General features: G+C 39.2%; 4 protein-coding genes and 2 long non-coding RNA genes across 13 annotated transcripts; 4 read left to right on the plus strand and 2 right to left on the minus strand.

Moving 5' to 3' along the window:
- The first annotated feature begins 82,642 nt into the window (after positions 1-82,642).
- LOC126942772 (uncharacterized) lies at positions 82,643-88,182 on the plus strand. Its single transcript, XR_007721611.1, has 3 exons — positions 82,643-83,134; positions 86,238-86,942; positions 87,391-88,182. It is a non-coding gene; the product is annotated as an uncharacterized LOC126942772 (long non-coding RNA).
- Positions 88,183-121,330: 33,148 nt separating this feature from the next.
- Positions 121,331-916,401, plus strand: RYR2 (ryanodine receptor 2). 8 transcript variants are annotated; one of them, XM_050770606.1, is made up of 109 exons: positions 121,331-121,531; positions 343,885-344,004; positions 409,020-409,128; positions 434,653-434,669; positions 443,307-443,321; positions 448,896-448,970; positions 453,786-453,864; positions 456,722-456,834; positions 466,245-466,344; positions 467,046-467,142; positions 489,447-489,521; positions 496,123-496,279; positions 513,865-514,029; positions 519,930-520,051; positions 529,528-529,711; positions 531,709-531,844; positions 544,315-544,410; positions 566,669-566,787; positions 567,774-567,907; positions 571,339-571,580; positions 575,545-575,737; positions 578,047-578,263; positions 580,786-580,890; positions 585,450-585,553; positions 611,679-611,762; positions 628,916-629,075; positions 631,032-631,179; positions 646,456-646,664; positions 649,021-649,195; positions 670,919-671,127; positions 671,749-672,101; positions 672,726-672,840; positions 674,485-674,645; positions 675,108-675,137; positions 676,505-676,664; positions 683,130-683,216; positions 687,260-687,486; positions 690,541-691,345; positions 693,745-693,945; positions 700,440-700,545; positions 702,507-702,650; positions 705,314-705,587; positions 708,906-709,020; positions 710,304-710,436; positions 711,624-711,727; positions 715,139-715,274; positions 715,802-715,988; positions 717,740-717,845; positions 720,170-720,290; positions 724,948-725,117; positions 726,379-726,599; positions 727,898-727,988; positions 730,507-730,647; positions 732,078-732,241; positions 734,280-734,358; positions 736,327-736,416; positions 737,171-737,308; positions 746,735-746,812; positions 748,130-748,205; positions 752,895-753,018; positions 753,542-753,657; positions 756,376-756,471; positions 756,877-756,941; positions 759,304-759,425; positions 766,436-766,485; positions 778,092-778,152; positions 779,363-779,601; positions 781,204-781,285; positions 784,330-784,460; positions 788,451-788,771; positions 790,032-790,272; positions 790,656-790,743; positions 793,309-793,401; positions 800,671-800,841; positions 801,940-801,999; positions 805,983-806,117; positions 809,374-809,416; positions 810,195-810,300; positions 813,375-813,471; positions 815,183-815,286; positions 816,836-816,887; positions 825,795-825,848; positions 827,084-827,107; positions 839,709-839,808; positions 841,121-841,200; positions 843,178-843,254; positions 844,355-844,428; positions 852,985-853,017; positions 854,249-854,329; positions 855,772-855,860; positions 857,270-857,398; positions 862,418-862,522; positions 865,651-865,732; positions 867,802-869,099; positions 870,092-870,159; positions 872,308-872,455; positions 875,562-875,648; positions 876,236-876,454; positions 877,935-878,065; positions 879,369-879,411; positions 880,577-880,710; positions 884,461-884,521; positions 888,300-888,446; positions 891,084-891,218; positions 901,647-901,803; positions 910,733-910,797; positions 912,940-913,040; positions 913,920-913,971; positions 914,970-916,401. In XM_050770606.1, exons 1-109 carry the CDS (start codon positions 121,484-121,486, stop codon positions 915,063-915,065), a joined length of 15,087 nt encoding a protein of 5,028 aa, XP_050626563.1. In that variant the 5' UTR covers positions 121,331-121,483; the 3' UTR covers positions 915,066-916,401. The 8 variants fall into 8 exon arrangements, with proteins under 8 accessions (XP_050626563.1, XP_050626571.1, XP_050626581.1 ...); XM_050770614.1 differs by lacking the exon at positions 852,985-853,017; XM_050770624.1 differs by lacking the exons at positions 827,084-827,107; positions 852,985-853,017.
- LOC126942766 (uncharacterized) lies at positions 344,011-409,008 on the plus strand. Its single transcript, XR_007721609.1, has 3 exons — positions 344,011-345,569; positions 399,975-400,161; positions 401,971-409,008. It is a non-coding gene; the product is annotated as an uncharacterized LOC126942766 (long non-coding RNA).
- Positions 916,402-967,529: 51,128 nt separating the features above from the next.
- Positions 967,530-975,580, minus strand: ZP4 (zona pellucida glycoprotein 4). The gene is made up of 12 exons (XM_050800157.1): positions 975,371-975,580; positions 974,989-975,110; positions 974,801-974,903; positions 973,290-973,442; positions 972,307-972,494; positions 971,704-971,801; positions 970,677-970,807; positions 970,311-970,500; positions 970,089-970,239; positions 969,697-969,775; positions 967,888-967,989; positions 967,530-967,699 (listed from the first exon to the last, which is right to left on the minus strand). Exons 1-12 carry the CDS (start codon positions 975,543-975,545, stop codon positions 967,575-967,577), a joined length of 1,617 nt encoding a protein of 538 aa, XP_050656114.1. The 5' UTR covers positions 975,546-975,580; the 3' UTR covers positions 967,530-967,574.
- Positions 975,581-1,008,540: 32,960 nt separating this feature from the next.
- LOC126958358 (actin-like) lies at positions 1,008,541-1,009,316 on the plus strand. Its single transcript, XM_050796663.1, is given in 2 exon segments — positions 1,008,541-1,008,586; positions 1,008,589-1,009,316. Coding segments are annotated over 2 exon segments (774 nt in total).
- A 134,214-nt stretch (positions 1,009,317-1,143,530) lies between these two features.
- On the minus strand, positions 1,143,531-1,144,039 carry LOC126951050 (60S ribosomal protein L27-like). Its single transcript, XM_050784935.1, has one exon. The coding sequence runs from the start codon at positions 1,143,985-1,143,987 to the stop codon at positions 1,143,592-1,143,594; it is 396 nt and encodes a 131-aa protein (XP_050640892.1). The 5' UTR covers positions 1,143,988-1,144,039; the 3' UTR covers positions 1,143,531-1,143,591.
- Positions 1,144,040-1,153,433: the final 9,394 nt, after the last annotated feature.

Raw genomic sequence — 1,153,433 nt, forward strand, 5'->3', positions numbered from 1 at the left:
CTTGTTACAGAATTGACACCTTACAAATGGATTACTCTGCTCATTAGGATAATTATACCAGACATGTTGGATGGTCTAGTGGAACCCATCCCACACCTGGAAAAGCACCCCAAATACACTAAATTATACTTGCATTAATGTCTTAGTCCATTTGTGTTGCTATAAAGGAATACCTGAGGCTGGATAGTTTATAGAGAAAAGAGGTTTATTTGGCTCATGGTTCTGCAGGCTGTACAAGAAACATGATGCTGGCATCTGCTTCTGGTGAGGCCTCAGGAAGCTTCCAGTCATGGAGAAAGGCAAGGGGAGCTGGCTTGTCACATATTAAGAGAGAGAGCCACAGAGAGTGGGAGGGAGGTGCCAGGCTCTTTAATAGCCAGATTTCCATGAAGTCATTCATTGCAGCAGGGAGGTACCAAGCCATTCATGAGGGATCCACCCCCATGACACAAACACCTCCCACCAGGCCCCACCTCCAACACTGGGAGTCACATTTCAACATGAGATTTGGAAGAGACAAATACCCAAATTATATCAATTAAGAAAGCCCATTTAAAAATGTTGCATTTTTTATTATAAAACTTTTTCATCACAAAAAACTTATAAACTATTTACAGAGGATATTTTCTTCCACTGTTTTTCATTTTCCTTCCCTCTTTTCTCCTGTCCATTCATGAGTGAGTAGGCTGAATAATGGCTTCCAAAGATATCGATGTCCTGGAGGACATCATGTTAAGTGAAATAAGCCAGGAATGAAAAGACAAATACCAATGATCTTGCTTAGATGTGGAATTGAAAAAAGTTGATCTCACAGAAGTAGAGAGTAGAATAGAAGTTACCAGAGAATGGGACAGTTAGGGAGATGTTGGTCAAAGGATAAAAAATTTCAGTTAGGAGGAAGATGGCTTTGAAGATGGAGGAAGAGGCCATGAGCCAAGGAATGCAGGCAGCTTCTAAAGGCAGAAAGCCAGGAAACAGAATTTTCCCCTTGATCCTCCAAAGAGAGAGAGTGTGGTCCTGCTGACACCTTAATTTCTGACTTGTTTCTCCAGAACTGTAAGAGAATAAATATGTGGTGTTATAAGCCACCAAGTTTGTGGAAATTTGTTACACAACAGCAATAGGAAATGAATACACCATAAAGCTATCAATTTTTATATCTATCAACCTACCTAGCCATGTATTTCTTTATATGACTGTTATGTTATAGTGTGTATATATATATCCATGTATTTTCATGTATATATTTTATTGTGGCAAAACACACACGCATCCATCACCACCATCCATCTGTAGAACTCTTCATCTTGCAAAACTAAATTCTGTACCCACTAAACAATAACCCTCCAATCCTCTCTCACGCCTGGCCTGGGGCAACCACCATTCTGCCTTCCATCTCTGTGAATCTCTGTGAATTTGACTACGTACCTCATATAAGTGGAGTCGTATGGTATTTGTCCTTTTGTGACTGGCTTGTTTCACTTAGCATAATGTCCTCAAGGTCCATCCATATTGTAGCATGTGTCAGAATTCTCTTCCTTTTTTAAGGCTGAATAATATGGATTGGCTTGTCCCTGTAGCCATTTTTTTCTGCCAGTCATTCCAGAGGGGTTATCAGCCTGAGATGGCTTTTTATGTGAATCTTTCAGTGTAGGGATTTCCAGACCTCAAAGTTGGTACCAATTTGAATAGCACATACAGGAGAAAAGGCCCGTGGTTAGCATTCTCAGAGTAGTATTGATTTTATTATTATTTATTTATTTATTATTAGTAGTAGTAGTATTGATTTTAAAGACAGGTAGACAGTTACCACATTTTCTTATCCATTGATGGACCCTTGGGTAGCTTCTACCTTTTGGCTATTTTGAACAACACTGCTATGAACATGGGTGTACAAATGTCAGCTTGAGTCTCTGCTTTCATTTCTTGTGGGTTGGGTTTTTGAGAAATCATCATACTGTTTTCCACAGCAGCTGCATCATTTCACATTCCTGCCAGCAGTGTCAAGTATTCCTTCCAATTTTGCCAGTGTTTATTATTATTATTATTTATTTGTTTGTTTGTTTTGAGACAGAGCCTCACTCTATAGCCCAGGTTGGAGTCCAGTGGCATGATCTCTGCTCACTGCAACCTCCGCCTCCCAGGTTCAAGTGATTCTCCTGCCTCAGCCTCCCAAGTAGCTGGGATTACAGGCACCCACCACCACGCCTGGCTCATTTTTGTATTTTTAGTAGAGACAGGGTTTCGCCATGTTGGTCAGGCTAGTCTTGAACTCCTGACCTCAGGTGATCTGCTCACCTCGGCCTCCCTAAGTGTTGGGATTACAAGCGTGAGCCACTGCACATGGCCCATTATTATTATTTTTATATTAGCCATCCTAACAGGTGCGAAATGCTATACCATTGTGGTTTCTGCATATATATATTTTGTGAATATATGTTTTAATAAACCAATTACAAATTGGAATCTTTCAGAGGAGACCATAGGAATACAAAATTTAGTGAATTTTAGTTTATAAAAAGGGAATGCTACCTTCTTCAAATTTTGTAAGTTACTTTTTTATTCATACAAAGTATTTTATGCATTTATGGGGTACACGTATTTTAAATGCATAGAATGTGTCGAGTCAGGATATTTGGAGTATCCGTCACCTTGAGTTATTTATTTATTTATTTATTTATTTGAGATGGAGTCTTGCTTTGTCGCCCAGACGGGAGTACAGTGGTGTGGTCTTAGCTCACTGCAACCTCCACCTCCTGGGTTCAGGTGATTCTTCTGCCTCAGCACCCCCCAAGTAGCTAAGGTTACAGGCATGCGCCACTAGACCTGGCCAATTTTTGTATTTTTAGTAGAGACGGGGTTTCACCATGTTGGCCAGGCTGGTCTCAAACTTCTGACCTCAAGTGATCCACCCGCCTCAGCCTCCCAAAATGCTGGGATTACAGGTGTGAGCCACCCCGCCTGGCCCCCCTTGAGTATTTATTATGTCTGTCTTGGTAACATTTCAAGTCCTCTCTTACAGATACGTTGAAATATTCAATACATTGTTGCTAGCTATAGCCACCCTACTCTGCAGTTGAACATTGTGGCTTATTTGTTCTATCTAACTGTATATTTGTACCCACTAACCAACCTCTCTTTATTCAAACCCCTCCAACTCACACACCCTTCCCAGCCTCTGGTGTCTATCATTCTATTCTCTGTCTCCATGAGATCAGTTCTTTAGGCTCCCCATGAGTGAGAACAATATATATGTGTATTTTTAATTCATCTTTTTCCATTCAGTTTTATATCAGTCTTCAAATTTTTTAAAATGCCTATAGAACAATCTCTTTTAAACATGTGGTGTAATTTATGTAGCCTTTTTTTTTGTAGAACATTAGGGCATTTTCAGTTTTTCAGCATTGTAGGTTGCAATAGTGTGAGTATAATTGAACACTAACCCTTTATTCATATTCAAATTCTCATATGTCTGAGAATTTCCTAAGAATGAATTACTCAAAGCAGCATTACGTTTAAAACCCTTGGTATGCTTAAGCAGATTGCTTTCCCGAAGGGTGTTTCAGTCAGCAGACAGTGAGAGAGCTGAGTAGCACATCTTTTCAACGTACTTGCTTAGGTGCAGAGGATCTCCAGAGTACAGATGAGGACACTTGTGAACTTGAAGCACGACAGTAGCAGAATCCACGTGCTTATTTGAGTATTTGGGGGCAAATAGGCTCATTTTTTGGTGTTTTTTGTTTGTTTTTGTTTCTGTTTTTTTTTTGAGACAGCGTCTCACTGTGTCACCCAGGCTGGAGTGCAGTGGAACAATCTTGCTCTGCAACCTTCACCTCCCGGATTCAAGTCATTCTTCTGCCTCAGCCTCCCGAGTAGCTAGGACTACGGGTGTGCACGCCCATGCCTGGTTAATTAATCAATTTATTTTATTTTATTTTATTTTATTTTATTTTATTTTATTTTATTTTATTTTATTTTTTTGAGATGGAGTCTCGCTCTGTCACCCAGGCTGGAGTGCAGTGGCGTGATCTCGGCTCACTATAAGCTCCTCCTCCCAGGTTCACACCATTCTCCTGCCTCAGCCTCTGGAGTAGCTGGGACTACAGGCGCCCGCCACTATGCCCGGCTAATTTTTTGTATTTTTAGTAGAGACGGGGTTTCACCGTGTTAGCCAGGATGGTCTCAATCTCCTGACCTCGTGATCTGCCCGCCTTGGCCTCCCAAAGTGAATTTTTGTATTTTTAATGGAGATGAGGTTTCACCATGTTAGTCAGACTGGTCTTGAACTCCTGACCTCAGGTGATCTGCCCACATCTGCCTCCCAAAGTGCTGGCATTACAGGCATGACCCGCCATGCTTGGCCTCAATTGTCTTCAAAATCAACAATTGTATATTTAAAAACGTGGCCAGGCACAGTGACTCAAGCCTGTAAACCCAGAACTTTGGGAGGCCAAGGTGGGTGGATCACTTGAGGTCAGGAGTGCAAGACCAGCCTGGCCGACATGGTGAAACCCCATCTCTACAAAAAATACAAAATTAGCTGGGCGTGGTGGTGTGCACCTGTAATCTCTGTTACTCTGGAGGCTGAGGCAGAAGAATCACTTGAATCTGGGAGGAGGAGGACTGGGCCACTGCACTCCAGCCTGGGCAACAAGGTGAGACTCCGTCTCAAGACAAACAAACAAATAAATAAATAAAGACAGTCGAACCTGATTTTCCCTTAGATTCTCCAGAGAAAGAGCTTCTATATGGAAAGAGGCAGATTACTGAAAGGAGTAAATAATTCGCAGGCAACTCATAAGCCCTGAGCTCTAGTCTGTCTCTGCCAATTAAATGCTATGGAACTTTTGGGCAAATCATTTAAAATATCTGGGTTTCAGATGATTCAGTTCCAGATGAGTGGGTCCAACCCCGGAATCTTCTCATGTGTCTTAGTGACTGTGAGCTAATGATGTTTGGTGGAGCCTTATCTGTTGAGATTTTGGAGGCTTGGGTTAAAGGTGTGTCCTTCAAAGCATTTCTTTCTCTCAGGCATACCAGAGGTGAGAGTCCCAGACCACAAAGATAGTATAAATTTGAACTGCAAATACAGGAGAAAAATGATTCATTATTAAAATTCTCAGAGTCATATTGGTTTTAGAGACAATGTAACCTAGAGGACAAGATGAGACCAGAAAGCTCTCTTGTTACACCTCTTTGCCAGTCGGTGAATTTTGTTCCTAATCTACCCTTTTACTGAAGCATAAGCCTTTGAGGGTGCTGATACTAGATAACTTACACTCTGTCTTCCTACTATTCAAGATTCAAGGTTTTATCTCCTGTCCTCACGTGGCTGTTAAAACAGTAGCCCCTCAGTTATCAAATCCAGCAACATTTATTGGGGCAGTCTGAACTGCATTTCTGTTTCATTTCTGGCTTTGCCCCGACGGATTTTGCTTATTTTCTTGCATGTTCAGTCATATATTTAAAAGCATGTTTATTATATTTTTTCCATCATTTCCAGGCGTTTTTTTGGTAGGAGGGGTCTCAGTTAATTTACTATATTGCCATAAATGGAAGTCAGCCGTCTAAATTCTATGATTCTGTGACTATTAACTGCTTTTCTCCCATTTAGCTAATTTGGATAGTTATCTTATTTCATCTTGATAAATTGGGTGTTCTGACTCCATGGTGTGTTGGAAATATCCTCAGTTCTCTTGGAGGCATATTAATAAGAAATTGCATAAGTAAACCAAAAAATCCTAAAAGCTAATGGCTATAACTTTGATATTTACATGTTGTGGCTGACCCTAGCATGGAGCTATTCAATTGTCCTCCCTCTAATATTTCAGCCTATGCCATGATACAGACCACTAAGGTCACTTGTGTTGTTTTACTAGGCAAGTATAACTACCATATTGTGAAAGATTAAACTTAAATGGCGATATTAAGTGTCAGCAAAAGTTAAATCAGTGGCGTACTAATGAGACTCCAGTTCTATCTAATGCCTAACATAGGGAAGGTCTGACTGCCCTTTGGACTGGATATGGTCTTGGGTTTCTTCGACATTGGAGGCTGAGGTACCTTATTTACTGCCTCACAGTTCTGGAGGCTATACAGCTGCTATTAAGGTGTCAGTAGGGTTGGTTTCTTCAAGCCCAGGAGAGAGGTCTCCTGGCCATCTTCTCCCTATGGGTATCAGGTTTCATTTTGGAGTAATGAAAATGTTTGAAAATGGACTGTTGTAGTGGTTGCCCAACTCTATAAATATACTACAAAACATTGCACTGTACACATTAAATGTGTGCATTGTATTATGTGAATTAAATTCCAGTAAACCTCTTTTTAAAGACTCAAAAAAATGACAGAATGACTGAAAAATTTCCAAGTTTGATGAAAATTATAAAGCTGCAAATCTAAGAATCTCAAAAAACCTTAAGCACAAGAAAGATTAAGAACATGACCCCAGGCCAGGCACAGTGGCTCATGCCTGTAATCCCAGCACTTAGGGAGGCCGAGGCGGGCAGATCACCTGAGGTCAGGAGTTCGAGACCAGCCTGACCAACATGGAGAAACCCCGTCTCTACTAAAAGTAAAAAATTAGCCAGGCATGGTGGCACATGCCTGTAATTCCAGCTACTCGGTAGGCTGAGGCAGGAGAATCACTTGAACCCAGAAGCCGGAGGTTGTGGTGAGCCGAGATTGCACCATTGCGCTCCAGCAACAGGAGAGAAACTCTGTCAAAAACCAAAAAAAAAAAACATGACCCTAAAGTACAACATAATCAAATTGCTTAAAATTAGTGATTTGGGTCCTTTGGAATTAAAGAAAAGAGAGAGAAACTAGTGATAAGAAGATACAGAAGGAAGACAGCAGATTTCTTCTCAGAAAAAAATATAAACCAGAAGACAATGGAACCACATTTTTTTTTAGGTGCTCCTTGACTTATGATGGGGTTATGGTCCAAAAAAACTCATCATAAAATGAAAATATCATGTTTAAAATGCACTTTCAACTTATATTTTCGATTTATGATGTGTTTATCTGGACATAATCCCATCATTAGTTGAGGAATGTACTGAACATGTTTCACTTTTACACCATCATAAAATAAAAAAATTGTAAGTCAGGGAAAATCTGTACTGCAAGAAAAACACTGTCAACCTAGATATCGCTCTGTCTAGTGAAAATATCTTTCAGAAACGAAGATGAAATAAAGGCTTTTCATACCAACAAAAATGGAAAGAATTCATCATGAGGAGACTTGCATGAGAAGAAATGCTGAAGAAAGCCCTTCAAGTAGAAGAAAATGATACTAGATGGAAATCTGGATCTCCATGAAGGAACAAAAAGTATTGGGTTGCAACCAATTCTGCTTCATAGCAGAATTGGGTAAATTCTGGGTATCCTATCTGGGTAAATATGAAAGTTTTAAAAATTATTTAAATCTCTTTAAAGTATTTCTCAATCTGTTTTTAATTTTATTCCCTGATGAAGCATTTTTTAGACATTTTTCCCCTAACTAAATTCTCCCCACCTCCTGCATAAAATTTTAATACCACAGATATACTATGTACTTGTTCATGTTCTGTGACCTTTTGGGGAACTACAAGCCATTATAATATTGCACACTTTTTTCAGTCTCCAGGAACTTTTTTTTTTTGCTCCTTGGTGGGTAGGAGTGGGCAATATAACCTCATTGAGAACACAGGCTATGAAGCAGAATTGGTTGTTTAAAGAGAAAAGCACAAATTATTGTGGGCTTTATGACATATGTGGAAGTAAAGTCTATGCAACAATAGCACAAAGCTGAGAGAAGAAGAATTGAAGTATGTTCTTACACTATTTGTGAAGTGATGTAATATCACTTGAAGGTAGACTGTGATAACGTAAGACGTATAGTGTAAACCCTAAAACAAACACTAAAATAACACAAGAGGAGGTATTGCTAATATGACAACAAAGGGGGTAAAATTAAATAAAAAAACTCAATCCAAAAGAAGGAATAAAAAAAAGTAAAGGGAGCAAAGAACAGATGGGACATAGAGAAAATGAGTAGCTATACGGCAGATTTAAATCTAACCATATCAATAATTACATCAAATATAAATGATGTAAACACCCCAATTCAAATGCAGGATTGTCAGATTGGACAAAAGAGCAATGCCTAACCATATGCTGCCAACAAGAAACCCACTTTAAGTATAAGAAACAGCTTTAGACCGGGTGCGGTGGCTCAAGCCTGTAATCCCAGCACTTTGGGAGGCCAAGACAGGAGGATCGCGAGGTCAGGAGATCGAGACCATCCTGGCTAACACGGTAAAACCCCGTCTCTACTAAAAAATACAAAAAACTAGCCGGGCGAGGTGGCGGGCGCCTGTAGTCCCAGCTACTCGGGAGGCTGAGGCAGGAAAATGGCGTAAACCTGGGAGGTGGAGTTTGCAGTGAGCTGAAATCTGGCCACTGCACTCCAGCCTGGGCGAGACAGTGAGACTCCGTCTCAAAAAAAAAAAAAAAAAAAAAAAAAAAAAAAAAAAAAAAGCTTTAAACAAACCACTATTGTCATCTATCAGGAATCCCCTCTTATTTATTTATTTATTTATTTATTTATTTATTTATTGAGATGGGGTCTTGTTCTGTTGCCCAGGCTGGAGTGCAGTGGCGCAATCTTGGCTGACTGCAACCTCTGCCTCCTGGATTGAAGCAATTCTCCTGCCCCAGCCTCCCGAGTAGCTGGGATTACAGGAGCATGCCACCACGCCTGGCTAATTTTTTGTATTTTTAGTAGAGACAGGGTTTCACCATGTTGGCCAAGCTGGTTTCAAACTCCTGACCTCAGGTGATCCACCCACCTTGTCCTCCCAAAGTGCTGGGATTACAGGCATGAGCCCTTGTGCCCGAGTTACTCTTATTTTTAAATCTTGTACTATATACATCTTTCTGAGTTTCATCAAGTCCTTTCTGTAATGAGGCAAGATTTGTGAGTGATACTTGGGATGAAACAATAGCTTTAAACACTTATTTTAGAAAGGAATAAAGGCTAAGTGCCAATGTGAAAAAATGAAGGAAGATAAAACAATAGATTAAATCAAAAGAATGTAGAAGAGAAAACATAAAAATAAGAGCAAATACTAATTTTTTTAAAAACAACACATCCTAGAACAAAGCCCAAATTTGGTCTTTAAAAGAGACTGATAAAATAGTAAATATCTGGTGAGATTGGTGAAGAAAAAATGGTAATATTGAAGTGAGAAAAATGGATATAACTATAGATACAACCAAAATTGAAAGAAGATAAGAAAATACTATGAACAGCTTTATGGTGATAAATTTGGAAACTTAGACAAAATGGATAAATTCTTAGAAAAATATGACCTATAGGGAAACTGTCTCAAAAACAGAAATAGTAAGACTGACTGGCTCAATATGTATAAGGAAAATAAATGGGAGGAGTAGTTAAAATTTTGTACCCAAATAAAACACCATGCCCAGATAATTTTTACAGGTAAGTTCTAAAAAGCTTTTAAGGAACACATTATTCTAATCTCAGACTTAGTTTTCTAGAGCATAATAAAAGATCAAATATCCTCCAGCTCATTCTGTTAGTTTAGTTTAATCTTGATGGCAAAATCAGGCAAGCCCGGCAGAAGAAAAGAAAAAGTCTAATTGCAACTTTAGCAAAGATGAAATTCTAAACAAGTGATAGAAAATACAATCCAGTCATAAATGTAATAAAAGATACTGTATCATAATCAATCTAGATTTATTCCAGTAATGAAAGAATAGTTTAATATTAGTGTAATGGCTAATACTGAGTGTCAACTTGATTGGATTGAAGGATACAAAGTATTGATCCTGGATGTGTCTGTGAGGGTGTTGCCAAAGGAGATTGACATTTGAGTCAGTGGACTGGGAAAGGCAGACCCACCCTTGGGTGGGCATAATCTGATCAGCCATGGCTAGAATATAAGCAGGCAGAAAAATGTGAAAAGAGACACTGGTGTAGCCTCCCAGCCGACATCTTTCTCCCATGCTGGTGCTTCCTGCCCTCGAACACTAGACTCCAAGTTCTTCAGTTTTATAACTCAGACTGGCTGTCCTTGCTCCTCAGCCTGCAGGTGGCCTATTGCGGGACCTTGTGATTGTGTGAGTTAATAATCCTTGATAAACTCCCCTTTTATATATACCTATTTCATTAGTTCTGTCCCTCTAGAGAACCCTAATTAGGAAAACACACATCACACACGCGCACACACACACAGGACTTTATAAAATTGAGATGAAAGGAGAAAAATGATATATTAATAGATACAGAAAAATTAATGCTTTTTAATGATAAAAATATAGAAAACTAAGAATATTAATATCCTTGATCTGATAAAAGCTATCTATTAAAAAGCCACATAAAACATCAATCTTTTATTTTTTTAGATTCAGGAGGTACATATACAAGTTTGTTACATGAGTGTATTGTGTGATGCTGAAGTTGGGCTTCTATTGATCCTGCCACCCAAATAGTGAACGTAGTACCTGAAAGGTAGTTTTCAACCCTTGCTCATTCCCTCCCTCCCCGCTTTTGGAGTCTCTAGTGTCTGTTGTTCCCATCTTGCCCAAAACATCCATCTTAATGAACAACCTCATAAACATTCTCATTAAAAGAAAAGTCAAGTTACTTAAACATTGAATTGGTCCTATCCAGTGCAGTTAGACAAGAAAAATTTAAGTCATAACTTAGGCTTCTGACTAGGACAAATTAGGTTACAGTGAACTGAAGCTTTCATACAAAGCAACTAGAAAGATTATTTTTTGAAAAAACTGAAAGCATCACAAACTACCTGAGGCAAACAGACCCTGTCAGCTATGACCCCTAGAGAAGAAGAACACAGTGAGGAAAGCCAACCTTATGCCATCTTTTTTCCCTCCGAGTAGTTGCCAGTTGTTGGTCATGGGAGGCGGGAAGATGAGATTCTGGACAGAAGGCCTAGGCAGAAAGCTGCTGCTAAGAAGAGAGATGCCTTCTGAAATGTTGGCAATCTTACAGGACTAGAAAGACAGAAATTGGAGTTTAGGGCTAATAATTCTTTGGAATTTGGAGTGGAAGGGAACAAAAATCCTGGTCACGAGGGAGGCACAGCACATCTGTGCCCAACAAACCGCTGTTTGCCTTTCTAGAGGTTTGCTGACTTTCTGAATTCTTGAACTATTCTTGAAACAAAGCAGGAAACTCCCAATGGGTAAAGCAGAGTTTCCTTCCTTCTCACAGGGCTGGGGAGAATTCAAGACAGTTGGAATTCAAGACCCACTAAGGGAGAAGGGCTTTCAGACAGCACTCCAGAACCTCAGCTGGGAATCCCGGAGGCCATGCCCTATGTGTGGGGAAAATGAGAGGTAGATGGAAACTTAAAAAACAACAACAACAACAACAACAACAACAAGCAAACCAGTCCCTGATTAGTTATGACTTTATCTGCCTACCAGAAGATAGGACTAGCCCTCTCTGGAAGATGATAACATCACCAGAACCTCATAGACAAACAAAGATTACCCAGGACACTCATGAAGAGGAGGAAAAAAAAGACAACATAAACAGATGTACAGGTCACCTACTTATTGGAGTTAACGGATGTTCAAATCTGTATTGTTATTATATTCAAGAGAATGAATGACAAAGAGCAGAATTCCACTGGAGAACTAGTTAACCAAGGCTAGATGGCTTCATTGAAAGACTTTCCCAAGCATGAATAAAGCCACTATAAATATTCTTGCACAAGTCTCTTTGTGAATACATTTTTATTCCTTTAGGTGAATGCCTAGTGGAGGAATTGCTGGGTCATACGTAGGGTGGGAGTATTATACTCCTGTCAAATAGTTTCCAAAATGGTTGCACCCATTTATATTCCCACAGACTTTATTCATAATAACCAATCCTGAGGAAAAACTATAATGTTCATCAAAAGAAGGAAATCCTGGCTGTGCCTATAATCACAGCGTTCTGGGAGGCCAAGGCAGGAGGATCACTTGAGCCGAGGAGTTCAAGACCACCCTGTGCAACATAGTGAGATATTGTCTCTACATTTTTTTTTTTTTTTTAAATTAGCAGGGTGTGTTGACACACACCTGTGGTCCCAGCTGCATGGAAGGCTGAGGTGGAGGATTGCTTGAGCACAGGAGATCAAGGCTGCAGTGGTTTATGACCACACCACTCCACTCCAGCCTGGGTGACAGAGCAAGACCCAGTCTCAAAAGACAAAAGAAGGAAATCCTGTCGTTCATGACATCATGGATGAAACTTCAGGGCATTGTGCTGAGTGAAATAAGCCAGTCATAGAAAGAGAAATACTGCGTGATCTCACTTAGATGTGTGATATGGTCTGGCTCTGTGTTCCCACCCAAATCTCATCTTGAGTTGTAATTCCCATGTGTTGGGGGAGGGACCTCGTGGGAGGTGATTGAATCATGGGGTGGTTCCCCTGTGCTGTTCTCATGATAGTGAGTTCTCACGAAATCTGATGGTTTTGTGAGGGGCTTTCCCCCCTTCGATCTGCACTTCTCTCAGTCTTCTCCTTCTTGCTGCCATGTGAAGAAAGACATGTTTGCTTCCCCTTCTGCCATGATTGTAAGTTTTCTGAGGCCCAGCCCTGGGAACTGTGAGTCAATTAAACCTCTTTCCTATATAAATTACCCAGTCTCGGGTATTTCTTCATAGCTGCGTGAGAACAGACTAATACAAGGTGGAATCTAAAAGAGTCAAGTACATAAAAGCAGAGAGTAGCATGGTGGTTGTCAGAGGTTGCAGGGAGGAGGAAATGGGGAGCTGTTCAACAGGTGGAGCTCCAGTTAAGCAGGATGACTGTGCTCTAGAGATCTGCTGTATAATGTAATGACTATAGTTAACAATACTACATTGTACACTCAACAGTTTGTTAAGAGGGTAGATCAAAAATTTGTTAAGAGGGTGGATCTCATGGTAAGTATTCTTACCACAAAAACAAAAACAAAACCAATGTCCACTGACAGGAAAATGAGTAAACAATTCATGGAATATTCGTACACTGGAATACTATTCAGCAGTAAAAGGAATGAACTAGTAATGATCTAGACCCAACAGTATGAACAAATGTCAAACTCACTCTCTTGGGCAAAAGAGCCCAAATGTAGAAGAACACATAATTTCATAATTTCATTTATATGAAGTACAAGAATAGGCTGAAGTGAAAGTCAGATGCGGTGGCTTACACCTGTAATCTCAACACTTTGGGAGGCCAAGGTAGGGGAATTGCTTGAGGCCAGGAGTTCAAGACCAGCCAGAGCAACATAGTGAGACCCTGCCTCTACAAAAATTTAAAAAATAACCAGGCATGGTGGTGTGTGCCTATAATTCTATCTACTCTGAAGGCTGAGGCAGGAGGATTACTTGAGCCCAGGAGTTCAAGGTTGCAGTGAGCCATGATTGTGCCACTACACTCCAACCTGGTGACAGAGCTAGATCCTGTCTCTTAAGAAAAAAGAAAAGGATAGACTGAAGTATTCTACAGTGATAGACTTCAGAACGGTTATCTGTGGGAGTTGGGGACTGTCTGGAAGAGGACATAAGAGCAATTTTGGGGATAATAGAAATGTTCCATGTATCTTGGTTGCAGTAATAATTCTATGAGATATATATTTATCAAACCTCAGTGAACTGTACACCTAAGATATCTGCATTGCACTGTATGCAAATTTAATCTCAAGAAGAAAAATAATTTCAACAATATCGAACTCTAGTTAATAGGCTTGCTTTTCTCAATGGCTTGGCTTAGCAATTCGAAAACTATTATAGGTATTTCTCACTGTTGGAGAAAGTAGTTACAAACATGGAAAGGAGAAAAGACCATTGCCAAAGCCAGCATTCTCTGGTATTTTTTTTTAATCTGAATTTCTTAAAAAATTCTAGAATTTGGAAACATTTTGGATAAACGGGAATTCATTGTAAAATAGATTAGAACCTTAATACTTACATCTTTGATATGTCAGTTCTCACTTAACATTAATTTCAAGACCATATCCTAGATGTCTAATAGATTTTGCTTTACTTTGGAGTTTCCAAAGAATGCCTTTTAGAAATCCTTTCCTAGAAAAAGAAACAGTGTTTTTTCAAAATATGTACATAGAACAAAAAGGACTTCCCTGTCAAAATAGGCAGGGTCCTCGGTGAGACCTAAATATTCTGCCATTTCCACTTTAAGCCTCTTAGCTGCGTTTCTGTTTCTATAGAGCAAGAGCAGATCCCAGAAAAGTGATTTTTCTTCTTTTCTTGAAACTTCTTTATCTGGCAGAAAATGGTGACTCATCAAACCCGCAACAGAGGCAACTTTTCAGCTCTCAGTCAATCTGATCAACATTCAGCATCCGTCAAATGAAGGATTGGGAGTGATAACCTTAAAAAATCCTGCTACGCTACTGGTTATTGATTCTCTGTTCAGCCTGATGGGTGAAGACGTGAAGGCAACAAGTGAAAGGGCAAACCTGGCTGCCGGCCTCCTTCACGCCAGGTTAGGTTAGGCAGGACTTGTGTCTGAAAAGCACTATTGTTGGTTTTACCAAAAATGCACTGCCATCATCACGATCAATGAGAATGTCATCCTAGCTGGAGATCTGCTCCTCCTGGCCCTTCCTTGGGATTTTCAGAAAAGCTCAGAAAACATTTTACAGTAAAACGTGATTACTTTTGGCCTGGCTGTTTGCGATCCACCATGATTGGAACTATTTTGGGGATGACAGGTGTGATTTATGCTTAGAAAAAAACACTAGGTGTGATAGTAGTATAAAGGAGCTTGTAGGAAGGGCTTAATTTATTTTAGAGATTAAGTTCTTTGTGAGGGCTTTAGAAGCATTGATTCATGTTAAAATAATAAATGTGCTAATTATAGTTGAATTGTTTCAACTCATTAAGCCAGTACCACAAGACCTCTCATTAGCCATGTGACATGAGTGGTTAAGAATGATTATCGGTGGTGTCCAAGGACTCCAATAGTCAATCAGCTGGTGCATGGCTGGGCTAGCCTTGAATAACATTACAAAGCAATAGATCTTTCTGGCAGCATCCTCCCTAAATCCCGCCCCCAGGCCCACAAGTGTTCAATGCCCTTAGGTTTTCTGCCTCTTAACACCTCTGAGAGGTTTCCCTGGCCAGTTGCCTTAAGAAGGATCAAGTCAATGAGCTGTGCTTTATGACGGCACTTGCACTATCCTGTTACAATGTTTAGATTTCTCTCCCTACTAGACTGTAAATTCTAGTCAATAAATTTTTATTGAATTAAATAATGTATAATTAAAGGATGCTATAAATAACTTATACTGTTTTATCTAATTCAAAGTCATGAAAATTTCATAAACTAGATTGGAAGTTCCTGGTAGAGTATTATTTAAGTTGCAGCCCCGGGATATAAGACAATATGTGACACAAAATGGTCACTTAACAAATAGTAAAGAAACAACGGTGACGGTCTCTCACCTACAAAGGAGCAAGCTCTATGGGATAATTTTTTTTTTTAAGACATGGAGTCTTGCTGTGTTGCCTAGACTGGACTTGAACTCTTGGGCTCAAGCGATCTTCCCACCTCAGCCTCCTGAGTAGCTGGGACTCCAGGTGCACGCCACTGCACCTTTATGAGAGAATTCTGACCTTAGAGGGAGTAGACTATTGGATGGGCATCTTTCCAGTTGCCCCGGGGTTGTGGCCTCTCACTGGGAGCTCCAAAAGGGGAAACACTTGTGTGAGTGACCCCCTTTAACTCAGACCTAGCAGAGCCATGGCAAACAGCTGGATGACAGTAGTGAGTCTCCTGTCACTGGAAGTGTCCAAGGAAAGTCCGGTTGTGTCAAAGTTGCTGGATCAGGGTCCCTTTTTGAGAGGATTCCATGAGCTCCGTGGTTCTGTGGATGGGGCACTTATTTACTCCATCATTTGCAGAGTGACAAAAGTGAACTGTCATTGTCATCTATCCATGGCTCAGCATTACCAAAGAAGCCATGAGAACATTTTCCAACGCAGAGCGTGAAATGCTTGTCGCAGCTAGCTGGAATGCTCAAGCACACAAATCAATTTCCATGTTAATTAGTCAGTATCTGTTCTACACCCTGAAAATGGAAAAAGCCACAAAACCAAAGTTACATAACTAACTTCCAGCTGCAGCCTGTGTCACCTGAAAATCCTTTCAGTAACTTCGTTCTGAGGATATCTTTCCTGTCTGAGAAACTGAACAAACAGATTCAGGTAAACAATAAGAAAAGATTTTGAAACCTCTCTTCCTGTGAGAGGATGTAATTTGGCTGCATGTTGTATATTTACTTGAGTTGATTGAAAGAGGAAAAAGGAAACTCATCTGGTGCCATGCAAATCAGCTCGTGAAACATCCAGAGGGTGTGATACTTTTATAAAACAGTCCAGCCGGTTCACACTGTTGACTTAGGAAAAAACATTCTTTCACCTTCATTCCTAAGTTAAAGGTTTGTTTTGAAAATGGAATGAAACTCATGATTCACTCATGCTCCTGTCCAGCATTGACATGGAGGCAGTGGAAAAAAGAAAGAAAGGAAGAGGTGATGAAGGTACATTAAAAGATGTGATGCTGATCATGAGGGCGCAGAGGGGAAGAGAGTCAGCTTGCCTCTGTCTCAACCCTCTCTCAGCCTCTTACCAGTTCATTCTCTGCCAGTACGGACAACATCTTCCTCAAAGCCTTTTTAAGTAGGAGGTTTGAGCGAAGGATAACTTAGGCACACATCTGGAGGATTGTGGGGAGGGGTGTGTGTGTGCACTGAGAATAACCATGTCAACTCTAAGGATTTTCCAAGTTCTAAAATTTTTATTTCATCAGAGAGAGAAGATTTTCGTAAACGACTGTGAGGACATCATAGAGGGTGATATGGTTTGGCTGTGTCCCCACCCAAATCTCATCTTGATGTAATTCCCATGTGTTGTGGGAGGGACCCAGTGGGAGATAATTGAATCATGGGGGGGCTTCCCCCATACTGTTCTTGTGGTAGTGAATAAGTCTCATGGGATCTGATGGTTTCATAAGTGGTTTCTGCTTTGGCTTGGCTCTCATTCTTTATCGTCTTATCACCACGTAAGACGTGCCTTTCACCTTCCGCCATGATTGTGAGGCCTTCCCAGCCACGTGAAACTGTGAGTCCATTAAACTTCTTTTTTCTTTATAAATTACTAAGTCTTGAGAATGTCTTTATCAGCAGTATGAAAACGGACTAATACAGAAGCCAGGGGAGGTGACAGGTGTGCACTCCTCTGCTGGACAGGGGGAGAAATATGTGTATGTGGATGAGAGTGAGTAAGCATGAAGGAAAACAAAATAATGAAGATAAATGCATGACGACGGAGGGGGATCTTGTGGAGACTGAGAAGAGAAAGGAGAGGATGGGATGTACAGTTGACCCTTGGACAACTCTGGGGTTAGGGGCACTGATCCCCTTGCAGTGGAAAGTCCATGTATAACCTTTGACTCTCCCAAACTTAACTATTAATAGCCTACTGTTGACAAAAGCCTTACTGAGAATATAAACAGCTGATTAAAAACATACCTGGGGCTGAACATAGTGGCTTACGCCTGTAATCCCAACACTTTGGGATGCCAAGGCAGGTGGATCACCTGAGGTCAGGAATTTGAGACCAGTCTGACCAATATGACAATACCCCGTCTCTCCTAAAACTACAAAAATTAGCCAGATGTGGTGGCATGCACCTGTAATCCCACCTACTTGGGAGGCTGAGGCAGGGGAATCACTTGAACCTGGGAGGTGGAGGTTGCAGTGAGCCAGGATTGCGCCACGGCACTCCAGCCTGGGCAACAACAGCAATAAAACAAAAAAACAAAACCATATTTGGTACATGTATTATATACTGTATCCTTACAATAAGCTGGAGAAAAAAATTTTATTTAAAACTCATCAGGAAAATATATTTCCTATTAAGTGGAAGTGGATTACCATAAAGGTCTTCATTCTCATCATCTTCACGTTGAGTATGCTGAGGAGGAGGAAGAGGAGGGGCTGGTCATCCTGTCTCAGGGGTGCCAGACGCAGAAGAAAATCTGCATGTAAGTAACGTGTGTTGTTTAAGACTCAACTGTCTATAGAAAGAACTTTCATATTCGGAATTGTCTCACTTGATTATGGAGGCTGAGAAGTCCCATGATCTGCCACCTGCAAGCCGGAGACCCAGGGGAGTGGGTGGCATGATTCAACCCAAGTCCAGAGGCCAGGGCAGGGGCACCAAGGGCAAGAGAAGATCTATGCCCTGGTTCACGTACTTAGGCAGGTGAATTCCTCTTTCCTCCACCTTTTTGTTCTATTCAGGCTCTCAAGGGATTGGATGGTGTCCACCCATATTGGGGAGGGTCATCTCCTTTACTGAGCCCACTAAACCAAATGCTAATCTCATCTAGAAACACCCTCACAGACATCCAGAAACAGTGTTTAATCTGGGCAGCCTGTAGTGCAGTCACGTTGATACGTAAATTTAACCATCGCACCCTCCAACTTAATTCAGGTCTCTACTCAAATGTCATCTCAGACATTACCTACCAACCCCTAAAAGGGCAGCTCCTTTCTCTTCCTGCTCAGTCACAATCTAGCTCCCTAACATGCCTTCTTCATAACACATGTCGCTACCCGATACTATGTTATGTGTTGATTCATTGTCTATTTCCTTTACTACAGAGGAAGTAGTGTGACACAAGGACTATTTTGTTAATAGCTGTCTTCAACACCTAATGTCCAGTCCATAATCAGAGTTCAATAAATGTTTGTTGAATGAATATATAATTGAATGACTGTCGTGTGTACATATTTGCTCCTCTTCCTCTCAGTTTTTGTGTCTGAACCTCCTTCCCTGCTTCACACAGTGCCTAGCACTTGGGAAGCGCGAAAGTGCCTAGAAAGAAAAGCAACTGTCCTCTTACTTGCTCCTTGTATCTTCCAGCCACTGAGAGATTCACTTTTAACTCTCTAGTAGTTACTCCAGGACTACTCAAGTAATGATCATGTCATGACCCAAGTTGGCTGCCTTTATTCATACAAAATGGGTATGAATGATGGGTATACAGTTTGTAAACAAAAAATAAAATTTGAAACCCCTCAACCATCTGAATAGACCCCTCCTCTTGGCCAAGGAGATTCCATAGTGAACCTGAAAAACTAGTTCGGGCCATAATGGGAAGGGGAGCTCGGACATGCCTCATAACCATTAACATCAACACAGACCTTAAGACTAGTAGAATAAACTCTTTAAGTCTGAAAAGAAATATCTACGATCTGTTCTTTCTGAAGCCGGCTACCTGGAGGCTTCATCTGCATGATTAAACCTTGGTCTTCACAAGCCCTTGTCATAATCCAGACATTCCTTTCTATTGATTCCAACCTTTAGATAATAACCAACTGTCAATAAGAAAGGCTTTGAATCTGCCTATGACCTGGAAGTCCCTGCTTCCAGTTGTCCTTCCTTTCTGGATCAAACCCATATACACTTTACATGTATTGGTTGATGTCCTATGTCTCCCTAAACTATATAAAACCAAGTCATAGGCTGACCACCTTGGGCACATGTTGTCAGCAACTCGTGAGCCTATATCATGGGCATGTCTTTAACCCTGGCAAAATAGACTCCTAAATCAATTAAGATGTTTCAGATACTTTTTGGTTTACAAGTTCTTGGAGCTCCTTCCAGGAAAACGCCATTATTAATAGCTGTGATTCCTAGGCTGCTTAAGATGGGAAGTCATCTGTAAGTCCTACTGTTTACTTTTATTTCATGTCCAAAGAACTGTTATGTTTGTTTATTTACAATAAAAAACTCACCTCCTCAACCTGAAAAGGCTTAAGGCTAATGGCCTTTTTTTTTTTTTTTTTTTTTGAGATAGAGTTGCTGTCTCTCTCCCAGGGTGGAGTGCAGTGGTGCGATCTTGGCTCACTGCAACTTCTGCCTCCCGGGCTCAAGCGATTCTCTTGATTCAGCCTCTCAAGTAGCTGGGATTACAGGTGTGCGCCACCATGCTCAGCGAATTTTTTGTATTTTTAGTAGAGATGGGGTTTCGCCATGTTGGCCAGGCTGGTCTCGAACTCGACCTCAAGTTCAAGGCACCCACCTGTGCCTCCCAAAGTGCTGGGATTACAGGCGTGAGCCACCGTGGCTGGCCAGGCTAATGACCTTTCCTCCTGCTGTGGTAGAGATTTCCTTATCCCAAATGAAAGATGTACCACCCCTACAGAACAGAGCCAAGATGAAAAGGTCCACCTTCTCCCCACCGGTGCACCCTCAGCCGGCTCTCGGCTCACCCTCAGCTTACCCTCTGCTAGCCCTGCGTAGCTCTGCCCACTTCCCAGTTTCTATCTGACAGCCCTTCACTTTGCCTGAGCATCTAAAGCAGCTGACAGACTAAGCAATGGTTTTGTTTATTGAGGGTGTGGTGTCAGGATCATCAAGCTGCTATTGACTTTAATTAGCACTGCTCCAGGCTGTGAAACTTCATTACCTGAAGCTAGTGACAGCACAAAGTCGTGAGAATCTTTGGAACACATCCAGTCTAGTCTAGAAAACACCAGAGGAGACACCAGGACCATCCCTAAGGGTTTTCTGAAGTAGTTGATTGAGAGAGTGACCCTGGTGGTGAATGGTCCCACTTCTACTTCCTCCACCAACCCACAGTCCTGTGATAATACAGCGCTTTGCATATACATTGTAGAATTTAAACACATAATACAACTTGGTGGCCTGGAAACAATTAATTTGATATCTGAATTGGTTTAAAGTTTTGTCTGATCCGATCATTTGGTTGTGCCCAGTTCCTCTTGACTAAAAGTGCCTGGTCTGCCAGATGCATGTTCTCCCCTCAGCCCCTTTCCCTTCCTAAGATGGTATGTGGAGCAGGAGTGAGGCTTATGTACATCTTGTGTGGTAGGGAAGAGCTGTGATGCTTAAAGGGGCTCTGGTCTTTGGCGGGGAGATCTCCAGTCTACCTGGGACCTTCTCACCCTGCTAGCATTTGCAGTGTTATCCTACGGCTATGTAACTTATGAATCAGCCTCTGTACCTGGCTAGAGCCCCACCTGCTGGGACTATATCCCTTCTGAAGTCTAGCTGTGACTCCCACTAGTCTGAACTTGGGCATCCACTGTAGCCCTACAGATCCACCTCTTCCCTGCTACTATGACCTCTGGGCAGCCACTTCTTTGCAGACTCCATCAGTCACTGGGGTCTTGCAAATATCCCACTGGAACTGAAGAAGGCCCAGCTGAGCTCACCTGACCATCCTGTGTGGCCCCGGTGACTTTGAGGTAGTAGCATCCCAGGTTGGCACAGGAAAGCCTATGAAGATGGGAGGAACATCGCCCCTTTCCCACAGTCCCTCAGAGTAGAAAGGAGGGCTTTTCTTTCATCTTCCTTTGGTCATTTGGTTAGTTTTCTGTGACTGAACAAGTACCACTAACTGGGTATCCTGCACAACAGAAATTTATTGTCTCGCTGTTTGGGAGGCTAGAAGTCTAAGATGAAGGTGTTGGCAGGGTTGGTTCCTTCTAAGGGCTCTACGGAAAGATCTGTTCCAGGCCTTTTTCCTTGGCTTGTAGATCTTCATGTTCATGTGACATTCTCTTAGATGGCTTGCTGTGTCCAAATCTCCTCTTTTTGTAACAACACAAGTCGTATGGATTAGGGACCACTCTAATGACCTCATTTTAACTTGATTACCTCTTTAAGGCCCTGTCTCCAAAGAGGGCCACATTCTGAGGTATGGGGGGTTAGGACTTCAACCTATGAATCTTGGGTGGACAGAATTCAACTCATAACAGTTAAATTCCACTTCTCTCATACAACTCAGGTTGTAGAGTTATCCCTACCATGTAGCTGTCATGAGCAAATGGGTTACCTTCTCTTCATTATGGAGATAACTCTGTAACCCAAATCACCCAGTCTTGATGGATGATGTGCCCAGAAGAGGAGTCATATTTAGAAAATCCTTTATTAAAGCTGTAGCCTAGTTGCAAGACCATTGCCTTTGTACTTAATCCTATTATATAGGTCAAAACCTGAATATTAATTAAGTCTTTCTCTTCGCATTTTTTTCTGTGACATTCTTAATCATCCCACAGTCACCACCCTCTTCCCTCAACTTGTGCCTGCCCCCAGGCAAATGGTTGCTCACAACCAACTAGGAAAAAGTCACGCAATTAGAAAGGCAAAACACAAAGTATTGCCAGCCATTCAAATATCCCCATTACAACAAATTGTCGGGTAAAGGCAATAACCTTTGGAGGGAAGAAACAGTCTTGTTGCTCTTCTATTTGCCAAGCTGATTTTTGATCAATTGCTTATTGAAACCCAAGGATCATGTTTTACAGTAATGTTAGTCATCGAGAGAATGTGGTATCCAGATTGGAGATAGATAGATCTGAATTTAGGAAAAGAACTTACAATTTAGGAAGGAATAGATTCAGGACACTAAGGAAGTAAGACCAGCATAAGGCTGGACGTAAAAATAGAAGTCTAAGCCCCACATGGACTGCACAGACTCCCTCTTAGCCAAAGGTACCCCAGAGAAACCTTGGAAGTTGAATTCCAGCTCTGATGGAATGGGAGATTAGACAAGCCTTGCTATATGCCCCTCCTCACTAGGTGCCATTAGGCTTTCTTCCCTAAGGGCTAAACAGAAACCAGCCCTTTCAAAAGACTCCACGAATGACTTCAACCAGCTGCCTGACTGCTGCCCCTCTCTTCTGCAGTTTTGACACAAGAACCAACCAACTTTCCTTCCTGATAAGAGACCACCAACCACGGAGTGGTTCTGGCCAGCCTCTGGAGAATGCACAGCAAGGGTTTCCTTGTCCTCTGCTTTACATTTTGATATCAGAAGGCTGAAAACTCCACTGTTGGGTCGTGTTAATGTTGTCATTTTTTGAACATGGGTCCCATGGAGAGGTATGAAGCTCAGTTGTGCATGTGTGTGTTTCTTCTTTCATAAATATTCATGACTGCTCTTATAGCTTACGGAATGTATGTATTTGGCCACGCCATTCAGCATCAATCCCTGTCTTATTCTTCTGATCCTTGAAGTGCCTGTTTTTGGCTTCTGGCGGGAGGCTACAATTCCCAGCCCATCAGAATGGCCATCCTGTAGGCTGCAACACTTTATGAGAAATAAAGCCCTCCTTTCCAAATTTATGAACCTCATCATTCTTAGTTGACATGATAAAATGCTGAAAGCAAATACAGACTGAAGGTGAGGTGGTTGGAAGTCTTTCTGCACCATTTCCTCCACCACCTCCCCTTTGTTCCTCAATTCTTTCTTTTTTCTCTCCCTGTCCCATCTCTCTTTGTAATTTTTCTTCTGCAGAACTTAACTTCAGGCCCTGGAACTATTAGTACTTAGATGAATTACATATGAGTTAAAAGGACTTTTAGGCATTGATGCAGAGATCTAACAACATTCCTTTTGTTTTATGTTTCTGGTTTTATTTTAGAAACAACATTGCACCATTGAAAGAAAACTGTTACTCATATTTCTACTATTCTAATACAAGTAATTTCATTTTTCTATAATGCCTTCTTGGCAGACCCATAGGCATAAATATTTCTGTGAAATTGTAAGCATGGTGCACATACCAATGATACCTTTGGACTCCTTTACCCAACATTATATCACAGTTGTTGTCCATGCAACTACCTTATTGATGCAATCATTTTTAATACTTGCATAATGTCACAACATATTGGTTTCTCGTAATTTGTATTTATGTATTTATTTACTTTTTGAGACAGGGTCTCACTCTGTCACCCAGGCTAGAGTGCAGTGGCGTGATCACAGCCACCTCAGCCTTCTGAGTAGCTGGGACTACAGGCACTCACCACCATGCCAAGCTGATTTTTTTTGTTTTTTTTTTGTAGAGGCAAGGTTGCCCAGGCTGGTCTCAAACTCTTGGGATCAAGCAGTCCTCCTGCCTCAGCCTCCCAAAGTGCTAGGATTATAGGGATGAGCTACTGTGTGCTCAGCCTTCTTAATTTCTTAAACCTTTTTATTGAGTGTGTGTATGTGGCACAATTAGTATCTAGTTTTTAAGTTTTAACAACAATTGAACATCTTTGCTCTTTTTTCCTGTTGAATTAGTGTCGTAGGGCACATTCCTTGAAGTGGTATTACAGGGTCAATGATTATAAACACTTCCATGGTTTTTGACATGTATACATAACATTTCATGGAAAAGTATTTCAAATGAAAATTTCTGAGTTTTTCAAATAAACAGGTATATACATAAAATTGTATCACGTTGCTGGTTTTAAAATTTGAGATTGCTGGGTATGGTGGTTCATGCCTGTAATCTCAGCACTTTGGGAGGCCGAGGTGGGCAGATCAAGCGGCTCAAGACCAGCCCAACCAACATGGTGAAACCCCATCTCTGCTAAAAATGCAAAATTAGCCAGGCATGGTGGTACATGCCTGTAATCCTAGCTACCTGGGAGGCTGAGGCAGGAGAATTGCTTGAACCTGGGAGACAGAGCTTGCAGTGAGCTGAGATCGCACCACCGCAGTCCAGCCTGGGCAACGAGCAAAACTCTGTCTCAAAAAAAAAAAAAAAAAGAAAAAATTTGAGATTGACTATTCTGTATTATATTTGTACAATATAAATTTATACTTCTGAGTACAGACACACCAAATGAATCAGTCTTCTCCTGAGTCATGAATGTATTCTTGGCTTTGGAGAGCTACACTACTATGCCTGAGGGCAGGATTTCTGTTCCCTTTCTGTCCCCAGGACACTCTCAGCCTGCCGAGAACACGAACAAATGCATCTAGCTGGATTCTGCCGCATGAGGCGCAGCAGTGGAGAGGTAGTGTCTCTAGTGTACTGATGTCTTTTTCCAGAATATTTCTGTGGGCGGAAGGAGTAGGAAGTGTTGTCAAGGCCTGAGAAACAGGACCCAGATGCTTCTCAAAGCTCTCTAAGGAGACGGGAGTTTTCCTTGTGGGTTGCTGTCTATCCTCTTTCAGGTGAAGCCACAGTTTAGCTATCTCACTAATGGAGTTCTCAGGAGGAGCAGAGATTTGATTTTCTCACTGGAACCTGCTGCCAACTCTCAAATACTTTCAACATCTGGCAGGGCTGACAACGAATGTATCCAGAGACAAAGGGATTTGACAGGGAACAGGAACATGGCTTGCCCCTTCCCTCCCTTTCTTCCTCTCCCTCTTCTTTCCTTCCTTTCTTCCTTTTTCACCTTTCCTTTTCCTTTTTAAAGCATTTTAAACCCCCAGAACATTTTCCTTCAGGCGAAGAGCCAAATGTATGCAGCACATTTCAGAACAAAATGTGCTTCCCTACAAGGAGCCATGGAAAGTTTGAGATTCTAGACTCTTCCCCACAGCTGTATGCTGGAAGCTCCCCTCTCTCTCCTAAGCCTTTTACCAGCTAAGATTAAATTAACATGGCAGCCAGTACAGAGGCCAATGAGTGATGAAAGGCAGGAGCTCAGACGCAGTACGGCACCTGTTTTCTAATGAACTGTGGAAGGAGAATGATAACGTTCTTCCTGAAGTGATAGGTGATTAAGCTGGGCTTGGATCTGTTAAAGAAATGACTCTTTTACCTGAGAAGTAGCTCCAGGGATGGAGATAACTATGTCCCCTGTGTAGACTGGAAGCCATATTGAAATAGGATTAGCATAGTGAACACAACAATCTCTCAATACTGGCTGTCATGATGCGTGTCAGGCCTTGCATCATGCGCTCATTAATTCTCATCTTCACAGTTTGTCGAGGCATCTCACAATAATCCCTAGGCACAAGCTGCACTATCTTCCTGTCCACACTGAATCCATAGAAATGATAGAAAATATATTTTGAAAAATATGTATTTGCACCTCGAAACAAGAAGGAGAACTTACGGTGACTTGAAAACTTGAGAAATCTCCAGGAGAAAAGTAAAGGAAGCTCAGGTGCCAGGCCTGCACTTTAGAAAACTTGCATCTCTTACACACACATGTATACACACGCATTGATCAGAGGACACCGGGGGCCTGGGTCCTGTGATGCAGTGCTCAGCTCTGGCACAATGAGACCTGTAGTCTAAACATCTGCCCTTGAAACGAATACTGCTCAGGCCCCAGGGGATTACTCTACAGCTTTGCCCACTGTCTTCTCTTCCATTCTCTTCCCCAGGCCAAGCAGTGATAATCAGAGTCCTTGTCTCTAAATAGGAATGGTGAGTGTGGGAGCCTGGGATGGAGCGAACAGAGCCACCCACATGTGAATAGCAACACCACGGTGAACATGGAGGCACCTGGGTATCTTATCCAGTCCAGATTGTCCTTCCGCTACTACTGCTAACATTGGAGCAGGTTGGGGCAGTGGTCAACAAGCTCTACCTCTCCTGAAGAACTGAGGGGCCTTGACCACAGGGATGAGAATGCAACTGTGAATCACCAGATGCTTGAGAAAAATAAGCCCCACAAAAGAAGATAAACCGAATTTACACCTGAGGGCACAAAGTTAATGGAACGATCAGAACAGGATTGTTGCAAAGCAAACTTAAAATTCAGAAAAAAATAAAGGAGGGTGTTATATCCATAAAGTAAGAATAGGTGGTTATGAAACAAGAACATGTGGCTTTGAAAATAGACCATTTGGTTATCTTGGAAACAGAAAATACAACTTTGCAATAGCAACAGATCCTTCATTGGCAAAGCTGGAAGTCAGAAGAGGCAGGAGGAATACTTTTCAAGTTCTGAGAAAAAAAATGTGAATGCAATTCTATATCTAGCCGAATGAACATTTAAGAGTGGGGATGAAGTAAAGACATTTCCAGTCATGTAAGATCTTTAGAAGATATTCTCATATATAGACTCTACCTGAAAAATAACCAAAGAATGTGTTCCAGTTAAAGGATACAAGAATCAAAGAGCAAGAAGTGTTATACAAGGTATAATAGTGAGGAAAAGTAAGCACAATATATTCTTTGTTTAAAAAAGCCTTTTATTAAAAATGTGAACCTAAATTTGCAGAAAATGTCATGTAATATGTACATGTTACAGATATACATATATGTAAAGCTGGAGGAAGTGGGCATTGGAAAGTGTGTATCTGAGGGAGATTAAAAGTGTGTTTGAGTTCCTGGCTTACATTAGGAGAAACTATATCAAGCTGAACCATATGAAGTTACCATTTTTGTAAATTAAAAAATGGCCTAATATCAGCAATTTCACATGTGCATATAGATAAAAAATGATTCCACAAAGATGTCCATGAAGAGAAGAGAAATTGAATGCCAAACTTTCAAATCAACTGAGGGGAACAAAATGGGTGGTATGTCACAGATAAAGAAATGAAGATATTTAATCAGTTACTTTGGATTGGAACCATGTTCTAGTCCTGACTCCCAGGACTCCAAGGTTACTTCAGTACAAAAGGAAAGGACAAAAACACCAAGCAACCACAAAACAAAGAGCTAATGAATAGAGCAGAGATCCTGCCATAACCCCTCCCTTATTTGTTCTCAGTCCCTCGCTCTTGCTGGGGGTTACTTCTTTGGCACCAGGCACCTGACCCTAGGGACCCACGCTGGATGCTGGAAGTTCCTCCCTGGCAAACAGAAATGTGTGAAGAGTGCAAGTTGCGTTAAGTTATATCCCCCAGGGTGAGCTGATCATTCATTCTAAACTCTAGGGACCTCTGCATTCTCTCCCCTCTGCTTTCCAGTGGGCATGCACTACTCCATTTGGGCTGCTAAAACAAAACAAAAATTCCTAAGACTGGGTAAATTATAAACAACAGAAATTTGTTGCTCATGGTTCTGGAGTCTGGGAAGTCCAAGATCAGAGCACCAACAGATTATCTGCTTCATAGATGGCGACTTGTTCTTCACATGGTGGGAAGGGCCAGGGAGCTCCCTCCAACCTTTTTTATAAGGGCAACTAGTTCCACTCACATGAGCTCCACCCTTGTGATCAAGTTACCTTCCAAAGGTCCCATCTTTTAATACCTCTTAATCACCTTGGGGGGTTAGCATTGCAACGTATGAATTCAGCGGTGGGGGATGGCTGGGGGGCAGCACATACATTCAGATCATAGGAGGGCAGAAGCATGAATTTGTATTAGGGATAAAATGGAATCTTTGGGTAAGATCCCCATCCCCCAATCAAAAGGGGAGAGCTTCTGGTGGGGGGAGTCAAGGGGCTGTCAACCCTCAGTTCTTGTACTTTTGGATGGCTCCATATCACAGCCAGTGCTCTAAACAGGTAGGGACAGGTTCTGGCTTGTGGGGAAGAGGCCCTTGAGCCTCCATACCCCACCCCAACCAAGGAGGCCAAAAGGAGGTCAGCATGGGGTCTGTGGATACCACCAAGGGGGCTTCTACCTAAAGTTGCTCTTGAGGCTAACCCCATGTGAGTGAGTTGTGAGTTAGTTGGGGTTCAACAGAATCAATTTGTGTGTGCGTGTGTATGTGTGCGAGTGTGTGTGTGTTTTAATAAGTTGGGGAATCAGGTCAAGAATTGTGGAGGCCTGAAAGTCTGAAATTTGCAGGACAGGCTGGCAGGCTAGAGACCCAGCGGAGGTGATGTTGTGGCTCAAGTCTGAAGGCTGCCTGGAGGTGGAATTCCTTCTTCCTCAGGGAACCTTAGTCTTTTTCTCTTAAGATCTTCAACTGATTGGATGAGGCCCACCCACATTATGGAGAATAATCTGATTTACTCAAAGTCTACTGATTTGAATATCAATCTCATATAAAAAATACCTTCACAACAACATCTAGATTGGTGTTTGACCAAATACCTGGGTACTGTGGCCTAGCCAAGTTGACACATAAAATTAACCACCACTCCATGATTCTTTTCAGGGGATTTTTTTTTTCAGTTTTTCAGGGGAGAGGGTAGCCATGAACTTTCCACATGCCTCATGACTGCAGAGCTGCAGCAAACAGGAGAATGAGAGTCAAGTGTTCTGAGTCTTGCTATCTGTCTCTTATGAGAATACCAACTGTTTATGACTTTGTCTCCCTCCCGCCCTTCCCTCCTTGTCTGAAATAATATAGTAAATGTTCTTCAACGCCATGAGTTCAAGACCAGCCTGGGCAAAATGTGAGATCCTGCCTCTACAAAAAATACAAAAATTAGCCAGGCATGGTGGTGTGCATCTGTAGTTCCAGCTACTAGAGAGGCTGATGTGGGAGGATGTCTTGAGCCCTGGAGTCTGAGGCTGCAATGAGCTATGATCGTGCTACTGCACTCCTGCCTGTCTCAAAAAAACACAACAAAAAAACCAGCCAGGCATGGTGGCTCACGCCTATAATCCCAGCACTTTGGGAGGCTGAGGTGGGTGGATCGAGACTATCCTGGCCAACATGGTGAAGCCCTGTCTTTACTAAAAATAAAAAAAATTAGCTGGGCGTGGTTGTGCGCACCCGTAGTCCCAGCTACTCAGGAGGCTGAGGTGGGAGAATTGCTTGAACCTGGGAGGCGGAGGTTGCAGTGAGCCGAAATCGTGCCACAGCACTCCACCCTGGCAACAGAGTGAGACTCTGTCTCCAAAAAAAAAATCTCAGTCCATGGTGTTTTTGTTATGGCCACTTGAGCTGTCCAAGAAATTTGGAGACGGGTGGACCTGGCTTTGCATGCCAGCCCTACCATTTGTTAACCACTTGACCTTGAATCTCTTGAAGAAAGAGTTCTTGAAAATAATTTGTGAGCTTCTAGGAGACAGTGTGGGCAGTCCCTGGCACATAAAAGGCAACTCACAAGCATTGGTTTCCTCCACTCGTCTGTAGGAGTGTTTTCAGGGCCCAATAATGGGTACATGAAAATTACGTGGCTGTATCAAAGGAAAGGATGACAACAGATGGAAATATTAACTCGGGTGATGTAAATACTGATATTTTGGAATGAGTAAAATTGCTTTGGATACCTGAATTCTGATGTGCTATCCTATATTTCATAGCAAACATGTAATGCTAGGATGTCTACATCAGACAGTAGAAAGCTTCTGAAGGAAGACTCCGGGGATTATGGATGAACTCTGCCTGTAACTTGCAGTGTGGCCTTGGGTAAGTCGTTTTTCTCTTGTGGACACCTATTAAGGGGATTGGGCTGCTATCTTTAATTTCCTCCTAGGCGTAATAGTTCATGATTCTAGATACCAGTGTTTGTGTACTAAGGGTATTCAACTAAGCGTGCTATTTTATAATTGACATCAAGTGGTGTTAAGTGCTGTAACATGATATTAGTCAGTGACAGGCCTGTATAGTTTACAGCTAGAACGGTAATCATTCCCGAGAGCAGATGCCTGGTGTTTAATGAATTTTGCCTCTTACTACTCTTTTTGTGTGTGTGTGAATTGGTGCCTCCCTTCTCCCCCTACCTACTTACATAATCAGATTCTAAATTATGTTGACACAAGTTATGTAGTCTGGATTCTTCAGAAATTTCAGCTTATTTTGGAAGCTCTGAATTCTATAATTTTTTTGGATCTTGCAGAATAATCTTTTCCACTCCCCCAGAGAAACCCTTTCAGTGCTTTTGTTTTGAATTAAAATAACAAAATCAACATTATAAAGAAGAGGATGTTTTTCCCCATGGAGTCTACCCCGGATCTAATCTTATTTTGTAAAAGCATAACATTCATCAGAACTTGTTTGTGACATCCCCTCTTCTGAAACAGCCCAGGACTCAGTCCTGCCACCCCTGTGAGTTGGGCAAGCACCATCTGTCAAGTCCAGGTTGGGCCAGGCTGTCTGAGAGAAGGATGAGGTATGAGGGTCCACTGAGTTTGCAGGGGCAACTCCTCCACTAGGCTCCTGCCACTCATGTGCTGTGCTTCAAAGACACGTTCCCCAGCCTACAGAAGGATGAGAATGGGCAGTTACATCTACAGGCAAATGAGGCATAGACTCACACTTGGATCCCCTTTTTTCTCTCCCAAATTCCAATCTCTCTAAAAAATACTGAATTTGTATTCAGAACACCTAACTTCCCATTTGGACCCTGCTAACACTAACTGTGTGACCTTGAGTATGTCACTCAGCTTCTGTAGACTTAGTCTCCTCATACTCAAAAGAGAGCAATGGACTAAATTGAGAATGGCAAATACAAGACCTGCACATTATCAGCTGCCCTGCCCATGCAAGGGCCAGACATCACTAATCAATTGTAGCACTCCCAGAACTTGAGAAAGCCATTATTAATCAATTGAGGTCAACACATAAAATGGCAACTGACATCTCTGCATGAAATGACCTCTAAGGTCTCCTTTAGATTGAAATATCAGAAAGTGGAATAGGTTGCCAGGGACCAGAATCTCCTCTACCTAGAATTAGGAAAGTCCTACTTGAAGGCAGAGGAATAGGTAAAATGAACTTAAAATTTCTATGATCATTTAGCAACTGAACTCAACTAAGCCAACATTTATTAAACATCTTCTGTGATCAGAGCTCTCTGCTAGCGATGCTGGGATGGATAATGACCATCCTTTATCTCAAAGAACTAAAAATTGCATAGAGGAAGCAGGCAGAATGGCGTACATGTAAATAGCAATACATAAGCAACACATGGGAGCCAAGGTGCTAGAAACAATTTTTGGCCAGGTGCGGTGGCTCACGCCTATAATCCCAGCACTTTGGGAGGCCTAGACAGGCGGATCGCCTGAGGTCAGGAGTTCAAGACCAGCCTGACCAACATGATGAAACTCTGTCTCTACTAAAAATATAAAAAATTAGCCAGGCATGGTGGCAGGAACCTGTAATCCCAGCTACTTGGGAGGCTGAGTCAGGAGAATCACTTGAACCCAGGAGGCGGAGGTTACAGTGAGCCGAGATTGTGCCATTGCACTCCAGCCTGGGCAACAAGAGCAAAACTCCTTCTCAAAAAACAACAACAATAATAATAATAATAATAATAATTTTTTACCCTGTCCTAAATGCTTTAAGAAAAAAAAAATCATTTTCTCCTCTCAACAAGTACATGAGGAGGTATTTGTATTATGTATTATCCCCGTTTTTCAGGATGAGAAAACTGAGACCCCATGAGGTTAAGAAATTTCCCCAAACTCACACAACTAGTTTAATAGCAAAATCAGGACAAAAACTCAAGGACTTAGGCTCCAAGAAAGGATTCTAAGGGGATTAAGGTCAATGTCACAGTAGGTAAACATCTGACTTGGAAAATGAGAATGATTTTAATAGGCCAGAAAAGGAGCAGGATCTTCCAGGCCAAGGAGTCCTGGGAGGGTCTGTTGTGCTGCGGGTCTTGAAGAACGCTCTCAGAGCTGATTGCAAGCTCGTGTTCTGTTTATAAATATTCCCTAGCAGGTAGCAGCGTGCCTGGCTGTAGCAGAGGCTCAATTAATGTGGATTCTATATACGGTGTTTGGATGAACTTTAAGGTGCATGTAATGGGTGATGAAGTTGGAGAGTAAATTTGGAGAAAGATTTTGCAGGACTCGGAATGCGACGGTCATGAGCAGAAACTTGGGATTCCCATTCTTGTGGAATTCTGAGAAGATCTGTGATGCAAGTGGCCTTATGCAAGGATGATGATTCTGGCATTAATGTGATTGATGGATCAGAGAGGTGACAGCCTGGATAAGGGCAGATGGGACAGGAGGCTGGCAGAGTTGTCTGGGGCAGAGGAGACCAAGAGACCCTGAAAAAGGACAGTGTCTGTGAAACTGAGGGAGAGATGCAGGCAGATGAGTGAGTGAGTGTGGGTGAGCAGACTCAAGATGATACCACAGTTTGTAGTCTGGGTGACAGGGAAGATGTGACATGCACACACATGCAATCATGTATTCGTGATTACACACACACACTGCATGCATGCTTCTGTGTCCTGGTCTGACACTATTCTGAAGCTCGTTTAGTGGCCAATTGCAAATATGCTTAAAGGCAGTGAGTTCTGATTCCACAATCTAGTGGCTCATCAGATTTACAAAATAGAAAGCAGAGCTGGCCAAACGGAATCCTCCAGGGTTTGAATCATTGCAGCAGATGCCATGCGAGGCCAGGTTGATACACACAGGAGCAAAGATGGGGGTTAACCTGAACCAGGTACTTCTTTCTAGAGTGAGGGCCATTGCCTCTGACTTCAGAGGTGTTGATCTTAAGCAGCACGCTTCCAAAGGATCCAGGGAAATATTCTATCTGAGCACACAGTCAAAGCCAGGAAGCAACCACTCTATGCAGACATAAAAATAATGGGATGAACTGTCAGAACCATCAATGTCAGGGGCAGAGAAAAACCTGTTAACTCAGCTAGTTCAGGCCCAGTACCACAACTGAGTCTAAGAGCTTGTCACCGTGCAAAGCCACCTGGGAGCGAGGTCTTCCCTGGGTCTGACTTCCTTCTGAAATACATCCTGTTGAGACTGTCAGATGGGTATGGAGTGGGGATCAGTCCTGCTCCTTTGTTTACTGGCTGTGTCACTTGGCAAGTTGCTGACTGAAACTCTACAGATTTCTTCACCTGTAACACAGAAATATTTAGAAATATTCCTCCTGGGCTGTCATGAGGATTCAATGAGATTGTGCAATTAGTGCAGTGCCCGGCATGTAGTTAGTGCTCAAGAAACATCAGCTGTGGTCCTCTTACTAGACTCATTCACAATTTGCATATGTCTATATAGATTACATGCTGTCAATCTCAGACAGCTTTCCGGTAGAATTTTTAATCAGGTTTTGAGTTATTTATAACAGATTCTGGCAGGAATCTTAGAGGTCATTTAGTCTAACCTCCAGAAAGAATCCTGGACGTAATGCCTGTGTTTCCATTTGCATTTCCTCTTACCCAAAGCAAAGCCTCTATGTTGGGAGTGGATATACGACGCACATGGAAACCAAACAATTAAGAGCAAGTCCCCATGAGGTGGCAGGTGGGCAGTTTTCAAACCAGCTGCTCCTGGCGAGGTGGGTGGCTGTGGTAAGCACAGGAGGCTCTGTGGGGCGCAGGCCTCTGAATCATGGGGAGACTTTCCAATAGCACTCAGGCTGAGAGGTGCTCATTACCAACAAGAGCCAGGGGAGGGCAGGGAGAGGGAGAACAAGAGGAAGAGGGGGAGCCAGAGAAGGGGAGGTTCAGAGGCAGACAGGGAGAATGCAGGGAAGAGAAAGGGAGAAAGAAAGAAAGGGGAGGAGAGAGGAGACAGCGTGCAAAAGAGAGAGAGAGAGAGAGAGAGAGAGAGAGAGAGAGACTTTTCCCCAGTAGAGGAAGAAATTGCAGTACAAGCATTGAAGATGAGCCATACCTTCTTAAATTCTAGGCTTGTGACCAAATTACACAGCAGCAAATAAGAACAGATATAGCTAGAGCTACAGAGATGCTGTTGATGACAATTCCAGATTTAGCATAAAGCCTTTCACCTATTCTATTAAGCTCTATTTGCTGGGCTTCCCCTGCTCCCAGCTGTTACAAAGCATCCGTTGTTAAAAGTTCAAGTCCTTCCCTGCGGGTAGTCAGAGTGAGTTCAACCTGGAGATGTTAGACCTTTACTCAGCAGATCCCCAGGAGCCTGAAGGAGTAGAGAGCAACAGCTTCCCTCTCTTCTCCATCTGCTAGAATTGGCCAGGGGCCTGAGTTCCTGGCTGCAATCCGTTTCCCTTCCATCTCCCAGCTGGGATGGAGTTCCAGCCCCTAACCCCAGCCTCACTGGCTGGGTCCCTGAAATCCTTGGCTAATTTCTGCCAGCGCCTGCTCCACAGGGACTGAGCCCTGCTCCCTGTTGTCCTTGTAGCAGTTTTGGACAGAACTTTTTGGCTTCTGGCCTTAGCCTTCCGAGGACCCCTTGTTGTTGTTGCCACGCCTCTGGTCAGATGTTGGTGTCCATGTGACTCCAAGCACGACTTCAGATTATCTAGAGCCCTAGGATTCAGCAACTGCCAGCCCTGCTTGACGATGAGGCCCCTCTCAGGTTGGCATCCTCCATCCAACTGTGTCCGCTTCATCTTTTATTCACACCGAGAAATCTCGTCTAATCATACAGTGGGAGCCTGAGGATTCCCTGCAATGTATACAGTAGCCCTGATACAGAAAAGGAATGAGGCCACTCTCAGAACTAATGACCTAATTTGTGGAGTCCAGTGCAAAATGTAAATGTGGGCCCCTGGTTCCAAAAGTACTGAGAATTTCAAGACAGACAGAGCAGAGCATTCAACCCAGCATGGGGCCTGTTTAAGGCTGCACACCCACAAAGCCAGCCCTGGCCTCGTAGAATAAGAGCGGACACAGCATAGCCCAGAAAGCAGTTCAGAACTGGGTGCATGTACCTAAATGAGGACCTGGGCCAGTCCTGGACAGTGAGAAGAGATTGTGTTTATTCCAAAACCACACTGTGGTCATCTGTTATTGATACTTGTATGTTGTCTATTTGAATAAACTCAATAACTTTATTAAGCCGAATACTGCTGTTTTTATAGAATGGTACCTGTCCTTAGTAAATAGTTTCTGTGGTTGTCACTGTCAGGCCCCATATTGAAGAAGCGCCTTAGGTATTGGTACAGCGTGAAGAGCTTACATGGCATTGCAGTCAAGTTTCTGTTGTAAGCTGAGTGCAATGGTGCATACCTGTACTCCCAGCACTTTGAGAGGCTGAGGCAGGTGGATCACTTGAGGCCAGGAGTTTGAGACGAGCCTGGGCAACATAGTAAAAACCCATCTTTACAAAAATATACAAAAATTAGCTGGGGTGGTGGCACATGCCTGTAGTCCCAGCTACTTGGGAGGCTGAGGTGGGAGGATTGCTCCCAATCCTCCAGGAACTTGAGACTGCAGGGAGCTGTGTTTGCACCATTGTACTCCAGGCTGGGTGACAGAGCGAGACCCTGTCTCAAAAACAAAACAAACAAACAAATGAAAACATGGCTGGACATGGTGGCTCATGCCTGTAATCCCAGAACTTTGGGAGACCAAGGTAAGCATATCACTTGAGGCCAGGAGTTTGAGACCAGCTTGGCCAACATGGCAAAACCATATCTCAAAAAAAAAAAAAAAAAAAAAAAAAAAAATTACTCAGGTGTGGTGGTGCATGCCATTAGTTCCAGCTACTCAGGAGGCTGAGGCAGGAGAATCGCTTGAACCTGAGAGGCAGAGGTTGCAGTGAGCCGAGATGGCGCCACTGCACTCCAGCATGGGTGACTGAGCGAGACTCTGTCTCAAAAAAAAGAAAAAAAAATCAAACCAAACAAACAAAAGAGCCTGCCTTTTTAGTGGTAACTTGTGAAATGAAAAAAAAAAAAGAGAGAGAGAGAGAAGTTTCTGTTGTAGTCGGGCTTTGGCAGCAGCCACTTTTTTGTATTGTTGTTTTATTTTTTTATATTGGTTTTTGTTTTATGGTTTATTTTTGTTTATGTATACATATATTTTGTTTTATTCTTTTGTGGTTTTTTTTTTTTTTTTTTTTTTTTTTTTTTAAGACAAGGTTTTGCCATGTTGCCCAGGCTGGCCACCTTCATTCTTGAGTAACAGAAGGGGATTTTGGCCAGGTAGACAGCAGTGAACACCTCAGGAATTCGGCCAGGTCACCGGTAATCTTCAGGCCGCAGTTGGGAGGATATTTGGAATAAATCCTAGTATGTGCTTTGCATCAATCCACCTTGCTTTTGCAGGAAAGAAAAGAGGGGGTCGTATTGGTTCAATCAACAGCTATTCTGCTCATCGGGGCAAAGGCTCTATAGCAGGAGTTGTAAGGGCCCCGAAAGAGACTAAGACACAGTCCTGGCCCCAAAGCTGGTCCTCATTGAGGCAGTAGGTTGCTGTGTAAAACCAGTGGATTATGGGGTGGTTTGGCCTTTTGTTCCTAAGAATGTCCAGGTCCCACAGGCCGGGGAGGGCTACACTGGGTTTGTGGCCAGGTTCTGGGGGAACCCTGAGCAATTCACACCTTTTCTGAGACTCTGGTTCCTCATCTATAAATGGAGAGGGAGCTCCTTCAAACATTTTGTCAGGATAAAATGTTACGCTGAATCTGACGGCACATTGGAATGCATGTAAGCCTCTACCAGTATCAGGTCACAGTGATAATAAGCACCTTCCTCCTTCCCTTCCTCTGTATCTTCCTTCCAGCCCAACCCATCACCCTTCCATCAGATCACAGTGATAAGGACCTTCGTCCTTCCCTTTCTCTGTGTCTTCCTTCCAACCCAACCCATCACCCTTCCATCAGACCACAGTGATAAGCACCTTCCTCCTTCCCTTTCTCTGTGTCTTCTGTCCAACCCAACCCATCACCCTTCCATCAGACCACAGTGATGTAAGCACCTTCCTCCTTCCCTTTCTCTGTGTCTTCCTTCCAACCCAACCCATCACCCTTCCATCAGATCACAGTGATAAGGACCTTCGTCCTTCCCTTTCTCTGTGTCTTCCTTCCAACCCAACCCATCACCCTTCCATCAGACCACAGTGATGTAAGCACCTTCCTCCTTCCCTTTCTCTGTGTCTTCCTTCCAACCCAACCCATCACCCTTCCATCAGACCACAGTGATAAGGACCTTCCTCCTTCCCTTTCTCTGTGTCTTCCTTCCTTCCAACCCAACCCATCACCCTTCCATCAGATCACAGTGATAAGGATCTTCGTCCTTCCCTTTCTCTGTGTCTTCCTTCCAACCCAACCCATCACCCTTCCATCAGACCACAGTGATGTAAGCACCTTCCTCCTTCCCTTTCTCTGTGTCTTCCTTCCAACCCAACCCATCACCCTTCCATCAGACCACAGTGATAAGGATCTTCCTCCTTCCCTTTCTCTATGTCTTTCTTCCAATCCAATCCATCACCCTTCCATCAGACCACAGTGATGTAAGCACCTTCCTCCTTCCCTTTCTCTGTGTCTTCCTTCCAATTCAACCCATCACCCTTCCATCAGATCACAGTGATAAGGACCTTCGTCCTTCCTTTCTCTGTGTCTTCCTTCCAACCCAACCCATCACCCTTCCATCAGACCACAGTGATGTAAGCACCTTCCTCCTTCCCTTTCTCTGTGTCTTCCTTCCAATCAATCCATCACCCTTCCATCAGATCACAGTGATAAGGACCTTCGTCCTTCCCTTTCTCTGTGTCTTCCTTCCAATCCAACCCATCACCCTTCCATCAGATCACAGTGATGTAAGCACCTTCCTCCTTCCCTTTCTCTGTGTCTTCCTTCCAATTCAACCCATCACCCTTCCATCAGATCACAGTGATAAGGACCTTCGTCCTTCCCTTTCTCTATGTCTTTCTTCCAACCCAACCCATCACCCTTCCATCAGATCACAGTGATGTAAGCACCTTCCTCCTTCCTTTCCTCTGTGTCTTCCTTCCAATCCATCACCCCTCTCATGTCCTCGACTCCCTTATAATTCTTTGGGAACCTTCTCCTGACCTTTTCCTGTTTGAGACTCACCTATTCCCCATTTCTACTCCAAACCTCAATCAGCTGGCAAAGACCAGAGGATGCGTAAATTAATTTACATAATTTACATTTAGAAGTGTATCCAGGCCGGGTAAGGTGGCTCACGCCAGTAAATCCCAGCACTTAGGGAGGCCGAGGTGGGAGGATCGCTTGAGGTCAGGAGTTTGAGACCAGCCTGGCCAACACAGTGAAATCCCGTCTGTACTAAAAATAAGAAAATTAGCCGGGCATGGTTGCGGGTGCTTGTGATGCCAGCTACTTGGGAGGCTGAGGCAGGAGAACCACTTGAACCCGGGAGCGGAGGTTGCAGTGAGCCGAGATCACACGATTGCACTCCAGCCCAGGTGACAAGAGTGAAACTCCGTCTCAAAAAAAAAAAAAAAAAAAAGTGTATCCATTTGCACTGGCTACTGTAAGAACATAGCAGAGTTGGGGACTTAACAACAGAAATTTATATTCTGACAGATCTGGAGGCTTGAAGTCCAAGGTCAAGTTGTCAGCAGGTTTGGTTTTCCTGCGGCCTCTCTCCTGGGCTTGCAGAGGCTGTCTCCTCCCCGTGTCCTCACGTGGTCTTCCCTCTGTGCGAGGAAGTGTCCTAATCTCCCCTTTTCATAAAAGCGCCAGTCAGATCGAATTGCATCCTGCCCTAGAGCCTTGTTTTAACTTAATTACCTCTTCAAAGACCCTGTCTACAAATACAGTCACATTTGGAGGTCCTGGGGATTAGGATTCCAACATATGAATTTGGGGGCCCATAATTCAGGCCATAACAAGGAGATAATGGTAAGTAATCCCCCTCTTCTAAAATTCTTTGCATTTGTAAAGAGGATGCTGAAGGAAAGAAAACTGTAAAGCAAAGGATGTCTGAAGAAGGATTTAGCATTTCAAGACCAGTTGGACGTGGGGGGTATTTTTGGCTGGGGACCCTCTTGGCACCCCTCACATACCAACATACAGACAGCCACCTGCTCTGCCCACGAACACGGCTGGCACTGGGTAGACAGACCACATTTTCATCTTCTTTCTGTATTCCAAAGAAATAAGCCAGTCTCACCTTCCTGCCTCTAAGGAACACCAGGATTTTTTAACTAGTTCCTTATATGGCAGCTGTTTCAGCTCTGCCTGGAGAATTTAAGCCGTCAGCCTGGCCAACTGTTGAATACTACAGGGAGAGACATTATTTGGCTCCCAGGAAATAAGAACTCCAAAATACCTACCATAGCAGGGCATAGCCCTGAAACGGCTGCCACTTCCCCGAGCCACAGAGCCAGTCTCTGTTCCAGCTGTGGCGAGTTGTAGAGAGATAAATGACCGGCTGTGTTTTTGTGGGGAAGAAAAAGAGAAATGAGCTTTTTAGCTTTCTGCAAAAAGAACAGGGCTTCTGCCTCGGGTAATTCAGACTCGTTGCTAGAATATGGAATATGTTGTTGGCAGAAAACAGAGAGGTGAGCCCAGCAGGTATGAGCTGCTTTCAAGAGAGGGTGTCAGGAACTCCCCCTGTCCCCTGTAGAGACTGGACTTCCTCAAATGATATCCATGACTCATTCTTTGCCTGGAAAAGACAGAAACCTTTCATTACTCCCTTACTTGTAGAAAATAGGTTTGTGTGTGTGTGTGTGTGTGTACAGATATTTTGACAACATAGCATTTGAATTCAGAGACTGCTGGAGCTTTTAGAACAAAAAAAGTTACAAATGCACAATAATCTTACTTGCTAATTGGAGAGGAATGCCCTTTCATATAGATATACACATACATGCAGTTGATTTTGTGCATTATGAAATAGGTGAAATGTTTTGCTCCGTCCTCTTTCCTTGTTCACAGAAAACGAGGCTCACTGCACATCCAGGCCATTGTAATAAGGATTGCTTTCTTCGTCTTCATAAAGCTCTCAAGCTATAAGCCAAAGGCTGTTGTTTGTTTGTTTCCATTTACAGCTTGCCAGCAGCCTGCTAGGTGATGGTCCAGAATCCGTAACTAGCTGCAGTCTTGCCAGACAAGACCTGGGGAAGCTTCTCCATCTGCCTGCAGTGGCAATCAGACCTGTACTGATGAAATGGGCTAAGTTCAGGGAAGGCTGGGATTCAGACAGTCGAGAGATGAGGGAGGTAGATGTTTCCCTAGGACATGCTTTTTAGTCATTTGCTGAAAAGACTTTCATTGCTGTGTAAAGCTGCCAGCTGTCTGGGACAAAGGAAACAGATACAAGGGGCATTCTTGGGAATAAAGGGCATCGCCACCTTCAGCAAAGAGAAATAGGACACAAGAACAGATATAGAAAAGTTCTAAAGGGAAAGGAAGATTCTGCTGCCCAAAAGAAAGCAAGATAGCAAAGGTCTCCTGGAGTTTGGATTGAAATAGGAGGCGAATGGTGACAAGGAGACTGAAAAAGCAAGTCAAAGGGACATGTGTCTGGATAGGCTGTGTCATAGTGTGACAACAAGTATGATACAAGTTAAAACAGCCCAAGTTCATTTCCTATGCATGTTAACGGGCCCTCACAGATTAGCTGGAAGCTCCATCTCTCGGTCTCTTATGATCATCCAGTAACTAGGCTGATGGACGCTCTCTTGTGACACTGAGGCAGAAGGACAAGAACATACCTTAATTTACATTGAACACTGAATGTTAAAGCTTCCACCCAAAATGGGCACATATGGCTGTTGCATTTTGTTGCCGAAGCAAGGCACTTGACCATCCTAACTTCCAGGGGATAATGAAGTTAAATCCCTACCATGCTTGGAAAGAGGACCAGAATTTTTGGTGAATAGCACTAGTAGTCATTAGTGTTACAGCAAACATCACAGACTGAGAAAAGGATGGGAGGGAGGCCCTGCGTGGGTGTGGTAACCGTGGTCACACACACTGAATGAGCTGGGGCAGGCTTTGAATAGGAATATAAATCTGGTAGGGAAATTATGTCATCAAGGTCCTATTTCTAAAGTCTTGAGCTGTTGCATTCATACACATACACATGCAAGCCACTGATTGTCATCAGGTAAGTAATATATCTTTAAATATTACTTTTGCCCCATTCTCTTTCTCTTGTCATTTGGGACACCAGTTACAACTATGTTAGAACATTTCACAATGTCCTATTTATCTCTTGGTTTTTGATATTTATCATCTTTTTGCTTGTTTGTTTCATCTTAGATATATTTTTTCTGACCCAGCTTCTAAGTTTACTAATTCTCTTTTCAGCTGTGTCTAATCTGATGTTAAACCTATCCAATATGTTAATTTCATTCATAATATTTATCCATATTAGAATTTACATTTCTTTCATTTTTTTATACTTTATAAGCATAATTTCCAGTTATTCATCAACATTTTTAAGCTTGTCTTTTATATTCTTAAACATATTAATCATGGTTGTTTTAAAGTTTGTTTGTTATCTGAACTCCTTATGGGTCTGCTTTTTCTATTGTCTCTTTGGTCATATCTTATCTTCCTTTATGACTGATTATGTCTTGATAGGTGTCAGATATTATATATTTAAATAGATAATTTGAGGCTTTGAATGCTGTTATATTCTTCTAGAGAGGGTGCACTTTGGCATCTGGCCAGCATCTAGGCTAGAAACACTAGCAATTTCAGGTCACATTAATTCAGCCAAGGATAGATAGATTATTTGAAGCTGGGCTTAAGGCCCTGTGAGGGCTAATCTATTGGTTCACACTTGCTTTCAGGTACCTGATAGCTTAGGGTATTTACTGGGATCCCTCCTACTCAGCAGTCTCTGAAACCCGCAGTTCCTTGATTTGTGGAGAACTCTATTCAGCTTTTCAGTCTCTCAGCTTCCACTTTCAGCATTTGCATCTGCCTCTGGGGAAAAGTGGTCCCAAACTCCAGGATCATCTCTGGGCCTCCGTTCTGTCTCACACCTGTTTTCTTCACTGATTGGGTATCTCTCTGATGCCTCTAAATGGATGTAGTTATATTTCACTAGGCTTTCTAGTTGTTCTGAGTTTGAGAACCATTTCCAGAAGCAAAACTCGCTAAGAAGTGACATTTGGATGAGATCCGAATGATGAAGAAATAGAATTATCAAAATCTGGGGAAGAATGTCCAAAGCAGGGGAAACAACAAGAAAAATGTTTTGGAGTGAGTGAAAATTTGGTTATGTTCAAGGAATAGAAAAGCCATGGTGTGTGGAAATTAGGGAGCAGGGCGAATGATTGACATGCGGTCAGCAAGGGAGCAGGGGCCAGATCACATGGGCACTGGAGGCCATGAGAAGGGGTGAGGGTATTTTTTAAAGAATATTTTCTATTCATAAGAGCAAAAACATAGAATCAACCTAAATGTCCATCCATGGCAGACTGGATAAAGAAAATGTGGTACATATACACCATGGAATACTATGCAGCCGTAACAAAAAATGAGATCATGTCTTTTGCAGGAATATGGAAGGAGCTGGAGGCCAGTATCCTTAGCAAACTAACACAGGAATAGAAAATAAAATACTGCATGTTCTCACTTGTAAGTGGGAGCTAAATGATGAGAACACATGGACACATACAGGGGAACAACACACACTGGGACCTATCAGAGGGTGGAGGGTGGGAGGAGGGAGAAGATCAGGAAAAGCAACTAATGAGTACTAGGCTTAATAGAACTTTCATTGCAGAGAAAGAACAGACAATAAGAAAAAGTCAGGATTGTGATCAGTTCTAGGAAGGAGGTGCACAGGATGTGGAGAGACCAAGTTCCTGAGAGTGGCTGGGGAGGCGTCTCTGAGGAGGGGACATTCACGACGCCATGAGGGAAGGAAGCGCTGGAGCCAGCCATGCGCAGTCTGGACGAGACAGCATCAGGAATGACAGGTAGAGGAACAGTCTAGCACATTCTAGAAACAATCCTAGTCTCAGAGAACCTGGAGCAAGGGCAGGGGTAGCAAAGGATGAGTCAGAGCTGATGGAGAGGCCAGACTGGGCAGGCCTCGGAGAACAGGGTGGGAAATTTCATTTCACGCTGAGCACAAAGGGAAGCCAAGAAGGGTTTGAAAGCAGTGAGGCCATAATTTGATTTGAATTTTTATTTTTTATTTATTTTTTATTTTTTAGAGACAGAGTTTCTAAGTGTAGTGGCACAGTCATAGCTCACTGCAGCCTCCACCTCCTGGGCTCATGCAGTCCTCCCACTTCAGCCTCTGTAGTAGCTGGGGCTACAGGCGTAGTCACCATTGCATCCAGCTAATTTTATTTTTTCTTTCTTTTTATTTTTGAGACGGAGTCTTGCTCTGTTGCCCAGGCTGGAGTGCAGTGGTATGATATTGGCTCGCTGCAACCTCCATCTCCCCGTTCAAGCGATTCTCCTGCCTCCGCCTCCCAAGTAGCTAGGACTACAGGCGTGCACAACCATGCCTGGATAATTCTTTGTATTTTTAGTAGAGACAGGGTTTTACGGTAAATGTTGGCCGGGCTGGTCTTGAACTCCTGACCTCGGCCCCCTTCTGCCACCTCGGCCTCCCAAAGTGCTGGGATTACAGGCATGAGCCACCACACCTGGCCACATCTGGCTAACTTTTTATTTTTTTTAGAGACAGGATTTCATCACATTGCCCAGGCTGGTCACAAACTCCTGGCCTTAAGTGATCTCCCTTCCTTGACCTACCAAAGTGCTGGGATTACAGGTGTGGGCCACCATGCCCAGCCTTGATTTGTACTTTTAAAAGATCACTCTGGATAGTGTGTGAAAATCAGAGTCTGAGGGCAAGAATAGCAACAGGAAGCTGAGTACGGTGGCTCATGCCTATAGTCCCAGCTATTCAGGGCCTAAGGTGGAGGGATTGCTTGAGCCCAGGAGTTTGAGGCTGCAGGAAGCTATGAGAGTGCCACTGCACACCAGTCTGGGCGACAGAGCAAGACCCTGTCTCAAAAATAAGTAAAAGGGTAGTAACAGGAGCTTATTGCATCAGTGAGAGGTAATGGATAATGGAGGCATGGGCCTGGTGGTGGCCACGGGGTGGAAGGAGTGGGTGAGGTCTGAATACATTTTGGGCATGGAATTGGCAGGACATACAAATGGTGGGTGCTGGGGTGGGTAAGATGAGGGGAGGGAGGAATCAAAGATGTTACCTAGATTTTGACTTCAGTAACTCACTGGATGGAGAGAAGTACCATTTATTGAGGGGGGAAGACAAGGGAGGAATAGGTTTGCAAGATGGGAATGCAAAGAGTTCTTTTTTGCATATTCTATCCAAATGGAGAGGTAAAGAAAGCTGTTGGGTATATCCATCTGGCCCTTAGAGGAATGATCTGAACTGAGGAGAAGAATTTGGGAACCATCAAAATGGAAATGGTATTTAAGGGAATAGGAGTAAACGAGACCACCAGGGAGGAGCGTGTAGCTAGAAGTGTGGCAAGAAAGGAGATGCTGGCTCGGGACTGAGCCCTGCAGCATTTCAGAATTTCAAGGTCTTGGCTGGGTGCAGTGGTTCATGCCTGTAATCCCAGCCCTTTGGGAAGCTGAGGTGGGAGGATGGTTTGAGTTCAGGAGTTTGAGACCAGCCTGGGCAACAAAGGGAGACCCCATCTCTACTTTAAAAAAACAAACAAACAAACAAACAAAAAACACACACACACACAAAACCGTATTTAGTGACATGTGCCTGTTGTACTAGCTATGAGAGGCTGAGGTAGGAGGATTGCTTCAGCCCAGGTGTTTGAAGCTGCAGTGAGCCAAGCCATGATAATGCTACTGCATTCCAGCCTGGGGGACAGAGTGAGATCCTGTCTCAAAAAAAAAAGAAAACAAAACAAAACCAAAATACAGGTCTCACAGGGGAAGAGAAGCCCAAGGGGTGATTAAGCAAGTGTATTAATTTCCTATTGCACTATAGCCAATCACCACAAACATGGTGCTTAAAATAACACACAGTTATTCTCTTACAGTTCTGGAGGTCAGCAGTTCAAAATCAGCCTCACTGGTTGAAATCTAGGTGTGGGCAGAGCTGCAGGAGAGAAACGCTGCCTTGCTTGTCTAGCTTCTGGAGCTGTCTTCCCTGGCTCGTCGTCCTTTCCTCCATCTCCACAGCCAGCAACATAGCATCTTGTCTCAGTTGTTACATCACGTTTTTCTTTGGAAGTCAAATCCCCCTCAGCCTCCCTCTTATAAGGACTCGTGGTTACATTAAGGACTCACCCACATAAACCAGGATAATCTCCCCAACACCAATATCCTCAACATAATCACATCTGCAAAATCTCTTTTGCCATATGAGGTAACATATTCATAGGGTCATGGGATTAAGATATGGACACTGCTAAAGTTTAGGTATTTGCCTTCTCTAAATCTCATGTTGAAATTCAATCCCTAGTGTTGGATGTGGGGCCTGGTAGGAGGTGTCTGAGTCATGGGGTGGATCCCTCATGAACTGCGTGGTGCCCTCCTCTTGGTAATGGATGACTTCTTGCACTAGTGGATACTGCGAGATCAGATTGTGAAAAAGAACCTGGTACGTCCTCCTCTCTTCCTTCCTCTCTTACCATGTGATGCCTGCTCCCTTTTGTCTTCCACCATGATTGGAAGCTTCCTGAAGCCCTCACCAGAAACACATGCTGGAGCCATGCTTCTTGTACAGCCTGCAGAACTAAGAGCAAAATAAACCTCTTTTCTCTATAAAGTACCCAGCTTCAGGTATTCCTTCATAGCAACACAAAATGAACGAAGACAGGTATCTTTGGCAGGATCACCTACTGCAGCAAGGCCTGCCAACAAAGTAGGGGGAAAAAACCCAGAATAGAACTTCACAGAAGCTGAAAGAACAGTGTTTCAAGGAGAAAAGGGGCAGGGTGCAGTGGCTCATGCCTGCAATCCCAGCACTTTGGGAGGCTGAGGTGGGAGGATCACTTGAGGCCAGAAGTTTAAGAACAGTTTGGGCAACATAGTGAGACCTGGTAGCTACAAAAAAAATTTTTCTTTTTAATTAGTTGGGCATAGTGGTGCACTCCTGTAGTCCCAGCTACTCAGGAGACTGAGATGGAGGATCTCTTAAGCCCAGGAGTTTGAGGTTACAGTGAGCTATGATTGCACCACTGCTCTCTAGCCTGGGTGACAGAGCAGACCCTCTCTCTCTCTCTCTCTCTCTCTCTCTCTTCTCTCTCTCTCTCTCTGTTTCTCTCTTTCTTTTTTTTTATGCTTCAGACAAATATTTTTTTCATGTTTGTTTGTTAATAAAGTTAACTAGGACATAGAGCATAAAAGCAGTTGTCTTCATCTGTTTTGTGTTGCTATAACAGAATACCTGAGACTGGGTAATTTGTAAAGAGAAGAGGTTTATTTGGCTCATGTTTCTGCAGACTGGGAAATTCAAGGGCATGGCCTGGCTTCTGGTGAAACTTTCAGTTTGCATCATAACATGGTGGAGAAAGTCAAAGGGGAAGCAGACACATGCAAAGAAACACAACCTGAGGGGCATTCTGGCTTTATAACAACCCGCTCTTGCAGGAGCTAATCAATTTCTGCTGGAACCAATCCAGTCTCGCCAGAGCAAGAACTTGCTAGCATGAGAATGGCACCAAGTCATTCATGAGGGATCTGCTCTCATGACCCAGACACTCCTCACTAGGCTCCACCCACAACACCACCACATCAGGAGAGCAAATTTCAACATGAGTTTTGGTGGGGACAAATAAATCATATCCAAACCATAGCAGCAATATTACAGAGATATAAGTGATGACCCAAATATAATACATAAAAAATGCCTTTGTGATCTCAACACACAGAGGTAGGTGGGACTAAGCCTGTGGGCTCTAGGATCCAGGCTCTGAATCTGTCATTTGGCAGAAGTAGCCTAGAGTTTAATTCATCAAATAACTGGAAGCTGCGATGTCTCTGGAGTGGCCTGTCACCCATCAAGCTGTGTCTTGGAGGTAGCACAGGGACCTGAGACAATATAGAGTGAGCTGCTAGCTCAAGCCCCCTGTTACATTGGGTCTGCAATACTGCCAAAAACAAGAGTTAGAGCCATACATATAAGCCTTGTCTTGAACCAGAGAGCCCACTGCTTTGGGTGAATGCAATTGAGAATAAGCAGACGTGAGAACGGATGGAGAAACTCCTCTCTCTCTCTCTCTCTCTCTCTCTCCACCCCCTCACTGAAGATGTGTCTGTATATTAAAATTCTAAAGAACAACAAACAAATATAATGAAAAATAGCCAACAAACTGAACAAGTAGGAACATTAATTCCTGAAGCAGTTCAAATAATAGAGCAAAGTCTGAATTGAACTTAAATGAAGTATATTTGATTCCTCAGAGATAAAGGTGGTAATAACACCTGTAAAGCAAGCATAAGAAATCATGGGCCAAAAAACAAGAGTCAAAAAGGCTCTTGGGAAGTTGGGCGTGGTGGCGCCCAACACCTGTGATCCCAGCTACTCAGGAGGCTGAGGTGGGAGGGTCACTTGAGCATGGGAGTTGGAGTCCACCCTGGGCAACATAGTAAGACCCTATTTATAAAGAAAAAAAAAAGGCATGAGAGCTCTAATTCCTCTGCCTGAGAGCACAGTGACCCCTGGCCACTTGACCCTGATTTCTTGCTTCCATTGGTCTCTGCCTGTCCATCAGCAGAAGTGAAGAGGGAAGCCCAGAGTCCTGTACACACCTGGTCAGACACCTACTCCCCTCTCCTCCCGCCCTCTCCACAGTTCTCGTCTTCCCATTCCCTGCTCAGAGGCTCACTGTGCCTTTATCCCTAGTGATCTTGATCCCCATGAAAAAGCCAAAGTCACACAGACTTCCTTTCTCCTCATCAGCAAGACAAATCCTCACTCTCTATTCTCCTCCTCTGGGGTATTCTTTTCCATAGCACTTACCATTAACTGATGTACTCTATGTTTTATTTAAATATTGTACTGAATTACTCATTTTATGTCAGGAGAACATACGCTTGTGTATTTTATTATTGCTGAGACCCCAGAACACAGAATAGTGCTTGGCATTTTGTAGACATATAATAAATATTGTTGAATGGATGAATCACATAGATTTAAGAAAATAATAATGAAGAACTCCTGCCCTAACTCCCGAATCCCAAATCCCAAATCCCAGATCCCAAATCCCGAATCCTGAATCCCGAATCCCGGATCCCGGATCCCAGATCCCAGATCCCGAATCCCGAATCCTGAATCCCAAATCCCAAATCCTGGATCCCAAATCCCAAATCCCAATGATAAACTACAGACAGAACAAACAGGGTTATTGAAATAATAAAAGCATAGATTGGGTAAATCTATGGTGAAACTGCCTACAATGGAAGACAGAATTTATGAATTAGATTATACTACCAAGAAAATGACCCAGAACACAGCTCATAGACAACAACTTTGAGAAGACAGGTTGATAAGGCTCTGCTATGTGCTTAATAGGGGTTACAGAAGTAGAGAACAGCAGAGAATCAATATTTAGAAGAATTTCGCTGAACTGTGAAAGATGTGAATCTTTAAACCCTCAAGTGGAAAATGCACACCAGGCGTCTAGCAAGATAAGTACAAATGAACCCCATCTCTATACACGGAGAAACATTATAGTAGAACTGCAGAGTGTCAGGATAGAGAGAAAATCTAAGAAGCTACAAGGGAGAAAAGACAGGTTATTGTAAAAATAATGTCAGGCTGACCGTCGACTTCCATGAGCAGCAAAGGGTACCAGAAATCAGCGCTGGGATAAAATAATTCACCAAAGTGTTAGTTCAACTAACTGTGATTGGGAAATCTATACACAATTAAACCCTCTTTCAAGAATGGGGAATGTAATGAAGACATTTTCAGACATACACAGGCTAAGAGTTTATCACTCATAGCACTTTTCTGGAAGAATTGCTAATGAATCTATTTTCACAAGAAGAAAAGTAAGCCTGGAGTCAGGAGTGGAGCATAACAACGACTGGTAAACAACCACATCAGTGAAATGCATTGGTAAAACTAATGAACTACTGATCATTCCTATTAAGAATAATTATTATTTTGTCTTAAGAGTGGAGTGAGGAAGTGGTGATCACTTGCCAACATAACTTTTTGAACAATCATCATGGCTGTTCCTGATGCTTCAGTGTTTCATAATCTTCCGTCCTTTCATTCACCAGTCAGCAGGTATTCAGGGAGCATTAGTTCTGCAGGTTCCATCCTAGACTCTGGGTACAGCACAGAAGACAACGGACACATCCTCCCTCCCTCCCTGTCTCTCTTCCTCCTTCTTTTCCTCCTTTCCTCCCTCCCTGCTTTCTTTCCCTCCCTGCCTTCCTCCCTCCCTCCCTCCCTCCCTCCCTCCCTCCCTCCCTCCCTCCCTCCTTCCTTCCTTCCTTCCTTCCTTCCTTCCTTCCTTCCTTCCTTCCTTCCTTCCTTCCTTCCTTCCTTCCTTCCTTCCTGATATGGTTTGCCTGTGTCCCCACCCAAATCTCATCTTGAAATGCAGCTCCCATAATTCCCACGTATTGTGGGAAGGACCCAGTGGGAGATAATTGAATCATGGGGGTGGTTTCTCCCATACTGTTCTCATGGTAGTGAATAAATGTCATGAGATCTGATGGTTCTATAAGGAGAAAGCCCTTTCATTTGATTCTCATTCTCTCTCTTGTCTGCCACCATGAAAGATGTGTCTTTTGCCTTCTGCCATGATTGTGAGGCCTCCCCAGCCACATGGACCTGTGAGTCCATCAAATCTCTCTTTCTGGCAGGGCACGGTGGCTCGTGCCTGTAATCCCAGCAGTTTGGGAGGCTGAGGTGGGTGGATCACCTGAGGTCAGGAGTTCAAGACCAGCCTGGCCAACATGGTGAAACCCCATCTCTACTAAAAATACAAAAAATTAGCAAGGTGTGGTGGTGAGTGCCTGTAATCCCAGCTACTTGAGAGGCTGAGGCAGGAGAATAGCTTGAACCTGGGAGATGGAGGTTGCAGTGAGCCAAGATCACACCACTGCACTCCAGATTGGGTGACGGAGCAAAACTCCTTCTCAAAACAAACAAACAAACAAAAAAATCCTCTCTTTCTTTATAAATTACCCAGTTTAGGTATGTCTTTATCAGCAGTGTGAAAATGGACTAATTTCCTTCCTTCCTTCCTTCCTTCCTTCCTTCCTTCCTTCCTTCCTTCCTTCCTTCCTTCCTTTCCTTCCTTCCTTCCTTCCTTCCTTCCTTCCTTCCTTCCTTCCTTCCTTCCTTCCTTCTTCTTCCTTCCTTCCTTCCTTCCTTCCTTCCTCCCACTCCCCCTTCCTTTCTTCCTTCCCAGGATTCTCATGCTCAGTGGGATTCTCTCTGCCCTCCGCCCCTCTGCCAGGTGGGTGAGAGGGTGGGAGGGCCCCGCAGGTCAGGTGTCAGTCTAGCTGGCTCCCCTCCCTTACAAAACAGGGCTCATCTGGGAAATCTCAGTGAGGAGAGTTCACAGTGAAAACACGAGAAATTCCATTTTCTACTATCATTCTTGCATCTCACAGCTTAGATCAACTGAGTTCTTTGGTTCCTGCCTTTTTTCTATCACAAACATTTAGGGTTCTCATATCCCTCATTCTAGTGGAAAAAGAGGAGGCAATAAAATCTGAGAGAAGGAAATTCTGTATTCTACAAATACAAAAACATGAGAAAGGATGGGGCTGGGCGTGGTGGCCCCACACCTCTAATCCCAGCACTTTGGGAGGCCAAAGTGGGCAAATCGCTTGAGCCCAGGAGTTCAAGACCAGCCCTGACATCATAGTGAGTCCCCGTCTGTACAGAAAATTTAAAAATTAGCTAGGCATGGTGGCACACCTTGTAGTCCCAGCTACGTGGGAGGGTGAGATGGGAGAAGAGCTTGAGCTTGGTAGGTCGAGGCTGCAGTGAGCCATGGTTGTACCATTCAAGATCTGGGGGCAGAATTCTTTTTTTTTTTTTTTTTTTTTTTTTTCAGTCAGAGTCTCGCTCTGTCGCCCAGGCTGGAGTGCGGTGGCGCCATCTCCGCTCACTGCAAGCTCCGCCCCCCGGGTTCCCGCCATTCTCCTGCCTCAGCCTCCCGAGCAGCTGGGACTACAGGCGCCGCCACCTCGCCCGGCTAATTTTTTTGTATTTTTAGTAGAGACGGGGTTTCACCGTGTTAGCCAGGATGGTCTCGATCTCCTGACCTCGTGATCCGCCCGTCTCGGCCTCCCAAAGTGCCGGGATTACAGGCCTGAGCCACCGCGCCCGGCCGGCAGAATTCTTTTTAGGGGAGGAAATATGATTCAGCAAAGCATGTAAGAAACCATTTGGCCTTTCGGAATGTTCGCCCTCAGAATACGGCTTGATAAGCCAGAAGGGAGATGCAGAGACACGTCTCTGAGAGCTCATGGGGGTGTTTAGGAAGGAGAGAGAAGGACGTCTGGAGAGAAAGAAGGGGCTCAGGAAAACGGCGGAATGCTGGAGGCCACATCAGAAAGCTCATCAATGCGGGGAGGAGCCGAGAGCAGGTGAGTCTCATATTCTCCCGCAGGTGATCTGCCAAACTGCGGTACAGGGTGAACGTCTGTCCTGACTCTTGAATTCCTAACAACCTGTACTGTGCACAGTTATCTTATGTAAATGTGTTTGTTACACATCAAGAAAAAGGACTGTCTTTGTTCTCTGCCTTCTTTACAGAGCCCTCCGTATGTGACCTTCCTGGTTAGGAAAGAGGGAAGTGGAGGTACTTTGATCTGGATCAGGCACCCCCTCCTCTCACCCTATACTAATTTTTCCCACATCAGTTTTAAGAGCTTTGCACTTATAGGAGGAAAAGCGTGTCTGTTCAAATTGTCATTTTTTCAATATCACTTGCTCAGGAAGAGTTAACGCTCTGTCAGTGGGTAGATAATTACTAAGTTTTCCGATCTCCTAGTAGAATTGGCTAAAGAACTCCAGAGAGTGAGAAGGGCTTGGACTTTAGTCATGATTTTTTTTTCCATCAGGAAAAAGCCAGTTAGATACGAGGAGGGAAAGGGCAGCCGCTTGGTTCAAAGGAATTAAAACGAGAAATGGAGTTTCAGCTGAGTGGAATGAGGCTGCTGCAGAGGCTGGCCTCAGGGCGAGGCTGACTTGCGTTACATGGAGAATACCCGCGCAAGAGGGTCCGCAGCAGACTAGGGATGGGGGATGCTGAACTTAGTGGGGTCCCCAACACAAGGGACATCAAAGACAGACTACAAAAGATGAGGGGGCTTGGTGTTCATGGGACAATAAATAACAAGAGAGGAGGAAACTACAAAGACGAATCTAATTCTGTGTGGAATGCATCGATGCTGAAAAGATCCCTGCGGAGGGATCTTAGGAGGAAAGAGGCTGCGTGAAGACGTCCTCTTTCTCTTATGAGGACGCTTGCAATGGAATTTAGGACTCACCAAGAGAATCTGCATTTATCCCTCATCTCAAGGTCCTCAGCCACATCTGCAAAGACCTTTTTTTCCAATAAGGTAACATGCACAAGTTCCAGGGGGCTGGCGTGGTTGTCTCTCGGGAAACCATATTTTGGCCTCCCACAAGGACCTTCTGGTTTTAGTCTGTTTGTGCACTGCTGAGGTGCAGCCTTTTCGCATGCAGGCGGGATGGTGATCAATGAGTACATTAGGAAGGTTTTACTCAAGGGTTGCATCATGGTTCAAGCGCTGAAACTCCTAGTGCTCTCTCTAGACCGTATTGGATTAGAGGGGGAAGTGCTAGTGAGATTACATGCTTTGAGAATGTGAGAAAGTGGAACCAAGGTGGGATAGAGCTGCCTTTTTTTTTTTTTTTTTTTTTGAGATGGAGTCTCCCTCTTGCCTAGGCTGGAGTGCAAATCTCAGCTCACTGCAACCTCCACCTCCCAGGTTCAAGCGATTCTCCTGCCTCAGCCTCCCAAGTAGCTGGGATTACATGCATGCACCAAGACAATTGACTAATTTTTGTATTTTTAGTAGAGATGGGGTTTCACCAGTGGGCCAGGCTGGTCTGGAACTCTTGACCTCAAATGATCCACCTACTTCGGCCTCCCAAAGTGCTGGGATTACGGATGTGAGCCACTGTGCCTACGTTGAAAGCCTTACTGTGTGGGGGGTCCTCTGAGGATGGGCTACACTGCCTTAAGGTCCTGGGAAGGGCAAAGGAAGCATGCTGCAATGCTTCTAAAGTCCTTACCTCTGGGGTTGGTGACATCCATGGAGGCAGGGACAATGACAGGAGCGGAGGAGAAGCCTGGCCAGGACCACCGGTATGTAGTACAGGGCAGGATAGTTTCACAATCATCCTGTAAGAAATGTACTTAGCTTTAAGATGTAAGAAAATGTACTTAGCTTTATTATTAAAAATTAGATTTAGATTTAGCTCTAAATCTCACTTAGCATAATTTTGAGTAATTTAATCTCAATCATGTTCTGGGGGATGGGGGTGCTGGAGTCGAGATGAAGGGAGGAAGGGCTACCATCTCATAAAATCATTTAAGAGTTCATGGCGTTTAAGACATACACATCTCAGAAAATTTAAAGGCGTAATGTGTTAGTGCCCTGTGGCTGCTGTAACAAATACCAGCTTGGTGGCTTAAGACAGCAAACATGTATTCTCTCGCAGTTCTTGTGGCCAGAAGTCCTACACGAAGCTGTCAGCAGGACTCCACTCTCTCTGAAGCCTCTAGGGGAGAATCCTTCCTTGCATCTTCTAGCTTCCGATGGTTGTTGGCATTCCTTGACATTCCTTGGCTTGCAGTCTTCCAGTCTCTTTCTTCATATTCACCTTCTCTGTGTCTTCTTTTTTTCTGTCTGTCTTCTCTTCTTTTCTCTTATGAGGATACTTGCAGTGGAATTTAGGGCTCACCAAGAGAATCTGCATTTATCCCTCATCTCAAGGTCCTCAGCCACATCTGCAAAGACCTTTTTTTCCAATAAGGTAACATGCACAAGTTCCAGGGGGCTGACGTGCTTGTCTCTCGGGAAACCGTATTTTGACCTCCCTCAAGGACCTTCTGGTTTTAGTCTGCTTGTGCACTGCTGAGGTGCAGCCTTTTCCCAAAGCATATGGTCCTTTTCAAAGCTAGGCTACAGAGGTCTTTTAAGGAGGATTCCAATCTCGGCAGTTAGTTTCCTATTACCCTGGATCTCTGTTATTTAAGAAAACTCCATTCCCTCTCCCCTCTTCATTCCCAAAGAAGATCTTTCTGTGGGGCCTGGATGTTCATGCAAGCCGATGCTCCATTCTCCATCCACTTTAATCCTCCCAAAGGACTAGATTCCCAGAGAGACTCTTGTCTGACTATGGAGGCACAACCTAGAGGGCTTGTGTGGGTTACTGGGGTCAGTCAAGAAGGACGTAAGCTAAAAGGATAATAGAAAAAGACTGGGCTGCAGAAAGACTAACAGATACCGCAATAACATGTTGACTTATTGATCCTTGAAGGTGCTGGAACACAAGCCAGCATTGCCAGTAATTACTCAGTGCTATGGTTTAAATGATTGTCACCTTCAAAACTCATGTTTGAAATTTAATCCCCAATGTGGCAAAATTGAGAGGTGGGGCCGTTAGCACATGATTGGGTTCCGAGGAACCTGCCCTCATGAGTGGATTAATCCATTCATGGATTGATGGGTTAATGGATTAGTCGGTTATCATGGGAGGGGAACTGTGGTTTTATAAGAACAGGAAGAGAGGCCTGAGCTAGACCTGAGCTAGCACACTCAGCCCCCTAACTATATGACACCCTGCGCCACCTTGGGACCCTATGGAGAGTCCCCAACAGCAAGAAGGCCCTTACCATTTGTGACCCCATTGACCTTGGACTTCCCAGCCTCCAAGAAATTTATTCCTTACAGTTATGGAGGCTGAGAAGTCCAAAGTTGAGTGGCTACATCTGGTGAGAGCCTTCTTGCTGGTGGGGACTCTCTGCAGCATCCCCAGGTGGGGTAGGGTGTCACATGGTGGGGGGACTGAGTGTGCTAGCTCAGGTCTCTCTTCCTCTTCTTACTAAAGCCACTAGTCTCACTCCCATGATAACCATCAATCCATTAACCCATTAATTCATGCAGAGATCAATCCATCGAATGAGGGCAGAGCCCTCGTGACTCAATCACCTTTTAAAGACTTTCCCTCTCAATACTGCTGCACTGGGGAGGAAACCATAGCAATGTTATGTGAGTTTTATATTTTATTTTGTTTGGTTTTGGTTTTGGTCTTGCTCTGTTGCCCAGGCTGGAGTGCAGTAGTGTGATCATAGCCCACTGCAGCCTCAAACTCCTGGGCTCAGGTGATCTTCCTGCCTCTGTCACCATGCCTGGTTATTTTTTTTTTTTTTGAGACGGAGTCTCGCTCTGTCGCCTAGGCTGGAGTGCAGTGGCCGGATCTCAGCTCACTGCCAGCTTCACCTCCCGGGTTTACGCCATTCTCCTGCCTCAACCTCCCGAGTAGCTGGGACTACAGGTGCCCGCCACCTCGCCCGGCTAGTTTTTTGTATTTTTTAGTAGAGACGGGGTTTCATCGTGTTAGCCAGGATGGTCTCGATCTCCTGACCTCGTGATCCACCCATCTCGGCCTCCCAAAGTGCTGGGATTACAGGCTTGAGCCACCGCACCCGGCCAAGCCTGGCTAATTTTTAAAAAAATATTTTATAGAGGCTAGGCGCAGTAGCTCACGCCTGTAATCCCAGCACTTTGGGAGACCGAGGTGAGTGGATCACCTGAGGTCAGGAGATCAAGAGCAGCCTGGCCAGCATGGTGAAACCCTGTCTCTACTAAAAATATAAAAATTAGCCAGGTGTGGTGGCACACACCTGTAATCCCAGCTACTTGGGAGGCTAAGGCAAGAGAATTGCTTGAACCCAGGAGGCAGGGTTGCAGCGAGCCAAGATTATGCCACTGCACTCCAACCTGGGCCACGGAGTGAGACTCTGTCTCAAAAAAAAAAAAAACAAGAAAAAGAAAGGAAAGAACTTGCATTGACTATCAGTAGTGGTTTACCCTTGCTTAGAGGGGGAAAGCGGGTTATTTTTATTTTTCTTCTTTCTCTATTTTCCACATTTTCTAAAATAGACATATATATTTCTAAACATTTCTAAAATAATTTTTTTTTTTTTTTTGATACGGAGTCTCACTATTGCCCAGGCTGAAGTGCAGTGGCGTGATCTCGTCTCACTGCAACCTCCGCCTCCCGGGCTCAAGTGATTCTCCTGCCTTAGCCTCCTGAGTGGCTGGTAATACAGGCACCCATCAATATGCCTGGTTAATTTTTGTATTTTTAGTGGAGACAGGGTTTCACCATGTTGGCCAGGCTTGTCTCGAACTCATGACCTCAGGTGAATCACCTGCCTTGGCCTCCTAAAGTGCTGGGATTACAGGCATGAGCCACCATGCCCGGCCTAAAATAAATTTATAATATCAAAGAAGACAATTAAGCTGCTGTCTTCCCTGGGGTGGTTCCCATTCCCTCTCAGGTGCTGTAAAGGTGGAGTGATCTGGGTAAACCCACTTCCTGGGTTTAGGTGTTGGCCACTCAAGTTGCACAGAATCAAGCGTGTCTCCATGAGTTCCGACTGAATCGTCTCTCACACCTCACTTCAATCCATTTGCAAATCCTGTTGTCTCTACATTCAAAAATATTCTTAATCCAATCTCTTCTTACCTTTCTACTGCTAGTAATTTAGACATGACTTAAAATGTTTTCTTTTTACAGAGATAGGGCCTTGCTATGGTGCCCAGGCTGGTCTTGAACTCCTGGCCTCAAGCAATCTTCCTACCTCAGATATCTTTTTTTTTTTTTTAAATGAGGCCCTACGTATGAATGTATGTTTGCCAAAGCCAGAAAGAACTTACCCTGCACTACAGTCTCCTAACTGGTCTGTCTGCTTCTCCCCTCGCCTTCTGATTTCATTACCCTTGGAAATCAGATTATTTCACTGTCATGCCCAAAGCTCTCCAATGGTCTTCACCCAGACCAGCCAGGCCCTGCATCCTCTGGCCAGCTCCGGTGTCTACTTGAACTTGATCTCCTCCTCATTCTCTCCTGCCCCCAGCACTCTGGCCTCCTTGTTCTTCCTCAGAAGCCCCAAGGACGCTCCTGTCTTTGCACTGCCTTTTTCTGCCTGGAAACATTTTCCTCCAGATACCCACGTGGCTCCGCCTCTTTTATCCTTTAGGGTTATATGTGCTCCTGTGTCACCTTATAGGGGAAGTTGTCCCTTACCGCCCCACACCAAACAGGACCTCCAGTCTCTGGCCTTTTACTTTGTTCTTATTTTCTTCAGAACGCTTCTCTCTTCTGTGCCTAGAACAGTGCTTGGCACATAGCACCAATACAATCTCGCTGACTGACTGAATGAATAGTGTAAGTAACATATATCCGTTACTAACGCGGAAATTGATCTAGGTTATGTTTTGGTTTTCTTCAGAGAAACACCAGGATGTAACTGTCTCCTACCAGAGAAAACAGGAAAATGAGGTAGCTACTGAGTCATTCCGTCCCAGGCACAATTCTTACCTGAACGACCTAGAAAATCCAGATCAAACTATATTTGACCCAAATATAACAAGAACCACTTCCATTTCCTCATTTTGTCAGTGGCAGCCACGCCCTAGTTTGCTGAGATAAATTAGATTTTAGCTGAATGCAGTCATGGATCGCTAGCCTACCTAATGATAAGTAAATGAAATTTCTATTTTATCTCTTTTTAAAATGAGACCTTAGATTTACACTCATAGTTCTTTATGCACTTCACACACCTCTATGTGCACTGCATTTTTAAACTCTGTGTGCACTTTTATTTTAAGGCTTAAGTAATGTTGTTTATAGAGAATAAATGTTTTGTCTAAATATCAGAAGAGCTACTAGTTCTTTGTTTATTTCTTGAGTTTGTGCCCTGAGGTCTGCCTCTTTCCAATTTTGAGCACATTTTCCTCAATTGGATTTGAAAAGGAGGATTTTCCTTTCCTCCTGTCACTTTCTCAGTGAGTCACCTCCTGAGAAGCGGCTACTTCTTTCCACCTCATTCTTTGTTCCCTTAGTCCAAGACAAAAATACAAAATAACACATAAAAAACTAACTGGGCTGGGTGTGGTGGCTCATGTCTTTAATCCTAGCACTTTGGGAGGCCGAGGTGGGCAGATCATGAGGTCAGGAGTTTGAGACCAGCCTGGCCAACATGGTGAAACCCCGTCTCTACTAAAAATATAAAAATTAGCTGGGCATGGTGGCGTGTGCCTGGAATCCCAGCTACTCAGGAGGCTGAGGCAGGAAAATCACTTGAACCCGGGAGGCAGAGGTTGTAGTGAGCCAAGATCATGCCGCTGTACCACTCCAGCCTGAGCCATAGAGCGAGACTCCATCTCAAAAAACAAAAAACAAAAAACAAAAAAACCTAACTGGAGAGATATTCTGTGTTCATAGATTGGAAGACTCATTATTGTGAAGACGTCAGTTCTTCCCAGCTTCATCTATAGATTCCTTGCAATCCTAATGAAACTTCCACAAGTTGTTTTGTGGATAACACCAAACTGATCATAAAATTTATATGGAAGGCAGAACACCAATAATAACAAATACAATCCTAAAAAAGAAGACAAAGGTAGACGGCTGATACTATCTGACTTCAAGGCTCATTACAAAACTACAGTAACTGGGGCAGTGTGCTACGGTGAAAGAATAGACAAGTAGATCAATGGAACAGAAAAGAGAACTCAGAAACAGACCCACACAAATAGTCTACTGATCTTTAACAAAGGAGCAGAAGGGACAGTCTTTTCAACAAATGGTGCTGGAACAACCGCACATCCATAGGCAAAACAAAAGCAAAAACAAAACTAAACGCAGACCTTAACAACTTTTGCACAAATCAACTCAGAATATCATATGTAGACCTATATGCAAAATGTAAAACAAAAAAGTTTGAGAAGAAGAAAACATAAGAGAAAATCTAGTGACTCTGGATTTGGCAGTGACTTTTGAGATACACCAAAAATGTGATCCGTGAAAGAAAAAGATTGGTAAGTTGGACCTAGTTAAAATTAAAAACTTCTTCTCTGAAAAAGATGCTATTAAGAGGATGGAAAGACAAGCTACAGACAGAGAGATTATATTTGCCAAACACATATCTGACAAATGATTGTTATCCAAAATGTACTAAATAACACTTAAAACTGAATTTTAAGAAAACAACTTAACTAAAAAAATCAGCAAAATATCTGAACAGACACCTCATAAAAGAAGAGATAAAGATGGGTGGGTGCGGTGGCTCATGCCTGTAATCCCAGCACTTTGGGAGGCCAAGGTGGGGGAATCACGTGAGGTCAGGAGTTTGAGACCAGCCTGGCCAACATGGTGAAACCCTCTCTCTACTAAAACTACAAAAATTAGCCAGATGTGGTGGTATGTACCTGTAGTCCCAACTACTTGGGAGGCTGAGGCAGGAGAATCGCTTGAACCGAGGAGGCAAAGGTTGCAGTGAGCTGAGATCACACCACTGCACTCCAGCCTGGGCGACAGAACGAGACTCTGTCAAAAAAAAAAAAAAAAAAAAAAAAAAAGATAGATGGCAAATAAGCGTGTGAAAAGATGCTCAATGTTATTTTTCATGAGAGAATTACAAATTCAAACAATAGGATATTACTACACACCTATTAAAACAGCCAAAATTTAAAAAAAACAAACCTGACAATACTAGATGCTGATCAGAATGTTGAAGCAACAGAAACTCATTAACTGTTGATGGGAATGCAAAATGATCCAGCCACTTTTGAAAGCAGTTGGGCAGTTTCTTTTTCTTTTTTTTCTTTTTCAGATGTGGTCTTGCTCTGTTGCCCAGGCTGGAGTGCAGTGGTATAATCATGGCTCCCTGCAGCCTTGGCCTCCTGGGCTCAAGCAATCCTTCCACTTGAGCCTCCTGAATAATGAAGACCACAGGTGCGTGCCACCATGCCCGGCTAATTTTTTTTTTTTTTTTTTTTTTTTTTAGAGAAGGGGGTCTTGCTATGTTGCCCAAGTTGGTCTCAAACTCCTGGGCTCAAGTGATCCTCCTGCCTCAGCCTTCCAAACTGTTGGGTTTACAGGTGTGAGCCACCACATCCAGCCTATTTATTTTTTACTTTAAAAACCCAACATCCCATGTTAGATGTGGGTCTGTCAGAGGGACATGGGAGTCAATAAGGAAAACTCCCAATAATCAAAGTGGAAACAATTTGAATAACAACATAAGTAAAGTAGTATTGGAGTATAGAGTAAGTTACAAAATAGATATGTTAAAGTCCACACTGACACAAAGAGATGATTGAATACATTAGCAAATGGAGGAGAAAAAAAAAGAGACAAATCTCCCATGCAGAAGAATTCCAAATAATTGAATAGACAGCCTTAGGGAAGGGGAACATAACTCCCCACTCTTTAAGTATGGGCGGCACTAGGAACTTCCTTCCAAAGAGGACAGAATAGAAAAGAGTGAGTAACTTTACAGTGGAGAAGACAAAAAAACACAGCCACAGTCAGGTGATCAAGTTTAAGACCAACAGTAATCAATCACATTGATAGACTATATCCTGTGTCATGGGGTGAATTGTATCCCCCCAAAAGATGTGTTCTGAGGGATTAGGGATCAAGACAAATCCTAATCCCTAATCCCTCAGAATATGACCTTTTTTAGAAATAGGGTCTTTGCAGATGTAATGAGTTAAATTGAGATGCGGTTGTACTGCTGTAAGGCAGGCACTTAATCCAATATGCTTGGTGCCATTATAAGAAGAGGAAAGAGTAGGCCTGGCACGGTGGCTCACACCTGTAATCCCAGCACTTTGGGAGGCCAAGGCAGGCAGATCACTTGAAGTCAGCAGTTTGAGACCAGCCTCACCAACATGAAGTGAAACCCCATTTCTACTGAAAATACAAATATTAGCCAGGCGTGATGGCATACACCAGTAATCCCAGCTACTCAAGAGGCTGAGGCAGGAGAATTGCTTGAACCTGGGAGATGGAGGTTGCAGTGAGTTGAGATTGCGCCCCTGCACTCCAGCCTGGGCAACAGAGCAAGACTCTCAGGGAAAAAAAAAAAAAAAAAAAAAAAAAAAAAAAAAAGAGGAAAGTCATGCGCAGAGAGGGAAGAAGGCCACGTGAGGGGTGGTTGCAGAGTGTGGAGTTACGGGATTAGAAGCCAAGGAACGCCTGGGGCTACCAGAAGCTGTGAAGGGCAAGGAAGGATCCTCTGCTAGAGAGTTCAGAGAACATGGTCCTACTGACACCTTGATTTTGGACTTCTGGACTCCAGAACTGTGAGAGAATAAATTTCTTGTTTCAAGCCATTCCAGTTTGTGGTGCCTTGTTCCTGCAGGCCTAGGAAACAGATACACCTGGATACCATGTGGTGACAATGGGGCTTTGTCTCTGTGCTCTTCCCTTCAAAAACCCATCACTCCAGTCTCATCATGATAAAAACAGCAGGTACATTACAATACAAGGCAACCTACAAAATACCTGACCAGTATTGCTCAAAACTGTCAAGGTTGGCCGGCCACAGTGACTCTCACCTGTAATCCCAGCACTTTGGGAGGCCAAGGTAGGAGGAACACTTGAGCCCAGGAGTTTAAGACCAGCTTGGGCAACATAGTGAGACACCCTCTCTACAAATAATTAGAAAATTAGGGGAGTGTGGTGGTGCACGCCTGTGGTCCCAGCTGCTTAGGAGGTGGAGGTGGGAGGTTCGATTGAGCCTGGGAGGTTGAGGCTGCAGTGAGCTATGATTGCACATTGCACTCCAGCCTGGGCGACAGAGCAGGACCCCATCTCAAAAACAAACAAACAAACAAACAAACAAAAGGCCGAACACGGTGGCTCATGCCTGTATTCCCAGCACTTTGGGAGGCTGAGGAGGGTGGATCACGAGGTCAGGAGTTCGAGACCGGCCTGGCCAATATGGTGAAACTTCATCTCTACTAAAAATATATAGAAATTAGCCAGGCATAGTGGTGCATGCCTGTAGTCCAGCTACTCAGAAAGCTGAGGCAGGAGAATCGTTTGAACCTGGGAGGCGGAGGTTGCAGCGAGTGAGATCACACCACTGCACTCCAATCTGGGCGACAGAATGAGACTCTGTTTCAAAAAAAGAAAAAATAATAAAAAATAAAACACACACAGACACAAAATAAAATCTTTCAAGGTCATCAAAAACAAGGAAAGTCTGAGAAACTGTCACAACTAAGATGAGCCTAAGGAGACATGACAGCTAAATGTAATGTGGACTCCTGGATGGGATATTGGAACAGAAAAAGGTATACAGTTAAGGAGATCTGACTAAACTGTGGACTTTAGCTAATACTAATGCATCAATATTGATTCATTAATTCTAACAAATGTACCATACTAGTGTAAGATGTTAATAATGGGGAAACTGGGGGTGGGGTATACAAGAATGCTCTGTACCATCTTCTCAGTTTTGCTGTAAACCCGAAAGTGTTCAGATTAAAATTAAAAGTGTTTAAAAAAATGAACAAAAAACTAAAAAGAAAATAAACGCACACAACGTAGCCTGCCGCTTTAACTCAGTCAGGCGTCTTCTTTGCTTTCATGAGAGCAGTCTGCTTTTTTACCCTCCCACTGTCGGCACCCTCTCCTGTCCCTGCTTCCATGAAGATTGGCTTCTCTTTAGTAGCCCCTACTTCTCTTCCCATCAGCAATCTCGGTACAAAACCACCTGCTGTGGTCCATTTCCCAAAGTCCCAGGTTTTGTCAGGAATGTCAAGGGTGGGCTTTGGGGCTCTTCGTCCCCTCTCATCTTCGTCTGGAGTTTTCCTCAATGTGTATTTAGAATACATTGTTTCTGAGGATAATTGTGTGTCCTTGCGAGAGATGAGAGGATATTTGCAACACAAATAACCAACAAAGATCACTCAAGAATAATAAAGAGTTTCTACATATCACTAGAAAAAAAGACAACCCAATATAGAAAAATAAGCAAAAAGCAGAGAAATGCATTTCGCAGAAGAGGAGCCACATATGGCCAATAAATATACAGAAAGATGTTAAACCACATGAGACTGCACAGCATCTGCGCAATTTAAGACCATTTTATACCCATGTGATTATTAAATGAAGTCTGCCAATACCAAGTATTAGAGATCAAATGATCAGTGGGATCTCCTACATATTACCAATGAGAAACTAAAGTAGCATGATCACTTTGGAAAATAATTTGGTAGTATTCTGTTTAATTGAATATTTGCCTATTTGATATTCCACTTCTAGGTAAATATCCAAGAGAATCTTTAGCACATGCACCAAGATAATATACAAGAATGTTCACAGAATTCTTGTTCTACACAGGAAAGAATGAAAAAAAAAAGTCCTTTGACAAGAGAATAGACAAATAAATTATGATATATCTACACAATGGGATATCATACCACAGTGAACACAAAGTAACCCCAGCCACATTCAACAACTTGGATGAATTTTAGCCATGCAATGTTAAGTAACAAGCAAAATTAAGCAATATATTGGTTAGGCATACGTATGTACAGGATAAACCAAAACCAAAACCAAAAAAGGATCAGAATGATAAACACAAAATTCAAAGTATTAACTCCCTTTAAGAGGCAAGCAGGGATAGGCCAGGTGTGATGGCTCATACCTATAATCCCAGCACTTTGGGAGACCGAGGTGGGCAGATCATGAGGTCAGGAGTTCAAGACCAGCCTGGCCAACATGGTGAAACCCTGTCTCTACTAAAAATACAAAAATTAGCTGGCATGGTGGCATGTGCCTGTAATCCCAGCTACTTGGGAGGCTGAGGCAGGAGAATAGATTGAACCCAGGAGGCGGAGGTTGCGGTAAGCTGAGATTGCACCATTGCACTCCAGCCTGGGCGACAGAATGAGACTCCGTCTTAAAAAAAAAAAAAGAGGCAAGCAGGGACATGGGATAGTGGTAAGCACATGGGGAGATGTATATCCATGGTAAATTTTAAATTCTTGAGTGAGGTTGGCTTAACAGTGTTTGTCATGCAGTAAAAATAAATAATGCAAATAAAAGAGGGGCTATGTAAGGACTGATCATGATTATGTATCATGAACCAAAGACTATGCTTGGTACAATGCCTTGCATTTAAAGCCCAAAATTAGACAAAACAAAAAGCTCAGTTGATAACTGTCTTAGTCTATTCCTGCTGCTATGACAAAATACCACAGACTGGGTAATTTATACAAATTTCACAATAGAAATTTGTTTTTTCACAATTCTGGAGGCTGTGAAGTCCAAGATCAGGTGCCAGTGGGTTCAGTGTCTGGTGAGGGCTTCTTCTCCACTTCCAAGATGGTGCCTCTTGCTGCATCTTCAGATGGCAAAAGGGGTGACAGGGACTATGATGCTTCCTTCAACCTCTTTGACAAGGGCACTAATCGCACTAGTCACAAGGATGACTTAATCACCTCCTGAAGGCCCCACCTCTTAATACTACGATCACATTGGTGATTATGTTTCAACACAGGAATTTTGGGGGACACATTCAGGCCACAGCAATAACTTTTATGAGAAGAAAGACAAAACATTTGGCTGATCTCGGGAATAAGAGTTGCATTTGCCCAGAGAGCTGGGTGACACATTCCAGGTGGAGGCTTCTCCTTGGAGTTTTTCCCTTGGAAGTCCTGGACTCCCTTTTACCCACCTCCGCAGTCCTGCACCTGCTCCCTTCTCTGTCTCAGCTTCCTGATCCTGGTGAGGGTAGCTCTCCTGCCCATTGCGTGTCCTCAGTGCCCACTGTTCATGTAATCACACACTCCTCATATTTTAACTTTATTTCCTTGTAGTCACTTGCCTTTAAATTCATTTACCATTTTTGTTTTGCGTCAGAAGTTTACTAACTGCTGCACTTAATTAATTAATTAATTTTTGAGACGGAGTTGCCCAGGCTGGAGTGCAGTGACACAATCATGGCTCCCTGCAGCCTCAATCTCCCGGGATCAAGTGGTAATCCCACTTCAGCCTCCCAAGTAGCTGGGGCTACAGGTATGTGCCACCACACCCAGCTAATTTTTAAATTTCTTGTTGAGATACAGTCTCACTATGTGGCCGAGCTGGTCTCAAACTCCTGGGCTGAAGTGATCCTCCCGCCTCAGCTTCCCAAAGTGCTGGGATTATAGGCATGAGCCACCACACCCAGCCACTTGCTGCAATCTAAGAAGTGAACCACAATAAAGCAAAGTCAACGGAGACAAGAGGGCAAGGAATTGGGCTTGCTGGGAAAAACTTGTTCAGTTTCATCCATTGGTAAGACTTGATCGTTTCCATCACCCATTGTTTCTCCCCTTTGTGCCTTTAGGTAGGAGAATATCTGATGTAAGCCACAAAGTTTTACTCACAAATCGCACACCAGAAGTCTGGAGATCGGCAGTCCCAGAGGTGGTTCATGTACTGTTTCCACGGCCTCAGGGCCCAGGATCAGCTGCTCTTGGCTTTCCTTTTACTGGTGCCAGCTCTGTGCAGCTGCAGCACGTAGCACCAAGTCCTCACAAGGCAACCTCCAAGCTAGGAGGTGGGGAGAGCTCTCTCCTTCTATCACAGAGGAGTATCTTTCCCCAAGTGTTCCGGATCTCAGTTGAATCACATGCCTGCCTCAAAGGAGCAAAGAAGGAATGAGATTTCCATGATTCATTTAGCTCAACCACGATTCGTTCCTGGGCACTGGACATCAAGCCAGATGCACCCAGAACACAACTGGCTTTCAGCTAGCAAGAGAGGTGTGGAATGGAATGGCTGTGAGGAAAGCAAACCATGGCCTCTGTCACCCAAATGCTCTCTGGACACTTCAGAATGGGCATTCAAATGATAATACCAGCGCTCTGTATCTCACAGCACTTCACAGTTTGCAAAGCGCTCATGCACAGTGTTTCATTCGATTCTCGCCACCACCATGTGAGATGCAAGAACAGCTGTTCTTCTCCTTCTTTGGTAGAGAGGGAGACTGAGGACTGCAGGCAGTGAGTGATTCACCCATAATTTTGCAGCTTCTCAGAGCTAGAAATAGAACAAGGGCTTCCGACACGGACGTCCAATATCTTTTCTACAATTCCTTCCAACGAGCACGTGTGGGATAACACTGGCAGCTCATAGATGTAGTTGCCCTGTAAGTTCTGTGTGAATTTCCTCCATGGGATGATGCCCTGCATGCTCCCAATAGATGTAGAGTGATAGGTGCTGTGTGGCTATAATGCGCTCGGGTGGGCTTCGCTAGCAGCAGTCTACGTTGGAAAGTAGTTCCTTTCTGGAAAGTAGTTTGGAAATATATATCATGATGCATGAAAATGTAAGACCCCTTAAACCGTGGACCCCATTCTTGAGACTTCATGTAAAATAAAGGAAATAACTAAAATGAAGGTGGCCAGACATGGTGGCTCTCATCTGTAATCCCAGCGCTTTGGGAGGCCGAGGCTGGCGGATCACTTGAGGTCAGGAGTTTGAGACCAGCCTGGCAAACATGGAGAAACCAACGTCTTTACTAAAAATACAAAAGTTAGCCTGGCGTGGTGGTGTGCGCCTGTAATCCCAGCTACTTGGGAGGCTGAAGCATGAGAATCACTTGAACCCAGGAGGTGGAGGCTGCAGTGAGCCGAGACTGCACCACTGTGCTCCAGCCTGGGCAGCAGAGAGAGACTCCATCTCAAAAAATAAATTAAAATAATAAAATAAAGAGAAATGAAGGGAAAAATCTGTGTGTATGGTGATGGCTGTTATTTTGTTGTACATATGCAAGTGAAGAGGCAGAAGCAACCTAAACCTCCAACAGCAGCAACCCTGTGGTCTACTTAATGGAATCTAAGCCATTGTTAAGAAGTAGAATTATGAGGAAGATGATGCATTCAACAAATGTTTATTGAATACCTCTAATATGCCAAGCACTGTATTGAAGACCGAAACAGTGAACAAAGCAGCCCAAATTCCTGCTTTCTCCCAGTATGCTCTAGTGTGAATGGCAAAGGAGAGCTGATGCAACAAGAAAAGAGGTGAGGATCCGAATTAAGTGAAAAACACAGAGGAGAAAAATTACACCTAGGACATGACTCTTTCCATGCAATGTCAGTGAGATCCCATCTGTACAAAACATTAAACAATTAGCCAGGTATGGTGGTGCATGCCTGTGGTCCTAGCTACTTGGGAGGCTGAGGTGAGGACAGCTTGAGTCCAGTAGGTGGAGGCTGTAGTGAGCTGTGGTCAACTCACTGCACTCCAACCTGGATGACAGAAGGAGGCCTGACCACCACCCCCAGAAAAAAGGAAGAAGGGAGGAATGAAGGGAAAGAGAAGGGAAGGGAGGGAAATGGATAGATGTAGCTTTTGTGTTTATTTCGGGCTTTAATCTGAGCCCTTTTTTCCGCATACTTATCTCTGTAGGTTCCAAGCCCATGAGAATGAAATGAAAGGTTTAAATGTCGTCCTGATTTGTTTTTGTAAATGATTCCCTGGTTGTTGTCACCACCATAGTTCACTTGAGATCCAGTAAAGGCAAATTCTCTAAACAACTACAAAAACACCATGTATCTGGGGACCACCTGCAGCCAAATTCTATTATAACCTCTAAATTCTAACTCTAGCAATGTAAACTGCTTTTTCCTAAGTGCCTACTGTCTAAGTCCCCACCACCCATCCACCTAGACGCAGATGGCTCTATGTGGATTTTACTGTTGCTATAGGATGACTGTGGTGTGTATTTCTTTTAAAATATTTTCTTTTCTTGTTTTCTAGATCCAGTGGGCAGAGTCTGGGACACTTGTGGTAAAGAGGTGAGATTATGAAGCTCTTTTTTGCTGCTCCCTATATTTTCTGCCATCTGCTCCCATATTCCAGCTACTTAGAGTCCCCCTGCTGCTTCAGCCATGTCATTTGTCTTCAGGTCCTGCCCTGGGCTCCTCTCTGGCATTGCCCTGCACTGAACAGCTGTTGTTTTAGGACAGGCTGCATTTATGTGAGTACAAGATGGTCTTTGCAGGTGGCTGGTACATGGATTTTAAGCTTGTTGAGTGCTTTGAGATATGAAGCTAAAAATACATGTGAGGTGTATTTGTGTGTGTGTGTGTGTGTGTGTGTGTGTTAGAGAGAGAGAGAGAAATTATTCTTTGTACAAAGAAAAAGTGACAAGGGGTTATATGCTGCTGCATCATCATCATCAAATACTGTTTATGAAGCTTCCTCCATATCGCTGATGTTAAAGGCTTGCAGATTCTCATGGGTTTCTCTTTCCTTCCTCTCCCTGTAGTCAGCCTCCAACATCATTCTACCCTTCCAGCTCTTACCTTAGCAGTTTTGTACTAGTTTCTGTACTAAGACTTGACTACCCAATGTTATGAAGAAGAACAGGGGTGCTGTGGTCAAAGGGGGATGGCCCACTATGCGAAAGCACACACCCTCACACCTTCTCAAAGAACAGGACAGAGCATCCCTTGAGCCTCTCTAAGGAAGCCTGAAATGATGTATCATCCTTTCCCATGGGGAGGATATTAAATACAAGTAGAGGGTTTCTGCTTCCAAGAATATGTTGGCGACTCCTTCCAATAAAGCCTTGTGTTGGAGCTAGACATGCAGGACCAGATCCTCTATTGCAGGAGGATTTGTGGCCTCACCTGCTGGAAGTGTGTAGGCAGACAGGAAGGCCACATCCAGTGACTGATCATGGCAGGGATATAAAGGCTGGGCCAGTTTGGACCAACATGGGACAGACCACATGGACCACGTCCATTCCAGAATTCCTCATAGGTCATCTGAGTTTATCACTAGCCCTACCTCAATCTCAACTTCTCCCTCTGCCTAATCCTGCTTCTGTCTCCTTCCTGACACAGCTGTTGACCCAAGGGCCCTCCATAATAAATATTTATCCTGCCTGCTATCCACCACGCTGTCTGCTTCCTGGAGAACCCAGTCTGCAATGGTTGGTGCTGGAAGTGATTTGAGAAAGAGAAGACGACTGGGTATGGTGGCTTGCACCTCTAATCACAGCACTCTGGGAGGTGAAGGTGGGAAGATCACTTGAAGCCAGGAGTTTAAGAATTGCCTGGCCAACACAGTGAGACCCTGTACCTATTTTTTTTTTTTTAAATTAGTTGGGCATGGTGGTGCACTCCTTAAGTCCCAGCTGCTCAGGAGGCTGAGGCAGAAGGATCTCTTGAACCCAGGAGTTTGAGACTGCAGTGAGCCATGATTGCACGACTGCACTCCAGCCTGGCTGACAGAGTGAGACCCTGCTGAGAAAGAGAGAAGGAGGTGGGGGAAGAGGGAGGGAAGAAAGAAAGAATGAAAGAAAGAAAGAGAAAGAAAGAAAGGAGAGATAAGAGAGAGAGAAAGAAGGAAGGGAGGGAGGGAAGGAAGGAATAAAGAAAGAAAAAGAGAAATGAAGGAAGGAAAAAGGGAAAGGAAGGAAGAAAGGAAGGAAGGAGGGAGGGAGCGAGGGAGGGAGGGAGGGAAGGAAAGCAAGTGGCTAGAGAGGTTTGAGAGCTGAATCCCTCTCTGGCTGGCAATGAGGAACCCATGACTGGTGGTCAGTGGAGCAAAGACAGGCCTGACACAAAGTGGTAACCCGTAACCCAGTTATTATGGCTTACTGTTCTACTAATGGTAGGTCAGAGGGAGGGAATGTTCTAGCTGGTGGAGGTATCTGGTATTTTAGGAATATGTGGGGAATAGTAACTACAAGGACAACAGAACTGGGGAGGTATTGATGATCTAAGCATGCTTGATGATCTAGAAGAAAGTAATGAAAAGCTAAGTGCATTAAGAAGCTCTTATCTCTTCCGGGAGGAGGAGAGAGAAAGCTTAGGACAAGGCACAGGACTTAATCTTCAGTGTGGCAGGACTCCAAAGAGCTCCACACAAAATCTTGTGCATGAATGTTCATTGCAGCATTCTTCACAATAGCTAAAACGTGGAAACAACTCAAATGTTCATCAATGAACTGATGGACATCAAAACATATATCTACATCACATGTGAAATATTATTTGACCATAAAAGGAATGAAATACTGACACATGCTACAACATGAATGAACCTTGATAACACTAGAAGCCAGTCTCAAGAGTCCAGATATTATATAATTCAATTTATATGAAAGTCCAGAGGCCAGGCATGGTAGCTCACACCTGTAATCCCAGCACTTTGGGAGGCCAAGGTGGGTGGATCATGAGGTCAGGAGATCGAGACCATCCTGGCTAACACGGTGAAACCCTGTCTCTACTAAAAAAAAAAAAAATACAAAAAAATTAGCCGGGCGTAGTGGCGGACACCTGTAGTCCCAACTACTCGGGAGGCTGAGGCAGAAGAATGGTGTGAACCCGGGAGTCAGAGGTCGCAGTGAGCCGAGATGGCGCCACTGCACTGCAGCCTGGGAGACAAGGCGAGACTCCGTCTCAAAAAAAAAAAAAAAAAAAAAAAAAGAGAATCCAGAATAGGGGAATCTATAGAGACAGTAGATTTACAGTTGCTTACGGCTAGGGGTGGGCTGAGTCATAGGGATAGGTGAATGATAGCTACAAGCTATGGATTTTCTTTTTAAGGTAATGAAAATATTCTAATTTTGACCACAGTGACGATTGTATGACTCCGTGAATATACTGGAAACCAATGATTTGAACGCATTAAATGAGTGACTTGTATGGTGTATGTAAAGTATAAGGCTATTTAAAAAATAAAGGTGGGAAAACCTAGGTGCAGACACATTACAATACCAAACGGTAGGGGGTGGGGGAGAGGCCTTCTGCTGGTAATTGAGGCAAAACGCTCACCTCCCTGGAGCAGCAGGACTCACTCCCTCAGCCATGTGGAGCTCTCTTCAGGTGACCTGTCTGTGTTGTTGGATAAATGCTGTCATTCATTGACATCCCAGTTGACACATTGCAACAAAAATCACTGCGACAAGGGCAGACAAGGAACGTTCTACTAGATTCACCAAATCAATGACAAATGAGCAAGTCTTCTGCTTTCATAGCTGGAAGACCTTCATAAAGCAAACTAAGCACATTTCCATCAGGCCAGGCTAAGAGTCAGACTTTTCCAGGCATTGTATGTCTCTGCCGCTTCTTCTGTCACCTCTTAAAGGGCATCGGAGGTTATTTCACAGAGGCAAGTGATGTATTCCTGGGAGACCCAATGAGAATGAAGGAGCCAGAGATTTCTGGTTATAGAATTGCCTCTGCCGCCAAAAGGCTGAAGATCTTTTGGAAATTAATTTAACCAAATGCAGATAATTTCAATTTTTCCCATCTAAAAATGCAGAGGGTGGGCTATGTGGTATCCTAGCCCCTTTCAGTGATGATATTCTAGATGCTGTTTTATGGGGCACCTGAGAGTCTTTTGATCTGATTCTGGCTTTCAGGCTGAAATACTACAGAGTGCAACGACTATGTAGTTGAATGTCATATTCCAAGACTGAGTTGAGCATTATCTGCCAAAAAGGGTCCTTCTGGTTTTGTTCTGATGGGAAGTCAAGAGCGGCGAGTGGTCCTATTATGTGGTTCTGGCACTCAGCTTTCCTAAACTTTCATCTTGGAGAAGACTCTGGATCCCATCCCTGCCCTCCGTTAGAAACTCTTCCATCAGAATTGCCAAAGACTTCATCATTTCCAATAGCCTTTTAGTAGTTATTACATTCTCTATGGTAACATTTAATACCATTATACCCCCTTTTGTCTGTGAAGCTCTCCCGTTCTATGGCTTTATGTTGCTTTTTTCTTTCTATTACTCTGCTTCTTCTGGAACACACTTTGTTTGTCTCCATAGATTCTTCTGTGTTGTCCTCTCTTTGGAGTGGACATCTTTCAGTGTCTTCTCTTGGCCGCCTTCTCTCCCTTCTTCACTGGCTTCTTCAGGGAGATGACTCACTCTCACAATTTCAGCTGTTATTTTTGTATCTTTCTCTCCCGGAACACATCTCCACCTCTGACCACTTTGTGGAATTCTAAGTTTCTAACGGCTTGTTGAACATCATCACTTGAATGTCCTGCCAATGCATTGAATTCAGCATACTCAAAATAGACCTGTCTTTGTCCCCAAAGTGGTTCTGTTTCCTAACTGGTGTTTCCCAGGCACCTGGCGTCAAAACTCCCAAGGCATCCACCATGGATGCCTCCCTTCCCCTCCCTTCTGGCCTCCACAGTGTCTTGGCAACCTCTTAACTTTTGGATCTTCTATGCACCCACTCGGCTGTAGGCTTGCAGCTCGCATCCTCTCTTTCTCATGCCACTGGGAATGAGAAGGTTTCTCCAATGGTGCTCTAGCTTCCATCCCCTCAGCCTCTTTAGCAACCTTTTCCATTGTTTCTGGCATTGGGTGCTTCTCTCCTCTCTCTTCAAACTTTGCCTTGCCATCAGTATTGTAACATCCTTCATGTCTGTGGAGAACAAGTTGTCTGTACACTTACTTATTTATTTTTTAGAGAAAAGATATTATTCTGTCATCCAGGCTGGAGTGCAATGGCATAATCATGGCTTACTGTAATCTTGACCTCCTGGGCTCAAGCAGTCCTCTAGACTCAGCCTCTTGAGGAGCTAGGACTATGGGTGTGTACCACCATGCCTGGCCAAGTTTTAAATATTTTTGTAGAGATGGGGTCTTGCTATATTGCCCAGGGTAGTCTTGAACTCCTGGCCTCCAGCAATCCTCATACCTCAGCCTCCCAAAGTGCTGAGATTACAGGCATGAACCACTATGCCTGGCCTGTACTATTTATCAACCTCTTCCTCCCATTAGCTTATTTTTAATTAAAATATTATTCATGTACCCTAAACCCTACCTTTCAAAAATGTACGATTGAGTGGTTTTCAGTATATTCACAAGGTCATGTAACCATCACTGCCGTCTAGTCCCAGAATATTTTCATCACCCCAAAAAGAAATCCCATACCCATTAGCAGTCTTTTCCCATTCTCCCCTATCCCAGCTCCTGGCAAACACTAATTGATTCTCTGTCTCCATGCATTTGCCTGTTCTGGATGCTTCGTAAGAATGCAATCATACAATATGTGGTCCTTTGTGGTTGGCTTCTTCCACTTCACATAGTGTCAACAAGGTTCATCCATGTGGCAGCGTGTATCAGAACTTCATTCTTTCATGTTTGAATACTCTGGTTTCTATTCAGATCTCTTTTGCCTTTTATGGCTGAATAATGTTTCATTGTATAAATATACCACATTTTGTTTATCTTTTCAGCTACTGATATATGTTTGGGTTATTTACACATTTTGGCAATGATGAATAATGCTGCTATAAATACTGATGTCCAAGTCTTTGTTTACACAGCTATTTTCATTTCTCTTGGGTATATATCTAGGAGTACAATGGCTGCATTTACGGTTGACTTTTTGAGGAACTTCCAACTGTTTTTCAAAATGGCTGCACTATTTTACATTCTTATCACCAATGTATGGGCCCTTCAATTTGTCCATGTCCTTGTCAACACTTGCTGTTTTCTGTCTATTCTACTCTAGCCATCCTAGTGAATGTGAAGTGATATCTTATTGGAGTTTGGATTTGCATTTTTCTACTGACTAATAATTCTGAGCATGTTTTCATGTGCTTTTTGATTATTTGTATATCTTCTTTGGAGAGATTCAACATTATTTGTCTATTTTTTCATTAAATATTTTTAGACAGAAAATTTATGTTTTATTTTTTGCTAGTTTTATTTTCAAAATTTATTATGCTATATTGCAAATATCAAAGGGAAATTAAAAAAATAAAACCAACACCGAAATTCTTAAGAAATAAAATGTTACTGGCTGGGCACAGTGGCTCACACCTGTAATCTCAGCACTTTGGGAGGCTGAGGTGGGCAAATAACTTGAGGTCAGAAGCTCAAGACCAGCCTGGCCAATATGGTGAAACCCTGTCTCTACTGATAATACAAAAATTAGCCAGGCATGGTGGTATGCATCTGTATTCCTAGCTACACAAGAGCCGGAGGCAGGAGAATCACTTGAACCCAAGAGGCAGAGGTTGCAGTGAGCAGAGATTGTACTACTGCACTCCAGCCTGGGCGACAGAGCAAGACTCCGTCTCAAACAAACAAACAAACAAACCATAATAATAATAGAATAAAATAAAATATTACCAATGTCTTTAAAACCTTTGTGTACTTCCTGCTGATTGCATCCCTTGTCTATCCCTCCCCAGGGTATTTTACTTTTCTGTTTAACATTCCTATGATTTTTATCTGTAAATGTCTCATTCCTTAACAACATTGCTTTCAAGCTTATATAAATTGTGTTCTATTGTACATTTTCTTCTGCAAGTTGATTTTTTTATTTAACTTTATGCTTTTGAAATTCATCCATGGTAATATGTTTAGCTCTGGTTCGTTGGTTTTCTTTGTTTTGTTTCACTATAGGAATATATCACAATACACTTATCCATTTTTATGATTTGCCCCCTCCAAATCATTCTCCACACTGCTGCTAGAGAGATCTTTGTAAAATGCAGATTTGATCAGAACACTTCCCTGTTTAAAATGTGCTAGTGTCTTTTCTTTGCTATCAGGAAGGAAAAAAATCCGAAGTTGTTTGCATGGTATAAAAACTCCTTGTGATCTGCATATAAATTCCTTGTGATCTGGTCTTTGTTACCTCTTCAGACTCATTTTTTCATCTAGCTGCTCATAATATTTTCACTTTCTCTTTCAGCAGTTTAACTGATGTGTTTAGTGTGTGTTTTTGTATGTTTGCGTATGTGTGCATTTTATTTATCCTGCCTGGGTTCTCTCTGAGCTTCTTAAATCCATGGTTTGTTATTTTTCATTAATTTTGGAACATTTTCATCCATTTTTTCTTCTCCTTTTTTCTCCTCCTTTCTCTGTCCTCCTCCTCCTTCTCTTCTCTGATTCAAGTTCCATGAATGGGTTGGATGTGGTGGCTCATGCCTGTTGTCCCAGTGAGTACTTTGGAAGGTAGAGATGGGAGGATCCCTTGAGGCCCAGGGTTCAAGACCAGCCTGGGCAACACAGGGAGACCCTATCTTTACAAAAAATTAAAAAAATTAGCTGGCATGGTGGCATGCACCTGTAGTCCTAGCTACTTAGTTGGCTGAGGTGGGAGGATCACTTGAACCCAGGAATTAGGGTTACAGTGAGCAATGATTGCATCACTCCACTCCAGCTAGGACAATGAAGAGAGACTTTGTCTTGAAAAAAAAAATATCCAAAAATGTCAGACCATTTGATATTGTCCAACTGTCATGGATTCCCTGTTGGTTTTTTCTACTCCTTTTTCTCTTTGTTTCATTTTGAGTAATCTACTTTATCTATATTCAAGTTTACTATTTTTTTTCTTAGTTGTGTCCAACTTTCTAATAAGCTTATCAAAGAAATTCTTGCTATCTGATATTGTATTTTCTATTGCTAGTATTTCCATTTGACTTCTTAAGAGAGTTTCCATTTCTCTGCCTAAATTTCTTATCTGTTCATGCATTGGCCCATCTTTTCTACTAGGTACTAACATATTCATTACAGTTAAAGTCCCTGTTCAATAGTTACATCATCTGAGTCATCTCTGCGTCTGATTCTATTGATTCCTTTGTCTCCTGACAGTAAGTTGTGTTTTCCTTGATTTTTTTGTGTATCTTGTAACCTGTTATTGAATGATGGTTATCATTTACAGAACAGTAGTGAATTAGGTAAATAATATTTACACCTAGAAATAGAAACACCCCTTCTTTCATGGCATTAATATGTGTGTGGGGTGGTTAGTCAATCTAGTTAGTAGTTGAGAAGTATTTAGATGTTGTTTGTTATCCTCAGTGCACCACAGGCTTCATACTCCCCCGTGGTGGCCTGCCAGAGGGACTTCTCATGTTTGTGCTCCACTTTCAGCGTCAGTCATCTCTGCACACCAATCCGATAGGGGTTCCCTCTCCACACCTTCCCCTTCTGTAGTGGGAGACTACTATTATTACTCAGTGCTGGACACATTGTGGGTGGTAGGCACGTTCTCACTTCTCTTGTTCCAGCTCAGTTTTAGGCAGGACCTGGGTGCCTCAGGTGTGAGCACTCTTTGGGATTCCTCCCTTTTTCCCCATCACAGCTGAACTTTGTCTTGTGTCTTTGATAGGTCTTGGGCAGAAAAGTAGAGATGCCTCTACCTCCTGGGCTCACGTGGTTCTCCTACCTCAGCCTCACAAGTAGCTGGGATTACAGGTGCGTGCTACCACACCTGGCTAATTTTTAAAATATTTTTAGTAGAGACAGGGTTTCGTCTTGTTGGCCGGGCTGGTCTTGAACTCCTGGCCTCAAGTGGTCCACCTGCCTTGGCCTCCAAAAGTGCTGAAATTACAGGCGTGAGCCACCGCACCTGACCTAATAGGACTTTTAAGTGATTTTTTGATTAAAATGTTTATCAAAGCTTAGCTGTGGAATAAATTGTAATTACTCTAGCTTTCATAAAAAATATTTTGCTTTCTCTGGAGTAATCATTGTCTTGTTTACTTGTTGGCTTGGTTTCTATCACCAACCCAATCCTAATAATTAGTTGAACCCTAAACTCTGTGTTCATGTCTCAATTTTTTCTCGATACATTCAAATGCAACAGATAACCTATCAATTTCATCTTCTTTCTAACATGCTCTAGTCTGGACTGGCTACCTTTTATGCCAGGAATTTAGCTGTTATCCTGGGTCTTGCTTCTCTATCAACCTGTTGAATTCTTTGTGTATTAGTCTGTTTTTACACTGCTATAAAGAACTACATGAGACTGGCTAGTTTACAAAGAAAACAGGTTTAATTAACTCCCAGTTCCACAGGCTTAATAGGAAGCAAGACTGGGAAGCCTCAGGAAACTTACAATCATGGCAGAAGGTGAAGGGGAAGTAAGCACCTTGTTCACATGGTGGCAGGAGAGAGAGAGAGTGAAAGGGGAATTGCCACACCCTCTTAAAAAACCAGATCTCATGAGAATTCACTCACTATCATGGGAACAACATGGGGGAAATCCACCGCCATGATCCAGTCACCTCCCACCAGCTCCCTCCCGCAACACTGGGAATTATAATTCAACATGAGACTTGGGTGGGGACACAGAGACAAACCATATCACCCTGTTTCCTATGGCCATGTCTTTTTCTTTTCTTTTGTTTCTTTCAGTATTTTATGGCTTCCTCGGATAATTGACGTTCCCATGGTTTGTGAGAGGTAAATTTATAAGACTTTACACATTATAACATTGAAACATTTATTTTATCCTATGTGATTGATGGTTAATTTTAGGTGTCAATTTGACTGGATTAAGGGCAACTAGATAACTGATAAAGCATTATTTTGTAATGTGTCTGTAAGGATTTTCCCAGAGGATATTGGCATGTTAGTCAGTGGACTAAGGGGAGAAGATCCAACCTCAGTGTGGGTAGCTCCATCCAGTCAGCTGGGGGCCTGGGTAGAACAAGGAGGCAGAGGAAAGGCAAATTCACCCCCTGTCTTCTGGAGCTGGAATGCCCTTCTTCTCCTGACCTTGCACATTAGAGTGTTAGGCCTTTGGACTCCAGGACTTGCACCAGGGGCCTCCCTAGTTCTCAGGTCTCTCAGACTTGGACTGAGCCATGCTGCTGGCTTCCCTGCTTCTCCAGCTTACTGATGCCCTTTCATGGGACTTCTCAGCCTCCATAACTGCGTGAGCAAATTCCTCGAATAGATGCTCTTTTATCGCTGTCTGCCTACATATATATTCCATTGGTTCTGTCTCTCTGGAGAACTCGACTATGCCCTGAAATCTGATTCATAATGTGACTGGATAAAGTGTTCTATGTTGGAAATAATATACCTTTTACATTTTAAAGACATTTTCGCATTGCCATCTCTTTCTGGTGCCATTTTGATTTCTGCTCCATTGTTTGTCTCTGGTATTCTGAAATTTTATGACAATATCCTGGGTACTTCCTGTGCCCTTACAAAAATAAATCCTTTTCGTTCTAGGAAATTGTTTTTTTTTTTTTTTTTTTTTTTTTTAATAATTTCTTCCCATGTCTTCTCTCTTTCCTGGAACTACTTTTGGGTGTTAGAGCTCCTAAATTGGTACTCTAGTTTTCTTATCGTTTCTTCTATGATCTATCTCTTTTTCTTTCTGCTTCACTTTCTGAGTGAATGCTTCAACTTTATCTTTCCTTGCTTCTGCTAAATTTCTCATATTTTTAATTTTTAAGAGTACTTTTCTTTTCTCTGAATGTTCCTGTCTGAAAACATTCTGTTTTTGTTTTATGAAAGCAGTATCTTTTCTCTCTGATGATACTAAAGAGAAGTTTGTGCATTTTCTTCTTCTTGTGTAACCTCTGTTTCTTTTAAGTTTCCTTTTGCTGTTTGTTATTCTGGTTTCTAACACCTATTTTAGGGGCTTTTCTCAAATTCCTGGCTTTCTTGGTTGCTCGTTTTTAAGAGTGGCTTACTAAAAAGACTGTTGAAAGCTCTAAGTTTGTTGGTGGGGCTGGTGGAATTGTAGGAATCACTGTAAGGAAAGTAGCTGGACTGTTACATTGGAAAAACATCAGTAGCATTAAGTCTTTCTTATGGGGATAGTCAGATGCCCCTGTGAACGCTCTTCCAATATCCTACCTAGAGAGGGTAGGATGTGCCACCAGCATTCTGGGAGCTGAGTTTGGGAAAAGGGATGGGGATTTCATCATCTGTAAATAAGTGTTCACTTAACCATTTTGCTCTCTGTATGGTGCCCACACTCCCAGCTGGGCCTCCATCTCTAGTTCAGGGACCTTCTTCAGAGAACAAGCTTCCCGTCTCCTGCCGGGATGGACAGGGTGCATCCACCATCTCTATGGAGGGAGTTGGGGAGAGGATCTCAGCATCTAACTCATCAGCAGCTTAGCACCATTCATTTAGACCTGCCTTTACACACACATACACACGCATACATGCATACACACACACATGCACACACATGCATACATGCACACACATGCACACACACATATACATGCACACACACATGTGCAAACACACATATCTGTATTCTAGAGGTAACCACCACCACCAATTCTTGTGACTTTGGGGATTCTCTGGTGTTAATTGGATTGATTCTTGGCCTCCTTCAATACTGGTTTAACATTCAGCTTTCTCGGGTCTTTTAATTCATTATCACTCTCCCCAACTCACCCAAACCTTCCCACTGGGCCTTGAGAGATTAATATGTCATCAGTATGTCAAATAAAAAATTAGCTGGGGGGCCGGGCGCGGTGGCTCAAGCCTGTAATCCCAGCACTTTGGGAGGCCGAGGCGGGCGGACCACAAGGTCAGGAGATCGAGACCACAGTGAAACCCCGTCTCTACTAAAAAAAGCCGGGGCGCGGTGGCGGGCGCCTGTAGTCCCAGCTACTAAGGAGGCTGAGGCAGGAGAATGGCGGGAACCCGGGAGGCGGAGCTTGCAGTGAGCCGAGATCGCGCCACTGCACTCCAGCCTGGGCAACAGCATGAGACTCCGTCTCAAAAAAAAAAAAAAAAAAAAAAAAAAAAAAAAAAATTAGCTGGGTGTGGTGCCTCACGGCTCTATTCCCAGCTACTCAGGAGGCTGTGGTGAGAGGATTGCTTGAGCCCAGAAGGTTGAGACTGCAGTGAGCTGTGATGGCACCCCTGTGCTCCAGCCTGGCAACAGAGGGAGACCCTGGCTCAACAAAACAAAACAAAATGTAACAAAAATAACCCCAACCAAACAGAACAACAACAACAAAGAATCAGAGAAGGCTCAGGGGAGGGACTACTGGAAGTGGCCCAAGTAAAGACAGGTGACTGGAGGCTTCTGCGTAAGGATGGCAATTTAAGCCTACACGTTTACCATTGCTCCCACCTGAAATGATAGTGAAGGAATTGTTTTGAAGGCAAAAACAAAAACAAAAACAAAAAACTCCCAGGAAAAAAAGATGGGAGGAGAGAGGCAGCTCACATTAGGCAGTTATGAAGAATATAGTAATAAAGGTCAGGCCAGGCATGGTGGCCCATGCCTGTAATCCCAGCACTTTTGGGAGGCTGAGGCAGGAGGATCACATGAGCCCAGGAGCTCAAGACCAGCTGGGCCACAAAGTGAAACCCAGTCTCTACTAAAAATAATTTTTTAAAAGTTAGCTGGGTGTGGTGGCAGCTGTGGTCCCAGCTACTCAGGAGGCTGAGGTGGGAGGATTGCTTGAGCCCAGGAGTTTGAGGCTGCAGTGAGACCTGATTGTGCCACTGCACTCCAGCCTAACAGCAAGATCCTGAATAAAAAAAAAAAAAAGAGAAAAGAAAAAGAAAAGAAATCAGGGTGCCATTGCATGGGAAGTGTGAGCTTCTCATGGGTGGCTAAAGTGAACAGGGCTGAGAGACTTGAAGGGATTAGTTTTCATGGCTTACTTCAGTGGAAGATGAGTCAAATGTCCAGGCCTAGAGTGTTTGGCTAGAGCCCAGGATAGTTGACATTACAGAGTCTCTGGGCCATGGTTCTCTCTTGTAGCAGGGGCAAGCTGCAAGCTGACTCCAGCAGACACTTAGGTTTTGGCATCACCAACCTCTGCTGAAGCCCTCAGTTGATGGGGCCTTCTGGGGAGGGGAGATGTCCCTGGAACGAGCACATGGAGCTTCCTCAAGGTGCTCTGACAAGGGCAATGGTTGGGGCCCAGATGAAAATTGTATTGAGCAGATGGGCTCTCTACCCGATGCACACAGAAGCCAATACTATGGCATGGACTTTTGAGAAAAAAAAAAGGCTTTATTGCAAGACGGGCCAGCAAGGAGACAGGAGGGAGGCTGAAATGTGTCTCCTCCACTGGGGGCCTGGGGCAAGTTTTAAGGGCGCACAGGCCTTGGAAAAGGATTTAGGAATAGTTGGCTTGGTAGGGTCTGACCGGAGGGTTTCACATTTTACCATTTATGGTAGGGTATGTTGAGGCAGATTTTATCCCTGATCTTTGGGGCCAATGGACTCCTTGCATCTGAAATAGTTCCAGCATTCAGGCTCTGGTCATGTCCTAGTCTTCTGGTTCTGATGGAAGGAATTATTGGTTCTGGGTGTTATTAGGGTTCAACACCTTTCCTATTGCTCGGGCTACATGACTTGCAGTTTCTAACTATGTTATACCTACATGGTAACCCGACAGAGTAGGCCCAGTTTGGGCTGGTCCTATGGTTAGAAGAGAGGAAGTGCTTATGTGCACTTGAAGCGGCTGTTGGGTATGTGGTCACTGCACACCTACACAAAAGTACAGGTACCAGGCCGGGTGCAGTGGCTCATGCCTGTAATCCCAGCACTTTGGGAGGCTGAGGTGGGTGGATCACCTCACGTCAGGAGTTCAAGACCAGCCTGGCCAACATGGTGAAACCCCGTATCTACTAAAAATACAAATTTAGCCAGGTGTGGTGACACTCGCCTGTAATCCCAGCTACTCAGGAGGCTAAGGCAGGAGAATCACTTGAACCTGAGAGGCAGAGGTTACCGTGAGCTGAGATCATGCTGTTGCACTCCAGCCTGGGTGACAGAGAGAGACTACAACTTAGAAAAAAAAAAAAAAAAAGACAAAAAAAGAAAAAACAAGTACAGGTAACAGCTCACAGCATTACACAGATGTCATTCATGTTTAATGCAATTGTTGCTGTCTTTACACCTAGCCCTCATGTTTGGAAATTATATTAACATACAGCCTGGGCAATATAGTGAGACCTCGTTTCAACAAAAAATTAAAAAATCAGCTAGGCATGGTGGCATGTGCCTGTAGTCCCAGCTACGTGAGAGGCTGAGGTGGGAGGATCGCTTGAGTCCTCGAGTTCAAGGCTGCGATGAGCCATGATTGTGCCACTGCACTCCAGCCTGGGCAACGGAGCGAGACCTTGTCTCAAAAAAAATTATATTAACATAAAATTCAATTTAATGAACTCAAAGTTCGTTATGATTGATGATAAGACTTTTGCCAGTAAGAGGTTTGGGGAAAGTAGAATGTTGTGAAAATTCCAGATGGTGAGAAGCATCTGCGACCTCTTGCTGTTCTTCTCCCCAGCACTGTCTTTCTGGCATGGCCAAATCAGTCACACACGCTCCATGACCCTGTGCCCATGCCCTTGAATGGAGATGTGGGTTGCTGCTGGCGCCAGGCCCCTGCCCATCCCGTGGATGACACGCCTGACCCACGTCCCCTCGCGTCCGCCTGCTGACAGGACTGTGCTCACCAGCTTTGATAAAGCCAAAGAGGGGAGAATAGCTCCTCATCACCTGCTGCAGAGGCAGCATCTACGCAGGGTGGCCTCTGTCCTCTCCTTGGCTGTTGGCTTTCTACACATCAGTGTCCTCATTTCCCCCACAAGCCCAAGGGCGCCTGACACCCATGTCACTCAGTGACTTCTGCTGTGAAGAGAAAGGGGAGCAGGGCCAGGCGCTGTGTGTTCTCTAACATTGAGGTCGAGTTTTCAACACCAGAATACATGGTGGAAGGAAGCAGTTTTTCCCATCCTCGCAGCTCTGGAAAAGAGGAAGAAAACACTACCGGTTAAATAAAAAGCTTCAAAAGGCATCATAAATTCCCATAGCAGGATATTTAAAGAATGGTTTTCACGATCAGACTAAATAAGGCGACCTGACTCCATGCCTGGAAAACTCAGGAGAGCCTTGTCATTATTACCTCATCTGAGAGCCACTTAACCCAGGCAGGCCCTGGACGTGCCTTGCTGGCTGATTGCGCGCAGGAGAGATCGGTGCAGTGTGGCAGGTGGCAGACTGGCTGTGCCTCCTCGCAGGCCCTCCCTGGCCACCCCGTTCGGGATTCAGTTCTTGTTTCTGTTGTTACTCAGAGGGCGTCGAGGAGACCCGTATATCCAGCGGCCAAGGCAGCGCCAAGGCAGTGGGCGAGTGCAGGTGTGTTCTTTCTTTCTCTCCACTCCTACTTGGAGGCATTTCTCTAGGGAAAGGGAGTTAGAGTTTCTTTGCAGCTAGCAGCCCCCTCGCCCTTCCTCTCCATGATTTCGTGAGGGCAGGAGGATTCCTGATTCTGGCTCATGTGGTCCAAGTCCATTCAGAGATACAGGTGTGAACCAAGCCTCTGCCACCAACCTACTGTGTCAGTGAATAAATCACGAAGACTCTTTGGACAATTTGGGGACATTTAGGGGCCTTCCAATTTCAAATATTCTGTAATTCTGACAGCTCTCTGGCTGTCCATGGGTAATGCACAATTTTGCCTTTTATTGGCAGGAGCTGAGGATTTTATTGATTCGGTTGGGTCTAAGAGGAAAGGAGGCCCAGGCACTCATCTTCTCCTAATTAATTTTTCATGTTCCACAGCAGCGATTCCTCCTACAGCCAGGAGAGGCTGAGCAGCGGCTTCGCGGGTGCTTTTTGTTAGCATCGGATGTCAGCAGAACTGGCCCACCTCCTGGTCCTGCAGCCCCAGTGGGTGTCTAGGGAGGGAACACAGCTGTCCCTTCTCACTTCTCAAAGACAGGTGGTGGGGCAGAATTGGGGGAGGGGAACAGAGAGAGAGAGAGGGAGAGAGAAAAGAAGACAGAAAGAGGCAGAGAAGGAGAGAGAGAGAAAGGAAGACAGAGAAAGGGAGAGGGCGGGAGAGTAAGAGAGGAGAGAGAGAGAATGACTTGAATAATTGAATGAGAATTGTCTTCCCCAAGGCTGGCACGGTGGCTCACGCCTGTAATCCCAGCACTTTAGGAGGCTGAGGCAGGTGGATCACTGGAGGTCAAGAGTTCGAGAGCAGCCTGGCCAACATGGTGAAACCCCGTATACAAAAATTAGCCGGGCATAGTGGCGGTGCACGCCTGTAATCCCAGCTACTCAGGAGGCTGAGGAAGGAGAATCGCTTGAACCTGGGAGGCAAAGGTTGCAGTGAGCCGAGATCATGCCACTGCACTCCAGCCTGGGTGACAGGGTGAGACTCTGTCTCAAAATAATAATAATAATAATAATAATAATAATAATAATGTCTTCCCTGAGATGAAAAGGATCGTTTTCCAGCAGGGAAATCCTAGAGCCCAGGAGGCCTGATGGATTCCTCTGGGTCATAAACAGCGCAGTTGCAATGTGAACTTCTGTTGGTTTTCTTTACTGAAGCAGAGCTGCTTCTGCCGTGAGTTAAGGCATCAACTGATTTTGATCCCTCCAAATAGCCACTGAAGATAGCGGTGTGTATCCCCAGGTGCTATCAGAGGACTGTTTTTCTCTTATCAGGGAAGTCCTGTGCGTCTTGTCCCGCCGGGCTACGGAGATGTGGTTGGCATGGGACATACCCGCTTCATGCTTCAAGTACAGTCGCACCGCCGTGGACTTGCTTTGTCTGATCCCCGTCCCACTGTGAACACTCTGGAGAGAGGAAGTCTGTTTTGTGTGTCTGGCTCCCAGGACCCCATCCAGAGCCAGGAACCTAGGAGGTGCCCATTAAACAGCTGTTCAATGGATGGGAAATAAAGGAACATAGATATGACCCTTGCTTTTATCTTCCCTGAGCATCCCAGGCTCTGGCATTTAGATCAAATGGTTGCAGTCTATAGAAGCTGATTCTGTAGGACTGTGGTCTAGGAGCACAGGGCAGAGGCTCAGCCCAATGATCACCCTTCAATGTGCCAAATGCCCTGTGCTTCACTGCCAGGTTTTTTGATGTGGCTGAGAAAGTTTATGTTCAATCTCAAAATGCTCTCCTTAGGGAACATCTAATATGGTTTCCTTGAGAAAATTAACTTCTCAGGTTTGCCATTGGTAAGTGTCCCACTCACCGCCTGTTAGGAACCCTGCTTTCCAAACCTATACTCCTCTTACCATGTCATCCTGACGCCCTGTTTAGTTGCTTCTTATAAGAATAGAAATGGTAGCCGGCCCTGGTGGCTCACACCCATAATCCCATTGCTTTAGGAGGCCAAGGCAGGAGGATTTCTTGAGGCCAGGAGTTCAAAACCATCCTGGGCAACTTAGCAAGACTTCATCCCTTAACAACAACAATTTATTTTTTTTATTTATTTATTTATTTATTTATTTATTTATTTATTTATTTAGAGATATGGTCTTGCTACATTGACTAGACTGATCTTGAACTCTTGACCTCTAGCGATCTTCCCATCTTGGCTTCCCAAGTGCTAGGATTATAGGTGTGAGCCACTGCACCCAGCCTAACAAAATATTTTTAAATGAGCTGGGCATGGTGGCTCACACCTGTAGTCCCAGCTACTTGGAGGCTGAGATATGATGACTACTTGAGCCCAGGAGTTCCAGGATGTGGTAAGCTATGATCATGCCACTGTAATCCAGCATGGGTGACAAAGCCAGACCCTGTCTTTAAAAAAAAGAAAAGAATAGTAAGGGTGGTGGGGGAAGAGGGATGAAGAGAGGTTGGTTATGGGTACAAACATATAGTTAGATGGAAGAAATAAGTTCAGATGTTTGATAGCACACTAGGGTGATGATACTTAGCATCAATGTTATGCATATTTCAGAGTGACTAAAAGAGAGGACTTGAAGCCAACACAAAAATGATAAACACTCAAGGTGTGGGATTTCCCTATTACCCTGACTTGATCATTACACATTCTTTGCATGGAGCAAACACTCACATGTGCCTCATAAATATGTAAATCATTATATATCAATAAAACAGGGAAAACTTGAAAATAAAAAATAGAAATGGAATATATTAAAGGATAGAAATGGAAAAGCAAGTGTAGTAAGTGAGTGGGAGGATGATATGTTGAAGTGAGTTGCTTCAGAATGCAGGTGCGTACCTTTGTCATGTCCATTGGCTACCACAAACGACTTGAGGATGTCATTTTTTGTTTCTGGATAGGACAAAGGGAATGTAGGTGTATATTCTAGTATCTCCCCATTTCTTTCTCTTATGCCCGAGGTTTCTTGGTGACTTTTGTTAAGTTCATTTGCGACATCCATTTGGAAACAGACTGTAAACTTGTTCTGTCTCTCTCTCTTCTCTCCATCCTTGCCCGGGCTGGGACTCTATTCCCAGGGCTGATGGAAGACTGGCTCGTGAGCTGCATCCTTGGTGGCTTTTCCTTCTTCATCTCATTGCCAGTGAGGACACTGAGGAGGAGAAGGAGGTGAGGAGGAGGAAGAAGAGGAAAAGGAGAAAACCAACCGTGATCCACTGTCACCAAATGAGCATGCCAGATTGCCATGCTGCATAGCTCCAGGAAGCACCACGGTTCACGTGGTCAACATGGATGGATCCCTGAGGCAGTGTCCAGTGACAGCCTGCATGCCACAGGCAGCTCTGAAGTCAATAATCCTGCAAAAAGGGTCATTCCTTCCCAATAAAAGACAGTGGGCTATCTTCCACAGATGCCCACAAAATTTCCCTCCTTTTCCTTCCGTGGAGGACTGGTGAAAACACCATCGTGGACCTGAGCTGCATCTGGAGACAATCCCTCAGAGGCACTGCAGAGCTCCTTTCTGCCCAGGCACTTACGGTGCTTGAGAACTTGGAGAGGCCAGCTCACAGAGGAGCTGGGGTTTTGACTTGACCATGATTACTCAGGCTAGGATGAAAGCTGATACTTACTGCCTGCATTCTTTGATTAATCCTTCAATCCTCACAATCACCCCATGTCACCAGTAGGAAACTGAGGCAAAGTCCACACAACTGGCGAGTCTGGTATAACTGTCTTTCTATCACAGCAGTTTGCTGGGCACAGACCTGGAGCCAGATGTTCAGGTAAGTTAGTTCCAGTGGCTGCTTTCTTGTGGCACCTAGACCTCCATTCTCTCCCTCCGCCACTGACCTGTCACTGGTGCCTTCTCGGGACCCTCCCAAGGCCTTGCTGCTTTTCTCTCCTCCTGGGCTTTGACCAGGGTTTACCCACATGGCCACACAGTTTCAGAAACTTGGGGGAAAATGATAGGAGGTTGAATCCATTTCCCTTAGGAAGGGACTGAGGCTGCTTATGATCCATCTAGCAATCACATCTTTCTCAGAATATACAACGTTATGTTCCATGAGAGACTCAACACACAGGTGCACGGGTGACACACAGGTGCCTTTTTGCCTATGGAGAAAGCGGAAGCATCAGAGGAACCACAGAGAGGGAAGTGAGGGGTGGGCGGTGAGGGCCATGTGATGTTTCTTCCCCTCTTAGCCAAGCTCTGTCGCTCCTTCCTCCAAGGGACGGGCTGTGCTCCTGTGGGAAGCCTCTGACCTCACTCCAGTGAGAACAGCGAAGAGAGTGAAGGCGACCTAGCCGGCCTTCTGCCCACCACAGCTTCTTAGCTGGAGGATGAAATACACTTATTAGTCGAACCCGATGATGGGCCTTCGTTTCTGCTTTTTAATCCCTCGGTAGTTTATAAATGTTCCTTTCTCTTTTGCAGCTTTGAACTACACACTGTTCTTTAAGGAATGTCAAATTACACTTGTATACAAAAGAATATTTCTCACCATCATACCATATAAGTTTTTATGTGTAATTTTATGCCTATGCTTTCCGACTAGATATTGGTATTATAATATTCCAAAGTGAAAAGCATAAAAGAGTTATTACCATTGAGATGTAAATATGTATAAACACCCCTTTTAGAATCCAGTGATTTTTGTCAGGCTTTTGGGAGTGCTTGCTTGTCATTTTATAATTGCAATGAAACTGAAAAATAGACCTGAAATTATACAAAAAACGCATCAAGGAGTGCCTGCATCTATGTTCTCCTAGTTTTTGAAGGCAAATTCTCTATGAGTAGGACTTATAGAGATTCTAATTGATCTTACAATTGAGTTTCTGGTAATTGAACATACCTTTCAGTCTTCTTTAGTTCAAATCATCATTTCACATCTTCTTCATTACGATTACTGGTGCTAGAAAATAAAATGCAATACACTATGATTCGTGTGTAGAATGCTGGTTAGTTCAGCTCCAAAGAGCAAGAAAGATGTTCTATGCACAGCTCTCTCCTGGATCTGCTCATAATAGGTATTCAGTAAATATTTGTTGAATGATTAAATAAATGAATGAGCAAATGGATACAAGGATGCTGCTGTGTAGCATTATGTCAGTTGCCTAATTATTGTATGTATGCTTTACTGTCTGTCTTCCCTCAATAGGATGATGGCCTCTCGAGGGCAGAGGTTTTCGTATGATTTGTTCACAGGTCCATCCCAGGCACATAGTAGGATGACTGGCACATAACGTACTTGGCAAATATTTCTTGAACGATTAATGAGTCTGAGGCTGTAGCCACATACTGCACTTCCTCATCTCAGCCGGATGGTTCTTAAATGTATATCTTCAGTCATAAAGGGAATTGGGAGAAATATTTTAGATGTGTTAAAGAATGAAAGCAGATTGCTCGCTGTTCCTGGTCTCTTTACACAAATGAGTCTGCCCGCAAGAGCCCTCACTGGGAATGTGTGAAAGGCAACTGTCGATCTCAGCGTTTCTTTCTTAGGAATTCCTTCAGACCACCTTTAATTTGTCTGCTGTGCAGCTTCTCACCTTTTGTTCCTCACTTTTTGGTTCCTCACCATACTCACTTCTCATGAAAACAGGGACTCAAGCAGATGTGTACACCCATGTTCGTTGTGTGCTATTCACAGTAGCCAAAAGGTAGCAGCAACCCACAGTGGGTGAACGGATAAACAAAATGGGGTACATGCATGCAATGGAGTGTTATTCAAACTCTAAACAGGAAGGAAATTCTGACACCTGCTACAACATGGATGGACTTTGAAGACATTATGCTGAGTGAAATAGGCCAGTCACAAAAGGGCAAATACAGGCCAAGCATGGTGGCTCACACCTGTAATCCTAGCACATTGGGAGGCCAAGGCAGGTGGATCACTTGAGGTCAGGAGTTCGAGACCAGCCTGGCCAACATGGTGAAACTCTGTCTCTACTAAAAATACAAAAATTAGCTGGGCGTGGTGGCACACGCCTGTAGCCCCAGTTACTTGGGAGGCTGAGGCAGGAGAATCACTTGAACCAGGAAGGCGGAGGATGCAGTGAGCTGAGATTGCAACACTGCACTCCAGCCGGGGTGACAGAGCAAGATTCTATCTCAAAAAAAAAGGACAAATACGATTCCACTTATGTGAGGTTCCTTGAGGAGTCAGATTCATGGAGACAAAAAATTAGATGGTGGTTGTCGGGGGCTGGGGGAACAGGAGGTTGGGGTGTTATTGCTGAATGGTTATAGAGTTTCAGTTCAGGAAGATGAAAAAGTCCTGAAGACAGTGTTAATGATAAAACAACACTGTCAATGTACTTAATGCCATGAAACTGTACTCTGGTTAAAATGATAAAATTTAGGTCCTGTATAATTTTACCTGATAATAATCTTTAAAAAGACCTACCCATAACCACCCATTTGGGCTCTATGGTTCTACTCATGCCTTTGGCTTTGGCTTGAGGTCCTATTTCTGGAGAAATCTTCAGGTATGAATCTTGGCCTGCCTCGAGGACTCAGCTGTGTTCCCTGACTCAGGTTCGAGTGGCACCTTCTCGTGTTTCCTTTGTTCATCATCTTGAACCTAAAGCAAAGAATCCACTCTTAAATGTTGTCTGGGTTTAAGTCAGGGGCCAACACAAGAGGGTTCTTTATTATGGTTTTCAGTTAACATTCAGCCTTATGCAGGTCCCTTGGAGGAGAAGTTGAAAAGATTAATGGAAGCCGAAATGGCTGGGGAACTATAGATTGTGATTATTGTACTACTAAGATGGTGTTGCAGCTAGGAAAGAAGTAAATAATTCAATACAATACATATATATACACACACATAAACTTTGGAGTCCATGTATAAATGAATAGGTGATTTGAGCACTTGCTTATGTATTATCCTAGAGCATATATGTTATGAAGTCAGGGATTTTTCGTTTTGCTCATTATTCTATTCCCACTGTGCCTGTTATGAATTAGGTGGCCAATCAACATTAGTTAAGTGGATGAGTGAGTACATTTTACATACACACACACACATACACACATACACACACACACGCATACACACATGCATACACACATACACACATATGCATACACACACATGCATACACACACATACACACACGCACACACACGCATACACACGTACACACACACACATGCATACACATGCATACACGCATACACACACATACACACACATATACACACACACATACGCATACACACACATGCATACACACATGCATACACACCCACACACACACACACACACAGAGAGTCATTGCTGCTTCTGGCTTAGTGCCAAAAAGAGTTACATGTAGAGAAACTCAAATCTATTAGAACAGTTAGCTTGTGATAGACTTTCTTTCCTGCGAAACCATGATTGAGTACTGTTGTAAATGACATCTCCTCCCATGCTTTGGAAAGTTGTCTTCATTTTGGAACTGGTTTATTGTCCAAGTTAATTCTCCCCCTGCTTTTTTTTTTTTTTTTCACTCTTGTCCCTTTCTTGTATGGCAAATCAGTTAATATCTGAGATGTTATTACCTCTGAACTACAATATTTAGCTCCCAAGAATGTTATGAGAATTAATAATATGTGGTCACATATATTCCTTAGAGGAATCACCCAAAGTAAACTAACAAAATTAATTACATAATGATTAATAAATATTGGGTGCCATGTACTAACTGGTATTACTAACACCCATAATTATTATATTACATGTGTCTTTTTTTTTTTTTTTTTTGAGACGGAGTCTCGCTCTTTCACCCGGGCTGGAGTGCAGTGGCCGGATCTCAGCTCACTGCAATGGAGCTTGCGTGAGCAAGGGAAGATTATATGGTACATATATTTTCTATTTCAAATTCCTCTGAAAAATTTATGCCTAGTCCATTTTATCATGCAAATGTGCAGCATTTTTTTTCCTATAATTCTAGCTTTTCTTTCAACACAAGACTGAGCTGGAGTATGTTGTCTCTCAGGCAGTGAGTCTCAGGGCACCTTTTTGGTGGGAACACCCATACTCAGTTTTCCACTCCATGGAGACCTGAGACGTCTGAATACCAAGAGAAAGAGAGAGATCGAAAGGAAGGGTTCAGTCCTTGAATTCCCATTTAAACTCATGATGCCAAATGGGTTAGAGACATTGCCAAAAGCTTAGGCAACTGAGCAAAAAATAAAGCTGAATTGGAAATGATACAGGGAGAGAAAAAGACTTGGGCCAGCAGGTAGGAGTTAGCGGGTTCACCCCATCTCTTTAGCTTCCCTAAGGCCTCTTGGAGGATATCTTTTCCTCTCCTTACTCTGTGTCTCCATCACCTGCCTCTGTCCAGGCTCTGTGGCAGCATCAGCAAAGGCAAGACAGCCAGGGAGGGCCGCTGAGAACTGAGGTTCCAAAATAGGGAAAGCAGAAGGGGAGGGCTTGGATCTTAAACGACTTCAGTTCTTCCTCCTCCTCTCTCACTTTCTCTCCTCCCTTTACTGGCTCATTTCATTTTCCCATGCTGCTATTCTTTGTAAGTGCAACCACAAAGATGCTTTAACATAGCATTAAAAATCCAGTTACCGAAAATCAATTTGTCTATGCAAAATAAGGATGCAAGATAAACAGGATGCTCATTCTGTAACCGTCTGAGGACTCTCCACAGGAAAGGCAGAAATGCCATGGGCAGACATTGACGTCCTGCCTTCATCATGTGATTATCCTTGTCCCACTCGTCAGCGGCGGAATGAGACAGAACAACTTGACCTTGCCCATCAGGGCTGGAGAGGCCATTGTTGGGATTAGAAACCCCCCAGGTAGAGAGTTAATACTGCAAATAGAAAGTGCTTCACACACAGTAACTGTCCGTGGCCCAGAGAACAGTTGTAACACACAGAAGCAGAGCAGTGGCTAAAATGTTGGCATCTGGGGCTAATAGTTCTAAAAATGATAGAATGTAGAGGTAGAAAAACCACCATCTGTGTCTGAAATGAATGATGAAGAGCTAAAGTCACTATCGAAAGGACAGCAGCCTACTAACCAGCATACAAAGTAAAACATTTTCTAATCCTATGTTGGATATACATTTTAAATGATTTAAACACAAATTCTCACAGAATCTCACAACAATCCTCTAATGTAGGCAGGAAACTATTACCACCCTCGTGTGACAAGGAGATCAGCTAAGTGCCTTGCCCACCTGGCGATCACATCTATCTCGGGTGCCACAGTCCCTCACTCACCCTGCTTGGAAACCTGCCCATTTCTGAATCATTTGAATTTTGTGTCACCCATGCCTGGGCAGTACTTCCCACTTCTTTCAAGTCAACAGTTTTCTCCTCTCCATTCCCACCATGTCCTCAGCAGCCCAGGTCCCTGTGGCATCACTTTTGGTTACCTGTTCAGAGCCATCTAGCTAAAGTCTATCTCTTTTCATCAGGCTCCTCCAATCCCAACACTATGGAACACGATTTTCATTCTTCCTGATGGCATTGTCATCCCCAGATGTCCCTGCAGTGCCCAGCAAACAGTAGGTGTTGAATAAACCTGTGGTCATGGAAACCTTCCACATTAAGGCTCGGCTCCCCTGTCTGCCCCTCCAAGTTCTTCTTCTACCCCCGTTTTCTCTGGTCTCACTGAGCCAAGACAGGCTGCCTTCCGCCTTCACACCTAAACTTGCTCTTCATCTGGAAGGCAGTGTGCTCTTGAAACTACCTTTGCAAATTTATGACAATAAGAGAAATATGACACCGTTGACTCCATCTTTCTTCTAACCTTCAAGCTGCCCTTGGTCATCCCTGGGTGTAGGCCAAGTTAACTTTGGTAGAAATTCAGTTTATAGTTTAACCTTAAAGCAAGGATGATCATAGCCCTTCCCCCAAACTCAACTGACTTTGCAACATGAATGAAAGGCTGCAGGGTTAGGAAAATGAGAGAGCCTGAATTCTGAGATGTAGGCATAGACGATAAGCAGCCATCGTTTTGAAGCTCACAAAATTTACAACTTTCCCAATTATTCCTGGAGATAACATCACTATTGTAGAACCTAAAGTTAGTCTTTCGAGGTGATTTTTGACTCCTGTATACCTGATAACTGGCTGACTCCACCTAGACCCGCCTATTTTCCTGCATCCCTATGATTTCCTCCCCAGCCAATTGACATTCCCCATTCCATAGCCCCCTGCCCACCAAACTATGCCGGAAAAGTTATAACCTCCAAGCCTTTGGGGAGACTGATTTGAGTGATAACTCCAGCTGATCCAGTGTGAGCTGTCCCCGCGTCAGTTAAACTCTTTATCGCAGTGCCGTGGTCTCAGTGGATCGATTTTGTCCATGAAGTGGCAGGAAGAATCTGTTGGGTGGTTACACTCTCCTCCTTCCTGTAAACCAAAAGTAAAGTTCTAAGGCCCCCAACTGACTGAGTGGACCCTTCTCTAGGCCAAGGGGACCCAAAGAAACCTGAAAAACTAGGTCAGGCCATATGGGAAGTGGGAGTTGGACATGCCTCATTATACTTCCCTCCCTTTAGTGTTCAGGCACAACTGACCAAACTTAACATTAAAACAGAGATCTTAACACTGACAACACAGGCTCTTTGTGGCAATAAGATGCCAGATTCCAACCTGACCCTAGTATAACAACACATGACAGATAAAGAAGGAAATCAAAACATTTCACCCCAAAATATGTTTCTTTGTCATATTTTGAAATGACCCTGCAAAGCCATCTTTTGTGGGGGAAAATATTCAACTGTAAAGAATGTCTATTAACATAACCAAGTCTTTCCCTTTCCAGGCCCTCCCAATCCTGAGGAAATTAACTGAGCGTCTAGCACCTTTTGAAAGTCTGAATAGGGGCCGGGCGCGGTGGCTCAAGCCTGTAATCCCAGCACTTTGGGAGGCCGAGGCGGGCGGATCACAAGGTCAGGAGATCGAGACCACAGTGAAACCCCGTCTCTACTAAAAATACAAAAAATTAGCCGGGCGCGGTGGCGGGCGCCTGTAGTCCCAGCTACTCAGGAGGCTGAGGCAGGAGAATGGCGGGAACCCGGGAGGCGGAGCTTGCAGTGAGCCGAGATTGCGCCACTGCACTCCAGCCTGGGCAACAGCGTGAGACTGCGTCTCAAAAAAAAAAAAAAAAAAAAAAAAAAAAAAAAAGAAAGTCTGAATAGGAAACATTTGCCATCTGTTGTCTCTAAGGGTGGCCACCTACATGATTTCATCGACATAAGAAGAACCTTGGTCTCCACGAACCCTTTTCTTGACCCAGATGCTCCTTTCTATTCATCCCAGGTCTTTAGATAATAACTGTTTCAACAAGTTGCCAATTAGTAAATCTTGAAATCCACCTATGACCTAGAAGCCTCCACTTCAAGATGTCCTGCCTTTCTGGGATGAACCAATGTGTACCTTACATGTATTGATTTATGTCTCTTTGTATAACTTCTGTCCTCCTACACTGTGTAAAACCAAGCTTAACCCAATCATCTGGGGCATATGTTCTCAGGACCTCCTGAAACTGTGTCATGGATCATGGTCCTTACAGTTGGCTCAGGATAAACCTCTTCAAATATTTTACAGAGTTTGGCTGTTTTGGTCAACATTTCCTATTCATAGCTTACCTAACAGTGCAGGGCCAGCCTAATGTCTGCCCTCCCCAACAGCTCCAGGTCCATGGATTTTTTTTCCCCTTTATCTTATTTCTTGAAACTGTGTATCCATGCAGAACTTCATCATAAACAGTCTTACTGGGCTCCTCTGTACCACTAGTTTAATTTTGTAACACCATACGATGGCTAAACCACTTGAGGGTGAAGGAGTTTGGGGAACGTTACTCCAAAATATAACTCCCTAGTATGAGTATTTTGAAGTGAAGGCCCTTAAAGACCCACAGACACTGGAAATGACTTTTCCCCTATTTACCTAAGGAGAGACCTACCAACAGGAAAAATGATTTTTCCTTCTTCTCCCTGTTACTTCATTACCTGTTCAGAAAAGAAGAGCAAGAATATAAACACACCTGAACACAACCACTTACTTACAAGATAGTATCTGTCTCTTAGGTTCAATTTCCAAAGACAACCATTGACAAGTTAATCTCTGCTCCCCATCCACTCATATCCACTCATTCTCTTTAGTAACCATTGATTGCCCCTCAGCAGAATGATCTACATTCCCAGTCCCTCCCCTCCCCTCTGAAATAAGGGCATATAACATCTGGGCCTCCCTGGGATAGGGAGTCATCTCTCATTGAGATAGGGGTTCTCCCTCCTATGTATGTTAATCAATTTTCATGCCTTTTCTCCAATTAATCTACCTTTTGTCAGTTAAGTTTTCAGTGAAACTTCAGAGGGCAAAGGGGAAGTTTTCCCTTGGTCCCTGCAAGGGAAAAACATGAGCCTTCTCTTCTCCCATACTCCTTACGTACTCAGAACTCCTTACGTACTCAGTGCTGTATCAAATGCTCAGCACTATATTTGTTAAATGACTTGTCCAGAGCTGGGGCCCAGGACCTAAGTCTCCAATTCTCATTCTCCATCATTCTAGAAGTTAGAATACTTATGTCCTAATTCTATAATAGCTTCTATGTTTAGCCAGACAACACGACAGTTCTATTAGTCAAGGCAAGTCAGAATGACACCTCACTGGAAACTCAATAAAACTTGTGTGGGATTAGTTGTTCTTGTAACCAACTTGACCACATTTGTAAAAAATGATTATATTTAAAAAATCACATGTTGATGAAAATTTGAGTTTGTTTGCTTTTAAAAGACTGACAAATGGAAACGTTTTTCTCTGGTTCTGACTATGATTTAAAAGCATTTAAATGTTAGTATTGTCTACTTTCTAGATAGGATCATCTGAAAGTTGAGGTAATCTGGGGTGGATTTATTTTGTAGTCAGGTTTTCATTTTAGTGTATCTGGAATATTTCTGAATGCTGGTAGAGTCACAAAGTTCTATATTTAACTCTTTGGCATATAAATAGAATATGATCTTAAAAATAATTGTAACTGGGTGACTAATCTAACAGAGGGGTGAGACAACTTCTCATTCACCCAAGTTGATTTTGCTAAGTTATAGAGACAATGGCCAAGGAGAAAAGGATGAACTCTTCCTTCCCACACTGTTGTGGGTCACCCTACTTTTCTTTTGGCCAGTTTCCCACAACCAGGCCCTGGATCATTCTCCTGAAGGCCCAACCAAGCTCCTGTTTCCCACCTAACCCACGCCTGAGGTAGGAGGCCTATTAATACTTGTTCCTCCTCTACCAAGATTCAGAGCGAAGACTGAGAGGAGGGCTCCGGAGTCACCCCCAGGTCCCAGGGGAACCAGCAGGTTTCCACTCACCACTTTTTCTCCCCAAATCAGAAAATCTTAGGGAGTGGGCTTTGGCCATGGCCTCCTCTTCAAGTTCTGACCCTTACCCATAGTCTCTACCCTGTAATGAGGAGTCTGGTACCGTAGTAGGAACCGAGTAAGTGGTTGAGCCAGATACCTCCTCAAATAGGTCCCAGAGGATGGCTGAGCATTTAGGTAGTTCCTGTCCTTGGTGGCCATTGTACGTCCTCTGGTTCTGAGACTCTGGTGTCCCTCGGGTGCTGCACTTTGCCAGGGGGACTGGGCCTCAGAAGTGAGCTTCCACAGCCTCTCGGTGCTCTCAATCACTATGCCTCATGTCCCTGTCCCAAGTTATGCCCAGGGTGAGACTGAATCTGTGAATGACAGTGACAGTGACATTTACCATTTACTGAGTTTCTGTGATAGGCTGGATATTACTTTAGTGCTTGTCACTCATGTTCTCATTTAATTCTCACTGCAAACCCACAAGGTAGGAATCTCCCTTTCCATTTTACAAATGAGAGGGATAAAAGGGTCGATAAATATAAGTAACCTGCAAGGGAAGGATATCTAGCTGGCAAGTGAAAGCTGGAATTCGATCTAGGGCCAGGTGAAGCTAAGCTCATACTCTTCTCTAATATTAGGACATGTTGACTTTCAACAAGATTTTGCATACTTTTCCCTTCCCAAACTACCTCCCTCTTTTCTCTCTCTCTCTCTCTTTTTTAAAGACTCAGAAGGTGAAATACCTAGGTTGCATAAGCACAAGTTTATTTTATTTGTCTCATTTGCATTATGTCATTGGCTGGAGCAAAGTCTTTTAACGTTTTTTTTTAAAAGTATTTCCAAAGCCCCTGGATCGGCGCTGTGTAGATAGTTGGCCCATAATAGACAGGGACTGACTAATTAAGGGTAGGACCATGGTCCGTAAGCAGAGGGAGAGGAGAGAGCATATGACCTAGCTCAGACTTTGTCCCGGAATCTGGTGCACTGGCAAAACCAAGTCCTTGACAGCACATTAGTCGCTGTGGACTTGGCAACGCATGCACCTGTCATCTACAAATAGTAGTTCAATCAACAACTGCCCTTTCTATGCTGACGGGATGTCTAGCCCTATGTAAACATTTCTTTTTTAGCACTGGTTCTTAATTCTTGCAGCCCTTGGTTTATCACCAGTTTCTTGAGAAAATAATCTGTCCATATTCTCCAGTCATGGGATGATGACTCAGGCTGGGGACTCAGGCTGTTTTCTGTGCAGTAGCTGGTCTTGCGGGCCCCGTCCTGTTTGGACCCCCGCCAGCACACCGCAGAGAGGTGCTCCTTCCACCTCCCAGTGACCCGTGCCAACCATTCTGCTCCTTCCCCCCTGCTGCTCTTGCCTTTGTGGTTGCCAGAGTAACCATAAAAATATTACTCCACATGCTGTAGGAACAAAATGTCAGCGCACTTTACTATTGTTTTAATTTAAAAACCAACGTGTGAAAATAACTCCAGCCTGGGAGAAATGCTCTTTCTGCCAGATGATTCCTTTTGGAAGGAGATGTACAAAATCAGTGTGAAGAACTCAGGGGTAGGAATGATACCTAGGTTTAGGATAAGAGCCTAAACTCCTGTGTCCTATGTCAATGGTAAATGTCCCCTAAATGCTTGTCCAGTGAATGAATGAATGAATGTGACACAAACTTTGCTGAAATATTTAGGAATATATAAATGGTATGCATAAATTTTAAAGTAAAGCTCTTAATTCCTATTATAAATTATAATAGAAATGCTATTATAAACTTCAGGATGGTGAGTGAAGCAGGTTGACTAGTGTGCCCCCCAATTTCATGTTCTTCTGGAACCTCAGAATGTGACCTTATTTGGATATCAGAGTCTTTGCAGACCTAATGAGTTAAGGATCTCACAGTGAAATCAGTTTGGACTTAGGATGGGCCCTAATCCAATGACTGATGTCCTTATAAGAAGTGGAGACTGCCAGGCATGGAGGTTCATGGCTGTACCAGTGCTTTGAGAGGCCAAGCGGGGAGGATTGCTTGAGGCTAGGAGTTCAAGAACATCCTGGGCAACACCCCCAGAACACCCCCACCTCTGTATCTACAAAACATTTTTAAAAATTAGCTCGGCATGGCACACACCTGTAATCCCAGCTATCTGAGAGGCTAAGGCAGGAGGATTGTTTGAACTCAGGAGGTCAAGGCTGCAGTGAACTATGATTGCACCACTGCACTCCAGCCTGGGTGACAGAGTAAGACCCTGTCTCAATCATAACAAAAATATGTTTCCTAAAATATAGTGAATTTATCTGTTCAAGTTTTTTGCCTTAAAATATATGTTGTTTTATTATTATTACCCTAGAAGAATTCCTTATAGTCTGAATACAAATCTTTTATCAGGTATGGGTGTTGTAAATATTTTCTCCTAATCTTTGGCTTGCCTTTTTAATTTCTTAACATGAAAAGTTTTATATTTTGATGAAGTCTGATTTATCAACGTTTTTTCTTTTACAGTGTGTAATTTTTGTCCTCTCTGAGATATCTTAGATACAAACCAGGTCACACACATTTCTTCTGAAGTTTTCTTCTAGAAGTTTTATTGCTTTAGCTTTTACATTTAGGTTTGTGGTCCATTTTGAGTGAATTTTTGCATCTGAATATGCAATGAGGTATGACAAAGTTCTTTCTGCACATATGTATCCAATTGTTACAGCACTGATTGTTGAAGAGATGATTCTCTCCCTCATCGAATTAAACTGTCACTTTCATCAAAAGTCAGTTGAGCTGGGTGCAGTAGTGCACATCTGTAGTCCCAGTTCCTTGGAAGCTGCAGTGGGAGGATTGCTTGAGTCCAAGAGTTCGAGGCTAGCCTGGGCAACATTGTGAGACTTGGTCTCTTAAATTTTTTTTTTTTTTTTTTTTTTTTTTTGAGATGGAGTTTCGTTCTTCTTGCCCAGGCTAGAGTGCAATAGTGTGGTCTTGGCTCACTGCAACCTCTGCCTTCCGGGTTCAAGCAATTCTCCTGCTCAGCCTCCCAGGTAGCTGGGATTACAGGTGCCTGCCACCACGCCCAGCTATTTATTTATTTATTTTTTGTATTTTTAGTAGAAATGGCCAGGCTGGTATTGAACTCCTGATCTCAGGTGATCCAACTGCCTTGGTTTCCCAAAGTGCTGGGATTACAGGCATGAGGCACCATGCTTAGTCAATTACAAATCAATTAATCACATATATGTGGGTCTATGTCTGTACTTTCTATTCTGTTCTATTGGTTTATCTTTATTTACTACATTAATAGCACAACATCTTAATTACTGTAGTGGTAAAGTGAGTTTTGAAATAGGTAGTATAAGTCCTCTAAATATTTTTTTTTTCTTATTTTTTTTATTTATTTTTTTTTTTTTTTTTTGAGGCAGGGTCTCACTCTGTCGCCCAAGCTGGAGTGCAGTGGCATGACCACGGCTCACTAGAGCCTCAACCTCCTGGGCTCTAGCAGTCTTCCTACCTCCTGAGCAGCTGGGACTGCTGGCATACGTCCAACTAATTTTTTGATTTTTTTATAAGCATGATGTCTCACTATGTTGCCCAGGTTTATTTTATTTTTTAAAAAAGTTGTTTTGGGCTGGGTGTGGTTGCTCACGCCTGTTATCCCAGCACTTTGGGAGACCAAGGTGGGAGGATCACCTGAGGTCAGGAGTTTGAGATCAGCCTGGCCAACATGGCAAAACCCCATCTCTATTAAAAATACAAAAATTAGCCAGGCATGGTGGCACACACCTGTAATCCCAGCTACTTGGGAGGCTGAGACAGGAAAATTGCTTTTAACTCAGGAGGTGGAGGTTGTAGTGAGCCGAGATCATGCCACTGCACTCCAGCCTGAGTAACAGAGCAAGACTCAGTTTTAAAAAAAAAAAAATGTGTTTTGGCTATTTTAGGTGCTTTGTGTTTCTATAGTTTCTATATAAATTTTAGAATTGGTTTGTAAAATTCTAAAATGTTTGCTAAAATCAGGATTGCCTTGAATCTATACATCATACTGGGGAGAACTGACAACAATATGGACTCTTCTGATCTAGGAATATAGTATATCGTTCCATTTTGGAGGATCTTCTTTAACTTTTCTCCAGAATGGTATGTGACTTTCAATGTACAGGTCTTGCATTTTGAAATTGAATCTGTTTTTGAGTATTTTAATTTTTTGTAATATTAGATATTTCATTTTTAAAATTTCATTTTCCAATTCTTTCCTGTGCCTGTATAGAAGTACCCTTGATTTTTGTACATTAATCTGAAATATTGTGTCCTTGCTGAACTAACTTTTTACTTCTAGTAGCTTTTATGTGGATCTCTGGATTTTTTTACATAGACAATCAATGCTATCTGTGAATAAAAACACTATCACTTCTTTCTTTCCAACGCAATGCCTTTTATTTCTTTTTCTTGTCTTTCTGTACTAGCCAGGACTTACAGTGCAATATTGCAGGTGAAGGAAACCAAAATATTTCACCCCAAAATATACGCTGTAACATATTTCAAAATGGCTATTCAGCATGGCTGAAAAGCTGCCTTTTGTGGGGGAGATTTGCATCTGTAGAGAAAGTCCGCATTGATGCAGCTAGGCTTTCTCTGAAGCCCTCCTTTGTCTGATCCAGCAAAGACTAAGAGACTGACACCTTTGAAGGTCTAAAAGAAACCTTTACCATCTATTCTCTCTGAGGGCTGCTACCTGTGTGATTTCATCTACATAACAAGATGACCTGTGCTAGCCAGACCTCCTCTTCTCTCCCTCCCAAACCTGTCTTGCCACTGTAATCTGATTTACCACCATAAAGTGTTTTTGGCCATGCTCTGAGCCGAAACATGCTTTGGCCATTCTTTCTGTAACCTCAGGGTGGTATATAAGCTTTTGCACCCCACTGGGGGGTTGCAGTAATCACCCTGTGTTTCTACCCCATGCACCTTAATAAATTTGTATGTCATTTCTCCTAGTAATCTTACTTTTGTCGATTGATTTTTTAGCAAATCTTCCAAGGGGGAAAGGTAAGACCCAGCCATCCCATTTTATACCCCCTTCACGTATGTTTATTGCAGCACTATTCACATACTAGTGGTGAAAATGTGGACATCATAAAAAAGGATGAGTTTGCCCTGTTTCCTGATCTTAGCGGGAAGACAATCTTCATCATAGGTGGGAACTGTTGAAAACTCAGAAGTTTCTCACAGGTGGAGGAACTTAACCGGGGCCTATCATGGGGAGGGGGGAGGGGGGAGGGATTGCATTGGGAGTTATACCTGATGTAAAGGTTTTGCAGCACAGCAACATGGCACAGGTAACAAACCTGCACGGCACATGTACCCTACAACTTAAAGTATAATAATAATAATAAATAAATAAATTAAAAAAAAAAAAAAAAAAAAAAAAAAAAAAAAGGATGATGTTCAGGTTTCTTGAGGTTGAGGAAACTTTCTTCAATTTTTAGCTTGTATGAGTTTTTATTAGGAATGGACTTTGGATTTTGTCAGTTTTTTTTTTGAGACTATTGAGATGACTGCATGGTTTTTATTTCTCAGTGTGCTTATATGGCAAAATACATAGATGAATTTTAAAATATGAAGTCAACCTTGCATTCCTGGAATAAATCCTACTTGGTCATGATGTGTTTTTCTATTATTTGTTGCTGGTTGGATTTCTAATATTTTGTTAGAAATGTCATGACGAATGTGTGGCTATGAGGATTGCTAGCCTCTAGTTTTCTTGTCTTATAAAGTCTTTATCAGGTTTGGTATGAGAAAACAAGGAGGGAAGTGTTCCTTTTTTTTGCTATTTTCTGAAAGAGCTTTCCTACAGTTGGAATTAAATTTTCCTTAAGTGTTTGATAGAGTTTGCTAGTGAAACCACTTAATCCTGGAGATATTTTTTGGGGAAAAGACTGTTGACAATGAGTTGAATTACTTCAATAGATATAGAGCTATTTGCATTTTGCTATTTCATTTCTGTTGCTTTTGATAAATTGTGTTTTTTGAGAAGTTTAACAATTTAATCTAGTTTGCAAAATTTATTGACAAAAATATTCATAATATTACCTTTTTCTTTCTTTCTTTCTTTCTTCTTTCTTCTTTCTTTCTTTCTTTCTTTCCTCCTTTTGTTTCCTTCTTTCCTTTCTTTCCTTCCCTTCCTTCCCTTCCTTTCCTTCCTTCCCTCCCTCCCTCCCTCTCTCCCTCTCTCTTTCTCCCTTTCTCTCTTTCTCTCTCCCTCCCTCCCTCCCTCCCTCCCTCTCTCTCTCTCTCTCTCTCTTTCTTTCTTTTTCTCTTTCTTTCTTTCTTTCTTTCTTTCTTTCTTTCTTTCTTTCTTTCTTTTTCTTTCTTTCTTTCTTTCTTTCTTTTCCTTCCTCTCTCTTTCTTTCTAGACAGAATCTCTCTCTGTCACCCAGGCTAGAGTACAATGGCACAATCTTGGCTTACTGCAACCTCTGCCTCCTGGGTTCAGGTGATTCTCCTGCCTCAGCTTCCTGAGCAGCTGGGATTACAGGCACCTGCCACCATACCCGGCTAATTTTTGTATTTTTAATAAAGCCGGGGTTTCACCATGTTGCCCAGGCTGGTCTCAAACTCCTGACCTCAGGTGATCTGCCCCCCTCAGCCTCCCAAAGTGCTGGGATTACAGGCGTGAGCCACTGTGCCTGGCCTACCTTATCTTTTCAATGACTGTAGAATCAGTAGTGATTTCTCCTTTTTAAATCCTTATATTGGTAATTTGTGTTGTCTCTCTCATTTGTCAGTTTGGCTAGAGTTTTACCAATTTTACTAATTGTTTTGTTTTGTTTCATAGATTTTCTTTCTTTTTCTATTTCTGTTAATTTTTGTTCTTACCTTTATTACTTCCTTCTGTTTGTGGTGGGTTTAATTTCCACTTCTTTCTTTGATGTCTTGAAGTGGAAGCTTAGATCATTGATTTGAAATCCTTCTTTTCTAATATGTTTAGTGCTACCCACTTCCTTCTCAGCACTATTTGTCCTCTCCCTGCACATTTTGATATGTTACATTCTCATTTTCATTCAGTGCAAAATATATTCTAATTTTCCTGTTGTTTTCTTGTTTAATCTATGGGTTATCTAGAAATATGTTTTATAATTTTGAAGATTTTAGGAATTTTCTGGATATCTTTCTGTTATTTCATTATAGTCAGAGAACATATTTTGTTTGATTTTAGTACTCATAAATTTATTGATACATGTTTTATAGCCCAACATATGGCTCATATTGGTGAATGTTCTGTATAGATTTGGAAAAAAATTGTGTTCTGCTGTTGCTGGGTAGTGTTCTACAAATGCCAAGTATATCAAGTTGGTTGACAGTGGTGTTTTTATAGTCTAACTGATTTTCTATCTACTTGCCCTGACAACTCAATCGGAGAGAAGTATTGAAATCAAATAAAACTGTGAATTTGTCTATTTTTCTTGTCAGTTCCAGTTTTACTTTGAAGCTTTGTTACTAGGTACATGCAAATTCAAGATTATGTTCTTTTGATATTGATGCTTTTACCATTATGAAATAATCTTCTTTATTGAAACATACTTTATCTAATATTAGAATAGCCACTCTAACTTTCTTTTTATTAGAATTTCATGGCATATCTTTTTTTATCCTTTTACTTCTAAACTATTTGTATCTTTTTAGTTAAAATGAATTTTTTAATAGATAGCATATGTCTTGCTTTTTTTATATCCAGTCGACAATCTTGCCCTTTAATTGAAATGTTTAGTCCATTTACATTTAATGTAATTAGTGATACGTTTGGGTTTAAATCTTTGCTATTTGTTTTATGTTTGTCTCATCTGTTCTTTGTTTCCATCTTCTTTTCTACCTTCTTTTTGATATATTGAGTATTTCTATGATTGTATTTTTGGGGGCTTATTGGCTATGCCTCTGTTTTATTATTACTTTTTGTGGTTGTTCTAGGATTTACAATTTTCATTTATAACTTATAGTTCAAACTTTCAAATAATATTATGGCACTTCACATACAGTGTAAGAACCTTACAACAGTATACTTTAATTTCCTCTTTCCATCCATTGTCAAACATTTTATATAACTTTATATCATGTTATAAACTCCACAACACATTGTTATTGCTTTAGTCAACTGTCATTTACATTTAAACATGAATGAAACAAGAAAAAAATGTTCCTTATTACAGTAAAAACCAGATAATGTTACTTACTTCCTTGCTTAAAACCTTCCCACAATTTCCTGCTGCAGTTTGAATTAAATCTAAACTTAAAATGTTTCACAGGTTTAAACTAGTTAGGGGCAGGGAAGATGTCATTATGCTTTCAGTATCTACTTCTATGCTTCTTTCATGAAAAGTTCTCAAGAAATTGTTCTATTATTAACTAATTTTCACTTTTGTGTAATTTACATATCAGAGGAACTAATTAACCTAAATGAGTGCATAGTAGTAAAAACCATAAGATGACAATTTTATCATTGGTCACTCCAGTTCCTAGGTAGAAGGTATATTACATAAGAGAGGAACATGTTCATTATTGTCTAGCACAGCATCAGGTTTATAATAAACAGTAAGTATAGCTGAATGAAGGGATGAATGGATGATATGTGGTCTTTCCTAGGGTACTTACTTACTGTTTTAATTTCTGCTACTTCCCTATTTCCCAACAATTAGTGTAGCAGCTGGTGATATACCCAGGATCAATATCATAGAATTGTGCAAATTGAATCTTACACACCAGCTTATCTTCACCTTTGCTAAAGATTCTGTATTCTGTGGTGCTTGGCAGACAAAAAATGAGAGTGTTATAACATTTATTCATCTTAAAAGACCTCTTATTTCAAAGGAGTCCTTGAGAGGCATTCATAGCCTTTTTATACCTTTCAAGATTTTGTTTCAGTTTCAATGCCAACCTAACTTATCTTCCCAGATTAAAATGTTTTTAAAAGTACTTTTAGTCTGTTATCACAGATGATTATTTTAATTTCCTCATTCTGTGCTCTCTTCAGTTTCACTGTAGTTTTTGACAGTGATTGAGCTAAGTTGCATATAGCGTTCCAAGCATAGACACCCACAGTTTGTGTGTGGAGTTGGAGTCTATTTTTTATTTATGTTTGTTCATTACTAAGGATACCCAGCCTAATGTTATACCCTTTTGCCTTGGGGACGCACAAGGTGTTCTACTTCTTGCAGTGACCTGTGTCTCAGAGCCTAACATCTTCCTTGTGGATCTGAATACCTTCACTCACTTTGAAATTCATGGACCTTCTTTTCTAGCTCATTTTGCCTTGGGAAATCTTTACTGAGTTTTCAGGACCTAGAATTTCACTACTTAGAAAAATCTTAATGTCATGGGTCAAATTTGTGATACTGTTTATTCTGGATTCCAAATCATGGATATGTTTAAATAAAGTAGGTCTGGTACCAAGCCCTTGGGGACCCATGGTTTTTATTTTTTTCTCCTCTATTTTCTATATCTAAATAGATTTGCTGTCCTAGAACAAGATAAAAGGCCCCTTGATAAAGAAGTTTTAAATAAATCACATACACAGATTTAATCCTGCCCATGTGTCTTTTGTTCCCTCAAAAAAAGCTTAAAAAGATGAGTTAGTCATGATTTCCTAGGATAGAAATGATGGTGCCTCATGCTCCCCGTCTGGACCCCTGATCTGTGTATTTCTGGGCAGCTGTTGCTATGGTGTGAATGTGTCCGCTCAAAATTTATATGTTGAAATCCTAACCCCCCAGGCTGATGGGATGAGGAGGCGGGACCTTTGGGAAGTGATTAGGAAGCAAGATTAGAAAGGGATTTCGTCTGTGAATCAGAAGGCAAGCTCTTACCAGACAGAATCTGCCAGTGCCGTGATCTTGGACTTTCTAGCTCCTAGAATTGTAAGAAATAAATATGTGTTGTTTATAAGCTACCTAGTCTACGGCATTTTGTTATAGCAGCCCAAACACTCGAAGACATCTGTGATTCCACCTTTTATTGTTGTTACTGCCAGTTTATCTGGGCTGGAAGTAGTATTTACTGCCTGCTTGCTTGTGCGCACTTACTCTCTCTCTCTCTCCCCCCCCCCCCACACCCTTTTCCTCCTTCCCTCTTTTTTCTTTCTTTTCTTTTTACAAACAAACAAAATACCCAGCCAGCTTGCAGTTCAGGAGCAGAATTCCTGGGCCTGGGATGGAGTCTGACAATAAATAGAAGGCACTTCTCAGTCTAGAAAGAGATAAGGGGGTCAGAACAGTGCTCAGGTGACCTAGAACTTTAGCAACTGGGTGTTTCCTCCAGATTCTTTGACAAGAGCTACAGAATGCTTCTTGCTGTGGGCTCGGATTGGTTCAGGGGCCCAGGAAGGGACCTAGCATGTGTATAGGTTCTTAAATAATGGGCTTTTGTTATTATTACTATTAGTTGTCTTTCAATGAATGGAAACAAGGAGGAATTTTTTTAATTGAAAGATATACTGAACAGATTAAGGTTGATGAGCAAATAATTAAAATGTATTTTAAGGGTATCCAAATTGAATGCATAGAAATTTAAAAAGAAGTGAAAAATGAAGCCAGAGCAGGAGGACTGAACATTCCCAAACACACTTTATTAAGAACAAAACAGTGATGTCCATATATGGAAAAACAGGAAAATGTTAAATGGAAACTAAATTGATTAAGTGAAAACACTTTCTAAGACATGGAATATACAAGGGAATGTTACAGGAGTGAAAGTGGGGGTCCAGCATGGTGGCTCACATGTGTAATCTCAGCATTTTGAGAGGCAGAGGTAAGAGGATTGCTTGAGCCCAGAAGTTCGAGACCAGCCTGGGCAACATAGTGAGACTAATGTCTCTGCAAAAGAGTTAAAAAAAAATTAGCTGAGAATGTTGGCACGTACCTGTAGTTCCAGCTACTTGGGAGGCTGAGGAGGGAGGATCATTTGTGTCTGGGAGTTTGAGATTATAGTGAGCTGTGATTGTGCCATTGCACTCTAGCCCGGGTGAAAGAGTGAGACCCAATCTCTCAAAAAAATAAAATCGAATGTGGGTTAGTTTACTAGGAGAAACATGAATGATGAAAATTAGTAGATAAAATGAGAGAATTAAAGCAAACTCTATAGAGAAAAATTGGAAAAGACTAAATGGTTCAGTAATGAGATATATTAACAAAAGTAAGTATTTTTTCTTATTGGGTGGACATAGAAATCTGATTTGAAATGACACCACAGGATAGAGACTTGGAAAAAACCAACTATCTATTTATCCATCAATCTGTCTATCTGTACAGGAGTATCACTGTGGTTTTATTTTGGAGGTACACATTGAATCTAAAGAAACAATGGAAAGGAAAAATCTGAGTCATATGTATTGACAAATTTCAGTTATTTACCTTTTGAAGTACTGAGCAGGCGTTGGTTTCATCTTGAAGATTTCGTGCAGGAGAATTTTGGATATTAACCAAAATAATAAGTCATATATTTAGAAAAAGAATAATCTAGAAGTGTCTGGACTGATAAGCCTAACCTGTCTATCAGGAAAGAGACTGGAAGAAAGTAGCTGTGTAACTATTTTATTAATATTTTCATAAGAATGGTAGCAAACAGCATGGCCTTGTAAAGAACAAATCCTGTCAGACTGTAACTTCCTCTTCTGACAAAACGAGCAGTCAGCTGGACTGAAGGGGAGGTAATAGACGTTGGCTATCTTTAGTTTGTCAAAGATTTTGATTTCTGCTTGGCAAGCAATACATGAGATAGTTTTGGGTAGTGATGACCAATTTAGAAGGAAATAAGGCAAGGTAATGATGGGGAAAGTGATGAGCAAAGGCTGATACCTTAGAAATGGTGGTCAGGAGGCTGGTCGTGGTGGCTCACACTTGTAATTCCAGCACTTTGGGAGGCTGAGGCGGGTGGATCACCTGAGGACAGGAGTTTGAGAGCAGCCTGACCAACATAGTGAAACCCGGTCTCTACTAAAAATACAAAAAATTAGCCGGGCATGGTGGCATGCACCTGTAATCCCAGCTACTTGGGAGGTCGAGTCAGAAGAATCGCTTGAACCCTGGAGGCAAAGGTTGCAGTAGGCCAAGATTGTGCCATTGCACTCTAGCCTGGGTGACAAGAGTGAAACTCTGTCTCAGAAAAAAGGAAAAAAAAAAAAAAAAGAAATGGTTGTCAGGGAGGCCTCTTGGACAGGATGTTTCAGCCAGCATCCAAATAGTGACAAGGCACCAGTCATGTGACCCTCACAGGGAGAGTGCTCCACAGAGGAGGGCTTAGTGGGTGGCCTTGGCCAGTGCAGTTAAAGTGCATTGAATAAAGGGGCGGGTATGGGATAATATGAGAGGTGGGAAAGAACAGAGAAGCAGGTCCCTGTAGGTGTGTGATCAAGGGCACGAATTCTACTTAAGGACAAAGAGAAGAGGTATAGGGGGACTAGACTGAGCAGAGGCAGGAGAGAGAGGCTTTGGAAGCAGGGCAGAGGTTAAGGGGACCTCCGACTAGGGCACTGGCAATGGCGTAATTAGAAGCATCCAAATTTGAGATATATTTAGAAGTAGGACTTGCTGATGGATTAGACGTGGGGAGTGAGGGAAGACAGTTAATCCAAAGATGATTCCTGTGTCTTTGGCTTGATAACGAGGCACCATCCACTGAGATGGGGAAGACTTAAGAGCAAGAGGTTTGGGGAAGAGATGTGGGAGATGGGGGCTCTGTCTGGGAAACATCCTGTTTGAGCTGTCTGCTGTGCATTCACATGGAGAGGCTGAGTAGATAGTTGGATATAATTGTAGAGCTTGGGGGAGAGGTGGACGCTGGAGACAAACTATAAGTCACAGCCTAGAGGTGATATTTGGATGATCTTATTTGGATTCTCACAATTTCTCTGGAGGCAGTTATAAAAAACAGTAGATGGGTGGGGCGCGGTGGCTCACCCCTGGAATCCCAGCACTTTGGGAAGCCGAGGTGGGCGGATCACTTGAGGTCAGGAATTCAAGACCAGCCTGGTCAACATGGCGAAACCCAGTCTCTAGGGAAAATACAAAAATTAGCTGGGCATAGTGGTGGGCGCCTGTAATTCCACCTACTCAGGAGGCTGAGGCATGAGAATTGCTTGAACCCGGGTTTAAGTTGCAGTGAGCTGAGATGGCATCACTGAACTCCAGCATGGGGGCAACGGAGCACGGCTTCAGTCTCAAAAAAAAAAAAAAAATTAAATTAAAAATAAAACCCAGTAGATGATGGAAGGTACACCAGTCATCCATGGGTGGCCAGGCGTGTCGGTAGAACTCAAAGTCCAGGAAGAAAAAGAGCAACAAGGAGGAGAGGTCAGATCAACAAAGGGGTTTCCAGGACCCTCTGTGCCTTGAGCAAAGCCTTACCAGAGTTAACAAACAAAAGTATTGCAAGGGACGTACTTATACTAAGAAGTTATTGGAGGCTTATCTGAAATTTAAATTTATCTGGGTGTCCTGTCTTTTACCTGGCAACCCTACCTCAAAGTCAACAAAAGGTTGAAGCCTTCTTCTTTCCCCAGAGTTCCTGTGACTGCAGCCTTACATTTTAGCATGCTGTGCTATCATTGCTTTGAGCCTTTTTTCAGTTAGACTTTGTATGGTTCCTGAAGGCAAATCTTGTGTGCTTTACGCACATTTGTGCGATCGTTACATTGAAAGACCAGAGTTCAACAGCGATGCTGAAAGCAACTGTATTCTTTTCTCTCGCTGTCCCTTTACAACCATTTAGAGGCTTGTTTTTTTTGCCTGGAGGACATTCCTGTCACTTTTAGTCACGAGCACAGTCTTGGCTCCGTGCTGGAATGTTCAGTCCAGTTTCACAACCATGACTTTAAGCTTCAAATAGAAAGTGTGTCTCGTTCCAGAGATTAGGAGCATCTGGCTGAGGAGCCCAAAACTGAAGGATGGACTATGAGGTCAACTTCCCTTTAATTTCCCTCCTTTGAGCCGCTCCTCCTCGCACCCCCACCAGGCCCCTTTCACCTTCCAGGGCTGGAGGTGGCCACTGAGAGTGAGGCCAAGAGCATAGCAGGAATGGTTTTAAGTTACCAGCATTGGGAAGATCTTTAAACGTGATTCTTTCTCTGAGCGATATTTTCAGGGGTTGCTCAGAGGGCCCACCCCTCTCCTCTTCAGCTCCCTACAAGTGCCGATGCCTCCCACACCTCACCTCTCCCCAGCCCCGGCTGCTGCATCGTCAGTACACCTCCATTCAGTCTCTTTGTGCTGAGGTTATCCAGCCCCTGGCAGGAAGCTTTCTTGGGTAGGCTCCCTTAAGATGGTCCCAGGTTGCCTGCCACAACTGGTCTAAGGGAAATACTTCTATCTGCAGTCTGTGGCTGGCAGCTAGCTCCTGCTGTGGCTGTGTATGGTTCCGTCAAAAGAGACACTTACTATTTGTATTTCTCAGGCATGAGTCAGATAGAAATCTCCAGGGGACCCATATCAAGCTTTCTGTGTAGTCTCCTTTCAGCCTGTCTTCCTGGCTTGAGGTGAGTGGGGGATGCACCTCTTGTGCCCCCTGCGTCTCCTCCCTGAGATGGGGTGAGTGGGGTTAGGGATAGGACAGCACTCCAACTTTCTCCCAAGAAATCGTCTCTCTTATCCGCTTCCACCTCTACTGTAAGCCTCAAAACCCTCTCTGCAAATCCCACGTAGGTGTCCTAATATTCTCTTTAGAATGTGGGAGTCTCTGCTACCTGTTTTATTGTTTTTGACCTTCTGGTGCCTTAGCTGAGGCTGAGACGAGAGAGTGCCATGCTGTTACATTTGTATTTTTAGCACCTAGCTCAGTGCCTCGTACATAACAGGTGCTCAAAAACTTTTTGTTTTTAAACAAACAAATCATTAATAAACTATGGTAGGAAAAGAAGGTCGATAACTGCCAATCCAGATAACCCATTAGTGTAGCCCAGGCAAAATATTTCCATAGACCCTGAGATTTCACAATCGAGGCAAAAGATGAGACTTCAGGGAATTCAGAATGTTTGCTAAATTCCTGATTCCTCTAAGTACAATATAAAACTTAAAAATAAATCACTGATGAGCTTTTATGTAATACCTTGGCCCATCTCAGATCATGTGCAGATTCCTGGGATTTCTTTGCTTCTTGGGTTCATCTCTGAGATCTCTCCTTCGGCCTTGGTCCTTCTTACTCCCTTTAATCGTGAGGGCCATTGGTCTTCCTGGCTTATCCCGCCTCAGATCTGGATAATGCCTTCTTACCATTCAGCTTACAAGTCACTTGCTCCAAGGAGCATTTCCCTTACGGCCTTCACCAGTCTGTCCCCTCACTAGCCCATCTTATGTACCTGTCACAGCACTCACCTGTCTGCACTGTGCATGCTATAGGCTCCAGGAAGCAGGCACTGCCTTGTTCACTCTGCCTTGTTGACTCTGCACTCCAGGAAGCGAGCACGGAGCCAGGCAGAAGTAATGCTGAATGAATGAGTGGATTGGCTCAAGGGCATCAGTTGAAAACCCTCCGAGTGGGGCTTTAGGGTAGGTCTGCCTTGCACATCTGCCTTTAGCTCTCATTAGTGCACAGCATATATCAAGGAGAGAGGATGTTGGTTTGGGCAACCTCAACCTTCATGGCTGAACCAGGCACCCATTGGTGGCTCAGTACACCTGCCACCTGAAGTGTAAGCACAGAATTCTGCCAACTATCACAGCACAGAGGCTGAAAGATCATGTCAATCTTGAGGTTTAGAGCTCCGTTTCTCTAACTCACATTCCTTAGTCCTGCACCTTTAGAAATTTCACTGTGATCATGACACCCAACGACAAATTCAAAAAGATAATTGTTTATATCATAGCACTGTTACTTGGTTTAAATTCAACTAAGAACTGTAGAAGTCGGTGTCAACATTCTCCTGGATTTTATAACCTTCCCAAAGCATCATAGTCTTAGCTTTGTCTGTAACCTCCTCTTTTCTCCTGCGCCACCCCTACCCCAGACAAATATAGTTAAATCAAGTTGAAGCTAGAACATGGTAGGATCTTGTAGTAAAAAAACCCCCAAAACAAAAAATGCCCCAAACCCTACTCCAATATGTTATATACAAAAGACATCCAACGTGTGTGTTAGGAAGTTTTTTTAGAGATAGGTTCTTGCTCTGTTGCCCAGGCCAGAGTGCAGTGGCGTGATCATAGCTCACTGCAGCCTCACGCTCTGACAGGAACATTTGATTAAACTGGAACATGAAAACAAAGGAGGCTATTTTAGTAAATTATGTAATTAAATTTTTTAGATGTCTGAGGAATACCTAAAGTATTTCTACTTGGAGATTACGAACATGAAACCTCATTTGATGACACAAAATGTATCTCTTTTCTTAAGGGATTCCCCGCAGTTTGTGAGATTATCCTCAACCATAAAATCCTAACATACTATGTACATGTATCATATGAAAAGACAATTATAAGGAAGTTGAGGCCAAATCTACTAGTTGCCTATTCGATGTTCACCTTCCCTTTTTTTTTTTCTTGCCAAGAGAACCCTAATTTTGTTGAGGGTGGCAATGCAGCCAGCTAAAACCTATATTTCCATTGCCTCTCTTATAAAGATAGGTGACTAAATTCTGGCCAATGAGATAGAAGTGAAAATTACTGGTGGAATTTCCGGGAAAGCTTTTCAACTGGTGGATTCACCCATATGGCGTGCTCCCTTTGCCCCATCATACACGCCTTGCTCCCACCTGAAATTTCGATCCAACGGCTGCTGCAGCAGCCATTTGCAGCAGTGAGACTTGACTCCATGAAGTAAGGATGATGGACTGAAAGACAGGAGGTTGACACACTGATGACATCATGGAGCCATGGCACTAGTTTGGACTGCCTAGTTTTAGACTTAAAGTTACATGACAGAAATGATCTCTGTTGTTTAAGCCCCTGGTTTTTCTTTTTTCTTTTTTTTTTTTTTAGGTTTTTTTAAATTCTATTCTAGAATTTCTAAAAAAAATTCTAAAAGATAGTGAAATATTTATGAGAAGGTAAGTGTGTTTATGTACTAGATGAGAATTTATCAAAGAACCCTTTCAATATTGGTAATAATAATATTGGAAAAATTAGAAAAATCTATATTTTTAAAGTTGTTGCACTGAACATATCATCTGATTTTATTTCTGATAATATAAATAATTTCAGTTCTTAATTTAACAGGAGCCACAAACAACTACATAAATACATGTACATACATGCATGTACAATTTAGTGACTGTGTCCATATTCTAGGCATTGCACTCTGCAAGTTATATTCATCATCTCATTTAATATCAACAGCAACCTTATGAGGTACTCCTATTATCCTCATCGTATACACAGAAAAACAGAGGTTTAGACAGTTAAGTAACTTGCTAGTGAGTGGCAAACAAGGCATGAGGACTGAGTCTGGCTTGAAAGCCCATCCTTATGGCCACTACCTTGTCCTGATTCCTGGGAGCAGATGAATATGAGTCCATTTGTTTAAGCTATCTCTCAAGTCAATAACAAGGCTGGTAAAATGTAGGGTGTCTTAATATTGCAATAAATAAATAAATATAATCCACCAAGTTGGACCTCTTAGCAAACTTCAACAGGTAAAGAGAATTTCTACTTAGATGGTAGATTTCTAGTGTCCAGGAATTACAAATGTATAGAAAGCATGGAGATTCAGGTTAGATGTTAAAATGGGTGGCCTAGTTTAAACCAGACTGAGCACACTAAACTCTTTTCCTGAAAAAAAGCAATGAATGTTCCCATTCGGAATGGGCAGGATATGTATTGTGTTCGCTGCCTCCCTGACCTCATCATCCAGCACCCTCCCACTCTGTCCTTCGCTCTGCCCATAGTGCACCACTGCACCGCCCTCCTTGCAATCCTTCACACATGCCATGTACACTCTCAGCTCCAAGCCTTCGCACATACCAATTAATCCCTCTGTGTGGAGTGCTCTTCCCTTAGATACCTACAAGGTTCATTCCCTGGCTTGATTCAAGCTAGTGTTGCCATGTGACCTCATCAGGGATGTCTTCCCTGACCATTTTCTCTACAAAGCTGGCCCCTCTGTTACCTTTATCCTGCTTGCCCCTTCCCTTTGCCTACCTGCCTGCCTTCCCTCCCTCCCTCCCTCCCCTCCCTCCCTCCCTCCCTCCCTCCCTCCCCCTCCCTCCCTCCCTCCTTCCTTCCTTCCTTCCTTCCTTCCTTCCTTCCTTCCTTCCTTCCTTCCTTCCTTCTTTCCTTCCCTCTCTCTCTTTCTCTCTCTTTTCTTTTCTTTCTTGACAGGGTCTCACTATGTTGCCCAGGCTGGACTTGAACTCAAGCAATCCTACCGCCTCCACCTCTGCCTCCCAAGTAGCTGGCGCTACAGGCACAAGCTACTCCTCCTGGCTTCTGCTTTGTATTTTTTGGTAGCACTCAATGAACCTGACATACACATTTACTTGTTGGTTTCTAGCTCCTCCCCTAGAACAAAAGCCCCATGAAGATAGGGCCGGTGCTTTATTTGCTAGGACAAAGCCTAGGACACACACAATAAATGTTTGTCGAATGAATGAACGAATAAAGAGTTCAAAGAACCAGCTCATGTCCTGTTGTTCTGTGACTACCTGGAAGACATTAGAGATCGGTCTCATTCTGGGACAAACTCTATGGACACAAGAGTTTGGAAGTTACTTTCGTGTTACTGAACACAGCAAAGTGGTTAACACCTTGCAGTTAAAGAATGAACTCCACGTGGAGGAAGTGATAAGAAGAAAGGTGTTTCAAAATGGAATTTTCTTGAAAGGAAAGTGAAAGTAGAAAACTATGTACAAAATGGTAAACAAGCAGTTTGTGACCATTGACAGAAAGGATTCTTAATTATTACCCACACAGAAAAGAAGAAGTATAATTAAAAAGTAGACACATTTTCTCCGCCTCTAGGCAGTGGTTATTGCATTTGAGGGACATTACCCTTAAACGTACACCTGCAGTCTGGGCAATACAGGATCAAGGGCTGTGGTTCACAGGAGGGAGATACAATCTCTGGCCAGAGTAATCAAAGCCCAGAAGGGGGCTTTGAACTAGTCCTTGAAGCATGGAGTGGATTTCAGCAGGATTTTGTGGCCCTGGGTGGCTAAAGAAATAGCAAAAGAAGAGGCACAGCTGAGTAGCTTTTTACTCTGCAGAACAGTAGTCTGGTTGGGAGCCAAAACCGGAATACTAGGAAATAAATATTGAAAAGGTATGTTCAAGGCTATATCGTGGGAAGTCTCCAAAGCCAGGCTGAGGGGTTTGAACATAACCTGCAGGCATCTGGGGCCACCCTTCAACGGTTCTAGTTCTTACTGGGTGAGGAAGTGACAAGATGGAAACATTGTTACAGGGGGTGGTGCTGGTGGGAGTCAGCAAGATGATTTGCTCCGGAAAACCATAAGAAACAGGAAGATTAGGGATGACGTTAGTGAAATACTCTGGGATATAAAGACAAGAATCAGGAAAATGCCTTTTACTTATAAAAAGACACTCTGATGTTCAGTGGGGAAGGTGAGAGAGGAATCAAAGATGGTGATCAGAGTTTGGATTCGAGCTGTATGTAGTACAACAGAAACAGGCAAATCAGGAGGAAGATCTGCCTTCAGGGACACGTGCCAGTCAGAATAACCTACTTGGGAAGCCACTAGGCAATTTGAGTTGGGAATGTGGCTGGGGAACCCACATTTCCTTAGGAACCCCTACCTCCTAATCTGTAGGGGATACATTCCAAGACCTCAGGGGATGCTCAAAACCATGGATAGGACTGAACCCTATGTATACTGTGTTTTCACCCTACACATACAAACCTAGGTTTAAGTTTAGTTTATAAGAGGCACAGTAAGAGATGAACAATAACTAGTAATAAAATAGAACAATAATCACAATACGCCAGCATCACTAGTCATGCACTTTGGGGTCATTATGAAGTAAAATAAGGTATACTTGAACACAGGCAGCATGATACGAGGATAGTTGATTTGATCATTGAAACAGCTACTGTGGGGAGTCCAGAAGAGTGGATACGCTGGACAAAGGGATGATTCATGTTTCATCACGCTACTCAGACGGGCACACAATTAAAAATGTAGGAATTGTTTATTTCTGGAATTTTCCATTTTATATTTTGGAACTTTGAGTAACTGGAACTGCAGAAAGCAAAGCTGTGGATAAGAGGGGACTACAGTGACAAGCAGACTTTTCGTCAGGTGGGGTCACCCTTCGCTGTGATGTCTAGGGCTCCCCTGATACCAAGAGGTAGATCATGTGTACTCTTTCTACCTGCATGTCTTTCAGTCCTGACCCTGAAAATTGGAATACTAATTGTAGTTTGGGGCTTCATAATTTGTAAAGGAACTAATACGATAGTGGTGAATAACCTTCGAGTCTTGAAAAACTGATTTCCCCTAAGAATCCAAACTGTGGAGAAAGGCACAAATTGGATTTTATTTCTGAACACATAGTAATCCCTGTCTCTTTCCAGAACTTACTTGGTATTCCAAGAGCTAGCAGGACCTGCTTTGGCCTGAAACCAGGGACAGATCTCCCCGGGCTGCCAGAGCCTTTTATAGTTCATGCTAGTCTAGACTCTTTTTTGTGCTTTCCGCTTTGGGACGGAGGTAGGGGAGGAGCATAAGTCCTCAGACCCCTGTGTCATCACTCAGCAGCTGCATAATCTTGGCCAAGCTACTTAACTTCTTTAAGCCTTCATTTCTTTTTTTCAAAAATGACATTGCTGCGAAGATGAAAAGAAAAAATAAAATGAAAGTGCTTGGAGCATAGTAAATGTTCAATAAATGAAGTTTCATCACCATCGTCATCATTCGTTATGTAATTTTTGGCCATCTTGCATTAATGCAGACCCAGAGATTCAGGCCATGTGACCTGAGGACTGGCTTGTGGTGAATTCCCCAGGGATTTATTTCTAGGACAGGTGCTCATAAGAATTATAGTATTTTAGAACATACGCAATAAAGATGTAAATAAAATGGAAGTTTTGTAAAATGTTGGTTTATTGAGTTCTGAAGTGGGATAAGAATATAGGTATGAAATGTTCCTTAGAGATTTTGAAACAGGAAACCTGAGTTAACAAGAAATGGGCTAAATCTCAGGATGTTAGAGGCTCTCTAATCCTAATTTTATAATGATCTGATGACAATTCCAGAGGCTTTCAAGTCAGTAATAAAGCCTTTAATGTATGTGATCTTAACTGAAAGAAGCTGAATTAAAATGATAACATTGAGTATTTTAGCTGAGTTTCTGTAGCAGCCTTGAGGAAGAAGTTAATTTTTTAAGCTCACGTACATCATTGGGGAGTTTAGTCAATTGTAAGCCAAAATGAAAAATCTAACATTTGTCCTAATTTTTTTCTTCTTTAAGGCTGTCTAGCATCCTGCCAAGTGAATAAGTGGGCTACGATGGCCCATTCTTTTTTTTTTTTTTTTTTTTTTTTTTTGAGACGGAGTCTCGCTCTGTCGCCCAGGCTGGAGTGCAGTGGCGCGATCTCGGCTCACTGCAAGCTCCGCCTCCCGGGTTCACGCCATTCTCCTGCCTCAGCCTCCCGAGTAGCTGGGACTACAGGCGCCCGCCACCGCGCCCGGCTAATTTTTTGTATTTTTAGTAGAGACGGGGTTTCACCGTGGTCTCGATCTCCTGACCTTGTGATCCGCCCGCCTCGGCCTCCCAAAGTGCTGGGATTACAGGCGTGAGCCACCGCGCCCGGCCCGATGGCCCATTCTTAATTAGATGACTGCAGAAAAACTCTTAATTAAAAAGTAAAAATATAATTTTTCCCTCTCTTGCAGAATATGAAATTAATCATAAAGAAGAATACTTCCCAAATGTGGACTAAGAAACATAGAAATGTCATCCTCTAAACTTTTTATTATTAATTTTATGATTAATAAAGATTTAAAATGGAGTGTTATCCATTGAATATAAATATTATATTATAATTAAAAAATATGAAGACAATAAAAAGCAAAATAAACTATTATACATAACATGAATTGAGAAAATGAGAATTTATTTTTTTTGAGACAAATCTTGCTGTTACTCAGGCTGGAGGGTAGTGCCTTGATCATAGCTCACTGTAGCCTCTAACTCCTGGGCTCAAGTAATCCTCCTATCTCAGCCTCCCAAGTAGCTAGGACTATGGGTTTATGCCACCACGCCTCGCTAGTAATTTTTTTTTTTTTTTTTTTGTAGAGATGAGGTCTCCATTGCCCAGGCTTACTTTGAACTCCTGGCCTCAAGCAATCATCCCATTTTGGCCTCTCAAAGCACTGGGATAACAAGTGTGAGCCATGATGCGCAGCCAATAAATATTTTAATACAAATTATAAAATATATAGATATCAAATATTACATTCTAATGAAAATGGTAATTTTTTTTTTCTATTTAATGAACTATAGTTTTGTGCCTAGAAAAAGGTTTACTTGTTAATTTCTGTTAGTCTGAGTCTACCATAAGAATTAAATACAGTAAACCTAAACTTTAAGCTGTATCCAAAGTATATGTATTTTCTCTCAAGTACACTTAAAATTGAGGTTAGTTAGTATCCTATGATCTCTGCACTGGAAAACAAATTTTCTTACTACAACTGTCCACCAGAAGAAGAAACTAGGGAATTATAACTAAATCATCCAAAAGGATTAAATTTTTTTTTTTAAAAAAGCTATAAGTAAAAAGTTTCCATAGCTTTCACTGAGGTTGCTTTCTTGTAAAAATTACTTCGTTATATAATTATGAAATATAACAGAATATCAGAGTACCAAAAATAATATTCCACCACTATGCCCATCACCAATATTAAAACACTTGTTATATTTGCTTTGGTTTTCTTTTTGAAAATAAATGTTTTATATCATTCTCAAACATATTTCTATACTTTTAGAACAGGCTGGAGATCTATAAACCTCATAGTTTTGTATTTTTGTGTTTTAAAGTCCACGTAAACGGTATGTTTTATAAATAGCCTCTGCTCTATGTCTACTTGCTGCTGAAGACTGTGTAGGGTGAATAAGAATCATCGAGTGTCTAGGCCATTTAGCATTATTCCACTTACATTGAGAGAACTAAAGAAATAATAACCATAACTCTTGCTAGAAAAGTTTACAGCCTTGTTAAAATGCCAAAATGAAGACGTGGTAAGAGTTTTTATATTATGTTACCTACCATCTGGGTAGAATGGAGTAATTAAGAAACCCGTCTCTGCATAGTTCTGAATAAAGTACTTTAAAACGTCAATTTGATATATTCTAAATTTGGAAGATCAAATCGTGTAACATTAAATCATGAGCCAATTTCAGAATATAGTCATTGCTCATGGCGGACTTTTACCTGACTTTTTGGGAGCTCACTGGTTGTTCGTTTAGAGACTCGTAAGAGTAAACATTCACATAAATAATAATGGTTTAAGAGTTGGTTAGTCGTCATGGCTACAAGGATAGGTCAAGTTTTTAGGTAAGGTGACTAGTATACTTCCATAAGATAGGGCAGAACATTACTAGTTCCACCACGGAGAGAGTATTTATACATATATTGTCATTCTCCTGGAAATTTACAAAACCTAACCCAATGCTAAAAATAAAATACAAACTGCATAGAACTCACTGGTCGATTTTAATAATGAGATAGATGCCACAGAATGTGAGACGTAGGTAAACGGACGCAAAAATCCTTGTTTTACAATGTCTGCATCTCTGTAGTACTGACATTTGAAAACTTTACTTTGCACATACTTAAGTATGATAAATGAAGGCACTGTGGACTAGGAACGAGAGACAAATGCTTTCTTCTCCAAATCGTCTCAGACTCTGTATTTTCTTAGTCATAGCCGTTTAAGTAGTTAAGTAGGCATTTGGTAGACTATTGCATGGAGGATTGCGAGGGCAGGATATTGCTGCCTGCGGTGGAATGCCTGAATTTCGTCTCTCAGCAAGGATAATGGGTAGCATAGTCTGACTTTCGACCCATCCAGTGGTTCAGACTTACAGATATTATCCCATACTTTACCGCAATTCCTTGTTGAATTAAGGCTTGCACTTCGAATATAGACCATAAACTCCTGGGTCTGTCTTGTACGACATTGTCTGGCATAGGCGCTCACTATATATTTGTTGAATGTTAACGTTCTGTGCACCAAAACCGTGCACTTTGCATCGATTATCTGCGAAAAGCATGGTACACTAAAACTAGATATTGAAGAATTCCCATGTTGATCATGAATAGAGGTAATCCACGTTTAAAATACCAGGTGTTGGGTAATCGCTACTAGGAGATTAGCCACCCCGTGCGCCCAGGTGAAAGATATCATTCCGTGAGATCCGAAGTGCTGTGGTAGTCAGCGCTCTAGCGTAGTCCAGGAGGAAGAGGCGTAGTGCCAGAGCTTTTAACCTGGGAAGGGGCAGGGGAATGAGCCCAGGGACCCCAGCGGGGCGCAAGTAGCAGGCTGTGCGCTCGCCGGCTGCCCTGCGGCCCCAATACCCAGCGCAGCCAGTAAGTGGCGCTGGGCCTCGGGTTTGGCGGCCCGGAGGAGCGGGCTGCGGATTACCTGCAGCAGCGGGGAGCCGGCGAGCTCCTCCCCGCCCGCCCCCACACCCCACCCCCACCGCAGCACTAACCCCGGCTCAGCTGGCTCGGCGCACTCGCTCGGAGGAGCCGGGACCGAGCGGACCGCCGGCTGCAGGCAGCGAGCGCGGCTGGGCTGCGGGGCTGCTTCACCGCGTCCTCCGGGCCCGGGCCGCCCTCCTCCCGCACAGTGCGGCTCGGGGAGGCCCCGCGCCTCGACCACCCCCGCCCAAGCGTCTGCGCCTCCTCCTCCGCTCTGCAGGCGGGGACAGCCGGGCGCTCGGCACTCGGCAGCGCGGCCCCCTCCCGCCCCCGGCTCCCGACAGCAGAAGCAGCCGGCAGCGCCAGGGGCCGCCGCCGCCGCCGCCGCCGGGCTCCGCGGGGCTCGGGAGCCGGCCCCGGCCAGGAGGCGCGGAACCATGGCCGATGGGGGCGAGGGCGAAGACGAGATCCAGTTCCTGCGAACTGTAAGCGCCGTGCGTCGCTTGTGCTCCCAGGGGAAGGGGGCGCCAGGGCATCCACTAGCGGGGTCCGGGCAGAGTGACAGCGGGCAGCGGGGACTCGAGGGCGGGGCGAGGGGTGCCCCCTGGGGATGCGGGAGGAGCGGGCATCACCAAAGTGTGTGCAGGTGTGCGTGTTGGGGCGCGGGAAGGCAAGGGCGCGTGTCTGTGCGCGCGTGTGGAAAGCTAGAGGATGGAGCGCGGCGAGCCGGCGGGAGGCGCCCGGCTCGGACCCGGGGCAACGGGGACAGGAGCCTCGGAGCTGCGGGATCCGGGGAAGGAGGGGACGGCCAGTCCGGCCTGCCTGGTGGCAGGGCTGGGACCTCCCGGGCGGCCGGGGGCAGGGTGCAGAGCAGGGTGGCCCGTGGGGGCACGGGGAGCGGCGGGGACTCGGGTCGTTTCTGGGAGTACCGCCGCCGGGGGGTTTCTTGGGCTTTCGGGCTGGACCCGCGCGTTGTCACGGAGCGAAGACGTCGGTTCGCTTACTCCGTGTAGCGTGCAGCGCAGCTGGCCGGGGGCGGGGGTGATGGTGCAGGACGCTGCCCGGAGGTTTCCCCCAAGTGAAGGTGCTGCGAAAGCGGAGGAGGAGTCGCCTCCGTGGTCCCCGCGGTTCCCGGGGCTGGTGCCATCCATGGTGGTGCTGTGACCGCTTGCAAAGCGCGGAAGGCATGGGGAGCGAGTGTGTGTGTGCGCGCGCGCGGGTGGTGGTGGCGGGGAGAACATCGTGAACGTGTCGTTCTCTAAATGCTGGCTTATTGCATGCCAAGTGCAGCAAACTGTGTGTGTGTGTGTAAGTGTAAGGGCAGGGTGGCTGCCCCACACTGGGTGGCAGGCAGGGAAAGCTTGGCTCCACACTAACACCGTTGTTTCTTCTTAAGTACCTCTTGGCACTGCTCCTTCCTTTCTCTGATTTGTTCAAACACTGCAGATACTTCCCAGGCTGAGGCATTGCTCGCCTCCAAGCTGGGACTGGAGAGCCTCTCCAGAAGAGAAAATGCCCTAACTTCCTCCTAAGAATAACCTAGTTAGCATCCTTTCAGTCGTTCCTTTTCCACTTCTGTCCTCCTTCCTGAAGGATGTTCCCTTGCAGGATTCCCCAGACTTCCCCAACCTAGAACTGCAGCTTCTGATGGTACTTCTTTCCTCAGCAGTACAAGAAACAAAACAAAACAAAACAAACACACACACACACACACACACACACACAATTCCCCGTTACAGTTACCTATAATCACAGAAACTCGTAGAGATGGTGGAATTTTGGAAAATTAACTTTCAGGTGTGAAAATAGTCTTGATGTATTTGGGTACTAAACATATGAAAACAGCGAATTTGCACAGGAACGTTGTAAACGACTGTCTTTTCTCTTTTGCTCTTCTTCCTCCTCTTTTTTTTTTTTTTGGAGTCGGGGAAGGCAGTCATTTGTGCATTAAACGGACTGGGAGAAAGCTTTGGGAAGGATAAAAATCCAGGATCCGCATCAGATGGCAACCTAATAGTAATCCAACCGAATAGCTGCATGTTATGCACCATTGCATATGCTTTTTGAAGTACTGTTGGCCCAAGACCGGGCTTGGAAGAGCCTCTTCACTAATACCTTGGTCACGGTGTATATTAAGCCTGCTGGTAATACAGTTGTCTTTTTCATAGAAAATGGTTTATAAGTTTTTTTTTTTTTTAAAGTAATTTAAACCCTATTAGATTTTTCTGAAAACTAAGGACTCTTTATTCAGGTGGACAAATATAGTTGCTGCATAATTTTTCGATCAATTTGTATCAAACTGTATGGGGTTAAAATTAGCTGGGAAATTTTGGTAGGCTTCATGCACTCAAGGGCTTCCTGCGGGCTTAACTGTTAAGCCGAGCTCATGGAGGTGGTGTTATCAGAATGCTTAATGGGCACCGAGGGAACGTGCTGGCTGATGGGGTTCTGCACATATAAAGTGATGTTAACTCTGTGCCACTCAGCAGCTGCCTGTCAGCTAGAGCAACACCTTTGATAAGTGGGTCCTGGGTAGGGATCTGGCAGTCCCAGGCTGGGATTTTTCTTTTTAATAAAACATCCGTAGGTGGTTGTGCTGATGATAAATGACCTTGAAGGAGGTGGCACAGTGGAGCAGGGGGGATTTTTTGTTTTTTTGGTATTGCATTAACATCTAAAAGGAAAACATGCCTTTCCTCACGATTTTCCAATTTTCATATGGAAATTATCAAATGCTTTACCGGCTTCTCCATCTATACCCTACATCCTTCCCTTCCCCGTCCTCCCTTTTTTTCCCTCTTAACCTGAGAATGTTGGTGGTTCAGAGATGTTGATGGGGTTAATAATGGGGAGACTGTGGTATGGCTCCTACATTAAAGTCATTTCTTTTTTTTTTTTCTGAGGGCATTTATTTCTCTGTCATGTGCAAGCTTGTCAATGTGAGTTATTTCTTCTTCTTTTTTTTTTTAAAGCAAATAGTCCAAGGAGTATTGGGAATCTACATCTTGGTAAAACAGTTATAGATGGAAGACTTCTTGATAGTGATGGATGAAGCTGTTTTGCATAGCAAAAGAAAAACAGTCATTAAGACACTGTAATTGTGAATTTGACTGGACATTTCATGTGTTCTGATTAGAACATCTGAATTATCTTGAGCAGATCACTGTCTATTGGGTTTGTATTCAGCACCCCAGCACATTGAGGCATCTTTTTGACCACTGTCCACAGAAAGCTTTTTTGCTTTTCTTTTCTTTTCTTTCTTTCTTTTTTTTTTAGAAGAGTCTGAGATCACTGTTAAGGGAAGTAGAGGTGAAATCTTTAATGGGCTGTGTCTGTGAGTTATGTATGCTGCTGTAAATTAATTCCTCATTTGCAAAGAGGTTTTGTCACTGGTTCACTTGTACCCGTCTCTCTGGCATCTCTATTCCATTTGCTGCTGCTTGTTGGCTCACATTCCAAATAGTTATGTGGATGAATGATCATGTTTGATTCAGTGGCTCCCCCATCTGCTGGAAACCTGCCCACTTGGGTCCGTTTATCTTTGAGAGAGATTGAAAATATGTTTGTGTAAACTCTGGATATGCTGGTACACTTATGAGAGAAGAATCCTATCATAAAATAAGCTGTCAGCTCGTAATGGATTCGTTCACTGTCATATCCAAACATATCCATGATTTGGAATGTATGTTTTGTTTTATTCTAAAGATTTTATTAACTTACCAATGTAACAACAAACTGTCATTTGGTTATTTAAAAACATGCATCTTTTTAGTTATGGTCCTCTTTTTTTTTTTTCAAGCAATCATACAGAATGTTATAGAAGATATTCCTCTGACTTTAAGAAAACCATGGTATAAAATGACCTTGGTCAAGGTGTTTTTTTTTTTTTTTTTTTGAGTATTTTGTCTTTCTTTCATTTGTGTAAGCACAGTTGAGTTACCCTTGGGGTGTACTGTGTCATGTAGTTTTGTATTTACCCATAGATTGAGACTTAAAGTTTAGTCCTGGCTGTAAAAATGATCCTGATAGGAATACTTACGGTCTTCCTCTTGTCTTCCTTTGCAGAATGAAGTATTTCATTAGATTTCTTCTCAGTGTTCATACCTCTTGTTCCACAATGACAAGAATCATCTTTAAATATACTCATCGATGAATAGTGATAATTATGCAGTATAGATGCCGGTGTACAACACTGCATAGGAGGTTTGATGGGAATATTTAGCCCTAGTTTGTAGAGGTCCAGGAAGGTTAATGGTATGAAGTCAGTACTCAGCAGTGCAGAACGACAACTAAAATTCAAATCTTAGGCTAATAGTGTTCTTTCCAGGAGAGAAAGGCTTCTGTATCTACTGTTCAAGTATGTTTTAGGTTTATAGCAAAAGGATACCAAGTCAGTTTTCTCAGTTGTAGGAATGTCACAGAGTACAAATGAAAAGATGGAGTGAGCAGTGGAAATCTGCACTTTTTGCTCCCTTCATAATGAAGCTACAAGGAGCTTTAGATAGATATGCACTATGGTATTTTCCCAAGGAACTGATGCAAAGCCCACACAGGCTTACATCATCAGACTTATTTTATTTTAACTTAGAAATTAGCATGTACACATTGGCAGGAAGGGCAAGATCTAAAACACTTAGGGCACTGATTTATTTGACATTCAATTGTATTTGTGCTTTGGCTTCAGATAAGTGTTTTTATCACGGCTGAATTATCCAAGAAAGGACTCCAGCAGCACTGGGTGACTGTGCTTCTTTAGATAGCTTTTGGGAGAGAGGGAGAGGTGATGAAGCACACATTTGTCCTGAAACTCTGACATTGTGGGAATTAGATTAATTCAGAAAACATTTGTTGAACACCGTCTGTATGCATAATGTGTTAAGGAAGTATTCAAAATAAGTAGAGAAGTGGTTTGCAGCTGTAAATGCAAAGAAAAGATATAGAGGATGGCGTGGAACAATCAGAAGGGAAAAATGCATAAATAAACTCCAAAACATTAGGGTAGGAAGAGGCCTTTAGAAAACATTACCCTGTCACCCCATGCCTCTCTGATGTTGCAGATAAAGAAACAAAAGCTCAGAGAGCCAAGTGACTTGGCCCAGTGTCACACTCCAAGTTAGTGGCATTTAGTAATGCGGAGTATATGAAAATCTATGAGGAATTTCCAGAAAGGAGGTTTACCAGCACATCATTCTTTATAGAGTAGTTTTAAACCCACTTTTCCATTTTATCCTTAACTTGACCTTCATAGAGTTCCCTCTCCAAATCTGTCCTCTTGTCCTTCCAGCTAGTGAAAAGGAGGTTTCATTTCTCTTTTCTAATGTTACAGTCCCTCGCATGGCCTAAATCTTGGTCCTGGAAGCCAAGATGGGAATCCATCCTTTCCATCCTTTTTTTTTTTTTTTTTGCCTCCCTATCCACTTACTCCTTCAGGTTCATCTTGAAGCCTGTTAATTTCTCCCATCTTAAAATGTCTGTCTTTGACCCCGATACCTTATTTGGTTGCTCCCCTCCTCCAAAAGTGGTCTTCTCCCACTGCTTGTACCCCTCTCCATGTAATTATCTAGCTTCTCTTCCTTCTTAAATTCACTTTCCTGGATGTTGCCAGTAACTCCCTCCTTGCCAAGTCTAAATGTCCCTCTGTCCCTAGTCCCTTAGATTCCTTCTCAAACTCTACTACCTTGACTTTCCTTTTTGAAGCTACTCTTTTGACTTTGGGGACATGGTACCTTCTGGGTAATTTTTTACATTTCTGATCATGCTTTTTCCAGGTGCGTTTCATTCCTTTTACGCCAAGTGTGTGGTTATCCCAAAAGATTCTGTCCTATTTCCTGTTCTGTCTCTTCTGCCTTCATGAGCTTATCTATGTCACAAAATCTGGGATCTCTTGAATAACAGAGTTTGAAAAGACTGAACAATGACTTCATCCAGCTCTGAGAGCCAGAGAGATGAAAGGAATGTTCCCAAAGTGACTCTTTTGTTGTAGGAGAAACCCACTGCAGATTCGACAGCCCTGGGCCTTCATTTCAAACCTCTGTTTAGACTTCCCTCCTGCTTCTCGGCCCCCGGAAACACCAGCTTGAGATCATTGCCTGTCGGTTCCCTAAGCGACGTTCCTTCCTAGCGTCTCTGCTGATCGGTGGCACTGCCGTTTGTGGCTCTGGCTCCAGTGTGATCCTAACCTTCAGAAGATCTGAGTCTGAGGCCTGAATCTCCCAGTACCTAGCTTTATGGACTTAGAACAACAGTGCCTGGCTCATGGGAGGGCCTCAATGTATTTGTCTAGTTCTCTTTCTTCTCTTCGGCATCTAATTTGTCATCATAGCCCATCGTGTTTCTCTTTGCAATCCAAGTCAGATTTCGATGTCTTTCATACTCCATTAGCTTCTTGTTCTGATCCCAGTACTCATTGCAACCTTCATCATCCTTCCTCCCGCAACAAATCAGCAACCCGCCTAGAATCCTCCTGCCATTTTAGTCCTCCTGAAACCCTTGTGTCCATCTCCAAGCCTCAGCTGACATCCTTGCACATCCTGTCTAATTTCTCTACTTGGCTCATGACCTTTTATGATCCGCCCCTAGATACGTTGCTTACGCTTTTCATCCTACACGGAGATTTCTTGGATCACTCCAACCAATTCTGATTTTACCTCTCTCTGACCATTTATCACTAATAATTAATAAAATGTATGGAACTGATTGGGAAACTCAAGCAATGGTCAGAGAATGCTTTGACCCTAATGCTCTGTGGGAGAGTTGGGACCATGTTGGGCATCGGTTTCCCGTGATGCTTGGCGTGCTGTTAGCTACAAGGACAGACTTAAGAGAAATCTTGTGGCAAGTGAAGATCGGGACAAGAGAAAGGATCCTCCTCCCCACCAGTTTAATGTGAACATCACTTGAATGCGTCCAAATGCAGAAAGAAGGAATCTGCTATGAAGAAAGTAGGAAAAGATAGTGGGGGCGGGAGAATGGAGGTAAGATCTCTTCTAGAAGCAGAAGAGTAGGAGGGTTGGTGGGTGAAATTCTGAGATGAGGACAGAGGAGGTGTGTAGGGTGAGAAAGTCCAGGTGATGATTGCTGCTTTGGGAGGCCGCAGTGGTTCCCAGGTCCAGTGGGAGGGGACACCTGGAGAAGGCAATTAGAGAGAGGGAAGTTATAGTCACTGGAGCAAGTGAACAAAGGAGAGTAAGAGAATAAATTAAGGGTTAATTGAGTCTGAGTGATAGGAGCTGCCCAAAAGAAAGACTGGTTTAGAGTCAGAATCTACATTTCAAATGAGCAGCTGTCAGGGGTGAGGTGACTTCCAGGGGCACTGTTAGAGTATCCAGTGGATCAGTTTCATCTCCTTACTTTCCCCTTTATTAATCACGGGAAGAACACTGGGATGAGGACCCCGCCAACAAATGGTTGTGATTTGTTGAGAAAGGTAAAATGGGGAGGGTGATTCTCAGAGGGACTCTCTGGGGTCATTCCCATTGTCATGTTCATAGTCTTAGTGTCAAGCAGACTCAAACCATTCTGCAGCATGAGCATAAAACACCTCACCTGGGACTGGAAAGAAATGCTTTGAATCATCCTGAGGTCCCTGGAAATCCTCATCCTGATAGATCACAGGCCCTGAAAGCTGACAACAAGCGTCATGCCAGGATTCTTGATGATGGGTGGTTTTCTTTCAGGGAAGAGGAGACGTTAACAATAAGAGAAGGTTGCAGACAGGCGTTTAGAAGGAGCTAGGAGAAGAATTCTCTCATGCCAGTAGCACTCTTAGGGACTGGTAGAACTAAATGGGTTCGGATCCATTTAGTAACTAAACTTCTAGTGAGCTTGTGTGCAAGTCCTCTCTATTGTCCCAGCCGTGAAGAACTTCTCTGGCTTCTGTAATTACCTTCTGCCTGGCTGGTGAAGACGTGGCCCATGTTTCTGGGGTTTCCCGAAATGTTACAGTCAGCCCTCAAAGCCCAAGTGGAAGGTGGATTTCCTGGTTTCTGTTGCAAAAGTTCTATAGTGGTGTTGCTGCAATGAAATGGAAGTCCAAGGCTTTGCTGTTAGTGACGGAATGTTCAGAGGACCTACACATAATTGCTTTCATGCTCATTACCCAAGCAGAGCTCCTCCTGCAGAGTGGGAGACAGAGAGAGCACAGCCACTGACACGTGAACCCAGGGAGACCTCCCCTGGATGGCTGGGTGTAGGTACTGACCACCCACCAACCGATGATTAGTATCTGCCAATTTACTAGAAGAAAACTTGAAATCTAGCTGTGGAGCCAAGATAGATGCAGAAGAAAATGAGTGGAACGGGAGAAAGTGTTTAGGAGCTCAGAGGCTGGCAGGGCCCTCCTGAGTCTGGGAATGGTTGAGGCGGGAACGAGGACACATTTGCTTCCTGGGACATGTGGCTCTTAGTGTGCGGAGGAAACCCTCATGTGGTCACTGAGTGAGAGGCACAGGCCCATACGTCTCATCACCGTGGAGGAAGCAACAATTCAATGTAGCCAATTTATTTTTCTACTATGGCAAGCGCTTTTTTTCCTTTAACATTTTTGGTATTTTGAAAGAGTTTTTGCACATTTGTTCCGCTTCTAATGAAATTTTCGTTGTTTCTCTTTCCTCCTGAGTTTAGAATCTGATTCATAATGTACATGGGAACCCATGAATTTCACTCATATTTAATGCATAACCAAAGATATAAACTGAAATGATACATTTTGAGAAGATCAAGAAAAGAACAAGAAAAGTTACAGGAAAAATGATATCCTTAGTCTTGAGTCAGTTGGGGTATTGTTAAAATGAAGCTGAACAGCACAATGAGTTGATAGCTGTTAGAAGTTGTATTTTCTTCTTTTCCACAGCAGGTTTCTGCTTTTCAAAGTAAAAGGGATTATGATTTAAATTCTTTTAGATTTTGCTGGAGTTTATATTTATTTCATAATCAAAGAAACTTACATGAGGAAAGTTTGGTCTCACATACACACACACGTGCGCAAATGAATGAAAGATATTATACCATATTTCTTTTCACCAATTTTGACTGTGGCGTAGAATTCAGTTAAATTAGTTCATGGGTAGCAGTGAATTGTCTGTTGGTCTCTGTTCCTTCTTCCAGTGCTTTGGGGTTTTTATTTTTATGGTTCCTTTCCCTTTCCCTTTCCCTTTCCCACCCCTCCCCTCCCCTCCCCCTTCCCTCCTTTTCCCTTTCCTCCCTTTCCCTTTCTCTGCCCCCTCCCGTCCCCTTTCCCTCCCCTCCCCTCCCCTCCTTTCTCCTCTCCTCTTCTCTTCTTGGGGCTCATGAGTGAGTTACTTGTGAGAGATGCTATTTTGATAGTGGCAGGACCAGCAACAAACCTGTACCATCTCAGCATTCAGGAACAATGGTGTCCACATGTCTTTTGGAGGTTGAATGCGGCGTTCTTAAGGCACATTTGAATAGTCCCACAGGCTGAGAGAAGTTCCTCTGATCTTAAATACAGTGTTAGCCTGAGGAGTAACCATTTCTGGTCAGGAGCTCAGAGCTCTTTAATGCCATGGCCTACGTACTGCTGTTGGCACCTTTATTTCTTGTAGGCACATTGATATGTGATTGCCTGGCAGGTCTGTTCTAAGCATTGCCTGTGTATTTTCTCGTGAAATCCTTAGAAAATCCCTCAGAGGTAGCTGCAAGGAAGTGAATGAAGTGAGCCCAGCGTTCGCAGAGACAGGCAGTGGAGCTAGAGTTTCAGACCTGGGCCGGCTGGCTCTGGAACTCTCACTTAATCTTACCGCACAGGGGCCCTTTCTGCTGGAGAGAGACATATTTTAAAACAAGAGGGAAACTTGGTGCCCTGCTTCTACCTTCAGGAAAGTACTTTATAATATCAAATGTGAATTTCTTACACTACCAGAGCCTTGCGGGCTGTCTGCCACATCACAGGCCCTGTGTTTAATGTTTGTGGAATTGTGTTGAACTGATTGCATGAGATAGTATTTTACATAATAAATACAGAATAGGGTAATTGTGTGCAGTTTACTAGGGTACCTTAACGCAGTGTGTGTGAATGGGATCTCTCTTTGTCTGTAGCATTCTACCGGGTACCTGAGAGATACCATGAAGATGGAAGCCATAGCTCCTGTAGAGGTGAGATGCTCAAACAGTGGAACCTTATGTGCATCAACCTGGGAACAGTAAGCTTATGGTCCTGTGGGGATTGTGTCCTGTGTAAAATTCAGAGGGTCCAAAAGGTGAAGAGATGATGGATGTGATCGTGATATTGGGCTCCAAAACTCACGGAGTAAATGGTCAATGGTGAAGTAAATGGTGGTAAAAGCAGAGATTCTATTTTGTTGTAAAATATGAAAATAACATGAAAGGCAGAATCCAGAATATAGAACCACATGTCAGGCAGGAATGAAATTTTCAATGAAATGCCACCTTGATCTCTAAAAGTGCTCCAAAATCTCTTTTGTAGCGTTTTGGGAAATTTTGATTCATTTTATTTTTGAAACAGTTGACATTTGGGGGAGTGGGCTAAGGGATGAAAATATGTTTCAAAGTGCTTGTTTTTTTAAGGACAATATTTTCCAGAACTGTACTTCAGGGGCATGTCACACTTATGAGCCTGTAGGGAAGAACAGGGCTTTTTTTTTTTTTTTTTTTTTTTTTTCCCCTCCTTTTAGGGAAGAACAACATATTGAAGGATGACTAAGGCACTTGAAAAATGTTAAGAGAAACACACACACACACACACACACACACACACACTGCATACACAGGATCCAATCCCTGATGCCCTTTTCCTCTCTTCTTATTTTTTAATTTTTATTTATTTTTTTTAGATGGAGTCTCACTCTGTCACCAGGCTGGAGTGCAGTGGTGCAATCTCGGCTCACTGCAACCTCCGCCTCCTGGGTTCAAGTGATTCTCCTGTTTAATCCTCCTGAGTAGCTGGGACAACAGGCGCCCACCACCACACCCGGCTAATTTTTGTATTTTTAGTAGAGATGGGGTTTCACCATGTTAGCCAGGATGGTCTCGATCTCTTGACCTCGTGATCCACCTGCTTCGGCCTCCCAAAGTGCTGGGATTACAGGTGTGAACCACTGTGCCTGGCCCCTCTCTTCTTATTTTTTTGCCTATCCCTTTAGTCCCCTTTGGTCTTGGACGTGTCTGTCATGACATGTTTCCAAGGCCAGTGCCTACAGTTGGGAGTCATGATCAACTTACACGTCCTGGCTTGTAGGTTCAGCGAAATGTCAGGAGAACATTTTGTCTTGAGTCCCAGACAAATGAAAAGCTGAGATGAAATGTTTTTGATTGATGGCTGTCAGAGAAGCTTAAAGACTTCCGCTTCACTGCCATTCCCTTTGTGACAGGGAAGGGGCCATCATCTCCTGAAGATGGGGGTGTCGTTATTAAGTCTAAACGTCCTGCTCCCGTCATGAAGAATTGCATTACACAGTGAAGCCTGCAAAGTCAGCCCGACTTGAGTCAGTCCTACTCACACCAAAGAGGATGTGGAAACTCGGGGAGGACAAGAGAGAATTGTGATTTCACCTCTTCCTGCGCCAGCGCCTGGTCTCTTCTTCTTCTTCATTATGAAATGCTCTCGGACTGCCTGCTACATGCCATGCTTCTTGCTGGGTGCTGGGACTCATATCCAAGCTTGTCCTGCTTTTAAATAGCTTATTCTGTCTCTATGGGTGGGATGAGGATAAGGAAAAAGCAAATAGTCTACTATACAGTGGACATAAGAGTCAGAAAACCATGAGAGGAAAGGATGTTGAGGAGGGAGGGATCTGTGTCCCAGGAGTACCATTATCTAAGGCTTGGTGGAGGAGGCAGCATTTTCAGTTACAGAGTTCTCAGACCGAAAAGGAACTTCAGGGATCAGGGTCTAACCCCATGACTTTAAGTGAAGGAACATGAAAGGACACGTATATTGGCCCCCATTATTCCGCTCAGACAGGATAGCTGCAATTCATTTGATTCCTGGAACAATCCATTTAGTCTATAAAGTGGTTAATTGCACTAATACAGGTCAGGAAACTGAGTTGCAGAGAGGTGAAATGACTTGTTCAAGGGCAATTGATGAGTAAGTGATGTTGCTGGAGAGTCCAGGGTTTTCAGATGCCAAAGCCCTTCCTTCTCTCCCCTCCCTCCCTCCCTCCCTTCTTCCCTTCTTCCCTTCTTCCCTCCTTTCCTCCCTTCCTTCTCTTTCCCTCCCTCCCTCCCTTCCTCCCCTCCCCTCTCCCTCCCCCTTTCCCCCCTCCCCTCCCTCCATCTGTCAGGAAAAATAGTAAAAGACTGTAAATTGGATTATAAGGAATGATTTGTGGCTGTCCTGTCACATTTGTCCATTTAGGTTATCTGTGCTTTTCATTTGGGAGCTATCTTACTACTCTGTTAAATTGTGGAAAACGGATAGTAATGATTCCTGAACTGTTGATTCTTGATTATAGAAAATGCAAATCGTGTCTACTAGAATGCAGTTGTAGCTACTGAGCAGGTTTATTCTTATCAAGCAAATTCATCTCAGCCTTCCTGATGGGCTCATATCGTTGTATGTCCTTTGGAGCCTCCTTTGAACCTGCTGTGATACCACATTGGTTCTTTAATGAAGAAATTAAATAAAATATTGGATGTGTTCATTTTGTCTTTGTTTGAGTCGTAGTTTTACTTTAAAAAAAATTACCTTCAACATCACTACTATGCCTCCTAAAATAAGAATGTGTGGGATCTTGCTGAATTTGGGTGGGGAGGGCAGGAAGACAGGACAGATGAAAGGAAGGTGGGTGGGGGCCACATGTTGTTTCTTCTGTCTCCCCATCTCCAGGGCCACTTTCCAGTCTTCTCTGCCCTGTTCTATGTTCAGGAGGCTCCTACCCTAGATGGTGCTGGGAACACTGTTTCCTCTCCTTGTTGGCTCAGATTGAGGGCTGGGGATAGTTTCCCACTGTTGCTGGTCCCTAGAAGTCCCACCTCTGTCGGATCCTGTCACGCTCCCAGCCCACGCCTCGGTAAATGATCCCTCATTCACCTGCCTTCAATTAAACCCTTGAGAGTGCCATCTCCTTCCTTGATGGGACCCTGATGCAAAGGCGGGAAGCACAGTGACACGTTTGGGAGAGAGATGATGTGCGAGTACTGCTGTGTCATCCTGGGGGGGACTGGGGAGCCCTGAGACCAGGGTCAGGGATTTGTTCTTAATTCATAAGGTAAAAGGGACCCTGGAAGTTATTCTTTTTTCTCCTTCAAGGGAGAAAAATGGGTCAGAGCTGTCCATTAGAAAGATTAATGGGGCAGCAATTTATAAGATAAATTGGGATATAGAGAGATCAGAGCGGGACTGGAGCTGAGAAGCCTATTAGGAGACAGTCACCACAGAGCTGGTGCAAGGTAATTCGGGCCTAAATTTGGGTGGTAGCTGTGGGAATAGAAAGGAGCGGGGAGCTTTAGGACACAGTGGAGGAAGGGTTTATGGGGTTGGTAACTGATTAGATACAAGGAGAGGAAAAAGACAAAGCTGGGCCTCAGATGGTGTTGGTCATTTGGAAATCAGGAGGAAGGCGAGGTTTCAGGGGAAGGCAGTGGGATTTAGTTTGGATGTATTTATTTTGAGATATGTTATGGACTGAATTATAGCCCCCTAAAAAGGTATGTTGACATTCCTAATTCCCAGGACCTTAGAATGTGACCTTACTGGGAAACAGGATCTTTACAGAAGGAATCAAGTGAAAGCGAGGCCATTAAGGTGGGCCCTGGTCCTATATGACTAGTACCCTCCTAACAAGAAGGGATTAGGATGCAGGTCCACACAGAGGGAAGATGGTGTGAAGACACACAGGGAGCACACCTATGGGGACTGGAGCACTGCACCTGTGAGGACTGGAGCACTGCACCTGTGAGCCAAGGAGCACTAGGGCTGAGAGAGGCATGGAACAGATTCCCCCTCCTGCCCTTGGAAGGAGCCAGCCCTGCCGACCCCTTCATCTCGGACTCCAGGCCTTCAGAACTGGGAGATAATACATTTCTGTTACCTAAGCCACCCAGTCTGTGATACGTCATTATGGCAGCAGTAGGAGTCAGATTCAAGGCATAAAGCTAGAATTGTGGATTTAGTGTTTTGGAGAGAGGAGGGACCCGATGAGGCAGACTGGAGGCCACTGGTGTGATCGAGAAATCACAAAAAATGGACGAGATGATTTGGGAGGAGCATGTAGAGGAGTCCACAACAGAGGCTCAGAGGAAGGCGACAGAAGAAACTTTTTTTTTTTTTGAGATGGAATCTCGTTGTGTCGCCCAGGCTGGAGTGCAGTGGTGTGATCTCGGCTCACTGCAAACTTCGCCTCCCGGGTTCAAGCGATTCTCCTGCCTCAGCCTCCCGAGTAGCTGGGACTACAGGTGCGTGTCACCACGCCCGGCTAATTTTTTGTATTTTTAGTAGAGATGGAGTATCACCGTGTTAGCCAGGATAGTCTTGATCTCCTGACTTCGTGATCCACCCGCCTCAGCCTCCCCAAGTGCTGGGATTACAGGCGTGAGCCACCGCATCTGGCCCTGAGGAGACTTTTGATGTGATCATTATGGGACTCTCTGGGAGGAGGTTGAAAGTAGACTCCTGATTGCCGGAGACCCAGAAGCGACAGAGCAGCAGTAAATAGACGCAGACGATATAGACGATCTTTGAACCCCGTGTGCTGAAGAGGAAGAAAGAGGAGGCGGAAGCTTGAAAGGGAAGGAAGGGTAAAAGTTAGGGATCCTTTTCTTTTCTCATGAAAGAGACCATAATCTAAGGTTGTAGAGGAGGGCTGATTGATGTCGCAAGTTCATAAGCACAAGATGGGATAGAGATGCCCCCCAGCCCCACCAACACACCTCACCATTGTTGGGCACACGCCTAAGCTGATGCCTCTCTTTGCGGATACCTAATGACTTACTGCTGTCCTTAATTCGAGAACACATACTATTTTCATTTGACTTTGGTTTAGCTTTGCATCATTTCATTTTCTGCTAGGGACCTTTTGATAATTAAAATTAGAGCTCTATAAAGCTTTGTTGGTTTAAAGCTGGGCGTGTTTTGTTTGCATGCTGCAGGGCTTTGGTGATGAAATAATCCAGCTAGGCTTGAAGCAAGCATGTCTCATTAAGACAAGTGGGAGAAGCTGATATTGCTGGCGGTTTTTTTTTTTTTTTTTTTTTTTTTCTCACAGTCAAAAAGACTGTGGGGCTTATATAGGTAATTATACATACTATTAAGCAAATGGTCAGCCTTGGAATATATTGGAGGGATTTTCTGAAAGCTCAGGTCAGGGGAAAATGTTGAAATATCTTAGGAAACAGAATGATTCTGCTGGTAGTGACTGCCCTCAGCTCTCCTACTATGATAGGATCTGGCTAAAAAATCCAGTAATTTTTCAGAAAATTAGCAATTTATATTGTGAGAGATTTTTTCCTCCACATTTTTGTGTAATTGGCACTATGCTGTACATATAATTTGGCGCTTGCAAAGCACTGTCTTTCAAAAAAAATCTAAACAGTAAATCTATATAGTATTTACATGTGTAAATTCCACATTTGTTCCATACTTGACACTGTTGATTTAAAAGTAAAAGCTTTCAACAAATGTCTACACTTAACAACGGAGCATGTATCTGCATCTCTTTAGTGCTCGGAATGAGTGCCTATAACACTTTCTTAAAAGGACTCTTCCTTTGAGGCTGGGTGTGGTGGCTCACACCTGTAATCCCAGCACTTTGGGAGCTGAGGCGGGGCGGATTGCTTGAGCCGAGAAGTTCGAAACCAGCCTGGCCAACCTGGCAAAACCCTGCTTCTGAGAAAAATACAAAAATTACCCAGATGTGGTGGTGTGTGCCTGTAGTCCCAGCTACTGGGGGGGCTGAGGTCAAAGGATCACCTGAACCCAAGAGGCGCAGTGAGCTGTGATTGCGCCACTGCACTCCCGCCTAGGTGAGAGAGAGACCATGTCTCAAAAAAAAAAAAAAAAAAGGAATCTTCCTTTGAGATGATGGTATTTGTAGGATCTGCTCAAAAATAGCCATGCTTACTATGCATCAAATACATGATTAACATAAAAGTATGTCACCTTCTGGCCCTGTCAATGTGGATACAGTACATTTTACCTTGCCTAAATGCATATGTATATAGAGTGTATGTATTTATGTAAGTATATGTTGGATGTCAATCCAAGTGCTAAATTCTCTAACTTTTTAAGAACTTTCTTCAACCAGTGCTGGGCAAAGCATTCATCATCCTTCTCCTTGGTCTTGCCCAGCATGCCCAGTGCTGCCAGCACTTTGCTGAACATGCAGAGGCTCCCACAGTTTGAAGGTCAAAGGTTCTACCTTGCCACATGCCAGAATAAAGTTAAGAATGGGCCTAGACCCAAACTCACCAAGCCACACATACCTAGTTTTCTCCCTTCTTAGAAAATGAAACCACTCTTGTGTAAATATTGTAAAATAGGATTTGAGAATTGAAGGAAGGTAGAGGTTGAACCAAATGATCTACAGGCCTCTTCCTTCCTCGCTGGAGACTTCACCATCTTACCTGGTTAAGGTGCTTAGAGATGCTGGTCTGGAGAAGGGGAGACGAGGTGGTTGGTCGCAATCAGGCACCGATTAGAAGGTGGGAGATAGCGCCTCACAGTTTTTATTGTAGAGTGATAAAAACTGCAATATCTGCTGCTCATTGAACATTCTCTAGTTTTGGTCCTGCCTAGGACATCTTCTGCAGAAATTTTTTTTTTAGAATTTCACATGTCTAGCGGAACAGGAAACCTGGAATACGTTACAACCAACAAAAACATGGCTCTGGACAGGCCTAAAACAAGGACCTGAGCGTCAGTAGAGCATGGAACCAGCAGTTCCGTACATGGCGCCAGTCTCGTGCAGTCACACAGTAGGGAGCGAACAGAGATCATTTCTACATTTCCTTCTAAATGGGCAAACTGAAGCCCACAGCTTTGTTAAGAGGGGGCTGTGTATCCCTCAGACGACTTACTAGGGTACAGAAATGGACTTTAGAGTCTCAGTGTTAATAATGATGATGCCGTTGTCATCTAATATGAATAATGGAGCAGACTAAAATCTGACCCAAACAGAATCTAGTAAATAAATCAAGGAGAAGGACTTGCAAATCTTTGCATAAGAGAGGAAATGAGTAATGGCACCCTCTTTTGCTTGTTGCTCATACAACCAGGAGTCGAGAACTCTGCATAACTTAGCAGTACGGCTTCCAAAAAGGTCCCTGTTATTGTGGATAAATGGAGTCTATTTTTAAGGTTAGATAAATCCCCCCTATTTATGTGGGCAGGGAAAAATTATTGCTGAAGTGTTTTTGATAAGATTCTTCTGTGCGATAAACTGAAATACTGAGAGTAAAACAGTTTTTCATAAGAGGGAAGGAAGAAAAACTACTGTAAGTTATAGGAGACTAAGGCCATGTATTTATTTGGGGATTGCATTAATAAGTTTTCAAGCATTCACTTTTATTTAGCTACATGATTGGCTTTGTGGTTGTTCCAGTTCATGAAGAATGCCATAAATATTGGATTGACCATGGTTGATGATTTTTACTGCATGATAATACTATGAATGTATTGGGTGGACCCATAATTCCAATATATGTATATTCTTTCATTCAGCAAAGATATATATACTCACTACCTCCTGTGTGTCAGGTGTCTGCGGGGTGCCATAGACTTAAAGCCTTCTTCTTTTGTATTTTAAAATGGTTTCCACATAGTTATTAATAAGACTCCTAAATCAGAAGGTGCTGAGGCTAGAATCTGATGGCCAACCAGGTAAGATTTCCTTCAAAGTCTGTGTCAAATCAGCTCTACATTTCTCTATATCCAGCCTACATATTTCTATTTTATTCAAGGGATATTAACAAGGAAGATTAAATGCTGGCTGAAAGCTCTCATATATTTATTCTGGCATGTGGCAAGGTAGAACCTTTGACCTTCAAGCTGTGGGAGCCTCTGCATGTTCAGCAAAGTGCTGGCAGCACTGGGCATGCTGGGCACGACCAAGGAGAAGGATGATGGATGCTTCGCCCAGCACTGGTTGAAGAAAGTTCTTAAAAAGTTAGAGAATTTAGCACTTGGATTGACATCCGACGTATACTTATATAAATTTGTATTTCCATAGAAATACAAATTATATACAAAATTATATAATTACTGCCATTATCATGATTATGTTCTTAGCCTCTCCAAATTCCTGTTATATGCAAGGCATTCTACTTAACTCCACAGATATAATGGGATATATAGTTCTTGCCCACAAGAAACTATTACCAACATAATTTATTTGCCTTTCATAGACTGTTTTTTTCCCCTGTTAAATCTTTCTTAGGTAACTTTAAAGGAAACTTAAAAATTGAAGTGTAATATATAACATACAGATAGTAAAGTATGTAAATCTTAAGCGTACAGCTTGAATATTTGCAGTGTGAATGCAGTTGTGTAACTACCACTCACATCAACGCATAGAATGTTACCAGTGCCTGCAAACCTCTCTAGCACCCCCTCCCCGTAGTTACCTGCCTTTCCAAAGGTTCGACTTCTAGAAAAACGAATTAATTCTGCTTGTTTTTGCACTTTGTGCAAATGTAATGACAATGCAATTGTGTCTAGTTTCTTTTGCTTCATTTATATCTGAGATGCATCCATGGTGTTGTAGCTCTTGATGGCTTAGTGCTGTATGCTACAATTCATTTATCCATTCTGTTGGTAGACAAGGGGTTGTTTCTGGTTTCGCTAACAAAAACAAAGCTGGTACTAATATTCTCAAATACGAAAGATTTAAATATTTAAGTGAACACCTGAAATAAGGATGTGTATACATTTCTGCTGGATATATACCCAGGAGTAGAATTGCTGATTGGGTTACACATACGCCCAGCCTTCTAAACACTTTTCCAAAGTAGTTGACTCAGTTAACACTTCCACTAGCAGTACTTAGTAAATGTTAGTTTCAAAAAAAAAAAAAGGAATTATTATGGTGGATGTATAGAGGTGTTTCATTGTGATTTTAATTAGCATTTCCCTGACAACTCATGATGGTGAACACCTGTTTTGTATCTTTAATGTCCATTTGGATATACTGTATTCTTTTGTGAAGTACCTATTCAGGCTTTAGCCTGTTTTAAAAATACAGTTGTTTGTTCTATCATTCTATCTATCTATCTATCTATCTATCTATCTATCTATCTATCTATCTATCTATCTATCTTAGTCATCTCTCTCACTCTGTTGCCCAGGCTGGAGTGCACCAGTGCAGTCATAGCTTGCTGCAGCCTTGAACTACTGGGCTCTAGGGCTCTTTCTGCCTCAGTCTCCCAAGTAGATAAGACTACAAGTGTACAACCATGCCAGATAATTTAACTTTTTGTAGAGATGGGGTCTTACCATGTTGCCTAGGCTGGTCTCGATCTCCTGGCTTCAAGTGATCCTTCCAAAGTGTTGGAATTACAAGTGTGAGCCATGGTGCCTGACCAGAATTGTCTTTTTTAAACATTAACTTTTGGAGAGTATTTTATATGTTGTGAATAGGAATCTTTTGTTAGATATGTCTGTTGCAAATATCTTTTCTAACACTGTTGCTTTTCCCCCTCTATTACTTATGTTGTTAGTGTTGAAGAGCAGGTTTTCACTTTAATGAAGTCCAGATTATCAGGTTTTTTTTTGATTCATGGTTTGTGTTTTTTTGGTATCTTCTTTGCCTATCCAAAGGCTGTTCTCCCATATTATCTTCTAGAGCCTTTACTATTTTAAGGCTGATATTTAGGTCTGTGATCTTAGAATTGATATTTTGTTTATAGTTTGAGGTAGAGATCAGTCCCTAAACCTATGGATGTCCAGCTGATCCAGCACTAGTTATTTAAAGGCCACCTTTTCATCACTGCATTGCGGTGGTACCTGGGTAGTAAATCATGTGACTGTAAGCATGGATATCTATTACTTGACTCTCTATTCTATTTCATTGGTCTATTTGTCTTTTCTTCTTCCAAATTTGTAACTTTTAAATTAACTCCAGATCTTTTGTTGTCTTGTTATATGTTGGTGTTCATCTTCTAACTTTGTTCTGATTCTTCAAAATTATCTTTGCTATTCTTGGCTCCTTTCATTTCAGTTTAAATTTTAGAATTAACTTATAAATCTCCACAAGACAAGCTGTTGGAATTTTTAATGAAATAGCATCAAATCTGTAGATCAGTTTGAGACAAATTAACATCTTTTCAATATTAAGACTCCTAATCTATGAACATAGTATATCTTTCTTTTATATATTTGGATATTTTAAAATTTCTCTCAGTAGTTGCACTTAGTTTTCTATGAAAGACTTTGCACATTTTGGGGGTCAGATTTATTTCTAGGTATTTGATGTTTATTGATGTCAATACGAATGATATCTTTAAAAAATTGTTTCTTAGATTGTAAAAATATAACTGACTTTACATTTGACCTTGTATCTAGTAACCTTGCCAAGTTCACTTATTAATTCTAACAGTTTATAGATTCTTTTGGATTTTCTATGTACCCAGTCATGTCATCTGTACATACTGACCATTTTATTTTTTGCTTCTCAGTTTTCATTTCTTGTTATTGCCTCATTGTACTTCCCAGGATCTTAGTAAGTGCTGACTAGAAGACATGATAGCAGATCTTTGATCCTTTCCCTCAGTTTCAGGGAAAACTTAAGAGAATTTCATCAAGGATTTTATGATGTTTGCTGTGGTTTACTAAGCTGTTTTGTTTTGTTTTTATTGTTTGGCAGCTGAATTCTGCCTTGTATTGGGAGTCTTACCCTGTGTATATGCAGCTTAAAAATACGAGTTTAGAATTATGATTTTACTGTCTTTTATTTCTGTTAGTGCAATGGACTGTTTGTGCCTGCCCCCAACATTTTTATGTTGAAATCTTAACCCCCAATGTGATAGTATTAGGAGATGGTAGATGATTGGGTCATGAGGGTGAAGCCTTCATGAGTGCAATTAATGCCCTTATAAGAGAGATGAGAGAGCTCTCTTGCCTTACCATGTGAGGACACAATGAGAAGACAGCAGGCTGTCTGCAACCCAGAAGAGGGCCGTCACCAGAACCCGGCCATACTGGCTCTCTGATCTCACACTTCCCAGCCTCCAGAATGGTGAGAAGTAAATTCCTGTTGTTTATAAATCACCAGGTCTGTGGGACTTTGTTATAGCAGTCTGAACTATGATATTTCTTCTATTTCTTTATTTTTTCATTTTTGCCTTCCTTTAGATTAATCAAATATTTATTAACAAGCTTCTATTAGCTTGTGAGTTATTCATTCTTTTATTACTCCTTCAGTGTTTACACTAGAGTTTATAACATCTTTAATTTATTAGTATCTACCTTAAATGAATACTTTTATATTTTTCTGGAAATGCGAGTCTCTTTATATAATACTTTAAATGTATCCTCTCTTTTTGTGCTGTTCTGGCTATATATTTTAATTCTACACACACACACACACTCACATACTCTTCAACTCCTTAAGACATTATTATTGTTCTTTAACAGTCAGAATTCATGTAGATTTACTTGTATGTTACACTGTCCAGTGCCTTTCCGTCATCCTGCTTGCCGTGCTCTCATCTGGGATCATTTTGCTACTGTCTGAAGAACTACCTTAGGATTTCTTTTATGATGGGTTTACTGACAAAATATTCTCTTAGTTCTTGTTGAAAAACATCTGTGTTTCTCCTTGTTTGCATATGGAATTGGCAGTTGTTGGAGATCCACCCCCGACCCCACCCCCAGCAATTCTGGCTTCCATTATTTCTCGTTGGAAGGTCAGCTGTAAGTCTCACTGTTCTCCTTTAAAGTTGGTATTTTCATTCTGTTTATCCTGTGTGAGGTTTGTGGAGTGTCTTGAATCTGTGGCTTGGTATTTTTTATTCATTTTGGAAAATTCTTGGCCAGTATTTCTTCAAACATTGCTTCTGCCTCATTCGGTCTCTCCCTTCTTTTTGGGATTCCAGTGACAGATATTTTCCTCCTTTTTCTCATGTCTCTTTTACATTGTTTTCTATATTTTCATTCCTTTTTTCTCTTTGTACTTCAATCTGAGTATTTCCCACTGACCAGTTCACAAATCTCTTTTTGCTTTGTCCAGTCAGCTGGTAAGTCCATCTATTGAATTCTTAAATTTTGAGCTATTTTATTTTTTAGTAATTGGATTTATATTTGGTTCTTTTTCCAGATTCAAATTCTGTTGTAACATTCTTCCTTTTCATCTGTTTTCAAAGATATTTATTATTGTAATGAATAAGCATAATATGTGTATCACATGTACATTTGTTTCTCTTGCCTTTTCTTCTTTTTGGTTTTCAGACAGTTGGTTTTATTTTCTGGCAAAAATGGTATTTTTAAATTTATTGGACATAATGTAAGAAAAGCTGTAGAGGTGCTAGATGATGTTATCTTCTTCCATAAAACATTAATTTTATTCTGGTAGGTGGGTAGCATATGGGCACATCATTGTAATCGAATTGAGGCTTATTTGTCTCCATATTGCCCTTCCTAGTAGGTGCACCTCTGAGGTCTCATGTGAATACCTGTGGCGTTTGTTTTTTTGTTTTTGTTTTTTTCAAGATCCTGTCTTTTTTTTTTTTTTTTTTTTTTTTTTTAAACTAGATCCTGTCTTGATTGTGAAATTTCAATTCAGTATAACATTGCCCATCTTTCTTTCTTTCTTTTTTTTTTTTTTTTGAGACGGAGTCTCGCTCTGTCACCCAGGCTGGAGTGCAGTGGCCGGATCTCAGCTCACTGCAAGCTCCGCCTCCCGGGTTCACGCCATTCTCCTGCCTCAGCCTCCCGAGTAGCTGGGACTACAGGCGCCGCCACCTCGCTGGGCTAGTTTTTTGTATTTTTTAGTAGAGACGGGGTTTCACTGTGTTAGCCAGGATGGTCTGGATCTCCTGACCTCGTGATCCGCCCGTCTCGGCCTCCCAAAGTGCTGGGATTACAGGCTTGCGCCACCGCGCCCGGCCAAAATTTCTACATTCTACTTAGGAAAATTGCGTGCAAGCCCATCACATCCTAGGATTTGGTTGCTCTTCAGCGACTTCAAATTATCTTCTATTTAAACTAGTTTTTATAGTTATACTCAGTGACAGTTTAGTTCAGTCCCAGCTTCTCCAGCATAACCTGGAACTGAAGTCCGCCCTAAGAAGCTAACTTTTGGTGGCACATAACATCGTACTGTGTGTTTTATTTTAACTCGTTCTTAAGAAACTTTTCAGGTTGAAATAATGATAGAGTCACAGAAAGCTGATACTCTCCAGTCAGTTTTCTCACTGGTTATATTTTACACAATATATACAATATTTAAAGCAGAAAGTTAGCATTGGTATAAAGTGTGTATATAGTTTTATGCTATTTTATCACCCATAGATTGGTGTAATCACCACTGCAATCAAGATACAGACCTGTTCCATCCTCACGGAGCGCTCTCTTGTGCTATCCCCCCCCCTTTTTTTTTTAAGAGGGAGTCTCACACTGTCGCCTGGGCTGGAGTGCAATGGCGTGATCTTGGCTCACCGCAACTCCTGCCTCAGCCTCCTGAGTAGCTGGGATTAGAGGCACCCACCATCACGCCCGGCTAATTTTTTTTTTTTTTTTTTTTTTAGTAGAGATGAGGTTTCACTATGTTGGCCAGACCAGTCTCGAACTCCTGACATTGTGATCCACCCATGTCAGTCTCCCAAAGTGCTGGGATTACAGGCGTGAGCCACCGTGCCCGACCTGCTATCCTTTTATAGTCACACACTTCCTCCTCACTGCCACCGTCCCTAGCCCATGGCAGCCACTGTTGTTTTGTTCTCCATCTCTGTAATTTTGTCATTTTCACAATGTAATTGTATTAATCCGTTATTGCACTGCTATAAAGAAATGCCTGAGACTGGGTAATCTGTAAAGAAAAGAGATTTAATTGGCTCATGTTTCCACAAGCTATACAGGAAACATGACAGTTTCTGGGGAGGTCTCAGGAAACTTTCAACCATGGCGGAAGATGAAAACCAAGAGGAAGGAAAGCAGGCACGTCTTACATGGCTGGAGCAGGAGGAAGGCGGGGGGAAGGTGCTGCACACTTTTAAGCAACCAGATTTCAGGAGCACTCGCTCCCTATCACCAGAGTATCACCAAGGGGGAAATCCACATCCATGCTTCAGTCACCCTCAACCAGACCCCATCTCCAACGATCTTCCAATTGGGGATTACAATTTGACATGAGATTTGGGTGGGGGCACAGATCCAAACCATATCAGTAATATAAATTGAATGATACAATATGTGACCTTTGAGATTGGCATTTTTCATTCAGCAAAATGCCCTTTTCATGCTATGGACATACCACATTTTGGCCATTTACAACATGTCTTGCAAAATGCCTTTTCTCTCTCATATCTCTTTTACATTCTTTTGCAAGACATTTTGGTCGTTTTCAGTTTTTGACTGTTACAATGAAAATGGCTATGAATAATCTTATACAGGTATTTATGCAGAAATCAGTTTTGTTTCTTTGGGATAAATGCCCAGGAATATGTTTTGTTGGTTGTAAGGTATGTTTATTTTTTTAGAGAATTGCAGTATTTTCCAGGGTGGTTGCAGAATTTTAGATTTCCATCAGCAATGTTTGGGAGATCCAGTTTCTCCACACCCTTGTCAGCATTTGGTATCGTAACTGTTTTTAGATTTTAGCTGTTCTGCTAGGTGTGTAGTGATACCTAATCGTGGTATTAATTTGCTTTTCCCTAATGGCCCTGAAGACCTAAATGGTCTTTTTTTTTTTTTTTGAGACGGAATCTTCCTCTGTCATCCAGGCTGGAGTGCCATGGCGCAATCTTGGCTCACTGCATGCTCCGCCTCCCAGGTTCACGCCATTCTCGTGCTTCAGCCTCCCGAGTAGCTGGGACTACAGGCGCCCACCACCTCGCCCGGCTAATTTTTTGTATTTTTGGTAGAGATGGGGTTTTATCATTTTAGCCAGGATGGTCTCGATCTCCTGACCTCGTGATCTGCCTGCCTCGGCCTCTCAAAGTGCTGGGATTACAGGCGTGAGCCACCGCGCCCAGCACCTGTGTCTTTCTTTTAAGTCAAATGTCTCTTCGTGTTGTTTGCCTGTCTTCTAAATGGACTTTTAAAAAAATGTTGAATTTCGAAAATTCTTTATCAATGTTTTCTCCTGGTTTGTAGCTTATCATTTTTTCCCACTCGACAGTCTTTCAAAAACCAGAAGTTTTTAATTTTGATGAAGTAAAATTTATTGGTATTTTTCTTTTCTGGATTGTGCTTTTGGCTCCATGCCTAAGAACTCTTTGCCAAGTTCTTGGTCTTGAATATTTTCTCTTATGCTTTCTTCTAAATGTTTTATATTTTTATGGTTCTCATCAATGATCTGATTTTGAGTTAATTTTTGAATAAGATATGAGACTCAGGTAGAGATTCTGTTTTTTTCCTGTCTCCAATTATTCCAGCAGCCTTTGTTGAAAAGATTACCATTCTCCCATTGAATTGCTTTTGTACAAAATTATTTGATCATACTTGCACAGAGCTATTTCTGTATTCTGTGTTCCGCTTCATTCATCTATGTGTCTAGCCGTTCACCAATACCATACAGTGTTGATTACTGTAGCTATGTATGTCAGGTAGCGTGTTCTCTCTCATTTAATTCCTCTTTTTCAAAATTGTTTTACCATTTCCTTTGTCTTTCTATATAAATTTTAAAATATTCTTGTCTATATCTACAAAAAATTTCACTGGGATTTTGATAAGAATTGTAGCAAACTTGTGTATCAATTTGGGTTGAGTTGGCATCTTTATTATTTTGTCTTCCAATGCGTGAACACTGTAGCAGATGTTTTCCATTTGGCTTACTGTAACATTGTGGACGAGGTCTTCCTGACTGCACTCTTTTCTGTTAACAACCTGTGCTTTAATTATTGCATCCTATTTCTTTTAGCTGAGTTTTTAAACCTGCGGATATGTATGTTAATTTCACATCATTTCTCTTTGATCATGGCAGTGAATCTCCATTGCATTGTACTATACAGAGTTTGTGGTATAATTAATCACGCCCTACACTTAAGTCACTAGCAGATTCAACATTGCGTACCTTGATTTATCCAGAACTTTGAATTTTTTTTTTTTTTTTTTTGCTAAGAACTGTACCTATTTTTAGACTCTTTCACTTTCTCATCATGTCAATCTCAGACAATATATAGCTGTAGTACTTGGCTTTCTGGGGCCCATTTTCCTCAAAGAAACAGAACATTTCATTGTTTTTTAAAAAAAACACTTCTTGAAAACAAGTATATACAGTATGGTGATTACAATAAAGTCGCACTGACATGCAGAGGCTAGGCCATTGGCAGGGTTATCAAAATACAGCCAGATTATCAGTAAACAACATGTAAATGGGATACCTATAAATAGGCAAAATTTATGCCTCAGCAAAAATATGAGTTTAATAGGTGATGAACCTTTGGCATGGCTCCAGAACAGTTGACATTGGTATGTTGTCCATGTGCTGTCGAAGCCTTTATTCTGATAAGATTGGTAAATTGTCCCTTACCAACGTGGCCATTTGTGTAAATATATTCTTTACTTCAGTCTGTAGTTTCACATTTTCACTGGTGGATGAATATTCTCGATTCTTAGGGGTTTTTAAAAACACTTCCCGTGTGTTAATTTAGTCTCATCTACCCTGTATTCTTCTTCTTATTACATTTGCCCTGACTTTTCAAAAATGGGTTCGTTATGAGAATTTCCTTAAGAAAGTCTTTACTGTGTTATGATTGAAACATATATGTAAATTAATTCTTCTTCACCATCATTTATTTTTACTTAGAGCTTTAAGTGGTTCTGCTGACTCCATTTTCTGGCTTTTGGTATATAAAATGAACTTCCCTTTACTGTTTTTAGATCTCCCTGTACTGTGGCATTTAACTGACATTTTTCTTCCAACCTGCTCCTAGGTGAGCCAGTTGAGAAAAAAATACATATAATGGAAACATTGCACTGGGGCAAAAATCTCCTGTCTCTCTTAATATTTGGCATAATTGCAGCAACTCTAGTAGAATTCCCTTTTTCAGAAAAGAAGTTATCAGTGTAAGAAAAGTTTAATGATGGGTGGAGGAAAATAGCTCATTAGGACATTATGATCTCTTGAACTGTGAATTGTTTAAAAATGATGTTAAATTCTGCTTTTCATCGGTTGTTCTGGAAGAGTGCTGGTGAATGAATTTTCCAGTCCAGGCCCTAGAAAAATCCATGCAGCTTATCCCATTTATATGTTGTTTACTGATAATCTGGCTATGTTTTGTGATAAGAGAAATTGGGAAAGATTAATGGGAACCACTCAGAGGTTTAACAATAGAACTTAAAAAGAGCAATTTCAAAAGATAATTTTGAAATATGTACTTAATATAGGAACATAAATGGACTTCTTTGGAAATTTAATTTTAATGTTATTTATGTCTAGTATAAGTAAATACTTTTCAAAACAGGGCACAGCAAGTTAGACATTTATAACTTATACAGTGAGTACAGAGAGGACTTTTGTACTGGACTTAATTATTAGTGCCTGTTAGCCAGAGGACTAAAAGTAGTTCATGAAAATCAGGAATGTTTATATAACATTTAACTTAGGAGAGAACTATTTCCCAAGGAAAATGCTTGATGATTTTTTATCAGTTAATGCTATTGCCTTTCATAATTTTTTAAAACCTTAGTGAAGTACTGAATTATTAGGAGTGAGGAATTTCCTTCAATATTCTGGAAAAGTCCATTTTAAAAAAATGGTGTCAGGCAAGAGTTTAGGCTTCTTAAATTATGCTTTATTTTCTGTTTTTTTTTTTTTTTTTTTTTTTTTTTTTGAGATGGAGTCTCGCTCTGTCGCCCAGGCTGGAGTGCAGTGGCCGGATCTCAGCTCACTGCAAGCTCCGCCTCCCGGGTTTATGCCATTCTCCTGCCTCAGCTTCCCGAGTAGCTGGGACTACAGGTGCCCGCCACCTCGCCCGGCTAGTTTTTTGTATTTTTTGGTAGAGACGGGGTTTCACCATATTAGCCAGGATGGTCTCGATCTCCTGACCTTGTGATCCGCCTCTCTCAGCCTCCCGAAGTGCTGGGATTCCAGGCTTGAGCCACCGCACCTGGCCAAATTATGCTTTATTTTCAAAGATATTCACTTATTAGGCTATTTCTCAAGGAATAGATTTTACTTTATTGGTTTTCATGTGAATACTGTTTTTCCCTAACAATTGCATTTTATTAGAAAATTTTTCCTGAAAACTTAATGTTTGAAATGAAATGCACATAGAGTATGGCATAATGTTAATAAACATTTTCCTTTATTCTCTTAAAATTTTAAATTGCTTTCCATTGCTCATTATAAAAGTGGTCCAGTTAAGCTATTGGAGGATGGTTTGACGTACCTGTTGGTGTTTTAACTTTTTTTTTTATTTTGAGACACAATCTTACTGTGTTGCCCAGGTGGGAGTGCAGTGGCATGATCATGGCTCACTGCAGCCTTGACCTCCCAGGCTCAAGTGATCCTCTCACCTTGGCCTCTCAAAGTGTTGGGACTACAGGTGTAAGCCACCATGCCTGGACTGTGTTTAACTTTTTACCTTTCTATTTTTTATGATTTTTTTCTTGCAGGCTGACTTGAAGCAAATTGGCAGCAAGATCCCCCTGCCTCAGCCTCCTGAGCAGCTGGGACTACAGGTGCATGCCGCTGGGCCCAGCTAATTTTTAAATAACTATGTCAAACCATCCTCCAACAGCTTAACTGGACCAGTTTTATAACATGATGAACAACAAAAAACAATTAAAAATTTAGGAGTATAAAGGTCTTACACTCCTGGTTTCAAGTAGTTTTTCTGCCTCAACCTCCCAAAGTGCTGGTGTCACAGGATCCTTAGGGTTTTGCTTTACCAGCTGGAACCTCTGTGACCGGTGGTGCCTCTGCTTGGGTTTTGCTCGTGCCCACTGGGCTCATTTCACCCACTTGGCCCGGCAGGCTGTACTTGGTTTGCACTACCATCCCAGATCCCATGCCTGCCAAGGGCGAGTCAGGTGCAGAGAGGCAAGGGTTGTGTGAGCAAGTGAGTGTGGGGTCCAGCCACTGTGTGTAGCCAGGTACACTGGCTGGGGTGGGGTGGGCTGCTCCAGGTGCTGGCACAGGTGCCATCTCCATGTGAGGCTGTGGCCGGATCAGACATACTGCAAGTGGCTTCTGCTGTGGGCACCAATATCTGGACCAGGAGAATGCAATGGCACCCAAAAGCTTGGAGATGCCAGGAACTGCAGAGCCCCAAGGAGAGTGTTACAGCGTGTCACAGCCCTGGCTCAGGGAGCCCCAAGGGCCACTGCTCTTCTCTTCTTGTTGCCTGCAATGTGGTGAGTAGGGGGCGTGTTTCCGGCCTGTTTGTGTTACAACTCTTTCATTCCTGCCGGGTCCCAAGTTCTAGTCCAGCGTCCAGGAAGAATGAGGTACGCAGACAGCTGGAGGGTGAGTAAGTCGGAGGGGAGCTTCATTGAGCAACAGAACAGCACTCATGAGGCCTGAAGTGGGCAGCTCCCTCACACAGGCAGGTCTTCCTGACGAGTGTGCGAGTCCAGCTGAGTCCAGGGTTTGTTTTTTTTTTTTTTGGAGACAGAGTCTTACTCTTGACTCCCCAGGCTGGAGTGTAATGGCATGATCTTGGATCACTGCAACCTCAACCTCCTGGGTTCAAGTGATTCTCCTGCCTCAGCCTCCTGAGTAGCTGGGATTACAGGGACCCGTCACCATGCCCAGCTAATTTTTGTATTTTTAGTAGAGACGAGGTTTCACTATGTTGGCCAGGCTGGTCTCAAACTCCTGATCTCAGGTGATCTGTCTGCTTCGGCCTCCCAGAGTGCTGGGATTACAGGCGTGAGCCACCGTGCCCGCTGAGTCCAGGGTTTTTATGGGCTCAGAAGGGAGGAAGTGCAGGCTGATTGGTCCATGGTTGGCCATGGCAGGCCTGGAAAAAACACTATAAACTCTTACTCTGTGTTGGGGATTCCACTGGGAACTGGCCCCCTGGCCCCCAGGCTTCAGGTCGTGCCTGGCTTGAAGTTGGGGCTTCACCAGGGTCCTGCCTCTTCCGGCCTAGAAACCTGTCTGCCTCCTGTGGCCATCAACATTGTGTCAAAGATGCCCAGGCCGTTCATGCCGAGGGGTGCCTGTGGAGCTGCTGTCAGCCCCACCAGGCTCCAGCCTGTCTCCCTGAGCTTGTAGGTGCCCACAGTTTCAGAGGGAGATGAGGTGGTGGCGGGGGGTGCTGGTGTGTCATTACCACCTTGAGCATGGGTACAGCTGGCCAGGTCGCGACAGTGCCCGGGCTCGGGCTTCTACTTTACTCTGAAATTGGAGCAGGCACTAGTGGTGGGGAATGGCCAGGGAGCGGGCACTTCTGACCGTGCTGGGGGAAGAGGGCTTCCTGCGACATCAAGAGCACATGGATGCCACTGAACCCGGCCTGTGCAGCTTTTGAGATCAGTTGGAGTTTAGCAAATTCCACTTTCCACTGATCAGGGTCGGCTTCCAGGCATTGAGCGGATGGGCAGAGAAGATGAGAGACAGATGAAGAGAATACTCCCAGCAAAGGGGCAGAGACAAGGAGACATGAGCTGGTCTGCAGAGCAAGGGCTCATTAGAGAATTTTTCTTTAGTGCACCAACCAGCAAGGGGGAAGTGAACGCCAAAAGGAGCTGTGGGAGGTTTTCTAGAATGTCAGTTATAAAGCTACTTGTTGCACACATAAAATGGATTAGGAAACTCGTATTTAATCTTAAAAAATCTTTTAGTGTATGCCAGAGCATTTTAATCTGAAAATATTTAAAAATACTCTCCTGTAATCCCAGCACTTTGGGAGGCCGAGGTGGGTGGATCACATGAGGTCAGGAGTTCGAGACCAGCCTGGCCAACATTGCGAAACCTGGTCTCTACTAAAAATACAAAAAATTACCCAGGTGTGGTGGCAGGCACCTGTAATCCCAGCTACTTGGGAGGCTGAAGCAGAATTGCTTGAACCTGTGAGGCAAAAGTTGCAGCGAGCAGAGATCATGCCACTGCACTCCAACCTGGGCGATAGAGTGAGACTCCATCTCAAAAAAAAAAAAAAAAAAAAAAAAAAAAAAGCAAAAACTCACCAGTTAGTATAACTAATGCTCCAGGAAGCTGCCACATATTTACCTCAGGACCTATTTCTATCTTCACCCCACTGCACACTGAAATAGACCCTTGACCTAGTGTAGAGGACTGTGAAGAGGATTGTTATAAGGAGTTCAAGGCTAACCCTGGTGGTCATTTTAAGGAATTTGGATTTTATCCTGGAGTCGTTAGTTGATTGACTATTTGACAGACATCTACAGAATGCCTGGTTTGTGGTGGGTGTTGAGAATACAGATAGGGGCCCTGCTTTGGATGGGCCCCTCTTTCGAGCAGGCAAGGAAGATGGTGTCAGGTAGATGAATCCATATGCAGTGTGGACCACAGGTAGTGAGAGTGAGCAAGGCCAGAAGCGAACGTCATGAGACAAAGGGGGACCACATAGGAGGTCACTGTCCTGCTCTACATTTGAAATAAGCACTGTTTAGAGCCCCACTGTCCAGGATGGCAGCCACTGGCCGCGTGTGGCTGTTGAACACTGGAAATTTGGCCCCTCCGAGTTGAGATGTGCTGCAGGGGCAAGACGCATACCAGATTTCAAAGACCTAACATGGCAAAAAGAATATAAAATATCTCATTAATAATGTTTCAGACTGGGCACCGCGGCTCATGCCTGTAATCCCACACTTTGGGAGGCTGAGGTTGGCGGACACCTGAGGTCAGGAGTTTGAGACCAGGTTGGCCAATGTGGTGAAACCCTGTCTCTACTAAAAATAAAAAAATTAGCTGGGTTTCATGGCATGCACCTGTAGTCCCAGCTACTCAGGAGGCTGAGGCATGAGAATCACTTAAACTCGGGAGGGAAAAGTTGCAGTGAGCCAATCTCATACCACTGTACTCCAACCTGGGTGACAGAGTGAGACTCTGTCTCAAAAAAAAAAAAAAAAAGCTTCAGTAGTGATTGATTACATGTTGAGATAATATTTTCGACATATTAGATTATACAAAATATATGGTTAACATTAATTTCACCTTTTCCTTTTCATCGTATTTTTTTTAAACATGGCTATGAGAAGATTTAATTTTTTGTGTGTGGGAGCCCTAAGTGGTGGCTCATGTCAGTAATCCCAGCTCTTCAGGGGGCTGAGGCAGAAGGATTGCTTGAGCCTAGGAGTTTGAGACCAGCCTGAGCAACATAGTGAGACCCCATCTCTTAAAAAATGAAAATAAATTAGCTGGGTGTGGTGGAATGTGCCTGTAGTCCCAGCTGCTTGGGAGGCTGAGGGAGGAGGACCATTTGAGCCCTGGAGTTCAAGGCTGCAGTGAGCTATGATTATGTCAGTGCACTCTAGCTTGGGTGACAGAGCAAGATCAAGGCGAGGTTTCAAAAAATAGATTAAATAAAATTGTATATGTGGATAGGCTATTGGGCAGCACTGCCCTAACCTACGTACTAGCTGTGAGAAGGGGAAGAAAAGGATGACTCCTTGGGAGGGAGATGCGACAGTGGGAGGAGACTGATAGATAGAGGCTACTTTACACCTCTGAGGCCTCAAGCAGTGTTCGCCTTGTCATCTGCATCCCTCCAAAGTCACCTGCTTTTGTCTTTTTGCATAACTTGTTTCAAATGTTCTGCCACAACCTCCCCTAGCCCAGACATGTTCATGGCGTTATTTTATGATTAGTCAGTCACCATCGGTAGAACGCTTGTTCCAGTGCCACATCAGCAATGACTTGTGCAAACCCAACATGGCCCATTGGCTTGGTCCTTCTTTGCCCAGTGTAAGAGTCTGTCCTGTGCCTGGACACTGAGGGTTGGGGGAGGGCAGTCCATCAGAGATGATTCAGGCGGTGTTACATTGGTGTGACTGGAACTATTGTTATATTATTAACAGGTAGAGGGCTATCCCTGGCAAGAGTTGATTTGCAGGTTAGGATGATGAGTCGCTGATTTTGAAGCTGGTGTATGTCTAGGTAGAAATATTGAACATGCAGCTGGATTGTGTGGCCAGGTCTTAGAGAGGGGTCTGGGCTGATCCCACATTTTTGGGAACCATATTCATAGAGAGAAGGATGTGGGAGTCACCCCATGGTTAGGAGGGCAGAGACCCAAGCACTGAACCCATTCTCATTTAGGTTTTATGCTTGGATAGCGCTGCTGTGAACTGAAAATCTGAGGCTCTAAGCAACATTTTGGAAAGCCTGTTTCACAGTTCTGCTTATGCAGGATTTTCTACCTTTTTTTTGGCCCATGTATTTTTCTCTGTACTTAGAGGGGGAAAAATGTGAGAAGAAAGTGTGTTGGAAAGAAAGTCAACAAAGATCTGAGCCATGGACTCGATATAACTACATTTGCTTTGGTTCAGGATCCACGGGTTTGTGCCCCTCAGTTCCCTTGTGTGGGCGCCCATGGCCCAGACTTCAGGGAGGGCTAGGTCCAAAAGGGACAGCCAAGATCCACAGGAGGTCCCTCTCTTTCTTTATATACATATACATATATAAATACACCCCCACATATATATACATGCACATATACATATTCATCACAATTTAGAAATTTCTCATGCATTTATGTTCCAGATATATGTCACATATATGGCACACACACACACACACACACACACACACACACACACACACACACTCCCCCTCTCTCTGTCTCTCTCAGTATTCTATCCCAATGACCCATCCAGGTGGAAAGATGGTTTTGTTGGCTTTCATCAGGAACCTCGCCCTTCCCAGAAGACTTCCCTCATTTATATGAATAGGAGGCAGCCATTCCAGCCTAAAGACACAAAACCTTTACTCATGAAGAGTCTTCAGTTTCTCCTGTGGCATGGCCTTCCTGTCCTAGCTGCCATCCTGAAACTCTTCTTTCTTTTAATGGTGAACTCCACCAGGCACTACTTGGAGATGATTCCTGGAAGGCAGGAGACATCAGCTCCTGTGTAAAGGGAAAGGCTAATTACTCCAAGATCACTGTTATTTCTTAATGGGGAGAAGAACTCAGCGGGCAAAGACTGCTTTAGAGATGAAGGTTTTGGTCCTAATGACATGCTGTGTCAGTGAGGTCCCCAGGGAGAATCTTGATTTGCTATGATCTGGTGCTGATAAGCATTAATTGATTAAACTAGTAGTTGACATTATTGATCATGTACTGTGGGACAGGTCCTATTATAAGCAGCATTCGTGTGTTAACTTGTTGACTTTTCACAGGACCATGTGAGGTATATGCTGTTATTAGACCCATTTTAACGCAGGCACAGGGAGGTTAAACCACACAGCTCATCGTTTTGTGCCAGAACTTAAAGCCTGTGTCAGAGCCTCAGCACTAAGCACTACTCTATTCTGCCATTAAGACAAAGGCCTTTTGTAGGAAGCCAGTGATGATGAGCAAAGATGCCAGATATTTTTAATGGTCTGGAAATGAAGTATTAAAATTGTTATTGTCGATACACCTTTGTATTAATTTGTTGGTGCTGCTTTCATGCACTGCCTGTTATCTTGATGGAATTAAAACCCCTGTGTTATATTCTTTCAAATAGGAATATATATATATATATATATATATATATATATATATATATATATATATAGTCAGATATAAAATCAGAGAGTAAACTGCTTCTTATAGCTGCCCCTCCTGCGGTCTTGTGTTTCCAAGTTCTCAGTACCATAAGGTTAACCCACCAAGCCTTGGCTAAGCAGATGTGTGTGGGCTGAGTGCTTGTTAGTTTCTGTGAGTTTCTTCTGTATGTAACAAGTGTTAAATTGGACCCTGCTATTGTTAAGATTCTTTATTTGAGCAATCTAATAGGGAAAGTTACGTGTGAATACACGTTTTCAGTCTCACCTGCAGTGTCAGGTGATATTAATTCTTTCATCTCCTTGCTATTCTTATAAAATACTAGAGATACCACTAAAGTCTGATTAATGTTTAGTTTTTGTGGAACAAAGACTTGGAAATTTCTAACAATTTGCCCGACGATTTACTTTCTGTAAGCCCTTGCACACTTTAGTCTTTATAAATGTTTATAGTGACTTGTTGCCCGTTCAGAATTATAGCCTGGCCCTGCTTCTGGCATGCAGTGTGGGCCCGCTGTTGCCACGAGTTCCCATTCAGAAGTTACAGAGAGCCATCAGCAGTTACCCTTTTCAACACTCATTTATTTGAAGACTGGGGAGTAGAAGGAGAAAGCCCCCTCAGTGCTCTCTGGCAGTTTGGTCCATGCTTTGAAGTTAGTGAGAAAATTCCTCATGACCATGTAGAAGTTTCCCGATAAATTTATGTTCGAGTGGTGGCATTTGGGCAGGTAACAGCCAGATGAAAAGCCAATGGAATCCCAGGATCCGGTATGCGCTTAGTGGTTCTCATGCCATTAAGAGGCCACTCTCAGGCCGGCCAGGTAACGCTCTCAGCACTTCTAGCCTTTCACTCCGTGATCTCATGCAGAATTTAAAACAAAAATCAAAACATGGAAGGCCTAAGCTCCTTTCTTGATAAACTGCAGAATGCCTCCTTATTCCACAGTCGTCTCTCCTCTCTGCTTGTGTTGGTGTCTGAGCTCGTTTCCAGATGGTTCAGTGGGGATGAGAATGTGAACTGATGAGGCGAGGATGTCTGTGTCTTTCTGGGGAGGGGAGATAGATATTGGGCTATTTACAAACATCTGCAGGTCTTCCCTTTCATAGACAACAAAGCAAAGTGCCCTTTAACTGTGCTCCTCTATTTCCCTGCCCCAAAATACTAGACACAGCAGTGGTTTCTTTACTCACTGCTTCTTGTATTACTGGCCTTACGACTCACTGAAATAGCTCTGAAAGATGACCAGTGAGCTCTCAAACGCTTTCCCTCAGTATTCATCGCCTTGGACTTCCCTGGAGGACATGGGACTTTTGTCCACTTAGGCATGAAAATCCAGTGTGTATGTTATGCTCATGGCACATCTCAATGCAGACCAGCCACATTTCAGGTGTTCCGTGGACACACGTGGCATGTGGCTACCATATTAGACAGTGTGACTCTGAAGAGTGATTATTTTATGACCCACCCCCCGTTCTCCCTGGGCCTCTCTTGGTTCTCTCACTGTCCAAATGTGAAAGCCTCCAGAGTTTGGTCCTCGGTCCTCCATCATCTGCCCCCACATTCCATCCTCCTCTTTGAAGATCTCATTCACAACCACAACACCAGCTCACCGTGGAAAGGACATTATCCCAGTGCCTCATCCCCATTTTCACCTGGATGCGCATGGTATTTCAAATTCAGCTTATCCCAAAGCAAATCCATCTGTGTCAAGCTGGCTTCTCTGCTATCATCCATGCATCTTTCATTTTCCTGGCTTCTAATGCTCCCGCTAATGTTATAAAGCAGTTAACAAGGCAATCAGGCTACGTAAGCAGAAATCTGTGAATACTAAGACCCGTCAGCTGAGGGTATTATGGAAATTGAATGGCACTTATAAGAAAGCCCAACATGTATAATGATGTGCATAATTCTTACAGGCAGCAAGGTGACTAGGCATGTCTAGTTATTCATGAACATTAAGGTTGTTATTGCTTTAATTCACAAGCAGAGCAAGCGTTTTGGGTAACAGATGGAAAAGCGGGGGAGGGGTAGTTTGTGGCCCTCAGTCCCCTCCCTGATGCCAGGAGGGAATTGAAGCTTTGCTTTTGTCATCCCTCCTCCCAGCTGTATTTCCTTGGTGCCTTCACTGTTCCCAGTGTCACTGGTTAGGGAATAGTCCTTTGCTTTCGGCCAGGCATTTCTTGAATGTGCTAGTCCTTTTTTAATTCTCTGAAAGGAGAATCGAATTAAAAACTGACTTGGGTCCTGATATAATGTGGAGTTAACTGTTAATTTCACCCGCTGCGCCCATGCAGGAAGCATGAAAGTGCCTGATTGAAGGGCCGGGGCCGGCCCTCTTCTGTGCCCTGATCTCAGCCCGGAATCACCTTGCTGACAGCTGTATTCCCGCAAATGCTGAATGGTGATAGGAAAGCACCAAATTCACATCGGCTTTTTATTTTCATTATTTCTTATTTTAAAAGTAGGTATTTCATTGAGTTATCTTTCCGCAAAAACTACTCAAGGGTGTGATTGCCATTTATGTTCATTTTTTAGCCTGAGTCGTGAAATTTGAAGTGCGACAGATATTTTAGTTTCTCTATAGGCTTACATAGTAGAGTGCATCCAATTAATATCAATTTAAAAATGATCTCTAGGGATATCAGGGTAGTGTTTACAGTGACTTATTTCTTTTCCTAATAGAACTAGTTTATAAAACTTTAGTCATTTCAGCTAGTGGGATGGAACCATGACTTGGCAAAAAGAGACAAGTCTTTGGAGTCAAAAATATCTGAGTTTCAGTTATTGGTTCTACTGTTGGAAAAATTACTTTATCTTTCTGAGTCCCTTCCCTGTTGCATAAAGTAAAATCTGCCCCATCAGATAAAATCCTTAACTTGCTCCGCACGTGTTCATTTCCTCTCTGCTGTTCCTGGAAGCTGGAGGAGGAGAAGGGAAGCAACGAGAAAGATCAGGAGGCTGAAGCCACAAGGGTATACAACAGCTGTGATTTTAGAAGAGTGTAATTGGGCACGTGTGTGTGTTTAATCTATTTGATTAGATTGCTTTCCTAATATCAAGAACCAAGAGCATTTGAGGTGAAATGCCCCATTACTTGATCTCAGTTGGAGGGCCCTGGAATCCTGGGAACTTGATGGGGAGAAGAGAGCTATTCAGACAGGGATAGGAAGATCAGTGAGGCACCTGCTTCTGACTTTCTCTTTTTTTTCTTTTCTTTCTTTCTTTTTTTTTTTTTTTTTTGAGAGGAAGTCTTCCTCCGTCACCCAGGCTGGAGTACAGTGGTATGATCACAGCTCACTGCAACCTCTGCCTCCCAGGCTCAAGTGATCCTCCCACCTCAGCCTCCCAGGTAGCTGGGACCACAGGTGTGTGCCACTGCGCCTGGCTAAGTTTTTGTATTTTTGGTGGAGACGGGGTTTCAGCATGTTGCCCAGGCTGGTCTTGAACTCCTGAGCTCGAGTGACCTGCTTGCCTTGGCCTCTCAAAGTGCCGGGAGTATAGGCACGAGCTACTGCGCCCAGCCTGCTTCTGACATTTTATAAGGAATGCTCTGTTAATGCCTACATTAGTTTGCCTGGGCTGTCGTAACAAGGTACCACAGATTCATTGGCTTAAACAACAGACATTTATTTCCTCATAATTCTGGAAGCTGGAAATTCAAGATCAAGGTGTTGGCAGGGCTGTTTTCTTCTGAAGCCGCTCCCCTTGCCTCATAGATGGCTGTCTTTTCCCTGTGTCCTCACGTGGTCTTTCCTCCATGTGTCTGTGTCCTCATCTCTTCTTCTTCTAAGCACACTAGTCATATTGCATGAGGGCTCACCCTCATCTCCTCATCTTAAGTCAGCTCTTGGAAGGACCTGTCTCCAAATAACAGTCCCGTTAGGGCTTTCACATACAAATTTTGTAGGAGGAGGGACACAATTCAGTCCTTAACCCTTCTTGTCTTAGTGGACAAGATTTTTGAACTTTTCTGTGTTTTGGGTTTGTCCTTTCCTTCTTCCCAGTCTGTTACCTTTATCTTATTGTGGTGTTATGATGTGGAGGAAATGAAGGGTGCTGACCTCAACAGGGAACCAGCATGCTGCTTAACTAATCCAAGCCAGGGCTTGCACGGAGGATTTTTATTTCCCACAATATCATGGGTACCCCGTGCAGGGTGGTGAGGGGTGCCGTGTGGGACCACGTCACTTTACTTTGCGATGCTGGGAGTGTTTGGGCTTTGGGAGGAAAGGTCACAGGAAGCGTTATGGTTTGAGCATGTGGAGATATCCGGCCTTCACTGTCCAGCTGCAGTAGAACGAGGTTGGCAAACAGCAGTCAAACTTAAGCTTTTAAATAAGGTAGAGCTGATACTAATGGACAAGTTGGTGCTATCCCTGGAGGAACATGAACTGCCTGTATTTGCGTTTGTATATGTCTACAGCTCTCAAATTATAGTGTTATGGCTTGTTGTGCCAGATAGTTCTTCTCTTTTCAGGCTGCATAGAATATTTTCATGGCCACTGACCTTGAGAAAGCAATTCACAGCACGCGCAAGTGAAAGACAGGAGGACCCCTTTCACAGTAAAGCTGGGATTCCCTGAAGGAGGGACTGCATTCGGGAAGACTTGCAAATTGCTGAATTTCTCTTCTTCCCTCATTAGTTGCTGTTGCTTCCAGATGGCACCTGAACCGGCATCTGGGCCAAGAGAATAGCATCCTAGCCAGTCTTTGCTCACTGGGTTTGGTTTTCGTGTGTGTTTGTAGCAACTCTGTTACATTTTCTTCTGTTTCCAGGTTCAACTCCAGGTTTAAGACATACTGCTCATTCCACTTGCCCCTTCTCCTCCTCCTCCTCCTCCTCCTCCTCCTCCTCCTCCTCCTCCTCCTCCTCCTCCTCCTCCTCCTTTGTTGCTAACCTGGTTACCTACCATGATGAATCATCTGATTTTATAGTCTACCATAATCAAGATAAAAAGTGTAAATGTTTTTGTTTAAAGGGAGATGCAAAATGTGAGAAGTGTAATGAGTAATGATTCACTCTTCAAGTACCATTTGAGGAGGTAGATTTATTCCTAATGCCAGATGCACCAAGACATATTTCTTTGCTTTGCAGCCCACAGAGATGTCAATAAGCAGAAAATGACATTCGTGTATCTTGTTAGAAACCAAGTGCATGGAAATTGAACTTAATGGTGGATCTTACCACATTCTCGAATTCGAGATGTTGACAGAATTGGTGCCCCTCTTGGTGTCTGGGTGGCCAGCCTGGGTTTCTCTTCCCACATTCCCCCCTCCACAATGGGGCTTGGATGTGTTTGTAAAATGAGCCTTAATCAGTATTTGAGAAAGTCTCCATTTAATTTTGTGTGATTTTCATCTCAGAAGTTCTCTTGTTATTTGGAATAGAGCAAACATTTTAGATCACTTTAGATAGATGGTATTCAACACAATTATTTCTCTGTGCATGCTGGGTTAAGTCACTGGTATTTGTGCCACCCATTTGGCATCTGCTGGCACCAGCTGAGAACTGTGTCCTATACCTTTGACTTTAGAAATGAAATGCTGATTGCACTTGCCATTTCTGCCTTTGGAAATTAATGTAATATTGGATATATGTAATATTGGATACTATTGGAAATTAATGTAAGTGGAAGACATGATACTCACTGAATGTACTTTTTCTTTCCAATCTCAAGTGGCTTGGGACTAGCCATCTGTAAAGCTGTGTAGAGCATGCATGCCTGGCATATTTGCATTTGTGGGTTGGCAACTCTTGGTATGTGTGCCAAATGCAGATGGTTAGTGAGGTCCTGGCCACCTCCACACTCCTGTGACCACCACTCACGAATCTCAGGAGAGATAAAGAGAGATAGGAAGCAAGGGCTTGGCTACCTGTCCTTTTCTTTCCTTTTTCCACTTTCCTTGCAAGACTAAACCATATTTACAAGTTCCTTCAACAAACGTGTAAATGTGTATTAGATGCCTCCTGGAAGCTGTGTACTGGAATCAATGCTTTTCATAATTTATTACCTCGAACTCCTGTGCCCTATGAGACAAAATAAAATAAAAAACAAAAGCCAGGGGCATTGGTGTTGTACATTTCTTTTCTAAGTTTTCTAATCTATGATTTATCATTCTTCCGTGTTTTCGAGTTCATTACTTGGCTTAGGACTAAACCAGGGATTCAGAAATTGTCCTGAATTGCTTTTATGTTGTAGAAAATATTCGAGGGGTAAGGTTAAGTTTTCTACCTAAAAAAAATACATTCTTTCCAGCCTTGTTTTTGTGGTAGGTAATCATTTCTCACAGTACTTAGACAGTTTAGGTTAAGTTGTCATGTGAAGGATACAGGATATGGCTCATAATATCTTACCTTCAAAAGAGGCAAGCACGGTATTCGGAGAGACAGCGTTTTATTTAATTTCAGTTGAGTGTTTCCATTACTTACAAAGCCAAAATAACCCTTCTTGCCTGAGTTTCCGCTATAACAGGAGAAGCCTTTTCTATTCCCGAATAACAAACCAAACCCACATGGGTCCCATAGATCTGAACCTCTCATTCTTAGATTAAAAATAGCTCCAAATTCATGGAGAGGCACCCTCTAGTTTTTTGCCCTTTGCACCTGCTGAGTCTCACCTTTTAAAAACCTCAGACCTCTCAGGAAATTCCCTGCCAATTACATCCATTTCATCTGCCTCCAACTTAACCCATTCTCAATGCGGGGTAACTGTATTACATAATGGAGTTCAGATTAATTTTTCTTACATGTAAATGAAGAAAACTAATACCTAGGTAGGCCTGTTTGAGAATAAGCAGAGCCTTTTCTTCCCGTTCCTTTAATTGTTGGATTTTTAAAATGCATTTCCAACTAAGATAGTAGTGTAGAAAAGAATAGCCATTTCTTTCCATATACTGTTTTATTCCTTTTGACTATACTTATTATAGGAAATTATTTTTTGTTCGATCTAGTACTAGTTCAGATATGTCCCTAAGAAGTAGTGAGTCAGTAGGAAGTAACCATCTAGCCACATGATTTTAAAGAAATCAGCCACTGAGAGTGAAATTAAACTAAAATGTATCTTGTCAAGTTTATATATGACCTCACATTTATTGCCAGCCTCCCTCAAGGGATACAGTGAAATCCACACTACTTTTAGCCAATAGAATTGTATGTTATCTTGTTAAGAAATATGAAAAAGTAAATAGTCTAAAATGGTTTAGAAAAATAATTCATGTTCCTTTTAGCTAATCCCAGTGTATCCCACCTGGTGCTGAAATGTGACATGAAAGTGGAAAACTTCAGTTGGTGGGAGTATATAATGAATTTTTAAGTAATCTCTGGTATTTCAGAAGATTATTCTTAGACAGTCTGCAGAGATGAGTTTATAAGGCTGGTGTGGTCGGCTGAATAAGGGCCTGTATTAGTCCATTCTCATGCTGCTATGAAGAAATACCTGAGACTGAGTAATTTATAAGAAAAGAGATTTAATTGACTCACAGTTCCACATGGTTGGGGAAGCCTCAGGAAACTTGCAGTGATGGCAGAAGGCACCTCTTCACAGGGCGGCAGGAGAGAGAATGAGTGCTGAGTGAAGGCAGGAAGAATCTCTTTCAAAACTATCAGATCTCATGAGAACTCACTCACTGTTACCAGAACAGCATGGGGGAAACCGCCCCCATGATTCAGTTACCTCCCACTGGGTCCCTCCCATGATAGGTGGGGATTATGGGAGCTACAATTCAGGATGAGATTTGGGTGGTGACACAGCCAAACCATATCAGGGCCCTCCATGTCCATATTCTAATCCCCAGAACCTGGAAATATGTTACTTTAGATGGCAAAAGGGACTTTGCAGATATCATTAAGTTAAGGATCTTGGGATTATCTGGTGTAATCATGAGAGTCCTTATATGAGGGAGGCAGGAGGATCAGAGTCAGAGGAGATATGATGATGGAAGCAGAGATCAGAGAGAGAGAGAGAGTTGAAGATGCCACACTGCTGGACGGCCAGGAGCAAACAGATTTTCCCCTAGAATAACTAGGAGTGCAGCCCTGCAGACCCATTTTATTTTAGATGTCTGACCTCTAGAACTATAAAATAAATTTGCATAGTTTTAAGACATATTTGTGGTAATTTGTTACAGCAGCAACAGGAAACTAATAAAGGAAACGAATATAGGAATATAGGAAACTGGCCTAGACTTTGGGTATCCTTGGTTATAAATGACTGAATGACTGACTGTCCTCCCTGATCTTCAGGTGAAGTGTAGTTCAGCATTTGATTTTTGAATGCAAAAACAATTTCAGTTGCAGAAAACTCACAGGACTTTTTTACTTGGCCAAGGGTTTCAAGAGGAAGGCTCTGTTTTGAGAAAGAAAGTTGGCATGAAAGTTAAAGGTTCGATAGCTACTATGTCACATGTACAGTTGACTTGAGAACATTATCCCACGTGCATTACAAAATATAGTAATTTTGTAATAAGTTAAACCAGTTAAATGAAAATTATGTACTCGTGTTTAATGTCATACATTTATTTTTGGAACAACTTTCACATGACATTTGTGTAGAGTAAGAGCTTGGTTTGGTGAAGGAGTGTTACTATTCTGGAGGAAGATAGCAAGAGAGATGGAAGTAGATGGTTAACTTTGAAAATGTGGCTTGGGAAATGGACCGAATAGAGAAAAGCCTGGGACCAAACACCCGTGCTAACTACTGGGGGGCTCTGTAAACACCTAGAAACACAATTGGCAGCTCTTCTAGCATGAACTTCACCATCAAGCAGGTTGTTTCAGGATTCTGACTGAGGGATGGAAAGTTTTTCTTGTAACGTGTCCAGTGAGCTTAGCATCCCTTAGGAAATGACTTACCCTAAGGAGGGCACCATTCGCAAATCCCTGTTGATCTGGACTTCAAACTAGAGAAACACCAGGGACTTTACTTTTCTTTTTTCTTTTTTTTTTTTTTTTGAGATAGGGTCTTGCTCCATTGCCCAGGCTGGAGTACAGTGACACGATCTTGGCTCGCTACGACCTCCGCCTCCTGGGTTCAAGCAATTCTCCTGCCTCAGCCTCCTGAGTGGCTGGGATTACAGGTGTGTGGTGCCACACCTGGCTAATTTTTGTATTTTTAGTAGAGACGGGGTTTCGCCATGTTGCCCAGGCTGGTCTTGAACTCCGGGGCTCAAGTGTTTGCCTTGGCCTCCCTAAGTGCTGGGATTACAGGCATGAGCCACTGCGCCTGACCAAGGGACTGTTCTAAGACCTGTTCTTTAAATCCTAAACCTGAACTCTGATTTCTCCTTCCTCTGAGTCCTATCCTTGCCCTTTAAATTCCAGACCTGTGCTGCCCAATGTGGCAGCCGCCAGCCAGAGCATTCCTAGACTGAAGGTGCCCTGGAAGCAGAAAGCACAGCTTTTGATACCAGGGTTCTTGGCTAAGTAGATGGGAATATGGAGAGAAGAGCAGAGAGTCAACAGGGGATGGGTTAAAAATAGAGAGATGTTTTGATAGCCATATGTTCATTCTTTTCTTTTATTTTGTCCTGTTTCTTCCTAGCTCTCTCTGGTCTTGATTTGACATATGGATACAGCTGGAATGACAATCACCTGATCAAAATATATTAGGGAACCTTTATAATACTGATTTCAGAGGAAAAGCATGTTGAGAGGACAGATTTACCATAAGGATGCGTTGTATGATGGGCTGTAGTCTGCCCAGCCTTGGGTTAACAATGGGTTGATATTACCTGGTGTGCCATGTAGAGTGGTGTTAAGGTCAAATAAAGGAATGTAAAATGTAAAAGCAGGTTGAAATATCCTTAGGCACACTCCAAATGGCCTTTTTGGTGCCTTATGAGCCCCTCAAATTAAAGAGTGTTTGTTTCCTTGAAGGAGACCCTCTGCTGTCTTCTCAGGCTTGGTGTTTGCTCTTGTGTGACTGTGCTATTTTGCCATGTGAAATGTCCCACTTGAAACCATGTTATTTTAAAATATATGTAAACATTCTTTATATATGTGATATACAGACCACACAGGTAATCTTTTTACTTTCTTTTTTTTTTTTTTTTTTTTTGAGACAGAGTCTCACTGTCTCTTTGTTGCCCAGGCTGGAGTGCAGTGGTGTGATCTCAGCTCACTGCAACCTCTGCCTCCTGGGTTCAAGTGATTCTCCTGCCTCAGCCTCCCGAGTAACTGGAATTACAGGCATGCGCCACCATGCTTGGATAATTTTTGTATTTTCAGTTGAGATGGGAGTTTCACTATGTTGGCCAGGCTGGTCTTGAACTCTTGACCTCAAGTGATCCCCCCGCCTCAGCCTCCCAAAGTGCTAGGATTATAGGCGTCATCCACCGTGTCTGGCCAAAGATAGTCTTATTATTATTTCAAAACCTAATTCAACTTGCTTCCTTCACAGCATTTCTTGGATAAATCCCACAGTAGCAGAATTGCCTTCTCCCTCCACATGTAGAACCTCAATTTGGTGAGGCCAGCGCAGCAGTGTGGGGGCGTACGTGGGTGCTCTGTGACAGTGCTGTCCCGTAGAACTCCCAGTGAAGATGGGCGTGCCTTATGTCTGCGCCATCCAGTACCACTAGCCACATGTGGTTATTAAATCCTTAAAGTGTGACTTGTGTCACCAAGGAACTGGATTTTACATTTTATCTAATTTTAATTAACCCAAATTTAAATACCCATAGGAGGCTAGCGGGCACCTTATTGGACAGCAGTGATTCCGTAAGATCATCCGAGTAGAGGGAATAACAAGCGGAGAACCTGATGGGAGACTCCCTGAAGGACATGTTGTAGTGACTTTGGCTGGGACATGACCTCAGGAGCCCATAGTGATGGTGGGCTGGGGGAGGAGCTAAGAAGAAAGTGAGACTTTCAGGAAAATTTCAGAATAGAAATAGAGGGCAGATGATTTATTCATGACATGGAGTTGCCCGGGCAGTCAACTGGGAAAGAGATGTCAAATATGGGAGATCAAGGACAGCACAGAGGAACAGTGACGGGAGCAGGAGCCCCAGGGGGCTTCTGCAAGGGAGTCCAGTTTGACCCTGGTTGGGCTCAGGTGACTGGAAGAGAGCAGTTTCATCCCTGAGGACTTAGGCCTTTGTTTCCCCAGGACCACGGGCTCTGGTTGAAGTGATTAGTCCTGGATGGAGGTGGAGGGAGAAATAAGAATTGGGTGGAGGGAGTTAGGAAGAACCGACAGACTCTTAGAAACTGGATCTTAGTGATCAGCCAGAGTATTGGCAGGCATGAGATCTGAGTGGCCAGAGAGATCAATCGATTCTTGTGCCTAGTGAAGTCAACAGTGATGCTTTTCCTGTAATTGAGATAATCTGTGTGTGGTCTGTGTTTCCTGGGCTGCTTCTCACGCTGCTATGAATTAGGCCACCTTGAACAGCTGACTGAGCGTGGCAAATCAGAGTGGCGCAGCGTAGACTGTGGGCAGAGAAGCTGAGGGGAAGCAGAAGTCCTGGGTATTTGGAGGATGGATGCCTGAACCGTAGGCAGTGGTGACGGGAAGAGAGAAGGCAGGCCGGGAGCCTCTGTTTGGAAGGGCCAGTGGGGCAGGCGAGCTGGCCTGACTCCCTTCCTCAAGTCCTCCATTTCAACCTCTGTGCCTTTGCACAGATACATCTGGCTTTACAGATGGAAGGTGTTCCTGGAAAAGGAAGTCAAATGAAACAGGAAAATCTGTGTTCAGCTTACATGCACTGAAGGGGAAGCTCGCTGTATACGGGAACCCTGCGGCTCCACCAATTTATTGGTTCTATGGGGGCTCAGTCGTACCATAGTTACACTTTAACTTCCTCTCTCTGTAGGATCTGTAAATGCTCTTAGACGTTTTTAAAAGTGTGTATCACTCACCCACTAGGTAATGAAATCCTCATGAGCAAAAGCCATAGTATCGTTTCTGTTTTTTTCGGGACGTGCAGGGAGGATACTGTTTCTCCATGCAATCTTTGAATGCAAAGATGCTTAATAAATATTGATGGACAGAAGTGACTTAATTTTTATCAAACTCCTCGTAGTTTTATGAATGCATCCTTTGTTTTGTCTTCCTAAATATTATTAACAAATAACCCAAGCCTTCATGGATCAGTTGCTTCCTGGATGTCTCGCCCTCTGCTAAACATAGTGTGTGATTTATGTCATGTAAACCTCCAGCAACTTTATAGATGGAACTGAACTTTGTAGATGGGACTTCTGAGGCTCAGAGAGGTTAAGTAATGTCTCCAGGTTATAGGTGCAAATTGAAATGTTGAAAATAAGACCATACATATGGTGAGCCTTTTCTCCCTTCAGGATTTTTTCCTAAAAGTGTTAGAGACAACAAAGGTCAGAGGGCACGTCCAAGGTATGTAAGACGAACTTTCTTTATTGAATCAACTTTGTCTTGTCTTCAGCTGTGAAACTTGGATGATATAATGTAGAGTTGGGTACTGCACATTTCTGGACTCTGGGTCTTCCGCTGAACACTGCTGTACCACACGCTTCTGTGGTAGAGGCTTTCACGGCAAGGCCGTGCAGCACTGTTGTGACATAGACAATCTGGAAGTTACAGAACAACCACCCTCCCACGTATTTACGAAAAGTGTAACATTTCACTGGGATTGTGTCTGAAAGCACTCTGTAGCTGAAAAGTGCTATACAAAGCCAAAGGGTTATTTATCATCATTTTAGCTGACAGCAGGACTGCTGACATCTCTTTCTCACTCAAGGGAAATGCCCACGAGGCAAGCTACAGAGCATCCCCCTAGCCTGGTGACTGGAGGTCAAGGAGCTAACCTTCAGTGTTCCATCTGTGAGGAACACAGCATCTGTGAGGCTTTGGGAGATGCTGACAGCCATCCATTTCCACAGCGTGGTCCCAGCTGGGGAGATTATATGCAAAGGAGACCCCTCAGAAGGCAAGGTGGCGTGTAGTGGGCACGTGATAAGCTACTCACTGCATGGCTCAACATGGCTCAGGCAACGGCTCAGGCAAGAGGATTCTGCAAAAAGAGAGATGGATGTCATCGGGATAGGTGGGGAAGTGGACCTTGTGGTTGACCTTGAAGTCTGGGCATTCCAGGCAGGAGGGACAGTATATGGGCCCTGAAAAAACCAGGTTCCACTGGAGCCATTTGACTAGAACAGTTTTCATTTCTCATACAGAGGTCTGGGTCTTCAAATGAATGATTCTGAAAAGTTGGACTTAGAGACTATCACAGGAAAATGATGAAAGTCATAGCCTCTGGAATCCTGAAAATTGTTTGGTACTTTTATAGACTTTCACAGTCCTGAATTTCTGGGTAGGAGGAATAAAAACCGGATTTGACAGTGTCTTCCTTCAACAGAAGGGGCCTGACGCTAAGCAACGCCCTATTTCAAATACTTTCCACTGCAGAAAGAGTGCTGTCCAATTGCCAGTCTGGGAAATCTCTTCCTGGGCTTGTTTTGTTTTGGGATTAAATCACATGGAACTCTTTTCTTCAGCTCGTGTCATCATACTTCAGACACTGCTATTTCTTCCCTTTCATTTCTAAATTGTGAACCTTTTCTTCTGCTTTTGTTTCAACACAGAAATGTACACTTCTTGTTAATTGTTTTTATGAAAATGGTTTCTTTACAGCAATAGGTGGCGAATAACAAGACTGGAAACTTCGAGTATAGAGGACCACACTGCTTTCGATTCTAATTTTCCTAAGCGGCTTTGCTGAGGGAGGCAATATACATTGGTATATATTGGTGTATATTTGGCAAGGGACTATACCTTGGTATCTTATTTTCTGACTTCAGTAATGGTATCTGGAATTATCGTTGACTTTTAGGCTAAGCCAGTCACTATTTTTAGCCTTCAGAAAAAAAATATTGAAGATACTTAATTATAAAATAAAGGCTGCTCAGATTTTACCACTTGGACAAAAGACGAAAGTTCCGGAAGAGTACAAACTGAGCTGCCCTGGCATGTTTGGAACCTGTTTTCTATGACATAGTTGCTAGAGAACAACATCTCATGCCCCCTGTAAATCTGTGAGGGTGTGTCCAGGAGAGCCTGCCTCCTAAATTGTTTTGAATTAGAAATCCTGCACCTCAAAGGAACTGGAACTGATGGTCTGTCCTGCAGGTCTTCTTTTGGAGTAGAGTCTCAAGAGAAAGCTCTGCAGTCTTCCAAGTGATTTTAGTCTATTTTAGTCTTGCCTGTTTGTTCAAAACCCTACTGAAATTGGGGTTGACTAATGGCCTCCTTAAAATTGGATTGATTTAACTTGAATATGTGTTTTCTTTTCTTTTTCAACTTCTAGATGGTGTATATTCCAACAAATATGATTCAAGTATTCCAAATGCAGTACAGGACCCAAACTATGTTCCTTTGGTAGGGAAATAAATAGAGAGTGGAATTCTTTAGAGCTGCCAGACTGACCTTTTCCATCAGCCACTAAACTGTCTGAAAAATGACACAAATATTTAAGACCTTGAGTTAAAAGGGGGAAAAAACTGAGCTATTTGAGTTAAAAGATCCAGGAGACTCTCTCCTGTTTGGTTGTTCATTCTTGTGTATTAATTTTTAATAAGGAAGTGAACCCCAGATGACAGAACTGATTTTCTTTTATTGGGTGACTGTTGAGATCTCTTCCATTGCTTAAATCAGGTTAAATAAGAGAGAATGCTGCTCTTTAAGTCTGGCCTCTGGGTCTCTGGTATATTTACAGAGATTTAAACTTAATACCTATTCCTGTTTCTCAGGCATCCTCCTGACACCATCTTCTAGTATAGGAGACCAAAACGGATAAGATGAAAGCAAAACATCCTGTGTAATGCAATCAAAGCAACTTTAATTTTTTTTTTTCTGGCAAGGAGGATATGGGCTTAAGTAAAAGACTCCATTTCATATATAATAATATATGAAATATATGAGATATAATAATATTCCATGTACATCCACTACCAGTGATATTAGCTATTCCCAGTCAGTGTCACCTCCAGGGTTGGAGTGGGCTGGAGACCTGGGGAGGGAGAAATCAAGCCTCATATGCTGTGATGTCTTGACAAGTGAGTGCCCTCAATCCTGTTGGCATTTGTGCTGCAGGAGTTTTGTTGGTGCAGATTTGTATTTTAGATAAATGTATTAGGTCACAGTTTGAATTTCAAATTGCATTTCCTTTACCATCTTTCTTTGTTAAAATGTACACATGAAAATTTATGCATGGAGACAAATATCAAGAGTGACTGATGATGTTTTCCTCCCTATTCATTTCCCATAGGAATGGTAAAAATTCAATTATTCATCTATGGAAATGGTGTTTAAGACCTTGAAAGTGAAGAAAATTTGGAAAGTCACTTGTGCCATAAAATTTCTGAACACAGAAACAGGGGCCAGTGATTCAGTCTATATTGATTGATTGGTTGATTGATTCTAACTTCTTCTCCAGCTTTATTGAGGTATAATTGACAATTAAAATTTTACATACTCAAAATGTACATATGGTGTTTTAATTTCATTGTGAAATCTTTACTATAATCAAGCCAGTTAATATATCCATCACCTCACATAGTTGCCATTGTGTGTGTCTGTGTGTGTGTATGTGTGTGTGTCTGTGTGTGTGGTGAGACACTTAAGATGTACTGTCTTAGCAAATTTCAAGGGTACAATCCAGTATTATTAGCATACTGTCCATCATTCACAACAGGCAAGATAAAACCATCTAAGTGCCTAAGGCTGGATGAATGGATAAAGAAAATGTGGTGTATATATATATACACACACACAGTGGAATAATATTCAGCCTTAAAAAGAAGGAAATCCTGTCATTTGTGACAATGTGGGTAAACATGGTGGACATGATGCTAAATGAAATGAGTCAGACACAGAAAGACAAATACTGCATCTTCTCACTTATATGTAGAATCTAAAAAAGTCAAACTCATAGAAGCAGAGAATGGTATTTTCCAGGAACTTGGTGGAAGGGGAAATGAAGAGGTGTCAGTCACAAGGATACAAAGTTTCAGTTGTGCAGGATGAATACATTCTGGAGATGATTCAATCCTGACTGAAAGAGAAGTCCATGTGATTTAGAGCAGAACCTGCAAAATATTCAGCTAGGACTTGAGATGGTCTCTTCCCGTGGCACATCTCAGCTCTCCTTGCCTCTGAATCACGTATCATGTGTACAAGTACAATGAGAAGGGCTCAGACGACCACTGCACTTCTCACCTGCAGGGACAACAAGCCACCTTACTCCCAATAAATGAATGGGCTTTTAAAAATCATCTTTCAGCAGTGAGAAGGTAGTGTGAACAGAAAAAAAAACCCAGGAAATTCAATATCAGCATAAATATAACATTTAAGTTAATTCAGCTGAGCTCGTCAGCAGAGGTTGATGTTATTGATGTGTTCCAAGACCACAGTTGGCAAGCCAGTCTTGATGGGTTTTTAAAAAAATATTTGAGACAGGGTCTTGTTCTGTGACTCAGGCTGGAGTGCAGTGGCGTGATCATGGCTCACTGCAGCCTCAACCTCCCGGGCTCAAGCAGTCCTCTTACCTCAGCCTCCCAAGTAGCTGGGACCATAAGTGCATGCCCCCATACCTGGCTAATTTTTAAATTTTTCGTAGAGATGAGGTCTTGCTACGTTGTCTAGGCTGGTCCTGAACTCCTGGGCTCAAGCGATCCTCCCACCTTGGCCTCCCAAAGTGCTGGGATTACAGATGTGAGCCACTGTACCCAGCCTCTCAATGGCCTCTTCAACAGCTCTTTGCCATTGGTTGCAAGATGAATCCAAGGGGAGGGCATAATGTACAAGGAAAAATGATAAATTAAAAATCCTACACTGTACTAGAAGATTGTTCCGTACCACATGCCGCATGGTGAACCAATAGAACCTTTTGCTGTGAAAAACTACATTTTGAAGCAAAAGTTTTGGTGTTTTTTTGGGGCAGTGGAAAAGGAAGGAAGAGGTGAGTATTGAGTGCCAGGCACTATTCAAGTACTTACTCATTTAATCTTTCCCCAGATATTATGAGGTAGGCACTATTTCTTTTCCCGCCAATTTACAAATATGGAAACTGAGGCAGAGAGGAGTTTTGTAAATTTCCCCAGGTTAAGCTGCAGTTAGAAGCTGAACTGGGATATGAACCCAGCGGAGGGGCTCTGCAGCCACGCCCTCCAGCTGCACAGTGTTCTCGGTGCTGCCTCAGTTCCTGGGGTTAAGGTAAAGGCTCCCTTTCTACCTTCCTTCCAGGACCCTCCTGCCTGCCCTTGTTAACTTAGGTTAGAAATGGGTTAATTTGGCCGGGCGCGGTGGCTCAAGCCTGTAATCCCAGCACTTTGGGAGGCCGAGACGGGCGGATCACGAGGCCAGGAGATCGAGAGACGATCCCGGCTAACACGGTGAAACCCCGTCTCTACTAAAAAATACAAAAAAACTAGCCGGGCGAGGTGGCGGGCGCCTGTAGTCCCAGCTACTCAGGAGGCTGAGGCAGGAGAATGGCCTGAACCCGGGAGGCGGAGCTTGCAGTGAGCTGAGATCCGGCCACTGCACTCCAGCCTGGGTGACAGAGCAAGACTCCGTCTCAAAAAAAAAAAAAAAAAAAAAAAAAGAAATGGTTTAATTTCTATTTTTCTTAGGTCTCTACTGGGACAAGCTTGGAGCTTTTAAAGAAAGGCTTACTAAAGAATAAGTGGGGGGAAATGATAGGAAATGAGAAAGAAATAAAATGAAAAAGCAAAGAAATAGATGAGGTGAAAGAGCATGCATTTCCTTCCACCATCCACACATTATTTACTGAGTGAGTCCCTCCTGCCCGTGTCTGGGCCTCCAAGGAGTTCCTGATCTGGGATGGGTGGATTCAATCTCTCTCTCTCTCTCTCTTTCTCTCTTTCTCTCTCTCTCTCTCTGACGGTGTCTCATTCTTTCACCCAAGCTGGAGTGCAGTGGTGCGATCTCAGCTCACTGCAACCTCCGCTTCCTGGGTTCAAGTGATTCTCCTGTCTCAGCCTCCTGAATAGCTGGGATTACAGGTGCCAGCCACCACACCAGCTAATTTGTGTATTTTTAGTAGAGATGGGGTTTCACCATGTTGGCCGGGCTGGTCTCTAACTCCTGACCCCTCCCACCCGCCTCGGCCTCCCAAACCGCTGGGATCACAGGTGTGAGCCACCATGCCTGGCCCTGATCTGGGATTTAAAGGGACAGTTGCTGAGCAAATAGAAGCCAGGGCAAGAAGGGATTTATGTGCTTGGGATTCTTGGGGGATTTTCCAGAGTCAGCCCCCAATTCTGATGTTTTTGTATGGAACACTAGGGGTCCTTCTGAAGTTATCCCGGCCCCTGGAATACTCATGTGGCATGGGGCCCCCTTCTGCCCTGGTCTCTTTCATCCCATCTGTCCCGGCCCCAGAGCCTGTCTTTGTTCCAGTCTGGTCCTCTCTGTCCTGCTCGGTTTGTCACCGTGTGATGTTGAGATGGCTCATCTTTGCCGCCTCACTTCCTGAGCTGACAGACGCGTCTGCTAGGGGCCACCAGCTCCCAAGCCGCATGACAGTGCTTTCCTTCAAGGTCCAGAGGCTTCCTTTCAGTCTGGCCCATCTCCCACCTCCTAATGGCTCTGCTCTCTCAGGGGCAGCTCTCCTTTTTAACTTATTGGCAGAGCCGGGATGACTTTCAGGTCCCTGGCTCAGTGAGTAAGCAAGTTCAGAGACTTGGCTTTGGCCATTTTGTTCTCTTAGGCTCATCCTTGGATGCCAACAGGGAAATTACCTGCCAGATTTCAGTCACTACTTTTTAGAAGTTAAAACAAAACAAAACAAAAAAAACCTTGCAAGCAAAATGTTTCTTTTTTGTGCAGGCACAATATGTAGTCTCTCCTCTGTTAAGGGGAGGAATCTCCTTAGAGCAGTGATAGATTTTTTTTTTTTTTTTTTTAACATTCTTCATCTGTATTTATTTCTATTTTTCATTCTATAAGTTAGTCAATTAAATAATATTTATTGAACAGTTACTAGGTTCTATAGATGATCGAAAGCAAACACACACACACACTCTCGATCTGCAAAGAGCAAGAGCTCCTTTTCGTACATATCATTCCTCAATCTTGTTTAAAGTACACATGCACGTAAGAAACTAATTAATAGTACAAGGCGGAATCAGTTAAATGCCCCATGGGTGGCAGACAGTTTTATAAACACCACACAAACCTTTATTTGTACAGAAGCAAAAGTAAGCAACCTCATCGTTAGGAGAGGAGTTATTGCCCCATAGCCCAGGAAAGTCTTAAAAAGAAATTATACAAAGTGTACTTTTTCATCTCTATCTCTGTTTTTCACTTTTTCAGTCTATCAGCCACTTACTATTTATTAAGTATTTCTTCCATCTAAGCAAGGTGGGGGAGGAAGACAAAGAGATCATTCCTACAGTTATGATTCCAATCTTGTTTAAAGTGTGTTCATAAAACGTGAGTTAATAATGTGGCCTCAAATGAGTGCCTCACGGGCCTCTTGATGGTAAGCGTTATAGGAATGTAGAGGTCAAAGGAATTGCTGTGGACCGTGGTGGTGTGTGAAAGCTTCGGGGTAGACTTTTGACTTCAAGGTCAAAGACATTGCTGTGGACTTTGGTGGTGTGTGAAGGCTTCATGGTAGACTGGGGCTGAGATGAACCCCTAGGAATGACCAGGATTTAGATGGGAGCTTGAGGAACAGGACAGACAGGTGGGGAGACTGTTCCAAGGAAGCAAGGGATGGAGAGGGAGTAGATCAGTCTGCCCGGAGTTGAGGCTTTGTTTACAGGCGAGGTGCTGGTGAGGGTGCTGGAGAGGCATCCAGGAAGGTTGAAAATATATTTCTGTCACCACCTGCCACCCTGCATGCGCGCACACACACATACACAGCAGCCGTCCTCTTGTTGAATGCTTCTTCTTGCTCAATACAGATACATCCATGAGGCTTACACTTAACTACTCATTTAGTAAAATAGTAAAGTCACAGTGGGAGCCCGGGCGTCAGGCAATAAACACTCAGATATTTTCCTTCTAGTTTTGATCAGCTGCTCTGAGAGAATGAGATTTTAAAATAACTTGACAGGCTGGCATGGCAGCAAACGCCTGTAATCCCAGCACTTCAGGAGGCTGAAGCGAGTGGATCACTTGAGGTCAGGAGTTCGAGACCAGCCTGGCCAACATGGCGAAACCCCATCTCTACTAAAAATACAAAAATTAGCTGGGCATGGTGTTGCGCACTTGTAATCCCAGCTACTTGGGAGACTGAGGCAGGAGAATCGCTTGAACCTGGGAGGTGGAGGTTGCAGTGAGCCAAGATGGCACCACTGCACTCCAGCCTAGCCAACAGAACAAGACTCCATCTCAACTAATAATAATAATAATTTGATAGAGAATTTTTTTGTTTTATTATAAAATATACATATAAAACTTACCAAAACCATTTAAAATGATACAGTTGAGTCGTGTTTAGTATATGCACACTGTTGTGCAACCCATCTCCAGAACGGTTTCATCTTACAAAACGGAAACTCGGTATCCATGAAAAAACAACCAAGAACTGTTTTATTTGTGCACAAGGGTACTTTCTGGGATGGAAAAACTGGGAGCTCAACCTTGGATATTACAGGACTGTGGAGCTGGGATTATGGATGCCTGGGGCCAGTAGGAACTCTGAGGCCATCCGAGATAAATGTGTCCACTGGAAATTGTGCTTAGAGTTAGAAACTGCTTAGTGGACATTATTTTTTTAAAATTTATTTTGGATATCCAGCTTCTGAACACTGTCCTACCTTTGGGAACCTCACTGTTGTATGAGTCATGGCATCACCTACAACAGAAGCTGAAAAGGTCAGCACCCGCTTTCTCCACATACTGCTGCCCAGGGCATGCAACTTGACCTTAGCCCAGCCAATCCTCCTGTAGCCTGGGACTACAGAGCAGGGGACAGGTTAGCGCCAGCTCAGGTGTTGGTGCTGGATTATCGTAACTGCTTCTGTGTGTGTCTGGGCCGTGGGCTTCTGACTACCACCTTCCTTTGGTTCCTGCACATTTTCCAGGCTACATTGTCCAGTCTCCCCATTTTGTTGACAGGGAATTTCACTCCTGTTGCCCAGGCTGGAGTGCAAGGGCGTGATCTCGGTGCACCGCAACCTCCGCCTCCAAGGTTCAAGTGATTCTCCTGCCTCAGCCTCCTGAGTAGCTGGGATTACAGGTGTATGCCACCACATCCAGCTGATTTTTGTATTTTTAGTAGAGACGGGGTTTCACCATTTTGGCCAGGCTGATCTCGAACTCCTGACCCCAGGTGGTCCACCTGCCTCAGCCTCCCACAGTGTTGGGATTACAGGCGTGAGCCACCGCGCCCGGTTCCTGTCAATTCTTTGAACACCTGTTAGCATTCCAACTTAGTTGGTTTCTGTCATTTGCAACTGAGAACTCTGTCTCTTTTCTCTGGTTGTCCCTCTGTGGTCACCATGCCTTTATCAGTCTATATCATCCTGGGCTGAAGTTCTTCATGTGATTCTTAGTTTCTTGTGGCTAAAATGCGCCTTCACTGCGAATGCACCAGTTCCTCATCATTTCTCATCTGGACTAGCAAGGGGCTTTCCTCTCGCCCATCCATCTCCCACCTTTTCGTTTTGTAGGTAGAACCTGGAGAGAGCAGCAGTAATTCATCATCCATGGAACGTGCCTGTCTGTGACCTGGACCTGTGGGATTTGGCCGGCGTTCCCTTTGCATTACATTTGGTACTTGGAAGCAAGCATCCCTCAGCAGTGACAAGGCTCCAGCTGTTCCTTTCATTAGGGCCCTGCCAAAGAAGTTTCCTTTGTTCAGCACCTCCTCCTGCCTGCCCATAGGACCATCTTCCAAAAAACTCTGCCCTCACCCCCTGCCGTCCCCTCCCACCTGTAAGACCAGGCCAGTCAGCACCTTTCCCTGTCTCCTCATCTAGCACTGCTGCTTCTGTGTGATGCTCTAGCGTGATGAGTTGACCGACACCATTGCTTAAATGTGCTGTGCCTTTTATAATTATGTGGCTTTGCAGGTGCTGTTTCCCCATCTGTTTTTCTTTGCCTGGCAAATTCTACTGGTATGTCAGTCACTTCTCCTTTCTGATAGCCTTTGTGACTCTCCCAGATGTTACTGGGTCCTGGTCGCCCTCTAGGGCCTTGTGCAAACCTTTCTTGCAGGTTTTACCCAAGGCACTGTACTTGCTTGTATATGTACTTCTCTCCCTGCTTAGGCCTCCATCTCCCTACAGGTAGGAAAGGGGTCTCCTCTTAATCTTTGTACTGAGTTTGTAAGCACAGTGCCTGTGTGTGGCAGGCCCTCTGTACATGTTGACTATCGTGCAGTGGAGATTCAAGCTGGCTGATCTGTGCCTGGTGCATAATGGCTGTGATGAGTTCGCCACGTTCCCTTCTCCCTTGAGGTCTTCTCAATGGTCTGATGCTAATGCTGGGAATTTCAGGCTTTCTGGCAGACTGTCAGGGAGAAATTTCAGTGCAGAAGTGCCTTCTAGAAACTCACAAATAAGGGGTGCTGCTCACATCTTGTGAGTCCTCCCCCTTCCTGACATGAGTGTCTGTGCTGGCAAACACAGCTGGTTGAACCCTCAGCTAGCCCAGCTGCTTTCTTCACCTTGTGTCTGGGGAAGGCTGACATTTTATTGAGCACCGACTGTATTCCACACACTATTCTAGGTGCTTGAAATATACTGTTGAACAAATACTCAGCCCTCATGGGGCTGAGAGTCTGGTGGGGAACACCTGTTAAAAAACAAACATATTAAATGAATTGCATTGCATGTTAGAAGATCATAAGTACTCTGGGGGAAAATGAGAGTAGAACAGGATAAGGGGGTGATGGGGGGAATGAGTGGTGATTTTAAATGTAGTTATTGGGCAGGGCACAGTGGCTTACACCTGTAATCCCAGCACTTTGGAAGGCCAAGATGGGCCTGGCCAACATGGTGAAACCCTGTCTCTACTAAAATTACAAAAATTACCTGGGCACAGTGGCTCATGTCTGTAATCCCAGCACTTTGGGAGGCCAAGACGGACAGATCACTTGAGGTCAGGAGATCGAGACCAGCCTGGTCAACATGATGAAATACTGTCTCTACTAAAAATACAAAAATTAGCCAAGTGTGGTGGTGGGCACCTGTAGTTCCAATTACTTGGGAGACTGAGGCACAAGAATCGCTTGAACCCGGGAGGTGGGAGGTTGCAGTGAGCTGAGATTGCACCACTGCATGCCAGCCTGGGTGACAAAGTGAGACTCTGTCTCAAAAAAAAAAAAAAAAAAAAAAAAATTCCAAACAAAAAATGTAGTTATCAGAGTGGGTCTTTTTTGGCTAGTAGCAGCTGAGCGTCTTGAAGATAGCAGGGGAGTTAGTTCCTGGGCTTCCAGACCGAGGGAGCAGCTAGTGCCAGCACCGAGGTGGGAGTGTGCCTCGAGAGTTGAAGGAACAGAGTGTGCCGCAGAACGGGGGAGCAGTGGTGGGGAGGCCAGAGGGGCTGGGGGTGTGGGCTGGGCAGGTGGAGGAGGCCTTGAGGGCTGTTGAAAGGACTGGGCTCTTGCTATGAATGTTAGCCATCAAGGAGTCATTGCAGGGCTTTGAGCTGAGGGGTAGCTCGCTCTGATTTTCATACTGAAAGGACCTGTCTGGCCACTATGTTGAGAATAGATGGTGCGCGGTAAGCAGGGGTGAGCGGGGAGACCAGCTCCCCTGCACCAGCGCCGGCTGGGCTACAGACAGGCTCTGATGTGGCTTGCAGCACGGTGGCAGCAGGGGGAAGTGGCACCGAGCAGCAGGACCCTGGATATTTTTTTGGACATAGAGCCAGGAGAATTTCCTCATGGTTCTGATGAGGGCTGAGAGAGAGAAGAGGAGCCTGGATCATCCCAAGGTTTCTGGCAGACGGATGACGTTTCGCCAACTAAGATGGAGCAGGTCTGGCAGGAGTGAAGATCAAGAGTTCGGTTCTGGAAATGTGGGGGTTTTCGCCGTCTGTTCGAGAGCCGTGGAGCTGCCGGGAGGCGGTTAGTGTGGGCTTCTGGAGAGAGGGCTGAAACTGTCCTTGAAAAAATGGATTTCTCAGTGTGGCGCGTATACAGCGTCCCTTTTTCAGACGTGGCGCCTTCGTCCATTTGGGCTGCTACAACAAAATGCCATGGACTGGGAGGCTTATAAACCACAGAAACTATTCCTCACAGTTCTGGATGCTGGGAAGTCCAAGATCAGAGTGCCAGCAATGTGGTGTCTGGGGAAGGCTTGCTTCCTGGTTCCGAGGCGGCTGTCTTCTTGCTGTGGTGTCACTTGTAGAAGGGACAAGGGAACTCTCCGAAGTGCCTTTGTAAAGGGCGGTAATCACCTCCCAAAGGCCACACCTCCTAATGCCATTACATTTGGGGTTAAGATTTTAACATATGATTTTGGGAGGACTGAGGGAAATAAACATTTAGTCTCTAACACATAGGGAGGTTAATTTGGATTAAGAAATCTAAGGCCATATGGGGGAAATAAAAGGTCGGAGGGCTAAAGAAGGATGGACCAATAAAAGTCTTATAAGCATTATTATGTTTACTAAAATAAAATAGACCAGCACATTAAACAATGACATCAAAATATCAATGACAACATATACTTTATATATCTTAACTTAGAAGTTACAGATGCTGTACTATGAGCCCTGCTTGTCAGTCCTTGCTTAATAGAAAACATTGTAGGTTCTCGCTTCTCTGCAGCTTTAGTTTAACCGAGTTGCTTTTACATGTACCTTGCTTTATTATAGGTAACAGATGCGAAGCGCTTCCGATTCCTGGCTGAGAGTTAGTGACTTCCATCTCCTGTGGAAGATGGCTCTGAGTCCACTCAGGATCTGGTGTGGTCACAAAGGTGTGGGAAACATCTGGACAGTTGAGGTGGAAGATGCTCTGGGGCATTCCCTTCCAGATCCACAGTGTCCTGCAGCCTTCGTTCTTTCCAGAAGCACGTCACGCATGTGGCATCCGCGTCCCTTACCCAGGTTGGGCTCCTCCCTCCTTCCCCAGGGTTCCCCTGGGCTTCACATGCCCTCATCTTCCTGTATTTTTTTTTTTTTTTTTTTTTTTTGAGGCATTGTTGAAAAGCCTCTACTCCTTTGTGGCACTGTTTTACCTCCCGGTAAAAAGGTTCCAGTCCTGAACTCACGGTTTCTCTAACGTCCCCTGTGGGAGTAATTAGAGTGAACCTTCGTGATGGTGCTGGAAACCTCTGTGGAAGCTGGTTCGTGTATGCCTCAACTTTGCATAAGAGGGAACGTGATCCTAGAATATTCTTTAGGGCAGCGTTTCCCAAATTTTCCAGGGAATAAGAATCTCCTGGGCTCCCTGCCTAAGCCTCAAGCACTGATTTAGACTTAGCGACCCAGAGCCTCCAGGAGAGGGGCCTGGGGATCTGGGTTGTGAGGCTACACCTGTTGGAGGGATCCGAGGGGCCCAGTATATGATACTCCCCTTTCCCGCCCAGTTTCTGAATGAATTGAGACAAAAACAATGACTAGGACAAACGAGAGGTCAAAGTGTCCTCACAGAGGCTTGGCTGGAGGATGTTGTGTAAAGTCAGCTAGCCCAGTGGGCCTGCTAATTGAATTCCTAGAGTGAGGCTGATGTACTGCAGAGGCTACCCTGGGAGCAGGGCCGCTGGAGCAGCAACAGAACCTTGCAGTCTGCAGAAGCTCACGACCGAAACAGAGAAGAGGGCTGAGCTGGGCTGAGCAGAGCTCTGGGATTCTCTCAAACGTACTGGTCGAAGTTATTTCTCCTGAGGCACATAGGAAGTCGAAAGGGCTGAGAGAGGCCAGGAGTGTGTAGGGAGAGTGGAAGCTGCGGGGTGGAGGGGAGTCCCTCCTCCTGGCCATCAGGAATGGGAAAGAGCAGCTCCTTTACACACCACAGGTGATTTGCACAGTCAGAAAAGTTTGGGAAGTGAGTCTGAGGAAGACTGCAGTGTTGTCTCTTGTCTGTGCTTTCCACCAGTGTTCTAGTTTTGCACTTCCGGGATTTCTGAGCTTGCTCAGCGTCTGTGTTTTGGAATACTGGCTCCTAAGAGCAGCTGGGTGTGGGATTAGACAAGGATCTGCTTCACTAGTTTATTTCCATTGTGAGCGTACTTCAGTATCACTCTTTATGTGAACATGAGCAAATGGGTTTAATTCTGAAGTCAGGGCTTGGGGTTCTTGCCTTTGTGTCTATGTATGTGTGTGTTCAACAGAATAACCAGCGTAAAACCACCTAACCTAACATAACCAGAATAACCAGGGTAAAACCAAACCATCTGTGTACTGTGTATATATGCACAAATATACACAAATGTGCGTATATTTTATATATACATATATGGATATGTATATATGCAATATATGTATATAACTTTTATTTTGAAATAGTTACAGATTCATAGGTTGCAAAGAAAAATGTACAGGGAAGTCCCATGAACCCTTCCAGTTTATATTTTTTGAAATTGAGAAATACAATCTTAGAAGATGTTTGTAAAACTCTTTTTTTTTAAGTTGGCAAAGAATATGCAGTTAAATTCAGGCATGGAGAGAAATTGCTTGGAAAGGAAGATTTTTTGCATTGACTTGTGTGCGTATATTAGCTGTCTGTTTTGGAAAATCTAAGAGCAATACCTGATTATCTGTGCTTTCCATCCCTAAAACCACCAACACGCAGAGGCTACTGAATGTCCCGCAGGGCCTCGGTGATGGGCCTGGGCAGGAGGAGGCCCCTGCAGCCTGTGGGTGGTGCCTGGGCAGCATCTCTCTGCAGTGTCCTGCAGCAGGACTGCAATGTGATTGATTTCAGAAATTTAAAACACATTTGCTGGGCTAGGTAGGGGAAACGGAAATTTAGACGATTGCCAACCTGACTACTGATATTTTCCAAGGAAGATTACCTCTGTGAGGGCCTTTTTGCTTTAGATGTCACCTTCATGGTGTTCAGCGATGTTCACTGAGCGTGTGACCTGGCTTTGTGCACCGAGAAAACTGCCCAAAATAACAGGTGCCACAGCTTGGTCACAAGATAGGCACAGGGCCAGTAAGGTGCTGTCAGTTGTACCCCCTATGCTACCCTGTGAAATTAGAATCCCGCAGCCCCGCTTTCTAACCGTGGAAATGTTGGGTTGTGCCATATCCTCGTATGAATTTGCCTTGTGGAATGATAGGCCCATAGAGTTAAGTTTTCTGTACTGCTGACTTTTACTCACTTAATTTTTACTCCAGTTCTTAAACTTGAGTGTGCGTCAGAATCCCCTGGAAAGCTTGTTAAAATGCAGATTGCTGGGCCCTGGCCCAGAGTTTCTGATTAGGTGGGTCTGAGGTGGGGCCTGAAAATGGGCATTTCTAACAAGTTCCGAGGGGATGCTGCTGCCTCTGGTTTGGGGTCTGCACTTCGAGAACTCCCGCTCTAGGCAAAGCTGGCAAATTTGTCTCAGGTAGGGGCACACCTGCTATCTTCCAGGTAGGTACTGTTCCTCTACTCCTCTGCGTCATCACAGTTTCATTTCTCCCTCTGGGTACCCATGCTCCGAAACCTCCTGTTGTGGACTGGAACATTCTCTTTGATTAATTCAAACTGAAATACTCTATTTGGCATCAGCTAACATTTGCGTATTTCTGGGGGACCAGCCACTTTGCTGCAAGGTGCTTGCATTTGTTATTTAATCTGTGCCACAACCCTGCGAGGTCAATTTTGAAGTCCCCCTTTAATGAGACTCAAGAATTCGATGACATTTTCAAGGTCAAACACGATGCCAGGTCTCAAGCTTGGAGCCTCTGGTGCGGGGCTCTCTCTGGTGTCTTCCTTCTCTCTCGCTTCAACATCCTTGTCAAGAGCAATTGGTTCCTTTGTGAGGATGCAGGACTAAGTAAATGAATATCTGTTTGGTGAAATTGTTGACACTGCTCTATTGGGCTGCTCTAAGAAAGGGAAACATTTTTGGTTCAGAGGAGGTTCACAGCACTGTGCTTGTTGGGACATTTGTACGATTGCCTCTTCCAACGGTTCCCTCAAAAGTAGAAGAGGGTGGAGAAGAGGAAATGATTATAATTCATTCCTTTCTCCTCCCTGCCAATTTCTCACAATACCTTTTTTGGGAGGCCAAGGCAGGTGGATCACTTGAGGTCAGGAGTTCAAGACCAGCCTGACCAACATGGCAAAACCCTGTCTCTACTAAAAATACAAAAATTAGCTGGGCATGGTGGCGGGCACCTGTTGTCCCAGCTACTTGAGACACCGAGGCAGAAGAATCGCTTGAACCTGGGAGGCGGAGGTTGCAGTGAGCTGAGATCGTGCCACTGCACTCCAGCCTCCGCGACAGAACGAGACTCTGTCTTAAAAAAAAAAAAAAAAGGCCGGGCGCGGTGGCTCAAGCCTGTAATCCCAGCACTTTGGGAGGCCGAGACGGGCGGATCACGAGGTCAGGAGATCAAGACCATCCTGGCTAACACGGTGAAACCCCGTCTCTACTAAAAAATACAAAAAACTAGCCGGGCGAGGTGGCAGGCGCCTGTAGTCCCAGCTACTCGGGAGGCTGAGGCAGGAGAATGGTGTAAACTCGGGCGGCGGAGCTTGCAGTGAGCTGAGATCCGACCACTGCACTCCAGCTTGGGCGACAGAGCGAGACTCCGTCTCAAAAAAAAAAAAAAAAAAAAAAAAAAAAAAAAAAAAAAAAAAGGCGCATTTGAAGTTCTGAGTGTGAAGCATGCTTCAGGATAGGAAATGGAAATGACAAAAGAAAATATCCAGTGGAAGTCTTTGCCGTCCTTGGGATTCTCTTTAGTTTTTCCTCATTTTTGCCTATCCTGCGAGGGTCACAGAAAGCTCTGGGATTTGGAGTCAGACAGACCTGCCTGGCTCCTGTGCGGACTCTGCTCCTTGAGTGTTCCAGTGCAGGGAGGACCTCTGGCAAGCTGGAGAACTGCACCTCTCTGAGCTAGAGAACTGGCAGGACAAAATGTAATTTACCCCACGGGAAGCCCTTTGTAAAGCAGCCACCTTGTCTGTTTGGCATCCCAGGGGCAGCGCGTGCCCCACGCAGCAGCTGTCATTGGTTGGGGGTGGGGGGTGGGTGAGTGCACCCTAGTGGGTTGTCGGAGGATTAAATGAGATAGCATGCAAATAGAGGGGAGTAGGTAAGGGCCCCCTCTATCACTGGATGTTTCTGCTACCTCCCCCACTCTTTTTTGTTTGTTTGTTTGAGATGGAGTTTCGCTTTTGTTGCCCAGGCTGGAGTGCAATGATGCAATCTTGACACACTGTGACCTCCGCTTTCCGGGTTCAAGTGATTCTCCTGCCTCAGCCTCCTGAGTAACTGGGATTACAAGCGTCTGCCACCATGCCCGGGTAACTTTTTGTATTTTAGTAGAGATGGAGTTTCACCATGTTGGCCAGGCTGGTCTCGAACTCCTGACCTCAGGTGATCCGCCCGCCTCGGCCTCCCAAAGTGCTGGGATTACAGGTGTGAACCACTGTGCCTGGCCCCCTCCTCTCTTTTTATCTCTCTGCTCTTTAGTTAACTGGCTGCATGATTCCCATTTTTATTTTGTTACCTTTTCTGTTAAAGAAATTTTTGCCCAGGCTACACTTTAGTCAGGAAGGAGAACTTCCCCCTGCTTCTTCTTTCTAAGCTACAACATTAAAAAAAAAAAAAAAAAGAAAAAAAAAATTAGCTGATGGCTCTCCCCTTCCAGGCAAATTTCTAGGATTAAATGACTTAATGCTTTCTTGCTCTGATCCAGGCCCACCTTTCCAGCCCACATATAGTAATAATTATAGTTTTCTGGGTTTAGGGCTCCACTTTTGTTTGATTTGTCTCCCCATGAAGATGTAAGCCTCTTAGGAATGGGGATCATGATTCTTCCTGACTTTTAAAATAACAACTGTTTCTGGCTCCTATTTAGTTTATGCTCCATTGTGTAATTTGCTATCATTCTTGTATTTAGCTGGTTTATCCTTACTCCTGTATCTCGGTTGTTTGCTTTTTTATCCCTAAGTGCCCTGCCTTGCAGAACCTTGGTGTCATATAAATATTTATTAAATAAGCTTCACGGAAGCTCAACGGGGACTCTGTTCACATGTACCAGCAGTGTGCTCCTTCTCCTTTCTGCTTCTAAGACGTGATCTTCAGTAGGAATTGAGAACAAAACCCAGCTCTTTAGCCAAAAATGGTTTCTGAGGTTCGGTTTTCATAAATTCAGAAAGGGGGCTTTTTTTTCCCCTCCATCTGGCCATAGGATATTGTTGGCCTCTCTTTTATTTTATTTATTTATTTATTTGTTTGTTTGTTTGTTTTTATTTTTTGAGATGGAATCTCACTCTGCCACGCAGACTGGAGTACAGTGGCACAATCTCAGCTCACTGTAACCTCTGCCTCCTGGGTTCAAGCAATTCTCTTGCCGCAGCCCCCCAAGTAGCTGGGATTACAGGTGTGCGCCACCATGCTTGGCTCATTTTTTTGTATTTTAGTAGAGACGAGGTTTCAACATGTTGACCAGGCTCCTGACCTCAGGTGATCCACCTGCCTCGGCCTCCAAAGTATTGAGATTACAGGCCTGAGCCACCATGCCCGGCTGGCCTCTCTTTTAGAAGACTCTGTCCCATTGTCCTTTAAGGGCATGTCCCTTCCCTGGAGGTCAAAAGCATGTCATACTAGTTTTTGCAATTCAGAGCTCCTTGCACAATTCCTGGCCCAGGGAGTGGGCACATCATCAATGTGTGTGGAACAGACTGCCATGAAATAGTGTACAAAATTCACATAGTACACTTGTGAGAAAAGAGTTAAGAACCAGAATTTTACAAGCAAAGGGGTAGAGAGAGCTGCAAGGTGGAATTCAGCAGGCTCACACCTAATGAGTGTTAGAGAGATGAACTTCAATCACATTTGTTTAAACATCTCTGAGTGCAGTATTTTTAAAGATCACACAAGAATAAAACTGTAGCACTGAACTTTTCTTTAAGTGTTGAAGTGAAGGAAATGAAGAACTCAGCACGGACCCTACCTACTTAGACTCTGACAGAACAGGTGGTCTTGGCATGACATCAGTCCAACATGCACACAACTTGCCTTTTACTCTCTCAGCTCTTTGTGCCACTGGTACATGGTCACCTGGGCATTTCTTTAGAAAGGGGCAGAGACTTTTATTTCATGAAAATATAGATATCCCAGGGAAAAATAATAATCCAACTGGTATAAGTTTATATCAAACCATATGGAAGTGATTTTTTTCTGGTTAGTCATTTTCGTGGGGATTAGATAATAGAGAAAAGTCAAAGAACCAGGAACTTCCAAGGACACACTTGGCCTGGTCAGTATTACTAGGATTGGCCCAGATGCTACCAAATCTTTTTTTCTTTCTACTTATTGAAAACCCTGTTAAATTTGATATGTGAAATATCTTCTCTCTAAAATTTTAGCCTTACAAATAACATTTTGCATAACATTTTTATTGACAAGACATTCTATCCCATTAAAGCTTTTGAAAGTGATGAAATGGACAGGACATCTTCACCTTAGCAAGTGATACTGAATTAAAGAGGTTTGTATTACAGAATGGAAGAGTACAGTACAAAATATTTGAGTTCAGACACTTTAGAACTTGGACGCTGTCAGAAGCTTGGAAATACTTAGATTTGAAAGCTGCTACTCTTCCATTTACCTCACTCCAGGAAATCCTCTTAGAAATCATACTCTCGAGGGAAGAAGACCTAGGGGATAGAGCATTATTCCACTGAGAAATTTAATTTAGGAAAATGATGAAGGAAGGGGCTGTAGCCTAGAGGCTAAAAACCCATACTCTGGAACTCGGCTGCCTGGCTTCACGTCCCAGCCCTACCACCTAGTGTAGTGACCTTGGGCAACTTACTTAACCTCTCTGATCCTGCTTCTTAATCTGTAAAATGGGATGTGTGGTAGTATCGGCCTTGTAGGTTATTTGGAGCATTACCTGAGTCAATACCAGTGAAGGCACACCTTTAGCAGAGTGAGGTGACTGAACATGCTCTTAACTGGGACCTCCTTTGTTGTAAAGATTATCCCGGAAATTGGGAGGAGCAAGGTAGTCATCACCAAGTATAGGACTTGAGGGAGGTTTCCAGACCTTTGAGGTCCAAATTCCAAGGAGGAGGGGAAGAAAGGACCGCCAGGCAACAGTTAGGAGGGAAGTGAAGACCCCAGGCTATCTGTACCATTGCTGGCTGCTGGGAGGGGTAGTATCAGGACTCTGGAGACCACGCCTCCAGAGGCCACACCCTTCCAGAGGCCATGCCCTCCTGGAAACCACACCCCCCTTGCTCTGGGCCAGTTGGCAGCCCCTGCTCTTGGGGGTGGACCACTCCTTCCCTGAGACCATCCATTGTACAGGAAGCGGGGTCTTTGATAGGCTTGGGGAAAGTCCCTCTTCCCGCTCCCGATCGATCCGTAAGGACTGCAGAGAGCAGCCCTCACACAGCAAGGCTAATTCCTGGAAACCCTTAAGAACTCCAGATCAGCTTGATTCCAACACAAAGGAGTAATCAAGGTAGTTAAAAAGGAAACAATGGCAAGTGTTTTGTGAAGCCTTTTTTTTTTTTTTTTTTTTTAAAGAAACTGTGATGGAAAATTTTCCATGTGAGGAAGAACATATTCTCCTTCTTGGAGTTGATTTTAATGATAATTACTACCAAAGACAAAGGTTCATTTTCACAAAGACAATGTGATGAAGTCCCAAACACTGGAACTCAGCTTTGATTTCAAAATAGACGTGTGAAGGTATCTGTGCCTCTGGGTGAGAACAAACTTGTAGGCCTTAGTTCTTTCGTAGGTGTGAAATGTTCTCTTCAAAAACTGCAACATTCACTTAATAAAGTTTGAAACTTTGCTCCAAAGTTTTAAAAAATCTTTTAAATAATTTATCTAGGACGATTGTAAATGATAGTGATGTTAACAGATTGCCCTATTGGGTCTTAGTGGATTGTTTAGTTCCTTACTCCGAACAATACATTTCTTGTGTTTTCTTATCAAATGGCTGAAATATGAAAGAATGTGTGGACCCATAAGGAAAAAGGAGAAAACTGTGAGAAGAATGTAATAGGGTTGAAAGATGAGTTCCGGTGATTTTCAAGGCTGAAATTATGATATTAGAATCTGAATATCTTTTATTTAAGAATGGTAATTCTTTCTGAGTGGCTTTGCAAGCCTTCTTTGTGGATCCTTGTGAATCCCTGACGGGAGGGGACAGCAGGTGTCATCCTGTCCTTGTTTTGCAGAAGGAGAAGGGGAACCAGGCTGAGCGACTTGCCCAACCACTTACCTACCTTGCGTGGGCTGTTGCTATCCAAGGGGAGCTGAGACAGCTGGGAGATTTGTTCATGTTCTTTCTTCATTAGGGATTTATTCTGTGCCAGAAACTGTGGTCTGGCATTGGAGAGTCACAGCAGGCTAAGACACCTTGCCTGCCTTCCAGGATGTTCTCTTCTCATGCAGGAGGCAGACATAATAGGAGGTACTCTGATATTAGTCAGGGTTCTCCAAAGAAACAGAAGCAATTGAAACAGAAGCAATTATATATATATTTATTTACTCACACACACATATATACATATATTTATACACATGTACACACACATATATACATATACACACATATATAATTTATTTACTATGTACTGTATTTATTTATTATGAGTAATGGGCTCACATGATTATGGAGGATCTGCCATCTGCAAGCTGGAGACCCAGGAAGGCTGGTGATGGATATAGAATAATTCAGCTGGAGTCTGAAGAGAAGCTGAGAACCAGGGGAGCAGATGGTGTAAATCCCAGTTCAAGGGCTAGAGAAGATGAGGTGAGATGTCGTAGCTCAAGCAGCAGGGCAGAGAACAAGGGGACAGAGTCCTTCCTCTGCATTTTGTTCTATTCAGGCCCTGAATGGATTGGCCGATGCCTACCCACTTTAGGTAGGGCAGTCTCTTTTGCTGAGTTTATCAGTTCACATGCTAATCTAACCTGCAAACACCCACACAGACACACCCGGAAATCGTGTTTAATCTGGGCATCCTGTGGTCCAGTCAAGTTGACATGTAAACTCAACCATCACACTGACAGTAGAGGTGTGAGCAAATGGTCTGAGCTCATGGACCAGGAAGCCATAACCTTGGTGTGTGTGAGTTGAGAAAGGCCTGTGTTATGGAAGGCTCTGTCTTTGAGGGCAAGTAGAAGCTTCTTAAATAAAAAAGATGATGGAGAAGGAAGACAGGATAGCAAATGCAAAAGCAGAGAGAGAAACTTAGGAGAACATTTTAGACAACTGCGAGAAGTACAGTAGAAGATGAGGTATTGTTTGGGCAGGATGGGGGACATGGTGGGAGTGGTAGACAAGGCTCAGGTTACGAAAGACCTCCATTACGCTAAGAGATTCTGACCCATTTCTCTACGTGGAGCTATTCAGTGGAGGTTTATAAACAGAGGAAAATGTCATGTTGTATTAGTAGGAGGATAAATACGGTAGTAATTTGGAGGATGGACAAGTTAGGTAAAGGGACTAATTTCTTTTCTCTTTGATTGTCTAAATTGGGTATTTCTGGATTCCTGAAATGAGGTTGAGCAGTGCTTCATGCCCTGGACTGAGATACTGGCCATTGTTAGGAGGAGTTAGGGTCCATGATTGATTGACTGTTGTTTCTTTTCTTTTCTTTCTTTCTTTCTTTTTTTTTTTTTTTTTTTTTCTTGAGACAGTCTCCCTCTGTTGCCCAGGCTGGAGTGCAATGGCGTGATCTCGGCTTACTGAAAGCTCCGCCTCCTGGGTTCAAATGATTCTTCTGCCTCAGCCTCCCAAGTAGCTGGATTTCAGGCATGCACCACCACGCCTGGATAATTTTTTGAATTTTTGGTAGAGACAGGGTTTCGCCATGTTGGCCAGGCTGGTCTCGAATTCCTGATCTCAGGTGATCCATTCTCCTCAGCCTCCCAAATTGTTAGGATTACAGGTGTGAGCCACTGAGCCTGGCTAATTGTTTCAATCAGTTTTCAAACTTTGTGGTTTTGCAACATGTACACAAATACCCGCAAATATCTTTTCTCCCATTTCAAAAGAAATTGAAGAATATATACACACATAGGTACATTTTACATTGAAATTGATTGAAATTTATTACTTCTTTGAGAATTTTTTTTGGAGAATTGGAGTTTTTCAGGTGCATCTGAAACTTGAGCTACACTAAAAATGAAAGTAAAAATGATAGTTCTTCCCACCCACCTTACAGAAAGTCCTTTTCTATATCCCATGTTACAACTGTAGTCATTATGGCAGCCACAGGCATTTGCTAGATAAAGTAAAGCAACTGCTGTTTTCATCACGCAGTAACCTGCCACAACTCCATACTAGATTCTCTGCTTGGTCCTGGGAAAACACAAGTAGAATTTTTCATGGTTACTACCTTCAAGGGTAGGCTCATTAGCTATTCAGATATACTCTATAGTCAAATGCACAGAGACAGCGGGAGAATGGTGGTTGCCAGGAGCTGTTGGGAGGGAAAATAAAGAGTTGTTATTATTATTTTGAGATGGATTTTCGCTCTCGTCACCCAGGCTGGAGTACAGTATCATGATCTCGGCTCACTGCAACCTCCACCTCCCAGGTTCAAGTGATTCTTCTGCCTCAGCCTACTGGGTAGCTGGGATTATAGGTGTGTGCCAGCACGCCCAGCTAAGTTTTGTATTTTTAGTAGAGATAGGGTTTCGCCATGTTAGCCAGGCTGGTCTTGAACTCCTGACCGCAGGTGATCCACTTACCTCAGCCTCCCAAAGTGCTGGGATTATAGGCATGAGCCACCACGCCCGGCCAGGAGTTATTGTTTAATGGCTGAAGAGTTTCAGTTTTGCCAGATGAGAAGACTTCTGGAGATGGATGGTGGTGATGACTGCACCACACTGTGAATGTGCTTAATGCCACTGAACTGTACACTTGAAATGGCAAAGATGGCAAATTTTGTGCTATGTGGATTTTTACCACAATTAAAAAATAAAAAATACTTTGTGTGTGTGGAACTTAGTATTTTCAAAGTATGTTTGAATACAGTGATGGTTAGTATTGAGTGTCAACTTGATTGGATTAAAGGATGCAAAATATTGTTCCTGGGTGTGTCTGTGAGGATGTTGCCAAAGGAGATTAACATTTGAGTCAGTGGACAGGGAGAGACAGACCCCCCTCAATCTGGGTGGGCACCACCTCATCAGCTGCCAGCCTGGCTAGAATAAAGCAGGCAGAAGAACGTGGAAGGACTAGACTGGCTGAGTCTTCCGTCCTTCATTTTCTCCCGTGCTGGGTGCTTCCTGCCCTTGAACATCACATTCCAAGTTCTTCAGCTTTTAGAGTCTTGGAGTTACATCAGTGGTTTGCCAGGGACTCTCAGGCCTTCGGCCACAGACTGAAGGCTGCACTGTTGGCTTCCCTACTTTTGAGGTTTTGGGACTTGGACGGGCTTCCTTGCTCCTCAGTTTGCAGACGGCCTATTGTGGGACTTTACCTTGTGATCCTGTGAGTCAATACTCCTTAATAAACTCCCTTTCATACATACATCTATCCTGTTAGCTCTGTCCCTCTGGAGAACCCTGACTAATACAGGTATGCGATCTATAAGTACTTCAGAAGGTCTCACGGTCTTCACATCATAGATGAGGAAGCTGAGGGTCAGAGATTTGGAGTACCTAGTCAAAAAGCATGTGGCCAGTTAGGAGAAAACTTTTTAAGATTATTTTTCTTTATTAACTTTTTTTTAAAAATAATGACAAAACCTTCTTAAGTTTGGCATGTATCCTTATGCCTATATATGAGTGTATTTTATTTTAAAAATTTGTATCATTTTGAACATAGTTGTGTTTGATAACCTGCTTTTTTTTTTTTTACTTATATTAGCATTTTCTAAATCATAGACATTCCTCTGTACATGATTTTTAATGATTGTATAAGATACCATAATATAATTTGTTTAATCAATTCTTTAAATGTTGGACATTTTGGAGGTCCCTAACGTTTGCTAATATAAAAGCCTTCCTTTTATATAAATGTTCAGAGTAAATCTCTACAGGCCAAATTGTTGGGTCAATGGATTACATCTTTTTCTTTGAGATGGAGTCTTGCTCTGTCGCCAGGCTGGAGTGCAGTGGCGCGATCTCGGCTCACTGCAACCTCTGCCTCCCGGGTTCATGCCATTCTCCTGCCTCAGCCTCCCAAGTAGCTGGGACTACAGGCACGTGTCACCATGCCTGGCTAATTTTTGTATTTTTAGTAGAGACGGGGTTTCACCGTGTTGGCCAGGGTGGTCTCGATCTCTTGACCTTGTGATATGCCTGCCTCAGCCTCCCAAAGTGCTGGAATTACAGGCATGAGCCACCATTCCTGGCTGGACTACATCTTTTATAAATATTTTCCTATTATCCTTATTAACAGTATTATTCAAGTAGTTATGGTTAAATATTTAAAGATGCCTGAACTACTTAGTCTTTTTTCTTTTTCTTTTTTTTTTTTTTAAGACCTAATTCACATGAAAAAGGAAAAACTGGTGCAAAAAATGAATTTTAGAGTGAAACCGTTCTGACTGGGCAAAGAAGTCTATTTCTAATGTGGGGGGTATGGGCTGAATGGTGTCCTTCCAAAATTCATATGTTGAAGCCCTAACCCCCAGTACCTTAGTATGTGCCTATGATTGGAGACGGGGTCTTTAAAGAGGTAATGAAGTTAAAGTGAGGTCATTAGGTTGGGTCTTAATCCAATAGACTAGTGTCCTTAGAAGAGGAGGAAGAGACACTGGGAGGGTGTGTGCACAGAGACAAGGCTGTGTGAGGACACATGGAGTAGACAGCCATCTGCATGCCAAGGAAGGGCTTGAGAAGAAACCACCCTTGCCAACGCCTCATCTCAGATGTCCAGCCTCCAGGACTGTGAGACAAGAAGTTCCTATTAAGTCAGTTGGTCTGTGGTACTTGGTTAAGGCAGTCAGAGCAAACTGCTACAGTAGTTGGGAAAACTGCGTGTGTGCGCGCACATGTGTGTGTGCGCACGCTCTCATCTTGGTGCACCTGCACCAGCATCTGAATGCTTGAGTTGGTCATGGCACACTGGGCCCCAAGTGTCCAGAGACAGATGTCCAGGTGCAGCGTCAGATGGGCCGTTCAGGTTCCACGGGTCCGTCTCTCCTACGATGGCCAGTTTGTTTGGAGGATCACATCGGATGAATGGAAGGAAGTGGTCGCTGGCCTCATGGCCATGGCACTGTTCAACCTATAAAATATAAATGCAGAAGTCAAGAGCACAGAAACAGGCTCTGCTAAAGTGGAAGGCCTGCCTTTCATTGCCTTTCGGTTCCAGGGAGACCTGGGGGAAAGCCTTCCACCTGGACGGGAAGGTCTGGGTATGGATACCACATCTCTGCCTTGACCTTCAATCGCTGCATCTCATCTCTGATCGCTTTTCTTCATAGTTTTGGTCTTTGGTTACAGCATTCGTGCGATTAAGTGATAACTGAATCATTCCTAACTGCTGTAGATTGAAGGACGCAGCAATCACCTTCCTCTCCGAGAGCACAGGCAAATGTTTCTGGGTCACGTAGTCAGGAAGTTGTTTTAAAAAGCCAAGGTAGTACTGTGTGATGTTTATTTTATGATCTCTGGAGTCAGACCACTGGGTTTTAACTCCTGTCTCCTCAGTTTGCTTGATGTCACTTAGCAAATTTATCAGCTTTCCTGACCCTCAGTTTCATCATCTATAAAATGGTTTAATAGTCATTTTTTATCATGGGGTATTGAGAAGATTAATGAGGTGATTCATTGTTTGTGTCACATTGCCTGACACATAGTAAGTGCCTGATAAATGTGAGCACCTATTATTACGTTATTAACCATCCCATCAAACTGTACTTTAGGAATTATAGTGGCTAGGACATGGAATTCCAACAATTCCAGACCATTTAGCTCCACTTAAATTTGTGTCAGAAATATGGTAAATTTAATGAAGCTGGCTCATCGTTAAAATGCAAAGCTGTTCTGAGTCTGAAAAGAGGCAATGCGTGGGAAGTATTTAATAGGGGCCTAGAATTTTCTAAGTGATCAATAAATGGTGATGATAAAATGTGCAGAGGCAGGATGGGCATGATCTTGGTTTCGGTCCAGCTCTTCCACTAAGTAGCTTTGTGACCTAAGGGAAGTCTCAAATTCCTCAAGCCTCTCTCTCCTCATTGGTAAAGTATCAGCAATAGTAGAACCTACTCTTAGGTTTGTGGTGAGGCTCAAATGTGCTTTGTGGGGCTTTGTGCCACTTTGTGTTGTGGTGGTGGTGGCGGCTTTTCCCTGATATAGCTCTCTAGGATATGTAATGGTAAAGGAGGAATAAGGGCTTTTCAAAATGGAGCTCTGAGCGGCTGTGGGAACAATCTGTGTGGTACATCTGTGGCCCCGCTGGCTGCCAGGTGTCTGGAGACCTGTGTGCCATGTCTCCCCGTCATGCCATGTGCCTCCCTCCTGAGGCTGTGGGCTGCATCCAAGAGAATGACCTTCCTCGACAGAGGAGAGCAGCTTTCCAGGAAAAGGAATGGGAGGAACTTCCTTCTGCTCGAACCCGCAACTACAGGTTTAAAATGCTGTGTGTGTGCACATGTGTGCATGCGTGTGTGTGTGCACGTGTGTGTGCATGCGTGTGTGTGTACATCTTTAGTTAGTGAGACCACTGTAGGTGGTGTCAGGTGGTGTTTAGAAGGCACGGCGCTGACTGGAAAGGGTGGCAACAGACATGATAACTATCCAGGGTGCTGAGGCTTATGCAGTTTGCACAATGCAGACAAACCAGTATACGCCATGTTTTTAAAGTTACATTTAGGTCAAGGAGAAAAATAGAAAAGCCTCACTTAGGCTTCTGATGAAACGGGGAAAAGAAGAAAGCAAGTGTTTTTGACTACCCGCTTAGTGCCAAGCACTGTGGCTGGCACTTTCCAAGAAATTCTTCCATTCAGATAAAAAGAGAGAGCACTCAACTGCTTTTTCCTCCTGTTTTCTTGATCAAGGAGAAAGCTGTTTACAGTAAAAATGTATTTGCAAGAGAATTTTAAGATAATTTCCAAGAAAAGCTAGGAAACAGTAAACTCCAAATCAGTTGGTTTCCTGATCCAGATTAATCATTTCCTAGGATTTTTCCCAAATTATTAGTAGACATTGCTGGACCATTGTCATTAGCCATTGAGGAGCTGCAGAGAAAGAAGGAGAGGTAATAGAAGGCAGAGATCTGAATTCTACTAGCTGTACATTGGTGTTTCTGATCTCAGTCCCAGGTGACATCCTAGACTGATAGTCAAGTAAATGTTCTGTGAGAAAGGGAGGTGGTAACTACCAGAGGCCACCACAGGTTCCCTGGGGCAGGCATGGCGGGTGACCTCGTGGGTTTGTAAATAGCATCACTATGCTAGAAGCATTAGTGGAATGTCATAGATATGGGATATACAAATTTAGGTGTGGTGTATTTGATAAAGTCTCTCTTGGTATCCTTATAGAAATTAAGGTGTGAAATGCAGAAAAAAAAAAATGGATGATGGTTCATTGATGTGGAGACAAAATTAGCTCAGTGGCTGATTCCTGAAAATATTGGTTGGTGATTTGAGAGTAGAGATCACCCTTGAGGAACACCTGCCTTACCTGTTTTGGGCTTAATATTTTGTTTCAGTGTCTTGAATAAGGACCCTAGATAATAGGCTTACAAAATTTGTGGAAAATGTAGCGTTACTTAAACGTTAGTTGGCAGAACATTGGGGTTGCGGTTGGAGGCCGGGGATGCCGACGGGAATGATCCAGTTAAGAGGGAAGCAACCCAGAGATGTGGACACATCAGTGCTGAGGCCCCTCAACATCAACCCAGAGATGTAGACACATCAGTGCTGAGGCCCCTCAACATCAACCCAGAGATGTAGACACATCAGTGCTGAGGCCCCTCAGCATCAACCCGGAGGTGTGGACACATCAGTGCTGAGGCCCCTCAACATCAACCGCTTGCTGATTTGAAGTGAAAAATGGGTTCCTCAGTAAGGACAGAATTACAATGTTTCCTTTGCAAAAGATGAGTGTTAAAAGGGAACATGCACAAAGATGATGGCTTATATGGGATGAATAAAGACTTATCAAACTCTGGCTGGCCATGGTGGCTCACGCCTGTAATCCCAGCAGTTTGGGAGGCCGAGGTGAGGGGATCACTTGAGGCCAGGAGTTTGAGACCAGCCTGGCTAACATGGTGAAACCCTGTCTCTACTAAAAATACAACAATCAGCCGGGCATGGTGTCCCATGTCTGTAATCTCAGCTATTTGGGAGGCTGAGGCACAAGAATCGCTTGAACCCAGGTGGTAGAGATTGCAGTGAGCTGATATCATGCCACTGCACTCCAGCCTGGGCAGCAGAGCCAGACTGTCTCAAAACAAAAAACAGAAAACAAACAAACAAAAAATTGACAAACTCTATGATCCTAACTAAAAGATAGGAGAAACAGTTAACTAACTTTCTTTTAGTTAGGTACTCCAGGGTACTACTTTTTGTGATGGCAGACACACTTAAGCTATTTGTAAATGTGCCACCACCTTTTCAAATAATTTTTATTGAAGGTTAACATGTTTTCTCTGAAAAAAATTTATTTAATGAGAAACCTTATGTATATAAGGGCTACAATAAAATTTTCATGGACTCTGAGATGAAAAGACGTTTATGTCTTCTTGAAGTTATACGGTTAGCAAATGTAAATGCTGTCGGGCTGGACTGTGTATTATGCAACTCTGCTAAACACTGTCTTGCAGTTTGTGTGTGTGTGTTTTTGTACTGAACCATGTGCTCCTGTGCTTGCTAGGACAGTGGCTTTTACAATTTTTGAGATGATGCCCATAGTGAGAACCACATTTTTCACAGTGTTCCAAGGTGTGCACATGTCATATACTCCACACAGAACTGCAACAAAAAACTCAGGAAATAATACTTACCTGAAGATGCTTTCTCATTCATTCTGCTTTATTTGTTTCTATCCTATTTTTATTTAAAAATACTGATGAGGGCTGAGTGCTGTGGCTCATACCTGTAATCCCAGCACTTTGGTAGGCCGAGGCTGGAAGATTACTTGAGCCTAGGAGTTTGAGACCAGCTCAGGCAACATAGCAAGACCTAGTCTCTACAAAAAAAAGTAGGAAAATTAGCTAGATGTGGTGATACGTGTCTGTAGTCCCAGCTACTAGGAGGCTGGGGTGCGAGCATCACTTGAGCCTAGGAGTTCAAGGTTACAGTGAGCTATGACTGTGCCACTACACTCAGATCTGGGTGACAGAGTGGGACCCTCTCTTAACAACAACAACAATAACAACAAAAAAGCGATGAAGACTTTCTCCTTTGATCTCATCAGTCACTAGTTTTAAAGAAGTGCTCTGGCAGAGACTTAATACATGTTTAATGCCATAGCTGTCTCTTTCTTCCAAGGAGAAACTGTTTTATGTTATCATCTCATATTACATCATTTTAAATGATGTCAAGTGAAATACTTTTAGATAGAGATGAGTTTCTATTTTATAGCTGGAGAACAGAGTTACAGTGAGTGTCATAATCATGAAACAAGCTGGCATCTTGCACACTGGTTTATGGACCATTTTGCAATGATTTGCCCCAAACCTGTCAGCCATCACACGTCAAGGAATTAGGGAAAAGAATTGTTGCTTATAGACTCTTAGTGTAGGAAGGATATGTAGAGGTCATCTATTCTAACATCTCACTGAGGGCAGGGGTCACTTCTGTAGTAGTTTCACAGTTGACCATTCAGTATCTGCTTGGTTACCCTCAGAAACGGAGAGCTCACTGTGTTAGTTTTTTGTCATTGCTATACTACATTAGCACATATTTTGTGTCTTAAAGCAACACAAATTCATTATCTTACAGTTTTGTCGTTCAGAAGTCTGAAATGGGTCTCAGTGGGCTAAAATCAAGGTGCTGACAGGACTGCATTTCTTTCTGAAGGTTCTAGGAGAGAATCCGATGTAATGCCTTTTTCAGTTCCTAGAGGTTGTTACCATTCCGGGGCCAGCTATGGAGCTCATGCCATTCCATCTTCAAAACCAACAATGGCTAGTAGAGTCTTTCTCACATCCTGTCACACTGACCCACAAGTCTTCTGCTTCATCTCTCTGCAACCTTAATCCTCCCTTGACAGGTAAGGTAACATTCACAGGGTCTAGGAATTATGATGTAGGTCTTTTTTTTGGTTAGGGGGCATTGCTGTGCCTGACCGTCCCCATCCCATCTCCCCACCTTTTCCCCCTGACAAGCCAATTCTACTTTCTGATGGTTCTAATTTTGGGAATCACACATGTGTTGACTTATGACAATGACTGCTATTCATGGTCAGAGTTTTTAAAAGAGAAATAAAGAAACCTGGAGATTTTCACCTTTGAGACCACCAGCCGTTCTGAAGGCTGAGACTGAGAGAAAACCGGTAGAAACTAATTCATAGGCGGTAATGTCTCCCTCTACTGGCTGCAAAGTTAACACATGCATTTTGCAGAGAGAAATGCTTGCTGTTTGCTAGAAAAGGATAAACAGTGAGTTTTGCCGAGAATAAACTGTAAGACACGAGGCTGGTGGATATCTTAGCTGCACTGTGCTTACATGGTCGCCGTGGAGAAAGTATTTTTAAGGTCGCCACGCCCAGGCCTCGGAGGTTCGGTGGGTTGGGAGTGTTTATAGGGAGTCCTTTGGCAGTTCTGATTTTATCAGGGATTGAGATCTGCTGAGCCGTGTGAGTTTGGTGTGCTGCCTGGGACTCTCATCCACAGAGGGGAAGTAACTAAGCAAAGGGATGACTTAACAAAAGCTGTTTTGTTTAAAAAAAAAAAAAAAAGCAAACGTACAGATCCTTACTGCTTCATTCTTTTAACACTGAAATTGCAACAGTTGAGTAAACCCTTTAAGGTACTTTACCATTATGAGGATGCCTTCATTTTGGAGAGATGAAAATTTAATTGAAGACCAAAACCAGAAAGTTTAAGGAATTACATAAAAATATTAACATCACTGTTTTCGTGCTAAGTTCCTCAAATGAGTTTTAAATATTAAACTGAATGAAAAATCAGTGTAGACAGTTTTTCAAATTAAACAAAATAAACATGTATCATAAAGTAAGTATTACTTTTTCCTTTAGTGCCTATTTTAGTTTTATTTAAGCATGGGCAGGAAGAGACCTTGTTACTTATAAATGAAAATATCCATTTTCAAAATGTCACTTTCTGTATCTGTAATGTACAAAACTGAGTAAATGTGGCAAAAATGTGACAAAAAGAGATCTTTGTTACTTAATAAATGAAAATACCCGTTTTGAAAGTGCTGCTATCTCTAATGTACAAAATTGAGGCTGGGCACAGTGGCTCACGCCTATAATCCCAACACTTTGGGAGGCCGAGGTGGGCGGATCACCTTAGGTCAGGAGTTTGAGACCACCCTGGCCAACATGGCAAAACCCTGTCTCTACTGAAAATACAAAACTTAGCCGGGCGTGGTGGCAGGCATGTGTAATCCCAGCTACTCAGGAGGCTGAGGCAGGAGAATCGCTTGAACTAGGGAGGCAGAGGTTGCAGTGAGCTGAGATCATGCCTCTGCACTCCAGCCTGGATCACAGAGCAAGACTTTGTCTCAAAAAAAAAAAAAAAAAAAAAAAAATTGCATAGTTGGCAGAAAACCCTGTGGTGGTCATGGAGGTGTGCCACTCAGCTGTCCTTCCAGGAAACTTGCTATGAGAGTAACTGATGATAGTCTTCAGCTATGGAGGTCATGCCAAACCTACCGTCTCCTGGGGCTGCCCCCAGCTGATGACTGGGCATGGTGGGGGGAGCTGGAGCTGAGCCCTCCATACCCCTCTTGGGACTTTTCTAATGGGCAACCTTTTATGTGCCTCCCTCCTACCCCATCAGTCAGGCCAAGGCTTGCTCAGAGCTCCACTGCAGTCTGAGGCTCCTTCTCCATAATCCTCCTTCCTTCCCTCTCTCTTCCACAGGTGTCAGACCTACATCTGGATCTGAAGGTTATCTATACCTACTCCTCCTTTTTCCCTTCATCCTTCCTAGGTATTTCTCCCAGAAAACCACTGGCAGGTCTAATTTTGTCTTGGCATCAACTTCTTGAAGGATCTGAACAGGTACATGTGTAAAGATTCATGGAAAGAATTTTTAAATCACTTCAAAAAGTTGTTCAATTTCCCTCTGTCAGTGATTGCAAAGAGGGTAGTATAGCTAGAGTAGAGTGAATAAGGGAGTGACTGGTAAGAGTTAAATCAGAGAGAGGTGGCAGTGCAGATTATGTAGGATCCCTTTGAGCAGTTTATGAATTTGGACCATGACTCTGAGTAAGTCAAGCCGTCAGAAGTTTTGAGCAGAAGAGTGACATGATCTCAGTTATATTTTAGTAAGACCGCCGTAGCTGTCAGAATAGACTGAATGGCAGGGATTGGGAGATCGGGCTGGGAAGGACCAAAATACAATCACAGAGAACTGTTGCAGCTGCAGAGAGCTGTTGCAGCGATCCAGGGGAGAAATGGTAGTAGCTGGCATCAGGATGCTGGCAGGGGAGGTGGAGAAAAGAGGTTGGATTCTGGATATATTTTGAATATAGAGCTAACGGGAACAGATGTTGGATATGAGTGGAAATGATGTTAAAGAAGACTTCAGGGTTCTTAGCTTAAGCAATTTGAAGGATAGAGCTGCCATTTTCTGGCGTGGAGAAGATTGAAGGAAGAGTAGCTTTGAGTGAGAAGAGGAAAAGTTTAGATTTTGACTTGTTAAGTTTGAAATACATTTTAGACATTCAAGGGCAAATGGAGAACAGGTAGTTGAATATCTGACTACTTTCCCCCACTCCCATTGCAATCTTCCCAGCCCGAAGCACTGCTTTCTCTCATCTGGATTACTGCAGTGCAGTAGCATCCCAGCTGGCATTCCTGCTTCTGTCATTGTCCCTTTTCTATTTCCACACAACAGCTAGAGTTAGTTTGTTAAAAATATAAGTCAGAAAACTTCTGCTTCATGTACTGATGGACTAGGCATTTTGGACCCATATTCCTATTGAAGGCAACAAAGAAGTCCAGATAAAGTCTTTGAAAAAATCTACTTGAAGACAGATATTAGCTGCCTAGTGATGGCTACTAATATGATGAAGAATTACTGCCCAAGATTTGGAAGAACATGGAAATCAAGAGAGGAGAAACTGACATTTGGATGCATTTTTCTGGAGATGTGCACTTAGTCTGGAGAATGTTGCTGAGAGTTCTAGAAGCAATTTGGACAGATTTAAGAGTCTGCGGGAGTGGAGATCTCTCTTCAGCATGCCGATTTCACACTCGCCAAGATATGGAATTCACCTAAGTGTCTATAATGGGTAAAGAAGTGATATATATAATTATACTATATAGTGTATATATATATTATATAGTATATATATTATAATATATAGTATAATAATTTATTGAAATACTATTCAGCCATTAAAAAGAATGAAATTCTGTCATTCTTGACAACATGGATGAACCAGGACGACATTATACTAAGAGAAATAAGCCAAACATCTAAAGAAAAATGCCACATCATCTCATTTGTATGTGGAATCTAAAAAAGTTAAATTCATAGGAATGACTAGTACGATGGTGGTTTCCAGGAGCTTGGTTGGGGTTAGGGAGGACAGGGAATGGGGAGACAGTGGCCAAAGAGTGTGAAGTTTCGATTAGACAGTATGAATAAGTTATGAATAAGTTCTGGAGCTCTATTGTACAGCATGGTGACTATAGTTAATGTATGCTTGAGAATTACTAAGAGAGTAGATCTTAAATATTCTTACCACAAAAAATAAGGATGTGAGGTGATATGTTAATTAGTTTGAGTTAATCATTTCACATTATACACATGTCAAAACATCACATTGTACACAGCAAATATATAAAAATTTTATTTGTCAATTACACCTTTATAAAACTGGGGGAAGAATAAGAAAGAGAGTATGGGGGAAAATGTGAAAATCAAGGCTCACTAAGGGGTTATCCTCTGTGTTTGGAATTGGTTCCCTGGAGAACTACACAACTAGGAAAAAAGTGAACTGAAAATAGACCAATAGACTGGCTATTACAGGGCTCTAAGCCCCCTTAAAAATCATCTCACTAGGTTGGGCGTGGTGGTTCACGTCTGTAATCCCAGCACTTTGGGAGGCCAAGGCAGGCAGATCCCGAGGTCAGGCCTTCAAGACTAGCCTGACTAACATGGTGAAACCCTGTCTCTACTAAAAATACAAAAATTAGCTGGGCGTGGTGGCATACACCTGTAATCACAGCTACTTGGGAGGCTGAGGCAGGAGAATCGCTTGAACCTAGGAGGTGGAGTTTGCAGTGAGCTAAGATGGTGCCATTGCACTCCAGCCTGGGTGGCAGAGCAAGAATCCATCTAAAAAAAAAAAAAAATGGATCTCACTGACGGTAGACTAAGGTGATCCTGGATTATGATCAGGCATCTAGCAGAAGCAAATGTTAATCTTCTCTAGAGAAAGATAACATCGCCATATGCCTCAAATTATTTATATGATCAATTTTTTTTAGATACAGGGTCTTATAGAAATCTAAAATAGCCCAGCTGTTCAGTGGCAGATGGGAAAGGAATTCTGAGAAAGTCTCATCTCTGAGACAGTCACACAGGGCTAAGACTGAGGCTAGGGTAAGAGAAATGAGAAACTCTCCTGTCTCCACTCTGAGCTTTACACCAAGTAAAAAGCAACACTGTTGTACTGCTGAGGAGGGGCAAAACTGGAGAAAGATAGCCCCTGGCACAGATGAGCAGGGCCTGCTGAAAGGGAAGGTGAAGCAGGAATACTGAGATAAGATACCCCAGGCCTCACATTAAGCACAAGGTAATGACAATTCTCCACGGGAGGAAGTTGAAGTCTGTGGAACGCTGAAGGCAACTTCCTGTAGTTACAAAACTCAAACCCAGTTTAACTATATACTAGATCAACTCAACTTCTCACACTAATGGCCTGATAGAAGAAAAGGCATGTACCTTTCTGATTGCAAATATTATTAGCTTTGTTTCTCTTAAATGGAATGTTTAGTAATCAATAAAACATGAGATAAACAAAAGAGCAAGTGGTGGGGTGGGGAGGAAACAAGGCCCATTGTCAAGAAATAAAATAGTCAACAGAAACAGACCAAGAGATGGCTCAGATATTTGAACTATTGGACAGGGCCCTTAAATATAGCTGTGATTAATATGTTGAAGGAGTTCATGGAAAAGGTAAATACTAGGCTTGAAGTGATGGGGAATTTCAGGAGAGATATGAAAACTGTAAAAGTGAATCAACTAGAAATGCTAGAATTGGAAAACATAATATCAAAGGTGAAGAATTATTTTGACAGGATGTTAGCTAGCCTCCAAGATGGCCTGTAATGATCCTTACTTTCAAATCTTCGTAGTTTTTTTTTTTTTTTTTGAGATACAGTCTTGCTCTGTCACCCAGGCTGGAGTGCAGTGGCACAATCATGGCTCATTGCAGCTTCTACTTCCAGCGTTCAAGTGATCCTCCCACCTCAGCCTCCAGAGTAGCTGGGACTGCTGGCATGCACTACATGTCTGGCTAATTTTTTGAAAAAATGTTTATATAGGTAGGGTCTCCCTGTGTTGCCCAGGCTGGTCTCAAACTCCTGGGCTCAAGTAATCCTCCCACCTCAGCCTCCCAAAGTGCTAGGATTATAAGCGTGAGCCACCGTGTCTGGCTCAAGTATGCATAATCTTGCATACTTTCTTCACGCACCGAATAGGGTTGGTCTGTGTAACCAAAAGAATATTGCAAAAATGGCTGTAATTTCTGAAGCAACATTGTGAAAGATGTTGTGGCCTTTGCCTTGCTCTCTGCTTGGTCACACGTTCTGAAGGAAACTATTCACTGTGTGATGAGGACACTCACGTAATCTATAGCGGAGCCTGTGTGGAGAGGAATGGAGCCTTCTGCCAACAACTAGCACTGCATGAGTGAGTCATCTTGGAGGAAGATCCTCCAGCTCTAGCAAGTCCTTTAGATGGCTGCAGCCCTGAATGAGTCCATATTGGTAGTAATGTCATGGCAGATCACGAGCTAGAGCCAGCAGCTTAGGCGCTCTTGAATTCTTGATCCACAGAAACTGTGAGATAGTAAGTATTGATGGTTTTAAACCACAAACATTTTATTGTGGGCTAATGTGCTGTGATAGATGACTAATACCGATGGGCATTTCAGCAGACTGGACACTTCAGAGGCAGAATTGGTGAACTTGAAGAGAGGTCAATAAAAGGCATCCAAACCAAACATAAAGAATGAGAAAAAATGACAAAACTGAACAGCACCTGAGATCTTTGAGGAAAATATGAAACCTGTGCAGTTGTACTCACAGAAGGAAAAGATAAATATTTTTTTTACGGGGAAAAAGTTTTCTAAAATTAATGAAAGGCAACAAATCACATATCCAAAAAGCTTAGAGAACCCCAAGCAGGGTAAGTACATTGAGAGTAAGGATTGGGAAAATGTCGAAGTGTTAAGGAGAGAAGAAACCTGAAATTGCATGGGATGATGTGAGAGTGAACAGGGAAATGTCACATGATTCTCACTGGTCACACTTAATGCTGTGTTCAGGTAGAGTTGGGTTTTTACCAGGGGTGGTTTTTTGTGAGACAAGTAAAGGGAAGGAAGAGAGGGTAGGCACTGAGGAAGTATGCAAGGGAGATCTGTGATGATGGCTGATTGACACGCTCTGGGTAATGAAAGAAGTGAGGATTTCGGAGGAGAGAGGGTGGATTGGGAGACAATGGGCTGGTGGCAGGATTAGGAATTGTAGGGTTCAGGGGTCAGACAAGTCTACACACAGGACTTCAGAGAATGCAAGTGAGATGCTTGGAATTGGGGCTGTGGGGGCTGCACTTAGTAAGGTCCAGGGAAAGACTCTGGGTATGAGAGATGGAGATCAGGTGGAGAGCGAGGTCACCGGGAAAGAACAAATCAAGAAAGTGACAGACTACTTTCTTGAATGTGATAATCTGTGTGATTTAGACCATTGGTTTAGAATGCATTTCCCAGGCCCCCTTTCTTACTTGATATGGATAAGAGGGAGTAAATGATATGTTTAGTCTCTGAAGAAGACCTAGATATTTTGCTCACCTCTAGGTTTAATAGGAGGGAGGGTTGAGTTCTTTGTTGGAAGTGGAGAGGTCTAGTAGTCCCACTCATGTGGAATGTCTTTATTGTAATTTATGCACAAGAAGAAAATGTATAGATACTGTATGGTCAAGGTTGGATTGTCACTCCAATTAGACATTCATTCCCCTAGTTGTTGGTCAGGAGTAGGAGAAGAGAGCAACTTGTATAAGAAGTGGGAGTCAGCCAGGCGTGGTGGCTCATGCCTGTAATCCCAGCACTTTGGGAGGTCGAGGCGGGCGGATCATGAGGTCAGGAGTTTGAGACCAGCCTGACCAACATGGTGAAACCCTGTCTCTACTAAAAATACAAAATTAGCTGGGCGTGGTGGCGCATGCATGTAATCCCAGCTACTCAGAAGGCTGAGGCAGGAGAATCGCTTGAACCCGGGAGGTGGAGGTTGCAGTGAGCCGATCACGCCTTTGCACTCCAGCCTGGGCGACAGAGCAAGACTCTGTCTCAAAGTCTAAAAGAAAAGAAGTGGGAGTCATCCCTTAGTTAGGAAAGGTATGAAAACTTGCACCATTTTGGTTGTCCACGTTTCTCTTGGTGGGTTTTGGAGGTGTTTCCTTGGGTCTGAAGCACCCAGCTCACTAGGATGACTTCTGAATGACTCACTGCTGGTCTGGCTGAGCCAGCACTTGGGATACTTGAAGGACATTGGGCAGCTTCTGAGACACTGTGGTTCAGGAAACCTGTAAAGTTCCTGGCACAGAATCCATTCTAGTAAGCCTCGCTGGTCCCCTGGCTTGGCACACATTACTGAGGCAGTCCCTCCCTTAGAAAGAGCAATCACTGATTTCTGGGTGTTCAGTTATTTTTTTAACCGGTGTATTTGTCTGTTTTCATGCTGCTAATCAAGACATTCCTGAGACTGGGTAATTTATAAAGGAAGGAGGTTTGACTCAGTTCCACATGGCTGGGTAGACCCCACAATCATGGCGGAAGAGCAAGGGATGTCTTATATGGCAGGAGGCAAGAGAGAGTTTGTGCAGGGAAGATCCCTCTTATAAAATCATCAGGTCTTGTGAAACTTATTCACTATCACAAGAACAGCGTGGGAAAGACCTGCCCCCATGATTCACTTACCTCCCTCTGGGTCCCTCCCACATGTGGGAATTGTGGGAGCTACAGTTCGAGATGAGATTTGGGTGGGGACACAGCCACACCATATCAATCAGTTTGTCTGATGTTCTTTTTAATGATAATCTATGTAAAGATGATCAGGGTGAAATAGAATTTAATACTTCCCTTCAAAGCAAGTGGTCAAAGGAACTGTCAAAAGATTTGAGTCTATCGTAATCAAGTGCCAGGGATTGTTGTAAGCAGTCTATTAACTTCCTTAATTCCCAAAACACCCTGTGATGATTTTTATCATCCCTGTTTTACAGATGGGGAAATTGAGTCATAGAGCAAGTAAGTGGCAGGGCTGTGATTTAAACCCAGATAATGTGGCCACAAACTGTTAGCCTCAATCACTGTATGATCCTGTGACTCATGGTGGGAGGAAAGATGGACGTGGAACAGAACCATGCTGGTAACTTGAAAGTGCAGCCAGAATCTAGAAAACATAAAACTTGGGTCAGTTTCATTTAACAAGTAAGCTGTTTGCAACATATTTAGTATGCAAGTCCCTGGTGGTGGATGACTCATGCTTTCAATGCCTTATATAAGGTTACTCAGATACATTTCATTTATTTTCAGGTATCTTCAGGAAATCTTAGTAACAGCAACCAAGGAAGGTGTAGCATCACTTTCCAGTTATCTTGTAATAGAATATCATGAGGCAAGTAAAAAAAAGTCCCTATAATAGACTATCTTGGGGAACAGAAGTTTCTCATTGTTCTCCGGGTTACAAATTCTAAAATCACACTGTCCAGCCTCCCCTCGTTGTTTCTTTTTTTTTTTTTTCTTTTCTTTTCTAATTTTTTTTTTTTTTTTCTTTTTTTTGGGACAGAGTCTCGCTCTGTCATCCAGGCTAGAGTGCAGTGGCGTGATCTCGGCTCACTGCAAGCTCTGCCTCCCGGGTTCACGCCATTCTCCTGCCTCAGCCTCCGAGTAGCTGGGACTACAGGCACCCACCACCACGCCCAGCTAATTTTTTGTGTTTTTAGTAGAGACAGGGTTTCACCGTGTTAGCCAGGATGGTCTCGATCTCCTGACCTCGTGATCCACCCCCTCAGCCTCCCAAAGTGCTGGGACTACAGGCGTGAGCCACCGCACCCAGCCCTCCTCGTTGGTTTTAACTGTGTGTATTTTACAATGAGTTTTGACTTTTAGCTTATCGAGGGTCTGTCATTGTGATGGATTTGTCTTTTGTACGGCTTTTGCTTTCACACATTGCATCTATGTGGATACCTCTAGAGAATCTTTCCTATGCTGAATGCAGTCTTTTGCGTGGATGATGTGAAGCCAAGAGAAAGGTCAGAGAAGAGGTGGTGTGTCCTGGGGCATTAGTCTGTGGCTACTCCTCCGCTTGGCCATGGGACCCCTGGGGAGTGCTGGAGTGGCCCTGGCCTGAGCAAGGCCACGGAGGCCCCACTCATTTCCCACTGCTCTTGTGCGGGAAAACCACTTTGCTTCCTTTCTTCTTCTGATCCTGCATATTTGCACAGGGGTTGGGCTCCTCACTGGCTCTTGGGAAGGAGAGATGCATGTAATTACCAACATAACTTGAGTGTCCGTGATAAATGACCCTCCACCACACTCCTAAACCACCAGCTTAGCCCGTCGAGTTTTACAAATGCTGTTTGATGCAGTGATAAAGCAGAAGCAATGCTCTGCTACCTGTCCAGGATAGCATTGCCATGTGAACGGCAAGTGATGTGGAGTGAGACCACCGTAATGCAGGTCTCCTTGGAAAAGTATCTAATGCAAGGCAGAGTTGCATAAGAGGCTGAATAACCCTGGGTTATTCTTACTGTGAAATATTCCCTTACTTTTTTCCCATAGTTACCTGGGCTCTGTAAGAGGTATGCATGCTGGGCAGGGGCCTCTGAGAGCTCCAAATGACATAGGGTCAAATTGAACCATTTTCCCACCGACTGGGGTGTCAGAATCCCAACCAGCATATGAAGAACACATCCTGCCTCCTGCAGCAGGACCCAGACGGGCCTCCTGTCTTGCGCAGTGCTGGTTTAGAATGCATGTTGAATGCTTGGATCTTTTTAGACCGGGCTGTGTATGGAAGGGGGAATATTGGCAAGAGGGAGAAGATTTTCCTGTTCCAGCACACTACAATGGGAAAGCAAAGTTGTGTTTCTTAGTACATCAACAATAGGTTGGTGGCTAAAAAAGATGCTGAACAGGCTGGGTGTGGTGGCTCACGCCTGTAATCTCAGCATTTTGGGAGGCCAAAGCAGGCAGATCACCTGAGGCCAGGAGTTCAAGACCAGCCTGGCCAACATGGTGAAACCCCATCTCTACTAAAAATACAAAACATTAGCTGGGCATGGTAGTGAGTGCCTGTAATCCCAGCTACTCGGGAGGCTGAGGCAGGAGAGTTAATTGAACCTCGGAGGCAGAGGTTGCAGTGAGCCGAGATCATACCACTGCACTCGAGCCCGGGTGACGGAGCGAGACTCTGTCTCAAAAAAAAGATGCTGAACAAAATATTCTAGATCCCCGTAGCCAGTGACTGTACCATACTGTTCATGGGCTATACTATGGACTTTGCAAAAGTTTACTTTGCTTCGTGAATCATCCGGTAACATGATTTGTGTGTGTGTGTGTGTGTGTGTGTGTGTGTGTGTGTGTGTGTGTGTGGTCCTCATTGTGACCATGAATTTCAGTCCCCTTAAGGAACAATTCTTTCTTTGCTGGTGGAAGGAGCCTGGGTCAGTGACAGTGGGGTATGGTACTTACCCCCCGCCATGGTCTCTATCACCGTGTCATCATGCCTTTGTGCTGGTGGGGCTGACCTCTAGTTCTCTAGCTGGAAAATAATTTACAAGAGAGCAGGCGTGGGGGCATAACAGTACAGATGTTAAGGCTTCTATTATCTACTGTGAGACATCCTCTCCTCAGCTCATAATTTCTTGGTGAGGAGGAAGAACAGGTGTGACCCTGAGGGTTGTGCTTAGTTTAGACTTGACAAGAATGTCAAAGAGTTTATGATCTTGCAATAAACGTAATTTTCCGTCAATTGGTAGCAAATGATGTTTCTTGAAGGGGAGTCCCCTAGAAGAATGGATTATTTTTGAAAGCAGTGCTTCTGTTTATCTGTACAGATAAGATGTGTGATGTGGCATCCATTTGAATAAGTAGGAAGGGTCAGAGGAAGATAATTCTACTCTTTATTTGTCATCTTTAGATTGATTTTAAGTAATTTATTTTGTAAGGCAAAGATCTGTCATTTAATACTGATAAGTTGCCTGGGAAAATATTTGTTTTTACCTTTCTTATTGTGAAATGTAAAATCCATGCAACATCTAGAAACAGTTAAATAAGAAGTGAACACCCAGGATGGAGCGCAGTGGCACAATCTCAGCTCACTGCAGCTTCTGCCTCCTGGATCCAAGTGATTCTCCTGCCTCAGCCTCCCGAGTAGCTGGAATTGCAGGCGTGCACCACCATGCCTGGCTAATTTTTGTATTTTTTGGTAGAAACGGGGTTTTGCCATGTTGCCCAGGCTGGCCTTGAACTCCTGAGTTCAGGTCATCCGCCCACCTTGGCCTCTCAAAGTGCTGAGATTATAGGCGTGAGCTACCGTGCCCATCCTGGATATATTTTAAAATGTACCCTGTTGTTGTTCTTGTTCATTTAGTTCTGCTAGAAAGAACCATGGCCTGGGAGACAAGAGACTGTGATTATTTTTTATTCTCCAGCCCAATCTAGTTTTGTCATTTAAAGTCTCAGGGCTTATTTTCTTATATGTGGAAAAATAAGTGGGAAATTTTTTATTATATTGGTGGTTTCATAATTATTTTCTTTTAAAAGTCAGATGAAGTTTATGAAACCACAATATAAAAACAAATTATGTACTTTCTAAGTTCAGATGGATACAGTTTACTCATTATAAAATCAACAAATGAGAGCACATCGACGTGCTGGCAGTGTTCAGCGTGTAAAAATTCAGAATCTGGAGTCCCCTAGTTTAAAAGTAATTCTACTTTAGAAGTATGTAAAAGTTGAATATGCCAAAGCCAATAAGCACATGAGAAGGTGTTCAGCTTTGTTAGTTATTAGGGAAATGCAAACTCAAACCACAATGAGATACTACTTCACATTCACTAGAATGACTGTAATAAAGGCAGACAAGTGTTGTCAAGGCTACAGAGAAACTGAAACTCTCATACACTGGTGGGGACCTGGTATAGCTGCCATGGAAAACAGACTCGATTTCCTTCAGAGGTTAAATATAGAGTTATCATATGACCCAGCAATTCTGCTCCTAGGTATATACCCTAGAGAAATGAAAACATATGTCCACACAAAAACTTGCTCATGAATGTTCCTAGCAGCATTATTCAGCCAAAAAGTGAAAACAACTCAAATGTCCATCAGTTAATGAGTGGATGAGCACAATGTGCTGTACCCATACAATGGAATATTATTTGGTCATAAAAGGGAATGAAATACTGATATATACTACCACATAGATGAGTCTTGAAAACATTATACTGAATGAAAGAAACCAGTCACAAAGGACAACATCTGTGGGATTCCACTGATATGAAATGTCCAGAATAGGCAAATCTATAAAGGCAGAAAGTAGATGAGTGGCTGTCGTGGGCTAAAGGCAGTGGGAGGATTGGGTGGCTAAGGAATGCAGAGTTCCTTTTTTGGGGGGGATAAAAATGTCCTTAAATCGATTGTGGCAATCAACTGTGTACTTTAAATGGGTGAATTGTATGGTTTATGAATTATATCTCAAGCCATTATTTAAAAAGTTGAATGTGCAAAAGTGAGATCATAGTCTTGCATGATACTAAGTAGGGAGTGAGTGGTAGAGAGGAAAGATCCTGTTCCTGAGAAGAAGATACCAGGATAATATCTCTGCGAGAGGTACTTGGTATCTATCTTGTGGGTTCCTTTTCTTCCACACTGTTTATGACTAGAGTCACCTCTTCTGGCATGCCTGATGACTTTGTCTTCATTACCACTAACCTTCGTATTTCCAAAATATTTCTATTTACATTTGCTTTTATACAACACAAAACACTAACAGATTCAAATAATTTCACAGATTCTATGGTACTGGAACTAAGGTGGCTTTGACGAAATGGAGTCATTGTCTGGTAGGCAGTGCTGTGTGATGTGTTCGCTCACAACGTGTGTGCAGCGATGCAGGCGAGTTAAAACGCGGTGATGAGTAGGCGATGTGTGCCTGAAAGTGAGGTTTGTTCAAGAGCTAAACATAGAAAAGTGGATGACTGTCTGACTCTAACACATTTGAATGTGTATGTTTCTGTAAGAAGAGTTTTGATAAGTTCGAAATCTAAAAAAAGAAATCAGAATGAAGTGTTCATGGAGCCCTGAAGCACCGTTGCAGAACAGTTTGTAAACCACAAAGTTTAATTATACCTAACGTCTTTTTTGGCTTTCATATTCTATTATTTTATTTCATTTATAGTTACATTCGGATATCTATTTATCAGCTTTCATCCCAAAGACTTGATGGATTGATTTCTGATATATGCCATCGTGGTGGGGTAATTATTGTGCTTGATTATTTAGACAGTAGAGCTTAAAATTAACTTTAGTGGTATTGCATAATGGAAACTTTTTATAAGGATATGCAAATTTATTATCAACTGAATCATCACAAATTAAGTTTGTGACTAGTTCACCGCTCTGTGAACTTGAATTTTCTCTTGCAAAACACACAGCGCCGATGCCCCAATTGGAGGTGTCTGAAATACCCCAGCACAAAATCCCTTTACTCACAGAACTTATTTATGTTCTCCTTATAAAATTGGAGACAAGAAAGGCTTAATTAGGGATGACATGTTCAACTTTCTCATTTCCAAATGTGTAAGTAGAGTGAAATCAGGCACTCCTGCTTGGTGGAGTTTCTTGATAAAAATCTTTGAGATTATTTTAGGAATTTGGAATTAGACTATTTGTTCCTGGGGAAGTGGATTAATTATTATAAGGTTACTCTGAACGCTTACAGGTGTGTTTGACTCACCTTGGACCATAGGATTTCTCTGGAGTATCTGCATGAAGTCTATCTATAATGTGATGACCTGGCCTCACCTTCCCCAGCCTCTTGGTATCCTTCAGATATGCAGAGCTAGGCTGAGCTCAGTGACTTCTTTATTAGCAGCTGCAGATTAGAGAGTGCATCTGCTGTGTTATCGTCACTTTTGGAAGCATAATGCAATGGATTTATACATTCTCCTTTTTAAGGACATTTAGATTGTTTCATTTTTAAAATTTTCTCATAGAAAATAATTCTGCAATGCACAATCTTGTACATGTCTTCTTGTGCAAAGTATGAGAACAGCTTCTGGATGTATTTAGGAATGGAGTTGCTCAGAAATAGAGCATGCACATATTTTGTTTCTTTTTCTTGTCTGGCTGTAGCTGCTAGAATTTCTAGTGCCATGGTTTATAGAAACAATGTTGGTAGGTGTCCATGTCTCCTTCCTGACTTCAAGGGGGATTTCTAATGTTTCTTCATTAATTAATGTGTTTGCTGTAGGTTTTTGAGAGAATCTCTTTGTCATGGAAAGGAAGTCTTATTCCTTGTTTGGTAAGAATTTTTATCATAAATGGTGGTTGAAGTTTTTCAAATTCCTTTTCAGACAACTTGTTTTGATCCAGTTCTCTGAGATCTTCCTAATGAGGCGTCCCCCAAATTGCCTATCCTCTCATGTTTATGGGGTAGTCTGGGACCTTTAGCGACTTAAATTTAGCCTTCATATCTTGGGTGTAGTTGTTAAGAGAAGAACTGGGGACTATAATGCCTCCCCTGGTTCCCCAGCTGGGAAGATGTCCAGAGACCAAGGAATGACTCAGACAAGTCCAGCTTGGTGAGTGGATGAGTTTATGAAGACTTACATATGGGGACGTTCTGGGTGGCAGCAGGACAGCTCTGGAGATCAGCCCCGCCTCCCATTTCTAAGCTGCTTTTAAGCTAATTTTCTGGCTCTCTGCCTACTGTGTGTGTGCAATGGAACTCTTTTTGCTATGTTCCCGGATCCTCTCCAGGATGTTTGGGTTCTCAGAAACACCATCTTCTTGGCTGGGCACTATGGCCTTGGCTCACCACTTGGACCTCAGGGTTCAAGCAGTGGACATACGCCCTTAAGTAACCTGAAGGGGGACCTGCCACACTATAGAAGTCATGTAACTTTCAGTTAACCGCTATGCCAGGATTTTCACTTTCCCAGGGCACTTGTGGGATTTGCAAGCAACAGATCCCTTCTTACAGCCAGCCAGTCAGATATATTCTTACCTAAGAGGCTCCTCCCTGGAGACGCCTTATGACCAGGTGGGGCTCCCATTGCCCTGAGTACCTTCTTTTTGTTTTGCTGAAGCCCTGGGTGGCTGTCCTCAGCTTCTTGGGCATGTAGGGCGACTCCAGAAGCCTGAGGGAAGGCATACACACTTGAGCACAGCTGAGAGGGGCCCGAGCCCTGCTCTGTCCTATTTCTCATGTTCTTGTGCTGAAGAGTTTGCCAGGAGCTTATATGATACTGAAGCACTAGCGTCTGTTATTCATGGACAAAAAGGGAAACACTGTATTTTTGGTAATATCCCAATGCCCTGTCTAAAGGAAAGTCAAACAAGGCTGGAAGCTGGGGCTTTGAATGAAGAAAATGGCATCGTGCTCCATTTATCTTAGGTAAATTTGAAGAACACTTCTGGGCTTGGGTTCCTGGGAGGGAAGCAATAGGGCAGGATGAAGAAGAATACCCAGTAATCCGGGGTGTACCACAGGGGCATGGAGGAACGGGGAGCCCTACAACCTGACTGCTGCAGTGCTGCTGGGATTCCTGCCACCCTGTGATGAGGAGGTCGTCATTGGTGGGGCAGTTGGGAAGAGCGTGCTGCTCTCTTTGGGCAAGAGGCTTCCCGTGTCATAGACTTTGATCTCGTCTGTGCTGTGAGCTCCAGGTCAGACACACAGAGGGGCCTCCAAGCCCTGGAGTGCATCACTTCACTGCCCGTTGACAGTTTGTTTTATTTTCGCCTGCCCTTGTTTCACTGGAAGCTAGGTATGGAGAGAGAATGCCAGAGGTATCATTACCTCTCACTTTTCTCTAGTACAGATGGAAACCAGCATTGCAGGTAGTTTCAGGGGCCTCTCGGTAGCACCAGCTCCCCGCTGGGACGGACATGCATCGGCTGCCTGCCTGAAATACTGGCCGGTTCTCAATAGGCTTAGACTATCCTTCGTACTCCTTCTTCCTCGAAGAAAGAAGGTTCAGTAGTTCCTCGGTGTTCTTAAACTTAACATTCACAGTTTGTCTTCAGTGAATAACCCCTTAAGGTCCTTAACCAGAAATTCGTAAATTTGCCAGGGCCCAAAAGTACCCGCATTTCCCTATCGTTTTGCTCTTCTGATTTGATGATGCAGAAATGTAAATCAATGTAGATCACCATGTGAAACATAAACTGAGTCATTCCTTTAAAGTTCTCCAAGAATTCCCATTGCATTTAGGCTGAAACCCAAACTTTCTTATGTGAGCTGAAGGTAGCCACAGTGTCAGGGTCCCACCTGTATCTCTGATCTCATTCCATCCTGCTTTGGCTCACAGGGGCTTTCTGCAACTCTTACCCTTTCCTCAATTTTGGAGTGCTTTGTCTTTCCAACGTAGACCCTGTAACTCAACTTCGGAGGAGATTCCTCCAAACACTGTAGCTGCTTTGCCTCCAGCAGCCAGTGGCTGGAATTAATGTCCCTGGCTGTCCCCAGCCTCCCATAACTGTCCAGCATGGGAGCATGAAAGCCCAGTTCATGCTTTCCTGGAGCAGAAGCTACAGTGTGGAGTTCCACTTGAGTCTGCCATGCCCCCTTGCTTGGTTTCTACCCCATGCCTGTCTGGCTTCGTCCGCACCCTCACTAGCCTCCTGGGAGCACTTCCTTCCTAATCCTCTTGCTTTGGACTCTTCCTGTTAGGGCCTGTGCCTTGGGAATCCAACCTAAAATACATCACCCAACTTAAATACCCCCTCTCCAACCACTGTTGGGGAAAAGTAACAAAAACCAAAATCTCCTCCCGACCCAGTAAACCTCTCTATAGAGGTAGTAGAGAAAGAAAACAGTTTACTTATTGAATAAATATCCCAGCACTTTGGGAGGCTGAGGCGGGTAGATCACGAGGTCAGGAGTTCGAGACCAGCCGGGCCAATATAGTAAAACCCCATTTCTACAAAAAATACAAAAATTAGCTGTGTGTGGTGGTGGGCACCTGTAGTCCCAGCTACTCGGGAGGCTGAGGCAGGAGAATCGCTTGAACCCGGGAGGTGGAAGTTGCGATGAGCTGAGACTACGCCACTGCACTCCAGCCTGGGTGACAAAGTGAGACTCTGTCTTAAAAAAAAAAAAAAAATTAGACTGGAATGTGCTGCACATTATAGGCAATCTACCAAGAGAGCGCCAAGACAGAAATCTGACCCTTTTATAGAGCCAAGTAGACAGAATCCATTATATACATGTTCTCAAGACAGACTACTCCTTAAGAAAGAGGACTCAACAGCACTATTTGTTACATAGTTTATGCCAAATTCACCTGGTAATTAGGGTGACCCTTGGTGTTAACTCATTCCTATCTTTACGTCAGGAGGTAGTTTTGCAACTTGGAGCCTGGCGCCTGCCGAAGTTAGACTGCCGCCTTCCAATAGAGACTGTGAGATAGGGACACTATCTTCTTTGGATGTTTACATTCCAAAGAGGTGTTTCTCAGGTCCTGGGAAAGACGTTTCTGGGTCACAGCGCTGACAGAAGCTTCATTTAGCTTTTAAAATAATTTACATATATTTGAAAGAGATTAGAAAGAACTCACAACTTTTCTATAGTAAATATTCTAAGAAAAAGGATAGGCAACGTCTCTTATCTTTTATCAGTGAGAATTAAACCTCTTATTTTTAATTTTTATGTGTCCTCACACTATAGGTCTAGCTGCCTTGGAGAATCTATCGTATTCCTTGTGCTATTTTCTTCAGAGCTTTCTGAACGTTTGATACATACACAATAATAGATGTAACATATACTTAAGTTATAAAGTCTAGTAATAAAGTAAATATGAGTGAAACATGTATCCAACTTGAGAACTGGATCTTGAGTATCCCCTATTCCACCCTCAGACGTCCCTTAACTTGAATTCTGTGTTTATTATTTCCTTGCTTGTACCATTATACCTGATTCCCTAGCCAATAGTTCTAAACAAGACCTGTAGTTTAGCTCTGGAGTTGAACAATGAGAACACATGGACACAGGGAGGGGAACATCACACACTGGGGCCTGTCGGGGGATTGGGAGGCTAGGGGAGGGATAGCATTAGAAGAAATACCTAATGTAGATGACGGGTTGATGGGTGCAGCAAACACCGTGGCTCGTGTATACCTATGTAACAAACCTGCACGTTTTGCACATGTACCCCAGAACTTAAAATATTAAAAAAAAAAAAAAAAAGAATAAAAGGTGCACCGTGGGTAGACTCTTGGGACTAGCCTTTCGCAATTAGCATTGTTTCTAAGACTCCCATGTTGTTACATTTAGCTGTGCACACTCATTTTTGTTACTATCTAACTATTCCTTTATGTGAATATGTAAGCATTTATCCGTTCTCCTGTCCGTGGACAACTGGGTTGTTTCCTGGTTTGTGATATGAGGAACGTGCTTCTTTGAACATTCCTATTGTATCTCCTGGTGCCATATGCAAGAGTTTCTCTGACGGGTACTCCTAGAAATGGAATTACTGGGCCCTCTGTTTTATTTTCCGGTGTATGCCTCTGAAAACATCTTGTTCATTGGCTTGTGTCCTGCTCACTGTCCCCTTGCCTCTGTACCAGTGTCAGCAGGCCTTTGTCTCAGTCTTGGTACATGTTGGATCTAGACCTGCTATACCCGTAAACATGAATGACCCAATTCCAGATGACCAGTTTTTTGAAACAGACCCTCCAGAAATCAATAACTACCTATTCTTGTAATAGCAATGAAGAAAAAAAGCGAGGAATACTGGGAGACTGGGATGATTGTTAGCCTGAAAATAGAAGTTTTAAGGGAGGAATTAGATGCCTCAGCTATATTTTTAAACGTGGGGGTTTCTGACTGTCAAGGTCTATTATTAGTTAAAGTTAAAAGGGTTTTCTCTTCCAGCTACCACTGTATTTGGGTAAACAAAAATCCTGTGTAGACTCAGAATCTCAGGAAGCAGGGTAATGTCAGTATTAATAAAAATGTTAGTGTACAATTTGCCCAGAGTTAGCATGTTGATAATAGATACTGACTGCAGAGGGACTGTAGCATGTATTTGGGTAACAAATTTGATATGTGGTGTTGTGTTTGGTATCATGAAAACATAAGTAATTGTTGACTTTCTCTTAAAAAGCCAGCTCTTTAGAAGGGGTGGGAAGGGTTTCTCAGACGATAGGGTTTGGAAATTTAGGGAGATGTTTAAGTGTAACTTAAAACCTTACTTCATTGATTCCAGTCGTTTTAACCCCACATTTTAATTTAGTGTTTGGTATCTGTTGGCTCTAAGTCAGCTATCTAATGAACACGGCAGTGCTGGAAAGGGGCACTGCTGAATTTAGCGTATGGTTTGTGTCTTGGAGAAAGTTGTTCAGCTGCCTTGGAGAGGAACACATGGGAATGCAGTTCTGAGAATCACTGACATGGCTCTCCTGGGAACCCACTTCAAATATGTAGATAACATAACAGTCGGCATTCTTGGAGTAAACAATTCCCACTGCTTTGCACGATGCGTTCCTTCTTATAGCACTGTGCTGTGCTGCCAGCTGTTTTCCTTGACTACTTCAATTGTGACAATGTAAACCTTTTAAAAATTCATTTTTTTCACCAGCTTCTGTCCACTAGTAAAAATTTCCTCCTAGTTCCACTGAGAGTTGGGCTTTTTTGAATTGTCATGTTGCCAATTTTCTTTCACTTGGAGGATGTGTTAATCTATTTCCAGAATGCATTTTAAGTATTACCCTCATCTATTCTAGTAGTTTAGTTCCTGAATTTTAAACTACAGATTTATCATCCTGTTTAATCTTTTTAAAAAAGAGATTATAGTTTGGAGACACATCTTCTTTTGGAATTTCTTTCCAGTGAAAAGTTAGAATAATTGCCTGCTTGTAATTAGTTTAGTGTTGAACATAGTACTTCTTAAAATCTAAAATTGCCCTTAATTTTATATTAGCTTGAAAGTTTGGGAGCTGCAAATGCCCTTTATTCTGAAGGTGGGGATGATTAATGCCTGAACAAAACTATGAGCAAACTTCGGGGTCAATCAGACAACAGATATCTCAATATCTATTGAAAATACAGATTTGAAATCTCAGGAAACTCTTTTTCCTTAAAAATATTAAGTGCCAGAAAAGATTAAGGCTGCTGTGCTGAATTGCATATTTACATGAGAGATCGAGAAATCTTTCTTTTTTATTGAAAAAGTAAATGATTTTTAGAGCATTTTTAGTTTGAGTTAATAATTAAGCAAATAAGTGAGAACTTTGTTAGTCTTGCTAATTTTGATAAATTTCCCTATTTCTATTACCGTAAGAGGAAAAGAGTGTGCAGCTGTTCTGGTAATACCAACAGTATCCAGTGAAAAAATATTATGAGGGTATGGGGGTAGGGGTGGAAATACACACAAATTATCTGTTGCTTTGTGTACTCTTTTTTCAATTTTTTCATCTAAACTTGAGCCCCGACCATTTTGCACCTTCAATGTGAATTTGTCTGGGAGCAATCATGCAATGAAAATTTCATTGGTGATCACATTTTAAATTTCATTATGAGTAACTTTTCACTAAGGGGTGGCTGCCAACCTCATGGTGAATACATCATGTAAAATCAGCTCCTGGATTAGAAGAGCCATTTCTTAACACTTGTGCATTCTCCTCCTGGTGTACCTGGCACATTGTCCTTGGGCCTTGAACGTTTGTCGCACTGAATCCTTTGCAGTCCCGGAGCACTGTGGCTATCAGAGAGTCACACAGTTTAAACTGGATCTAGCAAAGTCCAAGTGAGTATAGTTCCTGCAAAAGCTTCTTTGGTTGGGGTAACAGTTAGTGATGGGATGTTGGCCAATTTCGATGGTGTTTTATTAAACAGACCTCCGCTAGTTACCTTGATTTGGCCTTGGCCTTTTCATGGCACCCTGTCTGGTTTTATTCAGGCCAGAGTTAATGATAGTTAGGAAGTCATATGGTTGAATATCTGGAAATTTTGCATAATATGACAGTTTTGTCCTGAAACAGGTTCCACCACATGTTGTATCCTACGTATATTATGGCAGAGATGGCATGGGCCTGCAAATGGACTTCGGCTGAAGTGTCCAGGGTCTCGTAAAAGTCAGATGGTAGGATAAATAAGATAGTTAATAAAACAGCTTCTAACCTCTCTGTTTTAAGGAGATTGGTTTCCACTGAAATATGTGCACGTGCAGGAACAGAAAACCAAACATCGCATGTTCTCACTCATAAGTGGGAGTTGAACAACGAGAACACATGGACACAGGGAGGGGAACATCACACACTGGGGCCTTTTGGGAGGGCTGGGGCAAGTGGGGGAGAGCATTAGGACAAATACCTAATGCATGTGGGGCTTAAAACCTAGATGACGGGTTGATGGGTGCAGCAAACCACCATGGCACGTGTGTACTTATGTAACAAACCTGCACGTTCTGCACATGTATCCCAGAACTTCAAGTAAAAAAAAAAATATATATATATGTGCATATGATGTGGTTATTGTAAACACAAGTTTATTGAAAAAGGAAGCATGGGAGAATAGAAAGATTTTGGGTTTTGAAGCCAGCTGGGCTTACATTTCAATCCTGTTTCTGGCTGTGTGGGTCTTGGATAAGTCAATCTGAGCTTCCATTTTTCTCTCATAAAAATGGTGATAATTATATCAACTTTGTAGGGTTGTTACCAAGTGTCTAGTACACAGTAGGCATTAAATACTAAGACCTTTGTGATTTTATTGTCATGGGAATTGCCCTACCCTTTCATATCTGGATAAGCTTGCCTTTGACCTCTATTTTTCAGATTTTGGGAAATCCAGTCCCCTACCCCAATTTTGTGAATTCTTCAGGTTCATACATTTTTGTGTTCACTTCTGTTCCCAAGCTCTAGCTTCCTCTGAATTAATTTTCCTCTTTGAGTGAGCAAATCAAGTAGGATAAATTGTTCAAAGCGTTTCTGGAGTGTTCAGAGAGTCAAATGTATTGGGAGATAATTATACTTTGAAAACTTAGGCAATAATTGATACCAACCATGATAGAGGCAATATTTTTAGATCTGAATAATTTGTTTGAAAGGTGTCACTTATTTTCTATGCCTATCTATATCCTTGAAATATTGGGAAGTTAAAAGACAATTTTAGTTTGAGGCTAGCTTGAGCAACATGGTGAGACCCCATCTCTACAAAAAACAAACAACCCCCCCAAAAAAACAACCAAAAACCCCTAAAACAAATCAAAAACCCCAAAAACAAACAAAACAAGACAAATTTAAAGGAGTTGGAATAGAGAGTTTGAGAAGTACGTGGTATGACTGGTTAGTTTACAAGGGTGTGTGGATGAGATTTAGCAGTTAGGCCTCAAAACATGCTTGAAGCCAAGTGCCATAAACACAATAAAATAATGGCTCATTTAATAGGATTAACCATAGGTAGCATTCCGACTCTGAGGGGAAGAATACAAGACAGTAGCAGAATAATTGTCATATTCCATTAAGAGTGGAATGAAGGCTTTCTTATGCTGTGAAGTGTGATGAAGTTGCCCTCCCACACACCTGTTATACATTACCACAATATATTTGATTAGTTTAACTTTTATTTTGACTTCTCCATTAATTTCATTGGAACATTAAGATATTTTATAGCTCATCATTGGCTATCCTATTTCCTTGTTTTCCTGGGAAATGAAGTCCAGGCTACTTCAGTGCTGTCTTGAAATGCTGCCCTTCTGGGAATTTTTAGATGAGGAAGATAGATGTGAATATTTTTGAATACATGTGCCGTTGCCGTGATTAGTTACACATGCTGGCCCATTTTCCACCCAAGATAACTCATTAGGGGGGTTTTGTGTTATATGATGAGTTTGAAGGCTCAACTTAATACAGTAACTGCTACTGCTGTTGCATTACTATTATAAAAGCAAGCAACATTTACTGAGAACTTACATATGCCAGGCACAGTGCCAAGTATTCTCTGTGCATTGTCGCTTACAACCACCTTATGAGGTTCTCTCATTATTTTCCTTTGTTCCTTTCCTTTCCTAGGGTTTGGAAACCTTAAATAACTTTCGCAAGGACATACAAGTGTATGTAGCAGAGTTGGGCCTCAAGCAAGACCTGTCTGACCTCAGAGGTCACACTCTTGATCACTGCTCTAGGGCTCTGATTCTCTAACAGCTGCTTCTTGAGAGGTAGGAATTAAGAAGCATGTAAGGAAAGCTAGCATCTGGTTTCATGTTGGATTTGGCGTGGCCCTCAATCTATCAATATTATTGATGGCATGAGTTCAGAGGATGGAAGGTTCTTGGAAAACAAGTTTCTAGGTAGGGCTGGGATGGAATCTTTTCTGTTTTTGTATCCCCAGTACTTAACATAATACCTGGCATGTGGAAAGCCCCTGAAGACAGATATGGCAGGCGCCTTTCTTGGATTAGCAGTGGAAAAGAACTAAAAACAAAACCAAAGAAAAACAAAGAACACATAGCATAGTCTGTACAAACGTCTCCTTTATTGTATGGAATAAAAGACTAGAGGTAGACAATAGGCTAATGGGAATATTGAAATTATGGTGCATTTTCCAGGTTTGTAATAATAGATTTGGAGAATTTGACAATGCCGAGATGAAGCTCTTGAATGTTTTAGCTGGAAGATTCTGGAAATCCTTCTGGAGTTCATGTCTGGAGGAATTAATAGAGAACTCCTCCTGATTTTGGTTTCAAAAACTTTAATTTTGCTTTTGATTTTCAGGAGTCTACTTTATTCCAAGTCTCTTCTCTGGAAGAAGACAATGCTGATTTGTTAACATGAGGGCCAAGTGTTTAACTTAGTGGTTTTAGTTTTACTTGGAGAACGTTTCTTCTTTTGGATCTCAGGGTTTGGATTTTGAAAGTGAGATGAAACAAATACATAGGAGTCACAGGAAAAAGTAGGTTGGGCTGATTAATTTTCATCTAGATTTTACATTTATGATTAATTTTAGATCTAGGAATAATGGTGCTGTTAGGAAAATAGTTTTAGAGGTTATTTAATTTTGCATTAGGAGTATACTGTGCCTGAGCTTTAATTTTAAGTTTGGTATTAAGAAATTAGTATTCAGATGCAGTTCTACATTTGCTAGAACTGTCCAGAGACAGAACTATGCTTCTCCCGAAGGGCATTATTACTTACTTGAAACAGAAACTGAGTATGTGCCGGCTCCAGTAATGGATATGTCAGGGTGGAATAATTACCCTAACAGAGGCAGCCACCCTAAGTTTTTGTGTTTTGGCTAGAGAAAATGACTCTTAGCGATGCGTAAGACACCCCTCAACATGTTCTTTGAATGGTTGCTAATGTTATTTAGCAATAACTCAAATTAAATGATGTTTCTTGCTGTAACTGAACTGTAAGCAGGATAGTGATATGATTATAGAGCTCAGAAAGACCTGAGTTTGGAGTTTGCTACTTGGAATCTGTCTGTATTTCCTTAAAACTTCAATTTTCACATCTGCTGGGCGAGGATATAAGTACTTGAAAAAGTATGCGGTATTTAGCCAATGCGTGACCATTGTTTTTGTTGTTGTGTGCAATGATGCAAATGTCATGATGACTGCTGAAGGAGCAGAGGAGGAACCTTACAATCAACGCCCTTTAGGAAATGGTGGTGGGCTAAGGACAGAGTCAAAGGTTTTTAAGCAATGGGGCGTGGCATAGACATTGATCTTGCAGCTATTTTCTTTTCTTTTTAAATTTTACTTTGCTTTAAGTTCTGGGATACATGTGCAGAATGTGCAGGTTCGTTATGTAGGTAAACATGTGCCATGGGTGATTTGCTGCACCCATCAGCTCGTCACCTAGGTGTTAAGCCCCTCATGCATTAGCTATTTGCCCTGATGCTCTCTCTCCTCTAGCCCCCACCTCTAGGCCCCAGTGTGTGTTGTTCCCCTCCCTGTGTCCATGCATTCTCATTGTTCAGCTCCCACTTATGAGTGAGAACATGTGGTGTTTGGTTTTCTATTCCTGTGTTAGTTTGCTGAGGATGATGGCTTCCAGCTTCGTCCATGTCCCTGCAAAAGACATGATTTCATTCCTTTTTATGGCTGCATAGTATTCCATGGTGTATATGTACCACATTTTCTTTATCCAGTCTATCATTGATGGGCAAAGGATTTATATTCCTTTGTGTATATACCCAGTAATGGGATTGCTGGGTCAAATGGTATTTCTGGTTCTAGATCCTTGAAGAATTGCCACACTGTCTTCCAAAATGGTTGAATTAATTTACGCTCCCACCAACAGTGTAAAAGTGCTCCTGTTTCTTCACAGCCTTGCCAGCATCTGTTGTTTCTTGATTTTTTAATAATCGCCATTCTGACTCACATGAGATAGTATCTCATTGTGGTTTTGATTTGCATTTCTCTATTGATCAGTGATACTGAGCTTTTTTTTCACAAAACTATGAAAAAATGTTTGTTGGCATGAAACAAAAATTAACACAAAAAATGATTTGAAACCCCGTCTCTACTAAAAAAATACAAAAAATTTGGCATGCTACTCAAAGGCAGGAGAATGGCGGGAACCCGGGAAAAGCCGAGAACACTGCACTCCAGCCTGGGCAACAGCGTGGATCCGTCTCAAAAAAAAAAAAAAAAAAAAAGAATTAAATGGATGAAAGACTTAAATGTAAAACCCCAAACCATGAAAACCCTAGAAGAAAATCTACACAATACCATTCAGGACATAGGCATGGGCAAAGATGTTATGATGAAATCGCCAAAAGCAATTGCAACAAAAGCTAAAATTGACAAATGGGATCTAATTAAGCTAAAGAGCCTCTGGACAGCAAAAGAAACTCTCATCAGAGCAAATAGGCAACCTGCAGAGTGGGAAAAAAGTTTTGCAATTACCCATCTGACAAAGGTGTAATCTCCAGAATTTACAAGGAACTTGAACAAATTTACAAGAAAAGAAAACCCCACCAAAAAGTGGGCAAAGGACATGAACAGACACCTGCAGCTATTTTCTAAGGGCTTAGATAACAGTCACTGTGCTGGTTGTTGAATCAGATTTGCGTTTTAAAAAGATAAGTGAGGGTGTGTGTATTTAGACATAGGGAAACCAATTAGGATGCTTTTGCATGGGTGAGAGATAGTGAAGGTCTGGACAAAGAGTAGATGTATGTGATGGACAGTTTGGAGCAAGAATGAACAAAAGGTAAAGCGGTGAAGATTTTGAGATTTTGGGGGAGGGGAAGGAATGAATTAGGAAGAATTAAAGGTTTCTAGTGTTGGCAATTGAGTAACTTAGGACTTTATTAATGGATGTAGGACAGAAAAGGAGCAAATTGGTAGGGGATCAAACAGAAGACGGTGTCTTTCCTAGGAAGTCTTTAACTGAAACCTAAAGTGTTCTGTGTGTGTGCGTGTGTGTGTGTGTGTGTGTGTGTGTGTGTTTAAATAACGATGGACCTTTATTACCCATCATTATTCTGACAGTTCAACTTCGCGATAATATTTCTATAAAGTAACTGTGGTGCACTGATGCAATACATTTGGAATAATGAATTTAATGTTGAGCTGACGTGGTTATAGATAGTATGGGGGATGTGTATATGTAGCATTTTTTTATTTTTTGCGGGGTAGTTCTTGAAGGTTATAAACTATAATTCAATAAGTCTTTTTTTTTTATTTTCCCAGTAATTTTGCAGACAACCTGCAAAATCATTATTTTAGGCCCTAGGTAGAAAATGAACATCATAAATTTAGATGATGCTTCTCTGAATTGTTACATATTTTTCGGTTAAGTCACCCCCAGGCTGTGTTTGTATTGGAAATAAAGAAGTGGCTTTCTGCTGTAAAAATACTGTTTTGCCACTAGGCAAAGAGGGTTTTTTGTTTGTTCGTTTGTTTTTGTTTGTTTGTTTTTTATTCTGAAAAGGTAGATTTTTATCTACTCTTAAAATTTTCTGGGTTGGTACTTATGACTTTCAAAAATTTTCATTCTAAAGGACAGTGGATTTAAAGGGTGGATGACCTTGGGAAGCAGCTTTGTTATACATTGATAAGTGCAATTTAAAAAGGAGATGAGTAGGAATAAAAACTGCAACTTGCAAGAGGGGCTCTGGGCTGCATTGCAGTCACAAGATAACATTGCCAACTTCCAGAGAAACCCCTGGTGGGAAGCAGCTCAGGAGTTATGGATGTGGATTGTGAGTTATGCAGTTTTTATGCAAATAAGATTCTGGGCTTCTCTTCAATTTAGATTTACGTTTCCAAACACTCCTAGTGGGGCTGGTTTGGTACTCCATTGTTATTTTATGATGACACAAATAAGAGGCTTTATCCAATGATAAGCATGTGATTCATTGCTGTTCTGAAGAGCTATGAGCTGAGTGCTTTGGTGCAGGCGGCCTGAGATCTGTTGAAACCTGCAGTGATTTAATGACGAAGATATCCCTTGCAAGGCTTGAAGGAAACCTTACAAGGAAGCCTTGTTGGCTGAGGAAAGTCGGTTGCAGCCTATTTTCAGTTTTTGATTGGTCAGTGAAACACTCTAAACCTGCTTACCTAGCTTTCTAAAAATAATGTAGATTTTCAGGCAGGTGCGGTGGTGTGCCTATAATCTCAGCTACTCGAGAGGCTGAGGAGGGAGGATTGCTTGAGCATACGGGTTCAAGACCAGCCTAGGCAACATAGCAAGACCCTAACTCAAAAAAAAATGTAATTTTTAAACTAAAGAACTCAATAATGGCCTGTACAGATTTGGACCTCCTTCCTATCTCTGGAGGGACATTTTACAGACTTCATTATATATAACATACATTGTTTAAAGTGTATTATATGTATGTTTTTCCTCATATTTTCTTCTTGTTAGCTTTAAGGATGAAATAGGATTTTTAAAACAGTTGTTTAAGTTTCTCTGTAGCAGGCTACCATTCTTGTCAGCAATAAAGGTGAAGAATGCCCTATTGTCGAAAAGAAAATAAACACTGTCTCATTGTTCATACTTTCTACTCATGTACTAAGCTTCAGATGCTACCGGGCACCAGTTGCATTCCAAGCCTCAAGGATCCTTAGGGATGTTGGGGTTTAACTTTGGTGACTGTTGTCTCTTTGTTTCCTCAAATTAAACTCCCCGGCAAAAGAGGGGAAGTGGAATAAATTAATACATGAAACCAATAACTCTTATTGGATAATGGTATATTTAAGAAAGGAAGGGGAAATTAGGTCCCATTTTGGAATTTTATTGAGGGGAAAGGGTAGATGATTTGATTGGAAACGAAGGGAGATGCTTCCAGTTTTGTATTGGAAGAAAGCTTATTAAACTTTCACAAAATAATGTTGGTGTTCATTTAAATGTTCTTACAGTTTGTTTCTAAATGATTTAGTAGCCTGTGTATGGCCAGCTATTTAATGATCTTTTGATCATTAAATATGCAGTTACATATCTCATTGGAATGAATGGGAACGGTTAGGATTGTTGCTGATTCCTGCCCCTGAAAAGAGAAGTTGAATTCTGGGTCTCTTAGAAGGCATAAAAGTTTACCATCACCATGACAGTGAGGAAGGTAACACAGGCATAAAGTTATCTCATTGTTCAACCTCATCACCATTTAACCAGCCGTTAGCTTGCAGATGGTGGCACCCTTTCTGAGAGCCTGTGTCTTTTATAGCCCTGATCATGTGCTGTCCCTCTTAATCCTGGGCGTTTACCCTGCTGTTCCCTCTGCTGAACCTCACACATGTGTTCCCTCTCTAGCTCTTGTTAGACATTTAGGTTGCTTTCTGTTGGAGAGACCTGCCCTGGTTCTTCAATAGTGGCTTGGGTTCTGTGTTCTCTGGCAACATCCTATGCTTCCTCTGCCGTATTCCTGGCCATCATGTCAAGTGTTTCTCAAAATGTGTTCCATGGGACCCCACCCAGGTGCTCTTCTCCACAAAATCTATTCTCAGAAAGTTCTAGAATGGGAGTAAGATGGTTGCACTACATTGTGAATGTACTAAATGCCACTGAATCATACATTTTAAAGGCTAAAGTTTTTGTTATGGACATTTTTACCATGACACAAAAAAGAAAGTCTGAGAAACATTCATGTTACACTCACCTCCTGGAGGTTTTACAATGCATATTAATAAAGAATCTGAGATATCTTAAAGGAACCCGTTTAATTTTGCTTGATTCAATGTTCCCAAAACTATTAATAGACTTTAAGAAAATGCACAATTACCTGTTAATGTCCAGCTAGTTAATATTCTTAAGGATACAAATTGTAATTGCCTGCTTAATCATGCTCTCTTATACCAAATGGTAGGAATGGGGCCATATTTGTAGTTCTAGACCAGAGATCAGGATAAGCCTTCGGTAAATATGTACTGAATGAAATGCTTCAGTGAATATAGTAATATGTAGAATGCAGTGGGGCATTGTGAAAGGAACACGGAGTCACAGAGATCACGGGTTCAGTCCTCCCATGATCACATTTAGCCGTGTAACCTTCATTGAGCCACTTGAACTCTGACCTTTGATTTCATCCTCTATTAAATGGAAATACACCCCAGTTAAAATGGCTCTTATCAAAAAGACAAGAAAATAGATGCTGGCAAGGATGCAGAGAAAGGAGAATGCTTGTGTGTTGTTGGCGGCAATGTAAAGTAGTACAGCCACTGTGGAGAACAGCATGGAGGTGCCTCAAAAAAACCAAAAATAGAACCACCATATGGGCCAGGCACGGTGGCTCACGCCTGTAATCCCAGCACTTTGGGAGGCTGAGGCGGGTGGATCACCTGAGGTCAGGAGTTTGAGACCAGCGTGGCCAACGTGGTGAAACCCCATTTCTACTAAAAACACAAAAATTATCCTGGTGTGGTGGTGTGTGCCTGTAGTCCCAGCTACTTGAGAGGCTGAGGCAGGAGAATCACTTGAACCCAGGAGGCAGAGGTTGCAGTGAGCCGAGATCGCACCACTGCACTTCAGCCTGGGTGACAGAGTGAGACTCCATCTCAAAAAAAAAAAAAAAAAAAAAAAGAAAAGAAAAAGAGAGAACTGCCATATGATCCAGCAATCCCACTGAGTAAATATCCAAAACAACAGCAATCAGTATGTCTAAGTTATCTGCACTCTCATATTTATTGCAACATTATCCACCATAGCCAAGATATGGAGTCAGTCTAAGTGTCCATCAATGGATAAATGGATAAAGAAAATGTGATATATATACACAGTGAAATATTCTTCAGCTGCAAAAAAAAATGAAATGTTTTCATTTGCAGAAACATGGGTGAAACTGGAGGTCATTATGTTAAGTGAAAGAAGCCAGGCAGAGAAAGACAAATATCACATATTCTCATGCGTATGTGGGAACTGAGAAATTGATCTCATGGAGATAGTGAATAGAATGGTGGTTGCTAGAGAATGGAAGGGTAATGTGAATGGGAAGGGACGGTGGGAGGAGTTGGTTAATGGGTGCAAAAATACAGTTTCATAGAAGGAATACATTCTGATATTCGATAGACAATAGGGTGACTATAACTAACAATAATTTATTATATATTTCAAAATAGCCAGAAGAGAAGATTTTGAATGTGCCCAGTGCAAAGAAATGATAAATGTTTGAGGTAGTGTACATCCCAGCTACCCTGATTTCATCATTATACATTGTATGCTCTTGTCAAGATAGCACATGTACCTCCACAAGTATGTACAACTATTATGTATCCATAAAATAATACAATTTTAAAAACCCTCAAGACCAAAGTTTACAAAAAACTTAAAAAATGCAAATAAAAGTACTTTCCTGAAGTTGTTGCAAGGATTAAAAGAGTTAATATGTTTTAAGTACATGGCATAGAAAGTACCAAATAAGTGCTAGTTTCTTTCTCTTCCCATAGAAAGTTAATTACCATAAAATAATTATAGTTGGGTGTTTAGGGTGAGATGACTTTCAGCTGTGGGGATCAGGGAAGGTTTGTGGTCTTATGAGCTAAAGGATTGGAAGAATTGAGACTTGTGGAAATAAAGGGAAAGGACACTGAAGAGAGAGAACAAGATAAGCGTCTGGAAGAAAGAGATTAGAGTTCAGATGCTCTTAAAAAATATCGTGTTCACTTTCATATTTTATCCTTTTCTTATATGCCTTCTCTCAGACTTTGAAGGAGGAAATTGGTGATGTTTTCCTCATTAGACATTTATCAAGATCAGACAATTTTCCCTTATTTTCCTTTTTCTCTCCTATTTTCTTCCCCTATTCCTAAAAATAACTGGATCCCACCCTTCCCATCTTCAGTTGTAGCATTTTGATACATTGCGTCTTTTTGTCTAAAATATTCTATTTCGATGAACAGTTAAACTCATAGGCCGTGAGCTCCTTTAGAGCAAGAATCACGTCCAGGGTTCGTCTCCTCAGTGCTGAGGGTTGTGCTCAACACAGAGTAGGTATGGAAGGAATGATTGCCAAATGAATGAATGAATGGAGAAAGAGTGGATCTAGTTCCACGGGCCTAAGACTGAGGCCCATGATCTCTAATGTGTTTATGCGAAATGCCGCATGGTAGCTGCTATTAGAAAGCAAGTCCTTTCCTCCGGTCCTGATGTGATGTGATCTGGCGGAGGGCAGCATGCCCATAAATCAAAACACGGTAAGTCATCCACTGGTGTTAGAAAGTTATGAGTAAGGCCAGGCGCAGTGGCTCACGCCTATTACGTAATCCCAGCACTTTGGGAGGCTGAGGTGGGCGGATCACCTGAGGTCAGGAGCTCGAGACTATCCTGACCAACATGGAGAAACCTGTCTCAAAACCTGTACTAAAAATACAAAATTTGCTGGGCGTGGTGGCGCATGCCTGTAATCCCAGCTACTCGGGAGGCTGAGACGGGAGAATCTCTTGAACTCAGGAGGCAGAGGTTTCTGTGAGCCAAGATCACGCCATTGCACTCCAGCCTGGGCAACAAGAGCAAAACTCCATCTCAAAAAAAAAAAAAAAAAAAAAAAAAAGTTATGAGTAAAAGCAAATATAGAAATGGGAACTAATTCATAGTTATTTTGGTCCAGGATTAAGTATAGTCTATGGGGCGTTTAAGGAAGAAGAGGTGATCACATAGATGGGAGAGTTGTGTTACATTGTATAGAAAAAGGCTCCATATCATTACATAGATGAGAAATACACATCTGTTTTATGGTGTTTTTCATTCAGTTCCTCACGTACTTACTTAAATGTGAACTCAGGCCGGGCACAGATTACGGGCTCATGCCTGTAAGCCCAGCATTTTGGGAGCCCGAAGCAGGAGGGAGCCCGAGGCAGGAGGGTTGCTTGAGCTCAGGAATTCAAAACCAACCTGGACAACAAAGTGTGACCCTGCCTGTACTACTACTACTACTACTAGAAAATAAATATGTACTTAGCAGTGTGTTGGGAATCAGAGGGCTACAAAGAGATTATGATGGAGCAATGCTTTGGGAAAGTTTCAACTTATAGGGAAATAAAACATACAAATCTGAACCATCTTTTAAGGCCTATATTATAATCACCGTCTCCACAAAATCAGCTCCATTTAGTGGAAACACTTCTTTGAAATTATTAATGTGCACTTGAAAACTTAATTTTGTGCCACCTTATAGTATGTATGAATTGCTTGCTTTTTGAGTATTAATCTTGTTTTTCCCTCCAATTTGAGTATCTGAGATTAGGGACCATGCTTTACTAATGAAATGATCAACAGGAAATAGGATATGCTCATAGAATAATCCTGTGTGATTCCTGAAGTCTCTAACAATCAATACTTGACAGACACATACTGTTATCAACAGCAGAATCTTTGGATTAACTGTCTTAATATTGAAGAAGAGTATCTTATACTGGTATAAAGCAGTTCAATTTACAAAACAAGTTTATATGTATTATTTGTATTTCATTAGGATCTGCAGGATACACGTTAATGATCTAGTTAGGAAACAATGGATTGTCAGTGTTTAGATGAAATGTTTTTCAATGGTGCCAGTATGGTTCAACAATTTCATTATGGTCTTCAATTACATTTTCTTCCTTATTTCTTTAGTATTGCTTCTAAATTCTTAAAGCCTGCTGATCAATAGTACCAAATGATGCTCTTTTCTATTATCTAGATTTTGCCATCCTGAAAGACAATGACATTTCATTTTTACGTTTTTGTCAGGTTTTTAAGTCCTTGTTTTAGATTTAGAACTAATGTCTGGGTTTTTTTTGGTGGTGGTGGTTGTTTTGTTTTTTAATGGAAGGGATGATGGGCAGTGTAGCCCTGGGTGTCTGAGTGTGTATTCATCCTGCTAATTGAGTTGTCCATTTTACTAATGTCTTCTGACAGCCTTTCATTGATCTTTATAGTTCTTTTCTGGGAAGGTGAGATTTTACAGACTCAAGGTGATTGGTTTAAACTTGGAATTTTTTTCCTTCTAATAGATGGTTTAAAAAAAACCCAAAAGAACTGAGAAACTAAGAGTTGATTCTAAAAATTGATAAAAGAAAGAATTGTTCTTTGTAACTTCATTCTAAATCATTATAGTTTATATTTTATTACTAATGATTTATACATGTAGAAACATAAACAGTTTCCCCAAAGGCTTATTCACCGTCCTGGATTTTAAACCCATGATGAGACTGTGTTTAATTTAAGGCATGGCTCACTGCAGTTGTTTACAGGAATTTAAGAAATTATATATTTTAAACTTGCTTAAGATAAATCTAAATAATTCTTTGGATGGCATGTTAATTAGGAGATGCTGATATTTATAGATTAGGAATTATTTGTGGACTTTGCATGCAAATATTGTGGGTAAAAAGAACCATTTAAGTATTTTGAAAATCACATTTGACCAGATGATGTTGTAATTACAATGTGTATTTGATTATGACCTTTTACTTCTTATAACAAACAGGATGGATTTGAAGCACTCTTTTCTAATGATAATTCCAAAGATTTAAATAACTTTCTAGATTTTCGTACCTTCCACACTGTGTAAGACACCCCTGTCTTCCTTGTTAAGAAAATTTTGGGGGAAAAAAAACATTGGGTGCAGAGAGTTGATAATGAATTTAAATATTACTAATGGAAATACTTTATAGTTATATCAACTAGGAGGTTTGTTTTTTTTTTAGTTAACTCAGGAGTTTTAATTAAAAAATTGACTCTAAGAATGCTGTTTCAACTGCATTCGAATAAAGAATATATAATTTATTAGACATCTTTTTCATGTAAATATTCACATGAGTATTTCAAATTGTGAAATTATAAGTGGGTCTCTTTCCACGCACACTAGAAGACAGCAGTTGTTTTGGAAGACAGTGTTTTTCATACGTTCACCCCTTTACTCATTTATGGATACATGCAAGTATTTTTATTAATTAGACTCTTTTTGTAATGTAAATAAAGATACTATGTGCTGATGATACAGTGATGAAAAAAGACCTGACAATTAACCTAAAGAAGCTCACATCTGGGTAGAAAAGAACAAAACAATAAAGCAAAATATCAAAGCTAGTAAAACAGCTAACCAGGTTTCAAATAAAAGTCTCTTGGTTCCAAAACCCACCTGTTTTCTATAGCAAATATGGCAAATCTTTGTTCATCTGTGTAGTGAACATTTGTTGAACACCTGTTATGTGCTAGAATTTTTTTTGTTTGTTTTGCATTGCCTAATATGGCAACCTCTAGCTATGTGTGTATATTTGCACTTAAATGAATTAAAACAAAATAATATTCTCCTGCTTCCTGTGGCAAATGTGACAACCAGGGCGTCACTGGAGCGAGTAGCGGAGCTTGGGATATTCTGTTAATCCTCTGCATCATAAAAGGTGCTATGCTGGAATCAGTGTTCTGAAGCTACAGGTAGCTTCCTCTGGGGAGGGGAGGTTTGCAACAGATGGGCCACCTTACTGTTTATGTGGATCATTTATGTTCAGGCATTTGTACCTTTATATAGTATGTGAATGTGGAATGATCATGCCATCACATAATTACATAATTCATCAACAAATCTTTATTGGCTGTCTGCTTGTCAGAAACCTCTTTCTCGTGAATAACCTTAATCTCTATCCTCAAGGAGCTGAAAAATGGTTAAATAGGGCTGGGCATGGCCCTATTTAACATTTTCCACAACTTTTTATTTCATTTCCTATCAATGTTACTCAATGATAAAAAAAAAATTGGTTTTGCAATCCAAATATTGTATTAGCAACATAAAGTTGGAAACTTTTAGCTAATGTTCATTCTGTTTAAACATGCTGTGGGTTGTTGGTGCCCAAGATACAGCACCCCAAAATATGACTATAGGAGATCAGAGTATACCTCAAAATACATGTTTTTGGCATATTGATTATTTTGAGCTAGTTATTTTGAGAAACTGCAGGCACAGGGAGGGAAAGCGGGATATTGTAGAGTGGAAGAGTACTTAGCCTGTTGAGTAGAGAAACAGTTTCTTTTTTTTTTTTTAAATTTATTTATTATTATTATACTTTAAGTTGTAGGGTACACGTGCATAACGTGCAGGTTTGTTACATATGTATACTTGTGCCATGTTGGTGTGCTGCACCCATCAACTCGTCATCTACATCAGGTATAACTCCCAATGCAATCCCTCCCCCCTCCCCCCTCCCTGAGTAGAGAAACAGTTTCTACAGGATAGTGTTTTGTGGGCTGGAAAGATAAACTGCAAGGCTCATCGTCTAAACGCCTGCTATACATAGAGTTAGAACGTTCTCCAGGAGTCTAATGGGGCTGTTACAAAAGGGTGGCTACTAAGCAGTCTGAGACCCTCCAAGGGAAAGAGCTTCGTCTCTACGACTGCTACTTCAGTAGAAGCTGGAGTCCATCAGGAACTCCATCTGCTTATCCAGGGCTATTTGATATTATAGTTATTATGTACTCTTTATGGACTAGAGACAGAGAGGTTGAACAATAGCACACACTGGCCATAGATACCTTCCTGTTTTAGCTTTTAATTTTGACTTGAAATATACAACCACTCCTGTCAAACCTCTCTACTGGTTGCTAATTTTGGGAATCCACGGCGATCTCTAAGATACCTGTAACCCCATCCCTACATGCAGTGTTAACCAGGAGTTCTCCCTTTTACTGTCCACCAGAGGAATATGCCATACCACATTCCCATCAGCAGCATTTCCTCACCAGTTACAGAAAAGAGGTTGTAGCTTGCAAAAAGTGCCGCCCACCCCTGCTACCCCTCCACAACCCCTGGTGTTGCCAGTATGCGGGAGGCATGCTTGAGTACCCTCCAGGCCTCTGGGTTTGCCCTTGGGATTGCTGATGCAAACACTGATTGGTTTACCTGCAGATCTCATGGTTTTATTTTTGTTGATTTGGATGCACACATCTGGGCCTACATCTCATTAGGTTAAGCTGAGTAATTCCTTGAGGACTCTTCCTTTGACCTCTTTTTATAAAGTGTTATTTACTCGAGCATACCCAGTTCTCTTAAGTTCATGTTAGTTAATTAGAGTGGTGTGGTGGGAAAATTGGTCTTCCAAAAAATAGAGACAAAAGAGGGAGTGGAAATACATCCCATGTTTGTGTTCGCTCTTCAGCGTCTGGAGTGTGTTAGTCTTACCAGAAAGGTCTGATCAACAATTGAGAGGTCTAGACTTCAGATGTCAAACCTGTTGAGCCTGCTCGTGTGCACACAGATACACATGAAGGAGGTGAGCTAAGGGACTGCCAAGGCATGTCTCCGGGTGCCTGACTGCCCACCTAGGCTGCTGATGGAGGCTCTGCCAGACTTCCAGATCAAAAACTTAATGTCATTAGTGGCTGGGAGTTAATGAGACTACTGCTTCGAATTCAGAAAGCTCATATGTAACTGAAGGCTGGGGTGCGGTGGCTCACGCCTGTAATCCCAGCACTTTGGGAGACCGAGGCAGGTGGATCACCTGAGGTCAGGAATTCAAGACCAGCCTGGCCAAATGGTGAAACCTCGTCTCTACTAAAAATATAAAAAATAGCTGGGCATGGTGGCCTGTGCCTGTAGTCCCAGTCACTCAGGTGGCTGAGGCAGGAGAATCGCGTGAACCCAGGAGGCAGAGGTTGCAGTGAGCCTAGATTGCGCCACTGTACTCCAGCATGGCCCACAGAGTGAGACTCTGTTTTAAAAAAACAAAAACAAATTCAGAAAGCTCATATGAAACTGAGGGATAACATCAGAACGCTGATTCGTTAACTGATGCTCAGAAATGCTACTGTCAGCTGGGCTGGGCTTTCATGGGTGCCCAGCTGTAGACGTGGTGAGCCATGTCATTGTTTGCTGCACAGTAGGTTTCGGCTCTTGGGGTACAGTGTAAACAAGACAGATACTCAAGGTTGGGCTGAGAGGGAGGTGGGGTTTAAGCAGAGACAGGCAACAAATAAATAGGAGAGATAAAGCTCCCAGTTAATGATGAGGGCTGGGCAGTAGGGGTTGGCAGTAGGTCACCGTGGCAGGGACTGGCTGATGGCTGGGTCAGGTGGGCTGGCCAGTGAGGCTTCTCGCACACTTTAGCCAGAGGGTTGGTGAGCTTCAAATGAACATAGGGTTTCTTTAGTTATGTTTATAAATGCAATCCAATTCAGGCCAAACATCGAAGTTGACTTTGCATAACCTTATTTTCTTTTTTTCTTTTTTTTTTTGAGACGGAGTCTTGCTCTGTCGCCCAGGCTGGAGTGCAGTGGCTGGATCTCGGCTCACTGCAAGCTCTGCCTCCCGGGTTCACGCCATTCTCCTGCCTCAGCCTCCCGAGTAGCTGGGACTACAGGCGCCCGCCACCTCACCCAGCTAGTTTTTTGTATTTTTTAGTAGAGACGGGGTTTCACCGTGTTAGCCAGGATGGTCTCGATCTCCTGACCTCGTGATCCACCCGTCTTGGCCTCCCAAAGTGCTGGGATTACAGGCTTGAGCCACCGCGCCCGGCCAACCTTATTTTCAATTTTGTTTTTCCCCACATTTATTGGGGCTTTGTCTAGCTCCTGTCCATATTCTATATACCTATTCTGATATATTTAAAATCATGAAATAATCCTACCCTGTGTAGGAATATATTTCAGAGGATTATTTGCTATGTAAATGATTTCAGATTTTGTGCATTTATTCTTTTTTTGATGTTGTTTTTAAGAGACACATTCTCACTCTCTTACCCAGGCAGGAGTGCAGTGGCATGTGCATAACTCAGGGCAGCCTTGAACTCCTCCTGCCTCAGCCTCCTAAGTAGCTGGGACTATAGGTGCATGCACCACACCTGGCTAATTAATTTTTGGTTTTTTTTGGTAGAGATGAGGTCTCACTATGTTGCCCAGGCTTGCATTTATTCATTTTATTTATATTCCTGGAATAACATTACAGATAGGGCAGGAACAAGAGTGAGGTAAAGGGGTGGATGTCCTGGAGATGATTGAAAATCAGTAATGCTATAGAAATGAAACTTATTTTCAGGGGAAAAGTCTTAAGTGTTAATTAACAAGTTCATGGGCAGACTCCTGCTGAACTAATAGAGGCAAACATTCTTAAAATGGATCAAAATCACTTATCTTTTTGCTTGCTTCCTTGAAAGCACTGTACAGACAGATTTGTGAATTACAAATTTTTAAGACTGTCAAAAATTGGGCCCTGGCTTTCCTTAGGGTGGGGAAAATTATGATCTGCTTATCCTCAAATTACAGAATATTGTTTAATATACTTTAAATAATGTCCTTTTATTTATAATTAAGTGAGGCTGGGCATGGTGGCTCACACCTGTTATCCCAGCACTTTGGGAGGCCAAAGTAGAAGGATTGGTTGAGACCAAGAGTTCGAGACCAGCCTGGGTGTCATAGTGATAACTTGATTTCTACAAAGAAACTAAAACATTAGCCAGGCATGGTGAGAAGTGCCTGTAGTCCCAGCTACTTGGGAGGCTGAGGCGGGAGGATCACTTGAGCCCAGGAGTTTGAGACCAGCCTGGTAATATAGTGAGACCTCGTCTCTCAGAAAGTAAAAAAAATTAGCCAGGTCTGGTGGCTCATGTCTGTAGCCTGTTGGCAGACAAGGGTGTGAGGATTGCTTGAGGCCAGGAGTTCAAAGCTGCAGTGAGCTATGGTGGTGCTACTGCACTCCAGCCTGAGTGACAGAGCAAAATCCTGTCTCCAAAAATTAAAAAAAAATCCAACAAACAAAAAACCCACAAAAACTTTAAAGTGAAAAACTGTTTGAAGACGATCTTAATGACCCACTCTCAGCATGGTGACAGTCCTCTGTCAGGCCACCACTGGGTGTTTATCTATATGTGTGTTTCTAGGGGCTGGTTCCATTAGGCTGAAATAAACCTGGGAATGTAGCTTCTTAAGGGCCAATGCCAGTCATCTGACTTAGAACACCTGGATACCTTGCCACCTTCCATCTGCTTATCTGATATTATTTGTCAGCAATCTTTCAAAAATAATATTAGACAGCACCAGCAATAAAACAGATACTTTCTGCATGAGTGTGTTTGGAGCAGAAAATAAGCCAATTAAGCATTCTGTTTTCTGATGCATATGAAACATTTGTACACATGGATGGATCTTTTGAAATTTGCGATTTGCTATTCTTTACAATGAAATTTAAGCTGAAGTGTCTCAGGGCTGGAGCCTAGATTTTTAAATTATTTGCATTTTTTTTAGAGTGAAACTCTATAGTAAGTGAAATTAGCCATATATTTTAACATGCACGAATGTAACAAAGTTAATCATTGAAAAGCAGGCACAATCTAGCATGTATGTTTTTCTTTGGACATGTTACATCATTGAGTCATGTAATGCGTATTTAAGAAAACAAAACAATTCTCTGGAATGCCTGAATTCCATGTTGGCAATTGGGTACAATAAAGCATTTGCAATTCTAGTGACAAATTGTACTGCAGTGCAGAAGGTCCCATCGAGCTTAGATCATTCGCTGCCTTACACGTTGGTTCAGAGATGAGAAAATAAAATCATCAGAGTGAATTCACTAGGTTCTAGGGTTTCAGGTTCAATCTCTGTACAGAAAGACGTAACAAGAAAATCAGTAGTCACCAGAGATTATACTTGGCATTAGATTACACGAGATGAAGTTAAATGCTTTTGTTTGGGTTTGAATGAAAATATGCTGACAAATAATGAAGCAACAAATAAACTAACAAACAAAAGCAACCTCTTCACTGCAGATGGGCTATTAACACTTAGCATTCTAAGCTCACCCATAAAAGCTGTAACCAAAGCTTTTTTATTTGATTTTGAAAGCTGTGCTTTGTTGAATATTTGATGAAACTGACTGCAGAGATCTGCAGTGATGTTCTTGGTGAATCCCTGTTGGCAGCTTTAGGAGTCTGTCCTTTTGGAGATTTCCAGGGGTTGATTCTCATTCTGGGGAAGAGGGGAGAAAAGCACAGTGATTACAATCAAATGAATAGGCACCAGAATGATATGAAACACTCAGAATTTTCTGCCTTTCGATAAAAATTTCACATACCAGTTAGATAGAATGATGGTTATCACATCAAATAGAGTAATGGTCCCGCTTGTCTTAGAGGGCCAAGAACTATTCAGCAGCTCGTCTCCAGTAAGGGCTGTTTTGCTGAGTAGTATCTCTGGGAATGATGCTGAGGCTATCCTTTTGTTTGCAATAACTTTTAGACTCGGTGAATATGATAGCATGATCATCCTTGCCTATAGGACAGAGAGGTAAGAAAAGCAGCTGTCAAATAGAAGTTTTCTCTAAATTAGGGAATGAATGTAGTTCTTTTAAGCAAAATTTTTTTGGAAGTTGATATTTCAAAATATGTAGTATGTGAAATTGATTAATGTGATATGTGAAACTGAACTGATGTCTGATTGATGATACACCTCCTCTTTTTTTATATATATTTATTTATTTAGAGATGAGGTCTTGCTGTGTCACCCAGGCTGGAGTGCAGTAGCTGTTTACAGATGTGCTCATAGCAGCCTTGAACTCCCAGGCTCAAGCGATCCTCTTGTCCTGGCTTTCAGAGTAGCTGGGACAACAGGCGCATGCCACCATGCCAGGCCATAAGTATAGTTCTGTGAAGTCAGTTTAGAGAGAAAGTTCTTTAAAAATTTGCATATTAGGAGCCTAGTCAGGAAATAAGCTGAATTTCTGTTTCTTAAAGCAAACCCCAAACAACAACAATTCCTTCTTTTCCTGGATACTCACCAAGCCAAAGGGAATGGATTCATTGAGATCCTGATCTCAGAAGAACAATAATCCTGGAGCTTGGGCTATCACAGTGTGTCTTGGAAAAGGCCTGTAATGGCACATAATTCATCTGTAATTGGTATAGGTAGCCCTGGCCAGCTGTAGAGTGGAGGACAAATGTTAGCTTTGTCAGTGTCCTTCTTAGATTCCTGGGCATTAATTGTTAAATGTTGTTAGGAAAGAAGCTTTAAGAAAAGCAAGTTTGAACTTCTTCATGCAGGGGGTGCTGGGATGGGGGAGAGATGGAAAGAGATGCTGGTTTAGAAACTTCATATTAGAATTTTTGATGCCATACATTTATTTGATGGCTATAAACTTTGATTGACGGTTTCTATCTTCTCATAACTCTGCTCATTAAAGGTGGAGTCTTTTATTTCTTAAGAGGACTGATTATCAGGTTGATAGATTTCCAAGCCTTCTGTTGTTCTCTACTCTCTCTTTTCCTGCCTTTCACTGAGAGGAATATCCGTGTTTCCTGAGGATGGAGGTGAAAAAATGTCTATCCAATAATGCTTGAATTATAATTTTGGTGACAAAAATTTTTTTAGGGGTAAAGGAATTTAGAATTTTTGGATTTCACTTTTCTCTCTTCTTGCTAAATGTGTATGCCAGCATGAAGAACAGAGCTGATGGCTGTCGGTTATATGCTGCTTTCAGATGTCAAATGCTCTATATTGGCTGTAGACTTAATTTGATGGTCAAATGTAGTTTTGCCATTTGATATTTTAGGCACTGACTTAAATATACTAGGAATATTTAAGTCTGTCCAAGTCTTTCCTCCCCATGGGGTCCATGCCATTTGAAACAATATGGTTATTGGTGCTCTGTGTTTGCTTTATTCTTTGTAGTCAACCAAAAAGAACAGAGTTGATTAAATGTTTCATTTGGGATATTTATTACATGACAATTGCTTTCATCTTTAGGTCTTCCATAATCAGAATAGGAAATTTAAATACCTTGGATATGTCATGGTGATTTCACTTTTTAAAAATAGGGATACAATGAGATGTTTGTAATTATATAAAATACTAAATTGTTATTAAATTTTAGTTTGAACATGTATTCATCATTTTCTAAATGTCATCTAATCAGACTCTAATTCACTTTCCCCCAAATATCAAGAGATCATTCTGAATTTGTCTTGGCTCATGATATGGATGGGTTACTCTGTGTGATTGCCTTTTTTCTTTTTCTTCTTCTTTTTTTTTGAGATGGAGTCTTGCTTTGTCACCAGGCTGGAGTGCAGTGGCATAATCTCGGCTCACTGCAACCTCCGCCTCCCAGGTTCAAGCAATTCTCCTGCCTCAGCCTCCTGAGTAGCTGAGTTTACAGGCATGCGCCACCACGCTCGGCTAATTTTTTGTATTTTTAGTAGAGACAGGGTTTCCCATATCGGCCAGGCTGGTCTTGAACTCCTGACCTCGTGATCCACCCACCTCGACCTCCCAAAGTGCTGGGATGTGAGCCACCATGCCCAGCTGTGATTGCCTTTTTACTGGGTAAAATACACTTTTAATTTCTTGCTGGGCTTTTAAAATAAATATGGCTGGAATTTTACTTTCACATTTCTAAATACATAACATACATGAAATACTTTAAACAAAAAATGATAAAGTAAGCAGACTTACTTGGCACTCTAGAAATAATTATAGTATTTGTAGCTAAATAGGTTTCTGTGTATGGATAATTCATGTATTGTAGGCATGATAACCTGTTTAGTGAAAATTCTAAGCATGTGGACCTCCTATCTTTTGTGAATTCCTCATGTAAAAATTTCCTTTAAAATCAGCTGTTTTGTGTTGATTTAGCTCAGTTTGGGCCTCTTTTTTCATCCTTCATTCATTGATAGCTTATTGTGGAAAGTCGTTATTATAGGTGCTGGGGATTCAATGGTGAACTAAGTAGGTAAATGTCTTTCTCCCTTGAAGTTTATTGTGGAAGATGGAGGGATTCTGGCAATAAAATAACCAAACAAGGTATTCGCAGGCAGCATTTTGTTGTAAAGAAAAAAACCCACATGGTAATAGGAAGAGAGCAACGTGGAATTTGGGAGTAAAAAGGAGGAAGAGGTAGGTTAATCCAGTTCTCCTTTTCTATGGATGTGCCATTTGGGTTGAGTCATAATGGTGAAAAGGAGCCAGCCCTGGAAACTTCTAGGGGGAGGGCATTCGAAGCAGAGAAGCAGCAAGTGCCAAGCTTTTAGGCAGCAGGAAGCTCCACATGTTTGAAGGCTTTGGGAGGGAGTCTGCATAGCCACTGTGGAAGGTGGAAGGGAGAGGAGGCGGGTTCCGAATGAGGATTTGAACGATGATAACACTGAGAGCTGTGACCCTCCTCTGTCTCTGCCAGGTGGTCTGGGTAACTGTAGTGCTAACAGAAGTCTGCCTGACCAATTATAAAATACGTCGAAGCAGAAACAGCTTTGTAGCTTAAAAGAAGTACGTATTTCATTTCACTCTCATCACAAGCCTTTGTTTTGTTTTAAATCTTTGCAATAACTATTTGTTAAAGTGCCTCATGAGGATACAAGAAGGAAATTTGGAAACAAAAGAGGTTATTATCCCTACAGATGTAGAAAATCTTTCATGAAGGCATTGAGGAGGAAGATATGACCTAGAGTCAGCTATTGTGTTATGGGGCTGGAGGAAGACATGGCTGGTGCAAAACACAGAACGTGTCTGAGCGTAGAGGTGGTTCTGGAAAACAGAATATGTGTAGGTGTAGGTTTCTGTTTAGGTGTCGGTGGAGAAGTGAGTGTAGCATCTGCGTGACACCCGTGATATTCAGTCTGGGTTCTGAGTAGTTCCAGTTCTTAGAAGTTCCAGGAGGGATATTGTTTATGGTAAAGGGGAGGATGAGGCCAGCTGGGTGACTTTTCTTGAAAATAGATTCTCCCCATGAGGTCAGGAGATCGAGACCATCCTAACACAGCGAAACCCCATCTGTACTAAAAATACAAAAAATTAGCCGAGTGTGGTGGCGGGCACCTGTGGTCCCAGCTACTCGGGAGGCTGAGGCTGCAGAATCACTTGAACCCGGGAGGCGGAGCTTGCAGTGAGCCGAGATCAGGCCACTGCACTCCAGCCTGGACGACAGAGTGAGACTCTGTCTCAAAAAAAAAAAAAAAAAAAGAAAAAAGAAAAGAAAATAGATTCTGCCGTAAAAAAAAGATATTTAAAGTACTCTGCTTTAAAATGTCAGTAACAATATACCTTTTGACATGTAGTAGTCGCTAAATGATTGATATAGATACTGATGTTTTTGGAGGTAGAGGATTTTCTCATTCGAAACCCTGTTTCCACACATCTAGAACTCACTAAACCTATCCTGTTGATGATCACCTCTAGAAGAAATACAGGCACCAATGTGAATAATGGAATCAGAATGCCTTTGATTTATTTCATCTCACTTCTGTATACTCATTTCCTTACTATGTGTTAGAAACCCTCACAGCCTGGTGTCTTAGGTAACCGTTCTGTTGAAATTTTGGCTGATCGCCACTTGTACTATCAAAATATTAATCACATCTTATCTAGAAACAAACAAAAATCTCTGAGACTCCTCTGGAAGCCATTATTCAAAACCTAATTTCCTCAGGCTTCTCTAATGATGCAGTGCAGTGGGTTAGAAAACGGCTTCCATAGCTTCGTCTGCGTCTGCCTCATTGCCTCGTATTTTTGCAGCACACGATGAGTAATGGTACGGCTTTGCTTCCCAAACAGGTTAAAGATGATGAAGCTCTATGCTAACCTAAGGAGTTTTTCAGTGGGAATATCTGCTTGTACCCACGGGTCTTTCTGTTTTGCCCCCAAGAGGTTAAAAGCGGTTTTCATTCTCATCCACTTTGTGTTTCCTGGATGTTGGCTCACTTTGCCTTAACATCAGTGTCTGCTAAGCAGCAAGTCAGCTTAGCTTGGCTGTGCCCTTAAAAATATGCATATGTTTGAGAAGAGAGGAGGAAATTAATCAGAGCCCCTGGCTTAAATGATCTCCATTCTCACTAGTACTATTGGGGTGTAATTAAGTCATGGTTTAATTCTTTCTATTAGGGAAATCTTATTCCTTTTTAACCAAGTTCTTAATGTATGGTCATAAAAGGTGAATTTAATCAGTAAGCAGCTTCATTAGACTTTGAATGTTGTTTGCTGTTGGGGAGGTGAAGCTCATTATGCTTCCCAGGCTTGGATCCAGACAGACAACTTTTTATCATTAACCTAGTTTTCATCAAAGGAAAAATGTGCACACTGGGGACCACCTGTGAGAAGCATCATTTAAGAGGCCAGAGGTGAGATCCTCGAAAATTATGTCACCTTGCTTGTTTACCGGCCATTGTTCAGAGAAAACAAAAAAGCTGATAATTTAAAAATCGCGATTTTTCATCTTAAATACCTGTTTGATATTTTTTTTAATGAGGAAAGGCAGAGCTCCAGAGAATATTCTCACAGGCAGGTAACAGAATAGCATACTTTTATTAGGAGGGGTAAAAGAGACACAGAAAGCAAGAAAATCTTTTTAGAAATGTAATTAAATACTAAGTTTTCTTTTGCTGTAGGATGTTTCTGGCAAAACCAGAGTTTTATTGGCGGTCTTTCTTTATGTACTCACTCTGCATTAGCATGTTGGAGGCACAGGACCTGCTGGCATCATCTGGTTATGAATGCAACTGTGGGGCCCCAGGGAGGTTCCCGAGGTTCTGGTTGGTGGTTCGAGTCAGGACAGGTTTTCCTGTCTCTGGAACAGTCATTTGTCTTACACCAGGCCATAGGCACAGAATGATGGGTGGATTTCTATCCTAGGAGAGGTCCTTTGCTGTGTTCAAGTGCTTGGGATAGTGAATGACAGAGTTGTTTATAGAGGGATGACAGCAAGAAGGCTGCTAGTATGAGCTGTTGGCAATCACATAGCCCATTTAGTCCTTATAATAACTCTGTTAAGGTTATTCTTATTATTACTGATACTACTAAAGCATGTTGACTTACATTGGCCGATGAGGAAAAAGAGGTTCAGAAAGATGAATTGGAAACCCAAGTGCCTTGATATAGATTAGATGCTGTAGATACAACAAACTACTCTTTTTTTTTTTTTTTTTTTTTTTTTTTTTTTAGCAGCTTATTGCATCCAGACAGGGTTTGAAATGGCTCTGAAAATAAAAAAGGAAGCAAGAACCCAGTAGTTGTGTGTGTTCCTGTTTCTATTATGGTTTGAAATTGAAGACAATTGGTTTGAGTCCTAGCACTGTTGCTTATTAGCTGCATGCCTTGGGCAAATGGCTTAATCTCTCCAAACCTTTATTTCCTTGTTTGTAAACTGAAGACAGTAATCAAATAGAATCCATCTCACTGGGTTGTGGAGAGAATTACAGGAGACACTTGAAAAGTGGTCCGAAGGGCACCTGCACAAAGTCAGCTGTTTGTAATTGCTAGCTAGTAATATTATCGAGATTACTTTGAGAATACACACTCTGACAATAAACCGAGGATGCTAGTTGGAAAGAGTGGCTGGGTCAGGTGGTCTTTCACCTTGGAGTAACTGATCTCTTTCTCTGCATGTTAAGTTCTCGACACACTGCAAATACCTGTCTACACATGCACACAGTTTATATGCATGATTCTTAATTGCTTGGTAGGCATTATAAAAGGGGACAAGAGCATTAAAAGAGGGTTTGACTTTTATGACAAAAGACTAAGAGTGCTGGCGTCGTTTTATTTCAAAGAGATTGTTTCAAGGATGCTTAGTTGTGTTGGAGTATTCAACATTATGAGAATTTTTGAAAAAGCTTCATTTTTCTTCAATCTAGTTTAATATTTAAACAGAAGGTATTTAGTGAGGTTAGAAGGCAGTGCATTTATAATAAATCAGTGTGGCAGAGTTTTCCTTAAATAGCTTGAGTTTGAATCTGTCTTGATTAGTGGCGACATTAAAGAAATAGTAAATAACCAGTCTGTTCTTACTACTATCGCCCCGGCTTATATCCCCTTATACGACCTGGTTTCCTGCTGTGTTAGAGCATCATCCTTAGTCCCTTCCTCCTAAAGTAGGCTTTGTTTGAGATGAACTTTGATTTCAAATGCACCTGCTCTCTATTGATGTTGGCTGTTTGCATTTATGAGTCTTTCTCCCTCACTGCTCACCTGCTACCCCAACCCCTGGCCTCACTTTCCATCTGGCCCTTCCCTACCTATGATAACACTCAATGGAGTGAGTGGCCATTGCCTATTTGGTTTTTGTTTCCCCTTAGACCTAATGTGAAATTTGCCCATCTCGTGTTCTGATATCCCAACTGCTTTTTCAAACAGGAGTTAGCAGAGTGTGATGACTCTATTTTAATTTGTGCTGAATATTCAGGGGTAAATTCATAATAGGACTCTTCCGGACTCTGCTGTTGGAAATATTCCAACAATGACACAGGATCAGGAATCCGTAGTATTTGCCAAGTATTTCCATTTCTAGCAAGGGAAAAATGATCTATTAAATATACTCCATGTTGACAAAAATGTCCCTGATTTATGTAAGTTGATCAATGAAGGTTAAAAAACCCCGTTAAGTAAGGTTTTCTATTTGCAGTGTTTCCTGACAAATATTTTTTCTCCAGATTTTAAGTGTGTTGTTATGAGTCAACCTTTATGTTTGTAAAGCCTTAGTCTTGTTAATAATGTATAACTTCCAAATGAATCATATAACTTATGCATAGCACTTGAATATGCAGATTTTATAATACAGTCTGAAGGCTCATATTTTTCGGTTTATTTTTAAAATGTTAAGTCTCATTTGCATTACATTTTATAGATATATTATGTACCATATAACCTCTACAAATCACAATCAATCTGGCTAGTGTCCCCTTAGGGTACCTTAATGATATGCTGTAGTTCTAGAATTCTTTTATGTGGATTTTTAGAAATAATTTCTCCTCTTTATTTTCCTTCTGAGGCATCTTAAAAATAGCAAAAAAATGGTTGCTTTGGAACCTACTGTTATAGATGCCAGTCTTTTGGAAGTGTTTCCAGATTTTTTTTTTCTTTTCTGGCCTTTAGAACATTAAGTATTACTGTAGAGTTATGCCCATTATCCATAAATGATTTTTTTTCAGTGTATGTCTGTCTCTATGTACCTACCTACTTATATACTCATGCTTGAATGTGTCTATGTGCACCAATAATATACCTGAAAAGTGGTTGAGTTGTAATTGTTTTAGTAGAGATAACTGAACCATTGATGTGAACTCTTTGGGATCTACAGCATCATCCTTAATGCCTGTGTCGTACCTTATATATAATTTTGAATGGCTTTTGGAGCTAGAAGTATCTCTGATTTCAAGCAGAGTGCCCTGCTAACCAAGACAGTCCCAGCCAGGACAATATCTACTGGGTCCCAGGTTCACTCTGTTCTTGTTCCTGTATTCCTCATTTCCAGGCAGAAGGACCTATCACAGTCCTCTTTCCTGTCTCAACAGTTGCAATTGGTAAAGCCTATAGCAGGTTTACTTTTGTGTCCCATAGCATCAGCTCTGAGAATGTTAGACACATTGTAGATGTGATGTGTTGGAAATTTAAAGTTATGTTTTCTTGGCCAGGTGTGGTGGCTCATGCCTGTTATCCCAGCACTTTGGGAGGCAGGGGTAGGAGGATTGCTTGAGCCCAGGAGTTCAAGGCTAGCCTGGGCAACATAGTGAGAACTTATCTCTACAAAAAAATCATTAGCCAGGCACAGTGGTGTGTACCTGTAGTCCCAGCTGTTTGGGAGACCACGGCAGGAGGATCACTTGGGAGCAGGAATTTGAGGCTACAGGGAGCTATGATCTGTTCACTGCACTTCAGCCTGGGTGCTAGAGCGAGACTCTGTCTCTTAATATGTATCTATATGATGAAATATATAAAAATAAAAAAATATATAAATATATTTTTGTTAACTCTGGCAGATAGCAAATGTTATTTCACTCACATTCATGTTGTAGAATTTTCCCAGATAATTTTGTCTAATTACAACTGATAACACTTCCTAGTTTACTTTAAAATATGCTGTCATTTATAAACATGTATGGCTCTTATGAAAATCACAACAGTGGCCAAAAGATGATTTTACTGGGTTCTGGTACTTCATTGCACTGAATATCCTTTGAAATAAATAAACCTTTGGCTTTGACTTGAAAGTCTTATTTTTTCTAAAAAAAAAAAAACCTTTAATATCAGATTTTCTTATAGTAATACATGAACTTTCTTATTTCTGTTGACTTTTCTGAATTTGTTATCAAACTGTCAGCACATTCTGTGCCTTGGCAACTACATGTTCTTTAAAAAACTAAAACGTTTAACACTTCAGGTGTTAACTTTTTGCTTGGGATCACAGTGAAAATATTGATACTTTATTTGATACAGTTGGTAGCAAACCTTCCATTTGTATTTTATTGCTGTGTGTCTGGTAAAGACGTTCTCTAAGTTTGTGTGAAAGTGTAGTAGAAGGTTCAGGAACATACAGTACTTCAAGAAAACTGGCCAGGCACGGTGGCTCACGCCTGTAATCCCAGCACTTTGGGAGGCCGAGACGGGCGGATCACGAGGTCAGGAGATCGAGACCATCCTGGCTAACACAGTGAAACCCCATCTCTACTAAAGAATACAAAAAATTAGCCGGGCGTAGTGGCGAGCGCCTATAGTCCCAGCTACTCAGGAGGCTGAGGCAGGAGAATGGCGTGAACCCAGGAGGTGGAGGTTGCAGTGAGCCGAGATTGTGCCACTGCACCCCAGCCTGGGTGACAGACCAAGACTCCGTCTCAAAAAAAAAAAAAAAAAAAAGAAAACTGTATCTACAACAAGTTAATATTGGGAAGAGATTAGTGTTTTGAGATGTTTATAGAGGAGGAAATAATATCTTGATATTTACTGAGATTACCAGTGCTTTTGCAAATAGAATAACTAGATCTTTTTGTAAACAAAAAGGTTGTCTTTAGTCTATATTGTGTGACTGTTGAAAATATTACCTCCTAACAACCTCATAAGACATGGAGCCTGGCTGTGGTCACTGTTATGAGTATTTTGCTGCTGTCTTGCTGTCAAAAATCTTTGCATGTGTCCTTCTTCTGGATTGGCTACTATGTGATCAAGTCAACTGTCTGCTTTGGAATGGCAATATAATTTTAGGACATGTCATGACATAGCAAATTTTATCTTAAACATTTTTAAAATGATTAAACTTTACATATTTAAAATAACATTACAGATATGTAAATTATGAAAGCTAGTAATAAATTGAAAATGTGAGCGCACACTTCCCAATTTAAGAAGCATTACTAACTTACAGTGGTTCTCTGTAAGCGTTTTCCTGGTCACAATTCCTACTTCCCAATTGATAATTCCTATCCTGAATTCTTGGCTTATTCTCTTGCTTTCCTATTTTTTAAAAACTGCATACGAGTGTTTTACTTGCTTGTTTCTGAACTTTAAAATGATTTCACATACCATGTATGTATTCTATTGCAACTTGCTATTTTCACTTAGCATTACATTTCTAAAATTGATCCACATTGACATTTATTGCTATAGATCATTTATATTCACAAGTATACAGCACTCTATTGTGTAAATATGCAGCAGTTTATGTGAACTACTGTTGATAGTCATTAGACTGTTTCTTTTAAAAACCATGCTGCTATGAACAATCTTGTATATGTCCTTCTAATGTACATGTGCAAGAATTTTTTTAGGGTTTATACCTAGAAGAGAAATTACTGAGCTGTAGAGTGTGGACATGCTCATTTTCATAAGCTAATACCAAATTATTTTCCAGAGTTTTCAAAGAAACATATATCAATTGCTTATATATGGAAAAAAGATATTTTCCAGGCTAACAAATACAGATTATAAGACAATGCAAAATATTTTCCAGAGTTTTCCAATACATGCTCTCAGTGATAACATGTAAGAATGCTGGTTGTTCCACATCTTTGCCATCCTTGATATTGTCAGGCATTAATATTTTTGCTTATATGATGAATATAAAATAAAATCTTGGGGTTTTGATGAGCATTTCTCTGATTCCTAATGAGCTCAAATATCTTTTCATGTGGTTACTGGGTGTTTATCTTTCTTCTGGAAATGCTTCTCATTTGTCTGTTTGGTTGTCATTTTTGTTATTTTCTTTATTTTAGATGCCGTCAGTGACGTGTGCCAAGGACATCTAACTTCCTCTAATTTTTGGCTTGGCTTTTCCATTCTCTTTCTGGAGTTCTTTGAAAAGGCATTCTTATAGTAGGAGAATTTGTCTGTCATTTTTCTTTGTAGTTAAGGCTTTTTTGTTTTTGTAGTTAAGGCTCTCTTGTAGTTATGACTCTGTGTGTGTGTGTGTGTGTGTGTGTGTGTGTTTTAAAGAGATCCCTCTGTCTTCTGAGGTCACAGAGTTACAGTTTTAAAAATTTTCTCTTAGAAATGTCAAAATTGGCTGGTTGCAGTGGCTCACACCTCTAATCCCAGTGCTTTGGGAGGCTGAGGCAGGAGGATCACTTAAGGCCAGGAGTTTAAGACCGGGCTGGGCAACATAGTGATACCCTGTCTCTACAAAAAGTAAAAAAAAATCTAGCCGTGGTGGCTTGCAGCTGTAGTTCCAGCTCCTTGGACAGAGGTGGGAGGATCGCTTGAGCCCAGAGTCAAAGTCGCAGTGAGCTGTGATTACACCACTGCCCTCCAGCCTGGGTGACACAGCGAGACCCTGTTCCGAAAAAAGAATAAAGTGTCAAAGTTTTGCTTTCAACCTTTAGGTTCCTAATTCACCAAGAATTTCTAAATTTCCATTTATGTACTATATGGTGTGAGATAGATACATAATATTATTTTTTCAAAATTATATATAAACTACTATCCTAGCAGTGTTGATTGATTAGGCTGTCTTTGACCTTTGCCACCTTTGTTGTATGTGTGTTTCTGAGATCCCTATTTTGTTAAATTTGCTTATTTCTGTGCCAGTGTCATCTTGCTGAATTATAATAGCTTTTATAATAAATATGATAGCTGTTAGGGCAATCCTAGCTCTCTTCTTCTTTGAGAACGCCTTGACTGGCAAATTTTCTCTCTGCTGGATGACTGGTGCCAGAGAAACAGAAATAGAATTAGAACTTCTATGTTGTTTCACTCATCTTCAGAGATATTTCAGATGTGAAGAGATATACTCTTAGAGCTTGTTGGACAAAGATTCATTAAAACCATGATCTGCTCATAAGGCTGATTATATTGTGTTGAACTCAGTCTTTCTCATTATATTTCTTATAGGCAAGCTTGAAGATTTACCAAGAAATTCAGAAGTTGGTATTAGATCTTTCTTGGGATCACCCCAGGAAATTGTTTATGTTTAGGAGACTAGGAATACCTTCAGAAATCCTTGAGATTGTTTTCTAGAAATGGGGAGGGAGAAAATTGTTTATGTTTAGGAGACTGGGAATACCTTCAGAAATCCTTGAGATTGTTTTCTAGAAATGGGGAGGGAGAAGGAAGCAGAGGAGAAGAACTAGTATTTATTGGCATCTATGAATACCAACTGTTCCACTGAACTCTTTATCTGCGTTATTTCATTTAATGTCCCAGCATCTCTGGTATGGGATTCTTCTTGTCTTATAGCTGATGTGTGATCTGGGCTACAGACCCTCTCTGTCTGTATCCAGAGTGCACATTCTTACCACCCATATACCAGCTGCCCCACCAACTGGGTTGCTGGTGGTGCTCTGGGGCTAGCCAGGAGGAATGCCTAGAAGAGCTGAGGGTAGCCTTTTAGAGAGGAGATAACTTTCAGCAGACGATTCATCTGGAGAAGCGTGGGGGCATCTGCTGAGCTGAGTCTGAAGAACCTTGGCCATAGCCGGCAACATCTATTGTCTTTGCAGAGCTCTGTGATGGGACTAAATTCTGCCTGATTGACCAAGAAAAAGCAAAAGAGGGTCAGCATGTCCTTTGTAAGCCAGAAGGGCAGAGCAAGGTTTCAGATTGGCACTGGCTTTCTGATCAAATTTCAGGTCTTGACACTGCAAGCGATAAAGCTTTGACCCCTGGGTATGTTGTTAATGGGAGTCCCGACTTACTGAGCCACGTCCATGTCATCCTGTTGGTAAGGGCTGTTCAGGATCCTCAGTGATGAGAATTGGTTGTGAGTTAGAGCCTGGGACAATGGCCTGACGGGGAATGCTCCATTGGGTCCCCAGGTCAGGAAGGCGAGGCTCCTGGGGCTGGCTGGAGGACAGACGGGGGTGAGCACAACTCAGGTGAGGAACGACCGGGGAAGATTCCACGCTGCCTACCCCTAGCCCACAGAGCTTGCCTGTTCTCCCTCTCCTTTCAGCTGTGGACACTGGGCTGCTGGGTGTGACTTGTATTTCACATTTTCCCAGTGATTTGGACCCTGATTTATCTCCTGATTGCTCTCTGGTAACCGATTCTCCAGCCTCTTCATTTCCAGTACACAAGTTGGCTTGATATCCCTTGGACGCTTTCCCAACTTTTGATCTTTCAGTGCAACTCTTCTTTTTCTGCTTAGTCTTTCTGGTTGGCTCAGATTGAAAAATAACCCAAATATATATATGTGTGTGTGTATATGTAAGTATATATATGTATATGTGTGTGTATATATACGTATATACATACATATACATAGATATATGCTATTATGATATAATAAATATCAATATGTTAATAGTAATATGCTAACATTAATTATATCAATAATTTCAATCATATAATTAAATATATATCAATATTAATAATATATACTAATTAAATATATTTGATTATATAATTATAATATTTAATATGTAACTAATAATATACTAATTGATAAAAATTGCTAACCCTCACTGAGCAGATTTATCCAATATGCTAAGCACTTTTATTATTTATTTATTTATTTATTAAGACAGAGCATCACTCTGTCACCCAGGCTGGAGTGCAATGGCACGACCTTGGCTCATTGCAACCTCCGCCTCCCGGGTTCAAGCAATTCTCCTGCCTCAGCCTCCCAAGTAGCTGGGATTACAGGCACCCGCCACCAGGCCCTGCTAATTTTTGTATTTTTAGTAGAGATGGAGTTTCACCAGGTTGCCCAGGCTGATCTTGAACTCCTGACCTCAAGCGATCTGCCCACCTTGGCTTCCCAAAGTGCTGGGATTACAGGCGTGAACCACTGCACCTGGTGATTAAGCACGTTTATACATTAACTTATCTCATCCTCACAGTAGCCCAGAAGACGGGTTCTAATGATTATTCCTATTTGAAGACACAGGAAAATTAAGTTCTTTACTCAAGGTCAACCTGTTGGTGAGTGGCAGAGTCAGGATTTGAACCCAGGCTGGGAGCTCCAGAGAGGCTCTTTCATCCATGCATGAGCTGTACTGTCACTCAAGGGACAGACCAGCAGATGTAGAAACTGCTAGGGTGTGTCAGATGAGAGGTGCTGTAGATGCTGTGACAAAGCTGGGGACAGCTGAGACTGTCACACATACAGTTGCCTCTGGTATGCCTCAACTAGAAATAAAGCAGTACATAGGACACGAAACCCATCGACCTCCACGTCCTGTGAAAAGCACCACTGCACAGTGGCTGCTGAATGCCTTGATAGGTCTAATGACTGTGTTGCATAAATGCAAAGTAGGTTCTGTGTGCAAACGGTTAAGAAACGGGATGATATAGTTAGTTGTGATATAAAAAGAAGGATTAATGATGACCGATTTTTTTTTTTATCGGCAATTCCTGTAACAGCTGATTAGTTACGTGGTGGTTAATCCAGACAGACTAGAGTCACAGTCTTGCCATCAAAAAGCAGTGACTCACCATTGCCAGAGTGAGTGCGTGTTAAATTGAATTGCAGTCTGGTTGGAGGCAGCTGTGGTGTGGCCCAGCAAATGTGGTCTTGCATTTCTTTTTACATTATAAGACATTTGCTACATACAAAAGAATGTATGTTATGCGTATGTGGATTACGTGAGATGAAACTCCCTGGGGCTTTTTAAATTTTTTTATTATTTTTATTTTTTGAGATGGAGTCTCACTCTGTTGCCCAGGCTGGAGTGCAGAGGTGCAACCTGGGCTCACTGCAACCTCTGCCTCCCGGGTTCAAGTGATTCTCCTGCCTCAGCCTCCTGAGTAACTGGGGTTACAGGTGCCCACCACCGTGCCCGGCTACTTTTTGTAATTTTTAGTAGAGATGGGGTTTCACCATTTTGGCCACGATGGTCTCGATCTCCTGACCTCGTGATCTGCCTGCCTTGGCCTCCCAAAGTGCTGGGATTACAGGTGTGAGCCACTGCACCTGGCTCCCTGGGGCTTCTTTCTAATCATATCCCCTGCCTCACCTCACCTTCCTGGAAATTGTCACCATCTTCTTCTTATTTCTCACCCTCCTGCTTTCCTTTATTTTTGCCACAGGAATCATGAATATATGGTTAAACCATACATTTTTAGATTTGCTTACTTTTGAACTTTATACAAATGGTATCACATACTATATATTGTCTTTGGTGACTTGATGCTTCTAAAATACATCCATGGAAATCCTTGAATGTACATGAAAATTCATTACAACGATGTACCAGTCCATTGTGTGGACATACACAATTTAAAAAATCTATTATAATAGTTTTTCCAGTTTTGGAGGTTGGATCCAGCTGGATATATTTGTGAGACCCCCAGAGAAGTCCAGGAAGATGTGAAAAGTAGCCAGAGGCCAGACATTTAGGCATTACAGGCCAGCATAAGGAGTGTGGATTTTGATTCTAAATCCATTGAGACTCCATCAAGGGATTCTAAATAGGGACCTGATATGATTGAACTTATGATTTGCTTCACTTTATCTTTCAGAGTATCCCATTTATCTGGCGAAACAGCCATGAAAACAGATAACTCTGGTTTAGTATGATAAGTGCAAGCAGTAGTTGGTTTGGTGATGAGTCTCTGCTCTTTGCCAACAAGATCCTGACTCAGGCCCTTCTGCATTTACCACCACAAAACAAGTCGGCTGTTAGGGACTTGCAGATTGGAGTAAAGTTATAAGTTACCACGAATCCTTCTCTTTTTCAAAATATATCATCCTAACTTCTTAACCCTTTACATGCAGAATGTACTTTGCATTGATTGGCTAGATTTATTAGTAGAATCCTAGGGCAAGCCATTCATGAAGCATTTGGTAGAGGAGGAAGAATCTGTAAGAAGTGATGAGGAAAGATTGCTTGGAGCAGAAGGACTAGAACCAGGAAAGCGGAATTGAGAAGGAGGCTGGCTTTCAGTATGTAAAGAAGGCAGTGACTGGCAGGATTAAATAAAGCCTATGGGTTTGCAAATTACAGATAGTCCTTTGGATTTACCAGTTAGAAGGCCATCAGTGAACTTTTGATAGTAACTTAGGAAAGACATGGGCATGGAACCACTGAGCACCTAATGAAGGGAAGAGTATTGAAATGTTCATATGGCATATTCAGGTTAGGGGAAAGAGATTCTCAGGTAGTAAAGATAAAGCATATACATAGAAATGATTTTGGGGGACTCTTTGGAGATAACCTCAGAACGAAAGTAAAATGTTGTAGTGGAGATTTAGCCTAATCAAGAGACAGAGAGATGACTAAGTGATCTGCCCACACATGAACACAATATTTTGTCTCATCCTTTGTTCAAGTTAGAGACTCACCTTTGCTAAAATGCTGGTGACAAGGGGACAGAGGCCAATGAGAAGGGAGGACATTTATCTGTCAATGAAGGCAGCTGATACTAGCTTTTTCATAATCTCTTAGAGTTGAGCTGACAAAGAAATTGCTTCATATTGCATATGAATTTCCAGACAAGTCAATGGTGAGAACTCTGATACTCCAGCTACATTAAGAGAAAGAGATTCCAAACACCGTAAGATCTTACAGTTAAACTGATCAGAATTTATGACATAGTCCTTTCCACGTATTTTGTTGCTGTAGGAAGCCTTCTGGGAGTACCTGTCCTAGCATTGATGTGTAACCCTTGGACGGGGTACGCCCAGAGTCAGGTTAGCTGCAGTGACCTGGCCTGCCACAGCAGTGGGGAGCTGGGGAAAAGCCTACATTCCAAGCAAGACTGAGTGTGGCTGCAAAGAAGGATGTTGGTTCCCAGGAGCAGAGGACCGGGGCAGGAATGAGGGGGTGGCTGAAGAGTGCTTCATCTCGCTGCTGTCTTAGGGGGACCGTGGCTCCTGCCCTTTCTCCCAATTATGAGATGAGAAGATGCTGACTCAGGTTTCTCTGCTCTACGTGGTGCAAGTTTTAAAGTTTCCTCAAATTATGGAATACAATTGACAAGAGAAGAACTACTTTTCAGGAGCCATAAATAACCCTTATTAAAGCTTAATGTTATCAAGAGTGTATTTTTCAGAGACTTACATAACTCATTTTCTGTTAAATAATAGGCACAGTTGCATGACTCTTATGGTTTTGGCAGAATAAATAGTCTTTGACAGAAATAATACGTAGTCTACTTTTATTTAAAATTAGATAACGATGGACTTTAGCTATGACCGAAGTACCATTTGAGGTACAATGGTGGACTTATGAATGGTCTAGAAGATCCACAACTTTGTGTTCATACATTAATATTGATCAGATGATAATGCTTATATTTTTCTAGTATAAATTTATTAGTAGATTTTAAATTTTTTAAATTTAAAGTGTACAGAACTTACTATGGTTTTGCTGAAAGTGATGTCAGTTTTGTCTTTAGTTGAGTTGAAGTATATCTTAGTCCTTCTGTGAAGAGGACTAAGGTCTCTTTTTGGCAGGGTCTTGCTCTGTTGCCCCGGCTGAGTGCAGTGGCACAATCACATCTCACAGCAGCCTCAAACTCTCAGGCTCAAGCAGTCTTCCTGCCTCAGCCTTCCGAACAGCTGGGACTGCAGGCATGTACCACTACACCTGGCTAATCTTTTATTTTTTGTAGAGGTAGTATCTACTGTGTTTCCCAGACTGGTCTCGAACTCCTGGACTCAAGCAGTCCTCCCACCTCGGCCCCCCAAATAGTTGGTACTACAGGCGTGCACCACCACAGCTGGCTAATTTTTTATTTTTTGTAGAGATACAGTCTCACTATGTTGCCCAGGCTGGTCTTGAACTCCTGGACTCAAGCAATCCTCCTGCCTTGGCCTCCCAGATTGCTGGGATTATGGGCATGAGCCACCACACCCTGTATACCAAAAATTCCTGAGCAGCACTATTACACAGGTGGTGTTAACATCATCATAACATATTTAGATCTTGGCATATTTTTCAATATTGGCTTTAGTTACATTTTTGCTCCATATATCTAAAACAGAACTCATTATCTTTCCTGCACATGCTACTTTGCCTCTCACATTCTCTATTTCTAGCACCTTCACTCCTGGTCATTAGATTGGCAGCCCTTGGATCCAAAAGAAGCATCTCTGACTCTCTCTCACTGCTCCTGTGTCAGTCAGATAACAGACTTTTGGGTACTTATGTGCAGTGGGGATACAAATACTCAGAAGGTAAGATTCCCTTCCTCACGACCTCCTGGTCTGGTTGGGACAGGAAGTGATGGTGTGTGGTTGCTTGTTCCAGTGCTATGGAAATTCCCAAGGCTATATCTCTCTGGGGCCATTAGACTTTTAGGTATAGACAACAAGTGAGTCCAAAGTGAGTGAAAGCCAATAAAGCATAAACATTTTGGCTCTTCCTTTGCTGTTTTTGTGCACCAAGGTTAGACTGCAACATAGCTCCTGGACAGTTCTGCCACACGGTCTTCACTTTGCCCCGAGTATAGCACCTTTTCCTTAGGTGCCTGGCGGGAGGATTTTATTGTCAGGATTGCCCTGACACAAATCTATCCCTGGGTCTTAGGCCCCTGCTTTCTTCAGTTTCAGGGGTCTGAGGGTTGCCCCTGCAGGCTCTCATGGGTCTACAAGCTGGGAGCTGATTTTTCCCTTGAAACCTAAAGCCCTCTTGTAGGTAAATGCTACATCCTGATCTGTGAAAGATGGGATATTGCCTTGCAGGGCTTTATAGCTGTGAAATAGAAAAGTGTTTTTCTCTCTCTCTTTCTCTTTTTCTGTGTTCCTTTCCCAGACATAATTACTCCCTGTGGCAAAGCTCCATGTTAGCACAGACAGTGCATTTAGCACTATTTTAACACAGGCATGAGGGTTATGTTTGCCTCCTTTTATCACATACCATTCTGTACGTAAAAACAAGTCTGTGGTCCTGCGAGAGCCTTAGTACAATAATGAGAAATTCGTATTCCACTGTCAGTCTGATGCAGGGGCATCTGAGCGTCTGTTTAACTTGACTGAATTGAACACCTGGAGCTGTGTATTGAAATGGCTTGAATTTTTAACTTTTATGGTATCAGGGATCCCTAATTTTAGGCCAGATGCTTTGGTTTACATTTGCGTTTTTTCAACTTCGATTCCCAAGATTGAAAGATTTATTCTGGCTGAGGATTCTGGGAGTTCCTTCTAATGGATCAGCAGAAGCAGAACAAGACCCACTTGCATTAACAGGCCCCATCACTGTGCCAAAAAGCACAGGCTGACCTTTCCCTCGTGTCCCCAGAAATCCCATCATCTTGATTGACTGTTGAAAACAGAGAGAAAAGGCTTCGAAACATAATTATTCGCATCTCCTTGTGGCCGTGGCATAGCTGGAGCCGGCAGTACGTTTTCAGCATCTGGATCTATTTGTGTCAAATGGCTGCAGAGCTGATAGGCTGCGGAGGCTGCCGCCCGCGCTGAGCGGCCTCCAGAGATCCTTGCCCTGCCGGCCTCGAGCTCCTTCCACTGCGGCATTTTGAGGAGGAGACACATGCCTGAGAGCGGCTCTGGGACTTGCCCTGACAAGTGAAGGGAACCTGTGGAAGGGAAGTCAGCTTTCTGCCAGCTCAAGTCAAAGATAGAGGTGGCTGTGTTGAATTTACAAAGTGAATCAGTGGGACAGTTGGCATCCCTACCTCCCAAATTCAGATTAGACTTGTAGTAGAATATAGTGGCAAGAATGTCACATAGACTTTTCTTTTCTTTTTGAGATGGGGTCTCACTCTGTTGTCCAGGCTGGAGTGCAGTGGCGTGATCTCGGCTCGCTGCAACCCTCCGCTTCCTGGGTTCAAGCGATTCTCCTGCCTCAGCCTCCCGAGTAGCTGGGATTACAGGTCTCTAGTAGAGACGGGGTTTTACCATGTTGGCCAGGATCTCCTGACCTTGTGACCTTAAATCTCTTTGCTGTTTGTGACACTGTGCATACTTCTCAGTGATCTTCCTTTTTCATACTTGTGATCCGCCCGCCTCGGCCTCCCAAAGTGCTGGAATTATAGGTGTGAGCCACTGTGCCTGGCCGACTTTTTTTTTTTTTTTTTGAGACAAGTCTCACTCTGTCTTTCAGTGCAGTGGCATGGTCACAGCTCACTCTAGCCTCAGCCTCCCAGGCTCAAGTGATCTTCCCACCTCAGCCTCCTGAGTAGCTGGGACTACAGGCATGCACCATCACACCGGCTAATTTTTTAATTCTTTGTAGATATGGTGTCTCACTATGTTACCCAGGCTGGTATCGACCTCCTGGGCTCAAGTCATCCTCCCACCTTGGCCTCCCCAAAGTCTTGCTATTACAGGCATGAGCCATTGTGCCTGGCCCACGTAGACCTGTAAATTATGAAACTGCTGTGGACAGAAAGCAGATGGCAGAATCACAATCTTCTGTGGCCAGAGAGACTTTGAGATTATTTTAAGAACCTAAAGTACATCTTTTAGAGCAGGGATTTCTTGGATTTGAATTTTTAGGTTACAGTTTGCTTTTTAGTTGTATTACCTGCAAAAAATCTTAAATCTCTTTGCTGTTTGTGACACTGTGCATACTTCTCAGTGATCTTCCCTTTTCATCCTTTAACTTACTTCTCTCCTTGCCCAGATCACTAAAGTGGCATGACTCAGCCAGCAGGATTTTCATCATCCCCAGGCTTTGAGCAGCTAGTTTGAAAAACTGAAGTAGTTCTGGCCTCATCAACTGCTGTTTCAGGTGAAGGAAGGTCATTTTGCTCTGGCAAGTCAGCGAATGAGTATGTTACAGCTGTAAATATATTTCTCCGAAGGTGGTTTTCTAGCATTGTGTGCCTCGATTCGGTTGCTCAGTTAAAGTTCAGCATTGCTTTTCTTTTTGCCTATTCATTTTTGGTTAATTAGGAAAAGACAGCATCTGTTATGGGTTTTGTTGTCTGGTGTAGATGACTGTTGAATCGGAGAAGACATTAGGTCTTGCAGTTAGCAGTTCGACCCTTCACAGCACAGGCTTGGGGCATGACCTCACGATGTGACCTCACTAAACATCACTATTTTATAGAAAATGGGGATAATAATTCTGATCTAACAATTTGGATTATTAAATGAGATAATACATGTAAACCTCTGAGCTCAGTGCCTGGCAGTTATTATTAGGTTATTTAACATGGAATCTTTTTTTTTTTTTTTTTTTTTTGAGATGGAGTTTCACTCTTCGTTGCCCAGGCTGGAGTGCAGTGGTGCGATCTCGGCTCATTGTAACCTCTGCCTCCTGGGTTCAAGTGATTCTCTTGTCTCAGCCTCCCGAGTAGCTGGGATTACAGGTGCCCACCACCACACCTGGCTAATTTTTGTATTTTTAGTAGAAACGGGGTTTCACCAACATGGACTCTTAGATGACTTGATGCTAGGGAGTCTAGGGTTGCAGCATTATTTTGTAGATTCAGTGTGGACTGCCTCAATATTTTAAAAAATTTTTATAGGAGTTTTGTTTTATGTCTTTCTTTTTGTTGTTTATTGTGATAAAAACATAAAACATTAAATTTATCATCTTAGCCATCCTCAGGCATATAATTTAAAAGTGTTAACCATATCCACATTGTTATACAGTCAATCTCCAGGACTTTTTCATCTTGCAAAACTGAAATTCCATACTCATTTAATACTAATTTTCCCTTCCTCCCCCGTCCTCCTCCCAGCCCTTGACAACCACCTTTCTACTTTGTTTCTGTGATTTTGATTACTTTAGATACTTGATATGAGTGGCATAATACAGCATTTGCCCTCTTGTGACTGGCTTGTTTCACTTAGCGTGATGTTCCGAGCTTCATCTATGGGTGTGGCATGTCATAGAATTTCCTTCTTTTCAGGCTTCATAATATCCCATCGTGTATATATTTATCTATATACATCCCATTTTCTTTGTCTCTTCGTCTGCTAATGGACATGTGGGCTGCTTCCACCTCTTGGCTATGTGAATCATGCTGCAGTGAACACAGGTGTGCAAATTATCTCTTTGAGATCCTGCATCTTGTATATGTCTTTGGATATAGATACTCATGTTGTGGATTAAATATGTCCCCACAAGATTCATAGGTTGAATTCCAAGCCCTGAGGTCATGGTGTTTGGAAGCAGCGCATTTGGGAGGAGATTAGGTCATGAGGGTGGGGGACTCATGAATGGGATATAGTGTTCTCATAAGAAAAGGCCAGAGAGCTAGCACGCTGTCTTTCTGCCATGTGAAGACACAACATAAAGGTGGCCGTCTGCCAGCTGGAAGAGGAAATTGACCATTCTGGCACCCTGATCTTGGTCCATTCTGGCACAGTGAGGTCTCTAACTGTGAAAAATAAATGTGTGTTGTGTGTAAGCCGCCCAGTCTATAACACCTTTTCATAGCAGCACAAACTAAGACAACCTAAAAGTGGGATTGCTAGATTGTATGGCAGTTCTGTTTTAATTTTTGAGAAAAGTCCGTACTATTTTATTTTTATTTATTTATTTATTTATTTTTTTTTTTTGAGACAGAGTCTTGCTCTGTCCCCCAGGCTGGAGTGCAGTGGCCGGATCTCAGCTCACTGCAAGCTCCGCCTCCCGGGTTCAGGCCATTCTCCTGCCTCAGCCTCCCGAGTAGCTGGGACTACAGGCGCCCGCCACCTCACCCGGCTAGTTTTTTGTATTTTTTAGTAGAGACGGGGTTTCACCGTTTTAGCCAGGATGGTCTCGATCTCCTGACCTCGTGATCCGCCCGTCTCGGCCTCCCAAAGTGCTAGGATTACAGGCTTGAGCCACCACGCCCGGCCCTATTTTTATTTATTTATTCTTTTTGAGACAGAGTCTCGCTCTGTCACCCAGGCTGGAGTGCAGTGGCGCGATCTTGGCTCACTGCAACCTCCGCCTCCTGGGTTCAAGTGATTTTCCTGCCTCAGCCTCCCAAGTAGCTGGGATTATAGGCACCCACCACCATGCCCAGCTAATTTTTTTTTTCTTTTTAATTTTTAGTATAGACGAGTTTCACCACGTTGGCCAGGCTGGTCTTGAACTCCTGACCTCTGATGATGTGCCTGCCTTGGCCTGCCAAAGTGCTGGGATAACAGGCCTGAGCCACCATGCCCAGCCATACTGTTTCCTATAAGGGCTGCACCATTTTACATTCCCACCAACAGTGCATAGTGTTCTGATTTCTCTGCAGCCTTGTCAACACTTGTTATTTTCTTTTCTGTTGATAGTGGCCATCCTAATGGGTGTCAGGTGATATTGTGATTTTGATTTGCATTTCTCTTATTGAGGTATTGAACATCTTTTTGTATGTTTCTTGGCCATTTGTATATATTCTTTGGAGCATTGTCTATCAAGTCCTTTGCCCATTTGAAAATTAGGTTTTTTTTGGTTGTTGTTGAGTTGTAGAAGTTTCTTATTCTGGGTATTAATTCCTTATTAGATACAGTTGTCTCTCTGTATCTGCATGTTCCTTATCTTTGGATTCAATTAACTGCAGATTGAAACTATTTGGAAAAAAAAGAAAATAAAAGCAATATAACAAAAAAAATACAAATAAAAAGTACTGTCTATCAACTATATAACATTCACATGGTATTAGATATTATAAGTAATCTAGAGATGATTTTAAGTATATAGGAGAATGTGCATAGGCTACATGTGAATACGACACCATCTGGTATCAGGGACTTGGGCATCCACTGATTCTGGTATCCATTGGTTCTGGAAGCAGTCCTCTGAAAATGCCGAGGGATGACTATATAAGATTTGCAGATATTTTCCCCCATTCTGTAAGCTGCCTTTTTACTCTGTTGACTGTTTCCTTTGATTTGCAGAGGGTTTTTAAGTTTGGTGTAGTCCCAGTTGTTTATTTTTGCTTTTGCGGCCTATGCTTTTGGTGTCATATCTAAGAAATCATTGCCAAACCCATTGTCTGGAAGCTTTCCCCCTGTTTTCTTCTAGGAGTTTTACAGTTTCATGTCTTAGTTTAGGTTTTTAATCCATTTTGAGTTAATTTTTGTATATGGTATAAGGTATGGGTCCAATTTCATTATTTTGTATGTGGATATCCAGATTTCCCAGCACCATTTTGTTGAAGAGACTGTCCTTTCCCCGTTTTGTAGTCTTGGTACCCTTGTCAAAAGTCATCGGCCATATATGCAAGGGTTTATTTCTAGGCTTTCTATTCTGTTCCATGGGCCTATATAAGTTTCTGTGCCATACCACACTGTCTGATTACTGTCACTTTGTAGTATGTTTTGAAATCAGGGAGTGTGAGGCCTCGGTTTTGTTCTTTTTCAATAGTTTTTGGCTATTTGGGGTCCCTTGAAATTCCATTTGAATTTTATGGTTTTTTTTTTTTCCTTTTTCTACAAAGAATATCATTGAAATTTTGATAGGAATTGCACTGAGTCTTGACTGTCTTAGATTTTATCGGGAAGAAGCTGTTTACCAGGCTTAACAAGAAATGGGAGCTGTTGGATAGAAAACATTTCTTTTGATGCAGAGGGGCTTGTGTTGCCAAGTGCGTGTTCTGATTGAGGCTCGATAAAAGAACAGCACAATTAAACCATGCAATGCAATCTGTGAACAAATTGTCTCCAGCTCGAAATGATGAAAATAATATTTTAACAACTTTTGACTTGATTTAATGATCTAAACAGTGATTATTTCTTATTCTTGCTAAGAAATACCGGTTTTATGTGAAAAACCCTCAATTAACAATTTAAGATAGCTAATGACTAATGGAAATTTTTTCCAGAGGAAGAAGTCAGATAGGAGCTCTCTGCTGTTGTTGCTGTTGTTACTTGCCAAATAATATTTGCTACATTTTTGGGTCAGGTCCCTTAAGTGAGAATAAGTGGGTTTTGTATATCTAAGTCCCTAATTAACTACAGCGATGCCTTTTTGAATTCCTTCCATGGTCTTATCACCTGCAGTGAAGTAGGTGAAGTAGGCAGAACAGGAGTTTTTGGAAAATATTCAGTGTGAAGAGACTGAGCTTAGAGAAGTCAGGTAATTTCTTTGAAGCCTGGTAGCTCACAGGGAGGGAGCCAAGACTTCAACCCATGCGTCACAATACTGCGGCCTCTGCTCTCTCCAGGAAAAGACCATTTTATTTATTTATTTTTTTTGAGACGGAGTCTTGCTGTCACCCAGGCTGGAGTGCAGTGGCGCGATCTCGGCTCACTGCAAGTTCCACCTCCCGGGTTCACGCCATTCTCCTGCCTCAGCCTCACGAGTAGCTGGGACTACAGGCGCCCGAGTAGCTGGGACTACAGGCGCCTGCCACGTCGCCCGGCTAGTTTTTTTTATTTTTTAGTAGAGACAGGGTTTCACCGTATTAACCAGGATGGTCTCGATCTCCTGACCTCGTGATCCGCCCGTCTCGGCCTCCCAAAGTGCTGGGATTACAGGCTTGAGCCACCGCGCCCGGCCCATTTTATTATTTTTTTAAATTTTTTATTTATTGTTTTGAGATGGAGTCTCGCTCTGTTACCCAGGCTGGAGTGCAACGGTACGATCTTGGTTCACTGCAACCTCTACTTCCTGGGTACAAGGGATTCTCCTGCCTCAGCCTCCTGAGTAGCTGGGATTACAGGCGCTCGCCACCATGCCTGGCTACATTTTTTTGTATTTTTAGTATAGATGGAGTTTTACCACGTTGGCCAGGCTGGTCCCAAATTCCTGACTTCAGGTGATACACCCGCCTAGGCCTCCCGAAGTGCTGGGATTATAGGCGTGAGCCACCGCGCCTGGCCAACAAAACCATTTTAGATAGCATTTAATAAATTTATTAGTAATTCCAAATTCTGTGATCTCACTTACTAGAAACCACATATTTTAGCAGTACACCAATTAATTAGCCTTAAGGCATTGCCTTTACACAGGAGTCAAAAGATTACGGGAGGCATTAATCATCTTAAAATTCAAGAAAGGAAGGCAGAGGACATTTATTTGCAGCTCAGGGGTTTAGAACAGAGGTATGTTTTGATTTTTATTTTACTTCATTTAAATGTGCTTCTTCAATTAATAGCAATAAATACTCATCAATGTGTATGATCTGTGATAGTATTCTAGATAATATATATAGTTAAATTATTTGATGTTGTTTAGAATCCAAACCTAATGACACAGATAAAGCAGATGTGTTTTTCAGTATCCTTCCAAATCCCAAATCCGTGGGCAAGATAACACCTGTTTGGAGTTTCTCTAAAAATTACCTTTCTCTGCCTTTAAAAAATATCTTGAATGCGACTGGGCACGGTGGCTCACGCCTGTAATCCCAGCACTTTGGGAGGCTGAGGTGGGAGGATCATGAGGTCAGGAAATTGAGACCATCCTGGCTAACACGGTGAAACCCCATCTCTACTAAAAAGAGAAAAAAATATCTGGGTGTGGTGGCGGGCACCTGCAGTCCCAGCTACTGGGGAGGCTGAGGCAGGAGAATGGCGGGAACCCGGGAGGCAGAGCTTGCAGTGAGCCGAGATCGCGCCGCTGCACTCCAGCCTGGGCGACAGAGCGAGACTCCGTCTAAAACAAACAAACAAACAAACAAACAAACAAACAAAAATATCTTGAATGCTTTTGAGTGACTCCTTCTAACTTGTCACAATGGTGATTTTCAGTGATTAAAATCACCCGAACTCCCGAGGGCGTTCATTGCATGCCACAAATCAGTACTCCTCCTCCCCTCAGCATGAAGCATTGAATACTGCTTTTTTTTTTTTTTTTTTCTTTTTGGTGGTGGTGGGCGGGGGGCAGGGGGGCGCGGGGAAGAAGCTGTTTTAAATTGCAGATGTATTTGGATTTCATTTTTATGTAACTCCCATTTCTTATTTTCCAAAAACTCTGAAAATGAGTTGCATATTTCCACTGATGTCAAAACTGACAAGTCCTTACAAAGAAGCACAAATATGATATAAAACACTATAAAACAAAAATATTGAGAGCAAGACTTTGACCAGATTCCAGCAGAATGTATTTGTTACATCTCTGTCACTTTTTTTTATCACTGCACTTCTAATAGTTTAATAAAAAGTCTCTTATGAAGAAAGGATTGCCTTCCTCTTGCGTCAAACGTTCTCATAACTTTCATTCTATCTTGAAGTTTTCCTTTTTTCTTCTAAACTTTGAAGAAACAGAATCCTTTTGATGTCTTTGAGTACTTGCCATTCATTGGAGCACTTGGAAAGGAATTTTGCTTGGAAATAAATGTCTTTTCCCTGCATTCTAAATATTTCCTTTGCATAAATGTATTTCATTTCTTCTTTATTTGACCTTGACATAGTTGCTGGCAGGGTACAGCAAGGAACTCTATGAATTTAGAGTTGCTTGGCTTCTACTGATTTGCTTTTCTTATCCTGGATATTCAGGACTGTCTTGGAGGGACCTGGATGAGAAATCTAGAGAAGAGGAGAGATTTTTTGGCTGTTGCAGTTCTGTCAGGCACAAAGTCAAGATTATTAAGGAATTTATTATTCCTAATCCCTTTGTTGGACCCACCGTGCTCTACATTGAGTGAGAAACAGTGGCAAGGAGCTCGTAGTCTAGCCTCTGAGATTCCCTTGCAAGAGAGGCAGGCCTGGGAATACTGAGCAGTGGTGGCAAGTCCAGGAGAACAAGGGGCAGAATCCAGGGCAGGTGGCCGAGACAGGAAGGGATCGGTAGGGCCCAGAGCACTAGAAAGGCAGGTGCTGGGGTGACAGAGTTAAGGAAATCAATACTGCCCACCAATATAGACACTGCCCACCAGTGTAGACTCTGACCCTGACCCAGAGGCAGACGCATGCTTCTGTACTGAAGTAGGGGAGAGCGAGTGAGCAGGACTGTCAGAAGTGTTCTTGTGGGAGAGAAAGATGACAAAGCATCTTTGCTTCTCCTCGAGCCTGCCAAGAAAAGCCAGGAGTTTGAAGAGGTTTTAGCTGTAAGTTTCCAAACATCACGCTGTCTTCAAGTGAATCTTTCCTTGGCATCTAGAAAGGTGGCTGAAGAATAGTGGGATGAACCCTGGGCTAGAATTCTGCTTTCTATAGGAATTATCTGAACCTCAGTTCTTCATAGATGAAATGGGAATCTTAAGAATAAGAGGATGTGTGCACAAGTGGCTCACACAGTGCCTGGCATCTATTAGGTTATTACTAAATGTTTATTCACTGACCTGTATATAGGTATGTTAAGATTTTTCCAAACTCTTTTAGCTCTTTTATTACTCAAGTTGTTAGGTTCACGCTCATAAACATATTTTCTTGTAATTTTCCTAATATGTTTACTTTTACTAGAAAAGTTGAACGTGCTCGTTGTATATATTATGTAAAATATAAAATACAGAAAATACAGAAAATGCAGAAAAATAAACTTCAATTCTTAAAATTAATTTAATTTAAAGTGAAAATTTAATGACCCAATATCTTGGCACTTAGCAATAACCAGTGCTAGAATTTGTTGCTTCTCCTTCAATCTATTTTTTTTTTTTTTTTTTTTTTTTGAGATGGAGTTTCACTCTTGTTGCCCAGGCTGGAGTGCAGTGGCGCAATCTCGGCTTACCGCAACCTCTGCCTCCGGTGTTCAAGTGATTCTCCTGCCTCAGCCTCCTGAGTAGCTGGGATTAAAGGCATGCATCACCACGCCTGGCTAATTTTGTATTTTTAGTAGAGATGGGGTTTCTCCATGTTGGTCAGGCTGGTCTCGAACTTCCGACCTCGGATGATCTGCCCACCTCAGCCTCCCAAAGTGCTGGGATTACAGGCGTGAGCCACCACCCCCGGCCTCCTTCAATCTTTTCTATACATTCATTAGGAAGTGTTCTCTATTTGCCTTTTGCACATATGTATGTATTTATTGAAGGAGTGTGAATTAGTGGTTAACAAGTATCGTATTTGGCACCAAATCGGCATAGGCTCTAGTCTAATTATTGTGTACTCTTGGATTAGCTATTTGTCCCCTTTTGTCCTGTTTCCTCGTCAGTAAAATGAGGTAATACTGCCTACTTCATTGTGCAGAAATGAGGAATAAATGAGATAATATATATGTAAAGCGCTTAAGAAAATACCTGGGAAGTAATGAGCACTCAACTGATGTTAACACTGCTTATTATTGTTGAATTGTGAATATTAATGACAAAAACAATTATTTGGGAAAGGTGCTTTATAATTTCAGTCTTAAAATATCCAGTGATCTTAGTATGTCTTGTCCAGCAGGTTGTAAAAGATTTGGGTACTGAAGAGTTCCTGAAAGAAATCCATGTGACCTTTTAAGGACACCATAACAGTGCTTTACTTTTTATAAGAAATCATTAATTACAAATGTCAAGTAAATGGCAGCTTAAGAAACAACTGAGTATATTGTGGTCTGGGTAGTGTCCTTTTGGTAGGCTTTTCATGTTCTGGTAACAAATTATCTTCAGAAGCTTTTTAACTACAATAAATATATTGAGACAAAGAAAATTAAAAAAAATTGTTGCGTTGGATAACTTGGGTAGAACATGGAAACATACTTATCTGGCTCTGTATTAATAAAATTGCCTTCTATGTTTTATGGTATACCTTGTGCTTTTCGAAGTGTTCTCTTTTGCGTTATCTTATTCACTTCTCCACAAAATTCTAATAGCTAGCTAGATATTAAAATGACAATCTCTAATTTAAAATTTTTCTTCTATGTCTTTAAAAATGTTCTAGGTTTTACTTTTCACAATTGCTTTTTGAATCCACCTAGAATTTATTTTGGGAGTTAACTTTATTTTTTCCATATTGATGGTGATTTATAGTTGTTCATTTTTACCCTGATTATTTTATATGTCAGCTCTGACATATGTCAAATTGTCATATACTTATGGATCTCATTTGATCTTTGCAAGTCTGGGCCAGTATCACATTATTTTAATAACTATGGCTTTACGATAAGTCTTGATGAGAAATACTCTACCTTGCTTTCATTTTTAAGATGTTCCTAACTATTCTGGGGTACTTTGCATTTTGATACAAACTTAAGAGTCAGCTTGTCAAAGTCTGTAAGATACACAGTTGGTATTTTAATTGGAATGGCACTGAATTTTTGTATCAATTTGGGAGCAGTTAATAACTTTTTAATATTGAGCCTTTCTATCCATAAACATGGTATAGCTCTACATTTATTTTGTTCCTCTTTAAAGTAACTGATAAAATTTTCTAATTATATTCATAAATTCTTATGCATCTTTTGCTATTTATATTCTTAAGTGTATCTTTTTTTCTTGCTGTCATGAATGGAATCTTTAAAACATATATGTTCTGCTTGTTCCTGGAGTATATTAAGTAAAGTGATTTTTAAAAATATACTGGTCTTATATTTAGCTACCTTGCTGAATTGTCATTCAAATAATTTGCCGAAAGATTCCATAACCAATCATATTGTCTGTGAATAATGTCTTTTGTAATCCTCATACCTTTTTTGTTGTCTTGTTTCATTGTACTAGCTCATACCTTCAGCACAGGGTTCAATAGAACTGGTAAAAAGTAGGCATTAACTATGATGTTTGCTATAGGATTTCAATATACTTTATCAAGTTAAATTCCCATTCATCTCAGATTACTGAGTTTTCATAAATTGGTGTAAATTTTATTAAGTACTTTTCTACTTTCACTGAACTTAATTTTCTTTGTCTTAATCTCTTCATTGTATATTTCTTAATTATGTAATCATGTAATATTCAGATATTGAGGCAAAGACTTTTCCAGATGAAAAAGACCTAACAGTTTTTATCACAATGAGGAAAAGAAACCAATATGATTAGTTAGACAAGTTCCTGAAAGATGCACTTATTTGGGTGTGGTGATAGGAACATATCATAGTTGATGAGGAGATCGGAAGTGATGTCATCCTGTAGGAATGAGGGTGGTAGGGATTGCATAGGGAGCTTGAAGAAGTGGTGAATGTCTGAACTGCAGTGGAGGGAACAGGAAGCAAAATGAATAAAGGTAGTGAACAGCTACAGTGTACTTTAAATTACATTTTTAATAGCAGCTGTTGGTAGAGTCTTAGCAGTCCTGCTCCATAGCTGGAGTTTGTGGGCAGAACATAGGAATTCAGGTAGTTGGGTTGATCTAAGGATGTGAGTTTGCAAGCTGGTTGTAGCATAGGGGAGGGAACTACTGAGGGAATTGGTTTGAAAAAGCGGCTGATTTGGTCAATCATAGGTTGGGGGGGATGTGCTACTTAAGGAAGGAAATGAAACAGGAACAGGTCTGATACACATGGACATATTTTTGCTAATGAGGCAGTGGGAAAGATGGAAGAAGATTAGGATCAGATGGGGGAAATCCGAGTAGAACATTTCAGAGAGAATGGCCCAGTCTGGGTTATGGCCATGCATTTTGGAGTTTTTGATAGGATGGTTTCCAGAAAGCACTGTAGATGCGTCAGTTCTGGTCAGACTGCCTGAAAATGAAATGAACCACTTGTTCTCAGCTGTATTAAATACAGTTTTATTACTGCAGGACTATTTAGTTTGTGTGTTGAGTCTACTAAAGTGTTGAGCAATTATACAAATGTATTGCTATCTGAACTATGCCTCATTTTCATGAAATGTGGTATGTGGTGTTATAAAATCCTTGCATTTTATAGCGATTAGATTTTTAGTAATCTTTTTAAGTGTGTTTGAATATAGTGTTTTCTTGATTTTTTTTTTTTTTTTTTTGGTATGGAAGTATTTTCCTTTGAATTCCTTATTGTATGCTAGTTTGTATCTCTTTAGCATTTAGGAGAAATGGTGAAGGAGAAAATCTTTGTTTCCTCAAATAACTTTTCACTCCGAGAAATGTTGAAAAATGTGAAGAAATAGATTTTCAGCCTGGGGAATTATTTATTCCTGGCAATTTGGCATGAACTTGACTGCTCTTAGGAGAGACTATAGTAAGTGGTAAATAAATAATCTTCCCATTGGATTCAGCAAAGGTCAGAATCTAATGAGGATCTAGACTTTATTTTGAAATCCACAGTTTTTAGGGCCTTGGAAAAATTTCAAAGGGTTCAGAAAATCACTATGGAAGAAAAATGTTTTAGGCATATATATTCCTATTTTTTTTTTATTTTCTGGAGAAGTTATAGTTCATGTTTGAATTAAGAAAGATTTTCAACAACTTGAAAAATTATAGGCTAACCACTTCGGCCGGGGTTTCTTCATTTGCACTAAGAATGTAACAAACATAATTAAATTCAGGTCAATGTCATGAAAAATTTTGTCTGGTTCACCCAGTGATGATCAATTTGATAAACGCAAACTTCCTAGGTGGTTCCTTCCCAGGGTTCTGCAGAGTGTGTGAAACAAAAGTGAGATACGGTTTTTGTCTTCAAGGAAATGTTGCTATCAGGATAGAGGTGAGACATTCTGTATTAGTCAGGGTTCTCTGTAGGGACAGAGCTAACAGGATAGATGTATATATGAAGGGGACTTTATTAACGAGTGCTGACTCACACAGTCACAAGGTGAGGCCCCACAAGAGGCCGTCTGCAAGCTGAGGAGCAAGGAAGCCAGTCCAAGTACCAAAGCCTCAAAAGTAGTGAGGCCGACATTGCAGCCTTCAGTCTGTGGCCGAAGGCCCAAGGCCCCTGGCAGAGCGCTGGTGTAAATCCAAGAGTCCAAAAGCTGAAGAACTTGGAGTCTGATGTTCGAGGGCAGGAAGCATCCAGCATGGGAGAAAGACGGGAGCTGGGAGACTCAGCAAGTCTTGTCTTTGGATCTTTTTCTGCCTGCTTTTATTCTGGCTGTGCTGGCAGCTGATTAGATGGTGCTCACGCAGATTGAGGGTGGGTCTGCCTCTCCCAGTCCACTGACTTAAATGTTAATCTCCTTTGGCGACACCCTCACAGACACACCCAGGAACAAGACTTTGAATCCTTCAATCCAATCAAGTTGACACTCAATATTAACCATCACACATTCATTGGTGAAAAATTAGCAATATGAAACAGCATATGGTGGCATAAATTCTCAGGATTCTTTCAACTGTGGATCTATGAAAACTAATTTTATATCTGAAAACATCTCATATACGTGGAAAAGGCTGAATATTAACGTTTCCTACTAAAAATTAAATGATATGTCATCTACACTGATATTAAATAAATTCCAAATTGTGCCAATTTGAATTTGCATCAGAAATGTTTGTTAATTAGCTGAGTTTTGTTTATTGTAATAAATACTTCTGTAGTACTTGCTGTATACCTGTACTAAGTTCTTTATAAGTGATAACTCATGAAACCTGTCATAGGGACTCTATGAGATAGGTCTATTACTATCATCACTCTTTTGAAGATAAGGAAACCAAAGAGGTTGAGTAATTTACCCAAAGTCACATACCTAATATGTGAAGGTGCTAGGATTTGAATTCTGCCAGGCTGCCTTAACCAGGCTATGCTGCCTCTTTATTGTTTACTGTCTCTTTGCAATTTTATCCTTTAACTGCACCCCCATTCCATTCTTTTTTTTTTTTTTTTTTTTTTTAAGGTAGAGTGTTTCTCTATTGCCTGGGCTGGAGTGCAGTGAGCATGATCTTCGTTCACTGCAGCCTCCACCTCCCAGGTTCAAGTGATTCTCCTGCCTCAGCCTCTTGAGTAGCTGGGATTACAGGCACTCACCACCATGCCTGGCTAATTTTTGTATTTTTAATAGAGATGGTGTTTCACCATATTTGTCAGACTGGTCTCGAACTCCTGGTCTCAAGTGATCTGCCCGCCTTGGCCTCCCAAAGTGTTGGGATTACAGGCATGAGCCACTGTGCCTGGCCCCATTCCATTCTTTAATGAATGAAGTAAAAGTCGATACTAATCAGAAAATAAGTAGGAAAACTGCAGATTCTGGGAGGATTACTTTTGCCATTCTCAGGCATATTTTTAAAAATGGTGAGCAAATTGATACTTTGGGTTGATACCCCTCTTTCTTCTCTGGCCGAATAAGATGGACAGAAACCATAGAAAACAGCATAGTACGTTTTCTATAATAGTCGTATAATTTTGAGTGCATATTTCTTTGAATTTGGTTTAAAGGAACCTCAAATTTTCCATCGATTGCTAAAGTTATGCTTTCTGTCACTGTCTACTTTGGTTTTGATTCTCTCAGTTGTTTGCTTAGGAGTCTTATCCAGTATTAGTGATGGAGCTGGGGTATCAATCATTCAGGAAACTGCCTCCATCAATGTGTCAGTCACATAAGAGTAATCAATGTAGGCTTCCCAAATCTCATGATTTCTATTCCTTCTGCTGCGCCTATGGCATGGGATGACAGTTTTGGAAAGACAGTAAGGGTAATGATAAGAAACATCAGAATATCCTTTTCTTGAGTTCTGATTTTAAAATAAGCTTCATTTAGCCAAGAATTGACAATGACTAGACCAAGACATGTTTGACCTGTGTCTGTCATTGGCTTCCTCAGTAAATGAATGAAGAAATCAACCTCACTTGTTGATGCCTGTTAACTTCTAAAGTCTATTAGTGTCACATTGAGGTCCTGACACTGCCCTCACTATTATTCAAGGTCTTGTTTTACTGGGAGAACTTGATCTCCACAGCTGTCTGATTTTTTTTTTTTTTTTTTTTTTTTAACCTAACAGTTCTGGTCAGGTATGTTGATTTGTAGTAACATCAGATGAGATGCACACATGTGAGTCCAGACTGAAATAGCTTTGTGAGCCTTGCTGTGAAATCTCATTTGTGTTTTTCTGGCCATTCCAGGGAAATTGCAGGCAGACGTGGGTAGGATGTTTTTCTTCTAAAAGCTTGATGTATTGGATATGAAATTAATTATTGGCGCATAGTTTCAGTGCTTAGAGTAATTTAGGGAAGCCCATTGCACAAACTGGCATTAGCATCCTCCCCACCTCCTTTTATCATCATCATTATCATCATCACTGAGGTTGAAAAAAAAGGTACTACCTTCTGGGTGGAATTCTCATTGAATGAGGGGCTCCCCGGGCTGCTGAGGCCTCACTCCTCCTGTGGCTCTCTGATGAACTCTGGCATTGGACTCTGGTCAGGAAGGCCGATGACAGTCCCATTGTGGGCTCCCATTATCTGTTGGAGATGGACTGGAAGATGATATATATTTAGGATTTGTTTGATAGGCACCATTTGATTCTATCTGAGTTATTTTATCATATCTACTGATATCCTGAATTACTTGCCATATGAATCAAGGACAGGCTATCTCAATTTGGATGGATTTTCTCACAGAAGCGAAAGGCAGCTTTAGATAAATATGAGTGCAAGATAAAATGTTCATAGAGAAATTGGAGAAATAGGGCGGGGGTAGACAGAAACCTTAATGTAGGATTCAAAAGATGCTATTTATTATTATGAATTTTATTATACACAAAAAGTAGTTTTATCCTAACATCATTAAAATATGATATTCACTTATACAATTTGCATTAACATTTTCCTCAAGGTAGACATGTGTGCCTGATATGCCTATGAATATATTTTTGTGTCTGATGATAGTCTCCCATTTCTTTGTCATTCATTTCTTACTGGAATCTCTTTTTCCACCTCTTTTTGAGTCTGAGCACTTGAACATGGGAATAGATTTGGTGGTCACTTAGCAAAATCTCAATTTCCCTCAGTGCATTTCTTTTACAAATTATATCTGTACTTTCCTTTAAACAACGTTTTTTTTTTTTCTTCAGTCGAGGTCTTGCTCTGTTGCCCAGGCTGGAGTACAGTGGCGCTCTCTCAGCTCACTGCAACCTCTGCCTCCCTGCTTCAATTGAGTCTCCTGCCTCAGCCTCTTGAGTAGCTGGAATGACGGGCGTGCATCACTGCACCCAGCTAAGTTTTGTAATTTTAGTAGAGACATGGTTTTGCTATGTTGGCTAGGCTGGTCTTGAACTCCTGGCCTTAAGTGATCAACCCACATCGGCCTTCCAAAGTGCTGGGATTACAGGTGTGAGCGACTGCATCCGGCCTTTAACAACACGTTTTTAATGGAAATCTTGTTCTGAACAGTTTTCATTCCGGCGTTCTGAAGATGGCATCTGCATCTTCTGAGCATGCTTCTTCCTCAGCCGTTTCCTCTGGGCTCTGATCTCTTTGCTCTATGGTAGAAAGGGTAGAAAGGAGGGAAAGGAACAACTGGAACCAGGAGGGCAACATGGTGAATGCTCAGCCCTTCCAAACAACATAGTCACCATAGGAACAACTTTCTAAAGTAACATCATACAATTTTCTTGGAAAGATAACCTGCTTGCCATTCTTGGAGGCAGGGGAGGCAGAGGCCCAGACATGCTGCGGCTCAGACAGCAGCTTCCAAGCAGATGGAGTCTGCACCCACCCAGTTTGGACAAAGAAGCCCCCATACACCCTGTGGAAAAGATTTCCAGAAGCTGTTGTGAAAAAACCACCACCACCACCACACACACAGACACCACCCACCCACCAACACTAAAGGTCATTCTTGAGTCTGATTTGAAAACTAGGGTCACATGTCATCAGGTTGTTTTGTGTATTAAATGGGTGTTAATACAGGTAGGTGACTTAGAACAGTTCCTAGGGTATAGTAATTGTGTGAGTTTTAGAAATTATTGTTATTATTGCTGTTTAGTGTGTATTATTCTTAAATGCTTATAAAATGACAATGTCTGATGTTGGCTAAGTGGAGGAAATCAGTATTTTCATACATTGTAGGTAAGAGTATATATTGGATCATTATTTTGGGAAGAAAGTTTTACAGTATGTCTCAAAAGTCTTAAACTAGATGAAATCTAATAAATAAAATTCTACTTTTGGGAATTTAACCAATAATCTAGACAATTACTTGCCCCAGTGGATATTCATAGCAGTGTCACTTGCAACAGTAAAAAAGTTAGCAAAAACTTCACCTCCAGGTAAAGAGGTGATTTGAATTTATTCATTTAATTTCATTTACTCTCTAAGCTTCATTAAAACTGTAGTAAAAAATTTTTTTTTATTGGGGGAAAACTTATACCAAGGAAAATATACATATATTCAATGGAAAATTTGATGAGTTTTGAGAAATGTATACACACGTTACCAAGCTCCCAATCGAGAAAATCTCCATCGTCCTAGAAAGTTTCCTCTTGCCCTGTTCCGTGCAGTCTCCACCTCCATGGACTACACTGGTCAGATTCCTCTGACCGTAGATTAGTTTTCGTTGTTCTTGGACTTCACATAAATGAAATCATACAGTGTGGGCTCCTTTGTGTCTGGCTTCTTTCATTAAAGGTGCTATTTCTGAGAACCCATTCATATCATCGTTTTGTTTTATTTTGTTTTGTTTTTGAGATGGAGTCTTGCTCTGTTGCCCAGGCTGGAGTACAGTGGCACAGTCTTAGCACACTGTAACCTTCACCTCCTGGGTTCAAGTGATTCTCCTGCCTCTGCCTCCTGAGTATCTGGGACTACAGGTGCCGCCACCACGCCCAGCTAGTTTTCTATTTTTAGTAGAGACGGGGTTTCACCATGTTGGCTGGGATGGTCTCAAACTCCTGACCTCAGGTGATCCACCCGCCTCGGCCTCCCAAAGTGCTGGGATTACAGGTGTGAGCCACCGCGCCCGGCCATATCATTGTTATATGAGTAGTTATTCCTCTACTTTTGATTCCCATATCCTCTGTCCCTTTATTGCTGAGCAGTGTTCTATTTTTGAATATACTAGAATTCATCTATTTTCCCATTACGGATACTGTTGTTTGTTGTTTTTTGACTGTCATGAATAAAGCCGTTTTGAACATTCTTGTTACCAAAAAAAAAAAAAAAAAAAAAAAGAAAGAAAACTAGGGTCGAATCCTACAAAGGCATTCAGGTGACAGGGTCCCATCCTAACAGCCATGTCAGTAGGTCTCATCCATCACACCTGGGAAAATGCTCCATTCCCCATTCCTTAGCTCTGGTTCTGCTTTCAGACTTCACTCTATATTGGCGGGGTTTTAAAGCCAGAGGGGCCTTTATCCACTTACTCTTATGTACAGATCTGAATATGGAGGTAAGGAGGGGCAAGTGACATGTCCTAAGTCAGAGGAGATTCAACAAGAAAACCAGACAATCAACGACTGAGCCCTGGCGTATGCTGGGCATTGGCGAGCCGTGGGGCTGTGGAGATGGAGAAAACAGAGTCCCTTCTTCAAGGAGCTCAATCCGGCAAGGGAGGCAGATTCTTTGCAGGCAGGACCAGGCTTCCCTGCAGCAGAAGGAAACTAAATCAGGGTAATGAGCCTCAGCAGGGACGGGCCTCCACACTGCCCTGAGAGGATCGTGTGTGGACACAGGGCTGTGGCATGGCCCCGCTTTGAGTGGCTAGCTGTGCGGTAGGGCCAGGTGGGGCCTGGAGTGGCCTGAGCTAGGGGCTGGCATGAGCTCCCCCAGGGAACTGCATAAGTAATGTTAGCCTCTATTTGCACAGCAAACTCAAGGACATGGTTTTCTGGAACACAGGCTGTACCCCTCCCCCAAGCCTAGCGAATGGGCTACCCTGGTTGGTGGGCCCTTGTTTGTGACAGAGTTGGAACACTCCGCAGGGTTCCGAGTGCTGAGTTGTGGCCCACAGGTAACTGGCAAGTGGAGGCAGAGCTGTGGAGCCCTTGGGAGCCACGGAGGGCCTGCTGCCTGCCATGAAATGCTCTCTCAGCAGCTGCTGGCCCAGCTGTGGGCAGCCACACAAGCTATTTACAGCATCCTGGGACAGGTGCCTGCAAACCTATGGATGCCGTGGGGGATCCGAGCGTTCAGTGTCACGGTGGCCTTTGTGGCCAAGAGACAACGTGCGATCAGGAGGGAAGAGCTGGCCCAGCAGAATTTGATCCAGGGTGAGAGCCACAGAAACGTCAGAGGCAGGATGGGGCTGGCACCCAGGCTGGTGGTGGCCTCACATCACCTATGCCCGAGGCCAGTCCTGGATTGCCCCCAAAACAATTTCTTTACTCCAAAGAAATGCAAAGGAGTTAAAAAGTGAGAGCCCAAATCCAATCTGTGCTCAGGGGCCAAGGGCACAGCTGGAGAGGGAGCTCCTGCAGCTGCAGCTGAGGCCCCCACTCTTCCTGCACTGGGCAGAGAGCCGTGATGGGGCCTCAGCAGGAGTGCACGGAGGAGGACGCCTACTGCCTGGACGTGGACCAGAGGCTTGGCAAGATGCAGGACAACTGGAAGCCGTGAGTCAGACCTGCAACTGGCTCAAGAAGACTGCACAAGACCTGGCCTAGGAAATGGAGAAGGACCTACCAATTTCCAGCGGGAGATCCTCTTCCACGAGGAAATGGCTCAGGAAGGGTTGAAGGCTACCGGGTCCACCAAGAGAGTGCTCCAGGAGCTCCGGGAAGAGTATGACTCCAAGAGGCAGAAGCTGGCTCACTGGGAGGCCAAGTTCCAGCCTTTCTGGACCAGCGCGTTGGCTCCCAGGGCTCCAGCCGCAGTCCGCAGGACCTGGAAGTGCCAGGGGTACCGTGAGCTGCCAGGACCCCCAGGAAGAAGGTGAGTCATCATGTGGGGGCTTGGGTCCAGAGCACCTGCCTGTTTGATTCAATTTTCCCCGCAGCCAGGTCCTGAACACCCAGAAACTCGGCCGAACGTGAGCCTGAGCTGCTCCCTCGAAAACACTTTTAACTCTTGTTAGTTTAGGTACCATTTATTAATTGAAACTGAAATTGTTCTTAGTGAAAGTTGGATAGATGGCATTAGGAGTGTAAGATACTGTTTTACCAATAAAGATTGTTGGATATAAAAAGAAAGTTTTTCACATTTATTTCACCGTAATAATTCAAGTACTTCTATTTGCATTTGTGTCAAATTACATCCCTATACATACAATACTAAGAGAGTTGTTTATATGTTCACAGATACACTTGGCATTGTATCATACTGTTATATTTATCTCATAACTTAAATGTTAAATAATATTGTGTCATGTAGATATGCTTTAATTTATGAACTTACTTCCCTATTGTGAACTATTTAGTTTGTGTCCATTCTATGGCTATTAAATACTGCAAATTAGTTTGTTTATTCAGAAAATCCTCATTCGGGCATTCACCAGTCTACTATTGGACACTATCCCAGACACTGCATTTTTATGGAAGAAGCCTAACATTGAAAAGACCACTGATAATGAGTTCCATGGGACTAGCTGTTACCGGAAAAGTTGTTTTTGTGAAATATTTTATGTTAGTTTACCTAACTTCCTATGAGAACTGTCCTTTCAAAATGTTCATAACGGGCTATAGAACAAAATCTATGTGTTCACTTGCTGTAGTTTGAATGTGTTTCCTCTAAAATTCAGGTGATGCTTGGCTGGGTGCAGTGTTTCATGCCTGTAATCCCAACACTTCGGGAGGCCAGATCTCTTGAGCCCTGGAGTTTGAGACCAGCCTGGACAACATAGTGAGAACATGTCTCTACCAAAAAAAAAAAAATTAAAATTCAGGGGTTGCCAATGCGATAGTACCAGAGGTAGGGCCTTTAAGAGGTAACTAGGTGATGAGAGCTCCTGCCTTGTGAATGGGAGGAAGTCCTTTAACAAAAGTCTTCATGGCCAGGCACGGTGGCTCACGCCTATAATCCCAAGCACTTTGAGAGGTGGAGGTGGGTGGATCACTTGAGGGCAGGAGTTTGAGACCTGCCCGGCCAACGTGGTGAAACCCTGTCTCTATTAAAAATATAAAAATTAGCTGGCCATGGTGGTGGGCACCTGTAATCCCAGCTACTTGGGAGGCTGAGGCAGGAGAATTGCTTGAACCCAGGAGGCGGAGGTTGCAGTGAGCTGAGATCATGCCATTCACACTACTGCCTGGGTGACAGAGCAAGAGGCTTCATGCAGCCTTCATCCTCTTTTGCCCTTCTGCCTTGTGACCATGCAGTAAGAAACCCTCACCAGATGCCGGCTCCTTGATTTTGGACTTCCCAGCCTCCAGAGCTGTGAAAAAATAAATTCTGTTGTATATAAATTACCCTGTCTCAGGTATTTTATTTTAGCAAAATGGACTGAGACACCACTACTAGAATACCTATCCTCTAAAACAATTTTCATCCTTTTCAGCCTGGCACATAACTGCAAAACAATAGTATTAGGTTGGTGCAAACGTAACTGTGGTTTTTGCAATTACTTTTAATTGTAAAAACTGCAATTAACGTTTGTACCAACCTAAGAGCATATTAATCTTTTCTTGGTTTTCACCTTAGATGGGGTCTTTGAAACTAGCTGGAGAGTATTGGGTGCTGAAAAGAGTGTAAGGATTCAGATTTGTTCCGGGTGAGGCCCACATAGCTTTCACCCACTGTACCTCCCAGGATGGACTGATGTTGGTTGACCAGGGGAAGTCATGGTAATAGCTCATACACGAGGGCACATTTGCTCTGTTGCGGCCAGCACCAGCACACCATATGCATGCATTTAGTAATTGTTTTCATCTGAATGAATTAAGATATATGTTGCATAGCTGATGATTTTGAAGTTATCGCTGGTAACCATTGAGCCAGACAAAAAACAGGTGCTATCCTCTTGGAGTTTGCTGATTCTAGGATTTCTTGACAATAGGGATGATTTTGAGTGTTCAAGACATCATGCTAATGTGGGTTGCTGAGTGATTGCCTTCTCTGTGAGTGTATGTGTGTGTTTTCCTCTGCTGAAGCCTTCTATAGTCTACATTACATAAAATAAGATGTGCCATGTGATTTCCTTTGGAGAATGCTTGAGTAATATCGTTGTTGAACTAGAAGTGCTGAGCAGTAGATGCTTCTTGGGCTGTTATGTAACATTTGGTTGGATGGACCTGATTTTCAAAATGTTATCATCTTAAAAGTTTTATTTCTGCTTTATGGTGGCATAATTGTCAAAAATTATATATATTCAAGGTATACAATGTGATGTTTTGATACACACATACATTGTGAAGTGACAGCCACAACCAAGCTAATGAACATATTTATGACCTCACAGAGTTGCCTATTTTCTGTGTGTAGTGGAAACACTTCAGAACTACTCTCTTAGCAAATTTCAAGTGTCCAGTACAGTGTTATTAATTACAGGCACCCACCCTACTGTACATTAGGTCTCCAGAACTTACTTGTTGTATAACTTCAAGTTCATACCCTTTGACCAATATCTTTGTATTTCCCCTCCCTATGACCCCTGGTAACTACCCTACTACTCTCTCTCATCTGTACAACCAAATGTATATATATGTGTGTGTACTGTAACTGAACTATGATCCAGCCATGTGAAAATTTTTTAAAAAATAGTTTGATATTAATATATATAACACATATATAAAAATATATGTATATTATATATGTGTTACAGCACACAAAATATATGATTATATATGTGTAACAGAATGCATATTTATATATAAATGTACTATAATTGAACTATGATTCAGCCATATGAAAATTTTTTTACAAAGAGTTTATGGATATAGAAGTGCTAATGAGATATAAAATTTAAAAAAGACATACATTATATGAACAAGATGATTCCAAATTCAGTTTTGAAAATAAAAGCAGAAAATATACATATATAGATATATCTGTATCTATCTATATCACATTTGCTCTATCCATTTATCTATTAACAGATAAATGATATAACAGGTCTTTACAAATTGCATATAATATATAGGTATATATGTCTTATTTACATCTATTAAAGCCTTATTCCGATACTATAGTTATGTACAGTATAAAATCTGCATATATATATGTGTGTGTGTGTGTGTGTGTATATATATATATTTTTTTTTCTTTGGGAAGTGTGAGTTCAAGTGATTTGAAAATGCCAGAGAGGACTGGGCACAGCGGCTCCTGCCTGTAATCCCAGCACATTGGGACGCTGAGGCAGGTGGATCACTTGAGTTCAGGAGTTTGAGACCAGGCTGAGCAACAGAGCCAGACCGTGTCTTTACAAAAAATTTTTAAAATATTAGCCAGGTGTGGTTATGCATGCCTGTAGTTTCAGCTACTTGGGAGGCTGAGTTGGGAGGATCGCTTGAGCCTGGGTATTTGAGGCTGTAGTGATCTATGTTTGTGTCACTGCACTCTAGCCTGGGTGACAGAGCAAGATCTTGTCTTAAAAAAAGAAAAAGCCAAGAGAACCAAGTGTGACAGCCCTAAAACATGTTCAGGATTTTAGAGAGGTCATGCGTCTCTTTCTGTGTTTTAAATCTTTGTGATATTTTGAATGAGAAATATAACATGTAGAGAATTTGGAAAACACAAAAATACAAACAGAAGAAAATAAAAGCTACTTGCAATTATGCCATCCAGAGATAAATTGCTGTTGATATTTCACATATTTTATTCCATTCATTTTTCTATGTATCTGTATATATTGTTCTTCTTTTATTTTTAAAAACAAATTTGGAATCATCCTGTTCATGTAATAAATGTATTTTTAAACTTTTTATATCATTAGCATTTTTATATCAATAAACTGTAAAAAAATTTTAACATGACTGAATTGTAATTCAGTTATAGTACATTTCTCTTCTGATAATTTTGGGACTATTTCATATTAGAGAGTCTTGTCTACTTGTCGTAGATACTATTTTACCCCATGCATCCATTTTTGAATAAAAAGAGCCTGTCTTTAACAAAGCTGTTTTTTCTTGAGTACTCCTGAAATCTCTCCTTAGATCTGGAGGTCAAATTAATATAGCAGTCCCTGGCCAGTTTCAGATGCTTCATTTCTTGTGTGTCTCATGCATGGCTCTGGGGTGGATGTTGGACTGAGTCAGGGTTTTCTCTTGCTTCTCTTGTGAGGGGATGCTCCTGTTTTTTCTGTCTCCGCCATTCCATTATATACTGGTCCTATAACCCAAGGCCCATAGACTCCCCGGTCTTTGTTTTTTCTCATAGTTTGCATCACTGGGTGCCATGTGTTGGTCTTGTGACAATCTCTGCAAAGAAGCTCTGATGCTGGCTGGATGCTGTGTGTGGTGGGTGCGGGAACTTCTCCCACTGTCTTGGAAAGCAGGCACTGGGGACCATAGGCAGGCTTAGATCCCTTGGGAAGACAGCACTAGGACCATCCAGGCCAAAGTTCAGGATGATTCCTCAGGGACTGATACCTACTTAATTGATATTTTAAATCTTCAGCAGGTTTACCTTTGAAGCTTTTATGTGTTGTCATGGATATTTCTGTTGGAAAATGTGGGATGGCACATGGAGCTTAGCGAGTTAGCTGTCACTGCCTCAGAGACGTCTCACACGGATTTGTCAGGGACGGTGTTTGGGCTGCTGGGATAGTGGCCTCATTCAGTACCATGTTCAATCTCAGCCTGTGCCCTGGATGCCGCTTAGGTTATTGGATGGCATTACTGTATGGAGACATGGATGCAGATGCATTTTATCTTTGGTGAGATAGGACACAGAAACTTTAAGCCTTATATGTTTGACAGCATCACAGAGTACAAAGCTCACCATGGCCCGTTTCAAATACAGCCCCATTCCATGGCACTGACTCAGAAATTTTGTCACAGACTGTGCCAGTACTTAGACTTGACTCTGTGTACAAGTTATCAAGGTACTCTGCAGTGATGGTAGAGAGGCTAAGATGTGTAGGCCTTTGTTATGCTCTTTACAAGATATCTTTGTTAGCATGATAATTTTGCATTTGTACCCTGAACAATCTGATTTTTTTTCAGAGTTAATATTCTTTCAGGTGAGGAAATGAAGGTTTAGATAGATAGGCTTGCTGGAGTTTTCCCAGCTAGGATGTGGTGCAGCTGGCATGAGAACAGAGATTTCTCTCTATTTAGTTTAGGGCTTTTCCTACCATTGCACCAATTTTTAAACCAAACCACTGAATTATCTACTTTCCAGAAGGCAATTTCATTGCAATGGATTTATTCTTTGCTTTATCATTTATCCATTTGACAGGTCTCTGAACCATGATTGCCCCACTTTAAAGAAATACCAACAATGCCGCACTTGATTTACCTGAATGCCAAAGTGCTTTCAATGTGTATTGAATAATTGTGTTGTGTGTTTAAGGATCATTCTTAGTGAGCCACTCCCCTTAATTTCACTGCAGATAGCATGATTTATTACTCCTGAGGATGGTTGATAAGCAGGATACCTACTCGAGGGAGGTGGCACCTTTATGGTGGGACATACAATAAAAATGATTATTGAAACAAATGAAGTTAATTAGATGAGAGAAATTAAAATATTTGGAGTCAGATGTGCACAGAACAGCAAAGATACTTGGAAATTTTATGGTAGTGTTATCTTGAGTTCCTTGGCAGATGGCTAAGCATTAAAAAAAATTGCAGACATCCCTCTTGTTTTTGACTTTTTTTTTTTTTGCTGTGTATTTTGTTTGTTTTGTTGTTTATAAAGAAAGTTCTTTGGAAAAAGTTCAGAACATGCTAGAAATGATATAAAAAATATTAGGTTCCCCCTTATTCCTATGATCTAGACATAATTACCCCCATGCTTATTTTTTCAATACTATATTTATTAATCTTTTCTCATTTAAAACTACGTTTTGGACATGTGTTCTGGATATTAGCAAATCCAGTTGCCCACCAACATTTTTAACGGCTTCATGGTGTTCTGTTATATTCATCCCTCTATTAATGAACATTTAAGTTGTTCCCAGGATTTCACTATTGTAAATAATAATGCATAGAATATCCTTATACATATGCCTTTGAGAACTTTTTGAATTCTTTTTTGAGAAAAATTCCTGCTGGGCGTGGTGGCTCCCGCTACTTGGGAAGCTGCTGCGGGAGGATCAATTGAGCCTGGGGGTTGGAGGCTGCAGAATGTTATGATTGTACCAGTGTCCTCCAGCCTGACCACAGAGGAAGGCCCCTTTTGTTACAAAACGAGAAGGAAACGTAGAAACAATATTGCTAATTAAAAGGCATGCACATTTTAAAATATTTAGAAACATTTTGCCAAAAAAGTAATAATACTAATGTACTTAATATGCATTCCCACACATGGAAAATAATGCTCATTTTCCTGCATGTTAACCACGATTGGTTGTTGTTATTATTATTATTATTATTATTATTGTTATTTGAGACGGAGTCTTGCTCTGTCATCCAGGCTGGAGTGCAGTAGCGCAATCTCGGCTCACTGCAAGCTCCCAGGTTCAAGCAATTCTGCCTTAGCCTCCTGAGTAGCTGGGATTACAGGTGCCCACCACCACGCCTGGCTAATTTTTGTATTTTTGGTAGAGGCAGGGTTTTACCATGTTGGCCAGGCTGGTCTCGAATTCCTGACCTCAGGTGATCCACCCACCTTGGCCTCTGAAAGTGCTGGGATTACAGGCCTCAGCCACCACACGCAGCCAATTGGTTGTTATTATTATTATTATTAACCATTTTTACTTGCCATTCCAATAGTAAACAAAAACAAAAACAAAAACAAAAAACCAAAACTTGTTTTTGCAGTTTGGCTTATTTTTTAGGTTTTTAAATATATTTTTTTGAGACAGACTGTCGCTCTGTCATCCAGGCTGGAGTGCAGTGGGGCAATCACAGTTCACTGTAGCATCAACCTCTTGGGCTCAAGTGATCCTCCTGCCTCAGCCTCCAAAGTAGCTGGGATTAATGGTGTGCACTATCACACTCGGCTAATTTTTAAATTTTTTGTATAAATGTGATCTCCCTCTGTTGCTTAGGTTGGTCTCAAACTCCTGAGCTCAAGTGATCCTCCTACTTTGGCCTCCCAAAGTGTTGGGATTACAGGTGTGAGCCACTGTGTTTGGCCTATTTTTATTTTGTATTTTAGTAGTGAGGTTGAACTTTCCCCGTGGTTGAGTGTATTGCTTCTTTTGTGAGTTTCCTACTTAATATATTCTTCACCTGCTTTTCTAATGGGAGTGCCTCTTCTTGTCAATATGTAACAGCTGTTTATATGATAAAATTCTTTACCCTTAGTGAATTAAGTACAATTGGTTTTCTCAGTTTGTAATTTACTTTCCACGAGGTTTATAGTGTGGTGCTTTTACATTTTTATGTAGTCATATATGTTTATCTCATCTGATCTATATTTTATTAAATTATCTCATATTTTTCCCATTGTTAGGACTTAAATCTTTAACCTATCTGAAATTTATTCCGGCAAAGGATAGGGAGAGCTTTAATTTTTTCCCCCAAATTGTTAGCTAATTGTCCCAATCCATTTATTATCTTTTTTTTTTTTTTATTTAGACAAGAGTCTTGCTCTGTTACCCAGGCTGGAGTGCAGTGGTATGATCTCAGCTCACTGCAAACTCTGCCAAACCCTGCAAACTCAGGTTCAAGCGATTCTCGTGTCTCAGTCTCCCAGGTAGCTGGGACCACTGCATGTGCCATCACTCCTAGATAATTTTTGTATTTTTAGTAGAGATTGGGTTTCACCATGTTGGCCAGGTTGGTCTCGAACTCCTGACCTCAAATGATCCACCCACCTTGGCCTTCCAAAGTGCTGCGATTACAGGCGTGAGCCACTGTGTCCGGCCCTAATCCATTTATTATCTTATTGAATGTAGCTGCATTTTTCATTAGTATATTCTCTTAGTCCATTTGTGTTACTATAAAGGACTACCTGAGGCTGGGTAATTTCTAAAGAAAAGAGATATGTTTGGCTTACGGTTCTGTAGGCTGTACAAGGGGCATGACACCAGCATTTGTCTCCGGTCAGGGACTCAGGAAGATTCCGCTCATTGCAGAAAGGCATAGAGGAGCAGAGCAGGCATCATATGGAGAGAGAGGAAGGAAATGAGGAGGAGGTCCCAGGCTCTTTAACAATCAGCTGTCACAGGAATGAACAGAGTGAGAACTCACTCATTACTGCAACGTATTCATGAGAGCTCCGCCCCTGTGTTCCAAACACTTCCTACGGGGTTCCGCTTCTGACATTGGGGATCACATTTCAACATGAGCTTTGGAGGTGACAAATATCCTAACTATATCATGTATGTTTCATATGTATTTAATTACCATAACCTTATATTTCATTTTAATATGTAGTAAGGGTAGTTTCACTCAATCCACTTCTTTTTATAATATTTTGTTTGCCTTTTCATGAATGTATTCTTCCTGATGAACTTTAAGAATAAAATACAACATTCATTGAATATATTTGCAAAATTGATGTGAGAAATATACTTGGAATTAGATTGTGTTTTCATAGCGAAGGCATCCTGGAGCACATATATATCTAGAAGTTTGAAATGGACTAGTAATTCTGCAAGGGATTATGGGTATTGAGCAGGAGAAAGAAGATGACCCAAGGAATGTGTTCCTCATGTCACATGAAGACGGTGAGGATCTTTATGGTTTAAATTCATTCTGTTCTGTGGATAAGAACTAGCAACTTAATTTTGTCATCTGCTGTATCTTCATTTGGCCCAAGAATTGAGCCAGGAATCCCAGGGTAAAGCAACCTTGAAATTTGGTTTTTTTCCAGAATCATTTGAAAAACTTTCCAGGAGGAAAATATGTAGCATTGGCAGGATCTGAGTGAGATATGGTAGTCCCCTCCTTTATTCTCAAGGAATACATAAAACACGAAAGGAGAGATTAACTCTGGGACTATGTGGCAATGCTCCAGGCATATAGGAAAAAACCAGTATCTACAGGGTTCGGTACTATCCACAGTTTCAGGAATCTAGTGGATTAAGATGCTGTAAATGAGGATTCTTATTTTTTATTTACCTGTACTTGAACTCCTGGAATCATATGAAGTATTTTAAAAAGCATATTTGACTTCATTTTCCTTTTATTATTTCATCTTTTTCTCTATATTTTTGCTTCTAAGCAGGTATTTTGGCACTATAGTAAGCATTGTAAACTTATTAGAATACATGTGTTGTTTTCATATACAAATAAAGACAGAAAGCAGACTGGGTTTTGAAGACCAGCAGAAAAAGATTTCCTAGTCTTATAACCTTGGGAATTATACAGGATGATATATGTAAAATTTTGCTCCATTTTTGGGATACGATAGGTGCTTTCCATGATAGCTAAAAAGCTTCTCTGTAAATTCATGATAAATAGTTTGGGGGATCAATACTGTTTACAAAATTCCCTGCCAACATTTCACATTTTAATGGATTCATATTTCAGTACACCTAGGGACTGAACTTTACAGATTGTGGAAAGTCCTCCAAATATTTTTTTACTACATTCTAGTAATTATGTTACTAAATTTTTGTTAGGTTACACATTTTAAGCAATTAATACGGAACTCTCACAATGTCATTTCACGCCAGTAGTATTTGCACTTCAGTTTGTTCTAGTTATTAAGTCAATATTTGGAACTTTAGTTAAACATAAATTAACAATATTTAACTAAGGAAATAATGGATTATTAGCATCCTCTATATAACTCCTGTAACAACATATGGAATGAAAAATAATCCAATAAAATCATATATTAGGACCTTCAACTTTAATTCTAATTTTTCAAGAATTTTCAGGTTCATAGGTGAAAGTTTAGGTTCCATATTACATCTGCATCTCTATGAATTCAGTTTTTTCAGCCTATGTGCGTGTTTCAATAGTTATATTGAATTCATTATTCACCCTTGAATATTTAGTTTGAAAACAAAATTATCTATGATTTTTAAAAAAATCACTAAGCTATCAGAATTTTATAAAGAAACTTAGAAAAGTGAAGATTCTAAGCCTTAAGTTGAATGTTCAATTGATTTTATCTTTTAAAAACTATAATATGGGCTGGAAGCCGTGGCTCACACCTGTAATCCCAGCATTTTGGGAGGCTGAGGCGAGTGGATCACCTGAGGTCAGGAATTTGAGACCAGCGTGACCATCACGGTGAAACCCTCTCTCTACTAAAAAAACAAAAACATTAGGCGTGGTGGTGGGCGCCTGCAATCCCAGCTACTCAGAAGGCTGAGGCAAACAAATGGCTTGAACCCAGGAGGCGGAGGTTGCAGTGAGCTAGATTGTGCTGTTGCACTCTGGCCTGAGTGACAGAGTGAGACTTCGTCTCAGAAAAAAAACAAGAAAACAAAACAAAACAGAAACAAGAAAAAAACCCCTGTAATGTGTTCAATATACTATATAGGTATTGCAAGTTGACGCATTTAATTTAGGGTCTGGGTAGCCCATGCTGAATGAATGGTGGCCCAGTGCTTTGTGCATAGTGGGTATTCAACAAATGTTTACCATAGTGAAGGACTCTTCCCCAGATCAGCTCCTTCAGGGCACCTGAAGTGTCTGTGACTGGACATTATAGTATTTGGCCTCTAATAAGAACAAGGGTTGTTACAAATTGGAAGGGCTCTTACAAATTTGGTAAATTGGGATTAGACTATTTGGATCCTTGCCCAAGGCAGGGTGGCTTTTCTGGGGGAGGCTTCTCCGACGGGGACCTCGACTGGCAGGACACTGAGTATCATGGGTAGGGAAGTAGCCTCTGACATGGAGTATTTGTTATATGATAACATCATTTCATTATTGTAATATAACCTTTCCCGGCTCGATGACTCAGGCTATCGGTAGTCTACATGCCTGACTTGTTGATCTACTCACCTTCTTGATGTTAGGAATTAAAACACTTTTTTTTTTTTTTGTAATTTTTAAAGACTTGTGGATGTACCTAAAGTGACCATAGACATATTTGGGAAATGTTAGTTTTGGATATCAGCTAGTTGTTACCGAGGTGCTTTAGGTAGTGGCTAAAAGCATCAGTTTGCCTGGCTTTGACTCTTAACTGTACATCACATACCAGCTGTGTGACCCCACACTTCTTCTTTTCTGTGCCTCCATGTTCTTCTCTGTCAAATGGGAATCATAATAGCACCAAGTTCCTAGGACTGCAGAGTACTCGAGCAGTGTCTGGTACATGATAAGAACTTGGTACATGTCAGCGGTGGTGGTGAGAATACGTGTGTGAATTCCAAGGTACTGAGTAGGCACCATGTGAAGTCGTTGTGTCCCGCGAGTAGATAGTAGTGATGGCTGCTTGACTCGCTTTACTCTGTGGCCACCAGAAGAGACCTCAAGTTCTGTCGGATGCACACTGAGTATGCCCCAAGAAAGAGCAGAGATTTGTACTTAGGATTTGTGATTTGCATACGCAAGCTTTACTGTATTTGTTTTGCTCAAAGGGCTTATTGCTGTGGTATTCAGAATGTGAAATAATAGTTAATGGAGACAAGGGGATTAATAGCAGCATTTAAAATCATTTAGTGACTAATAACTTTGTGGCTTATAAAATCTGTACCTTGATATGCAGGGGTGGCTGTTCTGTTCTATTAACATTTCTAAGCTGTTTAAAAGTCAGTTGGAAGCTTTTCGGTTGCACATTCATTTTTCATCTTTGCCCTTCCATTCAGGAAACATCAATAGAATTTAATAATTTTCTGTCATTTCTGGAAAAATAAACAAGATTATAGATTATTAAGGGTTATTTTTCATTTTGATGGTGGATAAACATTAGGAGGAATCCTTACTGAATGAAAATTGTGAATTATTGATGATGATCACAGGATTAATGTGAAACCACTGACGTATTTTGATGTGTATAGCTTCTTTTCTAGTGCTGTCATAGATGGATTGAGGAATACAATGAACTGTGATTATTGTGTATTAATCATTGAACACCTACTGTGCACCACACTGATTATGGGACTTGTATGCATTATGTCTGGCCTGACTTTAGCTTCTCAAAGTAGGTATTTTATGGTTGAGGAAATGCAGGCTAGGAGAGGTTGGACAGCTGACCCAAAGCTGATATAGGTTTTCAGCTTTCTTTCTTTCTGGCATACTTTGCCATCAAGGCTTTTCATATAATTTTTTGCTTCTCAAAAAAATCACTTTCAACTTTAGTGAAATCTAGCCTTCTATAGGAGAAGGTTCACCATGGGGAATTTGGCATTTGAGTCTTGAAGTCAAATGCTGGGGTATGGGGGACTACATTATTTGTACACAGGATCCAGAGTGGAGTTATCACAAAGCCAATGCTTTCTCGTCACCCTGACCTCTGGTTTAGGGTTGGGCTCCTCCCATATGATCAAGGTCCAGTTGAATCGGTAATCAAAAGAACAAGCTGGGGCGTCAGAGAGACCTTAGCCTGGATATTGGGCAGTACATCAGTTGGGATGCTTTTGGCTGTAAGTAGGAGATGTTTATTTCCATTTCCAAATGCCTCATCCCAAAAGCAATTTATCAACATAAGTCCAAGCATGGAGCCAGTCAAGAGGTAGTAGCTGCCCCATGTGATCCATCTTTCTGCTCTTCTTATACTTGATTTTTTTTTTTTTTTTTTTTTTTTTTTGAGCTGGAGTCTCACTCTGTCACCTAAGCTGGAGTGCAGTGGTGCAATCTCGGCTCACCACACCTCTGCTTCTGGGTTCAAGCGATTCTCCTGCCTCAGCCTCCCTAGTAGCTGGGATTATAGGCCTGTGCCACCATACCCGGCTATTTTTTTTCATATTTTTAGTTGAGATGGGGTTTCATCGTGTTGGCCAGGCTGGTTCGAACTCCTGACCTCAAGTGATCCACCTGCCTCAGCCTCCCAAAGTGCTGTGATTACAGGCATGAGCCACTGCGCCCGGCCTATACGTTATGTTATTCCATCCATTCACTCATAATAGAACGGCTGCAGGACTTTCAGGTATCCCATTCAGGTGTGTCAATGTCTGGAGGAAGAAGAAAGACCATTTCTTCTTGTGGCTCTTTTTTTTTTTTTTTTTTTTTGAGACGGAGTCTCGCTCTGTCGCCCAGGCTGGAGTGCAGTGGCCAGATCTTGGCTCACTGCAAGCTCCGCCTCCTGGGTTTACGCCATTCTCCTGCCTCAGCCTCCTGAGTAGCTGGGACTACAGGCGCCCGTCACGTCGCCCGGCTAGGTTTTTTGTATTTTTTAGTAGAGACGGGGTTTCACCATGTTAGCCAGGATGGTCCGCATCTCCTGACCTCGTGATCCGCCCGTCTCGGCCTCCCAAAGTGCTGGGATTACAGGCTTGAGCCACCGCGCCCGGCCTTGTGGCTCTTTCTTAGAGGAGAGGAACATTTTTCCAGAACACTCTTGCCCCAGGAGACTTCTACTTATGTCTTATTAACCAGAGTTTGGTCAAATGCCTGTTCCTGAAATAATTACTAATAAAGTAAAAATAACCTCTACAAATCAGAGTGTGATAGCTTTCCTTGGGGCATGTGGCTATGTTGGGGAGGAATGAGTACTGCACAAACCTGAGATCCTGTTAGAAAGAAAGAAAGGAGGGAAAGGATATTAATCTCGAAGACTTAATTTCCTCCTGGATAAGTGGAGATGATTCCTAAGATGGTTGTCTAATGAGATCGCTACTGAAAACCAGCATCAGAACAAGAGATTACCATAAATTTGAAGGAGTATGAAACCAGGTGCCACAGCCTGGCCTCTGCTTAGGCTTAGTTACTTAAAGCTGTGCAATTTAAAGCAATTTTGGAATCTCCTCTTTTCATTTACCTGACAACTGTCTTTTGAGAACCTATCATGTGGCAGGCACTGTGCCGGAAACGACATTCAGGACATACCTGTCGTGTGCATGCAAGTACTATTAGCTGTGATTACTTGGTGCATAGTATGTTTGGTTATGTGTTGATTACTGAACAGCTACTCTGATGGCCAATTTTAGGTGTCAACTTGACTGGATTGAAGGATGCCTAGACGGCTGGTGAAGCATTGCTTCTGGGTGTGTGTGTAAGGATGTTTCCAGAAGAGATTGACATGAGAGTCAGAGGACTCTCGATGTGCGTGGAGGGCACTGTCTGGCTGGCTGGAAGCCCAGCTGGTACAAATAGGCAGATGAAAGGGATTCACTCTCTCTGCTTTCTGTCTCCCTTCTGAGCAGGTCACTTTTCCTCCTCCTGCCTTTGGACATCCCAGTGCAGTTTATTTGGCTTTTGGACTCTGGGAGTTTTACCAGTGGCCTCCTGGGGGCTCTCAGGCCTGACCAGTGGTGCACTGTTGGCTGCCTTGCTTCTGAGGCTGCCAGATTTACACTGAGCTGTGCTACTGGCTTTGAGCCATGTTAGCGGCTTCTCTGGTTCTCTAGCTTGCAGTCAGCCTATTGCAGGACTTCTCTGCTTCTGCGGTCCTGTGAGCCGATTCCTCCCAATCATCCCCTTCCATATATACCATACGGGCTCTGCCTCTCTGGAGACACCTGACTGATACACTTTCTGTGTTTCACTCTGTATTATCCATCTTGTGTGCACCATCTCTGATCCTCACAAAACCTTTTCAGAGTAGATTATTTTACAGCTGAGGAAATGCATGTAACAATGTCAAATACATATTATCATCAGGAAGTAGTGGTTGGGGGAAAACCCCTCAGAATTAGAAAATATTCTTGCTGTTTCGAAGGAGTCCAGTATGTCAAAGTCTATCTGCCTCTATCATTAATAAATATTGGGAGACTGAGGTGGGCAGATCACTTGAGGTCGGGAATTTGAAACCAGCCTGGCCAACATGGTGAAACCACATCTCTACTAAAAATAATAATAAAAAAAAATTAGTTGGGCATGGTGGTGGGTGCCTGTAATCCCAGCTACTCAGGAGGCTGAGGCAGGAGAATGGCTTGAACCCCAGAGGTGGAGGTTGCAGTGAGTCGAGATCATGCCACTGCACTCCAGCCTGGGCTACAGAGCGAGATTTTTTCTTAAAAAAAAAACAAACAAACAAAAAACAAACAACAACAACACAACAACAAATTGGGGATAGAACAACAACAACAAATTGGGGATAGGTCTGCTTGTCTTATAAGTTTGTAGCTAAAGTATCTCATATGTTTATATTTTTGAAAATCCCTTTTGTTTCTGGAATATGTTAATTTATTGATATTTTAGTCAGTAAAAGACTTGTATGGAAAACATTGATTAGATGAAACACTGAAACAGCTAAACCTTGCTTTCACTTGTTTAAGACACCAAGCTGTATAAAGGTCAGCTGGATGCCTTAATGTATGAAATGTGTAAGCACAGGAGTGATTTTCTGAAGAAAGTCATCTATATTAGAAATAATGATTTATTTAACTGTGTTTTGGTCACAAGCATGACATTTCTAACACAGTAAACTTTATAGATATTAAGATCACTGGGAAAGATTTATTTGAAAAAGAGACGGATATGAAAACACAGGGAAATTTCGGGACATCTCAAACATTTTGCTAATAACACCTGTATTTGACTTAGTCACATGTACTGCAAATTTTTGAAGATGAAAAATTGTTTTACCATTTCCTTTGTTAGCTAAATTCAGAAGTCGAGTTAGTAGCTAGGTTCACACCTGCCTCTTTATTTAAAGCGCTTATATTCTATTTAGTAAGAAGGGACCTGGTTTTCTCTCTTTATCAAGGGCTCACTGAAGTAGTATTTTCTGGGTGGTGGTCAACACAGATTTCTTTTCCATGTCAGAGGGTCAAGCTGGCCCTTTCAGCCTGGCCCTGGGGAAGGTTGTGTTGGCATTTTTCATTTTTGTAAATGACATCATAGTCTTTCAACTGAATGGCTAGTGACTGTTCTATTATTTTTTTTTTCAAGACAGAAATATGTGAAATTTAAGGAACAGCTTTCTCTACAGCTGATGATGTGGGAGGTTTGTGAATAACTGTTGGCAGGTCCTATGAAGAGGAGGAGCTAGTGGTCCATGGGGACCTGCGTACATGTTTTTATCCTGGGAATATTGCATTTGTGTGATACCTTCTCTTTCAGAATATATCAAAATGGAAGCTTGGGGCCAGTGGACTTGGTGGTGCATATTAAATGGGGTAGAGAGACATGTTCTAAATGTTATGGCTCTTCAAACATACTCCAGACCTCCCCTATTTGACCAGACAGAATCTTATGTTATTAGTGTTGCTAACCCCTCTTTCCCTATATTTTTGATAGTACATTGGAAAGAAATGTCTGTTTTTCTTGAGGTTTTCAGTCTTTATTTAAGGTTTTGACGGTACCTGCAACATAGACAAAAGCTAGGGTTTTAGATTGGGGGAAATTTCCTACTGGTAGTCCAGTAGTGGCAGCATTTTCTAACCCCAAATTTATGTTTCTTCTTCATATTACTGTTTTAAATATTCTGTATTGGCTGGACGCAGTGGCTTATGCCTGTAATTCCAGCACTTTGGGAGGCTGAGGCAGGAGGATCACCTGAGGTCAGAAGTTCAAGACCAGCCTGACCAACCCTGTCTCTACTAAAAATACAAAATTATCCAGGCATGGTGGCACATGCCTGTAATCCCAGCTACTCAGGAGGCTGAGGCAGGAAAATCGCTTGAACCCGGTTGCGGTGAGCCAAAATCACGCCATTGCAATCCAGCCTGGGCAACAAGAGTGAAACCTCGTCTCAAAACAAAACAAAGCAACAATAAAACAACCTCTATATTGCTCTGTGATAGTTGAGCAGGCACTTGTTTTACTGTGTAATACTGTCTTAGCCCATTTTCTGATGTTATGACAGAATACCAAATGGAAAGAACAGACATTTATTTCTTATAGTTCTCAAGGCTGAGATGTCCAGGATCAAGGTACTGGCATCTGGTAAGGGTCTTCTTGCTGTGTCCTCACATGGCTAAAGGTGGACAAGAGACATGAAGCCTGTTTTACAAGAGTCTTAATTTCATTCATGAGGGAAGAACACTCATGGCCAGATTTCCTCTTAAAGGCCTCACCTTTTAATACCATCACATTGGTAAAATACATGCATTTTGGAGAAGATATATTTAAACCATAGGTATGAAATTAAGGTATGAAATCAATTTTGGTTGCTTATGACAAAGATCTCTGACAACCTGACTTTATTCCTGTATCTGGTATTTTAGCTGTAGGGAGATTTGGTCAATTAAAATGCAATCTTGCGGGTCACATGACAAAATTTTCTTCTTCTTCTTTTTTTTTTTTTTAAAGATATGTAATAGAGGGAGAGAACTCACTAGTCATGGGCCATAAAAACTCTGGGCAAAGGATGTGTGACTTTTCTTCTGTCAACCAGAAATTATATCGCCACACCGCAGATTTGTCTGACCAGTCTATCGGGCAGTTTACACATCAGAAATTTGAAGAGCAGGTCTGAATAATTATTCATGAATAATGAAAAACAAAATACATGAAAAACAAAAATAGAAACACAAAGCACTTCTAAAATATGTGTGCCAAAGGAGTGAGCTTATAGAATTTTCTCCTTTTGGTGTGTAAGGCAAAACTTTTTCAGGTGACAGTCAGTGCCCACAATGGACAAATGTGGGTCATTTTCCTACAATTTTTAAATTATTGTTAGTTCATTATTCTTAGGGTTCTACTGTAGATGTGAATTTAGAGAATGGAATCTAACTCATCATGGATGATTTCCTTTTTGCAAAGCATCTTGTGGGACAAAATAATAGTATTAATAGCAAGAGAAATGGTAATATGGTTGACCCCTTGAGCAACATGGGTTTGAACTCCTTGGGTCCACTTATACATGGAATTTTTTTCAATGAATATATTGGAAACTTTTTGGGGGATTTATGACAATTTGAAAAAAAAAGTCACAGATGAACTGCATAGTCTAGAAGTATCAAAAAATAAGGATCGTATATCATGAGTGCATAAAATATATGTAGATCCTAGTCTATTTATGTGTTAATCAACCGTTTATGTTATACCAACTGTTTAGTTGGCAAGGTTTCCAGGCAACAGTAGGTTATTTTTAGTTAAGGTTTCGAAAAGTCAAAAGTTATATGCAGATTTTTGACCATGCAGGAGGTCTGTCCCCAACCCCCGTGTTGTTCAAAGGTCAACTCTATTAGTAATGGTAATAGCTATTAGTAATAGCCAACAATTATTTAGCTTATAATGTCCAGGTACTGTTCTAGAGTCTTTACATATATTAATAATTATGACTTACAGGCTGGGCACAGTGGCTCATGCCTATAATCTCAGTACTGTGGGAGGCCGAGGCAGGAGGATCATTTGAGACCCATAGGTCAAGACCAGCCTGGGCAACATAGTGAGATTCCATCTTTATAAAAACATTAAAAAAAAAAGTTAGGTGTGGTGATGCACACCTATAGTCCTAGCTACTAGAGGGGCTGAGGTGGGAAGATCACTTGAGCCCAGGAGCTGGAGGCTACAATGAACCATGGTGGTGCCATTGAACTCCAGTCTGGGTGACAGAGCAAGACTTTGTCATTTACAAAAAAAAGGATAAGTTACTATTTTCATCCCCACTTTACAGATGAGGAAACCGAGGCCCAGGAAGGTTAAGAAATTTGCCCACAGTTTATAGTTGGCAGACAGGGATTTGAACATTACATTCTTATTTCAGATTTTTTTGCTTTTAACCAGTATGCTGTGTTTCCCAAAGTTCTGATCATTTCAGAAGGTTTGTTTTCTGTTGCATAACTATGAGAGTTCAATTTTGGTTGCATTGTTTCAAGTGGCATCAGTGTTTTGGAGTCTAAGTAGGCCAGGTAAATAACATCCATTTTCTTGCCTAGGTTCTGAAGAACTTGGGAAATAAAAGAGGAAGGTAGACGAAAGATTAAAATATCAAATGTATTACCGACAGAGTGCTTGTTCTTGGGAACTGCCCCCAAGAGGAAGAAACAGCAGAGCTGAGCTGAGAATGCCCACCTGTATTAGTCCGTTTTCATGCTGCTCATAAAGAGATGCCCAAGACTGGGTAATTTATAAAGAAAAGGAGGTTTAATGGACTCAAGTTCCAGATGGCAGAAGGCGAAAAGCATGTCTTACATGGCAGCAGACAAGAGAGAATGAGGGCCAAGTGAAAGAGATTTCCCCTTATAAAACCATCAGATTTCGTGAGACTTATTCATTACCGTGAGAACAGTGTGGGGGAAACCGCCCCCATGATTCAGTTGTCTCCAACTGGGTACCCCCCACAACACATGAGAATTATGGGAGCTACAATTCAAGATGAGATTTGGGTGGAGACACAGCCAAACCATATCACCACCTATTTCCAGATTTACCAATCAGCTAAGTTAAGCCGTTTTCTGGGGGTAGAGGGAGTGAATGGGACAGAAAGAGCCATGGAGTGGGTGGTTAGAGGGAATTCTTACTGGACACCAGAAGAGGGTTAAAAGGGATCCTGTGTAGGCCGGGCATGGTGGCTCACACCTATAATCCCAGCACTTTGGGAGGCTGAGGCAGGCAGATCACAAGATCAGGAGTTCGAGACCAGCCTGGCCAATATGGTGAAACCCCATCTCTACTAGAAATACAAAAATTATCTGGGCGTGGTGGCATACGCCTATAATTCCAGCTACTCAGGAGGCTGAGGCAGAAGAATCACTTGAACCCGGGAGGCAGAGGTTGCAGCGAGCGGAGATTGCACCACTGTACTCCAGCCTACAGAGTGAGACTCTGTCTCAAAAAAAGAAAAAAAGGATCCCTTGTAACATTAGCATTATGTGGTAAGTCTGGAATCTAGTGAAAAGTTCACATTTCTGTTAGAACAGGGAATGGAAGGGTTAATGATGTTCCAGAACAGTTTTGTGGCTCAGTGGGAAAATTGCATGTTATTAGAAATATAGTTGGAATCCTCTCTTGAGTTCATGTGAAATTGCTGTGTATTTCACCTCTCACTGATTGCTGGAATTTAAAAATGCATTCCTCTGGACCAAGGTACTTGTGTTTCCTTTCCATGTCTTTGAAGTGCTTTTCTCCCCCTTAAGTTGTCAATGTGCGTGACTTACATGTTTTTGTGACTGACAGTGTGGTCAGTTATTGTGTTCTAGAAGGCATTGTTGTCTCTGAGAATGTTACATGATATAAGTAGCAAGCAAGCCTATTTATTCAGAAAAACACCTCAGATCTCAAACTAATTTAGAGAGCTCAGAAAGCAGTACTTGGAGAGACATTTCCAAGAGATAGCTTAGTACATCATCAGAGTTCTTGTTCCTGATTCTAAGGGCCATTTAAGAGTGTGTCACACTGGACTGCTAGTTGGCCACATAGCGAGGAAGTGATTGGTGGTGAAATCCATGGTACTTAAAAGCGATGACAGCGTAGGAGGCCAGATTTCAATTTCTAGAAGTGTCATTTTAGAATAGAGTAGGGAAGGCATATATGTCACATAGTGGATTTTTTGTTTATTTGTTTGTTTTGAGACAGTCTCACTCTGTCACCCAGGCTGGAGTATAGTGGTGCAATCTTGGCTCACTGCAACCTTCACCTCCCGGGTTCAAGCGATTCTCCAGCCTCAGCCTCCCAAGCAGCTGGGGTTACAGGCGTGCGCCACTATGCCTGGCTAATTTTCTACTTTTAGTAGAGATGGGGTTTCACCGTGTTGGCCAGGCTGGGCTCAAACCCATGGGCTAAAGCCATCTGCCTGCTTTGGCCTCCCAAAGTGCTGGGATTATAGACGTGAGCCCCTGTGCCCAGCCTGGCACATAGTGTATAGTAACTGTCATGCGTAGAGATTGAAAAATGTTGGTCAAAGGGCACATAGCTTCAGTTAGACAGGAGAAATGAGTTCCGGAGACCTGTTATACAGCATGGAGACTCTCGTTAATAATTATCGTATACTTAAAAATTGCTAAGAGAGTAGGTTTCATATGTCCCCACCATTAAAAAAAAAAGGTTAATTATGAGAGGTTATGGCTATGCTAATTAGCTTGACAATTTCACAATGTATACATATATGGAAGTATCATGTTGCACAGTTTTTATTTGTGAATTATGTCTTTGTTGTGAAAACAACCATAGTCTCTGCTATAGGAATGGGTGTGGCTGTGTTTTGATAAAAATTTATTTACAAAAATAGGCGGGGGGACTGGACCCAGTTTGCTGATGTGTCAAATAAAGTAAATTTTGTTCAAAATTGTTTCATCCTAACATCTAGGAGAAAAACATGACATTGATTCTTGGCCAGGGCCAGTGTCTGGGTGGAGTTTGTATGTTCACCCCATGTCTGCATGGGTTTTCTCTGGGCACTCCAGTTTCCTCCCATTGCCCAATGCTGAGCACATGGCATTCACTGGCATGTCCACATGTTCCCAGTGTGAGTGTGGATGTGGGTGTGAGCGTGCCCTGTGATGGGACAGCGACCTGCCTAAGGCAGGTTCTTGCCTGACGCCCTGAGCTGCTGGGATGGAATCCAGCACTTGCCATCCTGCATTGGAGTAAGTGGATAATTGTCTTACTTCTTAAATTAATCTTTCTTAAATATATGTGTAGCTCACATTTACATCGATGTTGAGTAGTAGAAGTGTTTTGGTCTTTAGAAGCTTGGTGGTGTTTTTGGACCAGAAATGTGCTGTAAGAACTTAACTCTTGTTTTTGCCTTTTTTTTTTTTTTTTTGATTTTTGATTTCCATAGGTTTTGGGGAACAGGTGGTATTTGGTTATATGAGTAAGATCTTTAGTGGTGACTGGTGAGATTTTGGTGCACCCATCACCTGAGCAACATACACTGAACCCAATTTGTAGTCTTTTATCCCTCACCCTCTTCCCATCCTTTCCCCACAAGTCCCCAAAGTCCACTGTGTCATTCTTTTTTTTTTTTTTTTTTGAGACACAATCTCGGTCAGTCGCCCAGGCTGGAGTGCAGTGTTGCGATCTTGGCTCACTGCAAGCTCTGCCTCCTGGGTTCATGCCATTCTCCTGCCTCAGCCTCCCAAATAGCTGGGACTACAGGCACCTGCCACCACACCTGGCTAATTTTTTGTATTTTTAGTAGAGATGAGGTTTCACCATGTTAGCCAGGATGGTCTCGATCTCCTGACCTCGTGATCTGCCTGCCTCAGCCTCCCAAAGTGCTGGGATTACAGGGGTGAGCCACTGCGCCCGGCCCATTGTGTCATTCTTATCCCTTTGCATCCTCATAGCTTAGCTCCCACTTATGGGGGAGAACATCTGATGTTTGCTTTTTCATACCTGAGTTACTTCACTTAGAATAATAGTCTCCAGTTCCATCCAGGTTGCTGCAAATGCCATTAATTCATTCCTTTTAATGGCTGAGAAGTATTCCATCATATGTATATCTCATGGTTTCTTTATCCATTTTTTGATTGATGGGCATTTGGGCTGGTTCCACATTTTTGCTATTTTGAATTGTGCTGCTATTAACTTGCAGGTGCAAGTATCTTTTGCGTATAACGACTTCTTTTCCTCTGAGAACTTAACTCTTGTTTCTGTCAGTCAGCCTGTGGTAAAACTGGTTTCCTTATAGGTCCTTTCTCTTAAGGTCATGGTTTCCAAGAACCTATGGACAACATTGAAGATTTGCTGTACATGTGATAAACAACATAGCTTGCTGATTAAGAACATGAACTATGAGGTTAGCCCACCTGAGTTTGAATCTCTGCAGCTTCCTTCTGTATGACCTTGAGCAAGCGATTTAACCTTTCTGTGCCTTGCTTTCTCATCTGTAACATGAAATGATGATAATAATAATAATAAAAACCTTCCGCATAAGGGGAAACAAAAGAGTAAGAACCTGCACTGTTCAAAATTTAAATTGTTATCAGATGCCCATTGCCAAATTCTCTTCCTTTTCATAGTTTTTGAATGCTGGTTGGTGTAGAGCTTGACCTAGAAGCTTTGGGTAACGTGAAAAAATATAGGAAGAAAAATAGTGACAGCTGACATTTATTATGCACCTACTGTGTGCACCAAAAACTGCAGGAAGTATCCTCTATTATTGCTTCATTTCACTCCAGGAGGTAGTGACCATTCCACAGATGTGGAAGCTGAGGCCTGTGTTGGAGTTCCTTTCCTGTGGTCTCACACTAAATGGGATAGACTGCAGACCTAGCCCTGTGGACCAGCTGTAGCATCTTCTCCAGGAAAGGAGAGAGTGTGGGCAGTGCTTTGCTTACCTGATTTCAATCTGATTGAGGAGATAAACCTGTAAAAATACTTAAATGCCTATATTAACACATGAAAAAAAGAAAGTATTCTACAGGAGAAATGTAGTACTTTATGTCCTTTTATGCATGGTGGGGATGGTTGGTTTGCTTTTAGTATTATAGCTTTTCACCTTTTGGGTTTCATTATGTTTGCACCAGTGAGACTTGTCCTTTAATATTACTTGAATGAAGGACATTGGTTGAAGGTCTATGCCCAAGGGCTGGTTGCCTGCTGCCGCAGCACAGCTTCTGGTGACCCGGAAGTGATCCTATGATCGGGCAAGTTGGAAGGCTGTAAACATCCCAGAGTTCCTGTTGGTATATTGAATTCATTGCCTGGTGACCTATAATGGGGAAAGTTGTAAGGCTGTGAACGTCCCAGAGCTCCTGTTGGGACATCGAATTCATTGCCATCCTGGTGTTCCACACACTAGGCCCAAAGTGGCTGCTGGGGTGGGGAAGGTGGCATTGGTGCCGGTTAGCATACTTCTCAGGATTCCCGTGCTGACAGGTGTTTATTTTTCTTGATCAAAACACAACAGAATAAAAACCAGAGGGCTTTAAACTGAAATGTATCGTGCTTTTACTGTAAGCTCAAGGACGCTGTATCTCCATGGGTTCTAAACATAAGATCTCCCATCATCCCTGCATCCACTCAGACTCCAGCACCTGATGACCTTGTTGGGGGTGGAGAGATTTCCCTCTCAGCATCATCTCTGTGTGCTCATATATAGCATTAGGCTAAGAAGATAAACCTCCTTTTTTTAAATAGAGCTTTGCAATTTGCCTCCACACTGCAATATAATTTCTTTAGTGTCCTCATATGTGTTTTCCATTTTAAAGATGGATAAACTGTGGAAATAGTACATTATCCTAAGAAAAACAAAACTAATCATAATAGCAACTGTCTTGTATTTATACTGGAAGAAGGACAGAATTAAAAACAACCAGCTAACAAAAGAAAACCTAAATTGTTGCTCAGATAGGCAAAGAGAGGGGAAATGTAACTGTAGTGACAGATTCAATTTCTTTAAAAATAAGTGTTACCAATATTATCCCTAATGCTATTTTATTTGCTTAGAAGAGAATGCTGCATTAAACCTCACCTTTATATGTCACTATTATAGGTCTAGCTTTGTTATCAAATCACTTCCTGGAAAATAGACAAATCAAAGCAACACCCAGCAATCACTTGAAATGAATGATCAGGTCTCAAAATTATACTACATTTTTTTTTTTCAAATCAAGATAATTGTAAGAAATTGACATTGAAAGTAGAGACAGCTTTTGTTGTATTCTGTTTTTTAAGAAACTAAGCTATCTTTTTACCAAATGTAGACTTAGCTCTTCCCCTGATAGTTGTCTTAATAGAAGTCAGTTGTATACTGGGAATGCTTTTATTTTTAAAATGATAGTCCTGGCTGGGTACGGTGGCTCCCACCTGGAACTCCAGCATTTTGGGAGGCCTTGGCGGCCATATCACTTGAGGTCAGGAGTTCAAGACCAGCCTGGCCAATATGGCAAAAACCCATTTCTACTATAAAAACAAAAACTAGACAGGTGTGGTGGCACATGCCTGTAATCCCAGCTGCTAGGGAAGCTAAGACAGGAGAATTGTTTGAATCCAGGAGGTGGAGGTTGCAGTGAGCTGAGATCACACCACTGCACTCCAGCCTGGGTGATAGACGAGACTCTGTCTCAAAAAAAAAAAAAAAAAAAGATACTCTTCAAATTATGACTACTTGTAATTTGGGATATGCTCGCTTTTCCCTGTGCACAAGTTCAATCTTTGATAATCTTAAGAGCATGATTTTAGCATGGAGTGAGGATTAGGAGATTTGTTTTGTTTCTAAGTGGTTGTATATCAAGGAATATCAAATATCTATTTATATCTGTCATTTTCGTGTGTCTCTTTTCCCCCACTTATTTTTAAGCCAGTTAAATGCCTTGCTGAATGAGAGTGGGGGGAAGAGGGTGAAATGAATGCTTTTTAGAACTTCCTCAACAAATTTAGTTCTTTTTAGTCTTTCTTTTTTTAAATAGAGATAGTGTCTTTGTTTTCCTTTCTTTTCTTTTCTTTTCTTTTTTTTTTTCCCCTAAATATAGATAGAGTCTTGCTATGTTGCCCAGACTGGTCTTGAATTCCTGGCCTCAAGTGATCCTCCTGCCTCCACCTCCCAAATAGCTGGAACTATACAGGTGCACACTACTGCACCCATCTTTTAGCTCTTGTGTGCTAGATGTATAAGGGGCTATGATGGAGAACCCAGCATTAGCAGTAGGGAGTAGACATGGCTTATTAAAATAAATGTCAAGCCTTGCTTGGATTTTGTTTTACCCATATCAGCACCTCTTGAGGCTAAAACATTTTGTAAATCTCTCTGTAAAACAGAACAGGATTATGAACACAGAACATGCTTTATCATGTTCTCTGATAAGGAGAATTGTATGTGGATTTAGAGGCATCCCCAGCCAGGCAGTCTGGACTCAGTGGCCGGTAGGGGGCTTATGTTTATAACACTGTGGTCCTGGCCTAGGCAAGTAGCAAGCCTTTTCCACTTCCCTACTCCCACCCGATCTTGTTCCACATTGCTTCTTCAAAGGAGGCAGCATGGATATCTCTTCTTTGCCATGAGTGAGGGTGGTGATAGACAAACCACCACTTAGCATCTCTGGGACTTCTGTGGACAACTGCTTTGATGTGTAGGTGGCAAATAAGATGAGGTCTTCCCACTACTGACCCAGTATTGTTTAGCGTTTTTCTAGTGAATTAATTTTAGGTAGCAGCTTCCTTATTCTACGTGAGAAAATGTGAACAGAGGACTGATATTGTAAAATACATAGTTGGTCTTCAGTCTCTTTTTCTGGTATATAACTCTTAAAATCCTTAGAATCTCCAAAGTGATGTCTTTTCTGTGCTAATGAACTGATCGATGACTGGCAGAACCTAGGTCGCTTCAGAATTAGTTCTGGTCACCTGAAACACCCCAGCAGGAAAAGAGGGTTGAGATTTTTCAGTCCCACCCCCAACACCCCGGGAGAGGGAGAGGGTCTGAAGGTTAAGTTGATCACTCATTTCCAATGGTTTAATCAAGCATGCCAACATAAGGAAGCCTCCATAAAAACCCAAAAGGACATGGTTCAGACAGTTTCCGGATGGCTGAACGTGGGGGAGTGGAGGTTCCTAAAGGGTGGCATACCTGAGTAACAGATGGAACCTCGTTGTACCTTCCCTCGTATCTCACGCTATGCATCTCTTTATCTGTGTCCTTTGCAGTATCTTTTAAAATAAACCAGTAAATATAAGTAGGTGTTTTTCTGAGTTCCATGAGCCACTCTAGCAAGTTAACCAAACCCAAGGAGAGAGTTATGCTCTAGATCATCGCAACTCGAAGCTTGTCTGTCAGAAGTTCCCAAGGCCCTATGTCTGGACTGGTTATCGGTGAGAAGTGAGGGGCAGTCTTGTGAGACTGAGCCCTTAACCGGGGAATCTGAGGCCATCTCCAGGTAAATAGCATTGGAATCGAATTGGAGGACAACCAGCCGGTGTCTACTGCAGAACTGATTGCTTGCCTGGTGTGTGGGGAGAAATCCTGACATATTTGGTCACAGAAGTCTTCTGTGTTAATGATTTCTGTGGTTTCAGAGCAGAGGAAAAATCAAGTTTGAGTTTCTCCCCATTCAAGAGGACAGAACATTTTTGAATGCTGGAATGATAGGAAATTATGCTTGAATGTGTTTCAACATGGAAGGCATTTTTGTTGACTGCAGCACCCACGGGATGTTAGCAGTAAGCTATGCATAAATGATATTTTTATCAACTTTGCACAGAACGATAGGATATAGAAGGAGAAAACCAGGAAGCCTACAGAAACAGAGTGTGAAGATTGAAGAAACACCACCTTCACTTAGGCAGGGCACCTTTGTTAAGAGAAAATACCCTGAGATAATGCCTGTGTTCCAACCAATACTGTAAATTAGTGTTTGGTAAGTATCTGTGTTTCCATTCATTTTAATGCCTACAAAGGTGTTTATACTGTGAGAACACATTGCTAAATTGGAATTTAGGCTGTTTTTAGAAGATCATAGATTGCTTTTTCCTTCTTGCAGTTTCTCCTTGTGCAAGCCCAACTACATCAGTTGAACAAAACTTTGTGTTATTTTGGGGAGAGGAGACATTTATGATGTAGATGATCATTTTAGGTGGATAGCTTTTTTCTTTTCTTCTTGATCTTATCCAGTAATTTTATATTAGTTCTTGATGGACCCTTTTTAGGTGACTTTTTATAGTTTGTTTTTCTTGGGTGAATTCTGATGAATGTATACTCCATTTTTGTGCATGTTACATGACTAGAACTTAGCATATGCATGGGCCAGTCAAAAGTAATGGCTATTCGTTTTGCTATTCCCAGCTTGGTAGTCTTACTGTTATTGTTATTTTGAGATGGAGTCTTGCTCTGTCACCCAGGATGGGGTGCAGTGGTGTGATCTCAGCTCACTGCAGTCTCCTCCTCCTGGGTTCAAGCGATTCTCCTTCCTCAGCCTCCTGAGTAGCTGGGATTACAGCCACGTGCTACCACACCCAGCTGGGACGACAGGGGTACACCACAGGGGCACACCACCATGCCTGGCTAATTTTTGTATTTTTTTTTGGTAGAGACGGGATTTTGCCATGTTGCCCAGGCTGGTCTTGAACTTGTTGTCTCGAGCAACCTATCCAGCTTGGCCTCCCAAAGTGCTGGGATTATAGGTGTGAGCCACTGCACCCAGCCGACAATGTCTTGAAATTAGTCAAGGGTCAAATTTTTGAGGACCTGTAACATATTGGGTCTACTGGTCAGAGCAAGAGACATATACATGAAATACTGTTTAACCAGCCTCAGGGAACTCACAGAGAATGCATGGAGCATGTGTTTTCCTTGATTATTAGATTATTATGTCCTGAAGTAACTTGACCAAAGAATAAATCCTTTATTCTTCAGCAAGAATCAAGTCTCTCCCATACCATTGCACCTTTTCTTCTACAGACACAAATTCTTGGATAACAAGGTCATGGAATCATAAGAAGTGGATGGAACCTTGGAAAGGAACCCTCAAATCTTCCTCTATAATCCCCCACTACTCCTTTATCAACCGTTTGGCTGTGTCTAGATTGAATTCATAATATTTCCCAGAATGTGCTTTTGGCTACTAGCAAATCATGGCATTTCATACCTTTATGAAATCTTTTACAAAGCCTGTGAAATATGCAAGAGTTTACATCTAAACTATCTGTTCAGTGGGAGTTGTCGTGTCATTGAATCTTAGGTGTTAAAATACGTTTTTATATACTCCATGTTGGAATGATACAAAGTTTGTTAACTGAGGGAATGAGTTAAAATATGTGAATTGAAATGTTGCAAATATGCTCATAATTGTAAAATTTCTTTTTGTTATGATTATTAAGCAGGTGGCAGATTGAAGGATAATGTTCCGGACATTAGAAAATATTTGTAGATAGTTTATAAATTTTGCTTAGATACGTAGAAATTGAGGTATAATACTTTTTAAATTGTTCTTTCATTCAGCAACATTTTGGGGGTACTATTTTCCAAGGATTTCAGTAAATGTAGCGGATTCAAAGTTGTTGTATGTGACTTCTGTCATCAAGAAGCTCCCAGTTTTGTGATTTTTTTTTTTTAATGCCCAGGAATCTAGTTAATTTTTAAAGTAGCTAATGGATGGTGTGGAAAATGTGCCCTCTATTCTTAATGACAGAAGTCCTTAAAAGCACTGACGTAGTAACCTACCCTGGGGTTCAGACTCTACTTAGTGTCCCTTTGAAGGGTCATGATTCAGAAACCCAGTTCTCTTCTCCACACTTCTGACTAATTGTTGAAGGAGTAAGTTTTGCTGTTTGATGTCTTCTTTCCACTCCAGTTCTTCTGTATTGACCTTTCCTCTGTGGATAGTATTTGCAAAAGATGAGAAAACATTCTAAAGCACTGTGATTTAACAAGAGGAACTTGGCTGGTTTTAGCTGAAGGTCCTTGTCAGGCCCTTGAGGTCGGATCCAGCCTTTCCCAAGTTGCCTTCTCCTGTTCACTGCTGCACAGCTGTTACTGAGCTGGCATCTAGCCTCTTGAGAGCAGCCCTGAAAGTGAAATCTGGAGCTAGTGTTCAGCTGATGAAGTCACACGGGGATTTATAGAACTTCTGATCCTGGCATTACCAATCAGATTCTTTGTGTTGGTTAGTTTTATGGTTTCTCTAAACCATGAGAATGTTTCTTAAAGTGGTTCCCAGATATTAGCCTCAGTTAATCTGAATTTGTGGCACAGTTCCTTCTGTCATCAGTGGCAAGCACAATTGGGGTTGGTGGAGGGAACTGCTTTTCGTCTGGTTTTCCAAACAGTTGGAAAAGTTCGCTTTTGACGATTGCAATTGCAATAGTGATTGACACCCCCAGCAGATGTGAGGAAAACAAAATTAAACTGACTTATATAACCTAAGTAACAAGGGGTCAAAGGCAGTGATCGATGCCTTCTCTTCATCTTTTATGAAGATACTGTCCCTTCATCCTTTAAGGGTAGGAACTTGGTCATTAAAATAGTTTTTAGAGCAAAGCATAGGGTGCAGATGTGCCATCATTTAAATGGACAGATGTTAACTTTTACTGTGTTGTGCATATGTATGTTTGAGGTAAACATTCAAAACAAGCCTTCATGTTCAGTGCATATGCACATTGTATCACAGTCACAACATTGTTCTAAATTGTGTGATAAGGATTTCTCTCAACCCTCTGGTCATCCTATCATATCCTGAAGGAATATGGTGCCCCTATGAGCACATACTTCTTTTCCACAGTACGCGATCATCCATGTATTTTTCAAAACAAAAATAACAATAGTGAAACACCAAAAAACCTCACTTACAAATTGGGAAGTGTTATTACTAATGATAAATCGATGACTTTCATTACCCCAGATCTAAGTAGGAAAGGAAAGGTTATACCTGCCCTGTTTCAGACACTTGCTAGTTCCTACATTGGCTCACTTCTCCTTTGCTCATAGCACTCATTGTAAGAAAGTAGATCAGTCAATAGTACCGAGCTTTTCTTCGTTTGAACTCTTTTTATTTGCAGTTTTATCATTAATTTTTTTCTTAGGAAGTACCAGGAAAAGATAAGAAATTTATGAAAAAAGCAGATGGGGATAAGATCTATGTTCAAAGAGTTAGAATAGAGGCTAAGAAATGATACCAATCTAGAGTTTCAGGATGAATATTGACATAGTAAAAGTTGCAGACATTTACAAATTTGTCCTGATATTTTATTTTGTAGATGAGGAAACTTAGGTTTAGGAAAATTAAATGCTGTATACAAGGTTGCACAGATAGTTATTTGGTCGAGAAAGAAAGTCTAAAGCTCTTTTCAATATTAAAAATAACAAAAAACACAGAAGCGAGCAGGCAGCAAACTCTTTATCCTTTGAGCAGTCAGCAGGAGAAAAAGAACTTAGATTGAGTGTAAGCAATTTAAGATAGAATTTTCCATAGTGGCAACTCTTAACAATGGGATGGGGTGTATTGAGATATCATGTTGAGGAATTATCTACAATATAAGATGTTTTTGGTATGGTCCTTTCCTGAAAGGTGGGAGAGAAATTGTTGGAGGCTCTATCCAGCCATTGATAGAGTATCCTTTGATTAGTAGTGATACGGTTTGGCTCTGTGTCCCCACCCAAATTTTATTTCAAATTGTAATCCCCACATGTCAAGGGAGGGACTGGTAGGTGGATTCCCCCATGCTGTTATCATGATATGAGTGAGTTCCCACAAGATCGGATAGTTTTATAAGGGTCCCTTCCCTCTTTGTGCTCTCCCTCTCTCCTGCTGCTATGTAAGACATGCCTGCTTCCCCTTCTACCATGATTGTAAATTTCCTGAGGCCTCCCCAGCCATGTTGAACTGTGAGTCAATTAAACCTCTTACCTTTCTAAATTACCCAGTCTCAGATAGTTCTTTATAGTGGTGTGAGAAAAGACTAATACAAGTAGTATCCTTTGATTAACAGTATCTGTTATTTACTACAGTGTTCTTTGAGGATCCTATAGTTCAGAGAAGGAAATTATTGATGAATATAAATGAATAATAAAATTCTAAGCCTCCAACTGACTGAATGGACCTCCCTCTAGGCCAGAGGACCCAAAGAAACCTGAAAAACTAGTTCACACCATGAAAGGAAGTGGAATTGGACATGTCCCATTACACTCTCCTCCCTTTGGAATTCAGGCACAATTGGCCAGCATACACATTAAAACGGAAATCTGAAGACTGACAAAACACACTCTTTGTAGCAATAAGATACCAAATTTGGACCTGACTCTGGTATAGCATCACATAACAGAGCAGGCCCTGAAAGAAATTGAAGCATCGTACCCCAACATATATTTCTTTGACATATTTTGAAATGGTCCTACAAAGCTACCTCTTGTGGGGAAAGTCTACATTTTGTAGAGAATCCCTTACCCACTCCTAGTCTTTTCTGAATTAACGAAGGTTTGGCATCTTTTTAGGACTAATAAGAGACATTTACCATTTGTTCTCTCTGAAACTTGCTACCTGGAGGCTTCATCTGCATAATAAAGACCTTGGTCCTTCCCCCCCCCCCCCGCCTTTCCTTTTCCTTTCCCTTTTCCTTTCCCTTTCCCTTTTCATTTCCCCTTTCCTTTCCTTTCCTTTCCAACAGGGTTTTATTCTGTCACCCATGCTGGAGTGACACATCATGGCTCATTGCAGCCTTGACCTCCAGGCTCAGATGATCCTCTCACCTCAGCTTCCTGAGTAGCAGGACCACAGGTGTGGTCCACACCAGTAGCTACCACACTTGGCTAATTTTTTTATTTTTATAGTAGAGACGGGGATTTCACCATGTTGCCCAGGCTGGTGTCGAACTCCTGGGCTCAAGCAATTCTTCCTTTGTCAGCCTCCCAAAGTGCTGGGATTATAGGTGTGAGCCACTGCGCCCAGCCCTTAACTCTTTCAATCAGAAAAATCTTTGAGTCCACCTATGACCTGGAAGTCCCCCTCCCCCAACAGTCTCGAGTTGTCCAGCCTTTCCACATCAAACCAATGTATACCTTACATGTACTGATTGAGGTCCTTCTGTAACTTCTGGCCCTCTAAAATGTATAAAATCAAGCTGTAACCTGATTACCTTGGGCATATGTTCTCAGGACCTCCTGGGGCTGTTGTGTCATGGGCCTTGGTTACTCATATTTGGCTCAGAGTAAACCTCTTTAAATATTTTACAGAGCTTGACTCTGTCAACATAATAAAGCACTGATAATCTTAACATCTCACTTTGTCCTCTGGTCTTGGCCTCCTTCTCCACCATGAAGAGCCATGATGAGGACTGTAGCACCGTCAGGCAGACTGGTCATGTGGGGGTTCTCTTCTTTTGATCTGTGGCTAACCAGCACATCCAGGTCAATAATAGACTTGAGGGTCACCTTAGATCTGTAATAGATTTGCCATGGACCTTTGTAGTTAGTGGCTTGACTTTGTTTGGAATTGCATAGTGAAATATTCTCTAACATATTTGCTAGCATTTGTAAGTGGATCATTTGTGGAAAAATGACAATAAAAGGTGTGAACCCAGTTAGTATGAGTTAGGGACATCCAGTTAGGTGAATGATTGTTCTACGCCAGTCATCAGCACCATACACCAGTCATGCTGATGAAGTGAGACTCTGTTCTCACTTCTCTTTCATGAAGACATTTAGTGTGCTCAGGACTAGAAACAGGAGATTTTCTCATAACATTACATATATTTTAAACAAGGCAAAAAGTTATGATGCAAAAGCTAGGGTGAACTTTTCCCATCTCTATATATGCATATATATTTATATATATGTATATATTTGCTATTATTATTCCTTATGAAAATGCTTCTGAACTTATGCAGATAGAGTACCCAACCTTTTGAAGCATCGTTGTTTGTCTGAGGTAATACCTGAGGCTTGTTGCCTCATACCAAGGCAATCAAAGACAGGGATACACAGTGAGTGAGGTTAAGAGCAGAAGTTTAACAGGCAAAAGAAAGTGAAAAGCGCTCTCTCCCCAGAGAGAGAGGGGCTTCCAAGTGGGTCTTCTGGTTCCATGGTGAAATGCATGGGGTTTTATACACTAGCTTGAGGAGGCAGTGTCTGATTTTCACAGAGCCCGAAAGATTGGTTGGACCAGGTGTGCCATTTGCATAGCACATGAAGAAGTTGGCCACCTCACCCTAACCTTTTATTATGTAGATGGGTTTTCTACCTGGCCTGCACCATGCTCCCTGCTTCTTTACTGCACACGTGGCAACAAAGAAAAGGGAAGAGGGAGCCTCCATGTTGAATATACCTGGCTCTCTGTAGAGGTTATCTAAAGAGGAATTTATAGGCCATCCAGTAGAACATGCTCATTTTATCATTGTGAAAATAAAATTGGTTTATACTATGGTACTCAAGGCCACCAAGCCAGTGAGTAACAGGACCATGAACAGTATATGCATTTCAAGTGTGTCACCCTTATTTTTCTACTTAAGCATAAAATAGTTGCAGTAAATTTCTTTATTAATAAAAGGTGTTTGGGGGCTATATAAACCAAGGGTCACAATTAGAATTATATTTGGATTCACTTTTTTGAGAGATTATGGGACATTCAGTGCTCCAGAATTGTGTCCTTAGAGAATTATATAGTATTGAAAAGCTGGACAAGAGATGAACTCCAAATATCCCTAATAATTATAACTCTTTGGGCAAAAGGGGGCTACTAACTGTCTTAGACAATGGTAACCTCACATCTGCAGAATGCCAAAACTTCCGAAAATACCTGGGCAAAAGGGGGCTACTAACTGTCTTAGACAATGGTAACCTCACATCTGCAGAATGCCAAAACTTCTGAAAATACCTGGAATTCAAATACTTTTTTGCTCTAGGGAATTAAAATACCAGGAAAACAACAGACTATATATGGTAAACGCATGTGTCTCTTGTGCTTAAGCACTAATAGCAGTTTTAATGATAGAGCAAAGTGATCTTTTCTGATGATGAAATCCTGAGAGAAAGAGAGAGAGGGAAAGATATTCTTTTATCCAAACTTCTTCCCTCCCTGCTGGGAATATTTAAATCTTAATTATCCCTCAGAGTCCTTGCAATGTGGTAAACAGCTGATGGAAAGGGGGGTGTTCTCTTGCTTTATATACTACCTAGTCCAGAAACTGCTAAAAAGAATTAAGAACCTCGTTCAAGCATGATGCTGTATGATCATCAAAGTGATACAGGAGCTAAAAAGAAATTATTTAGGCAGTGAGGTAAGAGAATCCTCGGTAAGCTTTCCCTTTTAATAAAAAGCAGCCCCAGAATTATTTCTTTTCTAACACAAAGCAGCCTGAAAAATCAAGCTGCAAACATAGATGTGAAGTTTGCATAAACTGCAAATGTGAGGTTACCATCATCTAAGGCAGTTAGTAGCCCCATTTTGCCCGAAGAGTTATAATTATTAGGGATATTTGGAGTTCATCTCTTGTCCAGCTTTTTAACAGTATATAATTCTGTAAGGACACAGTTCTGGAGCACTGAATATCCCATAATCCCTCAAAACAGTGAATCCAAATATAATTCTAATTGTGACCCTTGGTTTATATAGCCCCCAAACACCTTTTATTAATAAAGAAATTTACTGAAACTATTTTATGCTTAAGTAGAAAAATAAATTAGAACTAAATGTTTTTATTTTATATTTAAATATAATAAGTCAAGTGTTATATTGCCCCACTCTAAAAAGGACAGAAAAAAAATACAGTGGGTCACAGATACCATCTAGAGGATGCTCACATTGTTTGCTAAATTGGGATAAGGATCTTTAAGTTTCCTTCCTACTCCAAGATTTCACTTAAATTATGTTATTTTTTTCAGTTGGTTGGTTGCTTAGGATAGAAAAACATTTCATCTTATACAGAAGTGAACATATGAAAACAGTAGTGCTACTTTTAACATTATCATCATCTTAAGATGATATGGCATTTTATATTTTTCAAAGAACATTCACAGGTAACATTTTAGATCAAATGGAAATAAGGTCAAATGAATGACATGGCACATGTATATGCCAAACTGTAATTGTTAGATTCAAGGATGGTAGCATTTTTGGCAGAAGACAAATCTCTTTAATTAGAAATGCATGCTGCTAAGCACAGCCAGTAATGAGGAGAGAAGAGAGAACTCACACAGGACAAAGTTTGAAGGCAGTGCTCTTCTGTCCAGATCAGTTAGTCATACTGTACCAGGCTATGGGGTTATACTGCTTGCACATCTGCATATCTATGGTATCATCCATGTATGAAGCATCCTTAGGTTAAACATGTTGAAACGTGATAAAATGTGTCTTAGAATTTATGAAATGTAATACATCTCTAGAGCTAATTTTGGAAGCCAATGGGCAACAGTTTGGCACCTGAATTACTCTTGGTCCGGTTAAATGCTTCATATTAAATATTGTTGGTCACTATATTTAAATATCTCTAAATGGAGAATGTGATATAGTGATATGTGGAAGTATATCTGTCACAGGGTAAATCTCAAAATTGGGGTTCAGCCCAGGAGGCCAACTGGGTTCTTGGCTTCGCGCAGGAAAGAATTCAAGAGAGAATAACAGAGTAAAGAGAAAGCAAGTTTATTAAGAAAGTAAAGGAATAAAATGGTGGCTACTCCATAGGCAGGGCAACTCCAAGGGCTACTGGTTGGCTAGTTTTATGGTTATTTCTCGATGATATGCTAACCAAGGGGTGGATTGTTCATGAGTTTTCCAGGAAAGGAGCGAGGAATTTCCAGAACTCAGGGTTCCTTCCCTTTTTAGACTATATAGGATAACTTCCAGACATTGTCATGGCATTTGCAAACTGTCATGGTGCTGGTGGGAGTGCCTTTAGCATGCTGATGCATTGTAACTGCTTATAATGAGCAGTGAGGATGAACAGAGGTTGCTTTTGTCACCATCTTGATTTTGGCTGGTTTCAGCTGGTTTTGGCTGTCTTCTCTACCACATCCTATTTTATTAGCAGGGTCTTGTGACCTGTGTCTTGGGAAACTAATCCTACCTCAATAAATAGTTGAAAAGGTGGATAGTAGATAGAACGGCATAATCTTCTTGACTATTTTAAGGATTTGAAGTCTTCAGAGAAACAGGAAAAGAGGAAAAGTCCTATTACTACTAGATATACTATGGTGAATGAAAAAGATTATTTTTTCCAGCACTTACTCATGAGGACAGAATCACAACACATGGTGATTTGGTTTTGTCTATCTTTTCTGTGTTGACTGCTGCATTTTTCTATCTTTTAAGTCTAGGTTTTAATTTCAATATGCCTAAACATTTTTTTAATCACTTTTTTTGGGGGGGGCCAGGTTTTGGACAATAAAATCACATGTGAAAAATCCTCAGAGAATTTTAAGAAGTAGGAGAGACTTTAGAAATCATCTAGTATACCTTCTTCACACTACTAAATAGTAAACAGATTCAGGGAAATAAACGCTGTATTTAGGGGGATATACTTAAGTTATTTGCAAAGCCCTAGAACCTCCCATCTCTGAGACCAGGACAATTTTAGGATAACGAAGTGCAAGGACAATAGAAAGCAGAAAGGTGATTTAAAAAAATTCTTCTGAATTTTAAGTCTTGTGGATGACGTAGATACTTTTGAGCCATAGGATATTATGTGACCTAGGATAAATTAGAGATTTTTACCAACTCAGAAAGGTTTAATACTCAAGACATGAATCCTTAGCATAGACATTTTCACATGTTACTATGCACTAAGGGCTTGAGAAAATATATAACATGAATATTCATGAAAGTCACTTCACAGGTCCCTCTGAAATTTCCTATAGGAAATTACCTTCTTTCATTGAGAAGGTTTTATGCTTAAGGCTCTCTGAATTGGAATTCTAAAGTTGTCAATGCTGTGTTGATTTACTTGAGTTACTGATGATAGGAGCCTTTTGGTGTATTGGAGCTCTTCTGGATGTATATGGAGAAACCCAACTGAAACTGATGTAAGCCGAAGTAAAGAACTGTGTTATTGACTCACGTAAGTGAAAAGTCCAGGGTAGGGCTCAATTCAAGTATGACTTTTTCCAGGGTTGCAAACTCTGCCATTATAACCGGCCCCGCTGTTTCTTGGCAGTATTTCCTTCAGTGTTGGCTTTGTATGCAGGCAGGTTTCCCCCAGGTATTTCCAAAATAACTCTCCAACTGCCATTTTCCCCTGCTGTCACACCACCACAGCCATCAACATGGGAGACTTCTGTGACCAAAGTGGAGGCGGGGGAGGGGTTCCCCACACACCAAGCATGAACCCTAGCTGAGTGTCCTCTTCCAATTCAGTTCCACACTATCTACCCGGAGATAGTGTCAGATCCCACAGGTTGGGGACTCAGTCCCCACAAGCCCTCAGTAACCCTAGACACCAGTCTCAAGTCCAGGTTTCTGGAATTTCTAACCAACTGGCTTTGAGTTGGGGTTCCTATGACCCCCTGTTTGGATTTAATTTGCTGGAGAGGCACACGGAACTCAGGAAAACACTTATTTACATTTACGGGTTTATTATAAAGACTCCTGCGAAGGGTACAGATGAAGAGCTGTGTAGGGTGAGGTATGGGGGAAGCAGTGCAGAGCTTCCATGCCTTCCCTGGGCACCACCACCCAGGAACTTCCACATGTTCAGCTATGCAGAAGCTCCCCAACCCAGGACTCTTGGGTTGTTATGGAAGTTTCTTGATGTTAGCATTCCTTTCCCCAGGGTATGGCGTGGGACCCTATCTGGGGAGAGTCTTAAAGACCACTATCAGAAACGCTAGGCAAGATTAGACTCCTGCCTTGGGGCAGATGAAAGGAAGGCAGGAGATCAGAGAGATTCTGTTTCCTGAGGCCTGCTCCTGGGGCTGAACACACCCAACATTGTAACAAAAGACTATGGGAGTTATAAGCCAGGAACCAATACATGTTATGGACAAAAAACTATACACACACACACACACATATATACACACACATATATATATGTATCATAACATTATACCACAATGTGGCAAGAAGGTCACCAGCCGCTCCAGTCACACATTATGCTAACTGTGAGATAGGCAGAGAGAGCTCCTCCTTCCTCAATTTCATTACTGGTATTTATTCTCCTCGCACCATCCTCAGTCATGTCCCTAGGAAGATGGGAGGTATTGGTCACCGGTACAGAGGTGTGAGAGGTGTGTAATCACCTTTATCCAAATCACTTGAACTGACAGTCTGGAGAGTGGATGGCTCCTTCTGAAGAGAAAATTCAAGGTGTCTCACCAACAGGGGCAGTGTCCATTGAGCCGTCCAAACAACAGATAGCTTCTTCCTTTTGCTTAGATGTTACCGTTTATGAATGTTCATGCACAAGGTAGTATTTAGAAATTGAGAAAAAAATCGTCTTTCCACATTCAATGCGTCTTTCTTCCAGTTTGATTTTGATGTGGGAGTTCAGAAGAAATTACCTAGGCAGATAGTGAGGGTAGGGGAGTCCTCGGTAAGATTTTCCTTTTAATGTAAAGCAGCCCCAAAATGGCGGCTCCGTCTGCCCTTCTCTCTATCAGTCACGTGTAGAGTAAGGAGCAGAGAAGATGGTGTCCCTAGAGTGGAAAGTCTATTTGCATAATAAGATTAGGGTGGGGTGGCCCGCCTTCTCTGCAAGCTGTGTAAACGTCACGCCTGATCCAACCAATGGGTGGGCCCTATGTAAATCAGACACCACCTCCTCAAGCCGAACTATAAAATCCAGCGCATACACCCCACGGGCCTTTTCCTCTTGGAGGCCCTCCTCTATCACTAGAATGGGAGCTGTTTTCCTTTCTCTTTATTTTGCCTGTTAAACCTCCACTCCTAAACTCTTCCTGTATGCCTGTGTCCTAAATTTTCTTGGCGCCAGACTATAGGCCCCGGGTCTTTACCCTAGACAAGGTACCCACTTCAATTTTACTAGTCCAGTGGAGGCTCCCATTGTCAAAGCCCTTTATAGCAATGCTCTTGAAGTATCTTTGTTTTGATAAAGTCCAAGGGATTCATTGTCTTATTTTAAAACTAATGTTTAATCACTCACTATTTTTATGTTTATGTTATCAGCACTTGTTAAAGATAATTTGGCTTGAGGCCAGGAGTTCCAGACCAGCCTGGGCAATATAAGGAGACCCCGTCTCTAAAAAAAAAAAAAAAAAAAAAAAAAAAACCAGTACTAAAACTAGCTGGGTGTGGTGGTACATGTCTGTAGTCTCAGCTGCTTGAGAGGCTGAGGCAGGAGGATCCCTTGGGCCCAGGAGTTAGAGACTGCAGTGAACTATAATTATGCCACTGGACTCCAGCCTGTGTGACAGAGGGAAACTCTGTCTTTGGGGTGGGGCAGGGCGGGGGAAAGCTTGTGTTCGTACTATGATCAGCCTCTTTGGAAGCCCTTATAGTTCTGTTTGAATACCTCTCTTTGGAGCTTGGGCATGGCATGGCCTACCACATTGAGCAACGGCATGAGACCATTTCTATGTAGGCTTCTAAAGGGAAACATGCACCTGTGGAAATAAATTCAGCTGTAAGTTTGTGTTTGTCAGGGCCCAGGAACAGTAAGAATGTAGGGTGAGAACGTCTAGGGAAATGCTGATTTCCATTAAAGCATATAAATAGAGGGAGTTTAGAGCTGTCAAAAACAATTCCTCCCCACATTTAGACTGTTAATATAAATTAAGAAGTTGTCAACCGCGTATCAAGGTGGAAGGAAAGACTCAACAAAGATAATGTTGGGAAAGGGCCATGTTGATTAGAGAGGATTTATAGGCTAATTTTGATTGAGGAAATGTCTTCTATCAACAACTGCTGAACATTTTCCTTAATTCTAGAAGCAACTTTATGCCTGCTTGTTTTGATCTGTTTTATTTTTATTTTTTTGAGACAGTCTCACTCTGTTGCCTAGGCTGGAGTCCGGTGGCACTATCTTGGCTCACTATAACTTCTGCCTCCCAGTTTCCAGCGATTCTGCTGCCTCAGCCTCCCAAGTAGCTGGGATTACAGGTGCCCGCCACCGTGCCCGGCTAATGTTTGTATTTTTAGTAGAGACAGGGGTTCCCCATGTTGACCAGGCTGGTCTCGAGCTCCTGATGTCAGGTGATCTGCCAGCCTTGGCTTCCCAAAGTGGTGAGATTACAGGCGTGAGCCACCATGTCTGCAGTGTTTTCTTTTTTTCTTGGTTGTTTTGTCCTGTCTGCCAACAGCATTATTGAATTACCTGGGGTTTGCCAGTGTTTCCTTTTCCTTTTCCTTTGCTTGTTGTGGGACCTTGCTGTGTTGCTTGGAACTCCTGGCCTCAAGCAATCCTCCTGCTTCAGTCTCCTGAGTAGCTAGGACTACAGGCATGCGCCACTGCGCCTGGCTTTGTGCTATTCTTTTTTAGAGAGCTATATTCACTTTGTTGGATGCCAGTTTTGTTTATGAAACATTTGAATTCTCAAGTAACATTGGTACCTTTACTCATTTTAAAAGTGATTGAATCTTCCTCTCCCTTCATACAGTTTTGGCCTGAATTTTTTTTTTTTTTTTTTGTGGCATTTACTTTCTTCTCATATTTGATTGGGATTTTGCTCAGAAATAAGATTCCACATCATGATTTTTACCTTTCAAATGTGATTTATTTTTGGATGATTTGATTCCATCTGTAGGAGTACATGACTTAATGACTACTAGCATATAAATTCACTCATGAATAGAGAGCCTAGAGCATTTGGTTGTCAATTTCAGTGGAAGACACATACAAATTTTTATCTCAGTTATAACCTTATTTCTTGTGGTCCTATATATTATTTTACAAGTGGCTCTTGGGATTAATTGAAAGATAACTTTTTGAATTTTTTGTTTGTGTAGTAGTGGCACTAGTAAAAATATTACTGTCATCTGCTTCTCATTTTAATTTGAAGGAAAACATCTTTTAATGATTCCTGCCTTATAAACCCTGTAATGATTTTCTTACCTAATTTTTGTACGAGATTGCTTGAGAAGGAGGGAGAAGGAAAAGCTCTCGACACTGTGAAATAGCTTACTGGAAGAGTCAGTGTTTAAGCCTGTGCAAAAATAATTGTTTCTTTAAAAACTGCTTTTTTTTTTTTTTTTTTTTTTGCTACAGCTACACTTTTCTTGTCATTTCCTTTTGCTCTCCAGTTTTAAATTACACAGACTTTCGTGGAGTGCCCACTCTCCCTTTCTCACCCATTCATTGTGGAAGGATTCCTGTCAGGGCCAATCTTTAATAAGAGAGGCAGTTACGGTGACTATAGGGTGAAGAAGGGAACAGGAAAAAATGAGCCCACTCAGATGTCATGGACCTGAAAGGTGCTGGTGGGTTGGAAGCTTCATTATGCTCGGCTGCTACAAGAGATTTCCTGTTTTTAGATTGATTAAGAAAAGGGGCTCAGATGACAGGTTAATAGGCTGCCACTCGCTGGTCATTGTGGTTCATCCAGGAGTGGGCATACCATGGGAAGAACACACAAAAGAAAAATGTTTTGCAGAACAAAGACCACTCCAGGAGTATTGAGTTACCAGGAGAAAGGTGGAACAGAACCTTGTGGCAATGAAGGGAAAAAAAAGTCGTTGTTTTGAGAGGGAGATCTGCTGCGGGCTCTGCTGGAAGAACGTAGAGTCTTTCTCTCTAAGGTCGAGTTGTGACACTACCTTAATACTGAGAGATTTTTTAAAAATCTAGTTTGGATTTTTGAAAGACATACAAAGGATATCTTAGGTGGGTGTTAAAACTGAAAAGTTACACTGTAATTGACAATAGGGAGAGGGTGAGCAAAGATCCAGAGTTTCTGTCTGTGTTGGTATCTCAGCTACAAAATAGGATGCTCAAGGGTTTTTGCAGAATCTGAGTAGAAGTGATATAAAAATGATACATCGGCCGGGCATGGTAGCTCATGCCTATAATCCCAGCACTTTGGGAGGCCGAGTTGGGCAGATCACGAGGTCAGGAGTTTGAGCCCAGCCTGGGCAACGTGGTAAAACCCCATTTCTACTAAAAATAGAAAAATGAACCGGGCATGGTGGTGCACGCCTGTAATCCCAGCTACTCAGGAGGCTGAGGTAGGAGAGGCGCTTGAACCGGGGAGGCAGAGGTTGCAGTGAGCCGAGGTCACGCCATTGCACTCCAACCTGGGCAACATAATGAGACTCTGTCCCCCGCAACTCCCCCTCCAAAAAAAAAAAAAAAAAGATGATACATCATTTGAAAAATATCTGTTGGTTTCAAAGGAGAAGTACTGCTTTGGGTTGTGCGTTAGTTGCTGTTTGACTAAGTCATGTTTTGCTAAGTACCTTCAACATGAACTGTGGGGATATTTTCTTGGTTTTTATTTCCTCTCTTTTTTTTTTTTTTTTTTTTTTTTTTTTTTTTTGAGGCGGAGTCTTGCTCTGTCGCCCAGGCTGGAGTGCAGTGGCCAGATCTCAGCTCACTGCAAGCTCCGCCTCCCAGGTTTACGCCATTCTCCTGCCTCAGCCTCCCGAGTAGCTGGGACTACAGGCGCCCGCCACCTCGCCCGGCTAGATTTTTTTTGTATTTTTTAGTAGAGACGGGGTTTCACCGTGTTAGCCAGGATGGTCTTGATCTCCTGACCTCGTGATCCGCCCGTCTCGGCCTCCCAAAGTGCTGGGATTACAGGCTTGAGCCACCGCGCCCGGCCTGGTTTTTATTTCCTCTCATCAGTCATCACCCAGAGATACCCAGGCTAGAAATTCCTTCTTTCTTTATTCATATGAAATTTAGTTTTTGCTTGTAAGGTAGACTGCACACTGTTTCCTTCTTAGAAGAGGATGTTTTAACATAACTGGGTATAAGCTGTATCGAGGCACGTAAAACAATGAAGGAAGGAACCCGATTTTTAGGATGAAGAGGCTTCGGGAAATAGAGTTGTGACACTACCTTAATATGGAGAGATTTTTAAAAAATCTAGTTTGGGTTTTTGAAAGACATAAAAAGATGACTAGACATTGAATGAATGTGCCCTTTGTTTTTTTTTTTTTTTTTTTTTTTTTTTTTTTTTTTTTTTTTTTTTTCTGGAGACAAAGTTTTACTCTTGTTGCCCAGGCTGGAGTGCTATGGCATGATCTCAGCTCACCGCAACCTCCGCCTCCCAGGTTCAAGCAATTCTCCAACCTCAGCCTCCTGAGTAGCTGGGATTACAGCATGCACCACCATGCCTGACGAATGTTTTTTGTAGTTTTAGTGGAGACAGGGTTTCTCCATGTCGGTCAAACTGGTCTTGAACTCCCAACCTCAGGTAATCCACCTGCCTCGGCCTCCCAAAGTGCTGGGATTATAGGTGTGAGCCATCGTGCCCAGCTGAATGAATGTACTCTTAGGCATTTTTTTTTTTTAATCTTTAGATTGAGCATCTTTGGATATCAGATACCAGTTGATTTTAAATAACTAGTTTCCATCTAGATGAAATTTTGATGAGAACATTTGGAAGGTTAGTAATTTCTTTGTCCAACCCAAATGTAGTTTGCATATTATTCATAGTAAATGCCGTTTTACATTTTCCTTCAAGATTTGTCTTGCTTAACAGTGCTGTCTGCCTTCCATGAGTCATACTGACCTAGTACAAGGTCCTCATGGGTGATCAGGTCTCACCAATATTGGTTTCTGATGCCGCTGAAACTGCATATGACCTTATGACCTCTGGTGCTACTCCATGTAGCTTGGATGTGGATATTAGTATTAGTAACTGTTTTATGGTACTTTATAGTTCACAGAGGGCTTTCATATATTTTACTTAATTTGATCTTTATGGTAATTATTTGTATAGTTAAGGAGCAAGTATAGATTTTTTTATTTTTTAATAAATGAAATAATTGAATCTTATTGAAGTGGATTATACCAAAGTTGACCAGCTAGAAAGTGAGAGATTTGATATTTTTAACTCAAGTGTTTTGACTCCGAGTTCAGAGTTCTTTCCACTCTAGCAAGGGCCTCAAAACATCAAGCCCTAAGAAATTCTGTTAGTTGCTTCTTTTATTTTTGTGCTTTGGCTAGAGTTTTATTGGTTTTATTTTTAAATTTGCATCTTTTTACTCCCTCATTCAATCATCAGACACTCATTGAACATCTGTTATATTCCAGGGATAATGATACACACAGGTGCAGCAAGAATAAGACATGAGGCTCATCCTTGCAGAGTACAGTCTAAGAAAGAGAGAGCCAAAAGCAAGCAATGTGATGAGGGTTGTGAAGCGTGGTCCTGGTGAGGAAATTCCTTAGTCTACTCTTTGATTTACAGAGTAGTTTACACTTTGATCCTGTAGAAATGCATTTTTTAGGCAACTAGAATGGTCTTTCCTAATATGCCTCAGGTAGTAATGGGATGGACTAATCTGAGTGAAGGTAAACTGAATGGCAGATTGGGAATAGCTCTACAGGACTTTGTTACATTTAACAGCCGGAGAGACAGGCACAGCAGAAAGACCATCATGCCACTTCCAGCATGGCTCTTGCCTTCCATGCACTGTCCTGGTATCCTGATCTTTTTTGTCTCAGACCTGTGTTACACACAGACACTATCATGATCAGTTATCTGCTGGTTGCCTCTAAGTGGTCTCTAAGTGCTTTGAGTGCCCTTGTTGCCAACAGTTTTAGAATACTTAACTCAGCATGACCAACTTGTTCACATGCTAGTAGTGCATTTTATCTTCTCAGCCATTCTTCTTCCATTTTCTATGGTAATACCATGCATTTCCTTGGTATTTTAGAGCTTAAAGATAGTCTCTCTTTTTTTTAAAGGGATATCATCCAATGTTTAAGTCTTGTCCTCGTGTCTAATCTCAAGTGCGTCCTGGCAGTTCCCAGTCTTGTATTCCTCAAAGCCCCTCTTCCCTTCCCATTCTCAGCTGATTTCACTGAGAAAACAGAAGCAGTTGGAAGAGAACTTACACATCCTCGCACTCCTAAATCAGCCAAACTCCCAGCAACTTTACCTTTACTCCCATCTGAGGCCACCACCTCTGCCTGTTCTTTGATCCCAGGTGGAGATACCCCTATCCTATTTCTTGTCCAAATCACTAACTTCTTACTTGATCTTTTCAGGATTATTTCCATCAGCATGTAAATACGTGGTCATATCTCCTTACTGTCCCTCGAGTGTATCAAAAACACTGTTGTTGGAACTTTCTCCTAGCTAGCCTATGATTTTCTCTGTCACAAATTCAGATTATGTTAGCAGAGGGGTCTTCCCTGTATAGCCCATTTAAAATACTCACTCTCATTATTTCTGTCTCCTACCCTACTTTATTTTCTTTAAACCAATTCCCCAACAGATGTATGTGTATATGCATATAGGTACATTGTCTGTCCCCATTTTATTTCCACAAAGACAGGAGTTTTGTCTGTTTTGATCTTTTCTTTCCTTAGTGCCCAAAATAGTGCCTGAAATATCACAGACACCCCCAGATACTTCCTTTTTTGACTTCATATCGTCTCCAGCTACTATACCATTTCTTTGGTCACCTTTGTAAAACAAGTCAAGAGTTGTCTGTACCTGATGCTCTGCTTCTTCTCTTCTCATTCAATCTTAAGTCCCCTCCATTCTGGATCTCTTCCCCACAGCTCCACTGAAATGGCCCTTGATCAGACCACCAGTGAACACCACATTGCCAAATGTAATGGCAATTCTAAACTGCCTTCTCACTCAACTTCCAGGTAACATTCTACCTGGTTGACTATTTTTTCTCTTTGTAATCTGTTTAGATCGGTTGGCCCCTGATTTTCTTTCTACCTTAGAGGTCGTTCTTTATAATTAGCCTTTATTGAATTCCTCCGCCCTTTCCAACCTCATAATGTTGGCTTGCACCAGGGTTCACTTGTAGATCATCCTGTCTTTCGTTACCTATTCATTCCCTTAGTGATCTCAGCTGGTATCATGTCTTCATATATGTTCTTCACAGGGATGAGTCCTAAATATTTATCTTCAGCCATGACATTTTTCTTGAATTCCAGATTTGCATATCTAACTGCCAACTTGATATCTCACTTGGAAGAACATCATTACAAACCTAACTCATCTGAAGTTGGCTTCACATTCTCCTCCCCTATCACTAACTGTCTTTCCCCCATTATTCCCCATTTCAGTTCATGGTACCACCATTTACCCAGTTGTTCAGACCTAAACCCTTCTAATTATTCTTTCTCCGATCATTATCCCACATCAGCAAATCCTGTCAATTCTTTTTTATAAAAAAATATATCTGGATTCTGACCTTTTCCGAGTGCTTCCACAGGTCACGCCCTAATAGAAGCCATGATCATCTTTTACTTGGCCATGGTAACAACTTCTCATGCCCCTAGCACGGCAGCCTGAGTGGTTCTTGGGAATGAGTCATGTCATTCCTCTGCTTGCAACTCTCTGTGGTTCCCAAAGTACTTGGACCAAGCTCCAAAGCTCTTCTCAGTCCTCCATGACCCTCTGGGTCTACCCTGCCATGTCTCTGCACTTATTTCCTCCTACTCAACTCAGCCCACCAGCCCATTTGTTCTTCCTGGAGCTGACTGAGACATTTCCTACTGCAGAGCTTTTGTGTTGGCTGCTCTTTCCTGCCTGGAATATTCTACAGGCTCACTCCCAGCTTTCTGCAGTTCTTGGCTCAGTGTCCCCTCATCAGAGAGGTCATTTACAACCGCCTTGTAAGATATCCCCCTTGATCCTTCGGCCCTGTCCTTAGAATTCCTGGCTTTTATCACGAGCTGACATTACATTTTGTAACTATTCATTTACTTATTATCAATCTCCTCCTAAGTGTAAGCTCCATGGGTGTCAGAAATTGTTCTGTCTCGTTCACAGTCTTATGTGATGAATGAATGAATTTAATTTTTACAAAAATAGAAATGAGGAAGTAACAAGTATTCATAGTCTTTTATATTCTGGTAATTATTTCCTGGGTACTTCGTTAAAATTATGTTTTGATTAATACCTCATGACAATCCTCTAAGGTGGAGGTTTCAGAGAGGAAAAACGTTGCAATCCCAGTGACTAGTAAAAGGAAAGCTAGAGAGCTGGCATTCAAACCCTGGGTGTATCTGTTGCAAAAGCAAATCTCTTTCCAGTTAATCCATATTCTTTCTTTATTATAAATTATAAAATAATGGTTGGGCGCAGTGGCTCACGCCTGTAATCCTAGCACTTTGGGAGGCTGAGGTGGGCGGATCCCTTGAGGTCAGGAGTTTGAGACCAGCCTGGCCAACATGGTGAAACCCCATCTCTACTAAAAATTCAAAAATTAGCCCGGCATGGTGGCACATGCCTGTAATCCCAGATACTCAGGAGGCTGAGGCAGGAGAATATCGCTTGTACCCGGAAAGGGAGATTGCAGGGAGCTGAGATCGTGCCACTGTACTGCAGCCTGGGTGACAGAGCGAGACTCCGTCAAAAAAAAAAAAAAAAAAAAAAAAAAAAAAAAAAAAGTGAAATAGTAAGTATACAGTGGATATTACAAATTATTATTACATGACTTATTTCTGTCTAATAGATGAGATCACTGAGGATGAAGTGACAGGTGAGTTACCTGGGGTCATGCCACTATGTCACACCACTCATGCTGGAAAACGGACTTCAGAACCTGGTTCTGATTCAGCTTCAGTGGGCTCCTTTTGTACAACTGCAAGATTTCTTCAATGCAGATACTTTGTGCGTCTCACTTTGTCTGAGCAACTTTTATGTTTTCCATCCATTATATTTTACCCCTCGTAAACTTGCAGAGGCTCACATTTGTAAGTTAAACACCAAGCTTTTCAAAAGCTAGTCCTAAAACTTGTATCATGATTTTGCTTCGTGTCCAAGCTAACCTTTGATTTGTCTTTATAGTACCTGTGTAAACTGAATGAAAACAGCATTTGAACTGAAATTTGCTATTTTGCTTGTACTTATTTTCTCCTGTGCCAATGTACAACCTAACTCTTACCAGGAATAGTTTATTGCTCAGGTATAGTTTGCAGTCTATAACATGCAATATACATGTCAAAACATGGTTCATCTATTCACTGTGTTTTTTTTCAGGCATAGAGAAAAAAGCCGTCAGCTGAAAGATTTACCAATTGCAAGAAAAGTGAGGTAATTTATAGAAAGTCTATAAAAATGTGGGAGTCATGGTGCCCAGTACACCGGATGATAGTCTACATGTTAATTAAAGAATTATGTTTATAATTAGCCTGAAAGAAGATAATTTAATTGGTTGGCCAATTACAGAAATAAATTGGAGACTGAAATTGCGAACTTATATTTCACTGTGTTTTTCAAAAGCACATCTATGAATTGATAGATAAATGTTATGTCCATACATACAGAGCTATGAAACCCTTCTATAACATGCAATTGGGGAGATACATGTCAAAACATATCCCAGAAACAAGATTAAAATTACTTCTGTGAATCATGCTATACCATGCTCCATGTTTGTGCTGCAAACTCATGGGTGTTTATTCTCCTATGATGGTCTACTAAATATCTGTCTAGCTTACTGTTATTTTTTTTATTTAGTCTTGAGAATTTTCCCTGTGTTTGTGCAATACAAGAAAAAATACACTTGCTGAAGGTCATCGTGTTGTGTAATACAAGAAAGGACTATGTCTTCAAAATCACCTTATCTTGAAATAATAGATTGTGGATAGAGAGATTTAGATCTTGAAAATTGCTTCTAAAATTACTTTTCCATCTTTTCTTGTGCAATAGTTGGAGCTTATGCAATAAACCAGTCTTTTCAGTATCTCTCTTTAAAATGTGGTATTTTCAGTGTCCTTACTTAATATGGGATAATTGTACACAGTGGTTTTCTTTTCAGAATTTTAACATGGTTTGTACGATCTGAGTCTGGTATGGGTCTTGGAAAATGTCTACCACTTGTTTATTGTGGTCTCATTCTTTAGAGAGGAGGGGGATGGTTTTCAACATTCTAAAATATGCAAGCAACGGACACCAATATGTTATGTGTACTCTATACATATATTTATACTTACACATGGCTCTCATCTGCTCTGCTTAGATACTAAATATTTCAGAGTAGTATGAATAAATACATTTAATGTTTCATAGACACATAATATCTCACAGTTTGTAGAACAGACAGTGCTCTCTGGTGTAATTACCAGGCTGATCCTAAGAGGCCAGACTGTCTGGAACTTGCTTTCATCTCTGAATACTTTGTGCTTATGGATAAACCAGGTGACAAGGAGATGCCTTGGAGTGCTAAGTTCTGCATATCTCAATGTTTGATTTTAATTCTTCATGTGCTAATGGGAACACTCATTTTCCTTAACAGCCATTTCTTTGGGCCTATTCTACTTTAGGTATGAGAGGCTCAGGAAAACTTTCTTATCCTCAGCACACATATTATGATGAAGTTTACCCAGAGTCTTCATAAGTGAGCAGTCTTCAATGCCAACTGGGAAACTCAGATCATTCAGAACTGGGAACATAGGCATAGATTTGATTCATGCTATTTTTTAAGTGGAAAAGAGAAACAGGTACATTTTTGTTGATGTTACTGTTTGGTGAATGCATCTGTCGATGTTAATCTCATCTCACATGGAACAGACACTGAATTTGAATGTCTGAAATATGTCCAGTCTTTTTAGATCTGATGTTTGTACTCATATGCCAACTTTCTTATGATAATTGTCAAATTAAATGCTTAATTCTGATAGCTGCTTCCACTGGTGGATTCCACATAGATGACATCTATTTTCCAAGCCATGTTAGGCTCTTCAATTCTTTTTATGTTTTTCTAAAAGTTAAAACATTTCAGGACCTTACTTAATTTAGAGGATTTATAACATAGGAACAAAAAAATTTCCTTTGCCTCCTGGTTTCTGGGAATCTTTCTTTCTTTGCTTAGTATTTATCAAGAAGTATAGTTTGCCATCACTACATATTAGAAGACATTCATGAGGGCGGTATCAATTTTTTTCACACATTTTGAAATCAAATTTCACTAGACAATAGATGGGATCTATCATGATACTGAAATGAATTTTTCATGTGATTATATGGGCACATTGATCCTGACTACATCAGTTCTTCTGTGATTGGCACTTGATTGATTATGGGATTGTATCTGCATCCACAAATTATTTGTGTGATGTTCTAGTTATGCTGCTTGCTATACCTGGGTGTGTGTGTGTGTGTGTGTGAGAGAGAGAGAGAGAGAGAGAGTTTAGCTTTTCTTTGGTAATTTCACAGTTCTACTATTCTGTGGCCTGCCAAAGGGGACACAGGAGTGTGGCAGAGGGAGAAGTCAGCCAGGTGGTTTGGAGTTTATTCCCTGACAGTCTTTAGAATTGCCTGTTGATGTGGTTTGGCTGTGTCCCCACCCAAATCTCATCTTGAATTGTAGCTCCCATAATTCCCATGTTGTGGGAGGGACTCAGTGGGAGATAATTGAATCATGGGGGCGATTTCCCCCATACTGTTTTGGTGGTAGTGAATAACTCTCATGAAATATGATGATTTTATAAGGGGAAACCCATTTCGCTTGTCTCACATTTTCTCTTGTCTGCCGCCATGTAAGATGTGCCTTTTGCCTTCTGCCTTCTGCCATGATTGTGAGGCCTCCCTAGCCACATGGAACTGTAAGTCCATTGAACCTCTTTTTCTTTGTAAATTACTCAGTCTCTGGTATGTCTTTATCAGCAGCGTGAGAATAGACTAATACAGTAAGTTGGTACCAGGAGTGTGAGAACAGACTAATACACCTGTGTATGGTGATTATAGAAAGGAAACCAAATTTTCATCAGTAGATTACCATTTCAAAGCTCCCTACAAAGTCACCACCCTCTTGCCTGCATCTGAGGCTGGCTGTGCCCTTGACTCCTTCACCTTCCTTGGTTCTTTGCTGCTGCTCTTAATTATTCCGTTTCCTGGATTTTAGGGTAACATGGAAACTTGTGAAAGCAGTAATTGAAGAGGAAGACACTCTGCTGACTTCTAAGCCAACAACTTTGTTTTATCAAGTACTTTAATGAATTCCAAAGGATGTGGCAGATGTTAATACATTCTTCCTACGATAGCCCAAAAAAGTAGGCTTAACTCTAGTATTTTTCCATCTCTAAAATGCAAAGTGAGAAAGGTCGCTTTCTCGTCTTCTGTGTTGATCTCCCTCTTCCACTCTTTTTTCTCCTTTACAAAAAATTTGAGTAGATTTACTTTAGACTGCCCTTCCTTGGTCTAAATTTTAATTACCGACTAAATTTTAATTACCTGTTCATAATATATCCAGCCTTCTCTTTCTCACCTCACCATTGCATCGCACTCCTCCATTCAAACCAATTTGCTTGGCATTTTCTGTAAATTTGTTTTTCATGTGGTTTTGTTCTCATTGACACTATTCGGCGTGCATATGATAAGTCTAGAGTCTGTTCACTTTAGCTGTAGCCCACCATCTAAAGATATTTGGGAAATCACAGGACAGTACTTTGTCTTTTAGTGCAGTGATTTGATATCACTGTAGGAGACAAGATAGCCTTGAGGCTAGGAACATAGATTTTGGAGTTGTGTGGGCCCAGGTTTAAGCCTCATTTGACCACCTGCGCATCCATGAGCAAATGATTTACTCTTACAATGGTTCTTTTTGCTCATCTGTAGAGTAAAACCATGATAATAGTAATAATACTTAACTCATAGGGCTCTTCATTTCTTAGCCATTGACCATTGCTTCTGTGCCAGGTGCTGTGCTATATGACAGGTATAAGTTGATAAATAAAACTAACATGAACCTCCCTTTGCGATTTCATTGAGATAATGCATAGTACCTGGGAATAGATGCTTAATGATACACCGAGGAAGGAGGTAGTTCTAGAATGTAATCAATGGTAGCTCCTTTCCCATTTAAAGGTATAGAAAGTATCTTTCATTCTTTATTTTTCAAATAGAGGATTGAATATCTACCATGTGCTGGGTAGCAGGGATGCAGTATCAACAAGGTCGGCAGTCCTTCATGCAGTGTGCATACTTCTGTTCCAGAAGACAGTGAACAAGGAAACAGTTGAGTAAACTAAGCAGTTATAGAGTGTGATGCATGTTATGAAGGAACTGGGGAGATAATGGTGGGAAGGAAGGTAGGGTGGGAAGGAAAGGAGAGGGCTAATAAGGTAAGACCTTAAAAATGGGACACAGCAGGTTTTGCAAAGCTCTGGAGGAAGAACAAGCAAAGGCCTTGAGGTAGAAAAGGGCTTTGTGGCCAGGCGTGGTGGCTCACACCTGTAATCCCAGCACTTTGGGAGGCCAAGGCGGGTGGATCACCTGAGGTCAGGAGTTGGAGACCAGCCTGGCCAAAATGTTGAAACCCCGTTTCTATTAAAAATACAAAAAAATTAGCCAGGTGTGGTGCCGGGTGCCTGTAATCCCAGCTACTCAGAAGGCTGAGGCAGGAGAATCCCTTGAACCCAGGAGGTGGAAGTTGCAGTGAACATAGATAGTGCCATTGCAAGCCAGCCTGGGTGGCAAAAGTAAGACTCCATCTAAAAGAAAAAAAAAAAAAAGTAAAGAAAAGGGCTTTGCACATCTGAGGAACAAAATAGAGGTGTGTGTGGCTGGATTGTAGCAAGTTGAGTGCAGAATGACGTGAGAAGGTGTTATAGACTTGTAGACGGAGGAGGAAATAGATCATGCAATACGTCTGGTGGATTGTGAGAAGCTGACTTCCACTATGGCCAGGGTGATGTCAGGGCAGGTAACGGGACTACAGGCAGTCACGGGGAGGAAGTCATCAGGATGCTGCCCGGGTATCTGGCATTCATTACTGTTTGCTTGGCAGTGCCACTTATCAAGATAAGGAACTATGGGGGGTGGCAAAATTTGAGGTAATAGATCTATTAAAATGTGGTCATTATTGGTGGCTATTCATAAAATAAAGGCATATCTATAGCTTCTTTCATGTACCTCTTGGTTTCTGTGACATTTAAGAAAAACATTCAAGACTTTCTCTGAAGATGTCTCAAGTTTTTATTTTTGCTACGTGTTACTTGGCAGGAAGCTAAAAGTCCCGGTCACTAAAGATTGCTTATGGCCTGTGAGGACAGCACAGAGTGAGACTGGACTGGTTGGTTGACAACAGTCAGACTGTTACAGAATGCTGAGGGGTTAATTAGCTTAGAGTTTATTGGTGCAGTATACTTGCTCAGCACTGATGGATTTCCTGATTTAGTGTATTAAAGATGAAAAAGTAAAGTTCCTTTCTGATAGAAGTGTTTATTTCTACTAAACTGGGACTAGAAAAGCATTGATGAAATGTTTATATATTCAGAGCAACATTCTGCCTTCTGCCTTCTGCCTGGCCAGCTGCCATCTCCGACTGTTGGAAATAAAGTGAGGGGTCTGACGTCATCTTGATGGTGTCTGGTATTTGGGTGTTTCTGTCTAGCTTCCTTTGGCTGACATTACCAAGGCACATTGTTAATACTGGCCTCACAGGCCATAATCTCTTACGTGTCATTTTGTATTTAAACTTTTGCATAAGAGTCATCAGCACAGAACAATAGATTACTTCTGTAGCAATATTAGTTTTGAGATGAAAAAAAAAAAAAAGATACTACTGGACCAGGCATGGTAGCTCACACCTGTAATCCCAGCACTTCAGGAGGCCAAGGCGGGCAGATCACCTGAGGTCAGGAGTTCAACACCAGCCTGGCTAACATGGTGAAACTCCATCTCTACTAAAAATACAAAAATTAGCCAGGCGTGGTGGTGTGCGCCTGTAATCCCAGCTTCTCAGGAGTCTGAGGCAGGAGAATTGCTTGAACCTGGGAGACAGAGGTTACGGTGAGCTGAGATCGCGCCACTGCACTCCAGCCTGGGCAACAGAGTAAGACTCTGTCTCATTAAAAAAACAACAACAACAACAACAAAAAACAGAGAGAGAGAAAGAGAGAGAGAGAGAGATACTACCGTCACCTTGTATGAAACCACATACACAGCATAGTTAAGCCTACTAATGAAATATCCTATCGTTTCCTCTGTTTAATAGTAGGCTAGAGAGAGGCTTATACAGTAAACATGTAAAAGGTACAGTTAATTTCTCTGCTTGAATTTGCACATGGGAGGAATTATCTTCTCTTCTTTTGCCCTTTTCACAGAACCATAAAATGTGAGGGCTTGGACCTTGGAGGACATCCAGTTCATCCACTTGTGGGGAACTGAAGACTAGATAGTTACACTGTAGTTCAAGTGCGATCATATCACTGCAATTAAAACTATGAGAACACTAGATTATTCTGTAGTGCCACCACATTATGAATATGACTCACTGTCAAGTAACAGATGCCCCTCATATTGATGTGATCAATCACAGCACTTCTCTTAGAGTCTGTGGGTGATTGGTCACTGTGTATTGGTTTTTAGTTCATGCACAGAAGGCAAAGTGTATAGTGGCGTTACCTTCTTGTTCCCCAGTGATTCAAGATTTACAAAAAAGGAATACGTGGAAATTGGCTAACGCAGATGAAAGTGCATCAAAGAAACAAAAAGTGATAACATTGGGAACCGAAATTCCAATTGAACATAAAGGAGTTCTAAAAGGATGACCTGGCTATGGAATCATGACAGTCCTGCCCTTTGACCCCCTATAATTACACACCCAGAGGAACTTAGCGGAAGTGAGCTTATTGGCGTGTACAAGGAAAATGGTTGTGACCAATAGGATGTAGGTGTTCCAGAGTAAATAACGCCAGTTGAAAAACTTCACATTAAAGAACCCTCAGAGATATATCAGCATGTTGAAAGCACAAAGGAGAATATTCCTGAAGCTGATTCAAATGTAGGAGCATGACAATGTGTCCAGGGATAGCAGTGATGCTCACTCCACCAGGATGGTTATATTGTGGGACGAGTGAAGGCAGGTCACGAGTGTTTTACAAAGAAATAAAACACTTTGGTGGTGTGTGTGGCTCACACCTGTAATCCCAGCACTTTGGGAGGCCGAGGTGGGCAGATCACTTAAGTCCAGAAGTTCTGGACCAGCCTGGGCAAAAGGGTGAGACCCTGTCTCTACAAAAAAAATAAATAAATAAAATAAGAAATAAAGCACTTTAATTCTCAATGTTTCCAATCTTCTAAATTATAGTGTACTAAATATGTTTAGTTTCACTATTTAGAAAGTTTTTTCTATACATTTATAAACCATAGGGTGTTTGTAATGTTTGGACAAAAATTCTTAAAGGTCATGGAACGATGATAAACAATGTGAATTTTCCCAAAGCTTGTCTGAAGACAGTCATTTTTATGGTCCTATACTGGCATGCAAATTGAGGACTGCCTGTAGTTTAAATGAATAAATATAGACTCAGTGAAAGTCCAAAAATATTGGCTTCTTTTATTTGGAATTATCTCAGCTTATTCTGTTAACTACTTATTTGCTTTAAGGAAAAAAAAAATAGCATAGATAACATTTTATTTGTCTGTATGACATAAATGTCAAAAGTAATGATGGGATGAATGAGATCAACTTGTAAGCACTTATCACCATGCCTGCAACATAATTGGCACTCGATAAATGCAACACATATCTAGAATTTGATCATTTCTCTCTACTTCCACCGCTACCATTCTGGTTTGAGTCACCACCTCCCTCCCTGAATGGTTGCAGTGACCCCCCTTGGGTAACTCTGCTTCTTCCTTGCCTTTCTACACTCTGCATTTAGTACACGACCCAGTGGCTTCCCATTTCCCCCAGTAAAATCCAAAGGTCTTACACTGACATCAAGGCTTTCCATGGTCTGGGCTCATTATCTCTGATCTCATCTCCCACCCACTTCCCCTAGCTTACTCTGCTCTAGGTACAAATTTCCTGATGATGCTGAGACCATGCTTTCCTGCCTAGGGGGCTTTCCCCAGCTTTCCCTCTCCCTGGATTGCTCCTCCTCCACATCGTCATTGGGTCAATTTCTCATTCCTCCTTAAAGTCTTTGCTCAAAAGTCACCCCCTCAATGAGGCCCTGGCAATTCTGTTCAAAACCTTAACTTCCCCCAGCCCAGTAGCATTTCTGATCGCCTTATACTGTTCTTTTTTTCTTTCCATAGAGCTTTTCACCTTCTAAGGTTTTCAGATTTTTAGTTTACTTTTTAAAATTCATCCTCTTCTCTTGCTAGAATGCAAACCTAATGAGTTCAGGGATCTTTTGTTTGTTAGACAATTTAGCTCTTATAATATTTCCTACCATGTATTGCATCTGAGTGAATAGCTTTTAAATGATGAATGACTATTTGAAAGAAACTGTTGATGTTGTTTGAGAATTGTTCTCCATTCTGTACGGTTCCAGCAGACTTGGCAACAGTGATTGTAGAAATCATGTCTTATTTACTCATCACAAAATTGTCAGAATCCAGTATTCCAGTTCTGGCCTTTCTTCCATAAATATTAGATCTCTGTTCTAAAGAGTTTTTTTTTTGTTTGTTTGTTTGAGATGGAGTTTTGCTCTGTTGCCCAGGCCAGAGTGCAATGGCATTGTCTTGGCCTACTGCAACCTCCGCCTCTTGGGTTCAAATGATTCTCCTGCCTTAGTCTCCTGAGTAGCTGGGATTACAGGCACACACCACCATGCCCAGCTAATTTTTTGTATTTTTAGTAGAGATGGGGTTTCACCATGTTGGCCAGGCTGGTCTCAAACTCCTGACCTCAGGTGATCCACCTGCCTCAGCCTCCCAAAGTGCTGGGATTACAGGCGTGAGCCTCTGCGCTTGGCTGAGAGTTTTAAAGTCACAGGAAATACACAAAGGAATTCAACTCAACATATATTGACTGAACGTTTTCTATGTACAGTTGTCTAAAATGGATAATTATTAACTTAGGTTTTCACTAAAGCATTTGTTTTCCTCAAGCCACTGGTTTCCGTGGAGTTTAAGCCGATGTGCTGAAGAGATAACCACAGGATAAGAAACATATAGTGAGCTTTCCGAGTTGATGCTAATTATGGATACATTCTCAGGACATAACTTAGAGGACCAGTTACACAAGCCTAAACCTGGAAAAAAAATATCAGAAGACAAGAAGAGTAAGAGTTTAAGGAAAATACTTGGCATGATGTGAGAGATTTTTTTTTTTTTTTAATGACCAGAGCTATTAAGACTATTCATTGAGTTTTCAAGAGTATAATATATGATTGATTTGTTTAGATTATGTACACAAAGAGCATTGTTGTACTTAAAATAGGGGAAAAAGAAGGGACTGCATTGCTTTTTTCCAGTGATGCATTGGGTTTTATATTGATGCTGTGGATGCTTATGATACATTAAAATTTGTCACAGCAATGATAGACAGGATCGGTAATTTTCCTCCAATATTGCCCTATTTCCTGGCTGCATGAAACCATGAAATCACTTAATGGGATCATACAATACCAGCTTTGATTGGAAATTAAATAAGATCTTACCTTGGCAGTTCTAAGAAGAGACTGTGTCTGTCAGCATGGCATCACATATTTATGAATAATCTTAAGGTGGATTGTGATAAGCAATCACTTATTGAGTTCATTACATTTGCAGGCACAGTGCTAGACAATGGAGATATACTGGTGAACAAAACAGATCTTGTTCCTGCTCTCACACAGATCCTGATATTATTGGAACCCATAGAAATGGACAGAATTGGGTCTAAGTAACTGCAAAGAAGTGATTTCTGTCTGCAAGTAACATCATTATCATGGTTTATGAATTCTGTTCCTTGTTATTAAATATCAGTTAGGAAACTGATGTGCAAGTGGCATGGGGAGATACTAAATAAAATGCGTAGGTTCACCCTTGAATGCTTCAAGATGTTTGTACGGAAGGAATGGAGTATCTTTTGTTTGATTCTTATTTGTTGTAATGGAAAGGCAGAAACCCCTCTAAATGCCACCCCCTTGTTGGGATTGAATTGGATTAGAGGTCATCTATCCACCCATTTAACAGATATTTTTTGATTGAGTGCTTCCTGTGAGCCAGCATTCTTACAGGCTTTGGTGATCACCATTAGTAAAAGTGACAATGTCCTTTCCCTTACAGAACTTGCATTCTAGTGGGGGAGGCTCAGAAAAATTTTAAAAAAGCAAATAGCATATAATACAGTGTCAGGTAGTCATAATAAAGGGGAAAAATTAAGACAAGGGACTCAGGGTGATAGGGGCTGCTATTTTAGATAGGGCGACCATGGAAGTGGTTTTCCGTGTGTGTGACCTCACAGGTTTGTGAGCAGCAGTCAAGCTAGCTTTGCTCAGAATTACTAAATGTACACACACACACACACACACACACGAGCATGCAGGTAGGCTTTCCCATAATTCACCCCTCAACATGTCCCCCTCTTCCACTGTCGCCACCCGTGCTATCCCTAAGCTTTGGGCTTTCTCTGTCTCCTGCTTTCTACATCTCCTGATTCTTTGAAGGTTTTCTATTTTTCTCCTGTTCTGGGATCAACCGGTGTACTGTCGGGCCAAGTTTGAGGTCCCTAGGCATCCCTGAATGCCTTATCTACTTTCTTGGCTAAGTAAGGCTTGTATATATCTGCATTGTAGCCACAGTTTCTCATTTGGCCAATCCTCAGTAAGATGATTTGGGGAAGGCAACATTTCTTCGCTATTGAGAAAGATCTCATGTTGAACTTTGTTTTTCAACTGCAATATCCAAAGTGGGCAATTCAATGAAAGGGTAGTGCTGATTTAGTGCTATTAACTTATTACAAATTTTGGGCATTGTTTGTTCTTATTCATTCATTCAACTACTATTGATTGACGCCCTTTTATATGCCTGACATTATGCTAGATACTGGGGCTATAATTCTAGGTAATAACAGACTCAGTTTTATTATTATTATTATTATGATTATTATGATTATTATTATTATTTGAGATGGAGTCTCGCTATTGTCGCCCAGGCTGGAGTACAGTGGTGCAATCTCGGCTCACTGCAACCTCTGCCTCCTGGGTTCAAGCAATTCTCCTGCCTCAGCCTCCCGAGTAGCTGGGATTACAGGCACCCACCACTATGCCCGGTTAATTTTTTTTTTTTTTTTAAGTAAAGATGGGGTTTCACCATGTTGGCCAGGCTGGTCTCGAACTCCTGACCTCAGCTGATCCACCTGCCTTGGCCTCCCAGAGTGCTGGGATGTGAGCCATTACACCCAGCCCAGACTCAGTTTAATAATCAGACATTAATAATTACACAAATGAACACATAATGACAATTGAAGAAACTAAAGGAAAAATACAATGTATGGGAGCACAAAACAAAATAATTAATAGCCTGGCGGGTCTAATCTCAACACAGCCTTGAAAGGATGCCTGGGTTGAGGTTTGAAAGACGGATAAGTGTTAACTAGAGAAGAGAGATAGGGGTTTAATAGTGCATGCAAAAGTCCTGTAGGAGCAAAGGGATGAAGGAAGGTTGGTTGGAGATATCAGGCTGATGCCAGGCTATGCAGTGTAGAGCCTTGTAGGCTGAAGGATTTTTTTTTTTATTGTTTGTTTGTTTTTTGAGACGAAGTCTTGCTCAGTTGCCCAAGCTGGAGCATAGTAGCACAATCTCAGCTCACTGCAACCTCTGCTTCCTGGGTTCAAGAGATTCTCCTGCCTCAGCCTCCCAAGTAGCTGGGACTACAGGTGCACACCACTACACCCAGCTAATTTTTGTATTTTTAGTAGAGAAGGGGTTTCACTATGTTGGCCAGGCTGGTCTCGATCTCCTGACCTCAAGTGATCCACCCGCTGGGACTCCCAGAGTGCTGGGATTACAGGTGTGAGCCACTGCGCCCGGCCGGCTCAAGGATTTTTTGGCTTTTATCTTTAGAGCAATTGGAAACCATTGAAGGGTTTTAAGCCAGCATACCATACAGTACAGATTGATGGTGTGGCCTCAAGCTAAAGCTCCTTGGAAGGGAGTTTGCAGTGTGGAGAACCATTCAGTGGATTTTAAAGATGTCAACATGAGAGATGATTGTAGCTTGGACTAAGGTGGTGAGAAATTGATGGATTGGAAAAGTATTGATGGAGTAGAACCCACAGGACTTGGTAACTCCAAGGTGGCTGTCACCCTTATGTAAGTGCTTCCATTTATCTAATTGCTCATGAGGTTTCTTGTAAGTGGTTGATTATTTATTATTTCATCCAGAATTTGTATAAAGAAAGATCAATACATTTGTTTCTTCAAGTTTGTTTAGTAAAGGATGAATATTCAAGGGTACTTTTAGTCTTTATGGGCCAAGGTAAAAAAAATGATGGTCATCATGTGCATTTAAGCCCTCAAACACTATTGGTACACGCAGCCAAAATGCAAAAGCAGGACATATGAATTACAAGTCTGCACCTCAGGGGCTGAATAGCAAATACTAATTCAGAAGAGGCCTTATGACCCAGGAAAACATACTTTAATTAATATCTGTATTGTTCTGTCAGGTAGGTTAACCCTCCGGATCACATCAGTATTTGGCAGTGTTGATCTTTATTGTTGGAATAGAAACTAGATTGTGTGTATGTGTGTGTGTGTGTTTATACATGTATGTGTGAGCACGTGTGCATGTACACAATATCCTCATGTATACTTAATATATATGTTACCTACTAGATGTATTACATGTGGATAATAATAAATAGAAAACATTAAGCTATTTATCAAAACCTCTCAAATGCCTGCTCTGCATGCTGTCAGACCACAGTGATTCTGGAGAGGAAGTGTGCTTTGAGATGAATGATGGGTTAATTAAAGGCAACTGGCCGGTGGCTTGTGAACTGGTGTTTGGTTCATTAAGTGTTCGGTATATTTTACTTTCTGTCCAAAGGGAACCCTTTGCTTACTGGAAAGTAAAATAAAAGCAGCTCCCGGGTAAACTGTCAAAAGCTTGGATGAGTATGTCGGATTAGATTGTATCATTCAAAGTTGAACCATGATTGAAAGCTGTAGCTGTAGCCTCTGTCCTTGGTGGTATAGCAGAGCTCTCCTGAACTTAATGTTGCTTCATTACCAGGCACTCCATCATACAGTGTTAAGGCACTGGATTGAAGTGAAACTTTGTGTAAGTGAGTTGGTCTCATACATTGGATAGTATAGCTTAATATAGTATTTAAATCCATTCCTTTCCCTTAGATGATTGGCATGTCTTACATACTAATGGGCATCTCCACATGAGCTTTAATTTCTGCTTTGTCCAAAGTACCCGGGCTTATTTTAATATTTGACTGTTAAAGATTGTCTTCAAACTCCTATAGGTTTCCTATATCATATATCAAAAAGATACTCATATCTGGCTGGGCGCAGTGGCTCACGCCTGTAATCCTGGCACTTTGGGAGGCCGAGGTGGGTGGATTGCCTGAGCTCAGGAGTTCGAGACCAGCCTGGGCAACACAGTGAGATCCTGTCTCTACTAAAAATACAAAAAATGAGCAGGGCGTGGTAGTGCTTGCCTATAGTCCCAGTTACTTGGGAAGCTGAGGCAGGAGAATCACTTGAAGCCGGGAAGCAGAGGTGGCAGTGAGCTGGGATCGTGCAACTGCACTCCAGCCTGGGTAACAGAGTGAGACTCTGCCTCAAGAAAAGAAAAGAAAAAAAAACCCTCATATCTTTCTTAGGATCTATATATTTTCTGGGTCCCTTTCTGGGCCCTAGATCCTCAGAGTGTGGTTCATACTTGAGAGCTTGTTAGAAATGCACAAGCAGTCCTACTCAAGACTTTCCCAAATCAGAATCTGCATCTTAGCAGGATCCATGGGTGATAGGATGCACCTTACAGATTGAGAAGCACTTTTATAGATAACATCCTTGGTAAAAATCAATTGAGTCTCTAGAAGCAGTGTGGGATTACAGACTGAATGATCTGAATCTAACTCAGATGAATTAGGTTTAGTGATCAATTTCTGGAAATATGTCTGATAAGCCCTCTGTGAGTAACAAGTTACTTTATGCCCCGTTTTCCTCATCTAGATATGTGTGGGTCATCTTTATACCACGGGGTATCGTGAGGATTAAATAAGCTAATGCCAGGATGGGCATTCACTGGACTTTTGTGAAGATAGTGTGCCTTCTCTTCTTCCGGGGCTTACTGAGTGAGCTCTGTTACTCCCACTTGTCCCATATGCCTGTGGTTTTGTTTTTACCTCGTCTTGCTGTCTCCTCTTATTCTCATTCCCAAACTGTCTTTAGTTCATAATTAATTGTGTATTAAATTGTATTTAAATAGCCTCCAGCATCCAAAGGAGTAAGAGTGTAGTTACTTACCCAAGAGTGTAGTTTGCATGTTAGAGTTAGTTCCATAGGGTAGGTAAGACAAAATAGTAAAAGCCTCTGGGGATTTCATAAGGCACTGAGCACACCAGCACAATTTTTGGTTCTTTTGTTTCAATTACACTACGTATTTGGAACACAATATAGCTTCAATCTTGCAGATTATATAAGCTCCAAAGTACTTCATGATTGTTTTTATTATAACCACAGTGCACATGAATTTATATTCAGATGTACCCTATCCTATGAGAAAAATACTATTTTTTTAGCAAATGATGTTTTAAAGAAAACAAATGAATGTTCACTGGAAATCAGTGAGCACCTGGAGCGTCAGTTAGGAGGTGGTTGTTAAAAATATTGGGCTTTGCCTGTGGCTGGTGCTATAAGCTATGCTATTAAATATTGCTGCTACCATATAGGAAATAAAGGCAAATACAAAGCATTACAAGGATTTAAAATACAAATTAGAGTGGCGCCTTTCCAATTTATATAGCATATTCTTTTTTTTTGAGACGAAATTTCGCCCTTGTTGCCCAGGCTAGAGTGAATGGCGCGATCTCAGCTCACTGCAACCTCTGCCTCCCAGGTTCAAGCAATTCTCCTGCCTCAGCCTCCTGACTAGCTGGGATTACAGGCATGTGCCACCATGCCTGGCTAATTTTTATATTTTTAGTAGAGATGGGGTTTCTCCATGTTGGTCAGGCTGGTCTTGAGCTCCCAATCTTAGGCGATCCTCCCATCTTGGCCTCCCAAAGTGCTGGGATTACAGGTGTGAGCCACCGCGCCCAGCCATATAGCATATTCTTTAGGTTAGCTAAAAAAAAAACCTTGCTGTCTGCTTTTGAGGCTTTATTCCCATCACCTATGCCCTGCCATACTACCTTGGTGAAGGGCTTCTAGAATATACTTGTGTATCCCTTTTCTGTCTAATTAGAAGGGTTGATGATTATATTGCTTTTTTACTACTCTGTTATGTTTTCTTTTGTTTCTTTGAGGTTGAGATGTCAAAATACGTAAATGGTCAGACTTTTTAGGCCCTTGCCACATAGAACCTGTATTTTCCATTTACTTACTGTGCATTTGGTGCCTTTGTATGCTAGTCATTACGTAAGGTGCTTTATCCGATTTACTTCATCATTTTAGAAATTCAATACTTCGCCTCACATCATATAACCTAGTACCTGGTGAGCTGGGATGGGAATCCAGATCTTGCTTGTTCTACAGTCCATGATTCCTGCAGCACTCGCGCTGCCTGTATTGAGCCCTCCTAGTTTTCATCTTTCTGCATGTGCAGTTTCTTCAGTAACCTTGCTTAACTAATTGATTGGAAACCTGTTTTGGCTTTCAGAGGACTGAAATAAGAAATTGTCTCTCCACGCATTCTTAAGCAACCCAGGATCCTTTCAGATGTGCTCAAGCAACTAATGCGTGGTTGAACTAAGATGACTTTTGCCATCACTTTGAACTGAGAAAGTTCTGTTATTGACCTGTTTTCCGGTGTGAGTTTTGAAATGACACGTGTGCCTGCTATTAGAATCTGTTCCATTCTTGATGATACTTGGTGTCCTAGAAATATGTCAGACAATTTCTTGTTAATTTTGATGACTAAAATAGTGATAATAATATGAAAATCCTGTATTTTACTTTTATTTGTTCAGGTTGCCTCTGGGATCAGTCAGTACAATCAGAAAACTGCTGATTGCCTTGAGTGGCTGTAGCTCCCCTCTTCTCCCCCACCCAATTGCTTTTTTGCAAATAAAAAGTACATTAGGGACTGATTCTGTAGGGGTTTCTTTTGGTTGTTTTTTTGACAATAGTTTTTACATTGCGCGCAGATTTTTTAAATGCACTAAAATAATGTTCTTCAAGATCTAATTTGGACTGTGGAGTCATGTCAGGTCTCACTTACTTTTCCCTCTCTTTCTCCCCCTTTGCAGGATGATGAAGTGGTTCTGCAGTGCACCGCAACCGTCCACAAAGAACAACAGAAACTATGCTTGGCAGCAGAAGGATTTGGCAACAGACTTTGTTTCTTGGAGTCCACTTCCAATTCCAAGGTGGGATGAAGTCTTTCAAGGCTATTCAAATATGCAAGTTTTACTAGTGGCATTGAAGTTATTTATGAGCTCTCTACTATTTTCTGTGGAACACATACTATATAAATGAAAGGGATATAAAAATGTTTTCAACTCCATTTTGCTGATTTTTAATTGAGTCTCTTCTGGGTACAAAGAACTAGGGATAAGATTGTTAGCAAGAACACGGAAAGTCCTTGCTCCATGATGTTTATATTCTAGTAGAAAAGCAAACAAGTAAATAAATGATGTAATTTGAAAACTGATAAGGGCTGGGAGGATTTAATGGATTATTAAGTCTGAACAGGAACCAATAGTCTTAGGCTCATTATATTTTTTATAAGATAGACTTTCAATTTTCTGTATTAACAAAAAGTCAAAACTCTAGATCCCAGTTCATGTTTAAAATAGGTAAACCTGGGTATAGATATAGTTCACACAGATATATCTGGATTTGACTTTCATTTGTAGAAAATGGGATATGGCTTTTTTTCCTCAAAGTGGTATCTCTTACATTGATCCTAAAGGGGAAAGGACAGAAAGATTGTCAGCAGTAAGTAGTCAGACATTGTAAATTATATATGTACTCTTGGAAATGAGCCCAGAAATATTTTAAGCTATGGAATTTTAAAATCAAAGGCAGAACTAACTTTTTGAGACTACCACTCCTAGGATATTTATTTTTTTAGGCTGATCTTTGCCTAAAAGAGAATGGTTCATAATATCAGCATAGATTTTCTTGCAGAAATATAAACACTTAAATCTGTTGATATGTTTTGATTCGTTATTCCTGATTCCTAACTGTGGATATTTACTGTACATTCTATATATGAATGAATTTTCATGTGTGTCTCTATATTTCAGAAATTAGAAGTTAAGGTTTTACTTTTAGGAACTATTCACTTTGAGACAGACTCACCTTGTAATTATTAAAAATTCAGGGAGAAATGAGGAATTATCAAGAAGGCATAGTTTTTCATCTCTTTGAATCTCCACATAAAACCAGACAGAGCTATGAAGAGGGCAAAACTCACACCCACAGACGATACAGTATCCAAGACAAACTAAGTGGCAAGTTATTCCTACATATGGTGTCAGGAAATGTACAGGAGGAAGTGCAAGAGAGGCGACATGATTTCTATTGTCTCTGAAAGTCAGTGACAAATCCTTGCTGGAAACTGTGGTGGGCCAATGTGAAAACAGCAACCACTCCAGGCATGGTGGCTCACGCCTGTATTCCCAGCACTTTGGGATCCAAGGCAGACGGATCACTTGAGGTCAGGAGTTCAAGACCAGTCTGGCCAACATAGCGAAACCCTGTCTCTATTAAAAATACAAAAATCAGCTTGGTGTGGTGATGCACACCTGTAATCCCAGCTACTTGGGAGGCTGAGGCAGGAGAATCACTTGAACCCAGGAAGCGAAGATTGCGGTGAGCCAGGATCGCACCACTACACTCCAGCCTGGGTGATAGAGCAAGATTCTGTGGAAAAGAAAAGACAAAGAAAAAGAACTAAGAGGGAGCAAAGGAACCATGGCATAGTGAGGTGAGATGTTTCTGGAGTAACCTTGGCCCTATGGACTTTTATAACTAACCATGTAAAGCTCTCTTACAGGTCAAAGCCCTCCTCTGAGGAAAAATTGCAGGGGTGATAGAGGCAAAGGATAGAGAAGGATCAAACGAAAAACAAACAAAAAAATAGAGGAGGGAAACAGAACCCATAGATTTCATAAGATGCCATGTTTCAAGTAGTGGGGAGAACCACAGAATGAGCAGTTCTAGAGCTGTCAAGCTAAAAAAAGCTACACTCTCCCTTTCCCTAAGAGGACAAGAAAAAGCATTTCAATTTGTATCTGGACATTTGATATGCTTGTGTTGCCTGTAGATATTATAATTTTATAATATATATAATTATGTATTAGTGGAGTAATCTAATTTATATAACTATAATTATACTTATATAATTTATATGGGTATATATTATATATAAAAAAGAGAATAAGAAGCAGAATAATATCTACAGGTAATAAAGGTCAACTAGTTAAATAAGCTTATAACTATTTAAAAATGGACTAAAAGAAATTAAAAAAATAAGATACACTGTGAAGGAGCAACATACATGCTTAGCTCAGAAATAAAATGAGTAGAGAACAGAGATTTGGAAAAGGGAGCTGAATTACAGCCAGAATTCCAAATTAAAGAAAAACTAATTTTAGACCTGGAGACTGCATGAGAAGGGACAGCAGAGCACGTAAACCCACAGCTTAACATCTGCAGAGACGTAGAAGATGGAAAAGCGAAAACCTTCGAAAATCCAAAGGAAATGATTTTGTGGAAGACAATTTTCCCACGAACCGGGGCTGCAGGGTGTTTGGGGGATGATTCACGCAATTACATTTATTGTGCACTTTATTTCTATTATTATTACATTGTAATATATAATAAAATAATTCTACAATTCACCATAATGTACTATCAGTGGGAGCCCTGAGCTTGTTTTCCTGTAACTAGATGGCCGTATCTGGGAGTGATGGGAGACAGTGACAGGTCGTCAGGCATTAGCTTCTCATAAGAGGGTGTGCAACCTGGATCCCTCGCATGAGCAGTTCACAATAGGGTTTGCACTCCTGTGAGATCAGCAGCAGCATTAGATTCAGAGCTCAGGTGGTAACGCCAGTGATGGGGAGTGGCTGTACATACAGATGAAGCTTGCCAGCTGCTCACTTCTGGCTCTGTCACCTGGTTCCTAAGGGGCCACTGGCACCGGTCCATGGCTAAGGGGTTGTGGACCCCTGACCAAAGAACACCAAATTTCAGTGGAGACTCTGGCACGAGGAATGGTGGTGAGCATTCAAGATGCACTTACCCAAGGAACTGAGATGGAACGATGGTTTTAGGGGAGAGAGTGTCTTGTGGAATGGCTCTGTCCTCTGACAAGGTTAAGTAAGTATGACTACCAAAAAATGGGAGACTGGGTACAGTTTATAAAAATTCAACTTTCTGATTGCTTTATAGGTGTAGTCTAAAAGTAAACAATATAACTTTCACTGGAGACAAATAATATATTAGCTATTTGCAATATTGCTCATAGAGAGAACTAAGAAATAGTAATCAAAAAGGGAAGGTCTTAAGGATATTATTTAAAAATATAAGTATTAGGGAGGCCCAAACTTCCTAAACAAAAGAGATATATAAAAATATATTTAAATATTATATATTGTATGAACATATTTATATTATAAATAATATAAAAACAAAACAAATAAATATATAAGTATTATAAAATATATATTATATATTTCTGTTATATATAATGCCTATATTGAATACATTTATATTATAAGTTAATATAGATTAATGTTTATTAAGAAATACATATTTATTTTATATTGTATATATTTATAATATAAATATTTATATTATATATTAATGTAGATATTACATATAATTATATATTTCTATTTAAATATAAAAATGCATACTTAATGTACATATTACATATGATATGTATATCCTATGTATATGTGTGTATGTACGTATCATATATATATTTATATATAATACAGCTGTGTGCCACATACCACTTATATGACAGCGGTCCCATAAGATTATAATGGAGCTGAAAAATTCCTATTGCCTAGTGATGTCTTGATAATTTCAATCTTGCGTAGGCCTACAATAATGTGAATTTGAGTCTTAGTTTTCAACAAAAAAGTTTAAAAAGTAAAAAAAAAAAAATTAAAAAAAGAGAAAAGAGGCTTCTAGAACAAAGATATGAATATTTTCGTACAGCTGTGTTTGTATTTTAAGCTAAGTGTTATTACAAAAATCAAAAAGTTAACAAAAGTAAAGTTTGTAAAGTAAAAAGTTACGATAAGCTAAGGTTAATTTATCATTGAACAAAGAAAATTTTAAAAATAAGTTTAGTGCAGCCTAAGTGCACAGCGTTTATAAAGTTTGCAGTAGGGTGATGTCCTAGGCCTTCACATTTACCCACCACTCACTCACTGACTAACCAGAGTAGCTTCCAGTCCTGCAAGCTCCATTCATTGTTGGTGTCCTATGTAGGTGTACCGTTTCTTATCTTTTATATCACATTTTTTACTGTACTTTTTCTATTTTGAGATACGTTTATATAAACAGATACCACTGTGTTACGGTTGCCTCCAGTATTCAGTATAGTCATGTGCTGTACAGGTGTGTAACCTAAGAGCAATAGGCTAGACCATATAGACCTAGGTGTATAGGAGGCTGCACCATTTAGGTTTGTATTACATACACGCCATGATGTACACATAATGATAAGATCACCCGATGACACATTTCTAGAATGTGTCCCCATCATTAAGTGATGCATGTCTGTATATATATATCATTCATGGGTGATACACACACAGACATACATGCGCATGCACACACACACATACACACACCATATACATAAAATGTTTTAAAAGGAAAAATTTCATTTTAAATAAAAATGAAATTATATATTTATAGTATTTTTAAATTAAAATATGCATTTTAGCAGTCTAAGACAATTGAGGCCAAAGTGTGTTGATTATATTAACAATTATAAGTGAGTTTGACTTACCTATTAAAATAAGAACTTAAAATTATAACCATGACTACAAAGCCAAATCTAACAGTATGTATATAAAAACAAAGGCACTTAAAAAGGGAAAAATAAAAGGATAGTTAAGGATATACCAAGAAGTACAAATAAAAAGAAAGCAGGTGTCTTTATCTCATTATTTGACATGGCATAATTTAGACTAAAAAACTTTGAGACAAAGAAGGATTTTTTTTTTTTAAATGCTAAAGGGTACATTTTTCAATGAAGACAAAGTAGTTTAATGACCCTAATAACAGATACAACTTTTACAAAGTAGAAACCTCAGAAGTTGCCAAGAGAAACGTAGAAACGTACCAATAATAAGAGACGTAACACACTTCAACTTGAAAAAAAATAAGTATAATGCTTAGCATAATCAGTAAGGTTGACCTTATAGAGATATGTCAAAATCTGAACCTCAGAAATAGAATATACCTTTCTTTAAAGTTCACACACCATATTAAAAAATATTGACAGTATTTTAGGCCACAAAGAAAACCTCCAGTAAGTTCCAAAGAGTAGGAATAATACAACTATAACTATAAAGAAACTAGAAGTTAATTTTTTAAAAAGCAAAAACAAAATCAGCCCCCTAAAAAATAAAAACCACACAAAAGACCTATCTATCTGAAAAGTAAAATGTGCACTATTAATTAAATCCTGGGTCAAAGGCAAAATAAAATTGAAGAGTTTCTTGAACATCATAATAATGAACATGTGATGTTTTAGAATGTGTGGGATATAGCTAAAGAAGTTATCAGAATAAAATCTATAGCATTAAATGCATATATTAGTGTTTTATTTTATTTCATTTTATTTTGAGATGGAGTCTCGCTCTGTCACCCAGGCTGGAGCGTGGTGCCATGAACTCCGCTAACTGAAACCTCCACCTCCCGCATTCAAGCAATTCTCCTTTCTCAGCCTCCCAAGTTGCTGAGATTACAGGCGCCCATCACCATGCCTGGCTACTTTTTGTATTTTTAGTAGAGACGGGGTTTTGCCATGTTGACCAGGCTGGTCTAGAACTCCTGACCTCAGGTGGTCTGCCTGCCTCGGCCTCCCAAAGTGCTGAGATTACAAGCATGAGCCACCACACCTGGCCTAAATGCATATATTATTAAAAATGAAAATTTAAAACAAATGAATTAAACAGCCAGATAAAAACTGGGAGAACAACAACAAAGTAAGCAAAATAAAGCAACAAAATGGTATTAATAAAGATAGGAAAGAAAATGATGAGTTAATTTTGAAAATTGGTCCTTTGAAAAAAATCATCAACAAAGACAAACCATGAATTAATCTAACCAAGGAAAAAGGGAGTACAAATATTCGATTATTAGAGGTTACGTATGAGTTGGAAGGGGATAATGATCAAAAAAGGAAATTAAGTCATGAAGGGACCATTTGTCTAACTACATACAAGCGAACTTTAAAATCTTCATGAAATGAATAATTTCAAGAAAGTAAAGATTTGCTACATTAAGTTCAAACAGACCAATTATCATAAAATAAAAGTGTGGTAGAAGTATTCCCTGACAAGACATGCACCAAGGTCCGATACTCCCTACTTAACTGTGCTCCTTAAATTATTCCAAAGCATAATTAAAGAAGGAAAAGTTTCAAATTTATTTTGTCAAGTAAATGTAATTTAGATTTCAAAATTAAGAAAACATTTTTTGCAAAAGTAATTTATAGATCAATTTCAGTTTTTATTGATACAGACATTTTCTGAGAGAAAATATTTTAAATAAACCAATGTTGCATTAAAATCTTTATCATGACCAGTGAAGGTTATTCCAGGAATCCAAAAATAGCTGAATACTATAAATCAATTAATAGAATTCTTCATATTAGGAAAGATAAGGAAAAAAATCCTTTGAACTTACTCATAGATGGGGAAAGGGCACTGAACAAAATTTAAATTCTATTCATGTTTAAAAATAATAAAATACCTCCTTAACATTATTTTATAAGTGCATGTGCACACACACACTTCAGTTCAAAATCAGCACTTTCTTTAAGGTAGTATACTAGCAGTTAAAGTCGGGTGTAGGTTAAAGAAGGATGCCCAGTATGCCCTCTGCAATACATGCCTGTGTTGGAGGTATGAGCCAACGTGATTAGACACTGACGATCAGACATGAAGAGGTAAAACTATTTCTAGATGTAGATGATTTGATTATATACTTAAAATTCCCAAAAATTAATCAGTGGAAAAGCTACTACAGGAGCGGATTGATAGCAGGTTATAAAATCAATGGCCACATAACCTGGCAACATAGCGAGACCCCGTGTCTCTACAAAACTAAACAACAATTAGGTGAGGTTCGGTCTCTAAAGACCAGACCCTGTCTCTACAAAAATTTAAAAATGAACTGGGTCTGGTGGCATGTGCCTGTGGTCCCTGCTACTCGGGAGGCTGAGGCAGGAGGATTGTTTGAGCCTGACAGTTCGAGGCTGCAGTGAGCTGAGATTGTACCACTGCATTGCAACCTGGGTGACAGAGTGAGACCCTGTCGCAAAATAAGTAATTAAATAAATAAACAGAAATAATAGTCTTAGGCCAACCACTCACCAGTATAAAGTCATTAAACTTTAACACTATGGGCCGGGCGTGATGGCTCAAGCCTGTAATCCCAGCACTTTGGGAGGCCGAGATGGGCGGATCATGAGGTCAGGAGATCGAGACCATCCTGGCTAACCTGGTGAAACCCCGTCTCTACTAAAAAATACAAAAAACTAGCCGGGCGAGGTGGCGGGCGCCTGTAGTTCCAGCTACTCGGGAGGCTGAGGCAGGAGAATGGCGTGAACCCGGGAGGCGGAGCTTGCAGTGAGCTGAGATCCGGCCACTGCACTCCAGCCTGGGCGACAGAGCAAGACTCCGTCTCAAGAAAAAAAAAAAAAAAAAAAACACAAAAAACCCAAAAAAGAAACTTTAACACTATGTTTATTTGCTATTTTTGATAATATTACTAATGTATTTTTTTTATCATGTATACATGTGCTAATAAATTAGTTTCCTAAATGTGTGTTACATCAGTAAATTTTTCAGGATTGTAGATTTGAAGTGCTGTTTCTGTTTTTCTTTGTGGATTTTTTTTTTCTTTGAGTCAGGATCTGGCTCTTTTGCCCAGGCTAGAGTGAAGTAGCTTGATCTCAGCCCACTGCAGTGTCTGCCTCCTGGGCCCAAGCAGTCTTCCCACCTCAGCCTTCCAGGTATCTAGGACTACAGGCACACACTACCACGCCCAGCTAATTTTTTTTTGTAGAGAGAGGGTTTCACTATGTTGCCCAGGCTGGTCTTAAAGTCCTGGGCTCAAGTGATCTTTCTGCCTCGGCCTCCCAAAGTGCTGAGATTACAGCTGTGAGCCACCGTACCTGGCTGGGAATTTTTTTAAAGCTCAAATTGGATAAGAAGGTTATAGGAATCTATTCACCTATCATATAGAAAAGAATATGTGCTCAGTCTCAGGAAATAGAAAATATATTACCTTATTTATATTGTTTTAATTAATGCTTTTTAAAAATCCGATTAACTCTGGGACAGAGTAGGATAGAATAAAACTATTTCTGAGTAGGAGATAAGTGAATATAATTTGTATTCCTGAGAGCTGGTGTTAAATTTTTGCAACCCAGTTTTCCTCTTGGGCAGACCTTTTTAAAAGGAAACACCCACAGTCTGTAGGAATTTGATTCTCCTGTGGATAGTATAGACTTAAGCACTGAACACGGTCTGAGCAGACTCACCTTGCTGCTTTCCAGCAATTGTAGTGGAAAATCATACTCCTGGACACAGAAGCTCTGTAGTGATAGCCACTGTCAGGACTTATTAGGGAACTGCATTTCGTTTCTCCTTTTCATTTATAATCACTTTTTAATCAGTAAAATATTTGATTAAGTGGAATAACTGCCAGTTAAGCTAATGTTCCTTTGATAATATTTGGGTCATTCTAGGGTTTTAAGTTGAATTAGATCAAGAAACAATTCATAAATGGTGTTCAATGGTTCCAGTCAGGCATATTTAATATATGAGCAGATTTTAAATAAATGTTATATGTTCTTTTCATAGAGCAGAATAACTTTAATCCACTGAAATTGATCAGACTAGTTTGAGTTTCCCCTTCAAGAACTGAGGATGTTGAAACAATGATCATGAGAAGAATGGGCTAAATAAAACTGCCTTTGCACTTTTCTGAAGGATTGCCATAGTATTTGGCTTGACAGTTTCACTGGGGACTAATTTATTTGGCTTTTCATGTTCATGACAGGGTGCAGTTTATAATAATAAGCAATGGTTAACACGAATCATTTTATAAGACTCTCTATACTGCTGAGTCTCACCTTGTTCAGATGATCTAAAACTCATGACAATAAGTACTTAAAAATAATTACATAACTAATTTTATACTAAATTAAATTCTGATGATTGTACCACTGTACTCCAGCCTCGGCAACAGAGTGCTGAGACCACTGTTTCGATCAATAAATCATTAAATCAGTTAATTAAATCCCAAATTCTACTGGATTATTAAGCAGTGATAGTTTTTAAGTGTTTGAGAATGATTAGTATAGAAATTTAAAATTGAGCAAAAAATTTTGCAAAACCGGGAATGATTTTAGCATCATTATATATGGTTGAATCTCAGGCAACACCAGGGGTTCAAAGGAGCACCGTCGTTTTATGCAGATGTGACAATTGAATCAATAGTCATGCAGTGCTGCCCCTACAAAAGGGACATTCATTAAAAAATAGTAAAAGCCATTCTTATTTAATTGTCTCACTGCTCCAAGCATAGTTTTCTGGTATTCATCATCATGGACTCTGGATAGAGGCAGGAAGATGATCTTTTTTTTTTTTTTTTTTTTTTTTGAGACGGAGTCTCGCTCTGTCGCCCAGGCTGGAGTGCAGTGGCCGGATCTCAGCTCACTGCAAGCTCCGCCTCCCGGGTTCACGCCATTCTCCTGCCTCAGCCTCCCGAGTAGCTGGGACTACAGGCGCCCGCCACCTCGCCCGGCTAGTTTTTTGTATTTTTTAGTAGAGACGGGGTTTCACCGTGTTAGCCAGGATGGTCTCGATCTCCTGACCTTGTGATCCGCCCGTCTCGGCCTCCCAAAGTGCTGGGATTACAGGCTTGAGCCACCGCGCCCGGCCAAGATGATCTTTAAGATTTGTTTCATCCGATATTTCAATTATTCTGTATTTCTGAGACTGATGCACATTCACAGTCTGTATAAAACAGTATTGTTGATTTTTATCAGGTTTCCAAAAAGGAAACTGGGCCTTGTAGATACAACAATATCAAGAGCTTTTTCTGTTTCTTCCAATTTCTATGGCATCACTTTAATTAAAAGTATTTTTTCTCATAATGGAACATGATAGAGCAATATTTTATATTCGGTGACTTCTCATTATTCACCAGCATAAATAATGCATTAAGATATTAATGATGCATAATAGTTGTGATATTCCAGATGAACTGATCTTCTTATTCAAGTGAGAATTTTTGAATAATAAAAATGTCGGTATAAGATAAATGCTAGATGATGTAAGAAAGATTCACTTCATAAATAAATTTTATGAAACATCTTAAACAGCAGATACTTGTTTCTTGATGATTTCTCTAAAAATTAATTAGAATAATAAAACATAAGGAAATAAATATTAACATAATTGCTGTTTCTTCTCTCTAAGGAAATCAAGCATATGTACAAACAAACATTATTGCTGCCTGTTCTTCTCACGAGGTCAGGAGATCAAGACCATCATTTTGACTAAAAAAAATACAAAAAACAGCATTTTGTTTGTACAAACAAGAGGCAAAAGAAAGACCACTGTGGTTTGGGGACAGAGCCAAAGAACATAAATTATCACTGTGGTTTAACTCAATAATATATTTATTTTTCAATATTCTTATGTTTCAGCTATATAATTAATATTTATTTCCCAATATTTTCAGAGAAAAACAAAGTAGATGGTAAGTGTGGCAGAAAGGAAATATCCTAATATTTTGTGACTATCTTGTCTATGTAGAATAAGTGATTAGATACTTAAACAGAGTTCCGATAGAACAGAAGAGTTGAAAGAAAGTATTTAACAGTTTTTTGGCAGATTGTTGAATTGGACCTGAATGGAACTGCTTGTTAAATTGTGATTCATAAGTTTTGTGGAAATAATTCTTCTTAGGGTTTTTTTTTTTTCGCTAGATGGAGTCTCACTCTGTCTCCCAGGCTGGAGTGTAGTGGCGTGATCTCGGCTCACTGCAACCTCTGCCTCCTGGGTTCAAGTGATTCTCCTGCCTCAGCCTCCCGAGTAGCTGGAATTACAGGCATGCACCACCACACCTGGCTGATTTTTGAATTTTTAGTAGAGACGGGGTTTCACCATGTTGTCCAGGCTGGTCTTGAACTCCTGACCTTAGGTGATCCTCCTGCCTCAGCCTCCAAAGTGCTGGGATTTCAGACATGAGTCACCACGCCTGGCCTCTTTTGGGTATTTTTAACATGCATTTATGCTGCTATCCAGTTAAGGAAGAGTGATGATACAAAGGGCAAAGATGACATAATTGAAATTCCCAAAATAGAAGGCATTTTATGGAATACTTGAATTATGTATCTAATTTTATGCTAAATTAAATTCCAATGAGTAATACAACATCAGTATCTTGCCTTATGATGCCTTATGCCTTATCATATGAACTAACGACTCATTCTGGAAATTTTAAAAGATTTTAAAGAATTCTCATTGTAGTCACAGATGAGCTCCTAATTTCTCATTATGTTTCTCAAAAGATGTAGAAAATGAAGCAACATGAAAACTTAGGAAAACACTGAAGTCTAAGAGAGCTCCACTAATTATAAGGCAGATGAAACTAGTTGGAAAAAACCTACCTGGAGTTCACCTCTTGTACACGGTTTCACCTCAAACACTGCAAAAACATTGGCAGATATTTTAATCCACCTAACCTGTCAGCCTCAGCCAAAAGGGGCTATGCTAACAAGCAAAATGCATAGCCAACTTTCGTTCCTTCCTTCTGCTCTCCTCCATCCCATCAGTTCAGACTCCGCTCAGATGATGCAGGCGTTGGTAGGCAGTAAGCTGATGATGACCCATTCTGTTCTGGAAGCCTTAGTTCTCACAAATACAGTGCTGAGGACTTATTACAAACAGGAACAGCACTGGTGGAAGTACAGAATAGGGATTGTGTTTTGATGGTGGTGTATCCATTGTAATAACAGAGAACAGAACTAAGGATAGGGAAAGGAGAAGCTGTTAATTTAGATGGTCAGAGGTGAATTAAGTGAATGCTTGTGAAAAACTGAAAACTACACTTGGGGTTTTGTATACTTACTTTCTGAATCTAGGATTATGATTTAGCCATCACTGGAGTGAACACACTGCAGCAAATGAAGCTCTAACACAGAATTTGGCGCATTTTTTTTTTCTATAAAGAGCCAGATGGGAAATATTTTAGTTTTGTGGGTCAGATTTCTATTCAGCTTGGACATTGCAGTGTGAAAGTGGCTGTAGACCACATGTAAACAGATGAACATGGCTGTGTTCCAAAAAACCTGTACTTACGGGCACTGAAAATTGAATTTCATATTTTCATGTGCCATAAAATATTTTTTTCTTGCAATTTTTTTTCAACTGTTAAAAAATGTACAAGCCATTCTTAACTCTTGGGCCGTGATTTGGTCCATGGCCATGGTGTGCCTAGCCCAGCTCTAACATATGGAAAGTATTATATTGCTAAGGGGTAAAGCTAGACAAATGAAACAGGAGCAACTGTGAAAGATATGATGGAGGCAACGTTTTCTGCCAGTATGTTAGATGCACTTGCCCTCCTAAAGCTGGGAAAGAGAATACTTATGTCTGGAGCTATTGGTGGAGTTTTATGAAAGTATAGGGATGGCATTTGAGTGGGTCTCCTTGACAGATGGTACTTAAGTTGATGAATGTTTTTGATGTTTGAAAGGATGAGAGAATAAATGGGTAAAATACAAATATAGCTCAATAGAGTGTGATATAGAAGGAAGCATTTCATAAGGAGAATGAGAACAAAAGCATAGAGAAGAAGCATTTGTTGGTGACTGGGAACTCTCAAATGTTCTGCTGAGGGGTAAGGTCAGGTTTCAAATGCCTTGTTACCAGCACAACTTTATTTTAAAGATGAAGGGAGCTTCTGAAAGCTTTCTAACAGTGGATTGCATTATTTCACGTGTTGCCACTTGCCAATTTGCACATTTAGACATGCATAAGCATCCCTGGAGGTATAAATATCCAGTTGGATTTTAACGAAAGATGACATGCCTTTGGATATACTGTGTTCTCTCTCTTCCTGGAAGACCCTTGTGCTTTCTTCACCTGAAGGAAGTCTTTTCATCCTTTAGATATCTGTCGAATGCTTTTTCCTTTGTGAAGTCTTCCTGCATTTACAATGCATCCTCCTCCTTTATGACAAAGTAATTCAATGTTTTCTTTCTTGCATCCTTGCTTGCCTGTCTACCTGGTTGCTGTCTATTTCTTTCTCTTTCTCTCTGTCTCACTCACTTGATCGCTCTTTGTCTTTTTCTTCCTCCCTCCCACGCTCCTCTCTTTCAAGGAAAATAAATTCCCCCTTTGACTGTGCAACTTGCTGCTAACTCATGTGTCCCTTTACATTTACTTTGGCCTTTCTCAAATTATGAAAGCACCTGCAGGCAGAGACTGCCTCTCAGTTATCTTGTATCTCAGGCACGTAACACAGTTTTGAAGGAAGTAGAGCCTCAGTAAATGTGCATTGATTTTTGACTGGTTTTTCTTATTTAGATTCATAATATTGATGTATCTATTTTGACAGTTCATCAGTTCATTTGACTTTTTATATCCTACTGTACTCTTCAAAGAATACACAGCCATTGTCTTCCTGTTTTAAGGAATTTAATGTTTTCAAGGTTGCTGGAGTAAATATTCATATTTGTTACCACAATAATGCTTAATCCTATATAGATTGATAATGGTCTTAGTATAGTACGTTTGTAGTAATATTTAACTTACTACTTTGTATCAGTTTCTTTTTTTCCATAAGTTATTGGGGTACAGGTGGTATTTGGTTACATGATTAAGTTCTTTAGTGGTGATTTGTGAGATTTTGGTGCACCCATCACCGAGCAGTATACACTACACCGTATTTGTTGTCTTTTATCCCTTGCCCTCCTTCCACTCTTCCTCCCAAGTCCCCAAAGTCATATCATTCTTATGCCTTTGCATCCTCATAGCTTAACTCCCACGTATCAGTGAGAATATATGATGTTTGGTTTTCCATTTCTGAGTTACTTCACTTAGAATAATAGTTTCCAGTCTCATCCAGGTCACTGCAAATGCTGTTGATTCATTCCTTTATATGGCTGCATAGTATTCCACCATATATATATATTTTCATGTATATATATAAAATACGTATTTCCATTATATATATTATATATATTTCCATGTATATATAATATATATATTTCCATGTATATATATGTGTGTATATATATTTCCATACACACACACACACAAACACCCAGTTTCTTTATCCACTTGTTGATGATGGGCATTTTTTTTTTTTAATTTTTTTTGCAGCCATTGTAAAAGGGGTTGAGTTATTGATTTGATTCTCTGCTTGGTTGCTGTCGGTGTACAGAAGAGCTGCTGATCTGTGTACATTAAGCTTGTATCCAGAAACTTTGCTGAATTCTTTTTATCAGTTCTAGGAGTTTTCTGGAGGAGTCCTTAGGGTTTTCAAGGTAAACGATCATGTCATCCACAAACAGTGACAGTTTGACTTCCTCTTTACTGATTTGGATGCCCTTTATTTCTTTCTCTTGTCCGATTGCTCTGGCTAGGACTTCCAGCACTAGGTTGAAGGGGAATGGTGAAAGTGGGCATCCCTGTCTTGTTCCAGTTCTCAGAGGGAATGCTTTTGACTTTTCCCCAGTCAGTATTATGTTGGCTGTGGGTTTGTCATAAATGACTTTTATTACATGGAGGTATGTCCCTTGTATGCTGATTTTGCTGAGTTTTAATCATAAAGTGATGGTAGATTTTGTTGAATGCTTTTTCTGCATCTATTGAGATGATCATGTGATTTTTGTTTTTCATTCTGTTTATGTGGTATATCACATTTATTGACTGACTTATATTAAACCATCCCTGCACTCCTGGTATGAAACCCACTTTATCATGGTGGATTATCTTTTTGATATGTTGTTGGATTCGGTTAGCTAGTATTTTGTTAGGGATTTTAGCATCTATGTTCATCAGGGATATTGGTCTGTAGTTTTCTTTTTTGGTTATGTCCTTTCCTGGTTTTGGTATTAGGGTGATGCTGGCTTCACAGAATGCATCAGGGAGGGTTCCTTCTTTCTCTATCTTATAGATAGTGTCAAAAGGATTGGTACCAATTCTTTGAATGTCTGGTCAAATTCTGCAGTGAATCTGTCTGGTTCTGGACTTTTTTGTTGTTGTTGGTGGTATTTTTTTAATTACCATTTTAATGTCACTGCTTGTTATTGGTCTGTTCAGGGTATCTAATTCTTCCTGATTTAAACTAGGAGGGTTGTATTTTTCCAGGAATTCATCTGTCTCTTCTAGGTTTTCTAGTTTATGTGTGTAAAGATGTTCATAGTAGCCTTGAATGATCTTTTGTATTTCGGTGGTGTCAGTTGTAATATCTCTCGTTTTGTTTCTTAATGAGGTTATTCGGATTTTCTGTCTTCTTCATTGATCTTGCTAATGGTCTATCAATTTTATTTATCTTTTCAAAGAACCAGCTTTTTGTTTTATCTTTTGTATTTCTTTTGTTTCAATTTCATTTAGTTCTGCTCTTATCTTGGTTATTCCTTTCTTCTGCTGGGTTTGGGTTTGGTTTGTTCTTGTTTATCTACTTCCTTGAGGTGTGTCCTTAGAGTGTCAGTTTGTACTTTTTCAGTATTTTTGATGTAGGCATTTAGGGCTATGAACTTCCCTCTTAGCACCACCTTTGCTGTATCTCAGAGGTTTTGATAGGCTGTGTCGTTATTGTTGTTTGGTTCAAATAATTTTTTGATTTCCATCTTGGTTTCGTTTTTGACCCAATGCTCATTCAGGAGCAGGTTATTTAATTTCCATGTATTTGCATGGTTTTGAAGGTTCCTTTTGTAGTTGATTTCCATTTTTATGTCACTGTGATCTGAGGGATTGCTTGATATAATTACAGTTTTCTTAAATTTGTTGAGCCTTGTTTTATGCCCTGTTATATGGTCTATCTTGGAGAAAGTTCCATGCGCTTTTAATAGAATGTATTTTCTGCAGTTGTTGGATGAAATGTTCTGTATATATCTGTAAAGTCCATTCGTCCCAAGGTGTAGTTTAAATCCATTCTTTGTTGACTTTCTGTCTTGATGACCTGTCTGGTGCTGTCAGTGGAGTATTGAAGTCCCCCACTATTATTGTGTTGCTGTCTGTCTCATTTCTTAGGTCTATTAGTAATTGTTTTATAAATTTGGGAGCTCCAGTGTTAGGTGCGTATTTGCTTAGGATTGTGATATTTTCCTGTTGCACAAGGCCTTTTACTATTATTTACCATTTACTCTTGGTCTCTTTTCACTGTTGTTGCTTTAAAATTTGTTTTGTCTGATAAAAGAATAGCTACCCGTACTTGTTTTTGGTGTACTTTTGCATGAAATGCCTTTTTCCACCCCTTTACTTTAAGTTTATGTGAGTCCTTGTGTGTTAGGTGAATTTCCTTGAGGCAGCAGATGGCTGGTGAGTTCTTATCCATTCTGTAGTTCTGTATCTTTTAAGTGGAGCATTTAGGCCATTTACATTCAGTGTTAGTATTGAAATGGGAGGTACCATTGCATTCATCCTGCCCTTTGTTGCCTGTGCACTTTGTTTTTTTGTGTGTTTTTGCTTTTTAACTTGTTTTTTTTTTTTTTTTTTTTTTTTTTTTTTTTTGAGACGGAGTCTTCCTCTGTCACCCAGGCTGGAGTGCAGTGGCGGGATCTCAGCTCACTGCAAGCTCCAAGCTCCACCTGCCGGGTTTACGCCATTCTCCTGCCTCAGCCTCCTGAGTAGCTGGGACTACAGGCGCCCACCACCACGCCCAGCTAATTTTTTGTATTTTTAGTGGAGACAGGGTTTCACAGTGTTAGCCAGATGGTCTTGATCTCCTGACCTCGTGATCCACCTGCCTCGGCCTCCCAAAGTGTTAGGATTACAGGTGTGAGCCACCTCTCCCAGCCGTATTTTTGTTTTATAGGTCCTCTGTGATTTATGCTTTAAAGAGGTTCTGTTTTGATGTGTTTCCAGGATTTGTTTCAAGATTCTGAGCTCCTTTTAGCAGTTCTTGCAGCGGTGGCTCGGTGATGGCGAATTCTGTGAGCATTTGTTTGTGTGAAAAAGACTGTATCTTTCCTTCATATATGATGCTTAGTTTTGCTGGATACAAAATTCTTGGCTGTTTGAAGAGGCTGAAGATAGGGCCCTAATCAGTTCTAGCTTGTAGGGTTTCTTCTGAGAAATCTGCTGTTAATCTAATAGGTTTTCCTTTATAGGCTACCTGGTGCTTCTGTCTCACAGCTCTTAAGATTATTTCCTTTGTCTTAACTTTGGATAACCTGAAGATAATGTGCTTAGGTGAAGATCTTTTTGTGATGAATTTCCCAGGTGAACTTTGTGCTTCTTGTGTTTGGATGTCTAGGTCTCTAGCAAGGCTGGGGAAGTTTTCCTCAATTATTCCCCCAAATATGTTTTCCAAGCTTTTAGAATTCTCTTCTTCCTCAGGAACACCGATTTTTCTTAGGTTTGGTCGTTTAACATAATCCCAGACTTCTTGGAGGCTTTGTTCATATTTTCTTATTCTTTTTTCTTTGTCTTTGTTGGATTGGGTTAATTCGAAGACCTTGTCTTCAAGGTCTGAATTTCTTTCTTCTACTTGTTCAAATCTATTGCTGAGACTTTCCAGAGCATTTTGCATTTCTAAAAGTGCATCCAAAGTTTTCTGAATTTTTGATTGTTTTTTCTTTATCTAATTCCTTGAGTATTTCTCCCTTCACTTCTTGTATCGTTTTTTGTATTTCCCTGCATTGGGCTTTGCCTTTCTCTGGTCCCTTCTTGAATAGCTTAATAACTAACCTTCTGAATTCTTTGTCAGGTAAATCAGGGATTTCTTCTTGGTTTGGATCTTTTGCTGCTGAGCTAGTGTGATTTTTGTGGGCTGTTGAAGAGTCTTGTTTTGTCATATTCCCACGGTCGGTTTTCTGGCTCCTTCTCATTTGGATAGGCTCTGTCAGCGGGAAGGTCTAGGGCTGAAGGCTGTTGTTCAGATTCTTTTGTTCCCTGTGATGCTCCCTTGATGTAGTTCTCTCCCCCTTTTCTTATGGATGTGGCTTCCTGTGAACTGAATTGCAGTGATTGTTGTCTGTCTTCTGGGTCTAGCCCACCCGGTGAGTATACCCAGATCCAGGCTGGTACTGAGGGTTATTTGCACAGAGTCCTGTGATGTGAACCTTCTGTGAGTCTCTTCAGCTGTGCATACCAGCGCCTGTTCTGGTGCAGGTGGTGGAGGGTGCAGTGGACTCCATGAAGGTTCTTAGCTTTGGTGGCTCAATGTTCTACTTTTGTGCTGGTTGACCTCCTGCCAGGAAATGGCACTTTCCAGAGAGCATCAGGTGTGGTAGTATTGGGAGGAACCGGCAGTGGGCATGGCCCTAGAGCTCCCAAGATTAGATGTCTTTTGTCTTCTGCTACCAGGGTGGATAGGGAAGGACCATCAGGTGGGGCAGGGCTAGGCATGTTTGAGCTCAGACTGTCCTTGGGTGGGTCCTGCTGTAGCTGCTCTTGGGGGTGAGGGTGAGATTCCAAGGTCACTGGAGTTGTGTACCTAGGAGGATTATGGCTGCCTCTGCTGAGTCACGCAGGTTGTCAGGGAAGTGGGGGAAAGTCAGCAGTCACAGGCCTCACACAACTCCCAGGCAAACTGAAGGGCCAGTCGCACTCCCCACGTGCTCCCCCAACAACAGCCCTTAGTCTGTTTCCAGGCAGAGGGTGTGATGGGTTTGAACACTTACTCTAGGGTACCTGCCTCCCAGCTGTAAAATAAAAGGGATTGGTTCTTCCCCTGCCTGTGGAGTCTGGACACTAGATTTGCATCCTCCCAGGAGTTCTGGCCGGGAGGCCTCTCACCCCATTTAAATTGTTACACAGTTCAGCTAGAGATTTCCTTCTGCCTGTGGAATTTTACCCCATGCTCCTCTCCCATTGGATCGCTGTGGTGCCAGGCAGGAATGGCATGCTTGGGGACCCAGAGAGCTCCCAGGGCCTTTCTGCTGCTTCCTTTATCCCCTGTATGTTGCTCAGCTCTCCAGATTGACTCAGCTCCAGGTGAAGTCAGAAACTTCTCCTGCAAACAGACCTTCAGCTTCTCCAGTCAGGGTGTATGTTTGGGAGAGGAAGGTCGCCCTTTCCCACTTCCACGGTTGGGGCACTCACAGTTTTAGGGAGGTCTCCCGAGTCCTGGAGGAGCAGTCTGCTTCCTTCAGAGGGTCTGTGGATCTTCTCGGGATTGCTGGTTTGTTCTTGCAGCCGACCTGGGTCTAAAATTCACTATGCAAGCCCCTGCATGCTGCTGTGTCCCGAGCTGCAATCTAGTCCTGCCTCCCATCCGCCATGATGATCCTCTACTACTTTGTATTAGTCCTTTCTCATGCTGCTAATAAAGACCTGAGACTGGGTAATTTATAAAGGAAAGAGGTTTAATTGACTCACAGTTCCGCAGGGCTAGGGAGGCCTCAGGAAACTTACCATCATAGCAGAAGGGGACGCAAACACGTCCTTCTTCACATGATGGCAGCAAGGAGAAGTGCTGCGCAAAGAGGGAAAAGGACCTTAAAAAATCATCACATCTCGTGAGAACTCACTCAGGATCACAACAACAGCAGCATGGGGGTAACCACCCCCATGATTCAATTACCTCTCACTGGGTCCCTCCCACGGCATGTGAGAATTATGGGAACTACAGTTTAAGATGAGATTTGTGGGAAATAGCCAAACCATATCATACTTTATATAAAGGATATATTTTTGTTAGCATGGTTATACATAATTTAAAAATTCAGATACTTTACAGAAAAATTAAAATATATAAATCATTATTGATAAATTTGGTATAGAAGGAAATGCGAAGATTTTTTTTGTCACCATAACTTTCTAACACTTTGGCATAAAACTATTTTAGTTGCACATGCTTTTTACAGTAAGTAACACAGAACTTAAAAATATATTTCAATGCAAATGGTGGTCACTTTGGAAAACAATTTGGCAGTTCCCTATAAAATTAAACATTAGTTTACGATACAACATAGTGGTCTACTCGTGATTATTTACCCGAGAGTTATTTATCCCTGTTTCTACCCAGAGTCTTGTACTCGCATATTTGTTTTACTCACAATAGCCTAAAACTGGAAATAACCAAAAGTTCCATCAAATGATAAAGCGATACTATGTGGTAACAAAAAGAATGAACTATTAATCTGTGCAACAACATGGATGCAACTCAAAATCTTTAAGGAAAGTGACAGACGCAGGGCACTAAAGACTGTATACCAAATGGTTCCATTTATATGAAATGGTAGAAAGGCAAAGCTAGAGTGACTAAAGGCAGATGAGTGTTTGGCAAGGGCTGGGGGAAGTAGGTGGGAATTTACTGCAGACATGCAAATGTTTTTATTCCATAAAATAGATGGAAATGTCCTATTTTGTGATTGTGGTGATGATTAGATGATTGTAGAAAAGTGTTAAAGCTCATCAACTTGTATACTTATAAGTGGTAAAAATTTCATTGCATGTAAATTATACCTCAATAAAGCTGATTTTTTTTTAGTCTCCAAAAGCACAAACTGCAAAGCAAAATAAAGATATATTTGACTAAATTAAAATTAAAGACTTCTGAATATCAACAAATACCATAATATGTAAAGCAAACAAATAAAACAGAGTACCATAAAAACAGTACTACCACCACCAACAAAAATACAAACCTCAGATTGGAAGAAGATATTTTCAACATGTAAATGTAAGTGCATAAAATTTTACTATCGAAAGTTATAAAGATTTCCTACCAATCAGTAAGAAAGAATATCCAAGTAGGAAAATGTTCAGTATGTTTGAAGAAATGTTTCACAGAGAAGAGAACTCGGATGGCTTCCAAATATTTTAAAAGATGTTCAAGATTATTAGTTATAAGGAATGCACAGATTAAAGCCGCATTCAAATTCTCGTGCATGAAATTGGCAAAAGCTTTAGAGTTTGACAATGGAAAATGGTGACAAAGATGTGAACCAATGAAAATTCTCATATATTTCTGTTAGAAGTGTAAACTGATACTGCCTCTTTAAAAAGCAATGTGATCATACCTACTAATGTTTAAGATGGTCATAATTGGGACCCAATAAATTCAATCCAAGAACTTGAATGGAATTTCAAGTTGACCTAGGCCAACTCTTGCACTTGGGCTCATGAAAACATGCACATATTCATGTCAATGTTATTTTTGTAATGGCGAAAACAAGCAAAAGATCACTATACATCTATTAGAAGAGTGAAAATCCAAAACTCAGACAACAACCAATGCTGGTGGGGACGTGGAGCAACAGGAACTCTCATTCATTCTTGATGGGAATGCAAATGGAACAGCCACTTTGGAGGACAGTTTGGCAGTTATTTTCATAGCTAAACATACTTTTACTGTACAGTCCAGCAATCACAGTCCTTGGTATTTACCCCAGTGAGTAAAAGCTTGTGTCCCCACAAAAACCTGCACATAGATATTTATAGCACCTTCGTTTATAAAAATTGCCAAAATGTGAAAGCAGCCAAGATGGCCATCAGTAGGTGAACAAATAAATAAATTGGTGCATCCAGACAATGGGATATTATTCAGTGATAAAAAGAAATCAGCTGTCAATCCATGAAAAGACACGGAGGAACCTTAAATGCATGTTACTGAGTGAAAGAAGCCAATCTGAAAAAGGATACATAATATGACATTCTGGAAAAGACAAATCTATGGAGATAGTAAAGAGATCAGAGGTTGCCAGGGATAAGGGGCAGGGAGGGATGAACAGGGTATACTTAGTGCAGTGAAACTATTTTGTAAGATACTACAGTGGTGGTTACATGTCATTATAAATTTCTCAAAACCCATCAGATCTCCAACACAAAGAGTTAACCCCAGTGTAAACTATAGGCTTTGGGTGATAGTGATACCTGAATGTAGGTTCGACATCAGTTGTAACAGAGGCATCACTTTGATGAAGGATGTTGATAGTGGGCGAGGCTGTGCATGTGTAGGGGGCAGAGGTATATGGGAACTCTCTGTGCTTTCCTACTTTTGTTGTGAACATAAAATTGCTTTAAAAAAATAAATTCTACTTGAGTCACAGAACAGCCTACCAAACGACAGGAGATCCCTAAATGTTCAGCAGTAGAGAAATTGATAAAGTATAGTGGATTCATTGCTATATCATTCAAGCAATGAATCCACTATATACAGTTATGCTGTATACACAGTGAAACTATAAACACACATATCAACAAGAATCAATTACAGCAATGTAAAATTGTGCAAAAATGAAATTGCAATTGGATATAGGCAAATTGCAGATGAACAGTATAATCCCATTTATATCATGTTGCAAATTAAAATTTGCAAAATGGGTACAAAATATTAGAATATATAAATGTGTATACAGGAAAATCCTAAGAAAGTACACATTAATGATAAACACTAAATTCAGTAGCAGCTCCTACTTCAGAACAGGCAGAATGAAATCAGGCCTGGGTACCTACTTAGCTTTGACTGTGTATGTGTAGAATATCGGTATTTATTTCAGAATGTTTATATATTTTGTATTAATGAAGTACTCTGTTAGAAAATAGCCATGGAAAATGATGCTTGATTTGCAGCCAGAATATTTTAAACATAAGCAGCAAACGCTCAAGAAATTAATCTGGGAAGTTCTTGATGCTGTGAATAATAATTTTTTGTCTTGTAAGATTTACATTTTCAAGGTTACATGTTAAAATTCTGCAGAAGAAATTGCTTTCCTAGATGTTACTGTAACCCAAGGTTTGTGTTGGGGGAAGATAGTTAAGCTGGTGAATAGGAATGTTGGAGAAGAGAAGAGCTGAGAATATTTGCACAAGATAACTGTACTGCAACTGTGGATATGACTAGGCTGCAGTTTGCATTTATTGTCTGGCTACTACTTACTAAAGTCTTTTAGTTATAAGCCTCCATTTGCATAAAGCTTATGCTCAAAGTCACGGTTCCAGAGTTCTGATAAAAAAAAAGGCAGTCTTTTTTTTTCTCTTCTCATCTCAGATACCACTCAATACAATAATTCTGATACCAGATATGTGAGGGCTTATCTCCACACACCAGGCAATTCTGCAGCAATACTAACTGAGTGTTCTGTAATTTAACTTAACTTTGACATCATCATCTACCTGGAGATAACATCAGATTCCACAAGTTGATGCCTTGGCCGCACAAGACTGCCCTCTACTTCAATTTAATTTTTCTTTTTTGGTTGAGGGATGGAGTCTCACTCTGTTGCCCAGGTTGGAGTGCAGTGACATAGTCTCAGCTCACTTCAACCTCTGCCTCCCAATTTCAAGCGATTCTCATGTCTCAGCCTCCCATGTAACTGGGACTACAGGCATGTGCCCCCACGCCCGACTAATTTTTGTCTTTTTAGTAGAGATGGGGTTTTGCCATGTTGACCAGCTGGTCTCGAACTCCTGGACTCAAGTGAGCTGCCTGCCTTGGCCTCCCAAAGTTCTGAGATTACAGGCGTGAGCCACTGTGCCCAGCCTGCCCCCCACTTCACATTCTAGCCGCAAGCAGTAGATTGTCATCTTTACTTCTGTCTGACTGATTTAAGTCAGGGGTTCCCATGATCCCCTTCCTCATGATAGAGCAGCTCACATAACTCAGGAAAACAGTTTACTAATGTTCATCTATTTATTATAAAGGATAGTACAAAGCATACAGATTAGCACTCAGATAGAAGAGATGCCTGCGGCAGGAAATGTGGGAAGAGGCATAGAGCTTCTGTCTGTGTCCTGTCCAGCGCATTACTCTCCAGATACCTAGTTTTAGTTTAGCAACCTAGTTTTAATTCTGACTCTTCTCTTTTTGGGAGGTTTCAATTCTGACTCTTATCTTTTTAAGGAGGCTCCATTTTGTAGGCATGGTTGATTCCTTCACTGGCCATAGGTGATCAAGTCAACCTTCAGCCCCTCTATCCTCCATGGAGGTCAAGGGTGGAGTATGTTGTGGGAAGGCTTAAAGTTCTGACCCCCTCCCCGATTGCATTGTTTGTTCCCCTGGTAACCAGCCCACATCCTGAGGCTATCTGAGAGCCCACCAAGAGTCACTTCATTTGAGCAAAAAATGATATTTTCACCTAGGAAATTTTAAGGGATTTTAGGACCTCTGTGTCAGGAACTAGTGTCAAAGACCAAATATTAGAACAGATATTTTCCATATTCTCTTTGAACTTCTATCTATAAGGATATTAGGAGCTGTCTCAGGAACTGGGGAAGTGAGCAAATACATATTTCTTATTGTATCACAGTATCACAAGTGTTAATTCAGTCTCCCATGTTCATGGAGACATTGACTGTGCTTGGCATTCCTTTTTAATTTTCCTAGATACAGCCACTCAATATTTTAAAAATGCATTGTTCCAGGTAGCTACTACCAATCAGTAGTACCTGAAATAAAATTGATTTACTATCCTGATCTATTCAGGATAGGCTAAGTTATGCTTTGATAAGAAAAAAAAAAAAAAAAAAACCCAAATCTCAATGGCTTTCAATACAGTGGCTTTAATTCATGTACATGCCATACATCTAATGCTAGTTACAGGGCTCTGTTCCAGGTGGTCATTCAGGAACTCCAGTTGACTAACGCTTCCTATCTAGAATAGCTTCAGTTACCATGCCAGGGGAAGAAAAGGGTATAAGAACTAACTGTGTGTGTGTGTGTGTGTGCACCTAGGTCCCAAGGAAACATACTCTACTTTTGCTCACAGCTAATTGGTCAAAGCTAATAGTCAGGTTTAATTACAAGAAAGCTGGGAAATTTGAGGGATCACATGTCTATTCAGTTAGTAGTATGTGTTTCTCTTTCAGTAAGTAGTAGCAGGATCTGTTGGGCTGACACTATAAATTAAACTTACTACTATTTAGAACGGCTCGATTAAAAAGAAATGTACTGGGTAAAGGGCAGGATACCATAGAACAGTGTTGTATGTGTCTATAATAGAATGTAGGACATTTAGAATAATGAAGGTTTTTGAAAATCCCTTGGCTCAATCATTTAGTTTGACAAATGAACAAAGAGAATCCTAGTGACTTACACAAAGTCAAACATACATTTAGTGGCAGTGTTGGGCCTACATTGAAAAGGAAAGCAAACCATCATTACATATAGACAATATGATAATCTACAATGTGCTTGTCTAAGGGAATCTGTAGATTCGTTATTAGAAATAATACCATTCAGCAAAGTTGCTGGGTGCAAGACTAATATACAATAGCAGTATTGCAATCTATATTCCAGCAATAGATAATTAGAAAATTTAGTAGAAAAAAAGTTATTCACAACAACACAGATTTTATAAGACATATGGAACCAAATGTGACAAAGGATGCATGAGATTGCTGATGAAAATACCAATGTTACTGGCCGACATGAGGGAAGACTGGAATACAAAAGAGTACACAATTGGTCCTCTGTATCCCTGAATTCCTTGTATCCCTGAGTTCCGCATTCATGAATTCAACCAATCTCGGATGGAAAATATTTGGAAAAAACAAACAAACAAAAAACAGTACAACAATAAAAATTAACACTACAACAATTTCAATAACACATGCAGAAACAATACAGTATAACAATTATATAGTGTTTATGTTGTATTAGGCAATATAAATAATCTAGACATGATTGAAAGTTTACAGGAGGATGTGCATAGATTATATGCAAATATTAATGCTGTGGCATTTTATGTAAGGGACTTGAGCATCTTCGGATTTCGATGTCCGAGTTGCATCCTAGATGCAATCCCCTGTTCATACTGAGAGAAGCCTGTAGTCTTTGGGCAAAAATGCATATAATGGAAATTGTAACAATACTGGTTATTCACAAACATATGCAAAGAGATTGGAAATTTGTATAGAATGATAACCCCATCACTGAATATGTATTGTCAGTGTTAGGCTAATATCTTGAAAAGGGAAACAATACTTTAGGATGTGTTATTCTGAAAAGAATGTTTAAGAACTGTATGGTCTTTTATATATAGTTTATATTTGTTAACATTATATCTATTAAAAAGAACCAAAGAATATTAAAATGATAAAAAGAATGGAAAACAGATTCTATACATTGATCACATAAAAAAAAGCAAATTACAGTTTTGAGTTTGCTTTGTTTGATGAAAAGAATCACTCTAATAGCATCAAGAGCACGAAAATGGTTTTTTTTGTTGTCCACTGTGGCACTTACAAGGTTTGTGTCCATGGGTTATTATTAGCCTAATGACTCAGTTTCTCATTCAATTGGAGAATATGTGAGGTAATAATACTTACTTTTTGGTATCATTATAATGATTATATGAGATAAAGGATTGAACAGCCCCCTTTGTAAGTGCACAGTAAATGTCACCAGTTGTTTTTAATTTTTTATAGTTGTTTAATAGTTGTTTACTACTATTTCTGTTATTGCTAATTAGAATGCCAACCAGTTGTTTTCCTTTACTACAGAAAATTAGATATGAATAGATTCTAATAATGAGGTTGGATAGATTTACCGAAGAGTTTCTTTCTCAGAAATCATAGACAACACAAACAAATGGAAACACATCCCATGCTCATGGATAGAATCAACATTGTGAAAATGTTGAAGATGACCATACTGCCTAAAGCAATCTGTAAATTCAATGTAATTCCCATCAAAATTCCACCATCATTCTTCACAGAACTAGAAAAAACAAACCTAAAATTAATATGGAACTTAAAAAGAGTCTGCATAGCCAAAGCAAGACTAAGCAAAAAGAATAAATCTGGAGACATCACATTACCCAACTTCAAACTATACTACAAGGCCATAGTCACCAAATCAGCATAGCACTGGTATAAAAATAGGCACATGGACCAACGGACCAGAATAGAGAACCCAGAAATAAAGCCAAATACTTAGAGCCAACTGATCTTCGACAAAGCAAACAAAAACATGAAGTTGGGAAAGGGCACCCTGTTCAACAAATGGTGCTGGGTTAATTGACAAGCCACGTGTAGAAGAATGAAACTGGATCCTCATCTCTCACCCTATACAAAAATCAAGTCAAGATGATCAGGGACTTAAACTGAAGACCTGAAACCATACAGATTCTAGAAGATAACATTGGAAAAACCCTTCTAGATTTTGGCTTAGGCAAAGACATCATGAGTAAGAACCCAAAAGCAAATGCAACAGAAACAAATAGATGGGACTTCATTAAACTAAAAAGCCTCTGCACAGTAAAAGAAGTAATCGGCAGAGTTAACAGGTAACCCATAGAGTGGGAGAAAAACTTCACAATCTATGCATCTGACAAAGGATTAATATCCAGAATCGACAAAGAACTCAAATCAGCAAGAAAAAAAACAAATCATCCCGTTGAAAAGTGGGCTAAGGACATGAATGGACAGTTCTCAAAAGAAGATCTACAAATGTCTAATAAGCATGTGGAAAAATGCTCAGTGTCACTTATTATGAGGGAAATGCAAATCAAAACCACAATGTGATACCATTTCACTCCTGCAAGAATGGCCATAGTCAAAAAGTCAAAAAATACTAGATGTTGGTGTGGATGTGGTGAAAAGAGAACACTTTTACACTGCTGGTGGGAATGTAAACTAGTATAACTACTATGGAAAACAGTGTGGAGATTCCTTAAAGAACTAAAAGTAGATCTACCACCGGATCCAGCACTAGGTATGTATGCAGGGGAAAAGAAGTCATTATATGAAAAAGACACTTGCACATGCATGTTTACAGCAGCACAATTTGCAATTGCAAAAATATGGAACCAGCCCAAATATCCATCAATCATCGAGTGGATAAATATATTATGGTATATATATACCATGGAATACTATGCAGTCATAAAAAGGAATGAAATAACGGCATTCACAGGAACTGGATAGAATTGGAGACTATTATTCTAAGTGAAGTAACTCAGGAATGGAAAACCAAACATTATATGTTGTCACTCATAAGTAAGAGCTAAGCTACAAGGCTACAAAGTCATAAGAATGATACATTGGACTTTGGGGACTCATGGGAAAGGGTGGGAGGTGCGTGAGGGATAAAAGACTACACATTGGGAACAGTGTACACTGCTCAGGTAATGGGTGCACTAAAACCCCAGAAGTAAAAAAATTTAAAAAAGATATTCTTTCTCTTAAATGTAATTAAGAGTCAGAATAACCTATAAATGACATTGGCAGATTTTTTATTTTCAGAGTTAAGAGAGTTTCTCTTGGACAGCTTGGAAATTTACTGGTTTTCCACTGGAAAGAAGGACTTTATTTCTCTAGGCCTATATCTCTCTCTTGTAAAAATGTTAAATATATTCATGAACTTTTGGACAATTTGTTAATTCATTCAACATATATTTATTGAACACTTAGTTTCAGGCTCTAGGCATCATAGAATATGTGACATGATCCCTGGTGTCTTTCAACCTATATTTATTAAGCAGTAAGTTTTAGGCTCTTTGGAAAATATGATAAATGAATATGATTCCTAGCATTCTTGGTCTTTTATTGCATGATATAGAGGCAGGAAATAAGCAGTTATCTATATATCATAAGTTCTTTCTAGGGTTCGGCACAAGATGCTAATGGAGCCCACAGGAAGGTCACCTTGCTCAATCTTGGGCTTTCGGGGAAAGTGATGCCTAAGTCAAGCCCTGAAAAATGAATGAGGTTATTTGTGAGAAGAACCTAGGAATGACTAGACCTTAACTATACAACACATAAGATAGGTCAGCCCCTCAGGAGGGAATGAAGCGTATATGGGTTTGAGTTATCTTTGGGAAAACACAAATACAGTAATAGGCTCGCTTCTCATTAATACAGAACTTACCTATTTTGTGAGATGTACTTTCAAGGTTTCAAGTTTTGAGTTTATTTCTAAGGATAATTGAATACATTTGGAAGAATTTCCTAACGAGATCAAATTTTGAGACATGACTTTTAGAATATTGACTTGTTATATCCATTGAATGTATCACCTTTCATTGTTGTTTACTCAGGAGTTGACTGCTTGCATTGAATGTTTGCCATTTTTACTTTTGGTGAATAAAAGGAGATAGGTAGTGAGTTGATGAGCAATAAGATAAAAAGTTTAAAATCAGTCAGTTAATAATTTTGCTGCTATAGCATGATTATGACTCTCCTGATGTGTATAAACCTAAGAAAGAATGAGCACTGCATTCTAAAAAATTGAATTCCAGTTCATGTTTAAATTTTTTGGTTAATTTTTAGTTTAGAGATACTCATTTTTAAAAAAAATCTTTTATTTTAGGATTGGGGTACATGGACAGTTTTGTTACATAGGTAAACTTGTATTATGGGGATTTGTTGTACAGATAATTTTGTCAAACAGGTACTAAGCCTAGTACTCAATAGTTATTTTTTTCTGACCCTTTCCCTCCTTCTACCCTCCACCCTCAAGTAGCCCCCGTGTCTGTTGTTCCCCTCTTCATGTCCATGTGGAAAGCAGTGTGACGATTCCTCAAAGTGCTAAAATTGGAACTACCATTCGACCCAACAATCCCATTACTGGGTGTATACAGAGAGGAACATAAATGGTTCTACTGTAAAGACACATGTACATGAATGTTCACTGCAGCACTATTCACAATAGCAAAGACATGGAATCAACCGATAATGCCCATCAGTCACAGATTGGATAAAGAGAATGTAGTACATACACCATGGGATACTATGCAGGCATAAAAAAGAAAGAGATCATGCCTTTTGTGGGAGCATAGATGGAGCTGGGGGCCATTATCCTTGGCAAACTAATGCAGGAACATAAAACCAAATACCACATGTTCTCACTTGTAAGTGGGAGCTACATGTAGAGATACTCTTGAATTGTTTTTCATTAGTTCTAGTGAAAATAGTATCAAAAATTTCCAGACCCATCAGGGTAAATAAGAGAGGTTTTTAGGGATATTTCTAACTTTTTTACTTACTTATTTAAATAACATTTCATAAGTAAAAAGTGAGTTGACTTAAAATATAAAAATGATTTACTTAGTTGGATCAAATTGAGGGACAATGAATATTTAAAGTATGTAATGGGCTGCTGACCAGAAAAACTGAGTTTATTAAGGAAGACATCTAAGGCAGTATATGTTGATATTGGCTTTGAATTGAGAGGCCTGTCAGTTGGCAACATAGTATTTGTATTGAGTTCAAGAAATGTGGTAGAACATAACAGAACCTTTTAAAATATGGAGCCTCCTTTTAACATCAAAAACATTCATGACTCTAATGTCATTGTAGTTGTTTATTTGGTGTCTATTGAGAAAATGGAAAATGACTAAAAATACTAGTATGAGTTCAGAAACACTACTACATATTTAAGTAAAATATTTTATTTGATTAAATTATTTGATTAATCCAATACATTTGAAAATTGTACTTGCAATTGCAAATATGTGTGTATGTGTGTACACATACACACATATACATTTTCAAAATATATAAATTATTCAGTATATAGACAATGCTTCTGGAGTGTATGGTGGTTTCGTTGATTGTTTTTTATAACCCCCAACAGGTATTGGGGATTGCAAGAAGGGTTGCTTAACTAGAGCTCAAAGTCTTTGTGAGGGGAGTTATTGAAATAATATTAATAGGTACAGTTTTTTTAGGGGAGGAGAATAAGGGAGTGATATAAATAAAATGATGTTTGAGAAATCATACTTATAGGCCAGGTGTGGTGGCTTACACCTATAATCCCAGCAGTTTGGGAGACTGAGGTGGAAGCATTGCTTGAGGCTAGGAGTTCGATACCAGCCTGGGTAACATGGGAAAACTGTGTCTCTCCAAAACATAGAGAAAAATTAGCCGGGCCTGGTGGTGTGTGCAGTCCTAGTGATTCAGGAGGCTTATATGAGAGGATCACTTAAGCTTAGGAATTTGAGAATTTGAACCTGTAATAGTTATGGTGGTTCCACTGCACTTCAGCCTGGGTGAAAGAGAAAGACCCTGTCTCTAAAAAATAATAACAAAACAAAAGGAGAAATTGTACTTCAGTGTTTGGAAAAAAAAGTGAGTGAGGAAAGTCAGAAGGAGGAAGGATTACTTTTTGCAGTAATTTTGATCATAATGCAATGAAAAATCTGATCTAGACTGGTACAGAAGGGAAGGGGTCCAGGAAATTTGGAGACAAAGCTATAGTAGTCCTTGGTGATACATTGCACATTGCTGGTAAAATACAAATTAAATTCCTTAAATCTGGAGTAACATAAAATATGTTACTTGAGACAACTTAAAAAGACATTGAAATGTTGGCCATCTGCATTTCTATTAATCACTGAAAATACAACAATCAGAATGTATAATTAACACTGTGTAGGATGTATAGGTAATATAAAGTTCTGGAGTATTTTAAATGTTGTAATAGGATCTTTTAATATTTTTACTGCTAGAATTTCTATGAATATTGTCTAAAATGAATAGATTTAATTGGAATCTTTTAATATATGTGATAACTTTCTATAAAAAGGAAAAAAAACCATTGCCATAAAATTCATACAGTTTTAGTTTATGTTTAAAATATATTTGTTATATTCACACAGTAAACACTCTATTTAGAGTGTTGACTATGTGCTAAGCAATGTCCAAAGTCATGGGGACACAGCAGTGATCTAGACAGAGTTCATCATCTCATGGATATTTCATTCTAGTGGATGAAGACAGGAAATAAGCAATTTAGCTAATAATTAGTGATGCATGTCATGGAGATGATTAAAATAAGTAAGGTGGTAGTAAATGACAGATGGGTCTGTTGGATTGAATTGGTTTGTTGTAGAAGGCCTCTTAACTGGATAGCCAGAAGGAAGCAGCCATTGGATGTTTAGAGAGAGAAGCATTGAACCTATGTAGAAGAGATAGTGCGAAGACCCTAAGGTGAGAATGAATGTGGCCTTTTCAAAGATAGAAAGAGGCCAGTGTGGTTGAAGTCCAGCAGGTGAAAGGGGTAAGTAGTATGAGATATGACGTGGAAGAAATAGTTGGGGACTGATTTTCAGGGGCTTTGAAAGCTAGAACAAGAAGTTCGGATTTTATTTTAAATTCAATGGAAACCTGTTGGATGTGGTGTATTACAGGAATTGAATGATGTTTCTAAATAATTTTACTCTGTGAAGAGGGGATTGGAGAAGACAAGAGAATGGAGTAACTCAGTAGGGATGGTAGTAAAGAAATACTTTGATTCAGAAGTTTCGTCAGATTGGATTTGAGAGGTAAGAGAGAAAGAGGAATTAAAGAGTTTTGGATTTGAGGACATTGTTGAGGTGAGGAAGGCAGAAGGTATAGAGAAAGGCAGACTTATTAAGAGTCCTGTTTTGATTGTGTTAGGTTGGTGGTATCTGAAGATGTCAAGTAAGCAGCTTGATGTTAGCTTGGAGTCTAAGGAGAGGTCAGGGCTGGTGACATAGATGTGAGAGTCATTGGGTTATATTATGGTATTTAAAACCACAGGGTGGTGTGAGAATCACCTGCAGGAATATTTAGTTACAAAAGACAAAGGGGCTCAGGTCAAGCACTTCTGGCGTTTAGAGGCAGATCAGAGGAGAATGACCCAGCAAAGCAGACGCTTTTTTGAGTCTTCTAAAAAGATAAAAATCTTTCTTGGAATCCTTATTGTCTAAATAAACTGAAACAATGAACTACTCATTAGTACATATTTGTTTAATATGGGCACTAAAGTGTAAATTCTATATACAGTTGTATTTTAGTGGTAGCTCTATTTTGTTGCTGCAAAAGTTGAAATGCATATGATGAACACAAAAAATAAAATCACAGTTTTGGAAATGACATAACAAATGAATGTATCTGGAAAAACTCAGGGATGTAAAAGGAACAAAACAGTTGCCAAAAAAGCAAATGATAAAAGTACACATGTAATTATAGTCCTATTTCTTATGGGGAAGCAGAAGGAAAAAATAAAATGAATAGAAAACTCCATCACAGAAATAGAAATACATGCGAGGGCAAAGATTGATTTATGAAGAAAAGGAGGGAAAGAATAAGACCAAGCCATGAACCGATCCATGAATTTATATATTTATAAGGAAAGGTGATCTTTATGTTCTACTATAGCAAACAGATAAGGTGTACACTCTTCAGTGTGTTTAACACGAGTAATGACTTCTATGAAAGTTAAAATCATTCCATTTTTGTAATACCTGACCCACAGTAAGGAAAAGGAAAGGTGGATATTAGACTTAAAGACTTCAGTACACCTTTAGAACTCAGGAACAATCGCTATTTCAAACAGTTTAAAAACATTTTTTGTGAATCCACATCAACTGGGAGTATAATGTGATGGTTTGATTCACAATAAGTTTGAACAATATTTAGGCATTGAAGTCTTCTCAGTTTCTAAAAAGTACTCTGGAACTCATATTGAGAGTTTCACTGTAAAAGAGTATTCCTAATATATTGGGAGCACTCACATAAAAGTTCAGTGATTGACTTCTTTGAAAAGGCCATGCTTTGTATTGACGTAATTTTTTTTGAGACACAGGGTCTTGCTCTTTTCCCCAGGCAGGAATGCAGTAGCGCAACTATAGCTCACTGCAGCCTCAACTTCCCAAGCACAGGTAATTCTCCCACCTGAGTCTCCCAAGTAGCTGGGACTACAAGCAGGTGCTACCATGTCTGGCTAATTTTTTGAATTTTTTTTTGTAGAGATGGGGTTTTGCCATGTTGCCCAGGCTGGTCTTGAACACCTGAGCTCAAGCAATCAGGCCACCTTGCCTCCCAAAGTGCTGGGATTACAGATGTGAGCTACAGTACCCAGCCATAATGTTTATTACATATTACAATGATGCTACTGAGGAATGGGAATTATTTGTCCCTTCAGAAACAAGTTATGCCATTCTCTTAACCAACCGTGTTATTCTTTGTCATAGTCACTCATTCATCACTCAACCATGGGTGCACATTCTCATTCATTAGCTCTCCCATCACCTGGATGCAGGCGTTGTGCTTGGTGCTGGCATAGGAAGATTAAGATGCAGTTTCTGAACTCAGGAGGGCGGAGTTTCATGCATGGACTCTAGTAATCCAAGGATGGCCTGCAAGACTCCGTTCTTTGATGTTATATCCAAAATTATTTATCAGCATATAGATTTTTAAAACCAGATTATCAATGAGATGTGTGTCCAGGGAGATGAAAAGACAAAGAATCATTGGTGCAGGCTTTACAGATGGAATATGTGGCTGGAATACACAGTTGTTATTGTTTTCAAATTATTCTAAATTCTTTAATCCTCTTTACTTAGGGGATCAAAATCCTTAACCTTGGCTTTATTAGCTTCATTCGGTTTTCTGTGAGCTTCCATCAGCACCAAGAGACCAGTACTACTGTAGCAACATAATAGAGTTATGTTAATTTTTTATGTAAAAGAATTTTAAATTTTTTCAATATAACAGAAAAATATATATATTTTAAAGATTTATTAGCTGGATGCAATGACTCGTCTATAATCCCAGTACTTTGGGGGGCTGAAGCTGGAAGGTCATTTGAGGCTGGAAGTTTGAGCCCAACCTGGGCAAGATGGCAAGACCCCATTTCTACAAAAAATTGGAAAATTAGCTGAGTATGGTGGTGCACACCTGTAGTTCCAGATACTTGGGAGGCTGAGGTGGGAAGATCCCTTGAGCCCAGGAATTTGAAGTGGCATTGAGTTACTGTGCTCCAACCTGGGCAACAAAGTGAGACTCCCCTCTCTAAAAAATAAAAGTTTATTATTATTTTGCTTCTGTATCATATGCACGCCTCTATTAAATTATTCAACACATATCTAATTGTGCTCAATGTTATTTTTACTGATCAAATTATGAACAGTGCAATTCCTAGAGTTTTTTTTTTTTTTTTTTTTTTTCATTTCATAGGTCTACATAGGCTTTGGCCTAAATGAGAAACAGAGTTAATCTTCGCTTAAACCCTTAAAATGCTCTATTGCCTCTTCTTTTCCCTCTTCTTTATTCTCATGGTAGAATTAAGAGCTATCATTGACCAGAGTGTTTTCACTCTACTGTGGCTCCCAGACAGTGACTTTCTGCTAGAGAGAAAATCTAGAGATGAAACTGACCGTATTCGAATACAAAAGAATAAAATTATAAGGTTGAGTTATTCAGTGGGTTAATAAGAGAAGGAATTATACAAAATAAAATTATGAGGTGGGGTCTTTGAACATGAAATGGCTATCAAAGCTCTAGAATAGAGACAATTCTCAATACTGTGAAGGTATTTTTGATGTGCTGGACTTCTCGGTCAGAAGCGGTTTCCTGAGACACCCAAGATGCTTTTTGTACATCCATTAGTTCAAAGTTACAAAATAGTAGGGGCTGGATCTAAGTATATATCCTGGAGTGGTGGGTTACACTGCCGGCTAATAAAAAGTTTTACACTTTGACATGTTCTGCTAAGTTTTTATTGTGGGTTGTAAATGTTTAATATCCTCCTAGGGGCTTTTAGGAGAATACGTTTTCACAGCACATGTGGTGCTGTTATATTCTGAACCAAACTAATGGGCTTTAATTATGCCAAGGTCTGTGGATCCCAGAGATGCTGACAAATTCGTAATGTGTTTTAAATTGCTATGATGGAAAGTAGAAGTCAAAGGTTTAATCTGGATTAGTGTTTAGAAAATAATTTCCTTTGCTAAGATGCCACCTGTCATTCTCAATTCTCAAGGAGAAGAATGTGGTTGAGTCATTCATTCATAAATCTCATGTGACATTCCTATCCTTACCATGGAGCAGACAAAATGCTGTAGTTGACTTTAGGAAACCCAGATTTGAGGCCTGAGTTTTCACTCACTTTTTGTTTGAATTTGTATAAGTCACCTGATATAAAAGACTTCATTTTCCATGGGTGTAACATAGGGAAGTGCTTTAACATGGGAAGACTGACTTAGTATTATTGGGAGAATCAAATAAGATGATACATGGACCACCAGGAAACATCTGAGAGCGCTCGTCCTTATTGTTTTTTTGGTTGAGAGATGCTTAAGTTGTAACTAGCAGGCCTGCTAGAATTTCTCTGCTTAGTTGGGAATCTAGTCTATTCTGTTAATATTTTTCTCTTTTGATCAATATTGCAGTCTTCTAAGCTACTGCATTCCTTTATTCTATTAACATGGCTATCTCGGGGGTATGCCGTAGTTACTTTTGCAACACACTTGACATGTAGGTATATGTAATTTTGGTATTTGCCTGATTTCTTAGTTCTGAAAATGGGAGAGGACCAAACACCACTCTCATTATTCAAGTATTGAGTAAAGCTCTGCTCCAGTGATAAACTTTTCAGCGATCATGTATACTTGCTGACTTTCATGAGTTGCTGGTGATCTGCAAGACAAAATTAGATAGCTCTTCAGTGCTGAGTTAGGCAAAGCGCTTCTCTCCCCATCTTCCGGGTAACACCCCTACAGTTTGCCATCAGATGCAGATAGTGATGATGACAATAGGACATTAATTGGTGCTTCAAAGCATACCTGTGACCTTTCCATATTTTTAATAAAATAAATACGAGTTTGCTGGGGGATTCCAATCTTTACTCCCATAATGCTGAGGACAGCATAATATCAATGAAATCTGTTCAGCTTTCTGCCAGTCAGACCGATGTGGAACCAAATATATATGACTGTCTTACAATAATTGAAGTGAATTTCGTGGAAAAGCAGAGCTCCTGATATATTGTTAAGGACTCACTAGATGTTTGTGAAATTGAATTGATAAGGTCTTTCATTCTTCAAGCAGAAGGAAGTTGCTGTATTATAAGTATGTATAGAAATTATGAACACTTGGCTTTAAGTATATGCTGACTTTGCTGTGCCCAGTCAAGTGCCAGGTAATCTTTAAATACTGATAAATTCAATCCAGTAATTAATTAACAGACTTTAAAAACCACAATCTCATAATGAAAATTCTACTTAGAGACTGAAAAAAACTCTATGCTAATCTCTATGCTCATCCAAGATCGTCCTTGGTTGAACACATACCATTCAAACCTGTGAAACTCAAGGTTGCAAGTATTAGTATTAGAATATGTAGTTTATTGTGTTTTTGTGAGGGTTATAAATATTGTTTGTATTTTTTAAAGAAAGATAACAATGTTGTGAGTAGCATACTTTAGAAACTTCATTTATTATGGATTCATAAAGAGTATTACCGTTCACTGTAGGCAAGTGTTTGTCCTTACAATTGCAAAGCTTCCAAGCACTGTAGTTGATAAGAGTTCAGTCAAGTAACCCCTTTTCTAAATACAAAGCTTCCTGCTACAAGTTTAAATTTTCTTCTTTACGACATTTCTCCTAAATAAGGTATTATTAAGTAGAACCAGTTTCTTAGTAATGAAGTTAATAAAACAGGCCAGTCTGATGATGACTTTTGTGTCTTTCTAAGAATGAAAGACAAAACCAATCTAATAATGACTTTAGATCCATAGTCTATCCAGAGTTAAAGTGCTTGGGATAAAACCAGTAGCCTCACCTATTACGGCCCATTGATCTAAAGAAAAATCTCAGGTGCAGTGTAATTGTGTAATTGTTGCTAATAGTGTTATCAAATTCTTTGACACTGTTCTCTTTGAACAGCAAACTCTGGCCCATACTGTTTGAATCCAGACATAATTTAAATGAAATGTGAATGTGTAAATATATTATTGCAATATATGTTTTCACTGAATTCATAAAATTTAGAGTGATGTGATCATTAATGACATATTTTAAAAAATACCAAGCCTCAGACTTCCACTCAAAAGCTTTTCTGTTATTTTACTGATTCATACATTTATTTTCTGTCAAACAAGCAAACACTGAATTAAAAATGGGTAACTTTTACATATTTCGCTTCCCTTTACCACCAACTTAATAGCTTAACATAAGTTTTTAATGTGATAGGAAACATACCAGTGTGACTTACAATTATGGTAAAAAATTCAAATAGGTATATACCCTTTTAACTTAAGAACTCTAGGAATTTAGATGAAAGGTACAATCATTATAATAAGAGATTCTGAGGTAGTCGTTACAAGCCTTGATGTATTTACAGTGTCCATTCTTATAACCAGTTCCTAGAATAGGTTAGTTGTATTGGTAAACTAGTGTCCTTGAGTTATACAGGATATTCCTCTCACTAAAGAGTGAGCTAAGCATATCCTTCAGAAGTTACCTTCATTTTAGGTTGGCTCTTACAGGCTTAGGAAATAACAGGAACATTGTTAGGCTAAGAGAATTGCATCTAAATTTATCAAACAGACATGGAAGCCAGAATTCCTTCAGCTAAAATCCCAGCCCTATCATTTATGTATTTGTTTATTTTCCATTTTTTTCTATTATAAACAATACTACAGTGAATATTAATATACAAAATAAATATCTCTGGACACTGTTCAACATTGCCTTAGAATACACTCCTAAAAATGGAATTCTAGGTAAAGTCATGTACTTTTTAGGGCTTTTGATATTTACTGCCATATTGCCCTTCAGAATAGTTTACAATCTTATGACCTGTGTTTCTACGCATCCATTTGCCCATTCTTAATCTGCACTGGGCATCAAAATAAGAAAAATCCTGCTAATCTGAAAGGCATAAGATCTCTGTTTTGAAAGAACTGTACTTCACTTCTTCGATTAGTGGTGAGGCTGACCATTCCCTGTTCATATCCTTTGCCCATTCTTCAATTAGAGTATTTGTCTTTTTTGGCATATAGCTGCCGTTTATACACATGGTCACACACCACATGATATTGCATGTATATAACAATTTCCGGTCTTCCTGATAACATACTGCTTTGGTTATTAAAGTTCTAAAGGGTATATGTGTTAATAATTTATATCTATTCATATGAAGATAGCTCTGTGGTTATCTTTTTTTTTCTTTTCTTTTTTTTTTTTTTTTGAAACAGAGTCTCGCTCTATTGCCCAGACTGGAGTGCAGTGGCGCAATCTCAGCTCACTGCAACTTCCGCCTCCCAGGTTCCAGCAATTCTCCTGCCTCAATCTCCCAAGTAGCTGGGATTACAGATGCATGCCACCACTCCTGGCTAATTTTTGTATTTTTAGTAGAGACGGGGTTTCACCATGTTGGCCAGGCTGGTCTTGAACTCCTGACCTTAGGTGATCTGCCTGCCTTGGCCTCCCAAAGTGCTGGGATTACAGGCATGAGCCACTGTGCCCAGCTGGTTATCCTTTAAAATGTAATATTTTAAAATAGTTATATTACCTGAAAACTTTGTGAACTCATGATATTAAATATCCATATGTACCTTTTCCTCACTTTTTCCTGCCAATCATATAAATTGTGACAGTCTTTGCAATCACACTGAGAGGTTTTCTCTAGTTTTTTAACATCTGCCTCGGTGATAACTCAAATATATTTGGATGATGCTTTACTTTATATAATTATCTTATTGCTTGAGAATACAGATTCATGAGGCCAATTCTAAGAAATACCTTTTATCCAACTGGATAGTCCTAGTTATCAGATAATTCAATAATTCCAACCACCACAGCCACGTTTTCCTTTTTTTTGTGTAAAAGAGATTTGTGTCTCAGGGAAATCTTGACTTTGTAGAGAATGAGTGGTATGGAGAGATACAGATCACCCTACTGTAATTCCATCTCAGCAGTTAATGGACCCAGCTTTGCAACAGGCTGATTTCTGAGTGTGATATGATTCTTTTATAAGCAGTAGGTACAAGTTGACTACATGGATGAGTCAGGCTTTAAAAAAATGTCATCTCCCCTGCTTTGACAGTGTTCATTTCTTACCTTGGAAGGCAATCTAGTGCTGAGGAAAGCCTGCTGGCTAGAGATCAGGAGCCCTAGACTTGCCTCGAAGCTCATCCCATTTTTGGCAAGTCCCTTCAGCTTCTTTTGTTTTCTGAGTTCTGAAGTGACAATAATTCTATTTCCTCATCCATTATAACTGAGCATCATATAAAATACACACAGTACACTGAAAATACAGAAAGAGCTACACAAATGTAAATTGCTCTTAAAGAGGAAAATCTCTGTTGGATTATTCTGAATCTCTGTACATAAACTCAGTGCCCAGAAGATGCATATATGAGCTGTCACTTGGGCCGTCTGTTTCAAAGGCTACTTATTGATGCTGTTATGCGTCCTCAAGCTATTATGCCATCTTCCATTTCTTGGTGTGGGGAACATGGGATCAAGTTTTCAAAAGAAAGGCGGTGAAGGTTTTCTCTTGGCATTTATTTATATATGTATTAATCTTACATATAGATAGAAAGGAGAATCATTTCATCCATTCAAAAGCCATGAACTTTATATGAATGTCATTTCAACAATAAAGCAAAAAGTACAGACTGTCAAAGGAAAACTCAGTTTTATTATTTGGTTCGTTACTTTACCAAAACATAAAATTTAAGACCTGAAAATATCCGGAATACATAGAGTATTATGGTCAATCAATACGAAAGTGACTACCAAATAGAAAAAAACGAGAGGTGCATTTCACAGAAGAGGAAATGCAGATGATCCTTTATAATATGAAACATCATCAGCCTCATTATTAATTGTAGAAATAAAAAGCACAGCGAAGTATCATTTCACAGATTGGAATGTGGAGCAGTAGGAACTTTCAGTCACTCCTGATGGTATGAGCACTTTGGCAAACTAATTATTTAGTAAACTCAAAGATATGCGTATATTGTAATTTAGGATTGTCTCTTAGGTATGTATTCTAGCAAGAATTTTGCTCACATACATAAGGAAACATACATAAGAATATTTGTTGCAGTATTGATGAGAGAAAGAATTGGAAATAGCAGACTGGGGAATAAATTGAGCTATAGTCATGCACTGGATGACTCTGAGCAATAAAAAAGAATGGGCTACAGGAGTCCACATCCATATGGATTAAGCTCAAAAATGTAATATTGTATCACCAAAAAAATTACAGAAATACATTTTATAATACATATTTTATGTTTCTAGTTATATAAAACACAGCAAATTTTTCGTTTTTGAGATAGGGTCTCACTCTGTCACCCAGGCTGGAGTACAGTGGCATAATCACTGCTTACTGCAGCCTGGACCTCCCAGGTTCAAGCGATCCTCCCACCTCAACCTCCCAAATATGTGGAACTACATATGTGCACCACCACACTGGGCTAATTTTTGCATTTTTTGTAGAGATGAGGTTTCACCATGTTGCCTGGGCTGGTCTTGAACTCCTGGGCTCAAGTGATCCACCAGCCTCGGCCTCCCAGAGTGTTGGCATTACAGGCCTGAGCCACTGTGTCCAGCCAACAAATTTAAATGACATATTGTGTAGATCTACATAAATTTGTGGTAAAATTATAAAGAAAAACAGGGGAATGTTGTGGAGAGACACAGAAATTACTCATAATATTGTATTCTTCAACCTGGTTGATGGATTCATGGGTGTTAATTTTATTTAAAATATGCATTTCTTTACATACATACTTTGGAATATATGATACCTTTCAATAAAACTATGAGGGCCTACAAGATGTTGGTTTGGACTCAGTCTGCAAACTCTGACTATAGCCTACAGAAATGTTAGCAATACATGAAAAATTATGCCTTAACTATGATTTTACTAATGCACATAAATAAGCAGAAGAGCTTGTATACAGATAAGGAAATGATTGACTCATAAACTGAGAAGAGAAAGAAAATATTTACCAGGGCTAGATTATTAATCATATAGGTAGCTGATAGGATTAAATGCCATTTAATAATTTTCCTGCTATCTGTTTACCGTCCTAAAAATTAACCCAATGAAGTCTTGTATTCAGTCACAAAATGTAAATTTTACTGTGTCTGGCCTAAAGGTAATCTATGTGCTTGTTAAAAATCAAATTACATGAGTTCATGTATTTTTATCCTTGGATTGGTCAATGACTTAGCAATCAATGACAGATAGTAATCTGGCACTATTTTAATATACTTGTGTATTCAGAGCCTATGGACTATTCTATCATTTAATCTATTTATGATAGCAAGTTTCACTTATGCACATCCAAAAATTTTGAGGATATTTAAATTATTTCTTTGGATATGAATGAGAATGGAAAATAACCAGTCAACATTGTTCTTTAGGCTGCACTTTATATTGTAGACATTTAAATAATTATTTGACCTTCTCTTTTGTGTGATGAACATCTTTCTCCTAATGCTTTGACTTTTTTCGTGTGGATTTTAGTTTTCATGATTTAAATTGTCTTTGTGGCATTAAAAAACCACAGAAGTAGATTTGTTAAGGATGTAGCTAAAAAGAGCTAGAAGGAACTTTAGAAACAATTTTACGTCTCCAGCTGGTTTCATCTTGAAGAATTTGGGGCATGAAAGGTTAGGTAACCTAACAAGAATTAGTCCTTTTAATGTTAGAATCAAGCCTTATTTGGGCCTTCTGAGTTTCAGTTCATCATTTCTACTGTATCCCTTCTTCCTTAATATGATGATTCATTATAATACAAATATACAATTTAATGAGTAGAAAGTTGATTTTAACTCTTATGGATACACATTCATTCTATAATACTTTCAGTAACTTGTTCCTAAGAAAATTGTAATACCTCGATGAGTCATAGTTAGCTTATTTTCTCTATTATATGTCTTCTATCGTAAGATCCCATTTTGTGGGCTGTATTTCAGCTAGTATTTTCTTTTCTACCTAAAAGCTCTAGGATAATAATGTCATTACCACTTTTTACATGCACATGGTGTATCAGAGACTCTGCTAAGGCATTACACATACATTTTTTTCACTTACTCTTTACATCATGAGGAAGAATCTAAACTTCAGAGAGTTCAGGTGATTTACTCCAGATCACATAGCTGCTGAGTAGCAGAACCAGGATTCCAATCCAGTTCTAACTACAGCTTGACAAAGTGTGCTTAGCTTGAACTAAGCACTTTGCTCAGTAGTGAATTCACAGATGTTCTTAAACTGAAAAGGAACAAGGAATGCTAGTCTAGATTTTTATAGTATAATGATGAGATAGTCACATTATTGTACATTATTTTACAATAATTCTGTAATTGCTTTCATAATATGTTCAGTATGATTTTAGCTTCTACATATGTTCATTGGCTTATTTGCTTTTTGAAATTTGTCATTTATTTATCAAGCTAACTTGAGTTTGGTTTTTGTTTTTCATATTTGTTATCATTCTGTGAAACTTGAGGGCTCCTGAAATATTCAGTGCTTTGACCCTTAGAGCCTGTTCCATTCCTTATGATGTTTATGTAGATCCTGAAAATTCTTGCTCCCAGGCCTAAACCCAGTTTATTGTGACTTTAAATATCTGTAAGTTAATTTGGGCTACTAATAGATGCCTTTCGAAGTATGAACCTTCAGTTTGCTGTACTTAATATTTTTTTAAAGTACACAATAACAACATTGTGCAATAAAGTTTGCCTAATATTGTCAGAGGCATTCCAGTCAGAGCGACTCCATTTTGAGTGAAGGCTAGGAAAATGAGGGGACTTGCTGTGACTCCATCTTGAGTGAGGGCTAGGAAAACGAGGCGGGGACTTGCCACGACTCCATCTTGAGTGAGGGCTAGGAAAATGAGGCCGGGACTTGCTGCGCTGCATTCTCAGAAAGTCAGGCATTCCTACTCTCTAGATGTTTATTATGGTTAAGGGAACAAATTAATAATGTTTACTAAACAGACTCAGACTTGGGAGTGTCTTGATATCTGGAGAACAATGGCATTCCTAATTTTGCTTTAAAGATAATATCAATTCTTGCAAACTATAGTAATTAAGAAAATTAATCCTTTATCATAAACCCTTGGAACAGAACACATCTCCCCATATATACAAGCATTGTACCTAGGGTATGTCCTACTTTGTCTGTGGAGTAGCTGCCCTTTCACCACTGTACGTTCTCAATAAACTTGCTTTTGCTTTGCACTGCGGACTGACCTTGAATTATTTCTTCCACCAGATCCAAGAATCCTCCCTTGGGGTCTGGATTGGGACCCCTTTTCTGTAACAATATCATTATTCTATTGTGCTATTTAGGAGAATGGATGACTACTGTAGATATTATACTAGTGGTATCTACTACTTTTGTAGATACAAAGCAATTCAGTGGGGTGTGGGAAGATAATGTGAAAGGAAAATAAAAACTTGGGCCCCCATTTCACTCTTCCAAAAGGAAAAAGTTAAACTACAAGCTGAGTCATTCAAGAAGCTGCCTTTTCTTTTGTTCCTAAGCAGATAGCTACAGATAAAGTTTAAATATCTCCACAGGTAGCTACATTATGCTCACCTGTCTTATGTAAAGTGCTGATTTACCCATAAACACGTAATTGACTATTATCCTACTCGATTCTTTTCTTTTGCAACTTATGGATTACCATACCCTCCCTCTTTCCCCTCCAGCCCACTTTACCCCTTTAAGTACTGAAGCCCTCAAATTCAACTTTGGAGCCAGACTGTTTCTGTGATTCTGTGTCATTTTCTTCTGGGTGTGTCTTTAACCTTGGCAAAATAAACTTCTAAATTGATTGAGACCTGTCTCAGAAACTTTTTGGTTTACAATAATGTAAACCTTAAGTCTTTATATATTATCTTTATCCAAAATAGGTAAGAAAGAAAATTTCATCAATATTTACTATGCAGTTTAACTCTTTCCCTCGGTTGGTCTGAATGACAATTGGTTACACATCATAATTTGTTGTCTAAGTTACACAAAATATTTTGTTAGTAGGAGTTTCACAGTTAGGGTTTCCTTGATTTGAGCACATTGTGACAAAATATCAATTTAGTAGGCATCTCTCCTATATAAACTTCCCGATGAATTGGAGTTGCTAGATGGCGAGTGTTTAAAACAATAACAGGCAGAGTAGCCACTAGTTGAGTGTCAGCATTATCATTATTGATTATATTATTAAATATTCTGGGTCTATCTGAATTCACTCAAAAATAGTTGACTTTAAGAGTTTCTGCAGATATACAAGTTGAAAATTATACTGGTTGTGTAACCATAAATGGGGAAAAAATAAACATAAAAGCTGATATTTCCCTGTTTTCTAACACAAATACTTTGCCAGCTACACTACGAGATCAAAAACATTCAAGTCTATCAGGAAGGTATATATGAATTTACATTATTGTTAATTACAAATCTTATGGGGTCTATTGTGCCTTTAAATATAAACTGATGAGAGTGTGAAGTCATTACAGTGAGACATTTAAAACCTAAACATTTAGAACATGAAGTTTGAGTATGTTATGACATGCAATGTCCCTGAAAAAAATCCTTTTTTTGTTTTTGTTTTTTTGTTTTTTTGATACTGGATCTCACTTTGTGACCCAGGCTGGAGTGTGGTGGCAAGATCTTGGCTCAGGGCAACCTCTGCCTCCTGGACTCCAGTGATCCTTCCACTTCAGCCTCTTGAGCTGGGACTATAGGTGTGTGCCACTACACTCAGCTAAACTTTTTGTTTTTTTAAGTAGATATGGGGTTTCACCATGTTGTCCAGTCTAGTCTCGAACTCCTGGGCTCAAGTAACCCACCTGCCTCTGCTTCCCAAAGTGTTGGGATTACAGGCGTCAACCACCATTATTGGGACTGAAACAATCTTTAGCACTGTCTTTTGTGTCTTCCTTAATAGTGGAAGATAAAAAGTCATAGTCATTTGGGAAAACACTTATTCTTATCACAGAAGTGGCTGAAATAATACTGGGAAACCATATTATCACATGCTATATTGCAGTTCTATGTCAGCAAATATTCTTAAAAAACATGTGGACAACATTGCTGAATATGTGAAAGAAGTATTAGGAAAATTACTCAGTACTGGGAGATTGACTATAGAATTGCATTGATTCTGTTTCAAGAATGAAAATCTTGAAGAACTTCTTTTTTATGGGGCTCCAAAGGAAACATTATAGAGACGATAGATTGCTAGGAGTGAGCAAGTTCTTTGGTAAAAGCAAGGATTTGGGGGAGGTGGTCATGAAGGGTGTTCATAAAGAGAAACAGGTAAATATAACCACTAATAGAGCTGGCTGCTTGACTGGAAATAAAGTAATCCCCGGGTCAGTTCACAAAGCTAGCTCCTTCCATGTAATTCATTATTTCATAGGCAAGCTGTTGCAGCAGAGATGTTAGAACCAGAATATAAAATCTGAATAGTATTTTATAATGAGATGTGCATGACTTTACTATGGACTGTCTTCTTGTAATCTTGTGGCCAAGTACTTAAAATGATGCATTTTACAAAAAGTTAAGTGTTCCACACTTGCAGTAATAATCTGTAGCTTTTTATAGCATACTCCCTTGGAGATATTTCCAGGGTGAAGGTGACATTTTTAACAATGAAAAACTACCTGCTTTCTGGTAACCTTGCCTTGGAGAGAATATTTTGAAAAGGATGTTTGGATATGTTTTCTCATTATACAAATATGTCACTGAAAATGATGTAAACACACCATGTATAAAATCTGCGACATAGGGAGCCTATAAACTTGAAAGCAGAATTTCCTAATCAAATAAAGAGCTTAGGTGAGATTTGAATTATTTATTAGAAATATGAAAGTGAAAAGTTATGTGGTTAGTTTATAAGAACTTAGTGACAATATGGAAAATTGGAATTTACTATCTGAATTGCAACAAAATCTTATAATTGGTGGATTAAAATGAAAAATAAGAATCATTTTTCATTTTTGTCTATACATTTTTGTAATCTTTCTTTTTTGGCCTTGAAGACCATTAAAACACTAAGACTGAACTTGAAACCAGCCCTTTATATTGTTGAATCACAAGGTTTTAATACAAGATATTTAATATAAGATATGAAGCATATTCAGTTGCATAGCATTCATAACTCAAGCAAAATATCTGTTCTATTAAAATATAAAACAAAATTTATAAGCAAAATTATTTTATTTTAAATTTTTAAACAAGATATATAAGTATTGAAGTACAGATATGGTTAAAGTAATTTATTAATATGCTCCTTTTTGCAAATGTGTGTTCAAATATTTGCTTATGGAGTATGTTGTAGGCTGAATTGTTCTCAAAGATATCCAGTTTCTAATTCAGGGAACCTATGAATGTTGCATTGACGAAAGGGACTTGGTGATTAAGTTAAGGATTTTGGAGAGATTTTCCTGGATTATCTGGGTGAGCTCTAAATGTAATCACAAGTGTCCTTATAAGGGGGAAGCAGAGTGAGATTTGACTGCAGAAGAGGAGAAGGGGATATAATGGCTGAAGTAGAAGTTGGAGTGATGCACTTTAAAGATGGATGAAGGGGCCACAAGCCAAGGAATGTAGGAGGCCATTAGAAACTGAAAACAGGAAGGAAACAGATTCTCCCTGGAGAGCTTCCAGAAAGAATCAACCTTGCTCATATTTTTACTTTAGCCTAATTACACTGATTTCAGACTTCTAATGTCTAGAACTGTTAGAGAAAAAATTTATGTTGTTTTTAAGCCACTATTCATGGTAACTTGTTACATGAACATGGTAACTTGTTCCTAATACTAGGTATGTAGGAAAAGAAATTTGGAGACCTTTATCTCTACTCTGGTTTCTAACTTGATGAAAATGCTTTTTCCAGAGGTTACTGAAATTAACCTTAGATGTTTTAAAGCATCCTGTTTCTTATTTATTGACTTATTTATTTACTCACTCACTCGCTCTCTGGCTGTCTGTCATTTTGCTGATTTCCATGAGTTTCTGGACCAGATCCTAGTATTCAACTTCCAATAACATTGTCGGGGTTTTTTTTTTTTTTTTTTTTGAAAGATTACATGAATAACTTAATGGCAGAATCAAATTTAGAAACGGGACTATTCCGCAAAAACAGTTTTGTGTTTCAACATAAATTTCAAAGGCAAAAATATTTTCACACATCTCAATTAGGCAGGCTTGAAAATAAAACTTAAGGAGCTGTCTTTTAAAATATGTTTATAGCTAAAGGTTTAAAATAACATGGGTTAATAAGTGGTACTAGCCTTCTAGGTACTCAGGTTGCTAATCTGAATTTGCGTATGTTATGACAAATAAACGGTTCATTTTACTGAGCATGTATCAATTCAACATGAGCTGTTTAAGGTGGTTAGTGTTGCGGGTGTATTGTAAACTGAAGAAGGTTGAGCAGTTAAATGCTTAAAGATGTGAATGTTCTTTTGAAGAGAGACGAAGGCTTTCCTGAAGTCCATGATATATTATATTGCTTGCTCCTCACTTGTCTTTGTGTCCTGGTGCTCTATCATAAAGATATTTAATTTGGTTGCTTCGGGAAATGAGATTGGTTTAACAAAAATGCACTTCAGCAGGCACCAGGCATTTACTAGATTCATTCTTTAACCACTATGGCCATAAACATAAAGTGTGGCCCAGTGAAATTAACGTAAACTGGGATTAGGTCGGAGAAAAGAGAAAGATGGTTATTTTAATGATGGATTATACTATTAATATTAAATCTCTTTATGAGGATCAAAACTAACAGAAACCATTAGTTTCTATTATTTGGTATTTGCCAAAAAAAAATTTAGAAGTATGTAATATTTTCACCCAAGAATTTGACTCCTGCAAAGATCCAATGGATCTTTCAGGTTAGTAACCTACATGTGAATGAAAAAGATGAGTACGTATGTGTTTTCTTCCTCCTCTTTGTTGTTTGTCCAATTTCTAACCATCCCTCAACTCCAAGCTTCTACCTATATGTGAACGAATTGGGTGTATATTTCCTACAAGGCTGCACTCTGAAATAATGCAGATAAATTCTGTGCAGATAGTTTTAACATTTTAATGTTTGAGTCTGAAGATACTATGATTTTTTTTTCAAAACCAGCATAAACCAAAATTTTTAGACCATCATCAAGTTTTTACACTATTTTAACAAGGTACTCTTGAAAAATCATATTACATTATTTAAATATATAAGTTAATGTTTTTAAATAATTCAATTTAAAAGCATTTCTTAGGGCTTATTTACAAATATTTTTTGGTGGCCCATTTGCAATGAGATGGTAAGTGCTGTCATATCACAAAAATTAGGTTTTTCTGTGATATACTTTGAACAGGAAACACATGCAACAATGAAGAATATTTAACAAAATGCATAGTGAGTAGGCCCTGTGGAAGATAACAAAGCCCCAGTAGCTTATAAAGTCGGGTGGAAAATCTGTTGTGCATAAATATGTGTAATACAAGGCAGTTTGAGTCATCAAGAAATGTTTCGTGGATGAGACAGTATCTGAGCTTAGAGCTGAGGGATGGTAGAAATTGGACAAAGGACAAATGGGAGAAACGCAAATGTGTTTGTGACAAGCAGAGTTATCTAATGTAGCTTAATAGTAACCATTATGTCCAAACTTTATATCAAAAATTTAAGATACCAGATAGGGAGTTTGGACTTAAATTTTTAAACAGTGGGATTTTTTTCCTAGTAAATCTCTGACAGGTCTCAAGTGATATTGAGGGACATCTAATTTGGTGGTAATAAGTAGAAGGGACTGGAGACGAAGAGATGGGGGCAGGGGCTAGGGTTAAAGAGATGACATCTAGGAAATTAGAGAAGACAATCAGATGTGAAAATTAGGAATGTTACCAAGTAAAATAAAAACAAGTAATTTTAGAAATTACATTGAGAAACTGAATTTAAAATTCCCTTTTATGTCAGAGTTTAAAGAGTTTTTGCTTGATTTCCAGTAACAGATATGGGTATTACAGCTTCTTCTTTAGGACATTGATGCTTTAATTAAAAATATATGTGAGTATATTAATGACACCTTACAGCATTTCTTGCCTTTCAGATACTTTTATACTTCCATTTGCAATAATTTCTTAAATTGTCATTCTACATCTGTTATTGTTGTGATACGGAAAACTCAATCCTTTATAGCACTTTTGAAATAGATTCTTCCCCTTCTACTAAAATTGTTTCCTTAAATATCTCTGGTGATATCTTAGTTTCAGATCCAAAGGCTCTGACTTCCGCACCCTATTTGACCTACATACTGTGGTGTGTTCTCAACAGATGTATTATCTTCCTGCTCAAATTTGCTTCTCCTCCTGTGTTCCTTACGTCAGCTCATGGCAGCACCATCTGTGCAGTATTTCAGGTTTAAAACTGTGGATCAATCTCCAGTTCCTCCTTTACCCTCAGTGCCCAGTTCGTTTTCAAATCCATTTTTCCCTTCCCATGAATACTCTGCATCACATTTCATTTTTTCCCTGGTTTAGGTTCATCTTAGCTCTATTTTATCTTTTAAAGCTGTTCATTTGACTTGCTTCTTTCCTGGGACTATTATTATAAGAGACAGAGGTCTGATCATCTTGTTCCTATTTTTTATGGACCTGGTATATAGTCTGTGTGGACTTCCTGGATGGCCAACAACCACGAACCAATTCACTGTGGCAGAGAGAAACTGCAGCCCCAACTGAGAGTCAGGGGGGTTCGGTGTGGGCCACAGAAGGACTGGTAGGCATTTTGTAAATTTAGATCATTTCCTTGACTATTGGAAAGAACCTTGCCTCCCCACCCCACAAAAGGCTCATGATTGTGCTTCATAGTAAATAGAAGTGGACCGAGGAGTATTTATTTATTTCTTGAGCTGAAATCAGTGTTGTCCATCTCATTTAAAATGCAAAACTTCCAATTCAAAGAAACACTACATATAGTGTTTGCAAAAAGCAAAGAATATTTTGCATTGTTTGACTAGCTAGTCAAAGCAAAACCAAATTACTCTACCTCAGCAGTGTGTTCACTTAATGGTAAGATCTGTTCAAAGGCATATCAACATGGTCAAAATTAGTTATATAATTCTTCTGAGTTTTAGCCAAAGACTTTAACCATCCTGATGGGGAAATGATACAAAAGTTTAAACGTAGTTGCAGATATTTAATGTCTTGATTATTTAAAGAAGACATAATGTATTTTCTTACTGATGCTATTATGAGTGTTGTTGTTTTTCTAATTCCATGTTTCAGATGTTTTTATTAGTATATAGAATAGTTGATTTTTATGTATTGATCTATATCTTGCATCCCTACTACACTCATTTATTAGGGCCAGTAGTTTTTTTGTGGGTTTCTTGGTATTTCCAATGTATGCAATCATGACATTTGCAAATACAGTTTAACTTCTTTTCCAATCTGGATGCCTTTCATTTTTTTTTTTCTCTCTCTCTCCTTCTCTTCCTTCCTTTCTTTTTTGACCTAATTTCACTTTCAATAATAACAGTTCTTGTCTAAAAATCTGTTTTGTGTGACTGGATGTAGCTATTTCACCTCTCATGATTAATGTTTTCATGATATGTATTTTTTTTGTGTTCTTTAACATTCCACCTATTTGTGGTTTTTAATCTATGATGTGTCTATTATAGAGAGCATACAGTTAGATCGTATTTTTTATCCTGACAACCTCTACATTTTGATAGTGTTTAGAACATACATATTTTGTGTGATATTGATACAATTGGATTTGCATTTGCCATGTTGTTTTTTCATATGCTTGCTGTATTTTTTGTACCTCTATTCCTCCATTATTGCTTTCTTTTGTGCAAAATAGAATGCCATTTTGAAACCTCTGTTGATTTTTTTTACTATGTATTTTTTGAGTTACGCTCTTAATTCTTCTGTACTCGGGGATTGCAATATGCGTAATTTTAATTTATCTTAACATCACAACTTCACAGTCTACTTCAGAATAATACTAATTTAATTCCAGTAAGAGATCAAAAACCTGCTCCAACATAGCTTCTTTCCCTTTCCCTTCCTTCGTACTCCTTGTGACATATACATGCATACATCATATATGTTCCAAACCCAATAAGATACTATTATAACTATTTCTTTATACATTGTTATGTCTTTTAAAGATGTTAAGAAATTAGATTTATAGAGTCTTTTATGTTAATCCACACATTTTCAATTTCTGACATTTTTGATTTATTTCTTTGGAATTGAAGGAAGCTCCGTCAGTACTTCCTTTTGTATTTAACTGTGCTAGGAACAAATTCTCAGTCTTTGTTTTTCTGAAAATGTCTATTTTGCCTTTGTCTTTTGAAAGATGGGATATGATTTTTTTTTTTTTTTTTTTTTTTTTTTTTTTTTTTTTTTTTTTTTGAGACGGAGTATCGCTCTGTTGCCCAGGCTGGAGTGCAGTGGCCGGATCTCAGCTCACTGCAAGCTCCGCCTCCCAGGTTCGGGCCATTCTCCTGTCTCAGCCTCCTGAGTAGCTGGGACTACAGGCGCCCGCCACCTCGCCCGGCTAGTTTTTTGTATTTTTTAGTAGAGACGGGGTTTCACCGTGTTAGCCAGGATGGTCTCGATCTCCTGACCTAGTGATCCGCCCGTCTCGGCCTCCCAAAGTGCTGGGATTACAGGCTTGAGCCACCGCGCCCGGCCGGGATATGAGATTCTTGATTGAAAGATTTTTTTTCTTTTGGTTCTTGGTCATCTCCCTGCCTTCTGTCTTCTTTTTTGTCAGATGAAAAGTCAGCCATTAATCATATATCCATTTGATGCGATGTGTATTGTTTTTCTCTTACTGCTTTAAATGCTTCTATTTTTGTCTTTGACTGTCATGCAAACAATTTGACTGCAGTGTGTCTGGGTGCGGATCTCTTTGTATTTATCCTACTTAAGGTTTGTTGTGCTACTTAGATACGTAAACTAATATTTTTCATCAAATTTGGAATTTTGGGGCCATTCATTATTTCTTTAAATGCATTTTTCTGACCACTTCTTTCTCTCCTAGTCTTCTGAGACTCCCATTACACGTATATTGATGTACTTGTCATCATCCCATTGGTTTCTGAGGCTCTGTGCATTTTTTTGTCAATGATTTTTTTCTTTGTACTTCAGATTGAATAATTTCTGATAATCTATCACTGATTATTCTTCAATCTGCAATTGAACCTCTTTCGTATATTTACTATTGTATTCAAATACAGAATTTCCATTTGGTTTGTTTCTGTAATTTTTACATCCTTTTTGATAATTTCTATTTGTTGATTCATTGTTTCCATACTTTAATTTTTTAAGCATGCTTTCCTTTAGTTCTTTAAACATATTATAATAGGTGCCCTGAAGCCTTTGCCTGCTAAATGCCATTGTCAAGACACTCAGAGAGTTTCTCAAGACTATGTTTTCCCCACAGGATGGGTTACATTTTTCTGGGTTTTTATTGTTGGTATCATAATTTTTTGTTAAAACTGGACATTTTAGATAACATAACAACCGTGAATTACTTTTATGTCTCTACTGAAGGTGGTTGTTGCTGGATTTTGTTTGTGTTTTCTTTGTTTAGTAAATTGTCTGAGCTGAGTCTGTGACATGTCTGTGTGACCAATAATGTCATTGCTTAATGTTTAAAAAAATTATTCTTGTTTTTATTTTAAGACTAGCTTTCTAGGGACTTCCCTGTTCCTTCATAGCTTAGAGTTTAGGCAAACATGGTACAGAGATTGTGCTCAGACACTTTGAGGAGTAAGTTTTTAGTCCTCTACCGGCCGACTTGTGCATGGACAGGGAAATGTATAAGAAGTTCAGGTCATTTTCAAGTCTACCAAGATTTACTTCCTACTGGTTCCTAGGTGTCTTTCTTGTGCATGTGCAACTTCAGTCAAAAATATACTGAGTTAGAGTTGATAGAGAATCACCAGGTGTGTGCTAGCAGATCTGTTGGACCTCCCTGGGGTGTGTCACTTTCATAGATGGTGCAGTGTGAATGGCATCTGCTCCAAATCAAGTGAGTTCCCTTTGACAAGGTGGCACAGTTACTGGTCTTAACAGCTAGCCCATGCCATGACATGGTAGAACCTCCACATTAGCCGAGCCGTGGGGAGATGGGAGTAGCCCCAGGAAAGAACACCACAGATTTACTGTTCTTACCCAAATTTTGGCAGTTTTTAAGCATAAAAGTTTCTTATATTTTTGTATGCCTTTGGTTAATTTCCACAGCTCTGAAAGTGTTATTTTTGTCAATTTTATCCAGCTGGCTTTTTAAGGAGAAGATTTGCCAACCTTCTCACTTGGTCATGGGGGGAGGTGCATATAATTTATTTTAAAAATGCAGCTTATAAATATTTTTATCTATCCTGAATTGATCCTTCAACATAAAAAAGTATTATGTTATGGCTGTATCTTATCAGGTACTCAGCTTCTAGAGTTATCTTTCAAAAATATTATTTGATTTGTTTGTATTACCTATAAACTCCTTCAGAGCCAAATTATGTGTTAAGTGAGATGGATTTTTGGCTACTGTATTTTTTGTGTTCCATTAGCTTCAGCTATAGGTTTATTGTCTATAAGGATTAGTAGGACTCTGAAGTATCTCCAGATCACCTGCTGTTAAGTCAGAGTCACATCTCACAAATACAGCTCTAGTTTCAATTCCTTATAGCCTTCCTGGGCCTCATATCCTAAGGTATATACCCTGACCTAGTTGTTTTAATTACACCATATATAACTCTATCGTTAAGATTCTTCAACCAGAAAATATCATATCTCCTATGGAAGTGGTGACTCACCTGCAGTCAGCAAAGGAAAGCCCTCTGTATCCAAATATATCTACAACACATCCATCCAGAAAGGATCACGGTATTATTGCCTTCCAGCACTTTTGCTTCTGCTAGTACATTCCCAGAGGAGCTCATATGAGGCTACCAGCTTCTGAAATGGCCCTTAGGCCAAAGTCATGGAGTGTGGGGTATTCATGACTCCATTCTTGTGTGTGTGTGTGTGTGTGTGTGTGTGCTTGTTTTGAGCAGCTCACTATAGCATTTAGTTTTTTTTTTTTTTTTTTTTTTTTTTTTTTTTTTTTTTTTTATCAACCACAAATTTTACCACAAATGGACGGGGCAATAAAAGAAAACAACTGGGAGGCAGGCTGATATGACCTTGAGGAAGACAGTATGATTTGAGTTGTAGGCTAAGCAGATAGGTCTTTTAATAGTTTCTGGCTTAGGGCATGTCACTCAGTTTTCTGATTCACTGGTTACTCATTTCTAAAGTGGTGATAATAATACTTATTTCATGATGAGAATTAGGACCTAGCACAAAGAGGACCCTTAAAAAGGGATACAGCTATTATTACTTGTATAATTGTCTCTACTTTTTTTAATATTCTTGAAACTGCATGGGAATTTCATGCTAGTATAATTCCTGGCAAGAATTCCAGGGTGTTGAATGTCTCGGTCTGAATCTGCTTGGAGTTTCTAGTTTTTATTATACTTCATTATTTTTTAAATAATAAATTTCTTAACTTGGAGCCCAACTTCCCAGAACATGATTCCGATATACTTATATGACTAGCATTTATGTGCTTTAAACACAGCTTAGGAAAGTGAGCCAAGGATGTTGGTAGAGGATCACCAGGTTTGATGTCACTGAGTGATAACAGACCAGTACACAGAAACAGTGAGTGTTGCAGCAGAGAAGGAGGGAGGGAACCTCAAATCCTCTTCCCAGAGGGATATTGGACTAGGATTTTTAAGGGAATTTTGGTAGGTAGAGGGCTGAGGAGCTGAGGGCTGCTGAATAGTTAGGGCATTGGGGATGAAGTCATAAACTGTATTCTTACATGGAGGAAGTTCTTTAGAGGGGGTCTTCAGACTGGCTGGTGTCAGTGGAATACAGGATCTGGAAAATATCTCAACATGGGAAGCATGAGGTTTCTTAATGTTAAGGATGTTATCTACAGAAATAAGGACCTTATGACAGGGGCTACATGATATTTAAGCAGTAAGTACCTTTAAGGAAGCAGGCTATAGGGCAGGCTGGTTAATGCTTACCTATTCTTATACTCAAAGTGTATGCTTTTATTGAAAACCTAGCAATTTAATTTTATTAATTTTATAAGGACAGTTTCAATGTTACTGAGTTAATTTCAGCTTGATTTGTTCAAACTGATACTGAGTAATTAATTTAGAGCTCTTGCCATTTCAAATTAATTTAGATGAAATTAATCCAGCTCATTTTCACAGAATGAGACACCTGCAAACAGTGAGATGGTTGGTATTTGTATGGTTATGCCTGAATGAACCTGCACTATATGACATAATTAATTGAATTTGAAGACATCATCTTATCACCTACACAACTTTAATTGTGGAAGCCATACTTTCTGTCTTCACTTTTCTCTTCACCTTTTGACTTTTTGTGAAACTCTAGGTAAGTCAGAATCTGTTGGTTGCCCTCATCTATATGTTAGTGTGAATTATTTTTCCTTCTTCAAGGAAGGTATGAGACAAAGGACTATGACTGTTGTGGCAAAGGTCATATTGCAGACAATTAAGTTGACCTGGTTACTGGAAAAGATATTTTTTGTCCCAGATACTATTTCAGGCAAGAAACCTATGAATGGATTCTACAAAATATCCCTGTCACAGAACTCCCTAGAGACAACATTGTCGCTCATGAGAAATTTTCACTGAAGGCTCTGTCAAGTGTGTTCAATCTGTGGTCCACTGAGATCCTGCAGGCAAAGCTGAGATATTACTGCAAATAACAAGTATTTGTGACTAGCAAATACTTAGGCCATACATTATTTTTGTCTTAGTTATTGCTGATCCTTGTGATCATGAATATGCTAACATGTAGGATGAGATACATCCTACATATGTAATAAACACACACACACGTGTGTGTGTGTAGTGTTAATTTTTTAAAAAAACCTCTTTTGAGTAAAGAATGAAAATTTGCTCCAAAGTAATTTGTGACTAGAGGAACTGCAACAGTGGTTCAAATATTTCCATTTATTTATTTGTTCTGTGGCGTGATATTCGTCCATTCATTCATACATTTATTCGAACATCTCTAAACTCTCTGAATTTAGTAGTAAGACTCCTTAACTGTTCAAATAGTAGATTTCTCAACCCTCCACTTTTCAAAACATAATTCTGATATACTTGTTCGGGATACTTGTTTTCCAGAGAGTTGGTATGTGGAGCTTTTATTGAGACTGTGATTTTTTTTTTTTTAATCGTTAATGAAAAGATAGAAACCAGTCTGCCTGAAATGAGTTTGAATTAGCAATGTTGAGAGGCAGGAGCCTACATCAGATGAACCATTAGGTTGCATATATGACTTTCAAGATACTTAGACGTAGTGTCTTGAGGCTCAAATCGTAGCAGTAGAAGTCTCTTTTCTGCTTTGTCCTTGAGTGTTTTGCTTGCAAAGTTCCATGTAATTGTATTCTCATCAACAATGGCTCCCTCTCAAGATACGTGTGAACTGATTTGACCTGAGCCAGCGTTAGAAGTAGAGAGGTATTATGCCATGGTTCATCAAATGAGTGTACCTTCTAGTTTTGTACTGACCCATCGGAGTCATTTGAATTTTAAAATAATTGTAAAAATCAGATGAATTGGCCTATCTACTTAAAGGATGTTGTATTATGAAAGATGCATGTCAAGGAGCAAAATGAACACTGAGCAAACCATATGGGACGCCACCAATTCACCAGGGATTTTCATAATTAACTGCTAAGTTGGCACAGCTGTGGCTCTTTGTAGCAGCAATGTACTGCTAATTACCACTCATTTAAACCTGCTATTATATCCTCTCCCACCTGGACCTTTCTGTTGTCAAGAATTCCAAGGGAATGACTTGAGTGTTTCTGAAGATTCAAAGGATTTAAGACCTGGGGAAACCCAGAGACATTAGCTTCATTGGTTAGGATGGCATTTAGCCTTGTCTTTCAGAAAGCTGACCTGAAAGAATGAGTTGACACAGGAAAAATCTTTCCTTCTTGGAGGCAATAATGTTAACCTCTGGTGCAAAGTGGGATGAAGGGAAAAAGAACATGATAAGAAAAACTACCCAGAACTATGAACAGCCCAAAGTGTAAAGCTCTGGAAATAATATTTCCAAACTGGGAATATGGTGTAATGTTATGATTGGGGTTTTGAAGCAATGTCAAGAAGAAAAAGTGAACTAAGATTTTTTTTTTTAATCTTGCCTGGTACTTCCTTTCTGCAGGATTTCCTACAAGTCAATGGGATACAACACCATGGTTTTTTTGTTTTTTGTTTTTGTTTTTTTGCACTGAAGAATATATAAACATTTTAAAGGATATTATTCCCCATCTGGTAAGTGACATTTTGCCTGGTTCATGTCTCTAGTTGGTAAATTAAAACAACCACCACCACTTTATCTTTTGGAGGAGATAGAGTTTGATATCTCCATCATTTGGGGAGAAGTCGACCCTCAACTGTTACAGTGCCTTCCTGAAGGCCATGCAGCAGATGGGCGCCTAAGCAAAAACAAACCTGCCTCAACTTCAGACCATCTGCTCTGTTTTAAAGTGGACTGTTTTCACATCTCTTGGTGGAAGAACAGCTTTTCTCTTAATTTATATCTCTCTGATTCTGAGCTCTCAATCTGATTTAGGGTTTTCTTAATTTAGGCAGATAAAATTATAACTTATTGGCATTGTCCATGTTATCATGCATTGATTTTCTTCTTTCTTTGATCTCTTTGAAGTAGGATAAGTATTTTTCCACTTCATAGGTAGGGAAGCTCAGCCCGACTCCCCTGAGGTATCTTGGCTAGTTACCCATCAGATCTGAATTCCACGTTCCTGCTGCAGGGATTTACCCTTTTCTGTGCTGTCAAACTGTCAACATTTACTACATCATTAATTCGCAAGATACATTTTGAGATACCTGTGTCATGCCAAAGGTCACTTGGAGCCCAATTGAAAGGCAGTGTGAAAAGCGTAATTAACTTGTTTGCTTTTGTGCTGGAAACCTAGGGTTAACACAACAGCCAAACCAAAAGCAGATTTGTCATTAGGGCTCTAACGGCCTATATCCCTATAGTGAATGTGCATCCGTTTAATTTTCCAGAAATAGATGAAATCATAATTTGAGGTTAGTTCATCAAACATCAAACATTTCTTTGTGTAAGTCATTGTATTAGGGCTGCAGGTGGTGGTGGTGGTGGTGGTCGTGAGGTGGAGTGGGATCCAAGCTGAATAACAGTGTTGCATGGCAGAACACGTGGATTAATCTTCAGCAGGAGTATGGTGTATCTAGATTCTATAGCAGTCATGCTGATGAAGTAGATACATCTTTACTGGCAGACAGTGATCTCCAGGATATATCAGTAAATTTAAAAATGGTAATTTATATAGAGTGAACCCATTAATGGAAAAAGCTAATATATATATTTCTATATGCTATGAATGCTTCTACTGCTATGAATACATTGCATATGTATACATGTAAATGCATAGAAAAAGGACTGGAAATAGGCCGTGCACGGTGGCTCATGCCTGTAATCCCAGCACTTTCGGAGGCCGAGGCAGGTGGATCATGAGGTCAGGAGAGCGAGACCATCCTGGCTAATACAATGAAACCCCGTTTCTACTAAAAATACAGCCAGGTGTGGTGGCGGGCACCTGCAGTTCCAGCTACTCGGGAGGCAGAGGCAGGAGAATGGCGTGAACCCGGGAGGTGGAGCTTCAGTGAGCCAAGATCAGGCCACTACACTCCAGCCTGGGCAACAGAGCATGACTCTGTCTCAAAACAAAAACAAAACAAAAAATAAATAAATAAGTAAAAAGAAAAAGGACTGGAAATATGCACACTATAAAGCTAAAGGAAGGGAAAGTGAGTATCATCAAATTTGGAAAGACAGTTTTCAGTTTTTCAGTGTTGTTTGACTTCCCTACAAGGAAATGTTTTTATGTGTGATTTTATGTGTGATTTAAAAATATGAAATAGTGTTCCTAGGTGAGGACCTTCACGCTGAGGGAGAAAAAAATATAAGCAAAGGCATCAGGATGTGAAATGGAATAGTTTATTAGTATGGAGTTTTCACACAGTAATCATAAGAAGGATGGTGGCTTAATGTGGCTTCTATAGTCCTAAATTATTGGTTGTTATTCAGTTAAGGTAATGACATGTTTCAATAGGTTTTTAAGTGAGTTAGGCAGATACATCTCTGGAAGCCAAATAGTAGATGGATACTTCGGTTGGAAACCTAATTGATGTTTACATAGCTTCTCCAGAGCCAGCAAAGCCAGATGCTGCTTTGTGGTTATTCTTGAGATTTTTTTTTCCCCCTCTAACACTATACAGTGTTTGCCAGGCAGGGGAGGATGGTGACCAGTTTGTATTAAAAAGAAAAGAAAAGAAAAGAAAAGGCACACAACTCTGCTGCTGTTACCTTTCCCAAAGTATACATATTCTGATAAAATTGGTGTTGTCTCCATATAAAAAGTATTACGAACCTCCTGCCAGCTTGCTTTGGGCACTATTCTGGGTAGAATAGACAGGCACAGACGTTTAGACAGACTGAATCTCTTTCTCTGATTTAATTTTGCATTACAGGTAGACGTCATATGTAATGTGTAAGAGCCATGCTCAACTGCAGTTTTTGATTTTGTGTTCTGATGTGATCTGGCTATTTCGAAGCACTTACAATGCAGACATACTGTATGAAAGTTCTCATGATTTCGGAGGACACTCATAGTAAGGACAAGGAAATTTCTTTCACGTTGAAGTTCTAAAAACTAACTTTCTCAGTAATAAGACTTGAGCAAAAACAAATTAAGACTAAGGAAAAGATGATAATTTGCCAATGCTTGCAAATGGGAGCCTCTACTCCACATGTTTGTAAAATGTTTTACCTTATCTTGCATTCCTGGCATTAGGAGTCATTTTGGTTTGGGGCCATTTTTTTGTTTGTTTGTTTGTTTGTTTTTGAGACGGAGTCTCGCTTGGTCCTCCAGGCTGGAGTGCAGGGGCGCGATCTCGGCTCACTGCAAGCTCCGCCTCCCGGGATCATGCCATTCTCCTGCCTCAGCCTCCTGAGTAGCTGGGACTACAGGCGCCACCACCACGCCCGGCTAATATTTTTTGTATTTTTAGTAGAGACGAGGTTTCACCGTGGTCTCGATCTCCTGACCTTGTGATCTGCCCGCCTCGGCCTCCCAAAGTGCTGGGATTACATGGGGCCATTTTTTAAAGCTGATCTTTGATGAATGTATGAAACTATTTTCCAGTGATTCTGCTTTATTTTGGAGAAGTGGGAACAAAGACCCGGCATGCTACCATGGGTATAACTGTACAAATTTCAATGCTGTTTGAAGAAATAGACATCTAAATGAAGAAATACTTTTAATTGTTGACTGTAAAACGTACCAAATTATGCTGATGATTCTGTTACCTAAAATAACTAGACCATTTTTCCTTAGAGCAAAACTGACAACACTATAAATCTCTGATGTGTATTGTTTTAAGTTTTCCTGAAAGGTAAAACTTATTTTTTTATTTTTAGTTTTTACTGTCTCAGCTTTTCTATTACATTTGTGTGTGTAGGGGGAGCTGGGTACAAAGAGAAAGAGAAAGCATAGTGAAGATGACTCAGAACAAAATGGGTGGCGTTTGTAAGAGACAGAGAATTGCCTTTGAAGATTGTTGGCGTGTTTATTTATGCTAACTCCCACTATCTGAAAAAATAGCTGTAGCAGGCTCATTACTCTGTGGAAAAATAAAATTCATTTGACAGGATTAATTCATTTGAAACCCATGTGGTTTTCAAGGTTCTTTAAAATAACGTGAGATATTACAGCAATCCTTACTTTAACGTTTTGATCTAAGTGAGGCATGAAACAATTTAAATGCACCCAGAATATAAACTTTTAAGTGTTACCAGAAAGTGTCTTTTCTTGACAATACTGGAACATTTTGGATGTTATGAACAGGTGCATAATTATAGATTTGTGTTTTCAAACACTATTTGTACAGAGTAGAATCCATGTGAGAACTGATTTTAAGAAATGAGCGGTGCTTCGTAATTTCCAGAAATGGAGAGGAATTACAGTATGCAAAACTAATGACGATAGCTCACTTACTTTAAGTTCTTTTTATGTTCTTGACACTGGGATAAGCTCTCTACATATATTATTTCATTTGTTCATAACAACCCTATGAGAAGGGTCTAATTATTATCCAATATTTTTGGGGGAAGGAAACTAAAGATTATAAAAGTTAACAGTTAGTAGGTAATGAAGCCAGTATTTTTGCTTAGGTGGTCTGTGTATAGAATCCATGCTCTTAACTATTAGGATATGCTGATTCTAAAGCAATTAATGAATATTGGTCTGAAATCAGTCTAATGGCATGCTGGAAACAGCTCTTACAAACTGCCAAGAGTTGATTGTTAGATATTTTGGATTTTTGTAAGCCAATTTGTAAACTTTGCTACTTTGAAATCAGCAATGATTGGAGTATTTACACCACAGAAATGGTCAAATGCGACAAATCAAGGCACTGTTTTTCAAGTCAGTTCACCAGCACACCATTTAATAACATAGTGCCCTTTCAGCAGTGCCAGAGTATAAACCCTCACATTTTAAATGGATATAAATGAAATAAATGCTTACATTAACAGTTTTATTTTACATTAGCATTTGTCTTGATCTCAAGAGGAGAGACTATAATTAGTACGGTTAGAACTTTAAAAATTAAATTTAAGAGCATGTATTCCTAAATTCCACAGTAGAAGAGAGTCCTTTTCCTAGCCTTTGAACTTTTATATGGGGATTTTAGAAAGAAAGCCCTTGTCTGACCAGCTGCAGAGTGTAAAAGCAGTTAGCCTTGCCACATTTGAGAGGACTCTTTGCTGGCTGAGATTGTCTGAGCAGGAATGGAAAGTGATTGGGTTGGGTAAACAGGAGCCCATGATAGGAGGATGGCAGAAGCCAGAAAAGGAAATTTTATTAAAAAAAAAAAAAAAACCAACCAACCAACCAAACAAAACAGAACAACACTTGGGAACCAGTGGGGTTTGTGGGGTCTGAGTAAGCTTTGTGGCCTTATTGTGGGCATCATTTATCCATAAAATAATTTTAACTTTAATTTTAGAACTCTAGTACTTAATTTTTCCTTGTAACCATAAAGCAGCATTTTATGCTGTGATGGAAAATCATTCCAGTGGCAGTGGTTCCATTTAATACAAATTTCAAACAGTGTCAATTGTAATTTTGATGCATTGCATCAGCTTGTCAAATTGATCCTCCCAATGTTCTTTTTATGAAGAAGGCATAACTTGCTTACACGTTATGTTTAATATATTTGTAATGTTCTTCTGATATAAAGATCCTCCATTGAACATTTGCTTGTGCCTGGTTGGACTGCATACTGGAGCCCGCTTATCTAAGCAAAAGCATACATGCTTAATAACTTAAACGGTTCTCTCTAAGCCACCAACCAGTTCTTTTTCATTATTTATTATTATTTATTGGAAAACATTTCCATAAATTGAACCACAAGAAAGAAATGCACTCACAATTTAACCACCCCAACTGAATTTTCTTCCCTTTTTTCGATGTAATTTTTATTTTTTGAGAACAGGGTCTTGCTCTGTCACTCAGGTTTGCGTACAGTGGTGTGACCATGGCTTTCGGCAGCCTCAGACTCCTGGGCCCAAGCATATTCCTCTTGCCTCAGCCCTCTGAATAGTTGGGACTACAGCCATGTGCCTTTTTTTTTCTATTTAAAAAAAATTAAGTCCTGGCACGGTGACTCATGCCTGTAATCCCAGCACCTTGGGAGGCCAAGGCGGGAGGATCATGAGGTCAAGAGATGGAGATCATCCTGGCTAACATGGTGAAATCCCGTCTCTACTAAAAATACAAAAATTAGCTGGGCGTGGTGGTGGGTGCCTGTAGTCCCAGCTACTTGGGAGACTGAGGCAGAAGAATTGCTTGATTCCAGGAGGTGGAGGTTGCAGTGAGCCGAGATCGCGCTATTGCACTCCAGCCTGGGCAACATAGTGAGACTCCATCTCAAAAAAAAAAAAAAATTTATATAGATTAATATATGGGAAATACAAGTATAGCTCTCCTACATGCATATATTGTGTAGTGGTAAGTCTGGGCTTTTAGCGCACCCATCACCTGAATTGTGAACAGCCAGTCAGTTCTTATCCTCGTTCCTTCACCTCCTGAGTTGAGATTTTGAGAATTTGTGCTGTATTGATTGAGATAGAAGTTTAAGAGAAAGAGAAGAGAAAACGAATGGAGGATGAAAAAATAAAGCAAAATACATACACACAGAACAGGACCAAGTTAGAGGCAAAATATAGCATCCAAGTTGAATAAAACAAAGTAATCGCTGTCTTGTGGATAAGGAGAAACCTGTGTCTGTGAATATTTTATACTAATTCAGTTTTATATTTGCTTATCTTTAATATTAATTTGAGAAAAGTGCTATATTTCTGTTCTTAAATTTTTTTTATCAGCAGACTGAATGGTAAGTTAGAAATGAATGCATAAGAATCAGAGAAATCTGGATTTTAATCCTTAGCGTGAAAATTTTATAACTCTGTGACTTTGGAAAAGGAACCTAACTTCTCTGTTTATCCTGTTCACACAAGACATAGTAACAGTCCTTACTATAGACGACCGCAGGAGTTATAGATAAAGCTCCCGGGGCAATGCATATCAGAGTAAGCTGTGTCTCCTTACATTTTCAGAGCTGTTATTGTTGCTCAGCAAATGGCAGCTGTTGCTATCTGTGGTTTTTTTTTTGTTGTTGTTGTTTTTTGAGACGGAGTCTCGCTCTGTCGCCAGGTCTGGGGGGCAGTGGTGTGATCTCAGCTCACTGCAGCCTCTGCCTCCTGGGTTCAAACTGTTCTCCAGCCTCAGCCTCCTGAGTAGCTGGGATTACAGGCTTGTGCCACTGCGTCCAGCTAATTTTTGTATTTTTAGTAGAGATGGAGTTTCACCATGCTGGTCAGGCTGATCTCGAACTCCTGACGTCAGGTGATCCACCCACCTCGGCCTCCCAGAGTGCTGGGATTACAGGCGTGAGCCACTGTGCCTGGCCGCTATCTGTGGTTTTTAAAATGTATTAAACGTGAGGAGTAATGACAGTGTTTCTTGATGACTGGGGAACTTGCAGTAGAAAGTTGACAAATACTCTTTCTATGAAAGAAACTGGAGCCTCCTAAGGTAAGCTGGGTCTGGATGCTTGATGAAGATGACACTGCTGACGGCTCTTCCTCTTTCTGTGCAGAATGTGCCCCCAGACCTCTCCATCTGCACCTTTGTGCTGGAGCAGTCCCTCTCTGTCCGGGCCCTGCAGGAGATGCTGGCTAACACCGTGGAGAAATCAGAAGGGGCAAGTACCCAATTTATGTAGACTTGTAGTATTTTAATGAGCTCAGCTACTATACGAACAATTTCTTTCCCAGGTGTCAGAGAGTTTCTTTTTGCTGAAATAAGTCGATGCCTGTCAGTTGGAATTTCCTTAGGATTGACTTTCTGCTTTATCCAGCATATTTGTGGTGTCTTGAAAACTAAAAAAAAAAAAAAAAAAAAAATCCAAGCTTGATGTGATCTGTGTCACTAGACCTCGTGCTTATGTCTGTGGTTTAAAACCAACCTTTCTTTGAGCATTTCTATGTTTTCTTCCATTTTCAGAGCTGTTATTGTTATTATTTTAACTCATCGCTTTATGCATGGCTATTTGTCATTAACCTTTATTTCATTTTCAAATGTCTCTCACTATGTGACTATGTTCTGAGCTTTTTCATGGAAAGTAAAATTTCATGGCACTGTTATATATTTTAAGTAACCAAATTTTGGTGATATGGCTTTAGTCTATTGTAATTTTAAAAACAGCTAATCCTTTTCCTCTGAAAATTGATTTTTTTTTCTTTTCTGAGATGGAGTCTTGCTCTCTTGCCCAGGCTGGAGTGCAGTGGTGCAATCTCGGCTCACTGCAAGCTCTGCCTCCTGGGTTCACGCCATTCTCCTGCCTCAGCCTCCCGAGTAGCTGGGACTACAGGCGCCTGCCACCACACCCGGCTAATTTTTTGTATTTTTAGTAGAGACAGGGTTTCACCGTGTTAGCCAGGATGGTCTTGATCTCCTGACCTCGTGATCCACCTACCTCGGCCTCCCAAAGTGCTGGGATTACAGGTGTGAGCCACCGCGCCCGGCCCTGAAATTGTTATGTGGTTTCCTAATGCAAGTATTTTTCTTTCAAAGCCTATTTGGTTATTTTATTTTCAATGAGACTTGCTGTGACGGGTATCTGGGCTGTTACCCAATCTTGACCAATTTATTACAGTTTAGAATTAAGCGGGAGGATTAATGGTCAAATTTTTGTTTCCAGGTTTTTTTAATTTTTATTTTTTGGTATTGTAATTACTGCAGTGCATTGTTTAATAAAGTATAGTATTTCCAGAGATAAAACTGAAAATTTTATTTTGCCATTATTGATCTATATGTTGCTGTTGTTAATCATTACTCTGGTCTGGATGAGTAAAAAGATTAAAAAATGGTAATACATAAATGATTATCCATAGAAATGAGTCATCAGTTATAACATTATTTTCATCAACCTTGTAGTTTTTAAAATTTTAGTGTCATGCAGCTTAGGACTTTACTTGATTTGTGCATTAGTTCTAAATTAAATTTTAGCAGTATACTATTATGTGGGGAAGAGAAACTTTAGTGATTTTTATTTGGAATTAGACTAAAAGCTTATTTTACAAAAGCTTGGTATTTTAGTTTTTCGGGTTCAATTTTTGCTTATACTAAAGTTTGAAATTATTAAAATATATAAAGTTTCTTTTAAAAATTTTTATTCTTTCATGTAAACCTTTTCAGGTACACTTAAATTATGAAAGAAAACAATTCTCAATTTAGTTTCATTTCTACCTGAAATAACCCCTCCTGATTTTTAAACATCCCTGAGTCATATCAACTTTGATATGCAAATGAGCCTTTATAAAGAAAGATCATTTTTATTTGGCATTAGCATTTAGAAAAATGCATCTTGCCATTTCATCTGTCTATATAGATAACAACTTAGAACTAACATGCCATAAATTTAATTTTTATATTGCTAAGTTGTGTTTTTTAAATTTAACAACTTTGAGAAGATCTTTTGTCTTCTTCAAATCATGACGTTGGGCTAGGCAAACTCTAAAGTTTCTTGGAATAGAGGAAGTAATTTGAAATACTGTTTTAGGATTTATGGTTTTTCTTGAGATGGGGTCTTGCTGTATTGCCCAGGTTGGTGTTGAGCTCCTGAGCTCAAGCAATCCTCCTGCCTCAGTCTCTGGAATATCTAGGATTACAGGTGCATCCCACTGTACCCAGCTTCTAGGATTTATGTTTTCAAGACATTTATTAGTTAGAATTTCTGGATCTCTTCAAATATTTTTATTTAGCTGAATTTAGTTTTGAATTGTTCACTCTCTAGAATGTCTCTATCACAGATAAAGTAGTAATTTGTGTGATGTGTTGAACACTATTTTATAAAGCACAGTATAGTTACCATAAGACACGAATTAGGGGCCGGGCGCTGTGGCTCACGCCTGTAATCCCAGAACTTTGGGAGGTGGAGGCGGGCGGATCACGAGGTCAGGAGATCGAGACCCTCCTAGCTAACATGGTGAAACCCAGTCTCTACTAAAAATACAAAAAATTAGCCAGGCGCGGTGGCAGGTGCCTGTAGTCCCAGCTACTCGGGAAGCTGAGGCAGGAGAATCACTTGAACCAGGAGGCGGAGCTTGCAGTGAGCCGAGATAGCGCCACTGCACTCCAGCCTGGGCGACAGAGTGAGACTCTGTCTCATTAAAAAAATAAATAAATAAAAAATAAAAAAAGACATGAATTAGGAAGTTTAATTTGAGAAAAAACTGCTACAAGGAAGAAACACTTTGCATGAAGCTGAAACCTATTTCTGGTTACTAGTAACTTTTAGAAAGAAATCAGTGTCAAATAGCTCAATAGGTTACTGTATGTTAGGGAAAGATGAAAGTTTCTGTCATACTGCTGAGTATTTTTGATTACACCCAGAAATGATACTCATTCCTAGCTTGCCACAGGTGATACCGGTTAACTAGCACAGCCCCAGCCACAGCGTTGGAGGAAGGGTTCTGGAGGTCTCTATTGTATTTATGGATTTGCAGGTAGCCTGAGCAATGGGGGGTATCCTGGAGGACCCCTGGGGTGGTCAGGGTTAGGGAGCACTGTGGGGCCTTGGGGCAGCAACTGTTTACCAAGAAGGATAGATATTCTCCACTTAACCATTTTATTCATACAAGTGCACACCAGCTAAATATCATGTCTGATGATATGTGATCCATGGATATGTGGCCAATGGATGCTGCTGGCACTTGTAGGAACCAAGTCTTCTGTACTCCAAATATCATCTTTTCTAGTGCCTGATAATGTCTCCTTTATGCTCATTATGGAACTCTAATGGGGAATCCTGTTATCAGTCAAATTACTGTATCCAGGTTAATAAATCATATGCAGTTTGCTTAAACGAAGAGCCACTTTTTCTAGGATGAAGTGTGCCAGGAAGGTAATGTGAATTTTCATGAAATCATTTCTTTCCTTTCAGATGAACAGTGAATCAAAAAGAACCTTGTGTTCCCTGATTCCCAACTCTTTCAAAGTCAACTTTCTTTACAAAGCCTTGTTCTTTTTTATTTAATAATTCTTTAATTTCTTATGTAATTCAGTAAATAATACTTATACTGTTTCATGTCTAAAATGTTATCATATGCACATAGCAATACAAACACACTTGATGATAAGGAAAAATTTTCCATTTAGTATCATGGCTTTGTTTTCTGTGGTTAAGGACCATTTTGCTAGTATTCTTGGATCACCAATAAATACGTGGTTTTTGTAAAATGGTTAGGGAAACTTAGCAGAAAACTCCCAATGTCATTTGTGACAAAGTAAATCATGAACATTATGATAACAGAAGAAGAGGTGTGTAAGATGAAATGGGAGAAAATATTACCTAATCTACGAAGTTTTGGTTCCCTAAAAAGTTGCTTATTGTGACTATTAGTAAAATAACTCATATTTTTGTGGCATCAAAATCATTCTGAAGGATTTCATCTAAGTGGATTTTCTTAAAATGTCTGTTTAATTAAAAAAAGTACATACATATATATTAAAAGAGAGACCTAGATCCAATATCTATATAATTACATTGACTATCATTTAGCTTTTATTCTTATTAAAATCATGTCAATGGTAAATAGGCCAAGACCTGTTTATGTCAGTAGTTGCCCACAGAACCTTTCAGATCTTGAGGATGGAGACAGTACACAGGCAATGAGAAGGAGAAGGTGTCTGTTGAGCAGCACCTGTCTCTTCGGCCCTGTTTTCTCTGGGCATCTGCCTATGCACATTCTTGCTTCTGCTGTTCTTTCTGTTTCCCCCACTGGGTTTACTGTGGTTCTGGATAATGTCACTTGCAAGTCTAGCTCTGTATTGCTCTTCTTGCTCTCCAGATCTGTTTTGCATATGGATGATATAGCTTAGGGTTAAAAACGGGCTTTGTTGTCGTAGAGAACTGCTTGAGAATACTAGTTCTGCCATAGTTAGCTCTGTGGCTTTGGGAAGGATAACTTTATCATCAAGGCTTAGTAATGATTAAATGATGGTACATGTTGTTTTTGTTTTACTTATTCTTTTTTGTATACTTTTAAACTCCCTGGGTTGGACTGTTGCTAATTCCTGACTGCCTTTTCTCTGGCCTTGATGGCTTTCTTCCTTCTCTGGGACATAGCCAGTCCAAAATCCCCACTTCCTCCCCTCGACCCCAGTATCCTAACCAATTCTGGCACATGTAGTTTGCCAATTTAATGATGCCACGACAGTGTTAGAATAGAGAGTTGATGATAGCATTTGCTTATTTCCATGTGTTTTGTAGTTAATAAAGTTTCATAATTTAGGTGATATTGTGCTTTTGGCTGTTCCTTTTATCTAATTCACAGAATTATGATAGACACTTTTCTCTCATACAATTTTATTTGTCATGCCTAATTTAATTTAAGGATTTTATCTCATATGAGCACAGATACCAAGTTAGAGGTGACATAGTATAGTAGAAAGGGCTTTGGTTTTGGAGTCCAGGAAATTTACTGAAAATTCTTCTTCAAGTAATATTTATAATAATTACCATCTGTTGAAAAGGCATTGCTTTGGTTTAATGCCATGAGTCCAATATATGGCTTGTATGTTCTGTTTAGGACGGCATATTTTAAAATACACATTGAGTATCTTTTCTGCCTTTCAGTTTAATTGTTTCTGGGGGAATTGTAGGACCCTGTCCTTTTCAACTCTAGCTTATGGCCACTTGACTAGGTCCCTTTATTATTAGAATATTGTAGATTGAGCTAGAGAAAAAATTAAAATTAACCATTCTTTTCTCCTTACATCCTGCTCTTTGATGGAGAAATAGATTAACATTTATGATTTAAGTGATTATGATTTGGATCATTCATTCATTTGCTATATATTCCTCATGAGCATGGGTACTGGTAGTTTGCCACTATGTCAGTTGTGAATGATACTTTGAATATCTATAAAATTCACAATGTAATGTTATAAATATTGTGATGAGCAAATAATATTGAATTGAATATTAAATCCAATTCTAATCATTTAGTGTTAAGTTTTTCAACATTTATAAGATAAATTATATCTTATAAAGGCTCTATGTGTAGAAATTTAAGTGTGCATTTGGTCATCAATGAGTTTACAACTGCAGGGATAGAAAAACAATTATAGTATAACTTCATGTATGTTATAGAAGTGTACATAATTATCATGTTAGCATGAAGAAGGAATTGTGTATGTGGAACTTGTTATTCCTTTAAATTTTCATGGCACTTTTTAGAATCATTTCCAAAACAATTAGAAGTAATATTAAAACTATTAATAGAAAAATAGTTTCAAAATTTTTTCCAAGGAACAATTTGAGCTCAGTAGGCAATTCCTTAAAATTTTAATAGAAAATAGGCTGGGCACGGTGGCTCACGCCTGTAATCCCAGCACTTTGGGAGGCCGAGGCAGGTGGATCATGAGGTCAGGAGATCGAGACTATCCTGGTTAACACGGTGAAACCCCATCTCTACTAAAAAATACAAAAAATTAGCCGGGCATGGTGGCGGGTGCCTGTAGTCCCAGCTACTCAGGAGGCTGAGGCAGGAGAATGACATGAACCCGGGAGGTGGAGCTTGCAGTGACCCGAGATGGTGCCACTGCACTCCAGCCTGGGCGACAGCAAGACTCCATCTCAAAAAAAAAAAAAAAAATTTTAACAGAAAATAATGCTTGTCAGGAAGACAATCCAAAACATGTCCAGAGATATTCTTAAAATGATTTTTATGTTTCAGTTTAGTAAAATGGCTTGTTTTATAAGAAATTTCCAAATTATGTACTGTCTTCAAAGTACAAAATATTACAATGACTTAATTATTAATAGAGGTATAGATCAGACTCAGACATGTCCAGCTTTTATGAAAAATGGAGCTGTAGAATGTGGAGGAGTAAAACACGTGTGTTGGCCAGGAGCAGTGGCTGACACCTGTAATCCCAGCACTTTGGGAGGCTGAGGTGGGTGGATCACCTGAGGTCAGGAGTTTGAGACCAGCCTGGCCAATGTGGAGAAACCCCGTCTCTATGAAAAATACAAAAATTAGCCGGGTGTGGTGGCGCACACCTGTAATCCCAGCTACTCGGGAGGCTGAAGCAGGAGAATCGCTTGAACCCAGGAGATGGAGGTTGCAGAGAGCAGGTGCTCCAGCCTGGGCAACAAAGTGAGACTCTATCTCAAAATAAATAAATAAATAAATAAATAAATAAATAAATAAAACATAACACTTATGTCATTCTTTTTATAAAACCCCTGTCTCTTTAAGACATGTACTCTAAGAACATTAAAAAATGCATGGGACTGGGCACAGTGGCTCACACCTGTCAGCCCAGCACTTTGGGAGGCTGAGGCATGTGGATCACTTGAGGTCAGGAGTTCGAGACCAGCCTGGCCAACATGATGAAACCCCGTCTCTACTAAAACCACAAAAAATTAGCCAGGTGTGGTGACACGTGCCTATAATCCCAGCTACTTGGGAGGCTGAGGCACAAGAATCGCTTGAACCTGGGAGGTGGAGTTTGCAGTGAGCCCAGGTCGTGCCACTGCACTCCAGCCTGGGCAACAGAGCAAGTCTCCATCTCAACTAAAAAAAAAAAAAATGCATTGGGAAGCAACTGACTAAATTTACTGCTATATAAATTTAAAAACATACATTTTTGAAACACTGAAGCCCCATAAATTACTTTTTAAAAGTACATTTATCAAACATTGAAGCCCCAATTTCACGCAGGTAATTGCACCTAAGATCATTTTATATAAATGCAAGAGCAAAAGAGGAAGAAGATCTGTGTATTATCTCATGGTGGTTAAAGCTCATAGATTATAGTGCAAACTCCCTGAGTTCATTTCCTAGTAACATAATTACTTAACCTTTCTGTGCCTCAATTTTCTCATTTATAATGTGGGAAAAATACTAGCATCTCCCTTTGTTGTGAGAATTAAATAATACAATAAAATGTGTAGAACAATCCTGGCATGCAAGAAGCACTATGGGTATGCTGTCATCATTGTGATGGTCTCTGCATTGAGTATGCCTGAGTAAGCTCCTACCAGATCTGATCCTTCTGGAAAAAACAACTATAATCTCTGGACAAAATACAAAAACAAAACAATGAACACCCACAACAGTAAAACCTTCAATTACCTGAAGGCCCTAGCTATAGTTGTTCTATAGCTGCCGTTACAAGATACCGCCAAGTTGACGGCTTAAAACAACATACATTTATTATCTTCTAGTGTTAGAGGTCAGAAGTCTAAAAATCAGTCTCCGTGGGCTAAAATCAGGGTGTTGGCAGCACTACATTGCTTCCAGGGACTCTAGGGAAGAATCTGTCTCCTTGCCTTTTCTAGCCTACATTCTTGGCTTGTGACTCATCCTCCACCCTCAAAGCCAGCAGTGACCTACCATGTCACATCTTCACAAGTCCCAGGGATTAGGATGTGGATGGATGTGCTGAGCTTGAGTAAGATGCTATTGAAAGATCAAATGAAAGTGAGAGCAATCCAGCTGAAAAATGACTGAAAAGTATACTTTTTGATTTGACAGGAGCCTGATTTTCTTGCAAACCAATCAATAAGAATTTCAATCTATCTTACGTACAACATGCCACTTCATAGATTCACATACATTATGCATTTAACGAGCTTCATTCTCTGAAGGTTTTCTGAGTTTTCAGTAGTTGATCATATGATTTAGAATTTAAATTTAAGTATATTTTCATATTGCATGCATAGTAGATACTAATTACTTTTAACAATAACATTAATGAAAAATAACTTAAAAAATGAGGATATCTATAAATGCAATTTGTTGAGTTCCTGTCGTATTCCAGATAGGCATCTTCCTGAAACACGAGTACAAAATAGTGAGTGTGGTATTATTTTTCTTTGTGAATAGGAGCCTGTTCAGTCTTTGGCTATAGTCTCTTCTGTGGGAGATAACAGTATTTAAAATGTGGTCAAAGTTCCAACAGTAGATCTTAATGTTTCTTTTATATCCTCATTCTTCTGGTCTTTTGGTATCTGCTCAGAGGCACTACATTGTAAAGCCTTCTTTGTTCAAGCTCTAGGGCAGATAGATCAAGGATCAAAATGAAAAGAGTTAATGTTGTGTCCACTCTAGTTGAGTTTTATGTTGATGATTTCTTTCCATTAAAGCACATTCGGGTAATGTGGAGGAAAAAGGCAGAGTTGATGAATTTTGTGGTTCATATGATATAAATTGTGTTCTGTATATTATTAAAAGTAGATTTCTCAAATGGCTGGGCTAATGACTCACTGGAAAAAAATGAGGTGTAACACTTGACATTGTTCGTCCGTTTTCAAATACGCTCTGTATAAGTCTCCAGTAAAATACAGAATTAAACTCCATTAAAATATGGAACTAAGATGTAAAACTGTGACCATACTTTAAATAGCGTAAATGTAGAGATATCTGTCACTGAAGAGACTATAGCCAAAGGCTGCACAGGCTCCTATTAACAAAGAAATATATTACCACACTCATTATGATTTATTTGTGTTTCAGGAAGATGCCTGCCTGGAATATGATAAGAACTCAGCAAATTGCATTTATATATATCCTCATTTGTTTATTTAGTTATTTTTAATTAATGCTATTGTTAAAAGTAATTAGTGTCTACTAAGCATACAATATGCAAATATACTTAAATTCTAAATCATTACAATGTTTTATTTTTATAACAGTAATATATGAGTATGAAATAAAAATACCCTCTTCATAATCCTCATTCTCCCCTAAGATAACCACAGCTAAAAGATTGGTATATAACCATATATAATGTTATGTATAAAAATATATATAAATGGAATCATATACTGTCTTGTCATCTTTTACCAGTTAATTATATATGGTTTTTTAAAAATAAGGACACAAAATGTCCAGAGGAAGAGAAGATTCAGATTTAGTTGATCCAAGCTCTGGCTCAGATTTCCGTAGTTCTCTTTGGTCTGTTCTGTGTTTGCTTGGTTCACAGACTAGCTTCCCACATGACTACAAGATACTTTGTAGGAATTTCAGGGATGATATCCAAAGTCAACATCATCTGTAGGCACAAAGAGGAGCTGACTTTCTTTATTTCTAAAAGCAAGACACTTTCCCCAGGAACTCCCTGGCAGAATTTCCCTCATGCCCATGGTCACACACCCATAGCTAATTTATTTACTCACAAGAGAAAATGGGGCCAGCACAACTGGCTCTGACCATGGGGATGGCAAGAGGGAAGGATATTTCTAAGAACTAGGTTCTTTTATTGGGAGAAGGAAGAGAATTGTATGTGAAAATGAAGGTCAGATAATTTCTAACATTGTCTGCTACATCATAGAGCAGATACATAGTTAGCATCTGTATGCTTTCACTGGAAATGTTTATATTTGGGACTCCCCATGTTCTTGAGCCAAACCGGGACCAACAGGTGAAATCTTTGCCTAGGAAAACAAATCCAACTCTGTGCTCAGGTGTCTCCATGGCCAAGAAATAGAAAGCGCATGTCCATTCTCCACCTGTCTCATTCATATGGTGTTCATTCCACAAACAGAGATTGAGTGACTTTTGTGCATTCTGGAGCTAGGGGGACAGGGATGAATAACAATGCCTCCTTGCTCTTGCGACTCTTAGCAATCTAATAATTAAGAGAGAAGATAAATAGAGTGTGGTGTGAACCTACTTTCATAGTAAATAGTTCAATCAGAGAACAGAGGAGAGATCTAATTACCTACCCAACACTCTCCCGTTGTACGTCCTCATAGCTGTGAAATGCTGAATGGATTAGTGTGTGTTTATATTGTAGACAGTATGATGCTACTAGCTATTTATATCTGAAACTTCCATTCTCAAATATCTAGTCTAACTTGACATTATTTTAAGGGACTGTGTTCTGTTTACCTTCCTATTCAGGAACATCTCTGGTAAAGCATAAATAATATTTCCATAATTAGATTAGAATGCCAATACATTCACAAATTTACTCATTAATGTGATATTTAGCCAGCATCTTGTCCAAAGCCTCTGTATATAAGTATGTATCTACCCTGCAAAATTGATGCAGTGATGTAAAGGTGAATGTGATTATAATCTCATGAAGGGCTCATAGCTAAAAATATTCACTGAGTAACAATTATCCATCTATCACTTAGGTGAATGTGGAAACTTGTCTGTGGTTGAAAGATGCGTCTTTCAGTTTTACTGTCTTTGTGTGTCTAGAAAGACAACCTTCTACTCAGAAGCCAAGGATATTCCATATTTCTAAGTATTTGAATGACGTGGTTTCCAGACTCTGTCATCAAACTCAATAAGGAGGTTAATTTAAGCAGCATGTAATTTAATCACAGTGGCGTAGTTAGGCACTGTTTTAGATTATGAATCTTGAATGTATAGATTATTTTATTTGATTAGTCTCATTCAATTTGGACATCTTCCTCAGCTATTTGTGCGTGTTTATAATAGAAAAAATTTTCATTTGTAAACATATGATAGCAAATAAATGACATGGTGCATTTCTGATTCAATTGTAATAAACCATTCTGCAATTTACGAGTGACTTAAAGATATGTGGAACTTATTGAGTCAGCCATTCTCAATGTTTTTTCTTTTTTTGAGATAGAGTCTCATTCTGTCACCCAGTCTGGAGTGCAATGGTGCAATATCCTTCCCAAAAAACAAACACAAAAGCAAAAACAACAACTAACACTTCTTCCTGCATTTTGTGTGTGTGTGTGTGTGTGTGTGTGTGTGTGTGTGTGTGTTTTCTTCAAAGCACTCAACACCTTCTGAAGACTATGTAATCCTGGTCTGTTTATTGCCTTCCTATCCCCATTAGAGTGTAAATCTCAGGAGTGCAGGCCCCTGGGTCTGTGGTATTCACTTGCTATACAGCTAACATCCCAAACAATGCATGTTATGTACTAGATATTCAGGAAATATTTGCTGACTGGAGGGTCTGTGGTATTCACTTTATATACCACTAATATCCAAGACAATGCATGTTATATACTAGATAGTCAGGAAATATTTGCTGACTAGAGGGACTATGAGATAGAATTTACAGACCAAAAATTAAGGGGCTGAAAAGTACCAAAAATTCTGTTTCTGCTACTGTAGTTAACAGTTTTGAACATATGGTAGAGCTTTCTTGTCTGTTAAGTACAGCTGTTTTTGAATTTGCCTCTCTATGTTGGGAGAAAAGGCATATTTTTGAAAGAGAAAGTCAAAAAATAACCTTTTGGATTCGGTAATCCTCCATCCTTATTTGCCTGACACAGTCCAGGTTAATACCTGTGGTCACAGCTTAATGACTATTAGTTCCCCCTTTTGTTGTCCAGAGTGTCCCTGTCTAGATGAGAAATTACATGGTCATCCCTAGTCATGGTGTCTTCGTGAATCAGATAAAACTTATAGAATCTATTTACAGAAGGCAATACAAATAATATGCATGCATACAAAATCTTGTGTTTCATCTCTGATTTGAAGACTTAAATAAGTCTTACTTTTATTGAGTTAAATAACTTCTTTTTTTTTTTTTTTTCACTTAATTCTAGTTCTGTTACCCATGCTGGAGTGCAGTAGTATGATCATAGCTCTCTGCAGCCTCCAGTGCTGGGTCTTAAGGGATCCTCCTGCCTCCTGAGTAGCCAAGACCACAGGCACAAGCCACCATGCCTGGCTAATTAAATTTTTTATTTTTTTTGGTAAAGATGGGTTCTTGGTATATTGTCCAGGCTGGCCTTGAACTCCTGAACTTAAGTGATCCTCCCAGCTTAACCTCCCAAAATGTTGGGATTACAGGTGTGAGCCACCTCACCCAGCTCACACAACCTCTTTAGTGGTTGATGCAGTCACACATTCTGAGAAGATACACTTTTTTTGCAAGTAATCCCAGAAGTGTGAGAGAAAGGCAAAGACCAGCAGGATCTACACAACTTGAAGATTACACAGACCAGATGGAACATTCTGATAGTGAGCATGAGGTCAGTACTGGTAGTACAACCTGATTACTTTCATGTGGCTTCTGAGATCAGGCCACATGTGACCCCCGACTTCATGGTGAAGCATTAACTCTTAAGACCACGTGGAACTGTAGAAGGGTCCTTTGCTGGAACCAGAAACCTTAGAACTGTCCTTAGGCCACTGAAAAAAGTACAAAGAGCAGCGCAGGAAGAGCACACAGAATGGGCCTAATATTGCCGCACACTGATTTCCATAGCCCTGGAAAATGTGAGCCATATGTGAGACAAGAAGAACATATTGAAAGCCTTGCAATATCTGACAAAAGAGAAAAGTAGGCCAGGTTCTGTGGCCCACGCCTGTAATCCAAGCACTTTGGGAGTCTGAGGTGGGAGGATCACTTGAGCCCAGGAGTTTGAGACCAGCTTGGGCAACATGGTGAAACTGTCTCTACAAAAAATAAAAAAAACAATTAGCTGGACATGGTGGCTAATAGCCGTAGCCAGCATACCTATAGACCCAGCTACTTCAGAGGCTGAGGTGGTGGGATTGCTTAAGCCTGGGAGATCAAGGCTGCAGTGAGCCGTGCTTGTGCCACCTCACGGTAACCTGGATGACAGAGCAAGATGCCGTCTCAAAAAAAAAAAAAAAAAAAACCAACAACAACAACAACAACAAAACCCCAAATCTCACACAACAATGAATCAGATTGGACAGTGCAAAGACAGAGATAAATGAAAGTTAAATAACACCAGAGACCACAGAAGAAACAGTGGCTAAACCAGCAAAATTAAATACTTCGTAAGCTGGTGGTAATTGCATTTGTTCACTCTCTTGATATATGATGAGTAACCACGTTCTAGATTCTGTGTAGAGAAAATAGTGAGAGCGAACTGAGTTACTACAGATGCCTCTTCCAGAATAGGACATACATGGAACGTGTGCCTTGTAAGTATAAACACCCAATAAATGATCTTTTTTTCACATGAAGAAATAGAAACAATGTACCAAGGTCAACGATTAAAAACTGTGATTATCTTTACACAGTCATGGACTGGAAGTTTTGTTTCTAATAGTTCCCAGAATAGAAGTATTTGTGTGACTGACAATTATATTACATGTAAGGAAATTAATTATATCATTTATTGATTCTTGAGGTATAGGCTCTAAAGCTCCAGCATGGATTTGATGTGGGTGGTATTGATTTGTATGTGGTTTCCCCATAAGGTATTTTTTTTTTTTTTTTGGAGACAGAGTTTAATTCTTGTTGCTTAGGCTGGAGTGCAATGGCGTGGTCTTGGCTCACTGCAACCTCTGCCTCCTGGGTTAAAGCGATTCTCCTGCCTCAGCCTCCCAAGTAGCTGGGAGGCACCCACCACCATGCCTGGCTAATTTTTGTGTATGTTTAGTACAGATGGGATTTCTCCGTGTTGGCCAGGCTGGTCTTGAACTCCTAACCTCAGGTGATCCGCCTGCCTTGGCCTCCCAAAGTGCTGGGATTACAGGCGTGAGCCACTATGCCCGGCCCCCTTAAGGGGTTTTTAGTTCCTCTGGAAATTATTCAAGCATTGGTTAGGAACAAATATGTGCAGCTGGTTGAATCCAGCTAATGATTGGATTATTCTCATGGCATTTTGTTGGGGGCTGCCTTGATGATGTCTTCTTAGATCTAGGTGTTTAACTTGCCTGTAAGTATTGCACACTGTCCCTCCAGCAGACTGTTCCTAATTTAATTGCTATCATATGACCTCCATTCTTACAAAGGAATCTAAAACTGTAATCTTACTTTATTTCTAGCTCTAATTAGTTCTTTATACTATTAGTTATCTATCCAAACTGAACTCAGTCCCTGAATATGCTACACTTTCTTCAGGTATATATTTTCCACATTGTTACCACACTAATTCCTCAACCTAGAATTCTGAGCCTTTCAAAAGTTTACCCCATCCTTCTCTGCAAATGTCCAAGGAGGTGTCTTCCTTAAACCCTTTCATGAAGCTCCCAGCCAGAAGTAGTATTTCTACTCATAGAGTTCCTTTTCACTGGGTGTCCACATTTTCTTCTTTTTGTCTCTCATTTTATATAGTGATTATGTGATATGTATTTTATACATTTTATTTACATTAGAATATGGTTTTGTTCAATGTCTGTTCTTTAACCAACACCACATTGTCTTGATTCCTGTAGCTTTATAGTAAGTCTTTTATTTTTTATTTTTTATTTTTTATTTTTTTGAGACGGAGTCTCGCTCTATCACTAGGCTGGAGTGCAGTGGCGCCATCTTGGCTCACTGCAACTAACCTCTGCCTCTTGGATTCAAGCAGTTCTCCTGCCTCAGCCTCCTGAGTAGCTGGGACTACAGGCCCCCACCACCATACCCAGCTAATTTTTGTATTTTTAGTAGAGACGGGGTTTCACCTTGTTGGCCAGGATGGTCTTGATCTCCTGACCTTGTGATCCATCCACCTCGGACTCCCAAAGTGCTGGGATTACAGGTGTGAGCCACCGTGCCCGGCCTATAGTAAGTCTTGAAGTTACGTAATGTCTGTCTCTGACTTTGTTCTTCTCCAATATTGTGATTATTGTGGGTGTTTTGTCTTCCCATATAAATTTTAAAATCAGTTTGTAAAAATCTGCAAAATAAATTGCTGAGATTTTGATTGGGATGTACTGAATTGTTAGAATGTTTAAAAAATTTCTGTATTCCTCTATTTACCCACCAGTTTTTCAGAGTGGATAGACCTAACATTTATTTCAGACTTTATTATTATATGAAATTTATTATTCATAATAGATCTAAGCCCGAGAGGTCAAGGCTGAAGTGCTATTATACTCCAGCCTGGGCAAAAGAGAGAGACTCTGCCAAAAAGAAAAAAAGAAAAAAAAGAAATGTACATATCCTGAGGATTTGAACAAATTCAGAAAACATTGAAACAGTGTTACATGAGCTGGAATTTATTTAAGAGTAGTAATCAAGTTGATTTTTTTTCTATTAATTTTAGCTAAGCAAAAGTTCCAGCATTATTCATGACTGATGATTTCTTTCCTTATATTTATTCTGATGACTTTTTAATCATACATTTAAATTAAGACACATTCCTAGAGGTGTTACTCTAAGCTGAATATTTTCTAACAAAGTCTGTTATTATGTCTAATAACACTGTTTATCACTATATTTTAGAAATGTCTAATATTAAGATTAGTCCCCCTCTTTCTTTTCCCCTCCCCCCCAAATTGTTCTTACTCTTCTTGTCTATCTCCCAAATGAAATTACTTGTGGAATTTAATTTCACTTAGTAATTCTGATAAGTAGCCTCCATGGAAGAGACTTAATATGTTCTTTACTTAGCACCCGTCCATCTACTCGAGTTTGTTAACATTAAGGTTTATGCAGCAGCCACTTTTAACATATTCTGTGCTTAGAGAAAGGAGATATTGATAATTTTGAGTTAGTGCATATCCAGGCTGGGTGTGGTGGCTCATACCTGTAATCCCGGTACTTTGCAAGCGTCAGGCGGGTGGATCACTTGAGCCCCAGAGTTCGAGACCAGCCTGGGAAACATGACGAGACTCTGTCTCTACAAAAAATTAAAAAATTAGCCAGGTGTGGTGCAATGTGCCTCTAGTCCCAGCTACCTGGAAGGCTGAGAGGTGGGAAGATTGCTGAGCCTGGGATGTCAAGGCTGAAGTGAGTGCTACTACTGCTACTATACTCCAGCCTGGTGAAGAGAGAGACTCTGCCTCAAAAAAAAAAAAAAAAAAAAAAAAAAATCCTGAGGATTTGAACAAATTCAGAAAACATTGAAATAGTAGTACATGAACTTTTCCTATTCTAAAGTAAGAATAATTTAGAAAGTAGTAGATCTTAGTTCTTTATTACCTAGTTTAAATTTTAAAAGAAAGCATTTATAGTTACGAATAAAATTTCTAAACCCTTTCCTTGTATTGAGTTGTGTGTGTGTGTTTAGTGTATGAGATTTTTGAGTTTATTGTACTAAGTCGGCTTCATTGTTTGACAGATCTAAAAAAACAGAGTTCTGCCTGGCTAATACTGCAAAACCGTAGTAAAGTTAGGAAATTGGGCTAACTTTAATTAAGTCAATTACTGGCCTCACTTTTGTGCTTCATTTGCTCATTTAAACTTATGGTAAATTTCTTTCTCAAACTAATGGCAGAAAAGACTTTGTGGTCTCATGCTGTTAAAGTGCATATCACTTACAATACTACAGTATGAAGAGATGCTTTTCCTTTTATTTATAATTCTCCCACATTAATGTCATGTCTGTCTGTTCTAATTTAGTGCTTCGTATTTTTCGTTTTAAATGTACCTGGTCTGCTCCTATGAACATTTAGGTAGATACCTCAGTTTGAGGTCCTGTGAATCTGTGATTCTGTTATTTGTAAACATGTATGGAAATGGAAAAGAGGTTGGGCATGGTGGCTCACACCTATAATCCTAGCACTTTGGGAGGCAGGAGGATTGCTTAAAGCTGAGAGTTTGAGAGCAGCCTGGGCAACAAAGAGAGACCCCTGTCTCTACCAAAAAAAAAAAAAAAACAAAAAAAAAAAAAAACAAAAAACTAGCTGGATGTGGTGGTGTGCACCTGTAGTCCCAGCTACTCAGGAGGCTGAGGTGGGAGGATTACTAGAGCCTAGGAGTTCCATGCTGCCCTGAGCTGTGAGTGTACCACCCTAGGTAACAAAGCGAGACCCCGTCTCAAAAACAAACACAAACAAACAATCAAAAAGCCAGAGAGACAGAGAAAAATAAAGAAAAATATATACCTATAATAGTAGGTTCTCTCTATATATGTTTCTTTCCCTTTCTTCTTTCAAGATGAATTCACTGCTTGTTGAAATATAACTAACTGATCTAAATGCTGATGTTTTAATGAAAAGTATATAATGTGGATTTCATTTAATTCTGTCCTAAATCACAGTTTGGCCACATACGTCACAAATCCCTAGGCACCAAGGATTTTGGGTTTTGTTGGGAAGAAAACATCTAGGCCAGAAACAGTGTATTTTTACTTTGTTTTGAATCTTTTATTGTTTGGATCAGACCTTGTTTAAAAAATTTAGAGAAAAAATTTAATAGTTCCGTTTCTGCCAGTAGACTAATATTCCAGCTGTGGGAAAAACGAGAAACAAGCAAAACACCCAAACCGCCTCCAAACCAGAAGTTTTAAAAGGATTAAATTTGAAAGATTTAATCAGAATATATTCAATTTAAAAGGAAATAAGATTGAGGCATTGGAAACTTCTGAGGTAGCTAGGACTTGAAGAGACCTAAATCCCAGCAGTAAGAGAAGTGCACTGAGGTAGGTCTAACTTTTTTTTATACCAGTTTTCCCTTTGGGGCATTTGCTGAGTATTCATTTGGGCAGAGATTAAGGCAGAGGAGCCTGCAAAGTTTATGTAATCTCAGGCCTGACAACATAGGCAGAATTTGAGGGTATAAGATCTTGAAGGAAAAGAGAGAGAAATAAGGCTTACACTCTGAAGAGGCTTTCCACTTGAGTTATTTCTCTGTTGGTTGTGGTGTTTTTATTATTATTATTATTATTATTATTATTATTATTATTGTTACAAGACAGGGTTTCCTTGTCCAGGCTGGATTCGAACTCCTGGGCTCAAACAATCGTCCTCTCAAGTAGCTTGGATAACTGGCATGTACCACTATTCCAGATCATTTTTCTGTTATTAACCTTTGGGAAACAAGCTAAGAAGCTTAACAGAAAGCAGATCAAAAAGTCAGCAGTATAGTAAGATGTGACTATTGATTCTATGAAACAATTCTAATAACGTCTTGTGAGGTCTAATCTTGTGCTGGGGGGCCAAAAATTTGTTTCAGTGGTTGCTAAGGAGTAGGGGTTTTGACAATCATTCCAGGCTCTCAGTTGGAATCCTTGGAAGTTATAATTACTAGGAGAGAGGGTGAACTAAAGGTAGGCTGAATCTTGCTAAGTCTGAAACCCACCCTTCAATCTACTCAGCTCAAATGGAATTGGTGTTATCTGCCCATCATCTAGCTGCCAGCCATAGGTACATCTTTTCTGGAGGAAGAAACAAAATTAGCTTGTATACAGATTTTAACACACAGTATCTGATGTGCAGTTAAAAATGTTATTAGGCATATAAGGAGTCAGGATCAAGAGAAAATCTGACAGTAGAAATAGACCTGTAAGTGATCCAGATATTGGAATTATCAGTCACAGACCTTAAAACAATTGTGGAATCTACAATGAAAAAAATAAAATGGAAAATCAAATACTGAAAACCACAGTAAGTGAAGTAAGAACTCAGAAGATTAGTTTAACAGCAGCTGGGACATAGTTGAAGAAAGGATTCATGAACTGAAAAATAGATTAGTTGAAAATATCCAGACTGACTTATGTGGAGAAAAGAATATTAAGAATAAAGGGAAAAAATCATAAAAGATGCATTAACTCTAGTAATAAAATCTAACATACAAGTAACTGGATTCCCAAACTGTGATGGATTTGGAGCTATAATAGTGAGATTCAAGATTACTGTCAATCCTAAGAAAGATTAATACTTATAAAACCACACTGTGGTGTACCATAGTAAAAGTGTTGAAAACTAGCAAAATAAAAAAATCTTAAAAGTAGCTAGAGGAGGGAACAAAATTAAAAAGCCATAATAAGACTGATATATGAGGATACGTTAGAAAAATCTGAAGCAGAAGACAAAGGCATCTTTAGTGTTGTGAGGAAAAATTATCACTAACTCTGTATTATAGCCAGATAAAGATGTCCTTCAAAAGTGAGAGTGAAGTAAAGACATTTCCAGACAAATAAAAATTGAGATAATTTAGATACAGGAGATGGGGTTCTTCAGGCAGAAAGGAAATTATACCAGAGTGAAAACAGGAAATGCAGAAGGGAAAGACTAAGGAAATATGTGGCCAAATGTAAATTAATGCTAACTATACAAAATAATCGTATTAATGCCTTGTGAGGTTTAAAATATATGTGCAATTAAAATGCACAATGATAATAACGCAAAAGGTGGGAGAGGATAAAATTGTCAAACATGTTCAAAAATCTTTTTTCTGGAACAAGGTGAAGTTACTAATTTATATTTATAATGAAAGAGTTAATCACAATGGAAGATTATTAAATGTCATGGATGAACACGCAACCTCTAGGGTACTAACCGAAAGAATGAGAAAGCATAACCAACAACTTTCCAGAAGGAAAAATGCAATATCAAAATATTTGATTAGTGTAAAGGCAGGAAGAAAGGAGGGAAAAGAAATAAGAACATATGGGCTGAATCTGTTCTTAAATTAGATTATGGTGATGGTTCACAACTGTGTAACTATACCAAAAAGCCTTGAAATTGTGTACTTTAAATAAATGAACTTTATGATATATAAATTATATTTCCATAAAGCTACATAAAGAGAACACAAGACCAATATAATACAGATAATTTGATAAATATAACTATATAATAAATATAAACTCGTATTTTAAGAATAAAACTAAATGTAAATTGACTAAATACTTCAATCAAAATTCATAAATTGTCAGATTTTATTAACTGCAATTGTATGTTGCTTACCGGAGATACACTTTAAGACTATCTTACAGAAAGAGTAAAGCTATAGGATGGTAAAGTTGTATATATGGTAAAGTTGAATCTAAAGAAAGCTGGTATAACTATATTAATATCTGAGAAAGGGCTGGGCGTGGTGGCTCATGCCTGTAATCCCAGCACTTTGGGAGGTGAGTGGATCCCTTGAGGTCAGGAGTTCAAGACTAGCCTGGCCAACATGGGGAAACTCCGTTTCTACTAAAAATACAAAAAATTAGCCAGACGTGGTGGTGTGCGCCTGCAGTCCCAGCTACTCAGGAGGCTGAGGCAGGAGAATAGCTTCAACCCAGGAGGTAGAGGTTGCGGTGAGCCAAGATCGCACCACTGTACTCCAGTCTGGGTGACAAAAGTAAGAATCCATCTAAAAAATAAAAATAAAATAAAGTAAAAATCTGATATCTGAGAAAGAATTTAGGGCAGAAAGTATTGCAAGAAATCAAGATGGACATTTCGCTATGATAAAAAAGTCAGGGTATAAGAAAAATAATTCTGAATATACATGAATCTAATGATATAGCTTTCAAACTTAAAAAACAAAAATTGACAAAATTATCAGGAGAAATCAATCAACATTGAATGTATAAGACCACGCTTCTCGCAGTATAACAATAATCAGGCAAATAAATCAATGAGGATGCAGAAATCTGAACAGCATGATTAATTAACATATATATTGACATTTATAGAACACTGCACCATATGCTGAGAAAGTACACATTTGTTTCAAGTGCAGATGGAACATTTACCAAAATTGATTATGGAGGAAGTATAAGCAAATTTCAGAGGTTTGAAATAAGAGTGTATTCCTTTCTTATCATATAATTAAGAAATAAGTAACGAAAGGAATTGCAAATCCATAAGTCTAGGAATCAGCAAGTTAATCACAATGGCAAATGATGAGATATTTTTAATTGGATAAAGTGGAAAACATGAGATGTAGCTAAAACTGTGGATACAGTTAAAACTGAGTAGAGGGAATTTTTTGGCCCTAAATACATAAGAAGAACTGAATAATCAATTATCTAAATATCTCAAGAAGACCACAAAGAGAAAATATTAAACCTGAAAAATGTAGAAAGAAGAAATAATAAAGAGCAGAATTTATGAAATAGAAGAAATAATAAGGAGCAGAATTTATGAAGTAGAAAGAAACATAAATCATCCAAGCTAATAGCTGGTTTTTTGAAACGACTAATAAAATTGATGAGCCCTTGGAAAGACTGAATACAAAAAAGAGAGGATATAAAATTAACAATATTAGGAATGAAAATAGGAAATCACTGGAGAACCTCTAAACTATGAAAAGATAATAAGAGAATACTGTGAATAGCTTTATTCCAAAGAAATTAAAACTTTCTAGAAACAATATAGTGTTAGCAAAATACAGTTTACCAACTCTAACACTAGAAGTGGGAAATATCAACTGTCTTACATTTATTAAATAAAATGAATTGATCATTAAAGCCTTCTCACAAAGAAGTCCAGGCCCAGATGGCCTCACTGGTTAATTCCACCAAACATATAAGGAAAGAATAATACCAATCTTAAACTCTTTCATAATACTTCCCAGCCGATGTTATGAGGTCAGCATAACCCTGATCCTAAACTACGACAAAGACCTTGCAAAAAAAAATAATAAAGGTATAGACTAATATGCATCAGGGACCATAGGTGTAGAAATCCTCCATGAAATGTTAGCAAATCCATCCCATTGACAGATAACTCAATAGCCTATTACAACCAAGTTGGGATTCAAAACCAATTACTGTCATTTACCTTATTAAGAGAAAAAAAGAAAAATGTATTTATTTTAACAGATACTATAAAAACATTTTTAAATATTAAATGCCTATTCATTGCAATATTAGTAAGTTGACATGTAAGAAAAGTTACTTAAACTGATAGAAATTATCAAATGCAAAACTGGTGGAATCTTGAATTCTTTGAAGGCCATGTTGAATAAAGTTGGGAAAACTGAGCTTAGCAAAGTCACAGCTCATTATAAATAATTCCGTTATATTTTTATATTCTAGTAAAAAGCAATTACAAAATAAAAATAAGTGATTTCACTTATATTAGTATAATAAAACAACACACACCTAGGAATAACTCTAATGAAAGATGTGCAAACCTTTACACACAAAATTGAAAAACATTTTGAGAAAAATAAAGATGACCTTAAAAAAGGGATAAATATACCCTGTTCATATATTGGGAGGCTCAGTATTACAAAGATGACAGTTCTCTTCCAATTGGTTGGGTAGATCAATGTAATCGCAATCAGAATCCCAGCAGGTTTTCTTGTGTGCATGAAAGTTGAAAAAGCCAGTTCTCAATGAAGAAGAGCAAGATTATCAAATACAACTTTGAAGAAAAGAACAAGGTTAGAGTCTTTGACTCCTGGATATCAAGACTTATTTTAATGTTGCAATAAGACTGTTGGGTATTAGGACAGAGACAGAAAAATAGACCAGGGTAGAGTTCATCAGTAGATCCACACGTTTGTCTCTGGACACATTAGTAAGTGATGATGCAGTGCTAATGGGGAAAAGATGTATTTTTTTAATAAATGGTCATTTGGATAGATACATGAGGGTGGGTGAGGAGACGATTCTTAACTCCCTCCCTACCATCTTACATAAAAAGTCAATACCAGGTGTGTTGCAACTTTCAGGGGAAAGGCATAATAATGAACTTTCTAGAAAATTTAGTAGCTTTAGTAGCTTTGTGTCATTTTATTTTGTTGTTGAAGATTTGCGTGTAATACCTTTATGTCTTTTGTTTTCTAGTATGTAAAATGCAGATGATAAGATTACATGTAAAATGTATGGCTCAAAGCCTGCCACACGGTAACTGCTTTAACTCAACAGAATTATCCTCAAGTTAATCAATTCGAAAGAAGCAACCAAACTTTTTTTTAAAAAAAGTTTATAGAAGAGCTCATGTTTATGTGCCCTAAATTTGTAATTAAAATATGAATGCACATGATGGGTGGATCACTTGAGGTCAGGAGTTCGAGGTCAGCCTGGCCAACATGGTGAAACCCCATCTCTACTAAAAATACACAAATTAGCCAGGTGTGGTGGCGGGCACCTATAATCCCAGCTACCCAGGAAACTGAGACAGGAGAATTGCTTGAACCCAGGAGGCGGAGGTTGCAGTGAGCCAAGATCCCACCACTGCATTCCAGCCTGGGTGACAGAGTGCGACTCCGTCTCAAGAAAAAAAAAAAAAAAAAAAAAAAAGAATGCAAAAATAGAGATGTCGTTTGGATTATCTGCCTTTCGTATAGTGATATAATTTAAAAATAATTACTTTGTGTTAGATGCTTATGTCCTCTCTGCTAAATCAAGTTGGTGTTTAAATAACTATTGTTTCTTTTAAGGGGAATTTTGTTTTTATTTTGAAATTTTGAAATGAAATTGCTCTTTTTATTAGTGTTAATATGATAAGACATTTAATGTAATTTCCTGCAGATATTAAAATAGTCATTTAATAAAATCCATATATATATTTTTAATATTCCACATACTTGGATAAGTTATTGGAAAAAATGTTCCTCTGTCTTATATGTTTTATGGATTTGTAACTGCTTAAATTCTAAAATTGGTTAAGTTTACTGTGAATTTTGTATTTCCTTTTCTTGATTAGCTCCATTTGAATCATTCTTTTCGCCATTTGCAGGAATTTAAATGATTCCTGTTAACAAGAACAAGAGACGTGTCATGAAATCGTTCTGCATTGCTTATGCATAATTACAGTTTTATTGTATGTTAGTCTTTTAACCCTGTGGACCATTTGTCTTGTCTTGTGTGTCTAGCTGATAATTCACTCCCAGCAATGCTGTTGCTAAGCTTTTCTTTGGGTATTTGGATATTCTGTTTGTTACATTATTGCTCCTAATTCTTGCTCCTTGAAGAACTGTGTCTTTTGTAATATAGAACATTAAAGAGCTCCTGTTACTATCATTAGTAACTATGACTCTTGATTATAAATTCTTTCTTCTGGAAAAATCCCATGACTTTATCTTTGCACTGACGGGAGTGTGTGTGTGTGTGTGTGTGGGTGTGTGTATGTATGTATGTGTGAATGACTGACATGCGGAAGTGAACCTGATGATGGCAAAATACAATGTTTTTGATAATCATTGATAGCACTAAAAATATGGCATATTCTGTTTTCCTGATAAATGTGAAAAGGAAGTCATTTAAGTTTTTTAGATTTTTTGGGGGGAGAGAATAAATATAAAAATTTGCCCTTTTAGAGGTAGAAAAGTGCACAAAACAATTGCACTATGCTGGACATGCCTCTTTTGCTTCCCTTTGCCCCAGGATCTAAAGAAATGGATTCATCACTCCAGTAAGTTACTGTTTGAGAGGCAATCTTCCACTTTCTATAACAACAAAATATTTTGAAAAATGTATAGTGAAAATCAGGCCTTTCTGTTCAGTCAAGTGTTTTTCTTAAATAACAACAGTGTGTTTGTAAAATGCAAAGGAGGAAGTGAGTTTAGAACAGATTTTTCTGAAGACTAAGTAAATTACAAAATAAGCCAAAATGCTCTGTTAAAAGTAAACTATTGAATTTCATTAGGGCTTCATAAAATTCTACCTGTATATTTAGGTTGATTTTTTAAATATCACTTTATAACGTTTTTAAAAGAATCACTCTGTATGATGCTTTTTATGCACATTGCTTCCCAAAAGCTTGTTTACCAAGGCATTGGAGATTCCTAGCTAATAGCCCAAGATTTCTGCCTAAGTAGCATTAGCTTCTTACCTAATTAATGAGTTTTCTAAGAAAAAAAAATTACAAAGAAACTTTCATACATGAAGGGTGTGAAGCAAACCACAGCTCCCACAGGACATTCTATAGATGGGAGGTGAGTTAAGGAAACTTACCTTTGAGACTGAGTATGTCCCTCAATGTTGAAATTTTTTATTCTGATTTATTTGCAAGGAATCCTAGGGTGTTGTAGAAGATAGTCTTGGTTGACAAATGACTTTTTTGTTTGTTCTATTTACAATGTGGGTATGATTATAGTCACTTAAATTTTAAAGAGCCACATAATGATTAAGAGACTAAGATTCATTTATAGATACAATTTAAAAAAATAATTTGATTCCCGTATAACTTCAGAACTATTTGTTAAGGCATGCTTTTATATTATGAAATTGTATGAAATGCTAGAAAGATTAGAGTAAGAGAAATTTTACTTTAAGTGTCGCGAGAGAAATTGTAGTTAGACACTATATCTCTAAATTGGTCTTTTTAATTAAATCAGTTTTTATAATTAGAGGAGAGTCGTAGTTCTTAAATCAGAAGGCCTATTACATTTGAGAATTAGAAATGTTCATGTTTGCTTTTAAATATATTGGATTTTCATTATTTCATGTACCTGATGCATTTCCAGCCTAATGTCTTTTAGAGTTCTGATTGCTAAATTAACTTAGTTCTATTTGTTTGGTGAGATTAAATGTTGTTAATTAAAAACTTGAATACAATTTTTTATGCTTTAGAATTGGAAAGAGATTGTGGTGCAAGGACCAAATTGATATCAATTCATTTAAATGATAGTCATTGAAACATTGCTAGGTATTTGTTTGTTTGTTATTTATTTTGGCTTTTTCTTTCCACAGCAAGTTGATGTGGAAAAATGGGTATGTGTTTCCATGTATTTGCAAAGAAATTGTGATCTAAAAGTGCATGCTTGCTATTGCCTCTAATCTTTTGTTTTGCTTCCTAGTGGTGGCTTGTACTATTAGTGTTCAAACTAACTGCTTTGTTGTAATGAACATGTGTTTCACAGGTCTCTAAAGAGAACCTTATGTTTCTGGTTTTGCTTCATCTGAAATGAGGCATATTAAAGTACTTTCCATCCCTAGAACCATATAGTTTTTATATAGTTTGTTTTGTAATTATTATGTGCTCTGGCCAACAGAAAGGTGTTTATTATTCATACTGTGTATCTTTTGCAAACAAACTTGACTGTTTAATCTCAAAATTCCACTGCTTGGTCCTTATATTTTTGTATGTACTGTAGAAGAAGACAATTATATATATAGTCATAGAACCTTTTTTGGGGGGGGTATAGATGGAGTCTCACTATGTTGCCCAGGCTGGTCTTGAACTCCTGGACTCAAGTGATCCTTCTGCCTCAGCCTCCCAAAGTGCTGGGATTACACACAGGAGCCACTGTGCCAGGCCCTGTATAATCTTAAGCAGTGAAGGTGAATGACCATGTAGAAAAAGGCAGTTACAGGATTCTGGAGGCTAATTCTTAGAGCCCACGTTGTCACAAGTTGTGCAAAAAGTTATGTTGCTTCTTTTGGTCTCAGTTTCCTTATCTGTTAGTAAAAATTAAAGGAGAGAGGAAATACACCAAGGTACCTTCTAATATTTAACACACCAGGATTCTGAATGGAAATCCAAGTCTCCTCAAGACTGATATTCCTACTCCACTTTTTCCCAAGAGTACAAAACAGTGAGGCTTTTCAGTGTTGAAATGTTTTGTTTTCATTTGCTCTGCGACTTACGTGAAGAATCTTTTAAGACTGACTTAACTGATGGCTTTATTTTATCTTCATTATTTTTCTCGTCCTAGGATCCAACATTTTGAGAATTTTGCTATCTTTCCAGTGCCCTTTCAGTAGTGTTTTCCAACAATTTCATGTTCATTTGTCTTAAAACATTTTTTTTAGCCCTTTAAAGACAAGGAAACCTGTTTTTTAATTTACCACTTCTAATGACCTTTGAAAACTACGGCTTCTATGTTATATTGCTGAGAATAATTTGAAGTCTTCATCTCTCTCTTTGTAACTGAACTACTACTACTTTTGACCAACTGTTTGTTTTTGACATTTCCTACCCTTCTCTTTGGCTATAGTTAAAACACTGATCCAAGCTTCACATTTTTTCTTGTCTTGGTGAGGGAAGCCTGCTTCCTTCTCAGAACACACATGACACCTCTGTGTCCTGCACTTCCCTAATATCAGCATCCTACAACATGGCTCTCTGTCTTTTCCCATCCTTGCATCCCTTCACTTCCATTACACTATTTCTGTGCCGTATCTGGATTGGTATTGACCAACCACTCAAGCTGCTTTTACTTATTTTGTAAATAGCATTTGCCAGTAAATAAAATCACCTTTTCACTGTTGTCTAAAAGTCTTCCCCTCCGTTCCTCTGCGAATTTGGTTACTCTTGATCTGCCTATGTTATTTCTTTTTCTTTCTTATTCCTATAATAATTTATTTATTTTATTTGTATTAAGTTTATTTGTAAATCATTACAGCAGAGATTGCCTTCCAGTTCTGAGGAACTATCTGAGATATTTTCTGAGCTGAAAACCTTGAGGCTTAGTTTGCCAGTGGCTGGCTTAATAATCTTATGTAACCTCTTCATTGGCCATAATCTCTTTGTCTATAGGACTAGAATCTGCTTTCCTCCTTTTTTTCTTAAATATGACTATTATGTCAATGCTAAACATATTGATGCCAAAATATATGTTCATTTAGAAGTCATATGATGAAGAGATTCTGCTGGGTTTTAGAACGCTGATGAGCATTCTGTGTAAATGTCGCAGCAAATTTCAGACTGGAGCTCTTTTTTTCTTTGAAGACCTGTCCAGTTCATATCTTTTGCTTTGGCCATTAGAAGTTTGAAATTCTGCTGTTACAGATATACCTTGAAGGCCAACAGAAAATAATTTAACCCTCTACCCACCTAACCAAGGACTGTTGAGACTGCTCTGTGGGGCTGGTACTCCCCTGCCCCTTGGCTTAAATTAGAACCGGTCCCATGACCTTTCTCGTATTCCAAGAGTGAAATACCCCACAGACATTTCCAGTCATACAGATCTCATTTCAGTAATTAAAATGCCCAAACCTGTATAATAGGCGAACTCGAAGCTAATTCAATTAACTTGTCTGGGGTAGAGCTGGAGGGAGGGATATCTGGGAAGCTGTTTCTTGCTTGTCCCGCCAGGTTCCTCACGCCCTACTTGGTACCCAGAGAGTCTGCCACTCTCAGGTGCTGTGGGAAGGAGATAGAAGAGAAAGCTTGGCAGGAAAAGTCTGCTTTGATCATAGTGTCATGCACTGGGCTTGCCAGGTTTCTAATGCTGACTTTCTCTGTGGGTACTTGGCACTGGTCTTTTGGGGAGCTTCCATCCCCAGAAATCTCTGACTTGAGGTGTTCTTGCTGCAGACAAATGCGTCTCCACTAGCTGGCCAGTGGCAATTCCTTCCTCTTCCTGATAGTTCTTGGTGGCCTCTGAGACAATCCCAAGCTGGATCTATCTAGCATGACCCCCATTTGCTTGTTGGCAGTGTGGTCACTTCCCGATTGCAGCCCAATAGGGCTATACCCAGCGTTTTGCCTCGCAGTCTCCAGGCAGAGTCAGATACCAGTCCGTGGTGTCCCAGGGACATCTGGTATCCCTGAAGCCACCCTTGCTAGGCTTGAAGTGAGGGCAAGCTTGGGAGGCAGGCAGGATTCTAGGTCCACCTGCACTTCTCTCCAAGAGACTGTCTCTTTGCTGTCTGGCCTCTAATAACACACTGGAGGTGGGCAGGCAGCTAAAGGCAGCCAGTGGATTTGCAGCCACCCTCTTTGGCATCTCTGCTTAGATGGCGTAACAGTATGTTTTGGAACATGATAGTACAGGTGGTCCTCCACTTGGGGCGAGGTTATATCCTGAAAAGCCCTTCAGAAGTTGAAAATATCATAAGTGAAAAATGCATGTAATACACCTAACCTACAGAACATTATAGCTTAGCTTAGCCTCCCTTAAACATGCTCAGAACACTTACATTAGCTTACAGTGGGACGACATCATCTAACACAAAGCCTATTTTACTGAAATGATGAATATCTCATGTAATTTATTGAATACTATACTGAAAGTCAAAAACAGTGGTTTATGGGTACTCAAAGTACAGTTTCTGCTGAATGCAAATCACTTTCATGCTATCGTACAGTTGAAAAATCACAAATAGAACCATTTTAAGTCAGGGACCTTCTTGTAAATCCCATTCGGAGACTGGTCATTGTTTTGTTTTGGGACAGATGTGCAGTTTTAACTTCTGTTATATTTGCTTATCTCGGGTGCATTTACCACGGCTAGATTAAGACCTTTGGGAGCCTTACAAAACTAAGGCTAAGCTAAGCTGTAATGTTCTGTAGGTTAGGTGTATTACACGCCTTTTGGAATATATATGGAAATTAAAATGGCTTCTGTATAAATCTCCTGATAATATTATTCTGGATAGTTACATCAAAGGTCCATCAATCACCTTCTCTTTCTTTCTCTTTTTCTCCCTCCCTCTCTCCATCCCCTTTTCCCTAATTCCCTTCCTGCCTTCATCTCCTTCCTTCTCTCCCTCATCACTGTCTCTTTGAGCAGCTGTGCATCTGTTTAATCATAAGCCCACTGAGTTATCAAATGCTGCTCTTTACCCTTTAAAAGAGAATAAAACTTCGGAGTACTGGATAAGAAAGTAACTGATGGTCATTTCCATCTATTCCACTCCTAGCCCTTTTCTAACCTATAGCAATGGTTTCCAGTGTGGAGGCCTAGGATTCAGGTCATGAGTGGGGTGAAGACAGCAAAAGGATGGAACAGACTGTGAGATCGTTGTCTATGAAGCATTGTCTATAGACTGAGTGCTGTCTTATACATGTAGTTTCTCTTAAAAAATATGATGATGCTGTTGTGATTGTTAAAATCTATAATCATGTCAAATGTTTCTAACCAGCGAGTTGTTTAAAAATGCATTTCAACACACAATGGCTATTATGAGAGAACCTGCAAAATGCTTTCATGCTGTCATGGTTCATTCATGTTTGAAATGGTTTTAAAAAATATATGGAGTCTTCTGTATTCTGATATGGGCAATTTTTTATGTGTAGGTGATGATCTGAATAGAGGGAAAGCTTTATATGTCTTCAGGACATTATTATCCATTTGCCCTCTGTAGAAATCAATGTGTTGCTTTTGATTTAGAGAAATTCTCTATCGAGACAAGCTGGGAAATGAAGAAAGCCCTAGATACCTCTTCTATTTCATGTTTTAGGCATTTATGCAGCTCTTTGCTTTATAAACATGTCACAGAGATGAAGTGTGAGAACTTATAGTAGCTTATCGGAATCATTTATTTTTCTTTACCCTTCTGAAGAAGAACTACATAATTATATGTACATATATATGTCAAATTTATTATACTGGAAAGAAAAGACATTCTATTTAACTACTGTCTGTACAGAGCTGTTGATAGGCTGAAAAAAACTGTTGCTGCAAATCTGCCAAAGAACAGAATGAATTCTTTTTAAACATATCTGCATCTCACATAACTAGATTCCAGTGATGGTCATTAATAGGAGTGATACAAGGGCATTTCAGTGGAATGTGTTATTATGTGTGTAACTGCTCATTCATGGGCTGATAGACAAGCCTCTTTCAGATGATTTCTGTACCTGTAATCAACATGTCTGTCTTTTCAGAGCATCTTGGACATTTTTAGCAGGGGAATCCTAGAAAGTGAAACATTTCCATAGGATTTATATAGATATTTTTTAAGACAGGGTCTTGCTGTATCACCCAGCCTGGAGTGTGACTCAAGTGATACTCCCACCTCAGCCTCCTGAGTAGCTGGGACTACAGGCATGTGCCACCATGCCTGGCTAACTTTTTGATTTTTTGTAGAGACAGTGTCTCACTATGGTGCCCAAGCTGGTCTTGAACTCCTGGGCTCAAGCAGATACTCCTGCCCTGGCCTCCCCAAGTGCTGGGATTACAGGCATGAGCCACTGCACCCAGCCAGCTATTTTCATCATAAGAGCAATAGTTGAAGTTTTTCAATCTCAAATGCTATTAGATAGTATATGTTGATATATGTTTGAAACTCAGAATTGCTATTGTTAATTTTTTTTCTCCTAAAAATTGTTGGGACTATCATTAATTAATTATTGCTACCTAGAAATCCTAGTCTTTGATGGTGAAATATCCTTGTTTTCTCAACATAATGAAATTTACCTGATCTTTCCTCACAAAGGAGAGGTTACCAGTTGGAGAATTATGGAGAATCCTAGCATCTTGATATGTGGAGAGGAAAAGATGGCAAAAAGGCTTAAATTTGATGCATATTTTGTGTGCGGAGTAGGGCATTTTGCCTCCTTAATGGAAACTTCATGCTAGAATGACTTCTGAGGCTATTCTGAAATTGTTGCATTTGATAATCCTTTTTAATGGCAAGCCCCCAAATGTTTGGTGCTTTGTCACTAAATCCTTATCTGTATAATTTTTGAGGAGACATTTCAATAACAGTTTTTTTTTTAAAGTTCTAAGGTAGGTTTTTAGAGGTGTGACTTTTTAAAAATCAGATTTTAGTTCATGAAACTGAAATACCAGTTTTAAAAAACCAAGGTTGAACTGAAAGGCATCATTATGATAGAGGAGCTCTTCTACATCACCTGAATTATTGTTTCCTTCTTTGCACCAAGAGCAGATTAAATATGCATTCTCTTGATATCCAGTACTTGTTAGCAATTTTCAGAGTCAAGTATTGCCGTTTGATTTGTTTTTCTATTCATAATCATTTGCGTTTGCTAGGAAAGTGCCTTAGCTTATGCTTATAGACAAAAGATGATTCTGCTTCTTTTTGTCATCCATTTGACACCCAGGGCCATCTATGTGTTAAAATGTAGCAATAGCAATTTCTCTCCCTGGCTTCCATGTTAATGTAGCATGTGCCCTCAGGTTTTGCTTGTATTTGGAGCTCCATCTGACCTGTCAATTCTGGATTAATCTAAACCTAGGACACTGAGTTACTGACACCTGCAGTTGTAGCCTAAAGAACTAAAATTTCCACCTTTGTGTTTCTGTGCAAATTAATCATCCAAAAAATTCTAAGACACAAAGCTGGTTGGAATCCATGACTATCACTGCCCATATAGTCATCCCTTACTCTATTTTGTGTAATGAAATTTTAGCTCTTGTCTATTAAGCCTCTCATTAGTGAAATAAATCAAATAGTTCATTTATTTGCTAACTTACTGTAAGCACAAAAACTACGTTCTCCACACCCAAAGAGGCTGCTTTCTTCGATATTTATCTTTATGTGTTTCTTTTTTCTACTTTCCATCATATCAATTTTAAAGGGTTTTTGTTGTTATTCTTTTTCTGTTTGTTGCTTTTATCATACAGAAGCAGTGCTTACACTGAATTAAACTAATATACTCATCTTTTTTGTTTTAATGTGCTTTGCTTGCTTCTTTTGCCTTAAACGATCCCTTTGAATGTCTCCTGATGCTATAACTTTGGTAATATCTAGCCCTTAAACCAATTTGAACAAGAAATGATTTGTACAGAAAGTTAATGTCTATAATGCCACTAATACCACAAATCTTTCATGTTCTTGATTATCTTTTGAAAATGATGTTTGTGTATTACACCTGCTCTTCTTTCTCATTCTACGGAAGGATATTTCAGCATTTGCTATTTTCAGTTGTCATACTATTTTATCGTGTATGCAGCTTGCTCTCCTCTGTGTCTTATTCTTCCTGCGGTCAGACACGACTTAGCAATGTGGAACGGCAGACCTCAGTCACTTGGCCGACCACTCTTTTTTTGTTGTTGTCAATACCTACTACAGTTTTAAAGCAGTTCAACTTAGATACCTGACAAAATCGGGCTGAGGACATTTTCTAAAGAAAAATCTCCCAAATCTAGCTTAATTAAAAAAAAAAAAATCTCATGGAGAAAGTATCTCTTAACAAACTATGTGCTGTACCAAAATGTTAGGTTTTTGCATTTCTTTGAATTAGGGCTTAATAATGATTTTGCCTAATTCTTTAGTGATAGCTCTCCCATTAGTGAGTCACATGTGATTGGTCGGTTTAACATGGAAAGTAAGTTTCCTGATAATTATATGTGATTAATATCAGTTATAAAAACGTAACTAAACAGCGTGTATTTTCTAAGCCAAGAATGAAAGCTTCTTTACAGTTTTTCCTTAAAATTGTAATATTGAAAATGAAAAAATTAGTCTCAATAGAATTTCCCTTTAATAATATACATATTACTATGTAAATATGTTTCAGGTTACAAGAAACATATTTCTGGATTAATCTAAACCTAGGACACTGAGTTACTGACACCTGCAGTTTTAGCCTAAAGAACTAAAATTTCCACCTTTGTGTTTCTGTGCAAATTAATCATCCAAAAAAATCTAAGACAGAAAGCTGGTTGGAATCCATGACTATCACTGCCCATATAGTCATCCCTTACTTACAAGAAACACATAAAGATAAATATTGAAGAAAGCAGCCTCTTTGGGTGTGGAGAATGTAGTTTTGTGCTACAGTAAGTTAGCAAATAAGTTACAAAAAATTGTAATATTTACAAATATCTATATTGGAAAACTTTTCCTTGCTGTTTTTCTTACAACTAGTGTCTCTATGATATCTTTTCTCCGTAGGACTTAGACATCAACCTGACAACTAAATTCAGCCCTAAGTTTGGAAATATATCATTGTTTTCTTTTTTGTACTCTTTCATCTGTGTAACTATCCTAGGAATAAGAAGTCAAAGAAACTTTAGAGGTCTAAAGAAAAATGAAGTTATTTGTAGATTTGCATGCACACACACATAATACACATTATGTTTTGTAGAAGAAAAAAAGAGCTATTATATAATTTATGAAAGGAGACTGTGTCATTTTAAGAGAAATAGAAATGCTTTTGTGATTTTTCTTTGAAATTCACCTTTCAAAATATTCAGTGTCTAAGAAATTGCTTACTGTTATTTTGCATGAAATGAGAGCCACTCATTGCAGCGTATTAGTTTACGATCTCCCTTACCTGTTTTAATCTACTGTTTTTATTAAAATGAGTTGGGTTGCTGTTTGCTTTTATCACTGCATTTTTATGAAAAAGATGAAAGTTGGTTTTTTAAAAAGCATTTTCAGATGATCAGTTTTTAAGATAATATCATTTTTGGTGCTTAAATAGATTGTAAATGGAATCACTCATTAAAGTAGAGCAGCATGTTTTCACAGAAAAAGGAAGAAACTAATGTAAAAACTTTTTAAAAGAATTTTGCTCGCTACAGCTTTTCTCTAGCATGTAGTTGATACTAAGTTTTGTTGCAATAACACGGTGAATGTGTTTTTTTATGTTTATTGTTTAAATAGCTCCATTTAGGATAATGGAGCCTTTATAAGTAATAGGTATTTTTAAGGGAATCTTTGAGATCATGTCTATTTAATGTTTCCTCTCTTTTCCTTATGCCCCTACAGAAATTCATGATGAAGGTAAGACATTGTAATATATCTGCTGTGTATATATAGCAGATATATTACTATATATGGATTATATATGTATATATCTGCATATTAGTATAGCTGTATTATATATGTAACAGATATATATATATATTACTATATATCAGCTGTATATATGTGATACTTTGTATGTTTTATGTATGGTTACACACATTTGTTTTACTTTTGAATCCATGTAACTTTTCTTCACATGCTTTAAAATGTTTAAATATTAAACTTTGGAGCTTTTAGATTTAGATAAATCACATGTTTAGATTTAAAAGCTCAACAAACAAAAATGTCAAGCCAAGATTTGACACTTTTGGGTCATATTGTAACATGTTTAATTGCTAACATTAAGAATTTTTCTTATTAAAACAATTTTAATAACTCTCCATTTAGAATGTTCACTCTGGGCATTATGCTGACTTTGCATTTATGCACTTTTGTATGAATACAATGGGAAATTCTTCCACTGGGAAATTAGGGGAGGCACCAAGAAACTACTTCTACTTACTCCAGGAGATGTGAAAATAATTCAGCCAGCCCCTTTTCATTTCTCGACTGGACTGGAAAAGTGAAAATATTGTAAAAGTAGACAAATAAAAAGAAAAGAGTAAAGCATGTGGACATGTCATTGAAGGAATACGTGAGGGACAGACAGGAAGAAGAGTAGACTATGGTTATTTTAGGATATATAGTAGAAAATTTTTGTTTCATTTTCATATGCCCACTACATTTCTCCTATAACATTTATGGGGTTTAATTTTTTTAATCTTAAAAGCCAAGAAACAATGGGTAGGTAGAAAAATTGATATTCAGTTAAGAAAGCCTTAAAATAAGTGATAATTTTGAAAGAAATAGACTGTGAGAAATATTAAATCAAAATCCCACATATAGATGGAAAAGGTTGCTTTGAAGCAAGGGATGCATGTTCTTGTCAGTCTGTTGAATTTTGTGGTTAAATCCATCATGTTTAATAAAACTGAACCAGGTGCATTGCGGGATACCCTAAACTGGACCCGTTCACTACCAGTAAGAATTTGGCATTTTGGATGGGATGACAGAACAGAGCATTTCTTTGAAGACATCTATCAACCAGGACATGGAACATCTTCCAGAATTTCCAATAACTCTAGCTCTTATTTTTCAGTTGAAAATATTATGATCACATTTTGAAGAGAGGACATTAATCCCTAAATTAGACATATCATGAAACAAGAGTTTGGATTGGAAAAATATTAAAAACAGCAAAATAGGAATATTTCCTCTCTTTGCAAATACTAATAACTAACTTATGATTATGGGTTTGAGAAACTTTAGTTTTTCATGCTAAATCTGCATTTGCTGTATTCATTTTATCATCTCACTCTTAATTCAACTGTACCATGCTGTATAGACTTCCCCTTGGGAAGGGTGAATGAAATGGTGGCCTGGAACAGACATCTTAAGGTCTCTTGTGAGAACAAATGTGTGTAAAAACCAGTGCAAATAGAAAGATGATGTAGAATTAGTTAAAAGCAGGTGGTATGCCTAAAATAATTTAATTAGGCCCCCAGTTCTTTTAACTTCGAGGCCAGAAGGCCAATAGTTATTTTCACACTTGCAGTGGATGATCTGGAAAGGTTAGAATTGGATTAAGGGGAAGGCACATGCATGTAATTACAGTAATTTAAGTCACTTAAACAGAAAAACATGCTGAATTTTATCTCGCTTTCACCTTTCAATCATGCTTTGCTTTGGGTTTCGTACGGAAAAGGCATTAACTTCTTAGAACCAGATGGATGCTTTCTTGTTGTGGGAGCCTATTTCTGCTGGATGGTGCTAAACAGTGGTGCCTTAGGACTGTCCTAAGCCTGATCTGTTCCCTGTGGAGACTTTCCATGAAGACACCATCCCAAGTAAGCCAGTCCGTGTCAAACAGATGTCTTGACAATGTCAAACTGGCCTTTTCAGGCACCTTTATTTCAACTGAGGCCAGGATTCTCATTGATTGTTATAATCCTTCAGTGACCCCATTGTGTGATTCACTATTTTATTTTTTAAGAGACAGGGTATTGCTCTGTCACCCAGGCTGGAGTACAGTGGATAGCTCACTGCAACCTGGAACTCCTGGGCTCCAGTGGTCTTCCTTCCTCAGCCTCCTAGGTAGTTGGGATTACAAGCATGAGGCACTTTGCCTCATGCTTTTTTTAAATACAGTTGGCTGTATTTAAAAAACACGGAGCCCAAAAGCAAAAAAAGCAAACCAGAAAGAACAAAATATAGAACCAGTAATTTTAATGTGTATGTAAACCTCTTTAGTCACACACATACACACGCACACACACATACTATATATATATGTAAATTTTATATATATATATATAAATGAAACCTGTAAACCTCTTTAGTCACACACACACACACACACACTATATAAATAAATAAATAAATAAGTAAATAAATAAATAAATGAAATGTGTAGGCAAAGCTTTACGGTAAAGGAGTACTTCCTGGTTAACTTCAAGGCCTTGTCCTTCACTTTTAAAAAAATTTTGTTTTGACTAGCGTGGCTGTCAAGTGTTATTAAAGTTCTTGTGGATTTTACAGCTTTGGAACTTCAATCTGGTATGAAAAGGTGAGCTTCTATCAAAGTAATTCAAACCAGACCAAGTAAATAAAATTGTTCTTGGCCACAATAAATCAAACGCATTATAGAAAAAATAAGTGCTCTCTAAAGAGAGCCTCATTCTCTGAAGGAGTATAGTTTTTCTTTCTTTCTTTCTTTCTTTTTTTATTTTTTTGAGACGGAGTCTCGCTTTGTCGCCCAGGCTGGAGTGCAGTGGTGTAATCTCGGCTCACTGCAAGCTCCGCCTCCTGGGTTCCCGCCATTCTCCTGCCTCAGCCTCCCAAGTAGTTGGGACTACAGGCGCCGCCATCACGCCTGGCTAATTTTTTGTATTTTTAGTAGACACGGGGTTTCACCGTGTTAGCCAGGATGGTCTCGATCTCCTGACCTCGTGATCCGCCCGCCTCGGCCTCCCAAAGTGCTGGGATTACAGGCGTGAGCCACCACACCCGGCAGGAGTATAGTTATTCAAAGTAGATTTTTCCCTTTTCTTCTCAGTTATGTGAAAAAAGTGGTTTTTTGTTGTTTTTGTTTTTTTGTTTTTGTTTTTGAGACAGAATCTTGCTCTGTCACCCAGGCTGGAGTGCAGTGGTGCGACCTCAGCTCACTGCAACCTCTGCCTCCCGGGTTCAAGCCGTTCTCCTGTCTCAGCCTCCTGAGAGTAGCTGGGATTGCAGGTGCCTGCCACCACACCCAGCTAATTTTTGTACTTTTGTATTTTAGTTTCACCATGTTGACCAGGCTGGTCTTGAACTCCTGACCTCATGCGATCCACCTGTCTTGGCTTCCGAAAGTGCTGGGATTACAGGCGTGAGCCACTGTGTTCGGACCCCGAAAAGAAGTGGATTTTTTTTTCAGCAGTTTTTCTTATTTTAATACCTTTTAATATCTGTTTTTAGAATAGTTCTGAGTTTTTTCAAGCAAAACATAAAGTTATTTTAAGAAGTTATGTGGAACAACAAGAATGTGATATATGTTTAGTAAAAAGGTTATAATAATATTGGATATTGAAGCATCTTTCTGTACTTCTTAAGGCACAGGTCAGTGTCATCACTCTTATTCTGAAAATTTTTAAAGACCTCCTTTTCCTGCAAAAAGAAGTACAGATTTCTCGTCATAATATTCTGTGCTTTCCATGGTCTTTCCCTGATCTAATTTTATAATTCCTGTGAAGTTTTCCTGTGCAACCCAACACTAAAATTCCATGATTGATTCCTCCTTCTTACACACCTTATGATTATATACCATGACCCCTGTATACATACTCCTCACTCAGCCTGAAGTGGGCCTCCCCATATCCAGCTTTTCATTTGACACCTCTGCTGAGTGCTTACCATGGCCTGACCTCACGCTCAAAGCTGGAGGTGAAATGATAATCAGCACAGTGTCATTGTCCTTGAGGAGTTTTCAGTCTGATCAAGGGGAGGAGGGTTCTTGCGTAGAGTGTAAGGTCAAAGTACAGGTGTATACCTAGGGCTGCAGGAGGATGGGGAGAGTGACTAGCTTTGAGGAAACTGGATGAGGCTTCATAGAGTAGGTAGTCTTTAATCTGAGTTTTAAAAAGTAGAAGGGGAAAAAATCTGAGTATAAATGGGCCTGTGCAATTCAAACCTGTGTCGTACAAGAGTCACATGTACATAAAATATGTAAAAGTTTCATTCCATTCTTATAAAAACTTTATTAAATTATCAAATCAATACATATTTATTCTATACAGTTTGGAAGTTACAGAGGAAAAATCCTTCAGTTACACCAAGAGGAAAAACTATTGGAGGCTTTCTTATTAAAAAGGCTTTATACAACAGAGAAGACTAGAGGGAGAGGGAAAGTTGTGTTTCGAGATAGGGCAGCATGAAAGCAGTATGGCATACTCAGGGAAGGGAAAGTGAGTATGTTTGGACACAGGGTGATTGAAGATGAGACTAGAGATGAGTGAGACAAAGTATCTCTGTACTTCTCAAAGTGGTCTCTGGATCAATAGCATCAGTATCACCTGGAAAATTATTGAAATGAAACTTCTCTGTAACTACCCCAGACCTACTGAATCAAAATCCCAGTGGTAAGGGCCAGGAATCTGTGTTTTTACAAGCTTTCCAATTTAAGAAGCACTCTTCTATTTCATGGAAAGGGATTGATTGGACTCTTTCCTATAAGCAGTTGGGAGGAATGAGAAATTTTTAAGCCTGGAGGCGTTATGATCATTTTTGTGTTTTAGGAAGACTCATTCATTGAATCAATGTTTATTTATTTATTTATTGAGACAGAGTCTTGCTCTGTTGCCCAAGCTGGAGTGCAGTGGTGCAATCTCAGCTCACTGCAACCTCCGCCTCCCGGGTTCAAGCAATTATCCTGCCTCAGCCTCCTGAGTAGCTGAGATTACAGGCATGTGCCACCACACCCAGCTAATTTTTGTATTTTTAATAGAGACAGGGTTTTGCCATGTTGGCCGGGTTGGTCTCGAACTCCTGACCACAGGTGATCCGCCCGCCTCGGCCTCCCAAAGTGCTGGGATTACAGGCATAAGCCACCACGCCTGGCCTGAATCAACATTTATTTAGTGCTTCTTGTATGTCCGGTGTGCAGGTAGGCACCTGGAATACAATGGTGATGAAGGTACCATGGTTCCCACCCAATGGAAACCGTAATATAATGGGAAACAGATTATAATTAAGTACCTTATGAATAAATAACTATAAATTATGATAATTATTTACTGATACCAAGTTTATTATTCAAGAACTAGATAAAATGCTAACCCCATAATAGAGGTTACATGAACTTTATTCCAATGTACACATTATTTCAACAGCACTTTGCTTGTCTGCAAGAGTTCTTAATGCATTCTTTCCTACTGACGTTCCTTTAAGAACAAGAGAATATTTTATCGACTTGCAGGTTAAGTTACCCTTTTGTGTTTTTCTCTTTTGTTCTCCTTTTTTCTCTTCTCTCTAAAGACTGCTCAAGGTGGTGGTCATCGAACACTCCTCTATGGACATGCCATATTGCTGCGCCATTCCTACAGTGGCATGGTGAGTACGCATTTTATTTCATCTCCCTGTGGTCATGCTGATCCATTTGGGGGTACCTGGTCAGAAAATGCTGGTAGCATCATTTCTGCAATGGTATCAATGAGCTTGGATATATGTGTTCTTTAATATCTTTGTACCCTTGTTAGTTTCTCATGTAAAAGATGAAAGTCAGCTCACATGACTTTTAAGGTCCTTCAGTTCTATCATTATATGATTACCATGTTTAGTATCTTACTTTTGATAGAGTAGTTTTAGGAGGAGAGAGGTGTAAGAGTCAAATAAGAGATATTTCTTTTCAGAGTTTGTTTTAAAGAGTTCATTTATTAGAGAAATAAAGTATCTTTATTGAAAGATCAGATTTAAGAAAATCTACCTCTGAGCTCCGGTATGAATTGTACTCACCAACTTCTTTTTCTTCTTCACCAGGTTTCTCTTTTTCCACATCTGCTCCTCCTTTCACCCAGTTATTCATTAGGCTTCTCTTGGGCACAGTTTTCTCATTCTCTGCCTCATGTATATATGCACAAATATATGTGTGTATATGTAGATATGTATATATGTAAATGTTTTAAAAATATATTTTATAAATACTTTAATGTATTCTTAGATATTACATATACAGCTGACCCTTGAACAACACAGGAGTTAGGGTGCCAATCTCCTGCACAGTAGAAAATCACATATAACTTTTGACTCCCTCAAAAGGTAACTATTAATATCCCACTGTTGACCAGAAGCCTTACCGATACCAGCCAACACATATTTTGTATATGGATTATATGCTGTATTGTAATAAAGGAAGCTAGAGAAAAGAAACTATTAAGTATATCAAAAGAAAAATAGATTTTCTATACATTAACTGGAAATGGATCATCACAAAGACTTTCATTCTCATTGTCTTTGTGTCCAATAGGCTAAGGAGGAGGAAGAGGAGGAATTGGTTTTGCTGTCTCAGGAATGGTAGAGCGGGGAAGAACATGTTAGGAAGTGGGCCTGGGCAGTTCAAACCTGTGTTGTTCAAGGGTCAACTGTACATAAAATATGTAAAAAAATATGCAAAAGTTTCATTCCATTCTTTTTCTTTTTTTGTGATGGAGTCTCGCTCTGTCACCCAGGCTGGAGTACAATGGCGTGATCTCAGGTCACTGCAAGCTCCGCCTCCCGGGTTCACGCCATTCTCCTACCTCAGCCTCCCAAGTAGCTGGGACTACAGGTGCCGCCACCACGCCCGGCTAATTTTTTTTGTATTTTTTTAGTAGAGATGGGGTTTCACCGTGTTAGCCAGGGTGGTCTCGATCTCCTGACCTCGTGATCCGCCCATGTCGGCCTCCCAGAGTGCTGGGATTACAGGCGTGAGCCACCACACCTGGCTTCATTCTATTCTTATAAGAGCTTTATTAAATTATAAAAGAATACATAGTCTATATGATTTGAAAGTTGCAGAAGAAAAATTCTGATGACACTAATAGGAAAAAACTGTTGGAGGCTTTTTTTTTTTTTTTTTTTTTTTTTTTTTTGAGACGGAGTCTCGCTCTGTCGCCCAGGCTGGAGTGCAGTGGCCGGATCTCAGCTCACTGCAAGCTCCGTGTTGGAGGCTTTTAAAAAAAGTTTTAATCTCTTCTGTCCTAAGGGTTTTTTTTTTTTTTTTAAACATAATTGAGATCTTACTACATTACCAAATTTATATCCTTTTGTTTTTTGAGATAGGGTCTTGCTGTCACCCAGGCTGAGGTGCAGTGGTATGATCATGGCTAACGGTAGCCTTGAACTCCTGGGCTCAAACGGTTTTCTTGCTTCAGCCTCCTGAGTAGCTAGGACTACAGGCGCCTGCTGCCACGCCTGGCTAATTTTTAAATTTCTTGTAGAGATGGGAGTCTCACCATCTTGCCTAAGCTGGTCTTGAACTCCCAGGCTGAAACGATCCTCTCGCCTTGGCCTCCCAAAGTCCTGGGATTACAGGCATGAGCCACTGTGCCCGGCGTGACTTTTTTTTCCTTTTCTTGTAACATAAGCATTTTCCATGTTGTTTAAATTGTCAATATAATTTTAGTGGCTACATGATAGTTCAATATCTAGAATATTATACAATATCTATAATAATATACTTGATCATTCCTTTTAAAAAGTAGGTGATTCCCATATTATGTAAATTGTTCTAAAGCAGAAGACTAAGTATCAATACCACTATCCAACAAGCACACACAAATTTTCAACCTCAATCATGGATATTTATGTGATAACTTTATTTTAATTGTCTATTTAATGAAATTCAAAAGTATAGGATGAGAAGTATAGGAAATACATGGACGTGACTTTAATGATGATTTAATATATCATTTCTTTTAATGTGTTATATCACATAAATAGGTCAGATAAGAAAACTCGTGATCATGTTAGCAAGTGCTGGAAAAGGTTGTTAATAAAACTCAATGCTCATTCTTAATAAAAACTAAACATTGATTATTTCCTCAGAGATAAAGATTATTAGTGTCAAATCAATAGTGAACATTGTAATTGTGAAATGCTGAAGCCATTTTAAAAAATCAAATTAACGAAAATAAAAATAAGAATGTGTTTTATCTACCATTGCTGACTAACATTGTTCTGGAAATTTTGACTAACATGTCAAGATATAAAATAACATAAAACAGTTTCATAAAGTGGTTGGATGTAAGAAAAATATGTAAAAACAATTTGTATAGAGCAATCACATATTAAAATTTTATGGAAAGAATTCCACATTCTACAGCAATCAAAACACATGAACTGCATGAAATAATAAATGTGAGGGTTTCTTTTAAGACAACTACTCTCTCTACATAATAGTTGGATTAAGAGCCTGAACTTGGTTGGTAGATTTGGATTCAGTTTGCTACATGCTGGCCAGCCTGGGATATTTTGCATAATTAAGCCTATAATTACATCTGAAATTTTTATACATTCATTAAATAAATATTATTTGGCACCTACTACATGCTAGGTACTGTTTTAGGTCCTGGATATAGTAGTGAATAAGACCAAGTTCTTGCTCTCTTTAATGAACACTTAGTGGGATAATCATTGTATCTACCTCAGAGTTACTGGAAACATTAAGGAGAAAGCATATGTTAATCGTTACGGTGCCTAATACTGTACTGTTTTTGAAAAAACTACAAAAGACTTTAATAGGAATCACTTTATTTTTGTCTAGGAAGTCTGATTATTGCAAGGTTGTTAACCTTTTAAAAAATAAAGGCAGATGTTAAGCATAGTTTATATTTAAAGTCTATAAACGTAGGGGATTATCATGGGCTGCCTGTCTTGAGGTCAGACTGACACTTCTGCTGTGGCTAAAAACAAGTTTAGGGACCCTTGAAGCCTCTTGACTATAACCTTGGGAGCCATTGCTTTTTAGTTAAGAGTCAGAATCAGAGTCTGCATTTCACATCCCCATGACCCTGAATTCCACCTGACATACCAGCATATCGGCCACTGATTGGTCCATCTGCCTTCTCACACTCACAGACACACACTTAGCTGGATAGGCCCTATACCATCATAAGAAATTTCTAGCCTTTGCATTAATTTTCCAGTGATCCGAAAGGGGGCTTGCTGGCAGTGCACTTGCTTGGTGATGGTAGTGTACTTTGAGATCCTACCACATTCATCTTTGTGTTTCTGTTCTTACAACACATTCATCTTTGTGTCTCTGTTCTTACATCACATTCATCTTTGTGTCTGTGTTCTTACAACACGTTGTGGCATGGAGGTTGGGGAGCAGTAGGCTTGAAAAATGATCCTAAACTTGATGTACAAGAATACACAGTTAGGAACACCTGAAGGTGGGAAGAATGAGATGACGGTATTCAAGAGTGTGGAAAATGCACATGTATGGAGACACACAATAAACCTCATTTTAGTGCAATGACATGCTGTGCACCAAAATAAATTCTAGGTGGATTTCAAAGAGTTAAACATTTTTAAATGAAAACAAAGCTAGAAGATAAAAGAGAATAGTCTTCAAATTTGTTTGGGAGAAAGATTTCTAACTGTCAGATTACATTGTACTTTTGCAGATGATGATGAATATCACATGAAGTGAGAGATGTACAAATACATCCCCAGTTACTTGTCTTCCTGTACTGACAGAGAACATTTCCTTAGTCTTTTATAAGGGAAAAAAGACTACAGTTCCTTTAGGATATTACCCCTAATGCATGCTGTTCTGCCTCACAGACATTTAAAAATCTGGGCTTTGTGCAGAAGCATTGAGATTTTCAGGAAAACACTAAGAACAGCAGGGATAGATGGACGTCAAATTACAGGTCAAAATAAGACTCTGCTGGTACAACTGTAAACCTTAATGATAGCCAGTCGCTGTGGCTCATGTCTATAATCCCAGCACTTTGGGAGGTGGAGGTGGGAGATTGCTTGAGTTTAGGAGTTTGAGATCACCTTGGCAACATAGGGGGATCTCATCTCTATGAAAAAAAAAATTAACTGGATGTGGTGGTGCACACCTGTGGCCCCAGCTACTTGGGAACCTGAGGTAGGAGGATCACTTGAGTCTAGGAGTTCCAGACCAGCCTGGGCAACATGGTAAAACCCCATCTCTACAAAAAAAGAAAATAATTAGCTGGGCATGGTGGCATGTCCCTGTAGTCCCAGCTACTCAGGAGGCTGAGGTGGGATGATTGCTTGAGCCCAGGAGGTTGAGGCTGCAGTGAGCTGTGATCACACCACTGCACTTCCAGCCTGTGCAACGGAGCAACCTTGTCTCAAAAACAACAGACAAACAAAGCCTCTACTTACAACTACTGATTTTGTGTTTTGCAGTATCTGTGCTGCCTGTCCACCTCCCGGTCTTCAACTGATAAGCTGGCTTTTGATGTTGGCTTGCAAGAGGACACCACAGGTGAGCATCTTGTGCTGCGGGAAGCTGGGTTCAGAGAGAGCCCTGATGGGATTGGATTGGAAGAAGCTGGGAAATACAATACATGGGATGAATGTTCTTATGCATGGGGTCAGGAAAAAATGTTCTAATGAAAGTTTTTCCTAGAAGGGGGAAGTGTATATCATTCCTCTTGGTTATTCCCACATCATTAGTTGGATGTTCAAACTAGGCTTCAAACCTTATTCTCCTTGTAGGTTTGGATAGAAAATTAGTATTTACTACATGATCTACTGGATGTTAACCATATTAATGTGCACTAATTAGTTTGTGAAGTAATTCTACATATCTCTCTTATCTTAAAAATGTTTTTAAGTCTGAAAATATAACATACTTGATGCCAATATTCAAATAAAAAGGTCAAAAATGAAAGTCTCCTTCATTTCTCTGCCCACAGGGCGTTCTTCTACATACCTGTTCAAACAGACGTGCATTTTCAGACTTGTGAGACAAAAATGTATATATTAACTTTTTTTTTTTTTTTGGCGAATCAAAATAGGAGAACACAAATTTGATGTTCTTCTCAATACTCTGAGGACTTTGCATTGACTTTATATACCCCTATAAAATTGGACTGTTTTGTCTTTTACAATGAGCATGCATCCCTTTGTAATTAAAATAAAGACCAAGTAGAAAAAAGAATGGAAGGAAATAGTTCAACTTTTATTAAGTTGTTCCTTTGAAGAGTGAGATCAAACTATCCTCTCACTCCACTCCCCCTCTTTAAAGTATTTTCCCATATTCACTAAATTTTTTTTACAAACAATGAGAAGGTAAAAATAAAGCTATGTTTATGAGCCTTATACACATTTTAATAGACCAACACATCGTCTTGTACAAGAAATTCCAAGAACCCCCAGCACCAGAAACATACATAAATATATTATTCTGATTTTGTTTTGTATAGACTCTATCGTTCCCCTGTATTTTTGCTAGTTTTTTAGTTATTCTAATTAGTGTATTTCAGCACACAGTTAAATGAGAAAGTTGTCAGTTCCCTCTTCATAAGAAGTAAAAGACACAGTCTAGAACTTGTTTTCATTCATTGAGATTATGTAATAGTCAAAACAAAACAAGTCAGTGTTTCTCCCTGCGTCCTGATTTCCTTACGCTACTCTCTTTTTTTCCCATAGCTTCCTACTTCTTCTGAATTCCTTAATTATTTATGGTATTTATCATTTGTTGTCTGCCTGCCTTCATCAGAATTAAACTCACAAGGCAGATAATTTTTTCTTCCTTGTTTATTGATGTATCCCAGCCACTAAAGCAATGATTAGCCAATAGTGGGTACTCTATAAATGTTTGAGTGAATGAAAAACTACCTGCAACTGTAAAAATGTGAATTGGATGAATGACGATAAAGAATTACACCAGGTGACATTCAGGTTAGATTATGGTTTGTATAGGAAAAGCAAGTTAGACTATGGTTTATGTAAGAAAAAACACAGATTATATATTGACTGTGAGAATACTTACAAAATGTTATTTGGTAATTCATTTATTCATTCATGCAAAATGAATTTGTAGTGAGTGCTTATAATAGGCTAGCAGGAGCTGGAGAAACCTCAGTGAACAAAACATAACAAGGCCAACTAATAGGAACTTACATTCTGGCCTTGAGGAATTAGTCAAGAAAAAAAAAAAGATTTACGGAAAAACCATAAAGTTGAGTCAAGGCAAAGAATGATAAATGATGACAGATTTTGTGAAAACACTACTCTCATTTTGGGATAGAAGTCGCATTTAGGTTTTCAAAGGTATTATGAACAGAATGAAGAATGGCATGCTGATGATTATATGTTAGGTATTGGGAAGAAAGAGTGAAGAGACATGTGGCTTATGAGGCTTATGCTTGACTTATCCTAGAAGGAATTGTTTGGTTGATGTAAACCAAGATCTTTTATAATTCATTCTTCTACAGAAGGATTCTCTTATATGTTACTTTTAGATTAATAGAAAACACCACGGCCGGGCGCCGTGGCTCACGCCTGTAATCCCAGCACTTTGGGAGGCCAAGGCGGGAGGATCACAAGGTCAGGAGTTCAAGACCAGCCTAACCAACATGGTGAAACCCCATTTCTACTAAAAATACAAAAATTAGCCAGGCATGGTGGCGGGTGCCTGTAGTCCCAGCTACTCAGGAGGCTGAGGCAGGAGAATCACTTGAACCTGGGACGTGGAGGTTGCTGTGAGCTGAGGTTGTGCCATTACACTCCAGCCTGGGCAACAAAGCGAGACACTGTCTCAAAAAAAAAAGAAAGAAAAAAAGATGAAAACACCACATTTTAAAATAATAAAGTAAAAAGGGGACAGGATAGTACAATCTTTAGATGACAATACTTTGCATCCTTTTTTTGAGTCAGCATCGAAAAATAACTACTGGGAAAATTTTCAAAAAATTGCTACAACACAATCATCACATCACAAAACCCCAAGTCTTTATGAAAATTGTCAAAAAACGAGATGATTTTATAGAAAGCAATTGAACAGTATAATGACATGTGCGTGTATAAAGAATGAAATCAGATCAGTGTGAGTGGTGAATTTTGTCTTACATGAGTATAAATAAATATCCATTTAAAGCAATTCTTCGTGGATGAAAAAGGCATCAGCATTCCGTAAGTGTCACACCCAGTTTCTATGAAAAGAATCTTATTTTATCCTAAGCTAAGGCTTAATTCTTTCTCTTTTCCTGGTGTAAGAGATTAATTTGCATTAATTCCAGATTTCTGGAAGTTGTGTGTTTGGAATCGTTGGCAAAGAAAATAGATTTTAACCCAGAGGAACTTTTTTTGTGTTTCACATATCCATATCTCTGCAGGAGAGGCTTGTTGGTGGACCATACACCCTGCCTCTAAGCAGCGATCAGAAGGAGAAAAAGTACGAGTTGGAGATGACCTCATCTTAGTTAGCGTGTCCTCTGAAAGGTACTTGGTAAGTGTGGAAAGTAGAATCATGTATCTGGTGATATGCTAAATGACAAGTCAATAAAATGATCTCTTTAAGGTTTATATTGTAAATTGTCTACGACAATTGCTTATAACCATTCCTCTATCTCTATTAGATTAATTATAAATACTTTCCTAAATAGAAGGAGAATGTGATGTGAGTGGAATATCAGGTTTGTTCAGGCAGGCTTCCCTCGTGACCTTGATATGCATGTTCATGATATTGATAGTACCTTTTAATAAATTACTTTATTAATAGAATGTAAATGCAGTCTAATTAGGAATTAAAAATTCCATGGTCTTTATTTTGCACCTGATGAAAAGGCTATATTAATGAGGTTGTGATTACCTCTTTTGATATTTATGAAAGCAAATTATTATGTGAGGAACACTTGCCTTGTTAAGAAAGGAGAAATAGACAAAATAAGAAACAGTTTGAAGTCTATCATTGACATTGCATTGTTTCAAAGAGTAGGGGCTGGAAATGGGAGAATGAAGAAAGAAGTTTGTGTTTAATTATTAAATGTTGTATTAGTCTGTTTTCATGCTGATGATAAAGACTACCCAAGACTGGGCAATTTACAAAAGAAAAAGGTTTATTGGACTTACAGTCATGGCGGAAGGTGAAAGACACGTCTCACGTGGCAGCAGACAAGAGACGAGAGCTTGTGTAGGGGAACTCCTCTTTTTAAAACCATTAGATCTCATGAGACTTATTCACTATCGTGAGAACATGGGAAAGACTTGCCCTCCATTATTTAATTACCTCCCACTGGTAAGATTTGGGTGGGGACACAGCCAAAGCACATCACATGCATTTTGAACTTTTGTGGTGAGGTCAATATGTATTTAATTTAACTGATTTAGTAAGTTGTAGTTTTGCCAGAGAATAGTCCAATACAGAAGTTTACAGTAAATTGAAATGAAGTAAGTTGAAATAAAGATGTGAAGGATGCTAGAGCAAAATATTCATTTTAAGGTTGAAAAGTGACTACATAAATTTAAAATGGGGCATTGTAAACTTTATATGAATATTCACGTGAAAAATCCCAGACATCACCGTGTGTGATGAGTGAAACAAAAATCTGAAATAGGGCACGTGGCAATTTAGCAGATACTGGGGTATGGAAAGTGTTTTACCATGACCATAACTCAAAATGTAGTTCATGCGTTACTGGTTTAGGATTAAGTAAGTAGTTGATACTCCCTTGTTCTATAAACATGAACTAGGGTAAGTTTGGGAGTGTTGTAAGTCAGTTTTGGTTTACCAGTACTCTTAATTCCAGATTTGAAACATTTCTAGGAAGATTGGTTTTGTTTTATTTCACTTGCCTTGTAGAAGAGGTAATGATGAAGACAAGGAAATGGTATAACAGTGTCTCGTGTAAATGACAGAAACTATTAAATAAAATGGAGTGTGTGATGTTGCATAGCTATTAGGGAGGCCTGGAGTGTTTCTCTACTTTTGTCCCTTAACCAGTGTAGATAGAAATAGTCACCATGTGAATTTCTAAGACAATGCAGGTGTGCAGATTGTAAAATAAGCACTTATTAAGTCCTTGCTATATGCCATGTGCTATGTATGTTAAGGTGATGTGTTTTGATCAGATATGCATTTTGAATTGCAGTTATACCTAGAAACCAATAGCAGTAGAAATAATTCATGCACACTTTTTAATATATAAATTATACACATTCTATTTTGATTTCAACATAACTATGAATTTTTTCTTGTTGTTGTTGTTGTACAATTTGTACTTCCGCTGTGTATCAGAGTTTACTTGACAGGATGGCATCATTATGAACTGAAAAATTAAAAATCCAGACCTCACAGGGCCAGGACTGTTCTATCTATCTATCTATTCTACAACTAACCACCTGAGAAAGTCATCTAATTCTCTGAACTCTGGCTTTCTCATCTGTAAAAAATGAGGTTGATGCTAATAATAATACATAGCACCAAGGTTATTGTGAGGAAGCAATGAGATAATGGATTTAAATATGGGCAGAATTAAAAAGCAATATACAAGTGAAAGTAATAATAATGATGATACATGAGATTTACCTCCTATGGAAGGAAATACACCTCATGATTAATTAAAATTTATGAGTGATTTCCAAGCTACATTTTATTTTATTTTATTTATTTTTTGAGACAGGGTCTTGCCCTGTGGCCCAGGCTGGAGTACTGTGGCGATCATAGCTCACTGAAGCCTCAACCTCCTGTTCTTCCCCGTCAGCCTCCCAAGTGGCTAGAACTGTAGGGATGAGCCACACCTTGCCCAGCCTGTGCTACATAGCCAATTATTTATGTTCTCTTTCCTGGTAACCTTTCATATGGAGCTACAAGAGAGCGGCCAACCAGGTTGTTAAAATTTCGCTTTCATTTGGTAATGAAGTCGTTGCTTTTATTGTTCATCTCTATGGACCTGGCATATGGCAGAAACAACAGGAAAGGCCAAGGACACATTACTCATGCTTTCTATCCTCAAATAATTAGTGGAGAAAACAAATCAAACACATACAGAGCTGTATGAGGATACTGTAAGACAGTAAATATGCATTACAGTGTAGCTTGGAGATGCTGAGGGACATTCCTATGGGTATAGAGATGGTGAATTATTATCTTACATTCCCACCGTGGTGGATTAGTAGCGAGTATATGAAGTACTATGGTGTGGATTCAAAGATTTATTTGGAGGACTCAGTGAAAAGGATCTAGAGAAATTGAAAGATCAAGAAGTGAGTTAGTGAAAGGATTTTGGGATAGGCAGAGGTAGTTGAAATAATCTGTAGAATAAACCCTGAATAACTAAAGATGGACTCTGTGTGTGTGTGTATATGTATACATATATATGTGTGTGTATATATATGTATACACACATATATATATTTGTTTATAAATACAAAGTCTGGTGAGTATGAACCTGGGCTAATCATGTAACCTTTAGAAACCCTCAGTTCCTTCATCTGGAGTCTGGGAAATAATAAAGAACTTAACTCATAGGGGTGTTATGGGATTAAATGCTGGAATCCAACAAGGCTCATAGTTCTGTGAATGGCACATAAAAATTGTTTAGTAAGTTACTGTCACTATTTACTTGGGAGATTTGTGCCTGTTAAGAATAGTTAAAGAAGCTGAGCATGGTAGTTCACGCCTGTAATCCCAGCACTTTGGGAGGCCAAGGTGGGCGGATTACTTTAGGCCAGGAGTTCAAGACCAGCATAGCCAAAATAGCAAGACCCTGTCTCTACTGAAAAAAATACAAAAATTAGGCCAGGCCTGGTGGCTCATGCCTGTAATCTCAGCACTTTGGGAGGCCAAGGCGGGTGGATCACCTGAGGTCAGGAGTTCAGGACCAGCCTGGCCAACATGGTGAAGCCCCGTCTCTACTAAAAATACAAAAATTAGCCAGGCGTGGTGGCAGGTGCCAGTAATCCCAGCTACTCGGGAGGCTGAGGCAGGATAATTGCTTGAACCCAGGAGGCAGAGGTTGCAGTGAGCTGAGATCGTACCATTGCACTACAGCCTGGGCGACAAGAGTGAAACTCCGTCTTAAAAAAAAAAAAATTAGTTGGGCTTAGTGGTGCACACCTGTAATCCCAGCTACTCAGGAGGCTGAGGCAGGAGAATCACTTGAATTGGGGAGGTGGAGGTTGCAATGGGCCGATACCGTGCCTCATGCCACTGCACTCCAGCCTAGGTGACAGATTGAGACTCCATCTCAAAAAAAAAAAAAAAGTGCTTAAAGAAACAACAGATGTTTAACTAGAAGAAGACAGTGGAAGGAATATTATAGGTGATATTAAATAAAGATCTATCAGGTGAAAGCAAGGTTCATCTTCTGAGGAGGTGCTGATGTAGTTAAAAATAAGTAAGCTTAAAAATGTCTGATAACAAATTAGTTAAAACTACCTTCTAAAAATAAACATTTCCAGTCATTGATTTTACAGCTCTGTAGTCATCGGTGTCTGTTGACCGACGAAGGATTTTTCTTTCACTAACAGTGATGGTTAAGCTAAGATTAAACTAATAGTGCATGGGGTACACTCATAAAGCTTACAACTATTACAATGCTAAATTGATGAGAGCTGGTTTGGAGGGTTGGTTTTCACCCTGTCCTCTGAGAAGATGCCTTGTGGACAGCAGAGGATGCTGTGGATGGCACCTGGGATTGATCCACCGTTGTCTGCTGTATACATTGAACATTGGGGCACAATTTCTGAGGTATAGAGGGTCTCAGCCTCTAAAAATGATTGTAAACGCCTCACCCAGATAATGTCTTTTCTCATTTTTGCTGTTTTATATTCTAATGTCAAATGATACATTAATCTTCTTTTCAAAAATATCCAAAAGGAAAGAAATTTTTTTGCTCATTGAAAATCTTATTTTCTTTTAAAGAAGGCCTTAGCAAAGCACCTTAAGAGAAATATACAACTTAAAATAGAGAAAACATGGCCAAGTAGATATTACTGACTGAATTTATTTCAAACTAAACAAAATAAAACTTACAAAACAATTTTTTTCTGTGTGTTAGGTGTAAAAATCACTCCAGTATGTACAAATGTTTTCAGTCTGAGGATTGGATTGTTTGCTCTGGAAATGTAGATTTCCAACTGATTTTCTACTGATCAGGTTACTTAATGAAACAGGCCAAGTTTTTCAGATCTGTGAAAACATTGCCAAACAAACAACTGATTGAAAATATATTGGGAAAAACAGAATGCTTAATCTAAAGGGTGATTATGAGAAAATGCTTTAGAGAAAGCTATTCTACAGTTCAAAAAATTTACTTCTTTCTTACCCACCTCTAAATGTCTAATACAAAATATGGGTAATTATTGATTGCATAATAAATTGCTGAATTGCCTCAAGTTGTGTGAAAATAATGATAAAAGAGTGATCATAAATATTTTCGAATGATTTATTATATGAACCAATTCATTTTTGATTAATTTGCCTTGAGCCTTTCTTTCCTCTGTGGATCACATAATGGAACCATAAAATATTACATTTGGAAAGAACAACTGTTTCTCTGCCCCTCATTTATTTATTTATTTTTTTTCAGAAGAAAAAACTGATGCCTGAGGAGTAATATGACTTGTTTACTTGTGTTTCCTGTCCCTAAATGACAATGTATTCGGAATGTTGCATCACCAGGGCCGAAGTACCTGGAAGTTTAATAAAAGATGAATAAATGAGGGAATCATTGCATCAGATAAGGGTTCAATTCAGAGATTCTTGGTACGAAGTTTTTGTACCATGGACTTCCATTGCAGGCTGATAAAACTTATTGACTTCATCATAAAAATGGTAAAATGCATAAAATACATGGATCAGAAAGGAAACTAAAGGTATCAAAGTATAATCTGTGTAAGGCGATTTATCATGTCCCTTCCATTTCGGAGATGTTGTGCTTCTTTCATGTAATGTCTTGTTACTCTTGGATCAGCAGTCTTGATTGACAAACCCTCCGACGACTCTGCATTCCAATCTACATTTTTTTTTCTTTTCTTTTTTTTGAGATGGAGTCTTGCTCTGTCGTCCAGTCTGGAGTGCAGTGGTGCGATCTTGGCTCACTGCAGCACAACCTCTGCCTCCCGGGTTCACGCCATTCTCCTGCCCCAGCCTCCCGAGTAGCTGGGACTATAGGCGCCCGCCACCATACCTGGATAATTTTTTGTATTTTTAGTAGAGATGGGGCTTCACTGTGTTAGCCAGGATGGTCTTGAACTCCTGACCTTGTGATCCACCCGCCTCGGCCTCCCAAAGTGCTGGGATTACAGGTGTAAGCCACTGTGCCTGGCCCTCCAATCTACATTTTTAAATATGGTGTCTTCTGAAGATTCATGTGCCTATTAGAGCTTGAAAATCACTAATCCTAGGATCAAAGTGAGACCTGGGTGCCCAGAGGTTGGTGGCTAAAGCCCCTGTACTGCTGTTGGTGGATTGATGCTACCATATTTTCCTGTAAATCCTACAGTGGTTCCATATTTCAGCCTAAGGCCAACTTGGCTTTCATCCTCTGCCAATGTCTGTTTTTGCTTTAAGGATAATTCATCCCAATTTCAGTAATTGAAACTGTTGTTGCTTTCTGAATATTGCATACCACAAGCCTGATGTGATGTAGTTTTTACCCAGACTTCCCTTTGCTGTTTAAGCAGCAAAATTGGAAGCATTCAAAATAGAATATTTTCTTTAGAAGAGTAGACCTTATTTAGAGAACTTTCTGTGATTGTAATATAATCTTAAGGACGTATTTGGGACTTTTTCCCACAGACTGAAATTTTCATGTTTATGGTTCTCTCATATTTATTATTTATCTTCAGGCATATATATGATTTGGAAATGGCTTTTTTAACTCCCTCACCCTATTTTGTCACTGCTGTAAACACCTTATTGCCTAAAATAGAAGGTCGTTGGCCTGGTGCCAGCCTTTGTCTGTGGGCCTATCAGTGATTCCACCTCTTAGCATGTGCTGTCAGCTCCAAAGACGAAGCTCTGGGCTGTAATGTATGTCCCCGTATCTCCACCTCTGTGCTCACACTCTTGTCTTCAACACATTCCCCTTATCACACATTTCCCTTCTCAGAACTTCTGAGAGGGCCAGGGGTCTCAGCCCACTTCCGATAGCAAGGTTTCTGGTATGTTAAAAATAAAAATTCCCAAATGGTTTACAAAAGTGTTTGGTATGTTTTACATATTTGCACATAGCACATTCACATTATTGATCCACATACTCAAATCCAACGTATGTAGACACTTGTTTGGGGACAGCATCTCCAAAGATATAAATGTGAGACACAGGCCAAGTGATCCTACTGACTCCCTCAAAGCCCCCAACCCATGAGAAACTCCACTCTCATTTTGTTGTCTGGAGTGTTCTCTTCTTACAATTCCTGTAGCACGTTGATTACGATTTACACAGCATTTTTAAAGGCTTTTCCCCACCTTCCAGATCCATTTATTTATTTATTTGTTTATTTATTTATTTATTTTTTATTTGATGGAGTCTCGCTCTGGCATGTCACCCAGGCTGGAGTGCACTGGCATGATCTTGGCTCACTCCTAGTTCTGCCTCCTGGGTTTATGCCATTCTCCTGCCTCAGCCTCCCGAGTAGCTGGGACTACAAGTGTCCGCCACCATGCCCAGCTAATTTTCTGTATTTTTAGTAGAGACAGGTTTCACCATGTTAGCCAGGATGGTCTCGATCTCCTGACCTCGTGATCTGCCCACCTCGGCCTCCCAAAGTGCTGGGATTACAGGCATGAGCCACCATGCCCGGCCCTATTTATTTTTTAATTTAATTGGTACATAATTTTGTACATAATTGGTACAAAATATCACATGTAGCCCATAAATATGTATATGTTTTACATATTTACACATATGTATATGTTTTACATATACATATACATACACAAAATACATGCACAAAATGCTCCACCTCAGTATATAAAAAGTGTAGCATGCAATGTTTGAGGTAATAGATATCTCAATTACTCTGATTTGATCACTGCACACTGTGTGCACGTATCAAAATATCACATGTGATATGTTTATATACTGAGGTACAGCATTTCGTGTATGAATTTTTTCTATGAGATTACAAGCACCCTTGGGGTGGAGAATGTATACTATTAATATACATAGTACATTCAGTGAACCCATGATGAATTAACAAATGATGGTAATCTACGTATCATAATATTACATGAGCTTTTACTTGGTCACAAATATAAGCATGGGTATTTTGAATTATTTTCAGAGTTTGGTTAAAATTGGTGTCATTCACATGGATATGTATGTGTGTGCGCATGTGCACGTGCTTTTTTTTTACACTAAGTATTTATGGAATAGCTTAAAATATGTATTTTTAAGTTTATGATACTTTGATTTTATGATTTTGGTTATCTTCTCCACATACATGGTTATTGGATAACGTTACCAGATGCTAGGAATACAGCTGTGAACCTGTGTCAGATAACTTCTAAAAGGAAAAAAGAAAATAATCCCAAGAATTTCATTGTGTGATAATTGCTTTGAAGGGAAATATATTCTGCTTGTTTGTTAAAGCAGGTGGGATATGATTTATTTGTAAACAAACAGTTTTAACATATTGGAGAAGAAATTGAGTCAATAAAGGAATCTTAGCTGGGATTACATGTAAGAATGACAGATTGAAGTGAAGAAGAAATTGTACAAAAGCAGGCAGCTAGCTGAGGTTGAGGAGAGGCATAAGAGCAAATTATTGCTAAATCTTATGTATTAGCTGGTAAACTTTCAGTCTTACTAATTGGAGAAACGACTGATAAACCCTATATACATATCACAATGTTAAAAGTTTCTTTGGTTTTATTTTTAAGAGAAAGAGAGTGAACGACCTCTTCTTGATGGTGACTTGAGAATAGTATCTTTATGTTAAAGAGATCCTTAGGATGTTTAAAAGGCCTGGAGTACACCTAAGGTGACTACTTTAGGCTGTGACTGATCTTCATCTAACTAAGATGGCCAAGATTTCTGGTCTGATTAAAGTCTGTGAAAACTTAGGCTATCATCAGCATTGGCAAAGTGTTACAGAAACATTGCAGGGATATTGGCAATGTTTACTGAGAAGACTCCACAAAAACAGGTGGTTGCTGTATATGTGTTTGAAATTCTAGAGGCAGCCTAGTAATGATTAGTAAAATAAGCAAGGCATATGGCTGTACTCATAATTTTGTTTTTCTTAGTTAACATTCAATAATTCAGTCTTATGGCTCTAAAAGATATTAAGTATGTTTTATTTTAATATGTTTCTATTTCTAAGAAGGAAAATCTGAAATTTGGTAATACCTGAATTTTGGAAGAAATGTAGTTTGGTTTTAGATAGCTGTTAGGAAATATCGCCATCTAATGGCTTTTGTATCAAATTGCAGATAACAGTTCCTGAAGGACTCCGTAAAAGACCCTGTAAGATGCCTGAGGACTTCATAAAATGAAGACTCAGTAAACTTGGTCCAATAGATTTCACTTACTTCATCATCAAAAAGCTGTCAGAGTGTGATATGTGGAAAACCCAATTATAATTTTAAGTGCTCATTTTGTTCATCAATCACCCTTAAAACAAAAATAGTATCTTGTTACAAATAAACTTATTTAGTGTATTCATTTATGCATATTTTGATTATTGACTTAAGTCAGTAACTGTTCGAATGAAGTTTTAAAATCCCTAAATTCAGAGAGGAACTTCTTTTCTTCTGACTAGTTTTTTGATTCTTGAATGACAGGTTGAAACAGATGTTCTCTATGAACATAACCAAATCAGCAATGTTAAGTTTGCATTGCTAGAAGCGCTTACATATTACAGCTTACCAGAGCCTGAAGTGATGCCTTCTTTTGCCTCTTGATACAGCACTTGTCTTACGGCAACGGCAGCTTACATGTGGATGCCGCTTTCCAGCAGACTCTCTGGAGCGTGGCCCCAATCAGCTCAGGAAGTGAGGCAGCCCAAGGTAAAAACTCCACTTCAATTAGATGGCCTGTCCTTGATGCAAAGTTGACAGTCATCTTTGGAATTGTGATAATGAGCTGATTGTTAATTAGAGCTTTTTGTCTGTGTCTAAATATTCTGTAATGTGGATACCTGACATTTGAGGATCTTGTTTAAATTGCTGTTTTAAAAGTGAAGCTTGGGTGAACATTAATCTTCCATTATTTTTATGCTACTGTCAGCTTTAGTTTATTTGTGTGTGCTTTCTGTGATAGCTTCCTATGGGTTGTTTTCTTCAATTTTTTGACCTCAGGGTGTTGCCTAGTTGGACTAATGTCAAGATTTCTTGTTTTCTGAGGTCAAGCCTTATAGCCGGAACAGGAATTTTACAAAGAATCAGGGTTTCCTAGGGAAATATCTGTATATGTTCTGGCTATTACAACTTATATAGGTTCATATCTGATTGAAATGTGTTTGTGTGTTTAACAGAGGATTTTATGTGTTTGAGGTCCTGCTTTTAGTGGGAATATCCCTAACTGTGGGACTCAGGCACCTGGGACTCAGAGGGAACAGCAGGCACTGTCTATCTCTGTGACCTTGACTAGGTCCTTAAGATTCACTAGACTTCAGTTTCTTTATGAAAGTAGATCGGACCAGATGATCTGTCCAGTTAACAACATCTGACCCTGACAGTCCAAACTGAATGATTTTTAATTTTTACAGGGTATCTCATTGGTGGTGATGTCCTCAGGTTGCTGCATGGACACATGGACGAGTGTCTCACTGTCCCTTCAGGAGAACATGGTGAAGAGCAGCGGAGGTTGGTACCCGAGCTCATTGCATTGAGACTTGCACTCTTTTGCTTTGATGTAATGTTTTTAAAAACTAGGGATCTATTTGTTCAGGCCAGTAGCATCAGACAGGATGGGTTACTGACATTCATTGGTTCACTGAAGTGATCCATTTGTTGCCCCCCCTTAGCTTTTTCTCATGTTATATTTCTATTACCTACCAATAGAAGAACTGAAGATTTTTGTATAATTAAAACGTATTAAGAAACGCTGAACAAAATAAACCAAGCGGAAAGAGTGACCACATTGCATTAAACTACTTAGAACTTCACTAAATGCTCATTAGTTTTGATTAATTTTCTTTTTAGAATGTGTAATCTCAAACTCAGTTTTGAAGTCAGAGTTCTCAAATTGCGTACAATTTTAGGACCCTTTGCTATGACCTCTCATTTATTGATACAGATGATAGAATTGATCACTTTCTCTCATATTTAATGTGATATAATACCTCTCTCATGTTAATTTATTTGGCACTGGGACAAGATTAAAATAGTATGAATCTACCGAGAAAAGTGCACAAATATTACAAAACCATAAAAATATTTAGGATAGTTTGATTGCTACTGCTCTACCTCACAAATTAATGAATGTAGTAAGATGAATATGTAAATAAGAGATTGCAGTGAGAGAAGGCATTGTGTGGATGGTTTGTTACATATCTTTAAATCTTTTAGTGGATATGTGTCATATTAACATGGACACTTAGGTAACTATTAGTTAATGATTATTTATTTTTATAATTTAATAAAAATATATAGGGACCATTTAGAAAATAGCCATTTAACCAGCTGCATAATCTCAGGAAAAGTACCTCTGAAACCTGGGTACTGGGTCTTAACCTCTGTTCCCAGGTAGACCTAGATGATAGTCGGGAATGACATACATCCCCTGGAAACATTCCGTAAGCTAAAAATGCCGCTTTCAGTAGGTTTAGGAAGATGTCGATGGTGTCAGTAGGGTTTGTATAAAAGATAACGGAGATTGTAAGACACTTGGATTAAGGAATTAGTTTCAAACACAAGTATAAACTTAAGAACTAGAGAGATGGCAAGTATATTCTGGGAACAGCAATTATTCCAGAGCGATGAGGGGGAAAATGGAAGAAAAGGTGGAAAGTAGACAAGAGAAGGATCTTCAGTGCCATTCTCATGGGCAGGTTTTTATTCTGAGGTTGTTAGGAAGGGATGTGGGGATCGGAGTGGAATAGTTAGTTCTCCTTTAAAATAGTAACTCTGTTAGGCAAGGAGAGCTTAGATTAGAGGTGGGGAGAATCTAAGGCAGGGAAATGAAATGCAGTAATTCATGTGACAAAATCTAAGAACTTAGCCCAGAGAATGCCATCAGAATGGAGAAGTTTACTTGCATCATAGACATTTAGATAAAAGCGATGAGTTTAGGGGAGAACTAGATACAGACTGTGAGAGAAGGTATCAAATCCAGTGCCATCTTGTTTCTGCCTCAGGGGAAGACAGCTGGGGCTGAATGATTGCAGGAGATGGTGTATGTTTGCTATAAAAGATGGAGTTAAACTTTGGTTACACATGAGTATAGTCTATGAGACGTCAAGTAGGAAATTGGGATTTCTGAGTCTTTAACTGAAAGCTTGGGATGGATGCAAATTATAAGTGTAAAGTGGATATTTAAAGGAATGGGGTCTATCATATGTTCATCAGATGGAGAGGGAGGCGCTGGGAGCTGGGATTAGATGTGTTTATCAGTTTGGGCATTGCCTTATGAAGGCTGTAAAGCCCTGGAATAACCTAACCAGGTGGGAGGCTGAGGATGGATTCCTACAGAATTCTGATGTTTAGGATGTGGACAGAGAAACGAGTCAGCAAGAGAGTCAGAGTGATAGTTTAGTGGGGAATCAGGGAAATTAGTCATTGAAGCCAAAGGATTGAGCTGTGGATATGTTTAATGCTATGATGCATTCATTTGGAGTTAGGGCTTATAAGAGACCATGCCAGAGTCTTTGGATCCTCAGTCCCTGATTTGTTAAATGGAAGACTTAGACTAAATGATTCTTAGAGCACTTTTAGCTGTATCTACAGACACTGTAGAGCTTTGTGGTTAAGGTAATGGACTCTAGAACTAGACAGATCTGGGATTGGGCCTCTGCTCTGCCACTTACCAGTTGTGTGACTCATGCAGGTGACATAATCTCTTTAAACATTGGTTTTCCCTCTTTGTAAAATGCAGCATAAATATTATCTCCTACTTTGTGGGGCTATTGAAAAGACTAAATAAGAAAATACACGCGAAATACTTGATGCATATTGAGACATCGACACATTTATTGTTGTTGCTGTTATTATCCCTATTATTTAGACTGAAGAGGCAGCATTTAGCCAGATATGATTAAAAAGTTTGAGGGACTCTGGGCATATGGATGACAGAATGGTACAGCATAGACTTTGTAGGAAGAGAGGCTAGACTAGATCCAAGAAGATCCTTTTGATGGCTAGTTATGATTGCAGAGAAATCTAGGGGACAGTTCAAAGATATTTTAATCATGTTCTGGACCCACTCTCCTTTTGCATATTTGTTGAAGCCTGCCCCTCCTTTCCAAATACTCTTCTTGATTTCATGTTGATAATTTCAGTGTCAATTTAATCTCAGTATGTAATTAGACCAGCCTATCAGGACTCTTGTAGGTAGTGATGGTGGTATGAACATGTTTGTTTGTGTCCCTTTTTATAACATATTTACATGGGTGAAATTAGATGAAAATGGATGTCAGATTACGACTTGAGGGAGAAAATGAGTCAGCAATAGGTGGCACAGAGCCGAAGGGATGTAGCTTAAGAAAAAACTGCTTGTGTTAGTTATACTGGGATTGAGCAATTATTTGAATTGAATGATAAAAATAATTCCTTGAATTTCAGTTATATAGCACTTTGTTATTTCTAAATCTTGTTAATACCATTGCTTAGAAAATTTTCAGCCTCCCTCTGTTATTTCCCTAGGTCATTGTAAGGAACTTGGGGGAGGCAAAGGATGGCTCAGCCTGGAAGCAGTCTTCCTTTATTTGATATCAGTCTTTACTGGGGCAGACGTGCATAAAGATGATCTAAAAATATATTTTTTTCATTCATTAAAGAAGTAAAAATAATTTGATTTCTGCATAGTGACTTGAAAGCTAGAGAAGGTCCTGGGAAATATGTAAAAAAATTTTTGTTTTACCTTTTAATTCTTTCCTGTAATTATGATCTGGCTATACTCATTAGTTGTATGCTGTTGTTAACATTAAATAACTAAAGTTCAATTTACTTTTTTAGGAGACATAGTGGAAACTATTAAGGAGATAGCCAGAAGAGATGTTTACTTCTGAGTGATTTAGGAGTAGTCTGGTCATAAATGCTGTGTGTCTACACGGATTTGTCCGCCTGTTCCTGCTTTGTTCTATTGACAGTTATTTAATATACATAACTGTAATTGTAGCTATTAAAAATCCAGCTCAATTTTGGCTTTTATGATTCTAGACATCAGTAGAGGTACCTTTACCTTCCTCTTCACATTTAGATATGTATGTGTATGTGGTTACCTATTCATTCTCCTAAAGAATGTTAATAAAGCTCTTAGAATGAAGAGCATACAGAGCTATTCAATTAAGAAGAACTAAATTGGAGATGAGGCCTATCTGAGTTAAACTAAATATTTATCTTTTTCTCATGCTTCCTGCCCATTTTGCTTTTATGGATTGAATTCTGATGTGTTCATGAAATACAGCATCACTATTGTTTTAAGTTACTTGAGATTTTTTTTTTTTTTTTTGAGACGGAGTCTTGCTCTGTCGCCCAGGCTGGGGTGCAGTGGCCGGATCTCAGCTCACTGCAAGCTCCACCTCCCGGGTTTACGCCATTCTCCTGCCTCAGCCTCCTGAGTAGCTGGGACTACAGGCGCCCGCCACCTCGCCCGGCTAGTTTTTTGTATTTTTTAGTAGAGATGGGGTTTCACCGTGTTAGCCAGGATGGTCTCGATCTCTTGACCTCGTGATCCACCCGTCTCGGCCTCCCAAAGTGCTGGGATTACAGGCTTGAGCCACCGCGCCCGGCCGAGATTTTTTTCAGGAAGACAAATCGCTCTAAAATGTCTAGTAGTCAACTTGTCTAAACAACAAAAAATAGTGAAAATATAACCTATAGTAGTTGTGAGCAGTCAAGTAAAAGGGAGAGATCCCGAGTATTAACTATACTGTCATAACCTTTTAGTTCTTATTAAACTCTTCATTAGTGAGATAGAATGAGTTAAGCAAGTCTGGTAGTTGGGAAGGGATGTATCAGCATCCCTTGTCAATCATGTTTTAATTATTACTTTAAAAATGGACTTTTGGGCCTGACGCAGTGGCTCACGTCTTTAATCCCAGCACTTTGGGAGACCGAGGCGGGCGGATCACAAGGTCAGGAGATTAAGCCCATCCTGGCTAACACGGTGAAACCCCATCTCTGCTAAAAATACAAAAAAAAAAAAAAAAAAAAAAAAAAAAAAAATTAGCCAGGCATGGGCGCCTGTAGTCCCAGCTACTCGGGAGGCTGAGGCAGGAAAATGGCATGAACCCGGGATCTTGCAGTGCGTGGAGATCGCGCCACTGCACTCCAGCCTGGGTGACAGAGCAAGACTCTGTCTGAAAAAAAAGAAAAGAAAAGAAAAAAATAAAACCTTTTGCACAACAGGGTAACTCCAGCCAACAATACATTTATTGTACATTTAAAAATAACTAAAAGAGTCTAGTTGGATTGTTTGTGACACAAAGGATCAATGCTTGAAGTGATGGATCCCCCATTTACCCTGAAGTGATTATTATGCATAGTTTGCCTGAATCAAGGCATCTCATGTACCCCATTGATATATATACCTACTACATGCCCACAGAAATTAAAAATAAAAACTTAAAGAAATAGGCTTTCATTCTGGAGGCTTGAAATTTGATTACTAAATTTTATTTCAAGCCTGACATATTTTATGTGGAGATTATTTTCTGTTCTAGACTTTGTTTCTAGATAGCATCTCATTATATCCATCCAAAATTTTTTGTGAATATAATAAAATATCAACAAAGGCATTTCCTTTATGTGCACACAGACTTATTTATGGATTCGATATGCACTACGTGAATAAACTCTGCATACTTTTACATTAATACATTTTAAAATGGATGCATTGGGGAAGATTATTTGGGGCCTATAGTTTGGAAATCTATTAAGGAAACATTGTTTGAAAAGCATTATTTCTGTTAAAAACAGGTTTGCAATGTTGAAACTAGTTTTATTGATTCAATAAGAATTTGTAGGATGACTATTGTTTTCTGGGTGCTGGGGCTTATAGTAGTATACAAACATTTACAAAGTTTATTTTCTCAAGAAGTTTACATTCTAGTAGGCATATATGACAGTAAATATGTTTATTTATAAATGCATACACTTACCCATGTATACAGAGATAAAATGCATTAGGTGATGATAAGAGCTAAGGAGAAAAATAATGCATGGACGGGGACGGAGAATGTTCATGTGTGTGGTGTGTTTGGTGGGGGAGGTAAGAGGGAGAGGTGGGGGGAGAAGGAGAGTAAGGTTGTTCTTCTTCCACCTTATCTGGCATTACTCTTGGCATACGCTTGCTGTATCTTGTTACTTTCAAATGCAGGCCAATTAAGTCATAGTTTCTGACAGTATCTGGAAATAAATGCTACGTTTGCTTTCCAAAATGTGACTCAGCAGGAAAAAGCTACGCCATGTGTATGCATGACAATATTTTTACCTCCATGCCTCTTTTAATATTATGATGATTTAATGAGCTTTAGTTATAAATAATTGATAACGCATGAGATGGATTGGATATAATGAATTAAATGTCTCTCCGTCTGGCTTAGAAAGAGATTGCATAGTTTATATCTGTGTACAAAACTGGATGGATGACTAATATCTTTGTGAGGATATTTGTATGCTTTTGGCCACCACCTAGGTGGAAGCTTTCAAAGCTATTCTGTTGTTCTCCAAAATGGTCAAGGATAAAGTTTAACCTATGAGGGCTTTTCTTCTTTTTCTCTATCTTCAGGTCCTGCATATATCTTTTCAGCCTGGAACTGAGAGTTAGATGAGTCAGCTAAACAGTCTTGCTGGAAGAGTCAGTACATAAAGGAGAGCTACTTTCTGCTTTTTGCCTCTTCTCCTTTCGGAGAGATTCACTTTTTACCCCAAACTTAAACTGATTGCTGATTGCAGAGAGCGCAGTAGCTACTGTAGTTTGTCATGTTCTGGAAGCCTGACTTGGTCTAGAGCCGCATTCTCAAGGCATGGGCTGGGTAGAATGACTGCTTCAAAAACGTGGGCTTTTAACACAGAAGATTAAAAATATTCATAGGAATTTGAGCTGCTGGGTCTTAGCAAAAATGAAAAACAATGAGACATTTGATGCATTTAGAGTATATGAATAGAAAAACAGACAATAGATTAAAATCAACATTATACAAAAAGAAAGCTCTCAATGATTTTCTCAATTAAAATTTAAGAACATGACTTGTCTACATTGGGTTTATTAACTTAATCTATATGTAAGCAATATCTTTCAGAAGGGAAAAAAGAAAGAGAAGCATCTTCTTTTTTAAATTTCCAGATGGCTTTATGGTTGTATTGTGTCTGCAAAGGATGCAAAGTAAAGGTAACAACATGTATTTTGTTGTTTTTCTGCTCTAGTCCTACCTACGTGATTCTTTCAATGGTGATTCAAAGTGTAAGTTATTGTTGTTTCAAATTCATGCTGATTCATTTACATTTTATACAGAGGTGTCATCTCAAAACATACCTATTTTCCCTCGTGCAGCAACTTGAATAGAGCTATTGTGGCAAACTCAGCCCCTGAATAAATAAGTAATGCTTCTTGAGATGCTGGTTAGGCAAGTACTTCTTGATTTGTTACTAGGAAGAGACTCCTGACAGCTGCTTTAGCACCTGCCTGCAGCTCAGCTGCTCAGCCACATGCTCCCAAAGGTACCAGCAGCAGAAATTCTCCCATGAAAATGTGTCAACCGAAACACTTATAATTTCACTCTGAAATAACCTTTTAAGACTGGATTTGCTTTTCAATCGCCTCAGCTGAATTCCTTTAATATTTATTGAGGGACTTATATAGCCCAGACATTTTTGGTATGTGCTGGGTATGAAAACATGTCTGAGGCCCAGCCACTATCTTTCTGGAACTCACCATCTGTATTAGTCTGTTCTCACACTGCTGTAAAGAAATACCTGAAACTGGGCAATATATAAAGACAAGAGTTTTAATTGGCTCACACTTCTGCGGGCTCTATAAGAAGCATGGCTGGGGAGACCTCAGCAAATTTACGATCATGGCAGAAGGCGAATGGGAAGGAGGCATGTCTTACATGGCTGGAGGAGGAGGAAGAGAGCGAAGGGGAAGTGCTACACAGTTTTAACAACCAGATCTCGCGAGAACTCATTATTACAAGGATAGTAGGGGAAAGTCTGGCCCCATGATCCAGTCACCTCCTATCAGTCCCCTCCTCCAACATTGGGGATTATAATTCACAGTGAGATTTGGGCAGGGACACAAATCCAAACCTTATCACCACCTTTTAAGATCTCAACAACACTGTATTCAGGATGAAGTGAATGTTAATCTGGGAGAAGCCATTTATAATTTTTGTAAAACTTAGATGGTAGAAAACATATTTTACCATTCAAACCATTCAACCATGTGAGAAAGATCAGCCAAGTCTTTGCTGACCTTTGATTTTGAAAGATATTTTTGTCGGCCTATGAAAAGTTAACAAAAAAGCTTTTCTTTTCAATAATTAGTTTGAACCTGCTGTTCAGTATCAACTCTAAATGGGAATTGCAGGTGAGTAATTGTGGGTGACTGTAACTATTTTTCAGATGATTCCTACATTTAAATACGAGGGTCTAGTCATAAATGAACACAACCAAACTTAACTTGATTGAGGACACGTCTGCTAGTAGGACTGTCTTTAACTTCCCCACACTTTCACTTCCTCCATCCCATAGGGCCATTGATCACCCTGTTGGTCTGCATATTCATCTCTTCCATTCAGTTTTCAGCCAGGGCTGTGCCATTCATTTCTTGCATACCTTTTGCGTAGTGAGGTATATGTGGGAATCTGCATACAAATGCTGTTGTTTTGTATTTGTGAAAGAAAGAAATGGAGAAAAAATAACTCATACACTTTAATGTAAGTTTGGTTAAGGATGGCTCTATAGAGAATCACCCTTGGTTGTGAGGTCCCCCATTTATATTATCTTGACAATTCCCGAAGGATTGTTATCTGCCAGCAATTAGGGGAGGGGAAAGAAAGCCATTTTAATAAACCAGCATAATAACCTGAGTGAGTAGAAAACTATTTTGAGGACTATGAATGACTCCAGTATGCTTGGCTAAGTCATCTATATTGAAAATACCTTGATTTCAGGTGAGTAACTCTACATATGGGAAGAGTCTCTGGACCAGTAGAATAGGAATCTGAATCTTGATGACAGTGATTTAAAACAAAAGCATTTTTGGGGTTGTAGATATCTTTGAGAATCTAATATATGCTACAGATTCTTCCACAGAAAATTTACATACTTGCCAACATGCACAATTTTTGTGATGTTAAATTATGTTTTCTCCCACTATTTTCTCTATTCTTTCTTCCCATGTAAGCAGCCAGCAGTCCCTGTGTTTCTTTGCCTACGGGGAGGTTTGAGACTTGGCAGAAAGCTCAAGTTTTCTATAAGGCATCTCTCTTCCTGACTTTCAGTCCCCAGAGATTAAATCTAAGGCAATTGTTACGCTTAATGTCTTAGACAGAAAGGAAAGAGGGATTGCTTCAGACGGAAAAAGGAGACGTGTTCCCCAGACTTCAAAGACATTCACATGGATCAACTGGACTTTCATACATACACAAAAGAGAACCTGGGCCTAAACTTCACATTTTATATCACATCTAATTCCAAATAGATCACAGACTTAAATATGAAACAGACTTTTAGGAAAACAAACATAAAAGTTTTAGGGGAAAAAGACGCAGATAGAAAACAATCTTTGGGATCATAGAGTTCTTAAACTTGACACAAAAAGCATGTCTATAGAAGACAAAATGAGGCTGGACACAGTGGCTCACACCTTTAATCCCATCATTTTGAGAGGATGAGACAGGTGGATCACTTGAGGTCAGGAGTTTGAGACCAGCCTGGACAACATGGCAAAACCCTGTCTCTACTAAAAAATACACAAATTACCCAGCTGACCATAAATTGGAGAGATGAGGAGCATCTAGAAAAGGATGCAACCGCCAGTGAGGTAGGAGGAAAACCTGGAGAGTGGAATCAAAGCAGAAGATTGTCAAGGGCAGTGGAGTGATCAGCTATGTCAAATGCAGTTCTCCCCTCAAATATATTCATAAATGGAATGCCCTTGGAACAAAATGTTTTCATTCTTTTCTTTCTTATAGCCTCAGCTATGAACTTTGTGCATTACTGTCAAGTCTAATGCACAGACTCATTCTCCTGAACTTCTCTCCTAAATGTGCAAGTTCTTACTGCATATGTCTGCATGAATTTCACTTGAGACAGCAATTCAAATATATCAACCTTAATTTAATTCCGCCAGAGATGTTTTCCTTCTTACAGTCCGTAACTTGGTTATGTATACCAGTCTACTGTGCTCAAAACTTTGCCTTGACTTTTCTGTTTTTGAAATAAGAGAAAGAAGGACTTTAAGTCCTATCGATTTTATTGCTATTTTTTTCTCTCTTAGACTTGTTTCTCTTGCTGATATCAATTTTAAGGGTGCACCTTCGTGTTTACTGTGAGTTGACGGCTCTGTCGTGCTGTTGCTTTCAGATTAATATCCAAAGTCCTTATCTTTAACTCCTTATCCTTTCTATCCTTGTGGGTTTGTGACCCCCATTCAGAAAAGTAGGTGAGAAAACTTTCTTAACTTTTTCTCTTCATCCCACCGTCAACCACTGAGATATTCTTGCACTTTGAACATGGCAGCATTCTACTTCAAGATTCTGCAACCTTTCTACTCCACTGCCTTGCTCCTCATATCCTCATTCTTTTCTTTGCGTGCTGAGTTCTTACTCAGCTCCAAGGGTGAACCCAAATATCTCCCTCATGAAAACTTTCCAGAGCTCTTATTGACAATTTATGTCCTTTCACCCGCTTCCCTCCTCTTCCCTTCCCTTCCTCCCCTCCCCGCCCTTCCCCTCCCTTCTCCCATCTCTTTATATGTAGTTTCCCCATAATACCACATAGGCTAGTTTTTGTTGTTCGTGTCTTTCTTACCATGTTAAACTGCATATTCGTGGATACAGGAACTTTGGTTTTTAATATTTTTCGTAAAATATGTACCTGTGTGTCTAGAATATGAATGGTAAGCAATTAGTGTTTGTTTTTGGTTAAATACAATTATATTTCTATATACTGTTGTTTATATGAAAGAACAGAAAGATAATAGTTCTTCATATTATTTACTTTTGCAACATTTACATATACACATTTGTAGCTCTCCATCCTTCTCTTTTAAAGAGAATAATCAAAGTTTATTTGAGATAGCCTGGTGTTATTTTGTTTATCCTGGAGAAAAAAATGCCCCAAAAACTACCTCCTTTTTTCCCTGCTAGTATATTCCTAATATATTTTCATTACTATATTAATATTTGTTGAGCTGGATTACTTAATGATTTTTAAAAAATTAATAGACTTTATTATATACTCTTAGGTTTACAGGAAAATTGAGGAGAAAGCACAGAGAATTCTCCCTCACCAGTTTTCCTGTTATTAACATCTTGTATTAGTGTGGTACTCTTGTTATAAATGATAAAGCAATATTGACACATTATTGTCAATATTGTCAAATGATAAAGCAATATTGACACATTATTCTTAATTCTCTAAATTATGCTTACTCAGTGGTGTGCATTCTATAGACTTTGACTAATAACATATATCCACAATTGCAGTAACACACACAATCATTTCACTGCTCTAAAAATTCCCTATTCCCCATTTATTCCTTCTTCCCTCCCCTGAACTCCTGAAAAAATAAATTTTTTTACTGTCTCCATAGTTTTGCTTTTCTCAGAATGTTAGATAGATAGCTATAATCATATAGTTATAGCCCTTTCAAACTGGCTTCTTTCACTTAGCAATATGCATATATGGACTCCTCTATATCTTTTCATGACTTGATAGCTGATTTCTTTACATCACTGAAAAACATTCCAATGGATGTGTTACAGTTTATTCATATTTTGGAAGACACCTTGGTTGCTTCCAAGTTGTGGTAATTAAAAGCTACCATTAATATTTACAAGTTTTGAATAGACCTAATTTATTTGGGTAAATATCAAGGAGCACAACTGGTGAATCCTATGGTAAGAGTATGTTTAGCTTTTTAAGAAACTGCAAAACTGTCTTCCAAAGTCACTGTATCATTTTGTAGTCTCACCAGCAATGAATGGGCATCCTCACCAGCATTTAATGTTGCAGTATTCCAGGTTTTGGCCATGGTAACTGATGAATAGTGATACCTCAGGTTGCAAATGATGACATATGACATTGAGCATCTTTTTAAATGCTTATTTGTCATCTGTATATCTTTGATGAGATGTCTTAGATCTTCTGGTGAATTTTGAATTGTTGAGTTTTAAGAGTTCTTTGCGTATTTCAGATGCCAGTCCTTTCCCAGATATGTGTTTGCAAATATTGTCTTTCAGTCTCTGGCTTGTCGTTTTATTCTCTTAATAGTGTTTTCTTGCAGATCAGAGGTTTTTACTTTTAATGAAGCCCAAGTTACCAATTTTTTATTTCATGGAATGTACTTTTGACATCTAAAATGTCATTGTCAAATGCAGGAACATCTAGATGTTTTCTTATGGTATTTTTTTAACAGTTTTATAGTTCTCTGTGTTACATTTAGGCCTATGGTTCATTTTGAGCTAAATTTAGTGGAAGGTGTCAGGTGTGTTCTAGATTAGTTTTTCTACACATGTGTATAAAGTTGTTCTAGCACTGTTTGTTGGAAGGACTATATTTTCTCCATTGTATTAGATCTGTGATCCATTTTGAGTTAATTTATGAAGGGTGTGGTCTGTGTCTAGATTATCTATCTATCTATCTATCTATCTGTCTGTCTGTCTGTCTGTCTGTCTGTCTATCTGTCTGTCTATGAGGATATCCGGTCTTTTCAGTACTATTTGGGGAGAATTTCCATTGAATTACTGATTCTTTGTTAGAGATCAATGTACTGTATTTGCGTGGGTCTATTTCTAGGTTCTCTATTCTGTTCCATTGACCTATTTGTCTATTCTTTCACCAACACCACACTGTGTTGATTACTGTAGCTTTATAGTAAGTCTTGAAATCAGATAGTGTCAGTCTCCCAACTTCGTTCTTCTTCAGTATTGTGTTGGCTCTTCTGTGTCTTTCACTTCTCATATAAACTTTAGAATCAGTTTGTTAATATCTACAAAATAACTTGCTGGGATTTTGATTTTGATTGCTTTGAAACTATAGATCAAATTGGGAAGAACTGACATCTTGAAAATATTGAGTCTTCCTATCCATGGACATGGAATATCTCCCAATTTATTTAGATTTTGTTTGACTTTTTAAATCAGAGTTTTGTAGTTGTCCTTATTTAAATTTTGTACATATTTTGTTAGATTTGTATTTCAGCATTTAATTTTTTGGTATTAGTATAAATAATATTTTTTACTTTAAATACCTATTGTTCTTTGCTGGCATAGAAGAAATTGATTTTTGCATATTAGTGTCCTGCAACTTTCCTATAATTGTCTATTAGTTTCAGGAGATTTTTGTTGTTATTCTTGATTCTTTGAGATTGGGATAAATAATCATGTCATCTATGAAGAAAAACAGTTTTATTTCTTCCTTCTCAGTCTGTATATATTTAATATCCTTTTCTTATCTTATTGCATCATCTAGAACTTCTAATACAGTCTTGAGTAGTAGTGGTGAAGAGAACATTCTTGATTTGGTCCTGATGCAGAAGCAACAAGTTTCTCATGATTGAGTTTGGTGTTAGCTGTAGATATTCTTTGTAGATGTTCTTTACCAACTTGAGGAAGTTCCCTTCTATTCCTCATTGCCTGAGAATTTGTATTATTAATAGACACTGGATTTTTTTCAAATACTTTTTCTTCATCTATTGATATGATCAATGACTTTTTTCTTTAGCATGTTGATATGATGGATTATGCTATGGTTCAGTGATATCTTAATTACCTTATATATACAAAAGGAGAAAATATTTATTTTTTGCTATCATATACGTATTCAAACAGTACATTCCTTTTGAAATAAAAAATAGTGATTTCTGGAAATACCTGTTATGACATTTATAATATATTTTGTTTAGATTATGAAATAACTACTGGTTTTTGAAGGGAGAATTGAATTCTGTGGTGTGTCACAGAAATTCTGTGGGATATTCTGTGATATATTCATTGAAAGTGGAGTTTGGATAAATGAAGTAGTATTTTATTACTGCCCTGCATTGCAGTAACTAAAATACATTGATATGGCTTCTTCTTTGTCCCTATTATATTCTACAGTAACATGTAATTATAATATGAATTGGCAAGGAAATCTTCAGAGCCTAGTAAACTGTTCTTCTCTATTTTTAACATATGTAATGGATTCATGATCAAAATTTGATGTGACTAATTGAATTGTCTTTTATTATTATTATTTACCTCTTCTGGTGTTCAGTATTTGTTATACACTTTTTCTTGACAAAAAATGAAACCAGAATGTTATGTATTCAGAAAATAGGGTTCTGAATAGTTCTGTATCATTTCCCCGTTGCTCAAAAGTCATGGTAAATGTAAAAAAGAGAAAAATAAAGTTCACTTAGAGCCCGTCTCAAAGTGTCTGTGATGCTGTAGTAATAATAGACTATGTAAGCTATTCAGCATTACTGCACTAACCTTGTCAGAGCTTTTTTATGTTGAAGAAACAAAAGTAGATTGAAAAATGCCCCAATTGTTCTTTCATGTGGCTTTTTTGGATAAGCCAAGTGCTCTGAAGCACTGTAAATTTGTCTATATTTCTCGTAAGGGGAAAAAAAGATCTGTCACAGTGTAGATATGAATTCTAGATTTAGAAATGTTATTCAAGATAGATAAGGTAAGACATTTCTCCCAATTTATGAAAGACCCTAGACCCTGAATTTTATCCAGCTAGCTTTCTCTCAGATTAAAATGACCAATAATATGGGTAGAATATTCTAGATCTAGGGTCAACCAATCAAGGCAGTAGGTCAAATCCAACCCACTGTCTTTTTTTGTAAATAAAGTTTTATTGTTATGCAGCTATCCTATTTTTAAAAACATGTTGTCTATGTTTGCTTTTATATGATAATAACAATTAAATAATGGGACAGAGACCATATGGCTCATAAAACCTAAAATATTTACTAACTGGCCTTTTACAGAAAAAGTAGGTCCGCTTGTGTTTTAGACCACCCTTTTGTGGTGGCAATGAAAGTCATAGTGGTGGGTGTCAAGTCCAACAGTTCTAGAGACAGTGGATCCCTATGCTGGAGCTACAGGAAGGGTGACAAAACAGGTGACTTCAGAAGAGGATTTAAATAAGAGAGAAGGTAGGAAAAGAAGTATTCTTTTAATCTACATAATGTATGCATTCTTTTCAGAGCTTGATTTTTTTATAGTGTCATTTTACAAGTGTTTGCAATGCATACACAATAGAATATTATATAACCTTAAAAAAGAAGGCAGTCCTGTCATTTGCAACAACGTGGATGAACCTGGAAGACATTATGCTAAGTGAAATAAGCCAGGCACAGAAAGACAAATACTGCATGATTTTACTTACATGTGGAATTCAAATTCATGGAAGGAGAGAGTAGAATGGTGGTAGCTAGAGGTTGAAAAGATGTTGGTCAAAAGGTACAAAATTTCAGTTAGACAAGAGGAGTAAATGTGAGAGATTTAGTATATTACATGATGACTGTAGTTAATAACCATGTATTCCATACATGGAAATTGTTAAGGGAGTAGATTTTAAGTGTTCTTGCCACAGAAAAATAGTAAGTATGAGAGGTGTATTTAGGTATGTGTGAGTATTTAGGTATTCCACAATGTATACATATTTCAAAACATCATGTTATACATTATAAATATATACACTTTTTGTTTGTTAATAAAAAAAAAAATATATATATATATATATATTGCTGGAGATGCCCAAGAAAGGCATATTAACTAGTATGTGAATTTTAAGACTGCAAATATATTCAGAATCATTTTGATATAGAGAACTACTAAAAGCAAACTGAGGCTCATCATGGCTCATGCTTATAATCCCAGCACTTTGGGAGGTTGAGCTGGGCAGATCACTTGAGTCCAGGAGTTCGAGACCAGCCTGGGCAACATGGTGAAACCCTGTCTTTACATAAAATGATACAAAAAATCAGGCAGATGTGATGGCATGTGCTTGTGGTCCCAGCTACTCTGGAGGCTGAGATGGGAGAATCGCTTGAGCCTGGGAGGCAAAGGTTGCAGTGAACGAGATTGCACCATTGTGTTCCAGCCTGGGCGACAGATTGAGATTCTGTCTAAAAAATAAAAGAAAGAAAGGAAAAAAGTATGCAGATATGCCTGAAAAGGAATGCTGATGTGTAAATGCATCAGTTTGCTATCCTGGAGGGAAGGTCCTTAGTTTTCATTAGATCTCAGTGACCATGTGACTCCATAAAGGTCAAAAACCACTGCTGAAGAACATGCTGGGCATAATGGGACAGGTAGACAGGGGAGGTAAGCGGAGTAAGGACATGCCATTTTGTGAAAATGCTTATGCAGACCTATGGAGAGAATCACATAGTGAGGAACTGAAACGCCTATGGCAGCTATATGATTGAACCATCTTGAAAATAGGGCCTCCAGCTCTAGTTCAAACCTCCAGTGACTGCAGCCCTAGCTAACATCTTGACTGCAACCTCACAAGAGACTCCAAGGCAGACACCAAGCAATGAGCACCTAGTTAAGATACACTGTATTCCTGACCCATAGAAACAGTATAAAATAATGTGTTTATTATATTATTTTTTTTAAAAAAGGAATGCTGAGATCCTGCCATTGAATTGCAGGGGGAGGTTAGCACTGAAGTGACTGATTTATGATGAAGCTATTAATAGGTAGGCTTCATTTCCTAGTTGTCCCGAGCAATTTTATAATTTAGGGACTTTGAATATCAACAAGTATATAATATGATCGATTTAGCAACAGTCCATTCAATTCAGACAAAATATTTTTGAGTCTTAACTCCCTATATGGAAGGATTGAATATAAATTATGACCATAATCATGGTTGTGATCATCACCATCACTATCTGCACCCTCAGAGCTGACATTTGTTGTGCAAAGACTCTTCTAAGTGGTCTATGTGTGTTATATCACTCATTCATCCTTCACAGTAATCCAGTGAAAATTATTCCCATTTTACATATGAAGAAAATGAGGCAGAGAGGAGGTCAACAGCTTGCACAAGTTCACACGAAGAAGTGACATCTTCAGAAAGTTAGTAACAATCAAATGTGAAAGTGAGTCATCAACTGTTAGTTGCCCCGCAGAACAAGCGAGAAAGTAACTGTGATGTCATTGGTTCACAGAGCCCTGTGGCAGCACTCACAATGAAAGGAAGCGGTTTCCTTGCAGGTTGGAGGTGTCTCTTACAGTGTGCAATCTTTCATTAATAATGCATTTTATGATTCTGTACTAAAGTTCACTAATTAGAATTGTGTGCCCTATAAAATTTTATTGTAAATATATGCCCAACTGTCAAGCTATGAAGAACTCGTAAGGATTTGCGCTTTTATTAATATGCTAATGCTAGTCCTTTCTGGGCCTCAGATTCTGAAGATGAACTATCCTAGCTGTCAAAGTGCCTGCTTTTTACCAAGAAACAAGTGGTTCGACAACTGAGATAAGACTCAAATTGTGTTTTATAGCCCAAAATATGAAAATAACTAATTTTATATCAGTGGACAATATTATAATAGTTATGAACAGCGGAATTGATGGTATCATGGGAAGAATTTGTACTTAGAATAACCTTAAAGGGCCTCTTCAGGCAGTTTTATGCGATCAGCCTGAAATATGAGTTCCTTAATGAAATGTATTATATTATAGGATAATGTGTTATGTAGGCATAACTTACAGCCTGAAGTCTGAAATCTTTCAAAATGCTGTTGAACAAGCTCATACTGCTGGTTATTATACGTGCATATTTTTTAACATTCCTATTCAGTGAAATTACAGTGACTTTGACTTTATCTGGTTTATGAGATTAAAATTTTTAAACAAAATTCTGTTCAAAATAATAACAATGTCCAGTTCTTTTAGCACATACTTATTTTCCCAGTAGCTGTAACACTGTTTTAGTACATTGTAAAAATAGTCTCCAGTTAACAAAGAGCTGCATGAGCTCTTTTGTATTTTCATATCCATCGACCTTCCTAAATTCTGGCATCCTTCCTGCCATTTGCATTAAAATATCTTGTGATGATTAGCTCAAAAGGTGCTGTTGCTCTCAGTCTGTGTAATTTCTTAGAGAATCTTTCTCCCTTTTCAGTCTTCCAGCTGAAAGGGCATTTGCTCTGAGTATAATCATTTATTTGTATGAGTTCAAAGTTGGTAATACCATTTGGTAAACTTGTTGTCTTCAGGACAATTGCCCTTCTAGACTCTGACTTGGTACTTGAAATGCATTGCAGGGAAAAGGGACAATCCCTTCATAGAGCAGGTGTATTCCTCTAGGTGGGCTGATTTCTCAATGAGTTTGAATGTCCTTAATGTCCTTTATGATGGGACTGAAAAGCCTATGTATTTAAGATCTTGATATTGTAGTGCCAATTTTCAGTCTGAAACAGCCCATGAAGACTTGATTAGACAACCATTGACATTCTGCACTTGCTGTCTTTTAAAATTTTAATAAAAATACCATTAGATTTTTATAAAAGATCATTGTTAAATTCAAAAGGTAAAGTTATCAAAGTAAAATATTTGCATGATAATTCTTCACTTTATTGTAGAAATCCATATAATTTTGCAAAGATATATTATTCATGCTATTTGTATCTTAGAGACCTTTTTAAAATTTTTTGAGCTTAATTTCTCTATACCTTATGTAATTGTTCCTCTAATGTAATTAATACTAATAGTTTGATGTTCATCATTTGACAACTTTCTCCGTGCTCATACAGATATATGTTTGCATATATACATATATGATAGATTTTTAGTGATAACTTGCACAGAAAATGTACATAGTATACACTTCTGCATCTTTTTTTTCTTTTTCTTTATTATTATTATTATTATTATTATTATACTTTAAGTTCTAGGGTACATGTGCATAATGTGCAGGTTTGTTACATATGTATACTTGTGCCATGTTGGTGTGCTGCACCCATCAACTCGTCAGCACCCATCAACTTGTCATTTACATCAGGTATAACTCCCAATGCAATCCCTCCCCCGCCCCCCATAATAGGCCCCAGTATGTGATGTTCCCCTTCCCGAGTCCAAGTGATCTCATAGTTCAGTTCCCACTTATGAGTGAGAACATGCGGTGTTTGGTTTTCTGTTCTTGTGATAGTTTGCTGAGAATGATGGTTTCCAGCTGCATCCATGTCCCTACAAAGGACACAAACCCATCCTTTTTTATGGCTGCATAGTATCCCATGGTGGATATGTGCCACATTTTCTTAATCCAGTCTGTCACTGATGGACATTTGGGTTGATTCCAAGTCTTTGCTATTGTAAATAGTGCCACTCTAGTTCAACCATTATGGAAAACAGTATGGCGATTCCTCAAGGATCTGGAACTAGAAGTACCATATGACCCAGCCATCCCATTACTGGGTATATACCCAAAGGATTATAAATCATGCTGCTATAAAGACACATGCACACGTATGTTCATTGCGGCACTATTCACGATAGCACTCCTGCATCTTATTTAACAGTACATCATTGAGTTTCTTCCTCTATTTTCTGTTGGTTTATTTTGTTCTCTATTTCATGTCTTCAGGCAATTCTTTGTTTATGTTTTTTGTTTAATAATTAAAGAATTGCAGATTAAAAGTGTTCAAAGTTTACCTGTGAATCACAGATTTGTTAAGAAGTACTTTTCTGTTCATTATATTCTAGATAGAGTATAATTTTGATTCCCTCTTTGACCCATGAATTATTTAGAAGTTTCTTCATTTTCCAAGTTGTCAATTTCTTGTCTTTTCAGTATTTGTTTCTAATTTTTTTTGTTTATGATCAGAAAATATGATGAGTAAAACTCTTTTAAAAATCTGATAACATTTTCTTTGTGGTCAAGTAAAAGACCCTTATTAAAGGTCAAATGTATTTAAAAAGCTGTGTCTGTGTGTGAGTGCATCTATTTATATATGTGTATATACACACACAGACGTGCACAATGTCTGTATTTTGTCATTCAGTGTTATTTAATTAGTCTGAGTGTGCATTGGACTTTTTAAAGCTTTCCAGGTGATTCTAACATACAACCAAGGTTAAGTACCATTGCCAAAATGAAATAATGGATCTAGTCAAGTGGTTTTCAAAATATGGACCATCAATATCACCTGGGAATTTGTTGGAAATGCAGATTATTGGGCCTCACCCTAAGATGTGGCCACTCAGAAACTCTGGGGATGGGGCCAGCAACCTCTTTTTAAAAAATTATTTTAATTGACACATAATTGTACATATTTATGGGGTACAATATGACATTTCAATACATAATACAGTATAGAATGATCAAATCAGCCATTGGCATATATATCAACTCAAACATTTATAATTTCTTTTTGTTGGGAACATTCAAAATCTTCTCTTCTAGCTATTTGAAAATATGTTATAAATTGTTAACCACAGTCATGCTATAGTGCTATCAAATGCTAGAACTTACATCTCCAATCTACTTGTAATTTTTAAATGACATTCTGTCATTCATAGCAACATGGTTGCGCCTAGAGGACGTATGTTAAGTGAGATAAGCAATCTGGGTCTTAAGAAGCCCTCAAAGGGAGAGGATTCTACCTCACTGAAGACTGAGAGCCACTTACCTAAGTCAGTGGCTCTACACTGAGGGTGGTTTTGGCCCCAAAGGGACATCTGGCAATGTTGGAGACCTCTTTTGGTTGTCACAGCTGGTGGGAGGCTACTGGTGGCATTTAGTTGGTAGAGGGCAGGGCTGTAAAGATCCTGCAATGCACAGGACAGCCCAACAGGGAATCACGCAGCCCCAAGCATCAATAGTGCTGCTGCGGAGTAACTTACTTAGACCGTGCTTTCCGAGGCTTGGCTTCCCATTACAACCAGCGAGAGAGTTTTTAAAGTCCTGACTCCAGATCTGATTAATGTCATTGGGGAAGGTGTACATAAGGATTTCTAAAAACTATCCATGTGAGTACTTTATGCAGCAAAAGTTGAAAATCACTGTTATGGACACTGGTTATTGATGGCAAAAACTGCAATAACTTTTGCACCAACCTACTACCTAAAACTCTTAGGTCCTAATGGATGGATTAGGGTGATCCTGAACCAACTGATCCAATGTTATCTAAAGAAATAGACAATTATGTACCCCTGTTTTGTTATAATGGGAAGTACAAACACCAATTTGTGAAATGTTCTTGCCAAAATTCAAACTTGGACAAGCTTCTAGATTTCTAGATCTCACTACCAATTTAGAGGGATGTGTTTAAAAAAAAAAAAAAAAAAAAAAACACCACAGGAAGGCTGTTGGTCAAATCTAGAATGTAGAAAGTCCTCCAGGACATATGGTGCAGACTGATTATCATCTAATAAATGGCAAGAAGGGAAGACAAGAGAGGAATGGGGACTATTCTAGAATAAAAGAAACTGAAGACCCCTAACTGATAAGTGTGTCTTTTTTGTAACTTGATTTGAAAAATCAACAAGGGAAAATTAAAAACATCTGTGAGGCAATTTGGGACGTTCAAACACAGACTAGATATTTCCCCATATCAAATAATTATTTTTAGAGATGCATGTGGAGGGGTAAGTAGAGGTTATAGGTAAAACGCGGTTGTCCCTATGTTGATGTCCCATCGTTGTTGATGTCATGTGCTAGGTGTATGGGGATTTATTTTAATATTATCTTTATCTTTGTGTATGTTTGAAATGTTCCACAATAAAGACAGAATGAGAAGGAATAGCTAAACAGGTAGGAGGAAAGGCAGGTGAGAATGTGTTAGAAAAACTTTCAAGACAATAGGAGTTTCCATAGTGTTAAAAAGAAAGTAATGGATTTGGTAACATGAAGGTCATTGATGAGTTTAGCAAAATCTGTTTCAGTGGAGAAATGGGTCTGGAAGCAAGATTGGAGCCCACTGGAAACTGACAGGAGTAGACATGGTATTACTGCCGTGTGTGAGGCAGGATAGACTTTCATGTGTTTACATAAGACAGACCCTATAGAGAGGAAGATAGTTAACACTCAGGGAAGAAAGAGGGAATGTGCATCAGCTTTGGTTTCCAAAACAATCTCAAGGCGTTGGTGCAGTCATTAATTTGGATAATTATAGCAATTACTTAGCATTATGTATGACATATTAACACATTATTATTATGAGGGTTTTAGAATTTGGGTGCATGTGATAATGCATCCAAAGAAGTTCCATTTTTGAGACTTCTTGGATATTGATATTTTGATATAAATTGCAGATTGCAATATTGTTAAAATATTAAGAATTAGTGTTCTTACATTTCTTTAAAATGCTTTAAATAATCTAAAACAGAATTTGGAAGTGCAAATATTTATATACCTATGTCCAAATAATGATACATTAAACTATACCTAAACTTTTCACAGAGTACTTTCATGGACCTAAGTTGGATAAGTAAGGTGAAATCTATTCACTGGGCGGGAGGGATGGGGAGAAACAGAGAGAGAGAGAGAGAGAAAGAGAATGAATGAGATTAGAGGGAGAAAATGGCAAGAGAGAATATGTTTAAATAATTGTTTATTCAGGGAAAACTTAGGTTGATCACTGTTACTGTTATTTTGGTTATTTTTATTTCCAGCTATACTGTCTCCTGCCAAAAAAGTATAACTTTTAACAGTTTATTCACAGGCCATTTGCTTTTCTCTTCTAATTAGCTTCAAAAAATTAGAATCCAAAGAATGAAACGTGTTTAACTCACATTTGGGCTTTTGTTTGTTTGTTGAAACAGAACTGTTCATTACGAAGGTGGCGCTGTGTCTGTTCATGCACGTTCCCTTTGGAGACTAGAGACACTAAGAGTTGCGTAAGTAGAACTTCCAAACACAGCCTAATGCACCAAGTGCACCAAATAGCTCAGTGTTGCGCTTCTATGTCAGCCGGTCATGCTGAAAACTACAGCAAGCAAGCGAGCAAAGGAAACACCGGGAAAGTGGTGGAGATTTTCTCTTTTGTCTATTTCCGTTCACCTACCTTTATCTTTTCTTTAGCCTCAGTTCACCAGCTGTCAAACCTGAGAAATAAGCAGTAATTTTGTACAGTCTGCTTTCGTCTTTAGCCTCATTCGATTTTTTAACATCATCTCATCCCAGACCATGCATCTCTTGGCAGAAATGGCTACTAGGACAGAGTGATGTAAGATTTGGAGACAAGACAAGTTCTTTGCAAGCCTGTCGCACATCTCAGATCTGACAGACTGTGGATTTAACCTTCTAAAAGTGCATTTAAAACAGGAAACTTGAACATGAGCAGTAGGACAGAGTCATTACTAGAAGTCACTATATTTACTTAAAAATCACTTGATAGCTAAGTACAAATCTGCATTGCAATAAAAGTCACTGTGTATTCATTATAGTAATGAGAGTTTTTATATATTAATATTTATGAAACATATAAATGTGTAGAGTATATTTTTGTGATGACTTGTCTGAATATTTCCTTTTAGTTTCTGTAAATGAGTACAGTATGATGATGAAGGTGTCATTTTGAACTATTTTAAGTAAAATTAAAATGTCATTTTTTTTTTAATAATTGGAAGCTTTAGTCCTTTGCCTAAAAGCAGTAAATTTTCAATGTATTTGTTTCCTAGTATATTGGGTTTTAAAGACTTTATTGATTTAGGATGATAATTGATTTGTCTTGGGTTTTAAATACATTATTGATTTAGGATAAGAGACTCTATGGCTGGGAATGAGGGCTATCTTACTCTAGTATAACTGTCTTTTTTTTTTTTTTTTTTTTTTTTTTTTTTTTTTTTTTTTTTTTTTTTTTTGAGATGGAGTCTTGCTCTGTCGCCCAGGCTGGAATGCAGTGGTGCAATCTTGGCTCACTGCAAGCTCTGCCTCCCAAGTTCACACCATTCCCCTGCCTCAGCCTCCCGAGTAGCTGGGATTACAGGTGCCCGCCACCATGCCCGGCTAATTTTTTGTATTTTTAGTAGAGACGGGGTTTCACCATGTTAGCCAGGATGGTCTCAATCTCCTGACCTCATGATCCGCCCGCCTCAGCCTCCCAAAGTGCTGGGATTACAGGTGTGAGCCACCACTCCTGGCCTGTTCTAACTATCTTTATAGACATTTTATTTTGAGATTATTGCCTGTCTAATGGTGATGAGAATAGTTTAGTGGCCTTCAGTTGTTTTTTGCTTATGTGACCCATACAATAATTTTGAAAAACTTTGTACATTCTTGAACATTGTGAGGTTGACATAGAAATCCTGTATCAGTTTAGATCCTTAGAATATAACTTCCAGTGGGCTGGGCGCGGTGACTTCACACCTGTAATCCCAGCACTTTGGGAGGCCAAGGCCGGTGGATCACTAGGTCAGGAGATCGAGACCATCCTGGCTAACACGGTGAAACCCCGTCTCTACTAAAACTACAAAATATTAGCCGGGCATGGTGGCGGGCGCCTGTAGTCCCAGCTACTCGGGAGGCTGAGGCAGGAGAATGGCATGAACCTGGGAGGCAGAGCTTGCAGTGAGCCGAGATTGCACCACTGCACTCCAGCCTGGGTGACTAAGCAAGACTCCATCTCAAAAAAAAAAAAAAAAAAAAAAAAAAAAAAAGAATATAACTTCCAGTGTATTTTAAATAGTGATACTTTAAAATAAAATGGTTACATTACCCTTTTCAAAGTATCCAATTGACTGTAAGTAATGCCGTGGTTTAATACCTTTGTTTATTGAAAATGTTCCTCTTTAACAATAAAAATATATATTATTCAGTTTTTCCTTTTTACTACATCCTACTCCTGTGCAACAAAAATATTCATATAAATTAATTTCTTATATTTCTTATGTTAGTAAGTCTATAACTTTAAAAAGTTATTCTATATTGTCATTAATAACTAATTGATAATATTAAATTTCTTTGATACAGAGACACAATTGATCAAATCTACCTAAATATTAAAACTTTTGGTAAATACTCAACTTAAAAGACAATTTTTATTAGAAATGCATATCATAATGAGATGGAAAAGAAGAGACAGACTTCTAAGGCAAACAAAGGAAAACTCATAGCTTTTATATGTTTTGTAATTATTCAGATAATTTAAGGAACGAGATTTTAAGTATTACTCATATTTTTTACTCTGGATATTATAAAAATGAAAGATCAAAGAAGCGTTTATACTAATTAATTGTATAAATAATTACTAATTATATATGTAATTAAATTGTCACTCTAAGTGCAGTTTAGAGAGGTTGTGTTGCCCTTATAAAACAGATTGAAGGTGTGTTTTCAAAATTTAGAGACATACCTATACTTCATGATTGAGAGCTTAAAGAAATATTTATCTTTTTTGTAGAGAGAGACCCTAAATCTATCTTATTTTTGGTTAAAAAATAGCACAAGAGCTTTTGAAAACCTGACAGGACTTTGTTTTTATTGTTATTAATATTATTGATGAGCTGTGACTACATAAATCTAGATTATTCTGCAAACTTCTGCATTTAGTAGGCTTGATCCTGTCTCTCTACTGTTGCTTATGTTTGTATTTTGAAATAGAAGTTTGGAGTTTATTTTCACTTTGATTATGGATGATCATTGTAAAGAAAGGACATGATCTCATGGTCAGTCACAGGCGGATGCTAATTGCTTCTCGGAGTCCAGATGTCACTGAGGGGAACACCACAGAGAAGGCAGAGCACGCAGGTTTTCAGCCATTTAGCAGCTTAAAGAGAGATGTTTTGCTCTTTGTGACCCTTGATTAAATTTCACCTTCCTGTCTAGCAGTAGGAAAGTAGGGGATTCATATGTATAGAATATAATTATTTTAAGAAGTTTTTCACATTACACTGACTCTCTAACCTACTTTGGCTTTATTGTAGATACGTAAATCGAGCTACATTCAGTTTAGGGGCTTTTAGTGTTTTATTTATTTATTTATTTATTTTTGAGACGGAGTCTCGCTCTGTCGCCCAGGCTGGAGTGCAGTGGCTGGATCTCAGCTCACTGCAAGCTCCGCCTCCCGGGTTCCCGCCATTCTCCTGCCTCAGCCTCCCGAGCAGCTGGGACTACAGGCACCTGCCACATCGCCTGGCTAGTTTTTTGTATTTTTCAGTAGAGACGGGATTTCACCGTGTTAGCCAGGATGGTCTCGATCTCCTGACCTCGTGATCCACCCGTCTTGGCCTCCCAAAGTGCTGGGATTACAGGCTTGAGCCACCGTGCCCGGCCGGCTTTTAGTTTTTTAAATTAAATCCCTTTCATTCTAGGAAGTTTACGTGTCTTATATGCAATGGCCACATAATTACTAATTTTGCTTTATATTTAGGAATTTATAGTGAAGATCCTGATTTTGTTTATGATACAATTATATTACCTAATGGCAATGTTTATATTCAATATTTGGGATACTAGGTCTTCTCTTTTCTCCAATGAGATCCTAAACTATATATTTGTTGTAGTTGATGTGGTCCATTCATTATATATTTTATACTGCATACACAAATAAAATTATTGTCAAAAGTTTTTCAGTATTATAGCCTTTTAAATAAATGGTTTTGATGTAGGGAGTTAAATTGAATAGAAAATGCTCTTCTATATTGTACTCCAAGGCAAAATTATAGGGATATTGTGAGATATATATTAGTTCCTATAATAGGAATAATCATTGAAATAAAAACTATGAATTATATCTAGTTCAAGTTCTATTTTTTATGTTACAAATAAATAAAATTAAAGGGTGACATATCATAAAGAAGTACTCACTATTGCCCAATTTGCTTTGAGGTAATTTTGAGTAAATATCAATAATACATAGGGCACAGTTTTTGATGTTACCATAGGAAATTGCTTTATAAAACTCCATTACTATTGCCAATTTTAGTTTTTCCTACATATGATTTTCTTGTCTCTTGATACTTTTGGATTTGCCCTCTCATTTGGGAGGAGGTGGAGGTCTGGGCATGTGAGACCAGGCTAGTTTGAGTGGCTGGATAGGAAAGCAAATGTGCTAATGTGCTTAGACTTTGCAGTGGTTTTGCCAAGAACTGGCCACATTCGTTCCGTTTCTACCAGAATCCTCTTAGAGACTTGAAAGGAGCCCTGGTACATATGAGTTCTATTGAATAGAACTGAGCCCAGAACATCTTCCAGATGCACTAGTAAATACTATGTATCTGGTCAAAATTTTGAGCTATTTTGAAAATGAAGGTGTGTTCTCTGATGATTAACATGAAATATTATTTGGAAGTTATTCATTATTTCCAAAATTAATATTTTCCAAAATTTCATTGTTTTTCAAATAATGGAAACAAATATTAAAAATAATTGTGGCTGGGCACAGGGTGGCTCACGCCTGTAATCCATCACTTTGGGAGGCTGAGGGGGGCCGATCATGAGGTCAGGAGATCAGGACCATCCTGGCTAACATGGTGAAACCCCATCTCTACTGAAAATACAAAAATATAGGGCATGATGGCATGTGCCTATCCTCCTGGCTACTCAGGAGGCCGGGACTACAGAATTGCTTAAACCCGGGAGGTGGAGGCAGAGGTTACAGTGAGCCAAGATCGTACCACTGTACTCCAGCCTGGGTGACAGAGTGAGAATCCGTCTTAATAATAATAATAATAGTGGTTTTCATAGTATTTGCAAACAATACACTTAATTTTATAAGAGGAGGATTTTTAGAAGCTTGTTTATTTCCAAAATAGAAATACTTTAATATGCTATTATTGGTAACAAACTTTAATTTCATTTTAAGACAATACTGTGTTATCTCGTTTTATTAGTACATGGTTATTAACTTAGTTGGGGGACTTTCCAAATTAATTGTCCTTATAAACAAATTCATGTGAAAATGAACTTGTTATAACATTCTACTGCTAGTTTTCTATGCTAATATCTCAAGTCAGAAATCCAGGTTAGGAAAACAACATTAAATTGATTTATAATTTACTAAAAGATTGCTAGCTTTGAAACAAGTGTTCTCAATTTGTAGAACACAAACATTTTTAATGAGTCTATATAAACCCAAGTTTATTAAGTAATAAGATTATATTGAAACTGTCCATATATTTACTTTTTCTTTGACTCATTGTATTTTGACAAAACCATCCACTGTAAACTGTCTTTTAAAAAGTTATCCTTATGTTTCATTTTCTGCTTGTTGTTGACATATGAAGCTTTACAACATGCATTATTTTTAGAGTATACACTTTTTCTTCATAAAATATCTGGCTGTATACCTTTTGTGCTTTTTGACCTTGAATTGGAAATTATCTAATGTCAAATCTGCCATTTCCTTTTTATGTTTATTTGCTTGTTGAATCTTTTCTACTCATATATTTTCAGTTGTCTTGCATGCTTTGATCTTAAGCTTGTCTCTTCTCAAAGATATATATGGGCTGTCCTCACTTTGCATGGTACGGTGTTAAGGGAAAGTCATGTACAATAGAACTGTGCCATCGCTCTGCACCTTAGCATGGTTAAAGCTCCTAAATGCACAACCTTCAGTTAACAAGGTAATGTGCAAAGCAAGAACAGCTTGTATTTTGATTTTTCTATGTTATCCTACCTGAAAGTCATTTTATTTATTTTTAATAGACAAATGATAATTGTACATACTTATGGGGTACAAAGTGATGTTTTAATACAGGTAATGTATAGTGATCAGATCAGAGTAATTAGCATATCCATCATCTCAAACATTTATCATTTCTGTGCATTAAGAACATTCAGTATCCTTTAAAGCAAATTTTTAATGATCATCACTTATCTTTTTACTGACACATTCTATATTTTCTGTTTATTACATTTTTTTCCTGACTTTTTTAGAATTTTCATTTTCTTGGTTTATCTTTTTTGTTCATCGGATTCTAATAATGTAATTGTTCCACAATATTGAAATGTAAAGTATAAGAATACATTTATTTTGTCAGGTAAATGTAGTCTAACTATATACTTCAGTTTACATATATGAGTTCCAATTAATCACACTTAGACATTGACCACAATACTACTATTTTTCAAGTCTGTGCAAATACAACAGTTTTTAACTAGTAAATGCTGAAATATTATTTGAAGTTATACTTCCTGCATTATCTGCATTAGAGCTTGACTAATCTGTATTAGAGGTTGACTTAGAGCACAAGTTCTTAGTTATCTCTGCATAGAATAGGGTGCTGTGTGGATAGTATGGTGTTTAAAGTCAGAACACCTTGAGTTAAATTTAACTTCTTCTTACTATAAGGTTTATGACTTTGTATATTACTTAATCATTCTGAAGAGCCGTTTTGTTATTTGTGAAATGAAATTAATATCACTAACATCCTAAGTTTTTTGAGAACATTAAGTAAGACAATATATATGACTGTTCACTATCTGACATGTGTTTCAGTAGCTGCTCCTTCTGTGATTGTGGGTGCTATTGGATCAAGTCCTAACTGTTTTCATTAGGTGGAGTGGAAGCCACATAAGATGGGGCCAGCCGTTCCGACTACGCCATGTCACAACAGGAAAATACTTGAGTCTCATGGAAGACAAAAACCTTCTACTCATGGACAAAGAGAAAGCTGATGTAAAATCAACAGCATTTACCTTCCGGTCTTCCAAGGTGAGACAGAAAATATTTTGGGTTTCCTATACATGTTACCCTGTCATGTTTCTGTTGATGTTAGAAATGAGAAAAGAAATGAGAAAATAAATGATGTAAGTTTGTCATATGTGTATTTCTAAATTCCCAGTTTCTCTTCCATCCATTCCTCTCCAGTAAAACCGATTTTCTTAACCATTAAAACCTGCCTCTAGAAACAACCTAAATGTACACTAAAGGGTAATGATTACATAAAGGGTAGTGATTGCATAAATCATACTGTATACATACATGTTGGAATAGTATGAAGCTGTAAAAAAATACCTATTATACATCATCAAAGGAAAGGTGTTTCACGTGGTTGATGGTTCTTAAAACACATCCATCCAGCTCCTTCCTGTTTTCTTAAGCATTGACAGTATACAGTAACCACAGATATTGTGATGTTTTTGGGTTACAGTATGAGGATAAAGCACACTGGAATCTGTGTCTCAAAGATACATTTATACATCCATTCTTATATGCAGACCTTTATCCTTATCCCTACTGAATCATTTTTATGATAATTGCTATATTAGTCCATTTTCACACTGCTATAAAGAAATACCTGAGACTGGGTGATTTATAATGAAAAGGAGTTTAATTGACTTGCACTTGTGCATGGCTGGGAAGGCCTCAGGAAACTTACAATCATGACAGAAGGGGAAGCAGGCAGATCTTACATGGCAGCAGGCGAGAGAGCAAGAGAGTGAGTGTGAAGGGGGAAGCATCAAATACTTAAAAAAACCATAAGATCTCATGAGAACTTACTCTCAGGAGAACAGCATGGGGGAAACTCCCCCTCAATGACCCAATCACCTCTTTCCCTCAACATGTGAGGATTACAAATTGAGATGAGATTTGGGTGGGGACACAGAGTCAAACCATATCAATTGCATATTTCTGTTCATAATTTAATGAAGATTGTGAAACTTGGGAAGGATGATTGGAACAATATTAAGCTACTAACTAGCTTTCATCTTAGAAAGGCAAAGCTTTGTTCCTTTAAATAGATAAAGATTTCACTTTGTATTTCTGCGATTAGTGCATACTCCTTGGTGTAGGCATCTTCACAGTGTTATTCAGGGCTCATTAAAAAAAAAAACATATTATTTTGTTCTTTCACTACTAGGAAATTCTTAGGATTCAATCACCCTTCCCCATATTTTGTATGCTGGCTCAATTCAAGTTGGATTTTTGATAGCAGTGTTATTAGATCAGGAAAAGATGTTAAGTACCATGTATAATATATTCAAAACAAGGTCATGATTTGGCTTAGTAGAACTATAATACATGCACTACAATGCTTTTTCAATATTGGATTAGGTTTAAATTTTTACTTTGCCTCTCTCTAGAGATCTATATGTTAGGTAAAATCTTCTAAATATTTTACAAGCCTTATTAAATGATTATTCCCTATTTAGGTAAAACATTTACCCTAAAAGACCAATTTTCTGCATGCTTAATAAATTCCATTTCATTAATTTTATTATGGTGTCCTGTCACAGCATAGGATTGGCAGCATAAACATAAATATTTATTGAACTTTGAAGGTGTCCCATAGAGCTTGTATTTGCAGTTGTCACCAGAGGCCACTGACTACTTTATTTCTACATGAGGTCTATGGCCTGGATTGCTCCAGTGAGTGCAGAAAATAGAGAACATTAATTTTCCTAATTATGAAAATAAAATATTTCACTATACTCTTAATAATGTATTTCATATAAATAATATCTAACATATAAGAAAACATCATTTAGAATGATAATTGTAACAAACAAAGTTAAAAGTAGTGATTTACAGCTACTTAAAAGTTTTTTAGTGCTTTAATCATATTTCATTTCTTCTGATTTTGAAAGCAGTACATGTTTGTCTTAGAAAGTTTAGAAAATACAAAAAAAAAAGTAAGAGTAAGAACTACCTAATTATGCAGAATATCAACATTTAGATGAATTTCCTTCCTAATCATTTTCTTTTACTGTCCAAATGTACACAACCTTGCAACATGGGGATTAGGGATCACCAATACCCCTCCCCCATGCAATTGAAATTTACATTTTGACTCTCCAAAAACTTAACTACCAATAGCCTATTGTTGACTGGAAACCTTACCGATAACATAGTTGATTAACACATATTTTTAATGTTGTATATCTTATAAACTGTATTCTTACAATAAAGAAAAGAAAGAAAATATTATTAAGAAAACTATAAGGAAGACTGGGCGCGGTGGCTTACCCCTGTAATCCCAGCACTTTGGGAGGCCGAGGCAGGTGAATCTGACTAACATGGTGAAGCGTCGTCTCTACTAAAAATACAAAAATTAGCCAGGCGTGGTGGCATGTGCCTGTAGTTCCAGCTACTCGGGAGGCTGAGGCAGAAGAATCGCTTGAACTTGTGAGGCAGAGGATGAACTTCGCTGAGATCAGGCCACTGCACTCCACTCTGGGTGATAGAGTGAGACTCTGTCTCAAAAAAAAAAAAAAAAAAAAAAAGCCATAAGGAAGATAAAATATATTTTCTATGCCTTAGGTGGAAGTGGACCATCAACAAAATTGGTCTTTGTTTTCACGTTGAGTAGGCTGAGGAGGAGGAGGAAGAAGAAGAGGGGCTAGTCTTGTTGTCTCAGGGATATCAGAGATGAAGGAAAATGCATGTATAAGTGGACCTGCACAGTCCAAATTCATGTCCTTCAAGAATCAACTGTACATTACAAAATATGACTGTAGTTTTGTGTTCTGCTTTCAAATAGTAGGTATTTTTATATTTTATATTTTTGACAGCTGCATACTATCCCAGTATGTATGTATACACTATGATTTACGCAATCATTACTCTTTATGTAATCATTACCTTTTATGGTACATTTAGGTTGTTTCTATAGTTATATAATATATACATATATTCATACATATATATTATTATAAATAAAACTCAAGCCAAAATAAGCTGTGGGGAGACCAGAAGTAATTCTGAAAAGACAGTGTCCTGAATGAACATTCCCAGTGCCTTTCTCTTTCAACTCCTGTTCTGCATCACACCAAATGGTAGAAGATGCCTCTGAATCTATGAGTTAACTGGAGAGCTCCAGGAAAGACAGTCGGGGTAGGTCTTTATTCTCCATTGTGAAAATAGAGAAGCACAGCTGGTAAAACCTCATTATCCTTACAAAGCATCTGTACCTATATATTTGCTCTGTGGGCTCTTAGAGGGTTGCTACAGTGGGGTGCTCAGTGGACCTCAAGGTAGGCCGGAATTGCTGCTTGTCTCTGTAACTGGAAAGCACAGTTAATCCCATTATGGGGATGTGGGCTTCTTTCTTAAATCTAGCTAGCACAGGGGTGGGAATTTGCTAGTTTATCTACTGATAGCACCTCTGTGTGGAAAGAAAAAAAATTCAGCCCACTAAAGAAGAACCAATTATTTGATGGTCGAAACCCTTTTCAAGTAAAGAAGGTGCTACCTGTTAAAATGACATTCAGCTTTTTGACAGTAAATTAAAAAAACTAGGAGAAATTGATACCCTCCTAGCAAAATATAACTTACCCAAATAAAATCTCGAAGAGGTAGAAAAACATGAACTGGTACATCACAATGGAAGACATTGGAATGATTTGCCAAACTTGAGTATTTTTAAACCTGGGAGCCTGTGGTGGGAAGATCTCTTGAGCCCAGGAGTTTGTGGCTGCAGTGAGCTATGATCATGCCCACTGCACTCCAGCCTGGGCAACACAGTGAGACCAAGACTCTATAGAAAAACTAAAAGTAAAAAAATAAAATAAACAGGCAGAATAGATCTAACAAAACTTGGAGGAAAAAGAGGAAGAGTGAAATGTACAGTAGGTGCTCCAATTGCTTTCTATGAAACAGAAGTCAAAGATCTTCTTAAGATTGAAAACTCAAGTAATGGAATCATAAATATTTAACAGCCAAAAAGGAAACACTCAAATATAATAACATTTACTAAAACAAGATGATGGAAGAGAGAAAAGTTGGTGAGAGAAAGAGGAACACGCTACCTTTTTCATCATGCATAATCCAGCCTAATAAAAAGAAGTAAAGGGTTACTAAAGAGTCAGAGGCATAAACACTGTCACAGACATACAGACAATGAGGAAAATTAGACCACAGAGTGAATGGCTCTAAAGAAAGTATGAAAACAGAAAACCTAAAATGCGACAAAGTGAAACCTAAAATATGGCCCACTCTATTTGCTTATCAATATATATAAATGGACTGTATCACAATTTAAAATTAAATAATTTCATATTGGGGGATGCAGTATAAATTATACTGACATTACAAGGCACATCTAAAACAACTTTATTTGGAAAGGTTGGAAATAAAAAGATGGCTGGTGGAATACCAAGAAAATACAAACAGGTCGGGTGCGGTGGCTCATCCCTGTAATCCCAGCACTTTGGGAGACCAAGGCAGGTGGATCACTTGAGGTCAGGAGTTCAAGATCAGCCTGGCCAACATGATGAACCCTTTCTCTACTAAAAATACAAAAGTTAGCTAGGCGTGCTGGCATGCACCTGTAATCCTAGCTGCTTGGGAGGCTGAAGCAGGAGAATTTCCTGACCCTGGGAGGTGGAGGTTGCAGTGAGCCTAAATTGCGCCACTGCACTCCAGCCTGGGCAACAGAGTGAGACTCTGCTCCAAAAAAAAAAAAAAAAAAAAAAAAAAGGCATCTGATCTTAATATCAGACGAGGTGGAATTCAGGCAAAGTAAAGCATTGCAGGAGACAAGGATATTTCATGGTATTGAAGAGTGCAAGTCACTGAAGTTGTAACAGTTGTTAAATTTACATAACAAGGTAGTATTCATAAAACAAGATAGTATTCATAAAACAATAAAAAGTGGGCAAAGGATATGAACAGACACTTCTCAACAGAAGATATTTATGTGGCCAAGAAACTTGAAAAAAAGCTCAACATCACTGATCATTAGAGAAATGCAAATCAAAACCACAAAGAGATACCATCTCATACCAGTCAGAATGGTGATTATTAAAAAGTCAAGAAACGACAGATGCTGGTGAGGCTGTGGAGAAACAGGAAGGCTTTTACATTGTTGATGGGAATCTAAATTAATTCAACCATCGTGGATGACAGTGTGGCGATTCCTCAAGGATCTAGAACCAGAAATACAATTTGACCCAGCGATCCCATTACTGGGTATATACCCAAAGGAATATAAATCAGTCTATTGTAAAGATATGCGTACACATGTTTATTGCAGCACTATTCACAATAGCAAAGACATGGAATAAACCCAAATGCCCATCAATGATAGGCTGGATAAAGAAAATGTAGGACATATACACCATGGAATACTATGCAGCCACAAAAAGGAATGAGATCATGTCCTTTGCAGGGACACGGATGAAGCTGGAAGCCATCATCCTCAGCGAACACAATAACAGAAAACCAAACACTGCATGTTCTCACTCGTAAGTGGGAGTTGAACAGTGAGAACACATGGACACAGGAAGGGGAACATCACACGCCAGGGCCTGTTGGTAGCGGGGTGCGAGGGGAGGAAGAGCATCAGGACATCGTTCTCATTTGATTCTTTCTCTAGTAATCCTAATCCTCCTGGAGGTAAATGAATGCCCATGGCAAAGCAGGTTATTCACGTGGAAATGGAAATGCAAAAAGGGAAAAAAGTATAATAACATACTTCAAAAATATTCTTACTTATATAGCCTTTCATCCATTGACCTATTTATTTTTAAGCTGGCGTTGGGGGTGGGAGGGTACCGTCTTACAGAAATAAAGTGAAACTTGTAGGTAAAAATATATGTGCAAGTTAATTTCATCATTCTTTGTCATGACAAAAAATGGAAAAGTCACAAATTTGCAATAAAAATTATTCTATATCTATAATATTAAATGGTATTAGCTGTCAAAATATATTGATCTGGAAAGATATCCTTGTAAATATTGTTGAGTAAAACAATATTTTATTGGATGTATTTTTCATGGCTATCTTTCCAGATCTATATATGAATATATTGTTATATATATCTCCAGATCAATATATATAGTTATGTATATAACATACGTAACATTCATATATATAACATGTATAATATCTATATAACATATGACATATATGTTTTATATGTTATATCCATAATGTATGTTATATGCATAACAATATATGTTCAAAATGTTATATACATAATGCATATTGATCCAGAGATATACATAACAATATATTGATCTGGAAAAATATCCCTGAAAATATTGTTCAGTAAAATATTGTTTTACTCAACAGTTTGAGTTGTAAATTGTAATATAGGTATTGCAAATCTTATGATAGATTTTAATGTAATCTATTGTTGTAGTATTATAGGTATTACAAATCTTATTTTTGTAATTAAAAAAGAAATCTTCATACTTGTGTTTGTATATGATTTTATGGTAGTTGTGGAAGGAGATACACTAATCATTTAACTTAGAGTATTTTAGAAAGATCAAAATGAAAGCTGTATGAGAATATGAAGGCAGAGAGATTTTTTCTTTAACTTAAAAAATGTATCTCTGGATTATTTTGGCTATTACGATAGTCATGTTTATTTTACAACAAAATCAGTTAAAGAGAAAAACAACCATTGCACTGACATTCTGGGACATAAGTTCTGTGCATATTTTTGATTTGTTTATTTAGGATGGATTCCTAGAAATGGAAATTGTGACTTAAAAGCTGTGAATATTTTTGAATGTTCTTGAGACAGATTGCCCAAAGCAATAGCTTTTGCATCCTTTTTCTCTGAATATCTCTCCTAATATTCTCTCCATGTTAGAAAAGGGCTCGTATTTGAGGACTTTTGACTCTCCAGGTCCTTCTGTGAGTTCTGCTCAGGGATTCTGTTTCTGGAATTTGGCAATTGTGTAGCGTCACCGGTTGCACGGAGGTAGAGAGGCCAAAGATCCCAACTCTTCTTTAACTGAACAATGTAGTTTCTCTGAAGCTACTTTCCTGCCTGGTGTTCAGGGAACCACTCGAGTGTACAGGTTAATAACTTGCTGCCATACTTCCAGCCACTTCATTCATGCAGGTAATTTCATATGATCACGTGGTTGGAGGCAGTGAAAGTGAAGGTGAGATTTCAGGAGAAATTTTTTTTAATCACAGTATATTTTTAATTTTAATATAACTGAAAGATTAGATAATAAAGTTTTTCCCATGAACTAGAGATAATAACTCTTCCAATTATTTCTTTTAAAATGACTTTTTCTATTATATATTTAATGCATAGTCATTACAGAAAAATTTTAAGGTAGTAAAAAGATAGAGAAAGGAGAAAAGTAAATTCATGCACAATTCATCACTCAGAAACAACCTTTTGTGTGTATTTGAGTTGTAAGCAAATATTACATATTTTGATTATTAGTGTTAATTATATACTATCTTGGGCCTAATTTTTATTCAATAACATATACTACTATATTCTTTAATAGAACTTGGCAATAATTCAACATCTTATATAGATTTATCGTAATTCATGCAGCTACTTTATTATATTTGAATATTTAGCTTATTTTCCATTTTTCACTTTTAAGCTGAATATTTTTATCTCTGAATATTTCTATATATTGCTGACTACTTCTTTTTTGGAAGTTGTACTATTTGGTCTAAGAATATGAAGATTTTGGCCGGGCGCGGTGGCTCACGCCTGTCATCCCAGCACTTTGGGGGGGCCGAGGCGGGCAGACCACGAGGTCAGGAGATCGAGACCATCCTGGCTAACACGGTGAAACCCCGTCTCTACTAAAAATACAAAAAAACTAGCTGGGCGAGGTGGCAGGCGCCTGTAGTCCCAGCTACTCAGGAGGCTGAGGCAGGAGAATGGCGTGAACCCGGGAGGCGGAGCTTGCAGTGAGCTGAGATCCGGCCACTGCACGCCAGCCTGGGCGACAGAGCGAGACTCCGTCTCAAAAAAAAAAAAAAAAAAAAAAAAGAGAGAGAGATTCAACAGTTTTGGTACTGGAGGCTCTCAGAGGGCAGAACAGTATCTGTTTTGTTCACCGTGGATACTGCAGTACCTGACACTTAGTGGGGATTGCTAAACGTCCCGAGTGAGTGAATGCACCTGACCAAAGTACTCTTCAGAACTTCGCACCAGTATTTATGCTAAGCAGCAGGGTATGAAACTTTACATTTCTGTGCAACCTCATCAGCAGATGATTTTAAAATCGGATAATTTTGAGAGATGAAAAATCAGTTGTATTCTATTTTATATTCTATGAGTAAGTTAACCTCTTTTACTGTAAAACTCCTATCATTTTAAAACCAAATTTTAATGATACAGTATTCCAGTGAATGAAACAAATTCCACAGTAAGCAAATTTTAGCAATTGGCCTTTTTTTTTTTTTTCTCTTTTCAATTCTCAGAACGCATGTGGCTTTTAAAAGCGGATGAATTTGAACTTTCCTACCCTTCATTCCGTATCTCCCAGAGCAATGACTTTAGACTTTTTAAAAAATATGCCTTTTACAGTTTAATCTTGAATGTACTTGAGATTATTCAAGGCATTTAATATATCTTAAATATATATATGCATCTCATAATATTTCAAATGAGCTCAGAATCATAACTTGTGTAGCGACAGAAACAGAATCATAACAACAATGTATTTCCAATTGGGAACTTCTGAATGTACCAGCAAAGCTACTCTAAGACTGGGCATAAATATAGTCAGTTGGAAATGGAAAGAAAATTCTTATTATCTGGTGAGTCGAAGTGGTATAGGGGATTTGATTCTCCTGGCTCAGTCTTCTCTGGGAAGGGAAGGGATGGAGATTTTTTATGCCCACTTCCAAATTCTTTGAAATTCTGCTCATGCCCTAACTTGAACTTTCTGTAATCATGGTTAGTGTCTTTCCAATTAGGACTGTCTCTGGATATCACGAATTAGGAATTTAAAAAATGACTTTTGTTTACAACAATGCCTGACTTCCAAGACTGTAGTCCGGACCTGGTGACTCAAATTCTTATTTCGTTGGTTAAAGGTAGAGCAGTGACATCTTTTTCTTACATCTGTTTTTCTGTCATCACTATCATTATCAGCATCATTTTCTCAAAACAAATTAATGCTTCTGGATAACTTCCTTTAGAATGCACAGTACACTTTTTACTATATATTTTACTACTGTATTTTAAATTTTTAAATTCTTAGATCCCTGATTTTCAGAAGTCTGTAAATATCAATAACTCTATTGGGGGAGAGCTATAATTTAAATATAATTATTAAAATCATCTGCTAATTAAAATGTTTAGGTGACTGTGTGTGTGTGTGTATGTATGTGTGTGTGGTATCTTAGAGAAAAGAACAAATTAATGTGTGATTCTTGTGTAATATTTTACCCAATTTTGACTGGTAGAAAATTGTTTTTAAAATAGAAGATAATTCTGATACTAGAAAAGTAGTTAAAATCCAGCTACAAGGTACTGCAAAAAGGGCTGTGGAACTAACATAATTTGATAGTTTAGTTTCATTTAAAATAAGTTACAGAACGCAAATGGGTATCTCAGGAAAAAATACATGGCACAGAAATACGTATCTAAAACTACACTCACATATACAGACATGAAAAATTAGAGTAATTAATAGTGCTGATTATAATATTTATAATAGAATCTTGTTTTAATTGGAAGCCCAATGAAATAAAAATCCATTCATGCTGAAAGGTATTTTCTGCAATTATATAATAAAACAGCATTGAACTTAGAACTACTGAAACACAATAAAAAAGAGACCTTGATTAAAGATGAAAAAAATATTTTTAAAATATTGTTTTACATTGTTAACATTTCAGAGAAAATAGAATAACTCAACAGATTCACTTAACCCCTTTGTTAGTTACCACATTTGGTCATGGTCTCTTTAAAATACATATTGGATTCACTGAAAGGTATATTTGATACATTTTCCTCCCTCAGTGTCACTGGTAGGTTGAAAATTCTTGCCCTATCTTTACATACTTCTGCCATATTTCCCATGAAGAGGAGTCCTTACATTGTGAAAGGGAAACACTTATTAAAAAATGATGTAACATATATCTTAGACCTTACATCTTAGACATACATCTTCTACCATATTTCCTATGAAGAGAACTACTTACATTGTGAAAAGCAAACACTTTTAAAAAAATGATGTAACATATCTTAGACCTGAGGTATACTTTGAGTGTGCAATAATGAGTGACTGCTGGTTGACATAATTACTGTGTTGCAAATCAAGTTTTCATTACTGATGGAAAATCAGACGTTTCTAGGTCAGGTGCAAATCTCAGTTTCCATTTGGGTTTAGGAGTTTTGGTTTTGAAATTCTGAAATGAAAATCACTTCTTCTGAACCCTTGCATTTACGTGAGCAGTCCCTTACCCCTAGCTGTGTAAGACTGTGTTGAAAGTATGAGTACATTTGGAAGATTTTATAAATCATTAAGATCATTTTAACTTAAGATTTTAAAGATGAGACTGGCTTTAAAATTCCATGTTGCTAGTTGACATAAGGGGCATTTCCTCAAATGTCATTGGGGTGTCTTTGACACTAATGTGAACATTCACCAGCCAATCTCAGATACAGGATTTGATTTAAGAATCAACAATTGCTGACAACACTATATGTTCAGGAAAAAACTGAATAAAATAGGAAATTGTTTACAATGTAACCTACTTTGTTTTCTTTTAAGGAAAATATTTTACATAATGAAGAATGCTATTTGATAAATGTAGATTTTCTTAGAAACATTCTTCACTTTCTCTATTCCTAGAAGTTTTAACCATTGTTTTCAAGTGTGTTGAAATGTTCGTTTTAATCATAAGGCAGGTCTTGCCAATCGTATGTGTATCCAATCCCCAACCCACAAGATAACGCTTTTTTAGCTTAAAATGCCACTGAAACATTTCTCTGTAGGCGATTTCCTCTGTTTTTTTCCTCCCTATGTACCATGGATAGAAGTCTTTTGCTATGGAAATGATGGAATAGCAGTTTCAAACAAGACTGTCAATAAGATTACAAGAATTGTGGAACAAATGTCAAAAATATAATACAACTTTTTTTTTTTTTTTTTTTTTTTTTTTTTTTTTTGAGACAGAGTCTCTTGCTCAAACAATTCCCCCACCTCAGCCTCCCAAGTAGCTGGGATGACAGGCGTGCACCATCACACCTAGCAAATTTTTGTAGTTTTAGTAGAGACGGAGTTTCGCCATGTTGCCCAGGCTGGTCTTGAACTTCTGAGCTCAAGCGATCTGTCTGCTTCGGCCTCCCAAAATGCTGGGATTACCCAGGCGTGTGCCACGATGCCAGACTAAAACATTTTAAAGATATTTTTACTATATTATTTTTATTTGGATTTTTTTATTTTTCATTCAGAATATGTTTCAGATGTTTTAAAATGTACACTGTCACACACTGAAAATAAAGGTAGAGGTGACTAACTTATGTGTCGAACAGTGTGCTACGCATCTTTCATGCTTTATCTTATTTAATCCTAACATAAGTCTATGGAGTTAAGATGCTGTTTTTTTTATCTTTATTATGCAGTTGAGGAAACTGAGGCTTAGGTAAGATATGTGGCAGAACCAAAATCAACTACATAGTAAGACTAAAACCCTCTTTAGTATGAAAATTAAAGATTTTATAAAGAACTTGTAATGTTTTTTTCTTATCAAAACAGTTATACAAAGTTACCAATGGAAATGAATTTTGCATTTACTTGGGATTAAATTCAAAAGAAATTTTTTCAGTAGTCTTTTCTCAAGGAGCATTGATAACCCGATAAAAAAGTGCCAATTATGGTTTTACAGAAGGTAGAGAAATTCAGTTATAGTTGTATGCTGGTCCTTTTTAATGACTGTAAGCACGAGACTGACCCCATCGAAGCCTTCTGTGATTAACATATCATAATTTGATAGTTTAATTTTATTTAATATAAGTTACAAAACAGAAGTGGTTATCTCAGGAAAAAATAGATGACACAGAAATACATACGAAAGCTACATTCTCGTATACAGACACATTGTGATGAATTAGAGTAATCAGTCAGGGTTCAGCCACAGATGCAGAACCAGTGGAGATGTGTATATATTAAGGCATTTATTATATAGGTTTGCTGAATGAGATTGGGAGGGCTGGGTAAGTAAGCCTGCCACCTGCGAGGTGAGTGGTCTGGCAAGCATGATTATGATCAGGCTGGAATCCTTAGGCATGGGCTGATGCTGTTGTCCACAGGTGGTCAGGAAGAGAGGACCAAGAGCAGGGTAGAACCCCATGGAAACTAGCTGTTTGTGGTTTATGTGCTCAGGGAAAGCCTGAGCCCTTTGAAAGAGCTCACCTGGTTAAGTATCATCCATCTTGGATAATCTCTCATTTGATTTACTCAAAGTCAATTGATAAGGAACCTTAATTACATCTACAAGATCCCTTGACCTTTGCCATCTAAGGTAACCTCATTGCAGTAGTGATATCCTGTTCTAGTCATTGGTCCCATGCACACTCTAGGGGAGGGTATTGTACGGGGTGTTAGAGGGCTGTTATGTAGGCGCTGTGACCTTAAGCTCTGTGACTGCTGCTGTGGAATCCCCTCAAAGACCCCTTCAACATGAGAAACTTTACAAATCCTTTCTTTCCACAAACCCACTCATCAGAGTAACTTCTCCTGAGAAGCCGAGGGATCATGTGTGATTTTTTTTTTTTTTTTTTTTTGGCACTTCTGTCCTGGAAGGGCTAAGCCTGGCCTGTCAGTACCAGTCATTTCTCTTACCATGTAACATTTTTAGACTCTCTTTTCACAGTGCCCAGCTATTCTATGCTGCAGTGTGGCACCACAAAGGAGCACATACAAAAATTCTTTTGACTTTTTAATTTTGTTCTAACTTTAACCATTATTTGTCTTAAAGAGACCTGGCTATTAAAATATCAATACAAACCCCATCATCTAAGGATAAAGGCCTTTTTTCTTTAGTTACCTGACAGAGTAATTCGGATAGACATAAGGATGATTTTTAACTATGCTAGAAGAATTCCTCTGAACTGCATGCTCTGTATTATAAGAAATAATTCCATAGGACTAGTTTTAGTCTTTCACTGAGTTTAGTTTTGTATATCTAGTATGCATATATCACTTAGTATATATATATAAGACCACAGTTCTTCAGAAATAGTTTTGGCTTCATTATGAGTCAGTTTGGTATACCCAGTGCCAGATATCACTTAATACTTTTCAGACCAATCTTTTTACATTTGGGTCTATTTTAATATTCATTTGAAAATTAGATGTTCCAAGCACTTACGAATGGGATTATTTGAATGCTCATAATGGGAGTAATTTGTCAGTACAGTTTTTATGGGAAATCTGAAGGGATTTCCAGAAATTAATCAAGGATCTGACATTTGCAGGCACTGTTCTGGTCCTGAGACTATGTGGGGTCAGGGTGGAGGAATCAGACATATGATTCCTGCTGTCAAAAAGGTGAATGATAGTCAAGTGGAAAGAAGACAATTGAGGAACAGTTTTAACAAAGTGCCAACATTTCCCTGATAGTGGAAGTACAACATGCTATGAGAGTACATGAATGAAAAGAGAAAATATACATGCAAACCTCTTAGATTGAAAAAGCAGTGTTTGCAATAATTCTAGACTGTGCTGAAAAGAGTTATTTTATCTTTGAGTATTTTTATAGCTCTTAAGGTCTCAAGATTATTCTTGCAGGATAGAAGACTGTAAAAGTTAAAAATGTACAGGTTTTAATGAATAAGATAATGCTTATAAGATAATGCTAAGATTAGGAGGATCTTGACATTTTCTTGATTAAGTGTAGGAGGTATAGGAATTATATTTTATATAGTATTTTGAGGGAAGTTTCCATTTAATAGCAAAATACTTAAACTAGAGTGTTTTAATGGCAATCTGATCTACAGATTGGAAAATTTCTGTTGATTAACTTTTAATTTCATTAACTCTTTTTTATACAATTCCAATCTGATGCTAAGCTGACCCAGTTATTTTTGTCTTTAAATTATTCTTTTCATTTTTCAATTTCATTTATTTTTTGTGATGTATAATTTAGCTCTATTTATTCATTATATATATGTTTTCTTTTATAGTTTTGAACATATTTTATATTTATAATAGTTGCTATAAAGTCCCTGTCTGCTAGTTGTAGGATCTGCGCCATCTTTGCATTGATTTGTATTACCTATACTCTTGTTGTTTTGGTTTTTCCAAAAAATAGAGCTCACATTTTCTAGTTTCTTTATATCTGCTTATTTTTGACAGCATATTGGATATTGGAAATGATATGTAGTAGAGGCTCTGAACTTGAAGTTTTTTTCTGAAGAGTGATTTTGGTTTTGCAGGCAGTTAACCTCGTTGGATTGAAACTTCAGTTTTCTCTCTTTTACATGAGGAGTTGCTTATATTTTTACTCAAATCTTTCAGCTTCCATCTGTTGCCATTATACTGGGCTTTCCTGGAGCATGCATAGTCAGCAGAATTTGGATAAATTTTTTACAAAGGTTTTGTAGGTAACTTTGTGTCCAGGATTTAGCACATCTAATTATTCTGTTGCTTGTGAGCCCTGAAGCATATCCACTGATACCTGAAGCCAATAAAGCAGCAGATTTCTGTTGCCAGAGTAGCAGACAGATTGGACACTGCATGCCCCAAAGCAAAAGGCAGCCACTTACCAATCACATAAGGTGCTGTTTGCCTTTTGAGAGAGATCTGCTTTTCAATTTCTTCCTGCTTTTGATCCATGTGCCTTTAAGTCAATTCTTAAAAGTATTTTTTCCAAATTGTATAATAGTTTCTATAGGAGAATTCACTCCAGTGAATTACTTCATCATTTTCCAAAATAGAACAACTCCAAAGAAAAATAAAATTTGAAAGCTGATGCCAAAATTAAGGCCATTAATAGAGATATGGTACAGCTAATACAGAGTTTTAGTAAGATTATTACTTGCCTAATCTGAGCACTTTATTTCCAGTAACACAGGCTAATATTCTGTTGGATGCTTTTACTAGATGTCACATTTGTGGGACATGCTGTACTTCAGCTTATGGTCATTCAAAGGATCTAGATTATTTTCATCTGAATTTCTCCTAAGCCCGAGCTACAGAAAATGGCAGGAGATAAAGAAGGAAAGAACATGGATGGCCTTTGGTCTTTCATTCAGCAAGTGATCTCACTTAGTTTTTCTAATGTAACTTCAGCATTTTTTATCTCACTCAAGGGTTAGAGTAATTTTTAAAACAGTTATCTGCCGGGAGCGGTGGCTCACACCTATAATCCCAGCACTTTGGGAGGCCGAGGTGGGTGGATCACCTGAGGTCAGGAGTTTAAGACTAGCCTCACCAACATGGTGAAATCCTGCCTCTACTAAAAATACAAAAATTAGCAGAGCGTGGTGGCGGTTGCCTGTTGTCCCAGCTACTCAGGAGGCTGAGGCAGGAAAATTGCTTGAAACCAGGAGGCAGAGGTTACAGTGAGCCGAGACTGCACCACTGCGTTCCAGCCTGGGTGACAGAGCAAGACTACATCTAAAAAAAAAAAAATGAAAAAAACATAATCATCATGAAATTTCACTATTAAATCTTCTAATCCAGAGACGGATATGAAATACATCAATAAAATACAAAGAAAGCATAATTTCACAATTAATAATTGTGTGACTTCTTAATATACAATCCATATACCTACAAATAATCTAGCCACAAACCAATTTGCTTGAAGAAAAGACCGAAAAAAAAATTTTAGAGGCTCACTGTTCTGTTCTGAAGAGATAATTACAGTGTTCTATTTTTTTCCCAGAATTTAATTTTTCTATTGACAGGGTTGGTATAAGTAGATTAGTAGTTTATCTAGGTTGATAGAATGAAATTGGAAAGGTTTTATTGTCTGTTTTATTACAGATGCTTAGAATAGTGTTTCAAGTTATTCGCATAATGATTGAATCAACTTAATTGATAATTATGTATTAGGTGACCTTGACCTTTTGTGTTAAAAATTTCAACTCATTTTAATTTGAATTTTCAATCGTTTATGGAGTGTTCATAATCATTTTCAGGTCATTAATTATTAACACATTATACAAATGACATGAAAAGTCAAACATTGGTGTTGTTTTAAAATTGTTCGTTTTTGTATAGCAGACATACATTTTACTCTGACTGAATCTTCAAAACATTCGTGTAACTATAATTACAAGTAAAAGTCATACGACCAAAGACATAGAAGACACGTAAAATAAATTGACAAGGAAGGTTAAACCAAGGAAGAAAAAAGAATAAGAGACTAAAGAAAGGAGGTACCGGCTGGGTGCGGTGGCTCACGCCTGTAATCCCAGCACTTTGGGAGGCCGAGGCGGGCGGATCACGAGGTCAGGAGATCGAGACCATCCTGGCTAACACGGTGAAACCTCGTCTCTACTTAAAATACAAAAAAACTAGCCGGGCGAGGTGGCGGCGCCTGTAGTCCCAGCTGCTCGGGAGGCTGAGGCAGGAGAATGGCGGGAACCCGGGAGGCGGAGCTTGCAGTGAGCTGAGATCTGGCTACCGCACTCCAGCCTGGGCGACAGAGCCAGACTCCGTCTCAAAAAAAAAAAAAAAAAAAAAAAAAAAAAAAAAAAAAAAGGAGGTACCTTTGGCTTTTTCATTGTTGCTTTAGGGACTGTACGAGACTTTAAGGCATAGTGAGTTCCTGAAGATCACAGCTATGCATGGGAGGAAAAATGGAAAGAGAGCATGTTGGGGGAGGAAGTGCTGACATATACAGAGATGTGAAAGAAACATTTGGTTGTTGTCAGAGGATGGATTGCCACTTCCTAGGAGAGGAAGCTTGGCATAGTAGCCCTTTAAGAGAGAATACCTCTGTAGTCCAAGTTGGAAATTGCAGTAGTAGAAACTGAATTTTAGCTTTGATTAGTTCAAAATAAATAATCATTTTAATTAACAGGTTAACAATCATTGTCACCATTATTATTGTCAAAATTGTCAAAAAAATTTAAAGTGTTTATCACAAGGACACTATTCTGAAATCTACATGTATTGTCTTATTTTTCTTTTGATCCTATGGAGAGGTACCTTATTAGCTTTATTTGTGGATGCAAAAAGTGAGGCTTAAAAGATTTAATTAACTGCTAACATCTTAGAGGTAGTGAGTTGCAGAGGCTGGACTCAAAACTAAATCTCTCTGTCCCCCAAACTTATGCTCTTAATCACCAATAAAGAAAAAAAAAGCCACAAAAACCTAGGAAGGTTATTTAGCTTAAATTACTAATTTTAAGATCTCTGGTTTGGAGTTGGCCATTATGCAACATAAAACTTAAAAATTTTACATTATGGCCAACATAATGTTCTACCAATGTGAATAATTCAAGCATATGTTAGAGGTTGAACTGTTAGAATGAAATATTTGGCCATTATTTCAGGGGACTTCAGAGAGCTGAATTTTTTAAAGAACATATTTACAATAAGGCAAAATTCTTTTGCTATACACTAGTATTTTTGAAATGTTTACTGACCTTTTTTCCCCCCTCTCTCCTTAGGAAAAATTGGATGTAGGGGTGAGAAAAGAAGTCGACGGCATGGGAACATCTGAAATAAAATACGGTGACTCAGTATGCTATATACAACATGTGGACACGGGCCTATGGCTTACTTACCAGTCTGTGGATGTGAAATCTGTGAGAATGGGATCTATACAACGTAAGGTAAGATGATAGAAAAAAACATAATTTATAGAAGTCATTTTTTATGAATAAAATACCCAAGCGCAAGTCAAAAAAAAGTGGCTAATCTTTTTAGTCACCTGCAAAAGTTCATAATTTTGCAAGCGAAAGGGCAGATTCCACTGTAATAGACTCTTTAGCTTTGTAAGGTGAACATAGCTGGATGTGACATCACTCATATATAGGATTATGGGATGCGTGTATTTAAATATGAAGTGAAGAAATATACAGTGCCATCTTCTGGATTTTAATTTAGTACAGTTCACTTTGTCCTCCATGCTGTGACAAAGTCTGTTACTGACATCCCCTTGCTTACAAGAAGAGGCCCACCTTTTGGAAGTGATAATGATGCCCTTCCTGGCCTGCGCCATTCTCCTACTCTCTTCCTGATTTCCAGACATTGCCTTCAATTTCCCCAGCATGTCACTTAACAACACATTCCTTGCAGTCTATCAGACTACCATGGCTTTTACACACCTGTGCCTCTGCAGACTGTTTCTTCTGTTTAGAATACCTTCAAACCTTTTTTGTCTCCGTGACTCTTATCCATCATCCAGGGATGCAATTTATTTATCATTTTAAAAGTTCTTCCTTACCATATCAGCTTATCAGCTACTCTTTCCTTTGAGTTCTCATATTGTTCATCTATAACTCATTACATTTTATAAACACACTCCTTGTGCTATTTTATTTAGTAGGCTACATATCTCTCTTTTTCTCACCACCCCTGTCCCCCACCCCCCTGCAAATTTGCAACTCCCCTGAGGGAGTACATCATACTAGATTGTTTATGTTTTTACATATGACATGCAGCACAGTGCACAGAACCAAATAACAACGCACATTGTTTCTGGAAACGTGAGACCTTGGAAAGGAAGGCTTTAGTGATACAGACCTTTTTATTTTCAAGAGATTTATTAATCAAAATCTACACCCACATTCCAGTAACTAAATAAATCACTGTTCTTGTGATCTATTTAGAGTGACCAGTGCTGATTTTAGTGAAAGTGAAGGCCAATGCTGCAGGGATAGAGTTTGACTTGAGTGCATCCTGGTACAACCTTCCTCAGAGCTTGGGATAGAGATCCTCAGACAATTCTGCAAGACCTTTATTAGCATTATAATAAGATGATACCTTGGTTTTTAGGTCTTTGATCTAGGCCCATACATTTAAGTGTACTTGTATGTATTCAATATTTGTGAAGCATTCTCTATTTCTTGCAATTGAAGATGGCCAGTTTTAAAACTTTTTATTATAGATAATTTAAATTTATGCAAAATAACTAATAGTGTAATGAACCCCTGAGTCTTCACCATTCAACATTTTCAATGCTCTCTTACTGTTGTTTCAATTACAACTCCAATCCTATGCTGTGTTTCACTAGATTATTACTGTTACTTATTTTCAACTTTTAGGGGTAATATTTATACACATCAAAATGTAAACATTTAGGTGTAGAGGGTTTTTTTTTTTTTCCTTGACACAAGAGTTTTGCTCTGTCACCTGCAGTGCAGATCTCTGCTCACTGCAACCTCGCCTCCTGGGTTCAAGCAATTCCCCTGTCTCAGCCTCCTGAGTAGCTGGAATTACAGGCGCCCACCACTGGGGCCAGCTAACTTTTTTATTTTTAGTAGAGATGGGGTTTCACCATATTGGCCAGGCTGGTTTCAAACTCCTGACCTCAGGTGATCCGCCAGCTCAGCCCCCCAAAGTGCTGGGATTATAGGCGTGAGCCACTGAGCTCAGCAGCTGTAGAATTTAACCCACAAGCTTATCTCCATGTGGAACATGTCTAATTCCAAGAAGTTTCCCAGCATTCCTTTCTAGGTTATTCCTGCTCCCTTTCCCCCAGGGACAACTACTCCTGCGATTTTTTTTTTTTTTTTTTGGACAGTCTCGCTCTGTGGCCAGGCTGGAGTGCAGTGGCAGAATCTCGGCTCACTGCAGCCTCTGCCTCCCGGGTTCAAGCAATTGTTCTGCCTCAGACTCCCAAGTAGCTGGGACTACAGGCGCCCACCACCACGCCCGGCTAATTTTTTGTATTTTTAGTAGAGACAGGGTTTCTCCGTGTTAGCCAAGATGGTCTCGATCTCCTGACCTTGTGATCCGCCCGCCTTGGCCTCCCAGAGGGCTGGGATTACAGGCATGAGCTACCGTGCCCGGCCACTCTTGTGATCTTTTTTTGTCATGGAAATGATCTTGTGATCATTTTTCTCTTTTAGCTGATGTTGAATTTTATATAAATGAAATTCTATAGCATGTACTCTTTTGTATATACCTCCTTTTGCTCAGCAAAAGGTCTGTAACATTTATCCATATTGTTCCATGTTTGAGCCCAAATTGCTTATGCTACTTTTTGAGGTCCCCAGAAACCAACAAGCCAGAAATTAAACACAATCTAAGGAGGGGGCGGGAGTCAGAAAGGAAAAGAAGAGTTAAAGATATGTAATTGCGACTCATTCTATCTTCATTACTAAACTCTGAGATTCGAACTAAGTCTTTGATTTATGTATTTTCGCTATCTAGCAGAGTGCTGAAACCAGAGTTGGTGCTCAATAAATGTTTCTTGAATGAAAACATGTATTTTCAAGGATGTGGAGTTATAATTGAGTTGGTGAGATTGCCCATGCACCTGCTAACTTGGTCTTCAACTGCATTAGCGTTACAGAATTATGAGCCAGGGTGAGCTGGGTTAGCATTCTCAAGGTGAACAGCTAATGTCGAAATTGTGACAGAAGAGGTAGATTTGGCTTTAAAGCAAATTTTTCTTTTGATAATGATGTTTGGTCATGGTTCTTCTGCTAGATTTAGCAGATGTTATCTTCTTTCTTTTAATATTTTACTTATAAAAATGTCAAATATAAAAAAAGTTAAAAGACTAAACCAATGAACATCCACATACTCTTGAATTAGAGTCAACAATTATAGTTAGCCAGATTTGCTTTCGTTTCCTCCTTTCTTTTCTCTCTCTGTGTGTGTATGCATTCACACATCCACAGTACTGTTACATACCATTATGGTAGTTCTATTACATCATTGACTATCCTGTTTGTATTCATATTTATTCTATTGTCCCAATAATACCTTTTCTAGTTGAATAAAATCAGGATACAATCAAAATTCATGCACTTATTTATGTTTATGCCTTTCAGTCTCTTATCTAGAACAGATTCTCAGCTTATTTTTTTCCTGTGCCATCGAGTTTTTAAAAAATCCATGCCAATTATAGAATACCTCATGTTCTAGATATGTCTGACTTTTTTTCCCCATTGCCTATGCTCTTGGTAATTCCCATGAACTCGAAGCTAGGTATAAGGCTGTGCTGTCCAAATCAGTAACTGCTAGACACATGTGGCAATTTTGTATTTGTATATAACTACAACTAGATGAACACCATTTTTAGTTTTGTTTAATTTTAATTAAATGTTTAAAACATACACTTAAATTATTGGAAAACTTTTATGTATGTTTGGAACAAGTTGGGTATGTGAATCTACTTTTCCAACCATATCTTTTGTTCCTGTTTTCGTGCCGTTTTAGTCTGCTGGTTTCTTTCTCAGGAACACAGCTGTCTTTCCTCTCAGTGTTCTCCCTGACCTTTTCTCTACACTTCGCTGCTCAAATGTGTCTTCCAAAGTACTCATTTTTTCTTTGGTGCTGTTCGGTTTGTAAGCCCTTTCTGTGCCTTTAAAATTTTAGTTTTCATGCTTTTTTTTTTTTTTTCCTTGTCCTTATCTCACCCAGCTCACCTTTTTATCTCAGCTTGCTGTTCTTTCATCTGGTCTGCTGGTTTATTATCCCAGCATATTTCCTGTTGTGAATTTCCACTGCTATTTTATCGAAGTTGTAACTTGCATCCTGAGGACAGTTGAAATTGTTTTTATGTTTAAGTAGCCTCCTGCTATTTCAGTTTTACTTAGCTTTTTAAAAATAGCAATGATTACTGAATTGTATTAATAAAGAAGATAAAAATCACGTGTTGTGTCTTTTAACTTGTTGATAAAATAAGTTACCAGACTTACAATTATTAAAGAGTTCTTAAATTCACAGAGTAAACCTTCCTTGGCCATAGTATATGATTCTTTTGAAATTCTACTAGATTTAATTAATTAATATTTTATTCAGAATTATTACATGTATATTTATGGGGGAAGTTAATTTCTCCTTATGGACATTGAATTTGGAATTTCATACAATTTTTGTGTTTATTAATTTTTATGTGTCAGGAAACACCATTCTACTCTGGTCTTTTTTCCAACCATTTAAAAGTGTAAAAACCATTCTTAGTTCATGGGCTGTATAGAAACAGATGATGTACTGTAGTTTGCCAATCCTTGGCCTAGACTAGTCTGCCATGAAAGGTAGCTGTTTTTTGAAGCTTTATCACAGCTCGCCTGTGGAACCATCTGGTCCTAGGTCTTTTAAATATTGGATCTTAAATTATCTTTTTCCTTTTGATTAGTCTCATTTTGTAAGAATCTATTCTGTTCCCCTGGAACACCAGTTTTGTTTATTGGTTTTATTTGGATGATTTTTGGTTTTGCCATGGAGTTGCACACAGTATTGTATTATTATAATTTCCCATTCTCTGTGTTTTTGCTTTCTGTTTTATCTTTAGCCTGGTTTGTGAGAGTTTCGTTTTATTTATCATTGCAAAGAATCAAACTTTGAGTTTATTCATCTTTTCTAGTACTTTATTTGACTTCTAGTTTGTTAATTTCACTTAATCTTCATTAGTTCTACTTTTCAACTTTCTTTCCTGTTCTTTTTTTAGGATATGAAAATGAGTAACAAGTTCCTTCATTTTAGTTATTTTTTTGTATTATTGAGGGCACTTAAGGCTATGATATTGCCTTTGAATATAGATATATCTGGGTCTCACTGATTTTTTTATATAAGGAGTTTCCTCTTAACATTGCTTTCTAGATAATTTATAGTTATAGTTCCTAAATTTTGTTCAGTACACCTGGGTAGGTGTATTAAATTATCTTGCTATAAATGTTGCATGAAGATAAGCACAGATGGGAACAAATGGTTCTACTTATATATAGTACACAACTGATCTGTGCTGTCAAAAGTCTGCAAGGGGGTGAACCTTGTGAAGGGTAGGGATAGGAAGGGAGCACTAAGGTGGATTTTAAGATACTGTAATGTTTTCTTTCTTGAGCTAGGTGTTGGTCATGCAGGAATGTTCACTTGTGAAAATCATGGAACTGTTTTCTTAAGAGTTTTGCATTTCTCTTTCCTAACATAGTTTCATAGAAAGTTCGAAAGCAAACAAAAACAGCTATCAAAAGAAAAGAAATATATGTATACATCTTTATCATTTAGATAATTTATAAGCATTGTTCAGTACTTATTATTGACTAGTCTGTGTTCAGAGCTACTGTATGACTGGTGTGCCAATGCAAGGTTACCTTTGCTGCTTTGTACCAAGTTTGCTTAGGCTGAGGATCAGTCATTCAATGTAGATTTGTGAAAAGGCTCTGCTATTTGTTTTACTTGACTCGGTGCATTTTTTGAGTAGTTCTTGAAACTGATAACTGAGCTGCGCCTGGTGATGGGGGCTTGTAATTCTAGCTATTCAGGAGGCAGAGGGAGAAGGATCACTAAAGCCCAGGAGTTCAAGACCAGCCTGGGTAACATAGCAAGACCCCATCTCCAAAAAATAAAATAATAACTAAATGAATAAATGGAATGGCTAGTTTGTATGGGGAGCTGTGCATGTGATTTTATCTGAACATAACAGCTTCATAGTCCCCTGTACCTGCCTTTTGATTCTATCTATTGTTGTGGCTCAGCTGTTTGAGTACACATCTCCCTGACTGTAGTTTGGAAAAGAGATGTTGGGAGTAATGGCCTTGTTTTTGCTTTCTTACAGGCTATTATGCACCATGAAGGCCACATGGATGATGGCATAAGTTTATCGAGATCCCAGCATGAAGAATCACGCACAGCACGAGTTATCCGGAGCACAGTCTTCCTTTTCAATAGATTTATAAGGTACTTTTTCTTTTGTAGGTGTAGTTGTTTGATACTTGATTTTCATTTCTTTATTGGATATGCAAATAGGCAATTTAAAAGTATGCTACGATGGTAAGAAATCTCATACTGTTTGGTAAGTCAGCAGAAACATTAGGAAGTGTTAATTAGATGATTTAATGTCTTTTAAATAAACTTTTAAAAAGAATATGGTTTTGGAAATTAGATGTGTAATTTGTAATTGATAGGTATAGATTAGGATGATTTAATGACTATTCTTCCTTGTACTGGACCTAAAGTTCCTTTTTCTTTTCTTTTTCTTTCTTTCTTTCTTTCTTTTTTTTTTTTTTGAGACAGAATCTCGTACTGTCACCCAGGCTGGAGTGCAGTGGCACGATCTCAGCTCACTGCAACCTCTGCCTCCTGGGTTCAAGCGATTCTCCTGCCTCAGCCTCCCGAGTAACTAGGATTATAGGTGCTCACTGCCACACCTGGCTAATTTTTGTATTTTTAGTAGAGATGGGGTTTCACTATGTTGGCCAGGATGGACTCGATCTCCTGACCTCGTGGTCTGCTCACTTCGGCCTCCCAAAGTGCTGGGATTACAGGCGTGAGCCACTGTGCCTGGCCTAGTTCCTTTTTCAATGAGGGCAGTGAAGCCTAGATATATGCTGAGTTTTGATACGTATTTTTAAAAAGTAATCCTCATAAAAACTGTTTTTCCACCTAATAAATGCAATAATTACATATCTACAGACTAAATTAAACTTGTGACCAACATGTTTTCTGGTAACATTATACCAACATATGCTCTGACTTGTGAGGGATTTCATTTGTCTCTTTAAACTTTGCTAATTTGATGGGGGAAACTTCTTGTTGATCATCTTTCTTCATTTCTTTTTTCTTTTGTGTTTATTCCTATTATTTGTTAATATTTCTGTTAAGTTGTTCTGAACTTCTGTTATGTTTAGAGATACTCATTTCCTGTTATGATAAATTGCAAACCTTTTCACCAGTTTATTGATTTGGAAAAGAATTTGAAAGGATTTTTGTAGTAGTTGAGTCGGTAAATTATTTTTTTGACTTTACAGCATAAAACAAATCTCCCCTACTCAAGATTGTATTATTTTCTACTTCTTTTATAAACCATCCCTTTTATAAACTACACACACTGTGTGTATATGTGTGCGTGCCATATGTAACCAAAAAATATGCACAGCATTTGGCCACACATCCTGAGTGTTTAGTCCATTTCTCTGCCTCATCTCAACTCCAAGCCTCGTCAGGGAGTAAAGCTTAAATCGAATGGGGTACGTACCACATTTTTGTATTTTTTGTTACTTGTATTACTTTTCATATTATTTATATTCTTGTAGTTTAATATAGTATTTATTTCTTATAATAAAAATTTATTACATTTTAATGCGGCATAAAATTAGTCAAGAAGTTCAATTTGGAAATTATAACTTATTTTGGAAACAAACTTAGCCTTTTCGTATCTTGTTCTTCCCACTAGTTTTTCTTTACTAGAGCTGATCAATCCTATGATAGGGATTGAGCAAATTAATCATAAATCTTTGAAATTGTCAATTTTATATTTAGTCAGCACTGACTTCTTCAAATATGAGAGACTTTTTTTCTTATTCAATTTGACTGCTGTAGAGTATTCAGTGGCACCACAGAGATTCCATTTGGTAAGTTAATTTAATACTAGACCAAAAACTGGTTATTTGTTTTGAAAACTATTTTGTGGGAAAGCTGCTATCTCAGTGTTACAGACATTATGTAGTGATAGTATACCATAAGTGGCTTTTTTTATGGTGGCTGAAACACCAAAATTCATCTTAAATGTGATTTACTTCAGCCCATCTGCTCTTTGGAAGAATAATTTTAAATTTTAACAATTACTTTTCTGATTAGAGAGAGTACCAAGTATGAGAAATTTGGATTCTGTGGTAAAAAAATGTTGAATTATACACTTGCTGCTTTATTAAATCTTGAAAATGATTTTCTGTCTGGGCTATTTGAGTGAAATTCATTTGTTATACCTATCATGATAAAATAGGATGGTTACATTAACCCCTATTAACTATGAAAAGATTTTCTGATTCCCAGTCTGATTCTTTCTATTTTCTTTCTTCTTGCCCTGCTCTCTTTTTTCTAACTTTGTAAGATGAATGCTGATACCATTGAGACCTTTGTTGACAAAAGCATTTAGTGTTACACTTTTCTGTTTTTAGTGGCACCTCACATGTTTTTATTTTCCTTTCTTCTTTTCTTTCTTTTCTTTTCTGTCTTCCTCTCTCTCCTCCACTCCCCTCTTTCCTCCCTCTCTTCCTCCCTCCCTTCATTCCTTCCTCCCATCCCCTCCCCTTCCTTTCCTTCTTTTGCCCTGCCCTTTCCTTCCTTCCTTCATCTTTCTCTTTCTTTTCCTTCCTTCCTTCCTTCCTTCCTTCCTTCCTTCCTTCCTTCCTTCCTTCCTTCCTTCCTTCCTTCCTTCCTTCCTTCCTTCCTTCCTTCCTTCCTTCCTTCTCTCCTTTCTCTCCTTTCCTTTCTCTCTTTCTCTTTTTCTTTTTCTTCTTTCCCCTCCCCTCTCACCATTCTGCTCTTCACTCTCATTCTGTCGCCCAGGCTGGAGTGCAATGGCCCTCTCTCTGCTCACTGCAACCTGCCTCCCAGGTTTAAGCAATTCTACTGCCTCAGCTTCCCAAGTAGCTAGGATTACAGGCATGCACCACCACTCCTGGCTATTTTTTTTATTTTTAGTAGAGACATGGTTTCACCATGTTGCCCAGGCTGGTCTCAAACACCTGACCTCAAGTGATCCACCCACCTCGGCCTCACAAAGTGCTGGGATTACAGGCATGAGCCATCGCGCCCAGCATTGATATGTTTTCTTTCAGTTTCCCCTTTGATGACTTCTTTGAACAATAGATTTTTTCAGCTTCCAAATAGTCAGAAATTTCCTGAATATTTTTCTGTTACTAATTTCTAATTTAATGCCATTATGGTCAGAGAATATACTTTGTGAGATTGATTGCTTTTAAGTTTATTAAGACTTGTTTTATGGCTTAGAATAAACTTTATTTTGGTAAATGTTTCATGTGAACTTGAAAAGAATATGCATTCTCCTCTTATTGGGTAGAGCATTCAAAAGTGTCAATTTAGTATTACTTATATCTTCAATTTCCTTACGTTTTTCAGTCTCTTTTTTCTATTAATTACTGAGAGAAAGGTATTGCAAAGTGTTTGATTGTAATTGTGGATATTTCTGTTTCTCCTTGCTGTTTGTCACCTTTTCTTTGTGCATTTTGAAGCTCTGTTATTAAGTGCATACATGTTTAGGATTTTGTTCTTTTGATGAACTGACCTCTTTATCATTATGAAATTACCGTCCTTAACTCTGGTAATATTCTTTGCTATGACATGTACTTTGTATAAGATGAACATAACCACTCTAGTTCCCCTGCCCTTTGTTATTAGCATCCTATAATCTTTAACCTGTTTGTATCTTTATATTTAAAGTGCATTTCTTTTAAGCAATAGGCAGTTGGGTCTTGCTTTTTTATCCCATTTGATAATACCTGTTTTTAAATTGTATTGTTTAATTCATTTACATTGATATGATTATTGATGTAGTAGGCTTAAGTCTGTCTTCTTCCTATTTATTTTATATTCATCCCACCTAGTAGCAGGATAAAAAAGAGATACACGCACACACGCCACCATCACCACCACTGTCGCCACTACCATCACCACCCTTACACGGGAGAATGAGAGCATATGGGTTACAAAAAATAAGCCACACAAGAAAAACACTTCGTGTGTGTGTGTATATATATATTTATATACATATATATAGTAATATATATGTGTTATATATATAATATATATTATATATCTTGTATAATATATATATTTACTTTGTCATTGTCCCATTTCCCCCTTCTTTTGGATTAGTTGAGTATTTTCTATTATTTCATCTCACCTCCTTTTTATTGGTTTATGAGCTGTAATACTTTATTTGTATTTTAGTGGTTACTTACGGGTTAAAGCTGTAATACTTTATTTGTATTTTAGTGGTTACTTATGGTTTATAGTATATATCTTTAATTTGTCACAGTCTACCTTTAATTGATATTTTGTCACTCTATGAATAGTGTAAGAACATTATAATATTATACTTCCTTCTCAGTTTTCGCAGTTTGTCATACATTTTACATTTATAGATGTTATTAATTCCACACTGTATTTTTATTTAAACAGTCAATTCGTTTTTAAAGAGTTTTAAATAACAAAAACATCTCTATTTGCACACATAGTTATAATTTCTAGTGCTCTTTTTTTGTGTGTGTGGATCTGTATTTCCTTCAGGTATTGTTTTCTTCTGCCTGAAGGATTTTTTTTTTTTTTTTTTTTTTTTTTTTGAGACAGAGTCTCTGTCGCCCAGGCTGGAGTGCTGTGGCACAATCTCGGCTCACTGCAACCTCCACCTCCCAGGTTCAAGCGATTTTCCTGCCTCAGCCTCCCAAGTAGCTGGGACTACAGGCACCCACAACAATGCCTGGCTAATTTTTTGTGTTTTTAGTAGAGACAGGGTTTCACCATGTTAGCCAGGATGGTTTCGATCTCCTGACCTCGTGATCCGCCCGCCTTGGCCTCCCAAAGTGCTAGGATTACAGGCGTAAGCCACCGCGCCGGCTGCAGGACTTAACATTTCTTATCGTGCAAGTCTACTGGAGATAGACTCTTTCGGTTTTGTGCAACTGAAAATGTGTTCTTTGCCTTCATTTTAAGTGATATTTTTGCTGGGTACAGCATTCTAGATTGACAATTATTTTTCTTTTGGTTGATTAATTTTACTCCGTATTGATGATTGTATTTTATAGTTCTTTATATGCCTGCTTATTTTTGTTTAGTTACCAGACATTGTGAATTTGTTAGATGCTGGCTATTTTTATATTCCTGTAAATATTCTTGAGCTTTTTCCTGGGATGCTGTTAAGTTACCTAGAAAGGGTTTGATTTGTTTGGATCTTGCCTTTAGAGTTTTCTGGGAGGGAAGAGCAGTGTTTAGTCTAGGGCAAATTATTTCCCACTATTGAGACAAGACCCTCGAATACTCTATCCAGTGCCCCATGAGTTGCAGAGTTTTCCAGTCTGGCTGCTGGGGACAGGTGCCCTTTCAGGTTCGGTGTGAGGGCCAGTTGTTGTTCCCTCTAATCCTTTCAGGTGATTCTGTTCCCTGCCTTGAGTAGTTTTCTCATGATGTTTTCATCAGTGTTCTGCTGAATATTTGAGGGAGACCTTCTGTAGGTCTCCAGGGTTCCCTCCTGTGAGCCCTCTCCTCTCTCTGTCCTGTGGATTCTAGCAACCTTGGTCTCCCTGGACGCCCAGCAGTGTCTCTTCGACTCATGGAGACTGTCAGGCCACACCTGGGTTCCCTTCCTGCTCCACGGCCTGGAAATTCTCCTAGGCAGTAAACTGAGGCAGCTGTAGGACCCATCTGATTTGTTTCTCATTCCTCAGGAATTCCTGTGCTTTATTCATTGCTATCCAGTGTCTTGAAAGTTTTCATGTTTTTTTGGTCGCCACCCCCACCCCCCATTATACTTTGTTTTTTGGGTTACTTCAGAGGGAAGGTAAATCCTGTCCTGTCACTTTATCTTGGCCAAATGTCACTCACATCTAGGTGACATGTGCAGTGCTTATTTCCAGATGAGATTCCTTGTTCCCCTTGGGAAATGTAGTCTAGAACCTCTTTGCTGATTCTGCATTGATTTTTTTCTCTTTTAGCTATCCTCCTCTTTACAATCCCATCACAAATTTACCATATTTTTTTGAGTTATCTAACATCTGCTTTTAACAATCTCTCCCTTGTGATCACCTGAGAAGTGCCATGGATAAACACAGCGAACCTTTGTTTCTCTTATGCTTAACTGACCTTAATCATGTATTAGCTTTTTCAACAATTAAATTTTAATTAAGCTTTGGTTTATTCTCCTTGTTTCTTTTCTATATTTACCCTTTAGTTATATTATTTAACTCCAGTAATCATGTTTATATTGCATATATATGTTTATATTGCATATATATATCCAGTAATCATGTTTATATTGCATATATATATATTTACTTTTTTACTTTACAAGTTTTACTTAAATGCACATGAGTATTACCTATTATAAGTCCCAAATTTAGGCTGGGCACAGCGGTGACTACTCACACCTATAATCCTAGCACTTTGGGAGGCCAAGGTGGGTGGATCACTTGAGGCCAGGAGTTTATCAACAGAGAGTAAACTGTATTGTATTCTACATTCTATACAACAGAATGCTACGCAACCAGTAAAATGATAAGGCTTACAAAGTAGCAAATTGGGCTGGGTGTGGTGGCTCACACCTGTAATCGCAGCACTTTGGGAAGCTGAGGCCAGCACGTCACTTGAGGTCACGAATTTGAAAGCAGCCTGGCCAACAGGGACGAAACCCCATCTCTACCAAAAATATAAAAATTAGCTGGATGTGGTGGGCATGCACCTGTAATCCCAGCTATTCTGGAGGCTGAGGCTTGAGAATCGCTTAAACCCTGAACCCAGGAGGCAGAGGTTGCAGTGAGCCGAGATTGTACCACTGCACTCTAGCCTGGGTGACAGGGTGAAACTCTGTCTAAAAAAAAAACAATTAGAAGTCCTGAATTTATGTGATTTTTTAGTATGTTCAGAAGCTTTGAAAAGTTTTACATGATTACTGAGCATTTTAAAGAGCATATGCTTTTAAATAAAAATTTTATTCATTTTATCACATTCGTGAAAGTACCAAGTCTTTAAAATCTCAGTATTTTTACAATATTTTCACCCAAGTATTTTTCAGTTATTTTTTACTATTAATTTTATTAATGCCAATTTACTTAATTTGTATTAAGATGCTAGTTTTAAAATTTTTACCTTTTAGAAAGAAAGTCAATATTATTTAATCATTTGTGTTTTTCTTATGTGGTTTATGTTCTGAGACCCTTCTGTTCTGTCTTTTGTGGTGGTGGTAGTACTGAGTGTGTGTGTGTATATGGTGTGTGTGTGTGCGCATTTGTGTTGTCTGCAGGGGAGGGGGCTCTATTATTTTGGCCTGGGGTGGGGAAAAAAAAATATATATATGTATATAGAATATATATGTATATAAAATATATATATAAAATATATAAAATGTGTTGTATATTTCTAATAGTAATACCATGAGCATTTAAGTAATACATAATGTGTGTGTATACATGGAAGTGTATAAACATATTTATTATATGTAATTATACATTATAATGGATATATTATATAGTATATTATAATGTATAGTATAGTATATATTATATATACTATTCTATATGATAGTATATATAATTAATAGTATATATTAGTATGTGTATTATATACTATACTACCTAATAGTATAACAATAGTATATGCTATACTATATATATATTAGTGTATATATAAGTATATACTATATATATATGGTATATACTATAGTATATATATGGTATATACTATATATATTAGTATATATAGTATTAGTATATATATAGTATATACTATATATTAGTATATACTAATAGTATATACTATATATAATGTATAACAAATATATACAATAAATATATATAACATCATATATTTTATATATACTATATATGTTTTCATTTTTCTTCTGGATATATTCATAAACATATTCTTGAAGTAAATGAGAGAGGGGAGGAACCTGTATTTGTTAGGTAATAATATGGTTTAATCTTTAAATTACAAAATGTAGCCATAGGGTTAATAGCTTTCATTTTTACTCTGGCATAGGGTGATTCTACTACTTTTGGATTTCTGGATGATTTTTTTTTTCCCTGATTATTTTTTTTGTTCACGATAAATTAAGATGATATTCATCTCTTTATTAGATGAAAGCCCTAAAACATAACATAGTTAATAATTGTAGAAGTTTGGACAATATTTCTTCTGACAAGAGACTTCTCTTACAAAGTAATCGAATAGTTACGTTCCTCATGGTAGATATGTTTATTTCAATATAATCACCTAAAGACTGACATTTACTGTTGTTTTCACTTAAATTTGAAAATGTGGATACTGAATCATTTTTGAATTGTGTTCACTTATTAAGAGTTGAGTTTGAATTTGTTATACATTTATTTATGTTTAATTGGAGTTAATGGGGTAAAATGTTTAGAAAAATACTTCATTACATGTGAAATTTTCTTGTTAAAGGGGAAAAATAATTTTCTACTGAAAAGTCACTCTTGCTTTTTGGGTACAGAAAAACTTATAGAGGCGATAAAACTTGGGGGTAGATGAATTCTACCTCCAAGATCAGTTGATATAACTGATACAGAACTTCAGGCAAAAACTTTAAAATAGTTGTACGGTTTTACGATTTCTACTGTTTGATAAGGCTGAAATCAAATATTCCAAAATCATTAGCAATCTTTGTGGAAGTGATGACACATTTTAAATAATGTTTTAAAACTATAAAGTTCAAAGCTAATTCTCATTCATGAGTATTTTATTGTTTTATAATGTAAGTTCCAACATAGTCAGAAAATTAGAAACATTTGCTTGGGATAAAATGTTAGCGTACGGTTTTGCTGAGACAGAGAGCAGGAATGGAAGTGTAATATTTCTATGCATTAACAACTTGTCATGGCTATAGAATATTATGGTATCAACTACAGTAGAGGTACTGTCCCATTCTTTTATTGTATGCATTGTGCTTTTTAAAATCGTTTTATTTCGAAATACTTTTGATTTGTAGACATCATGTTTTAAAGTTCTTTTCAGATACATTCAAGGCTATGAGTTTAAAAACTGAGAATCTCAGTAAGCTCAACAAATTAACACATTTACATGCCAGTAATGTACCTTTCTTCCCAGGTTAGAAAATACTTCATGATGTTTTTGTTAATATAATTTTTAAATGCATTTCTTTCAGATAATAGAAAAGCATTTTAATATGTATTTACTGATTAATAAGCAAATTTTCTAAATTAACATCATTAGAATATATTTTTGAACTCACAGGAATTAAACAGAATGGCAAGCTAGGGTCCATGAAAACTTAGGCATTCCTTTTCAAAAACAAACCACAAGGAAACGTCAGAATTATGAATCTGGGAAGATGCAGCCTGAATCTTTAAAGTGTGTAGCTTTCCAGTGAAAATCAACTGGTTTCTGAACATTTCGACTATTGGTTTTGTAGGCACTGTTCCTGTGGCCTATAAGGTTATTCTCTAGATGACTGGCCGTGGATACTGGTTTTTATAACATTACACAGTTTCTGACTTGAATTAGAATTCCTTATCGCTGCTTGAGGAGCAGGAGGACCTTTCTGACATGTCCCTTTTACAGTGATGTAGGGAGAGAGATTAATCTCTGAAATCATCCACAAATGGAAAAATGATACAGTTGTGAATCACCGACAATAGAGAAATGTTTATGGTTTATTTTAGGGGCCTCGATGCGCTCAGCAAGAAAGCGAAGGCTACCACCATTGATTTGCCGATAGAATCCGTGAGTCTAAGTCTGCAGGATCTCATTGGCTACTTTCACCCGCCTGATGAGCATTTAGAACATGAAGACAAACAGAACAGACTACGAGCCCTGAAGAATCGGCAAAATCTCTTCCAGGAAGAGGTGCGTTTCTGTCCACACTCACTTCTCTTCTGTTGTTCTCTTGTAAAAACAGCTTCTTGGTTGGGAAAATTCTCCATCTATGTGACCATCTTTGCATTTTGCAATATAGAGGAGAAAGTATACTACTGAACAGGAGAAACAGGCCTTAGAGAAATCTAGACATGGTTTTTATTTATTTATACTATCCATGAGTATTATTTAAAAACATGAATCTTTTCATTCTCCTGGCAAGAGACATTTACCCTCTGCTCAGTCCTCACCCTGGTCTTTTGCAAGTTCTCTTCATGTGGGTTATATCAGTTAAGAATCTTAAAGTGTCTATAAGAATACAGGCTTTAGAAAGCATCAGGGTTTTCAAACTATTCAGCAGGTTCTCGGGTGCTCCTGGGAAATAGCCCGGGATGTATAGGAAGCGTTGTGTTGGGGATGGAAGCTGTCAAGAGAGGGCTACCGGAGTAGGCTGAGCTCCAGGGACCCTACTTGGACATAGCAACCCTACCTTTCCCCTTTGCATCTATTACATTTCCATGTATGATTGTCTTACACCAAAAGTTCCACTGCTAAAAAGAACTCAAGTGTCATATTTTATAAACAATAAAAGAAGGACCAAATGATATATCTAATGTTCTAATATAGTCAGAAGCCTCAGTGGAGACTACCAGGGTTGGTGGGATAAATCAGGCTAGTTCAGCTGGATTCCCATTCTTTTCAATGCATCTTGTATGGAGAATAATGATTTTTTTTCGGAATAAATACTTAGCTTTGTAAAAGTAACAAAACGGGTTATTCATTGAGTACACATGGACACAAAGAGGGGAACAATAAATACCAGGGCCTACTTGAGGGAGGAGAGTGGGAGGAGGGCAAGGGTCGACAAACTACATGTCAGGTACTGTGCTCATTACCTGGGTGATGAAATTGTTTATACATCAAACCTGTGACACACAATGTACCCACGTAACAAACCTGCACATGTAACCCCCAAAGCCTAAAATAAAAGTTGTAACAGAGAGAAATAAAACTAAAAAACAAAATCAAAAAGTGTTATTACTAGGTTCTCATAATCCCTGTCTACTTTTAAAGCTGTTTTCTAATATCTCATCAGAAACTCTTGAAACTGACATAAGTTTTTGAGGACATTCCCACTGGGTATTCAAAAGAAATGACCTATCTGGAGACCTCAATGGCACGAAAGCAAAAAAGTATCAACATAAACCAATAATAACATGGACAAGTTTATTGGGAGCTTTCACATATGCCAAATTGTTAGACTCTTTTACAATGCTGCATTTATTTAATATCTGGAAGAAGTAAAATTAAATATTGGGTTGTAAAAATTAAAATATTAATTTAGTTTTTTTCCCAACTTCTCATATAAGACAATCCGGATGGCGACTTGGAAATGTACTTAGGTCCATGGTATCTCTTAAATTCTGTGTGAAATAAATTAGTTGGATTAGACAGTGGTTTATAGCTCTTTATGTGGTTTGCCACACTTTTTACAACCTTGATCCACCAATAATAATAAAGCATAATTTCAATCTCAGGCTGTATCTTACAAAGTTCATTATAATGCAAAAATGCATTATAGCATTTTTGATTTGCTTTAAAAATACCTTTTCATGAGCTTTACCTGATTTACTATGTCTTTAATTTAATAATAATAATAATAATAATAATAATAATGCCTATCTAAGAATAAGGATCTGCTCTTACGGTCACTTAACAATAGAATGCCATAAGTATGAAGTACATGTTTGTAGGTTGTTCTTCCACTGTTTGATGATGACATTCAGAATTTAAAATCCACTTGAATAATCTGAAGAACATTTCATTTCACATGTAAATGTGTGTCTTTCTGTCCTTTGAATGATCGCAATTTTCTTTATGATTGGTAGGTGAACCTTCAGCCAGACTTCTATTTTTAAATCAGCTTAGCATCTTTAGTCTGTAAGCAGAATGACAGTTTTAGATGTCTTTTTTTTTTAACCTTCCAGGGAATGATCAACCTCGTGCTCGAGTGCATAGACCGACTGCACGTCTACAGCAGTGCAGCACACTTTGCTGATGTTGCTGGGCGAGAAGCGGGGGAGTCTTGGAAATCCATTCTGAATTCTCTGTATGAGTTGCTGGGTAAGAAGCATGATTGGGTTCACGACAATGGAGTTATGTCTATTTAAAATGTCCATAAATGGGCTATGTGTGGTGGCTCATGCCTGTAATTCCAACAATTTGGGAGGCTGAGGTGGGAGGATCGTTTGAGGCCAGGAGTTTCAGACAAGCCTGGACAACATAGCAAGACCCCATCTCTACAAAAAAAAAACACACAAAAATCACATAATAGCTACAACAATTTTATAACATGCCTCCTAATTGAGACTTAAATTTTAATTTACTGGGCTAAATCAAATGGTGCTTAGTATTAAAATCCATCTCTGAGTGAGAAAGGTAGCTAGAGAAGTAGATTTGCCTTTGGTTAAAGGAGGTGAAAGTCATTCAGGGTGCAGTCTTTGCAGATAAGGGGCCTTTATATGGATATGTATTAAAAATTTCTTTTTGGTTTTGGAGTTAGTTCCACAAGGGTCCCTCTTAATTCCTTCCATTCCCATCTTATCAGTGATCTGTTCCAGTCTTCTCTCTATTCTTTAGAAGATCTCCATTTGGCAAGTTCTAAGTACACCTGACATTGATTAAGTGACAGTTGCTGTGGTTTGCTCTGCATTCCTGTGGGCTCTCTGCAAACACAAGTCCTCATTATTTTTGACCTCCTGTAGCTTCTACTTGTCTCTTGTCAAAAACTAAAGGGTCTGAGATTTTTACCCTATTTGCAAGCTAGTAAGTTAGCCTGCAGTTAGGGTAAAGAGGGACAGTTTAGTAGTCAAAGAAATGGCTGTAGCTGTAGAGATTGGCTGTAGTGTCAATTCTCTGAGCCCCAGTTCTCAGAGGACAATGTGAAGGGGCAGATGACACCTACACATGCAGCTGGTTGAGTTACAGAAAAGGAATCCTGAGTTCAGGGAGCGTGAGTTAGTTACACTAGAAAGAAAGCGTGCCTGGGTCTTTGCTGTGGGTGGAGACGTCTCCCTCTCACAGGGCCTCTTCTACTGGCACGTAGAAGATACTCAATAAATGTGTATTCATTAAATGACTTAAGTTCTGATAAAATAGGAAAGTATACCTAAGTATAGAAAGGAGATAATGCAAAAAAAAGTTATAAAAAAAAGAAAAAAAGATAATGCATTTTTAATGGAAAGAATGAAGGATAGTCAAAATATTTGAAAGTTCTTTGCAATCTAATTAAATGTCATTAAAATTTATAGAGTCATAATACAACCCAGCAAATAAAACTCTTGTGCCTATTAGAATTGTTAATATGTTTTCATTAGGTGGGCTATTTGATATGCCATTAAAATTAAACACTTGCAGTTTGGTACTTTCAGACTAAAACGTAACATGTGGCTGCCATTTCTGAGAACAGGACCAGGAATATTGAGGCTTTATAGGAATTTGGATTCATTATTTTACCCACATTAATCATCGAGATAAAGATTTTGTGAGGCCAAAATTCTAATGACTGCCTTTCTTTGCAAATGCAGAAGTTATAGCACTAAATTTCATAATATAGCAGAGACTAAAGTGTAGTGGTGTTTTTAACACCACAGACTACCTTCTTCACTTGGTATAAGATTAATTTCTTGGATAAACTCGACGCTTAAGTAAACAGTTGCATCACCTTGCCTGGGCAGCGTAGGAAAACCCTCTAAATAATAATAAAAACTAGCTGGATGCAGTGGCTCACGTGTGTAGTCCCAGCTATGCGGGGGGCTGAACTGGTAGGATTGCTTGAGGCCAGAAGTTTGAGGCCAGCCTGGGCAACCATCTCTAATTTAAAAAAGAAAATTTTATGTATGTATGTTTGAGGGTAGAAAGTGTTATGTGCAGAAAGAACATTGTTTTTGTAGGTAAATCTAGAAAATAAGCATCTTACTTTACTTTTCATATCAACTGTTCTTATAGCCTCTGTTAATTGGTTCCTTCAACAGGTATTGTATCCATGAGTAACAAAATGAATAGAAAGAATGCTATTTTTTGATATAACCATAGAAAAAGTCCATTGCCAAAAAGTTAGCACTTCAGCTTTATCCTTCTGAGCTACTTATTTCTCAAGCCAGTCCTCCCTTTACCTCCACAGAGTTATTTGGGGATTAAATTTGATGATTTTAGAACCTACAAAAGTAACATTAATAGACTTTACAAAATGTTAGGGACTTGGTGGGTATGAACACAGTTCCTGCTCCTAATTAGTTTTGAGGTTGGCTTTTACTGGAACGTGGCTAGAGATGTGATTTTAAAATGGCTTACCTATTTAAATAGAAAGAGAAAGGAACTCTTATAGGCGGAGTGATGTTTCTATCGGGATGTGTTCAGTTGGAAATAACAGAATACCCAAACGCAAACTGGCTTCAACAACAGAGGGGATTTGGGGGCTCGCATAGCTCGCAGTCTACCAGTGGGTTTGACACAATGGCTCCATCTGATCTCCAGAACAAGCTTCTTTAGGTCTCCACTCTGCCTTCCATGGGGTCGTCATCTTCCAGTGCTGGCTTTTCTTGATGGCCTCAACTGTCTGCTAGCAGCTGCTAGTACTGCGTACTTTCTTTCTGACATGAGAAAAGTGAAAGAGGGCTTGTTGCAGAAGTTATACCTTGAGAAAGAGTGTGCTATTTCCTAAAATCCCCAAATACAGTGCTCCTTGCATGTCATTAGCCCAAATTGTGTCTGGCCATTCCTGAACTGGTCACTCTGGCAAGAGTAGAGAAATTTTAACACTGGTCTTGACTGATCAGGGACCCACTCTTGAAACTGGGTCAAGTCCTTGGACTGTCCATCTGTTGTACAGGGAATGAATGTTATAGAGGATGCTGCCCAGGAAGCTGAAGTTTCCACCCCAAATGTTGACTCGTATACTTATTCAAAGGGTTTTATGAACTGAATTCTAATCAGAATGCTTTTATTCACTACCTAGCACTATGGTTGAATAGAGTAGGCAGTCAATAAATATTTGTTTGAATTATTTAATAAATACATTACAGAGATTTCCATTGACTTCTGTAGCAGGGTGGATTTGGCTATCAATTTATTGTATTAAAAACCAGTGGACCTCCTGCTCCTCTTTCATTAGGTTCCTTTCTTGAAATATAAACACCTGACCTTTCATTCAGGCATATAGCAAGTGGCACCTATTGTTACTATAAATATTACCTGTAAAATGGCAATAATCATTCCCCTCATAAGGTTGTTGGGTGGCTTAAATGTTATAATGTATAGAAAATGCTCAGCATCACATATTGTTGTTCCTATTATCATTATTCCCATTTCTTTTGGATACTTATTATCATCCTTTCCCTTGTTAACATAGTAAAGCTTTTGTCTCCAACCTCTTGCTCCATTCTTATTGTTGTTGTTTTGCTTTTCAAAGATGTCCTAGAAAAGAAACTTTACTTGTTGGATATAGCATAGAATGTTATGGATTAGCCAATAGAGCGCATAGAATCATGATGATTGTAGGTGTGTACTGGTTCTTGTTTTCCTCATTGGAAAATGGCAGTAACGAAGTTTACTTTATCACTATTCTCAGACTGCAGATTTTATATTCTATTATTCTACCCATTTTTGAACACAGCATCACACATCTGCATCTTTACCATCTGGTATACAGCTAAATACTTCAGATATCAATGATATTCACATATGGTCAAATTGGTGGTTAATCTCTTTACCTCCGCTCCTTCTCCTTTCCAGTCTTTACTCAGACCTCAGGGAGCTCTCACACACTTCTCAGGAACTTTCAGAGACTCTCTGACCTGGTTTATACCCTTCTTTTAAGAAGAAGGATCTGGTCTGTCTCTTCCTTTCACCAGCAACCAGATGTTGCTGGTCTGTCTCTAAGCTCTCTGTATTGCGTTCTTTGAGTTCTTGGTCTGGTCTGTCCCTTCCTTTCACCTTTGATATTGCTGATTCTGTCTAGTTAGGGGGCTGCAACTTGGGAGAGAGATCTTGATCTTTTATTTTTCATTATTCTGAATCTATTAACATGCATTACTTTTATAATTGAAAAAAATAGTTAACATATATCTCTAATGCCAGATAATTGGCAGTAAAAGTAAAAACTGAATGTATTAATTACAGTTGAGTAAAAAAAACCAACAACATTTATATATTAGTACAAATGAAGAGACTGTCTTCCCATAATCTACATGGTAATTTTAGTGGGAGTTGGGGTGTTTCCAATGGATAGAGTTATGAGAGTATTTTTTAATGTTTTTGAGTTCCTATGATTTTCTTTTTGTGTTATAGTGAGCATCGATTTCATGACCAGAAAAGGGTAACAAATACAACTTTATGTTGAATTTTGACATGCAAAAGACTTCAGAACCATCTTCTGCCAATATTTTTTATTGAATTCATTGTAATCATAAGATAGCCATATATACCTAAATATATACTTCAGTTTGTCTGGAAAAGTCTCAGATCTGCAGCAATAATTGGAGTCCTATAAGACATGTGTATCTACCTTTCATTCTTTATTTGGCTATCAAAACCTTTGGTTCAAATATTAACTCCAAATTTGTTAAGCCTCCTTCCCATTATTCCAAATAGGTAGACCATAGATTCTCTCCTGGGGTTATATGTGAAATAAGCCACTGTCTTTGTATTTTTTCTTCAGTGTGTCTATTTTTCATGGAGAGAAAACCAAGAAGGTAGGAATGAGAATCGATAACAATTTTGCATTTTTCATGTGTTTTAGGTGGAGAATGACAAAGGTAGATTTATGAGCCTGCTGTTTGGAATACCTCAGGATCTTAGAAACAGCGATACTCATAGTTGGAAAAGCATCGCTGTGGCATGCTTTCATACATCTTTTCTGACATCCACATGATTAATCTGTGGGATGCTTACAAGACAGAATGATTTTCTAAAGATGTCTGAGAAATGGCTCTTTGGCAAACTTTCCTATGAATACTCATGTTCTGAAGATTCAAAGTATGAAACCAACAAGGATAGATTGCTGCTCTTTGAGTGTGACCAAAATGAATGTTCGAAGACTTGGAAAGGATACAGCCATTAGCCATTATTTTTGCACATCCAGACCATTTTCCCAGTGTCTCAGGGAGGCAGATCTCCCTAAATGCCATAAAACATTGAGAAAAGGCAGTCAAGAGGTGAAAAATAAGGAAATGGGCTTTAGACATGCACACATCAGGTGTTGTTCTAATGTTTGTGCATCTGGATAGTTCCGATCTTGTTCTTCAGGAAGTCTCAGAAATGTATCTTATAAACAAGACACATCCTTTAAAATTTTCAGCTTGATAAGTCTCGTTGTCCCTCACCCTTGCAAGTCCCTGCGTAGGAGTCCTCAAACTCCAGTGTACAAGATCCCCAAATGCAGGGACAGCGCTCCAAGCTCTCCAAGAAGTTTCAGTGCATTATCTTCTTAGATTCTTCAGTACGTTCTGAAGTGTTCTGTTCTGTTTGTTTGTTTGTTTAATGGGTTTTGGTTTTTTCAGGCTTAGCAGCATCTACTTGTTAATCTCAGTATTTTGAAAAATGTTTCTAGATTTTAGTCCAATTAGCCCCTCACTTTTCTGTGCTACGTAGGGCCTGTTACTTAGTGTTTCCAAACTTTGAATATAAACTCCAAGAGGGATGTTGTTTCATTTGCTCTGTATCTCCAGCACCTAGAACAATGCTTGACACCAAGCAGGGAATCAGTATTTGTTGCGTCAATTTTTAAAGTGAAGGTAATTTCTTGGAATTTCTTTAAATCTAAATTTTTCTGTAAGTCTCAGATTTTTTTAATCTTTTGTGAAATTTTGAGTTCAAGAATTTAAAGACATTGAAGCATGAAGCCTCCGGGGATAGGATGATTCTAATAAAACAGATGAATATTGCATGATTCCACTTATAAGAAGTATCTAGAATGATTAAATTCATAGAATTAAAGAATGGGGCCGGGCAAAGTGACTCATTTCTGTAATCTCATAATTTGGGAGGCCAAGGCAGTGGGATCACTTGAGGCCAGGAGTTGGAGACCATTCTGGGCAACGTAGCGAGACCCTGTCTCTACAGAAAGTTTAAAAATTAGCTGGATGCAGTGGCATGTGTGCCAATAATCCCAGCTACTGAAGAGGCTGAGGCGGGAGGATCACTTGAGCCCAGGAAGTCGAGGCTGCAGTGAGCTATGATTTTGCCACCTCACTCCAGCTTGGATGACAAGAGTGAGAATCTGTCTCAAAAAGCAAAACAAAACAAAGCGAAAATCAAAAGATCAGAATGGTGATTGCCCAGGGACTGAGGAGTGTGGAATGGGTAGTTGCCAATCAGTGGGTATAGAATTTCAGTTAAGCAAAATGAGTAAGTTCTAGAGATATACTGTATGACATTGTACCAAGAGTCAACGATACTGTATTGTACACTTTGAAGTTTGTTAAAATGATAGATCTCATGTTAAATATTCTTACCACGGGAAACTAAATTGTTAAAAAGTAAAGAAATGCAGAATAGTGTATTTGTTTTTAAAAACCATTTTTTATTAATTGTGAATATTGCATGACTTTCATATTCTAATTGGATAAAAGTGTAGGGATTTAATTAGTTATTTAACATTAATAAAACTGGTTTGGTGAATTAGCATTTCCTTCTTAAGAGCTTAATTCAAAGCTCTTTTATATTACTTAAGTTGGACTGCAGTTATTTAACCACTGATATTCTTATTTTATAGGAGACTGGACACTATCTATTCATTCAGTTATGTTCAGAAATACCATACCTACTAAGTTGCAGGCACCATATCAAATGTAATAAAACACAGTGTCACATATAAAATAGCTTAAAATATCATAGAAGATGACTTGTAAGTCATTGGACTGTGTTTATTCACATTTTATTTGAGGCCATATTCACAGGGCCAGCTGTAGTGCCTGATACATTCACATTGATATTTCTTAAATATATGAGAACAAAGACCTATATGGAAGGTAAAAGATCTTAACTTGGTCTTTAATTAGGCAGCGATTAAAGAGTATTGTAAAGTTTTAGAGAAGAACATTTGTCTTTTGTTTTTCTACCTGACTCACCATATGAAGTTGCCGTTGCACTTGGGAGACGACAGTGGTGCTTGGAGACATCTCTTGATGAGAGCCACTATGGATACTGATACCGTGGTTTTCCGTTTGATTTTTGGAAAGACATTCACTTTATTGTACTATTTGGTATTAAAATTAATACATTTTAGATAAGGAAGCAGTAAGAAAAATTAGGAAGGTGGAAACCAGTCTTACACTTCACCACTCATTTTAATGTATAACCTTTTAAAATGTTGCCTTAAATATTTATCACGTTATACACGCACAGAACATTTTGCGCACCTGCACGCATGCTTGCAGAATAACATTGTATGTGCGTATCTGTGCACATCTTTGCAGCAACACATCACCTATTCCCTCCTCCCCTTGAAGATTTGCTTATCTTGCTCCAAATTCCAGGTTCACGGACTAAGATAGTCAAAGGGCTTTCCTTTGATGTTGGTATGTTTCAGGGGTTTATTTGGTTACAATTTTTCAGACTTCCATGCTTTTTTATTGTTGTCTATTTTTCTCCAAGAGTGAAATTGTAGCCACAGAACATCACCTCTTCACATCCTAGCTTCCATTCTTGTTGAGTGAGCATTTGTGATTTTTTTGACAGAATTTATTGCAGGTTCAAAGGGTCACTGTGAAAGATCATATTACAGGGCATGGCCCTATTTTTTCCTCTCTTGGGTCCATTCTTCTTCCACCTTATTTTGGAATAAGAAAAGGTACCTTTTTGACCTGGGGAAGCAGTCGCACTAACCTCAATCTTCCTCAAGATCTCTGTTTCTATGTCAGTCCCTTATCAAGATATTTTTCCCCAAAATATCAGCTCTCATTCTCTAAGAAATATTCTGAAAAACAGTTTTCTCCATGCTATACATGTACTTATATTCAGTGGATACATTTACTTTACAAAAATGGAATCATGCTATTAATGTTCTTTTATAGCAGATGTTTTCAATTAATTCTATATTGTGAGCCTCTATCCTTGGCAGTAACTATAAACCTTCGTCAAGCTTTAGCAGATGTACACTTCTGTGCTGAAGGAATGTCACCATTTATTTATTTCGGCACACTTAGGCTATTCCAGTATTTTGCTATTATGAAGAGTGTTGTGATGAGCTTCCTTGTATTTCTCTGCGTACTTTTCCATTACTTAGAAACTCACGTAACTTATTTCTTCTTAACTGGATGAATTATAATAATTCACAGACTCCATTTATCTGTAAAATATATTGGTACCCATGACATGCACCTACATACACACACGCACACACACGCACACACACACATGCATGCATGTGTGATGTTCAGGAGACACTATTTTACTGAGTTAATTTTTTTTCATTAGAAATGTATACATTTTCATAGTATATTGAGATGGTTTTATCTTTCACTCATTAACAGATTTCCTGATATATTTTTGTGTCTTTGGAGGAATGAATCTCCACTTGGATGAAATGTTGCTAATGTATTGCTAAATTTGAATTATAAATACTAAATTTATACTGCTAAATTTGATTTAATTTCATTAATATATAAATTTATATAATATTTTAGGATTTATATTTATAAGTAAGAGTTCTTGTTTTGTAATGTCTGTTTTGGTATCAATTGTCACTGATACTGTCTTCATGAAATCATCAGAAAAGTCTCCTTAGTTTTTTGGCTTTGGAATACGGTCCTGTGTCACTCATTGGAATAGTTCTAAGGAAAACATCTTGCAAACATCATGAAACTTACACAAACCTCCGTGTTACAGCCTACTGCAGAGCTACGCTAAACGGGATGGCCTACTACATGGCTATGCTCTATGGGATGGCCTACTGCTCCTGGGCTACATAACCTATGGCTGTGCATAGGTACAGCAATATGTACAGCATATTACCATACTGAATAAGCAGTTGTAGCACAGTAGTGTTTGTATCTAAGCATAGAAAAGGTACAGTAAAAATATAGATAATCTTATGGTGTTAAGGCACGATCATTTTATCTGTTTCATTGTTGACCAAATCATTGTTATGCAGCATATGAAGTAGTATAGAAATTACTTATTTATTGAATATGTGCGAAAAAGCTTTTGGTCTTTGATATACTTTTCAATATTACTCATGATTTATTATTCTGTTTAGGTATTCTCCCTTCTATTGGGTCAGTTTTAGTGAAAAAAATACCTACCTGTATATCTATGTATCTATATATGGTTGTGCTTATAATTCCTTTTTTTTTTTTTTTTTTTTTTGAGATAGGGTCTCACTCCGTCACCCAGGGTGGAGTGCAGTGGTGATATCATGGCTCATGGCAGCCTTGACCTTCCAGGCTCAGGCAGTCTTCCCTCCTCAGCCTCCCAAGTAGCTGGGACCACAGGCATGTACCACCATGCCTGGAAAAAATTTTTTAAACTTTTTGTGCAGACTGGGTCATGCTATGTTGCCCAGGCTGGTCATAAACTCCTGGGCTCAAGTGATCCTCCCACCTTGGCTCCCAAAGTGCTGGGATTACAGGCATGAGCCACCACGTCTGGTGTAATGCCCTTTTCTTAATTTTGTCCTTTTTTCCTTTTCTTTTTGATTAAAGTAGTAGTTGGTAGTCAGCTTATATTTTAAAAATAGTCCTTGAATGTATTCTTGATCAATCTTACTATTATATAAATTATTTCTATTTCTAATGTATTAATTTCTACTTTTATTGCTATTCATATATTTTTTCTATTTTACTGTTTATTTGATTTTCTTTTTCTCTATTTCAAAAGATTTACTTACCATTTTTCACCCAACTGCTTAGCAATTAAAGTGTTTAATTTGGCCTTGAGTACACTTTTGGCCATTTACCATTGGTTGTGTTAGGTATTTATTAGATATTTTACCATTTATTAGATATTTACGATTAGTTGTTGGTTGTGTTTGATATTTATTAGATATTTTATATTATGGTATTGATTCCATCATTGACCCAAGAGTTATTAAGGAGACAGTTTAAATTTTTATATACTTCGGTTTTATTTTCGTTCCTGCTTTTCTTACTAAATTCTGACATAGTTCTGTCAGAGAACTTGGTTTATACCATGTCTGTTTGCAGTAAATTTAATGAAATTTTCTTTGTGGCTCACTCTATAATTTTCTTAAATGCCCCATGGCTTATTAAAAGAGTTCATTCTTATACTATTAGCTTCTTTCAAGAAGCACTGATGTTATATATATATCATTTTAGATAGATAATATATGTTTTATATATACCTATATAATTTTAGATAATACAATAGCTTATATATAATTTTATATAGCTATATATAGTTACATATATATTATATATAATTAGTTTTACAAAATCAGAAATAAAATGAAAAGCACGAGTTATGTTTTAAACAAAAGGGACTCTTAAAATTCAAAAACTTTATCATGTCCTTTTTCCCAATTGCTATTGTTCTAAATTGGGAACAGATATTCTTACAGAATAAAATTAGAAGTTCTGCTTAACACACAGTACTTCTCGTTCCTCTGCTATCTTCCACCCCTATCTTTTGTCCGCTGTACTCTGCAGTCTGTGAGTATAGCTCACTGGCTGGCTCTTAGGGGAGGCTGCCGGACCCAGAGCCAGAGCAGAGCCTGAGTAATTAGTGTATTAGCTCTGAATCTCTGTACAAATGTCACGGAGGCTCTATACACAAAAAAGCTCTTCTCATGAGTTGGCGTCTTTTCTGTGTGTTTCTTTTCTTACTCTCAGTCAGATAATAACTTTATTTCTTTATTTTTGGAAAGAGGGAACGTGAAGGACATCTTTAATTGTACACTGTAACTGTAGAGTCTCTTCCCTCCTACTTTTTTTTTTTTTTTTTTTTTTTGAGACGGAGTCTCGCTCTGTCGCCCAGGCTGGAGCGCAGTGGCCGGATCTCAGCTCACTGCAAGCTCCGCCCCCCGGGTTTACGCCATTCTCCTGCCTCAGCCTCCCGAGTAGCTGGGACCACAGGCGCTCGCGACCTCGCCCCGCTCATTTTTTGTATTTTTAGTAGAGACGGGGTTTCACCATGTTAGCCAGGATGGTCTCGATCTCCTGACCTCGTGATCCGCCCGTCTCGGCTTCCCAAAGTGCTGGGATTACAGGTGTGAGCCACCGCGCCCGGCTCTTCCCTCCTACTCTTAACAAGAAGGTTAACAGGCAGTAGCCTCAAACTTCACTTCTTCAAACTGCTTGCATCAGCTACCAGATTTTCTCTCTCTCTCTCTTTTTTTTTTTTTTTTTTTTTTTTTTTTTTTTTTTGAGACAGAGTCTCGCACTGTCACCCAGGCTGGAGTGCAGTGGCGTGATCTTGGCTCACTGCAACATCCACTTCCTGGGTTCAAGCGATTCTCCTGCCTCAGCCTCCTGAGTAGCTGGGATTACAGGTGCCCACCACCATGCCTGGCTAATTTTTTGTATTTTTAGTAGAGATGGGGTTTCACTATGTTGGTCAGGCTGGTCTCAAGTTCCTGACCTCAAGATCCGCCTGCCTCAGCCTCCCAAAGTGCTCGGATTACAGGTGTGAGCCACCGCGCCTGGCCTACCAGAGTTTCAATAGCAATTATTCTTATAGAGACATGTTTCTCTCTTTAAATATCGTATTGTCTAAAAGTCTTGCCATCCCTTTGTAAGCAATTGTACTGTTTCTGAATAAACATAGAGGTATAAGAGTAGAAAATATTTACCAGGCTTGCTTTGAATTTAATGATTTTGAAAAATTAAAAGTTTAAAATTGAGTGTATAAACTAGGCTGAAAGAGATCAGAAACATCACATAGGAATTTTATTTAAAATGGGTTCTTCAATCAAAGAAGGGTAGAAAACAGTAGTCTGAGCCAAGCTAGAATCGGTGTCTTTACTGCAGAATTTCAGGTCTTTAATATGCATTGTGAATCTCTAAATCCAAGGAAATGATATAAGAAAATAAAAGGGTTTCAAAGTTAGTGGCTATTGGTCTTCTCATCCATTATTTAACGTAACATTTAGTTATATCTCTCTGTATACCTGTTAGAGTTATAACTACTAGTTATATCTCCTAGTATTTTGTGGTTCATTTTCAGAAAAACTGATTTGCTCTTTTTATTATATAGGTAAGCAAATTGGGCTTGAGAGAGACAGAATAATTTAATCTCATGGCTAATTAAAAGCAATGGGTATTAGAACCCAAGTGAGGGGACTCCCAGGAGACTGGTTTTTCCATTACCCTTCATTATTACCTCCCCATGTGAAATTTACTTTCCAAAATCACATTCCTTCTAATGAGCAGTGGTTTTCTTCAGTCTCAATTAATAATGATTAATTTGTCTTTAATGTCTCCGTGTTGTATATGTATGTGTATATATGTTTGCATAAGTTTTAGATGTAACGTGAAGATACTTTGTTCTTGATCCAATATTTTAGGGCTGCTATTAGCTTATCTCAATTTTCGAGCTAGAAAATGACATAAAGGTGAAATCTATTTCTTCTTTTGCAGCGGCTCTAATTAGAGGAAATCGTAAAAACTGTGCTCAGTTTTCCGGCTCCCTTGACTGGTTGATCAGCAGATTGGAAAGACTGGAAGCTTCTTCGGGTATGTTTTCTAGTTTTCTCCTTGTTGTGATAGATCACTCCTATTTTTCTTTTCTTCATGTCCTTTAAGACAAAAAAAAAAAAAAAACTTTGAGTGGGATGTAGTGGTGTGTACCGAGTCTCAGATACTCAGGAGGCTGAGGTAGGAGGATCACTTGAGGCCAGGAGTTTGAGGCTGTAGTGCACTGTGGTCGCTGCACTCCAACATGGACAGCATACGGAGACCCCATCTCTAAAAACAAAAACAAAAACTCTGATGTTTGGTGTAATATTAAGTGTTTTCCTTTTAAATTATGTTAAGTATTTTTATTTATCAAAAAATCATTAGTATTTTCATTAGTCATTTCTGAATAGTCATCTAACAATATCATGTCCATTTATATTTTAAAAAGCCTATTTATAAAGTCCTGAAAAACACTAAAGAGCCATAATTCGCATTCTTTTTCAAATTGATTACTGATAGTCTATTCTATAAATAAAAAGGTCAGTTTGGAGTTCTCATTGTTTTCCTTGTATTCGAAAGATTATTTGGATAGATTGGGGAGAAAATTTGTTTTCCAAATCCTAGAGCATAATATTTTATTTAAAGGAAATTTAGTAAATACTCACAAATGGTCTATATAATAGTAAAATATTTATAGGCAGTCAACTCGATACACACGTCTCTACAAGATGCTAGTTTTATTTCAGTATTGTGGACTTATCAATGACTGTGATGATTTATCAGTGATTTCGGACTTATCAGTATTAAATCAGTGATTTGAACTTGTTAGAGCTCTCTAGTTCAAACATAATTGTTTGAACTCTCTAGTGCCATAGATGGCCTCAGTGGCACCCGGATGAATCTACTGCTTTTCCATCTGTTTGCACAGTATTTCATTATTTGCCCTTCTCTATCACTAATGCCCTCTTATGCTACTTATTTTTCCTCTCAGTTTCCTTCGTTAGTAATGAACTTCTTGAAGATAGGGGCATGGTTTCATTCATCTTTGTTCTCTCCGGATCTACCATACCATCTGGCTCCTATAGGTGTTTAGTATTGTTTGTTGAATGAATGGATGGATGAATGTTAAAATTCACTCAAAAAATACCACTGTCCATACCAAATAGTTCTGCGACTTTTGCATGATAAAGACCCACTCAGGGACAGGTTTGTTGGAATTGAATGAATAGAGACAGGGAAACAGCCATGATTAGAGAGAGTAATTTTAAGTCACAGAGAAAAATTTGTAGAGTTTAGATAGTGGAGGACAAAAATTTGTAGAGTTTAGATAGTGGAGGACAAAAATTTGAGTCACAATGAGTACTTGGGCACTGCTAGATCATTGGGTAGCAGAAGTAAGATAGAAATGGAGATTGTTATAATAAAAACAAAAATAATTATGAGATGAGGCTGTTAAGAGTATCATAACATGAATGTAGTGACTGGGCATTAATTGCAGAATATATTAAGGAAAAACCTGTAACTACTAGGAGAAAGAGTGACCAAGTAAGTGGTACTGAAGCAAAGTCATTGTCTGGGGTAAATACCTGAGATTCGTTGTCTTGCACCAAGAAAATTAAGGACACGGACATATACACACAAGGAGTGAGTTTAGGAGCAGAGGTTTAATAGGCAAAAGAAAGAGAAAGGAGAACAGCTCTTTCAGAGAGAGAGAGAGGGAGAGGTAGGGGGAGAGAGAGAGAGAGTAGAGAGAGAGAGGGACAGAGAGAGAGCCTGAATGAGAAATTTGGCCTGCACCAGAGTGCACCAGATTTTATAGGCAGGCTTGAGGAGGTGGTATCTGATTTGCATAGGGCCTGGTGTGACATTTACATAGCATGCCAGGAAGGCTGGCCACCTCACCCTAATCTTAGGCAAATGGGCTTTCCACTTGGCAGGTGCCATGTCGCCTGCTTCTTACTGTACACGTGGCTGGCAAGGAGACGGGAACATGAAGCCGCCATTTTGAACATGCCTAGTCCCAGGTGGCCTTTCCCTATTGGCACAACTGCTGGCATTCACCCGTGGATGCTTCCAACTTGCTTGTCTATGTCTGCAGCTCGATTTTGCAGGCTGCTCTTTGTTAGAAAAGAAAACGATTTGGGGACTGCTTTTCACTAAAAGCTAAACCTTACCAAGGACTCCTGTACCGTCACTATCTGCCTGAATAATTTCTCCTTAACTCCTGTATCAGGAACAAGATGGTGGCATAGATTGCAAAAATGGATAAATGTTTAGGGCAAAGTGTCCAGAATCACTGGGAAGCTACAGAAGACATTTAAAAAATGCTCATCTCTTCTGCTGGACCCAGTGGTATCTGTAAAGGGATAGGTGCAGGGCAGCCTGAGAGCAGAGTGTTAACACTGGCCGAATCAACTGTGCAGCAAAATGTTTAACTCAAAACCAGAGAGAGAGAGAAGGCATGAAAAGAGCCACGCATCCTTTAAGGTCAGCGAAGTAGAGTCCAGTGTTTTTAGAGTCTTCAGTTTGGTCAGTTATAGGCACAGTTTCATCAGATGCAAATTATTATTTGCTGTTGTCTTTTTCCAGTCAATCTGTTGATTGCAGGCATTTCTACTGAAAAGGGAAGGCCTGTGCTCAGAGATAACATAATGAAAGTCAAGGGAAAGAAGGACCCTTAGAGAATATTTAATCTAACATTCTTACTTTAGAGGAAAAGAAATTGAGGCAAAGAACATTGAAATGACTGACTCGAAATCCTAGAATTAATTACTGTTACTGCGAAGGTTAGAACTCAGCTCCCTAGCATCAGACTTGAACTATGTCCGTGATACTTCGTAGCTCCTGTTTTTAAAGTATCTAAAATATATTTTGCTAAAGATTTTTTCTACTGCAGTTAACATTTATGCTTTTAATAAACTGTTTTTTCCCCAGAGGAAGTGGTGTTGCTTAGTTTTTAGAGGCAGTAACAATGATAAGGTGCACATGTATATGTGTATAACTTACTTCAATTGTGCTTTGCTGTTTGCTAAGTGCATACGTATGCATCAGTTTTTTTTTCTCTCTGTAATAACTCTGACATTGCTGAACACACATTCTCCTCATCTTGTTAGTGCCCTAGCTGCAGATTCAAACTGAAGAATTCTTGAGTAGAAAAGGGATCAAAAGTAGGGTTAATTGTCTTCCTGGGATCTAGACCCCCTCTAGTCTTTACTGCCTTGGCAGGTCTCCAGTGCCTTGGTTGTTCTGGTTGACATCTGGCCTGAAACACCTAGTTTACCATTGCTAGATGCAGAAAAATGCCTAGGATTGCCTTAAAAAACAATATTAGAAACGAAGTGATGAATCATAGGTGAATAGTTAAATTATATTACAACAATATTTTCAGCTATATTATAGGTATTGCAAATAATTATTTAGATGTATATCCTGAAATATATTTAGAATATATTTTTAGAATGTGTGATAGGATATATTTTTGTAAAAAAAAAAATGAAGATAAAGGAAAGTAGAAAGGAAGAAGTGAAAAAAGGAAAGAAGGGGCAAAAACCCTGTATAATATGTATATATGTCTCCACATGCATAGGCTGTAGAAATATGTACACCGCTGGTTACTTTGGTGACCAAGGAGTTCAAATTAGAGGAAAGAAAAAGGGTAAAACACTAAGTTCTCTAGGACAGGGAATTGCTTGTCAAAACCTGTGATAAATAGCAAATTGGAAGTCATTAGACCCAAAGGATAGAGAAGACAGGGTCTAATGAACAGTAACACGAATTATTTTTTCCACCTTCCTTTTACTTTTTTTTTAATTATTGCTTTTTCCATTCTTTACATTCTGCTACTAATTTAGTGGCAGGGACAATAATGTTGTCTACCTGGTAGGGCTGTTAGGAGGATTAAATGATTAATATTTGTAATGTACATAAAAAAGTATTTGGTGGCCGGGTGCAGTGGCTCACACTTGTAATCCCAGCACTTTGGGAGGCTGAGATGGGCAAATCACCTGAGGTCAGGAGTTTGAAACCAGCCTGGCCAACATGGTGAAACCCTGTCTCTACTACAAATACAAAAATTAGCCAGGCATGGTGGCAGTTACCTGTAATCCCAGCTACTGGGGAGGCTGAGGCACAAGAATCGCTCGAGCTTGGGAGGCAGAGGTTACAGTTAGCTGAGATTGCACAACTGCACTCCAGCCTGGGCAACAGAGCGAGACTCCATCTCTATCTATCTATCTCTCTCTCTCTCTCTCTCTCTCTCTGGCATATATGTACTTATTAAATTAGATCTGTCCATCCAACAATTTCAGTTAGATTCTTACCAAGTTTCCTGGCTGTAGATATTACACATTGTAAGAGGCCTTTTGGCAACATTGTGTTCAGCTGCAAGTAAGGGAAAGTCCTACTACCCTGACCCAAACTAGGAAGGAGCCGGGCAGTCAACAGCACATGAGTTCCCTGCCATCGACCACCCAGTCTCCTGCCATTTCTGCTTTCCTCAGTCCCTCCTTGCTGTGCGTTGTTTTCTCTAATGCTGGCAGATGGCTGCAGCCTACGGGTTACTGCATCTTTACTCCAGGCGAGAGGATTGAGGTAGGGCTGAACCAATGGAGATACTGATAATGCAAGCATTACCTCTACAGTTACATGGCCCATAGACAGACCTCTCTCTGATAGTATTACAAACAGTAATATCTTTTCAACATTTCATGAATTTACTTCCAAATATGATTTTACACTGTCGTGAATCATAGCTCCTGTCTTTTTTTCCAATAGTGAGGAAAAAAAGCTCATGAATATGGAAAGAGGAAAGACGTGTGAGTAGAAAAACAAACAGCAAAGCTAGAGTAGAGGCTCTGGGAGTTGACGGGTGCAGGAAGCTGAGCTGCAGTCAGCCTTGACTGTCAGCTGTGTGCAGGTGTGTGTGAGGGCCACAGAAGGGATACACACACACACACACATGCATACATATATAGATGCATATATATATACACACACACACACACACACACACACGTACATACATACCCCTACCTGTTGGGCAAGGGGTTTGAAACAGTTTTGGTTGTCCTGATGAGGTAACTGGTTTTACCTAAAACCTTTGCCACTCAGTGTTCTATATATGCCTGGGACCACAGTAATTAAGAAGTCAGAGTGAATACCTTTACATACAATCAGAAAAATATTGAAGGCTTGGGAAGAAGATTGTGTAGATTGCCTAACTCTGTGTTTTTGAACCACATTCTCCCCTCCCTTCTTTAGTTTTAGAAGCTGAAAAGCAAAATTCTGAACATCTTAACCTCACTGAAAACTGCGGGTGCCCATGTGCCCCATTCTGGCCTGTAACGTCAGCTAACCTTCCTGGGAGAGCTTTGCTTCCCAAAGAAAGCCTTTTAGGAGAAAGACTCAGGCCCTACCTCAGTCTGTTGCCTGGAACAAAGATGCAGTAGCTGGTAGGCCGCAGCCATCTGTCAGCTTAAGGGAAAACAACGCACAGGAAGGAGGGACTGAGGAAAGGAGCAATGGCAGGTGCCTGAGTGGTCGATGGCCTGAAACTTGTGCTGTTGACTGCCCGGCTCCTTCCTAGCTTGAGCCACAGTAGTAGGACTTTCCCTGACCTGCAGCTGAACACCATGTTGATAAAAGGCCTCTTACAATGTGCAATATTGACAGGCAACTTTGTAAGAATCTAACTGAAATTACCGGATGGACAGATCACATTTAATAAACATGTGTATGCCAGATACTATTTTATGTGCTTTACAAATACTAATAATTTAATTCTAACAACCCTATAGGATAGGTAACATTATTGTCCCTGTCTAATAGATGAAGGGACAAAGGCTCAGAGAAATTCAGTAACTGAGCTAAGACAGAACCAGCTCCTGGGGCCAGGTAGTTTGGTGTCAGTATCCTTGATCTTAATCACCCCACTGTGTTCTCTAAAGATTCTTACTGAGTATGAGATTATGAATGGAAATTAAAATATGGATCGTGATATCGATGGAGTGTTCTCTTGTTTGGGGGTTCTGTTTTTGTGGGGTTTTATTTTTTAATAAGCTAAAATTTCTAAGCAGGCTTTCATGGGCTTTCTCTTGATCTTATTTTCTTTGCGCCTCCTGGTGTATTCTTACATTCCCCAGTTATATTTACATTTATAAATACCATGATGAGAAATGATCTGAGGCCCCAAAGTTAGGAAAGAAGAAAAAGTGTGGGTGGTGGTAGTAATAAATCATTTACAGTGGAAGTGGAAGCAAAAATTATACAGAGGCATGTTAGCAACACCAAGGGAGTTTTTAAAAATTTGTTTTAAATTGACAAACTATCACTGTATGTATTTGTGGGATATGGCATGATGTTATGATGTATGTATATAATATAGGATGATTAAATCAAGCTAATTAAATACCCATAACCTCAGATACGTGTCAGTATTTGTGGTGAAAACACCAGTGACACCGGTCACTATACTAAGAGTATCTGATCAGTTTATAAGCATGACCACATTCTAAATTCCTTTGGGGAATGAGGGATAAATTACATCTTTTCCTTAACTTCATTTGACAATCACTTGACTTGTCTAGTGATTATGTTGCTGGGCCAAAGTTAATTGAAAAGACAAAAGATTGATATGAGTAAGTCCAGTTGATTGAGTTGATGTATTTCAGAATGTTGGGCTTTTCTTCAGGATATTCTCAGTCCTTGAAATACTATTTGGGGAAAAGAGATAACTGACTAAAAACAGCTAGTCAGGAAGCTACAGAGTTTTTCTGAGTTTTACTTCCTGTGCAGTCTGTTCCCTGCACCGTTTTGCAGTGATGAAAGTTGTCTGTCTTTGGCATTCCTGCCATTTCTTCCCCTCTCTTAGTAAGTGCCAGTGAGTGAAGTCCTGTCTGGGTTTCAGCCAAGGAAGGAGTCTTTGAGGCTGGTCGCCGTGGCTCATGCCTATAATCCTAGCATTTTGGGAGGCTGAGGTGGGTGGATCACCTGAGGTCAGGAGTTTGAAACCAGCCTGACCAACATAGTGAAACCCCATCTCTACTAAAATACAAAAAATTAGCCAGGCATGGTGGCAGGTGCCTGTAATCCCAGGTACTCAGGAGGCTAAGGCAGGAGAATCACTTGAACCTGGGAGGTGGAGGTTGCAGTGAGCCAAGATTGTGCCACTGCATTCCAGCCTGGGTGATAGAGTGAGACTCTGTCTCAAAAAAAAAAAAAAAAAAAAAAAAAAAAAAAAAAAAAAAGAGTCTTTGAGTGGGCTCCAGATACCAAAGCTTCATGCTCATGTACAGTACAACTTGTGGGTCCTATAAATAGGATGGTTTAAAGCTTCCAAAGTCCTTACAACTCTTTCTTGCAGAGTATAAGCTCATCATTTTTCAAAGATAAAAAATTTGTAAGCTGTGGGATAATTTGTGCCATAATCTTATGTAGCAGGAAGTTTTCCTCCTTAATAATTTACTTAAGTGTGAGCAATTGAATTAGAAAGAGCAAGAGCTCCGACGATACTTACTGTTTGAGATCTGTTATTAGTGACACAGAAATCATAGCTACCTGATTTGAGTAGTACCACCAATTCAGGTAACACTATTGACTTTCTCCATGGTTAGTTTGGAGGTGGGATACCAGCATCCTGTGCTCATTCACTACTTTTTTCTGATTTTATTTCTCCCTTTGCATAGTCCTTTAGGGTGGCATTCCACAAAAATCTTGGTTAGCCAGAGGAATAAAAGAGGAAGTCTTGTCTCAGAAAACCCACCAAATCCACTAAGGGCTTACTTGAGAAAAACTGCTGATTAGAAAACAAAATCACAACCAGTGATTTGCACATTCCACCTGGCCTGTTTCTAGTCTCCTTTGGGAACTGAGCTTAAGTTTCATTGTCAGGGGAAGAACTGAAGTTTTAGCTTTTAGGCACTGTTACTGACAGCTGGCTATTTATTACCATTGTCTGGTCTGATTGCATCTTGCGTATGCCATTCTAGTTACTAAATATTTTTAGCATCACCCTTGGTCAAATAATTGCACTGTGTCACTTGCATTCCGTCAAGTTTAAGTGCCTGTGACCTACTTAAGGCACACTGTCATGGCTTAAGGCCTCTGTCTGGGTCTGAGTTCATAGATGCTTCTCTGCATTTTGAGTAACTTAGTCCAGTCTTCTCAAGCCCACTTGCCCCTTGATGGCCCTTTTAGTACCTAAGCTTTTAACGTGAGAGGATATGAACACAGTAGTCAAAAGAGGGAAGTCATTCACCACCCACCCAAACCTTCCATCTGCAGTATCAAGGCAGGGTGCACAATTGTCCAGGCAGTCCCCTCAAGGTCGGTGTGATATAGTGAAAGTCGTCTTGATGGATATTGGCTGAGCTGCTTTGGCACTCACAAAGGGTGCCTGTCCTGGAGAGAGGTGACCAGGGCGAGGTCTCAGAGGATAGTCAGCCCATTAGGATACAATGTCCTAATTGTGGGCGACGGGGCCTGTCCCAAAGTTTCCTACTATTTCATTATCAAAAACAGGGTTCATCCCTACCAAGGCTGGCTCATCAGAAATGGCAGCTCATTTTAAAATCATTCTATTTCTACCTTCTTTGCTGCTATGTTTAGGAAAAGCAGAGCTCATAGGTTACAGGTATGGATTTTGGAGTTGGACTGGCTTAATTCCAGTCCCAGCTCCACCCTTTACATAAATAGCTGTGTGACCTTGTGCTCCTCTGTGCTTCCCATTTTTTAACCTGGCAATGGGAGTGGTAAAAATATCTGCTTCAACGTGCTCTTAGTGATGCTACAAATGTGCTTACTAAATTAAATGTATAAAAATACCACAGTACACACCTAGCACCTTTTATTTTTGGATTTAGCAGTTGTTAGTAGCTACAGGATTAATTTGATTTTATTAAAAGCAAGGTTTTCCCATGTTAACACTGCTGGGATATGATATGGAGAATTTCAGATGGAAACACATAATAATAGCAAAGGCTGATACAAGTTTTACTGTGTTTTGGATGCTGTTCTCGTCTCTCTAAATATATTAACTTACTTTATCTGCACAATAACTCTATGAAGTGAATAATATTAGTATTCCCATTTCACAGCTAGGAAACAGACTTGGTGAAATTGCTTTTCCAAGGCCAGACAGCATGTAAGCCACCAAGGCAGGGCTTAAGGGCCCCCCCCACCCTTGCTTCCTGTCTGGCTGCAAATTTCATACTCTTTCCCTTCATAATAGATAATGTCTCAGCTGGGGGCCGGCGGGATGGATAGTGATGGTAGGAGTGTGCACTGTATGTTATTCTAATGTGATAAAGAAATAGAATAACTTTCTCATGTAAATAGGCAAGTTCAGTTGTCACAGATTTGTAGAATTTCAGAGTGAAAGTGAAAGTGATTTCTGGAGGCTTCCTAACCCACCTGGCCTCCCTTGTGGCCTTACTACCCCTCTCTTGAGTTACATTGGATAATGCAGGCTTAGTGGTGAATGATTCAAAATCCTACTCTTCATTAAATCACAAAGCGTTTTGGTCTTCTGGTAGTACTTTCTCATATTCTCGGGTCTGAAGTGATTTGCTCAGTTTTCCAAAAATACATCCACTTTTAAATGCAGCAAGTTGTTGTATTTCACCCTACACATACTGATCTATCTCACAACTATATACCATTCTACACGCAGTGCCCTATCTAAAATTGTGCTTTTTGTCAATGTATTGCGCAACCTTTCTCCTGCCCCTTACTTTACACTTGCTAACAACAACAACTAGGCTATTCTAGGCACCATTATTTGTTTTCTTTGCGATCATTGGGAATGACGCCCTTGGTTTGTCTTTGTACTGCAGGAGAACTTTTAAAATTGATGTAACGATGAAGCTGATACTATGCTCAGTTTACATTTCTGCCCAAAACGATAGCTCTCAATAAATATTTGCTGCTTTGAGGTACACATCTTTTGGAAGAACTGATTAATCTGTATTTGTCTTGCTCCAGGGGACCCATCTTAAAAAATGCTCAGGTGTATATGTCTTGTAAACCTTCGAGTAAGGCTTTAGAGCAAACAGTTACATCTGCCATCATTTCTGTGGGTCCTGAGACCCACGGTCTTAGATTTTTGAACATTATTATGACTGCATAGTTTTCAATTGTGCAACCAAGGAAATATCAAGTGAACTTAGGGCACTGTGCTGAGAGTGTCATATGCATTACTCCACTGGATTTCCACAATTACTCTATAAGGTAGGTTTTATTCTAATTTCCATTTACAAATTAAGAATCTGAGGCTACACAGCTCAGATGTCACTTTTTCAAGGTAAAAGGAAACTAATGGACCTAGGATTGAACTTCTGTGGTCTGTAAGCTCTATGAGAGCAGGGATGAGGCCAGTTGTGCTCCCCATTTTGCTCAAACCGCGGACCCAACAAGGCAAATGGTCCATTTGATATACTTAGTGATGCATGAATTAATAAATGAAAGAGACCCTCAGAAAACCAGAACCATGAGTGTCAACAGCAAGATAGGCATATCTGGCTGGGCATGGTGGTTCATGCCTATAATCCCAGCACTTTGGGAGGCTGAGGCGGGTGGATCAGTTGGGGTCAGGAGTTTGAGATCAGCCTGGCCCACATGGTGAAACCTCGTCTCTACTAAAAATACAAAAATCAGCTGGGTGTGGTGGCATGCGCCTGTTGCTCCAGTTACTTGGGAGGCTGAGGCAGGAGGATCGCTTAAGCCTGGGAGGCAGAGGCTGTAGTGAGCCAAGATCATCTCAAAAAAAAAAAAAAAAAGAATGTCTTAATGTATTGATGATTTCCTATCTGACATTCAACATTCTCTTAGGTTTTGAGATGTGGCAATTTATACAAATAAATGTTTGTATAGGATAAAAATTCTAATACTGTTACTTGCTGTATAATGAACTGCTTTTAGTTGACATTCTCTTTCCTTTTAACTGGACTTTATCTTCTATAGTTTGTCTATTTTTTTTATAAATCATGGCTCCTTAAACTGAAGGCAGCAAACCATCAGAGGCCTAATTAAGGCTGCATAGTACATTATAATTACAGTGCTCATTTTATGGGTTTTATTTCAGCTAATTTACTCCAGGAAACTCTTGACTCATATTCATCTTTTCTTCTAATAAAATACTTTTGGTCCATCATTTTTGTTTGTCTGTTTTGCAAATGCGTCCATGATATTCCCTCATTGTGTATATGAATAATGATGTGATCCACCTTTTATCTTCACTAACTTCCATTTTTATTAATTTTTCTCTCCTTTTTCTAATTTTGCCAAGCCGTGTTATATTTTAATTTTAACCTCTGTCGCTTTTTTCTCCTTTTTGGAGCTTTATGAGTGCTCAAGATTTAATGGGCTTATTTTCTTCTTTAGCCACAAAACCAGCATAAAAATAGGAAGCATATGTAATTATGTATTTTTGTAGTTTGGCTTGAGCCCACATCTCTTGGAATTATTTTTAAGTGTGTGTGTGTGTGTATATATATATATACACACATATACACACACACACACTTGATATATATATTCATATCAATTTATTTTTCTCCCTCTATTTGTGTGACTAATGGAAACTCTATTTAGAGTAACATATTTATTTCATGAGTTAGCCCCCTATTAACAGGAAGCAAAATGTGCACTGCTTCTTTTTTCTTTTCTTTCTGATTATTTGTAAAGAAGAAAAAGTTAAAAAATAATTTATCACTTTATCTTATACTGAAACTCAAATGATTTCTTGACTTCACATTTATACCCAGTTTGAACGAACAGAAACATTTTCTCTGGCTCAGTGGTGATTCAGTTTGTGATACGCAAAATTCACTGCAAACATTTCAAAAGACATATTGTAATGATGCTCTCTGTTGACTCATTATTCACCTCTTGCTATTTGTTTTGGGTAGACCCAATTCTCCTTGGTAGGAAGAGCAAACTAAGCTTCCAGTTAGCTCAAGCTATAAATCTCTATAGTTTCTACTTTCTCATTTTCCCTCATGGTTGTGCTTACTCTTGAAAATAAGACAACTTAGATGCAATGCGTAAGTTATCACTCATTAGCAGTCTAATTTAAACTAGTGGAAAAAAACAACAGATTTGTGCCTTTACAGAACCCCCTCAGAGGCACAGGCCCAGATACAAATTACTGCTTTTACACATAACTCAGATTCTTTCCCTTACAGCTTCACCATTGCTGTGTAGCAAAAAACAAAACAACAAAACAACAAAAAACAAAACAAAAAAAAACCCCTCCCGACTCCTTGGATCTTTTGCCAGCCTGGAGCAAGCTAGACCATGTCTTCTGCTATTGAAAATTGCTGCTTACTTCGTTTGCACGTTTTTCTTTTTTCATGATGTTAGTACCATAAGAAGACACTCCTGTTAACCAGGGGTGCTTTATGCCTTGTTTTCGCATTTATTAAACCCTGAGTCTTAGTTGAACTTTCACTATCTTTTTTGATTTTGTGAGTACATAGTCGGTGTCTATATTTATGGAACACATGAGATGTTTTGATACAGGGATGCAATGTGAAATAAGCACATCATGGGGAATGGGGTATGCATCCGCTTTCAAGCATTTCTTCTTTGAATTACAAGCAATCCAATTACACTCTTTAATTTAAAGAGTTAATTATACATTTAAAATGTACAGTTAAGTTATTATTGGCATTAGTCGCACTGCTGTGCTATCAAGTAGTAGATCTTACTCATTCTTTCTATTTTTTTGTACCCATCAACCATCCCCACATTCCCCTAGAGCCCCCCACTACCCTTCCCAGCCTCTGGTAAATACCCTTCTACTTCTATGTCCGTGAACTCAAATGTTTTGATTTTTAGATCCCACAAATAAGTGAGAACGTGTGATGACTGTTTTTCTGTACGTGGTTTATTTCACTTAACATAATCATCTCCAGTTCATCCATGTAGTTGCAAATGACTGGATCACATTCTTTTTTATGGCTGAATAGTACTCCATTGTGTATATGTACTGATTTTCTTTCTTCATTCATCTGCAGATGGACATTTAGGTTGCTTCCAAATCATTGCAATTATGAACAGTACTGCAACCAACATGGAGTGCAGATATCTCTTCGATGTATTTCTTTGTATTGGGTATATACTCAGCAGTGGGATTGCTGGATCACATAGTAGCTCAATTTTTAGTTTTTTGAGGAACCTCCAAAATGTTCTCTGTAGTGGTTTTCCTAATTTACATTCCCACCAGCAGTGCGGGAGCGCTCCCTTTTCTCCATATTCTTGCCAGCATTTGTTATTGCCTGTCCTTTGGATATAAGCCATTTTAACTGGAGTGCAATGATATCTCATTATAGTTTTGATTTGCACTTCTCTGATGATCCTTCACTGCATTTTTGACTCAACTCTCCTGTAATCTCAAGAATGCAAAACTTTCTGTGGTTCTGCCCAGTTGCCATCCTTGTTTCTCTGTGTCTCACTCTCTCTCTCGCCAAGGTCTAACAGGCTGGTTTAATTTCTCCTGATTTACTGATATACCTGATTTTATTTTAATAACTAACTTTGATTCCATGTCTTCATGCTGATTCATAGATATCTCCCCTGAATTCTCCTCTGATCAGTGTTGTCCATTCAGCATTTCTCTACCTCTTACCACTATCATCCCTGCTCAGCAAAGGCGCGTCTTGGTAATTCTTCCCTGTTGATCTTTGTTTCATTTGCCTTATTTTATTTCAACCATAAAATAATAGTAAGTACTGACATAGCATTGCTTTGATCCAAGCTCTGTTCTAAATGTCTTACATGTATTGCTATTTATAACAGTGTCCCCTCTCCCAGGCACCGTTATTACCTCCCAGGCACCGTTATTACGTCCATTTCATAGATGTGGACACTGGAGCACAGAGATGTTAAATAATATGCCAAAAACCTGCGAGGATGCAAAACTAGGCACATCGGCTTATGTCCATGCTTATCACCAGTGTATACTACAATAGAATAATAATGATACCTCTTACTGTGATATTTCCCCATTAAGCTTTGTAAATACCAAGACTCCCAATCAATTACTCTTCCGAAAAGTTGACGGTCTGTCACATCCCTAAGTTATTTGCATTCAGGAATGCAAATGTCTTTCATGTTCTGTGTGTTTCCCTGTTCTTTCTAGTCATTTACCAGTTTACTTCCCCATCTTTTTACTTGTTATATCATTTTGTTTAATTACTCAGAGCTAAAAGACAAATTTTCCTACTTTCAGTGAAACGTCAGTGAAATCCGGGGATATTAATAAAAACGTTCTGACCGAAAAAGCTCTAACGAGTTTCAACTCCCAGATAGGAGGGAAAAAAATCCCCAAACAATAACCTGTGGTTTGAATAATTTGTAATTAATTGGGTCTCTGATTGTGCCTTCTTTCACGGATCTGCTGTGGACACCACCAAACTGTTTGACTGGCACTGCATCTCCAGGGTTTCCTTTACACGGGGCAATTCAATTCCTACTAATTAGCACTCAGCTGGAGTCTTCCTGTTTGCTTACCTCTAGCTTAGACGAAAGGGTTTCCGCGTCATGATTTTCAGGTGAGGCCGTGTGCTCCTTCTGGAGTAAGCTTTTGTCCAGTATTATTACTCCTGCTTGAAATAGAGGTGAAAGAGAAACTTTCCTTCTCCCAGAGCAGGATCACACTCCTGTATCCTTCATGAATAGAGAGCTAGGTTCCATCTAAGTCCACATACATCTTGGTGTTCTGGGATGATTTTGACTTTGTTTCATTTTTGCAGAACAATTGTAACCATAGGTGAGGAAACAATACCCGGGGGGGCAGTGGGGAGGGCATGGTGGTTTCCAAGTCGGTGGTTTTCCTGGGCTTTCCTCAGTGATCATGGGAGCACCAGTGTCATGGTTTGCTTTGTCCCCACGTTGGCCTCCTGTGCCTGTGTGGCTACCAGTCTAATTCCATTCACTTCTCCCAAATGTAAGCTTATGCCCACTTGCTATAGGGCAAAATCCCCAGGCTAGATTCTTCTTGGTAGGTAAAGTCAACCTACATAGAGCACTCTTGCCCTGTGGCTTGTTTCTAGTTTTTCTATACAGATTCTCAACAAATTTTGTTCAACCTCAGACAGCCTGAGTTGTGACCTGTGAATATATAATAGCAAAGTCAACTTTGATCTCTGATGAAGTTCCTACAGATTTGTAAGTCAAGTGACAAAAGTCTAAGTCTATCAGTAAAAAGCAGACAGGATCACTTTTTTGGTTACAAAAAACATGATAAGGAATATTGTCTACCCATCCTAGCACTTGGCGGCCACTCCCAGTACCATTAAGTTATTCCTAGACATTTAGTTACATCCTTGGAGATTTTCCTTTCTCAAGAGAACATAAATAATTCACAGTTACAACTATAAAAGTTTTAAGGCAAATGGCTGAATAATTGCACGTATTAAACATGCAGCGCCTGCAGCCTCAATTTTGTGTTCTACACACAAACAGCACAGAAATTTGCCTAATTCACCAAGTGAAATTTTTCCTCAAATTAAAACACAGATAAGGAAATTCTAGCACTAAGAAATATAAATTCTCTATGTCATGTCTTCTGTCTTTTCTACTTTAAAATCATAATAGTTTTAAATAAAATTCTCCAAATATAAAGTATGTCAGTTGTCCTATTTACACTTAACAATAACAAATCTTGTTATGAGTAACAAATGGCAGATTTCTTTTGTTTAAACAGAATGTGAGAACCAACAGTCCATTTATATTCATTGACTTATTCGTTTGGCAAACATGAGATGGCCTTCCCTGGGTCAGAGTGAGCTGGGTGACAAGGAGGCAAAATTAAATCAATATCTGCTCTCAAGGGCTCTTACTGTAATGGGGGATTGAAATAAGAATTTTAAAAACATGAATGTCCTTGTTACTACAAAAGGAGGAATAATTAATTCATCCTGGGGCATTGGTAAACGCTCTCCAAATGAGGTAACTTTCAACCTTTGCAAGCTGATTGAGATTTTGCAGTCTTAGAAGGTGGGAGTGTATTTAGATCTGAGAATAACATCAGCAAAGGATTGAAGGTGCGCAAGTTCCTATAAGTTTCAAGAGGGTCTTGCCTGCCTGCTTCACTGCTGATCCCATTCCTTGGAACAGTGACTGATAGGTGCTTAATAAACATATACGATTCATATGTAGGTATACATATTAATCATTTGTGGGAGGAAGTGGCAGGAATTGAGGCTGCAAAGGAACGTTGCACTATCTGGTGTAGGGACTGATATTCTATGCTAAGGATAGAGTGGGACTGATATTCTATGCTAAGGGGAGTGGACTTTGACCTTGGAAGGTCTGGTAAGCCATTAAAGATTTTAAGCAAAGGAGTGACATTGATTAAATATGTGTTTCAGCATAACCGCCTACAGTTAGGAGGATGGGTTGGGGTGGGAGGAAAACTGGAGGAGAGGATATAGTGAGAGGCTATTCAGTGAAAGGAGAGGATGAGTTTAGGAGATAAATTTGGACACAGAATTAATGAGTTTTAACAATTAGATTTAGGAAAATGAGAAAGTGAAAGAGGATTCAAAAATGACTTCAGGTTTGTAGCTTGAATATACAGATGGACGATGGATGAGAGAAGCAATTTTACATGTATATGTACAAAGAAAGGTGTTATGTTCAGCTCGTGGAAAAGTTAGTTGGGGGTACTTAGAGACATTCTCACTGAAATGTCCAGAAGACAATTAGGAGATGATATTTGAAATCAACCTGGAATAGTCAACCTAAGTTCTTGTTACTCCTCACTACTAAGGCAAATCATGCAATATTAAATGGCCAGTACCCTGAGACCAACCCTAGTTTATTGCTGTGTAATACTTAGTTCTGATATAAACCCTCAGTACTGTCTCTGTGTGGTAACTGGCAGGTTTTGTTTATGCTTATTCCAAATTTATGGAATGAAAATAAGTTTATATAACTTGGATGAAGTATAAGAGTTAAAAAATTATTTCCATAGATTAAAAGTTAATTTTAGTTATATACTGTAGAGAGGAGAGGCAGCTAATGTTACTGGCCTTTTGTTGTCAGGCCTCATTAAGTTGTATGAATTGAATAAGTATTGAGATTTAATGGCAGAAATAAAATGTAAATAGACATTACTTCCTATTGTTTTATGATTCTTTTAAAATATGTTTCTTACTATAAAAGTTATGCATGCTCATTTCATAGAATTTATGAAATATTGGGAGAGAAGTATACAAATCCAGCAATAACTAAGACTAACCTTTTTAGGTAATAACTTCTGGTCTTTTTTGAAATATGTATTTTATACAAATGAATATATTTTACATAGTTGCAATTATCATGTATATGTTATTTTGGATCTACTTTTAAAAAGTCACATTGATTATTATGTATTTCTATGATATTAGTAGGTTCTCTCAAATCATTTCTATAAACTTATTAAAACATAAAATTCAATTGTTTTGCCTTATTAGTTGTTGTAATTGGTTGAAATTTTTTTAGGTAATTTGTAGCATATTTATAATTCTTTCATTCCATAATATTGTTGTGATCTGCCAAGCTTTTAAATTTGAGAATCTAACCATAAGCTTCATGACTATAGCTCTTTCTTGGTCTTATTGAATGTATTTAGTATTTAGTGGTCAAATGATTATAACTACTGACACTGTAATCTTCATTAAGCACTGTTTCTCTGCATCATTTTTGACCCAAGTGTTCAAAGCATATATCAGCATAATTTAAATATACACATAATATTGTATAGCTATTCCTTTTTTTATTTAAAAATGGGTTCTTTGGTGTTTCCCATTTGTTTTCCTTTAAGAATTTTTTATTAAGCATATTTGCTGTTTATTTCAATAAAATTAAAAATCAAATTTATTTCAGGCTGGGTGCTGTGTCTTGCGACTATAATCTCAGCCCTTTGGGAGGCCAGTGGTAGAATTGCTTGAGCCCAGGAGTTCAAGACCTGTCTGGGCAACATAATGAGACCACCCTCCTCTCTACAGGAAAAAAAAAAAAAAAAGCTCAGCATGGTGGCAGGCACCTATAGTCCCAGCTACTCAGGAGGCTACAGGAGGCTCAGGGGGGAGGATTGCTTAAGCCCAGGAGCTTGAGGGTGCAGTGAGCTATGATCCTGCCAGTGCACTCCAGCCTGGGCAACTGAGCAAGATCCTGTCTCAAAAAATTATTCCAATAAACCAGGGTTATTCTTAAGGTATTGACCATCTAATATGCCTGCATATTCCAGTTTATTCCAATAAAACTGAAAATAAAATGTGCTTTCTTTGACATTTTATTGTCATAATTAATAGAATTAGAAGTGGTCAATTTTTTTCAACTGTTTACTTGTTGGATCTGACCTGGTAGAATTGAAAAATAAAGAAATTGTTTTAATGTTAAACACCAAATTCTGAAAGCTTTCTGTTAGACTAGGGTAAATAGGAGAAAAATCGGGAATTTGTTTTCATATAGCTATTTTTGCACTTTGTGACATACGCTATTTACCTCCAAAATCTAGTCATATCTTTTCTAATATATTCAGTTTATTCACTCTATGGACCTTCATGAGTGTTTATTTAGCAAGAAAATTTATTGGTCTTGGTCGTAACTTCTTGATCTTTTTTCTTAATGGTTAGATTCTATTCCATGATTGGCAATCTTTTTCTGAAAAAGGCTAGTGTCTTAGTCCAGTAGGACTGTTGTAACAAAATATCATAAACTGGGTGATTTATAAACAACAGAAATTTATTTCTCACAGTTCTAGATTCTGGGAAGTCCAAGATCAAGGCTCCTTCAGGTAAACTGTCCTGAGGGTCTCCTTTCTCATAGAAAGTTCGTCCTCACATGGTGGAAGGGACAGCAAGCTCCCCTGGGGCCTCCTTTATAAAGGCGCTAATCCCATTCTTAAGGGCTCTACCTTCATGACCTAATCACCTCCCCAAGGGGAACATCTCCTAATACCAATGTCAGGCCTTTGAGCATCTCCTAATACCATTGTCAGGCCTTTGAGCCCAAGCTAAGCCATCATATCCCCTGTGACCTGCATGTACATCCAGATGGCTTGAAGCAACTGAAGATCCACAGAAGAAGTGAAAATAGCCTTAAGTGATGACATTCCACCATTGTGATTTGTTCCTGTCCCACCCTAACTGATGCATATATTCTCCCCCACCCTTAAGAAGGTACTTTGTAATATTCTCCCCTGCCCTTAAGAATGTACTTTGTACGCCTATCCCAAACCTATAAGAACTAATGATAATCCCACCACCCTTTGCTGACTCTCTTTTCGGACTCAGCCCGCCTGCAGCCAGGTGAAACAAACAGCCTTGTTGCTCATACAAAGCCTGCTGGTGGTCTTTTCACAGGACGCGAGTGACAACCATCACCTTGGGGGTTAGGATTTCAACATATCAATTCTGGGGAGACGAAAACATTCAGACCATAGCAGCCAGATAGTTAATATTATAGGTGCGTGGACCATGAGGTCTGTTAACTCAACCCTGCCTTTGTAGTGTGAAAGCAGCTATAGATAGTATGTAAATGCAGGTGCATGGAATACACAATAAAAAGTTATTTATAAAAACAGGCAGTGTGCATCTGATAAGGGTCTAATATCCAGAATCTATAAGGAACTTAAATCATCCAACAAGCAAAAGCCAAATAACCCCATTAAAAAATTGTCAAAAGACTTGAACAGACACTTCTCAAAAGAAGACAGACAAGCAGCCAACAAACATATGAAAAGTTTTCTACCCACATTCCCAATCACCAAAGAGAAATGCAAGTCAAAACTACAATGAGATACCATCTCATACCACTCACTCTTGGCTATTGTTAAAAAGTCAGGCCGGGCACAGTGGCTGACACCTGTAATCCCAGCACTTTGGGAGGCAAAGGCAGGCAGATCACCTGAGGTCTGGAGTTCGAGACCAGCCTGGCCAACATGGTGAAACCCCGTCTCTACTAAAAATACAAAAATTACCTGGGCATGGTGGTAGGTGCCCATAATCCCAGCTACCCGGGAGGCTGAGGCGGGAGAGTTGCTTGAACCCGGGAGGTGGAAATTGCAGTGAACTGAGATCACGCCATTACATTCCAGCCTGGGTAACAAAAGCAAAACTCCATCTCAAAAAGAAAAAAAAAAAAAGAGTGCACCCGCCCCCCCCAAAAAAGATGCTGGTTGGGCTATAGAGAAGAGGCTTACATTGGTGGGAATGTAAATTAGTTCAGCCACTGTGGAAGGCAGTTTGGAGATTTCTCAAAAAACTTAACAGAGAACTACCGTTTGACCCAGCAAGCCTATTACTGGGTATATACCTGAAAGAAAATTAATTGTTTTACCAAAAAGACACATGCACTTAAATGTTCAGGGCATCCCTATTCTCAGTAGCAAAGACATTGAATCAATCTAGGTACCCATCAACAGTGAACTGCATAAAGAAAATGTGGTACATATGCATCATTACTATGGATTGGATAAAGAAAATGTGGTACATATACAATGCCACGCAACCATAATAAGAGCGACATCATGTCCTTTACAGCAACATGGATGCAACTGGAGGTCGTTATCCTAAGCGAATTAATGCAGGAACAGAAAACCAAATACAGCGTGTCATCACTTATAGTGGGAGCTAAACAAGGGGTACTCGTGGACATAAAGATAGCAACAATAGACTAGGCACTACTAAGCGGAGGTGGGTGAGGGGATGGGAACAAGGGTTGAAAAATTACCTATTGGTTGGGGTATACTCACTACCCCATTGATGGGATCAGTTGTACCTCAAACCTCAGCATCATGCGATATATCCATGTAACAAACCTGCACATGTATCCCTTGAATTGAAAATAAAAGTTGAAATTATTTTTTATAAAAAGGCAGTCATGTGCTCTATAGCAATCAATAATGGAGAGAAAACAAGCAAAAACATCAGGATAGCATGACTAGTCTATTAAAAATGCTTTTCCATTTCCATGATTTTATTTTAGTACAGAATGAATGAGTTTATTTTATTCCTACGTTTTTAGTAATAGCAAAAAAAAAAAAAAAAGGTATTCGGTTTTAGTATACTTATATAAAGATCTGCTTTAACTCGTCAGCCTCTTGTATTATTATTTTCTGTTGTCTTTGATTTTTAACTGTTACGCATTGTTGGAACACAGCAGCTGATTTTGAACAGCTCCAAAATTTAACTCAAAATCCTTTTGGCTGAATATATATTTGTATTTTAACAAACTAAGTCATTAGTGAAGAAATTAGCAGTAACTCTCCTTGTTTTGTAATGGATGGGGGCTTGGATCAGATATAGATTGTGACAGCCATAGAGAATTGCTTCTGTATTCTATAATACCTTTGTAAATGTAAAACTTTGTATTACTTTTCTAAGAATATTAACTCCATTTGAGATGTATGACCCTTTCTACAGGGTTCCTCTGGGGCTGTTCCCAAAACTATGTAACTCTTAGATGTGATGTTTTCTATATGTTGGGTCTAATTGTTGTGAATGGGATCCATTCTCATTGCTGACAAGGCAAGCTTGTTCTGAAAACATGAACACAGAGGTACACGTGTAGCTTTACAAGTTCACCCTAAAATTTCTGATAATGAAATTTATTTTCTCTTCTTTCCTTCTTAAACTTTAAGAAAAGGCATATACTATTTTATCTTTTGTGGTGGCTAGTACCTAAAAATATCACGATTTTTAATCCAGTTTTATACATTGTGTTATTTCTATTTGTTTTTGTCTTATTTTATATATTTCTTTTAACAAACTAAGAAATCTTTTCTACTATAAACCTGGGAGAATGTCGTGATCTTCATGGATTAGGATGCATTGTTGCAGGATTACATTTTCAGTGCCAAGAAGCTTCCTAAACTGGCCCTAACCAGTCTGTCCCCTCCCCACTCACTCTGTACATGAGGCACACCAGATATGCCCCACATTCAAGACTATTCATGCATCTACTGCCCTTCCTTTCCTGGAAAGCCTGAAAAGGGTCGTGAACATATTCTTTAAGGCCCCATCTGCATGTTGCTTTGTTTACTACCTCCCCCGGATAGGATTACTTGCTTCTTCTGCTAAACACCATGTCTCAGTTGTTTGCCTTTTCCTCCCTCAACTGTGATGTCATCATCTTTGGATATTAGTCCCCTCTCCCAAACACCACCTGTCACCTATCACAGTGCCTTGTGACAGTCACATTGAGCACAGATAATTACATGTTGTACTGAATCCACATATGTAGAAAAAGGAAGGCACACTGGTCATTGTATACCAATTAATCACGGTTTTTTTTTTTTTTCTTCCCTGTTTCTTTGTTTTATCTTTAGGCATTCTGGAAGTTTTACACTGTGTTTTAGTAGAAAGTCCAGAAGCTCTAAATATTATTAAAGAAGGACATATTAAATCCATTATCTCACTTTTAGACAAGCATGGAAGAAATCACAAGGTAAATGAAATACTTTGTTTCCCTGAATGAATTTTCAAATCCTTTTAGATACGTTTTTTAAATACAATAACTTTTAAAAAGTGTGTCAAATTTTTCATGAGTGTTTTTCTTCTCTTAATTATTATTTTTTGAGCAGTCGTGCTCTGTCGCCCAGGCTGGAGTGCAGTGGTGTGATCTGAACTCACTGCAACCTCCGCCTCCAGGGCTCAAGCAATTATCCTGTCTCGGCCTCTGGAGTAGCTGGGACTACAGGTACATGCCACTATGCCCGGCTAATTTTTGTATTTTAAGTAGAGACAGGGTTTTACCGTATTGGTCGGGCTGGTCTTGAGCTCCTGACCTCAGGTAATCCACCTGCCTTTCCTCCCAAAGTGCTGGGATTACAGGCATGAGCCACCGTGCCCGGCCTTCATCTCTTAATCATGATCAAGTAATATTGTTTAGTGTTTATTCATAGCATCAGTGGGAACATGAACAGTTCTCAATTTATATATGAAGAAAAGTTGGAAAGTTAGTGGGAAACTACTGTAATGTTTAAATAACTGAGTCAAATGTAACTGGAGGAATGTGTTTGCTTTGTAAAAAGTGCTGCTGATGCTTGATTCTGAAGGGGGAATTAGAATCAGCTGAAAGTGACTGCACACAGTGACTCATGCCTGCCATCCCAGTAATTGGGGAAGCCAAGATGGGAGGATCGCTTGAGGCCAGGAGTTTGAGACCAGCCTGGGTAATATAGCAATACCCTGTCTTTACAAAAAAGAAAAATTAGCCAGGCGTGATGGCACGCACCTATAGAGGCTGAGACAGGAGGATTCCTTGTGCCCGGGAGTTCGAGTCTGCAGTGAGCTATGATCGCGCCACTGCACTTCAGCCTGGGTGACAGAATGAGATGCTGTCAGAAAGGAAGGGAGGGAGGGAGGGAGGGGAGAAAGAATGGAAAGGCAGGGAGGGAGGGAGGATCAACTGAAAGTAATTTCTCTTTTCAGGTCCTGGACGTGTTGTGCTCACTCTGTGTTTGCCATGGGGTTGCAGTCCGTTCTAACCAGCACCTCATCTGTGACAATCTCTTACCAGGAAGAGATCTGTTACTGCAGACACGTCTTGTGAACCACGTCAGCAGGTAAATTCAGACCGACAGTGTCATCTGACAGGCAACATAATAAAAGAATTAATGTTCTTGTCCTGTAGCTGACACTATATGGTCTGTTTTTTAAATTAGACCATATAGTAGTATTTTCTGTATTTTTGCAGTGAATAATATGTCTTTTTCTCTAACAATCAGATGGGATAATAATAAATGAACCTAGCAAAATATGGCTTTGCCACAGACACATGGATAAGAGCTTTTATTCACATTCCTATGTAGATAGATAATCATTGACATACTCAGGACCATCCTGGCAACTGTATAGGTATATGGTTGTATATAATTATGCTTTACATCTTCTTAGAATGTAACTAAAACACTATCCTTCAATATCATTTTTTTAAAATTATTTTTTTGAGACAGAGTCTCACTGTCGCCCAGGCTGGAGTGCAGCGGTGCGATCTCAGCTCACTGCAAGCTCCACCTCCCAGGTTCACGCCATTCTCCTCCCTCAGCCTCCTGAGTAGATGGGATCACAGGCGCCCGCCACCAAGCCCAGCTAATTTTTTTGTATTTTTAGTAGAGACGGGGTTTCACCGTGTTAGCCAGGATGGTCTCGACCTCCTGACCTCGTGATCTGCCTGCCTCGGCCTCCCAAAGTGCTGGGATTACAGGCATGAGTCACCACGCCCGGCCCCTTCAATATCATTTTGAGGTACCTGCTATGTACGATCAAAAATAGAATGTCCAAAATGTAATATATTATGCAAATAACCAATAAAACTACATCTTCAGTTAGATCTGCCTTCCAAGGCACCTCACGTTCATTGAGTACCATGTGCCAGCTGTGGTGCTAAGGGCTTTATGTGTATTCTATACTGTTTGTGTCTGTGCTTTCCTAGGAACCACTGGGATTCACATTTTATAGACGAAAAAACTGGAACTGGAAGTGGAACTCAGATCTAAATCCAGAGACTGAGCTTATAACCACCATGTCACACTGCCTTTCTTATCCCCTGTATTAGTCAGGCTTCTCTAGAGGTACAGGATGAATAGGATAGCTGTACATATGAAAGGGAGTTTATTAAGGAGCATTGATTCACACGATCACACGGTGAAGTCCCACAATAGGCCGTCTGCAAACTAAGGAGCAAGGAAGTCAGTCTGAGTCCCAAACCTCACAAGTAGGGAGGCCAGAAGTGCGGCCTTTAGCCTGCGGTTGAAGGCCTGAGAGCCCCTGGCAAACCACTGCTAAGTCCAGGAGTCCAAAAGCAGAAGAACTTGGGAGTCTGATGTTCAAGGGCAGGAAACATCCAGCATGGGAGGAAGAGGAAGGATGGAAAACTCAGCCAGTCTAGTCTCTCCACGTTCTTCTGCCTGCTTTTATTCTAGCTGTGCTGGCAGCTGATTAGATGGTGCCCACCCAGATTGAGGGTGGGTCTGCCTCTCTCTGTCCATTGACTCAAATGTTATTCTCCTTTGGCAACACCTTCACAGACATATCCAGGAACAATACTCTGCATCCTTCAATCCAATCAAGTTGACACTCAATATTAACCATCACATCCCCCAGATGAACACATAAATAAATAATAAGAAATAACTGCTTACAATCATAAAATGCTGTGTGTGATAGTAGTAACATTGACACACTGTATCTAGCAGCTAGCCCAGAGATACTGATAACGTCATCCTGTTTTAAACAGAAATGTGGGGTTTGTTGTGTATTTCTATGATGTGTTTTGTTTTTTGAGATAGAGTCTTGCTCTGTCACCAGGGCTGGAGTGCAGTGGCATGACCTTGGCTCACTGCAACTTCTGCCTCCTGGGTTCAAACCTTTCTCCTGCCTCACCCTCCCAGTAGCTGGGATTACAGGTGCACACCACCACACCCAGCTAATTTTTGTATTTTTAGTAGAGATGGGGTTTCACCATGTTGGCCAGTGTGGTCTTGAACTCCTGACCTCGTGATCCACCCGCCTTAGCCTCCCAAAGTGCTGGGATTACAGGTGTGAGCCACCGCACCTGGCCAATGTGTGTGTTTTTAAAAAAAATATATGAGATATATATATATATACTTATTTCATATTCACTCTATGGCAGAAACTTCTTTACATTTATTCTATTATTCCATCCTCACAACATGCTTGAACTTAGAGATGTTTACCAGCCCATTTTCCAGGAGGATAAATGGAGGATGAGCAAGGTTTCATAACTAGTGCCAGGTCACACAGCTAGCAAATGGATGCTAAAATTTTCTCTCTGACTCAGAAACCCATGGTTTTCCAACTAGACTTCCAACCACACTGTGCTGGAAAAATGGAAATTGTTGGGAAACGGATACAGCTGGTTGTTTTCCTTCGCTCCTTTTGAGGAGCTCCTTTTTAAAGTAAGTCAGTTACATATCAAATTATGTTACCTCTGCTGAGCTGGGAAGCAAAGTCCAAACACCTTCTATGTTTTTGTTTGTTTGTTTTACAGTACTGACTTAAGATGTCCTTCATGATTCTTTATATAACAGACCTGCCATTCTTGAGTAGTATGTTCTGAGACCTTCATTCATTTCTACCTACTGCTACCATAGGGTATATGTCCTCTCCTAAAATGGAATTAAATACAAGTTACGAAAAATTTTTCTGTTCACAGTGAGGCTTAATGAACAACAAAGCTGATTAGTTACCTTGGTTCCTTCACAAACAACATGACCTACCTCAGCCCCGTACCCCATGTGACACAAAGCTTAGTTTAGGAAAATTTCTCCATGTCTGGAATTCCTAATAACTCCATTAATTCTAAAAGTCTGCTCTGAGTGTCTCAGTTTATGACTTAAATACGATTAATGATACACAACGTGCGGAAGAGGAATTAAGACAAAATAACGTTAGTTCCTTGGGTGACACCGCCAAGAAATCTCGGAAGCGAAACTGCTGATGGAATGTTCACAGTGGAGCTGGCTTTCACTGTATACTACTTCAGTGGTAGTTTTCATGATTTTGTTAGTAATTAAGGAAATATATATTTAATATGTGGCATCTTAGAGAAGCATGACTAATGTTTAAAATAGTGAGATGTGGCTGGGCATGGTGGCTCATGCCTGTTATTCCAGCACTTGGGAGGTCAAGGCAGGAGGATTACTTGAGCTCAGGAGTTTGATACCATCCTGGGCATCATAGCAAAACCTTATCTCTACTAAAAATTAAAAAAAAAATTAGTTAGGCTTGGTGGCACTCTCCTTTAGTGCCAGTTATTCAGGAGGCTGAGATGGGAGGATTACTTGAGCCTGGGAGATGGTGACTGCAATAAACTGTGATTGCATCACTGCACTTCAGCCTAGGCAACAGAGCAAGACCCCGTTTCAATAAAATAAAATTAAATGAAATACAAAAGTAAAATTATGAGATGTAAATGCAAACAATGGAAGGTTTGTCTGGACTTTTCTTACATGCGATTCCTGTCTCTTTAAAGCATGAGACCCAATATTTTTCTGGGCGTCAGTGAAGGTTCTGCTCAGTATAAGAAATGGTACTATGAATTGATGGTGGACCACACAGAGCCCTTTGTGACAGCTGAAGCAACGCACCTGCGAGTGGGCTGGGCTTCCACTGAAGGGTATTCTCCCTACCCTGGAGGGGGCGAAGAGTGGGGTGGAAATGGTGTTGGAGATGATCTCTTCTCCTATGGATTTGATGGCCTTCATCTCTGGTCAGGTACGTGCTGTCCATTTTCTTTCACCATGTTCCAGAAGGAGATCTTTTGCTGGACATTTCTGAAAGCTATTGGTGCTGCTTCCATTGGGTACTTCTATAGGGTATTAATCATTCAGAAATTTAGCATTGAGAGGATGAGTAAGAGTGTTGGGGTAAAAGCAGTATTTCACTAGGGGAAAAAGAAAACACAATTATAGTACGATTTCCAAGGGACTGCCTAGCTTATGAACAGTGCTGTGTATTTAAAGATTTAAATAAGAGTGTATTACTTAGGAACAATACTGTGTATTTAAAAGTGCATTCCAAAGCATGAATGAACTGCAAGAAACTTGTGACTTTTCTGCTTTAATTGGTATGTTTAAAACTTCAGCTGCCAATGGAAAAGAACAAAAAACAAACCTTGGAAAATAATGGGAAGAAATAGACTAAGTTCAGCCTTCTGTTAGATAATGTAATGGTGGGAAATCAATAATTTGTAAAGTGTGGTATGAGGACTCAGATTATAATCAAATGACACTCTGTTTCAGAAGTATAAAATGGTTTAAAAATAAAGGAATAGGTCATTTCACCAGCTACCAACGCTTAGTTTTGATGGTTGAGTATGTATTAGAAATGAGTACTATATATTTAAAAATAATATTCTTTTCTCTGATTCATGAAGAAGTAGAGTTTGGTTAGCTCCATTTAAAAGCTTAGCTCTTGATTATGTAGATTTTTTTAGATGTTAAAATTCTTCTGGATTCTGCAGACATATGCTTATATTGGTAAAGCTGCATTTGGAATATAGTCCTGGTATGATCTTGTCATAGTTTATAAATTATTTAGCATATGGAAGATACAGAAAGTTACCTTAAGTTATAAAGCTGAACTTTGCCTCTTGTGGAGTACAAATGATAGGCATTTATGTATGCTTTATGGGCCTAAAAGCTTATGAAAAGTAAGAAATAAATTGAACTACACCTAAGACTTTATGGTAATGAGTTTATATCTAAAAGCATTCCATGTAGTTGTATGTAACAATGATACTTACTGAATTCTTTCTTCATTGAGTGCCAATAGCTCAATTGTCTAGAAGAGATGAAGCTGTATTTTGTTTTTTCTGTGTGTGTTTATTTATTTATTTATTTATTTATTTATTTATTTATTTCAAGACGGAGTCTTGCTCTGTTGCCCAGGCTGGAGTGCAGTGGTGCAATCTTGGCTCATTGCAGCCTCCACCTCCTGGGTTCAAGTGATTCTCGTGTCTCAGCCTCCTGAGTAGCTGGGACTACAGGCTTGCACCACCATGCCCAACTCATTTTTATACTTTTTTAGCGGAGTCGGGGGTTTCACCATGTTGGCCAGGCTTATCTTGATCTCCTGGTCTCAAGTGATCTGCCTGCCTCCGCTTTCCAAAGTGCTGGGATTACAAGTGTGAGCCACTGTGCCCAGCCTCAATTTTTAATTTTTGTGAGTACATAAAAGGTATATATATTCATGGCGTTGAAGCTGTGTTTTGCATATTTCATCTAACCTCTGAGGAATGTGGTTGGACTCCTCACAGTACCGTAGACTACTTTATACAAAGGCGACCTGTGCCAGCCAGACTATAGTCACAGTGCCTTGTTCCCATAGGAAATTTTTCCTGTTGACCAACCAGAGATAAAGAGTCCTCACTTCAGAAGACCTATTAAACACAAAATAGGGCTAATGTCCTTGTTATAAAACGTTTTAACTATAATCCTTTGGATACTATTACCTTCTCTCTCTCTAGCTCCTAGTATTACTCTGCAGGAAATAAGTACTCAAATGAATAAATGAAACATGTTAACTTGTTTTCCCATTACACAGAGATTAGATTAAAAAAACATTAATCGACAGTGCCAAGTTGCTTTCATTTAGTCTCTCTATATAATAACATATTTTACTATTTTTGTTTTGTATTCAATTTGAAGCTTTTTCTTTCAATACATTAAAAGTACCTGGTTCTTATGGAATTGAATTGTATGCATTATGCCTTTTATTACAAAGTATCTGTTAAATAGAATAATAAGAACAACAACAAAAAAATTTAGTGAATCTGTGGACATGTACCAGAAAGGATGGTAGGCACTGGAGTTTCATGAGAAAAGCATCTTAAAATTTTATTCATTTTTTTAAATGGCAAGAAAAGATGTATCATATCATGTCTGTACTTGAAAAGTATTTTCTCTCAAGCCACTGGGGGTCTATTAAATGCTTTGCTGATTTTAGATTCATAATCAATAAAGACAGATCTAAATTAGTTGGAATGTGAGTTATGAAACTCAAATTCATAGTAACAGATAACCTTCTTGGGGGTCATTCTCCTATTTTCTTCTTAATGGTTGATGTACAATTTAAAGTATCAAATATCAGTGATTTCTAGGTTGGAGCACATTCTCTGCCACTTAACATTTTGTAATTGGAGAGTGTCAGTATTTCTTGGAACAAGGATTGGGCTCATAAGGAAAAGTTTTTACTTATGTCTTCATTTCTTCTCTTCAATTTAACCTTTGTGGTGTTGCTACATTTCCTCTCTGTCAATGCAGAACTGGATTTTGGGAATCCAGGTCCCAGGTGTTTGAAAGGACCAAAAGTATAAAAAGTCTTGGTGCTTTGAGAGAATTTAAATATAGAATTAGTGTGGAGGAATGTACAGGAAACATGGGTACAGGTTTCTAATACAGGATCTATCAAGCTATCATATCCCTCAAAGTGAACAATATATTTGATTATCATAGATATCTTGTAAACAACATTGCTATTAGCTACAGATCTTGGTACAAACAAGAAACTAGACCTTTTCCTGCATTGCTTTTATATGATTTTTTAAAAAGCTACCTTTATTATATTCAGGGAATTCTAGAAGAGACACTTGATAGTGAATTTATTGCCTGTGGATTTGAATATTGGTAAAATTAAAAGTGTCCACATTTTAAAAAAATAGGTATTCTTTACTACTGGCATTTCAAATATGTCCTTGGTAGAGATATTGGCATGCTAGAAGTAAAAAGAATTATTAAAAATACAAAGCACGTATCACAAAGTCTGTTTTTGTCTTCGCTCAAATTGAAGGTTTTGTTTACGTTTGTGAGCATGTGTGTTTGGGTGGACCTTGCCTTCTTTTCTTCCAGCGTGCAGTGAGAAGCAGATGCTCTTGGGACTGATCAGCAAAGGAGTTCTTAGAATCAGGAATGGGCTTAGACCATAGGTTGGTCTTGCCAGGGCAAGAAACAACATTTATCAAATATCATTTCCATGCCTCCAGTTATATCCTGCTTTACTTAAGAAGCCAACCAAGATCTTGTGTGAAATGAATGTAAAACAAAAACCAATTGGCCTGTAGTTATCTCACAATAAACAACGTGCTGCAGGAATGAATGATCATATTTTCTGCTTTCGTTATCTTTATGTATTTTTATTTTAAATTGATAGAACGATGGGATTTTAGCATTTGACAAAGGGATGGACATGAAGTATCTGCTGTGCCTGAGACTCTGTCACTTGTAAAACATTAATCTTCAAAATAACTAAACAAGGGGATGGTATTTGGTGTTCTGTTGATAAGACATCAACATTAAGAGAGGTTAAGTAATTTGGTTATGGTCTCACAAGCAGTAGATGGTAAGGTAGCTATTTGAAGTCCCTGGAGATGTTCCTTGGACATCATTATATAATCTGCTCTTAGATAATTTCTGGATCGATTGTCATCCATCTACATGCGGAAATTTCTGTGTATCAGAAGGTGTATTTTACAACATAGGTAGCAGCCTGACTCCTGAAATAGTCGTTTTTTTTGACAAAGGGTTTAACATGTAACATGCGTTTATATTCAAGATTTATTCCTTCTGGTGTTGCGCATTGGTTTGTCACTACCTATTCAAATCTTTTGACTTTGGCTCTGAAGCTGATTCTCTGAGATAAAAAATACATGACCTTCCTTAATGTTTCTCCCCCCCAATAGGTTGTATTGCTCGTACTGTAAGCTCACCAAACCAACATCTGTTAAGAACTGATGATGTCATCAGTTGCTGTTTAGATCTAAGTGCCCCAAGCATCTCGTTCCGAATTAATGGACAACCTGTTCAAGGAATGTTTGAGAATTTCAACATCGATGGCCTCTTCTTTCCAGTCGTTAGTTTCTCTGCGGGAATAAAGTTAGTATGTCTATGTTTTTTGGTCTCTTTCCTTTCTCATTTCTCATACCTCCGCAGAAGACTCTGCACTGCCATTGCCCTGCTTCTCTAACCATTGTTTCTCTCTCCTGGGCACCTGTCCTCAGCGCATTTTTGCCCATGCCTTGAAGGAGGAGGTAAGGCTCACCTAAGAGGGCATCGTGCAAGGCTGAGTGCTTTGTTTACGGATCCCACTGTGTTTAGATGTGGGCAGTCTCGCTCAAACCAGTGTCCTGAACTATTTCAAAGTTTTTTTCTTTTTTTAGTTTATTTAGATGAAATGAGCAAGGCTGTTTAGAAAAGTACTGCTTATTTTCTTATATTTTCATTGATTTTCCTTTTTTAAGCCATAGTTCTTCACCCCATTGCACACCTCCTTATTTCAGTAGAAATTAAATATCCTTTTTGTTGATGAGGCCCAGGTGGCCTTCTTTAGTGTTCCTCTCCACCTTTATTCTCTTTATTCCTTTGTTCTCTGCTTGTGGTCATTGGTGCCAAGATGGTTTCCTCACACGCTTTCCTTTTTTGCTATTACTGGAGGGAAACAAAGTGATAATCCATTGTAGTTCTACAAATAAAACTTGAATAAATGATGGTCTGTTATAATAAGTAACTACTCTGTCACTTATTTTTATATACACACACACACCTGTAAACTTAGAAGGACACCCTTTGTTTTAGTCATAATTCTCTCAGGAATAATTCCTAGTTACAAAAGCAGCATATTGAAGAAGGAATAGAGTAATCATGAATATTAGCTATCCATGTACCAGCTCTTTTTTCTGATGTATTTATACAAATTATGTTTCTATAAGCTTCTGGAATGTTTTAGCATTTTTATTTTTCCTCACTTTTCTTTGCTTTTATTTTTTTGGACTGGACCTGATACACAAATTAGAAAAAGAATTATGGCCAGCTGCGGTAGCTTGCACCTGTAATCCCAACACTTTGGGAGGCCGAGGTGGAAGGATTGCTTGAGGTCAGGAGTTTGTGACCAGTCTGGTCAACACAGTGAGACCCTATCTCTGCAAAAGTTTTGTTTTGTTTTGTTTTTCATTTTGTTTCTTTAATTAGCACCTAGTGTTGTGTGCCTGTAGTCTTAGCTACTTGGGAAGCTGAGTTGGGAGGATCCCTTGAACCCAGGAGTTGGAGGCTGTAGTAACCTGTGACTGTATCACTGCACCCCTGCCTGAACAACAGAGTGAGACCTTGACTCAAAAAAAAAGTACAAGGAAAATGGAACATTTAAATTCATTTTTTGTAAATCCGAGAGCCCCAGGAAACAGATATCATTTAACTGTTTCAAAAAGTGTTGTTCAATGGAACTCAGATTAGAATAGTTTTGCTTAAATGAGCAGAATGTCTAAAAGATTTTAGTAAGTTCTTTTTTGTTGTTGAAATTGATAAACAATTAGCAATAAGGTTACCTGCTTCTTTCAATTTGAAGAGACATCAGAATCTCCTTTAAAGCAGCAGTCCCCAACTTTTTTGGCCCTAGGCACCGCTTTTGCCGAAGACAGTTTTTCCACGGGCCAGGGCTGGGGTTGAAGGTGGGGATGGTTTCAGGATGAAACCGTTCCAGCTCAGATCATCAGGCATTAGTTCGATTCTCATAAGGAGCATGCAACCTAGATCCCTCACAGGCACAGTTCACAATAGGGTTCACGCTCCTATGAAAATCTCAGGCCGCTGCTGATCTGACAGGAGGCAGAGCTCAGGCGGTAATGCTCTCTTGCCCACACAGCTCACCTCCTTCTGTGCAGCCTGGTTCCTAACAGACCACAGACTGGTACCTGTCGCGGCCTGGGAGTTGCGCACCTCTGTTTTAGAGAATTTCATTAGGAAATTGAAAAGTGACTGGTTTTCCCCTCATTCCTTGTTAAGTCCTGTAATTTTAAGCATATAGATATTTCGACCAGGTCTTTCCTTTATCTGTTGATTACGTGGGTACTTTGGGGCATTAGGTGACCAGTTATTACGGATATGCACTTCATTTCCGTAAGATTGTAGTGCATGTGTTTTTAGTTACTTCTCCAGCAGGTGATGTCTTCACTGACCCATTAATTAGCTGAAGGTTTTCTCTTCTGATGAATATGATGCCCTCAGGTTTTACCTTTTACAATTAGAGGCCCTTGAATTCTAAGGTGATCACATTATGATGGTACTTAGAGGAAAATGTGGCTTCTGATAAAATTACTTTTGTACTAATAATTTTTCCCTGAGATTTTGTTAATTAGAAAACTTTAATGTACACCAGAGATAAAACGGACTCTAACATGCATCCTTTTTAGAGTACGCTTTCTGCTTGGGGGGCGACATGGAGAATTCAAATTTCTTCCTCCACCCGGGTACGCTCCTTGTTATGAAGCTGTTCTGCCAAAAGAAAAGTTGAAAGTGGAACACAGCCGAGAGTACAAGCAAGAAAGAACTTACACACGCGACCTGCTGGGCCCCACGGTTTCCCTGACACAAGCTGCCTTCACACCGATCCCTGTGGATACCAGCCAGGTACCAAGATCCACTCAAATGGCAATCGCTGGTGATGCAGTCATTCTGATACGCAATGGCTTTACACTTGGTCCGCAACCCATGGGAATGGATTTCACAGTGATACAGTTGTACAGTTGACACGCAGGACTGAAACGAGACTCATAAAATAACACTTACCTTTACCATGTCCACTCACTCATTTTCTATTCTATGTTTTTTTTGTTTGTTTGTTTTATGTTGTTTTTGTGATGGAGTCTTGCTCTGTTGTCCAGGCTGGAGTACAGTGGCACAATCTTGGCTCACTGCAATCTCTGCCTCCTGGGTTCAAGTGATTCTCCTGTCTCAGCCTCCCAGGTAGCTGGGATTATAGATGCCTGCCACCACACCTGGCTAATTTTTGTATTTTTAGTAGAGATAGGGTTTCATCACGTTGGCCAGGCTGGTCTTGAACTCCTGACCTCAGGTGATTCACCCACTTCAGCCTCCCAAAGTGCTGGGATTATAGGCATGAGCCACTGGGCCCGGTCTCTATTCTATGTTTTAAGTAGTTTTCCTAGCCCAATAAACTGATTCCCTGATGTACAAACAGATTACAACCTGAAGTGTTAAAAACTCTGTTCAAGGTTGTCTTTAAAGTTTTATTAAAATAATTAATATTACTTAGCTTATAAAGTGCATATTACACTTTTAAAAATAGGCAATAATAGCAACAGGTGGAACTTAGTGGGCAAAAATCATACAAGAAATTTTAAGGTATAATAGTGTTAAGATGATTTAATATCTGGGGTAACATACTGCACTTGAAGTAATATCATACAGATGTGACACATACTGATTTTAGAGTGTAGTTCTTAAGCCCCCGGCCTTTTTGGCACTAGGTACCGATTTCCTGGAAGACTATTTGGCACCAGCCAGTGGACCGGGGTTGAAGGTGGGGATGGCTTTGTCATGAAACTGTTCTCTCTCACATCGTCAGGCATTAGTTAGATTCTCATAAGGAGTGCGCAGTTCACAATGGGGTTCACACTCCTGTGAGAATCTAAGAAGAATATAGAGAAAGATGAGGAACCTGTATAGGAAACATGGAGTTTTTAATTTCTTCTAATTTCCTTCTTGGATACACTTCTTTGGAAGATATTGAACTGACTTTTATCTTGGGTATAGATGAGGATCGTGAGCTCTAGAGTCAAAATGCCTGGCATCAAGGGCCTACTCCCTGCTTAGAGGAGCTGCTCACCTTGTTTATTGGGATGCTAAGAGTATGTTTGTCATAGTTAATAGATACCATATTACCTGGCAAATAGGCGCCCAACAGATGTTAGCTGTTTTCCTCTTTTTCTGTTTCATAGATATAACGGAGTTCTGAGGTTGGCAATGAATTAGATATGGATTTATATTGATGGTGAAGTAGCTTCAGTGAGGTTGGTTAGATATTCAAAGTTTGCTTATTAGTGTTTAAAGATCAAAGACATTGTTTCTAAAGTCTGAAGTTGAATTAATCGCCTGCCTCAGAAGCTTCAGTTGCTTAGCAGTCAGATGTTTAGCTCCTTGAATCGTATTTCTTCTTCCCCCTTTTTATATCATGTTGTTAAAATAAACATGCAAACATTGTTCCCGGCCAAAATTCAGTTTGCATTGCCCGTTTGCTGAAAGGTGGGAGGATATCTGTAGTGCAACCTAAGTTTATAGGAAAAAAGGTTTGGGAGGCTAGAAATGGACAACTAGATGATGTCATGGTAGAACCTTAAAGATTACCTGAGACCCAGATAACCTCTATCAGGGAAAGGAAACAATTATCACCTGCTTCTCGTGGAAATGCCACCTCATCATTGGGCATTGTGGTCATTTGCCCACTCTGTGTGTTGTGAGACTAGCTGTGGGGTCACACACAAGTGCTTAATCAAGACATAAACAACCAGTCCCTTACTTTGTGTTTTTTATGAACATTCAGTTTCTTCCTTTTATTGGGAACATGTAAAGATTTTGTTTCTTTTCTGTAAGGCTTATATTTAGAAACCACTAACAGTAACAGAGTAGAGTGTAGGGGAAGACATCAATCACTACAGTCAGACATTTACATGCTCAAAGAGCCGACGGATTATCATGTGAGCACTGAATTGCCTTTACCCTGGCTTATGACTGCTGGCCCAGTTGGTGCAAGAGCTTTGGGGCAATTTCTCGTTTTAAGTCATACATTCCTTGGCAGTAACCCCATATCCATTAAACATCTTTCGGTTGTCCCCACCAACACTCCTTTTTGTGTGTGTGTGTGTGTGTGTGTGTGTGTGTGTGTGTGTGTGTATGTGTGCGCGTGTGTGTGTGGCTCATAAATTGATTTGGAAACCTAAGTTGTCAAAAAAAAGTCCCAAAATTTATTTAAAGAATGTCATGAAGTAGATGACTTAAAACTCTGTTCTATGATTACTGGTTTATGAGGCAGTTTTATTTAGTTCAGTTTGAAGTGAAGACCATTGGCACTGCATCTTATTGCATTTGTTTCTGATGTGTCTTTTTTTTTTTTTCCTTTTTGTAAATTTTAGATTGTGTTGCCTCCTCATCTAGAAAGAATAAGAGAAAAACTGGCAGAGAATATCCATGAACTCTGGGTTATGAATAAAATTGAGCTTGGCTGGCAGTATGGACCGGTACGTAATTTTGAAATTTATTTTCGGATTCTGTTAACACATCTTTCTGAAAACAGAACTTTTTCTCCCTTTTCCTGCTTTGGGGTGACATCAATCAATTAGATTGATGTTTTCCCCCCAGCACATTAGTTTTTGTGCAGTTTTGCATTACTACGTGATTGTAGTTAATGGGGCTGACAGGCATTATTGGCAGGTTCACTGAAGGATGGTCTAGCTGCCTAGACAATGGAAAGTTATCTGTCTCTGGGCTGCAAGTTATATTTTCAAATCAAGGTTAACATACACAGATAATAGGCATTGATTTTTAAGCCACTTAAAAAAATCTCAGTGAAATTGAAAGTGAAAACTGAAAGTGAAAAGAAGGCAATTTACTTTTCCCTCGCTGATGTTTCTTTTCTTTCAGTACCAATTGTGTGTAAAAGCAGGAGACCTGCGGGCAAACGTTCCTAGTTGGTTTTACAGGTAGAATAAAGGCTGAGAAATCGTGACTGCACATGCTTCTAAATGATACTCTGCTAAAGATCTTAGTTTACAACTTAATATAATTTAGATTTAAAACAAACAACTTCCTGTATAATCCTAGTGTATATCATATACTTGTTTGTGTCAAAACCATGGTAATACTTTCATTTGTATGATATCATTCTAAGTGTCCCAAAGGCTGTAACACTTTCTTATACCTGAGTGAATAGGGAAATTAATGTATTTACTCATCATAGTTTATTGCGTTGAGCTCTAAATAAAGAATACTTAATGTTCGTAGTAGTATCGTGTGATACTCCACACTACTCAGTAATATTTATATATTTATTCAGTGTCTTGCATTCTCACATACAGATTATTAGGTCAAATTGTCATCACGGTGAACTGGGTTGTACTATTATTTCAGTTGTACTGGTGATGACCTAACGGAGACTTCTTGCAGTTGCTAAATGCCTTGGCAGGCATCACGTAACTAGTGAGTAGCAGCTCCAAGACTGGAATCACGGTTTTCTCAGACAGAATTTAGAAAGTGACTGCAGGTCACTGTAAGGCTTGCTGAAGCATGACTAGAAAATGGAATACTTTGATTAACTAAATGATAGTTAGACATTTGTCACCCCAGCAAACCCTTGGGTACCTAGTTTTGTGCTACATTCATCAATTTTTTTGTTTGTTTGTTTGTTTTTGAGATAGAGTTTCACTCTTGTTACCCAGGCTGGAGTGCAGTGGTGTGATCTTGGCTCACTGCAACCTCCACCTCCTGGGTTCAAGCGATTCTCCTGCCTCAGCCTCCCCAGTAGCTGGTTTTACAGGCATGCACCACCACACCTGGCTAACTTTGTATTTTTAGTAGAGACAGGGTTTCACTATGTGGCCAGGCTGGTCTCGAACTCCTGACCTCAGGTGATCTGCCCACCTCAGCCTCCCAAAGTGCTGGGATTACAGGCCGGATGACAGGCACAACCAGCCTCATCAATTCTTAAAATTGAGGGATATTTATAAATGCTACATAAAAGACTGAACCATCTATTAGTCGGTAGGAAGAGAGATGCTACAAATGTGTAAGTAATCAATTGCCAGAGGAATTATAGGCAGCATTCCCCAGAAGTTTCAAAAATAAGAAAAGATGATTAGAGGCCAGGTCGATTTTTTTAAAAGTTCTCATTAAAAAAAAAAAAATCCAACAAAATGTAAAACAAGCAGCAAAACCCCATATTGTAATAGCAAATATTTCAGTGGGCTTCTAAGATGATCTCCGCTGCAAACTCAGTAAGTTCACCTAAATGATTATGTTTTCAGTGAAGTCTTAGGAGTGTTTCTTCTTTAAGAACTGACTAAAATATAAAGTCTCATTATTATTGATTCTTCCAGTTAAATTTAGTTCTGCTTGATACCATACATCATATTCCTGCCATGTTCAAGACACTCTGTGGGTTTTCAAGTACTAAACTAAAAGATAACACAGTACTGCGGAGGTTTCTTGTCCACAATTGACTCAAGCTATCCTTTGCTGGGTCTGAGGCCAGTTGAGGCAACACTGGGCTTGCTGTACCTCTGCGGGAGACACTGAGCCCTGGGTCTGCTGCTGTTGTGTTAGCAGCCGCACCTTTCCTGGCGCGGGAAGTGTTCTCTCATCAATGTATGATTTGCAGCCTGCTTTTTTTCCAAGACCTTCCCTGAAACTCCTGTTTGTGTAGTAGTTATAATCCTTGACCTTGGTCTGTTATTCTAGACTAAGATATGTGCCTGTTACTATGCTAATTTCATAAATTCATTAACATTTTAAATGAGGTTTTGAAGTATTCAAGTATGATTTTCTTTGGAGCAATTTATACTTAGCTACCCAGCATGCTGGGTTTTTTTTTTCCAAAGAAGTTATCATTTCTTTGGGATGTATTTCCCAGAAGCATGGTGCAAAGGCTCTATTTTATGGACTAACAAGGCAAATCCATCTATCATTTATTCATCCCTTTATCATTCATTGTATGTCTATTTGCCTGGTGTGTTTAGTCCTGGGGACTCAGTTTTGAAAAGACCTTGACTTTTAAGGTACTGTGTTTGCCTTCTAGGTGCTTCCTGTTTAGTTGAATGATTGGTAGGCAAACAATTACAGAGTAAAGAAGTAATATTTAGCTCTTCCCAGGGAAATCAGGGAAGGCTTCCAGGAGGAGGTAAATGTTTGATCCAAGGCTGAGGGATGTGTGCAAGATAGCTGGCAATCAGAAAGCATGACCGTGTAGTAGGCAGAGGACCTGGCATGTGTAAAAGCGAGGAGGCAGAAGAGACAGGACGTTTGCCATGACCTTTCAGTGGTGCAGTGTTACAAGAGGACACCTCTGCTGTGGTGCAGAGAAGAGGTGGGAAGCCAGGCCATGTACGCAGGAAGTGTGTCACAAAAGGCTTTGGGAAGAAGATGATTTTATTCTGTAGGGGGCTAAACAGCATTGAGAAATGCTTAGCAGGAAGGTGACAGAATTCTGTCTGCTTTCAAAAGAAGCTCTGCTGTGAATGTGGAGAAGCAGAGAGCCTGGGGGCAGGAGGAGGGCAGGGAGAGGGCACAGGCACCCCAGGTGAGAGGCGACTCAGAGCCCCGCAGCGGGGATAAAGAGCCGTGGTTACAGGAGGTGTTTCGGTGTTCGTGTATGGGGTGTCGCAGGAGAAGGAAGGGAATCTGCGCAGATTTCTCATTTTGTTTAGATGCTTGAGAAGATGATGGTGTTAGTTATTCTCTGGTGTAGAGAGTACAGACAAAGTGGAGATGACCTAAATGGGGAGATTGTCTCCGGGTTCAGACACATTCATTTTATAAATGTTCATTTTGTGTTTCATTTGTAGGATTAGAGATTTAGAGTTTAGAGTTACATTACATAACTCAATTTCATTTTCAGAGTTCTGTAATTAAATAAGTATACCTAAATATGATTCTATGTAAGTCTTGTTCATTTGTAATGATGACCAGAAGGAAAGGAATAAATACATCATTTCTAACTTGGTGACTGCTGAAGACTTGAAAAAAACTCACTCATGTTTGTTTACTTCTTGTGTGGCATTTATAGGACCTGGTAATGATGCTCATGAAGTAATTTGTTCCTTGACAGCATATGGGTTGCCATCTAGGTGCTGCCATAGCATTAATGCCGATGCAATTTAGGTCTTTGAGAAGATAACAAACCTAATTACTAATGCAAGGAGAGAGAACATCTTTCTCATTAATTCATTCCTAAAACCTTGCATTTAGTTTAATGTGATAGCTAATATACAGTTTCAAGGAGTAATATAAAAACCACCTGCATATGATGCTACTGAATTTTGTGAAGGTAGTAGGGTAATTTGTGAGATCGAGAGTAACGTGCAGGGGGTAAAATGAACAGCCAGAGCCACCTCAAAGTGTTTATGTCAGTCAGTCCTGTCGTTAATTGATGTCTGTAATCAGTTTGGTTCTATACAGGAAAATTACTACGAATTAAAACAAAGTCGTTACCACACCCTTCTTACACAGGATTTATTTCAATTTATAAAACATGTGTCAAGTACCCAGGACATACCAGGAATGTTTAAGGTGTTTGGGACACATCAAAGAACAAAAGAGACCAAAATCTTTGCATTTTTGATCTTCTAATTCAGGGAGACACACAATAGCCCCATAACTCAATAAATCCAATCTGTTAGAAGGTATATGGACAAAAAAAAAAAAAAAAAAAAAAGAGTAGGGTGGACAGGCAGACTGTCCTAATTAGGCAATTGGGTGGGGTAAACCTCGCTGAGAAAGTAAGATATAAGCAAATGCTACAAGGAGCTGAGTGAGTGAGCCTATGGGAATCTGGGGTAGGAGTCTGCATGGTGGGGGCTCATGGAAGCTCTGCCAAACAGAAGAGAAGGAACGAAGATAATTCCAGCTTCTACCAGTGACCTCAGATATTCACTGCATCTGAGAGGTTGTGGGGGCAGCTTTGAGGGGTTGATGATCTGGGTGTTCCTTCTTGCCTTCCGCCTCCACTTTCCACTACACAGTTGAATTCCATTGCTAGTGCATGGCATTGGAGACTATTATATGTCAATTTCCTGTCCTGTTTCAGGTTAGAGATGACAACAAGAGACAGCACCCATGCCTGGTGGAGTTCTCCAAGCTGCCTGAACAGGAGCGCAATTACAACTTACAAATGTCGCTTGAGACCCTGAAGTGAGTTTCTTAACTTTTTCTATTTTCCAATCTGTGTTTCCAAAAAACACAAAAACCAAAACACAAAAACAGGTATCGATGTTATATGTTAATTCAGCTGTGAAGTGATTTTTAATTGCAGCTAGAACTTTTCATAATGCATAAGTGGATTGGATCAGTATTTGTTGAGAATAAGACTTTGACCCTGTTCATTTATGTCCTTTTGTTCTACATCAGTATTTCGCAAAGGGTGTCCTACAGATATTTATGGGAATTATGGATGATGAGGATTTTGTGATCTGTTGCGGGAAGTCAGGGACCCTGAATGGAGGGACCGGCTGAAGCTGTGACAGAAGAACATAAATTGTGAAGATTTCATGGATATTTATTAGTTCCCCAAATTAATACTTTTATAATTTCTTACGCCTGTCTTTACTGTAATCTCTGAACATAAATTGTGAAGATTTCATGGACACTTATCACTTCCCCAGTCAATACCCTTGTGATTTCATAAGCCTGTCTTTACTTTAATCTCTTAATCCCATCATCTTCTTCATAAGCTGGGGAGGGTAAATGTCGCCTCAGAACCCTGTGATGATTGTGTCAACTGCACAAATTGTTTGTAGAGCATGTGTGTTTGAACAATATGAAATCTGGGCATCTTGAAAAAAGAAAACAGGATAACAGCAATGTTTGGGGAACACCAGAGATAAGACTTCTGGCTGCGGGTGAGCCGGACAGAACAGAGCCATATTTCTCCTCTTTCAAAAGCAAATAGGAGAAATATCGCTGAATTCTTTTTCTCAGCAAGGAACATCCCTGAGAAAGAGAATGCACCCTGAGGGTGGGTTTATAGACGGCCCCCTCAAGGCATGCCATCTTTTGTGGTTGAAGCCGAAGGGACGAAATAAGCCCTGGTCTCCTGTAGCGCTTCCAGGCTTATTAGGATGAGGAAAATTCCCACCTAATACATTTTAGTCAGACAGATTGTCTGCTCTCAAACCCTGTTTCCTGATAAGATGTTATCAATGACAATGCGTGCCTGAAACTTCATTAGCAATTTTAATTTCACCCCATCCAGTGGTCCTGTGATCTCACCCTGCCTCCATTTGCTTTGTGATATTTTATTACCTTGTGAAGTCTGTGATCTCTGTGACCCACACCCTATTCGTGCACTCCCTCCCCTTTTGAAAATTGCTAATAAAAACTTGCTGGTTTTAGGGCTCGGAGAACATCATGGATCCTGCTGACATGTGATGTCTGCCCTGGACACCAAGCTTTAAATTTCTCTTGTGCTCTTTCCCTTTATTTCTCAAACCAGCCAAGACACTTAGGAAATAGAACAGAACTCATGTAACTATCGAGAGTGGATTCTCCCAATAGTGATCTGATACAATACAGGTCCACAAAATGTGGACTGTGGACCAGGGACTGGGCCAGTCACAAATTGTTACTGATTTGTGACTAAATAAGATATTAAGAGTAAGTATTTATAAACTTCTATACCAATTTAGGGAAGCAGTTTTACATATATTGAATCTAATAATTTAAGAAATGTGAGGTCATAGCCTGTATGTCTTCATTTTGAGAATTCAATTTTCTCTAACAGTTTTATTGCATGATATCAGAAAATGAAACCCGAATATTAAAAAATAAATTAGTTCTTCACCATAAGTAATTTGGGAAGCACTGATTTAATATATTTAAAACATGCTAAATTCAAAGAGTTAAATAATTTCAAAATTTTTGCTGATGGACTTTTCAGAACTTTGGGGTGAAGTCTGTTTATGGTATTTACTAAACTTATTTGACCATAGCAGCCTCTTTTCAGAGCATACCTTTGAGAACTATTTATCTGAGCAACATATCTTTGGTTTTGTTTTAGTTTTTTAAGGAGCCAAAGTCAGCTGGGCACAGTGGCTCATGCCGGTAATCCCAGCCCTTTGGGAGGCCAAGACCAGTAGATGGCTTGAGCCCAGGAGTTTGAGACCATCCTGGGCTACATAGTGAGACCCCCTGTCAACAAAAAATATAAAACTTATCTGGGCATAATGGCACACACCTGTAGTCTCAGCTACTCGGAGGCTGAGGTGGGAGGATGGATTAAGCCTGGGAGATTGAGGCTCCAGTGAGCTGTGATCACACCACTACACTCCAACCTGGATGACAGAGCAGGACCCTGTCTCAAAAATACTAGTAATAAAAATAAATTTAAAAGGAGCCAGAGTCTTACTATGTTGCCCAGGCTGGTGAGCAATGGCAATTCATAGGCTTGACCATGGCACACTGCAGCCTACAACTCCTGAGTTCAAGTGATTCTCTGGCCTCAGTCTGGGTATCTAGGGCTAAAGGAGCTTGCCACTGCATCCAGCCTGAGCACGTGTTTTGAGAAAAGCTACTGTAGAGTATTTTATATCACCCTGTAAAGGCAAATTTGCTTTTTAGTGATTGTTGCCAATTTACCTCTTGATTTTGCCACTTAACTTTGCGGATGGAATAATGGGACTGCAGTGGAATAAAGGAAGAAATGTAATTTCAAATTTTGATATAGAAAAGTAAAGAGAATGTTTTTGCAAAGCTGGTAACTTTACTCTTGTCCTCTTTCCATCCCTGATGCCCTGTAGAACTGGATTTGTTCAAATAGATGACTTATCCTAATATGTTTTTATATTATGTACAAAACTATACTTTAGTCCTTTTTGCTTGTTTCAGTTTTGTTAAGAGTCATAAGGAGTTATTTACACTGGAATTATTTTAACAGGGACCCAGAACACAAAACTTAAACTTCATTTCAAATTCTAGAATTTGGGCTCAGTTATGTAGTCATGAGCTCTGCCTAACAGTGTTTGGCTTAATGATGGACTGCATATAGAATGGTGGCCGTGAGATTACAATGGAGCTGACAAATTCCTATCATGACATCATGGCAGTCCTAACATCCTAGTGCAATGCATTGCTTTTTCTATATTTAGATACCCAAATACTTACCATTGTGTTACAGTTGTCTACAGTATTTGGTAAAGTAACATGTACAAGTTTGTAATCTAGCTGCAATAGGCTCTATCGTATAACTTAGGTGTGTAGTACGCTCTATGATCTAGGTTTGTACAAGTATACTCTATAATATTCACATAATGCTGAAATCGCCTAAAGACCCATTTCTCAGAGTGTATCCCCATTGTGAAGTGATGTATAACTCTATATCCTCCAGGATGCAGATTGTCTTGTAAATAAACATATTAGGCATAGATTGAGCTTAGGTTCTACTAGGAACTTAAAAGAAGAAGTGATAAATACACATCAAGTAAACTGAGAACCAGAGGTTAAAAATTACAAGGTTTGCTTGTAATAAAGAATACAGCCCTGTGTCCTGAGTACTTGGATTCAGCATCTCTGATCTTCCTTTGCGCTCTTGACATGAGGCTTGTATATTTAGCTTAGTAATTCATGGCAGCTCATTATTTCTTCATCTTTTACAACAGAATGTTTTATTGAAAGGTCATGGTCTAACATAATTTAAATTTGCAGTGCGTTCCCTATCATTTTAGCAATTGACACCTGAGCCAGCTATTGCAGAGAGTAAATTCTGGACTGTAGAAATCTCTGTATTTGCATTTAGCATGTTGTGCCTTTGACTATTACATGTAATCCAGTGTCATGCCTACCAGCTGCTGGTGGCTGGTTTGGTTAATCTTCAGACTGCACATACTGTGGTTTTATTCTCTCTGATGAATGTAAATCACCCTCTTCACAAGCAAATGCTTAACATTTCTTTGTTGATTTTCTTACAGCTAGTTTATATGGTTTTATGATGGACTGATTTTTATTTATTTATTTACAAATCGAATTAGGGGAAAACACCTATACTTCTCTAAGATTCGTACCATGCCCAATTCCAGGGGTTTAGAGAAAGTACAGTACTGTCTTCCTATATTTCCTGTATTCACTTATTTAATTGGCAGTCCCCAGAGCAGGGTAGGTAAGAACACAGACTCTGGAGTTGGGTTGTCTGGACTTAAGGCCTTATTCCACCAAAGAAATGTTGCTGAAGTCACTCAACTCCTCTGAACCCTAGGTTTTCTTCTCCTTAGTAAAATGAGGATCATAATGTATTTTCTTCATGGATTTATTATAGGGACTAATAGGCTATTGATAAAGCCTTTAGCAACATATGTCTGACAGAGGAAGCATAGTGTAGGTTTTTTTGTTTGTTTGTTTAATAAATATATCGTGGGAGGGTGAACAGCTTCATTTGTTTAAATCTTTAGAAGTTCCAAATAACAAATAAGCAGAAATTATTCCAGAATATCCCTTATTTCGGGTTGAGGAGTGATTTAATGAAATATGAATTTTGGGTGCTGTTTCTGTGATTTTTTAACATAAATTGTTGACAGTGACAACTTATTTTAGACTTTCATCATCATCATCTGTGTATCGTATAGTACTGCAAAATTGGGACACTCTCAGAACAGCACAGCTTGGTGGATCATGCCTGCCAGACACCCCTCAAATGTGATCAGTGTTACCAAAGGTTCAATTTCTGGTTTAGTTTTTATTATTTTCCAAATTCCAGATCTAAATTTCTGAATAAACAGTTCACATTTTAGAAATAATTGATATAAGGATTTTTAATCAACATATAATACACATTCATAGAATTTATTTCTTTGGAAGTTAGCAAAAATATGGTGACACTACAATGATATTTTTTCCCCTAGCCAAATATTTTTCCTGAAAATTATTTTTAGATGATGTAGTGTGCTTGTGCACGTATGTGGCAAAGGGTGGGACGAATAGTAGGGACCCAGGACACGGGGATGGGGAGGAAAGCAATATGGAAGGGAGACAAATAACTGATAAGGGGAGAGGTGGAATTTTTGTCCAAGACAGCAAGTTAGTTTCTCTTTTTTTTTTTTTTTTTTTTTTTTTTGAGACGGAGTCTCGCTCTGTCGCCCAGGCTGGAGTGCAGTGGCCGGATCTCAGCTCACTGCAAGCTCCGCCTCCCTCACGCCATTCTCCTGCCTCAGCCTCCCGAGTAGCTGGGACTACAGGCGCCCGCCCCTCGCCCGGCTAGTTTTTTGTATTTTTTAGTTTTCACTGGGTTAGCCAGGATGGTCTCGATCTCCTGACCTCGTGATCCGCCGGTCTCGGCCTCCCAAAGTTCTGGGATTACAGGCTTGAGCCACCGCGCCCGGCCGCAAGTTAGTTTCTCATACCTCTTTTCCTCTTCCTCCTCCCCTCCCTCCCCTCCCTTCCTCACCCACCTCTTCCTTTCCCCTCCCCTCCTTTTTTTCCCTTCCTTCCTTCCTTCCTTCCTTCCTTCCTTCCTTCCTTCCTTCCTTCCTTCCTTCCTTCCTTCCTTCCCCTCCTCCTCCTTCTCTTCCTTCCTCCTCCTCCTCCTTCTTCCTCCTCCTCCTCCTTCCTCCTCCTCCTTCTGCCTCCTCCTTCTGCCTCTCCCTCTCCCTCTCCTCCTTCTCCCTCTTCTCCTCCTCCCTCTTCTTCTCCTCCCTCTTCTCTTTCTCCCTCTTCTCCTTCTCCCTATTCTCCTTCCCCTTCTTCCTCTTCTTCTCCTCCTTCCTCTTCTCCTTCCCCTACTTCCTCTTCTCCTCCTCCTGCCTCTTCTCCTCCTCCCTTTTCTCATCTTTCTCCTCCTCCTTCTCCTCCCTCCTCTTCTCCTCCCTCTTCTCCTTCCTCTTCTTCTTTTCCTTCTTCTCTTCCCTCTTCTCCTCTCTTCTCCTCCTTCCTCTTCTCCTCCTCCTGCCTCTTCTCCTCCTCCCTCTTCTCATCTTTCTCCTCCTCCTTCTCCTCCCTCCTCTTCTCCTCCCTCTTCTCCTCCCTCTTCTCCTCCCTCTTCTCCTCCTCTTCCCTCTTTTCCTCTCTTCTCTTCCTTCCTCTTCCCTCTTCTCCTTCTCCTTTCTCTTCTCCTTCTTGCTCTTCTCCTTCTCACTTTTCTTCTTCTCCTCTCTCTTCTCCTTTTTCCTCCTCTTCTTCTCCTTATCTTTCTCCTTCTCCTTTTTCTGTCTCTTCCTCCTCCTCCTCCTCCTCTTTCTTCTTTTTGGTTTCTTGCTGGCAACAATCTTCCCTACTTACTTACTTATTTATTTGAAGGAGTCTCGCTCTGTTGCCTAAGCTGGAGTGCAGTTGTGTGATCTCAGCTCACTGCAACCTCTGTCTCCCAGGTTCAAGCGATTCTCCTGCCTCAGCCTCCCAAGTAGCTGGGATTACAGGTGCCCGCCACCACCTCTGGTTATTTTTTCTTTTGTATTTTTTTTAGTAGAGATGGGGTTTTGCCATGTTGGCCAGGCTGGTCTCAAACCCCTCACCTCAGGTGATCCACCTGCCTCGGCCTCCCAGAGTGCTGGGATTACAGGTGTGAACCACTGCACCCAGCCAATCTTCCCAAGTTCTAAATGTGAATCTTTATGTTCAGTCCTGGGCCATTTCTTCTCAGTGTGCAAACTCTCTGAAGGTGTTCTCACCACTCCATGACTTAATTACCACACAGGTGCTGATACCTCCCCAAATGTCCATCTCTACCCCAGACATGTGCTCTGAGTGACAGAATTGTATGTCCTATCATTCCATTGACATTTTCCCCTGGATGCATCAGAAGCGCCCTAGACCTATATAGCCTTATGTCCCCTGTATTTGCATTTGGGAGTCCATTGAGACTTTCAACATGCGTAGCTCTTCATCCTGCTACACAGGCAAGGAACCTGGGAATCACCTTTGACTCTTCCCTTTGTTTCATTCCTACTTCTAACCCAAAATCAGGTCCTCCCAAGTATACATCACTCTTCCCCCATCCTCCCTTTCCACAGCAGTCACTCTGGTCCAAGCCACCATCATCTGTCACCCACACTACCATTGCCATCTCCTACCTGGTCCTCCTGCTTGCCTTCTTTATTCTAAACACAGCAACCTGAGTTCATATATACACATGCATTCATTCGTATGTTGCTTAAAACTGCACAGTGGCTTCCCATGGAACTTGAATGGAGTCTGATGTCTTCACAAGTGTGTGCGGGACCCAGACAATTTGACACCTCCTGTTTGTCATCATGCCTTGCACCAATCTTTGACTTTGCCTTGTTCCTTATGTTCCAGCCCTCATGGTCTCTTCCTGGTAATGAGTTAAACTTTTTCCTGCCTCACCTATTCTGTTCCCTTTGCCTGGAAAATTCTTCATTTCATCCTTAAAGGAGCTCCTTGCTACTCATCCCTCAGGTCTTCATCTAAATATCACTTCCCTGATAAGAATTTCCTCACCACTTCCTTCACTTCCTTTATAACACCTGATAGTGTTTTTATAACTCTCACCACAATTTGTAATACCACTTTCTGAGGTTATTTAATACTTGTCTTCCCTTCTAGACCAGTGGTATCCAATTTTTTGACTTCCCTGGGCCACATTGGAAGAAGAATTATGTTGGGCCACACACAAAATACACTAACACTAATGATAGCTGATGAACTAAAACAAAAATCACAAAAACATCTCATAATGTTTTAGGAAAGTTTATGAATTTCTGTTGGGCCACATTCAAAGCCATCCTGGGCTGTGGACTGGAAAAGCTTGTTCTAGAGTGTAAGCTCCATGAAGTCAGGAACTATAATTAAAAACAAACAAACAAAAAAACTTTATTTTTTAGAGCAGTTTTAGGATCTCAGCAAAGTTAAAGGGAAGATACAGAGACTTTTCATATGCCCCCTGTTTCCACAGGCAGCTGCCCTTAACAGAATGGTACATTTATAACAATTGATGAACCTACATTGACACATTATCACCTGAAGTCCATAGCATGATTTTTTTTTTAAAATTCACAATCATGTGCCTCATCCTAAAAAGGTATCCAGCACATAACATTCTCAGATGCCAACTTGCTTAGATATTGCAAATGTACCTCAAACTTTGTGACTTTTTTATACTTTCAAATCTCAGGCTTCTTTCAGTTTCCTTCCCTTGTTGTGTTAAGTGTCCCCCAGAACACAACTCGGATATCTGGGAGTCATCCTGGACATATCCCTTCCCTTCACCCATGGCTTTCTATTGATCTTTTAATCCATCGACTTCTTTATTTTCTTCCATTACTAATGTTACTATCACCACATCATCAACTCCAACATGATTGCCACCCTATAGTAACCTAGTCTAAGCTACCATTATTTCTCATGTGAAATTATAATATCCTTCCAACAGATCCAATTGAAATACACCCTAGATGCTCTCTTTTCTATCCTTTTTTTTTTTTTTTGCCTTTTTAAACATTGTACAAATTTACAGGCTACATGTGCAATTTTGTTACATGCATAAAGTAACAAAAGTCAGGACTTTGAGGGTATCCATCACCCAGTTAATGTATATTGCGCCCATTAAGTAATTTCTCATCATCTACTCCCTTCCAATCCCCTCACTCTTCCAAGTCTCCATTCACTGTCATTCCACTCTATGTTCATGTGTACAGATTTTTTTTTAACATCCACTTATGAATGAGAACGTGGGTATTTGTCTTTCTGGGTCTAGCTTATTTCAGTTAAAATAATAACCCCAATTCTAATCATGTTGCTACGAAATACATGATTTCATTTTTCTTTACTGCTGAATAATAGTCCATTACGTATTTATGCCACATTTTCTTTATCCATTCATCCATTGATGTACACTTAGGTTCCTTCCGTTTCTTTACTGATGTGAATAGTGCGGCAATAAACATACAAGTGCAGGTGTCTTTTTGATATATCGATTTCTTTTCCTTTGGGTAGATATCCAATAGTAGGATAGCTGGATCAAATGGTAGTTTTATTTTTAGCTCCTTGATAAGTTTCTGTACTATTTTTTCATAGAGGCTGTACTAATTTACATTCCCACCAACAGTGCATAAGAGTTCCCTTTTCTCTGCATCCTCGCTATGTCTGTTTTTTGTTTGTTTGTTGTTTGCATTTTTAATAATAGCCATTCTGACTGGTGTAGGACGATATCTCATCTTGGTTTTAGTTTGCGTTTCTCTGATGATTAGTGATGTTCAACATTTTCTCATATACCTGTTAGCCATTTATATGTCTTCATTTGAAAAATGTCTATTCATGTCCTTTGCCCACTTTTTAATGAGACTATTTGATGCTTTTCTTGTTGTTGAATTGTTTGTTTCTTACATATTCTGGATGAATGAGTAGTTTGATGTCAGATGAATTGTTTGCAAATTTTTTCTTGCATTCTGCAGGTTGTGTCTTCACTCTGTTGATTCTTTCTCTCACTGTGCAGAAGCTTATTAGTTTAAATAGGTCTTGTTTGTCTATTTTTGTTATTGTTACCTGGGTTTTTGAGGTCTTAGTCATAAATTATTTGCCTAGACCAATGTTCAGAAGAGTTTTCCCTAGATTTTCTTCTAGTATTTTTATAATTTTGAGTCTTTTGTTTAAGTCTTAACTCATCTTGAGTTGATTTTTGTACGTGGTGAGAGATAGGGGACCAGTTTTACTCTTCTGCATGTGGCCATCCAGTTTTCCCAGCAACATTTATTGAAGAGTGTATCCTTTCTCCAATGTGTGCTCTTGTTGGCTTTGTGAACGCCAACAAATATGGCTGTAAATATGTAGCTTTATTTCTGGGTTCTCTATTCTGTTCCATTGATCTATTTGTCTGTTTTTATACCAGTACCATGCTGTGTTGGTTACTATAGGCTTATAATAAAATTTTAAGTCAGGTAATATGATGCCTCCTTTTTGTCCCCCTCAGAATTTCTTTGGCTATTTGGGCTCTTTTTTGTTCCATTTGAATTTTAGGATTGTTTTTCCCTAATTCTGTGAAAAATGACATTGGTATTTTGATATGAGCTGCATTGAATTTATGGATTGCTTTGGGCAGTATCGTCATTTTAACACTAATTCTTCAGATTCTTGATCATGGGCTGTTTTTCTGTTTGTTTGCATCACCTATAATTTCTTTCATCATTGTTTTGTAGTTTCTCTTGTACAGATCTTTCGCCTCCTTGGTTAAATATATTTTAATTAGGTATTTTAGGTATTTCAATTAAGTATTTTAATTTTTATGTGGATATTGTAAATAGGATTGCCTCGATTTGTTTCTTAGTTAGATTGTTACTGGTCTATAGATGTGCTGCCAATTTTTGTACATTGAGTTTACATACTGCAACTTTACTGAATTCATGTATCAAATAAGAGTTTTTTGTGGCGTCCTTAGGTTTTTCTTGACATAAGATCAAATTGTCAGCAAACAAGGATAATTAGACTTCAGTTTTTCCAGTTTAGATGCCGTTTATTTCTTTCCACTGCCTGACTGCCCTGGCTAGGTCTTCCAGCACTGTAATGAATAGTAGTGGTGAGAGAAAATATCCTTGTTTTGTTCCAGTTCTTAGAGGAAAAGTTTTTAACTTTCCCCATTCAGCATAATGTTACCTGTGGGACTGTCGTATATGGCCTTTGGTATTTTGCGGTATGTTCCTTCTATCCCTTGTTTATTGAGAGTTCTTATTATGAAATGATGCTGAATTTTATCAAATGCTTTTTCTGCGTCTGTTGAGATGCTCATATAGTATTTGTTGTTGGTTCTGTTTATGCGACATACCACATTTATTGATTTACAGATGTTGAACCATGCTTGTGTTCCTGATATAAAACCCACTTAATTCCTAAAAACACACAGCCTTCCTCCCAAGACTGAACCAGGAAGAAATTGAAAACCTGAACAGAGCAATAACGAGTAGCAAGATTGAATCAGTGGCCAGGTGCGGTGGCTCACGCCTGTAATCCTGGCACTTTGGGAGGCCGAGGTGGGTGGATCACTTGAGGTCAGAAGTTCCAGACCAGCCTGGCCAACATGGTGAAACCCCGACTTTATTAAAAATACAAAAATTAGCCGGGTATGGTGGTGCACGCCAGTAATCCCAGCTGCTTGGGAGACTGAGGCAGGAGAATTGCTTTAACCTGAGAGACAGAGGTTGTGATGAGCTGGGATTGTACCACTGCACTCTAGCCTAGGCAACAGAGTGAGACTCTCTCCAAAAAAGAAGAATAAAAAAGATTGAGTCAGTAATGAAAAGTGTCCCAGCAATTAAAAGCCCAGGATCAGATGGATTTACAGATGAATTGTACCTAACATACATAGAACTAATACTAATCCTCCTGAAACTGTTTCAACAAAATCAAGGAGGAGGAAATTCTCCCTAACTGCTCTATGAAGCCAGTATCACCCAAAACCAGACAAGCATACAACAAAAAAGAAAACTATAGACCAATATCCCTGAATAACATAGACACAGCAATCCTCAACAAAAATACTAGCAAACAGAATGCAATAGCACCTCTATCTATTCTGTACTTTGTAGCCATTGTGTTCTTTTCAAACATTTAGGTGACCATGTCAATCTTTCTATTTAAAATCCCTTAATGGGGCTGGGCACGGTGGGTCAGGTGAGCCTGTAATCTCAGCACTTTGGGAGGCCGAGGCAGGTGGATCATCTGAGGTCAGGAGTTCAAGACCAGCCTAGCTAACATGGTGAAGCCCTGTCTCTACTAAAATTACAAAAATTAGCCATGCATTGTGGCAAGTGCCTGTAATTCCAGCTGCTTGGGAGGCTGAGGCAGGATAATTGCTTGAACCCAGGAGGCAGAGGTTGCAGTGAGCCGAGATCATGGCACTGCACTCCACCCTGGGTGGCAGAGCGAGACTCCATCTAAAAAAAAATAAAAATAAAAATAAAAATAAAAAAATAAAAAAAAATCCCTTAATGGCTTTTAAGTTGAATATGGTGCTTTAATTTGCCAAAGTATCCCAAAATATGTGGCCTCCCCTCTCACCAGCCTCATTATTAGTGAGGCTGCCCTTTTTCTCTTGCTTGCAGTCACACTGACCTTTTTGTTGCTTGCCTGTCTGCGCATTCCCTTCCACCACAAGATCTTCCACACGTCCTCTTCTTGGAATGCTCCTTTCTGTGCCTGGCTCTCATCCTTTGGATCAGGGCTGTCCAATCTTCTGGCTTCCCTGGGCCATAGCAGATGAAGAATTGTCTGGGGCCACACATAAAATACACTGTAATACTAACAATAGCTGATGAGCTAAATTTTAAAAATCACACAAAAAAGTCTCATAATATTTTAAGAAAGTTTATGAATTTGTATTGGGCCCATTCAAAGAACTGTCCTAGGCCACATGTAGCCCGCAGGCCGTGGTTTGGACAAGCCTGCCAGATCTAAGGTCAGGTTCACTTCTTTCGAACATGTCTGAGTTCCTTGACTCAACAATTTTACTTCTATAGGTACTCATCCTTTCTGTACTCCCAGTATGGAAGCCTTCCCTGTTTGTGGGAATTACATGGTTGCCTCTGTACTCCACCAGACCATATGTTTCATGAGAGCAGGCATCTCACTTGGTGTTCGTTACCATCTTTCAAATTTTATATAGAGCTCAGTAAATATTCATCAAATGAATGGATTAATAAATAAATGATAAAGCTCAATCAGTAGCTGAGTTTTTACCTACCAAATGCTTATCTAGGGTGCCTCACATTTGCTTTCTAACAGTCTGTTTACTTTTCTGCAGCTATGTAGTTTAAGTACTAAAATGCTACATTACCGATCGCTGCTGCTTAATCTAGTAGTAAATATTTGCTGAATGCATGTAAGGCCAAGAACCCACTCCGAACTAATCCTTTCTTGCTTCCCTTATTTTGTGCTTTTCTAGCCTTTCTATCAGCTTTGCAGTTCCAACCTGTAGTGTGCTCTTTCTCTCACCAGACTTAAAAAAAAAAGAGTTAAACAATGTTAAATCATCAAATAAAGTGGTTAAATAAAGATGATACAGAAACCAAACACTTTTCATTCAAACAAAGAACTTGATATGGTTGTGGTGTTAATAAATATATTTTAAATATAATCCATTGCTCCGATTTTAAAACCTCCTCCGATTAGGCACTGAGTACTTAGATATAATATCCAAAACATGATCTATTGAAGAAAACAGTCCATCCATTGCAGTTAATTAAAAGTAAAATGTTCTGTACTTCAAAAGAAGTCATTAAGAAAATGAAGAGACAGGCCACCAGCTGGGAGAGAATGTCTGTGAATCATGCACAATTCTATTAATAGGATTTGTAGTAACTTATACCAATCCTAACAAAGGACTTGTATCCAGAATATATATAGACGTCTTATAACTCAATAATAAGAATACACAAAACCTGATTTAAAAATTGGCAAAACAGCTGGGCGTGGTGACTCACACCTATAATCCCAGCGCTTTGGGAGGCCGAGTTGGGTGGATCACTTGAGGTCTGCAGTTCGAAACCAGCCTGGCCAACGTGGTGAAACTCCATCTCTACTAAAAATACAAAAAAGTAGCCTCACGTGGTGGCAGGCGCCTGTAATCCCAGCTGCTCGGGAGGCTGAGGCAGGAGAATTGCTTGAACCTGGGAGAAAGAGGTTGCCGTGAGCCGAGATCGCCACTGCCCTCCTGCCTGGGTGGCAGAGCAAGACTCCGTCTCAAAAAAAAAACAAAAGGCAAATATTGGCAAAATATTATACCAAAGAAGATACACAGATGGCTAGTAAAGTGCAATCAAGGATGTTACCCATTATCAGTCAGAAAAATACAAATTAAAACCATAATAAGATACTACCTCACACACAATAAAATGGCTATAATTTTTAGACAGACATACCAAGTGTTGGTGAAGCTATAGGAAAACCGAAACCCACATGTATTACTGCTGGCAACATAAAATGGTGCCACCACTTTGGAAAATAGTTGGGAAGTTTCTTAAAAAGTTAAACATAAACTTACCATAGCCTAGCAATTGTACTCCTATATGTCTACCCAAGAGAAATAAAAGCTTATGTCCCTGCAAAGATTTACACATAAGGAAAATAGTTGGGAAGTTTCTTTTTTTTTTTTTTTTTTTTAAATTTATTTATTATTATTGTACTTTAAGTTGTAGGGTACATGTGCATAACGTGCAGGTTTGTTACATATGTATACTTGTGCCATGTTGGTGTGCTGCACCCATCAACTCATCATTTACATCAGGTATAACTCCCAGTGCAATCCCTCCCCCCTCCCCCCTCCCCATGATAGGCCCCTGTGTGTGATGTTCCCCTTCCTGAGTCCAAGTGATCTCATTGTTCAGTTCCCACCTATGAGTGAGAACATGCGGTGTTTGGTTTTCTGTTCTTGTGATAGTTTGCTAAGAATGATGGTTTCCAGCTGCATCCATGTCCCTACAAAGGACGCAAACTCATCCTTTTTGATGGCTGCATAGTATTCCATGGTGTATATGTGCCACATTTTCTTAATCCAGTCTGTCACTGATGGACATTTGGGTTGATTCCAAGTCTTTGCTATTGTGAATAGTGCTGCAATAAACATACGTGTGCATGTGTCTTTATAGCAGCATAATTTATAATCCTTTGGGTATATACCCAGTATTGGGATGGCTGGGTCATATGGTACATCTAGTTCTAGATCCTTGAGGAATCGCCATACTGTTTTCCATAATGGTTGAACTAGTTTACAATCCCACCAACAGTGTAAAAGTGTTCCTATTTCTCCACATCCTCTCCAGCACCTCTTGTTTCCTGACTTTTTAATGATCGCCATTCTAACTGGTGTGAGATGGTATCTCATTGTGGTTTTGATTTGCATTTCTCTGATGGCCAGTGATGATGAGCATTTTTTCATGTGTCTGTTGGCTGTATGAATGTCTTCTTTTGAGAAATGTCTGTTCATATCCTTTGCCCACTTTTTGATGGGGTTGTTTGTTTTTTTCTTGTAAATTTGTTTGAGTTCTTTGTAGGGTCTGGATATTAGCCCTTTGTCAGATGAGTAGATTGCAAAAATTTTCTCCCATTCTGTAGGTTGCCTGTTCACTCTGATGGTAGTTTCTTTTGCTGTGCAGAAGCTCTTTAATTTAATGAGATCCCATTTGTCAATTTTGGCTTTTGCTGCCATTGCTTTTGGTGTTTTAGACATGAAGTCTTTGCCCATGCCTATGTCCTGAATGGTACTACCTAGGTTTTCCTCTAGGATTTTTATGGTATTAGGTCTAACATTTAAGTCTCTAATCCATCTTGAATTAATTTTCGTATAAGGAGTAAGGAAAGGATCCAGTTTCAGCTTTCTACTTATGGCTAGCCAATTTTCCCAGCACCATTTATTAAATAGGGAATCCTTTCCCCATTTCTTGTTTCTCTCAGGTTTGTCAAAGATCAGATGGCTGTAGATGTGTGGTATTATTTCTGAGGACTCTGTTCTGTTCCATTGGTCTATATCTCTGTTTTGGTACCAGTACCATGCTGTTTTGGTTACTGTAGCCTTGTAGTATAGTTTGAAGTCAGGTAGCGTGATGCCTCTAGCTTTGTTCTTTTGACTTAGGATTGTCTTGGAGATGCGGGCTCTTTTTTGGTTCCATATGAACTTTAAAGCAGTTTTTTCCAATTCTGTGAAGAAACTCATTGGTAGCTTGATGGGGATGGCATTGAATCTATAAATTACCTTGGGCAGTATGGCCATTTTCACGATATTGATTCTTCCTATCCATGAGCATGGTATGTTCTTCCATTTGTTTGTGTCCTCTTTTATTTCACTGAGCAGTGGTTTGTAGTTCTCCTTGAAGAGGTCCTTTACATCCCTTGTAAGTTGGATTCCTAGGTATTTGATTCTCTTTGAAGCAATTGTGAATGGAAGTTCATTCCTGATTTGGCTCTCTGTTTGTCTGTTACTGGTGTATAAGAATGCTTGTGATTTTTGCACATTAATTTTGTATCCTGAGACTTTGCTGAAGTTGCTTATCAGCTTAAGGAGATTTTGGGCTGAGACAATGGGGTTTTCTAAATATACAATCATGTCATCTGCAAACAGGGACAATTTGACTTCCTCTCTTCCTATTTGAATACGCTTTATTTCTTTCTTTTGCCTGATTGCCCTAGCCAGAACTTCCAACACTATGTTGAATAGGAGTGGTGAGAGAGGGCATCCCTGTCTTGTGCCAGTTTTCAAAGGGAATTTTTCCAGTTTTTGCCCATTCAGTATGATATTGGCTGTGGGTTTGTCATAAATAGCTGTTATTATTTTGAGGTACGTTCCATCAATACCGAATTTATTGAGCGTTTTTAGCATGAAGGGCTGTTGAATTTTGTCAAAAGCCTTTTCTGCATCTATTGAGATAATCATGTGGTTCTTGTCTTTGGTTCTGTTTATATGCTGGATTATGTTTATTGATTTGCGAATGTTGAACCAGCCTTGCATCCCAGGGATGAAGCCCACTTGATCATGGTGGATAAGCTTTTTGATGTGTTGCTGAATCCGGTTTGCCAGTATTTTATTGAGGATTTTTGCATCGATGTTCATCAGGGATATTGGTCTAAAATTCTCTTTTTTTGTTGTGTCTCTGCCAGGCTTTGGTATCAGGATGATGTTGGCCTCATAAAATGAGTTAGGGAGGATTCCCTCTTTTTCTATTGATTGGAATAGTTTCAGAAGGAATGGTACCAACTCCTCCTTGTACCTCTGGTAGAATTCAGCTGTGAATCCATCTGGTCCTGGACTTTTTTTGGTTGGTAGGCTATTAATTATTGCCTCAATTTCAGAGCCTGCTGTTGGTCTATTCAGGGATTCAACTTCTTCCTGGTTTAGTCTTGGAAGAGTGAAAGTGTCCAGGAAATTATCCATTTCTTCTAGATTTTCCAGTTTATTTGCGTAGAGGTGTTTATAGTATTCTCTGATGGTAGTTTGTATTTCTGTGGGGTCGGTGGTGATATCCCCTTTATCATTTTTAATTGCGTCGATTTGATTCTTCTCTCTTTTCTTCTTTATTAGTCTTACTAGTGGTCTGTCAATTTTGTTGATCTTTTCAAAAAACCAACTCCTGGATTCATTGATTTTTTTGGAGAGTTTTTTGTGTCTCTATCTCCTTCAGTTCTGCTCTGATCTTAGTTATTTCTAGCCTTCTGCTAGCTTTCGAATGTGTTTGCTCTTGCTTCTCTAGTTCTTTTAATTGTGATGTTAGAGTGTCAATTTTAGATCTTTCCTGCTTTCTCTTGTGGGCATTTAGTGCTATAAATTTCCCTCTACACACTGCTTTAAATGTGTCCCAGAGATTCTGGTATGTTGTATCTTTGTTCTCATTGGTTTCAAAGAACATCTTTATTTCTGCCTTCATTTCGTTATGTACCCAGTAGTCATTCAGGAGCAGGTTGTTCAGTTTCCATGTAGTTGAGCGGTTTTGATTGAGTTTCTTAGTCCTGAGTTCTAGTTTGATTGCACTGTGGTCTGAGAGACAGTTTGTTATAATTTCTGTTCTTGTACATTTGCTGAGGAGTGCTTTACTTCCAATTACGTGGTCGATTTTGGAGTAAGTACGATGTGGTGCTGAGAAGAATGTATATTCTGTTGATTTGGGGTGGAGAGTTCTATAGATGTCTATTAGGTCTGCTTGCTGCAGAGATGAGTTCAATTCCTGGATATCCTTGTTAACTTTCTGTCTCGTTGATCTGTCTAATGTTGACAGTGGAGTGTTGAAGTCTCCCATTATTATTGTATGGGAGTCTAAGTCTCTTTGTAAGTCTCTAAGGACTTGCTTTATGAATCTGGGTGCTCCTGTATTGGGTGCATATATATTTAGGATAGTTAGCTCTTCCTGTTGAATTGATCCCTTTACCATTATGTAATGGCCTTCTTTGTCTCTTTTGATCTTTGATGGTTTAAAGTCTGTTTTATCAGAGACTAGTATTGCAACCCCCGCTTTTTTTAGTTCTCCATTTGCTTGGTAAATCTTCCTCCATCCCTTTATTTTGAGCCTATGTATGTCTCTGCGTGTGAGATGGGTCTCCTGAATACAGCAGACTGATGGGTCTTGACTCTTTATCCAGTTTGCCAGTCTGTGTCTTTTTTTTTTTTTTTTTGAGACGGAGTCTCGGAGCATTTAGTCCATTTACATTTAAGGTTAAGATTGTTATGTGTGAACTTGATCCTGCCATTATGATATTAACTGGTTATTTTGCTCGTTAGTTGATGCAGTTTCTTCCTAGCCTCAATGGTCTTTACATTTTGGCATGTTTTTGCAATGGCTGGTACCGGTTGTTCCTTTCCATGTTTAGTGCTTCCTTCAGGGTCTCTTGTAAGGCAGGCCTAGTGGTGACAAAATCTCTAAGCATTTGCTTATCTGTAAAGGATTTTATTTCCCCTTCACTTATGAAACTTAGTTTGGCTGGATATGAAATTCTGGGTTTAAAATTCTTTTCTTTAGGAATGTTGAATATTGGCCCCCACTCTCTTCTGGCTTGGAGAGTTTCTGCCGAGAGATCTGCTGTTAGTCTGATGGGCTTCCCTTTGTGGGTAACCCGACCTTTCTCTCTGGCTGCCCTTAAGATTTTTTCCTTCATTTCAACTTTGGTGAATCTGGCAATTATGTGTCTTGGAGTTGCTCTTCTCGAGGAGTATCTTTGTGGCGTTCTCTGTATTTCCTGGATTTGAATGTTGGCCTGCCCTACTAGGTTGGGGAAGTTCTCCTGGATGATATCCTGAAGAGTGTTTTCCAACTTGGTTCCATTTTCCCCCTCACTTTCAGGCACCCCAATCAGACGTAGATTTGGTCTTTTTACATAATCCCATACTTCTTGCAGGCTTTGTTCATTTCTTTTTCTTCTTTTTTCTTTTGGTTTCTCTTCTCGCTTCATTTCATTCATTTGATCCTCAATCGCAGATACTCTTTCTTCCAGTTGATCGAGTCGGTTACTGAAGCTTGTGCATTTGTCACGTATTTCTCGTGTCATGGTTTTCATCTCTTTCATTTCGTTTATGACCTTCTCTGCATTAATTACTCTAGCCATCAATTCTTCCACTTTTTTTTCAAGATTTTTAGTTTCTTTGCACTGGGTACGTAATTCCTCCTTTAGCTCTGAGAAATTTGATGGACTGAAGCCTTCTTCTCTCATCTCGTCAAAGTCATTCTCCGTCCAGCTTTGATCCGTTGCTGGGGCTGAGCTGCACTCCTTTGCCGGGGGAGATGCGCTCTTATTTTTTGAATTTCCAGCTTTTCTGCCCTGCTTTTTCCCCATCTTTGTGGTTTTATCTGACTCTGGTCTTTGATGATGGTGATGTACTGATGGGGTTTTGGTGTAGGTGTCCTTCCTGTTTGATAGTTTTCCTTCTAACAGTCAGGACCCTCAGCTGTAGGTCTGTTGGAGATTGCTTGAGGTCCACTCCAGACCCTGTTTGCCTGGGTATCAGCAGCAGAGGCAGCAGAAGATAGAATATTTCTGAACAACGAGTGTACCTGTCTGATTCTTGCTTTGGAAGCTTCCTCTCAGGGGTGTACTCCACCCTGTGAGGTGTGGGGTGTCAGACTGCCCCTAGTGGGGGATGTCTCCCAGTTAGGCTACTCAGGGGTCAGGGACCCACTTGAGCAGGGAGTCTGTCCCTTCTCAGATCTCAACCTCCGTGTTGGGAGATCCACTGCTCTCTTCAAAGCTGTCAGACAGAGTCGTTTGCGTCTGCAGAGGTTTCGGCTGTGTTTGTTATTGCCCTGTCCCCAGAGGTGGAGTCTACAGAGACAGGCAGGTTTCCTTGAGCTGCTGTGAGCTCCACCCAGTTCCAGCTTCCCAGCAGCTTAGTTTACCTACTTAAGCCTCAGCAATGGCGGGCGTCCCTCCCCCAGCCTCGCTGCTGCCTTGCCGGTAGATCACAGACTGCTGTGCTAGCAATGAGGGAGGCTCCATGGGTGTGGGACCCTCCCAGCCAGGTGTGGGATATGATCTCCTGGTGTGCCTGTTTGCTTAAAGCGCAGTATTGGGGTGGGAGTTACCTGATTTTCCAGGTGTTGTGTGTCTCAGTTCCCCTGGCTAGGAAAAGGGATTCCCTTCCCCCTTGCGCTTCCCAGGTGAGGCAATGCCTCGCCCTGCTTCAGCTCTCGCTGGTCGGGCTGCAGCAGCTGACCAGCACCGATCGTCCGGCACTCCCCAGTGAGATGAACCCAGTACCTCAGTTGAAAATGCAGAAATCACCGGTCTTCTGTGTCGCTCGCGCTGGGAGTTGGAGACTGGAGCTGTTCCTATTCGGCCATCTTGCTCCGCCTAGTTCGGGAAGTTTCTTAAAAAGTTAAACATAAACTTACCATAGCCTAGCAATTGTACTCCTATATGTCTACCCAAGAGAGATAAAAGCTTATGTCCCTGCAAAGATTTACACATAAATGTTCACAAAAGCATTCTTCATAAGAGCCAAAAACTGGAAACTGTGCAAATGTTCATCAACTAAGGAACAGATAAAATGTGATCCAGTATTACAATGGCATATTATTCAGCAATAAAAGGAAACAAGCTACTGCCACATACTCCAACATGGATCAACCTGAAAAACTTTATGTCAAGTGGAAGGAGCCAAACATAGAAGGCTCCATATTGTATAATTCTATTCCTATGAAATGCCCAAAACAGGCAAATTGATAGAGACATAAAGTAGCTTAGGGGCTGTCTGGAGGTGAGAGTGAGAAATGACTGCAGCACGCATGGGGGACCTCATGGTCTGGTGGAAATGGTGCAAAGCTAGATTGTGCTGATAGTCCTGCAGCTCTATAAATTTAATAAAAATGAAAAGAATCAGCCTCTAAAAAGTGCATTTTCTACCTGATGACTTCTAACTTTGCTATTCTGCAGAATAACCTTCAGCAGCTCCTAGTCCATTCATGTAAGTGTGATTCCCTCGGCGTGCACACACACACACACACACACATATATATACACACTGATATATACAGAGAGAAATTCCTTAAAGAATTGGCAGGCTGCTGGCAAAATTCCCTTTTGCTCAGGGAAGGTCAGTGTCTTTTTTTCTGATGAGACCAGTCCCTTCTGGAAGGTAGTCTGATTTACTTAAAGTGCAGCATATTTTTTAAAAAATATGTTTTTGTATTTAATTTAATTTTAGAATCAGAGGGCACATGTGCATGTTTGTTATATAGGTATATTACTGTGTACACAGTTACACTGGTATTTGCCTATGTATATTGTTACGTAGGTATAATGGTGGGGATTTGGCTTCTAATCAACCCATTACCCAAATAGTGAACGTTGTCCTTGACAGGTAATTTTTCACTACTCTCTCCCCTCCTGCTCTCTGCTTTGAAGTCCTTACTATCTATTATTTCCATCTTTATATCTCTGTGTATCCACTTTGCTTGGCCCCCACTTATAAATGAGAGTAATTTTCTGTTTATAAGATTTAATTTTCTATTAAATCATGAGGATAATGGCCTCCAGCTTTATCCATGTTGCTGCAAGAAGGACATGATTTCATTCATTGTCATGGCTGCATAGTCTTCCATGGTGTATATGTACCATATTTTCTTTTTGTAGTCAACAGTTGACAGATACTTAAGCTTAGTCCGTGACTTTGCTATTGTAAATAGTGCTGCGGTGAACATGTGAGTGCAGTTGTTTTGTTGTTGTTGTTTTTTGGGTTTTTTTTTTTTTTGAGACAGAGTCTTGCTCTGTCGCCCAGGTTGGAGTGCAGTGGCGTGATCTCGGCTCACTGCAAACTCACCTCCCAGGTTCAAGCAATTCTCCTGCCACAGCCTCCTGAGTAGCTGGGATTACAGGTGCCCATCACCATGCCCAGCTAATTTTTGTAGTTTTACTAGAAACGGGGTTTCATCATGTTGGCCAAGCTAGTCTCAATGCCTGACCTGATAATGATGTCTTGGACGGGCTTGGTGGCTCACACCTGTAATCCCAGTACTGTGGGAGGCCAAGGCAGGTGAATCACCTGAGGTCAGGAGTTCGAGACCAGCCTGGCCAACATGGTGAAACCCAATCTCTACTAAAAATACAAAAATTAGCTGGGCATGGCGGTGGGCACCTGCAATCCCAGCTACTTGAGAGGCTGGGGCAGGAGAATCGCTTGAACCTGGGAGGTGGAGGTTGCAGTGAGCCAAGATCACACCACTGCACTCCAGCTTGGGTGACAAGAGCAAAATTCCTCTCTAAATAAATAAATAAATAAATAAAATTAAAAAAAAATAGAATGATTTCTTTTCCTTTGGGTAGGTACCCAGTAGTGGGATCACTGGGCTGAATGGTAGCTCTATTTTTAGGTTTTGGAGAAATATTCATGCTGTTTCCCATAGGAGTTGAACTAATTTATGTTCCTACTAACAGTGTATCTTTTATTTTTTGACTTTTCAATGATAACCATTCTGACTGATGTGCGATGGTATCTCATTGTGGTTTTAGTTTGCATTTTTCTGATGCTTAGTCATTCAGAGCATTTTTTAACATGTTTATTGGCTGCTGGTATTTCTTCTTTTGAGAAATGTCTGTTTATGTCCTTTGTCTTGTTTTTTTTGTTTTTTTTGTTTTTTTTTTTTTGAGACAAGAGTCTCACTCTGTAGCCCAGGCTGGAGTGCAGTGGTGTGATCATAGCTCATTGCAGCCTTGATTTCCCAGACTCAGGCAAAATTTCTGCCTCAGCCTTTAGAGTAGCTGGGGCCACAGATGTGTGCCACCATGCCTGGTTAAAATTTGAATTATGTGTCAAGACGGAGTCTCTCTATGTTACCCAGACTGACCTTGAACTCCTGGGCTCAAGCAATCCTCCTGCCTTGGCCTCCCAAAGTACTGGAATTACAGACGTGAACTACCATGCCTGACCCTTTGGCCAGTTTTTAATACAGTTGTTTGTTTTTTCTTGTTGAGTTGTTTAAGTTCTGTGTGGATTCTGGATGTTAGTCCTTTGTTGGGAGCATAATTTGCAGATATTTTCTCCTATTCTGTAGGTTGTCTATTTACTCTGTATATTATTTTGGTGTGCAGATGCTTTTTAGTTTAATTAAGTCCCATTTGTCTATTTTTGTTTTTGATGCATTTGCTTTTGGGATCTTCATTATAAACTCTGTCTAGGCCAATGTCCAGAAGATTTTTTTCTGGGTTTTCTTCTAGGTCTTACATTTACATCTTTAATCCATCTTGAGTTAATTTTTGTACATGGTGAGAGAGGTGCAATTTCGTTCTTCCACATATGGCTAGCCATTTTTTTCAGCACCATTTATTGAAGGTTGTCCTTTCTCCAGTGTTTATTTTTGTTAACTGTGTCAAAGATCAGTTGGTTGTAGGTATGTGGCTTTATTTTTGGGTTCTGTATTCCTTTCCATTGATCTATGTGTCTAATTTTGTACCATTACCATGCTGTGATAGTTACTATATCCTTATATATTAGTCAGGCAATGTGTTGCCTCTGGATTTGTTCTTTTTGCTTAGGATTACTTTGGCTATTCAGGCTCTTTTTTTGCTCCGTGTGAACTTAAAGTGTACCAGCTTAAATGTTAATCTCATCCAAAAAAGCCTTCACAGAAACATCTGGAATAATGTTTGACTAAATATTTTGGCACGATGCCCCAGCCAAGTTGATACATAAAATTAGCCATCACACATAATGAGAAATATTTATGAAGCATATAGTACACCTCAAACTTACCCCAGGATTTCTTTTTACCCTTAACCTATAGTACACGGTCAGATCTTAGTACTCCAGTCAACTTTTCTCTGCCCGCCCCCACACACAGGCCCACGATCTCCTCCTTCTGTAGGTTGTCTGTCTTGTCCACCTACCTGAAGTATTTGCCTCCTCATCTCTTTATCCTTTATTCCTACATATCATCATCATGGAAATTTTTAATGATCTTTCTTGGAATATCTTAAAGATACTTCTGAAAATGTAACTTTTTAAAACTTGGAATCCTACTTGGTTTTATTATAATTCTTCACTCATCATCTTTTCTCCTATCAGACTGTAAACGGTGTCAAGACAAACACGTAGAGTAGTACTCCTGAAAATATCAAATGGAAAACTTAGGAAATAAGCCATGTCTAAGTTTTAGATTGCATGCCATTTTGAGCAGTGTGATGAAGTCTCACGCCCTGCTGCCTTGTCCTGCCCAGGATGCAGATCATCCCTTTGTCCCCCTGGCCCATGCTGTGTAGGCTGCCTACCTGTTAGTCACTTAGCAACAGTCTTGGTTATCAGATTGATTGTCATGACACTGTAGGGCTTTTGTTCAAGTAACCCTTATTTTACTTAATAATGACCCCAAAGCACAAAGTTAAAGATGCTGGCAATTTGAATATGTCAAAGAGAAGCCATAAAGTGCTTCTTTTAAGTGAAAAGATGAATATTCTCAATAATATTTATAATTAATAATTAATAAGGGAAGAAAAATACTGTATACTGAAGTTGCTAAGATCTACAAAAACAATTCTTGTGTCTGTGAAATTGTGAGCAGTATATTGTTATAATCGTTCTATTTTCTATTAGCTACTGTTTTGAATCCCTTACTATGTCTAATTTATATGTTAAGTTTTAGTATGTATCATAGTATGTATGGATAGGAAAAAGTATAGGGTTTGGTACTATCTGTGGTTTCAGGCATCCACTGGGGGTCCTGGAACATATCAGCCATGGATAAGGGAGGACTACTGTACTACAGGTCACCTTAGATATGGTGGTAACTTAGTAAATATTTATGGACTTATATATTTATGCACATATGGTCTATATAATAGTTCACTGTCCATGTGAGTTGAATTCATACTTTTCTAGGTAGTTTGCATTGGGGAGGAGATTATGAGGCTGAATTAATTAGTTATGAGAAGATTATAGTATTGATGGCATAAAACACTGTCTCTCAGAAACCCTTAAGGATGATATTAACTAATTACATTTTCTATGGCTCAGGCCTACTTTTGATGTCAGTATACCATGTTACTTTGTCTCTCAGTCTGGACTTACATTAACTGCATTCCTGGCATGTCATACTGAGGTATTAATTTGCAGTGATAATAACTGTCTTATAACCCAAAATATTCCATTTTTACAGATCAGCTTTGGAAGACACATTATAATCAGAAGATTTCTTGGTGGGCATGTGCTCAAAGGTTTAATTGCCTGAGTTTATGATAAATCCTAATATTATGATCAGTCTCAAGTTCCCTTAGAGCTGGGTTGGACATCCCTCTTTGATACTTTTATAGCCTTATGATTATCTCACTGCACTGAAGATACTATCATAATTGCTTTTTGTCTGTAGCATAGGGCCTGGCACTTGATAGCACTCAGTAGGTATTTATTGAATGAATAAATATAGGAATGGAGGGTGCTGGTAAAAACTTTCCTGTCCTCTGGATAGTGTTTGAATAAGTGTAATCTGTATTTGTTCCTGTGAGTTTGGTTTTTATTCTATTGCTGATCAATCCCATTTCAACGTGCACATTATTTATTTAGCTTATTTTATACCTTCAATCAGCTCTTCGTCTACCCACAGTTTTGCAGTTTAACACTAGAAAGATAATTTCATGGGGTTATTTTAATTTTTTCATATATAACAACATTTAACTGATACTTGTGTGTATATAGATGGATAGATATCCATATGTATAAGCTTATATATATCATCTGTCTAAATGGTTAAGCTTATACATATAGATACCTGTCTATATGGAAATACATATATATAATGTACATATATGTATATATGCATAACCATCAACCTATCCACACATTATTATAATATTATAGAGATAAGTATTATGGGTTGTAGATAATTCCCACATTCTTACTGGAACTGGCCAGACCTTAGAAATTCTGTAATTCCAAAATATTATGCCATTATTTCTTACTCTATTGAGGCAGGAGAAACCACTCAGTGCCATGGGTACTAAAGACAAATGGTCTCAAAATGTCTCCTGTGTATACCCATTTCTATAAAAGGTAAAACAATAATACACACACACACACACACACACACACACACACCACGTATATCTGCTTTAGTATGTACATAGACTCCGCAGCAGGATATCGAAGAATTGGTAACAATTGATGCCTTCAGAGGAAGGAAACAGAACTAGAAGAGGCTGGAGGAGGACTTACTTTTCAGTGTATTCCTTTTTGTGCCATTTCAGTTTGCAGTGTCTTATCCCTTACTCAGAAATGAATAATTAGCAAATCAATAAATGTTCCTTCTGCCTTAAAAACAAGACTTCTGCTGCGCTTTCAAGCTTGCATCTCATTGCTACTGCTGTCGTGTTGGGTTATTCTGGACATAGAGAAGAAATGATCACACTTATCTCCGGTTTTGTTTTCCAGGACTTTGTTGGCATTAGGATGTCATGTGGGTATATCAGATGAACATGCTGAAGACAAGGTGAAAAAAATGAAGCTACCCAAGAAGTAAGTTGAATGACTAGGCAATATTAAATAATCTATGTAGAGATTTAGTGCAACCAAATAACTCTTGATGGACACACAGATGCCTTGCTTTTACTGAAGCTTTAAACTTCAGATTCAAGGCTGGGTCCCGTGGTTCACACCTTAACCCCAGCACTTTGGGAGGCCAAAGCAAACGAATCACCTGAGGTCAGGAGTTCAAGACCAGCGTGGCCAACATGGTAAAACCCTGTCTCCATTAAAAATACAGAAATTAGCTGGGCGTGGTAGCACTTGCCTATAATCCCAGCTACTCAGGAGGCTGAGGCAGGAGAATCACTTGAACTTGGGAGGCAGAGGCTGCAGTGAGTTGAGATCATGCCACTGCACTCCAGCCTGGGCAACAAAGTGAGACTTCATCTCAGAAAAAAAAAATCGGATTCAAAATTTAAACTAACTGAATTACCTTAGGGGTTACATTAAGTATCTGGTGAAGCAATAGTTTCTATCACATTGCTGAATGATGAAACAAAGCTCAGATTATATTTGGGAGTGTGTTATAAAAACTGTGTTATTTTCCCAGTGTGTTTTTATATGTTAACAGAGGTATCCATATTTCTAAATGATTACATATAGCTTTCTACTTTCTGCCCAGAAATCTTTATAATTTTATTTACTTTTACAATACAAATATATTCGAGGATTAATTATGAAGTCAGCATTATTATCCACATTTTAAGATGAGAAAATTGAGGTAGATAGATGCTGTAGTACTGGTTTGGCCTGCTGTTCTATGACCTGTATCTATGATCCTGGTTAAGACCTCACCTTTCTCATCTGCCAATGGGCATTAGTAATACCTACTTAACAGGGAAGTTTTAGGTATTAAAGAAATATTCAATAAATGATAGCTGTTTCATATTACTTTCTTATTTATTTACACTTAAGTATTCAAGCTACTTTTCTGATGTGCAGGACTTGTAAATAGCAAGCCTGTAGATGTATTAAATAATAACATCAAGATATAATCAAAGTAGCCACCCGTAATCTCTATCAGTCACCTCAGGTCTCATGTTATCCCAGGAAAACATAAAATCCAGTAGAAATTGTGTTTTTGCTGTGCAAATGCAGATTTAAGCAAGTCTTCTAGTTCAACAGTCTATGAACATTTTTACTCAGGTGCTCCATAAATGAGTTTATAAAAACTGTATTGTTACCTTGCGCATTTTTAGGTTCTAAAATTTTTCTTTGAAAATTTAAATAGTTCCAAAAGATGTGATTTTATGGTACATTTTGCATATTTACATTTCAAAATGACACTTTTTCATCAACTTTGAGTGTATCTTATGAGCGCAGACCAGTGTTCAGATATCTGCCATCATCTGTTTAAAAATGACATAAAAATGTTGATAATGGAGAATTTTACATGATTTCATTTTCCTTTTTGAACTGTATTTTCAAATTATTTCTCCTACTGTATAGCATGCTAATCAATATTTTATCCTTGACAGTCTTTGAGTACTCTGTCCTACATTATAACTAAGATATGTATCTATATTGAATTTTTAATTGTTTTAATTTTCTGTGATCATAGTCATTAAGTTAAATTTTCCTCCTGAGTTATCATTATATTATTTTAGTACACAGGTGCTCAAAACAACATAAATTATTTTCAATAAAAATTCATAAAAAATAGGATTTTATTGGAAATAGCTCATAGTAAGATGGATTTAGCTATTTATCCAATTATATTATGTATTCACATAGAAATAATATTTATTGATAGAGTCAAGTTGGCAGAGTGGTTGCAGTCTTCGTTCATATAAATAATTTTTGTTATTAAAAAGATCATTGGGCTAAGTGAACCAAAAACCATAATTGTTTATTATGAAAAATCATATGTAATGATTTTTTCAGGGTGACAGCTGAATTATGCCCTTGTTCAGTTTCTTGAAAGCCAAAAATTGGAATCTACCTAACTTGAAAAAGAGTTCATTATCCTCTCATTTTCATTATCCTCATGCTTTCCAAACCACTCTCAAGTTTTTTGGAAAGTATCCAAAAAAGGCATTATTAAGGCTGAAACAGAACAAAACCAAAAACCAAAAACAACAACCTAGTAATTATACCTGTTACTCTTTTACTTAGAAGGATAAGAAAGTAGAAATGTTAATTTCACATTATCTTTGACAGCATATTACATTTAATCAATTGTTTGTATCAAATGCTGTGTGCGAGTGGGTCTGCATGTGTGTGTATGCAGGGGTACAATTCAACTTATTTCATGTATAGAATCTAACTGTTATAAAATCTGATTGATAAAAGCAGTTTTCACTGTCAAAACAATCAGCTAAAACAGAGTTATCTTTTGTCAAAAACATCTGGTTGTCTTTTTCTGTTGAAACAAATGGGTTCATGCATGTCCCCATGACAATCGTCTCAATTCTAATTTCTAACTTTAAGATAGATAGATGATAGATTGATAGCTAGATGATAGAAAGATAGATAGATGGATGGGGCACAGGGTTTAAAAATAAGTCTGTCTCATTGAGGAACTAATGTCCTCTGCCTTGAGTATTTATTAATGCATATTCCTTGTGTTACTTTCACAATGCAACACAGCAATTATTTGAGAGTCTGCAAAGGTATGGAAAAACTGAGACCCTTAAAAGAAAGCTGTACTTGGACATGCTGAGAGTCTATGTACTATTTCTCAATTTGCCATGAGATAGCATTTTATTCTTTCTCTATTGACAAAAACCTTCATAATAGCAGGTATACATATATATGGAGATCAGCACAAGCCTAAAATGTTGGGGTTTTTTATAACCATTTTGCAAGCAATTTGGCATCATTGTGTAAAATTAAACATTTGCACATCTTGCTACCCAGCAGTTCCACTCCTAGAGATATACCCTAGAGACAGTTTGCATCAACAAACAGGAAAACTGTCATTCATAGCAACATTATTTGGAATAGCAAAAGGATAAGGGGGGAGTTATAGGAGGTGGAAGGAATATTCTTCAATAAGAAAATGAGTCAAGTTGGCTATGATCTAATAATAAAATCAAGGAATTATAAATGACAACGTAGATGGGCCTAAAAAACAATAAGGGTGTAAAAAACATATTCTACTAGGTGATGCAATGTAACACCATCTTTCAGGCTCAAAAGCAAGTAGAACTAAAAAATAAAAACTAAATACCTATTTTGGAGATACATACTTGATAAGGACTGACTTTTTAAAATCAATGAAATTCTAATTCTAGATAGTAATTATCTTTGGTATATAATCTAGGCAGGGATGTAAGATGGGGAGGAGCACACAGATGTAATGTTGTTAGTTAAGGTTCTAATTGTTAACTTGGTGATGGATTAATGAAGTTCATTTTATTATAATGCTTTGAAGCATATACTTTCATAGTTATTTTATAATGATTTTTTTAAATTAAAATTTTATGACAGATATAAATTCAGATATACCATTACTCATAACAAATGTAAATGGATTAAATTCTCCATGTGTGTAACAGAAATTGTCAGATTGGATTCAAAAAGATAACTTATGGTATACAGCTATAGGAGGCATGTCAGGAACTTTAGCACATAGAAAAGTTGAAAATAATAAGAATGATACACTAGGCAATACTGCTCAAAATGAAACTGATGTACTTTCCTTTTATCAGTTTCTGCATAAAACAAAATTGCCCTTAAAGCAACATTAATATTAAGAAAAGAAGGTCACTATATGGAGGATCGAGAAAACAAGCATCATGCTATAACTACTCATGTGTACACCAAGTAAAACAGCTTCAAAAATCAATGAAGAAAAATACTAGTAGATTTTCAAAAAGAAATAGACAAATATACAATCATAGTGATAGACCTAACACAACTCTCAGAAACTTATGTATGTAACATAAATATTAACAAAGATTAATAAAAATATAAACACACACCAATTAAAAGCTTGACATATATAGAGTGCTGCATGTATGAAACATTTATAAAATTTAATATCCTTTAGAACATTAGACACTGATATCATAAAGATCACATCCACTGGATCACAAAGAATAACAGCAAAAATAACAAATCATAACACATTTAGACATTTAAAAATATACTTCTAAATAGGTTTTGGATCAAGCATATCATCTGGAAAATTATTTACTTATTTACCACTCTGCCTTTGTTTATTTCTAATTTAAAAAGATAACCCATATTTCTTGATCTTGCTAAATGAACCTATCCTTTTTTCATGTCTTTATACTCTTATAAATGGATTCAAAACCAAATTTTTAAAAAACTTTTTAATATTTTTGGTTTTGTTTATTTCTTAGGTTGATGGATACAAATTTCATATATTTATGGTATACCAGATGATATTTTGAAATATGTATATGCTGTGGAATGGCTAAATCAAGCCAATTAATGTATTCATTACCTCACATAATTCCTTTTCTTTTTTTTTGGTGAGAACACTTAAAATCTACTCTCTTAGCAATGTTCAATATATAATACATCATTATTAACGATATTAACCATGCTGTACAATAGATCTCTTGGATTTATCCATCATAGAAATTTTAAAACACAATAATGGAAAAGGAAAATATTTCATATTAAAACATATGAATTGCATATATTAAGTATTACTCGGAGAAAGTAAAAGAAAATAAATTATAATAAGAGCAATACTAATGAATTTGGTGGGGGTGGGGTGAAATATAAACACCAATGATGCCAAGAGCCTGTTTTAAAAACCTACTAATCAGGGGAAAAAGACTCTGAAAAGATTGACAAAGGGAAAAGAAAAACAAAATTGTTAGCAAACTTAGGAATATTTTGAAAAATGTAATAAATGTACATTAAAACTTTCTGAAGGTAAAAGTATGGACAGTTGTGTGGAATAATATCAAAACTGATCCAATAAGAAAGGAAATGTGAATAGAGTTATAACTCTTAAAGGAATTGAATCAAACACACACACACACACACACATCCACACATCCCAAACAACTTTTGTATTGATTTCTACCAAATACAATCTCAAATAAAGAGGAAGAAACACTTCACAGTTTATTTTCTGATATGATTTTCATTTCAAAGCCCAGATCAAGACAGTATGAAAAAGGGAAATTATAATCCATTGTTATTATGAACATAGATGCAAAAATGCTAAGTGATACACTAGCAAACAACTCAGTAGTATATTAACAAAGTATAATATGACCAAGCTGAGTTTATTCTAGTAGTGAAAAGATAGGTTAACATTAGAAAATGTGTCTATTAAATTCATGGCTAATAAAGAAGAAAATTCATATGATTATCCCAATGTATTTAGAAATAATTCATAAGATTTTTTTATTGATAAGCACATAAACTCTTAGAAGGCAATACTCAGAGAGAATCTTTTAACTTAACAAAGGCCAACAGAAACCAATAATCTATAAGGTAAAACCCCAAATTTTTCCTTTAAGGCTTAGGAATGAGACAATATAAGTCCCTACTACTTGATGTATTCAGTAAGGCCAATGCAATGAGACAAGAAAAAAATCGTGAGGCTTGGAAAGGAAAAACACCAAATTGCCATCAATAGCAGTTAATATTATTGCATAGAAAACTTACAAGAATTTACAGAGTTATTTCTAACAATAATAGGACCCTTGACCATTTCTTAACTTTGCTTTTCTTTTTAATTGTTTCTACACTTGATGTTGTTTGTTTTTCATGTCCTCTAATCTGAAATATGCACTTACTAAAGGGAAAGAATCTGTGCATCAAAAGCATCTGTTAAGACTTGCAGAACAATGTCAAGAACTCCTAAAAATTAATAAAAGATGCCCAAATAGAAAAATGAGCAAAGGATTTGAACATAATTCATTAAAAAAACCCTGCAGATCCAATAAGCCTATGAAAGATACTCAACTTCAGTAATAATCAAGGAAATATAAATTAAAATCACAATGAAAAGCTATTTCACCTCCACCAGGTGAGAAAAAATGGAAGACTATGTAAATTAGTACAACTACTATGCATATCAATTTAGCCTAATCTTATAAACCTTATAAAGTTGAAGGTGACACATTTCTTTTCCAGACATAAACTTTAGAGATACTTTTGTCGCATGCAAAACAACCTGAAAAGAATATTCATTGCAGCATACAGCAAATAAAATCCTGTCTGAATATTGATTTTGATAATCGGTCAAGTTCAATATATCAGATTGTAATAGCACTGAATTGGAAACAATGTAAATTTCCATCAAATTCTCATCAATCCCTATACAGTTGGTTTTTTGTTTATTTGTTTTGTTTTGTTTTTAGATGGAGTCTTGCTCTGTCACGCAGGCTGGAGTGCAGTGGCACGATCTCAGCTCGTTGCAACCTTCGCTTCCCGGGTTCAAGCAATTCTCCTGCCTCAGGCTCCCTAGTGCAGGTGTCTGCCACCATGCCCAGCTAATTTTTGTATTTTTTAGTAGAGACAGGATTTCACCATGTTGGTCAAGATGGTCTTGAACTCCTGACCTCAGGTGATCCACCTGCCTCAGCTTCCCGAATTGCTGGGATTACAGGTTTGAGCCACTGCGCCTGGCCTAAATACAGTTTTTATAGATTCATGTGATGGCATACTATAGAGCAGTTAAAATGAATTAACTATAGCTAGACAGATTCATGGACAAATCTCAAAAATACTACTGAGAGCCAAAAACAAAAAAGCATGTTACCAAAAAGGTGATACAGTATAATACCGTTTAAAGTTTAAGAACATAAAATATAATTCTACAGATAATTCCTCGAGCCAGATATATGGAAGAACAGTATAAAAATCATGTCTAGGAATAGTCAGCTTCAGATTCAGAGTAATAATTCTCTCTGGGGATAAGGAGGGGATTGGAATTGAGGTGGTGTAATAGAAGGAGAGCTTCAGGTGTATTCACTATTGTTTGATACTTTTGCATAGGCCTGAAAATGTTCATAGTAATAACAAAGAGTTGATTGATAACTGAAACCAGGTTTTAATGAACTTAAAAAAATGTTAGTGGGGGCCGGGCGCGGTGGCTCAAGCCTGTAATCCCAGCACTTTGGGAGGCCGAGACGGGCGGATCACGAGGTCAGGAGATCAAGACCATCCTGGCTAACACGGTGAAACCCCGTCTCTACTAAAAAATACAAAAAACTAGCCGGGCGAGGTGGCAGGCGCCTGTAGTCCCAGCTACTCGGGAGGCTGAGGCAGGAGAATGGCGTAAACTCGGGCGGCGGAGCTTGCAGTGAGCTGAGATCCGGCCACTGCACTCCAGCCTGGGCGACAGAGCGAGACTCCGTCTCAAAAAAAAAAAAAAAAAAAGTTAGTGGGAAAGAGGAGATAGTAGGAATATAACTAGTCTTTAAGAAGTTCAGGCCAGGCGCAGTGGCTCACGCCTGTAATCCCAGCACTTTGGGAGGCCGAGGCGGGCAGATCACCTGAGGTCAGGAGTTCGAGACCAGCCTGGCCAACATGGTGAAACCCCATCTCTAGTAAAAATACAAAACAAAAAATTAGCCGGGCATGGTGGTGGGCACCTGTAATCCCAGCTATTTGGGAGGCTAAGGCAGGAGAATCATTTGAACCCAGGAGGTGGAACTTGCAGTGAGCAGAGATCGTGCCACTGCACTCCAGCCTGGGCGACAGAGTGAAACTTCGTCAAAAAAAAGAAAAAGAAAAAAAAAAGGTGAAGATGGTATTGATGGTATTCGTTTCAGAAGGAAATGGTGTTTAAAGAAGTTTTTTTGGCCAGGCCTGGTGGCTCACAGCTGTAATCCCTGCACTTTGGGAGGCCGACGCAGGCGGATCACTCAAGGTCAGGAGTTCCAGACCAGCCTGGCCAACATGGTGAAACCCTGTCTCTACTAAAAATACAAAAATTAGCTGGCACAACCTGTAATCCCACCTACTCGGGAGACTGAGCCAGGAAAATTGCTTGAACCTGAGAGGTGGAGGTTGCTGTGAGCCAAGATCACACCACTGCACTCCAGCCTGGGTGACAGAGTAAGACTCTGTCACAATTAAAAAAAAAAAAAAATGATAAAGCATAGGAGACACATGAGCATGTTTATGTAAATAGTGGGAAGAAACCGGGGGGGATGAATTTTTAAAGGAGAGAGGTGATGATTAAGAGCAAGGTTTCTTATTTCCACCTTTGTCCTGGTGTCTTGAATTCTACATTCCAAGGGACTTAATACTGACTGGATTAGGGAGAACACCACATAGGTATAACCAGGTGGGTGATTTTAAAGGTCTGTTCTTCTGAACATTCCATATGGATGCAGAGGCCATATAACCTAGATACAACCGAGATATGCTGATGAAAGTCATAGATTAGAAATTGTCTTAGCTTTTCTTAAAATATATTATTTAAGCAAAATATAATGTTCATGAGAAGATTAATTTTTGTTTAAAATCTTGATAAGAACCAGTATTGTTTTCTATCAGGTTTACTTCTGTCATTTCTGAGTTTGACCCTCCCTTCCCCTTGCTGAAAACATGTATTTCCTGAGTGCCAGGGTTTCATATGATACACATATGCATTTTAAGTTGCTTTTGTGTAACTGTTAGAAATAGGGTCGATTCCTACATGCAACCCTTGGGCTATGATCTATGAAAGAGCAGTATCATAGCATAATAACCTTTTCATAGCCCAGAATATTTCTACTGCTGTCTCTTTTGCATATATTTTAGAGACATTTTGATAATCAGTCAAGTTCAATATATCAGTTGGAATTAAATGCTGTATTCCCTATTAAAAATAGCCAGTTTTTGTACTGTGTAGCCAATGGAGCTGGAAGTCGTTATCCTCAGTAAACTAACGCAGGAACAGAAAACCAAATACTGCATGTTCTCACTTATAAGTGGGAGCTGAACAATGAGAACACATGGACCCAGGGAGGGGAACAACACACACTGGGGCCTGTAGGGAGTGGGGCATGGGGAGGGAGAGCATTAGGGAAAAGAGCTAATGCATGCGGGGCTTAATAGTTGATGGGTTGACAGGTACAGCAAACCACTAGGGCACACATTTGCCTATGTAACCTGTACATCCTGCGCATGTACCTGGAACTTAATAAAAATAAATTTTTTAAATAGCCAATTTTTATGTACATCTTGCACATGTACCCCAGAACTTAAAAATAAAAATATTCAAAAAGAGTCAATTTCTGATATATAATAGACATCTTTTAACTGATAATTCTTAAGAAGTTTTGAAGAGTGGACGATTCATTGTAGTTTTTTCTTTCCTCGTGTGCCTCTTTTCTCATTCCTCTCAAACACGCAGTGAAGTTAATTTCACGCATCTTCCCTCATTTATTGTAGCTAAACTCTTGACACTCTGCATAGTTTGATGAGCCAGAGTTAAATTATTATAGCAATAAAGAAATAAGTAACTGAAAAACACCACTCACTCCAAGAGCTTGTGGTCCTCACTATCTCATATGCCTAATTGAGTGTTTGAGATTGTTCGAAAAGCTGGAGATTTAAATGAAAATAAAATCCTGTCTGAATATTAATGGCATTTATTTAAACTTTCATTTAGCACTTATCTGTTATGAAATCAACACAAGGCACAGTAAGTCAAAGGCTGCTTGAGTGTTTAAAAGCATATTAGGGCCGTATGCGGTGGCTCATGCCTGTAATCCCAGCACTTTGGGAGGCCGAGGCGGTCAGATCACCTGAAGTCAGGGCTTCGAGACCAGCCTGGCCAACATGGTGAAACTCCGTTTCTACTAAAAATGCAAAAATTAACCAGGCATGGTGGCAGGTGCCTGTAATCCCAGCTACTTGGGAGGCTGAGGCGGGAGAATCACTTGAGCCTGGGAGGCAGAGGTTGCAGTGAGCCAAGATCGCATCATTGCACTCCAGCCTGGGCAACGAAGGTGAAACTCTGTCTCAAAATATTTAAAAAAAAAAAAAAAAAAAAAGCATATTAGGATCATCTGAGAGGTTTCTAAAACTACTGCTAGGTTTTCTGCTCTTCCCAACACGCCCTTACCCCTAGTGCTGTGAAGCTACTACATGTGACAGGAAACTGTGTGATAGCTCTCAGGCATAGTAGGGTAGATAAAAGGCTGAGAATGATATGCTTGATGCATACACACACACACACACACACACACACACACATATATATATATACACACACACACACTTAAAATGACTTTCTGAAATGAATGCATTAGATACTGAATGTGTACCCATATGTATACTGTTTATATAGACACAAGCACGTGTACAAAATTCAGTTTTGTAAATATTTACCTAAGTGAAAAATGGTGTAGAAACGCAGTTGGATTTTTCTGTAAAGATGAGGCACTGTAATTATGAAGAAAAGAAAAACCCTTAGATACTCTTTATATGTGTAGTGGGTAAATTTCACAGACCAGAAATTTAAAAATGTACCAGTGTGCCGTGTTCTTCATTTTCTCTGATTGGGCTTAATTTAGAATTTAAATCCAATGAGCCTTGTAGCTAGAATGCAGCCTGACAGTGTTAAATTAATTCTAGTTTGTTTAGGGCATTAATTCTAGTTTGTTTAGGGCAAATGTAATTATACCAATATTTTCTCTGTCTAGTCTCACCTTTAGGTCTTGATTCCAATGTTGTCTTCTCAAGTGGCCTCCCTCAACTTCTTTAAAATTGTACTCTATTTAAAAACGTACTTCTTCCTATCCCCCTTTCCTACTTTATTTTTCTTCATAGCATTTAAATCTTCTAACATACTATGATATTATACTTTGATTTACTACTTGATTCTTCATTGGAACATATTTCTATAAAGATATACATTTTGTCTGTATTTATTTATTTATTTATCTTGAGACAGAGTTTCGCTCTTGTTGCCTAGGCTGGAGTGCAATGGCACCATCTTGGCTCACCCCAACCTCCGCCTCCCGGGTTCAAGTGATTCTCCTGCCTCAGCCTCCTGAGTAGCTGGGATTACAGGCATGCACCACCACGCCTGGCTCATTTTGTATTTTTAGTAGAGATGGGATTTCTCCATGTTGGTCAGGCTGGTCTCAAACTCCCGACCTCAGGTGATCCACCTGCCTCGGCCTCCCATGTATTATTGGTTCCTAGAATAGCACCTGAAAGCATTTTACTGTTGAATGAATATTTGACGGTGAAATTGAACACGAGATTTATGCCCCTCTTATTACCAGGGCTGCTTATGTTCTGGGTACTCAGCTGATAGGGAAGTGTCATTCAATCCTTGGCCATCCTCATCTGTGTTTGCCGTCTTCGACTGAATTGTCTTCATTCATCTCTGCTGGCATTTTACGGGATGTATGTGTTCTACACTGATTGGGTTCACATTGGGTGCCCTCCTCCTCTTTGTGAGTCACTGTTCCTTCTTGTGCCTCATCCAGGCCCCTCTAGGAGTGCTGGAAACCTAAGAATGCTCACTCTGGCTGCTTGGAGATTGCAGCCTATCGGTGGAGAGAGAAGGAAGGGTTGCCACAGCCCCATCAGCCTAGAATTAGTTTGTCACCATATCTGTACTATTCATGGGTTTGGATCTGTGAAATTATGAGACCCTGCCATTCGGCTGAGTACAATCTGGGAAGCAAAATAGAAGTTCACTTTGGCTCTGAGATCTGTCTGGTCCTCAACTTGGGCAGAAGGGTGGGGAGAACTTGCCTCCCCTGACTCTCCTCTTCTCTAGGCTCTGGAATTTTCAGCCTGTCTTACACTGGAGGCCCTGGGTTCTTTATCTGTTCTTTTCTGTCCTAAAGCGTAAGGGCTTTGTTCCTTTGGTATTCAAAAGCAGAGATTTTAATATCGCAAGGCCCTGCTATAAAGATCTTTGTCTCTGCATTGAATGTTCAAAGACATTTTAAAATCCCAAAGCCAAGTATAGCTTTTTTTTCCCTCTCTCTCTCTTGAAATACCTCCTTCTTGAGAGCAGTGGATACTTCATGGTCTTGTTTCAAAAGGGCTGAGGAGTGGAGGAAGCCCTTCAAGTAAAAAGGAGTTTGGGGTTGGGGAAGTAGGGCACATCTTCATATTACACGTTTTTATTTAAAAACAAACAAAAAAAGTAAAAAAGTAGAAGAAATACGACCCTTGTTTTCTGCCTTCTGATTTCTACATGGAAATTAATCCTTCTGTATTTGTTTTCTGGAGAATGATTCTGAATATTCTTAATCCTTCTGTATTTGTTTTCTGGAGAATGATTCTGAATATTCTCCATACGCTTTCTGTGAAAATGTCAGCCTAGCATTCATTTCTAGTAGATGTGCTTTCAGCAAAACTTGCTCTTAATGTCTCTGGTGTGCAGTCATCTGAGATTTCCCATTTGTTCCAAGGTACTTGGAGGACTGATTTGGCTTTGAAATTTACAGCTAACACTCCCTGAACTTGGCTGTAGCCTTTACATGTTTAGCGTACATCTTTCACAATATAATGATTTCCACGCTTCATTTAACTTGATTCATATTAAACAAGTAAGCTTGGGAGGTGGGGGTGGCTTAAAAAAAACAAAAGATTGGTGCTTACTGTTTTTGGTGTTCTGCCTTGTTTTTGTTAAATCACTTTAATTGGCCCTTTAATTATATTACACTGAGCCCTCGTTTCAAAGGCTCATCTGGAATACCTGCTTAGGAAAAATGTGGGTCAGATGGGAATGAAGCAAAAACTGAGCTGCAACTTAACATGACAATTCCTCAGTGCAGCCAAACACTGTCAATGTTTTGTTTATATCTTTGGTGATTTGATGCAAATAGAATCGACAGTTGGCCGGGATCTTTGTTGTTTTGTTTTGTTTTCAGAGGTATTTTAAAAAACATTTTTGCTATCAGGAAAGCGAAGCCTAAACTGTTAGGCATTTTATTCCTCTCAATGTCGTTGTTTTATTCTTTTTTACTTTATTAAAGTATGTAGTTGCCAAAATAAAACTAAGAGCTAATGACTATAAAAGTATTTTGATACTTTGTAAAGTGAGCATATTAAATCATTTGTTTAACTTCATATGTATTCCTCATAAGCTAATTTTATAGGATGACTGATGGCACAGAGAACGTGCATGGTAAAGAAAGGAGGTAAAAGCTACGTATATCTATTAAACAAATAAATTGGAGGAGAAAAAAGCTGTTGGCTGATTATGGCAGAAGTTTCTCATGATGTTTGAGAAAGTAGAATGTAATATGGAGATATCTTAATATGAGCAATATGTTTTTTGTATTAATATAATAATAATATGACTTTTTCCCATTTTGGTGGCTATAAAATTTTACCTTCTAAGAGTCATTTTAGTATTTTTTTATTTACTTTAACTTTTTAGAAATCAATCTGAAATTTTACTTGAAACTATTCAGCTTCTGATTCATGTGAATTACATTTGATTCAAAGGCTTTGTTTATTTTTAACCACAAAAAGGTGATAATTCATATTAGCCGTTGGTTGTCCTTTGTGTACCTAATTAAATTGTATTAATAAGGTGAAATGAACATTGTTTGTCAAAGTACACTTATTTACTTTTAAATATATCTCATTTTGATATAACGATTTGATTCTTAGTTTCTTTGTCAGAATGTACTACACACAGAAAAATAGTTTTATAAATTATTGCTGTTACCATTCATATTGGTGAAACATTCATGATATCAATAGTTTTATCCATTATAGTTGGCTCAAGTCCATGAATTTCATACATATTCATATTTATTTTTACTGTACAAATGATTTGTTGTTCAAAAGAGGTGGAAATAAAAAGGTTCAGGTGAAGTGAAAGTTTGTAACTATAATTTGGAGGGGATTATTAGCCATTAAAAAAACAATTCTAAGCTTCAAATCCTTTTTTGTACAAGGGTATAGAGAAAAGAAAGTAAAATAAGTTATAGTTTACCTCTGAAAATAAATGTGAACAAATTGTCATACTACTTCAACAGATGCAAATGCATCTCCATAAGTTTTCATTGAGATCACAGATGAAAGCAATTCTAGAAGAAATCTGCATGGGAAGAAAAAAAATAGAAAATAAAGAGGAATGATTATGTCAATATTATCCAGCTTCACACATTAGTAGAACTTGTCTATAAGTTTTTATGGGGGAGGACCTCCTTCCCACCTTCCACCTTTCAAAAGTAGTTCCTCGTTCCATGAGATATTGCTAGAAAGTCTACCATTAAAAATTGGTTTCCAGAAAGTATCACTCTTCTTTGGAAATGCATGTATCCCTCATGGGGGTAGCAATGGTTCCAATCAATGATTCACAGGTGGATATCGAAACTTCAGCATGTGTATGGCCTCTGTGGCTGCTGGATGGGATCAAGGCTGTTAGAAAGTGAAAGAAGATTGTGTGCTGGCTTGTGCTGGGTGACCATGGGCCAGTTGTGGGTAGTGAGAAGTAGTTGTGGGGAGGTAAGGAAGTACAGAAGACTAGGCTCTTCATCATGTACCCTGAGGCTGCCTCCAGCAAACTGTTGAACTTGGAAACTAGACTATGCTAGCTTGATTACCTGTTGGTGCATTTGAAATGTATTGGGAGCTTTTTCTTGAAAAATTAAAAAAAAAAAAAAATACTTTCCAGGTCAGGAGTGGTGGCTCATGCCTGTAATCCCAGCAGTTTGGGAGGCTGAGGCAGGAGGATTGCTTGAGGCCAGGGGTTGAAGACCAGCCTGGGCAACAAAGAGAGACCTTGCCTCAAAAAATAACAAAAATAAAAATCAAAAACATAAATATATGATATGTAAAATATATATATGAATGTTTTGGGTTTTTAAAATTTAATTACATAAATATATCTATATATATTCTAAAATAAAAGAAAATGCTTTCCAAATAAGAACTTACATCTTCAGCTGTGATTACAGTTTATAGATTTGCCTATTTAAATGTCAGAAATCTGTCAAATACCATGATTTATATGAGTTGTTAAAAATAATTCCCACATGGCTTCTTTATTAAAAAACAAAAGCTACAGTTAATTGCCCATACAACAGTTTTTATTTAAAATGGAACAAAATTTAATATCCATAAATTTAACTTATGAATGTAAATTGAAAGACAGACCAGTAATTTGTCCTAATTGTTATAATATACTCAAAACAAAACATTTGTAAAACTTTTGTCTACAGAAAAATTACCTTTTTTTGTCTATAGACAAATTACTGTTGTTTTTTTTTTTTTTTTTTGAGACAGAGTCTTGCCCTGTCACCCAGGCCAGAGTGCAGTGGCACAATGTCAGCTCACTGCAACCTCCACTTTCCATGTTCAAGCGATTCTTGTGCCTCAGCCTCCCAAGTAGCTGGGATTACAGGTGTGCACCACCATGCCCAGCTAATTTTTTTGTGTTTTTTAGTAGAGATGAGATTTTGCCATATCGGCCAAGCTGGTCTTGAACTCCTGGCCCTAAGCAATCCACCTGTCTTGGCCTCCCAAACTGCTGGGATTACAGGAGTGAGCTACCACACCTGCCTATAGATAAATTACTTATAATATATGGGATGTATTGTAGTAAAATAGAAGCAATTAAGCTAAAGCCAACTGAATTCAACCTTAAAAAAAGTTATTTATTGCTGTAATATATTAATTCATTAAACAAATTTTTACTGAATGCCTATCATGTGTTGGTAACTATTCTAGGTGCTGGGGGGTCACTGCGAATAAAATGGACAAACTCCCTGCTTTCAAGGAGCTTGCCTTGTAATGATGCCAGTCGTAGCCCAGAGTAGTAGTTTATTTTTAAGAGAATTTGTAGTTTATTTTCAAAAGCATTTATTTATTTTGAGATGGAGTCTTGCTCTTGTCACCCAGACTGGAGAGCAGTGGCGTGATCTCTGCTCACGGCAGTCTCTGCCTCTTGGGTTTAAGCGATTCTCCTGCCTCAGTCTCTCAAATAGCTGGGATTACAGGCACCTGCCACCAAGCCTGGCTAACCTTTGTATTTTTAGTAGAGACTGGGTTTCACCATGTTGGCCAGGCTGGTCTCGAACTCCTGGCCTCATGTGATCTACCCACATTGGCCTCCCAAAGTGCTGGGATTACAGGCGTGAGCCACCGTGCCCAGCCTTTTCTCACATTTATTTTTAAGAGCCTTTTCTCACGTTTTAATAATTCATTTTGTAACTTAGCATAATTACCTAGTGAATGTTCTTGAGTTGAAGATGCATTTATGTTTATGTTAATTTGGTAAATAAAATTAATTATTTCAACAACTATATATGAAAAAGCTGTTATCTGCTGGGAACTGTTTTGAGGATAATGGCAGTTAGAAAAATGAATCAGAAACAGATCCTGACCTCAAGGTATAGTCAATAATGGGGAATACAACAGTGACAGAAGAATGGAAGAAAAGCAGTCATAAAATAGGCTTTGTGCCAATCTCAGTAGTTAAATAGAATGAAATACTGTGTTTCTGTGTGGAGCAGGGCAGTACTATTGCCCTTATATGTGTGGGTTGAAAAGTTAATATTTTCGACTTTGTATTTCTTCTAACAATTAAAACTTGTACCTGTTTTATTATGATAGTACCTTCTCTCTCCAGCCTAGAATATAGAAGCAGTCTCTGCTAAGAGATCCTTGAACTCTAGGGAAATAAAATGCAATCAGATTTTAGATGATTATATAGCTGAGATTTTCTTTACTTTCTAGTCTCTATCTTATTTAAAGGCTTCCTAAATAATGTAGCTAGGAACGGCAATAAGGAAATAAATTACAAATACATTTAAATTTCCCTGTAGAATAAGAAATAGATAGTATCTGAAGGATACACTGATTTATGAAATAAATATTACATTAATCTAACATTTAACAGTTGAAGAAAAATGAGGACTTCACAGGAAGAGAAATCTCTAACATATTTCAATAAGTAACCAATATTTTGATTTAGACTATACAAAAGCTTCAGCTATTAGGAACACAAACAATGACAGGTTCTTTTCATCTTTGAGAGACAGGTAAGTTGTCTCATTTCTGTCTTATTGGTGTAAAAATGAAAACACAAAGATTATGTGGCTTTTCCTTCTGATCAGTTATTAGCTAAAGTGAAAGGAACCCCGGCTTGCTGTCTGGTACTTCACCAGTGGTTACCACTGTGGTTTATGGGACAACAGCAATGAGGTAGGGCCAGAAAATGATGTTTACAGGGATTTTTATGAAAAGGCCAATTATATACAAATGTCTTTGTCTCTGATTTGTAGTTACCAGCTGACAAGTGGATACAAGCCCGCCCCTATGGACCTGAGCTTTATCAAACTCACCCCGTCTCAAGAAGCAATGGTGGACAAGTTGGCAGAAAATGCACACAATGTGTGGGCGCGGGATCGAATCCGGCAGGGCTGGACTTACGGCATCCAGCAGGTGCGTGGGAATGAGCTCCACAGCATTTGGTCTGAGACTTACTTAAGTGGGAATTAGCATAATTTGTAACAGGAAGGATTAAATAATGACTATTTTAGAACTCGTATCATATAGATCACACACAGTGCACATTTGGACTAAAACACCTGTTTAGTGCTAGACTGAAGAACTTACATGAGGTTAGCTCTGACTGTAATAGCGAACACATGTGAGGCACATGATGAATAATATAATACTACATTGGTGACTTATAATATGGTTTTGTGGTATTTCTCTCTCTGAGACTGTGTTTTAGGAGAAACTTTTGAAATGTAAGAACATTGGGATAAAACGATAATAAAATGGGTGCACCATTCCTTATTCACAACCCCTGGGGCCACATACATTTCAGAATTCAGTCTTTGTATTTGGTTTTCAGAATGGTGATTTGAGGATATATTACATGTATGTACATAACAACCTTGGTAGGGCAGCTGACTTCAAATTGCAATTCATTCTGCACAAGGGAGGCAGGGTCATACCAAGAGGGGTAAAGACCATAAACAGCCTCGCATCAGTTCCGGTTTCGCCACTGAGTTACTGTTGCAGATTATTTTGCTCCAGGCATCAGTAGATATTCAGGTATTTGGGTATTAAGGTATTCAGGATTAGGTATTCAGTACTAATTTGCCTGAAAGAGGAAAGGAAGAAAAGACAAGACAAAACAGTATTTCTGGCTGGGCGTGGTGGCTCACACTTGTAATCCCAGCACTTTGGGAGGCTAAGGTGGGAGGACTGCTTAAGCCTCGGAGTTTGAGACCAGCCTGGGCAACATAGTGAGAGACTGTCTCTACGAAAAATTTAAAAATTAGCTGGGCATGGTGCACATGCGTGTAGTCCCAGCTACTCAGGGGGCTGAGGTGGGAGGATGGCTTGAGCCCAGGAGGTTGAGGCTGCAGTGAGACTCTGTTTCCAAATAATAACAACACAACAACAAAACAGCAACACCACCACCACCACAGTATTTATTCTCTGGTTTACCAGAACAACCCCTGTGTGATTCCATAGCTTTTTTTTTTTTTTTTTTTTTAAACCCTTGGGAGGTGTGGTGGGAACATCCACAGCCTCCCAATGCCTGTTTACATTAAAGTATTGAGAATTGATTACACTTCTTGAAATGTGGAAACTTGAGCAAATACTGCAACTGGTCTCAGGGAGTGAATGGAAAGAAGTAACTTGCAAAGTGGCATTGCCCTACACACTTGTAGGAGTTGATGCATCTCCCCCATCGCATGGAATTGAGTTCTGTACTCTGATATTAAGCATCCTTTTGCCAAGATAGTAAGATAGCCCGCTCTCTCTCTGTGTGTGTCAACACATTTTAACCACAGTTTAACATTGGAGCCTCTTTTACAATAGACAAGTTATGAGTTTTATAGTCATTTTAGTGCCCCTGGCATTGCTGGGTTTCACTGGTTGATGGATTCAACCCAATGCATATTTTTCAATTAGGGACATAGAAGGGGGATCCATAACACGCTGGAATTTTTCTGAAGAAGGGAAAGCAGCCTTAAGTTCTTCATTGACTGAAAACCATGGAGGGGGGACCAGTACTAATTTGGCTTTTCTTGGAATAAAACCCTGTCCATGAACTGTACTTGCAAATTGGGTGTTCTCTACTATTGTCCTTTGCCATGTGAACGTGGCAGATGGAAGTGGTTAGAGATCACTGAAGCTGTTTTTTGTTGTTGTTTTTCCTTCTCATGGAGATGGCCTGCTTTCCATACAGGTGCTTATTCATTTGATTGAATCTTTTCTATTGATAGTGTTTTGGTAACTTTGCAGCCTGGGAAAACGCAGGGATTGTGGAAGGGTCAGGTTTTCTCATGGAATTTTAAGTTTGATGTATTTGGTAGCTATTTATTTTTAAAAGCCCTTGGTGTTGCTTAGACATCTGCACCCAATTTTTCCCTGCAGGACGTAAAGAACAGAAGAAATCCTCGCCTTGTTCCCTACACTCTTCTGGATGACCGAACCAAGAAATCCAACAAGGACAGCCTCCGCGAGGCCGTGCGCACGCTGCTGGGGTACGGTTACAACTTGGAAGCACCAGATCAAGACCATGGTATTTTGGTTTTACTTTCCTCCTCTTCGGTTGCAAGATCATGTAGTAGTTCGTTAAAGCCAAATAAACGAATAAAAGGGGGAGTACTAAACAAGGTCCTCTAGTCTAGGTGTGGAATTTCATCCAAGTGGCTTTTCTTCCCTGAAAAACACCTGAGGGGTTAGACCCATCTCTCAGTGGGGTGGCTTAGGATGCTGATGATTCTGTGGGCGGAGAAAATGGGCCTATCTTCCTCAAGCGTCTGAGATCAATAGGTACTTCCCTGATTATGATGTTGGACTCCGCCCCTAGCCCACCAGCCCTCTTCCAGAATAGCTGAGTTTTGCAAATTTGGGAAATAAGCCTGTAGTAGAGGCTAGTGTTTTACAAAATTCCACCTTCGCCATGTACACACACATGTACAGGCAACATTGAATTAATTAATGTGATATTTTGCTTTAAGGGAAACACATTACAGTAGGTACTCAATAACTATGTGTTGAACACAATGGATTTTTAAAGGTTCTGCAAAGAATACATTTTCCTTAAATAATACCTTTGAAGAATGTAGTTTAGGCTGGGCGCGGTGGTTCATGCCCCTAATCCCGGAACTTTGGGAGGCCGAGGCAGGCAGATCACGAGATCAGGAGATTGAAACCATCCTGGCTAACACAGTGAAACCCCATCTCTACTAAAAAAATGCAAAATTAAAAAAAAAAAATTAGCGGGTGTGGTGATGGGCGCCTGTAGTCCCAGCTACTCGGGAGGCTGAGGCAGGAGAATGGCGTGAACCCGGGAGGCGGAGCTTGCAGTGAGCCGAGATTGCGCCACTGCACTCCAGCCTGGAAGACAGAGCGAGACTCCGTCTCACAAAAAAAAAAAAAAAAAAAAAAAAAAAAGAATGTAGTTTAGATAGAATGAGCCACTCTTTAATCCTTTGCTCCTGCAGTTTGAGTTAATTTAATACCCATTTTCAAAACATTGACAAAAAAGAAATGAGGGTTGTGTGCTTCATCATAGTGCCTATAATTGTGGATGGAAAGTTTTAAAAATGTATTCCAAATGTATTCCAGTGGCTCATATTTTCAGTGCATTACCCGTACATAAAAGTGGATCTTAAATAATAATGATAGTTAATATTTATATATTAGCTATATAAGTGTTTCTAAGACTTTTACAATTATTATTTAATCCTCACAGTAACTCTTATGAGGGCGATACTTGTATTATGCTCATTTTATAGATAAGGAACCTCAGATTCAGGGACTTCTGTGTCTTCCCATTTAAAGTGGCAGATGTAGGATCCTAATCATAGGCATCCTGACATATTTTAGTCCTTTGAATTGAGCAAATACATACTTAACATCTTGACAGATCTTATCAGTTACTGGACTCTTCTATTGGCTGCAAATTAAATGACATATCCACTTGTTAGCAATAATAATAATATCCATAATGCTAACATAATATCTATCTTGAGGTTAGCTTTATAACAACAGAGATGTGGTACACTCGTTATGAATCTGATGCTGTTAGGTGTGCAAAATACCAAGAAGATTCCTGTCTCAAAGAGTATATAGTCCATGTAACCACTGGGAAGAAAGTAAACAATAAAAGGCTTGTGAGGCAAAAATTGGCAATCAGAAAGACTTCTAAAATTCTCTGATATAGAATACACCCTGAAAGTTAATTGGTTCTAAATAATTATGTTTTTAAATTGAAATAGAACTTACATACAATAAAATGTACACATTGAAAGTGTTCAGTTTGGTAAATTTCGTCAGTTGTAGAAACTAAAGGAACCTCTACCAAAAACACCTCCAATGTTTTCTTCGTTCCAGAAGGTTTCATTGTGTTCCCAACAAAGTAACCACTTTGTAAGTTCTATCATTACACATTAAGTTATAGCAAATAGAAATAGAAATGTAACCTATAAAAGCAGATGTTATAATTATAATCACTCTAGCATGTATTTTTTATATCTAGTTTCTTTTGTTCAACATAACGCTTTTATGATCTTGCATGTTTCATGTATATCACAAAATCTGTTGCTCAGTGGGATTCCTTAATAGTAATAATTTACCCTTTGTTTATCCATTCTCCCATAGATGGATGATTTGGGTTGTTTCCAATTGTAGGTGATTATGAATAAGGCTGCTATGAATATTCATATACAAATCTTGGTATATAATTAATCTTTCATTTCCCTTAGGCTAAATACCTAAGAGTATAATTGCTGAGGCATATTTTCTAATTTGTGTTGGCCTTTTTACTGAATTGCATTTTAAAAAGTGTATTTTGGATAGAAGAACCATGCCAGGTATGGAAAGATTTTCTTCCATTTGTAGGTTGCTTTTTCATTTTCATAATGAGGTCTTTCAAAGAGCAGGCATTCTTAATTTGAAGTCCATTTATGATTTCTTTTCCTTTACAGTTGGGGGTTTTATGTCCTAGGACATCTTTGCCTATGCATAAACAAAAATATTTTCTCTTATGTTTCCTCCCAGAGTTTTATTATTTTAGCTTTTACTTGCAGGTCTATGATCTAAAGTGAGTTAGCTTTTGTGTATGAGGTAAGGTTAAGATCAAGGTTCATTTTTTGTACAGATGAATATCCAACTGTTCCAGCACCATTTGTTGGAACAATTATTCTTAGCAAATTAAATTACCTTGGCATCTTAGTCAAAATCTATTGAACACATAAGTCAGTCTATTTCTGGACTGTATATTCTGTTCCATTGATCTGTGTGTCTGTCCTTAAGCTAATATTCCATTGTCTTCATTTTTATCACAAAATAAATCTTAAAATCAGGTAAGGAAAGTCTTCCAACTTCTTTCATCTTTTATAAAGGTTTTTTTATTCTTCTTTTGCATTTCTACATACATTTAGATTCAACTTGTTAATTTAATTTGGATGGGATTACAGTTGAATTCATAGGTTGGTTTCTGAAGAATTGATATTTTAGCCTTATTTAGTCAACTGATTCATGAACATGGTACATTTGTCCATTTATTTTCATCCTCTTTAGTTTCTCTTAGCATTGCTTTGCAGTTTTCAGAGTAGAGGTCTTATACATTGTTAGATTTATCTGATGTTTTTGATAATATTACGTGAAATTTATTTAAAGTTTATGTCATTTCCCAAATGTACATGAATATGAGATATATAATTGATATTTGCAATATTGACCTTATATCCTGTGATTTGGCTAAATTTATATGTCAGTTCTATTTTTTGTGTGTGTGTGAATTCAGTGGGATTTTCTATATACACAATCATGAGGTCTGCAAAAACTAAACCTCACTTTTTCTTTTACAATTGTTATAGCTTTTTTGCTTCTTGATTTATTGAACAGGTAAAGAATTCAGAACACTGTTGAATAGAAATGGTAAGAGAGGTTATTCTGCCTTATGGGGGAAAGTTGTGATGTTTCACCATTAAGTATGATGTGAAGTATAGCTTTTTATAGATATCCTTTATCACATTGAAGAGATTCCCTTCTATTCTTCATTTGTGGGTGATTTTATCATAAATAGGGTCTTGAATTTTGTCAAGTGCTTTTTTCTCCATTTATTGAACAGATTATGTATTTTTCTCCTTTATTCTGTGGATATCATGACTATCAAGTGATTTTCAAATGTTAAACCAGTTTTCTGTTTCTAGGACAACTCTCCTCAGTCATGGTGCATTGTCCTTTTTTACACAGAGCTGTATTCTATTTGTTAATATTTTGCTTAGAACTTTTGTAGCTAAGTTTATGGACAACACACTGCTGTATAATATTTTTCTTACAATGTCTTTGTTAGATTTTGATATTGATGTAAAGATAGCTTCCAAGGAAATTTTCTCTCCTGTTTTCTGAAAGAATTTGTGTTAATTCTATATTATTTCTTTTTCAAATATTTGATAGAATTTATCATCGAAAGCATGAGCATGGAGTTTTATCCTATAGGAAAGTATTTTATTATGAATTCAATGTATTTAATACCTTGAGAGCTATTTAGAGTTTCTATTTATTCCTGTGTCAGTTTTGATAAATTACGTTTTATAGTAAATTAGTTCATTTAATTATATATAGGCATAAAATTGTGCTAATGTGCTCTTATTATTCTTTTAATGTCTGTAGGATCTTTAATGATATCCCCCTTTTCATTCCTGATATCGGTAGCTGACATTTTCTCTCTTTTTATCCTGAGCACTCCTCTAAGGGATGAATTTATTTTATCAATCTTTTCAAAGGTTAATTGATCTTAAATGTATTTTTGTTTTGGTTAAAATTTCAGACATGTATTTGTTTCTCCATATGACCAATCATGGATTATTATGAGTGATCTGCAGTGGTTATGCGTGACTACGTCTTACGTTACCTTAGGAGCGCACAGCATTATTGAGTAGCACTATGGCATCCTATGGAGAATGTCAATGTTCAATCACAGTGTCAAGAGATCCTGCTTTCACAGCTTTGAAATGACCTATGAAATGTACTTTCTAATGAACAAATGTATATATCAGGCTTACAAATATTCACTAACATTGCCTTGTGATGATATAGTATTTCCAATAGAGTTTTTGCATACTTTCAAATATTTGATTCAACCACCCTCTTTAGGCAAAAGAAGGGTGTAATAATCAAAGAGTTCTTGAGCTTCCCTCTAGCTTTATAAATCTTTAACATTGTGCATCCGTGGAGGATGTAGGTAGCAGTGATGACAATCAATATATTTTTAGGTTGGAAAGATACTTATATAATGATAATGATAAAATTTGGGGGAAAAAACTCACACATGGTTTTATAGTCTGACACATCAACCATTTGATTTCCCCAGGTTTTCATTACTTTACACATGAATATTTATATTTTTGGTATCAATAGTTTTAATAGGGATATAATTACCCGTTTTCCTTCCGCTACCCCACTCTGCTTAATATCAAACATTTTGAAAGTTATTTACTCTGCATTTAGAAGGAACTCTCACATTGCTTTCCTGATACTCATTGAAAATTACAAAGAGAGAATGCCTAAGTCTGGTGACTCAATTCTAAACTTATAGATAATAACTTAAGATAATAATAAATATCTAAAGTTATAGATAATAACTAAAAATAAGGGAAAACACTACAGCTCAGAGAAATTATAACCTTGAGTCTTCAAGAAAAGAGTTAATTATGGTCAGTATCCAAGAAAAGGAGTACATTTTCCCCTGTACATAGAGATATGCATTACAATGCCAGACAGAAAAAAATCAATGATGGTTATATTTTAAAGATATTGTCACTTAAAGGCATAAACTATATTTAGTGATACATGACACATTTGCTTTTAGAGATAACTTTACTCCAGAATGATGCCAGATAAGTAAAATGTTGAGATGTTATTCTGATGACATACAGTGTTTTAGACTATTTGTAGCTACTACATATTAATAATTTCATCTTCTTAACATCGTTGTGGACAACATAAGCTACCTTATGGGTACCTACTTTCTTCTGAATTGTGTGAATTTTAAGAAGAAAGAAAAGGAGACTGTATTTATAAAATGTACGCTGCACTTCATTTTACTTCCATATTTGCAATTCTTCTCATTTCCATTTTTAAAATTTTATTATTATTATTTTTTGAGACACAGTTTCGCTTTGTCTCCCAGGCTAGAGTGCAGTGGCGCAGTCTCAGCTCACTGCAACCTCCGCCTCCCCGGTTCAGGTGATTTTCCCTGCCTTAGCCTCCCGAGTAGCTGGGACTACATGTGCTTGCAACCATGTCCGGCTAAATTTTTTTTTTTTTTTTTTTTTAGTAGAGGCGGGGGTTTCACCATATTGGCCAGGCTGGTCTTGAACTTCTACGTTGTGATCCACCCTCCTCGGCATCCCAAAGTGCTGGGATTACAGGCGTGAGCCACCGCGCCTGGCCACTCCATTTTATTTTAATACATAGATATGGAACATCTACTGTGCCTACTTCTGGGAATTGAAAGATGAATAAGAGTTTTTGTCTTATGTAGCTCTCAATGTAGACAGGGAAAATAGACTAAATTGCCACCACTACCATACAATGTAAGTGTTAAGCCCAACAGTTGTAATACAGAGAGTTTAACTCAGCCTGGTGATATGAGGGAAATCTTTAAAGAGGAGGTATATTAGTTATCTATTTCTATACAGCAAACTGCCCCTTTCCCTCCCGCCAAAAACAAACAAACAAACAAAAAAAAAAAACAAAAGAAAAAAAACAAAAAACCTCTCAGTGGCTAAAAAATAACAAACATTTGAAACATTTGTTATCTCAAAGTTTTTGTGGTTTATGAACGTGAGTGACAGGTGCTTCTGCTTCTGGATCATAGTCTCTCTGAGGTTGCTATTAAGTTGGCCAGGGCTTAAGTCATCTGAAGTCTTCCCTGGAGCTGGAACAGTGAATACTAAGACAGCTCACTTGCGTAACTGTTGACTAAAGAACTCGCTTCCTCTCTGGCTGTTGGCAGAAGACACAGCCAGATGGGCACAGCCTTGCCACACAGAGCTCTTCATAGAGATGCTCGAGTGCCTTCACATGGAAGCTGACTCCCCCCAGAATGAAAAATCGAAGAGTGAGTACATCGAGGATGCTGCAATGCTTGTTACACTTACTTCTATTATATTCTGTTTGTTAGAAGTGAACCACTCAATGAAGCCCACACTTTTTGAATGGAGGTGTACTAACGTATTCGTGGACATATTTTAAAACCACCAAAGTAGGTACAGCCAAGTCAATTGGGTTCATGCATTTCAGGCAGAGAGGAGAGTATATGTAAGCCTTAGAGACACAAGGAGGATTGCAAATGGGAATCTCAGAGAGCTTTGCATGACCAGATGTAGAGTGGAGTTAGAAAAGTGGCAGCAGATCAAATAGAGGAGGCAGGAGTTGAAACAGATTTTTTTTAAATTAAAGAATGATTCTAGTGGCTCTTTAGGAAAAAGGCTGAATGTAAACAAAACTGGAGATGAGGACAGCAGTTTGGGGACTAAAAAAGAAGTATAGATGAAGAGTGTTGGAGGCCTTATCTTTGGCAATACTGTGAACTGAAAAATATATTTGGCATTTAGAAGTAGAATCAGCAGAAGGACGAAGGAGGCATCTGAGATAGTGTCTGGATTGATAGATGTTAACTACATACACATTGGTTGGGAACACAGGAATGGGAGCAGATGGACATGGGGTAGTGGGAAGATTCTGAGTTTTATTGTAAACATCTTAAGTTTGAGGTGCATGTGAGACAATTCAACAAATATACCAGGATTCAATTACATATATAAATATAAACGTGAGACTATTACTAGAGAGAAACAGAGGGTTAAAGATTTCATTTTTTAAATGAAAGAAATTTGGATATTTTTACACCAAGGGAGAGAGAGAAGTTGAAAATAGAGTAAGAGGAGCTTGATGAGCTGCGGTCTCTGAGAAGGTTGAAGGGAATGAAATTCAGAACACAGGTCAAGGGATTGGCCTCATATAAAAGGAAGAACAACACTTGTTCCCCTAAGGTTAGTATGAAAGAAGTAAAGATTGAAGACGATGCAAAAACCTGTGTACAGGGAAAATCAGAAGGAAGCTGAGGGCAATCTACTGTACAATTATTATTTCAGGTTGAAATAGAAAATGAATTTATTTTCCTAAGGAGTAGAAGTCAGGGAAGGCTGGACTGGATTAGAAGTCTTGAAGAGAGCAATAAAGAGGCCGGGCGCGGTGGCTCAAGCCTGTAATCCCAGCACTTTGGGAGGCCGAGGCGGGCGGATCACAAGGTCAGGAGATCGAGACCACAGTGAAACCCCGTCTCTACTAAAAATACAAAAAATTAGCCGGGCGCGGTGGCGGGCGCCTGTAGTCCTAGCTACTCAGGAGGCTGAGGCAGGAGAATGGCGTGAACCCAGGAGGCGGAGCTTGCAGTGAGCCGAGATCGTGCCACTGCACTCCAGCCTGGGCAACAGCGTGAGATTCCGTCTCAAAAAAAAAAAAAAAAAAAAAGAGAGCAATAAAGATGTGTTGGGTATAGAATTCTCAGCTGACAATTATTGTTTCTTTTAGTACTCAGATATGTCATCCCACTGCCTTCTGGTCTTCATGTTTTCTGATGAGACATTGACATCAATCTTTTGGATGGTCCCTTCTGTGTGATGAGTTGCTTCTCACTGTTTTCAGGATTCTCTCTCTGTTTTTGGATTTGAACGGTTTGATTATGATGTGTCTAGTTTTAATTTCTTTGAATTTATCCCCAGTTTATTGTACTTCTTAGATGTATAAATGAATGTTTTCCATTAAATTTGGGAAGCTTCTGGCCATTATTTATTCATTCTTTCTTCTCTTTTCTGTTTCTCCTTATAGTCTGTGACTTTCATTATGTGTATGTTGGTATGGTTGAGTGTATCCCTCAGGCCTCTGAAACTCTCCTTATGTTTCTTCATTTCTTTTTCTGTTTTTCATGCTTGACTAATGGACTTATCTTTAAGTTCGTTGACTCTTGTCAGTGCAACTCTGTTGTTGAGCCCTCTGGTGTATATTTAATTTCAGGTACTGTGCTTTTCAACTCCAGAAATTTTGGTTCTTTTTTATAATTTGCCTCTTTATTGATATTGATGCTATTTGGTGAAGCATGATTTTTCACTTTTTTTTTTTTGAGATGGAATTTTGCTCTTGTTGCCCAGGCTGGAGTGCAATGGCGTGATCTCATCTCACTGCAACCTCCACCTCCCGGGTTCAAGTAAATCTCCTGCCTCAGCCGCCCACGTAGCTGGGATAATAAGAACACTGGCAAAGAAAATATGCAAATAAAATTTTTCATAGCTCTGGAAATTAAAGACTGGCCAAAATCCAGGGAGTGTTTATTTGATAAAAATGTCCAAATGTTGGTAAGAACAGCAACTAGTGATGTTTTAATTTGCTCCTGCCCCATCACCCTCTCTCTAATTCCTTGGCATATTGAAAACCAACAGCCCCTCAATCGTAGTGAAAATCAGCCACCCACACGCCCCTGGAGTGGGCAGAACAGAAATGGACCACCACCATGCCTGGCTAATTTTGTACTTTTAGTAGGTACGGGGTTTCACCATGTTGGTCAGGCTGGTCTTGAACTCCTGACCTCAGGTGATCCACCTGCCTTGGCCTCCCACAGTGCTGGGATTACAGGCATGAGACACTGTGCCCGGCCTCATACTTTTATTTAGCTCCTTACACATGGTTTTATTTAGTTCTTTGAACAGATTTAAGATACCTAACTTAGTCTTTGTCTAATAAGCCCAACATCTCGGCCTCCTGAAGAATAACTTCTGTTGACTGCTTTTTCCCCCTTTATGTATGGGACATACTTTCTTGTCTTTTTGCGTGTCTCACAATTTTTGTGAAAAATTGAACATTTTAAATAAGGTAATCTGGCAACTCTGTTTTCACCCCTATTTCAGATTTGGTTGTTGTGTTTATTGTCATGGTTGTTTGTTTCCTTAGTAATTTTTCTAAACTGGTTTAGTACAGACTATGTTGCCTGTCATGGGTGGCCACTGAAGTCTCAGTTTCATTAGCTTCGTGGTCAGCTAATGGTAGGACAGAGACTGCTTTAAACGCCTAGGATCGATAGGTCTCCCAGTCTTTACCGAAGGAAAGGCAATGTGACGTGAGCATGTTGGCACATGCCTTCAACACTCAACCAGGCAATTCACAATTTCACATTAGCCTTCTCTTACTGCATGTGCAGAGCCTCAAGGTCTTTCAGAGGTGTAAGCTTTTTCAGGTTTTTCCTGAATACATGCACAGCCCTGGGCATGAGCATGGCCTTCTAGAGTCCCAGGAATATGTTGGAGATTCTCACATCCCACTATGAATATTTCATTCCCCAGCTTTTCCTTTCAAACCTTTTGGTCAGTTGTTGTTTGCCTCAACTGTTATTGCTGCCTCACAGAGCTGCAAGGCTAACAAACTGCCTCAGATGATTTTCAGCAAATGTCCTTGGAGAAGTGACTATTTGCACTGGGCAAGCTTTAGGTCAAGTGGATTAAAGACAAGTCTTACCGATGGAATTTTCCAGAAAAGGGAACATAATGACAGTTATCTGGGAACTGGGCTTTGGATGAACTCCAGCTCTGTTCTGCCCACTACAAGGGCTTGTGGGTGGCTGATTTTCACTACGATTGAGGGGCTGTTAGTTTTCAATATGCCTTGGAATTAGAGAGAGGGTGTGATGGGGCAGGAGCAAATTCAAACATCACTAGTTTGCTGTTCTTACCAACATTTGGACATTTTTGTCAAATAAACACTCCCTGGCTTTTGCTAGCCTTTAATTTCTGGAGCTGTGAAAAATTTCATTTGCATAACTTTTTTGCCAGTGTTCTCATTAATTTTGTGGAGAAGAGAATTTTTGGACATTCTTTCTCTACCATTTCTGCTGATGTTACTCAGCAATAAAGATTAAAAATTGCTGTTTTGTGGGATGGAACAGAGAGCAAGCTGCAAACAGATAAACACATTGTGGAGAAACATTGATGGTCCCATTGAGGTTAGAGCCTGTGAGTTGGTGGTGCCAGTCTGTTCTGTGCATGTGTTTTCTGGCAAACTCAGCAGAGCAAACAGATGTTCTCAGTGAAGGTAGCGAAATTGGACAGTAATTGGGGTTAACAGAGCAAGTAGGGGAAAAGCTAATAAGGGCAAGAAAGTATGGAAAGTTATACAGGTAAGGAAGGGAAGAATGAAGGAATCTAATGAGTTTGAAGAGTGAATGTATAAGAAAATGAGAAGACAAGGAGGAAAAAATAGGGATCACACGATCTCTGTATTTTAAGAATTTAGAGACAGAGCCACTGACAGTTGTTTGACAAGGTTTGATTTTACTAAAGTTATGTGAACAGTGAGCAATGAGAATAGAGTGGCATATTCTACAGTAGAAGCTGAGATTAGGTTTATTGTTCACCCTATGCCAGAATTTAACAGCATGCTTCATAGTAAGGACGCAGGTGATCTGTATGGAAAAGACATAAGAAGAAAGATTAATTTTCCAATGGGAGGAATCAGTAAAGGGAGACACATCTTCAGAGTTAGATGTTGAAAGGATCGGGAATCAGTAAAGGGAGAAAATGTCTTCAGAGTTAGATGTTGAAAGGATCAAAATTTCAACAAGTAGAGATTAGTGTCAGAAAGGCTATTGGTACTAGAAAGAAAGTACATCTGATGTGGTTAAGTATAGAAAGAGTTGAGGAAGGGTAGATGGTCCACTTAGGATAAAATATAGGGTACAGATGGGAGAGAGAACAACAGACATAGATGAAGATAGAAGGATTAGGACAAAATATGGAATATCTTGCAAACTCAGCTAAGAAATATGGATAAATTTGTATAAAGAGTACCAGCCCCAGGAAGTTTTAAAGCAAGAGCTTGATGTGTGATAACAGTTTACAATAGCAATATAACTATGGCAACAGTGGGAAGGGACAGATTGGAGGGGGCAGTGCTTGGAGATAGACCAGTTGGGAGGCTTTAGAAAAATTGTTTTTTTGAACAAGGATGGTGGGAATAAAAAATAAAAGATAGATGTTGAGAGATTTTATAGCATAAAGCAAAATCAGTCTGATTATCACTAAGATGAGATTAAAAACATTAATTTAAAATAGTCTATACTGCTGTTGCTGACATTTAAAAAAAGTCAAGGGCATAAAAAGTTGAATCAAGCCTTACGTAATTAATCAGAATTATAATTTATTTTCTCTTAGGAGAATGCTTACGTATTGCAGATAAAATGTGAACTCTATTTCAGTTGTAGTATCTTTGGAGTATTGCTGTCAATAATATTTTAAAGCATGTGAAAATGGAATTTATTCTTATTTACTACAAGGTTTAATCAAGATTTGAATTGCTTTATCCAAAATAATACCAGAAGGTTGAAAGGATGGCTGATTAATACCAATAATTTAAAAAAGCATTATCATTAGTCCTAAAAGATTCTAGATATGTATAAAATTTTAGCTTTTCCTTATATCTTATTGTAACTTATGATTTTAATGTATAGTTAGATCTTGACTGCCCTCTAGTGGCATATATTTTTTTAGCTGTCTTGTTTGGAGAGGAGAGTGTATGGTTACTTTAGGCCTTTTTAGGCCCTAGTTAGGTCATTGGTGGTGTGTCATGCCTGAGAGGTACTGGGACTTTTCTCAGTCCTTGGCCTTAATCTTGAGGTGTTTGTTAATAATATAATTCCTGAATTGTTTCTACTTTGAATACCAACAGACTTCATAATGTATGACAGGATTATATCTCCCAACTATTCATTTTTAAATGTCCATTATTATTATATTCATTATAACAGGATAAAAATTACTTGTATAACACACTTACATGAGCTGTGATTGCCTACCAAACATATAAATCTATCATGTTTAAAATGGAGCGAAGCATAAGGGTGTTTGGGGGAGGGTTCTGTGTCTTTGACAGGATGCTCCCCTGTCTGGGTATTTGTCTGGGCTCCTATATCCGGAGCCCAGAAGAGTCTTTGTTTCTAGATACAGTTTGGCAGGTATATATGGAGCACTTACTTTGTGGCTCAGGTGCTTGATGCTACAAGGTGTGCAATTTGTGAAAAATAATTTCCAAATGTTTGGGTAATTTATAGCTCTTATTTAATATCTCTTAGATTCATTTAGGGAAGGGTACAGGCATGTTTTAAGGAAACAATTTAGCAGTAATCTGTTTTTGAGGAAATATTAACTCTGAATAAAAATTTGACTTTCCTGTTTATTTAGTGTTGCAGCACTGAGAAGTAGTTTCTTTTTTTCTTTTTCTTTCTTTCTTTTTTTTTTTTTTTTTGACACAGTCTTGCTCTGTTCCCCAGGCTAGAGTGTAGTTGCACGATATTGACTCACTGCAACCTCTGCCTCCCGGGCTCAAGTGATTATCCTGCTCAGCCTCCCAAGTAGCTGGCATTACAGGCACATGCCACCACACCCTGCTAATTTTTGTATTTTTTGTAGAGATGTGGTTTCACCATGTTGGCCAGGCTGGTCTCGAACTCCTGACTTCAAGTGATTTGCCTGCCTCAGCCTCCCACAGTGTTGGGATAACATGTGTGAGCCACCTCGCCCAGTGGCTTTTTTTAGTTTTTTTTAATAGCACAAACTACCTTTAAATATCATAAAATTGATAGAATTTTTTTTTCTCTTAAGACAAAGTTTACGATCCTGTTTTTCAAAACATATTTAGTTACTAAGTAATAGGCATGAGAACTTACCCTTAACCACAGAGATGTTTCTCTCTCTTATTCAGAGACTTAAGCTAGTTTCTGAAGGGTTAGCCAGCAGGTTCAGTTAGTTCTACATTCAACAATCACCACCACCATTATCAAAAAGCCGTTATTGATCATTTCATTAATTAAGCCCATGTGATAGGGAGCCATCTCATACTACAGACGTGTTGTCTTCACTAAAAATCTAATTTTAAATTGTTACATATGACCTAGCTGTATGTGTATTGGCAACCTTTAGTGTTTATATAGATTAATTTTTTTTTTTTTTTTTTTTGAGATGGAGTCATGCACTGTTGCCCAGGCTGTGGCACGATCTCGGCTCGCTGCAAGCCCCGCCTCCCGGGTTCACACCATTCTCCTGCCTCAGCCTCCGGAGTAGCTGGGACTACAGGCACCTGCACCATGCCCGGCTAATTTTTTGTACTTTTAGTAGAGAGGAGGTTACAGCGCATTAGCCAGGATGGTCTCGATCTCCTGACCTCGTGATCCGCCCACCTCGGCTTCCCAAAGTGCTGGGATTACAGGCATGAGCCACCGTGCCTGGCCTATATAGATTATTTTTATAGTTCTAATTTGATCATGCCAAGTCAATGATTGAACTGTTATTAAATTTTTGTTATGCATAAGGTCTTTCCCAAATCTTAAGGAGAGACAAATAGGAACTTGTTTCTGTCTTTCTTTCTTTGTTATGTTTTGTTTTGTTTTGTTTTTTTTCAAGACAGGATCTCATTCTGTCACTCAGGCTGGAGTGCAGTAGCATGAACATAGCTCACTGCAGCCTCGACCTTCCAGGCTCAGGTGATCCTTCCATATCAGCCTCTTGAGGAGCTTGGACTTACAGGCATGCACTACCATATCTGGCCGAATTTTTAAACTCTTTATAGAGACAGGGTCCCACTACGTTGCCCAGGCAGGTCTCAAAATCCTGGGCTCAAGCGATCCTCCCACCTTGGCCTTCCAAAGTGTGGGACTACAGCTGTGAGCCACCATACTTGGCTGAGAACTAGCATTTAACCAGTATCTAGTAACTCTGTGCCAGCTATTGGAGGCAAAGTAGGAAGAAGAGGGGCTGTAACATGAAGCAGCTCCCGAATTCTACCATTTTTAGTTGTGTGATGTTGGTCAAGTCTGCACTTTCCTCCTCTGCATCTAACTCAGATCTCAGCTGAGGTGACCACCTTCTTTGAGATATCAATTCAATGAACACTCATTCCTCTCTCCTGTGATTCCAGAGGGACTTACCTTCTCATCGTCATTCTGGCTCTGGGTTCCTCAGTCTGAGGCTTCCCCCTCTGTCTCGCAGTCTCACCTACATCTCATTTCCTGCAGATACTATGCCCCCTTTTGCGTCATACTGGTCCTAATGTTGGATGCTGACCTTTTTATTATTTTCCCCAGATCTTTTAAATACAGCATTTGTGTGTATAGCAGATCACAGTGAAGATGTACGTGAGAATGGAAAAATTTTGCATCACATTTGAGTTCCTTAGCCATCACCAACCTGTAGGGAAATTTTTACTATTGATACTATTGTTACTTTTCTCCACTGTTTACAACTTTCCCTTATTTCTGTTTCTCTTCTCTTCCTTGCTTCATCTTCCCTCTTCTCTCTCACCCATAAATGTCTATTCATTTCTTATGCAGAGCAGTTCAGATCTTTTTTCTTATTGTCTTCTTGCCATCTCTTCCTCCACAACCAAAGCACCAAGGCACTTTTGGGTTTTGTTCTACAGAAAGGTCGTTCCCTCCTGAAAATGAGGCTGACGGAGGGAACGCCACCAACCCTGGCAGCATTACTGAGGCTCATTCCCCAGTCTCTCAGTGCAAGCCCTGGCGCCTTCCACTTCACCCAGCTGGTCTGACAGTGGCTGATCCTAGATAAGAAAGCACTTGGTAAAATGGGAAAGAAGATAAGAAGGTATCATTATCATCATCCCAGAAGGTTGAATTACTAAAGTCATGATGTATCTTTCCTTCTGTTATTTATGTTATCTTTCCTTCTCTTTCACTTCCCCATGCAATGACCACCAGAAATCTCTGTCCATTTCCCAGCAGCCAGAGCCGAAGTGTGCAGCGGCACTGGGGAAAGGTTCCGAATCTTCCGAGCCGAGAAGACTTACGCAGTGAAGGCGGGACGGTGGTATTTTGAATTTGAGACAGTCACTGCTGGAGACATGAGAGTTGGTTGGAGTCGGCCTGGTTGTCAACCGGATCAGGAGCTCGGCTCGGATGAACGTGCCTTTGCCTTTGATGGCTTCAAGGTGAGTGGGTTTGCCCTGTACCGGTCATCTGTACATGCTGGAGGCTTGTCTCCTCTGCTGTTCCTCTTGGTAGCATCACAATACCAGTATTTTCCACAGCACAAACATGGAAAAAATATTTCATAGGAAAGCTTTTGTCCTCATAATCTCAAAACCCTTCCCCACAACACATGAATACGGTGAAATTCACCAAGTAAGACATTGCTTTTCCATGGTTGTCAAAAGATAAATCATCTTTGTCTATCAAAATGTTAAAGATACATATATAGAGGAAAAATGCATATACATTGATACAGCGATTCCATGTCAGGAGTTTAAGCTATAATTAATGATATGTTTGTAGAAACATTTAATAGCTACAATGCTTAAAGCAGTGTTGTTTATAATCACAAATGGTTTTCATTTTCAACATTATTAGTAATTTCTATTAAGTTGGATGGAAGCTGGTCAGGTGTTTATTTTGTTATATATTTATAAATGTTTAAAGATTGTTTTACATATGTAAAATATTTTGATTAGTAATATGGGCCAGGTGCCTGTAATCCCAGCACTTTGGGAGGCTGAGGCAGAGGGATCGCTTGAGGCTAGGAGTGCAAGACCAGCTTGGGCAACAAAGTAAGATCCTATCTCTACAAAAAAAATTTTAAATTAGCCAAGCATGGTTTTTTTTTTTTTTTTTGAGACAGAGTTTCACCCAATACTTAGGAGGCTGAGGTGAGAGGATTGCTTGAGCTCGGGAGGTCGAGGCTGCAGTGAGCCATGATCATACCACTGCACTCCAGCCTGGGCAAGAGAGTGAGACCTTGTCTCAAAACAAACAAAAAAATAACAATAACAGTGTGTATATGATTATAGCCACAATAGGATAATAATAGTCACTTTTGATTGGTAAAATCATAGATTTTTTAAAGTCTTGTTTTTATTTTTTATTTTTTAAGTGAATTTATATTCCTTTTCACATGAGGGGGGAAAAGCTACTTTTTAACTAAGAAAAATAAAATTGGAATAAATAAGCAATCATGAAGAGATTTGACATTTGGATATTTCTTGGTGTGAAATGTCCTCTGAGGAAAGCCTTTCCAGGCTTGAAATTAGGGCAGTTGACCCACTTAGTTCTGAAACATCACATTTCCTGAATCCAGTTTTTTTTTAAATTTCAAATAGAAAATTTTAACACTTTTTTTGGGGGGGTCAAAATTAGCAAAATTTAAACTTAAAAAAATAAAATAACAGATAAAAGGTAGCTTTAGGTTTACATCTCCTGAAGATCAGATGTAATGAACCAGAGTGGGAAGTATCCTGAGGAAAGTTAAAATAACCTTTACTCCCAATCAAATTATAGGCAAGAAAGGATACTCCCGATTTGGGAACAGGCATGGGGTGGGTGGGGTTGGAAGGCGAACACTACAGCCAGGTAAGTGGGTTGGGCATTTTATGCCTTTTGATACCTGATATAAACTTTTTAAAAAAGACAGTGTGTTATATTGAGAGGAATTATGTCATCGTTCTGCATTGGCGACTCTGTCCGGTAACATACCAATTCACAATGCAGGTGAGGCTTAAGAAAAAGTCAAAAGATTTATCTGACAAAATAATTCACATAACTCAGGTGTACCTATAAATCAATGGAATATGCTTGTAGATCCAAAAGTCACATTTATCAAAACTGTGTTTCAAATGTACTTACAATATGAGATTTCACTTTATGTATATAGAAGAAAAGGTTGGCATCTATATTCAATTTTTGGCTTGTTACTTCAGCAGATATCCTAAGGATATTTTTAGGTTTGATTTGAAGCGTTTTTACTTTTAGTATGTCACTGAAATGCTTCTAGATTTCCATTTTGTTGAAATATCTGTGCCATCGGTTCTAAGGAATGAAATTTTATTTTGAAATAGATGAAAATTACACTATCATTTTCAATGACAGATGCCCAGCTTGATTCCCTAGCTCATAATTATTTGTATTTGTGGGAGGAGAGAAAAACAAACCATATTCTGGGAAACATTCATTGTCGCAGAAAAATAATATATTCTAAAGGCATATAAGTTTTCTTTCAGCAGAAAGTACGTGAGATTAGATTTTTAAAATAATGGGCTCTCAAAATCATGAAATAGCTTTTGGATTTTTTTTTTCAAGATTCAATAATATACCATGTTAATATTAGGTAGGAATTTAGAATTCCCAGACAGTTCCATTTTGCTTAGGACATTGCAGTAGACAGATATGCCAGCTGCAGTTTCTCCTGCTGTTGTGTTAATAGAAGGCGCTGCTGTTAAGTAGTGACAGAGTGGTGGGTGGGTGCTATTTTCCTGTCTTAGTCTGTGACAAGGGACTTTTCTGTCCTCTGTATAGGCCCAGCGGTGGCATCAGGGCAACGAACACTATGGGCGCTCTTGGCAAGCAGGCGATGTCGTGGGCTGTATGGTTGACATGAACGAACACACCATGATGTTCACACTGAATGGTGAAATCCTTCTTGATGATTCAGGTTCAGAACTGGCTTTCAAGGACTTTGATGTTGGCGACGGTAAGTCTGCTATGTTTTGTGTTGTTTTTAAGTTTGCCGCAACTCTGCGGAGGTTCTGCAGGAGTTCGAGACCAGCCTGACCAATGTGACGAAACCCCATCTATACTAAAAAATACAAAAAATTAGCCGGGTGTGGTGGCACACGCCTGTAGTCCCAGCTATTTGAGAGGCTGGGGCAGGAGAATCGCTTGAACGTGGGAGGCGGAGGTTGCAGTGAACCGAGATCGCACCACTGCACCCCAGCCCAGGTAACAGTGCGAGACTGTATTCAAAAAAAAAAAAAAAAAAAAAAGATGTAGGGTGTTGGTGAAGCAAGGAAGACATTTACTCCTCTGAGATGCGATGTGCTCCCAGTTAGGTGGCCTTGGCCACACAGGGCTGTTTTGTATTTAAATTAGTTTGATTTTTTTTTTTTTGAGATGGAGTTTTGCCCTTGTCGCCTGGGCCAGAGTGCGGTGGTGTGATCTCGGCTCACTGCAACCTCTGCCTCGCATATTCAAGTGATTCTCCTGCCTCAGCCTCCCAAGTAGCTAGGATTGCAGGCGTTCGCCACCATGCCCAGCTAATTTTTGTATTTTTAGTAGAGACAGGGTTTCACCCTGTTGACCAGGCTGATCTCAAACTGCTGACCTCAGGTGATCCACCCACCTCAGTCCCCCAAAGTGCTGGGATTACAGGCATGAGCCACCGTACCCGGCCTAAATTTTAAAAAGTTAAGAATTGAGTTTCTTAGTCATGCTGGCCACCATTTGGAGGGCTCAGTTCCCACAGGTAGCCAGGGATGCCCCTACTGGACAATGCAGAGAGCGAATATTTCTCTCACCACAGAAAGTTCTATTGGATAGTGTTACTCTGGAGCATATAAACAAAACAATAGCTGACAAAAATTGTATAATTATCTTATTTCCGCCTGGCATGGTGATTCACACCTGTAACCCAAGCACTTTGGGAGGCTAAGGCGGGAGGATAGCTGAACCTAGGAGTTTGCTACCAGCCTGGGCAACATAGCAAGACTGTTTCTACAAAAATTAAAAAAATTAACCAGGTGTGGTGGCGTGTTCCTGTAGCTCCAGCTACTCGGGTGGCTGAAGTGGGAGGATCACTTGAGCCCAGGGAGATCAAGGCTTCAGTGAGCTGTGATTGTGCCACTGTACTCCAGCCTGGGTGACAGAGTGAGACCTTGTCTCAAAATAGTAATAATAACCTTATTTCAAAGATAAGCCAACACTTCTTTTCAAAATGGCTTTCGAATATATCCTGTGATATATTTGCATATAAAAATGTAAATATATTTGCATATGTATAGTCTTGGATTTTAAGATATATACCTACCTCAACCAGTATTTTTTTCTTTCTTTCTTTCTTTACTTTTTTCTTTTTTGAGACAGAGTTTCACTCATGTTGCCCAGGCTGGAGTGCAATGGCACAATCTCAGCTCACTGCAACCTCCGCCTCCCAGGTTCAAGCTATTCTTCCTCAGCCTCCCAAGTAGCTGGGATTACAGCCTTGCACCACCACACCCGACTAATTATTGTATTTTTAGTAGAGACGGGGTTGTACCATGTTGGTGAGGGTGGTCTCAAACCCCTGACCTCAGGTGATCCACCCGCCTCAGCCTCCCAAAGTGCTGGGAATACAGGCGTGAGCCGCCACGTCCGGCCTATTTCTGATAGTCTATATAAATTTGTCACTGATCTTCAAAATGTTAGCCAGTTCATTGCTTGTATTAAGTTTTGTATTCATTCATTTAGCTTCTGAGCAGGTATGAACATCGTTTCCATAACACAAATTTGCAAAAATAATAGGAATTTTACATGTGTAACTCAATATCTATGTTTAAAATGTTTACTTTTTACTTTTTGGAGATCCATAGTAAGTCTAATATGCATGAGGTACATGAGAAGTTTTGACACAGGCATGCAATGAGTAGTAATTGCATCATGGAAAATGGGGTATCCATCCCCTCAACCTTTAATCCTTTGTGTTACAAACAATCCAATTATACTCCTAGTTATTTTAAAATGTATGACTGAATTATTACTGACTATGGCCACCCTGTTGTGCTATCAAATATTAGGTCTTACTCATTTTTTTTTAACTATTTTTGTACCCTTAATATCTATTTTGAACACTTATCTCTGGGTGGTGAAATTAGTGCTCTAACCCTCCCCTACCTGTCTCCGTTTCTCTGATATTATTTTTAGGGATGTCAAAGTATTAGTGGGAAGGTAGGAGGAAGGCTTTTTATTGGTGTTATCTATCTGTCTACATTGGCTGCTATTGTGAATGTGACCTAGGTTTCATTTTTTAATTGGTTTTATAGTTATTAATTATATAATATAATTAGTTATTAATTATATATTAATTATATAGTTATTAATTATATGATATTAATTATATAATTATTAATTAATTTAAAAATACTTGACTGCTATGCTTCCTTTCTTTGGATGTTAAAAAAATTAAATGCATGTGTGAGTTCTGTTTGTATGATACGTGGTTCCGATAATAACACAGATTTGCAGAATGCTCATCCATACTGTTTAAGCACGTAACAAATGTTCATGGTACCATGCAGTCGCAGAGACCAATCACCATTGCAATAATGAGACAGGCTCTGAAGGGTATCACGGTGGCACATGGTTTTGAACAATTTTGGCTTTTGACTTTGTGTACTTCATAGAATTTTTAAAATTTAAAAACTGACTCGAACTTTGTATCGGTATCTCTATCATAGAGCTAACACGGGATTTTGATGAATTATCTGAAATTTTGTGGTTGATGTTGCTGGGCTTTTAATAGAGGTTTTTGGAGGGTGTGCCTTTTGGTCTTCAAGGCAGGTTATAAGCTTTAGGTAGCAATGATCATTAAGTAGTAACTTTGTAGGGGTCAGTGATGAATCTAAATTTTCTACCATAAAGAGGACTTCAGAGTTTATCCATGCCCATGATTTTTCAATGCTTTTTGGTACTGGAATATCTCTTCCCCTTCCCTCCTCTCCCAAATTAACTTTATATAGCTTCCCAAAAAAGCTCCTTAATCTACCTGTCACTACTGAGAGCTAGCCTTGAGATAGCTAGGGCTCAAAGGATCCAGTTTGAAAAACTATTCAGGGTTTTCTAGCACAGAAACATACTGTGGTTGCTAAAGTACTAAAATGGATTGATAAGTGGTCTATTTTAAATTTTTCTTACACCTAGCCTGTCTTTATGTCTGTGTCATGTTTCATTTGGCATTTTTAACCATCTTCATAATTTCTTCTTATTGCTACAGAGAAAGCTTAGTCATTTATACATTGACTATTAAAGCATGTGGTAAGATGAATAAATGTAGAAATTATTATCCATGGAGGTATCTATATCTATATTCATATATTCACACACACACACCTAGACAGATGCATATGTATGTATATGTGTGTATGCACACACATACACAGTCACAGGCTGTAGATCCCTGTCTGGTCAGCTTAGTAGACAACATGGTCATGTATATTTTGACCTTTCTATCTTTTGCATAGTTTATACAACTGAAATGACATGCTGACCAGTATAAGTTGTTTCTATATAATACCAAGAAGAAAATCAGAAACATCTTTGAAAGACTGATGCGGCCATCCAGTTAAATCCAGGTGGAGCTATGGCCATCCTAGTTCTGGAAGAGGATGGGGTTGTTCCATAAAGGTGCTACTAGGAACAACCCTATCCTCTTCCAGAACTAGACGGCGGATCACGAGATCAGGAGATCAAGATCATCCTGGCTAACACGGTGAAACCCTGTCTCTACTAAAAATACAGAAAATTAGCTGCGTGTGGTGGCGGGCACTTGTAGTCCCAGCTACTCGGGATACTGAGGCAGAAGAACTGCCTGAACCCAGGAGGCAGAGGTTGCAGTGAGCTGAGATCGCACCGCCACACTCCAGCCTGGCGACAGAGTGAGACTTTGTCTAAAAAAAAAAAAAAAAAAAAAGATGCTTTTAGGGCTTTTCTAAGGGGCTTCAGAAGACCCCTTCCTCAAATAAGGACTGTAGCATCCCTCAGGAAACTCATCTGTTAACTGGATAAAAACCAGTTACACAGAGACAGAAACACTGGTCTCTGGTAGAAGGAGCAAGACTCTCATTCCCGCAACTCCTCCTCAAAACCATGCTTACGTGGTCAAGAAGAGCATTGTTGAGCTAGAGTGAAATTCCACTAGAATTTCAGGGTTTAAAGCCTGCATTGTCTATGTGGCAGACCCTCTGTTAGGATTCTCCCTTCTCTTTGGCTTTTTAAAAATCTCTTCAGAGTATCTTTGGGGAAGGCAAAAGGATTCCTTGAATCATCACTTTTAAAAGACCCCTCTGACTGTCATGTCAGCAAAGGAATAGTGCAGGGCATGTGTGGAAACAGTTTTTGATGAGCTTAAGTTTTTCCATGAATGCTTGTCTCTTCTCACCACTGGACTGATAACCATTCAAAATCAGGATTGGGGAAGCGCAGGGAAAGAGGTTGCAGTGTTCACTCTTATGGACGGAATCCTAAGATTGCTTCTAGGAATCTTTCTCCGTGGTGTACACACTATCTTATATAACCCTCTCCTCTTAAGCGCCAGCAGAACTTGTGAATATGATGGGGTATCACTCATGATTAGGTCACTAAATCAGTTTACTTTGAGTTAGTCAAATAGAGATTATACAGGTGGACCTGGCCTAACCAGATGAGCCCTTAGGGATTGGGCCCTTCCTAAAGTCAGAGAGATACAAAATGTGAGATAAAATGTCCTGCTAGACTTGAAGAAGCAAACTGCTGTGGTATGGAGAGAGCAACATGGTGGGAACCTGCAGGCTGCTTCTGAGAACTGAGAACAGCCCCAAGTTCATAACTGGCAAACAAACAAACAAAAACCAAGAAAACTCAGTTCTACAGCCCGAGGAACCAAATTCCCTCAACAACCAGGAAGCTTGGAAGATGACTCCAACCCTCAGATGAGAATGTAGCCCATGTTACCATCTTGATTTTTATCCTCATGAAACCCTGAGCAGAGAACCCAGCCCTACCGTGCTGGACCTCTGACCTACAGAACTATGAGATAAGAAATGAGTATTGCTTTAAATGGTTAAGTTTGTGGTAGTTTGTTCCATAGCAATAGAAAACCGACATATTGATCAAGGGGCTTTCTTAGGTTCATCTGAACCTTCAGACTCACCGGACTATCAAAGACCACCCATGACACCAGTCTGTTTAGAGAGGGAACAGGAATCATGGCTTGCCAGCAGGGCAGCGCCAAGGATTCCTCTTCCCACAGGAGTGTTTTTAGATGTACGTATAATTCTGTAAGTTCATATGCAATTACCTAATCAGGAGCCATTTTTATTATAAGCCATGCTACCTAATAACTTAGTTGACATTTCAACTTTTACCCGCAGAGGTATAGTAGCTAATCAAGCTATGATACTCCTCCATACCCAGAACCTAGGAGGAGCTCTCCTGACTCATCTGTGGTCTACGGCATTTTATCAAAACCAGAGACTATTCCACATTATGTTTTGGGACCAAGGCTTTATATATTAAAGCCATGATTTTTATATGGAGCATCCCTTTACATACACATTCCTCAAGAGCCTAGTGGAGGTGATCCTCATCACATTAGCTGGGAGACAGGAACAGGGGTAGTAGAGGCCTGAGATCTCTCTTCTTTTCCCCCACCCCCAGTGTACATATATAAATTTCCATCCATCTTACCACATACTTATTTTCATTACTTTACTAGCCAATGTATATATGTCTGAGCTGACCATCTCTGTAACAATAAGAAGGAATTATGAAGATGGCAAAACATGCCATATCAAGCATGGCACAGACACAGAGACAGACTAGTTATATGAGAAATTTAATTACAGAGCACTTATAAAACCTTTCAGTACTTTAGCAACCACAACTTATTCCTGTGCTAAAAGATTTTTCTAAATTGTTTTTCAAACTTGTAATATGACAAGAAAAAGAAATTGAAGGTGATAAGAATTGGAGTAAAAGGAACAAATTTATTATTATTTGAAGACAATATAAGTATTTACAAAGAAAACTCTAAAGAATCTGCACATATTACTAGGAACAATTGGAGTGTTTCACAAGGTAGAATTTCTATTCTAGCAGCAGTTAAGAAAAGTAAATTAAAGATACCATTTGCAGTAGCATCAAAGACTAGCAGTAGCTAGGTATCTAACAGAAGGTACACAATACCTTTACTGAGAAAATTATTAAAACTTATTGAGAGATGGTTGACTTTATTAAGAGACTTACTACCAAATAAATGAGGTGAGTTATGTTCATGGAGAAGACAAAAGCCTGAAGATATTAATTCTTCCAAAAGTGATCTATAGCTTCAATCTGTCAATCATACTTTTCAAATAAAAATCAAGTGTTTTGGCCGGGCGCAGTGGCTCATGCCTGTAATCCCAGCACTTTGGGAGGACGAGACGGGCGGATCACGAGGTCAGGAGATCGAGACCATCCTGGCTAACACGGTGAAACCCCGTCTCTACTAAAAAATACAAAAAACTAGCCGGGCGAGGTGGCAGGCGCCTGTAGTCCCAGCTACTCGGGAGGCTGAGGCAGGAGAATGGCGTGAACCCGGGAGGCGGAGCTTGCAGTGAGCTGAGATCCAGCCACCGCACTCCAGCCTGGGTGACAGAGCGAGACTCCGTCTCAAAAAAAAAAAAAAAAAAAAAAAAAAAATCAAGTGTTTTTATGGAAGTTGATATGATGATTCTAAAATGTATATGGAAGTGTAAAGGGCTATAATATCTTCTGTCTAAAAGCAGCGAGGGGATGCATATCCTACCAGATAGCAGGATTTATTGTAAAGCTATAGTCATTAAAATAGAGTGGTATTGTTGTAGGGACAGACAAATTGACAAATGGCATAAAGTAGAGATGCCAGAAACACACCAGCACACGTATGGAACCATAGAACATGATGAGGTAGTGTGTCAGTATGTTGGAGAAAAGAGGCCTGTGACAAATGGGGATCTATATGGAAAATATGACATAGTCACTTCCTCACACCATATATGATAACAAACTCCAAATGGTCTTAAATGTCACAAGCAAAACTTTGAAACCACTGGTGGAGAATATAGACAAATTTAAGAACATTCATTTTAAAAAAAGCCTTAAAGGAAGCATAAAAACAGTCATCTATTAATGGGGAGAAGCTATTCACAATGTGTACAACTGAAAAAAAATGTTAGTGCTAAGAAAATATAATTTCTGAAATCAAGCAAAATGATGAAAAGGTATGAACAGGTATTTCATAGAAGTAGCAACTCAGAGGGACAAACGTTTGAAGAGATGTTCATTATTATTGATCGGGGAAGTGCAAATTCATAATTAAATGCTATTCTATATCAATTCTGTTTGCAAACATTTGTAAAGACCTGACAATACTCAATATTGGAAAGCACTGCACCCATAGGACCTCTTTTGCATTGCTCTTAGGAGTACAAATTGGTCTCTGCACTTTGGAAAACAGCATGACAGTATCTCTGAAAATGGAATATTCACATACCCATGACCCAGAAATTCTACTTCAATTTTTTAGCTACATTAATGTGTCTCAACAGTAGGAGATATGTACAAGAATGGTTGTAGGAGCACTATTCACAATTGCCAAAGCCAGGATACAACCGAAAGCACACGGAATGGAAACTACAGTAACAAATGACAACATGGATATCTAAGGGAAAGAAGTCCCAAAAGATAACTATGGTAGGCCAAATAATGTCCTCCAAAGATGTTGACTGATGACCTACTCTTGGAAATCTATGACTATGTTACCTTACATAGCAAAAGAGATTTTGTTGATGTGATTAAGATAGTGATCTTGAAATAAGGAAATTAACCTGTGGGGAACCAATGTCATCACAAGGATTTTATAAGAAGGAAGTAGGAGTGTGTGTGTGTGTGTGTGTGTGTGTGTGTGTGTGTGTGTGTGTGTGTTTGTGTTTGCGAGAGAGAGAGAGAGAGAGATCAATGGATCGATTGATCTGGGAGTCAGGGAAAGCCAGAGACCTCTAGAAATGACAGGAAAGTCAGGAAGTGGGTTCACTGCAGAGCCTCCAGAAGGAACTCAACCCTGTTGAGCAATAGGTTGGAAGATACTTATAGTGTTTTTAAAAGAACCAGCTAAGTAAATAAAAACAGGTGATGGTGAGAGTATGTCATGGACAAAAGGTTATCAGTAATCCACGGTCCACTTCTGTGCATTTTGAAATTCTTCTTCTTTTTTTTTTTTTTGGAGATGGAGTCTTACTCTGTCACCCAGGCTGGAGTGCAGTGGCACGATCTCAACTCACTGCAACCTCCACCTCCCAGATTCAAGCGATTCTCCTGCCTCAACCTCCCAAGTAACTTGGATTACAGGCACATGCCACCATGCCTGGCTAATTTTGTATTTTTAGTAGAGACGGAGTTTCACCATGTTAGCCAGGCTGGTGGCTGGTCTTGAGCTCCTGACCTAAAGTGATCTGCCTGCTGTGGCCTACCAAAGTACTGGGATTACAGGCGTGAGCCACCCTACCTGTTCTGAAATTCCTAAAGAAGAAACAGGAGCATGTCTGTGGAGCTTTTGGGACCAATCTAGTAAGAAGAGGAGAATTTGATGATAAAGGCATGAGTATGAGAGGAGATAATTACTCAAGTTCCTGATAAGGTGAAAGGGGGTGTGATCTCAAGCACAAGTGGATGAAATGAGACAATTTTTTTCATTTTAGCACAGAAAAAAAAGGCTCAAGTACAGGTCATAGTAGTATCCTCTCTTTTATGAGCTGGGTGCCTTGTGTGTGTAGCGGAACTCCCCAAGCAAAATGAACGGCTTTGGATGAATGGCTTCTCTGTATTTCTTTCTCTTCCCCACCTCCCTAGTGTTTGATTGTCTCATATCCTACATAGTCCTTTGGTGCCTCCCATTACCGCCTTCTCTGGAAGCCTATTTCCAAAGGGAAGTCTCCCTTCCATCTTCTAACATAAGCCTACACAAGAGAATTTCTTTCAAAAGATTTCTGAACCAGAATTGATCCAATGACCATGTTGGATGTATTGTTTTGGAGACTTATTTTACAATGCCTCTTTTGGAGGTAATTTTGGAGACTTGTTAAAGTCTCTCATCCATTCTGCAGTTTTGATAAGGTGGTGGGAGTGGGGGCATGTACTCTCCCTCAGTGTCTCTTCCTGCCCGCATCTTTGGGATAAATCTGTGACCTCTGGGAATGGAGGAGTCCTGCAGTGAATGACTTAAGATGCTCCTGGCCACATGGAGAAATGGGTTGTTCCTTGATGACCTCTTGGGTTGGGTTTATCTCTCCCTGTTATTTTGTACCATTAGAATAGTAACATCTCAAGGGCTGAGAATCAGATGTCAGCCTAGAGGAAAAAAAAAAAAAAAAAAACAAAACTAAGAAGGCCAACCAGTGGCTTTTATTCTAAGTCTCTGGAGAAACAGAAGCAAATCTTCTGGTTCACTTATGATCTAGCCCAGCTCACCAATTTAAAAAATCAGAACTTGAGTCCCAAATCCCAGCTAATAATAAATTGTACTTTTTCTTTGCCTTGTGGTCTCTTCCTTGCCGTGTGAGGATAATTTGCTTTTTTTTTTTTTTTTTTTTTGCTCTTGTTGTCCAGGCTGGAGTGCAGTGGCATGATCTTGGCTCATGGCAACCTCTGCCTCCTGGGTTCAAGCAATTCTCCTGCCTCAGCCTCCCAAGTAGCTGGGATTACAGGCATGAGCCACCACACCCAGCTAATTTTGTATTTTTAGTAGAGACAGGGTTTCACCATTTTGGTCAGGCTGGTCTCGACCTCTGGTGAGCCATCTACCTCGGTCTCCCAAAGTGCTGGGATTACAGGCATGAGCCACTGCACAGGGGGAAAATTTACTTCTTAAAGGACACTGATAGGGCAAATTTCCATAGGTCAAAAGACTATTATTAATTTAAATGGGAAAAAGTGCATTATTGAGCTCCTGTATTAAACCTAATTTGTATTAAAACTATACTAAATCAGTTGGGCACAGTGGCCTATGAGACAGAATGAAACCCTGTCTTAAAAATATATATATACTAAATCTCCCTAAAATGAAATCAGTAATTAATTAACATGTCATACTGTCACCTAAATGTATTCCCTTCTTCACTTGTTCTTCAGTTTGGTTGTTAACCAGATTCCCTTATAGAATATATCATACCCAATATGTACATAATTCAAACTTCAGTGTAAGAAAAGCAAAACAGAACCAGCAACAATAAAGTTTGGGGAAAAAAACAATAAAGCCAAAGGAACATCAGTGAAAAAATGCAGGTGATATCCGATTTACCCAGCATAGTGGCAGCATAGGGAAAACCATACACAAGAGTCTTCTCTGATGTGAAATGTATGCTTGTCTGCTGAAAGAACTTAGGTGCTATGGGCTAATTCTTACTACTGTGAGGATGACTGCATGTCTCACTCCGCTTCTTCTTGGCTCCTCCAGAGCCATGTGAAATCCCAAGAACTCTTTTATTTTTTTGAGACAGAGTTTTGCTCTCGTTGCCCAGGCTTGAGTGCAATGGCGTGATCACAGCTCACTGGAACCTCCACCCAGGTTCAAGGGATTCTCCTGCTTCAACCTCTCGAGTAGCTGGGATTACAGGCACACACCACGATTTTTTGTATTTTTAGTAGAGAGGGGGTTTTACCATGTTGGCCAGGCTGGTCTCGAACTCCTGACCTCAGATGATCTGCCTGCCTCGGCCTCTGAAAGTGTTGGGATTACAGGCATGAGCCACTGCGCCAGGCCCTAACAATGCTTTAAAAAAAAAAAAAAAAAGAAATGCCTTAAGGGGTAATGAAATGAATTTCCACATAAAGTAGAATTCAGATTCTTCTAATGAGGGGTTATTTCCGGGTTCCTTGGAGCTCCACACACGTGGCTTTGGAGGACTTGTGTCTGCTAGCAGATACAGCATTCTGAATACGAACCGAGTCTCCATTGCACCTGTTATGGACTGAGTTGCGTAGCTGTAACCCTCAATGTGGCTGTATTTAGAGATGGGGTCTTTAAAGAGGTAATTCAGGTTAAATGAGGTAATAGTGTGGGGCCTTAATCCCGTATGACTGGTGTCCTCATAAGAAGAGGAAGAGACACCAGGGTTGACTGTGCTCAGAGAAAAGGCCATGTGAGGATACAGACAGGAGGCTGCCATCTACACGCCATGGAGAGGGACCTCAGGAGAAACCAAGCCTGCTGACACCTTGATCTTGGCCTTCCAGCCTCCAGAATGTGAGATCACACATTTCTGTGGTTTAAGTCACTCAGTCTGATCATTTCTTTTTCTTTCTTTTTTTTTTTTTTTTGAGACGGAGTCTCGCTGTGTCGCCCAGGCTGGAGTGTAGTGGCCGGATCTGAGCTCACTGCAAACTCCGCCTCCCGGGTTTATGCCATTCTCCCGCCTCAGCCTCCCGAGTAGCTGGGACTACAGGCGCCCGCCACCACGCCTGGCTAGTTTTTTGTATTTTTTCAGTGGAGACGGGGTTTCACCGTGTTAGCCAGGATGGTCTCGATCTCCTGACCTAGTGATCCGCCCGTCTCGGCCTCCCAAAGTGCTGGGATTACAGGCTTGAGCCACCGTGCCTGGCCAGTCTGATCATTTCTTATAGTAGTCTGAACTGACCAATATGCCACCCCTTCTACTCTTGTATCCTCTACTAAGCTAGTACTAGTCTCAATTTATTCTTTTTGGGAAGAGCCTCATATTATCAGTAGTTTGAAGAGCTAATGATATCCTTAATTAAAAATAAGTGAGTCACCTAAAATCCTGACATATAGTTTATGGTAAAAGAATGGTTATTTATGCCTGGAGATTACCTGCATTCTACAATGTCTGCCATGGATACATATCTTGTGTTGTCCATTTCAAGCTTCTCAGCTCTTCTGCAAGCAAAAATCATCTCCGAGGCCTGTGATGGTTATAATCAGATCCAGAAACAATGCTTTTGAGTCTGTATTTACCACCTGAAAGGGCAGTGAATAAAATTGAGTCCTCTCAGAACTCGTGGAATTCCTTTCCATGGAAGAAAACCAGAATACTTTTGCAATTAAAATAGCTGTATAGCTGTAGATAGAAAAGAAAATGAAAAACAGAGGCAGGGATAACTTTCCATTATTGATTTTATCATGCTGCTGTTTTAGAAAAAAAGGAAGGAAGCCAGGATATAGAACTGCCAGTTTATTCCTACAGTATGCTTTGTACCCTCAGTTGAAATATTGCAGCAGTTCGATTATTTGATGGAAATCTGTGGCTGATCCAGAAGACTGGCTTTCAACATGGAGTGAATTCAGGTTAGTAGGTCTGCACCGTCCCCAAACCCACCTGCCTGGCTCCACCATAACAGGTGAAGTTCCTGTCACCAGCATCCTCTGTGCAACCTGCTATCATGATACAGACCTGGGAGAGTAACTTATTATTGGGAATCTCCTTAATTAAAAATTAATGCTTGTCAGAGGAAGGAAGAAATCAGGACTGTGAGGCCAACTTCTGTAGTAGAGGAATCCAAGTACAACCCAATTCTGAAATGATTCTTGTGTGGCCTTGGGCAAAGAGCCTGTGTTCATTTCCTTAAAATAAAAGCACAAATTAGAGATGATCTCTTCTTGTCTACTTCAATTCTAACATTCCAGAAATTGAAGGCAAGTGATTTTCTGTTTGTTTTTGTTTTACCTGCCATCTCAGAACTTTATTTTATTTTATTTTATTTTATTTTATTTTTTGAGACAGAGTCTTGCTCTTGTTGCCCAGGCTGGAGTGCAGTGGCACGATCTCAGCTCACTGCAACCTCCACCTCCTGGGTTCAAACGATTCTCCTGCTTCAGCTTCCCAAGTAGCTGGGATTACAGGTGCCCACCACTAGGCCCAGCTAATTTTTTTTTTTTGTATTTTTAGTAGAGACGGAGTTTCACCATGCTGGCCAGGCTGGTCTCGAACTCCTAACCTCAGATGATCTGCCCACCTCGGCCTCCCAAAATGTTGGGATTGCAGGAGTGAGCCACTGTGCCTGGCTAGCATTCTTAAAAAAAAAAAAAAAAAATCAACTTTTATTTTAGATTCAGAAGATATATGTTCAGGTTTGTTGCCTTGGTATATAGCTTCATGCTGAGGTTTGTGGTACAACTGATCTTTTCTCCCGAATACTGAATATAGCACCCAATAGTTTTGCAACCCTTGTCCACCCACCACAGTAGTCCCCAGTTTCTATTTTTGCCGTCTTTATGTCAATGAGTACCCAGTGTTAGCTCTCACTTGTAAGTGAGAATACACCGTGTCTGGCTTTCTGTTCCTAGGTGCTACGATATGGCCTCTGGCTGCATCTGTGTAGCTACAGAGGAGATGATTACATTTTTTATAGCTGCATAGTATTTCATGATGTATATGTACCACATTTTCTTTATCCAGTTCACTGTTGATGAGCACCGAAGTTGATTCCATGTTTTTGCTATTCTGAATTGTGCTGGGATGAAACATATGAGTGCGTGTTTCTGTTTTTGGTAGAATGATCTACTTTCTTTTGGATATTTATATATATACCCAGTAATGGGATTGCTGGGTTCAATGGTAGTTCTGTTTTAAGTTCTTTGAGAAATCTCCAAACTGCTTTCCACAGTGGTTCAACTTATTTACATTCCTACCAACAGTGTGTAAGCATTCTCTTTTCTCCACAGCCTCATTGGCATCTGTTCTTTTTTGATTTTTTAATAATAGCTATTCTGACTGTGTGAGATGCTTTGTGGTTTTGATTTGCATTTCTCTGATGGTTAGCGATGGGAACATTTTTTCATGTTTGTTAGCTGCTTATCTGTCTTCTTTTGAAAAGTATCTGTTCATGTTGTTTTTTACTTGTTGGGTTATTTAAGTTCCTTATAGATTCTAGATATTAGACCTTTGTCAGACACATAGTTTGCAAATACTTTCTCCCATTTTGTAGATCATCCTTCTCAGCATTCTTGATTCAAATTCTAGCATCCATTTAACTACCTATAGAAACGTAGACAAATGATTTAACATCTTAGTTGTTTCCTCATCTGAAAAAATGGAATTAATATTAAATAATATAGGCAAAAGCGCTTATGTATTATATGGCACATAGTAGGTCACAAGCAGCTAGCTGTTACCTTTTCTTCTGATCAAAAAATGTGAATTTACATGTTAGTATAATATTGGTCATTTTTATCTGCTTTTTGGCCATTTGGTTTGGGTTTTATATTTAATACATGTATTCCGAACTGTGTTTCAGAAATGTTAAAATTTGAAATAATTTATTCTTAGGAAAAGCTGGTACACTTGTGATCTGCTTTATCTTCCTTTTATTGTAGCCCCAGACAGAGATTTCAAGCCTGTATTTTGCTCCTACATCTTTGGTACTGCCAGCTCCTTGGCTGGATTTGCATGCTCATCACCCTCCCCTCTGCTTTGGAGCAGGGAGGCTCATCAGCACAGAAAGTTAAAATTTGCTGAAGCCATCTGTCTTTTGTTGGAGGAAGCAGCTTAGCCATAAGTTGTAGCTACTGTTTTAACAGATTTGCAAATAGTTAGGGTGGGTCTGGCTCAGGCCCAAGTAACTGATTGGGCTCATGTGCACTAATTTAAGATCCACTGCCAGAATGAAAATTTCCCTTGTATATCATCAGGCTCTGTTATTTGCAGGGTGTCAATTAAGGTAACTGGATAGAAGATCAAGAACATAAAGGACAGGAAGGTGGGACCCATATTTTACATGTGCTGGGGGAGAGGCATGATTTTTTGGAAATCTGTTTTGTTGTGTTGAAATACTTGTGTGTGTCCGGCCTACTTCATGCTAATGAAGAATTGAACCCCAGTTATGTTTTGCTCTGGAGTGATGATTAAGAGTGATGTCATTTATCAACCTGTTTTGTTCAATTTATGCCAAACATTTAGTCTTAATAGCATTTATGATTTTCTGACACTGTATGATGTACACAGTGGTATACAATGGTAACTAGTTTTTTATTTACCTATTGTCCGTCTTTTGTACTCAAAGTTGTGCTCCAGAAAGTCAGGTGCTATTTTTGATTTTGTTCACAGCTATATTCCCGGTGTGTAGAACAGTTCCTGGCACATAGTAGGTGTTCATTAAATATTTGCTGAATGGAGACACCTGATACTCTCTGAAGACAATGTAGAACAGTAACTTAGAGAAGGGGTTGGCAAACAGGCCTGAAGGCCAAATCCAGCTCACTACCTGTTTTTTTGTTTGCTTGTTTTTTTGTTCATTTGTTTGTTTTGAGACAGGGTCTCTCTCTGTCACCTAGTCTGGAGTAGTGTGGAGTGATCATAGCTCATCGCAGTCTTCAACTCCTAGGCTCAGGTGATCCTCCCATCTCAGCTTCCCAAGTAGTTGAGACCACAGGCACATGCCATCATGTGCAGCTAATTTTTAATTTTTTTAAATAGCTCTTTAAAGAACAAAGCTAACTCCTAAGCAATGTGCCCAGAGTCAACCTAATTTGTTAATATTTTTTTGTAGAATCAGGGTCTCGCCTTGTTACCCAGGCTGGTCTCAAATTCCTGGGCTCAAGTGAACCTTCTGCCTCAGCCTCTCAGATATGGATACAGGCATGAACCACTGCCGTGGCCCTGCTTTTTTAAGTAAAGTTTTATTGGAACACCACCACACTTGTTTGTTTCCATACTGTCTATGGCTGCTTTTGCACTATAGCTCAGAGTTGAGTAGTTGCCACAGAGACCACATGATCCATGAAACCTACAATGTCTTCTCTCTAGTCATTTATAGAGTTTGCTGAGCCCTAGATTAAAGCATGGGCCTTGGGATCCACCAGACTTGGATTTATTTTCTGGTCACTTAGCAGCTGTGAGGGCAACTCATTTAAACTCAGATTTTGGTTTCCTCGTGTGGAAAATGGTAATAACAAGTCCTATCTCATTGAATGGTTGTAAGGGTTCGCCAAGATGAAACATCAGGAAACATTAACTACTGGTATGAAGCCGTGTGTGCTGGGAATTTCATTTATTGGCAGCCTCTTCATTATGCAGGATACTTGGCCATATACTGAACAAAGGGAGGTGATGGAGGCCTGGCCCTTTCTCTGTGTGGCAGCTGAACAGTACCTGTAGTTTTTCTCCACTCTGTCTTCTTTGATCCCATTGCCACGTGGTTGTTTCTGCTGTATATAAGCCGTATTTTAAAAGTAAATGTAGTTTCTAGAAATATTGGTTGTTTTGTTATAATAGATTATTAAAACCATAATCTCAGAAGTAAGAATATGATTTGATTTTTACTGTTAAGTTCTGCTTTACTTAAAATGAGAAAAAAATATGCTAGTTTCTACTTGTGGATATACTTGCATAAATACATTCCTTTAAAGGAGACCAAAACAATAAAGCAATATGTAGAAATACCATCTACTGGTATTATTGCTATAAACTAATGAAAAAATGGCATGTATTTAATTATTTATTTTAAAAGTAATATCTTGCTTTTGAATATTTGGAAAATACACAGGAATATAATGAAAGTGATTAAAAATTACAAACATTCCCACTACACAGAGAAAAAATGGACATTTAATGCATCTCTCCCACTTAAAGAACTGAGATGATATTGTAAAAATAATTTTCCATCACCCCCCTTTAAACTTAATATTATAAATTTTGTCCAAACGCATAAAAACATTTTAAACATACTTTTTTGGTTTTTTTTAAATCAACTTTTTATTTTGAGAACTATCTACCCTGCAGAAAAGTGCAAAAATAAATGCTTTAGTAACATCTGTATATTCTTTACCTGGGATCGTCAATGATTTTTATTTTGCCATATTAATTTTATCTCTCTCTACAGTTTATTTTGTTGAGCCCTAAAGATGATTTTTAATGGCTGCACACATTTAATCCTGTGTATTTATCATGGTTAATCATTCTCTTCTCAGGAATTATTTTCTCTTTTTACCTTTTTTTTTTCCATTTAAAATTTAGTTCACTGAGCATCCATGCTAAGCATTATACACATAAGATCTAATTTTAAAACTATAACCCTAAGGGGCAGGTGTTACAGAAGATAGGAGTAAAGCTTAGAGAATTTAAGTAACTTGCCAGAGGTCAAATAGCTAACAAGTGGTGGGGCTAAGACATGAATCCTGGTTTATTGGACTTAGAACTCTGTGTTTTTAGTCACTTCATGGTAATATCCGTCTGCCATCTTCTTAGATGTTAACTCTCCTACAAAACCTTCCTGACTCCCATCTCTCCACGCTTCCTTTGCTCCTAGAACCCTGTCTGCTTAGATGGATGGTACGCTATTTCAGTATAACAACTTTTTTTTTTTTTTTTTTTTTTTGAGATGGAGTCTTGCTCTGTCACCCAGGCTGATGTGCGGTGACACAATATAGGCTTACTGCAACCTCCACCTCCCAGGTTCAAGCAATTCTCCTGCCTCAGCCTCCCAAGTAACTGGGACTATAGACACCCACCACTCCGCCCGGCTAATTTTTATATTTTTAGTGGAGAAGGGTTTCACCATGTTGGTCAGGCTGGTGTTGAACTTCTGACCTCAAGTGATCCACCTGCCTCAGCCTCCCAAAGTGCTGGGATTACAGGTGTCACCACGCCCAGCCAGTATAACTTCTTCTTTTCTTTCTATGTCATTAGACCATGAGCATGTTTTACCCTGGATCTGTGTGAGTCATCTTTTACTCCTACTTTCTGACACATGGTAGTTGCTTAGTAAGTAATTATTGAATAAGTAAATAAATGGTTGAAAGCTTCTTAACACATATTACCAACTTGCTCTACATAAATCTTGTACTAGTTTAAGTTGATTAGGAGGATTTCTGTTAGTGAATTCACCACCTACCAACATTGAGTGTTAGGACTCAAACAATATGTTGTTTGGGCCATTTTATGTCCACATCACTCTTACAAATTTCTTTATGGGAAAGATGTGGGTTTGTCCCATTTTATTAAACAAAATTTTTTAAATGAAAGCTATTACTTGTTTTCATAATAAAAAATATATATATATATATAAGAAAATTTGTTAAATTGGGAGCCATAGAGAACAAAAGTACCCAAAATTCCACTATTCTGAAGCTTTTAAATAAAAACCGTACTGATGTTTTCCTATCTAAAAATAAACCATATGTTATCTTTCTTTCTTTACATAATAATTACTTGGAGTATTTTCCTATGCATTAATGGGCCTTTCAAAACCAAAATTTCAAAGGCTGAATAATGTTCATCTCATGAAAAAAAGTATATTTATTATCGAAACAGTATTCTAGAATTATAAACATAGCTATGGGGAACAGTTTAGGACATAAATATTTGTGCATAGTACTAGACTGAGTATTTTAAATGAAAGTATTTCAGATATGCAGAAAAGTTTAGGTATTAGTGAAACAAATACCTGAAGGTCAACTATACAGATATTTACAGCTCTCCAGTAACTTTCCATGTAGGCTAGGAACTCCTTCTACAAATAAAGTGATCAGAAAGAAATAGATGTTTACCATTTGAGGAGATGTTTCTATCTTGGTATCTCCTAGTTTATGTTAAATGGGTGCTAGATTTACTAATTTCTGCTAATGCAGTTCAAGCTGTCTGAGAACTATTGTATTTACACCGTGCTTTTTCTTTGATTTCTTTGGGGACACTCATTTAAAACAACTTTCCTTGAATGTAGCTTTAAGAGCTGTCACAGCTGCAGATACAGCTGCAATTTTTTTTAGTTTTAACTAGAAACTCATCATTTACCCTTCCTCGAACACAGCTGGATATGTTCTTTTTTCCTGGTTGGTGGCACTGTTATACAGCTATTCATCTGACTATATGTTGATGCATACAAACTGGTGAAATCATTATGAATTATTGGATGTAATTTTTATCATCTTATGCTATTTTGGGGGCTATATATTGCTTGCACTGCCACTAACTTCAATAAGAGAAAAGTGTGTAAATCATAATGACAGAGCTAACTACAATTCTTGTCAAAATTGTTGGCTTATTCTTAGGATCCATTGCTTTTATGCTCTACAAATTAGAGGATCTATTTGTCTGCATTCCAACACTGACGTTTTTAGTGTGCTGCCTACTTGAACATTCATGTAAAACATTATAGAAAGAAGTGAAGGCCAGGCACAATGGCCCACACCTGTAATCCCAGCACTTTGGAAGGCCGAAGCAGGCAAATCACCTGAGGTCAGGAGTTCGAGACCAGCCTGGCCAACATGGTGAAACCCCGTCTCTACTAAAAATACAAAAATTAGCCAGACACAGTGGCACGCACCTGTAGTCTCAGCTACTTGGGATGCTGTGGCTGGAGAATCACTTGAACTTGGGAGACAGAAGTTGCAGTGAGCCAAGATCATGGCACTGTACTCCATCCTGGGTGACAGAGTGAGACTCTGTCTCAAAATAAAATAAAATAAAATAAAAAAGTAAACACCCACCCCTGATGAATATCATCTCATCCTTTTGTGAAAAAAAATCTCATCTCCTTTCTAACTGATTGTGTTGCCAATCAATTCCAAAGAGCTCAAAAAAACAATTAACAAAGTTAGTATAGTTTCCCCTTTTTGTTCAATAGAGGAAAGATTTGCTAACTCTGACACACATGAGAAGAGCTTATGAAATAATACCACACATCTACAACCATTTGATCTTGGACAAACCTGACAAAAACAAGAAACGGGGAAAAGATTCCCTGTTTAATAAATGGTGCTGGGAAAACTGGCTAGCCATAAGTAGAAAGCTGAAACTGAATCCCTTCCTTACACTTTATACAAAAATTAATTCAAGATGGATTAGAGACTTAAATGTTAGACCTAAAACCATAAAAACCCGAGAAGAAAACCTAGGCAATACCATTCAGGACATAGGCATGGGCAAGGACTTCATGTCTAAAACACCAAAAGCAATGGCAACAAAGTCAAAATTGACAAATGGGATCTAATTACACTAAAGAGCTTCTGCACAGCAAAAGAAACTACCATCAGAGTGAACAGGCAACCTACAGAATGGGAGAAATTTTTTGCAATCTACTCATCTGATAAAGGGCTAATATCCAGAACCTACAAAGAACTCAAACAAATTTACAAGAAAAAACCCCATCAAAAATTGGGCAAAGGATATGAATAGACACTTCTCAAAAGAAGACATTCATACAGCCAACAGACACACGAAAAAATGCTCATCATCACTGGCCATCAGAGAAATGCAAATCAAAACCACAATGAGGTACCATCTCACACCAGTTAGAATGGCTGATCATTAAAAAGTCAGGAAACAACAGGTGCTGGAGAGGATGTGGAGAAATAGGAACACTTTTACACTGTTGGTGGGACTGTAAACTAGTTCAACCATTGTGGAAGACGGTGTGGTGAATCCTCAAGGATCTAGACTAGAAATACCATTTGACCCAGCCATCCCATTACTGAGTATATACCCAACAGATTATAAATCATGCTGCTGTAAAGACACATGCACACGTATGTTTATTGCAGCACTATTCACAATAGCAAAGACTTGGAACCAACCCAGATGTCCATCAGTGACATATTGAATTAAGAAAATGTGGCACATATATACCATGGAATACTATGCAGCCATAGAAAAGGATGAGTTCGTGTCCTTTGTAGGGACATGGATGCAGCTGGAAACCATCATTCTCAGCAAACTATCGCAAGGACAGAAAACCAAACACCGCACGTTCTCACTCATAGGTGGGAATTGAACAATGAGATCACTTGGACATAGTAAGGGGAACATCACACACTGGGGCTGGTTGTGGGGTGGGGGAGGGGTGAGGGATAGCATTAGGAGATATACCTAATGTAAATGAGTAGTTAATGGGTGCAGCACACCAACATGGCACATGTATACATATGTAACCTGCACATTGTGCACATGTACCCTAGAACATAAAGCATAATTTAAAAAAAGAAATATTTTATTGGTTTTTGCTCTATTGCTCATTGCTATTACATCTAAATAAAAGATTATATATATAATTTATGCATTATAAATATATCTCATGCATAAATACATGCTTCATACATTAAACATGTATTTTTCCCCCATGCTTAGATCCAGTTTATTCCAGGAAAAAAAAAGCCAAAATTTTCTTCAAAGATCAAAAGCAACTATCAGTAGATGGAAAACTTTAAAATTTTTTCCTCCAATTTTTTTTTTTCTTGAGCTATGTATGAGGAAATCTATAGCTCAGACTGTGTCTGGTGTTAGTACGTATCAAGCTCTTTAGCCAGAAGGAAGAGCAAGGCCAATGAACCACATCCCTGGTACTTAGTTTCTTCTCACTTTCCCTGTATGAGAGAGTGCATGCACTGCTCAGCGAGGAGACTGCAGGGCAGGGATCTCTAGAATCCCCGGAGGACCAGGGGCTGCAGAGCAGTTACTTTGTCTTACAGAATTAAGTCTGAGATGAGAGAAGGGATTTATCTAGGGCCCACAGCTAGTAAATTATAATGTCAAGATCAAATCCTGGTTTTCTCACCCTTACAGGTAATATTTAATGTCATTGTTCCCTTTATTACACTACTTTTTTCACCCTAGGGTGACAGCTCTCTCAAAGTTCAGTCCTGGAACAGTATGTGTGATAATTCCATACTAACAGGATCATATAGTAATGGTACTAAAACTTTTAATTTTTTTTTTCTTCCCAGGATTCATACCTGTGTGTAGCCTTGGAGTGGCTCAAGTGGGCAGGATGAACTTTGGAAAGGATGTCAGCACCTTGAAATACTTCACCATCTGTGGCTTACAAGAGGGCTATGAACCATTTGCCGTTAATACAAACAGGGATATTACTATGTGGCTGAGCAAGAGGCTTCCTCAGTTTCTCCAAGTTCCATCAAACCATGAACATATAGAGGTTTGCTTTTTCTTTCAAAATCAGGTCGTTTCTAAAAAGCAGGAAAAGAATATCTTTATACATAGGAACTTCTGCTTAGACAATTATTGTGACTTACTTAAAATGATGACCTTACACAGAAGTGGAATCTAAGCAAAGATGGCACTTTATACCAGCTGTCAGTGGATGGGAAACTTAAATTTTTGCTTTCAATTCTTTTTTTCCCTTGAGCTATGTGTGAAGAAGTCTGTAGCTCAGACTGTGTGTGGGGTTTGTACGCATCAAGGTCTTTAGTTAGAAGACAGATCAAGGCAAAGGGAGCCACATCCATTCTAATAAGCTACGTTACAAGAAGCTTATTAGAATGAGGAAAAATACTTTCCTTTTTATGTGTGGGCAATGTCAGGCCGAATCTGAATATATAGAATTATAAGATAAATTTCCGAAACCGTCTTTAGAGACAGAAGCAGAACTCTATGACTATATCCATAGCACAGTAATCTGTTTAATTGTCTCTTACAAAATGATGCCATGCGTGGACTGATTTGGGATTCTGAAAACGTGATGTGCCTCAGGCATCTTTAGAATCAGGAAATCGACAACGGTGATTGGAATATGACCTATTGCTTCTTCATTTGCTAGGTGACCAGAATAGACGGCACCATAGACAGTTCCCCATGTTTAAAGGTCACTCAGAAGTCTTTTGGTTCTCAGAACAGCCACACTGATATCATGTTCTATCGCCTGAGCATGCCGATCGAGTGCGCGGAGGTCTTCTCCAAGACTGTGGCTGGAGGGCTCCCTGGGGCTGGCCTTTTTGGGCCCAAGAATGATTTGGAAGATTATGATGCTGATTCTGACTTTGAGGTTCTGATGAAGACAGCTCATGGCCATCTAGTGCCCGATCGTGTTGACAAAGACAAAGAAGCTACCAAGCCAGAGTTTAATAACCACAAAGATTATGCCCAGGAAAAGCCCTCTCGTCTGAAACAAAGGTTACTATTTTATACACTGTGATTTTAAGTTTGTAGTTAAGTGAGGAGGGTTACAGTCCAGAGTAAAGGGTCTCCTAGTGTAAGGTTTTTCCTCCCCCTCCTCCTCCTCCCCCTCCCCCTCCTCTTTGTGCAAAGGATTCTATAAGGAAAAATTAAGCAACCTGTTAGTCATCTAATTTGTTAGCGTAGATGCTATCTATCTCAATAGTTATTTTTTAAGATGTCTATGTTTACATTCTTGCCTGAAACTTGCAGAGTATTTTCTCCAAATAGTATTTTTTTATGATAAAGGCGGCAAGTTATTTTAACATCCTTTCTTATACTAAATCAGATTTTCTCAGTCTCAGCACTATCGACAGTTTAGGCCAGACAATTCTTTGTTGAGGAAACACCTTGGGCACTGAAGGATGCTGAGCAGCATCCTGACCTCCACCCACTAGATGCCAGTAGCACTCCATCCCCCACACTGTGAGAACCAAAAACATATATCTCCAGATATTCCCAGATGTCCCCCAGGGAGCAAAATCGCCCAGGTTTAAGGCAACTCAATTGATTCTATGCTCATATTTGAAGTAGACAGAACATTTTAATGTTGCTTATTGTTAGTCCTCTAAAATATTTCAGATTTTTGCTTAGAAGAACAAAGCCAGATTACAGCACGAGCCATTCTGCAAGACTCACCGAAGATGTCCTTGCTGATGATCGGGATGATTATGATTTCTTGATGCAAACGTCCACGGTATGAGGTTGCAGCTTTTGTCATTTATTTCTATTTGTCACTCATTGTCACTCATTATGCTTTACATCTCAAATAACACATACTGATTCATCATACTTAGTAATATTATTTTTTAAATGTCTGTTTCTATTTTGGGATATATTTTGGGGACTGAAAGTTTGAAAAAAGTTTATGTATTATGATAGATACTATGCAATAAAAGAGCTATTTTAGGAAAAATATTTTTAATGGCATGCATAATCTTAATTTTGCTATTCTGTTTCTTGACAAAATTTTAAGTTGCCCTTGAATTTTTCAACTACTTTCTTCATCTTACTGAATTGTCTAAAGGAAGATCAATTATCATAATTTGTGAGAGGTCAAGCTTTTGCACTCTTCCATTTTAAATTCTCAAGGCTACTTCTCCTAAAATGCTACATTGAAAAAATATTTAGTTGTGTTCATTGTAGAGTGCTCCCATATTTTAGTTTGATGTTCACATGTTCTGAACTATTTCAAAATGAGTTTAGGCTGGGCACAGTGGCTCAAGCCTGTAATCCCAGTACTTTGGGAGGCTGAGGTGGATGGATCACCTGAGGTCAGGCGTTCGAGACCAGCCTGGCCAGCATGGTGAAACCCTGTCTCTATTAAAAATATACAAATTAGGAGAGTGTGGTGGTGGGCACCTGTAATCCCAGCTACTAGGGAGGCTGAGGCAGGAGAATTGCTTGATCCCAGGAGATGGAGGTTGCAGTGAGCCGACACGGTGTCACTGCACTGCAGCCTGGGCGACAGAGTGAGACTCCGTCTCAAAAAAAAAAACCAGTGAATTTAAAGTGTCAAAATGTTATATGTCAGAGAAAGGAAAGGCCAAGAATGTGCAAAAAGGTGGGTGACAAGTATAAAAACCCAAACATTGGCCAGGTGCACTGACTCATGCCTGTAATCCCAGCACTTTGGGAGGCCAAGGCAGGTGGATCACCTGAGGTGAGGAGTTCGAGAACAGCCTGGCTAACATGGTGAAACCCTGACTTTACTTAAAATATAAAGATTAACTGGGTGTGGTTGTGCACACCTGTAGTCCCGGCTACTTGGGAGACTGAGGCAGGAGACTCTCTTGCACCCGGGAGGCAGAGGCTTCCGTGAGCTGAGATCACACCACTACACCCCAGCCTGGGTGACGGAGTGAGAGTCTATCTCAAAAAAAAAAAAAAAAAAAAAGTGAGCATAGATTTGTATACATGTATAAGCTTGAAGAATTTGAAGCTTCCCTATGCTTAATGGATTCATGATTTTATTACATACATATACTGTATATATATGTACATGTATATATGTATGTGTATATATTACACACATGTAGCACACACACACACATGCTCACCAGCATAAAAAGACTTAAATCATTTAGCACGTTTGCTCAGATCATGTCTTTTCTCTCTTTCCTGTTATTTCTGATTTAATTCAGGATCTTTGATAAAAGACATCTCTTAGTTTGTAGTGTTAGTCCTTTGTGCCTTCAGTATTTTCATTCACCCAAACGGTTTTAAACCAAGAAGTGAATTCTTAAGTCAGTCACAGAGTTAGACATAGTTAGGATTGCAAATCCAAGTTTTGTTTTGTTTAGTTTTATTTTGCCAATATTTGGTTTTGCTATCTTCACAGTACTATTACTCAGTGAGAATCTTCCCTGGACAAGAACCTGCTAATGTCTGGGTGGGCTGGATTACATCGGATTTCCATCAGTATGACACAGGCTTTGACTTGGACAGAGTTCGCACAGTAACAGTTACTCTAGGAGATGAAAAAGGAAAAGTGCATGAAAGGTTGGTGTTCCTCAATTTTTTACAAGAATGACATGTGAAAAACATATTGCTGAACCTAGCTGTTCCTTTTCCTTGTATTTTGTGACCAAGGTATTTCTATTTTTAGGAACAATATAATCAAGCCATTAATGTCAATGTCGTTTTTGTTACTCATACAAACCAGTAAGGAATCTAAATGTATTAAACGTGCAAGCATTGTACAGTAAGACCAGTGCAGTCTTTTGGGGTAATGATCATATATTCCTTCAGGTAACATGACTGACAGCTTGGGTTACCAATACTTAGCCTTTGTTTTAGAGATGAGAGATGGGTGAATGTGAGGCTTTTAACCAATGACTTGATCTATATTTTGGGAACTGGCTACGTGGTGGGGAGAAAACTATGAAGACAATGTGGGCTGGTAGTTTAGACCAGGTGGACGCATTTGAACTCAGACTGAGGAGAAGTGGGTTCTTTCCTCAGCTTTGCCATTGACTCGCTGTGTGGCTTTGGGTAAGTCAGTTACACTTTCTGTGCCATCTTTTTTTTCATTTGTAAAACAAACCAAACTCAAACCAAACCTTCAAAAAAGTGAAGAAGGCTATCTTCCTTGCAGAATAAGACAAGAGAAGATCTGACCATTGGCTTCTACTTTTTGTGCCCATGCATCCTCTCTGATCTGCTGTGACAGGTCTCAGAAAGAGTCCTTTATAACGTTGCTTTTTTTCTATACTTGCACCATCATTTTTTGGGAAACTCACTTTCCTGCCCTCGGGTTGTAACATATGAAGCATAATGGACTTAGCATTTGCAATGGGGGCCCAGCCAAAATCTCTAATGAAGAGCTCTTTACATAAGTATGGGACAAAAAAACCACGTGTCTCCAGGAATATTCTTTGGGGGCCACACTTAATTTGCAGGGATGGCAGCAGTATAACTAACGAACTCAATATAGGGATGGGATAACTGAAAGATGATTTTGTTGGAGGAAATGGAAGATAGGGAAGGGTCATTGGATTTTACGTACATAGTGTGAAGAAATGCAGCCTACATTTGATTACTCAAAAACTGATTTATCCCAGCCTTTTTGTTCTTTTCCTTCTGCTTGCCTGCCTTTAGCCTTTTTTGCTAGTTTTGTTAATATGTTTACTGTATAGTGGCAGAGAAAGAGAATGCTGATGAGGCTCAAATACTCAACTCTGTTACCATCTCTAGTAAAAGTTTTAGGGAAGGAGAAAATCAGGTGGCATTTGTGGTTAACATCACTGGGTTTTGTTTGTTTGTTTGTTTGTTTGCATATTCTAGTTAAGTCTGTCTCTCAGATCACTGGGAATTGTCCAGAAAGGGGCAAAATTTTAGCCAAATTTTAAATATATCAAGTCACTGAAGGCTTATGTGGAATTTGCCTGAGGACTTTGACAGTGTTTGGAAACAAATGCTTCCCATTTCAGAACAAGTTGTAAAAAAAAAAAAAAAAAACCAACTAAAAAAAAAAAAACTAAAAAAAAAAAAAATCCATGAGATGAAAATTACAAATATGGATGATTTTTAAATAGTTAAACTTTTTTGAACCCAGAAAAAAGGTCTAGTTTGGTTTGAGTTTTTGGAGAGAAGGTGCAGGTCAGTTCTTACTTGGTTCCAACTTGTTGACCTGTCTTCATTAGGTGTGAAATGTAGAGATGTATAAGACCTGATTCAGAACGTCCACTGCAGTCAATGGAGTTTTGCTCAAAATCACAGAATCGGGCCCATTGTGCACCTCTCCCATTACAGCATGAGCTTGTTGCTTGCGCAGCATAATTTAGTTAGTTTGCAAGATATACCTGCTTTCTCTTTTATCTGTGGTTGTACAAAGATAAAAATGTTCTTTTGAAATTCAGCATCAAACGCAGCAACTGCTATATGGTATGTGCGGGTGAGAGCATGAGCCCCGGGCAAGGACGCAACAATAATGGACTGGAGATCGGCTGTGTGGTGGATGCTGCCAGCGGGCTGCTCACGTTCATTGCCAATGGCAAGGAACTGAGCACATACTATCAGGTACGTGGTCAGTGATGATATCAGGCTTCTAGGGAGGAAGACTTTTTTCCCCATTAAAGGAAACACAGTTTGTAAGATCAAAAAGTAAAATAGACACATGTACATGTGCCCCTGGTTTGAAAGCCAGCCAAGCAGACCTGCCCCCAGCAAGCCCTCCCCATAGCTGTCCCAGCCACTGCACTCCTGTGACCTGAGAACCACCTTGGTGGCCTTACCCCAACAAAGCTGCACAATCACCACAAATGCCTGTAGCTAGGCCACTGAGGTACTTGCCGATGCTGCTGACATAAATTACATCTGAAAAATCTGCACAGATACTACATTACTGCATCCACCCAGAACCAAAACCAGTGTATTCTACCCAACCGATACCCTAGAACCCATCTACAGGAAAAACTATTTTCCTACAAAAGCTACTTCATAAAATTGGAAGAGGCTACTGTTTTACCAGATGAGCAGATATCAAAGGAACATGAAAAACATGTGAATGGAAGAAAACACGACTCCTTCAAAGGAACACAATAATTCTCTAGTAACAGATGCCCGACGCCAAAATAAATTTACAAAATGCCTGAAAAGAAATTCAAAATAATGATTGTAAGAGAACTCAGTGAGATACAATAAAATGCAGATACTTCAACAAGATCAGGAAACCAATTCATGATCTGAATGAGAAATTTAACAAAGAAATGCATATAGTAGAAAAGAACTAAACAGAAATCTTGTAACTCAAGAATTCAATAAATGAAATAAAATACACAACTGAGGGTTTCAGCAACAGACTAGATCAAGCATAAAAAAGATTTTGTGAACTCAAAGACAGGTCTTTTGAAATAACCCATCCAGAGGGAGAAAAAGAAGTAAGAAAGAAGGAAGAAAGCCTGCAGAACTTATGGGATGCCACTGAGCAACGGAGAAAGGAGAAAAAGAAGTAAGAAAGAAGGAAGAAAGCCTGCAGAACTTATGGGATGCCACTGAGCAACGGAGAAAGGCACAGAAAACATTTAACAAAATAATGACTAATAACTTTCCACGTCTTTGGAAAGATATGAACATCCAGATCCAGAAAGCTCAAAGGATCCCAAGAGAATCAACCCAGAAAGGTCCTTTCCAAGGCACATTATAAGCAAACTGTCAAATATCAAAGAAAAAGAGAGAATTCTAAGAGCAGTGAGAGAATAGCACCAAGTCGTATATACTTGGATTTCCATTTGACTATCAGCAAGTTTCTCAGCAGAAACCTTGAAGGCTAGGGAAATGAGATGGTATATTCAATGTGCTGAAAGAACAACTGTCTGCCAAGAATACTATGTCTAGCAAAGCTATCTTTCAGAAATGAAGAAAAATAGAGTACTCCACAGATAAGCAAAAGCGGAATGAATTCACCACCTCTGGACCTGCCTTAGAAGAAATGCCTAAGGCAGTGTTATAGCTGGAGGCAAAAGGATGGTAATTACTAACATGAAAACATGTACAAATATAAAACCCATTCGTAGAGGTAAATTTTAAATCACACTCAGAATACTGCAGTACTGAAACGGTGCTATGCCAAATCTTTCAAACCTCTAGTACCCTAGTATGAGGGTTAAAAGTCAAAATTGTCAAAAGTAACTGCAGCTACAAGTGGTTGTTAGGGAACACACAATATAGAGAGATGTAAATTAAGTCAACAGAAGTATAAGTTGTGAGGGGAGGGTAAAAGTCCAGAGTATTTTTTTTTTTTTTTTTTGAGACAGAGTCTTGCTCCGTCACCCGGCTGGAGTGCAATGCGCGATCTCAGCTCACTGCAACCTCTGCCTCCTGGGTTCAAGCAATTCTCATGCCTCAGCCTCCCAAATAGCTGGGATTACAGACATGCACCACCACACCCAGGTAATTTTTGTATTTTTAGTAGAGATGGGGTTTCATGATGTTGGCCAGGATGGTCTCGATCTCCCGACCTCGTGATCTGCCCACCTTGGCCTCCCAAAGTGCTGGGATTACGGGCATGAGCCACTGTGCCCAGCCAGTCCAGAGTGTTTTTATGTGACCGAAGTTACCAGCTTAAGATAGTCTATTATAATTACAATATTGTTTATCTTAGTTTCATAGTAACCACAAAGAAAAATTTGCAGCAGTCACACTAATGAGAAAGGGAAAGATATCAAAGCATAGCACCACAAAAAGCTACCAAACCACAAAGGTAAGCAGGAGAGAAAGAAAGAAACGAAGGATCTAGAAAACATGAACAAAATATCAGGAATAATTCCTTACCTATCAGTAATAACCTTGAATGTGAATGGATTCAATTGCCTGATTAGAATATATAGAGTGGCTGCATGGATAAAAAGCAAGACTCAGCTCTATGCTGCCCACGAGAGATTCACTTCACCTGTAAGGACAGACATAGCCCTAAAGTGAAGGGATGGAAAAAGATATTCAATGCAAATGGAAACCGAGAGTGAGCAGAAGTAGCCACACTTATATTAGATAAAATAGACTTAATTCAAAAAAAGTAAAAAAGAGACAAAGAAGGTCATTATTTAATAAAAACAAAGGATCAATTAAGAGGATATAACAATTGTGAATTTATATGCATTCAACACTGGAGCATCAAAATATATGAAGTATGTTTTATCTAAAGGGAGAGAGAGGCTTCAACACAATAATAGTAGGGGAGTTCAACACCCCAATTTCAGCAGCAGCAGATGATCCAGACAGAAATTCAGCAGGGAAGCAGCAGATTTAAACTGCACTCTAGACCAAGGGGACATACTAGACATTTACAGAACATTCTAGGCAACAGTTGTATAGCTGAAGAATACACATTATTCTCAATTGCTCATGGGATTTTCTCCAGAATAGATCATATGTTAGGCCACAAAACAAATCTTTAAAAATTTAAGATGATATTGTATATGTTTTCTGATCACAGTAGTGTAAAACTAGAAATAAATAATGAGAGGAACTGAGGAAACTTTACAAATACATAGACATTAAACAACATGCCCCTGAATAACCAGTGGGCAAATGAAGAAATTAAAAAAGAAATTTAAAATTTTCTTGAGACAAACAAAAATGGAAACACAACATACCGAAAGTTATGGGATACAGAAGAAGCAGTTCTAAGAGGGAAGTTTACAGTATTAAATGCCTACATTTAAAAAGTAAAAAATAAACCACCTAATATTGCACCTCCAAAAACCACAAATACAAGAACAAACTAAACCTCAAATTAATAGAAGTAAATAAATAATAAAAATCGGAACAATAATGAAACAGAGACTAAACAATACAAAAGATCGATCAATGATACGAAGAGTTGGTTTTTTGAAAAGACAAAATCAATAAACCTTTAGACGAAGAAAGAAAGAGATGACTCAAATAAATAAAATCAGCATTGAAAAGAAGACGTTACAACCTGTACCACAGAAATATGAAGGGTAATGAGAAAATATTATGAAAAATCATATGCTAACAAATTGGATAACCCAGAAGAAATGGATAAATTCCTAGATGTATACAACCTACCAAGACTAACTTACAAAGAAATAGAAAATCTGAGCAGATTAATAGTGAGTGAAGAAATTGTATCAGTAATGAAAAGTATCCATCAAAGAAAAGCCTAGGACTAAATGGGGGAAAAGTTGAAAGCTTTTTTTCTAGGGTCTGGAACAAGACAAAGATGCCCACTTTCACCACTTCTGTTCAACATATTACTAGAAGTCCTAGTTGGAGAATTCAGCAAGAAAGAGAAATAAAAGGCATCCAGATTGGAAAAAAAAGTCATCAAATTGTCTCAGTGTGTAAATGACATGATCTTATATATAAAAATAGCTTTAAAAGTTTACTAAAAAACTGTTAAAACTAATACATTCAGTAAATTTGCAGGATGCAAAATCAGCCTACAAAAATCAGTATTTCTTTACACTAGTAGTGAATGCTCTGAGAAAAAAAATCAAGATACAATCTCATTTACAATAGCTTTAAAAATCAGTTATCGGCTGGGTGCAGTGACTCACGCCTGTAATCCCAGCATTTTGGGAGGCCGAGGTGGGTGGATCATCTGAGGTCAGGAGTTCTAGACCAGCCTGGCCAAAATGGTGAAACCCCGTCTCTACTAAAAATACAAAAAATTAGCTGGGCATGGTGGCAGGCACCTGTAATCCCAGCTACTGGGGAGGCTGAGGCAGAAGAATCACTTGAACCTGGGAGTCAGAGGCTGCGGTGAGATGAGCTCCAGCCTGGGTGACAGAGCGAGACTCCATCTCAAAAAACAAAAACAAAAACAAAAAAATCAGTTATCTAGGAACACGTTTAACAAAGGAGATGTAAGAACTCTACACTGAAATCTGTAAAACATTTGTGAAATACATTTAAGAGTACAGAAATAAATGGAAAGATATCTCATGCTGTTGGATTGGATGGATTGGAAGAATTAATATTATTAAAATGTCCATAGTACAAAAAGTAATTTACAGATTCAGTAAAGTCACTATCAGAATACCAATGACATTATTATTCTATTATAGAAATAGAAAAAATAATTCTAAATTTCTTATGAAATCACAAAAGACCCCAAGTAGTCAAAGCAATCTTGAGCAAAAAGAATAAAGCTGGAAACATCATACTACCTGAGTTGAAAATATACAAAGCCATAGTAACCAAAACACTACATGACTTGAAACTATACTACAAAGCTATAGTAACCAAAACAGACATATAGACCAATAAAACAGAACCGAGAGCCCAGAAACAAACCCATCTATCCATCTAATTTTCAACAAAGGTTCCAAGAATATACATTGGGAAAAGGACAGTTTCTTTAATAAATGGTACTTGGAAATTTGAACATCCACATGCAGAATGAAACTGGACCCCTGTTTTTCACCATATACAAAAATCAACTCAAAGTGGATTAAAGACTTAATGTAAGACCTGAAACTATGAAACTACTGGAAGAAAACATGGAGGAAACACTTCATGACATTGGACTGGGTAAGAATTTTTTGGACAAGACCTCAAAAGCACAGGCAACAAAAGCAAAAATAGACAAGTGGGATTATATCAAACTAAAAATCCTCTGCACAGCCAAGGAAACAATTAACAGAGTGAAAAGACAACCTACAGAATGGTACCAAATATTTGCAAAGTATGCATCTGATAAGGGATCAATATCCAGAATATATAAGGAACACAAACAACAATAGTAAAAACAATCTGATTTAAAAGGGGGCAAAAGACCTTAGTAAACATTTCTCAAAAGAAGACATACAAATGGCCAACAGGCATATGAAAACATGTTCAACATCACTAATCATCAGCAAAGTGCAAATCAAAACCACAAGATTACCTTATTCCAGTTAAAATGGCTATTATCAAAAAGACAAAAGATAATAAGCGTTGGCAAGAATGCTGAGGAAGAGAGAAACCCATATACTGTTTGTGGGAATGTAAATGAATATAGCCATTATGAAAAACAGTATGGAGGTTCCTCAAAAAATTAAAAACAGAACTACCATATGATCCAGAATTCCCCATACTGGGTATATATCCCAAGGAAATGAAATCGGTGTGTGGAAGGGATATCTGTACTCCTATAATTATCACAGCACTATTCACAATAGCTGAGATAGGGAATCAGCCTAAGTGCCCATCAGTGGATGAGTAAGTGAAGAAAATGTGCTATATATACACAATGGAATGCTATTTGATAATAAAAAATAATGAGAACCTGTCATTCACTCCAATATGGGTGAACCTGGAGGATATTGTGTTAAGTGAAATAAGCCAGACATAGAAAAATACTGCATTGCCCACTCATATGTAGAATCAAAAAAAGTTAATCTCATGGAAGTAGCGAATAGAATAGTGATTATCAGATACTGGGGAAGGGTAGGGGAAAGTGGGGGAGAGGGAGTGGCTATCCAACGGATATAGAGTTAACATTAGAAAGGAAGAATAAGTGCTGGTGTCCTATTGGACAGTAGGGTGACTATGGTCCACCCTCAGGTATTGTATATCTCAAAATAGCTAGAAGAGAGGATTTTGTATGTTCTCACCACAAAGAAATGAAAAGTGTTCAAGGTGATAGTCATGCTAATTACCCTGATTTGATCATGACACAATGTATGCACGTATCAAAACATCATATTGCATTCCATTAAATATGTACAATGTGTCAATTAAAAAACAGTAAATTAGAAATTAAAAGAAAATGGAAAACACTGAATTAATTATGTATGTTTACTTCCGCTAAGTAATGACAGTGCCATAAACCCTTCAGAGTAAACACAGTATGTTCCCTCAGCAGTGTTCACATAGTAACGAAATACTCTAATTATTGAAGGAGCACATCAATCAATATGCAAGAAAGGAAAATCTCTGGGTTCCTTCTGTAAAGTATTCCTTTGTTGTTATAAAGAAATTATTTTTCCCTTGTCTTCTTTCATTACTAACATTATTAAACTCATTTGTGTATTTCAGGTGGAGCCGAGTACAAAATTATTTCCTGCGGTTTTTGCACAAGCTACAAGTCCCAATGTTTTCCAGTTTGAGTTGGGAAGAATAAAGGTAGTAAAACTCGTTCCTAGTATTATATTTGTTTTATTTTCTATTAGGACATAGCATTTATTCTGAAATGAATTCAGTATATTAGTACTGATATGAATGAAATAAGTCATTCTCTCAAGAAAAGATAGCCATGCTTGAAAATCTGAGGTCACAAGGGTAACATAATAATTAAAAAGTGTTTATCTTTAGTTATCATATGTATATTATCCAATAAAAGGCCTATTCAATAAAAGGTCTATAGAAAATGAAAAATTGCCAAATTACACACATTGCAGTAATCATTGAACTCATAGGTGAGCTAATGAATGGACTTAAAGACCTGAAACCATGCCACCTAAAATAGTGGTTTGTATGGAATACTCCAGTAATATAAATGAAAGAACAACTCAGTTGGATGGGTTGGATCAGATAAAGTTCAAAGAAGAGGTAGCATTTAGTTTGATTACTAACTGTAAAATAGGAGCTCTTGGGGTACATTTATTAGGAGAGGTCATTCTAGGCAGGAGAAGAAGCAAAAATATGTAAGCGTGAACATGCTGAAGGTTAAGTAATTCAGTGTAACCGTAACAAAGGATGCCTTCCAGAATGTGGCTGGAGATTAAGAGGGATAAAAGGTAGAACAAGACCAAGCTGAAAACGTCTTGTGTGCCGTGTGAAAAGGTTAGCACCTATTACACAGACAAGGGAAATCCATCGGAAATTTGAAGAAGGGAATTGAGCATAATGAAACTTGTTTTGGAAAAATGTATTATTGTTAACGTGGAGGTGGGCAAGAAGGAGAAGAGTCAGTAGCAATGAGGAGTCAATAATTTAATACTGTCTACGTGGAAGACAGTGATGAGAGCCATGGAAGTCAGAATGAAAAATGATAAATGTGAAAATATTTTATAGAAGAAATGAATAGGATTTAACAATTAATTGGACTAACAGAATTTGTAGATGAATTTGACTCAGGATCTCAAGCAGAGTGAGAATCAATGACTGATGGCGCGGTGGCTCACGCCTGTAATCCCAGCACTTTGGGAGGCCAGGCGGGCAGATCATGAGGTCAGGAGATCAAGACCATCCTGGCTCACACGGTGAAACCCCGTCTCCACCAAAAATTACAAAAAGATTAGCCGGGTGAGGTGGCGGGAGCCTGTAGTCCCACTTACTCCGCAGGCTGAGGCAGGAGAATGGCGTGAATCCAGGAAGCGGAGCTTGCAGTGAGCTGAGATCACACCACTGCACTCCAGTCTGGGCGACAGAGCGAGACTCCGTCTCAAAAAAAAAAAAAAAAAAAAAAAAAAAAAGCTGAACTTACTTTTGCAATTGTAAAGTTGAGGGTCTAGGCACACACTGGAGTGAACAGAGTAAGTAGTTTTATTAGGCTGGCTTGGTGACCTTGGACATCTTTCTTAAAGTATGTGAGCTCAGTTTCTGCTTCTATAAAATGGGGTTCACAGTATATCTTTTATGGAGTTAATATAATTAAACATCTTGAACAATGCTTTATACATGGTATCTGCTCAACAAATTTATATGTGATGTACATACATATGCATACCTATACACACATATGTATGCACAATTGTGCTAAAAAGAGCTATGCTGGAGATTACAATTTTCATCATCAAGAAATCAGTTGTAATTCATCTTTGAGTGTGAATGGAAGATTTGAGAGCAGATGTAGACAGTGGGAAGAGATGACTGAGGAAAGAACCTGGTTGTATCAACTAAAAAAGAGGAACCTATGAGATAAGCTGAGGGCAGAGCTGTCAAGAATATTGGAGAAGAACTGAAAGAGACGTTTTAGTAGATGCCAAGCGAGGATGGAGTTTTCTAAACAGGAGTAGCTAACAGCAGATGCTACAGATGGACTAATACAACTCGGACTAAAGGAATCCCTGGCTTTTGTTAATGAGGAGGGCTTTGGTGGACTTGCCAGAAGAATTTCAGCAAAGCAGTGGGAGAGGGGCCAGTCTCAGTGGCTCATGCTTGTAATCCCAGCACTTTGGGAGGCAGGAGGATCACTTGAACCCAGAAGTTTGAAACCAGCCTGGGCAACATAGACCCCATCTCTACAAAAAATAAAAAATGATTTTAGGCAGATGTGGTGGTGCACTCCTGTAGTCCTAAATCCTCCAGAGGCTGAGGTGGGAGGATCACTTGAGAGCGCAGACATGGAGACTGCAGTGAGCCGTGATTGTGCTGCTGCACTCCAACCTGGACAACAGAGGGAGACCTTGTCTCAATTATTATATTAAGAAATGATGACAGGAGCCATGTGACAGTGAATTCAAGATTGGAAATGAGAGAAAGGAGGCAGCAAGTTCAGATGACCTTTATTTTTTTTAACAAAATTGGACAAAGAGTGGTAGTTTCTCAGAAGCCTGACTGATATATTCAATCATCTATTGACTTCTACTGACATTTCCATTGGATGAGTGATAGCTATCACAAATTGTCCAGTCTAGTGACTAGACTGCTCGCCTTTCCTTTCCTTTCCTCTCCTCTCCTCTCCTCTCCTCTCCTCTCCTCTCCTTTCCTTTCCTTTCCTTTTTTCTTTTCTTTTCCTTTTATTCTTCCCCTTCTCCCCCTCCCTCCCACCCTCCCTTCCTTCCTCCCTCCCTCCCTTTCCCCCTTCCCCGCTTCCCCTTCCCTTTTCTTTCTTTCTGACAGAGTCTCACTTGTCACCCTGGCTGGAGTGCAGTGACACAATGTCAGCTCACCGCAACCTCCGCCTCTCAGGTTCAAGCAATTCTCCCACCTCAGCCTCCCGAGTAGCTGGGACTACAGGAACACGCCACCATTTTAATATTTTTTACAGGCGAATTTTTGTATTTTTAGCAGAGGTAGGGTTTCACTATGTGGGCCAGGCTGATCTTGGACTCCTGACCTCAAGTGATCCACCTCCCTAGGCCTCCCAAAGTGCTGGGATTACAGGCATGAGCCACTGTGCCAAGCCCAGTCTTTCTTTAAATGTCACTTTCTCAATGACACCCTTTCTGACAACCCCATTTAAAATTGCTGCCCTGCATTCTGGTTCCTCCATTCTGGCTTTCTGTTCCCCAAACTCCCAGCCCTATGACATCTCTTCTAAAATACCATTTAATTCATCTAAATTACTTATTGATTTTATTTCATACTTTTAGTGAGAAAAATGGAAACTATTTGAGGGCGGGGGTTTGGTTAGTTTTATTCTTTAACATATCATCAGTATTTAAACCAGTACTTGACATTTCCCCCCGCTATTGTTAGAGGGCAATAGGAAAGCAGTATGAGAATGAAACAGTCTAGAGCATGCAATTGAGGGGGCTCTAGAGGAGAAGGAGAGATAGAAGGTAATGCAGAAATATGAGATAAAATCCCATAAGAGGCAGACATCGGTGTTGTCAAGATCATAGATAAATGAAGAAGCTTTTGGCAGAGTAGAGAACTCTCTTTCTTTGACAGCCGACGGAAGGAATTAAGGATGGCTGACGATGACATTGGAGGTGGAGGAGAAATAAATATGTTTGTTCATGCCTATCATATTCTGTTTTCTTGGTTGGTAGTCAGGTTTATCTGTTGAGCTTTATCTGGAATACTTCTGGCTAGAGGAAGTGTTTGAAGGACGAGTTGGGTGACAGACAACAGATATTGAGAGAGAGAGCCAGGGAGATGTGACCTATCTGTCATTCAGGAAGTTTTGGCCCTGAAAGTCCCTAAAGACTTGCTGGCTCTCCCTGAGGTCCCAGCCTAGTAAAGAAATATAAAGGATATATGGGTATGCTTGGTTGTGCTTGGCCTTCTCTCTGTGCCGTTCAGTATATGGGAAAGCCACATCCCGAAACCTGTTTGACTGCCCTGAAGGTATAGGTATTTTCCTCACAATATATTTCCTGGTTTGTCCTTTCAGAAACTTTTCAACCCAATTTCTATGATTTCTTATGTTGACTTTGCTTGACTCATAGGGCTATCTTGCTTTCCCTGTCTCTGTCCTTTGCAGAATTCTAGTCATTACTTTGTGAACCCCAAGGGATGCTCTAAATTCATTCTTTTTCTGCCTCCTCATCCCCTAGAATGTGATGCCTCTCTCGGCGGGATTATTCAAGAGTGAGCACAAGAACCCCGTGCCGCAGTGTCCCCCGCGCCTCCACGTGCAGTTCCTGTCACACGTGCTGTGGAGCAGAATGCCCAACCAGTTTTTGAAGGTAGATGTGTCTCGAATAAGTGAACGCCAAGGCTGGTTGGTGCAGTGTTTGGATCCCCTGCAGTTCATGTCTCTTCATATCCCTGAGGAAAACAGGTCAGCCCCATGAATCCGTGACATTCTGATTGGGACGCTTGGGATTAGCCTGCGGCCCGGGGCTTCTGGTAGTGGTGCGGGGCGGGGGTGGTTCTAAAGAAACAAAATGAAATTTACGAAGGTCTCAATTCTTTTGGCAATGGAGTCATTATTCTGCGTATTCCAAGTTTACGTTTATTTCTCAACCACTTTGTTACTGAAAAAAATTATTCTGCAGTTGAAGGTACCCCATGATGGTTTCTTCATTCACTCTTGTGTTACTTACCAGACAACAGCAAATAAAAATTCAGACAGGTGCAACTGCAATCCAACTTATGACTTAGTAGAGTACTGTAGTAGAGAATTGTGAGATATTAGAGATGGAATCATAGGAATCCCTTATGATTCCTATGTTCAACCCTTCATTTTATAGATGTAAAAGACTGATCCCAAGAGATATTAATGAAAGAAAATTGGGGAAATACTGTGAGTGCCTTGGAAACAGTTTTATATGCATTCTAGTATATGCAGTAATAATAGTAACATGAAGTATAATAAATACTCAAAGATAGCTTTGTTTATGATTTTCTGTTTTTCCATGTGATAGCCAATTAAATTGCAGAGATTTCATTTAAGCAGTACTTCTTATCAATAAGGAGCTAAGTTTCTAAGTTTTGGGCCAAGATTTCCTTCCCAAAATACCATTGAAATGTTCAGTCACAAACTGAGTAAAAACATGTTATGAAAGTAATGCACAATCGTATTTGTATGTTTTAAGTCTTTAATCTGAAAATAATTATTGAAGCCAGGTCCATTTTTATATCTTTAGATGTTCTTGGCATTTTTTATTTTAATATCTTTAAAATTTAACCTATGCTTTGGAAAACAGTTTGTCAGTTCCTCAAAAAATAAAATTATAGCATTACCATGTGATCTAGCATTTCTGCTACTCATATATATCCAAGAGAAATTAAAATATGTCCACACAAAAACTTGTACATGAATATTCATAGAAGCATTATGAATAATAGTAAAAAAAAAAAAAAGGAACCCCAAATGTACACCAACTTATGAATCAATAAACAAAATGTGATATATCTATATAATATTATTTGGTAGTAAAAATGATTGAAGTGCTGATACATGCTACAAAATGCAAGAACTTTGAAGACATTATGTTAAGTGAAAGAAACCAGTCACGAAAGCATATTAAGTGAAAGAATCCTACTAGTGTGGATTTTATTTAATTGGAAAGTCCATGATAGACAAATCTTTAGAAACAGAAAGTAGATTAGTGGTTACCTAGGGCTAGGAGCAGAACAGGACTGCTAATGGGTACTAAATTCCTTTTGGGGTGATAAAAATGTTCTAAACTCAATTAACGATAATTATGGTTATCATTATACAACTCCATGAATATACAAAAACTATTAAATTATGTATTTTAAGTCGGTAAACTGTATAGCATGTAAATTACAGCTCATCAAAGATGTTTTAAAACAAAAGAAAAACAAAAAAATTAATCTGACTAGTTAATTATTTTTATGCGTTAAATATGTATTTACATATTTAATGTAATTAGATATCTTTCATAACATACTCTTGAGATGGTTCAGTTTGATTTTAATTTTATTCTTTTTTGTGAGAAGAGTTTTATCATAATTTTTCATCTGATGATGTTTTTTAAGAAAATATTGAACAACCAAAACAAATATAACATTTGGGAAGGAATTCTTGTTTGTGAAGGAAAATGTTGTGTCTCTACTGAGCATGGAACTTTAACATTATAATTTAACATTTTGGCATGCTATCATTGAAAACCAACATAACACCTTGTCTCAGTAGTTTATAATTTATATTAATTGCCTATGATAGATGTATATGTATGTGAATGGATAATTTAAACTCCCACTAAAGTTCATAAAGGACTTAAGGGAGTTTTCCAAATCATATGCAACAGGAATGTATAAAAATGTGTCACTGGCATCAGGCCGTAGAAAAGATATGGATAGGAAAATAAAACTGAGGCTAAGAGCGACACACAGTCATTTATACCACACCGGTTGGTAGAGTTGGGGCCCGCATTAATTTCATTCTTTCTAGCAGCCGCAGAAAAATATGGTGAGTTTCAAAATCCAAATTCCAAAAAAGGAAGTCTTAACCAGCGTGGTTGAGAAGAATCTGATGCCCCAATAACATGACAAATCATTAAGATCTTAAAGTTTGCTATGGCAGTAGATGTATGTCAGTGTGTACTTTGTTTCTCCTTAACACATGTCACAGTTGATCATTTAATTTGCTCCATTTTGATCAGCGGGGGTGGTTTACTCCCTCAATTGGATATAAGCTCCCTGGGGACAGGAATCATGACTGTATTATTCACCATTGTCTCATCAGTGCACAGTGTTAATACATAATAGGCACTCAGTGATATTTGATGAACAATTGAATGACAATGACATATGAAAGAAATTTCTCTGCTAGAGACTTTTTTGTTGTTTGTTTATTTATATATTGTTTTGAGGTGGAGTCTCGCCCTGTTGCCCAGGCTGGAGTTCAGTGGCGCAATCTCAGCTCACAGCAACAGATCCTTGATACAATGGAGGAGGAAGGAGGTGCTAAAAAAGTGTCAAATTCTATGTAGAAGAAAATCTGTAAAACATCTAGAAATGATTAAAAGTACTATGCAGCCGTTAAACATGTCAAAGAAAACTAAAAGAAGACATAGGTTGGGTGTCCCAAATCCCAAAATCTGAAATTCGAAATGCTCCAAAATCTGAAACATTTTGAGCACCAACATAATGCTCAAAGGAAATGGAGTATTTCACATTTCAGACTTTCAGATTCAGGATGCTCAACCAGTAAGTATAATGCAAACATTCCAAAGTCTGAATCAAGTCCCAAATCCAAACACTTCCGGTCCCAAGCATTTCACATTAGGGATGTTCAGCCTGCACTGTCTATTCCCATAACTGTTTGCCTTCAAATTTACAATGTATACTGATTTCTCCTCTGAGTCAGATTTTCAAAAATCATTCATTTCGAATCTTACTACCACTCTCCTCCCTTCTACAGATCTGTTGACATCTTGGAGTTGACAGAGCAGGAGGAGTTGCTGAAATTTCACTATCACACTCTGCGGCTCTACTCAGCTGTCTGTGCTCTTGGGAACCACCGGGTGGCCCACGCCCTGTGCAGCCACGTGGATGAACCTCAGCTCCTCTACGCCATTGAGAACAAGTACATGCCTGGCTTGCTGCGTGCTGGCTACTATGACCTGCTGATCGACATCCACCTGAGCTCCTATGCCACTGCCAGGCTCATGATGAACAACGAGTACATTGTCCCCATGACGGAGGAGACGAAGAGCATCACCCTGTTCCCCGATGAGAACAAAAAGCATGGCCTTCCAGGGATCGGCCTCAGCACCTCTCTCAGGCCACGGATGCAGTTTTCCTCCCCCAGTTTTGTAAGTGTTAGTAATGAATGTTACCAGTATAGTCCAGAGTTCCCACTGGACATCCTCAAGGCCAAGACCATACAGATGCTGACGGAAGCTGTTAAAGAGGGCAGTCTTCATGCCCGGGACCCAGTTGGAGGGACTACTGAATTCCTCTTTGTGCCTCTCATCAAGCTTTTCTATACCCTGCTAATCATGGGCATCTTCCACAACGAGGACTTGAAGCACATCTTGCAGCTTATCGAGCCCAGTGTGTTTAAAGAAGCGGCCACTCCAGAGGAGGAGAGTGATACACTGGAGAAAGAGCTCAGTGTGGATGACGCAAAGCTGCAAGGAGCTGGTGAGGAAGAAGCCAAGGGGGGCAAGCGGCCCAAGGAAGGCCTGCTCCAAATGAAACTGCCAGAGCCAGTTAAATTGCAGGTAATCAGAACAAGAGATTTGGGTGAATTTCAGAATGACTAAGCATTAAGGTATTGGAACATGCCTTTGTTTCTTTCTGTGTATATGTGTTTATTTCTTTGCATTCCTGTGTAATGGTAGTTCTTCATAAAATTAACTTCCTGTTCTTCTCCGCCTTATTCATTAGCCATCTCCTCTTGTTTCATACATGTTTTACCTTCATTACATTGAAATACCTGAAATACAAGCCATCAAATACCCCTTTCTACCACTATTTCCACTCTTACCAACCTTAGAATGCTCGTTTACCAGTAGATGCACCCATTGTCACATAGCAAGGCTTTACTTTCCCCTCGTATGCTTTTGTTTTGGTGTTTTGAGACAGGGTCTCAGTCACCCAGGCTGGAGTGCAGTGGTGGTGGTGCAGTCATAGCTAACTGCAGCCTAGATCTCCTGGGCTCGAGCCATCCTCTCGCCTCAGCTTCTGCAGCAGCTGGGACTGTAGGCATGCCACCATGCCCAGTTAATTTTTTTTTATTTTTAGTCAAAATGAGGTCTCGTTATGTTGCCCAGGCTGGTGTCAAGTGATCCTCCATTCTCATCCTCCCAAAGTGCTAGGATTACAAGTGTAAGCCGCTGCACCCAGCCACCTTAGTATGTGTTTAAGGAATCAGACACATTGGCTGTCTTGATGCTCATCAAGATGTCTAAAGGGTCCTTTATTAATGTCTCCTCTGTTTATTAAAGTCAATTTGATGTTTGCATCGCTGACCTGCTTTTTTGCTCCTCGTTCCTTTAGTCAGCATTGACTGAAGCCTTACTCTGGGTATGCACTTAGGGAAACACAAGCGAACCCTGCCTTGCAGAAACTCACAGCCTCTAAGGAAATATGCACTCATTTATGCATTAAAAAATCTTATTGCTAATTGCATTAAATACTTTGAAGGCAAATAATGGATTACTAAAAGAAAGAACATTTAGACTGGATTACTGTTAGAAAGATAAGGGGGAAGACCCCTCAGAGATTGTGACTTTTAAGCTGAGTTCAGATTTAAGAGTTGTGCTCAGCAATTACAAGGAAAATGAATGGGGCAGGGTGTTCTAGGAGCTTTCCATGCAAAACAAATAGCCCAGCAAAGGTCCTGAGGCAGGAAAAGGCCAGTTGTGGCTACTGGAGGGAGGAAAGAGAGAGTGATCTAGTATCTGATTAGTCAGAAGGCTTTCACGCTGGTCCAGACTCTAGGAGACCATGCTCAGAGGAGGGTGGGGCAAAGGAGATGGAGAAAAGGGGATGGACACTGTGACTACTTCAGAGACAGCATTGAGAGAAATGGTTATATTGCAGATGGTGACACAGAGGGTTTTAAGGTCCTCTTTGACACTGTCATATATTTATATCACAATAAGTATTGAGAGTATAGTTTTTTAAATATTTGCCAGAGTGTTCTCTTTTAGAAATGTTTCTACCAACATACTCACTCAGTTATAAATCCTTTTGGTTTTCAGTAGGAGAAAGACCCAGCTAACCACTGAATGAATGAGCATTCACCACTTAATTGTCTTAAGTTTAGATTTCTGGAATTGGTACAGCAGCTCAATGATGTCATCCGTAACCCAGATCTTAACATCTTTCTGCTCTGTGATCCTCAGCCTGTGGTTTTCTTCCTAAAATGCTCACCTTATTCTTTCTGCAGTAATCATGTCATCACCCAGTTACACTCATTTTGAAAGAAGGGAATTCTAGTCTCTTATCACTGATGGAATATCTTTCCCAGAAGACCCTTAGCAAAGTTTCCCTTATATATTTCATTGGCCATTGCACTTGTGGCTGAAAGGGAGGTTGGGAGGGTAAGTGTATTAGTCCGTTCTCACACTGTTAATAAAGATATACCTGAGACTTAGTAATTTGTAAAAGGGAAAAGGTTTAGTTGAATCCCAGTTCCACACTGCTGGGGAGGCCTCACAGTCATGGCAAAAGGCAAATGAGGAGCAAAGTCACATCTTACATGGCGGCAGGCAAGAGAGCATGTGCAGGGGAACTCCCATTTATAAAACCATCAGATCTTATTCACTACCACAAGAACAGCATGGGGGAAGACACCCTCATGATTCAGTTATATCCACCCAGCTCCGCCCTTGACATGTGGGGATTATTACAACTCAAGATGAGATTTTGGTGGGAAAATAACCAGACCATATCAATTAGCATCCACTAAAGGGACATTTATTTGCCATTTTTGCTTAGATAAATTATGCTTCATCTCCTGGGACCAAGCACATTGCTGCCTATACGAAATCAGGATTCTGTTTCTAAGAGAGAAGAGTAAGCAACTAAGGATGTTTACCACAGGTCATGATTTGATGCACATTATTAAAGGATTTAGAAATTAAATTTGACGTTTTTTTGATGGTCTTCTTAGATGTGCCTACTGCTTCAATACCTCTGTGACTGCCAGGTCCGGCACCGGATAGAAGCCATTGTAGCCTTTTCAGATGATTTTGTAGCTAAGCTCCAAGACAATCAACGTTTCCGATACAACGAAGTTATGCAAGCCTTAAACATGTCAGCTGCACTCACAGCCAGGAAAACAAAGGAATTCAGATCACCACCTCAAGAGCAGGTACAGAAGTTAAATGAAAATTCTTTGTATTTATTTTGGCTTTTAGTCATTCAGGATCTGCGCCTTGCAAAATTGTATCATAAGTCACACGTCTTGTTTTCCTTGTTCTGTTTAAACTCATCAAGTTGATTTAGTTAGTATTCTTAGTTTCACCAAAAAAAATTTCTTTGGTTAAACAAAAGAGGGACTTATTAGAAGATATCAGGTATATCACGGACTCTTTGAGAAGGCCAAGATATGCCAGAGTCTGAAATTCTTGATAGGAGCAAATTTCAGCCACAAATGGGTCTTCATCATCTTCCACTCATAGGAATTTTTGATTCCTAGGACTTGATGCTAGAGGCTTTCCATAGAAGAAACACATGTCTCTTCCACCTTGCTTGCCGGAAGACTGATGACCTGTCTGTGGTTCTTCTTCTCATTGCTTACCTCCAAAGTCAGGCCTCCTGAGGGTACAACAGAACCAAGGGCACCTGCCTGAATCAGAAAATTGGGCTAGTTTGGGGATGTGAATTTTCTGGAATCTGCCTCAGAGTGTGGGGAGTTACCAAGGTGTAGGGATGGTGGTTAAACAATGTAATTCACAGATGTCTTTTTTGATTTCTTACCCTTACCATTTTCTTCTCTATCCAGGGTAGCTCAGAATGAAAGTGTTTATAGGGACTAATTACGGAATTTTTTTTTCTCACCAGAATGTAATTTCTTTGAGGAAAGGGCTGTGGAATTTTCTTAATTGTTATAAACAGCATTTATTGAACAGAGAACAGGTCCAGCCTCTTCCAGATTAACTCTGTTAAACTATTGTTGGGAAACTTCTGCTTCTGGAAAGATGGAGTACATGTGCTTTTCCCGATTCTTGCTTTTAAGTACAACTAAAACCTTGGACATTACAAAGAAGACAATACAAGAAGACTCTGAAAGATAGATGAAGGAAGGTTGACTACAGAACTCAGGACCCAAGGAACAACATGGGGGTGAGTTCCCTGGGTTTTCTTTTTGCCTCATCTATCCCAGATTTGAAGCTAAAGAAGCCGGCAACCAGGAAACACCAATGGGCATAGACAAGAAAAGCTGCAACAAAAGCCTTCTCTCTCTAGACAAAGGATCAGGAAAGGGGCAGCTTAGCAAGACAGAAATGTGTTAGATAATAACTGCACTACTGCAGCCAAAAACCACAGAGAAAACTGTTCCCCACCCACACTGGGCACAGGCCGAGTGGGGAACCTTGACTTCCACTCTCACCAGGCTGTAACAAGGTGTCCCAGTGGAGGACAGAGCTGCGACTTTATCCCCGCTGAATAGTAACAAGGCCCATTTCTTGCAAAGTATCAGTAGAGGTTGTGGAAGGAGAAGTAACAAGACACTCTTACCCTTTCTAGCAAGGGTCACATCAGAACAGGTCTAGTGAGAAAGCAGAACTTTTTACCCCTGCCCACCAGTAACAGGCTCCCTTCCCTCCTCCAGATGTCCAAGGAGGCTGAGTGGGAAAATGGACTTCCCCCCCGCACCTGGCAGCAATAAGGTACCCTAAGCCCTTCTCCTGCTGGATGGGGTCAGAGGAAGTCAGGTAAAACAGAGTTATAAATAAGACCCAGAGCTCCTAGCATAATCCTCAAAATGTTGAGATTTCAATTAAAAATCATGTGTGTGAAGAACCAAGAAAAACTTGAGTGAAAAAAACAATCAATAAACACCAACACTGAGACAACAAAGATGTTAAAATTATCTGATGAAGTTTTGAAAGCAATCACCCTGTAATTCCTTCAAAATGGAAAAAAAAAAATAGAAAGCCTCAGCAGCAGAGAAACAAAATATATAACAAAGAACCAAATGGAAATTTTAAACCTGAAAAATGTAATCACTGAAATTTTAAAAGTCAATGAATGGGCTTAAAAGCAGAATGAAGGGAGAAGAAGAAACAATCAGTGAACTGAAGAGAGGGTGATATCAACTATTCCATCTGAAGAAAAGATGAATATAACAAAAGATCTAACATTTGTGATGTTGGAGTCTCAGAGGATAGGAGAAAGAGGGTGAACTGAAAAAAAATGAAGAAAATAATGGCTGAAAACTTTTCAATGTCAGTAAAAGATATGAAGTGAGAGATTCAAGAAGATGAGTAAATTCCATATAGGATAAACATAAATCTATACCGAGACACATCATAGTCAAATTTCTGAAAAAATTAAAGACAGAGTCTTTAAAGAAATGACACTACCTACAGAGGGAAAAAGAATGTGAGTGACAGCAGATTTCTCATGGAAAGTATGGAGGGCAGAAGAATGTGAGTGACAGCAGATTTCTCATGGAAAGTATGGAGGGCAGAAGAATGTGAGTGACAGCAGATTTCTCATGGAAAGTATGGAGGGCAGAAGAATGTGAGTGACAGCAGATTTCTCATGGAAAGTATGGAGGGCAGAAGAATGTGAGTGACAGCAGATTTCTCATGGAAAGTATGGAGGGCAGGAGGAAGTGAGTGACAGCAGATTTCTCATGGAAAGTATGGAGGGCAGGAGGAAGTGGCACAACAGTTTTCAAATGCTGAAAGAAGAGATTATCACCTCAGAGTTCTGTGTACCTAGAAAATATTCTTAAGGAACGAAGGGGAAATCAAGACATTCTCAAACGACAGGAAGTTGTAAGAATTTGACCACAGCAGACCTACACTAAAAGAATGCTAAAGGAATTTTTTAAATATAAGGAAAATGAAAAATGAAGGAAATTTGGAAAATTCAGAAAGGAAGAAAGAACACTGGGAAATGTTATAATATGGTAAATACAGTGCATTTTCTTCTCCTCTGGAGTTTTCTAATTTATGTTTGATGGTTGAAGCAAAAATCGTAAAACTGATGTGTTTCTAAATACATGTATAAGGAATATTTAAAAATTATAAACAGAGGAGAATAAAGGAACATAAAGGGAGATAAGGTTTCTATCCTTCACTGAAACTGAAGTCTACTGGTGTCGACATTGTACCATCTGGTACACCATCAATACCAGTAGACTGTACGTTAGGTATAGGTATGTATATAAAGTAATACACAGAGCAAGCACTAGAAAAGCTGTACAAAGGGATACCCTGAGAAGTACTACAGATAAATCAAAATAGGATGCTAAATATTCTTCAGGTAATGCATAGCAAGTCAGTAAAAATCAATCAGAGAGAACAAACAAAACCACAGGTGAAATGACAGACTGAAGTCACAGCATATCAATAATTACACAAATATAAATAATCTAAATATACCAATTAAAAGAAATTGGCAGAGTGAATTTAAAAAACTCAATCCAACTATATACTTGCTATGAGAAACTCGCTTCAAATGTAATAATGTATACAGATTAAAAGGGGAAAGGTTAAAGGAATATGTATTATTAAAATATTAATCAAAATAAAGCATAAGTAGCTATGTCACATAAAGTAGACTTCAGAGCACAGAAAATTACCGAGAGACAAAGATAATACATAATGGTCAATCCACCAAGAAGATAAATGTATGTGAATTAAACAATAGAGCAAAATATGTGAAGGCAAAACTAATAGAACTGTAAGAAGAAATAGACAAATCCAAAGTTATTGCAGACTTCAAGACTCCTCTCTCAGTTGATAGAACAGCTAAACAGAAAAATGAGCTGTGATATGGGAAAACTCCACACTATTATCAAATACTAGATCTATCAAGATTTGTAGACTACTTCACCCAACAACAAAGTACACACTCTTTTCAAGTGTCCATAAAACATTTGCTAAGATGGAACATATCCTGGGCCATAAAATCACCTCAAGAAATTTTTAAATGTTGAAATCATACACATTTTTTTAATCACATTGTAATCAAATTAGAAATCAGTGACAGAAAGGTAACTTGAAAATCTCCAAAGTCTTAGAGATACTAAACGACCCACTTCTAAATAATCTGTGGTTTGAGGAGGAAGTCTGGGGAGAAATTTAAAGATTCATTAAACTGAAAGAAATTGGACACATCACATTTGAAAATTTGTGCCACAGCTAAACCAAGGCCAAGAGGGAAATTTATAGCACTCAGTGCTTACATTTAAAAAGTGGAAACCACTCAGATCAATAATCTAACCTGCCACTTCAAGAATTTTGAAAACAATGAGTAAAATAAACCTAAAGCAAGCAGACAGAAGTCACTAATGTAGCTAATAACAGAAAGTAATGAAGCTGAAAACGGGACAATAGAAAAAATGGATCCAAAAGCTGGTTATTTAAAAAATAACAATGAAATTGACAAACCTCTAAAACAACTGACAAAGAAAAAAAGAGAAGATACAAATTACCCATACCAGGAATGAAACCACTTACCACGGCACTCCCTGCTGACACCAAGTGATCATATGGGATTTTTTTCTTCTCACCTTTGAAATAACGATAAGTAAATGAGGTGATGAATATGTTAATTATCTTGATTTAATCTTTCTACAATGTATACATGTATTGAAGCATCACATGGTACCCCGAAAATACGTACAATTAATATTTGCCAATTAAATACATATTTTTAAAGGATCATATGGGAATACGCACTTACACACTATATGATTCCATTTCTGTAACATTCTGGCAATGACAAAACCAAAGAGATGGAAAACAAATTTGTGGTTAAGGATGAGGGGCAGACAGAGGGATGTGGGTGTGGTCATGAAAGGGTAACGGGAGGGATCTTTGAGATAAAGGAATTATCCTCTGTTTTGACTGCACTAAAGTTGCTATCCTGATTATGATATAGTACTACAGTTTTGCAGAGTGTTACCATTGGGGAAAGTGCATAAAGGGTACTTGAAGTCTCTCTGTATTATTTCTTACAATAGCATATAAATCTGTAATTATATCAAAATAAACGTTTAGGGAAAAAAATCACATAAATGCCAAAAAGAAAATCTAAAATAGTTTCTTAAAGGAAAATTATGGGAAAACATCTTTTTTTTCCAAATTTATAAATTTAATATTATTGTTCAAACATAAATGGAAGAAAATTTCCCACAGTTTAACTGAACCATTAATGTTAGCAGCAGCGTAGTTATCCCTTATAAAGATTAACCATGCCTAAAACGAAAATTCAAAACCCAGAATACTCCAAAATCCAAAACATTTGGAGCACTGACATGATACCACAAGTGGAAAATTCCACATGTGAATATTTAGTACAAAGTTTATTTCATGCACAAAGTTATTTAAAATATTTTATAAAATTTCCTTTAGGCTATGTGTGTAAGGTGTGTATGAAACATAGGTGACTTTCATTTTTAGACTTGGGTTCTATCCTCAAAATATCACATTTGTATGCAAATGGAGCTGGTCCTCTCTATCTGTGGGTTCTACATCTGTGGATTCAACCAACTGTATCTTGAAAGTATTCAAAAAAATTCTACAAAGTTCCAAAACACAAAACTTGAATTTGCTGTACACCCAGTACTATGTCTAATCCACTTAAATGAAGTGATGTGTCAGCACTGTATTAGGTATTATAAGTAATTTAGAGATGATTTAAAATATGTGAGAGAGTATACATAGGTTATATGCAGTTTCTGTGCCATTTCATAAAAGAGACTTGATCATCTGTGGCTTTTTGTCTCTATGGAGGGTCCTGGAACCAATTCTCTGTGGATTCTAAAGGATGATTGTATTCCAAACTCTGAAAAAAAAAATCCTATATCTGAAACACTTCTGGGCCCAAGCATTTCAGATAAGGGATACTCAAACCAATGTTACTTTTCAATTATATTTTTCCTTCTTTGTGTCTGTGTTCTCAAAAAGAGTTCTTTTAAATATTCAATAAATGCTCTATAAAGTAGAGGTGTTAGCTAGAAAATAATGGAAATTTAAGATAAGCATAATACAACACTTTTTAAAAATAGCCTTTAGATCTCTTAGTTAAGAATCCTTAAAGTATACAAGAGTGTAACATATTGTGGACTTGAGAAAGAGGAAGAAAGGTTATATAACTATTTTGCAGCTTGTTAAGCTATGAATGATTTGATTTATTCTGCAGTACTGGTTGGGTTGTGTGATGGACACCTGTGGAGGAATAATTTATGAACAATCAGAGATTTTGAGCATTTTTGCTTTTATGGTAGTTGCTGTGCCATTTTTTTTTTTTTTTTTTTTTTTTTTTTTTTGAGACAAAGTCTCACTCTGTCACCCAGGCTGGAGTGTAGTGGCACGATCTTGGCTCACTGCAACCTCCGCTTCCCAGGTTCAAGCAATTCTCCTGCCTCAGCTTCCCAAGTAGCTGGGACTACAGGGGTGCACCACCACACCCAACTAATTTTTGTATTTTTAGTAGAGATGGTTTTTCACCATGTTGGCCAGGCTGGTCTCGAACTCCTGACCTCGTGATCTGCCCGCCTCAGCCTCCCAAAGTGCTGGGATTACCGGCGTGAGCCACTCCGCCCAGCCCTGCTGTGCCATTCTTGAATTCACCTTTCTTTTCTTTCTCCTTCTTCCTCTTTCTTGTTTTTCAAACTTTCAGATCAATATGCTTCTCAATTTTAAGGATGACAAAAGTGAATGTCCATGTCCAGAAGAAATTCGTGACCAACTATTGGATTTCCATGAAGATTTGATGACGCATTGTGGTAAGGTCTTTGTAATAAAAGCTCTTATTATGTGTTTTTAATCCATATATCCTGAGACAAAATTAAGCGTACATGCAAATATGTTCACGAATACACACAATACCTGTTAGAAGGTTATATAAAAACATTTATTAATGTTATATAAAAACATTTATTATGGCAAAATGGCAAAATAACTGTCCCTGTGTGGGGAGTCCTGAGGGATAGAGAAATCAGAGAGGCAGTTAAACTGAACAGAAGGTGACCAAAATTCTTTCTCTCTTTTTCCTCTTTCCATCAGTGGCAGGAAATGGGAAGGGGGACATGTGGCCAGGCGCCTGCGGCAGGGACGTTAAGGTTGGTTTAGTCAATGGGTACAAAGTTTCAGTTATACAAGATGAATGAATTCTGGAGATCCACGGCACAACAGCGTGGTTCCAGTTCACAATACTGTATTGTGCACTTAAAATTCTGTTACGAGGGTAGATGTCATGTTAAGTATTCTTAAAACAGCAACAAACAAACAAACTCCCCGCCCCAAAAGAAAAACAAAGAAGCACTAAGAAACTTAGAGGTGATGGATTTATGTCTGTTCCTGGTGGTGATGGTTTCATAGATGGATGCGTATGTCCAAGGTCATGCGTATGTCCAAGCCCATGCGTATGTCCAAGCTCATGCGTATGTCCAAGCTCATGCATATGTCCAAGCTCATGCGTATGTCCAAGCTCATGCATATGTCCAAGCTCATGCATATGTCCGAGCTCATGCGTATGTCCAAGCCCATGCGTATGTCCAAGCTCATGTTGCACAGATAAAACATGTACAGTTTTGTTTATAGTAACCTCAATGAAACTGCTTTTTTTTTTTTTCTTTTTTAAGAAAGAAATTTGATCACAAACAGTTGTATTTAAAGCAGTTGAGGGAGTACTTTCTGGAAAATTTAGACTATATCTTTTGAAATTAGTGAATGCCTATGGAAACCCTACACTGAGTTGTGTGTCAGTAATCCAGATCTGTTAAGGGAAATCTCCCCTCCTTTTATTCTAAAAACTTTAAAAATGGAATCGATTAGGTATTCTGGATGTGTGTGTGTTTTTATTCCTTTATGCAGTGGTGTAGATGAGGTCTGATGATTCAATAAAAGAAAATGAACCAGCTGTTTTTAAAGTTACAGATAAAAATAATACCACTGGTTTAACCTTTGGTTATCTTATTTTAATGGAGATAATAAAAACACCACTTTGCATATTAATTTGGTTTATGAATGAAGTACCACTAAATGACTCCCAGAAAATTATACTACATGTGTGTATATGTATGTGTGTGTGTATATGTGTGTGTGTATATATATGTATTTCTACAAGTATCCCTTATAGAAATGTGTGTATGTACATATATATATATTTTTTTTTTCTACAAGTATCCCTGTATTTCTAGTATCCCTAGAATAGAAATACAGGCATACTTTAAAACTTTAGAATTATTGTTTCAGATATAAAGCATTCCCTGGTTTAGGGTACCTAATTATGCCTGTTCTCTCTGTTTCTCAACTAACCAAAATGCTGCTAAAATTTTTGGAGGCAAGAGAGGAGAATTAAAGTCCCGGGGGAGTGATTTAGGCAGGGCTGCACTGTAAGTCTAGGCAGACAGTATCTGAAGTCCGAGATGACCAGGGGTCAGCCAAAATAGCAGGATTGAGCTTTGCCCCTAAGAGAGTCTTTTTGGTCTCTGCTCAGTGTTATATTTTGTTCTGGGTGGTAGCCCTGAGCCCACAGGAATAGAACAAAAAGAAAGAGGAAGAAAAGAGGCTGACAAGTGAATGTTACTTATGCGGGCTGGTAAGCAAGATTGCTTAACTTAATGTCAGACATTTTTTGACGTTGCTCTAAGTTGTACATGAAAGAAATTGCAAGGCCTCAGAATTATTTGCCCAAGTGTATTATTTAAATATTTTTTTCTGACTCTCTGTTTTTTTATACTAGGAATTGAGCTGGATGAAGATGGGTCTCTGGATGGAAACAGTGATTTAACAATTAGAGGGCGTCTGCTATCCCTGGTAGAAAAGGTGACATACCTGAAGAAGAAGCAAGCAGAAAAACCAGTTGAGAGTGACTCCAAAAAGTCCTGTAAGCAGTCTAAGAGGGCACGGGCAAAATGACCCAACGGCTAACACTTAACTCATCCTTTAAACGAATGTTCTACTAGATGAGCCAGTGAGATAATTGAGTTTGCAACTTCCAAGAATCAGACTCTTAAGTAGATGCCTGTAGCTCCCAGAAATAGACAGCAGCATCAGTCTATGTGTCTAGCAACAGACTGAGAGGTAGCAGCATGATAAGGATGGATAGTCTCCATAGAGAACTAGAAATTTAGGTATTTTATCAGAGATTATAAAGAGAAAGTTAAAAGGAAGTATGGTAATTTAGCCTTCATTTCTAAATATGAGGTTGATTTTCAAATATTATTGCATCAAATTAAACTTTTTTGTTAAAATTTAAACAGATATTGTCTTTATATCTTGGTTCTGAAATATTTCCTAAACTGTTATACACTTCTGGTTGGTCCATATCCTATTTAAGAATAATGGCTGCTACTCCTTACAACCAAACAAGCACCCTTAGGCTCTGAGTCCCTCGGGCACCGCACTCTGAGTAGGTCTGAGGGATCTAGCCAGCCTGCTTTTTACTTCTCTTCTAAGACTGCATTGATTTTTTTTATAGGTTCTTTTTTTTAATTTTTTTAAAATTATTATTATACTTTGAGATCTAGGGTACATGTGCATAACGTGCAGGTTTGTTACATATGTATACTTGTGCCATGTTGGTGTGCTGCAACCATCAACTCGTCAGCACCCATCAACTCGTCATTTACATCAGGTATAACTCCCAATGCAATCCCTCCCTCCTCCCCCCTCCCCATGATAGGCCCCGGTGTGTGATGTTCCCCTTCCCGAGTCCAAGTGATCTCATTGTTCAGTTCCCACTTATGAGTGAGAACATGCGGTGTTTGGTTTTGTGTTCTTGTGATAGTTTGCTAAGAATGATGGTTTCCAGCTGCATCCATGTCCCTAGACTGCATTGATTTTAAGATGCAGCAATGGTTTCTTAATAGCTTTCCCTGAAATTAAAAAAATAATAATAATAAACTTATGAAAACTTTTACAGCACTTTTTTTTTCTTACTAACTTAAAACAGAAAACCTTTATTCATACAGTTACTTCTAAATTTATTTTTCAGTGTCACAGTCACAAATTTGAGTCAAGTTTTCTTTAAAATCAGAGTTCCATAAAGTCTCGCTCCATCACCCAGGCTGGAGTGCAGTGGCGGCTTCTCGGCTTACTGCAACCTCCGCCTGCCTGTCTGTCTCCTAAGTAGCTGGGATTATAGGCATGCACTAAGACACCTAATTTTTATATTTTTAGTAGAGACTGAGTTTTACCATGTTGGCCAGGCTGGTGTTGAACTCCTGGTTTCAAGCAGTCCACCCACCTCGGCTTCCCAAAGTGCTGGGATTACAGACGTGAGCCACTGTGCATGGCAGAGTTCAATGTTTCTTTTTTTTTTTTTTTTTTTTTTTTTTTTTGAGACGGAGTCTCACGCTGTTGCCCAGGCTGGAGTACAGTGGCACGATCTCGGCTCGCTGCAAGCTCCGCCTCCCGGGTTCCCGCCATTCTCCTGCCTCAGCCTCCTGAGTAGCTGGGACTACAGGCGCCCGCCCCCGCGCCCGGCTAATTTTTTGTATTTTTAGTAGAGACGGGGTTTCACTGTGGTCTCGATCTCCTGACCTTGTGATCCGCCCGCCTCGGCCTCCCAAAGTGCTGCGATTACAGGGTTGAGCCACCGCGCCCGGCCAGAGTTCAATGTTTCTTATGAATCACTTTCTATTATTATCAAGTTTATGATCTTGAGTGATTAAAATGACAGTGTGGTTTTGAGATATAGGGGATTATATTGGCATTTTATTTGCATTTTGTATTTGGTTAAAAATGGTAGTTTTTGTTTTTGCTTAAGTAATTTCTAGATGAAAGTAAAACAGCCTAATTTGAAAACCAGCCAGCATATTAATGCTAGGATTAAGTGCCTCATCGTGCACGAATTGGTCACGCCACTTAATTTTGGTAATTTTGCTGTTTATTTGAAAAGATTTGGATATTTCTATTGCTTTTAAATTTACTATGTTTCATGTTACATTGCAAAGTAATTTTCTATGTATGTAGTAACTTTTCACTTTAATATAAATTCACAATCAAATCCTTTTGAAGACATTTTAAATGACAAATATGGATACAACTTTAGGTGAAAACATAATTATATGTAGTCACTAGTGCAGGTGACTCAACTGAGGAGACAATTGGATAAACAGATACTTTCTGAATGTCCATGACTGAACTTTATAGGGATAAATGATGTCAGGCCTTCTGGGAAGAAAATAATAGAACAAAACAAATAAAAGTAGTAGGATACCTTATATTAATTACCATACCTTCAATTACATATGAATTGCCAATAGTAATTTTGAAAAAGTGATATAACTATAGCTTATTTAATTATAAGAATGATTTTTAAAGAAAGGTTTGTATATTGTTTTATCCTCGCATGATTGTAACTGATCTGTATTGAAATATGTATCATCCAATGAAGGTTATTTTCTTCAAAGAATATCTAGAGCCTTTTCAAGTCTGGTACAAATAGAAATGCCAATTTGGGGGTATAGGATATGGACCTAAAATGTCCAACTGATTTGTCTTCTCTTATTTTTCTTTTAAAAAATATCCATAATGACTTGGCAGCCACTCTGCAGCAGCTGATCTCTGAAACCATGGTCAGATGGGCTCAGGAGTCTGTCATTGAAGACCCCGAGCTGGTGAGGGCCATGTTTGTGTTGCTCCATCGGCAGTATGATGGCATTGGGGGTCTTGTTCGGGCGCTGCCAAAGACCTACACGATAAATGGCGTGTCCGTGGAGGACACCATCAACCTGCTGGCGTCCCTTGGTCAAATTCGGTCCCTGCTGAGTGTGAGAATGGGCAAAGAAGAAGAGAAGCTTATGATTCGCGGATTAGGGTAAATTATTTAATGACTACAACCCTTTGTCTTATAAATGTTTTCTTTCTAATTTTTATCCCTATAGTAATACAGTAGCTACATTGATAAAAATATATTGTCTGGATTATATGATCATTAAACTAAATTGTTTTTCTAGAGATAGAAACAAAAGCTAAGTTAGAAAATTGCACAGTGATGAAACAAGACTAATTTCACAGTGTGGCACACAGCCAATATCTTTCAGTGTTTTTTTTAAGTCTCATAGTAACGTACAATAATATATAAAAACATAGGACAATAAAAACGCATTGATCCATAGGTCTATGTGGCATTTAACACATTGAAAAAAGAAATTAAAAAACACATTGAAATCCAAGGTGGGTAGTGGGAAGTATGAGCAGGAAATGATAAGGAAGCTTGTCTTTATCTACTGGGCCTTGGAAAAAGAAGGGGTAGGGGGAACAACTTTTCTGAGAATTCAGCATCATGAGCTTGCATTTCATGTGGATTTGGGGGTTAAGGTTAATATCCTATATTCAAGAGTGAGGATAAAACAAGGATATTTCAGAATATTTACTTACAGACCCTCATTGGAAGACCTTCTAAAATTTTTATGCTACATGTTAATATATACATTAGGGAGAAGAAAACAGAATTCAGAGAAAAAGAATGGGATGCAATAAGTCGTATTGAGTGTACTACTGATTTATACATGTATAAATCGAAGCAATCATTAATAATAAGCTTGTATAGTTTGGGGATTTGAAAATAAGATGGAAAAATTACCTATTGATTAGTGTTCACTACTCAGGTAATGGTACAACCGAAGCCCAGGCTTTTTTTTTGTATTGCACTGAAAACCCAGACTCCTCCGTGACACAATATATGCATTTAAGAAATCTGCATTGCACCCCCTAAATATCTAAAATATTTTTTAAAATAATTAAAAATAAAGAAAAAATAAGATGGAATCAAAATCATAACAAAGATAAAAATTATGTAAAGCTCTATGATGTTCATTAAGAACAATACCTAAACATAAAAATGTAGAAATCTGGAAGATAGGATGTTAAACAGTGATGAGAAGACAAATATTTAGCAGAAAAAAAAGCTAATGTAGTTACATAGATATCAGGCTAAAGAGGAGATAATAAAGGTAACTGCTACATGAATAAAATAGACCAAAAGAAACAATAAAATTGATCAAAGAAACTTAGAGTTAATTCTTTGAAAAAAATGAATAAAATAGAATACAAGGGTTTTTTTTTTGACAGAACTCAAATATAATCCTGAGGGAAGAAAACAAATGTATAATGATACAGATTGTTTCATATCATTTCTATACATTTAACTCAAAAAACAATATTGCATCTTGCTCATGGACCTATTAAGTATTTAAAATTATAAAAATTGACTGAAGGGTTCTATTAAAAATTCATGGTAATTGTTGCACACTAAAAATAAATGTACTAATGGGACAGAAAGGGAAAGCAAAAAAGCCAATTGAGAAAAGCAAATATTATAGTCTTTATAACTGTATGAGCATAGATAGGTCTTATTTGAGTACTAATATTTATATCTAACCCGAGGAAGCCTCTCATAAGAAGTTATCTTAATTAACCAAGTGAAAAAGAAACCTTCCAGGAAATGGAGATCACATTCTTTCTTAACACACAACAGTGATATGTGCCATTAAAAAGTAAATCATTCAGTAGTGATAAAACTCAAAATGATGTTAAAAAGCAAAATGCTTCTTTTCATGGTATTCAAAATATTTAACACAAGAGAGATTCTTAGTAAATGACAGCCTGACTGCTATTTAATTTACCTAAAACTAAAAGCAAATGAGATTTTAAAATCAAGTTACTTCATTCAAAGATGTGAATGAATGAGACAATAAAACGGAAAAAGCTGCCTTTGTTTACCTTAGTTTGTTCTGGCATGAAATAAGGCAGACCCATATTAGACTTGGGCACCAAGTAGCTTTTCTGACCTATGCTATCTAAAAGCCCTCTTCATTAAAAATGATATATACGGTCGGGTGCGGTGGCTTACGCCTGTGATCCCAGCACTTTGGAAGCCCGAGACGGGCGGATCATGAGGTCAGGAGATCGAGACCATTCTGGCTAACACGATGAAACCCCATCTCTGCTAAAAATACAAAAAAATTAGCCGGACATAGTGGTGGGCGCCTGTAGTCCCCGCTACTCGGGAGGCTGAGGCAGGAGAATGGCGTGAACCCGGGAGGCGGAGCTTGCAGTGAGCGGAGATCGCGCCACTGCACTCCAGACTGGGCGACTGAGGGAGACTCCATCTCAAAAAAAAAAAAAAAAAAAAAAAAAAAAATATATAATATATATATATATACACACACACACACACACACACACACACACACACACACACACACACACAAAATCATACTATCCCACTTTCTTGATATAGCCAGAGTAACTGAAGTTTTGCATATGACTAAATGAATAAGTGAGTAATTCAACTAAAGGGAACTAATTTGAAGAGAAGTTTCAGTTTTCTTGTAGGCTGTATGTTATATTCTTGCTGTAGATCTGACAAGAAAATGTTTTATAGAAAAGACTCTTGGCATTGATTTGATCTATGTTAAAATAGAAATCAACAGAGCTCTTTATTTGCAGTGAATGATACTTTCTCCTGAACATTATGACCCTTAGGAATACCTGAACACACATATTACAAGAATATGTAATGCAGTAATGATAATATGAGACATTTTAGGTATCACCTAATACTGTTTCTTGAAACTGGATGTCCATTTTAATGAGTTAGATTACTTGTACCTGGACTTCATGTATACTCAGTTTCTCTTGGAGAATTTAAATCCTTTTAAGTATTTGTCAGAATGATAATATGAACTTGAAAAGAAATAGCAAATACTGAATGTAGTACTAACAATAGCATATATATGAAAAGCAGAGATACTTATATATGAAGAATTTTTATGTAAACATGGTATAACACTAATTCATATTTTTATATAAAAGAAGGTTGGACACATGCATGGTTGGATATCCATAAAATTAGGAATGATGTGTCCAAAATATTTCATTTTAACAGTTTAATATTTACTGTGTTTATTACGATTAAAAAGAATAGACACTTGTCAACCAGTTTTGGTAAATTACCAGTATTTTTTAGGAAAACTCAATTACATTCATTAACTTTTGTGGCTTATTAAATACTGTGATTGCTTTTACTTTTCAACTTGCATAAATTATTTCTAAAAGATTTATGAGAAACTTGGTGAACTATTTAAATGTTGTTCTGAGCTTTACCCCATACGTCCGTTGTCGTTTCTAGGGATATTATGAATAACAAGGTGTTTTACCAGCACCCTAATCTCATGAGGGCACTGGGGATGCATGAGACTGTGATGGAGGTCATGGTGAACGTCCTTGGAGGTGGAGAGTCCAAGGTAAAGTCTTTGATTCCTGAGATGCTATTTAGTGCTATTTAGTATCATCTCCTGGAGTATATAGATAGCAGATTCTTTATTTTTTTTGAGACAGAGCCCAGGCTGGAGTGCAGTGGCCCGATCTAGGCTCACTGCAGCTCACTGCAAGCTCTGCCTCCCGGGTTTACGCCATTCTCCTGCCTCAGCCTCCCGAGTAGCTGGGATTACAGGTGCCCGCCACCATGCCCAGCTAATTTTTTTGTATTTTTAGTAGAGACAGGGTTTCACTGTGTTAGCCAGGATGGTCTTAATCTCCTGACCTCATGATCTGCCTGCCTTGGCCTCCCATAGTGCTGGGATTACAGGCGTGAGCCACCACACCTGGCCCAGATTGCAGATTCTTAACGAGAATTTCTTAAATCCTCTTAGGGTGACTGTTTTTAAAGAACACTTTTTGAAAAAAAAACACACACACAAACCTTAGAGAGTTGAACGTACTGGTAGTTTTTTTTTTTTTTTTTGTTTTTTTTTTTTTTTTACTTGATTTTGATAAAAAATTTCCTGTCTTATGCTGTGTAATTTTTGGCCTTCTAAATTATTCTCCTTTAGGGGATATTTAGAAACTAAAGTATCTCATTTAGGGGTATTTAGAAACTTAGAAACATAAAAATTACTCTATGTATTAATTTATTTTAAAATTTTGAATTATAAGTCAGTTCCCATCATGCTACCAGTCCATGGCACAAGCATGTTCTTCAGACTCAGCCATTCTCCATGATACCAACATTGGTTGGTTTAACTTAATTTCCAATCCAGATTGAGATTTGATGATAATACTCTTGGATGTATTTGTTGTAGAATTCTAAAGTGAACTTTTTTTTTCTTTTTTCCTTTTTTTTTTTTTTTTTTTTTTTGAGATGGAATCTTGCTCTGTCGCCTAGGCTGGAGTGCAGTGGTGCGATCTCGGCTCACTGCAACCTCCGCCCGTGGAAGCACAGCTGATAGTGGTAGTGAGGCATCACAAAGGAATCTGCCTTTCACCTTTGAGAATAGGGTAATAAATCAATTTCTGATCTAACCCATTGATGTTAATGAAGTTTCTGAATTAGTGCCAGGCTTGATTTTCATTGACTCAGGGATGAGGCGAGTCATAGTCTGCTGCACATTTGAAGATTTTCAGTATCTGAAGTTTGGCCCATACATGGACACATGGGGATTGACGATGTGATTGAGACCTCAACATCTGAACTCAATTTTATAAAGATCATTTGCTTTCAGGAGCTAATGACATGCTTTTTCTGTAGGAAATCACCTTTCCCAAGATGGTGGCCAACTGTTGCCGTTTTCTCTGTTACTTCTGTCGTATAAGTAGGCAGAATCAAAAAGCTATGTTTGATCATCTCAGTTATTTACTGGAAAACAGCAGTGTTGGTCTTGGTAAGTAAATGACTTTTATTTCATCTTTAAGGTCAAAAAATAATATACATATTACATTTAAAAAGCAAAAACGTTTGGTTAAAAAATGGGCAATGGACCTGAATAGACATTTCACCAAAGAGGTCATACAGTTTGCCAATAGGTATGTGAAAAAATGCTCACTATCACTCATCATCAGCAAAGTGCAAATTGAAACCACCGTGAGCTATCACCTCACACCTGTTAGAATGTCTGTTATTGAAAAGACAGAACATAGTAAGTGTTGGCGAGGGTGTGGAGAAAAGGGAACCCTTATACATGTTGGTGGGAATGTAAAATTACTACAGCCATTTTAGAAAACATTAAGGAGATTCCTCAAAAAATTAAAAATAGAACTACCATATGATCAAACAGTTTTACTTCTGGGTATATATATATCCAAAAGCAGTGAATAATCAGTATGTCAAAGAGATACGTGTACTTCCATGGTCATTGCAGCATTATTCACAATAGCTGAGATATGGAATCAACCTAAGTGTTTATCAGTGGATGAATGGATAGGAAAAATGTGGTATTTATTCACAATGGAATGCTATTTGGCCTTAAAAACAAGAGGGGAATACTGTCATTTTCCACAACATGGATGAACCTGGAGGATATTACATTACAAAAAATAAGCTACGTGTAGAAATACAAATACTGCATTATCTTACTTTCATGTGGGCTCTAAAATCAAAGTCGAACTCGTAGAAACAGAGAGTAGAATGAGGTTACCAGGTTTGGGGAAGAGTGGTTGGGGAGATGTTCAAGGATACAAAATTTCAGTTAGATAGAAGGAATAAGTTCAAAAACTCTATTATACAGCCTGGTGACTGTAGTTAATGTATAATATTCTTGAAAATCGCTGCCAGAGTAGATTTTGAGTGTTTTCACTACAAAAAACAAAAGAGTATGTGAGGTAATACATATGTTAACTAGCTCAGCTGAGTCATTCCATAAAGTGTACATATATTTCAAAACATGTACACAATATATACAATTTTTATTTGTCAATTAAAAATACTTAAAAATTAAACTTTAAATCATTATAGATTAATACACTGTGGATGGTGTTCAGAAATTAAATTTTAAGAGGTAGGGTATTTTTATATGGAGTTTATAGATACAGCACAATCCAGGTTATATTTCATCTTCATTTGAATTAACAGCCTCCCCAGCTATGAGAGGTTCAACACCACTGGATGTGGCTGCAGCTTCGGTGATGGATAATAATGAACTAGCATTAGCTCTGCGTGAGCCGGATCTAGAAAAGGTCAGCAATGTTCCTGCCCTGTGTGTTTGTCTGAATTATGCTTTTTCATAGTTCTTTCTCAATATTTTAAATAGAACTAAGGTTGGTGCAGAAGTCATTGTGGTTTTGCAGTGTGACAGTATGGCCAAAATCACAATTAATTTTGCACCAACACAATATGTTCTAGTGATATTAGAATTAAAGTATATTATAATTTACATTGCACACTATATAATGTTATATATTCCATTGTATATAATTCTACTATACATTATATTGTAGTTAGAAGTTATGAAGCACAATACATTTGAAAAAATGAGTTTTCTCTGATCACAAACATTTTTCTATGGAACAAGAAGCAACGTTCTGTATCTGTATTCTTACGTGTTGTTGTCTTTTCATGATATCTGCTTCCATTTTTGACTTAATCATACACTTCAGTTTTTAAAAAGGCTATTTTGACATCTCATATGTACATTTTATATCACATATACTTTATTCCAGCACAAAGCATCAGCAATATAGTAAAACCATGCACTCTAAGGATATTAAGCCACATGTGTGTATACCAGCATTTAGAGAAACTTTCCCTGTATTGTAGTTGCAGTAGCATTCCAAGTAGTCACCTGATTTTTTTTTCCTTGCTCCCCTGGAATCTGTTCTTTCCTTATCAGCCAAAGTGACCCTCTTAAAAAGATCATGCCAATCCTCCATCCAGTACTCCCCAAAGGCTTTCTATCTCACTCCAGTAAAAACCAAAGATGATGCAATAGCTCCTACATCATCTGATCCTACATACCAGCCTGATTTCATCTCCTACAGCTCTCCTGCACTCTCTCTTCTTTGCTTCAGGCACACTTGTCCCCTTGCTGTAGCTGGAACACGCCAGCTGTGCTCAGCCTCAGGGTCTTTGCCACCTGTTAGTCCAACCATCTGCAGCATCCTTACCCAAGATACCATCACGGCTCTTTGTAGGCATTCTTTCAGTCAATGCTCTAAAGTCACCCTCTGGATCAGCTCTTCCGTATCCATGCTATGTAAAATTGAAACTTTTTCTCCACTTCCTTAAACTCTTCCTGTTTCCTTTACTGCTTTGTTTTCAACCATTGGAGATGTAAATAGTTGTGTATTATATACACAAATATATACTTTTGTTTTATTTTATTTATATACAAATGTATACTTTTGTTTATATTTATATAAACTTATTTTTTAAATTATTAATATATTTAATCAAATTCTATGTAGTTATGCATTTTTAAAAATTCATCCCCTACTCTAATGTCAAGCCAGGGAGGTGAGAGTGGTTTTTCCTCTGCTGTTAACTGCTTTGTCCCCACTTTGGAGAACAGCGTCAGCACTGGGTAGACACTTAGTGCATGGCTGTTGAAGACATGAAAGAGTGAAACTCTTCCCCAAATCCTCCTGACATACCGGTCCAGGATCATGAAGTCTCTGAGACACCTCAGGACATGTTTCCCCCATATCGTACTTAAAATCTTTTAATCTACATACTCATTAAAATGGCTAATGCTAATGAGGTTGATAATACCAAATGCTGAGAAGGACAAGGAGCAGCTAGAACTCTCTTCTACTTCTGTCATGATGAGTAATGGCACAGCCAGTGTGGAAAGCAGTTTGGCAGTTCCTTAACAAATTAAACATAAACCTACCATAAACTATACGCCTAGGCTTTCCACTGCTAAGAATTTACCCAGTAGAAAGGAAAATGTATGTTCACACAAAGACTTGGGCGTGAATGTTTATAACAGTTTTATTCATCATAGCCAAAAACTGCAAACAACTTGAATACCGATCATCAATGTTTTAGTTGATAAACCCATATATGGTGAAATGTCATCCCATATATGGTGAAATGTCATCCCACAATAAAAAAGAATGAAGAACTGGCATGTGCTACAATGTGAATGAATCCCAAAATCATATGCTGAGTGAAAGAAGCCAGGCACAAAAAGATACATGCTGCATTGTTACGTGTACACGTGTTCTGGAAAATGCAAGATAAATTGTAATGAGAGAAAGCAGATTGTCTGGGACTAGGTGTGTGGGGAGAAAGGGACTGCAAAGGGCCCAGGGAGCTCTGAGGAGTGACGGCAATGTTCTGCATCTTGATTATGGTGTGTTTTCACAGATGACAACATCTTTCAAAGCTCATTGAATTTATACTTCAAATAGATGATTTTATTGTACATTGGTTCTCTTGCTTCGCTATAGTTGATATAAAACATTTTTAGCTATACTACCTATTTGTTTTTGAAACTGATTTAACATGAGCTGGATATAACTCAATTTGCTTGATAAGTTGCTCCTCTAACAGTCTTACTTCCGTTGATAATGACTTCTCTAGGGATTTCTTTTAAAATTGAATTTCTTATGAAATATTGTAGAGGACCAACATTCATATAAAACAAAAATATTTTAAGAGGAAAGGCCAGGGGAAAATATTTTATGTGCTCATTGCATCAATACTGAAAAGTGTTGTCTTATCAAAAATTTCCTGGACACTGAAACCTCGGCTAAAAAAGTAAAAGTACCTTGCTCAAAAGGAGGTGTTTGGTAAATGCTGCGCATCTGATTTGAACCAAGGATATTTGACTGTAATCTTAGGTTTTGCTGTCTTTATATATTTTCTCACACCTGCTTCCCCATTAAATTGATATATATTTTGGAAACAATTTATCTCTTTAAAATACCTTTGCATCTCAGATAGATCTTTTAATATTGTGGGTGGATTCAGTTTTTACATTGCACGAGAGGTCATTAGACATGTTTGCAATTTATGACTTTGATAGGTAAGGGTCTCAAAGTAAATGCTATAAAATTCAGAAATATTTTTCTTTCATAGTTTTACACATAATCCTGCAGCTCTTACCCCACCCAGACAGACTTGGTTGCCCTGAGACAGTAATTGCGGGTGGATGTATACAGCAGGCACTGCAGGTAATTGTGGGTGGATGTATACAGCAGGCACTGTGGGTAATTGTGGGCGGATGAAAACAGCAGGCACCGTGGGGGTGAGGCTGCTGCTTTATTGTCTCCAATGTGTTTAAGGAAATGGTGCAAATAAAACAGCAACTGGAGCCAATCCGTGAGTCGTGAGCCCCGGGCAGATGCATTTGTGGCATTCATTAAAATGAATGTCTGCTTAGAGAAAGCTTAAAAAAACCAAAGCTTATGGTAGGATCGTAAATATGTTTATTATGACGCCACTTTATGACGATATTTAAATATTTCTGAAGTCTAAGGTTTTACTAAAGGGAGTTCAAGTGGATTATCATGAGAGCAAAAAGAACTTGCAAAAATGCATTTATTTAAAAGCATCCTTTGAGGATGTCATTTATTGCATCCAATGGAAGCATCTAATGACTTTTCCTCCGAGGGATAACTCTTCGTTAATCATGTTGTTTGCAGGTAGTTCGTTACTTGGCTGGTTGTGGACTGCAGAGTTGCCAGTTGCTGGTGTCTAAGGGTTATCCAGACATTGGGTGGAATCCAGTTGAAGGAGAGAGATACCTTGACTTTCTCAGATTTGCTGTCTTCTGTAATGGTAGGACTCGTTTTCTTGGGGTCGTTTGGGTTATTATTAAAACTGCATAGAGACATGTCTATATGATAAGGATTCATCTCAACGCTTTCATGAAGTATTAGTAAAGAAATCACATATTTTATAATCGATAGGGTTTTTTCACAGTAACCACTTATAATACAATATTTGTTTATATACTTCTTTCCTTATTTAAGTTAAGATTTTAAGCACATAAGTTCTCATAAATTTTTAATTTTGAATTCCAATAATAGTTTGGATAATGATGTCATTCTATAATAATAACAAGGTAGTGAGAATCAATAGTTTATGCCTCCATAAGGTTTTACTCTGAAAATTTGTAATGCAAGAAAAGAAATTTACTGTGTCTTGTATACCCAAAGCTAGTAATTTGGTTACATTTTGGCTTTATCAGTATATTGTTGGATTTTAGTTATTCTTATGCATAGGAAATGATTAGTATAACATTTTTTTGTTCAGAACTTCCATATAACCATATTTGTTGACTTATCTTCCCCATTCTACTTTAGGGGAGAGTGTGGAGGAGAATGCAAATGTCGTGGTGAGATTGCTTATTCGGAGACCTGAGTGTTTTGGTCCTGCTTTGAGAGGAGAAGGTGGGAATGGGCTTCTTGCAGCAATGGAAGAAGCCATCAAAATCGCCGAGGATCCTTCTCGAGATGGTCCCTCACCAAATAGCGGATCCAGTAAAACACTGTAGGTCTAATAAACACACCCTCATGAGTGATCCATACTACTTGATGTGAAATTTTACAAAATATATTCTGCATCCTATGAATTGTAGCATAACTTGTGGTGCTGAAGATTTCTCCCTTTGAAAACATAATGTCTTAGATTTGGAAGAATGGATGGAATTTGGTGCCGGAATAGGTCAAATGAACAAAGAGAGCTGAAGAAGATGGTGTAGATTTAGCTGAGGGAAATCTAGGTTGTAGGAGATGCGTCTTATGAATTTTCCCAGGGGAGCTAGGGCAAGGTGGGTTGTTCTAAATGATACGAGGTGAACCTTTGGGGTTGGACTAGAGTTTAGTGGGAAGGTAGGTAGAAAGAGATTTTATGATTAGAAAGAGACCTTTTGCAAATAAAAGGGGGACTTGACTAAACTGATATGGTGGTAAAATCGAGAAAAGGTGTCATTCTGAGGAGTGTAATGCTTATTTGAGGTATAGGAGACAGATACGGGAAGCAGTCACTCTCTTACATTTATCTGTAGCTATACATTGTTGATACTAGATTTCAGTAATCAATATAAGTAAATCCAGGTGTGATGCTTATTTGTGTAGGTGAATGTCCTCCAGCGGGGGGTCATGCATCCACACTGCTAGTCCCTCTGGTAAAGATATAACATAGGGCTTTATTGAGGCGTATCGAGTATCCCCACCTGTCATGCAGGATACCGGGGTTCGATTCCCCGATGGGGAGGCCAATATTGAGGCATATTTCTAAACAACGAAGCGATAGAGTGAACGCAATCCTGCAAACCCTTTGTCTTTTACATATAAACTGGGCATCAATGTTCCATGTTCACCATAGCCAGATTTGCAGACTGGAAGCACTCCTAGAGCAAGAATGAGCACTCCCCACCACACACACACACACCATGCTACATGCTTATCAGTTGGCCGTGAAGGAACCAGGGAGCTCTTAGGTTCTCTCGGTAGTAGAAAATGTATCCTGACACCTCTGGCCCAGGACCACACTAGCAAGGGTACACCTGAGGGCCTCATGGACAGCCTTGCATGCCCAGGAATGAGGCTGTCATTTGAGGCCTCACTGTCACTCTGCAGACTGCTGTATTCAGTGGGGACAGCTGTCTGCTGAGTTACCAAGGAGGAAGGATGTGAGCCTCCAGGGCCATCCAGATTTGGCTCTCATCAGCAAGAGAACATGTAATTATATTTTCCCTACAGAGATGGGGAGGGAGATATGTTGGATTCTTTGGCAGGGGTTGCGGGAGGTTGAGTAGCTGGTACAGAGGTAGTTGAGCAAGTGCAGTAACATTTATAAAGTACTCTGGGCAAAGCACTGTACTGGATGCCTTACAAGTGACCTTATATGACATCTTTGTCACCCTTTTTCTACATGTGTGCCATTTATAGAAATAGCCTAAGCTCACACATCCTTCTATCAGTTATTTTCTTTGTTAATACTCTACCACCAGAAAGGAAAAGAACCTATCAAATGAGCAATTCCTCCTTTTCCCTTCAAAGGAATCTTAATACTAAAATTTCCACAGATGTGTTCTTGGTGTTAGAATCTCAAGCTTGATCTTTAACCAGTCGTTATTCTCCCTTAAAAACGTCAAGCTCTACATTTATACCATATATGAAATGTATCAGAAGAATAATGTGTTACCTAGTAGTCCCTTTCCTCGGAGAGATATGTAATAAACATGAAATGTCAGTTATCCCATCTGCTTTCTCTTTCTTTTGAAACATTCATGGAAGTGATACAGAGGAGGAGGAAGATGACACTATCCACATGGGGAACGCGATCATGACCTTCTATGCAGCTTTGATTGACCTCTTGGGACGCTGTGCGCCTGAGATGCATGTGAGTTCCTGGGGGTTCAGGAGCAGCAATCCTGATTTCTCTATATTAAGACATCTATAGCTGGCAAAGAGCATAATAGCATCCAAAACCAATAATCTTCATGCTCCATTAAAAATAATAGCTGCAGTCTAATTGCTGAACAAGTGTTTGTTTAGTTGGAAATGTCTTGTTGGTTGTAAAAATTAGTAATGGGATTTCAGTGCAAGTCATTAATAGAGTACTTAAGTTACTCATATATCTCTGAAACTCATACAGCCTCCCACATTTTAAAAAGAAAAGAACATATTTTCTCTATACAATTTCCTCTTCTGTTATAGTGCATGCAGAAAGCAACTGCTCCTACCAAAAGTAATTTTCTTTTGTGTATTTAGCTCTATGTGTTTGCCATTGTTTTAGGGGAAAGTGAGGGGGAAAGTGTAGGGGGTGGATATTAAGAGCTATTTAGACCATATAAATTAGTGTTTTCTTTCTTTCTTTCCTTCTTGCTTTCTTGCTTTCTTTTTTTTTTTTTTTTCTCTTTTTCCATATTGAGACAAGGTCTTGCTCTGTCTCCCAGGCTGGAGTGCAGTGGCGTGGTCTCAGCTTCCTGCAATCTCCACCTCCCAAGTTCAAGTGGTTTTCCTGCCTCAGCCTCCTGAGTATCTGGGACTGCAGGCACCCGCCACCATACCCAACTAATTTTTGTATTTTTAGTAGAGATGGGGTTTTACCATCTTGGCCAGGCTGGCCTAGAACTCCTAACCTCAAGTGATCCAACCGCCTCGGCCTCCCAAAGTGCTGGGCTTACAGGTGTGAGCCAATGTACCCAGCCTAGATTAGTGTTTTCTGAAACTTTTTGACCCAAATGAAATTAAAGTTTCATGGAATAATATTTTTACTCTGTAATACATTCTGATATTTTGTTCTTTATTTTATTGTAGTTGATTCTATTTTTCTACTAGAGTCATAAAAAAAAAAAAAAAAAAAATCCTGGCCCAGGGCCCAAAACATTCATTTCCAGATCTTCTAATGGGAAATAAACGCAGAGTGCGAGAGTTTGAAACACATTGATTGGTGCTGGGGTAGTTAAGAACTGTAAGGATATTTCTAAAGTGGGATGAGCAAGAAGCCAGGGCTTTCTTACAAAGCGCCTTTCTCTCTACCCTTATTATCTATCTTTCTTTTGGTTTTGGTTGGGTTTTTTTGTGTGATTTAGGTTTTTCATACCCAGAGGTTAAAACTTCCGTGATGTACTCTTTTCTTGTGAACAAAGAGGAATCACAGGATAGAGGAATGTTAGAATGTTAGAAAACTGGAGTCTGATTTTTAGAAAAATTTAAACTTTGCCGCTAGTAAGATTTTTTCATCTTAGTAAATGGAAACAGAGACTATTAAAAATTTCTATGCCAGAGGTGATTACTGACGACAACAACAACAACAAAAAAAAAAACTTGCTCACAATATTTGTTCTTTTTCCCATCTCAGAAAAACACATCAGCGAAACAAAGAGAAAGTATACTAATAAATAGAAGTTTTCATTCTATTCTATTAATGGGGGAAAAACTAAGTGAAGTAATAAGGGAACAACCTTGACATTTCTGAAATTTATGCATCTTCATAACTATTATTTGAGGCCTCCTATGTGCCAGAAATTGTGCTTGCGTTTCACACCCTGTAATGAGGTAAACAGATGCCCATCCCGGCTCTGCAAGCCGAGCCTGTCCTGAAGACTTGCTGAGATTCTTGACTGTATCGTCATCCACAGTCATCCTGGGTACTTCATGTCAGTCTAAAAGAACTGTTAGGATTTATGTTCATCATTTCCTCCACATTATAAATCCAGCCTTGGGAGAAATCAGGGTCAAAGACCCTGCAATGATATGCAATTCATTTCTTAGCACAAAGCAAGAAAGAAGCTAATTCGATCATAAATATTATATATGCTCAGAGTCTAATGATAATTTTGTTTGTATTATTGCTCGTGTATTGATACATATTTACATGTAATTTTGGAAAGTAAACTTTCATAAACATGTCAGATTCTCAATATATCTTAACAGTCCCCAAAAGGATAAAAACTGTTGTTCTAATGGGTGAACCAACTGGCCTAGACCATAGTATAAATAATTTGGTGTATGCTGAAGTCAATGAAAACTGTGTGAGCAAGTAAATATCCACAGGTAAGCCAGAGACTATGTCTGAGAGAGGCATAACTTTATAAGTATACTGATCAGAAAATTATTTTGGACTTGGATTTCCATACTTCAGATTTCCTAGACAGAATTGTAACATTGATATCACAAAGTTGTTCTAATGTTTTCTTTTTTGTTTTTCCTCCTGTATAGTTGATTCATGCTGGTAAGGGAGAAGCCATCAGAATTAGGTCTATTTTGAGATCCCTAATTCCCTTGGGAGATTTGGTGGGCGTTATCAGCATCGCTTTTCAGATGCCAACAATAGCCAAAGGTAAGGCCAACTTCAGTATGTCCTAATTCAGTAGGATGTTGGATGACATCATGTTCTAAATGTTTTCCGTACTCAACATCCCAACCTCTCCGCTTCCTAAATTATGTCTATACTACTTAAATTTCTTTTTTAAGAAAAGCTATAAAGTATATATTTTATAATTTTTTTCCTTTTTTTTTTTTTTTTTTCTGAGACGGAGTCTCACTCTGTAGCCCAGGCTGGAGTGCAGTGGTGCGATCTCGACTCACTGCAAGCTCTGCCTCCTGGGTTCAAGCAATTCTCCTGCCTCAGCCTCTTCAGTAGCTGGGACTACAGGCGCCTGCCACCAAGCCTGGCTAATTTTTTGTATTTTTAGTAGAGATGGGGTTTCACCATGTTAGCCAAGATGGTCTCGATCTCCTGACCTCGTGATCCACCCGCCTCGGCCTCCCAAAGTGCTGAGATTACAGGCGGGAGCCACCACACCCGGCCTTTTCTCCATTATTTTTAAAGCTGTGTTTGCTTTGAGATTTTAATTCTCTTTTATATGACATTTCAGACAGCTTCCAGAAAAGTGGAAATATGCACCACCACCCTCCACTGTCTCATGTCATGCATGCTATCGTTGGTCGCATGCTCTTCTTTCTTGACCTCAGTTCTTTAGTTCATGCGTTTTCATAGTTTTCATTGTCACTTTCTTGTAATGCTTTTCTATTAAAAGCAATGATGATAGCTTTTGACTTAGAGATTTTAAAATCCCCTCTGTTAAAAAGAGTGTTTTGTTTGTTTGTTTTTGTTTTTGTTTTTTATTTTTTAGACGGAGTCTCACTCTGTCGCCCAGGCTGGAGTGCAGTGGCGCGATCTCCGCTCACTGCAATCTCCGCCTTCCAGGTTCAAGCGATTCTCCTGTCTCAGCATCCCAAGTGGTGGGGACTAGAGGTGCCCACCACCACGCTGGGCTGATTTTTTGTGTTTTTAGTAGAGACTGGATTTCACCATGTTAGCTAGGATGGTCTCAATCTCCTGACCTCGCAATCCACCCACCTTGGCCTCCCAAAGTGCTGGGTTTACAGGCGTGAGCCACCGCTTCTGGCCAAAAAGAAGTGTTCTTTTCATGAGTAAGGATAAAAGTTTTTTTAAGATTAAAGAAATTATTGAAGACAACTAAAATAAATGTTAAATCCCAAATATACTTTGTTTTCACTTTCTCAAATGGAAGGTTTTTTTTTTTTTCAGTTTTCAATACTTTATTGGATATTTATACATAAATCACTTAACATGAAAGACTTCTAATTGTAGAACAAAACATAATTAGGGGCCGGGTGTGGTGGCTCAAGCCTGTAATCCTAGCACTTTGGGAGGCCAAGGTAGGTGGATCACTAGAAGTCAGGAGTTCGAGACCAGCCTGGACAACATGACAAAACCCTGTCTCTACTAAAAATACAAAAGTTAGCCAGGCATAGTGGTGGGTGCCTGTAATCCCAGCTACTCAGGAGGCTGAGGCAGGAGAATCGCTTGAACCCGGGATGGTGGGGAGGTTGCAGTGAGCTGAGATTGCACCATTTCATTCCAGCCTGGGCTATAGAGTGAAACTCTGTCTCAAAAACAAACAAAAAACATAATCAGGTAGGAAGTGCATGCTATATATAATCATTTTCTTCATTAATTATGCCCCCAGAGAAGGCAGGCTATAGTAGCTCAAGTCTAGAATGAAAGGGGTCACCATATATCTGAAGGTAGCTCATCCTGTTTGCCAGGCATGATTATGAGAAAGCAAAGTCTTGTGTATGCTAACCTTAAACCCAAATCTACAAGGTGACAAAACTACCATAATAATCGAACGCTCATTATAGCTTTCGGCAAAGCTAGAAATTAAAAATTTTCCCCACCTTTGGCTTCCCTACTTGAGCCAATTTCTTTTCCTTGTGCATCTGTAGCTCATCTTCATCTGCTGTCTCTGTACCTCTCTTCTAACTCATGTTCATTTGCTTAAGGAAAATATATTTTCCTTATTCTATATTTTGAACCACAAAATAGACACTATCAGGACAAAGATAATAATAGTACCAGTGACATACAGATTAGGAAATAGGGAAGCATTAAATTTTGTAGTAATATGAGTAATAACAAAGAACCAAGAACATAGACTGTAAGAGAGCCCAGGTGTCCTTTTCAGAATGGGCCCAAAAGTTTCCAGGTACCTCCTCATTTCCTCCAGTCATCTGCCTTTAGCATCCTTCAAGAGTTTTCACGTTGCTTTCTTTCCTTTACTAGTTAGTTGTGCTCTAATATGTTACTTTTCTTCACATATTTGCAGTATATTGTCTCCATCGGGAGTCACAGTGGTTTGTGTGTGTGTGTTTGTGAATTTTGTATCACAGTCACAATGAAAGTTAACTTTTAACACAATCCATTGGTATTTGTTAAATCTCTTCTTTTTTTAGCCAGGTGTGGTGGTGCACACCTGTAGTCCCAGCTACTCAGGAGGCTGAGGCAGGAGAATCGCTTGAACCTGGGAGATGGAGGTTGCAGTGAGCTCCGGTCATGCCACTGTGCTCCAGCCTGGGCAGCAGCGCGAGACTCCATCTCAAACTTTTTTTTTTTTTTTTTTTCTGCTTTCCTTTTGTGGAGAACGTAGACAGAAACCTGTCGGTTTTTATGTCACCATAGTTGTGCATTTAACTTTATGTGGCTATGCATTCACTGCAAAGCTTAAAACACCTATATTTCTTTCTCCTTTTCAATGACAACTCAATTGGTCTATAAGCATCACCAAGTAGCAGTAATAATGGTTATCATACATTCTATATTTAGTATGTGAAATTTGTCTCTAAAGAATGATATTTTCCCTTCTCAGGATTAGCTAAGGTCTTCCTCAGACATTTTTATCATATTTATTTCCAAGCTAGAGTATGCCCGAGAATAATAATCAAAGAAGAAGGGGTTCAGAAAACTTGAGGAATAAGCATGTAATCCTGCAGCTCTTGGCCCGGGCTGATTTGGCCGCCCTGTCTGAGGCAGTAATTGCAGGTCGATGAATACAGCAGGCACTGCTGGTAATTGTGGATGGATGTATACAGCAGGCACCGCAGGGTGAAACTGCTGCTTTATTGTCTCCAGTGTGTTTGAGGAGATGGTGCAAATAAAACAGCAACTTGAGCCAATCCGTGAGTCTTGAGCCAGATGCATTTGTGGCATTCATTAAAACAAATGTCTGCTTGGATAAGAGTTTAAAAAAGCAAAACATATAGAGCAGGATCAGTGGGTTGCTCCCCTTTTCCCTAGGCACAGCTACACTTTAAGATCATAGAATACTGTACATTTAAATTCCTTTTTGATGTGATATTTAGGAGAACTGAAATTGAATTTTATATAGATTTTTAATTGAAAATCATAGCATACTGATTTAACACTAAGGTTAAGTCAGCTTTGGCTGGATTTTAAATCCAGTTTTAGTTGGTTTAAATACAACTCTGTCAATTACTAGGCGTATGACCTTGGACTAGTTACTTAACTTCTCTAAAGGCTAGTTTTTGTGATCCGTTGAATGAGAGTCATAATAGCAGCCTCACAGATGGGTTGTGGGAATTGCGTAAGATCATGTCAGGAACGTTGCTAGTGCAGTGCCTGACAACAGCACAACACATCAGAACTATTATTCTTACATGTAAGGAAAGGAATGTACTAGTTATATTAGGTGTCGTTATAATACTACCAGGCATTATCCTTTCATCTAGCTTCCTTTAGAACATTATTTGTTTATTTTCATAATTCACATATAAAATTTGTTCATTGACTATAAGTGAAAACAGAAAAGTTGTCATTTATTCTTTCAGTTTATTCAGGATGATTGTGGGTCCTGTGTCATCCTTCTCTGAGTTCTTGTTTCTTTGATGTTGTATCCATATGAAAAGTTCTGTGATATTATTTGTAGAATCGTGGTGTGTGATCAGCACCAGGTTGGCATAATTATATGGTCAAACAGGAAGTAAATCAATTCTTCAGTATTTGAAATTGGCACATAATCCCATGATTTCTCTTATCAGTAGTCCCCAGTTAGGGAACTTATGGAGTTACTGTAAAGAATTCACTAATCTGTATAGGCATAAAGCTTAGAGTATTGATAGAGAAAACAATATGACCCTTAAATGCATGTTAAATGCTGTTATGATTAGTGAAACATATTTCATATGAAAACCATACTGGTTTTATAGTGTTATTTCATCATTTTGTTATTGTTCTAAGGCATAAAAAGAGAAATATACCGAGATTATCACATAAGGGTAGATGAGCTTTATTCATGTTTAAAACAGGCTCGCTTAGAAAAGAGTGAAAATCCCCACTTTACATTTTAACTTTTCATGGATTTCACTTGGAGATTTAGAAAGTAGATTTTGGATGCTTGTTTGTTTCTCGTAAGTATCTAACAATGCCACGTCTTGTATCCTGTATGCAGTTAACAAGTGGATGCCTATATAACACTTAAATGACCTTGGCTTTAAATTGCACTGCCTTATTTCCTCAGCAAACTCCCATAATAGCTTGAGGGTAGTCGAAGAACAGAAAACCATTTCATTGAAAAGTTTATTTAAAACGTAAGAAGTCTAGAAAGCAGCCATTTGTAATCTACCCATATATGGCACAGCCATTGACACCAAAATTCACTTCTCTCTTTTAGATGGGAATGTGGTGGAACCTGACATGTCTGCGGGGTTTTGCCCAGATCACAAGGCAGCCATGGTTTTATTCCTTGACAGGGTCTATGGAATTGAGGTTCAAGACTTCCTCCTCCATCTTCTTGAGGTTGGCTTTCTGCCAGATCTCCGGGCGGCTGCTTCTTTAGATACGGTGAGATTGGAGCAATGGACTTCCTCCTCTCTTGACTCTTCATTCTGTGCCTTATGATATATTCATATATATATATATATCCATTGATTAATTTATTGACAATGAATGTTTATTGAGTACCTGTTATATTTTCAGGTAAGCCATAGGTAAACAGAAAATAAAACTAGTCTATGTTCTCAAGGAATTCACTGAATAAACTGACAACCTCAGGAAACTTCCCACTGACCAAAAAGAATATGATAAGAATTCTGATAAGGTGCTGTGGGATTCAATAAGAGGTTCACATAACTCTAATTTGGGAGGTCACAGTGACTCCTGTTAACCTCTGTTCAGTGTCAACCTCCAAATTGGCCTAAACACTTATGCTTCTCAATAAAAGCAATTAAAGAATTGCGATGATTTAATGGATATTGTTGAGTCATGATCATCTTGGTGTCTTCATTTATTAAGGTACAAATGGATTGAAATCTGTTCTGTATATTGGGTGACCCACACGGAGAATCTGCCATTATCAGCTTAAATGTTCTTCTCTTTGAAACACTGTGGAATAAGCTGAAGTTCTAAATGTTGTTATAGTAGTTATACTACTATACACATTTAATACCTACTTTCAAGTACTCATTAATTTTATCAGTTCAGTGTGCTTTTTTGATTTCAAAGTACATCAGGACTTGAGCTGACAGTAGCCCCTTCATGAAATATACGAGAACAGAATCACAAAACTGAAATGAAAACTTTTTTTCTTTGTTTTGCATATTCAGATGAAATTCTGGACCTGAATAGTATGGATGATAACACAGTAATACAGTTATCCTTTGATTATTGGTGCTGATAGACATGAGAAGAATAAATATGAATCATAAAGAGAATTCAGAAAGAGTTTTTGCTTATGAGATCTACTGTGAGAATAAGCTCCTCTCTTTGCCTAGCAAAGGAAAACACTCACATCTGTGATATTATCGTCTTCTTACATTGATCCTACCATTGATATTTAATGATAGAATCTGAACCTATTAAGCTTTTTGAGGAGATAGGTGTCATTTCATTCATTTTTATCTGTTTATGAACAATTGATAGTTGATTGTTTTTAGTGGTAAAAATCATATGAACCCCACATTTAAAGATATAACTGAAGAATACATTTACATGTCTCATAGCGCTATCATCCTCTAGATAGTGAAATTATATGTTCCCATGTTGATCCCTTTGAAAGTTATCTACTGCCAAACACAAATGGCCTTCTACTCTGATTCTTTTTCAGGCGGCTTTGAGTGCTACAGACATGGCCTTGGCCCTCAATCGGTACCTTTGCACGGCCGTCTTGCCGTTGCTAACAAGATGTGCTCCTCTCTTTGCTGGCACAGAGCACCATGCTTCTCTCATTGACTCATTGCTTCATACTGTGTATAGACTTTCTAAGGGCTGTTCACTTACCAAAGCTCAGCGGGATTCTATAGAAGTTTGTTTGCTCTCTATTTGTGGGTGAGTGGATAACAAATTCTATACCAGCTTCTTCTTTAAAAAACAGAATTTACAGTGTGGCTTTTGACAGATTATTTGGAATTTTGGAACCATTTTCCATACCACAGATTTCATTCATTTTAGGTAGTCCCATATACTGAGGTATGAGTCTTCTCTGAGCGCCCTTGCTCCCAGTCGAGTTCCGGAGTGTTCCTCCAAGCCTCCCTAGGGTATCCAGCTGTTGGATATAGCTTTTGACCAGTTACAGAATACTATTCTGGATGTTGGGAGTGGGGAGAAATTGTGTCGGGAGTCTTTGGCCACCTTAGGTGAGATGAATAGATCTCGCCTTTTGACTGTGTTTGATGATTTAACTCCTCTTCTAGAAGAGAAAAGAAAAAAGGGACTTCTTAAATATAAAATGTGATACAGCATAATATTAAAACCATATTTTTGTGGGGCATTGATGAAGGCTGAATATTTCCTCCAACCTGGAAAACCATTTCCTATCAGTAGAAGTGCTAGAATGTGTTACTATGAAAACCAGAAACGTATCTCCCCCTGATGAAGTTTTGCCTGTGAAAGTGAGAATTTCTCAAGCCCCTAGAAAGAACATGGCTCCTTTGTAACTGCTCTAGGAACTCTTGCCTGGCAGTCCCTGGGGGAAGGGCAAGTTTTCACCCATGGTAGAGTGTCTGGGTTGAGAGCCAGATGGCACTGAAGGAGGTGGAAAATCAGAAGAGTAGCTCTTTAACTTCCCTAGTCTAAGATTCTGTAAAATTGAACCAAAATGCCTCCCTCACAGAGATTTTCTAAGTGTTAAACGAGGTAAAACACTTGCTGTTGCCTGACGCAGTAGATGTTCACTATGTATTCATTTTCGCTCCCTTTCTTCTCTGGCAAATTTGCTGTCTCAGCCATTTTTTCATCCTTTCTGTTCCAATATTCCCTCTTCTTTTTGCCTCTTACCATACATTGGAATGAGGGAAGGGACATTTACTGAAATTAATGGAGGAAAGTCTTAGGAAACAGTGGGGTCTACATTTTTGAGTGGTTTGGAAAGGAAGGAGCAGAACAGAAATATCTTCTGTAGCAAAGAAGGGGTGGTCTTCAGATCTGAGGGATAGAGATGAGTTGGGAAATCTAACCTTACATAAAATTAACTAAGTAGCTGATCTTTGGACAAAGAGCATCTAATGAATACCATCTGAAGAGAGGTATAGATTCAGGTCCTTGGCTTACATAATTTATTCTAATGAATGATCTACTTAGTTTAGACACATTTCTCAGCATTATTAACATTAACTTTGTTCCAACAGACAACTGAGACCTTCTATGATGCAGCACTTACTCAGAAGATTAGTATTTGATGTTCCATTATTAAATGAACATGCAAAGATGCCTCTTAAAGTAAGTATAGGAAATGTGTGTAGATATTTGATGACTGGTTTCTCTGACTTTATTTTCTATGACAACATATACATTCCTTAGATACATCATGCTTGATGCTGGAAAATGTCTCCCAATTATTGAAATGGGCATTTAGAAGTTATAGGAATGTATATATCAACTTTAAATAAATAAGTTCTATAAGATTATAGAAATCTTAACAATGATTTCAATATAAACAATGGAAATAGAAATCAACGGGAAAAAGAAAAAGGACCACAGGGAAAATAAAAGCCAAGATATTCTTAAGTTGGAAAACATGGTAATAGGCCTGGCCTAAAATATTATTAGAAACCTTGAGGGATAAAGACCAGGCTTTAAAGACAACATTTTCTAAGTTAATAATCACATGACAGGCTCCAAATGTCACTTCATAGGGTTAAAGATAACCTCTCTGTATATGCAATTATAGTTTGTCACACAGTATAGAAAAATCACTGGTATTTTCTCTAAATTTATTATTCTGTTCAGGATCAAGTCTCATTCTATCTTACTGAGTTGGGAATGTTTTCTTGTCCTTTCATATCATAATCTAGACTCAGAATATAGAATACAGTGTTTGCATCAAAGTTATATAGTAGTGGATATATATATAGTGATGGATTTTTTAATAGATGGCCACTCTGCAATGCCATCCAGTAGCATTATTTTTTCCCCAATGGCTACCCAGTACTAGTGCTGAAGAAGTATGAGATATGAAGAGTCTATATGTAGCTGTTACAGTAAAAGCATCCTGGATATTTAGCAAAAGTAATCTTTCTGTGTGAAAACTGACTTTGTTTTAATCAATCTAGATACATTAGTGAATTAGATAAAATAAATTATATTCTTGCTAAAAATTCTGCTTTTATGTTTTTTGTCATCTAGAATGGTCCTTGTCTTGCAAAATTTTTTGATACAAATGAGCTGGAAAATTCATGAAAAAAGATACAGTCTCATGCTGTTACCCTTATGCAATAAAACTCTCTTACATTAGAGATATGTCAGTGTGAAGCCAAGCATATTAGATCTCAGTATTTCATCATTTGTGACTCCTAAATTGTGTGGATGTGTGGATGTGTTCATTTTTTTGTAACTGAAAGGACAAGTAAATGAGTTGTAATATTTTAACAATAAGACATGCAGCCCACATTAGTAACAGTCATTCTTACGATTTATTTTCTTCCTTAGATATCGGAAAGAGTCCAAATATGTATAGTCATATAGATCAGTTTATTAATTTGACAAATATAGATCAAAAATAAATTATCTAAAGAACTACCAAATAATTGAAAGATTCTCTGCTTGTCTTTGACATTCCAGTTTAGTTCTAAACAAGCAATATGCATAGGTGAAAATGCAAGGAGCAGTGTAGACAATCAGTAAAGTAATAAATTGCATCCGTAACCCCCAAAGAAATGTAGACAAAGAAGTGATCCAAGTAGAGTGGTTTTGGAAATTTACTTGGAGAATTAAGTACTGAGGCAAGCCATAGGGAGGCAGAGACAGAGCAAAAAGAATCACAGATGTATAGTTCCTTTATTGTGCTTCTGGGCCGTCCCGACATCAGTCCCTTCGTTTTACATGTGGATTGCAAGATATTAATAACAATTCATAAAATTATAAGTAAATGATTAATGTAGAACTCAGAGATACGTAGAATCCAAACAACCTCATAAAGAATGCTGTACAAGATATAGTTATTTGTAAAATTGGGCGTTTGGTCCTCATATTGCAATCAGTGTTAAATTTGAAAGAGACATAGTGTGTCAGTCGGGGTTCTCTAAAGGGGCAGAACTAATGGAATAGATGTATATATGAAGGGGAGTTTATTAAGGTTTATTAAGGAGTGCTGGCTCACACAGTCACCAGGTGAAGTCCCACAATAGACCATCTGCAAGTCGAGGGGCCGGGAAGCCAGTCCAGGTTCCAAAACCTTAAACGTAGGGAAGCCAACAGTGCAGCCTTCAGTCTGTGGCCAAAGAACCAAGAGCCCCCGGTAAATCACTGGCGTAGGTCCAAAAGCCTAAAAGCTGAAGAACTTGGAGTCTGATGTTCCAGGGCAGGAAGCACCCAGCACAGGAGAAAGATGAAGGCCAGAAGATTCAGCAAGTCCAGTCCTTCCGCATTCTTCTGCCTGCTTTTATCCTAGCCCTGTTGGCAGCTGATTAGATGGTGCCCACCTAGATTGAGGGTGGGTCTGTCTCTCCCTGTCCACCCACTGACTCAAATGTTAACGTCCTTTGTCAACACCCTCACGGACACACCCAGGATCAATACTCTGCATCCTTCAATCCAGTCAAGTTGACCCTCAATATTAACTATCACACGTAGTATACACGGTGATAGTATTCTCCAAGAGAGTTTACATGGGATTGAGCAATTTCACTTCAGTTGACCTTATAATGTAGCATTACAGTGTCTTATGAGGAGAAATGAAAAAAAAAAAATCCAAAAGGTTTTGATAGCTCATTGCTTTTGTAACTGTTTTCCTACATAGCTGCTGACAAATCATTATGAAAGATGCTGGAAATATTACTGCCTGCCTGGAGGGTGGGGAAACTTTGGTGCTGCCTCAGAAGAAGAACTTCATTTATCGAGAAAGTTGTTCTGGGGCATTTTTGATGCCCTGTCTCAAAAGGTAATTTAAGATTTTGTGGGTTCGTTTGTATCAGTACAATGGCACAAAGCCACACATTCTTAGTAAGATGATAGTATTCCTAGTTGAATACTGTCTTTGCTAACCAAGACACATATGGCTTTATTTTTTCTCTTTTCTCAACTTCATAATAAATGTTGAAAATGCAATTTATATTTATTTTTCTTAATCATTATGGTAGCATTTTCCTTGTGATCACAACACTGTTTCTGAATGTCAAATGGCTAAGCAGTTCAGGAAATTACGCACAGGGTTGATAAGTTTCTGGCGCATTTGGACTCAGACTCTCCCTAGTCCCATCTCCAATCTTATAAAGGCCAAAGAAATTATATCCAATACAAAAATATAAAACATGAAATCTTATGTAATTGTAATATCCCGGTCTCCTGCTAAAGTCTCCAGCTTTGCTGCTATGGAGCTTTAGATACCTTCACTCAATGTTGCATTGCATATATGGCATTCCCTTATAGTTGCAAAATTTATAATGAATAGTTCCTGTGTTTTCAGATGGCTGGCAGGTGTTGATCTTAGAGAAAAGGCAGAACAACAAGTCTTGTATGTTCATGCTTAAATTAATCAAAATTAGTTTGAATTCCCAGATTGACATTATTAGATGATTGGAGTAGTATTACCACAAGTTTGCCAAATAGTAGAGGAATATTTGTCTGCAATTACATTTGGTAGCAACACTTTAATGCTTTTTCTTACTGAATTTCCTTTGGTAAACTGAGTCCTTTTAAAATAATGTGTAAGTATTTTTTAGAATCATTTATGTTTATTTAACAATGAACATTTAAAGTGAAATAATTTAAATTATTACTTTTTTATTTTTTAGAAAATCTATAAATATAAATTTAACTTAATACTCAAATACCTCTTCCTATAAATTTTTATCATGCATACTTTCTATGGAATTTCTTTTCCAGCTCAGAATTTTATTTTTCAAACCTTTATAATGCAACATGGATCGGTTAAAATTTCTCACTCTCTAGAATGTTATGCTTTCTGTATTTTTCATGTATACTCATTATAATGTACAGGAATTATCTATAACTAACTATAAGTAATATAGTCCCTATTGACTGAAATGATGTTTATCTTGTAACGATATTTTACACGTTGACGATATTAAAGTTTACTTCATTTCCAATGTGTTGGAGAGTCAAAGATTTTATTCTCCTTAAACTGAAACTGCTGCAGCTTCTTTTATGTTTGTAAATCTAGCTGCAGCTTCTTTTATGTTTGATGGGGTTTTAGGCTCTGTGTTTCATTTTCTAGAAAAAGAATTATCAGAGAGTTCAGTTAGCCCAGGGTAATTCAGATTTTCTTCTGCAACCTTCTGTAGCCCTGATGATCATGCTGACAACTTTTGCTATATAGTAATTTCTTTTTTGGTCCTCCATTTTTCCCAGAAATACGAACAAGAGCTTTTCAAACTGGCACTGCCTTGCCTGAGTGCAGTTGCGGGAGCTTTGCCTCCAGACTACATGGAGTCAAATTATGTCAGTATGATGGAAAAACAGTCATCAATGGATTCTGAAGGGAACTTTAACCCACAACCTGTTGATACCTCAAAGTATGGACTCTTTCTATTGCAGCAGATTTTTATTGTAAATGATGTGTGAAGTCTGAAATTGAATAAGGTACTAAAGTGAACTTTCTCTAATACATGCCCCCTTTGAATTGGTATCCTTTTAATAGGGGTCCTTTTAATTTATAAAATGATAGTAATAATAATGATTATACTAATATCAGAAATAGATAAGATGTACCTTCGAGGATATTTTTAACACAATCAAGACTCTGTATATGTAATATCTATAATAGAATTAAGAAAGTCTGTCAGTTATATTTTTAGTTGAAAAATTACCCTAAATGTTTAATAGTAACTACGAATCAACCTCTATATAACATCTTTTACTTAGGATATTCCCAGCATGCACTGCAAAGCTGTTTCTGTGAGTGGCAAGGGAATCCCTTCACCCATCACTACATCTCAGCAAGGTCCAGGGTTCACAGCTGATGTTCAACTTGATAAAACACAGCACGAGATGGAAGGGAATATCGAATGAGAATTTTTCTGGAAAATTCAGCATGCAGTTAGAATGCAGTTTAACAACCAAAACCAAAGATGAAACAACATTCTTTAACATTATGAAACTTGTTACATGTACTTAGTTGCAACAATTGTTCTACGGATAGGATGTTTGGGAACTTCAGGTGTTTGAAGTCTGAGCATTTTGTTGTTGTTGTTACTGTTTTTAAGTAGGATCATGGTTCTCCATGTGCAAGGAAAGCTGCCTCTTCATGCCACATTCTCTTACTGATTCCATGGTGCTCAGCAAGATCAGTTTTAGCAAGGTAGACACTTGGTAGTTCTTATCCACGGCTTCTGAATTTGCTTGGGAGTTCAACTTTGAGGCTTCTGAGTGGCCCCCAGCTGATTTAGCTTCCATAACCAGATCAGAATTTCAACCTGAGTGGTATGCCATTAGTTTGATAATGCCTTAAATTTGCATGTTTGGTCTTTGATGACAGTCCTGTGAGAAAAGACCCTTTCCCCCATCCCCCAGTATTTGGCTTATGTGATTGATCTTTTGTATCTCCTCCGAAGTAAGTAAACCAATATATCACATGTTCACATTCCTACATGGGTAAGTTTGTGGTTTGCTAACATATGATCTAACCTGAGATTTTTAAATATCAGAACAATGTCATGGTTTTGGTGTTGGTTCATTAAATCCAATTAATTAATAAATGTGGGCATGGATATTAATTTACCTAGGCTTGCCCCTTTGGGGACTTCTTAACAGATACAGGTTTATGCGGTGATATCAATGATTTCTAGATGATTACAATTTTTTATATATTGCTTTTTAGGTATGTGTATGTCTTATAGTTCAATTACTGTTAACTGCTGGAAAACAACAACAAACCATCTTATACTAGATTTTATGTAGAATTGTGTTCTCAAAGTTAATACTTTAATAAGATATATTCATTAATGAATAGAATTTTTTATATATATTTGATTTTCCATTCATAGATACGTTTTAAGCCTTAGATTTACCATCAGACTTGGTCATCATTTGCATGTCCTCAACATCAAGGAACTAAATATTCATTTAAACACAAAAGGAGTCAAGAGTAAATATTAACAAAAAGCAGAAGTTAATTATTTTCCCTATAGTTAATTCTAGTAACATTTACGCTGTTATTTGTGGACCATGAATATTTAAAAATTTTAACACATCACTACTAAATTTAGTGCTTGTATTTTCTTTGTTGTGTAATATATTGTCCTAATCTTTGAATGTATTTAATTATTTCAATTTATGTATTTAATAATAATTGTTATTATAGTTTTATGATATTTAATTTGTTATGTTAGCACATAAACTATGAATCAATATAAGATGAGCAGATAGAACATTATCTGCTTGACTTTTCTTATATTGTTCTGAAAATAGAAAAATGTAATTCTTTGTTAACAGTAGTGTTTAACAGTTAAAATTGAATGAGATATAAGCATTCATTAGCTGTGAGTAAATTATTAATATGATTCCTGTAAATTCTGTGAAAATCAAGCTCTTTTGTCTTTACTTTTCTCATAGTATTACAATTCCTGAGAAGTTGGAATACTTCATTAACAAATATGCAGAACACTCGCATGACAAATGGTCAATGGACAAGGTAAAAAGAGAATTACATTCTTATTCAGTAGTCATTATTAATGACTGGTCACTGTTCAATACTTCTGACCATGACAGTGTTCTCTTTTAAAATGAGAACTTGATCTAAATTAGGAAAAAATACTGAATTACAATTAGCTTATATAATAATATAATATTTAGCTAGCTCTATCATTAACACAAATATAATACACTTATGAATAAGCACTATTTTAAGCTTTCAAAAGATCTATTAATTACATTATAAATATAGTTGCTATAACATATATTGTTTATCGGAGTAAAAAGCAATAATCACCAAGGGCTTCAGGAGGAAATGGTGACCCCCGTTCAGAATTCACCTTTTAAGGAAACTTTGGTTTCATATGTAGGTTTTTTGGGTTTATTTTTTGAGTCCTGCTCTGCCGCCCAGGCTGGAGTGCAGTGGTGTGATCATACTTCACTGCATCCTGGAACTACTGGGGTCAAGCGATCCTCTTGCCTCAACCTCCTGAATAGTTGAGACTACAGGTGCACACCACCATACCTGGCTAATTGTTAATATTTTTTATAGAGATGAGATCTTGCTATGTTGCCCAGGCTGGTCTCCAACTGTTGGCCTCAAGCAGTTGTTCAGCCAGCCTCAGCCTTCCAAACTGCTGAGATTACAGGCATGAGCCACCATGCCTGGCCAGGTTTTAGGTATAGTTCTATATCAGATAAAATCTTGAGAATTCTTAATCAGGATTTAACAATTATTTACCTTTTCTATTCTTCTGTTGCATTTCTTACTACCAACTAGATCTGCAGTTTACTAAAAATAGATTACATTGGCCAGGTGACTTTTTTGTGTGTTTTCAAGAAAAACAACACAAATGAGAAAACTAAAGTAGCTGCATCTATGAGATAATTTCACATATTATGAGATTTTCTAAAGGAAATCTTATGCCTGAATATTCACATTTAAGTTGAGCTCAGTCTAAACTTGACAGAGGATAAAGTAGGTTCATCAGAGGAGTTGAGTTGAGATGGTTCAAGAACCTAAAATACTCATATACTGTTTTGGTAAAATGAAAATCAGACACCAAAGGTTGCTTCCAGAGGATGTGTATGCTTCGTAACAAATCAAGATCATCATGCTAGAGATGTCATATTGAGTTTCAAACATTGCCCTGGCCAGTCAGTCTTTCAGTCCCTCTAAGAAACCCTTTTTTGCTGGTTTTGATAAGTATCTGGTTCTTCGTTCAGTAACCGATTTACTACGTAAGTCAGTAAGGATCTATCTTACAAAAAAACTCCACTAAGTACTGAGTGGGTGGAGTTGGTGATGGAGAGGAATATTACAGGAAGGTATCCCAGTCTAATTACTCAGACTCTGTAGGCAGACGAGAAATGATATAGGGAAATGGCGATATGTACAAATGGGCAAAATAATATGGAATGAATGTGTTGAGAGAAAATTTGATGAAAGAATGGATAGAACAGGTGGCATTATTCAGAGAAGACTCTGAGATGCATACTCTAGTTTTCATATTTAAAATGCATGTTTTTTATTTACACTTCACAGGTGGGGTCCCAAGATGGGTCAGAATAGATATCCTTGGGACCATGCATCCCTGTAGCCTCCTCCTGTGGGAATGCTTATCGGCACAATTGCAAGACCTTGGTCTGTTTAAGGAAGATTGGGTGCTTCTAGTCTCTGGATAAAAAGACTTGTTCCAGATGATTACTGAAAATACATCATGCAATACATCCATGCAACAAAACTGTACATTTACTCCCTGAATCTGAAATTTAAAATAAAAGAAAATAACATTGATTAGGATGGATATCTTTATAGTGACTTATGCTGGATAAAATTTCAATCTTAACCCTTACTTTAGTTCACTTTAGGTTTATTTTATCAAACATGCACTTAAACACCTGTATATGTACACCCTCTAAAATTAACACATGTAAAACAATTTTTAATGTTTGCCTTTTTTTTTAGTTGGCAAATGGATGGATTTATGGAGAAATATATTCAGACTCTTCTAAGGTTCAACCATTAATGAAGCCATACAAGCTATTGTCTGAAAAGGTGAGGACTTTTTGTTTGTTTTAGTTTGTAAAGTTTTTATTCTTTTGGAAAATATTTTTCTTTGTTACATATTTTTATATTAAAATGACTTCTTTATTTTAAAGTTGGTATTTTTTCTTCCAAGGCCCCATTTTTAAAAAACTTCTTATATTTTGTCTTTTCTTCTCCATTCTTATTTTCTGTCAGCATTTCTGTGTTTATTCTCTTCTCTCCTTAACATTTTTCTTTTCCTTTTTGGTTTTTATTCCTCTTCCATATTTTTAAGTACTTTAAAAAATCTTCTTACCATGTTTAAAAGTTTCTTGATGAGTAATGACAAAGTAATAATGTGCTTATTATGTATAGGTTTTCATATATTTGACTTCTTTGGGGAAAAAAATGAATATCTTGACAAATGAAGTGAAAAGGATTTCACTTCATTGTGAGTCACATGTATATTACATAAGCTGTCCTTTTGTTCTGTGTCTCTCCTTTGTAGTTTCTGTGTTAGGTCCTAGGAACCAGGTCCGCTAAAGGAAATTGACCTTGATGCTATATAATGAACAAAGTGAGGATCCCTCTTAGTAACATTAGTAAAACTAGATCTCTGCTCACACTCTGCTTTTAGAATTTTACTTTCCTTTTTTATTTTTAAATAAGCTATGCGCATCAAATTTTTAAAAAGTGAAGGCAGTCTATTCAAGAGCAAAGCGTTACTTAACATTTTTATTTACATTCATAATATATCTGTTGTTTTTTGGTTTTTCTTCTCTAGGAAAAAGAAATTTATCGCTGGCCAATCAAAGAATCTTTAAAAACTATGCTGGCTTGGGGCTGGAGAATTGAAAGAACTCGAGAGGGAGACAGCATGGCCCTTTACAACCGGACTCGTCGTATTTCTCAGACAAGCCAGGTAAGAATTCATCATGGTGATGAATCAACTGCTTATGTTATGGACTAAATAATTTTGTTAAATTTAATTATTGGGTTTTTCTTAAAAAAGAATTTGAAAATTCTGAAGACTCAAAAAATTTAGAAGGGAGAGAAAAAAGCTATATTACCTTTTCTTTAGTTTCAAGGGAGGTTAAATGATGATTAAGTTACTGGACTTTATGTACAAGCCTTCCGTTTTCTGGCTAGTATAGAAGAAGTAACCAGCTGTAGGACATGGGTGAAGCTGGAAACCATCATTCTCAGCAAACTAACACAGGAACAGAAAACCAAACACCACATGTTCTCACTCATAAGTGGGAGTTGAATAATGAGAACACATGGACACAGGGAGGGGAACATCACACACCAGGACCTGTCGTGGGGTGGGGAGCTAGGGGAGGGAAAGCATTAAGAGAAATACCTAATGTAGGTGATGGGTTGATGGGTGCAGCAAACCACCATGGCATGTGTATACCTATGTAACAAACCTGCACGTTCTGCACAAGTACCCCAGAACTTAAAGTATAGTAAAACATTTAAAAAAGAAGAAGAAGTACTCAGTTGTAAGGTCCTGAAGTTTTCCTAATGGAAACAGCACATCATGTTCATTCGCTACAGTTAGTTTGTCTATGAAGCTTTCTTCTCATTTCCAGTGGGATCTGAGGGTTGGTTCTTAGGAAAGAGTAGGATGTTCAGACGGTCATGATCCAGATCTAGAACGCACAGGTGTGCTCCTGTCTGCAGAGGGCAGGTATACAGCCACACAGGCAGAGCAAGAATTCACAGAAGATGTTGCTACTGGACCATGTCAAGGGAGTTCAACCAACAAGCAAGACTCTACCCATAGGTCTTAGGTGCTCAAGGTGGCAAGAGTAAGGCACAGCCTTGATGTGGAAAAGCTGGGGTTCAGGGTGGACACCAAATGCCACCCATTAACATTTAGTCACAAGGTCATGTGAGCTGCTTACCTTTGACCCTCTCATTTCTCCTGGGAGCTAAACCTGTCATTATTCTTTTCTTGACCCCTCAACTCACTATATATGTGGTTTACACCAAATGTTGTTTATTATTGCTATTTACACAGATATCCTTTTTTTGAAAAAAAAAAATGAGGGTCTAACAGCATGTGCTTCACATGCTCCATAGTTGAAATAGACTTTTTTTTGTATCATTTCAAATTTTTTTTTTATACCTTAAGTTCTAGGGTACATGTGCACAACATGCAGGTTTGTTACATATGTATACATGTGCCATGTTGGTGTGCTGAACCCATCAACTCGTCATTTACATTAGGTATATCTCCTAATGCTATCCCTCCCCACCTCCCTCCCCACAATAGGACCCGGTGTGTGATGATCCCCTTCCTGTGTCCAAGTGATCTCATTGTTCAATTCCCACCTATGAGTGAGAACATGCAGCATTTGGTTTTCTGTTCTTGCGGTAGTTTGCTGAAAATGATGGTTTCCAGCTGCATCCATGTCCCTACAAAGGACACGAACTCATCCTTTTCTATGGCTGCATAGTATTCCATGGTGTATATGTGCCACATTTTCTTAATCCAGTCTGTCACTGATGGACATTTGGGTTGATTCCAAGTCTTTGCTATTGTGAATAGTGCTGCAATAAACATACGTGTGCATGTGTCTTTATAGCAGCATGACTTATAATCCTTTTGGTATATCCCCAGTAATGGGATGGCTGGGTCAAATGGTATTTCTAGTTCTAGATCCTTGAGGAATCGCCACACTCTTTTCCACAATGGTTGAATTAGTTTATAGTCCCACCAACAGTGTAAAAGTGTTCCCGTTTCTTTACATCCTCTCCAGCACCTGTTGTTTCCTGATTTTTTAATGATTGCCATTCTAACTGGTGTGAGATGGTATCTTATTGTGGTTTTGATTTGCATTTCTCTGATGGCAAGTGATGATGAGCATTTTTTCATGTGTCTGTTGGCTGTATGAATGTCTTCTTTTGAGAAATGTCTGTTCATATCCTTTGCCCACTTTTTGATGGGGTTGTTTCTTTTTTTTCTTGTAAATTTGTTTAAGTTCTTTATAGGTTCTGGATATTAGCCCTTTGTCAGATGAGTAGATTGCAAAAATTTTCTCCCATTCTGTAGGTTGCCTGTTCACTGTGATGGTAGTTTCTTTTGCTGTGCAGAAGCTCTTCAGTTTAATGAGATCCCATTTGTCAATTTTGGCTTTTGTTGCCGTTGCTTTTGGTGTTTTAGACATGAAGTCCTTGTCCATGCCTATGTCCTGAATGGTATTACCTAGGTTTTCTTCTAGGGTTTTTGTGGTTTTAGGTCTAACATTTAAGTCTCTAATCCATCTTGAATTAATTTTCGTATAAGGAGTAAGGAAAGGATCTAGTTTCAGCTTTCTACTTATGGCTAGCCAATTTTCCCAGCACCATTTATTAAATAGGGAATCTTTTCCCCATTTCTTGTTTTGTCAGGTTTGTCAAAGATCAGATGGCTGTAGATATGTGGTATTATTTCTGAGGGCTCTGTTCTGTTCCATTGGTCTATATCTCTGTTTTAGTACCAGTACCATGCTGTTTTGGTTACTGTAGCCTTGTAGTATAGTTTGAAGTCAGGTAGTGTGATGCCTCCAGCTTTGTTCTTTTGGCTTAGGATTGTCTTGGCAACGCGGGGTCTTTTTTGGTTCCATGTGATCTTTAAAGCAGTTTTTTCCAATTTTGTGAAGAAAGTCATTGGTAGCTTAATGGGGATGGCATTGAATCTATAAATTACCTTGGGCAGTATGGCCATTTTCACAATATTGATTCTTCTTATCCATGGGCATGATATGTTCTTCCATTTGTTTGTGTCCTCTTTTATTTTCGGTATTGATGGAACGTATCTCAAAATAATAAGAGCTATTTATGACAAACCCACAGCCAATATCATACTGAATGGGCAAAAACTGGAAGCATTCCCTTTGAAAATTGGCACAAGACAAGGATGCCCTCTCTCACCACTCCTATTCAACATAGTATTGGAAGTTCTGGTTAGGGCAATCAGGCAAGAGAAGTAAATATAGGGTATTCAGTTAGGAAAAGAAGTCAAATTGTCCCTGTTTGCAGATGACATGATTGTATATTTAGAAAACCCCATTGTCTCAGCCCAAAATCTCCTTAAGCTGATAAGCAACTTCAGCAAAGTCTCAGGATACAAAATCAATGTGCAAAAATCACAAGCATTCTTATACACCAGTAACAGGCAAACAGAGAGCCAAATCATGAATGAACTCCCATTCACAATAGCTTCAAAGAGAATAAAATACCTAGGAATCCAACTTACAAGGGATGAAATATACTTTTAAATAAATTGAGTTCTGATTTGGGCATATTTTACATTAAATTATCTTTGGGATGTATCATATATGGATGAAAACTATAAAAGTGTGTTTTATCTATTTTTTGTTTCTTTACGCTTTTCTAAGTAAAATAGCTTTTATTTTAATCTGTTTCAACAAATGCTGAGCACAAAATGCGTACTAGGCAATGAGAATACAGAGACAGCAAGACAATTGTAATCCTAAAAATCATAAAATAGTGTTAGATAAGGTCAAGTTAAATCTACTACAATATGGTACAGAAAGGGTGAGACTAGTGGTATGTACAAGGCACTACACAGTGTAGAGAAAGGGATGATTTTTTAAAAATTATTCTGTAAGGCAGATAAGAAATAAGAAATTACTGCAAATGCAGACGACTTTAAGCTTCATGAAAAAAAGGGAGATTCTTCCACTGCTCTTAATAGCAAAAATTATGTACTCTAATTTAAAGTCATATATATTTTATATCACCCCTCTTTCCCTTTCTCCTTTTTGTTCTAATAGTAAGCCCTTAATAGATCCTATTAACCCGTGGAATCATCTCTCGTGTCTTAGTGATTTTTACAGTGACATGTGATTTTTGAAATTTATTCTTAAATCTCGAATGTGATTTCAAAATATTAGGTGATGCTTGTGCCAGAGGCACAGTTTGTAAGGTAAGAGGAAGGGCTATGGAATTTCACCACTTGGGCTTAAATCCTAGTAGTGCTGCTTTCTAAAAATGTACATTTGGGTATTTGATCTCTGTTTGCCTCATTAAATGTGAACTCTTATTGTTACTATTGTTATGTCAGTATTTCTGTTGAGAGCATTTATTGAGGGCATTTCATTAGTGGTAAATGAAAAAGTATATTTGTGTTTGTAGCACTTTGGCCTGTAGGTAAGAAAGAAAGAATAGTTCTGTCAGCCTCAGAAATGGGGAGCAATATACACCGAAGGCCACAAATCTATGTATAACTCTTGCCATTATTTTCGCCCAAAGGTTCTTTAAGCATAAACCCATATTATTTCAAATATTAACATAGATTGTCATTTCTTCATTACTTATAGCTTTTTGTTTTTATAGCTTTTTGTTTTTCAACTATCATCTTGTTAAACTTCTTTGTCTTTTTTCTGTTACTGATTTCTTATGTGATTATAAAGCAATTTTCTATCGTGTATAAACTCTTCTGACTAAAGGAACACTTTATAGCATCATTTTATATAAGGAATGTAAATGGATGAGTGAAGATCATGTGTAGATGTGATTCCGACCCTGAATGCACCAGCTTTTTTTTTTTTTTTTTTTTTTTTTTTTTTTTTTTTTTTTTTTTTTTTTTTTACTGGGGCTCAGCACTCCCTCAGGGACGTACAGGTGGCCCATGGTTAATGGCAGTATCTGGCACAGCCAGCCTGGGTTGACATTCTGGTCTCACCCCTGAGTACCTAGCTAGTTATGTGAGCTTGGGTAAACTGCTTAACCTCTGTATGCTGCAGTTTTCTCATCTTTAAAATGAAGCTGGTGTGAGTCTCTGCTTTGAAAGAATGTTGTGAGTGTTCTCGTTATGATGCTTATTAATCACTTAATAACTGGCATATATTTCAATATAGGTGAGCCATAATTTTTGTCCTTACTATCTTTCTGTGGATCAATAACCTGATGAATGTCTTTTGTTTGCCATGAATACCAGAGGAAGACACGAATCCTGATTTCAGGAAATTTACCACCCACTTAGGGCTTTAGAATTTGCACATGTAAGACAAACATAAGGGTATGAATAACACCAGCATCAACTCGCCGGAATATACAATAGAGTATATAAGGGCCGATAAAAGTTACAAGAAGTTGATTGGAGAGGGGTTAACTGGGTGGATTTTGACCCCCTCCTTAGTAGGGATACTAAAGTCAACAGCAAAGAACATTTCTGACAATCTCAGGCATATCCCACAGGTTTTCAACAATTACTTGTTTACTCCCAAATTCCAATGCCTTACCTCATATCCATTTTTCAGTACTACAAATGTAGGATAAAAACTACTTAAAACAAATGAAAAAATAAGCTTATACCCTGGAAGGGGAAGGGAGATTAGAATGAAACTTTCGGAACGTGTTACTTATCTAGAACTAAAATACGGGATAGGATAGAGGGATGATGCATTCATTCCTTCAGCAGATATTTATTGAGCACCCATTATGTATGCTGCATTGTCCTAAGCTTTTCAGATAGATCAGTGACAAAATGGACAAAAATCTCTGCTGTCCAGGAGCTTACATTCTAATGGGGGAAATAAACAACGGATAGAAAGGCCAGGCATGGTGGCTCATGCCTGCAATCCCAGCACTATGGGAGGCTAAGGCAGGGGAATTGCTTGAGCTCAGGAGTTTGAAAGCAGCCTGGGTAATATGGCGAAACAACATCTCTACAAAAAATAGAAAAACTAGTCAGGTGTGGTTGCACGGCACACACCTGTAATCCCAACTACTCAGGAGGCTGAGGTGGGAGGATTGAATAAAGCCAGGAGGTTGAGGCTGCAGTGAACTGTGTTGGTGCCACTTCACTTCAGCCTAGATAACAGTGTAAAAGAGACTCTGTCTTCAGAAAAACAAGTTCTAGCTGTGCTATGATAGAGTATGACAAATATCATGAAAAAAGAAAACAGCATAGAAAGGCAAATTGGGAGTGCAACAGGGAGATTTGGAAGGTGTTTGGAGGTGAGTTGCAATTTTAATATGGAGCTTTCAGGTATATTTCATCAGAAGGTGAATTGAATAAAAACCTGAAAGAGTTGAGGGAGTTACACAGATTTGGAGGAAGAATGTCCCAAACATTGCACATGTGCTAAGGTGGGAGTGTGTGGGAGATAAGGAAGTGAGCGAGGCTGGAATCCAGTGAGTAACATGAGGGTACAGTGGTCTCAGGGGCCAGGTCCTATAGGACACGGGGGACCATCTTAAGGACCTGGATAAGTGCTTTGGTGTTAGAATCACTTTCAAAATTTGGTGCTGCTGTTTGCTATCTACATAATACAGTTTATGACTTTTAAAATTATTTAATTTCTCTTGAGCCTCTTTTCTCTCATTTTAAAATGATAAAAAGTAATACCTACTGTTCAGAGTTGTTCTGAAGATAAAATGAGATAATCTGTGTGTCCCGATGACCACACACCTGGTAGTTGCTACTGCTGCTGTTAATGCTAATAAGATTAGTATGAATGTTAAACCCCCTGGCTCCAAGATGGTGCATAGTCCAGGGAACCTGAAATTGTGCAAGACTTGGCCAGTCTTCTGATTTCTGTGTATCTGAAGAAGAAAAACAGGCAATTAAAAGCATAAGAAGAATCTGTCCCTAAATAAGCAAATATTTACCTACATTATTAAAACTGGCCTCAAGAACTTAAAGTGAAAAACTTGTAAATTTCAGTTATATAAGGAAAATGGTTTAAGGGGAGATTAAATAGTGGGAAATCTATTTTAGGAACAAATAGAGTTATAGAGTTATTGCTATCAATAAAATTTGCAGAAAGTCTAATATAATTTGTCACCAGTTTTAAGACATACACTTGCCCTGTTTTAATATCTGTGAGATTGGGAATCATTTTATAATCTTCACATTAATGAGAGATGGTATGTGTCAGATGCTGGAAATATTAATAAAGCCCAGCCCGTGCCCACATATTTTTGCTGTACAGTGGAGAAGACATTGCTTAGGGAAGAACAAAATAAATAGTTTGGAAATGTAATTCTGACAACAAAATGGAGAATGAGTTAGAGAAGGATGAGACTGAAGGCAGAAAGATAGACTCCTGAGGGGGATGTTGTAGACATCCCAGAAAAACAACAAAAACCAAAAAATGTTGTGTCTGAATTAGAGCAGAGACAGTGGAAACAGAACACCATGGTATGTCCCAGGCATATTTTTGAGGTAGACAGAATTTTGTGGCTGATACATGATAATAGATGAAGGGGAGTATATTAGTCTGTGTTTACGCTGCTGATAAGGACACACCTGAAACTGGGCAATTTACAAAGGAGGAGGTTTAATTGACTCACAGTTCCACGTGGTTGGAGAGGCCACACAATCGTGGTGGGAGGTGAAAGGCACATCTCACATGGCAGCAGACAAGAGAAGAATGAGGAGCCAAGCGAAAGGGGTCTCCCCTTATAAAACTACCAGATCTTGTGAGACTTATTCCCTACCACGAGAACAGTATGGAGGAAAGCACCCCCATGATTCAGTTATCTCCCACTGGGTATCCCCACAACATGATGGAATTATGGGGGCTACAATTCAAGATGCTATTTGGATGGGGACATTGACATGATGATGAAGGGGAATAATCTGAGATGATTGCCATGGCTTCTAGCTTGTGTCCCCAAGTTGATAGCCGTGTTAGGTGAAGTAAAGACCATAGGAGTGCTGGGGACAGCAAGCAGAGAATAATGACTTTGATTTTGTATGTTGTGGTAGGCAAAATTATGACTCCCAAATATGTTCACCCACTCCTCACTACAACTGTATGGGAGCTATGGTGTTGATGGTAGTTATGTTAGTAGTGGTGGTAATGATGGTATACTAGCAGTGAGAATAGCCATTTACTAAAATCCCTGATCCATTCCTTTGTGTCAGGCACTTTGCTACGGGTTTTAAATCCATTACCTCATCTCATACCAGCCTTTGAAGCAGGTGGTCTATTTAGCATATTAAAAGAAAAAGTTCCACTTTGGGAGGCCGAGACGGGCGGATCACAAGGTCAGGAGATCGAGACCATCGTGGCGAACACAGTGAAACCCCGTCTCTACTAACAAAATACAAAAAACTAGCCGGGCGAGGTGGCGGGCGCCTGTAGTCCCAGCTACTCGGGAGGCTGAGACAGGAGAATGGCGGGAACCCAGGAGGCGGAGCTTGCAGTGAGCTGAGATCCGGCCACTGCACTCCAGCCTGGGCGACAGAGCGAGACTCCGTCTCAAAAAAAAAAAAAAAAAAAAGAAAAAGTTCAGACAAATTAAATTTAACAGAGTTTAACTGAGCAAAGAACCAGTGGCAGTCCCTGGAACCAGGACAGGTTCAGTGAGAGTCCGGGACTGCCATGTGGCCGGATAACATTTATAGACAAAAAGGGAAGTGATGCTCAGAAAACAGAAGTGAGGTACAGAAAAAGCTGGATTTATTCCAGCATGGTGTTTGCCTCCTTTAAACAAGGTTTGAACAGTGTCCTCATGGTGAAAGCACAGAAGCCAGGGTGCCGTCAAAACTGACCCAAAAGTTAAGTATCACTCATGAGCCTGTTATTAATTATAGCATATGTTATACTCACTTTTATTTTACAAGCATGATAATGAGCTATATTTTCATTTTGTTTTTAGTTTGTTTTTTGTTTATGCATTTTTAATAAGAGAATATACACAATTATGAAATATATCACGGTATAGTTTTGGATTTATAAGCAGGAACCAGAGCTCATTTCTGTGGTACACTTTCACATAATATGCCATTGGGTGGAAGGAGGTAAGTGCCCAGGATGGTAGTGAAACTTCCTTAAAATTGATGAAGAGATATATTTCATTTTTTAAAAGCTTTAATTCAGAAATTAAAGAACTCTCTTCCTCGAGGATTTCCAAGTGCATTATTGAATACCGTATGACATACTATTATAATTTAAAAGTTAGTTGTACTTTATTCTAACATTTGACTCATGAAGACATTTGTAAATAGTGACATCTTTGATTAACTCTCGCTTGCTTGAGGAAGAGTAAATTTCATTGCAGCCATTTTGGATTTGTAAGAAACTAAAAAATGCAATGGTACCCTGCGTAAGATAATGTTTCAACATTTTGGATTCATGGCACAATATGTTAAATTCTGATAGTTAATTTTCAGGATTGTCAATCATAAATCGTTTTCAGACACCCAAATATAATGTTAATGTGCGAGATGTGTTTACAACATCATTTTGTAAAGAAACTTGCCAGTTTTATCTGAGGAAACACTATGTTTGGAAGTTTGTGTTATATTTTTAAAGTGTAATTTAAGTCTCTCTTCACAAGGTTTTTAATGAGGCACTATTTTTTCACATGAATGATCTAGGTTTCTGTAGACGCTGCCCATGGTTACAGTCCCCGGGCCATTGACATGAGCAATGTTACGCTATCTAGAGACCTGCATGTAAGTACTATCAACTTTTAAAAATAGTCTCCAAATTTAATTTTTAAGAAGCATAACGTAATACTTTCCTGCATATATTTCACAGCGTGGTTTATTTGAATGTGGTGATCCTATAATGGATCCACGGAATTTATAGATTATATACTCTAATTTTTTAGTACTATCAAAATTGATAGCTGGGTGTGGTGGCACACACCTATAGTCCCAGCTACTTGGGAGGCTGAGGCAGGAGAATCACTTGGACCTGGGAGGCGGAGGTTGCAGTGAGCTGAGATTGCACCACTGCACTCCAGCCTGAATGACAGAGTGAGACTCCCTCTCAAAGAAAAAAAAAAAAAAAAAAGAAGTTGATACAACTTTTTCTAGGATGTTTCAGCCATATAACATATTTTCCTTAAAGATAGATAATAGCCATTTAAAAATCTCTATGTTAAATAGTTGTGTGTGAGAAGAAAGTAAATAGTTAATAATGCTCTGCGCAAGGGCCACTTTCTTTTAAGTTTTCCCTGAGAAATTGATTGCATTTGCAATCCTTATTGCTCCATTCATAGTCTCCTCTGTTCTTTTTTGTCACCAAGGAACCTACTTTGAAATAGCAGATTTGAAAGTAAGATAAAATTTATTGCCTTGAGACATAAAGATAATAGGTCAATTTGATGTTTAAATAACATATTAGCATTGTTGGTAACTGTATCGTTCCAAGAGAAATAAGAATGAAAATATAAAATGTACATATTGTTAAATTGTTTTGTTTGCCATTTGTTATTGCTCCCATATGAATGTCTTAAAATGACACAGTAAACTTGAAAATCAAATGTAAAAAGAATCTTAGAGGTAATCTTAATCAAAACCCAAAAGGTCACAGAAAGATTAACTTGGCTAGTCTAAGATCTCTTACCTAGTTTGGACAGAGATTGATTTAGAAATTAGATCTTTGACTGTCCATCTAACATTCTCCACATTCAAGTTTAATAAGGTTTAGGTCATTTTTAAGGCTTTGGAAATTAAAACAAGAACTTGTAAATAATTTTTTTTTTCTGAAGTCCATAGCTATTTTGGTTTCATTATTGAATCAGTGTCTTCAAACATTATGAATAACAATGACCATTCTCATCTGCTGTTTAGTTACTGTGTCATATTGCAAATCCTTACAATTTGCTGGGATTCAGATTCTAAAGAAGAGTGTGTGATTATCTTTTAAATGTATTGTAGCACTAATACTGTGTTAGTTATTCCTTTAAGGCATCTAATATTACGTATTAGAAAGCAATGTTATCCTTTTTTACTTGTTGAAGTAATAAATATTTTTGTTTTAAGGCTATGGCAGAAATGATGGCTGAAAACTACCATAATATATGGGCAAAGAAAAAGAAAATGGAGTTGGAGTCCAAAGGTAATATTTTCTAAAAACGTGTATTAAAAAACAATCAGGGTTCAATCACATGAATATATAGATGAAGTAGTCTTTTTAGCACAAGAGCTTATTATAACTTTTTAAAATTAGAATGGTTTAAATGTGCCTATAACAGATTGAAGGTGGAAATGCTGTAATTTCCTAGCGACTAGTATATATTTTCTTGTATCTCAGAATTTTGGCAGCTTTCTTTTACCTGTTTTAGCTTATAGATTTCTATACTTCTCATCCTGATATCTGATTTGTTCTATGAATGACTTAGACTTCCCTCCCTGACTCTCTTCCCCAACTTAAATATCTCCTATTTCACCCCTTTTTATTTCCTGTCTCAGCCTCTTTCATCTAGTCCAGCTATGTTACTGTCTCTTACATGCTTTTGCTTGCACTTTTCCCATTTTTTTTTTTATTCAAATGCTAAATGACCTAATGTTCTCTTAGGTATTTCTCAAGTCTTTTAAAATGTATTTGCATGAATATTTTCTTCAATTTAATGTATGCTACACTGATGATATCTTTCAACGTTATTTATTTGCCATTAGTCTATACACATATTGTTCATAATGTGGGGGGTGTGTGTGTGCGAGCATATGTGCTGTCGTTAATGACTTCCTATATGGTTTTCTTTCCCCCAATAGGAATATATTATTTTCAAGGTCAGGGCCACAACATTTATTTCTTTTGTAGTCCTTATTGTATAGTTACAGGTGCCAATAAATCTTCTACTTTTTGTTTATTTGACTAGGTAAAAATGTAGAAGGGGAGAAGATTTTGAAAGTGGGGATGTTTCATGGTGAAAAGTAAAACTGTGATATGGAAGGATGGTACCTGGCACCAAGCACTAGGAAACAGAGTAACACAAATTAGGGTTAGTCACAGAGAGGAAAAGAGAAGATTTCACATTTTTAAATTGCCTGTTTCAAAATGCTGCTCAAGGATAATATGCCTGTATTCTAAAACCGCCCCATAAATGTTTGTTAAATGAATGATTAATTCGTTGTTTGGCTCATGGGTGCATGGGTGAATGGATGGATGGAAAATGAGTCATAGAGTTTTGTTTTGTGAAATTCTTGACAGGGCATTGCCCACATAACTGATAAACAAAATCACTGCTTGTTACATGAGTGGATTACATGAAAAAGTATCTGTTCCTTTTTTTAAACTATGTTTCAGTCACTGTAGTAGAGTCAAAATTAAAAATAATAAGCAGCTGTTTTATTACAAGTTGATTATCCCTTATCCAAAATGTTTGGAACCAAAACTGTTTGAAAGTTGAGATTTTTTCAGATTTTTTAAATATTTGCATTAAATATATGGGTTCAGCATCCCAAATCCAAAACCCAAAATTTTAAGTGCTCCAATAAGTGTTTCCTTTGAGCATCATGTAGACACTCAAAAAGTGTCTGATTTTGGAACATTTGGATTTCAGATTTTCAGATTAGATATACACAACCTATATGCTTTTCTAAATAAGCATGATAGAAAATCATCATTATTTAAATTTCTGAGCCAGATTGATGTTTTCTTTAAGTCATACCACTAGTAGATGGCACATCCATACTTCTGCATACAACTTGTATTGGCTCAAATGTATAATCTGTAGTTGGGCAACTAACCTAGTTCAGCAGACTAAGTGGCGAGGTAGGGGAAATGAGTCCTCGCTGTCTTTAATTCTCTTACTGCACATATGGATTTCATTTTAGAAAAGGAACTTGTTTAGAACCAGAATGGCAGACCAGTGGGAAAGGGGTTGAAATATGCAATCCTGGATCCTGGCTTTTAGGTTATGGAGGTTAGCAAACCAGAGAAGTGAGTCTTGGGAATAGGAGATAGGTTACAGACTGTGGCCAGTTTCGGAGCAGAAACTACATGTGTCTTTTTTTCAAAGTTGTTTTCTCACTCGGGGACATTAATAGTGAGGAGGATCCTTATAGCCAACAGTTGTAGGCAGTTGCATCCTGCCAGCTCTACTCCCACTGCCAATAAGAGTAGGTGGGAGGAATCTGTCACCACCCGATGTCTTGGTGTCTGGGTGGGTGGGGGGGTGTGTGTGTGTGTGTGTGTGTGTGTGTGTGTGTGTGAGAGAGAGAGAGAGAGAGAGAGAGAGAGAGAGAGAAATAGAAATGAGAAGTCAAAAACACTGAAAGAATCAGGGCCAAAGCTGCCCAGTTTTGCTTTCACCCATTCTCTTCTCTTTTATCATCCCTGCATCTGTGCAGAGAAGATGAATCTGCTTTAGGAAAATCAGGAGAAAAATGCTTCTTTTGCTTGTCTTAGTCATCTGATCTTCAGTGCTCTTTTGGAATCTTGAAAAGTCTGAGGGAAAATCAGATGCCATAAGGAGTTAATAGAAATAAAGGAGTATAAGTCCAAAAAGTATGAGTGGCACTCCCAAATTAGTGAAAAAATGTTATTTTCACACTGGCACTTCAAGTATTTTGTACCATGGTCATCTGTTGTTAAGCCACAGACAGTTCACTGGTGTCAAGTGTTTGTTCACCCTGTAGTATGAATGGGTTCATGAGTCCGTGCTAGTATGTGCGGTAATATCCTCGGAATTATTGCTCATTCATTTGCCTCTCCAAGGAGCTGGTTTCCTTCAGCACGAGATGTCTACACCCATATCATAAATGGGAAAGATGAGGGTGGAAGTGCAAGGTAAATGTCCATGGTCACACTGCTAGTTAGAGGCACAGTGAGGACGTAGATTTCAGTCACCTGGCAGGCTTTCAGATCCCTTCGCCTTCTAGTTCAGTGGAGGTCGAATAGAGTGAGAAGAGTTACCGAGTTAGTGGGTACTTTGCGTTCTTAGGATTTTTAAATTATAGACCTCTTTCTGCGTGTCTCTCTTTCTCTCCCCACCTCCCCGACAGTAACTTGTTGGTATGTGGCCCCCAAATCACTGATTACAAATTAAGTTGCCAAATTAATAGCATTCTCTAGGACTAAATGCAGTAATGGAGTTCGAACTAGGTGATGGTTGATTAAACTAGGGTGATGGAATTCGGTGCTTGATTTTAAAAAGATTTTTGCTTTTATTTTTAACCGATACATAATTGTCTCTATGACTTACAGTGTGATATTTGCATAATGTATACAACGTGTAATGTTCAAATCAGGGTAATTAGCATATCCATCACCTCAAACATTTATATTTCTTTGTGTTGGGAGCATTCAGAATCTGCTCTTGTAGCTATTTGAGAATATAGAATAAATTGTTGTTAATTATAGTATCCTTATAAAGTGTCCTGTTAAATTACATCTTTGATTAGGACAAAAGTCAAATTTGGTTTCTACGAAACTTAGTAACAAATTCTATATCCTCTTGCTGTTCACGAGTGTTTGTTGTCGTTGTCTTCTAACAGCTGTATTGTGCTTGATATTGTTAATATACTGTGAAGTACCTGAATTCCTTAGCGTGGTTAGTATTTGTTAGCTGTGTAGTTCTGGACAACCGCCGTGCATATATGATAGCACAGTGTCACCTAATGGTATTAAAGTTCAGTGGGCGATTGCATGTCTGCAGATGGCACTCTCAGTCAAAGCCAGCACTGGGGAAGCAGACATTTCTTCCTTTGCTTGCTTATTTATTGTGTAGGGCAAATTCAACATTTGTCATTGTTGCAGTAGCTCCTGGCTAAACTGTATTGGAAACTGATTTCATAGGCTATATGTTGTTATAATTCAAACAATATTTATTCTCAATTATTCTTCCTGGAATTTCCTTAGCAGTTGTATTTCAGGGTAGCTCAGCCTCCCACACAATATCTATTACCATACATATTTTACGAATGTTAAATGTGAGGCATACCATGCTATTCAGTTTGCCGCTGTTTTAATAGCATTCTTTGTACCAAATCTTTACATCTGAAATTAACAGTGCATTTTAAAATATTTTTATAATTTTTGCAAAATTTTAACCAAAATTCTTACATAATTTATAATTTTTAGAAAGGTTTTTCTGCGTATTAGTTTTTTTAAATTTACATATTTTCTAGAATTTTTAAATCTGAAAGAAAGACTACTTTAGTAAGTATTATCAGGATAAGTATATTAGAAATCTAGACTCTTGCTAAAAGGTACTTGCCCCTAGGTCTTAAAGTCAAGTATTAGACACTTAAGAGTGATCCACTTTCAATGTAGCACATCTATATGTGGTTTTGTATATTTATAAATAATGTGACTACGAAGTACTCTCTGATCTGAGAGATATAATAAAAATTCCATATTTAAGACTTTTACTCTTCTCTCTGTGGGGCAGCAAATGAAGCATAACCCCTGAAACATGCTTTATAACTTTTCTAAATCCTGCTAAGTATGATTTAGCATTTATTTCCACTCTCCACATTCAGAATTGCTTTGAACAGAGAAGAGAATACAGCTGCTTCTCTCTCGTTGGCGAATGCAGATATTATTGTCACTCAGTGTTACAAATGCATGCATGTTCGTGTTTTAACTGCCTCTTAGAAGGCATATGCACAGCCTTTCTTTGAGTAGTTTTTCTGAATTAATTGAAACATTAAAGGCAATAGAGGCAGAAGAGTCTTATATGCTCTGTGTATTATTAAAGGACATGAAAAGTTTTATAGTGTGGTCCAATGATATATCTGTGTCTCATCTCAGATTATTTTCAAATTACTATGCTGTGTTCTTGTCCTGACATACTCTTAGGAGGAGGTAACCACCCTCTGCTGGTGCCCTATGATACACTGACAGCCAAAGAGAAAGCCAAGGATAGAGAAAAAGCACAGGACATCCTCAAGTTCTTGCAGATCAATGGATATGCTGTATCCAGGTAAAAGTACACATACCCTAATTACACACTCTTTTCATGAGGGTGAATATTTAAATATCTCCATCATATTTAAAGCTGAAAATGAATTCAATGATCTGTTTACACCTTTGAGGTACTGTTTAATATGTTCAAAATACACACATCAGAAACATTTGCACCCCTAGCTGTGTGCCACATAAGTGAGTTCCTTTTGCTACATATATTAAATCACTATCCATCATTTAGGCAAAATCCCCAGGCAAAAAATCACACTCTGTTTTTGTAAATGCAACATTTTGTTGCACAATAAGAGAGTTACTCACTGAAGCTTTATATCATGTGCAAAATATTCTTTATAGGTTAAATCTTACTTTTTCCTTGAGCTACAATAACATTAGATAAACTTCAAAATTTATATGTATATATAAACATATATAAACATGTATGGATATATACATACACACACACACACACACACACACAATTTTACCTTCTAAGAGGCTTTGTACAAATTGCTTTCCCTATTTCATTTTTGCTGTTCCAGAGGATTTAAGGACCTGGAACTGGACACGCCTTCTATTGAGAAACGATTTGCCTACAGTTTCCTCCAACAACTCATTCGCTATGTAGATGAAGCCCATCAGTATATCCTGGAGTTTGGTAGGTGCCATAGTCCCATTGCTAATAGCCCAATGTTTGTTGTTCTTAATGTTTACAACATCAGGATATAGAACAACACTGGCTGCTGAGCTATTTGTGGTGGTGTCAACCCATCTATTCATCCTACTACTAAGTAGAGTTCAACAGTCAGTGGATGAACAAGTTCTTGGGGAGTGGGTAAAGTCTGTGAAGTTTTAAAAATCTAACATCTAAGTTATTCTCCTTATAATGTTTATTGGCATTCATTTTTTTCACTTTGAAAGATACATTGGAAGGACATCAGAATTGTAAGGTAGAGTTAAATCTTACCTATGAAATTAATTGCTCTACTCATAAGAAAAACTTGCAAAACTATGGATTTTCAAAATTTCTAAACACTATAGAGACCTTGCGTTTAGCCTTTGTAGGGAAATACATTAATACTAGAGTAACTGCAGTGCAGAATCCTTTATTATGCTCTTAGGGTACGGCGAAAGACCTCTTTCCCATCTGGCCCAGTGCTGTCTCAGAATTTTTAAAACCTCATTCATTAAGCCTTAGATTCAGCACAGATGATCAAAGCAGCCTCTGGTCACTTCTGTTGTTTTGTGACCCTCCTCGTTGTTGAATTAAAATTCAACTTGTTAACTGCTTAATGTCAGAGCACCTTCCCGCCACTGCGTAGTAATACGGTGTGAGGAACTCCGGGTTGTTCCCTTTTGAAAACAGTGTGCTCTTCTGGTGGTTATTCATTTATTTTCATTTTTGTTCTCAAGGTTTTCTCTTTATTTTTAACACTCACTCGTTTTGCGTTCAACACCTTTCCTCTAGGGCCATTCATTTTGGATCCCTTAGCTGCTGTTTGTCTTAGGGTGTAAATCTAGTTTCTGCCATAGCACCAGATTTAAGTTTGTAGAAATTAGAGCTCTGGTATTTTCTTCTTTCTGGCCTCTTGTATCCTAAATGTGATTGAAGATTTTCCAGTTGAGCATCGTTCTCATAAACAATTGACTTCTCTTTCAACCTGCCTCTACAGTTCAAATACTATATTGTTGCTCTCTTCGAGCGCATCTTTTTCATGAAAGTTTACACTACAAGCTAATTTATAATCTGTAATCTCTCTGTGATTCATACAACTAACAATTTTTAAAAATATGATTCCTGACTTATCCTAATACATAGCCAAATTGATCTGAATTAATGAAATTTAACTAGAGAACAAAAATGAGGTAGGGGTGAATTATTGAAGCTTTTACACAGAAAGCTAAATGTTGCAATTTCTGATCCACATTTGAAAGGATCCGATATGGGTAGCAACTCCAATATCCAGTCTTGTTTTTGGAGATAAAGGGACAGGAGAGAAAGAAAGAGTCATCATTTGGAGAAAGGAACAAGAAAGTTGTTTGTTTTTTACCTTCACATTGGAGAACACAAACACCAATTTGAAGGGAAGAAATGTGTTTAGGTATTATTCACACTTTATTCAAATGTCTGAATAAACTACCTACTACAGTTCATGTATGGGGGTGGTGAGAATCTTGCTCCAGGGTACATTCACCCACTTGACACATTTCATTCTATCCGCAGGGTAGAGGGTCTTATAAACAGAGCACGGGAGAGAAAGTAGGCTACAATGACAGAGCCCAACCAAATAACCTTTTTCACAATGCCTGATGCTATAGGTACCGTTTTCGGATGGCTTTGCCAGGGCAAATTAGGTTCAGGAACTCTGTTAGAGGAGCAGATAGAGCTGTGATTGTCAATACCGTGTTTATTTTAATTTCCATCTTTCATTGTTATCACAAGTGAAACTGCTATATTGCCCTCTCCCTTTATCCTTCACTTTAGTGATTTTGTAGCACATCTCTAATGTAGCCATTCCTAGACCTAAGTTAATTGTGGTAGTAAAAATATGCATATGCCTTTTTCTCATTTTTATATTATACCATAGCTTATATTCTCTCCACATCTTTTTCACATTTTGCACATAAGCGTTTGTTTAAATGTAGTAAAAGACATTTCCTATTTAATTCATTGAAATATGAGCAGATTTGGCTGTGTACAAAATTTTATCTTGAGATAACTTTATATGAGAAAGTCTATTATCTGAATCCAGCCATTTTGCATAATGTGCTTAAGAGAGATTCAAATGCCAAAGTGCCATGCAAATGAAATTTGCAAGTGTTAAAAAACCATAATTTTCTTTTGCTTCTTCATGGGGAGAGCATTCTGATATTGCAAAATAGTAGCCTAAGTTTCCTAAAAATTATCTTATATTTTTGTCTAAAATTTGACAAACTATTATCTCAAGTTATTATTATTATTATTATTTTGCAAAATAACTTTTTCAAGCAAAAGTCAGCTTGGCTCTTAAATATCTGGAAGCTCTGCTTACAAATTTTACTAAAACCTGATACTCAATTCTGAATTTTTTAGCTCTCCAATATGTTCTGCATGCCATCGTGGTTATTATAGTTTATTATTACCTCGTCTATTAATATATGCATGAACCTTTTCCATATGTATGAAGGAGGTAAGAAAGGCCACCTTCTAAGCTGAATGAATTAGGTTAATCAATTCTTGACCTTGGATCATTTTTTAAACCATAGGGAAAACTTGGGTGTTTTTACTTCACTTATGAAAATTATCTTTTGACATAGGTCAAAATTTCTTTATTCTTTAGCGGAATGCTAATTTGCCAACCTAATATTAAAATTGCTGTCCTCCTCCTTGTCACAGATCCTGACTTCCTGCAGTGTTTTAGTTTGTATCTTAAATTGAGAAGCTTTAACTTTCGGTCACACCAAGAGGCAATCTGTATTATTAGAGGCCAGGGTTAGTATCTAACCAATTATGTTTATTCAATTTACACCCACTGTCCCCTCCCCAGTGAGCTTCTTTTCTTAAAGGATACTGAAAATGTGGGATTTTTACTTTATTCTATTCCATTTTCCCCTCCCTATGTCAATAAGATCTCAAAGCTACACAAATGTGTTTGTGTTTCTAACCACAACCATGGGCTGTCCTCAATAGCTTTTTAAATTTAGATTTGGGTATTTAAAAAAATCCTTTTATTTTTAATGACACTGCCAAAGCTTGCCTTTGTATTTTTGGTTGGCTTTTTCCATTCAGTGTAGTGGGATAATACATTTAGCCATGCTTTCTAACCTTTGCATTATGGATGAATATCTTGCAATGTTTCCAGTGCAGCATTTACCTAAAAACTCTTCACATCTACAGATGGTGGCAGCAGAGGCAAAGGAGAACATTTCCCTTATGAACAAGAAATCAAGTTCTTTGCAAAAGTACAGTATACAATCTATCTTGTTTTTGCTTCAATATGTTTGTTTACATCCTCTATTCATTAGATCGTTGCCCTTTGCAGAACATACTTGTCTACAAATATGTATTTTACTGCACGTAAATATTCTGTGGCATGAAAATAACTGCATGAATCATCTTCCCATCATACTTGGTCAGACTTTAACTCTGCATTCCCTACCATATTCCTTCTTCAAATGACTTCATTCTATCTGAGGTTTAATTCAGTTTGCATTTTTTTTTGTTTTATCGTATGATATAGAATGAAAATATCTATTTCTTAACATGTGGATATTGTTACGATTTAAAATTTCTAGTTGAGAATTGCTTTTATAAATAGGAAAGTCTTAGTTAATTCATAAATGGGTACATTATAAGATCATTTAGTATAGAATCTTTATTGTGGGACCTTTTCCTACTCATTTTACAGAAGATCAGAGAGGATAGATTGTTTATAAACAAAGGACATCCCACTGTTATTATTTATTTCGTTTCATAAGGATTTATCAGGGATTTGCTCTATCACCGGAAAAATCATCACTTTTTTCAATCAAAAAGGGATGTACATGAAAAGTTGTAAAGCCTCCAAATGATTTAATTCATTTACTCAGTATTTACTGTGTGTCTAGTCTGGGTCAGGCATTAGGGTATGGCCCAGGGATTGCCATGAATATACAATGCCCCTGGGTAAGCTTTCCTGTTTGGGACACCTTGCTGTGAGCCTGAAGACCTAATACTGCTGTCTGTTTCCTCTCAAAGTACTTGCATTCAGTGATTACAGATAATTTGCTATAAATACAACTTTTGTGGACTCTAAAATAGCATGCTTTTTGATTGATGAATATTGACTTGTAGTATGTTTTCAAAATTGTGTTCTTTACTGTAAAACACATTTCCATTGTCTTTTCTTCCCATTTAATATAGCACTCAGAGTCTGTTCCAATCATTTGAAGATCGAAAGTTTGTCCTGGGGTGCACACAGTTAGCGATTCCTCGATTGATAGATCCATATGTGTATCTCCGGTCTCTGTGAGATTGTAATCTTACTTGATAGCCAATTATCAGAATACTATATTCACGGCCTCTAATTATCCCTTTAAAATACATTCTTGTGTTGCCCATCTACTCAGCACCCCTAGTGATTCTGTTTACAGATGCTTAATGTGGCTTAATTTCTACTAAGTCTATAATTCATTCATTTACCATATTGAGTGCCTACTATGTGCCAGTCACTAAATTCAGACAATATCCCGACTGTCAAGGAAGAACAATAAAAACTGGTGATGTCCCTGTTATATATAACTGTGCTCTACCGCATGGTAGGAAAAAGAAGTATATTTAGATAGACTTGAGTTTGCATACTGGTAGTGCCAATCTTGTTCTTGCCATGGGCCTGTCACAGTCCTTAGTACTAGGGATTCAGTGGCAAACAGAAGAGACCAGTTAATAGTTCTGGACCCAACCCCAGGAAAGGGGTATAATGGAAAACAAACCCAGAAATGTTTATTGTTTTTGCATAACTCATAGGCTCCTGGAAAGAGAGACTTTAATCCAAAGTCCCACAAGTACAATGTAAAATTGCAAATGATGTTGTCAGAACTCAGAATGTGGGACTTTATCTAGTTGAGATCAGCTAAGACTTACCTAGCAAAGCACCACTGAGTTGAGATCTACAGGAGGACCAGGGTGAGTAGGATGTGGAGTGCAGAAGAGCATGCCGGAGAGAGGGATTGGTGTGTACAAGGCCAGGTGATGCGAGTGGACAGAGTGAGGAGGAGGAATGGGCCCAAGGCCAGCAGGACGAAACGTGCATAGAAATGGAAAGTGCACTTTCCAAGGCCAGGTTAAAAGAACATTGTGTAGGCAAGTAAGTAGTAATGTGACCTTCAGTAAGTCACACATTTCTATCTCTCCATTTAATACCCATAAGGCAGGGATGATGGCATCTACCCTACAGAAGAGTTGCTATCATCAGCTGCAATGTTCACACATAGTAGAGACTCAACATATGGTAGCTATGGATTATTTTGGGGTCTGTTGGGCACTGAACTATATTATATGAAAACATTGAGAATATTTCCTTTTGAGAAAATATTAAGAATAATTCCAAACTGTTGCAAGTTTGCTCTGTTCCCCATAGTCACATCCTGCCACACTCTGCTTTCCCCACTATGGACTCGAGACGGTAGAGTGAGATTTAAGAGGGGCATACTATGACCTGCCTGGCATGGACATAAGGAGACCTGATGCATGTGAACAGAACTCTGACTGCTCCAAAGCCTCAGCTCTCATTCATCCCCTGAAAGATTCCACTACGTAGATCTGTCTTCTTTTCCTTTCTTTCAGGTCGTTCTTCCTTTAATTGATCAGTATTTCAAAAACCATCGTTTATACTTCTTATCTGCAGCAAGCAGACCTCTCTGCTCTGGAGGACATGCTTCCAACAAAGAGAAAGAAATGGTGACTAGGTAAACAGCTATAAAAATAATCACTGTTGTATGACTTAGGTGTATATGCATTTGCAAAGAGAACCTGAGGACCTTGACGTGGGACTATATGGAGAGTATCCGCCCATTTCCCTGGTCCATGTCTTCATGGAAGCAAACACTAGATGAAAACAGTTTTTACGAGTTAAGATATGTGTTCTAGATGTTGAATTTCTTTATATTTTGCTGCTAAGTGTAATGCTGGATAGAAGGATAAAATATCACTCATTTCAGAATCTACATGTAGAGGCTGGACATGCATCACCATATTAGTATTTGTGATAAATGGTGCTTTTGACATTAGTTTCTTTAACATTTCCACAAATCTGATATTTTTGCCAGCCTTTATTGTTCAGAAAAAAGTCCCAAATATACATATTTAATTTAAAAATAATGACCAATGTTGGAAGAAAAATGAAGTAAAGATACCTACAAAATTTCTGAAGGTTTCCCCTCTTAGCAATCAATGCTTTCTCATTTCTGTTTAAACCAAAGGGTTCTTTATGGACTCAGTTGTGATTCGGCTGGGGAGATCAGGTCCTTTCACTCAAACTTCTGCTAGAATTTAATGTACACGAGAGTCAATTACGGAGCAAGTTTACTTCTGTAATATTACATTGCCCAAAAGCCATACCAAGTTTTTAGATTGTATCGGAACAAAATTTCTATAAAAGTGAATACACGGCATGAAGCAGAACACTGGAGAAAATACAGGCTTTCCTCGGACTTGACGTTAATGCTATGCTGAAAGGCAGTACGGTCTCCACCTATTAGACAGAGTGAGATGAGATTGCATACAGCCTTCGTGAGAGGGTGGAGAACTGAAAAGATTCCTGCACTGCATAACACTGGGGAATGCAGCTGGAGTGGAATTTTCAGTTCATCTCTTTCACTTACTGTCTATTTTACCAAATAGTAAGTGGCCAGTCATGTGATACGGGATTGCAACAGTATAAAACATGTCCTCAAAATTCTTCAAATGAATTTTCCTATAAAATTGATTATAGTTAAAATAACAGCAGGACTCCATCCCAGCGGCATGCTTTGTTTCCACAAATTGCTGCCACATGGAGAGAGGCCATGCAGTTACTTTCCATGACGTGAATTTCCCCCGCTTCCGACTTGAACATGGCCTTCCTTCCCACCTTCACTGGGAGGGAGAGCAGCTCCTCCCTCGTCATTTCATAAGCACACACATCCACTACTCTGAGCCAGGATCCCCCTGTGGATTGTGAGTGCACGCAAGTAGCTAGAATATCCCAAGGCACCAAGTTACCCTTAAACATCATGAAATTGAGGACACGTTGAAGTCTCCTACTCCTCCCTGGGTCTGTTAGCCTTTTTTAATAGGAACTTTGTTCTCCAAGGGTGTTGTTAATCTAGATATCACTCAGTTATATAAAGATAAAATAAAATCAGAGAAAATAGAGACAAATTCAAATAAATCGATGCAAATTCTGCTATTTTCCTCCTCTCCTGTCTTGTGTTTTATTATCTCCGTTCAGTTTCAGCCTTACCCTTAGAACTATTCACTGAGCCCATACTATGCATATATAGAAGCATCCAATTGTGTGTTTTCGATATATATGATTTGTATTTGCTAATTATACCTCTATAAAGCTGGAAAAATTTCATGGAACTATACACCAAAAAAGAAAATTGGCCCATTTTTCTTGGGCAATTCTGTATCCCTCATAGAATAAATCAGAGGTACATCGCTATTTTGTGCTAGCCTCAGTTGATGTCCCTTTGGGGCTCTAGACTGACCCTAGACTACCCCTCTCTCTAATGACACTGCACCAGAATGTTTTTAATTATAGTCATGTACCACATAACAACGTTTCAATTAATTTTGGACCGCATATATGATAGTGGCCCCGTAAGATTATAATACTATATTTCTACTAATTTTTTTAGATATGTTTAGAAACACAAATACCATTTTGTTACAGTTGCCTACAGTATTCAGTACAGTCACATGCTGCACAGGTATGTAACCTCGGAGCAATAGGCTATACCATTTAGGTTTGTGTAAGTACATTCCATGATGTACTTATGTTATGGGAATAACAATGAAATTGCCTAATGATGTATTTCTCAGACTGAATCGCCATCATTAAACGATGCATGACTGTATTTCATCGTCAGTTTTACTTCTACTAATAGAAAAAGGGTTGGTAAATTTTGCTTATCCCTTTGGTATTTCCCAAAAAAAGGAGCATATGCCATTTAAAATTCCAACACATAGAAAATGAGGTGCATAATAAAAGTAACTTATGTTATTACAGTACGTTAGTGCCAAACATAGCTAGAATTTAACCTCAGAGAGAAAGAAAATCATAGAGGAAAATATGAATAAGGAAGTGATAAATGATGGCTCATGTCTGTACAAAATGCTGTGCAGTCATTAACATGATGGAAATGAGTGTCTAACACTTTTGGAAAATGATCATGATAAAGTATAAAATATATGCTCAAATAGTATTAACCCAACTTTTAAAGAGGACTTAATTTGCTTGTATAGAAAAATATTGGTAGGGTATAAACTTAATAGGTAGAAAACTGGCCCTGCCATTATGAATAAATAAGCATATCTTCATTCGCATGATAAACACTATGATAATGGTTTTAAGTGTTTAACAGATGTGAGTAGCAATAGTTGTGTGGGTTTGAGTTAACTTTTCCACAATTAAAACCAATGTTTCATGAGATGTTCAGATACTTCCTGGCACAAGAAATTATTATATACTGAGCACTTACTGTATGTAAGGTCAGTACTGTCATGTCTGGAGTATACTTTGCAGTAGCTAAATACATGAATATGAGCATAGCCCTAGTAAGAGAAAGCCAGGCAGTGCGATGGGATTCAAAGTAAAGCAAGACCACCTTGGATGGATATAGAGGGGTGAGAGATTTATGGAAATCAAGCCAGTCAAAGTTGATCTTGGACCATTTGTAGGTCAGAGATTAAGGAAGGAAAATATTTGCTAAATGTAGATAACTACATAAATAAAATGCAGAAGCTGGTAATTTAGGGGAAAGCTAGGTTATATAGATGGTAACGGATATTAACTGTCAGAATCAGGAATCTTCTTTTAAAAATTATATCACAATTTTTTTAACCTAATTAATTAACACTAAGAAGCTGTTAAAGCTTTTTAAGTGAGAGAATGATCAGAGCTTCCCTCTGGGAAATACAATCTGGCAGCAAAAGTATAATTGATGAGAGTGGGAGAGTTGGGAGGCCATGGCAGGCACTTGGAGGCCTAGACAGTAACCCAGGCTATAGTGTTGGAAGTGCTGCCTCAAATCGGTGGTGCTGCCCGCCTATCCATTTAGCAGATGTGTCTTTTTCTTCTTGTTCTTTTTTGAGATAGAATCTCACTCTGTCCCCCAGGCTGGAGTCCAGTGGCACAATCTTGGCTCACTGCAACCTCCGCCTCCCAGGTTCAAGCAATTCTCCTGCCTCAGCCTCCTGAGTAGCTGGGATTACAGGCACCTGCAACCATGCATGGCTTTTTTTTTTTTTTTTTTTTTTTTTTTTTTTTTTTTTTTTTTTGTATTTTTAGTAAAGATACGGTTTCACCATGTTGGCCAGGCTGGTCGTGAACTCCTGGCCTCAGGTGATCTGCCCACCTCGGCCTCCCAAAGTGCTGGGATTACAGGCATGAGCCACTGCGCCTGGCCTCATTCAGCAGATATCTCTGAATGCCAGCTATGTGCGGCATGCTGTCTGAGGCCTGAAGCTATATACACACAATAAGACAGTTCCTAACTTTAATAAATTTAGAAGTACAGCTGAGTAGGCACATACATACAGAGCTAACTCTACAAGAAGCTGTGATGAGTGTCAGTGGAAACATCTACAGAGTGCTGGGAATATAGAAGGGATGTAAACAGGAGCTGGGGTGAGAAACTGGGAGGAGAGAAAGTCAACATGACTTGGTGATGAGTAAAATGGCAAGTAGAAAGAGGTCCAACTTGGTGCTGAAATTTCAACTCTGGGTAGTTGGAATATTGTTAGTATCATGAACAGAAACAACATATTTCAGAAAAAGAACAGTTTCTAAGAAGAGGTTACATTTGGTCAGGTGTTTATCAGAGTAGAAGGTACCCGCAGGTCATTCAACTGGAGAAATCCAGCAGATTGGAAATATTAGCATGTGGGGTTAATTGAGAGGTTAGAGCAAGAAATGACATATTTGGGGATTATCCAAACATATATATATAATGCTTGAAGCTCCGAAAGTAGATAAAACTGAAGGAGAGTAGAGAAACAGACAAAAGGTTTTGAATACCAATGTTTGGAGAATTATTACATTTACAGGGTTTTCAGAAATAGGTCTTTGAAGAACATCAAGAATGATTAATTAGAAAGCAAAAAAAAAATACTATAAATAAAATCCAAGGAGGGTAAGAGTTTCAAGATTTAAGTAATAAACAATGCCAAGTACTGTTGACAGAACTCCAGAAAACAAAGGGTTACTATCTTTGCTGATTAGGGGCATTGGTGAGCTGCAAAGGAGTGTTTTGGTACAAGACAATGAGTAAATGCTGAAGAAGTGGATGTCTTATAAATTCTGGAGAATGTTGGTAATGAGGGGAAGCAGAGAAAGGGGACAACAGTATGATAGAAAATATTTTTTAGAGAAAGTATAGGCAAAGCTTATAATAATTAATCCTTATAGTTTCTATGAATACCATGCCCTAAAAGTGGATTGCGCAGGAAGGGAAAGAGTTCTGATGTGCCCTCTTTGAGGACCTTGTCTTCTATATCTGTATTTCTCTCTGGTGGCACATGTGGTGAGGAATCAGCAGAGATCGTCAAGTCATTTTTCTCTGACAGATGTTCAGGCATTCCATATAATTTGATAAATGAAACATAGAGCAGTCTGCCATGATAGCAAAACATCCTAGGTTTGGATTAATTGGGTGAAACCTAATCCTAGCATTATAAATTCTGGATCATCAAGAATATCTCAGAATATTTCACTCTGGATACTAGAGAGGAATAGGTAAAATACATGCCTTAAAATAGATCTGAATACAGGGATCCAAAGAATATTCTAAACTGAATTATTCTCTTTAGAAAAAGGCAGACCCCGGCTGAGTTAGCACGCACAGCTGTCAGCCGTAAAGCTCAGTAGAAACAGTCTCTTATATACCGTTCCAAACTGAATTATTCGCTTTAGAAAAAAAGACCCTCGCTGAGTTAGCATGCACAGCTGTCAGTCATAAAGCTCAGTAGATAAGGGCACGTGGACAAAGTTTCTCCTGTTTTATTGTCTTAAAATTATAGCACAAAGATAAATCATGCAGGTCAAGGGCCTCAGGTCTAATCTTATGTCTAGTAGCCGCTTGAATAGATCATTGTTTTAAAAATGTTTTGTTCTGATAAGAAATTCCCCAAAACCTCAGATTCACTCAGACATTTGTAGGTGAACATTTTCTTGGAAAAGCTGCAAAATAGCCTACATAATTTTCACCAATACACGAATCCACATTGCTACAGAAGTGAGGGGTGATGGCCAAAACTTACTGTAAAAGAGGTCAACCTCACAAATGTTACCTTCTCTGCTTCCCTCTCTTCCCATCCTGCCACTGATCAGCCACTTTCATGGTATTCCATGGCTGGTCTCTATCCCTAGTCCTGGGGAGCTGTACATTTGATCACAGCTGTTAATGCCGAGTTTTGCAAGAGAACATGGTCAGGGAGGACTTAGCTGTTCTCATTATTGGGAAAAATCAAGCTGAGTGTGGGTGGTACTCTACAAATGGATCTTCAAGGTTAGATATTTTTGGGTAGGTGCTGGCTGGGTAGAGCCTGTGCAATCTGAGAGCTGAGAAGAGTGTGAGTAGATGTGAAAAAAATGTCACTTGTATTGGTAGAGATTTGCAAATGGCCCCTGAGAGCATCTGGGTATGGACCTCTTGCAGCCTAGGTTGGGAGCCGTACAGGAGGGCTGGATGTCAGAATGCTGACATCCTTATTTTATTGAGTTTATTTAGTTGAATGAATTTATTCTAAGAATAAACTGAGCTGAGTTTTGAGGGATGAGTAGATAGGAGTATAGCATGGAAATGAGTGAAGGGTATTTCTCAAAATAAGGACCTGTGAGGATCCCACCCAGCTGAGGCTCAGTGAAAAGAAAGGACAAATAGCAGGGATCTCCCAGGTTCAAGGGTCTGATCTGAGAGTGGATACCAGCATTGTCAGGCTGAATGCTGAATATGGGCAGCCATTATTTGGACTGGCTCATTGCTAATTGCCATGAAGGACTCAAAGACACAGGAACCTTCTCTGGAGCAGATAAGAAATATACTGAACTTGTTGGTATCCAGAGACTTTAAGTTATCACATCTGTAATGCTTTCCTCTGAGTGATTATCAGTTGCTCAAATTCGGTTCCTACTTTACTGTATTCAAATTCACTGGATGCTTATGTAAGGAGTGTGATCAAGGTTGGGGAAGAAGGAGATTTCAAATAATGAAACATATTAAAACTTAAAATAACATTGTATGCCCAAAGCACCATACTTCTGTTGTAAAATAATGTAAAAAAATATATATATGTATATATACATATTTTTTAAATCCAGAGTTTCAGTGGTACATCTGGGCAGATAAAACCAAATTTTTTCCTTGTGGTTTTTCAGTAGTTATATCCTTATGGGGTTCATATAGATTGCTTTTATATTAATTAGCTTTGCTTTCAATTTTTTTTGGTTTCTTATAATATGTGCTTTTTTAACCATGTTTGTTAAAGATATGCACTCAAAGACTCTTTCTTTAATACCTTTACTCCACATTCTGCTCAGAGAATTGATTCTTTCTGCGTGACATCATGTTGCTTTTTTCCGGCTCATATATCAGCTGTTTTTTTTTTTTTTTCTTTCTTCTTCTTCCTTTTTTTTTTTTTTTTAATTTCCCCCTGTCTTTTCTACCTTCCCTTCCCCCTTCCCTTTTCTCTTTTGTTTTTCTTTTGTCTTCAGCCTATTCTGCAAACTTGGAGTTCTTGTCAGGCATAGGATTTCACTATTTGGTAAGGAGACCCTTGAAAAAATACAAGCATGGCCATCACTTGGTTTTCTTTGCTGTTTTTGCACTGTGTTGTGTGCTGCTATGTTGCATGGATGCATGTTTGCATGGCTGCATGCATGGTCGTTGCAGGCCAAGATAAGGTCCTCGAGGTTGTTCATGAATAGCATCATGTATGGTGAAATTGAGGACTCTTATCTTTTTTACACTAGTCCAAAGCATAACTGAAAATAAAAAGGCTATTATTAAAGAGCAAATGAATGGAAATGGCAGGCTGTGCCATATTTTATCTCAGGGGTAAAAACAAAACAAAGCCAGGCCCTTGGATTTGTGTTTGGTTACCTCTGATAGATTAACTAATGAGCTGTTATAAATCAGAATTTTAAACTGCACTTATGTTTTTTAATGCTCTTGACTACAGATTTGCATGTCTTCTGCATTCCAAACATTGGAACGTCATAGTCAAGACACTGAAGCCAAGGAGCTTCGGAGCTTCCCTTGGCAAGAGTGGCTTTTCTAGCACCACTCACTCCAGAGTCAGTTTCTGTTTGTTTCTGAGAATTCACCTAGCTGGAGTCCATGTTCCAGAGCACCTGCTTCCGGACAGCCATGCAGGGTGGGCACTCACTTTCCGCAGATTTTCCCTGCCGTGGGGCTTTAGAATCTCTAGTGGCTGGTGGAATTTGTGTTTCACACTTTCCTGCATCTGATTTTATAAACTGCCAAAGAAAATGTGAGCCCTTTGCTCTCTAGGTTTTGAGACAGTGTTGGGGTGATTTTAGTAATGAAACATTGAATGTATCGCTAGAGGTATTATAAGTTCAATTCTCTTTACAGGAAAAGCTAAGGATTAAAAAAATTAAGTCATTTCTACAAAGTCACAGTTGAACTGAGGAATGGGTGTGTATATATATGTGTGTGTGTGTGTATATATATACATATATACACATATGCACAAATAAGTTCTTCACATTACATTTTTTGAGAAATAATAGTTTCTGGATATAGTAGATTATTGCTATATTTGGTTTCTAGTATTATATCCAATATTTGATGCTCTTAAATATAGTAGTGAAAATTTATATTTCATTAAAATTGCCTGAGTTTTTAACATTAATATTTCAGTTATTTAAAAATCAGTGGGGCAGTTATCTTTAGAATAATTTCTAGTTCACTGACTTTTGTTTCACTTCTCTTCAACAGAGAAAAATTTTCATGGGCTTATTCAGGCAGGATTTTCATATACTCTTTAACCTTCTCAGAATAACAATGGATTCAAATATTCTCCATTTGTCTGCAGCAAGTACTAGCTAATTATACGTATCAGCTGCCCTTTTGCGGTCTTATTAATGAGCCTAATAATATTTTCTTTGGTGCTATTTCTAACTTCCTGCTTATTGTTTAGTTTTCTTTTCCTGTTATACCTCACTATAATTTCCTTTAAAAAATTTTTTTTGAGGTATTCCATACATGAAGTACAAAATCCTAAGAACATCTTGGCGAGGTGTGGTGGCTTATGCTTGTATCCCAGCACTTTGGGATGTTGTGGTGAGAGAATCACTTGAGGACAGGAGTTCAAGACCAGCTGGGGCAACATAGTAAGACCTTGCCTCTACAAAAAGGAAAAAAAAAATTAATTAGCCAGGTGCAGTGGCACACGCCTATAGTCTTGGCTACACAGGACACTGACATGGAAGGATCACTGAGTCCAGGAATTTGAGGCATCAGTGAGTTATGATCATACCATTGTACTCTATTCTAGGAAACAGAGCAAAACCGTGTCTCTAATACAAGCAAATAAAAAGAACAACTTGATGAAAATGTATATGCATATACAACCGTTTCATCATGGCTCAGGCCAAGACATGGGACATTTCCAACATGCCCAGGAGCCTCCCTTGTGCCATTTTTCAAATTATAACCATCTCCAAAGGAACTCTTTGTAGACTCTGTTCTATGGATTCGTTTCAGCTGTTCTTGAAATTCCATTTTTGTTAAATATATCATTTAATTTTGATCATTGAAGATAAATGTGTAATACAGTTTGTCATGCTTGTTAGGGGGGAAAAACTAGACCTTAACATTAATTCCTTCCCCATGTGGTCCTAGTATTTCAATTAGACATTGTGGTTTCATCCCTTAGCCTTTTAATACTATTATTTTTATTTTTAAGGGGAAATTATTGGAGAATTGGTATGTGTTCTTTTTACATCTCATAGAGTATTTTTACACATTTTTGTTTTATTAAAGTGTATGTTATTATTTCAAATTTGCTTTGATATTTGCCTATAAAAATATAAATTTCAAGAAGCCTTTATTAATCAAACATACTCTAGTACACACTTGCCAAACTATTAGAATCTTTAGGTCTTTTTTTGTTTTTTATGAGATGAAGTTTCGCTCTTGTTGCCCACCAAGCTGGAGTGCAGTGGTGTGATCTCAGCTCACTGCAGCCTCTGCCTCTGGGTTCAAGCAATTCTCCTGCCTCAGCCCCCGAGTAGCTGGGATTACAGGCGCACACCACCACGCATGGCTAATTTTTTGTATTTTTCATAGAAACAGGATTTCACCATGTTGCCTAGGCTGGTCTCAAACTCCTGACCTCAGGTGATCTGCCCACCTCAGCTTCCCAAAGTGCTGGGATTACAGGTGTGAGCCACCATGCCCAGTCAAATCTTTAAGACTTAAGCATTTAAGCTTCACGTATTATGGGTATTGGTATAGTATTTAAACTTCACATATTATGGGTTGTAGATGCTAACGTGACATCCTAGAGAGAATAGCAGGCTTGGAATCAGAAAACCTTGCTGTAAGTCCTATTTTTCTAACTTAACAAGCTGAATGATTTGCACAAGGGGCTTAAATTCTCTGAACCTGCATTTTTTCCATTGTTAAAGTGGGCTAAAATGCCTAATAAACTTAGAGATCGATTTTGTGTGAAATAATTCAGTTGAAGTGCCATGTAAAGTGCAACCTTATAGTTTTCACATATAAGGTGTTTCTAGTATTATTATAATTATTAGATTTTGTTAATTTATCTAAAGCTTATTATACTTTATTGACATGAATTACATACTAAACTAGGAGACTTGGCCATTTAAAATACACACACAGGGCCAGGTGCAGTGGCTCACACCTGGAATCCCAGCACTTTAGGAAGCCAAGGTGGACAGATCGCTTGAGCTCAGGAGTTCAAGACCAGCCTGGGTAACATGGTGAGACCCCATCTCAACTAAGAATACAAAAAATTAGCCATGTGTAGTGGCACACACCTTTGGTCCCAGCTACTCAGGAGGCTAGGGTGGGAGGATCACTTGAGCCTGGGGGGCAGAGGTTGCAGTGAGCCAACACTGCATACCACACACACAAAAATAAACACAGTAAAGCCTTTAAAATCCACCCGTTTCCAGAATGAATCAGAAGTGTTATAACTCAACTATTTACTTTTTGATTTATCGGCTATGCCAATGTGGATTTTTCCAAACAGAGAGATCCAGTAGCATATATGCAGTACTTGTTTGAATATGGTCATATTAATCTATTTTTTTCACTCTACCTTTATCATTTTCTTGCATTCTGGCAGGAAATACATTGATTATCAATGGGATTACAAGCGTGAGCCACCACGCCGGCCGAATCTTTAAGTCTTAAGCATTTAAGCTTCACATATTCCCAGTGCTATCTTGTATTTCCTGTACTATCTTGATTTAAAGATTTTTTCGTGACCTAAACCTAAGAGTAAATTAAGACAGAATTGAAAGTTGAGGTTAACAAGAAAATACTTGAGTTTTGTGATGATCAGTGAAGGTAAGGATGTAGAAAGATACACGTTAACCTTGAATATGTCAGAAACTGGAGACAAGACAGGAGCATTAAAATAAATGAAGAGCAAAATACTTGTTCTAGTGGTAGTAATTGGGTGAGCAGAGTTTGATGGGTAATGAAATATTTATTCTAGGTTGGCTGCCATATTGTAATTATATCTCCAAACCTCACCTGTGGTTGAAATATTTTTCTGACATATGAAATGAGGATTCTTAAAACTTGGGCTTTTATATTTTTTGTTTATCTGTTATCTACTTTAAAATATTTCTTCTGCATTGAGGGACACTATTCAGGAATTAAGATAATAGTGTTTTTATGCCTCATCTATTATTTTTGAGGCATTTGAACCATTTTATTTTATGTTTAAAAAATTAAGGTTTTTAAAAAGGAAGACAAGCCATATTACCCACAGAATTCTGATGAATCAGTTAGAATAATTTATGGAATGAAAAAGAAAGAAAATAGCATCTTGTTTAAATATAGACTTCCCTGTTTGAATTCTGAAAAGCTTGGTAGTGATTGTAAGTTGCTGCACATAACGAATTTTGGAAATCCAGGTAGGACATAAATAGGACATAGGCAGGTTGACAACTGATATCCTTATCATTGGCCATTTTCAAGGACCCAATGTTGACTAAAGAAATAGTGCTTTTATTCCCAGAGTTTCCCCTGACTTTTGCTACCTAGAAATTCTGATTACTATTTTCAAGGCAGTTAGAGGATACATCAGCCCTTCTATTACAGTCTGTTAGAATCTTTCAATCATTTTTAGAGGAAGCAGCATCTGATAACTAAGAGTCCAACAGTCATAGTGAGGGCGGCACAGGCAGTGCTTATCAGCACTCCTTAACAGCTTTCTTTTTACCTGTGAAAATAAATCGAATGCCTTAATGATATTCATTTTATGCATTCATTCAATAAACATGTATTGTATGTCTGCCATGTGAAAGGCATTCACTCAAGATGTGAGGATAGGAAAATGAAGATTTATTTCTCTTTCCACTCCGGAACCCAGACAATATGCAAACATCTTTCACTTGTACTATTGCAGGAGCATACTGACCATTCTCTCTGAGTCCCCTCCTGCCTCTCTCAACCGTGTTCCACGATGATCTTATCGAATCTTCTCATAACACGCTTCTCTGATCACACTCCTGCATATTCAGTGGCTTCCCGTGCCTTTAGGATAGAAAGCACATTTCTTAACCTAGCCACGTTAGTGTATCACCCTCCATTCCCCATGGGCCACTCCATCCTCATGTCCCAGCCTAGTCTCTCCTGCTCTCTATGCTGCTTCAGCTTCCTTGGCCTTCTCTCTGCCTCTTGAATGTGTTACATTCCTTTCTGCCCAGGGTTTTTGCACATGCTGTAATTATCGCCTGACTAAAGGACCCTCACACATCACACTCATATCCTCAATCCTTCACACTCATAACAAACTATCCATCCTTCAAACTTCAATCCAAATATTACTCTCTCAGGAAAGGCTTCCCTGACCTCCCTGGTAGTACTCCCTTCTGCTGTTATAACAGTCTCCGGTGCCGTGTACTTTTCCTCCATATCACGGATGGTGTGCTTACCGGATTAACGTCTCACTCGCAAAAGCTCTCAGCTCTGTGAGGTCTTACTGTTGCATTCTCAGTGCCTGGCAGGGAGTCTGGCACACAGTGGATATTTTAGGAATATATGATGAATGAATGAATGAATGAATGAATGAATGAATGAATAAGCCAACCAGATCCGGCCTTCCAGAAGCCTACAGTCTAATAGAGAAGATAGATAAGTATGCAGACACTTATTATGAGATAAGTGCTAAGAACTTGGAAATTTTCTTACATTCACAAATGACACAGCTTTCTTTGTTTATTTTGCTTAAGAGATTATTAAGAAAAATGTGGTACCTAATTATCCTACAATTGGTGAGAATCATGTTTTGTTTTTGTTTTTTTCTCTTATTCCTTAAGAGGTCCATGGAAGTACTTAGGCCACTTACAGTGAAAAGAAAATAACACATAATTAATGACCCTTAAAATAATAAGATCATGAAACTCAACCAACAATGATCCTTTCAGTTCCAGGAACTATTTGAAAAGGCTGGCACAAAATATTTATCACTTATAGGCCAGTTTATTTCCAGTTTTCTGGTGCCTTTTTAACATCCTCGTGAGACATTGAATGACCTGGACAGTCCTCAGAGTTAGTGGAGAATTTCTGAATTAATGACATAGGTACATCTGGGAATATCTGATGTTATTACAAAAAGCCAGCATTTTGTAATACAAGGAGCATAGTATTGCAACACTTCTGGGTTGACCTAGAACCCGATATATAACATCATTAATGCAACTCCAATATTAGCTACAGGAGTATTAATCAAGATAAATATTATTATGTGTTTAACATGAAGCAGTAGCTGTTGTTAAAATATTCAGTTTTTTTCTAGGTGAGTATGCCTAACTTATACCAGTGCCTAAATCTTAATGTTATGTTTGGGAGAGTTTTAAAAGTAGATACTAAGTAAAGTAATAGAATGGATTCTATCAACTCTTATTTCTCCCTAATCAATAAATTAGTAGATTAAGTTCATGTTGATACTTCTAATATCTCTCCAAAAAACACTGATGTATTTATATGATGATTGCTGTCTTCTCTCAGAAGTTATTATATTAGAAAATTAATATGTTTGTATTATCTCTAACAAGGCTCAGATTGTACTTGTGTTTGGTAGGACACATACAATAAAAGAAAAATTACTTAAAGTACTCGGAATCACTGGGATAGAAGCCTATTTGAGGATTCAGTGTGCCATTAAGTTGAGAATGTAATAGTCCAATCATGCACATTGTGTAACTATTTTCTTATCCTTGTTCTTTGTAACTGGAGAATCACTGAGATGTTTCTCTAATTTAAAAATTCTGTAGGACTATGACAATATGCATGGCAAGAACAACTCTTCCCTAGATTTAACTTATTATGTATACTGTAAAAAATCCTACTTTTTAGAGAAGTTCAGAAATATTGCAATTAGATGCCTATAATGAAAGTAATAAAGTATACATAGTATTAGAGCAACATAGTATTAGAGTGATACAGATAATTCTTTCAGTTGAACATAGCACTATAGGACAATTTCCTGGCTTTGAAAAATGAGTAGACTATGTAGTTATTCAAAATGTATCCTCAGTTTGACTGAAACTCCTCACCAAATTAGGGAACCAATAATTTTACTCTGTTCAATATCACAGGCTTTAGAAATAACAAAGTCATTGACACTCTTCAATTTCTCTCTATTCTCTTATAATTGTGAGAGAAATTTATAAGTTCTGGCATAGTGGTATTTCACATTATTAATAAAGTTCTGCCAAGATTGATCATTTCTTCGGAGAAAAGAATGTAATATTAGAAAAGTAGAGAAAAATAAAAAGTAGAATGACTGCTATCACTGTTTCCAGAAGAGAGAGAAGTCAACATTCTCTGAATTCTCAGTTTATCAGATTATAAGACAGAACTGCCATATATGTCAAATTTAACACTGAGAATTCCTGAGTTATAGAAACTTTATTTTAAAAAACAATGTGGGATTAATATGCAAAAATTATTTATATTTATATTATGTAATTTGTTGTTTTTATTATTTAGAGAGTCATATATGAGAGTTCTCATAATGTTTTTTAAAACCCAATGTTGTCTCCATTGTTATTAGACTCAGGTGTAAGTTGTTATTTTAATTATGTACTTTTTATTTTTACATACACCTTAATGCACTGATATAAATGCACAATCTTAAGGACAAAGAGGCAATCTGTCAGTGTTTCCCTAAGTGCTTAGAGGTGATGAGAGGTGTGTATCTGAGGACAAGGGAAATAGCTGGGTCCTTGGAATACTGTGAGTTGCAAAGTTATCAATCTTTTGGTTTTTACACCACCCAGAGCAATGAAGCAATTATGTAAACTTAAGTACATAAAAGTCTTGTTGCCACCTTAAAGTTTTATCATCTTAGAAAACTCTACTGGCCCTCCCTGTTCTTCCTTGGTACCATGATTGACATTTCTGATTATGGTGATCTGGATAGCTTTAAGAAGGACAATATTTCAGTCGTTATTTTATTGAAAAGCCTTACCACATGCTTTACCTCTTCAAGACTACTCATTATTTTAGGCTTCTTACATATGCTAATGGGATTGACGCTTTTGCCTGGTCTACAAATTAAAATATTGAAGACTCTACTTTTTCTACATTCTTAGAGTCCCTTTCCCATTTTCACATAGAGGTATTTCTATTTAAAGTTGTACTGCATCTAAAAGGAGCCTACCAAAATGTAAAAATGTGTGGAGTTTATAGTTTATTCCTTTAGCATCACAGAAATTTCATATTCCCAATACACAGTTTCATTCAACCCACAGAATTTGTCTGGCTATTGGTGCTGTTTCCTACTCTTCTTACATCCCAAAGCCAGTCCACAAGTATCTTAAGGCCCTGCTGTATGTCACACACTATTCTAGGTGCAGAGAGCAAAGCAAACAAAAATCCCAGCCTCTCAAGCTTATATATATATATATATATTTTTTTTTTTTTTTTTTTTTTTTTTTTTTTTGAGACGGAGTCTCGCTCTGTCGCCCAAGCTGGAGTGCAGTGGCGCGATCCTGGCTCACTGAGCTCCGACGCCATTCTCCTGCCCCAGCCTCCCGAGTAGCACAGGCGCCCGCCACATTTTTTGTATTTTTAGTAGAGAACCGTGGTCTCGATCTCCTGACCTTGTGATCCGCCCGCCTCGGCCTCCCAAAGTATTACAGGCGTGAGCCACCGCGCCTCTCAAGCTTATATTAATAGAAGTTTAAAAGAGCCCCGGCCACCCCTTATGGGAAAGGGCACAGGAAAACTCAGTACCAAGTACAAACACTGCCAATCTATAATGACAGACAGCAGATTGGAAGGGACAGACAACTGGGTGTTTTAGGAAAAGTGAAGGACCTGCCTCTCTGATTTGGGGTTGATTAATAGTGGCACAGGACCCATACACATTGCACTGGATCTCTTCTTCCTCATGGGCCTTCTCTTTCCCATCGTCTGTACTGCATCTTTCTTATCTTCTCTGCCTCCAAACACTGGAGGCCCTGGGCCTTTTTTCTTCTATACTTATATTCGTGCTGGCTGGTTTCATTTAGACCCATGATGTTTAGAATTAAATGTATGTTTACAATGCCCAAGTGTATAGCTCTGGCTTAGATCTCTTACCTGCACTGAAGACTTTTTTTTTTCTTTTAATCAATTGCCTATTCTACATCTTTACCCGAATTACTAATAGGCCCATCACACTTAATATGCGCAAAGCAAGGGTTAGGACCGCCCCCGCCCCACCCATCCCTTTCCTCCCACAGTCTGCCTCTTCCTGTGTATACCATTCAATGGTGCCACCTTTCACCCAGTTACTTAGGCAGAAAACCTTAGAGTTATTCTTGACTGCTTTCCCACTCACCTCACATTCAATCCGTAAGTAAATCCTTCAAATATATATTCTCAAGTTCTTCACCACTGATATCCTATTCTGAATTCACCATCATCAGTGAACTGATTCCGTTCCTGCAGTAGGTCCCTAATTGTCTTCCACTCTTGCTCTGCCAGAATTTCCCACATAGGGAATTCTTTGAAAATAGAAATCATATCATATCCCATCCTGCTCAGAACCTAAGAATGTCTTCCTACTGCACTGAAAATCCAAGGGCTCGCTCTAATGAAGCTCTAGAACCTGACATCTCCCACCTCATACTCTGCTTCTTTCCTCTTGCTCTGACCACCTTAGCCACTTGACCCTCCTTGCTTGGAACACCAGGTTCATTTTTGCCTCAGAGCCTTTGCATGTGCTCTTCCCTGTACCTGGGTCTCCTTCTCAGATACATGGATGGTTTGTTTCTTCATGTCATTCCAACCTCTGCTCAAATGCTGCCTCCAGGAAGGACTCGTGACCTCTTTCCCTGTTATTCTACCCAGTTTCTGATATTTTATATATATATGGAACAAATATATATATATATGGAACAAAAATATATATAAATGGAACAAATATATATATATGGAACAAATATATATATATTTGGAATATATATATTTGTAACAAATATGTAATGTACTTTATATTTTATATTGTCCTTTATATTTTATATTGTACTATAGATGTCTAGAACCTGACATCTCCCACCTATATGTATATGTATGTACTTTATATTTTATATTTATATATAATATATATGTTATATATAATTTATTTATGTACTTATATATTATATGTTATATATTATATATTTATATAATCTATTTTTATATATAACAAATATATTTTATACATGTATTTCACTGTGGCCTGCTATTGTGTTATATGCTGATATTTTGCTAAATATTTTGTTGTTGTTGTTGTTGTTTGCTTACTGATTCATTATCTATATCCCCCTTTAAAATGCTAGTACCACGAGGACTATTTTGTTTATTACTGGAAATTTGAGAGTGCCTGGTTTTAATCTTTATTTGTTAAATGAATTAATCATCAAACGAATACATCTAAGGGTTCCAGGAGAAGGCCCAGAGCTGGCATCTACCAATGGACAGGGAAATAACAAATCCTACCTTTCTGCTCATTTTGTCTTCATTATTACCAGGAATTCTGAGACTTGAAGCACAAGATGAGGGAATATTTTTATAAAAACTCAGAATCTCAGTAATAAATAGCTTATTTTTTCTTATTTGTATCATATCACTAAACTGGTTTGCCTATGTTCTAATACAATTGTTAATTTCAGTGTGTACCTAGGTCATTCATTTTAGGTTACTTTTTTGTATAAATAATATAACATATACCAGTATTACAAAAACTTACATTCAAATATTCAAATAATATTTGTCAATCTCAACACCCAGGAGATGATTGTGTGTGTGTGTGTGTGTGTGTGTGTGTGTGTGTGTAAAATGAGGAACTGATCATGTCAAACTGTATTGTAAGTGGTCAAATTATTTTGTTACCTTGAATTCATCATTTTATTTGCTTTCTATATCACCATTACAAAGAAAAGTGTATGTAATGCTTTTATCACTCACATTTCTGTACTTCCTGGTAAAATATGCCAATCAAAATGAGTTAATTTTATATTACTTTCAAGAGGAGTTACTACCATCTCAAAATCTCATAGGAGTATTATTTAACTTCTTTAGCCTCTGATTTTTTTTTTTTTTTACATGATGGTTTGGTGCTTTTTGGTTTTTGCCAAAGACCAATAACATTCAAGGAAATTAATTTACCTTCATGCAATTGAATTCAGGCAAGTTAATTCATCTTAATGCAGTGGAATAAAATAAGAAAGCAGAAATACTTGGTGCAATTAAAATGGAATTAAAAATTTTAAACTTTAAGCCCACCTCATTTCATAAAGGATATGAGCTGACTTTAAAAGTTTGTAACCAATAAGACTGAAAAATCCAGTGAGATGGGAGGCAGAGAGGGTTATTGAAAACCTCGGTTAAAACTCTTTTAGCCTGGTGCAATGCTTTTGAATGCTTCTTGGGCATGTCAGCTATTTGATGAGACATGCTTTATTGCTTTTCTACTTACATTTGCATAACCACTTTTAAGCAGAAAAACTGCATGATTTCAAACTTGATTATTACAAAATCTTTTAAATTAAGTTATTGCTGTTGAGTTGTGTCATTGACTAATTTTTCTAGCACAAATATTGGTAGAAAAGAAGAACATTGAGAAATTCTCAGGGCAATTTATACGGCATTTTGTTTCCTCTTCAGGCAATGATGCAACATCAATTGTCAACTGTCTTCATATTTTGGGTCAGACTTTGGATGCAAGGTAAATGGATACATTTTTACTTAAATAAATTACTATAATAATGATACATGCATATATTTAAGAATGTTAAGAAGGACCCAGAGTCTTGATTTCATTCTTTGGATTTGTAATGAAGTCTTTAGTGTAGGTGAAAAGAAAAACTTTTCAAAATTAATACAATGGCAGCTTATTTTTATGATCATATATAGATTATTATTTAATCTCAAGTAATTTCTGTAGCAGCTAGGACCATAAAGGAGGGTTGAATTGGTAATATATCATGCAGGAAAAAAATGGTAATCTGACAATTCTGGAGATCTTATTAGCTACCAGGCATGATATTTGTGCTTAACATTCATAATAACATTTGGCTTTTTAGGAAACAGAGTTTTATTCTCATTTTACAGATGAATAAAGTGATGTTTAAGATTGCATACTAAGTGTGTAGGCAGACAAATTCCCATCTGTGTGCTTTCTACTCTGCCCTGTCAACTTGACCAGAAATCTAGCATGTTGACCAAATATAAAATCAATTCATTTAGCGCGATTGATTCAGGCTTTAAGCCATACATTTAGTTTATATCTAGGATAAATCTAAATAAAAGTTTATAAATGTCTCCTAAAGAGAACATTCCACAATACTCTTTGATTATCCATTCCTGTGTTTAAGATTTCATTTAAGATCTTTTCTATAATAAATGCAAAAAGGAGACACCATTACAGACCCTCACTTCCTACTAGAAATTGTGGCATTAGGGTATGAAGTTCAGCCTTCAGCGGCTTCTTTAGAAAAGACTTGATTGCTACACCTTAAAACACAAACATTCTGTATCATTTGTTGAGTTGGTTTAGCTGGCATGAAATGTTTTTTTCTTCTACCCATCGCCTCAGGAAACATTCCGTTTTGTTGGATTTGGGATTAACTATACTCACTCAGAAACTGTGTTTTGTTAAATTGGAGGCCATTAATGACAAACATACAGCGTTAGCACAGACTTTTGCAGCAAGGTTTTCATAAATTGACTATGAAGGTATTTGGAAAAGATAATTTACAGAGCAGTGCTGCTGTAACTTCAAGTTATTGAAAAAACTTGTTTTAGAGTTGATTTTAAAAGTTAGTTACCAGGTGGGTAGAGTAATGGAGAAATAAACATCATAGGAGAACCACATTTCATTTATATTTCATTTGTTCCTGTTGGAAGATACGAGTCCTCCTTTATTTACTTTCTAGGACAGTGATGAAGACTGGCCTGGAGAGTGTTAAAAGTGCACTCAGAGCTTTTCTGGACAATGCCGCAGAGGATCTGGAGAAGACCATGGAAAACCTCAAGCAGGGCCAGTTCACTCACACCCGAAACCAGCCCAAAGGGGTTACTCAGATTATCAATTACACCACAGTGGCCCTGCTTCCAATGCTGTCGTCATTATTTGAACATATTGGCCAGCATCAGTTCGGAGAAGACCTCATATGTATGTAAATTTATATCTTGGAGTTTTTTTAAAAAAATCAAAATACCCTCTAGTACAATCAAAAACAGTAATAGCCACATCTGGATTACGAAAACAGTTTCCATGTTAAAATGCCTTTTTTATTGCAAAATGTTATAGGTTGACATTTGAGCGATAGACAGCATTCTTACAGAAATAGATCTCTGAATTACATGCACCCACAGAGAAGACCAGTAAGGTACTGGTTATAGAAAATAACTTCCACATTGTTGAAGTAAAGTTTCCAAACTATCACTATTTCCACATTTTGCCTCTTTTCACGTAAATGTTTTAATGCAGTTGGACCATATAACATGCAACATTAAATGTTTTCAAATTATTTCTGAGTCAGTGCAGATTGTTTCTCCAAGCTTGGCAACATAGTAATGTGAAGACTGTGTCTAAGTAATTGACAAAGTCTGTGTTTAAATAATTGTTCTTTTAGAATGTCTCAGTATCCTGTTTAGAGGTTTCTGACAGTTTTTAGGGAAGCTTTAATCCTCTGTTTGGGGCTGGCATTTGGTAGTTAATAAAAATATACACAGAATGCCCAAGATTATGTGGAAAAAATAGCACATGAGCTGCTTCAACTCCCCACTGTCCTGCTCAGGACATGAGCCTTTGTTGAGCAGCATCACCAACTCAGACTCATGCATTTTACATTCCTCAGTTGATGGGCACATCTGTGCAAAAACTGCTGTTACTTAGTGGATGCCACAACTACCAGTGGCAGAATGTTTATTTTAAATTTTGTTTTAAGAAAGCATGCTTAGTCTGGGCGCAGTGGCTCATGCCTGTATTCCCAGCACTTTGGGAGGCTGAGGTGGGTGGATCACCTGAGGTCAGGAGTTCGAGACCAGCCTGGCCAATATGGCAAAACCCTGTCTCTACTAAAAACACAAACTTAGCTGGGCATGATGGTGCGCACCTGTAATCCCAGCTACTCGGGAGGCTGAGACAAGAGAATCACTTGAACCCAGGAGGTGGAGGTTGCAGTGAGCCAATATTGCCACTGCACTCCAGCCTGGGTGACAGAGCAAGACTCTCTCTCTCTCTCAAAAAAAAAAAAAAAAAAAGCATGCTTAGATGTGCCTTTTGTTCAGTTATTTTTATTTGTATAAATGTATGGGTTACAAGGACAGTTGTCTGGACTTTTAGGGTATCCATCACCCAAATAATGAACGTTGTGCCCATTAAGTAATTTCTCATCATCCACCCCCTCCGGGGGGGGGGGGGGGGGGGGGGGGGGGGGGGGGGGGGGGGGGGGGGGGGGGGGGGGGGGGGGGGTGCCCCCTCACTCTTCTGAGTCTTGTCTATTATTCTCCTCTCTATGTCCATGTGTACACATGGTTTAGTACCCACTTATAAGTGAGGAATGTGATATTTGACTTTATGTGCCTGGCTTGTTTCACTTAAGATAACAACCCCCAGTTCCATCCATGTTGCTGCAAAAGACATGATTTCATTGTTTTTTATGGATGAATAGTATATAGCCTAAACTTAATAATATATAGCTTAAACTTTCTCAGGACAATGTATAAACAAGTGGGTTTTTCTTTCAAGTGAGATTCTCTTTTTCCTTAGTGGAAGATGTCCAGGTGTCTTGTTATAGAATTCTGACTAGCTTATATGCTTTGGGAACCAGCAAGAGTATTTATGTGGAGAGGTAAGAATTTTTAAAGTTTAATTTTGTATTAATTGCTGCTTCAAGTTTTATAACTATTTATTTCAAGACTCTTCATTTCATAACCTGTTTCCAGGTTATAAACTAAACTGGATTGACCTATGAAATTCCTTGGAAGTAATTAGACAATCTTTAAACAAAATAAGAATTGATATAATAGAGGACAATGGAGTTATAAAAAGAAAGTAAAACACTAATGGTAAAGACTATACTTAATATGAAGTTTCAACTTAGAGTGTTTGAGTCTTATGAAAGCACCTGCTAGTACAGTTTCTCATTATATATCAGAAATTCAAAGTAAACATGAATATGAGCAGTTATTAAACTTAGTTTTATTTTCTCATGTTCTCAAGTTTCAGGACGGAGTGATTTGCAGTGTTAAATGATGTGAATAGGTAACATAAGAAAAGGTATCCCCGGTAAATTTAAAATAAAGAGATCACTGATAACTTTAGTAAGAAATTTCTGTGAACCAGAGAAGAAAAACAGGGACGTTTTTTTAAAAAGCCAGAATAAATAAAAACATTTTCTGATAGAAGATTTAATTATGAATACATATAAGGTCTCTCCAAATTAATCTGTAATTATAATACAATTTCAAACAGAAATTTGCTTTTTATCCAACTTCACAAAATCATTCAAAAGTTTATTTCAAAGAATAAACCCATGAGACTAGCCAATAGAATTTGCAGGGGAATAAAAGAGTAATGAACAGGTACTCATTTGGGCTACCAAATATTAAAACCTATAAAGCTACAGTAATTAAAATAGGATGACAGTTGTACATAAAAATAGAAAATGAGATCAATGGAGAAACATAATTGAGTTTACTCTGAACATTTTAGATTTTTTACCTTCATCTTAAGTAAACTCAATTTTTCATATTATTTTATGGTTATGAACGATATTAAGTATAATTTATTGATATGTGACTTTATTTTTGACATGTTGGCTGTTTTCTGTTTTTCACTAATATATGTATAATGCTAGATCTATGTTCCTAGATTCCATTGTATTTTTATACTTATTTCCCTTAGCTATATTCTCAGAATTTGGAATTGTAGATAAAAGGGTATGCCTGTATTACAGGATTACAGTACTCATTTCACTATGTTTTCAGAAAATTGATTCCATTTACATTCTCGAGTTTTAGAAGTGAATGCTAACTTCCTCACTTGTTCCTTACTCAGATTATCTTTTTTTCTTTTTCATGCTTGTGTATGTGATCATTAAAATATAGGATTCCTATTTATATTTTCAAATGCACTTTCCTGATTACTATCTACTTGCTATTTTTTTCATGTTTACCTTGCCATTTGTGTTTCTTTACTTTATGAATTAGCTTTTCTCATCTTGCATCTATTTTTCTATTAATGTATCGTCATGCTGATTTGTAATAATGCTTTTGTTTATTGAAATGATTAACCTCTTGCCTATTGTTTCTCCTGTTTTTGTGAGTTTTAGCATTTTTTTTACCTTTATAGTGTTTATATATTAAAACTGTATGCAGATAGCATTTTATGACATGGTAATGTTGAATTTTTATATAATCAAATTTTATGTAATTTTGACATAATCAAATCTATCAGTTATTTCATGTATGTTTCTTCCCCTTAGTTTTATGATTCCGATAAATTTAGACTACACATTTAGCAGTTAGAATTTCAAACATTTATTCTCCTAGACTTTACATGCTTCCAGTTCCTTATATTTAACTTTTTAATCCTATTGTTTGTGTCCTAAATATTTATTAAATGCCAGATGCTGGGATACAGAAATAAACAAGATACTTCTCTACTCTCATAGGTTTTATTTCTGGTGGAGGAAACCAAACCAAAACAGACAAGCAAACTGATAAATATTATAGTGGCGAGGGATAGTTTGTCCTATGAATAATCAGACAATTTACAGAACAAGGTAGTCAAGAATGTATCTTTTAGAAGGCGACTTTCGAAGCTTATAACTTTTCTCTATGCAACAGAAAATAGGTAGAAGCTATATCAGGTAGGTCTGTGTCTGGTAGCTTCTATTTCCTCAATGAAGAATGACTTGAGTCCTAAGCCAGACAATGACTGAGAAAAGACATGTGGAAAGCTCGAGGAAAGCAGAGAATGTCTGGAACAATTATCTCTGAGATAAGAAGGGAATTTGCTAGAAATATATCTGAATTTTATTTCTCTTGGGTATTATGTAGGATTCAACTTAAAATTTTTAAAAATCATCAACCATGTGTAAAGTAATCATTTATTAAATATTTATTTTATTCCCTGATGTAAAATAAACCATCACATAGAGTAATATATTTACTGGATTACATTTAGAATTTCTATTCTGTTCTATTATTTGATTTTTTATGAATAAATCAAACCCTCTAATTCCTTCTTACTGCTGTTGCTTTTGTTTTTGTCATTGTTGTTTTTGCGTATGTATTTATCTGGACAAAATTCGAGGTCATTTTTTTAGGTTCTGAACAATGTTTTGGTTTTTGGTGGCTTGGTTTTTAAGTCTTTTTTGTGCAATTAATTTTACAATTATAAAGTGATTGGGGAAAACAAAAAAAATAAAATTTCAAAGGTAAGGAAAAGACATTTTGATAAAAATAGATATTTAGAAAAAGTTACAGTGGAACTTTTTCTAAAATATCTAAAAATCTAGATATTTTAACATAAGTCATCCAAAAGAAACATTGATATTTCTGGAATACCAACACAGATTATCAGAATCAGTCTGAGAATCACTAATTGAAACAGAATTTTAAAGTGAATTAATGAAATAAAAGGACTAGTCCAATCAGATATGAGGAAAAAAGTTGACAGATAATTTTTTGCTAATAGATAGTTTAGCTTTTTTTCAAATGGTAAGGATATTGCTATTGAACGCACATGATGTTTAGCAATGCAGAAACTGGATTCGGAAGTTAATTCATAGGAATATTATTCCTTTTAGGTCAAACTTGCTAATTGTAATATGACTTTTTTTGTTACTCACTTGGAAGACATTAAAACATAAGCATTTTCTACTTACAGGCAACGTTCTGCATTAGGAGAATGTCTTGCTGCGTTTGCTGGTGCCTTTCCTGTAGCATTTTTGGAAACTCATCTGGACAAACATAATATTTACTCCATCTACAATACCAAGTCTTCACGAGAAAGAGCAGGTAACACAGAAACATGTGCAGTGCTTTGAAATATGAAGCTAAAACTTGATATTTATCATATTGTCCGATAGTGATTTTTAATGAGCTGTTTCAGTTTACTATCTCCAATCTTGTTTGTTCTTAAATGTTATTGTTTGGTATTCTATGTTTTTGGATACTATATTCAATTTCTCTAGTATTTCTGAAAGAAAATTCATTGGATTTCTTCTCAGTTAATGAGCCATAGACAAAACTCTTAAAAATAAGACAAAATAATAATCAAATATGGAAAAAATAGGTTGGTCTGATTTATGATTCAGTTATCTATTATAGTTTGTCAGCAAGGTGTATGCCATTTTTATTACTTAGATTTTATGAATTTATACCTTTAATTATTTCTTTTTCACCAGATATGTCTACCTTATTAGGACAATTTTATTCCATGTGATTTTTTAATAGTTGAAGCTTTTTTCATGAAAACACTTTAAAACATAAATCTGAGAGACACTTAATCAATGACTTTAAATCTGTACCTGGCCCAAGCTTATGTGTCCCTAAGATTTATGTTTCCCTATATAGATAAAGAGAATCTGTAGATCCTCATGATTCATGTTGCGTTTAGGAAAATCTGATTATTCACTGGGCAGATAGGCCCATTTTCTCCGCTGTCCCAGTTAAGAAAGCTTTTGAACCCTTGCTGATGATTTCAATGGTTGGACTTTGAGAAGTCATTTGAATTATTAACTAGGATTTGAATTGAGTTGGATATACAAATAATAAAGTATAAACTAGTTATTCTTCTAATCAGTACTTTCAAGCAATCAAAGCACAGTTCTCATAGCCTGAACACTACAAAAGTGATCTCTTATGGAACGTTTTTCCTGTTTAATGTCTTCTAAGTCTGGTAAAGTTTATTATATTTTAGTTGTTTTCCAATAGCCCTAAAGAGCTCTCACAGTTTGGGCAAGGATTGTTTGCTGTTCATAAATTCATACCTGTTTATTAGCTTATTTCTCTGTATAACTCATGTTTTTATGGGAGCTGCTGGTTATATTGATTTTATAGTGAATTTCATGAAGTAAGGAATCTTTTAATAATTCATGTAATCATTGTTTGACTATTTTATAATTCTGACTTTATATAAAACATGAAGTTAAAGAAAAATACGTTGAATGCGCTTCGTAATATTTTTCCACATAATTTCCACAATATATTTGTAAGTAGTTAGTGAAAAATGGTTGTTTGAGCTCTTAATCTTCTGTGTAAACATATAAAGGTTGACTTATTGAGGCTTTTGATCAGTTCATATTTTTGCTATGAACCAATAATGAAGCAGATTTGTTATTTCATTACAGATAAGGAAATACACAAAGCAGATAATTTACCTGCTTACGTTTCTGTAGTATCATTTGCATAACAAAGTAAAGAAATTGAATGTAATGATTTCATTTTTCAGTCATTCAACATATACTTGTTTGTGATGTACACTGTGGTAGATGAGGGAGATACGATACAAAGATGAAGAAGACAATTTTTTTCCTCAGGGACTTTTTAGTGGCAGTCGAGGGAGAAAGATCGATAACATATGTGATAGAATTAAGAATAAAAAGCATTGGGGCCAGGGCACAATGGCTCACACCTATAATCCCAGCACTTTGGGAGGCCAAGGTGGGTGGATCATGAGGTCAGGAGTTCGAGACCAGCCTGGCCAACATAATGAAACCCTGTCTCAACTAAAAATCAAAAATTATCCAGGCATGGTGCCAGGCCCCTATAATCCCAGCTACTTGGGAGGCTGAGGTAGGAGAATCGCTTTAACCCAGGAGGCAGAGGTTGCAGTGAACTGAGATCATGCCATTGCACTCAAGTCTGGGCAACAGAGCAATGCACTGTCTCAAAAATAATAATAATAATAAAAATAAAGAGTACTGGGCACAACAAAAAAGGCAGTTTTAGCCAGGAACACCTGGAAAGACTTCACAAAGCTGATACAAGATGAGTCTTGAGATTAGGAAGACTGAAACTCTGCTACATGAGGAGAAACTTCAAGCATTCTAACATGGTTGGAGATAGCATTCAGGAAAGTAAAGGGTGAAAGATGAGACAGTAATAGAAAGCTAGAAAGAGGGGAGGAAGGCTTTTTATGTCAGGTGAGGAGTGGGGACTGTACCAGTGGCAAATAGAATTCTTTTACTGGCTTTAAAAAGGTAAGATGAGCCGGGCGCAGTGGCTCACACCAGTAATCCCAGCACTTTGGGAGGCGGAGGCAGGCACCTGAGGTCAGGAGTTCGAGACCAGCCTGGCCAACATGGTGAAACCCCATCTGTACTAAAAATAAAAAAAGTAGTCGGGTGTGGTGGTGGGCACCTGTAATCCCAGCTACTCGGGAAGCTGAGCCGGGAGAATCTCTTGAACCCAGGAGGTGGAGGTTGCAATGAGCCAAGATAGTACCACTGTACTCCAGCCTGGGCAACAGAGCAGGGCTCTGTCTCAAAAAAAAAAAAAAAAAAAAAAAAAAAAAGGTAAAATGAGTAGATTTGCATTTCAGAAATGTATCCTGACAACAGACAACAATAAGGAACATGAATAGCTATAAGTCAGCAATTAGAATAGGTGGTAATTCAAGAGCAAGGTGACTGAGCAGGCCCCTCGGACAGCGTGTATGTGTGTTGATTGTGAGAGCTCCTAGAGGGAGAGTCATCTCGTGTGGCAGATGAGGGAGCATCACAGCCTAGACGTTCTCCCAGGTTTTTTGCCTGGGTGACTGACTGGATAATGTCCCCACCAAGTTAGTGCATGCTCAAGAGAGAAAAGGAGAAGTTTAAATTTAGACCCATTGTGTTTTAGTTGCGGTTGAGACATCCAGGATGAGTCAGAACAGTTTCTAAGAAACATGGCTTTAGAGATATTAGCTGATAGCAGAAAGAATGGCCAAAATTGTCTAGATGAACATGCAAACCAAAAACAAGAAGAGAATCAAAGATAGATTCCTAAAGATAATCAGCATTTAAAAGTTCAGCAAGGGCCAGGCGTGTGGTGGCTCACGCCTGTAATCCCAGCACTTTGAGAGGCCAAGGCAGGTGGATCACGAGGTCAGGAGTTCAAGACCAGCCTGACCAACATGGTGAAACCCTGTCTCCACTAAAAATACAAAAATTAACCGGGCACGGTGCTGCGTGCCTGTAATCCCAGCTACTCAGGAGGCTGAGGCAGGAGAATCGCTTGAACCGGCAAGGCAGAGGTTGCAGTGAGTCAAGATCGTGCCACCTCACTGCAGCCTGGCAACAGAGCGAGACTCCGTCTCAACAACAGCAACAACAACAACAACAAAGTTCAGTAAGGAGAAGAGAGTCAGTAAGGACACTGACAACGTTCAGAGGGAGCCAGAAAGGCTGGGCACATTGATGTTAAGAAAGAAGGGAGTTTTAGGAAAAGGGAATTTGGTCAGGGATATGCAATGCCACTGAACCGTTGGAAAGATGAGTTGTAAAGTGTGATTTTGCTGCGCAGTGAAAAGCAGCTTTGTTCCTGCGGATGGAGAGTGCCTGGAAAGCTAAGTAATCCGGGAAAGATTTGAGTATCTGCTGGGTAGGAGGTATTAGAGGCCTGAAAATACAGGCCTGAGCAAGGCATCGGGTATTCGGTGGAGCCATGAGTGGGGGGACTTCAAAACATCCTCAGAGACGGGGAAAGGAGGCCAGTGTGGAGCCAGTCATAAATGGCTTGTAGGTCGTGAGAGCAGCAAAGTTCGAGGAGGAAATATTTGATACTCTTGTTTGCTGTGAAGTAGGAGGAATGGCTGTTTTCTGGGAGTGTTGGTACAGTAGGAACTTGGAGGAAACAGAAGCTTTGAAATAGCTACCTTGAAAAACAGGAGAAGGAGCCAGTTAAAGGCATGCCAGATCTTGCTAAGTTTTGAAGTCCAAAATGCAATAGTTGCCTGTGGAAATCTACCATATCATCTCGGTACTTTCTTTGAATATAATCCATTTTTTATGTGTACTTCTCCAGCTCTCAGTTTGCCAACTAATGTGGAAGATGTTTGTCCAAATATACCGTCTTTGGAGAAACTCATGGAAGAAATCGTGGAATTAGCTGAGTCCGGCATTCGCTACACTCAAATGCCACATGTGATGGAAGTCATACTGCCCATGCTTTGCAGCTACATGTCTCGTTGGTGGGAGCATGGGCCTGAGAACAATCCAGAACGGGCCGAGATGTGCTGCACAGCCCTGAACTCAGAGCACATGAACACACTTCTAGGGAACATATTGAAAATCATATATAATAACTTGGGGATTGATGAGGGAGCCTGGATGAAGAGGCTAGCAGGTAAGAATCAGAAGAAGACATTGTACCCCTTCAATCTATTTTATTTCCAAAAGAATTTTAAATATATAAACTAGAATTTTCCCATCACAATTTTTATTAATATTTTCTTTACTCAAAAATAGCATTATTTGTCATGCTGTTGTTTAATGTAGATAAAAACAGGCATTGGGTTTATTTTAAATAGTTACTACTTTTAAGTAAATATTTTTCTGACTTGTCAGTCTCTGTAAGATTAATCAATAAACACAGCAGGAAAAACTAATGAGTCTATAGCCAGAGACAAAAATAAAACGTTCAACTTTTAGCAATCCACTTTTAGCCATCTGAGGCTAAACCAAAAAATGGGTAAACCAAAAAAATGTAGTCTAATATCTACAATTATTGCATTATTTATATTGAAAAGTTTAAAGCAATCTAAGTATCCAATAACTAGAATATGGCTAAATAAGTTATGTACATCTACATGCCAGAATATTATGTCATCTTTAAATGTTAAAGTTCCAACAATGTTTTATGCCCTGGAAATCCTCATATTATGAAGGGCAAAATGAAGAGGTTTTAAAACAATGAATTCAGAATGTTATGTGTGTAATATATACGTATATTAATGTATCTACTGATGAAAGCTCCAGAGAAATGCAGCAATGACGTATTAATTTGGATAGATGATTATGGTTGACTTTAACTTTTCTCTTGTGTACTTTTCCCCTGTGCATATATGTTACCTTCAGGGAAAAAATAGTTTTAAAAAATGGCCTAATCAAGTTTAGAACTATTACTAATAACTATGGTTATTATTAAGTAAGAGAGCAGTGTTCCATGTAATCTAACTCTTCCATTGGGCCAAGGATGGGGATAGTTAAAATGAGATAACTGCATATAGTCTCATGTAGTAATTATGTAGCAGAGCTTGTTCCTATTCTAAGGGTTAGGGGAAACTTTTCCATTTGGGGATTTTATTTATTGTGTGAAAATGATTTCCAAAATGACTGAAAATCTTTTTTTCCATTCTAAATTAGCTATCAATCTATTCTAAAAACAAGGAAGATCATTGAATTCAACTTAGTAATCATTTTTTTGTAATAGCAACTATGCAATTAGAGCTTGGACTAGAAAAATGGCTGAGGCATGAGCTGTACCCTTAAGGAAGTCATGTGCTGGAGAAGGAGGCTTTAATCATGTTGCAATTATAATTATAATCTCTCATCATTTTAATGAATGGTTATACAGAGCAGAATACTAATGTCTGTCTTTAAACAGTGTTTTCCCAGCCTATAATAAATAAAGTGAAACCTCAGCTCTTGAAAACTCATTTCTTGCCGTTAATGGAGAAACTCAAGAAAAAGGCAGCCATGGTGGTGTCTGAGGAAGACCACCTGAAAGCCGAGGCCAGGGGGGACATGTCAGAGGCTGAACTCCTCATCCTAGATGAGTTCACCACGCTGGCCAGAGATCTCTATGCCTTCTACCCTCTCTTGATTAGATTTGTGGACTACAACAGGTATGATCAAAAGTAATTTAGTAATTTCCCCAATTCAGTGATAACCTTTCTTGGCTCACATGTCCTTCTTGAATCACTTCATTCACTATTTGGCCATGAGCTTGTTGGTAATGATAACATAATTAATTGTTTATAGGTAAGTTAATTTTCGGCTTAAAATTAAAACGCCTTAAAATCAAAGTTGGTCATTTCATTCTGATTTGGCATGTAAAAGTTAACAGTTTGACAGTTATGATGTTTAAATTTTTTTTTAATGTTACAGCTCTATGCTGAAACCACCATGAGCTCTGTGGTCAGTACATTTAACTTTAGGAGGGTGATTTTTTTTTTTAATTAACTTTAAGGAGTAGCTGTGAAACCGCTTTATTTATTATGTGATCCAGGGCAAAGTGGCTGAAGGAGCCTAACCCGGAAGCAGAGGAGCTCTTCCGCATGGTGGCAGAAGTGTTTATCTACTGGTCGAAATCCCATGTGAGTGTGAAAACATTGACAGATCACGCCTACTGTTTGGTAGGCACCTGCCTACTTGCCTCCTAGGTTTCATGTAACAGTTGAGGAGAGAGGATAGGTTCCCCTGAGGAGTTTGAGGGAATATAAACCCTCTTTTGAGTTTTGCAATTTATCTTCTTAAAAAAAATCACAGGAATTTTTAATTGCACTCCATAAACATATTTTAAATTTGCCCCTAAATTTTAGACTAATATTGACGTTACGTTAAGATGTACTATTTTTACTATTTAGCTTTCCCTATCTCTTGGCATTCTGTTCTCTTAATATGCAGTACTCAGTTTGAGATGTGCTTAAATAGACTAGCGATTTCCAACAATAACACACACTCATATTACTTGTAAAGGTACTGCTTCCATAAATTTGTTTTATCTTCACACACTTTACATCTACAGGAATTTAGTTTGGCTCACATTTTAGAATCTGTTGGCTTTTAAAATAAAGCTTCTTTCTACTGACAATCCTGTTGATCGAATTTCTAAAGGACATATTTGGTGAATTTTCACTATTTTGTATAGTGCAAGTGGAACTATACATTTTTAAATCTGGAAAAGATTTTAATCATAAGAATTGTATAATATTCTATCATAAGAATTGTGTAGTATTCTACCATTTATTTTCAGTAACTAGCAGAATATAGGTAATTCAGCATTGATGATTATCCTGAATTATTTTAAAAGTTTAGAATTTTTATATCTATTATAATTCTATGTCACTCTGTAAATGGGAGACAGAAAATAAAAATAAAAATTTCAACCTCAGTTTTATCATCTGAGTTATCTTACCAGTTTACTTCATCAGACTGTAAAATATTGTGTGTTCAAATCAAATTACTTTGAACACATTATTTTTAAATAAAGTATTCACATTTAATATTTGGGATAATAAATATTATTTATTGCCTATATCTGAGGAGTCTGTCAAACTTAATAGGAAACTTTATATAAAAACATACATAAAAACAATCACTCAGAAAGGATATATGAAATAATGATTTCTTAACATGCAAATTTGTATCTTCACAAGGATACAAATTTATTTATCCTGTGTAACTCACGTTTGGGGGATGCAATAGGTCATCCAAGGTATTATGAAGGAAAATTCAAAATCCACTCTAAAAAGATAAATAGATTAGATATGTAGATAGACAGACAGACTGATAGATAGATAGATATGCATGCCCAGTGACAGGTGGGAACATTGCTTGACTTCAGGAGTTTGAGGCTACAGTGCCCTATCATTGCAAGCTGCATCCCAGCCTGGGTGACAGAGCCAGACCCTGTCCCTAAATACATACATGAATGAATGAATAAATAAATAAATTCCAGAAGAAATCAGTCCATTTTGAGTTGCCAAAGAACAAAGATGAATTTTTGCTTTTTGCCTCTTGTTTTTCCTGTTGGGTTACTTCACCTAGAATGCCTAATGGGAAAATAGGGGGATACCAGGAAAAAATTACTAAAAACTGCATATTTTTGCGGGGCGCAGTGGCTCATGCCTGTAATGCCAGCACTTTGGGAGGCCGAGGCAGGCGGATCACGAGGTCAGGAAATTGAGACCATCCTGGCTAACACGGTGAAACCCCGTCTCTACTAAAAATACAAAAATTAGCCGGGCGTGGCAGCGTGCGCCTGTAATCCCAGCTGCTGGGGAGGCTAAGGCAGGAGAATGGTGTGAACCTGGGAGGCGGAGCTTGCGGTGAGCCAAGACTGCGCCACTGCACTCCAGCCTGGGCGACAGAGCAAGACTCTGTCTCAAAAAAAAAAAAAAAACAAAAAAAGCAAAAAAAAACTGTATATTTTTATTTGAAGAACTGCAAATCTTCAGCTTCCTCAATCATTAAAATGCTGAAGAAGTGTCTTTAGATTTAGGTACAAGATTAAAGTTTGGAACAAGAGTATTTATCATAATCAGTAGGTTTTCAGATGCACATCTAATAATACTTTCAAGATTAAGCAAAAATATCTGAATATGTACTTTTGAATCTCATGGGCATATATTAATATAAACATAAATTGGCTAATGTGTTATGTTTTTCCCCAAATATTTAAAGATAAATTGATTTTGCTAGTCTTTTTATGTTCCCAAATTAAAAGGGAATAAATAATGATATGGTATTTTAAAAAGAGGTAAAAAATCTGACAGAATAGAAAGTTACATCATAGTTCTATGCGTCCTTGGAAAGTCTAGGTTAATTAATCTTAGGAATCAGTATATGCCTTTCACCAGCTAATCAGGGGTTTGAATATTCATGCTACTCCTTGGTAAACGTGTGATCTTGCAATTACATTTTCTGAACCTTAGTTTTCCCATCTTTGCAATGCGCATATTCATATCTAGTTCACAGAACTGTTGCTCCCAGCCAAGTACCCTCATTAGATACTCAAGAAATACTTGTATCCTTTTTTGATGTTTCTTATATATCAAAGTAATACTTATCTCTGTAAAAGCTTGCAGGTTCTGTGTAACCTCTAATTACAAAGACTTCTTTAAGTGGTTTTAACTGAAATTTCCTTTGCAACTTCTCAGAATTTCAAAAGAGAAGAGCAGAACTTCGTTGTACAGAATGAAATCAACAATATGTCTTTCCTTATTACTGATACCAAGTCCAAGATGTCCAAGGTATGACTATAAACTGTTTCACTCTTCTAGAAAATATCCGAATGTGACTTTCATGAATTGATCTTTTTTTTTTTTAGATTTTCGAAGATTTGTAACTGGAATCTGATAGATTTGGTAATGTTATAAATTGGTTAAAACACGCAAGCTGTTTTAAGGTTACTGGAATTTGTTTGAATCAGGTGTGGTTAAGACATGCAGACGGGAAATGACTGTCATGAAGGAAGACATTTCTACTGACAGATCCCTGGAAACCGGAGGCATGCCATGCCAAGCAGGGCCGTTGGGGAGGGGTCAGGGTTGGTCAGGAGGCAGAGAAAGCAAGGAGAAGACGTGGGTGAGAGCTTGCCTCACGGTCTCCACTGGAAGGAATGGACAAGGCATGGCAAATGGGTTTCTGATTGGCTAATTTGAATAATTTTCAGGGGCTCCACATCGGAGAGGCTGTTCTTGGTTGCCTGGTACCTAGTCCCAGAATGATTAGGGCAGGTGGATAGTAGCCCAGAGTATAAGAGCCCCTTGGGGGAGGTGGGGGTCAGTGTGGGCTCTGGATTAGTTGATTTATATACAAAAAGCAAGCTCCCCGGACCAAGGAACCCATTTCCTTCTCTAGGAATTGCCTAACCGTGGGAGGGACTGCTGTCTCCCCAGGATTAGCAATTCTCCAAGATGTCAGAGCAACAGAATAAAGACATTCTTCACACACACGCACACACCACACCCCACTCACAAAATTATCAGTCAGTATAATGTGTGTTTAACACGTCAACACTATGTATCCATCAAGTGTGAATATTTGTGTGCTTATGTGTACCAAATAAACAGACCTCAAAATAAATTCGCTGCATTATTTAAAAGCCACATGGACGAATTCCAGGTTCTCACACATGAAGTGGGAAGTATCTTTCCTGATTTTTGTTTTCTCTATCGTATTGGGGAGGAGAGGAGCTTCCATTTACAACATTTTTAAAGGGCTTTGTATATGTAATTCCTGCTAAATGAGAAATAAATATATTACATGTGGTGATATTTGGCAGCCAGATGGCCAAAGATCCAAAAATGAGTGGTACTCAGGCAGAGGAAATTAGCCTCTACTGACTTAATACATTCTGGCAACAGAGTAGCTTGGGTATACCCACTCCACTGACCTCCAGAAGTCACCGGATCCTCAGGCCTGCTCTGCAGTCTGCCACCAGGGAAATAGAATGGCATTGCTTGATAGGCCTAGTCTTGTTTAGAGTTTTGAATGCCATGTGTTTGACCTGACAGCACATGAACTAGAAGCTAATGCCAGGAGAAGTCTGTGTATCCCTGTACAGACATCCTTTTCCTTCTTTTCCATCAGTCGAGTCCAGTGATTCTCAAAGATGCTCTCAAAGCACTGCACATTGTAGAACGTAGAGTGAGACATCCATAAACATTGGCTAATAGTAACACAGTTTAGTCTTATTTGCAAGAAGAAAAAAGGGAAGTAATGGGTAAGAGCCTCTTAATTTTAACATTTCTGACCCACAAATTTTCTCAAACTAAAAAATTGAGTTTTTTTTTTTTTTTTTAAATATATGACTTATAGTACTCTGAGGCAAAACATATAGAAAATGATAGTAATTCTCAGGGCTTTGGGAGGTTAAGGTGGGAGGACTGCTTGAGGCCAAGAGTTCGAGACCAGCCTGGGCAACATAGTTAGACCCTATCTCTACAAAATATGTTAAAAAATTAGCCAGGTGTGGTGGACACACACCTGTAGTTCTAGCCACTTAAGGAGGCTGAGGTGTGATGATTGCTTGAGCCCAGAAGTTCAAGGCTGCAATGAGCTATGATCACACCATTGTATTCCAACTGGGGCCACAGAGTGAGACCATCTTTATAAAAAAAAAGAAAGAAAGAAAGAAAATAATGGTAATAAAGTTGAAATTTTTAGAAATTACTGATTATACTTAGCTTATTTTTAAAAGTTTAAAAAAATTATTTGTAATTTTATATCATGTAGGTATAATACCCTTTTTTTTTTGCTTGAAATAATGCTTCTAGTTCAAACAATAGAGTCAACACATTCATGTTTTATATTGTTTTGCTCAAGAAATCATGATGTCCACATTATGTCTGCCATAGAAGCACAGGAACTGCAGTTTTTCAGCATGATTGGGGGCTCTGCTGAACCTGGATGGCATGAAGGACCCAAGCCTAGTGCCGAGAGTGATTAACAGGAGGATTGCCGTAGGTGTTACCTATGAGGCGGAGTGGATGCAGAATTGTTTCCCCCATAATGCTGAGAAGGGAGAGATGCCGAGTGCTTCAGGGATTCCTGTAACAAGATCTCAAACCATCTGCCTGAGGCATCAAAGCGGCAGAGAGAGCCGCCCTGCAGAGTTCTCAAGGAAAAAGGAACTCCTTTCAAACAGATTTAGACCAAATGCAAGTAGAAACAGGAACCAGAGGACAAGTGATTCCTATCAGTCTTCAGCCAGTCACTCAAGCAAGGGATAATCACTGTTTGTATGCAGTGCCAGTTCCAAAACTATTTTCTAAATAGAAAATAGATTGAAGCCAGCAGGCCAGTCTAGAATATGGTGATCCGGGAGAAGGGACCTCATTTTGACATAGAGCAAAAGGTACATAGCTCACAAGGCAGAGAGAGGCCAGTGCATAGAAAATTGGCCATAAGGAAAGAAAGTGACCACCTATGTGTGGCATGGAAACCCTCAGGGATATGTGTAATGGTGGTGATCACTGTGAAAAGTGGACCTTAGTTGACTTTTACTCAGTATGTCAGTTTGCATATGACAGAGCTATATGTATTATGATGCAAAAGTAACCCCGGTGTTTGCTATTACTTTCAGTGGCAAACACTGTGATTACTTTTGCACCAACAGAATAGCATATGACTGCTTTCTCTACAGCGAAGCCTTTCTCTTTCTGCTTTCCCATGTGCCCTCTTAGCCCTTGGTTTCTCCTAGCAGGGCACGTGGCCCCTTGTTCTGCAGCCCATCTGTGACTTAGATATCTGTCCCTCAAGGGCAGGAAACATACGTCATTCACTTGCTAACTCTAAAGCTCAATGCAGTGCTTGGTGCCTAGTAGCTACCTAATTAATATGGATGAAATAAATTTTGACTTTAAAGAATTTATAAATGTGGTCATTGGGCTTTTAAAAAATGTATCTTATTTTACTTTGCATTTACTGACTCACTGTTGCAGTGGTACGAAATCCACAGTGGCACCACATTATATGGCTAGCATTGCTGAAATTTGTAATAATGTGTTTGAAATTTTCCTAACTTGTCTTATGAAACTTGGGGTTTTTGTAACTTATTTTAAAAAACATAGACCAGGCCAGGCACGGTGGCTCACGCCTGTAATCCCAGCACTTTGGGAGGCCGAGGCAGTCAGATCACCTGAGGTCAGGAGTTTGAGACCAACGTGGCCAATGTGGTGAAACCCCGTCTCTACTAGAAATATGAAAAATTAACCTGGCGTAGTGGCGGGCACCTGTAATCCCAGCCACTCAGGAGATCAAGACAGGAGAATCGCTTGAACCCAGGAGGTGGAGGTTGCAGTGAGCCGAGATTGTGCCATTGCACTCTAGCCTGGACAACAAGAGTGAAACTCCGTCTCAAAAACAAAACAAAACAAAACCAGATAGATAGATAGATAGATAGATAGATAGATAGATAGATAGATAGATAGATAGATAGATAGATAGATAGATAGATAGATAGATAGATAGATAGATAGGTAGATAGGTAGGTAGGTAGATAGATAGATAGATAGATAGATAGATAGATAGATAGATAGATAGATAGATAGATAGGTAGATAGATAGGTAGATAGATAGATAGATAGGTAGATAGCATTGATAGATAGCGTTTATTACAGGTTCTCTGTGTTTATTTGTGGGTGTGAGAAAAGGTGGGTTTTGCCTGTTGCATTACACAATTGTACTCTATTTTTTTCTTAAGATTTCATTTCCTGTCGAAATATAATCACAGGCCTTGGACATTTAAAGCTAGGCTCATTTTTATAATTACTATATCTAAAATACAAAAAGGTATCTTTTTGTGGGTTTTTTTTTTTTTTTTTTGGTAGGCTATTTCATTGTAGGAATATTAGAACATTTTTTGTAAGTTCCCACAGAAAGGTCCTGTGAAACCGATTAAAACTGTGCTTCCCGTTCATAATGTGGTAAAGGAGAGAGCTTGGCTTTCAGAGGCAGATCAGCCTGGAGTGCTGACTCTGCCACTTCATAATCCCTTCACTCATCTTAAACCTCATTGTTGGTAGCAGCAAAATGCTTGTCATGTTGCTTACCTTGATGGAGGCTTGTAAACATCAGAATAATGGGTGTATCGTGCCTCGCAGATTGTAGGCATGCAACAAATTTTAACAGATATGAATTGTAGTAACAAATTGATAAAGTGCAACTGGATATCTAACAATCATATAGTTAATAAGTACTTAGAAAATGTATGAGACAAAGAAATTGATAAGATAGTCAAAGATGTCAGAGGTAAGTGAAGATTTGAATAGGTATTGAAAAATGAGTCTTTTCTAGATGGGTCATGAGGAGAGAGGGTGGTGGAGCCTGCTACTATCCCATTTTATGCAGCCATAGCACTGCTTTTGCTCAAGTCTAATAGTATCTTTGAAAAAGAGTCTGTTTGATGTCTTTCTTATTTTCCTGGTCCACTATTAAATTTAAGGCTATTTTATGTGAAATCGCTACAATCATATTTGTATGTTTGTTGGTGTGTGAGAGAGAGAGGAGGCAGAAGCAGAGGTTGATTGATTGATTGATTGATTGATTGATTTAAGAAAGGGCTCAGGTGGCCGGATGCGGTGGCTCACACCTGTTATCCCAGCACTTTGGGAGGCCAAGGCAGGTGGATCACGAGGTCAGAAGTTCAAGACCAGCCTGGCCAAGTTGGTGAAACCCCATCTCTACTAAAAATACAAAAAAATTTAGCCGGGCATGGTGGTGGGCACCTGTAATCCCAGCTACTTGGGAGGCTGAGGCAGAGAATTGCTTAAACCCAGGAGGCGGACACTGCAATGAGCCGAGATCGCACCACTGCACTCTAGCCTGGTAACAGAGCGAGACTCTGTCTCAAAAAAAAAAAAAAAAAAAAAAAAAAAGAAAAAGAAAAAGCACTCAGGTGATTGATTTAAGAAAGGGCTCAGGTTATCCCACTTTCCTTCTTAAATATGCCCACATATGGGCCATGTTATTACATCTTCATAACTGATCCAAATGCTCAGATTGGAAATGAAAAAGTGTGCAAATTCATTAGCTTTGGCGGCTCTGTTTAAATTATCAAGCTGCTCCTATGAGCAAGGCACAGTGCTTGGCTTTGAATACAGAGAAAGGACAAAACAGGTTTGGCAGCTGCCCCAAAGGAGCTACATAGTTTGGCGAGGAAATAGGCACTAAACAAATGAACAAAAAATACCCAATATATGTGTACAGGAGGATATTTTATTGCTTATAGATTTAATTTCCTCATATTAACAGTGATATCACCCATAAATATTCAAATATTTACTACTCTTTCCAGTTCTAGATTTCTTCTCGGGTGGAAAGCAAAATTATTGTTTGTGTATAAGTAGGAATTCATTTGCCTAGTATTACTCAAAATTGAGTAATTTGTAGATGCATTTAGTGTTGATTATTTTTATTATAAGCTCACAAATATTTATAAATATTAAACCAGATATAAGCTCCGTCTGCCTCTACGACCATAAAACCAGAAGAACTTTCCAGGTTAAAATCAATGAAAACTCTAACACCAACAAATTTAGACTAGGAAAACTCCAAACCAATACAATTTAGACTACACTGGGGATGTTGCTTTGCTGAAACTAAATTACTAGTATTGGATAGAAGTATGTTTGTATAATTTGTATCAATTTGCTTAATTTTTCAGATAGTCGTTCTTCATTTGGGTAATTATTTTTATCATTTTAGTTATGTTGTCGTTTGAACAAAGAGCCCATTTTAAATGACTGATCCATTTTTTAATGAATTAATCAACTTAACAGTACAAATTATTCATCATGTTTTTCCTAATAAACTGAGAATAATCTCTTACAAGTTGGTACATATAAAAATGGGATTCATACAATAAGCACATCTTTTTGGAACAGAAGTGTGATTCTTACTGCTATGGTTCAGAAAATTATAGGTTTAACATATCAATATATAGTATAATTGTTACACAATAAATTTTATAACGTAATACAGAAGCTAGCATTGCTGTATGGTGACTTACTTGTTTCACTACTTTTGCTATCCTAAAAATAGCTTTCAACCTCATGCTATGATATATTTTACCTTCTGTTAAGTAAAACAGATCATTTGTATATTAAATTCTGTTTTTTTTCTCAGTAGCCCAAGACTATTACAATGTATTTATATTTGTAAATATTAAAACATTTTTCTTTATCATTTCATTATCATGGAACTATGTTGCAAGTTTGAATTCCTGCTACCAAATATTTGACATGCACAAATAAGTGGATGTGGTACAATTATTTTCATTTTGACATTAGAACATGCCCTCTTGATAGAATACTCATTACCCAGTGAAAGTTAGACTGTCATTTAAGGTGACCCTGTGTTGCTAGCATAAGCCTCAAAAACATCATGAGAGAGTCCTTGAGTAACATGGCAGTATTCAATTGTAAACTGGTTATCCAGATAGTCCTGAGTATTTATGAAACTCCAATGAGTATATTACTTCTATTTCTATTAGACAGGGACTGAGGCTCTAAGAAGACAAGTTTGCAGACTGTATAAAAGGAAAATGCATTTTGTAATTGTTCTAGATATATTAGATCTCACACACACACACACACACATACACACACCATATACATGTATACATATTTCAAAGCAAGCATTTGTCAAAGGAAAAATAAGCCCTTTATTCTTATATTTCTTTCTTAAGCATTGAAAATTAGAAAGCACACATCTGAAATTACTATAGCATTTTTATATATTTATCTGCTTCTCTAAAATTACAATTTTCATTTTTCTTCTAAAAATTACATGGGAATGCATATCAGTGAATTATAATAGGAATCTGAGGACAGGACTTAAAATTAGCAAAAGGTGCTAAGATGGGAAGAGAAAAATTATTTTCAAGACAGGAAGATTTTCAAAACTAGGGAGCAGCAGAAAATGAGGAAGACAAAGTGACAAGTTAGAGAAGAGTCGTAGTGGTTCTACATGTGAGAGAAGCAGGTTCAGATCCCAGCACTTCTCTTGTTCCATAGGCAGCGGTTTCTGATCAGGAAAGGAAGAAAATGAAGCGCAAAGGAGATCGGTATTCCATGCAGACCTCTCTGATTGTAGCAGCTCTGAAGCGCTTACTGCCCATTGGGTTGAACATCTGTGCCCCAGGGGACCAGGAGCTCATTGCTCTAGCCAAAAATCGATTTAGCCTGGTAAGTCTCCTTTTCATCCCAGCAGTAATGATCGTCTGACCTCCAGACTCCCAGTGTTTGATTCCTTTGTCTCACTGCCCTGTGTCAATATTTCGTTTGCATGACATGTTTTATTAAGCAGGTTTTCTAGACAGGTCCCAAGACTCAAACATAAAGGCTGCTGCTTTTTTTTTTTTTTTTTTTTTTTTTTTTTTTTTTGAGGCTGTTTTTATTTCTAAGTTATGTTAATCACCTCTGGGGCACATTCAAGAACCGAACAGAAAAGATACAAACCAATCTCCGCTAGTGAAAAAAATGGATTTCATATAAACTTCTATAGAAAGTTTGTGATGAGAAGTGTATTCAGATTTATGAAGGGTGATTTTTCAATGTTAGAAGCGTAATATATTGTGCCAACTGTGGATAGATAAGGTGTTGACTTTTAAATCAGCTGCTGTTCTCCTCTGCAAGATTTAAGTTCTCAAGATTTTACAATGTCCTCTAAGTTTCTGTTCTTCATAGCTATGCAAATGAGGATGCAGTATTTTGCACACTGGAATTTCTATTTTATATTTATGTAAATTGGAGGACGTAGTCTGCATTCCGCATTGAATCACTGAAGCTCGTCACTGTACATGCATGCAGCATTTGATATTCTAAAATGAGTGAATTGAGGGGAAGCTGTGGGAGTGGGCTGCATCACACAGCTCTATTGGCAGTTCTCTAGAGTTTCATTCTCAGTTGCATTTCCCTCGCTATTACTAGGTCATGGAGGATGTTATTAAGGGCTAAATTGACTTTGTGGAGATTTGGAAGAATACTGGAGATATACTTCTATTTCAGTCCAAGAAAACCCCCTTCTTGTTATGAATTGGAAACTTGATTCCATTGAATTTTAATGTCCTTACTGTGGAGGTAAAGCAGGTCATTACCTTGCTTCTGGCTACAGCAGTCTCAAGAAATTATTTCAATAATTACATGCCAAATTTGTGGCATGTAATTTTATAAAGGTGTTTCTTAGACATATACTATTTCAAAAAAGGTTTGGATTGTTTCTATTGACTTGTGACAGTTGATGCAATATAAGACTCCTTTTAGGTAACATATATTTCTTGACAGAAAGATACTGAGGATGAAGTACGAGATATAATCCGCAGCAATATTCATTTACAAGGCAAGGTAAGCCAAGTTTTATTCTTAAGCCACATTTACTATTTATACATTAGTTAATCTCTCTTTAAAATAGTACTACAAATAATGTTACTTTAAACATTAAGGTAATGGACGTATTTTAATTAGTCATTATCCTACTTGCAAAGCCTTTTCTATTAAAAATTCTAAAGATAATAAATGATATATTTTTAAAGAAAATTACCAGAGATGGTCAAATTTTGGCAAAAATATATATCACCAGTTGAAATACAGATTGGATGTATTCTTTTGATAGATGGGTTTTAGGGTCTTTTGGACACAGAGACAGGTGTCTATGAGAAAATGTTGGCTAGGCACAGAGGCTCACACCTGTAATCCCAACACTTTGGGAGGCCGAGGCAGGTGGATCACTTGATCCCAAGTGTTTAAAATCAGCCTGGACAACATGGCAAAACCCCATCTCTACAAAAAATACAAAAATTAGCTGGGTGGTTACACACACCTGTAGTCCCAGCTACTTGAGAGGCTGAGGTGGGAGGATAGCTTGAGCCTGGGAGGTGAAGGTTGTAGTGAGCCAAGATCATGCCACTGCACTCCAGCCTAGGCAACAAAGGGAAACCCTGTCTCAAAAAACAAAAAATTTACATGAAGTGATCAGTAATTAAATATATATATATTAAGAGTCATTAGTCTATAGGTGAATCAGGCCATTCTTGCATTGCTATATAGAAATATGAGACTGGGTAATTTATGAAGAGAAGAGGTTTAAATGAGTCACAGTTCTGCAGGCTGTACAGAAAGTGTAACATGGGAATCTGCCTTTGGGGAGGCTCCAGGAAGCTTACAATCATGGCAGATGGTGAAAGAGAGTCAGGCATCTCACCTGGCAGGAGCAGGAACAAGAGCAGTGAGGAGGGAGGTGACACACACTTAACCAGATCTCACGGTCTCAAGGACAGCACCAAGGGGATGCTGCTAAGCCACTCATGAAAAATTTGCCCCATGATCCACTCGGTGCCCACCAGGCCCCATCTCCAATACTGAGGATTGCATTTCAACATAAGATTTGGGCAGGGACATAGATCCAAACTATATCAAAAGGCTATATCAAGATTTGCATTAATAGGAATAAATGAGTTTACCTAAGGAGGAGAGAAGAGTGTACATTTAGAATAAAAACATGGATGGAAATCTATATAACACCTACTTTTTAATGGTGGGTGAAAGAATTGTTAGAAGTAGTTTCGGCAATCCAGTGACCATTTACTATTACTTGGAAATTCTTGTATATCAGTGAATAAATTATTCATTTATTTATAAAACCTGTGATGCAGTTTTAAAAGTCAAGCTGGTATTTTGACTCAGCCTGTTGTCTTCTATTCTGGTGTCCCTTCTCAGGAATTTTTTAAATTATGAAAATATGCGAATGTCAAAAAGTAGCAACAACAATATAATATATGCCTTTCTGGGTATTAAAATGTCTCTTTTCAAAGATCCAAATCAAATTCTTTTTAAATTAGCATTTTAAAGAATAATATGAAGGTGAGACATGCCTTTACCATATTCACAATGCACAAGTATTTATTTAGAGCAAATTTCATGTGAAATTTGATGTGTACTCAGTTGTTTACTAACAATTCTTTTAGAGTGAGATTAATTACTATTAGAGTATGATCTCTTTTCAGATAGCCAGAATAATTTGAACATTTTTTTAAAAGCTTATAAAGCCTCTATTGGAACTTCAGAAGAAGAGTTTACACTACAAACATTTTTCGTCTTTAGGGAGAGACGTTAAATGTTTTTACGTACATGGGTATTTGAGAAGATCAAGTACCCCATGAAAGGGTGCTAGAGATCCCCAGGGGATCCTGGACCACTCTTGGAGCACCATTATCTAGTTCAACAGTTACTGAGTTAGGGACAGTGAGTGCTCAGTACCTCTTAAGAAGAGTCTGGCCCAATCTCAAGAAATGGTCAAATAAGGGGGTTTATGATGATAAGCAGAAAAAGGTTTGTCCATTATATTCTAAAGGTCACTTGTAAGAATACTTTGCACAGTTTAGATGACATGTTAGGGAGAGAGGAAGAAGGAAGAGAGCAAAAAAGGAAACATTGATCGTCAGTATTTCACCTCCAAATGAATAAGGCCTGAAAATAAAGAGGTAATGAATAGATATTCATCATGTCATTTTATTCTACACTCTCTTACACTAGGAGTTAGGCAGGCATATTGAGATACACAGATTTTCAAAAAATGAATTTTTTTATTCCTAACTTGTTGAATACATTGTCTTGAAATTACAGGGCTATTCATCCTGAGGCCAGAGGAGTAATTTTATGTTAGAATAAAGATTCTACCTTATTAATTATGTTTATGTATTAAATAGAACTAAGAGTACAGATTAAAACCTGTAAGTATCAAACATAGTCCTCAGACTTAAAAAGTATACGGATGAAAACATTTTATTTTATCAAAGGATAAGTAGTCTTTACAAGTCATTTATATACAAAGCTCTATCTGTCTGTGTTTGCCTGTAGATGAAAGTTATTTTTGACATTTTGAACTATGCACTCGCAGTCTGGGAGTTGTGAAGTTTTAGATGTTTTCTATTTCTGCTTCAAAACATTCAGTCTCCCATAATGGAGATTCTAAAGTGGAAGAAAAGACATGGGGATTGCTTTGTCCATTTTTGTTTGTTCGTTTGTTTTTTGTTTTTTGAGATGGAGTCTCACTCTGTCAGCCAGGCTGGAGGGCAGTGGCGCAATCTTGGTTCACTGCAACCTCTGCCTTCCTGGGTTCAAGCGATTCTCCTGCCTCAGCCTCCCGAGTAGCTGTGATTACAGGCGTGCACCACCATGCCCAGCTAACATTTTGTATTTTTAATCAAGAAGAGGTTTCACCATGTTGGCCAGGCTGGTCTCAAACTCCTGACCTCAAGTAATCCACCCGCCTTGGCCTCCCAAAGTGCTGGGATTACAGGTGTGAGCCACTGTGCCTGGCTGCTTTGTCCATTTTTAATAACATACTTATTGTATATTATTTCTTTGAACTGATATGTTCTATCCCTGTGAAGTTGCTTGCTTTTGTCAATTTCTATGACTTATAATAATGTTTCTAAAAAACATGAAGATTTCATATACATTTTTCACCGAGGAAATTTGATGGTATTGAAAAGTGAAATGTGTAGACTCCTTTATGATGAGTATGATTTTAACAACCTCTATTGATTTATATAATTTAATATCTTTGTCTTAGCGAAATTAAACTCTGTTGTAGAGTCCAAATATTTATAGGTAAATGCTATCCTATATGCTTGCCGATAAAAGTAAACATAGAAATCTTTCTACAATTAGACTGTGAATGGGGAGGAGAAAGAGCGATGGTAGCCTTACCCATTTTGTTCTCCAATTTCCCACTCATCCTTAAGCCCTAGTTACAACGTCTTGTGTTAAGGGAAATCTCCCCAACCACCAAAGAGTAGGATAAATCTAATGGTACTTTATATTTCATTTTAGTAGCCCTTATCACAATTATAAATATTTGTTTAATGTCTATCTTCTCTAATAGATGATAAATTTCATGATGACCAGGACTTTATCTGTCTTTCTCTCTTAGTATTTTTGATTTTTAATAATTGTACATAGTTAAGGTATCCAACAGGATGTTTCAATATGCATAAACATAGTGACATGATTGGTGTAGTCAGACAAATTAGCATATCTATCTCCTCGCAGAGTTACCTTTTGTGTGTATGTGCTAAGAGCTCCTGGAATCTACTCTCAGCAGATTTCCAGTATGAATTGCAATGTTATTAACTGTAATCACCATGCTGTACATTAGATCTCCAGACCTGTTCATCCTACATAACTGCTGCTGCGCGTCACGTTTTAACTAGTAAACACTGTAAAGCCCAATAAATAATGGTGGGTGGACTCTTCCCATCTTGAGATTGTAACCTTGTCTTTTAGATTCCCATCTTCCCATTGTAACCTTTTCCTTTTTCCTGCAGTTGGAGGATCCTGCTATTAGATGGCAAATGGCTCTTTACAAAGACTTGCCAAACAGGACTGATGATACCTCAGATCCAGAGAAGACGGTAGAAAGAGTATTGGATATAGCAAATGTGCTTTTTCATCTTGAACAGGTCAGGCTTTGTGTCAATTCAGTCATATTTGCCTTAGCCACATACAAATATTTTAAAAAGAGAATGTGTGTTGATTTGTTAACTATGACCCAAAAAACATATATGTTCAGCATATTCGTTCTAAAGAATAAGAGTCAGGTGTGCTTAGTATTTCATGAAGACAATTTCTAAGCTTATAATTCTTGTAGCAATATATAGATTATATATTTTGGGAGATCCTGGCCTTTGTTTTATTGCCTTTTTTCAAATATTTCTAAAAATATTAGGATTATATATTTAAAGTATTCTAACCAAAAAATTCAGGAGTTACATCTGATTTCAAATACTTTATGCATACTTCATTTTTTATTATTGCTCATAAAAACATGTATGAGATATTATCTTTTATTGGTTTAATATTTGAAATATTTTCTTTTTTTTTTTTTTTTTTTTTGAGATGGAGTCTCGCTCTGTCGCCCAGGCTGGAGTGCAGTGGCGCGATCTCGGCTCACTGCAAGCTCCGCCTCCCGGGTTCACGCCATTCTCCTGCCTCAGCCTCCCGAGTAGCTGGGACTACAGGCGCCCACAACCGCGCCCAGCTAATTTTTTGTATTTTTAGTAGAGACGGGGTTTCACCGTGGTCTCGATCTCCTGACCTTGTGATCCGCCCGCCTCGGCCTCCCAAAGTGCTGGGATTACAGGCGTGAGCCACCGCGCCCGGCAATATTTTCTTTTTTGTCACTTGTTTAACCTTGCCTTTTATTAGGTATATTTTTGAGCTAATTTTCTCTGAAATCAGGAACAAATTACACTTAGAGAAGAACAATGCATTGATAGATATTAAAATCATGTAAGAAAAGTGTTTTTATAAATTTTTTCAGTTGTGTCATACTTTACAAAGCTGAGTTTGATATTCTTATTCATTACCTTTGCACAAGAATGTGTAAAACAAGAATACTTGAAACATTATCAATCAGAGGGTCATATTTTTATAGAAGGGATCGCCTGGCTTAGGTAAAATATCTGCAACACAGAGATATATTATCTATTTCTCATCAAGTCCATTCAGCAAAATAATCACATAGTGAAGAAGCTCATTGTAATCTGACCATTGATCTGTCAGGGCTCTTATGACAGATCATACTGTTGATGACTAGGTTATTTTATACCAAATATGAAATAATAATAAGAGATCGTATGCCATCTCAGGAACTTTGCCACCTAAATATATGTGTGTGTGTGTGTGTGTGTGTGCGCGCGCGCGTGTGTGTGTGTATGATTTTGTATTGCCTTTAGCCATATTTGGACATATTATCATAGCAATAATAAACATTTTGCTTGTATTCCTATTTTATATTATCTGAACCCTCACCCTTGCCCTGGACAGTTTAATAATGCAAAGATATCGTCTAATATAGTATCCTTTAATTTCCTTCTTGCTTACTCAGATACCCTCCCCCAAACGTTAATAATTTCTCTATTGCCATGCAATTTATCACTACACTTGATGAGATTAAAGTCACTAGGATACCCTTAGGCCTTATGGCTATTAACATATATTTACAGTATCTAATGCCTTGGAACTAATACTTCCCCCAGAACAACTTACATAATGTTTTCATGAAATATTAAATACAAATTATCATCAATCAGCAGATGACAAGACTTGTAATGAAATTTTAAGGGATTTATATACAGTCATGGAGTTATATCTCCAGAATTATATATATATATTTAAGATTATTAAAGGTTAATTAAACGGCTATGAGAGGACCGCGTTACTCTACCATCAGTTTTTAATTCTTCCTAATGTTTATACATATATGTAGATTTGCTTGAATAAATTCTAGATACATTAAATGAAGCTTATTGAACTCTGATTCTATTTTATTATATTCCCATATATTCATAAATATATCCAATCATGATGAATGATGGCACTTCTCAAATGAGATTCGCTTTTCTAAGTATCCATTTATGCCTTGGATGTTTATGGAGTGCCCTGTCCTAGGGCAGCCTTAGCCCCACCAGATCTGGAGGACTGAGTGCTGTAACAGAGGAAACAGACACTTAAGCAGATAAATATGCGATGATATGGAGGTGTTAGGATATAAAATGTGCTGAAGAAAGCATAGAAGCAACTCAAACTTAATGTAGATATGAACTAGGTAATCCCTGTATAAATCTTACGGTAGGAATTATCTAGAAAAAGATGGGAGGATCAGAGTTTATCAAACTGTTAAGAATATGGCAAGATTGGTTTATCATGAGAGGAGGGTTTTGAGTAAAAAGAAATTGTCGATTATCAAAAATAAAAAGCAGTGGGAGATATCCGTGTGTTTAATTTATGCCTTTACTATCCCCATGCTAATGATAACATGTAACTGAGTCACAGAGGAGCGTGTAAAGAATATTTTAACTTGCAAAACTCAGTGTAAAAACAGTAGGTGGACAGGAAACACTTGTTGATTTAATTTATCTCAAGTATCAGCAGTCTGTTTTAGATGTATATTTTGTGTTGTATATCTGGTAATGTTTCTTATGAGAGTAGGTTTTCTCCACTGAATTTTCTAATAATCAAATTCTAGCCAAGCTAACACATCAGCACATCAAGACATTCAGACAGAGTTACAAGATACATCTTGGTGTTTGCCTTTGGATCACATATCTTACAGATAACTATTATAATTGATTTAGAGGAAAGCACACTGTTTCAGGTATTTCCTGAAATACTTGAATAGGCAGGTAATAAATGCCTGCCAAATGATAAGCTTCCTGGTGGCAGGAACCCTTTCTTTTGTGATGTTTACTGTATCGTAAATGCCTTAGGAACTTAATATATGTTTGTTGACTGTCACCCATGCCGACCATAATGCTGTAATTCCTGCAAAAAGTCATCGTCTACAGACTGGGATCTCAAAATGGAAATTTAAATTGAAATATGTTGGGTCTCATTGAAAACTATTGCCCTTGATTGCTTTTACTTTGATGTTAAGGCATAACATTGGTTTATTTCACTTGACACAAGCATCAAGAAGATAATTGAAGTGGATAATTGTCAAAACGTGTTTATTGATCCTAGAGAGGGAAGAGCATCACAGAAATAAGTGCTTTTCCATTAAACATGTTGCTTTGTTAAAATTTCTAAACCATTGCAGCCCAAACATTTTAAATGTTTACTTCAGATATTATTACAATCATTTTTGACTCTTTACTGCAAAGAATAATGAATGTAGTTTTACTTTTTTAGCTAACATAACATTTTTATTTCTTTCAGAAGTCTAAACGTGTGGGTCGGAGACATTACTGTCTGGGAAGTACTGTGCTCAATGGCCTAGAGATTACTAATTAATTTAGGTTTATATGTTGGGATTTTTTCTTTCTAATACAATTAATCTCTTTCTTCTCTTGGAGTTCCAAACACTATTAGTTATATAAATAACTTGCTTGCATCATTTATTGCAACTTTTGAATTTATATTTGTCCCTCTCTAACAAAATATTTACATATTTTAACATTTTTACCAAATTTACTCACTCCTAATACTGTGTTCACAAAGCATTGTCTTCTTCTCTTTATCCTGTTATATTAAAGAATAGTAGAATTTTTATTAACTGTCTCTATTTGTGTTTATTACTTTAGCTCTCAATAAAATTACAGTTACAATGGATACGTAAATAAGAATGAGGTAATATTTTCTGTAGGCAGAAAATATGTATTAGAATCATAAAGAACCAAAGAAAATTTTGAGAAGGTGATAAAATGATTTTACCTGGAATGATTTTCTATTTCTTTGATTTTAGAGATGACATAGCTTGGAAGTACACAGTATTGGGAAAATGTGGTATTCTTACTAAGGGAATTATATAGCATTTGCAATTATCTAAACTTTATCTCTGGGTAACTTTTAGGATATGGACTGCTCCGTGATAATCTTAAGGTACTTTTGGAATTGGAATTCCAAATATAGGTTACTTAAGAGGGGCAACTGTTTAATACTATATTTTTGAAGATAGTTTGGGGTATAAATAGCTATTTATTTTTGAAGGTAGTTTGGGGTGTAAATATTTATTTGTGTCATTCTACCTCAGGTGGAACATCCTCAGAGATCTAAAAAGGCTGTATGGCATAAACTACTCTCTAAGCAGAGGAAAAGAGCTGTTGTCGCCTGCTTCCGGATGGCCCCCTTATATAATCTGCCAAGGTCAGAATTATTTTATTTTTTATAATACATCAATGTTATTTTTTCCTAATAAGTGACAGGTGTTTAGAATCTACCTTAATAGGGGTACAATAGTCCAAGAGAAGGATGGAAAAGCTTTATTGATTCTTCTACCTAAAACTTGACTAATTTTGTTGGATATTTTCAGAGAACTGTGGTCTATAATGTAATTACTAAATGATGCTTACTGAGGAATATCTGCTCACATATGTGAGGCAAGAGAGAGTCATTGGGAGATCATTCTTTGGCCTGGATTTGAATCAGACCATGATTTCAATCATTCTTTGGCATCAGACTTGTCTTGGTTTGAATTCTGACCTCCCAACTTCTCTGACCCATGACATTGGTCAAGTTATTTACTGACTTTCTTTACAATTTTCTCATCTGTATCATAATGGGATCAGCCTCATAGAGTTGTTCAGATTATTTAATGGGTTGATGTATACAGAGTGCTTAGAAGTGAGATAATAAGTTCATATCATGATAAATGTTAGTCATTATTATTATTTTTGTAATTATTAGCATTTGGGGAAAAGAAGTGACTTATTGGGAATAACGTAAAAAGATTTGACAGGCCCATCAACCTTCTCTTAGACATAGAGCAGACATACTTAATAGAGAAGTAGCCTGGTACATTCAAGTCTGACTGAGGTGGTCCAGGGTACCATTTCAGCCACCTTATAGTTCTCCTGAGAAACTATGCTCTTTCCCACTCTGAACTTTATACAAATTGCATCATTTCTATGTCTTGTAAACAGGACTCAGCTCAGCTACATCTCTTTTGTGGAACATCTCTGACCAAGCCATGCCCTTCTACTCCTTGCACATCATACCACTTTCCTACAGTATTAAGGCTACCTGTCTCTTTGATTCAGACTTTGAGATTCCGTACTAGTTTTGTTCCGTTTTCTTAGCACCTAGAACAGTGACTTGTACATTGACATTCAGTAAGAGTTTGAGTGAATGTGTAAGGCAAAGAAAAAAAAAGAAACAGAAGCAAAGCAAACAGATGAAACATCATACTTTTCCCTTTTGCTGAGACAGTTGTATTTCTTGCTATCATGTCACACTCACTGGGTCTAAAATGTATTAGCATCCTCCTCAAATGTGCTACTTCTCAATTCTCTGACTCAATTATGCTGTCACCTTTTGATCAATAGAATATTAACCTTGATATCTAGAACCAGAAATACCATTTGACCCAGCAATCCTATTACTGGGTATATACCCAAAGGATTACAAATTATTCTACTATAAAGACACATGCACATGTATGTTAATTGCAGCACTGTTCACAATAGTAAAGACTTGGAACCAACCCAAATGCCCATCAATGATAGACTGGATAAAGAAAATGTGGCACATATACACCATGGAATACTATGCAGCCATAAAAAAAGAATGAGTTCTTGTCCCTTGCAGGGACATGGTTAAAGCTGGAAACCATCATTCTCAGCAAACTAACACAGGAATAGAAAATAAAATACCACATGTTGTCACTCATAAGTGGGAGTTGAACAGTGAGAACACATGGATACAGGGAGGGGAACATCACACACTGGGGCCTGTCGGGGGGTGGGGGGCAATGGGAGGGAGAGTATTAAGACAAATACCTAATGCATGTGGGGCTTAAAACCTAGAAGATGGGTTTGATAGGTGCAGCCAAACCACCATGGCACATGTATACCTATGTAACAAACCTGCACGTTCTGTACATGTATCCCAGAACTTAAAGAAAAAAAAAAAGAATATTAACTTTGAATTCACATTATCATTTCTTTTTAGTTACTCCTATACTGTCGTTGCCCAGATTTCATCAGTTTCCCTTTGAACTACTTCACATTCCCATCTTTCCCTCCATCACCAACTCTTCAAGTCACTTGTTCCTTGACTCATATCAAGTTGATGGCAGTGGTTTCTGAGTTAGTTTCTGTGATGTCATAGAGTTCTTCCGTCTTCTCCAAAATGTCATTTTCAAAACGGTATCGTTTATTCCAATGGTTCCCCAACCTGGTGCTTTTAAGAAATACACGTAAACTCATTTAAAAAGTATTCAGGCCTCAACTTATTAATTAGAATTTCAATGAGAGCCCAGCATGTGCTACTTAAAAGCTACACAGGTGACTCTAATAAACCAAAAAGGCTGAGTCCGTGCTTTGGCATGCCTCTCTCACGTACAAGAATGTCTGATGATTTCTAGCAGTTCTGGCTGCATTGGCAGTTACCCTCTCTGGTTTTCAAGGCCCTTCACAAACCTATCTAACCGTTAGGTCTCATGAGCCCTTAACCCAGTTTGCTATCATAAAACTCAGCTTTCCTCTCTCCTGCAATGGCACCATCTCTCGTTCTCTCACATCTGTTGTTGTTTTATGATGCTCCCTTCATGACATTCTTTTATCCTTTCTTACATTGACATCTTATCCACATCTCTTACTACATCATGAATTTCACTGATTCTTCTCGTCTTCACTGGTCTTTTTTCATAGGCGGCCATTTATGATCAGTAGTGCAGGGTTTAATCTTTGAATATGTACTCCCATAAAGTTCACTCAATAGCTTTTGTTTTGGAATCCTCAGGGCCATCCATTTGTTTTTAATGTTTGCTTAAACAGAGACTAACTTCTCTATTGACACTGATTACATTGCTTATTGAGAGACATGTTGTATAACAATAGTCATCATTTAATGAACATCTAACGGATGTGATTTACATCGTTTATCTCATTGTAAGGCTTACAAAACTGAAATGTGGTTGGAGTTATCCTACATTTATAAAGGAATAAACTGAAATTTGGGAAAGCTGAATCACTTGACCAACGTTACAGAGCTTGGAAATGACTGAGCCAGGATTTAAATGCGAGTCACTGTGTGCTCTGAGACACCTTGCTCTGTTTGCTGCAAGAAGCATTGTCTTTCAGGAGGAAAATCAAGAATAGGGAATTTATTTTTATTTTACAATTTTAGTGCACAGATAATCTAGTAGTAAAGCACTACTCGATACAATTTCAACTTATTTTCTAAACTCCCCTTTTTCTGAAATTGTGCTTACCTTTTAGGCATCGGGCTGTCAATCTCTTTCTTCAGGGATATGAAAAGTCTTGGATTGAAACAGAAGAACATTACTTTGAAGATAAACTGATAGAAGATTTAGCAGTATGTTTTTAAAGGGGTTCTGAGAGGAAAGAGGGTCTGGGCTTGGTGCAGCAATGTTGGTGTGAGCAGTCATTATATAACATTGAAGGAAAAAAATATCATGACAGTATATGGGCATTAGGAAACTTGTAAATCTTAATTGTTGCTGCATCCAATGCTTATGGGAAGCTATGCTCTTGTCATTTCCAAGAGATCTCATCAACATCAAGGGGTTGAGAATTTAAAATGAATAATATAAGTGTATTATTAATTAAACCTGATTTACTCATTCTTTTAAATTCCTTCTCAAAGCACCTATAAACACCTGAGAACCAGGATAAACTATAAAAGACTGAACTGTAAAGAAGTTATCCACCAAAATTAAGTAGAAGGTGAACAAAAAGTTGCTGGTTTTTAAAAATCAACAGGGCAGAGAATGATAGACTGAACGCAGGAGAGGTGGAAGGCGTGGTAAATGTGAAACATGAGAAATAGAATTTTCACCCGACCGTGCTGATAAAGAGCTTGTGTACTGAGAGTTCAGCACAGAACAGCAGTCAGTATCATCTGTTCTAAGTGATGGACCCATTTAAATATCTGACAAAAGCCATCTTCTCAAGAAAATTTACAAGCCATCTCAAAACTTGGCAGACTAGTCAGAGGCTTCATGATTCTCAAGAGTAAAGACATCTTGTCTAAAAGCTATTTTTAAACTTACAGATTATTACGGAATAGAATGGATAAACTAATCTAATTCTTAAAAGCCTAATCTTGATTGTCCCTATATTTTAAAATGAGTTTTATCTGTCTTTAGAGTAAAAAATATGTAGACTATTGGGTATCTTGTGGAAATCTGCCTCATATCCACATTAAGGCTTAATTACAGGAAAGAACACCATTCATGTAGAGAGAAAATCAGTTTCTATGGGTAAGTCAGTGGAGATATAAAACTCAACAAAAAGTTGGATGTAATTGAATTCTACTGCCAATAAAAATGCTTAATAATTTTCCTCACTATTAAAGTTCTATCTGACAGTAAAATTTTTTTTTAAGTTTTAAAAGTAAATTTTGAAAATAAGGAAAAATGTATAAGTGGTTCAAGCATTAACTCATTTAGTATTATTTACCTATCATGCTGTGTGTAAGCAAAGAAAATGTTTCACTTTATAAGCAATTTGCACTGCTATGGGAACTAAATTTTCACACTTGGGGTGACTCTTAGGATTTTATTGCAAATATTTGTAAATCGAGCCCTCCCTAAAGCTGAAATCCATGTAGCAAATACACTTTGAGTTATGAAAATGCTTATAAGAATAGAATTTAGTATTTTTAAATGCTATAAGTTATCCTTGCTCATATTATTTTTTGGTCAAATTATTAAATATCTCTGTTTCAAGCTGTATAATTTTGCAATGATACTGTAACAGATATCTAGCATATTATATTACATTTATATATGTTTAGTATATATATTACATATTTACATTTACCTGCAACACATATACATACATGCTTTTATATACACATACACACATATATACATATATAGCGTGTATAATGCATATAAAATACACACACATGCTCACACACAAACACACACACACCCCCACAACAGGGAAGGAGGAGTGTTTGCATTCCTTTTGTTCTTCATTCCTGGCCTTCACATTGCTTTTGGATTTGAGTGAACATTTTTTTTTAAATGTGACATTTTATAAATTTGACTTTTTTGCAGAAACCTGGGGCTGACCCTCCAGAAGAAGATGAAGGCACTAAGAGAGTTGATCCTCTACATCAGCTGATCCTTCTGTTTAGTCGGACAGCTTTAACAGAGAAATGGTATGGTTGGAAGGGTTCCTATGAGACATAGGAGGAACAAATAAAGAAACCTGTATCTGAGTATTCTGTGCCACGTGTTCATGTTTTAAGTTCATCTTGATGTTGTTAGGAGAGAGACTTGTTCAAAGATAACAACCAGCCTGGCATGTACCTAGGGATGGACACTCATTCAATTGTAGGCTTTAGCAACTACCTACTAGCTCTAGTTTTTCTTAACAACTTTGTAATTAATGATGTAGTTGATTCTGATTCTTCTTATGAAATGGTTTTTCTCCTTATCACAAACAGCCTTTATAAATAAAACAAAAGAACCAAAGCAAATTCCAGTGCCACAAGTATATGGAGACCGATGGTGACCCCAAAATTTTCTGGGTAGATAGTGTCTCCATTGTGCAGTGGGTCTTAGGAAACCTCTAGAGGCTAAGTGAGCCATCACCTCAACTTGGAGGTATCTCTGAGATCTATTTCCAGGGCATTGCCCATTTTTCTTGTCTTCTGCAGCCTTAGTCATATGAATTCACCAAAGCCACAAAGGGCAAACCTCTATGAAGTTACATAAGAAATGCACTGGTTAGCCTGATCGTCAAAATGTGCTCAGTATCTGTCATTATGGAGGGCAACGCATACATTGGCTGTGCAGATGGGACATAGCAGAGGCTAGAGGACCTTTATCTGCTGCCCTGCAATGGGAAAGAAAGCCAGTTTTGCCCCAGGCCTTTCCCATTCTCTGTAGAATTTGGGATGTAATTTAATTATAAACTCATATCCACATGAATCTCTCAGAAGAGTTCATTTGACCTCTTTGCATGCCATAATAATGTACATTTCTCCCTCTTAGCTAATGTGATCCATCCTTTCTCTCACTATTTCTCTCTCTTATTATTTCCTAACTAACAAAATCATCTCATTCCTAAGCATAGAACAACTCTCTGTCTGGCATTGTCAGGTAATGAGGTATTTCTCATAAGTGAATTTTTCTCATGGCTGAAGTTTAAAACTGCTGAAATAACTTTGCAAATTTTAGGTGTATTTATACTTTTCTTCACGTAGTCGTGGTTTCCATGCTTCTCAAAAAAGAAGATAATAAACGTATTTTTTTAACCTTTCTTAATTTTAAGGAATCGTTGTTATGGCCATCTTGTTTTTTAATTGTCACATCGTAATTTGGGGAATCTTTCCATCGAATGTCAAATTTGACTTCTGTCAAAAGCCCCCGCCTCATTTAAGTTTGCTTGTTTCAAGTTTTGTAGTCTGAAGAAAATTAAAATTATTACATTTGTTTGTAAACCAAAAAACAGTTTATTTTGTGAAAATTGAAGGCCCTTCTGTAAGGTAAGATGGGACAGCTATTTAGGATCCCCGGGATCTTTGCTTTCTGATTTCAGGATATATCTGAATATCCTAATATTGTCTAAGTTTTGTGTTCATTTAATTTTAAAAAAGGATACTCGTTAGAAAAAGAACAAAGGTTATTTTGTACAGTGATGATATGTTTGCATGTGCCTAGCCTTCTGCCTAAACACTGATGTTTTCTTCTTGTTTTCCCCAGCAAACTGGAGGAAGATTTTTTATATATGGCCTATGCAGATATTATGGCAAAGGTAAATAAATATCCTTCCTGATTTTCATGTTTAATTTTAATAAAGGGAAATAACTTTCATCTGAAAAGGATAAGAATCTGTGTATTTGATTAATTTCAACTTTTTGTTTGTAGCATGAATCTCTGTTCTAAATTCCTTGGCAGGTCATCATTGTTTCCTACTTAAACATTTTATTTATGAGGAGCCATAACTTTTTCTAAACATTCATTCATTCAACAAATATTTGCTGGACATTAACATATTGGAGATAACATGTGAAGAAGAAAGAAGGGCACACACTACACCTTCGTGGAGGTTTTTGTCTGATGGGGAAGATAACATTTAAGCAAATGGTTGTAGAAAAACCCTGATGAATTTAATGGTAGAGAAATGTATCAGTCCATTTTTACACTGCTATAAAGAATTACCTGAGACTAGATAATCTATAAAGGAAACAAGTTGAATTAACTCACAGTTCCACATGGCTGGGGAGCTCTTAGGAACTTATAATCATGGCGAAGGCAGAGGGAAAGTAAGTACATCTTACGTGGGGGCAGGAGAGAGAGAGAATGAGGGGGGGACTTTTAAACACTTTTAAACCATCAGATCATGTGAGAACTCACTCACTATCAAGAGAACAGCATGAAGGAAACTGTCCTCATGATCCAATCACCTCCCACCATGTCCTTCCCTTGACACATGGGGATTACAATTCGAGATAAGATTTGGGTGGGGATACAGAGCCAAACCATATCAAGAAATTCTTCGGAGTATTGGAAACAGGTCCCATGGCATAGCAGTGAGGTCTGCTTAAGGAAGTCTTTGGCTGTTGAACCATGAGTTGACCATGCAAAATAGCACAGCTTCATATTAACTGAGTGTTTATGTCATTTACTCCTCTTGACAAGTAGATAAAAGTGGAGTCAGGGTTTTGCTGAGACTTCTCACTTGGGTACCATGTACCGAGATGGCAGCACCGGAATAATTACAGGCCTAGAGCGAAGAGAGAAGGCGGCGGCAAAATAAATTGTGAATGTGTTAAAGATGCCTGTGAGACATCTCAGTGGAGATGCCAAACATGCAATTAGACATCCACATCTGACATTCAGTATCTCAGGTAAGGCTTATAAATATAGACTTGGGATTTATCAGCATTAGAAGCCGTAGGAGTAGATGATCGTACCCAGGAAGAGATGATAGCATGAAGAGACGAGGAGGCCTAGGACCCAGCCTATAAGGACACAGAACATTTAAAGATGGTTAGAAGGAAAGGAGCTCATAAAAAAGTCGGAGAGAACCTTAAGTGTGAGTTAACATAGGAGCTAGGAGCTATAGGACTGAGTGTGTGGTCACCAAAATCATATTCTGCTGTGAGGTTGAGCAAGGTAAGGATTGAAAATCTCCAGATTTATTTCATGTATTTCACATGAGCAGAGTAAGAACAGCTTCTGAGGATTGTGGAGAGGGGCCCTGGAGTGGGGACGTGCTGTAGTGTGGGAAAGTTAGTGATTCAGATATGAACAGAAATAGTATAGTTGTTTCTTCATTGCAAAGATTGAGAGAAAAGAGACAGATATAAGATGATAAATATCTAGATGGAATTGTGAGGTTGAAGGGGATTATTTTTGTTTGTTTGCCATTCGTTTGCTTGTTTTTAAAGAGAGAGCAATCTAAGCACACATATATTCTGCTGAGGAGCGAACAGAATAGGAAAGGGAATCATTTGTGAAGTGAGGTCTGGAGTCCATGAGACCTGCTAGAGAAGACAGGTTACAGGACATGAGAGAAAAGCCATGGCTTTCTAATTTATTTTACACTCTAACCTACAGTAAGAAATACACTTACGCGGTACAGTCATCTCTCAGCATTCATGGGGGATTGGTCCCAGGACACCCAGTGGGATATCAAAATCCAAGGATGCTCAAGTCTCTGACTAATGGCATAGTATTTGCATGTAACCTACACACATCCTTCTGTATACTTAGATCATCTCTAGATTACATATAATAACTAATATAATGTAAATGCCATGTCAGTAGTTCAACTCTATCATATTGTTATGCAATAATGACAAGAAAAATATCTGTACATGTTCAGTACAGACACAATCACCCATTTTACTTTCTCCAAATATTTTCTATCCACAGTTGGTTGACTCCATGGATTCAGAACCCATGGAGGGCCAACTGTATATTTATAGAAACATAAAACTGTATGTTTAAAGTAACATAAAAATATACACCATGAAAGAAAAGTTTCACGAAATTTTACTCTTCCTATGAGTAATGTAGTCTGAAATTTTCCGTTCTATTTAAACAAAGAGTTGTTTTTATTTTTTCACGAATCACTAAATTGTTTTTACGTCTGAATGATGAGCTGAAACACCTAGTTCAATAAACACTGGGTTAAAAGATAAAAGGATAGGACTGGGCACAGTGGTTCGCGTCTGTAATCCCAACACTTTGGGAGGCCGAGACAGGTGGATCATTTGAGATCAGGAGTTTGAGAGCAGCCTGGCCAACACTGTGAAAGCTCGTCTCTACTAAAAATACAAAAATTAGCCTGGCATGGTGGTGCATGCCTGTAATCCCAGCTCCTCAGGAGGCTGAGGCAGGAGAATTGCTTGAACCTGGGAGGCAGAAGGTTGCAGTGAGCCGAGACTGCACCACTGCACGCCAGCCTGGGCGATGAGGTGAGAGTCCGTCTCAAAAAAAAAAAAAAAAAAAAAAAAAAAAAAAAAAAAGATAAAGAGATAAAAGATACAAAGGATAAAAGATACAAAGGGAAGAAGGGGGCCGGGCGCGGTGGCTCACGCCTGTAATCCCAGCGCTTTGGGAGGCCGAGGCGGGCGGATCACAAGGTCAGGAGATCGAGACCACGGTGAAACCCCGTCTCTACTAAAAATACAAAAAATTAGCCGGGCGCGGTTGTGGGCGCCTGTAGTCCCAGCTACTCAGGAGGCTGAGGCAGGAGAATGGCGGGAACCCGGGAGGCGGAAGCTTGCAGTGAGCTGAGATCGCGCCACTGAAGGCTGCCAGGATAATGGGAGGTTGGAAATGTTTCCTTTTACGGTCATTTGCTCTCTCTCTCTGAAGACAAAAGTACAGTCATCCGCTGACACCGAAGTGTTTGGTAGAGTCTATAGAGGAAGACTGGAGGAGAGAGAGAAGCACTGAAAGACACATCGTGGCAATTGACATGGCACATGGGCTAGAAATTAAAATAGGACTCGCAGACTGTGTAGGAAGCCCGGTTTATTTTAGGCTGTTGTCTATGAATTTGAAGCAGTCATGCTCCCCCTGGCTGTGTGAGGACAACTAGCAATTCTCAGAACCAAATGCAAATTCTGAGAAGCCAGGAAGTTAGATTCATCAAGGGTGCAGATTTCTGCCAGAGTCTAGTTGAGAACAGCAGATCAAAGCGGGTTTGTATATTGCTAGGAGGTGGCTTGTTAGGAAATGAAGAAAGAGGGAGGCGAGAAAGGGTTGTAGAGCAGCCCCAGGCCTGGGTGTTCTCTGCAGCTGAAGAATCGAAGTGGGCTGAACAGGTAGAAGCTCCTGGTTTGAGAATACGTAGAAGCTCTTGGTTTGAGAATAGGTTGTTTCTGATTGTTAGAGTTCTTCCTTGCGAGTGAAATTGAATTTGCCTCCATATTTATTTTGTTGGATCCTGAAGCTAAATCTAGTTTCTTTTGATAGATGGTCAAAAATTTGAGGAGGGCTATCTTGTTGACTCTTTACCTCAAGATTTTCCCCTTCATAATTAACTAATCATAATCCTTTTATTGTTTAATGTAACTCGGGATGTCCAGCTTGCACCACTCAGTTTGTTACACTCTGCACGTTCTCCATTATATTCATGTATGCCACCCAGAAGTTAATCAAACACGGTATTCCAGTTATGACCTTACCTGTGTAGTGTGTGTGGGGACTGTACGCTCACTTACTCTGCCTTAGGATCTTATACATTGGCCATCAATGGCAAGAATGCATTAAATTTTTAGCCAGATCACATCAGCTACCCTGTATTGGACTGTTGATTTTTAATTTTTTAATTAAGTATATGTCATCATTTCTCTAATTCAAGTCAGACCATTTCCCCAAGCTGAAATCTTTTTAACATTTGGTTCTGTCACCCACTGTTACCTCTTTCTATTTATATTAACCACAAACTTAATAAGTATGAGTGAGTTCTCTGTTTATCTAAGTTTTTGGTAAGCAGCTGATATTTTTATACCCTTTCCCAAACTGGTTAACCTACCTTATTTTTAATTCATCTAAACATACTTTTATAAAACTCATATTTCTCATCTCCTTTCATGAGATACTTAAAGAAATCAAGATGTTACTGTGACTGCTTAAAGTTGAATTCTAACTTTGGTAAAACTGCCAAAGATGGATGAGTTTTCCTCAATTATTTGCTTGATAACCGTTTTAGACTATTATTGATTACTAATATCAAACTTCCTAGCAGGTGGTTTTTGGAAGCTATCTTTTCTCATTTTAAAAATTAGCATCCCAGTTTTCTGGAACTTTCTCTTGGTCTTCATGGTTTCTCAGTTTACCAACAGTCATTCTGCATCCATGGATGTTACTTTTGCTTTGAGTCTTGAAACTTGAGACTTGCACTCACTTTAAGAGACTCTTGTATGTATCTTCCTCCACCACTGCAGTTCCCTTGGAAAGCATCATATATATCTTACTTAGGTTTTTGTTTTTCAGGTTTCATTGCTTTTTAAGCTTAGGAACACAGAGTTGGGTTAATCATAACTCTGGATTCATGATACACACTCATTGTTCGTCCACTAGTGTCTACTTTTTTAAAAGTTACTTAGTCATTTCTAATAATGTAGTAACTACCCGTATACCCACCCCCGACAAGAAACAACCTAGAGAATTTACATGTTATCCTACGGGCTTCTCATTAACCCATACCCTGTCTCCCCACACAAAGAAACCATCATTCTAAACCTTGTGCTCAAGATGCCCTTGCTTTTCTTTTCATATAGTTTTCATTTATTTATATATACATAGATACATTTTCATATATATATATAATTTAAATTGTTACTGACTTTTAAAAGGGTAGTATGCTGTGTATAATCTTTTGGACTCTACTCCTTGGATTAATAGTGTTTCCTAAGATTCCTCCATACTTTTGTGTGCTGTTGGAGTTCGTTTGTTTTTATTGTTTTTATTGGGCAGATATACCAGAGCTTATCCATTTACCTTTTTTGTTGATAGACTTTTGTATTGCCTCTATGTTTTTGCTAATGCGAACAGGGATTGAATGCCTATTCTTATCCATTTCACCTGTTTTGCAAGAGCTACAGAGTGTACACATTTTCAAGTAAAGGAACAAATGTCATACTGTTTTCCAAAGTTATTGCATCAATGGACATTCTTAACAACAGTTAAGAGAGATTCTGATGATCCACACCCCCTCCAATATTTGATATATGACTTACTGACTTTTGTCAACCAAATGGATATGAAATGGTATTTTGCTGGAGTCATGATTTTCATTTCTCTTGGCTAGGTACTTTTCTGTATTCCAAAAATCACTTCTTTCCGAAACAAAAGAGCTGACGAGTGGTTCTGCACGTCCTCTCTATTATGATGAGTACAGCATCTGCTCTAAATCATGTACTTACTGCTCTTTGTTGACCGTACTTTGGCGATAATTTGAAAAATCATTTTACATCTTTGTATTTTTCAAGCCACACTTCATTCTAAATTCCATTCCCGTACTCCTATCATATATACCTCCTCTTTAAAAAGTCCTATGGAGAACTTCAGTGCATCCCATCTGTTTGCTGTTGCCACCCCTTTTTGTCTGCATCATGCCTACCCTGCTTAATTCCTTAGAATGTCTCTTTACTAGCTGTCATCCCTCTTGGGCTATTTGAAGCTGCTTCACCCTAGTGGTGGTTTTACCAATTTGAATCGGTAACAGTGTGGAGGAAGATACCTGCAATGATATCATAAACACTCAACAATGTTGCTACTGTTTTGAGTTTTCAGCTACTGTTTTGAGTTTCCCTTTCCTCCTAGTTCTACTCCTTCTCTGACTAACTTTTTGTCCCAGCTACTCGGGAGGCTGAGGCAGGAGAACGGCGTAAACCCGGGAGGCGGAGCTTGCAGTGAGCTGAGATCCGGCCACTGCACTCCAGCCTGGGTGACAGAGCAAGACTCCGTCTCAAAAAAAAAAAAACAAAACAAAAACAAAACAAACAAAAAAAAATATTTAAGATACACGTTGTTATGCCCAGGGTTCCATTCTTTCTTGGTTAAAAGTATAAAATGCTGCGGTCACATTCTTATGAGTTTCTCTCTTCTGTCTCACCCATGAGTTCTCTGTTAGTCAGATTGAAATCCACACTGAAAGTTTCTGGGTTTTGATTCCTTAGTCTTCTATGGAGTTATCAAATCAGAAAGTCAAAGGAATGCATGAAATATACTTCTCTGGCAGAATGAACTTTTCAGCAGATACCGACAAGCTGAAGATCCCTCGTTAATCCGTTATGCATTCGTGTTGCCAGTTTTGAATTCTGTTGTGGATACCTGAATGGTTTGAAGTGTCCTCCATTTTATTTTTTTCTTCTAAATTATTTATTCCACGCCTGCCCCTTTATGTATTTAGCTTATTCACCTTTTCCTTCCTGGCAAAGGAATGACTCTTCCTTGTCTAGAACTTAGCATTCTGATCCAGAAAGCCAAATCCTGCTACAGGGCTGTCTAATATAACTTCCCATTTGCTTAGCATTACCATCTATGTCACATGGATGCCATTTGCTATTGAAGAACATATCTTTTGTTCCAGCAAATCCTTCTGTTTCTCTACAGTATATTCAAAAGCTGCTAGACATCTGATAACCATTTGTTTGTGATCTTAGCATATTCTCAAGCTAATTAGAAGTTTAAAGTAGTTCTTATAGATTTGATGAATTTGTAATATATAGTCTATACACCAAGTAAATTCAGGTTTAATAGTTTTTAAAAATCACAGATTTTTAACTTCATTAGGATCAAATCTCATTAAATTTTCCTTGGAAGATTTTTTAAAAAACAGTTAAAAATATTTTATTTCAAAATACTTTTTTATAAAACTTTTTTTTTTCAGCTACTGCTTTAAATGGATCATTCCTTTGTACAAAAGCAAACATGGCTTATGAGTTTTATAACTTAAAAACATATCATTATAATCCCAAATAATAATTTTTCTGAATGTATTCTTTATTTCAAACCTTGTGTTTCTCCTATGTTTCTGAAGGTCATGAAATTTTTATAGAAGCTTATGTCTTTGAGAAAATGTAAAATTTCATATCCTTGAGACATTTTATATTAGTATTCTAATTTGCATAGAGAGTAAGCATGCTTGTTATCTGATAAAATTCCTATACTTCTTACTCCTATTTACTAATGTACATTACTAATCATTGGGAATAATGGGAGACGTTAGAATAGGTAGGTCTTAAGGAGCAGCTAAGCAAAATTGCTCTGTTTTCGACAGTAGATATACAGTATGTATTGATGGAAGACTGCAGATTTGCCTTCCAAATCTGTTTTGCTAAAGTTCTCATGAGTTCTTATTTTTTTAAATCCTGGCTAACTAATAACATGTAATAACATGTAACTAATAACTAATAACAGAGTAACAGAAACTTACAGTAGAACATTTCCTGCTTTCTGAGTGAATCATTAATATCTTTGCTTTTGTGATGAAACATGCAGTTTGACATCTTAACCAGACAGTGAAACTGTCCTAGGCCTGCGTTCCCACCTTTATTTCCTCCTTTGCAAACTATGCTCATGTGCCTATCATTATAAACAGAAAGGGTGGTGCTCAGTATGTATTTGTTGAATGAATGAAAGAATATGACAAACCTTTTAGAATTTATCATGGAGTGGTGGGAAGGGTCACATTGTTTACCTTCCCTTCCATCCCCAGTTCATCTCCATGCCCAGAGTACTGTGTCTAATTGAAATAAAAGTATTTTTATGATTTGTAGCTTATATTTCATTATCTGCCTTCATACACCCCATGGAAACACTGAATGCTTACCAAGCGGAAGAAATACATATAAGGGTTAGAACAATCTAACTTTAATGAGCTGTAGGCTTCTTCCTACTATGGCTATTGGTTAATGACCAATTTCTTTTGGTCACTATTATATTACAGACCATAATAATAAAGCAGCTGAGATTTATTAAAAGCATATTATTTTTCAGACTCTTTTTTCTTTATTTTATTTTTTTGAGATCGAGTCTCACTCTGTCACCCAGGCTGGAATGCAATGGCATGATCTTGGCTCACTGCAGCTTCCACCTCCCAGGTTCACGCCTTTCTCCTGCCTCAGCCTTCCAAGTAGCTGTCATCACAGGCACCCGCCACCACGCCCAGTATTTTTAGTAGAGACGGGGTTTCACCATGTTGTTCAGGATGGTCTCGAACTCCTGACCTCAGGTGATCCGCCCGCCTCAGCCTCCCAAAGTGCTGGGATTACAGGGGTGAGCCACCTTGCCCAGCCTAATTTTAATTAATGGTTATTATATTTGCCTGTATTCATGCATTGCAATGGCAGCATAAAGAAAAAAAGAGAAAAGCAATCCTTTTAAGGTTTGCAGTTTGGTTTGAATGAGGCCAATGTATGAATAAGTAGCAGGTGTAGTATGATATGGACCTCATAGTTATCTCTGTTACCTATAAAATATGTAATCTAATATTTTATTTTTTTAAAAGCACTATGTATAATTTTCTTTCATGTCATGAATTCATTGATTCTATCATCTAAGTATTCTATCTTACATTTAAACAAGGTTGATGATAATACAAATGATTTGCTCTTCTATGTCAAATGTTCTTTTGCACTATCTAAAATCTCAACGTATTCCTGTCCCCCCCCCCTTTTTTTTTTAACATGTACAGAGTTGTCATGATGAGGAAGATGATGACGGTGAAGAGGAAGTGAAGAGTTTTGAAGTAAGATGGATCTTTCTGGATTTGCCTTTTTTCTATCTTGAAACATTGTTTCATAGCTTATAACTGACATTTATGTTTCTTGCTTCATGGCTTATTGCAGCTTATTGTGTCAAGGAACTGCATGTCAGAGCTGGATGGACAAACCCGAGTCCTAACATTTGCTGAAGTTAAGACCAAGGATCATAGAATAGTTAAATCACATAATGAAGCCCATATGTTCAGAATGAGTGTTCCTGAGAACCCTCAGAGATGAGACGGCTTCAAATTGTTCTCATCTCAGTGATGTCGTGGTCTGGAATTTCCAACAGACGTGACGAAAATGTTTATTGAAGAACAACATGACATCAAGTTTTTCATCAAACCCTTGGTTTGATATTTTTTCCTCAATAGAAGTCTTAAAGATTTGGCCTTAAAGACTTCTGCCCAATTAGATCACTCATTCCATGTACATATGCAGATAGTGGCACACAACGCAGTTTGCTTGCATGAGGTAGGAGTCCATATATCCCTAGGACTGTATTACGATTATTTTCTCAAGTGCTCTCAGCTTTTAAATGTCCTATATAATTTGAAATGCTGCTTAATGTTACTTAGCCCAAAGGAAAGTTCTTGATATTTTCCCCATTTGCTTATACTATACTTTCATTTTTTATGAGGAAAAGCTAATTGTTGCTAACTACCACTCTTTTTGTTTATTGGTTCTTTTTTTTTTTTTTTTAGAATTTTCATAAAGAAATTAAGTGCAGGAAAATAGAAATTAGATTCTTTTTCTTTTCCTTTTAATTTACATGTCTGGACTTTGAGCTAGAAGTCTGGAAATATATCAGTAGCCAGCAACGAGTCTTTAATTAAAGTGGACCCACAAAAACATATTAGCTAAAGAATAAGCTCAGAGCAGTGACCTTCCAGGATCCATTTGTTATGAGCATGTCTGCAGCATTGAAGTCAATGAGTCAAAAATATAAAAACAATCTAATTTGAGGAACTCATGACTATTGCTGGCTGAGAAAAATGCCATAAGATTAATTTCAGTATGATTTCTAGAATCTTTTCTAATGTATGTGTTTTCTATTCTCAAAGTCATCTTTATTGATAAGAAAGTGAGGTCAGTTAGAATGAGCTGTGAGCAGCAAATAGTACTGTTTTTCTGAAGTGCACACCATTTATGGTCTATCTGTTGTCTTCAGAGCAATTGTTTATTGCTATTTTGCTTCTTGTCCTCATCCTTCCTTAAGGTCACAGGATCCCAACGCAGCAAGGTAAAACTATATATATGTGTGTATTTGTCTGGGTCTGAGTTTCGGTTTCTTGTGACATTTACCTTTGTTAGACCCAACATCTTGGATTCTTTTGTAAAAAGGAGGTCTTGAAAATCTTTCTACCAGTTTGTAGCTCCAATGCAATTGGTCTCTTCAGGATCCCTTCCTTTGACACAGGTTTATTCTTCTTGCAATTTATATGACTCATAATTGGAAATGTTATCCTCCAGCTAACTTTGAGCTGTATACTGTGCTGGGATAAAGGAATCCAGCCCTTTAAATGACAAACTTTTTAAGCCAGGGACTTCTCATTTTCGGTGCAGTGTTCTGACCTTATCCCTCTTGATGTTTTTTCAACGCCAGTTTTATTACTTGAAAACAGACATGATGAATGGTATGGCTGGTGAGATTGGAAAGAAGCCTGCTTTTCCATTGTGCTAGTAATCACTTCAATTAGTAACTGGAGATTATATTCCATGATTTCAATACTGATTTCATCATTGCATTAAAGGGAAGGACTCTCTTAATATTTTGAATACTGGGAACATTTGCTAAAAGAAAACATTTGGATATAGAACTACAAAATTGCTTATGTTAATATGAACCTTGTTAAGCTTACGTTTTATTTTCATAAGGCTATTTAGTAGGAAAATCAATCATAAACGTTCTGGGAAGATGATACCCATAAAGACTTTTGTTTTTGTTTTTTGTTTTTGTTCTTGTTCTTGTTTAAAAAAAAAAAAGAAAAGAAAAGAAAACCTTTTAGGAGGCCGGGGGCAGTGGCTCACGCTTGTAATCTCAGCACTTTGGGAGGCTGAGGCGGGTGGATCACTTGAGATCAGAAGTTCAAGCCTGGCCAACATGGTGAAACCCTATCTCTACTAAAAATACAAAAATTAGCCGGGCGTGGCAGTGCAAGCCTGTAAACCCAGCCACTCGGGAGGCTGAGGCAGGAGAATCACTTGAACCTGGGAAGGAGGAAGTTGCAGTGAGCCGAGATTGCGCCATTGCACTCCAGCCCGGGCGACAAGAGCGAAACTCTGTCTCAACAACAAAAAAGCTTTTTAGTTTGTAAGTGTAAACTATTCTACTTTGCCTTCTTTTAAAAGAAAAAAAAAAAGTGAAATATTTGCTGCCAAAATGAATTTTAGACTGTTCTGAAGAAACTATTTTAAAGTTTCTTTTTAATTTTTTATTTTATTTTATTTATTTATTTATTTATTTTTTTTTTTTGAGACAGAGTCTCACTGCGTCACCAGGCTGGAGTGCAGTGGCACGATCTCAGCTCACTGCAATCTCCGCCTCCCAGGTTCAACCCATTCCCCTGCCCCAGCCTCCCGAGTAGCTGGGACTACAGGCGCATGCCACCATGCCTGACTAATTTTTGTATTTTAGCAGAGATGGGGTTTCACCATGTCGGCCAGGATGGTCTTTATCTCCTGACCTCATGATCCACCTGTCTCAGCCTCCCAAAGTGCTGGGCGTGAGCCACCACGCCCGGCCACTTTTTAATTTTTTTAACTCACTATTATAGTTGGAGGAATATATTGTTCTTGTATCATCATCCTTGTAAATTTCAAAATGTAAATCACGTATGTACTACCAGATGCAGCTCTGATCTAATGGGTATAATGGTTAATGGCATATAATGAGCCTAACACTAATATATTATGGGCTTACATAATAGATAAGAATAGGTATAATAATAATTTGGTAGATTTTGATTTTTTATCATTAATTGTTTCATATAAAATTGCTGTGAATTGTTGAGGGATGAAAACCTGAAGGGATCACCTAACATCAAGTAAAGAACTGATTTCCTAAGTAGCATAAAAGTTAATGCCTCAAGAATGTGTTGATAGTTGGATGATGGGGCTGGATGATGGAGAAGGTGTTGCTAGCCAACAAAACCATTTTACCTTGAAAGAGGAATGCAGTTTCAGAGAGATCAGTTTGATAAATAGGGTCAAATTTAGTGACATTAGAAAGGTTCCTTATTCAGAAAGGAAGTCTGAAAGACAACTAGTGGTGGCATCTAATATTTAGACACTAGGATTCAGGCCAGACTAAGGACAAGAAATCAAATGAGATACGGAGCGTGACCCGAGAGAAAGGGCTACCTTTGAACTTAGAACAGTGGACAAGTATTCCCATGATGGTGAAACCTAGCAATTACTCCCAAAACAGAGGATATAGACCAGCAGGTATGACTGTCTCAGCAAGAGGCAGGCTTTTGAAGTGCTGGGAATTGCCACACATTTATAGGTGTAATGCGGGACACCAGATTTGGGGATTTGCACTTCCTAATGAGATTTTTTTTTTTTTAGCGATCTCCATCCGATTTGGGACTATAATTTACACCTAATTTATGTAACATGCTACTCTTAACAAAATACTGTGTAAGTGGTATGAAATAATACAAAGTTGAGAAACAGAGATATATCTAATTAATTCCTTCTAAAGATACTCTTCTCTGAGATTGACTATGTGATACCAACAAAACCACTGAAAAATGTATTGTTTATAAATGTAGTAATCTACCATACTTTTTACACGGAGATGTCTATTTGACATAATTAGACATGGTCTAATAGTGGAGTTATTCACATAAGCTACAAATATGAAAGGCTATTTGTCACTTTCAATAATTCTTATAATGAATTATATCAAATAAGTTTGGAAATCACACAAAGTGTGTGGTAATTGAATTCTATCCCTGTAGCTGGTTAATTATTAATATTTGCTATAGTTTCTATTTAAATTCTTTCCCTGTAAAGTAGTCCATAAAGTCACTGAGAAGAGAAACAAAGTAGGTAAAAAGAAAAGTGGTGTTATAGGGAAATTCTCCATGAAGAATGCAGTAAAGCTCAAAAAACATGGAAAACAAGGAAAGAGGAATGACTTGCCAGCTCGTTTCTTCTTCCATCACATATGTGTATTATTGACATGATCCTGTTGAATTAAAACTTGCCTGATTTAACCTAATTACAAAATTCCCTCTTTCATCTGTAATATATGTAAATATGCTTTTGCTATAACTACTTATTAAGTAACTTTATTGCATATTTAGTTAATTAATTTTTAGGTTTGGAGCAACTTCTGTATCAAAAGCATTAAAAGGGAGAGTTAAATCTTATAAAGAAGCTGACATTAATTGAAAGGGAAGAAATGCTTTATCAGTTACCTGAAAACATAATTATTGGAGTTGAATGCTAGATTTCACTTTTTAATTTTTGCTAAGGCAAATAATAATAAACAATAATATTTCAAATAACATCATTTTTTCTGAGCATTATGGGTTTTTCTCACCTAGATCAACAAAGAGCTTTGATACTGCAGTAGACCACATTTATTAACTGATTTTATAAAAAACTCAGAAACATTATTTAGATGGTTACTTCGTTTATTGCTCTTCTCTAAAATCTGAGCATATAGCATTAAATAATACTTTAGTGAAAGCATTTCTTTAGAATATTAAGGTACTATAATATAGATTTCTTGTTTACTGCTAAATCTAAATTAATGACAGTGAAGCTTAGATAAGCGAGAGGAATGGAGTGTTAACTCATCTTCCAGGCCATCTTTCTCAAATATTAGGCAAACTGCATCTTCCTTTTGGTGAATGCCCAATTTCTAATCACAGATGAATTATCTGATGAGTCTGAGGTCCTATTTTTCTGTACTATTGATTAAAGAGAATTTCTTGTGTGTTAAATTCTAAATATGCCTATGGCAGAGTTGGTAATTCTGTAATAAATACTTAGGAAACCAGCATATTCTCTCAGATGGACCTGAGACACAAATAAAATATTGTCATACCTGATAACATACTCAAACCAATACCCAGCTGGTATCCCACAGTATGTGCCATTAAATATGGAAGAACCAATTTAGGTCCAAAATGTTTTAAGGATTGATATTATGTAGCACTACCCCAATGTTAAAAAATTTTTGTCTGGCCCATCCATGAATCTAACTTTTAATAGAATACAATGTTTTGGTAATCCTACAAGAATGAATTGGCTATAAGATATACTGCCCCCCATGGCTACATAATTTGAACTTTGAATGGGTTTATTTGGTGCTTTTCGTAGTAACACAGCATTTTAAATTAAAAAGTCTTCCTGAATCTTAGCAAGGAGAATTTTTAAATGCATAAAAATGGAAGATATAGCTATGGATATAAAATATTGAAACAATTATTCCATATATCAAGAAAATTTATAATTCTTTAGTTCCTACTGCAGGAGGTATGTGGTATCCAAAATATGGACTAAAGCATTAAGAGTTGCTTTTCATACTATTGAATCATAGAGGGGAAGAGGGAAGAAATTTTGACGGCCAGTGTCCTCCAGTACTCACTCTGATTGCTGCGGTCTGCCAACTACTTTTTATACAATAAAATTACGTATCTCAAGTAGTCATCTCGTGTCTTAGCTCAGATTTCCTAGAAAACACAGGCAAAAGCTTATGTGCTAACACTTTACTGGGGGAAGGGGTGTTACAATCCCAGGGAATTAAGAGTTAGGGAAATAGAGAAACGATACAGGGAATGAGGGAGGGCAAATAGAAGACTGAGTATTCCTGAGCTGGTCATAGCCGTTGAGCAGTTCAGCTTCTTGCTCAGTTGTGTGTTACAGAACAGAACAGTGCCTCCTGGGGAAGGAGGATGGGCACTTCATATGCAGGTGCCTTACATCTCCTGTCACTTACTGGTCACAGAGGGTTAATTTCATCATTCTTTCTGCTGATATTAACCAGTTCTTCCAGGCAACCCCTGGGGAAGCCAGAGCCGCCTTGAGTACAGCCTGTTGAGTGTCCAGGCTCCACAGTCTCTCCTTATCCATTAACATGGGGTCTCCTTGGTGAGTGGTACTGATGGTAGCAGCTGGCTTTCATAAGCACACAGTGTGGTAGCAGTCATTTCTAGGGCCATTCTGGCTCAGAAGCAAGGCAAGTAGCCAAGGCTTAGAGAGATGGGCATAGGTTGGGGTGGGGATCCTGGCCTTAATACAAGGAAGACTCCCAGAAAGCACGGCCCCCTATATTGTATACGGTAATTCATGCATATGAGTATGTGGACCAAAATAGCAGTCTGTGTAGGAGACATGCAGCTGGCCCTCTGTATTTGTGGTTTCCACATCTTGGATTCAACCAACTACAGATTTAAATATTCGAAAAAAATATTTGCTGCTTTACCCGACAAATACAGACTATTTTCCCTTGTCACTGTTCCCAAAACAACACAGCATAACAACTATTTACATAGCATTTACATTTTGTATTAGGCATTGTAAGGGATCTAGAGATTATTTAAGGTAGACAGGAGGATGTACGTAGGTTATGTGCAAACACTATACCATTTTATATAAGGGACAGATGTTAATATCTGTAGGATGTCCCGGAACATGTATCGACATATATACTTGTGCACACTTTTCATATGCACAGTAATTTAACTTCATGTGTTGTCATTAAAAAATAATCTCAGTTGAAGCTTATACATGAGCAGATTGTGTACAGTAAATGGAAGGCAACAGACTCATTAAGAGCAGACACTCAGATGGACTTCCTGTGTTTGAATCCCAGCTTGAACACCTAGCTGTGTGAGCAGAAGCCTCAATTTTTCTATCTATAAAGTAGGTCTAATTATAGTATCCACTTCACAGAGTTGTTATGAGGACTAAATTAGACAATATATATAAGGCACTCAGAACATTGACTATCACGTAACCATCCCTAAATATTTGCTATTATTATTATAATTAATCAATTTCACTTTCTCTGCTAAAAACAAGTCAGGGAAGCCCATACTACAGTGTGGTGAACACAAACCACACAACACAGGAGACCTGGATTGCCAGCCAGGTGCCGTGTGACCTCAGCCTCTCTGTTTCTCAGCTTTCTGTTCTTTGAACAAAGAGCTTTGAACTAGATGTTCTCAGGTGTCAAATCCACCTTTAACAGTTGTGTGGTTTGCTATCAGGTATAAATTCTCTTCATTTTTAAGGGCAATTTCGCAGTTCCTCTAATTGCATAAGTATTGATGAAAACATGCAAGTTTTTATCACTTTTTATCGTTTGTGGAGGATTGCAAAAGAAAATAAACTCAATGTGTTTTAGAACAGGAATGTGACAACAAAAATGTTTTATAGAAAATAACGTCAGCCAGGCATGGTGGATCATGCCTGTAATCCCAGCACTTTGGGAGGCCGAGGTGGGTGGATCATCTGAGGTCAGGAGTTCGACACCAGCCCAGGCAACATGGTGAAATCTCATCTCTACTAAAAATACAAAAAATAGCTGGGCATGGTGGTGGGGGCCTATAATACCAGCTACTCGGGAGGCCGAGGCACGAGAATCGCTTGAACCCAGGAGGCAGAGGTTGCAGTGAGCCAAGATCGCACCATTGCACTCCAGGCTGGGCAGCAGAGTGAGATTCCATCTTAAAAAATAAAAGAAAATAATGTCTTCTGTACATACATATGTATCCCGCCTTTTCCTAGTTTAGTATTTAAAGAATCTCAGAATTACACGTAACACAGTAAGCTGAAGGGGGAAAAAAAAAAAAAACTATTGAAAGACAAATAGTAGGGCCTTCCAGGAATAGATTCATCTAGAAACCCATGCCATGGAGTCTTGTCAGTTTAATGTGGATTGTCAGAATATCTGACTCCAGGCTTTCTAGGAGCCAATGTGAAATTACATACATTTAACATAAATTACATGAAATGACATAAATGTAAATTATATAAGTGTAGGAGCCAACATGAAATTACATAAATGTAATACAATTTAATAATATAATGAACTTTATGTGATTTATATAATATTCATAAATTTCATTATAGATATCAATATCATTAAATATAATATGTAATATATAAAACATTGATATTAGGAATATTAAATATAATAATATTTAAAATATAGTCTTCCTGACTGGAAAAAGCAAATTTCTAAAGTTAAAATTCAGTAGCATTTTTTCCCCTGAGGATGACAAAAAATGTCCTCAACAATTCAGTTAACATCATTTTTTGACAATATATGCAATAGAGTCCAGTTGTGCAGATGCTACCTGGAATAGCGTAAAATGGGTACCAAGTATCTGGAAGAATTGAAGAAATACACATGTGCCACCTTTCCAGATAGTCTCCAGAAAAATCCTCTTCCCAGCTAGACAGATAATTCTTGGCAGGGGATTTGGGACTGTGTTGAATACTTAGAGCACAGCTGTTTCTCAAGAGTTGATCTGGGGTAGGGTTAATACCCATTCATGAAGACCTAGAATTACAGACACTAGAGCTTCTACAGCTGTGAGTTTTCAAAATTCAAGTAATGAGCTGCTCTGATCCCATCTATGATCAAAGTTATTCTGACTTCCCATTTTCCCACTAATTAGTCCACCACTCTGGCACCCTCGTGACCTAACCAAAGCTTTGTATCCTTAGTGGCCCCAAGTTTTCTTCTTGTTCTTATTCTCTCTTTTGTCAGGCTATCCTAGAAGAGAAAGAACTGCATAGTACTTGCTTTCTGTATTCAAGGCAGTATTCAGTGCTTTTTAAGGCTTAAACAAATAAGTAGGTAAATGACCACTGTTTTAAATCAATATTGCATTTAGGAATAAACTACATTCCCTCTAATGATAAGTCAGTTTAACTTTCCTAATTTGATAACTTCTGATTTTAGAGTTACTCATCTTTTCTTTCCTTTTTGTACCTTGTTAATTAAGCTTTCGGTGGTAAAGTGCAAATTGTGACAACTGGGCCCTAAAATAGAAAATTATTTCAACCTAGTTGAGTTTTATTGCTTTTGCTTCGTTTTAAATTACTTCTAAATATGCTGAATCCCTGAGAAACAATATTCCACCCAAAATGCAAGTGTATATAATATTGGAAGAATTAAACTGTAAAGTCATATTACACAGGATATCTAACGTCAAAGCCTCTAGTGCATTAACTGACTTACTTGACCCTGGTTTAGTGTTTCTTTTGTCTCTGTAGATTAGTCAAACTTTGACCATTTTTACAGAGTGTTAAAGAGACAGCATTAGAAACTTTGCTTATCCTCTCAAGAAGTAGAATTCTGGAAGATTATCATACTGTTTGAAAGATCAGTAATAAAGAGTGGATAATGATGAAAGATCTGAACAAAAAATTAAATGAGCTAAAGCCCACAATTTGATTATTATTTGTATGTGTATAATTCTGAAGACCTCTTTAAGCATGAACTGAAAAACAAACTTCTAGAGCTACTAATTTTGCAGCACTTCAAACAAAAAAGATAACATTTGTAATATTTTAGATTAATTGTGATCACAGACTATAGGATATCACATCATTTAGTTCTGTCATTTATTCATGCAAATTTTCTTGAACACCTTTTATTTTCAGAGAACTGTACTGGATGTATAGTATGTGTGTACTGGTGTGGTTAAAACAAAGAAAGCCTCCTGCCTTCATGGATCTTCTAGGAAATTTCATGTACATTTATTTATTTACTTATTTATTTATTTATTTATTGGCAAGGTCTTGCTCTGTTGCTCAGGCTGGAGTGCATTGGCGCAATCCTGGCCTCCAGTGATTCTCCCACCTGGGCCTACAGGTGCACACCACGAAGCCTGGCTATTTTTAGTTTTTTGCAGAGACAGGGTCTTGCTATTTGCCCAGGCTGGTCTAGAGCTCCTGGGCTCAAGCAATCCTCCTACTTCAGCCTCCCAAAGTGCTGGGGTTACAGGCATGAGCCACCGTGCCTGGCTTATTTATTTAATTAAAAAAAAAAAAGTTAGGAACCACTCGTTTTAAACAAAATTATAATCTTGGTATTTTCCCATCACTGTGAGTCAACGCTACAGAAATGTAGCTAATCTACATTTTTCAGGAACTAGAATACAACAGAAAAAAAGTAATTGAAGTGGAGAAGGTGTCTCTTATCCATGCTTTTGACTTTCCTTAGTCTGAGTTGACCTGTTTGTGCTGCAGACCAAATTATTAGTGCAATTTCACTCCCTTTCTTCATTGTCCCCATTGTTATCCAATTAAATCTTCTATTTTTCGGTCTTTTTATTTCTTATAATATTGATATTCAACATCACCTTGTAGGTCATAACTATAAGATGCCAATTAAAAATATTTTAAGGTGACTTATGACATTACTAAATTATGGGAAATTTAAGGAGTTTTGTTCCTGGATATTTCTATTCTGTTATAACTTTCTACCACCTACAGTTTCTGATGAAAATATTATGAAAACATTTTCTACAGTTGTTGAAGTCATGGAAATACAAACAAACAAACACAAAGTAGATGGGCTTATTTTGTATGACGAACAGATGATAGATTTGGTAGACTCAGCCTCTGATCTGCTCAAGTTCTGCCCCAGAGGTCAATGGAGCTGAGGCAGGTCCTTCAGAAACAATGTAAATTCCTTTCCTGTAACCAGGCTACCCTGGTTTAAAATATCTTTTCATCTCCATTACGAGGATAAACTGATAAGGTCAGTGGCAAAAACTACAGTTAACCTTGGCACCAACCTGATATTTTCTGCATCAAGGAGCAAGGGACAATTGTAATTCTCCCTATTTCAATAATTTTTTCTCACTTAAAACAAGTTGTTGAAGAACTAAATACAGTTGTTTTTCTTCGAGACTTTCTACTTGTTTCCCCTGGTGTTAAAAGCTTGACACACTCTTAGACAAAATGAAATAATATTAGCAATGTTATTACAAACTTCAGTTATAACCAAAAGCAAATCATGATGTAAAATACTTCTGTTCATTACCAGTGATTTGATCATGGGTCTGATACATGACCATATTTGACCTTGAAAAAACCTCATAACAAGCTTATTAGGATGTGCACTGATAATTCTTGGTTGCTCTTGGCAAACAGAACGTTTTGCCTAAGGGAAAATTTAAATTCTGGAGCTGCTCTTTTTTTCCTCACCTTACTGTGTAACCTTGAAATAACCTTGAAATAACACAAAGACTAAACTGCAGGTGGTGTTTATTTAAGAGCCTTACGCAGTTTAAGCAAAATCTGGTGTGTCGGAGAACTCTATTTTTGAAAAGGTGCTTTCAAGATGTTATTTTCCTGAGTAAGATGCTTATGAAAGATCTGTCTACAATTTGTTTAGAAAAGCTAATCTGCAGTTTAAAAAAATCTGTTTACATAATTCATCTTAGTATCTGAAAATTTTCTGGTTTAACTTTCAGGGTTTTATTTTTTTTTTTTAATTTATAATAAACTTTCCCAATGACAGATTAAATTACATGCCCAGAAGCTGTTCTCAAAGGGCAAAGTACTAGAAAGAAATAATGTTAAAGAATCCTGAAGGGAGAGCTTCCAATTTCAGTTCAACAAAAAATAAATTCAACAGAGAGGTTGACTTGATCTCTGTTTATGAAATACAGTATTTTTCTGCGTCTAGATCAGTATATCTTTTTGGCTCAATGCTTTTTTTTTTCAAATGACTTTCATCATCTTCCTGAAAACATTGATTATTAAAATTTAGATGCGATATAAGAAAATGAGTGACCTGTCCAGGGAGTTTATTTTTATACAAGGTAGTCTGAGATCCTGTCTATTTCTTGGACCTTGTAAGGTCCATACCTCATGTGTTGATTTCAGTTACTGAGGAGGTTACTGGGACCTTATAGGCTACGGTGCAAGTTGTTCTGGCAGGTCTTTAACTGATCTTCCCACTTTGGGAGCACAAATGGCAAACTGTTGTTTTGTTATGTTTTCTCTCAAGAGTGTGTGGCATGTTGCCATCTTCCATCTTCTGTGAGTTTCCTGATGACTGTCTTTATGTGTTCTATTAGGTCAATAGAAGAACTTCTTCCTGACTCCCTTGCCTCTTTAGTTGATGAAAATGATAGGACAGTTTCGTGAGCGAATAATTTCTTATCATTTTCTTACTGAAAAACTCTCCCACAAAAGGAGTTGGTTAAGCATTAAACGAATGTTCCACATAGAGCTCTGGCAATGGGAGGAACATAAAAGATTGTTGGGTCTAAAAGGAAGAATCAAATGTTGCTCATCAGTTTTAAACAACACCTAAAGAGCAGACGAAAGGGTCCTCTTTCAGTTTTCCTGAAACCGTGTTGTAATGACAAAATGGTTTTGTGTGTCTGTGTGGTTCTGTTTCTGTTTTGTTTTTGACTTCACAGGAAGAGGTTTAAACATGAAGGCAAACCTTATAGATGTTAGCATGGCTACATATAAAGCAAAGCTGCCTCTTTTTTTTTTTTTTTTTTCTTTTCTCTGCTTCCATTTAGGCCTATCACATAATTTAAGAAAACATAAAAATTTAACCACAGGAGCGCTAACTATAGTGTGACAAAAAAACCCTGATCAATTTTGTTTTCGCAGCACGATATTATCAAAGATTTAAGAAACAAATTTGCCAGCCTCGGCGAGAACTCTCTGGTAACAGCATAAATGTCTGTGTTGGTTGCTTTTGATTTAAAGGTTTCTTTTTTCATTTGTTTGAGCCCATTTCTTTTCCCCCTCCTTTTAGTTCACTTTATTTTTCATATTCTGTAACTAGCAAGCCTTCATTTTTTAAACCTCTTCCATCTTCCAGTGTCTATTTTCTGTATTTTGGATGGAAAGTTTATGGCAGCAAAGCTGTCATTCTGGCTACCTCTGCTGCAGCTCTTCCTGCTGTTAGGTCATATATGTTTTGGCCGTTGTGTTTATGGACATGATACTAATTGACTGTTTCATGTCCCATTGACTAAGCTTCTCTACCACGCCATTTGATGGACTCACTGTCATAGGGCTCTATGCAACTTTCATTCTGCAACTTATACTGCTTAGTTCCTTCTCAATTCTCCAGTGAACTGGATTGCTCAAGTGAATGGTCATACCAGTCTTGAACTTGCTGTGCCTTTATATTTTATTTTTATTTTCTTCTTTATGTTTTCAGTGGTAGCTTAAGTGGAAAAGAATAAACTCCAGCCATTGCTCCAGCAGCACCATGCAGTATCGTTTGTTACCACCAGAGAATACAAAATATAAAGGCACATTGCATCTCTTATTCTTTGGGGGTGACTGGGGAGATCTGTATCATAAATCCACTACTTTGTTGAAGCCTACCTTTTTATTCATATCAGCTTTCAATTTTGCTTAAACTTCAAGACATCTCAGTTAATGTTTTTCTGTGATTCAGTGATACCTTGCAACTCGAGCCATTTGCTGAGCAGTATCAAGTTATGGCCATGGCATGGGAGATTATTAAAAACGTGACAAACTTATGCACAAATGTATAAATCAGAAAGTGCAAGCTTCATTGACGAAGTACAGTACTTCAAAACTGTGATACAGGCTTTGGATGAATCAAATAATTAAAATTGAGAAAAACAAATCCATGCTGATAAACCAGTACCAAAAGCATATCAAGAAAACTATAAAGGGGGAAAAAAAAAACCAAGAGTTGAATATGTTAATAATATCTGTTTAAGAACATCGTTGGTGTTGAAATGGTCCATAATGTTGTCATAGAGCCCATACATGAAGAGATGACTAAAAATATGGTCTGTAGAAATCTGCTGTGCTTACTGATACCCTCAACATAAACGGTTGGGATTTGTGTTCAGGAAAAAGAAATGGAAAAGCAAAAGCTTCTATACCAGCAAGCGCGACTCCACGACCGTGGTGCGGCTGAGATGGTGCTGCAGACCATCAGTGCCAGCAAAGGTAAGGTTCCATGGGTTCCCCTCACAAGTGTCTGTTCTTCAGATTTCCTCGTTGCTCTCAAGGTGCTCCCTCATTTCAATTCCACTGACTCATTTAGTCCCGGGGTTTCTGGTTCATGACTGTATCAGGTGCCTGTTCACAAATACGAGCTCTCATTGTTTACGGAGACCAATGTTAATTTGTTTTTCAGAGTCTTACTATACAGCTTCATTTTCATTCTGTTCTTTAAGTTTTGGAAACTATGTTATAACTAAACCTTAGCAGACTGATCCTATAAAATGGGGGTGGCCGAGCTTTTTCTTTAAGGCCAGAGAGTCAATGATTTCAGCTTCGAGGACTATGCAACCTGTCACAGCTCTTCAACTGTGCTGTGTTAGCACGAAAGCCGCCAGACACAATAAGTTAACAGACAGGGTGGCTGTGTTCCAAACCAACTTCATTTACACACAGTTTGTTTACACACACGGGTGGCAAGCTGTAATTTTGTTATGTAATTTATGGTATTTTGCCATAGTTTGCTGACCCTTGATACAAATATGGAGACATTTAAAGTGAGACTTTTTTAACAATGAAGATGCTGTCGTATATCTCAGTAGCCAGCTGTTTCAAGATGATTTTTTTGTACGTTCATAATAGCTTCTTTGTGAAAATATTTTAAATATAATTTGTAATGGAAAGGAAAAGTAATGGTGGTATATTCTGTTATTAGGTACCCTTGTCCTTAAATAGAAGATTATTTATATTTCTAAGATAAATAGAGGTGAACAATGAAAAATAAAATATGATATACTGAATAAAATGTTGTGTTATTATCCGAATAACTTAAAATTGAGAATAGTCTGCTTAATAAACCAGACTACAAACATATTAAAGTAAAAGCGATACAATAAAAATGATGAAAGTTCTTCATATATAATATTGTTGAGGGAAGAGGGAGAGAAATTTTCCTTAAAGAAAGTTTTAAGTAGCTCATACTTATTTTAATGTTTATTAAACACATGAGTAATCTTGAATCTTAATAATTTCAGGTCTCAATATTTCAAGATCAGTTGTTTTCCTATTCTGTTACTTCTGTATCTTCTTAAGGTTTCAGTTCTTAGATATTGTAGAGAATTTTTTAAAATGTTGATGCCAAATATGCATTATTATTATTTTATTATTTTTTGGAACATCAGTCAGTCTCCCTCCGCCATTATGAAGATTGCTTGCGGGGGAGCATAATAATAATTTTTAAAGTGCAGCATTGGAGGTAGAATAGATTAATATAGAAGGCGAAATGATACAAGAAACACTACTTTTTTATATTTCTTAGGTGAAACTGGACCAATGGTAGCAGCTACTTTGAAACTTGGAATTGCTATTTTAAATGGTGGGAACTCCACAGTACAGCAGGTAATAGCTTCCAGTCATTCACATAATGTACTTTTCAGACAAATGGACCGTATAGTAAAGAACTATTTGTTGTAAAATGTTTTATTTTCTATGTACAATATGGTTCAATTTTAGTTTATCACGGTACTGAAGAGAAAGCAAAAGAGGGAAAAAGTAATTATGTGATAGTGTTACAAATCCAAACATCAAATGATGTCAAAACATCTGAAAACATCAAATGTGGCCTTTTGTCATGTCAAGTGAATTCTGGTGCTGAGATATGAACCACTCTCTCACCATGCATTTACCAAACGGTGGCTATCTGGTTTTGGAACCTGGCAAGGGTAACCAGCTCATTCTGTTCCCAGAATAAGTGATTATATAGCTTTTTAAAAAGGAACAATAAAACAATCTCTCCAAAACATTTATCAAAAAATAATGTCTCTTGCTTATGTTTTACTTAAGAAGACCCTCATTACTTAGTATATATATTCAGAAGTCCTTAGATCCAGAGACAGTAGTGAGAGATCCTGTAATGTATACTTCTTGTCTATGCGGAACTTGTCTGTTTTCTTTGTAACTTCGAGTATGTATTCCACCATCTCCTTTACTGTAAGCCACATTCCTTTGTTTGAAAAGATGAATGATTGTTTCATTTTTTATTTGACCAAAAGTTATCACACCCCCCATAAATGGCTGTATGATTTTGTGTCTGTGTGTATATGTGTGTCTGTACATCTATGTATCATACATACACTATGTGTATATTTGCTATTTGTGCGTGTGTGTGTGTGTATATATATATATGCATATGTGCATATATTTTGTGCGTGTGTATCCTTTACATATTTAGTTTATATTGCCTTTGCTATCTGAAAAATATTACTACTAAAATTTTGTCTGCTTAGCTGAGCCCTTTTTAGAACAGTGTTGATAATAGGAATTGTTCTGCTCTTCAAGATTTGGAGAAAAGCAGTATTCTTATTTCCTTAAACCTTTGAGCATGCTTTCTATCATCTTGTATATGCTTTACATTTGAAATCTCTAATACATTTTAACCATGTCAGAAATAGCTATTTCATTGTGCTATGTAACAGTAAGCTAACAAGACAAAGCATTGCTTTAGCATTTTTTTATATTTATGTTTAACCAAAATTTTGACCATAGATCCTGGATGTCATTCTGAGAACAAAGGAGAAAATTTTAATAGCCAAATGATTCAAATTGTTTTTTCAGTTTAAAGACTATGGAAATGGAAACTGAATTTCAGTCTATAGCATTAGCATATGGCAGTCACCACTCTCAGATTGTAATGCTGTTTTGGGTTTTTTGTTTGGTTTGGTTTGGTTTTTTGAGCTGTCACCCAGGCTGGAGTGCAGTGGCGCCATCTCTGCTCACTGCAGCCTCTGCCTCCTGGGTTCAAGCAATTCTCCTGCCTCAGCCTCCCGAGTAGCTGGGACTACAGGCACATGCCACCACACCTAGCTGATTTTTGTATTTTTTAGTAGAGACAGGGTTTCACTATGTTGGCCAGGCTGGTCTCAAACTCCTGACCTCATGATTTGCCCACCTTGACCTCCCAAAGTGCTGGGATTACAGGTGTGAGCCACCGCGCCTGGCCTGTAATGAAATCACCTTGGTGTGGAAACCTGTGAATAACATCTATGGGAATTTTCTTCCCAGTTAACTTGCGAGAGAGTATCTGAATCGCCAAATTACTTTAAAAGTGACCAGAAGAGAATTAAGAGTAATATTACCCCCGACATTTTTGGTGCTTGTGGTCATGTGTAGGGCAACTAACCCTCTTATTCCAAGTTTGTGTAATTATCTTGCTTTGAGGCGTGTGTTCCTACTTCATGATAAAGATGACATTAGTCATGTGTGTACACAGTGAATATTTTCTGTCTTTAGAATGGAAAGCCTGTTTTGGTTGTTTATTTATTTAACAAACAATGAGATTTTTGTTCAGTGGCCATGTGGTTTCTATAATTCCCATAGAAAATGCTTGACTACCTCAAGGAGAAAAAGGATGTGGGCTTCTTTCAGAGCCTGGCCGGCCTGATGCAGTCATGTAGGTAAGGACTCACTTCCTTCTTGGGGTTCTACTCAGTGGTTGTATTTTTTCGAAGCATTTGTTTCTTACTCTGACGACAATTACACATAGAAGAATAGTTAATGATTAACAACACTTTAAAGTGGGATAATCAGCAGTGTCTTCTTTTCTATCTTTTTTTAGGGGGTTGGTAATATCATAATTAATAACTTACAGAATGGTAATAATGCCTTAAAATAGCTTTCCTATGGTACTATAATCCCAGAACTTTGGGAGGAAGAGGTAGAGGATCCCTTGAGGCCAGCAATTCAAGACCAGCCTAAAAGGGCAAGACTCCATCTCTACAAAAAGACTAAAAAAAAAAAAAAAAAAAAACTTAGCCAGGCATGGTGGCACACACCTGTACCATAGTCCTAGCTACTCAGGAGGCTGAGGTGGGAAGATTTCTTGAGCCCAGAAGTTTGAGGGTGCAGTGGGCTATGACAGCACCACTACTCCAGCCTGAGAGACAGAGTGAGACCCTGTCTCTAATTTAAAAAAAAAAAAAAAAAAGACTTCCCCATGTTTAAATAGGGATCTTGGAGAATTAGTGTATATTCTGTATACTTGAAAATGAGTTGTGTATGCTTTTTTAGAAAAGGAAATTCTATTTAGTTTTATTTAGGAGCTTGTAGACCATTTCTCATTTTATGACTAAATGATCATTAACTCATTTGTGGTAATCATTTTCCATTTTTTTTCAAGATTTAAAGTCATTCAGACAGCATTTGACTAAGGAATTTGACACACATTTAATGTAACAAGCTATTCCAACTGCAAGAACATAATTATTAGAATTTTATTTCTGCATGTCTGCTAGCTTTGTAATGTACTCCCCATGTGGAACCCTATGAATGCTTTATGTTTGACTTTCACATGGATCATTTCAGTGTAGGCCCAGGGGAGACACTAGTCTGCCACTAAGAGAATGTGGCTGGTAAGCAATGAATGGAGACATGTTTTCAGTGTACGTTAACATTTGGTTCATATTCCAAGATATGTGGTGTTTAGATGTTTGCTCTCCTGAACAAAGAAAATGTTCTATTAGTCCTCTAAATGTTTCTTTTTTCCTTGTTATTATAGTGTCCTTGACCTAAATGCATTTGAGCGACAAAACAAAGCTGAAGGTCTTGGGATGGTGACAGAGGAAGGATCAGGTATTAATGACTTACATTAAAAGGATCACCTGTCTCCCTTCCCTCCCTGAAATGAGTCAATTATCAATTACCTTTCAAGCAGAGAGATACGAAGTTATTTTAAAATCGATGAAATGCTTACATGATTTATTTCAAAGTTCGTAGTTGGACACCCGTCACACCCCAACACCAACCTTCCACGCCGGTCATTAACTCCTTGTGTGCCAGCCCCGTTGCCAGCGGCCTTTCCCCTTGTTGGGTTTTCAATAAGGAATAATGGCTGAATGAAGGATCAAGATCCTTTATTAGAGAATTTTCTGGGAAATCATAAACCACATAGATGAATCTTTCAAGAACATTTGACTTTCTTTGGCCACTTTAGCAAAGTCGGGCTCTCAGATTCTTCTATTTCCTTAGGATAGTCATCCTTTGAGCTCCTTCAGTCTACTCTCATTCCTGTTCTCTCCTCTTCCCTTCCAGCACAGTGATCCTCATATCCATACATGTTTGCAAGTCTAGATTGATAAAAGAAAGTAAAGAGCAGTTATTGTGCTTAAATAATTCTGTGCACAAAAGCAGTGATTCACGTGATCTTAGAATTTTTCTCTCTGTAAATAGATGCTGGTATAAACTAGAAAGTTTAGCATGCAATGCATTTAAAGCAGGAATAACTTTTGCTGCCCTTTCATTTTAGGAGTATTTATTAAGAAAAAAATCTTCAATATCTTTTGGTTTGATTTGTTTTTATTCTTTTGTGTTTGATTTTTAAACTAGTTTTACTCAGGGCCCGTGTGTTTATCTGTTTTTGTTTGTTTTGTGTGGTTTGGATATGTCTTCTTGTCAATTATTAGTTTTGGAATATTGGGTCTTTTATTGGACTAATCTTATTTCAAAAAATAATTTTTTCTCCCATCTGCCATTTGTAGTCTGTGTTTATTTCTCTGAAATATTTTAGGATTAACTAATTTATCTACGTATTTTTTTGTTCTCACAAATAGGAAAGAGAATATTTCTTATTGTATTTTAAAGTTTATTATTAATACCCATCCTGACATTGCTACTGCTACGTGGCTCCTGTGTTTATTTTATTTTCTGCTTGACATTTGGATGTACAAGTCTGGTCATCAAATATAAGTCATATGGTTACTTAACTGAGTTAGCTACCTTCAAGAAAAATCACTGACACCATTCTATAACTTCTTAGGTTTTCTGGCCTAAGGTTCTGGCCTGAGGTTCAAAAGGACTGACCTTCAAGAAAAATCACCAGAGCCACTCTAAACTTACTTAGGTTTTCTGGGCCCGTCCGGAGAACTTGGAGCCACTGCAGATCCCAGGGCCCATCACCTGCCTACCTCCAGCATCTCTCCAAAGTCCTAAGCAATTTTCAGCTACAAAATCTCTAAAAATGAATGAAGTCTCTGTCTAAAGCCTGACTTCCCTGTCTTGGAATTAGAAATCAATTTCATTTTCCCCTGTAGTTATTACCTAATGTTCCAGGGGCTCTGACCACAAATCCATCAGTCATTCTTAAGTCACTGTTCATATCAGCTCCCAAAAGGAATAGCAGCCACTTAGGTTTATTTTCCTTAGCCTCCTTTCCTTTGTCAGGCAGATATGGATTGGAATAACATTTCCGAGTCCCAAATCAGAAAGAACTTTGTGAGAGTGACCATTCTGATGGGAGAATTCTTTATATCTCTCAAAATGAGATTGATTTAACTTGTGCATTCTTTTTCAACACATAAATAATTACTCAAGCCGATTAACACATTTTGTATTATTTCCTTACAAACAGAAAAACAAAAGCAAAATCTCAACTTTTTTTTCTTTTTCCCCATTTCCTTTTCTTTCGACTACTGTAAATGTACTACCCTCCCTTCCTCAGTCATCACTCATGAGCGTGGTAATTATTAAAAATGAACTGTCTTTTGTTTATTTGCTCTTTTATTTGTTAGCTTTGTGTACAGACTTGATAGTGACATATCTTGTGCATTGTTTTGTGTTGTAGACTGTTTTCATAAGTAGATTATTTAATTTCCATCATGATGCATCCTGTTATTTTTTAAATGCACACATCTAGCTTTCCTCTTTTTCTTTCTTGTTTCTATGAGGATGTGCAGTTATTACGATGTTGTTTCTATGAGGATGTGCAGTTATTACGATGTCAGAGATGAAGGGGCAACAAGCATTTCAATTACGTTTCTGGATTGGTTTTGTTGTCTTACAGTTAAAAACCTTTCCAGTGGGCCCAGCATCTGCAACTGTTGTGTCAATGAATGATCCTAGAATGTGTGCCCTAGTCTCCCTGTGGCGTTTCTGTCTTGAACGTACTGTGGCTTTATGGCTGCACGGATTGGTGCACGGGAAATCGGTGACATATTCAAGGGGGACGTGACAAGCTGAGTCTCCTCCTCACCAGTGTGCTCTGCCAGTTGCCTTCCAAAGATTGGGAGGTCTACTGAGTTTTTCTCTATTCCTTTGGAAATCTTACAGATTGCAAATCATGTAACATCAAAACGAATTTTTATTTTTGCGACTGAATTCAAAGAGCAGTAGAAACAACAGCAACTATTTGCTCCTCAAACTAATAGACTAACAAAGATGTCATTAGTAATTCAAAGTAGTTTCTGAAAGACATTTTATGCAATGGAAATAAGGGATCAGATTTTAGATAGTACCTAGGACGCCAACAAGGCTTCCAAGATTAAATTGTGCTTTCTGAATACATGCTGTTGCCTTAATCAAGAGACCTATTAGGAGCATATGTAAGGGCCACTCATTAGCTCTATTAATATTATAGTATTTTCCAGATTGTTTTAAGAATTCCTATACAGACTCTTTTGGCATGTTTAAATATATCTGTTTTGAGACCACTCTTGTTTAAGATGCTATAAAAGTTAAAAAAAAAAAAAAAAAAGCCTATACACACTCATAGGAGAAGAAAAATCAATCATCCCTCTTGGAAGGGATAGAAAAGGCTGGAAAAGCAGCAGCTGTTAGTGATGTCACTTACTTCAACACTTGAGGCTCAGAGAGCATGGGCTTAGCACTGAGAAAATAATCTACTGTATCTGAATCTCCTACCTCCTTGCCCACTGTTTTTATTAAGCTAAGTCTCTTCCTAATGACGATAATACGACCAGAAATTATATAGCCATGGAAAATGTATAAGCTTAAATGTATGATACCCGCAACTCTCCAATGAGGTAGCTATTACCCTGATTTTATAGATAAGGAAACAGAGGAACAGAGAGGTTTCTTGACTTGTCCGAGGTCACACAGCTAAGCAGCAAGGCTGAGACTGAAATGCAGGCATTCTGCCTCCCACTGTTTCATTTACAGATCCCATGAGCCAAGTCACTTCCCTCCCATCTTTTCCTATTCTTTGGGGGCTTACCTCATGTCTACCACTGCCTTTTTTTTTCCCCCCCTTGACTTATTGTTTCTTTGTTTAATTATTTTTGAGATGGAGGTTTGCTCTGTTGCCCAGGCTGCAGTGCAGTGGTGCGGTCTCAGCTCACTGCAACCTCCGCCTCCCAGGTTCAAGCGATTCTCCTGCATCAGCCTCCCAAGTAGCTGGGATTACAGACATGCCACCACAATCAGCTAATTTTTGTATTTTTAGTAGAGATGGGGTTTCACCATCTTGGCCAGGCTGGTTTTGAACTCCTGACCTCAGGTGATCCACCCACCTCAGCCTCCGAAACTGCTGGGATTACAGGCGTGAGCCACCACACCTGGCTGCCCCTTGACTTATTGTTCTTTGTCCCTTTCTGGGACACAAATCTCTTGCCACATTTTGCATTTATTGTTAAGTTTCAAAATTGCTTTTGAACTTTTTATGGTTACAAATGTTCCTGACCTGGTATTGAGATACCATGAGGAACCATGTTTTCTTTGAGGTTTGTATATAAAGATTTCAGTTGAATTATTTATACTGTTTTTTCCTACTGCTATTACTGTCATGCAAGTTTGACTTGTGTCCCCTTTTTAGACTAAGTTTCTCTCATTTCTACAAAAGCCGGAGCCTCCCAAGTTTTTTTTTTGAAAAGGTTCTTCAGGAAATGTGTTAATTTGTAATATGCTCAATGTTGTCTGTGCTGTATAGTTTATATTTATATGTGTTTTCTTTTAATGATTTAATCAAGTTCAAAAACAAAACCTGTATGAATATTTAAAATGTCATTCCATTCTTGGATTTTTTAATTTGTTTTTTTATCAGAACCATTAACCCCATTACCAAATCATTATGACATTGAAAGTGCAATTTTCCTGCTTTCAAAATTCTTCTTGGAATATAACAGAGGATATTGAATTTTGTTTTTGATCATCATCAGGTAGTCCTGGACTTCATAAAAGCAAGATGAAGTTTTGAAGTTGATCTGATTTCTTAAAAATAGTTTGATTTTTTAAAATCCTCACTACAACATGAACTACCAATTAACCTTCCCCACCTTTCTATCTGTATCTGATAATTTGTTTCACTGAGGTGCTTACTGATACATTTATAATCATCTAATCAAATTTATGTAAAGTTGAAGCAACACAAATTAATTAAGCAAAAGGATTGAACTGATCTTTAAGTATTGGTTACTCTAACTTTTTATTACTGTTTTTATTGCTTAGTAATTTATGGGCTACCTTTTCCTCAAGGGTTTCCAAATACTTTCACAAGTGTAGTTTAGTATTCTGTGTACCTTATTCTGCCATTCTTGTGGGTAAATTTTCTCTTCAAGGAAAACTTGTGATGTTGGTTCATGGCACCAAATGTTTTCTTAACATCCTTGCACAGTTTTTAAACTTTGAAGCGCTCATTTAAATTAGAGTGACTATTATGTGCTAGATGGTGTCCTAAGCATTGGAAATGATTTAGGAGCTCAGTACTGTGCAGACAGACTTGTAAACAAGTAACTTCAGAACAATGCTTTATGCATATAAAGGAATTTAGGTGGAAGTACCTAGCTGCTGGGATGTGGTGGGAGAAGCATCACAGAAGTGACGTGTGGTCTGAGTTAGGAATCAAGCTGGTGGATAAGGAAGGCAAAGACATTCCAATGTGAGGGAACCGCATATGCAAAGTTCAAGGTACCAAACATGGCAGAGAATAGTGACTAAGCTGTTGTGAAGGAATATTCAGACTAGAGGATGGAAAGATAGTACGTGGGAGGCAACAAAGGACCTTCTCTGCCCTGCCAAGGAATCTGCACTTTTTCTGAGGCCATAGAGAACCCTTAAATACCACTTAAGTGACACTGTGTGTGTTGTTAAATGATCCGCCTAGAATTGAGTTCCTAACGTTTATTGTTCAACTAATGCTTCTGATAGACTCCACTAACAAGCAGTACAGTGTAGATTTCCCATTTCTCAGTCGTGCTACTAAATAGAAATTGACTCTTCCAAAGATAGTGACCAGCATTATTTCCTTCATGGCAGTGGGAGAGCTCTGAGTTATGCCTAATGATAGATTAGAGGGAATTCTTCAGAGTAGACTTTTCATACAGTTAAAGAAATCCATCTGTTTACCAGGGAAGTATGATAATTGGATTCGTGCTTTTGAAAAATTACTGACAGGTAACATTGTGTAAGATAGGTATCAGAGTCTCAAGGCAGGGAAATCAGTAAGGATGTTGATGAATGGAATGGATGAAAAACAGTAAGAATTTCAGTAAGAGTCTTGACAGCCAAGAAACGTAGGCTTCGGCTGTAAGAGAAACAACATGCATATCACATTTGAAAGCAAAGGGATTTTTTTTTCCTCTCCAGCTAGTTTAATTTGTTTAACAGAATATACTTTAATTCTGTTATCCTTGGGACAAACCTAATTTATTTCACATAGTGGTCATTTTTGTTGTCTTGGCATCGGAAAGAGGAATGCATTATATACACTGCTGTCAGATTGTTAACTAAATCTTAATAAATGCACTCAGTGGAATTAATAGAACTGCTGGTCATACAACCTACAGAAATTCTGTAACTTGGAAATTTAGGTCATTTGACCTAAGGCTTCACATTTATTTCTTTTGTGCTTTGTAGACTTCAAAGCACTTTTAATTGTCTGAGCCAATTCAATTCTCCCAACAGTCCTATGAAATGAGGAGTTGAGGAGTTTGTTAATCTCCATATCGACATGATGAAACGAAGGCTCAGAAGAGTGAACTGACTAAAGTCACATGTCTAGAAATGGTTTTCCTTTGATTCTGAAATTGATGAAAACAAGTACGAGTTCACAATTTAAATAACACATAGTATGTGTGATGATAATTAGTCAAAGATTTTTTTCGTCACTGATGCTAACTTTACAACATTTAGAAACTATAGCACACTGAATTCAGAAAGGTCATATAATACTGAAATTATCTGTTTATTTCCTGTATCTTCCATTAGACTGTGAACTTCTTCAGGTTCGAGATTATGTTCACCTCACAAGGTGCCTGCCATAGAAGAGACACTTAGTGAAAGTTCATTGAAGTTTACTGGAATCATACTCTTTACCAGCCGATGGCTATATGACGTTGGTTATTTAATTTCTTGGTTGTTCACTGAACAACAAAATGGCATTACATTTAGCTAATTTACAGGATTCTAATAAACCTGAATTGAAGTGAGATAACATATCTAGCACATCATAGTCACTAACTAAATATTAACAGTAGACTTATTTTTTTAATTTACTTTTTAATAGAATTGTAATATAATTGAAGCAGTCATACTTAAGCCACTTAAGCGGCAATATTAAAACTTCCCATATGAAATAAAATACCTGACTTTTCACTATTTTAAAATATTTTTAGCATTCTTCAGTTTTGGCAAGATGCAGAATCGATCTTTAAGTCCTCTCCAGATCAACAATCAGCATAATTTCCTCTATGGCAGTGGGGTGCTTTTGAGTCAGCTTTATAGAGTATAGGGGATCCTTTAATGTGGCCAGTCCTGTGCTTCATAACTCACCTTTTACCTGTGCATTATTGTAGATATTGACATGACAGGACCTGATAATGAGAGTGTTAGTCTTTTGGAGTCTATTTATCTTAATTCGCCAATGATAGGTAGAACAGTGGCCTTTAAAAATGTATTACTTTATTAGATCTTTAAAATAGGACTCACTGTTTCACTCTTAGCTTGATTAAACACAATCTACCTAGATTATTTCCAGGAAAACACTGTAATTTTGAGAACATTTTAATCCATGAAGATGGTGTTCAGGAGATATATACACAGTTAATAAATTCAAATCGCTATGTTCAGCAGCTTGGTATGATATTTCCATATTTTTTAGTGTTATTGCCACTGCACCTAATATATTAACCTTTCCACAATTTACAAAAAATTACCACAGATTGTGAAGAGCCAGGGACATAGACAGGGTACATGTTATCTTTATTTTAGACAAGAGAAAACGAAGGTGCAAAGAATGAACTCCGCAGCAGCAGCAATATTGGAATACCTCTCCCTTTATTACAGTATTAAAAATCTTAAGCCTCTTATAAAAATGAAACCAAAGGAATGTCCTTCACAATAGGTACCTTGAGCCCTCGGGCAGCAATTACAAATCGTGATTGACCAACGTAAGAGCACTTTCAACTACATGTTACTTCATTCCGTTATTTGTTATTGATCTTAGTTTCCATCTTACAATGAAATTTCTTTTGCACACATCACAAAATAGACTGCTGATCCTGTACCTTCTGCAGACATAAAGCCATCATCCATCTCTGTTATTCTACCACTTATTTGCAGCATGGGCAATGGCAGCATTTTAATCAGATAGGAATGTCTTCATGAAGCAACAGCACCCCAGCTTATACCTGGTATCACCTGCTGGTAAATGAAGGCCTGACTCGTCCCCTCCCTCACCCCTCCCCTCTTCCCATTGTTCTACGATGTGCGGTGTGTCCTTATATAAGTGAAGTTACTTGTACGTGTTTCGGTATACAGTCAAGAAAATACTGTGTGTGTCAACAATAAATAAAACCTTATGTTATAAATCGTTATTGTGCAGAGCATTTTTAGGTACACAGGTAGATTATATTTATTTCAGTGTTTTTCTGAATACTTTCTGGTAAGGGTTACTTCTTTCACATTGAATATATGAACACTTAAAGTGTGTACGTGGTTTATTGAATTGTTTTTTGAAAACTAAAACATTGCAGATGGGCTCACAGGGAAAGAATCAATAAGCCTATGTAACAAACTCATAATATTTTGATTTAAATATCATTTTAAAGACTCTTCTGATTAAAGTGACTCATGAAAATGGTACTAAGTATCACCAATGAAGAGTTTAGTTCCTTTATTTGCCTAAAACATTCTCCCTTTTGTTTCCTATCCTGTCGTGAATTTAAACACTGAGGAATGGACTTATCAGCCAACTATGGGAGATTCAACACAACAATGTGCCTGTAACACTTAAACTTGCCACAACGTCTGATTTGCATACTTGGTGATTGTAGTGTAGTCACCAAATTTCATATCTTGTGGGCTAACAGGGAAATGAGTACAGTGATTTTATGTACTTTTTTTAATGTTTATATTAGTTTTCAAAATGGTTTTGCTTCCTAACCCTACCATTATATGAAGCCTCTCACTTTGAAAGTCACAGACTGCGGACTGGTAAGTCCATCAGCTCTCTGTCGCTGTGATCATTCATGATTTCACTTATAGTAAACATACGATCATTGCATCGTTTTCTTTCTCAGCCCAAAGTATTTCCATTCTGTAAAAAGTTCTCATTTTTTTAAAGTACTTTTTAGTCCATTCATTCACTGGCTATCTTGTCATTTTTGCTTTTAAACAAATTTAGATTTTGGAGCAGGTGCTCGTAATGTGGAACTTTTTTGTTTGTTTGTTTGTTTGTTTTACTTCCCCACGGACACTTTGTTTTGAAAATCAGCTTCATTTGTGTGGTGCTGTTCTGAGTTTGTTTCTTTCCTTGCGTTTTTGCTTTCAAAGTAACTTGTGATCACGAGACATTTAAATTGAAATATAAGTAAACTGAGCCCTTTAATGAGGTTTTTCTCCTTGCCCCCAAAATACTTGTTAGTGTTGGATGATGCAGAGAAACCTCTGTAACTAGGGGATGCCTTTTTTTTCACCTTTTCTTTGTTAGTTTTAGCTCTCACAACACGAGCCACCAAAGTCTTTCTTTTGGTTTCATATTTAGAATTAAGGTTGTTTGCCATTTCCTCCTCCTATGGAAGTAATGCTCAAACCAGTCACATCTCTATTTTAGATTTCAGAAATCTTTCCTTTTTTTTTTTTAATTCAGTAGACAGCCTGATAACAAAGTTAATTAAAACAAGTTAATCAACAATTTTCTAGCGATTTACAGCTTTCACAAAAATCCATGAATTATTTTTTTAGTGAAAGAAACTCTTGGCCCTGCTTTTTTGGATACACAGAATACTTTCCATTGAATCATTTGGCCACAATCCAGGTACAAAGCAAATTTAACCTGCGTGAGAGACGCAGAGAAAGGTCCCTTGAGACGCAGAGAAAGGTCCCTTCTATGCACACCTTGCCAAATACAAGAACATAAAGAAAGAAAGAAGCAAAGTTTAAGCCTTTAGGTCGTTTGTAAAATGTTGCCAATCCCATGCTGCTACTTTTAACAGAGAAGTCTGAGTTTTAAAATTCAAACCTTCTTTTCTTACAAAGAAAAAGAGCGTCTATCTGCCAAGCGCATGATCTTATGAGCTTCAGATAGCAAAGTGGCTATGACCTGTGACTCTTTTTGGTTCAGAACAATGCTAGATCAACATGCAAGTTGTATGGAGGTGGGGACAGAAAGGGAGGGGCAGCCTGGGGTGGTTGGTAATGTCTGATCCCTCTGGACTTCCCGCAGGAGAAAAGGTTCTACAGGACGATGAGTTCACCTGTGACCTCTTCCGATTCCTGCAGCTACTCTGTGAGGGACACAACTCAGGTTTGTGAGTCCCCAAAACTTCTGATGCTACTAAGGTATAAATAATGTTTTCAAGCCAGTAATAACAGGAACCTGTTAGTTCCAATTATGCATCATTCTAGAGACAATAAATTGTTCTAGAACATGTCTCTGCATTGGGCACTGGGACATTTTATACATTGCTTCCCTGCTTTCACAGTCCTTGGATAGCTATTTCACTTGAGTCTTATTAATTATTTTGATGTTAGGGAAGACACATGAGGCTGGGCGCGGTTCCTCACTGGTAATCCCAACACTTTGGGAGGCCGAGGTGGGAGGATTGCTTGAACTTAGGAGTCCAATATCAGCCTAGGAAACATAGCGAGACCCCCATCTCTACAAAAAATTTAAAAAATCATCCAGACATGGTGGTGCGTGCTCATAGTCCCATCTGCGTGGGAGGCTGGGGCAGGAGGATTGCTCAAGGCCAGGAGTTTGAGGCTACAGTGAGCTGTGATTGCCCCACTGCACTGCAGCTTAGGCAACACAGCAAGATCCTCTCAAAAAAAAAAAAAAAGATGATTTATGAAAAATATAAATAGTTATAGAGTAATATAGAGCATTATTTCTTTTGTACCACCTCTCTTTACCTTGAGTGTACACATACTTCACTGTACTACTTAACATAATGTATCTCCATTAGTTGTTTACACATCTAACTCTCTAACAGGCTTGTGCACCCCTGAAGGCAGGAACTCTGTCTTAATTTTATCTTGGCTGACCCCAGCACTTTGCACAGTACTGAGGAGTAAGTGATTAATGAATAAAAAATTTCCTTCTTGGCCGGGCGCGGTGGCTCAAGCCTGTAATCCCAGCACTTTGGGAGGCCGAGACGGGCGGATCACGAGGTCAGGAGATCGAGACCATCCTGGTTAACACGGTGAAACCCCGTCTCTACTAAAAAAAACAAAAAAATTAGCCGGGCGCGGTAGCGGGCGCCTGTAGTCCCAGCTACTCGGGAGGCTGAGGCAGGAGAATGGCGTGAACCTGGGAGGCGGAGCTTGCAGTGAGCTGAGATCCGGCCACTGCACTCCAGCCCGGGCGACAGAGCGAGACTCTGTCTCAAAAAAAAAAAAAAAAAAAAAAAAAAAAAAAAAAATTTCCTTCTTATATCCTCAAGGATAGCAACCTTTTTCAGTCATTCATTTGCCCAGAGCTCTAAAACTAGGAATAAGGAAACTGATATTAGAAACATCTGAGACAAAAATTGAATATTGATCATCTATGGAGCACGCAGATACTCTTTGGGGGTGATCACTTTTTATGGAAAATATAAATTATTTTCATATTAACACTATTAGATAAAAACACTGCACTAACCCACAATGATTTTGCCGCAGAAAACGTTTGCCTTTGGAGTTCTCAGAATAACTCAATTTGAACTTCTGAGCAAGCATTAATAACATTTTTTTTATCTTGCATAGATTTTCAGAATTATCTGAGAACTCAGACTGGCAATAATACAACTGTCAACATAATCATCTCCACTGTAGACTACCTACTGAGAGTTCAGGTATGTTGCTTTCTATATTAGTAACAAATTAAAAGGGTTGATATGTTGAAACAATACGGCAGAGTTTTAATGTATTTTGGTTTATAACTAGAAAGGAGTTTTTGAGATAGTTTATCTCTGATCACAATATCTCAGCAATTCTTAGAGCAAAACTGCCACTGTTATCTCCACTCCTGATCCTGCCTCCTACTTTTGCTCATATTTTATTTCTGTAAGTAGAGATTCTTCCCCTCTGTTTCTTTAGCTTGATGGTATTTTAAAGTCATTTTCATTTTATAAAGCACTTTTATACTCTGCTCCTTCTTCTACAGTTGTTAGACAAATTGGGGAAGAATGTTTGGAACATTCATAGGAATAGGAAAGAAAGGCTTTGTAACTACTACCATATACTGAGATTTCACAGTCTAAGGTCACTTCTTGTCAGATGTCCTAATATTTGCATTAATTTTCATACCACATTGCTTAAAAAATCTCTGATATTTTGATCATATTTGAGAATGTTACTCAAACTGAATTGAAGATGTAGGCCTCTTAAATAATGAGAGCCCTTTACAACTTTTTTCCCCCTCATTTTATTTATAAGCCAAACCAAGCACAGTATTTTAAAAACTATAAATGCAGACTTTCAGCTTTTTCCTTAATCTTTGAGTGTGTAATATCACAACTTTTTTTGCTAACTGAAAGCTTAATGTGGTGGGGGAAGGTCCATTTTGAAGTCAGTACACCAAGAAGTGTTGCTGAAAACACATTTGCAATTTTAAAAATTGTCTGAAAACCCAAACGTAGTTCACAGGCTGAACTAAACTGGATTATTTACTTATCCAACCAACATTTCTTTAAAATGTACGTTATTGTTAAATACATCTGGTTTATAGAGATTGATCTTATTTAGATAATTGTTTATAATGATTAGTATTTACAAGCAATCCAGCCAGTTTTCTCAGGGACAGGTGCAAAAGCCATGGATATCAGCGAGTTCTCACTGATGAAATGTTATTGGCTTTGTTGGAGAAAAAGGAGGTCAGATGTCGGTACCCCAAAAAAGATTATTCCATGATTCATCTATTTTCTGTGCTCACGTAGTAAACATCTAACTTTGCTCATGGATAAATATGCTCCAGTCTTAATGAATTCTTATGTTTATGAAGTTCAGGGTTACCAGACAGTAATTTTCAAAGCTAAGTTTTCTTCTGATCTTGTCTTCAGTTGTTAGTTATATCTAAGAAGGAGGTTCCCATATTGTATGTTTAGGAAAATCATTGAAGAATGATATTTAATTCACAGATGTTTTTGTTTGCTACCATATATATTATTTAAAATACTTCTCAAGCATAGAGTCCCAGACTGGTTAGTCAATGGTAACTTTAGAATGTGACTGAATAATAAACAATATCATCTCTATTTCCCAGGAATCAATTAGTGACTTTTACTGGTATTACTCTGGGAAAGATGTTATTGATGAACAAGGACAACGGAATTTCTCCAAAGCTATTCAAGTGGCAAAACAAGTCTTTAACACTCTTACAGAGTATATTCAGGTAAACATTTAAACATAGCTGCTATCTGTAGCACTGAATTCCATAGAAAAATACAGTGTGTCTAGAATAGTTTCCATATCTGTTATTGACCCCTTTCCGAGTTTCTTTGCAAATTGCTACAATTAAAATATTAGGTTGAGATGTGCATTTATATGGAATGAAATTGCTTCACCATTTGGCAGGTTGAGATATGGTTAACTCCTTAGAGGTATGGACTGTGATGTTAGGTCTATTGCACCTCCAGGGCCTGGTATATATATTAAGCACTTAGTAAATATTAAGGAAGGAAGGGAAAGCAGGCACAACATTAAGCCACTCTTTCTAGTATTCCACTAAAAGTGGGAAGAAGTTTCATAGAAACTTAAGAAAGAGAAGAGTGTTTGAAAACATCGCATATGTATATTATAGATAAAATTCCAAATACCGTATAGAATATTCTTTTCTGTTTTACATCGATTTGTTTTATGTTCTCCTTGAACTAAGCTTCTAGACTTAACTTCAGATTTTTTTTTAAGATTTGATAAAATTCTGGGTTTTTCTTCAATCAGCAAAACTTTGCTGATGACCAGTCATCTTTCCTTTCTGTCTTGTCTCAGTGGCCCATATTACCCTGAATCATTCACTATGTTTGACATGTCCCATGCTAAGGATAAAACAGGAGGGAGAAACTTATAATTGGCTTTGTGAGACTAAACATAAGCTTGTGGGGAAAAGAAAGGTTAAGTTAAAAATAAATTGTATCCCAGGAGCCTAACAGTTACAGCTGTTTCAGTAAATAAATGACTCATGGCCAAGTACAGCCAACCAAGAGTAAGTGCTGTAGAGGTAGGAAGACGTCCTCTAGGCTCACTCTCCTCTGCATTCGGTCCCTTGGAAGCATGGCACTTTCTGTATTATTTTTTGCCTTGTTGGGGAAGAGGAACCTTATTTCAGCACTTCCAGATGGAAAAGTCACACTTGATAATTCTAATAACATTTCCTTTAAAATCAAATAAAAGTGAAAGCTTCAGTCAGTTTTGGTCTACTCATAGTCCCATTTCCTTACCTCTCCTGGCTTTCATTATTGCTTTAGTATTCTCATTCATGCCTAGAATGATACCAGTACAACAACATTCATGTGTCACGTCCTGAATAAATAACAGGATTGACTGATGGCATTAGCAAGCCGCTGGATTTTGCAGAAATGGGAATCAGGATGATTTCTATAATATATTCCAAATGAAACATAACCGCCATTTCAGCTAAGAGTGGGCATTTCTTGGTTCCTAAAATAATTGAGATTCCTGAATTTATCAAAAGCTAGAAGCATCCATTGAGCTCTTACTATGTGCAAAACTCTTTATTAGGTGTTGTCATAGAACACGGATTTCTACGTGAATGTTCAAAGGATATTGGATAGAGTCACATGGCTTATCATGCTTGGTTCAATAAGAACCAAAAAAAAAAAAAAAAAAAAACAGAAGTAACAAGTAACTTCTCTTGTTACTTTTTTATATGACATTTTAAAATAACAATCATATGTGAAATACGTATTTTGGAATAATTTTAGGTATTCAGAAAAGTTGCAAAGATAGTACAGAGGGTTTCTGTATATGATTCACCCAGCTTTCCCTAGTGCTGACATTTTATATACTCATGGCACTTTTGTCAAAACTAAGAAATTAACATTGGCACATCCTGTTAACTAAATTACGGCTTTCTTTTGATTTTACCAGTTTTTCCATTCATGTTCTTTGTTTTTTAAAATTCTGGGATACAGTCCAAGTAACCACATTACATTTAGTGAAATATGGTTTAGGGAAGCTTGCCTTAGTGGCATATCTGCTGATAAATATTGACACCATGAAGATAAGCTTATCGTTAGCCTCGTGCTTCTTCTGGACTGCCTTTTAGATTACAGCATTGCATATTGCTTTATTATTCAAACTTCTAACTACAGCAAGTTATATAAGGGGGAGATCCAACACCATTGAAATAAATGGAATTACCTGTAAGATTGTAATCCCAGTTTAATAAAAGGGGAAGAATTGTTTGAGTAAGAGGATGTTGTATTGTCGAGGTTCCTAGAGTAAGACCATGAGGTAGTTGTTGAGAAGAGGGAAAGCTTGATCTGTCCTTGGCACAGGTCCTTCTGGTAGTTAGCAAAGGTTTTCCATGTTGCAGGCACATACATCACGAGAAAAAGAATGCAAGGCACCAGGCTAGGGAGTTTACAGCTCCCAGAAGCTGATGACCTAAGGTTGAGCAAGCCCTAGAAAGAACATTCTGTGTGTTTCAGGTTTTAGAAGAAGAAATGGGTACTTTGGTTCTGGGCTTGTGACTCTGTCACGTGAGGGTTGGCCAGACAACTTTTGGTCACCGAGGGGTTGCACGAGAGCATAACCCCTTGTAATACTTCAACTTTTGATTTAAACCTTACCTATCACAGGAAGAAAATTATTTCTGACTTGAAGAAAAAACAAGTTTATATTCCTAAAAATGGCTTTCTAGTGTTCACCTAATAGCCTCTTGCACTTTTCATCCTCCCTCATTTATATGCCATTGGAATACCAGACTGACACTGAACATCAACCACAGGAAAACCCTAAAGATCTATTGCTTTCAAACCAGAGCTGTAATAGCCATTTTGGACTAATTACAACCAGGGACGAAGGAAACTATAAAACTACTATATCTGGTACATTAAATGAGCTGGATTTAATGACCTCCAGATTAAAATAACCTGATTCCTTCTCACCACTGTCCCTTCAGACTTGCTCTGTCGACCGTTTCTTTACCACTAGAAGGAATCTTGTGCACTGACCACTTTCAAATAAATAAAATCATGTCAGTCACTTTGTCGCAAAAATAGTCTCATTTCAGTAAAGCTTCCCCTCATTCTTGGGCCTCATTTTCAGCTGGAAATCGTGGAGTGAGGGTGTAGGCAAGAACTCCCATCTGGATATTGTTCATTCTGGAGGGAGTCCAATCTGCGCTTTTTTTACTCTCTCCCCTCAAGGTTCTTCTCTCTCTTTCCCTTTCCCCTCCTGGTTAACCGCAGGCTTCCTCTGGGTTGGAGCTGTGGGAGAGAGGAGGTATAAGGAAGGAAAGGTCTCCACTGGGCACATGTAATCCCAGAGTGCACCATGGAGCTGGCCCTCTGCTGTGATGTGTTGTATTTTTTCATCTAACGTGCAAGCCTGGCCCTCTTAGTCCTCCAGTGCCTGGAAATGACTCTTCTCCCATCCAGTTTAAAGTTATTCCGTCAGACCTCATGCATCTGGTGGCTCCCATCCACCTTGGAATTCTGTCACCATTTCAGACTGATTTCAGATGGGGCAGAACGGCCCCTTCCTGAGTAGTCCATATAAGAAACACACATCTTTTTTGTCACATGCTGTCTGTCATGCTTTCTAATACCAGACTTTATGCTTCCTAACATCAGAAGACAGAAACTGAGCTCACATGATGGCTGTCCTGAAGCCTCTTCTCTCACTTGCTGTAAGGGGATGCAGAAGTAATGAAATGGAGAGGCTCAGCACATGGAGAACTCCCTCCAAAGTCTCCCCCTTTTCAACTCCAACCCCTTTATATCCTTAGAGTAGAAAGATCTATTTTTAGTCACCCCTTTTGCAGATAGTCTACTGCTTTTGTAATATGTGGGTACATGTCATTCTCATAATCATATGAGAACACATAGTCAATATCTCAGCTCTAGGGCCTCAAGAGATACTGAGACAGGAAAAAGTTCTATTTCAGCATCTTGGATATGGCCATCTCTTCCAATCACTTGTTTCTAGCATAAGATCCGAAATGTTTTTATGTGGTCTGCAATTTAAAGTTATTATGAGTTATTTGCCTAAAGGAATGAAGGAATTTGAAGTTAAGAACAGTATTGTATGTACTTTTTTCCTTTCTAAGTAAAATCCCTGTTATTTATTTTCATGGTTGATGCAGATGAGTTTACAAAACTGAACGATGGCAGAAGTTTTTCATTGGAAAGTGGAAATAGAAATCGGCTCCAAGAAAACAGTCTGGCTGCTACAGCAGATCCACTCAAGTATTGATACTTCAGACGTGTCAGCTAAGAGAACAAAGTTAGGCTTGTTAAAAGATAAACTTAGGCACAATAACATCTTACGAACTTTATCTGAGCATTCAACTATTTATGAATTGAGCAACACCAGAACACTAATGGTTCAGCCCTTCACCAAGAGTGGGGGCACTTTTATAAGGCATTCCTGGAAGCAAGACAAGCAAAGAGATTTGATTGGTAAAAGTGGAAAGTTCCTAGTTAGAGGTTAGTTGGCAGTTTCTGACTGGTGAACTCTAGTTAGAAGTTAGTTGGCAGTTTCTGATTGGTTAAGCTTAAATTTACACTGAGTTGGGATTTGGTTTTCTTAGGGAGGAACCCAAGACACTGGAGCCATCTCAGCCTAATGATCTCTCAATTAGTTATTTTAACCACTTCCAATTGTCTTGGATTCTGGATTCATGAAATTAATAAACAAGTATTATTCTTTTAAAACACTTCAATGGTTGCACCGTTTGTAAAACAGTTGTCCAATTTAGAAAATGTTGAAGAGGATTTTTTTCTCTATGTGAATGCTTTATCCAGGTTACTATTTAGGAGTAAAAGGGTAATCAGCTCTCATCTAAAACATATTCTCAGATTCTTCTCAATACAAAATGGTGACTACTGATTGATTGGACTGAAGAGCCAAAGCACCCAGACCTTATTTTTTTCCTCTAAATAGAAGAGATCAAAGCCAGACAAAAAAAAAAAAAAAAAAGATTCACAAAATATAAAAATCCTTGAGAAATTTTTTTGGAATCATTAAACATTTTAAAGAGGAATGTATTTATCTATTAAGGGTTATTATCATCACTATATCTCTTTCTTTCGCTTCGAGTTCCTATCTTTTTAGATAATGTGCTAGCAGTGAGATACATCAGCACTAAGGCAACTTTTCCCGTTATTGTGAAGTTTGTTTTGGCAAATAAATTATGAGGAATAATTGCTGTTTGTTTACGCTCCAGGGTCCTTGCACTGGGAATCAACAGAGTTTGGCACACAGCAGGCTGTGGGATGCTGTGGTCGGCTTTCTTCATGTATTTGCCCATATGCAGATGAAGCTGTCGCAGGTAAACTACCTTCCTCTCTCCTAAATGACAAACTGGAGACTGTAGTCATCAGCAAATTAAATGTGCTTTTTGATGTTGGAACATTATCTTTTTAAAATCACTTTATCACTTGTCTTTTCAAGATCATTTTATCATGTCTCTTTTGTTCTACATGAACTTTTTTTAAATAAAAAACATTATGTAACCTGAAAATAGATAGGATTCATTATTCAAATTTGAGACAAAGGATATTAGGAAATTAAATGTAATGGAGAAATGAAACAGTTGAGTCCCCAAACATTGTACATTTCCCAAGCTTCACCTTCCTGGCCATGGCTCACTGGAATTTTCCTTCCCCTTACAGATAATTGAAATAGGTTTTATAATCTGTTACAAGGGAGATAATTTTGTTATAGGGTCTTAAACAAGCAGATGTTCTCAGTAGGGTGATGTTTACCCATAACCAGTGTATTTAATTTTGTGACAAAGAGAAAAAGTAGCTATTATACGGATAAGCAAATGAAGAATAAACAGATTTTCCGCCATGTTTTAATGTCAACTTGAGAGAACCTATTGAAAAATATCAGCTTGTTTTCTCCCTGCTGGATTTGTTTCATTTGAAACAAAAAGATACACAAATAGAAGAGTCCTTGTGAATGTGTCTGTTCAGTGCAGTGAATTTTGACGGCATAACCCGAGACCTTCAGAGTGTGGGCATTTGCCAGGTGGTCAGGTAGAAGAAAGAATGTCAGATTAAAAGACAGAATGCTGTTACTAATTTAATTTTTTTGGCCGGGCGCGGTGGCTCAAGCCTGTAATCCCAGCACTTTGGGAGGCCGAGACGGGCGGATCACGAGGTCAGGAGATCGAGACCATCCTGGCTAACGCGGTGAAACCCCGTCTCTAGTAAAAAAAAATACAAAAAACTAGCCGGGCGAGGTGGCGGGTGCCTGTAGTCTCAGCTACTCGGGAGGCTGAGGCAGGAGAATGGCGTAAACCCGGGAGGCGGAGCTTGCAGTGAGCCGAGATCCGGCCACTGCACTCCAGTCTCGGCGACAGAGCAAGACTCCGTCTCAAAAAAAAAAAAAAAAAAAAGACAGAATGCTGCCATTCTAATTCCTGAGCTGTCGTGACTTGTTCCGCCCATGTGGGCCAGGTCGCTTCCCTGAGGCCTTGTGTGTCTGCAGTAAAGTGAAGAACCCGCCCCTCAGGCCTGCATATGACAGTGTGCAGGATGTATTGTCAAAGATCAACAAGGCTGGAAGCTCGTAAAAGTGGTAAGGCTCCATCTTAATGTCAAAGATAAACAAAGCTGGATACTAGTTAAATGAATAAGGACGGATTTTAATCAGTAGTGCTATTGCAACAAGGAAAAAGAGTTCAGCATAAACTGAACCCGATTTGATTTGTGCAGAGGTGACTGGGAATATTAATGGGAAAATGAAGATTAGAGAAGGGGCGAACAGGGGCTCAGTAGAGTCAGGGGAGTGAAAAGTTACAACAGGTTCATTGGTGTAAATGTGATTAGACCAGCTATATCTGCTAACTGGCAATTGTCAAAGTTAGGATTCTGTCCTTCTCCAGAGTCCTTATCCTTCGATGTTGTCTAGAACAGTCGATTTTTTTTATCAACCTCGCGTTTTCCCAGGCAGGTACTTTAGTGGAGGGCTGGGCTCATCCTAGAGATGCAGTCTTGAACAGTTAGAAACTATATTAGTGTTTGTTCAAGTCTTCATAGACCAAAGTTGAGGCCAAGTTGAGAAGAGGGCTCAGAGGTACCTGGCTAGAGTTTGGTGAAGGAGAGAATGTCAATATGGAGTTATTGGTGACTTGAGCCCAATAAAGAAATTCCAGTCTTTCATTTAATCACTAGGGATATTTTGGTAAGTAAAGGAGACCGACATGAACCAAATGTAGACCCTCACAAGAGAGTTCTCATCCTGATATTTTTCCATCAGGGTATTGACATCTGGTGCTACCTAGCACCTGTTCATGGTTTATAGTTTCCGTAACAGCTATTTAGAAAGAAAATGTCTCATCCTCCCAACACGGTAGGAATTTAGCTTCATATGTACCAAAATCTGAATAAAATGCCTTGTACAAATTTTCTAAAGAATAGTTTAAAAAACAGATGAGATGTAAAGTTATGCAGATGTAAGTATGATCTGTATTTCCAGGGACTGTAGCTAAGCATACTGATGTTTAGACACAATATGTCTTTGAAAAAGAATGTTTCTTTATGGTAAAAAATCAAAAGCAAAAACAAAATTTTAACCAGAGTAATATTGGAAAGCTTAATCAAATTGGTAAATAAGATACATTGTACAATATTAGTACAATGTTGTACTAATAGGTAATACCTGTGTAGGTTTTTGGTTAATTTGTTTATCTAACAAATAAATTTATAAGTTTATCTTCTATGGTGCTTATATGCCTATATTTTTCTATGTGAAGTTGATTTTTACATAGTAGTACCTAGAAGAAGTTAGAAAGTTAGAAGAAAAAAATGCGGGCTTTTCAAATAAAAGATAGATGGATGTCAAATGTGCAGAAGCTCTTGAGTCTTGCTTGGCATTGGAGAATATACCACTGTTATGGTTCTTTCATATTATTGCTAGATATGTTCATTGTCCGTACAAATACTTTCTTTTTTCTGAGATGCAGTCTTGCTCTGTCACCTGGGCTGGAGTGCAGTGGCGTGATCTCTGCTCACTGCAACCTCCGCCTCCCAGGCTCAAGCAATTCTCATGCCTCAGCCTCCTGAGTAGCTGAGATTACAAGTGTGCATTACCATGCTTAGCTAACTTTCTGTATTTTTGGTAGAGACGGGGTTTTGCCGTGTTGCCCAGGTTGATCACAAACTCCTGAGTTCAGGTGATCGGTGCACCTCGGCCTCCCGAAGTGCTGGGATTACAGGCGTGAGCCACTGTTCCTAGCCTACAAATACTTTAAAGAACATTAGCTGAAATCAGTAATACTTTTTAATTGTGAAGTATAACTATTTTTAATATTTGACCCTCCTTTAGTTCCATAATGCTTCACGTGCTTACAAGATACTACCAGAGCAGTATCTTTCTGTGAGAGTAATTATGATGTTCTTGCTGCACAGTTTTCTTGTATTATCTCAAATGCAATGTTAATATTTTCAGGATTCCAGTCAGATTGAGCTTTTAAAAGAATTAATGGATCTGCAGAAGGATATGGTGGTCATGTTGCTGTCCATGCTAGAAGGTAGTTTTGATTTATATACTTTTAAATTCCCTTTATTATTTTATTTAAAGCATCAGCATGGGCTTGCTTATGGAATCAGAGTGTAGCATAGAATAAAATAACACTAAGATATGGTAGATGTCTTGGATTTATTACTGGCTATTTATTCTTTTTCTCATAATAGTTTTTTTTTTTAAAGGGAGATCCTGCATATCTCAGTTTACATATCTACAGAATGAAAATGGTACTTTATAACACCACTTTTCATTTCATAGTGATATCCTAAAAAGTAAGCTCTCCAGACAGTCTCTAAAGAATATTTTATTTGTTAGTGTGTTTGTCCATAAGCGGTGGGGGTTTTGGACATCTGAAATCCACATTGGATAACCTCCAGCAGTGTAAGCTGCTTGCATAATCAGTGGGGATTTTGGACATTGGGATAATGTCCAACTGGGTAAGCTGCTGCTTTGAAAAGACCACAGAGACTCCTTTGGGTTCTTAAAGCCGTGGCACTGCGGGGAAAACCTCTGTCCCCCCAAGGATGCTGGCAGTCGTAGTCTTGTTCTCCCCACCACAGCCTGTTTTAATTTTCTCTCTTTTTTTTTTTTTTCTGTAGCAGGCAGGAAACGTAGTGGTTAAGAGCTTGGGCTCCAAATCCACCGCCAGAGTTTAAATCCTGACTTCCTTACCTCTGGGCGGTATGACCCTTGGACCAGCTGCATCTCCCTTTTTTCAGCTTCCTCTTCTGAAAAATAGAAATGATAGATTGATGTGAGAATTCGGTGGAATCCTATAAATACAACCAAAACAACTGAAAAATGTTCAGTATTACAGTGCCTATCACTTTTTCTTAACTTCTTCCTATTTTCTCTCCGAGTCTGCCACACATGGCATAACTCCACTTTAGTTAACGGAGGCAGTTGTCATGCCTCGTGGTAGGACTTTGAAGTGGCAGCATTTGCTTAAAGCCCTTAGTTGGCAGGAACAGTAGCCACTTTATACCCTTTAAGCACAGGATCCATTTTTCCATGCATGGCCCCGATTCAAATTTTGGGTTAAATACTAACAGCAGCAATAATAACCGCAGCAGCAGCAACCACAGCAATGACTTAAAACCAACTTCATAATGTGCCAGGTACTGGATTAAGTACTTATGTAATCCTAGTGACAAGTTTATGAGTTTGATGGTATTATTATCTCAAGTTTGCAAATGAGGAAACTGAGGTACACAGAGGCTAAGAAATCTGCCCACATTGCCAAGCACATCAAACCTGGATTCAAACCCAACGATGGAGCTCCAGATCGCACACTCTTACCACCACGGTGCTTACTGCTTCCCAGATTGACTCTGTGGACCTCTGACCAGCGACCTTTCTTCTCCTGCCTGTCTTTGTGTTATATCGCACATTCTGTTCAATGAATAAAAGCACTCTGTAATCCTGTAGTTCAGGAATCTGCCATTTTCTAACTAACTATACAACACAAATCATGAAGAAATGTAGAAAGGTGCTTTCCATTATGAATCAGAAAAAGCGTAGTTTGCTCTCCGCATCTGGTCTGAAGACCTGGCACTAACCTTTAATAATTAAGTCACAATGGGCCCATTTTAATTTAGTCTTGTTGAACTTCAGTTTCCTCATCGGTAAAATTAGGGTTAACAAAAAGTACCTGCCTTACGTAAAAACGTTAAATCAGATATTGTCTATGATAGTGACTTTTCAACTCTAAAGGACTGAGCAAATGTTTATTTTTATTATTAATATGAAACTTGATTTTAGTTTCTGGCTCTTTGGTTCATTTTCTTTATCTAAAACATGTTGCTTCTTTGATTAATTTAAGGGGAAAAGTGTCAACTTTTGTTGAAACATTTTATGTGTGTCAGTCTAATTACTTTGTAAATAGCGTTATGCATGTTTGTGTAATCACTTTTCAAACTATAGTTTATAAATAATTATCTTTTTATAGAGTGAGCGATAAACCAGGACATATCCTTGATTCAGATGTTATTAAAGATCTGTATTGTTATCTTCTCTATAATCATTGATTTTGTTACAGTTTCTTGTAAACAAATGCAATTGCTTTACCACCAGGTAATGTTGTTAACGGAACGATTGGCAAACAGATGGTGGATATGCTTGTGGAATCTTCCAACAATGTGGAGATGATTCTCAAATTTTTTGACATGTTCTTAAAACTGAAAGATTTGACGTCGTCTGATACTTTTAAAGAATATGACCCCGATGGCAAGGGAGTCATTTCCAAGAGGGACTTCCACAAAGCGATGGAGAGTCATAAGCACTACACGCAGTCAGAAACGGAATTTCTTTTGTCTTGTGCGGAGACGGATGAGAATGAAACCCTTGACTATGAGGAGTTCGTCAAACGCTTCCACGAACCTGCAAAGGACATCGGCTTCAATGTCGCCGTCCTTCTGACAAACCTCTCTGAGCACATGCCCAACGATACCCGACTTCAGACTTTCCTAGAATTAGCAGAGAGTGTCCTGAATTATTTCCAGCCCTTTCTGGGCCGCATCGAAATCATGGGAAGCGCCAAACGCATCGAGAGAGTCTATTTTGAAATCAGTGAGTCTAGCCGAACCCAGTGGGAGAAGCCCCAGGTCAAGGAGTCCAAACGACAGTTCATATTTGATGTGGTCAATGAAGGAGGAGAAAAAGAGAAGATGGAACTCTTTGTGAACTTCTGCGAGGACACCATCTTTGAAATGCAGCTGGCGGCTCAGATCTCAGAGTCGGATTTGAACGAGAGGTCAGCGAATAAGGAAGAAAGTGAGAAGGAGAGGCCGGAAGAGCAGGGGCCGAGAATGGCTTTCTTCTCCATTCTGACGGTCAAGTCGGCCCTGTTTGCGCTGAGGTACAATATCTTGACCCTTATGCGAATGCTCAGTCTGAAGAGCCTGAAGAAGCAGATGAAAAAAGTCAAAAAGATGACCGTGAAGGACATGGTCACGGCCTTCTTTTCATCCTACTGGAGTATTTTTATGACCCTCTTGCACTTCGTGGCCAGCGTTTTCAGAGGCTTTTTCCGCATCATTTGCAGCCTGCTGCTTGGGGGAAGCCTCGTCGAAGGTGCTAAAAAGATCAAAGTTGCAGAACTCTTAGCCAACATGCCAGACCCCACTCAGGATGAGGTTAGAGGAGATGGGGAGGAGGGAGAGAGGAAAACCCTGGAAGCCGCCCTGCCCTCTGAGGATCTGACCGACTTAAAGGAGCTGACAGAAGAGAGTGACCTTCTTTCGGACATCTTCGGCCTGGATCTGAAGAGAGAAGGAGGACAGTACAAACTAATCCCTCATAATCCAAATGCTGGGCTCAGTGACCTCATGAGCAACCCAGTCCCCATGCCTGAGGTGCAAGAAAAATTTCAGGTAATTTATCTCTAAGTCACAGCAGCATTCTCTCTGGACTTCAGGGGGGTATAATAGATGATCATTAGACCAGGTTCCATGCTACTGCCAGAACGGTGTTACCTACGTGACTTGAATTTCCAAAGAGAAATGCTTTTTGGTAGACAAAGTTAGTGTTGAGTCCTTATGAATTATTACATTATCTTAAATTATTAAGGTGTAAGCTTCAGTACCCACCCTAACTGGAGCCTACATCTTTCTCCACTGTTATATACTTTTATATGCACATTTGAAAAATTGGGAAAAGAAAGAAAACTTTTCGATGCCTGTAGTGGCATTATCCTCACAGAGTATTGACATTTTCTCCTCTGTTCTGTGATTCTCTTTGGCCTGTTTTCATTGTATGTTCTTTGTAGTCATTAGTCAGTCCATAGAGCCATCATTCCATCCATAAATATGGCATATTTACCAAGTGTCTGACACCACTGGGTATGTAGGGAATTCAAAGGTAAGATGGGGTCACTGCCTTCAAATTACCTTAAAAAGTTTATTCCAGAGATAAAACTAACACACATGAAGAAACTAGAAAATGATTAACTGTTAAATAGTATAGGCAGGGCAGTAGGGGTTGCTTATCTTGAGAGAATGGCAATGCCAGTATGGTTTAAAGTAGTTAGATAGGAATGAAGAGGTAGGATTTACATTGGCCTCAAAGGATGAGTAAGATTTTAATAGGTGCCTAAGATAAAGAAGGGTATTTCAGAAATGAGAAAAGAGAGTAAAAAGGAGTCCCAGAAAGTTTGTCCCTACTGCTGGTGCAGTAGGTCAGTGTGCAGAAGAAGTGGGAGATGTTTGGCCCCGTAAAATGACAAACACGTGGCACTTTTATCGTGGTGGAAGCAAGAGGGTGTCTTCTATAGGTTATGGTTTGACACATGGTTACATGGCTCCCTAAATTCATTCAAAGGTGATGGGTAATCCTGGTTTTTTTTTCCCCCATTGACTCATTCAAGGAACAGAAGGCAAAAGAAGAAGAAAAGGAAGAAAAAGAAGAAACCAAATCTGAACCTGAAAAAGCCGAGTATGTATAGTTTGCATATACTTTTCCTTCATTTCAGTTTGTCATTACATCTCTTTTTCTTGTACTCTGTCTTTGGGAGCCGCAAGGGAGAATCTCATATTGCCAAGGAGCCACAGAACTAATTCTGCCATCTCCGTGGAGAGGCTTTGATGGCGAGGACCTCAGGCCACAGGCAGTGATCACTGTAGACGCCCCCAGGGCTGCCATTCTAGTCTTTTCCTTTCATTCCATGTGGACCTCCGTTTGTGTGATTCCCTGTCAGCAGGAAAGACTCCAGTGATTCCATGGAATGCTGTTTGTAAGAGCACTCAGGGCCACAATTCTGTCTTTAAAAATCACTCAGGTATTTCTGTCCTTTTCAAGGAAGGAGGAAACAAACATTCCAAATGCACCTTCATAGAATCCTGCGGAGTGATGCTCCTTAAACCATAGACCCAGGGCCACATGCATAAAACTCACCAGGAGAGTTGGTTAAAACTAACATTCCAACATAAAGTATTTAAAAAAAAAAAAAAAAACTAACATTCTTGGGCCCCAAACTATAGACCCAGGGCCACATGCATAAAAATCCCCAGGAGAGTTGGTTAAAACAAACATTCCTGGGCCCCAGGGCATAGATCCTGCCTCAGCAGGTCTGGTGTGGGGCCTGGGAACCTTCATTTTCACCAACACTCCTGGTATCAATGCAGCAATAAAAAAAGAGCTGGATGTGAGGCGATGGAAATGCATAACTCCCTCATAACACCAGGTTTCTGTGAATAATCGAAGCCTGCATCTTTCTCCACGTTTATAGAATTTTATACGCACATTTGAAAGTTGGGGGAAGAAAGGAAGCTTTTAGTTGCCTGTAGTGCCACTATTCTCCCATAGCGTTGAAATTTTCTCCTCTGTTCTGTCATTTTCTTTGGTCTGTTTTCATCGTATGTTCTTTGTAGTCAGCACTATGCATTGTCATAGACCTTACACTATTGGGTCTGTTGTAAAAATGGTCACATAAAAAGTAGACATATAACAAATAACAGCAAGACAGGCATTTCAATGGCAATTCTTTAATATCCACCTCATATGAGTTAAGTATAGCTTATATATTAATATTTCTGGTTTATGTATTAATACATATGACTTCACTTTAATTTAATGAAGGACTGATATTTTGTACCCAAAGGATATCAAATGTCAATTCTTCTAATTCCATTATTGTCTGGAATTAATATAACATTACTATAATTCACTTAATATATTTTATTTAATGAAATTAATTACAATTAATATATGTCAAAGTGTGAGTATAATGATACACTTTATACATGTGAACAATTAAGTGTGTAGGCCTCTGATTTTAAATCTTAATGGCAAATGTTAAAAATTGTGCATTCAAATTACAGGCTGGGTGCAGTGGCTCACGCCTGTAATCCAGGCTGGGTGCGGTGGCTCACGCCTGTAATCCAGGCTGGGTGCAGTGGCTCACGCGTGTAATCCAGGCTGGGTGTGGTGGCTCACGCGTGTAATCCAGGCTGGGTGCGGTGGCTCACACCTGTAATCCCAGCACTTCGGGAGGCCGAGGCAGATGGATCGTGAGATCAGGAGTTCATGGTGACCAGCCTGGCGAACATGGTGAAACCCAGTCTTCTACTAAAAATATAAAAAAGTTAGCCGGGCATGGTGGCACATCCCTATAATCCCAGCTACTTGGAAGGCTGAGGCAGGAGAATGACTTGAACCCAGGAGGTAGAGGTTGCAGTGAGCTGAGATGGTGCCCCTGCATTCCAGCCAGGGTGACAGAGCAAGACTCCTTCTCAAAAAACAAAATTTGAAATTATAGTTTACAAATAGGATATGTTGGACAGTCACAGCAAAGTCAGTCTTCATTTTTTTTTATGTTTTATTGCAGAATTGGAAGGAATCTGCTATGTATAAAGTCAAGCCTATAAAATGTCCTCTATATTTCAGCTTCATAGAATCTGTGATCAGCAGGAACTCTCACCCCTGATTCTAAAATTCAGAATATTATTGTTCACCAGAAAAGAAATTAGTTTTCAGAAGTGATACAGTGGTCTAAAATATTTGTTCACTTGGGTAATTTTCCACAACACCCGTTTAGTTCTTTAGTTTCTATGGAGCTTATATTTTGTTCATCTGTTTTCACAGGGGAGAAGATGGAGAAAAAGAAGAGAAAGCCAAGGAAGACAAGGGCAAACAAAAGTTGAGGCAGCTTCACACACACAGATACGGAGAACCGGAAGTGCCCGAGTCAGCGTTCTGGAAGAAAATCATAGCATACCAACAGAAACTTCTAGTAAGATGTTTTAGAATGAATATTGTTACTGATATAGTACAATACCATAATAATTTAGGCTCAGTAAATATTTGCTGACCTCTCCCTGAGTGACAATTAGGGAACCAGGTTAGCCCAGCACATGTTTGATTTGCCCATTGTAGTGTGTTTATCTTTTATAGTGAATGTATCTGGCCCACCACTCCCTACTGTCAAACCCATGACCTCTACTCATGTTCACACTCCCTGAAACCCTTTCATTTGGTTCCTGCCAGTATATTCCCAGTGTCTGCCCACAAAGACGCTAGAATAAAAATATTCTGAGGACCTGCAACAGATTTTAAAGCAAGATGTGCCTTCTAGGGCACAAGTAATTCAAATTAATGTTCCAGAACTCGATTAGTCAGTATTTCTATAACATCACCCTTTTACTTAAAAATCCAGGTATAAAAATATTAGCTAATTGAGCCACTTTCCATTGATAATAAGAAAGTCTATTCAAAAGTATTCTTTAGAAAGAGGGATTACAGTTATTTATGTAGTGTCCTGTACATTTTGCAGAGGTGTTCCCCTAATTAGTAAAGCACACATTCATATTTGGAAAACAATGAAAAAAGGTATAGCTCTGTCTATTCATATTGATCTTGAAATTCTTAAAAATATTATTTGAAAGGCCTTTTATAAGCATGCGTGTGTAATGTCATATATATACACATACATGGGTATCTTCTATCCTTTTCCTACATGCTTATCTCCTATCCTTTTCCTCCTTTGTAAAAATTATACATATGTATCGATATATGTATAATTTTTATAATTATGTGTATATATGTATAATTTTTATACATTTTTATGATTTTCATAAAGGAGGAAAAGGATAGGAGATAAGCATGTAGAATCCACCTACAAGAGGTACTGACCAGTGATGTTAGGCCTAGAAATTAAGAACAACAACCCTCATAATAAAGCCATTTGAACAGCAGAATCATATTTAGTATTTTATAGCCCTTGAGAAATCAAAAATTGACAACCCAGAAACTCAATGGACTGTAGAATTTCTCTTATAAGGAAAGTGGACTGTCCTCAGTAATTATATATTCTAAATGCTTATCTTTAAATATGTTTATGTATTATATATTTTAGGCAAATTAATTTAGTTGTAACTACATTTTCCTAAACCATCTTGTATTTTTCCCTATATTACGTAATACAGAATACATGGAACATAAATGTTTCCTAGGTAACTCTGAATAATTATTAATTTGGTATGCCATAGTGGCTTCCATGGCTGCAGGTATAGTTCTATTACAAATGGTTTAAAGGTTGAATGGGCTCCGCACTACCCCAGTGGGTTCCTGAAGAATGTGTTTAACTACAGTTGTGTAAACCAAGTAGTTGAGATTTTGCTTCCAGCTCTCACTGTGCCAGGGTTCACATGTTCTGTTGTCTCTGCACAGCTCCTCCCTTTTCCTGCATCTCTTTGCTATCTTTCTCGGCTCACCGATTTGCATGCACGTGACCAATCATGGCCCCATCCGTCTACCAAAGGCCCCTTTTCCCCTAAGTGAGAGCTCAGGCTAGCTAACTCAGCCTCTGTGACCCAGATCCACCTTCCAAGGAGAACCAGTGAAACTGGCCCAGTCTGGGTGTGGTGGACAGCCTTGTTCCAGTAATCTCGGGCAGTAAAGATGGGGTCCTGTATGGGGAAATGATACGAACAGAGATGGGGTGTGTACACAGAGGGGGATACCATTCTGAGGTGTTACATTTGGATGTAGCTTTATTATGGTAAATCCCCTGACATATCCACTTATATTATATTGACATCTCCCACTTAATATTAAAACAAATACTTAATGTCCACCATAACCTATTACTTTAAACCCACTTCTCGAGGCTTTATTTTTTCCCAGCCCAATAAATTGTACCAGCTGTTCACTTAGTTGCTCAGGCTGCCAAATTCAGAGGTTATCATCTTTGAAGCCTCTTTCTCACCTTAAATACAACCCAACGATAATTCTTCTCAGTTGTTCCAAATACATCGAGTCTGCCCAGTTCTTGCCATCTCCACAGGTACCATTAAGTCCAGCCCACCACCATGAACCTCACCTCTGCCTGACGTCTGGTATAACTTACTTTCTGACTGGTCCTCTTGCTTTCACTCTTGTTCTACTACTATCAGTTTTCCACATAGTAGCTGGAGTGGTCCTTCCAAATCATGATCCAACTGCACCAAGCCCCCCTCAAATCCTCTAATAGCTTCCCATCCCACCTAGACTAAAACAATAATTATACTAGAATATTACATTTATTATAATGATATAATAATATTAATAACAAACGTTCCCTATATTAACATTTCATCCGCAAAGTGCACTTGAGAGTTAAGGTCTCTTGTTATCCCACTTCGCATACAGATGAGCAGAGTGATGCTACATAAAAGATTAAGTCATTAGTCCATATCCCACACTAGGAAATGGAGGCAGGCAGTCTTCATATCCAGGCAGTGAGGCCTCAGAGAGTGTAAACTGAACCACCACACTGTCAAAGACAAGACAACCTTTTATCAGAAGCCTACAAAACCCTGCCCCCTGCTCCCCTGTTTGATCATATCCCCCTGCCACCCCCACACACCAGTCTCCCTTCTTCTCACTGTGTTTCCTTCTATTTCTCAAACACACCGACATCACTTCTAATTCAGGGCCTCTGCCCTTGTTGCTCCTGTCTTTGACACACTCTTTCACCAAATGTTTGCATAACCTGCTCCCCTCCTGTATTCAGGCCTCTCTGTTCAAAGCTTACCTCCTGAGATAAATCTTACCAGACCAGCACCATCTAAAATAGCACCCCTATTCCCTAAGCTCCTAACCTGATGTAGTTTTCTTCTTAGTATTTAACGTTCTCTGAAATTATGTTTTTCATTTGTGGATATGCTTTTTTATTCTTTATCTCCTCCATGGTGGCAGAAATGTTCTCCCTCACTGTTAGGTCTGCAGCACCAAGAATGGTGCTTGAAACAGTAGGCTTGAAATCAATTGTTTGGGGTAAATGAATGAATGCTTTATTTAAATTGCAGATTTCAAGTCTCTTGATTCAGTGACCTTCTCATAATGTTTTTCACCCTCAGAACTATTTTGCTCGCAACTTTTACAACATGAGAATGTTAGCCTTATTTGTTGCATTTGCTATCAATTTCATCTTGCTCTTTTATAAGGTACGTACATCTTTGTTTTAATAACGGGTATAAAACTACGAATAGAAATGAATGTAAAGATTTCACGATGAACATATCTACTACTGCTAGTGAACATGTCTAAACCTATTATGAAATACTGATGCCTAGGCACTGATATCTCTGTTATCTAGGAAGGCAAGATTTGTTCCTGAGAAGTAAGAAATGCCTCAACCGAAGGGCATTTGATTTAGCAGAGGGCTTACCCACAGTATTCCCAGCCTAATTTAGCTGAATATCTTACTTGTGATTATGTCTGGGTGTGGCATACCTGTATTGTATTACATTCTTTTATAATTAAGAAGAGAGCTTAGCCATCTAATTTTTTTCTTGCATGCACTGGAATCCTCAGAACTTTTGGTTGAATAAGAATGAATTTTAAAAGTATGTTCACTACTTGCCTTTGGTTTTTGAAAAGCTATCGTTTTTAGCCTTTGCTATTAGTCCTTTCATTATGCAGTAACTTCACATTCAACTGTTTGCTAAAAAGGCTATATTTCTTTTGTCTTTTGCTTGCAATGATATCCTAGATGCAGCAAATTGACTCTACTTTAAATGCTTTGAATCAGGTCTCCACTTCTTCTGTGGTTGAAGGAAAGGAGCTCCCCACTAGAAGTTCAAGTGAAAATGCCAAAGTGACCAGCCTGGACAGCAGCTCCCATAGAATCATCGCAGTTCACTATGTACTGGAGGAGAGCAGTGGCTACATGGAGCCCACGTTGCGTATCTTAGCTATTCTCCACACGGTCATTTCCTTCTTCTGCATCATTGGATACTACTGCTTGAAAGTAAGATAGTAAGGCACCAAGGTACCTCTGTGTGCGTGTGTGTGTGTGTGTTGCAGTCTGGACCTCTGGAGACGCAGATTCTGAACTGGAAATGTTGTGTACAAAGTTTCTGATGGAATGCTCCATGAATCAACGTGCTTGGGGCAAATGGAGGAAGCAGGATGGGACAGAGGGGAAAGCTGGGCTACTGTAGACATAGCAGGTGCAGTCTCTTCAAAGCTGGGATGCCCCTTCAGGGCTGTCCTGGCCTGAGGCATTGGAGCCTGGCCATTTTATGTCTACATTGACTAGTCTGCCCTGGGAAGGGGCTATGGCCATCAGCTGTCTTAAAGTAGCTTTCTTTCATGTACTGATAATTATTCACATAGAGAATTTCGCCTATAACGGCCCTACAGAAGTAAGAGCTCACCCACCCACTATGTCTCCTGGTAATGCAGTGATACTCCAGTATATTAAGACTTACAGAAATACATTGTATCGATCCTAGGAGTCATTTTATTCCTTTGTTATTGGGGAAGTATCTATTGCTATTCTTGGCAGAAATGCCTCATGATTTGTCACACTTCACCCAGAAAATAATGCAGCTTTATCCCTAGAGGCCTGCCAAGGGAACAATATAATTTGGTGAATAGAACCCAAGATAATCTCTCTGAGTGCTCAAGGCTGCCCATTACCTGTGCAAACCTCTTTATCTTTTCCTAGCAAGGCGCTTTTTCACTGTGATGCCTTTATTTCACTTTCACCACCCTCTGCCTCTGGTTGTAAATCTTGCAGAAGACATTTGAAAAAACCAGGGCTCAGCAAAAGACTAGAATGTAAAGTGTTCTTCAGGAACTCCTTTCCTCCCGTTTATTCTGTTTTATGGGAGTGCATATTCTTGGCTATTTCCAGAATATCTGTGTCTGTCTGCTGTCTGTGCCTTGTGTAAAGTATGTCCATATAAAAAGAGGATCATTATGTTCCAGAGATATTTTGACAAACTGACAAAGATTTTTGCTGATGTTGAAATTAAAATGTATCTCAAATTAGTATGTATGTGGTGACCCTGAGCGTGAAATTATTAAAGAGGTTTCTCAAATGTAACTGCACTTTAGTAGCATGCATTTGGGAACACTGCTGCGATGGCTAAATTTTATTTCATTCATTCATGTTGAGAGATATATGTAAAAAGAAAATGATTTTGCATAATCATCTTTTCGTCTTTGAAGTTTAAAAATGATTTCATTAGTGTAATTATCTATAAGCCCCTATGTGTTTAAAAACATGCATATATGTAATATCTATTCTATCTTCTGTTTTTCCAAAACCTTCTAGATGCTTCTTCCTGCTTGAATATAGCCGATTCATTTTCATTCCATTTTTACCTTCCTGGAAGTACACAGGAAATATTTCTTTCCAAAAGCTGTTTTGTAAAGATAGTGACCACAAGAGATGCCAGTAAATCTAAACTAATTTTAACATATTTATTTTTCCTGTGTAGGTCCCATTGGTTATTTTTAAGCGAGAAAAGGAAGTAGCACGGAAATTGGAATTTGATGGGCTTTATATTACAGAACAGCCTTCAGAAGATGATATTAAAGGCCAGTGGGATAGACTCGTAATCAACACACAGTGAGTAAAGAATTATATGAGACATTTCTGCACTCACAAATTTCCAGACATGAAAATACTTGGTTGGAATTCCTGCAGATTTGTCAAAAGTTTAGCAGAGGTGAATAATAGTTATATATTCAGTCAAGAAAAATCTAAAGACTCAGCGCCGTCAGCCTCCTTAATGGATGTCCTCAATTTCTGCCCTCTGAGTTCTGAATTCCTTAATCAAAAATGGCCTAGAGTTCATTTCCACAGCACTGATGGAACTTCACATCCTTTACTCAGCATTCAGGGATGTGTGTCACAGAAAGTGCATGACCTGCAGGCAGGTTATCTCATCCAAAAGCAGAGGAAGCAAAAATTATTCATTAAGGAAAAAGTTGTAGCATTAAAGGAAAACATATTGAATTTTACACCTTGAATATATCTGAGTTATCAACTTTCAGTACCATCAAGTGGCCTAGCATGAAACTAACTAAATGTTAGGACATGGTGTAAAATATAAGACAGAAAAACAAAAGCTTTTCCGATCCAATAATCATTTAGCCCTGTGAGATCAAGATCCAAACTACCAGCTGCTGTTCTGAATATAAATCCATCACAAAAGTATAATTTTTCACTGTAAAAAGAATTAGTACTGCAATAGTTGTAATAGTTTATATTTACTATTCAAGAGTGAAATCTTTTTAAAATTGTGATTAGTTTTGCTTATTAAAAGTTATTTGCTAATGGGTTCTGAGTTGTCAAATGGAGATGATTTATTTATACATGATACATGTTTATTCTAAATGCTAAATGCTTTGTTTAGCAATTCTACCATTAATACTAAGTCTAAACAAGTCATTCCCTTTAGGTAAACTCTTTATGTATTAGTTAAGGTGCTAGAGTTGTGCTTTGGTGCTAAGCTCAAAGTTTCTTTGAGGATAACTGGTAGGAAGGAGATTTTTTTTCTTCATAGGAATAACAATGACAGGTTTCTAGATACTTTAATTTTTAAAGGCAATTGATAAACAGGTCTATGTATTGATATGATAAAAACAAATAAATAGCAATACTACCTAATAAATATTCTCATATTCTTCTCCATTAAAGTATCAGCTTATATGCTTTTGTATATATTTACATGTTAATATTTAAAATAATATTCAAATACCTATGATGCAGGAAATTATGTGATGTTAACCAAATTCATTGTAAGTTTACATGGATGGCAGGATATATGTTTACATATTATTTTAAGTATGCCATATATCCCAAATGATATGTTATTATTTGTCATTAAAAATAATACTATTTACTTCTATGCTTTTCTATATTTTAGGTCATTTCCCAACAACTACTGGGACAAATTTGTTAAAAGAAAGGTAATACTACTTGGAATCCTCTATATTTTTCTTAAAGCACAGTTTGGATTTTAATTTGATGTGATTCAGCTGTAGAATAAGATATCGAGGTATAATTTATCTGCCTATTAATGTCTTTTTTTTTTTTTTTTTTTTTTTTTTAAAGTGGAGTCTCGGTCTGTCGCCCAGGCTGGAGTGCAGTGGCGCGACCTTGGCTCACTGCAACCGCGTAACCTCCGCCTCCTGGGTTCAAGTGATTCTCCTGCCTCAGTCTCCCGAGTGGCTGGGATTACAGGCGCCCGCCACCACACCTGGCTAATTTTTGTATTTTTAGTCGAGACGAGGTTTCGCCATGTTGGCCAGGCTCCGACTCCTGACCTCAGGTGATCCACCCGCCTTGATCTACCAAAGTGCTGGGATTACAGGCGTGAGGCACCACGTCCGGCCAAATACGAATTTCCAGAATAGCACATAATGGCCGGGCGTGGTGGCAGGCTGAGGATGGTGACAAGGTTGCAGGTCCTGGTGTTACTGAGGAATTGCTGGGGTCAGGATACTCAGGGGAGTGGGGTGGAAAGATGGGCCTTGTGGTCAGAGAGTTGAAGGGTTGAAATCGAGAGCATGGAAGAATGCCACCCTGTGATGTGCCCCCTGTTAGCATGCAGAGGTCTATGCAGAGGATCATTGGCTGGGGAGTCAGGCATGGCCTGGTTGCTTTCTGGACCCCATCTCTTGCTGAGTTTAGCAACCTTAGGCACATTACACGAAGTTTTCTAAAGTACAGTTTCTTTATCTGCAGAATATCAATCACATGAAACCTACATATTGTGACAGTCCCATGGAATGAAGCATAATTTCTGACACAAAGTATTAATTTAGTAAAGGTCACTCTCGTTCCATTTCCCTCCATTTCTTATGCTTTTATTTCAGCTCATCTTCTTCCTTGGTATGTCTCCCTCTCTTGAATGAGAGAGAAATCTTATTCCTCAGATAGGTATTATGTAAAACACAGTGAATTTGTTTAGACCTTAAGCATGTGATCACAGAAGATGAGCCATAAACTAGATTTTAGGTGATTGTTAGGGCTAATACACAGTAAGTATAAAAATGATTAGATGTTTTATACACACATATAGATTTTATTTAATGGTTGAAGCCAATAAAATGCTTTTTCTCATACCCCAAGGTAATGGATAAGTACGGAGAGTTCTACGGCCGAGACAGAATTAGTGAATTACTTGGCATGGACAAGGCAGCTCTGGACTTCAGTGATGCCAGAGAAAAGAAGAAGCCAAAGAAAGACAGCTCCTTATCAGCTGTGTAAGTGTTACTTCGGCTCTATCCTACAGACTTAGATTGAAAAGGGAAAACATTAATACATTTCTAAACTTGTGCATTGATTTCCTTTCCTTTAATGTCAGAAGAATAGATAGATGAGGAAAACAGAATGTATATAAAGTCTACTTTTACACTTCTTGGTATTTGGAACTCTGGAATCATTGGATTTTTTTCTGTTAATTTTGGAGGTACCTTTTAATATTTACAAGAGAAAAGAAAGACTATTCATGTTTTTGACTTAATTTGCCTTCTCTGTCTTTAAATGATCCTTAAATCCTTTAATTTACTTATACATAGTAAAACACACACAAAAACTCAATATATGGCTCATTTCTGGTAATTTCTGTTTGAAAAAATATTAGTTCCCTTTTCCAAAACATAAGAAAATTATGTAGCCCTTTTATTTACAATGTTCAGAGGAACTCATATTACTTTATTATAATTATCATATTTTTTTGAGTAGCAAAGGCTTAGTATGTCAGAAATAATATCCCATCATACTATTACTTGTAAAGTTTACTTCAAAATGAAACACTCTTTATGTACTGCTTTCATGGAATAATGTTTTTAAACCAGTTGAGTTGAATGTACCTGAGTTTAAATGTCTCTCTCTCTCACACACACACACACACACACACACACACACATATATAGTGTGAGTGTAGAGATATATACATACATCCATCTAGCAAATTTGATCAACTGAATCTCTGGAATAAAAGTAAAACATGCTTTTAAAAATATAATTGCTTGTTGTAGTCACTTAATGATTCTGGAAGAAACAATACTTTCTCTTAACATGATTAGGGATGTGATGGTTACTTTGAAAACGTATTTATGGTTCTGTGAAGCAATATTATTTTCTTAGATAATCTGTTACCTAGCATTAAAAAGATAGTTTGGTTGGCCTATCTTATTGGTCATATTGTTTTTATCTATCTGAAAACTTATTAGAGCTACTTGGGTCTTTAAAGTTAAGGTGAACTTGTTTTTGAACTTATTGTTGAAAAGAACTTAGATCAGCAAATGTGAATTAAGGTCCAAAATATTACTTGAGTACTCTAGGAAAACAAATGTATATTTAAAAGTTGTGCCACTGCATGTAAAATCGAACACAGATGAGCAATCCTTAGGACCTGTGTCCCTTATGTTAGAAAAGTATAAAAAATATATATCATATGAAACAAGAACTAGGGTGTGAGTGAGGCTGAGCATCCCACAGACATTTTCAGATCCTTAATAAGCAATACCAAATTAAGTAGTTTTACTGAGTTATGCATTTTCTATGGTCACATTTGTGACTCTAGAAAAAAAGTCTGAAAAAATAGAAGGGAAGTTTAGGCTGCTTTTCTGCTATGAAAATAGTTTTAAATTGGCATAGTTTTCTACCATTATACATAGTAAATGTTTGTAAGTTTGACTCCTAGCAAAGTACCAAGAAGTTCATATAGCATTTAACACCTTTACATATGGAGAATAAAATTAGAAGAATAAAGTTCTGGTAAATAATGTACAACTAGGAAAAAGATTTACATATAATGTCTCTTTAACTAAAGCATTTAGGAAGGTCAGGTTTTAAAAGATTATCCAATTTATATATGAACCCTATCTTAATGTGAACATTGAAATACAAGGATGATTTATATATTTATTTATCAAACACATAAGGCTTGGTATGTGCACCTTTAAATAAGTGGTCAGCTCCATTTCTGGGGGTGGAATAGCTGCAAGCAGTCAGAAAGTCTGCATTTGTGTCCTCATTGGGAGGAAAGGAGATCATGTTTCAAAACATCTAGCAAAACTAAGCTTCCTGGTTATAGTTTACCCTTGACTGGAGCTTTGGCATCCTCCCGCCCCCACGACCAGGAAGACCGTGTTCTGACTGGCTTAGCTCAGCCATGGCCCTGCCCCAGGGGTGGGGTCAGCCTCACCCAAACAGCATGGCTACCACTTACGGGTGAGAAATGAGTGGGGTGTGCTGCTGTGTGATATTGATGGTATACTGTCACACTAAAGTATGCTAGAGATGGAAAATAACTCTGAAGAATAATTTTTAAAATAAAATAAGAAACCACCATAGGCAATTCATACATCCTGATATAAACCGTTATTTTGTTTTAGATTGCTTTAATGTAAAATAATTATGCTCTCATACAAATTACTCCATTTTTTTCTCCCAACTCTTCCTTTTTTAATTTAAGAAAAAACATTCTTATATTGAAACTTGTTGTAAATATTTATGGAACTTTTTTTAAAGGCTCCTGTGATAAAATTAATTCTAGTTCATAGATAACTTTATTTCTTTAAGGATAAAAAATTTTTTTTAAATCCTGTACTAAGTTAACTGAGCCTTAACCCTTAGTGAAAAAAATCTCCTAAAAAGTCACCTTTGATATGCACCTACTTATCTTAGCATTTATAATTTAAGATTAGCCTAATTAAAAGAAATGATTAAAGAAGGCAATAAAGACTAAAACATTAAGTCCAGAGAAACCCTTTAGAAAATAATATTGCCATTATGTTAAAATGCATTATTTCATATCGATTACTTAGAGCTGGAATATTGGAAAGGTTGGCAAAGTTATAATTTCTAGCCAATAAATCAGTGGCAAGTTCTGAAAAATGAAAATTAACACGTGTTTGTAATCTACAAAGATCACAAATATTTACTTTAGGATTTATTCATTCAACATATATGCATTTAGACATTCAGTGTGTGAGCTATTGTGCGTGGAGCTGGGGAGTTCACAGACTAGTGAGAGAGGCATATATCCACATACATGCATACACCAGCACCCACAACTGTAAGACAATGTAGGAAATAATAATAAAAGGAATTGTCTACAAAATGCTATGAGAACCGAGGGGAAGAGCTAAATTCCTGCCTGGATGGAAAAGGAAACAGAGAAAGTGAATTTTCTGGAAATGAAGTAAAAACAATTTAAAAGCCCTTCCATTTATAAAATAAGATAGTTGTAAAATAAATGTGTATATTTATGTTTATGCTAGTAGAATCAAAAGTTACTCTGTTGGCATGCCATTGCAAGTGCATATAAAAGTTAGTGAGGAAATGTTTGATGTGTACATATGTTGGCCAATTTAGTACAGTTTCAAGGAATAAATGTTATATGTAGCTGGGCACAATGGTGCATGCCTGTAATCCCAGCACTTTGGGAGGCCAAAGCGGACAGATCACCTGAGATCAGGAGTTCAAGACCAGCCTGGCCAACATGATGAAACCCCAACTCTACAAAAAAAAAAAAAAAAAATAGGAGTAGTAGGGCATGCCTGTAATCCCAGCTACTCGGGAGGCTGAGGCACGAGAATCGCTTGAACCCGGGAGGCAGAGATTGCAGTGAGCCAAGATTGCACCATTGCATTCTAGTCTAGGTGACTGAGTGCAACTCTGTCTCAAAAAAAAAAAAAAGACAAGAAAAAAGTTAATAGTGAATGTAGGAAAGGGAAAGGTGAAAAAGAAAGGACTATTTTTAAATAACATAAGACTAAGGTGATGGTGTTTTGGTTTCCAAGATCCTCTAAAAACACATCATGAAACTCTAGAATACAGTGTCAGAGTTGGCTCTCAGCTCCTCCCTTGGCATCTGGGATAGAACTAGTTTCCTTAGAAGGTTTCCAAGTCTTGTGCCATTGAACACGAAGGCCGTCAGCTCTTGCAAGCCTATGAGTCTTTGATTAATGTGCATAACTACACTTTTTTTTTTGTCATTGCAGACTGAACTCTATTGATGTGAAGTATCAGATGTGGAAACTAGGAGTCGTTTTCACTGACAACGTAAGCCTACTTCATTATCACAAAAGAAAATGCACTCTGATTAGATAAGTCTGTGGGAGTTCTGTAGATGGAAGGATGGTTATTTAGAAAATGTTTCAAATACCAGTTCATTGCATACAGACCAGATCTGGAGAGAGAGCCACAGAATGATATGACTAACGAGCCCATCTCTCATTCCATTTCTTTTAATAGCCGAAACATTAAAATGAAAATATATTTACACAAAAGAAAAACTGAGATGCAGATTTGTGAGTATGTTCATTAAGGTTTTAATTGGGCAATGGCATACTTCAGTTTTATAGACGTTAAAAAGAAACTCCTAAATAATTTTCAAAGAACATTAATTGTGCTAAATTTAGGTTTTCCCCAAATTAAGTACATTAAATTATGGAGTTTTTATTTTATTCTCCTTTTACCAAATATTCTTTGGAGACTAAATATAGGGCCCTAATATATATTCAAATAAAATAGAAAAAAAAATTACCTATTACTAAAAACCGCCAGGTGTCTCAAGATTTCACTCTTTAATTTTAGCACTGACTTTTATAGTTAACATTAGTTCCATTCTCCTATTTAGAAGCCTTTGATAGCCCCCAAATTCTCCTGCCTCTATCCTTACCCCTTCCCTCATCCAGCCATGGGCCCAGAGCTCTGGGTATCTTAGGAGCATTCTCTAAGAGTTCAAAATTATCTTTTAGAACTATAAACTATTAATACACTATCTTACAAATAATTTCTCATCCAAATGGAAGCAACTCCCCTGAATAACAAGAGGGCATCCTCGACTTTGGCTCTAATGGGCATTTTCCATTCAAGTGGCCAGTCCATCTTAAGTTCTGCCCGCTAAGCTCAATCTTCCATGCCACAATATTTGCAGAGCCCACTTTTGCCCAGATGCAGCTTCTGCCCAGATGCAGCTTATCCATAATATTCATCTTGCTATGTAACTTTTTTGTCCTCTAGATAACTTGAGCATAGATAGATCCAGGACGGAGTCTTTCCTCAGACAGACAGTTTTCTGCTACCTTAGTAGGCTTTTATCCACCTGCAGTCTCATGGCTTCTGTTTGGCCAGTCAGCTCCCAGATTACTTCATGCGACACACCTAAACTAAAAATCATTTATTCTTTCTCTCTCATTCAAATTTAACTGTGCAGCAAGCACATATGTAGACCACACATGCACCTTTGGCCCAGCTTGTCATTTAGTTCCTTACTCATCTTATGCCCATGAATTTTCCTTTTCCTCAGTCTTTGCATTTCTTAATGGCTCATTAGATTAGCTCCATCTGAATGTCCCATGGCAGATTTTCATCTTCCTTCTCCTCTGCTCCTCCCCTCCAAATCCAGTCTTCAGTCTACAATTTTCTCTTAGTATTTTTCTTCTTCTTACTACCTAAGCTTAAATTATTCATACGGACTCCTCTTCTTTCTCCCTCCAATGCATGCATTTGATTATTTGCTGAATCTTGGTCCTGTTTGTGTCCTCTGTAATTCTCCCTTCTTATCCTTACTTTTGCTGCTTTTTTGGGCTCTGGTAACCTCATCCTGGGGCTTGTCCAGTAGTCTTCTAATTTAATGGCTGTGCCACTTACAATAATTTTAGACAATAGCTTAACTGGAGCAAGCTCACTTCCTCATATATAAATTGGGGCTAAACATGCCTGTTCATCAGACATCTTGCTAAAATAAAAAAGAGACCATGTGTGCAATTATATTGAACATTGACCAGCACTTAGTAGGTGCTCAAGAAATTTTCCTACAATGCCATTTTTCATAAACCATTATCCTCCTCATGATACTGCAGTGACACTCAAGCTCCTGTGGGGTACACAAATGTCCTTTAACTTGCCCTCAAGTCTCTCCAACACTGTCACACTTTTCTAGCTTGATCTTGCAAAACAGGAACCCACCACTCAAACCAAATTTTCCTTCCCAAGCAAACTCCGCTTGGTCTTATCTCAGTGTGCTTTTTAAAAATGCTATTTTCTTTTCTGCCACTTGACCTCTAGCTTCACTTCCACATGGTCCTTGAAATCCCCTTCCTAGCTCAGCCCCCTCTTTTTGTTCTCTGTGAAAGATTAAGATATCTTACAGTCAAAATGAAGGTATCCGCCCCTTCCCCAAATGGGTAGCTTCTGACTCCACCAGCAAAACATCCCTTATGCAACAGAGACTGTAGTCCCATAAGTAAGAACAGCCACCATATTTTTATTCAGCATTAGTCCCGGCCCTCCCCAAAAAGTATATTCATTTTCCAGCCTATGTGAATAATCCACATTAATTATAACCCAGGAGACTTCTACAACAGAACCAATTGTATTATTAGGTGTACTGTAGCTTTCAGTGACGTCACATGGTATTTGGGTTTCTCCTAGACTTACTGCGGCTCATGTAAAGTGAGATGCTTGGTTAATAAAACATGTAATTTCGTAACTAGTAGGTCTCAGCAAACACTGATTTAGTGAGCGAATAAATGAAAAGCAAAGAAGGGAAGAAAAGGAGGGAGAGACAGTGACTGGTTCTTTGGCTGGCTGTAGAGCAAGGGTTCTTCTCCGCTGGGGAGCAGCTTTGTCTCCCAGTGATGTTTGGCAATGTCTGGAGACATTTTTGGTTGTCATGACTCGGGGGAGAGGTGGGGTCGGTGCGATTGGCATCTGGTTGATGCTGCTTGCCATCCTACCATGCACAGAACAGCACCCATAATAAAGGATTATCTGATCAATAATCCTTTATTATGCGCCGGGTTGAGAAAGCCTGCTGCTGACTAGGAAGTCAATAAATGTTTCTCTGTTGGAGGATAAATAAGAACAATGACAATTCTTAAAACACTTTAAAACTGTTTTAAAGAGAATGACACTGACCTTTTCAGAACAAATTAAGTAAAAATAAAATACACAAAGAACAAACTGATACAGCTAACTAGAATTATAAAAATGTATAGGGAGCCAGGCGCGGTGACTCATGCCTGTAATCCCAGACTTTGGGAGGGGCAAGGTGGGCGGATCCTGAGGTCAGGAGATCGAAACCATCCTGGCTAACACAGTGAAACCCCATCTCTACTAAAAATACAAAAATTAGCCGGGCGAGGTGGTGGCGCCTGTAGTCCCAGCTACTCAGGAGGCTGAGGCAGGAGAATGGCGGGAACCCGGGAGACAGAGCTTCCAATGAGCCGAGATCGGGCCACTGTACTCCAGCCTGGGTGGCAGAGCGAGAGACTGTCTCAAAAAAAAAAAAAAAAAAAAAGTATAATGTACAAAGATGAAGTAAATAGAGTAATTATAAGAGTGAAATTGGAGTTGCTTTTTAATTTTTTTAATTGACAAATAATTGTACATATTCATGAGGTACCTAGTGATATTTTGATAAATATAATGTAATCAGATCAGGGCAATTAGTATATGCATTTTCTTTAACATTTATCACTTCTTTGTGTTGGGAACATTTAATATCCTCCTTCTAGCTGTCTGAAACTATATATTATTGTGACCTGCCGTCATCCTACAGTGGTATAGAACCCTAGAAATTATTTTTTCTATCTAGCTATAACTTTGTATCTTTTAACAAATCTCTCCCTATTCCTACACCTCCTTTTTCTCCCCGATCTCTAGTGTCCTCTCTCCTACTTTTTACTTCCATGAGATTAACTTTTTAAGATTCCACATGTGAATGAGAACATGTAGAGTTTAACTTTCTGTTCCCGGCTTGTTTTGCTTAACCCATAACAATGGTCATGCATTCTATTTTCTGACATGTTTCCCCCCCATTTTGTCTTAATAGTCCTTCCTCTACCTAGCCTGGTATATGACTATGTCTGTTCTTGGACACTATAACAACTTTTTTTTTGCTGCTCACCTTCTCGACATTGCTATGGGATTCAAGACATTAAGAACCATCTTGTCCTCAGTAACTCACAATGGCAAACAGGTAAGCAGTTTATCTTTTTTTTCCCATTGCAGAACATAAAAAAGCAACAAATAAAGAAAAATAAAACTATCCCTCAAATGGCAATGTACAGTTTTAAAGATTTTTTGGAAGGAAGGGTCTGTACCTCTTCTAAACTGCAGGGATTAGCAGTTTGAGAGTCTTCTAGGCCTATACTCAAGCCTTGACTTGACCTTGGATAAATTAATTGAAAATAATAAAAGTACATACCTTACCAGATTTTTGTGAAAATGAAATAAAAACAAATGTGTATGCTTTAACACAGCCCCTGGCACATATTAAGCACTCAGGAACTTAGTTACTGTTTTGTTTCTGGTATAGTGTTTGCTCCACTTGCTGTTATGTGGAACCAAAATAGGTTACAGAATCCTGATGCACTTATTGTGTTAGCTGTAAAATATGAGATGCTGCATTTTAATGTAATATTTTTAAACTGTTTATCTTATACGCTTTACTTTTAAATTGAGCAAAAAGGATAATGTTTCATATTTGACAAGGTCATGCTGACTCAGAAGAAAACTGGTCTAGGTCCAGAAAATGCACTTATGTTCTAATGGAACCTGCTTGTAATGTTAAAACTTTCCATTATCATGAAGCATATGGCAGAAGTATGCATGTTCTAATGGAACCCGTTTGTAATGTTAAAACTTTCCATTATCATGAAGCGTATTGCAGAAATATGCATTTATTAATTCATTTGCTATTTTTCAAGTGTCCACTGGGTGGTAACATATGCTGTGTTAGTTATTTGGATTAACAGAATCCTTCTTCTCCAGAGTCTTGTAGCCCAGCATATTTTAAAATAATTGCCTCTCTAAAAGCTTTGAACTGGGTCCACAGTTAAGTCCCCATTATCATTAGTTTTCTAAATTTCAGCACATTATTCTTACATATGTCACTTTAGGTTCTCCTTATGGCTATGATGTGCACAGCAAGTCATGGGTCTAGTGACAAAAAGTCTATTTATCTGCCAGTCAGTTCTTAAGTTGTGTTTGAGCTCCCAGTATGTGTAGTAAAGAACTGGAGATGCCAAATCTATGTGTGTTTCTACATAAAAGATCTGGCACTACTTTCAGTTTCTGAACTTTGTGGGGTTTCTTTCTTTTTGAGGTATCAAATTTTCTTTTTTTGTTTGTTTTTAAGAGAGTCTTGCTCTGTCATCCAGGCTGGAATGCAGTGGTGTGATCTCGGCTCACTGCAACCTCCGCCTCCTAGGTTCAAGTGATTCTCTTGCCTCAGCCGCCCACATAACTGGGATTATAGGCGCGTGCCACCATGCCTGGCTAATTTTTCTATTTTTAGTAGAGATGGGGTTTCACCATGTTGGCCAGGCTGGTCTCGAACCTCAGGTGATCTGCCCGCCTCGCCCTCCCAAAGTGCTGGGATTACGGGCATGAGCCACCCCACCTGGCCTCAAATGTTCATTTGCAGAAATATGTAGAGTTTAATAGTCCTAACAGGTAAAACATGCAGAAATTCACAGTGGCCTTGTACTTCATTTATAGAAATGAATGAAACCCTCTGTTAAGCTAACATGTTTTCTCCAGATAATTGTAAAGTGATTTTGTAAAGACTTAATCAGCATAGGCAGTCACAGTTGAGACCATAAAGTTCTGCTGTAATCAGAGAAAGTACACATAAAGATAAGGCATGTTAGCGTGGTAGAATTTCTGTGATGAAACTAGAAATATATTTTCACCAACTTGGTGAAAAGCCACATTTTTAGCATATGCATATTCTATCAAAAATACTCTACAATTCTATCATATACTTATAACTATCTAAAAATTAAAGTATAATTTGGAATTAAAAACAGATTACATAGAGCTGAAAGACCTTTCAAACAGAGACATTTAATTACAGATTGAGAAAAATAGCCTTCAAAATAGTGTTGGTCATTAGCTGTGGTGTTTTTCACTTTGGTCATTGTTTACAAAGCAAGATTTCTCAGTTTTAAAAAATATTTATGTTATACATTATTACTAATTGTGTGTCCCCAGATTTCACGGGCAATACCAACTTCTATTTAGGATATGATTGAAAATTAAAAAATAATTTACAGTCATAAAAATAAAATGCGTTTTATTAAATGTAAATTATGGAAAATAGCCCTCATAAAACGAAGAAAGGGCACAGTGGCTCACGCCTGTAATCCCCGCACTTTGGGAGGCCGAGGCGGGCAGATCACCTGAGGTCGGGAGTTCGAGACCAGCCTGACAAACATGGAGAAACCCCATCTCTACTAAAAATACAAAATTAGCCAGGCATGGTGGTGCACACGTGTAATCCCAGCCACTCGGGAGGCAGAGCTTGCAGTGAGCCAAGATCGCGCCACTGCACTCCAGCCTGGTGACAGAGCAAGATTCCATCTCAAAAAAAATAAAATAAAATAAAATATAAAATAAATAAAATTTAGTCTGACAACTTGATAAAGAGAATATGAAAATAAATGTCTGCACGAGGGGGTAAGAAAGGTGAGAAATAAGTTATGGATCCCATTAGCTTCTAGTAAACACAGCTGTGTTCTCACTAGAGCATTCCCCACCCACGTAGATGCCACATGTGTCAATTGCATGTCCTGCATTTCTAATACCTGTCCCTTGTCACATTGCTTTCCAGCTCGTATTAACTGTTGGCTTGTTAGCTGTTGTTGTGTACCTGTACACCGTGGTGGCATTCAATTTTTTCCGAAAATTCTACAATAAAAGTGAAGACGGTGATACACCAGATATGAAATGTGATGATATGCTAACGGTAAGTTCATAACCTTTGATCTCATATGAACAAAAATGTCACCTGCTTCTGCAATCTAAGTAATTGTGTATTTATTCTCTAACAGTGCAAAATAGAAAATAGTCTAAACAATAAAAAGTTGCACGGCTCTTTAAAGAGTCAGCAGTTTTCAATTTTAGCAGAACATAAAGGAGCATTTCTGTCCATTTTCCATGTGTGCTGCACAGCCTAATAATTAGAATTGCTGAGTAATGTACTTAGAACTCAAAGGAGTAATGTCATCGCTTAAGCCTGTTGTTCACATATCCCAGGACAGCAGGTAAAATTATTTCCCAGAGAACATTTGGAAGCCTTAGTTTTTTGTCACCTTAATGACTTTAACTGAAATTACTAAATTTCAAAAGTGTATCTCTTTATAGAACTACTGATTTTTGCTTTTATATTATCTTGGCTTAAATGCCTTTTTGGTTTTGGTTTTCAAAAATCAACAGCTGTTAAAGCTTTCATATTGCTTTATATCACCGTTCTACAACCTATCTCTCTAATATTGGCAAATGAGAAGTTATCATACATGAGATCTTAGATCAGAAAGGGGAACATGAGACAAAATATATATCACTAGCTGGAAAGAGATGTTTCCTTCAGTGAATTCCTCACGAAAATACCTACACCATTTGTGTTGGCGATGTAGGTATAGAGGCTGATATAATGATACATAAATTACTCTAGAAAAAATAGCCCAAAAGATTGATGAGAGAGAATGACCATTATTACAAAGACTAACAATTAAGATAATTTTATACTAAAGAATGACAAATCAGCGGGACAGAGTGGTTCAGAAACAGATGCAAATACTCATGGAAATTAAAAGATGATAAAGATAGCTTTTGAAGTAAGGAAATGAAAAATAATTTAATAAATGACATTAGTACCATGGACAAGCTGTTTGGGGGAAAATGATAAAAATGGATACCAACGTTGCTTTATAAATAAAAATAAATTCTCAATTGAGCATATTTTAATGTGATAAGAAGGAATAATCACAAGACAGAATTTGATGCCTTAAATAATAGTAATACTCATTTTTATATGGAGAAGGGTCTGAGTATGACATAAAACTCAGAGTCTATGAAAACATAAATATTATTTGAAAGAAGAGCAACAATAAGTACAGTCGTAAAGGCAAATGGTAAAATGGGAAAAATATTTTTAACACCATAACAAAGGACCAGTTTCCTTAATCTACCAAGTCCTTATCACATCAATAAGAAGAAATAAACCAATAGAAAAACAAGTAAATCACATGACCAGACAATTCACGGTGAAATTAATGCAGTGGGCTTGCAGATTTGAAAAGATGCTCAGCCTCTGTCAAAGTGAAAGAAATGCAAATTAAAACAATGAAAAAAACACTTTTTACCCGTCAGGTTTGCAAAGTATTCACGTTTGTTAAAACCCATAGTTGGTGAATTGATGGGAAAAAATCGGCATTTTCATGACTCTGGTTGGGAATTTGAATTGACAACAATTTTAGAGAAGTTTTGCGATACCTATCAAATTTGTAACTATTAATTCCGCTGCTAGTAATTTACCTAAAGGTTTACTCACAAATAAGCCTCTGTATGTTCAAGGACATCAGCTGCCCTCACAAGCTAGGAATAATCTAAATGATCATTAGTAGCGTCCTGATTAAGTCAATTATGATAAATCCATAACAAATATGCATCTGTTTGAAAATGAGGGAAATTCATATATACAGATATGGAGAGACATACAAATTACATTTTAATTAAATTACATTTAATTTAAAAAAACAAGATCTTGATCAGTATGATAGGATCCTCATTGTGTGAAATGATATATACACAACAATTCATATTTTTGATATGCTAGAATATGCATAACATTTTTCTGGAGGGATTTATTCATAGGACACTGTGAACAAGGATTCCTACCGGGGTAGGACCATAGATCACAGGAGAAAGAAACTTGTTTGCTTTTCATTTTATCGACTTTACTCCTGTCTGAATGACTGATACTATTTCTTTTTACCGGAGGTATTTTTTTATTTTTTAAAGTCTAAGACAGTTTTTTCCCCACCATGTTATAAAAGATAATCTGCCTTCAGTTATTCCCAAAATTAGTTTAACTACATGCAGGGACTGTTTCCTGGCAGGAAGGAGAGGACAGAACATACAGGTGGCTGACCTGAAGGAATTAAAGGACAGAGGCTGAGGGAAGCTCTGCTGAAACCTGATGCTACATTTTCATCCACCGCCTGTTCTTGAGCCATTTATTTATAGCCCGAATCTCTTATTTGTGTAAAGAAGTTTTTCTGTATTTAAAATTTTATCATAGGGGATCATTAATATAGAATTGCCCATCCTTCCTCTCCTTTAAACAAATATGATTTTATTTACTAATTTAGAGATCTTCAGACAAGATTGTCATTCTTTAGCTTTTCAATATTAGGCATTTTGTTCTCTTCCCAACTTTCTTTTTAATAAAAAATATTTGAGAATAAATAACAACTCTCAAATGAATTGCAGGTTATTTAAAAATTGGGGATACATAATGGCTTGCTGACATAAAAATATTCCCTTTTCTTAGGTCCAGATTAACTTTTTGAAGGCTTAGAACTTCAAAAAGGGATGCTGTTAATGGAAAATGCAGGGGGAAAAAAGCTTTCAACTCATCAGTCCGTACATAGTTGGCAGCAGAGCAAATCGTATTGTTCATGCAAAAATCACCTATAATTTTCAGTATTTCCTGTCATTATTGCCATTCTGAGGTGTTACGCATATGGCTTTGTGATTTCCATGTGCTAGTGACCTACTTGGAGGACACGGAGTGTCAGAGCTGAAAGGACTCTGATGTTCATGGTTGTTCATCCATACACTTAATTCCTCAACTGGAAGAAAATGCCATCCCAGTTACAAATCCGCAGTCCTGTAGATTTTTTTTATGTATCAAGTGCTCATATAGCACTTGGCTATAAATGATGTTGTGCCAGGTATTATCTCAAGAGCTTTACAAATATTAACTCAGTAGTCGTCTCCTAATAACTCTTTGCTGTAGGTTGGCCCTGCTATCATTCCCATTTTACAGATGAGGAAACTGAGCTACCAAGAGTTTGAGTAACTTGTCATAAGTCACAGAGTTAGGAAGAGGTGACACTCTTCAACCGGTACTCTAAGTTACACTACCTCACAGTTAGTAACTTCATTAATGCTTCTGTTACTAATTTGAGTGATTGTTTTATACCAGGCACTTGTTAAGGATAAGGTTTGAGTAAGTACAGTCTCTGCCCTCATGGAACTTGCATGGTAAGCACCTTTATAGCAATTCTGCTAAGCTCATTCTTTTCCCTAGAATCTTCCAAGAAAAGAATGCCCCAGAAATTCCAGAAGTTTTGGAAAACCTTGTGGATCAGTATTCCTGTTACATACAGAACATTTAATATACTAGACAAAAATAGTGGATTCAACATCCCTGCTCAAATACTGCAACTGAGAAGTTGCTTTAGATGGCTACTGGACAGGGAAATAAAAATAACTTTTTAATGTCACATCATACTAGAGTGGAAGATATTGATATGGACACAATTTATGTGCCTTAATACTTGAGATCCATTTTAGTCATCATAAGTTGGCATGACTGAGATGCAATATTTACCTTTGATACTCTTCTTCTCTGATTAATTGCTGGACGAATAATTCATGCACCTTGCCTGGAGCCTCTTCCCTGACTGCCTATCACCCCCTGATTTGGCCCACCTGTCTGCTTCTTCAAAGCATCTCCTATCCTTCCTGTTGCTGCTTTTCTCACACCGCAAAGCAGAGAAAAATTTATAAGTTTTTTTAAAAAAAACTTAACAGCAACTGCAAGAAAACTGGATTCACTGCAACAAGACTGACCCGTTACTAGTGATGACTCTCATCAGAGTGACTAACATGCAACACTTTGCCCCTCCTCCCACACCTATTCATTCATTCCAGGCCTAGGGCTGAAGATGTGTCAAGGATCCTCATCTCCTCTCCCATGTGCTGCCTTTAATATCAGCCATGCTCAGAGCCTCTCTATCCTGTGACCCTGAAGGCAAGAGGGGAGTGGGAGGCCAGGAAAGGCTACATGGCACAATGCAGAAGGTAGCAGCAGCAGGTACATTGCCTGCAGTGACTTCCAAGAAATTCAGTACTATTCTAGGGCAAACACCCGACCAAATTTATTTTTTATTTTATTTTATTTTTTTTTATTTTTATTTTTTGTTGAGACAGAGTCTCGCTCTGCCGCCCAGGCTGGAGTGCAGTGGCCGGATCTCAGCTCACTGCAAGCTCCGCCTCCCGGGTTCACGCCATTCTCCTGCCTCAGCCTCCCGAGTAGCTGGGACTATAGGTGCCCGCCACCTCGCCCGGCTAGTTTTTTGTATTTTTAAAGTAGAGACGGGGTTTCACCATGTCAGCCAGGATGGTCTCGATCTCCTGACCTCGTGATCCGCCCGTCTCGGCCTCCCAAAGTGCTGGGATTACAGGCTTGAGCCACCGCGCCCGGCCCCACCAAATTTATAAATCTCAATATCTACCAGCCTCAGAGCAGAAAGTTTACTTAGGTCATGTATTCCTAAAGAGTATGATGCTCAGAGAATTGCTAAAAATTAATAGAAAAATAGGAATGATTTCAGATTGTGACATTCAGTGACCTGTGTCAGGTAGTGAGAACAATATGTGACTTTAGATCTCCCTTTTATACCACAGGGAGACCCCGGCAACATCCTGGTCTCTCCTTTTATTGTGCAGTCATCATAGTTGACCCCATTCAAGTTGTAATCATAGGATCCTTAGACGACTACATTTTGAACCTCACTCTCAGTATGCATTTCCATTACTTTTGTTAATTTTGCTTAGGAAGACAACTGCCTTCACCTGGTTGATTTTGCCCAATTTCATGGGGCATGAATACAGAAGACAGAGAAACTTGGTTCCAGTGAGGAAATACGACCTGTTGATGTTTTGAACTATGGACTTAACTAGAGCCTAGATTTTCTTCAGTTTCAGGGATTTCTGTCCTCATGAGTAAGACTATTTATGACCAGCTCTGTTGTAGGTTTTTATATTTCTACACGTAACAATAAACTTACTATCTTGTCTTTGACTGGGGTGAGTATATGTCTTAGATGTTTCCTCCCTGCAAGAGAAAACTCAGTTCCAAGATACAAGTCACTTTTTCATCCCTAGCTCATTCACAATGACGTGCTGCTGCCAACCAGTCACACCAGACAGGAGTCTCTGTAGCATTACACAAGCTCATATCCCAGTGATTGTCCCTAAAAACTCCCACATGGGAACGGAGGCCACATTACCTAGATTGACGTTCCAATTGTAGTGTCCAAACACTTGCTTTTGATTTGCTTCTTACTAGTACTTGTGCAGGGGCTTCTTTAAAAAGCCAACAAAATTTAAAATATAACTGATGACTTACAGTAGTGCACTTTCAAAGTAGAGGCTTATTAAAACCAGCCTGCCAGCAAGAAAGCGGCACAGAATAGGAAACAAAGATTTCGTTTCTTTAATTTAGTTCTCCAAAGATAATCCTTTCTTTATGACAGTCTCTTGAACATTTCCTTTCACAGGGCGATGTCTATATTCTCTCTTGAGATAAATTTTCCTCACTCATGTCACACTGTATTCACTTCATCCTGAGTTTCTTTGTTGTTTTCTGTGGATCTGAGAGAACATTTTAGGTTTTCCAAGTAGGCAACTCGCCCTTCTGCTTTTCATAATTTACAGTAGGTGGCGCCATAGCTGCAGTGTTATAGACAAGTCACACGGGGATTTTTTTTTTTTTTTTTTTTTTCCAGATTAGGATATTTTGAGCCTGAGAATCTAATTAAACCAGCAGTATCCTGATAGAACTTGAACCTCCTCTACAAGAACGTAGGAGGGAAAAGTGAAAAATGATGTAAAGTCCAAGTTAAAAAGATGATTGTCACTAGATAGCCAGGGAGACTGACTTGACATAAAGGAGGATGTTCGTCTCAGACGGAGAGGGACCCCCGAACCAGAGGCTGCAGGGAAGGTGTCAAGACCTATGCACTTGGGGAAAAATAGCTTTGCAGGTGATTAAGATGAAAAGTACACTCCTAGGGAAATAAACTTACTTGGGTAATTGTTCTAAATTACCTCACTTAATTGTCGTCACTTATTTTACCCTACCTTCCCAACAAATAATCTGTCTCTCTAGTTCTCTCTCCAAAGTCTCTCCTCATGTTTCCCTTTTTTTTTTTTTTTTTTTTTTTTTTTTTTTTTGCCAAGATGAAGGTCTCATAAGGATTTTCACCAGCAGCTGACCCTTAGTGTTCCCTAAAACCCATAGAAACTATGATCAACCTCAGAATGAATCCATTTAGGAGATGGATAAGGGAGGGAAGCCGCAGACTATAATGTCTTGGGAATCAACAACTTCCTCTTCTCAATTTTTGTAGGACCAGGCACCTTCCTAACTCATTACTCAGATTGTCTGAAAGCAGCTTATCTTTTTGTCTCACAGAATTACTTCTCTCCACTTCCAGCCCTCATTATCAGGTTTAGGCTGATTCTATGAGAAGAAAGGTGGATAAAAGGATTTTCAGTTGCAGCAGGATAATTTGGTAGCTGACAGTCTGACAGCCACGTATTAGAAGTTATTCACCACATATCTCCTATTCCAACACCACAGCCAACTACATACAATTGTCTAGGGCTGACCAGGTAGTAAAGGATGAGGCTGGGAAAATCAGTATCAACATCCCACAGGTGAACTCTACATTTTATTCTTTTTAAATTTGGTAATTTATTAAGCCTAAATAATCAAATGCACAAGACTCTCTTTTCAGCATGACTGTTAAATCCACTGTTGATCTCTGCTGGCATCCCTTCATCACAGTGCATAAAGCTGATGTAAAATGAAGGAGAGCAGTGAGGAAGGGTATTTCCAGGAAAGGTTGGTTAGATGACTGACAAGGGATCTGCAAAGAAGGAAACATTTTCCTTGGTAATTTAGCCTCATTCCATGGTCCTATCTTCAACATTACATGTCTAGAAACTACAAGTGAATCATCCTTTTGGGGACAGACTCACATTAACCAGTATTACATAAGTCTGATGTATAAGTCACAATACCAACATGCTACTCATTAAGAGTTAATGCAACAAGTTGTCTCTTCCCTAGACAAACACCTATATGGGAAGCCAAATTATAGCCCAAGACCCAACGACTCCCAAATGCAAGACCAAGAGTCTTGGTCAGCAGGAATCACCAAGAGGAACTGATGGATGATCAGTTCCTCCATCAGTTGCTGGGTGATCTCAGCCACTAGTGCTGTCACACATAACAAGCAGGGATGGAGAGCTAGGACATTCCAAGACCTGGACTGGGAACTGCACAATCCACTGTTGGTTCACTGTGGGGATTGGAATGGGGACCCAGGGGACCAGAACTTGACATAGAGGAGTACCAGTCCAGAGCCAGGTATACTATCCAAACTGAGTCCTCAGAGAAATCCCCGGAGGGGAGTTGCAAGCACAAAGCTACTTGTGAAGTCAAGGAAACATGAGCAATGGGAAAGATGGTCTAACTAAAGGGGAAAGAAGCTGCGTTAACTACTCTTTATTGATTTCCTGTAGTCACAATTAAATACAAATGAAGACACAGATTTGGAGAAAAGTAATCCAGGCTGGGCGTGGTGACTCACGCCTGTAATCCGAGCACTTTGGGAGGCCGAGGCAGGCGGATCACCTGAGGTCAGGAGTTCGAGACCAGCCTGGCCGACATGGTGAAACCCCATCTCTACTAAAAATACGAAAATTAGCTGGGCATGGTGGCAGGCACCTGTAATCCCAGCTACTCAGGAGGCTGAGGCAGGAGAATCGCTTGAACCCGGGAGTCAGAGGTTGCAGTGAGTGGAGAATGCACCATTGTACTCTAGCCTGGGAGACAGAGCAAGACTCCATCAAAAAAAAAAAAAAAAAAAAGAAGAAGAAGAAGAAGAAAAAAAAAGAAAGGCAATCCAATTCTTACTTAATAAAAATAAGAAATGTGTGGTAAAACAAATGCAAACAGTATGCCTCAGTATATGGTGAAAATAGTTTCCCCTTCTCACAGATTCACTATTAGCAGTTTCAAGCACCAAGCTTTGAGAAACTACAGCAGTGGCTTCAGGATTTTTTTTTTTTTAAGTGATGGATGGTCTGTAAGATTTTACTTCCAGAGATTGATTCAGTAGGTAGTACCAGGAACCCAGAATGTTCTCCCATCCAGGAGGCTCTGAGATGAGGTTAGGCTTAGACCCCATCAGGCTAATCTGGCTCTAAGGATCTCCTGGGCCTTTCTGCAAAAGAGACCCCTAACCTGGGCTCTGGACCAGATCTTGGGTGGGCACTGGCTGAGCTAGCCTTGTAATGCTGTTTATTATATGCCAGGCTGAGTCTACGACCATTCCACCCTGAACGTGCCCAATCTCATCCTTGTATGCCAGGCTGATAAAATGTTTCCAAATTTAAATTTGGAAATTTAAATTTCCAAATTTTTACACATTTAATTCCGTTCCCTAAATTCCAGCCATCTAACCTAGGAGACTTTTTCTCCTCTGCATCTAACAGATCTATCAGCTGTTGAACTCAGAGTTGAACTGTGAGCATTTTGGTATCACCTTGTTGGCTGCTCTTTGCCTACACATTGTGCTTTTCCAAGTGTCCTGAGAATGTGAGATCTGTGGGTTGAGGCAGTGAAGGCTCCATGAAAACAGCAGGTCTTGCTCCTCATTCATCCCACAAATGATTTGAGGACTGACCATGTGCTCATGGTAAGGCACTGGCAACAGAGTAATAATCAAAACATTTCTTGTTGGAATGCAGTCAGTCCTAGGGGAATGAAATAGACAACAAAAAAACAAGCAAGCTGGATATCCAAGTGTGGAATTCAAGAAAAAGCTTCAGCCTGGAAATAGAAATGAGTGTAATTGGCACAGAGATGAAACTCAAAGCCATGAAACCGGGAAGCTTCCCCCAAGGGAGTGTCCTAGAAGGAAAAAGGTCAAAGAATCCAGTCCTGGAGCAACTGTTCATGAAGCCACAGGGAGATGAGGAAGATTTGGCAAAGGAGACTGGGAAGCAATGGCCAGAAATGAAGAGAAGCAGAAGAGTGTGGTGTTTCTGTGTTTAGGCTTTTGTCCCCTTTGTTCTGGTCAGCAGCAACTAACTAGGTTTTGAATTGATGGGTGACACATCCATTAAGTCAGGGTATCTGGGACAGTCTAAGAAAATCTCAGAAGAAGGATTATTAATTTAGGCCCTACAGGATGAGTAGGAATGGGGTAAGAATGGAAAAGGCTATTGCAAGAGAAGGAGAATGTACGAGCAAAGATCTGGAATCAGGAATAGTTCATTTGGAGGAGGTATGAAGAGTGGAGAGAGCGGAGGGGGAGGTTTTTGGGAAAGGTGAGTGTGGCTAAATTCAAGGGCCTGAAAAAGGAGTTTGGACTCAGCTTAAATGAGGGTAAAATATTGGATGCTCCAAGCCAGTGACTCTCAATCCAGCATGACTTCATTCCTCACTACCCCCCACCCCGCCCCCAGGACATTTGGTATCTGGAGATATCTGTTATTGTCATTATGAGGTAGGGTGCTATTGGTATCTAAGGGGTAGAGACCAAGGGATCTTTTAAAAATAGTGTACAGTGCACAGGATAGCCCCTGCCCAAAGAATTATCCAGCCAAAAATGTCACTGGTGCTGAGGCTGAGAACACTGCCCTAAAATGCACTCTAATGAACCCCTCGTATTTTAGCAGTAGGCACAGGCAGCTGTATTTGTTGGTGGCTTTGATGTTTTAGGATTTAAACAATAAGATTCTCTTTCTTCCTCAGGTCTCCTCTCTTTTTTATAGTAGATATTAAAGTAGAAAAGAATTTCAGCATCGTCTTTCATATATACTAGGTGAGGGGAGGGCATTAGTATGTTTTCTTCTAGCTTAATTTCTAAGATTCCATCTTACTACCTCACCTTTCCAGTGTCTGTTATGTCCAAAATAACTGAACAATGCAATATAGTCGTATGTCCCTTAATGTGTTCATAATATGATTATTTAGAATTAGAACAGATGGTTCAGAGTCAAGATACTAGCCAAGATACTAGATACAAGACACAAGATACTAGAAAATTTTCCATTTTCTCCAAAGTGAGAGAGAAAGTGCTAGGCAGAGTATGCAGTGTACACTTTTGTTTAAAAGACAGCAACATGCAAAAGCCAAGTGTTTGCGTCACAGCTACAAATATTGAAACAAAAAGAGGCAATATAGAATGCAATAATTCTCACTTCCAGAGTGAGGATTAGGAACTACAGAGAGAACTCGGGTTTGTCGAGAATAAAAATGGGTAATGTCCCTCCAAGAAGTGATACCATGTCTTTTTTCCAGTGCTATATGTTCCACATGTATGTTGGAGTTCGTGCCGGAGGAGGGATCGGGGATGAAATCGAAGACCCAGCAGGAGATGAATATGAGATCTATCGAATCATCTTTGACATCACTTTCTTCTTCTTTGTTATTGTCATTCTCTTGGCCATAATACAAGGTAAGTGTCATCCTCGCTGAAGCTGATAACATCTAGAATTTGAGCCACATATTGCTGAAGTTAATATTCAAGGTAGGGTAATAACATCAAGTGTTTCCTGGCAAAGCCAAATCAAACTTTTCCTTTCAGTATTTCTTCATCGTGCAGTCTACAGGGGGAAAGGTAAAGCAGCATGGAACCCTGGTATGAATGGAAGATACAGTGTTATTTTGTCTTCTTTCAAATAACATAATGGAAAGGGCACTTTCCTTGGTTTGATTCTCACCTCTGGGTTTCAGACTCATGAACCCCAGCTTTACAATCTTGGGTGGATGAGCCATTTAACCCTTTAAACTTCTAAGCCAGCTGGGTGCGGTGGCTCATGCCTATAATCCAAGGACTTTGGGAGGCTGAGGCAGGTGGATCATTTGAGGTTAGGAGCTAGAGCCCAGCCTGACCAACATGGTGAAACCCCATCTCTACTAAAAATACAAAACTAGCCAGGCATGGTGGCACACGCCTGTAATCCCAGCTACCTGAGAGGCTGAGGCAGGAGAACTGCTTGAACCCAGGAGGTGGAGGTTGCGGTGAGCTGAGATCACATCATTGCACTCCAGCCTGGGCAAGAAGAATGAAACTCCATTTCAAAAACCACACACACACACAAACCCACCACCAACAACAACAACTTCTAAGCCCTATGGTTGTTGAGAATTTTTTAAATGACATACAGGCCAAGCACGGTGGCTCACGCCTGTAATCCCAACACTTTGAGAGGCTGAGGCAGGTGGATCACTTGAGGTCAGGAGTTCAAGACTAGCCTGGCCAACATGGTGAAACGTTGTCTCTACTAAAAATACAAAACTTAGCCTGGTGTGGTGGTATGAACCTATAATCCCAGCTACTTGGGAGGCTGAGGCAGAAGAATCACTTGAACCCCAGAGGAGGAGGTTGCAGTGAGCAGAGGTCGCACCATTGCATTCCAGCCTGGGTGATGAGCAAAACCCCATCTCCAAAAAAAAAAAAGGGGGGGTAGCTGGCAAGATGGCCGAATATGAACAGCTCCAGACTGCAGTTCCCAGCAAGATCAATGCAGAAGGCGGCTGATTTCTGCATTTCCAACCGAGGTACCCAGTTCATCTCACTGGGACTGGTTGGACAAGGGGTGCAGCCCACAGAGGGTGAGCAGAAGCAGGGTGGGGTGTCACCTCACCTGGGAAGCACAAGGGGTTGGGGAATCTCCTCTAGCCAAGGGAAACCGTGAGAGACTGTACCGGGAGGAATGGTGCACTCCAGCCCAGATACCGTGCTTTTCCCACAGTCTTTGCAACCAGCAGACCAGGAGATACCCTCCACTGCCTACGCCACCAGGGCCCTGGGTTTCAAGCACAAAACTGGGTGGCTATTTGGGCAGGCACCAAGCTAGCTGCAGAAGTTTTTTTCATACCCCAGTGGCACCTGGGACACCAGCGAGACAGAACCATTCACTCCCCCAGAAGGATATCTGAAGCCAGGGAGCCAAGTGGTCTGGCTCGGCAGGTCCCACCCCCACGGACCCCAGCAAGCAAAGATCCACTGGCTTGAAATTCTCACTGCTAGCACAGTGCTATGAGGTTGACCTCGGTTGCTCCAGCTTGGTCAGGGGAGGGCCATCTGCCATTGCTGAGGCATGAGTAAGCAGTTTTAGCCTCACAATGTAAACAGAGCCACTGGGAAGTTGGAATTGGGTGGAGCCCGCTGCAGCTCAGCAAGGCCGCTGCGGCCAGACTGCCTCTCTAGATTCCTTCTCTCTGGGCAGGGCATCTCTGAAAAAAGAGACAGCAACCCCAGTCAGGTACTTAGAGATAAAACCCTCATCTTCCTGGGACAGAGCACCTGGGGGAAGGGGTGGCTGTGGGTGCAGCTTCAACAGACTTAAATGTCCCTGCCTGACAGCTGTGAAGACAGCAGATCTCCCAGCATAGTGTTCGAGCTCTAATAAGGGACAGACTGCCTCCTGAAGTGGGTCCCTGACCCCCATGTATCCTGACTGGGGCCAACAGACACCTCATACAGGAGAGCTCTGGCTGACATTTGGTGGGTGCGCCTCTGGGAAGAAGCTTCCAGAGGAAGGAACATCCTGCAATCTTTGCTGTTCTGCAGCCTCCACTGGTGATACCCAGGCAAACAGGGTCTGGAGTGGACCTCCAGCAAACTCCAGCAGACCTGCAGCAGAGGGGCCTATTAGAAGGAAAACTAACAAACAGAAAGGAATAGTATCAACATCAACAAAAAGGACATGCACTCAAAGAGACTCCATCCGAAGGTCACCAACATCAAAGACTAAAGGTAGATAAATCCATGGAGATGGGGAGAAACCAGCACAAAAAGGCTGAAAATTCCAAAAGCTGGCACACCTCTTCTTTCCAAATATCACAACTTCTTGCCAACAAGGGAACAAAACTGGATGGAGAATGAGTTTGACAAAATGACAGAAGTAAGCTTCAGAAGGTGGGTAATAACAAACTCCTCCGAGCTAAAGGAGCATTTTCTAACCCAATGCAATGAAGCTGAGAACTTTGAAAAAAGGTTAGAGAAATTGCTAACTAGAATAACCAGTTTAGAGGAGAACATAAATGACCTGATGGAGCTGAAAAACACAGCATGAGAACTTCATGAAGCATACACAAGTACCAATAGCTGAATCCATCAAGCAGAAGAAAGGATATCAGAGATTGAAGGTGAACTCAATGAAATAAAGTGGGAAGACAAGATTAGAGAAAAAAGAGTGAAAAGAAATGAACAAATCCTCCAGGAAATATGGGACTATGTGAAAAGACCAAATATACGTTTGACTGGTGTACCTGAAAGTGACAGGAGAATGGAACCAAGTTGGAAAACATTCTTCAGGATATTATCCAGGAGACCTTCCCCAACCTAGCAAGGCAGACCAATATTCAAATTCAGGAAATCCAGAGAACACCACAAAGATACTCCTTGAGAAGAGCAACCCCAAGAACATAATGGTCAGATTCACCAAGGTTGCAATGAAGGAAAAAATGTTAAGGGCAGCCAGAGAGAAAGGTCGGGTTACCCACAAAGGGAAGCCCATCAGACTAATAGCAGATCTCACTGTAAAAACCCTGCAAGCCAGAAGAGAGTGGGGGCAAATATTCAACATTCTTAAAGGAAAGAATATTCAACTCAGAGTTTCACATCCAGCCAAACTAAGCTTCATAAGTGAAGGAGAAATAAAATCCTTTAAAGACAAGCAAATGCTGAGAGATTTTGTCACCAGCAGGCCTGCCTTACAAGAGCTCCTGAAGGAAGCACTAAAAATGGAAAGGAACAACCGGTACCAGCCACTGCAAAAACACACCAAATTGTAAAGACCATTGACACTATGAAGAAACTGCATGAACTAACGGGAAAAATAACTAGCTAGCATCATAATGACAGGATCAAGTTCACACATAACAATATTAACCTTAAATATAAACAGGCTAAATGCCCAAATTAAAAGACACAGACTGGCAAATTGGATAAAGAGTCAAGACCCATCAATGTGCTGTATTCAGGAGACCCATCTCATGTGCAAAGACACACATGGGCTCAAAATAAAGGGATGGAGGAATATTTACCAAGCAAATGGAAAGAAAAAAATAGCAAGGATTGTAATTCTAGTCTCTGATAAAACAGATTTTAAACCAACAAAGGTCAAAAGAGACAAAGAAGGGCATTACATAATGGTAAAGGGATCAATGCAACAAGAAGAACTAACTATCCTGAATATATATGTACCCAATACAGGAGCACCCAGATTCATAAAACAAATTCTTAGAGACTTACAAAGAGACTTAGACTCCCCACAATAATAGTGAGAGACTTTAACACCCCACTGTCAATATTAGATCAATGAGAGAAAATTAACAAGGATATCCAGGACTTGAACTCACCTCTGGACCAAGCAGACCTAACAGACATCTACAGAACTCTCCACCCCAAATCAACAGAATATACATTCTTCTCAGTACCAATTCACACTTACTCTAAAATTGACCACATAATTGGAAGCAAAACGCTCCTCAGCAAATGCGAAAGAATGGAAATCCTCACAAAGAGTCTCTCAGACCACAGTGCAATCAAATTAGAACTCAGGATTAAGAAACTCACTTAAAACCGCACAACTACATGTAAACTGAAAAACCTGCTTCTGAATGACTACTGGGTAAGTAACGAAATTAAGGCAGAAATACAGATGTTCTTTGATACTGATGAGAACAAAGATACAACGTGCCAGAATCTCTGGGACACATATAAAGCAGTGTGTAGAGGGAAATTTATAACACTAAATGCCCACAAGAGAAAGCAGGAAAGATCTAAAATTGACACCCTAACATCACAATTAAAAGAACTAGAGAAGCAAGAGCAAACAAATTCAAAAGCTAGCAGAAGACAAGTAATAACTAAGACAGTGAGTCAAGATCGTGCCACTGCACTCCAGCCTGAGCGACAGAGCAAGACTCCATCAAAAAAAAAAAAAAAAAAAAAAAAAACCAGAAATAACTAAGATCACTGCAGAACTGAAGGAGATAGAGAAAGGGAAAACCCTTCAAAAAATCAGTGGATCCAGGAGCTGGTTTTTTGAAAAGATCAACAAAATAGATAGACCACTAGCCAGACTAACAAAGAAGAAAAGAGAGAAGAATCAAATAGATGCAATACAAAATTATAAAGGGGATATCATCACCGATCCCATACATATACAAACTACCATCAGAGAATACTATAAACACCTCTACGCAAATAAACTAGAAAATCTAGAAGAAATGGATAAATTCCTGGACACATACACCCTCCCAAGACTAAACCAGGAAGAAGCTGAATCCCTGAATAGATCGATAACAAGTTCTGAAATTGAGGCAGTAATTAATAGCCTACCAACCAAAAAAGTCCAGGACCTGACAGATTCACAACTGAATTCTACTCGAGGTACAAAGAGGAGCTGGTACCATTCCTTCTGAAACTATTCCCAACAATAGAAAAAGAGGGAATTCTCCCTAACTCATTTTATGAGACCAGAATCATCCTGATACCAAAACCTGGCAGAGACCCAACAAAAAAAGAAAATTTCAGGGCAATATCCCTGATGAACATCAATGTGAAAATCCTCAATAAATAACTGGCAAACCAAATCCAGCAGCACATCAAAAAGCTTATCCACCACAATCAAGTCGGCTTCATCCCTGGGATGCAAGGCTGGTTCAACATATGCAGGTCAATAAACGTAATCCATCACATAAACAGAACCAATGACAAAAACCACATGATTATCTCAATAGATGCAGAAAAGGCCTTCGACAAACTTCAACAGCCCTTCATGCTGAAAACTCTCAATACACTAGGTATTGATGGAAGGTATCTCAAAATAATAAGAGCTATTTATGATGAACCCACAGCCAGTATCATGCTGAATGGCCAAAAGCTGGAAGCATTCCCTTTGAAAACTGGCACAAGACAAGAATGTCCTCTCTCACCACTCCTATTCAACATAGTGTTGGAAGTTCTGGCCAGGGCAATCAGGTAAAACAAAGAAATAAAGGCTATTCAGTTAGTAACAGAGAAAGTCAAATTGTCTGTTTGCAGATGACATGATTGTATATTTGGAAAATCCCATCATCTCAGCCCAAAATCTCCTTACACTGATAAGCAACTTCAGTAAAGTCATAGGATAAAAAATCAATGTGCAAAAATCACAAGCATTCCTATACACCAATAATAGACAAACAGCCAAATCATGAGTGAACTCCCATTCACAACTGCTACAAAGAGAATAGAATACCTAGGAATACAACTTTCAAGGAATGTGAAGGACCTCTTCAAAGAGAACTACAAACTGCCACTCAAGGAAATAAGAGAGGACACAAACAAATGGAAGAACATACCATGCTCATGGATAGGAAGAATCAGTGTCGTGAAAATGTCCATACTGCCCAAAGTAATTTATAAATTCAATGCTATCCTCATCAAGCTACCATTGACTTTCTTCACAGAATTGGGAAAAAAACTACTTTAAATTTCATATGGAACCAAAAAAGAGCCCACATAGCCAAGACAATCCTAAGCAGAAAAAACAAAGCTGGAGTCATCACACTGCCTGACTTCAAACTATACTACAAAGCTACAGTAACAAAAACAGCATGGTACTGGTACCAAAACAGATATATAGAACAATGAAACAAAACAGAGGCCTCAGAAACAACACTACACATCTACAACTATCTGATCTTTGACAAACCTGACAAAAAGAAGCACTGGGGAAAGGATTCCCCATTTAATAAATGGTGTTGGGAAAACTGGCTAGCCATATGCAGAAAGCTGAAACTGGATTCCTTCCTTACAACTTATACAAAAATTAACTCAAGATGGATTAAAGACTTAAACATAAGACCTTAAACCATAAAATCCCTAGAAAAAACCTAGGCAATACCATTCAGGACATAGGCATGGGCAAAGACTTCATGACTAAAACACCAAAAGCAATGGCAACAAAAGCCAAAATTGACAAATGGGATCTAATTAAACTAAAGAGCTTCTGCACAGCAAAAGAAACTATCATCAGAGTGAACAGGCAACCTCCAGAATGGGAGAAAACTTTTTGCTGTCTCTCCATCTGATATACAGCTAATATCCAGAATCTACAAAGAACTTAAACAACTTTACAAAAATAAAACAAACAGCCCCATCAAAAAGTGGGTGAAGGATATGAACAGACACTTCTCAAAAGACGACATTTATGCAGCCAACAAACATGAATAAAAGCTCATCACTTGTCATTGAAGAAATGCAAATCAAAACCACAATGAGATACCATTTTATGCCAGTTAGAATGGCAATCATTAAAAAGTCAGGAAACAACAGATGCTGGAGATGATGTGCAGAAACAGGAACACTTTTACATTGTTTGTGGGAGTGTAAATTAGTTCAACCATTGTAGAAGACATTGTGGCGATTCCTCAAGGATCTAGAACTAGAAATACCATTTGACCCAGCAATTGCATCACTGGGCATATACCCAAAGAATTATAAATCATTCTACTATAAAAACACATGCACACGCATGTTTATTGTGGCACTGTTCACAATAGCAGACTTGGAACCAACCCAAATGCCCATCAATGATAGACTAGATTTTAAAAAGTGCCACATATACACCATGGAATACTATGCAGCCATAAAAAGGATGAGTTCATGTCCTTTGCAGGGACGTGGATGAAGCTGGAAACCATCATTCTCAGCAAACTAACACAAGAACAGAAAACAAACACCACATGTTCTCACTCATAAGTGGGAGTTGAACAATGAGAACACATGGACACAGTGGGGCATCACACACCAGGACCTGTTGGGGGGTCGGGATAGCATTAGGAGAAATACCTAATGTAGATGACGAGTTGATGGGTGCAGCAAAAACCACCATAGCACATGTATACCTGTGTAACAAATCTGCACATTCTACACATGTACCCCAGAACTTAAAGTATAATAAAAAAGGACATACATTCAAGTACCCAGTATAATACTTGATGCATAGTCAATGGTTTATAAATAACTGTAACACTATTAATAGTATCATTGTTGAGTACCTACTATCTGCCGAGCACATGTATTAACTAATTTTACCATTTCACCAACCTTATGAGAATTGTGCTTTTATGTGTGAAGTAACTGAGCCACAATAAGTCAAAGGAACTTGGCCGAAGTGCACAGCTAAACAGGGCTGGAATCCATCTATACCCAGGCAATCTGGATCCAGACCCCTTGCAAACACAGTGTTGGTATTGACCCACTAGTTCTTCCTTTTACTTCTGGGCAACTTGGAGTGTGGTGTTTTTCTCTCTCCGAAATGTCATGTTATCTTTTCTGCTTAACACATTTATCCTGGCTTGAATTAAATGTCTGTAAATGTGACAATCTAAATTCCACAGACATCAAATGACACTATTTTTTAGTAAAGTACCATGGACAAGTTTAAGGGACTCATAATTCATTCATTGTGCTCTTATTGAGTGTAAAAATCATGTGTTTTCTAAGAGGGCAAAGTTATAAGATAACTTGGAAGAAAGTATGAAGCCAGCAGGTCTCAGGAGAGAAAAGGAGCTTAAAACAACGCAGTGTTTCTGATTGCCACAGTCAATGAAATTATGGAAGCTTACTTATAAGGGACTTGTGAAAAAAAGTGATTTGAGGCCTGGCACCATGGCTCATGCCTGTAATCCTAACACTTTGGGAAGCTGAGGCCAGAAGATCGCTTGAGCCCAGGAGTTCGAGACCAGCCTGGTCAACATGATGAAACCCTGTCTCTACAAACAGAAATTAGCAGGGTGTGGTGGTATGCACCTGTAACGCTAGCTACTTGGGAAGCTGAGGCAGGAGGATCACTTGAGCCCATGAGGTTGAGGCTGCAGTGAGCTGTGATTGCATCACTGCACTCCAGCCTGGGTGACAGAGCAAGACTGTCTCGAAAAAAAAAAAAAAAAAAAAAAAAAAAGTGACTTGAGGCAAATTTCTTCGTTTAAGTGGTCATGTTTTATTTCTACATTAGTACTTGAAAAATCTTATTAGTGGAGCTTTCTGTACTTACCCATAAACCTCAGCTGCTCTTTTTCAGCATGAAGTATGTAATAACATCTGTATATGCCAAGTTAACAAAAGGTTTTTCCTGCTGTCACTTCATTTTAAAACACTCTTTCAGTGAGCTTATGTCGCAGTAACTGCACGTACTTCTGCCCCCAAGGAGAGAACACTGCCTCCCTTCTCCTATGAGTATCGGATATGTAGTCACGTTTACCATGTTCTGAGCATTTTTGCAAAGTAGTTGTACATCTCCCCTTTCCCTGAGGGGATCAGCCAAGGAACTGAATTATTCATTGCTTGAGAAAGATTAAATTGTGTTTTTATTTAACACCAGGTCTAATTATCGATGCTTTTGGAGAACTAAGAGACCAACAGGAACAAGTCAAAGAAGACATGGAGGTAAGCTTCTCCATTCATGACTCAGCCTTCTTGTTGTCCTGGGCCCTGGCTTTCCTTACTGCCTTTATGGAGAGAATCATGAATGTGGGAAGGAGGAGGGGAAAGGGCACAACTCGTGGTTTCACTAGCCTGTTTTCCATTCAAGCAATACATATAGTTGAACAGCGTGGTCGGCTGAAACCGTGGTGGACCCCACGTGCATGCAAACAGCAATAGGACACCGTCCTTTCCCTCCAGAAGTGAGGAGACTATTCATTCAAAACCAAAGATTCAATGACAAGTAAACAGATGATTACAGAGCAGTGTGGTGAGTCCTTTATAGGAGTAAAACCCTGAGTGCTAGGGTCTCCAGGGCTGGTATCTGATTCACTCCTGGATGGTCAGGGAATTTCCTAGAAGAAGGGATGTCTGAGCTGAGGCCTGAAGACTGTGGAAGTCTGTGGGTTTGAAAAGGAAAGAGGAGGACAGTTTGGGCAACCTCCCACCCCCTTCTCCCACACCATGGATGTCTCCAGGGGTACCATTCACAATGGGATCTTTGAGCCCATCACCACCTGAAATTATATGCCAAGACCGATTTTAGGGAATTTGATGCGCAGGTTTTTTTCTTAGCAGCCTCAGTGCTACCAGATGCAGATTAAATTCTGAGGCCGAGGCTGGAGAGGAAGACCAGTGAATGAAGAATCTAATCACTCATTTGAGAAATTTACAGTTTAATATATGGGCTGTGGGAAACAAGAAAAGGGCTTTAGGCAGGGCAGTCAGATGACCAGATTTGCATTTTAAAAAGATCACTGTGGTTTAAAATGTGAGGCATGAACTAAAAACTGGCAAGAACAGGGACAGGGAAGTGAGCTGTCAGCATTTTTCAGGTGGGAGCCTCTGAAGCTTTTGCTAAAGAGGTGCCACCTGGGAGTTGGGCAAGTACTGCCTGAATCCATCTAGTTCCTGCATCCTCAGTGAGGGACTTGGTGATTGGCCAAATGCAGAGGATGGAGAGGATGGAGCAAGCAAGGGGATATCCAGGTTTCAGGCATTAGCCACCAGAGGGATGGTGGCATAGTTAGCTGACACAGGTAACCCAGAGGAAGCACAGGTTCCTCGGTAAAGCTGATGAGTGTGATTTGAGCCAGTTCAATGGAAGAGACGTCATTGGAGTGGTATGAAGACCTGATCGATTATTCTCCCCAATTGCTCAATGTGGCCTATCAGCTGTCAGCAGATGGTGATCAATAAGGCAGGAAGAATTTTATACAGTATGATAATCATCTTGGTTGTAGTTCCTAAAATACAGGACCTCATAAACATGCTTCAGATGGCATAAAACAGCTTACAACTGGTAGGGAAAGATGAGCACCAGAGTCACATGGGACAATTATTGAATACATTTGAAATGGTACATGTACAATTCCAATAATAAAATAGGGGGTCTGCTTCTCCTGGGTTTTGTGGACCAGGCCTGTCTGCAAGGGGCAGACCTAAGCAGGTGCCTCTCTACAGGCTGCTTAGGAGAGGCATGGTCTGGAGAAAGTGGAACCAAGAAGACCAGGAACCTGGTCCCTAGAGTTGAAAGTTGTTCTCCATACACATCCACTGGCTAATTCTGTACCTAGCACAGCACCTGGCATGCCCTCACTGAATTGTAGATGGGATGCCTCATAGCTTGATATTTGATTTGGCCTTTTCTAAAGGAAAGTGATCTGCACCTTTTCCCCCTGGGTCATCAGACTTTGGGTGGGTGGGTACTAAGTTTGTAGTTTCAGTTGAGGACACAGTTAATCCTGCTTAGATAACTTTAGTCAATGTCATGAACAAGAGTTGATCACTAAGCCTGGACATTTTCACCTAGGCTAGAGAAAGGAAAAGACGTTGCTTTGCAGCCATCATCATCATCATCATCCTCTTGTTCCCTGTCTGTGTCTGCTACTTACTGCTGCTGGTACCTGTGTCATTTAAGCCAACACCAAGATATAGTTACAGAGACAGTTCTATTTATATCTGTGGGCTTGGCACAGCCTCCATGTGATGATCTTTGACGTGTATTGAGTGAACCAAATAATAGCTGCCCCTACATGGCGAGTTGTGTTTTCCTTTTGTTTTGCTTTCTGAACTCTGACGTTAATGTTTCCCTTTGTTTTCTAGACCAAATGCTTCATCTGTGGGATAGGCAATGATTACTTCGACACAGTGCCACATGGCTTTGAAACCCACACTTTACAGGAGCACAACTTGGCTAATTACTTGTGAGTGTGCCCGTTTCAGAATCTTCCACCTCTCCAGTAGCCGCCACCAGTCCCCGCCCATCTCAGAATAGAGAGCTTTTTGTTTCTTGTTTAAAAAACAATCGCCGCAGATGCTTTAAGAGAAAGACCAACAGCTAATGGCTCTCTTTTCCTCTGGAGTAGGTTGACTTAAGAAGTTAAGTTGCAGCTCTTCATGTAAATGATACTTTCTAGAACTTGAAATGAAGACGTGGACAGGGAGGAGCAGAGCCTCTCTGCGAATCGTGGTCACGTTTCTCATTTTAGATAAGATTTCCCAGGCTGCTTCCTAGGGAGAGGCGAGTCTCCGTTTTTCTTCTTACAGATCTTAAGAGGACTTTCAGATCTCGACAGGCACTGTTGGATACCAACTTAAAAGCTGCATTTCAAAAAATATTAATACATAGAAATCTTCCCATTACTCGAGATTAGCCAAAACTATACTTTGGTAAAGTGCTGTTCTTACTCATTTTTGGACCCACTTTTAGTAACAAACAGAAGAGATGCCGAGTAGCATTATAGGGAAAAAATTGGTCTAACTATACTCAATGGAACTTGATCAGTAAATTAAAACTTCTCCTTAAGCTAGTCTTCGGTTCTAATTCATCAGTGTTGATTTGATTCTGACCAATGTGTATATTCCTAACTTGAAGCCTCTAGGGTCAAATAGCAGCAGATCAGAAAAGTCAGGTCAACAGCCTTTCCTCTTTCTGGTACACTGTAATTTTTCCAAAAATTTGCATGTGGTATTTTCTCTGTGCTGGCCATAATTGAATGCAGCATACAATTTATCTAAATATGCCCTGTTTATCCTAATATTTCCATACAGTTCATTTCTGATCAGTCTCTCTGTATCTGTAGGTTTTTTCTGATGTATCTTATAAACAAAGACGAAACAGAGCACACAGGACAGGTAGGTAAATTATTACGTGTCATCTTCTGAAAGAAATTATGGAGAAGCTAAATATCAGAACGAAATGTGTGCATTAAACAGTGAGGGATGGAATTACTTTCAGATATTAGTTGTGGTATCTTGATATAAAGTTCCCGTTATGTTGAATGAGTATGGAAAAGATCGCCTTTGTTACAGTAGAATTCTATACTAATTTTATGTAAAACAATAAGCTTTTACTAACTGCAAATGCTGGATTTGAGTTTTGAATTCCATTATTTTAAAAAATTGAGTTCTTAATTATTGCATAATGTCCTTGATTGTTTAATCAGATAGATGATTTCCAATCAACTTCAAAGTATTATGTACGATGCATATTAAATGTCTAAGGCATTTAAGCTATTTGAAGTTCCTCTTCCAATGTGCAGTTAGTTTGAATTTGAAGGATACAATATTTTAAGAGAACCCTCAAAAGCATAAATGTATATTTATACACACACACATATACATATATATTTTTTGAGACAAGGTCTTGCTGTTTTCCAAGGCTGGAGTGCAGTGGCGTGATCAGGGCTCACTACAGCCTTGACTTCCTGGGCTCAATAAATCCTCCTGTTTCAGCCCCACAAGTACCTGAAACTACAGGCATGCACCACCACGCCTGGCTTTATTATTATTATTATTATTATTATTATTATTTTAGTGCAGACAAGATCTCGTTATGTTGCTCAGGCTGGTCTCGAATGCCTGAGCTCAAGCGATCCTCCCACCTCAGCCTCCCAAAATGCTGGGATCATAGGCGTGAGCCAGTGTGCCCAGCCAACATATTTTTAATCATTATTATGGTCAGGATGAAGATTACTACTAGAAGTTAATAAGGTCTGGTATAGTTAGTTAGGAACCATCTAAATGAATGTGGACTTCTATTGCGTGTGCTATAGGTAACAAAATTGAGTTTCTACCTTATGTTTTGTTAGCACACAGGGGAAAATGTTAATACATTTCCTTGACTTTTACAGGAATCTTATGTCTGGAAGATGTATCAAGAAAGGTGCTGGGAATTTTTCCCAGCAGGGGATTGTTTCCGGAAACAGTATGAGGACCAGCTAAATTAAACAAACTCAGACCCCAATCACCTCTCAAAACCAAAACCCCACCCCTCTCTCAATTTCTCTGCTCTCTTGGAAACATTTTGCTGATTTTGTGAATTGCCAGCGTTGTGTGTTTTCTGGGAGCATCGAAACTCTGTTTCGGGAGACCTGTTTCCCCACCCCCCGCCACCTTCTGTATTTACGTTGAGACTAAACACGGAAGAATAATCTAAATTCATACTCAGACAAAAAAATGAATTCTGGAAAGAAAACCATTCTGGACACTGTCATAACACACATAGACAGATATTCTTCTGAGGCTCCTGGAGTCTTCTCGAGCTACGGGACCTTCACAGAGACGCGTGGCAGCCACACTCACCCGGCCTCTTTATTTCACCATCCTGGAAGGAAGCTGTCTAATGGTCACAGAGCACTGTAGCACTTAACAGACTGCCATGGACACCAGTTGCGAAGGGAAATAGTGCCTTACTATATGTGGGTTGAGCTATGCAGAAGATATGTGCATGAAAAAACATCTTTATTTTCTTTATGTCGACCTTTCTTTTCTTAGATTGATTTTATGAGGTTTTTTTTTTTCCTTTAGTCTTTTCTTTGGTGGGGGAGGGTAAGAAAAGCAGTTTGCACCTTAAAAAGAGAAAAAAAAAAAAAGCGGGTGGTGTGTCTCAGGACGAAAGGAGGCTCTTCTCATTCAGCTAAATTCACATTTGCCCTCCCTCCCCCGGCCCCCGCCATATGCTCCTGCTATTATTTTGGTAATGCTCTGATGCAACATTGCAACTTTATGAAATCTTTGTATGAAAACAAAAAGACTGCAAAAAATACACTTTCAAAAGAAACCATTCATTGCATGTTTATTATGCAAGTTTAAATGAACAAAGAAAACCTTCGGAAACAAGTTGATCAACGTGAGAGAAATTTCATGATAATTATATTCATAGTAATAAAGTGTCGTGGGCTTAATTGTATATCTGGAGCCAGTGTCATCCACCAACAATGTGATACGTTATGAACTTGACAGTAGTTTTGGGCTTTTCTCTTTCTTTCAGCCACCTGTGATCAGTTTTGTTGATTAAGGACTTCTTGTCAGGTCATTTTTTAATATTAAAGCTGAAGCAATATCCATTCAGGGATTTCATCAGTTGCATCACAAATGATAATATACATCACTCCATTTTTTTCCATTTTGAGTCCTTTTAAATGTAATGCTAACCTTTACAATTAAAAAGTCAGATTCAGAATGGAAACAAGGTCATTTTGCAAACATTGGAGCTCTTTTATTACAAGTCTGCTTGTTAATTTTAGAATTGTAAAACCGCTCTGATTAAACTATTTAACTAACTTTCTCATCCTCTTCTTTCTCCATTTAACTTACAACTGGGACTCATAAAATCTTGAGCTTCTAACTTGAGGTTGGTATAGGACAATCCCAAACACTGCACTGAGACTAACGCTGTCAGATTTCCTGGCACCTCTAAGACTGTTGTTGTATATATCATTGTGGGACCTCAGAGTCACCAGGCACCTGGCCTACCCCTGTCATTTCCCTGTTATATGGATCAGGTAGACCTCTTGAAAACCTCCAATGACAGAAAAAAAAAAAATCGCTTATCTCCCAGATTATTTAATTCTTATATAACTCTCATTTTAGAAAGCTCTTCCTTGCTCAGGGCAAATTCATTTCCTATAATAGGAGTTCATTTTCCGTCTTAATATGAAAGAGAATCAGTACCCTAGTATATGGTGTATTAAACATTCAAAACCAATTGAACATTTGCTGTGTGCAAAGTACTGCTGTGGGTACCGGTGACTTCTCTGTCATCTTACACCTTACCAGCTCAACATCACAGTGCTAGTCTCTAGATTTTGCCTTTGTCTTCTGGTATCACTTTTATGTGAGGAAAGGAATAAACTTGGCTGTACCATAGGAATTTTCAAGCCTGTTCAGGGAGGTGATCTGATGCTCTGAAGACTCTGAATAAAATAAATGAGGTCAGCTCCACAAAACATCAAAGAGTGCACTGCCGTTTGCCATGAAACACTGCAGAGCAAGCATCTAGTGGAGAGGAATGAATATTTTTCCAGGACATAAAGTCCACTGATAGATTCAGGTGTTCTAGTTATAATGCCCAAATCAGAGGTGACACAAAGCAACAGTACAGGTGGGAAGTGAGTGAATAAACGCATAGCTGCCTCTAGATTTTGCAGGCTCTTCAATAGGCTCTCCTGACGGCGCCCAGCTCTACAGTTCTGGGAGGTGGCAGAAGGACTCTGAGAGAAAGAGGGGCTGGGATTTGGGACACATGAGTGTTGGAAAAAGAGGAAAGGAACAGAGCTGGTTACTGGAGAAAGTCACACTTCCCAGCCTCCTCACGGGCCCACCATTAGAGGAAGAACCCCTCTTCCTTCCCTTCTCAAGGCCTCCAAAGAGAAGAGGAAGCTTTTCTTTATCAGCATGAATTCCCCCAGGAAATGGCTCAGTGAATCTCAAACACAATGTAGCTCTCCACTTCTCTAATTCAACTCAGGACTGCGTGACCCAAAGTCAAGAAATGGAATCCTTTTAGAAATACTAGACCAATATTCAAACATTCACCCCCCAAGAATTCTAATGAACACCCACATATCCCTATTCTCAGCTACAACACTTAGAGACATCATTCTGTCCTTATTTCATCTGTTCCTCTCCTTTTTTTTCCTTAGAAACAGCTTTTGCATCTACGCCATAAAATAAGTTCATATTCACAATTTAAGTTGAAGTTTTCCAAATGCCCCCGGTCATCAATGTCCACTGGTACTCCTCATAGGGTCATTTTTTGTGTGCAGGAGACAGTTTGTTCTCAGTCCCACAAGAACTCATTTAAAAGTCATATTGTAATGAAAATACTTTGTAAAAATTATATCTTGGAAAATTGTACATGTTTTCACTACCTTGCTTCACCAGGGAAATGTTCATATTTTTCTGAAGCTCCTGTTTTCTGGGTGAATATACCAGTTCGATACCTGTTGTTAAGGTGTTTGGGTGGCTGTACGTGGCGAGTGCCTCCTTTACTCTGGGCACAGTGAAAGAGAACTTTTTGAAAATACACTTACCCAAACATGGAATGCAGGTAAACTTGACATGGAACAGGCTTGAACAGTTAGACATTGCCCAGATTATTTCATAAATCTCCATTGTGTTGTGAAGAGAATGACCTGTCACCTTCCTGAGAACATTTCTGCCCAGCACTCAAAAATGTCTGTGATAGCCACTGGTTCAATAGCATCCTAATCTTGATAGGAGTGCATGGATGGAGTCGGGGCTTTTTAATAACCATAAATATTAATAGCACACATCTCTCACAGAACAAAGTTCAGTATCCTTTCATCTAAAATGGTATAATTTAATTGTATGGCTAATGTGAATCTAAAGCAGGTAATTAAAAATAAATACTTAAAGAGTTTCATGTTCGCAAAACCACGGAGTTTCACCTACCAACCCTGCACGCCCTTGTGTTCCAATTCCTTTCATAAATGTTATGTTTATTTTCTTCCTGGATATCTATGAACTTCATGTATGTGCATACTATCTTCATTAAGCACGGCTAAGTAGGCCTTTTAATTTTTATTCACAAAAAAAGAATATTTTTATAGGTCTGGTTAACAACATAAAGTATAACAGGTAATGATCCTAACATGAGCAATACTATATTGATGTGTAAGCAGAAACTATCATTTTTTTTAAAGACCAAACCTAAAAGTTGTTCCACATAATTTGAATTACCTGCAGTTGAGCCTCATACTAAAAAATGTATAAAAATTAGATATACATCATATTTTACATGTCAATTCAGAAATGTAGATCTAGGCAGATGTAATGTCAAGAATAAGAATGATAGATGACCTTGAAATGATGTGACTCTTAATTGCCAGAAGGAGAAATTAGAAATATCTACTTAAACTTTTAATATTATGGCCAAGCTATAGGGCCTCCCACTTACACAAAATGAAGAGGAATGAAACAGAACCCTTGTCAATATGAGTTAGTAAAAATTCATGACCCAATTATTGTCAGTTTATTCGTTTATTTTACATGCAAGTAGAAGAAAATCAATTAAGCAAGTTTTTTTTTTTTAAGCCAGTGAGAAACTGGTAGAAACTCTTACGGTTTTGTTTAAAGAGTATAAATTATGAAATGAATTCCTGCATATTAAAATGTCATGAAGAGTAAGTTCCAGAATGAGTTGAGGCTAAATGCTACACACACACAAATAGTTTAGCCTATAATTGCAGCACTTTGGGAGGCTGAGGCAGGTGGATGACTTAAGGTCAGGAGTTTGATCACCAGCCTGACCAACATGGTAAAACTCCCGTCTCTACTAAAAATATAAAAATTAACGGGGCATAGTGGCACATGCCTGTAATCCCAGCTACTCAGGAGGCTAAGGCAGGAGAATCACTCGAACCCAGGAGGCGGAGGTTGCAGTGAGCTGAGATTGCACCACTGCACTCCAGCCTGGGTGACAGAGCAAGACTCTGTCTCAAAGAAGAAAGAAGAGTTTGTATTCCATACTTGGCATAACAAACAAAAAATGAATTGTTCCCTGTTTATCATATGTAGTATCTACAAGGTATCCTCTTGGCTTGGGTTCTCATGACTCTAACCTGAGGCAAAGACTGACATAATTATGCTTCATTGGGGCCCCTACGACTGCAAGGATGAGGAAAGCAGTGCAGTGAAAGACCTGCAGCAATGCTAATGAATGCATGAGCACCCCAGCTGCTGCTCTACCACGAGCCAGGAAGAGCAACAGAGCTGTTCAGCAGGGGCCTCCAGTCGGAACGCTGGAGCTTCACCAGGCATTCTGTAAAGAGAAATAGTGTCTTGGAGTCATCCAAGGGAGGGAGAAAGAATAGGAATGAATCTGCTACTTGTCTTCCATCTCTTATTTCTAACTGGTCAAAGGTCACCCCAAGGCACAGCAAGTCCCCCTCCAACTGCTGGATGGAATCATCCGACCTCTAGGAGTTCATTCTGGATACTGGATCCATACCCTGTAGTAGGCAGTTATAGCCAAGGCTGGTAGTAGCAGAAGAGCCAGAAACCCTGGGTGCAGCTGGTCAGCCTGGCTATATAAGGGCATCCAAAGGGCCCAACATGCCACGGACAAGAGACTGGGCAGCCCCAGGCAGAAGAACCATGAAGAATGTCTGGTGCAGGAAGTGGAGGTGGAACCAGTGGCTGGAAGCCCAGGAAGCAGGTGGCACCAGTGAAATCTGAAGAGGCACAAGAGGTTTGAGTCTGAGGCAAGTGTCCCTCATGTGATTTTTCTTTGGCTTTTTTTATGTTTTAAATGTTTAACAATAAAAAATGAGTGACAGGGAAAAAGTAGCTGCTAAGTTTGGATAATATGGAATAATGCTAACATATCACAGAATAAAAAATACTATCATCTACTTCTATTTCCTCCAGCAAAGAGAATGGTACAATTATTTGTATAAAAAAAAAACCATAGATGGTCTGCTCAAATTTAAAAAATACAAGTTCCCAAAGACATTTCAGAAAAAAAAAAAGTTTCGATTTTGTTCCAAGAATTGATACAGCCACTTGTTAGAAGCAATAAAAAGATAAATTTTACCCAGCTTTACCATGGTCTTCTAATACTTCTGCCCAAGGTAGGCGAGGCCACTTTGGATGGTTTAGTGCTCCCATGAGAAGTGTTTAAGTACAAGCTGCACTGTAACTGTTCAGTATTACAGAAAGCATGCTCCATTTAGATACATAAAAGTCATCTGGAGGCAGCCAGAGGGAACAGCTCCCATCCAGGGATCCAGATGACAGGTGTGCTCTTAACAGATCTTCAGAGGGAAGGCACCCAGAGTGGATGGAGGGAAGACACAGAAGCTGGGCTGAAGGGGAGAAAGCTGGGAACACTGCATGGGGGAACTCATTCCTGGTCCCCAATGGCTCCAGGGAAATGGGTCAGTTGAACAGGCAAGGAGCAATCCATTCTCGCCACAGGCCTCCAGAACCCCAGCAGGAGGAGACCCCTTGACCACCATGAACACTCAAGTTAGCAGGGAGAGCTGCTTAGAGAAGTGGTAAGGGCAGCAAGCCAGCTGATGTGGAGCCCAGAGGGTTTGGTGCGGGAGTGTTTGTAGCAGAGCACAACCAGGGATGGCCATCCCCCTAGGCATGGCTTGCTCCCATAGGAGACTTTAGCCCTAGGGGAGCTGTCTGATCTGAACTCTGCAGGGCAGTCTTGCACATCATAGAGGGCCAGATCGACCTGAGCACCCCTTGGTCTGCTGGCCTCTCCTGGGGCCCCAGCCTGGCCATGCCTGCTTGCAGGGCAGTCTCAGGTGCCCTGGGGGCTAGCATCATAACTTCTGCACTGGCAGACTTGCCTGACCAGTGGAGAGCTCCAGCAGGGTGGATCCTAGAGGAGGGTTCCCATAGGGACCCTCTCCCCACACTGCGGCTTCCCCTAGGCCCAAGGCAACTTCTCACATCTCCTTGCTGGCACATGTCTTTGTGGGCAGGTTTTGCCTTCCTTGCCCTGCCAAGCACAAAGGAGTGCAGTCTGCCCTCCCACCTTCATCATCTGCCGTTGCAGATGAAGCTTTGGTGGGCATAGAGCCAGCCAGTCCCATCATCACCTTACCATTGTGCTAACACGGTGCAGAGAACAGCAGCTCCTCCCAGATCCCTGAGCAACCACTGCTGTTCGCAGGGCACAGAGGGGCCGCCCAGACTTGGGTCCACCAGCGCCCTCCCCCTGAGCTAAGACCACTTCTACTGCCACTGCACACATAGTTGCCCACAGAGGCCCCCCCAACTGGGTTGCCTCCACCACTCTGGTGAGTGCCTGCAGGGAGGCAGGCACCCCAGAACCCACCAGCACCCTGGCACCCACGAGTACAGCAACTGCTGCTACAAGGATAGATTCTGCTGTCACCATACTATGAAACATTTTGACTGACAACACCCTTCAGAGTATAGTGATCAGCGGTCTAGGAGCACCTTGGCCCCCCAAGCACAGAGGATTTCTAACTCCAAGGAGCCAGAGAACAATCTCGGGCCCCAATACAAGTCCCCCAGAGATAAGGTACAGCAGTTTAGTAGTTGGGAGCTGAGTGCTGGCACCCTAAAAATCTTCCAGAAATGAAGCCAGTTGGCCGAATCCACCTTATTATACCACAATCAAATCCTCAAACTCATGAGAGAGGATAAAAGAAAAAAACCATCCATAGGTCAGCAACCTCAAAGACTGAAGGTAGATAAGCCCACACAATGAGAATAAATCAGTACAAGAATCCTGACAATTCACAAAGCCAGAGTGGCTTCTTTCTTCCAGACAACCACATCACCTTTCCAGCAAAAGCTCTGAAGTAGGCTGAGATGGCTGAAATGACCAAACTAGAATTCAGAATATGGAGTGAAAGGAAGATTATTGAGCTATAAGAGTATGCTGAAACCCAACCCAGGGAAGCTAAAGATCATAAAACAGTGCAGAAGTTGACAGACAAAATAGTCAGTATAGAAAAGAATGTTACTGACCTGGATAGAGCTGAAAAAACACACTACAAGAATTTCATAACAATCACGAGTATTAATAGCAGCATAGCCCAAATGGAGGAAAGAATCTGAGCTTGAAAACTGGCTTTCTGAAATAAGACAGTCACACAAGAACAGAGAAAAAATAAAAAGGAATGAACAAAATCTCCAAGAAATATGGGATTATGTAAAGAGACTAAATCTATGACTCATTGGTGTCCCTGGAAGAGATGAGGGGAATAGAACCAACTTGGAAAACGTATTTCAGTATATGATGCAAGAGAACTTCCCCAACCTAGGTGGAGAGGCCAACATTCAAATTCAGGAAATGCAGAAAACCCCAGTAGATATTGCACAAGGAGATCATCCCCAAGACACAAAATCATCAGATTCTCCAAGGTAGGAGTGAAAAAATGTTAAAGGCAGCTAGAGAGAAATGTTAGGTCACCAACAAAAAGAAGCCCATTACACTAATAGGGGACTGCTCAGCAGAAACCCTACAAGCCAGAAGAGACTGGGGGCAATATTCAACATTCTTAAAGGAAAGAAATTCCCACCCAGAAATTCGTATCTAACTAAACTAAGGTTCATAAGCGAAGGAGAAATAATATCTTTTTCAGACAGGAAATGCTGAGGAAATTTGTTATCACCAGACCTGCCTTATAAGAACCCTTGAAGGAAGGCCTAAATATGGAAAAGAAAGACCATTACCAGCCACCACAAAAACACACTGAAGTACACAGACAAGTAGCACTATAAAGCAATCACTTAAGCAAGTCTGCAAAATAACCAGCTAACATCATGAAGACATGATCAAATCCATACTTACCAATACCTTGAATGTAAATGGGCTGAATCCCCCAGTTAAAAGACACATAGTGGCAAGCTGAATAAAGAACCAAGACCCATTGGCATGCTGTCCTCAAGAGACCCATCCCATATGCAATGACACACATAGGCTTAAAAAAAAAGGGATGGAGAAAAACCTACCAAGCAAATGAAAAGCAAAAAGCAGGGGTTTCAATTCTAGTTTCAGACAAAATGATGGACTTTAAAGCAACAAAGATAAAAAACAAAACAAACAAACAAAAAAAACAGGCCATTACACATGGTAAAGGGTTCCATTCAACAAGAAGATCTAACTGTCCTAAATATATATGTACCCAACACAGGAGCGCCCGGATTCATAAAGCAAGTTCTTTGAGACCTACAAAGAGACTTAAGACTCCCACACAATAGTTGTGGGAGGCTTCAACACCCCATTGACAATATTAGATAATCAAAACAGAAAATTAACAAAGACATTCAGGACCTGAACTCAGCAGTGGATCAAACTGACCTGATAGATATCTGCAGAATTCTCCAAGCCAAAACAACAGAATAGACATTCTTCTCATCACCACATGGCACATACTGTAAAAATCCATCACACAACCAGAAGTAAAACACCCCTCATCAAATGCAAAATAATTAAAATAACAATCTCTCAGACCACAGCACAATCTAATTAGAAATCAAGACTAAGAAATTCACTCAAAACCATACAATCACAGGGAAATTGAATATCCTGCTCTTGAATGGCTTTTGGGTAAATAATGAAATTAAGGCAGAAATCAAGAAGTTTTTTGAAACCAATGAGACAAAGATAAAACATCCCAGAATCTCTGGGACACAGTTAAGGCAGTGTTAAAAGGAAAATTTATAGAACTAAATGTCCACATCAAAAAGTTAGAAAGATCAAGTTAACAACCTAACATCACAACTAGAAGAACTAGAGAGCCAAGATCAAACAAATCCCAAAGATAGCAGAAGACAAGAAATAACCAAAATCAGAGCTGAATTGAAGGACATAGACATGCGCGTGCACGCACGTGCACACACACGCACACATTGAGATCAACAAATCCAGGAGCTGGTTTTCTGAAAAAATAAAATTGACCACTAGCTAGACTAATAAAGAAGAAAAGAGAGAAGATTCAAATAAACACAATCAACAACAACAAGGGGGATATTACCACTGACCCCACAGAAATACAAACTATCAGAGAATATTAACACCTCTGTGCAAAAGAACTAGAACATCTAGATGAAATGGATAAATTTCTGGACACAAACACCCTTCCAAGACTCAACCAGAAAGAAATGGAATCCCTGAACAGACCAATAGTAAGCTGTGAAATTGAGCCAGTAATGAATAGGCTACCCACCAAAGCCCAGGACCAGACAGATTCGTAGCTGAATACTTCCAGATGTACAAAGAAGACCTGGTACAATTCTTGCTGAAACTATTCCAAAGAATTGAGGAGAAGCGACTTATCTCTAACTCATTCTGTGAGACCAGCATCATTGTGATACCAAAACCTGGCCAAGATACAACAAAGAAAACTTCAGCCAATATATTTAATGAACATGGATGCAAAAATTCTCAACAAAATACTGGCAAACTGAATCCAGCAGCACATCAAAAAGCTTATCTACCACAATCAAGTAGGCTTTATCCCTGGGATGCAAGGTTGGTTCAACATACACAAATAAATGCAATTCATCACATAAACTGAACTAAAGACAAAAATCACTTATTACTTCAATAGGTGCATAAAAGACTTCCAATAAAATCAACACCCTTCATGTTAGAAACTCTCAATAAACTAGGTTTTGAAGGAGCATACCTCAAAACAGTAAGAGCCATCTATAACAAATTCACAGCCAAAATCTTACTGAATGGGCAAAATCTGGAAGCATTGCCCTTGAAAACAAGCACAAGACAAGGATTCCCTCTCTTACCACTCCTATTAAACAGTAGTGGAAGTCCTGGCCAGGGCAATCATGCAAGAGAAAGAAACAAAGGACATCCACATAGAAGAGGGGAAGTCAAATATCCTCATTTGCAAATGACATGATTCTATATTTAGAAAACCCCATAGTCTCAGCCCACAGGCTCCTTAATCTGATAAACAACTTTAGCAAAGTCTCAGGGTACAAAATCAATGTGTAAAAATTACTAACATATCTATACACCAGTAACAGTCAAGTGGAGAGCCAAATCAGGAATTCAATCCCATTCACAATTACCATACACATATCCAAATATAAAATACTTCGGAATACAGCTAACCGGGGGTGGGGCAAAAAATCTCTAAAAGGAGACCTACGGGGGGCAAAAGATCTCTACAAGGAGAGCTACAAAACACTGCTTAGGCCAGGTGAGGTGGCTCATGCCTGTAATCCCAGCACTTTGGGATGCCAGGGTGGGTGGATCACCTGAAGGCAGGAGTTCAAGACCAGCCTGGCCTACATGGTGAAACCCCATCTCTACTAAAAATACAAAAATTAGCCGGTCATGGTGACATGCGTCTGTAGTCCCAGCCACTCGAGAGGCTGAGCCAGGAGAATGGCTTCAACCTGGTAGGCAGAGGCTGCAGTGAACCGAGATCATGCCACTGTACTCCAGCCTAGGTGACTGAGCAAGACTCCATCTCAAACAAACAAATATACAACAACAACAACAAAAACACTGCTTAAAGACATCAGAGATGACACAAACAATAGTAAAACATCCCATGTTCATGGATAGGAAGAATCAATATTGCTAAAATGACCATACTGCCCAAAGCAGCATTATAGATTTAGTGCTAGTCCTATTAAACTACCAATGACATTCTTCACAGAACTAGAAAAAAAATATTTTAAAATTCATATGGAATGAAATAAAAGAGCTCAAATAGCCAAGGGTAATCCTAAGCCAAAAGATAAAAAGAAACTGGGCACGGTGGCTCACACCTGTAATCCTAGCACTTTGGGAGGCCCATTTCTACTAAAAATACAGGCGTGGTTGCGGGTGCCTATAATTCCAGCTACTGGGGAGGTGGAGACAGGAGAATTGCTTGAACCCAAGAGGCGGAGGTTGCAGGGGGCCGTGATTGTGCCATTGCATTCCAGCCTGAATGACAGAGTGAGACTCTGTCTCAAAAAAGAAAGAAAAAATAAAAGCTGGTGGCATCATGCTACCCAACTTCTAACTATACAAATAGGGCTACAGTAACCAACAGCATGGTACTGATACAAAAATAGACACACCAATGGAACAGAGTAAAGAACCCAGAAATAAGGCCATACACTTATAGCTATCTGATCTTTGACAAACCTGACAAAAACAAGCAACAGGGGAAGGATTCCCTATTCAATAAATGGTGCTGGGATAACTGGCTAGCCATATGCAGAAGATTGAAACTAGACCCCTTCCTTAAACCACATGCAAAAATTAACTCAAGGTAGATTAAAGATTTAAATCTAAAACCTAAAACTAGAGAAACCCTGGAAGACAACTTAGGCAATGCTATTCTGGACATAGGAATGAACAAAGATTTCATGACGAAGACACTAAAAGCAATGGCAGCAAAAGTAAACATTGACAAATGGGATCTAATTAAACTAAAGAGCTTCTGCACAGCAAAGGAAATTATCAGTAGAGTGAACAGACAACCTACAGAATGGGAGAAAAATTTTGCAAACTATGCATCTATAAAAGGTCTAGTATCCATCATCTATAGAGCTTACATTTACAAGAGAAAAACAACCCCATTAAAAAGTGTTCAAGGTACACGAAGACACTTTTCAAAAGAAGACATACATGTAGCCAACAAGAATATGAGAAAAGCTCAACATCACTGATGACAGAAATGCAAATCAAAACCACAATGAGATACCATCTCACACCATTATTGAAAAGTCAAAAAATAATAGATGCTGGCAAGGGTGCAGAGATAAAGGAATGCTTATGCACCGTTGGTGGGAGTATAAATTAGTTCAACCATTGTGGAAAGCAGTAGGGCAATTCCTCAAGGAGAAAAAAGCAGAACTACCATTTGACCCAGCAATGCCATTACTGGGTAGATACCCAGAGGAATATAAATTATACACCCAGAGGAATAGAAACCATTCTACCATAAAGACACATACATGCGAATGTTCACTGCAGCACCATTCACAATAGAAAGGACATGGAATCAACCTAAATGCCCATCAATGGTAGACTGGATAAAGAAAATGTGGTACATATACACCACGGACTACTATGCGTCATAAGAATGAGATCATGTCTTTTGCAGGAACATGGATAGAGCTGGAGGCTACTATCCTTAGCAAATTAATGCAGGAACAGAAAACCAAATGCTGCATGTTCTCACCTATAAGTGGGAGCTAAATGATGAGAACTCGTGAACACAAAGAAGGAAACAGCAGATCCTGGGGTTTACTTGAGAGTGGAAAGTGGGAGGAGGGAGAGGGGCAGAAAAGATAACTATTGGGTACTGGGTTTAATACCTGGGTGACAGAATAATCTGTATAACAAACCCCTATGACATGAGTTTAACTATATAACAAAGCTTCACATGTACCTCATGAACCTAAAATAACAATTTTTAAAAAACATTTTCATGATAGCTTAAGCTAGTTTGAACTGAGTTATTACTTGCAATAAAGGTGTGTTTGAACAGATACATTAGGCCTATGCCTTTAAGTAATTAAAATTTCATAATGTGTTTTAATATATAATACATCAAATTCTCCATCCATCATCCTCTCACCAAGAAAACCTCCTGACTTTTCTACTGCTCTTCTTTTCAGATAACACTTTAAATCATTTTGTGACGTTCCAAAAGATTTCCATTGTGGTGTCGGTAATATTTTTGTTAAAATTATCAATAAATTTTAGAAAACTGATATCTTTATAGTTTGTTGATTTAGAAACATCTTGAATGCCCAGTTTATTCATATTATTTTCTGTAACTACCATTAACATGTGGTTTCACAGTTTCTTTATTAACAGTTCTAGAGGCTAAGGGTCTGAAATCAAGGTGTTGGAAGTAGATTCTTCCTGAGGCTGTGAGGGGGCATCTGTTCCATGCCTCTTTCCTCTCTTTTGGTGGCTCACTGGCAGTTTTTGGCATTACTTGGCTTGTAGATCCCAGCCCTCATCTCCATGTGGTATTGTCATTCTCCGTCTGTATGTGCCTGTGTCCATGTTTCCCCTTTATTGTAAGGCCGCCAGTCATATTGGATTAGAGCCCACCAAAATAACCTCATTTTAACTTGATTACCTCTGTGAAGACCCCATCTCCAAAAAAAAAGCCACATTCTGAGGTACGTACTGGGGGCTAGGGCACCAACATACCTTCTGTTAGAAGGACACAATTCAACCCATATCAGACCTGAAGATTCTGGATTTCTTCATATAGGTCACTGCTTCCTCAAACCGATGTTCAAAGATATATTCTTTGATATTACCGAATTCTCCAGAAGAATGTAAATTTTTACTATCTTGATTTGAAATTAATATAAATAGGTTATTCATGCCCATTAGTTTCTCTTACATGAAACAACTACAACAGCAATAATACCCTGTGTCTAAGTTAAAGAGGTGTTGCCGGGAGTCTGGGGATGCCAAGGTGGTTAGAGTTCTATGGGGGAAAGAACCAGGGAGGAGAAATGGAGACAGACCCCTATGATGGGTCCAGGGTCCCCCTCCAGTCTTCAGCTGAGTACTGGCCCCAGAAGCACATAGGGAAACTACCTGAGGCCAGGAAAGGAAGCACCTACAAGAGCTTTCTCACGCTAAACGCAGGGAAAGAAAAAAAAAAAAAGTCAGAGCAGATGTTAGAGAGTCAAAGTGTAAAAAGAACTGGAGCCATTGTTGGCTTTGGAGATGGAGGAAGGGAGTCGGAAGACAGAGAATCGGGTGGCATCTAGAAGCTGAGAATGACCCTGGCCAATAACCAGCAAGGAAGCAGAAACCTGTGAAGTTGCATGGAACTAAAATTCTGCCAATGTCCTGAATGAGTTGGAAGTGCGTTTATCCCCAGAGCCTCAAAAAGGAGCACAGTCCTGCCATTCCTTGAGTCCAAGCTTGTAAAACAAAAATCACAGAACCAGCTGTCACTCTGGGTCCAGAATGCTGACCTACCAATCTATGAGACAATAAATGTTTTTGTTTAATAAATGATTGTTGATTGTTGTTTTTTATTTGTTTTGTTTTGTTTGAGACGGAGTCTCGCTCTGCTGCCCAGGCTGGAGTGCAGTGATGCAATCTCGGCTCACTGCAACCTCTGCCTCCCAGGTTCAAGTAACTCTCCTGCCTCAGCCTCCCGAGTAGCTGGGATTACAGGTACCCACCACCACGCCTGGCTAATTTTTGTATTTTTAGTAGAGATGGAGTTTCACCATCTTGGCCAGGCTGGTCTCGAACTCCTGACCTCATGATTCACCCACCTCAGCCTCCCAGAGTGCTTGGATTAGATTGTTGTTTTAAGATGCCAAATTTGTGGGGATTTGTTATGATAGCAACAGAGAAACTAACATTAGTAGAGGCTCAACAATATAGCAATATAGGGTCTGAGGTGAAAAATACACGAGAGAGAATTAACAGAAGTTTAGACTGCATAAGACAAGGCTAGTGAACTTGAAGAAACAGCAATAAAACTACCCCAAATACAGAAAAAAAGACTGCAAATGGGAACTTTATTTAAAACATAAATGGAGCATCCATACACCCAAGCATGATCTCAATAGATTGTTGTGAAGAAAAACGCACTCAAAGTGCTTTTTCCTATTCTATGCAAAACAACAGATCAACACAGAAGACTTCTGTGACCAAATGTGTGGGGTTGCTCTCGACCAACAAGCAAGCAATCAATTCTGCAGCAGACTGCCGCTGGGTGTCTTCCAATTCGAGTCTGACATTATCTATGTGGAAATAGTGTGAGATCCCACAGGTTGAGGGCTCAGTCCCCAAAACTGTACCCTTCGACAGATACCAGTTCTGAGTCTGGGTCTACAGAACTTCTGATCAACTGGCTTCAAGTTGGGGTTCCCAGAACTCCATTTTTTTTTGTTTTTTTCTTGAGATAAAGTCTCACTCTGTCACCAGGCTGGAGTGCAGTGGTGTGATGTCTGCTCACTGCAACCTCTGCCTCCCAGGTTCAAGCGATTTTCTGGCCTCAGCTTCTCAAGAAGCTGGGACTACAGGTGCACGCCACCATGCCCAGTTAATTTTTGTATTTTTAGTAGAGAGGAGGGTTTCACCATGATGGCCAGGAAGGTCTTGATCTCCTGTTCTTGTGATCTGCCCGCCTTGGCCTCCCAAAGTGCTGGGATTACAGGCGTGAGCCACTGCGCCCGGCCCCTCTTCAGTTTTGACTAATTTGCTGAGTGGCTCATGGAACTCAAGGAAACACTTAAATGTACTGGTTTATGATAAAGGATATTACAAAGGATACAGATGAAGAGATGCATAGGGCAAGGTATGGGGGAAGGGTTGTGGAGCTTCCATGGCCTTCTTGGGCACTCCACCCTCCAAGAAGCTCCAAATATTCAGCTTTCTTGAAGCTCCTCCAAACTCTCATTTTGGGCTTTTATGGAGGCTTCATTACATAGGCACAACTGATTAAATCATTGGCCACTAGCGATCAACTTAACTTTTAGCCTTCTTCCCCCCTCCTGTTGGACAGTGAGGCTAAAAGTCCCAACCTTCCACTCATGCCTTGGTCTTTCCAGTGACCAGTCCCAGTTGGAGCTACCTAGGGGCTGCCAGCCAACAGTCAGTCATTAGCATACAAAAAGTCATCACTTCGATGATTCTAAGGGTTTTATGAGTTGTATATCGGGAAACAGGAAATGAGGTTGAAGACCAAATGTACATTTTACAATATCACACATGTCAAAAAAGGTTAACAAAATCCAGTACTCTTTGATAACAAAAACTCAACAAATAAGAAACAGAGAAGAACTTCCTCAATCTGATAATAGCATCTACAAATATCCCCCAACTAACATCACACTTAAATGGTGAAAGACTGAATGCTTTCCCCCTAACTCTAAGAACAAAACAAAAATGTCTGCTCTAGCTACCTCTATTCAACTTCATACTAGATCTCCTAGCCAAGAAAATTAGGCAAGGAAAAAAAATAAATAAATAAAAGGCATCTGGATGGAGAAGAAAAAAGCAAAACAATGTTCATTCATAGCAGACAAAGCTCAAGAATATAAAATGCACAGTTCTATCTATATTTATCTCTATATATTAAAACCCATGGATTCACACTGACCCCTCCGACTCCAATCTGACACCACAGAGTCCATTCCACTTTCTCCATTTTCAAAACTCCCTTCTCCAATAGTTAGAAACCTGGATCCCTTTTATCCTCAGTAGATTTACTTTTTGAGCCAATAGTCCTTCTGTGTAACTAATCTCCGATAGCCACACCATCCTCTATTTGAATAGATTCCTCACTTCAGTCTCTGACCCCTGACCTGCGCTGGGTTGCTCTAACCTAAGCAGCTGCCTCACAGCCAGTTACGACTGCCACGACCCCCTTCTGGGGTAGACACCCTGCTGCTCACTCAGCAGCCCTCACTGGGTTGCCCACACCTTCACTCTCGCTCCCCCAGTGGGTGATGCCCTCCTGACTCCTCTGGGGTTCCTATACCCCACATTGGGCCACTACCATTGCCTCCTCCTCCTCACCTAGACACCCCACCTAACGGTTTTTAGGTTGAATTATTGAAGAGGAAAGGGAGAGAGGATGAGAGAGAGGAAGGGGAAGGGAACATTTTTTTAACCTCAACTTCTTCTTACTTTCTTGCCAATGCATCAAGGGTTTTTAATAAGTTGATAGTTCTGTGTGGTAGTGCCTACTGAAGGTGATCCTTTAGATGCCATGTGATCCAGAAATTCCACCATTAGGTAGATATATCCAAGTATATATAGGTACAACAAAAGATGCATGTAATAATTTTCATAGGTGTGTTATCCATAATAGCTAAACACCACAGGAAAACATCCTACAACTGAGCAGACAAGTAAATTCTTTTCATGTGCTGTATTCATACAATAGAATGCTAGACACCAATAAAAACCAAACGACCACACATAAAGCAACATGGACGAGTCTCACAGTGGAGCGAAAGAAGTCAGACGTAAGAAAAGAAATACTGTGTGATTCCCAACAGGCAAAAATTACCTTTAAAGTCAGCTTGGTGGAAGGAGGGGTTTGTGACTAGAAGAAGCACGGAGAACAGGCTGGCTTTTGAAATGCCAGTAGGGTTACATTTGTTGATTTGAGTGGTTGCTATACAGGTGTGTTCATTTGTGATAACCTATGCCATTATGTGCACATGTTTCTGTATGTATATTAGACTTTAATAAAAATGATTACTTAAGCCATAGTTGCTTTTTATATTTTTAGTATTTTTGTTTTCCCTGGGAAGGATGATCAGGGCTGTTAGCTACCATTCCATAAGGAACAAATTCCCTCTCTAAGGTACTTTGTATAGATTTTTAAATATTACTTTAATGAAAGTTTTTCTTTTTTTTTTTTTTTTTTTTTTTTTTTGAGATGGAGTCTCGCTCCATTGCCCAGGCTGGAGTACAGTGGCATGATCTTGGCTCACTGCAACCTCCACCTCCTGGGTTCAAACGATTCTCCTGCTTCAGCCTCCCGAGTAGCTGGGATTACAGGTGTGCAATGCCACACCCAGCTAATTTTTGTATTTTTAGTATAGACGTGGTTTCACCATGTTTGCCAGGCTGGTCACGAATTCCTGACCTCAGATGATCCACCCGCCTTGGCCTCTCAAAGTGCTGGGATTACAAGCCTGAGTCACTGCACCCAGCCAGAAAGTTTTTTTGAGCAAACCTTTTTTATAAGAAGGTGAACTCCTGAAGGTCAATGTTAGTGCTTTATTCTGCTTGAATCCAGCAATGTTTAGAATAATTTTCAATAAGTTATACATGCTCAATATATATTAAAGGAACAAATGACTTGCCATTTGAGTTTGTGATGCGAGTAGAATTTCAAGCTCTATCTTACAAATGTGTTTTCTGGAAGACTGGTGTTTTGGCTGTCTTGCAAGGCACTATCCATTGGATTGGCCTTGGTTTAATCTGCATGAGGCTGTGGATTAACTCCTAAGTATCTTGGGGCTTTTCCTTATAAAGACACAACCATATAAACTGGGTCAGGGTTCTCTTGGAATTCTGCATTCTACTGAAGTTGTTTCAGTGTTAGTAGAGGAGCTTTGCAATCTAATTAACACTATGTGAAAAGGCATTATCCACCAGGGAAAAGCACTTCAATAGAGCTAAAGATAGACAGCATGCATCAGCACAGTGGGTTCAGGCTAGAGGTCTCTGTAGGGATCACTACAGAGGACAGAAGAGGGCGCCAGTGGAGCACACCTGAGGCTGCTTTGCTATCACCTCCAGTTTCTATTGGCATTCTCTGTTCCTAATTATCATACAACCATGTTGCACCACATTGAGACAAGTTGACTGCTTACTTGAAGGAGATGCGTAAATGAATATGGACAGGATATCTCCTTGCCACAACTCTGATTTTATTGTTTCTCAGCTCATATTTTAAAACGTTTCTGAAGTGACTTCATTCACTCATCTCCTGTAAGCACAATTTTCTCCCCCACCCTTTTGCCCTAAAAATAAAAATAAAGATCAGCACTGTGATGACTGCTCGAATGTTGAATACCTTGGAGTTTATTCATAAATTTGAGGGTTTGCAGCTACTTCATTAAAATATATTTCCTCTAATTTGTTAAGCCTATCTTGAAGTTAGATACTAATTTTTGGTTGGGAAAAGAGGGAAGGGCTAAATTGCAAGTTTTGTCTACTCTCTCCATAGGTGTTTGGATTATTTTGGTAGATATTCCATTTGATTATCCATCAAAGCACTGAAGAAAGGAGGTGGCTTGCCTCGGTGGCAGCTGAAGATTGTTAATGTTATGATACTCACATTTCAAACTACATCTAAGTCGTATTAGTAATAAGCAATAGAGCAGAGACCTCAAAGATTTGGCATTAGGCATTTCAGGTGTGACTCTAGGTATCACTACTTCATTTATTCATTTAGCAGAGAGTTACTAAATACCTTTCTATTGGACACTAGGCTGGGTACTTTGGACACAGGGGTCGACAGAATATGGCACATTTCCTAACCCATTTAAACCTCAGTTTCCACCTCTGTAGAATGATGATATTGTCTTACCTCATTGCATTGTCATGAGAATTAGATGATAAAGCCACCAATATTAGTACGTACGTGAACAATGCTTGGTAAATATCAGTCTTTGCCATACTTTTTAGTAGTTTGTATCCATGTTTCAAACATGATAAATCAAACACATTGATTCTCATTGGTGCTTTTAGTTGTTTCAGTAGTTAAAAATTTTGCAAACTCCAACTGTGGTTACGGTTTGAGATTACATCCCAGCTATCTTCACAATGGGCTTGTAATAAATTGTGTGTGTTCGGGATGACACTTCCCTTTGGCACGTAAAGTTTATAGTCTTTTCTATTCATTTATCATTTTACTTGCTTACTGGAAACCGATAACCTCTAAAAGCTTCTCTTTTCTTCCTTAACTGGAATTTCTCTTCTATATCATTTGCATGTCTTCCACCTAATGAACCCAAATCAATTATGAAGCAATTATTTTTAAAATCTCCCTTATGAGAATGTAAAGAAGAAAATGAATCACAGTTTAAAGATGTTAGCTGTGGCCCATGCCTGTAATCCCAGCACTTTGGGAGGCCGAGGCGGGTGGATCCCTTGAGGTCAGGCGTTTGAGACCAACCTGGCCAACATGGTGAAACTCCATCTCCACTAAAAATACAAAAAAGCAGCTGGACGTGGTGGCAGGCACCTGTAATCCCAGTTACTCAAGAGGCTGAGGCAGGAGAATTGCTTGAACCTTGGAGACAGAGGTTGCAATGAGCCGAGATCATGCCACTGCACTCCAGCCTGGGCAACAGAGCAAGACTCTATCTCAAAAAATAATAATAATAAATAAAGATGTTGGTAGGCTGCTTTTCTCTTTAGATGCATCCCAAAGCACTTTCCCTCCCTGCATCTTTTCTTGTTTCTGTCAGGCTCATCCTAAACTTTTGCCACATCTTCAACTCCAGAACTGCCAATATTAAAAAACTCAGGGAATAAAATAATGTCATTCTTTTCTTATCCATAATCATTTTTATTGAGTTGCAGCCAAATATATCCACAGCTTGCAGTTAAATCCCTCATTCATACAAATGTCCCTTCAGCATAACCTTCTTGTCAATATATTGCTTCCAGCCTCTAAGGTAAACTTTCTCAATTGCCATTGTTTCTTAACGTTTTGACCTTGGTTATCCTCCATCAACACTTTACCTTCTGACTTTGCTTCTTGTACTATTTAAAGAGCATTAGTCTCACAAAGGTTCCTTTCTAATTTCTGTTCTACCTCCAACCTTGTGTCTTCAATGCATGCCACCTGCCTCACTGAAACATCCGTTCAGTGAATAACTCCTCTGCCTCTTACACCCCCACCACCACCACACAGCATAATCTGGAATGTCAACTTCAACCAAGTTGTCATTGTCTTATATTAGAAACAGCATAGAGAGATACTATAAAGCTTATTCTCCTCCAGAAATTGCAATATATTTGAACTTTTTTATGGCCTTAGACTGAATCATTTGAAGCTAATACCCCATGACATTGTCCTAATATGTCGCACTCTTCCTAAAAACATCCTCAGAGGTAGAGAAATCACAGGCTGATGGAACTACAACCATGTGCCTATAGTTTATTAGGTTACTAGCTCCCATTTCTTCCAGGCTAGAGGATTGTTTTGCCTCTGGTCAATACACAGTGCTCTTTCCTTAGCTCAGATGGTGAAGGTCATGTTTTCTCTACATCAGAATATGAACCTTCTCCTGTCTGTTAGCATCGGTGTGATTTTTAACCAGAGTCAAGTAATTGATTTCTGAAGACACCCTGGCCTTTACATACTTGCCTGTCTTACTTAGTGTAATTTTCTCTTGCTTTTCAAGTACATGATTAGCCACAATGTGATAAGTATATAAATCAACTTCCTGCCCTCTAGGACTTTTCACATTTAAATTTAGACTCTAAATTACTTTTGTTACACTGAAAAGATTTGAAAATGCTCGGTTGAATCACAGTCAAGCCACTTCAGAAGCTTGCAGTAATTTCCTATATTGCCACAGGAAATTATTTTCCCAAATACATTCTGGTTTTTTTGTTTGTTTGCGATAGAGTCTTGCCTTGTCGTCCCAGCTGCAGTGCAGTGGCACGATCTCAGCCCACTGCAACCTCCGCCTCCCAGATTCAAGTGATTCTCTTGCCTCAGCCTCCTGAGTAGCCGGGAGCCATTACGCCCAGCTAACTTTTAGTAGAGACGGGGTTTCACCATGTTGACCAGGCTGGTCTCAAACTCCTGACCTCAAGTGATCCGCCCGCCTTGGCCTCCCAAAGTGCTAAGATTACAGGCATGAGCCACACGCCTGGCCAACATTCTGTTTTGTAGAAAGCACTCCTTTGCTACCTCCCTCACCCAGGATTTGAAATCATCCAGTTTCCTACCGTTAAGAGCATTCAGAGTCAATGGCTGAAGTTTCAGTCACTTGCTTCCACGGAACGGTGGCAAAATGAGTATTGTGGTTTAAGCCAACTTCCCTAATGCTTTATGAGAGGGATGTCTCACCACTGTTAGCCTTAATGAGACACACATTCCTCTGCAACTGATGACTCCTCTTAACGGTTCAAATGCGTGCCACAGACTTTAGAAAGCAGGTTCAAATGATTTTGGAAAATTTTAGTGTTCTTTGAAATCACTGATAACACCCAGAGCAGCATTAAACAGTGTGGGGAATCCCTTGTTATCTTCCCAAACTTCAGCTGGAAATGAGTAATCAGAGGACCTAAGGAAGGGCTGTGCCACTTGCGAAATAATAGAAAATAAAAAGGGCTGATAGTATATACGTCGATTGTATTTCCGGTGCCCTCTTCTCATCGCTATGCAGTCATCCATAACTTAATACGTTCTGGGAAACGAGTCCTTAGGCGATGTCACCGCCGTGCCAACAAACGCAGATGCTGTAGCTTGCAGCACACCCAGCTTAGATGTATAGCCATTTAGCCATGAGGCTACAAACCCGTGCCGCATGTTACTGTACCAAATGCTGTAGGCAACTGTAACACAATGGTAAGTATTTGTGTATCTAAACATAGAAAAGGTATAGTAAAAAAAAAATACATACAGTACAGAAGACAGAAAACGGTACACATGTCTAGGGGACTTACCATGAATGGAGCTTACAGGACTGCAGGTCGCTCTGGGTGAGTCAGTGAGTAGTGAGTGAATCTGAAGGCCTGGAATCTTACTGTACACTACTGCAGACTTTGTAAACACTGTGAACTCAAGTTCCCTGAAAAACACATGGAGAAAAGAAACTATTCCAGCGAAGAGTTTACAGCCTTACGTGTAAACCGAAGGGGTGTTCCCGAGGAAAAAAACAAAACAAAACAAGGCCCTGGTTTTATAACAAAAGTTCCCACCCGGGCTTCCAATCAAGTCCACGTACACAATGAAGAGGAAACTTGCTTAGTTTTGATTGGTCAATACAGCTGAATCCTAATTGGGTGATACGGCTCAATTCTGACTGGCCAAGGTAGGTGAGCCGTGATTGGTTGGTTTAGGTGAACTCTGACAGTCCCAATAACAAAAAGGTGCAGGTTTTCAGGGAACTCAGTACCTGTGTGATCCCTAGTTAACAAATGGCCACTTGGCTCTATTTTAAACGTAGGCTCATTTAGCCACTTGGGATGCATTTGAAAGATTGGCTCTTTCAGATTCACATTTGTTGCCAACTGTATACTTAGGCTACACTAAATTTGCAAACAATATTTTTCTTAAATTAATTAACCTAGCTCACTGAAACTGTTTTACCTCATAAACTTGAATTGTTAAGGTTTTCACTCTTTAGTAATAACACTTAGCTTAAAACACACGTTGTATAGCCATATAAAACAATATTTTTTGTCCTTATTTATGTCGTTATTCTATAAGCTTTTTTTCTATTGCTGCTGACATCAAAATAAAACTGTAGAGATAAATCTCTAAATTTAAATTTTTATTTTGGAAGAAAGAATTGCAATTTAGGAGCTGGGCACGGTGGCTGATGCCTGTAATCTCATGCTTTGGGAGGCTCAAGTGGGAGGATTGCTTGAGGCCAGGAGCTGAAGACCAGCCTGGGCAAGAACTATCTCTACAAACATAAAAATAAAAAATAAGCCAGGCATGGTGGCATGGCCTGTAATCCTACTACTCAGGAGGCTGAGGCAGGAGGATAGTTTGAGCCCAGGAATTTGAGGCTGCAGTGAGCCATGATCTATCTTGCTGCTGCACTCCAACCTGAGCAATGGAGTGAGACCCTGTCTCTTAAAAAAAAAATGCAGTTAAAGACATATCCTTGTCTGGGTAACCTTCAGTATGTCCAAAGAACAAAGTGAAGGTTGGGGGTTTTATAAAGAAAAAAAGAGGGATGTTTTGTGTGGTCCTGAGAGAAAGTTCACTGGTATTAGAAAGGTTTTGGCAAGCTCCAACAGATGGGCAATGGCAGTCGGCAAAATTAGTCCTACAGCTGCAGCAAGTTATCTCAGCACCTGTAGATAAAGCTGGTTTGGGGTTACAACAGGCAGTTTCCCTGCAGAGAATAACATCACTTCTAGGGCAACATTATGTACCCTGAGTGGTTTTTCCTCCTGGTCCCTCAACTCTGATATAGTTGGGTATGACAAGAATGACCCTATTCATAGGATCAACTTTCACACTATTTTTTAAAGGTTTTATATGTTTACTTTTAAACTTTTTTATTAAAAACGAAGATACACACACATTAGCCTAGGCCTAAAGAGGGTCAGGATCATCAAGATGTCACTAAGCAACAGGAAGTCTCCAGCTCTAGGAAAATCTTGTGGACCACCATCATACATGTTTTGTTGACTGAAGCAGTTGTTATGTAGCACATGACTGTATTTCTATGCAAGCGTCTACCAACTTGCCGGGCCTGTGCCATGTATCTCTTGTTTTATGCCCTGGGCTTCTCTGATGCTGCAGTGTGAGATGACAGAGATGATCCCCCTGGAGCACAGACACCTGCAATCTGAAGAGTCATATCCTACGCAGCCGTGCTTGATGGATGGGGAACCAGAGCCAATGAGTAAATTCTGCCCTTGTCTTCCCCTGGAAGGATGGTTCAGAGCATGCAGAAAGGCTTCTCAGAAAATGGCATGGGAGATGTTGGGCAAAGGGCACACACTTTCAGTTAATAAGATGAATGACTTCTGGTTATCTAAAAAAACCTCAAACACATTAAATTTAACAGAGTTTAATTGAGCAAAGGACAATTCAAGAATAGGGCAGCCCTCAGAACCAGAACAGGTTCAGAGGATTCAGCTCCTCAATGTGGGCACGCAGCATTTCTGGACAGAAAATGGAAGTGAGATCCAGAGACAGCTCGACTGGTTCCAGGCCAGTATTTACATTTTTTCCACATGGTCCGATCGGTTAGCTGCCTGTGATTGACTGACTAAGCTCAGCTGCTGTGATTGGCTGAGACTCAGCTACTTGTTACAAAAGTATACTCCTAAGTCAGGCTTTCAGTGAGTTTAGGTTCTGATATGGTTTGGCTCTGTGTTTCCACCCAATTCTCATGTCAAATTTTAATCCTTTATGTTGGGGGAGGGAGCTGGTGGGAGGTGATTGGATCATGGGGGCAGTTTTCCCCTTGCTGTTCTCATGCTAGTGAGTTCTCTTGAGATCTGGTTGTTTGAAAGCATGTAGCCCTTCCCCTTTTGCTCTCTCTTCCTCCCACTCCAACATGTGAGGGTGTGCTCGCTTCCCCTTTGCCTTCTGCCATGATTGTGAATTTCCCAAGGTTTCCCAGCCATGTTCCCTGTACAGCCTGCAGTACTGTGAATCAATTAAACCTCTTTTCTTCATGAATTACCCAGTCACGGGTAGTTCTTTATGACAATGTGAGAATAGACTCGTGCAGGCACTAAGTTAGGTTGCAGTCCGTTATGTATAGACTCAAAATGTGAAGGTAGCCTAAGGCCAAATTTAGTTTAAGATGTCTATAATTCAAGACATTGTACTGTATGCTTCAAATTTACTAAAAGAGTAGATCTTATGGTAGCTAGTTATGTGAGGTAAGAGAGATGCTTATTAGCTTGATTGTGGTAATCATTTCACGATGTGTATCCATATCAAATCATCACTTTGTACACCTTACATATATACGCTTTTTTGAGTCAACTATAGCTCAGTAAAGTTGGGTTGCAGGGAGAAATAAAAGGAAGTGCCATGGGATGGAGCCCCTGCCCACTGGAGCCCTGGCTGCCCTGGCAACATGCTCTTGCAGTGCCTCTCTCTCCTGCTGCTTCCCTCCCCCCGGTTCCACACTCCACTCCCTGGATAACATGCAAACGTTTGCGTTACACATTGACATACTGACGTGCAAACTACCTGCTCACAAGCCTTTGTTCCAGTCTCTGACCTCAGGGGAATCTAGGCTAAGACACTAATTGTTTAACCAGTTCAGCAACTGCTTGATTAAACCAACTGGATAGCTTGAACCTCTCTTACTAGGAACTAACTTTCTGCTTCGGAAGGAAAATGGAAGGCGGCCACAACAGGTATCCAGGCACAGAAGAATTCCCAGGGCCACCCAGCTACATAGATATGTCAGCAAAACAAAAGATTCACAAACTAATCATCATCTAATGAAAGAAACTAAATCAGTAATTATGATAAAATCTCTTGGGGTAGGGAGAAAGGAGGAGGAAAGTGGCTTTAACAAATGCATAGTTAATGACTTAGCAAGATAAGATAATTAGGCATAGTCTGCAGAACTGTGGGTGGGGGTGGTTGTGGTGGAAAGGCTGCCACAAAACTGTGAGATCAAAGCTCATTTATAAAGTAATTAAATCCCGAGTACAGTTGTTGCCCAAAGGAATTTCAGTTTCAAAAAATTTTCATCTTTGACTCAACTTTTGAAAAACTGGTTAAGCCTAAGCCTTAGGGCACGTTAGGAAATCCAGCTGGATTTGGGAGTCGACACTCAACAGGAAGAGCTGAATTTTCATCCTAGGGCCTTCTTGCCCCAGCAAATAATGTGGGCAGTGAAGTTACGACAGGCTCTGTCTGTCTTCCAGTGCTTCAAATGCCTTCCTCATTTAATACACAGTGACCTTTAGAAGTAAGTATCTCCACACATGTACACAGAGAGGGAACACCACACACCACGGCCTGTTGCGGGGTTGGGGATGAGGGGAGGGCACTGAGAAGACAGGTCAACAGGTGCAGCAAACCACCATGGCACACGTATACCTAAGTAACACACCTGCACATTCTGCACATGTATCCTGTTTTTTGTTTTTTGTTTTTTGTTTTTTTGAGACGGAGTCTCCCTCTGTTGCCCAGGCTGGAGTGCAGTGGCCTGATCTCAGCTCACTGCAAGCTCCGCCTCCCGGGTTCACGCCATTCTCCTGCCTCAGCCTCCCGAGTAGCTGGAACTACAGGTGCCCGCCACCTTGCCCAGATAGTGTTTTGTATTTTTTTTTAGTAGAGATGGGGTTTCACTGTGTTCGCCAGGATGGTCTCGATCTCCTGACCTCGTGATCCGCCCGTCTCGGCCTCCCAAAGTGCTGGGATTACAGGCTTGAGCCACCGCGCCCGGCCCTTGTTTTTTTTTTAGAATAAACAATAATTATTTTTTAAAAGTAGGCATCTCCATTTTACCATATCAAAAATGTGAGGTGGTTGGATTAGTTGAACTCAGACATATTTCCATGTTCCACTTGGAGTCTTGGGTGCAGACACTGACAAGGGCTCAACTGTCATGATTCCTTGCTGCAAGGGGAGAAGGTAAAGGAAGCGCTCATGTGCTCTAGATGCCTTACAAAAATGGCACAGGTTGTATACGAATTTGGTAAAAGCTCTTTAGCGCTTTTCCAATTTGCCTCGGAAATACTGCTCGGGCAGTGAGTTTCACTCCTTTTTACTCTAACCAGGAAATGGGTTAAGCCCACAGATAGAGGTTATGATTATTACATCGAGTTTTCCTACAAATAGAAAATAAATGTACTGGTCAGGGTTGTTTAAGCATCCTCCTCTCATTGCTAATTACAGACTTCATTGGAAATTAGAGTTGCCATTCTAGTTTACTCACCAGCGCCTTTGGAGTTTGTTTCCTTTGAGTTTGTGTCAATTCTATAGAAATGAATCAAGACAGGGGAATGGGAAGTGCAGCTTCTGGATCTGTAAAGCTCGTGGATCTGAAAGTGGCAAATGCGCCACTTCTTTCTCTCTTCCAGGCCACATTAGCTCTGGTCATGCCCTCCTCACAGAAGCAGCTTCACCCAAAGTCTACAGGTTTCATTAAAATTGCTGAGTAATCACATGAGAAAAATCCCTACAATAATAGGTGTTGATATTCTGGCATAGTTATTATGATTTTAAATGATAAATCACATCTGGTCAGGTATCAACCAACATCCACAAGGAAACTATTGGTTCAAAATATATGTATGTATGTATGTATTTATATTTATTTATTTATTTATTTTTTATTTTTTTGAGATGGAGTCATGCTCTGTCACCCAGGCTGGAGTGCAGTGGTACAATCTCAGCTCGCTGCAACCTCCACCTCCCAGGTTCAAGCAATTCTCCTGCCTCAACCTCCTGAGTAGCTGGGAGTACAGGTGCGCGCTGCCAAACTCGCTAATTTTTTGTATTTCAGTAGAGATGGGATTTCACCATGTTGCCAAGGCTGGTCATGAACTCCTGAGCTCAGGCAATCCGCCTGCCTCGGCCTCCCAAAGTGCTGGGATTACAGGCATGAGGCACCGCACCAGGCCCAAAATTTACTTATTAAGTGGCATCTACATGCTGGTTGCTATGGGTACAAAGGTTAATAGCAATGAAAAGAATATTTATATAGTGTATACGGTGTGCCAGGTACTATCCTAAATCTATATGTATATTTAGAATATATACATTTATGCTAGATGGGGCATGTGTATATATATACTTCTTTAATTCTCACAATAAAAATTATCTTCATTTTACAGACAAGGAAACTGAGGCAAAAGGAGGTTAAGTAACTCACTAGAGAGTAAGACATTCTGAAAGAATTCACTCCGGTGGGGAACAGACACAAAGAAACCACACAACCATGTGATAGTGCGACTACAGATCATGTAAGAGGTGCTCTTACAGGGAAGGAAGAGAGCGAGGTGTGAGGAGCACCTCCCGGAGGAGCTGAGAAGGCTTCTTTAGGCAGATGACATCTGAGTGGCTCTCGAAAAATGAAAAGCAGCTTTCAAAATAGGACAGGCAGGGCATAAAGGGCATAACAGAAAGAATCATCCAATCTATAGCTTTGTTCATAATTGCATCATATTGAAACAACCAAGATGTCCTTCAGTAGGTGAATGGATAAATGAACTGTGGTACATCCAGGGAATGGAACCTTATTCAGCAATTCAATTTGATGCACCTCTATCAGGTTTCCTTTAAATAGTGTCATGAGAGTGCCTAGCAGGTTCAGGTTCATGTGATGTTTTTAGTTCTTCTGAGGGGAAATTGTCTTCTCTATGTACAGGGGTTCCTGGGAAAGACATGAGGGTGGAGAGCCAGGCTGGTAAAAAAGCAGCAGCCAAGGCAGGCCTGAGGATGAAGAAGCAGGTCATAGAGTCCTTATTCAGCAATTCAAAGAAATGAGTAATCAGACCACGAAAAGACATGAAGGAATGTTAAATGCATATTCCTAAGTGAAAGAAGCCAATCTGAAAAGGCTGCAGACTGTATGATTCTAACATATGCCATTCTAGAAAAGGCAAAACTATAGATAGAGACTGTAAAAAAGATCAGTGGTTGTCAGGGATTAGGGGTGTGTGGGAGGAGGAGATGAATAAGCAGAGGACAAGCAATTTTTAGGGCAGAACAACTTTTCTATGTGATATTGTAATGGATATATGACAATATTCATTCATCAAAACCCATAGAAATTACAACACAGAGAGTGAACCTCAATGTAAACCATAAACTTTAGTTAATAAAAATATGTCAATAATGGTCCAATTGTAGTACATATACCACAGCAATGCTAGATGTTAATGCTATGGGAAACTGGAGAGCAGGGAGAGGAGTATATGGAAACTCTGTACTTTCTGCTCATCCTTTTTGTAAAACTAAAACTGCTCTAAAAATTAAACTCTATTGAAAGAGAAAGAGAGGGAGAAATAGCTTTCAAAATAGTATAGACGGAGCAATATAGAAAGAGGGCATCAAGTCTTCAGAGTGCTCTCCAAAACCTGAATTAATCTTGGAGTAAGTAGGAAATATTAAGCCATGAGTAATTTATAACTTAGTGTAAATTATTTCATTTTCCTTGCTGTCATTAGCTGGCTTCAGGATGTGGAGAAATGAAGATTCCTTTGGCTGCAAGTGAAACCTAGCTCATACTCCTTCGAGTAAAAGGAAATGTACTAGCTGACATAACCTGGAAGTCCTCGGGGCCACTCCAGCATCGGTGAATCCAAGAGTACAAATGAAGTCACTGTAATGCATCTCTCTACTCACTGCTTCCTCCTTCTCTCCCTCTCTCTCCCCCTCCCCCCTTTCTCTGTCGTGCCTCAATTTGATGCACTTCTATCAGATTCTCTTTAAATAGTGTAGTGATAGCCCCTAGCAGGTTCAGGCTCATGTGATTTTTTTAGTTCTTCTGAGGGGAAACTGTCTTCTCTATGTACAGGGGTTCCTGGGAAAGACATGAGGCTGGAGAGCCAGGCTGGTAAATAGGCAGCAGCCAAGGCAGGCCCAAGGATGAAGAAGCAGGTCATAGAGCAAAGTCACTCCGTAGGAACCAGCTAGTGAGGAATATCACCATAACCCCTACCACCCCCAGGACTCAGTGAATGGTACCCTGGTTATGCTTTGGCCAAAAAAAAAAAAAAAAAAAAGAGGAAATACAGTAGAGGCAATAGGGCCCTGACCTATTTATTGCTTTTCTTATTCTGCCGTGACTGAATACTGTGCCTCCAGTGCCTATACCATCCTATTTCAATCTGCTTTTTGAGAGTCACCTTAATGGAGGAGACGATGAAACCCCTGTTTGAATAGGTACCAAATCTCACAGCTTTAACTCTATTTGTTTCTTATGTGAAAGGGACACATGAATTTAAAAAATGTATATTCTAACTTTTCCCATTGTGTCTCTGTAGATCTTGCTGATCCAGAATCAGTGACCCAGGCCACAGCCCAGGAAATAGCCTCTTCCTGTTTGAGAAAGTGAAAGCTGATAGAATGTCCCTGTGGCTGCCTTAGGATCCTCAATAAGCATCTAGTACATGAGAAAAATTAATCTGCTTGGCCTATGTTATGCTTCTCCGAGGACTCTAAGAATCTAAGTTGTGACATCAAGATAGAAAACAAGATAGTAAAATAATTCTCTGTTCACATCATCTACATTTAATAACTCCCCTAGATAGCTCTATTGTCTAGAGGTCAGTGATGTCCAACAGAACTTTCTCCAATGATGGGAATGTCCTTAATGTAGTAGCTACCAGACACACATATAGCTACTGAGCAGGAAATGTGGCTTGTGTAAACTGGAACTGATTTTTAAATTTTATTCCAATTAATATGAATTCAAATTCTACACATGACTAGTGATTGTCTTATTTGACAGCACAGGTCTATACAGTCTAATGTTAACCCTTACTAACAGAATCTGCCCCACCACAATTAAGTGGCCATGTTTTATATTACATGACCTTACCCTCCCACCTGATTGGACCAGAGGCGGTTACCTGCCCCCCAGGACAGCCAATCACAGACTGCTAATGATCTATACTATGAAGCCGGACTCCATAGGTGAGCTACACCAATCATACTTCTTTCCCTGGATTTTGGAACTGGGAAATTGAGAGGGGATTGGCTATGGGAGCTAAGCTTACTTCATCACACAGACTCAGGGCCCAGGTGATAACTACGGGCCACCTGCAAACTGGGGTTCTGAGAAAACAGGAGTCCTGGTATGTGTTAAAAGGGAGAGCTGGCTGCTAGAGATGGGGTAGAATGGGTCAGATGTGCTCACAAGAACAGAAGCTGTGAGGGGCCCTCATGGCCCATGACAGAGGCAGGAAGCAGCCTTGGGTTTCCTCTCTTTGGGGCTTGGCTGTATTTCAGCTTGTGTTTCTGTCCGCTCACAAGATTCTTATTTATTTCCTGGAAATGCGCTCCCTTAGCATAAGCCAGAATGAGTGGAACTCTCTTTCCTGTCATCTAGACCACTTTTAATGAAATTATGATACTGTAATATAAATTATAAAGAAAAGCATGTTATGCACCCTAGAAGTCAATGTGTTTTTGAGCTGGAAGGAAATTAGGAATCATGGAGTTTAATGTCATCATTTTAGAGGAGATGGAAGCTATTTTGAAATGTTGCTGTCTAAAGTCACAGAGCCGGTTTCTGACAAATATTCAAGTATTCGTTCTGAAAGTTTGTTAGAAAAACCAAAATGAAACAACAACAAAAATAATCTGTCATTGTAGTTTTTGAGAGAAAAAGAAAATACGGTAGTGGATGGATACCTCAGTTTTAAGTTGAATCTAACTTTTTAACAGGGCTTACTAACTTAATGGGGTTTCGTTAATAGTTAAAACTCACATTTTGTAGGTGTTTGTCCCTAAATGAATGATTCAGGGTCTCTGTTTTCTGTAAAATATCCTCCCACCCAAATATTTCTGGGGGGCCATGGCGTGTCTCCTGCACGGTATCGAAACTTCCCCAGATGCTCTGCCTCCAAGCGCCACGTGGGGGCGCTGCCTCACCACCGCCTGACCTGCTCACGTGTCCGGGAGAGCGCTGACCTCCGCACCAAGGCCACTGAGTCCTGGCCGGTTGCCACAGCGGTGCTGGTCTCTGCGCGCGGTTCCCAATTCACCAAAGCCACGTGGACTTGTCATCAGAGCGTTCAAGTGACAAGGCCGGGCCCTGCCCGTGTGGAGTGCCTGGTGAAAGCAGCTCCTTGGTTTCTGCTTCCAGCCATAAGGTTCAGACAGGAACCATGAACCCAAGGGCTGGATCAAAAACAAATGTGTCACACACAGCTCTCTGTGAGTTCCTCTGAGTCTCTGACAACCTGGGGCTACTTCCCACATCCCGACCTCTTCTTGTTCTCCAATACTGCTTAAGCACGGTACAGCTTGTGTGCCAACCAGGGCTACTTCAGGTGGAAAGCTTCCCTCCCTCCCTCCCTCCCTCCCTTTCCTCCCTGCGCCCTCCCTTCCTACCTCCTTCCCTCCCTCCCTGCCTCCCACAGGAGATTGGGCACCAGTCCCTGGCCTCATGTTTCCACCTCTGATGTACTTCTTTTGGGGCCGCACTCCTGGTCCTCTTCCCATCTCCTGTTGTCTGGGGAAAAGGAGAGGCTTACCAGATAGGTGAGTTTGAGAGAGGGGACAGAGGCCAGAGGCCGGGGGCCAGCTCCTTCCCCTCTGCAGAGCTCACCTCTGCCAGAGGCCTCTGTTTGTGCCTCCAACACTCTTCAGCCGAGCTGCGCAGGCCTTTGTAAGGGGGTCCTGCAATTTTCCATCTCTATCCAGGATTGTGTGAGCACATTTAATTCTGGGACGAAATACCAATACTACTATTTTTGAACCTCCTCAAGTTAAAACTCACCTCCTATGTACCTGACACTATATTAAGTGTTAAGGATACAGAGAACACCAAGAAAAGCTGTAAGAATCTCCACAGAGCTGGTGTCTGGGGAATAGGGACAGGAGGTGTTAGTGCCACTAACCAAGACTGGAGACGTTTGCTGAAGAGGGTCAGGCCAAGTCAACCTTGGTCTAACAGTTCTTAGCATTTTTGTTTTTTTAATTGATACTCTTTTTTTGAGATGGAGTCTTGCTCTATCACCCAGACTGGAGTGCAATGGCACAATCTCAGTTCCCTGCAACCTCCACCTCCTGGGTTCAAGTGATTCTCCTGCCTCAGCCTCCCGAGTAGCTGGGATTACAGGCACCTGCCACCACGCCCAGCAAATTTTTGTATTTTTTAGTAGAGATGAGGTTTCACCATTTTGGCCAGGTTGGTCTCGAACTCCTGACCTCAAGTGATCCACCCACTTCAGCCTCCCAAAGTGCTGGAATTACAGGCATGAGCCACCATGCCTGGCCAATTAATGGACACATCTTTGAGTGAGGTTGTGATTTTACAATCATGGGTTTTTTTCTCAGTTGAGATTGTAATAGAATAATTTTAATGATATAATTGTTTTAATGGTAGAATTTAATGCATTGTTTTTTCCATACAGCATTGTGGCTTCCACGTGTGAAAATATATATGGATAAAAGAATTTTTAAAGTAACAAAAAACTTTACCCTATTAGTTGTATATTTCCTTCCAGTCTTTTTTCCACTGTGTGCAGGTTTTAGGTGCCTTTGATGACATGTTTGATTTAAATTCAACTGTAATTATTTTGTCATTTTCTATCCAGAGTTTGTCACTTAAGACTATCTTATGAGACTATTTTAATATTAGTCTCCATAAAGATAAGCAAAAATGGCTGTAATATATTTGACTAACCAAATATACTCTAGTTTATTTAATGATTTCTCTATGTTTGGACAGTTATTTCAGTTCCCTTAACCTTTTGCTGTTATAAAATGCCTAAAGGATAGAGCATTTGAAGTCAGAAATAAATGGCTCTAACTCTAGCCTTGATGCTAGCAGCCTTGGACCTTTGTATAAGCTCCTTTGTCTCCTTGAGTCTGTTTTGTCTGTGAAATGGGAATATGTAATTCCTACCTTGTAGGTTATTTTAAGCAATAAATAAATGTTGTACACGAAGCACCAAGTACAATGCTTAACGTCTAGTGCATGTTTAATAAAAGTATTTCCTACCTCTCTTTCCTATGACATGAATACATAAATAAATAATGTGATTTCTGACAGGCATTTGCTAGCAAACAATTGCAGATCACTAGGAGAATATATTAAATAAGTACTTTGATGTATTAAAGCACCAGCATTTTACAAAACCAATGATGAAATGTATGTCTTTGGCCCAAAAGAGTTTACAATTTAGAGTTAACAATTTTCCACCTGTGCCCAAAACCAGTAGAAAGTCTAATAATAAACAAATCTGCTTATTCAAATGGATAACCTTCATGAGTCAGGCCCAATATGAGCTCTTAAATGAGTTTTCCTTTAGCATAGAATATTTTCCCTTCATATTGCTATTAAGATGTATCTGTTCGTTCACTCATTCATTCATTCATTCATCTGAGCCTGGACCTGTCTAATAAGTCAGGAGGCAACTTGAGGCCACTCCTGAGTTTTGAAGACGGCCTCAGCCTTAAGGAGGCTGCTTACCTTCCTCTTTGCGGGGGGGCTGGCAGTGGCAGGGGGAGGGCTGCTTACGGTGTGTATGAATGCTGAAACAATTTATGTGTAATTTTGATTAAAGGCGGTCTGCTCTCCACTGGGAACTGGACCTCTGATGATGAACTTTCTCCTTGTGCCATCTACTCTTTCATCAAGCAAAGCTTCCTGAAGCATGTGCTGTATCAGGAGCTCTGCTAAGAGACACCGAAGAGACTGCGACTACCATTTCTATCAGGTAGTCCAGTGGGGAGGAAGACCTGGGGTAAATTGCTGCATAAGTACTATGATGAAAGCTTATCAAGCATTCATTCATTCAGTGATAAATGTCTATTGATTATGAAACACCGGTCAGACCTGCCCTGGCAACTAAGGATGCAGGGATGAGAAAACATTCTGGTCCTGTCCTTGTCCATCTGTCCATCCTGTCTAGGAGCTGCTTGGCACTACCAGCATTCTTCTCTCTCTCTCCTTTTCTAAGTGGAAATGAATTAAACCAGTGGTGTAATTGGCCAGCAGTTTAAAGTAGGACAGTGAATAAAACAAGCAATTTTTCCCCTAGGAACTCAGTTGGGGCTAAAGGATTTCACTCTTATCTCTTTGTACCAGATCCTGCCTTGAGGAAACCTGAGACGGCTTGCTTTTCGAATCCTGTGTGTTCTTTCCTAGCTGGAAGTTTGTTCTTGCTTTGTTTTAAAGTGGGGCAAAATTTATGTAAATGGGTCTCAGGCGTGCAAAGAAGATTTAATTGGTGATTTAGGAGTGTAATTGTTTTCCTCCACTGAAAACTTGGAACTGGACTGTTCTTGTCTGAACCTAAACTGTTTCTTCCCAGGAGTCCTGACTGAAAGGGGCTCATCCGTCTTTGGCTGGGAGTGCAGGGCTTGTGTCTTCCTTCTCCTGTTATGCTAACTTCCCCTCAAGGAACTGTGTGGGCACCTTTACCTAAGGATGGAGAAAGCCTGATATTAGTTCCCAGTCCTCCTTGAGGAAGAAAGAGGAAGAAATAATAGAAGTGTGGGACTTCAAAGGGAAAGCCCTAATTCTAAATGATCCCACTAATTAGCCATAGGACCCTATACCTGATCCCTCTAGGAACAGGGATGGACGGGGCAGGCGATGGGGGTGGGGTGGTCAGGGAATTCTCGTGAAACCAGGGAGGGAAACAAACATACATGTAGAAATTGGGAGTCTGAAACCTCTTTGACTTCTGTGATCTGAGACACCAAAACAGATGTCCCTTTGTTAACGAAGACAGATCCTAAGGTTAAGGAAACAAAAGTTACCTGCAGGTTAAGGTCTCAGGGCTGGGCTTGCATGGCAACTTCCTAAATTCCTATGGCTACAAGAAAAAACACACTTTGCTAACCTCCTTAACAGTAGGAGCTATCAGGAAAATTGTCAGATACTTCCTAACTCTGATTTACAACCCAGACTCGTACAACTCTGACTGGACAGAGGACCGTCTTGCAAACATTCTTTCCTGATAAGCAACTGCAGACCTGAAGCCAGTTCCTGCCAGATCTAGAGACGGCACAGAAAGTCATCTTTGTGTTCTATAGTTCACCTTTTGATGCAGAGCCAAATTCTACCTCATTTTAATCTAAAACCCTGCCCTAAACTGAGGTGGGTGTTACATGTGTTTACCCAGTGTGCATATACAAGACTCCCCTCATAAATATGTATAGCTTTCCCCCAAATCTGCTATGTATGATTCTACTGTGTGATATGGACCCCGTGAGGCATAAAAGCCAACCTGCTCTTTCCTCTTCAAAGAGAAAGCATCGGCCGGGCGCGGTGGCTCAAGCCTGTAATCCCAGCACTTTGGGAGGCCGAGACGGGCGGATCACGAGGTCAGGAGATCGAGACCATCCTGGCTAACACAATGAAACCCCATCTCCACTAAAAATACAAAAAAATTAGCCGGGCGTGGTGGCGGCGCCTGTAGTCCCAGCTACTCGGGAGGCTGAGGCAGGAGAATGGCGGGAACCCGGGAGGCGGAGCTTGCAGTGAGCTGAGATCGCGCCACTGCACTCCAGCCTGGGCGACAGAGCGAGACTCCGCCTCAAAAAAAAAAAAAGAGAAAGCATCTTCAGTACATGCCAGAGACTCTCTTCCGGTTTTGCAAACTGATATCACAAACACAGTTCTCCTTTCTACTGTTCAGCCACCCTAGTGGTCTTTCGGATGATGATCTTTTTACTTTTCCTGTTTGGGGCTTCCTTTTGGTTTCCTTTGCCTTTAGTTTTGAAGTACAGTTTCTTTTGAAAACTTCACCTAACTTTCTCATATATTGCTGTATTACATTTTGAGAAACTGGGCAATATACATGTCATTTGACCCAGCAATTTCACTTGGAGGAATTTATCTCAAGGAATAACAAGTACAGTACATAAAAGTGTCTGTGTCAGGGTGTTCATCCCCACATTGTTTATCATGCTGTAAAAACTGGCCATGATATAAATGTTTACCAAATGAAGACAGCACAATAAAGTCTGGTATAGCCATGCAATGGAATGCCATGTAGCTGTTTGCAAGGATATCTATATTTGTTGTAAAATATTTCACCATATATGGTGTGTTAAGTTATACCTAAGTATAGCCATTGGCTCCCTCTGAAATTTAAACCCAATGGAGTGGTCAGCTAACACTGTCATCAGGAAGCTCTCACCCAGTGTGACTACTGTCATTCACCTCTTCATCAAACGCGGAGGCTTCGCTAATGGCTGGAGTGATTCTTAGGAATGGTCTTTATTGGCAAAATCAGTCATATTGAAGAATGGGTCTAATGAACTATTTGAAATACTATATTTGCCTGAAAAAGAACATAAGAATTGAGCAAGGCTTGTGGACTACAATGACACTTGAGATTCCATCCCAAAATCCAGGGGCCAGTTTAGACTCAGGTTCATCTTTAGACAGCACTCCAATTGGGTCTGGATTCACTTTCCTGGTGCCCAGGCTGATGAATTCCATGACAGTCTGCACTGGCTATGTGAAGCTTTTCTGCATGATGGCGAAAGACCTAGAGTTGGGCTTTCCCCCAGCTCATGGAATAGATAACATGACTATTTTTGTGATACTTTCTCTTTGTGTGCGTGTGTATGCATGTGTGTGTGTGAATTTCACCTTGTTTTCATTCGTGAGGGGAATAGCTAACTCTCATTATCTCAAACTTTTCTGTAGCTACCAATCTCTACCAAAGAGAACTTAAGGCATGTACATGGCAAGATTGGCTAATGTCAGTTGGCTACACCATTTAATGATGATGCAGATTTACATATGTTAATGTTGAGATGTCTGGGATATATTGGTGCTTTTGTTATCTGCTGCTGTGCAACAAATTACCCCCACACTTAGTTGCTTAAAACAATAATTGTTTATCATCTATCACAATTTCTGCAGATTGGGAGTTCAGATAGGACACTGTAGAAACAGCTTATCTCTATCCCGAAGTATCTGGGACCTGGATTCATTAGAGGTACATTCTCTTACATAGCCGGGTGGTAATGCTGGCTGGCTGCTACAAGACTTGCTGGGACCATTGACCAAATAATCCTGCATGGTTTTACAGCATGTGGCTGGGACCCAGGGGCAGGTGTAAAAAGAGAGAACAAGTGAGTGCCAGACAGAAGCCATATGCTTTTTCTGACCTAGCCTCAGCATTAATCCCCCACTATTTCCAGCATGCTTGTTGGTTAGAAGCCAGTCACTAAGTCTATCCCATATTCAGGCCAGGGGAATAAGGCCCCTCACCTTTGAAGAGAAGAGCATCAATTTGCAGACTTATTTTAAAATTACCACAGCTGACAAGAGAAATCAGGATATGCAGGACATAGAGTATAATCTTTTGCTAAAAAAAAAATATAAATATATATATATATATATATATAGGCCGGGTGCGGTGGCTCATGCCTGTAATCCCAGAACTTTGGGAGACCAAGGTGGGTGGTTCATCTGAGGTCAGGAGTTCGAGACTAACCTGGTCAACATGGTGAAACCCCATCTCTAATAAAAATACAAAAAATTAGCCGGGCGTGGTGGCCCATGCCTGTAATCCCAGTTATTCGGGAGGCTGAGGCTGGAGAATTCACTTGAACCCGGGAGGCGGAGGTTGCAGTGAACTGAGACTGCACCACTGCACTCTAGCCTGGGCAACAAGAACCAAACTCCATCTCAAAACAAACAAATAAATAAATATATATACACACACGCATATATACATGCACATATATACATATATACACACATATATATGCATATATACACACATATATACATATATACACATATACACCACATATATACACATATGTATGTATATATATCACATATACACACCACATATATATACACATATATGTATATACACACCACATATATACATATATTTTATAATACACCACATATCTACATATATGTATATATACACCACATATATACGTATATATACCATGACAATATATATATGTGTATATATACCACTGAGCCACTCTGCCCAGCTGAGATATATATATGTATATATACATATACACACACACACATATATATACTTATATATATATATAAAATGTTAGGAAGGGTGTGTACCAAAGGGTAGTGTTTGTTGTCTTTTTATTTTCCCATGTTTTCTAAAATGCTTAATGCAGATATATTACTTTTATAGTTACAAAAGACAGATATCTATTTTCTTTTAAAAATTATAAATGATACATGAATATGCTTGCTATAAAAATTCAAATATAGAGATCTGTAAAGCAAAAAGAGAAGCTCCTCATCATTTTGCAGGTTTAGAATCCCACCCTTTAAAAATACTAAGTGCACCCATACAAATACTTCTCTCTCAACTCTCTGATCTATTAACATGTCTATCCCATCCAGAACCATTTTCATGGTGTTGACAGATCACAGCTTTAATAAAATGTTTTCACATCTGCTGGACACATCAGTTTAGAGTATCCTTCTCTCTTCCCTTCCCACCCCAAATCACTCACCAAGCTAACTCTCAAATTCCCAAGCCCCCATCCTGCAAGCTGGGTCCCCATGTGCAGCCATAGTCAATAACCTTGCTTGTGTCTATCTTTGTATTATAGTTACCTCAGTAAATTTTCATTCTCTAAATTATAAGTTCTGATCCTAAGTGCCTCTCTCACACAGTGACTGACATCTGGAGAATGGTTAAGAAAAGGAATCTTTGAACAATGAATTTCACTTTTGTTTCCATGAGGGGGCATGTCCCTCATTCTTGCCAGATGGGTGGAAAACTTTATCAGTCTTAGTCAACCTCCCATGATAAACTCAAAGGATATCTTTGGGTAAATAAAAGTAAATGTGAGTCTGCTTTTCTGTAATTATTTTATCTTCTATAGGATGCAGCATACCAAAAATATTCAACAGGTTTTGCTATTTTTGACTTTATGTCTATATATTTAATAGTTATCTTTCTAGGGGTACTTGTATGAAACAGCAAGGAAATTTATTACCATGTATAACTAGAAGCCCAGAGACAAGTTGACTTGTTGGATCAAAGATGTCAACAAAACCAAGTATTTTTCTATAACCTCACTCCGCCATCTTTAGTTATGCTTTTAAATGTAGGCACATGGCACACTCCATGCAGCAGTTCCAGATGTCACAACTGCACACAAAAATACTTGGGGCCAGAAAAGAGAGTTCTTTTTTTTTGAGATGGAATTTTGCTCTTATTGCTGAGGCTGGAGTGCAATGGCGAGATCTCAGCTCACTGCAACCTCCGCCTCCTGGGTTCAAACGATTTTCCTGCCTCAGCCTCTGAGTAGCTGGGATTACAGGCGCCTGCAATCACACCCATCTAAATTTTTTTTTGGATTTTTAGTAGAGATGGGGTTTCACCATGTTAGCCAGGCTGGTTTCGAACTCCTGACGTCAAATGATCTGCCCACCTTGGTCCCCCAAAGTGCTAGGATTACAGGTGTGAGCCACCACGCCCAGCTGAGAGAATACTCAATAGCTCTTAGGAGTGACAAGATTTTTCCAAATTCCCTTTGCAGGAATTCTCCATCTTCAGAGCCAGGGTACTCACACACTTACTCCAGAACCAGCTAGTAATAAGAGGGATGGGATTACTCTCAGACTAAAGAGGCCTTCTCCCAGAAGTGGGATGGCGTCAGCTTTACCTGTGAACACAGATGTATGCGGTGAGTGGCTACCTGATTAAATGATGCTTCTTCAAGAAAGGAGGGGTGGGATCAGCCCTGGATAGCTCATCAATCTTGCTCATTTTGTGGGTTACAACTTTCAGTTCTGCACTGCAAATAAGTATGTATTTAATAAGCATCCTTTGGTGATAAGGATGATGGTAACACTGGTGATGATGACAATATGGAGAACTCTGTTTGGTTGCATTTTACGTGCCAAGTACTGTGCTAAGCTCATTAAATGTATCATATCATACTTAAACGTCACAATTCTTTTCTATCTATTGATGTAGTTTGATTGTTCCAATATCCAAAAGTATACTCGGAAGGCTTATGGAAAGAGTAAATTTTGAAAAGGGGTTGCAGGAAGAGAGAAGGTCCAGGCAAGGAAGGGAGCGGTTATGAATTTCCCAGCTAGTGACCTGAATGCAGCGTTCCATTTAACAACTGTCTTGGCATGTGTCTGGGTGGTGATGCTGGCTGGCTGCTAGGGAACTTGCTGGGGCCATTGGCTGGATAATCCACGTGGCCTTGCCGCATGTGGCTGGGACCCAGTAGAAGGTGTTCTAACCTAAAGTGGGTAGCTGAAGACTCAAGGGCCAAGAAAGACAAGGAACGGCTAGATGAAGGTAGTTATAGGGCAGCAGAGGAAGGGTCTTGATGGTCTTGCTTGGGACTGATATGTGACAGAAGAGCTATTTTTGAGACAAATTGCTCAAATCCAAATTCCCAAAGTCTTAGTAGAAGCTGAACTGTAATAAGGTAAAAGTCAAAATAATATGTCACATTAGTGACTTACCCCACAGGTTGCTGGACTATTCCAGTTTACACAGATGAGGCAGCAGAGACAGTTACCCAAGCACACTGGGCCACAGGTGGCTGAAAGGAGAAACTTCTGCTGCTGAGCTTCCAGGGGTGCTGAGATGCCAGCGCCACCAGCTTCCTCCTATGGACCTATCCTGTGCGAGGACCTATAAAAAGAGATACGAAGCCGGGGGAGTTAAATGGAACACTGCATTTGATATTTCCAACTTAAAGTGGAGAAAATCAAGAGAGATACGAATAGAAAAGAATGGAGGCAGGTGCTACCACGGAAAGGGCACAGAATCAGAAAAACTCAAATCAAACTGGGTTTCCTGAGGGACCCACTAGTGCCCTCAGGTTCCTGGGCTCCACAGAACGTAGAAAGTCATAGAGCAAAAAGATAACTGAAATCTGGAGAGGAGATACATGTGATGTCCTGGAAAACTGGGGATTTAAATTGCTTCTCTGTCGTTTCTCAGACTTGTAGAACTGGAGGTGTTGCCAAGGTCAGCCTGCACAGGACTGGGATAGTCCATCGATAAGTCATTTACTCCTTTATTTATGGAATATTTATTGAATGTTTCTTATAAAAACCATGTTCCTCTATCTAGCATCAATGCTTAAAAAAAAAAAAAAAAACCTAAATCCCATCTTTAAAAAGTGGGAATAGTACTGTTTATGGTTACTTTATGGGTTATTTATGAGTATCAAATAAAATAATCCATGGAAATTGCCTACAGAGCGTCTGGCATGGTGCACATACTATCAAACGGTAATTATTTTATGCTTTGTCAACATTTTAGGGGTTAAAATGCAGAAATTAATCTTTTCCTTTTAACACCATCTGTTTTACAGAATAACCTTTCACTTAAACTCACCACATAGACTCATGATTAATTCTGTACCTCATTGTTTTTAATTTTACCCAGTACATTAACATGAAATAAATATTTATCACAATCATAATATTTAAATAACACTGGCTTTGTGCTCTGTGTACTTTTCCGTTAATATTTTCGGGGATATTTTTTCATCAGACCTCCACTGGGGAAGTTCTCTCATTGTGCTACCGTATTTCAATTATGAAAGTTTTCAAAATTTTTTCTTTTGTGGCCAAAGATGACAACTCCTGAGGTATCAGAGATTAAATTTTGTTCAAAAGGGCTAAAATGTCATTCTGGGGAACCTTACAATGTAAAGGCAATGGGGTGAAATAAGGAAAGGAGTTAATCACAGGAAACACAGAACATCAAGTTGACTGGCCCCGAGTCAAGGGCACTGAGTCATCCCCGAGAGGTGTCTCAGGGCTTTGGTGTCATCTTACAAAAGTCACTCAAAGAGATTGTGTTAAGACTGTCTGCATGGTAATTGCAAAAAGGGTTGACTCATGGAATTTGTGACTTTGACAGAGAGCTGCTTCCCTGGCCCTCATTATGAATGGACTTATTCATAGGCACCGTCCTGTCACCTCTCTGTAGCTTCCTGGGCAACAGCAAATGCCAGGAACAGCACGCTTGCAGGTAGCAACCTTTTGAAGGAGACAGGGAAGACAGCACACAGAGCATTATCAAGACCCTGGAGCCTGATCTAATGGCCAAATGCAGAACATGATGCAAGGGCCTCAAAGCACCCTTTACCACGGGTTCAGCCCTCCCAACCCCCTAGTGTTTCCTATAGTGCTTGGCAAAAAGGCCCACATACACTATTTCTTCCCACTGTGTTCAAAACAAAGTCATTTTATAAAAGTGTTTTTTCCTATATATTCTTTACTAGGCCCTGTGAGAGGATACAAAGGAAAATATACTGCTTAGGACTCCTACAGGGCATCCTCTTCATCCTTAGCTACCATGTCCTTATTCTTTGTAGACTACAGGTTTCCTGAACAAGAGACAGATACTGTGTGTGTGTGTGTGTGTGTGTATGTAAAACCAACAGTGACATCTCTGTGCAGGGGAACATGAATGGAGCTACTTTTGTGTAAACCAAAGGATAAACACACATGAAGCTTGTTTCTGGACATACAAGAAACTGAGCAGCAGTTACCTTGGGGGAGACGAACTGGGAATGGGATTTCATGTTTTTCTGTGGTTTTTTCCTAATTTGGTCATTGGCCGTTTTTCTGTAGGTAAAATCATGGGCCCTTTTATTGGCTTTATTCCTTTTTAATATTGAAAGACAGTATATAAATACTAATTTGCCATGAGACAAAAGACAGATATAAGTATTGGCAAAGATGTAGAAAAATTGGAACCCTCATACATTACTGGTGAGAATAGAAAATGGCAGAGCCACTTTGGAAAACAGTTATGAAGTTCCTCAAAATGTTAAACATAGACTTGCCTTATGGCCCAGATTTATTTTTAGGTATATACCCAGGAGAAATAAAAACATGTTTACACAAAAACTTATACATGAATGTTCATAGCAGCAGGATTCCCAACAACCTGTAGGTGGGAACAGCCCAACTGTCCATCTTGTAAATGGATAAACAAAATAGAAGATATTCAACCATAAAAAGGAACTGCTGAGTTTTGCTGCAACATGGATATAAGCTTGAAAACATGCTAAGTAAAAGAAGCTAATCACAAAAAGCTGCATGTCAATTTCATTTATATGAAAGGTCCAGAACAGGCAGATTTGTAGAGATGAATTAGTGGTTGCCATGGGCTGGAGAAAGGAGGGACTAGTGAGTGATTTATAGTGGGTACAGGGTTTCTTTTGGTGTGGTGATGGTTGCAGAACTCTGTGAATATACTAAAGACCGTTGAATTGTATACTTTCAATGGGTAAAGTGTATGGAATGTGAGTTATATCTCAAAGTCATTTCAAAAATTATGAGAAACAAAGGCTAACTATAGCTGCAACTGGATTTGTGATTTTTTTTTTTGAGACAGGGTCTCATCACTGTTACCTAGGCTAGAGTGCAGTGGCATGATCTCTGCTCACTACAATCTCTGCCGCCCATCCCCCCAGACTCAAGCCATCCTCTGACCTGAGCCTCCTGAGTAGCTGAGACTGGATTTGTGATGTTTCTTCATGGCACTTTTATTTTTATTGTGATCAAGTATATTTCTTCCAGGGGATGAGTGAGTTTTGGATGTGTTAACAGGAAACCCCAAATCTGAGTGTTTCCTGATCATCAAAAGATGAAGTTCCAGCAAAAGTACAATCCTTTGTTATCACAAAGTTTTCATTTCTATGAGCCAAGGGTCTCATCCTGGAGACACAGGAGTTAGGGTGCAAAGAAGGGGTTACTCACAGAGACGGGTAGCCTGCTGGCCCTAAGTGGCCTCCCTGGTTAGAAATTGCTACATTGGGGAACAAATACTTTCTGCTTAAAATCCAGCCATTTTCTGGCAACTTTCTAGGCTCCTTTAAATCGGGTTAAATTATGTCATGGTTTGGTATGATTCACTCAGCAAATGTTCTGAGCTCCTGCTGTGTGCCAGGCCCTTTGCCCTGAACAAGGACAGCAGCATTTTTAGGAGGAAAGTCTGACTTCATAAGGTCTGAGTAGCACAGCCTTCCGTGAAGGTGACTGGCAACAAAACCAGCTTTCTCAACAATCCCACCTCGCCTGTCTCAGGACCACGTCAGGGGCATTCGCCTCCCCTCTGGGAGGGAGGGGCGGCCAGTGGAAACATCTTTCCGCTTTAACATTTTTAAAAGCATATTTTAATTGACAAGTAGTTGTACTGATCATGTCCATTTTTTGTTTTCGACAGAGTCTCGCTCTGTCACCCAGGCTGAAGTACAGTAGCATGATCTTGGCTCACTGCAACCTCTGCCCCTCAAGTTCAAGTGATTCTCCTGCCTCAACCGCTTGAGTAGCTGGGATTACAGGCATGCACCACCATGACCAGCTAAAAGTTTTGTATTTTAGTAGAAATGGAGTTTCATCATGTTGGCCAGGCTGGTCTCGAACTCCTGACAAGTGATCCACCCAACTCAGCCTCCTAAAGTGCTGGGATTACAGGTGTGAGCCACCGCACCCTGCCAATGTTTTGAGATGTATACGTTGTGGAATAGCAAAGTCGAGCTAGCTAACACATACATCACCTTTTTTTTTTTTTGTGGTGAGAACACAATCTACTCTTAGCAATTTTCACATTGTTATTAACTACAGTCACCATGTTGTAAAGTTCTTGAACTTATTCTTCGTAGCTGAAATTTTGTATCCTTTCACAAACATTTCCCAACTTTTTCCCCTTGTTTTCTTTGAAAATAATCTTCTAGGTGTTTTTGATACATATAAGATAAATTTAATGTTCTGAGAGGACTGCTTATAGACTGATGAGGGGATATAATAGTTTGAATGCTTGTCCCTTCCAGAACTCCTGTTGAAATTTAATTGTCAGGCTGGGCCGGGCACCGTGGCTCACACCTGTAATCCTAGAATTTTGGGAGGCTGAGGCAGATGGATCATCTGAGGTCAGGAGTTCCAGACCAGACTGGCCAACATGGTGAAATCCCATCTGTACTAAATATACAAAAATTAGCTGGGCATGGAGGTGCACACTTGCAATCTCAGCTACTTGGGAGGCTGAGGTGGGAGAATTGCTTGAACCTGAGAGGCAAAGGTTGCAGTGAACTGAGATCTTGCCACTACACTCCAGCCTGCACAATAGAGCAAGACTGTCTCAAAAAAGAAAAAAAAAAAAAGAGGACAAAAAAAAAAAGAAAAAAAGAGCCATTGTAACAGTACTAAGAGGTAGGACCATTAAGAGGTCATTAGGCCATAAGAGCTTCACCCTCATGGGTGGGGTTGGTACCATTATAAAAGGGCAAGTTTGGCTGCTGCTTACTGTCTCCACAGCAAGGCGGCCCTCACCAGATGCTGACACCTTGATTTAGGACTTCCCAGCTTCCATAACTGGGACCCTATAAATTCCTTCCATTATAAACGACCTAGTCTGAGATATTCTAGTAGCACAAAACAAAGACCAGATAAATTAACTGATGAATCACATAACAATTGGTAAACATGTAATAACTATAATCCAGCCCCTTATTCCAATATTTAGATTCAAAGACGAAATTTGGCAGGTACAACTTTTTTCTCCCTTGAGACAGAGTCTTGCTCTGTTGCCAGGCTGGAGTGCAGTGGTGCGATCTTGGCTCACTGCAACCTCCGCCTCCTGGGTTCAAGTGATTCCCCTGCCTCAGCCTCCTGAGTAGCTGGGACTACAGGTGCCCGCCACCAAGCCTGGCTAATTTTTTTGTATTTTATTAGAGACAATGATTCACCATGTTAACCAGGATGGTCTTGAGCTCCTGACCTCGTGATCCACCCCGCTTCAGCCTCCCAAAGTGCTGGGATTACATTCTTAATCCCCTTCAGTTCTATTCCATGGGTCTTGATTTCCAGCTGTCCCTTGGAAACTCTACTCCCATGATTTCTTGCTCAGTTTTCATGCTGTGAGGGGACAATATGCTTTTGTGTCTTATACCACAGCACATTTCTGCCCTCTAAGAGCTAAATGTCAGCCATGTGGCTAAATGTGAACCACTGCACCTGGCCAGGTACAACTTATTTTATCCAGTATCATTGAGAGCCTATTATTCTACCACCTTTAAAACAAAAACAGACTAGTCTCATGGAAGTATCCTTCCCAACCACTGTGCTCAGAAGGAGAAATTTCACTTGATTTGGCCATTTCTTGTCACCTGATCGGGTACTTGGAGGTATAGGGGAAGGTGGTTTCCCTCTGGCAATGTCTACCAGTGTCTTTCACATTAGCAAGGGTTAAAAAGCAGTACTTCTTGGAAAAAGTAGAAAGAGGCAGTTAAGTGGCACAGCTATCCAATCTCTGCTCTCTGGCCTGCAGATGTTGGAGTAAGGCTTAATCAAATCTTTAATAAACAGTAGCTGACATTTAGCCCTTAGAAGGCAGAAATGTGCTGTGGTATAAGACATAAAAGCATATTGTCCATTCACCGCATGAAAACTGAACTAGAAATCATGGGAGTAGAGTTTCCAAGGGACAGCTGGAAATCAAGACCCATGGAAAATAACTGAAGGGGATTAAGAATGTTCTAAGAACCAAAAATTTAGAGCCAGATAGCTAAGAACAATTGATAGTTTTCTATTTCAGAGGTGAGAAAGTTGAGTTCAGAGAGTACATCTCTGCCAACAGTATCCGGCTCTTCTGGTCTGAATATTCTGGGTGAAAATGGGAGCGGCAGGGAACATGACATTGAATAGGCTTCTTTCCAAATAACTGCTATAACATCAGCTGCAACTTCTGGTTTCCTACCATTATTCTTGTTAGCAAACCATGTAAACAAGTTCCATGTTGGTTGTTGGACTAGAGTACTGACTTCCTTTCCTAATATGAAAGGGAACTTTGTCCAAAATAAGGATCCAATAAAATGTTTCAATACATGGGGGCTAAAGCCAAGATGCTGTTTCCAGTCACCTGCCAGCTTCCTTAGTTCTCTCAGGTTAGACTTCCAAGGTAAGCCAAGATAAATATTTCCCTGGAAAGTGACGAAAAGAATCTTAATGCTTCAAGAATTCAATTCCTAAGTTGTTGGTGACCAGCAGACCTTCAACTTCTCTCAATCTTGTTTATGTACTATAGAATTTAATTGGCCTTAACACTATTATATATAACACATTTTGAGATGTGTATACACTGGAGGATGGCTGAATCATACTAACATGAATTACCTCACTTATTTTATGAGAATCCAATTTGTAGTCACCATGGTATACAAAAGATCCCTTGAACTTATTCCTGAGTTTGTAGCCTTTGAGAAACATCTTTCCATCTCATGCTCTGCACACAAGTAACTACCATTCTACTCTCTGCTTCTATAAATTCAAGATTATGTGTTTAAGTGAGAAAATATACTTTTTCTATGACTGGTTTATTTTAACCTTTTCCTCTAAGTTCATGTCACAAATGACAAGATTTCCTTTAAGACTGAATGTAGTTCATTGTATACATATACCACCTTCTTCAACTATCCATTGATGGAAACTTTGATTTAGTAGCTATTGTCAATAGTGCTATAATGACTATGGGAGTGTAGATATCTCATCAACCTACCAATTTCACTTCCTTTGGCTACGTACACACTAGTGGGATTGTTAGCTCATAGGGGTAGTTCTATTTTTTTGAAGAATCTCCATAACATTTTCTGTGATGGCTATACTAATTTACATTCCCACCTATAGGGTTCAAGCGTTCCTTTATCTCTACATCCTCACCAACGCTTTCCTTTTTCGTAACAGCCATTCTGATGGGCAGGAGGTGATCTCATTGGTTTTAATTTGCACTTCCCTAGTAAGTGAGAATGCTTAGCATCACTAATCTGTTGGTCATTTGTATATCCCTTGAGATGCCTATTCATGTCCTTTACTCCTTTTTATTTGGGTTCCTTATTGAGTTACATTTTAGACATTAGCCCCTTATCAGATGTATGGCTTGCAGCTGTTTCTCATTCTACATCCTGTCTCTTCATTGACTTGGTAAAGCTTTCTTGTGAGACAGACATGAACAGGAACACCCTGGCTAACACAGGGAGGGAAACTGACCTAATAGGATCTGCTGTTATGGACTCAAGTGTCAAACTAGAGAGATGAGACAGACATATGGCCGCCTTTCAGAGCTTCACAGACAAGCATGACAAGGAGCTGACACTAGACTAATGGAAGAATTTGTTTCCAAAAATAGGTGCCTACCCTCAAGGAATTCAGGGTAGCTAGAACCGTTACACAGCTAGTATGCAGGCAAGACACACCAGGGGAAGCTGAGGCTGACAACTGTGCAGTGGAAAGCTACCCCAGCATATTAGAATAGGAAGCTATGTTGCCATATTGCTTATGTGTAGAACACTTACCTACAAGATCAGTTAGCAAGAGCCACACAAGGAATAAAGTTATTTTTTCTCTAGGAAAAAAAGATACAGGGATGAATTACATTATTCTGGATTGATCAGAACAATTTAGTTGGAAGGGAAAGAACTAGCAATTTAACTAGAAATGAGTTAACTAAAGTTAAACCCATTTGGAGGACGGTGAATAAGGTTGGGGTAGTAGTCTCATAAGTTACTTGATAGAGGCTATTTAAAATTAGATGCCTCCAAAATTGAGGTTTAATGGGGCCTCTGAGGGGAATAATCAAGTTTCTGGTTTAGCTACGAGACTATATTAAACTATAAGCTAATGGTTCAAACTGACTTCTCAAGTAACTCAACTTCAAGCTAGATTTTGGCCAGCGACATTAAGTCTTTCCTTGCAACACTTTCTCTGATCAGACTAACTTCTAAGATTGTTAGAAAACCAGTAACACTGTATCTGCAGAAATATGCTCTGTGGAATTACGTATTCTGAAAAAGGTTTCACGGTAAAATAAGGGAAATAGATTTTGCTCCCTTTGAAGGCATACTATGTTAATATAAACAGTCCCAGAAACCCTGCTAGAGAATCTGGCAAGTCCTTAGTAGAGGCTTAAGTACCAGGGTTTTCTTTAACTGCAGTATCCATAGGTTAGTACAGGTGTTACTTTTTTTGAGACAGTCTTGCTCTGTTGCCCAGGCTGGAGTGCAGTGGCCTGATCTCAGCTCCCTGCAAGCTCCGCCTCCCGGGTTTACGCCGTTTTCCTGCCTCAGCCTCCAGAGTAGTAGGGACTACAAGCACCTGCCACCTCACCCGGCTAGTTTGTATTTAGTAGACAGGGTTTCACTGTGTTAGCAAGGATGGTCTTGATCTCCTGACCTCGTGATCTGCCCATCTCGGACTCCAAGTACTGGGATTACAGGCTTGAGCCACCGCATCTGGCCCACTACCCTCCTCTTAGAGGGGCAAGTGGCCTATATGCCAGGTTGTGTTAAAGCTTTTTCCTCTTTTGGAAACTCAGATTCCTGGCTTGTCAGGTCAGTTGCATTTAGAGAACTCTATACACTGGCTTTGTTTTAGAGGGATAGGCTAAAAACTTATGCCCATATCTATTTCCTCATAGAAAAAGATGAGACTTAGCAATTCCCTTCTCCCATTTACCCAACTTTGTTTCCTGGAATCATCTGACATTTGTCAGAGTTGCTGAGGAAGCCTTCCTGTTCATTGCCAATGCCTACTATGCTGCTTATATAGCCAATATACATTTTAATTGAGTAGACTTGAGTCATACAGCAACTAGCTAGAATAGCTCCCTGCCAGCAGCAGCTGTTGAGCACTTGAAGTTTGGTTAGAATTTTAGTTTAAAACAGGTACTATTCAGCTATTGGAAAATAGTTGGCTATAAGTTTTCCCAACAATCTAGTATCTAGAAGTACATAGTATTTCCAATTAATGTTTAACATTCAAAATTTGTTGGGAGTATATTCAGAGATTGAACAGGAAAGTAAAACTTGGAATATTCAATATTAAGTTTCATCTGATGACCCAGTTATATTTGTACTTGAGTTGTTTAACCTAGTCACCAAACACTACCCCCACTGCAGTCAGAGACTACTCTTCTCTAAATGTCTGACTTCAGCACAGGTCAACAGACAGACCTTTGCATGTAACATAGCCATTATCTCCCCAAGTCATTATCATTCCATAAGCCTAACACAACCCTTTGCCAAGCTGTACCGGTGCCTACCACTGGCAACTAGTCTTTCTGAGGACCTGAGTTTTCAGTGCCATAGGGAGTTAAGGGTACAAAGTTAGTGCTAAAACTTGAACTGGAGTCTATCTTTTGTTGCTCAAGTGGCCCTGGGCAAGTTATTTGACTTGTATCTGTCCCAGATTCTAGACACAGGGGATGAATGAATACTATGATATTTTCATGAGGCTCAAGATGTTAACATCAAGCTTCTAGGATAGTTTGTTGCATAAAAACTATGTATCCCTGTAAGGTCAGGGTTTACATCCAGATTAGCAATTTGAAGTAGGGTTGGCTTGATTACAAAGCAGCTGTTCAGGAGTATAACACCTTTAGCTTGCTGAAAGGTCAATTTAGAAGTTATTCCCTGAAAAATAAGTAGGCGAAGTTGATTGAACCAGGATTAGTTTAAGAACTTCAGTGAGAATGGGGAGTACCGCAGAGCATGGCTGACCAGCAGCATCAGTTACAAGAAAGTTCCTTAAACAGGACATTTGCCTTGAGAAGTCAGTGATGACATCCCTTCCACACGCCCCCCCCCTTTTTTTTTTTTTTTTTTAAGTCTTAGTTCTTAAGACTAGGAAACTAACTTGTCAGTTTGGCTCAAAACTAAGTCTCTAATGATCAAGGCACCTCCAGTTGGCCAATCGATAATCAGATACCTTTAGTCACTGTTCTAGACATTGGTTTAAGTCTGGTGCTCAGACCAGGGAAGATCATCATCATCTAGGAAATGGTTAGAAATGTGAGTTTAAGCCTTTGTCCAGACTTACTGAATCTAACTCTGAGAATGGAACCAGTCATCTGTTTCTACCAGCCCTCCCGTGATCCTGAGGCACACTCAAGTTTGAGAACCAGCTATCTAGATTCATAGTTAGTTTTACCCTAGTTTCATTGATCTTATGGAAGAATTTTATTCCGTGTTCTGACCTAAGACCTCTGCTAAGTCTGAAATTTTTGTATCAGTTTTTATTCTATGCTGAGTTATATTGCCAAGCTTAAGAGATAAAATGACATGAAGAGATGAACTAGTCTGAAAGTAACCTTTTACCTTTCAAATGAGAAGCTCAGCACAGGCTGGGAGTACAGTCTGGTTTTATTGACATGTTTGGTCTGGACAATTCAGCTGTTTGATAGCCAAGTAGGATACTAATAAGCCTCCAAGGATTAAGGTCCCAGAAAGGCCTGCCACCCACAGAACTTTAGAGTCTACAGGAGCACCTGGAGGATGGAAAGGTAGATTAATGTATGCTAAAACCAAATGATTTGGTGTCCAAACAAAGACTAGCAGTCTTCTGCTATAGGAAAGTCAATTTCTTTTGACTAGAACACAAGGGGTAGAAAGGAAGAATTCGGTTTGACTGGTAGTTTGGTTCACTAGTTAGATCTCCTCCCTCTTGGATACTTACGGAGCTTTTCTGGAGGGTCCTTAGTGGCTTGGAGTAGAATCATGGGGCCTTTGCTAGAAACACTAGCAGTAGTGTTCTGAAAAATGGTGCCTGAATTTCTTCCTGTTAGAGAAATGAGACCTAGTAATTCATTAGTTTTTGCACCCATAGAGCAGGGATAGAAAATGTTTTGGTACAAGGCCAAGTCTCTATAAAGCTTGGTTCTATGCCTTAAAAAAAACCTCATTAAGTGTATTAATACATACTTGAACAATTCAGATTTTGTATCTGATGCCATTACCTTAGTTTCACCAGGACTTTGCTTAGAAACTATCCCTGAACTTCCATGCTTTTCTAAACAGAGTCCTTTGACAGTAACATGTTTATAATTCAGAGATCTTTCCCTGTGATTCAAAGGTAACTAGAACAGAACTTGGAGGCTGAGGTGCAGAGAAATTTAATGAGTTTAGTTCTGGTTTTCAAATGAAAAAACAATTTGATTCACTTGAAATATAAAAACAGTTTTATGTTTTCTGTATTCCATGTCGTATTAAGAAAGATGGCAAGTGGAAGAATGGGAAACAAAGACATGCAGGTGGACTGTGAGGAGGAAAAATGTTTCTGGAGTTTGAGAACAGCCCAAGCAACATAGCAAGATCCATCTCTATTTAAAAAAAAAAAAAAAAAAAAAAAAAAAAAAAAAAAAAAAGGCCGGGTGTGGTGTCTCACGACTGTAATCCCAACATTGGGAGGCCGAGATGGGTGGATCGCCTGAAGTCAGGAGTTCAAGACCAGCCTGACCAACATGGTGAAACCCTGTCTCTACTAAAAATACAAAATTAGCTGGACTTTGTGGCACATGCCTATAATCCCAGCTACTCAGGAGGCTGAGGCAGGAAAATCATTTGAACCCGGGAGGCAGAGGTTGCGAGCAAGCCAAGATCTCACCATTGTACTCAAGCCTGGGCAAAAAAGAAAAACTCCCTCTCAAAAAAGATAAGCTGGGTATAGTGGAATATGCCTATAAGTCCTAGTTACTTGGGAGGCCGAACTAGGCGGATCACTTGAGCTCAGGAGGTTGAGGCTACCATGAACTATACTCATGACATTGCATTCCAGCCTGCATGACAGAGCAAGAACTGGTCTCAAAAAAGAAACAGTGTAGAACTGTTTTAATTCTCCTCCTTTTGCCAGTTGTAGGACCTTAATCTAAGGTGGTTCATTCTTTAGAAGTAGGGATAATATGCATTTTTGGAGATGTTAAAGTATTTAATGTTGTACTTGGCATAATAAGCACCATTTAGTTACTATGAGTTTTGCTAGAAGGGACTTAAAGCTTCAGAGGTCATGAATGCCAACTCAGAGGCTAGATAAGTACAGGTTGAATCAGGTAGACATACAGACACATTGACTTGGAAGCATTGGCCACAACCAACTAGAGACCACATTCTAGGTCCACTCATTCTACTTATAGATCTTTAGGCTGCATTGCCAGACCTGTCAAGCAGGTATAGACATGTTTACTATCCAGGTGTATCTTGTTAAAATGAGACATAAGATGGCCACAAACTGCCTTGGTTTGTGCATGAATTCAAGTTCATATGGAAAAAGCTAAGGATGAGGGTTACCCAAACATTTATAGCTTATCTTAGACATGGGATTCTGGGAAGCTAGGCAGCTTTGTTCTGTGGCACTGCAAGTAATTAGAGAAGCCTTAGTAAGATGAATCTTCAGTTTGAGTTGTTTAGCTAGAGACTAGGAAAGGTTAGACATGAGACTCAAGATTCATCCAAGTCTGTCCTCTAACATACAATCAGCTTAGATACTCACGACTGAGATCAGGACAGGTTACCGCACAGGATGGTGTCTCAGCAGGCTGGCAGACTGACACACTGCAGTGCAGATGCACCTGGGAGCCAACAGAATTCAGATCATTTGTAGTATCGCCATGCTACGTGTCTCTAGACCTGCTTTGTCTCCCCAGGAAGAGGTTCAGGAAGTTATTGGAAAATTGATATGGTCCAAGTTGATATCACAATAGCACTAAGGAACTGGAGTCCAACTGACAGATGCCACTCATGTGATTGGTAACAAGGGTTGCTCCGAGTACCAACAGCCAGCATTAAAGGGCTTCCTTGGCTGCAGAGTCATAGGACATGGAAACAGTTGTAAGTTGGGGAGGTTCAGAGCCCTGGTGAGGGTCATGGAAGGGAACATCCTACCGGTCCCCTGAGGGCCTGTTTCTCCGCTGTAGGGTCCACAAAGCTGAAGGTGAAGATGCTGAAGCGCTGGTAGTGAGAGGGAAATGGAAGATCCAAGGCTTTCTGGACAGGGATCAGCTGGGTCTGATAGTTGTCTCCAATGTAGGGGCAGCTAGACCAAGAGACCCGGCAGTCAGGATGGGCTTGAGAGTCTCAGCACCGGTGCATGAAAGAACCACTTACCCCTTTACCAGGATGGGCCACTGTGGCTGACTCAGTGGGTCTGTGCTGGGTGTTGCCCAACACTGATGTAGGAGCAGCCCCAGGGAGGGGTCTGTTCTGTGAAGGATGGAGACCTCCACATAGATGGGATCCCGAAGCAACTTCACCACGGGGTAGTCACCAACACCATAGTAGGAGCCATAGTTTTTATCTGCAAGAGGCAGAAATAAGGATTTAAAGTAGTAACCTCTCAGTGACTTGAGGGACTCTCATCCCCTTAGATAGCCCCAAGCCGCTTAAGTGTCTTGTTACTAAGTTAGGGTCTTCATGCCCCCAGAAGACTGGATTTAGACTATATGCCAGATACTCCAGCCAAGGGGGTCATACCTTTGGCAATCTGAAGTTCCAGAGTGAGGGGTCCAGGCTGGGTCTCAGGAAAGGGTGGTGGGAGAGTAAAAACCTGGACCTTGATTGGGAGAGAGTTGCTACTTACTGAGTAGCTGCAGCTGACATGGAGCCTGCAGAGAAACAAGATTTTAGCTAGTTGGTTGTGGGAGAGGCAGGTGTCAGTTATACACATCCTTTCTTTTTAACTCAAGGAAAACATTAAGTGCTAGACAAGTTTATAAGTATGATGGATGTGGTTCCCGCCCTGCTGGGAGCTGTATTTTAGCTGTATTTTAGCTGCAAGTAGGACCAATGTTTGAATTGGAGATAAGCACACAGAAATAAAGATGCATCATGACAAACAGATACCTACTGTAGAGCAGATCAGGGAAGACCTTAGAGGTACCTTGATATGAAGGTGAAAGAAAATAAACTTGAGGTAGATGGAGAGCCTCACCCAATATAGAGCAAAGTCTGGAGGCAAGGAAGTGCTTGAGGCCCTTTGAGAGTTCCATAAAAGAACCAGGCTGCAATCAGGGAACAGGGAGTGAGGGACTGAGAATGTTCAGAGTGAACAGGCTGGAGATGAAGTAGGAGCTGTTTTATGCAGGGTCCCGATGTTCATCTTAAAGCTTTGTTTTTTCCATGGCTTTAAGGTGTGTGATATGATAGACCTAAGGTTTTAGAGGAATTCTTTTGGCTATAGCATGGACAATGGAGAAGGCCAAGATGTAAAATGGAGAAACGTAGGCTAAAATGTAGAATGGAGAAGGCCAAAATGAGAAAAAAAATCGTTAAGTGAAATAGCAGAACTCCAGGTGAGCTTGAGACTTAGGTCGGGTTGGAGACAGCAACACAGATGGACTTAAGTAATGGGCAGTGAGATTGGTGAACCAAGGTAGCAGACAGGTTCTCCCAGTACTGAGGAGTGCTCATTTGTGGATTCAGGACTTACCCGAGAATGCCCACTTTACGGAAGAGGGGAAGTCATTCTGGTCAAGCAGGGTCAGGTTACGCAAGCCCTTACCTGAAGATGCTGTCACGAGTGACAGAGCCACGGCTCCCATTTTTCACATCCCTAGTTGCCACCAGTTCATTTTCGTATACTGCTCGGTCTCCAGTGATCTACAGGAACAGATGGAGAAATCTTGACCATTTCTGTTAGCGTTACGCTGCTTGACTCGCATCTGGTCTAAGTCCTCAGCAATGCTACCCTGTTGTATGTTACATTTCCTATTCCTTCAGCAGAGGCGAGAACACATAGCAGTGACATCCTGGCAAGTTATCACTTTGCCTTATTTCAGGACAAAGGAATTGGAAGGGGAATTTGAGTACCTAGAAGAGGCAGCTGAAGCACTACCAATTCCAGTCAGCATCCCTGCTGGTTTCTTCTCTATGGCTTGGTAAATGACAGCCTCTTAGCTAGATCACAGCTGTGATGCTCTTAGCTGAACACCCAGAAGAGATTAACTTTTTCAGTGATGAGGCGTTCTCCTGCCCTAGAGACTCTCCCAAACTAAGCAGTAGTCACAAGTATCCTTCATGGCCAGCGTATTTCAGCCCTCCCCCACTAGTCACTACGACGTTCCCACCCGACTTCCAGAGCCAGAAACAAAGCCCAACTGCTCACCCGTCTTGTGGTGCCACAGGAAGTAAATGGAAACTGGAACAGAACAAAAGCTTGTGTTGCCATCACAGGGTTACACGCACTGTCATTCCTAAGGGCCAAGCGCACAGAATCCAAGAGCAGTGGTGGCGAGGCCACGTTCCGAGACACAGCGATGGAGAAATGGCCCTCTCGGGTACAACGCAAGGTCACTGAAACAGAGCAGCTGTGCTGAAGGCAGGTCATCTCTCCCATTAAGGGGAGAACCAGATGAAAGTCTAACCACTTTTAATCCCACTGAGAAGTTGGGTGTTCCCAGCTGATGACCTCAGTGCAAGATCAGCCACCCAGTTTAACCCAGGCTCTAAATTACCTCCTGGGGTTGAGTCTTGCCTCCCCAACTTATTGTGCGACCTCAGGCAAGGTATTGCGCCTCCTTCAGTTTTATTTAAGGGGGGATAGTAGCTCCTACCTCATTTTGCTTGTCAGTTAAGATTAAGATCTTAGAATAGAGTGTGCAATGTATTAGGTTGGTGCAGAAGTAATCCCGGCTTTTGCCATTGTGGCAAAGGCTGTGATTATTTCTGCAGGAACCCATAATACTCTGAGGTTGAATTTATGTTAGAAAACCTCAGAACAGGATTTGAAACATGCAGAAAGCAACAGCCTTGAAGTGAGGCTCCCTAAACAATCCCAGAGTATCAGCCAAAGTCACTATTCCTTGGAGAAAAGTTAAGTTTCTGTCAATTAGCAGTATCTGGCACTAGCAATTATCTGGCACATAGCCTTCAAGTCTAAGTGTTATTGGCTTTATATCTGGATTCGGGGAGAACGGACAGTGGAAGCTGTAGAAAGGTCTGTTACTTTGGGATCCAGTGTTCTTGGATGCGTGGCTACATGGCAGCCTGCTATCACTTACGTTTGCTTTCTGAGCAAACCCCTCTCCGGATTTCACTGTAATTGGCACACTTCCTCAGCTGGTTTCAGAGGTGTGCTCAATTACTCACCGGTGTTTCCGTAGTAGCAGGAATTCACCTCCTCAGAGCTGTAACAGCAGCCTAGCCCCTCACAGTCTCCTCGAGAGATGGGTGAAGGTGCACATGGCAGCCTGTCCTGCGCTGGGATGGAGTCACACCAGTCAGTATCTGGAGCATCTCGGGCTGGGTTTTGAAAAAGAGTAAGTCAGGTTAGGTAATGGAAAAGTTAGTCTTGAATACCATTTTGATACAAGTCATTGACTTTGGATTCCTGTAGATGTGTACATGATTGAAATAGGTGTATCTATTCCATATTGTAGATACAGTCTTGAGTGGTTACATGCTGTAGATTAAGTCTTGGGAGGCTGTCAACATTAAGTCACCTTGTAAGAGTGCCCTGACAGTTTTTTTTTTTTTAAAAATAAAAGAATGCCAACAAGATTCGTAGAAGCAGTAGGGGCTTCTTACTCCTTCAAGTAGCAATCCTTCTGTTCTGTAGAGGCATTTCTCAAGTCTTAGTTTGGATATGAGTTATCTGAAGATTGTTTTTGAGTTCAGGTCTGGTTCAGAACTGGGGTAGGACCTGTGAGTCCTCATTTTATTAGTGCTGCTGATCCTGGCTATGTATTGGGAAGGAAGGCAGGTGAGAAGAGGGAATTGAAAGTTTGAGTCTGTTCTGACTTTGAGGATGGGCTCTCAGTCAGGCGAGACTTTCTGAAGTTGAGTAGGCATCATACTTCCTACTGTTTCCTTAGGGAAATGATCAGATACCCCTCCAGCTGGTGGGATGGGAGACCTGGGTCCTAGTCTCAGTGCACATCTATCTCCGTGGAGGTGTTGTTCCAAGTTCCCTTACTAGCTTCAGTTTTCTTTCCTATCATTCTCCCCATGGGTGAAAAACTCCTGGTTCTGGGAGTTCTTTGAATCCCAGCTCACTCACTCACCAGTGATAGGCCCTTGGGCAAACTTCCTGGCAAGAGATAGGTTGGGTTTTTTTTTTTTTTTTTTTTTTTTTTTTTTTGGAAACGGAGTTTCACTCTTGTTGCCCAGGCTGTAGTGCAATGGCATGATCTCAGCTCACTGCAACCTCTGCCTCCCAGGTTCAAGCAATTCTCCTGCCTCAGCCTCCCGAGTAGCTGGGATTGCAGGCATGCACCACCACACCTGGCTGATTTTGTATTTTTAGCAAAGACAGGATTATCTCCATGTTGGTCAGGCTAGACTCGAACTCCTGACCTCAGGTGATCCACCTGCCTCGGCCTCATAAAGTGCTGTGATTACAGGCATGAGCCACTGCACCTGGCCAGCAGTAGTGTTTGCAGCACTAGGTTAGGATTAGGGAAGGTAACACCTGAAGTGCTTACACCCACAGTGCCTCGGCATTGAGGAATCTCAATTGGTAGTTATTCTAAGGATTGCCCATGGAGGTGAGAGTTGGGACATGATCCTTCGTTAGTGTCAGGTGTCACTGCACAGAACCGGTCAGAGAGGACTAAGAGCACTTTCACCCCTCCCAGATCCTGAGAGCTTCCAGCCTTTACCTAGAAGATCCATAGGACACTTGAGCAGCTTCCTCTCTGGAACCATCTTGTGTTCAGCCACACCCACTCCTTCAACTCCAACTGGCATGATGTAGTGGGAGTCCTGGAGAGACAGGCCCTTGGGAGTCAGCCCGGATGGTAGCATGAGGGGCTTCACTCAGTGTCCCTGGCAACTGGGTCATACTCACCCACTCAGTGACATAGCAGCTGCTATAGGTTGCCTCCAACACCACGGAGCTGCCTGGACCGTTTCTTATCCAGGTGCCACAGTCAGAGTCATTCTGTAGCTTGTGCAGCAGCCCTTGGTTGTCTGGAGGGGTGGGGAAGAGGTAAAAAGACAGCAGTCAGTCTCCAGTGCCAGAAAGGACAGTCAGCCTTGCCATTAAACCCCAAGGAGCAACTGTCAATTAGAGGAACAAGAGGGAAATCAGATTCAGATCAGACGTAGTTATAACTTAGACTATTTCTTTTAGCAGAAAGATGCGACAGGCTCAGAGGGGGAAAGTATCAAGGCAGGAAGGTAGAGGAGACACCATTGCTTGGCTAAGCAAGGCAAGTCATCAAACTTACCCCAAGTTATTAGTACAGGAGGAGAAGTTGCCTCCTGACTGAGGTTTACAGCAAACTGGAAGCTCCACAGCCCACAATGGAGCACACTGGAATAACCTGGTGTCTCAGGCTTATGCTGACCACTCAAAACAAGAGATAATGAAACACACAGCAAGACACACTGCAGCAGCCGCATAATGCTACCAGGAGTTCCTACCGGCCGCAGGCTCTCCACCTTCTCTCCCAAGAGCCAGGGGTCTGCCTGCCCAGATTCCTTTATGTACAGAAGGCAGGCTTGGTTTCAGCTGCACATCTTTGTGACACTCAGGTGGGATGCTTTTAGAAAGGGTAATTCTTCTAGCCTCATTTGCTTTGGGGCACAGTCTGCAGCTGCCTCACATTAAATACCACCATCCAGGCAGACTTCAGAGCCCAAGAAAAAGGTAGTAACTTTTAGCTAACAGAAAAGAAAGCAAGCAAGCTTCCTCAGGGTTGCTCAGTGTAGCATTTTTTCCACTAGTTTGTTGAGCTTATTGACTTCAGAAGACCTCCCTCTAGAATTTTGCATATTTGGGTGTGAAACTGCCATCTATGAGCTATGGGGTCTGGGTACATTATGAACTCTCTGAATCTTGGTTTTCTCGTCTATAAAATGGGAATGCTATCTCCTGGCAGTGGTGGTTTTAGGATTAAGCAAGAGATTCTACGGCAAGTGCCTGGCACAGGGCTTGGCCAAGCAGTGAGTGCTCAGTCAACATTGTTGGGTGAGAGTTGGGGCCCTTGAGAAGCCTTGTCACCTTCTCCACCCATTCTAGAAAAGTTTCTGTACAATTAGAGCCTGTTTTGAAATTCTAGAAAAATCTAAACTTGTTTCCTGAGAAAGGTTGATTTTGAACCCTTTCTTGGTTCTTAGAGGGAATCCTACCACAGCAATTTTTCAACAAATTCCAAAGCGTTTCGTTGCCATAACTGTCCTACGGTGCTTCCCCACAGAATCTGGGGGAAATGTGGATTAGGTCATGAATTCCTCAAACTGGTTCTGCCTCTTACAGCTATTTGAAAATTTTATCATTTGGCTATGTTTCAGGCATATTTCATAAAGATGTCAGGGTTTCTTGTTTGCTTTCTACATTTTTGTTTTCCACATAAGCTACAATTTATTTACTTTGGTCACTCTTTAGGCTAGAGTGTCAGACCAGATTGTAGAGGAATTCTAAGAGATTTGGGGACGAATGGATACATTCCCCACTGGAGAGGCGAGAGTGTGGAAATTTGTCTTCTGCAGTCTTCCACCAATATTCCCAAGTTGTTCCCCTGATTGTATTTAGACTGATATTTCTCAGTTGACTAAAAATTGTAGTCAAAGCACTGCGAATGTGTACCTAGGTATCTCTAGTTCTCTTCAACTAATCACAGAGGACAAATAAGCATGTGTCTTCCTGGGAAAATTGGTGGCCCTTTTAACCACATGATGAAAAATGACATTGCAGGAATTCTGGACTCTGCCCTCAAAGACAGATGTGGCTTCCCTGATACCCTCTACCTGGATTAGGTGCTCACCACTGGGTTATTACACGCATTTACTCACAGGATTTGCCATGTTGGATTGTAATGACCTCTTTCTTGTTCAGTTTGCCTACTAGAAGCACGTAAGGCCAGGACTGTTTCATTTGTCACTGCATCCTGAGTGCCTTGGATGTAAGTTCTCTGAGTAAAGACTGAATCGATGACTATGCTTTCATTAGTGGCCATGTCCTAGGGCTAACCCCCTTGAAAATGTAGTTTCCAAACCTCACTGGTACAAATTCATTTCTTTTATGATGAGCTCAAACTCATAACCCTTAAGTATTTTTCCTTCAAGTAAATATCATGTGATTGCACATATAAGAAAGAATCTGAGGATCTGACTCATGCGAGATGTCTCAGGAGTTAAAAGGCCAGTCTCCTGACCAGACTTACTAATATTGCTTTATGCCGAGACCAGCTCAGTCGGTGAGACCCTAACCCAGCGGTGCTAGAGGAATTAAAGATACACACACAGAAATATAGAGGTGTAGAGTGGGAAACCAGGGGTCTCGCAGCCTTCAGAGCCGAGAGCCTCGAACAGAGATTTACCCACATATTTATTGACAGCAAGCCAGTGATAAGCATTGTTTCTATAGATTATAGATTAACTAAAAGTATTCCTTATGGGAAACAAAGGGATGGGCCGAAATAAAGGGATGGACTCTGGCTTCTTATCTGCAGCAGGAGCATATCCTTAAGGCACAGATCGCCCATGTATTGTTTGTGGTTTAAAAATGCCTTTAAGTGGTTTCCGCTCCCCTGGGCAGGTGTTCCTTGCCCTCATTCCGGTAAACCCACAACCTTCCAGCGTGGGTGTCATGGCCATCAGGAACACGTCACAGTGCTGCAGAGATTTTGTTTATGGCCAGTTTTGGGGCCAGTTTTTGGCCAGATTTTGGGGGGGCCTGTTCCCAACAGCTTTACAAAGTAGTGAAAATTCAAGGAAAGTTACTTCTTTTGCTCATACTTGGAGGCAATATAGTATACAGTGTCATGTGAGTTTTGACAATGAGTGGACTTGGGTACAAATTCTGACTGTTACTCTGCAACCTCTGTCAATGTATTAACCTCTTTCTCTCAGTTACGGTTTTTATATCTATAAAATAGGGATAATAACATGGACAGTATTATTACAACAGATGATTAGATGAAATAATGTATGTACAGTGCTTGTTGCATAATTGCTACATTGTTACTAACATCAACAGGACCAGCCTGGGAGATGAAGGTGAGAAGGGTGGCAAATGGAAAGCAAATGCCAAGCAGGGCACTCATTTGATCTGCAGGGAGTCTGAGGAACAGCCTGTACTCGTGAGCCTGCATTCCCAAATGAGGGCCTGTGTTTACACAATGAAGTTGAAAAATCACAAAGTCTGGAACTATGTGGCGCTATCTCGAAGTCCACCTGGGATCACACCCGTCTCTCTGATGCTGCAGAGGGTCAAAGATGGATCCCAAGATAATGCCGGCAGGGCTGGGGTTAGGTAATTTTATGCTCGTTCCTCTGCTGAATCTTCCAAGAACATCATCACTTCATTTCAGGATGAGAAAATGCACTGATAATGTGTGATCCACCTTGAGGAGCCCCAGGCTTAACAGAAAAACATCCTACCCACTATTACCACAACATGAATGCTCTGTCCTTTGAATCTGAAGGGGCAAATGCTGTTCTTTGTCTTCTCTTACGTTAGAATCACCCAGTCATTTAAAAGTTGTTGTAGTGCCATTACAAACAGAATATGAGACATCCTAACCTGTACAGACTTATCAAAAGCCCCATAGTCATGGTAGTATTCATGCGACCCACATTTTATAGGCGGGCTTAAGGATTCCCCTGCTGTTCCTTACTAAAGACTTGGGAGTCCTGCGGCTGAAGCTAAGCTGCTCATTCCTCATTCATTCACTGATCTGGCCACTCAGGTCACGAGGGCAACCTGTGTAATTGGGGAAAGGCAAACAGTGATTTCCAAAAACCTTCTTCAGTCTGGTCATATTTACATTTGAGTGTTTCATTTTAAACTGCAGAATAGGGACATAACCCCACGAGGTCTGGATAGCATGGAGCTCTTGTACAATGCTTTCTGGCCATGGAGTACAGACTCCTCGTCTGGCATTAACAGCGATTGCCCCACTGTGCCTGGAGCAGGGTCCTCCTAACTGGAGGGTGAAGTACCAAACAAGGCCCCAGGAAGCCCACTTCAAGTGTGGAGAAGCAATAATCAAAATTATCCCTCAAATATGGAGGGATGATTAGACCATTGTTGTGTTAATCAGTAATTAGGGAGCAAGGACGGCGCATCCAGCTGCTCTCTGCATGTGGTGGAAATTAGGACGCTTCTCTTCTGAAGGAAGATGTCAAACTTAATTTACTGTAAGTACTTACACGGTTTTCCTTTTCAACAAGCAAGAATGAAGTGTAATTCAGAGTCAGTTGAGATGACTTCCATTACTGGGTCTCTTATTTCAATGCCTCTTTTGTGTCCAAGTTACAAGACCTGTCTCTAAAGTGTCTCCTGTGCTGACTGCACAGCACCTGCTCTGTTCTGATGTCTCTCCCCTCCTGTTTCACGCCTTCCTTTGCCATGATGGGTGGAAAATCACCATTCCCTTTCACAGGCAGGGGGAGACCCTACTGAATGGGTAGTTGGATTTTGAGAGAGATGTCAGTATGGTTAACCCTTGAACAATGTAGGGGCTGGGGTGCCAACCCGCCATGCAGCCAAAAATCCATGTAGAGTGTTTTGGTCCCCCTCAAATGTAACTAATGTAATTGTCTGATGGGTTTGTCCTACTTGCTGCACAGGCAAGATCAATTCACTGAGACTATGGCATTGCAATGAGGAAAGAGTATAATTGATGTGAGACCAGCCACACGAGAGACTCAAATCAGTCTCCCTGAAGGCTTGGAGGTTAGGGGATCATCAAGCATACTTTGGTGGGCAGGAGACTAAGGAACAGGTGCTGTTGATTCATTGGGATGCACTCTTCGGGGTATGGAAAATGGTCCTTGTGCACTGTGTTCGTTTCTGGATCACGGGGCCACAGGACCAGTTGGATCACGAGTCACAAGTCTGCCTTTGGGTGGGGGGTCAGTCAGTTGCCAGAATGCAAAAGCCTGAAAAATACCCCAATATATCAATCTTAGGTTCTACAGTAGTCATGTTATCTATGGGAGTAATTGGGGGAAGTTATACATCTCATGATGTACAAAACAATATGCCTGGTTATCTATAAGTACACCTAGGTCTTAGCAGAATTCCAGCCCCTCTCATCCTAACCTTGTAGACTTTCATTAGTCTTACAAAGGTGGTTTAGTTTTGGGAAGGGCTATTATGAACCCTGCTTTAAGGTTAAATCATAAACTAAATTTTTCCCAAAGTTAGTTTGGCCTACTCCCAGGAATGCCCAACGACAGCTTGGAGGTAAGACGCAAGATAGAGTCAATTATGTCAGATTTCTCTTCATAATTTTGCAAAAGTAGTTTCACTAATAGCCTATTGTTGGCCAGAAGCCTTACCAATAACATAAACAGTTGATGGACACATATTATGTATATGTATTATATTATATACTGTACTCATAATAAAGCTAAGAAAAGAAAATGTTATTAAGAAATCATAAGGAAGAGGATATATGTTTCCTATTCATTAAGTGGAAGTGGATGACCATAAAAGTTTTAATCTCTGTCATCTTCACATTGAATATGAAGAGGAGGGGTTGGTCTTGCTGTCTCAGGGGTGGCAGAGGTGTATATACCTGTGTATAAGTGGACCCATGTGGTTGAAACCCGTATTGCTCAAGGGTCAACCGTATGTTGATATTCCTATTTCTGAAAGTGAAAGAAGAGATTAAGAAAGAGGTAGGAGACTAAGTTGCTAAAGAAAGAAAAAGAGCTAAAATTTAAAATTTCTGCACTGAAAGTCCTGACTTCACCACAATGCAATATATCAATGTAGCACAATTGCATTTGTACCCCATGAACATATGCAAATAAAAAATAAAAATTAAAAAATAAAATCAAATTAAGGACTTTGGGGTGGGGAATTACAGATAAGGTTAATGTAAAATTTCTGGCGCACACGGACTGTCTCTGTTGAAGTTCATGCCCTTCCCCCACCTTTAATTATACCATCTACTTAAGTTTGGATCATGTTCTTTCCTCTCTAGACCATGCAGTTGACATGTTGTCTTTACAGGTGACAGTAAGTTTTGAGCACCATAGACCAGTAGGGTCTCCTCTAACATACCATATCTATCAAAGCATATAATTGTCATGGGTTCTAATTCTAACTTTTAAAATACTAACAGAAGGGGGAAGACCCTGACTCTAATGATTTCAAGCAGGGTTCTTAGAATTTCTGTAGACACGGCATTTAAAGTGGCTCCTGCTCAATTATTAATTATTTGTGCAAGCCTGTGGGAAATTACTCCTCCTCTCAAGATCAAGACAAAGTGGGCAGAAGGAACAAAGTTTATGGCCAGATTGACTGACAGCTGGGCAGGCCCGAGATTGACAGGTGCCACTGCACCACTGATTGGCTTTTCATTTGAGTGTGGGTGGTAACAGCTAATTTTATACTGTCACCCAAAGAACAAGGGAACCCCTGGGAAACATATCCTCTTTTTCATTACCCAAAAAAATTACAAAACAAATCTTTCCATGCAATTGTGGTTGAGAATGAGGGCTATTACTCTGATTACAAAGGCTACTTCATAGGACAGCAGGCAACATGTGGATATACTATTTAAAATGACAAATGCCAAGATGTGTGTGGTATGTGTGGGTGTGTGCCTGTGTGTATGTAAAGAATTTGAAATTGCCTTCTGCAACAGTTTACTAGGGCTGGCCTAACAAAGTACTGCTGACTGGGTGGCTCAGAACAACAGAAGTTTGTTGTCTCAAAGTGCTAGAGGCCAGAAGTTTGAGACTAAGCTGTCAGTGGGGCCATGAAACCTATAGGTTTCAACCTTGTATCTTTATCTTCCGGTGCTTGCCAGAAACCCTTGATATTCCTTGGCTTGTAGTTGCATCCCTCTGATCCTGGTCTGTACACATCAGTGTACTCCCCGTGCCTTCACAGTCTTCCCTTTGTGTGTATCTGTCTCTGTGTTCAAATTTCCTCTTTTATGTGGACACCAGCAGTACTGGATTAAGGCCTACCCGAATGACCTCATTTTAACTGGATTACCACCATAAAGACTCTGTTTCCAAATAAGGCTACATTCTGAGGGATGAGGGGGTTAGGACTTCAAAATATTTTTGTTGGAGGAGATATAATTCCACCTTTAATACCTTGTAAGCTGTTTTGAAATTGCACCAGCCACGTTAATCTTTGTTTGGGCTAGACATTTTTTTTTTTAATGGTGAAATGAAAACAGTGTATCTTTCCTTGTTAAAATTCCTTTTGAAAATTCCCAATCTTGCCTTGACTAAACTAAAGGGATTTTGTAATTCTTTTTCGTTTAGACGGAAGGGATCAGTTATGCACCCAATGGCTGCATTGGTTGGTACTAGCGGCTGTTTCAGTTTAGAGAGTGGGCACACCTCGTGAGGTGGGATAGTTCAAAAGTAGAAAATTTAGGAGGAAAGGTTCAGGTCACGTGACAGCTGTTCTTACTTTGGTCATTGCTTTATGCCTGATAACTATTCTAGCACAATTGCTCTCAGCTAACTGGAGTTGACTGGGTAATTAATTCACAAAGGTTTTGAGTCTGATGATACCTTATATCATCATACCTTGGTATCTGTGAGGGATTGGTTCCAGGACCCCCGAGGATCCCAAAATCTGCGCACACCCAAATCTGGCAGACAGCCCTGCAGAATCTGCATATAGGTAAAGTTAACCCTCATCCGTGGGTTTCATATCTCATGAATACTGTATTTTCCATCCACATTTGCTTACAGATGTGGAACCCATGGATACAGATGACCAACTGGATCTGTTGAAAAACATCTGTGTAGAAATGGACCCACAAGGTTCAACCCATGTTGTTCAAGGATTAGCTGTACACTGTGCTCCTTCTATGTGACCCTAACTTGATCGTAACCAGGATATTGCTTTGCTTTTCTACCCATGTGCTTTTATGTACATGGTTTCCTTGTCCTGGAATGCCCACAGCTTCGTCTGTATTTGCCTAATTCCTAACTTTCCCTTGAAGCAGAGGTTCTGGAAATTTTGTTCTTAGATCAGCAGGAGCAGAATGGCCTGGGGACTTGTTAGAAATGCAAATTTGTGGGTCTCACTCCACGTTTACTGAATCAGAAACTCCAGCCTTGGGCCCAGCATTGAGTTTAAGTACCCTTCCAGGTGATTTTGATCACACTTAAGCTTGAGGACCATGGCCTGGGGCTAGAGCGTTCCAGGTTCTCTTCATGAAGCACACTGCCTAATCCCCCAGCTGGAGGTCGTTCCATCTTCATTCGGTTTTCTTGTGCTGTCTTATCAGTACTTCTTTTAGGGAGTGACTACTCAGTATTCTACTATCCCCTCCTGGATTATATGAAGTTTGAAGGTCAGTCACACGCACCTTTGTCTTCTCCACATTGCTTACCTCTTATGCTCAGACAGTACTTCTCAGATGAGTGAACTCTTGATTATTTAAATGGCCTGCATCTATGCTTTGTAGGGGAACTGGTTTTGCAAGGCCTCATTTGTTTTCTGCCACCCATCTGTGTTTTTGAGCTTACCTCAGCATAGGAGTGAGACTTCCTGTAAGATCCAGTCTCCTTGGCATGGCCACCCTAGTCCTCTCTGGTTATCCAGCATGGCCTCTTTTCTCCCAGTGGCTGGTCAAGCAGGAGCCTCTGCAGTTTCTTAAACCCACCCTGATCCCTTCCTCCCCTGTGCTGTGGCATGTGCATTTTTCTGAAATACCCTCTTATCCTTTATGTGTGTGCGCCTGCTTATTCTATATTATTTTTATATTTTTTACTCTATTTTTTATTTTTACGCTATTTCTTTTTTTAAATTTATCGAGATGGAATCTTACTCTATTGCTCACGCTGGAGTGCAGTGGTGCAATCTCAGCTAACTGCAACCTCCGGCTCCTGTGTTCAAGGAATTCTTGTGGCCCAGACTCCCGAGTAGCTGGGATTACAGGCACACACCACCACTCCTGGCTGATTTGTTTTACCATATTGACCAGGCTGGTCTTGAACTCCTGGCCTCAAGTGATCTGCCCACCTCGGCCTCCCAAAGTGCTGAGATTACAGGCAAGAGCCACTATTTTATTTTTTTATTTTTATTTGTTTGTTTATGTTTTAGACGGAGTCTCTGTTGCCAGGCTAGAGTGCAGTGGCCCAAAGTCAGCTCACTGCAACCTCTGCCTCCCAGGTTCAAGCGATTCTTCTGCCTCAGCCTTCCGAGTAGCTGGGACTACAGGCACGTGCCACTGCACCCCGCTAATTTTCTGTATTTTTAGTAGAGACAGGGTTTCACCATGTTGGACAGGATGGTCTTGATGTCTTGACCTCGTGATCTGCCCACCTCGGCCTCCCAAAGTGCTGGGATTACAGGTGTGAGCCACCACACCTGGCCCTTTATTTTTTTAAACAACCTAACTGGGCCGGGCGTGATGGCTCACGCCTGTAATCCCAGCACTTTGGGAGGCCGAGGTGGGCGGATCATGAGGTCAGGAGTTCAAGACCAGTCTGGCCAATATGGTGAAACCCCGTCTCTACTAAAAATACAAAAATTAGCCGGGTGCGGTGATGTGTGCCTGTAGTCCCAGCTACGCGGAAGGCTGAGGCGGAAGAATTGCTTGAACCTGGGAGGTGGTAGTTGCAGTGAGCTGAGATCGTACCACTGCTTTCCAGTCTGGGTGACACAGCAACACTCCATCTCAAAAAACAAGCCAACAAACAAACAAAACAACAAAACCTAACTAAAGCATCATCTCCTCTGGAAATTCTCTCCCCCGCCTCTTTTCTTTTTTCTTTTTTTGTTGAGACAGGGTCTCACTCTGTTGTCCAGACTGGAGTACAGTAGTGCAATCAAGGCTCACTGCAGGCTTGAACTGGGTTCAAGCCATCTTTATGTCTCGGCCTCCCAAAGTTCTGGGATTATAGGTGTGAACCACTGTGGTCAGCCCCTTCTCTCCCCTTGATGATTTTGGTGCCTTCCCCTCTCCTCGTCCTTTTCAGAGTATCTTAATTGTTCCTTCCTCTAAGTCCCTTGTGACCACAGGTTCGGTGGGTGTAGTCTGTCCTTTCTAACTCAATGCCTCCAACATAGCAAGGCCTCAATCAATGTTTATGGAATGGGTGGATGATAATCTGAGAATTCAGCTTAAACATCATAAAAATGCCCTAGGAAGCAACAGGCGCCTCCTCAGCCCCTCTGCTCCCTGCCTTGTCTTTCACCACAAGGGCTAGCAGTCCTCCCAGCATTCAGTTCAACAGACTTTTTTTAACCTTCGATACGCCCTTCCCTAGAAGTGAGACTAGTTAAATGATTTTGCCAAAGCATATTTGTGCACATACAAAGACATATAATGAAGACAAGTAGCTGCTGTGTTCACCTCCCTGTAAGCAAATATCAATAGAATAATGAAATTTTTGTGTTAGGATATTTTTATCCAGTCTGAAGACAAATGACTCAAGTCATACAGGGTAGTCAATACTTGGAAATAAACCATATTAATTCCACTATAAATAACTAATGTTCACCTAGCCCCAATTCTGGGTCAAATATTTTCCAAGATGCTAGGGACAAAGGGTCGCTCTCTCTTACCCTAATTTTCTTGTTCTCCCTCCCTCTCTCTTTCGCTTTTTCTCTCTCTCAATTATCTCTTTCATCAGATGCTCTCTGTCACATACTATGCTAGGCTTGTGGATATAACAGTAAATAGGAGAGACTTAGTCTCATGGTATTTAAAGATAAGAGTCTCTGAACAATAATTAATCACACATGTATTCCCTATGCCTAGCCTAATATCTGACAGTGATGCTTGTTAATGAATCAATGAATGAATCAAACAAATCATGAATAAACTAATTAAAAATGTTCCTATGCATTTTGCTTAAGAACAGCCAGCAACTCACGTTTTATCAGTGCATGTGATTTGGGGGCTGTCATTTCTGGCTGGGTGCTGGGTATTCCAGATAATTCCTCCCATATTCTCCTTCTCCATTCATTTATCACTCTCCTCTTTTTTCTTTCTCTCTTAGTCTCACAGATAAATGATAGGTTAGAATCAGAGCAAGAGAATCTATTCAAGGTTGCTTTTTTCTTTTTTTTAAACTTCAAAGCTCTGGTTTTGCAGAGCCATCTGAATTCCTTGTGATGTTGACAAAATATAAAGTAGGATGCCTCCAAGTTCAGCAGAAGCCTGCCAACCACTGTCTTGTAGGCTGATATCTGCCACTGGGGGAGCTGCAAGTTCAAAAGGTCTCTCACTGGGAGTCTGCCCTGGAAGCTGACTGTGGCCCTCATCTGATAGCCTCACGGGAGAGTACCTAACTCCCTTTCCTGCAGTGAGGCTATTACTCACAAGTCCCCAGAATTGATGAAAATAGCTGCAAGGACAAATTTAGATAACAGTGGGGGAAGAAATGGTTTGTGGATCAGAGATGCAAATTGGCAATGGCATTGGGTAATAAATGAGTCCAATCTGTGTAAGAGGCTGGGGTCATGCCTATTATTGTCCCACACAGCGACACTGGCGAGAGCAGGACTTTGGCAGGCATTTATCACGGAGCATATTACAAATGTCATTAGTGAAACATTAATATTACAAAACATTTTAGAAAGGCTGAAGCAATCATCTCATTTTAATAACATAGGACAGTTCTCACAGATTTCCTTTATTTTCTCCTCAAGCAGAAAATGAGGGACATGCCAGGATGATCAGATCTCACTCTTTGTTTGCACATTGCAAACTGAAACTGTTGATCACTGCATTTCTTTCTTCTTAAATCGGGTCTGCTTGACATGTGATGTGCCATGCATTTCTCTTTATTTAAGGAGACAGAAGACCCTATTGTTTGGAGGTAAGAGAACTGCCCCTTGTTGGTTGAAAATTGTAAGCTCTGAAGATGGATTTTTTAGGCTCCCAATAAATACTGAGCTGCATTTGTATCTTCTGCTATGCTTTGAAGAGAAAAAAAAAAAGAGACCTCTGATGCTCTTAGCATAATAGCAAAGGCTTTAGGAGTTGAGGGATACTTCCAAAGACACCTGACTTTAACTCTTGGAATTCTGGCCACTTCCACAAACAGTAGCCAGAGAAATAATCTCACTGGCCTCCGTCAAACTTCTCCCTGGATTAAGCATCTATTATATGCTGTAATTTTGCTGGGAATTGAAAGGAGTATTAATAATAAAACCAAAAAAGACAAATCTGAATTTATAAACAATACATAAAATCATTGATTTACAGAATATTAGAGTTGCAAACCATTTTAGGCAGGTCCTAATTTTTTATATAAGAAAATGGAGAACAACTGGCTTTGCTCAGACTAGTTGGGCGTATTTGAGAGAGAATTGGGACAAGAAACTAGGACTTTAGACTATATAAAGAAGGAGTTCAAGACTTAGATGAGTGTCAAGGCAAATACAGTGAGGCAATTCAGAAAAAAAGCAACCACAAAAAAATCTCAAACACCAATATGAGACATTATATAATCAAGTGACAAAATATGTGATACAGATAGAAAGACTAGGACTGGAGAGCAGGGGGAGGCCAGTGACATTAGAGTTGAAACTATCCAAAGGTGGCATTGGAGTTTCAGCTGATGATGCTTGAGTGTGATAAAATAGATGGTATTGGAAGAGGTTAATCTCGATTTGATGAATTAATGACTAATAAATATTAAAGGGCAAAGGGTAAAAATGATCAATAAACATGCAAAAGAAGGAATCGACAGGATGTAGGTGGGACACAGTAAAGGGTCATACCTAGTGGAGAAGGGGATTTGTATTGAGAGCTGAGTCTGATGGACGATGTAGCCTTAGCTCATCTCCTGTGCCAGGCACAAGGAGTGAGAATAAGAGCATGAATAATTTAGATCTCCTGTCAGACCTGGACGCAGATCCCAGCTCTCCTAAATCCTAGCCTAAGGACTTTTCCATAGAAGCAAATAGCTTCTTGCAGCTGCTTCTTCTGGCGGTATGTGCATATAGATTTTCTTCTGTGCAGTTAAAAAATTTAGATTCATGCTTGCCAAGGTAGATAAGTCTGGGTTTTGTCTCAGCATGAGAAGCCATCAATAAGTTATAAAAATAAATAAGTAAACAAAACAGCAGGTGATGGTGGTGTTCTGTGTAGCTCGAGGGGGTCAATGATGGGGAGAGAATTACAAGTAAATACAACTGAAATAAAAACTGAGACGATCTAGGAAGGGTAGCCGGTTCTTCTGACCTCACACTTTATGTACATGTTAATACCTTTCTTTGAAGCTGTATAAATTCACGTTGGTCAGAAATTCCCAAGTTTTTCCCCCCAAGTGATCAGGCCCATTGCTCATGCTTCCTCCCATCCCATCTGGAGCTTTCTTCTCTGATACTAAATGATGTGGCAAATTGACATTTCTGCAATAGCATAGAAAAAAAATACAGACTTTATGATGTATGCACTGCATTTTCATGCTCCGGGGCATAGATAATTTAGCAGTGGCTTGAAATGAAGGAGAAAGCATTGAAAGTCCTGTGGGAATTGGATAATACCATTGGGTTGAATGTTATTTGTATGACTTTGGAAATAATTAATTTCCCAAATCTACTTTGTTTTCCAAGTTTATTAGTCTACTTGTTGCAGGTGACTCCTTGGTGGTTAAACTCTCAGGATGTGGGGTTGAGTAAGTATTTACTAATGAAACCAGGTATTAAATGGCATTTTATTCCAATGTCCCAAATAGAGGAGGGGCCATTCCAGTAGCCTGCCTTCCTGGGAAGGAGAGACCTCTGCCCAGGATTGAGGAGACCTGGGTCCTATTTCCAACTCTGATGAAGACAGTGAACTCCATGAGCAGTTTACTCATCCTTGGACTTCCCACTCCAGGACTGGTACATAAGAATTGTCAACTAATGTGTTGCTGAATGGATGCCAAGCTAGTTGTGTAATTCTGTACATTTGCCTCTGGGTCTCAGTTTTGTCAGTTGTATAATAAAAGCATCATTGGTGTTCATATTTAAAGTCCCCTTACTACACTAAAATCCTATGACACAAGCCTTACATGATTTGGGCTTCACTTGTTTAATTATCGTTTTGCCTCAATCTGATCAAAATGTTAGCTAGTAGCCTGAGATAAATTGAAAAATCTTCCTGTTTTTTTCTCATGATAAAAAGTCTAAGGCAACTTCTATTTAAAAAAAAAAAACTATATATGAGTAGTTATGAATTATTTAGGCATGAGACCATGTCAATAGCAATGAAATAAAATATTATTAAACTATTATTTAAAAAAAACCAAATAGCTGGGGGTGGTGGCTCACGCCTATAATCCCAGCACTTTGGGAGGCTGAGGCGGGCAGATCACAAGGTCAGGGGTTTGAGACCAGCCTGGCCAATATGGTGAAACCCCGTCTCTACTAAAAAATACAAAAAAATTAGCTGGACATGGTGGCGGGCACCTGTAGTCCCAGCTACTCGGAAGGCTGAAGGGGGAGAATGGTGTGAACCCCGGAGGTGGAGCTTGCAGTGAGTCCAAATCACGCCACTGCACTCCAGTCTGGGCGACAGAGCGAGACTCTGTCTCAGAAATAATAATAAAAATAAAAAAATACAAATACAAATACAAAAATTAACCGGGCGTCGTGGTGTGTGCCCTGTACTCCCAGCTACTCAGGAGGCTGAGGCAGAAGAATCACTTGAACCCGGGAGGCAGATGTTGCAGTGAGCCGAGACTGCGCCACTGCATTCCAGCCTGGGTGACCGAGCGAGACTCCATCTAAAATTTAAAAAAAAAAGTTACATTTATGGGTCAGGACGCATTACCCTGGTTCATTCAGCATTATTTTTAATTTTAAAAATTAGCCCAAATGGGTGGCTCTACCATTATGAATTACCTAGTAAGATAAAGTTAATGAGAAGAAAGCTTTGCCTGACGTAAGAGCTTAAGAAATCCATATCAAGTCCATTGCTGAATGGCAAGATGTGAGTGCAAGGTGATTTATTTTACATTTTAATGTAAATGCAATGTAATATCCTTCTAGAGATTACGTTTGTCCTTTTGCCTCCACTGCAAGAAGAGCCAAAAATATGCCTTAGAATTTTGGAAGAGAATTGCCCGTCTTCAAGGAATGGTATTGGTCTCCCTGCAATCGCTGATGAGGTTCCTGGGGAAGAATAAGAACTCCTAGCATCATTGATGTAGCTTCTTTTAGATGGGTGAGGCTGAACAATAACTCTACTTATTGTATACAGAAGAGGAGTCTAATCAGGTCTTTCATGTTTTGTGTATTTAAAAGGGAAGGCTGCTGGACCTCTAAAGTATGGATTTCTGGTTGGGGAGGAGATTGGGTTGTTCTGGACCAAGGAAGTGGGTGGATACAGCAGAAGCAGCCATGAGTAGACATATGAAAGCCAGCTGGTCCCTGGGTGGTAGCTGTGTGTAGCAATGGAAAGATCTGAGCCCTGATCTATGCACACTTAGCGGCACATTAGATTATTTCAACATTGAAGGACTGGGTGGACCCTTCTACAGATAGGCCTGGGCAAGTTTCTGTTCAGGTGGAAGCTCAGATCCTGCTGGTTGGGTGGGTACAGGTAAGCCTTCAACAGGAATAGAGACTTCAGGAGGCAGTGAGCAGATTCTAGCTCTGGCATTTGCTTGGGTGAGGATATGTCTGCCCTCCCAACCCTCCTCTACTTTTGGACTTCTAAAAAGTACCCGGACAATTCAGGAAGTAAGAGGCATCTAAGAAGCACATTATGGACTTCCTGCTAATGATGCAGATTAGGCCTTGAACCATTCATTGATAAATAATAAAAAATATTTAAAATAATAAAGAATAAAAAAGTTGTACTGGCAGCTCGAGTTACAGGAAAACTTTATAGTATTTTTACAAGTAATATGTACTCATTTAGAAAACGTAGAGGATGCAGAGAAGTAGGAAAAGTAAGAGCATTCAAATTCACAAACTCAACGATGATCACTGTTAATACTTTGGTGTGACTATCCCCTTAAGGAAATGGTGCTTTAATAAGTGGACTGCAAATATTCATGGGTCAACTGCATATCTTTTGACGGGGGAATACTTTGTGCAGAGTGGTGGACTGGACCCACCCCTCAGGCAGTGCAGCCTTTCAGATTCCACAGGTACCTAGGTTTGGTTTTTATTGTGAACTAAAAGCTCCACGAAGGAAGAATTTTTGTCTTGTTCACTGCTGACTCCCAGCAGCTAGAACAGTAACTGAAACATAGTTGCACTCGAAATATATTTACTAAGTGAATGAATGGATGAACATGTGCATGTCAGTTGGGGTTACCAAATTTAGCAAATAAATACCTAGCATTCTCATTTAAATATCCTTTTTTTTTTTTTTTTTTTTTTTTTTTTTTTTTTGAGACGGGGTCTCTCTCTGTCACCCAGGCTGGAGTGCAGTGGCCGGATCTCAGCTCACTGCAAGCTCCGCCTCCCGGGTTCCCGCCATTCTCCTGCCTCAACCTCCCGAGTAGCTGGGACTACAGGCGCCCGCCACCTCGCCCAGCTAGTTTTTTGTTTTTTTTTTTTAGTAGAGACGGGGTTTCACCGTGTTAGCCAGGATGGTCTCGATCTCCTGACCTCGTGATCCGCCCGTCTCAGCCTCCCAAAGTGCTGGAATTACAGGCTTGAGCCACTGCGCCCGGCCTAAATGTACATTTTTAATAAAATTTTTTAGTGTAAATATAATATTGCATGGATATATTTGTACTAAAAATTATTTGTTATGTATCTGAGATTCAAATTTAAGTAGATATCCTATCATTTGTCTTGTACCCCCTCTTAGGAGGTTCTGTTTCTTCTAGATTTTCTCATTCTGTTGTATTTTCTTGTTCCTTGTTATTGGGATATTGAAGCTGTGCATCCTAGGAGAAGGGAGGTAGATGACTGAAGTGTAACTTTCAAAAGGCAGAATAAAGCTTGACACAGCCTACTTTATCCAAATGGCCCATAACCTGCAGTCCTACCAGCCTCTCAAAGAGCGAAACTTTGCAGCTGGCAGAGATGTGTATGGCCCAGCTGTGCTGCCAGTCACTGAAGAAACCATGTCTTGGGGAACCTAAGGAGAAAAACTCAGTGGCAATTGCTTGTCAATGAAAACAGGTGAAGTGGTTACTTATTTAACATTAGGCTATGAAGTGAGTCTATCCTCGATAAGGAAAGGATAAAAGCTTATGTATGAGAAATTTCATATTCAGTTGAAATGAATACATAGCCTGCACCTTCTTTCTTGGGTAGTTGTGATGTCAGCTCTTCCTGGGGTTCTTTCTTTGACCCACTTCTCTTCTCATTCTAGGTTAGCTCCTCCACTCCCATGGTTTTAATCGATGAGTTACAAATCTAATGTCTGTAATGCAGATACTCATCCAATAGGTCAATGTAGAACACCTACTATGTGTGAACAAGATGCTTTGGGATAAAATATTCTTGTTTCTAGTCCTGATTTTTGCAACAGTCTTTTTAGTGGAGACAAAATCAAATATTCAGGAAATAGATATGAAAGTATTGTGATAACTGCAATGAAGGAAAAACAGAGTAAAATGAGCCTGGCAGAGAATAACTTAAAAACAAGGATGGTGTGGCCAGGGTAGAGAGAAAGGAGAGGGTAGTACTACAAGACAGGCAGGCATAGGCCAGTCACAGAGGCTTGTAGACCATGTAAAATAATTTGCTCTTCATCATGAGAGCAGTGGAACTCCATTACAATGTGTTAAGGTAGAGAATAAAATAAACAAGATATACATTTTGAAATAAACAATAAACAAGATTTACATTTTCAAGATTGACATTTTGTAAAACTTGCTGTGACTATGGTGTGAAGAATGGATTGAAAGTCAATACTGGATATAGGTGAGGTCAGTTAGAAAGCATTAAGAGTAGTCCGTTAAGAGACGAAGGTAATTTGTTCTAGGATGTTGGTGCCCGTAGAGACAGAGAATGAATGATGTGTGAGTTAGGTAAGAAGTAAATGGCAGGACTTGATGATGGGTTAAATGGGCTGGTGAAGATGAGGGGGTATCAGGATTGGCTTATAGGTTTCTGATATGCACAGCCTGCTGGTGTGCCATTTACTGAGCTATGGATGACTGGAGGAAGGCCAGGTTTGTAGAGTGAGAGCCTAAGTTTGGGGACATCCTGAATTTAATGTCCCCTCAGAGCTTCATGTTGTATAGGCAGTTGCATTTATTGGTACAGGAACTTAAAAGGTCTGGGCTACATATTTATATTGGAACTCATTGACAGCTGGCTGGTGTTTGAAGCCATGAGCTTGCCTAAAGCAAGAGTATAGAGTGAAAATAAAGGGAAGGGATATGTTTAATTTCTGAGAAGCTACCTACTTAAAAGATTATACAGAGAAGGATGCCAGGGAAATTGGGAAGTAGACAGATAAAACCAATGTTGTATGGTGCCGTCAGTACCAACAGTTGAAGGAGGGTAGACGGAGTCACTTCAAAGGTTAAGTCCAGTAGAATGGAGATTAACAGGGGCAGGGCCTGGTGGTGAGGAAAATGGGTAGATGTTGGTCAAAGGGTACAAAGTTTCAGTTACGTAGAATGAAAGATTTCTAGAGATCGAATATATAGCATGGAGGCTATAGTTAATAATACTGTATTGTGTACTTGAGATTTGCTAAGAGAGTAGATCTTAAGTGTTTTCACCTCATGTAGTTATAAAACTATGTTATGAAACTATGTGAGGTGATGGATATGTTCATTAGCGTGACTAGAGTAATCAGCTCACTATATATATGTACATGAAGACATTCTGTTTGTATATCTCAAAATTAGGTTAAGGAAGATAAAGAACCAAAAATTTCAATTAGATTTATTGTCACTGGGGTCGCTGACAACCTCTGTAGGGTTGTTTCGGTAGAGAAAGAGATGTAAGTCAGCTTGAAGAGGACTGAGTTTTGGGAGGTGAGAAAATGAACATGGCAGGTCAAGAAAACACTGTTATTTTGAAAGTTTTCACTCCAGGAGGGTAGCTAGAACAGTAACTGGTTATAGAGTGAAGTCAATAAATAGAGAAGAAAAATACAGGAAAAGAAGAGTGATTGATAGTGTAAGAATTCTGCATAAGTGTGCAAAAATGGGTCTTAACATAAGTTGAGGAACTGACCCAGGATAAGAAAAGGGACATTTTCTCCACAGTAACAGCAAGAAACAGACATGTTTCAGCTCCAAAGGTGTGTAGGTTTGGTGTTGGAAGATTGAGGTCTCCTAATGATTTACCTGTTCTTGTGATGTACCAGGTGAAGTCATTCATCTACTGAGAGTAAAGGAAATTGGGCAGTACTGGTTCCTAAGTGAATTCTGCTAGTGTTTACATAAGCACCCAGCTAAAGTGTGAGTTGAACACACAGTGAACACTGTGGGATGGTTGGATGATTAGAATAGTGGCAATGTAACATGCTTCCTTTCAAAAACTTCCTGACATGGTCACCATTAGTGTTTTATTGCTCCCAACGTTTCTTTGGCCTGTAATTATATATTTTCATGAGCAATACGCCTGTCTAATACAAATAAGCTAGAATTCCCTTCAAGTGTAATTAATTTTATGATGACAAAGCTGAAAAATTACATTTGAAAAGTTATTTCCATTATACAATGTTATAATAGTCTAAATATGCCTGCAAATATTTCAGTTTTATGCTTAAAGATGATTAGCAGTTATTGTCAACACCAGAAACTCTTTTCTGAAACCACTGAATTGGAATTAACTTTACAATGGCATATGTGAAGTTAAGAATATGAGCAATTGATGTTAATGAACAAAATATAAGTCATTTTGAGTTTTTTCTTAAAACCATGTCTTTCTTTTAAAAGGGTAAGTAAAAGTAATTAAATGTAAATACCAGTGTTTGAAGGAAAAGTTGAGATGTTCAATGAATAAGAATAATGTATTTCAGAAAGTTTAATTTTTCTTGAACTCTGAATTAAATGAAGCAGGAATTATATCAGAATGGTTTTTTTCCTTCCCATTTAACAATTTGCCATTCATGTAGAGCATTTATATATTTTAAACTTTATAGCTATTATTTCCTACATGTCTTAATGCAAATACCCTGAAGTTAAATTGGGGGTTGAATAATCTTTTGTTAATCTTGTCCAAACTCATGCCAACAAAGAATTACTTTTTGACCAATAAAATAAAATTTTATAAAGATTTTTAGTTTGCTAATTCCGAGAGTCAACATTTTCTCTGACCTTTTAACATGTTTTTAAAAAGGGGCTTTTAAGAGCCCACATTGCCAAGACAATCCTAACCCAAAAGAACAAAGCTGGAGGCATCATGCTACCTGACTTCAAACTATACTATAAGGCTACAGTAACCAAAACAGCATGGTACTGGTACCAAAACAGAGATATAGACCAATGGAGCAGAACAAAGCCCTCAGAAATACCATACATCTACAACCATCTGATCTTTGACAAACCTGACAAAAACAAGAAATGGGGGAAGGATTCCCTATTTAATAAATGGTGCTGGGAAAACTGGCTAGCCATATGTAGAAAGCTGAAACTGGATCCCTTCCTTATACCTTATACAAAAATTAATTCAAGATGGTTTAGAGACTTAAATGTTAGACCTAAAACCTTAAAAACCCTAGAAGAAAACCTAGGCAATACCATTCAGGACATAGGCATGGGCAAGGACTTCATGTCTAAAACACCAAAAGCAATGGCAACGAAAGCCAAAAGTGACAAATGGGATCTAATTAAACTGAAGAGCTTCTGCACAGCAAAAGAAACTACCATCAGAGTGAACAGGCAACCTACAGAATGGGAGAAAATTTTTGCAATCTACTCACGTGACAAAGGGCTAATATCCATAATCTACAAAGAACTCAAACAAACTTACAAGAAAAAAACAACCCCATCAAAAGGTGGACAAAGGATATGAACAGACACTTCTCAAAAGAAGACATTTATGCAGCCAACAGACACATGAAAAAATGCTCATCATCACTGGCCATCAGAGAAATGCAAAGCAAAACCACAGTGAGATACCATCTCACACCAGTTAGAATGGTGATCATTAAAAAGTCGGGAAACAACAGGTGCTGGAGAGGATATGGAGAAATAGGAACACTTTTACACTGTTGGTGGGAGTGTAAATTAGTTCAACCATTGTGGAAGACAGTGTGGCAATTCCTCAAGGATCTAGAAATAGAAATACCATTTGACCCAGCCATCCCATTACTGGGTATATACCCAAAGGATTACAAATCATGCTGCTATAAAGACACATGCACACGTATGTTTATTACGGCACTATTCACAATAGCAAAGACTTGGAACTAACCAAGTGTTCATCAATGTTAGACTAGATTAAGAAAATGTCTCACATATACACCATGGAATACTGTGCAGCCATAAAAAAGGATGAGTTCATATCCTTTGTAGGGACATGGATGAAGCTGGAAACCATCATTCTCAGCAAACTATGGCAAGGACAAAAAACCAAACACTGCGCGTTCTCACTCATAGGTGGAAATTGAAGAGTGAGAACACTTGGACACAGGAAAGGGAACATCACACACCAGGGCCTGTTATGGGGTGGGGAGAGGGGGGAGGGATAGCATTAGGAAATATACCTAATGTAAACGATGAGTTAATGGGTGCAGCACACCAACATGGCACATGTATACATATGTAACAAACCTGCACGTTGTGTACATGTACCCTAGAACTTAAAGTGCAATAAAAAAGGGGGGGCTTTTATTAGAAGCTGTCAGCAATATGTATAGATGAACTTGTATTAATCATGCCACTGAAACTCTTTTTACTGGGGAGGAATAAGTATGTGTCTTTACAATTTGGACTACATCAAATAGGACAATGGCATTAGAAGGATGCTAAAAATAAATTGCACTGTGTTAGATTTTCAAACATGCAGTACCAAGTCAGAATATGAGTTTAGCTGCAAATGGTCATTAAGATTTATTGAGTATATTGAGTAATTACTGAGGATATACTAAATCTAAATTTCAGTCACTACACTAGTGGTTAAGAAGACAAATGATGAACATATATTTTGCCTTTAAGAAACTAGAATAACCAGTAGATGCTTTATAAGAACAGACAAGATTTACATGCACACAAGTTACTGAGAGGAATCCAAACTATTTATTCCACTTGTTCTACCTCTAGCTGAATTCTGTGCAGAGTAGCCAAAAGAGGTTCTTGGTATACTTGTCAACGCCATGTGAACCAGCAGTGTTTGGGATAATGGATTGGATAGAGGGTCAGTTCTGGGCACAAGGTCAGTCAGTATCTTATAGGTGGGGCTTTAGGGAGACTGTCAGCCTGTGAGAAATCCTGCTGTGAGGACTGTTCCCCAAAGAGATGCCCTCCATGTCTGGTGACCAGTGCATCATGCCTTGTCATGTCTGGAATTTGAATGCAAGCCCTTCACAAAGGCACACTCAGACAGAAACGGGAAAGGGCAGAAGCCATTCATGAATCAGGAGAAGCAACAAAGATGCAACAGCCATGAGACAGAGAGGATGAGGAAGACACAGAACAAGCCATGGGTGAGGCAGAGCTACAGAGCGGGAGGAAGCCAAAGCCTACACAGAGGCTGAGGCCCTTTGATGGATCATTTCTAAGGATACTTTTGGAATAAAAAGGAATTTGTGGACCCCTCATTGATATTGAAGGCTTTCCAGAGGCCTGACTGACCTTAGAGCTGAATTTCTGAATTCAACTAATTTATTGAATATCTGTTACAGTCAGTCTTTCCACCTTGATTTTGTACCTCCGTGGTCATCCATAACATGTAACAGGCTCACCCACATGTTCTCTGTGTCTTTCTAAAGCATTCTGTCTAAAGCATAAATGGATCAGGCCAACACTCAGGTTTTTCCTTCTTTGGCTCTGACTGAAAGTATGTTATTGTAATGACTTCTGGCACAAACTGCCTTAAACTAGGCCAAACTTCATTGGTTAAAGGCACAGTCCTCCACAGAACTGCCCTCACTTTAGACACCAGCTACATGCTCGGCAGTCTTGAAGCCTCCTGCACTTCTGACCAACTGGATACAAATTTGGAGGTTCTACTTCCCCTTCAGGTTTAATAATTCAGTAGAATAACTTATGGAATTCAGGAAAGTGCTGTGTTTTACCACCGGTACACTATACTATAAATTACACTTTTATTATAACAAAAAAGGATACCAATCAGAGCTAGCCAAAAGAAGAGGCATAAAATAAGGGCCCGAAATGTGAAACTTCTATGTCCTTTTCCCATGGAGTCAGAATGCATCATTTTCCTAGCACATGATTGTAAATAATAAGCATAGAATACTATTAGCCAGGGAAGTTCAACTGAACTTTAGTATCCAGAGTTTTTATTGGAATTTCATAATATAGGAAGGATTGATTGAATCCTTGGCCATGGGATTGAAATCCGTCTTCATCCCTCCTCCTCTTCCTGGATGTTGGGTAGATAACACATGGCTCAAAGCCATAGTTGGTCTTTCCGGTATGGCCACCTCTACCCTGAGTCACCCCATTAGCATAAACTAACTAGAGACCCAGTATGAATCATCTTGATATAAACTACCAGGGCTTATCATAAATAACAAAGATACCTCTTCACTCAGGAAATTCCAAATATTTAGAGATGTTCTCCCAGGAACTGGGGACAAAGACAAATCAGGTTATTTATTATATAAGAGTTATCACATTTTGTTTTTTAAAGATATATTTTAATCTCTTTCATATTTTGTATCTCCTGCCTCTCTTATCTTCAATTTAAGTAATTATTTCAGATCAATCTTCCCACTCACTAATTCCCAATTCCTTCTTTGGCTGTGAATAGCATACTTTTAACTGAGTTTTTAACTTCAAAGATTATGTTTTTCATTTATATTAGTTTCATTCAGTTTTAAAAATATCTGCCTAGTTATTTTGGATAGCCTATTGTTGCTTGCTCATTTTTTCCAATTTTAGTTTTTTTTAGTTTTTTTTTTCTGTCTCTAAGCAGAAAAATTGTCATTTTCTGTTCTGTAATCAATAATTTTGTGAACTGTAGTTCTAAGTGTCCTAAATTTATTATCACTTGGTTTTCATTATCATATTTGTTTCCTTGTGGATTTGGTGAACGTTGATTTTAAGTTCTTATTTAGTTGACCCTCATCTGTGGGGATCGTGAGGGCTTAAATTGGGGATGTTCTCCTCCATAGAGGTTTTGCTCTTTTATCTCCTGGAATGCTATTAACTTGGGATGATTTCTGTTCCTTTCATTGAATCCGTCTTAATTTGGGAGTTCTAGGTTTAGCATCCCTACCTTGATGTGGGCCTACAACTTGATTTTTCAGTTACGAGAGACTTTGAGGAAATTTGGGAAGGGGAAAAGGATGAATAAAGGGGTTCCTAGATATAGCTTTCACAATAATGTCTCCAAACCTGCTTATATATCAAATACTATGTCCTCTTTGTCTTTCAGTTATTTTATGTGGACTTGCTGAATGAAGTTACAAATGATTTTCCTAACAGGGGCTGTGCAAGACCATTGGTAGAGATTGAGCAGAAACAGAGAAACCACAGGTCTTTGCCCCTTGCTCTGCCATTTTCACCACTGGTTTGGAGAAACAGTAAATAATTGTCTTATTTGATATAACACTTTTTATACTGTGATATAAAAAATATTATAAATTACATACAAGAAGTTGAGAACAAATTATTTTACAACCTTAAAATCCACCTTTTGTGAAATTCACTGAAAAATATACAGAGTAGGGGATTTGAGGAATGTCAGTTAAGTAGCAGAGGCATTGCTCTTTCTGCTGAGTTATACCTTGGAGAGGATCTGAACACAGTATATGGAAGGAGGAAGCTGATGAGGAGGGAGATCCAGCAATTCCAGATCAGGGGACCTGTCTCATTATGAGCTGGCTCTACAAGACTGCCAAGCCTTTGAAAGCTATGGGTATTTTATACATTATAGGCTGCCACAGATATAGTGACATCAAAGAGCCACTGCTTACAGTGCATGACCTTGGTGGTGGTGGTGGTAGGGTGGAACCGATTTGATGTCATTGAGTTGGGCCTGAATTGAAAATGTATTAATCTCATGGCACCTTGAGAAAATGGCTTTCCCGAAAAAGCCTTAGTATCTTCCTCTGCAAAAATGGGACTGTGACTAGTATTATTACTACTGAACACCTCAATTATTTTAATTTGTAGATGTAACAGGTTTTTTGCCCAATGTATATGGCAAGTAATTATAGTAAGATACCAGGTTGCAGCAGAGAAAGAAGTTTAATTGCAGGGCCACCAAGTGAGGAAATACGAGGGAACCCCAAATCTATCTTTCTGAGTAGTCTAGGGCTAGGGTTTTTAAGGGTTTTGGAATAGGCTGAGGTGTGGAGATCATTGATGGGTCCGAGAGTGCAGGATGAAGACACTGTATTCTTATCCTAATTTGATTCCTCTCTGGGGATCTTTAAACTGGTTGGCATCAGCTGTTCTGCTGGAATTCAGAATCTGCTTAAGCAATTCTTAAATAAAATCCTTATGATTATACCGTCAGAAATCTTATGCAGAGGAACAATGGGGACACAAATGGTTGGTATCTAGTGTTATGTGACTTCTGGTTACAAGGAAGAGGGTCAAAGTGCAGCCTGACTATGCTTAATTATAACTGTATTTCTGTCCAGAATTCTTGTTAACTCTGTGAGGACAGTTTCAAAAGGCTTTGAAGAAATAGGGGCATTTTAGTTTTTATTATTAATTAGTTGGGGAAAAAATTCTATCTTTGGTGTCTTACATTATTGATTTCTTTGGGTTCCAGAGCTAAAGGCTAACTTCCAAATGTGAATGTCAAAACTGTAAAAATCTTAGCCCAAATACCTCTGCTCAGTTAGCCTTTATAGGGTTGTATCAGTTGCCATCCGGGCCCAATGGGTGTTAGTAGAGGTAGGCGTGGAGGAGAGTGGTTCCAGACCTTGATGGTAGGAGCCAGGGGACACTGAGATCCCAGCTGTGGGCTTTAAGTGAGGTGGACCCAAGCACCTACTTCAACTATCTTGCTTTGATACAGCCCTGGAGGCAGCCAACCCTTACCCAAAATCACAGGTCGAAAAATAAATGGAGTAGCAGCTCTTTCTCACTCCCAGGCTTCTGTTTCATTCCACATTTGCCTGTTTATTTGTTTCATTGGCTTTTAGGCAGAGAGCATTCTGTAAAATATTTGGAATAGGAAAAAAGAGCACTGAAAATGCAAAGGTGCAAGATATAAATCAGAACCACAATTTCCTTGGTGTTGCTCTTGTTTCCCTATCAGTGATGTGGATTCTCAGGCGTACTCTCAGAGGCTTGAGAAAGCCCTTCTTAAGGACCTTGAACCTTAATGAATAAACACACCATTCTCCATCAAGTGGATCCTAGTTACCAAAGAAATGGAAACTGGGCCAAAAATGTACACAATGCTCATGTGCAAAATCCTAAAAGAAACAGAAGCTGGCAACAAAGGATAAGTTACCCTTGGTTATTAATTGCTTAAGCAGGATTTTCAAATTTACATAAACATTAGTTAATATTGACGGGAAAAGACTTAGAATTTTTTTTCCATTAAATTAAGAAGCAAAAATACCAGGGTAATTATTAAACAAATCAGTGGAAAGGTCAGAGGCTTTAAGTTACAAATTTAATTCATTTGAATATCTCCCCTCTAAGCGCTCATTCTTGAAATTATTTTTTACAAACATCTTGGAGATATTTTCCTTTGCAAACATCCTGTCTTTTTACATTAATGAAAACTGTTGTTTCGAGTCTGATGGGAAGATCCCAGAGAGTGAGAATCACTGACAGGTTGCCCGGCTCTTTATTAATCAGGTTTTTTGGGAAGTATTGGCACATTCCAATTTTCTTATTAATTTAGGACGAGTCCAAGCTATTTGAGTGTGTCGACAAAGAAGAAATGTGATTTTTTAAAAAAAGAAAGAAAAAAGATATGAGGTATTTTATATGCCCAGAAACAGCACTAAGACATTTACATTTACCGACATCAACAGCTTCCAATTCTGACACTGTTAGAAAGGGAATTTTCAATGACTGCTTTGAAATAACCCAGAATACATTGTACACCACAATTAAATCTGCATTTTACTATGTCAGTAACATCAGGCAAGATGAGCTAAGACAGCACAGCACAGCACATCCCGGCATAGCACAACACAGCTCAACACAGCACAACACAACACACTGCTTCTTCCATTTAAAGCATGCACTTCAGCCTAAAACGCAGACTTCCAAGTCCATTAACCCACTTGAGATGAGCAAGGAGACTGCATGCTGGGTGAGCAATACCAAGAAAAAGCAACTGTGAGTCAGTTCTTTGAAATGGAATTGATCTTATCAGTACGCTACCAGCAATGTTTTGGAAATGTCCAGGCTTGCAATAGAAAAGGAAAATAAAATAAACTAAAAGAAATCAAAACGTTAGTTTGTGTTTACAAATAAATAGTGTTTGGTTAGAGAAAAAGCTGATAGCTGGGACTGAGGGGCTCTCTGGGACCTCTTCGCAGACCTTGAGGATGTTGCAGGAAAAAGAGAGAGGGTCTCGTTTGGGAGCTACTCACCTCCGTCCTAATACAGGGCACTAGGTCCTGTTCCAATGGCAGACAGCGTGGGAAGCCATTAATGTGCCTGAGTTCTGCTGTCAGACAGCTGGTGTTGGATCCTCTAACCAACACTGTGACTGGACAGGTTAGCTAACCTCTGTGAGTCTCAGTTTCTTCCTCTTTAACATGGAAATGACAGTACATATTTCACAGGTTTGTTATATGCATGCAATTGTGTATGTATAAAACAGTACTATCTGTTGTTTATGATAATCATGATTCTAACTATTACAGTGATTATTTTATCCTTTCTTCTAATGATTTGACAGGAGTTACAGCCTCTTTCCAAGTGAATTATGAAGATCAAGTGTGGATAATATGGAAGCTCATACCAGCCAATAAGGAGTGGATGAATATCTAATTCATTTTAGTCTAGCCTTTGGCCACAAGATATTCCTGGACAAATATCATGAAGCATTATCCTAAAGTTGGTTGTAGTTTCCCATAGGAACACTATTATAATTTAATTCCACAAATATGAATTAAGTACCATGATGCCCCAGGCATTGTGCCAGGGCCTGGCTAGTTATAAGGAAGTATAAGATGCTGCTTCCTGCTCAAGGATTCACAATCAAATGAGAAGAGGAAGCCCAGAAACTAGGAACCTTAACACAAGTAAGATTCTGGTGAGTGGGATTAAGTTAGGAGTCCAAGGCTGGTTCTGAGGTCAGTCTGCCTGGGTTTAAATCCCAACTCTACCTCTTATGACATGTGTTTTTCTAACATTTCTGCATCTTGTTTTCCTTTGTGAAATTGGGATTAATAAAAATATTCATTTTGTGAGGTATTGGGAGGATTAAATGAAGTGATCTCTGTAGGGTTTAGAATGCTGGTTTGTCACATAGTAAACCCTCACAATGTTAGAGCTACCATTTTTATTCAGTTGGAGCACAGAGAAAATACTAATGCATTTTAATGGGGGGAACAAGGAAACTTCTTCAGATTTTTCTTTTCTTTTTTAAGTCAGGTATGGTAAGATCTTGAATAGTGGAAGAAGATAGACCAAAAAAGAAGAGAGAGAGAGAGAGAGAGAGAGAGAGAACAGAAAAAAAATCATCTGCAGAGGGAACTGCTCAGAATGGAGAGTATTCTGCCTATTGAGTGAACAGCAAATAATGTTTAGTAACAGAGCTCCAACTGGACTGGAGGGGAGGGACAGCAGGGCAGTTTGTGTCAGAGTACAGAGACCTCCTTCAATGTGTGCCCTAAAGCTGCTTTCTTATCCAAGGATTCAACCTCAATGAAGGAGACCTTTATGCTGATTAAAGGAAAGATAACACAACCATAAGCCTATGATTATTTAAAATGTTAAAATAAACTGAGCATGGTGGCTCACACCTGTAATCCCAGCACTTTGGGAGCCAAGGCAGGAGGATTACTTGAGCCAGGAGTTCAAGACCTGCCTGGACAATGTAGTGAGACCCATCTCTACAAAAAAAATTGTGAAAATTAGCCAGGCTTGGTGCCCTGTGCTTATAGTTCCAGCTACTTGGGAGGTTGAGGTGGGAGGATTGCTTGAGACCAGGAGGTTGAGGCTGCAATGAGCTGTGATTCACCACTACACTCCAGCCTTAGGCAACAGAGTGAGATCCTGTCTGAAAAAAAAAATGCTAAAATGCAATGCCAAATCTTACAACATGGATATAATTCTACCTTAATTATATAAGATGACCATAAATATTATGATGTACCAAATAGGCAAAACAACAACAAATAGAACTAAAGCTTGTGCTAATATTAAAGGTGTAATGAGAATTTGTCCAGTAGAATGCAGAAGGACTTTGCCATTTTATACACATATATATTTTATATATGTGTATAAAAATGACCCGTGACATTTAAATGGCCAAACTAATAATCATTCCTTTGATTTCAGATATATCCTCAAATATTTGAAGCAAATACATATATTTGATATACATATTTGATATATTGATATATTTGAGGCAAATATATCATTTACCTCAGGAGTAGACACTACAGAAAGGAATTGCTGGGTCATATGATGACTCTGTTAATATGTTGAGTAATTGTTTTCTAAAGTGTCTGCACCATTTGACACCCCCACCATCATAGTGTGAGAGTTCCAATTTCTCTACATCCTTATCAACATTAATTATTGTCTTTCTTTTTGATTGTAGCTACCCTGATGGGTGTGAAGTGGTATCTCATGGCTTTAATTTTTCTTTCCCTATTAACCAATGATATCAAGCATCTTTTCATATGCTGTTAGTCCTTAGTATGTCTTCTTTAGATAAATGACTATTCAAGTCTTTTGTCCATTTTAAAATTGTGCCCTTTTTTTATGGTTGAATTGTAAGTGCGTGGGTTTGGTTTTTTAATCTTTGGATGTATTGTATATATAATTCCCATTTCTGGTATATGTTTTGTGAATATTTTCTCACATTCTGTAGGTTGTCTTCACTTTCTTGATGGTGATGGTATTTGAAGCTAAAAAGCTTCAAACCTTTTGATGATGTTTAGTTTACCTTCTTTTTCTGCTGCTTGATTGTTGCTTTTACTTGTACTTTCAGTGTCAGACCTAAGATACCACTGGCTGATCTGCAGTCATGATGATGTATTCCTGTTTTCTTCTAAAAGTTTTTGTAGTTACAGTTCTTACATTTGGGTCTACACATTTTTTTAGTTAATTTTTGTATATGGTGTGACATAGGAGTCCACCGTTGTTCTTTTTCATGAGGTTATCTAGTTATTCCAGTATCGTTTGTTTAAAAAAACCTATTCTTGTTCCCCCTGAATTGTCTTGGCAGTCTTGTCAAAAATCAATTGACCATAAATGTGAGGATTTATTTCTGGCATTTCTATTTTAATCCATAGATCTGTATGTCTATCTTCATACCAGTACCATTAAGGTCTTGATTACTGTACCTTTGTAGTAAGATTTGAGATCAAAAGATGTGATTCCTCACACTTTGTTTTTCTTATTCAATGTTTTTTGGCTATTAAGGTTCTATATTAGTTGAGGTTCTCTAGAGGAACAGAACTAATAGTATAGATGTACATGTGAAGGGGAGTTTATTACGGAGTACTGACTCACACAATCACAAAGTGAAGTCCCACAATAGGCTGTCTGCAAGCTGAAGAGCAAGGAAGCCCGTCCAAGTCCCAAAACCTCAAAAGTAGGGAAACCAACAGTGCAGCCCTCAGTCTGTGGCCAAAGGCCCAAGAGCCCCTGGAAAACCACTGGTGTAGGTCCAAGAGTCCAAAAGCTGAAAAGCTTGGAGGCTGATGTTCGAGGCAGGAAGCACCCAGCACGGCAGAAAGATGAAGTCCAGAAGACTCAGCAAATCCAGTCCTTCCACATTCTTCTGCCTGCTTTTATCCTATCTGTGTTGGCAGCTGATTAGATGGTGCCAACTCAGATCGAGGGTGGGTCTGTCTCTCCCTGTCCACTGACTCAAATGTTAATCTCCTTTGGCAACACCCTCACAGACACACCCAGAAACAATACTTTGCATCCTTCCGTCCAATCAAGTTGACACTCAGTATCAACCATCACAGCTTCCTTGCATTTTTACAGAAATTGTAGGACCAGCTTGTCAATTTATGCACAAAAGCAAGCTGAAATTTTGACAAGTATTGCATTAAATCTGTGGATCAATTTGGAGCATATTGCCATCTTAACAATATTAAGACTTTTAATCCATGACTATAGAAGGTCTTTACATTTATTTAGGTCTACTTTAAATATTTCAATGACATTTTGTAGTTTTCAGTGTATACGTCTTAGATTTCTTTTGTTAATGTATTTTATTCTTTCTATATTGTAAACAAAATTAGTTTCCTAGTTTTATTTTTTGTATCTTTTAATGCCATTATTCATAAATACAACGCATTTTTCTCTGTCGTTGTTATATCCTACAGTCTTGCTAAACTTGTTTATTGGTTCTTGTAATTCTTTTTAGTGAAGTCCTTAGAATTATCAGTATTCAAAATGTCACATACAAATAGAGATAGTTTTACTTCTTCCTTTCCAATATGGATATCTTTTATTTCTTTTTCTGGTCTAATTGCCCTGGCAAGAAACAATTAGATGTAATTTTGACAAGATCTATGTACTTTGTCTATGATAATACCAGGCTACTTTCAAATTAAATATTTTGTTTTACTAGACTTTACCTTGGCTGATGGCTTTTCAAGCATCAGAGATATATGGTAGTCAAGCTGTAGAAAGGCAGCCCTGCCAGAGATTTCCATGCAGCATCAGATTGAGACAAATAGAATGAGAATTTAGTCCTCTCTACCCCAGTCTACTTTGAAGATTACGTAGAAAAACAAAGAGAACAACTAATGATTACTGAATGCTTGCTATGTGCTAGGTACTAAACTAACAGCTTTTTGTCGATAATCTTATTTTTCAATATAAATCAATGATAGATAAGATTAATATCGCCATTTAATACAGAAAGCCAAGTTCAGAGGGACCAAGCAAGTTGTAACAAATTATATGGCTTAGAGATTGTGGCTGTATGAATAAACAAATGTATGGATGTGAGTGTTTTCCAGAGAGAACAGTGTTATTACCTACGAGGAACCTTCCACACTAAGAAAGTCTAGGATTTTCTATAAGAAATAAGAGGCTGTCTTATCAGTGTTCATAGACCCATTGTTAAAGTCACATTCATAATGTCATTGTTAGGGCATAGGGATGCCCTTAAAAATACTGACTTCTGCCCTATGAATAGGACTCTAAAGAGTTTATTGTGAGGAAAATAAGCAAATATATGACCCCCTCTAAGTTTGGTAAGGTTCTTCAAAGGTCACTTTCCCCATTTACATTATCTGATTTGCTCTCATTAATACAATGCTTATATTTTTGTTTTCCTCTTATAGACCTTATACATATTTTTCTAGATTTGTACCAAAGTTTTTTGTGTGTGTTAATGCAAATGGTATTCATGTTTTTCATTTTAAATTTCAATTGATCATTGCAGTTGTATAAAAAAAATTGACTTCTGTATGTTAATATTGTATCCTGTAACTTTTCTCTAATTGCTTATTAGTTCCAGGAATTTTGTTGTCAATTCTTGCAGATTTTCTTCATAGGAAATGGTATCATCTGAGCACAGAGTTTTATTTCTTCCTTCTCAACCTGTACACCTTTTATATCCTTTTCTTGTCTTATTCTGTTAGATAGAACTTCCAGAGCAATGCAGAATATAGTGAGAGAGGATACCCTAGCCTTGTCCCCAATTTTAGGGGAAAATCATCTAGTTTCTCACCATTAAGTATATTGTTAGCTGGAGATTTCTTGGTACATGTTCTTTATCAAATTGAAGAAGTTCTCTACTCCTACTTTTCTGAGAGGTTTTATCATAAATTGGTTTTGGATTTTGCCAAATACTTTTTCTGCATCTGTCAATGTTGTAATTTTTCTTCTTAGCCTGCAGATATGATGAATTAATTGATTTTTGAGTATCAAACCAGCCTTACATACTCAGAATAAAATACCATGTGGCCATGATTTATAATTGCTTTTATACATCGTTGGATTTATTTTGCTAATATTTCTTGAGGAGTTTTGAGTCTCTGTTCATGAGAGATATTGGTTCATAATTTTTTTTCTTGTAATGTCTGTGTTTTTTGGTATTAGGGTAATGCTGGCTTCGTAGAATGAGTTTGGAAGTATTCCCTCTGCTTCTATTTTCTGGAAGAGATTATAGGGTATTGGTGTAATTTCTTTCTAAGATATTTGGTAGAACTTTCCAGGGAAACTATCTAGGCCTGTTGTTTCCTCTTTTAAAAGGATGTCCAAGCTCAGTTGCTGCTGCCAGCCTGTTCACTGTGTTCTCCTGCTGCTCCACTGCCGCTTTCCTCTCCCGGTCACAATGGAAGAAGAGATCGCTGCGCTTGCCATTGACAATGGCTCCAGCATGGCAAAGCTGGCTTTGCTGGGGACGATGCCCCCCAAGTCGTATTTTCCTCCATTGTCAGGCACCCCCAGCACCAGGGCATGATGGTGGGCATGGGCCAGAAGGACTCCTATGTGGACGACAAGGCCCAGAGCAAGTGCGGCATCCCGACCCTGAAGTACCCCATTGAGCATGCCATCGTCACCAACTGGGATGACATGGAGAAGATCTGGGACCACACCTTCTACAATGAGCTGTGCGTGGCCCTGGAGGAGCACTCAGTGCTGCTGACTGAGACCCTCCCTGAACCCCAAGCCAACAGAGAGAAGATGACTCAGATCATGTTTGAGATCTTCAACACCCCAGCCATGTACGTGGCCATCCAGGTCGTGCTGTCCCTCTACACCTCTGGGGGCACCACTGGCATTGTCATGGATTGTGGAGATAGGATCACCTACACGGTGCCCATCTACATGGTCTACGCCCTCCCACACACCATCCTGCCTCTGGACCTGGCTGACCGGGGCCTGACCGACTACCTTATGAAGATCCTCACCAAGTGTGGCTACAGCTTCACCACCTCGGCCTCGCAGGAGATCATGTGCCACATCAGGGAGAAGCTGGGCTACGTCACTTCTGGACTTCGAGAAGGAGAGGGCCACTGCCGCATCCTTCTCCTCCCTGGAGAAGAGCTAGAGCTGCCCAATGGCCAGGTCATCACCATCGGCAATAAGCGGTCCCGGTGCCACTAATGTGACAAAGCCAAAATTTTAACCAAATCTGATTGCAGAGCTCTGACCCAGAAAGTTCTGATGCTCACATCAGCTATTCAGATGTTAACATTTGGTATTTTAAATTACGGAATGATACATATCTGAGATAGGCCTCTTCAAGTCTTCCTTATAAATTAGAAACTAAAGATTTTTCAAACAGAAATACTTTTAACTTTTCAAGAAGCTTTAATTTTGTCTCATAAGATGTGAACCGACTGGATCTATTATTTAGAATGATTAGCGTGCTGGGAGTACTCGCAGCAAATCCTTTGAAATTGATAAAAATATGTGCTCTAATCTGACAGAGATCATCCATTTGTTACACCATTCCAAAGTTCCCTGTTATTGTCTGTGACATTTCCCAAATCATCTAGAGATTCAAGCTGTTAGAACAGTTTCTTTTATCAGTCATCTCCAGAGGTTCATCAAACTGAGAACTGTATAATTTCTTTTTTTTTAATCCATGTGGCACTTGCCACAGACAGAACCTTTGAAAGATGATATTGTTGGTGTCTAGCCTTTGCTTAAGATCAACACTTGATGGGTGATTTTAATATTAATAAAAACAGCTAGCTTAATGTTAAGCCTTTGTTCTTTAAAAGACCAAAGTGGATGCAGCTGGAAGCCATCATTCTCAGCAAACTATCGCAAGAACAGAAAACCAAACACTGCATGTTCTCAATCATAGGTGGGAATTGAACAATGAGAACACTTAGACACAGGAAGGGGAACATCACACACCGGGGCCCGTTGTGGGGTGGGGGGAGGGGGGAGGGATAGCATTAGGAGATATACCTAATGTAAATGATGAGTTAATGGGTGCAGCACACCAACATGGCACATGTATACATATGTAACAAACCTGCATGTTGTGCACATGTACCCTAGAACATAAAATATAATTTTTAAAAAAGACCAAAGAGAAGAGAAATAGAGTAACTACACTTGTGTTATCGCCTAGTATATATTAAATGTGAAAATTCAGTGAAAACTCTACTTTCAAATTTTATTCTTAATATCCATTACCCACATTTATACTTTGTTATTATGTGTTTATAATTATATCGAATTTCATGTTGATGTAGGTAGCTTCACAAACATCTAATAGACGTAGTGTTTTTTAAAAAATAGTACGTGTTGGCCGGGCTCAGTGGCTCACACCTGTAATCCCTGCACTCTGGGAGGCCAAGGCTGGTGGATTGCCTGAGCTCGGGAGTTCGAGACCAGCCTGGGCAACATGATGAAACACCATCTCTACTAAAATACAGAAAATTAGACAGGGGTGGCGGCATGTGCCTGTAGTCCCAGCTACTCGGGAGGTTGAGGCAGGAGAATTGTTTGAATCCAGGAGGTGGAGGTTGCAGCGAGCTGAGATTGTGCCACTGCACTCCAGCCTGGGTGACAGAGTGAGACTCCATCTCCCCCACCCCCCCAAAAAATAGTGTATGTATTATTTCAATTTTTTCCCCTTTAGGTTTACAAAGAAATAATATTGCCTCAGATGACCACTTCTTTGTTGTTGTTCTTTATAGGATGAATAAAGAAACAGCAACATTGTTGAAGAAAATCCAGTGAAAAATAGAGCTAACAACTTTCTAAAAACTCTCACTAATCCCAAGAACTAGACTACAGCCTGATTAGCTTATATGTGTGGTGGTTCCAGTTTCTAGACTTAATATTATGCTGGTGAGAGCAGCAGTATTGGTTTCCAGAGATTGCCAATTTATAAAGTGTTATATGACATTGCTGTTACACTGTTTACACGGGTTTGGTAAAACTGGGAAAGCATCATTACTCATCTTCCAAATTCCCATTACATTTTTTCCTATAGCTTTTCTTTATTTCTTTTATTTTCTTATAGGTAAAATGGAATGGCAGAGCAGGTGTGTTTCTGAGAGTTCCATTGCTTCTGAAGATGATACTCGATACCTGATAATGGATTGTGTTCTTTGTTGACATCTGGAAAATCATTTCTTACTTCATTACAGAATAGGAGCATGGTTTAGAACACAGTCTGATGCCAGACAGCCAGGTGCAATCCCAGCTGTGCCACATAGGAGTTGCATAATTTCAAGCCAGTCACTTAACATATTTTAGTTTCCTAACCTGTAAGGGCATATAGTATTACTTATATCTGGCTCCTTGGAAATATTAAATAAATGTTAGTTTATTATGAATGATAGTATTTATTCCCAATACATGAGTAGTAGTATGTTTTTTATGTTCCTGATCTAGCTGATAGAAAAGTCAGTTGGGTTTGTGACTTTGACTTCCTCTATTAACATTTCTAAAACCAGTTCAATATATACATTTTTTGAGACAGAGTCTCGCTCTGTCACCCAAGTTGGAGTTCAGTGGCATGATCTCAGGTCACTGCAACCTCTGCCTCTGGGGTTCAAGTGATTCTCCTGCCTCCGCCTCCTGAGTAGCTGGGACTACAGGTGCGCGCCACCACGCCCGGCTAATTTTTTTTTTTTTTTTTGTAGTAGAGATGAGGCTTCATGATATTAGCCAGGAGGGTCTCGATCTCCTGACCTAATTATCCACCCACCTCGGCCTCCCGAAGTGCTGGGATTACAGGCGTGAGCCACCGCACCCAGCCTTCACTGTGTATTTTTTTAAAGGAGGTCATGAAGGAGCCAATATTTAGATTAGTTTTATATTGTGCTTGATTTCAGAAAATGTTTTGAGTCCTGCAATGTAAGTCAATTAAAAAAAAAAAAAAAGAGACACCAGCAAACCTTGGGCTTTTTGAAAACCAGGATCATATCTCCTGAACACTTGAGAAAAGTTTTTCCTCTCACTCAGGAAGAAACATGCCAAGTTCAATTGTTCTTAGTCAGGTAATTTCAGCTGAAAGAATGTGATTTCTCCAAAGGAAATGTGGTCAAGACAAATAATCTGTACTCATACAGAAAGTGCCAGGGGATCCATTGTAGATATTGCTTTTCAGGAGCTGAGTCAAGTGAGTTTAGAAAGTATGGATTTGAATTCCAATCTTATACCCTCTAAGTGGCTGCATAAGCACAAATTAGGAAAGCATCATTATCCACGAAAGATAGACTCCATTCCAAATGAATGTTTAACTATTAGATCCATCCAAAAGAAACTTCCCTCTCGTTCCCTTTGTCTTGAGTTATGCTTTTGGCATTTCCGAACACATCAGCGTTAAAATCTCTCTTCCATATAATTCGCTTGTATAACGGTAGAATATGATATCTGTTCTTCCAGTCCCAACAGTAATTTCTGGACCAAGCATTACAGTGGAGACATATGTGCAATGCAAGGTACAGGAATGCACTTTGATGATTTAGAACCTATGCAAATTATGTGCTCCATGTGAAACTTTACTTTCTGCTTTGGCATGAGAGATACTGAAATATGGTAGCGTTAGAAGTTAAACAATAAAAGTTTGGTCACTCCCTATTATCAGTAAAGGGTAACACTAGCTTTTCATGGCTCACAGCCATGTGAGAGAGCAGAATAACCTCTTCGATAAAGTTTAAGGTTACACAAATCAAGTCTCAAGCCAGTTTGTTCACTGGATATTTACTATATGTGGCAGGCATTGCCCTGGGAGCTGTGGTGTGTGTGAACAAGATGGGGTCCCTGCCCTGGACGGGAGCAGGAGAAATATTCTGAAGGGATGTAGGAATGTGAAATGCATCCTGGTAGATTTCAGTACATCATTAAAACTTCCTAATAACCCCGAGGAAAAGAAAGGCTAAACAACAGGCCCGACATGACAAGTGACAGTGTTAGAAAAGAGATAAGACTGAGTACATTAATAATGAGCATTAAATAAAACATCAGAGATAATAAAGACTACGATTCAGGTAAATCACATCGATCTGTGGAAACGAATTCTAGGCTGTGCATTACTGAGAAGATGGGACTTTACTTGGTTTCCATAGGATACAAACAATGAAAAAGAGTATGTGCACGAGAGAGGAGAGGTTGAGATAGGTGGAGGGGAAGGGGGAGAGAGAGAGAGAGAGGGAGAGACAGAGAGAGAGAAAGGGAGAATTGCAGGTGGGCAGTAAAGAACAAAAGATTTCAGAGCTAGGAAAGGCCTCACTGCATCCAGAGGATGTTCAGTGAGGGACAAAGCTGGAGCTCTGTGTTGATGTGAGACGAAAAACCTGGAGGTGCATCTTGTGGCCGGAAGGTTAAGGTCCTTGGAGAAATGAGCCATTGGAAGGTTTTGCAGAGGGTAGTTTTCGGAGATTACTTCTCGGGAAAGAAGTGAATTTAGTTGATGAGGAAGTGTGGGTCTGAATTGCCCGATCTGATCTTGTCCTCTAGAAGTGGAAGAGTGGTGTAGGGTGATTAACTTGTGTGCATGACAGATTGGAATGGCAGCCGAGGGGACACAGTTATCAGTCTATGGCATAAGTCCAGATGAGAAGAGAAAATGTCTGGGAGAGGTTGGTATGGTGCTGATAGCTAATTATGTACCTGTCCATCCATCATCCCCTTCCTTCATAGGAACAGAAACTCATTTTCTGCTGGGCACATTTCCAGTCAGCTCTAAAGCATCATGTTTTTCAAACTCCTTGCAATTGGATGTGGCACGTGGCTGAGTTCTGTCCAGTAAGATGTAAGAAATACGTATGAACTGCTAGAAAGGGATGGGCTGCCTCTTTTCGTTGCCTTCCTCCTGGCTTGGAAGGGCTATATGATAGCTGGAGATCGGCCTGCTCTCCTGGACCACAAAGTGCCCCAAAGATAGCAAATGTGTGAGGATGGCAGCTTAGAAAGGAAGAGAGGACACAGCTCCTGATCACTTCACAGGACTGCCACAGCAGTTCTGGATGCCTTATCAGGATTATTTTTTATGAGAAAGAAAAATAAATGTTTATCTTGTGTGGGCCTCTTTTACTTGGCGTTTTTCTGTATTAAGAAGCCAGATTTGACCCCAACTAAGAAAATTATAAGTGACAGAGGTGAAGTAATGGTAGATACAAAAATTATTCATTAGCATTAGCTGGAGAAGTGACAGGTTGTTCCAGCCACAGCTTCTATTTTGTCAATATGGCCTCCTTGACATTTCAAAGCATGGGAGAGAAGGCAGATTCCTAGTTGTGCTCATACAACTTAGAAAGCATAATTGGCCGGGCGCGGTGGCTCAAGCCTGTAATCCCAGCACTTTGGGAGGCCGAGACGGGCGGATCACGAGGTCAGGAGATCGAGACCATCCTGGCTAACCCGGTGAAACCCCGTCTCTACTAAATACAAAAAACTAGCCGGGCGAGGTGGCAGGCGCCTGTAGTCCCAGCTACTCAGGAGGCTGAGGCAGGAGAATGGTGGGAACCCGGGAGCAGTGAGCTGAGATCTGGCCACTGCACTCCAGCCTGGGTGACAGAGCGAGACTCCATCTCAAAAAAAAAAAAAAAAAAAAAAAAAAGCATGATTAAGCTGAGGATGCTCAGATGCATCCTGGGAGGAAGTACTTGTGAGTACTTATGCTCAGGGTAAGAGATGATTTTCCTGAGGTTTGTAGCATTTGGTCTCTTTTTCACATTACAGTATTCTTCTCCTTCCCCTCCCCATTCAGATACTTCCTTAACTACTGTGACTCGTATATTTTTGGCATCTTATGACACTATAAACTAATACTACAGATTCTTTTTGAAAGAAAATAGAGATGGGGGTCTCACTACGTTACCAAAGCTGGTCTCAAACTCCTGGCCTCAAGTGATCCTCAAGCATTTTTACTTTTTATACCCCCAAATCACAAGGAATCCTTTAACAAGACCAAGGTCAATGAGGGCTGAAAAACACTTTCTGATGGTTGTCTACTTAAACTAGAAGTAGGTGGCAAAAAGCGATTTATCCTAAATGTTTTATTCCAGATTTTATATAGGGAGATGTGGCTAGAGCAGAATGGCATCAGTAACAGCCTGAAGAATTTGAACCACTGAACAAGAGACTTAACAAGAACTTAAGTAGGTGTGACTCGGAGATGTTGGTCTCATTAATGGGAAAAGTAGCAGATTGTATAAAGATGCCATTTGGTCTAGACATGTTGGATTTCAGATGATGGCAATGTATTCAGATGGAAATGTTTAGTATAATTATAGAACCAGACAACGTAAGCATTGCAGGAGACCAGGCCACCAATGGTCATCTTCTCCATGCTTGTACACCTACATATTGCAAGAAACTCATTAATCAGCTCATCCTTTCATTTGGCTGGTTGATCCACAGGGCAGGCTTTTTGTGGCTGTATTTCTGTTTGGGCCCAGGGTGGACACCTGACCAAGACTGGTCCCCTGAGATTCCTTCTCCGAAATTTGGAATTTAGACTGAGAGCCATCATGTCAGTTTCCTTAAAGATATAGAGTGGCCATATCCTACCCTGGGAACTGGAAGCAAATGACAGAGAAACATTGGTTAGAAAAAAAAACCTCTGGAAAGTTTTGCTATTTCTGATTCTTGCACCTTCCTGAGGCTCAGCAGAATCCATCCTTTGTGGTTCCATGGAATATCCCTCTTTTCTCATAATAAAACCTTTATTGCTTAAGGTGTCTCAAATTGGTTTCACTTAATTTGCCAACAAACGATCTTTACAAAGAACACATAGAATATGAACATTCTTTAGTATTACAATGGTCTGAGTACCTGGCAGGGGTCACAAAGAACCCTAGCTGAAACACATCAGACAGAACATGATGGCATTTTTTCCAAGTCACAAGGACAGGTCACAGGTGCACCCAGGACTCACTGGTCCTCTTTGCATACTGTGTCTAGCTGACTACCAAAGCCTTGGAAAGGTGCCAACATACCACTGAAAGTGTTTCTCAGTACTTCCCATCTACTTTGACATGATACACTACTAAATATGGGCAGGTTTTGATGTAATAACCTGATACTTTGGTTGTGAGAAATTACCAAATTGGAAAAGGGAGAGCCCACACCAAGAGCAGGGTAATCAGGCAACAATTGAACCACGGGGGATTTCTCAAGGAAAATGCAGTGCTCTTCATTGATTTGGCAGCAAATAAATTCCAAGTGTTTCCTGTTTCTCCTATGGGTGGCCATGTGTATTAGTCTGTTGTCATGCTGCTTATAAAGAACTAAATACAACTGGGGTAATTTATAAAGAAAAGAGGTTTAATTGACTCACAGTTCTGCTGGGCTGGGGAGGCCTCAGGAAACTTATGATTGTGGTAGAAGGAGAAGCAAACATGTCCTTCTTCACGTAGTGGCAGAAAGGAGAAGAATGACCAGCTCTGTTGTAGAGACCCTAACCCAGCAGCACTAGAGAAATTAAGACAAAGACACATAAATAAAGTGCAGAATGGGAATAAGGGCTGACAGCTTTCAGAGCTGAGAGCCACAAACAGAGTTTGACCCACATATTTTTTGACAGCAAGCCAGTGATAAGCATTATTTCTATAGATTATAGATTAGCTAAAAGCATTCCTTACAGGAAACAAAGGGACAGGCTCTGGCTTGTTACCTGCAGCAGGAACATATTCTTAAGGCACAGATCACTCATGCTATGGTTTGTGGTTTAGGAATGCCTTGAGCAGTTTTCGCCCTGGGTTAGCCAGGTGTTCCTTGCCCTCATTCTGGTAAACCAACAACCTCCAGCGTGGGCGTTGTAGCCATCACAAGCATGTCACAGTGCTTCTGAGATTTTGTGTATGGCCAGTTTCTCATGGCCTGTTTATGGCCAGATTTGTGGGGCCTGTTCCCAACAAATGAGAGCTGAGCCAAGGGGGAGACCACTTATAAAACCATCAGATTTTGTGAGAACTCACTCACCATCATAAGAATAGCAGCATGGGGGCAATTGCTTCCATGATTCAACCACCTCATGCTGGGTCCCTCTCATGACCTATGGGGATTATGGGAATTGTAATTCAAGATGAGATTTGGGTGAGGACAGAGCCAACCCATATCACTACGTATGTACAACTGTGTTCTCTTAGGCATTAAAGATGCTGCCTCTGGACCTGGAAGGCTTTACTTTTACAGATCCAGGAATGAAACATCAACATAGAAACAGGGAAGCAAAGCAGCTTAGTTTTTAGAATGACTTCAACTTTGTTCTCTGCTTTCTGTAAATCAATCAATGAAAGAATGTCTAAAAACTTTGAGACAGATAGGATTCAAAATGTTTTATGATTCATACTGTGCTTAAAATGTTAGCTGACTACCAAAAACTGCAGTACATATCAGGCTTTGAAGCACCCCTCTCTCCTTGCCCCATCCTTACTTCCTCATTTTTCTTGGGGTAAAAGACAGGGAAGGAGTAATATTCATACATTATGTTGGATATGTAATGTTCTGTAGCCAGAAGCCAGGCATTGAAATGTATAGGGCTGGTACAAAAGTAATCAAGGTTTTTGCCAAAGTAATGGCAAAAACCGCAATTGCTTTTGCACCAACCTAATATCAAGATGAGAGCAAGAATTAAGATGTTTCCTTGGTCATTCACTGTAAAAAATTGATGATGATTCTGCTAGAAGTGCACGTTTAAAATTCTTTCATGTATTATAAATTGCTTGTCATGAAATGTAAAGAACTACAAGAAGTGTAAACATGTCAGTATTTCACAGAGATGAATATTAATGCCGGACACAACCCTTGTTTACCTATTTAGACAAAAATGTGAGATTTCTTGACTTGCTATTACCTTAGCAAATCTCACAAGTGATTAATGGTTATTTCCCTTTGCCTTTTAAAAACAGTGTTTGGCCTGATTTTGCTGCTGGATGGGGCCATCCACGGGTCACAATAATAAGAGAGCTTTATTTTGGGATGATTTAGACTTCTTTGCATACTACTTTCTTTTTGCATGGCAGCACATTATTCTGCTTTAGAAAGATTTTGCAAATTCCCCATGTTTCAGAAAGAGTCAAAGCAAGTGCCCAGTTTTTTCTCTCAGGGTGTTTAGTTGGGACCCAGAGAATGACAGGGGACAGGAAAGCTGCCTTACAGACCATGGACCTATAGGACAGAGCAGCCTTTAGATACCAAAATGCTCATCAAACAACTGGTGCAAGTCTACGTTATAAAGCGGGCTGGCAGATTTATTTCCAAATGTGTTTTTCTTCTCTTTTTGTTTTTGGTTCATTTGAGGCAAAGAATGTTCCATCGGGTACCTGATTAAACATAAAATTGCTGTTTTCTTAGATTGCCTATTATCAGAGGTAGGTATTAAGCTAGCTGTTAATTGTTTGAAATTATCCAAGTCGTGAAAGTACTATAGATTTGTGAATATTCAGTTCTTAAGATTAGAGTACATAAAGGAGCTCATTCCTGTGCAGAGGATAAGAACTGGCTAAGAGGAAGTGTTGGTTATTCAGGGACAGTTTCTTTTAAATTAACTATATATATGTGTGTGTATATATAGGTATATGTATATATGTATAGAGTTAACTACATATATTTTTAGATATTTAAAAATAACATTTTAAGTTAAAAATGTTACATATTATAGTTAAATTCTATACCTCAAATCACATGGGATATATTAATTTTGCTTCAACTTAGTTCCTCTTTACTTATTTTGGCAGTTTAGATCATAGTATATGTAACATATGAGTCTTTGCCAAATAGTATAAAACAAATTTATGTAAATTTTTCCAAAGTACAAAAGTTTTTCACAGAGTGAGATGATCAGTGAAGGAAGGATGTCTAAAAAAGTTTGGGAAATGCTATGTTTTGTGTTCTCTCTTTGGGATTTACAAAGTGAATTCTCAGTGAATTTACAAAGTGAAGTCTTTTAATAAAAAAGGTGTTTAGCAGAGATTTGCCAAGCAAAAACCTTCTCTGGAGTACTGTCTATGAACATCTCCCAGAAACTTTGGAAAATGCTGCTGGTGGAAAGCATGGTAATTTGATCATCTCTTGTGCTGAGGCCTCTTGTAGAAGTCAAATAGCACACAGTGAAACTGTCTTGATGATGAGCCCACTCAGACATTGGTATTCTCTTGTCCCATTAGCTAGGTTTCTGCCTTAAGTTGTTCTCTGTTTGTTGCTTGTTTTTGAGTTACTTTTAAAAGTCCTAAACTAGGTCACTACTGGCTGCTCCATAACAAAATCCCCAGCTGACATCCTAGACCTCTTATGAATATGACTCTTTCCTCTGAGTCCATGTGCTCTTGGGACCAGCTCCTGAAGGCATGACTCTGGGCATAGTGATGGGCCGCCTGCCCGCTTGCATGTCTGTATATTACTTGCCAGTTAAACCACCATGAAAAGTCTGAGTTTCTTGTGTTTGTATAAAACCATAGATATTGAATGTCATTCATTTAACACATATTTATTGAGTGTCTACTCTGTGCCAGACATTCTTCTGGACTTCTGAGTACAGCAGGGAACATATCAGGTAACTTCTCTGCTATAATGATATGATGGTTGGGGAGCCAGGTAACAAACGCATCAGTAAACAGTGATGTATGCTGTGAATTGGATACAAGGATTGAAAATTCTAGAGTCACAGAACATACGGCAATTTAAGATGTTGTGGGTTAATAAAACTCACCCTGCAGGAGGACCTGAGCTGAGCTTCAGTCCAACTGTCTAGATCTGTTTCTCTGGTAATTTGATAAGTGTAAACATGCAACTATATTATTAAGCAAGCTTGCTTATAATAAAAATGATGCCAGATTAGTAAATTGCATTTGAACCAGGAGGCACTGCAAATAAACTCTAAGTTTATTTATTTATATGGAGGTGCTATGCTTTGGGCTTCTCTGAGTCCATGAGTCTTGTAATCAGCAAGCTGGTTGCGGAAAGTCTATTAAAAATACCTATAGATTTACTGCAAGAGTGATTAGTTCTTGCAGGGCAGGAGGCATTTAAGCCAGGACAGTTCCTGCAGTGTGTGACATGGATCTCTTCCTGCCCCACCATGGACGATAGTATGTGAGTTGCTGCAAGGATGCCCACTGCTGTAGAGGGACATTTGAGACTATGGTTTTAGCAGGCTCAATTTTTTTCCTGTCCTTTTTAGTGAATTGGAGTCCTGCATGGTGCACAGTTGTCTTATGAGATGACATGTTAAGTGTAACCTAAGAAGGTCTCCTGGTGGGTGCAGCAAAAGAGGTGATCATAATGAGCAGAATAGAAATGAGGGAGGGAGACAGGTGAAGATGGTCTCAGGCAGGGGGAAGAGCAGGCACAGAGGCCCTGGTGTAGGAGCAAGTTTGACATGACAAAAGAAAAGCAAGAAGGTGAGTGACACAAAAGATTTGAGAGAACTTTTGCATCTGTGAATTCATGCCTGTGCCTAAAATTACGGAGAGTAGGTGTGATCATGGGAATAACACAGCCAAATGCAGTGTTCTCAAAGTGCTATTGGGATCACTTCATTCCTTTTGTAAAATATTCTTTAATGATGAAAAAACTGTATTCTGATGCTGTTTTGAAGAAACGAAACTGTGACTTATGTTCACAATATACAGAGCTGCTTTCATGTACTTTTGTGGCCAATATCACATTGCCGGAAGATACACATTTTCCCAATCTGGGAAACTTGGGGAAAGACAGCTACCTCTATTATCACCTCCCTCCTCCTGCAACCCCAACCCTTCATATGCTTTATGTAATTGACAATCTCAGAGTTAGATGAATATTATTGTTTTTAGTTTTCAGAAGCAAAAGTTAAATGACAGAATCGAGGGTATACACTAAGGTGGTGGAACTGAGATATGAACTCAGATCTTTTGACATTTGTTTTTCTACTGCCCCCTGGCGGTGGCGATCTTTGATCAATGAGACACGTATCTGGTTTGCTCCTTTTCCTTTCTAGGTAGGGGAACCTTCCTGTGGAGTCTCTCTGCATTCCCCTCATTCCTAAAGAGTCAGTTCCTGTTCAGAATCTCATATTTGGACCTTTAATAGCCTTCTGACTTGCTCTGGCCGTTTCCAGACGTGGTCTCAGTCATTCTATTTCTGTGATAATTTCCCAGGCTGTGATCATTGGTAAGCTATTACCAGAATGGACCATCTATTTCGGATGCTCTATCAATTAGCTGTAGATGTGATTGCTTGACCTGGTTGAATGCCCTGCAAAAGAAGGTATGCTCCAAGTCCAAGGAGGAATAGCCTTGATTGTTTCCTCACTTCCCTAGTCTAAATTCAATCTCTTGCTGTGTATTTCTGAAAGGATCCCTAAGAAATTAAGACTGCTGGAGTTTGATTGGGTTTGGCTGGAAGAGCTAAAATCGGGCTGTGAGAGTTCAGAGGTTGCTTGGCAGCAACAAGGGCAGCAGAGAGTTGTTGCAAAAGGAAACTATGGTGGATTGAGAGAAGAAGGAATGGCTGCTCTATTGCCATCTCAAAGCTGTAGCCAAGAGCCAGCAACTAAGGAAGATGCAGGGTCAGCCAGCCTTGAAAATGGAATAGGTAGCCAGACAGAAGCAAGGATGACAGAAGAATCAAAGATCGCAAATGGAAGCCTTTAAGATGGCACTGTCCAATAAAAATAGAATGCAAGTCACAAATATATGCCATGCATGTCCTTAAATTTTCTAGTAGCCACATTACAAGAAAGTAAAAAGAAACAGGTGAAATTAATTTTATCAATATATTTTATTCAACTCAACTCAACTCAACATCCAAAATACAATTTCAACATATATCAGCATAGAAAATTATTAATGAGCTAGTCTACGTCTTTTTCATACAACAGCTTCAAAACTCACAGTGTAGAATGGGTGCGTTGGCTCACGCTTGTAATCCCAGCACTTTGGGAGGCCGAGGCGGGTGGATCACCTGAGGTCGGGAGTTTGAGACCAGCTTGACCAACAAGGAGAAACCCCATCTCTACTAAAAATACAAAATAAGCTGGGCATGGTGGCTCCTGCCTGTAATCCCAGCTACTCAGGAGGCTGAGGCAGGAGAATCGCTTGAACCTGGGAGGTGGAGGTTGCCGTGAGCCGAGATCGCACCATTGTACTCCAGCCTAGGCAACAAGAGTGAAACTCCACCTAAAAAAAATAAAAGTCCACAGTGCATTTTATACTTACAGCATCTATGATGTGGAGCTGGCCGCATTTCAGGTGCTTAATAGCCACATGTGGTTAGCACTACCATATTGGACAGGGGCCCAGAAATGGTTGGGGGAAAGTAATCAGAGAGGGAGGCTAGAGGCTGGAGGCACAGACAGTCCTGACTGGCAGTTGTACCTTTCTGACAAAGTGACAGCTTGAAGCTTCATTTTCTAACTTGGACTTTGCCTTTTATAATTTATTATAATATAACTCTTTAAAGAGTGTTGGTAGGAAATATAGAATATCTGAGCTGGAAGTTCTCTTGGAGACTTTAGACTGAGTAATAGGAATTGGAATTTGTTTTATACTCCTGAACCTACTGTGATTAATTGGTTGAAGGTGCCCAAACCACTGGGTTGAGAAGGATTCTGAGGTTATATCTTGCCTCACTAGGAAAGAGCACAGTGATTGTCTTCCAGGGATCACACTTATTTGCCATGATCCCTGGTACAGTATAAAGGTCTCTAGGTTCTGGAGACCTACTGGACTCTTTGTTAATTATTACTGAGCTCAGTTTCTTCATTTGCAAAATAGGAATAAATTGTCAGTGCTTTTCAGGATTGCTGTGGACATCAAATGATAGAATAGATGTTAAGGGTCTAACACATGGTTACAAACGCTAATTCCTTCTCGTTTTCCATTTACTATTTGATCATATTATTTATCAGGGGAAATGTCATATCAGGGGCACCAATCATTAGAGGGACTAGTCAGTTGCTGAAACCCCCAATTATAATTGGTATCACCATAAAGAAGATTATGACGAATGTGTGGGTGGTAACAATAACATTATAGATCTGATCATCCCCTAATAGAGTTCCTGGTGGGCCTAATTTGGCTCGAATTAGGAGGCTTAAGGCAGTGCCTACTACCCCCACTCATGCGCCAAATAGCAGATACAGTATTCCGATATCTTTGTGATTAGTTGAAAACAATCAATGATTGATGAACATAAGTGGAAAAAAGGTAAATGACTCAGTAAGGATTAGACTGGAAATCTAAAGACAGAGGTCTTTTTACCAGCCCTGAGGTGATTTTTCATGTTGAATTGCAAATTCAAAGGAGCAGCCTCAATCCTGTGGGGCTTCTCCTGCCTTTCTCCCCCGGTGGCAGGAGAAGTAGATTGAAGCCAGTTGGTTAGGGTATTTAGCTGTTAACTAAGTTTCCGTGGGTTTGAATCCCACCAATCTAGCAAGGGCTTAGCTTAATTAAAGTGGTTGATTTGCGTTCAATTAATGCAGAATAGAGTCTTGCGTCTTGCAGTCCTTAGGTTTAATTACAGAAATTAAGTAAAATTTACTTACTAAGGGCTTCGAAGGTCCTTGGTCTTTTTTAACCTAAATTTCTAAATAACTAATATTAATGGAGAGGTTGGTAAGAAGAAAATAGAAGAAATGATAAGCGGAGGAAGGAGTAGTATGGGTTTTGTATTTTCAAATTGTCATTTTATTTTCGTATTTTTAGATGTGGGGAATATTGTCACTGAGATGGAATAAGTTAGGATGGTATGAAAGAGTACAAGTTGAGTAGCATTATAATAGCTATAATGGTTGGGGTAATAAGACTTTTTTTATTTTGTAAATTCTTGGATGGTAATTCATTTAGGCAGGAATCCTGTTAATGGAGGTAAGCCACCTAGGGATAATAGAATTAATGGAATTATAGGTGTTAATCATGTTAATTTATTTCAAGTGCAAGATAGTGATAGGGTTGTAGTGCATATACTCAGGTTAAGTACTAGAAATGCGGTAATTGTTAAAATAAGGTAAATAATCAGATGTAGAATGGTAATGTCGGGGTTGTAGGTTAGTACTGCTGTTATTCAGCCTAGGCGAGTAATTGAGGAGTAGGCTAGGATTTTATGGAGCTGTGTTTGATTAAGTCCTCCTCAACTGCCCACTATAATGGATATAATTGTGATAGGTAGGAGAATATCCATATTTATTAATGGGAAAATTTGAAACATAATCGAGATGGGGGCTAGTTTTTGTCGTGTGAGAAGAAGTATGCCAGATATTAGAGAGGTTCCTTGGGTTACCTCTGGGACTCAGAAGTGAAAGGGGGCTATTCCTAGTTATATTACTAGAGCCATTATTATTATTAAGGATGAAAATTGATTAATAGTATTTATTATTGTTCATTGTCCAGAGGACAGATTATTAGTAGGGATACCTAATGTGAGAATTATAGATGCAGTTACTTGTGTAAGAAAATATTTGGTGGCTGCTTCTGTAGAGCGGGGATTAATTTTTTAAATCAAGATTGGAGTAAGAACTAGTATATTTATTTCTAGGCCTGTTCAGATAAGAAATCAGTGTGAGCCTAGCATTGTGATAAGAGTTCCTATGAAAATAGTGAGGAAAATAATAAATTGGGCTCATGGGTTAATTAGTACGAGAAGGATATAACCAACATTTTCGGGTATGGGCCTGATAGCTTATTTAGCTGACCTTACTTTAGGACTTGGTGTAATAGGTAGCATGAAGAGATTTGGATTCTCAGGGGTAGGTTCAATTCCTATAGTTCTGGAAGTAAGAGGATTTTAACCTCTGTTTTTTACCAAAGTAATTCTTTTGTCAGACATATTTCATATGTTTGGGGTGGAATTCTGGAAATTAGAATACGTATTGAAGTATATCATATGCAGAAGGCTAGTGTAAGTGGTACGAAATTTTTTCATAGAAGTTATATGAGTTGGTCGTAATGGAATCAGGGGTATGCTATTCAAATTCATAAAAAGAGGGCAGTTAAAATGAGAGGTTTGGTAATGAACTTTATGGTATAGAGTTCTGGTGATTATATAGTGTGCAGTCATCCTAGGAAAATAGTAGTAGTTAGGACATTTATCATGATAATATTCATGCATTCTGCTATTTTAAAGAAAAGGGCAAATGAACCTGCGGCATATTCGATGTTGAAACCTGAGACTAATTCTGACTCTCCCATTAGGTCAAAAGGGGCTTGGTTAGTTTCTGCTAGGGTGGAAATAAATCATATCATGGCTAGGGGCCGTGATGGTAGGAGCAGTCATAGGAATTCTTGCATTGTGATGAATGCATGTAAGTTGAATGAGCCACTTATTAGTAGGACTGACAGCAGGATGATGGCTAGGGTGACTTCATGTGAGATTGTCTGGGCCACGGCTAATAATGTGCCAATTAGGGCATAGCTTGAATTGGATGGTCATCCTGATCATAGTATGGAGTAGACGGCTAGGCTTGATGTGGCTAGTATAAATAGGAGGCCTACATTAAAATTAATTAGGGGATCCGGTATAGGGAGGGGGGTTCACAAGAGGAGAGCCAGGTAGGGGCAATAATATAAAGGATAATAGCAGATATTAAGGATCGTCGGGGTTCTTTGGTGAAAAGTTGTATTGCATCAGCGAATGGTTGGAGCAGTTCATAGGGGCCTACAGTGTTAGGTCTTTTGCTTAATTGTATATAGCCTAAGATTTTTCGTTCAATGAGTGTAAGGAATGCTATAGCAATTAGGGTGGGAATAATAAGTAGGAGAAAGTTAATTATAGACATACTGTTAAGAAAAGGAGTTGAACCTCTGATTGTAAAGTTTTAAGTTTTATGCAATTGCCGGACTCTGTCATCTTAACAAACCCTGTTCTTGGGTAAGGTGTGCGATGATTTGTTAGACTGAGATAATATCATCTATGGGGTGAGGGCAGTTTATGAAGTGGGCCCTATTTCTCTTGTCCTTCTGTACTAGGAGAAATGTTAAATAGAAACTGACCTGGATTACTCTAATCTGAACTCAGATCACGTAGGACTTTAATTGTTGAACAAATGAACCCTTAATAGAGGCTACACCATTAAGATGGCCTGATCCAACATCGAGGTTGTAAACCCTTGTCTATATGGACGCTAGAATAGGGTTTTGTTGTTATCCCTAGGGTAACTTCTTCTGTTGATCAAATTATTGAATCAATGTGTGTCAGCTCACTTAGACTAGTGCGGTCTTAGTCTAGGCTGTTTGGAGGTTGAATTATATTCCGAGGTCACCCCAACCAAAATTTTAATGCAAAGACGGTATGCTAAGGCCTGTAGGCTTTTGAATTTTTATTTGCATTAAAGCTCCATAGGGTGTTCTTATCTTATTTGTTTATACCTGCCTCTTCAGGGACAGGTCAATTTCACTGATTACAAGTAAATGACAGCTGAACCCTCGTGTGGCCATTCGTAAAAGTCCCTATTTAGGGAACAAGTGATTATGCTACCTTTGCACAGTCAGGATACCATGGCCATTGAACATATATGTCTGTGGGCAGGCAGTACCTCTAATATTGGAAATGCTAGAGGTGATATTTTTGGTAAACAGGCCGAGTAAGATTTGCCGAGTTCCTTTTACTTTTTGTAATCTTTCCTTAGCGCATGCCTGTGTTGGATTAACAGAATAAATAATAGGGTGCTTGTTATATTGCTTATTAATATTAGGCTGTTAATTGTCAGTGGGTTATTCCAGTCTGATGTAAGTTTATGCAATGGAGAATATTTTCACATTTCTTATGTGAACATTATTGCTTCTATTAAATAACAGATTAGTCCAAGGTGTTGTTAGGAGTTCGGTAAAGTGATTGGAATTTAAGATAATTAGATGTTGAACTTGAACGCTTTCTTAATTGGTGGCTGTTTTTGGGTCAACTATGGGGGCAATATTTTTTACTCCCTACAGAAAAGTTATTCCCTAGGGTCTAAAGAGCTGTCCCTCTTTAGACTAACAGACTTACAGGGAGATTAAGTAATTCTGTGGGTAAGTTTAAAGTTGAACTAAGATTCCATCTTGGACAACCAGCTGTCACCAGGCCCGGTAGGCTTGTCACCGCTGCTCATGAATCTTCCCACTATTTTGCCACATAGGTGGGTGGGTGTGCTCTTTCAGCTGTTTTTGAGTAGCTCGTCTGGTTGCCCGGGACTTGGCTATGGTTCTCTGTGTCAAGTTATTTGTAGCTAGTACATTATGCAGAAGGTAAAACAGTTTATCTTTGCTTTTTAGTGCTTAATTTAGTTCTTTCATCTTTCCCTTATGGTACTGTATCTATTGTGCCAAGGCATACATTTCTATCGCCTACACTTTTGTCTAAGGTAAGTGGTTTGATTGAGATGATTTAATAATATTTTTAGCGAGGTTTGGGGCTAGAATTGGCTCCATGTGATCAGGTCGTGATGAAATCTTCCAGGTTTAAGCCGGATGCTTTAGGTTAAGCTACACTTTGATTTGTCAAAGCGCACTTTCCAGTATGCTTACCATGTTACTTTGACTTATTTCCTCTGAATGTGCATGGAGAGTTTTAGCTATAATAATTTTTAGAACAACATTAGAGGACGGCGATGTGCGGTGTGTGCGTGCTTCATGGCCTTATTCAACCAAGCACTCTGCTCTTGGTTTACTGCTAAAATCTCCTTGAGCCCTTAGATTTCATAAGGGTTGTCATAAGATTTTCTAGGTATAGAAAATGTAGCCCATTTCTTGCCACCTCATGGGCTACACCTTGACCTAATGTTTTTATGCATGTACTTGTGCTTACTTTATTACCTTTTTAGGGTTTACTGAAGATTGCGGTGTATAGGCTGGCGGCAAGAGGTGGTGAGGTATATATGGGTTTATCGATTATAGAACGGGCTCCTCTAGAGGGATATAAAGCACCGCCAAGTCCTTTGAGTTTTAAGCTGTTGCCTGTAGTATTCTGGCAAATGGTTTCATTAGTTTAATTATTAGAGCTTAGGGCTAAGCATAGTGGGGTATCTAATCCCAGTTTGGGTCTTAGCTATTGTGTCTTGAGGATATTAAAGGCACTTTCGTAGTATATTTTATTTCAGCTGGAATTTTTCACGACTTACATGGAGTACAGCTTTATTGAAGGCAAACCTTAAACACTCTTTACACTGAGTTCTATTAGCTTGGGCTAATCATATGGCTGCGGTGGCTGGCACAAAATTGACCAACCCTAAATATCAGTGTAGCTTAAACTTTCGTTTATTGCCAACGATTTATCACTGCTGTTTCCCGTGGGGGTGTGGTTGAGTAAAGCATTTTGAGCTGCATTTGTATGTGTTTGAAACTTGTTCCTTTTGATCCGGATGATCTAGAGGGTATTTTCACTGACGTGGGGATGCTTTCATGTGTAATCTTACTGAGAGTTAATAGAAAGGCCAGGAACAAACCTATTTGTTTATGCGGTTATTCAACCAATCCAGACATTTTCAGTGTCTTGCTTTAAAATAATTAAGCTACATTAACTGTACACACACACACACACACACACACACAGAGACACACATTTCAGTGTAGGCTTAAAATATGAGAAAGAAACAGGTAAATGTAAATGATTGTTTATAGTTCTGGGAATTCAGGGCTTTAAAATCGAATTGGCAAAGGTTTGATTAAGAGAGTTATTCCTAATTAGAATATAATTGATTTAGGATATAATATATTGGGTAGCGCTTTCAGAGGGGTATGTTCAAGTCATTATATTAGTATTATGGTGGAAGTTTAGTTACTATATTTACTATATAAAATGGGAGTTTAGTAGAAGGGGTTTAAGATTTTTAGGAAAATTTACATAAATCGAGGGATAGCTGTTGGGGTATTTATAGTTAAAATATAATTTTTGAGCTCTGACGGGTTGCATTTTAGTCTCTTTTTTGGGGGGTTTGGCAAGAGTGTATTTGTCTAGGTAAATAGCAAAGTTAGAGATTGGGGTGGGGGGGGGCTTGCGGATTTAATTGGAAGAAGTTCCCGAAAGTAAGCGTACGTGCGGGAGCGTACGTGCGGGAGCGTACGTGCGGGAGCGTACGTGCGGGAGCGTACGTGCGGGAGCGTACGTGCGGGAGCGTACGTGCGGGAGCGTACGTGCGGGAGCGTACGTGCGGGAGCGTACGTGCGGGAGCGTACGTGCGGGAGCGTACGTGCGGGAGCGTACTGCGCGGTGCATATTGATTAATTGTTGTGTCCTTCAAGCATGAATTAATTAACACCTTATGGTTGTTATGTGGGTTCGGAATATTCAATATAAGCTCAGCCTCTACAATTGATTTGGTAGGAATCAAATCGTCTACAGAGGATTCAGAGGGGACCAGGCCTTCCGCGATGGTGAGTGATAACATCCCCCAAAGTTAAAAATACCAAATGCCTGGCAGTGCTCCTGTACTGATTTATAGGGTGATACTAGTCCATGGAGATGGCTTATTTAAGGGGAATGTGTGGGCGATTTTAGTTTTATGGCCCTGAGGTAAGAACCAGATGCCAGGTATAGTTTCAGTATAGTCACCCCCAAGTTTTATGGGCTCAGAGCGAGGCGGGTAGCACTCCCCAGCAGGATACTGATTTCACGGAGGTTGGTAGATTAAGAGACCAAAATTTGGTAGGGGATATCCATGTTGATGAGGGATTTATTGAATGAAATGCACTATGTCCAGTGAACGAACGTATGCACTATGTAATGTTAAGGATTTTTAGTATGGGTCAATATTCGTGTGGTGTAACTTTGTATTGTACAGTCAATGGTTATAATGTGGAATAGTTAATGAAATAATTTCTACTACGGGCTTGTATGCACGTGGACTAGGTTTGTAATGTAGGTTAATTTATGAATGTACTATGTACAAGTAAGTAATTATAGTAATTATAGTACTGTATATTATTCATGGGGACTAGCAGTAATACACGAAGTACATAAGAGCACTCATGTATTAGTGCTAATTGATTAATACGGGCACAGTAGTTAAAGTATGTGCTGAGTAAAGTTCAGGGAGTGGTTTAATTAGAATTTCAGCTTTGGGTGTTGACGGTGAAGTGGGAATGCTTTTTCCCTGAGTTGTCCTGGGGAGGGGAGTTCTCCATTTCTGGTTTACAACACCAGAGTATTGTATTATACTACGAGGGCATTTTCATTTAAGTGGTGAGTGGTATAACTGAGAATGGGAGAGAAGTATATAATAGATGCTGCCTGCCCAATAGTAATAAAAGGGTATTATTCGACTGGCTCTCCTGCGATTCGTGTGAGTGTGAGTAGCCACTAGGATTCAGAATAGGCACTGACTGAATGGCTGGAATATTATGCTTTATTGTTTAGATGTGTGAAGCATGGGAATAACTGCTAGAATGAGAATGGAAAATATGAGTTCTAATACGCCTCCTAATTTGTTGGGGATGGATTGTAAGATTGCATATGCAAACAAAAAATTTCATTCTGGCTTAATGTGGGGTGGGGTAATGAGGGGGTTGGCTAAAGTGTAATTGTCTGGGTCACTCAGGAGATCGGGTGAAAATAGTATTAGAGTTGTTAGGAGGAGGAGGAGAAAAATTAAACCTAGAATGTCTGGTTGTGTAGTAGGGGATGAAGAGTGATTTTGTCGGGGTCTGATGAAATCCCTAAAGGGCCGTTGGATCCTGTTTCATGTAAAAATAAAAGATGAATAGTGGCTAGAGCCGTAGTGATGAAGGGTAAGATGAAATGGAAGGGGAAAAATCGTGTGAGGGTGCCTTTTTCAATTGAGAATCCACCTCAGATTCATTGTACAAGGTCAGTTCCAATATTTGGGATGGCTGATAATAGATTTGCAATTACTATAGCACCTCAGAATGATATTTAGCCTCATGGGACTATGTAGCCTATGAATGCTGTTGCTATAGTGGTAAGAAGGAGTATAATGCCAGTATTTCAGGTTTCTAAAAATAGGAATGCCCTGTAGTATAGGCCTCAGCCAATATATAAGAAAAAGCAGATGAAAAATATTGAGGCGCCGCTAACATGAAAATAGAGGACCATTCAGCCATAATTTACATCTCGGCTGATATGAGTAACTGAGGAGAAAGCGGCTAGGGTAACTGACGTAGAGTGTATGGCCAGGAATAACCCTGTGATAATCGGGAGAATAAGGCAGGCAACAATAAGTGAGCCAAAATTTCATCTTGTAGAGATGTTAGATGGCATAGGAAGATCAATAAATGAGTAGTTACTAATTTTTATTAGTGGGTGTGTTTTGTGGGTATTGGTCTTTGGTGTTTTTATAGTTGAAAACAACAATGATTTTTCATATCATTAGTCATGGTTATAATTCATGCAGGAATAATAGCATATGCTTTATTTTTATTGAGTATTCTCTTGGTTATAGGGTTTGTAGGTTTTTCTTCAAAACCTTCTCCTATTTATGGAGGCTTAGGTTTAATTGTTAGTGGTGCTGTGGGTTGTGGTTTTGTGTTGAATTTTTGTGGGACTTTCATAGGATTAATAGTCTTTTTGATTTATTTGGGTGGTGTAATGGTTGTTTTTGGTTATACTGCGGCCATAGCTATTGAGGAATACCCTGAAACATGGGGATCAAGTATTGACATTTCAGGGGCTTTATGATTAGGATTATTAATGGAGTTGATGTTGGTTTGGTAAATAGTTGAATACGATGGGGTTGTGATCACAATTAATTGTAATAGCTCAGGGAGTTGATTAATTTTTGAGGGGGAGGGGAAGGGTTGTTGCATGAGGATCCTGTGGGTGTGGCTGCCTTGTATAGTTACGGGTGTTGATTAGTGGTAGTTGCTAGTTGATCATTATTTGTTAGCATTTATGTCGCAATTGAAATTACTCGGGGTAATAGATTGAACAATTAACAATAGGGTTAGAGGGATGGAATTAAAAGGGAGAGAAAGTAGAGTTTAATTAGGCCTTTTTGAGTAGATATGGTAATGGAAGTTGAAACTTGTGTTTGTGAAATGGACTTTGGCTTTTGGGTATGGACTTTTCTAGTCAAATTAAGTCTAGTAGAAGTAAAGCCAGATTTTGGTTTGTGAATAGGCTTGAGTGGGGGATCCAACGGTGAATTGTGAGTGAATAAAATCCTAGTGTATTAGAGAAGTTGAATGTAATGGGAAACTTAGTTTAAGATTATTAGTTATGAGATTAAGCTCTATTGCTAGGAAGAGGCCTAGGGTGGTCACACCTAGGGCTGTGAACTTTAGGTGAAGTGGTATGGTTATTTGGGGGGATGAAACAGGAATAATACTGTTGGTGATGAGGAATCCAGCGAAGATGCTATATTAGGCGCTTAGTTGGGTTAATTAGGAATAGATTATTTTTGTTAATAATAGTGAGAGTTATGAAGCGAGGCTGTCCTATTAGAGTGAAGAATACGGATACTATAGACAGCTGTTAAGGAGTTGGCAGTAAGAGTAATAGAAAGGGCTCAGGCGTTGGTATATGAGGTATTTGCGGTTTCGATAATAAGGTCTTCAGGGTAAAAGCCTGTGAGGAAGGGCATACCAGTAAGTGCAAGGCTACCAATAATAAAGGAGAAAGAAGTAAAAGGTAGAGTCTTGAATAGTCCTCCTATTTTTCAGATGTCTTGTTCTTCATTGAGGTTATGGATGATGGACCCTGAACATATAAATAATATAGCTTTAAAAAAGGTGTGGGTGCAGATGTGAAAGAATGCTAGGTGCAGCTGATTAATGCCAATTCTGACTATCATAAGGCCCAATTGGCTTGAGGTGGAGAATGCTACGATTTTTTAAATATCATTTTGCGTTAGAGCGCAGATTGCTGTAAATAAGGTGGTAGTAGCCCCTAGACATAACGTGAAGGTCTGGATTAATAGGTTATTTTCTATTAAAGGGTAGAAACAGATAAGTAGGAAAACACCTGCTGCAACTACAGCGTTGGAGTGGAGCAGGGCTGGGACTGGGACTGGGCCTTCTATGGAGGATGGGAGTCAGAGATGGAGGCTGAATTGAGCTGACTTTCCTGCGGCTGCTAAGAGAAGGCTAATTATTGGAAGGGAGTCGGGGGTGGAATTTAGAATAAATGCTTGTTGAAGCTCTCATGTATTGGGGGTTAAGAGAAATCACACTATAGCTAAAATAAAGCCAAAATCCCTGATGCGGTTGTACAGAACTGCTTGGAGGGCTGCTGTATTAGCATCTGCTGGGCCGTACCATCAGCCAGTTAGTAAGAAAGACATGATTCCTATGCCTTCTCATCCAACAAAACGTTGAAAGAGGTTGTTGGCGGTAACCAGAATTAATATTGTGATGAGGAAAATAAGTAAATATTTAAACAATGGATTAATGTTAGGGTCTGAGTTTATGTATCATATTGAGGATTCTACAATAGATCAGATAATGAATAGTGCTGCTGGGAGAAATATTGTGGAAAAGTGGTCTAGTTTGAAGATTAGTGAGAGTTTAATAATTTAAATAGTTATTCAATGTCAGTTTGAGATAATGACTTGGTCTATACATATAAACGTTGTGGGGATGAGGCTAATGATGAAGGCAGATGCGAAAGATATTTTTACGTAATTTGGGTATGAACCTTTTTTGCAGGGATTAATTAAGGTAATAATGATTGGTAGGCGTAAGGGGATTAGGGTTACTATAGTAGTGAAAATACACATATTTGTCACTTTTATTTGGAGTTGCACCAATTTTTTGGCTCCTAAGACCAACGGATGACTCTAATTCTTTAAAAGTTGAGAAAGTCATGTTGTTAGGCATGGGGGCATGAGTCAGCAGTTCTTACATCCTTTCTTGGTTGATAAGAAGTTGTACGCTTCTATTATCAGATCCACAATATAATGTTTGTGCTCAGTATCATACCATATTGTCTGGGAGAATATGGTACGTGAAATGCTATCCTTACCTGTAAGGATCCAGGTTAAAAAAATTATACATTAAATAGTGAGTGGCCTGATATAGTATACATTTTAGTGTCTTATTGCAGTTCACAATATATATTATTTGTAAATACACTCTTCACAATATAAATATTTTCTGTTAAAGAAAAGACATGAAAGTCAGGGAAGACTTTGTGAAGGATGTAGATCTTGAGTCAAACAGATATATAATGATATTCACAAGAAACAGACCGTTTTAAAGGACATGGACTTAGACCTCTCAAATTAATTCCCAAAGTAAACCCTTCAGCCTGTAATTTCAAGCCCTTCCAATTGATAACCACATTTTTTATTTGTGGCTTACGTTAATGAGTTAGTGGAATTAATACTACATTTTTATATAGTTGGTTCTGGACATCATTATGTCTGGTTTATTAAAGTTGTCAACTTTTAAAAGCCAAAGCAGAAACTTTTTATTGTGTCCTAAAATTATGGATGCTTTGCCAGGCCTGAATAATGGTTCCAATGCAAATTGTCTCTTCTGATAATCTCTTCTCATTGAGATTTCTTAGAAGGCAAAAGATTGTACTAGAGCTGCAGTTTAAGCCATTCACATTTCACCTGCTTCAATTCCTTCGCCTTTAATTCCAAATCATTTTATTTCCTGCAGCCAAAACGAGTCTTTGAACTTTGCAGTCTTTAATCAGGAGATTCATTATTCCAGCAACATGCCTAGGTTTATGATTAAAATAAGTCAGGCTGCACACTTTTCATTTTTCCTGTAAGAACCCAGCAGCAGGCAGTAAAGAATCTGTCAAAGATTTGCTTCTTTTAACAAGTATGGAAGCCAGTCACTTCAAGCCCTGAAGCTGTTAGAGGAATTCTAGGCTTAATGAGTTTATGCATCAAACTTTTTTTTTTTTTTAAAAGTACGGAAGGATTCTAGGCAAACTTTGGAATCCTAGTGTTCTAATGGCTTCTCTCCCTAGTTCAGTAGCTTTCAATTTTTAAAATTTGTGTCCATGTTACCTTGTGACCCAAGGGGACACATGCACAAATAACTGAAAGTAGAGTTTCATAATCTAACACCTGCATTCACTTCATGGGATATACTTGATATTTTTTGTATTCTTTTCTCTTGTAATAGGTTCATTTTAAAAATGAAACTGATTTCACCATATATTAAAGGGTTGTGGCTTGCAACCTGAAAATGCTGATCTGTAGGAACCCACAAGGTCCCTTCCAGGCTTCATAGTGTTAGAAGAACATTGAATCATTGTGCCTGGCGGGAGAAACATCAGTCAGAAGTTGAGATTTACCACTAGTTGGCAGCAAAGGAGTATCATAGCTTCCAGCCACAAAGGTAGGGATTTGGACAGGGCGTTAGGAAGAAGAGGCAAGGTAGGCATGTTGTTTGGTCCAAAGTCTCAAACCTTTGGCGGTGCTACAGATTTTAGCTCTCCAAAGGTCAAGAAGAACTCCCCTGGAAGATACCTGCTTCAGATCATGCCATGCAACATATCATTGGGCTTTTTAAAAAGTTGTACTTCCTAAATCAGCTGACTTTTGTAACTTATTGCTAAGGGGGAGAATGCACATAACAAAACAGTGAATATAATGTGATAACGTTTTGTGGAAAATAAATATATAGGCAAAGAAATGTGCATGTATATGGATGATACATTTTTTTCTATTTTTTCTGTTCTAATGAGAAAAATATTATTAAAACTAGATATTTACATATTACTCTAACTCAATAAGCTAGGTCTAAGCTCTAAGCACTGTGTGACATTCTATGGGGAATACAAAAAGAGGTCTCCATTGTCCAGATGGCGCTACTTCTCTGTCTTCAATAAGATTCTAATGAAAAGAAGAACTAAGTTCCAGTACCGGTTTGGAATCTAGTCAGCTGTGAAGTGTTTAATATGTGGGCTCACCCAACCCCTGACCTTGGTGATGGATGGTTAGAGGTTGATTCTTTCCTATCCAGTCCCCTCGTGGTCATCAGCAGAAAGGCTGTACAGTCCTTCCAGGGAAAACCCAGAGCTTTCCAGGGTTGGGCATTTTATCTTTAATCATAAACTTAGGTAAAACAGTGGCACATGTGGAGTCAAATCTTGAACTTTGCCTCGTTCTCCCTTTGTAATACCAATGAATTTAATGGCTCACACAGGATTTATGAGTTCGGAGTATCAGGTCTGTGTACAACGGGCTCAAATCACTGATCTTTCACTTTTGCTTACTTTAGTGTTAGAGTCTGGGAAAGTTGTGCAGTGGAACCACTCACTTCAAACTATCAAAGCGTCTGACAAGTTATTATAATCCAAAAACCGAGCTTAGCTGAATCTTAACAGAGCAAATCTACTTTGCCCTCTGGTTTTTACATATACCCTCTTATAACATTAGCTTCAGATGATTGGCATGGCAAGCAGCTACTAATATATTCTTGCCAAGTTACTGTCTATTTAGGGAATCTTTAACACAGCTGTATGACACAAAACAAGTTAATGCCTCTGTTAAAGCCATTAGATGGGACTCGACAGTGTCTATCCAGGGAATCTTTCAGGCTACTCTGTTGATGTAATGCGCCCATATTGGTTCCTTGGGTGTAGTTAGGGTTTATAATGCCAGTTTGTATATAGGAATCACATACCATGCTAATCCATGTGAGAAGAGTGACGGCAGGTACTGATGTATCCCAGGAACTTTGCTGAGTGTAAGTAGTCGATGCTTGACCAAAATGCACTTTAGGAAAGTGGCGATGTGTGAAACTGAAATGCTTTATACCTTTTGCCAGGCTGTCTTATGACAACAGGAGTGTTTGGATCTCTCAGCCCTGTGTTCCTGTGGTGCTGCACGTCTCCATGTGCCTGTTATTCCTCTTCTTGTGTTTGTGCTGACAACTGCTTCTTCAGTAGTCTGAGGGCTCAGAAAAGGGTACTGCAAAATGGATGCCTCAGCAGCAGCCTCAGAAACAAAAGTTTCTCTCTGAATTTCTCCCAGCCTCCTGTCTCTGGTCCCTTGTGCTGCCCTGGGGCCAGCCATAGAAACTAGAATCTTTCCCCCACATGGGTCGGAGAAACCAGAACACCTTTTACCCAAAGCCAGCCATAAAACTGACAAAATGCTACTCCAACTTTCCTCTTGCCTTTCTGTGTAAAAAAGAAAAAATGGCCATAAGGAAATTGTGTGACCTACCACCTTGTTTGACTGTAGGTCATCAGGCCTCCCTCTCCACTCCGGAGAGGACCCTGCCCCATACCCAGAAGGAGAGATTACACAGAGGCCAAGAAGAACAGAGACAGACAGGACTTGCTGGGTTCTCCACTCATTCTATTGCTAATAATAACAATGCTGAAGCATTTATACCCTTTATACGTTTAAATATTTATATATTATACCCCCTTTTAAATTTACATATTATACCTTTTGAAATTTATATATTATGTCCTTTTTGTCCAAGCATATTTCAACACAGCTGTCTGTACTTTGTTGCACCTAAGCATAAAAATGGACAGTTTCCCTTGTATCACTGGGTCTTCATTCTGAAGGCTCCCATTTCACATAAAACTATGATTAAATACATTTGCATTGTCTTTTCTCCCATTATTCTGCCTTTTGTGGATTGATTTTTCCACGAAACTTCTGAGGGTAAAGAGGAAGTTTTTCATTGGCCCCTAGGATGGCAATGGCCTTCACACATTTACTGCAGTTCCTGCGAGCATGCCTTGCATTGCCTTGAACATACTTCAGGAAACTGCTATTTCCCCTTGTCCTCTGCGTGAGGCCCTTCTCTGGAGAGGACTTCTGAGCTGAGTTGTGTCCTCTTGGCAGTGCCCACTGGCAGGCTTCTTGTCTGCCATGTATGATATTGTTGCTGCTTCTATTTATACTTAAATACATGTTAATTTATTTACCTTTTCACCTTTGGGTGTTTATAGCAAAAATACACTTAATAAAATCATAAAGCATGAATCAGAATGTAAATGTTATCACCAGAGAAATATGTTATGGTAGGAATTTAAAACTACAAGGATTACTTACTTTCTTTTGCAAGAATCTCTAATCTTTTTTATTCTGAATCTCTTTAGTATCTATCGCTATAGAGGTTCTATATAAAAGAAGCTCTCATAGGTATAGAGGTTCTTGCCCTGCAAATGCACAAATGGACATACATAGCAATTGTTGCCTACAATTTCAGGGGCTTCTTGGGCTTTCTGAGTCTCAGCGTTTATCAGTAGATATCTGTGAGACCCAAGCTAAGATTGTTGTTTAAGACTTTCTTTTACTTATAGGATCTTAGCTGAGATAAGAAGGAGTTTTGTCACTTGGAGTACATGCCTCTCAGGAACATTCCTTAGGACAGAGTTACTGGTCCTAAAGAGGATAGAACTTTCATGCTACAGAATATATTCAGTGACCCAAACCCAGATGCAAAGCAAGTATCTTTCTTTGAACAAATACTTAAGTATGGCCTCTGATGAGTAACTTGCTGAATTGAGGCACTGGTGCTTTACTTTTGAACCATGATAGGGGGTGATGGAGGACTATAAATAGCTGAGTACTTACAGAATATTGTGGCCTTTCTTCTTTCTATCCCTTAATACACAGCAAGTCCAGCCTTTGCCTCCTCCATGATTACTGATTTCCCTAAAGATGTTTTAATTTCATATCCTTCAAAATATAACATTTTAAGATAAGGTTAAGAGAAAAGCCTTTCTTTGGTGGAAGAAAGAGAAACTCTCATTTCCTGTTCTCTCCTTGATCCCTTTTACACATTGTAAAGCAGAGGATACAGTAAGAAGTGTTGAGATAGTGGAAAGATCAGGGACTTGAATGAAAGAATTTGGTTTCCCTCTTATTTTATTATATTTTGTGTGTGTGTGTGTGTGTGTGTGTGTGTGTGTGTGTGTGTGTGTGTGTGTGTAGAGATGGGTCTTGCTCTGTCAACCAGGCTGGAGAGTAGTGGTGCGATCATAGCTCACTGCAGCCTCAAACTCCTGGGCTCAGGGGTCTTCCAACCCGAGCCTTCCCAGTAGCTGGAACTATAGGTATGCACCATTATGCCTGGCTAATTAAAAAAAAAATTGGCCAGGCAGGGTGTCTCACACTTGTAATTCTAGCACTTTGGGAGGCCAAGGCAGGAGGATTGCTTGGACTCAGAAATTCAAGACCAGCCTAGGCAACACAGTGAGGCCCTGTCTCAAAAAAATAAAATAAAATGAAAAAAATATATATTTAAAGAGAGAGGGTCTCTCTGTGCTGCCCAGGCTGGTCTTGAACTCCTAGGCTCAAGCGAAGCTCCCACCTCAGACTCACAGTAGTTCCCTTGTGGTCAAAATTAGCTTTAAAACCCAACCTCACCATGTACAGCTACAACCTCTCTAAATCTCCATTTCTTAATACAATAGTTGGGAGGTAATGAAATAATATATGTGGACAAGTACATAATTAGTTTTAGATACATGATGACTTCCCAGCCTTTCTAGTCTTTCATATTTTTTCCCCTTTGAAGGCTTAAGGCAATTCACTGATGTCAGGGGAAAGGAATTAATTAATTCATTTGTGTATTTGTTAATCCATTCATTCTTTTGTTCATTCAATTCCATCAACAGACTTTGAATACTTGCACTGCATTAGGTGATAAACAGAAATGAGTAAGTTATGGTCCCTGCTTTCAAAGGAATTACAGCTTGAGAACATATTCATAAGAAACTAGCCCTAATTAGGATGTGATACTTCCTTGAAGTCCCTGAGTTGGACCTACTAACTAAGCACTTTCTGTTTTGGGAGGTCCTTGCTACATTTTGTAGCTAGCATGTAAGAAAAAAGGAAGAAGGAACTTCGACATTGTATCTCAGTACTCTCACACCGAATGCGAAAAGGCATTTACAAATCCATAGTGTCCAGATTGGAAGGCTTGAGTAAGAAGATGGCTGCATCATGCCAAATATTCCCGTTAATCTGACTAAAACAATCAGCTGATCAGTAAAAAGCCCCAGTTCTTGGTTTAGCTTAATCACTTGTGGATCTAAATAATTGCTAAGTTGAGTTTGCATTATTTAGTCTTAAAGGCTACTTACCATCTTAAAAATGCAAACCTATGGTAAGAGCCATTAATGAAAATAGTAACCATTAGTGACTCCTGTTCTGAAAATTTCTGTTTAAAAAGACATTTCTTTTGTTCAAGTGGCTCCCTGGTAAGCATTTAGATACAAGTGGAAGAACATTAATTTAAACCTTAGGGGTTCTTTTCAGTCTATGTTAGTTTCTTTAAGAATCTAACTTCAAATAAATTATGTATGTTTCAGGGAGAACAGAGTACAGTACATTATTTTCAAAGACTTTAATTACCATTGTATATATTTTCTTCTTTTTTGAAAAGACTCACAAGTAACATTTTTCAATTTTTAATAGTTAATAAGCTCAATTCAGATTGCTTGCATTAGAAATGAGAAAATTATAAAGAATTCTAAAGAATTGTCCCAGAGAACACGATTTTTAAAATGTCAGTGGAAATCAATAAAGATGGTTTGATTTTTAATTGTGTTAATGCAAAAATATCTACAAAAATAAAACACCCCAAAAATAACTAAAAAGAAAGAAAAGCCCTCTAGATTTTTGAATTCAGAGGCTCTCAGAGACATTGGAAATGTTGAAAACAGCTTCATTAATTGTACTAGAAGTTTCTGAAATAGAGTGCAAGAATCAACATTTTTCCCCCCTAAAATATTCCATCTTTAACATGGAAGCTTCTAATGTCAGGGAAATCTATGCGTTTTGAGTCATGATATGGCTATAACAGATCATCAATTTCTTTTGTCATTGAATTTAGCAAAGAGGTAACAAGAGAGAACATTAGATATTTAAGAATTTGACCATTTTTTAAGCTCTAGGAAAAAATGTCTTACCTTTTCCCATTTTAACCCTTGCCCCACCACCACTCAACTATGCTGTTTCTTTTTCTTCCATGGCTGTCCTTTGCGAGGAAGTCTCAGAATTCAGTTATCAGAATTCTTTTCTCACTGATGCTTGACAGAGTTTTTGTTATGTTCCTTCCCAGGACTTCTTTTCCCCCTCAGATAATAGAATGCTTTGCAATCTAAGAAAACAAATAATTTTTGTTGAGAAAAGGACAGAACTTCTATACTTGGCAAGAGGAGGCAATTTGACATTCTAAAAAGATTTTTTCTGATGAGGACAATTTGAAAGAAGGACATTTATACTCCATGCAAACAGTTGACATTGCCAGTAACCATGATAGATCTCTTTGCTGTTATTGCTGCTGCTGTTTGAACAAAAGCTATTCTGGTCACTATCTATCTTCCCTGTTTAGCAAAAAAAAAAATTTTTTATATATGTATATATGTGTGTGTGTGTGTGTATGTAGTAAGATCTGAAGTACCAAGCTAGAAAAAGTAATTTTGCTCCCATGAGGAGGCTGGCTGATTCATAGTAATTCTAACCAAAATTATTGCTATGAAGTTAAAAAATTTTTGCAAGTATATATAATATTCAAACACAATACCAACGTCAGCAAAGTGTGTAGCTCCTTTTTGCCAATTGAATTAAAATTTCCCCCTGTTTATCACCCCCCAAACCATCATGACATGGGTTCAAACTACCTTTTCAGCTTTAGCATGTTTCACTATTCATCTACTCCTACTTCTGTGCTTCCTCCAAACAGGAGAACTGCACAGAAAAATGATGCAAGATTTTTTGGTTCTGTACCTTTCTTTGTATTTTTCTCAGCCCATATCATCCTCCTGCCAAAACTCTGCCAATTCTTTAAGATCTAACTCATGTGGCATGGTAAAATAGAAACAATAGGATTACCCAGATTTAACACGTTCTTTTTCTCTAAAGGGTCAGGGAGGTCACTGGCCGGCTTAGTAATGTTGGAACTCTTCTGTGTGGCTGTGGCTGAGTGCTCTAAAGTGAACACTGGTTCCCAACAGGGCCAACCTGATTCTTTCATTGAGATACTGGAACTTGACTAGAGCGATCCAGGTCTCCCTGGGAGCACAGTCATCTTAGTGACTAATAATTTGCTAATGAGATTTCTCTTTCTGTTGTACTATTATTTAAAAACTTGTCTTATTTTTTCCTACATGACTCTGAATGTTCTGTGGGAGGGACGTCATTTTGCTTATTATTTAAAATTCATTTTAAATTTCTTCATGATACCTGGCATAGTGCCCTGCTAGGGCAGAAGGCTGGTTTCATCCCCTTCCTGGAATCCAAAGCATTTCTTGTTGAAATGGTGGATTGAGCGTAAGCACCGAATGTGTGGCTCACAGAAGGGGTGGGGCAGAGGATTTCATGGAAGTAGTGGGTATCTGTGGGCAGTCACTAGCCATGGAATTGAAATTCAGGTGGAAGTAAGTAAAATTATTTTACCCCAAAATATGTTGTTTGATATATTTTTGAGATGGCTGTTCAGAGAGCCAGCAAACAGAGGTAGCCCTGCAAAGCTGTCTTTTGGGAAGGAGATTTGCTACTGTAGAGAATCTGCATTGATGCAGTCAGGATTTCCCATGTCCAGATTTAGGAAAGATTGATGAGAGTCTGATACCTTCAAAGCTCTGAAAGAAACATTTAGCATCTGTTTTCTCTGAGGGCTGCTACTTGTGGGATTTCATTTACATAAGGAGACCACTTTTTGTAAGCCAGGCCTCCTCTTCTCCTTATCTTATAACCTATTTTGCCATTGTAACCTGCCTTGTTATGATCTAAGCCTCCGTTCTTTCTGTAACTTCAAGATAGTATACAAGCTTCTGCACCCCTTTGGGTGTGGGGTAATCACTATATTATTCTCCCTTGTGTGCATGTTAATACATTTGTGTGCCTTTCCTCCAATTCGTCTGCCTTTTGTGAGTTAATTTTTTAGTGAACCTTTAGAGAGTGAAGGGGAAGTTTTCCCTTGGCCCTTACCAGGTCAATTCTCATCAGCTCTGTCAAGGGCAGCTAATATCTGGCTCTCTCTACAAACCAAATTTGCCATCTTCCCACCGTGAACCCCAAAAATCTGAGACAGGTCTGTTAATTAGTAAGTTTATTTTGCCAGGGTTGAGGACATGTGCCCATGACACAGCCTCAGGAGGCCCTGATGACATGTGCCCAAAGTGGTCAGAGCACAGTTTGAGTTTATACATTCTAGGGAGACATGAGACATCAATCAACATTTACAAGATGAACATTGGTTCGGTCTGGAAAGGCAGGACAACTGGAAGCAAAGGTGGGAAGACTAGAAGCAGAGAGGGGCCTTTCAGGTCATAGGTACCTAAGAGGTAAAAGGTTGCACTCTTTTGAGTTTCTCATTAGCCTCTCCAGAGGAGGAAATCAGATATGCTATTTCTCAGTGAGCAGAGGGGTGACTTTGAATAGAATGTGAGGCAGGTTGGCCCTGTGCAGTTCCCAGCTTGACTTTTCCCTCTAGCTTAGTGATTTGGGGCCTGACTTTTCCCTCTAGCTTAGTGATTTGGGGGCCCCAAGATTTATTTTCCTTTCACACCACTAACACTTGTTCCCACTTCTTCCAGTCTCCCTACACTATTTCATTGTAGTCACATACCTAGCCATTGTCCAAACAATGGCACATTTTTATTCAGCAGAAGTTATGCATAATATGCCCAAATCAGTTATTTCTAACCCTGACTTTTTTTTAAAACCAATTTAAATTGGCTTCAGGGGAGCCTGAACTCCATTGAACATTTAGAATTATTAAATACAACCCAATAATGATCTTACTGCACCCCAGCTGTTTCAGAAAATCATTGTCATTTCATGCAGAATTATGGATACCCGGTGCACTGTTTGTTTAGGCCAAGCAGTCTCATTTTAATGGGCAGCCATTATATTTGCCTTCAGGGAAGGTTTTTGTTTTATTTACACATGCTACTATGAGAAAAATGAGGCTGTATGGGTTAAGGGTGATTAATGATAGCATTTCCAGGACTCAGGGATCCCCAGGGAAATAATCTGAGTTCTGCATAGGAGTCCAGTGTCCCCTCAAGGTTGTTTTTTGACTAAACAACAACCCTGGCTTTCACCAGTCACTGGATTTTTTATTGTTGTTTGTTTGCTTGTTTGCTCTGGTAGTAGATACTCTTGTCATTAGTGCTTCGTTTTCAACCTTTGTTTTAATCAGGCTTTCCAGAGAATGGAAAGGACTGGACAGGAGATTCTGAGGCAGTGAGTTAACAACTGCATGTTCCACCGTCACCATTAAGGCTAAAGGTGGCAGTGACATGGCACCAGTTTCCACCTCTTCCCTGCCTTCTACTGTCCTTTCAATTATCTTTCAATACATTTGTCATTGGGAGGTTGACAACCCTCTCACATCTTTTTGTTATTTAGAAAACTGAAAAGTATTCTAATATTAATTAAAATTATCATTTGTTCTCTTATAAATACATTTTAAGAAATGATTTTGATCAATATAGACTGACTCGGTTTTTCTGCCCCAATTCATATTGGGATTATATTTTCTAATTTGGATATTTACAATAATCACAGTAGTGATGAGGTAGGTCAAGGCATTAAACGAAAGGAAAGCAGTGCAATAGAGTGCGTAAAATAGTGAGAAAAGGATTACATAAGGAGAGCTGTAAATGGGGAGCAATGGAAAGTCCAAGGCTGTGCCCACAAATAGCACGAGAACAAGGCCTATGGCACAGGGATTCTGAGTTAGACTCTTGAGTCAGCTGGGAGGGAACCAGAGTCGTTGGTGAAGGAGGTAGTCAGATATCCAGGCAGACACATGGGGCTGGGTTGAGATGGGCCGGGGTCATACTGATACAGGAGCTCAAAAGAAACTATTTAGGCGGAGAGTGAGAGTAAGAGAGTCCTCGGCAGAGCTTCCCTTTAATAAAAAGCAGCCCCAAAATTATTTCTTTTCTAACGAAGAGCAGCCTGAAACATCAAGCTGCAGACATAAATAAGCAAGCTGGAAGCTTGCACAGGTGAACGCTGGCAGCTGTGCCAATAGAAAAGGGCTGCCTGGAAGCCAGGCATGTTCTACATGGAGGCTCCCTCTTCCCTTTTCTTTGTCAGCATGTGTATAGTAAGGAACAGACAACATGGCACTGGCCAGGTAGAAAGCCTGTCTACATAATAAAAGATTAGGGTGGGGGTGGCCAGATTCTTGTGTGCTATGCAAATGGCACACCTGGTCCAACCCATCTTTCCTCGCCTATGTAAATCAGAAACCGATTCCTCAAGCTTGTCTATAAAACCCCATGCATTTCACTACAGGACTAGCAGCCCATTTTTCTCTGGGACCCCTCTTTCTGCAGCGGAGGGAGCTCTTTTTCTTTTGTCTATGAAGCTTCTGCTCTTAACTTCACTCTGGCGTGTCTGTATCCTAGTGTTCCGTGGCCGTGGGACAATGAACCTTGAGTACTATCCCAGACAACAACACTGCTTCAACACCACGAAGAGGAAACTAGGATGTAATCCAGAGGGAGGGCTGGGCGTGGTGGCTCATGCCTATAATCCCAACCTTTGGAAGGCTGGGGGGGAGGATCGCAACGTCAGGAGTTCGAGACCAGGCTGGCCAATATGGCAAACTGGCTGATCAGTTTGTCTCTACTGAAAGTACAAAAAAATTAGCCAGCATGGTGGCACGCACCTGTAGTCCCAGCTACTCAGGAGGCTGAGGCAGGAGAATTGCTTGAACCCAGGAGGTGGACGTTGCAGTGAGCTGAGATCGTGCCACTGCACTCCAGCCTGGGTGACAGAGTGAGATTCCATCTCAAAAAAAAAAAAAAAAAAAAAAAAAAAAATCCAGAGGGAGGCCTCAGATACATAGGTCACACCTTGAGGAAAGCAGGAGGGCATGAATACCTTAGCTAATGGGTCAAACTAAGTTCAGACCCAGGACCTTTATCCCAGCAGGGACAGAGGGAAGCTTGTGATTTTAACGCTTCAAAGAGCAAGCAGCTAGTAGAGGCAGGCGGATCAGCAGTGTGAGAAGGCACAACTGCAGTTCCATAGAAACAACAGCCTGGTTTACCCGGATGACAGGCAGAGTCTCTGGCAAACAGGGAAAAGTCTGTTCCTGGTGAATTGAGGTATTAGTTAAATATGCCTTCTGCCAGGCAATACTGTCTCAATTTTGCCTCTTGGTATACTTGTCTCTCCAGACACTGTTACCAGACCCAACTCGGGTCTGCTTACTCACCAGGCACAGTAAAGCCAAACAAGCAGCACCAAGATTTTGCAGTGGGAGAAAGGAGGGCATTTATTTGCAGTGGGAGAAAGGAGGGCATTTATTTGCAGTGGGAGAAAGGAGGGCATTTATTTGCAGTGGGAGAAAGGAGGGCATTTATTTGCAGTGGGAGAAAGGAGGGCATTTATTTGCAGGTGCCAAGCAAGGAGAATAAGGCAGCTAATGCTTAAGTCCCAACCTCCCCGATGGCTGGCCAGCAATGGTTTTTATAGTCAGGAGTAAATTTCGGGAAAGCAGAAGTTACAGGCAAAATCATAAACCAATACACGGAGATTATACATTGGTTTGCCCTAAAAGGTAGGCTGTCTTGAAGTCAAGAGGGGGGATTCCAAGTCATAGGTGGATTCAAAGACTCTCTGATTTGTGATTGGTTAAGGAAATGAAGATTTGTCTAAAATCTTGAGGTCAGCAGAAAGTAATGTTAAGGTCTGCTCTAAGGGTGTGACTTCTACCAGGCCCCTCAGGAAGAAATTTGGAACAAAGAAAGGCAGTCAGAGTTAAGCCTTCAGTTCCCTCTCATATGAGGTCTGTGTGCCAATGAATCAATTTGGTGGGGCTCCAGGTTTCTGAAAAACAACTCAGGGATGTTAGATTTTATCTTTAGTTTCTTTTTCTTCTCTCTCTCTCTCTCTTTTTTTGTTTTTATTTTTTTGTTTGAGACAGGGTCTCTGTTGCTCAGGCTGGAGTGCAGTGGTGCAGTGCAATCACGGCTCGCTGCAGCCGATCTCCTGGACTCAAGCAATTCTCCCCCCTCAGCCACCTGAGTAGCTGGGACTACGGGTGCATGTCACCATGCCCAGCTATCTTCAGTTTCTATAGGGAACCAAACATTTTGTGATTCTAGCTTCCTTGGCTATTGTTTTAAACTATTATTACTTTCTTGCTTATCAGGTTGCTCATTTACTTCTCGGAGCTGGCTAGGTACCTGGAATTTCCTTGAAGGAACTCAAGTTTGTCCTTTATTTCCATGCTTGTGGTACCCTGGCAGGCCTCTAAGAGGGGTCCCTGCTCCATCTCAACACCATCTCAATACCGTCTCAAGAGCAGAGTTGTGTCTTATTCTTTGTGTCTTTACCCTCAAGCATAGTTCTTGGCATAGGGATGTATTTAGGACATTTAATGAAATTACTTCAATGAAGGACTGACTCAGAGGCAATGAACCAGGAGCTTGGAGAAGGAGAGGACCCCAAATCTGGAGAAGACCTGTGGCAAGACTAACTCAATGCTGGGCATGTGCATATTTGCTCTAGGACTTATGTCAACTTTTGGGGTCAGGATTGGGTCTAATTTCTGGAATATGGCTATACTCACAGATGTACTCTAAAGAAATCATAATAGTGGGAATCTGGTTGATAGGATTTTTCTTTTTGAATGACTATCTCAAAGGAGATAAAAAGCAGAAAATATGATTGTATCAGTTAACTTTTGTTGTCTAACAGTCCATTCCAAAACTTAGTGACTTAAAATAATAAACATTTGTTATAGATTTGTAGTCGAGACTGGTTCAACTGGGGCCTGATAGTGTCCAGGGGCCTCACCCACACATATGGCATTTGCAGACTGGTTGATCCTGAGAGGAGGCCTCAGTTGAGGCAGCCTGTCACTGCTGCATAAGGGCTCTCCTCTTTGAGCAGGCTAATTTAGATCTTTCACATGATAATCTCAAGGTTCCAGGTCTCTGCTTATATTTGCTATTGTCCCACTGGCCAAGTCAGGATAAGGGCCAAGCCTACATTCAGGTGGAAGGGAAATAGAGTCCAACCCTTGGTGGCAGAAACTACAGAAATCACACTGTAAAGAATTCTACTTACAGAGATGGGAAACATTTGGGGCCACCTTTTGCAACCTATGTCAATAATTTTGTAGATACTGTTTATGTTTCAGTTTTACAGTTTTATAAGGAACAGAAGAAAAAGAAGAACAAAGACTAGGAGATATTATAGCAAAGAAAAGATTCTGTAGGAGGCAAATTAATAATGTGAAAAATGCATGTATTTCCTGTAGTAAGGTAGGTGTGATTTGGGGGTCTTGGCTTTGCTAAGTCACAGATTTGTATTCATGTGCTGGCTCTTTCTGTAATTTTTGACTAATTAGTTTGGTGTCTGCCATGGTTCTTCACTGTAGAATTACTCTTTTTCCCTGTCCATATTTTGTTCTTTGGACTTGAGTCATTAAGTCCTGCCTACATTCAAAAAAAGGAGAACATGGATGGAGCTGGAGGCTATTATCCTTAGCAAACAGGAACAGAAAACCAAATACGATGGGTTCTCACTTATAAGTGGGAGCTAAATGATATGAATTTATGAACACAAAGAAGGAAGCAACAGACACTGGGGTCTACTTGATCCCAGGAGGGTGGGGGGAGGGAGAGGACCAGAAAAGATAACGATTGGGTACTGGGCTTAATACCTGGGTGATGAAATAATCTCTACAACAAACCCTTGTGACATAAGTTTACCTATGTAACAAACCTTCATGTGTATCCTTGAACCTAAAAGTAAAAAAGAAAAAAAGAAGAGAATTAAGCTTCACTCTCCATAGGGGCAGTATGTACATAATATATTATATGGAATTCTTCTGCAAAGAAGAGTTGTCCTCTCTTCTTATTTCTTTTTAATGTCTCTGGGATCTTAGGAATGGCTTCCTTTTCATTCTTGAGATTATTTATACTTTCTCTCTGTTTTTTTTTTTGTTTAGTCCTGTTTGGGTTTATACATTTTATATACCTTTGAAAAGAAACAACATTTCGTTTTAATGAAACTCCATTTATATTTTTCTCTGTTGTGTGTTGGTTTTCTATTTATTTTCTTTATTGTTTTATTGATCCTACATTCTTTGTTTTAAATTTGCTGTTTATTTTCTAGCTTTTGGAGTTGAATTATTAGTGCATTGATTTTTCAGTCTTTCTTCTTTAATAATATATTTATTTAAAACTACAAATTTCCAGAAAACATGGGTTAAGCTGCAGTCTACAAGTTTTGGTATATCTTACTTACACTAGTATTTAGTTCAAAATATCTTGTAATTTTCATTGTGATTTTTTCTATGACCCATATCTAAGATTGTTGGTTTCCAAATATTTGAAGATATTCTGGCTATGTTTTTGTTATTGAATTCTAGCTTATTCTACTATGCTTGGAAAACATAATCTATGAGATTTCAATACTAAATATTTTGAGACTTGGCTTAGGCCCAATTTATGGCTAATTTCAGCAAATGTTCTGTGTGTATTTTAAAAGAAGGTGTATTTGACAGCTGTTCGGTGTTCTTTTCTTTTATGATCCCAAAAGTGGCTGAGACAGGTCTCAATCAGTTTGGAAAGTTTATTTTGCTGAGATTAAGGATGTGCCCCTGGTAGCCTCAAGAGGTCCTGATAACATATGCCCAAGGTGGTTGGGGTACAGCTTGGTTGTACATTTGGGGTACATTTTAGAGAGTACAATTGGGGTACATTTTAGAGAGACATGAGACATCAATCAATATGTGTAAGATATACATTGGTTCAGTCCACAAAGGCAGAGCAACTTGAAGTGGGGGTCTTCTAGGCCCTAGGTAGATAAGAGACAAGAGGTTGCATTTTTTGGGGTCTTTGGCCAGCCTTTCACTAAATATACAATTTACATGTGGGAGGGGTAGAGGAATAATCACTTATGCCCTAGTGTGGCTCAGTGAATCAGAGTGAATCTCAGTGAATTATGTAAATTTTTATATAAACAATAGAGTAGAGGAAGCAGCGAGACAGGCATTTGTCTCAGGTGAGCAGAGGGATGACTTTGAGTTCTGTCCCTTGTCCCGCACCTGTGAAGATAAGCCACAATTTACATTGCTGGGGGAAATTCAACAGAACTTTTTTACAGTAAAGATCTTGTGGGAAAATTGTGAAGGAGTTATGTAACTTTTTCTTTCTTTATTTTTTAAAAATCTTTTAGCCATTTTATTTAGGAATAAAATGGGAAACAGTTTTGCCTGACACAGGTCCCAGCTTGACTTTCCCTTGGCCTAGTGATTTTGGGGTCCCAAGATTCATTTTTCTTTCACAATATGTTAATCATGGCATGTATGTTAATTGTTTTAATTTAGTGTCTCTTCTGACTTATCTATTATCTGTCAATTTTTAAGAGAAGTGTGTTAATATCTCTAACTAGAAATGTACATTTGTCTACTTCTCCTTTTAAGTTGTGTTATGTTTAACTTAATGTGTTATAGGCTATGTTATTTGGTGATTACAATTTTCAGATTGTTATATCCTTATTTAGAATTGACCCTTTTTCATTGTAAACTGTCTTTTTGATACCTAACAATGCTTCTTCCCTTAAAATGTACTTGTCTAATATTGGTAGAGGCAGGTGATCTTTCTTTTGGTAAATGTTTACGTAATAAATCTTCTGTTTGGTTTTTTATTTCCTTCAAACTTTCTGTGTCTCTCTTATAAGCAGCACATAGTAGAAGTGAAAATAAAAAAGCCTAAATCTGGCCAGGCGTGGTGACTGACACCTGTAATCCCAGCACTTTGGGAGGCTGAGGCAGGCAGATCACTTGAGGCCAGGAATTCAAGACCAGATTGGCCAATAAGGTAAAACCCTGTCTCTACTAAAAATACAGAATTAGCCAGGTGTGGTGGTGTGTGCGTGTAATCCCAGCTACTCAGGAGGCAGAGGCAGGAGAATCACTTGAACCTGGGAGGCAGAGGTTTCAGTGAGCTGAGATCATGCCACTGCGCTCCACGCTGGGCAGCACAGCCAGACTCTGTCTTAAAACAAAACAAAACAAAACAAAAACCCAAATCTCCAGTCTCACAAGCTTTTTAATTGGAGTGCTTAAAGTACACATATTTGGTAGAATACTGATGTAATGTTATTTACGTCTATCATCTGTTTCTTTTTTATTTGTCCCACCTGTTCTTTGCTTATTTTGCTCATTTCTTGTTTGTTTTTAGATTAGTCAAGTTGCTTTTAATTATTTTATTCTCCTTCTTTCACTTTATAATCATGCATGCTTTCATTATATTTCTAATGTTACTACAGAGAATAAAATATACATCACCTCAAAGAGTTTTAGTCTGGCTTGGAACTATATAAAATATAAGTTAGATAAGGTGATTGAACAAGTTTGCTGCTCAGACTTGCAGCAAATTGGACACTGTGAGTTTGTGAAAGCAAGGGACAGTATTTATAATCATGCTGGGACAACAGATGCCAAGTAGGCCTGTCCTGGGCCGACTTCTTCCTATGGTTATTCTCTAGATAAGGCATCAGGTGGTTAATAAAGTCACCATGTAAAAATCACGGACTGCTTATTTTAGTTAAGGGGTAGTTGTAGATGTTGGAGTGTCAAATAAGATAGTTTCTCCTTGCAGTATTTCATATTGTGTTTTTAAACCTTAAAGTCCATATATCTGAGTCTTTTCCTTGTATTCTCAGAAAAAAAGTGTGTGTGCTTTGGGATGGGTAGAAGTAAGAGAAGAGTACTGGGTAGACAGAGAACCAAAGTGGAAAGAGGGTAAATCCAAGGAGGGGGAAACCCATGAACTGGTGCACAGTATAGGCAGCTTAAAATTGAAGGATGAGGAGAAATGGATCACAGATAGCTGAAAGTTTTTGTAAGCTATGAAGCTCTTATCTGGGAGGAAAAAGGTAAGAAACTCCTAGAGAGGGAAAAAGTTTAGGAAGCTACCAGGGTGAGGAGAGAGGAGGACTAAGAACACAATCAAGATTCTTGAGGTGGAATATAAGGCCAGGTGCGGTGGCTCGCGCCTGTAATCCCAGCACTTTGGGAGGTGGAGGCGGGTGTGGATCGCTTGAGCTCAGGAGTTTGAGACCAGCCTGGGCAACATGGGGAAACCCTGTGTCTACCAAAAATAAAAAAATTAGCTGGGCGTGGTGGCATGCGCCCATGGTCCCAGGAGGCTGAGGTAGGAGAATCGCTTGAGCCTGGGAGGCTGACTACACTACAGCCTGGGTGACAGAGACCCTGTCTCAAAACAAAAAAAGATTCTTTAGGGAGAACATAGACACATAGACGTAGAACATAGACTCTGAGAAAGCTCCTCAGTCTGTTGAGACATTGATTATGCCCTCTAGCTGGGATGATATGCAGAAAAAAGACTATGTTTTGAAACCCTGTTTCTTTCCCCCAAAATCATTATTAGAGCACAGTTGGTTATGAGAGATGCTTTATTCATTACTCTGGGGATATGAAATAAACTATATAAATTTGTAAAACTCTTGTCTGCCTCAGGAAATATAAAGAACTTGTGATCAATGTTGAGTGTAAACAGATTGGGAAAGAGGCCCTGAGCAATGGTAATATTTTTGCAGAGCTGTAAACTGTCAGTAAATGTGTGTGTGAGTGTGTGTGTGATCATGCATTAGAATCTTTTTCTTTCCATTTCTTGTATCTCCATACTGCTAAGGGATTCATAACAGCATCAGTTTTTATTTGCATTTAGTAAAGTTTTGAAAAACTCCATCAGCTAAGATAAAACTCAAATTACTAACCTTCAACTTCCATGCCAAGTCCTACTTGCCACCAGTCAAAAAGCCAAGGATTACAGTTACTCCACACGTCTGATTCTTTGAGAAGTTGCTTTTGAGAAAATCCATTTTACCATCAGTGCCCTATTTAACTTGGCTCTTCCTCTTTCCCCACAAAAACCTCTGTTAGGTTAGAAAAATGCAGTAGCCAGGCACAGTGGCTCATGCCTGTAATCCCGACAGTTTGGGAGACTGAGGCGGGTAGATCACCTGAAGTCAGGAGATCGAACCTGGCTAACACTGTGGAACCCCGTCTCTACTAAAAATACAAAAAATTAGTTGGGCGTGGTGGTGGTGCACACCTGTAATCCCAGCTACTCGGGAGGCTGAGGCAGGAGAATCACTTGACTTTGGAAGGCGGAGATTGCAGTGAGCCGAGATCATGCTACTGCACTCCAGCCCTGGGCGACAGAGGAAGACTCCATCTCAAAAAAAAAAAAAAAAAAAAAAAAAAAAAAAGAAAAGAAAGAAAGAAAGAAAGAAAAATGCAATAGCTTGTGTCAAATAAAATGCATGATTCTGAGTCACTTCCTAGGGGTTATGTCTGCTGCTTTAGTTCAGACCAATTGGAAATCTCACCTGATGCCAGAGACAGGATGGGAGAGGCTAGCTGGATTTTTCTCCTCTGCTACCAGGCATGGTATTCCGTTTGATGTTCCTAGGAGAGTTTTCCATGAGAGAGGCTGATACTAAGAGTCTCTCTTCATTCCAGTAAAAGCAATCCATATTTCCTTTCATCTGCATTAACGTCACAGAAATCTTATTCACCTCAGAAACTTTGCCATGCAAAAAGAAATCTTAGTTATCCACATTTCTCTCTTCTGTTTGTCTTTAGAGTTAGCTGGTCTCATGGAGTGTGTGAGTGAGTGTGTGTGTGTGTGTGTGTGTGTGTGTGTGTGTGTGGTGGCGGTGGGGGGGTGGGTAGAGACCAGGATAGGGCAGATGGTCTGTAAAAGGATGTGGATGCCAAGCTATAAAAATCATAAAGCATATTTTTTCATGACAGCATTAATTTCTTGACAGAATCCATAAGTCTCAGTGTTGGCAGCTATAAAAGTCCCTCTGGGGCTCTCACATGAGTGACTGTTACCAGGAAGGCCCAACTGTGTAGCCTTTTCTTTCCTGATGCAAACACACTGGTTTATATTAAGTAACCTCCGATTCGTGGAGACCAGTGTCCTTTACACCTTTGAAACTAAGCCCTCTCACAAGCTCTCTCAGCTCTAAAACAAGGCTTAGCTAAGTTTGATACAGGCTGAGATCCAAAATTTACTGCTTTCCTGAAATAATTTTGAAGTCACCGGAACATTGATGTGCATGTGTTTCTGTGTGTGTAATTGCATTTTGTGGTTCCCCAGACAACATGAGTGGATATGTAGAGACAATTTTGTGGGTAAAGAAAGACTTCGGACAAACAAATAAACAAACAAACAACTAAATCAATAATGACTTAAGAATTGAGTTTTGAAATTGTTCACTGTGTTCAGCTTTCTGGAGGAAACAGATCAATAACATTTGTGACAATATTACTTTTACATCATGCAGGATTTAGGTATGAAGAAAAATTACATAGGTCACTTTTCTATAAAGGAGTTATTTCTTGCTGATCATATATTTTGCTTGGTATGGCTGGATGGTTAGAAAAGTATCCTATAAGTTAAACCCTCATCACAAACATATTAATACAAATCTCTGTGTACCATGAGACCATTTTGAATATTATCATTTTAAGCCTTTTAAATAAGACCATTTTATTTACAAATGATAAATTTCAATTCAAGTAAGCTTTGACAACGGGGTAAATTTCCTGTAAATGTATATGAGTGTCTCATGTATTTGCATGAGGAGTTGAACAAGCAAATCACGAGAAGGGTGGAGATGCAATTAGACTTTCAGAACATTGGAAACCAGAAGTTTGAACACCTCTAGAATATTCTGTCCATGATTCTTGCTGCTTTTTCTCTCAATTTGCATAATTCTGAAGCCAGTGAACCGGCTTCCTATATAGAGTGGGGAACATGGCAACAGTAACTTCTGACGCTCACAACTTTAGTCCTCACTGCCAAAGAGGGTGGTCCTAAGTTTAAAAGTGCCAGGGAAGGGATTCCATTAGTTCAGCTGGGCAAGATGTCCAACCCTGGACTAATTAACAGTGGCTAATAAAGTGGGGTACTAGAGAGGCCCAATTTAGGTCATGCATCTACCCTTGAACCAATGAGTGTGGCTAATGGATCAGAATTCCTGGCAAGAACCTGGAAACTCTCGTGGTCATTGAGTTTGATATAGAAGAGGGTTCCCATATGAAGAAAGGACATCATAAACACTCCTTAAGGTTTCTTACTGTGAGAAGTAGGTGAGCAATATAGGTCACATGAAACATGCAGCTTCATTTGCTTCACCTTACTCATTCGACTTTATGCCCTGCATATGACTTTGGTGTAGGCTTATGAAATTGATTATATGAATTGGAGTTATCTCCAACTAAATTAGAGTCAAAAGACCAGGAGAAGAAAAAGCACTCAGGGCACAAGCATCTGCCCAGAGATTATGCCTCAAACCAGCTGCCAAAATGATTGACTATGCCCTTAAGACCAGTTTTACCTAGCAGCTGCTGAAAGGAACTTCCATGACTCTCTCTCTTGTTTTTTTGAGTTGGAGTTTTGCTCTGTGCCCAGGCTGGAGTACACTGGCATGATCTCAGCTCACTGCAACCTTCACCTCTGCCTCCACCTCCTGGGTTCAAGCAATTTTCCTGCCTTAGCCTCCCAAGTAGCTGGGATTACAGACACCTGCCACCATGCTTGGCTCATTTTTGTGTTATTAGTAGAGATGGGGTTTTACCATGTTGGCTAGGCTGGTCTCGAACTCCTGACCTCAGGTGATCCGCCTGCCTTGGCCTCCCAAAGTGTTGGGATTACAGGCGTGAGTCACTGCGCCCAGCCCCATGACTCTTAAATCCCTTCCCTGGAACTTTTAAACTTAGGACCACCCTCTTTGGCAGTGGGGACTAAAGTTGTGAGCATCAGAAGTTACTGTTGCCATGTTCCCCACCCTATATAGGAAGCCGGTTCACTGGCTTCAGAATTAAGCAAACTGAGAGAAACAGAAGCAAGAGTCATGGACAGAATAATCTTGAGGCGTTCAAACTTCTGGTTTCCAATGTTCTGAAAATCTAATCGTTTTACCTACTGCTGTTACTCATCAATCAGAATTCGCCAGCTCCCAAAAACTTTGCTAATGTGAATAAATTTCATTTCAAACAATATGAAATATTTCTCTTTCTAATAAAACCTCTAACCTTCTCTTTGTTCTTTGGACATCCCAAAGACCACCTGGTTTGTGTGCATGTCACAAATTACAATTCAGTTTTTCCCAAATAAAACATTGTATTTAAAGATTTGTCTCTATATTTTTATTTGACTTTGACATACAAAAGATTTGCCTCCATATTTTTATTTGACTTTGACACACATAGTGTCAGAAGCAGAGTCTGAAGTGGACTCACCTTGGAGAGAGCAGTAGTTTCTGGAAGTATCACATGCAGGACCCACACTGAAGCCATTGGAGTCCTCTGCTTCTATAGGTCGCTTATATCCCCTCAATAATCTCTCAGCTTGAACTCCCATTTTTCTTTTGGCTGAGTTCTTCAGTTTTATTTGGGATTTGTTTAAGAGGGGCCCTTCTTCTTCCTGTTCATGCGATCTCCTGTTTCTGAGGAATTTTTTTCCCCTCCTGTTAAAGAAGGCTTGTTGTCCTTCCTGGTAAGTGCATACTTTATCTTTCGGTTTGTTTATACTCTTGGATTTTGTTTAGACTTTTGTGTATTCAGCAGTAAGGCAAGTCACCTAGATAAATGGTTTTACCTTATGGACTCTCTAAGTTCAAAGGTATGCTAAGATCATCCTTCCCCTTTCTAGGACTCCAGCTGGCAGCATGCTTCAACATTATGGGGATCAATTAAACAGTTTGTTTGTCTTAGAACTAAACTAAAAGGCTGTGGCTATAAAATCATATGGCCCACATAGGATGCATATGTCAACTGGTGTCTTGAGGCTCCAAGAAACATTGAAGATTCAAAGATCACCTTGCCACAAAGTCCTGTCTCAATGCCAGCTGAGACTTTCTCATCCAGAGTCTGCTCTTCTCCTTCCTATGCCTCCTCCTCCGTACCATTCTCTAAGCTTGACTCTCTTTTCTCTGAAGCTCCTCACTTTGGTATACTGACTATTTTAATAAAAGACTCTCGAAAAACTGCAGGTACAAAAGAAAATCATTTTGACATTTTTGCTGTTTCTTAAAAGCAAAAGATGAAATTCTCCTGTAAAAGACACCCTTCCTCTATTATAAGGAAAGCCAACATTCTATATCTTCAAGGATGAGAAACTGAGACCAAGAGAGTGCTCTACCAACCTTGTGAGAATAACTCTTACCTTTTAAGCCTCTATGAATAATTCAGCCACATTTTCAGTGTTAACTATTCTTTGCCCAATCCAGTGTATTGGTAACTGACTCAAATTGCTTTATCCAAAATTTTGTTCATAGTTTTCATGAGACTGCCAATTAGGTCAAATAAAAAATCTTGAAGTTTAACCTTGTCCCATTTTATCAGAAATATAATTTAGATCCAACTGTCTTCTTATAAACCAGTGAATTTGTGTTACTTTTACTCATGAGTAAACTTTTAAATAAAAACCATAAGGTCTTTGATTTTTGTTTGTCTGCATTTTTAATATGCAAATGTTATATATACTGGCATACTTTGGAGATACTGCAGGTTTAGTTCTAGACCACCGCAATAAAGTGAATATTGCAATAAAGTGAGTCATACGAAAGTTTTGGCCTCCTTATGCAAGTAAAAGTTATGTTTACACTGTACTCTGTGTAGTAGGCAATAGCATTATGTATTTAAAAATGTACATATGCTTTAATTTAAAGTACTTATTGCTAAAAATGCTAATGATGATCTGTACCTTTAGCGAGTCATAGTCTTTTGACTATGGTCTTGCTTTGGTGGTCTTGCTTCGATGTTGATAGCTGCTGACTGATTAGGGTGGTGGTTGCTGAAGTTTGAGTGGCTGTGGCAATTTTTGAAAAAAAGTTTGCTCCATTGATTGACACCCTCTATGATGAAAGTTTTCTCTGTAGTATATGATGATGTTTGATAGTATTTTATTGTAGAACTTCTTCCAAAATTGGAGTCAGTCCTCTCAAATCCAGCTTCTGTTTTATCAACTATAAGTTTATGTAATATTCTCAATGTTTTGTTGTCATTTCAACACTGTTCACAGCATCTTCACCAGGAGTAGATTCCATTTCAAGAAACCACTTTCCTTTCTCATCCATAAGAAACAACTTATCTATTAAAGTTTTATAATGAGATTGAGGCAATTCAGTCACGTCTTCATGCTCCACTTCTAATTTTGGTTCTCTTGCTATTTCTACCATATCTGCAGTTGCTTCCTCTGCTGAAATATTGAACCCCTTAAAATCATCTATGATAGTTGGAATCAACTTCTTCCAAACTCTTGTTAATGTTGATATTTTCACCTTTTCCCATGAATCAGTAATGTTCTTATTGGCATTTGGAATAGTAAATCCTTTCCAGAGGTTTTTACTTGACTTTGCCCAGATCCGTTAGAGAAATCATGCTATGGCAGCTGCAGCTTTATGACATGTATTCCTTAATTAATAAGACTTAAGTCAAAATTACTCCTTGATTCATCGGTTGCAGAATGGATGTTGTGTTGGCAGGCATGAAAACGACATTTATCTCCTTATACATCTGCACCGGAGCTCTTGGTGACCAGGTGTATTGTCAATGAGCAGTAGTATTTTGAAAGAAATCTTTTATTTTCTGAGCAGTGTCTATCAACAGTGGCCTTAAAATATTTAGTAAACCCTTCTGTAAACAGATGTGCTGTCATCCAGGCTTTGTTGTTACATTTATACAGCGTAGGCAGAGTAGATGTAGCATAATTCTTAAATGTCCTAGGATTTTCAGAATGGGAAATAAACTTTGGCTTCAACTTAAAGTCACCAGCTGCACTAACCCCTAACAAGAGAGTCAGCCTGTCCTTTGAATCTGTGAAGCCAGGCATTGATTTATCTCTAGTATGAAAATCCTAGATAGCATCTTCTTCCAACAGAAGGCTGTTTGTCTACATTGAAAATATGTTGTTTAGTGTAGCCACCTTTATCAATTATCTTAGCTAGATCTTCTGGATAACTTGCTGCATAGCTTGCTGGATAACATCAGCATTTGCTTCTTCACTTTATGCTTGTTATGTTATGGAAATAGTTTCTTTCCTTAAACCTCATAAGCCAACCTTTGCTAGCTTCAAACTTTTTTCCTGCAGCTTCTTCACCTCTCCTAGCCTTCATATAACTGAGTAGAGTTAGGGCCTTGCTTTGGATTTGTCTATGGATTAGCGCCTTGCTCTGGATTAATCTGTGACTCAAGGGAATGTTGTGACTAGCTTGATCTTCTATCTAGACAACTAAAATGTTCTTATTAGCAGTGAGGCTGTTTCACTTTCTTATTCATGTGTTCACTGGAGTAGCACTTTTAATTTCCTTCAAGAACTTTTCCTTTGCGATCACAACGTGGCTGTTTCATGCAAGAGGCCTAGGTTTCAGACTGTCTTAGTTTTTGACATGACTTCCTCACTAAGCTCAACTGTTTCTAGCTTTTGATTGAAAGTGAGAGATGTGAGACTCTTCCTTTCACTTGAACACTTAGAGATCATTTTAAGGTTGTTAATGGCCTTAATTTCAATATTTTTGTGCCTCAGTGACTAGGGAGGCTGGAGAAGAGCAGGAAAGATGGTGTAATAACTGGTTGATGAACCAGTCAGAACATACAACATTTGTCAATTAAGTTCACTCTTATTTGAGTGTGATTGATGGTACCCCAAAGCAATTACAATAGTAACAGCCAATATTACTCATCACAGATCACCAAAACAAATATTATAATAATAATGAAAAAGTTTGAAATATTGTGAGAATTACTAGAATGCAATGCAGAGACATGAAGTGAGCACATGTTGTCAAAAAAAGATGCCCATAGACTTGGTTGATGCAGGGTTGCCACAAACCTTCAGTTTGTAAAAAACGCAATGTCTGTGAAGCACAATAAAGTAAAGCACAATAAAATAAAGCATGCCTGTATATGATATTTTTCAACAAAAAACATGAAGCTGCCCTATTGGCTTAAAGAGAAAAAATAACTTCTTAAATCAAGTAATTTATCAGAAATGTAATAATTAACCCAAAAGCCTTTAGTTGACATAGCTTAGGTAAATATTTGATAAATAAATTAATTTTAAATTAGTTGATGAAATAAAAATGAAGATGTCTTCAGAACTGTCAGCATGCACTTTTGCCTAGCTTTATTGATTAAAAAAGATGGTCTTGAAAAAAAAGATGATACTTGTCTTTGATAGATGTTTTAAGGTTTTAAAACTATAAATCCACCTTAACCAACAAAATGATCTCTGTTTATGTACCTCTTTAATGAATAAGACTAGTTTAATATTGTTGGTTGTATGGAAAGAGCTGTCTCTTCTGAGTTACTGCCAACATATCCATATATTTAATGTTAAGGTTTTTACTTAGGTGAGCCACTTGACAGTTATATGCTATAAAAATGGTTTGCAGAAATATAAGTTGAAATAATGACTGGCTCTAATATCTTAGTGTTCATAAATTTAGGAATATTTTGAAAAATAGGTAAATGTAAATGGGATAAATGTTCATAAATAAACATTTCATGCAATTTGAAACCTTAAATAATATTAGTAAATAGATGAGTTATTTCTAGATAAAAGACTGAAACAATTGCTAAACACAGATTCAAATGTATTTCCTTTTGACTTTTAAAATTTTATAAAAAAGCAAAAGATATTTGGCTCTATTAATAAAATGTCTTGTTTTGCATCAAAAGTTATTCCATAAAAATATTTCTAGAGATTATAAAATGTATCTTTATGACATGTTATTATATAATAGCTTAATATAAGCTGGTAGCATGGCTCAATCCAAATCTGAAAGCCTTGAAATCAGGGAAGCCAACACTATCACCCTCAGTCTGAGGCCAAAGGCTTGAGAACAATGGGGAGGCTGCAGATGCAAGTCACAGAGTCTAAAGGCTGAAGAACCTGGAGTCTGATGCTCAAAGGCAGGAGGAGAGGAAGCCAAGTGTCTGGCACCTAAAGAGAGTGAGAAGATGTATTTGTCTGTTTTCACACTGCTGATAAAGATATAACCAAAACCAGACAATTTACAAAAGAAGGAGGTTTAAGGGACTCACAGTTCCACATGGCTGGGGAGGCCTCACAATCATGGTGGAAGGAAGGCATGTCTTACATGGTGGCAGACAAGAGAACTTGTGCAGGGAAACTCTGCTTTGAAAACTATCTGATTATCATGAGACTTATTCACTATCAAGAGAACAGAAAGGGAAAGAGTAGCCCCTATGATTCAATTACCTCCCACTGGGTCCCTCCCACAACACATCAGAATTGTGGGAACTACAATTCAAGATGATATTTGGGTTGGGACACAGCCAGACCATATCTGATGACTCAGCAAGCTGCATGTTCCCGTTCTTTTCCCTGCTTTGTTCTAGCTGTGCTGGCAGTCAATTGGGTAGTGCCCATGCACACTGAGTATGGGTCTTCCTCTCTCAGTCCATTGACTCAAATGTCAGTCTCCTCTGGCAACACTCTCATAGACATGCCCAGAAATAATGCTTCACCAGCCATCTAGATACCCTTCAATCCTGTCAAATTATATCTAATATTAATAATCACAAAATTCAAATTACTTCCTAGAGTTTTATGAAAAATTAAGATTAATAAAAATTAAAAATTTTAATTTATTTAAGTAATGATGTGTACAAAATGTACAGAAAATTTTTGCATGACAATTTTGTGTGGTTCCAATAAGAAATTAAATTTTTGTCTTAAGGTAAAATAATTGGTGTTACAATATAAATAAAGAGGAAAATATAAGAAAAAACTGGAAGATATGAACAGAAAGATTTATAAAGGATTGGCCTCACAAAAGGAGTTTTGTGTGTGATTGGGTTGGCTAGGATTGGAAGGAAATTTATAAGTTTTTCTAAGAATTGAGCATTGGTGTCATGAGTACACTTATACAGGACTAGAGACCGGTCCTCTATGTTTGAAGAACAAGTTTTCTTCAAATGTTAATTTACTTTTAGTAAAATATTTGCAAGAGATTTTAATTTTAATTCTAAAATCTGTTTCTTTAAATTTTCAACCACCTTCTGAACTACAGCTTGTTTTTTTCTCTTTTACAGTTTCTATGTGATTTCAGTTGGAAGTGCTATCTTCTTTATTTAAAATGATAATTTCATTTCATTGGGTAGAGTTTTCCTCTTAAAGCTTTTTAGATTCATATCTCAAGGTTCAGCTTTTAGCACATCTCACCACACATGATTTGCATGTCACGCATCGTTACCTTTCGCTTTTCTTCTTCCTCTCCTTGAAAAGGTACAGCATTTTGCTTAACTATAGTGATGACTCTCTCCCTCAACTTTTTCATCAGTTTCTGTAGCTTTATTCCTCCCAGTTCTGACTTGGTTACTGTGGCCTAAAACTGAGGATGTTTGTCTTAAAGGCCTAGAAGAACAACGTTTCTTCCAGTGTAACTTGATTTTGTACCCTTTGCTTTTCTTGATGTGTCTAAATTGCTCTGTGCAACCAGGCAATTTCACATGGTTTTACTTTTTCTGAAAACCATGCATTCCTATGCTCAAGGTACTGGTTTTCTTGTTTACATTAGTGTTCTTTAATATGAGGTACACACATAATCTTGGACACCATTCTTCCCGTGTGTGATTTAATTCAAGTACCTTTTCATGAAGTTTGACTTTGAGGTTAAACTGGCTTCCCATAAGGAGAAGCAGTCATTGTAGAAGGTTTGTTTTACCTTTTAAGTAATCATCCCAAGAAACAGAGATTTTGTGTTTTAAGGTAGTTTCTTGTGCTTTGTGCTATCTTTATTAGCTTTGTTTGTCTACTTGGAAAAAAGTAAGTCATCTTTAATACAGGTCTAAGTTTTCTTTTCTCCTGTCAATTATGTAACTTTTTGTATTTGCTTTTGAAGTCTTCTAATTATCACTCTGATTAAATATATTACTGTCATTTCCTCAATGACATATGTTTCTATTTTAATTAAATGTTTTAACTCTCTTAACATCTTTGACAAACTTTCACAAAATCAAATTCTAACTTAAGTTCTTATTAACCTAAAATTGGCTTTAGGATTTTTCAGCTGGGCCCTTGGAAACCCTAAAAAGTTATGTCTCTCATTAGGCTTATTTGATAGGTTGGATTGTATAAATAGCACTGTCAAATAAGTGATTCTATTATATTCCTTCATATATACATATATATAACATATAAAGTGATTATTATATTCCTTTATATATGTAAAGTGATTCTAAATATTATATTCCTTTTATAAATTAATTGCTTTATATATATAAAGGAATATATATGTGTGTGCATGTATATAATATATATGGATATATTAATATGAGTGTTGTAAATATTACATAAAGTTTGTAAAGGTTATATGTTTTGCCTGGGTCCCCACCCAAATCTCATCTTGAATTGTGGTTTCCATAATCCCTGCATGTTATGGGAGACATCTGGTGGGAGGTAGTTGAATCATGGGGGTGGTTATTCCCATGCTGTTCTTGTGATAGTGAGTTCTCAGGAGATCTGATGGTTTTATGAGGAGCTTTTCCCTTTTTGCTCGGCGCTTCTCCTTCATGCTGCCATGTGAAGAAGGACGTGTTTGCTTCCCCTTCCACCATGATTGCAAGTTTCCTGAGGCCTTCCCAGCCATGCTGAACTGTGAGTCAATTAAACCTCTTTCCTTTATAAATTACCCCATCTTGGGTATGTCTTTATTAGCAGCATGAGAATGCACTAATATAAAAGGTCTCCTCATCCTGGTGTGATTCTACCAGTCAAAGTTCTGATTGTTATCTTAAAATGCTTTATACAATTAAAATAACTAAATTTCATTCTCAATTGCTGAACTTTCATCAGATTTTAACCACAGATATTCTAAGTCGTTTATCACCTACATGCTGATTCTTCTCTAAAGGCGTCTGTGGTCAGATTCATAAAAAAACTCTAACAAATATCTTAATACAGGTTTCAAATAACTTTAATATCAATGAACTAAAGAAAAATTTTCAAAACTCGAATTAAATAACTGTCGACTGAATAAAACTTAATTAAAATAAAGCAAAACAAAAATAACATGAGATGAAATAAGTGATAAAATTATAATTTTTGTGATTTTTATTTGAAATATTGTTGGTTCTTTACTTAAATGTTTTGTTTTCCAGATTTAAGGAATCTTTCTCAAGATATCTATAGTTTACAGCAATTTGGTAAAGTATACTTTTATTAACAAAGGTAAAAACATTTACTTTTTCTTCCTACTTGATCCCTTAAAAATTCAAAAACTGCATTTTTAAAATTTTATGACAATATAGTCATTTTCAGAAGTTCAATAAGAATTGCTTTTTTTATAACAAGATGCAATTAAAAAATTTAATTATATTACCAAGGTTTGATTAAGATGTCATATTTAAAATTATTTATAGGTTCTACAGATAAAATCTGAAGCCTGCCTTGATTCAACTTCGTAGCCCAAAATATTTTTTTAAAAATTCTAATTGAAAATTCAATTACTGTTCCTGCCACACTTATATAAAGAATTAGGATAAATCAGATAAAACTAAATGTATTTTACAAAAAACTTAGCCTTACTCTGATTATCTTCAGTAAAAAATTAGGATGATTATAGTGCACCTGCATTGTTTTCAAGTTTTTATTACCTACTTGTAGACTGGTCTGGATCCTAAAATTTTCTACATTCCTTGAATCCAATTTTCTTCCACTGAATTACTAAAAACAAAAACTGCTGTTTGCTAAAGTCCTATGAACTAAAACTCAACAATTTAATATAAATTTTGAGGAACAAGCCTCACGTTTGGTGTGTGGGCCACACAGAGAATTCACTGACCATCTGATGCCATAACAGACATTCAAAACCGGAAAAGTGTCAGCTTCACACCACAGAAAGCTTTTCCCAAGACTGTCAGAACAAGACTATATTATAATGAGGACTTACCCTTCTTAAGACCTATCTTTTTCATTTGACAGGATAATATAGTACTGTAGTTAAAATTTCACAATCAGGAACTACTCTAGATAATTTACCAGAACCTGACCCCAAAAATCCTTTAGTTTACCTGGAGAGTAACTTTGACAATATCTGTAACATAACTTTTTATTCAAATTGTGCTAGTGGTTCTTTTCATAGAGTTGGAACTCCGGTTTAATTCAGTGCAGTCATGGAATGCTACTCAATGACTACAGTTCCTCCATGGTCTTTTGATTCATTTAGTTGGTTGCCCTGAGGTTTGGGCTTTTGGCTCAAATCCATTGTACAGTCTAAATTTATTATCTTGTCGATGGTTATTTTTCGTATTATAATCTTTATGCTCAGTTCTTACTGCCTGTCTAATCATTGTAGATCCAGTTCTGCCAAGATAATGTTAGCCCAGTGCTTCAAGATGCTTTCTAATGATTTCCTTGACCTTACTCAGTAGACTTTATGCCCTGCATAAAGTTGATATTCTTATCAAAATGTTTAACCTGAATCTGTTCATGATTTCTAATGCCTATGAGAATTATAAGATAGAACTCAATGCCAAACTCCAGGCAAATCTGCCTTAAGGAAGTTCTCGCCCTGCCCCCCCCCGCCCCCATTCTGGCCTCTTTGTTACTCAAACGTGGCCTGGATCTCTGACATTGACTCCTCTGCTTACTTTCCCTCACATGTAAGCCCATTGCCCAGTGGGACAGATCCAGACTAGCACCGAGGAACAATTAAGCCTAACTTCAAGATAGTAGATCAGCAGTAGATCTTTCAGGAAAGATCTTGAGCAGAAGGTGGAAATGTGAAAATGTATTGGGAATTGGAGTTATCTTTTCCTACCCAGTGAAATTAAATTTGAGAGTCAGGGGTGAGGGGAAAGCACTTGGGGCACAAGTACCGGCCCAAGAATTATATTGCAAGCCAGCTGCTGAAATGACCTACTATAACCTTAAGACCAGCTTTACCTAGTAGCTGCTAAAATAAACTGCCATAACTCTAAGACTAGTTTTATGTACCACCACTGTCACTCACCAATCAGACCTTGCCATCTCTTGAAAGCTTTACTAGTGCCAAGGAGTTTTCTTTCAAAATGATACATAACATTTCTCTTTCTAATAAAGCTTATAACATTTCTCTTTTCAATAAAGTTCCCAATCTTCTTTCTGTCCTCTGGACATACCGCAAGTCCACCCCAGTCAGTGTGTATGCCCCAAATTGTAATTCTGTTTTCTCCAACTAAAATGTCTTGCTTAGCGATTCATCTCTCTATTTTTATTTGACTTTGACAGACTCGTGAATCATTTTCTAAATTTGGCACCATAGAAAAATATTTTATTTCCTTGAAGATATATGGTTTTTTTATAGCCTCTAATTCAGGATTCTGTAGTGTTGTTTTCTTTAAGTAATGAGAATGAGGATGAAATGCTTCTGTGGAAGTAAAATTATTAAGCCCTTCTCCATTTCATCTTTTGAAAGAAATGTGAAGAGTAGGACTTTTATGAATACGGTAAGAAACGGAATGAATAAAGAAAACTTTCCAGAGCTGAAGAAAAACGTGATTCTGGAGGTAGAAAGTGCTCACTTAGTTTTCCAAGGAGGATTTATGAGAAAAGACACGGGTACATATCTTGGTAAAGTTTGGGGACACAAATGATAAAGAAAGTACAAGTTTACAAGCAGAAGAAAGCAAGTAATTTGGTTGGTACTTTTAATGGCAAAATCTGCAATGACTTTTGCACTAACCTAATACTTACAGGATGTGCTGAAGAGCTATAAGTAGTAGAATCAAATTTGAGAAAAAGAGTAGTATCACAACAACCTTATCTAGTCAAAATATATTCACTTCTTAGGGGAAAAAGAGATATTTGCAGATAGACGAGGATTCAACATTAAAATTATCTGCATACCCAATGTGAGAAAAATACTAGGGAAATGTTTTTAAACATCAAATTAACCAGAACAGAGACATCAAGATAAGGAAAGATATGAAGAGAAGAAGGAGTTGGTATAACAAAATTTACCTGCTGGCCTACCTGTTTACTTACCTAGCTAGGAATGCAAGTGCTAAACACGTTCTTTTAGAACAGAAAGGACAAATGCTACCCTTACAATGAAGAAATATGGCATATTTCACCTTAACTGAATCATTAAACTTCTATCACCAATAATGAAATAAACTGAAATTCTGTGCCTCCTGATGTGATGCATAGTGACCTGTACAATATTCTTATCAAGATGTTTAACCTGAATCTGTTCATGAGGATACAGTCAAACAAACCTACACTGGGGACAATCTTTACAAACAAAAATAATGTAAACGTATGGAAAAAAGATGAAAAATCAAGGTAAGGGAACAGTTTTAAAGGGATGTGGCAACTAAACGCAATGCGTGGTCATTGATTTTCACTGCCTTAAAAATCTCCCAACTCTAAGGATATTTGGAGAATAACTAGGGAAATAGTAAAAAGATTGGATTTTTTTAATGACTTCTAAATTTCTTAAGAGAGATGTTGGTATTCTGGTTGTAGAAGAGAATATTTTTCTTCTTAGGGAATACATGCTCAAGTATTTAGGGTTACTTTCATATATGTTGATTACTTTCAAATAATTCAACAAAGATCAATATGCATATGTGTACATCTCTATGAGAGAGACAGAGAGAGAGAGAGGGGAGAGAGGGAGAGAGAGAGAGAGAGAGAGAGAGAAAGAGAGAGAGAGTATGAGAAAGAAAAAAATTGAAAAAGCGTACATGGCAAATTGCTAACCAGTAGTGAATCTACCTGAAAGATGTATGGTTGTTCATTGTGCTATACTTTTCAATACCTCTTACAGGTTTGACATTTTCCAAAATAAAAGTTTTGGAAAAGGAAAGTGACACATTGTAAGGAGAATTTTAATTTAAAAAATCTATGAGTTTGGGGCAGAATATGAGCCTGAAAAAGGAAAAGCATTCTAAACTTGTCTCATCTAGTGTTGGGGAGGAAAAGAGGAAAGAAGTGTATGCATTTTAAAAGTCCCATTTTATTGGGTGTGTGGGGTGGTGAATAAAGGTGAGTCATAACACACCTTGGTGAGGCAAAATAGTGCTTCTTAGTGGAAAAAACTTACTTTATTACTTTCACATAGTAGGACATACATGCATCTAGTTTTAAATTCTAGAGAAAGTAATCATTAATGGAATAAAAAAAGGTAGAAATGCTAACTCAGGTGTAGATTATTATTCAGTGTCAAAAACATTAAGCAAATATGTCAAAAAATGCTTTGACAAATAATGTTAGAAAACAAAATAATAAAAATGGTAAAAAGAAAATAATAAATATAAAATAAGATGAAAATAATAGAGTCAGGTAATTAAGACTCAATTTGAATTCTTTAATTAAAAGAGGCATTGATATGACAGTTAATATGAGTGAAAGAAAACCTATACCCTTACATTAAGGCTCCAGAATTAAGACAAACAAGCCTGTAGGATTGGTCCTTTACCAGATAGGAACTAATTTAATATCACATCATTGCAAACACTCTTGGAGTCCAAAAGATAGTGCAAAAATCATTTCTTTTTCCTTTTAGTCCAAAAGAGTTCACCTGAACTTGAGTGTCCTGAGGTCTTCTCTTTTTTTGGTCTTCTCCCTTTTTATACCCACTCATGATCCCCTCAATCGTACCCCCAGGGTCGTGGCTCCATCCTGGAGCAGCATCCTCAATTCAGGATCAATTGCATAATTTATGGGGCTCAATGAAAACAAAAATGTATGGTCCCTTATTTAAAACTTATTAAAAATGTCAAGATGGCAACCACAGATCATTAAACCAAGTATAGGGCCCCTCTGAGCTTGGAGTCCTGTGTGACTGCCCAGGCTGCTGGCTCTTGAAGTTGAGCCTACCTTTCCAAGCCCTTAGCCTACTCCATCCTCAAAGAGTACCAGTAGGATCTCACTGTGCATCTTAGTGGGAGGCTTTAGGTCTCTTAAGACCAACCCAAGGAGGAGACAAATCTTTCCGTTGCTAACACTGACTGCCTCTCCTAGTTTAAGTCACTTGCATTACTATGTTAACGACATCTCATGCAAAAAGACCACCTCACTCCCTGAGAATTGAGGGAGAAAGAAGAAAAGACCGTGAGATGGAATCATACTTTTGCTTTGCCACAAACTATGGTTAAAGAGATTGAAGACTGACATGCTATACAGATTAGGATTAAAAGCCTTCCATTCTCTATTTCCCTCCCTTTTATAGAAAAAAATGGGGGTAATTAACTGAACTCTTGGAGGATTTGTTGGAAGCGCGTTGATGATGATATGTTTGGCTAGTACAGTGAGATTTTATTTAGATGACAGCGGGTGCTCACCGAGGCACAGAAAGAGTGCATTTTAGGTTTACAAAATAATTTTATGTCAATTGGCTTATCACTGATTAGAGATATTCCATAAAACCACGCACATCATCTGATTACATTGTGTATCTTGTACACACTTTACACATGAAAAGTTCAGTTATTTAAACCCATCATGGGGAAATTTGCTGGCAACATCTCAAAATAACTGACAATCAAAATCTGTATTGACACTGCCTGACTGTGGCTGTTGGGTTATGTAGCAGTGGGTTTCCTTCAGATGCTTGTTTCGGTAGATGAGGGAGTGCTTAGAGGTGCAACTGCCGCCATAGGTTGAATCCCTGAGAAGCACATTGTTTTGCCCTTAAGGTCACTGGCAATAACCCCTCCCCAGGGCTTCCTGCCATGTGCTCTGATTTTCCAGTGAGGGTGTTAAGGAGTCACAGGTGGGTTGCTTTTGTGGCAGAGAAATTACTCACAACTCACTCCTGGGGTGGAGACTGTGGAGTATAATGTAAAAACATGAACTTTAGATTCATAAGACTGGCTCAGCCAATTAACTTTCTTTTCTCCCCTTCCTATTATAAAAGAAATTAGAAATTTTGTTTAAAAATCCAAATATGATAACAAATTATACAATATAAAGCAAAAGTCTCTTGCCCTTATCTACTCTCATTGTGCAGAGGTGACCACTTCACTATTTCTTGGTGTGGCTTCAGTGATTATTCCAGACCTTTAAATAGTGTTGTTATACATTTAGGTATCCATTTGAAAATGTTTACATTCTCTATTGATTATTCTGCAAAACTGACTGCCCTCCTCTAATTGTTACTAGTTATTATTTCAGGTCAACTTTAAGTAGGCTTCTTGCCTATACAGTGGAATAACAACAGTGAATACCTACCTCTTTTACAGACTCGTAGCAATTAAATTAGGTAACCTGTGTTAAACATGTAAACACAGTGTCTGGTGCAGAGGGAGTGTGCAAACAAATGTCAGTGTGTGTGCCCTTGCTGGGCCTGTTTGTCCTTAGCTGCCTCCTCACCCTCCTCTTGGCTGCTCTGCCACCCACTGAAGTCTGTGCTTAGAGGGTTGCATGCCTGCTGCTCTCTGACTGGGTTTGGCCAATGGGAGGCACTGATGGGGGATCCAAGGGCAGAGACAAGTGAGAGAAATCAGGGTCTTTTTCCTCTTCCTTTTCTTTATCAGGCAGTATTTCTGACAGTTGTCCTTCTCTTTTCATGGTTTTGGCTCCAATGGTTATGCCCACCATGATTTTATGTTCTTCCAGGTCACCCAGACCCCCTAGGCTCCTATACCTTTTTGTAGGGGGTAGCGGCTTCCTGAGATTGCTAATCTGTTAGTTGCCTCGTTATTCCTTGGTTGGTGGTATAGTCTCTTACATCTCCTATTAAACCAATTCCCTGTATTAAATGCCCTCTGTAATTTAAAAAACAAACAAACAAAAAAAATCAACTCACAATTGTTTTGTTTTTCTGATTGGATGCTGACTGATAAAATCTTAGGAGTACACTTTGTTTTCCTCTGGTTTTCTGGTTTTGCTTGGAGGGGCTTTGACTAGAGTAGCATTACTGGCCCCTTACCCCATCATTTACTCCTGCTGAGGGTGAGCGATGACTAATGTGATTGGTGAGTTTGGCAGGAGGAACAGTCATTAATCGTTTATCCCCTTCCTTTCTCCTTGTTCTTTGGGGCTGGCCTTCCGGTAGAGAGCATACATTTTGCTCTGTTCTTTGCTTTCTTTTCTTCTCTTTCTCTGTTCTTTGTTCCTTGGTCAAAGGAGCCAGCCCTGGGGCAAGGCCTGAGATGGTCTTGCTGCAACTGGATTGGTAGACTTTTCTAATTCTGGAATGCTATAGTGTGAAGCCCATTATTAGAATACTGCAGACCTGATTCAGGTTTTCCAGTTGAAAACTTTGTGTTTGTTTATTTATTTATTAATCAAGCTGATGTTTTACTCGGCGTCAGAGGGACTCCATTGTCCACGTTCCCACTGGGTCCATAATCAGGCAGAAACAGGAATATCATTTATTCAGCCTATACATGTGCCTGATTTTAGCTCTGATTTTATTAGAATGATGGTGATGGCAATCATGGGTGACAACCCCAGCCCTTCTGCCTTCCATGCCCTTCCAGTGCACTGGTGGGTTTGTGGGGAATGCTGTGCATGTGTGTGTGGCACAGTGACACGCAGGCTTCACGTCAGCACGCACGGGCCAGGAGCAGGCAGGCTGGGATCACCCCCCACCAGACCAGCCAAAAGCCATAGAGAAAAGGACCCTGACACCCACAACAGGAACTTGCACCTTCCCCTAGAAAATCATTCAGTTACTTCAGAGAGCAGATTCCCAGGAGGTGCCTGTGACAAGTGTCACTTTATCAGGTGGTGTGCACATACGGAAGTGTGTGAGGTTTTTGGGCAGGCTGGCTGGAAAACTCTTCCACAGACTTAACTTCAATGAATCTGCCTGCTTTTGATCACTTCTGCCATTCCCACCTTCATACCTGAGTATTCAGCGTTGGCAGAGGACTCTGCAGGGGCCCTCACCTCTACTCAGTTTTGTCCCTCCACACGTTTCTGAGAAATTCGACAAATCTCTCGCCTGTAGCCTCTCTCCTCTTTTCTTTGCCCTGTTGCAAATGTATTCTCTTTTGTTTGTTGCCTTCATTCTGCAGACTTCAGGAGGGAGGATGAAAGTTACATAATCTTAAACCCAAAGCTTTTACTTCGTCTTTCAGAGCCCCAGATCCTCTTCTAAACAATAGGGACAATCATACCAAATGTTACAACGGGCTCAAGTAGGTGCCTTCTGCATATTAGGAGCTTAATAGTGATAACTTTCCTTATTATTTTTGTGATACAGTGAGTACTTTGGGTTACTTTAGCAACAATGAAAACAACACTCAAATGAGTTTTCATCGTTTCGTGGTGACCATGAGGGATGCTCACAGATTTCACCATTTCGTGGTGACCGTGAGGGATGCTCACTGATGTTCTAGATATTCAGGTTCTCACTTCTGCACTTCTCCACCCAGGGTGGAGGTTACAGGGGCCTGCAGGATGTGCTTTAGCTAATGCAATATTATTGTGAGATATGTGTGCTAATCCTGAAAGGGAGCTTCAAGAGCCAATGTGTGTGTTCCCAAGCCTTTTTAACAGTTGTCCTGGTGACCAGAATATTTCAAAATAGTGGCTGCTGGATTATTCTGGTTGCTGAAAACACAACGGGACGCAGCTGATCCATAGTGATGTGTAATATGGGAAAGAAAGAAGTCTTTGTGCTTTGAAGCCCCTGAATTTTGGGGTTTATTTGCTACTCAGCATAACTTAGTATGTTCTAAATGATGTGCTTAGATCAAACTCTTCCTCCCAACTTTCACCCTGTCTCCAACATGCAAAAGTCTTTCCTCATCTTCACTGTTAAATTTTACTCCCTTTTTAGTGCCTTAAACTCATGCCACTTTATAGGTTTTATGCAAGGTTTTGAATGTGGACATGACTAAAATTTTTGTGATATTCAACACTTTAAACAGTGATGGCTTGATATTAGCAACTTTTAGAGAAACTGTTTTGCAACAGAAAAAAACATGATTTTGAAATCAGAGTTGGACTCCCAGATCTACCCGGTAGCTACATGACAGTAGCATGTTTCTTAATGTATCTAAAACTTAATTTCGTCATCTGAAAACATAAGGTTAAGAATATCTAAATCTTTAAGAACTGGGCACTTTATTTTGGAAAGCACAGTCTCTTCTCATTCTCATTGTCAACTAGCATCTTCATCTATAATTGATGTTATCTCTGATTGTCAGTGTGAGCAGACACTAAACTCAATGCGTCAAAGAGGCTCAATGGGGTCTTGTTTGGAAATCTCATCCCTCTAAGCAAGCTAGAGGCCGGTCATATTTACAGAATTTTTGAGAGCAAGGTCAGTATTCCGAGATGCTCCATGCATACTCAATGAACTGGATAATCTGGCCATTTGTTCCCAAGAATAAGGGCACAGCTGTTATTTCTTCATAGTGGGTGGCTAATGAGGCAAGAGAAGTTGTCTGTGCCACCTACCAAGGCAGGTCAAACCAGGAAATGTCCTGTTATATCCTGTCCCAGAATCACAGGTGTCTGTTTGCCTTGCCATTCAAGCAATCACTTGTGGAATAAGGATCTGTTTGAGAGTGATTTGCTGTCACTTCCATTTGGCTCAGAATGGGTCTCTTCTAAGGCTCTGTCCATCTCTTGATTGATTCTGGTCCTCCAGGATTTGCCTGGAGAATTTTTTAACCCACCCCCTGCTTCCTCTCATGGGCTACAAAATCTAATCTTTGTCTCATGAAACCACTGAAAACTCCACTCTGCTTTTCAGAGGGTTTTTGCTTAGGATTTTAGTGTGCCACCCCATTTAACCTCAAATATGGCAAATGACCTGGGAAAACACAGACTGTGTGATTGAGGCTGCCGGAGACTCAGCCAGAGGCTCTGCTGGTTTCTTGTTCCCTGACAGCAGTCCTTTGGAGGGGAAAGCCCTGATTCTCACCCTCTTGTCTGTGCTCAGAATTGGCAAGTGCTTTGTGTTAAAAGTAGCTGCAGCATCAACTCTGCCCAACTTTCATGTTTCCTCTTAACTCTAGTTCTTATTGACCCAGCAGCTCTCTGCTGCCTTTAAATACATCAACTCTGCATTTTATGCGTTTTTTACTCTGTATTTTAACTCTGGTTTTTCTAGTTATTCTCAGTTGGAGACCGATCAGTTGTAAGCTACTTCCTCTCACCAGGAAATTAATAGTTTTGCTTTCCCTCTTCTCTTTTGTTTTGATATAAATATGAACATTCTGCATGTTGACTGCAAATTGCTTCTATTGGTTAGTAACAGTAATGTCTTGGGACTAGTTGAAAGATTGGGATCTTGGCTCCAATCTTTGGATCTTTGAACTTTTCCAATTAGAATAATGGAATCTTTGGATTCCAGTTCCAGCCTTTCCAGTGTTTCTTGGTTGTCTTTTATACACACACACACACACATGCACACACGTGCACGTGCACACACACACAGTATATATACATGATAATCTATCAATCTCTATATATAATTTTTCAGTATTCCACAGTACAATTGTATTTCAGTTCTTTTGACACTTTCCTTTTAGATTGACATTAGAATGATTTCATTTAAAATATTTTTAGTATTATAAACAATGATAAACAATCTCAAAACATTAGCAATATATTAAAATTTTAGTAAATACTCTAAATTGCATTCCAACATGCCAAAAAGTAAAATTAAAATTTCACATGTTCTGAACTCCATCACATGGCAGAAATAGCAGCAACAATGGAAGAAAATGAGGTCTATCGGAGGTCTCATTCCATTCTTCAGTTTCCTCTTCATGAGACACTGATAGTACTAACTCCTAAATCAAAATCAAATAGGGGTCCTTGCACTTATCAAACAGCGTTAGTTGGGGGAGAGAACCAAACTTTCAGTAGGAAGGAATGGGGAGAGAACCAAACTTTCAGTAGGAAGGAATATGATGATGATTCTGTGAAATGAGGCATATAATTGGCATAGGTTAAAGAACTATGGTGACCTTGAATCAGGACTTGTGACACAGAATATCAGTTATAGAGAGATTTGGCTCTATTTATATAATACTTGGGGTAAGGCTATAGATTAGAGATGAAAATGGAAAACCTTAGCATTGTAGTAATGAAGATACAGTTCTCTGTGTCCAGCATTAGCATGTATCTGAGACTCATAGGTTGACTGTGAAAATGTGGCTTTTAAAAATTAACATAAGAACAAAGAGAAAGTCCCAGGGGCTACATGGCTGCAGGACACTCCAATCCCCCAACAATTGTGTATGTTCATAATTCCTTTGCTGCATATGCAGTTCCCTTCCCTGAAAGGTATGAATTGATGATCATGTCTTTGAAATCAGTGAACTTCCTTGATAATCAGCCAATAACATGACGATATAGAATAGAAGGTACAAGGTCGACATCACCTTCTTATGGAAAAAACTGCATGTGACCCTAAATGTTGTCTTTTTGCAAAAGTAAATACAATTTGAAGACATTTTTGGAACAAAACAATGAAATCATAGCCTTCTTTCCTTCACCCATGACCTCTACCTGTTGTCACTTATTTTCACAAGAGATCTACTGCTTGCATACCTCTCGTAGTTTCATTAACATGAATGTACCAAAACTAGCCTGTACCAAAACTCAATTAATCTTATTTATATTTTCCTCATTCTGATTCTTTTTTCTTTCAAGATACTTAGGTAAAAGAACAGTCAAATGTTTTACATAAAGGAAAAATAAAATACTTTGGTTTTAACTCTGGTAACTATAGGAACAAATGAAACTTAGAAGAAAAGATTGAAACCAGAAGGTGAAGGAAGGAAAAGAATAGAATAGAATGTTAGATAAAGGATGTCAAAAGTCTTTTGGTTTAAAGGGGCTGGATGAGATCAACTGTTTCTCTCCCTCCTTCTTAAGCAACCAGTGAAATGATTTAAAAAAACAAATCAGCTCCATGTAGTGAAAAGAATGAATGACAGGTTATAAATTTCTGGAAGGTAGAGGAAGATGGAAGCTTACTGTTGGATAAAACAGAATAAAAAAACAGCAGCCAAGAGCATGTAGGATCGTGAAAAGAAGAAAGGAAAGCAAGCTTCTCAGTGAAACTGTGAAAGGCTCAGGCTCAGCTTGGAGATAAAGGCAGGGAGGTGTGAGAAGGATGGGGGTGGGGTTTCATTCTCTTGTCCAGCATGTTGCTCTGCAAATGCCTGGAAAACTCAGTTATCTTACCAAATTTAGTGACTTGCCTCGGAAAAACTTGGGCAGTGCAGGAACCTCAAATAAAATTCTTCCCATTCTGGTACCTGGAGCCCACCGCATAAAGACCCACTCTCTACCCAGGTATACAGAGCTACAGAGCTCCGAGCTCCGAGCTGACTTCCTGTTGAAAGAGGGACCATGGGGGAGAGCAGACCTACAAAGAAGACAGCACAGGGAAGCACACCACCGCCCGGAAAAACACACTCAACTCCCAACTCGCAAACACGTGCAGATAACCAGACATACTCCACGTACGAGGAAAAATAACAGCATGAGAGAAAAAGATCAAGATAAAGAGAATTAACTAACTCGCTCAGGAAGAAGCAGAAATTCAAGACACATACTGCTCTTTAAAAAATTATAATTACTATCTTCAGATAACTGACAAAAAGTTATGAATTCTGTAAGACATCAGAGAATAACAAGAATTCTGTTGGATTTTGCCTACAGTGACTGAAATAAAAACAACAGAAAAATTGGAAGAGTCGTTGAGGGAAAAAGACAAAGGGATCAATGTAGAGATCAAATAGATGAGTAATAATTTTAGAAAATCACAAAAGAAAAAAATGAGTAATTATCAGATTAAAAATAGGGAATATTTTCCCAGAACTGAGAGATAAAAATCTTTAAAAGAATGAATAAAATTTTAGAACAGCAAGGACAAATATAAGCTTCTAGCTTGGGTAAGAGGATAACCTACAAAGGAATGAGAAATTGAATTGTGTTATATTTGGCTGGGCGTGGTGGCTCATGCCTGTAATCCCAGCACTTTGGGAGGCTGAGGCGGGTCAATCACCTGAGGTCAGGAGTTCAAAAACAGCATGGCCAATTTGGCAAAACCCTGTCTCTACTAAAAATACAAAAATTAGCTGGGTGTGGTGGGCGCCTATAATCCCAGCTACTTGGGAGGCTGAGGCATGAGAATCACTTGAACTCCACGAGGTGGAGGAGGTTGCAGTGAGCTGAGATTGCACCTCTGCATTCCAGCATGGGTGACAGAGCAAGACTCCATCTCAACAACGACAACAACAACAACAGCAGCAGCAGCAGCAACAAAATTGTATTAAATTTATCTTCAGCAACAATGGCTGTTAGGTGATGTCAAAAAATAATATCACATATATTTAGTTAAAGATTGAACGGGCTTTTATTTTCAGTTCTACAATTGGGCAGCACCACACTCTATAAGACAGAATGAATGTTCCAGTGAGCTGAACAGAAGAGGTCAGCTTTATAGGCACAAAAGGGCTGAAGAAAGCAGAAACAGAGAACAAAAAGAGAATTGGTTGTTTTGCTTACTTTCCTTATAAGAGTAAAACAGAGAGAACTTCCTTATTAAGCTAATTCAGGTTGACTGTATTCTCCTGTTTTTTTGGAAAACCAGCTGGTTTCAAAGTTCAGTTTGATTACATAGCACTTAGCATGAGTGACTCTACTCTGGTTTGGTTTGGTCTGCAGGGACCTAGTACAAGATGCTAGTTCAAACCAATGATATTCCATAAACTTTGTTTAACAAAGACAATAAAGAAATGCCATTAAAATTCCCTGGATGCATTCTTTGGGACCTAGAATTTCATAGCAAACAAATTATCAATAAAACGTGAGCAGAAAATAATAATTACAAATAGTTAGATAACTTATCTTTACTATATCTTTTGTAAAGGAGTTACTTAAGTATAGACTCTGGCAAAACAAAGATGAAAAAAAGAGAGGCCAGTGTGAATTACTAAAAATAATTGATTGAATCCAGGAGTGCATTTCAAAGAAATTCAGAATGACAAATGCTTCAGGCCTAGAAAAAATGGCCTAAATTCCAGCAGGAAGTCACTGGACTAGAAAAAGCATAACTTAAGATTTATTCTAAGCAATAGACAGAGTGACCAAGGGCCTAAATGACATTAGTGGCTTGGAGAGGAAACACGTGTTTTCTGTTAACAAGAAAAAAGAAAGGCAGTTAGAAAGTCTAGGAAAAAAATAGATGTAAGAAAAATTGCTGTCCTAATATGAAATAAATTAAAATGTGGCATTAGTTTAAGTCATAGATGGACAGTGAGAAAATAGAATCCTTTTCTCTTGGACACCAGACATGTTTTTCTTCAGGTAATACAGAAATTATCCTTTTGTACTTGTGTTGAAAATGTGTAATCCTAGTATACTACTTGGTTCAGCAGTGATTGCTATTTTCATAGTCATTACAATGGAAATTTATTGATAAAAATACAATGAAAATCATTACAATGGAAATGCTGTTTATTGTTTTAAATACAATCAACCCTGTATTAGTAAGTGTTCTCTAGAGAAACAGAACCAATAGGATGTGCTTATATGTATTACATAGAGAGATTTATTTTAAGGAATTGGCTCATAAAGTCGTGAAGGTAGGTGAATCTGAAGTTTGCAGGATAGGTGGGCAGGCTGGAGGCCCAGGGAAGAGAGCTAATGTTGCTGCTTGAATCTGAAGGTAGTCTGGAGGCAGAATTCCTCTTCCTTAGCGGACCTTTGTGTTCTCTCTTAGAACTTTCAGCTGATGAGATGAGGTCTGTCCACATTATGAAGGGTAATCTGCTTTACTCAAAGACAACTAATTTAAATGTTAATCTCATCTAAAAAATAACTTTGCAGCAACATCGAGACTGGCATTTGACCAAATATCTGGGTCTCGTGGCTTAGCAAATTGGACATGTAAAATTAACCATCCCAAACTAAGCCCAAAGGTGAAAGATTTAGATGTGGTCAAAGACGAAGAATAAATATTAACTTTAGCCGCATAAAAGTCAAAATTTAAGTGACATCAAGTGGAAGATGGGAAGATGGAGGAAAGGTGGTGGAAACTGGAACCTAATGGAGAATAACAGGCTACTGTATAAAGTTGATGGACCAAAAATAGAAGCTTAATTAATATAACCGCCTAAATTTTAAAAGAAGAATTGGAGAGGAGTATGTTAGTGTGAGTTAAAAAAGCCTGATTTTTTTTTTTTTCATAGTGGAGAGTTGATGTCTTACAGCATAGATTTTGTAATAGTGATATAAGTACATTATTTAGGTCGAGGGTTACAAACTGGCTGTCCATAGGCTAGAGCTGGTGGGTAAGTGAGTTTCTGTGTATGTGTATGGAGTATTTTTAAAATTTGGCATTAGAAAAGGTATGGATTCTGTATTTACAGTAATGTACACTAATCCTTGAAGGAGTGCCTTACGCATAGTGCCTTACGCATAGCCCACCCCAAAATTTATATTGCCTGCCTGATCTCTGGAGGTATTTATGCTGATAATCCTGATTTAGAATTAGGGAAGTGACCACCACGTCTAAATACAAAAATGGTTAGAAGTTGTTGCCTCTGGGGACTTAGGGGGGCAGGTCAGGGAGTATTGTTATACAATGTAAACTTTTCTGCTCTATTTTTGAAAATTACATGATGATATACTTTTGATAAAAGTAAGTGGAGTAAGGACCTAGAGCAAACTGAGGGAACAGTATTATGCTCATTAGAGAGAACTGAGGAGAGGTAAACAGAGGAACAAAAGAGAAATATAAGAAAACTGAGACAGAAGATTGCAATTTGGAGGATTCTTATAACTGGACCAGGACTTTGGTATCCTGTGATTTCTCTTCCAGGCATGTCCCTGTCTCTGGGATTGGGAGGCAGGTCTTCTGCAAGCTTGTGGTCTGCCATTTGCTCTTTAAGCCTGGCCTGAGCTCTTGGGTGCTCTTTAAATCATGAGCAAAAAGTGCCTGGTGTTTTTTTCCAGGGAAGCACAGTTGGTTGTTGGATCTGGCACATTATTGGCCTATTTGCAACTCAGAGAAAATAACACTCAAACATAAAGTTTCCCCAGGGTTATACAGCATGTCCATGTGAATTCTTTTACTAAACCATGAGATTTTATTTTGTTCAATAAACAAATTGCTAATCGGTATTTGTGAAGAATGGACAATTAGCTGAAATAACATGACATGAAATAACCCTGCCTTTATCCTGAGGATAAATCTAATCAGTGAATTCAAATTAGCTTAACTAAGGAATAATGATAAGAAAATCTTGGTACTAAGCTATTCACTGATATTACCATTGAGGAAATGTTCTGATAACTCTAACATGATGTGATAATGTCACTAATAATACTGTGACAGCATGGAATTAAGTGTGGTTAGGCAATATGAAGTGAAATATAGATGTTAGATAATTTATTCATTAAGACATCAGAGATGTAATTCTGTACATAGTGATTTTAAAATTAGTTTAAAGGATTTCCTAACATTCAGTGCTTCTAATTTGTTGGAAATTGTGTTATCTAACATTTTTGTAATTGGGCTAATATTTTGAAAATTATTAATTTGCTTTTTTTTTCTTTTCTGTATTATTACTGCAAGACCCTTGCCATAATCTGCTTCATGTATCAATCCACATAGTGGAAGAGGTGATGGAAAGAGGTTAGAGGAGTGATATTCACCTTATGGCTTTATAAATAGGATCTGCAACAAGAAAATCACACTGAGGGACAAGCATTCCTGAGAAATAACTGATTTTCCTAAATTCCTTTATCTCCGTATTGGCACATCACCATCCAAGCCTAGAAGAGCCTACTCCTAGGGTCCTTTGTAAGTGTTGCATCTGGAGTTCATTGGTTTTCTTTAATCCCACTACATTTTGTACCAAAAAAAAATGGATGTAGTTTATTCTGGGGAAGTTACTGGTGTGCAGTCACTGCTCAACAACAAAAACAACAACAACAACAACAAACAACAACAAAAAATAGTTGCTGCAAATTAGTTACGAGGCTTTGCTGCCCATGAGTAGCAATAAACATCATCAACTTCTGTTTTCTGAAAAAACTGTAGACTTCTTTGGGGTCCTCCAGCACCCAGTTACTACCAGTTGCCTACATGAAGAAGATTAAAGATAAAGTTTTACTTTTGGGCTTTCACAGGGAGAGTATAAATTATGGCTCCAAAAGAAAACTGTGGGGGGGGGGAATATTTACTTGGATCCGAATCATATATGAGAACCTCACTTTAATTTATAAGAAGACATATAGCTCGAATTATTAAAATCTAAATACTGAAATCTAAGCACCCTCAATCTAGCAGTGTTAATAGAATGCCCTTTACTGGTTATGATTAGGCTTAACTTTACAAATTAGTAGCTGAATCTATTCAGTTTCTCTTTTCATCTTTTTCTTATAATCAAGCTCTGTGCTTATTTTCCATCAGTCTTTCACCTGATGGTTTTAACATCAATTCTTGACTTCATCCCTAATTTCATTAGGATTTCAAAAAAAGGTGTCATTTCTTGTACATTAATTAAAATTCTTCTAAAAGTTTTTTTCCATTGACAGAGACATTTGATTATTCTAAAATGCAGTTCTTAGTAAGACTGAGAAGTAGTTTTAATAGCCTCTTAAATAGTGAAAAAAATGAGATTTTTCTTACTTTTGTCAATGTCATTATGGACCCATGGATTTTCATTGACTCAACACATTACTCTTCTGCAGTTGTTTTTCAAGTTCAAGTTGTTCTTTCAGCCACAGGGAGCCATGTCATGGTGTCCTTTCGTCATAACATTAAAAGCTTCTTTTTCTTCTGATCCATTAACTTGTTGGAAGCCTAACTTTTGTCATCCCTGCTGCAGGAGTAAAATCAGGCATTTGTTCAAGAAATCTTATCAGACTTAGTGTGGGTGTCATTAGAGACAAAATGTATGTGGAAGAGACAACCATGGCTGCTGGGTGACATGGCATAGATACTATTTCATGGAACAGCTCTGTAAAAGACATTTAAAAACCTTAAGCTCATACTGATAATTTGCTTTCTTTTTTTTTCTTTTTCAGCATCTACATAAAGGACACAGCAGTGTCTTTTTTTTTTTTTTTTTTTTTTTTGAGGTGGAGTCTCGCTGTGTCATCCAGACTGTAGTGCAGTGGTGTGATCTTGGCTCACTGACCTGGTTCAAGCAATTCTCTGGCCTCAACCTCCTGAGTAGCTGGGATTACAGGACCATACCCCCACGCCTAGCTAATTTTTGTATTTTTAGTAGAAAAGAGGTTTCAGCATGTTGGCCAGGTGGGTCTCGAACTCATATCCTCAAGTGATCCACCCACCTCGGCCTCCCGAAGTGCTGGAATTACAGGTGTGAGCCACTGCACCCAACCTCATATTGATAATTTTCTATTTCATTTTAACATTACAGTATTTTAATATAGTTTATTTGATTTCACAATTGTATCCATTTTCTAACAGTGAAGATCTTGTTTTTCACATTAATAAAATTAATGCTTTATCCCACAATATAAAAGAAATAGAATCAATGGGAGATATTATTACTAACAATAATTCTACAGCTTACTCTAGTGTAACTCTAGTGAAATGTGAACTTTAGAATTCTTTAAATCCTAGAGCACATCCAACTAAATTTGGATAAATTTCAAAAAATAGTTATGTTAACAATTTGGTATGTGGTTAGATTCATTTGTTTTGGTTCGTTTTCAATTGTGGTTTTTTTCAGTAACTATTAACTTTTACAGTTGTGTGTTGCATAATGATGTTCCATTAAGCAACCAACGGGCTGCATATATGAAAGTGATTGCATAAGGTTATAATACTGTATTTTTACTGTGCCTTTTCTATGTTTGGGTATGTTTAGCTACACAAATACTTACGATTGTGTTACAGTTGCCTACAGTATACAGTACAGTAACATGCTGCACAGGTTGTTAGCCTAGGAGCAATAGGCTATACCAGAGAGCCTAGGTGTGTAGTAGGCTGTATCATCTGGGTTTGAGTAAGCATCCTCTGTGATGCTCATACAATGGTGAAATCGCCTAACAAATCGTTTATCAGAATGTACCCCCATTGTAATGCTATGCATGAGTGTATCTTGAAATAATTTCAGATTTACAGACAGAATTTTAAAATAGTACAATGAATCGCCATAAACCCTTCATCTAGCTTTCTCAAAGAGTAAAATTTTATCAGATTTATTACTTTGTTCTCTTTCTTTCTCTCTGTACATGTATTTAAACACTTTTCTCCCTGATCCATTTCAGAGTAAGTTGCTGCTGGATTGTCTCTTTACCACTAAATACTTCCCTGTGAGTTTCCTGAAAATAAAGACGTCCTCTTTCTAGTGCAGTATCCAGTGGGGCACTACATGTTGCCTTTAGTTGTCATGACTTTGCCATCTCCTTTAAGCTTTGACAATTCTGAAATCTTTTCTTACTTTCATGATCTTGACATTTTTGAAGAGGCTGCTTATTTTGAAGAATATCCCTCAATTTGGCTTTGTTTCCTCATGATTTGGTCCATGCTATGCATTAAAAAAAAAAGGGAGTACTATAAAAGTGGTATTGTGTTCTTGTAGTTCATTATGTCAGAAGCACATAAGTTATTTATTTTTTTGTCTCTTTATAGATGATGCTAACTTTGGTCCCTGGTTAAGGTTGTCTTCTGGGTTTCTCTACTGTAAATTTACCACTTTTTTCCTTCATATTAATAATTAATAAGTATATTGTGAAGAGACACTTTGAGACTGTCTAAATATCCTGTTTAGCATCAATTGTCCACATACTAATTTTAGTAGTTATCGATGATTCTTGCCTGAAATCTTTATTTGTTGGTTGCCTGATTGTAATTTTATCATTCCATTATTTTTCTACATCTATTAGTTGGCATTCTACTGTAAGGAAGAGATTTTTCTTCTTTTCTGTTTATTTATCCATGGACTCCTATTTTCTTCAATATATCATAATAGGTTATCACCATTATTAATTTTGATGCTCAAATTATCCCAGATTTGGTTAATAGGAGCTCCTTCAAGCTGATGTCCATGCCCTTTTGACATGACTCCATTATTTTCTGGGCAGTTTCCGTTTAGTTTTGACCTTCCGAGTATCTTTGTTTTAGATGTGTTTCTTGTACATCACTTCCAGATTGGAAGTGTATTTTCACAGCCAACATGCAAATATTTTTCCAATAGGGAAGTTATGTTCATTGTTTATTCATATGATTGATGTGCTTTGTCTCAATTCTGTCATATTTTACATTATAGTTATTGTGGTATATATGCTGTGTTTCATTGTATGGTGTACTTTCTTTGCTCTTTTGTTAAAATTTCTTTGGATATTTAAGAGGGTTTATAGTTTTTAAGGATTTTCTTTGTACTTATGTCCTTTTGTTTTCCAGTTTAATCTTCTGATTTTTAAGTTTTAATAGTATGTTTTAACTCCGATTTCTTCCTTATACAATAAGCAATGTGCTATTCAACTATCTTTATTCCCTCTCCTTTCTCTTCTTTTTTAGGTGCTGTGTTTCTACTTGTCAGAAAATATAACATGTGTCATGCAACTTCTAACATTATTCTTCCTACCTTATCCCCACTGTTTTTCATTTTAAATAAACGTTATTCAGTTAATTCTGATGTACAGTAGGTGTGGAAGCCACCATTCTACAGATTCTTGTTCAAGTCAAAACTGAATGACTGCTCAGGTCTTTGGGTACATAGTCTTCAAATAAGATAAAGTACCTTCTACCTACCTAAAATAATCACATATATTAACGTCTTATGCAAAAATAAATTATGAGACATATTGCTAGACAAAAAGAAAATAAAGAGAACCTCCATGGCACATTGCACTGTATAAATGAAATAAGTTTTAAAACATAGTTAACTTGGCTGGGTGCTGTCGCTCATGCCTGTAATCCCAGCACGTTGGGAGGCCAAGACAGGTGGATCACCTGAGGTCAGGAGTTCGAGACCTGCCTGGCCAACATGGTGAAACCCCATCTCTACTAAAAATACAAAAATTAGCCATGAATGTGGTGCACTTGTAATCCCAGCTACTTGGGAGGCTGAGGCAGAATAGCTTGAACCCGCGAGATAGAGGTTGCAGGAAGCCAAGATCACGCCACTGCACTCCAGCCTGGGCGGCAAAGGGGGACTTTGTCAAAAAAAAAAAAAAAAAAAAAAAAAAAAAAAAGTCAACTCTCAGTGAAGAAGCTGAGAGTCACATAGTATTATAGCCCAAGTAAATTCAGGCATCTTGGAATCGCAGCCACATACATGTATAGTGGTAAGACAGAGAAAGAACAAATACTATTTATGATCTGTTTTAGGTGCTGGGATTGTAGCAATGAAAAGGTATACAATATCCATGGCTTAATGAAATTTGTATTCCAATGAGGAGCTGAGTAGTAAAAACCATATAAACAAATACATATGCAGTAATCACAAGAGCGGATGTGGAGTGAGAGTAAGTAATAAAACACATTGGATAAGTTGGGATCAAAATAATTGGTGGGGATTACAACCTATTTCAACTATTTTTTCTTTTAAGGAACGGGATCTTTCTATATTGCCTTTAAACCTTTTTTATTTTTATGACTTAGATTTGAACTTGTTTGAGCATGATATCTGGAATATCTGTGTAATTTACTTGCAGAAAGATTGTTCTTGAAAATGTATTCATTCTTTCATTTTTTTGACAAATGTTTATTGATTGCCTGAGAGTATAGTAGGCATTATTATTTGATTGATTCCTTTTATTTTACATTTTTATTAGTCAACAAAATCGTTATTTTATATATTAATATTTTGCAAAAGGGAGGTAGTATTTTTATTGAAAAACTGGCCATGATGTGCTTTGTCTCTTACTGCAACTTGAGTTTAAGATGTTATATTGACAATCTTAATTGTTCTTTCTTTCTGTATGAAAGATTAAAATCGTTTAATAGGGTTATACTTACCAAGCCTAATACCAGTGGGTAAGGCATTGAAAGGCAAGAATAAGGAAGAATGAATTTAATTTTATGAATTTACAGCTGGCTATCTGTTTTCAATAACTTGCTGGTGATACAAGGCTAAACTACTCAATATTATTCAGTTATTTTGAGCTTTGGTTTTATTGAAATTATTGATTCAGCATGTAGCACACCCAGACAGGAAAAAAAAAAAAAAAAAGCCTAGTGAAGGCAGAAATCTTTTAGGATTGCTGCTTACCTTGACTGTTGTATTATATTGGATGCACGAAAATCAGGCATCAATATATAACATTATTTGTAAATGTTGTTTAACTTAGGATGTTGTGAACATTATAATATGATTTAATGTGAATGGTCAAATCAAATTCTGTAGTAATAACAATGTATAATTTGCATGCAATGAATTATGAAAGACGTAGAGTAGATTTTAACCATTCATGAGTTCCTGGCCAGGTCCATGTTTCTGAAGAAAATCAGCAGTAACTAGAATTCATAATGTTCTTTGAGACTCATATAAGGCCAGCAAAGTTTTAGTACATATGCAGAAGTCAAAAATAACAAGTATGGAACAGCCTATTTTTTTGCCTTTAGCGTCTCCTTATTCCCAGGTCTTGGAGCTATAGGACCTCTATTAGATGAGAAGGGGGCCTTTGGTGGCTGGTGGATGTGATGGAATGAGAACTCCTCAGAGTCCTCCTGGATGAGTGGGTTAATGTGGGGCCCATATCTCTTTAAAGAGCTCAGCTAGGTATCAGCAGTGTTCTTGCACAGCTGGATGTGCTGTCTTTCCTTTCTGTTTGACTCAGGGGTAGGAGTTACAGACAACCAAACACCGCATGTTCTCACTCACAGGTGGGAATTGAACAATGAGAACACTTGGACACAGGGTGGGGAACATCACACACCGGGGCCTGTCGTGGAGTGGGGGGATGGGGGAGGGATAGCATTAGGAGATATACCTAATGTAAATGATGAGTTAATGGGTGCAGCACACCAACATGGCACATGTATACCTATATAACAAACCTGCACATTGTGCACATGTACCCTAGAACTTAGAGTATAATAACAAAAGTTAATAATAATAATCCTCTCCCCTGCCCTCCCCTCCCCGCTCTTCCTTTTTGTTGTTAAGACAGGTTCTTATTCTGTCACCCAGGCTGGAGTGTAATGGTATGAATTTAGCTCACTGTAACTTTGATCAGGCTGATCTTCCCACTTCAGCATCCTGAGTAACTAGGACTACAGGTGTGTGCCACCATGTCCAGCTATTTTTTAAAAAAATTTTTGTAGAGATGGGGTCTCGCTATGTTGATCTTGAACTCCTGGTCTTGAACTCCAGGCCTCAAACAATTGTCCTGCCTTAGCCTCCCGAAGTGCTGGGATTACAGGTGTGAGCCACCTTGCCTGACAATAATAAACTCTTCTGTTACTTAAGTCCACTATGATGAAAGCTGTATTTGTACAATAAAATATTTTTAAAATTTCTTCTTCTATTGAATAAATTAAATGTTATAAGTATGGCAACTATTATAATACCATATCAGCACATGTAAAGAATTTTATGACCATATTGCTATAATGAAGAAAGCCAATGAAATCACTATGAGAAGAGCTTCACAATTTTTCAATTTTTGAGCAGTAAAAATTGAGAAATGTTCATAAATATTTCCTTAACTTAAAATTGTGTCTCTCTAAAAGCTTTGTCCCACAAATACAAATTTTATAAGAATTTCATTTATAGTTTTAACTTTAATTGACCAAAAAGTTCTCATCTTATATACTTAGTATAGCAAAGATAATATCTTAACTAGTCCCAAATAAATCAGTTGTGCTTGTTTAATAAATTTGTTTTCCTAAAAAAAATACAATTTATTCTAGTTATAGAAAATTTGGGAAATTCAGACAGGTAGAAGGAGAAAGAATATCTATAATTATATTATCCAGAAACAACTTCATTAGTATTTTGCTGTATTTGCTCCTTTTTTTTTTTTTGCAAAGTTGAGATCATACATGTATCATCTGAGCTACAATAATTTTAATTTAGTATCATAACAAAAACTTTTCCCCAAATTGCTCACATATGAATTTTTAATAGAATTTCTTATAGTTGCTATCCTATCTCTTTGTCATTGTTCCTTTGATGAAAAACATTAACTTGAACTACAGATGCTAAGCTCAGGAGAAATATAGGTGACAGAGGGTCTCTGATGTACAGTATGTGTAAATGAAAACTAAGAACTAATTTTTAATGTAATAAAAATTATGTGCCTTGAAATTAAAGAGAAAAATAACTTACTCTCAGAATAAAACCCCAAGTTTTGATTTATGAGGTAATTTGGAGCAGTGTCTGAAGCAATATCAAATGACTTTTGAATGTCTTATCTTAATGTCAAAGACATGTTGGTTTCACCACATATAGTAAGACATTTAATACTATGTAACATCAATAAACAAGATTAACATTTGTAATCTGCTTAATATGATTTCATGATGCAATGCTCAATAAATTGGTAGAAAGGATAGGATCAAATCAATGAATTTATATGTATGTAATTCTATTGTCAATGTTTTAAACTTCTAAATATTAAAAATCACTTTAGGGAACTGAAAGACACATTCTGTGACACACACACAAAATCAACATTAAGGAATGTAAGATTTTCAGTAAAGCATTTCACTAAGTGATGAGATTACCATGTAGCTGCCTGTTGCATAGTTACTGGTTAGTTCAAGTTTTTATTATGTGATTTTCTGTTTTGGCCTAATAGGAACTATAAATGTGGGACCAAATCTTTTAGCCAAGTTTTTACTAAGAAAAGCATAGCAACTCTGGTGATTGGTAAGGCCTACAAATACAATTGAGTTGAACAGCTAGAATTGTTTTGACAAATCAGAAAACAGTGAAAGTCAAGCCCAGAGAGAGAAGGGATATTGGAAATTACTTTTTGTAAAAGAACAGAGACTCACTCAAATGACCTAGAGAGAACTAGTGCTTCTGGTAAAGATATTGAAGCTGTGGTGGGATGTCTATGTTAAAGGAAATATGGGCAAGAGAATCTGCAAAATGTCTAGTGTTGACATTAAAATCAGATGTGTTAATATTTATTATACAGTAGTTCCCCCTTGTCCGTGGTTTTGCTTTCTGCAGTTTCAGTTACCCATGGTCAACTGTGGACTGAAAATACTAAAAAGAAAATTTTGAAGATAAACAATTCATAAGTTTTAAATTGTGTACAGTGTCACACTGTCCCACCTCATCATGCCCAGGTTGTGAATCAGTCTGTAATTTGGCATGTACACCACCTGCCTGTTAGTTGCCTAGTAACCTTTCTAGTTATCAGATCAACTGTCATGGTATCACAGTACTTGTGTTCAATAACCCTTATTTCACTTAATAATGGACCCAAAGTGCAAATTAGTATGCTGGAAATTACAGTACAGCAAAGAGAAGCCATAAAGTGCTTCCTTTATGTGAGGAAGTGAAAGTTCTCAGTTTAGAAAGTAAAACATTACATGCTGGGGTGGCTAAGATCTATAGTTAGAACAAATCTATATATGAAATTGTGAACAGTGTATTGTTGTAATTGTCCTAGTCTATCATGAGTTATTGTCATTAATCTCTTACTGTGCTTAGTTTATACATTAAGTTTTATCATAGTATGTATAGGGAAAACATATCTATTACATATGTAGGGTTTGGTACTGTCCATGGTTTCAGGCATGCACTTGAAGTCTTGGAACATATCCCTTGTGGATAAGGGGAACTGTTGTATATGCAAAAATAATAGAATCATATTAAACTGACTTTGTAGTATGCAGTGGGCAGGCCCTCAGTCACCCCCAGTGATCCCTACCTCCTGGTATTCATACCCTTGTATAATTTCCTACCCTTGAATGTGGGCAGAGCAGGTGATTTGCTTCTAACTAGTATAATATGGCAAAACTAATAGGGTATCACTTCTGCTATTATTTTATGTTACAATTTTGTCTTGCTAGAGGGCTCACTTTTAGAGACTCTCTGCTTTGCCAGGTTCGATGAAGACATTGGCCATGTTGAGGGGAGGGCTATGTAGTGAGGCATTTCTTAATGTCTCTAGGAGCTGAGGGTGGTCCTCCAGTAAAGTCAGCCATAAGCCAGAGCCCTTGGTTCCACAGCTTCAAGGAAACAAAATCTACCAACAGCCTGGGTGAAAAGTAAATGACTCTTTCCCAGCTGATCTTCCAGATGAGAACCCACTCCTGGCTGACACTTTGATTGCAGCCTTGTGGAGAACCTAGCTGAATTTTCCATGCACTCCTGATCCACAGTAGACTATGATATAATAAACATACTGTTTTAAGCCACTGAGTTTGTGGTAATTTGTTACACAGCAATAGATAACAAATACATACTGATTCCTGGTTTAAAAGACAGAGAGCTGATGTAATTTGGATGCTGAACATTTTGGAATCAGAGCCACAGCAGAAAGGCCAGTTTGCTTCTGCTTTTCTGCTATTTGTAAGCTACATCTCTGTTAACTTTCCATTTGACTCCTCCTGTCTACTCTCCACGCAGTTCTCCCTTCCTTGTGATCCCGGGAGCTGGCCCATATAGATTGCCCTCTGATGTAGGCAGCAGGGCACCAGCAAGAGACTGAGGCTGGAAGGAAAAAGGGCTATTTATTGCTTTGATTCTCTCCCTGCCAGGTCTTTGCAGGTTAGTTGTGAAGCTCTACTGAAGACAAAAAACACTTTTAGGTACCCCTTTCCAAACAACTATCTTTTGGGTTTAGCTAACCACCCCTGCCCCTGAGCGCCTTCAAGCCCAGGGATAATGATGGCTCCCCCCGCTCTAAGCTCTGTGGTTCTTTACCATGCCTTGCTGCTTTGCTTAAACTCTGCTTACTCCTTTTTAAATAGTTCCTTTATTAAAGTGCCATCAAATTACCACATTTGAGTGTGTCATCTGTTTCCTGATAGATAATACAGAGTTCAACAATGTTTTTTGGATGACATTGTCCAGAATTAAAAGCAAGAAATCTGGAAATAGAGATTCTGAGTTGGAAGAAGGGACTTTGTAAGGAAAGGGAGATGAGGGAGATGAGGAGGGAAGCATCATTCTGTTATGGGTTGTCTGTCAGGCTTTACAACTATATGTAAATATGTCAAGGAACTTACAGGAAATCCATTCTTAGAAATCCTCTTTTGTAGATTGCAGACTGAAAGGGGAGAATATAGCTAGACTCCAGCTTGCCTGTGAAGCCTGCACAGAGAACACTCCATTCTTTTATATTCCTGCATGCTATTTTGTAAATAAAAAGAACATTGAATCCAGCTGACAAAGATTAAGAAGAGAAACTGTAAGACCTCCTTCTCCAGAGATTCCAGAAACAGAAAGACAGCCATCTGTCTGGCCAGGCAGAGGCACAGTGCCGGATGAAAGATTCTTTGATTTCTTTTTTTGTCTGAGGTTAAAAGCGAATGTTGGAATAAAGTCGCTGAGTGTCGTGTGTATCATTCTATTTCAAATGTGTACGATATACAAGATGAGTCTGGGAACTTGACACAATAGATTTTCAAAGAATCTGCCTTTTTCATGAGTTTGCAAAAGATAGGAACAAGAGCAAGACTACCTTAAGACCAGTTTTCTGATGCTTGGGAAGTTAATATTTCTCTTTAATATAGTGCAGGTACGAGATTTGAATAATGTGGAATGAGATGTTTAGGAAAGCAGATGGCCTGGGAAGATGTATATGTCACCTCGGCCCCCACTTCCCTCACACTAAGAGAAGGGATTAAGGGATTAAAGCCCCTTAACCTTGATTATAGAATATTAGAGCCAGGAGGGATTTAATAGATTCTAATACCATTTCCTTATTTTCCAATTGAGAAAACTAAGCCATTGAAAATTACATGGATTTGTCTCAACTCACATAATGGGTCTGTGAGTTTGATGAAGTCTTTCTCTTTCCAAGCAGTTTTTTTCTCTTCCTTTAAATGAGTAGGCCCTTACTTAGAACATGCACATCCCAAAGTTATGAATTCAACTCAAACACTTTAGTGTCACTGCTCATGCTTCTGTGAGTCTGTGAGGGAAGGAAGAAGATTCTTAGCTATGAGGGGAATAAAATGTTGGAGTCCTCACCACGCCAGGCAGGGTGTAGCCCCCTCTAAGGTCACAGAAAGTGTCAAAATAACCTGTGGGGCCTTGAATAAACTAAGGCCTTCTTGCTCATCCAGGGAACAGTAATTTTCTGGGCCAGGCCAGCCTTAATACTATAAGTGTCTTTGGAGAGAATGCAACTGGGCTCATTTAAGAGCTACCCTGAATCTTCCTGGACATGGTTTGACTTTCAGGGGCCTGGAAGCTGCCTTGGGAAAATGAATTAACTGGTAATTTCAAAATACACCACAAAGTGCTTCTAATATGCCTGTATTTTTCAAACACTATTTGTGTTTCTGCTCAAACTGCTGTATTTTTATAGTAACTGGAGCAAGTTTTATATTTAAGGACTAAATACACCAATTCATTTTGAGGGCAAAAAAAAAAAAAATTGTTACTAAAACTGGTAAATTTTAGTTATAGCCCAGACCCTCTCATCTCTTAATAAATTGCTTCAAAAGCACTTGCTGAAGACACAGTCCATACACAGCTGTGTTACACACACACTGCTCATGTGTACATGTACATACAGAGACAGTCACAGTGTATACACACATATACTCCTGCACATATACACACACACTGCTCATGTGTACATGTACATACAGAGACAGTCACAGTGTATACACACATATACTCCTGCACATATACACACACACTGCTCATGTGTACATGTACATACATAGACAGTCACAGTGTATACACACATATACTCCTGCACATATGCACACACACTGCTCATGTGTACATGTACATACAGAGACAGTCACAATGTATACACACATATACTCCTGCACATATACACACACACTGCTCATGTGTACGTGTACATACAGAGACAGTCACAGTGTATACACACATATACTCCTGCACATATACACACACACTGCTCATGTGTACATGTACATACATAGACAGTCACAGTGTATACACACATATACTCCTGCACATATGCACACACACTGCTCATGTGTACATGTACATACAGAGACAGTCACAATGTATACACACATATACTCCTGCACATATACACACACACTGCTCATGTGTACGTGTACATACAGAGACAGTCACAATGTATACACACATATACTCCTGCACATATACACACACACTGCTCATGTGTACGTGTACAGTCACAATGTATACACACATATACTCCTGCACATATACACACACACTGCTCATGTGTACGTGTACAGTCACAATGTATACACACATACACTCCTGCACATATACACACACACTGCTCATGTGTACATGTACATACAGAGACAGTCACAGTGTATACACACATATACTCCTGCACATATACACACACACTGCTCATGTGTACGTGTACAGTCACAGTGTATACACACATATACTCCTGCACATATACACACACACTGCTCATGTGTACATGTACATACAGAGACAGTCACAGTGTATACACACATATACTCCTGCACATATACACACACACTGCTCATGTGTACATGTACATACAGAGACAGTCACAGTGTATACACACATATACTCCTGCACATATACACACACACTGCTCATGTGTACATGTACATACAGAGACAGTCACAGTGTATACACACATATACTCCTGCACATATACACACACACTGCTCATGTGTACATGTACATACAGAGACAGTCACAGTGTATACACACATATACTCCTGCACATATGCACACACACTGCTCATGTGTACATGTACATACAGAGACAGTCACAGTGTATACACACATATACTCCTGCACATATACACACACACTGCTGATGTGTACATGTACATACAGAGACAGTCACAATGTATACACACATATACTCCTGCACATATACACACACACTGCTCATGTGTACGTGTACAGTCACAATGTATACACACATATACTCCTGCACATATACACACACACTGCTCATGTGTACATGTACATACAGAGACAGTCACAGTGTATACACACATATACTCCTGCACATATACACACACACTGCTCATGTGTACATGTACATACATAGAGACAGTCACAATGTATACACACATATACTCCTGCACATATACACACACACAGCTCATGTGTACATGTACATACATAGAGACAGTCACAATGTATACACACATATACTCCTGCACATATACACACACACTGCTCATGTGTACGTGTACAGTCACAATGTATACACACATATACTCCTGCACATATACACACACACTGCTCATGTGTACATGTACATACAGAGACAGTCACAGTGTATACACACATATACTCCTGCACATATACACACACACTGCTCATGTGTACATGTACATACATAGACAGTCACAATGTATACACACATATACTCCTGCACATATACACACACACTGCTCATGTGTACATGTACAGTCACAATGTATACACACATATACTCCTGCACATATACACACATGTAGCCAAACTAGGACTCTACCGCAATCCCTGGATTCACAATTTGGTGATCCTTCCTCAATGCAGTGCTCTTTCTCATACATAATGAAGCCAAATAGTTTCTTCTTGGTCCAAATTATCTTCTCAGATAAGATGAATTGTTAGTTGCTTATCTCAGTATATAACCTCATGTAGGTGATAAGTAGAACTTTCTTGATGTTTAAAAAGCAGTTCAGTTTTTATTATATCCTCCCATGTCGGCAGGTGGTAGAACCTTACTCATGGTCATCTTAGGGGAAGCATTTTCCCTGGGGTTGGTTTCATTCCTGGGCATTGTGGAATTGTCTGTCTCTCTTTCCCTATCTGTGCAAACATCCTCGGAGACACCAACCTTCTCCTGTATCACAGCTGTGTTATCCTTCATTTCTGACTATAAGCTCTTCAGTTGAAGCTGTCTCTGCTATTTCAGGGCCCCTCTCTGGGCATTTAAAATAGTCACACCAAAAAAAAAAAAAATACACCAAATTCCCTGTGACCCCGCATGAAAGGAATTTGGTGTGATTATCTTAAGACCATATGTCTATATTTTTCATATTGCCATTGCACTCCTAGGGCATTTCACTTGGGAATAAGCCCATAGATTCCCTAAAACTTTATGCGTTTCTGTGAGATCCTACATTCTGGGGAGGGTGTGGGGTCCCTTTTCAGAGCCCAATCAAAGTCTAAACCAACCCTCCCTCCCTGCCTCCCTCCCTCCCTCCCTCCCTCCCTTCCTTCCTTCTTTCCTTTTTAAGACAGAGTCTTGCCGTTTCGCAAAGGCTGGAGTGCAGTGGTACTATCTTGGTTCACTGCAACCTCCGCCTCCTGGACTCCTGGGTTCAAGTGATTTTTGTGCCTCAGCCTCCTGCATAGCTGGGGCTACAGGCATATGCCACCACACCCAACTAATTTTGTATTTTAAGTAGAGACAAGGTTTCACCATGTTGGCCAGGCTGGTCTCGAACTCCTGGCCTCCAGTGATACCCCGCCTCGACCCCTCAAAGTGTTGGGATTATAGGCCTGAGCCACCGCGCCTGGCCCGTCCTTGTTTTCTATCTATTCCCTCCCTGACTCTGCCCCAATGTGTAGACTTTTTAATCTAGTCATGGAGTGAAGAAGCTCTGCTCTGATGCATCAGGTATTCTAAATCCAATTTTTATGCCCTGACTCCCTTAGTAGAGTTTAGGCGTTTGAAGATTGAATAGCTTCCCCACCTCAGTCTGTTTTGTCATCCCCGCCCTGAGGCCTTGAAGACACATTGCTCTTACATGTTAGGGAAAGAGCCAGGGGTGAAAGGAACCGCCAAGAACAGAAATCTTTCTTGGTATTTTCAATACGTTAAATCACCACAGAGGTATCAGCAAAGACATTTTCTTTTGATAACTTCAGATTCTCAACCCCAAAAATAGTCTTTCTAACAACAAAGCTTATAAAACTTTGAAAGTTGGACACTCTGGTATTTAAAATCTGAACACTGACTTGAGGTTTCTACCAGCACTTTCTCTCAACCTGAGTGTTCTGCAGGCATCTCAAACTCGTACTCCAAAAAGCTTAATTTCATTGCCGCAGCCCACAACTTTTATTTCAGTAGTCTTACCGGCTTATGACATTTGTGTCAACTCACGCCTTGATTACTTTCCCTCAGTTCACAGCCGAGCAGTGATCCAGCAGTTTTCTATACTCTTGTTGGTGCTTATCTCAGTGGTTCCCAAACTAGTCTGCACCTTAGACCCTCCTGAGAGCATGGGAAAATTCCATTGCCCAAACCACACCCAAGACTATTAAAACATCATCTCTGGAGGTGGGGTTCAGGCATCAGTAGTGCTGGGAGTTCTTTAAGTGATTGCAGTCTGCTGACAAGTGGACGCCATTGCCTCAGATGCAAGGACCCAACTCATGGAGATGCCTGGGATCTTCTGGCCCTTCTCTAGTGGTTTGTGACCAAAGGCTCACGGACTGTGTGTCGGGGAATGGGAGGGTCGGGGAAGGGTGTATCAAATCTCAGCTTCTTCGTCTCAAGGCAAGACAAGCTCCAGTGCAATTTGTGTTCCAGAATTCCCCTTGGGATCTGTCTGAAGCTAGACTTCTGATACAATATCCTTTTTTTTTCTTTTTAATAATGAAATAGTTTTAATTCAACATACAGGCTGAGTAATCTGCAGGGTGGCTTACTCATTACTCATTAGCATTCACACACAGAGTAAACAACACAATGGGTATCATTTTTGAACAAATGAACAGTAAAGCATTTTTATTTAAAAAAAAATTTCCGTACACGTTTTGTCTTTGCCTATTCATTTAGAGTATACTAGTTACTTGATTTACTATGTTAATAACTGGCTTTTCCATACAACCTCACAGCATGACATCATGAGAAAATAAAAGACTTTTAGTGCCAAGAATCAATGAATTGTTAGGAGACTATCTTTAAAATATAGGTAACCAGAAAATTCATAGGAATGCCAAGGACCCTTAAGAGCAGTGCTCTGTACTAAAAGTTCATCCTTTGGCTTTTTCTTTTTTTATTGATACCTCATACGATACCACACCTTTGCTTAGCAGTCCCCCTGCCCTGTCCTTCTTTCTTCTCTTCCTTACAGTTTTTTTTTAATTTTTTTTTTTTTAGAACATTCCCTCATTAAACCCCTTGTACAAGGATTCTCATCTTAAGTTCTGTTTCTAGAAAACTCAACTTAAGACATGGGTAGGTGGTGACTGTAGACAGTTGGGACGATTGTTAATTCTGACATTTTAAGCTTCAAAGAGACTTGAGCCTACTTATATGAAGAAGAAAGAGAACCAGAGGAAAATTAGGACTAGAGTTAGAATTACAGAGATGAGGCATTAACCCAATTGTGCCTAGTATTCCATTATTGGAACGCTAAGCTTGTGGAAGTTATTTATATCTTACTGCTCAAGGTCATCACGAAGGTCTGATTTTTCACAAAAATCCTTTGCAACCTCCGACATAAATGCGTTAATGAGAGGAAGTTTGGAGGCGGCCTTAGAGGATGTTAAAGGATGCCCTGACAGACAGACAAAATGGACTCCCTGTAGCCAACAGAGGTGCTCAAAGTCAGAACAAGCAGCTATAGTGAAGTAAGGGAGCGGTCACATACTGTTTTCTCAGAAAGATGTTGTAGAAGTATCACAGGACTTCCCTTTCTACAATCAAGCCAAACTGACTTTTGTTGCAGGTGCCAAGATAAATTGTGGCTAGAACGCGTTCCTTCCCTCACCCCCACTCCCCCAACTGGCCATTTGAAAGAAACATCTTCTGGTTTGGGACTTGGAAATAATCTAATCCAGGCTCCACTATTTTGAGCAATCAGAACTGATCAAGTTTGAATCTTTCATTGGCATGAATGGACCTGATTGAGAACCAGGGTGAGAACTTTCCTTACTTAAGCCAGACCCTCCTTTGGTTCTTCAGAAAGCACATGTTCACTTGTACTGAAGGTGGTGCTCCCCAGTCTGCAGATAGTTTTTTATAGAAAATAAAGTTCTCCCTTTTCCTCTGCAGATCTCATGGTCTTTTCTTAACAGAGAGGAGTGTTAAGAATCTGTTCTGCCTGCTAAGCCCAGTCTAGCATAGTCTCCTTGGCATCATATCATTTATTCATTTATTTGTTCAAGCATCAGATATTTTTAAGTGCCTGTCATATGCCTGACATTATATTAGGTATACAATTTTAAAATGTAAAGACCCCAATCCCATAGAAGCTTATATTCCAGTTATTAGAATTTAGTGGAAACAATGAAAACAAAAACTATTATAAGGCAGTGTGATCTTTTTTGTAAAAAGGGTAGAAAATGCTATGCCAGAACAAAAGAGATGCAGCTGATTCTGACAGGGGACAAAATAATTTTCAAAGGAGATAAAGTGTGAACTGGGAATTCAAGGGTGAGTTTAAAATGTGCATGGGATGTGAGGAGGAGCTGTCTACATATATGAAGAGGGCCAAAGCCTTATGATTAGTTACTCTGTTAGGAAGTCAGCAATCTGCGTCAGACATGGCAATCCATCTTCCTCTGCCATATCTAAGATTGCAAAAACTATTTAGATATTACTTTAAAAGATGCTTTTAAAAAAATAATCTGTAACCAAGAACAACAGAAAGAATGTAAAAGAAGAAAAGGCATAATTTTCCTCCCGGCAAGAGATCTTACAGAATTGTTGTCTTGGGTGAAGTAAGAAACCTGCCCTATTTACACTCTTGAACTAAGCTGACACCTTTGCATGCTGTCTTCAGTAAACAGCAGGCAGATCCATAAAATATTTAAGCAATTGACTGCCTCACTCAGGCATGCCTTCTCCAAGCTTTTCTACCCGTGAAAATCTCACTTGTGCTGAAAATCCTCTGTCACGTTTCAGATCTTCCTCAAAGTGTATATTGCCTCCCACAGCCCACAATCACTGTTCCTCTTCTGTTCCAAAATTTTCTTTCAGTACTATTTTTTAATACTGTCATTAATTCAATATGTTCATGCATTTATGTTCAGACACCCTTCTGAGACCAATAAATGGATGGATTGGCTCATTGGTGGTTTGATATGTGGGCAGTAACATCTTAAAGAATTCGCTGTTAAACATGTCATGATTAGAGATTCCAGTGCTATTGATTTGAATGCCATTTTATTCTGCTAAAAAAGAATCTCCAAATAAATAAGAGTATTGAGTATTGCACCCAAAGTCCATCTTTGCCCCCGCCCCACTGTGTGTGTGTGTGTGTGTGTGTGTCTGTGTCTGAGAAGAATTTCCTTCGTGATTTCTTTTCTCTAACCCTCCTACTTCCCTGATTTTAGCTAATAATTACTGCAATGAGCTAACAGACCAGAAGAATCGATATATTTAAGAAGCGGTTATTTAGTATTGGCTGGAATATGGAAGGGGAAGATAAATATTCCAAGGTTGAGTTCTTATCTTTCTTACCTCTGTATCTATAGTACATTTGATTCTCAAATTTTGTGTGCATAAAGATCACCTAAGGTGCATATTAAAATGCAGAGCCCCAGGTAGTACCCTGGCTGTTCTGATTCTTAGTTCTGCAGTGAGGTCTTTGAATCTGAATTTTTAAAAAGATCTCAGGGAATTTTGATTGGTCAATCCACAGCCCATGCTTTGTGAGAAACTACCCCATTCATTTCTTATCTCTTCTGAAAGACCCCCTAATGGCCCCAAACCTAATAGACCATTCAGCTATATGCATTGGGTCTCACTTCCCAAATTCATAAACTTCATTCTTGAAATTAAAAAAAAAAGAAATCCTAAATGTAAATACTTCCTTTCAATGCCTTGCAAATCATTCACCAGTCCAGCAGTGTTCTCTGTGTGTGTAGTAATAGTGTAATCTCTAACTCACAATAGAAGAGCATCAGGAGCCTTTGTTAAGAGGAGGGCATGATGTAAATGTGACAGGGGTTGGAAAAAGAGCGTTAGGATTTTATTAGAGAGTGAGAGGGACAGCTCTACTTGCTTTAAAAGAAGTGCATTAGTCTAAAGAAATGCAAACCTCTAACTGGATAGGTAAATAAACTACAAAACAAAATTACCATTAGAGAAAATTATGTTAAATGGATTTTGAAAAGCACACATATACTTGGAAATCTCTTCATAATTTTAATCTCAAGACATTTTTTTTTTCAGTCTACAAGGAAGACAAGTCATGTTGTGCCTTGAACAATGAAAGTCAAGTGTTTTATTCACACTTGAATCCCCAGTGCCTAGAAGAATATCTGGAATATATTAAAAGCTCAATAAATATTTGAGCACTTGAATTAATTGGTGACTGCCAAACTATGTGCTGTAGAGGAAATAGGAGGTTATTGAAATGTGGTTCTTTTCTTTTTAAAAATTATTAATTGACACATAAAAATTGTACATATTTATGAGCAATGGTGTGATATTTTGATTGATGTATACAATGTGCAATAATCAAATCAGGATAGTTAGCGTATCCATCACTTTAAACATTTATTATTTCTTTGTGTTCAGAACTTCAAAAATTCTCTCTTCTAGCTATTTGAAAACACACAATAAATTATTATTAACTATAGTCACCCTACAGTGCTATAGAACACTAGAACTTATTCCTCCTAAGTAGCTGTAATTTTTTCGTGTAGTTCTTTTCTCCATGAAGCTTATCGTCTTTGTTTTTAGGGACTGGAGCCATTTAAGAGTAGATTCTTTTTGAAAAGTGTGATTATAATTCTAAAAGTCACTGAAGTTTTCATTGTGTTCTTGGCTTACCCATGGTATAAGCCAGTTTCTCATCCTCTGTCACTGTACAGTCCAGTAACATCTATCCTTGCTTAATGTGAAATGACTTAAAATGAGATTAGAATGCGGATGTATTGGAGCTGCTCAGAGCCTCTGCATATTATTAAGGAAATTTTCAACTCTTGTTATATTGGAAAATCAGAATAAACATTATAAAATAATTCATACTAATAACACAAATTGTCTTCCCTTCCCATAGACTATAATATTACCCTGTAGGCATTTATATAGGGTAAAACAATTTCTCTTCTTATAAAAAAATCATGGACTTACTTATAAAATTGAGTAATGACGCCTCGCCATGCAAATGGCAATGTATGCAGTGAATCTGCACTATGTGTTAGAAATAATTCTGTTACAATGAAGCCTAACTGATAATAGAGGAATAATGAATGCTGAGTAAATACTCTTAACATTTGAATGCTAACTGTTAGGACTGCTGGAGAGTAGACTGTGTTGAAGTTATATTTAGAAAAGAAAACATGTGTTTTGCTCTTGTGGGGTTTCTTGTCAGTATTCCTGCCAGATGTTATTAATCATTATGTGTTCATAAAAGATGTGCTTGCTTTAGACAAGGATGCCCTCTCTCACCACTCCCATTCAACATAGTATTGGAAGTTTTGGCCAGGACAATCAGGCAAGAGAAAGAAATAAAGGTTATTCAGATAGGAGGAGAGGATGTCAAATTATCTCTGTTTGCAGATGACATGATTGTATATTTGGAAAACCCCATCGTCTTAGCCCAAAAACTCCTTAATAAGCTGATAAACAACTTAAGCAAAGTCTCAGGATACAAAAGCAATGTGCAAAAATCACAGGCATTCCTATACACCAATAATAGACAAACAGAGAGCCAAATCATGAGTAAACTCTCATTCACAATGACTACAAAGACAATAAAATACCTAGGAATACAAGTTAATTTACAATGGATGTGAAGAACCTCTTCAAGGAGAACTATGAACCATGCTCAAGAAAATAAGAGAAGACATAAACAAATGGAAAAATAGTCCATGCTCATGGATAGGAAGAATCAATATCATGAAAATTGCTGTACTGCCCAAAGTAATTTATAGATTCAATGCTATTCCCATCAGCCTACCATTGATCTTCTTCACAGAATTAGAAAAACCTACTTTAAATTTCATATGGAACCAAAAAAGAGCCCATATAGCCAAGACAATCCTAAGCAAAAAGAACAAAGCTGGAGGCATCATGCTACTTGACTTCAAAATATACTACAAGGCTACAGTAAACAAAATCAGCATAGTACTGGTACCAAAACAGATATATAGACCAATGGAACAGAACAGAGACCTCAGAAATAATACCACACATCTACAACCATCTGATCTTTGACAAACCTGACAAAAAGAAGCAATGGGGAAAGGATTCCCTGTTTAATAAATGGTGTTGGGAAAACTGGCTAGCCATATGCAGAAAACTGAAACTGGACCCCTTCCTCACACCTTATACAAAAATTAACTCAAGATGGATTAAAGACTTAAACATAAGACCTAAAACCATAAAAACCCTAGAAGAAAACCTAGGTAATACCATTCAGGACATAGGCATGGACAGACTTCATGACTAAAACACCAAAAGCAATGGCAACAAAAGCCAAAATTGACAAATGGGATCTAATGAAACTAAAGAGCTTCTGCACAGCAAAGGAAACTGTCATTGGAGTGAACAGGCAACCTACAAAATGGGAGAAAATTTTTTGCTGTCTCTCCATCTGATATACAGCTAATATCCAGAATTTACAAGGAAGTCAAACAAATTTACAAGAAAAAAACAACCCCATCAAAAAGTGGGTGAAGGATATGAATGGGCACTTCTTTTTTTTTTTTTTATTGTACTTTAAGTTCTAAGGTACCTGTGCACAATGTGCAGGTTTGTTACATATGTATACATGTTCCATGTTGGTGTGCTGTACCCGTTAACTCGTCATTTACATTAGGTATATCTCCCAATGCTATCCCTCCTCCTCCCCCAACCCCACAACAGACCCTGGTGTGTGATGTTCCCCACCCTGTGTCCAAGTGTTCTCATTGTTCAGTTCCCACCTGTGAGTGAGAACATGCGGTGTTTGGTTTTCTGTCCTGTGATAGTTTGCTCAGAATGATGCCTTCCAGCTTCATCCATGTCTCTACAAAGGACGTCAGCTCATCCTTTTTTATGGCTGCATAGTATTCCATGGTGTGTATGTGCCACGTTTTCTTAATCCAGTCTATCATTGATGGACATTTGGGTTGGTTCCAAGTCTTTCCTATTGTGAATAGTGCCTCAGTAAACATACATGTGCATGTGTCTTTATAGCAGCATGATTTATAATCCTTTGGCTATATACCCAGTAATGGGATGGCTAGGTGAAATGGTATTTCTAGTTCTAGATCCTTGAGGAATTGCCACACTGTCTTCCACAATGGTTGAACTAGTTTACAGTCCCATCAACAGTGTAAAAGTGTTCCTATTTCTCCACATCCTCTCCAGCACCTGTTGTTTCCTGACTTTTTAATGATCGCCATTCTAACTGGTATGTAGTTTTGGTTTGCATTTCTCTGACGTCCAGTGATTATGAGCATTTTTTCATGTGTCTGTTGGCTACATAAATGTCTTCTTTTGAGAAGTGTCTGTTCATATCCTTTGCCCACTTTTTGATGGGGTTGTTTGATTTTTTTTTCTTGTAAATTTGTTTAAGTACTTTGTAGATTCTGGATATTAGCCTTTTGTCAGATGGGTAGATTGTAAAAATTTTCTCCCATTCTGTAGGTTGCCTGGATATGAACAGGCACTTCTCAAAAGAAGACATTTATATGGCCAACAAACATGAAAAAAAGCTAATCATCACTGGTCATTAGATAAATGCAAATCAAAACCACAATGAGATACCATCTAATGCCAGTTAGAATGGTGATCATTAAAAAGTCGGGAAACAACAGATACTGGAGAGGATGTGGAGAAATAGGAATGCTTTTACACTGTTTGTAGGGTTGTAAATTAGTTCAACCATTTTGGAGGACAGTGTGGCAATTCCTCAAGGATCTACAATCAGAAATACCATTTAACCGAGCAATCCTGTTACTGAGTATATACCCAAAGGATTATAAGTCATTCTATTATAAAGACACATGCACATATATGTTTATGGCAGCACTATTCACAATAGCAAAGACGTGGAAACAACCAAAATGTCCATCAATGATAGACTGGATAAAGAAAATGTGGCACATATACACCATGGAATACTATGCAGCCATAAAAAAAAGAATGAGTTCATGTCCTTTGCAGGGACATGGATGAAGCTGGAAGCCATCATCCTCAGCAAACTAACATAGGAACAGAAAACCAAACACCACGTGTTCTCACTCATAAGTGGGACTTGAACAATGAGAACACAGGGACACAGGGAGGGGAACATCACACACTGGGGCCAGGCAGCGGGTTGGGGCTGGGGGGAGGGATAGGATTAGGAGAAATATCAAATGTGGATGATGGATTGATGGGTGCAGCAAACCACCATGGCATGTGTATACCTATGTAACCTGCATGTTCTGCACATGTATCCTAGAAATTAAATAATAATAAAAAAGAAAAAAAAATGTACTTGCTTTAAATAATGGAGGGAAACCCAGTAAGGGAGAAAGATAAATAATTCTAACAAAATTAAATGTAGCCTCATCTTACCCTCAGTTTGGAGCAAAAATTAGTTGGCACCAACAAAGGCTGGACAGATTGCATAGATTAAAGGTGTAAAACCCATTTTCTTAAGTGTAGCAAACACACATAATGTAAAATTTACCATCTTAACCATTTTTAAGTGTTCAGTTCATTGCATTAAGTACCTTCACCTTCTTGTACAACCACCATCACCATTAATCTCCAGAACACTTTTCATCTTGGAAAATTGGATTCTGTACCCATTAAACAATAGCTCTCCATTTCCTCCTACCCCCACTCCCTGGCAATCACCCTTCTACTTTATGCCTTTATAAATTTGGCTACTCTAGATATCTTATGTAAGTGGAACCAAACATTATTTGTTCTTTCGTGACTGGCTTGTTTCACTTAATATATTGTTCTCAAGGTTTATCTGTGTTGTAATGTGTCAGAATTTTCTTCCTTGTTAAGGCTGAGGCCAGGTGCGGTGGGTCACTCCTGTAATACCAGCACTTTGGGAAACTCAGCTGGGCTTGAGCCCGGGAGTTCAAGGTCAGCCTGGGCAACATGGTGAGACCTCGTCTCTACAAAAAATACGAAACATTTGTCTGGGTGTGGTGGTGTACTCCTGTAGTCCCAGCTACTAGGGAGGCCGAAGTGGGAGGATCACCTGAACTTGCTGAGGTCAAGGCTGCAGTGAGCCTTGCTTGCGCCACTACACTCCAGCCTGGGTGACAGAGTGAGATGCTGTCTCAAAGAAAAAGAAAGACCCTGTCCCAAAGAAAAGAAATGGATAATGTTCTATTGTATATATATGCACCATATTTTGCATATCCATTTGCCTATTGATGGACACTTGGGTTGCTTTCGTCCCTTGAATGTTATGAATAATGCTGTCAGGAACGTGAGTGTACAAATACCTCTTCAAGTCCCTGTTTTCAGTACTGTTAGATATATACCCAGAAGTGAAATTGCTAGATCACGTGGCAGTTCTATTATTAATTATCTGAGGAAGCACCATACTGTTTTCTCATAGCAGTAGGATCAGCTGTTTTCAAGCTCGGGAGAAGGAGCTCTGCATGGTTTCTAACTTCATTCTTGGAAGGAGTCATGGATTGGACCATGAACACTTGGTGTCCCTGGTGATGTTTCCATTGGTTTTGCCTGGAGCACACCATCACATCCTTCTTTCTTCTATTTAAAGCATTCCATTACTTTTCAAAGGAAAAATTAAAAGTGGTTTTGGGATTGCTGCAGAGAATGCTAGTTTCAAGCTAGTGTTTTTGATAAAAGGGCATAAAATTGACTGAAGGTAAAGTTTACACATTGCCATAATATTGCATCACCTTTTATGAAAACACCTAAAATTATCGAATACCTACTATGTACTAGGGACTTTATTAAATGTAGAAAAATAAAATTTTGTTTTGTGTTTTAAAAATAATCTCTTAGATTTACTTATAATTTTTTACTTCAATAAATGTCATGCTTACAAATAATGTTCCACCTTAGGAAGAAAATACCAAGGTAATATATTACAGTATATTAGCATAAGGTCATTCTAAGATCTTATATTTTAATATATTACAGTAAGATCGATGAGGCACCAATTAGGTTAATTTTAAGAGATATATGAACAAATTCAACTTTTATGACAAAAAAGTGTATTTTGATTGCGATTCTAATTTCTTCTCTGACCATAAGTTTAGATGAATATTTTAAATTTTGTAACCATTTGTTGTTGATTTTATCTTTATGTTGTTGGTTTCTAATTGAAATGCCTTTGGCCAGACAAAGTGGACTGTTAGATAGTCATTATTTGAAATTTTTGAAGACTAGTTTTATGTCCTGAAACAATGTTAAGTTTTCCATGGAGATAGTTTTTGATTTTTTTTCTACTCACAGCTTATGTTGAGAGCAATTTCTTGTAATCTTGACAGATAAGAAACTTTCTGTTTTCTTACTCACTGTTTCATTGTGGGTGTAACAATTGACAGCCCAAGCTTTAAATGGAAATCTGATCTCTTACTCATAAAATTTTTTGTACCCCCAGTTTTGTTTTCTGTTCTCTGGATGGTTGTGTGGTGGTGAAACCCAAAACTAAAGACGTCTGGTATCATCAGTAATCCCAGGAGAGTGAGTGACGACAGCTGGAGGGCTAATTCACCACTGTATTTTCTGCTGTCTCTTTTTTTTTTTTTTTTTTTTTTTTTTTTTTTTAAGACAGTCTAAGGAAAAAGTCTCGCTCTGTCACCAGGCTGGAGTGCAGTGGTGCAATCTCAGCTCACTGCAACCTCAGCCTCCCGGATACAAGCGATTCTCCTGCCTCAGCCTCCCAAGTAGCTGGGACTACAGGTGCCTGCCACCATGCCTGGCTAATTTTTGTAGTTTTAGTAGAGACAGGGTTTCACCGTGTTGGCTAGGCTGGTCTCAAACTCCTGACCTCAGGTAATCTGCCCGCCTCAGCCTCCCAAAATGCTGGGATTACAGGCATAAGCCACCATGCCCAGCTTCTGTCTTCATTTTTGATCCCCAAGCTTTGTCTATTTATATTTTTGGAAGCTCAATTATGCACTTAACAGAATGTTTGTTGAAGTATATCCATCATCTAGTTGTTTTGTAGCAGGAAAGATGGTCAGAGTATTTATTCTACCACATTTCTAGAAAGGCAAGCTGTTTGGCTTATCTTCCTAAGCAAAGAGTAGTGGTTAGTTCAGTGTTTTGCATTGTCAAAAATTCTTGTTTCAGTGACTTGATTCAAAGTTTCTCATCATTTATTATTGAAAATGATGGTTTATGGCTGTAACCATTATTTTAGATAGGACAAAATTACATAATACTGGGTTTATGATAATGCTACCTCATTTGATTTTGTGCTACCTAATCTCATTTTATTTAATCTTCATGAGAAACTCTAGGATATACATATTGACATCAGGATATTTTTTCAATTGAGAAAAACCAGTAGTTGCCCCAGTTCCCATAAGTAGCAAAACCAGAGTGGATCCACATATACCTGAATTCACATACTGCTTTACTTTGCTTTCTCGAGTGTTTGGCACATTTCCATTTCAATTTTGTTACACAAACATTTATTAAGTTTCTATGACATCTCTAATGTCATAGAAACTTACTTATTGTATTGATGTTACTGTGCTAGGTGCTGGGAGATAAAAAAATACATTAGAAACAGTCATTACTGTCTACACAGAAGAAATATACCTAATTTCAAACCAATTTGGAAAATCCTGAGGAGTAGGCACTGATCCTAGTAATGATACTGTAACTTACTGAATGTTATATCTTCTAGGAGTTGAATGATTTGGACTATATATTTTTGAATTATGCTTTAGTTTCCTTTTTATTATTTATTTATTTTTGAGATGGAGTCTTGCTCTGTCGCCCAGGCTGGAGTGCAGTGGCATGATCTTGGCTCACTGCAACCTCTGCCTCCTCCAGGAGAATTCAAGCAATTCTCCTGCCTCAGCCTCCTGAGTAGCTGGGATTACAGGTATGCACCACCATGCCTGACTAATTTTTGTGTTTTTAGTAGAGATGAGGTTTCGCCATGTTGGCCAGGCTGGTCTCGAGCTCTTGACCTCAGGTGATCCACCCACCTCAGCCTCCCAAAGTGCTGGGATTACATGTGTGAGCCACCGCACCCTGCCTAGTTTCCTTTTTAAATACTGTTTTTATTTATAAAAATTAAATATTGACATATTCTACATAACAAATGATTAAAGTTGCAATTATCTAATTTTTTTCTAATATAGATTTTGGCCTATGTTACTATCTCATATCTACCTTTGATGACTTTCTAAAAAATGGGATAAAATACAGATCATTATGTAGAATAGAAAATAGATTCTTGCACTTCAGTGGTGCTGGAAAACATCTTAAGAGACCGAGACCAAAGGATCTGAGTTTTTCTAAAGCAGCAACAGCAACAATATATTTTTTAACTTCTTTGCCAAATAGTGTTAGAACTTAAGATGATAAGAGGCTGTCAAAGTCTTAATTAAGTGAATAGATTACTATTCCATTGTTCCTTTGTAAGTCACATCTGAGGCAAAACCTGAGAGTATCTGAGGCTGTACACCTTAAAGAACTTTAAAACTGGAGAAGGGGAGCTGTGAGGACATTGATTGTTCTGTATATTGGAGGGATAGGCTAATGGGGGAAGTGGTTGGTGTTTATAGAGTCATGTTCCCCAATTTCCTGCTCAAACTGCAGTTTTTGAAATGTCAAAGGAAGCATTACTCTACCAATCTCATAGCATACCTACAGTCCATAACCTCAGAAGGTGATACTGTTGGTGGGAAATGTACAAGAATCAAGAAGGCCTTCAATTGTTGCATGATAGATGCATGTTGATGCCTTATACAGGATGTCCTTGGGTTTTTTTTTTTTTTTTGAGATAGGGCCTTGTTCTGTTACCCAGACTGTAGTGCAGTGATGCAATCCTGACTCACTGCAGCCTTGAACGCCTGGGCTCAAATGATCTTCCTTGCTTAGTCTCCTGAGTAGCTGGAACTACAGAGTGCATGCTACTGCACCTGGCTAATTAAAAAAAAATTTTTGTAAAGATGGGATCTCACTATATTGTGCAGACTGGTCTTGAACTCCTGACCTCAAGGAATCTGCCCCCCTCAGCCTCTCAAAGTACTGGGATTATAGGTGTGAGCCACCACGCCTGGCTGTCCTTGGGCTTTGAGAAGAGGTCACTGAGGGAGGAAGGCCTTCTGTCTATTCTTCGTCCCAACACTAGAATAATCTTGAGCTGGCTGGAATATAGAGCTGAGCTGCTGTAGTGGTTCTGTTGTTGCATTAGCAAAAGAACACTTAAATAAATAGACAAAAACAAACTAAAAAAGGTAAATATTTGTAAGGAAAACACAGAAATTCCAGTTCTCAATAGGACAGTGTTTCTATGTTTATGGTGATTGAATAGATTTGGTAGTCCAGTGTCTAGCAGTGTTAGTTGAAGCTGTGGAAGTATCTACATGGAAAAGATGGGAATGGAGGATTGAGCTTTGAGCAATGCTTAGTAATTAAGGACAAATAGAAGAGGAGGAGTCTGTGAGAAGACTGATAAATAGTCCTCAAACTAGAGGGAAACGTGGAGCTGTTATCTTACAGGCCTAAGATGGAAGGAGTAGTCAAAAGCATCAAGATGAGCTTTACAAGATTAGCTTTTGACAAGAGTTATTTGGCTTGCATTGAGAAAAGAAGAAAAATGAGCTGGAAGAAGCAGGTAAGTTTGTTCATAGGTGTCAGAAGAAGGAAAAATACTGTCACTGGAGGTGAATCCATGGCATAGTGGCCCGTAATTAACCTCTATAGCAAAAGAAATCTCAGACATTTAATTTTCAGAGTTCTATAGTACTTTGCTTTTCTTGGGTTATAGTGCTTGAATTTGGAATGAAACTCAGATCTTGAGCACAGCTCAGCACACCCCTAACACATGTCTCCTTTCTTTGTTTAATTTTCCTTCAGTGGCTTCCAGAATCAGAAGTGTGTGTGTGTGGTGTGTGTGTGTGTACGTATGTGTTATAAACAGCTTGTAACGTGGTAGGGATTGTATTTAGCCTGATTTTCTCCAGCTACTTGAAAGCATATTTTCTGAAAACAATTCCAAGTTTCTGTGGCCAAAAAGTTGTTTACTTTGCAATCTCCAGGTTTTCCCCTTGTGCATTGTGAAAATTAAATAAATTAAATTTTATAATTTTCTTTTTCTTTTGTTTTACTGTTAGCATCTCTGTTCTTTTGTATAGATATGAAAGGCAGTGATCTCAGCCATTTATGTGAATATTCATGCATACTTTTTATATTTTGCATGCATTCTGGTAGAATCCTTAAGGTTAATTTTCCAGCCTGCTACTTAAACTTTGTCTAGGTCACTGATGCTACTTAGCTCATCTGTTGCATTAAAAAAATTTCCAGCTGCTTTATTTTTAATTTCCAAAAATATGCAGTACTTTTCTTTAGAACTGCTTCCAGATTTTGAATGAGGTTAGTATTGACCCTGTTTGAGGACACACATTAAATTTACTTTTATGTTTTCTTCTCTGTACTCTATTAGGTCCAACTCCTTAAGTTTTAATTCTGTTTTGTTGTTGTTATTGGTTTTGGCCCTTTCTTGCAGGCATTAGGTTTTTTCAAATATTTGGGCATATTTGATTGACTTCCCATTTCTTATTGGTAATCCTTGTTTGCCTGTTATTGAATGGAGGTTCTGATGGCAGGAGCCTCATTCTTCTAAATACAAATTGGCTCTTGAACAGCACTAGTTTAAACTGCATGGAGTCCACTTACACCTGAACTTTCTTCTGCCTCTAGTACCACTGAGACAATAAGACCAAACTCTCCTCTTTCGCCTACTCAACATGAAGATGATGACAAGGATGAAGACCTTTACAACGATCCACTTCAACTTCATGAATAGCAAATATATTCAAATATATTCTATCTTTATTATCATTTTCTTAATAACATTTTCTTTTCTCTAGCTATTTGTTTTTCTCTAGCTATTTATATGTAACATGTAACATACAAACATGTGTTAATTGACTATTTATGGTATTGTTGAGGCTTCCAGTCAATAGTAGGCTACTCGTAGTTGAGTTTTGGGAAGTCAAAATTATACATGGATTTTTGACTGTGCAGGGGGTCAGTGCCCTTAACCCCTGTGTTGTTCAAGGATCAACTGTAATTGTGAGCAAGGCCTGGGATGTGGAGCCCAGGGTAGGGATTCAGAGGTGCATCTTCTAGATTTGGGTGGTCGCCATCCATCCTGAGTGCCTGAGTGTCTCTGGCTCCAGAACACACCGAGTAGGTCTCCTGAGACACAGCCAATTCTTTAGAAAACCAGGCACACATCAGGACATACCTCAGGCAGGCCTACATCTGCTTCTCTCCCTAGTCCCAACACTAAGGCCACTTGCTCCTCCAGGTGAGTCTTTCCTACAAAGTGATTCTGGGCGTGTCGGTATTATGTGCAGGGGGCTGCTGCTGCTACCTGCTTTCAGAATAGGGGAAGGACGGGGTGAGGCTGATTCCCACGCTCCGAATGGAGTTCTTCAGTGACTTGCTGACTTTGCCTCAGGATGGTTTCTGTGATGACTTCTCTAAACTAAAGCATCTCTGTGTTTGTGCCTCCTCTGATCTCTGATGTGTTCTCTTGGACATATTTTGGGTTGTGGTGTTTTTGGTTTTGTTTCTTTATCAGCCAGATTTCTTCTGCTTTCTGTGTTATAGGAATTTCTCAAAATTTTAGTATTTTTCATGAGAGATTTTGTTGTTTTCTCATGTGAATTTGTTCTTTTAAAAAATTAATTTACTGTCGTTTCACGAGATTGGTGGTAGGAAGAGAGATAGGTCACGTGCTCTGAACTCTCAAATAGGGATTGATGTCTCTTTACCAAAAGGTAAACATAAGGGTTTTAAATTTTAGTCAAATGCTTGAAATGTGATTTAAGACATTAGCACCATCACCACCGTCTCCAATACCACGACCAACGTCACTAACTGATACATATTTAGTTTTGGCCGTGTGCCTGCTACTCTGCTAACTACCCATACAAACACTATTAGGTATATTATCCTCACTTAGAGATGAGAAATAAAGACTTCTGAAGGTCAAGCAGTTTAACCACAGTGCTGCAAGAGCACCACCGCTATTTTACACTGGGAATAAAAAGTAGATGGCCAAACAGAACATTCTGGAAAGAAATGAAATTACAGGAAAATCAAGTGACAGGTTCAAGTAAAATTTGACCAACCTTGCCTTTTGTTTTCTCCCAGCATATTTAGGAGACAGAATATAGTAAATTGAAGCATAACAAGAATAGTTTTGATTGCAGTAATTTGTGAAGACCGATGAAGGAAATGATAGGTCTTGATTAGAGGGGAAGGGGATAATAGGCATTTTAACTCAAGGGAATGTCCAGTGTCAGCAGTGGCAGGAAAATGCATAGTCCACTCCGTAAGACTGGGGTGTTGGTCGCTTTCTATTTGAAAGGATATTGTGGGAGATGAGACTTTAGGGACTATGGATGCCCAGATGCTCAGTTTCTCCTGAAATGCTAGTTAAAATCCAAGAGTAAGTGTAACAAACCCACACTAAACCTGTCTGGCCAATTAATTGGTGGCTTGGGTAACTGACTGGGTTCTGATAGCTCCATGTTTTACTTTCTTTCTACTCTTCTCTTTGCTTTCCTGCTTTGCAGTTTCTTGCTGCAGTTGAAACATGAATAATAAAAATGAAATAGACTAAATCTGTTGAACGTTGAACTTCATTTTCTTTTGGTTTATGTACACCAATACCAAAAATGGTACACCATGCACCATTACAGGGAAGGGAAAAAGACTTGAGATGAGTCTGGAGAGATATCTTAGTAAAGCTTTTTCCTAGCAAGCTTGGAGCAATGTAAGAAGAACAGGTTGCTGAGGAGAAAGAATAGGATACCTCCCTTTTGTTAAGTTCATCTGGGTGTCATTCATGGTCTAGGAATGTGCAAGCAGTCTAGGTAAGATTTAGGTTTAAATAACTCTCATGGGGTCACTTTGAATTTCCAAAGAGACATTGTGGAGAAGAAAGTGCTCCTTGTAGAGGAAATAGATATGGAAATTTGTCTTGGAAGTGGTATACTATTAACTAAATTGATCAGGCAAACTGAAGAGGGTGGGCAATTTTAAGCACCAAATCTGCAAAGGATATTAAAAACATAGTGCAATTAAAATCACTGCCCTGGATATGAGTAGGTCTATAGATTAACTTGAGGGGGACAAAACAGTTCATAAGTATAAATCAGGTGTTAGTTTCCTTGACTTAAATAAACGTGGTTGACTTTAGCAGAATAGTGCTGCTGCTCGGAAAGCATGTTGGCCAGCCCCAACAGCTTTAGTTCTTTTCCTAAAATTTTGTATATTGTGATAATATTAGATTTACAGAAGAATTGCAAAGATGATACAGAGCATTCTCAAATATTGTCCACCCAGCTTTCTTTAATATAGCATCATGCATAACTATAGTATACTTATCAAAACTCGGAAATTAATAAGGATACAATACTATCAACTTAATTACAGACTTTATTGAAGTTTTCCTTTTTTCCCCCTACTTATGTCCTGTTTCTGTTCCAGAATCCAATTCAGGAAACCACATTGCATTTAGTTATTCTATCTCCTTAGTCTCTTTGAACCTATGAAAATTTCTTGGTCTTCCTTTGTCTTTCATGACCTTGACAATTTGGGGGAGTGCTGATCAGGTATTTTATAGAATGTCACTCAGGTTACATGTATCTGATGTCTTCTCATGATTATCCTGAGGTTATAAGTAGTTGTCCTTTTAGAGCTAAATAACCTTTTTTCTCTTATCTAGCTTTCTGCTAGCTACCTAGTAGTGGGATGTTTTCTTCTTATTGTAATTCTTAAGAATCCAAATTTATCTATTCAGTTACTGGCCTTAGAGGACTCATTTTATTTTCCTTAAACAACAAAGTCAACAAGAATGTCTTTGCTGTGGGCGAAATACACTAAATGTTGATGGTGTAGAGGTTACAAATAAAATGATGCCATCATTAGGGAAAAGGGAGAGCTCACATTTTACCGACTGTCTGATAAAGCAGAACTTAAACACCCATCACGTTTTATCATTGCCAGTTACTATTGGACAGTTATAAGATGGATTATTTCTTATGAAGAAGAAGTTGCTTTCCTTTCTTATAAATGATTTTCCAAAGAATTTTTAGTATAAGATATAATTTAAAGAGAAAACAATTATTAACTCCAGACATCTCTCAACCTGATAGATAAGATACAGTTTTTTTTTTTTTTGTCCAGTGAAATAATCTAATTGAGTTTAGCTGAAATATGTTTTCCAGTGCCCATGATGCTTGATTTAGCATCTTGAATGCAAATTGTTTCCAGGACTAAAAAAAAGACAATAAATTTGGATTTTTGAAGAAGCCATAAACTATATACAGACATTTCAATTTATTACTTTCTGACATGTAATCAAGTGGCATGATTTAGTTTTGTAACAGCTTTCTTTCTTCATGCAAATGTGAAATTTTACTTTTATATGTGAATAGAGCAAAAGCAAACAATAAAACTATACAAATTGCAATGTAACTATAGACCTCGTAACGTTAGTTGAATAAGCAATTTCCAGAATGTGGGTTGAGGTAGGATGGACTAGTGGAATATTGAGTTTTTGTCTTTCCTCTAGTATAGTATTGGGGACATATTATTTTATTGTGGGGCAGAAGGTGCAGTCCCACTTTGAACCTTTATGGGAAGCAAGGGGGGAAGGTACTAGGGAATTTTTTTTTTTTTATTGCAAGAAACACAAAGTTTTCGATATTCATTGAGTCCTGGGAATGGAATAGCCATTTTCCTTGTGAGAGTTTGGAAGAGTGGGTGACCCTGCTCTGCTGCGCTGAGACATGTAGCTCCTTGCTGGTGATCTGCCTCCCTAAAAGGGGAGCTAGGCCTGTATACACAGCGAAGGTAAGCCCTTGGAACAGGAGCCCCTTTCATCACGAAGTCCCCCAAAATAGTGCAGGATATTTGGTTAAGTAACACAACAATTGGGTGGCAATCTACCAGAAAAAGGCAGACTCTCCAGTTAAAGGAAGAGGGTTTTACTATGTTAGTTACACATCAACTCTAGGCTCTGTGGGAGCCTGAGAATATTCCATAAAGAGTGGCTAAGAGTTTGGTGCTGTAGACCACGTAGCTTCCCTTAAGGCTAGAGTCCAAGTTGATGTCTTAAAGTAGATTTAGTGAGCAGTCAAGAACAGTGTACAAGCAATTCCTTGAGCCTCCTATTTATTAATCAAGGTGTGTGTGTGTGTGGGTGTGGGTGTGTATTTAGCAGTGAGGGTGAAAGTTTAATAATTGGCTATTTCTAGAGGGTTGGTAAAAAGGAGAGAAAACCACATCCAGGTCATTGAATACTCATCTCAGAGGTATTTCCTGATATTAAACTGTCAGAGTCCTCATTGTTCTGGCTTGGCACAGCCAACATGGTTATTCTATGGATGTCTTGTGGGCTGAGGTGGCTCTTTCCAAACATAGTGCAGAAGTACTTGGAAATAATAGCTGGGGAGGGAATACAAATTTGTGAACCAGGCCAAGTGTGGTGGCCATGCCTGTAATCCCAGCACTTTTGGAAGCTGAAAGGGGTGGATTACCTGAGGTCAGGGGTTCGAGACCAGCCTGGCCAATATGGTGAAACCCTGCCTCTACTAAAAATACAAAAATTAGCTGGGTGTAGTAGCATGCACATGTAGTCCCAGCTACTCAGGAGGCTGAGGCAGGAGAATCCCTTGAACCTAGGAGGCGGAGGTTGCAGTGAGGCAAGAACGTGCCACTGTACTCCCGCCTGGGTGATAGAGTGAGACTCCATCTCTCTCTCTCACACACATGCGTGCGTGCGCGCATACACACACACACACACACACACACACACACACACACACACACACACACACAGAGCTGTGAGCCAGGGGAGGGAAAATAAAGAAACAAATTTTTATATAAATGTGCAGGGAAAAATAACTGGAAAAAATTGACTACAAAACCTTAGAAGTGAGCTATTCTCAGTAGTTTTCAAGATAATACCTCTATACTAATACATGTCTACATTCAATTTCTGTGTGTGGCTCTAGATTTTAAACCTTTCCCAAGCAGGTACCAAAGGCTTGGCTATAAAGCAAAGGCCAGGAGCTCAGGGTAAAAGATAATGTTGTCTGATGAAGGGCAAATTGAGATGAGGCCATGTAGTTTTAGGTACAGGCCATAAACAATGTGGCATGCTGGTTCTTACACTAGCAACTTATGAAAACTTTATCCCTTATAAACAATATGTTTTCTATTCCTTAAGCTTCACTTTTCTCACTTGGCTTAAAATTTGTTTACTGGACAACATATATTAGGTAATTTTGGGATCTTACTTGTTATCAACACAAGCCATAATCAGTGTTTTAAAATAGCTGGTCAAATATCATCCCTGTAGGTGGCAAAATACTTAGAAAATGTTTTTGAGATTCCCTAAAGTATGTAATAGCAGAGAACACTAAATTACATGCAGAAAGTGGGAAAACATGGCCGGGAGCAGTGGCTCACGCCTGTAATCCCAGCACTTTGGGGGGCCGAGGCAGGCCGATCACCTGAGGTCAGGAGTTTAAGACCAGCCTGGCCACCGTGGCGAAACCCCATCTCTACTAAAAATACAAAAATTAGCTGGCTGTGGTGGCATGCACCCATAGTCCTAGCTACTTGGGAGGCTGAGGCAGGAGAATTGTTTGAACCTGGGAGATGGAGGTTGCAGTGAGCCAAGATGGCGCCACTGCACTCCAGCCTGGGTGACAGAGCAAGACTCTGTCTCAAAAAAAAAAAAAAAAAAAAAAAAAAAAAAAAGGAAAAGAAACAGTGGGAAAACTAATGAAAACAAAGTCTAATGCCTTTTCTTCAAGTGATAATTTTTTTCTTTCTTTGCTCCTCATAAATGGCTCATATTCAGATAATGAGAAAATATTAAGTGCCTTATTTTATTTATTTATTTTTTCTTTTTAACCTTTATTTTAGGTTCAGGGATTAAATGCCTCATCTTAAAAGTAGGAACAATGTAGTAAACTGTACAAGGTTCCAGCTGTGCAATGTGGAGGGAATATAGTCTAATGGAGGAGACCAACTTGAAAATAAATGGTTATGATGCAATGTGATAAATTAAATTATCTTGGGAACTTAGCAGAAGAACTACCTCTTCTTTGAAGAGTTAAAGAAAACTACTCAAGAGTGGGATTTTGTTTTTTGTTTTTCTGAAACAGAGTCTCTCTCTGTTTTGTATAGGCTGGAGTACAGTGGTGCAATCTTGGCTTACTGCAACCTCCACCTCTGGGGTTCAGGCAATTCTCCTGCCTCAGCCTCCTGAGTAGCTGGGATTACAGGCGCCCACCACCAGGACTGGTTAATTTTTGTATTTTTAGTGGAGACAGGGTTTCACCATGTTGGCCAGGCTGATCCTGAACTCCTGACCTCAGGTGATCCACCCACCTTTAAGATCCTTGGCCTCTTAAAGTGCTGGGATTACAGGAGTGGGCCACTATGCCCAGCCAAGAGCGGGATTTTGAACCCTGCATAGAATTGTATTTACCAAAGCAAAGTAGAAAGTGCCTTTGAGACAGAAGACATGGAAGTTCTGTGGGGAAATGGCAGTAGGGTTGCAAAACAGGGTGGGGGAGCATGAATGAAACAGGCAGGCAATGAGAATGGAATGGAAGACTGGAACCAGTTTACAAGATGTGTAAGGAGCGTGGACTTTATTTTGTGGAGGAGTGTGGCAATTATATATTCATTTTAGAAGAACAATGATGCAAAGAGACAATGGATTGAAAAAGGCAGTATCAGAGGCAGAAAATCCAGTTAGGAAGCTGTTGCTGTAACATCATCTAGAAAAAAAATGGGGGCTTGAACCAAGGCAATGGTGATGCAAACAGGTAAAAAATGGATTTATAACCATTCAGTGCATGCAAGAGTCAACCTTGGTGAAGATGGGTGAGTGGTAAGAAGAGAGAATAATAAGTATCAGCTCTTTTCTTTTTTTACCTGTAGCAATTCCTGTTATTTCTAACAGGAAATTAATAGATGAGGCCAGGCACAGTGGCTCACGCCCATAATCCTAGCAGTTTTGGAGGCTGAGGTGGGTGGATCACCTGAGGTCAGGAGATAGAGACCATCCTGGCCAACATGGTGAAACCATGTCTCTACTAAAAATACAAAAATGAGCTGGGTGTGGTGTCATGCGCCTGTAATCCCAGCTACTCGGGAGGCTAAGGCAGGAGAATTGCTTGAATCTGGGAAGCGGAGGTTGTAGTGAGCCAAGATTGCACCACTGCATTCCAGCCTGGGTGAGACAGAGATTCCGTCTCAAAGAAAAAAAAGATGAAAAATATGCTGCTTTAAAATACACACACACTCTCTCTCTCTCGCTTTCTCTCTCTCTCTCTCTCTCTCTCTCTCTCTCTCTCTCGCCATTAAGCAAGCTAGAGTCAATGTTGCAAAATGATCATGATCACAATAGCTGAATTTAGGTGGTGGGCATAAGAATGCTTATTATACTGTCCTTTTGCACCTTTTTGCAGTTTAGGAATTTTTTCTAAATTGCAAAGTTGTCAACCATTTGAGCTACTGACATGATTGAATCAAGTGCATCTGAAGAACCATCGTTCCCGGACAAGTCAGAGTGCTGCTGCCCTGGCTCTCACCACTTCCCTTCCCACTCCTCCATCACTGCCACAGCACTGCCATTCTTTGTGCATTTTATCTAATAAGGCAGAAAGACAAAGAGAATGCCAACTCAATACATAGGCTTATACTACATATTCACATAGCCTCAGAATTAGAATATTTTATCATATATTAGAACTCACAGCAACTTCTACATAGCTAACATGTCTAATAGACATGTTCCCAATTATTGCATTTTTCACATTATTCTTATCTTATTTGGCACTTTCTAATTACATCCTGTGTATTATCTACACGCTATCTGTTCACTCCACAATTTTCACCTATATCCAAGGAGACAAAGACACATGATCAAACTCTTCACATTTCTTTGCTTTACCTTTAGTATCCTGCTGCAGCCTGTCATTTTGTATAACCAGCATTAACAATTCTTGTAGCTGAAATGTAATGAATTCTGAAAATAGAAGTATCTCAAAACGGGAAGCCTTGACTCATCTATGGTTTTTGAATCTTGTGTTTAATGGTAATTTCTATTACATCAAATTTACTTTGTTTACAAATTGCATTAAGGTGTTTAAAATCAAAGACTTTTATCTTGGTTTTAATATGTCCACAAAATACGGGTATGTTTGTGTATGTGCACGTACATGTATGTTATAGTTTTACTTTATATTTTTTATTTCTGAGATTTTACTTTATTTGCATTTTTATTTAGGTCTGAGATTTCAGCCTCTTCTGTTGCTGGTAACCTTAGTGTTGCGTCTGTTTCTTTATGCCTCTTGCTGTCTTCAGTCCCTTTCCTATCTCCAGGCTACGGTGCCATGTGTGTGATGGAAAGCAGTGGACCCACCGAATTACTCCAGGTTTCAAGTGAATACCCTGAACAAGCTAGGGCGGCTGAGCAGGAATGGATAACTGAATGTTCTAATCAAATAAAATGACAACAAAGCAGATTTAGACCATTTTTCATGAATGAGTTGATTCCTATCCTGCATGGTAATTAGATATGTATAGTAAGCCACTCAGATACGTGCCAGAGATTTTTATTTCATTTCCAACTGAAACAGGTGCAAGGAGATTTTTCGTAAGATAGAGTTTTTTTCCCTTTTAAAATTCCCTCTTTCTAGGTTGAATGAGTGACTAAAAAATAAAAAAAACTAAAAACATAAATTCCTCCTTTCTTGCCTTTTTTTTTTTTTTTTTTTTGCTTCCATGATAACTTCCGGTTAAAAAGTACTAACAATTTCCATTTCAAGTAGTTGGATTGCTAAACTACCTTGTTTGGGGGCAAATTTGCAGAGCTACTTCTGGTCCCCCACGATACTTTGGTGTTGACCCTGACCCCTGGCATCGTCTCTGAGTGTGGGTGGGGCCACCTCCCTTTGGTTCTCATTTCTGTTGATATGTAGAGTCTCTCAGTTGCTGGGGAAAAGATGGGAAAATAGCAGGAGTGCAGGGATCTTCTGGGAATTGCGGTACTGGACAGTTTGAGTTTAAAAGTTACTGCAACATGTTGAATAAACTGAAATGGCTCCAATCAAAACTGGTTGTCGGGAAAGGACAAAGGGACATTGGAGCAAAAACTGGATTTGAGGTGGAGAGAGTGGGGAAAGGACGGGATAGCCATATTGGTTACATGCCTTTACGTGGGTCTAGGATATTATCTGTAAGCCCTGGCTCTTGTTATTCTGTGGCCTGATTTTGGAATCCTCCTGAGTCAGTCTAGTCACCACAGGCATGACTCTGAGAAGGTGATTGCTGTGTGTAAGCTAAAGATCTGTGCCACTAAAGAGGTTATGATTGAAACTCAGATGTCCTCTAGCTTGGAGCTTTTATCAGTGAGTAAAGCTAGGGGGAAAGGGCATCTTTTTCTTTGAATCTTGAGAAACTCCCGTAGGACCAGCAGCAGTGGTTTTGTGCTCCTGTTACCATATTGTTTCTCATGATGGTGAGGACCGTGCACCAGGTTATCCACCAGTTTGGGCAAAGGCGCTCAGTGCAACAGCAGCATTTACAGTAGCAGCGGATGGTGGTGCCCTTTCAATCCACAGACAAGGTTTTCTGGGCGTGGTGTGGTGGCTCATGCCCATAATCCCAGCACTTTGGGAGGTCAAGGCAGATGGATCACCTGAGGTCAGGAGTTTGAGACCAGCCTGACCAACATGGAGAATCCCCGTCTCTACTTGAAAAAAATACAAAATTAGCCAGGTGTGGTGGCGCATGCCTGTAATCCCAGCTAGTCGGGAGGCTGAGGCAGGAGAATCTCTTGAACCTCGGAGGTGGAGGTTGCGGTGAGCTGAGATCACACCATTGCACTCCAGCCTGGGCAACAAAAGCAAAACTCCATCTCAAAAAAAAAAAAAAAATCTTGCCTGGTTACTCATTGGTGGGGTGATAGATACCAAAACATCACTTTGAGCTGAGTAAGCACTGGGATACTTTGACTTACCATTGGAGGGAGAGAGGTAAGGAAGAATATATTCCTTACCCAGAACAGATGGAAAATACAGACTTGTGTAAGCAATATGGAGGTACTGACAAGCGCTCCTTACCAGAAGGTGAAAGGCTTGACAGGCATTCTGAGATTTGACCTGCTGAGCATCTTATAATAATAGTTCCAATAACCCAGGTTAAAAAAGAATAAATTTGTGCGAGAATAATATTTTTGCAATAACTTTCAAAAAAATGATATAAAGTATAAAACTTTTGTAAGTTTTTATCCTGTGCTTTCATCCTGATTTGAATAAGTATCAAAAAAAAAAAGTTACTGAGCAAGTACAAGTTTATGGGATTGTAAGCAGGGATTTCCCTCCCTCTTCCAAGCATAAATCTCTGAACAGAGGAGATGCTTCTTTAACCATTATTCTATGTCCCTAAACTTCCTTGGAGAATTCCTGATTATTCTTTTGGCTTACTAGAGTGAGGACTCCAGAAATGGTGAGATTTTAATAATTGAATGAATGCATCATTCCAGGAGCCCATTTTGGGGGATATTTATTGGTTGTTTCCCCATCACATGCCTTGTCTTCTCCTGGTAAATTTGCTCACTCTCATTTTGGCTTTATGGATTGGGTGAACTTGACCCCCTTCAAGTTCTAGGTTCTTGATTGGTTCTTGATTGGCTTCAGTAAATTGGGTTATCCTAACCCTGAGCCCACAGTGAATGGTTCAAGGACAGGCACATAATCCAGTCAGCCAGAATGAGATTTGAAGACACATTTTCTGGAGCACCTCAGTTTTTTTTTTTTTTTTTTTACCTGTGGAATCCATCCCAAAAGACTCTCATTCCCAGTGCCCAAGCATGAGGAAAGCTGGCCCTGAGAACAACTGGCAGCCACCCTGGGACCATGTGGAGAGGGTCTGCCTAGAATCAGATCCAAAAGTGCTGACGTCCCAGAAAATAGACAGGGGAAAACTGTATCCTGAATAGATTCAAACGTTGAATTAAGCACTGAAATATTTTTCAGACTGTGATGTAAGCCCACTTTAATTGGAGTTTCTTTTATTTGAACTGTAAAGGATCTGAAATAATATAGAGACAAAATGATTCCTAGACTCGAGAAAAGAACTCTTAACTGTAGTTTTGCTAGTGGTAACAATATATCTAAAGGAAAGAGATCATGGTCACAAGGAATGCGGTCAGTATATCCATGGTATAGGGTTGGAAGGAAAAGTGGCAATTATTTTTAAGAGATAGTGCATCTGTGCGAAAGAACATCTTACATTCTCTGTTGTGGGGCTGGCCTATGGTTGTGCTTTTCCAGAGCTCAGATGAAACATACCCCCAAACCACTGTATCTTTATTGTTAGACTTAACAAGGTTGCAGAGCAAAATTATGATGAATAATTCAGGTTTTAGAAGCCCTGGTACGGTGAGGGTAGGGTGTCTTAAGTAAAAACTGAAGCATTATGGTCATTAAAAAGTCATAGGTCCTATTTTTGATTAGCTTTTTATTTTATGTACCATTTAGGGGGTATATGTTAACTGGTGTGGGTACTTAGTTAGCAAGTGGCTGAGGGTACATTAAGAAAATCCAGTGTGGTAAACTGAAAAGCTGCAGATTAGACATTAAAACATGGTACCTCAATAGAGGTGTAGGCAAAGATATCCTGCCTGACTTCCTTAGGGGGATACCTTAACTCTACTTTTTGTGACTCTGTTTAGAATTCATGATATGCTTCACAGGGAAGAACAAAAATGTATGTATGTATGTCTCTAATAGAAGACATAAGATCTGACCTCACAGGCATGAACCCTCAATGTAAACTATGGCAGATGTGTTACATAATGTTCGTTATTTCATCAAAGATGTCATGGAAATTATTAAGCATGTGAGTCTCTTCAGACTTCAGGCAATGCAGGCACAAAATGATAAAGAAAAAGTATCTTTTCTCTTTAGAAAACAAAAAAGTTTGAAGTGGTAAATACTAGTTATAAATAAGTAATAAAAACTTTAAGTGAAAAAGCAGATATCTAGAATCATATTCTCCTGCTCCAACTGTCAATGTAATTCTCACTGGTTTAATTTTAAAATTCATTAAAAGTACTGTTTCCTTAGCTTAGGCATTACCATCTGGAATAAAGTTTGTTCTGGTATGGGATAAAAGAAAAACTTTTTATTATTGAAAAGTTAAATCGAGTATTTCTAACTCCAGAGTTTCATTCTTAAAAAAATAAATTAAGACTCAAGATATTTCTGGTAAAGCAGTTATTTTCAAGTCAGGTATTTAAAGTCTGAGTATAAATTTTCTAACATTACATTTTACTTTATAATGAAAGTAGTACATGCAATTATTGAAATTTTCTAGGCAACAAACGCTCCCTGACAAGACACTGAATATCCGTGGGACAAGGAATTTTCAAACTAAAGTCTTAACCTACACCTAAATGAGACCAGCTATTCTTTCTGCCCCTATGCAAAAGCCTATGGAAGGCTTTTCCAAGTAATGGTTGGTCACAGGGCACTTGGATCAGAATAACTGGGGTGACTTCCATTTCTAGTTGGGATGGACAAAATCACAGGAGACAATTGCTTCTATGCTATTAGGAACAAGCCAGATAGGCTGCAAGCTACAAAATCCTAGTTTAAGAAGTCCATTAGAGAGTTGAGGACAGAAATAGACCTAAATGAACTAAAATATAGAAAGTGGTAAGTCCTTCCTAGGAGCTGAGAGGCATTCCTCTTTTCATACCTGGCAGAGTGGTGAGGGTGGGAGTACTCCGTCATAGATGGGGTAAGAAAACACCAGTAGAATTCTCAACAAATTTTTAATAGCATGTTTGGGCTGATGAGATACATTACAATCTGAGGAGCCCAAGCCATAATTTGAGCCTACACATACCCACCATCTCTTCCCCATTTTCTCTCACTGAGTGGATCAGGATTGTATGCCAAATGCTGGGGTAGGTAAGAGTGCTGAGATAACACCTCTCCAGAGACTCTTGAGATATCACTATAGACACTTAAAGAATAATAAGAGGATGTTATGAACAACTTTATGCAATAATTTTAATAAATAAGATGAAATCTTTGAAAAAATACAACATATCAAAATTGACAGGAGACAAAATAGAAAATCTAAATAGCCCTGCATATCATCTGTTAAAGTCATAATAAAGTCATATATTAAAGTCATAATAGAGAACCTTCGCTAAAACAAACTCCAGGCCCAAATGTCTTCACTGTTGAATTCTAGCAAACATTCAGGAATAAATATTACCAATATTTCATAAACTCTTTCAGAAAATAAAGGAGAATAAAATACTTCCCAGTTCATTTTATGAGGTCATCATAACCCTGTTGCCAAAACACAAAAGAGGTATTCAGAATATTATAGACGAATATCTCTCTTGAACATAGGTGCAAAAATCCTGAAGAAATTATTAATGAATCAGAAATAGCCACATAGTACATTGTGACCAAGTGGAATTTATCCCCATGATGCAATATTAATTTAACATTTGTATATGTTTGTTCTCACATAGCTATAAATAACTACCTGAAACTGGCTAATTTATAAAGAAAGGAGGTTATTGGCTCATGGTTCTGCAGGCTATACAGGAAGAATGGCTGGAGGCCTCAGGAAACTTACAATCATAGTGGAAGGCAAAGGGGAAGCATGCATGTCTTCATACAATTGCAGCGGGAGAGAGAGTGAAGGGGGAAGTGCTACATACTTTTAAGCAACCAGAGTTCTTGAGAACTTACTCGCTATCACAAAATGGCAAGGGAGAAATCCACCCCCATGACCCAGTCACCTCCCACCAGGTCCCTCCCCCAACATTGGGAATTACAAGTTGACAGGAGATTTGGGTGGGGACACAGAGACAAGCCGTATCAACATTCGAAAGTCAGACAGTGAAATTCACCAAAATGACACAATAAAGGAGAAAAATTACATGATTCAACAGATGAAGAAGCATTTGACAAAATGCAAGTTCATTCATGAAAAAGAATTCACCTGTGAGCAAATCAGAGATCGAAGGGAACTTTTCTATCTGATAAAGAGCACTGGCAACCCCTGAGAAACCAATAGTCAAATTTATACTGAAGCATTCAACTCTTCCTCTAATATCCAGAAGAAGACAAGATGTGTGTTCTTCTTAACATTGTACTGTAATTCCTGGACAGTAGTAAAGAAAAGTAATTGATGGCATAGAGTTTGGAAAGAAAAAAAATAAAAATAGTCGGACATGGTGGCTCACGCCTGTAATCCCAGCACTTTGGGAGGCCAAGGTGGGCGGATCATCTGAGGTCAGGAGTTTGAGACCAGTCTGACTAACATGGAGAAACCCCGTCTCTACTAAAAACAAAAATGAACTGGGTGTGGTGACACATGCCTGTAATCCCAGCTGTGTGGGAGACTGAGGCAGGAGAATCGCTTAAACCCGGAGGTTGCAGTGAGCCTAGATCGCGCCATTGCACTCCAGCCTGGGCAACAAGAGCAAAACTCTTGTCTCAAAAAAAAAAAAAAAAAAATTATTTGAAGATTACATGATGTGTACCTATAAATCTCAATGGAATTTATAATCACACACACAACTACTAGAAGCAGTAAATATTTGCCATAAATGGTCATAGGGTAGAAGATCAAAATACAACACTAATTCTAAGTACCAAAAATAAGTAATTTGAAAATGAGAATAAAAATACCATTTACAGTAGCATGAAAAACCAACACCTGAGAATAAAACTTAAAACGATCTTTGAGATCTGTCCTATGGCTAGAGTAACAAATTACAACAAACTGATGGCATAGAACAATATACATTTAGTCTAACAGTTCTAGAGGCTAGACATCTAAATTTCATATTACTCAGCCAAAACCAAGGTGTTAGCAGGGCAGTGCTCCCTTTAAAGGCTCTGGGTGAGAATACTTTCCTTACCTCTTTGAGCTTCTAGTGGCAGCCAGCATTCCTTGGCTTATAGCTGTATCCCTCCAGTCTTCAGTGGCAACATCTTTCAATCTACCTCTTACCTATCTTCACATTGCCTTTTATTCTGAGGTTGTATAATCTCCCTCTACTTCCCACTTACAAGGATACATGTGATTGCATTTAGGGTCCACCTGAATAATCCAGGACATAACTCCATCACATCTACAGTATCTTTTTTTTTTTTTTTCCCTTTGCTGTACAAGGTAACATTCATGGGTTCCAAGAATTAGGTAGGATCTGATGTTTTTAGGGGCCATTGTTCAGCCATATGACACCCGTGGATTTTAACAAAACACCTATTAGAAATAGTATTTAGCAAGATCATCAGATACAAGATCAAAAATCAATGAAAATCAATTATATTTTTAAATACTAGCAATAAATAACTTGAAAATGAAAGTTATTTCATTAATGCTACATTTTCAGTAGTATTAAAAAATTCAATACCTAGGAATAAAGCTAACACAATGTGTTCAAGACCTATTCACTGAAAACTGTAAAATATTGATGAGAATAATTAAAAATAACCTAACTAAATGTAGAAATACATCATATATATTACTTGTAAGACTCAGTATTATTAAGATACAGATTCAATTTAATCTCAAATTCTCAGCAAAATTGTTTAGGAAATTGACACGATGATTCTAAAATTTATATGGAAATGCAAAGATGTAATGTAGCCAAACAATTTTGAAAAAGGAAAAAAAGTTGGAGCCTTAAAATTAACTTGTTGTAAAGCTATAGCAATCAACATGGTGTGGAATTTATGTAAAGATAAATAAATAGATTAATGGAACAGAATAGAGAGTTCAGACAGAAACCTTTACCTATATTGCCAAGTGATTGTCAATAAAGCTGTTAAGTCAGTTAGGAAAGGAATATATTTTTATGAATGATGCTAGAACAACAGGATATACATATGAAAAAAATTGAATTCTGACTCACGTAATATACAAAATGTGATTAAAAGATCACAGACCTAAATGTAAAAATTATAATCTAAATCTTTTTGAAGAAAACATACAAATATATGCTTGTGACTTCAGGGTAGGTAAAGATTTATTAGAGATGACACAAAGAAATCCCACAAATCATTAAAAGAAAACAATGTAAAGTGAACATTATCAAAATCAGAAGTTTCTGGGTCAGGCATGGTGGCTCACATCTGTAATCCCAGCATTTTGGGAGGCGAAGGCAGGAGGATTGCTTGAGGCCAAGAGTTTAAGACCAGCTTGGACAACATAGTAAGACCCCCATCTCTACCAAAACAAAAAAAAGTTTCTGCTCATCAGAACTCCATTAAGAAAATTAATAGACAATCCAAGACCAAGAAGAAATAGTCACTATGAATATATATCCTATATTCTAGGAACTGAATCTGGAATATATTTAGAACTCCTATACATAGAAGACAAACAATCCAACAAAAGGATAGGCAGTCTTGTACAGACATTTTCTGAATGAAGATAATAGTGTGCTCAAATCACAGTTATCAGGAAATGCAAATTACACCACAATAAAGTGCTATTTTACACTTATTATTATAGCCAAACTTAAAAAGATGCTAATACAAAATGTTGGGGGAAATGTAAAGCAACTGGAACTCTCATACACTACTGATGTCAGGGTAAAACGATACAACTACTTTGGAGAATGGTTTGGCAGTATAAACGGAAAAACACATCCATCTCTGACTCAGTTATTCTATTCCTAGGCATATAAAACAAGATAAATGACAATGTACATGCACAAAAGTACATATATACAAATGTTCGTAGAAATCTTATTAATCAGAACTTCAAATTGCAAATGTCTAGGAACTGAAGAATGGATAAACTAGCATGCAATGAAATGATATTCAGTTATGAAAAGAAACCTTTCAATGGTAGATGCTACAATGCAAATGAATCTCAAAATAGTTGTGAGTGACAGAAGGCAGACACACAGGAGAGAGCATATTATATGATTCAATTTATATGAAGTTAGAAAGCAGTAAAAACAAATCTGTGGTGAGGGAAATCAGAGTACTTCCCATTTAGGGTGAGAGAAAAATGGAATGGAGAGGAGTATCAGGACACTTTCTAAGAGGATGAAAATGTTTTACAGCTTCTTTTAAGTAATGGCTACACGGATACAACCACTGTCAAAACTAATGAAACTGAACATTTAAGATCTATATATTTTAGTCCATATAAATTATATCTCATTTTAAAAATAAGATACTAGTGAGAAGTTTATTATGCAGAATCTTAGGCCCCATGCCAGGTAGACTAAATTAGAATATTCAGGAATAATTCTCCTAAATATTAAATTCTGCAAACCACTACAAAAGGTATTTGACACAAAGCAGGAATTCCGTTTAGGTAAATTTATATAGAAAGGGAAAGGGACTTTATTTTTTGGTAGACATGGAAAGTGACTTACCTTTTCACAAAGGTGGAGAATAATAAGTAGCATCTGTTCATGATTATCTAACTCTTTCTGTCCAGTGGTAGAAAGGAGAATACATTCTGGGGAACTAAGGATCCATTTTCTTAAGGGAACAAGAATATGAATGAATGGCGATTTTGTAGGACTGAAGTGTTAAGAGGTATTAGACTTAGTGGCACTCTGGGTTAAATTTTGTGGGCTGGCCTGGGGACCTAATCAACATTTATCCTAATTGCTAGTTTGAGACATTGTTTTCTGAGTTCCCAGTAATTGACTTACAAATGAACTTGGGAAACACTGCCAGCTTATAAATTGAGGACAGTCTGTACCAAAAAAAAAAAAAAAAAAAAAAAAAAAAAAACTTTTTACATGACAATTGAGAGAGAAAGAAGAATGTGGTAAAGTAAGATAAATTAGTCTTTTGCAGTGTTTGTAAGGTCAATGTCATCAACAACAGTAACACTGTAGCACCTGTACTGCTAATACTCCATAAATTATCCTTGTGAGCTCTCTTTACCCCTTCAAGGAAGCAAAACATAAGCCTAGGTATTTTCGTTTTTATACAGAATTGCAGTAGGCTGCTCAAACTCCCATATAATTGCAATTTCATTCCATTCTCTTTTCGGGTAGGCAGTGAGCAATGGGTTACAGACAGAAAACTTGGGCCCAAGCTGTGAGCACTAGGACTTGCTGAACGAGTTTTCCCTCTAGGAGGAATTTTCAGTTTTGGGTTTCCCTTAAAGAACTTCACATAGGGCTGGGTGCGGCGCGGTGGCTCACGCCTGTAATCCCAGCACTTTGGGACACTGAGGCGGGTGGATCACGAGGTCAGGAGATCGAGACCATCCTCACCAACATGGTGAAATCCTGTCTCTACTAAAAGTATAAAAATCAGCTGGGCGTGGTGGCACGTGCCTGTAATCTCAGCTACTTGGGAGGCTGAGGCAGAAGAATTGCTTGAACCAGGGAGTCGGAGGTTGCAGTGAGCCGAGATCGCTCCATTGCATTCCAGCCTGGCGACAGAGTGAGAATCTGTCTAAAAAAAAGAATTTCACAGAGAAAACCATCACCACCCTGTACAGTAGGAGCATGAAGCTGCGTTCGGAGGTCAGTGAGGCAAACTTTGCGGAACAGATGTGAAAGGAGATTTTGTGGAAGAATCAGCAGAGCTGCTCTATTGGCAGAACAAAAGCACAAGGATGCCTGCAGCTGTCTGTGTGCTCAGATATCTGGGAAATGACTCCAAAAACTAAAAGAGGGGTGCAGGGAAAGAAAATTCCAGGAATTTTCTTCCTTTGAGAGGATATGATTTGACTGTGGTTGGCTGTTTTTGTAAGTTTGTTCCCAGGCTGAACCTAGGGTGAGTCTGCTGATTCCCTTGGTTCAGTAACGAGATGCAGGGGAACTGGGAAAGAAGAGAGTTTATTTCTGTAACCAGGTAGAGGGAGAATGTTGAGGAAATATTGTCAGACCAACTCAAAATGACAGTTTTCCAGTGCTTATATAACTTCTAAGCTGTATGTCTACGTGTAAGTGTGCATTCACCTAAAGATATATGTGATTAATTTCTTCTAATCTATAATTAAGGTCTGAGTCCTGGAGATCTTCCTCTGGAGCCTCAGTAAATTTACTTAATTTAGTGGGTCCAGGTGCTGGAGGTGATTACTCTTGTCTTGTCTCCCGCTAAGTTACAGAGGTCTGGGAGTTCCTTTAGACCCTGCAATAAAACTTGTTCAAACCTAAATGGGTCCTGCTATGGGGAGTGTGAGCATTCCTTCAGTATCTTGTCATGCTCCATGGCCCAGGAAGGCCTGGGCAAGACTCTTAGTGGGCCTTTATTACTCGTTCCAGCCTATGTGTAAGGCTTTCTCAGCCTTTAATATTTAACCTAAGCATTTAGTCAGTGCGGAAACATTTGTTTTGGAGGCCTGGCTTTTCAGCTTTTGTGTGACCTGGCCTGCCAGAAGTTCATTAACCCCCCAGGCCATTCTCCACACTCCTGCTAGATGATGCTGCAAGAAACAGGTAAGACTACAAGACCCCTCGAACGAGAAGACTTTGGCCCCAAGCCATGGGCACTCACTGGCTAAATACAGGCAGTCTTCTTAGTGGTTAAGAGTGTGAGTTCTGCGAGCATGATGACACAGCAAGAGATATCAGCCTTCTTTGCCCCATGCATGAACAAACAATGAGGCAGCTATTTGTGAATGAAAATTCCCCAGGAGGGCTCAGAGTCCAATTAAGAAGCTACAGCAACACAGTAGAGCAAAAAAGGAGAATAAAAAAAAGTAGAGTGAAAAGGTTGCAGACTCCTTGCAGGTGTCACAATAAAGTATCCATCCCATAGTGTTAGTTGGTTCTAACCCTGGTGGCCTGTTCTGCAGAGTACACCAGCATTCATTGCCACGTTTTCTACTCTGGAGAGGGAGATGCTGCTGTGCCTGGCTTGGAATAAGCTGTTGTGCCACCCTGAGACCAAGGCAGCCACCCACAGCCCCAACTCCCTGCAGGCTCTGGACCCTAGAGCTATGGCTGTTCTGTGAGTGACTGACATTGGATGTCAGCTCTGCAGCTGCTCTCATGTGCCCATGCTCCAGATCTTACTCTGAGGTTGCTCCATGTATGCCCATGTCATGGGCACTGGAGCCACTGCCAGTGTAAGCTATCCAGAACTCCAGACTCTGAAGATGCTGTCACATCGTGAGTGCTACAGACTCCAGCTCTGTGGCTGCTCCACAAGCAATTGTACATTAGACATTATTGCTACTACTAGGAGGGTGCCCACAAGCCATACCCAGTGCCAGGATGGATCCTGTCAGCCATGACATCCCCTTTGGGTGAAAAAGAGATCAGGAGTTTCCTAGCAGCCTTATCCACCAGAGACCTCAGCAGTCCTTGTTGCCACTGGGGACACCCACAGCCTTGGTCATTGAATTCTCCTGCAATATTTGCTAATGCTGACCTCACTTAATAGGATATTCATGGAGACTACTGCATCATGATAGACACTTCCCAAAGCCAAAACTGCCACACCCTATCCAGTTGGCATCCTTGTACCTACCTGCAGGTGAATGTCTCTCCCTCCAAAACCAGTCTGTAAAGTTTAGAATAGGTAAATGTTCCATCACGTGCTTAAACATCGATGCAAGACTGCAGGAAATACAACAAATCAAGAAAACATGACATCACCAAAGAAACATAATTATTTTCCAGTAACCAGCCCCAAAGAAATAAAAATCTCTAAATTGCCAGTAAAGGAATTTAAAATAATTTTTTTAAAGACAGTGAGCCATAAGATAGCATGTATGGAAAACTCAATGAAATTAGAAAAACAATACACAAACAAAACTAGAAGTTCAACAGTGAGATGGAAGTTATAACAAAAGAACCAGACAGAAATTTTGGAACTGCTAAATGCAAAGACTGAAATGAAAAATGCAATAAAGAGCCTCAACAGTACACTTGATCAAGCAGCAGAAAGAATCTACGAATTTGAAAGCAGGTCAGAGGAGAAAAAAAAAGAAAGAAAAAAGTGAAGAAAGCCAAACTGAGTTATGGAACACTATCAACACCATTGAGTGAAACCTGGCATTTCCCAGGCGGGAAAGAGAGAGAAAGTATTTAAAGGAATAATGGCTGAAAATTTCTCAAATCTGGGGAGAGATACAGACGTTAAAGTCCATGAAGCTCATAGGTTTCTATACAGAATGAACTATCTCAAAGGTAAATTAAAAAATCGGTCTAACTTACAAAAGGAGCAAAAACAATAAAAAACTTAGGTATAAATTTCACCAAGATAATGAAAGATCTGTACACTGAAAACTAGAAGTCATTGATGAATACAATTGAAAAAGATAAATAAATGGAAAGATACCTTGTGTTCATGAATTGGAAGAATTAATACTATTAAAATTGTGCATATGGTCTGAAACAATCCACAGATTGAATACATTCCTTATGAAAATTCCAAGGACATTTTTCACAGAATAGAAAAAAATGATTATAAGTTCTTATGGAACCACAAAGAACCCTGAATTGCCAAAAGCAGCCATGAGTGAAAATAATAAATCTGGAGGCATTACATTATTTGACTTCAAAATATATTACAAAGCCATAGTAATCAACACAGCATAATACCAGCACAAAAACAGATACATAGGCCAATGGAATAGAATAGAGAGTCCAGAAATAAATAAGTAAGTAAGTAAATAAATAAACAAATAATAGAGAGCCCAGAAAGGATGCATTTACAGTCAACTGATCTTCAACAAAAGTGTCAAGCATATACAATGGCAAAAGGATAGTCTTCTATAAATGGTGTTGGGAAACTGGATTATCATCATGCCTAAAAGTGAAACTGGACCTCTATCTTACACCATTCACAAAAATTAACTAAAATGGAGTAAAAACTTAAATGTAAGATCAGAAATCTTGAAACTCCTAGAAGAAAATAAAGGGGAAAAATCTTGACATTTATCTTCACAATGATTTTTTATGACACCAAAAGCACAGGCACCAAAGCAAAAATAAACAAATAGGACAATGTCAAACTAAAAATCTTCTGTGTAGCAAAGGAAACAATCAGCAAAATGAAAAAGCAACCTACAGAATGGGAAAAAATTAACTGCAAATATATCTGATAAGGTGTTAATATCTAAAATATGTGAGGGACACATACAGCTCAATAGTGTCAAAATAAATAATCTGGTTAAAAATATACAAAGGACCTAAATAAACATTTTTCCAAAGATATACAAATGGCTAATATGTACATGAAAGGGTACTTGTTATCACTAATTATCAGGAAAATATAAATTAAAGCTATGATGAGATATCTATCCCCTTATACCTGTTAGGATGGCTATCATAAAAAAAGACAAAAGATAACAAGTGTTGGCAAGGATGTGGACAAAAAGGGAAACCTTGTACACTGTTGGTGTGAATGTAAATTGATACAGCCATTATGAAAAATAGTATAAAATTTCCTCGAAAGTTTAAAAATAGAATTACCATATGATCTATTATCACCACTTATGAGTGTATGTATATGTGGGTATGTATACATACACACATGTACATACACACACGTACATTAGAATATTATTCAGCCATAAGAAGAAGGAAATCGTGCCACTCAAAGCAACATGAATGCACCTGGAGGGCATTATGCTATGTGAAATATGCTAGGCACAGAAAGACAAATACCATATGGTATTATTCATATGTAGAATCTAAACAAACACTAAAAGACAAACACAAAAACCAGAGGAGAATGGCAGTTGCCAGAACAGAAATGGGGAGCTGGGCAAGTGGTTGGTGGAGGGAAAAGGGAAAGTGTTGATCAAAGGGTGCAAAATTTCAGTTATAAGTCATATAATAAGTTTTGAGGATCTAATGTGTAGCATGGTTGCCATAGTTAATAATACTGTATTGTATTCCTGAAATTTGCTAAGAGAGTAGCTCTTGTGTTCACACCCAAAAAATTGAAAAAAATATAACTATGTGAGGTAATGTTGTGTTAATTGACTTGTCTTAATTATTTCATAATATATAAGTATATGAAATCATCACATTGTACATTTCAAATATATGCACTTATGTTTTTGTCCGTTGTACCTCAATAAAGCTGGAAGAAACTAATGAATAACAGGGACAAAAAAAGAGGGTGAGCTCTAGGCTCAAGCACCACCACCACCACTTACTAGTTCTGTAACATTTGTCATATGAACTTCCTCAACCCCATGCCTTAATTTTCTCTCTGTAAAATTGATTTAATGTTTTCTACAACAAAAGGCTATCATGAAGAATAAGAAAATGATGTGGAAAGTACCGGCATTTTTCAAAAGCTTGAAATCTTCAAAATTAACTCCTTAACAGAGTCTTGACACCCCTCCATTATTTGGTCCCACTTCCATCTTCAGCCCCATAAACTGCACCCTAGGTTCCAGCCTACAGAGCTACAAATAATTCCTGAATATTTAAGGTTACTTGAGAACTCTAAGCTCAATTTGTGCTTTCTTCCCTTCATGTCTTTCCTGAACCCTATGCACACATTTTATTAGAGCATCTGCTTTATTGCTCTCATTCATTTACTTCTCTGCCCATCTGTAATAGATTGTGAGCTCTGCAGGAACAGAGGCTCTGCCTGAGTTGTCTTAGTTCAAGCTGAGAAGCAGTATAATTTATTAGCGGTAGTAGAGGGAGTTAGGGTAGCAGTGGTAGTAGTATTAATATAGTCATTCCTCAGTATTGGTGGGTAATTGATTTCAGGACTCCTTGAAGGATAACGACATCGATGAGGAGATCATGGCAGACAGGAGGCAGGACTACATTGCAGCTCTGGATAGAGCAGCATGTGGCAGCTCGCATTGTGAATTTAAGTTCCAGAGTGACTGCAAGAACAAACCAGCAATCCTGAGAGGACCCACAGACCCTCTGAAGGAAGTGAATTGCTCCTGCAGGACCCGAGAGACACCTCAAATACTGTGTGTCGCAACCGCGGAAGTGGGAAAGGGAGACCCTCCTCTCCTGAACACACACTGCCACTGGAGAAACTGAAGGTCTGTTTGTGGGATAAGTTTCTGACCTTAGCTGGAGCTGAGTCAATTTAGAGAGCCGAATAAAATACAGGGGTAGAGGAAGCAGCAGAAATGCCTGGAAGCTCGCTGGTTCCCCAAGCAGCCCATTCCAGCCTGGCACCACAAGGATCCACTGGGAGGGAGGCCAGAGGAACCAGGGATAAAATGCCATAGGGAGAAGGAAATCTCTAGCTGAACTTTGTAACAATTTGAGGTGAGACACCTCCTGGCCAGAACTTGGGGGAGGGTACAAATCTGGTGTGCACACTCCACAGACTGGGGAAGAGCCAAGCCCTTTCCTTTCGCAGCTGGAAGGTGGGTAGCCTGGGACAAGTTTTCAAGCCCATTTCACCCACCGCCTGGAAACAGGCTCAGGGCTGCCAGGGGAGGACATGATGGGAGTGAGACTGGCCCTTCGGTTTGCTGGGTGAGGCCTGTGACTGCTGGCTTTCCCCACTTCCCTGACAACCTGCATGACTCAGCAGAGGCAGCCATAATCCTCCTAGGTACACAACTCCAGTGACCTGGGAACCTCACCTCCATCCGCTGACAGCAGCCAAAGCAAGACCCACCTAAGGAGAGTCTGAGCTCAGACAGCCAAACACTACTCCCACCTGATGGTCCTTGCCTACCAACCCTGGTAGCTGAAGACAAAGGACATATAATCTTGGGAGTTGTAGGGCCCCACCCACCACCAGTTCCTCTCCATAATACCACAGCTGATGCTCTCTGGAAAGTGCCACCTCCTGGCAGGAGGCCAACCAGCACAAAAATAGAGCATTAAGCCACTAAAGCTAAAAACCCTCATGGAATCCATTGTACCCCTGCCCCTGCCACCTCCACTGGAACTCACGGTGATATCCATAGCTGAGAGACCTATACATGGTACAGGTCACAGAACTCTGTGCAGGCAACCCCCAATACCAGCCTGGAGCCAGGTAGACTCACTGGGTGGCTAGACCCAAGAAAACAGACAACAATCACACCAGTTCAGCTCACAGGAATCCACATCCTTAGGAAAAGGGATCACATCAAGGGGACACCCCATGGGACAAAAGAACCTGAACAACAGCCTTCAGCTCTACACCTTCCCTCTGACAGAGTCCACTCATATGAGAAAGAATCAGAAAACCAACCCTAGTAATATGACCAAATACGGCTCTTTAACACCCCCCCTAAAATCATACTAGTTTACCGGCAATGGATGCAAACCAAGAAGAAATCCCTGATTTACCTGAAAAGCAATTCAGGGGGTTAGTTATTAAGCTAATCAGGGAGGCACCAGAGAAAGGCAAAACCCAATGCAAGGAAACCCAAAAACCAATACAAGAAGTGAAGGGAGAAATATTCAAGGAAATAGATAGCTTAAAGAAAAAACAATAAAAAATTCAAGAAACTTTGCACACTTTTAGAAATGTGAACTGCTTTGGAAAGTCTCAGCAATAGAATTGAACTAGTAGAAGAAAGAAATTCAGAGCTCAGAATGAACCCAATCCAACAAAGACAAAGCAAAAAGAATTAGAAGATATGAACAAAGCCTCCAAGAAGTCTGGGATTATGTTAAATGACCAATCCTAAGAATAATTGGTGTTCTTGAGGAAGAAGAGAATTCTAAAAGCTTGGAAAACATATTTGGGGGAATAATTGGGGAAAACTTCTCTGGCTTTGCTAGAGACCTAGACATCCAAATACAAGAAGCACAAAGAGCGCCCAGGAAATTCATCTCAAAAAGAACATTGCCTAGTCGTATTGTCATCAGTTTGTCCAAAGTTAAGATGAAGGAAAGAATCTTAAGAGCTGTGAGACAGAAGCACCAGGTAACCTACAAAGGAAAATCTATCAGATTAACAGCAGATTTCTCAGCAGAAACCCTACAAGCTAGAAGGGATTGGGGCCCTATCTTCAGCCTCCTCAAACAAAACAATTATCAGCCAAGAATTTGGTATCCAGCAAAACTAAGCATCCTATATGAAGGAAAGATACAGTCTTTTTCAGACAAACGAATGCTGAGAGAATTCGCCATTATCAAGCCACCACTACAAGAACTGCTAAAAGGAGCTCTAAATCTTGAAACAAATCCTGGAAACACATCAAAATAGAACCTCTTTGAAGCATAAATCACAGAGGACCTATAAAAAAAAATACAAGTTAAAAAGCAAAAACCAAAAAACAAAAAATCCAAAGTACACAGGCAACAAAGAGCATGATGAATGCAATGGTACCTCACATTTCAATACTAACATTGAATGTAAATGGCCTTAATGCTCCACTTAAAAGATACAGAACTGCATAATGGATAAGAACTCACCAGACAACTATCTGCTGCCTTCAGGAGACTCATGTAACACATAAGGACTCACATAAACTTAAAGCAAAGGGGTAGAAAAGGCATTTCATGCAAATGGACATCGAAAGCCAGCAGGGGTAGTTATTCTTATATCAGACAAAAGAAACTTTAAAACAACAGCAGTAAAAAGAGACAAAGAGGGACATTATATAATGGTAAAAGGCCTTGTCCAACAGGAAAATGTCACAATCCTAAACATATATTCACCTAACACTGGAACCCTCAAATTTAAAAAACAATTAGTAATAGACCTAAGAAGTGAGATAGACAGCAATACAATAGTGGGGGACTTCCTTACTCCACTGACAGCACTAGACAGGTCATCAAGACAGAAAGTCAAAAAAGAAACAATGAATTTAAACTACACCTTTGAACAAATGGACTTAACAGATATTTACAGAACATTTCATTCCATAACCACAGAATACACAGAGTACACATTATATTAAGTACCCTAAACAGACCAATAACAAGCAGTGAGATTGAAATGGTAATTTAAAAATTACCAAAAAAAAAAAAAAAAAAAAAAAAAAAAAGCCAGGACCAGATGGATTCACAGCAGAATTCTACCAGACATTAAAATAATTGGTACCCATCTTTTTGACACTGTTCCACAAGATAGATAAAGAAGGAACCCTCTCTAATTCATTCTGTGAAACCAGCATCACCCTAATACCAAAACCAGGAAAGGACATAACCAAAAAAGAAAACTACAGATCAATATCCTTGATGAACATAGATGCTAAAATCCTTAACAAAATACTAGCTAACCAAATCCAACAATATATCAAAAAGATAATCCACCATGATCAAGTGGGTTTCATACCAGGGATTCAGGGATGGTTTAACATACACAAGTCAATAAATGTGATATACCACATAAACATAATTAAAAACAAAAATCACATGATCATCTCAATAGATGAAGAAAAAGCATTTGACAAAATCCAGCATTCTTTTGTGTTTAAAACTCTCAGCAAAATTGGCATACAAGGGACATACCTTAATGTAATAAAAGCCATCTATAACAAACCCATAGCCAACATAACACTGAATGGGGAAAAGATGAAAGCATTCCCACTGAGAACTAGAACAGACAAGGATGTCTTACCACTCCTCTTCCACATAGTACTGGAAGTCCTAGCTAGATCTATCAGACAAGAGAAAAAAATAAAGGACATCCAAATTGGTAAAAAGGAAGTCAAACTGTCACTGTTTGCTGATGGTATGATTGTTTACCTTGAAAACCCTAAGGACTCCTCTAGAAAGCTCCTAGAACTGATAAAAGAATTCAGCAAAGTTTTCAGGTACAAGAGTAATGTACACAAATCAGTAGCTCTTCTATACACCAACAATGATCAAGCAGAAAAGCAAATCAAGAACTCAACCCCCTTTACGATAACTGCAAAAAAAAAAAAAAAAAAAAAAAAAAAAAAACCAGAAAAACAAAACTTAGGAATATACCTAACCAGAGTTGAAAGACCTCTACAAGGAAAACTACAAAACACTGCTGAAATAAATCATGGATGACACAAATAAATGGAAACACATCCCATGCTCATGGATGGGTAGAATCAATATTGTGAAATTGACTATACTGCCAAAAGCAATCTACAAATTCAATGCAATTCCCAGGAAAATACCACCATCATTCTTCACTAATTGGAAAAAAAAAATCCTAAAATTCATGTGGAACCAAAAAAGAGCTCACATAGCCAAAGCAAGACTAAGCAAAAAGAACAAATCTGGAGGCATCAGCTACCTGATTTCAAACTATATATAAGGCCATAGTCACCAAAACAGCATGGTACTGGTATAAAAGTAGGCACATAGACCAATGGAACAGAATAGAGAGCCCAGAAATAAACCCAGATATATACAGCCAACTAATCTTCGACAAAGCAAACAAAAACATAAAGTGGGGAAAGGACACCTTTTTCAACAAATGATGTTGGGATAATTGGTTAACCACATTTAGGAGAATGAAACTGGATCCTCATCTCTCACCTTATACAAAAATCAACTCAAGATGAATTAATAACTAAGACCTGAAACTATAAAAACCCTTAAAGATAACATTGGAAAAACCCTCCTAGTCCTTGGCTTAGGCAAGGATTTAAGGACCAAGAACCCAAAATCAAATGCAGTTAAAACAAAGATAAATAACTGGGACCTAATTAAACTAAAGGGCTTTTGCGTGGCAAAAGGAACAGTGAGCAGAGTGAATAGGTAACCCACAGAGTGGGAGAAAATCTTTGTAATCTGTACAACTGACAAAGGACTAATATCCAGAATCTGCAAAGAACTCAAATCAGTAACAAAAAAAAAATCCCATCAAAAAGTGGGCTAAGTACATGAACAGACAAGTCTCAAAAGAAAATGTACAGATGGCCAACAAACATATGAATAAGAATGCTCAACATCACTAATGATCTGGGAAATGCAAATCAAAACCACAATATGATACCACCTAGCTTCTGCAAGATTGGCCACAATCAAAAAAATCAAAAAACAGTAGATGTTGGTGTGAATGTGGTGATCAGGGAACACTTCTGCACTGCTAATGGGAATGCAAACTAGTACAGCCACCATGGAAAACGGTGCGGAGATTCCTTTAAAAACTAACAGTAGAACTACCGTTTGATCCAGCAATCCCACTACTGGGTATCTATCTGAGGAAAAGAAGTCATTATTTGAAAAAGACACTTGCACACACATGTTTATAGTAGTACAGTTCACAATTTCAAAATCCTGGAACCAACCCAAATGCCCATCCATAAACAAGTGGATAAAGAAACTGTTGTATATTTGTATGGTGGAATATTTCTCAGCCATAAAAAGGAATTAATTAATAGCATTTGCAGTGACCTGGATGAGATTGGGGACTATTATTCTAAGTGAAGTAACTCAGGATTGGAAAAACAAACATCGTATGTTCTCATTGATACGTGAGAGCTAAGCTATGAGGAGGCAAAGGCATAAGAATGATTCAGTGGACTTTGGCGACTTCGGGTGAAGAGGAGAGAGGGGCAAATGATAAAACACTACAAATATGGTGCAGTGTATACTGCTCGGGTGATGGGTGCACCAAAATCTCACAAATCACCACTAAAGAACTTACTCATGTAACCAAATACCATCTGTATCCCAATAACTTATGAAAACAAAAAACAAACCATAAATCAAAATCAACAGATGCTCAAATCACTGTTATAAAATGGTATTTGCATATAACCTATGCACGTCCTGTTGCCTACTTTAAATTATTTTCAGATTACTTATAATACCTAATATAATGTAAATGATATGTAAATAGTTGTTATACTGTGTCGTTTGGGGAAAAATGACAAGAAAAAATATCTACATGTTTACTACAAAGACTTTTTTGAAAAATATACTTTAAGTTCTGGGATACATGTGCAAAACTTGCAGATTTGTTACATAGATATACATGTGCCATGGTGGTTTGCTAAACCCATCAACCCATCATCTAGGTTTTAAGCCCCGCATGCATTAGGTATTTGTCCTAATGCTCTCCCTCCTCTTGCCCCCAACTCCCGACAGGCCCTGGTGTGTGATGTTTCCTTCCCTGTGTCCCTGTGTTCTCACTGTTCAACTCCCACTTATGAATGAGAACACACAGTGTTCAGTTTTCTGTTCCTGTATTAGTTTGCTGAGAATGATGATTTCCCACATCATCCATATCCCTGCAAAGGATATGAACTCATTCTATTTTATGGCTGCATAGTTTTTGATGGTGTATATGTGCCACATTTTCTTTATCCACTCTATCATTGATGGGCATTTGGGTTGGTTCCAAGTCTTTGCTCTTGTGAGTAGTGTTGCAATAAACATATGTGTGCATGTGTCTTTATAGTAGAATGATTTATAATCCATTGGGTATATACCCAGTAATGCGATTGCTGGGTCAAATGGTATTTCTGGTTCTAGATCCTTGAGGAATCACCACATTGTCTTCCACAATTGTTGAACTAATTTACACTCCCACCAACAGTTTAAAAGTGTTCCTGTTTCTCCATATCCTCTCCAGCATCTGTTGTTTCCTGACTTTTTAATGATCTCCATTCCAACTGGTGTGAGATGGTATCTCATTGTGGTTTCTATTTGCATTTCCCTAATGACCAGTGATGATGAGTTTTTTTTCGTGTTTATTGGCTGTATAAATGTCTTCCTTTGAGAAGTGTCTGTTCATATCCTTTGCCCACTTTTTGATGGGGTGGTTTTGTTCTTGTAAATTTGTTTGAGTTCCTTGTAGTTCTGGATATTCAATCTTTGTCAGATGGATAAATTGCCAAATTTTTCTCCCATTCTGTAGGTTGCCTCCCATTCTGTAGGTTCACTCTGATGATAGTTTCTTTTGCTGTGTAGAACCTCTTTAGTTTAATTAGGTCCTATTTGTCAATTTTGGCTTTTGTTGCCATTGTTTTTGGTGTTTTAGTCATGAAGTCTTTGCCCATGCCTGTGGGTTTTCTTCTAGGGTTTTTATGGTTTAAGGTCTTATATTTAAGTCTTTAATCCATCTTAAGTTAATTTTTGTATAAGGTGTAAGGAAGGGTTCCAGTAGTGGATGCAGGAAAATGTTTCAGTTTTTTGCATATGGCTACCAGTTTTCCCAACACCTTTTATTAAATAGGGAATCCTTTCTGCATTGCTTCTTTTTTTCAGGTTTGTCAAAGATCAGATTGTTGTATATGTGTGGCATTATTTCTGAGGTCCTGTTCTGTTCTGTTGGTCTATATATCTGTTTTGGTAGCAGTATCATGCTGCTTTTGTTACTGTAGACTTGTAGTATAGTTTGAAGTCAGGTAGCATGATGCCTCCAGCTTTGTTCTTTTTGCTTAGGATGGTCTTGGCTATGTGGGCTCTTTTTTGGTTCCATATGAAATTTAAAGTAGTCTTTTCTAGTTCCGTGAAGAAAGTCACTGGTAGCTTGATTGGAATAGCATTGAATCTATAAATTACTTTGAGCAATATGGCAATTTTCATGATGTTGATTCTTCCTATGCATGAGCATGGAATTTTTTTCCATTTGTTTGTGTCCTCTCTTATTTCCTTGAGCAGTGGTTACTACAAATACTTTTTAAAAAATATTTTTGATTTGTGTTTGGTTTTATCCATGGAGATGGAACCCATGAATATGGAGGGCTGAACGTAACGATAGTAGTAGAAATATTATACCAGTAACATCAGCAATAATTGTGAATATTTATTATTTGTGCTTAGCACTTTATATTATCTCCTATAATGCAATGACTTTATAAGATGTTTATTATAATTATCCTCACTTTACAAATGAGTAACTGAGATGCATACATGTCAGGTATTCTGTGCAATGTTATACCATCAGTAAATAGTAGCTCTAGGACTTACCCCTGGTTGCTCCAGAATGCATGCTCTTAATATTGATAGTATGCTCTCTTTAGTGAAGGATGAGAGGAGGTAAGAAGGTCAATCATGGGCTTACTGCCAAAAATCTTTTCCCTTAGAATTGTAGAAATTCAGTGGAAATTGCTAAGCTCTCTCTTCAGGTATACATCTTAAATTGATGCAGACAACATATGAACAAGCTATTTGTGAAAATAATTCAATCATATTAGATTGCAGCTCCAGGGATAAGTCATTGGAGGAGTTCATATCTGCCTATAACAATGGGGGCATCGTGTTAACAAATGAAAAATGTTGACATACAGATTTCTTTATCACACAGATGAGCAAACTGACAAAGCTGGACATTTGTCTCGTTCTTTGTAATCATTCTCCGATTTTGTTTCTTTGATAACTGGCATGCTTATAGACATCTGGGACTCTGTCTTTCGGTCTTGGGAGGCTTCATGGCTTCTTATGCCAAGTCCACAGAGCAGCCATCAGAAGACATGTCAACATGTATTCATCACACTTACTTATGAGATCCTGCCTCAAATCCTCTCACTGTGTACATGTTGGTGGGGGATAGATTGTCATGTGGCCGGTACTGAAGGAGCGTAAGAATGTCTTTACCCCCAGTTATATGGGGCACATTGGAATCTGTGTTTTTATTTTTATTTTTTTTCTTTCTTTCTTTTTTAATTTTTAATGACCAAAACAAAGCATCTAAAACTGCAGCTTCTGGAAGAACCACTTGTTCTTGCCTGTCTTGCATCTCTCTTCAAACTTGACCTTGGCCTCTCGTCGGGCCTTGCGTTTAAGAGCAGGATCTCTGAAGACATCCTTATTGACGACAGTTTTGTCCAAGGGGATATCCACAGAGTACCTTGTGGGCATTAGGTGATTGTAGTTATAAACTTTCACAAAAGACTTGATCTTTGACCTCTTGGCGATCTTCTTGCCCATGGCAGCTGTCACTTTGCGGGGGTAGCGGTGAATTCCAGCCACCAGAGCATGGCTGTAGGGGCGATCTGAGGTGCCATCATCAATGTTCCTCACGATGACGGCTTTGCGTCCAGAGTAGCGTCCAGCCAGGACAAGCACCACCCTCCCAGGTTTCATGAACTTGCCCGTTTCGGCAGCAAGCACTCAGGCCTACAGCAAAAAGGAAAGAAGAACCGGAATCTGTGTTTCTAAATTACAATAACTCACAAGCTTTGCAACAAAAGAGTTGAGGGTTAAATAAAAGTTGCAATATTGAAATGTTATTAAATGATGTATAAAATTTATGATGAATACTTTCAAATAATACAGTAGCAGCCAAATAAATTGAATGAGGGTAAAAATTTACATTTTTTTCCTCTCTGGAAAGAGATCCCACATACCCTTCAATACAAATGTAAAGCAAACAGCAATTACAGTTTATTTTTCAACTCACAGAAGGGGCTCTTTAGATTGTGGGTCTTTTTGAGCTCGTTAAATTCCTTCGTTCAGCTTTAATTTGAGAATCAGCAGGATACAATAGTAAGTGTCCGATGTAGGAACTTTGTCTTATTACTCAACCTTCAGTGGCTTAAAACTGTTTCCACATGAGTAAAAGAAGTAGTAGGTTTCATCCTAAATGGCATGTTATAATTTTGCCATGTGTCTATGTGGTGCTATGAAGCCACTGGAGTTCATGTCCATATAACCCTGGCAGTTACAGTTTTAAATGCCATGGAATAAACTCCAAGAGAAATTTCTCAATCTTTCTGATTTGCTTTTAACAGTTGAGTTAATTCTATGAGTATTTAGCTAGCCAGTATGAACTGTTGTAAAGGATGTTTACCAGACTGATCAATCACATCTACTTGGTCACAGTTAATTAACATCTAAACAGACTCAGTGTGGGACAGGATGAGAAGGAAGAATTCATCCTTCTTCATTGTGCCTCTAGGAAAGATTTAAAGTTGTTTATTTTATTTCAAACAATGTATTGACAGTAAGACTGTTCATTATTACTCATTGCAATTAGACTAGAAGTAGTCTGTTTCATTGAAAATTAATAATGTGACTACATATTATTCATTAAGAGCCCAAAATTAAGAAGCAAGCAAACAAGCCAAAAAAAAAAAAAAAAAGAAAAAAAAAGATCTATAATCCCACCACCAAGAACAATGGATATCATTTCAGAGTATAAATTTGCAAATATTGTTTTATATGTGTGTTTAGAGACTTTTGCTATGTATGGGTACACATTTTTTCAAAATACCAGCATTCCATATGTGCTATTTGTGATGCATTTTATTTACTGAAATCCATTTCATATCACATTTCCTCATGTCACTGAGTATGCTTTTAAAGCAATAATTGTAATAGGTTCTAGCATTTTAATTGTTCAGATACACTAAAATAGTAAAAAAAAAATTTCTCAGATCGGGCGCAGTGGCTCATGCCTTTAATCCCAGCACTTTGGGAGGCCAAGGCAGGTGGATCATGAGGTCAGGGGTTTGAGACCAGCCTGACAACATGGTGAAACCCCATCTCTACTAAAAATGCAAAAATTAGCTGGGCGTGGTGGTGTGCCCCTGTAATCCCAGCTACTCAGGAGGCTGAGGCAGGAGAATTGCTGGAACCCGGGAGGTAGAGGTTGCAGTGAGCTAAGATTGTGCCATTGCAGTCCAGCCTGGGTGGCAGAGCGAGACTCTGACTCAAAAAAAAAAAAGAAAAAAAAAAGTTTTTTGCTATTATATACAGTGCTACTATATTCTCATAACCAAACATTTGTGTACATTCTTATTTATTTCTATTGGATAAATTCCCAGTAGTTGAAGTAATACCTTTATCATATACTAGCTCACATATATATCTATATATCTTGTCCTGAATTTTCTAATCTTCTACATTGATCTATCTACCCATTCCTATGTAGTTCCTCACTCTTTTAATTATTATTGGTGATATACTATTTCAAAAGATTTGGTTTTCTTTAATATATTATCATATTATCAGATTCCCCAGCCTTCTCCAATAAATTAATCAATGTCATAAATCCCATAGAATCGAGGATATTTATCTCTAAAGTCTAACTTATTTTGTTGTATTTTAATCATCCAATGCCTTCCCTACCCAAAAGTGGGTAATCGCTAATCACCAACCTCTACCTACAGTTTTCTTTCATAAATTTCTTGAAGGTTTTTTTTCCCCCCACTAAGGACAATTTTTCCCCGAGGGCATTATGATCAAATTCCAGGCTAATTTATCACTAATTGTGCTTACAGAGATACGATTTCCTATTTTCCACTATTCATTTTGCTGTGTCTCATTTTCATTGTTCATGCTACTATTTCTGTCTTCACTGAGGGTTGTTATTTTCTTCCTTTGCAGGGCTTTTCACCTTTCTTAAACTCCTGTGTGGCACAGAGACATTTACAATCCTAGTTCGTTTTGCAACACACACCATTTCTCCTTTTCTTTCTGCATTTCCATTGATTCTGGTGTTTGGAGATGAATATGGATCTTCCAGTCCACTGACTTTTTCCTGTGGATTTCACAAATGAAAGAAAGGAGACACTTAGCCACTCTGATATATCATTGTGAAAATTATTTTATTTACATACGAGATCAAAGGACAGCAAGTGAACAAAGCACTCATTTCTTAGAAAGTAGAAAACATGAAATCTTCATAGAACAGCTGAGGAATAAGGAAAATCTAAAAAAAAAAAAAGAATACAACAGTGTTCGTGGGAACTTTATGATCATAAATGGTATTCATTAAACAAATGTTACAGCATGGCTTTGCTTACCAGGCAACTATCTTAAACTTACAGAAAAAGAGAAGAGACCGTCTTAGAAAATGACATTTTAGAAGAAAGCAAGTGAATAGAAAGAGACAGCAACATGGGTACACATAAGAGGCAGACAGAAACAGATAGGAGTCCACATAGCCCTATGTCTGTGTGTTTGTGGTGTGTGTGTTGTGCATATGGTGTATGTGTGCTGTGTGTGTGGTGTACATATAGTGTGTATGTGTGTGTGCATGTATGTGTGGTCTATATGTAGTGTGTGGTGTATAGGTTGTGTGTGTGTGCATGTGGTGTGTGGTGTATGTATTTGTGGTGTGATGTGTGCAGTGTATGTGTGTGTTGTATGTTTGTGTGGTGAATGTGTGGTATATGTACTGTGTGTTGTGTGTGTGTATGGTATGTACAGTGTGTGGAGTGTATGTATGGTATGTGCATGTAGGTATGTGGTGTATGTGTTTGTGATGTATTTGTGTGGTATATGTGTTGTGTATGTATTGTGTGTGTTATATATGTTCATGTGTATGGTGTAGTATATGTGTGGTGTGTGTGTTGATGGTGTGTGTGTGTGGTGTATGTGTGTGGTGTATATGTGTGGTATATATGTGTGGTACATGTGTGGTATATGTGTGATGTGTATGTTTTGTGTGTGTGCTGTATGTGTGGTATGGTGTGGTGTGTGTGTGTGTCTGTGTGTGGTGGAGAGATAAATGTTGGAGAATGCCTTTATGAAGTCATATCTTTAATGACGTCCCAATGAATTCATTTCAAAGAAATCACAAGGAATTCATTTCAAAGTAGTTCAAGAAGTTTGTGCTGGGAAGAGGATGGAGAAAGATAATGTTAAGTAGATTAACTAACACATACCAAGACCCATAAGAGAGAATATGGTTTCTAACTGCAAATAATACAGTTTATACAGAGTACATTGTATGCATCACATAAAATTGTAGAGAGATAAAAGTGTAAAATGAAGAGATTTTTCCTTTGACTCAGAAATCCTACTTCTTGGAATCTCTCTCAATAATACACTGGCAATGACTAATGTACACAGCATTATTTGTAATAGCACAAAACTGAAAATAACTGAAGTGTCATTCAAAAAAGATTGTTTGAATAAAAAATGGCATATCTATATAAGTAAGAACTATGCAACAATAAATGGTAATTAGTGCTGTCCCAAATCAATTTTTAAACAAATATAATAATGTACAGAGAAGTATTTATAGTAAGCTTTCTTTTACACAAGAAAGGGGGATATGAATATACACACACACAGTAGTGTCATGTAAAACTAATGCTAATAGCATGTTCAGTTATGGAGCTGGTAAGGAACAGAACAGAAGGGAGCAGCTTTGGAAATGACATTTATGGGTTTGTACCTTGTTATATTGCTTTAAATTTACAATCATGTAAAACCTTTATATAATAAAAAATCAAACACATAGAAAAGAAAGGAATTTTTTATTTCTGAATCAGGTCATGACTGGATTTAGTATTTACCCTCACAAAGTAAACTTTTATAAAAGTGGACAAAAAGGTGTGAAGCAACTGTTTGCAGCACTGAACAATAGACAGGGTGTGGCTGTTATCCTCACAGGGAAGGGAAATACATGAGGTGAGGTCCGCATTCACTCTAGCTTTTTGCCTGGGTCAGTTCCCATAACACAACTGAGAAGTAGAGCCTAGATAGAGATCAATGGGTGTCACTGAATAGAGAAAAAATATAGATTGAAGCTCAGGGATTTTGAAGTTGCTAGAATTTTGGGGACGGGATAAAGGAGAAGAGCGAACTATGCAGAGGCAAAGCTCCAAAAATCTGTACAAAGGATCCCTTGAATCTTTGGCTGAATACTGAGTCTATGTATAAAAACGAAATTCCAAAGAATTGGTCAGACAATAGCTACAGGAGAACAGCGAGCTAAACAGGACACAAGAGGACATACTGCCTGTGAGTCGGAGTGAAGAAATGATACTTATGAAACATTTATTTGCAACCACAGAAAGGTTGTGCCTCAGGAGTTGGGTTATGCAAGCTTAAGGCTGTCCTCTACAATATGGTTAGCTTCTAGCTACAGGTGGCTACTTTAATTTAAATGAATGAAAATGAAATAAAATTTAAAACACAGTTATTTGGTCACAGTAGTTATATTTTAAATAATCCATAGTCATATGTGGACAGTAGCTATGATATTTTAAAGAGTGCAGATTAATAACATTTCCATTATCATAGAAATTTCTTTTGGATAGCACTGATTCAGGTAAGGGCTATTCTAGACCTGCTTTGGAAAGGGTAAAACCAAGCCTTGACACGAATCAGCTGACCTGTTAGTAATGAGCCACCTTCCAGAAGAAAACAAAACATCCTTTAAAGGAAGAAAAGGAAATCCAGACTCTCAAAAATGTAGCATCTATAATGTACAGCGTCTAATAAAAAATATTAGGTATGAGAGAAACAAGAAAATGACATTCATAATCAGAAGACAGTCAATTGAGTAGACCCAATAGGTCAATCGAATAATAGAGATTTTTGGAATTAGTATAAAATAGCTATTGCAAACGTATTAAAGTATTTAAAGGAAAATATGGATATGATGAGTAACTCTATAGAGAATCCCATCAGAGAGATGAAAATTACAAAAAAAATCAAATTGAAATTCCAGAAATAAAAATTCACTGGATAGGATTAATGGCAGGTCTGACACTGCAGAATAAAAAAATACATTAACTCAAATACATGACATCGAAACTGCCTTTGCAAATACAATGACAGTGAGAGAAATCTGGCATGGCTGACTCCATCTTGCTTCTATTCTCACTAGCTGACTGTCCTCACTTATTCCTGGACATAAGTGAAGCTAATCATGGGAGGAATTAGTTTATAGTTTAATTTTGAAGCAAGGATAATAGTCCCTCACTAAAACTGATCTCTTCCTTGTTCAGGCCCTGAAACTGCCTTTGTAAGATGAATAAAAGGCCATAAGATTAGGATTATGGGAGGGGCCTGAATTCTGCTAAATGTAGACAATAGTTTCTATAAACCCTTACTGTCAGGAGTCATGTGGCCAGAGGTCACAAGATTTGTGACTTCCCAGTTGCTCCTGTAGATAACGTCACTATTGTAGAACCTAAGATTGGTCTTTTGAGATGTTTTTCAGACTTATCCCATACAGACTCATGACTCTTGACTCAGCTAGTCCTGTGGCCCCCACTTAGAGGTGGATTTAGTGCACAAGGACTGTTTTCCACACCTCTATGATTGCATTCTTTACCAATCAGCAGTACACATGCACTACCCCCTGACTGCCAAACTCTTCTTGAAAAACTCTAATCTCTGAGCTTTCAGTGAGGCAGATTTGAGTGATTTCTCCAGTTCTTCCATGTGATTTGCCTTGTGTTAATGAAACTCTTTCTTTCTTTCTTTTTTGAAGAAGTCTTGCACTGTCACCAGGCTGGAGGGCAGTGGTGCGATTTCAGCTCACTGTAACCTCTGCCTCCTGGGTTCAAGCAATTCTCTTTCCTCAGCCTCCTGAGTAGCTGCAATTACAGGTGCACACCACCACACCCAGCTAAGTTTTGTATTTTTAGTAGAGACGGAGTTTCACCATGTTAGCCAGGGTGGTCTCAATCTCTTGACCTTGTGATCTGCTCACCTCAGCCTCCCAAAGTGCTGGGATTACAGGCATGTAAACTCTTTCTTTACTGCAATACCACAGTCTCAGTGAACTGATTTTGTCTGTGCAGCAGGCAGGAAGAACTTGTTGGGTAATTATAACATTAGAAATTCATTTATGCAGAATCACACACACACACACACACACACACACACAGAGAGAGAAAGAGAGAGAGAAAGACAGTCATATACTGTTTGTTATGACAAAATAATAAACAGTATAAAAAACATGTTTTTGGAGTCCCCAGAAGAGAAAAGAGAGAGAAAAAATTGTATCAGAAAAAATTATTTGAAAAAATGTCTGATAAATTTCTAATTTTGATGAAAACTCTAAAGTCACACACCTAAAGAGGATTTAACCTCAGTCAGGATAAATATAAATAAATATACACCTAGATACATTATAGTCAAATTTATAAAAATCAAAGGAGAAAATCTTAAAATTATCTAGAGGAAAAAAGACATATATACTAAAACAACATTAAGAATGATCGCTATCTATTAAAAAATAATGTAATAGACAAAATGAAATTACCCCTTTAAAAAGAATCCCCTATCCCCAAACTGTCTATCTAAAGTTCTATATCAAGAAAAATTATCCTTCAGTTTAATTTAATTGTGGTCTACATGTATGACCATCTTTCTAAAGGGGAATTTAGTGTCTTCTGTGTCAGTCTTTTATATTACATTTTGCCATTTAATGTTGTCATATTGGTTCATATCTTAATACAATGTAAATAGTTCTAATCTATCCTCTAATATCTGCCCTTAAGATGTGTGAAGATAACAAAATATGCACCCTTTTATCTTTTTTTGTTCAAGTAAAGAAACTCAATGCCTTCCATAGTTCCTCATATGACTTAATTTTAGAGCCTTCAGAATTCTGGTTACTCTGTTTGAAATGTATTTTTGTTTAGTTTATATCTTTCTTAAAATGAATGTAATTCCAGAAATAGATATAATTCTCCAAGTATCATCTAAACAGAGGAAAGTATGAGAAGAACCTTCCTTATAAATTATGAAAGATTATGCATCTGTTACTTTAGAATTATTTTGTGTAATTTGAAAAAAAACAAAAAACAAAAAAACTACAAAAGCTTATCTGTTTATCTGGAAAGGAAAATAAAAATCTCAGGGCTCCAGACTCACTATGTCAAAGGGAAAAGTCAAGTTTGGGAACTGAGTCATGCAAAGTTGCCTCCCATTTTTTCCCCCAAATAGATAGCTGCGAAAATAAAAGACTACATACCTCTCTCACAATTTGCTCACACGTAAATTCCTTGTGGGCCCCAAGATATATAAATAAGAGACAGAAGTCTTACTGTGTCACCCAGGCTAGAGTACAGTGGTACAATCATAGCTCACTGCGGTCTCCAACTCCTGGGCTCCAGCAGTACCCCTACCTCTTCAGCCTTCTAAGTAGCTAGGACTACAGGCACTTGCCAATATGCCTGGCTATTTATATAAATATATTTTTTATGGAGATGGAGTCTCACTATGTTCCCCAGGCTGATCTCAAACTCTTGACCTCAAGTGATCTTCTGACCTCAGCCTCCCAAAGCACTGGGATTGCAAGCAGGAGCCACTGTGCCCAGCCTGACCCCAAGATCTTTACCCTATAACAATTGTGTTGAATTTCACCCTGACAAAGTAAATTAATAGCTTATCTTCACAGGTATGGAACAAGGGACAGAACTAGAAGTCATCCATCTGCTCACCTGAGACAAATGCGTATTTGACTGTTTCCTCTCCTCTATATTTACTTTGTCTTATGTAAAAATGGAGATTCACTGAGCACAAGATGAATGCATAATTGGCTATTTCTTTATCCCTCCATTCACATGTAAAATGTGAATTCAGAGAAAGCTGATGGAAGACTCAAAACAATGCAACTGCCTGTCATCTTTATCTACCCTTGCCCCCATTTTTTCTTTCTCTTTTCCCTACTGCTTGCTCTTTCCTCCTTAAATATAGAAGTCCCTAAACCCTCTTTGGAAAAAGTATGAATCACAGATATTGCCGGTGATTTTGTGTTCCTTTTTCCTGAGCATGTCCTCAACTTAGCAAAATAAACCTCTAAAATTATTGAGACTCACCTCTGTCAATTTCTTTAATTTAATATATATAAAACAATGTTATATCATTGTTTATTTATATGAACTCATAGTCAACTAAAACCTCTTAATCTTTTTAAATGTAGTTTGCTAAGATACCTTTGCTCTATTTTGCTCTTTCTTTTATTGGTTTTAGGTGTCCTAAATCTTAAAATCTGAAGCCAATTCTTAAACAGTTTAATCTGGTAAAATTTAGCTTCATTTTTTAATCTGCATTTTTTTTCCTGAGAACTTGTGTTTGCCAGTGAATTTAAACTTTCACATTGGAAGACCCAGGTGAAAAATGATGTTTGTTTGTTTTTATAGTGTATGCATTCTAGTTTCCTATGGAATTGATTTTTTTTTTCTTTTTGAAAAATATTACATCAGTGAAGAATTTCAGTTTTAGGATATACAGACCAGATGCTGGACCAGAGCATAAGACACTGAGAGTCATTTTAGAGGACTCAACCAACTGAATTCATGTAGGAAAAAAATTTCTTTAAACCATAACCAGCACTATCAAAGTTGATAAATTTAAAGGCTTCAGAAATGATATCTGCTAGAAATCTAGGGCTTCACTTGAACACATATCAGTGCATTTGAATGAAAACAAAGTAAAGAGCCAAAACATTTTTGTATTAGTCTGTTTTCATGCTACTGATAAAGACATAACTGGGACTGGGAAGAAAAAGAAGCTTAATGGACTTCCAGTTCCACGTGGCTGGGGAGGCCTCACAATCATGGCAGAAGGCAAGAAGGAGCAAGTCATGTCTTTCATGGATGGCAAGAGGCAAAGAGAGAGAGCTTGTGCAGGAAAACTCCCGTTGTTAAAACCATCGGATCTCGTGAGACTTATTCACTGTCATGAGAACAGCATGGGAAAGACTGACCCCCATGATTCAATTACCTCCTACCAGGTTTCTCCCACAACATGTGGGAACTGTAGGAGTTATAATTCAAGAGATTTAGGTGGGGACACAGCAAAGCCATATCATTCTGTCCCTGGCCCCTCCCAAA

The sequence above is a fragment of the Macaca thibetana genome, chromosome 1 (genome assembly GCF_024542745.1).
Source record: "Macaca thibetana thibetana isolate TM-01 chromosome 1, ASM2454274v1, whole genome shotgun sequence".
NCBI classification, from domain to species: Eukaryota; Metazoa; Chordata; class Mammalia; order Primates; family Cercopithecidae; genus Macaca; species Macaca thibetana.

Bases quoted from the DNA above. Each gene is read 5' to 3' on its own strand.
- RYR2 (XM_050770606.1), top strand. From the start codon at position 121,484: ATGGCCGATGGGGGCGAGGGCGAAGACGAGATCCAGTTCCTGCGAACT. The intron at 566,788-567,773 runs GTAAATGAAATA...TTCTCTTTTCAG, and splicing joins AGCATGGAAGAAATCACAAG to GTCCTGGACGTGTTGTGCTC. The intron at 717,846-720,169 runs GTGAGTTCCTGG...CCTCCTGTATAG, and splicing joins GCTGTGCGCCTGAGATGCAT to TTGATTCATGCTGGTAAGGG.
- ZP4 (XM_050800157.1), bottom strand. From the start codon at position 975,545: ATGCGGCTGCTGCAGTGTGTCTTGCTGTGTGTTTCATTATCTCTTGTT. The intron at 970,808-971,703 runs GTAAGGGCTTGC...GTTTCTCTGCAG, and splicing joins ACTCGTGACAGCATCTTCAG to GCTCCATGTCAGCTGCAGCT. The intron at 967,700-967,887 runs GTAAGTATCCAA...TCCATCCTCCAG, and splicing joins GGACCCTCCAGAAAAGCTCC to GTGCTCCTGTAGACTCTAAA.
- LOC126951050 (XM_050784935.1), bottom strand. From the start codon at position 1,143,987: ATGAAACCTGGGAGGGTGGTGCTTGTCCTGGCTGGACGCTACTCTGGA.